This window comes from Schistocerca cancellata, chromosome 2 (genome assembly GCF_023864275.1).
Source record: "Schistocerca cancellata isolate TAMUIC-IGC-003103 chromosome 2, iqSchCanc2.1, whole genome shotgun sequence".
Classification (NCBI taxonomy): domain Eukaryota; kingdom Metazoa; phylum Arthropoda; class Insecta; order Orthoptera; family Acrididae; genus Schistocerca; species Schistocerca cancellata.
The window spans coordinates 410,165,478-411,318,910 of record NC_064627.1 but is presented as its reverse complement, the minus strand read 5'-3'; the positions used below and the strand labels follow the sequence as shown (position 1 = coordinate 411,318,910).

Sequence of the window (1,153,433 nt, the reverse complement as noted above, 5' to 3'; positions counted from 1 at the left end):
AGTCAATATCAGTTCTGCTAGTGCTGTAGTAAGTATAACAACATACGTACATAATAATAAAAATAATAATCAGAGATGGATGAATGCTTACGAACAATGATTTTTTAATTTTTTCTTTTATCCCTGTTATATCTTTTTTTTTCTTTACAAATGCTGCTACATATAATTTAGGTTTTATTTAGTTCTACGTCAGCATATTATTACTGTCCAGGCCAGTTTGATAGGTCTAAAAAATGAACAATATTTATTTTGAAAAAAATAATCTGTCGGTAGTGACATTTGGCACCGAAACACATGAGGTTAGGCTCCTTGTTAGAGAACTTTGTACTGTTTACATACGAGTAGTGAAGAGCAAGTTCAAATCGTGGACTTCGCTTTACAGTATTTTGCAATCCCTTTGATATTTTGATGTATTTGTGTAAATGTTGCTTCCAGTTTTGGTTAACGTCGTATGTATTACTATTAAAAATGAAAACTATGGTTGCTACTCACCATATAGCGAAGATGCTGAGTCGCAGATAGGCACAGCAAAAAGACCGTCAGAAAGTGAGATTTCGACCAACTACGCCTTGGTCGGAAATAGACAACATATACACACACGTGCGCTCACAAAAGCAGATGATATCAAATATCATTTATCATACTCCTAAACACACACCCTAAAAAAAGCCACACGACTAAAGAATTATCCAAATGAGACAGAAATCGGTAGATGTGATGTACATGTACAAACAAGCAAATGATTAAAGTTTCAGAAACGTTGGTCAACACAAATTGAGCAGGCCAATAATGCGTTGCTCAACTTCAGGCCCTTATACAAGCAGTTATTCGGCTTGATACTGATTGATAGAGCTGTTGATGTCCTCCTGAAAATTATTTTACAGAATTCTGTTCAAATGGCGTGTTAGATCATCAAAATCCCCAGTTGGTTGGAAGGTCTTACCCTTAATGCTCCAAACATTCTCAATTGGTCACAGATTCAGTGAACTTGCTGGCCAAGGAAGGTTTTGGCAAGGACGAAGACAAGCAGTAGAAGCTCTCGCCGTGTTGGGGCGGGCATTATCTTACTCGAAATGTAAGCATAGGATGGCTTGCCATGAACGGCAGCAAAACGTGACGTAGAATATCGTTGACACAGCTGTGCTATAAGGGTGCCACGGATGGCAACCAAAGGGGTCCTGATTTAGGTTTCCGTGATTTCCCTAAATCACTCCAGGCAAATGCCGGGGTGGTTCCTCTGAAAGGGCACGGCCGACTTCCTTCCCAATCCTTCCCTAATCCGATGAGACCCATGACCACGCTGTCTGGTCTCCTTCCCCAAACCAACCAACAACCAACAACCTGATATGGAAAGAAGTGGTACTCCAGATCATCACTCCTGGTTTTCGGGCTGTATCGTAGCCGCCGGTCAGGCTGGTATCTCACAGCTGTCTGCAGCGTCCCCAGACACGTCTTAAGCCTGGAGTGTTATTGGCAGGAGTAGAACATTGTTTAGTGATGAGTCTCGCTCCGAAACGAGCCCCTATGAGCGGCGAAGACGTATCTCGAGACGCTTCAAAAAGCGGTAAGGCACCAGCCGGACTGTCGCCCACCATACGGAACGACAACCAGGTGTGGTGGTGTAAGGTCTGGAGAGTCATTTCATTTCGTAGCAGGACCCCTTTGGTTGTCATCCGAGACACCTTTACAGCACGGCGGTAGAGCGGTTAAATTCTATGCACCATTTTGTTGCCCTTCGTGGCAAGCCATCCTGGGGTTAAATTTCAGCAATAGAATGCCCGCCCGCACACTGCGAGAGTTTCTACTAATTGTCTTCGTGATTGCCAAATCCTACCATGGCCGAAAAGTTCGCCAGATCTCTCCCCAGTTAAGAGCGTTTGGAGCATTATGGGCAGGGCGCTGCAACCATCTCGGCAGTTTTACCACAGAACACCCCAACTGGACAGAACTTGGCACGATATCCCTATGAAGAACATCCAACAGTTTGATCAATCAGTGCCAAGCTGAACAGCTGCTTGCATAAGGTTAAGTGGTGTACCAACTTGTTACTGACTAGCTCAATTTGTGAAACTCTTTCTCATGAGTAAATCTGACCAACTTCTCTGAAATTTTAATCATTTGTTTGTCCGTAATTGTACATCACATTTACCGATTTCCATCTCATTCGGATAATTACTTAGTGGTGCGTCTTTTTTTTTTTGTCTTAGGGTGTGTATTTTTTTTCATCAATCTTTGTTTCACCTGACTTTTCTTAATCTTTGAGTGCTTTTGTATCTGAGTCGTTTTTGTATTACTTTTGTGAGATTTACGTAGTAAATTGCTTGGAGGTCCATTATTTTCTGCTAATGTCCAACTAATATCTTTGTTTGCATTTTCACATATTTATACGAAGAATTGATTACCCGCATTATTGGTAATGGAGTGTATTTGACAATGACCAATGCAACCCTAATACATTACAAACAGTATTGTCATCGGGAGGTTGCAATTCGAAATCTATGCTAAGTAAGACCTTAATAGTAAATAACCTTGTGTGTATTTGCATAAACTCTTTATTCAGAGTTTCAAGATACCAGCGTACTAAAAATGCGAGGTAAATGACATTTTAATACTTTGATTTTGAGACTCAGCTAGTACAGAAGCACATAGGGATTAGTATCAATTTGTGAAATAGGTATACTATTGTTGGCACCATCACGGATTGTAGTAACTTAAAGCGATTTCTACGACGCGGATAACATCTCATCAATGTTATTTCGATTTCTTCTGAGTGTATTACTTTCAAGACACGGAATTTGTGAATTTCAAGCTGTATAACATTTTTGTTCACACAAAACTGAGTGACCTGAGTTTATGTCTATCGCCATACGAATTTCGGAAATTGGTTCCTGGATATTTCCCAACGAATCTGCTATCATGGTCAATTCATCAGAACTATTAACCCATTGTTACCTTTGTGAAAATCTGTGTATCCGGCAAGGACATCCCCGAATCAATTGAGTATTGTAATTGTACTCGTACAGACTCTGAGGATTCTATGTGTGAAAGCAAACGCAAGACCAAGTTTTCAGGTGTCTGAACATTATTTACCGGAGTAGCAGCTGACTAACGACATCTCTGGAGACCAGCGAAGCGATTTCTAGCAATCCTCTGGAATTTTGTGAGCTCTACAGAAAGTATTCTGAGCTCATGACATCAATGAATAATCAACTGGCCATAAACCAAATAAAAGGAGCTCTAATTAAGAATACAAAACTAATAACACAAGCATTTAAACGAAAAGACAATTTTCTGAATTTTAAATAAAATCCTATAGTCATCAGTCAGAATAACAATAAATAATAATGTTTCAGACGTTTAATATTTTGCCTTCTGGTGGAAAGATCCTGTCACAGACGGAGTAAGTCTGAAAGACTCTAGTTGGCAAACACAACATCTCACAACCTTAGTTTTGGACTGGAAGACGATACTGTGGTCTTCCAAACTCATGTCTGCTCGCATGTCCGTAGTTTTGTTATGATGAGAGATGGGTGATGATAAGTTACTGTACGTGCAACAGCATAAGCTGCTCTTACATGTCTGCCTGTTAGATTAAGCATACCTTGTGATGTGCACCCCACTCTCTCCTCTCGCAAACTGTTTCAATGCAGAGTGTGACGGCAAGCGTAGCGTTGCCGTTGAACAGTGAGTACAGAGGGATATGCATTTATGGATGGTCTAGTTGCGGTAGCTATACAATATACAACGTGGACATCATGCAACAATAGTGCGGAAGTGAGGATTAAACACACTGAAGACTGTGTAAGCATTGTATTCCTTACTTTGAATCGTATCACATAGCACATATCAACCAATAAAAGCGTTTTCACAAAAATGATGAAGATCAAAAGTCAGAGAGTAAACAACTTTTTCGAGAGTAATTATTTTTCCCTAATTCGTATTATATTCTTCAAATCAGTAAGTATCTTCTACTAGTCAGTTTCTAAAGCAGCCTATGTTCTTCCTGAGGGTTCAAGCTATCTCCGTACAGGATTCCATCGAAATCAGTTTAGCAGATTAGTCGTGAAAATGTAACAGGCAGACCTTCTTTAGCGTGATTTTCAAGTACGATTTTCTTATGTGAACCTATTTTGATGAAATAAAGCCAATACAGTGTTCCAAGCTATGCTCAAGTTCCCTGCGCAAACCTCATGAAAATTCGTCTAATAGTTTTGGACAAACGTGTTCAAAAAGACAGAAACAACATGTATGCAGATTTATTATTAGTATAGATATAAATTTTGTACGCCTCTGTAGCTAAGCGTAGGCCCATACGGAGGGCCCTGGTTCGATTCCGGGAGTTACCAAGGATTTTTCCTTGGTGGGACAACAGATACGGCCTGCACTCAGCCCCGTGCTGACCGACAAGTAACAGCTCCACGGTGTGGGAAGTCTGCAAAACGGCCGGGAAAGCAGTGTGCTGACCACATGCCCCTCCATACCACATTCGCACGGTGCCGCAAGGCAGAGAAAGACACGGCGGCCGGTAGACACCAGTTGGGCCGCCACAGCCCGGCGAGGATCTCGTTTATACAAAGGTATATATTTTTCAGATAGTACAGCCAGACTGAGAACCCGGTAATGGCCTTCCAGATCTGAAAGTGTGATATCTGATACACATTACAGGTATGGTAGCAACTTACTGCGAAATTCATCGTGATTGTTCACAGAACGAAGGAGAAATGCTACAAATGTTTCGTAGTCCGACAGCATCTGCTGCACCATTGACAGCACAAAATATTATCATCACTGCGTGCACCTAATCCGAAACACGTGCATAAATACACGAACGGAAATGGAAAGTTATATCACGAACGCCTTTTCCGAACTCTGCCAAACAGATACTCCAGTATGGCCATCTCTGTGGAATGAGGTGATTAAAATTTAATTCTAATAAGAGTTTAATTTTAATACGGAAGAAATCTGTTCCTGCAGATGAATAATGGTGTGGTTAGATATTAAATATTGGCTACTGGAACTTTCTGAAGGTGGAAACGCAACACATCATGCCCAGAGGACGTCGGTGACCATTTTTTGGACCTTGATAAAAGTCGACTCAATGACATGAGGCACATGGGAACACGCTACCGACAGACCAGACTCACAGCTGGCTGTAGTGAAAACGAATGGTGACAAGGTGGACTCAGGGCAACAGTGTGGTGAGAACCCTGATACAAAAGGTACAATAAATAAAATCTACTTTTAAAAATTCAAAATAATATTTCATAAAACAATTACATTACCAATAAACTATAATCTAAAAAATCAATTCTACAAAATATACTAAGACAAAATTCGACAAAATTATTTTTATTAAATAATTAAATAAACAAAAAATAAATATAATAAAATAAATAATCAAAGGAGTCCTTCCAGAAGGATTACATCTCGAGAAGATCATATGAGTGTTCAACTAGAGCAGAAATGACAATAGATTTTTAGGAAAAGGAAAATTCCGAATACCTTTCGATCACTCCTTTTACTACCCCAGTCTGCTAATCGGGATCAGGCATGTGTGACAGAAGGAAAGTAGATTTCACGGGCGACTGCTTATTAAACTCGAATGACTTAGTTCAAATGGCTCTAAGAACTATGAGACATAACATCTGAGGTCATCAGTCCCCTAGACTTAGAACTACTTAAACCTAACTAACCTAAGAAGATCACACACATACATGCCCGAGGCAGGATTCGAACCTGCAACCGTAGCAGCAGCGCCTAGAACCTCAATGTTAGCCTACAATAGTCACTAAAAACATCACATGTTTTTAATACGTCGCAGGGAACTGTCTTAGCCTTCCCCATATGAATATACGAGGTGCACTAACAATATTCGTACAAACATTGGGGGCCTCCTCTTCACACTTAAATAAAAGACACATAGGACGACTAATTCTTAGGTTTTCGGTTATTACTTAAAGAGCAGTTTGTTTGTTCGATTATTTATAAAAGTAAGCATTTTCTCAAATTCACTTCAGAAGATTCCAGCATTCGACTGGGCACATTGTTACCGCTTCAGCAGGAGCAACGGTCACAGCAGCATCATTCTCTGAAAGTCAATAGATCGGGATTAAAGTCGCTGAGCATCAAAAGACACCTAATACTGTTGACGAGAAATCACCCGTCAGCGGTCACTTACTTACTTCGAATGTAAGTTTCTCACATAAATGGGTGACAATCAGCTCTTTCTATGCAGTACTGCGGAGGATGTGCAGTTATGTCTGTGGATCTTAGGGTGCAAATCGCTGGTGAGTACTGTTGTTATTTGTGGACTTACGGGTGTCATTACAAGTCTGGATAAGCACGCCCTGTTACACCAAACTGCCTACATGTCTGTATGGTTAACAAATCAGTCGCCTGTTCTACTTAAATAGTGTCCAAGCGGTTTGGAGACTATTAGCCTATATGGACGTGGGCTTGTTTGATGTGAATTCCGTTGATAACGATATCCAAGCCCCATGAAGGATGTGTGAATCTCGGACACTAGTAAGAACAATCGCTGCGACTTGTGATCTGAAACTGACCGGTCGTGAGTCACTTCGGGTGTGCATCAGTGAGTTATCTGTGCCACAACGAGTAGCTGCTGGCCTGTGGACCACTAACGCCGCCAGAAGCCGCTAGTTTCTCTCACTCATTCTCTCGTACGTGTATATGGCTGCTCTGCAGACAACCTTCTGAAGAAAAATTGGCGTCTCACCTCTTCTTGCGTTTTAGATCGTGTAAAACTGATATCGTGTTGTGTCTTTATACCTGGCACTTACTACATGATTATAAAGCTTTCTGATGTGTTTTAAGCCTTTTATCTAGTTGCATATCAAATACGTCAGGTGCTTTCTGACAATACTGTAACAAAATAACCACAAGCAATGTTTTACGCCACGTGAAGGAGGGAGAATGAAATGGGGTCGGTGGTGTTCGTTTAGGGTAACAGTGCGGTGGCAGCTTCCGAGCGGCGGTGCTTAAACAGATCGACCGCGACCTGCATATAGCGCCAGCATTTAAGGCATCGCCTGTCTTATGGACGACTTTGCTGCCCATGAGTGTCTCTCCCGGTCGAGTAGGGGTGCTACCGAGAATGCCTGCGAGCTGTAAAGACTTAAATGTGTGCAAGAATCATACGCCATTCGGCCAAACGTGTAGAAAACCCTCAAACAGAGCGTGACCTTAATTTTTTCTATGGAGTTCTGAATCTTCTGAAGACACAATCAAGTGCCTAGGTACAGCAAGGAAATTTATTTTTACTCATTTACTGCTGACATACGCATGTATCTGCTACCCTGAATATTGAAATAGGAAACTTTTGGAGTAAGTATTAATCTATAACAAGAACTGTTCGCCAATTTCAGAGAATTTTTTATCCCACAATCTTGAGTCTTGAGTCTTTCTCATTAGTTCCACCGAATGTATCCTGTTGTATAAGAGAGTCATTATTATTGCTCTTATCATTTCTTGTAGAATAATTAAAACTAAATACGGCTTATAACGATATGTTTACGTAATGTGTATACATAAACATATAGTTATAAATGTCCCCGTTCGTAGTCGCTAATTATAACAATATGTTTACTTTTGTGCTGTAACATATAGCTATAATCAGCGTTGGAAATATATTTGTGAACGCCGACCGTGTGTGGCTGTTTCTTGTTGGATCGTCTGATCAGTCGGAAGTTGCATTGCAGAGGAAAGTAAATGCCTATTCAAAATGTAATTATTTTTGGATTTCTCAACATGAATTTCCTAAGGGACCGTAGTTTATCACGCATTTACCAGTAGAATATGGCGCTGAGAAAATATTTCGCCGCATGCAACTTCCGTCCGATCTCGACGAAAGAATTCGTGACTGTGAACTCTCTATTTGGCAGAAACATAAAGAAAATTAAATAACTTCATGAAGGAGTGAGACATATATTCTATGTTAAATAAATAGTCCATACACCAGTTCCATTTAACTCTGAATTTATGGCAATTAATAGATGAACTTACACTGCAATGAAGGATTTAACATGGATGCCATTTTGACTGGCACTTATCTTCTCGTAATGAAAATAATTCCTTTGACTTTTTCACATACACGTCGCACAATAAACCTACTGCTATGCAGTATTGCACTTTCAGTATTGCACTTTTACTTTACACTAAAATAATATTATTTTTAACGATAATAATACGGCGGCAAGACATTCGCTTCCGACACAAGTTACAAGAGACAAGAGAAAAATGAGTAACTGTTCATCGAGAATATCTTGTACATCAAAAGAATGTGTAAAAGTGGTCTTCTTCTGTCCGTTTTTCGCGTCGCGGTTTTCAAAGTCAGTAACTCAGTGCATCTCTGACGGCGCTTCGACAATAAACACGTTACGTCACAGGTCGTTCACCTTTTACATTCTCACAACATTATTTGCTAACTGTAGCTGTTGCCGAGCGACTGCTCGATTAGTGAATGATTTAAAATGATAAGGCAATCACATAATGTTATAGGCTCCTTACCAATGGTAATCTGTGCACCTGTTACAATATTTGAAGGTTGTAACTAAACTGTTCTTATGTACAGTTTTGTGAGAATAGATGTACTGTTACTGGTTTGGCGTCTTTGGCGCTAGTATAGTGTATCTGGAGGACCACGAATAGTTCAAGGTTCCAAATTTTACTCGGTATTCTAGATTAAGTATTTACACTGTGCAAGTGCAACTACACTCTCACATTACACTATCACGTACTTATGCTAGGAATCTGCTGGAAATGACGCGGCCTCCATGACTCCAGCACACACTTCGGGTGCATTGCGAGGAGTATCCCATTATCCTAGTCATTCGTTCTGTTATATATAGGAATGTTGGTTGAAGCTCGAAATCCAGTTTGCGCAGACTGCCATTGAAATCTCCGGCATGTCAGCTACTGGAACACATTAGTGCTTGTCAGGTGTCAGTGACACCAGGGCTTCTAGAAACTTATAAAATAATGGCAGAACAGGTGCTGAATATCTTTATGTGCTGATTATCCTAGTGATACGTGCCAGGTTTTCTTCATTTGTCAAACCTTTTATCATGTTCGTATCAGTTTTACACTAAAATGGTCTCCACCATTCTAATCAACCGGATGTTTGTTCCTTTTGTGCGTTCGAAAGTACCATTTATAATTTTTAGTATCTGTGAAACGAGTAATAGCGTACAGCGAGCTAATGTGGGAGTATTTAGCCGTTTTCCTTTTCCACCTTTTTGTGCGAGTGAGTGCTCTTAACACCCGCCAGATGCCCGCCGCTTCTGGGTTGTGGAGGTGCACCTACCCCGGCTTGAATCACCCGGCGAATTAACGAAGAGGGTCGTTGTGCTGACCAGCCTGGATGTGGTTTTCAGGCTGTTTCCCACAACCCATTACGTGAGTATGGGGTTCGTACCCAAGCCCATCCTCAGATACACGATTTGCTGACATTTATAAACCTTTGCTCACTTTTGCATGGATAACACTGCATGCAGACAATTAGGGTACACATCCTCCATCAAGGGGGGAGGGGGGGGGTGAGGTAACGCTGTTGCGATGGGAAGAGCACCTGGCCACCCCTTCGATTAAATATTCCATATCCGTTAATAACAATGCCTACCCTGCAGCGATGCAGGACATAGACGCAAGAAAAAAAGAGAAAATGAACTGCTCATAACATGGCGTCTTACAACTAAAAATTTGTAGCTACATGTGAATTCGTATTATTTTTTTCTTTAATCTTCTTGGATTTCCTGTACATATTAAACATCTAAAACTATATAAAATAACTAGTACATCTGAAGATTACAACATATTTGTGTTAATACAGGCAGAAGACATCGTTTCTGACAATTTAATTAAACATGGTGTCTCTCCTAGGAGTTGTTAGGCGCCTTTTCTCTGAAGCTACAGCATTTATTTGCAGTTTCTTTTTTGCATCTTGTAGCTGGAGTCAGCTGAAACCAACAATGTTCATCATTTCTATCATGTGCCACCCAGCATGGATGGAAACAAAATTGTTTTCAAAATGGAATTTTACATGCCCATTCGACAGAGTGGTCCAAAATTACTCTTGTGTGATATTAGTTTATTCAATGTCTAACAGGGACAGTAAAACACAAAGAATAATCAGTACTGCAGCAGCAACACCACCGTCTTGGTCTGCACTGACTACTGTTGCCATGCAGAAGTGCTACTCAGTCGCTGCTGGAGTACTAACTGCTCTTCGTGTCTTATTGTCCCTCTTAATACAGTTCAGTAAAACGAATAACGCAACCGATTAATCTGGAACCACTACATCGAAAGGACATGTAAAATTTCACCGACACTTTCCATCGACACTGAGCATCTTACGAAACACGTCCTGAGGAGGATTTGTTTTGGCTTACTTCAGCTACACGTTGCTAAAACGAAATTGCAAATATCTGTAAAGGTGCCTGACGAGCCATAGGAGAGCGAACCAGTATACTTTGTATTTGGGTTACAGTCTCTTTTAAAGAGGCTACAATTATTTCTGAAGTGCTTGCATATGAGGCCAATGGTGATATTAGTAGGAAATTGACATTTAAGTATCCTTAAACTGCTGGATCAAAATTATTTGGTGGTTAGTAGTGGAGCTAGGAGAGAATGGGGACAAAAGTTGCTGATATCGGCATCAGCATTCCCGAAATCACAGAAGTCAGCATCAGCATTATAGAATCACTGGCATCAGCATCAGCATTCCCAGAATTCTCACTGACTGCCCGATTCCCTGTATCTTCTCCTGCCCCTTTTGCCAATAGTGTTGTGTATGTCTGTCGACATAACCACGCTCTCAGCCAGTTGCATTGGGGCCCATGGGCACTGACGTTCCAGCCAATGGCGTGCAAGCTCAGGCAGCCCCCACCCTTGCACAGTTTGCATTTTTATAATTCAATTGCAAGAGTGCCATCATTTTCCATACGCACTTCAAGGATGAAGGGGCTTCCACTGCTAGCTGGCCGCTGTGGCCGAGCGGTTCTAGGCGCTTCAGTCTGAAACCGCGCTGCTGCTACGGTCGCAGGTTAGAATCCTGCCTCAGGCATAGATGTGTGTGATGTCCCTAGGTTAGTTAGGTTTAAGTAGTTCTAAGTCTAGGGGACTGATGACCTCAGATGTTAAGTCCCATAGTGCTTAGAGCCATTTGAACCTTCCACTGCTTTCAAGCAATATACTCTCCATTCTAGCTCAGTGCTCAGGTATTTGCCATAATAAATTACTTATTTGTTATTACTCCAATTACATGACAATGTAGTGAGAAGCACACAGTATAAAATAATGACATCACAGCATAGTCTGCAAAATGATATTCAAGTGGCACCGAGTCCAGTGAGAGGACCTGTCCCCAAAAGTATGCAAATGGTCTCGACATGTGATGACATTGTTCATCCTGCAGGTGAGGATAACAATGCACTTGTGCTGAAGAGTGATAACTTGTGTGAGAAGAGGATTAAGATGAAGACCAACAAAAGCAAAACCAGGATAATGGAATGTAGTCGAATTAAATCGGGCGATGCTTAGGGAATTAGATTAGGATATGAGACACTTAAAGTAGTAAATGAGTTTTGCTATTTGGGGAGCAAAATAAGTGACGGTGGTTGAAGTAGAGAGGATATAAAATGCAGATTGGCAATGGCAAGGAAAGCGTTCCTGAAGAAGTGAAATTTGTGAACATCGAGTATACATTTAAGTGTCAGGAAGTCGTTTCTGAAAGTATTTGTATGGAGCGTAGCCTTGTATGGAAGTGAAACGTGGACGATAAATAGTTTAGACAAGAAGAGAATAGAAGCTTTCGAAATGTGGTGCTTCAGAAGAATGCTGAAGATTAGATGGGTAGATCACGTAACTAATGAGAAGGTACTGAATCGAATTGGGGAGAAGTGAAATTTGTGGCACAACTTGACTAGAAGAAGGAATCGGTTGGTAGGACATGTTCTGAGGCATCAAGGGATCACCAATTTAGTATTGGAGGGCATCGTAGAGGGCTAAAAGTTGTAGACGGAGACCAAGAGATGAATACACTAAGCAGATTTAGAAGGATGTAGGTTGCAGTGGGTAGTGGGAGATAAAGCAGCTTGAACAGGATAGCGTAGCATGAAGAGCTGCATCAAACCAGTCTTTGGACTGAAGACCACAATAACAATAACAACAGTAGCCCCAACGGCAAAATATCGCCCAGTATGGTCACTTGGGGGGTATTCAATTATGTAAACCAGTTCCGCTACGGAACGATGGCGAGAAGGTTATGTAGAGAGCGGAAGGGGTGCAGGTTGACAGCACATTCTATAACTTGTCCGTTTCTGAAAGATTTTTTTCGTGGGCTGCTTGAATTCGTCTGAGCCGATCGCTCTCTTCATCCCTCCCTCTCCATTTGATCCAAAAGCTATTTACGCTCAAACTAAAGCCAGCAATTCCATGCACAGTTAAAGTTTAGAATATGCTTGCATTCATTCACTGTCAAATGACTAAACAAGCACAATTAATCGAAAAACATGCGATTTTTTTAAAATAAATATGCTACAACCAGTTTTTCCAAATTCTCCACCGACTGCGGGTAGCGCTGCGTGTTGGGCCGCTGGGCCAGCAATTCCTGGATTCTGGAGGCGAGGTGGTTTGAATCCATCCGTCAGCAACCTTGAAAATGGTTTTTGGGGTTTCCCATTCTCAGTTTAGACAAATGCCAGGGTTGGTCCCTTTTCATAGACCACAGTCAATGCCTTCCGAATACTTTTCTTTCCTGAAAGATTCCAATTCCCTTGAAGACGCAGTCCCTCAGCTTAAATGAAAAGAGCTGCATCGAAGGCGAGCCGAGCATATTTTTGGAGACTTCCGGCAAAAAAAGCCATATGATAAATAAATAATAATCCAAGTTCTCCTCACTTAGGCTCATGTATTTGTCTGCCCGGACATTCTTTAATACAGAAAAGGTCGAATAACTCCGAATCCTTTGCATTTAAGGCACCAAAAATTGTTCTAGCTTCTCTGTCGAACAGAACTCTCTTTAATCCATTAAATTTCGGGCATGTAGCCGCGCAAATAAAATTTCCTTCACTGATATTTCGGCCGCATATCGTCCGGCCATCCTCAGAGTGAGTCACAAGACTGACGACAAGATGCCAAGCACCGTTCATGGGAGGTGTGCGGAGCATCGAAAATACACACGCTTACTACAGCCAGACAAGTCAGCTGTGGCCGAACATTGTATTGATATGGGTCATTCCATGTTTTACAGTGATGTGAAGATTTTAACATCCACCTCTTCTTTTTGGGAATCTGTCTTCAAGGAAGCTATAAAAATTAGATTAGCTAACAATTTAATAAATAGAGATAATGGTTTTAATTTGGACAAAGCATGGAATCCGGTTCTTGGAGTAATTAAACTGCAGAGAAGTCGTCATGGTGTCACCGCCGTCGGTCATACATCGATAAGCGAATCGAATGTCTGTATGCCTTCGCCACAGGCGGCGCATGTGTAAGCGTATGTCTGCCGCCGACCAGCATCTGTGACCCGCATCCGCAGTACCGCCGCGGTGGAGCATTTAAGGCCACGCTTGGCATCTTGTCTCACTCTGAGGATGGCCGGACGATACGCGGCCGAAATATCAGTGGAGGAAACTTTATTTGCGCGGCTGCATGCCCGAAATTTAATGGATTACTCATTACGCCGCGAGAAGTTGAAAATGCACATAACTCTCTTCATTTCAGAAGCCCTATCTGTAATAACCACGGTGTCCCAAAAAATAGCTCTCGTCCGTTCCTGATCAATTCCTAAGCTCAATTCCAGACTGAAAGAAGAAGAGTGTAAAAAGACCTTGGAGTTTGACGGGAGATTGGAGCATGACAGCTTCTTAGTAGTTTGTCAAACTAAAGCACTCCTAATTAAGGAGATTTTATCTCCCCCTTGGTGCAAAATGTGAGATCATTGTCGAATAAAATGGTTTATCGTTCTTTGTGGAAATTTTAAGAACGAATGAAAAATAGGGCCGTCTTTAACAAATTGGACCCTATTCCATGACAAAATTCTCTTTACGTCCTTGAACAGCATGTTAAATCTGTGCATCAAACAGAAGTCGTTACTCAAATGGTAACCACACCAGAAAAATTCTTTCCATCAGAATTCAAGTATATTAAGTGTTATAACAAAAATATATAGACAAAACTATTATCGTTATGAGAGTTATGCAAGATAGACAGAGAATCTGGTAACTGAAGTCGAAAAAACGTTTGGAACACAAAGAAATACGGGTTTATGATTAGTCAGTTGAAATACACTCCTGGAAATGGAAAAAAGAACACATTGACACCGGTGTGTCAGACCCACCATACTTGCTCCGGACACTGCGAGAGGGCTGTACAAGCAATGATCACACGCACGGCACAGCGGACACACCAGGAACCGCGGTGTTGGCCGTCGAATGGCGCTAGCTGCGCAGCATTTGTGCACCGCCGCCGTCAGTGTCAGCCAGTTTGCCGTGGCATACGGAGCTCCATCGCAGTCTTTAACACTGGTAGCATGCCGCGACAGCGTGGACGTGAACCGTATGTGCAGTTGACGGACTTTGAGCGAGGGCGTATAGTGGGCATGCGGGAGGCCGGGTGGACGTACCGCCGAATTGCTCAACACGTGGGGCGTGAGGTCTCCACAGTACATCGATGTTGTCGCCAGTGGTCGGCGGAAGGTGCACGTGCCCGTCGACCTGGGACCGGACCGCAGCGACGCACGGATGCACGCCAAGACCGTAGGATCCTACGCAGTGCCGTAGGGGACCGCACCGCCACTTCCCAGCAAATTAGGGACACTGTTGCTCCTGGGGTATCGGCGAGGACCATTCGCAATCGTCTCCATGAAGCTGGGCTACGGTCCCGCACACCGTTAGGCCGTCTTCCGCTCACGCCCCAACATCGTGCAGCCCGCCTCCAGTGGTGTCGCGACAGGCGTGAATGGAGACGTGTCGTCTTCAGCGATGAGAGTCGCTTCTGCCTTGGTGCCAATGATGGTCGTATGCGTGTTTGGCGCCGTGCAGGTGAGCGCCACAATCAGGACTGCATACGACCGAGGCACACAGGGCCAACACCCGGCATCATGGTGTGGGGAGCGATCTCCTACACTGGCCGTATACCACTGGTGATCGTCGAGGGGACACTGAATAGTGCACGGTATATCCAAACCGTCATCGAACCCATCGTTCTACCATTCCTAGACCGGCAAGGGAACTTGCTGTTCCAACAGGACAATGCACGTCCGCATGTATCCCGTGCCACCCAACGTGCTCTAGAAGGTGTAAGTCAACTACCCGGGCCAGCAAGATCTCCGGATCTGTCCCCCATTGAGCATGTTTGGGACTGGATGAAGCGTCATCTCACGCGGTCTGCACGTCCAGCACGAACGCTGGTCCAACTGAGGCGCCAGGTGGAAATGGCATGGCAAGCCGTTCCACAGGACTACATCCAGCATCTCTACGATCGTCTCCATGGGAGAATAGCAGCCTGCATTGCTGCGAAAGGTGGATATACACTGTACTAGTGCCGACATTGTGCATGCTCTGTTGCCTGTGTCTATGTGCCTGTGGTTCTGTCAGTGTGATCATGTGATGTATCTGACCCCAGGAATGTGTCAATAAAGTTTCCCCTTCCTGGGACAATGAATTCACGGTGTTCTTATTTCAATTTCCAGGAGTGTAGAACACACGCAAACACTTGCGTATTGGGCTCTTTACTTTCCCATACAAACATTTTAAACAATGCACGCATTCACTGACAGGTGATCGTAGCACCTGCTCTTGACACTCGTACTCCTGCTGTGGATTCTTGCGCCGCGGCAGCAGGCAGTGGGGGTCGGTTTCGCCGCGGGCTGCGCAGGAAGCAAGTCGGCACTGGCTGCTGGGAGCGCAGGCAGCAAAAAGTGAAGGGGACGAATGTGCAGCTCTACTGCACCATTGACTCTCTGTGGGCGTAGTCTGCTGGGGGCCGGGTGGCGGGCCGAAGCGCAGCCGCAGCTCCTAGCGTCGTGGAAGGACAAACTGCATTACTTCATAGCCCTCTCCCACTGTCCTCTTGACAGCTCCACCGACATGTAAATAACGAAGTGGCTGAGACTCCATACACCCGACAAGAAATCAAAACACGCACAGCATGTATGACTTCTACATTTGCAAATGTTGCAGTTGCGGAACCTGTACAGAAAGAAAATTCCACTGTTCGTTATAACCACAGTCTACATTGCTGCTATACAGTACTAACACAAACAGTACGAAGTACTAAGCAAAACACTATTCATAAATATTTGACGGTTATTTTATTCACGAGTACCGCTCAGTCTTCTTGCAGCCGTACAAGATGCACAACGCATAGTTAGGGATCTCATCGCCGTCTTCTTGCGTCTGCTCTTCCACGGTATAATGTTAGGTCGGTGGCTAAGTTCGTAGCGTTTTTCGATAATTTGAGAGTGAAAACATGCTACAATTAAGCTGTATTCCATTTATCATCTGCGCTATTGTCCAATTTCAACCTTGGCTCATTTTCAAAGGCGTATCTTAAGCCTCCAGCCTCATTTTACATTGCAATAAAATGGTTCAAATGGCTCTGAGCACTATGGGACTTAACTTCTGAGGTCATCAGTCCCCTAGAACTTAGAACTACTTAAACCTAACTAACCTAAGGACATCACACACATCCATGTCCGACGCAGGATTCGAACCTGCGAACGTAGCGGTCGCGCCGTTCCCGACTGTAGCGCATAGAACCGCTCGGCCACTCCGGCCGGCTATATTGCAATACATCGTTGTACATGTGGAAGAAAATACATCTTACTTCTGTGCGTGTGCGGCACAAAAACAATACAATAATGTACGTCTTTGAGTCTATTACTCGAAACTGGCAGATCACAAAGATAATAAAAAAATATACAAACTACTTGGACAATGTTTCCATTTTCAATACACCTTGAGGCTATGGATTCCCACAAAAATAAAAATTTTAAGAAGTTCTCCGGTAACTTTAATAAACAAAACAAAACAAAACAATATACACTGAAACACCAAAGAAATGGTGTAGGCATGCGTATTCAAACACAGAGAAATCTAAACAGGCAGAATACGGCACTGCGGTCGGCAACGCCTATATCAGACAACAACTGTCTGACGCACTTGTTAGATCGGTTACTGCTGCTACATTGACAAGTTACCAATATTTAAGTGTCGTTGAACGTAGTGTTACAGTCGGTGATGGCACACAGCATCTCCGAGGTAGGTGGGGATTTTCCAGTACGACCATTTCACGAATGTACCGTGAATATCAGGAATCCGGTGAAACAACAAATCTCTGACATCGCTGCGTCCGGAAAAAGATTCTGCAAAAATGGAACCAACGACTACTCAAGACAATCGTTCAAAGTGACATAAGTGCAACCCTTCCGCAAATTGCTGCAGATTCCTCTGTTGGGCCATCAACAAAGGTCAGCGTGTGAACCATTTAACTTAACATCATCGACATGGGCTTTCGGAGTCGAAGGCCCACTCGTCTACCCTTGATGACTGCACGACACAAAGCTTTACACTTCGCCTGGGCCCGTCAACACCGACATTGAACTGTTGATGAATGGACACATGTTGTCTACTCGGACGAGTCTCGTTTCAAATTATATCGAGTGGATGGATGTGTACGAGTATGTAGACAGTCTCATGAGTCCATGGACCCTGCATATCTGCAGGGGACTGTTCAAGATGGTGGAGGCTCTGTAATGGTGTGGGGTGTGTGTAGTTGGAATGATGTAGGGCCCCTGGTACGTCTAGATACGACTCTGATAGGTGACACGTGCGTAAGCATCCTGTCTGATCATTTGCATCCATTCATGTCCATTGTGAATTCTGACGGGCTTGGGCAATTCCAGCACGAGAATGCAGCACCCCACACGTCCAGAATTGCTACAGAGTGGCCCCAGGAGCAAGCTGCTGAGTTTAAACACCTCCGCTGGCCACTAAACTCCCCAAACATGAACATTATTGAGCATATGTGGGATGCCTTGCAGCGTGCTGTTCAGAAGAGATCTCCACCCCCTCGTACTCTTACGGATTGATGGACAGACCTGCAGGAGCCATGGTGTCAACTCCCTCCAGCACTGCTTCAAGTATTAGTCGACTCCATGCCACGTCGTGTTGTTGCATTTGTGCTTGCTCAATGAGGCCCTCCACGATATTAGGCAGGTGTACCAGTTTCTTTAGCACTTGTGCGTATATTATCCTTCACTGTTTACAACAGTCTGCCAACGCTAGGGTAACTTTTCGATTTCGCGACTGTAAAAATTACCTAGTTTTGAATCGAAGCACTCGTCGAGCATGTTTGGAGCGCACTTTCATCCGGAAAGTAAGTTCCTTGAAGGTTGTTCGATAGAGAGCGGAAAAGATTAAAATCTGAGGGCGCAAGGTCAGATGAATAAGTTGGGTACGGAATGACATCCCAACACAACTACTGTGTAGCATTTTTGTCAGTCTAGCAGAATGCAGGAGGGCGTTATCGTGGAGTAGCGTCACCTCACGCAGTCTTCGTGCTCGTTGTTCATGGATCACGTCTGCAAGATGTCTCAGTTCTCAATTGCTGACAATAAATGTCAGGGAAGCAATGTTCGGGAAGCAGTTCGTAATACACCACAAAGTCGCTGTTCCACCAGATATATATCATGATCTTTTGAGGATGCTCGCAGGCCTTTGTCCGGGGAGTTGCTGCTTTGTTTGGGCTCAGCCATTCTTTTCTTTTCCTTATGTTAGCATAAAGACACCATTTCTCATCACCAGTAACAATACAGGACGGGAATGGTTGGCGCTATTCACGAGCCAATTGATGACGAGCAAGAAGAGGTGTACATATGGCCACTTGCCGATTTTTGCTGATTTCGGCGTAAAGCACGCGGTATCCATACGCCTGATTTTTGAACCCTGCCCATTGCATGAAAATGTCGCACGATGGTGGAACAATCATGTTCATCACATTTTTCAATTCTCGAGTACACTGACTTGGGTCATTGTGGATTAATGCTCTTAAGCGATCTTTACCAAACCCGATGGTTTTCCTGAACGTGCAGAATCATTAACGTCAAAAGGATCCTCCTTAAAACGAGGAAACCAGTTTCTTGCCTTGCTCTGTGCAATAGCATCATCCCCATACATGGCGCAAACGCTCCTGGCTGCTTCTGCTGCTGTTGCTGTCACCCCTCTGTTGAACTCAACCAGAATAATTTGTCGGAAATGTTCCGATATCTTCACTTGGCAGTCCATTTTCTAGCGTCCACAGCTCCATTCACTATCACCAAATGACGAAATGACAACATGTAAACTCAAATAGCAACAATGAACTACAAATAAAAAATTACAAACTCCATTGTAATCGTAATACCAACATGCAAAACAAAAACTCTGCAAACTAATGCAAAACCTAACATTTGCGTCCCTGTAAAAATGAAAACGTTGATACGCCACTTCATCACAGCCTCTTATGTTTCGCACCAGTCTGTGCGCATACGTTGACCTTGCCGATCGCTCTTCTCTTTTTCCACTGCTTTGTATGTTTCTGTCCACAGTGTTAACCTTGTCTTCTAGTATTTCTTTCGCTTACGTTTCCTCTGGGCCTGCATCGCTACTTCTCTGGTTTGCTTTATGCAGAATCCTGCTCCACATATCTAATTACTGTGCCAGTTAGATAACTGTAAGCTCCAAGTGGCAGGCATTGTGTCACCCAAGGTACCATGCAGTTTTCGTCGCATGGTACTTCAAAATGTTGATTTCTCTCTAATTCTGTTTCCGAAAATTCGGAGAACGTTTCAGCATCTCTCTTTTAATATGGAAGGTTACAAATCAAGTTTAAACTTTCATCTTACGTGCTTTAAGACCGGTACTTTTCCAGGAACATCTTCTCAACCTCTTCGTAAGACAAGTTTTGTTCTTTTTGCTTCACAGACAACATATCTTCGAGTTTCTTCTCTTGTAAATCTTGCTTTTGTTATAGTACTCTGCTCCATCATCACTGTGATAGCATTCTTCGTATCCTCAGCTTGGATCTCAGTCTGCTTCACCGTATTCAAGAACACCTTCTCAAATTCCTCTTCATATGATAACCTTGTTTCGTCTTCCTTCAAAGACAACATATCATCACGTTTTCTACCACGATCTAACGAACTCTGATATTTCTTTTGTAAATCTTTTTCTTGTTTTGTAACAGTCTCCCTCATCTTCTCTTTAACGCTAATCTTCATATTCTCTGCCTGCACCTTTCATTTCAAATTATCATCTTCAACCACTTACAATGCATCTGCACCCATACTGAGAATATGAATGTGCTAGTCGTTTCTTCATCCAAGATTGCATTAGCGGGCATCTTGCTTGACATGTTAAGGTCGGAACTAGGTATCTCAGTTAACAAATCGGTATCTACAGTTGCTTCTAATTGTGACATCACAGGCAACGTTCGTTCTGTAGGAATAGTAGTTGCACCTTGTATTACATTACAGATATCTGTTTGTTTCTCTTCTAGTCTCTCTTGAAATATCTTCGCGGATTTCTTTCGTCTCTCCTTATATAAAGATTTAATTTCATTTACAAAATTTCTCTTGGCACTCATCAAGTACCTTTTAAAATTTCTGTTGGCCTTCTTTTATTTATATTAAGTACTTAGTGGTTTCTGGTATTTCCTTTTTAGTTTGCTCTTGGCTTTCTCACATTTATTTGAATTCCTTTGTGAATTCATGCATTTCATTGCTAGACTCTTCAGCGATTATAACTTAGTTTTCAAATCTTTTGTCTATTTTCCCACTGAATACTGCTTGTAGGTGGCTGACGCTTAGTTTTACTACTAAAGTGGGGTCCTCTGTAACACTCCGCTTCTTGTGTCCGAGGTATCGAATTTTTACTCACGCTTAATTCCGCCTTTAATTCCATGTCTACTAATTCTCTCTTTGTCACTTCCTCAAAACCGGAATCTTTGAGAAAGTGATATTTTTATGTTTGAAAGTCAAAGGCACAAAACACATTCTTAACTAACTTCCTAGGCGAAAAATCCGTTACAGGCTAAATAGTTGAATATCTCTCCTACAACACCACTTTCAAACTACGCGCATTTGGCATTATTGCAACTCTTACGTTTATTACTGTGAATGTTTGTCGCTGTATCGTGGAGTGCTGCTGAAAATTGCGTCCCTTGTGTCTTTGATACTGTCGTCTCGAACCACTGCAATGCAAGATGTTTTAGATTTCCATTTCTCACACAATACTGTCGGCAATGACGCACGCTTATCACTTTCTCTGCACATACACTCGTAACTTTATTGTTCACAGTATTTCACATTGAAATGAAGTGAAATAATTGTACGGCATTGACGACCAGTAGTCCCGAACTGGGGAAATTCGGCCGCCGAGTTGCAGATCTTTCCAGGTGACACCACACTGGGCGACCTGCGTGTCGATGATGATACAACGACGATGAGGGCAACACAGCATCCAGCCTCCGAGCTGAGAGAATTTCATTATTGCGCCTGAATCATTGTTCTTCACCGAAGAGCAATTGTCCTTTCACAGTAAGCCAAATGTAATATTACTATCCTGTCATGGTCATCAAGTGTAATATGTCGCTGTTGTTACAATGATAAATATTATAGCAATGTCCTGTCACTAAGGCATATATATATATATATATATATATATATATATATATATATATATATATATATATATATATATACGTTTTGCTTCTATCGGACTGGAGTTTCGTGGCTCTAGTGCAGAACATGCTCCGTCACGGAATAATCCGATATGGAGATATGTCTCTTATACTTTGAAGATACTAGTTTCTTAATGAAAAAGTGGAAAATGTCACTATGAAATAATAACAGTCACTAGTCATATTGCCGGCCGGGGTGGCCGAGCGGTTCTAGGCGCTACAGTCTGGAACCGCGCGTTCGAATCCTGCCTCGGGCATGGGTGTGTGTGATGTCCTTATTAGTTAGGTTTCATTAGTTCTAAGTTCTAGGACCTTAGAAGTTAAGTCCCATAGTGCTCAGAGCCTTTTGAACCATTTTTGAACTAGTCATATTACTTGTTTTTATTGTCCCTTTAGCAGGTAACACACTTCCCTAACAAAGCCTAAACTCATCCAGTCTTGTATTAACATTCATATTGATGTAACCATTACTACACTGTATTTCCACGTTAATTAAACAAGTAATCAGTGATCACAGAAGCCTTTTCATTTACGTTTTACTACCAATATGTTCCTCCGCTAAAGTTACTCTTTCACAAACACGATACTGCTTCAACGATAAACCTCATAACTAACCCCGCGCGCCTTTCTCCGAAATAACTAAGTTACTCAAACATTTTACTCCTACGAACCGATGAACACTTTCAACTCTTAGTTATACCCACCAAGTTCTTCATACTATTAATCTGTGACGTGTCTCCGTGCGACCACTCCGTGCGGAAGACCAATAACTTTCTTCCGCACAGTAACTCGCTTTCGTACATGTCACTTCAGTCGATGGAGAATGTTTGCTGGTGCTAAAACGTTGAAAACGCTTTTCTTGCATTATGTGGTAAGTTTACACTGTTCATCATTTCCACTATCTCGCACATATTTTTCACGTTTGTCTTACAAAGTACATAACCAAACATCAAACCTTTTCATGACAGGAATATGCATTTCACCTCATTTAAGAGAAAAAATGAAGCATGTGTTAAGACAAATTACACCTGATGATGGACCCACAGTTTTTTAATTTATACCTCAACTGTGTTCAAAAATACTCAGCAAAGGTATCTGTGACCTTGCAATGAAAGCGTAGACGTTCCAGTCTATGGAGGTTAAAGTTCGTCTCCCGCTAATATTGCATGATCTGGGTATTTCCGCGCTGTTGAGCTTAGAATTTCTTTGATTCTATAACTGTCACGGTCGCTGGCTGAGTGACTGGTAAATACATCCGAAAATTAATCTGGTTTCATCTAGACCTGTTGTACGCGTCCGGAAAACTTCACTGCCACACTAAAAACAGACCTCATTAGACACAATATTTTTCTCGAGTGCAATGAACAGTCTCCCTCCTAAGGCGTCCTTTGTAATATATTGTGAGCAGTTTCGAAGCAATTTGGTCTGTTTGTGTGCGCAGATATTAACCATAAAACTATGTGCCCCTTTTGGGACTCGGAGGAGCTGTATTTCCACTTTGAATTACGAGTGGTACCTAAGTAACGCGTTATATTTTTCGCTATTGCAACTGTAGTAACCGCCTCCAACAATTGACAGCTGTCAGAGAGCGATACTTACTTGCAGCCCCCACCACCGGCGGCGCTACGCTCTACATGCTCTCTCTGCAGGGGGCATTCTGGGAAGAGGCCTGGTCCCCGAAGCGCGTCCACAGCTCGTCGTCTGGTGGCTAGCTTTGCTGCCTCTAGATGACAGGGTCCCGGGTTCGATTCCCGGCCGGGTTGGGGATTTTCTCTTCCCGGAGACTGATTGTTTGTGTGTCCTCATCATTTCATCATCATAATCATTCGTAACAGTGTGGCGTGCGTTCTGTAAGACCTTCAGTACACACCTTCAGATTATTTGACTTGTCGCTCTAACGAAGTAGGCGATTGTCAGCAATAGGTCTCGTGGTCTTATCGTAGCGTGTTTATATTCTGCCGTTAGGTCAGACGATAGAAATGCCACTTGCACGCTTAGAGTAGCAGATTGACGGTGACCAACTTTAAACAGAACTCGATTAATTTTCACACACATTTATTAAAATAATAACAAGCATAAAATTTATTTAACTTGGTTCTGGGTGCTATTTACAACTGACAATCTGAAGTTCCTTTGGTATTGGTACGTTAATCTTATTCTCACATATATCTCTGATACTTGACAAAAGTGTCTATTCATTTATCTTCATGGCTATGTACAGGAATATGGTAATCTTATTAGGCGCAGACTAATGTAGACTGGTACAGACTGGTGCAGACAAATGCAGACTAACTAATCGGAGGTCTGTACACTCGTTATAGTACCTCGAGCGTTCAGGTATCACTGCGCGAGTGTGATCCGCGAGGAGAAAAGGTTCTACGTTAGCAGCAATCTGATTGGCTGCGTTAATACGCGGATCGGCGGAAGCAGAATTTGGTTCGTCTCTAAGACAGCGCCATCTCGTAGTGCGGAGATGGACGAGCGCTGTTGTGCTTAGCAGGGCGCGCTCTAGTGGGAAAGTTGTGTACGCGCTGACTACGCGGAACTATGTACACAACAAACAGTTTCTCGATTGGACTGCGAAAAAAAGTGGACTGTGTAAAAATTGTGACTTTGTAAGGGCGCTGATGACCAGGCAGTTGAGAGCCCCACAAAACCAAACATCATAATTTCCTGTCGGGATCCCGTGACCACCAACCGGCTCTAACCGTGCACCCGCTGTACGGAGCACTCATTCTCTCATGTGTTGTCTAGATGAATTTCTCTGTTCAACAATAAGGACAGGGTCATCTTCGGCGGTAATCCGGTAGGATACCGCCCTTCGATTGACCATTCGGTTTAATCGAAGCGTTAGGTATTGCAGGTGCCAGCCAGCAGTCCAGCCAGCCAGTCAGCCAGCCAGCCAGCCAGCCAGCCAGCAGCAACAGCGGTCCCGGTCCCGGTCTGCAGCAGCGGTCCAGCCGGCAGCAGCCCACCAGTCCTCCTGCAGCAGCAGCAGCAGCAGCAGCGGTCCAGCCAGCAGCAGCGGTCCAGCCAGCAGCAGCAGCAGCAGCAACAGCAGCAGCAGCAGCCGCCCCGGCCCCGTCCGCGGCAGCAGCAGCAGCAGCAGCAGCAGCAGCTGCGGCGTTCCTGCCCGTCGCCGTCGCCGTCGCCGTCGCCGTCGCCGTCGCCGTCCGACCCTGGTCTTCGGTCGTCTGCGTCTTCGTCTTCCTCCGTCTTTGTCTGCGTCTGTCCCCAGTTTGTGTCCTTTCCTTTTCGTTCTGTGCGTTGTTGTTTCTCCCTGTCGTCATGTCCGCCCCCACCACCACCGTCACTACTACCACCACCGCCATGGTTTACACTTCCCCATCCGCCGCCTCCACCACTATAACGTGGTGTGCCCAGTCCTACCCCCCTCCTTCCATACCACCTCTTCTCACTCTCCCTTCGCCCTCGCTCTTTGTCGCCCCCTCTCCAGCTTCTTCCTCCCGCTCCTGTCCCTCTGATACTTTCCCCCCACTCCCACAGCCGGTCACTGCAGCTCCGGCTAGGGTGGTGGCCCATCGGGCCACTGTCCATGCCCAACTCTCCCCATCGCCTTCGCCATCACCGCCGCCGCCGTCACCGTCACCGTCGCCTTCACCGTCACCATCTCCGGCGCCGACTGCTGCGTCCACGCCGGGACTTGTCCCTTCCCACCACCTCCCTATAGCTCCTGTCCCTCATATCACCACCCGCCCTTCTGCCGCCGTTAAACGCCCTAGTGGCACCACCACCTCCTCCGCTCCCAAAAAGGCCCCGCCCTGTCCTCCTTCCCCCACCCAGGGTGCCATGGATGTCTCCCCACCTGGCCCTGCTTCCTCCACCTCTTCCTCCTCCACCTCCTCCCCCCCTCTTTCTACAAATACCTCCTCTCCAATCCCAATCCTTCCCTTCTTGAGGCCCGGAATCTCTCCCTCCTTCTCCGCCAACACTTCCCTGGTGCATCTATCTCCCTCCTCACTCCCAGATGGGATTCAGTTCTCATCTCCTCCCCCAGCCCCACCCTCCATACTGACATCCTCTCCCGCCTCCCCATCACCCGTTTTGGCCCCAACGCCTCCCTCACCCCTGCTCCTTCCCCATCTCCTACCCGCCAACCCCAACCCCCACGTCGCCCACCGACCCTCACCGCCGTGATCACTCGGCTCAGTCTGTCGATCACGGAGGAGGAGGTGTTGGCGGAGCTCAAGGCGCATCCCACGCTGGAGGTGCGGGCGGTCCGCCGCATTTTCAACTCGGCCGGCCCCACCCACCTTATGCGGGTTTTCTCCGAGGACGCCCCCTCCATTGATCGTCTCCTGAAGGAGGGTGCCCTCCTCTTCAACCAGCACTACAAGGTCGACTCCTCCCATTCCCCTCCTCAATCCCTGCGCTGCCAGAGGTGTCTGCGCTATAACGCGCACCCCACAGCTGAGTGCCGTGAGGCCCCCACCTGCCCGCATTGTAGGCAAGCGCACTTCCTCAGGCAGTGCCTTAACCTCCAATCCCCTCCTTCCTGCAATACCTGCAATCTCCCCCATCCCACCTACTCCCAAAAGTGTAAAGCCCGACCCCCTCCGACCACTCCTGAACTCACCATCCCTGTCCGTCCTCTGGACGTCCCCACCCCTCCTGGAAATTCCCTTCGTCCCCCCCCCCCCACCGCTGAGGACATCATCAGGTTCCTCACAATCGTCCTCTAAGATGTTCATCCCTTTCAGCGCCCCCACACCCTCCAGCAGATCTCCCTCGCCGCCCGTTCCATATTCCATCTCAAGATGTACACCACCTACTCCAACAACCAGGGCCATTTCACCTTCTCCCGTCTTGACACCCTCGTCTAAATCCCTGTCAGGGCGCGACAGCAACGTATCCTTTTCAACAATATCCGCTCTCTCTCCGCCAAAAGAACCTCTTCCTGCACACCCTTGCCACCCACCGCATGGATGCCTTCCTCCTCAATGAAACCTTCCCCCAACCCCACCACTCCATCCACACCTCACCCTATCTCCTCCACCACTCCCATAATCCCCTTCCAATTGCGCATGGCGGAGTTGCCATTGGTCACCACCACCAGATCCCCGTTAGGCTCCAACCTCTCCTTCCCGACCCCACCGAACACCTGATCCTTAGTCTCTTCTTCCCCGGCCTTACCGTTACCTGCGCCACCATCTATGTCCGCCCTAACGCCCCTATTCCCTTCGACTTCCTCTCCCACATTGACCATACCTTCTCCTCCTACTTGATCGCCGCCGACCTCAACATCCATAGTCGTTCCGCCGCCCAGTTACGGCGGTGGCATCGGTTCCTCTCCTCCCTTCAAGGCGACCTCATCCCCATCCCCCAGCACACCCGTCCCGAATCCAATTCCACTCCTGATGTTATCCTCTCCTCCCCCAACCTCCTTGGTCGCATAACGGTGGCTGTCCTGGAGCCTATTGGTAGCGACCATCTCCCTGTCCTCCTCACCGTTTCAGACGGTCGTCGCCCCCGCCCCGACCCTCGTAATGACCCTCCCCCTAAGTACATCCATGACTATTCCCATGCCATCTGGAATGCCTACCGGGATACCCTCTCCACCCAGGTCGATAGCCACCCTCTCACCTACCGCCATTCCGATGATGTCACCCACGCCGCCTCCTTTCTCTAGCAGACTTTGTCTGAGGCCGTGGAGGCCCACGTCCCTACTGTCGCTATCCACCCCCACCGTCCTACCTTACCCCCACAGGCCGTCCTCCTCCTCCGTGAATCCCGCCATCTCTACCGTGCCTTCCTCTGCACGCGTGACCCGGACACCCTACGACGCCACCGGCAACTCCAGCGACACATTCGTAATTTGCTCGTGGCTAAGAAACGCCAGGACTGGCGACAGACATGCACCCATTTAAATGCTACCCTCCCTATCAACTAGTCCCAGTTCTGGTCAACCTTCCGTCGCCTTACCGGAACTAAACCCTCCCCCTACTATCCTCTTCTCCATGATGATCAGCCCTTCCCTGACGCCCTTAGTAAGGCCAATCACTTTGCCTCCTACCTGTCCGATGTATTTTCCATCCCCGATGATCCCCAGTTTGATTACTCCCTCTTCCCGGATATCCACGCTCGAACTGACACCTCTGTCCCTCCCCTCGCTCCTGGTTTCCAGTACTTGGACAACATTGCACACACGGAACACAATACTCCTATCACTACACAGGATCTCATTGCTACACTCCGCACAAAACGCAACACCGCTCCTGGTCACGATCGTGTCACCTACCGCCACCTTCTCCAGTTTGCCGATGACACCGCCTTCCTTGCCCTTGCCCCCACTCTGCAACGCTCCCAACGCCTTCTCCAATCCCATCTTGACCGGTTCACTGCTTGGTGCAACCAGTGGTTGCTCAAGGTCAATCCCTCCAAAACCCAGGCGATCATTGTAGGCAAAACCACCCCCTCCTTCCGCCTCCTTGATTTCTATCTCACCATCTATGGCCGTCCTATCGCCCTCACTCCCACCCTTAAGTACCTTGGCGTCACCCTCGACCATCGCCTCTCCTGGACTCCCCATCTCCGGACAATCCAAGCCAAGGCACGTTCCTGCCTCTGTCTCCTCAAGCTCCTTTCCGGCCGTACGTGGGGTCTGGACCCCTCCACAATCCTCCACACCTATAAATCCCTCATCCGCCCTATCCTTTGTTACGCCCATCCAGCCTGGATCTCCGCCCCCCCTACCTTTTATAAATCCCTCCAAATCCTTGAACGACATGCTCTCCGCCTTGCCTATCGCATCCGTCTCCCCTCCCCCACGCGGATCCTGTATCATCTCATCCCCTTCCCCCACCTCCTCCTTTTCCTTGAAAGGATACGGATCCTGTACACCTCCCATAAACTTGATCCTCCTCACCCGCTCGTGTCCCCGATCCTCTCCCACCCCCGCCCGCTGCCGTGCCTGTATTCCCACGTCCCACACAGTCTCCATCTCTCCACCCTCCTTACCCTCTCCCAAGGTGGCTTCCGCCAGCTCCCCCTCCCTGATGATGTCCTCGTCCCCTCCATCTACCCCTCCTATCAACTTTGACCCTGCCCCACCCCCCACTTCCGGTGTCCTTTCCTTTCGGCACCCTCCCTCCCTTCTCTTCTCTTCCTTTTCCCCCGTCCCCTCCCTCCACCCCTCTTCCCCCGGGCTTCCCCTCCCCCTTCCTCCCTCCCCCCTATCTCCCCTGCCCGTGGCTTCTCTGCTCTCCCCTCTCGTTCTCCCCCCCACGCCCCTTCCTCCTCCTCCTGTCTTGGCAGGTCCCCGGACTCGTACACGCTCAGTGGACTTTCGCGCGCCGGAGATCATCGCCATCTGTGTGTCGTGTGTGTGCCTCGATTTGTGTTTAGTGTTCTGTCACAGTCACGCATCAACTGTTCACGTGTGCCGTCGCCGTCATCCGTGTTTTGTGCGCCGTGTCACCAAGTGTTTGCTGTTTTTTCGAGTCCAGCGTGAACGGCTTCATGTTTATTGTTTTTTAATCTCCTCTTTTTGCCCGCCGTTTTTACTGTAGTGTCTGTATCACCTATATGTCTTGTTATTGTTCCACTTAAGGCTGAAGAGCAGCGTCCTATGCTGCTGCCAGCCCGCCTGTATCAGGTGATGAAAATTACAATAAAGAAAAAAAAAAGGACAGGGTCTGGCACAAGGAGCTGCAGTTTAAGCTCTTTCAGCTGGGCTATTCTTACTCCTGTGTCATGTTACTACCCACATAATTTCAGGGATGCAACTTCGTTGTCCACGTTGACGGATCGACATCCACCGTGCGTGACGTGCCTGCTAGCGTTCTGCAGAGGTCGGTGCTGGGGCCTGTACTTCATTCTCTGTCTACGTTCAACACGCTGAAGAACCGGAGGATCGCCAGAGCCATCTATGCGGAAGGTGCGGCGCTGATAACGAGAAGTATGTGGCCCGCTGCGCTACACCTTCGTCTCCAAAAAGAAAGTGATGCTCTTGAGACTTGGCGACGAAATGGTGCGTTGGATTTAATGGTACAACAAGCCAGGCGCTGATATTACCCCAGAAACATCGACCTTACATCGCAGAAGTGGAACTTTTCGGCGAACCCGTTGAATGGACTACGTCGATCAAATATCCGGGCGTGATTCTCGACACTCAACTCACCTGTCAGAGTCAGCTCCAAGAAGTTCGTAGCAAGATGTTACAGCGACAAAGGGTATCGTATCCTCTACTTGACGAAACGTCTGTGCTCTCCGTCAGTTGTGGTCTAAAGGCTCTTTCTGCGCCCCGTGATGGATTCGTTTGTGCTGTATGGGGTAAACCGGCTGCCAACTTTCCAGAATAAGGCACTATGGAGGATTTTTCATGTGCCTTGCAACTTTCCATCATGCATCGCACGATGCACGATGTCGCCGGAGAACTGAGGTGGTCATTCCCCGATTTAAGGAGACTGCCCAATTTTTCTACAGACTGACAAGTGGGTCCATTTGGCGACAGAAAGGGCATCCGGCCACCCCTTAAAATAAACATGCCATATCCGATTAACCAGCAGACATCACAAGTCGGGAATAATGCTTGGAAAGAGAGAGAGAGAGAGAGACACTTGGGTCCGTTAACCCACTCATTCGCCGCCTAGGTAGACCCGACAATCCTCGGCCCCTTACAAACGCCCAGTTGCCTTACACAATACGATGTAAGGCACCATAGATGGTGGCTTTGGTCCAACACTTCTACGCACACAAGATAATGCGATGTCCGTACACGCTTAATTCCTTCCCTACAGATATAGCAGTAAAAACCGCCAAAGTAATCACGGCACCCCAACAGATACTCAAGAGAGGATGCGATGCAGCTGCTGCTTACACACTCGATGGAACGTTTACTTCACCAGCCACTATAAGTTGCCTATCTTGGCTGTGACTCCGGACTATTCATGACTGTAATTTCGAATTTAGAAGTTATTCCTTTTACTGTGCGCCGCTACTGTGTTACTCTATTTCGCCCAATAAATTGTGCACATAGCTGCAGAATTCAATAAAAACCCGTTAATCATTTGTACCAATCAATAATCAGAGAGATACTGAATTTAGTCGGCCAGGTGTGTTGGAGCGCAAGCATTCAGGGTTCGCACGGCCAGTCAGTTTTGTTGTTACAAGAGGGTTGTTCACTAGTGTTTTTCTAATTTATGACTTTATTCTGAGGACTACCTCGATCCTCAATTATACTGGCAAGGAGCTCTGTTTCAAATTTCAGCCTGGTAAGGTTTATAGGTACGTAATCACTTCACCCGAGGTGTTAATAATGTTCCGAGTAATTCTGTAAAATTTGCTCTCGCTCATTTGAAAGAAGGGGAGGCGTGACAGATTTTAAGGCTTCTTAGGAACTTCCAGATGTATTTAATGACAGGCTGAGAGTTACTGATAAGATTCAATATCGGATTCAGGTGACCGATGGTATAGCCGTTCATGAAGCATTATATCGCTTATCCTCCTTAAAAATGAGAATTACACCAAATTATTGACAAGCTGCTGGCTGATGATGTCACTAGGCCATCCACCTCGCCCTGTGTTACACTCATCTTTCTGGTTCCCACGGGAATAGCGTGGGCTATATGCCGGTCGTCGATTATCGGCTCTCAAGAGAAGTTTATTTTCGGAGTCAGTGCCGTAACAGGATGTACACAACTGTTTCTCATGGCTTGGTGGGAAGCGTTATTTTACTGTTAGATTATAACCCAGCCTATCATCAAGTGCCATTAGTCAAAGCATCTGAAGACCCTCACAGGTTTTTGTGCCAACTGGAATTTATTTGAACTGATTAGTGTTCCATTTGATTTATCAAAAGATGTAGCGGTTCTTTCACATTTGTCGGACTCAGTTTTGGACGAGCTTAATTTTATGTGTTTATATAATTACGTGGATGATGTTATGACAATAGTAAGACCTTTCATGAACATTTAACGCAAATTTTGGTTCGGTTGCGAGGAGTGCGATAAACTACACACAACCAAGAAGGTTTTGCATCACCTCGGTTCCGAGAGTTCTCGAACCTGTATAGAAAATTGGAATAGAGATCAACATAAACATCATTTACGCCCTTTTTATTGTTCATGAAAACCTTATATTGCATGTTGTACCACAATACAGCGAGACTTCAGAGGTGGAGGTCCAGATTGCTGTACACACAGTTACCTGTAATACCCAGTGGCACGTCCTCTTGCATTGATGCATGCCTGTATTCGTCGTGGCATGCCATCCACAAGTTCATCACGGCCCTGTTGGTCCAGATTGTCCCAATCCTTAACGGCGATTCGACGTAGATCGCTTAGAGTGGTTGGTGGGTCACGTCGTCCATAAACAGCCCTTTTCAGCCTATCCCAGTCATGTTCGATAGGGTTCATGTCTGGAGAACTTGCTGGCCACTCTAGTCGAGCGATGTCGTTATCCTGAAGGAAGTCATTCACAAGATGTGCACGATGGGGGCGCGAATTGTCGTCCATGAAGACGAATGCCTCGCCAATATGCTGTCGATATGGTTGCACTATCGGACGGAGATTGGCATTCACGTATCGTACAGCCATTACGGCGCCTTCCATGACCACCAGCGGCGTACGTCGGCCTCACATAAGCCCACCCCAAAACAGCAGGGAACCTCCACCTTGCAGCACTCGCTGGACAGTAAGTCTAAGGCGTTCCGCCTGACGAGGGTGCCTCCAAAAACGTTCCCGACAAATGTCTGGTTGAAGGCATATGCGACACTCATCGGTGAAGAGAACGTGATGGCCGGCCGGAGTGGCCAAGCGGTTATCGGCGCTACAGTCTGTAACCGCACGACCGCTACGGTCGCAGGTTCGAATCCTGCCTCGGGCATGGATGTGTGTGATGTCCTTAGGTTAGTTAGGTTTAAGTAGTTCTAAGTTCTAGGGGACTTATGACCACAGCAGTTGAGTCCCATAGTGCTCAGAGCCATTTGAACCATTTTTTTTGAACGTGGTGCCAATCCTGAGCGGTCCATTCTGCATGTTGTTGGGCCCATTTGTACCGTGTTGCATGGACAACCTTTGGTGACCCGTGGATCTAATTCGCATTCCTACTTATGCTCGCAGGCTGGCTCATCAAGTGACGCGCATGAAGTGAAAGCAGTACCCCCTGTGAGTTTAATACTTATTGGAAAACGCTCCCATATCAATGGTACCTCTTTTCCGACTCGATATGCCAACAAATTATGCCTCAAAACTCGCTTTTTTGACAGTAAAATCATGTTTACACTATCTTCAATTTCACACCATCCTCATATATTTACTTTTAATTACGCGTCGTCAACATTGTTATTTACTTATAGCATTTTAAAACAGGTCTTAAAATCTCCCATTGCAGAATTCTGCAATGTCGTTAGTAGTTCACGATACGTAAATAAATGTAAATATATTAAGATAGCGTGCTTAGTGTCTTGAAATGTTATCACGGAAAAATAATAAAAGCAACTGATGATAGCTGATTCACCGTAAATTATCATGAGTTTCAACAGTTGCTGTGTACTAACATGTCTCCAATTCAGTTACTTTAATAAGAGAGGGAATGGAAAAAGGCAAAAAAAAAAAAAAAACAAAAACAGCAATGAGGCAATTCCAGTCGACAAGAAATTAAGATTAACTTTGTGATTTTTTTCCCACAAAAAGGCCGTAGGAGCTCCTGAAATTTTATGTGATAATATCCACAAACACTATTAGCAAGCATTTTTAAAATATTCTTTAAAAAATACTTTTTATGAGTGTTCGCATAGGCGTAAATTAAGCCAGCCATTCTTTGATCATTTTAGAAAGTTTAAAAGTCTAAATTGTTTTCACTTAATATATATCAGCTATATTATACAGAAGGCAATCTGGAAAAATGTGAACAACAGACTGCATCCGAAAATGCTTCTTAGGCGGAATGTAATGCGATTGCCTCGCACCATCTCCCACGAACTTATCCTGCAGGTTTCATTGAAACCAATCACTGGCCGCCTGCTGGTTGCATTGAAACCAATCACTGGCCGCCTGCTGGCCACCTGCGTGTCAAGTCGTATGAACTTAATCTGGCTCGTCAGGAAATCTTGCTTTCAGGGCCTTTAGTTTCTGCCGAAAGCGTGAAAACTGGGGAAGAGCGTACCGAGGCTATTCAAACTTCTCCTCCACCTAAAAAATAAGAAAGATATAGCTCGATTTATAGGTGTGGTGACTTTTTAGAAAATTCATAATTAATTTCGGCCACTTAGCTGTGCCCGTCAGTCAGCTGCACCGTAATGGGAAAGTCTTTTAGTAGACGGATAGTCAGTAGGCTTTGATGCATTCAGACTTACATTACGTAGTGCTCATGTTTTGGCTACCCCAGATTTTGACTGGCCCTTTATAGTCCAAATCAATGGGATTGCAAATATACTCCTTCAGGAGCACGACAACAACAAAAAACCAGTCGCATACGCTTTCAGAGTTTTGTCTGTGGCTCAAGTGAAATGTTCCATCTTCGAGTTACAAACGCTAGAGGTCTTTTTCTTATCTTAAAGGAATTATTGTTAGAAACTCATAACCACGCATTAAGCAGTGTACTTGCCAGACTTTGTAAAACAGGTAGGGGCGAATGGGCTGACCACATTTCTGCTTTTCGCTTTTCAGTGATATGTGTGTAAGGAGATCGGATAATCAGACCGTAGAAGTCCTAAACCGTATGTATGGGGTCACACCGAGCAAGAGGTGTTTCCAGATATTGAATTTTGACAGAATTGACCGAAGTAGCTATTCGATAATTTAAAGAAAAAACCACGGCCATTAAGTAGATGCAGACCAGCTTCTCGCTGGTGAACAAATTCAGGATTACAAACTTAATAAAGGGCTCCTTTGTTACTGCACCTGTTATTATAGCAAATTAAAAATTCTTCTCCCGAAAGAGCTTGCCTCAGTGTTCTTCGATATCTTCATGAATCTTTGCTTGGAGGACAATTTGGAATCTACAATGAAAATTAGGGAGCAACTATCCTGGCCTACATTAAATAAGGATTTCAGAAGGCTAGTTAGTGAGTGCGAGGCCTGAAAGGTCACTAAAATCCTAATACTCGTCATCATCTTGTTGACGCATTCTCCAGTTTTGCGTGGTTTGTACGCAGTAAAGGAATGACAGCCAGAAGAAGCATTCAACATTTGGCTAACGTTTTTTTTTTTTCGTTTTTGGGCCGCCTAGGATCTCAGAAGTAAGACCCCTGCTTTCGTGTAAAAAGAGTTTAGACAGTTCTGTTTTAGGAATGCAGTCTCTCTCATTACCACCATGCCTTATTATCTGCAGCGTTTATGATTTTCAATGTTCGCCTTCATAATACATGGGATAAATAAAGAGTTTGGCTGAATTTGGCCTTCAATTCTGCGATTTGAGAAACACATAGGGTAAGGCTAGCTAGTCTGTTTGCTTACGCTCTTAATTCACCTATATCTAACTTGTGTTCTGTTAATGATCTCTCTCCGGAGCAGGTCAATACCGAGGTGATTCGGAGGAACTGGAGGCATGCTAAAAGTAATATAGATCTCGTACACTGGAAGGAGGCTTGAATGTATAACTGGGGTAATTGTCACGTTTTGTTGGACATTGCAAGATTGTCAGTATTACGACCCTTGTTAGCCTCTTGGTTAGAAATCTGACTACCAGTAAAAACATTTGCGTTTGTGTAAGCCAGATTAAACATGGACATTGTAAACAATCATAGTAATCATCCTCTCTCGAAGTTTTGGTTTAAGAAGGGGGGGGGGGGGGCGAGATTGAACCGTGTCTTGGTTCATATCGATAGAGCTTTGTCCGCTATTATCTGTGACTGTAATCGAGCAACGAGTCCGTTTGGCGTCCCGCTCGAGTGCACGACCTGCCCCGTCTACTGGCTTTTGGATCGCTCTCCGAGCAGGCACACTCTCAGTCTGGAGTTTTCATGCTGCAGCCATAGAGTATAAATATCTGTGGAGTGAGCATTCGGATGCGCAGAACGAGAATTGTGTCCGGAATTTCTCCTGCAGCTCAAGTCACGTGATTCTGGAACAGCTCATTTTAGCCCGTGCAGTGCTTAGCGTATTTCGTGTGTTATTAATACGCTACTACAGAGAGATAACCATCAGAAATACTGTGAAACTTTGTATACGCATTTTACAGACATCATAACAATTTGATACTAGGAAGTGAAGTTGACTGAATAATGTGAAGAGCATTGGTATTGTGCTATTTTGCCACATTATCGTAGCTCAGATGCCACTTTATTTACGTTTTTTTCGGTAACGTGACATGAAGTGACAGGCAACAATGTTCTTTTAACGTTTTATATTGCACTTATTCATATTGTTGAATCTCTCTTGTAATTAATGACGTTATAAAGACATTGTAGCTGAGCCGATGTGTCATGAAAACCAACTAATTTGGAATTATGAAATTGTTGGAGTAAATAGGTAGCAGTTTGCACCACCTGATTGTTTATTATGTCTATTATTGTTTTCAATTTGACTTTATTTACTATTCTGCTTTTTATAGACCAGTAAAATATCTACAACATTTTTTCGCCACCATACTGCAAAAAAAAAAAAAAAAATACAAGCTCAATGCTCGAGTATTGGAGTAATAAAAGAAGTGACAGCTAACAATATTTTTTACGTTTTTTATTGCAGTCATTCATATTGTCGAATCTGTTCTAATTAATTACGTTACAATGAGACTGCACAGTTAACTGTATCATGCAGAAATACTTAATACACAAAAGGGTTTAAGAACCTCCTTAAAGTGGAAGAAATTGACCAGAGTGTCATGTATAAATTTTATCTGCAAATGAACATAGCACCAGTATGTATACAAAGGACGGGTGTTCACTCAAACACACTTGCACATTTATCAAACACTTTCCCGTAAAAACGTGGCTATAAAATGCAGAAACTGTACTACAATAGAAGACTTTACAGTAACATGTCTCGATATTTATCAACACAAAGTGCCACATATCAATATGATAGGAAGCATATTCGGAAAGTTAGGCCCAATTAGGTGCGAAATGGAAACCACTGTGAAAATCAAATGGAATTTTGCACAGATGCGTTGGGCACTGTCTGTAGTGTGCCTGTAGATCGCTTCACGTCGTTCTTTTCAGTTCAGAGCGCAAAGTGATCACGTAGAGATGCTTGAAACAACAGTGTCTCCCGCCAAGTATGTGAATCTGGTGAGAGATTTCGCCTGAAGCTATGCAGCTCGCATAACATAAATGACATGCATTTCTTTTTTCAAGACAATTTTCAGCCGCATTCTGCAGGAGCAATGAAGACGTTCCCGCACCGTTTTAGATGGGAACTGTTTGATCACCCATAAAAACCCCGTAATTGGTTCCCTCCGTTGTTCATCTCTGCTCACAGCTAACAATATTTTTTACGTTTTTTATTGCAGTCATTCATATTGTCTAATCTGTTCTAATTAATTACGTTACAATGAGACTGCACAGTTAACTGTATCATGCAGAAATACTTAATACACAAGGAAGACAATATTTTGGCAGAAACAACGAAAGGCAGACCAGCGTAGGGATACAGGCGCATACTTTCTGTGTCGATGATACTGAAAAGTTCGTACATATCTAAGTTGGAGCGGCGACTATTTAGAGAGGCAGCTGATGGTGTGGATAACTGTTCTCAATAAAAATTTTTTGATTTTCACTGTGATTTTCATTTCGCGACCGATCGGACCTTACTTTCCGAACAGCCCTCGTATTTACGATTATAGATTTGTTTTACACACCTACGATTAGTACCTGGACCTCCTTTCACTTACTTCTGTTTACCTCCATTGTAACGACAGTACTGAACCATATCTGTTACTGATCTCAAACGTGTAGAAACGTATATAAGGCGAATACGGGTAATATTCAAGATTCGCTACTACCGCAAATTGCAGACGAGCAGCGTCGTCCTGAAGTCACATTACTAGCCTGCTTTGATGCTGAGAACATGCGCACTAGGCTATGCTCACTCCATAGATATATGTACTCTATGGCTGTAGCTGATGCGTGCAGGAGAGCGCGCAGCGAGCTGTGGCTGTTCACACTAGCCTGTTCTAGGTGACTGCAAGTGAAGAGACGTGTTGCAGTCCGAAATCTCAAAGAAACCAACTCTTTTTGGCGACATCATCCTCATCATTGAAAAAAATTAATATGGTGAAAATACTTTCAGAATATTCACCTTCAGTGTTGGCTGTTCCGCAGTCAGTGACAGGTGCTTTTGTAGAATACGAAACGTAGCTGAACTAATTTTATTGCCAGACGTCTTTCACTTCTGCAGGATTAAGGCAGTGTGGTCTAGCTTCAGTTCTGTGTGGTATTATATGTGAAAGTTTAAACCACTGACGCTGTTTTTTTGTGTTGCGCTAAGGATCCCGGCTTTCTCCTTCTTTCCTTTTCACCAGACTTTGTGGTACGATAAATCAATAACTTCTTAAATGTTCTCTGCGTTTCTATTAGATCAACACTGTTTCATTCCTTCTGATCTTGCTTTCCTTTCTTCTTCAGAGATTTGGATCGTCTTTTTGGTTTTGATTTTGACTTGAGACCTATCTTTCTTGCCTATTTTTTTGTTTCATTTATTTGAGTTCATTCTGAGGACGTGTGCATAAAAACCAATCCCTCTTTGCACCTGAGAGTTTTTCGGTAGTTTGATAAAGGCTTTCATTTCTGATGAGTGTTGCTGTGGAATCTGGGGCCAAGGACATTTCTCAATATCTTCCTTTCTTTGATCTCCAGTCTTTCAACTAGTCTGTAGTTGATGATGGATATGTCTCGGCTGCTTCAGGGTTTGATTACCGTGTTATAAGGTCTTATTTCTGCATTCAATGAAAGGGAGTTTTTTTATACGTTTTTTTAGAGTTGGAAGGTCCGTTGAACTTTCTTTTTTTTAGATTAGATTGCCTTTTTCTTGAGAGTATTCCAGCTAATCCAAACTCCAAGATATCTGAATTTTTTGACAATCTTAATTTTTTTGTTCTGCTACTTTAAAATGGCTTGGAAGGCTTTTGTCATTGTCTTGGTCTTTTAGATGGAGATTTTGAGACTATTTTTCTGCTTGTTTTTGTAGTTAGAGGGTCTGCTCGACCCAGGACTAGACTTGAAGGGCCATGTCATGTGCGCAGGTCAGAGAAGTGACTGTGACGCCTTTGTCCTTTTATTCCTAGTCGGATTCCATTACGGATCTTCGTATTCTACTCTCTGGCTACTTTTTCTAGAGCGCAGTTGTATAGCAGTAGGGAGAGTCCATCTCCTTGTCGCACATCAGTTTTTATTTCGAAGGAGTCGGAGAGTTCTCACGTGAATTTGACTTCAGAGTATGAGTTGGTAGGAGTTTCTCTGACTAGGTTTGCGGTTTTGTTGTGCAGGTTTAATGCTCTTAGTATAGAAAAGAGTGCTTCCTTGTCTGTTCAGTCGCATGCTCAGTGAGTGTAATAACGTATTATTTTGATGGTGATTTTTGGTAGGCCATGATATTTTTGAGGTTTAGGATTTTTTCTGGACAGCATCTTCCTTTCCTAAAACCAGCTTGGTGTTCTCCAAGTTGGTGGCCTAATTGGGTTCTACTCTGTTTAGTAGGACTTTAGAGAATATTTTGTATGTTCCATCTAGAGTGAGATCCCTATGTAGTTGTTGGGGTTTATTTTGGACCGTTTCTCATGGAGTGAGTAGGTGAGAGCAGTCTTTATTGATCTGAGATTCATTTATCCAGATTTCTTCAAAGATTTGTTGGAGAGTGTCTGTGGAATTTTTGCTGGTATTTTTCAAAAACTCAATTGTCATTTGGTTTTATCCCGAGGTCTTACAGTTTCTGAGATCTGAAATGGGTTGTTCGGTGGTGGGTGGTTCACAGCTAGGGCCCGTTGTTGTTCAGGTCTTTACAATTGAAGAGCTTTCTGAAATATCCTGCCAATATTTACCAATTATCCCTGTTGATGTAGGGTCGGTCGGCTGTATTTTCTTATTTTTTGTTTTGGTCCTTCTGTTGTTCTTGATGAAGTCTTAACTGATTGCAATAGGAGTTGCCCTCGTTGGACTTTTGTCCGTCTTTTGACATGCTTATTGACAAATTTTCTTAATATTACGAAGTTTTGTCTGTTATGATAATTTGTCTGTTATTGCCTGGTGTCTGTCACAAATCTGAGTCCACCAGGCTTTTTTTGACTGGTAATGGGAGATAATTGTTCGGATTTAGTTATTAGGCCTTCTCTTCTTTGATCTCAGTTTTGATTTTGCATGTCTCCAGTTGCAAGGGGAAACACCTTCTAGTTTATTATCTTTTTTGAATCGTGTTTCCTTTTTTGAGGTTGTTTGGGCGGTTTTCCGTTTTGGGGATGATTCTGAATTTTATTTTAGCAACGTAGTGATCAGAAACTAGGAACTCTGAGAACTTTAACATTTTGTATTTCGTTATGTAACTTCAGATTTAATGCCACGTGATCGAGTTGGAATTCACCTAGGTGTGGGTTAGGTTAAACCCATCTTTTCTGTTTTCTAGGTAGCTTTTTAAAGGCCACAGATTTCATGGTTCAAATGGCTCTTAGCACTATGGGACTCAACATCTTAGGTCATAAGTCCCCTAGAACTTAGAACTACTTAAACCTAACTAACCTAAGGACATCACACACACCCATGCCCGAGGCAGGATTCGAACCTGCGACCGTAGCAGTCCCGCGGTTCCGGACTGCAGCGCCAGAACCGCTAGACCACCGCGGCCGGCCAGATTTCATGATCAGCTATAAAATTGTGTAAGTTTTTTTTCGTGCTCTGGGTTCAAAAACTGAAATAAATACTTCCTTTGGCATACATTTTTCCTTTGTGTAGCCGTTTCACTCGCAGATGCCCGCTTTCCTACCTTTCAGTAGTAAATTTTACTCCTTATACGTCGCTTTTTTCTTTAACTTTTGGAGTTGAGTGTGCTCTGATAATGTGTTAAATTAATTCGGAAACCAATGCGGCAGTGGCAACATACAGCATGAAAGTGGAATAAGCTTAACTGTAAATAGAAGTGTGGTTGAGCCTAGGCATTGTGAGTAAGTGTGTTACGTGCTATAAGGTTAATAACACGGTGTAATGTGATCTCAACTGTTATTATTCCAAAGTGACATCTTTCCGTTAGTAACTAACGAACTTTAATATTCTTAAAGTAAATGAGAAACGTGTTCGTATTAGGTAACATGGTAGCGTCATTTAGCAATGAAGCTTGTGACAGATGTCAAACAATTCCCGTAAAATACAGGTCGGTGGTTATGAACGCTGAGATTTATCCCACCAGGTTCAAATCAGGTAAACTTGATGGCCATTCTCATCAAACCATTATCGCACGATTCTTGCCTTGTGACAAGACCATTTAACCCGCTTGAAGATGGCATCAAAGCCCAGGAAGACATCAAGCATGGAGGCATTCATGTGGTCCAAAATAACGTTCATGGAGACCACACTTGTCATCATGCCTTTGATAACTACCAAGCGTCCCATGGAAGATTGGCTAAATGTTCCTCGCAACATGACAGTAGCCGTCGCCCCTTTTCAGAAACGACTTTGGACCTGGTGTAACATGGAATGTGATTCATACGACAAGGCGATACGTCAACAAATGATCCTCTGTCCTATCTCAAAGATCCCGTGCCTACTAAAATCTTTATTGACGTTGTGGTTGGGTTCACATGGGAACACGAAGGGGGTAGTCTTCTACCGAGCCTCGTATTGAATAATCTGCGCTGAATGATATTCTCCGAAACACTAGCTGGGTTAATCATTTACACATTCAGAAAGTTCTTGGTAGATTGCTTTGAAATTTTGACACAACGTTGAATTCTAATAAGGTCTTCTTTCCAGGTATCTAATTCTTTAATAGATGGTATACAGTTCATGTTTATGTAGCTTTTTGAGATTTTTGTAACAACTTTTCCCTATTATTAAATCTATATAATTTTATGCGTGACATATTTAAAAAATACGTTAAAACACGCGAATATAACATAAATTACACGCGAATATACCAATGGAACGCTGTATCACAGTTTTAAAGCAATCGGTTAAAAGCTTTTGGAGATTTGCGATTAGGAACATGTACATTTTCTATGATGATGATGAGGTCTCATACTCCGACGAGCGTAGGGGACGATGCGGGAGGCCCGCACCGCTGACTAGGCAAGGTCCTAGCGGAAGTGGTTTGCTATTGTCTTCCTCCATTTTCTATATAAGTAGAAACGTAGACCTTAGTTTCTTCAAATTCTCAACTCACCGAACGTACGGAATACTTCAAAATTGTGGCACAGTGTTGCATCCGAATACTTAAATTGTTTTCTGTAACTATTGGAACGTTATCTGATGTACATGTAATATATACGCAGTAAAAGGAGAAACGTTATAAAAATGTAAACGTTGGTTTGTTCAAAATCGTTAGTTTCCGAAAGTTCTTGACCGATTGCTTTGGAATCGACAGAACGTTGAATTCTAATAGCGCGTGTTTTTAGTGTCTCATTAATTTATCTATATTTTAATACATAGAATATACAGGGTGGTCCATTGATCGTTACTGGGCCAAATATTTCACGAAATAAGCGTCAAACAAAAAAACTACAAAGAACGAAACTTGTCTAGCCTGAAGGGGGAAACCAGACGGCGCTATTGTTGGCCCGCTAGACGGCGCTGCCATAGGTCAAACGGATATCAACTGCGTTTTTTTAAATAGGAACCCCCATTTTTATTACATATTCTTGTAGTACGTAAATAAATATGAATGTTTTAGTTGGATTACTTTTTTGGCTTTGTGATAGATGGCGCTGTAATAGTCACAAACGTATAACTACGTCGTATTACGTAACATTCTACCAGTGCGGGCGGTATTCGCTTCGTGATACATTACCCGCGTTAAAGTAAACCGTTTACCAATTGCGGAAAAGGTCGATATCGTGTTGATGTATGGCTGTTGTGATCAAAATGCCTAACGGGCGTGTGCTATGTATGCTGCTCGGCATCCTGGACGACATCATCCAAGTGTCCGGACCGTTCGCCGGATAGTTACGTTATTTAAGGGCTCGGCTCTGAGCACTATGGGACTTAACATCTGAGGTCATCAGTCCCCTAGAACTTAGAACTACTTAAACCTAACTAACCTAAGGACATCACACACATCCATGCCCGAGGCAGAATTCGAACCTGCGATCGTAGCCGTCACGCGGTTTCAGACTGAAGCGCCTAGAACCGCACGGCCACACTGGTCGGCTTATTTAAGGAAACAGGAAGTGTTCACCCACATGTGAAACGTCAACCACAACCTGCAACAAATAATGATGCCCAAGTAGGTGTTTTAGCTGCTGTCGCGGCTAATCCGCACATCAGTAGCAGACAAGTTGGGCGAGAATCGGGAATTTCAAAAACGTCGGTGTTGAGAATGCTACAGCAACATCGATTGCACCTGTACCATATTTCTATGCACCAGGAATTGCATTTCGACGACTTTGAAAGTCTTGTACAGTTCTGTAACTGGGCACAAGAGAAATTACGGGACGATTGCAGATTTTTTTCACGCGTTGTATTTAGCGACGAAGCGTCATTCACCAACAGCGGTAACGTAAACCGACATAATATGCACTATTGGGCAATGGAAAATCCACGATGGCTGCGACAAGTGGAACATCAGCGACCTTGGTGGGTTAATGTATGGTGCGGCATTTTGGGAGGAAGGATAATTGGCCCCCATTTTATCGATAGCAATCTAAATGGTGCAATGTATGCTGGTTTCCTATGTAATGTTCGGCCGTTGTTACTACAAGAAGGTTCATTGCATGACAGAATGGCGATTTACTTCGAACATGATGGATGTCCTGCACATAGCTCGCGTGCGGTTGAAGCGGTATTGAATAGCGTATTTCATGACAGGTGGATTGGTCGTCGAAGCACCATACCATGGCCCTCACGTTCACCGGACCTGACGTCCCTGGATTTCTTTCCGTGGGGAAAGTTGAAGGATATTTGCTATCGTGATCCACCGACAACGCCTGACAACATGCGTCAGCGCATTGTCAATGCATGTGCGGCCTACTCGCTTTTGAGAGGAATGTCGTTACATGTATTGCTATATGCACTGAGGTTGACGGACATCATTTTGAGCATTTATTGTATTAATGTGATATTTACAGGTAATCACGTTGTAACAGCATGCGTTCTCAGACATGATAAGTTCACAAAGGGACATGTATCACATTGGAACAACCGAAATAAAATGTTCAAACGTACCTACGTTCTGTATTTTAAAAAACCTACCTGTTACCAACTGTTCGTCTAAAATTGTGAGCCATATGTATGTGACTATTACAGCGCCATCTATCACAAAGCGAAAAAGTGGTCCAACAAAAACATTCAAATTTCTTTACGTACTACACGAATATGTAATAAAAAATGGGGGTTCCTATTTAAAAAAAAACGCAGCTGATATCCGTTTGACCTATGGCAGCGCCATGTAGTGGGCCAAACATAGCGCCATCTGGTTTCCCCCTTCAAGCTAGGTAAGTTTTGATCTCTGTAGTTTTTTCGTTTGACGCTTATTTCGTGAGATATTTGGCCCGGTAACGATCAATGGACCACCCTGTATAAATATGTATGTAACACATGAAGGGAAAACATTGTTACCAAATATCTCAAAATATACTTTTACGATGTACTTCGGATTTTTACACGTTACAGTAATAAACCTTTAGACGCATACAGAATGTATATTTTTAACATATAAATACATATAAAATATAAAATAGTGAGACGTTGTTAGCGAAGACAAAAGTTTTATTCATGGCTTATTTGTTTATGATTAGAATACTACTACAGAATCTGAATTCGCAATAACAATAAACAAGGCTCAACGTCAGGCAGAGAGGGAAAGTGGAGATGGACAGGGGGTGGGGGTGGGAAGAAATGGACGTAGAAAACGTGAAGGAGGAAATGGGCTGAGAGAGGAAGGGGGGGGGGGGCAAGAGGAGACGGAGAGGGGAGGAGGAGAAAATGGACAGAGAACTTGGGACGATGTGATAGAATGCGAGAGGGGAGAGAGAAGGGGCAGGAGGAGATGGAGAGAGGGAGAGGAGAAGATGGACAGAGAGAGACAGGTGATGGACAGAAAGAGCTGTAACGAGGAGGAGGTGGACAAAGAAAAGGGGTGGGAGAGATGGACAGAGACAATGGAGAGGTGGAGTTAAGGAGGTGTACTTAATTCCCATACATATTAGAAACTTGTGCTTTCTCTTTCCTTTCTTTTTCATTTAAGCAGGCTGAGCCACAGCAAAGTGTGTCAGGTTACAGCCATTGTTGAATAAAATCATTATCTCCTGTTCATAAATTAGCTCCATCACAAACGTCGCGAAACTTAGGCGCTTTTGAAGAAATAAGCACACGTAAGAGAAAAAGGCAAGTAGGTCTGCTCGTGGAAAATGATGGAGGAAACCAAATAATAATTAAGTGTAACTTCCCCAAAACTGTAGGAAGAAACTCTTCGGACGCATTCTAGGGCATGTTCCTTGATGACTTCTGCGAAGAAATGACAGAATAAAGCTTACTTAAGGCACTGTAACTACGAAGAAGTGCTTGAGCGATTATCGAAACAAAGCAGTCTTATGGTTTCGATCTTGATGACAGCAGTGGTATGTTGTGGTAATGTGCTATTACTGGATTTCGGTTACTGCGTTGACATGGCGAAACCACAGGGTGACGCACGAAAAACAAGTCCGGAGAACTAGACTGCTCATTGTCACCCGCCAGTTGTCATCTGTTGTATCGAAGCTGTTGCGACTACATTTTGGTTGTCAGTACGAAAGCCATTGCTACTTCGTTAACACGTGTGAAGTAAATATCTCAGCCACCTGACAACCTGTAGACTGAGAGACTGACGACTCAAGTTCCAATAATATTTACACAGGCACGAAACAAGTTAACTTGCGATGTGAACAGAAGATTGAATCAGTTTCATTGGCTTTGGGTGAAGAACGTAGGGCGCTTTTTTGTGTTTCCTGCCCTCAATAGCACAATATCTAGTGAATCTAGTAGTGATGATGATACTGTTATACGGTATTATTATTACCGGCGCTGCAAAAGGAGAAAAGTGAGAAAGTTGTGGGTTCATCGTTACGTTGAGAATAATATATATCATAGGTCACAAGTTGCTGCAAAAGACCTGCGGTAGTCAGGTTCAAAATTCCTCATGTTCTACAGGATAAAATAGAAGACTTACATGTAACTAACGTGGATGATTACTCCTTACATTCATTGTGCTGACACAAACATGAGGAAACGTGTGAGCCCTGATGAACGACTTCTAGTAACACTGACGTAAGTCTTAAACCTCATTATACTAATATTTTGAATTTAGTTTTTTCCATAAGTATTTACAAAAAAATGAACAATGTAGGCGTACATTCATATTAAAAGAAACAAAATATTAATGTAAAGAGCAAAGTAAAGATTGTGTCCAGACAAAACGAAACACAAAAATTATTTAGCTGGTGGTTGTGAAAAAACAAGTTTCGGCGTGGTATTGGTGGAATTGAAACCATCAGACAGAATTCGTAATACGATGTGTTCTGTCGCTGAGCGTCTTCCAGTGACATGTGGCTTCCATGTGTCTCGCTCTGACTGGATGCCTCCATAGGGGCTCTGGATGGATGACTCCATAGAGACCTGTCGCCTATGTATTTTGCGTTGTTCGCAATACATTATGTCGTGAATTACTTGCAGGACTCTACAGCTGAACGACTTAATCTGTGCGTCCTTCAGTTTCTGGCAGCAAACTGAGAATGTTCATTTGCCTTGGCAATCGCTGGCTAAAGTAGCAAGTTCCTTTTTTGGCATCGAGATATTCCTTGAAGGATTTATCCGCATCTGTGAGAGACTGATGTTTTCGTTTAAGTAATGGCGGGTTGTCTGATTCATGGATCAGGAGCAAGTCTTGCTGCGGCATTGTAGTGGTTTATGAAGGTGGTGGTGGTGGTGGCGGCGGCGGCGGAGGCGGAGGCGGAGGCGGCGGCGGCTGTTGGGCATGGAGATATTTTCTTCCTTCTTTGCCAGTTACTCATGGGACAATTCACACAACTGCTGTGACACAGTAGGTGTAATTTCTGCTTGCTCTGAGAAATTTCCGTGAGGTGTAGTAGTCGTTTTGATGAACAGTAGCTTGAGCTACATAGCCTCTGACGAAGAATATTGTTTATTATTTCTACAGGAACCGCTAGCGTGCGCTTCAGACGGCGTAAAAAAAGAAGGACGTACTATAACTAAATAATGTAATAATTAATAGACAATGCAAAATATAGCAGCACACACATAAACTGTGAAATACGAACATGCACTCGCTTACCTATGGTATGGAGGTTAGCGTTCTACAACTGTTTTATCTCCTGTACGTACCTGGCAAATGTGTGCTAGAGGACACAGAACAATTACATACACTGATCAGCTACAACATTGTGAATATCGACCTACTATCGATATAAACTCGTTCAGGCGATAGCAACGCCACCTGGCGAGCGATGACTTCTGTTCAAACACCCGCACAGTGCACGTAGTATCAGTGAGCTTGCTGTCTGAGTGTAGAACGGGGAAGGTGGGCCATATACCCGAGTTTGACCGACGGCAAATTGTGATGGCCCAGAGCTTCAGACGAGCATTTCGGAAACTGCATGACTTGTCGGGTGTTCGAGGAGTGCTGCAGCGAGTGTCTTCAACACATGGTGAAACCACGGCCACAAATTTCGTGGTTGGGCGGCCACCTGTCATTACACATGTCGAAGGTCGTAGGCTGGGCAGACTGGTAAAATAGGACAGGCGGTTAATTGTGGCGAAACTAACAACCGACTTTAATTGTGGTCGGAGTACAAGTGTGTCTGAACACTCAGTGGACCGAACGCTCCTAACGGTGGGCTTCCGCAGCTGACGACCAATGCATATGCCAATGTTAACACCACAACACTAGCAACTATGACCGAAATAGACACGTGACCATTGGCACTGGATGTTGACACAGGGGCGGAGCGTTGCATAGTCTGAGGAATCCCGGTACCTTCTTCATCATGCCGATTGGAGGGCGCGAATTCCTTGTCATCCAGACACCTGTACTTCTGAACGAAGAAAAGCTGGCTGCGGCTCCGTTATGCTCTGGGGGACATACACGTGGGCCTCCATGGGTCCCGTGGAGTTCGTGCAAGACAGCGTAATGGCCAAGCAGTTATCTTCACTGATTGCAGGCCACATACACCTCTCCACGACGATCATGTTTCCCGACGACGGTGGCATTTTCCAACAAGATAATGGGCCATGTCACAAGGCCAGGAGTGTGTTGGAGCAGTTTGAGGAACACAGTGGCCAGTTCGTGTTAATGTGCTGGCCTCCCAATTCGCCAGATCTGAACCTGATCTAACGCATCCGGAATGTAATTGAACTTGGCGTCAGAGCTCATTGCTCCCCTCTCTGGAATTTACGGGAATTAAGAGGAGGAGATTAGTGTTTAACGTCCCATCGACAACGAGGTCATTAGAGACGGAGCGCAAGCTCGGGTGAGGGAAGGATGGGGTAGGAAATCGGCCGTGCCCTTTCAAAGGAACCATCCCGGCATTTGCCTGAAGCGATTTAGAGAAATCACGGAAAACCTAAATCAGGATGGCCGGAGACGGGATAGAACCGTCGTCCTCCCGAATGCGAGTCCAGTGTGCTAACCACTGCGCCACCGCGCTCGGTTTACGGGAATTAGGTGACTTGTGTGTGCAGAAATGGTGCCTATGCCCTCCAGCCACCTACCAAGGCCTCATTGCTTCCATGCCATAGATTCACAGAAGAAAGGACTGTCAGCAAAAGATTGTGGCCGTCGCGTTCGCGGGACCTAACCATTTGTGACTTTTATTTGTATGGCAGTGTAAAGGGAAAAGTGTATGCAAATAACTCAATTACGTCAGAAGATTTGAAGTACAATATTCGTAATGAAATGAAATATCGTGTGGCTTGGGCTTTCCGTCGGGTAGACCGGTGCCTGGTGCAAGTCTTTTGAGTTGATGCCAATTAGGTGACTTGCATGTCGATGGGGATGATATGATGATGAAGACAACACAACATCCAGTCCCTGAGCGGAGAAAATCTCCAACCAGGCCGGGAATCGAATCCGGGTCCCTTTACACAGTATTCGACATCGCTGACCACTCAGCTATTCGTAATGAAATTTTGGTAGTAGATGCTGCAGAGTTGCACGAAATGTTTATTGACATGTTAGGGTGCATGTTGGAGTGCAACGAAGCACAAAGTGGTGATTTCTAGCACAAGATCAGTTTAGTAAATATAACCCGTTGCATTAGCTTATGTTATTTCTTTGTTTGATTATAATACTCTTATATATTTGTTGTTGTATATGCTCGTGTCGGGCAACAATTCTTGAGTAATTGGGGAGCAGTCTCTACTCGAGGTCAGTTTTTCGTCCGCCACCCTGTATTAATTTTTGATCTCTGACACAGGGAAAGTCTAGTAGCTAGCTTCTAATTCGTCGTCTATAGATAACTGACATGATTTTTACCGTAATGGTGTCGATCGCTTCAGTTTACAGGGTACATGCTAGATTGGCTTGTATACTATATGTAATTATAGTGTTAACGGTAGTTTATGAATGAAATTAATGATATAGTACGTGATACGACTTATGCCACTAAAGAAACATTCTCAAGTAATAGTAAACGCGGTAGTCTTTTGTATAAGTAAGTTTCTGGAGAATCGAAACCAAATTTACCAGAACGAAACGTATTTGTCCATTATTGAACATATGCATCCAGTTTTCATGTCAAACTTCGTCACTTGTTTAGATGTTGTCCCACACAAGGAACCTGAGGTTAAAGTTTATTTTAGTGTCTGTTAGAAATTTTATTTTGCGAGGTAACTGATCAGTCTGATACTACACTCCGTTATGAGCAATGGGTGAGTGGGATCGATGATCCTTTTGTTGGTGTTTATTTGAAACCAACTGTATTGCCAAGATACCGAAACTGAGTGAGCATGAACATTTCAACCCATTCCGAATCTGAAATGAAAAATATCCACTATTTGTATATGGCCTCCAAAGGAAGGGAGAAAGGGGCACTCACCGTTACTATTCGCCGAAGTGCACGTCAATGTTCTCGGTTAAATTCCTCTCCTCGAAAGATAGATAGATGGACAGATAAAGAGAGAGAAAGAGAGAGACGTAGAGCGATCCATCACCCTAGCAAGGGTGTAAAGCTCCCCTGGGGACTGCTTCTGGAAAAGGTAAACGTTCTCAGGCATCAGCTTTCGTAGCTCCCTTCATTTAGTTACTAATCCATAACTGCTGAAGTACATTATGTCACTGGAGTTAACAAGCAGTAACTGCACGCTCCAGTCCTATTGGAGTGCAATGCAGTTAACATGTGGATTGGATGGGAGACTTCTCAAGAGAGTAGTGTATTTCAGTCTTTCTCTCGCAGACAAATATAAGCCCATGCCCTAACATAAACTGATAAACGGTTCGCAAACCGATGAGATGAAATGTAACGATCTGTTACTGATGGAAACGGAGCGTTGGATACAATAGTTTTCGTATTCGCTCTGGAGTGTAGTGTACTAAGGTCCTGTTGAGATGTTGAAATTAGTATCCTAGTTCCTGGTAACCGGAATATGTACAGAATGGCGTAATTTATGAAAGAGAACATGTCGGAACAGGTATATGTACGGAACCTCAAAATTTATGAAAGAGGTCATGTCGAAACTATCCGCAAGTATTGATGACGGAAGAAGAAGTGGAAGAAGACGGCGAGATGTCAACCACTACGCTTCTGAATACGATGTAGGACAGCAAGAAGACTGAGTGCGTCCCAAAAAAAGGAAGGTCAGATACCTCGAACAGTGATTAATATATTATTTTTTTAATCTCTGTCATTGTGCTGTGTGTGTAATTATGGCAACAAAATAAATCTCGTTTTTGTGAAAAGTGGAAGATTTTTTCATTGATATTTGGCACTGAGATATTTAAAAGGGTGGTAGTGGAGATTGTATGCTTGTTACCAAACCCACACTATGCTCTTTAGTTTTTTGTCGTGTGTGTGGACGGTGGGCTCACTTGTGGTCCAGAGGCAGCGTCTTTGGCTGTAGTCGAATCGGTGTAAGTTTATCCCTGACACTTTCAATGGGCTGGGCACCTACTGAACTAAAAGAAGAACATAATATTATGTATAATTAAATTATTTAGGATAACGTACAAAAAAGTACAAAAAATTATAACTGTGTAATTAAAAAATTGTATTTCCGAAAGCAGTGGCTAAAATGCCATTACTGTAGTTCAGTACATTCAGAACACCAGCCCATTGAAAGTGTCAGGGATAAAATTACACCGATTCGACTACAGTCAAAGACGCTGCCCCTATACCACGGGTGAGCCCACCGTCCACACACACGACAAAAAACGATAAAGCATAGTGTGGGTGTGGGAACAAGCATACGATCTCCACTACCACCATTTTAAGTGTCCCAATGCCAAATATCAATGAAAAATCTTCCAGTTTTCACAAAAAGAGTTACTTTGTTGCCATAATTACACATACAGCACAGTGACAGGGACTTTCGGCATAAGAAGTCACCCTCATTCTGCCAACGTCCTTGTCAAAGAGGGCCGAGGAGCGGACAGAGGTTTAGGGAACTCTTTTGCCCTTTAAATAGGAAACCGTCCCTAAAAGGTGGAAGAAATCAGTAATAATCAACGGCATGAGGATACAGAAGGCAATGGAAAGCACTGCATTAAAGACACAGGATATGTGGCTTATGATAGAAAAAAATGTTATGATGATCTGTCCATTGGCAAAGATTCCGGGTTACTTCCCCATTCCATTCTCCAGAAGTGGACAGCTAAGGAGGAGGCTGCCATGCGAAAAAGATGGAATAACTAACGACAGGATAATATTATGCGAGTCGGAGCTTGGCATGTCAGAAGTTTGAGCGCAGAACGAAAGCCAGAAAATCTGAAAAGGGAAATGCGAGAGTTAAACATAGATATAGTGCGAAAACGAGTTAAGTTTTCTGTCCAGGCGAATATAGGACAATACTAACAGCAGCAGAAAATGGTATATTCGGAACAGGATTCCCTACGTATAGTAAAGTAGGGCAGAGAGTCAGTTAACTGTGAACAATTCAGATTCGGCAGAAAACCAATGCCGACAACAGTAGTTCAGTTATACATACCGAAGTCGCAAGCAGAACATGAAGGGTTACACAAAGTATATTAGGATGTTGAAAGGGTAATTCTATACTTACAGAGAGATGGAAATCTAATAGCTATGGTGGATAGGAATGCGATTATAGGTGAAGGAATAGAAGAAAGAGTGTCGGGAAAATGTGATCTTGTAATAGGAACGAGAGAGGAGAAAGATCAATATAGTTCTGCAATAAATTTTAATTAGTTATAGAAAATACACTGTTCAAAAATCACGGGAGGAGGATGCATACGTCGAAAGGCCGGAGGCACGGGGAATATCCCTTTTGGGTTACATCATGGTCAGACGGGGTTCCGAAATCAGATATTGGGTTGTATGGCGTTCCCAGGAGCAGATGCTCAGATCATAATTTAGTAGCAATGAAGAGTAGACTGAAGTTTAAGGGGAGTTAGGACGGAAATTTTTTCACATTTTCGAATTTTTATCTCATTATAAAATTTGCAATTTTCCGAATAAAATGATGTATATATATCACTTATAAGCTCACATGGTAAGTATTTTATTTTTTAAAATACAATCTACACCGGTTGAAAATGTTAATTTTTACTTGCATTACTTCAAGATCTAATAAAATCGGCAATTTTTTATATAGACAGCTGTGAATTGCAGTTTTACAAAGGTCATGTCCAGAAGAGTATGTGCACCAGGTTGAGGAAGTTGAAACAAAGCTTGAGAGGCAAGAAACTTTCTGATGGTGAAACCATAAGAGGTAGGCTGATAGACAAAAAGGATCGATGAACTACAGCAGTAGTGTGGGATGGCCATTAGAAATAATACTGAGGATTTGTTGAAAATGAAGCAGGCAGTACGGGCTGCCTTCTTCCACTGACTGACAACTGATGAAAAACCAGTACGCCACTTTGCCCTCCAGGACCTGATTCATGATGCAATTATTGCGATGCCCAGTACTCAAACAGTTCATACAGCCATAGAAATTCCATCCCAGTAACAGTCATGGATACCATAAAACCTATTTACAGAGACCTGTCAAACCCTGAATTACTGAAGAAGTGTCTGCACGGTCAGACTTAAAATCCCTACGAGTCGTTCAATAATCTTATATGGACTCCCTTATAAAAGAATGTTTTTGTTGGAATGAAGACACTGAAGTGGGGGGGGGGGGGGTTCAGTGATGCTGTTATTGCTTTTAATGGTGGCAACATTGGTAGGGTGAAAGTGATACAGTTTATGGGAATTAATCCTGGAACAAACTGCATCAGAGAACTGGATCGGATGGACAAGGTTCGCATTGACAAAGCAAAGTATACAGCACAGTTGGCCACTAAGGAGTTCAGAAAGAAGAAAAGAAGGAAAAAGATCAAGAGCATGATATACAGTATGGTGCAGGGAGCCTCAGAGTGACTAAAAATAAAAAAAATAAGCATATATTAAGTGAGTTACAGTCTTTTGCAACTTCAGAAGCCGTTCCTGAAAATTTACATTTTCTGTTGCATTTTTTCCTAAATCTGAGAAACCAATTCGATCAGAGTATTCAAATTTTCATGGAGTAACAACATACATATCCTGAGTCTACAGAACTAAAAGAAGAACATAATTTTATGTATAATTAAAATTGTTTAGGATAGCTTACAAAAGAAAGTATACAAAATTTTAACTGTGTAATTAAAAAAATTGAATTTTCCGTGGCTGAATTGTAATTACTGCAGTTCAGTACACTCAGAACATACAGTTTAATGTCCTGTAAAAGTTTCATGTCAATGGCTACAGTGGTTCCTGAAATACAGGGAAGCCATGTCACTAAATTTAACATTGTCGCGATAGGGTGTTCCAACTCCCCTTAAAAGAATCTTCCGGAGGAAACCAGTGTGGAAGGAGGTGGGATACTGAAATACTGAGGAATGATGAGACGCGTTTGAAGATTGATAAGGATGTGGATATTATGATAAGGAATACGAGAGAAAGCAGTTCAGATGAAGACGAGTGGACATTTCTAAAGAGGGCAGTCACAGATATTGAACTGACAGATAGAGGCACAAGGAAGATAACTGCGAAGAAACCATGGGTAATACAAGAAATACTCCAACTGATCAACGAAAGAAAGAAATACAATAGTCCTTAAGGGAAAACAGGGGTACAACAACAAAAAACCCCTAGGAATGAAATAAATGGTAAGCGTAGGACAGCCAAGGCGAAATAGTTGCAGAATACAGGGAAGAAATGGAAAAAGAAATGATAGTCGGGAGGACTGACTAAGCATATTAAAAGTGACAAACAGCCTTCGGTGGGATTATATGACAAGCGGAGAGGAGAGAGCAAACAGATGGAAAGGGTAGAATGAGAACCTCTGTGAAAGGGAGAATAGGTCTGATGAGGCGATAGAAGAAGAAATTGGAGCCTATATGGAGGACACAGGAGAGCCAGTGTTAGAATTTAAAAGACCTCTGGCAGACTTGAGATCAAATAAGGCAGAAGGGATAGATAACAATCCTTCGGAATTCCTAAAATCTTTAGGGGAAGTGGCACCCAAACGACTATTCAAATTAGGGTGTAGGATGTATGAGACCAGTGATACACCATCAGATTTTCGCGAAAATATTACCCACACAGTTCTGAAGATAGAGAGAAAAGGTAAGTGCGAGAATTAGCGTACAATGAGCTTAACACCTTATACACCCAGGCTGCTGACAAGAATATTATATAGAAGATTGCAAAAGAAGATATAGGATATGTCAGATGACGATGGTTTGGAATTAGTAAACGTAAAGATGGCAGAGAGGGAGGTCTGGTGTTGCACTTGATAATGGAGGCAAGAATGAAGTAATATCAAGACACGCTCATAGAATTTGTCGAGCTAGAAAAGCGTTCGAAAATGCAAAATGGTGCAAGTGTTCGAGATTCGGAGTAGTATAGGAGTAAACTATAGCAAACCACAGGGATATGCAATATACAGGGTGAGTCACCTAACATTACCGCTGGATATATTTCGTAAACCACATCAAATACTGACGAATCGATCCCACAGACCGAACATGAGGAGAGAGGCTAGTGTAATTGGTTGATACAAACCATAAAAAAATGTACGGAAGTATGTTTTTTAACACAAACCTACGTTTTTTTAAATGGAACCCCCTTAGTTTTGTCAGTACATATGAACATATAAACAAATACGCAATCAGTGCCGTTTGTTGCATTGCAAAATGTTAATTACATCCGGAGATATTGTAACCTAAAGTTGACGCTTGAGTACCTCTCCTCCGCTGTTCGATCGTGTGTATCGGAGAGCACCGAATTACGTAGGGATCCAAAGGGAACGGTGATGGACCTTAGGTACAGAAGAGACTGGAACAGCACATTACGTCCACATGCTAACACCTTTTTATTGGTCTTTTTCACTGACGCACATGCACATTACCATGAGGGGTGAGGTACACGTACACACGTGGTTTCCGTTTTCAATTACGGAGTGGAATAGAGTGTGTCCCGACATGTCAGGCCAATAGATGTTCAATGTGGTGGCCATCATTTGCTGCACACAACTGCAATATCTGGCGTAATGAATGTCGTACAAGCCGCAGTACATTTTGTGTAATGTCGCCGCAGGATGCCACAATACGTTGTTTCATATCCTCTGGGGTTGTAGGCACATCAAGGTACACATTCTCCTTTACGTACCCCACAGAAAGAAGTCAAGAGGTGTAAGATCAGGAGAACGGGCTGGCCAATTTATGCGTCCTCCACGTCCTATGAAACGCCCGTCGAACATCCTGTCAAGGGTCAGCCTAGTGTTAATTGCGGAATGTGCAGGTGCACTATCATGCTGATACCAGATACATCGACGCGTTTCCAGTGGGACATTTTCGAGCAACGTTGGCAGATCATTTTGTAGAAACGCGATGTACTCGTATGTTGCAGCTGTTTGTTAAAACACGCAAATGAACGTCGGAGGTTTCAAGCGTCAACTTTAGGTTACAATATCTCCGGATGTAATTAACATTTTACAATGCAACAAACGGCACTGATTACGTATTTGTTTAATGTTCAGATGTGCTAACAAAACTAACGTGGTTCCATTTAAAAAAACGTAGGTTTGTGTTAAAAACATACTTCCATGCATTTTTTTATGGTTTGTATTAAACAATTACACTAGCCTCTCTCCTCACGTTCGGTCTGTGGAATCGGTTCGTCAGTATTTGATGTGGTTTACGAAATATATCCAGCGGTAACGTTAGGTGACTCACCCTGTATACAAGAACGAAGCGGGACCAAGACAGCAAGGCCGAAAACAAAGTGCTCGGGTTAAAATAAGTATACCACAGAGGCACAGTCTGTCGCTACCTGCCGTTCAGTCTGTACACCTGTAAATAGTAAACTTGGCCACTGTTCCTATGTTTCGATACAGTGTATCGATACGTGGAACTGTTTCACTGTTTCGAAACAGCGTTTCGAAACATTACATTGTATTGTTTCATTTGTTTCGAAACAGTTATGTGTTTCAGTTTGCCAATCTCTAGTAAGTAAGTAGGCCGTTTAGGTTTTTTTATTGGTAACGCCACGTAGCGCTCTGTATGAAAATCACTGGCTGTGCTGTGTGCAGTCTGTGGCTGGTTTGCATTGTTGTTGGCTATTGTAGTGTTGGGCAGCTGGATGTGAACAGCGCGTAGCGTTGCACAGTTGGAGGTGAGCCGCCAGCAGTGGTGGATGTGGGGAAGTGAGATGGCGGATTTTTGAGAGCGGATGATCTGGACAGAGACAGTAAATTTGTAAGACTGGATGTTATGAACTGCTATATATATTATGACCTTTGAACACTATTAAGGTAAATACATTGTTTGTTCTCTATCAAAATCTTTCATTTGCTAACTATGCCTATCAGTAGTTAGTGCCTTCAGTAGTTTGAATCTTTTATTTAGCTGGCAGTAGTGGCGCTCGCTGTATTGCAGTAGTTCGAGTAACGAAGATTTTTGTGAGGTAAGTGATTTGTGAAAGGTATAGGTTAATGTTAGTGAGGGCCATTCTTTTGTAGGGATTATTGAAAGTCAGATTGCGTTGCGCTAAAAATATTGTGTGTCATTTTAGTGTTGATCAGAATAAGTAAAGAGAGTATTGTCTGAGAACGTTCAGTTTTGCTCAGCTGTTTGAAAAGCAAATAATGTGAGAGGTTCATCAGCACAGTAATTCAACAATTTTTCGAAGGGGACGTTTCACACAGAAGAATGACGGAAATAAAAGAATGGTTAAGAAGGGGGATTAAGATTGAGGGTGAAAGGATATCAACGATGTGATTCGCTGACGACATTGCTATCCTCAGTGAAAATGATGAAGAATTACAGAATCTCCTGAATGGGACGAATAGTCTAATGAGTACAGAATGTGGATTGAGAGTAAAACGGAGAGAGGCAAAAATAATAAGAAGCAGCAGAATAGAGAATAGCGAGAAAAGTAACATCAAAATTGGTGATTACGAAGTAGTGATATTAAAGAATTCTGCTACTTCAGAAGCAAAACTGCGATGGCTTACGAAGCAAGGAGGAAATAGAAAGTAGACTAGCAGTGGCAAAAAGGTCTTCGTGACCAAGAGAAGTCTATCGAACATAGGCCTTAATTTGAGTAAGATATTTCTGAGAGTGGACGTATGTAACACAGTGTAGTATGACAGTGAAGCAAGGACAGCGAGGAAAACGGAATGAGAATCTAAGCATTTGAGATATGGTGCTACAAACGGATATTGAAAACAGGTGGACTGATCTGGTAAGGAATGAGGAGTTTCTGCACAGAATCGGAGAGGAAAGAAATATGTGGAAAACACTGACAAGAAGAAGGGATCCGTTAATAAATCAGGGAATAACTTCCATCGTATTAGAGGGAGCTGTAGGGCGTAAAAACTATAGAGGAAGACAGAAATTGTATATATCTAATAAATAACAGAGGACGTAGGGTGCAGTTGTTACTAGGGTGCAGTTGCTACTTTGAGATGAAGAGTTTAGCGCAGGAGAGGAATTCGTGGTGGGCCGCAAAACAAGGCAGAAGACTGATGACTGAAAAAAAAAATTGGTGCCGACGCATTCTGTTGTTTACATGTCTACCTTGCTGCAACAGCAAAAGCGTGGGGCCTACGGCATTAAGCAGTTTCCTTAACTTGCTACGCCGCTGGTACGGACGGCCTTGATACTGAAGCTGAAGCTACACTTTGAAGTGCCCTCCCCTGGTGAAAGCACAGATTGCCGATTCACAAAAGAGCTTTGCAGTTATCGTGTTTTCTCTTTCAAACATGCTTCTGGGCAGCTTGGAGGTCAACGACATCGACACCACCCACAGCTGACTGCAAAAACAGCGACAGTGAATTGGAGCGAAGCCACATGACGTTTCACGGTGTATCCCTCGCAGTTTCGCATGGAGCATTTATTATTCACGTTCGTGTGTGGCTGTGTTCAAAACATGGTAGGTATTTTGATACTTTGTTTGGATTATGATACAACCAGAATAACTATCTTGAGAATCATATCGCTATATACAATTCATAACTTTTGGTCTAGGGATGGAATATTGTGAATTATGTCTGATATTTTTTATCGTATGTTGGTTAGGATGACTTAGGAACTATTGCTAGTCTGTTTGTAGCTGTTCAGGTATTTTCTTTCTGTGAGTCCTGTTGCTGGAATTTCTATTTGCTTTATGGGTTTTCAATAAAACTTCTTTTCGGCGTTTTTTGAAAAAAAAATTTGTTGTGGAATTTTAGCTGTAGTTCTATCAGTAACAAATCCATCGCGTTTTAGACCCCAAGTGCTGTGTGTCTCACGGCTTCTGAGGTACTTGACTCACGATAGTGTCACTTAAATGCTGTACGGCAAACAGAGAGACGTTGCACCATTTTATTTAAAACGTGGGAGGCTTTTAGTGAGGCTGCATTCGATTATGACATGCAAGCACAGCCATGGATAACAGGCAAACGCATGAGAGCAACTGACGTTATTAGACATACAATTACTACAATATTTGTGCTGCGCTAATTACAAATTAATTTAATTTCTGTGTTGGTTTAACGCTATTTAATAATTTATAATTTAATATTTATGATTTAATAGTTTATATAAATATATATCTATATACATTTATATAAATAATTTATAAATATGATACTTATAATTTAGTAATTTATAAGTCAACATTTAATTTTAGTACTGTCACCATCACTCATATTACAAAACTACTGACATGCATCAACAGCTCTGTCTTATCGTTGGTGTCACTGACTCTCGAGGGCAGGGTTCTGGATTCGATTCCTGGCCGGATCGATTTTCTATGCTTGGGAGTGTGTGTGAGTGGTATCTATTATCGTTTTATCATTATTGACGTGGAAGCCGCTGAAGTGACGTTATATAAAAATACTTGCACCGAGAAGCCGAACATCCCCAACCAGGACTTCTGGCCAGTAAAGACATGTACACATTTCTTTTAAATTTACTAATATGCGACCACAGCCATGGGTAACAGCTAGAATACATTGCTTATACAATCCTCATCATACTTAATTCACACTTCCATACTAATACTATTAAATGAAAAGTAATTCTGTCGGTTGCGTTTCCACAACTGAATCGACTTCGATGAAATGGTTTGGTGTGGAGATTACTTGAGACATTAGGAAGAATATAGGCCGATTTAGAAAGCAAAAGTAAAGAGAAAAGAAAATTGACCGCTAACTGGATGAAGTAAGGAATGAAACATCTTTTTTCTACATCAGCGAACATAAACCATGTTACAAAAATTATTAAATTGGTTCCAGTGCACACTTTTTTAATGTATAGATGTGCATGCCCCTCCACAAGCACCACTTAGCAGCGACGATATGCTTGCTTTATCGACGTGTGTTGGGTCATTTGGAGTAGGGACATCACGCGCTATGGTTACCCGAACAGGCACACACGTGAGGGGACCCGGCGTTATCGCATATACAATAGCTTATTTACTCACGATCACTCACCATAACAAAACTAACAATGTGCAAAGACAGCTGTCTAAGGTGCAGTATCCACAGTACGAATGGATATGTGCAGAGTGATGGAATACGTAGAATAATTATTTTTCTCTTACAAGTATGGCAAACTCATCACAGCAGCAGCAGCCGCCTGATATGAAAATAATGCTGTGCAATATAGGTTTTGGGTTAAAAAAATAGTACCTTTTAACGTGTCAGTGTGGCAATGATGTCGGACTGAATTCTATCTGGTGGCGGTATTCGAAAATCCTCGATACAGTAACATCAAAGTAATATCATCCCCAGATGAGTCACTTCGTCTGCGTGACGCTCAATTGCAGATATGATCTTTGTTCCATGGAAAGATTCACTCTCCATCAGTGATACTCGGTGATTGTATGGTTAGAGCAGGGGACGTCTTACAAACAGTGAAACTATTTAACTATAGAGAGTGCACTCCATCCACTGGAGCAGGCTTTTAAAAATCTAATGTATTCCATTTATATAATACAGCATGTTCTAGACCGTCGGCAAAACTATCTACGTTTCTTCAATAGAACGTAGAGGAAAATACTGGATATGGCAGCAAAGCTCTTTACCCATCAAAAGAAACAATCGCTTCACTTTACAATGCATGTTGTGCAGCTATTCAGGTAGAATTGTATCTTACTTAAGAATCTTCATAAGCCCTGCCATAGGTAAGATACACCATCACCTACGAAAATTAATCTAAGACAATATATTCATATTTGAAGACGTATTAGTTGAAAAACAAGACCAGTTATGCAAATATTTTTATTTTGATCGTCATATAAAAGCTAATGTCTTGCGTGTGAACCAGACGTGCCAGTATTTCACAGCAGTTAGTAACGGTAATGTGAACAATATTGTCACTTTCAAACAAGAATATATGAATTAAAAACTTATTTGCCAAGTGTATGTAGGAACCAACTTCATATTGAATGAATTTGTTTGCATACGCAGGGATTTCTGGAATCACACAGAGAATGGCTTTCTATTTACAGACAAAATGAGAAAACTGAATGATCGTCGATACAGACGAAACTGCCAGGACTTTCTGCTTAAAAGACAGAGTACCAATGCGTAACTACGTCAGAGTATGGACAAACTTGCACATATGTCATGCTCTCATTCCAACAGTGTGAAGCACACGCTAAACATGTGTCTATATGTTGATACAAAATCAGGGCAATCAACACAAAATTGACGGAACCGGGAAGTCTCATCCATGCAATACCTAGAAAAGGCGAGATGTTGAATAACATAAGCCAGCAATATGAACTATACATCAATGGAAAATTGGTGGAGTCCACTCAGGGCTAACAATACGCTTAGCTTTATCAAGCCAAAGAGTATGGTGGGTGTGGCCCATCACCACCAGTAGTCTCAGTGTTATCGAGGTTTGGAAGGCTATTCACCATAAATTACGGTTGCTAAAATTAGGACACCTGCAACGATATAATTCTCTCTCATAACGTTTAAACCAATAACTGAACGTCTGAGAAGGATTTCTTACTGTGTGGATGGACGCAAAAGAGGTGGAGGAGAAGAAGAAGAAGAAGAAGAAGAAGAGGGATACGCTATTACCGATTTCATTAACCATAGCAGTTGTAGTGAGTTATACAAAACATATCGGGTCAGCAGAGATAATTCATATATGTTACATAGGCACTATATACATTTAATGAAACATGCAGTATATGTTTGTAATCAGGAATCTGAAAAACACTACGTTTATCGAACCTAACGTTCTTAAAAATTTTGAACTCGAACAAGTATTTGCCGAAAGAGATATAAATATAGGCTGAAGTATGATGTGTGATTAATGCATGTAGGCGAAGCAACACCTTGAATGAATGAATAAAAAGCTGAAACTGTAGAAAATACAAGAAGGGGGTATTATTAGACTCACTTTAGCTGTTACATATGGCGTGGGCAAAGGCACTGACGTTCATCAAAGAATTAACACTCTGTCTCTAGACTACAAATAATACGATTACCTGAACTAAATCATAGAACGACTACGACTAATCACAGCATCAGCTGTTGCAGGGAATACAGCTCACACGAATGAAATTATGCCAATATGATGCATCTTCAAGAGATATGTATCACCAAGTAATTACGGAGATAGTGGCTCATGAGCTCCAAAAAACCTGTGCACAAAACAGTTCTGCATTGACACTTCATAGTAGGAGGTTTTGATGATACATGCCAAGACAGACTTGTAGATGTGACACAATATTAAAAATTGAATAAATCTGTCAAATATACTTTAATAGTCAGATATGTATTCCAAATTCACGTGGGCGCTGCCTGCCTAGACAAAGACAGAGAAGTAAGTTGCTTAGTTGTTCGAAAATTTACTGTGGACGGAAATGAATCAAACCTCCAAACCGACAATGGAGGCGAATTTTACAATAGTCATTTCAAGTCGGTAACTGAATGATAAGGAATAAACCACTACTTGACATTCTCTGACATGAAAGTAAGTATTGTGGAATATCTGAACAAGATGATAAAATACTGTATGAGGTTGAGATTTAATCTTCAACGATGATACAAATGGCTAGGCATTCTCTCAGGAATAGGACTGTAAGTAACAAGGGGAGGCCACGATGTTGGGCTCACAGATTTACATCAGACTTCGTACGCCTTTAGTAGGCCATTAAAACAACATAACGTGCAAATAGTAAGGTGCACTACTTTGGAAATTCCGAGAAAATCTGAAGAGAAGTTTTACGTGTCTGTTATGTGGCTTTGTATCTGGACGTAGAAAGCTACGGTTACTCTTACTCTTTAATCTAATTTTTTCATCACTGGTCACATTATTTAATTTGTATGAGAGATAATATAATGAAAGGAAAAAACATGTATTTGCATGAAGTTTCAATTTGTGTTTTCCACGTCTGTATGACAAAAACCATCCTGCAACGTGTGATGTCGAGAGCACATCTGACGAGTAATTTTACATTACTCTTGTGGTCTGGCACATTATGACTTACTACATTACTGTGAATTACGTCACTCGCACCATTATTTATCGAGGTTTGACTTGGTTTTCCAAGCCTGACCCTCGGCCTTGAGAAATTTGATTACAAATAACATGCAAAATTCACTACAACTTTATGGAAATGCACTTGTTTTTTTTTCATTATATTACCTCTCATATACTAATTAAATAATGTTACCAGTGATGAAAAAAATATGAAGTAAAACGTACGTGGTAGCGGGATTCAGCCTTGCCTACAACCCGCTTGGAATGTGCGAACGTTAACCGCTTGGCCACAAAGGCTTTTTGCGGGTGGTGCCTTTGCACAGGAATGCCAGTAACACAATAGACGCATAAAATTTCTGTTGCGATTATCTCTGAATTGCCAGAGTAGTGCACCTTACTGTTTGCACATTACGTAGTTTTAATGGCCCACCAAAGGTGTTCAAAGTCTGAAGTAAAACCGTGATCCCAACGTCGTAGCCTCCCCTTGTAAATATCAAATGATTAAAATGAGGACTCTTGATGTTCGTGACAATCAGTTTGTAAGTACAGTATACAGTTGTTTTATGATGGTGGATCCATGTAAGCAGAAATTCAATGTAGTTAGCTTTGTGTGTATTTTGAAATACAGAACTGTGTCTAAGATGCTTTCCTGCCAAACAGGTCAATGGAGATATTTCCAGTTTCCAATGTGCATGACAGAGACCTGAGAACTTACATCCTGAAGGACACCAAAGGTGAAGAAATTGCTGGAAATTTTCGCACAGAGTAATTATAGAACAGCTCTGAACCAGACATGTTTCTTACAGAGCACGTCATAAGACAACAGAAGAAGGCTTTAGTTAAATGGCTCAGTTTCCCATCAAAGCACAGCAGTTGGGAGAAAGTTCAAGATTTTGTATATAACAGGACATACAAATCTCAAACCGTGCAGCCGGCCGAAGTGGCTGTGCGGTTAAAGGCGCTGCAGTCTGGAACCGCAAGACCGCTACGGTCGCAGGTTCGAATCCTGCCTCGGGCATGGATGTCTGTGATGTCCTTAGGTTAGTTAAGTTTAACTAGTTCTAAGTTCTAGGGGACTAATGACCTCAGCAATTGAGTCCCATAGTGCTCAGAGCCATTTGAACCATTTCAAACCGTGCAGTAGCATGAGATGAGTGCTAGGAAGCACATCAGAAGTGGCAGCAATGTCCTCGATAATTTACCAGTTGAATTGCATCTGGCTTTATCTGGGAATTACATTACCAGACGCAGCCTTAAGGTGCACGATAAAGTGTTGCTCCAACTCAAGGTCTGGCAGAACTTCACGTTTTAGATCGAATTTTAGTTGATAAAGTGAAGCAAATACGCCGGAGGAAGAACGTAGGCATAGAACAACGTATTGCACTATTTGTACTTGATAAAGCAACGCATGGCAAACTTAAATTGGGTACTGGGATAAATTTCCAACATGGGTACTGGAATAACTTTCCAACATATTGTGAATGCAACTTGTCACACACTAAATAAAATGAAGAAAACCGGTACAGCATGTTTAAAAAATTTGAACGAGACAGTAGTGAACGTGACTAAAAGTGCCTTGAAGGAGAAAAGAGTAAGAAGCTTTGTTAAAACGCCAAGGGTTCAGCCAATACCAAAGATATCTGGTGGAATCATCCAGCTACTAATTCCTGCACTTATGGGCTTACCAGCGATTGGATCATTAGCAGGAGGGGCAGCTGTCATTGTTCGAACACTGAAGAATACACAGAAGTCGTAGGAGCAACTACAGGAGGCTATAAGGTATAATAGGATGGTGGTGGCTATTGCTATCAGTAGAGGATTATGTTTAAAAACACTCAGGAAAGGGACTGGACTGTTCATGAAATAAAAAGTTCGTATTGATACACCGAAAAGGCTTCTTACAAACACAGATCTGCTTAAACTCGTCAGAAGACTCAAAATCTCAAGATTTCATGGAGTGTTCATGTTGAGTACATTGCCGAAGATGGTGCAGAAATACAAACAGTGTGGGATAGCTAATTTTGATGTTGTAGGAGGATACGATACTCACTAGGTTGCAAATGATAAGAAATCTAAATACGACGTACTACAGGGTGCTTCACAAAGTTTTGGAAATTTCAGATCTGAATAACACACAAACCAATTGCAAAAGAACGTTGGACATTTTACACAAGGCGCAACATTTATTCATGTTCACTTATGAAATACTACATTGTACAAATGACGACCATTCGTCACTACACAATACTCTGTTTCCCCCAGTTTTTGAACACATCTATCGTAACTGCTGGAGGAATTCTGAAAATTTCATCGTGAATTCGATCTTCTAATTACTGGAAGCTTGTTGGTGGGTTGGAGTACACTCTCGCCTTCACACAACACCATACGTATGGCATGGCATGGAGGTCAGACGGTTTTCTGAGTGATAGTTTCCTTTCGATTTGATGCACTGGCTATTGCATGGAAGTTTCTTACTCAATTTAGTACTGTTCCACGAGCAGGAATTGGATGTAAGGATGAGTCTTGAAATGCACATTGCATCCACGCGACAGATTTGCTGTAACGAAAGTAACACTCCACCATGAATACACGATGTTGCTTCGACCAAAACTACATGATTACTTACCTGGATGAAACTTGACATTCCGCACAACTAATAGATGGTGCTTCTGTCAATGTTTTCTGTTCTTAGCGCACGTTATTGAAATTTGATATTATCAGAACGTTGTGACTCACTCTGTACTTCAATTTTTTCAGCGATTTAAGGCACTGGGAGAATTACGCTACTGCTTTACCAACATGAACCAGTTGCTCTACAGTTTTCTACGTTACCAAGACTTCGATTCATATCTCTGTGGACGTTCCTGCCTAACCTTTTTGCTAATAAGCAGCATGCACATCACTGCATCAGTTGATGTTTAGATGTTATGCTATACGTCTCTGCTTTAAAGGAACGTTCGCCAGTATTAAGAGTGAGCTACTTTCCCACAATAGAGCTAAGCAAGAGGGAATGGAATAGTGTGCATTGGTCGGTCTGGAAGCATAAACAGAGTGCCTAGTATCACTGAGTCAAACAATAACCTTCATGTAGGAAGTGTTAAATTCGTGGAAGTACTCCCTGGCTCATATGATGTAGACGATTTCAATGAGTATGTAAGACTTTGTACAAGACTGAGTTACGTGTAATCATTAATATGTTTAAAACAGGGATAAAAACAATGGAAGAGAGAGTTGACTTTAGCCACAAAGTTTCAGTAGATTTCTTCCAAGGTTTCTCAATGGGGCAAGCGTTGGAAAATAATGCTCACAAAATTTACGAGTCGAATCAACAACATGCTAGCAAAATTAGTGCCCAGTGTAATACTGAAATGAATTCGTACCTCAGCGATATATTACTCAATACGATCTGTGGATTCTTTCATACAGTGGGAACAGGTTACAAAATTATGTTGAATATTGTCGATTACAATTTTCGCAGTAAAGGAATCATAGTAAGACTATAATGGAAGCAAAATGGGTATAAACTATAAAAACAATGCAGACATCTGTGAGAACACAGAGGGAAGCAGAACATGACAACAAGTGAGAATTACGTGTTCCTTAAACCGATAGAACTGGTTGGTTGATTTGGAGGAGGGAAGGATGGGGAAGAAAATTGGCCGTGGCCTTTCAAAGGAACCATGCCGGTATTCGCCTGAAATGATTTAGGAAAATCACAGAAAACCTAAACGAGGATGGACGGACGCGGCTTTGAACCGTCGTCCTCCCGAATGCGAGTCCAGTATGAACCGATAGGACTCATCTTCCCAATAACTTGACTCTCTATAAAAATTTCAGTTCAATATGATGATCAGATCATTCATTAGGAATGTTTCACCCACAACCCTTTTGCTTCGGTGATATTTGTAATGTCGACGAGATAATAATTCTTACTTTTCAATGTAAAATGAGGATGTCAAAACTGGAACTGCAGACACATGAACTGAATTTCAATCATCGCAAAAACTTTCTCCAGGCTCAGCAGCATATGCGTTATTGCTACACACCGGGACTTGAGGGAATTTTGCATGAAAACATGGTAGCATCGCTCTAGACGTGTTATCACACAGACGCCGACGTTTATGTCACAGGCCATGAAAATGTGTTGTGGATGTGTGAAATCTTCAAGAGAACATCAACTGGAAATCTCGAAGAGCACAACTTCTCATCAATCCGAAGAGTCAAGCAAATGTATGGTAGTGGCAGCAGTGCTTATGTGCGTGCTTCGACTTACAAATAGTTTTAAGTTACAATATCAATAAATGACATTCTATTTAATAACACAGTATTTATTTACTCTCCTTGTCCTACACCTCTTTTCACCACATATCGTCGATGCAATTCAACAAGGACATATGATTTTAAATAGCTCATTTAGACGACATTGGAACCGATAGCAGTCGATGGCTGCTTGTAGCAAGAGGCCCATACTAACCTCTCTGTAAACGGAAAATTCCCCGTCGCTTGATATTTGGACTGATGTGTAGCCCTATCCAAAAAATAAACTTTATTAAAACTGTATACTTGTTCAGCTTCTCTTATACCTCTCACAATCTTGCATGTGGCGTTGTGAGCTGTGGGCCTCACGAAGCAGCTGCCACTGCAGCATGCGCTCAGATAACAGCACTGTGTTTCTTGGTGTACGTTTGCCTCCGTCGTGCATCAGATCTACACTCCTGGAAATGGAAAAAAGAACACATTGACACCGGTGTGTCAGACCCACCATACTTGCTCCGGACACTGCGAGAGGGCTGTACAAGCAATGATCACACGCACGGCACAGCGGACACACCAGGAACCGCGGTGTTGGCCGTCGAATGGCGCTAGCTGCGCAGCATTTGTGCGCCGCCGCCGTCAGTGTCAGCCAGTTTGCCGTGGCATACGGAGCTCCATCGCAGTCTTTAACACTGGTAGCATGCCGCGACAGCGTGGACGTGAACCGTATGTGCAGTTGACGGACTTTGAGCGAGGGCGTATAGTGGGCATGCGGGAGGCCGGGTGGACGTACCGCCGAATTGCTCAACACGTGGGGCGTGAGGTCTCCACAGTACATCGATGTTGCCGCCAGTGGTCGGCGGAAGGTGCACGTGCCCGTCGACCTGGGACCGGACCGCAGCGACGCACGGATGCACGCCAAGACCGTAGGATCCTACGCAGTGCCGTAGGGGACCGCACCGCCACTTCCCAGCAAATTAGGGACACTGTTGCTCCTGGGGTATCGGCGAGGACCATTCGCAACCGTCTCCATGAAGCTGGGCTACGGTCCCGCACACCGTTAGGCCGTCTTCCGCTCACGCCCCAACATCGTGCAGCCCGCCTCCAGTGGTGTCGCGACAGGCGTGAATGGAGGGACGAATGGAGACGTGTCGTCTTCAGCGATGAGAGTCGCTTCTGCCTTGGTGCCAATGATGGTCGTATGCGTGTTTGGCGCCGTGCAGGTGAGCGCCACAATCAGGACTGCATACGACCGAGGCACACAGGGCCAACACCCTGCATCATGGTGTGGGGAGCGATCTCCTACACTGGCCGTACACCACTGGTGATCGTCGAGGGGACACTGAATAGTGCACGGTACATCGAAACCGTCATCGAACCCATCGTTCTACCATTCCTAGACCGGCAAGGGAACTTGCTGTTCCAACAGGACAATGCACGTCCGCATGTATCCCGTGCCACCCAACGTGCTCTAGAAGGTGTAAGTCAACTACCCTGGCCAGCAAGATCTCCGGATCTGTCCCCCATTGAGCATGTTTGGGACTGGATGAAGCGTCGTCTCACGCGGTCTGCACGTCCAGCACGAACGCTTGTCCAACTGAGGCGCCAGGTGGAAATGGCATGGCAAGCCGTTCCACAGGACTACATCCAGCATCTCTACGATCGTCTCCATGGGAGAATAGCAGCCTGCATTGCTGCGAAAGGTGGATATACACTGTACTAGTGCCGACATTGTGCATGCTCTGTTGCCTGTGTCTATGTGCCTGTGGTTCTGTCAGTATGATCATGTGATGTATCTGACCCCAGGAATGTGTCAATAAAGTTTCCCCTTCCTGGGACAATGAATTCACGGTGTTCTTATTTCAATTTCCAGGAGTGTATAAATGATGGGGCGCAGCACATGCGATTTCGTGAAGGATGGCGGTTTCTCATCCCACATAAAAATGCATGATCTGTATAATCAGAACGCCTTGCTATTCGTGTACTTCAAGGACAGTGCAGTGTGTCTCGTTGTCTTTGGAGCCAAGTGACGCAGGTGAAATACAGTTGCATCAGCATTATGCTTGTTGTGGCATATTCTGGCACTGGCCATAAATATGCTGCTCTGATCAGTCCCTATTCATTTCAGGTTGATAATCTGCTACTGCTTCGGTGTAAAAACCAGTCTTACTCTGCTAACGGTAATGTGCCAAATAAACGCCCTCATTTTTCAGCTGGATGATGAAACTATGGCTTTCCCCTTAAATGATTTGTAGGGATGTGAATGTAAGTATACATATTTATGTGTATGTATGTTATGAATAATGACTTCTTGTTGTTGTCTTCAGTCCTGAGACTGGTTTGATGCAGCTCTTAATGCGAATAATGTCTTATAATGCTTTTTCTAGGTGATCTGAATACTATGTGTGAGTGGGATAGCAGTGTACTGCCAGCGCTCTTTGATGAAGAAACCATAACTTTCATTACGAATGATTTTCGGGGATGTGAACGCAGCGATCTTCCGTGTGAGCTGGATGAAAGTTCACTGGGTCTTGGTCTAACTGTAGAGAATCGAATACATAAATAATATTAGTTTTTCTACAGATAACCATGAACCATGGACCTTGCCGTTGGTGGGGAGGCTTGCGTGCCTCAGCGATACAGATAGCCGTACCGTAGGTACAACCACAACGGAGGGGTATCTGTTGAGAGGCCAGACAAACGTGTGGTTCCTGAAGAGGGGCAGCAGCCTTTTCAGTAGTTGCAGGGGCAACAGTCTGGATGATTGACTGATCTGGCCTTGTAACAGTAACCAAAACGGCCTTGCTGTGCTGGTACTGCGAACGGCTGAAAGCAAGGGGAAACTACGGCCGTAATTTTCCCGAGGGCATGCAGCTTTACTGTATGATTAAATGATGATGGCGTCCTCTTGGGTAAAATATTCCGGAGGTAAAGTAGTCCCCCATTCGGATCTCCGGGCGGGGACTACTCAAGAGGATGTCATTATCAGGAGAAAGAAAACTGGCGTTCTACGGATCGGAGCGTGGAATGTCAGATCCCTTAATCGGGCAGGTAGGTTAGAAAATTTAAAAAGGGAAATGGATAGGTTAAAGTTAGATATAGTGGGAATTAGTGAAGTTCGGTGGCAGGAGGAACAAGACTTCTGGTCAGGTGACTACAGGGTTATAAACACAAAGTCAAATAGGGGTAATGCAGGAGTAGGTTTAATAATGAATAGGAAAATAGGAAGGCGGGTAAGCTACTACAAACAGCATAGTGAACGCATTATTGTGGCCAAGATAGATACGAAGCTCACACCTACTACAGTAGTACAAGTTTATATGCCAACTAGCTCTGCAGATGACGAAGAAATTGAAGAAATGTATGATGAAATAAAAGAAATTATTCAGATAGTGAATGGAGACGAAAATTTAATAGTCATGGGTGACTGGAATTCGAGTGTAGGAAAAGGGAGAGTAGGAAAAGGGAGAGAAGGAAACGTAGTAGGTGAATATGGATTGGGGCTAAGAAATGAAAGAGGAAGCCACCTGGTAGAATTTTGCACAGAGCACAACTCAGTCATAGCTAACACTTGGTTTAAGAATAATGATAGAAGGTTGTATACATGGAAGAACCCTGGAGATACTAAAAGGTATCAGATAGATTATATAATGGTAAGACAGAGATTTAGGAACCAGGTTTTAAATTGTAAGACATTTCCAGGGGCAGATGTGGACTCTGACCACAATCTATTGGTTATGACCTGTAGATTAAAACTGAAGAAACTGCAGAAAGGTGGGAATTTAAGGAGATGGGACCTGGTTAAACTGAAAGAACCAGAGGTTGTAGAGAGTTTCAGGGAGAGCATAAGGGAACAATTGACAGGAATGGGGGAAAGAAATACAGTAGAAGAAGAATGGGTAGCTTTGAGGGATGAAGTAGTGAAGGCAGCAGAGGATCAAGTAGGTAAAAAGACGAGGGCTAGTAGAAATCCTTGGGTAACAGAAGAAATATTGAATTTTATTGATGAAAGGAGAAAATATAAAAATGCAGTAAATGAAGCAGGCAAAAAGGAATACAAACGTCTCAAAAATGAGATTGACAGGAAGTGCAAAATGGCTAAGCAGGGATGGCTAGAGGACAAATGTAAGGATGTAGAGACTTATCTCACTAGGGGTAAGATAGATACTGCCTACAGGAAAATTAAAGAGACCTTTGGAGATAAGAGAACCACTTGTATGAACATCAAGAGCTCAGATGGAAACCCAGTTCTAAGCAAAGAAGGGAAAGCAGAAATGTGGAAGGAGTATATAGAGGGTCTATACAAGGGCGATGTACTTGAGGACAATATTATGGAAATGGAAGAGGATGTAGATGAAGATGAAATGGGAGATACGATACTGCGTGAAGAGTTTGACAGAGCACTGAAAGACCTGAGTCGAAACAAGGCCCCCGGAGTAGACAACATTCCATTGGAACTACTGACGGCCTTGGGAGAGCCAGTCCTGACAAAACTCTACCATCTGGTGAGCAAGATGTATGAAACAGGCGAAATACCCTCAAACTTCAAGAAGAATATAATAATTCCAATCCCAAAGAAAGCAGGTGTTGACAGATGTGAAAATTACCGAACAATCAGTTTAATAAGCCACAGCTGCAAAATACTAACACGAATTCTTTACAGACGAATGGAAAAACTAGTAGAAGCCGACCTCGGGGAAGATCAGTTTGGATTCCGTAGAAATACTGGAACACGTGAGGCAATACTGACCTTACGACTTATCTTAGAAGAAAGATTAAGGAAAGGCAAACCTACGTTTCTAGCATTTGTAGACTTAGAGAAAGCTTTTGACAATGTTGACTGGAATATTCTCTTTCAAATTCTAAAGGTGGCAGGGGTAAAATACTGGGAGCGAAAGGCTATTTACAATTTGTACAGAAACCAGATGGCAGTTATAAGAGTCGAGGGACATGAAAGGGAAGCAGTGGTTGGGAAGGGAGTGAGACAGGGTTGTAGCCTCTCCCCGATTTTATTCAATCTGTATATTGAGCAAGCAGTAAAGGAAACAAAAATCCATGGAGAAGAAATAAAAACCTTAAGGTTTGCCGATGACATTGTAATTCTGTCAGAGACAGCAAAGGACCTGGAAGAGCAGTTGAACGGAATGGACAGTGTCTTGAAAGGAGGATATAAGATGAACATCAACAAAAGCAAAACGAGGATAATGGAATGTAGTCGAATTAAGTTGGGTGATGCTGAGGGAATTAGATTAGGAAATGAGACACTTAAAGTAGTAAAGGAGTTTTGCTATTTGGGGAGCAAAATAACTGATGATGGTCGAAGTAGAGAGGATATAAAATGCAGACTGGCAATGGCAAGGAAATCGTTTGTGAAGAAGAGAAATTTGTTAACATCGAGTATAGATTTAAGTGTCAGGAAGTCGTTTCTGAAAGTATTTGTATGGAGTGTAGCCATGTATGGAAGTGAAACATGGACGGTAAATAGTTTGGACAAGAAGAGAATAGAAGCTTTTGAAATGTGGTGCTACAGAAGAATGCTGAAGATTAGATGGGTAGATCACATAACTAATGAGGAAGTATTGAATAGGATTGGGGAGAAGAGAAGTTTGTGGCACAACTTGACCAGAAGAAGGGATCGGTTGGTAGGACATGTTCTGAGGCATCAAGGGATCACCAATTTAGTATTGGAAGGCAGCGTGGAGGGTAAAAATCGTAGGGGGAGACCAAGAGATGAATACACTAAGCAGATTCAGAAGGATGTAGGTTGCAGTGGGTACTGAGAGATGAAGAAGCTTGCACAGGATAGAGTAGCATGGAGAGCTGCATCAAACCAGTCTCAGGACTGAAGACAACAACAACAACAGATAATTTACGCTTGCGTACTTATGATGTGTGTTCATGATTTTCTAGATGCACTTGAAGATATAGCGAGAAGCATTGACACTAAATTAAACTAGAAAATATTGGAATTCAAGAACGATAATGACTATGTATGGCTAAAATTTCTTACAGGCTACAGCAGCGTCAAGAACCTCATTGTATGGGGAATTATTATTGACGGATGCATATGTCTATTGTGCATGTTAAATACACAGGATACTTATCAATCTCGCTTCTTTCGTTACAGGAGTAATGGAACTGTCCAGGGTTGGCTTGCAACGCTAGGGCCTGAACTGTGTTCTTTGCCCCAGCCTGGTCCGTCAATGATGCGTTAACCAACACCTCCTGTAGGCTCCTGGACACAACTTTGATGCGTTCGTTACCCCAACCAGGTCCATCGATGATTATGGATTCACGCCCTACATTGCACGGGCATCGACGTCACTCAGAAACTAGAAGCAGCAGCCCAACGGCCTGCTCTGTTACGGATCACTTAGGTAAATCATGTAGCCACAATGGACTATTCTGTCGTAGCGTGCACTTTTGCGGATAGGATCTTGCAAGCTCGTATTGACAACACTAATGCTGGCTGCTGAGATCCTGGAACTTTCCTCAATAGTTGTCAAATCGTTTTGGAAAGGGAGCTTCCTGAAACCGCCAATGACTTACGGTGCAAGGCAGTTCTTTCTGTGAGCTCATTAGTCCCTCCTCCCTCCCCCCTGCCCCAAACAGGCAGTAGAATGGTTCAGAACTTTTGCCAAGAATGTCATATTAGATCATTTATCCCAAGAGGGCCACGTAAGACACTCAGCTGTGTACTCCACCTCGAACTGAACTCGCATTTTTTGACCTAGTAAATGGGGGATCCTGTGACATCCCAGTTTCAGAGGACGTAGCTAAAAAAACAGGCACTTATTAATGTCAAGAATACTGCAAACAAATGGTTGAAATGGTTCTGAGCACTATGGGACTTAACATCTGAGGTCATCAGTCCCCTAGAACTTAGAACTACTTAAACCTAACTAACCTAAGGACATCACACACGTCCATGCCCGAGGCAGGAGTCGAACCTGCGACCGTAGTAGTCACGCGGTTCCGGACTGTAGCGCCTAGAACCGCGGGGCCACCGCGGCCGGGCAAGAATACTACCAAGGGAGACGAATGTTGCTTTGCGTGGTCGCTTCTTGCTTGCGACAAGAAATTACTAAAAAATTTACATCATAAAAATGTATTCTAAACACTTAATATCTGCGAGCATTGTGACTTCAACTCGCATCCTGTCAAAATTCAGGATGTACCAAAATTCTAGAGGCAGAATCCTGATTATCATTAAGTTGATGTCTGCAGCCTGGCTGTTGATAAAATCAAGCCAAAAGGAGAAGAATACACTGTGCTGAAAGAAGTAAAGCATAATATAGCTGACCTCCTCTACTTCCCTAACGTAGCCAGTCAGTGCATCAACCACATAGATTAATTGATATTCTCTGAGGCTGAGAAACAAGACTACATCTGGACCAGACACATGTCCCACCTACTTTTCTCCTCATTGACAAAACATGATGGTACAAGGCATTTTTGCCATAGATACATCAACTCTCTTACTACGAGCGGGTATTTAGATAAGCTTCTCATTGATCGATGTGTGGAAATGACTACCAAGGACAGAAGTTCTTAAAGTTTAAGAATGCCCTCCAACAGGAGCGCTGTCCTTTCATCGTACATGCTAACTTTGAGTGCTTACTAGCTCCTGTGGCGTATTGTGTAGGCGATCCCACTGCCTCTCACACTGCCTTCGCTGAACAGCACGTACCATATGTATTAAGTTGAATGCTCGTATGATTCTGATCTCAGTCATTACGAATCATATGTCGGGGCTAATCCTGCGGGATGGTTGCTCTCTGAAACAGAAAAACTTGCGATTAGCGTTGATGAGAAGTAATGCATTGCCATAATCAACTCACAGAAGAATGATGCCTTATATGTGCAGACACTTGACTGCCATGTTTGTGAGACAGAGATGCGGAAAATCCACATAGAGTTCACTATCATGTAACAGGAAAGTACTGTGGTGCAGCTCACAATGCCTGCAACTTGAAATACCAACAGGCATGACACATACCACATGCTCTTCAGTAATTTGAGCGGGTATGGTGCTCACTTTCCTGTTCATTACTTGGGCGATTTCAGCTAGAAAGATGATAAGGTTATTGTCATACAAGACAATGCAGAAAACTACGTTTCAGTTTTACAAGCGAATTACACCAATAGTAACGCTCAACCTCTTGGATTCAGTACAGTTCATGTACGAGTCCCTTCAGAAACATCTTGAGTCAATTCCTTAGGAGGCTATCCATACTAATTGAATTTCATATCCCAAAGATTCAAAGTTTCAACTCATGACGAAGAAGGGAATGTTAACTTACGATTACGTAGGTTCGAAGGAAGTACTCAGTGAAACAACATTGCCCGACATAACCACATTCACCAGTAATTTTGCAGGCATATCCATAACTGATGTGGAGTTTAGCCATGCGCTGAATGTTTAGTAGGATTTCAACATCTCTGGTTTTGGGAATTCTGTTAAATTGTACATGAGAGTGACGTGCACCTGCTTGCAACCGTTTTAGAGAAGTTTATATCCAAACTGAAATTAAGAGAACATCCAACAAATATACAAGGTCCATCGACGAGGGCGTGGGCTGCAACACTCTTCACTGGAATGCGATTTTTCTTGTCTCCTGATGTTGTTGTAAGTTCAATGTTTTCTATGGTTTGTGCGGGTACGACGATACCTCCTGTAGGGCATGTTGTCGGCGTTCAATGCAGTTGCCTGTGCAGCAGCAAGACGCAGACTGAGCGTAGCGCGAGAGCGCGCTCGCTTATATACTGTACGAGGGCTTTGATATTAGATAAGGGACTTAGCATTTTAGCAGAGGCCAGCGGAACGATATCCCGGACGCGTGCTGTGGTCACTTTAGCAGCACGGTGCCCGCTGGCGCGCCGCCAAAGCGTACCCGCACAACAGTCTACAAAACCATAGAAAACATTGAACTTACAACAACATCAGAAGACAAGAAAAATCGCATTCCAGTGAAGAGAGTTGCAGCCCACGCCCTCGTCGATGGACCTTGTATATTTGATGGATGTTCTCTTAATTTCAGTTTGGATATAAACGACACTTTTTCACATGGAAATGGATGGTTTACTGTTGCCATAGTAAGAGGTGGTAGCGGAGTGTCTAGTGTACCTGGTCTTGAAAGCTTTAATGATAGAGATGTAATTGCCTATCGTACGTATCATATGTTTGAAATTGGTAATAAAGATTTTGGTAAATCAGCTTATGACTCAACATCTCCACTTGTTTTGTATACTCGTAGCAAATAACCACATCCAGTCTGTACGCTGCCTTGTATTACACCATGCCAGGGCTTCCGTGGGACACAGTGTTAAAAAGAACACATGACAAAACTGAACAGTTAACAAAGTGACATGCTGCTCTTTTTCGAATGCATGATTCGTGGGGGACTTAGCCAGTATGTGCACAGGTATGCCAAGGCAAACAACTTGCGAATGAGTGAGAAAGAGTACAGGCCACCTGACGATCTGCGTTATATACTTTATTTTTATGAAAACAACCTCTACAGGCATACCAAATAACGATCTCTCTCGTCTGGAGGGTTCTGAAGGCCATCCGGAAAGAAAATCGTCAGATTCAAGAAAAAATTGTAAGATGTGATTACGGATCCTAGTGGAGGCAAACCTGGCATATCCTGTGTAACTTAGGAAGTCGGGATCAGCATGGAAGAACAAGGCCCCTATAATGTCACTCCTTAAACACAACAACTAGTAGGTCAATGAAGACATTTATAAATCAGCTAACATACAATCAACACGTGGCCGTCTTAAAAACAATCCAAAATGACCAATAGTTCCTTCTCAAGCAAGCAGAAAATTAGAATTACATAATAAACAATAAATCTGAAGTAATTTAAAGATGGCTCGGGTAAAAATTTTTTTTTTGAGCAATAATACAACCAGCGCAATACGTTACTCTTAATATAATTCATTGGGGAGAAAACTAAGAAAAAATTTTTTTAAAAATTACATGAGAGATGTTAGGTGATTATCAAACGAGCAGTGACGCCAGGCTACCCTGGGCAAAAGGTGACTTAACTTGAAATGCCGGAAGCAGCAGACCAGCCGTCCAAAAGCACACCTAAACACCGGGGCCGAACCGGGCGTCACTTCACCTTAGACGACACGTCACAGCTTCTGTGCACCGAAGCGGAACGTGGCACCGCACCCACGCACCCCAACTCGCAGAAACTGGAACACAAACAGACCGCAGAAGACCCGGCAAACACCAACCAAACATCAATGAATATACGTTAAAAATTGATAAACAAAATACGCAAAACAATTACTGTTGAGCGAGTGCATTCAATAAGTGCACGTATATAAGGAAGTACATATGAATGACTAGCTTTACAAGTACAAGTTTTATTAATAACAGAATAACTGGTTGCAATTTTTTTTAATTTTTTACAGCAATGTACCAGGGATGTCGCTTGATGGCAATAACCCTATATCATACGGCCGCCTTCGTGCTGATCTGCCTTTTAATAGTCATCCAACCAGTGAATTTTAAAGCCAATAGTAACTGCTGGTTTGTATACAGTCACACAGACTCTGCCGGCTGCTCTTACTTCGACAACACGTATATTCGAACCAACCGACCAACAAACACACGCGCTGCAACGCAAATCATGTGACGAAACGAAGGCACCGAAACCACTTACGCGTACGATGGAGAGCGTTGTCCGAGACGGTCTCGAGGGATGGGTTTCTCCGAGAAAACAAGCCCCAAAGCAATGCGACGAGCAGCGCCCGAAGCTGACATCAGACAGGTCCACCACAAACTCGCGACGGTCTTGCATGGTAGACCGGCCGCGCCACCGCTGCCCGAGCCCCATGTTCGCTCGGTCGTCCCCTGAAGCACGTCCTAGCGCCTCGTAGCGAGTCCCAAGACCAACTCCCCTACCGCAAATACACCCGCCGGCAGATCGCAACAGGGGAAAAGATCGCTGTACATCCGGGTAATCGATAGTAGTGCCAAAGAGCTGGTGTGTCAGAAAAGGCGCACCACGGCTCATCCTGTACATTTTCATGATGCACTCAGCCACTTGCTGCTGTTTCCAGAGCCGCTAGCACTCCCCATGCCAATGAAAACGCTGGGGAATAAACAGAAATACATTCTGCTCAAGAGAAACCTCCGCAGTTACCCAGTCAAATATATATTTGTATATATCTTTATAGGAATGATGTTCCGATAGTGTGCTGCAGGATTTTGATTGTTAGTAGTGTTAGTGTCATGACTGGTCATTAGGCGCCTGTACTGGTCCAGCAACATAGGGGTGAAGTATCAGTGTGCATTACATTTGCAGACAGTCAACATGGGTCTGGACAAGGTGAACAGGGATTTACTCGCGAAGCTGAAAAGAGGCAGCAGTGCTGCTGCTCTTCTCGAGTATCGACACGTGAAAGGAATAAGGAAAGGTCCTCTTTACGTAGTCGGTTCAAAAACATGATTCTGAAGTTCGCATTAAATGGCGAATTGCGAATTGCTCCAGGAAGAGGCTGACAGCCAACTGTGACACAAATTATTAAAGAGGTTACATTTGCCATACGCTGAGCTGGACGTAATGTGCGATCTTCAAGCAGTGCAGGAACTGTGTCACGACACCTGAAGAGTCCATGGTCCACTGTTTGAAAACTGCAGCGAACAACTGTAATGGTGTCTGTACTATTTCCAGTGCATTGCCAGACTGTCGCGGATGGGGATGGTTGGCACATTGATCAAGATTTAACGTTTCTAATCTGGAACGTAAACGTGGTACACAATTAATTAATGGAACCCTTTCATGTGGAAATTAATATGTGTTTCTTTCAATGGTTTATTCATTATTTCTCTTCTGCATGTCCTTACAAATATTTCCACGATGTTTCATTGCCCCACCATCACTCGCTTATGAATGTTTTCCTCACTTGCTGCTGCTAGTCCACCTGTATCTCATCTGTTGCATATATTGTATAAAAAACAAAATGGAAAGTAATGTTTAAATAAAAATATTGTATAAAACATTATATGGTAAGTGAAATCATTGAAAAAGTTCTGATGAAATGAGGAATGTTGTACATGGAATGTTCTTCTCACTACTAATTTTAATGAAAATAGTATATATATGTACCTGATAATATCAGTTTAAAAAAAGTTGTATGTAGGTCATTTTTAAAGTCCAAATATATTATTTAGTTATTAACTTTACAAATATTTATAAATGAATTGTAATATTTAAAAAATTGTTAATAAATATTATTAAGAAAATGTACTGTGAAAAGAAAAAAATTGCTGTTAATAATTAACTGTACATTAATTTGTTGTAGCATTGTTATTATGCATAAAAGGACTTGGTCCCTTCACTACAGAGTATAAATACCTATAGTCATGCAGTTGCTGAAAAAAGACGAATTGGAATTAATTTATCTTAACTTCAGGCAGCTAGTTACAGGGCTATTACAAATGATTGAAGCGATTTCATAAATTCACTGTAGCTCCATTCATTGACATATGGTCACGACACAGTACAGATACGTAGAAAAACTCATAAAGTTTTGTTCGGCTGAAGCCGTACTTCAGGTTTCTGCCGCCAGAGCGTTCGAGAGCGCAGTGTGACAAAATAGCGACAGGAGCCGAGAAAGCGTATGTCGTGCTTGAAATGCACTCACATCAGTCAGTCATAACAGTGCAACGACACTTCAGAACGAAGTTCAACAAAGATCCACCAACTGTTAACTCCATTCAGCGATGGTATGCGCAGTTTAAAGCTTCTGGATGCCTCTGTAAGGGGAAATCAACGGGTCGGCCTGCAGTGAGCGAAGAAACGGTTGAACGCGTGCGGGCAAGTTTCACGCGTAGCCCGCGGAAGTCGACGAATAAAGCAAGCAGGGAGCTGAACGTACCACAGCCGACGGTTTGGAAATTCTTACGGAAAAGGCTAAAGCAGAAGCCTTACCGTTTACAATTGCTACAAGCCCTGACACCCGTTGACAAAGTCAAACGCTTTGAATTTTCGGCGCGCTTGCAACAGCTCATGGAAGAGAATGCATTCAGTGCGAAACTTGTTTTCAGTGATGAAGCAACATTTTCTCTTAATAGTGAAGTGAACAGACGCAATGTGCGAATCTTGGCGGTAGAGAATCCTCACGCATTCGTGCAGCAAATTCGTAATTCACCAAAAGTTAACGTGTTTTGTGCAATCTCACGGTTTAAAGTTTACGGCTCCTTTTCTTCTGAAAAAAAAAAAAACGTTACAGGACACGTGTATCTGGACATGCTGGAAAATTGGCTCATGCCACAACTGGAGACCGACAACGCCGACTTCATCTTGCAACAGGATGGTGCTCCACCGCACTTTCATCATGATGTTCGGCATTTCTTAAACAGGAGATTGGAAAACCGATGGATCGGTCGTGGTGGAGATCATGATCAGCAATTCATGTCATGGCCTCCACGCTCTCCCGACTTAACCCCATGCGATTTCTTTCTGTGGGGTTATGTGAAAGATTCAGTGTTTAAACCACCTCTACCAAGAAACGTGCCAGAACTGCGAGCTCGCATCAACGATGCTTTCGAACTCACTGATTGCGACATGCTGCGCCGAGTGTGGGAGGAACTTGATTATCGGCTTGATGTCTGCCGAATCACTAAAGGGGCACATATCGAACATTTGTGAATGCCTAAAAAACCTTTTTGAGTTTTTGTATGTGTGTGCAAAGCATTGTGAAAATATCTCAAATAATAAAATTATTGTAGAGCTGTGAAATCGCTTCAATCATTTGTAATAACCCTGTATTTACATTGTGCAGTTACATCTGTATTGCACGCATATTTTTCTACATGAATGAATGCATTCAGACACATCAGTGTTTTTATAGTAGGCAGAAACATCTGCAAGCGAATTTATCAATGGAGGAAATTAGTTATGGTCCTCTCACAATAGAGTGCATACCTGGAGTGATTCTAATTGGCTGAGGGGAGTGGGAGGGGGCGAGTGCGGGGCCCGGCGATTGGCCGAGAGCAGATTGGAGGAGGGGTAGGATGGAATGAAGAGGGTGGTGGAGGAGAGTGAGAGGGATAAATATAACAGGATCAGTTGTCTCAGCTGTAATCTGACTGTGGAATTGCTGACTTCTCTGTTCTCGATTTCGCATTGCCCTTCTAGTATTAGCGTCATAGCAGACCACACTGTGGGACCTATGCGTTAGTTTATCAAAGGACAAGAGCGATTTCAATATGTATCGCTGTAGTGTGCGCATACCAGTCGCTTGGTAAGCGGATCAGGAGCGACTGGCAGGTGACGGCTGTCTTGGGGCTGCGGGCTGACGTATCTGGTTTTCGCTGCGTCGCGCAGCGTTTCGCCTGGGGCGGATCAGGCTCGGTGCCGGGATTCATAGCGGATTAACGGCTATGCCGCGAGCGAGCGGGATTCAATTAAAGCCAGGAGGCTGCGGGATGTTGCGTGCAGCAGGGGAGGCGGCTGCACACCCGGAAAACGGCACGCGTCGCCCCCCCCCCCCCCCCCTGCCCGCGCCCTTTGTTATGATAGGGAGGCGTGGCAGAGTTCAGCCGACCTGCGTTATTGTTTCTTAACTTCTGCACGATGGCAGGAACCTTACAGCAATAGAAGCAGTTGCTATTGCAATTCAAGACAGATAATGCTATGTACAGAACTGCCCTGGAAACACTCTGTTAATAAGACTTACAATGTTCTTAAAAGGCAATGCTTTCGGACCTTGTCTGAGGCCTTATAACGTTTGGTTACCTTGCGAGAATCTATCATAAGTTATTGCCTAATGTTTTATTTACGTGTTAATCCCAAAAAATTGAAGCTAATAATTTTTATCACTTTTCATAAGAAGTGTCTTAGGAAATCTACGACCATCTATAGCACTGAATAGAAATACACTAGCGGTGGTCGCCGAAACAGTTTTTATTTACACCTCAGCATTACGCATTTCGGCACATCCTCACCATTAGATATGTCAAAAACGATATAGATTCCTACATCACCTGCTACTAAATTCCGGCTGAACAACAGTGCCCAAGGCATACAGCTACAACTTTTGAGAGTGACTTTACAGTTTTAAATACAAGCTGTCATTTTCAATAGTTTTTTTATCAAAATTTGGAGAAATGCAAGTTCCCCTGAGCGGTCAACATTTTTGCCTCTGCTCAACAGCCATAAGCGTCTGGGATTTGTATCCGTATCTTCAACAACACTATTATGATCAGCTTTCATTAGTCGCATGAACATCTTAGATTGGGGACACGAGAAGCAAGTCTCTATGGAATGGAAACGGTGCACTGGCAAGTAGTAGACATGTCGATAGTCTTACAGTGGTCCCATGGAAGACAGGCAGTATCTCATACGATGAGAAATATTGTGTGAAATGCTGTGTCTTTGTGAAGTAAATACGTGTGGAGATTGATCATGTACCTCCTCCTTTCAGTTGTAATTCTTATCATGCTCAGAAATTGGTGATGTATTTGAAATAAATACACCACCAGTCGCTTTCTTGGGCTTTAGATTCGTTTTATTGTACCATTAAGTAGTTTTCGAGCCAATGCGGGTTATCATTAGATGGAGGTGTTACAGGAACATCATATCGTGGACCAAGTGTAGCTAGACGCTGTGGTGGTGGTGCTGGCGAAAATGATAGAAAATTAGTTATCGCTGACGAAACGTTTATGAAACGGAAATGACGTTATATTTTTGGTACTTACAGTGCACTGCATCATTTTATCCATAACAAATCTGTTCCCATAATGTACATTATGAGTAATACACACAAATATACACCATATTTAGCTGCACTTAGTTTTATACTTGTTCATAGAAGGTTAAGACTGGATGGTATTACATAGAGTATGAATGTGATAATATTAGACTTTTCTACATGATGTTTTGCACTATAAATATTACTAGCACGGATAATAATTTAAGTGACTATTGCTAGGTGCAGGTGAGTTTTTATATTGGCAATATGTATTAAAAGTTATACAAAATAAAAACAAACAGAGTGAAATATTACTGTGTAGTTAAAGACTGAATCAGTTACAGAATGCCATAGTTACTACAAGACTAGGAGAACATAATTTATGCAGGGGGATTATATCATTCACTGTTGTCATTTCTGGTGTTTTGATGTCAGGATGTCTTGGAAATTCTGGAAGAGAATGTTGTGCATTGATTCAGTCTTTTCGTTAAGAATATGCTGAAGTAATTTTAGATTATACAATGAAGGCTTTCACGACCGGATGGTACTGTTGTTGATAGTTCTTCCGGGTTATATGGCCGTGGTCCATGGAATACTTCTATTCCTAACGTTTCGTCCAATACTACGTTGGAATGTCAAATTCTAGTTGTTCGAGGAGATCTGTCTGTAAGCCTTTCTCAGAAATGCGTAGCACAAAAATATTGTCACTGATATCACAAACAGAGTTTTTATGATGAGCACTATGTGATGCAAACCTGAAGTTATTTAAATTTTTCAGTCGAAGGGCATCGATACGTTGTTTGCATTGGGTTGCAAAATTTCTCCCCGTTTGTCCTATATAGAAGCAAGAACAGGAGCATATGGCTTCATATATGCTGGAATTTTTATGCCACTGTCCACTGGATTTCTTATTAAGAATGACTTTATTTTGTAGTTTGTTCTCACTGCGAAAGAATATTTCTGTGTTAGGTGGGCTGAAAAGATGTGCATGTTTATATGACACTTTTCCAAGAAATGGAAGACTGGCAAATTTAGACATTTCTTTCTTAACTAGTAATGGTGGTGGCAACTTTGCTCAGGATTTTTCAACTAGGGTGTTTTTGAGGGAGGTCTTATATCCATTAATTTGGTCTATAGATTTAAGTATTTCGATCCTTGACATGGACCTGCTTGATGACGCGCAAATGATTTTCAGTGGTCCGAAGGAAGAACCAAATAACAAGCAGATGAAATGAATAAAATGCACCCAAATATTAGATTCACAGTTGGACATCAAACCACTGAAGAAATCAGTTTTACTGATGTGACGGCTTCCAATCACAAAACAAGTGTACCTTCCAAATATATGGTAAACCTATTACCACTGATGTTGCCATTAGCAGTACCTCATTCCACCCGAACCGACATGAAGCTGATTTCTTCAGGTCATTGTAAACTGTATGCTCTGCATCCGCATAAGCGAAGCTGGTGAATGTAAAGAAATGTGTGTGTGTGTGTGTGTGTGTGTGTGTGTGTGTGTGTGCGCGCACGTGAGCTACACAGATTTTCTGCTGATATCACGAAGCAGAGCACTGTAAGTACCCAAAACATAACAGACTTCCAGTTTCATAAAAGTTTCGTTACCGATAACTAAATTTCCGTATTTTCGCCAGTGAAATCGCCACAGCATCCTGTAACATTTGCACGTGATGTTGAGCCGGCAGTGGCTCGAAAACATGCTAGCGGTTCAATAAATCGTGTTATAAACGCTAGAAAGCGATTGATTACATATATATTCCCAAAGAATCAGCAATTTAAATCGAAGTTTGTCATTCACAATGGATACTCAAGATGTATAAAAATTATGCAGTCTCGTTAAATGATCACGGACTCATTTGCAGACTTTATGTCTTCAATTCATAATAATTTTAGTGCTTTGTACTTGATGTAAGGTGTGCTTCAGGTCAATCATTGCTACGTGAGAAGCGTGGTTAGCAAACTGAAATTATTTTTAAAGTTGGAAAGAGAATCTTACCTCTCAACATAGCATATATGGATAACATATAATTTTTGTTGTTATTGTTGTAATGTTGGTATGAAAAATCAGTTAAAACCTCTTATAAATAAATTCTGAAATAAGAAATATATAACAATGTGGCAGTACAGTACGCCATAAACAATAACAATAATAATTTAGCCTCTTTTGTAAAGATTAATGAGGTACAAAGTGTGTAGAGAGGCCTGTCAAAACGCACGATTAGGAATCGACGCCAAACTCATCTGCATTGGATGGAGAAAAAACCAAATCAAGGTTGTCAGATTAAAACAGAAGGTCATTAAAAGATTACCATACATTGAAATTCATTTTAGTGACTTATGAGTCCCATAAAACCATCAAGTGAGCATGCAGTGCTGATATGTGAAGAGCGTTTTAAACTTTTTCATTCATTTCAATGATATGCTGTTACCATATCACTTTTTTAAAAGTACCAAAGGTATTCCTGTAATGAAATAGGAAATTTACAGGAGGAAAGTCTGCTGTTTGCCAGTAACAGGCTTGGAAGGTCTACTGAAAACGGTTGTTGCAGACTGCTGCATCTTTTTTTGAACTGAAGTTAGTGAATTATCTTGAATCCTGAAGATCATTCATCTGTCTTGTGGTTAATGAATGAACTTACGCGTTTCTATTAGACAGGTTCATGTGAAGTGCCATGGGTGACTTGTTTGATGCCGCTAGACCTGCGATTCTTGGTCACTTTCTGTTTGACGAGCCAGTTCCAAGGCTGGTGGAAGCCGTTAGGCATGGACACACCTGGTTTGCATGCTGTACCAACATATCACCGTTTGCTGTCGTGGTAAACATTTGTCATCATTGGGTGGCTCTGAAGACGCATGATAGCCTGTCTGGAATTCTTTCGGAGTGCCAGTCCATAGTTTTGTGCCTAGAGAATAGCGTGGGAGTTGGAAGAGGAACGTGTGTTGTAGGCCACAGGATGTCTCAGAGTGTATGGTGCTGGCTGTCGTGCAGCAGGTCCGCTTGTGTGCGCCCTGGTATGATGTGTTCCTGTAGGACTTCAGGAATTGGGACAAGACTTCAGCTATATCATTTTTTTGCGTCTGCACTTCGAAAGAACCAATCGGTTTCAATGTTGGAGGGTTTGTAGAACAGTGATGACGTCGAATGCATTATGCCTTTCCAAAAGCATAAATACTGAACTATATTAGATAAGAATGGAATGAATCCTCTAACTACCTAGAGGACATTACATTGATCCGCAATGCACATCGTCTTCTACGTCTTCTTATGGCGAAAGATCCAACAAGATTATTGTTGCACGTCTTTGACCTGGTTGCATCTCTCCATCTCTCTCTCTCTCTCTCTCTCTCTCTCTCTCTCTCTCTCTCTCTCTCTCACTGACTCATTTTATACACCGATATACGATATAATCAAAGTGTGGAACAAATTCCAAAGTTATTCTGGGGTTCTTCCGAATTGTTTGAGATGAAATAATTTACTTTTTAAAAATCAGCCAGCCACTAATACGTGTAGATCAGATTCTATGCTGTCTTTTATATGTGTAATTTTCCTATTTATGAATTAATTTTTATCTATTTTTGTTTGTTTGTTTGTGTGTGCGTGCGTGCTTGCGCGCGTGTGTGTGTATGGGTCGGGGTGTCTCAGATGATATGCGACATTCTTCTCTGTTGTTTTGTGCCGTGGTGTGGAAGACCATGTTTTTGAGTATTCTGAAAGAATGATCCATACAAAACTACTTGACCATACGTTCACATCCTCCTCTTATACGGGGTTGCATCAAGGATTGCATTTATCGATATACTTCTAACACTAAGACACTTTGCACACTGCAGCCAACAAGACTAATAAGTTACTCTCCAGTAAGCAGGAATCTGCTTTCAGCATTCTGTAGTGTTAAAACTTCTTTTGCGCAGTCTGTAGAATATGTATGTGACTATCAATATCTACATCTACAGCCACAGTCAGCAAATCATTGCGTAGTGCGTGGAATACTACCCACTGACCACTTATTAGAGATCCATGCTGCTCTCTTCGAATTTTGAGCGCTGGAAGAATAATTTTTTGGACGCCGCTGTGAGCGTTGTAATAAATCTAACCTCGTATTAATGCTCCCTGCGGTAGCGATACACAAGATGTTATCTTCCTAAATCCCCCAGCTGAAGCTGAACTTTATAAATAGGATATTGGAATATAATTGGCGTCTATCGTGAAGGGTATGTCGCTACAGGTTTTCCAGTATCTCCGTGACGCTCTCCCACGGGTGGAACAAACCTGTCACCGTTCGTCTTGCCCTTCTGTCCAAACTTTCTGTGTGTGTGAATTCCTAAGGGACCAAACTGCTGTGGTGAATGGTCCCTAGACTTACACACTACTTAAACTAACTTACGCTAGGAACAACACACACACCCATGCCCGAGGGAGGACTCGAACCTCCAGCGGGAGGGGGCGTCTCCCGATAGTCTTATTTGATATTGGTTCCATATTCTTGAGCAATATTCTAGGAGAAGTCCCATGAGTGCTTTGAAAGCTTTATTCTTTCTAGACCAACTACATTTTTCCAATATCCTACCTATGAACTGATGACTACGACCTGCTTCACCCGCGACTGAGCGAATGTGATCATTCAATTTTATATCCCTACCAAAGTGTTACACTCAGATATTTGTGTGAGTTGACAGATTTGAATTGCAATGGAACGTTATTATGCTCGCAGGATACTATAGATCGTATGAATAAAAAGAGAACATTCGTCGGAGAATATTCTTAGAGCAAAAGAACATTCCCTGAGGAAATTCTTAATTCCAGTGAATAAAAAATTCGACGCATGTACTCTGACGAGGAAGTTATTACCACTACCGCCCCTCCTTCCTCAGAACGCTCTCGGTGTGTGTTGTGAGTTATGTCCGGGACAGAACGCACGCATATTCTTACATTTCATTCACCTCGCTCAAACTGTTCAGTGTACGAATATGGAATTGGTATCAATATGTTCTGGAAGATTTGGACTGTGTTTGGATCTTAGTTTTATGTGCGGCAACAAATTACGAAAATACATATTAGATGATGTTACCGAATTTTCGATATGCGGGAAACTTTGTTACTGAAGTTAGGTAAACACGTTATGCGAACTAAATCTTAAGAATACGTCAAACAGTACTGGAAGAAAGGACAAAAGCGATACAAAAAAGCAGTGACTCAGTATTGCAGTAACATTTATTTTGTGTGATGCAGACTGAATTCCTGAGGTGATCTTCTTATCAAAATTTCAGAATTTCCAATACAACGACTTTGTTTGTAAATGCTTAATTCCTATGCTGATTTGGCAGGTTTAATGATTGGTAAGTACATGCAATCGTGGGCCCCCACTACGCATGGAAGCTGATACCTTGTTTACTAGTTTTCCTGTTTATAATTCTCCTCTGGGAAATTGGATGTTTCTTGGATAACATAATGAACACCTGAAAATGACAATGAAGTTGATTGGCGTATACCTAAGCATTCTTTTGCACCGTCTGAGACATGGGTCGGCTAAATGGAGGACGTCCGCTCTTCTTCCATGATTTTCGGGGAGCAAATGTGTATACAGAAAAATAACTTTTTTATTGATAAACCTGTATAAACTTCTACAGTTTCTCTCTTCAGCATTTATTCGGCAAGGTATACCTTTTTTCGTCTTCCGAGCAACATAAATTGTGCTATTTTTACTAAAATAAAAACTCGGTAAAACTTAATCCCAACAGAATTTGCTCAGCCCGAAGTAAGCTAAAAAGCTCACTTCAAAAAACGGAGAATGTTTTCCGCTTCTGAGAAAATTCTCTAGTTTTTTTCATACGAAATCGGTGAATGTTCTTCGCGTTGAGCAATTTTCCCCACCCTTTAATTCAAGCTGAGAACATTGACAGGTGAAGTACATTTTTTGACTCGCTTTATTCATGGAAACCACAGAATGTTCTTCCACATTCATAGAATGAAGTGCACCCATTTGACACTATGTCTTTCGTTTTCATTTTGTGAATGGCACAATTTTACGTTCTCAACTTGCCAATCTTTGCACCAGTCTGAAATCTTATTATTATCATGATCTAAGTAAATATTTGTGCAGTTTTTTTCTCCCAGTAATACTGCCACAAACTTCTAAGGGTTATAGGTGGAGTCTTGAGAAACTAATCGAGGATAAAAACCCTTGTCCGAAACGTCATCCAACGATGCTACAGAGCGTCGAAGTTATCGGCGCCGGCGTCCACCACTAGGCCACCGCTCTAGCAGCAAACGTGATTCTGCACATTGACCGACCACAGGCGGAACATCTCCGAATGTTGTTTGTCATTCAGTAATTGCCACTGATTGCCATGATCCCCAGAGTAGAAGAGGGAGCTAGCTGCTGCGTAGATAGGCCTTCTCTCCTGTTTTGTAAGCCGGCCGGAGTGGCCGAGCGGTTCTAGGCGCTACAGTCTGGAGCTTCGTGACCCCTACTGTCGCAGGTTCGAATCCTGCCTCGGGCATGGATGTGTGTGATGTCTTTAGGTTAGTTAGGTTTAAGTAGTTCTAAGTTCTAGGGGACTGATGACCACAGCAGTTAAGTCCCATAGTGCTCAGAGCCATTTGAACCATTTGAACCTCTTTTGTAGGAAACACTTGCTCTGCTCTGGGCAATCGGCGTGTATGCAAATGAAGAACACTCATCGTACGCCTCCATCGCAGTGTACACACATTTATTGTTTCAAGATGACCGGTTTCAACAGTCTTATGCTAGCATCATCAGATCTAATGGAACTTGCTATGTTACATTAGGTGACGTCAAAGCATAAAAGAAACTCAGCGTGTAAAAATATATCGCTAAAAATCCAGTTGATAAGATGCACATCGTTGATAAAATCCTGGTACTATCCGTCTAAACTGGCAAGTATAGTGCTGTGCGGCAGTGTTAAGTGAGTCACCTTCGCCGTCAATATGCGTGGACGGTATAAGGATTTTATCAAGTGTGTGCATTTTATGAACTGGACTTTCATGAAGATACGTATAGGTGGGCAATGCCTTTTTATGCTGTGACTTCATGCAATGGAACATGTCAGTTTTATAATAAGTTCCGTAAGGTCAGATGATGACAGAATAACATTGTTGAAGCTGGTCATCTTGGATCAACAAATGTGTCTACGCTACGGTCGCGGCGTACGAATGTTGTTCCTTGAATGTGATTCTATGTTTCCTCCGTTTTGGACACGAGTTTCCATCTGCAGTTTATTTTTCTCCTGTATAGAGTAAAACGTCGGAGATTTTAGAGGCTTCCAGGAGAAACATGAAAACTGCGAGTGGAAACCTGTGCCCAAAATCTTCATCCACCGAGGGTAACAGAGCAGCGGATTTATAGCAGACAAGGCCCGTCTACACAGCAGCTGGCCCCTTTTTCTGTACTGGCGTTAGCGGCTATTAGTCGTTATCACTGAATAACGGACAACATTGCGAGACGTTCCGCCTACGTCTCGTCAACTTATAAGGTCAATTTTGCTGTCAAAGGGGTAGCCTAGTGGCAGGCGCTGGCGCCTATAGCTTTGACATTCTGTAGCGGCGTTGGACAAACTTTCCGACACAGGTTCCAGCTGCCGCTGTGGCCGAGCGGTTCTAGGTGCTTCAGACCGGAAGCGCGTTGCTGCTACGGTCGCAGGTTCGAATCCTGCCTCGGGCATGGATGTGTGTGATGTCCTTAGTTCTATGGGACTGATGACCTCAGATGTTAAGTCCCATAGTGCTTAGAGCCATTTGAACCACAGGTTCACACCCTCGTTTTGTTCCTCAAGACACGCTCTAGAGCCCCTCGAAGTTTATGGCAACATTTCTGGGACAACCTGTGGGTGACTGCATCATCTACCAAAAACGGTGAGGTTACTGTTAGCTATGATGGGTACACAAATAATCTTAGGAGGATGATGTCACCGAAGAGTGTGACGGACAGAGATGGGACTCGAAAGAGCGACGCAGAGTGGAGCGGCCGGCGGCCGGCGGCCGGCGGCTGCTGGGTCTGCAGCATCGGCTGCTGGCGGCAGGCGGGATCGATGGGTCGCGGGCCGCGGGCACAATGCGAGCAGACACGCTCTTATCGACTGCGCCACGCGCCGCCCGCGGGCCCCCGCTCTGCGCTCTGGGCCTCACCTGCCCGACTGCCGGCGACCGAGCGAGTTGCCTCGCTTCTGCAACCTCACACTGCGTCACACCCACTGTTCCAGGAGACGTCGGGTTATTCTACTACCACTCTGTCGGTATCAGGTTGAGGTTAGTTAATTACTGATAACTTAAACCGTATCTGGCTGTATTACTAGCTGAAGTAAATAAAAGAAATTTGGTCGACAGCTAAATGTTATTCAACAATTTCTCTGGAACAGTAACTGCGCACATTCATTGAGACAGAAACGCTCTGGATCATGGGTATCGGTACTATTCAACTTGCATGGTTGCACAGGAATCTACATCTACATATATATTCCGCTAGCCACCAAGCGGTGTGTGGTGGAGGGCACAATTCGCACCAAAGTCATATTTACCCCCCTCTGTTCCACTCGCGGATCGCGCGTGGGAGAAACGACTGTCTGAAGGCCTCAGTAGAAGCTCTAATTTTCCTTATCTTTGAATGGTTATCATTGCGTGATTTGAAAGTTGGTGGTAATAATATATGCTCTAAATCCTCGGTGAAGATTGGATTTCGGAATTTAGTGAGCAGCCCCTTCTGTTTAGCGCGTCATCTATCTGCAAGTGTGTCCCACTTCAAACATTCTATGAGATTTGTAACGCTCTCGCGATGGGTAAATCACGAATCTTGCCGCTCTTCTTTTGACCTTCTCAATCTCTTCAATTAGACCCAACTGGTAAGGATCCCATACAGACGAACAATACTCTAAGACTGGACGAACTAACGTATTGTAAGCTATTTCCTTTGTTGAAGGATTCTACCAATAAACCGCAATCTAGAGTTCGCCTTACCCGTTACTTGTGTAATCTGGTCATTCCATTTGAGATCGTTTCGAATAGTCACATCCAGATACTTGACTGATGTTACCGCTTCCAAAGACTGATCGTTTATTTTGTACTCACACATTAATGGGGATTTTCACCTTGTTATACGCAGTAGGTTACACTTACTACTATTGAGAGATAACTGCCAGTCATTACACGACGCATTTATTTTCTGCAAATCCTCATTGATTTGTTCACAACTTTCGTGTGATACTACTTTCCTGTAGACTACGGCATAATCGGCAAACAGTGCAATGCCGCTGTCAATACCATCAACCAGATCGTTTACGTAAATCGTAAAAAGCAGAGGACCTATTACGCTGCCCGGGGGCCCACCTGAAGTTACTCTCGTTTCTGTTGAAGTACCCAGTTCAGGACGACATACTGCTCCCTGTCTGTTAGGAAACTTTCTATCCAACTGCAAATGTCATTGGATAGACCGTAAGCGCGCTCTTTTTGTAGCAAGCGACAGTGCGGAACTGAGTCGAACGCCTTTCGAAAGTCGAGAAATATGGCATCAACCTGGGAGCCGGTATCTAGAGCCTGTTGTATATCATGCACAAAGAGGGCCAGCTGTGTCTCGCATGACCGCTGTTTCCTAAAACCGTTCTGGTTTCTGCAGATGAGCTTCTCAGAGTCTAGAATTATTGTGAACTGCAAAATGGGTAGTGGTGGCAACATACAATCTATTATTTTTGCTGTGTGTGCAAAAGAACATACCCGTACACTGCCCACTGTCCAGTCCCAATAATGTGTACACCTGTCACAAGCCTGAATAAACACCATTTGCAGTGTGGACTGCTGCGAACGTACAGGAAGAGTCAATGAGGTTCTGTCAGGTACCGACAGGGATGTGGTCATGCCGGCTCCAGTGCTGTCGCCATCTGCTCTGGGTTTCTCGAATGGAGATCCATGTCTCGAACAGCCTGACGGAGGTTGTCTCACAGAATCTCGATTAGGTTTAAATCCGGGGAGTTTGGTGTACTACCATAAACTCATCCTCGTGTTCTTCAAATAACACACGTACTCTGCGAGCTGTGTGACACGCTGCGTTCTCCTGTTGGGTAGACGCCACCGTGCCGAGGAAAAACGAACAGCATGTAGGAGTGAACATGGTCACGAGAGGTAGATGCATACCTGTGTTGATCCATTGCGCCTTTTCCCAGGGAATCTCATGAAAGATTCCCCAGAGCATAACACCGCCTCCTTGTTTCCTTTGAGACGTTTCAGGCCGTGAACGCTAAACAGCCAACTGACCGATGCAGCACAATACATGATGCTTCTGAGAAGAGCACCTGTTGCCACTCAGTGGACGTTCAGCTGCGGTATTCACGTACAAATTCCAGCTTTCGTTGCCGGTGAACAGCAGGCAGCTTGGGTGCATGAACTAGGCGCTTGCAGCGGACCCCAATACGCAGCAACATTCGCTAAAAGGTTGCTGAGGAGACACAGCTGGTAGCCCCGTGGTTCATCTAGGCAGTTGCTCAACACTTGCACGTCTATTCGCTGGTGCGCATTTCCGCAGCCGTCGTTCACTCCTGTGATCTACTGCTCGTAGTGCACTACAGTTGCCTCGGCTTTGATTATGGATAGGGTCATTTTGTCTTGAACCTTACACTTTAACCACGGCAGCATGCGAACGATTTACGAACTTAGCTGTTTCGGAAATGCTTCCAGCTTTGGCCTGAATGCCAATGATCATGTCCTTTGGATTTCAGATAAACCGATCCGTTTCCGCATTACGACAACGACTACACTGTTATCCGCGTCCCCCCCCCCCGCTCCCCCCCTCCCCCCCACCGACTGTAGTGCTGCCACCTGCCAAGTGTAATAAGTGGTTATTGCACGTTGGCGGCGGACGGAGGCGGTGGTCGCATTCATGTGCCTGGACCGTGTATAAACACAGGATTATTGGTAAACTGCATATACAGGGTGTTACAAAAAGGTACGGCCAAACTTTCAGGAAACATTCCTTACACACAAATAAAGAAAAGATGTTATGTGGACATGTGTCCGAAAACGCTTATTTTCCATGTTAGAGCTCATTTTAGTTTCGTCAGTATGTACTGTACTTCCTCGATTCACCGCCAGTTGGCCCAATTGAAGGAAGGTAATGTTCACTTCGGTGCTTGTGTTGACATGCAACTCATTGCTCTACAGTACTAGCATCAAGCACATCAGTACGTAGCATCAACAGGTTAGTGTTCATCACGCACGTGGTTTTGCAGTCAGTGCAATGTTTACAAATGCGGAGTTGGCAGATGCACATTTGATGTACGGATTAGCACGGGGCAATAGCCGTGGCACGGTACGTTTGTACCGAGACAGATTTCCAGAACGAAGGTGTCCCGACAGGAAGACGTTCGAAGCAATTGATCGGCGTCTTAGGGAGCACGGAACATTCCAGCCTATCACTCGCGACTGGGGAAGACCTAGAACGACGAGGACACCTGCAATGGACGAGGCAATTCTTCGTGCAGTTGACGGTAACCCTAATGTCAGCGTCAGAGAAGTTGCTGCTGTACAAGGTAACGTTGACCACGTCACTGTATGGAGAGTCCTACGGGAGAACCAGTTGTTTCCGTACCATGTACAGCGTGTGCAGGCAGTATCAGCAGCTGATTGGCTTCCACGGGTACACTTCTGCGAATGGTTCATCCAACAATGTGTCAATCCTCATTTCAGTGCAAATGTTCTCTTTACGGATGAGGCTTCATTCCAACGTGATCAAATTGTAAATTTTCACAATCAACATGTGTGGGCTGACGAGAATCCGCACGCAATTGTGCAATCACGTCATCAACACAGATTTTCTGTGAACGTTTGGGCAGGCATTGTTGGTGTTGTCTTGATTGGGCCCCATGTTCTTCCACCTACGCTCAATGGAGCACGTTATCATGATTTCATACGGGATACTCTACCTGTGCTGCTAGAACATGTGCCTTTACAAGTACGACACAAAATGTGGTTCATGCACGATGGAGCTCCTGCACATTTCAGTCGAAGTGTTCGTACGCTTCTCAACAACAGATTCGGTGACCGATGGATTGGTAGAGGCGGACCAGTTCCATGGCCTCCACGCTCTCCTGACCTCAACCCTCTTGACTTTCATTTATGGGGGCATTTGAAAGCTCTTGTCTACGCAACCCCGGTACCAAATGTAGAGACTCTTCGTGCTCGTATTGTGGACGGCTGTGATACAATACGCCATTCCCCAGGGCTGCATCAGCGCATCAGGGATTCCATGCGACGGAGGGTGGATGCATGTATCCTCGCTAACGGAGGACATTTTGAACATTTCCTGTAACAAAGTGTTTGAAGTCACGCTGGTACGTTCTGTTGCTGTGTGTTTCCATTCCATGATTAATGTGATTTGAAGAGAAGTAATAAAATGAGCTCTAATATGGAAAGTAAGCGTTTCCGGACACATGTCTACATAACATATTTTCTTTCTTTGTGTGTGAGGAATGTTTCCTGAAAGTTTGGCCGTACCTTTTTGTAACACCCTGTATTCTCAATGGACTGCGATGGATAAGTTTTAATTATAAAAACGTACAGAAATCTGATGACCGTGGGGGAAAACGGAAGAACAAATGCGCCAGGGTTTTGCTACTCCCGGAATGTTTACCTTCATACTGTGGCGTGGATTGCTGGGAAGGCAATAACCTCAGCGCCGCTCTGACCAAGTATCGGAAGCGGAGGCTCATCAATCATGGAGGGGCTCCGCGACGCGCATCCTCGCTAACGCTGTCAGTCAACCAGTGATCTCTTGTTCCGTGTCGCAAACCTTTGACCTTTCATTGGTGGAGTGCCTGCAGAGAACCTGCCACACGGTCTCCTCCCGTGTTGCCAATCAAGCTGGGTATTGTAGACGCGATCGTTTCAAATGCAACGACTGTGGAAGTGATTTCCATTAACTTTTCTACGAGGATCGATTTTGTACATTTTAGACTAACGACACTTTGTGATCAAGAGTATGCGGACATGAATTAGTGGACATTAATGTGGCATGTGTCCATTCTTCGCCTTTATTGCGAATTAAAGTGTGCTGAGGACACTTTCAATGATGTGTCTGCTGAGGAACAACAGCCTACAGATGGTGCCTTAGTGTGGAGTATCATTCAGATACATTCATCGTCTCCGGACTGTTACTCTCTTACACAAAATACACAATACTTTAAATGTGCACGTATTTAGCGATTTCATAAGTGCAATAACGGGACCACACACTAATCACGAAAAATACTCCCAACAATAACAGTTCCCCCTCCACACTTCACTGATTCTACTGTTCTGGCGAGTGTTTGGTTCAGGAGTCAAGGGCTGGGTTTATTTAGCTGACAATGTGCGTTGGAGCCTCTCTCGTATTATCTTCCTAGCAGCGAGGTCGTAAGTACGCCGTATGAAGACAGCAGTAACAGAATGCGGAGACATAATTTGCAGTGCCAAAAAGTAGTTATTTTCTGGCACCAGCCAAAAAAGGAAGAATGCGGGCTAAAATCATCTATCAAAGTGGCTGTGATTTACAACTCTCGATTATTTCACAATGATTCTCTCGTCAGTTTAAAACTACTCATTACTACAATTCTAAATTGAATGAGACATTTAAATCTGAATTTTTGGACTCTAATTAAAATTATTACTTCAAATTAAACTCAGAGTGTAAAATTGATTATTTAGTTTAAAAAAATAACTATGGCGTGAAAGCCTACAGTAACATAATAAGTTCTCAAAACGATTTTAATTATTTTAAATTTCTTATGCCTTGAAACTTGAAAAGGAAACCGAATTAATAATACATCACAACTTAAAACACTTCGTGATGTTTGAGTGGCTGGTGTAATTGTTTCTGTGATCTGTGTAGGATATATATATATATATATATATATATATATATATATATATATATATATATATATATATGTGAGTGTGTGTGTGTGTGTGTGTGTGTGTGTTACATCGTTGTGGCGCCTTGTATGTGTCTGCGTGGCCAATGCTGTTTAACAATATATTTACAGATATATTGCTGACCAGCATTGGCCACGCAGACACATACAAGGCGCCACAACAACGTAACACACACGTGACTACACAGATAAACAACGTATATTTACCAATTTGGCCTTCTAACATACTTAGCCAGATCGTAAAAGCAATTCGTACTCTGGGCTGCGCGCATTACAAACCTCTTAGTACTAGATTGTTCTAGGTTTTTGCACTAGCCTTGGTATTAATAATAATTTAAGCCGGTAGTAACCTGCCTAGGCTAAGGCTGAAAAACCACCATACGTAAACCTAGTCATAATCACCATTCAGAACTTATACTGATATAATCTTAGCCCAAAACTACAGACCTACCTCAAAGTATCTGAGTTTGGCTGCGCTTGTCTTAGCTTACACTTACGAACCAGTAATCTGGCACTTTATTACGTGCAACCAAATAAACAACCGTTAGAATGTGTGTGTGAATTTCTAAGGGACCAAATTGCTGAGGTCATCGGTCCCTAGACTTACACACTACTTACACTAACTGGAACTAACTTGTGCTAAGAACAACACACACACCCATGTCCGAGGGAGGACTCGAACCTCCGGCGATGGGGGCTGCGCAGTCCGTGACATGTGCGCGTCTAACAGCGCGGCCACTCCGCACGGCTAAACAACCATAAACACGGCTTCTAAGTCACCACTGACATAAACCAAAGCTTGGGTACACCCACGGAGTAGCCTCTCCACAATAACCGCCACAAGAATTTTCGGTTTACAGATGTTTTAACAAATTTCACCCGCACACAAGCAACACTAAACGCAACAAGTTAAATCTCTCATCGTCTACCAAATGGAGTACAACAGGAAAGCAGCATCAACAGCCGACTAGGGCGGAGTGCACTAAAACCTCTAGCACAGGAGAGACAAAGAAGCGAATGCCTCGTAGCCGGGATAGCAAAACAATTCCAGAGCACGGGGAAATTACTTACAACATGCTCAGGCAGTTTAGCGTAGATTCCACAACAGTGACGCCACGTAGTAGTAAGTAATACACAAGTTTGTCTGCGGAGCTCTTGGTCGGCGAGAATTACACAGTTAACCATAGTCTCTTTAGTCTATAACCATGTAGTTTGTGCAGAATATCAATCTTCATCGTTTCAACATCATTAGAAACACCGTCATTCACAACTAGACAAGCCACCTTGTAGCAGGAAGGTACCGGCACACACAGCAAACAGCTTAATTAAGGGGAATAAGCAACTGCGCAATGCAGAAACCTTCTCAGCACAACATCCACAAATTTGTGTAAGAAACAGACAACGTTTTCATCCTGGAGCCACTCTGAATCAAGACACAAGGCAATTAAAGACATTAGATGCCAGTGGGCATTGCTTTATGTCAATGGAGAAAGTTGAACATTTGTGCCGGGCCAGGATTCGAAACCGGGTCTCCTGCTTATTAGGCAGATGTGCTGGCCACTACGCCATCCTGTCACGGTGGGCAACATAGCAGCACGGACTACCCTAGCATGCCTCCCGTCAGACACAAGTCCTCAACCAATAATCATATACTGACTTAATATTTCTGCTGATTAGCTTCATTACTGGCAGCATATCGCCGATTTCCGTAAGAGTTCGAGCACGGTGTGCATTTGCACTAAAGGGATCATTGGCCGTCATCACCGCAATTATATATACGTTGTCTGTTATTTCTAAGATGAACACCAAGCTCGAACTCTTATGGGAATCGGTGAGATGCCACGAGTATTGAAGCTAATGAGAAGGGGCGCTACACCAGCAGTGAATGGTGTAAGCTGAGAATTTGTATCTGGAGGGAGGTGCACTACGGTAGTCCGTGTGGTTGTGGTGATCACTGGGTCCACATGGTGTAGTGGTCAGCACATATGGCTAATAAGCAAGAGACCCAGGTTCAAATCCCGGTCCAGCACAAATTTTCTGTTTGGTAAATTGAGATAAATCAATGCCCAGTGCCAGCTATTAATTCATTTGTCTTGATCCATAAATTTAGTCGAATAGACGAGGTGCCTGCATCTCAGAGAGTAAAAACCAGACGAAAAAAGCTTCGACACTGATCCCAGTTCGGCGATGTAATGAGGAGACTAGCAACCTAAATTGCCAACAACCGAGGAGAATATAGAAGCAGTATAAATCAACACCGCCGGCCGTTGTGGACGAGCGGTTCTAGGCGCTTCAGTCCGGAACAGCACTGCTACTACTGTCGCAGGTTCGAGTCCTGCCTCGGGCATGGATTTGTGTGATGTCCTTACGTTAATTAGGTTTAATTAGTTCTAAGTCTAGGGGACTGATGACCTCAGATGTTAAGTCCCATAGTGCTTAGAGCCGTTTGAACCAGGCAAATCAACACCCACAATTCGTTTTCGCTGCTCGCTCTGTTCATCAATGACGTCACTGCAAAACCCAGTTATCCACTTTGCCCCACAACCGCAGGAATACAACAGCCTTTGGAACATCCGAACTGAAAAGACCGTCTGGTCCAAAGAAACCGCCTCGCGTACTTCCTACCACAAAAATGTTGCTGTCCTGCACGGATTGCACTATCACACCACTCCACGATTAGACGGGCGAGCGCACCTCCTCAGGCCGGAGAGCTCAAGTGACAACACGTAACGTTGCCGCAGAGCAATACCACAGAAACGGCGCCGCACTCCATAAACGCGGCGACTCAAATTGCCGGACGGGTGGACACCCGGAACAACACATGATGGCAGGTGACGTTCCCCAGGAATTCGCCAAACCCAAACGGTTCCATCGGATTGCCACAGGGTATAGCGTGGAAAAGCATTTCAAATCGATCTTTCACAGTCATCCACTGTCCAGTGACATCTTCTTTTACAACATATCAAGCACTGCGTAAATTTCACTGAGGAAATGTGTGGCTTGGGACGTGCTACTCGATCACTGAACCCCATTCCTTTTAACTCCGTATTCAGTCATTGAGCTACCTGGACTGCTGGTAGCACTTCGGAATTCGTGCATCAACAGTGATACACAGCAGTAAGGATTGGTTTACTGAATAAAAATTGGCTGCTGTTTTTCCTCAACCTAACCTTTGGACATTGTATCATCCAAATACGATGATAATTTTATTGAATTCTATGGCTCTGCTGATTTTAGTGACTTTTTAAGAAAATGTAAGCACCAGCTGCACTTTCCACGAGCGGTTTCGGCCACGAAGGGCATTATCTAGTGGAGTCTACATAGTACCAATCAACAAAATACAACAAAATTACTCAAACGGTGAAGAATGTAGCAACAGGCATCATCAACAACAAATCAGATACATGTACTCTGTGGGGCGGCGGTTAACTTGTAGAAAATTACAATAATGCTGTATTAATGCTTGCACGTTGAATCAGTTTCAGGCTTTTAGAATGTTGTTAATGCTGTCTTTCGCCGTTCTCAACACTGACTCTCTATTTACTTTTTAGCACCCAGAAAGTGATTTAACAAAACGTGGAGCCTGTAATTAGAGTTCCTAGTGCCCACTTCATCTGAGAATACCATTATAGCTGCAGCTTATAGCTCTGAGGAATTAGGAGATTGTCCGGGATTTCTAATCAAAAACGATTTTCCAAAATAGTTGAGTATATTCTGAAATTCACTGATAAAAACACAAGTATCCCTACAACCTAACTAACAGAGCAGTTCAGAGTCTAATGCGCTGATGCAACTATAAATGTCCAAATTAAATGTTAAAAAGAATGCTCGCCAAAATTTGATGAGAATATTTCATCAAACGCCATGCTAAATAATTGGTAGAATGTCTGTCCCGCGACGGCACGTGAAAATACGACAATACGCAAACTGAAGCTAGATAATGAAAATCATCCCAGAATTAACCCTTCACTTGAAATGATTTCATGGTTCCGCGTATCTCTAGTAACTTAATACGGCACCCGAGGCTGTTTGTAGCAGTGATACCGAAGCGACGCGACTCCCGACACAGCTGACGTGCTATTCAGCGTCTGGAGAGAACTGGGGCCTTCCTTCCTCGCGCAGCGTTCTTATATATATAGCCGCGGTGCGGACGGCTAAGGGAACGCCTGATCAAATCGGCTCTACCGGATAGCCGCTGGGCTAGTAACGCACCACTTCAAGTTACATAATAATTTATAGCTTCTTTTGCTGATGGCCAATGAAGCTCTCAATTTAAACGTGCATTCATCACGCAGGTAAGTATTGATAATAAAATTTTGACGTGGCTAAGTTAAATATTTTGGGCGAGAGAATTAATTAAATTACACTGCACGCAGTAGATGAGCTCTGAACTGGCCCTTTTGAGATCCGCTATTGCTATAATTTTATAGGTATTCAAAAGAAACTTTTCACATCTTCACAGTCATAGCGGACCTCCAACCTATTTAAATCTAAACATCCTAGCCTTATTTATTAGCCTACTTAATCTATCTTGCTTCCTTCAGTTTTGAGACGAAAACCAGAAAATCATGAATTTCCCCTAAAGTCTTAATCTGTGAAATCCAAAGTACTGTTTTTATTAAACCATTATGAAAGATGAATCTAAATATAAATTTTGAAGTCTCTAGCTCTTTTCTGTTGCGCCAATGATTTTTTTAGAAAAACGTCCAAATTTCGAAAATGGCTGAAGTTATCGAACTGATATTTAACACACATTAATTTAGTATTATTCCTGACATGCTAGAAAAGTTTTAGGTCATTTGCTTGATTTTTAAGGTATTGCGCAACATTTATGATGTCAGAGCTAGTTACAGCAGACTGGCTGGCACACAATGGAAACTGATGTGAATTTACTACAGCGTGAGTAGGCTGCTTCCCTACATCACCCTCTACTTAAATTTTTTGTTTATGAATGTTAATGAATGAGAAAAAAAATTTAATTACAAAAAGGGAAGCAAGAGTACAGTTTAACTCCCTATAAAAAATCCAAATTTAAATATAAACATGTAGAAACATTAAAGAAAACTGATTACCTACATTAATTATTTAATATGTGGGCATGTTCACTGCCTTTTAAACAATGTCATTACTCAAAATTTTAAGCAAAGTCAATGAAATATTTCGGCATACATATTGCCTTAGACAAACAAACACATACGAATTGAAAAATTATGAAAATCTTAGATCCATTAAATACATTAAATACATTTTTACATACACAAATTCAAAGAAAATAACATGATACGTAAACAGATGATTATCTCTTAGCAGTCTTTTCTAAACCTGAAAGAAAAGTTCACGAATAATTTTTACACACGTGGTTGTAGCCGCTTTAGCCGGCGTCCTACACTTCCATTCACAAGGGTAGAGGAGGGGAAGTTGCTATGATGTGCGTCCTTCACGTTCTCTCTAAATTACATGGGGGAAAAGGGAGGGGTCACTGTGAGTTGTGTCCAAGTCACTCCACACTTTCACGCAGCTACCAGGCTGCCATTATCTGGTTTGTCCTGTAGAACAAACAAAAAGAGTGCCTCAGACTCTGTTCACTTAACATCTAAGGGTGGGTCACAATGAAATGGGTATATATACACTCCTGGAAATTGAAATAAGAACACCGTGAACTCATTGTCCCACTTTATTGACACATTCCTGGGGTCAGATACATCACATGATCACACTGACAGAACCACAGGCACATAGACACAGACAACAGAGCATGCACAATGTCGGCACTAGTACAGTGTATATCCACCTTTCGCAGCAATGCAGGCTGCTATTCTCCCATGGAGACGATCGTAGAGATGCTGGATGTAGTCCTGTGGAACGGCTTGCCATGCCATTTCCACCTGGCGCCTCAGTTGGACCAGCGTTCGTGCTGGACATGCAGACCGCGTGAGACGACGCTTCATCCAGTCCCAAACATGCTCAATGGGGGACAGATCCGGAGATCTTGCTGGCCAGGGTAGTTGACTTACACCTTCTAGAGCACGTTGGGTGGCACGGGATACATGCGGACGTGCATTGTCCTGTTGGAACAGCAAGTTCCCTTGCCGGTCTAGGAATGGTAGAACGATGGGTTCGATGACGGTTTGGATGTACCGTGCACTATTCAGTGTCCCCTCGACGATCACCAGTGGTGTACGGCCAGTGTAGGAGATCGCTCCCCACACCATGATGCCGGGTGTTGGCCCTGTGTGCCTCGGTCGTATGCAGTCCTGATTGTGGCGCTCACCTGCACGGCGCCAGACACGCATACGACCATCATTGGCACCAAGGCAGAAGCGACTCTCATCGCTGAAGACGACACGTCTCCATTCGTCCCTCCATTCACGCCTGTCGCGACACCACTGGAGGCGGGCTGCACGATGTTGGGGCGTGAGCGGAAGACGGCCTAACGGTGTGCGGGACCGTAGCCCAGCTTCATGGAGACGGTTGCGAATGGTCCTCGCCGATACCCCAGGAGCAACAGTGTCCCTAATTTGCTGGGAAGTGGCGGTGCGGTCCCCTACGGCACTGCGTGGGATCCTACGGTCTTGGCGTGCATCCGTGCGTCGCTGCGGTCCGGTCCCAGGTCGACGGGCACGTGCACCTTCCGCCGACCACTAGCGACAACATCGATGTACTGTGGAGACCTCACGCCCCACGTGTTGAGCAATTCGGCGGTACGTCCACCCGGCCTCCCGCATGCCCACTATACGCCCTCGCTCAAAGTCCGTCAACTGCACATACGGTTCACGTCCACACTGTCGCGGCATGCTACCAGTGTTAAAGACTGCGATGGAGCTCCGTATGCCACGGCAAACTGGCTGACACTGACGGCGGCGGTGCACAAATGCTGCGCAGCTAGCGCCATTCGACGGCCAACACCGCGGTTCCTGGTGTGTCCGCTGTGCCGTGCGTGTGATCATTGCTTGTACAGCCCTCTCGCAGTGTCCGGAGCAAGTATGGTGGGTGACACCGGTGTGTCAATGTGTTCATTTTTCCATTTCCAGGAGTGTACATTTTATCCTTCAATATTTTGCTGGAACAAAGTTAACAGAACTTTTTCAACATTACTCTCGCGGTTACTTAAATGTCATAAAATCGGTAAACAAATGGCTCAAAACGCCGTTAGTCACGTACTAGAGAAAATCTATGCTCAAGGCATACAATCATGAATCTTATTTAATATCAATTTATTATTTCTGGGCCGGAACACTGAACCAATGCTCGGTACATTCCTGACAAATCTGCATTTTATTTACTTAACTGACTCATCTTCGATTACCTTATGCTTAGAGATAGTATGAGTATATTTGATTAGTGGTTGTTTTCTCAGCTTCTTTGTACATGTGAGTAACTTTTGGTAATAGTACAGTTCTGAGTGTTCAAAACACACTACGTTTAGTTGACTACAAAATCCACTTATTGGTCCTCTGCTGTTGTCAGTTCCACATCGGCAATTAGGTACTTACTTACTTTGAAGTGTATTTATGCTGAGCTAAAATTAATGTTTCACGTCTGCCATTATGTTATTTATTTTGCTAGTGTGTGTACTTATTTAACACTCACTCTATTAATATTTAAAGCATAGGATAGCACATTTACTTCATATCCATAGTGTATTGCAGCTGATAAGTTTGCTCACGTGGCAATCCATTTCCACTCGATCGGACGCTGAAACCACAGGTAGTCTCTCTCGACCTACCACTTAAGTGCATCAAGTAATTATGGACGAGCGTAATGCTAAATTCCTTAAACCTATAGGACACCATGAGCTGCTCTGTCTCATCTAAACATAAGGGTACCTATGGTCGCATTCACGCCTCCAACTCATAACCTCAATAGGTGTAGGTGTGTCCTGTCACACACTACACCAAGTAACGGCCAGCTCCAACCTTATAAATACATCAGTGACGTGTCCTTCACGTCTCAACCACAAGCACTGTTCAAGTCTATTACACTGCTATTCCTTGCTACACAAGGTGAGTTCATTCTTACAACTTATCTGCATATTTTTCATAACACTAAGCAATATCTTTTACTGTTAATTAGTTAGCTCTGATGCATACAATAGTTTTCATTGCCACTTCAGATCCTGCTTGAACACGAATTTGTACATCATTTTAAAATATTATTGTGGGACCATTTCCAATAAAACAACACTTTGCACTTACCATAGTACCAGAGTTCTATACATACTTGTTACTCAAATGCATTGTATCTTAATTACATCATACTTCTCTATTGTTTGTCACTATTAGGTTTGTCACATTAGGTATTTTTCTTCACTAATCGGTGGATAGAATGGTTACAGAACTCATGGCTTGATAGCCATGACAGAAAAATTTCATGTCTGGAAAGAAGAGGTCGAAATTTTTGTGGATAGGAAAGATGAAGAATGAGTGAGACCTGAAATGGAAAGAAGATCTCACACAGCTGGGACTGCACAGCTGCCACACTGTGTAGAGGTTACAGAACAACCTCCTCCCTACATCATTCATTAGTTTAATGCTGTATTGATAACCATACAGGAAAATTTAATGTATGAAAGAAGAGGTCGCAATTTTTGAGGACAGGAAAGAGGAAGAATGAGTGAGACCTGAAAGGGAAAGAAGATCTCACACAGCTGGGACTGCACAGCTGCCACACTGTGTAGAGGTTACAGAACAACCTCCTCCCTACAGCATTCATTGGCTGAATGCTGACTTGATAGTCATGACGGAAAGAAAAGGTCGAAATTTTTGTGGATAGGAAAGATGAAGAATGAGTGAGACCTGAAAGGGAAAAAAGATCTCACACAGCTGGGACTGCACAGCTGCCACACTGTGTAGAGATTACAGAACAACCTCCTCCCTACAGCATTCATTCATAACCTTTGACCACGCCACGTCGATCTGAAAATACCTTATGATGCCTTTTTAGAACCTGTCTCAGTTCTTCCTTCCGATTGTCTGAAATCTTATCGATTTCCTGCAATTTAGCTTCTATTTTGTCCACAATAATTGCTTCTTCTTCTTTTTCTGTGTTCAGCTTACTGTTACTAAGATTAACACCTTCGTCCCAATACCTCCTATTTTTCAGAACTCGTATAGGCAGCTCCCAAGTTTCATGACCAGTTACTACATGTTTATCACTAAAAGGTACTATAATTACTCCGGTTATTGGCAAGACTATTTTTAACTGGCTTCTTTCAAAGTCAACAACACTCTGATATTTTGACAAGAAATCTATGCCAATTAAAACCTCAATACTGAGATTGTTTACAATTAAACATGGATGATCAATTAAATTACCATTAATGTTAAAGGGTAGTAAAGCTTCTTGCTTTACCGTTTTTGAAACCTTGCCAGTAGCACCAATTATTCTTAGTCCTGATACCCTCATTACTGTAAGCTTGTCTTTACCAGGTAATGCATCAAAGAAGGACTGAGATATTGCACTCACCTCACTTCCACTGTCTAAGAGACAACGTACATTGATACCCAACATATTCACTATTATTATAGGGTGGCTTATTCTAGGTTGTACAGGTGGTTCCTCAAATTCATCTAATAGTTCCTTTTGGATTTGTCTCCAACTAAAGTGATCGACATCTGTCTTCATTACATTTAGGTCACAGTGTGTAGGGGTTTCCTGAATTAAATTTTCAGCTGCCTTTTCCAGTCGGTCTATTAATTTTAAATCGAAACACCGCACGACTTCATTACATTTAGTTTGCTGAACATAACCCAAATTACTGTAGTCTGAGCGATTCTGCGCCTCCAGACCGGGCATAACACTAGTTACAGCTAAACCACTTTTACCATTATCGTCGGTTTCCTTCTCAATTGACAACTGGTCACAGCTACTGGGTTCATCGATCCCCAATAGCCTACCCTCTACATTCTCACTTATCTCCTGTCCTAAATCTATTAGTACATTATCAACATCCTGCACAGGCACTTTAGGTAAGAGCACATCATCCTCATCGTAAATATAAGCATGAATTTCTTCTGCTTCTTCACCTGTCAATTCAGTATTTTGTAGCTCCTCCCTATCGTTACACTGCTGCGCCTTCTCTTTCTCTTCCCACTTAGAAAGCGTTTCTAACACGGTATCTATCAAATACTGTGAGTGATCTAATATTTCTGTTGTGTTCTTAGATGCTACCGACTCTTCATCCACATGTTCAGTCTGAGTATTCTGATCTGTCTTACCAATTCCCTTAACTACTGGCTTAGGAAAAGTAACCGACTGGTGAGCGCCAGTGTCCTCATAGACGGGAACTAGTTTTCCTGCCTCGGCCTACTACTGTTTCCTTTAGTTTCATTATAGTTAGCTGGCATAGCATTGCTTTCCGTACTGTTGTTTACATGCATATTTCTGTTTGGAACAAAATTATTATCCCTTGGACGCCATTGTTGGTTCTGATAATTATTTCCCCAATTCCTACCTCTCTTAGGATGGCGAACACCTACTGTTCTGATGTTTACATTGCCATTTTGCTCGTTCCTAAAATTACTACTATTATTATTAGAATTTCTGTTATTACGTGATTGCTCCTCATTGGCCGCAACACGTTCTACACGTTACAAATATTCAATGAAACGATCAAGATTGTCTCTAGGGGCAGATATAATTCTAGTTTGCCAGTACCATGGCAGTTTGGCTTCAAGACCCAGTATTATCATTTCAGGTTTCAGCTTTTCGTCCAAATGTGACAAACGTGAAATCCATGACCTAGCAAATTCTTTAATAGATTCCTTGCCTGCATTGAAGCGTTTTCCACTCCGAAATTCTCTCAACACTTCAGTTTGCTTATTGCTAGACCAATACTCATTAATGAAAGCTGTTTTAAACTCCGCTAATGTTTTACACTTCAACATAACATCAGCTGACCAACGCATGGCGTCACCTGCTAAATGGCTTCTAATAAATGAGATTTTCTCTCGTTCAGACCAAGTTGGTGGAATCACATTTTCAAAATCGTTACAGAAATCTAGCGGATGGATATTTTTATCTGGATCGAACCGCAAGAACTGCCGACACCCGATAAAAGCGGCGTTTGCAGCTACAACTTGTTGTATATTACCATTACCAGAAGCTACTGAAGCTACTTTACTCTCAATGTTAGCAATGTTAGTACTGATAATTTCTACTCTCAATTCAACATTATCTACTCTTTGTACAATATGAGTAGTATCAGTTTTAATAGCATCTACGTCTGCTTGACATATGTTTACTTTAATATTAACATCTTTAAATCTATCTGAGCACAGTTCAGATTCCGCCTCGATCTTTTCTGTTAACTTGTGCTCCAGCTTCGCATCTTCCATTTGGAAGTCTTTGCGAACCTCAGCAACTTCGGATTTAACTGTTTTATACATTTCAGAAAACTGTTGAGCAACCTTTTTCTTAATATCCTCATGACTGTAATCAATTTTATAATTTAAACTGTCCAGATCCTCTTTCAACTTATTGCAACCAGCCTTGAAGGAATCGTCCATTACCTCCAATCGTTTATTAAAATTGGTCTGGCTGGCCACAATCCTGTTATTTACCTCAATTATATCATATTTTAAATCAGCTGTCATTTTTGCATTACTGGCAGCTATTGCTTGTAATATAACACTTAAATCAACAGCCCCAGCATCTTTGGGTTGCTCACTAGCTGGCTTTTTATCACACTCAGGTGGCGGAAAACTAGCTCCAACACCAGAATCATCAAAACTAAATGAAACTTCTGATTGATTAGTCATATCTAACTTCTCCTTCTTAAACTCTACCATCTCTGATGACTGTTTCATTTTTAATTCATCAGAGAAACTATCATCCAATAAATTTACAATTTCTACTTTCTGCTTTACTACAGGGGTCTCTATTATTGAATCATTGCCCCTTTTCACACTACAGTCAGGAGACAATACTTCATATTTCACTTTAACATTACTACTTTCATGCATGTTTATACTTGAAACGTTGTCTGAATTTACAGTTCCCTCAACAGACATAGGTTCTGATATAAGTTTAACCTTAGTTTCTTTTGGCGGTTCCATCACCGACAGTCTTTTAGTGCAGGTTAGTAAAATTTTTAACAGCTTTTCACTTAACTTAGTTCCTTCTGCACGACGTGTGGCGTTGCCGGCGCGGCGTACCAGGATTCCTGATGCTACGTGGCACGTTGAACTGCAGACGGCTCTCCGACGGCTGTTGTGTGTTTGCGTGGCCCGCAATTGCAGGCGCTGCGCGGCTGCTCCAGCGGACGACTGCGGTGCGGCGAGACTGGCTTCTCGCGATGCCGGCAGCACCGCTAGACTCAGTGCCAGCTCCGTCAATCCAGATGCGTTGTTAATCCAACTGCGTTGTCCACATGCCCACGTAACACTTTCACTGCTCTATTACTCAGCTGCGTGTCGCATTCCACTTGCGAATCGGAATAGTTAAAAATCACTTTCACTTAGTTGATTTCCCGGCCGATGCACCATATGTGGGGCGGCGGTTAACTTGTAGAAAATTACAATAATGCTGTATTAATGCTTGCACGTTGAATCAGTTTCAGGCTTTTAGAATGTTGTTAATGCTGTCTTTCGCCGTTCTCAACACTGGCTCTCTATTTACTTTTTAGCACCCAGAAAGTGATTTAACAAAACGTGGAGCCTGTAATTAGAGTTCCTAGTGCCCACTTCATCTGAGAATACCATTATAGCTGCAGCTTATAGCTCTGAGGAATTAGGAGATTGTCCGGGATTTCTAATCAAAAACGATTTTCCAAAATAGTTGAGTATATTCTGAAATTCACTGATAAAAACACAAGTATCCCTACAACCTAACTAACAGAGCAGTTCAGAGTCTAATGCGCTGATGCAACTATAAATGTCCGAATTAAATGTTAAAAAGAATGCTCGCCAAAATTTGATGAGAATATTTCATCAAACGCCACGCTAAATAATTGGTAGAATGTCTGTCCCGCGACGGCACGTGAAAATACGACAATACGCAAACTGAAGCTAGATAATGAAAATCATCCCAGAATTAACCCTTCACTTGAAATGATTTCATGGTTCCGCGTATCTCTAGTAACTTAATACGGCACCCGAGGCTGTTTGTAGCAGTGATACCGAAGCGACGCGACTCCCGACACAGCTGACGTGCTATTCAGCGTCTGGAGAGAACTGGGGCCTTCCTTCCTCGCGCAGCGTTCTTATATATATAGCCGCGGTGCGGACGGCTAAGGGAACGCCTGATCAAATCGGCTCTACCGACTAGCCGCTGGGCTAGTAACGCACCACTTCAAGTTACATAATAATTTATAGCTTCTTTTGCTGATGGCCAATGAAGCTCTCAATTTAAACGTGCATTCATCACGCAGGTAAGTATTGATAATAAAATTTTGACGTGGCTAAGTTAAATATTTTGGGCGAGAGAATTAATTAAATTACACTGCACGCAGTAGATGAGCTCTGAACTGGCCCTTTTGAGATCCGCTATTGCTATAATTTTATAGGTATTCAAAAGAAACTTTTCACATCTTCACAGTCATAGCGGACCTCCAACCTATTTAAATCTAAACATCCTAGCCTTATTTATTAGCCTACTTAATCTATCTTGCTTCCTTCAGTTTTGAGACGAAAACCAGAAAATCATGAATTTCCCCTAAAGTCTTAATCTGTGAAATCCAAAGTACTGTTTTTATTAAACCATTATGAAAGATGAATCTAAATATAAATTTTGAAGTATCTAGCTCTTTTCTGTTGCGCCAATGATTTTTTTTTAGAAAAATGTCCAAATTTCGAAAATGGCTGAAGTTATCGAACTGATATTTAACACACATTAATTTAGTATTATTCCTGACATGTTAGAAAAGTTTTAGGTCATTTGCTTGATTTTTAAGGTATTGCGCAACATTTATGACGTCAGAGCTAGTTACAGCAGACTGGCTGGCACACAATGGAAACTGATGTGAATTTACTACAGCGTGAGTAGGCTGCTTCCCTACAACTCGTATGTTCAAAATAATTCTTCCACAACTTCATAAAGGAGCAAATTAAAAATAATGTAGAGAGAACGCGCCTAGTATTAAAATGGACATATCTTATGCGAAATAAGTAATGTTGAGAAACAACTTGTCAAAACACTATAAAACGCCACAACAACATTGTTACTGTATGAAGTCGGTTGCAGTCTAGCCATGGGCTCTCTTCTTGCAGGCACTTTTGCCAACATACAGTATTTATCAGTGATCGTGGAAACACCTCATAAGTGAATTACTGGCTCACCAACACAGTTAGACCGCAATAGACCGGTGATGCTGTATTGTAACATATCACCCCGGACTACAAGCCCTTAAATAAAATAAAAAAAAAAAAAAACTAGTTCTGAAGTAAGCATTTACAAGAGATGCAAAAAATAATTTAACACAAACGACATGTAGATGACGTTCTGTTACTTTATTTAGGATCTGAGGAAGAAAAGCTCTCAAGATCAACGAATCTCATCCTAATGTTCACTTTACTATAGAGCATCAGCGTAATATGTCCAGTGAGTTTTTGGATTTATTTATTACTAAAGTCAATCACAGTAATTTGTTTGCCATTTTACGCAAGTCTATAACAGCTGATGTCATTATTTCGCTAAATTCTTGTCACCCAGAGCAGCAAATGAGAGCATTTTCCAAGCAATAATCGGCAGGTTGCTTAAATTATATCTTAATGATACAGAAACTAAAAGAACTGCTGCAGAAAGGAACGAACTGATCTCGCCTCCCTTTTATGGGAAGTTTCGCAGATTTAATGTTGTTTCTTGAGAACCAGTAGCACACTGCACCACCTACTTGTACACAATAGTAAAACTAAAATAACCAATTTACAACTGTGGTCATTTATAAAATCTGGTGCACTGGTTACAGGCCGTTTTGTATTGGCCAGTCTAGGCAGGCATTTTAAAACTAGGTTCAAAGAGTTTACAGACGTAGGGAGAAAGAATGCGGAAGATAAATCTATCTTTGTTTCTCACTTAATTTCAAAACGACACAGTGAAATTAGTATTGCGAATAACCTCACAATTTTGCAAAAAATGGAGAAAGTTACTCGAAAGGACGTTTTTGAGAAACTGAAATCTACAACCATGAGCCCCAGAATGAAAGCGATGTTCTTAACGGAACAAAAAGCCTAAAGGATACTGATTTCCTGGATGCATTTCACAGTGTGTTTGATGCATTATAATGTAATTAATTTTAGCGCTTTTTACGTTTCACTGCATACTTCAGCAGGCCCACTTATTGTAAACTGTAGACACGCTAGTTCCACGTGGCTGCATGTCATGTTAACATCGCACTTGCATCTAGATATATCCTTTGCTGCTTCCGATTGTTTACTATCGTTTGTTTCCAAATCGGCTTTTAGTTCCTCATACAGTCCCTGAGCGTCGCCTGGTGTGCCTTCCCTTTGCGTAACAATACTTTTTATAAGTTTTTTTATTTTGCAGTCTTGTAAATTCCAATTTTTTTGTATTTTATTTAACATTCAATGTATTTTACGCCTTTTATGTCATCACTTGCCACAACCTACTCACCGACCTGCTTCCTACAGGCCCTACTTGTAACTTGCCTCTCCCCTACGCCCTGCTGACATGTCTCGGCAGTCGTCCTGCGTCCTCTCAGAACTACTGGCAAGTAAATTCATGTGATGTTTGTTGACAAGTTATTTTTCAACATTATTTAGTTTACATAAAAATATCCATTGCAGTAGTTGACGAGTTCACATTACGTTGTTTATAAAATTTGTTACTTCTACGAAGTTTTTCTGGAGAAGTTGCTTTGAACATTCATGTATTTGATTTGTTGTTAATGATACCTATTGCTACAGTTTTTACCATCTGACTAATTATGTTGAACTTCGTTGTTTGGTACTACATTGTAATTAACCGAAACCACTCGTAGTATAAAATACAATGAAAGTGAAACTGGAGCTGATATTTTCTTCTGAACTATCAGTACCGTTATGGAAACCACATTAAGACGTTCAATACGTCTGACAAGAAATAAGATTTAAATGACGTTCAATTATTTATGTAACTCAGCTATAGCGTGTTTTGACTATTTTAGTGAATATTCGAAAACAGCACTTTCAGTCGCAAGACTATGTTGTCGTCCACTCACTCCCCTCTCGCGCCAAGGATTTCCCCTGCACCACGCCCTGTCCGGGCACCCTCATCACTCACGCTGCGGCGCCGTCCCACCTCCCCACTCACTTTGACACACATCAGCAAGCCGGCTCTCAGCACCTCGCCTCGGTACTGCGCTGAGCTGTCCAACGAAGCCGCTCTTATTGTCACAGACCGAGAATTCTCAACAACCTGCTTCAGCCATCATGCACTGCCGAAGGGTCAAATGGAGAATATTCTCTGAGTGACAACAATCTCTAAACCTCTGATTCTTCATCAAGATACAGTAGTATGACTCAAAGGGTGACAAGAGCATACAGCTTGAGTTGACGATAAATTGAGAAAAGCAAATGTCTTTCGATTCGCTATTCACCATGTTTCGCGAAGCGTGTTGTAGTTTTTGTAGCCTAGTCATTGCATGAAAGCAATGCATTGAGTTACACACTTTAAACTATTATATTTTGTAGTTATCTGATGGTTTAGGTTGCATTTTCTTGATATTCTAGAAATAAAAGGACAAATTGTATTCAACTATTATGTGACAAGAACATGCTCATAGCATATCCCTTGCCTATCCAAAGCTCACCTATCTGTCGAAGGCTCAATGAAAGATAGCAGTTCCTCCTTACAAAAGTGCACGTTTCCAACAGAAATTTAATGAGATAGTAGATGAACGCGTAAGCCAGTGTAAGAAACCGTTGCCTGTATAAAATCGAACTAGCAGAGTATACTAGGCGTAAGCACTAACTAAACCCATTTTTGCCCGAGTTTTCTTCTCTATTTTATTTTGGGTAACCATTTAGAACGAACTTAAAATAAATGTTTTCAGATTCTTCTTCTAATAATTTCCGGGTATGCAGCCGGATCCCGTCGACATACCCGGAAATTATTAGAAGAAGAAATACGCCGGGAAAATTTCAGAAGTCACAACAATGTTTTCAGATATCCGTACTGTAATTTTTGATTTTTCACCGTTGGCTTTGGGAAAAAACGTTGTTCCAAAAGGGAACACCAGGAATGAGAGGAGTCCCGAAATTTAAAACAAGAATGAACATAATTTTTTCAATAATATTGATTTATTTAGTAAACCAAAAGCTTTAGTACAAATATTGGTTACATACATCCAACTAACAGTTAATTCGTACGATGGTAATCTTTAAAACAATGCTCATGGAGAGTTATTTTACATTTTTCACATGCCTTTCTGGGATTTCTTCTTATTTTGCAAAGAGCACATCTTCCTTGCTTGGGCGCATTTGAAATCCAGTGGCAAACGTTGTCAAAGCGTACTGTGTCGATAGTCCTCTTTAGTAATCCTGACGTTGGTGGTCTGCCACATTTTTGTAAATATGTTTGTGCGATGTTCCTTCTAAATGAGAGGCTGTCAAGGTTTTTAATTGTCCTGTAAAGCTGGCACGCGTTTTGCATTGACACATCAGTACAGAAAATAAATATTGGCCACCACCATTTCTTGGATCGTACAGACGTTCGACAGTACGAAATACTTTCATCCATACTATCTACGCCGCCTATGAAGCGGTTATATGCTTGGATTATGTTCGGCAGTTGAACTACTTTTTTTTCTTTCAGTCTGGGACCATCTACAGGCCTGTCTGATTGGGTGAACAGGGTCGCACGTTGATATGACGTGAACTGGTCGGTTGTCATTCCGAATAGCTATCAATGATCCAGTATGTTTTTCTCTTCTGTAGTCGAAGCTACCGCGAGGGGACTTTGCTATTTCTTTTGGATCATCTATAGAGCACTTACATATTCCATTGTTCATTATTGTACCCGTGAATCCTATTCCATTTTCTCTAAGTGTTTTGGAAAAATTAATTGAGGAAAAAAAAGCGATCGGCGTAGATTTTGTATGGAACTGGTGGCAAGTCTTTTGACTAGTTTCAGAACCACATGCTCACTTAAGCTAACGTTTTTCAGCCGTTCAATATCTTTTCGTCTGTAAGGAAAAAATTGTACAAGATACTCAAATGGCTCCCAGAGGCACCAAATCTTGAAACCAAATAATATGGGCTTACCCTTCAGGAACTGCTTTGCTCCATGCCTGCCGTAATGTGGTACCATACTCTCGTCAACTGAAAGATGTTCCGCTAGTTGAGCATGAGGCGAAAAGCGATCATTGAGGAGCTTTATTAGGGGTGATATTTTACCAAATCTGTCATCAGAAGGCATTTTTGAGTTATCAGCACAGTGAACAAACCGTTTTATTGTTTCAAATCTGTTGCGCCTCATTGCTGAACGACTATTGCATTGTATGGCCCTGTGTTGACTTCCCACAGTATTCTCCGTCTAGGTACGGTTAGGTATCTTGACAGGACGAAAATTGCTATAAATCATCTCAGTTCGTCACACGAAATTGCAAAACTGTAGTCACCTTTCTGGGATGCATATAGGGTAGTCATTTCCAGAAGGTGATTCAATACACCATCGTCTAAAAAGAGTTCAAAGAACTCAACAGGACTAGAGTGGGTATCATTTCCTTGCTGTGGAGTAAACAGATCGAAATTCTACATCTACAACTACATCCATACTCCGCAAGCCACCTGACGGTGGTTTACGGAGGGTACCTTGAGTACCTCTATCGGTTCTCCCTTCTATTCCAGACTCGTATTGTTCGTGGAAAGATAGATTGTCAATATGCCTCTGCGTGGGCTCTGACCTCTCTGATTTTATCCTCATGGTCTCTTCGCGAGACATACGCAGAAGGAATCAATATACTGCTTGACCCCTCGGTGAAGGTACGTTCTCGAAACTTCAACAAAAGACCGTACCGAGCTACTGAGCTTCTCTCTTGCAGAGTCTTCCACTGGAGTTTATCTAGCATCTTTGTAACGCTTTCGCGATTACTAAATGATCCTGTAACGCAGCACGCTGCTCTCCGTTGGATCTTCTCTATCTCTTCTATCAAACCTATCTGGTACGGATCCCACACTGGTGAGCAGTATTCAAGCAGTGGGCGAACAAGTGTACTGTAACCTACTTCTTTTGTTTTCGGATTGCATTTTCTTAGGATTCTTCCAATGAATCTCAGTCTGGCATCTGCTTTACCGACGATCAACTTTATATGATCATTCCATTTTAAATCACTCCTAATGCCTACTCCCAGATAATTTATGGAATTAACTGCTTCTAGGTGCTGACCTTCTATACTGTAGCTAAATGATAAAGGATCTTTCTTTCCATGTATTCGCAGCACATTACACTTGTCTACATTGAGATTCAATTGCCATTCCCTGCACCATGCGTCAATTCGCTACAGATCCTCCTGCATTTCAGTACAATTTTCCATTGTTACAACCTCTCGATATACCACAGCATTATCCGCAAAAAGCCGATTTTATCCACAAGGCCATTTATGTATATTGTGAATAGCAACGGTCCTACGGCACTCCCCTGCGGCACACCTGAAGTCACTCTTACTTCGGAAGACTTCTCACCATTGAGAATGACATGCTGCGTTCTGTTATATAGGAACTCTTCAATCCAATCACACAATTGGTCTGATAGTCCATATGCTCTTACTTCGTTCATTAAACGACTGTGGGGAACTGTATCGAATCCCTTGCGGAAATCAAGAAACACGGCATCTACCTGGAAACCCGTGTCTATGGCCCTCTGGGTCTCGTGGACGAATAGCGCTAGCTGGGTTTCACACGATCGTCTTTTTCGAAACCCTGGCTGATTCCTACAGAGTAGATTTCTAGTCTCCAGAAAAGTCATTATACTCGAACATAATACGTGTTCCAAAATTCTACAGCTGATCGACGTTAGAGATGTAGGTCTATATTTCTGCCCATCTGTTCGACGTCCATTCTAGAAAACTGGGATGACCTGTACCCTTTTCCAACCCTTCGGAACGCTACGCTCATCTAGAGACCTACGGTACACCGCTGCAAGAAGGGGGGGCAAGTTCCTTCGCGTACCCTGTGTATCCCATCAGGTCCAGCGGCCTTTCCTCTTTTGAGCGTGTTTAATTATTTCTCTATCCCTCTGTCGTCTATTTCGATATCTACCATTTTGTCATCTGTGCGACAATTTAGAGAAGGAACTACAGTGCAGTATTCCTCTGTGAAACAGGTTTCGAAAAAGACATTTAGTGTTTCGGCCTTTAGTCTGTCATCCTCTGTTTCAGTACCATTTTGGTCACAGTGTCTGGACATTTTGTTTTGATCCACCTCCCGCTTTGACATAAGACCAAAATTTCTTAGGATTTTCTGCCAAGTCAGTACATAGAACTTTACTTTCGAATTCATTGAACGCCTCTCGCATAGCCCTCCTCACACTACATTTCGCTTCGCGTAATTTTTGTTTGTCTGCAAGGCTTTGGCTATTTTTATGTTTGCTGTGAAGTTCCCTTTGCTTCCGCAGCAGTTTTCTAACTCGGTTGTTGTACCACTGTGGCTCTTTTCCATCTCTTACGATTTTGATTGACACATACGCACCTAATACATATTGTACGATGCTTTTGAACTTTGTCCACTAATCCTCAACACTATCTGTACTTGACACAAAACTTTTGTGTTGAGCCATCAAGTACTGTGAAATCTGCTTTTTGTCACTTTTGCTAAACAGAAAAATCTTCCGACCTTTTTTAATATTTCTATTTACGGCTGAAATCATCGATGAAGTAAGCGCTTTATGATCGCTGATTCCCTGTTCTGCGTTAACTGTTTCAAATATTTCGGGTCTGTTTATCACCAGAAGGTCTAATATGTTTTCGCCACTAGTCGGTTCTCTGTTTAACTGCTCAAGGTAGTTTTCAGATAATGCACTTAAAAGAATTTTACTGGATTCTTTGTCCCTGCCACCCGTTATAAACGTTTTAGTCTCCCAGTCTATATCCGGCAAATTAAAATGTCCACCCAGAACGATAACATGGTGGGGAAATCTACTCGAAATATTTTCAAAATTTTTCTTCAGGTGCTCTGCCACAACAGCTGCTGAGCCATGGGGCCTATAAAGACATCCAATTACCATGTTTGAGCCTGCTTTAACCGTGACTTTCACCCATATTATTTCACATTTGGGATCTCCGTCAATTTCCTTCGATACTATTACACTTTTTATCGCTATAAATACGCCCGCCGCTTTCCAGCCTGTCTCTGCGGTATACATTTCAATCTAAGATTAGAATTTCATTACTGTTTACATCTGGTTTCAGCCAACTTTCTGTCCCTAGTACTATGTGGGCATTGTGACCGTTTATTAATGAGAGCGCCGGCCGCGGTGGCCGTGCGGTTCTGGCGCTGCAGTCCGGAACCGCGGGACTGCTACGGTCGCAGGTTCGAATCCTGCCTCGGGCATGGGTGTGTGTGATGTCCTTAGGTTAGTTAGGTTTAAGTAGTTCTAAGTTCTAGGGAACATGACCTAAGATGTTGAGTCCCATAGTGCTCAGAGCCATTTGAACCATTTGAATTAATGAGAGCATTTCTGGGACCTTTCTTTAGACGCTCCTGCAGTTAACTATTACGACATTAATATTGTTATTCCCTGTCGTGTTTTGCCTACTACTACCTTGCCGCGTCTCAGGAGGCGGCTTGTCGGGCCTAGGGAGGGAATTCTCTAACCTAAGAAACCCATATGTGCACTCCACACGTACTCCGCTACCCTTGTAGCCGCTTCCTGCGTGTAGTGCGCGCGTAACCTATTCAGGGGGACCCTACAATTCTCCAACCGATAACGAAGGTAAGAAATTTGCACCCCAGATCTCCGCAGAATCGTCTGATCCTCTGGTTTAACCCTTCCACTCGCCTCCAAACCAGAGAACCGCGATCCGTTCTGGGAACTATACTACAAATAGTTAGCTCAGATTCCACACCGCGAGCGAGGCTTTCTGCCTTCACCAACTCCACCAACCGCCTGTATGAACTGAGGATGACCTCTGAACCCAGACGGCTGGAGTCATTGGTGCCGACATGAGCAAAAATTTGCAGTCGGGTGCACCCAGTGCTCTCTATCGGCGCTGGCAGGGCCTCCTCCACATCTCGGATGAGACCTCCCGGCAAGCAGACAGAGCGAACACTAGCCTTCTTCCCCGACCTTTCCGCTATTTCCCTAAGGGACTCCATCACCCGCCTAACGTTGGAGCTCCCAATAACTAATAAACCCCTCCCCCCTGCTCGGACCTTGCTGAAGGAGCGGCCACATGTCCACTCACAGGCAGAGCGGGCGATGCCACAAGGCCAGCGTCCACATTGACCCTCCGCCTCGTGCGCCGCGAATGCCGCTGAACCCGCCACTCCCCTTGGGGAGACGGTGGTCCAACCGTGCCCGGTACCCGCGAAGATGTCTCGACAGCAGGGACCGTGGGTGAAGCTTGTAACATTAGGGGTGTACCATGCGACGCACCAGACTCCCCACTGCCGCTACACTCCGAGGCAGCAGCCTGAAGACGGCTGAACGCGGCCATCAACACGTTCAGCTGTTCGCGAATAGTGGCCAGCTCCTCCTGCGTCGGTACACAGCAGTCACACATCCTATCCATCCTAAGAAATCAGTTTACTGTAGAGAGTTAATAAATTTTTAACTAGACTGCTAATTCACTAAAGGCGGCTGATAGCTGACTAAACTGTGGTTACTAGACACTTCTTGTCGAAAACAATGAAAAAAAGCGCTACCTGTCTCTGGACTGTATTAAAAAAAGACACGAAATCTATGGAACACTATTACTAGCACTCGAAAATTAAAGCTTCCTAAAAACAAAAACACACGGAAGAGGCGGAGGTTCGGGTCCTCCCTCGGGCATAGGTGTGTGTGTTTGTCCTTAGGATAATTTAGGTTAAGTAGTGTGTAAGCTTATGGACTGATGACCTTAGCAGTTAAGTCCCGTAAGATTTCACACTCATCTGAACATTTTTTTGAAGAAGTGACAAGTAAGAAAAATACAGTTAATACTTAAATTAACGTAGCTCGCTGCACAGCAGATGTGACGCAGACGGGAGTTACGACTACACTGAGTAATATCAATTTTCCCCCAGTCGTAAGAAGATTAGCGATCCCCTGAGCTTCGCCGAGTACTGCTTCCGTTAGTACTAGAATGAGGTTCTAATTCAGGTGAAGCACTTCAACCCATATATTTGGTTCTGTTCCGTCTGATGACTTTTGCTTCAGCTACAGCTAAAAGTTGTCGACCAGACAAATTATCAAGAGTGGCGCATGTTTCTTCATCTCCACGGCTTGTTCTGTCTCCCATCCATCGTCCAGAGCATCAGTTTGTGTATCTGCCTCTGCAAAGTCTTCATCTTCCTCCAAAATGGCTAAGATTTCAGCAGCAGTGAGAGATCTGAAAGAAATATACATATGATCAAGTTTGTGAATGTATGACTAACAAAGACTATATATGCCTGGTGTACCCATTTGGGAGCACGCAAATATTTACGATGCTTACTAATAAGCAAATAAAGTTGTTATAATTAATTTTTTATGGAACACTTCCTTTCAGTCCAAAGATAAGAGATCATATTACTGTACAATACATACTTTTTGCTAGACATGTTGCGAACTACACTCCTGGAAATGGAAAAAAGAACACATTGACACCGGTGTGTCAGACCCACCATACTTGCTCCGGACACTGCGAGAGGGCTGTACAAGCAATGATCACACGCACGGCACAGCGGACACACCAGGAACCGCGGTGTTGGCCGTCGAATAGCGCTAGCTGCGCAGCATTTGTGCACCGCCGCCGTCAGTGTCAGCCAGTTTGCCGTGGCATACGGAGCTCCATCGCAGTCTTTAACACTGGTAGCATGCCGCGACAGCGTGGACGTGAACCGTATGTGCAGTTGACGGACTTTGAGCGAGGGCGTATAGTCGGCATGCGGGAGGCCGGGTGGACGTACCGCCGAATTGCTCAACACGTGGGGCGTGAGGTCTCCACAGTACATCGATGTTGTCGCCAGTGGTCGGCGGAAGGTGCACGTGCCCGTCGACCTGGGACCGGACCGCAGCGACGCACGGATGCACGCCAAGACCGTAGGATCCTACGCAGTGCCGTAGGGGACCGCACCGCCACTTCTCAGCAAATTAGGGACACTGTTGCTCTTGGGGTATCGGCGAGGACCATTCGCAACCGTCTCCATGAAGCTGGGCTACGGTTCCGCACACCGTTAGGCCGTTTTCCGCTCACGCCCCAACATCGTGCAGCCCGCCTCCAGTGGTGTAGCGACAGGCGTGAATGGAGGGACGAATGGAGACGTGTCGTCTTCAGCGATGAGAGTCGCTTCTGCCTTGGTGCCAATGATGGTCGTATGCGTGTTTGGCGCCGTGCAGGTGAGCGCCACAATCAGGACTGCATACGACCGAGGCACACAGGGCCAACACCCGGCATCATGGTGTGGGGAGCGATCTCCTACACTGGCCGTACACCACTGGTGATCGTCGAGGGGACACTGAATAGTGCACGGTACATCCAAACCGTCATCGAACCCATCGTTCTACCATTCCTAGACCGGCAAGGGAACTTGCTGTTCCAACAGGACAATGCACGTCCGCATGTATCCCGTGCCACCCAACGTGCTCTAGAAGGTGTAAGTCAACTATCCTGGCCAGCAAGATCTCCGGATCTGTCCCCCATTGAGCATGTTTGGGACTGGATGAAGCGTCGTCTCACGCGGTCTGCACGTCCAGCACGAACGCTGGTCCAACTGAGGCGCCAGGTGGAAATGGCATGGCAAGCCGTTCCACAGGACTACATCCAGCATCTCTACGATCGTCTCCATGGGAGAATAGCAGCCTGCATTGCTGCGAAAGGTGGATATACACTGTACTAGTGCCGACATTGTGCATGCTCTGTTGTCTGTGTCTATGTGCCTGTGGTTCTGTCAGTGTGATCATGTGATGTATCTGACCCCAGGGATGTGTCAATAAAGTTTCCCCTTCCTGGGACAATGAATTCACGGTGTTCTTATTTCAATTTCCAGGAGTGTAAAATGACTGGTAGCTTTGTAAACACCTAACAATCATTAGACAACAATGAGGTTCAATCCAAGACACTTAGAAAGAACGTAGGCTCCAAACCAGCGGTCTAAAAAGAAAATTGCGTTTTAATACTATTACATGGCTCGTAAAAAATAAACATAGACTATAAAAATATTGTTCCCAATTGAGAACAACGGGCAAAAATGGATTAAAATATGCCTCGAATGACACGTTTATAAATTCCTGATGTTATCTATTCTTGAACTGCATTTCCTTTACGTGTAGTGTCTGTTATTTCACGCTAGTCCGAAAGAACAGACCCGCAGCCACATATATACACGATGAAAAGAAATAAATTCTGACAATGACCGCAATTCGGCACTGAAATGCATTCAGTGGCGACAAGTGAAAATATCTGCCAGACTGGGACTCGACCCTGGATAGCGCGCTTTGTGTGTGCAGTCGCCTTAACTGCTTCAACTCCCTGAGCACGCTCTTCTTCCGACCCATGTTCTCATCTTGTTGCTCTCCATTTACCTAGCGCCCCCTTTTCACCACCTTCAATCTTCGCCAGAAAGGACAGGCACCATTCTCGATCCTGTGATCGTACATAGACGTGATGAAAGGAAATAAATTCTGACAGTGGGAGCAATTGAGCATTAAAATGAATTCACTGGCGAAAGTGAAAATCCGTGTCGCACAGTGACTCGAACCCAGACTTTGGGGCTCTATGCAAGGAATCGCGTTAACTGCTTTGGTTCGTCTGTATGGGTAGACTCTCTCTCTCTCCTAAACTCTTGTGGGAATCCAGCGTGATGCAGGAAGCAGTGAGTGTGATAGAGAGCGCTGTGTGAATAGTGTATTAAATGATGGGGATTAGGATGGGGCGGAAAGCATGCTCAGATAGCGGAGGTGATAGAGGTGACTGCTCACGTGATGTGGGGAAATCCGGGTACGAGTACCTGTCTGCCCCAGATTTTCAGTTGTCACTACTGAGCTCATTTCAATGCCCTATTGCGACTATTGTCAGAATTTATTTTATTTCATCATGTAAACTGCATTTCTCTTATTACCTGACATGGTATTAAATAATGAAAGAAGTGAACCAGCTGCAAAATATCATTGATGTTGTCTATTGATAGTATTCTGATATTCAGCTTCTGTAGGACCTTATAAATTTTTACATTCCGTAATAACTTCTACATATCATCGAATCGAATGTCTTCTGCTTCACTTAACAATATGCCATTGTAAGGGTGAAGGATGTTCTACCTAATAAAATGTGTGAGCGGAAAACGGTAATGTTAAACTTCAACAGTTTTTTACACTTACTCACTTCAAAGTATGACCACTAATATTTTAGTAACGAGACGAAAAATTCATTCCCTGTATGCCAATGCATAGGATATAACTGGTATAAGTGTACAGTAGATATTTTTATGTGTGGTACCTTAATAAGTACACACAATCAGTGAGCTGGTTGTTTTTTCTCAGCGTCAAACAGTCTTCCCACAAACACGTCACAAACTTTACGACCTGATGTTTTCTGCACTGCCGTACTGCATGACAAAGTGGACTGCACCTGCCAGTATAGAATTACCGTGTTGCTTTCACGTGTCCACACTTCAACACCCGACCTAATGCCCAGGGGAAAATAAATATTAGTGGCTTGCTCTTGTCACATGTTCCTGGAGGTACTACCCAACCTAAAACCATACTACCTGCAATCGCTGCAATTATATCTGCGAATGATGTAAATACTGATCTAATGTCGTTCAGTACGCCGTCCTCAGTCAACAATAGAAATATCTGCACTCACGACCGTTACACTCTGTATAAATATACCCAGATGCTCAGAAAGTTGACTTGTGCAGCAATTCAATCAACGTGCTAAACATACATACGTTCAGGCAAAATGCGCATTTCTTAAAACAGTATTTTCTATTATTATGGATCTGATAGCAGAAGTGATTTAAATAGTTTGAAATTTTCAATTTGCCGTCTAGTTAAAATTATTCATGCGATAACGTTATTAAGCTCTTAGAGTATTTTGTGTCCCCATTAGAACCGCTACAAATTTTGAAATTGTGCCTATGGGAGGCACCCTTATGAACTCTTTAGTCATATATACACGCATCCAGTCTAACATTCAGCGATCTATACTCATCACGTAGCACTTGCGACGAACTGACTGCACATCATATTCTAAGCCGAAATTTCGTATAATCTGGTTATGTTCTTGTGAACAACATCGTGTAGCCTTGCACCGAAGCAACAAGAGGTTGTGTAAGATCGGAGAAAAAACTGGTCAGCTTACAGGCCCTCATCCAGGTTCAAGATAATGTGTATGATGCTCCACGCTGTGAATGTACGACGTTTTGCCGTCGTCTGTCTCGCAACACTGATGGAATACTGTATTAGAATAAGAAATACTATTTCACTTTCAGGTACGATACATTGAAAAACAGACCTGTGGGACAATCGTCCACTGTTGCAAGGCACATATTTACGCGCCACTGTTGTTGTTGTTGTTGTTGCCTTCACTCTGAAGATTGGTTCGATGCAGCTCCACATGCTAATTTGTTAACACTCGATGAGGACTTATGTAAGAAATTTATGCGAGTGTCTACTAAACATACAGGGGGGAGGACTATGTCAAGCTTAATTTTGTGAGCTCCTTTATATAATTCTGTAACCAAAACTCCGCCCGAACAGGATGGATATGGAGGGCCATGTGGTATGCACACCACTCTCCCGGCCGTATGTCAATTTACGAGACCGGAGCCGCTACTTCTCAGTCAAGTAGCTCCTCAGTTTGCCTCACAAGGGCTGAGTGAACCCCTCTTGCCAACAGTGCTCGACGACCGGATGGTCACCCATCCAAGCGCTAGCCTAGCCCGACGGTGCTTAACTTCGGTGATCTGACGGGAACCGGTGTTACCATTGCGGCACGGCCGTTGGCATATTGCATGTATTAGGAAGAGAAAATGGTTCAAGTGTAGAACCAAAATAAAAATCTGAAGCAAAAGTTTGCTATTTGAAACTCATTTTCTGTTATATGACAAACTAAAATGACTTCGATTAATAAGAGTGAATCGCACCGATTTACACTTCTATGACACCCTAAAAATATGATTAAAAATATTTCCTATTGTTTTTCGCTTATTTTGATAACCATCCGTACAAAGGATCCTACACATAATTCCCTTTCTTCAAAATATGCGTGATTCGAGGTGAAAAAAGAATTGAGCCAATAAGGACGTTGCAAATGTCTCATCGAATAGGTAAGGCGAGTAATTTGCGAACTTAATTTGAGCGAGAGGCGGTTAGGCAGTACAGGCTGGCAAGAGCGGAGAAAATAACCAGCAGCTGCTGGCACCTCTCTCCGTCAGCCGTGGGGAAGTTTGTTCATTACCAGAGGTATCAGGGGCTGTAGCGGAGTTAACTTCTCGGAGCGGGGAGCCTTTTTCGGCGGCCGGAAACTCTGGAAAGATTGATGTGGGAGATGCCAGCCGGAGATGCCAACTGGGGAGTCTCTCCTGCGGACAGCTCCCTAACCGCTCTGTTTCTAATTATCACTCTACCGAATTTGTTTCTTCGTTCCTCTAGAAACAAGGAACAAGGAAGTAACATATCTCACCATTCAGTTCTTAAAAACTAATAATAGAGCCTATTGATAGCAATGAATCGTGAAGTAAATGTTAACGTGGCTTTTCAAAGGTCTCCTGTCTATTGTTCCGAAACTTACGATGAACTTACTGAAATTACAAAACTTGATCGCAAGTGTCATGTCTTCTGGTCCTGTTAACATTTTGTTTCTTAGAGCCAGCTATCAAGGTTGCAAACGATTTAATATTAAAGATATTCAAATCTTAGTCAGTGATCGACGATGGTGATGATGATGGGCGATGATGGTGATATTATGATAGTTTGGGCGCACTACGCAAGGTCTTCAGCATAAAATATTGCTTTCTTCTTCGGAATTTCTGAAGGGTCAGGCGTCACTTGTCATCATTTTTCAGTCTTCTTCCATGCTTGGCGGATGTTTGACAGTTTTGAGATCACTGTGTGGAGACTGCGTAGCTCTGTTTTGGTCGATCGTGAGGTCACATTAAATGGACTTCCACTGTGTAGCAAATTTACATTGTCTGTGTCTGCCAATGTATAATTACCTGAATACAGTCCACCATATACGCCGCATAGAATGAGGCCCTGCTGCTACGTTTCAACAATGGAATACCGGGGATAGACATAAGGTTTTAATTAACACTTCGAAAAAATGAGGTTACGTTTTAATTTTGTTTATTTACACGTACTACTCTATAGTCCACACGGAAACGCCCGTTTTTCCGACGTGATAATTAAAAGTTAATGACTGTTCGTCGTGTGCACCCTCTTTCATGATAGAAAAAGAAGTCCCACAGCTGGCAGTTTTGGACCTAGTGGAAGCAGCTATTGCTGTTATCACCAAGCTACAGCAGAAAGGCAATTCACAACTCTTGTAGGAGGCGCCTTATGCTTTTCTTTTGTCAGATAGACGCCAGCATCATTCACATCGGAAGGTATGTTTGGATGCTCTGCTCGTCTTCAATGATCAGTTTGCGTTTTACTCTTCTCAAGTCAGTCTCAGGAGGAGCAATTTGTCGTTGTACATGCAGCTGGTATATTAAGTACTCTGTTGTACCCCCTTTAGTTCTGTAACCATTCCTTACCTTATACAGAATGCAGCGTTTCTTGCTTAATTTATTCTTACATTTCCTCCTCTCACGTTCTTTCACGTCATATTGTGCTGTTGGTGGACGAATCGATTCCCGCTGTCTTATAATAACTCTGATTTACTACTTATAAATTCTGGAAGCTTGTGGGAGGAACTTATTTATGGATTATTGTAACTCGGTAGAACATTCTATGTACGTATGAATACGAGAAATGTGTCTGTTTCGCCCGGTGTGCCCCAATAAAATCAAGTCGGTTTACAAGTAGCGTCACTTCGACCAAAGCACTCAAGTTTCCAACATCTGTATCCGCTACCGTCATTAGGAATAAAAACTGACACGGCTTTCAGGTTCCGGGACCAAATAACGCTAGGTGGTGTGCGGAGACAGAGCTATTTCAAAACTGCCGTTCCCGCCTCCCTACAAGTGTTAAGCACCCGTTTTGCTTTCGTTCGGTTTCCAAAGACTGCCTCTGCTCTCTGCTGAGTGTGTCCCTAAAAGTGTTGTTTTATTCTACTCTCGTCCGCTTACTTTATGATGGAATCCCAACATCTTATGGGCGCAAAGACTTTCATCTTTTCAAATTGTATATTCTCTAGGTAATGTTCAGCCGCGACCGACTTCTCAGACTCGCTTTGTTTAATTTTTCGTGTACGCTCAGCACAATGTTTATCGACAGTGCGAACAGAACGGCCTGTGTAGACGCTGTCGTATTCGTGAGGGATACCGCACACACCGGACAGTCGAAAGCCAACGCAGTCATTAGCGGAGCGTAACATATTTCATATCTTGGAGGCGGGCTGCAATACCTCTTTGTCCATACCTCTGCTCTGAATACTATAGTGTTCAAGACCGCTTTCTTGTGTACGGTGTTGCGTAGACTGTTTGCTATGAAGTACTAATCAGTGTGTGTCGGTTTCTTGCACTGCCTTACTATCAACTATCACATCCAGGAACGGTAGCCTGGCATCCCTCTTCATCTCGACAAGAACAACGGCAACACGCGAACGACAACATACAAAGTGACAATTATTTAACCATATGAAGCGTGCACACACTTTATTCTACATGTAAATGTCAGCCGGCTGGAGTGGCCGTGCGGTTCTGGACCCTGCAGTCTGGAACCGAGCGACCGCTACGGTCGCAGATTCGAATCCTGCCTCGGGCATGGATGTGTGTGATGTCCTTAGGTTAGTCAGGTTTAATTAGTTCTAAGTTCTAGGCGACTGATGACTTCAGAAGTTAAGTCGCATAGTGCTCAGAGCCATTTAAGCCATTTGTAAATGTCACTACAGATATTCGGATTTAGGTTATAACATGTTCGGTTTGCCTACCATCATTGAATATGATGTGGCGCAGACGAATAGCGAAATTCTACACGACCCGCTGAAGTGTCGTAACATCGATGCTGTCGATGACCTCCTGAATGGCTGTTTTTACTCAGCAATGGTTTTGGGCTTATTGCTGTACACCTTGTCTTTAATATAGCCCCACAAAAAGGTGTCACATGTGTTCAAATCCGGAGAAAATGGTGGCCAATCGAGGCCCATGCCAGTGTCCTCTGGGTATCCCAAAGCCAGAATGCAGTCCCCAAAGTGCTCTTCCAGGACATGAAACACTCTCTTGCTTCGATGGAGTAGAGCCCAGTCTTGCGACTGATGACCTCAGATGTTGAGTCCCATAGTGCTCAGAGCCATTTGAACCCAGTCTTGCATGAACCACATCTAGTGGAAATCATGGTCACTTTGGATAATGGAGATGGAATCATCTTCCAAAACCTTCACGTACCGTTCGGTAGTCACCGTGCCATCAAGGAATATTGCACCGATTATTCCGTGACTGCACATTGCACACCTCACATTCACCCCTTGAAGGTGAAGAGACTTCTCGATCGCGAAATGGGGATTCTCACTCCCCCAAATGCGCCAATTTTGCTTATTGACGAACCCATTCAAATGAAAGTGGGCTTCTTCGCTAAACCAAAGCATATTAATTCTGATCATGCCCCCCGGCCAACCATGCAGTTTGAACGCCTTAACGCAAATTTTTCGGAAGTTATTAACAATTTTATTTTATACAGTTCAATAACTGTCACCCTGTACTTTCTGAACTCCGACGAATATTGTGAGGAGACGGATGCCACAGCGATGGGATCCCTACCACCTCCAGCCGTCGTGAACATGAAGCACTTTCCGGAGTACGCTCTGATATCTGCGACGTCACGTCCGTCTTGCTTAAAAAAAAAAAAAAAACGTTCAATTGGCCCTCAGCACTATGGGACTTAACTTCTGAGGTCATCAGTCCCCTAGAACTTAGAACTACTTAAACCTAACTAACCTAAGGACATCACACACATCCATGCCCGAGGCAGGATCCGAACCTGCGACCGTGGCGATCGCGCGGTTCCAGACTGAAGTGCCTAGAACCGCTCGGCCGCACCTGCCGGCCCGTCTTGCTTCCTGCAACACGTTGACGTCACCTTCCTGATAGTGCACTGCAGCATTTGCTCGATCACGTGAACGGTGTCTATTAGAAAGTCAAATCGGTAACTGTCGAAAGCTCGAATGTTTTATTGAAAGTGACGCGCCTTGAATACCGAGGAGATTTTATTCAAATGGGAGAAATTTTTGCTGCAACAGGCGGTTCAACTTCGTCTGTGCTTTCGTGTATCCCCAATAACCATGTTTCCAGTGTGAAATGGCATTCCTCGACTCGTAGCAGGCACTTGATTCTGTATCTGCGTCACTACTCAGGCGTCATAGTTCGGCTTTTTACAGCTGTGCAGTAAGTTGTGCGGTCATAATAGTTGTTAAATTCTGCATGGCTTGTCGTGCGTCGCCTACAAACTCGAGGATGACAAAGAGGTTAAGATATCGTTCGCATTTTGTTCGTATAATTTTTTCATAGTCACGATTCGCGGATTGACGATGTGAACTTCTGATACAAAGAAAACGAAAGCAGCTCGACGATTAGGGAAAGTTGACTGAAGTAATTAGATTTTAACGTTGCAGTGCCCTTGAGGATGTGACAGTACGACGAGAACGCGAGGAACCAGTAAATCGACCACATGAACGACCGCTGGCTAGATCCAGAGCCCGGAAACTGTTGTCAGCTCCGAAACAGCGGGCCGCTGATTTACGAGGAGGGGAAGCAATGGCGCGCACTGCGCCCCGGCCGCCGTTTTCCCGTTCCCGGCGCTCGTATATTGCGGACGGCTGGAGCAGCGAGCGTTTGTTTGCCTACAGGCTGCTGGCATCAGTGAGGCATGCAGCGGGTTTGAGTGCGGCGGTATGGACAGTGTGCAGCATAGGAGTGGCAGGAACTGGTCCAAGGAACACCCACAGCTTCGGATTCCCCTTCCATACTCTGGAAACGAAGTTACAGGAAATCGACAAATAGTAATGATCATACGCTTTCAGCAAAATGGATTGGAGGTCGGAATGCTAAATATCTTACTCGTGAATGTGGTATACATCCGATTAGAATCGGACAAAATCTGCGAGAGTCTCGTAAGAGTTTGCAAGCGATCCATGGCATTTTAAATCTGAAAACTTTTTGTTGGCTGTATTTGGTGTTGTGTCAAGTCACAGACGCACGATTTCTTTTTGTGTCACTTTTGATCATCGATTCAGTATCGTGAAATAAGTTTTTCATCCAAGCAAATGAAAAAAGAAAGATAAGAAAAACCTGTAAAAGTTTTTTTTATATCTGTATCGTACTTGCAGATGCTACAAATTCGAGATGCCGTACACCAATGTTCGAGCATTGCCGCGGTGCGCTACAACTTGTCACTGCACAGTCCAAAGAGGTTATAGCCTAATATCGGAACTGGCTGCTGAGAATTCAGCCGACGGCCTTTACCAACGATATTAAGATTGTTTAAAGGAATAGTGGCGCTGTACATTTGTCCGAATTAATGATTCAAATTAGTTTTTTTAACATTTTCCAGATAGGCAACACTGCTTCAACCGAGTTAATATTCGGTTCGAGTTTTGAAAGGTGATAGTCTTGGTTAAGATCGTTGTCGGGAGCGAGATATTGGGCTCAGTAAGTGATACAATAGGATCAGACTACGGACAATATTTATAACTTCAAATATCCTCTCAACATAAATTTTTGGAGGCATAGGTTTCTATTTTCGTGGTTAGCAGAGTTAGGATTCACATAACGATTCGTAAGGCAAAGGGAGAGTTCCTGTAGCGAATTCATGTTTAACTGGTATGAGTATATGTTTATTGTTATAATAGTATGTTTATGGGTCTCCAAGGAGTAGGCATTAATGACCGTGATTGTGATTTGCTGGTTTGTGATGACGGACTGATATCCGGGTATATCCATGGAATATTGGTAGTGGTTCTGGTGGCACACTGTGAGGAAACTGAGTCGTGACTACTTTGTAGTTGTGAGTAGGTGGAATTTTGGCCTTTCTCGAGAAAATGTATCAAGTGCACTGTATTTAAGGTGACATACACTAGGATTGTAATTCTGTCAGAGACAGCAAAGGACTTGGAGGAGCAGTTGAATGGAATGGATGGTGTCTTGAAGAGAGGATATAAGATGAACATCAACAAAAGCAAAACGAGGATAATGGAGTGTAGTCGAATTAAGTCGGGTGATGTTGAGGGCATTAGATTAGGAAATGAGACACTTAAAGTAGTAAAGGAGTTTTGCTATTTGGGGAGCAAAATAACTGATGATGGTCGAATTAGAGAGGATATAAAATGTAGACTGGCAATGGCAAGGAAAGCGTTTCTGAAGAAGAGAAATTTGTTAACATCGAGTATAGATTTAAGTGTCAGGAAGTCATTTCTGAAAGTATTTGTATGGAGTGTAGCCATGTATGGAAGTGAAACATGGACGGTAAATAGTTTGGACAAGAAGAGAATAGAAGCTTTCGAAGTGTGGTGCTACAGAAGAATGCTGAAGATTAGATGGGTAGATCACATAACTTATGAGGAAGTATTGGATAGGATTGGGGAGAAGAGAAGTTTGTGGCACAACTTGACCAGAAGAAGGGATCGGATGGTAGGACATGTTCTGAGGCATCAAGGGATCACCAATTTAGTATTGGAGGGCAGCGTGGAGGGTAAAAATCGTAGGGGGAGACCAAGAGATGAATACACTAAGCAGATTCAGAAGGATGTAGGTTGCAGTAGGTACTGGGAGATGAAGAAGCTTGCACAGGATAGAGTAGCATGGAGAGCTGCATCAAACCAGTCTCAGGACTGAAGATCATAACAACAACAACACTAGCACTAGATAGCGAAAACGTATCGTATACTTACAGTCTAAATTCGCCCTTCAGTTTGTGAAGATCTGCCCCGAAATAGTTAAAGAAAGAGCATCCTTTTCAAGGAACCGTCATTAAATTCATGTGTGTAGCAAAACTATTATTTCTGATTTACCAGTGTCGACTGACCTTCTCTATTATGGATTTATAGTGGGTCGCATATCGTAAACACCTGAAGAGGGCATAACTTTGTTTAAATCGCTTAACTGTATGGACCATAGTGGTCGTGGCACGTAGGTTTCTATTTTTCCTTTTTATTACTGTCCGTTAATGGAGACTAAGAGATTTTGCTGACACTCGTACTGTTGTGACGTATTGGCTTCACCAGGTATTAAAGCTTAACAAATAAATATCTAAATAAAGCCTCAGAACTTAAATGTGTGCCTGCCTGCGATTTATAATTCCAACAAATTGCCCTTCATTGGCTTTTACCATCCAAAGACTAAAGATAAATAAAAAATGTGAGCTTGGAAGATTATTTAAAGGGAGACAAATATCCTTAATGTACTCCAGATAGTTGTAGTTGCTTTGAAATCAAAACGAAGAGTTCTTAGTTACTTTACGACTATCTAGTTTAAAAAGAGAGAAAGAAATATAGGTACATCAAAGAAAATTGTTTGAAACACGAGGATGGATTCGAATGAGACTATAAATACAGGTATTACGAAGTTAATAGCATTCTAAAAGAGATAGAAAGCAAAAAGAAATCAGAGTTTTTCATGAGAGAAAAGTGAAAGGAAGTCAGTGTGAGTGGTAAAATACGTCGCTGACTTTTCTCGTTGCTCAATATCTATGAGGCTACGATAACATTTGCCGAGTAAAGAAAAGTAATTTTCATTTGACGGAAATATTATTGATAGAAGTTTATATAAGTAGGTTTCGCTAGTGATACTGGTTTAATAATACTGAGAAAATTGTTTTGCTGTTAATATTTCCCATTTTTCCTAATTCTGAGCGAGAGCAATCGGAATAGATTTGTCGATAAAGACTATTACAAGTTCGCGACGTATTGTTCGCGTTGTGTGCTAAGTTTAAAAACAATTAAAAAACTTTTTACAGTAAAAGAAAGCTAGATAGACCTATGTGCCAATTTATAGGAAAATAATTTCACTTAACTATATTTACCTAAAGAGAGAGTTGACTGTGCCTGTTACCGAATACTATCATTACGTTCAAAAGATTCACTAATACGTAAAAGTTATCAGTTAACAACAAAGGAATCTCTGTAAATATATAGCAAGTCAGATGCGTTGAAACTATAATTACTTGTACGTATACTAATGAATATGTAATGGAAAACGTCGATTCAAGCTCTATCACAACAGGGATCAACTCCCCTGCAGGATAACGCCAACAGACAAATAAACTGTCGACTCAATAGACCTATTTGTGTCTGTTTCTACGGCGGCACAGTGCACTTTGTCGTGAATGTGGTATACCTCCTATCAGAATCGGAAAAAATCTGTGAGAAGGCGATAATGAATTCTAAAGGATACATAAAATTTTAACTGTGAAAATTTTTGGTTGGTTTATCCGTGACTATTATTGATATCGAATGAAACAACAAGTTCATTGTTACCAGTCAGGGTTTATTTGCACAATGCGTTTCGAAGGTTTGAACCTCCATTAGTAGGTAGACTTATATGGACTAGTATCGCACGTATGTGTTGTGTTAGGAGTTTGGTGTAATTTGCGGCATTGTCTCCAGTAGTCACAGGTTCCTTTCCCTGTCGGGTTTTATCACATACATCACCGCCAATAATAAACAAAGAAGGGAAACCTGAAAGGTTGAAGGAATGAGTAGGACGGCTGTACAAGAGAAACGACCTTGAAGGTAACATTATAGAAAGGGAAGAGGTGTAATGTTCCGATATGTTGTCTGATACTGTAAATAATTCACCTTTATGGACTGGGAGAAAAGATAAATTAGCGTTCTGCATGAGCAGTGAATAAGGTCTTTGACTCTGTGTTTAATTTTATCTGTGGTTGACTTGCTAATCAGTCTGTTGTGAAGCGCTCTGACGTCCTTATTTGAGGAGTTGTAACGAGCAGTTGAGTTTTTCAGAGAATAAGCTCTGCTTTCCGTGAATCTGGAAGAAGCTACATGGGGTACTTTGTCATTGAAATGAAAATTCATTTATAATACTCTTGTGTACTTTTTATTGCTAGAGAAAATTTCGAGAAATTTTAGAGGTATGTTTGTAATCTGAGGATTTTGTAATTATTAGTTTTCTTATGCTGTGCAGTCTTTTTGTCAATAATAAGACTTTGGTTTCCCAAAAACCATTTTCTTTGAAGTAAAACCCACTTTCAAGATTTATAGTACGGTTTAGAACATTTTGTCGTGTGTGCACTGTACTTTACGCCACGTGAAGTCACAGATTGCTTCTGACAAGCAAAAAGAAGGAAGTTGGCAGTGAATAGTTTATTTTCCTTTAGGTGCAGCGTCTGTGATTTGTACTTGCTTTCGAGAACTTCGGTACTGAAGACATAAAACATGCTGAGCAAGAGGTACGTCATTTTTTCTTCAGGACCGATATCTCACTGCATTCTAGAGGGGAAGTAACTTATTTTTGTGGATATTTTTAGTCTAATATGTACTTCATATCAGGCATCGTTCATAATGTGCTTCGGTACTGAGTATCAGTTTATATAGTTTTATTGGACATACAATTAGTTTCTTCTGGTATGCAATTAGATTCATTTAATTTATTTCTAACTTTGCTTTTCATAAAATTTGAAGTATTATTGGACGACATTGTTCACAACACAGGGCCAATCAACAGTCAGTTTCGCTCAGTAATTGAACACTATATCTAAAGTACATGTTACATGAGGAGAACGATTTCGAAATCAGTGTATTCAGTTTTCTCTTATACAGACAATATTTTATAAAAAGATTACTGAGGAAGTAAGTGCGCGATATGAAAATGCGAGAATAAACCGAGGGAGCACTGAAAGACCTAAGTGGAAACAAGGTTCTTGGAGTAGACAGCATTCGCTTAGAATTATTGACATCCATGGGAGAGAAAATCGTTCCATTTGGTCAACAAGATACACTGTTGAACAAAAGAATCTGGTACACCTGCCTAACATCGTGTAGGGTCCCCGCGAGCACGCCTAAGTGCCGCAACACGACGTCGTATGAACTCTATTAATGGCTGAAGTAGTGTTGGAGGGAACTGACGCCATGAATCCTGCAGGGCTGTCCATAAATCCATAAGAGTGGGAGGGGCTGGAGATCTCTTCTGAACAGCATGTTGCAAGGCATCCCAGATATGCTCAATAAAGTTCATGTCTGGGGAGTTTTGTGGCCAGCGAAAGTGCTTAAACACAGAAGAGTCCATGGATTCATGAGGTTGTCTCCATACCCGTACACGTCCATCCGTTCGATACAGTTTGAAACGAGACTCATCCGACAAGGCAACATGTTTCCATTCCAGTGGCGGTGTTGATGGACCCAGGCGAGGCGTAAAGCTTTGTGTCCTGCATTCATCGAGGGTACATGAGTGGGCCTTCGGTTCCGAAAGCGCATTTCGATGATGTTTCGTTGAATGGTTCGCACGCTGACACTTGTTGATGACACAGCATTGAAATCTACAGCATTTGCGGAAGGGTTGACTTCTGTCACGTTGAACAATTCTCTTCAGTCGTCGTTGGCGCCGTTCTTGCAGGACCTTTTTCCGGCCGCAGCGACGTCGGAGATTTGATGTTTTATCGGCTTCCTGATATTGACGGTACACTTGTGAAATGGTCGTATGGGAAAATCTCCACTTCATCGCTACCTCGGAGGTGCTGTGCCCCATCGCTCGTGCGCCGACTATAACAGCACGTCCAAACTTAATTAAATCGTGATAACCTGCTATTGTAGCAGCAGTAACCGATCTAACAACTGCGCCAGACACTTGTTGCCGACCACAGCGCCATGTTCCGTCTGTTTACGTACCTCTATATTTGAATACGCTTTCCTGCACCGGTTTCTTTGGCGCTTCAGTGTACACAATACGGTTGAAGTACCTCAAAAATATTGACACTCCTCTTTTAACCTGCCCAAACCAGGCAGGCAAGCCATCGCACGTTGTCAGCAGAACAGGCAGGCTGCATTACTTCCATCGAATCCAAGCTGTGACCAACTCAAGCAGGCTACAGGATTGCCTTGCCCGTCTTCCCGCTGTGCCACGCTACGTACCAGTTTATTCTGTACGCTTTCATTGTATTGTTATCACAAAGGGTTCGGAAGTTGATGAAAAGTCTTTTTTTTACCCGAGTACCAGTAGGTGAGGTACAATTATATATATATTCATTTTGGCTCACCGTAGACCAGAAAATGATGAATTTTATTTGTTTCTTTTTTCCTTTTCAGCATACTTCGGGCTTACTTATTTATTTGGATATGAACGTTTTCCTCTGTTACTTCACTTTCTTTCGACGAGTAGTCAATTTTCTCAATTCGAGCTATCATCAGGTCGCCTCTCATTTTTTTTTTTTTTTTTTTTTTTTTTTTTTTTTTGTGGTAAACAGATTTCTGATAGCCGAGATCCTTTGCACCTAAGAACGTGAAGATTCTGTTATACGGCAACGCTAACTAAAGAAAGGTTTTGGAAAGCTTGTTTCTCTAACCTTAGTGTATTTCAGCTAATATGATCTCAGTTATACCAATTTCAGTTAATTATGACCGCGATCGAGTTAATCAATAAAAATATATTTTAAAACAAATTAAAAAATACAATTAATCAAATATCCCGGTCCATTATGCCGTGGTCGAAGGGATTTCACTTTAAAACCCGACTTTTCGTCCCCATCTGCGGAGGACATTTTCAAGGGAAATCATAGCTTTGTGAATGTCCGATTCACAACCTGGCTCGCTACTGACTGCTGACTACTTTATTAACTGTGACAATTCCGGCCGTGAAAATTTACATTTTACGAACTAGGACATATATGTACATCATGTATGACTCAAAAAATGCATTTACAATTAATAATACGTCCAGTCATCCACAGCGTCGATAATTACTTGGCAGCTCCGAAGCATGCTTGAAACGAAGTTTTCCGAGTGTTGACGTGGAAAAGACCTCCCAATGCGTCGAACTTGCGCTGACAGTTGTTTCAAAGTGATCTTTTTTCCTTGCAGCTGCTTTCTGATGTAAGACGAGACATTTTCAGCAGGATTGGCGTAACGTAACTATGAGGGCCAATTCAGTACCTGCACATCTTTCTCCTTTTTCCTGTCGGTGCAAAGTCTGCTGCCGTGCTTCAGATCATTGTCCTCCTGCGGTATCCAATCCTTATTTTTGTCGATGAACCGACGTTTGGCAGTCGGCATCAAATATCTTTGATAAACGTGACGCGTAAGATCCACTCATAGCTCTTCTTGTGTATCTCAGTCACGAATTCAAAGTAAACTAATGCTTTATGGACACTGCATGAAGGAAAAACATTTCCTTTGTTGGACTGTGAAAGAACAAAGGCGATATCTTTTACCATGTGTGGAATGTCGACCTCGCTCTTACATAAGAGACTATACTTTTTGCAATACGTGTATTGCGAGTTCACTGAATTAATTCTAAATGGCCAAAATAGTTCATTCTAAATTCCCTAAATTCATTTTAGCCAACAAGAAGTTCATTTTTCATATTATGTTAATCTAAAACGTTTATGGCTGAAAGAATAAGCTTTTCTTTCACACTAAGCTTTCTTCGCACTACGTTGCATAACACCAGAGTGTGGTTTTTAATTTCCACTGAACCATATTTTTCCCTATTTCAATCAATGTTTGTCCTAAATTAAAAAAGCTGTTATACTGCTAAGCTGCCTCAAGTTCTTGGCACACATTTCCACGCACTTGTCAGCCACTAAGCCTTTGCCCCCTTTCAAAATATTTGTGGAGTGAGGGAAATAGTTGGTAAAGCTTACAAACATGTCATTACATACTAGAGGTTCCAATATCAGTGTTAAGTAACTTTTTACACAATTTGCAAAGCGAGACGCCTTCCGATTTACTTGAAGCTGCCTCACAAACACACGAAAACATTTATCCTGCTGACGTAGGCTCTGTTTAGTGACTGATATGTATGCCCCAATTCTTAATTTCTCCTCACTCTCTTTTAGGTATGGTTTGTTCGGTTTACCGCTCCCACCATTATGGTAAACTATCTATGGTAAGACTACTTACCCAGACATATACCTGATTAGTCACGTTGGACTGATAGCGCAACTTGTCGCCAAATGCAGCAGGCTGAACGGACCCCTTGAAGCTTGCCGGGCTTGTGCAAACCCAGGTTGGCCTGCTTTAACCACAGTCCTTCAGTACGCTTGCACTCTTGCGCCTCCACTGCGGCAGGATGAGCTGCTTTAAAGGTTGCGGCGAATACAGGGGCAGGCAGGCTGGAGAGAGAATTTGTACGCCTCTGAAATACCTTCAGACTTCAGGAAGAGTGTAATGATTCCAACTGCAAACAAGGAAGATGCTGAGAAGTGTGATTGCTACCAAACCACCAGTTTAATAAGTCATGGTTACAAAATACTGACACTAATTGTTTACAGAAGAATGGAAAAATTGTTAAAGCCGACCTCGAGGAAAATTACGTTGGATTGCGAAGAAATGTAGAAACACACGAGACAATACAGACCCTACGAATTATGCTAAAAGAAAGGTTGAAGAGAGGCAAACCTACATTTATAGCTTTTGTAGAAAACAAGAACGTTTTGGGCAATGTTTGCTGGACTACACTCTTTTACATTTTGAAGGTAGCGGGGGTTGAATACAGATAGCGAAAGGTTATTTACAATTTGTGTAGAAACCAGACTGCAGTTATAAGGGTCAAAGGACGTGAAAGGGAAGTCGTAGTTGAGGCGTGAGACAGGATTGTAACCCAACCCGACTTCATTCAATCTGTACACTGAGCAAGCTGTGAAAGACACATGGCACAAGTTTATAAAGAGAAATAGAGCTCAGGGAGAAGAAATAAAAGCTTGAAGGATTGCCAGCGACACTGTGATTGTTAGAGGCCTTAGAACGGCAATTTTTGGATTACATAGCCTGTCGAAAGAAGTTATAAGATAAACATCAAGAAAGTAAAACAATGGTAATGGAATGTAGTCGAGTTAAACCAGGTGAGGCGAAGACAATAGGAAGTGAAACACTGAAAGTAGTAGATGCATTTTGTTATTTAGGCAGAAAATCAACTGAAGAGGGCTGAAGTAGCTTAAATATACACTCCTGGAAATTGAAATAAGAACACCGTGAATTCATTGTCCCAGGAAGGGGAAACTTTATTGACACATTCCTGGGGTCAGATACATCACATGATCACACTGACAGAACCACAGGCACATAGACACAGGCAACAGAGCATGCACAATGTCGGCACTAGTACAGTGTATATCCACCTTTCGCAGCAATGCAGGCTGCTATTCTCCCATGGAGACGATCGTAGAGATGCTGGATGTAGTCATGTGGAACGGCTTGCCATGCCATTTCCACCTGGCGCCTCAGTTGGACCAGCGTTCATGCTGGACGTGCAGACCGCGTGAGACCCCCCCCCCCCCTCCCCCTGCGGGTCCGGGGATTAGAATAGGCCCGAGGTATTCCTGCCTGTCGTAAGAGGCGACTAAAAGGAGTCCATCCCCCTCACGGGGGTAGTTAGCGCCTGCGTCCGGAGACGGATGGTTCCACGACCTATAATTGTGGTCTTTTTGGTTTTTCACTTCTCGTTTCTTCCTTCCTTTTGTTGGTTCCTTTCCTTGCTCTTCTCCACCTCACTGTCTTCCTTACTCTTTCCCTTGACTTCTCCTTGACTTCTCATTGCCTTCTTCTCCTTGCCTTCTCTGGTCTCCGCCTCGGCGTTTGAGACAGTCTGTCCTCTTCCTCCCTCTCTCTCTTCTTTTTCCTCTTCTTCCTTCCTCCCTGTGCGTGCCTGAAGGCCGACCCACGCGTTCGCACGCGTAGCCGGTGACGGGGTAACGCGTTATTCCCCGCCCTGGGTAGACATGTAAGGCACGCGCGTACCCCCTGGTAAAGGCCAGGCCCGGGGAGGGGTGATTGCCTGAGCTGATACCTTCTGACCATGCCGATTGGTCCCTCCGTCTGTTTCTCGGGAGGTGTTACCTGAGGTGTAAACATTCACCTAAGGCGGGAGTGCCCTCTGAGAGGGTCCCCACAAGGAAGGAGCGCGCCATCGGAGACGCTGGCAATCATGGGGGATTCCTCCGCAATGGATTCTACTCCATCTCTCTCGACTTCTGCCCCAAAACGGAAACGTGACCAGCCACCAGTGACAAAAGTACTACCGCCTGCCCCACAGTTCCTCGTCGTTTCTCGATCTGAGGACGGAAAGGATTTTTCCTCTGTCAACCCTTTCGTTATTCAGAAGGGCGTAGATGCCATAGCCGGATCTGTCAAATCTTGTACCAGGTTGCGTAACGGTACCTTATTACTAGAAACTGAGAGCGCCTTTCAGGCACAAAAACTGCTTCGGGCCACACTCCTGTACACGTTCCCTGTCCGGGTGGAGGCCCACCGAACTTTGAATTCGTCTCGTGGTGTAGTCTATACTAGCTCCCTCGACGGATTGACTGACGAGGAGATTCAATCTTTCGTCGCTGAGCAGGGCGTGACGGCTGTCCATAGGGTCATGAAAAAGGTCAACAATGACCTTGTACCGACCCTGACACTTTTCTTGACCTTCGATAGTGTTAAACTGCCATCGCGCATCAAGGCGGGCTACGAGGTTATTTCTGTTCGCCCCTATGTCCCGACACCTACGCGCTGCTACCAGTGTCAGCGTTTCAATCACACTCGACAGTCTTGTTCCAATGTGGCTAAATGTGTCACTTGTGGCAGGGATGCCCATGAGGGTGACTGTCCACCTCCGTCTCCTCGTTGTGTGAACTGTCAGGGTGACCATGCCGCATCCTCCCGCGACTGTCCTGTCTATAAGGAAGAACGCTGTATCCAAGAAATTCGGGTCAAAGAGAAAGTGTCCACCTCGGCTGCTCGCAAGCTATTGGCTAGTAGGAAGCCCACGCTCCTCCCAGCGGGGAAATACAGTACTGTCCTCGCCTCTCCTCGGACTACCAAGGAGGTGGCAACCCAGACATGCGATCTGACCTTCAGCACCACGGTCGTTCATTCGGCCAGTGCTAAGATCGCGCGGTCGACGTCTCCTCTTCCTCCCATCACCCCACAGACACCAGCCCCTTCATCAGCTTCTGCTAAGACGAAGACCCCGAAGTCAGATGCAAGGGCCTTCAAGAAGGAACCATCCCGTGCAGACTTCCTACGTACCTCGACCTCCCAGCCTTCGACCGGTACTTCCACCAAACGTCCTTCGAAAAAGGCTCATAGGAAGCACAGTTCTCCTTCTCCGCCACGGCGCATATCTTCTCCCGCGCCACCCAGCGGTTGCCGCCCCAGGCCGTCATCCGTTTCGCCTGGCCGCACCGCTGGTAGCCGTACATCTGGCCGTTCACCGGCGGAGGAAGCTCCCCCTCCCGGCCATCCTCCCGAGATGGCCGATGAACCTATAGACCCCATGGACGATGACTGTCCGCCTACTGATAGCGGCGGCAGTGCTCGCTCGAAGCCAGGCCCTCAGCGGCCTTCGAGGTGACCCCTTCTTTCATTTTCCTTTTCTTACGATGGCACTTATTCACTGGAATATTCGCAGCATTCGCTCCAACCGAGAGGACTTGAAGTTGCTGCTCCGCTTGCACCGTCCGCTCGTCGTAGCCCTCCAGGAAACGAAGCTACGCCCATGCGATCAAATTGCCTTGGCACACTACACCTCTGTGCGTTTTGACCTACCCCCTGTGGTAGGTATCCCAGCTCATGGAGGGGTTATGTTGCTGGTCCGGGATGATATTTACTACGATCCCATCACGTTGCACACCGGCCTGCAGGCAGTTGCCATCCGCATTACTCTCCCCACTTTTACGTTTTCCTTTTGTACCGTTTACACTCCATCGTCATCTGCCGTTACCAGGTCAGGCATGATGCAACTTATTGCTCAGCTACCTGCACCATTTTTGTTAACTGGAGACTTCAATGCCCACCATCCCCTTTGGGGCTCTCCAGCATCCTGCCCGAGGGGCTCCTTGTTAGCAGACCTTTTCAACCAGCTCAATCTTGTCTGCCTCAATACTGGCGCCCCTACTTTTCTTTCGGACACATCTCACACCTATTCCCATTTAGACCTCTCTATATGTACTCCCCAACTTGCACGCCGGTTTGAGTGGTATGCGCTTTCTGATACATATTCGAGCGACCACTTCCCGTGTGTTATCCATCTCCTGCAGCATACCCCCTCTCCGTGCTCATCTAGTTGGACCATCTCCACGGCAGACTGGGGGCTCTTCTCTTCCAGGGCGACCTTTCAGGATCAAACCTTCACAAGCTGCGATCGTCAGGTCGCACACCTCACGGAAGTCATTCTCGCTGCTGCTGAATATTCCATTCCTCACCCTACTTCTTCTCCACGTCGCGTACCGGTCCCCTGGTGGACCGCAGCATGTAGAGACGCTTTACGTGCTCGTCGACGTGCTTTACGCACATTTAAACGCCACCCTACAGTGGCGAATTGTATCAATTATAAACGATTACGTGCTCAGTGTCGTCGTATTATCAAAGAAAGCAAGAAACCCAGCTGGACTGCTTTCACAAGCACCTTCAACAGTTTTACTCCTTCTTCTGTTGTCTGGGGTAGTCTGCGCCGGCTATCTGGCACTAAGGTCCACTCACCAGTTTCTGGCTTGAAGGTCGCGAATGACGTCCTTGTGGCCCCTGAGGCTGTCTCCAATGCCTTCGGCCGCTTTTTCGCAGAGGTTTCGAGCTCCGCTCATTACCACCCTGCCTTCCTCCCCCGCAAACAGGCAGAGGAGGCTAGACCACCTAACTTCCGCTCCTCGAATTGTGAAAGTTATAATGCCCCATTCACCATGCGGGAACTCGAAAACGCACTTGGCCGATCACGGTCCTCCGCTCCAGGGCCTGATTCCATTCATATTCAGATGCTGAAGAACCTTTCTCCTGCGGGTAAAGGTTTTCTTCTTCGTACATACAATCGCATCTGGATTGAGGGACATGTTCCCGCATGCTGGCGCGAGTCTATTGTTGTCCCGATTCCTAAGCCGGGGAAGGACAAGCACTTGCCTTCCAGTTATCGACCTATCTCGCTTACCAGCTGTGTCTGTAAAGTGATGGAGCGAATGGTTAACTCTCGATTGGTTTGGCTGCTCGAGTCTCGACGCCTACTTACCAATGTACAATGTGGATTTCGTAGGCGCCGCTCTGCTGTTGACCATCTGGTTACCTTGTCGACCTTCATTATGAATAACTTCTTGCGGAAGCGCCCGACCGCGGCTGTGTTCTTTGATTTGGAGAAGGCTTACGACACCTGTTGGAGGGCGGGCATTCTCCGCACCATGCATACATGGGGCCTTCGCGGTCGCCTCCGTCTTTTTATTCGTTCCTTTTTAATGGATCGACAGTTCAGGGTACGTGTGGGTTCTGTCCTGTCCGACACCTTTCGCCAGGAGAATGGGGTGCCACAGGGCTCAGTTTTGAGCGTCGCTCTCTTCGCCATCGCGATCAATCCAATAATGGATTGCCTCCCAGATGATGTATCAGGCTCCCTTTTCGTGGACGATTTTACCATCTATTGCAGCGCGCAGTGTACACGTGTCCTGGAGCGCTGTCTTCAGCGTTCTCTCGACCGTCTTTCCTCCTGGAGTGTCGCCAATGGCTTCCGTTTTTCTGCCGAGAAGACGGTCTGTATTAACTTCTGGCGCTACAAAGAGTTTCTCCCACCGTCCTTACGACTCGGTCCCGTTGCTCTCCCAATCGTGGAGACAACCAAATTTTTAGGCCTTACATTTGACAGGAAACTTAGCTGGTCTCCACATGTGTCATATTTGGCCGCCCGTTGTACCCGTTCTTTAAATGTCCTCCGTGTTCTCAGTGGTATGTCGTGGGGAGCGGATCGAACCGTCCTACTTCGTCTATATCGGTCGATCGTCCGCTCCAAGCTGGATTATGGGAGCTTCGTATACTCCTCTGCACGGCCATCCATCTTACGCCGCCTCAACTCCATACAACATCGGGGTTTACGACTTGCGATCGGAGCATTTTATACTAGTCCCGTAGAGAGTCTTCATGCTGACGCTGGCGAATTGCCACTCACCTACCGGCGCGATATACTGCTTTGTCGGTCTGCCTGTCGGCTACTGTCAATGCCCGACCATCCGTCTTATCGTTCCTTTTTTGACGACTCTCTCGACCGTCAATACGGGTTGTATGTCTCTGCCCTGCTACCCCCTGGAGTTCGCTTTCGTCGCCTCCTTCAACACCTTAATTTTTCACTCCCTGCAACCTTTCGAGTGGGCTAGAGCCACACGCCACCTTGGCTCCAGGCTCAGGTCCGCGTTCACCTTAACCTCAGCTCGCTCCCAAAAGAGGTTACCCCTGGTTCGGTCTACCACTCCCGTTTTTTGGAACTTCGTTCGAAGTTCATCAACATGAATTTCATTTATACAGATGGCTCTAAGACCAATGACGGGGTCGGGTGTTCCTTTATTGTCGGGGCACAAAGTTTCAAATACCGGCTCCATGGCCATTGTTCGGTCTTCACAGCTGAGCTCTTTGCCCTCTACCAGGCTGTTCTTTACATCTGCCGCCACCGACATTCTGCTTATGTCATCTGCTCCGTCTCCCTGAGCGCCATCCAGAGCGTCAGTGATCCGTACCCGGTTCACCCTTTCGTACACCGGATCCAACGCTCTCTTCAGCAGTTGGTGGACGTCGGTTCTCCGGTTAGCTTTATGTGGGTTCCTGGCCATGTCGGTATCCCTGGGAACGAAGCTGCAGATGCCGCGGCCAAGGCTGCGGACCTCCAGCCTCGGACAGCTTCTTGTTGTGTCCCTTCGTCCGATTTTAGCAGGGTCATTTGTCGGCGCATTTTATCGCTGTGGCATGCCGATTGGGCTGCACTTACAGACAACAAGCTTCGGGCCTTAAAACCTCTTCCCGTGGCTTGGACGTCCTCCTCACGCCCTTCTCGGCGGGAGGAGGTAGTTTTGGCCCGGTTAAGAATTGGACACTGCCGGTTCAGCCATCGCCATCTGCTGACGGCTGCGCCGGCGCCGTTCTGCCCATGTGGGCAATTGCTGACGGTTCGACACATTTTAATGTCGTGTCCAGATTTTAACACACTGCGTCTAGATCTTAACCTGCCAAGTACTTTCGATGCCATTTTAGCGGATGACCCACGAGCAGTTGCTCGTGTTCTTCGTTTTATCAATTTGACAAACCTCTCTAAGGACATTTGATGATGCTGTTTTTTAATCCTATGCCTGTCAGTCTGTCTTTTATCGTGTTTTCCCTTTTAGTTGTTGTTGTCAACTTTTGCCTCGCGGTACATTCTTAGAGTAGTCAGGGCGCTAATGACCATTGAAGTTGTGCGCCCTAAAACCACAAAAAAAAAAAAAAACCGCGTGAGACGACGCTTCATCCAGTCCCAAACATGCTCAATGGGGGACAGATCCGGAGATCTTGCTGGCCAGGGTAGTTGACTTACACCTTCTAGTGCACGTTGGGTGGCACGGGATACATGCGTACGTGCATTGTCCTGTTGGAACAGCAAGTTCCCTTGCCGGTCTAGGAATGGTAGAACGATGGGTTCGATGACGGTTTGGATGTACCGTGCACTATTCAGTGTCCCCTCGACGATCACCAGTGGTGTACGGCCAGTGTAGGAGATCGCTCCCCACACCATGATGCCGGGTGTTGGCCCTGTGTGCCTCGGTCGTATGCAGTCCTGATTGTGGCGCTCACCTGCACGGCGCCAAACACGGATACGACCATCATTGGCACCAAGGCAGAAGCGACTCTCATCGCTGAAGACGACACGTCTCCATTCGTCCCTCCATTCACGCCTGTCGCGACACCACTGGAGGCGGGCTGCACGATGTTGGGGCGTGAGCGGAAAACGGCCTAACGGTGTGCGGAACCGTAGCCCAGCTTCATGGAGACGGTTGCGAATGGTCCTCGCCGATACGCCAGGAGCAACAGTGTCCCTAATTTGCTGGGAAGTGGCGGTGCGGTCCCCTACGGCACTGCGTAGGATCCTACGGTCTTGGCGTGCATCCGTGTGTCGCTGCGGTCCGGTCCCAGGTCGACGGGCACGTGCACCTTTCGCCGACCACTGGCGACAACATCGATGTACTGTGGAGACCTCACGCCCCACGTGTTGAGCAATTCGGCGGTACGTCCACCCGGCCTCCCGCATGCCCACTATACGCCCTCGCTCAAAGTCCGTCAACTGCACATACGGTTCACGTCCACGCTGTCGCGGCATGCTACCAGTGTTAAAGACTGCGATGGAGCTCCGTATGCCACGGCAAACTGGCTGACACTGACGGCGGCGGTGCACAAATGCTGCGCAGCTAGCGCTATTCGACGGCCAACACCGCGGTTCCTGGTGTGTCCGCTGTGCCGTGCGTGTGATCATTGCTTGTACAGCCCTCTCGCAGTGTCCGGAGCAAGTATGGTGGGTCTGACACACCGGTGTCAGTGTGTTCTTTTTTCCATTTCCAGGAGTGTAAAATTATGACTGGCAGTAGCACGAAAAGCACTTCTGAAAAAGAGGAATTTTTTAACACGCAAAACAAATTTACTGTAGGAAGTTTTTTTGACGTTATTGTCTGGAGTGTCACCTCATACGAGAGTGAAACGTGGGCGATAAACATTTAGACATGAAGAGAACAGGTTTTGAAATACTGTGCTACAGAAATATGTTGGAAAGCTAGCTGGGTAAATCGAATAAACGATGAGGAGATACTGAATCACATTCGGGGAAAAAGAAATTCATGATACAACCTGGCTATAAGACTGGATTGGTTAGTAGGACTTACTTTGAATCACCAAGGATCTATACACTGGAAGTATGAATTAAAAAAAAAAGAAAAAAAACGCCTTCAGACTCAACGTGTTTTATTAAGTACACAACGCATGTCGGACCCTGTGGGTCCATCATCAGGTGTAATTTATCTTAATACATGCTTTATTTTTTCTCTTGAATGAGGTGAAATGCATATTCTTGTCACGAAAAGGTTTGATGTTGGATTATGAATTTCGTAAGTCAAAAGCGGAAAATATGTGCGAAGTAGAGGAAAAGATGAACAGTGTAAACTTACCACATAATCAAAGAAAAGCGTTCTTAACGTTTTAGCACCAGCATACATTCTTTCTCCATCATTTTCGTACATATCACTTCATTCAAGAGGCACATTTGCAGACACATGTTTGTAAACACTTCACAGATGTTTTTGTACACGGTGTGGTCAAAGACGAATTTATTCGTAGTGCTAAATATATTATTATTACACAAGTGATATATGCAGGAAATAACTTTAGAATAGATCTTTAAAATTACTGAAATACTGTGGCTTGCGAAACATTTTTGTTCATTTAACATAGATTCTTGTTTTTGATATTGTGGAGGTGTATCTCCAGTTGTTCTAACAGGTTTAGGGTCTTACCATTGGCTTCATTATGTAGTACTACCAAATTGTTTTCTAGACTATTGATGACATGTTTCGTTCCCAACATATGTTGCAGAAAGACTGATTTTTCTAAGTAGTTGAGCCTGAAAGCATTTACGTGTTCCCGAAAAAGAGTTTTTAAGTTTCTGCCTACTTTCTTCTCATAGTAGGCAAGACAACGGGGGCATATTACTTTGTACACTCCGCTGTTGTTGTATTTGATTTTATGCTTTGGACGAGTAAGTTTCCTAACTTATTATTAGTTGAGAACGCAACTGTTACATTTGATTTTTTGAAAAGTTTAGCGATTTTTTGTGATATGAGGCCCAGGTAAGGGATACTGCCGTATATTTTCTCTTCTTTCACAGTGTGGCCATTCATTGTGTTGCTTTTGTGTATTTATCAGAGTAAATTGCAAGTTGTTTTAGCTATGTAGTCATTGCTTATGGCAGTGCTCTTTACTGTATCTATCTCATTCTTGAGGGTGTTTTCTTCTAAGTCAAGAAAGGGTACTCTGTGTAGCATGGACCTAGATGCAGTATGTTTCTGTGTGGTGGGACGGCATTATGAGTTGTCCAGTGTTATGTCTGTGTACGTGCGTTTTTTGTGTATGCTGAACTTATGTTTTTCTTGGTGGTTGGTGATTTTAAGATCCAGGAAATTTAGGCTTCTGTTGCCTTTATGTTCTATTGTGAATTTTATGTTTTTGCGGAAAGAGTTGAATACTGTCAGTAGTTCTTCGATCTCATATTTCGTTCCATCAAATAGAATCAAGGTATCAACATATCTCCAGTAATATATTGTTTTACTTTTGAGTCTACTGTTTTCATTTAAGAACTTACTTTCAAGATGAGTGAGAAATATGTCTGCCAGAAAATTTTGCTCCAGGCTATACCAATTTGTTCTTTCCAGTTTGGATATTAGCGCAAGATTATTCCGAGGTCATTGACTATTATTTTATGGGACAGTTGGATAGCATCAATAAGCATTTGAGGAATTGTTTCAAGGAAAATGTGCGCTGGTCAACTTTAGATGTGATATGAGAATGACTGTTGACTTGTTTGATGCAGCTTTTGTGCTCCTGATGATACGGAAAAAAGTTTGTCATTTTTATCTGATAAAACAGCATTAATGTTCTGATGGCTGACGCTTAGATACAACTGTATGTTGTCAGCATGTAAGTGGTAGTTACAAGAATGTAGTACAGATGAAATACCATTGATATATAGCGAAAATAAGCAGTGGACTAGTGACTGAATGCTAACAGAATCCAATGAGCACATGTCTCGATGATGAAGTCTCATGTCCACAGACGACTCTTTGTTATATGCATTTAGTGTTGCTGTCGAACCACAGGATTATGCTGCTTGTCAAATAGAGCTGCACAATTTTCATAAATAATACATCGAAAACAACCGTACCAGAAAAGCTTGGTCAATGGAGTTGCAGTTCAGCTGACAAAGACTAAAACTGGCAACATCAAGATGTTCAGCGAACGAAATCGGTTGTAAAACGATAAATGTGTAATAATACAGCTAAGTTGGTTTTCATTACCCATTAAAAGTATGAAAAGTGAGGTAATCGTTCAGATGCTCCTGAGCAGCATACTCCATAGCTTTAGATGCTGACGGCTGTAAACTGATCAGCCTATAGCTGCCGGATGATTTTGGGCGATCATTCTTGGGTACTGTTTAAATTAGTTTGTTCTTCCACTTAATGGGATATGTACCTCTAATAAGAGAGAAACTGGAGATGGCTGTAAGAACCTGAATATCAGCAATCACACCTATGTTCACTCCGTCATTTCCTATTGTCTCAGGTGAGATTTTAACTATGGCATTACGTACTGTGAGCGTAGAAACAAGTGTTAAGAAAAAGGTGCTGATAATCGTACCCTTAAAGCTGACTGTTGTTGAGAAAGAGTCGTTTGCTGCTTCTGCCTGTAAATTGCACTAGATGTTTTCCATCTTATGATGAAGCTGTGTCGTATGCTTCATGGGTGAGCCGTGGTGCCATTAAGTTAGGAGACTGTTCTGTCTGGTGCCACTAGCTCAAGGGTAGTATCGAATATCCCTCTCGCGGCCCCATTGCCAATATCTATGAGGAAGAGTTGGAATCTGTGGGTTGTGTCCTTAGAAGGTCTTTGCATGCAGATATATATACGGGTTCGCTGGCCCCAGAGAGTGAGGCACGATGTTAGGATATTGGCAGCGTCGCGACGAGAGGTGGTCGCGATGTCCGAGCGGCCGAAGCCAGGAGTTAGGCAAGGAGGGCTTGCGCAGAGCGAAGATACAGGAGTGCTTCACCAGGGTCAGCGCCGACATCTCGTCGGCTGGTTGGCAACATTCGTGTTGGACGACCGCTCGTGGCCTGGCTGCTCTCTTCTATCTTTCATCGGCACCACTTGATGACCGCCGCGACGCACCGTGGATCCATGGAACTGCTTGCTGATAAAGGGGAGTAACATTCTGTAATCCTCGTGGTGATTGACATCGTTGTCTTCCCGACCTCCTAATTATTTTGTACCCGACCTTCAGAGTTTTACTCGGTGGGTTCTTTGATCGCAAATATAGACCGTAATATTGAACAAGACACTAGTAGTCGTTTGAAAATTGCTTCTGATATTATATTGCCCTTCGTTTCTAGTTCATACCAGATCATTAATGTTTTAATGAATCAGATCCTGGTCGGAAATACAGTTGGAACAATTGTACCAAGGCACAGGTTGCCGTTGAACAAACAGAGGTCTTGTGGCTAGATTTAGATGTTAACCGATTCAATTCCTTGATTGTAATTGTATTTTAGATAATCTGAACTACCTGTTGTACTAAACAGCGCGTTCCTGTCTCTGAAAGACTGGGTCATTATTGGTATATTTTTAACTGGATCTTGTGGTTCCGCCGAGTGAGTTTTCTTGTAATAAGTGCTCATACGTATGTTCCTTTCGAGCAGACTTCATACCTGAGAAGCAATTTAACTTTTGACACATTAACAGCAACTGTCACCAGGGCTTTAGTCAGAACAAAATTGTTAAAAGGGACCGGTTGGGATCCAGTCGCACATTGTTGCTGATTAAAATAAATGGTCACTAGCTTTGAAGCAAGCCTTATCGTTGTCATAATTGTTTCCCAGTTTGTTTAACAACTAAGCCTAGGTGCGCATCTTAACACCGAACCTTTCGATATACAATTTACAAATAAAAAAATTTACTTCATTTGTTTGAGTAATTGAAACACTCTTGTCATCAATATTACTAATATGTTTTCATGTGTTGCAGAAGGGCATTTAATAAAAGAAACTGTGTCCAGGGCGGTAGTAAACACCGCTGTTTCACCCGATAACGTGCAGACTGAAGGTCCGGGCCTTGTAATTATTTTCAGGTTGTGTGAAAAGGAAGTTACATTGGTGGGTCCTCCGTTCCACGTTTTCCTTAATACCAGTAAATACCACGTCTCAATGGGGTTGCAGGATTTTATTCGCTGCATACAGTTTGGCGACGACCACGTTTTGCTTCGCCTTGTTATGCAGTTTCCTGTAAATTTCATAAAATTTAGCTGCTGGATTTCACTTAAATCATCTATGTGCAGAACGTAGGTTTTTCGTGATCTACACTATTTCCGTAGACAACCACGGAGAGGGAGCTCCCTTTACTTTAAGAGGACGTTGAGGGGCACCTTTTTTAGCAAACTTTTTAAGGACGTTTCCTTGTCTGCCTGTTCGGTACAAATTTTACAGTTGATTTTAAACTAGGATCATGACCTGAAATTTTAATCGTAGCTCGAAACTGGATGACAGGGCAATATGATTTCGCTTTCTTGTCAGTCTGTTCTGTAGGTGTGTAGCTGCGGGTGGCAATGATTGGTAACGCCTGACACCTGGCTGCCCTGCAGGACTGTCGTCTTGAGTGGGTAGCAAAGGAACATGTTTCAGGCGCTGAACGAGCTGACAGGCACAGCTGAACAGAGAAAGGGATGAAGAAGAGATGTATGTCGCACTTTCTCGTTTGTTCGGGACAAATTTTGCAATTTATTTTAAATTAACTCAAAGTAAATTTTACACACAGTGCAGGAATGGATGATAATGCATTGTCAACTTGCTTTCTTGCGGTTGTCGGGTAATTCGTGTAGAACTGCCAATACCCCGTTTTCCTGTCCCAGTCACGTATGGTTCGCAGGTAGAACGACTGCTAGTAAGTCTCTGCGTGAGTACAAATGTCTCTAGTTTTTAACTTTACTGTCTTTTGGCAAGTTACAAGTAGGAGGAAGAGAGACTGAAATAATCCTGAAATTTACCACATGTCTATGAATAATAAGTGCTCCAGCCACGTCAAGTGATTATTGCACGAGCTTTCCGCCAAGCACTCCTTTCCCATTCATACGTTTTCCCAGCGTAATAAGTCTTGAAACCCATAGACGCCTTTGCTATTGTCAACTAGTATGACTGCCATTGGGCTGCTGACACGCCCCTTATATACACTAGCTGCCGGCTGTGACGTCACTGGTGCTCGCGGCATTGCCATCTATGGGCATACGGGGACTCTCCGTTCGATGGCCCGCTAGAACCGTGCTATCACTGGATCCCACGTCGTCCTCAGCTTCAGGCCATCGTCTCTATTCAGGATGTTATTGGTGATTTGTATTTCAGTTGCCTCTTTACACTTTCCCAGAAGCCGTTAGTGTTAGCCACGACGGATGTTGGTCAGATTTTATTCGGTGATCGTTTCCTAAAGCGAACTCAGCTAAAGCAGATTTCTCTGGGTAGCCCAAGTGGAAAAACCTCTCGTGCTCCTTCCTCCGTTGTTCCACACTGCATACTGTTTGTCAGACGTAAGATTGGCTAAACTCGCAAGATATCTTGTAGATCCCAGCTATTCTGAGAGCTACTCTGTCTACAAATAGTCTCAGTAATTGACGGATTTTTGTCGGATGCCTGAAAATCGATCTGATCTTGTGTGTTTGCAGCAGGTGGCTTATTTTCCAGACATGGAGCCACAGAACGGCCAGAAAGCAAGTTTCTTTTCCTGCTTCTCGTCGATGGCCTTATTGTGATTTTTGCTTGAAATGAGTTTTTTTTTTGTAAATATTGTAACTTGAAGATCTTGGGCAGGTGGCTCAGCTCATGGGGCAGGGTATCCGTATCTGATGTTCTCTTTCACGATGCTTCGATGTGTGTTATGTAGTGCGCTTCTATGCCGGATGATGTCGATGGCTGATGGCGTGCCAGTACAAATCGGTGTGGGTGGGTTCCCTGTATACGCTGTGGCCAAGGTATCCAATCCATTTACAGCGGACCAGGACGTCAAGGAAAGGCAATGAATTGTCTTCTTCTACCTGCATGCCGAAACGGCTGTTACTACTAATGCCGTCGAAGTGATCTAAGAGCTTGTCAAGTTTCTAAAGTTCTTGGAGACAAATGACGAAAGTTCCGTCAACGTATTGAAAGAGACAATTAGGCTTCAATGGTGCCGTGTCTACGGCAATGTCTTCAAAATCCTCCATGAAGAGGTTTGAATAGCTGGAGCTAACAGGCTTCCCATTGCAATGCCGTCCATCTGATCGCGATACAGGCCGCTGTACAGAAAATAAGGAGACGTAACAGTGTGCCTAAATAGCTCGAACACGCCACTTACAAAGAACTGCCACACTATGCCCAAAGAGACTTGGATAGGAACATTCGTAACAGCGCCACCACATTAAAACTGACCATAATGTCACCCTCGAAGACGATTAATTCGGCTGATAAAATCTGCTGAGCTTTAAATTCAATGTTCTCGGTATCCTACATGTGGAGCAAGGAGACTGCTGAGATACTTTGCCAACTTGTATATTGGTGAAGCAATGGTGGATTCTATGAGGCGGAGTGGGGTCCCATCCTTGTTCGATAAAGCTAAGCAGTAGGTGGTCTAAGTGCCTGTGGGAGAACATTCTTGACCATAGTGTCTTCCAGCGAAGAGCGCTTGAGAACCTGAAGACTATTTTTCATTATCCTCGATGTTGGGTCGCGTGCGAGTTTCCGTTAAGTATCTTAGTCCAGTTACGCGAAGATCTTCGCATCATAGTCCGCCTATTCCATAAGTATGGATCACCGGGTAAAATTTGTCGAACTATCTGTCGTGGCTTGCCCTAACTTCTACTGGGACTGCGTAATTAGAAACAATATCGCCGATAATACCCTAAATAGAGACGGTGGCCTGTACCTCAGCATGGTGTGGAATCCAGCGATCGTGATGAAGTGGGCACATCGAACGCCGAGTCAATGTATACCTATAGATAGCGATGCCGTGAGCACCAGTGACGTCACAGCCGTCAGCTAGTGTATATAAGGGGCGTACCAGCAGCCCACTGGCAATCGTACCGCTTGACAATGACCAAGGAGTGATTGGCTTAAAGCTTGTGTTATTTTGATCACTTGATGGGGCTGGAAACCCCAGCGAGACTCTGCATTCTTACATCTCATGACTATGTTTTAACCTCAACAGAATGTCTGAAATCGATTGAAAAATTTCACACACACACACACACACACACATACACACACACACACACACGAAAAAATAGCAGAAAATAATTATTTGAATAAAAGTTAATATTTAATGTACTGCGTTTTTAAATCGGTCTAGAAAGTATAATAATTTCTTTGGCCAATACAGATTTCAAGCCCTATACAGATAGTCCTGAAAATTAGTCACTGAATTTTTAATGGCAGTGAAAATACTTATTAAGATTTAAAATGGAAAACGTAGGGCACCTGCAAGAGATACAAGTAAAGAGGTGAGCTGTTCATGCATCAGTTAATAAGTAATATACTAGTCATGAGATGAGCTACTCATGCATCAATTATATGCCCGTTTTCAATCTCAGTTGTATTTTCAAAGCTATTAAAATTTTGAGATCAAGCATTTTGAGCAATATCTGTGTGGGAAGCGGATAAATTATTTTTTTTTACTTTTTTGTCCGATTTAAATACGCGGTATATTAAATATTTATTTTTGTTTAAATAATTATTTATTAAGTTCAATAAGTCTGTAATTGAAATCTTGTACTTTATCGATTAATGTCGACTCGTTACTTGTATCTGGCCGAGGAATATCTGAACAGTTCCCTTGTAGAGCATCAAGGTTAACCTTCTTTCCATTTTTAAAGGTTATTAGATGAACTTCTTCTCTGGCGGTGTGCATGGAGTACATCAAGAATATCACATGAGGGACAGGAAGGCCTGCTGCAAGAGTCTGGCGCAAATCACTTCGTGTGGCCTCTTCGTTGCTACTATAGTTATTTGGGCGAAGCTGTATGGCGTTTGTTGGTTAAGATCCAGAGGTACAGGGTGAACCAGTAGTCACGCTACCCTAAATTTAAAAAAACATCAAATCTTTCTTAATGTACTTACACTACTGGCCATTAAAACTGCTACACTAAGAAGAAATGCAGATGATAAATGGGTATTCATTTGACAACATATTATACTAGAACTGACAAGTGATTACATTTTCACGCAATTTGGGTGCATAGACCTGAGAAATCAATACCCAGAACAACCACCTCTGGCCGTAATAACGGCCTTGATACGCCTGGGCATTGAGTCAAACAGACCTTGGATGCCGTGTACAGGTACAGCCGCCCATGCAGCTTCAACACGATACCACGGTTCATCAAGAGTAGTGACTGGCGTATTGTGACGAGCCAGTTGCTCGACCACCATTGACCAGACGTTTTCAGTTTGTCAGAGATCTGGAGAATGTGCTGGCCAAGGCAGCAGCCGAACATTTTCTGTATCCAGAAAGGCCCGTACAGGACCTGCTACATGCGGTCGTGCATTATCCTGCTGAAATGTAGGGTTTCGCAGGGGTCGAATGAAGGGTAGAGCCACGGGTCGTAACACATCTGAAATGTAACGTCCACTGCTCAAAGTGCCGTCAATGAGGATAAGAGCTGACGGAGACGTGTAACCAATGGCATCCCATACCATCACGCCAGGTGATACGCCAGTATGGCGATGACGAATACACGCTTCCAATGTGCGTTCACCGCGATGTCGCCAAACACGGATGCGACCACCATGATGCTGTAAACGGAACCTGGATTTATCCGAAAAAATGACGTTTTGCCATTCGTGCACTCAGGTTCGTCGTTGAGTACACCATCGCAGGTGCTCCTGTCTGTGATGCAGCGTCAAGGGTAACCGCAGCCATGGTCTCCGAGCTGATAGTCCATGCTGCTGCAAACGTCGTCGAACTGTTCGTGCAGATGGTTGTTGTCTTGAAAACGTCCCCATCTGTTGACTCAGGGATCGAGACGTGGCTGCACGATCCTTTACAGCCATGCGGATAAGATACCTGTCATCTCGACTGCTAGTGATACGAGGCCGTTGGGATCCAGCACGGCTTTCCGTATTACCCTCCTGAACCCACCGATTCCATATTCTGCTAACAGTCATTGGACGTTGACCAACGCGAGCAGCAATGTCGGGACACGATAAACCGAAATCGTGATAGACTACAATCCGACTTTTATCAAAGTCGGAAACGTGATGGTACTCATTTCATGTCCTTTCACGAGGCATCACAACAACGTTTCACCAGGCAACGCCGGTAAACTACTGTTTGTGTGTAAGAAATCGGTTGGAAACTTTACTCATTTCAGCACGTTGTAGGTGTCGCCACCGGCGCCAACCTTGTGTGAATGCTCTGAAAAGCTAATCATTTGCGTATCACAGCATCGTCTTCCTGTCGGCGAAATTTGCGTCTGTAGCATTTCATCTTCGTGGTGTAGCAATTTTATTGGCCAGTACAATATATATTTTCTCACAATGGATGTGCTGCTACACATCTTCAACAGGTTTCTTCGTGTTCTGCTAATTTTTTAATGGCAGCTGCACTTACGAGGGATATTTCGTCCTCGACGTTGTGCTTCATCTGGTCGATTGAGGGCTACTCTTATAGTCTTTATCTTTTACATGATCGTGCAGCCACGTCTCGATCCCTGAGTCAACCGATGGGGATGTTTGCAGGACAACAACCATCTACACGTACAGTCTGACGACGTTTGCAGCTGGACTATCAGCTAGGAGACCATGGCTTCGGTTACCCTTGACGCTGCATCACAGACAGGAGCGCCTGCGATGGTGTACTCAACGGCGAACCTGGGTGCACGAATGGCAAAACGTCATCTTTTTCGGATGAATCCAGGTTCCGTTTACAGGATCAGTGTGGTAGCATCCGTGTTTGGCGATATCGCGGTGGAGGCACATTGGATGCGTGTATTCGTCATCGCCATACTGGCGTACCACCTGGCGTGATGGTATGGGATGTCATTGGTTACACGTCTCGGTCAGACTCTTGTTCGCATTGACGGCACTTTGAACAGTGGACGTTACATTTCAGATGTGTTACGACCCATGGCTCTACCCTTGATTCGATCCCTGCAAAAGCCTACATTTCAGCAGGATAATGCACGACCGCATGTAGCAGGTCCTGTACGGGCCTTTCTGGATACAGAAATTGTTCGACTGCTGCCCTGGCCAGCACATTCTCCAGATCTCTCACCAATTGAAAACGTCTGGTCAATGGTGGTAGAGCAACTGGCTCGTCACAATACGCCAGTCACTACTCTTGATGAACCGTCGTATCGTGTTGAAGCTGCATGGGCAGCTGTACCTGTACACGCTATCCAAGGTCTGTTTGACTCAATGCCCAGGCGTGTGAAGGCCGTTATTACGGCCAGAGGTGGTTGCTCTGGGTACTTATTTCTCAGGATCTATGTACCCAAATTGCGTGAAAATGTAATCACATGTCAGTTCTAGTATAATATATTTGTCCAATGAATACCCGTTTATCATCTGCATTTGTTGTTGGCGTAGCAATTTTAATGGCCAGTAGTGTAAATATTTCGCACTATTAAAGTTCCAACACCCGTATGTAAAGAATGCTTGCGAGATGGGAAGAAATATTGCGGTGTCCATCGGCCTTCCCTTACTGGTTCCATTTCATTTCGCTTTGCATTATTACTTCGAGGAGAAGTTGTAACACAGAAATTTACCATAAGTGCTCTATGCTGGCACTATCGGCATCTTTCATTTATTTAAGCCTACTGTTTGTTTGAAATTGAACTCAACTGTTTATTCGAATATTTGCTTCTATTTTAGTCTTAATCTTTTCCCCCTGTCTTATGCAAATCACTCTCATACAGCAAAATTCAGATCAAATTAATTATCTGTACGTCGTAAGAGGAGGAATTCCAAAAAAATTGAATCTCGTGCTTGTGGAGCAATATCAGCAGGTAAAATAAAGTTTTTCACTTGCGGGAGGTGAAATGACAGTGTGTTAGTGTCAGTGAGACCTTGCGTCCCCCATAGGGAGGCCCCAGCTGTGCCAGGCAGTGCTGCGCTCCTCGGGGTAGGGGCGACTCTTGTGCGATGGCCCACGGCCACATGTGGCCACGTGGGAGTGGGTGTCGTAGGTGTGGCAGGGGGGGGGGGGGACGCAGCGCGGCTTGCCTACCTGACACATATCAGGCGCCACGTGCGCCACACCTGGACCACGCTGTAATTACCTCGCAGACAGGGGCTACATTTATCCTGTCGTGTAACCTCACACGGAGTTAATTACAGTGGGAGATAAAAAAGACAAGGGTGAAGTACGTGTGGAGGAACGTGTAAGGCACTATTGCAATTGTTGCTTAACTTGTGTATCAAAGCTGCAATGAAACTAGTGAAAGAAAGATACTAAACAGGAATAAAAGCGTAAGAGAGAGACATAAAAATTGTCCAGGTACGAGTAGGACACGCACACTGATGTTTTCCTAAAAACTTAATTATTATGCAGACAGTTCATCCATTCTAGGAATCTCGACGCTATCTACATTGGCAGATATCTGTCCCAGATATTTCAAGACTTTCGAGAATGTTTTAATTTCACGTTTGAAGTCGTATAACAAATAACAAGAGATATTTTTCATGTAACATAATGTCAGATTAACAATTTTATGATTAATTTCCTTTACTTGTACTGTGAAACCTTTCTTCTTGCCAAATTTCATGATTCTACTTTAAGCAGAAGAGCCCTATAGTTTTTAATGAGTGAATTTGCGAGTATCAAAATACACTCCTGGAAATGGAAAAAAGAACACATTGACACCGGTGTGTCAGACCCACCATACTTGCTCCGGACACTGCGAGAGGGCTGTACAAGCAATGATCACACGCACGGCACAGCGGACACACCAGGAACCGCGGTGTTGGCCATCGAATGGCGTTAGCTGCGCAGCATTTGTGCACCGCCGCCGTCAGTGTCAGCCAGTTTGCCGTTGCATACGGAGCTCCATCGCAGTTTTTAACACTGGTAGCATGCCGCGACAGCGTGGACGTGAACCGTATGTGCAGTTGACGGACTTTGAGCGAGGGCGTATAGTGGGCATGCGGGAGGCCGGGTAGACGTACCGCCGAATTGCTCAACACGTGGGGCGTGAGGTCTCCACAGTACATCGATGTTGTCGCCAGTGGTCGGCGGAAGGTGCACGTGCCCGTCGACCTGGGACCGGAACGCAGCGACGCACGGATGCACGCCAAGACCGTAGGATCCTACGCAGTGCCGTAGGGGACCGCACCGCCACTTCCCAGCAAATTATGGACACTGTTGCTCCTGGGGTATCGGCGAGGACCATTCGCAACCGTCTCCATGAAGCTGGGCTACGGTCCCGCGCACCGTTAGGCCGTCTTCCGCTCACGCCCCAACATCGTGCAGCCCGCCTCCAGTGGTGTCGCGACAGGCGTGAATGGAGGGACGAATGGAGACGTGTCGTCTTCAGCGATGAGAGTCGCTTCTGCCTTGGTGCCAATGATGGTCGTATCCGTGTTTGGCGCCGTGCAGGTGAGCGCCACAATCAGGACTGCATACGACCGAGGCACACAGGGCCAACACCCGGCATCATGGTGTGGGGAGCGATCTCCTACACTGGCCGTACACCACTGGTGATCGTCGAGGGGACACTGAATAGTGCACGGTACATCCAAACCGTCATCGAACCCATCGTTCTACCATTCCTAGACCGGCAAGGGAACTTGCTGTTCCAACAGGACAATGCACGTCCGCATGTATCCCGTGCCACCCAACGTGCTCTAGAAGGTGTAAGTCAACTACCCTGGCCAGCAAGATCTCCGGATCTGTCCCCCATTGAGCATGTTTGGGACTGGATGAAGCGTCGTCTCACGCGGTCTGCACGTCCAGCACGAACGCTGGTCCAACTGAGGCGCCAGGTGGAAATGGCATGGCAAGCCGTTCCACAGGACTACATCCAGCATCTCTACGATCGTCTCCATGGGAGAATAGCAGCCTGCATTGCTGCGAAAGGTGGATATACACTGTACTAGTGCCGACATTGTGCATGCTCTGTTGCCTGTGTCTATGTGCCTGTGGTTCTGTCAGTGTGATCATGTGATGTATCTGACCCCAGGAATGTGTCAATAAAGTTTCCCTTTCCTGGGACAATGAATTCACGGTGTTCTTATTTCAATTTCCAGGAGTGTATATAACATAAATAGGCGTATCTTTTGATTCCATTGCCTTAAGAGCTAACTTTTATTATAGGTCCAAGAGACCATAGACCTTAGTATGTGACATAAATTTCAAACTGATGCGTCTACCTGTTTCTGAGAAAATTTTGAAAAATGGGACAGACAGATAGACAGACAGACACACAGACAGACAGCAAAATGATCTTATAAGTGTTGGCTCTGAGCACTATGGGACTTAACTTCTAAGGTCATTAGTCCCCTAGAACTTACAACTACTTAAACCTAACTAACCTAAGGACATCACACACATCCATGCCCGAGGCAGGATTCGAACCTGCGACCGTAGCGGTCGCGCGGTTCCGGACTGCAGCGCCTAGAACCGCTTGGCCACCCCGGCCGGCTCTTATAAGTGTTCCGTTTTTAAATGTTCAGGTACAAAATCTTAAAAATGAAAAACATGACAGACGGTGTGTCGTAGTCTACCGAAAGTAAAGAAGACTTATATTTATGTTGAACCAAATGAATAGCATACTTCGCTAAGAATATGAGTTATGCTTAGGCAGCTAAGGTGTGAAGATGTAGTGTACTGTAACGTGGAATTACGATGTGCTTAACATCAAAACTCGGAAAAGTGCAGCAGTGGAATAACCCATGTCGCTGCCCCATATAGAAAGGAACATTACACAGTTTTATCCAAGCTAGAAACATCTGGTGTACGTTGATACAAGCAAGTACTCTCATAATTGGCGAAGAGGTTCCTCGAAGTTTACACCTACGTCTTATATAAAGTGGTGTATGGTAGTAAATAGCAGATTATAAGAAAACCCGGAGGGAAAGTTAATGGAAGCGTTTCAAATGTGATGCTGGGGAATGGTGTTAAAAATTAAGCGGTCCCACAAAATGTAAAATGAAGAGACGCTGCGTAATCTCGGTATGTAGTTTACTTGCTACTGGAGGGAATACGTTACAGGTAAAGAGTAAATAAAGTCTGTGGTGCGCAACACCTGACTGAGCTTCTGGCCTGACTGCAGCTAGGGTGCGGCCTTTGGTGCACCAGGCCACTAGGAGGGGGAGGGGGTGGCGAGCTCAACATCCCGGCAGCCTTTTACTCCAACGAAGATTCACGGTACTCATCTGATAGCAGGCTGAGTGGACCTGGCGGGACTGGAACGACTAAAAGTCTGTGCTCTTAGCAGGGAATGCTAGTGCTCCAATCACTCTGCCACGACTACTGAATATTACAGCGTCAAATGAAATTTATAATATGAAAGAGTATCCAAGATGTTGTATAGTTAAGTCCATGGACGTGATAATAGTAAATATAAGATAGGAAGCCATGCATTGCATCAAACCAATTGAGTGCTAATGGTTAAAAAAAGAAGGAAAAAATGCAAACCACCACCTAGAATGGAAAAAATGTTCTTGTGAGGAATTCGATGGAAGTAAGCGTGTAATAATAAAAAATTGTTGGAAATAAGACCTAGCAGTTTGCGTTTAACATTTGCGTTTTGAGCAATTGGAGTTTAATGGACCATGGACGTAAGTCCGAAAGTGCATTTCCGGTAAAAGTGAGTTGAAGATTTGCATGTTTATATCTGATTGGAAAAACAGTTATATTTCAATGATATAATAATTCTGTCTCAGACCATACTTTTAACATATATAATCATTCCCTACAACTGAGGATATTTCTTCCATTTGTGATATGTTATCCAAAATATGAGGAATGGTTTACGCCCTTTTTCTATCGAACAATGATACCTCTACAAAATATCATGAAAATTGAGTTGAAAATTGCTTCTATTATTTTATTATCCAGTTAAAATGTACATTAACAAAAAAAATGTTTATGGCAATTATAGTTTATGTTCCTGTTCAGAATCAGTAGCTTCTTCACTGTTTACTCTGTCTAGCAGTTCTTCATACCAGTCTTTTACTGTATCAGGAAGAAAGCGCAGCAGGTCTTGAATGTCCTTCAACTTTGCTGCTGCTACAGTTTGTTTCTCTATTAATGAAAAAAACGAAATATCTTCAGGGAGTCTTGTTGATTTCTTAATGAACTTAAAGGATATAAAGACCTTCCAATATGATTTTGGGGTACCGATTGTGCCATCACTGCCAAAGTGCATCCTCACATGTGACTGCAACTGGAAAGGAAATTTCCACTATGGATTTGATGAGAAGAAGCCCATTAAACTTTTCTTCCAGTCTTTAATAAGCTCATTTCCGTCAATGACTTGAAATAGCTCTGATTTCTCCCTGCATTGTTTAAGGATTATGACATACTCTTCGTTTCAATGTATAGTTTCCCTCTTCAACTTTCTTCCATAAATGCAAAAATTCCGGTCACACTGATTTCTTTCTGTCTTTAAAGTCATTTTCTGACTCATTACCACTCACTTCACTCATAATATCACACAACGTAACATGCAACGCAGCTCACAGTCGATACAATAGCCTATACACATTAAACAAGGTGGTAACTGCCTCTCATCCACTGCCTTCTTAAGATGATTGCTTAGCTTACACCAAAGATATCGAGCTGAAACTTTCAGGGTGGGTAATTCAATCGATTTAGCACTTTGACGGAAAAAGAGCGTTAATCCAACTCCTATAGATAAATGCCAATATACTCTGTGGTGCTAAAGTTAACTTACGGTCAACTCATGTTTGTACTTGTTTGGTGTTAATAGATGTAGCTTTCCTCCGAAGCTCATTTCGCAAATACGCCAACGAACAAGCAAGTTAGAGGAACCTGGATGCTTCCAAAAACGTATGTGACATGGTTTCTTTCTCAAGCTACGGGAAAGAGGCACAGCGCTTCCTTAAAGAGCCTATCTCGTGAACTCGTATATAATGTATGATGCTGTTCTGAGTAAGAAGCGAGTTACTGCACCTTTGAAAATTGGAACGACGTCTGCGAAGAACATAACGAGGAAGAAGTGTGCTGCAGATCTATAGGAACCAACTGCTGCTCTTTCGATTCCAGAAGAAACCAGAGGTTGGAAAAATTGATGGATTTGTAGCAAATGATTTATCGTTTACATCAAGGAGATCTGGGGACTACCACATATAAATGACGGAAACGTAGTTTAAAGAATGTTTCGTATAGTCTTTGCTTCTAAACATGGATATAAACTCCACTGTAACATCTGATCATGCACCGTATCACTCCGTTCAATTAAACAAAGCCCCTACATGCAACAGCAGAAATAGTGACGTACTGGAGTGGTTAAGGGAGAACGGCAAAGATTTGATTGGGAAATGAAAAATGCAGAACTGCTGGAAATCGCAAAAGAGCATAAATGACGCAATATAACTAATGAGAGTGCAGAAGAAACTAGCCAGAGTCTGCGCTTCTCATCACATCTTTGCCATTTCAGTGCAATATAACTCGCTTGGTATGACAATTTCATCGTATGATAAAAGTTTTAAATAGAAAGGTTTTGAACTAGTGCTTGAGACAATGGGCAGTATTACTCCCAAAAATTCAACAATATTGGCAAATATATGTGGCGCAGCTTCGAAAAGCGGTGGCAATAACAAGGTGCACTGGAACAAAGAGTGGAATAGTTAATAAGATTATGAGATGATAACGACAGTGCAGATAGTGACCTAGGATGTGTGGGTAATAACGAACTCTCTTTGGAGACTATGGAGTTTACCATCTTTTTTAAGTTGCAGGTAAGACACGTATGTAAATATTAAGACATGTATTAAGGCAAAGAAACTTCATAATATTTCTCTCGACAGAGTATGTCTCCAATTTTTTAAAATTAAGAAGACAATGTGTTCCAATCCCGCGAGGTTCTTATCGTTTGTTTCATGTTTCATTAGCTCACTATTGCAACGTTCGTACAATTTTCCGGTGTGATATTCGCTGCAGGGCGACGTAACAACAAACAGCCGCGTAGTTGCATTGGTAACATAGCCATCGGCTGCTACAGACGTTCTTTCAGCGGCCCAGATACTCATGTAGTGTGTTCGCAACTAGAGCAAGCCAGGACAATTATTGCCCACATTTATGTAGACTAACTTCAATTGTAAATACAGTACTTGAGCACAACAGGGTTCAGATTTTTGTCCAGCAGTCCAAATTCAGGTTTTCATGTTTTTCTAAGTAAGATAAGAAAGATACAAAATGGTACCTATGAAAAAAATAAACGAATTAAATTCTCTAAATGGGGCTGCAATCACTGTGAAGTTTTGAGAATAGAGCCGATAGGATCAATTAATATATTTCCGTCTATCCCAATTTTTCGGCTGCTCCCATCATCAATTAAATATTAGAACACGTAAAAACAAACTTTAGTGTCAGGTGGAACAAAACATACACCTATAGCCGACACTACCTTCTATTTCTTTCCCAACTATAGCGTTAAAATTTCACTTAATTACTAGACGCTCATCTCACATTAAATAACGAACCGTCCGCATAAGTCTTTCAAATCCAGTCCCTATTTTGTCCCCTTTGACTGTGGCGTCGGCATGTATACGTGTGCTAAATGACGCTCATTGGGTTTCGATTTCGATGAGATTAATCCAATAACTATTCAACTGTTCATAGCAACTTACCTTCTTTTTTATAACTAATCCTACTCCAGTTATGTTATGACATAACAAATAATCATTAGCTCATATTCGTTTATAATTCAATGTTTGTATTTTTTATGTAATTGTTTTTAATTCGATAATCTGCAGGTAATTTAGATAATAAACCTATTTCAGAAAATATTGTCGAAAATGGATATTTTGCAGCGTTTTTAGGCACTTCATCATTTCTACATTTATACGCCATGAGTTATACTCTTCGACATATGTGCCTAGCAATGTAACTTAATCTTGTGTTATCCACCATTTACACAAGCGATCAAAAAGTTCAAGAAATATATACAGTGACCTTCAAGTCATTTCTGGAGTAGAGCTCTTAATGCTGATATAAAACCATTAAAGAACTAATCTGTGTATGGAGACAGATAAAAGATTTCATAAATGTGTAGGTTAACTGAATCCTTGCGAGAAGTTCTTGAATACGCTTGTTAATAACTTGAGTGGAATGTACGCTGTGAAATACAACTAAAGGTATAGGTGTATAGCATCCTAGTTTTCGCGCGGTATGAAATTCACTACACACAGCTTTACACCAACGGACAAGTTCTAAATAACATATCGGAAGACGGAAGAACATCCGCTTCCCCAAAATTCATTTTCTCTGAATGTATAATACGTTACTGATTTGTTGCTATTTTTGGATATAGTAACATGGAAGGAAAGCTACTAACAAGGACAACTGTCCACATAGGTCAGATTCTCTTACAACGTAAAATGGTTTAGAGACTATTTATAATTATATGGTCCATTAATTTTTGTTTCTTCTTACTGTAGCGTACGATGCAAAACTCTGGCCACGTACTTAGAAACACAGAATCCTTAAACCACACAGAATACCACGCGAATATTTCTTGTGTACAAATTTAATTTTCTCAGAAACTGTGTTGGTTTCTCCCGTGCACGGGATTCGTTCTCGTCATCCCACGCAAACACCACGAAACATGTAATTCTTTGCTGCAGCTAAAGTAGTTCAGTGTTTGTGCCATGTCAGTATAGATGGAAAACAAATAACAGACTTTCTTCTGTTATCGAAGATGACTCTTTTTCTGTCGTTTATTCCGTGTTCGACTCTTTGAAGTTACAAGTTTCTGCGCAGCCGTCGTTATCGTCATATCAGTCTTGTCATCTTCACCACTGGGACAAAGAACGACCTTCACGAAATTGCAGGTTGGAGGAGATGACAAATGTGCAGTATGTCGGATCGATAAAAAGGACTACTTACAAACACCAACTACGTGGGAATCTCAACACCTGAAACAAAATGAGTTAGAAAGGAATCGACCACCTGGGTTACTGCATTATTCATGAGCTACTTCTGACTCGACGAAGCGAATAACTCTAAATGTGCGAGGTGCGGAATATCGGTTTTCTACAGTCATAGTTCCCCTTATTCCACGGCTGCTTTACTCAGTCTGGTAGCTTTTAACTACTGCGTAACGTATGATGGACGTTAAGACACTTTGCAATGCCATTTATTTGGTCTCCAGTACAATGTGCCACATGTACGCCGACACACGCTTTTACAATTCATGTTTCACAACTCTGCATCAAAAGATGTGCTGATAAATTGATTATGTGACACACACACACACACACACACACACACACACACACACACACACACACACACACACACACAATATTTTGGATGGTCCATGAAACGACCAGTCATTCATATACAGGGTGAAGAAAACGTGCCGAACTTAGGGGACGATATGCGATTCCTCATCTCATTCAAGATGAAAGTGTGTCAGACCTAGTGCCGCCAGTATATTTAATAGGAACGCGATTTAAAAATAGAGGCTGTGGCAACGGTGTAACTGCGTGCTGCGTGGCCAGGAACAGGTAACATGAACTCTGTAAAGTGCCAGACCTATCCCATTAGCTCCGCGAGACGAGGCATTGCGTGCGGAACGATATGGAGACTCGTTCGCGCCAAACTTTTTTTTTCAGTTAAAGGATCAAATTGTATCCAATTTACATAAACATAATACGGTATCTTGTGGGTTTCTCTCTGTTACTGTTGCCCTTAGTTACACATTAAGACACATCACGAACTTCTTACAGACATGAACGACCACTTGGTTTCGTCCACGACACAAATGAAGCGAACAGAAAGTAACAGTGGATACAGTAACATCATCTGTATCCAATAAGGTACAAAAACATAATTAGTAAGCTACGGTATATTGCACATTATGCTACGCATAATAATTGTATTCTGTACATCTGACGTCCTGGCTTACCTTCACGGAGCCGGTAAGCACACGTACGAGCAACGTTCACTTTAGAGAAGATGTTCAAAGTGACCGCCTTACATATGCAAACACTTCGTCACTCGCTGGATCATACTCGTACTTTGCTGGACCTGCATCCACCATTACCGAAGCAGTATGCACGTGAGCAACAGGATGTGTACATCCAAGGGCGCAGCAATATAGACTTGTTGGTTGAAGTGTTCCCGCAAATAAAAATCTAATGGGGAACGTGGAGACCAGAACATTGGACCTCCACGACCGATCCATTTCCTTGGTAAAGCTTCATTTAAACAGTAACGCATTTTCATTCCAAAGATTTACGGTGCACCATCATGCTGAAACCTTAGCTTTCGCAGAACACCAAGTGGAACGTTTCCTATTGCGTCAGGCAGAGTATTGTAAACAAGCGTTCCATGCAGGGGCGCATTCAACTTATCCGGCAATAGGTAAGGCCCCAAAAGCACTCCTTCCACGATTACAGCTCACAGGGTTAGGCCAAAGCGTGTCTGAAAGCTACGTTCACGGGTGACATGTAGCTTGTGTGCTGACCAGTGCTGGCTGTTGTGGAAATTGGAAATACCTTCACAAGTGAAGCTAGATTCGTCACTTCAACAACTAGTCCTTGAGATATTTGGAACTGCCTTACAATATCATGCGCACTTCGCCGAAGTGATTGATGGACGGTTTCAAGAATCGCTTCCTTTGTTAGTGGAGTAAGTCTAGCCCTTTTACAACCTCCGTCCATTACTTGTGGACAAAGATTACCGATTTCCGAAGGCGATGTTGCAGGCAATGAAAAACATTCTTATCGGGCTGGCGCCTTTGACGATACAGTGCAGCTTACGCACGAGTAGCAACAGCAGTTTGGTTGTTGGTGAACCCAACAACAAAAGCATACCGATGTATTCATCTGTTGTGAACTCCATCGGGAAGCCGCTGTGTGTGACCTTGACAGAACCAGTTAGGATTGTACAGTGCGCAGTTCACAGACATATGCATGCAGTTTAATATATCCCACTGCCATGGGATAGGCTGTCGTCATGTGTCAAAATGATGTCCCGCCTATAAAAGAGGAGCACTATGGAACAGCTGTATAAAAACATAAAAAAAGAACATGGCGAGGATTCGAACCATGGTTCCATGTTGGACGTGTGTTGGGCGCCCCAGCAGTCTACTTTTTTTTCATTTTGTTCGTTATTGTTCGTTGTATTTGGTCGTAGCAGACGTTACATGACATCCGTTGAAGTTCGTTGTTGATTCCTTCACTCAGTTTTTTATTGCGTAGCCCAGCCAGCTCTCTGACCGAACACGCTGAGCTACAGTGCCGGCATCCACTGAGTGAGCTACGGCGGGTTGTACGGTAGTGCGGGGTGAGATTTATTTTTCTCTGTATTACGAAATGCTGCACGATGTAAAAGTGTTGTAAGCTCGTCGTTTCCATACATCCGTTTTCAAAATGCACCCGATCTGATTTTGCTAGATAAACTTAGATCTTGAATTGGTGAAGAATCGCAAGCCGACGTCCAATTGCGGCATTTCTTCTTCACCCTGTATTTCTCCAGTTCCATGATTTCCGCAGCTGCAGCGTAGTTCTTAGATAAATAAATCACTGGCAATTGTCAACAAGAAATATTTATCTGCGCGAACAAGTTGAACTTCAATTTTCATCAGTCCCCTGTGAATAAGACAAATATTAAATTCATTTAAGAAGGCTAAGGTACCTAGAGAATTTGTTACCGTTTTTAATTTTCTCTCGGCTTTCGCAAATTTTTGGTGGAAACACACCGCACCTATCTTTTATTTACAACATTCAGCTACCTGCACAAGCTTCAATATGATGGTATTGTAATATATGTATCTACAAGTTCAAAGAATAAATTCAGATACAGGATCTTGGAATATAATATTGTGTCAGGTCAGCTTTTGTGACAGTTTTATTGTACCATTACACGAGGTGCACTTATTAGCGACGTTAGTTTATAGTTATTAATAGGGTGGCCATTGTTACATCGCATCATATGAACTCTCAGATTAACTATTTAATACAGTGACAAATAACCAGGTAACACCGTAAGTAGACATTACTAGGTAACACCGTAAGTAGATCATACACTAAATGGAACACTGTACAAAAAATTCCTGTACTACACCTGCATAATAAGTGAAGATCGACTCAAGTCATGGATAAACTAATTAATACCCTTTGATCTCATAACCATCTCTCATTAAAGGCGACGGCATTAGAGTATTTTGCGTATTTTTACTCACGGTTATTTTAGGACTTACCTTTTGGCAGTATACACACTGAGCGTACAAACTGGAATTCGAGAAAAATAAATACTCTTCTGAAAAAAGTTTTTAAATACATTTATTTAGGTCATTTAACACTAGAAATAGGTAATTTAGGAATACATAAAGGAAATTTATTTCTAGAAGGTGACATCTTGCGTATGAGCTCACTTTTTCCACAAACATTCACACAGGCTCTTGGATAAACTGTGCGTTGTTCGAAGTAGCATTTCAACAGAAATTTCGGGCGATGCGTCTCGAATCTTGGCTCTCAGGTCTACTGTCGTAGTAAGTCGACTGCGACACTAATGAGCCTCAATGCTTTATATGAACCTCCCTCAGTGCTGTATGGTACTATATTGTTTATTTCTATTAATTGTGCATCATCATTAGATAGTCAAATAACAGTTGGGTACACGGTAATTGTTTCAGCCCTAGTACTGCCTATAAAAATGTTATCAGTCACGGTCTTACTATCTTGCTGGACAGGAGCTGGAAAATTGCCTACTGATATTAGAATGAAACATCCGGGTAATGTGTATGTCGGAAAGAACAGACACCATACGTATGTATAATCATTGCGAGGCGGCCCAACGAACCCTTCAGTGGGGATGCACCATACACTTGACCTCTTGTGGGAACGGTGATATGCTGCAAGTAATGAAGGTAATGGGCAGGAGCTCTACGTCAGCAGTGTGTGGGTAAGTTGGAAATTCGAGTCGATTAGGGGCTGTGTCCGGATGGCGGAGGCGGTGGAGGCGACCGTTAGAGAGAAGCGAAACGTCCGGTCCGAGTCCTGGTGCCGCACAAATTTACAACTTTTCCTCTTCATGTATTTCCACACCCAATGGCGGCTAATGTCTTCATATCGTTTGTATAAAACAAGAGTAATGGTTTCATTTCATTTTCCTCCCGCAACCGTCAAGAAATCTGCATTGAAATATCCACAAACCACTAACTGTTTGTTCTTGTCTGACGGGTAGCTCAATAACGCATCTAGATTTCTCATAAATAGCTGAAAGTTCCTGGAGGGGTCTGTTGACTGGAACAATTATCAGAAAAGTACTCTGAAATAACAATTCGCAAGCACAAACTTATAGGTTCTGATCTACACAAAAACTGTTTATTTCAACATTTTTGACGTTGTGTTCAACTTTTACATTCGCTAAAACCCCTTTTTCCATGTTAACTCTGCACGAAAGTGATGCTAGTCTGTAATCCCTGATATTTAATTTCTCCATCTTTGTGGTTCCATGGTGTTGAGAGAGACACAGAGCATCTATAATTTCAGAATTTTCCAAATCTTTTAAGCGTGCAAGAAGCTCATGGACCTTGTTCTTCAGTTCCATAATGTCCTGGTGTAACAAATTAATTTTATTTTTATCGAAATCTTATGTATACAGTGATATAGTCCTACTCTGTGCAACTTTCTCTTTCAAGAGTGCCTATAACCTGACTCTAACCTGCAAAATGTAACTTCATAACTGCAGAAATCTCAGAGATTTTGTCTTGTGTACTTGTGGACCCCATTACAAATCTTCTGCAAGATGCTCAGCTAATCTCACGAAACTTCTTCGTTGTTGCGATTTATTCTGACATTTGCTGTGAGGTATAGAATTATTATCCGTTTGTGACACATGACAATTTATGCCCAACCAGGACCCCAACCTGGATTAATATTACGAAACTTATTTGCAATTGTGATTTTTTTTTCACATCAGCTATATCAGGTATACAATTATTACCTATTGGTGAGATAAAAATTTGTGCAGGAGCGGGTCTCGAATTCGGAATTCCCACTTACCAGAAAAAATTGCGTTAACCATCTGCACTGTCTGTGCACGCTTCCCTGACGGATCCAAACCCCTATATGGCACACAATTTACTCCTCTGTTGCTCATAACAGTACTTGGATTTCCGCCACAGGATTAATGAGAAAATAAAAACAGCTTTAAAATAACTGATTGATCGCGAAATAATAGTCACAAGAGGTTTATGGACGGTTGTTTACTAAAAAAAATGTAAATGTCGTGTGACTAGGGCCTCCCGTCGGGTAGACCTTTCGCCTTGTGCAAGTCTTTCGATTTGACGCCGTTTCGGCGACTTGCGCGTCGATGGGGATGAAATAATGATGATTAGGACAACACAACACACAGCCCCTGAGCGGAGAAAATCTCCGACTCAGCCGGGAATCGAGCCCAGGCCCTTAGGATAGATATTCTGTCGGGATGACCACTCAGTTACCGGGGGCGGACGGTTTTTTACTCATTACGTGTTAGTGGCTCTGCCCATCTTCAGATGACTTAGCGACAAATATTTTTTTTGTTTCAATCTTGCAATTTTTTTTCTTTATTGTTATTTCACTCCCCAAAATGGGGCGTGATGGCAACGGCACAATACAGTTACAGAAAAACACAGTCAAATGAAAAAAGAACACATAACATAGATTGGTATAAATTGGTGAATAAACAAGAACAAAAACAGATGAGTATAAATGGTAGATTTAAAAACAACATAAACGACAGCGCCACACACATGCAGAGAATGAGCACTGTAAGTCGACACGAAAACAAAGAAACACCGCAGTGGGAACACAAAGGAATGATGCTGGCGACACTGTTGGTGCTGGTGGAAAGTAGCACTGCACATGGCACTGGAGAAATACTGACACTGCAACGAAAACATTAAAAACCACTCCACTGAAGGGGACCTACCACAGGGTGAAGGGTAGGTCAGGGGGAAGAAAAGGGAGGGGGGAGAGATGGTAGGGGAAACCAGGAGTGGGGAGGAGGGGGATAGCGGAGGGGAGAAGGAAAGGAGCTAGAAGCCCAGGGGGTGGGGTGAAAAGGAGAAAGAAATGGTCAGCAGGGGAAAAGAAGGAAGAAGAGAAGGGGGTGAGGGAGCCCTGAGGAGGGGGGAGGGAAGAAAGAGGGATTAGATTTGGTAGGAGGGGTAGATGGAAGGCACGAGGACATCATTTGGGAGGGGGAGTTGGTGGAAGCCACCTTGGGTGAGGGTATACAGTGTGTGGAAATGGAGACCAGGCGGGACACTGTGGTACAGGTGCGGCAGCGGACTAGGGTGGTAGAGGATGGGGGAAAACAAAGGATGGGGGGATCTAGTTTGTGGGAGGCGCATAGGGTCTGTACTCGTTCAAGGAACAGGAGGAGATGGGGGAAGAGAATCAGATCATAAAGGATCCGTGTGGGGGACGGGAGCCGGATGCGATAAGCAAGGCAGAGTGCATGGTGCTCAGGGATTTGGAGGGATTTGTAGTAGGAAGGGGGTAGGCGGAGATTCAAGTGGAGTGGACGTAACATATGATGGGGTGAATGAGGGACTGATAGGTATGTAGGATAGTGGAAGGGTCTAACCCCCATGTTCGACCAGAGAGGAGTTTGAGGAGACAGAGACAGTTACGTGCCTTGGCTTGGACTGTGCGGAAATGGGGGGTCCAGGAAAGGCGTTGGTCGAAGAAGATGCCAAGGAACTTGAGGGTGGGAGTGAGGGCAGTGGGGCGGCCATAGATGGTCAGGTAGAAATCCAGGAGGCGGAAGGAGGGGGTGGTGTAGCCTACAATGATTGCCTGGGTCTTGGAGGCATTGATCTTAAGGAGCCATTGGTTGCACCATGCGGTGAACAGGCCAAGGAGGGACTGGTGGAGGCACTGGGAACGTTGGAGGGAGGAGGCGAGAGCAAGGAAGGCGGTGTCGTCGGCATATTGCAGGAGATGGACGGGTGGTGAGGGCAACGGGATGTCTGCGGTGGATAAGAGATAGAGGTCAATCTTCAAAACTTACACACGAGTATAAATGGAGCCCCTATACTACACAACAAGACATTTAAGAGGTTATACATACCCTTTGATACAAAGTGAACATACAACTTTGATGTGTGTGTGTCGTGAAGTAACGTCAAAAGCGACGTAAGTTTTACAATTACATACAGCAAAATAAGGTTTAAGCTAAACATGTGTGCTACTAACAGCTGAGTGACGTGGCTGACGGCCGTTCTCGCTTAAGAGAACTAGTCAGCGCTAGATAGGGTACGCTCTGTGGCGCTGCCGTCATGGCTGATACGTCATTACAAATAGATATAATATTATCAATTACAAAACTGATGCAATTTTTCATAAACAGTAAATAATTTTTATGCCTTCCTTAGGCGAAGACAAAATTAAGTCATTCCAATTCGCAATTTATAAACACGTTAGATTGAACAATAGACTGTACATGAACTTCTATTTCCTTCCCCCTCTCCCGTTATACACACTAGACGATACCACCATGAGAATAGGCAGTGTCAATCAATTTACAGGTATTTGAAATAAAACTATTTTAAAATTTTTTGTTTGGAATAAAAAGGAAGAATAAGACCTATGTCGATATGTAAAAGCTTTTACATGCACCATAATGCATATACAAGAGCAATTCCTAACCAAGTGGAAAATGGAGCTTTATTTATTTATTTATTCATATATACCCTGTGTCTGAATCAAGAACTCATTTACGATATGTACAGGATCATGTACTAAAACACATTTTTACAGAACATAGGGTAAAATTAGTAGCCTATGTTAAAGGTTGTTAGGTGAACCAACAAATATGTAGGAGAATCCCAATCTCCCCGTAAGAGGTATGGAAGAAGGCCCTTGTTTTCCTTAGAATAAATTGTTAACTTTGTTAACGCTGACCTACGGAAAGACGAATTAAGCAGCGTTAATGAGACAAACGTGTTCAAGACATGTATACTTGCTACAACTGTATTAATTTTACGAAATTTTCTCGCAATTACGATTTTTTTTACATCAGATGTATTAGGTGTAGGATTATTATTTATTACTGATATACGAAAATTTGTGCCGGATCGGAACTGGAAACCAGATTTGCCACTTATCACGGCAACTGCCGAGCCGAACGCGCGCGGCCCCCCCCCCGCGAAAAACGCTCCAGAGGGCAGCAGCCGCCTCAGTGCCTGCGCAGGCCGAACCAGACGGAAACAGAAATACAAGTCGCTATAGATAGTGCCGGATACGCAACGCGCCAGAGAAATGGCACAGTCCCTTTCCCGCTTCAACCTATCTAATTCAAAATACTCCATTTCCAATTTTACCTGGAGGGTATAGATTTATCTTCTCTTATTCCGACTACGTAATCTTCAACTCGGTGTGGGATAATCATGTGATACATTACTGTCTTTCCTGCTGCAACAATGAAACATCAGCCCACAGTCCTGACATGTTTCTCCCTTACTAACTAATCAACGGCAACACACACTTTTACACTTAAAAAAAATGAATTGATCATGTGGCATTGTTAGCCCGGAGGCCTTACCCGAAGAACTTCGGACGCCGGGTTGCAAGTCTTACTTGAGGCGGCGCCACATTGAGCAATTTGTGTGTCGGTGATATTGATGAAAGGATGATGAGGACAAGACAACATTCACTCCATGAGCGGGGAAATGTCCAACCCGGCCGAGAATCGAACCCGGGTTCGTTACGTGGTAGGCAAACACATTACCCTTTTTCTTATCTCATTTTGGTCGTTTATATATATATATGTGTGTGTGTGTGTGTGTGTGTGTGTGTGTGTGTGTGTGTGTGTGTGTGTGAATTCCTATGGGGTCAAACTGCTGAGGTCATTGGTCCCTAGACTTACAAACTACTTAAATTCACTTATGCTAACAAAAACACACACACCCATGCCCGAGGGAGGACTCGAACCTCCGACGGGAGGGGCCGCGCAATCCGTAACATGGTGCCTCAAACAGCACGGCCACTCCGCGCATTTTGGTCGTTAATGTTCGTGCCTTTGTTGCGACGTCCCATAATACCCGTTGAAGTTCGTTGTTGATCCATTCACTGAGTTTTTTTTTTTTATTACAGAGGGCTGCTAACCCTCCGACCGAACACGCTGAGCTACCTTGCCGGCATATCTTTCGGTGAGCTATGCTGCTACTTCTAGGCTGCAAGCAGACGGGGAAACAAGAGTGTGTAAACACCTCACAGATAGTCATAGAACCTAAGATTTGAAGCACAGAAGACACGAAACGAGTGAAAACTAAAAAAGCGAGATTTTTTAACAACAATATAAGACACTATCTGGAAGCTATGAAAAGCATTGTAGTGTATCCAACAACACTTAACGTTCCGCAATTGCTGGTTCTGATGTCAAAGCACTTGGAGAGTGTGACCGTCTGCCAAGACTGCCAACTGCCAGACTCTTTGCCTCTTCTTTGCAATGAAACTTCGTTTCTTAGATACTCGTACTTGTGTCTTGTATCGCCGCGCGGTCGTCGTTTTCCGCTGACTGTGCTTCTTTTTATTGTTGGTGAAGTTGCTACAAGCTTTTGGATTATGTAATGCATACGAGTAAAATTTGCTGCATTAATTTAAGACGAAATTATTTTTCCGATGTCGGGGTTGTGTGCAGTAAATCTTTGACTTTTCTTTGGCATCCCGACTGAAACATGAACTTTGTAAATGGGTCTGAGTCGAGCGTTCACACGAAGCGGAATACCCATGCTCGTATCAGATATTAAATCACCGTCACATTCAGTAACACATTCAGTAACAAATCCTAGATATCACTGTTGTACGTGTTCTTCAGAGTGATCTATATTTTTGTACTTAGTTTCGATTTCGATTATAATCAATGACCAGCAGTATACATCTGGTTGCTCTGTAACAGGAGCTGTTTTTCTAATAGGACAAGTTATTAGCAAATCTGGTGTCCACATAACTTTTTACGAAACTGTCTTTGTTTTCCCCTCGACCAGCAAGCCATATCATGATCCTCTGCCCTGATTAACTCTAACGCTACTTACAAATATTTTGCAAATTACCCAGCGATAAAAATTACTGTTATATATTATGTAATTTTCGGCATTGTCGGGTAAGTAATCATACAGGAGACTGATGATAAATGAAGCAGCACGGTCAGCACTGGCACGGATCGTCTCTCACCATATGCTCATGTAAGACTTTGATTTGTATTCAGAGATTATAGTTTGTATGCTTAAGTAATGCTCAGAGTTGTTACAGTTTGTACAAAAGCACATACATATGCATGGTATGGAGATTTTCTGTAAGTATGCCTCTATTACACTGAGATATTCATAACCTGTACAATCCGTAGTTCACTTAACTTTTTTACTATGGGGCTAAATAATGATTCTCTTGATCAGTAATTTCCTTTTGCTTCTCAAGAGATGTGCTTGCAAAGGCTATTTGCTGTTGAACCATACATTATAGTTAGATACATATTTACAATGGCTGTAAATAGCTTACAAATTGAGTTAAAAGGACAACACTTGGCTTTCAAGAAGTTGCTCGGTTTGCAGCCGAGCTGTAGTTTTATCTTCCTTTCCAGCCAAACTGCGAAAGGTGGCTGTGCGTCGCCCTAGCGATTTGCTCCCGACACCGTTACACAATGAAGCAGGCAGCATAAATAAAAAAAAGACAATATAAGGGCTGTGCAAAACGAAACGACGGAGGAAAGAAAAATTTCGTAAGACGATGTCGCAGTTGACATTTATCCATGAGCAGGTAGAGAGCTTTGAATTTTCGTCTGCGGGATTTAAGCAAACTGAGAGCGGGATCCCACGTTTTACTGAAACTAAAGCCTCTTGTTGTGAACGGGAAGTCTGTGCGTCACCTCCAGGGCGGCTCTAAACTTACTTGCTGCAAGTATGAAGTGTGAAAAATTGGATGGCTGTGTGTGCTATTATAATACGCCTCTATCGTATTACCTCTCTGACATGATTTAAAATAGACAGAGATCATATTTGCTAGTGGGAAGAAATCGAACTACAATTAATCACCTGCAAAGTTACGATTTGATGGGAAGTGATAGTTACTCATGCAGGAATCGAATCAACGTATTATATTCGGGAAATGAAGTCGTGGTCATGCAACTCAAAGACGGTCACCGCCTAATTAGGTAAAGTAATTTCAAGTAAGTGTACAGTAAATAAAGTAAAATAATCTCTGAATTGAACTTCGCTTTACTTACAAATTTGTTTGGTATGGCACGAAAACAACAGCACACCTTAGTGTATAAGTAAAATGACTAGCCATCAGCAAGACAAGTAAGCACTGGTAACAAAGTACGTCACACTAATGTGCATTGTTTGCTTTAGAGTGTAAAGGAAAATTCTCATTACAATGTACCACTCAACAGAAGGAAAACAGAAATAAATTAGACATGAGGTGGCTCCAATATTTCACTACTGAAAGACAGTCGTTTTGATATATTAAACTATGTTGTTGTTGTGGTCTTCAGTCCTGAGACTGGTTTGATGCAGCTCTCCATGCTACTATATCCTGTGCAAGCTTCTTCATCTCCCAGTACCTACTGCAACCTACATCCTTCTGAATCTGTTCAGTGTATTCACCTCTTGGTCTCTCTCTACGATTTTTATCCTCTGCGCTTCCCTCCAATACTAAATTGGTGATCCCTTGATGCCTTAGAACATGTCCTACCAACCGATCCCTTCTTCTACTCAAGTTGTGCCAAAAACTTCTCTTCTCCCCAATCCTATTCAGTACCTCCCCATTAGTTATATAATCTACCCATCTAATCTTCAGCATTCTTCTGTAGCACCACATTTCGAAAGCTTCTATTCTCTTCTTGTCCAAACTAGTTATCGTCCATGTTTCACTTCAATACATGGCTACACTCCATACAAATACTTTCAGAAACGACTTCCTGACACTTACATCTATACTCGATGTTAACAAATTTATCTTCTTCAGAAACGCTTTCCTTGCCATTTCCAGTCTACATTTTATATCCTCTCTACTTCGACCATCATCAGTTATTTTTCTCCTCAAATAGCAAAACTCCTTTACTACTTTAAGTGTCTCATTACCTAATCTAATTCCCTCAGCATCACTCGACTGAATTCGACTACATTCCATTATCCTCGTTTTGCTTTTGTTGATGTTCATCTTATATCCTTCTTTCAAGACACTGTCCATTCCGTCCAACTGCTCTTCCAAGTCCTTCGCTGTCTCTGACAGAATTACAATGTCATCGGCGAACCTCAAAGTTTTTATTTCTTCTCCATGGATTTTAATACCTACTCCGAACTTTTCTTTTGTTTCCTTTATTGCTTGCTCAATATACAGATTGAATAACTTCGTGGATAGGCTACAACCCTGTCTCACTCCCTTCCCAACCATTGATTCCGTTTCATACCCCTCGACTCTTAAAACTGCCATCTGCTTCCTGTACAAATTGTAAATAGCCTTTCACTCCCTGTATTTTACCCCTGCCACCTTCAGAAGTTGAAAGAGAGTATTCCAGTCAACATTGTCAAAAGCTTTCTCTAAGTCTACAAATGCTAGAAACGTATGTTTGCCTTTCCTTAATCTTTCTTCTAAGATAAGTCGTAGGGTCAGTATTACCTCACGTGTTCCAACATTTCTACGGAATCCAAACTGATCTTCCCCGAGGTTGACTTCTATCAGTTTCTCCATTCATCTGTAAAGATTTCGCGTTAGTATTTTGCAGCTGTGACTTATTAAACTGATAGTTCAGTAATTTTCACATCTGTCAGCACCTGCTTTCTTTGGGATTGGAATTATTATATTCTTCTTGAAGTATGAAGGTATTCCGCCTGTCTCATACATCTTGCTCACCAGATGATAGAGTTTTGTCAGGACTGGCTCTCCCAAGGCCGTCAGTAATTCTAATGGAATGTCGTCTACTCCCGGGGCCTTGTTTCGACTCAGGTCTTTCAGTGCTCTGTCAAACTCTTCACGCAGTATCGTATCTCCCATTTCATCTTCATCTACATCCTCTTCCATTTCCATAATATTGTCCTCAAGTACGTCGCCTCTGTATGGACCCTCTACATACTCCTTCCACCTTTCTGCTTTCCCTTCTTTGCTTAGAACTGGCTTTCCATGTGAGCTCTTGATATTCATGCAAGTGGTTCTCTTTTCTCCAAAGATCTCTTTAATTTTCCTGTAGGCAGTATCTATCTTACCCCTAGTGAGATAAGCCTCTGCGTCCTTACATTTGTCCTCTAGCCATCCCTGCTTAGCCATTTTGCACTTCCTGTCGATCTCATTTTTGAGACGTTTGTATTCCTTTTTGCCTGCTTCTTTTACTGTATTTTTATATTTTCTCCTTTCATCAATTAAATTCAATATTTCTTCTGTTACCCAAGGATTACTACTAGCCCTCGTCTTTTTACCTACTTGATCCTCTGCTGCCTTCACTACTTCATCTCTCAAAGCTACCCATTCTTCTTCTACTGTATTTCTTTCCCCCATTCCTGTCAATTGTTCCCTTATGCTGTCCCTGAAACTCCGTACAACCTCTGGTTCTTTCAGTTTATCCAAGTCCCATCTCCTTAGATTCCCACCTTTTTATAGTTTCTTCAGTTTTAATCTCTACATCTACATCTACATCCATATTCCGCAAGCCACCTGACGGTGTGTGGCGGAGGGTACCTTGAGTACCCCTATCGGTTCTCCCTTCTATTCCAGTCTCGTATTGTTCGTGGAAAGAAGGATTGTCGGTATGCTTCTGTGTGGGCTCTAATCTCTCTGATTTTATCCTCATGGTCTCTTCGCGAGATATACGTAGGAGGGAGCAATATACTGCTTGACTCTTCGGTGAAGGTATGTTCTCTAAACTTTGAGAAAAGCCCGTACCGAGCTACTGAGAGTCTCTCCTGCAGAGTCTTCCACTGGAGTTTATCTATCATCTCCGTAACGCTTTCGCGATTACTAAATGACCCTGTAACGAAGCGCGCTGCTCTCCGTTGGATCTTCTCTATATCTTCTATCAACCCTATCTGGTACGGATCCCACACTGCTGAGCAGTATTCAAGCAGTGGGCGAACAAGCGTACTGTAACCTACTTCCTTTGTTTTCGGATTGCATTTCCTTAGGATTCTTCCAATGAATCTCAGTCTGGCATCTGCTTTACCGACGATCAACTTTATATGATCATTCCATTTTAAATCACTCCTAATGCGTACTCCCAGATAATTTATGGTATTAACTGCTTCCAGTTGCTGACCAGCTATTTTGTAGCTAAATGATAAAGGATCTATCTTTCTGTGTATTCGCAGCACATTACACTTGTCTACATTGAGATTCAATTGCCATTCCCTGCACCATGCGTCAATTCGCTGCAGATCCTCCTGCATTTCAGTACAATTTTCCATTGTTACAACCTCTCGATACACCACAGCATCATCTGCAAAAAGCCTCAGTGAACTTCCGATGTCATCCACCAGGTCATTTATGTATTTTGTGAATAGCAACGGTCCTATGACACTCCCCTGCGGCACACCTGAAATCGCTCTTACTTCGGAAGACTTCTCTCCATTGAGAATGACATGCTGCATTCTGTTACCTAGGAACTCCTCAATCCAATCACACAATTGGTCTGATAGTCCATATGCTATTACTTTGTTCATTAAACGACTGTGGGGAACTGTATCGAACGCCTTGCGGAAGTCAAGAAACACGGAATCTACCTGTGAACCCGTGTCTATGGCCCTCTGAGTCTCGTAGACGAATAGCGCGAGATGGGTTTCACATGACCGTCTTTTTCGAAACCCATGCTGATTCCTACAGAGTAGATTTCTAGTCTCCAGAAAAGTCAATATACTCGAACACAATATGTGTTACAAAATTCTACAACTGATCGACGTTAGAGATATAGGTCTATAGTTCTGCACATCTGTTCGACGTCCCTTCTTGAAAACGGGGATGACCTGTGCCCTTTTCCAATCCTTTGGAACGCTACGCTCTTCTAGAGACCAACGGTACACCGCTGCAAGAAAGGGGGCAAGTTCCTTCGCGTACTCTGTGTAAAATCGAACTGGTATCCCATCAGGTCCAGAGGCCTTTCCTCTTTTGAGCGATTTTAATTGTTTCGCTATCCCTCCGTCGTCTATTTCGATATCTACCATTTTGTCATCTGTGCGACAATCTAGAGAAGGAACTACAGTGCAGTCTTGATCTGTGAAACAACTTTGGAAAAAGACATTTAGTATTTCGGCCTTTAGTCTGTCATCCTCTGTTTCAGTACCATTTTGGTCACAGAGTGTCTGGACAATTTGTTTTGATCCACCTACCGCTTTGACATAAGACCAAAATTTCTTAGGATTTTCGGCCAAGTCAGAACATAGAACTTTACTTTCGAATTCATTGAACGCCTCTCGCATATCCCTCCTCACACTACATTTCGCTTCGCGTAATTTTTGTTTGTCTACAAGGCTTTGGCTATGTTTATGTTTGCTGTGAAGTTCCCTTTGCTTCCGCAGCAGTTTTCTAACTCGGTTGTTGTACCACGGTCGCTCTTTTCCATCTCTTACGATCTTGCTTGGCACATACTCATCTAACTCATAACGTACGATGGTTTTGAACTTTGTCCACTGATCCTCAACACTATCTGTACTTGAGACAAAACTTTTGTGTTGAGCCAACAGGCACTCTGAAATCTGCTTTTTGTCACTTTTTATAAACAGAAAAATCTTCCTACCCTTTTTAATATTTCTATTTACGGCTGAAATCATCGATGCCGTAACCGCTTTATGATCGCTGATTCCCTGTTCTGCGTTAACTTTTTCAAATAGTTTGGGTCTGTTTGTCACCAGAAGGTCAGTTCATAACCAATAGATTGTGGTCAGAGTCCACATCTGCCCCTGGAAATGTCTTACAATTTAAAATCTGGTTCCCAAATCTCTGTCTTACCATTGTATAATCTATCTGAAACCTGTCAGTATCTCCAGGGTTCTTCCATGTATACAACCTTCTTTTATGATTCTTGAACCAAGTGTTAGCTATGATTAAGTTGTGCTCTGTGCAAAATTCTACCAGGCGGCTTCCTCTTTCATTTCTTATCCCAAATCCATATTCACCTACTGCGTTACCTTCTCTCCATTTTCGTACTACCGAATTCCAGTCACCCATGACTATTAAATTTTCGTCTCCCTTCACTATCTGAATAATTTCTTTTATTTCATCATACATTTCTTCAATTTCTTCATCATCTGCAGAGCTAGTTGGCATATAAACTTGTACTACTGTAGTAGGCGTGGGCTTCGTGTCTATCGTGGCCACAATAATGCGTTCACTATGCTGTTTGTAGTAGCTTACCCGCACTCCTATTTTTTTTATTCATTATTAAACCATCTCCTATTTGATTTTGTATTTATAACCCTGTATTCAGCTGACCAAAAGTCTTGTTCCACCTGCCAGCGGACTTCACTAATTCCTACTATATCTAACTTTAACCTATCCATTTCCCTTTTTAAATTTTCTAACCTACCTGCTCGATTAAGGGATCTGACATTCCACGCTCCGATTCGCAGAACGCCAGTTTTCTTTCTCCTGATAACGACGTCCTCTTGAGGAGTCCCCACCCGGAGATCCGAATGGGGGACTATTTAACCTCAGGAATATTTCACCCAAGAGGATGCCATCATCATTTAACCATACAGTAAAGCTGCATGCCCTCGGAGAAAAATTACGGCTGTAGTTTCCCCTTGCTTTCAGCCGTTCTCAGTTCCAGCACAGCAACGCCGTTTTGGCTAGTGTTACAAGGCCAGATCAGTCAGTCATCGAGACTGTTGCCCCTACAATTACTGGAAAGGCTGCTGCTCCTCTTCAATAACCACACGTTTGTCTGGCCTCTCAACAGATACTATAAATTATTTCTTTTCATGCAATGCATCTGAGCCATAGCTTTGTACAGAACATGATTGATGTATAAGGATGCTGAATCAGTTACCGTTTTACTTACTTGTTGATAGTTATATTTTCAAGAGCACAAACATTTCTATAATATTTACTAATTATTATAGACATTTTCATAGGAGAATTACTAAACCACAGACTCTACATAGGGAGACACAGAAACTGTTGTGTCTACTAATTGGGTTTTAGGCTAACACTTCTAGCAAGACACTGTAACAATATATACATAAACGTAAATATAGAAATAGGAGCACTATAACAAACCTCTAATGTTATCCAAGTGGGGGTGGTCCTTTGGACTGTTAGGACCTATACTTGTTTTCTATATTCATTGCAAAATTTAAGTACTATACAATGATTTTAATGACAATTGAACTTAGTCACTTCAATTAACCATTTTAAACATTCTTTTGCAGAACTTTAACTCAATCAGCATTCCGTTGCACAACTTTAACTTAATCACTTAGACAGCCACTTAGACTAACCAAACATTTAAGAAAATTATTATTCCATGAAAATTATTAAATATTTTGAACAGTATTTGTTCTGTAGTTTATTATATTCGGGAACACACAGGAAGAGAAACCTGTCAGGGTAAATGATTAAAGGCAAATTAGGGTTCGCCAAACAAAAACTAACACACTTACTATTAGTAACTTTGTCAAACTTTTGGTCTATGCGTGTAAATGAAAAGCTATTACTTTGACTGAAGGTGAATGTAGTGGAGCTCTTCTGTGGCGTCAGAAGAACGTCGTATGATGGAATCATGGCTCTTGGAGCATTATAAAATATATTCTTAGTGTCGGAATTTAGCGTTCCGAAGCAAACCAATAAATGTCGTGATGTAACAACAAATGATAATCCATATCACAATCATGTTTCTTCCACTTTTATTGCAAGCCTTGCCTCCTTAAGTACCGGGACTTTATCTCATACGATGCTGGCTGTAGAGTAAATGTACCACAGCGTCGTTGCCTGTTACCTCGTCCCAAACCGCTCTTTACATTCCCGCCTACGTAATTTCGTTACGCTGGGATTTCTCTCCAACTTTGACATTTCGTACACTGCCACAACTGTAACATGAACCAGTTATACATTTAATAATTTAGTACATTTATGCTACGATATAACATAGTTTTAAAAACAACGTTTGCGAATATGTTTCTGGTTACTTAAAGTCACAGAATATGAAAAACTATCAGTATTTTTCACGACGAAGAATATAGATAAGAGAGAGACCACAGTATCCACACAAAACATAGACGTTACATAGAAGTGTCATAAGTGATAGCAGACATTAATGTTACACTATGACAGGGATACATGTATTGCACTCCACTGAGTTAAACTTGAAAAAAGAGACACCGCAAGGAACCAATTCTGAAGTTCAATAGTAACGCGCTTTTTTGTCTTTGGGCACAAGCAAGTATACAAGAAGTCCGTAGCTGTTGCAGAGGGCCTGCACAAAGAATTCGTCCTACGAGAGATACACTGAGTGCCAGTTGTGTTAACGGCGGAGAACTGAGATGCGAAAATGCATAACTTGTCGGAAGTTGACCATCACAGGTTCGAGGCAACTATAACTGATGCCGAGAGAACTTTCTGTTCCAAAAACCACTTCCCCCCGGAGATAGGAAAAGGCGGCCAGTCACGTGCGGCTGATTTTCGAGAAGTATGATGGAACCGCACGATATGTACTCTTCTCCCTTCGTTTGACGCCGCCGCATAGGACGGTTGCGTTTGGTAGGAGTAGGACCAACGTTACTTTGCCAGAGTGTAATCCACAGCTTGAGTGCTTTAGCTCCGCGTTCCCAAGACCGGAAGAGCACTGGATTAGGTGTTCGCACGATTGGAAGCCAAGAACCACGTGCCTACAGCAGGCCTCGATGTCACTGAAAATCTCTGCTTGACCAACAGAGGCCTGTCGAGCAAGGTAGCAGCTGACTTCAGCAGGTCCGGCCGGGCTAACCAGCCGGGCAGTTCCAGGCCAGTTGTACTCAGTGGAATTTAAAGAGAGATCGTTTGCGTCTGTATTGCTTGTTCAGGCGTGTCGGTTCGCCTGTGTCCCACACGTTAACACTGACGGCTCTTGTCACAAATCGCGACACTCTTTCTAAGCTGATTATCTTATCCGTCACTCTAAATCTCGACTGCGTCTCTTAATACACTGTCACAGAAGTTCGTCTTCTCCACTGCTATGGTGGTTTCTTCGAAGAATATCTAGTGTTTTAAATATAATGGTTTAGTATGGCTCAGTGTCATGAGAGTGGCATGAAGTCACCTGTTGTCGGGTGAAGCATACAGTGATTAAGGTACAGGGATCTTATACATCTAGATTGAAGTTTCCCTGATTCATCGAAGATGAAAAGCAAAAACACTATTTTTCTACCTTTTCTTTGTTCTGTACGAGCTTTGGGTCCGCTTCTAATAAGCACATCAATGTGATAACGACGTTACGTTAACCTCTAAAATACTTAGATAGCACCGTGTTTCTGTTGACGATGAGAGAGATATTGGAGGGGCAAACCAAGACCCTATTCAAAGGGGGTGGCCAAGCTTAACGGTGGCAACTAGCGGCCGGATCGTCACTGACAGTGTAACGTGGCTTCAATCCAGTAGACTCTGAGAGGCAGCTTGAAATTTAATCCAGGACATTGGATTACTGATCAAGAACCTTCGCCCCTTATCGACCTAGTGTATCAGTAATAGAGTGTGTTGATCTCAACTGCGGAGAAGTGTCACATGCGAACCTGTGTAGTAAGCGTGTAAAACAGATATTACTGTGATTCTTCAATCCGACTCGAGGATGTGTTATATAGTTCTCGGATCTGCCACCAGGTTCAGTTTTGTGTATCTTACAGTGTTTTTTCGAGACAACTGCTGGATTTCGTACTTTCCAACAGTGACTGATACCTCCACCTCGCTATGTCGAACAGTTGCCTCGAAGAAATACTGTGGGATACACAAAACGTAATCCGGTGGAAAATCCGAGAGCTATGTATTTAGTTATATTACTTGTTTTTCAGCTACTGTAAATACCAGTAAAAACCAGTAGAACAAGCTCTGTTGCAAATATTAGACACTATCTGATCAAAAGTATCCGGACATCCTTATAAGATGAGTAGTTGACCACAACTGAGACAGGGATTCGCCAGTATAAAAGGCAGCAGGGAGTATTTTGCTGTCGGTAGAGAAGCAAAAACAACGGAATGGGTGGGTCAGAAGAGTTAAATGACTTCGAACGTGGACTAGTCATTGAATATCACCTGAATGACAAATCCATCATGAACATCTTAACCCTTATAAAGCTGCGCAAGTCGGCTGTCGGACAACCACAATTTAACCAAACTCAGTCAAACCTTCATGTACTTCCGGACAGGGACCGTCTAGCATGGTGAAGGGTGATTGTAAAAAAATGGAAAATCAACAGAAGTAATCATTCGTGAGTTCCAGAGTTCTACCAGCAGTCGGGTTAGCCCAATGATTAAGCGTAGGGACTTAAAAAGAATGGGGTGCGGTGGTTGAGTAGCTCTTCATGAGCCACACATTCCTGGAGTCGATGCTACGCTACGCTTGAGGTGGTGCTAACAGCGACGCAGCTGCGCGGTGGATTCCTGGAAACGAAGACGAGTGACTTGGAATGATGAATCACACTGTACCCGTGGAAGGATTGGGGTTTGACAAATGTCTGGAGAACCTTACCTGCCATCATGGGAAGTGCCAACGATCGGAACGGGGATGTTTTCCGTGGTTAGTGTGTTGTCCTGTTGTGTCGCTTCAGAAAATGCCAAATGCGGAACGATATGAAGGCATTTCACACCATTATGTAATACATACAGTATAGGAACAATCTGTGGATGATGACTGTTTGTATCAGTTTAACAGCGGCCCATGTCATGAAGCAATGTCTGTGAGAGAATGGTTTGTGGACCACAAAATTCCTGAAAAGAATTGGCCTATCCCAACTGAACACCTTTTGGTCGAGAACGTCACCTTCGCTCCAGATCCCAAAGTCCAACTTCACTACCTTCTCTAGTGTAGGCTCTTGAAGAATAATGAGCTGCCATTGCTTCATTGACATTCAGACACATCATAGAAAGTGCCTCCAACAGAGTCCAAGCTGTCATATACGCGAAGGGTGCACACACTCCATGTTAATGTCCACTAATATGAATCCGGAGTATTTTGATCAGATACTGTAGCTATCAGCACTACCCATATACCATAGATTCTGTACCATAATCCACATATATGATCACGTCAGCTTATTTCATAAGCCTGTGTACTGTTCACACTAGTGACAGTGCAAAACTGCTTTGGGATCAACGTTATCAACGTGCTGGTTAGATTCTAATGAGTGGCTATACAGTAATAGTAATTACGTTGCCAGAGAGAAGGCAGAAATTTTGTAACAAAATGGTGTCTTCCACCGGATTCCATGTCCTACTCACGGGAGTGGTCTTACCATTGAACTAATTCACAGATTGAGTTACTGATTCAGAAAACTAGGCTGAATCTGTAATACCTTATGTTTGTATGTGCGCGTGTGTGTGTGGAAGGGGGCAGGGGGAGGGGACCTTGAAGAGGCCATGGCTGCCCTAATCATCACCGAATACCCAGTACATTTCGCTCTTGCGACGTAAACACGGTCAAAAGTCCGAAATAGACTCATTTGACCCAATGAATTTCTCACACTTCTCTATAGTCAGGTTTTATGGTTTCGGCACCACGTTTTCCTGTTACGGGCATTTGTACCATCGACGAGTAGTTTTGGAATTCTAGCCCGCCTCCAATTCCCTGTTTATATTGTTCTGGTGCTGACACTGTTCGCGGTTGAGACATTCAGTTCTACAGCAACTTTTCCAGTTCTCATCCTCTTGTTTTTCGTCACAACCCCCTTTAAAGACCGTCTGTCACGACCACTCAACACGCGCTATCGTCTGCGTGATGTTCTTCTGTACCAATTTGATGTCTCAGTACGACAGGTGGATTTACATCAACACTAAAATGGTTCAAATGGCTCTGAGCACTATGGGACTTAACATCTATGGTCATCAGTCCCCTAGAACTTAGAACTACTTAAGCCTAACTAACCTAAGGACAGCACACAACACCCAGCCATCACGAGGCAGAGAAAATCCCTGACCCCGCCGGGAATCGAACCCGGGAACCCGGGCGTGGGAAGCGAGAACGCTACCGCACGACCACGAGATGCGGGCTTACATCAACACTGCAAAAAGCTGAGCAATGTGGTGTACTAGATTCGCATTCTGGAGGATCTGATTTCAATTATTAGTTCTTCATTCCAAATTTAGGCTTTCAGTGGTTTCCCGAAATTTATTAAGGCAGATGCCAGATTGTTGCCTTTAAAAATACGCTGACCATTTCCTTGCGGGGTTGAGCATCAGACAACTGAGGTAGCGTTGCAAAGAGGTTTAGAAATTAATCCAAAGCACTGACACCGCGGCTAGTGATAACAAACTATCCTCTTTTAAGAAACACTTCTATTCTTGCAGATAAAACATTACTGTTTAAAATTACTTTAACTGCTAACATCCGGGAAAGTTACCACATTGGGCGATATCGGTGATGAAGACGGGATTTAGATGCACTGCACCTAACGATATGATTATGTAGATAGTACAACCGGATAATTTTATCAAAATACGAGCGAACGGAATATCAGCCCACCTTTGTGATTGGATTGAAGAGTTCGTAGAATGTAGAGCACAGCATATTCGCACGTAAAAGTAGGTTTGAGAGAGCATGCCAAGGGTGTGATATAGGACAGCCGGCCGCGGTGGTCTAGAAGTTCTGGCGCTGCAGTCCGGAACCGCGGGACTGCTACGGTCGCAGGTTCGAATCCTGCCTCGGGCATGGGTGTGTGTGATGTCCTTAGGTTAGTTAGGTTTAAGTAGTTCTAAGTTCTAGGGGACTTATGACCTAAGATGTTGAGTCCCATAGTGCTCAGAGCCATTTGAACCATTTTGTGATATAGGACTATAACTGTTAACAATATATAAAAATGACTCAGTGGATAGCGTCAGAAGTGTCATGAGGCAGTTCACAGGTGAAGCCGTTGTATATCGAGACCTTACAACACTAGAAAATTCAGAAATTGGAAATTTGTGATAAGGGCTATGCAACCAAACTGCTGAGGTCATCGGTCTCTAGGCACTGCTTAATCTAACTTAAACTAACTTATGCTAAGGACAACACACATACCCATGCCCGACGGAGGACTCGAGCCTCCGAAAGGGCGAGCCACGCGAACTTTGGCTAGATGCCCAAGACCGTACGGCTACCCCGGTCGGCTGAAAATTTGGAGTTTCGAAAATGGGTGAAGGGACTGACACCTGCCAATCCACATAAACGTATGTAAGATAATGCGCATAAATAGGTGGAAATACCAGTTATTGTTTCATTAGTCGGCTAGGGTGACCTAGCGGCTCTAGGCGCTACAGTCTGGAACCGCGCGACAGCTACGGTCGCAGGTTCGAATCCTGCCTCTGGCATGGGTGTATGTGATGTCCTTAGGTTAGTTAGGTTTAAGTAGTTCTAAGTTCTAGGGGACTGATGACCTCAGAAGTTAAGTCCCATAGTGCTCAGAGCCATTTGAACCATTTGAACCATTGTTTCATTAAACGATTACAGAACAATCACTAGCTATAGTAATATCTTTTACACACAACTATTGGACAAAAGTATGGAAACATCACGTGAAATGCATGTTTGAACATAAATGCAGATGCTAGCCAAACCTGGAGGTTGTGCTGTCGTACGTGACCTCAAACGACACTTGTGCAATGTCCTCAATACGTTGCAAGAGTCCGTCGCGATGTGAACTGTAATCTGTGTAGTTGTAAATGCATTACCTTGGAGCTAAGTGAATTAGAACGTGGGAAACATGCTGGTGCTCGTATGTGGGTACTTCCATAGCCAACGTAGGCGAATCGTTTGGTGTTTCAAGAGGGACCACATCGTATTTTTATACCGCATACAGAGAAAGCGGAAAACATCATCAGCTAGATCACAATGCGGACGAAAACGTGTTTTGTCATCGTGACAGACGGTCATTGAAGAGGAATATGATAAGAGGATGACAGCTGCAAAAGTCACTGCCGTACTGGAAGTCGAACTCGCGAACGCTGTCAACACCAAAACAGCACGAACGGATCTTCATAATCAGGGAATTGCAGGAGCTGGAATTCCAAAACCACTCATCACTGATGCAATTGATTATAACAGGAAAACGTGGTGTGGAAGCCATAAAACCTGAACTATGGAGCACTGGAAGAAAGTCACTTGGCCGGACGAGTCTTGTTTCACACTGTTTCCAACGTTTGGCCGAGTTTACGTCCCAAGAGTGGAAAATGGAGCGGGTTCGATAATGATTTGGGCAGCCATATCCTGGCCTAATGACTCTCTGTAAGGTCGCATTAATGCTAAGGGTTATATAATGATGTCGGCTGATCGGGTCCATCTCAGGGTGCAGTGTTCATTTCCAAATGGTGACGCTGTGTTCCAAGACGACAGCCCCACGCATCTTGCATTGTCGACTACTTGTTTTGTGGGCACGACGACGAGTTGTCGCGTGCCCATTGGCCACCACAGTCACCACAGCTCAACATTACTGAGCGTTTGCGGTATGCATTGGAGAAGGGGGTATGCGATCGCTGTCCATCTCCAGCATAGCCACCTGCACTAACACTATTTTGCAGGAAGAATGGTATAATATTCCCGTGTCCTGAGAGTCTTTCGCGGCCGCATGTCTGAATAAAATCGTCTCGGTTTTCAAGCCGCGTCAATTCGAATTGATGCTTCATGTAAGCTGAGAAGATTTCATTCATACAGGATGTATCCAGAGACGACGGGAAGCTCTTTTGAATGCCAACAGGTTTCCTACATCGTATTAGGCATGCAAATATGTCGTGTTCTTCACGTTTCTATGTTTTTGCCCAACCCTTGTATCCGGTAGTATTAAAAGTGGAAAGACCACGCGAAAGTCACAGTGGAAAAGTCAGGAACATAACGGCGATTCACTGGAAGAATGTTCTGGAAGTGTGCGCCAACCACGAACGAGGTAGCATCCAACGTCCTGTTTCAGTCGATGCTTTGTTATTGTTCTTCAGTCTGGGACCCTTACCACTAGCATTGGTAAAGGAAATAGAGATGATCCAAAGAAGAGCAACCCATTTCATCAAGTGTACGTTTAATAAACTCGAAAGCGTCATGTGGATACGAAATTCCGCTGCATCATGGTTAGTGTCAAAATTCGTGTGTGCTTCCCTAAAAATATCAACCAGCACATGGCTTGCTGCTATCGTTCTCTTATACAATTTTTGCGGCTTGAACGGGAAGGGGAGTGACAGTAACGCGCGAAGCACCCTTCCCCATACGAAGTAAGCTGGCATGAAAAGTGTAGATGTGCACTACTGACAAAAAAAGTGCTTCATCAGGAAGGATAGCCAATAATGAAATTTTACTTATTGTGTATGTATCGTATAGCAGAAGGAATACAGGATGAAATGTACTCGTGATTTGAGGGTGTTCTGAGTGTCAAATTTAGTATGCAGAGCTGCCACTGTGGCATTACAAGTCAAGCCACGCTCGTCACATACTGATACGCGTACATGAGCACTCGCGCCAGGACAGATAAAGAAAGAGGCCCAGGGAACTGAAGTCGGGTTTATATTTTCTCAGAATATTGATCCTGTCGTTTCGGTTGCAGTATATTAAATTTTTTCCTTTTAGTTTTATTTCTAGCATGAAAATTCATTATATACTGCAGAATCTTAAATACTGAAGAATCTGGTGACACGATCATCATGAAAGAATTTAGTAAGTTCTTCAAAATGGCGACAACCATTACAATGCTCTGAAAACCTGAACCCTGTCTTCTTCTTAAAATAGGCGGCCTGAAACAAAAAGTTCTTCTTTGCGTAGGTTGGCACCAAGGTAGGATTGGAAATCTATGACGCTTGGAAATCAGCAGTTGTACAATCAGTAAATGCCTGTAGTTTTACCATTCGGCTCCAGGCAGTCTCATTATTGTTTTCTGGTCACTATTTCGAATAGCGATGTCTAATGACATCTACTATAAAGCACCGCCATTGTAACACGTCGCGAGCAACTGTTTTTTGCAGGAACGTTGTAGCAGCTGGCCGGACGTTACAAACCGCCTTCAGCATCGCCATGTGGTACGGAGACATCGCAGACACCTCCACTTGTCTTCTCGACCGAACCGTCATGAGCGCAATGACCTCTCTGAGCTTTTACGATTCCCATGGTTTTAAAAGGAAGCTTTCCCCCAGTGATATCTGCCGTACAGAGGTCAAATATAGGTTCTGGAGTAAGAACACTTCGTCCGCCACTCTGTAATCGCTACCTGTTCATTTATTTGTTAACAATGCCTGTTTATCTTTAGGCGTCAGTGTTTTCCTTATAGCTGAGTGCAGAGAATTCTTGGTTGTAACTGTAGTTCTGTTAGGGCTGTTCGTTGCAAGACGAGAGATCTTTGTTTTAATGATTTATTACATGAATATTATAATAACAACCCTTACATCAAGTTAGAGACCCCTGCAAGCAGGGACGAGTTCGAGTGCCTTCTGGCACCAAAACTGCGAACGGAAATCACAACTACTCACGGACAGGGCACAAGGAGCAGACATGTAAAGCCCAGCTACACCTCGTCTAGCAGCAACATTGTCCACTCATGTTCAGGAAAAAAACAGAACACATTGAGCGTTAAGATAGGCTGTGCGTATTCCCAGGAAATGTACATTTGTATGTTATGCAGAAATGGCTAGCAATCGCTTCGCCTCAGCATGTGTTCTGTTGCCTAATAGGCACAGGCTCCGCCATAGACCTTGATAACTTGATCCATGCGTGATGGCATCAACGAGTATAAGGCGCGACTGGTGTCCTGTAGTACAGCCATCCATGTTGCATTCACCTGGCTCCAAAGTTCATCTGTGGTGGATGTCAAAATGAACACCTTACAGCCGTCTAGTTTCCAAACTTGTTTTATTTGTAAACTAGACGGCTGAAAGATGTTCATTTTGACAACCTGCATCGAACAGTCGAGTCGCCCAACCATCTCTAAAAAGATGGACATACAGAGACTTCTTCTGTGGTGGTTGGCATTTGGTCCGTCGTTTCACCATATCACACACATTTTCGATTGACGACAAGTCTGGTGATCTGGTGGGCCAGGCCAAAAGGCTGACATGCTCTGAAACCAAGAAGGCACGCGTTCGCGCAGCAACATGTGGTCGTGCCTTGTCTTGGTGAAAAATGGAGCCTGGGGTGTGAGAAAGGGTATGGCTAAATGTCGCAGGATGTGATTCAGGGAGGCCACACTGGTCACAGTACCATGGACATGCACCAACTGTGATTTGTGATTGTACCCAATAGCATCCCACATAAGGACTGGAATTGGCACTGTATGTCTTGTGCGAATGCAATCACTGTGATGCCGCTCTCCCTGTCTGCGGTGAACCAAAATGTGGGCATCATTTTCAAACAAACAGAACATGCCTTAGTACGAAAACGTTATCTAATGATATTCATGTTCACTGTGACGTCGTTTCATGCGCCTTGCCGTCTAGCAGGTTTCTGCACATTCGTCGAAGGTAGGCGGAGTAATGGATGACGTGTAAGTAACCCGTGCCCTGATAAACGGCGACGGACAGTCGCCCCTGGTAGTGTACGATGTGTTACACTGTTCCACTATTGCGCCAGAGCGGAATGGCATTCAAATTACGTGTCGATCTTTTCAGCGGGGTGGGGGTGGGGTGGGGGGCGGGTTGTCTGGGTGCTGCAACCTAACCCATCACGTCATGTCCTACTGCCTTTCGTGGATCATTCTACATACACCCGTTCTACTGCCTAAGCACTTCGTCCCACTTGAGCGGCAATTTCCCAGATGGATGCATCACATCGTCTCATGCCAATAATGTGCCCTCTTTCAACCGCACCGATTTGGTGGTGCGGTTCGTTAAAAGGTCTGCGAGGCATCCTGCACGTCAGCTCAAGTAAGACTGATCCATTATCTTCGGTTTATAGCGATATCGAGAGCCATGGGCACACTTTGCCGGTAGTTTGTGTTGCTCCGTTATATCGATGTTGAATTGAACTACCTGACCGACATGGCTCAAACGCTAATAATTTCTGCAAAATGTTGTGTCTAGGAATCCTGCATACTCGGTTCGCTTGACAAACAATCAAAAACTTTTATTAAGGAGTTTTAGTACAATAAGACAATTACAGGTACTTAACTTCGATAAATATGTCGGAAGCAAAGGCCGACATACAAAATAATCAGTCTACTTTAGAATAGAGAAACACGAGTCTGTGTTACGTAGAGATTCCTAACGAAGTGGCTAACGTTGACTCTGCTATCGGAGTGGCGTCCGCCGACATGCTGTCGGGTTGTCGTCCTGGAGGGCGATTGTCTGTCCTCTTCTCACAGCTGTAGCATCCACGCCCCTATTTTATAGGCGATAAAAACATTTATTATTATTTTTTTAATATATGATATCGTGACAGACAAGTGTGTTGTCAGAGAAACAGTTAGGTTTTGCTAGTGCAGAGACGGTGTAACAGTATCTTCACAAGCCACAGAAAATAGACTGAAAACAATGATACTTTTAATTATAAGAACAATTATTATTATCACTGATTTTTGTTACGTTATTTCTTCTTGTTCGAGCAGTCATGATGCTAGCAAGACGCATTTTAATCTGTTGCCAATGATAAGGTCTGGTATTATTACTATTATGTAAACTACCTATTGTATGTAAATTACTGGAGAAAAATAGAGAATAATGTTATTCAAATTTATCCCATATTTTATGTAAGAATATTACTAACCTTGAGCCTCTGCATTCCATCTTTGCTTCGCTCCGGATGAGCTGCAACCGCCATTAGCGGTAATATATTTATATGATTTTATTGGCAAGAGTTATAGTTTTATTTCAGATTGAAAATGCTGAGAACAATTATTTAATCCTGATTAATGTATTTTTTTTCTAATCGAATTCAGTTATTTTCATGTAATCGAAACAGTTCGATTCTGTGATACACCGATGTTCATTTATCTGCCGCCATTTCATGAAATCTTTACACAGCGAATTTAAATTGCCAAATAATTCAGACATATATATTTGCCACTGTAAAAATGATCCAAGTAAAGGTAACTTGATTTTACAAAGGGCGTTCAAAACTATTTGTACAGTCGTCTCTTTTTCTATTTTTTGCAGGAGGAAAATGAAATTTTTTGTGCACATTCTTCGAAAATTTAGCTGTACATTGAGCCTACTCAATGCAGCCTCCATCAGCTGTGACGCATCTAGCCCAACGTTCTTTCCATGATGTAAATGGACTTTGATAAAATTCTGGGGACAGACTTTTAAACCATCGCTTGACACAGGAAATGTGGTCTTTCTCACTATCAAATGTTTTACCGCGCACGTGCGCCTTCAGAGGACCAAAGAGGTAAAAATCAGACGGAGCCAAGTCCTGACTGTAGGGAGGATGAGGAACAATTTTCCAACCCATTTTCCTGATTTTCTCCTGTGTGATAAGGGCTGTTATGGGATTTGGCATTGTCTTGGTGTAGTCTGACGAGCTGACCCTGAAGCTGTGGTCTGTGGTTACAAACAGTGACGGTACCGGTTAATTGTGGAACCAGGTTCCAAAACGTCAATGAAAATGACACCACCCCGTTCCCAGAACAAGGAGGTCATCACCTTTCCGCCTGCTGTTCATGAAAGTCTTGGTTTCTTTTTCCAAGGGGAACCCGGATGGCGTTACTCGATGAATTGAGTTTTGCTCTCAGGTTTGGACAAAAACAACCATGTTTCATCCTGGGTAATGATGCCGTCAAAACACTGTTCCCACTTTTCAATAAAGGTCTTCATCGTTTTCATTTCTCTTGTCAATAATCTAGGCACCCAACGTGCACAGATTTTTTTGTACCCTAATGACTGTACCAGTGATACCGCACTACCGAATTACAAACGAGTCATTTCAGCAAGCTGTTGTGTCGTCACACACGTCATTTTGGGTTATTTGATCAGTGGTCTCCTTATTCACATCACTCATTACCGTTTATGGTCTACCGCATCGTGGATTGTCCAGCAGAGAGAAATCACCTTCTTTAAACCTCTGCAACCACCGCTGGATGCTGCTGCGATCCACAGTTTCCTCCCCATAAACAGGGAGCAACTTCCTGTGAATCGATGTGGCAGAGTCATCGCCGGTCTTGAAGGGTAACTACATCACCGACCGTTGTCGCAACCTGACATCTACTTCACGGTCCATTATGGCTCACCTGTAAATAAAATACTTTTATATACCAGCTTATAGCTCAATGTTCCAAGTATGTTCACAAAATATTTCATTCTCCTCCTGCAAAGAAACAAAATAGAGAGGACTGTCCAAAACTATTTTAACGCACTTTGTGTATCAAAATCTATGCTATGAGAAACTATTTTAACTTCTACCATTCTTTGCTGGTGTCGGAGCATAAAACTTTCTCAGCTAAAGCTCAGAAATCTTTTCTGTAAAATACGCCGATTCCAGTGTTGTGTGCCTCCGTGTTAAAAAAGTGAAGTGATATTCAAGAGTGAGTTAAGTTTGTGTGAAAGTAGTCAACGAACCTAATTGAATCATTTTACACAGATATACTTCTTTACAGACAACATATGAAAACGGTTGTGTGTTTCAATTTAGTTCACATTCAAGTTCATGTCATACTCTAGCCGGGTTATGCAGTAATTGAATGACAATATAGAACTGTAGACATGTTGAAATATTTATGTTGGACGCTGCTAAATTTACGCATTCACATCACGGTTTAAAAGACAGCACACTGGCGCCCAACGCGTAGCGCGATGTAAAATGTATATGTATAAAGAAAATGAAACATCACCATATTCAATTAATACATCTATTAAAGGTTTCCAGGTATATCATACCATTGTAATATATTAATGTATTGTCTTATTTTATTTCGTGTATACTGACTGGAGTACAAATGATAAAAGCAATTATCTGGAAGAGAGACCACAAACAAGAATGTAAAAATAAATTTTAACGGGAACTGGATCATCACGAGCACGAGCGTTAAGGTAAGGACATTTTTTCATGCTCGTAAATCATATGGCACACGCAATTTGTGATCAACGCCTGTTGCGTTTTAGTTTTCAAAACTTCATTCAGTATGTGCTGCAGCCTTATGAGTAGCTACCATTACAGTGCGGCTCCGAGGTAAAATGTAATTAAACCAGGACTATCAGTATCATACAGTAGAGTTTATACTACAGAGTATATGGACTTGATATTAGCTACGTATGAATGTTAGTAGTTAGTGTTCCCAATTTCACAAAGTATTTTGCATCACACAGTGTCTATACTTGATATTATTTACCTATGTATAGGTTATAAGTTTTTATCAGTGTTTGTTCTCATTGCCATTGTGAGTAAAGAAATTTTGTTGAAATGGTTAGGCCAAAGAAACAGATTAAGCCCACTGAACTTATTGATGTTAATGTAGATACTGATGCAGTATCAGAGAGTCAAAGCGAACAAATAGAGCACATTTCACTGCAATTATGAGGACATACACGTATGTCAGGAATTAATGATGAAATTTTAACAGAATTACCAAACGAGAATGAAGTTGAGGATCAGTCTAAAATAACAGACAATGCTCAGACAAAAGTTATGGAACAAGAACTTAGGGAAGCTAGGGTTCTAAAAGAGCGAAAGCGAAAGGAGAAAGATATATTAAGGAAACAATAACGTGAGCTCAAAGAGCAAGAACGAGAAAGAAAATTTCTAGATTTAATAAATAAAATATTTGTTGAGAGATACAAATATCTAGTAGACAAATTCAGTCAAATCTTGGTTGAACGGGACAGGGCTATTGTCGAACAGTTCAACAAAGAAATTGATGTTGTCAAAAACACTATTAAACCTCTGGAAGATGTTCCAGTTCGGATTGATACTATGCAACAGGAAGTTAATAACTTAGATAAGCAGTTTAAGAGCAGTTCCTGCATCGCTCCTGCTTTGTAGAGTTGCATGTACGAGTGCAATATTTTCCAAGATTCGTTCGGTAGCGAAATTAAAGTCACAGTGAAAATCCAATGAAGCTGTGTGCAGATGTGTTGCCCAGTGTCTACAGTACACAAACTGATCGCATCACGTTGCACTTTTCAGTTATGAGCACACAGTAAGTAAAGATACATAGAATAATTGTCTTCTGCCACATGTGAAGTGCGTGCTGTCATTCGATTTCTCCATGGTGAGGGTTCCACCTGATTTCATGCAGCCCACATAACGTAACTGTCATTCGTGACGGAAGCAAGTATCAACGGAAGATACTGTTCAGCGAGTGCATCAGGCGATTAGAGAAAATCATGTACGGAGGGCAATCCAGAACAAGCAAAGAGCAATATTTCATCAGATTATAATTATCCGTTTAAGGATTTAGGAAAAGGCTGATATTCATAAGTTCTGAAAATTAATAATTCAATCGTACTAACAGGAGAACATTTCAGTTATAGAACTAGGACTGTTTATTAAAACAGATATATTTAATCACAGATTAACACCTAGTGAATAAAGCCAATTAATAACAGTGGGAACTGCATTAATAAAGTCCTGTATACTTCCCAGAGGGCAGTCTCTGACATTATGCTGAACGGTTTGAACGTGGCCGCGCAATCGTAGGCTGGAGAGTTTCGGAGACTCCATTTGTGCATGACAGTATTGCACCTGGTGCGAATGACTCTTATCCTGTGTAGTCTTGTCTACTCACTTCTCTTCAATCACATCCTAGTATGTTGGTACATGGATCTTGAACACCTTGATGTTTTATTGTTCCAGCTTTCCATCTATTGCCGCGCTCTTGTTTACTGTCAAACTTACTGTTGTTACTTCCATTATGCCACAGTGGAGTGCGTGATATCAAGCGGTCTGGAGGAGTGTCATTTAAGAGTGTATAAACTGGAAATTTCTGGGGGTAATTGGGGTGATGTATCTTCCTCAATTCTCCTGTTGGTCGCGTCTTGTCGTCGCAATTCATTTGGTGGAATATTACCAAAGATGTGCAGCCAGGGGATCCGTGTGTATTTTAGTTTACCTATAATAATTTAGATGGAAGTCTAGCTTCCTTGTCCGAGCACTATGCTGCCACTGGGAGACAGTATTCAGCTATTGGGTATACTAGTGTCAAAGCTGAAGTCCGTAGAGTGGATGCTTCGGCACCCTAGGTTGTGACAGCCATTTTCTCTGTGATGTTATTTCGTGTCTTTAGCTTCTTTCTCCAGGTGTCTTTTATGAGTTAAAGACCGATCGAATGTGACACCAAGGTGTTTAGGTTGGAAATTGTGTTGATGGAAGTTCACATTGAGCTGTCGTTTTGCAAATCTGTTGTTTAAGTTCACCATGCAAACTTGGCATTTGGTTGGAGTTCCATGCTCTGTAATATGTGATGAGACTAGCTAAGCGCCTAGACAATATATTTTCTCCTTCCTCGAGTGTGCTTGTTTGTATGGCTATGGCGTCATCGCCATAGTAAAACTTTTTGCTAGTAGTGTTTGGCATGTGAGTGGTGTACAGGCTGGAGAGCCAAAGGAGCTAGGACGTATCCTTGGCGGGGCCCATTTCTTATAGTAAATGACTTACTCTGTTTTTGTCCAACACTGACCTTGAAAAGTTAGTTAACATATTTCCCACAAGTGTCATTAGTTTCTTACTTGATCACACACCACACAACCCGAACTTGGCTGCCTCTAATTATTATCTATTTGTTCACATGAATCTGTGGTTATGAGATCTGCATTCTGACACAGACATTGAGCTGCAAAATAGCTTAAAGAACTGGCTTAAAGCACAGGTGATTGCCTTTGTGACAAGGCTATCGGGAAGTTAGTGTAACGCTACGACAGATATCTAAGTCGGAGCGGTGACTGTGTAGAGAAAGGAAAGGAAAGGGAAGGAACTAATGATATCAGCTCCATCGGGACATCATGTGGAATCAGGCGCAAGAGCGAAAATGCGGGCCAGATCTGGATTCCAAGCTGGGATCTCCCGCTTACTAAGTAGCTGCGTTAACCACTGCTCCAGCCAGGCACAGTGTGCACAGCAACTGCGCGGAAATCTCAGCACGCTACCCGACTGTCCCACACTCCCACCTACTGACACCTATCCACAGTCCCCATTCATGTCCTCCATGCTTGCTAATTTTAGATTCCCGCTGGAGGTAGAACGTAAATGTGCATCCGCACTGGAGGTTGCGGATTCATTGCTCACTGAGGCGAATCAATTGAACATACCTAAAAGAATAGGCCCTATGTGTTTTCCGCAACTTTGAAACATATTATGTAAGTTGAAGGTGGAGGGGGTGGGGGTGGGGACGGGAAGGAAAGAAGGGAAAGGAACTAGTGATATCGGCTGCATCAGGACTTGATGCGCCGTCAGCGGCGACGAGCAAAAATCTGTGCCGGACTGGGATCTCCTGCTTACTGGGCAACTGTGCCACCTGAAGACGGTGTTTATCGCAATTGCGCAGGCTATCTCGGCACGATGCACGGCTTACAGAACCCGCACTTAATGCCATCTCTCCGCGGCCTACGTCCATGATTTCGATGCACGCTAATTTTAGATTCCCACTGGAGGTTGAAAGTAAATAAAAATCCGCATTGAAGGCTGTGGATTCATTGCCCATGAGGGTGAATCAGCTATATGAGTGCGTGGTGTCTGTTCTTTGGCACATGTCTGAAAGAACAGATGCTCTACGTGATCCACAGCTGTGAGACAGCTTATTTAAGTTGAAGATGGAGGAAGAAGAACGAAAGGAAAGGGGAAGAAACCAATGATATCAGCTGCATCGGGAATTTGCGTGGAATCTGTGGTCATGAATGAAATTGTGGTCCAGACAGGGACTCGAATCTTGATTCTCGGGAATAATAGGCACTTGCGTTAACCACTGCGCCACCCGGACACTGTGTTTATAGCAAATGCGCGGGCTGCGTCAGCACGCTCCCCGGCTGACCCACACTCCCATCTAGCGCCACCTATCCGCAGTCCCTGTTCATGTGCCTCTATACTCGCTAATTTTAGATTCCACTGGAGGCTGGCTCTGAGCACTATGGGACTTAACATCTTAGGTCATCAGTCCCCTAGAACTTAGAACTACTTAAACCTAACTAACTTAGGGACATCACACACATCCATGCCCGAGGCAGGATTCGAACCTGCGACCGTAACAGTCCCACTGGAGGTCGAACGTAAATGTGCATCCCCACTGAAGGTTGCGGATCCATTGCCCATCGAGACGAATAAGTTATATCGATGAGTGATGTATGTTCTTTCAGACATATCCGAAAGAACAGACAATACGCATTCTTAGAATTTGATGATTGTTGCATACCATTTGCATAACTGGCCGCATTTTATGGCCAGTAGTATATAGGGTGAAAAGTATTTAAACCGGCAAACTCTGGGAGGTTGTAGGGGACATCAAAACAAATATTTTTCCCTAATGTCATTTTTTCCTATAAGAATTACGCTCTTCAGTTGTAGGCAACTGGTGTCCACCAGTGTAGTAGTGAATTCTCTCTGTTTACTAATGGAGGAGTACACTACTATTGCTGGTGCGTACTACGTAGCGCACCACAACGGAGGAGCTGCACAGCGTGTTTATCAACAACAATATCCTAGTCGCCGTATCCCGCATCATACGACCTTTGCTGCTGAGTACCAACATCTGCATGAGACTCGGTCATTTTGCAGATTACCTGGACAGGGACGCCGTTGCACGGTAAGAACGCTGGAAGTTGAGGAAGCTGTCTTGCAGCACGTGGAGCGCGATCCTTCAATCAGCACTCTTGAAATTGCACGTAATATGGGGACGAATCAGACGAATGTAAGAACAGTCCTTTGAGAGCAATTGTTACGTTCATTTCACTTACAGAGTTCCACAACCTGGAACGTCCGCCCCCGGTAGCTGGGTGGTCAGCGCGACAGAATGTGAATCCTAAGGGCCCGGGTTCGATTCCCGGCTGGGGCGGAGATTTTCTCCGCTCAGGGACTGGTTGTTGTGTTGTCCTAATCATCATCATTTCATCCCCATCGACGTGCAAGTTGCCGAAGTGGCGTCAAATCGAAAGACTTGCAACGGACGAACGGCGTACCCGACGGGAGGCCCTCGTCACATGACATTATTGTTATTAGAATCTGGAACCAATTGATTATCGAGCCAGAGCACAGTTTTCGCAGTGGTATCTCGAACAGTGTGAAATGCATTTTCCATTTCCATCCTCTGTGTTGTTTACCGATGAAGCAACGTTCGGGGTGTGACGGAGTGTTCAACATGCACAATTCGCATGTTTGGAGTGAGGATAACCGACATGTTGCAGTTACTAGCGCTCATCAAGTGCGGTTCTTCGTTAATGTGTGAATCGGTGTTGTTGGGGACTGTTTAATTGGGTCGTATCTGCTACCTAGTTGTTGTGTCTTGGTCATAAAAAATGGGAAAGTGTTTGTTGGCTCAAATGGCTCTGAGCACTATGGGACTCAACATCTTAGGTCATAAGTCCCCTAGAACTTAGAACTACTTAAACCTAACTAACCTAAGGACATCACAGACACACCCATGCCCGAGGCAGGATTCGAACCTGCGACCGTAGCAGTCCTGCGGTTCCGGACTGCAGCGCCAGAACCGCTAGAGTGTTTGTTGGTTTAATTAATTTGCCACCAGAGAAATCTGCCTCTACCGGTTTAAATACTCCTCATAGGAAAAAATGACTTTAGGGAAAAATATTTGTTTTGATGTTTCCTACAACCTCCCAGAGTTTGTCGGTTTAAATACTTTTCACCCTGTAGATATAGTAGTAGAAGATATTTCGTGCAACTGCTCGACAGGCCTCGTATTCGGAGAACGACTGCAATAAACAGTGGCAGGTGGAGAAGCAGCCGGCCCAGGGGCTTTCCTTTGCGGCTCCGGCGGCGCGCCGTCTCGCCCCGTACCTGGGACGGCGCATGCGCGCTGAAGCGCGGGCTATTTATTCCGGCGTCGGCGGTCGCGCAGCAGCCAGCAGCCGGCCGGGCCACACGGCACAGGCGCCGTATTGATTGCCGGCGCCGAGCCGGCCGCGCCACCGGTGGGCCGCCAGTTCCAGCAGCGGCGCCCACCATGGAGGACACGGCGGCGGTGGCGGCGGCGGCGGCGGCGGCGGCCCCGGGCGACGGGCCGGGCGCGGAGAAGCCAGCCGGCGGCGACAAGGACGCCGAGGAGGCGGCGGGGGCGGCGTCGACGTCGGCGTCGGCGCGGCTGCGCTGCTGCGGCCGGCCCTGGTGGCTGCAGCGCGCGTTCGCCGACCCCACGCTGGAGCGCCTCTACCAGTCGTACAGCACGCGCCAGAAGCGCTCCGGCCTGCTGTGCTTCCTGTACGCCGCCACGCTGTTCGACGTGTACGTGGCCGTCGTGACGACGGGGCAGCAGGACAAGCTGCTGCGCTGGCTGGCGCTCGGCTTCCTGGGCGTCAACGTGCTGCTGCTGTCCGTCTGCTACTACAACCTGGGCACCGACTCGGCGGAGGGCGGGGGCGGCGGGCGCGCCGGCCGCTGGGTGTCGGCCGCGTGGTGGGCGGCGCCGCACGTCGCCTGGCACCTGGCCACGGTGCAGCTGCTGGTGGCGCTCTTCCTGCAGCGGCGCGACGTGACGCCGCGCGACGCGCTCGGCTGGGCGCTGCTGCTCGACTACCTGCTGTTCGTGACGCTGCCGCTGCGGCTGCGCTTCTGCGCTGTGCTCAGCGCCGGCACCTGCGCCTCTTACCTCGTCACCGTCGCCGGGCTCGCCAGCAACGACGCCTACCTACCACAACAGGTAAACAACGCACTCGCACAGATACGCCGCCCGCGCACCGCTTCGCAGCTGGCCGCGTTGCTTAGTTACCGGCGACGCCGACTACTGCGCCGGACACTGTTACGCTTTTGTCTGCTCCACTCAGGAAGAAAGTATCCAGAAATGTATGATAACATACTACACACAGCAATTAAGCTGTAACAATGCCACTATACGAGACAAAGTGAATTAAAAGAAAAAAATAACAACCGCATAGATGTGGAGAGCGCTTTAATACTTCCGACACGCTCCACAAGCATCGGATGGTAATGATTTCAACGTCAATAGTCACTCGGGATGTCACGTACTGAATATGTGACGATTTCTTTCCCTAGACACTACTGCTCTAAAAGAATACAGAATCTTCTCCAGCAACCAGTGTATCGTGCAATAGCAGCTGTTCTAACGCATCTAGCAATACTTTCTTAACGACAAATGCTGTACTCAGTTATCCCTTCTATTATGTTTAATCTGCATGATAAATATTACACACTCTTTTGTTGTTAGAGGAACCACAGCTTATGTTATACATTGTTAATGTACAGAAATTCCCAAAAATTATAAAAAAAATCTCATAGACATTTAAATTTAAAAAAAAATTGTGAAAGTTCTTCCAGGCCGCATTAGATGTTTAGAGGTTACTTTATGCGGCACCACAACCGGTATCATACCACAACAGGTGCATCGGCAGGTTATAACCTATATGGAAAACAAAAAAAAGTTTTATAAGATGCTGTTAATGCGTAGTGTATAATGGCGACAAAACAGGAACATGTTTTTACTCACAACTTTTTACTTCATAAGGCGACAGAAAATGTACGACGTCCCAACATTCAAGCTGTAAATCTGTTAGTTGAGTAATCGCTTACAAAGTTGTTCATTGAATAGCTGCACTCCTAATTATACACCATTAGGTGAACGTAGGAAGCATCAAAACTCATGCTCCAATAATAAACCTAGGTACGAGAGTAAATCATTGCAATCAAAATATATAGGACGAAAACAGTGATAATAGCATCAAAACAGTGATCATTGGATATAGTGAAGTGAAAGACGTCAGTCGCCAAAGTTGTGTTATAATAGATTTAGTTGTCTAGAAAAACCGAAGTTCATGTAGACCACAAATAAAAGAGTCTCATAGCAACAACGATAAATATTGTTGCCAGAAACTAAGATAGCTTCCAGTCTCGCTGCCCCGATAATTGAAAGGTATTATCCGACATGTGGTGCTGTTGAGAATTCATGTTAGAAACACAGCGATCAATGGTACTGATGGTGTCTGCCGATGCCCAGTACTTGTCTAACCTAGTCATTGTAACTGTTGCAACTGCGATGTTGATAGACGTATTCCGTATTGGCTCACCGGACATGATCCTTGGTGCTGTCACACAAGTGTAATGTGGAAACGTTCATTACTTGATAAAAATAAAATTGAGTTTTTTGACACATTCGCTGTTTCTGATCGTGTTTATGCCACGTTTGTAAATGGTAGGGAATTTCACTGCGCACGCTGTTGATTTGAATCTTGCCTCATTGATATCAGTGTTCCCATTATTCTTACGTGGGGCAGTGTAGCTTACCACTGCGCTCCTCATACACATTAACGTATGTCATTTATGATACCTACGCTATAGGCAAAAACTACCTGTGTCATAAGAACGTTAAGAAACTATCCACTCTTTGAAACTCAGATCTACTATAAAAATCCAATAATTACAAATAAGCAATGTTTGATGATCAAGAGCATAGGCTGAAACTTATTACGAGTTATTGAAATATACAGTAGACACAAACGAATGGAAAACTTAATTCAGGATACTAGTTAACGTTATTTTATTAAATAATTTCATTTAAATCTTTCGCGTACTTTTTTTTTAATCGGGAGAGCTCGTGCAGTGTCTAAGACACTGCACTCGTAATTTGAAAGATCAGGATTCAAATCTGATATAAATTTTCCGTAGTCACCTGCAGAAAGACGCCTAAGTGCTCTCTTAATCAAAACCTTTCCTCCCCTCTTCTCGTCTATGTCAGTGTCTCAACCGAAGTTGACGTCTACGTGGCAATGAATTCTAATATTACCGGATAGGAAACATGAGATGTTTTTACCAATCTCACTCTACTAAGACTACTTAGTTTTTACAAACACGACATTGGTGTCATTCCAGGTGTTCCAGTATCGAATTTTACTTGTTAACGACTACATTGATACTCAGATGACAGAAGACAAGTAGTCTTCAACCATGTCGAAAAAGCATCATGAACAGCAGAGTCTTTGAGACTTGCGGTTACTTCTGACTCAGTACATTGCAGCTGTTGCTTTCTGTTTCCTGTATAACTAGCCTTTCTAGAATTTAATTCTTTGTTCGACGATATCTTTCTCAGTTCGCCAGTTTCATATTATATCTTGTTATGTAGAGAAGAGTACTGCTTAAAATGAGCACATCCGCAGGGTGTAGAGGCTTTGGTCATGACTGATATATGATGTATTTTCTCTGCTGCTACAGACATCGAACTTTGTCTGAAGGAGACTCTGAGCCATCAACTGAGTATCTTCAAGTGTTATAAGCTTTTGTCACTTTCGCGTTCTTCATCGTTTTTGAATTCCAGCACCTACTTTCAGTAGCCCATGCTCTACCACTGGAGTTACCATTATACACTCAGGAACCACTCAAGTTTGCAGCTATCTGTTTCTTGTGTCACGCTCTTCTAAACTCCAAAAAACCATTTGTACAATGATGCAAACTCATGTACCTCGGAGAAAGGATTAATTTATTGGACTGCTTAAATATAAGCACCCTTCTTTTTCAGGTTGCGGTTCGGATCTCACTTCCACACATTTCCAGTGTGCTACAAAATTCAGACCAGCGACACATACTTTTTGCAACAAATTCCAAATTGATGAATAAGTACATTCCGTTATTTTGAGACACGTCTGCAGTTTTGACGGTGTAGCCATGTCGTATTATGATAAAGCCGAAGCCTTCCCCTATTCATAACAGCGACAGGCACGGTGTTTTTGTACGTTGTATTTGAGCCTTCGCTTACAGTTAGTCACAAGCAGAACAGCAACAATAGTTTCGTGTAGCCCAATGGCCTGGGGCAAGTCTTTCAATTGGACGCAATTTCGGCGATTCGCAAAGAGGAAACACCTCTCTTGCTTTATAATATCAAATATATAGCACAATCTACACCGTGTATTTCTTATTGTAAGGATTGACCATCTTAACATCTGAAATACGGAGTGGATGTTAATGTTACCCGTATCAGCTGGCGATCGACGTCAAAACGTTTTGATGCCTGTGATAGTTTCCATCCTGCCCATATTTCAGAACTCAAGGCGACCTTATTCGTAGGTAAACGCTCTTTAAAATGAAAAGCAAAAGAATTACGTAGTCCAGAATAGTTGACATTATGCGAACAGTGTAACATGTAATTTTTATTTTATTTCTCCGACTCGTAACAATACCTGGTGAGGATTCCCGTATCTGTCAGCCGGAGAGGTTCCCAATGGGAGACTGTGAAATATTGGGCAACGTCAAACTGGACTCTGTAAGTATACGCCAACAACAGTTCACAAGTTCACCCTGAAACATGTCATAGAGAAGAAATGGAAATTCAAAATCTCTTGTTTGTAGATTTCCATAAAGCGTATGATGGTATGATGAGAGACAGCTTAAAAGAAATAATTACAGGGGCGGGAGTGCCGGAAAAACTCATCGTTCTAGTTAAAAAGTGGATATTAATAGTAAATATGTAGTGAGAGTGAAGAAGAAGAGTCATACCATTTTGCATTAGAAAATGGAGTGGTGCAGGTAGATTGTATAGTACCAATTCTGTTTAACCTGTCACCGAAAGAAACTTCAGAAATAAAAATACTAGGATAAGAAACTGGTATGAAAGAACTAATGCTTGCTGCTGCTGTGAATGTATTAGTGGGTAAAAGCTGGGAGGAAATAAGTGGGACTGATGGAACACGTGTAGACGAGGCAAGAGCAGTTGGTAATCAGTCAACAATAAGGAGGTATATGGAACTAAAAAACAAAGGAGAATGGGACAGAGATACCTTGACAGTGGCGCTGAAGTGAGATTTGTTCAAGTACCTGAGCACAGGAATAAACGGAAATAACGATACGAAGGAAGAGATTCTAATGGTAACAAAGTCTCATGAGAGGTGCCTCTTCGCTTTGCAGACATTGTACAAGAGCGTGTAAAGTTATGGTCAGGGTCTTACATGGGTCAGGGGCTTGGACAATGAACAAGAAAATAGTGGTTTAATTTATAACATTCGAAAACAACGTCAACAGGGCAATTGTTGGAACTGTAGAGGAAGATGGGCAATACAGGAAAAGAAAGGAGACACACAGAACCTATGGAATGAAAGAGATGTAGCAATAATTATTAAGGCCAGGAAGATTCAGTGACTGGAGAACGCTCTTAGACGACAAGCAGGAGTTTATTTCACACGGAAAACTCCTACATCGGTGATAAGTCGAAATGAGGGGAGATGTACATTTTCTGGCAAGGAGGAAAACATGGCACAGAAGGCGGGAAAGTGATACTATGAAACGCCTTTGATTCGAGTCGCCGGATATGTGGAGTTAGGTAATAATAATCGTTCTATTTTTTGTGTAAAAAAATTGGAATGAAATTCCTATTACCATAGTTTCGATGTACAGTGACAAACATGTAATTCACAATACCCACTTAAAAATCAATAAGTTACGTTAAAATCAATAAAAAACAAGACCCAATAACAACAGTGTAAGACGCAATAATCAGGTGAGACTTTATATTTCATTTATGTGCATACCATACAATAAAGCCTAAGAGACTGAAAGAACTGAAAGAATAGGTGTAAAAATGGTCGGAACAGGTATCAGTGATAAATGTACGTATGCGGTATTTTCTCATCGGCACAAACTGATAACTGCTTCGGAAACCCATTATATGAAATTACGTGAGAATGCATTGAAAAGCATTGATCGATAACACTGCGATAATTGTAGCAGAAAGCGAATAACAATCACCAGAAGATCGAAGTTGTGGCAGACACAACAAAAGGCAAGTAATGTAATTAGTAGACAACAGGCAGTATATGATCAAAAATAGCGGATGAACACCATCTTGAAGGCGTAAATGCATGAGTATTATATCTTCGGTAACAATACGAAAACTAAATGAGTGACTTCGAACGGTTCTTGGTTACATTCAGAGAGATTTCAAGTGTGCTGTCGTACACTGTGGGCCATGTTATTTTTAGGCAGGAACACCTGAAAAGCATTAAACACTCCTCTCTGCCGTGGGCCTGATTAGGTAACAGCTAGGGACCGCTGATCTATATAGCGAAATGTGTGAACCACTCGTCAGGTGATCTTGTGACATAATGAAAAGGACTTTGTTGTGATACTGTTACAGATGTCAGAGACAAAATGAGTCATAGTTAGAAGCGGTTTTTCGTGTTTTTATTAGAGAAAATTAATGTGAGAAAATTTTTTTGTGGTAAGCTCCTATGGGACCAAATTTATGAGGTCATCGGACGCTAGGCTTACACACTACTTAATCTAACTTAAACTAACTCAGGCTAAGGACAACACACACACACACACACACACACACACACACACACACACACACACACACATGCTCGAGGGAGGACTCGAACCTCCGACGGAGGGAGCCGCGCGAACCGTGCAAGGCGCCCAAGACCACGCGGCTACCCCGTGCGGCTATGTGAAAAAATAAAACCATAAACAACAACAAAAACGAAAAAAGAAAGTTGAAACGATAAGTACAAAAGCATCTAAATATGTGAACTTCGCTAGAATAACAAAGAGAGAACTCTACGTAAAACTTAAACGGTGTATGGGCAAGTTGGTGGAACATGGTTTAAGGAAAGGGGTAAATGACTGGGAAAGCATAAAATAGAAAATCAATACAGACTGCTGAGCAAGGTGGTTCCAGATGATTACAAGATAAGGAAAATGACATTCATCATAAAGTCGATAGAAAAACTTACGCACAGCAACAAACACCGACAACTTTATCAAAATAATAATCAGTCTTGAACAGGAAATACTATTCGGCGCTTTGCTATTTCGTACTTCTGCATTCATCTTCGTGTAATAATGGCGTGAATTTCAGGAACAACGTCCAGAGTCACCACTACAAAAAAGACATTACAAAACATGAAATACCTCTGTAATCTAAGAACGAAAACTATATGAAAGATAAATCTTTTAATACGAAGAATTGGCTAAGAACTTTGGGATCTTAAACGTCAACCGATAATCGAAGTGACGAAAACTGTCTCTGTGACTCATGACAAAGCATGGAAAGAACGAAAATCAAAAGAGGAGAAAATGCTGAATCGATATGTAAGAGAAGGGCAGGAATAACATTAGAAGAGACTAATAAAGATAACTATATAAACCATATTTTACACAGGAAGAGAACGTATGAAAATTTAATTAAATCATCTCAATACACAAAGAAATAAATCAGATCAGTCAAGGGCGTGTAGAGTGAAAGTAAGTGGCACTGAGAAAAGCTTTAAGAATTTTCTTTAAATCTAAATCAATTTTCTTTAAATCTAAATCATTGCAGAGCCTGGATAACGCTTCGGTAAGTGGAGCTCGGTTCTTTCAAATGGTATCCAACTTCCTGGTATCCAACAAAAAACTCTGATCTGCGATCTACTCTCCTGGATATCTGAACCTTAGTTCTGAAGCATCCATTACGTTTATAAAACCACTCTTGTCACTTTTTCTCCGCTGTTCGCATTCTCACTATCCATCTAGTCGATGTCTTAAACTTTCCTTAATACAAGAACATAGGATTTTTTTGTTATCTTACGCAATTCTCCTTTAGATATGATTAGGCACTATTTCGTGAATGATTTTCATGACTAGGAAACCGGTTGTATTAATGTCTACCTTTAGTTGCTGCAGGTTATTTGCACTATCAGTAAACATTACAATTTCATTGCAACAATAAGAATTATTTGAATATGTTCCATTGACACATATCAGTTTTTCGTTTTCTTAATTTAGGAATCTGAAAACTTCGCCTAGGGTTGATGGGAATAGTTTTGTTGGTATTGACTCTCATGGCCTGAATCTCGCGTCAATTTTGAATTTCTCGCTATAATCCTTCAGTACTATGGAAGCTTCGGTACACCTTTATTTAGAGGATAGAGAGAATTGAGAAGGATGAGAAAAAGTTTACTGTACTAAGTGGAATATATGTAACAAACCATTGACGTAGTGCGAACGCAACATTTTAAGATAGTTTCAAGTGGATGTTCGTAAATTTTGTGGCTCTCTACTGAGACGATGAGGTATCGTTTCATGTACAACGCATACGTTAGTAAGAATATTTGTGAGAATCCTCATAAATAAATAATAATGAAAATTTAGTTATTGAGTAATTGGGATGATTTCCCTGTAGTATGTTTCAGGTTTAAATTACGGTAGAATTACATTCACTTAGGTTTTCCGTCAACAAAACCGTACCCGATTCTTGTCACTACCATCCCCCAGAACTAAGTCTTAATATATATCATATGACCAACCGCAAGCTGGAATTAAGTACTTGAGAAACAGAAAAAAACCAAAAGAAGGAAAACTCGTTCATTTTTGTATCGACTGCCAGACTGAAAATCATAGTTCACAGCGAGGAACCTATAACTTCAATAAATTTGGCAACAACGGACGCGACGAACGTGGTATGTCACAGAAAGTTTGATTTATTAAAATTTTGTCTTATTCCTTGAACCTTCAAGATCCTTAGACATTACTTTGCCTGAATTAAGGCAATTATATGAGGACTTACAGCTAAAAAAAATTCAGTCAAGAACTTGAAACTAAGAAACAAGTATCTGAAATGGAGAATACGCGACCGCATTTCGCATATAAAAATCAGATTCAACATAACATGGTTGTAGATAATAATACTGAATTCTGAATGTTTATGCCATGTGATAACTCTTTTATTAGCATTAAGAATCACAGGAGTAAAGATTTAAACATCTCAGATAATATAAGGCAAATAAGCAGCAAGCGTTATTACGGTTATCTGCATTCTTGTCGTCATAGATAAGATATTGACCCATTGTAAGTAGTTGATAAACAGTAAATTCATGCTGTTTTTGTGGTCCTCCCTTACGATTTTTTGTGGATAAAACATATTCTTTCGTCAATCAACTTCTTACATTTAGGAAATACTTCCTTAATAAACGAAATTTACTTTATAATTGTTTAGACTTGCTTTCGGTAATTCTCAGTGGCGGTAGTACCGTATTTTTTATTGTGCCCTATGAAATTACATGCGAACGGATAAAGCCAAAGATGTAGAAAATTCTAGTTAAATGGTATAGTTTGTGTACATGGTTTTTCTGTCTTAGGCAAATTCAGTCATTTCATTTCTGGTTTATGCATTATCTTATTTAGATAGACATTCTGATAAACAAATGTCAGCCTAAACAGCTCATATTTAACAAGTCATCTAGTGTTCCTTCAGCTTACCAGTACCGTTCAAAACGTTAGCAATAGAGTTTTAAACAAGGACTTACACTACAGTTATTTCTTTGCTGCGGTTGCGATACTTTTGTCATTTTCGAGACGGAGACATTTCTTTGAAGTTAGTGCCTAGACGCAAGTGTCCCCTTGATTTTATTCTTTTTCTTTTTTTAATATATCGGTATAATCAACGCTCAAAGGAGCTAACGTAATATTCCCTTCTAGAATAACATTACTTTGCGTTTACACCCCAATTAAAAAATAGTTGTAGGGTACCACAATTCAGAATGGTATAAAAAATCAACATTCATTGATCTTGTAGAGTTTACTATTCATATTGCGCGCCTGTCTCTTCACTGTGGACGTGCTACTCTTTACCATACTGCTGATTACCGACTGCCTTCCTAATGTATTGACATTTTCCGAGAAATTATTCCACCTAACGTCACTGATGCGTTTCTCTCAGAAGTGTAAACTGTATTATACCAGAAGCTCCTAAATTTTCTTACAGTTCTTCTCACTATTTTATTTATTTATTTAGTTTTAGTGAACAATGAGAACACGTAAGATTTTAATGTCGCCTCTGTATTTTCTGCATTATATGCGCAGTCCAAGAAGACCCTCAATGAGATGAGAATTTTGAATAGCTGAATCGATAGAAATTGGCCGATATTGCTCAGTTTCCGCTGGCTGTAAACATTGTCAAACAGACAATACAGATTTTAGTGCGTATATTATGTCTATGAATGAGATGTTTTCAAACTCAGATATTCTTAACGTTTCAGGAATCACTGACTCCCTGAAATGCGTCTGCTTTCGCAGATTTAGATGTGCTAAACGTAGTGCTGTCTGCTAGCTGAAGCTGGCAGCGACAGCAAATCAGTCAACAGAAACTGACGTCACTGAACTAGTCTCGATCATGTACTCGTAGCTCCATCAGTAACCTTGCCATGAGTGCTCGTAGGGTGTGCGCATGGTTTCTAATGTATTATTTATAATTTTGCTGTAATTCTGCTAGGGTTAACCTCAACGAGTAGTCGCCGACTCAAAGAACTGCTGCTCGTTTCATGTTCACTTAATTTGTCAAACTTCCCCTTCTTTGTATGATCACTTATTTCTTAATTATTTTCATCTTCGTTAAGCTCCAGATCTTATATAAATTCTCGTCAGGGTCAGAGTTGCAATTTAATTTCTGAAATCTAAATCTTTGAATAAATATGACGTAGTGCAGTGTACCAAGTATTTCCGAAGCGTATCTTCTAGTGTTCACGACGTTTCATGAATATGTGTACTGTAACTATTTGAAGCATTTTTTCATCCACGCTATATTCTGCAATAATTATTTCCTTTCTCACATCTTCTACAGAGTTTCATTTCGCCACATCTATCAGTTGTCTACCAATTTCATACATTATATCGATTTACTCATATGACTTTTGTATTAAGGAGTCATCTGGTTGCAAAATATGCGTGGAAATCTATGTAATGGTGGTTGGAAATGACGTTATTTCTGATTTGAGAAGAATAATTCCGTTAATGCATTTCTCATCGAAAGTCAGTTTGTCACTATGATACCCATGCGTAACTGGCACGTCCAGTCACCCCGATGATGATGTTTCTCTATCTTTCGGATATTGTATAATCATTATATCTCCAGTTTCTTCATCTCTGCTTTCGAATGTTCCAATATTTATTAATGCCGTGACGTCCATTGTCTTTCGCATTTTCTCGCCTTTAATAATAGGGATGTATCTCTTTGAATTTCAGTGAGCTTTCCCGTGAAAAAGACAAGAGTGTCCGTTAAATGTTTATTTTCAACTTGATTGCTTTTTTTAAGAAATAAGTGGTTAGGGAAATGAGATTAACTACATGTAGAGGAGAGGGTGAGACTTAGAGGATAGCATGTAGTCGAAAAAGCAAAACTGTTCGCACGCAAAATAATTAAGACCCACATCTGCCATTCTCAGTGTGTCCAACCATGTCACAAATTGTGGCAACGGTTCCGCCCCGTTAATGCTCATGTTGGGCTATAGCGGCAACATACTACCAGTGAGCCGTGCTATACACAGCATTAGAAATTAATACCAATCAAACATCATACATGGAAGTATGGAATGTTGACAGCGATCAGAAATATACATTGATTTAAGCGGCAGCTCTAGATGCAGTTCGCAAAATATGTTCGTGTACATGCGCAAAAAGCTCACAAAGTGTATGATCGTCACCCAGTCAATATTTTTTATGCCCCGTCGTGATAGGTGCCATGGGCCTTTCTGTGGTAGCTTGTCTTGATGAGTACAATATTGGTGTTTACTTATAGTCTTAAAGATTTACAGTACGACCTAATAATGACTGTATTACAAAACGCACAAATTTTTAAACAAGTTCATCCGTTTTTTAAGTACATTCGTTTCATAGGAGTGGGACAGTATTATTATTCTAACAAATAAATGATTTTAGATCAATGAAAAGTCTAGCAAAATTTTATATTTTATGAATCTCGTATTTCAAATGCAGGAGAGAGTAACTAATTCAACAATTGTTCAGTTCTTTGACATGAATGAAACTGGTAATTATATACTTTTGTTCAAATTACGACTCAAATATAAGCGTCAAGCTCAACAGAAGTCATTTTGACTTTTTATTTGGGAACACTAAAATTCACTATCACACTCAATTTCGAACACAATCAGGTCCAGATTAAACTGCCAAAGAGAAAGGTTTGCCTGTATGCATAAAACTATTCACAGAAGCAGTGGGTAGGATAGGGAAGTAGATGCAGCAGAAAAAATCATTAAGATGAAATTGAGAAAGAGAGGAGAAAAAGGAAAAAAGTTTAATGATGAACTCATGAAGTTTGGTCTTCAATAAAATTAAAAGTTTTGTGGGGAAAGTGAGTTCAACTATTCAGCGTAAAGGGTCTGAATAAGATGTTGAAATTCTGTCAGGCAATATATATTAAAATCCGTTTGGACACGTGTAATGATCCGAAAAATATAAGCAGATACAGGACAAGCGTAGAATATGGATTTCCAACGGAAATTATTGTTCGAATCTCCCTAAACTTCAAGGAAAATAGAATTCAATAATTTCGGGGGTCTGTGGGTATCAAACTACAGACGCAAGATGACAGAATGCACTAAGCTTTGCCTTACTACAAATAGAATTTAATTTGAGAAAATGACTCTTTACATTGTTTTTAATTTGCCCTCAAGATGCTGTCATTACATAAAATCACTTCGAAGACAGAGGAAATGTCTCTTTTACAGAAGAGTTCGCAAATGAAAGCAGTAGAGGTGGGCAAACTCGTTCATTTTCCGGAACTAGTTCACTGGTGATCGTTACTTTTTTTATTCGTTCACCATTCCTTTTTGTCTGATCGTGTGCTGTATGGATTTTAGGTAAATTTACCGAAAGAATATCAAGTTCCGCAAGTATTACTTTTGTGTGATAAGTTCATTGATTACCTGGTGTAAATAAGTGTTCACTTCCTTACCCGTATGTATTCTCAGAACGCTTCATATTATTCGAATGACGTGATGGGCCAGTGACCTCAAGCTAGATAGATAGAGCCCAAGACACCCCGAGCGGAAGTACGAATTATGGAACCTGTTTACGACCCAGAACAGGCAACTCCAGTTGCCGTCTACTGTCAAAGGAATCTTGTAGTCGTAACAAGTACAATGTTTTGGGTTTCAGCTTGTTTACAGAAAATTATGTATATTTGCGTAGGCGTTAGTAGCATGAAATAAATCGAAGTAAACTATTATCTGTCAAACCAACATTAATAGTTTTCTTCTACAATTTACGAGTGTGTAAATTAACTAGGCATCAAAGTATTATGCCGTGGGAAGTGGAGATTAATTTGGAAAATTAACGACGACTTCCAGCTCATAGTATAAACTTCAGCTCTCCTTTATTTTGCACAATTTGCTACCAGTTTCTGTCAATGACAGTTAGTAGCGAATTGTGCAAAATAAAGGACATCTGAAGATTTCACCACGAATTTTAATAGTTATTTTGCGGCAGAATATTCCCACCTGCAAACATACGTAAATACCATCACAGGAGCTAAGAAACTGCATACTAAAATTAGAACGGCAGCAACTTCATAAATATGCTGGGAGATCGTCGAAACTTAAAAAGTGAAAAGAAACAACACCTTTTTTCAAAGCCTTGACGAATTAGCAGACGCCATTGCTTGTAAGAGCTTTACAGTCGAAATAGATAACCAGTTTTTGATCATTCAGCAGCTGAAAAGAACCCCAAGGTACATGTATGGAAACAATTATTATTTAATCGAGAAAGAGAACTTCTGAGCGAGAATAAGCAACCAGTCGAGAGATCATAAAATGGAATATTAATGTACTTAACAGATAAATTTTACCCACCTGTGTATTTGAATATAAAAGAAAAGTTCAGTACTGCTAATTTTACGCATATTTCGATTGTTTAACGTACTACGGAAAAGGGCAGGAAAAATTTGTACATGAAACTTACACTCATTGGCTTTTCTGTTACATTGTTAGTCTGTGTCACAATGGCATAAAGTACGACCTGTTTTAGACGATCTTAGGTTAAGTAGTGTGTAAGCTTAGGGACTGATGACCTTAGCAGTAAAGTCCCATAATATTTCACACACATTTGAACATTTGAACCCAAGGGGTATCTTCAACCTGGTGCGTCATTGGGTTAACTGCCTCACGGAGATTTTGCCTGGCATACCGATTCTGGACTGTGCGGCCTTGGAACGGAAGCTCTTTGATTGCCACTTATAATTACGGTAAAGCTTCTGGTGGATATTGTTAATTCATTAGCTACAGAGTTTTATGATGGGTAAAGCTCTTTGTATTTTTAAAACTACACTCCTGGAAATTGAAATAAGAACACCGTGAATTCATTGTCCCAGGAAGGGGAAACTTTATTGACACATTCCTGGGGTCAGATACATCAAATGATCACACTGACAGAACCACAGGCACATACACACAGGCAACAGAGCATGCACAATGTCGGCACTAGTACAGTGTATATCCACCTTTCGCAGCAATGCAGGCTGCTATTCTCCCATGGAGACGATCGTAGAGATGCTGGATGTAGTCCTGTGGAACGGCTTGCCATGCCATTTCCACCTGGCGCCTCAGTTGGACCAGCGTTCTGCTGGACGTGCAGACCGCGTGAGACGACGCTTCATCCAGTCCCAAACATGCTCAATGGGGGACAGATCCGGAGATCTTGCTGGCCAGGGTAGTTGACTTACACCTTCTAGAGCACGTTGGGTGGCACGGGATACATGCGGACGTGCATTGTCCTGTTGGAACAGCAAGTTCCCTTGCCGGTCTAGGAATGGTAGAACGATGGGTTCGATGACGGTTTGGATGTACCGTGCACTATTCAGTGTCCCCTCGACGATCACCAGTGGTGTACAGCCAGTGTAGGGGATCGCTCCCCACACCATGATGCCGGGTGTTGGCCCTGTGTGCCTCGGTCGTATGCAGTCCTGATTGTGGCGCTCACCTGCACGGCGCCAAACACGCATACGACCATCATTGGCACCAAGGCAGAAGCGACTCTCATCGCTGAAGACGACACGTCTCCATTCGTCCCTCCATTCACGCCTGTCGCGACACCACTGGAGGCGGGCTGCACGATGTTGGGGCGTGAGCGGAAGACGGCCTAACGGTGTGCGGGACCGTAGCCCACCTTCATGGAGACGGTTGCGAATGGTCCTCGCCGATACCCCAGGAGCAACAGTGTCCCTAATTTGCTGGGAAGTGGCGGTGCGGTCCCCTACGGCACTGCGTAGGATCCTACGGTCTTGGCGTGCATCCGTGCGTCGCTGCGGTCCGGTCCCAGGTCGACGGGCACGTGCACCTTCCGCCGACCACTGGCGACAACATCGATGTACTGTGGAGACCTCACGCCCCACGTGTTGAGCAATTCGGCGGTACGTCCACCCGGCCTCCCGCATGCCCACTATACGCCCTCGCTCAAAGTCCGTCAACTGCACATACGGTTCACGTCCACGCTGTCGCGGAATGCTACCAGTGTTAAAGACTGCGATGGAGCTCCGTATGCCACGGCAAACTGGCTGACACTGACGGCGGCGGTGCACAAATGCTGCGCAGCTAGCGCCATTCGACGGCCAACACCGCGGTTCCTGGTGTGTCCGCTGTGCCGTGCGTGTGATCATTGCTTGTACAGCCCTCTCGCAGTGTCCGGAGCAAGTATGGTGGGTCTGACACACCGGTGTCAATGTGTTCTTTTTTCCATTTCCAGGAGTGTAGTTACATAACGCGTGAACGGTTAGACACGTGTCCCATCTTCTGCCTTGTAATGGAAGGCGGTTTTTGTCACGGAAAACATGATGTTTGCCAATGAACTGACTTTTTTTAATGTCCTAACGATTTCTCATTCCTTTTACTTGCCAATAGCTTCTATTCTGAAATGTTTTTAACTTGTAACTGGTATTGGGTAATACTACTTCTTTATCTGATTTCATTACTGATTATTTGTATGTAATAGAGCAATAATGAAATAGACAAACATTTAAACACAATTTTCGCAATATTTTTCTCTATTGTAATACCTGTAAATTTGAATAGAATATTTGTTCCTAGGTACATGAGTACGCTGTTCCTTGAAGTAGTTATTTACTTTTGGAAAACCTTACTTTTCCAGAGCAGTTTTTGTAGTTTCAGAAAAAGGCTGCAGCAAACATAAAGTGAATGCTGGCATTACAAAATGCCATAAGAAAATATATTAAAATTACAGGGCCGGCTGGAAGCGGAAACTTGAGAAGTATTCCAAGGTATAACATCTTCCCTACCCAAAGTCTACGTCAGATGAAGCATGTCAGTAATCGAAATTTTGGCAGTTACTGGTATGCTATATGATGCCTTCATTTAAACACTGAAAGGCAACAACCGCTGTACCACTGGCTTTCACTTGCCAACACTTTTGCGCTGTGTTTACCCATATTGCTTTCCGGATTTTGTTATCATCGCCTCTTCGTTGTGGTAGGTACCTAACTAGTTGCTGGCAGGCTTATCAGATTGCAGCCTGCACCTCTTCATAAATCTGAACGAGATAGCAATGGTGTGACACAGATAAGAGAACGGTTAACATGCTTTACCGTTCTGTTAAATAAAAATACCTAGCAACTACTTCTTATCTCAGTATTTTACATTTTATACACAGTTTTGGTTTTTATCGCTACCAGATTTATTTTTGTTGTGTGGTGTTCTCTGCATTGTGCGTTTTTGTAGGCACTGTTTCAACGCTTGTTTTAGCAGTTTCTTATTCATCCAGTGCCACTAACACTTAGAATGTTCCTGAATGCTTTACGTAAGAATTACTTCGAGATGTTCTTCTCTTTTTTCCCCCGCTCGGTATTTTATATTTTCGTTCTTTTCACCTTGACTGTTTAATGGAACTTAGTAATTTACCTACGCTAAGTAATGGCATAGTGGTTTTTCTAGTGATTATTGTGGCTGAACTCTCAGTCCCAGTCATTATGTGACACTAAATTGGTAATTTTTACTATATTTTTCTATTGCTTCTTTCTGGATCGCAGATTCAGATATTTAAGTTCAAAATCCAGCGTCACTCAATTGACACTTTTTGCCCAATGAGCAATGTCAACAATATAGGACCCTCGGACTGCTGTGAAGGGACAGGCCCACATGGATATACCTTGAATTCGCCGTTATAGGGCCTGTTGTGGTCTGTCAGGTACATATTCCCGTCTCTGTTTCAGACTTTTGCAACGAATAACGGAAGTTGAGACAAGACCTAGTGTCACTTAGATTTCTGTCACACACGACGTCATTAATTGATTACACAAGTACCACATTGCTCTCTACGGGGAGGCGTATGCCATCAGGATCATTATAGTCAGTGTTAATATCTCTGAAGAAGTATTCGATTTCATGTGCTTTCGGACGTCCATTGTTTTGATTTATCAGTCTTTCCACAGGTTTGATGCTTCCCGCCACGAATTCCTCTCATCAGAGTAGCATTTGCAACCTACGTCTTCAATTATTTGCTGGATGTATGACACTCTCTGTCTCCCTTTACAGCTTTTACCTTCTACAGTTCCCTGTAGTACCATGGAAGTTATTCCCTGACGTCTTTCGGATATCCTGTTATCCTGTCCCTTCTTCTTGCCAGTGTTTTCCGTATATTCTTTTCCTCTCAGATTCTGTGTGAACCTCCTCATTCCTTACCTTATCAGTCCACCTAATTTTCAGCATTCTTCTGTAGCGCCACATCTCAGATGCTTCTATTCACTTCTGTTCCGGTTTTCCCACAGTGCACGTCTCACTGCCATACAATAATGTGCTCCAAACGTTCATTCTCAAAAATTTCTTCTTCAAAGTAAGACCAATGTTTGATTGTAGTAGACTTCTCTTGGCCAGTGCTAGTCTGCTTTTTATGTCCTTGCTCCGTCCATCATGGACAATTTTGCTGTTTAAGTAGCAGAAATCATTAATTTCATTTACTGCGTGATCACCAGTTACGATGTTAAATTTCTCACTGTTCTCGTTTCTGCTGTTTCTCATTACTTTCGTCTTTGGTTCAAATGGCTCTGAGCACTATGGGACTTAACATCTGAGGTCATCAGTCCTCTAGAACTTACAACAACTTAAACCTAACTAACCTAAGGACATCACACACAGCCATGCCCGAGGCAGGATTCGAACCTGCGACCGTAGCGGTCGCGCGGTTCCAGACTGGAGCGCCTAGAACCGCTCGGCCACACTGGCCGGCTCAGGGCAGTGCAGCATCATTTGTTTAACCAGTTGTTATCCCTTCTCTCCAACCGGTTATTCTATTTCTGTGTACGCTTTGCTATTTCTGTGAATTTGTGCAGGTGTATACAACTCTACCGTTCTGGCTGATATATTTATTTTCTATCAGACTGGAACGATTTTATCTCTTCGTTTCTTGTTGTAGTCTACTTACTGCTGCGCATCTCTCACAACCCACGTCAACGATAATCCGTTTTGTTTTCACTCACAATAATCCAGCTCTGCTGTTTCGCCCAAAGTCCATAATACTTTTTCTTGGTGTCTAAGTAAGCTTTGTTCTGATAAGATTTTTCCAGTGTTTCTGCCCTCTGCTGGTTTTCTAGCAACTCCTCCGTCAGTATGACCGAGTTACAATTGTGCCATCGAGGTAGATGGGTTTAGAATCCTATGCTGTTGGTTATTGCCTCTTGTTTAATGGTAAAAGATAGTGGTTTGTAACAGAAACTGATTTTGTAAATTTATTGTTAAACGCAACAGCATGACAATATGTTTTCCTGAAAATGGTAGTAAGTTTTAGAAAGTAGATTCTATCAACAAAATTGGAGAACAGTTCAGAGAGTGTAAGATGCATGTCTTGGTACGATGAATCTGTTGTTATCTCTCCTGTTTGTCTGATAGAATCAAATGATGGAAAAGTAAAACGTGCACTATGAGTGTTTAAAATTATAAAATAACTCTTGTTAGTTCGCAGCTTAAAACGTAGCACTTTCAATATACGCGAAGATTTGCGAGAGGGGAATCGCTTTAAACAGGAAAAAAATGTCTTAAAACCAAGCACGTGTTGATCCTACGAACGTTTGATAATTGTCTTGGCTCTTAAGAAGATGAGTGATAAACTGGTTCTGGAAGTGGGGTCGACCGCGGTGGTGCTGGAAATGTAGAACGTCTGCCAGCACTGCGCGGATAACATCCAGTCTGTTCTCGGGTTGTACGACCATGGTGAAGAGGCAAATATATTTCTCGGTTCTGGCCATCTCTTCTCCACTTTATGGCTGCCACAGTACCTTTCATTCTCTATATTCTGCTTACAATTTTCTGCTCGTCACATTTGGCGTACGAGGGTGTAATGAAAAATAATACCTCCGAATTTTTTATGTGAAAGTTTCTAAAGCTTTTTTAAAAAAATAAACCTTATTAACTTTCTACATCTCTATTCGTCATGTTTACATATTTGTTTCCCGAGATAGTCACACAGGTGACGAACACATTTCCTCCAACGACAGACCAGTTTGCTGACCTATTTACAGTACAAGAATAAAAAGGATGTAGTGAGTAGCAACGGATAGAAACTTAACACAAAGCAATTACATTTGTACAAAGTAGCTCCACAGCCTCATCTCTGCTTGCATCGCTTCATCTCTATCAAAGTGAAGCTCTCGTTCTTTAAGTTTTGGAAACAGATGAAAATCGGATGGGGCCAAGTCAAGACCCTACGGAGGATGATCGATGACAGTGAACCCAAGCCGTCGGATTGTTGTAGATGTCGTAGCGCCCCCGATACAGGGCATTTATCAATCCACTGTTGATATAATGTATATACAGATGTAGATGTAGATATACAGTGCGACATATAATGTCCTCGTGCGTCTATACCATCAAAACATTAACCCAAAATTTATTTTCGAGAATAGTGCTATTCATTTTGCCGAAACTACAAGACCTGTTTTAGTGATTTGCGCTCTTCAAACGGCCTCACATACATGTTACGCAGTACATAGTACAGCGAGCTCCACTAGAGAGAGCACATTAGTTTTCTGTGTGTAATTAATCTGTTTAGGTAATAATCTCTTTTGATAAACAGGGGTAGAGAAAGATCGATTATAAAAGCCATTTCATGGTAGAGGGTGGCTGGTCTGTGAAATTACATCCGATTTTGGGAATTTCGTTGTTTCAGTTTTCCACTCTACAGTGCTGCTCTTGGTGTATCATCTTTCCTTTCTTTTCCTTTACGAAAAACCCTCTGCCCCAAATCGTTACGCATGCTTATAGCTTTCACGAGTAATACTAATGTATATCGTAAGTAAATATTTTACAACCATGCACTCACACTGTTCCAATCCATAATGTGAGTACAAGTAAGACTAACACTCTCGGAACCCGAAGAAAACGCCCAGGACAGCCGTACGGCAAATGAAATATTCAACTTCTGTGGAACTAGAAGATTTCAGTCATTAGAAAATTGCAGAAATTACATGAGGCACATGGTTTACGCTGCTTTATAACAAGAAATGTTTCATTTTGCACCCAAAGAGTCTTTATTAAGCAAAATTGCGAAGCCGTTGTAGTCTTAGTTTAGGCAATGAAATGCCTTGGGCCGGCCGCGGTGGTCTCGCGGTTCTAGGCGCGCAGTCCGGAACCGCGCGACTGCTACGGTCGCAGGTTCGAATCCTGCCTCGGGCATGGATGTGTGTGATGTCCTTAGGTTAGTTAGGTTTAAGTAGTTCTAAGTTCTAGGGGGCTGATGACCACAGATGTTAAGTCCCATAGTGCTCAGAGCCATTTTTTTTTTAATGCCTTGGTTGTCGTGCAAATAAAGTACGCCCCCTCACGAAACAATTACCACTTTCTGAACTACTCTCGCATCACAGTTAAGGGTAAACAAAAGAGGGGGAGGCAGATGGAGAGTGCGGGGGTAGAGTCAGAGTCTGTGTTTCGTGTCTCACCTGAGCGTGAGCGCGCCTCAGCAGACGATCCACCTGTAACGCCACCCGTAAACCAAACAGGTTTTACGACGCCCTTTACTCGCCTAAACGAAAGCGCTTCCCGAGGTAACCGCAGCCAAGGCGCCGCCTACCCAGGGAGGTGAGAGACGCTTCCAGCGTGGAGCACCTCATCTGCGCGGATAATCGCGTCGTTAGGCGTGCAGCGCAGCGCCGAGTGATTCCGCGGCAATAAAGCGAGCCCTGGCCGCTGCCCGCTGCCCGCGGCCTGGCCGCCTACTCAGCTCCCCTACACCACCTTCCCCCACCCCTCCCGTGCCGCCCCCACCCTCCCACCCTGTGACGCTTTTATCGCCCGCTCGCATGAATGGGTCCCCGATGCCAGGGGCCACGCCGCACTCGCCCTCTACAGTAGCCGCGCAGGCGCTCGCACGCTAGGCGCAAACTGCCTCCAGCAGACGCAATTCCTCTCGTACCATTTCACCTACATTGTTCGCCATCCATTATCGGCTCAAATTTTCTGTGACTAATACTTAATTACGCTCTCTCCAGCTACCCTAATTCAAATACACTAGAGGTATTTTATCCCTTAACCAAATAATCGCAGTAACAGCTCTGAGGAACTGAACTTCCAGTTATAGATATTGTTACAGTGCTCTATAAATTTAAACGATATACACAAGACAATAATATCTATCCGAATAATTGTGTAACAGGCTTTCCATAACGTGCAGTCCAACCAGCACTACTATGTTCTGTAAAGAACGACATTTCGATGGTAGTGAAGACATCAGTCATTGTTCAGTTGCTTGTTTTGCAAACAGTGTATTTTTAGAGACGGACACACTAAATTTCAATAAGAAATTAACACTTTCGCCCGTTATCGGTATGAGCTTACAGCCCCTTTCTCAATGGAGCATTATAATATTTGGCTCTAATAGCTACTAGTGTCTACGCAGCACAGACAGGAGGGGTGCGCTTTCATTTTCATGTCAACTGAAAACCGTCATTAATCATGGAAACTGCAATAGGTTCCTTGTAGAAATGTGGTGGAAGGGATCTTCAAATGGAAAGCACTGTCTTTTATGAGGGACAACTGCCGCCATAAGTAGACATCTTGAACAATAATCGCCTAGCCGCGCTTGTAAATAATTTATTTGACGACCGGTTTCGTGGTCACATCATCAGATTGAATTTTGTGAATCATGACACTAAATTTGCAACATGGACCGATTAATTCATAGACAATGATTGTTCGGGTCCATCCATATTGCAACGTTAATGTCATGATTCACCATATTCAAACTGATGTGTAGCTTTCAGGCTACGAAACCGGTCGTTACATAAATTATTCACACGAGCAGCCAAGCAGTTATTATCCAAGACGTTCAAATGAAACTATAAACTAAATCCACTGTATTTTATTTGTTCCTCAACACAATAGCACAATGCGAATCCCATGCGCTTTCAGCAGTCACTAATTAACGTTCTTTTGCTGCCATATCCCTACTTCACACGAATATATTGTGTGTTCTATTTAATTCGAAATTTGTTAAAGTCAAGAACAGCCTACAAAAAGCCGAAGTCTCCACAAACTTCCATAATTCTAAGATCCACGACTGTCAGAAATAATTGGAAGTTCAGCGATAGTAGAAAATTTTTCAGGTATCAGTGAGACACGAAATATTTCTAACTGCAGTCGGAATATCTGTGAGACGTTCGACCTAGCACTATCAAAATTTATCGAAAACATTAGGGGCGTTTTTCAAAGTTCTAGTGTGGCCAATTCGCTACTCATTTCGAAACACTCACTATTGTGACCGTCTGCGGCTGTGCCCGTTAACGCGTTTCTCACCCCTATTTGTTGCTGAAGTGATCTTCCCTCACTTCCATTCAATGTAAATGTTGCTTCGCGCTTTAAAAGTCTTTCAAGATACAAATATGTGATACAGATTAATTTATCCTCCTTTCCAATGCATATCTCGTGGTGTTTTTATAAATTTTGTGTTATTTATATTTTTCGTATGAGCTGTACCACAATTTGTTAAGTTCAATTGCGGGTATTGCGCACTACTAACGAATGCGCATGCTCAGTAGACAAAGAACAATGTGTCTTTATTTACACATGATATGAACATTTTTCAAAGTACAGCAGCTTCAGAAATAGCACAAGTAAAATATCGTCCTGATCTGATATGAATAAGACAACAGACAGTAACAGTTTCATAGATGGTTTGAACCATATCTTTTAAGCTGGCCACTATCATTAAGTATACTGGTCTATCCTAATAAGGTATCACTAACGTACCCAGAAAATGTTCACCTGCAGACATAATCCACGGTTGATGCATTCGCGATGACTCGGAGATTTGGATGCAGTATCGAAGGCAGCTGACTTCAGTTGTGGGCCACGTATGTGGCTGGTGTTAAGCCCGCAGCGTACTGTGTGCTTGGTGAATGGAACTCTGGCTGAGGGTCCGCCTAACGGTCAGCGTTAAACCCAGAGAACGATGAACTACTTGCTGCCGGTGTCAACAGACTGGGGAGTAGACAGGCGGCATCCTGTGAATTCTTGCGGCAGAAGAATACCAGGAAAGCAAGACGGTGCCACATGACTCGCGAAGGCGATACAGCAGCGCAGTTTACGGCGAAAGCAGTGCCACCTGGTACTGTGGTGGCTGCTTGGGTGTGATATCAATGGGTGTGTTGCTGGCGCACAGGTAGGTTGACAACCTGCGGTACATTGCCGTGTGGTTGATGGCTGGGCCATAGGCGACACCTGTGATTGTACTGAAATCATGTTCTGCAGTACAAAAGTTTCACGAAGGAAACTCATTTATAAATGGTATACGGTAATCATTTTATTCGATAGGTTCTACTGGAAGAGGATTCTACATAATTTTGGGGATTTGCAATTGCGACCATGTTTTTTGAGGCGACGTAATGCCCATTATCTCGAGTCAGACTGCGCGCTTCAGCTTGTGGCAAGTCAATCTATTCATCGTTATCTCTGTTTTACTATGATTCATTCGTTTTATAATTATCTGTATTAAAATTATATGTACAAATGGAGAAACACAAATAAAAAATATATATGCTATATTATATTTCTCTTGAGACATCTCTCTGCTCTGCACCTTAAACACAATAAGTTATTAATTTTCCTCAATTATCTACATCTACATCTACATTTATACTCCGCAAGCCACCCAACGGTGTGTGGCGGAGGGCACTTTACGTGCCACTGTCATTATCTCCCTTTCCTGTTCCAGTCGCGTATGGTTCGCGGGAAGAACGACTGTCTGAAAGCCTCTGTGCGCGCTCTAATCTCTCTAATTTTACATTCGTGATCTCCTCGGGAGGTATAAGTAGGGGGAAGCAATATATTCGATACCTCATCCAGAAACGCACCCTCTCGAAACCTGGCGAGCAAGCTACACCGCGATGCAGAGCGCCTCTCTTGCAGGGTCTGCCACTTGAGTTTGTTAAACATCTCCGTAACGCTATCACGGTTACCAAATAACCCTGTGACGAAACGCGCCGCTCTTCTTTGGATCTTCTCTATCTCCTCCGTCAACCCGATCTGGTACGGATCCCACACTGATGAGCAATACTCAAGTATAGGTCGAACGAGTGTTTTGTAAGCCACCTCCTTTGTTGATGGACTACATTTTCTAAGGACTCTCCCAATGAATCTCAACCTGGTACCCGCCTTACCAACAATTAATTTTATATGATCATTCCACTTCAAATCGTTCCGCAACGATTACTCCCAGATATTTTACAGAAGTAACTGCTACCAGTGTTTGTTCCGCTATCATATAATCATACAATAAAGGATCCTTCTTTCTATGTATTCGCAATACATTACATTTGTCTATGTTAAGGGTCAGTTGCCACTCCCTGCACCAAGTGCCTATCCGCTGCAGATCTTCCTGCATTTCGCTACAATTTTCTAATGCTGCAACTTCTCTGATAATTATGATAATATATGCATCTTTACGCTTTGTAACTCCTCAACTAATTGTGCTACGAAGTGCGCAGTTTGCAGTCTGATGGTTAGCGTTTTCACCTCTATTTTATGGGGCCCCACATTGGATTCCCAGTCAGGTCAGGAACTGGATGTTTGTGTTGTCCCAATCATTCCAACTCATGTTCATCGATGCAAAAGAAACCGAAGTATCGTCTGTGGTATCAATAGCTACGATGCCACAGCGTAGGTGAAAGCTAATAGGTTGGCACTACGAGAGCGAACGATCCACGCCGCCCACAGCGCCCTCTGGCCGACGCTGTGGAGCTCTACGAGCACCGCTCTACTTTCTGCCCCATTTCATCAAGTGCAGACGGCCGGGAAACATCGCTTCAGCTTAGCTTGCTATAGGGTCTTTGTATCAGTTACGACGGGTCTAACACTTCGCACCTACGTGCTCACCTGTACCAAGTTATGCATTCATGTGTATAATTCGGGTTGGACTATAGTAAAACCACTTTTACTTTACTTGCAGTACCGAAAGCTTTACTTCACCTGCTCCTACCCGCTTCCTACATTCGGCCTATGTTACAGATTTCAGGAGCAGTCTCACGCGCCGCCCTCCAGGCAGAATACAAAATCGTCAAATAGGAAGACTTGCAACAGGCGGCTGAAAAACCCCAACGCTGCCAAATAATGGAGCCCTATGATCATTTCATTTCGTTGACGTAGGGTGACTTGTTTTAGCTCAGTGGGATGTTTTATGTAGGATGCTTAGCTTTTTCATAGGTATTGTCTTTTATTCCCTTTCTATTATGAGTTTAGTTCTCAAACGTCCGTTAGGCGGCCTCAAAAATGGCTCTGAGCACTATGGGACTCAACATCTTAGGTCATAAGTCCCCTAGAACTTAGAACTACTTAAACCTAACTAACCTAAGGACATCACACACACCCATGCCCGAGGCAGGATTCGAACCTGCGACCGTAGCAGTCCCGCGGTTCCGGACTGCAGCGCCAGAACCGCTAGACCACCGCGGCCGGCTAGGCGGCCTCACGTTTTCACAGTGGCAGTAAGGACCTCCGTCGACACGCGACAAGAGTACCGTCAGAAGTGTCCCAGGGAAGTGTGCTAAGACTGCTGTTATTCTCTGTACACATAAACGATTCGGAGGACAGCGTGAGGGCAATCTACTGTTGTTTGCTGATAATGCTGTGGTGTACGATAAGGAGTCGAAGTTGAGTGAAGTAGAAGCACACAGGATGACTTAGACAAAATTTCTAGTTGTTGAATGACAGCTAGCCCTAAATGTGGAAAAATGTAAGTTAATGCGGATGAGTAGGGAAAAAAACCCGTGATTTTTGGATACAGCATTTGTAATTTCCTACTTGACACACTCACATCGTTTAAATATATTGGCATAACGTTGCAAAGCGATATGAAATGGAACGAGCATGTGAGGACTGTGGTAGGGAAGGCGAATAGACGACTTCAGTTTACTGGGGGAATTACAGGGTAGTGTGGTTCATCCTGAAGGAGACCACGTATGGGACGCTAGTGCGACCTATTGTTGAGTATTGCTCGAGTGTTTGGGATTAAAGTAAGACATCGAAGCAATTCAGAGGCGAACTGCTGGCTTTCTTACAGGCAAGTTTGACCAACACGCATGTTTTACAGACATGTTCAGGAACTCAAGTGGGAATTGTAGGGTGCCGAAAGTATGCTGCTTCCTCGGATTACTATACAACAATTCAAGTACAGGGTGTTTCAAAAATGACCGGTATATTTGAAACGGCAATAAAAACTAAACGAGCAGCGATAGAAATACACCGTTTGTTGCAATATGCTTGGGACAACAGTACATTTTCAGGCGGACAAACTTTCGAAATTACAGTAGTTACAATTTTCAACAACAGATGGCGCTGCAAGTGATGTGAAAGATATAGAAGACAACGCAGTCTGTGGGTGCGCCATTCCGTACGTCGTCTTTCTGCTGTAAGCGTGTGCTGTTCACAACGTGCAAGTGTGCTGTAGACAACATGGTTTATTCCTTAGAACAGAGGATTTTTCTGTTGTTGGAATTCCACCGCCTAGAACAGTGTTGTTGCAACAAGACGAAGTTTTCAACGGAGGTTTAATGTAACCAAAGGACCGAAAAGCGATACAATAAAGGTTCTGATTGAAAAATTTCAACGGACTGGGAACGTGACGGATGAACGTGCTGGAAAGGTAGGGCGACCGCGTACGGCAACCACAGAGGGCAACGTGCAGCTAGTGCAGCAGGTGATCCAACAGCGGCCTCGGGTTTCCGTTCGCCGTGTTGCAGCTGCGGTCCAAATGACGCCAACGTCCACGTATCGTCTCATGCGCCAGAGTTTACACCTCTATCCATACAAAATTCAAACGCGGCAACCCCTCAGCGCCGCTACCATTGCTGCACGAGAGACATTCGCTAACGATATAGTGCACAGGATTGATGACGGCGATATGCATGTGGGCAGCATTTGGTTTACTGACGAAGCTTATTTTTACCTGGACGGCTTCGTTAATAAACAGAACTGGCGCATATGGGGAACCGAAAAGCCCCATGTTGCAGTCCCATCGTCCCTGCATCCTCAAAAAGTACCGCCATTTCTTCCAAAGGAATCATTGGCCCATTTTTCAGATCCGAAACGATTACTGCATCACGCTATCTGGACATTCTTCGTGAATTTGTGGCGGTACAAACTGCCTTAGACGACACTGCGAACACCTCGTGGTTTATGCAAGATGGTGCCCGGCCACATCGCACGGCCGACGTCTTTAATTTCCTGAATGAATATTTCGATGATCGTGTGATTGCTTTGGGCTATCCGAAACATACAGGAGGCGGCGTGGATTGGCCTCCCTTTCGCCAGACATGAACCCCTGTGACTTCTTTCTGTGGGGACACTTGAAAGACCAGGTGTACCGCCAGAATCCAGAAACAATTGAACAGCTGAAGCAGTACATCTCATGCGCATGTGAAGCCATTCCGCCAGACACGTTGTCAAAGGTTTCGGGTAATTTCATTCAGAGACTACGCCATATTATTGCTACGCATGGTGGATATGTGGAAAATATCGTACTATAGAGTTTCCCAGACCGCAGCGCCATCTGTTGTTGAAATTGTAACTACTGTAATTTCGAAAGTTTGTCTGCCTGAAAATGTACTGTTGTCCCAAGCATATTGCAACAAACGGTGTATTTCTATCGCTGCTCGTTTAGTTTTTATTGCCGTTTCAAATATACCGGTCACTTTTGAAACACCCTGTATATCGCATTAATAGTTTTTATTACAATAAAGAAGGTTGATAATACTTAACTTTGGATTTACAACGAGTTGTCGCAGGCGATGGGCGACGTGCAAAGTGTCCTTCACTATATGCAGTGTCCATACAAGCAATTGATATAAGGCACTTGTCTCAGTATAACAGTAAGGGTGACGGCTCTTGTAGCGTGCGTCTTCTATCTGTCCCTTTACTGTCCCTTAGGCTTGGCAGGAGCGGCACTTATATTCTCTTCGTATAGAGGCCGCTTCTGTCGTGGTGCGGTCCTAGACAGCGGGCTGTTGGTTAACGTCGTCTCATAGCCTTCTCTGCTCTTGCGTTTTAAATCTTCGTGCCCTCGCTTATCGTGACGCCGGAACAGGAATCCCTGGAGGGAAGACGTTCTTTTCGAGGAAAATTATTGAGGAAATTTATAGAACCGTCGTATGAAGCTGATTGCAGAACGATTCTACTGTCTCCAACACACATTGCGCGTAAGGACCACGGAGATAAGATACGAGAAGTCAGGGCTTATACGAAGGCATATAAAACAGTTGTTTTTCTTTCATTCTGTTTACGAGTGGAACAGGAAAGAAAGTGACAGCTAGTGGTACGGAGTACCCTCTTCCAAACTCCATACTGTCGATTGCGGAGTATCTATGTAGATGTAAGTGTTTCCAGTCAAACTCTGCCAACTCCCAACCTTCTTCCACGACAAACACGTCTGTCGGCAAAACTCTTTGGGGAGCTGCCTCCTCACCTGTGATGTCTGACGGGTTGGCTCTGCCTCGCACGAGCCGGCGACCGCGCCTCCTCAGTTGCCAGAACTCTCGAGTGCGTTTCGCGTGATACTGCTCGGGGCCCGAAGAGTTTACCATCACATAGGTCGTTTACAAATCAACAAAGCAAATACGTTTAAAAGTAAAAAGTGAAGGTACGCATACAATCATTATCAGTTTGTTTTTCTCCGTGTTTGGAGTGAACTGCTGCATCCGTCTTATGGTACCACATCACTATATTTTACATACTTTAATAATGAAATAATCTGCACAATTTAGCGTTCTAACTTGTAGATCTGAAAATGGTCGATGTCATCTGTTGTGGCGAAACACGGAAATTGCAAATCTGTCACATGAGTGATATTATCGAAATCATTGGTTTGGTTGTGTTGAGGCGCCGAGGCGACACTGTGATGAGCCGGCCACGGTGACTAGGTCCCAGTGAAGGCCGGCCTTCAAAGGCAATAATTTTGGCGGCATATCTTAGACGGTATGGGTTGAGACTGTGGCACTAAGCATGGCTGCTGTGGAAAAATGGCATGCAATGGATACTATAAAATACTCTGAAATTAAATAGTATCTCACAGCTTCAAAGATCGCGAAAGGCACTGAGGTGCATATACTGAGATCTTAATGTTATGTATACTATAACAAAACTACAAAAGTTATGCCAGCATAATCAATGAGTAATTATGCACAAACCCTTGTAAATTAATAACTGTTGAACGCTTTATGTGGTATTTCCGACCAAGTTATGAATGATAGCGGAGAAAACTAATTAGCTATGATCACTGAAAGGCACACGAGTGTATATATTTTACTTATTGAACTGTAATACCTTTTTAATTATTTGAATGTGTCAGAGCATCGGATAGTTCACACTTACGTAGAAAATGAAAGGAGCGTGACATTCCTTGTAAACATGTATCCTATGCATAATTTATCGAGCCATTACTTATTCAGTTAATCAAATGTGAATTCGACTTGTAAAAAAGGTATTCATTCTCTGAAATGGGTAATAGGTGCATAAAGTCTAAAAGAACCAGTAAATAGCGCGCTAAGAGACGCTTCTTCTGAGCAGGCCATCTTTACTGTGTATCATGTATTAACAATTTCATTGCCATATATATTGAGCAAAAGAACACAAATTTCATGCTTTCATTGCTTATCCATAAACTATTAGAACAGGGCATTGTGCATGTTCTAAAGGAGACAGGGAGAGAAAAACGCTTCTTTTACCGGTTTTGAATTACTTTTTCTTAAAACGGCGGTCCATTTTATTTATTTTGTGTTCGTTGTAAGATTTCTTGTGGTACCCAAAGGGTTATGAGCGTGGGCGAACAGTCACTCCTCGTCATTTTGTGCCTGATTAACATGGAGATACCTTGTATGTTGGAGAGGTGTTAGCGTAGTTAGAAACTGAAAAGTCATACATTCTGAACGGCAACTGGCTTCACGAAAGCTTTAACATTCGTTCATAGAAGAATTACAGGCTGTGTGGAATTTACAATCTGCGGACCAGTTAGAACTAACTTTTCACGACAGTTAGAACAGAGCAGCTTTGGACGTGTGATCTGGTGACTATTTTGTGAATAGTTTAAATGAACAGGACTCTATTTTTCATGAACCTGTGAAGTTGATTAGTATTTGAAAAATCTTCTACCACTTTACTGCAACGGATTATTATTGGCATTTTACTTCACGTTTAACGGCACACTTGTAGGAGCTCCGTTTCATTATTATTATTTGCGCATAAGCCCATTCTTAGAGGTAGGCATTTTCCCCTGTACTTCTTTTACTTTCTTCCTACCAGCTTCCTGTCTCTCTTCACACCCTGTAGTCCCTACCTTCTTCATTGATTTTTCCTCTTGGTCAGCTTGCCATTTGTGAATCTGGACCTGTAGATTTCGCTGTTTTGGACATCATCCAGAGTAATTTCTGCAAATTTCAAAACCGTTTGAGTTCGCCAGCATGTTCCATAGTGTCCATGGTGTCTGTTTTGGCTTTGCTTCTGTTCTCAAAAAAAGATCACCTAAGTCTTTCTGGGTTCATTCTTTTAACGTTTCCATAGATTTTAAGCTGCATTTTCTAATGTCACTGTGGATGTTTTGTTTGATTTCCTGATTTCTTTTCAATCAATATTCTTCAACTACAAGTTTTGGGTCCAGAACTTTTATTACGATTCAGCACTCATTTTTCTCGGTGTTTTAGCGTCAGCCGTACTGTTCAGAAGTAGTGCTCCTAATCTACGAGGTCATTCTCGTTTAATTACTGTGTTGCACTGTCTTGGTCTTGCGTGCTTGGAGACAGTATTTATTGTCGATATTTTGGATTAGTCGGTATGCAGTTTTCATCTTTTAGTACGTAATTTATTTTCCTTTAGTTTCAATTTCATTTTTCTGTATGGTTTCAGCAAATTATTTAAATAGTGGAACTCGCTTAATTTTGCCATATTTCGTCTCCATGAATTCTGGTACTTGTTTGTTGCAGGTCAAGCACTTGTCTTTTCAAAGAAATTAGTGGGCCGACTATTTCTGCAGTTTCTTTCAGGAGTTCAGTTTGATGTAAGGCTGATAAAATGTGAAGAGTTAAGGTTGCTAAATCGTCTGCAAATGCTAGGAAATCGGTAGATAACTTACGTCTACTTAAAATGACTGGCTGGTCAATTTTGGGGACTTACTTCAGTATCACTTTCTGTACACAGCTGGTAAGTAATGGCGAACACCCATCTTCTTGCGTCACTCCTGTTGGATTTTGAACGAATTTGAGAGTTCCCTCATAAAATTAACCTTGATATTTGTATCTGTCAGTGCCTATTTTACGATTGCAAGTGATTTCAGACCTAGACCTTGTTCTTTTAATATATGGAAGAGTGATCTGGGGTTATCTTAGTCATAGTCTCTCCTGAAGTCAACAAATACACAGACTAAATTTTTGTTACAAATTCTCTGATGTCTTAGTATTAGCGCTAGGTTCAGTATTTTTGCTGAACAAGAACGGTCTGGTCTGATGTCCTTTCGAGAAGACACTGGAATAGAATTTGGTATGAATCTGATACTAGTGAGAGTCTCCTGTAGTTATTTATATCTCTTTTGTCTCCCTTTTTGAGTAATGAACGAATTGACACATTTTTACAATCTTCTGCAATTCGTTCTGTTTTGCAAAAGTCTTGCATGATTTTGATGATATTTTTTTATGATATTTTTTCTGGTGTTTGGACGTGCTGATTTCGGCATTTGTGCTATGATTCCATCTTCCCTCCCAAAAGCTTCATTGTTTTTGATTCTTTTGAGCTGTCCCACAATTTATTTTTCGCCTGGCTGCAACGATTCCGGTTTTGTGTTCTCAGTTTTTGTGATGAAAATCTTTGTATTGGTTCTGGACAATCAAGTAGTTCTTTGAAATATCTGGCAAATTTCTTACAGTTCTCTTGATTGTTTAGAGCCAACTGATCGTTTTCTTTCTTGAATTAGAAACTTGGTTGTTAATATACTATGAGCGTACTTTTTAAGTTCTTATAGAAATTTTATGTGTTATTTCCTTCGAAGTCTTTCTTCATTTCAACTTTTTTGATCCTTTTCGTATTTACTTTTGGTCTTTCGTATTAATTTGGCTGTCTCTTTCCTCGCTGTCAAGGACGCTTTTTAGTTGTTTTTTGTATTTTTGTTGTTGTTGCAGTAGTTCAAAGAATCTTGTCGAGACTAAACTCCATGTTCATATCCCTCATTTCAACAACAGTACTATTTCCTTTTATTCAGAGGAATTAGTGTTTGTGCTACTTCATTCAATTTGCTTCTGAATTATTGCCAAATAATTTGTTTTCCTTTTTCCGTGAAAGATGGTTGTATCATGCTAACGTCAAATTTTGCAAACTTTGTCTTCTTTTTTGTGAATCTCTAAGGTTTTAAATGTAGTTTTATTCTTGTAAAGTAATATTATGAATCTATGTTTGTATCCTTTCTGACTTGGACGTGCGTTGGAATAATCTATTGCTACGTGGTCAATTTCGAATTCACTGATGAGTGAGTTCGGTGATCTCTGTCATCTGTTTCGATTGTTTCTTTTTCAAGTCTATTGGCATGATTTTAATGTTGAATATTCTGCGGAGCTCTACTTTGTCCGTTTTGGCAGGTTCTTTTATGTGCTGGAAATTTTCCAATTTTTTTCCTGTACTTAGTTTCATTGCCTAGCTGTGCAATGGGTCCGCCTAGTAGGATTCTGACATGGTTTTGTGGAATTTTAGATATTGTTTCTTCGAACTTTTCCCCTGATTTATCTACCTTTACGCGGTTGGTTTTATTTTCAACACTGATCGGCATGTCATCCTTAATGTGTTTGTTTCATATGCACACATTAGGATGATTATCATTGGGATATTCTTTACAGCTTTCAGATTTGTTACGGAGATGAGTATGCCTTTCGTGACTGCAAAAGCGACCCCTAAAAGCTGTGTGTTTTTCATTATACGTTTGTCTGTTATACTTGTGAAAAGTATGTAGTTCTAAAAATCCACTGCGTTTTCGTCAGTCTCGTTTCGTGGAGCGTCAGTATTTTTATTTTTTGATCGTTTAGTGTTTTCTCTAGTGAATGTAACTTTCGTGTTCCTGAAAGACTATTTACATTTAGTACGCCACTTTTTGTGTTGCCCAAAGTTAGCCAGAGGACTGCGATTCCCTCTGTTTGGTTGTTAATCCTGAGGCCCCGAAATCGGATAGTCTGGTTGTACTTTTCTTGACGGCAGTTGATTGGTTACCCCCTTGGGTAAAAATTTTTTCCTGCCACTTCTCATGGTAATTATGTAATTATTTATGTGTGTTTCAATTTACTGACTGAACAGATCACCAGTTCATTCAGTATGAATCCTGTGATGTCGTCTACAATCAATTATTCGAAAAAATACACCTTTATCAATTTTAAGGATGTTTTGGTTGTTCAGACGTACACTTAATAATTTGAATTCAGCTATTTTGGCGATACTTACACAATTTAGACTGAAGGATAATGAGTTAAATCTATTCTGCAGCGGGTTTTGCTGCTGGGAGTAAAAGTAGACGATGCACGATTCGATCCTACGACAAATACATGAACATGATTAATACGAACACTTTACTCTCGCTGTGTAGGTGGGCGCCAACAAAATTTATTGGCATTAGGAGGAGAAAGTTGGTAATTAGAATTTCATGAGAAGATTCTGCCGCAACTAAAAGGGAAATTATTTAATGATTGCCACCCCTATTCAGGTACGATATCCGTAGCACCATCTACATTCTTTCGCGATAATACGAAACAAGCTCTCCTTCTTTGAACTTTTTCGGTGTCCTCCGTCAATCAGACAAGCGTAGTATAGGCAGTCGCTTTAGTAGCCATGTCGCATTTTCTAAGTGTTCTCGCAATGAACTGCAGTATTTGGTCCGCTTTCCTCACAACATCATCTGTGTGTCGTTGGAACTTAACTTGTTCGTAATTGTAATTCCTGAGTATTTAGTTTTATTGCTTATAGATATGCGTGTTTTGTACTGTAATCGAAATTTAACGGATTGCTTTTTTTACTAGTGTGGATGACTTCACACTTTTCATTATTTAGAGCCAATTGCTACTTTCCGCACCGTACAGGTATCATGTCTGTATCATTTTGCAGTTGGTTTTGACCATTTGGTACCTCTATAGGACAGTAATTGACAGCATCCTTTGCAAACAATCTAAGAGAGCTACTCTGATTGTCTCTTAAATCGTTTATGCAGATCAGGAACAACAGAATGTCTGCAAATTTTCGCGGAGATCACCAGACATCACTTCTGCTTTACTCAATGACTCTTCGTCAGTTATTACGAACGGTGACATTACTGATCGTAAAACACGAATCCAGTCGCGCAACTAGGACGATACTCGTAGGCACGCTCTTTGATTAGAAGTCCCTTGTTAAAAGAGTTCTGGAAATCGAAAAATATGGAAGCAGTTTGAAATACCCTGTCGATAGGAGTGAATAAAGAACAAGTTTAGTTTTACAAGAATCATATTTTCTGAAGCCGTGTTGGCTATTTGTCAATAAATTGTTTTCTTCGTGGTAATTCATAATGTTCGAAGACAGTGCATGTTCCAGTATGGTTTTGGAATGAATCAGATTACTCCTATTTCCTTTTTTTGAGTACTAGTGTGACCTGTGGAATTTTTCAATTAGAGAGATTAAGGAAAGGAAAACCTACGTTCCTAGCATTTGTAGACTTAGAGAAAGCTTTTGACAATGTTGACTGGAATACTCTCTTTCAAATTCTAAAGGTGGCAGGGGTAAAATACAGGGAGCGAAAAGCTATTTACAATTTGTATAGAAACCAGATGGCAGTTATAAGAGTCGAGGGGCATGAAAGAGAAGCAGTGGTTGGGAAGGGAGTAAGACAGGGTTGTAGCCTCTCCCCGATGCTATTCAATCTGTATATTGAGCAAGCAGTAAAGGAAACAAAAGAAAAATTCGGAGTAGGTATTAAAATCCATGGAGAAGAAATAAAAACGTTGAGGTTCGCCGATGACATTGTAATTCTGTCAGAGACAGCAAAGGACTTGGAAGAGCAGTTGAACGGAATGGATAGTGTCTTGAAGGGAGGATATAAGATGAACATCAACAAAAGCAAAACGAGGATAATGGAATGTAGTCGAATTAAGTCAGGTGATGTTGAGGGTATTAGATTAGGAAATAAGACACTTAAAGTAGTAAAGGAATTTTGCTATTTGGGGAGCAAAATAACTGATGATGGTCGAAGTAGAGAGGATATAAAATGTGGCAAGGAAAGCGTTTCTGAAGAAGAGAAATTTGTTAACATCAAGTATAGATTTAAGTGTCAGGAAGTCATTTCTAAAAGTATTTGTATGGAGTGTAGCCATGTATGGAAGCGAAACATGGACGGTAAATAGTTTGGACAAGAAGAGAATAGAAGCTTTCGAAATGTGGTGCTACAGAAGAATGCTGAAAATTAGATGGGTAGATCACATAACTAATGAGGAAGTATTGAATAGGATTGGGGAGAAGAGAAGTTTGTGGCACAACTTGACAAGAAGAAGGGATCGGTTGGTAGGACATGTTCTGAGGCATCAAGGGATCACCAATTTAGTATTGGAGGGCAGCGTGGAGGGTAAAAATCGTAGGGGGAGACCAAGAGATGAATACACTAAGCAGATTCAGAAAGATGTAGGTTGCAGTAGGTACTGGGAGATGAAGAAGCTTGCACAGGACAGAGTAGCATGGAGAGCTGCATCAAACCAGTCTCAGGACTGAAGACCACAACAACAACAATAGGAACAGATCTTTCGTCGAGCGGGCGGTTATAAACTGCTATACAATCTGGACCGGAGGCCTTGCCTTTATTGATTTGGAGTCTTTCGCTACAATGGCGAAATATACTTCTAAGTTACACGTGTTATTCTTAATTAAAATTCAGGAATATTAACTTCTTCGGCTTTGGTGAAGGAATTTGGGAAAACTCTGTTTAGTAACCCTTTCTTAGTGACACTGCCATCAGTAACATTACCATTACTACTATACAGTGAGGATATTAACAGCGCTTTGCAGCTTTGTGTGCTTTACATATGACTAGAATCTCTTTGGATCTTTTTATTGACTTCGAGACTGAGTATCGTTATTGAAAATTTGAAAAGGCATCTCGCTCTGAAGTCCGCGCTAAGTTTGGCGCTTCAGTAAAATATCGCCAGTCTTGGATTAATAGCGCCGCCTATATGCGTGTGTGAAGTGTAACATGACACTTGCACGTCGCAATTTGCTTTCCTACCTGAACAGCCATTTGGTGGTGCCAGGTATTAACACACACCAGTAAAGTTGCACTATACTCACAATCTCTTATTGAAATTGCGTGTGACTGGACAGCAAATCAAACGTTTTCAAAATAAGGATCAGTCGGTCTATATTCGCACCAAGATTTTCCTGTATCTTCTGTGTAGACACGTAACCGTTATTGTAAAACAAATCTTTTAATGATAGCTTATTACAACACTACTCACAGTTATCTCCATATATAAAAGGAAATGCCCTGACTGATTCACTGACTCTATCCAGTAAGGATAGAAGCTTGGAACTTGTGTTGATATTATATTGCAAGCGTAAGGGGGTGAAATAGGAGATCAAAGGTTTTTTGAAAATATGTTGCTATTAAGGCAATTTTGAAACTGGAACTACGAAAAATAGGTATTTTGTTCCTCGGTCATAAAGAAAATAATACGCCACTCTGCATAGTTGGAAATTCCGTGAGAGTGCTTTTTAAAAAATATCATTATTAAAGAAGTAACGCATTCTTAAAACTGCATCTATGAAAATTGCTATTTGCTACTCGGCTAGAAATATAACATTACTACCCTTGATTGCGAGAAACTGACCGTACATTCTGAGTCTGATAATCGAGAGCGCTAATTGTTACGTAACATTATTTATTGAAACTCGGTCTTCGGCGGTAACGTTATAAGAAAACCGGGATCAAATTGTATCTTTTGTTTGACCTCAATCATCTTTGTACAAGTCAAAATGTTAATAACAATGTTAATTTTCATTTACTTTAAAACTGTAAAATAGCTACGACCCACAGTTAGCCTAGAAACAATTTGTTTCGCATTTAAATGACAGTGAAAGGAAATAAAATTTCCTTTGGGAATAAATGAACTCTGAAAAGTTACAGACCTCGGAAAAAAAATGACTGCAGGTTTTAATGAATGGAATACGAAAATAGTAATTATACATAAAACAGTTTTTCAAATAATCGTGAACCCAACGAAAAGCTTCCGTATTTAATTACCTCACTTACACCGAATGAAATTTATCTTTTCTTTGTATCCAAAATGTAATAGGTTCTTCAAATGACGTAGTCTTAAAGCAAAAAAAGCTTTTTATTTTTTTAACGGACATCAGTCTATGAACGCAAATCACATTCACAACTGATAATACAGCTCAGTGATAGCGATCAAAAAAGAGCTAATTCCGAAAACTTAATCGCAAGAGAGCTCTCTTTACATTGCTCCATTACATTTCTAATTGTTTCATAGACATTAGCTTCTTTGTTTTTACATTGCGTACTAATAATAAGGTTCACAAATCGCTATCTTTCACAGACGGCAAATTTTCACAGAATTAATTCTTTTTATTACGCGTACTTATCGCTGTCATTCATTTGGATAAAAAGGAAAAACCTTTAATAGTGACTGTGACGCCACAGAAATAAGAAAATACTTGTTTCAGAGATTTTGGAAATTCAACCCCTAAAGAGGTGAAATATGCCATGAAAATTTTTTGTACGTATTTCTTTATGAAAGCATTTTTAAGCTAAATCTGCGAAAAGTTGTATTTGAATTCTCGGCTAGAATTAAAATATTACGTGCAGCAGTGCTCTTTTGTAAATTCAACCCCTAATGGGGTGAAATATTGTATGAAAAATTTTATCAAAGTATTTCGTTATATTAAAACACTTTTAAAGGTAAAGCTATGAAAACTGGAATTAGACTTCACGGTTAGAAATGAAGAAATAACTGTTAAGGGATGAAAGTTTCTAATGAAATATCACCACGAGACCTCAAAGGCACGATTAACGAAAACCTCCGACTGCAGCTACCGTAATGACTTTTTGGTTAGAAGAGCAGTCGGCAACACCATGTCACGGCCTTAATTAGAGTTATAAAGTTTATAAAATGTTTCAGTTTTTCAGCTAAATCAAAGCAAACAGCCACCATGAGAAATCGGTTCTGTCAGAACTGCACAGAAAAAGAAACGGAACATTAATACAGTAATTTTTCAGTAGGCCTAATATATGTTCATAAAATTATTTTTGTTGTAATTACAAAGCAATCGCGAGCGAAGCAGCGGGCAGCCTAGTCAGCCAACAAGTAAAGTGGAGGAAGACGTATCTACGGAGAACACACGATGTATACACAGTCAGCTCATAATAAACCTTATTTTTCGATTTCTAGATCTTAAATGTTTTGTAAAACTGAAAAATACGCTTTCTGATGTCTGATAAGTTTGTATTTACACATCTGTCTTCCAAAGGGAACAGGGTTTTTGTTGCTGACGGTTCATGATACGCTATCTCATATTGGAATGCACTGTGAAATTTCTGGATGATGAAACTTGATATTTGATACACTGTAAATCATTATAAAAGAAAATCTGTACTGTGCAATCGTGTAGCTTGCCCTCACGGATGCAGTGGTGTGTATATAATGTATTAACATAAAGCGCACGCCGTTCGTAATCACGCTGGAACAATCAAGCAACATTTGCGAATTTTAACGTTTGTATCCATTTGAAACCCGATTGTTCATGTCAAACTGTTGAGCATGTGTTAAAGAAATATGACAGCAGGGAATGAGATAACAAAAAAAATGTTATTTACTCGTCAGCGAGATTTCGCTGTGATAGTTCGATAGGAAACATACAATCGCTAATTAATTAAATTACTTTGAAACAGTACCGTGCCAGTATCACGATGGGCTATAATTGACATTATATTCTTCCATGTCAGTGTTCCAGCATTGTAGATATGCGTTAGACAAACAAATTTATTGCAGCCTTTTTTTTTTTTTTTTACATTGATGTCGTAAGTCTTTCAAATTAACTGCAGCATGCCTCATCCTACTGACCACATACAACTATGGCACCCGCAAACAGCTTCATACGTGGACACGTGTTATGAGTAATAAGGATACCTTTAGTAGGCTTCAGGTTAGATTATCCCTAAATACCTAAATGCATTTCCTTGGCTTTACCTGTCTTAACCGTCAAATAAAATATCTGTAAAACAGATATTCACTTGCTCAACAATTTACACAATCTCAACAAAAAACAATAATGTTCACGTTTCTATGAAAATGTTAGTAATGCCGTAGTAGAATGCAACCTTTTTCTCCTAGATATGTGTTCTTACTCACTGACAAATCTCATCAAAAGGGATCGACGCAACGCCAATGAACGAGCAGTTTATACGGATGAGGTCTTGCAATCGCAGGGAAACGTGTACGGGATGAGACAGAAATGAAGCAAGACTCAAGCAGGAAATTTGTGTATTTCTGAAATATGTTTAATTAAGTGTGATCATCTTTAAAACAGGACTTAACTGAATCCATATACGCATGTGTTTTTTTTCCAGCGCTAAAACGTTTCTACATGTCTTTTCTATCCAGTCTGACTACACTGATCGAACAAGTTACAACTTGTCACAGGGCTAGGGCAAAGTTTAAGATCGATACATAGTTGCGCGCAAAGATGACGTGACAAACAGTTAGTTAGTAATGCAAACACAGTCGTTTCCTTTTTGCTGACGAAGGATAATTGTCAGAATTGATCTATGATGCATCATTTCAACCTGCAGCGCATAAACCTCGTAGTAGGTGTAGTAAAGCTAATGTCAGGAGTAATGTCATTCTGTCTGCATTTACCCATGCCGTAGACCGAGCGAGGTGGTGCAGTGGTTAGCACACTGGACTCGAATTCGGGTGGACGACGGTTCAAACCCGCCTCCGGTCATCCTGCTTTATGTTTTCCGTGATTTTTCCTAAATCGCTTCAGGCAAGTGCCGGGATGGTTCCTTTGAAACGGCATGGCCGACTTCCTTCCTCTTCCTTGCATAATCCGTTGGGACCAATGACATCGCTGTTTGGTCACCTCCCCCCAAATCAACTAATCAACCATACCATAGAGAAACAGGTCTTTATCAGATATCTTAAATGATCGTTTACTAATTTATTTTCTCTGCTGTTTAATACGGCACCATAACAGCTATAACATTGTGCTGGATATAACTAAACTGGGAGACGTAGCAACGCTGTATTAGTGTGAGTGAGAATACTGAACTGTTTTATGTCCACGTAAGGTAGGCATTTGTTCTGTTTATGTTTTCGGAAGCGAACTGCTGGTGCTTCATTAAGTCAGTGATGAATTACTTTGTATTGTCCTGCTAGTGGAGTAGCATTCTTTGGTTGTATTTGTTGTCCGCCCTCGGTAGCTGAGTGGTCAGCGCGACAGAACGTCAGTCCTAAAGTGTCTGGGTTCGATTAGATTTTCTCCGCTCAGGGACTGGGTGTTTTGTTGTACTAATCATCATCATTTCATCTCCATCGACGCGCAATTCGCCGAAGTGGCGTCAAATCGATAGACTTGCACGCGGCGAACGGTCTACTCGACTGGAGGCCCTAGTCACACGTTTACATTGTAATTGTTAGTTACAAATAATGCAAAAATGCAGCAAATTACGATTAGGTAAAGTGAAGTAACTGGCACCAGCAATCGATGACATAAAGTAATTAGGTATGCGTGCTACTGGACAGTAAGGTATTTCACAGTTTATTTTAATTTCACAATATTTATAAACTTTGATTATGTTTATTGATAATAGTGACCAATTACAAAATTACTAATACTTTACTCTGTAGTGTTTAAACCAGCAGAACTAACACCTCTCTGTCACAAACTAAAAATTAAAAACCACTCTTCTGTTATCAGATAAGTAGCGTAACGTCTTATGTAGTTGTTGTTGTGGTCTTCAGTCCTGAGACTGATTTGATGCAGCTCTCCATGCTACACTATCCTGTGCAAGCTTCTTCATCTCCCAGTACCTACTGCAACCTACATCCTTCTGAATCTGTTTAGTGTATTCATCTCTTCGTCTCCCTCTACTATTTTTACCCTCTACACTTCCCTCCAAACTGAACTGGTGATCCCTTGATGCCACAGAACATGTCCTACCAACCGATCTCTTCTTCTAATCAAGTTGTGCCACGAACTTATCTTCTCCCCAATCCTATTCAATACCTCTTCATTAGTTACATGATCTACCCATCTAATCTTCAGCATTCTTCTGTAGCACCACATTTCGAAAGCTTCTATTTTCTTCTTGTCCAAACTAGTTATCGTCCATGTTTCACTTCCATACATGTCTACGCTCCATACAAATACTTTCAGAAAAGACTTCCTGACACTTACATCTATACTCGATGTTAACAAATTTCTCTTCTTCAGAAACGCTTTCCTTGCCATTGCCAGTCTACATTTTATATCCTCTCTACTTCGACCATCATAAGTTATTTTTCTCCCCAAATAGCAAAACTCCTTTACTACTTAAAGTGTCTCATTTCCTAATCTAATTCCCTCAGCATCACTCGACTTAATTCGACTACATTCTATTATCCTCGTTTAGCTTTTGTTGATGTTCATCTTCTATCCTCCTTTCTAGACACTATCCATTCCGTTCAATTGCTCTTCTAAGTCCTTTGCTGTCTCTGACAGAATTAAAATGTCATCGGCGAACCTCAAAAGTTTTTATTTCTTCTCCATGGATTTTAATACCTACTCCGAAATTTTCTTTTGTTTCCTTCACTGCTTGCTCAATATACAGATTGAATAACATCGGGAAGAGGCTACAACCCTGTCTCACTCCCTTCCCAACCACTGCTTCCCTTTCATGTTCATCGACTCTTATAACTGCCATCTGGTTTCTGTACAAATTGTAAATAGCCTTTCGCTCCCTCTATTTTACCCCTGCCACCTTCAGAATTTGAAAGAGAGTATTCCAGTCAACAGTGTCAAAAGCTTCCTCTAAGTCTACAAATGCTAGAAACATAGGTTTGCCTTTCCTTAATCTAGCTTCTAAGATAAGTAGTAGGGTCAGTATTGCCTCACATGTTCCAATATTTCTACGGAATCCAAACTGATCTTCCCCGAGGTCGGCTTCTACCAGTTTTTCCATTCGTCTGTAAAGAATTTTCGTTAGTATTTTGCAGCTGTGACTTATTAAACTGATTGTTCGGTAATTTTCACATCTGTCAGCACCTGCTTTCTTTGGGATTGGAATTATTATATTCTTCTTGAAGTCTGAGGGTATTTCGCCTGTCTCATACATCTTGCTCACCAGATGGTAGAGTTTTGTCAGGATTGGCTCTCCCAAGGCCGTCAGTAGTTCTGCTGGAATGTTTTCTGTTCCTGTGGCCTTGTTTCGAGTCAGGTCTTTCAGTGCTCTGTCAAACTCTTCACGCAGTATCGTATCTCCCATTTCATCTTCATCTACATCATCTTCCATTTCCACAATATTGTCCTCAATAACATCGCCCTTGTATAGACCCTCTATATACTCCTTCCATCTTTCTGCTTTCCCTTCTTTGCTTAGAACTGGGTTTCCATCTGAGCTCTTGATATTCGTACAAGTGGTTCTCTTTTCTCCAAAGGTCTCTTTAATTTTCCTGTAGGCAGTATCTATCTTACCCCTAGTGAGATAAGCCTCTACATCCTTACATTTGTCCTCTAGCCATCCCTGCTTAGCCATTTTGCGCTTCCTGTCGATCTCGTTTTTGAGACATTTGTATTCCTTTTTGCCTGCTTCTGTTACTGCATTTTTATATTTTCCCCTTTCATGAATTAAATTCAATATTTCTTCTGTTACCCAAGGATTTCTACAAGCCCTCGTCTTTTTACCTACTTGATCCTCTGCTGCCTTCTCTACTTCATCTCTCAAAGCTACCCATTCTTCTTCTACTGTATTCCTTTCCCCCATTCCTGTCAATTGTTCCCTTATGCTCTCCCTGAAACTCTGTACAACCTCTGGTTTAGTCAGTTTATCCCATCTCCTTAAATTCCCACCTTTTTGCAGTTTCTTCAGTTTTAATCTACAGTTCATAACCAATAGATTGTGGTCAGAGTCCACAGAGTCTGCCACTGGAAATGTCTTACAATTTAAAACCTGGTTCCTAATACTCTGTCTTACCATTATATAATCTATCTTAAACCTGTCAGTATCTCCAGGCTTCTTCCATGTATGCAACCTTCTTTTATGATTCTTGAACCAAGTGTTAGCTATGATTAAGTTGTGCTCTGTGCAAAATTCTACCAGGAGCGTTCCTCTTTCATCTCTTAGCCCCAATTAATATTCACTTACTACGTTTCATTCTCTCCCTTTTCCTACTATCGAATTCCAGCCACCCATGACTATTAAATTTTCGCGTCCCTTCACTATCTGAATAATTTCTTTTATTTCATCATACATTTCATCATCTGCAGAGCTAGTTGGCATATGAACTTGTACTACTGTAGTAGGCGTGGGCTTCGCGTCTATCTTGGCCACAATAATGCGTTCACTATGCTGTTTGTAGTAGTTTACCCGCACTCCTATTTTGTTATTCATTATTAAGCCGACTCCTGCATTATCCCTATTTGATTTTGTATTTATAACCCTGTATTCGCCTGACCAAAAGTCTTGTTCCTCCTGCCAGCGAACTTCACTAATTCCTACTATATCTAACTTCAACCTATCCATTTCCCTTTTTAAATTTTCTGACCTACCTGCTCGATTAAGGGATCTGACATTCCAAGCTCCGGTCCGCAGAACGCCAATTTCCTTTCTACATCTACATCTACATCTATACTCCGCGAGCCACCTAACGGTGTGTGGCGGAGGGTACTTATTGACCACTATCTGATCCCCCCTTCCCTGTTCCATTCACGAATTGTGCGTGGGAAGAACGACTGCTTGTAAGTCTCCGTATTTGCTCTAATTTCTCGGATCTTTTCGTTGTGATCATTACGCGAGATATATGTGGGCGGTAGTAATATGTTGCCCATCTCTTCCCGGAATGTGCTCTCTCGTAATTTCGATAATAAACCTCTCCGTATTGCGTAACGCCTTTCTTGAAGTGTCCGCCACTGGAGCTTGTTCAGCATCTCCGTAACGCTCTCGCGCTGACTAAATGTCCCCATGACGAATCGCGCTGCTTTTCGCTGGATCATGTCTATCTCTTCTATTAATCCAACCTGGTAAGGGTCCCATACTGATGAGCAATACTCAAGAATCGGACGAACAAGCGTTTTGTAAGCTACTTCTTTCGTCGATGAGTCACATTTTCTTAGAATTCTTCCTATGAATCTCAACCTGGCGCCTGCTTTTCCCACTATTTGTTTTATGTGATCATTCCACTTCAGATCGCTCCGGATAGTAACTCCTAAGTATTTTACGGTCGTTACCGCTTCCAATGATTTACCACCTATGGCATAATCGTACTGGAATGGATTTCTGCCCCTATGTATGCGCATTATATTACATTTATCTACGTTTAGGGAAAGCTGCCAGCTGTCGCACCATGCATTAATCCTCTGCAGGTCTTCCTGGAGTACGTACGAGTCTTCTGATGTTGCTACTTTCTTGTAGACAACCGTGTCATCTGCAAATAGCCTCACGGAGCTACCGATGTTGTCAACTAAGTCATTTATGTATATTGTAAACAATAAAGGTCCTATCACGCTTCCTTGCGGTACTCCCGAAATTACCTCTACATCTGCAGATTTTGAACCGTTAAGAATGACATGTTGTGTTCTTTCTTCTAGGAAATCCTGAATCCAATCACAAACCTGGTCCGATATTCCGTAAGCTCGTATTTTTTTCACTAAACGTAAGTGCGGAACCGTATCAAATGCCTTCCTGAAGTCCAGGAATACGGCATCAATCTGCTCGCCAGTGTCTACGGCACTGTGAATTTCTTGGGCAAATAGGGCGAGCTGAGTTTCACATGATCTCTGTTTGCGGAATCCATGTTGGTTATGATGAAGGAGATTTGTATTATCTAAGAACGTCATAATACGAGAACACAAAACATGTTCCATTATTCTACAACAGATTGACGTAAGCGAAATAGGCCTATAATTATTCGCATCTGATTTATGACCCTTCTTGAAAATGGGAACGACCTGCGCTTTCTTCCAGTCGCTAGGTACTTTACGTTCTTCCAGCGATCTACGATAAATTGCTGATAGAAAGGGGGCAAGTTCTTTAGCATAATCACTGTAGAATCTTAAGGGTATCTCGTCTGGTCCGGATGCTTTTCCGCTACTAAGTGATAGCAGTTGTTTTTCAATTCCGATATCGTTTATTTCAATATTTTTCATTTTGGCGTCCGTGCGACGGCTGAAGTCAGGGACCGTGTTACGATTTTCCGCAGTGAAACAGTTTCGGAACACTGAATTCAGTATTTCTGCCTTTCTTCGGTCGTCCTCTGTTTCGGTGCCATCGTGGTCAACGAGTGACTCAATAGGGGATTTAGATCCGCTTACCGATTTTACATATGACCAAAACTTTTTAGGGTTCTTGTTTAGATTGTTTGCCAATGTTTTATGTTCGAATTCGTTGAATGCTTCTCTCATTGCTCTCTTTACGCTCTTTTTCGCTTCGTTCAGCTTTTCCTTATCAGCTATGATTCGACTACTCTTAAACCTATGATGAAGCTTTCTTTGTTTCCGTAGTACCTTTCGTACATGATTGTTATACCACGGTGGATCTTTCCCCTCGCTTTGGACCTTAGTTGGTACGAACTTATCTAAGGCGTACTGGACGATGTTTCTGAATTTTTTCCATTTTTGTTCCACATCCTCTTCCTCAGAAATGAACGTTTGATGGTGGTCACTCAGATATTCTGCGATTTGTGCCCTATCACTCTTGTTAAGCAAATATATTTTCCTTCCTTTCTTGGCATTTCTTATTACACTTGTAGTCATTGATGCAACCACTGACTTATGATCACTGATACCCTCTTCTACATTCACGGAGTCGAAAAGTTCCGGTCTATTTGTTGCTATGAGGTCTAAAACGTTAGCTTCACGAGTTGGTTCTCTAACTATCTGCTCGAAGTAATTCTCGGACAAGGCAGTCAGGATAATGTCACAAGAGTCTCTTTCTCCTGATAACGACGCCCTCCTGAGTAGTCCCCGCTTGGAGATCCGAATGGGGGACTATTTAACCTCAGGAATGTTTTACCCAAGAGGACGCCATCATCATTTAACCATACAGTAATGCTGCATGCCCTCGGGAAAAATTACGGCTGTAGTTTCCCCTTGCTTTCAGCCGTTCGCAGTACCAGCACAGCAAGGCCGTTTTGGTTAGTGTTGCAAGGCCAGATCAGTCAATCATCCAGACTGTTGCCCCTGCAACTACTGAAAAGGCTGCTGCCCCTCTTCAGGAACCACACGTTTGTCTGGCCTCTCAACAGATACCCCTCCATTGTGGTTGCACCTACGGTACGGCCATCTGTATCGCTGAGGCACGCAAGCCTCCCCACCATCGGCAAGGTCCATGGTTCTTCTTATAAATCAATTGAACTAGATGGTTTTATTCACAAAAATTCACAAACTCATTTAGGAAATTTATTTCTTTTACTAACATGTTGATGACGCGGCAGGCACAGTATGATTTGATTATGTTTCTTCGAAGATAATGTTATATTGGTGTACAACATTGAGACAGAAAATTGGTAGGCGGACTTTTACTTCAGTCTTCTCAACAGATAGTGCGTGGCTGACTGTCCGTTTCAACCTCCACCACACAAGTAACGAGCAGCCCTTAGTGACTAGCCATCATGGTTTTTTTATTTTAAATATCTTTGTGTCTAATGCCCTTTTGGCATATTTATTATTTTATAAATGACATATAAGTACTGCCAGTGTTTCACGATGATTCCGTACTTATAATTTGTATTATACATCTACATCTACATCTACATCTACATCCATACTCCGCAAGCCACCTGACGGTGTGTGGCGGAGGATACTTTGAATACCTCTATCGGTTCTCCCTTCTTTTCCAGTCTCGTATTGTTCGTGGAAATAAAGATTGTCGGTATGCCTCTGTGTGGGCTCTAATCTCCCTGATTTTATCCTCATGGTACCTTCGCGAGATACACGTAGGAGGCAGCAATATACTGCTTGACTCCTCGGTGAAGGTATGTTCTCGAAACTTCGCCGGTATCGAGCTACTGAGCGTCTATCGTGCAGAGTCTTCCACTGGAGTTTATCTATCATATCCGCAACGCTTTCGCCATTACTAAATGATTCTGTAACGAAGCGCGCTGCTCTCCGTTGGATCTTCTCTATCTATCAACCCTATGTGGTACGGATCCCACACTGGTGAGCAATATTCAAGCAGTGGGCGAACAAATGTACTGTAACCTACTTCCTTTGTTTTCGGATTGCATTTCCTTAGGATTCTTCCAATGAATCTCAGTCTGGCATCTGCTTTACCAACGATCAACTTTATATGATCATTCCATTTTAAATCATTCCTAATGCGTACTCCCAGATAATTTATGGAATTAACTGTTTCCAGTTGCTTACTTGCTATATTGTAGCTGAATGATAAAGGATCTTTCTTTCTATGTATTCGCAGCACATTACACTTGTCTACATTGGGATTCAGTTGCCATTCATTGCACCATGCGTCAATTCGTTGCAGATCCTAATTCGTTTTTAGTCATAATTCTGTGACCATGTTAGAGACCATTCTTTGATTTAAATTCTGAGGAAGATACTGCTAGCCGTGTTGAAACCCGGTTAATTCGTTAAAAATTATTGGGCGAGGGCTGTTTTTCTTTTAACTGTAACTATTCACGGTCTCTGAACGTTCAGCCATGTACAGAATTTTGTATTGGTTGTTCTCTGATGGCAGACGCGGATTTGAAATTGTCACGGTGTGCTTCCTACACAATACGGCGATCATCACTTGTGGTGGTCAGACTTGGTCGGCCGGAACATTTGGCGACGAGTATGCCTACCCCGAAATTCCCATGCAGTCCAACATCGGGACCCTGTCAGATCAGAATAGCCCACAAATCTGAATTACTGGTCATATTCACAACGAAGCTCCTTTCACACGCTGTCACGTGCTGATGTTTCTCTATTTTTCTAAGACAGTGTACGTACCGAACATTTTACGATTCTGTGTATTATTGAAAGTTTCACAAATAGGTACGGCTTAAACTGAAACGTAAGATATTTTATACTGCGAAAGTCTGTATCTTTTTCGGCAAAATACCAATCATCCGATTCAATACTGTGCATGTCGCTACTGAATACGACGTTTTAAAATTCGTACATGTGAATCTTTCACAGAGTTTTACGCTCTATAGATGTGCTGCTACTTCCTTTACGTGTGCCTGTCACCATTCCTCCGAAAACGTAGCACGCTGTTAGTGCGTTCTGATAGCAAGTAAACAGCGCGACGAATATCAAAGCATTCTGGTTAATCCAGCGACGTGGGCGCTGCGCTGAAGCAGCGTGGGTTTTAAATCCCTGCTCAGAGCGCCGGCCTTTGCGTGCGTATCTCCCGCGCTCAAGTGCTCATGCTGCGTCACGCGCGCTCGTTTGCGTGCCCGCAACTGCGTAATGTTGTTCCTCCCACGCGTGCAAACGCTCTCCCACCTCGCATGTTACGGTGGTATTCGCTGTAGAGGTGGATGCCACCACCTCTGCAAATACTCGGACTTTCTCTGCATTAGGACTCAAGCACAGGTCTCTCGAGGCATGTGTGTGGGTTATCGCGTAGAGCCACGAGGTGTACATGCACTGACATGATAATGCAGTAACCCGTACCTAAATTGAACGTGTATGGGACACTGTAGGGCAAACGAAAGTAAGCACATCATCATCATAGGCCATTGCTGGCCGCCAGAGGCGATACCATAAACCGTGCTCTATACCTTGATATCTAGTACTGGAAACCATAAAACGCTATATTGCCATGCGAGAGCATCACACCCTGTATTCACGCACTAAGCGCGACACTTGGAAGAACATCGCATAAAGTGACTTTCATAGTAGATGGTGAATTTCTGTTTACGCCGGATATTACAACATCGAGGTGTCATGCATTACAAAGATGTCAAGTCCACATAATGGAACTGTGGCACACAATGTCTCAGAAGCACTGAATCTCTCAACTCATCGACATATGTACTACTACACAACATGTAGTATAATTGTGACACAGATCATTTCTGTTAAGGAAAAATCTCGAAATATCTATCAAAGCCTGCATTCAACTTTTTTCTGCTAACTGTAATCTTATTTTGCTCAAACAAATTTTCAGTAAAAGTGAAGTGCATTCACTTTGGTACTTAGCATATCTTTTACGTAAGTGACGCTCTGGTTCTTAGACAGCAGTGGTAGCTGAAATTGAGTTAGCAATACTTTCAAATACTGACAGACATTTGTCGTTAGAAAGTGCTGTCGTTTTCATCTGTAAATATGTAGCGTGAAAAGGATAGTGAAAAAAAGAAAAAAAAACATTGAAGCTGCTGAGGAACATTTTCTGAGAATTTAGTATCATTGACTAGTGGCTTCCAGTGTCTCGTTACACAGTAATTGCAGTTCTTGTGATTTATCACCCCCGCTAATCCTTGTATCTGTTTGGTACTGAAAATATCTGCACAACAGTGCAAATGTGGACGGTATGTGCTATGTGTCCTGTCTGGAAACAACCTTGTTCCATTCACTCAAGGCTCTTACTGCTAACAACAGCAATGCCCAGTTTACAGTTAGGCATCGAGTATGCGTTCTATGCTGCTCTGTTCTTTCTCGGTTTAATTTTTATCAGCAGTGGTAGTTATATGTTGTCAACGATGCGCAGCAGTATGATCATGTTCACTAACGAACAGTTGACCGGAATGCACGAACTTATGGGTCCACCAAATCCAGTAGGAGAGTGGTGCAGCGACGATTTGCTGAGCTGCTCCCAAAGAGATAACAACAACATCACGTTATGTTTGGAGTAGTCGGTGTTTTGTGTGGTTCGTTTCAACTGGAATGGTGTCAGTACTGTGGACACCAATATTAACAGGAAAGGTCCACTGCTCCAGAATGGCGTGTGCGGAAATTGTGTGTTGCTTTCTACCACTACCTCTCACGCAGCTGGCTACAGTAGTGAACCGTTATGCCGTGGAATGTGGAAACGCAGCCCACGTTACGTCAGACTGCTTATTGTTCAAGCCCAGTGTCGTACAGTTTTGTAGCCGTACATTATTTACATCAATGGCATAAGGTTGCAAGGGCTTTTATCAAAACTTACGGAACCCACGCGACTGCAACGTCTTCGTCTGGGCATTACCTTACCGATAAAAAAAAAGTACTCGTGCTTGAATTTACAGTTCTCAGCTGTCACAAATCTGATATGCTGTGCCGCATATTAGTTACGCTCTTTGCCACTCAGAACTTCAAGCTGCAACGCTAGGATAGTTTAGGTCTTGCTGGCATTTAATGACATGAATTCTCCAAGAGAAACAAATTAACTAACACCACCATAGCAACCAAGCAGTCATCAGCTGCGATAAAATCGCAACAATGAGACGTTTAACACTAGAGTTGATCACCTTACTAACTGACGTGAGTTGGAGTGTTGTTTCACCAGGAATAAGCTTTCTCATTATGTACTATCGTCTAGGAGTGCGTGCATTATCACGAATCAAAATATACTTTGTCAACACCAAACATGTCCACTTCCTACCCATTTCTAGATTAGACCTTCTTCTTCTTTTCTTGTGCCTTTGGCGTGGTTCCGCTACTCCTTACCGCTTGTGTGATGTCAAAGTGAGCGAAAGTTTTCTGAATGTTTGCCAATAGTGTGACAGGTCTGACTTCGATTCCAATCTAGTATTCACCTAGAGGGTTGTGGAAAGCCGCCTGAAAACAACGTTAAGACTGGCCGGCACGATGACCCTCATCGGTAATACGCTGGAGTATTCGATCTGGGGCTGGCGCACTTCCCTGTTCTGGAAACGGTGCCGGTGCTTTAACACGCACAGCTTTCCGAGCAGTTTTAAGTTTTTAGACGTTGTTGACTCAGTTTTGTTTATGTGGGGCGCCATTCCCGTATATTTGTTACTGGACATTTTGAAGTTTTCTACCTCGGTTGTTTTTCACATGTGTTCAAGTTATTATACCTCGCACGATTGGTCAATGACGACCTCGCTCCATATGGGCGGGCGGTGGGCTGTCAGCGGTACAATACTCCGCTCTTCAGCCAAGCGAGTTAAAAAATATTCTGATGAGAAATAGAATATAAAATTTGAAGGTGTTTTTCTATTTTAAATTAGAAATAAAAAACGGACAAATAAAAAAGGAAAATATATACATTTTAAAAGTACGTCGCAGGAAGGTAAAACTCTTTTGATAAAAACAGCAAAGCATTGCATGTTCACTTAAGAATTGAAAGACCTGCACAGGGTGACGAGTATAGTCGAAGGAGGCAGTACGTTCCACAGGGTTTGCAGGGTTTAGATGCTTGGGTACAAAGATAGGGGCTTTAGATAGAAAAAATATGGAGATGGTAGGCAGGAGTTAAGTTGGATTGTGGGAAATACAGTCTGCTGGAGAAACAGAGAGTGAGGAATAGTGTGTTGTGAGGGAAGGGCAGTGGTTACAAGAGGAAAAGGATGGGGATGGATGGAGAGGGGGAAGGAGGGAGGAGCCTTGATGAGTAGGGGCATAGGTGGGGAAGAATTATGGTTGGCAGGAGGGATGAATATCTACATCTACATAGGTACTTCGTAAGCCACCCTACGGTGCGTTGCGGAGGGTAACCTGTACAACTGCTTGTCATTCCCTTTCCTGTTCCATTGGCAAACAGAGCGAGGAAAAGTGACTATCTATATGCCTCCGTATGAGCCGTAATTTCTTGTATCTTATCTTCGTGGTCCTTACGCGCTATGTACGTTGCCGCGGATAGAACTGCTCTTCAGTCAGCTTCAAATGACGGTTCTCTAGATTTTCTCAATAGTGTTTCTTGAAAAGAACTTCACCTTCCCTCCAGGGATTCCCATTTGAGTTCCCGTAGCATGTCCGTAACACTTACGTCTTGTTCAAACTTATCGCTAACAAATCTAGCAACCCGCCTCCGAATTGCTTCGATGTCTTCCTTCAATTCGACCTTACCTGGTACGGATCCCAAACACTCGAGTAGAACTCAAGAATAGGTAGCACCAGCGTCCTATATGCGGTCTCCTTTACAGGAGAATCACTCTTTCCGAAAATTCTCCCAATAAACAGAAGTCGACCATTAGCCTTCCCTATCACAGTTGTCAGCATATTGGGTTCTATTACTTAATAAGTCTTCGAGCCACTCACATATCCGTGACCTTAGTCGTTATGCTCTTACTTTTGTTAACAGCCTGCAATGGGGCACCATATCAAATGCTTTCCGGAAATCTAGAAATATGAAATCTGCCTGATGCCCTTCATCCATAGTTTGCAGTATAATATGGGGGTGCCTCCTGTTGTCTGGGAGAACAAGTCGTTTGATGTTGTGATAGGAGATGGACTGGATAAAAGGTGGAATGTATGTAGATGTAGGGATGATGGACTGTGATTGTGAAGGTGCAGAAATATATCAGGGTTGGTAATCAGAGGGATGATTGGAATCTAGTTTCAGGATGGTATACGAGATGCGGATGTGCTCAATAGGGGCGAGGAGAAGTGGGAATTTGATGATATGGCAGAGGATTCATATGGGAGAAGGTCAACAAATGTGGAAAGCGAGACGAAGTGCATGGCTTTCGAGGATTTGGAAGGACTTAAAGATTCACACAAAGTTTTAACAGCAGAGGATGCTTTGGATCAGGACTTTGCAGGTGTGTAGAATAGTGGAGGGCTGTAGACCCCAAGTTCGTCCTATTAGTAGTTTTAGTCTATTGTAGGATTTCTGTTGGATGGTTAGTAGGTGAGGTTTCCACATTAGTTGCCGGTTGAGACTTAGACCAAGGTATTTTAGTTTGTTAGTTAACTGTATATGACTGTTGTAAAAGGTAAAGTTGACGTGAAGGAGGTGGAAGGTGTGGGTGGTTCGTCATTTAATTATTGACTGAGTTTTGGACGAACTGATCTTGAGGAGCGTTGGTTGGAGGTAAACTGATTGAGGTGGAATTGGAGGGATTGTTGGGATTTCTGGAGTATAGGGTAGAGGGCGAGAGAAGAGGTGTCATCAGCATACTGAAGGAGGTGGATTGGTGAGAGTGATTTAGACATATCAGCAGTGTAGTGAACATAAAGGAGAGGAGAGAGGACAGAACCTTGGGGCCTTCCTACAGTGGTTTGGAAAGTTTGTGAATGGTAATGTTAATAGTGAAAAACGACGGGCAATTAGATGGGAAGGAGGCAATACGGGAGTTGAATTGGCGGGAAAGGAGATGGGCGAGGTGCAGGAGCTGGTCATCAGTGGAGAAATTGAGATGGAAGCTACATTCTTTAACAGGAAGAAAGTGGTGTTGGTTCAAGTGTTAGTGGATGCGTCGGGAGAGGATTGATACTAAGATCTTGCTGATCAGTTGGGTGAGGGATGTGTTCTACAGCCATCCTGTTAAAGAATGGCGTATTAGCCGATCTGAAAGGGAGCACATAATTTGCAGGCGTCGGAATTAATATTAGAAAGCTTACTACATACCAGAATAGTCATGTTTATAACTGATGCCACGATTTAGGTCACTACAGGTGCGCGCTTTCGCTATCTCAATTTTGTGTGAGAACAAAGCTTACTACGTCGCAACTGTGGAGCCGGGGTCAACGAATTTACGGGCCCCACAATGAACTTCTGACGACACATTAATCGGCTTGTCCGCCACACTTCGTGAAAGCTCGGCTGCATGTAATGACCAAGAGAAATCAATATTTAATTGAAAAAGTACTCATTGAAGGTCTTAATTTTGTCGTATGCTATCGATAACTTGCACACGTTTAAACACACAGTAAAGGATTATTAAACTCATCTGAAAGTTGGGAGAACTTCTGCCAATGGTAAGACCTGCAGTGCCACGTGTGAGGTACGCTCTACGGCCTGTCTTTCTCGTGAGCACGTCCGGACTCTTCCTATTCTATCTGCGTTCTCCACTAACAACGGCGTGGCACGCCCATTGCTGCCTCTGCTCGGTGATAGTGACGTCACACCGTCACTTTAAGACTTATTAATGCTTTGAATATTGTAATAACTTAAATCGATTGCTCCATCGGACTCACTGTCAGAACGAGACTGTCAGAATTTCTCCTACCTCCTGACTATGACAGTCCACAACTTTATCAAGCACCAGTTTTCATCTACCATTCTTAGCTTACTTGGACTTTTCCACCAGGTCGTAGCGAACGGTGTCCGACCCTGAAAACTACGCAGTATTTTTAATTAGGTGTCTGTTAGCTATTCAGACACCAGCCTTTGAAAACTGGCAGTAGTCATAGCCCGTTACAATGACTTGTGTCTTTGTGAGCAGCAACACCCCATCTCTGCGCCAATGGCTGTCCGCTGACTTGCATGAATGCGGATCATTAAACTAAATTAAAATTCTAATATCTCGTGATTCTTCACTCTAATCATGACGCAGCTTTACCGAACTCATTCTAATAAAATCGTACATACATCTACATATGATTCTACCCGATTCCTTTTCTCATCCATTATTTGACTGGAACAAGTTACGAACGCTGAGAAGAGGATGCTCAGTGGGATGATATACCACTGCCACGTCCCAAGACATTGGAAACATAATTGTCTCACGTTGTAAATTACACAATAGAGTGTCAGGGAAAATTGTTGAGAATATATTGTAATCTATGAATTCACAACATGGATGCAGGTTGTTTATGTGGCAAAATGTTACTCTACACTTTTACACTTGAGATATTTTAAAGATTTATCTAGCATAATCTTTATAGTGTACTCAACGTCTACTGTAGAAAACTACCCTATATGTCTATGTAATTAAGACTTTCCGTTATGGGTACTGTTAACCATTTTGAATGTGTATTAAACATTACAGCTGCAGATAGCTGAAACCAGAAACAAACAAAATATTGATTTGGAATTACAATGAAATCCTGACCATTAGCTGCTTAGAAATGGTTCAAATTGGCTCTGAGCACTATGGGACTCAACTTCTGAGGTCATTAGTCCCCTAGAACTTAGAACTAGTTAAACCTAACTAACCTAAGGACATCACAAACATCCATGCCCGAGGCAGGATTCGAACCTGCGACCGTAGCGGTCTTGCGGTTCCAGACTGCAGCGCCTTTAACCGCACGGCCACTTCGGCCGGCTAGCTGCTTAGAGGCAACGGACATGTCCGAATGAACAGATACCATTTTCATATACTAAAGGCTTACCGGCCAATGCTATTCATCAGTGCGGATGCACTCACATTGGTCAAACTCTCACGGGAATCGGTAGATTGACTGCCATGAGTAATGAGTGTAGTGGGCAGGGGCACTACAAATATAGTGTGCGTACAGTAAGTTGGAATTGTGGGTTTCACGGGTAGCGTGCCAGAGATACGTCCCTGCAGTCGCTCTACCCCCTGTGTCCTCAATGTCTCAGTCATATAGAGCGTCTGCTATGCAAGCAGGTGATACTGGATTCGAGTCCTGGTCGGAACACATATTTTCAACTGTCCCCGTTGTTATTTATCAACGAATGTAAGCAGCTAATGGTCTAGATTTCTTTGTAATTTCATTCTTCGACAGCTGCAAGATCAGTAATGGTACCTGTTCTTTCGGAACAGAACAGATACCATCTTCATATAGATATTGATTTAGTTTCGTTAAACGTTTTTGTAAGTATGTTAGGTACGTCTTCAGATGAGATGTGCAGGGGTCTACCCACTGATACAGCACGTACTGCGCATTGAACGTGAAATACGTAGTATAAATGGTATGAGGACAAGCTGTGTTCTAATATGGTAAACAAAGAGGAAGAAATTTGCACCTACTATGAATACATGTATTTATTTATAGCATTAAACTTATTGGACTCAAGTGTATATGAAAATGTACTTCACTGTCCCCACACTTTTTACTACACTTGAGACGTGCATCATATGACGGCAACTCAACGATTTATCACTACACGTAGTGTTATAAAAATTATGAAAACAAACACTGACGAAAAAAATCGCAGCACCAAAAAATAATTATTGTAGCATAATGAAATTTCGGGAATACATTTGTCTAGCTAACACGTTTAAGTGATTAACATTACAAGATCACCTGTTAATGCACGCGCGAGATAAGCCACTGTAAATGTCTAATGGCGTTACGTAAATAACCGTCGTAAGCGTCAGAATGTAGAATGCAAGCATGCAAACGTGCATGCATTATGTTTTGGAGTTGCCAGAAGCCAGTTTGTGATATGGAGTTCCATGCCTGTTGCACTTGGTCGGTCAATACATGGACGGTTACTGCTGTTTGTGGAGGACGCTCGAGTTTTCGTCCAATGATGTCCCATATGTGCTCGATTGGATACAGATCTGGTTATCGCGCAAGCCAAGGCAACATGTTGGCATGCTGTAGAACTTGTTGGGTTACAACAGCGGTATATGGGCGAGTGTTATCCTATCGGAAAAGTTCCCTTGGAAGGCTATTCATGAATGGGAGAACACCCGATGGAATCAACACACTGATGTACACATTTGCAGTCATGGTGCGTGGGATAATCACGATAGTGCGCCTTCTGTCTTACGAAATCGCACACCTGGCCAGAACTACAGGTGTAGGTCCAGTGTGTCTACTACGCAGACAGGTTGGTTACAGGCCCTCCTTCTAACCAGCACACGACCAATTACTGACGATTAGATCCCGTAGAGGTATCAAACAGCCGGGACGTTGATCAGTACGTTTCACCCGCTATTAGAAATAATCACAGAACTTTTCTATTGTATTATGATGAGGTAATTTAAGGGGCCAGTCGAGATGCGGCAGAGTGCCCCGTGAACACGCCTATTGTCATTCTGGAAGACTGGAATGTCCATAGTAGACTCGTCAGTCGTTGGACCGGACTAGACGCTCTGTGTGCCGCTACGAACAGTGGCCTTTCGCAATGGACCTGTCCACTGCAATAAATTGGCTTCCCTATATTTGCTCACAAACTGGCTCAGATGGACCTGGATTCACTGACAGCAGCAAGTGCTGCCTGGTCTGAAATCGACCGTCATTGATTGTTTGTGCCATCAGGGTCTGGTACTTGTCGGTTAGGATTTGTCTTGGGGTTACTGTTCTTACGCTTCGTTACATAGCTCCGAGTGATAGACCATTCCTTGAAGACACGGTGAACAGCTCGAAATTAAAAGAGCAACAGCGAGCCAGCTTCATTTGCGGTGTAGCCATTGGCATGTAGTAGTACGATAACTCCTTTCTGTCATTCTGTCACGCGTGCATGCCGACCCATCTTACTGCGCTAATTCCATTAAACCGTCTGGCGCGTACACATGACGTTAGTACAAGTTCTCACCATCTGCAACACGCAAAAGGGACCATCGTGTTGTTTGAAAGAGGTGACTGATATTTGCGCCGGTGAGTTTATCGTCTATGGTAAACAGAACGTTAATGATTCACAACTTATTATAGGGTGTGTCACACACTACTGCTCGGTTTCCTATTACTACTGTATTTCTAAGCCGTTGAGATTCAACGACTGTGACTGTCGAGACTGGAGAATGACGCCGTAGATGGTGTGGCTGAAGTAACCTCTTTGACAACGGATGCAACCCGACGCGGCATCATGGAGAAAGAAGGCTTTACAGCGCTGGGCTCAGTTTGTTGTGCATTGGTGACGGCGGTGTTGGTTGTTTGGGGAAGGAGACCAGACAGCGTGGTCATCGGTCTCATCGAATTAGGGAAGGATGGGGAAGGAAGTCGGCCGTGCCCTTTCAGAGGAACCATCCCGGCATTTGCCTGAAGTGAAGTGACGGCGGTGTAGCGTTCAAGTGCCGGGGCTAACATAAGTGCAGTGCACAGTTGGCTAGTGACGCTAGGCAATTGCAGGGCTTTTGCCTCTGTTGCATGCAGAAGTCGAGCCGCGCGGGATTAGCCGAGCGGTCTCAGGCGCTGCAGTCATGGACTGTGCGGCTGGTCCCGGCGGAGGTTCGAGTCCTCCCTCGGGCAAGGGTGTGTGTGTTTGTCCTTAGGATAATTTAGGTTAAGTAGTGTGTAAGCTTAGGGACTGATGACCTCAGCAGTTAAGTCCCATAAGATTTCACACACATTTGAACATTTTGCGGACGTCGATGCGACTGCGGATGCAACGAGTGATTGTAACCGGCTGTCTACTAAGGTTTCAGGTGAATAAATCGGCGGATCAGAATTCTGTTCGACAGCCCGTGGTTGCCGGCGGCTGTTGTGTTGTGATCGGCAATAGCTATTCAAGCGGCGTTTTCTCAACGTGGAAGTACAGCTGGTGTCATTGCAGTCTTCTACTTTGTACGTAGCGTTGTGACTGATGGCTATTTAGCGACGTTGTTACTCAATCTCCCTCTCTTGTCACGGCGTTCTCACTGGTTTGATGTTTTCCGGCCACCGGTTGAGTGATTTCTGACGTGTATTAGTCACCTGCGATAAAAACTGCACAATTTATTTTTAAACTAGTAGTTGAGGTCTGTATTTCCTGCAAGACTGGTTAGTGAAATTGTTACAGTTTATTGTATCTTTAAATTTAGTTGTTAAGGTACATGTTTCTTGAAAGATCGGTTACTAAAAGTATCAGAATTTACGTATATATTGATTTAGTGTTTTTGAAAGGTGTTTTGTCTGAAGGATGTATTGCTAAAGTTGTTAAAATCATTGAATCTTTTAATTTAGTGTTCGTAAAGATTTGTTTTACTGAAGCATTTGGTCTTGAGATTGTTACTACACTACTGGCCATTAAAATTGCTACACCAAGAAGAAATGCAGATGATAAACGGGTATTCATTGAACAAATCTATTATACTAGAACTGACATGTGATTACATTTTCACGCAATTTGGGTGCACAAGTCCTGAGAAATCAGTACCCAGAACAACCACCTCTGGCCGTAATAACGGCCTTGATACGCCTGCGCATTGAGTTCAACAGAGCCTGGATGGCGTGTACAGGTACAGCTGCCCATGCAGCTTCAACACGATACCACAGTTCACCAAGAGTAGTGACTGGCGTATTGTGACGAGCCAGTTGCTCTGCCAACATTGACTAGACGTTTTCAGTTGGTGAGAGTTCTGTGGAATGTGCTGGCCAGGGCAGCAGTCGAACATTTTCTGTATCCAGAAAGGCCCGTACAGGACCTGCAACATGCGGTCGTGCATTATCCTGCTGAAATGTAAGCTTTCGCAGGGATCGAATGAAGGGTAGAGTCACGGGTCGTAACACATCTGAAATGTAACGTCCATTGTTCAAAGTGCCGTCAATGCGAACAAGAGGTGATCGAGAAGTGTAACCAGTAGCACCCCATACCATCACGCCGGGTGATACGCCAGCATGGCGATGACGAATACACGCTTCCAATGTGCGTTCACCGCGATGTCGCCAAACACGGATGCGACCATCATGATTCTGTAAACAGAACCTGGATTCATCCGAAAAAATGACGTTTTGCCATTCGTACATCCAGGTTCGTCGTTGAGTACACCATCGCAGGCGCTCCTGTCTGTGATGCAGCGTCAAGGGTAACCGTAGCCATGGTCTCCGAGCTGATAGTCCATGCTGCTGCAAACGTCGTCGAACTGTTCGTGCAGATGGTTGCTGTGTTGCAAACGTCCCCATCTATTGACTCATGGATCGAGACGTGGCTGCACGATCCGTTACAGCCATGAGGATAAGATGCCTGTCATCTCGACTGCTAGTGATACGAGGCCGTCGGGATACACGGCGTTCCGTATTACCCTCCTGAACTCACGGATGCCATATTCTGCCAACAGTCATCTGATCTCGACCAAAGCGAGCAACAATGTTGCGATACGATAAACCGCAATCGCGATAGGCTAGAATCCGACCTTAATCGAAGTCGGAAACGTAATGGTACGAATTGCTCCTCCTTACACGAGGCATCATAATAATGTTTCACCAGACAACGCCGGTCAACTGCTGTTTGTGTATGAGAAATCGGTTGGAAACTTTCCTCGTGTCAGCACATTGTAGGTGTTTCCACCGGCGCCAACTTTGTGTGAATGCTCTGAAAAGCTAATCATGTGCATATCACATCATCTTCTTCCTGTCTGTTAAATTTCTCGTCTGTAGCATGTCATCTTCGTGGTGTAGCAATTTTAATGGCCAGTAGTGTACTTGCTGCGACGTGTAGATCACTTTCGTAGCCTTGGAAGTAAGGATTAAATCGTTAAATTCCTTTAATACCGAAATGATAACCTCCTACGCAATACTATAAATAAATATTTTGCTGTGTATTATGTACGTATAAAAACAAATACGTTCTGCTTCCCAATTTCATGCTCCCTGCCGTCTCAGTTTCGCAAATATTAAGCGTATGAGACGGTATCTACTTTAAACCACACTTTTTTCGGGTTTGATATTTATATCTATATTTTTGGTTATAAGGCACGAAATTCATAAATTACTAGAGTGGTTAATGTTGAGTAATTCATCTGTGCAACAGAAATTTGCTCGATCCTCACTAGGCGGTGCAGATACATACGCAGATGGTTGCGCGCTGTGTGCCTGACACAGTGAATTGCGGCCGCGCCTTTGGCCTCCGTATACGCGGGCAGCGAGCGGTGATTGAGCTGCCGTTACGCCACAGAGACGCGACGCGACAGAGGCGTGGTTTGACGCACGGAGCGGGCGGCGATCGGCAGCGTGGAACACCTGCCCGCTGACAGGCCGGCGTTTGCTTTGACGCTGCCGCCGATAAGCGCCCACAGCGTGCGCAAACCGGCCGCTGCGCCGCGGTGGCTGCCCGATCCCACCGCTACGTGCCTGCTGACCGCACTGCCAAAACGCGACTGTCGGCTGATGACGCAAAACGTTCTCGGCGCTCCAGCCAGCGGCTGCGAATTCAGTGGCGTGCAACACTCCGTAATAATGGAACCAGCCGTGATTTTCTTTAACCCTCCTAGAAGAGAAAAAAAGTTTTCTTCATTTTTGTAGGATAAAAATAAATAAAGGACACCAAATGAAGTCTAATTACTACGTAACATATCAGCAATTTCAGTGACATCCACACAATAGCGTTCACTCTATCCATTTTACTTGTGTGGAAAATCGCTTAGTCAATGTGTTTGGCGCTAACAATTTTATAAAATATGTCAGTAGTTTTTATCCAAAGGCCATGAAAGCGAAGCTTGATACTTGTTCTTGAGGAGTGAAAGGTCTTAAACCTACAAATTAGTGATACGTATTTCTGTAGATGAGTCTGTACTTTCTTTCGTTACAGTTAGTACGGACAACTCAAAAATTTTACGCTGAGCTGTATCTAAACTTCCACACGCTTCAGATATGACACTGTTACCTACAAGAGAGGTGAGACCTAAGAGAATCTACACTAAAGAGCCAAAGAAATTAGTACACCTCCCTAATGTCGTGTAGGACCCCCGCGATCACGTAGGAGTGCCGCAACACAATGTGGCATGGACTCGACTAATGTCTGAAGCACTGCTAAAGGGAACTGACACCATGAATCCGTACGACTGTTTGGGGGTGGAGAGGAGATCTCCTCTGAACAGCGCGTTGCCAGGCATCCCAAATATGCTCAATAATGTTCATGTTTGGGGATTCTGGAAGCCAGCGGAAGTGTTTAAACTCAGAAGAGTGTTTGTTCCTGTAGCCACTCTGTAGCAATTCTGGAAGTGTGGGGTGTCGCATTGTCCTGCTGGAATTGCCGAAACCCGTCGGAATGCACAATGGGCATGAATGGAGGCAGCTGACCAGGCAGGATGCTTACGAAAGTGCCATCTGTCAGAGTCGTATTTAGACGTATCAGGGGTCCCGTATCACTCCAACTGCACACGCCCCACACCATTACAGAGCATCCACCAGCTTGAACAGTCCTCTGCTGACATGCAGGGTCCATGGATTCATTGGATTGTGTCCATACCCGAACACATCCATCCGCTCGATACAACTTGAAATGTGGCTCGTCCGACCAGTCTACGTGTTCCTAATCATGAACAGTCCAATGTCGGTGTTGACGGATCCAGGTCATGCGTAAAACTTTGTGCCGTGCAGTCATCAAGGGTACACGAGTGGGCCTTCGGCTCTGAAAGCCCGAATGGTAGGCACGTTGACACTTGTTGATGGCCCAGCATTGAGATCTGCAAACAATTTGCGGAAGGGTTGCACTTCTGTCAAGTTGAACGACTCTCATCAGTCGTCGTTGGTCCCGTTCTTGCAGGATCTTTTTCCGGCCGCAGTGATGTAGGAGATTTCATGTTTTACCGCATTCCTGTTATTCACAGTACACTCGTGAAATGGTCGTACGCGAAACTTCCCACTTCATCTGTACCTCGGAGATGCTATATCCCGTCGCTCGAGCGCCGTCTATAACTCCACGTTCAAAATCACTTAAATCTTGATAATCTGCCGTTGTACCAGAAGTAACCAATCTGACAAGTGTACCAGACACTTGTTGTCTTATGTAGGTGTTGCCGTCCGCAGCGCTGTGTTCTGCCCGTTTATATATCTCTGTATTTGAATACGCATACCTATTCGGGTTTCTTTGGCAGTTCAATGTACATATTGCTCTTCAAAAGAACTGATTTTCTTAGAAAAAGAATTTTGCTTTGCAAACGCGTACAATCGTAGGTGTAAAATACAAAACAAAGGTTCAAATGGCTCTGAGCAGTATGGGACTTAACAGCTATGGTCATCAGTCCCCTAGAACTTAGAACTACTTAAACCTAACTAACCTAAGGACATCACACAACACACAGTCATCACGAGGCAGACAAAATCCTTAACTCCGCCGGGAATCGAACCCGGGAGCCCGGGCGTGGGAAGCAAGAACGCTACCGCACGACCACGAGCTGCGGACTGTAAAATACAGTAATAGTGAATAATTCTAATGTAATTTCGTGTACTACACTCGTAAATTCCAACCGAGAAGTATTTTGATTTTGGTGAAGATACTGCTTCTGGCGATTATGGAATGAATGTTATTATTATGCATGACAGTCGTTCCCCTTCAAGAGTGCAAAATAAGGTTGCGAAATTGTGCGTCTTACATATACTAAATTCAAATGTATGTGAAATCTTATGGGACTTAACTGCTAAGGTCATCAGTCCCTAAGCTTACACACAACCTTAATAATCCTAAGGACAAACACACATACCCATGCCCGAGGGAGGACTCGAACCTCGGCTAATCCCGCGCGGCTTACATCTACTCTCGGCCACCTTGCCTTACGGTGTGTGACCGAGGGCACGTCTAATACCGCTATTTGTTCTCTCCTTTTCTGTTCCATTCGTGAATGATGCGTGGAAAAAATTATGGTTCGTTGACCTCCGTATTAGCTTCAGTTTCTCGAATTTTTTCGTTTTGCTCATTTCACGAGATGTATGTGGGAATATGTAATGCGAGGGCGTGCTGAACAGTAATGCCTCTGAACTTTTTATATGAAAACTCTTAAAGCTGTTTAAATAAAACTAACTTTATTAACATATCTATATTTTTGATATCTGCATACTTGTTTCTCAACATAGTCACCCAGGCTACGACAAATTTCTTCCAACGAGATACCAGATTGTTGATACCGTCACGGTAGAATGTTCGGCTTTATTGACAGAGCCACAGGCTCACCTCTCCTTGCACCGCTTCAGCGAAGTGAAGTCCTCGAAGGTGTTCTTTAAGTTTTCGAAACATATGACAGTTAGATGGGGCCAACTGGGACTGTATGGAGAATGATCAATGACAACGAACTCAAGGCGTCGGATTGTTATTGATGTTGCAGCCATCGTGTGTGTTCTGGCATTGTCATGCTGAAGGAAGAACTCTTCGAATTCGTGCTTTCAGTTTTCTGAGCCTCTCTCATGCACCGACACTATACGTTATACACCGCCGTGTTACACGACACAATTTGGAGACCTCTAGCGGCACAGGGTTGCAACTTGCGTCAGCGAAGCGGGAAAATCGACCGAGTGATATGCACGACATGTAATATCGCAACCGATACTGAGAACAGAATAAAAAAATCGGAGGCATTACTCTTCAGCAAGCCTTCGTATGTTACCAGACAGTTACCACAACGTACTGGTTTAAATGGTTTAAATGGCTCTGAGCACTATGTGACTTAACTTCTGAGGTCATCAGTCGCCTAGAACTTAGAACTAATTCCACCTAACTAACCTACGGACATCACACACATCCATGCCCGAGGCAGGATTCGAACCTGCGACGGTAGTGGTCGCTCGGCTTCAGACTGTAGCGCCTGGAACCGCACGGCCACTACGGCTGGCCCAGAACGTACTCTTTCGGATCTTCAATAGTAGACCACTCCGTGTTGCACAGTGCCTCTCTTGTAGAGTGTGCCATTGAGGTTTGTTGTGCATCTCCGTAACGCTCGTGCGTAGAATAAACGATCCTGCTCCGCTCTTCGTTGGAATTTTTATATTTCTTCTATTAATCCAACCTGGTAAGGGTCCCGGACTAACGAGCAGTAACCAAGAATCGGTCGAGTAAGTGTTGATGCTAGCCACTTTCTTCATGGATGGATTTCATTTCCTTAAGATTCTTCTTGCGAATCTCAGTCGGCCAATTGGTTTTAAGACTATATTTTTATATGTTTTAGGTCGCTGCAGGTGGTTACTCCTAGATATTTTACGGTAGATACTGTTTTCAGCGATTTGTCACAAAAAGTGCAATTGTACTGTGGCACTATGAAAGGCGACGGGAAGTGTGTTGGTCGGCAGCGTTAACCCTTTCGGTCACGAATTATTTTTTTCCTGCTATCCAGTTCTACGAATTAAATTATGATTTTTCAGATGTATAAAATATTCCGAGGTGCCACCCCAAAGTGGGATACAATGCGTCCCCAAATGAGGACAATGTGTTGAAGTGGGTGCAGTATAAGTAGAAAAGTCAAATTATTTTATTTGACTTTATTTCACCAAAATACATAAATTACCCAAATCTTACTTAATGATTATATACATAAACTACGGTTTCACACTTGCGAAGAATGTTAGTCAAAGAAACAATTTTTTTCTATCCAGCCATAAGTGAATGTTATATTTTACACAACAAAATTTGGTTTTACCTTTGCAACCCTGTTTCTTGCACCTGTCACTGACCTCTGGAAGACGCTCAACGACCGCGCGGGATTATCCGAGCCGTCTAAGGCGCTGCAATCATGGACTGCGCGGCTGATCCCAGCAGAGGTTCGAGTCCTCCCTCGGGCATGGGTGTGTGTGTTTGTCCTTAGGATAATTTAGGTTAAATAGTGTGTAAGCTTAGGGACTGATGACCTCAGCAGTTAAGTCCCATAAGATTTCACACACATTTGAACATTTTTTGATGCTCAACGTTGTCCAGACGGACATCAGCTTCTGGACGAACCTCCGCATTGGCTCGTTTTAAAGTACTTGGGCTCTCACAAGTGGGACGTTCTCTTTTCCTGGCAGCTGGCTTATCTATTTTTGTCAGAACTTTGGCCACACATACCCTAAACTGAAGCAAATCAAGGGTCTTATTTATAGGAACTCCTAATTCTTATGGTAAGGGTATCCCCAGAACCCATAATAAAAATGCTATTACAAAAAGAAAAACTCATAAAAGACGTACATCTGAGAAGCCAAGATGAAAAAGCCGCTAAATTCATTTTATGTCGATTTTGAGTTGAGCGCACGGCCGTATAGATTTTTTCAGGGCCTGCATGATGGAATATGTTTCAGGCTATAAATCGTCGGAAATGGTTGCTGAAAATCACGTTCGGTTTCAAAAGCAGATAATTGCATGTTGTGTTCGGATGCAAAGCCCGCTGAATGTCCTATAGGCATTGCTAATGCCCTGCCATTTCTGGATGCAAAGTACGTGAACAGACATCAGACTTACCAATCTGAACATTCAAAGCTACTTTTCAGTCTGCTACGATTAGAATGGATGTTTTTCTTATTCAGCTGTTGGCTGGTTGCGCTGTAATAAATTCGTACGCAACAATAACATTTTCGCTGCCAATGCATTGCGTTTGGATGGGACTACTGTTTGTTTATTATCTCAGTGTCACGCATCATGCAGTTAGCGAGCTTTGCGTCTAGGCTCCTAAACTTACAATACACCGTCTGATATGAAACGTCTAACATTACCTCCATCGTTGTCCTCTTGTTCAAAATTGTCTCCAAGATCATCGGATAGATCGTCAATTTCATATTAAGTCAGCAGCTCTACAACTTCTTCTTCTCTAAGTCGCCTTCGTCTAACTTGGACTGTGGGTGTCACAATGTCTTCATTTAGAGACATGTATAAAGTTATAAATATGTGAGTTACCCTTAGTTCCGAAAGACACTTTTAATTTTCACCTTTAAGAATGCACCTTTCTATGCACAAATAATTGTTTTTACCTAAACTCGGAAGATATTAATCGGCTGATGGGAGATACAAAGATTACTGGGAAATGTTCATTTGGAAGACCTAATTATGATAGCAGGGATGGAAGATGAATTAGCACAACACAGAATTAATTTAGAGTCCTGGTTCTTCCGAATAACTATTACTGGTTTAAGGAAATTTGCGTACCTACTTTTTATGAAATACTATCTACCGAAATACTACAAATCGAAACAACGATATAATTAGTAACAAAAAAATTAAATCCTTCTTTTTTAAATTCATCCATCATTGTGGTCTTTTACAGCTTATTCTTGTGGAAATCTGTATGGGTCTTTATAATATTTATCATTATTTCACTTTCTTCGTTATAATCCGAATCGTTTTCTTCCATAAACCATTTGTTAATTGCCTTAAGAATCTTTTTTATATGTTTCTTTCTACAACATTTTTTAAATTCTTTTTATTCAACAAATGCATCTTTTTCTTTATCGTAAACAGTAATTTTTATACAACAATTTTTAAGTAAAATTAAATCCAAGCAACCGACATGGTATTCTTCATTTAATAAACTATTTAATTTTTCTCTTGTATCTTGTTAATGCATTTTATACTCATAAAATAGATGCAAAATTCTGTCATTTTTATCTTCTTCCATTTATAACTAATGTTTCTTATATTCCGACCTTCGTAATTTCCTACAATCTCTGCAAATGGATTGTATATTTGCATCATCTTTAGCAAAACAATCTAAATTCTTTATAATTTCAGATGAATTACATATTTTTGGCCTTTCTCTATTACTGCTGTTGTCCGTACTATTCTGTGGGTTATTCTCTTGCTTGTTGTCTATATCCTTCTGCATGTTTTTCATACTATTCTGAGTGTTATTCACTTTAATAGAATGTATACTCATACGATCTTTAAATACTTTTTGCAAATTGATCTAGGTTTACCTAATTTCTTCCCATATTCTGTTACACTTTTTACTGTGTCACGTTTAGAGCATTTTTTTTTAAATATCTGCAGCATATCAATGGTACTACTCAATACGTGATTGTTGTTATTGTTTTTGTTTGAATAATACCTACTTAGCTGATCCTTATTTATATGCTTTTTATAAATCAATCTAGGTTTATGTAACATTGTCCCATATTCAGTAATGTCTTTCAATACACAACATTTAGTACATTTCTTTACTGTATATTGTCCATTTAATACATATAAGAATATAAATTGTTGTCCCTTTTTTGTTGTCCTCATTTTTCATCAGTCTCCATTTACTTCCATTTTTAATTCATTTATATTCTTTCACCTGCATCTACCACCGTGGCAACAATGTAGCAGAGTACCGCGATGTGGTCCCCATCGGTGTCACAAGCGTCAGCTGCTGTAAGACTGTATAGAAGATAGGACTATTTGTGGTATACTGAAACAATGATGTACGCATCACAGTGCAGCAAAACATCCGCCACCGTGTTGGTAGACAGTCACAGGGTGACTGAAGAATGGCAACTTTTGGAACGTGTTATGGCAACGTTGCGAGGGAAGTGGCTACGAATGACATCTAGGATGCTGCTCGCACTCTCTCGCCATTTAGTAAACAGTAAAGATGGAACAATGGAACGGTGTGCAGCATGCATCTGCTGTAAAAGCCAATTACATGACTGAAATATGCAGGCCAGATGCCGAGAATTTCTCAACATATGAAGGCATGGTCGTGTTCCCTTAGAGAATGAAATCGACACCTGCGTCAGTAATTTTGAAGCAACCGGTTCTGCATTGAAGAAGCAATCTACAGGGAGACCCCGAACCGCTCGTAAGGGAGACAATATTGAGGATAACTGATTACCTAAGAAGCCCACAGCGTTTATGTTAGACCTCACGCAGAGTCTTTACAGTTGCAAAGTTCGTGTGTTTAACTAATACTGAAAGTGAATTTAATGTTCCATCCGAAAGTTCCACCCGCAAAAGCTATAGATCATTCAGCAGCTTCAACCTAACGATCTGCTAATGCGTAGAAAATATGCTGAACGCTTGTTAGCAAAGGAGGACGACGACGACAGTTTCATTAACAACCTGCAGATATCGGACGAAGCTGACTTCCATCTAAGTGGCTTTGTCAATGGACAGAATTTTCGCTATTGGTCTCAGAAAAAGCCATGTCAGCTACAAGAGGGTCCATTGCATAGCAGCGAAGTTACGGTATTGTTCTCTATGTCATCTAGTGGCATTACAGGTCCCCGCCTTTTTGAAGATGATTATAGGTGTGCAACCACTGTAAAGTCTTTTCGGAATGTTACCCCGATGGAAAGTTTTGTGGCAAATGAACTGCCCCATTTTCCTGCCAACAGTTCGTTTCATCATGACGGAGCAACGCCACATATGCCACGGATATCGATAGGAGCTGTGTGACGATTGTTGTTAGGCGTGTCATTTCAAGGCTCGGTGACATTCATGTTCCTCAAGATTGCCTGACCTGACACAGTATGATATTTTGTTGTGGAGCCACTTTAACAGCGCGGTTTAACGCATTCGACCTGTTACCATTGAAAAATTTAAAGCAAGAATATGAAAGGAAATATCGAGGATTCCTATCGAAACATTAGGTCGAGTCACGCATAACTCAGGAATGTGTGCCTCGAGGGGGAGCGAGGGGGAACTCATTTGTCGGATGTGATATTCTAGCAATAAAAATGCTTGCGTCATTCAGTAATGGCACACTCTGTACTACACACTAACATAAATAAAATTGTGCTCATTCACTAATCTCCATTCCAAAATTTCCATACTTCTGAGTCACTCTGTACGGTCGGTGGGCATCTTACTATGAGCTGCAGAACTCCTAGTCTCGTACTTCTACTCGCCGCACCATCACAGAGCACAGAGATTAACACGGGACACACCTGTTAGACGCTAAAAGCTGGAAGAAACGATACCTGTTCACACAACTCGACGTAAAATTTGGTAAACGTTGTCGGAAACCACCTTATCCTGTGCATTTAGGCAGGACACCGTTGAGGCAGCTATTTGAGAAATTCTCTTGTGTGGATGTTTATAGGAACTGGATTGGACCCTGTGATAGACCTACTTTCATCTCTCGTTGGCGAATTACACAGGAGAGTACTACTAGGTCATCTGCGTCCTATTGTTCGCGTAAAGCAAACCCAGCCAAGCTGTTCTTTCAGCCAGGCAGTGCATCACCCCGTCACTCCGTAATGTTGTCGAAATATGAATTCTGGGTGGACCAGTGCGTGCTTGCTTGCCATGCACGCTTCTCTCTCTGCTCACCTCCTCTCCTTTTCAGGCCAACTTATATGAATCGCAGTGAGGGTATATCACATACTTATACCCAGATGAAACGAATCTCCATGACCCACGACTCAAGGGTGGAGTTTTTGCGGCCGTGACCAGACTAACTTGTCAACACTCACGGTGAGCAGCCCATGCTACGACTCGTGTATACCGTCATCACAAAGAAATACAAATTGATAGTTAAGCGTCTCGAATTCTACTTCGTATCACTGAATGGTCCCGCAGAGAACGTTAGAAATGTTTATTACCCAAAACTGGGACGAATATCCTGTATTTTAAAGTCTGTATATTCATATCACTAACACAGTGAAATGTGTGTAGTAGAATGGAAAGTGCATTTGTTCAGTAGCACATAGATCATTATTGTGATCAGTTTTCTGCTGTCAGCAGGCCTTTTGTTTCTCCATTTCAGGCACTCCATCACTTCCTGCTGTATGTGCTACTGTCCTGTATGTCGTTCAACGTTCCTTTTTAAGCCCCTTTCGCCGTTTCTTTTGGTTCTTTTTATCACACCCAGTTTCTGCTCTCCCGCGCTTCTCGTTACCTCCACGCTTATCACTCTACCCATCAAAATAATTCTATCCACCCACCACCACATACATTCTCAAAGCGCATTCAGGAGCCTTTGCAAAACACGTTACCAGTCTTTTTATCAAATATTTGTCAATATTACTGCAGAAAACTCTCGTTTTCTTCCAAAATGACTCTTTCGCCATTGGTTTTACAATTTTCATGTCCACGTTGCACTTTTAGTGGCTTTCTATTCTACTTCCAGGTATTTAAAGATTTAACCATCTTCTAAGGTTTCTCCATTCTCATTATGTTTCCATATTATCACTTCTAATATCATTATTTTTGTTTTCTTTGCATTAATTTTCATCCCATAGCTCTTCCATATAGCTTCAATCAGTAAACTACCTACTCTTTAAAGAATCGACCTCTCATGTATAACAGCTTCATACGTTTGATTACAAACGTGTAATGTTAAATCCGTATGAAATATATTGGATATGTGCGTATGCGGCCAAAGTCACGGGTAAAAAGCTCATCCTAGACCCCTGGAACGATTTCAGTAAAACATGGCACGATTTCAGTCAAATATGGTACACATATTAGATACGAAGTGGAAAAAAATACTGCGTCCTATTGGGACGAGTGTGATAACGGGGAAAGAGAAGGGAGGACGAGGAGATGGACAAACAGCGAGGGGGAAGGAGGAGTAAATACATACCTGTGCAAAGCCGGGTAATCAGCTGGTCTACTATAACTTAGCGGACTTCTCAAACTACAATCTCCTTGACACTCGAAGTACTTCTGAGCGATTTTCATAAGAAAGTCAGGCATGGATGTTGCTAGAGAACTGGCAGTCCACAGTCTGAAGTGCTTCAAGACGGAACAGTATGAGAGCAATGCTGGAGTTCCCAGATTACACACCATCCAGACCTCAGGTTCAAAATATTAAAATGATATTCAACTGGACAGAGCAGGTAAACAGAAGCCATGCGCATGGACAATAACACATCATCAGTTGCTCGGCAGCTACTACCGGGGTAGGGATTAGCCTGGTAGCGTGAAAGGAGTAAGGAGTTGAGCTGGCGGGGGTAGCATATTAAAGCCGCAGGACCCAGAAAGTGAAGACTTTTGGGTGGCACCCAACAGCCACATGATACGGAAGGAGACCAACTCGTCCACCCGGCGTCAGGTCAGTCTCGCACACATGCACGTAACTCTGACTCCGTCAAGCGGTGAGGAAGTGGTGCAGTTGTTAATTTCCTCTCTTCCCTCCCCCAGTCTCATCCTACTGCCCAGTTACTGAGTCACGTCCACGCAGAATCAAATTTGTGCTGAGATCATAATTGTGTTATTGGTATGTGAATGGTAATAAATATCTTATCACTCACACCGTCTACATTTACATTGGTTTTTTTCTTCGTAACATACGTCTATTGTCGATTGTACTTTGATTTGTTTACAATTATCTGATTATCAGTTACAGATGTGCTTTCGCATCTGCACACCACCTCTTAAATTCAGATACCTGTTTATTGCTTTGATATTTAGCAGTCCTGATGGGGTTGTATGGTCATGGGACATAAATAATATGTGAACTTTTTTAAGTATTAGGTTACACAACCCCATGTATAACTGACTGCACTCTATGCAATTCTGGTTGGTTCATGGTTTTTATACTTAAACAGAGCCTTTGATGGTGGTTGTTAACCGTAAAATGTAGGGATAATAAAAGACACATGGACAGCTAGGTGTCATACATTTCAGAAAATACTTAACAGATATTGGAAATCTTCTTCAAAAAATGTGTATAACGTTTTCGTCTGTTGCTAGAAGGACTGATGTTCTTAAATCCTCAAACACTACATCTGTCTTCCTCCAATTTTTTGTTATGTATTGGACATTACTAAAACATATTTTCTAAGTACAGATTGAAAACTAGACAGGAGACTCCTTTCCTAATCCAGATAATATGGTGCTTTCTCTTTTCTCCCTCACTGCCGCTCCTTTATTTAATTAGCAGAGGACAAACCAGGCATTCCCCAGGTAGTTATTTATAGCTTTGCGTTACGGCTGTACCATGCAGCGTCTAGTCTTGTGCTTAATGTGTATGAGGTCGTGACTCGTGAACTATGTGTCGTACAATGATATAATATTGTGGATACACATAGTGACGTATGTGAATACTGACCGCAAAATTTATTGCGAACTGAATTAGTAGCAAAGAAGTAATAAATAATAACGTCATGCCTCGTGCGATACTTTTACTGCATGAACAGAGCAAAGCAGTAAGCGATAATCTTTCCTTTCTTCATTTTGTAGAGGTCATCAACGAGACAAAATTCCGTTCAGGTTTGAAGTTATGCGTTAAGTTTGTTGCAAGTCGCTGAGTGCTCTCATTTTCTGATAATCGATTAATAGTGTGGCGTCATGGGATACGCTTCTTTTTCACCCCCATCCCCATCTGTTTGGTAGGTAGATGGTTCCTATCCTCAGCGTTAGTTGCTTGACTGTAAGGTATATTCACACCTAGTCTGGTTGAAATCGGTCCAGTGGTTTTGGAGAAGATGTGGAACATACGTACATAAACACACACACGTAGATACGTGCATACATTTTTATAATGTGTATGGATTACGTTTATATAAGTCACCTGATTTTCCATTTCACTTCTTTTTTCCGTATTATAGCTGCAAGCCACATTGCCTAGTGCCTTTCCCAGGTTTGTAAAAGACTTATATTAGTCTTTCTCCTCTGTAGTAAACCTCTCACACGAAATTCGCAGTGGCCCTCTTCCTTAGTTTCTCCGCCAGTAATTTTTCTAGTCTTTTATTCATGAACCCTAACATAACTTTGGCTGCACGTGAAATGAGGCTAGTTGTACTGCTCCTCCTACATTCTTAGACATCCTATTTATTTAGTACTGACGCACACGTAGATGTTAACCTCGCGATTATCAGTAGCATATTATTTTCAGCCCATCGCTGATTGCTCAAATACGATAAGACGTTCGCTTTGTGTCGTTACATTTACTCTGTCATTGGGCCTCGCGCTGGCCACTGCCGCTCGTGGCAGCGCGACGCGCCATATTTACACGCCTGCCGACGCGCGCTGGTGGCAGGCCGTGTGATGCGCGGAAGTGCCGGCTGCTGTCCATTGAGCGTGACGGGCCGCGGATTACGCACTGACGCACGCCCCCCGTCAATGCGGTGCGTGGCTGACACACTGCGTAACTGCCGGCTGCTCTCGCCGCACCATTGAAGCCAGACGCCCGCCGACACGCGGCCCTGATGCCGACGCGAGAGCAATCTCTCGTGGCAAACGTCACAGTCAACTGCGCCCTACTCGCGTTGTGTTTTGGCTCACGACGCGGAGCACAAATAGCACCGAGTCTCAAAACACATGACTGTGACGTTCAGTAGAGTGTAACATTGAATACGTTGCCTTTTTAATACAAATAGCTGGTAGAGTCCGTACAATGAAGCCACGTTACGTTTGATCGTTTATATATACATAGGGTACGAACAGTTCTGTATACCACTCATCACTGGGTCGCAGCAGTACCCGGACATACACTACTGGGCATTAAAACCACAAATCCACGATCTTCCTTCTACCTGCAACACCAGCTATGATTGCCACCCCATCTACTCTGCGAAATGTAAAGCTAAATCACAACCTACCAAATCTGAGCTCACTGTCCCACTGTTGATGTGACGTAGCATGTGAAAGTTGCTTGATTTCGACGGGTTATTCCTGTAACTGAAATATCAGATCTGAAGATGGTTCTGAATGAACCGAAACCTGTCATATGAATAATAAAAAAATTTTTTTTTTGCAATCAAGACGGATTTTAAGTAACATTATAAAATCACTGATCGCTGTTATCCCATAAGACATTATGTCTGTTGTTGCAAAGTTAAACACGTATGTCAACAGAGGTGGAAACAGAGGTACTTGGATGTAACGGTTCAGAGGCCACGTGCAGTAGGTAACAGTAGTGGAAAATCGGCTGGACTCGTAGCCTGTATCCTTTGTAAGTGGTATGGATATAGTTGCTGCTCACGCAGAACGTCCCAGACGATACTGTGATAACACTTACTGCACGCGCAGTTATTCAAGTACTCTTTCACGGGTTCTGTTCAGCGCGATGCAGCTCATATTTTTCAAATTCGGGCGTGCGTCGTTGCCGTGGAGCACCGCAGTCCTGTCTCGTCACGGTGAAGTTATCTGTTTCTCGGAGCCGCATGCGTAACTTGGACAAAGAGTGTGTAAAGGCGTGCTACGTTGTGGAAAACGTGCGTGATACAGCCCACGAGCAGCTCTTCCATTACCTCTAGCTTCACCATTCACAGGGAGCATGTGTGTATATTCCAAAAACGAGTACAAAAACATGTTTACTGTAGCGGAGACGTTGAAACACTGAATAGGTCTCGCATAAGGCAGACGTTAAGTGGCATCAGGTGATTATCTGACGCAGAAAACGTAATCAACTCTGGGCCATTCCTCCTTCTCTCAGCAGACGTGGACGCGTACACATCTGAACTGAAACCATCGTAGAACGGAAAGAGTGCGTTTCCGCATATGGGCTTTTATTCAAAATATTATGTACTCAGTCCTCTCTAGAAGTCCTGAAAGTTCGTAACCGGAATTTCCGATCATCTTTTATAGGGGTTGAGTATTATTTATCCGGTGAGCTTATTTCAAACGGAATATACTTGCAATATTCCGCAAAACACTAGAAATCGCAAGTACTGTTCTGCTGCACGGTAACTTCGAAACGAAAGCTTACATGGCATTACGAAAGCAAATTACGTGAAACGTTGAGCGCGTTATTACTCTTCAGCGTCCTCTGAAGTCTTCGAGTTCCCGTTTGATCATGGCCCTCTTCTAATAAGGCCCCCCTTTTCTTTTACTCTGGAGGCCTCGTTTCACCCAGAGAGGGAAAAGGAATAAAAAATAAAAATTCAGCCGGTGTACAGCGACCTGCTGAGGAATTTTTAATGAGTTCCGATGCGATCGATCGGATCACCGAATTGGGGGGAGGACAGGGGGGGGGGGGGGGGGCGCAGAGAGCGCGGCCAGGCCACGGCACCGGCCCCGGTAACTTATTAAGCCGCTAAGCCCACGGCATTGTCATTAGGCGTCTGCTTGGACAGTCGCGCCAGACGAGTAATCACGCCGTCTTATTATGTTGTCCTGCAACGGGGGCCGCGGTGTTGTTCTGGTCGCCCTCGCACACAGCGGGACCAAAAGCTCTCTCGCCAAAGCCATCACACCACCCTCTGACGGAGGTGTCATGGCACAAAGGGTGCAACTTTAGCCACGCGAGCTTACGCACTTTACCGGCAAGCATCCCTCGGAAAGCATTCTGCTGTATCAAAGCGCAGCGTCATGTAGCATAGACATGCGCGACAACAACTTTTGGAAGTACAGTATCATAATGTCCTTCTGACGCGCTTCAGGTGACTTTGTTTTTAATGAGCAACACGTGTCTTCGATTAGGAACTGAGTAATTGGCCTATATTGATCTTAAAAGGCACAAGACGTGCAGCCGCGATAGGGATAGGGGTTAGCCGTGCGGTCTAATGGGGCGTGATGTCACGGTTCGCGCGGCTCCCCCGTCGGAGGTTTGAGTCCTCCCTCTGGCATGTGTGTGTGTGTGTGTGTGTGCGTGTGTGTGTTGTCCTCAGCGTAAGTTAGTTTAAGTTAGATGAAGTAGTGGGTAAGCCTAGGGACCGAAGGCAGCTGTTTGGTCCCATAGTCCTTACAACAAATTTCCAATTCTAACGACGTCTAATGATATTTGCTTTTCGATACTTTCGGAACAAGACAGTTTTCAGACGAAACCCCTTGGTTGTACACACTGAGGTGACGAAAGTCGTGGGATACCTCCTAATACCGCGCCGGACCTTATTTCTCGCCGTAATGCAGCAACCCGACGTGGCATGGACTCAACAAATCCTTGGAACTCCGCTGCAGAAATGCTGAGCCATGCTACGTCTATAGCCGTCCATAACTGCGAATGTGTTGCCGGTGCAGGATGTCATGCACGAAATGACCTTCCATAAATTGTAAGGTGTCAGGCAAATCCAACACCTTCCATGAAAACCCTGACATGATAAGCAAATCCAGTAATATGTCACATAGCTCCGAATAAATCGTGACATTAAATTAACCAAAGTAATACGAGTAACGAGTGAGCAAATGGAATACCAAAGACTAACACAACAGTGCCTAAAATGCATGTCATACCTTCCCACAGTGAGACAGACGCAGTTCCGAGGGGAGAAACGAGAACAGAAGCCTAGAGCAGAACCGTGTTAAGCTGGAAGGCCCTACGATAAGGGACGGACACCCACGTCGCCAGCTAACCACCAGGACCACCCCCCAACCCATGTTAAAAGGTAGAGCCCTCCAGAAGAACAGTATAGATCTTACGATAACACAAAAAGGGCCACACCAGCCGCAAGTTTTAGCGTGAGACTTTTTCGCGTCTCTGTTACGTTGCAAACGTTAAAAACATTGCCCCACCATGAAGTAACCGCCAGGACTACCCCCCAGCCCATGTTAAAAGATAGAGCCCTCCAGAAGAAAACTATAGATCTTACGATAACACTAAAAGGGCCACACTAGCTGCAAGTTTTAGCGTGAGACTTTTTCGCGTCTCTGTTACGTTGCAAACTTTTATTGCCCCACCACGAAAAGTATAACGTTTCTCATTGGATAGACAGAAGTTTTGTAGGCGGAGCTTAAGGTTAACATTGAGATCCAGATTGGTCAGATGAAAACGCAGCCAGATAGTTTTTTTTAAACCAACTTCGGTAAATTGTAGCAAGGTGAAGTTAGGACAGAGTTGTTTCCGAGACGGCGAGCTGGATGGAGCTGCACCAGCGGCCGCCCCCTGACGAACACCGACAAGGTAATGAACGCACGCGATGCCGCATTTTTGAGCGCATAAGGCTTCACTCAGAGCTGCAGAAGTCTCATCTGTTACATCCCCTTTTTACGTAATACTGGTGTCGATCGCCAATTAAATCTCATGGTATTCACATTTGCTACATAAGTTAAAATCTGAAACGCGATAATTTCTCAGTTATATAATTATTGAGAAGCCACATCAGCCGCTGTAATTTACGACAAGTTAGATAAGTAATTAAAGATAATTGAGGGTCACTGTAGAGCATTTTGATAGTTTTCTCTTTTGTGAAACTTAATTTAAACCTAGGTTATAGATGTGATATGGCATAGGTCGTCCTTCGATCCATTGTAGAACTTGGAAACCCATTCAGGGAATATTCGTTCACATTTTTTGTTGAACGCAGTTGGTTTTTATCATCCTGTATTAAAACATTTCCTTTTATCAATAGTGCAATTTATAAACAATGTTTTGTGAGTAGAATAAAATTTCCAATGGTAAACTTAACTGCTTTTTCGACGTTATTTTACCAGCTAACTAAAAATAGGAAAGCCTTGAACCCCTTCCACTAAATTTAGTTAGGATTAAGATTCTTTCACAGGGAGTGCAGTGGAGCTGACGCTGAAATCATTAAGTATTTGGTTATATCATCGCTAGTCTCACTGAACTCTTCTGAACTCTACATGTCATGTGTGGTCTGGCGTCTCCTTACCAGCAACAGGTCCCAGGTTCAAACTAGTCAATTCCCTAAAAAACACGCTCAGAGCGTCGTTGCGCGAAAGTGGTAGGGATACACGACATAGAACAACAGACAACATGCAGAATGTTAGAAAACGTTCGATGGGGTTCATGTCGGGCGAACTCAGTGGCCAATTCATTCGATGTCCAGAATGTGCTTCAAACCAATCGCGAACAATTGTGGCCCGGTCACATGACGTCCACGAAAGGCTGCAGATAGTCTCCAAACAGCCGAACATAACCATTTCCAGTTAATGGTCGGTTCGTTGGACTAGAGGATCCTATCTATTCCATGCAAACACAACCAAAACCATTATGGAGAATCACCACCATCTTGCATAGTGTCTTTTTGACATCTTGGGTACATGACTTCTTGAAGTTTCTGCCACAGTCGACGCCTACGATCAGCTCTTACCAAATGAAATTCGGAGTCATCTGGTCAGACTACGGTTTTCCAATCGTCTAGGTTCCAGTCGATATGGTTACGAGCCCAGGTGAGGCGCTGCAGATGGTGTCGCGCTGTTAGTAAAGGCAATCCCGTCGGTCGTCTGCTGTCGTAGCCCATTAACACCAAATTTCGCAGCACTGTCCTAACGGATACGTTCGTTGTACGTCCCACTTTAATTTTCTACTTGACTGTTAGCACTGACAACTCTATGCAAAAGCCGCTGCTCTCGGACGTTAATTGAAGTAAGTTGACCATAGCATTGTCTGTCGTGAGGATTAATGTGTGAAATTTGGCATTCTCGGCACAGACTTAACACTGTGGATCTCGGAATATTACATTCCTTAACGATTTCCGAAATGGAATGTCCTATGCGTCAAAGTGTGTCAGTTCCCTCCTGGCGGCCATAATCACGTGGAAATCTTTTCACATGAATCACCTGAGTGCAAATGACAGCTCTGCCAATGTAACGCCCTTTTATACCTTGTGTAAGGGACACTTCCTTCATTTGTACGCGTATATATCGCTGCCCCATGCCTTCTGCCGTTCAGTGTATAAACAGGCAATTGTATCGCAATACGTCCTCTTGCCTTACCCCCAATGTGGTCGTTTCTCTGTGAAAAGAAGCTAGTTCGTAGTGATACGTGGCCGTTAGTGATTGCTTAGGGAGCAGATGGAACAGGCAATGGGAAATTCAGCATCATTGGTTAGAAAACACAATTTAATAAGCCCGAAGGTGGTGCGATACAGAAATAAATAATATAAGAATACAGTAAGCAAATCAGACGGCTCTATGAGTCATAATCGGCCCGGTCCCATCAACGCACCGGGAGACGGGACTCAAACTCCGGCATGGGTCACTAGTTCTGACGCAACGCCATATACACTGACTGAGTTACGAAAGCACCGGCCACTGCTAAAGCACACATACAAATATCTTAAAACACATGCAACAAGTTCAAATACAGCGAATAACTCTCACTACTTAGAGATGAAAGAACTGAAAAAAATAGATGAGTTACCCACCATTCAAGAAGATACCCCAAAATTTAACCAACAACAGAGAATAAAATATATACCCCTTCCCAAACAAGATCATATTTTGATGTTCAAGTGGCAGTCTGGCGCAAAATTAGTTCGCCCCTCAACGTTTCAGTTCAGTGAATACACAATAACAGTTCAGGAAGATGCGGTAGGGAGTGAAATATACAGCAGATCATTCTGTAAACATCCCCCAGGCTGTGGCTAAGCCATGTCTCCGCTATATCCTTTCTTTCAGGAGTGCTAGTTCTGCAAGGTTCACAAGAGAGCTTCTGTAAAGTTTGGAAGGTAGGAGACGAGATACTGGCAGAAGTAAAGCTGTGAGTGCCGGGCGATGGTCGTGCTTCGGTAGCTCAGATGGTAGAGCACTTGCCCGCGAAAGGCAAAGGTCCCGAGTTCGAGTCTCGGTCGGACACACAGTTTTAATCCGCCAGGAAGTTTCATATCAGCACACACTCCGCTGCAGAGTGAAAATCTCATTCTGGAAACATCCCCCAGGCTGTGGCTAAGGCGTGTCTCCGCTATATCCTTTCTTTCAGGAGTGCTAGTTCTGCAAGGTTCGCAGGAGAGCTTCTGTAAAGTTTGGAAGGTAGGAGACGAGATGCTGGCAGAAGTAAAGCTGTGAGTACCGGGAGTTTGTCGTGCTTCGGTAGCTCAGATGGTAGAGCACTTGCCCGTGAAAGGCAAAGGTCCCGAGTTCGAGTCTCGGTCGGGCACACAGTTTTAATCTGCCAGGAAGTTTCATACAGCAGGTACCTGATGCAGACAAATTACTCAGCGATAAGCAAAGCGTACTTAGCAGTGAAAAATTACATGAGAAAACCCAGTTAACACCTTTCATAGTATAATTATTTAAGTAACCCCTGAAACTTGTTAATTACAGAGAAGAAGAATGAAACTCTTTAGTAAATGTACAGCACATTTTTTTCTGCAAGCAGATTGGTTTTAATCAGAAGTCCAATACATCATATTATTCCCAACTCTTCAGGCTACAAGAAACCTATTTTTCAACGTAGTCTTTATTTAGTGTGACGGCTTTTCGCCACGCTACTGGGAGGGCCTGCATGCCCGCACGGTACCCCTCTACTGGTCGGCGTCGGAGCCAACGTCTCGCTGCGTTAATAACCTCTCCGTCATCCACGTAGTGCTTCCGGCGGAGGGCATCCTTCATTGCCCAAAACAGGTAGAAACAGGAACGTGTGGGATCCGAGCTGTAGGGTAGGTTCCAGTAGGCGCACGCCTCTCAGTATACTGTCGGATGGTCGCCTGTGTCAGCAGTTTTGCAGCGACTATTTGATTGTGATCAGTCAATCAACTCGAATGAGTGTGAGAACTTTCAGCATTGCAGCGCGTCAGAAATCGTAAGTATCCAAATAATTATGAAAAATCCGCCTCGATTACACTGTCTACCTGGTGTTTACCTAGGTTTCAGCGTGGGTAACTACGCCTTCTTTAGAACAAATATAAAACAGATTGCCTAAATAGGCACAGTCAAAAGCTAAAATCAACGCCTACAGCGACAAGGCCCCATAACTTTTTTTTTTTTACAAATACACGTTACATATGTACCAAGTCAATAATGTTACTTATCTCAACCCTGTGTGTGCTGCCTCGCCCCAGCCAACGTACGATGTCACAGGCTCTCCACCGAACTGAGGCACCGCAGGCTGCTCACATGCGCGGCTATCGAAATCACTGCGCATGCGCGTGGCCAGAAAACGCTTTTCTTATGCATGGGAGCGGGATTGCAAAGTTAACACGGATCGGAACCTAACTGATTGCCAAAAGTTGTCACACAAATAGCAAATTGAGCAAATGATAAAACCGATGATTCGAGAATTAAGACACATTTAATAGCAATGCACGACAAACTTTGTGCACGGAAAGTAAATCAGCCAGAAGCTAATATGGAGGCCCTGGAATTAGGCATCATCGCTTTTATCATTTGCTCAATTTGCTATTTGTGCGATAACTTTTGGCAATCAGTTAGGTTCCGATCCGTGTTAACTTTGTAATCCCGCTCCCATGCATAAGAAGAGCGTCTCCTGGCCACGCGCGTGCGCAGTGGTTTCGATAGCCACGCATGGGAGCAGCCTGCGGTGCCTCAGTTCGGAGGAGAGCCTGTGACATCGTACGTTGGCTGGGGCGAGGCAGCACACACAGGGTTGAGATAAGTAATATTATTGACTTGGTACATATATACCGTGTATTTGTAAAGAAATTTTTATGGGGCCCTGCCACTGTGTTCATTTTAGCCTTTGACTATGCCTATTTAGGCAAGCTGTTTTATATTTGTTCTGAAAAAGGCGTGGTTACCCACGCTGAAACCTAGCTAAACACCAGACAGTTTGTGCAATCGAGGCGGATTTTTCATAATTATTTCGAATGAGTGTGTCCGCACGTTCCAATATTGCAAGAGCCGCACCTGTGGGTGGCTTGCCGGAACACGGGAGAACGAACAGATTTGCTGGGCCTTGTTGCAATGACGACAGACGCCTTGGCCAACAACTCACCGTATTGTTGTTCACTGCCAGGTGATCGTAGACATTCTCCAACCTTCTAATAATATATGCGATGTTCTGGTCTTTTACCAAAAGAAACTCAATAACAGCTCTTTGCTTGGAACGCACCTCTGTTGCAGACGCCAGTATGAAGGCTGCTTATAGCGCCGCCAAGTAACGGAACTTCTTGAAACAAAAGGTCTGAATTGGGAATAATCCACGAAGTCTAAAATTCCACAATTTTTCAGCCCAAATCAAAAAATGGTTCAAATGGCTCTGAGCACTATGGGACTCAACTTCTGAGGTCATCAGTCCCCTAGAACTTAGAATTACTTAAACCTAACTAACCTAAGGACATCACACACATCCATGCACGAGGTAGGATTCGAACCTGTGACCGTAGCGGTCTCGTGGTTCCAGACTGTAGCGCCTAGAACCGCACGGCGACTCCGGCCGGCAACCGAAATCGGCCGAGAAAATAATGTATTACTTAGTGAACGCCTCTCGTGAATGTAGTCCACGGGATACTGAACTGTACCACTGAGCAAGCACCCAATTTCTGAACATTTCAAATTACCACTGGGCTAACAGAACAGCACTTAGAGCCGCATCTAAACACAACATAACGTGCGCGGCAAACTAGTTGCTTTGCCAAACTCATTTTTTTTTCAGTTCAAACAATGAAGCGGAGCAACGCGGTTTTAAATCTGTTCGAAAGTGCTCTCACCAATAAGGATTTTTGGCAGGCGCTTGCTCGGTGATGATAGACTCGCGTAGGTGTTGTGGACCGACATCTCCCCTCTCTGTACGCTGCTCTCCGCAGTCTCCAGTCCACCCCTCGGCTGACAGTCGCCGTTGATCCAGTACATTCCGGGGCGCCGTGCTCGAGCAGCGACCCAGGTTGCGTGTGCACTGCTCCATCCGGGAAACGAGCTAGCTGGGCTGTTAAAAGAGCACTGCCAATATGCCTTGTCCTTACCGAACACATCCGCGGTCTGCAGTCACGCCAAAACATCTCGCCCCGCTGCATGCTCGGCCTCTAGGGGCCAAGGCTGCCGGGAATAAATCTGTGGAATTCGTTAGCGTGGTGCGAGCTATTGATCTTCGCGGCACGGCTCCAGCGGAAAGCATCGGAAGACTGCTTCTCGAATTAACCTGGAAGAAATATTGTTGCGTGCGAAAATTAACAACCATCGCTTGATATCCCGCGGACGGTCTAACACTATACAATGGGCTGATGTAATTCACAACTAAATTGTTTGTTAGGTAACTAAACTTCTGAACAAATGTTCTGCATTCGGTGCAGGATCTCTCTAAATGCATGAGCTATCCAGTTGTGTATTTGGTTTTGTGAATGAGTGTATATACGGAACAACTAATCCAATGTATTCCGTGTGCGTTGTTCCATCTGAAAAAATTGCTAGTTGGGCTGCTGGAAATGTGCAGAAACATAAAGATCTCTGAAAAAACAGAGCAGGTATATATCTGCATATGAAGTCTTCTGTATAAGACTTATCAGGAGTTAGTGGCAATTTAATTTTCATGATACGGCAAAGAGATTTCTGTGTGGGGCAACCAAAAGTTTATTTTCTCTACATTTACGATAATATCTTTCACTACCACCAAAACCAGAAAATTTTTAGGTCGCTCAACAGTTTATGAAACCAGTTTCGATAATAGTGACTAATAAAATACCCTTACTCATCAAGGAAACATATTCAAAGAAAAGAAATTTTGAAACAATATTTAGAAAAAAATGACGTGCGTCACAGATGGTGATCATTTTGTATTTGGTTATACAAAATGATGATACAAAGGATAATTTTTTGTTGAAGCTGTAGCAGCCTGCTAGATTCAGGAAGCCACATCTGACTCCGTGATGTGGTAAGAAACCATCGAAATCACCACTCTTTGTTGCTGGGGTTGTGAGAGCAATGATCTCTCTGATTTCTCTGATCTCTCTGTTTTCTAAAGAAAACTTTCCCTCAACAGTGTAGATGTTAAATCTGGCTTTTATAGTGACGACACATTGTCCGCCGCTCTGTGACCCCTTTTAATTTGGCGAGCAGTCATACATTCACTGAAATTCACATCCCATTACAAGATGATGGATACACTGGAAAATTAGTGCGCAATCATGAAGTAATGTTCCGCATAACCGAAAAGAAATTAGGTTCAAATGGCTCTGAGCACTATGGGACTTAACATCTGTGGTTATCAGTCCCCTAGAACTTAGAACTACTTAAAACTAACTAACCTAAGGACATTTCACACATCCATGCCCGAGGCAGGATTCGAGCCTGCGACCGTAGCAGTCACACGGTTCCGGACTGAGCGCCTAGATCCGCACGGCCACCGCGGCCGGCAAGAAATTAGGAACCAGTAGATAGAAAACACAGGAGTTATTTTAGAGTACTAGAGGATTTCGTCAGCAAGTGAACGTCTTTCAAGCAACTTAACCCGGAATGTGTGGGATTTCCTATATTAATCAACGCAGGGATTACTGTTGCAAGTGGCTTTTATTAAGATGACTTATATATTGTTTGAACAGAGCCACTTTATCTTTAGTGTACTGGTATAGTGCCTCTATCTTCATTTATTAAAAATATTATACAACTAAATTTTGATTGGATGACAGGGAGAGGGACTGATTGGGAAATTGTGGATGAATGGAGAGAAGCGACAGGCGTCTTTTTTTTGAGGAGTTATGTTTAAATTTCTGCTGGAATACTTGAAAAGTACCGTGAGGTACAGTGGGGAATGGAAGCTAAATTAACTAGAGGAAATACAAGGTGAGTCAGGAGGAAAGCTGCATACTTTGAGGGTTGACAGTATTAGTCATTTTAAAAATAGGCACCTCATATGAGCACACGTGCTGTTCTTAATAGTGGGAACAGTACAAATGCAGGAGATAGTAAATGTTTTCCTTAATTGTGTGCATTTTCTCATAAAAGTTATTCAAAAAGCCCACCGTCAAGTTTAATGCATTTTACAGCTGTTTTAGATAGCTGCTGTGTTACTGGTCTGAGCTCATTCGTAAGATCTTTAACTTGATCTCACCATGCAAAATAGAAGCGAGAAGTGACTTCTTCCTGTGAACATTGATCTTGGGGAACATTCACATGGGCATCCATGCGTGTAGTGGAACTCGTGTAAGGAACTGTGACGGCCAAGTAGTGTCGTACGCTATTTGCAGGCCATGTACACCCCTTCATGACGATCATGTTTTGCGAGACCCGTAGCATTTTTCAACAAGGCAATGAGTCAAGCATTGAGCCCGGGAGTGTGATGGAGTGCTTCGAGGAACACAGCGACAGTTTCCAATTGATATTCTGGCTTCCAGCTCTGCAGATCTGAACCCGATCGAACACATCTGGGATATGATTGAACATGGTGTCAGAGCTCATCGCGTCCGCCCCCCCCCCCCCTTCCACAACGAAATTACGGGAATTAGGTCGCTTGTGTGTTCCGTCAACAAAGAAAAATTCAAGAAAAATTTCGAAATGCAATTTCGAGTACAGTCAACCATGAGCTGTACACGGGGCATCAGGGATCCAACATCCAAAAGTTCGTTCGTAGGTTTGTGCAAGTATGCGACATTATACACGCACAGGTTATGAAATTGGCGTAAATAACAGGCCTCTGATTTGTGCAAGCGGTAATGGCGCTCGATAGCGACCCAGATGGGTTCCATAGGATTTACTTCAGGCGAATTTCGCTGCCGAGACATGAATGTAAGTTCACTATAATGCTCCTCAAACCACTGTAGCACATTTCTGGCTTCGAGACACGAACAGTTATATTGCTGAAAGACGACATCGCCGTCGGGGAAGATATCAAGCACGAAGAGATGCAGGTGGTCCGCAGCCGTCAACGTGTCTTCGATTACTACCACAGGTCCTGCGCAAGCGCAGGAGAATGACTCCCAGAGCATAATACTGCTCCCATCAGCCTGCGTCCGTGGCACGCTGGACGTTTCGAGCCGGCGTTCACGTAGATGACGGCGTTTGTGGAGACGACCGTCAACCTAGTGTAGCAAAAATGTGATTCACACGAAGCTCCGACACGTTTCCATTGATCGACGGTCGAATTACGATGGTCCCGTGCACAGTGCAGTTGTAATTGACGATGTCGTTGGGTCAACATGTGAACACGTAGCTCCATGTTCAACAAAGTACGATGAACGGTGCGCTGCGAAACACTTGTGCGTCCACAAGCATTGTATTCTTTCAGCAGAGATGCCGCAGATTACCATCTATCCTACTTCTCAGAGCAGACAATCCTCCGAACTCCACGTTGTGTGAAGAGTCGTGGACGTCCAACCATTTAGCGCTTAGTGGTAGTTTCACTGTCCTACGTCTTGCCGTAGATGCTCATGACAGTAGCACGCGTACATTTGACTAGCTTCGCCGTTTTCGAGATATTCGTTCACAGGCTCAGCTAATAATAATCTGCCCTTTGTCAAAGTCGCTTATCTCAATGGACCATCTGTGGCCATATCTTCGCGAGTGATCCCCGGCCCACGTATGCTCCGCTTACATACTTTTGTCACCGCATCACGTGCCTGCAACGCCACCAGGCGCCATCCAACGTCGCTGTGCGCAGTGGTCGTAATATTTTGGCTTATCAGTGTATATTGGATTGACAATAAAATTTGTGTTGGACTGGGACTCGAATCCGCATCTCCCACCTTACGCGAGCGGTCACCTTAACCGCTTTGGCTACCCGTGCATGACTCACGGCCAGACCTATACCTCCGTATGTCGTCGCTCGTACATCACAGCTTGCACTCGTACACATTATGTACAATTTCCGTACAAGAGGAGGACATTATAATTAAAAGGGCTGCCTTGTATCGGTGAATAAATACGATATTGCAGTGCGTCTGTTGTTAAGAAGTACAATGCAGTGCTCCTTCCGACGTCCACTGTAGTGTAAAAGTAAAGAAGTACTGTGCCCAGAACACATGACGCTTCATAAAAATGCAGTATAAGACAGTAGCAAGAAGAATTTTTTTCTAATGGATCCCTTTTCAATGGCGTTTGAAGTATTGAAAGTTGCAATCTGTTCGTGAACATCCTGGTACGTATACTCGTGTCCAGAATATTCTTCTCATCTGTGATACGCCGTGAGCAGTGTACGTGTTGCTGGTAGTCTCAAATAAATAAACGAAATATCCTGAGCTCATTGTTTGAAGACATCACCCTTTCGTGTTGAGGGCATACGATCACTGTGCTGTGCCATTAGGTGTTTTACAGTCTATTTCGGCAGTCGACTTTTTGTCGGAAATTGTTGCCTTCCTCTATTGACCTTCTAAAATCAAATATTTCACCACCTGATCATCTATGGACGTAAACTACGTGCAATAAGCCAGTGTTCCCCTATCGGAGCAGTAAATAATTTCTTTTCGAAATCTTCCGTTCAAGATGACTATCCTCTCCTCCCTCCCCCCCCCCCCTCCTTTCAGAAACTAACAGTAATAAACTTTATGTCAATAGCTTCACGTTTCTCTGCCATTTGCTTATTGATGGTTACACCTGAATTTTGATTTTCAGCAAGTATTTTTAATGGGAGTATCTCGTTGTAGGAACCCACTGTTAAGCTGTTTGGTGTGAAGCAGCTAACATATGAGTCTATTAGGGCGGCGACAGAGCGGGTGTATGCAAAACGTGCGCGCCTCCCAACCTGAGGGACTACGCGATACGGCGCCTGGTGTGTAGAGGGCCCGCAGCACGCGGAGCGCGGGGAAGATCTGACGGCGGCCCTTCTGTTTGCGCTGCCCCCATCCTCTGCCCCCACCATCCCGCCAGCTATGCGCACGTCCGCATGTACACACTCGCAAACACCAGCACCTGCACGCGGGCAGGCACCTGACACAGCGTCCGTGTCCTCTGCAAACGCCTCCCTCTCCTCGTGACGTGACTGCCACTACACCTACGTGTATTACATACAGGCTGCGGGCAGGAGGCGCAAATGGGGGAAATTGAGGACCTACGTATCGACTGGCTGTAGAAAACGAGTCTCACGGCAGGTTGTCAGTAGCAGAACTCATAACCACAGGCTGAGACGTGTCATGGTAAAACCTTCTAACGTAATGAGGATATTGCACTGCACTGAGGTCTTTCGTCATGCAACACGCAAGTGACAACCAAGAAACAGTATGAGTTTCCTAACGCTGCGTGTGGAGGCAATCTTCATACATGGACGATAAGCCTTTCTCAAAACTTATCCAGTAGTTCGGAATAATATTTGGCGAATATTAATTAATATCATTAAAAGCTGGCATCTCACTACCACCGTGATTTTCAAAGACAATCTGTACAAAGTAAGGTCCGGTTAAAAGCGTGTTATGATTTTTCCCTTTAGTTCTTGGTGTCATAATTATTTTGTCAGTTCATAGCTAGACTGACGCACAATAACAACAAATATTTTGCTACAAACTGTACGAAAAACACAAATTGAAATAAATCACAAGCTGTCAAAGCTTTTTGGAATCTATTTTCTTCTCATTAGAACCACTAGAAAAAAGATTTCAAACAACCTAATGTATGACGGAAAAAATCTTACGAGATACTTTCACAGTGTCTCTCTTTTAAGGTAACACGTAACCGATTTGGGTATGGTTAAGAGCTGCCTACGAAATCTAAGAAAATATCTCTCTCAATAAGCCCTGTAGTGAGAGTGTACTTCACTGTTCCTCACATGGAGGCTATATTTACGGGGAAAACGTTTGTCTAAAACGCTTATCTATTTAAGTATATGTAACTGCATTGCAAAAAAATCATGTTAATGCCTATGAATCCTGCGCAACACTTTTCCAGTGAAAATGTTCTTTTCCTGAACTCTGACTTGAGAACGTCTGCTAGAGAGGTGATCCGTCAGTTTTTGCTTTGGGATACCCTTACGTAGATTATCTACAAGAAACATACTCCCGTGAGAATATTGCAACGTGTACCAACATGCAAATAAAATTAGTGATAAGAAGAATATGTCTGTGGAAGTCAGACCACTATTTATATTTTTTTACATGTAGTGTCTGTTCATTCGGACATGCCCGGAAGAACACAAGCCATTTTTAAGATACCGAAACCGAATATATACGAGGGTCGTTCCACAAGTAATGCCTCCTATTTTTATACATGGAAACTGCAGTAGATACGTAAATCACAACAGCACAGCTAAATAGAACAACATTTCAGCTACAGACTGTCATTTTTCCACATAGTCACTACCATTCGTTATGCAGTTTTGCCAACGATATAGCAGGGCCTGCATGGTGCGCATGTAAAAACCGGAACTTACACCTTTGACAACAGCATCCGAGTCTTGAAAATGTTCGCCACGTAGTCAGTCTTCAGAGGCCCAAAGAGGTGGAAGTCTGAAGGCGCTAAATCGGGACTGCACGGTGGATGTGCAGCCGAATTTTTTACAGTGAGTTGCGTGATTGCAAAATTGGTGTGGAGCCTGGAGTTATCATGTTCTTCTTTGGCCTTAGCCTGGAAATTCGGGCTTTCAGCTCATTAGTGTCGTCTTGTAGCCTCCTGAATTGACAGTTTCTCCAGGCTCCAGGACATCCAAAAGAGCCACACCCTGACTATCCCAGAAGACTGTGCACGTCCCTTTTCTTGCAGACGGCTGTGTATTGAATTTCTCCTTTGAAATACAATTTGCATGTCGCCATTCCATAGGCTGTCTATTGCATTCCGGCTCGTAGTGCTGACACAACGTCTCATCTCAGGTGACGATGCTATTCAGAAAATTGCCACCTTCAGCTTCATATTGGTTGAGCAGATCCCGACAAATTTCCATTCGATGAGTCTCTTGTTCTTCTGTAAGCATCCGCGGGACCCATCTCGCACACACATTGCTCTAACCAAGGTGTTCTCACATTATTTCTAAGGCATTGCAGGCGACATTCACCTTTGCACACAATTCTCTGGTCGTGCACCTGACCGAGACTCGAACTCGGGACATTTGCCTTCCGTGGGCAAGTGCTCTACCATCTGGTCGTGAGTCGTGCTTGGGTAGCTCAGCTGGTAGAGCACTGCCTGCGAAAGGCAAAGGTCCGGAGTTCGAGTATCGGTCCGACACACAGTTTTAATCTGCCAGGACGTTTCAGCACAGATGAGTTGATAAAAGACGCTCTTCATTGCGAAGGATGACAGCTGTACACGGTCGACCGGGTCGTGGATTGTCGTGCAAATCCTTTTCACCATCTTGAAAATGCCGTACTCATTGCCTCACATTGGTCACGTCAGTTGTATCGTCTCCATACACCTTTAGCAAGAGTCGATAAATTTCAATTGGCGCAATTCTTCAGCAGTGGGGGAATTCAATCACACATCGCTGTTTTATACGCGCGTCCATATCGGACTCCATTTCGGAACAATCCTCTGCTGGTGTCAACTACCACAGAACAACGGAACCACCTGCAAATGAAAGATGAGCGTTCAAGCATTAGCGCTATACCAGCCACATCTGAAGGGAACAGCCAAACTCGCCACCAAAATATAGGAGACATTACTTTCGGAACGATCCTCGTTCATGGGGAAATTGAAATTCTGATCTTAGTCGCAACCAGGTACTGAAATACAAAAATTGACAAGTGAGAATTTTTGCCGCATTGGGACTCGAACCCGAATACCCCGCTTCATGTGAGCTGTTGCCTTATTCGCTTCAGCTATCCTAGCGTGTGTTTCGTCAAATCCGAATTTCCAACTTGTCGCAAGAGGTCGGACGAAGAGTGCAGCTGCAGAAAATGATCATTAATAGCCGTCAAAGCGCGTATATTCATATGCTTGGCGTCTGTCCTTTCGGACATGTCCGATTTTAGATCTGCAGCGAACAAAAATTATTAGAAACGAATCACTTTCATATTACCACCAATGTGTGGTGCTTTTACGAAGTGAATGCGGGTTTCCTAATTTGAATGGGATGAGGACCCACCACAAAAGAAACGGCAAGCAAACCAAAACCTGATGGCTTACCACCAAACAGTGAGATGTCGTTTGGATCTGTGAAACAGAGGATGTTTCGTAAGACAGAAAAGAAATTCGTTTTATTGGTGACGTGTTTTGTCAGAACGATTCACCTGACCAGTAAGGTGTTCTGACTATGGGAAAACTGAGGGGTTTGATGTAACCGTTAATACCTACACGGAAGAATTATTTTGCCTGAAGAATGCTTTGAGTCGAATGAAGAAGTTATGGCAGCTGTAAAAGCGTGAGGATCAGTGAGATGGCGATCAGTTTGTCTTTAGGACAGGTAAAGGCACCAGAGAAGCAGTTCCGACGTTGCGGTTGATAATGAAAGCAAGACTAAATAAAAATCAAAGCACATTCATAGGATTTTTCGGCCTGGAAAAGGTAAATGGTGCGTATTTCGAAATTCTGAGAAAAATGGGAGTAAGCTACAGGGAAAGACGGGTAATGTACAATATGTACAAGAACAGAGAGGGAATAATAAGTGGAAGACCGCGAACGAAGTTCTCGGGTTAGAAATGGTGTAAGACGGGGATGTAGTCTTTCGCCGCTACTTTTCAGTCTATGTGACAGTGACAGAAATAAAAACAAGATTCAAGAACAGAATTAAAATTCAAGGTGAAAGGAAATCAATGATAAGATTCGCTGATGTCATTGCTATCCTCGGTGAAAATGAAGAAAAATTATAGGATTTGTTGAATGTAATGAACAACCTAATGAGTACAGAATATGGATTGAGGGTATATCGTGGAAAGTAGCGGAAATGAGAACAGCGAGAAACTTAACACTAGAACTGGGGATCACGAAACAGACGATATTAAGGCAACAAAATACCGCATGATGGACGGGGAAAAGAGGATATAAAAAGTAGACTAGCGCTGGCAAAAAGGGCGTTCCTGGTTAAGATACTACTAGTGTCAAACATAGTCCTTAATTTTAGGAAGAAATTTTTGTGAGTATACTTCTGGAGCACAACATTGTATGGTAGTGAAACATGGACTACGGCTCACCAGGAACAGAAGAGAATCGAAGCATTTGAGATATGGTGTTATAGAATAATGTTAAAAATTAGTAGGTGATAAGGTAGGGAATGAGGAGGTTCTCCAGAGAGTCGGAGAGGAAAGGAATACATGGAAAATAGCGACAAAAAAGAAGGGATAAGGTGATAGGAGATCTGTTAAGACACAAGGGGAATAACTTCCATGGTGCTAGAGGGAGCTGGAGAGTGTAAAAACCGTAGAGGAAGATAAAGATTGGAGTACATCCAGTAAATAATTGAGGACGTATGTTGCAAGTGCTGCTCTGATATGAAAAATTTGGAACAAAACAGGAATTCGTAGCTGGCTGCATATAACCAATCAGAAGGCTGATGACACAAAATAAAGCTGAAACGGAGACGTATTATGAGAGCACTGCCACGACCGAAGGTACCTAATGAAAATCAGGAAATAATTGCATACTTTGGCGCACGAAGCTCAGGTGGCGTACTTTCCGCCGCCGGTCTAGAGGTGCTCAGCTGTGGCTTCCCGCTGGAACGGCGCCTCGCAGTATTGTCACAGCCGGAGGTACCCAGACCCTCTCGCTCTGTCACAGCCGTAGCGAGCCGAGCAGGGCTGACCGAGATCGATAGCTCGTTCGCTCTCGGCCCTTCCTGCGTGTCCCACCGCCCACGCCGCTTCCGGGCTCTGACTAGAGGTAGCACGGAGCTTCAGCCGTTAAGCGCTCTCTCAGGGCACAGAGCTCTGCGAGGACTACTTACCGAGATAGAGCTCCATCAGATACTGGACGACACATGGCGCAGACATCGTTCTCTGGCGCTGTACTGTAACCTAAATACCTCGCGTCTGCTTAACTGTATTGTTTACCAATGGCCTTTACAATTTGTTTTGTTTACCACATTTGGGATAAATTTGTGGTAATATACACTGTCGGAAAAAAAATTATTACACCTGGAAAGACGATGTCGATTTTGATTCAATGACGACATATGTCACCTGGGGGATAGAAAAAGTATTAATAATATCATTGTCGTTCGCCAACAGGCAGCGTAATGATACAGCTACCAGAGCACCATCTGTGTCTCCTCTTTAATAAGGAACGCTCACAGCCAGAAGGCTCAGTGTGGTGGAAACGTGTGTAGCAAGCTGGCAACCAAACCACGGAAACGCACTCGTGCTTCCTACAGCCAACAGAGCTAGTTAGAAACGAAGCAAATTATGGCCTTCCGAGTGGCGGAACGTCCATTCCGGAGAATTGCCACTCAAGTTGGACATGCTCCGTCAGTTGTGCAACGATTTGGTATTAGTGGTCACGTAAACATTCTCACATCCGTAAACGAGATTCTGGAGTCCATGTACCACAGATGCCTGCCGGGATCGTCATATTGTAAGGGCAGCGGTGGCCTCGTAGTACAGCTTCCACAGCACAGGTAAGAGGGCTTATGAGCTCAGACGTGTAAAGACGAACTATTGGGAATCGGTTATTAGCAGTGGGACTACGGGCTCGCACACCTTTAGCCCCTCTTCCACTTATGCGCCATCAAGACTTGCCCAGCTCGACTGCTGCCATCAGAGAATCACTTTGAAGCTGTAATGGCGCACTATGGTCTTCGGCGATGATAGCAGATTGTGCCTGCAAGCATGTGATAGTCGGTTGCGCATACGACAGACCTGGCAGCTGCTGTCTCATAGAGTGCATTCGACCAAGACTCACTGTCCCCACTCTAGGCCTCATGATGTGGGGTGCCGTTCTTGCAAAAGGAAGGTGATGTGTTGTTCCAAGAGGATAATATTCGCCCACACTTTTTCCGTGAGACTCGACGTGCTCTGTAAGACGTGCAGCAACTTCCCTGGCCGGCACGGTTTCAGGACTTGTCTCCAATCGGGCATGTGTGGGATATGGTTGTACGAGGAGTGACTCGTGCGACTCGTCTACCAACAACTCTTGCAGAACTACGTGAACAGATCCAGCAAGCGTGGCGTAACGTATCGCAGGACTGTGTTAGCCATCTGTGCGATCGCCTGCATTCTAGAAGCCGCGCCTGCATTGCCATTCGTAGAAGCTGGACCACCTACTAATATGGGTATTTCAGCATGTTTCGATACCTGGTACCTCAGAACCACTTGTGCTGTTGATCTGTAAATGCAATCATTTCATGTAATCCATGTGCTCTGTTCCAACAATAAATCTTGAATGAATGGGAAACCTCTAAAAGGGTGTCCCAATTATTTTTTCCAACAGTGTACTTACAGGCGGCCACACAAGATAAGGGAAAGGGAACAGGAGTATAAAGCACTTGTAAACAACTACTGCTAGCGTGTTTGCACAGGGAAGTGCATCTATAATCTGCGGACCACTGTGAAGTGGATGACGAAGAGTACTACCCATTCTACCAGTCATTAGGGCTTATTTCTCGTTCCATTTAGTGAGGAAAGAGTGTTTGCTTGAATGCTCCCCTGCGGGCCATAGTTCGTCTCATATTGTCTTCGCGATCCCAACGTGATTCTTGAAATTTTTTAAGTACTGTTTCGCGTGATAGAGTGCGTCTAGCCCCCAAGCTTCTTCAAGTTCAGATTTACGGCACCACCAACCCTTCAATATCTCTCTTTAGTGCTATCTTATAGAGCTCTCAGACACTTCTAAGATGGCTCGCAGCAGTGTTTTGTAGACTGACGACAGTGCAGGAATCCATTACTGATATGCTGAAGCGGTAAGCAAACTTCTAGTAGGGGTAGTTTTTGCTGTTACCTTTCCCTCTGATTTAAGACATCTTTTCACATTACCCGTATCAGACTTGATCAAGGTCAAAAATGCTCTACGGAGAGTATTTCTTCATATGTGACAAAGTTTAAGACAAATTCAGAGAATAAACCAATCGCCTTATCAACGAGTAAAAATGTACTGTGGAAGTAGCAGTATGATGCAATTGAAAGTACTACTTTTACCATGAAGTTTATCGCCGTGATTGTATTTCTTGACTTACTAGTAATCTTCACCCAGCGCAGTTGGTGTATTTTGGGCTTCTGAATTCTGTGCAACATATTAGCGTCGGCATTTACGTGAGAATCATACCAGCTGACAAGTCTTACGGTTTGAAGCTACGTATCCAACAGTAAGCTATTAACAGCAGAAGCACACAGACGCATGACTATTTATATCTCTCGATTCTTTTACTTTATTTTGGATGGTTATATTAGAATGCTTACTGTCTTGAAAAGAGGTTATAAAATGAACAGTACAAAAAAAAGGTAATGGAATGCAGTCGAATTAAATTGGACGATGTTGCCGGAATCAGCTTAGTTAATGAGACAGGAATAGTAGCAGACGAGTTTTGCTATTAGGGCAGTAAAAAAGCTGGTCACAGCCGAAAATACTACTTCCGAAACGTAGGCTGGCAATAGCAAGACTGATATTTCCAAAAAGAGGAATTGGTCAACATATAATGTATTTATGTATTGAACTGTGGATCTAGAAACGACGGAGAGGCTTCGTCCCCGCCGTAGCCCTCAGTGGTTCATAACCCCACAACAGGCTACAACAGTCCACTCACCCCACCGCCGCCCCACACCGAACCCAGGGTTATTGTGCGGTTCAGTTTCCAGTGGACCCCCCGGGAACGTCTCATTCCAGACGAATGTAACCCCAATGTTTGCATGGTAGAGAAATTATGGTGTACGCGTACGTGGAGACAGTGTTTGTGGCGCAATCGCCGACATAGTGTAACTGAGGCGGAATAAAGGGAGACAGCCCGCATTCGCCAAGGCAGATGGAAAACCGCCTTAAAAACCATCCACAGGCTGGCCGGCACACCGGACCTCGACACTAACCCGCCGGGCGGCGGATTCGTGCCGACGACCGGCACACATTCCCGCTCTGGGAGCAGTGCGTTAGACCGCACGGCTAGCCGGACGGGCTACATATAATATAAATTTAAGTGTTAGGAGGTCTTCTCTGAAGATATTTTATGATGTGAAACTTTGTACGGAATTGAAACGTGGATGATAAGCAGTTCAGAAAAGAAGAGAATAGAATATTTTGAAATTTTTTTCTATAAAAGAATAATGGAGCTGCTTCAAACCATTCTTTGGACCGAAAATCACAACTCCAACAACTCTGTTGACTTTGGCTACCCAAGTATTGAGTCAACTCAACTTTCTTTTTATGGCTACTCAGCCACTGATCGATTTAGTTTCGCGTATGTTTGGACATATACTGAAGAAGGATTTATGAGGTATTAAAACATGGACTTAAGTCGGTGTCGGAACCCGAACAGTGTACGTCGTGCTGTAGGGAAGCAGCCTACTCACGCTGTAGTAAATTCACATCAGTTTCCATTGTGTGCCAGCCAGTCTGCTGTAACTAGCTCTGACGTCATAAATGTTGCGCAATACCTTAAAATTCAAGCAAATGATCTGAAACTTTTCCAGCATGTAAGGAATAATACTAAATTAATGTGTATTAAATATCAGTGCGATAACTTCAGCCATTTTTGTAATTTGGGCGTTTTTCTAAGAAAATAATTGGCGCAACAGAAAGGAGCTAGAGACTTCAAAATTTATATTTAGACTCATCTTTCATAATGATTTAATAAAAACAGTACTTTGGGTTTCACAGGTTAAGACTTTAGTGGAAATTCATGATTTTCTGGTTTTCATCTCAAAACTGAAGGAAGCAAGATAGATTAAGTAGGCTAATGAATAAGACTAGGATGTTTAGATTTAAATAGGTTGGAGGTCCGCTATGACTATGAAGATGTGAAAAGTTTCTTTTGAATACCTATAAAATTATAGCGATAGCGGATCTCAAAAGGACCAGTTCAGAGCTCATCTGCTGCGTGCAGCGTAACTTAATTATTTCTCTCGCCCAAGATATTTAACTTAGCCACGTCATAATTTTATTATAAATACTTACCTGCGTGCTAAATGCACGATTAAATTAACAGCTTCATAAGCCATCAGCAAAAGAAGCTATAAATTATTATGTAACTTGAAGTGGTGCGTTACTAGCCCAGCGGCCAGTCGTGAGAGGCAAGTTAGAGCCGGCGTTCTCTTAGCCGTCCGCACCGAGGCTATATATATAAGAGCACTGCGCGAGTAAGGAAGGCCCCAGTTCTCTCCAGACGCTGAATAGCACGTCAGCTGTGTCGGGAGTCGCTTCGCTACGGTAGCGCTGCTACAAACTGCCTCGGGTGCCGTATTGAGTTACGATGTATACGCGTAACTGTGAAAACATTTCAAATGAAGGATTATTTTGGAATGATTTTCATTATCTAGCTTCAGTTTGCGTGTTGTTGTATTTTCACGTGCCGTCGCGGGACAGACATTCTACCAATCATTTTAGCGTGGCGTTTGATGAGATTTTCTCATCAAATTTTGGCGAGCATTCTTTTGACATTCAATTCGGACATTTATAGTTGCATCAGCGAATTAGACTCTGAACTGCTCTGTTTGTTAGGCTGTTGGGATAATTGTGATGTTATCAGTGAATTTCAGAATATACTCAACTATTTTGGAAAATTGTTTTTGATTAGAAATCCCGAACAATCTCCTACTTCTTCAGAGCTATAAGCTGCAGCTATAATAATATTCTCAGGTTAAGTGGGCACTAGGAACTCTCATTACAGGCTCCACGTTTCGTTAAATCACTTTCTGGGTGCCAAAAAGCAAAGAGAGAGCCAGTGTTGAGAACGGCGAAAGACAGCATTATACAACATTCCAAAAGCCGGGAAGTGCAGTGTTTTTCCCACATTTAAATAACAAACTTTATTTCACAAGCAATTTGCATACTCGCTCGCCGCCCCACATATGGTGCATCGGCCGGGAAATCAACTAAGTGAAAGTGATTTTTAACTATTCGGATTCGCGAGTGAAATGCGACACGCAACTGAGTATAGAACAGTGAAAGTGTTACATAGGCAGGTGGACAACGCAGTTGAATCAACAACGCATCTAGATTGACGGAGCTGGCACTGAGTCTAGCGGTGCTGCCGGCATCGCGAGAAGCCAGTTTCGCCGTACCGCAGTCGTCCGCCGCAGCAGCCGGGTGCCGCGCCTGCAGTTACGGGCCACGTAAACACACCACAGCCGTCGGGGTGCCGTCTGCAGTTCAACGTGCCACGTCGCATCAGGAATCCTGGTACGCCGCGCCGGCTACGGCAACGTCGTGCAGAAGGAACTAAGTTAAGTGGAAAACTGTTAAAAATTTTACTAACCTGCACTAAGAGAATGTCGGCGATGGAACCGCCAAAAGAAACTGAGGTTAAACTTATATCAGAACCTATGTCTGAGGAGGGAACTGTAAATCCAGACAACGGTTCAAGTGTAAATATGCATAAAAGTGGTAATGTTAAAGTAAAATATGAAGTATTATCTCCTGACAGTAGTGTGGGAAGGGGTAATGATTCAATAATAGAGACCCCTGTAGTAAAGCAGAAAGTAGAAATTGTAAATATATTGAATGATAGTTTCTCTGATGAATTAAAAATGAAACAGTCATCAGAGATGGTAGAGTTTAAGAAGGAGAAGTTAGATAGGACTAATCAATCAGAAGTTTCATTTAATTTTGATGATTCTGGTGTTGGAGCTAGTTTTTCGTCACCTGAGTGTGATAAAAAGCCAGCTAGTGAGCAACCCAAAAATGCTGGGGCTGTTGATCTAAATGTTATATTACAAGCAATCGCTGCCAGTAATGCACAAATGACAGCTGAATTAAAATCTGAAATAAGTGAACAGGTCAAAAACAGTAATGCTGAATTAAAATCTGATATAATTGAGGTAAATAACAGGATTGTGGCCAGTCAAACTAATTTTAATAAACGATTGGAGGTAATGGACGATACCTTCAAGGCTGGTTGCAATAAGTTGAAAGAGGATCTAGACAGTTTGAATTATAAAATTGATTACAACCATGAGGATATTAAGAAAAAGGTTGCTCAACAATTTTCTGAAATGTATAAAACAGTTAAATCTGAAGTTGCTGAGGTTCGCAAAGACTTCCAAATGGAAGATGCGAAGCTGGAGCACAAATTAACAGAAAAGATCGAGTCGGAATCTGAACTGTGCTCAGATAGATTTAAAGATGTTAATATTAAAGTAAACATATGTCAAGCAGACGTAGATGCAATCAAAAGTGATACTACTCATATTGTACAAAGAGTAGATAATGTTGAATTGAGAGTAGAAAATATCAGTACTAACATTGCTAACATTGAGAGTAAAGTAGCTTCAGTAACTTCTGGTAATGGTAGTGTACAACAAGTTGTAGCTGCAAACGCCGCATTTATCGGGTGTCGGCAGTTCTTGCGGTTTGATCCAGATAAAAATATCCACCCGCTAGATTTCTGGAACGATTTTGAAGATGTAATTCCACCAAATTGGTCTGAACGAGAGAAAATCTCATTTATTAAAAGCCATTTAGCAGGTGACGCCTTGCGTTGGTCCGCTGATGTTATGTTGAAGTGTAAAACTTTAGCGGAGTTTAAAACAGCTTTCATTAATGAATATTGGTCTAGTAATAAGCAAAATGAAGTGTTAAGAGAATTTTGGAGTGGAAAACGCTTCAGTGCAGGCAAGGAATCAATTAAAGAATTTGCTAGGTCATGGATTTCACGTTTGTCACATTTGGCGGAAAAGCTAAAGCCAGAAACGATTATATTAGGTCTTGAAGCCAAACTGCCATGGTATTGGCAAACCAGAATTATATCGGCCCCTAGAGACAATCTTGATCGTTTCATTGAATATTTGGAACGTGTAGAACGTGTTGCTGCCAATGAGGAGCAGGCACGTAATAACAGAAATGCCACTAACAATAATAGTAATTTTAGGAATGAGCAAAATGGTAATGTAAACATCAGAACAGTAGGTATTCGCCGTCCTAAGAGAGGTAGGAATTGGGGAAATAATTATCAGAACCAACAAGGGCGTCCAAGAGATAATAATTTTGTTCCGAACAGAAATATGCATGTAAACAACAGTACGGAAAGCAATGCTGTGCCAGTCAATTATAATGAAACTAAAGAAAACAGCAATAGGCCGAGGCAGGAAAACTAGTTCCCGTCTATGAGGACACTGGCGCTCACCAGGCGGTTACTTTTCCTAAGCCAGTAGTTAAGGGAATTGGTAAGACAGATCAGAATACTCAAACTGAACATGTGGATGAAGAGTCGGTAGCATCTAAAGATACAACAGAAATATTAGATCACTCACAGTATTTGATAGATACCGTGTTAGAAACGCTTTCTAAGTGGGAAGAGAAAGAGAAGGCGCAGCAGTGTAACAATAGGGAAGAGCTACAAAATATTGAATTGACAGGTGAAGAAGCAGAAGAAATTCATGCTTATATTTACGATGAGGATGATGTGCTCTTATCTAAAGTGCCTGTGCAGGATGTTGATAATGTACTAATAGACTTAGGACAGGAGATAAGTGAGAATGTAGAGGGTAGGCTGTTGAGGGTCGATGAACCCAGTAGCTGTGACCAGTTGTCACTTGAGAAGGAAACCGACGATAATGGTGAAAGTGGTTTAGCTGTAACTAGTGTTATGCCCGGTCTGGAGACGCAGAATCGCTCAGACTACAGTAATTTGGGTTATGTTCAGCAAACTAAATGTAATGAAGTCGTGCGGTGTTTCGATTTAAAATTAATAGACCGACTGGAAAAGGCAGCTGAAAATGTAATTCAGGAAACCCCTACACACTGTGACCTAAATGTAATGAAGACAGATGTCAATCACTTTAGTTGGAGACAAATCCAAAAGGAACTACTAGATGAATTTGAGGAACCACCTGTACAACCTAGAATAAGCCACCCTATAATAATAGTGAATATGTTGGGCATCAATGTACGTTGTCTCTTAGACAGTGGAAGTGAGGTGAGTGCAATATCTCAGTCCTTCTTTGATGCATTACCTGGTAAAGACAAGCTTACGGTAATGAGGGTATCAGGACTAAGAATAATTGGTGCTACTGGCAAGGTTTCAAAAACGGTAAAGCAAGAAGCTTTACTACCCTTTAACATTAATGGTAATTTAATAGATCATCCATGTTTAATTGTAAACAATCTCAGTATTGAGGTTTTAATTGGCATAGATTTCTTGTCAAAATATCAGAGTGTTGTGGACTTTGAGAACAGCCAATTAAAAATGGTCTTACCAATAACCGGAGTAATTATAGTATCTTTTAGTGATAAGCATGTAGTAACTGATCATGAAACTTGGGAGTTGCCTATAAGAATTTTGAAAAATGGGAGGTATTGGGACGAAGGTGTTAATCTTAGTAACAATAAGCTGAACACAGAAGAAGAAGAAGCAATTATTTTGGACAAAATAGAAGCTAAATTGCAGGAAATAGATAAGATTTCAGACAATCAAAAGGAAGAACTGAGACAGGTTCTAAAAAGGCATCATAAGGTATTTTCAGATCGACGTGGCGTGGTCAAAGGCTATGAATGAAGGCTGTAGGGAGGAGGTTGTTCTGTAACCTCTACACAGTGTGGCAGCTGTGCAGTCCCAGCTGTGTGAGATCTTCTTTCCCTTTCAGGTCTCACTCATTCTTCCCCTTTCCTGTCCTCAAAAATTTCGACCTCTTCTTTCATACATTAAATTTTCCGGTATGAATATCAATACAGCATTAAGCCAATGAAGGCTGTAGGGAGGAGGTTGTTCTGTAACCTCTACACAGTGTGGCAGCTGTGCAGTCCCAGCTGTGTGAGATCTTCTTTCCCTTTCAGGTCTCACTCATTCTTCATCTTTCCTATCCACCAAAATTTAGATCTCTTCTTTCAGACATGAAATTTTTCTGTCATGACTATCAGGTCATGAGTTATGTTACCATTCTATCTACCGATCAGTGAAGAAAGATACCTAATGTGATAAACTGAATAGTGACAAACAATAGAGAAGTATGACGTAATTAAGATACAAATGTATTTGAGTAACAATTATGTGTAGTACCCTGGTAATATAGTAAGTACAAAGTGTTGTTTGGTTGGAAATGGTCCATCAACAGTAATTTAAAAAGATGTATGAATTCGTGTACAAGCAGAATCTGAAGTGGTAATGAAACCTAGTGGATACATTAGAGCTAACTAATAAATAATAAGAAAGAGATTGCTAAGTGTTATGAAAAATATGCAGATAAGTTGTAAGTTTAAACTCACCTGATGTAGCAAGGAAAGGCAGTGTAATAGAAGTGAGCAGTGTTTGTGGTTGAGTCGTGAAGGACACGTCCCTGAAGTATTTATAAGGTTGGAGCTGGCCATTATTTTAGTGTAGTGTGTGACAGGATACACCTACGCGTATTGAGGTTATGAGTTGGAAGCGTGAATGCGACCATAGGTACCCTTATGTTAGATGAGACAGAGCAGCTCATGGTGTCCTATAGGTTTAAGGAATTTAGCATTACGCTCGTCCATAATTATTTGATGCACTTTAGTGGTAGGTCCGAGAGAGACTACCTGAGGTTTCAGCATCCGATCGAGTGGAAATGGATTGCCACGTGAGCAAACTAATCAGCCGCAATACACTATGAATATGAAATAAATGTGCTATCCTATGCTTTAAATATTAATAGAGTGAGTGGTAAATAAGTACATACACTAGCAATATAAATAAGAAACACAATAGCAGACGTGAAACAGTAATTTTAGCTCAGCATAAATACACTTCAAAGTAAGTAAGACCCTAATTGCAGATGTGGAACTGACAACAGCAGAGGACCAATAAGTGGATTTTGTAGGCAACTAAACGTAGTGTGTTTTGAACACTCAGGACTGTACTATTACCAAAAGTTACTCACATATACAAAGAAGCTGAGAAAACAACCACTAATCATACTCATACTATCTCTAAGAATAAGATAATCAAAGATGATTCAGTTAAGTGCTTAATATACAAATGTCAGGAATGTACCGAGCATTGGTTCAGTGTTCCGGCCCAGAAATAATAAATTGACGTTAAATAGGATTCATGATTGCATGCCATGAGCATAGATTTTCTCTAGTACGTGACTAACGGCGTTTTGAGCCATTTATCTACCGATTTTATGACATTTAAGTAACCGCAAGAGTAATGTTGAAAAAAAAGTTCTGTTAACTTTGTTCCAGTAATATATTGGAAGTTAAAATGTATATATCCCCATTTCATTGTGACCCACCCTTAGATATTAAGTGAACAGAGTCTGAGGCACTCTTTTGTTTGTTCTACAGGACAAACCAGATAATGGCAGCCTGGTAGCTGCGTGAAAGCGTGGAGTGACTTGGACACAACTCACAGTGACCCTCCCCTTTCCCCCATGTAAGTTAGAGAGAACGTGAAGGACGCACACCATAGCAACTTCCCCTCCTCTACCCTTGTGAATGGAAGTGTAGGACGCCAGCCAAAGCGGCTACAACCACGTGTGTAAAAATTATTTGTGAACTTTCTTTCAGGTTTAGAAAATTCTGCTAAGAGATAATCATCTGTTTATGTATCATGTTATTTTCTTTGAATTTGTGTATGTAAAAGTGTATTTAATGTATTTAATGGGTCTAAGATTTTCATAATTTTTCAATTATTATGTGTTTGTTGGTCTAAGGCAATATGTATGCCGATATATTTCAGTGACTTCGCTTAAAATTTTTAGTACTGACATTGTTTAAAAGGCAGTGAACATGCCCACAATTTAAATAATTAATGTAGATAATCAGTTTTCTTTAATGTTTCTACATGTTTACATTTCAATTTTGATTTTTATAGGGAGTTAAATTGTACTCTTGCTTCCCTTTTTGTAATTAAATTTTTTTTCTCATTCATTAAAATTCATAAACAAAAAATTTAAGTAGAGGGTGATGTAGGGAAGCAGCCTACTCACGCTGTAGTAAATTCACATCAGTTTCCATTGTGTGCCAGCCAGTCTGCTGTAACTAGCTCTGACGTCATAAATGTTGCGCAATACCTTAAAATTCAAGCAAATGATCTGAAACTTTTCCAGCATGTAAGGAATAATACTAAATTAATGTGTATTAAATATCAGTGCGATAACTTCAGCCATTTTTGTAATTTGGGCGTTTTTCTAAGAAAATAATTGGCGCAACAGAAAGGAGCTAGAGACTTCAAAATTTATATTTAGACTCATCTTTCATAATGATTTAATAAAAACAGTACTTTGGGTTTCACAGGTTAAGACTTTAGTGGAAATTCATGATTTTCTGGTTTTCATCTCAAAACTGAAGGAAGCAAGATAGATTAAGTAGGCTAATGAATAAGACTAGGATGTTTAGATTTAAATAGGTTGGAGGTCCGCTATGACTATGAAGATGTGAAAAGTTTCTTTTGAATACCTATAAAATTATAGCGATAGCGGATCTCAAAAGGACCAGTTCAGAGCTCATCTGCTGCGTGCAGCGTAACTTAATTATTTCTCTCGCCCAAGATATTTAACTTAGCCACGTCATAATTTTATTATAAATACTTACCTGCGTGCTAAATGCACGATTAAATTAACAGCTTCATAAGCCATCAGCAAAAGAAGCTATAAATTATTATGTAACTTGAAGTGGTGCGTTACTAGCCCAGCGGCCAGTCGTGAGAGGCAAGTTAGAGCCGGCGTTCTCTTAGCCGTCCGCACCGAGGCTATATATATAAGAGCACTGCGCGAGTAAGGAAGGCCCCAGTTCTCTCCAGACGCTGAATAGCACGTCAGCTGTGTCGGGAGTCGCTTCGCTACGGTAGCGCTGCTACAAACTGCCTCGGGTGCCGTATTGAGTTACGATGTATACGCGTAACTGTGAAAACATTTCAAATGAAGGATTATTTTGGAATGATTTTCATTATCTAGCTTCAGTTTGCGTGTTGTTGTATTTTCACGTGCCGTCGCGGGACAGACATTCTACCAATCATTTTAGCGTGGCGTTTGATGAGATTTTCTCATCAAATTTTGGCGAGCATTCTTTTGACATTCAATTCGGACATTTATAGTTGCATCAGCGAATTAGACTCTGAACTGCTCTGTTTGTTAGGCTGTTGGGATAATTGTGATGTTATCAGTGAATTTCAGAATATACTCAACTATTTTGGAAAATTGTTTTTGATTAGAAATCCCGAACAATCTCCTACTTCTTCAGAGCTATAAGCTGCAGCTATAATAATATTCTCAGGTTAAGTGGGCACTAGGAACTCTCATTACAGGCTCCACGTTTCGTTAAATCACTTTCTGGGTGCCAAAAAGCAAAGAGAGAGCCAGTGTTGAGAACGGCGAAAGACAGCATTATACAACATTCCAAAAGCCGGGAAGTGCAGTGTTTTTCCCACATTTAAATAACAAACTTTATTTCACAAGCAATTTGCATACTCGCTCGCCGCCCCACAGTGCGGTTTACGAGGCTGTAACACTGCCCCGAGGCCACCGATGGAGACTTTGCGGCCGTAACGGTGGATGACTGCTTTCCTTACACCCTACTGGCTCCCTCCCCACTATTCCTCAACTCAAAGCTAATTTAATTTTGGTGTGACTGATTTTTTACGAAAAAACTACAAATTTTATGTAACAGCATGGGGACTGGTAACAATGTACGGGGTTTCTTTAAACTATCAGACAGATGCAGCAGTGAAATATTTTCTGTCAGATATTGTCAGTGATATATAATATACATTTCACAGTAATGTATAAAGGGTAGAACGGTGCAGACGCCATTTGAGCTTGGGACCTGTGGAAGGTACATTATATTATTTGTTTCAGTTGTAAATATTTGTCATGTATTATTGTTTTTTTGACATGTTCTATATCCTGAAGGACCTCCTCACTATGGATCAATTGGAATGAAAGTTAATCTAATCTACAGAGAACACTGTTCTGGCCACTACTAACACTTGCAACTTGTTGAGGACATTGGACAGACATCGCTGGTGGTCAAATACGACAGCGCCACTCGAGGACTAGACGGGGTCTACGTTTATGTTCAGGCATGCATGTATCGCAGTGTTTCCGTATTTGTGTACAACCCGTGTAATGATTTCTGACATAGGCTATGTTTTGTTTAAAAATTTGGAAGGCGAATTTTTTTTGTCCAACCGTTGTACTGATTTCTAACATAGGCTCTGTATTGGTTAAAAATCTGGGAGGTTGAATAAAAAGATAAGTTTCAGCTCAAGATGCCACCCTAAGACTAGACCACGTTATGCCCCTTTCCTTGAATATTTTCAATCACAAGTACTTTCATGCAGTGCAGCTCATTATAATGAAACAGAATTGTGTTAATTCCTCGGTAGCAGTACTTTTCTGTAGCAGGTTTCAGCTTGAGATTGTCCTCAAGCTTACCAAGAGAGAGCACTTTCCTGTTTGCTGCTCCCTCACTCTGTCTCTCTTTCTGTGTCATTCCTTCTCCTCTGACCTTTCCATCAATCGGCCTTCAGTCTGTTCCGGTCATTATAGAACCCTATTATAGCTTCAAAATCACAGCAATGCGGTTTGTACTAAAAATTAGGTCCAAACAGTATGTTTCAAGAGGCAGTGCTCAACCTCCTGCTGGCACAAAACCTCCGTAATTCCATTTCCGTTCACTTAGGGATGGTTGGCCCGAGCTTTTTCAAACTGCACCCTAACTAGACACTTTATCTCGTGAATAGTGAACAAAATGGTGGACACAATTGTGGATCAAATTAGTCTTATACTTTCAACGTGCCAATTCATTTGTGTGAGGAGAATACAAAAAATTTCTTGCCGTTCGCGCGGAAATTAATTTCACGGTTCGGAACCGGCAGTGGTGGTAACAAAGGCGCCGCAGACCCTCGATAACTCAATTTCCTGCGGCCCTCCCGGGAAGCCCCCGCTACCGCAGCACGAGCAGCAGATGCCGTGTCTCGGGCGCATTGCTACCACCAGCAGCATCCATTATCAAACCAGGTGGCTCTGCACGGCAGTAATCAATTAAAACGTGAAGCGTTGAGTCGTATACTTTTTTTTGTATTTTCCGGAGTCCCAGAAAGCCTTTCTACGTATGCAGTTTTGGCCACATGGTAGCCAAGTGTTTTTAGTAAAACTTGTCATTGTGGATGGAGTGAGAAGTCGTACATATGATATTGCCGGTGATAATGATACTAATGACAGAGGTGCAAGGTGTGGCGGAACTGGGCATAACAAGGAAAGCCAGGAGAAATTGACTGAGATGAGTAACCAGTTACAAATATTTAACATTTATTGAACTCACATCACAAGTTTCCAATACTACAGTAAATACAGTGATGACAAATAATTTACTCAAACCTCATGAGAGGGCAAAAGGAGCTTAATAACTGTTAACGTTGTGTAGAAACCGGAGCATTTACGAAAGACAGTTAATTGTAATAAAATCAACATATAAGTAGGTCAGCATAATTGTGGAATTTGGCAATTATAATTCAGGGATCTTCCCTTTCCTTGTGACTTCGATGGTTCCAGGTTTGCATCAAATGTTCCAAATGGCTCTGAGCACTGTGGTACTTAACTTCCGAGGTCATCAGTCCCCTAGAACTTAGAACTACTTAAACCTAACTAACCTAAGGACATCACACACATCCATGCCCGAGGCAGGATTCGAATCTGCGACCGTAGCGGTCGCGCGGTTTCAGACTGTAGCGCCTAGAACCGCTCGGTCACTCCGGCCGGCCTCCAGGTTTGGATCACAGTCACTACTGCTCAACATAGAGCTGCTATTAAATATCCTCCTGAGTCCAATTGTGGCAGAACAATCAGTTACGGTGTATTATAGCAAAATCAGCCGTTATTCAAAGATTTATCTGAAACAGATCCGTGTTGGACACAAGACACAACAAAATCTTAATAATACCTATTTAACGTTCACCTTTCTTGCATCCATATTACTAGAAAAAGCTCCTCGAGACACAGCCATAATCAATTCAATACTGTACCTACCGGCCACCAAGAAGATTTCCATAAATAATATAAAAGCAAATTAAACAGTCTAAGAAACATGTTACAAATGTGCCAGCGAATTAAATCAGGTCAAGAGAGGGAAGACTTAGCAAAGAACCAGCTTGGAGCGCCTGCTCCAAAGTCTGTCCTTCTGGGCATACGTGAATTATATAGCTCTCTGGTCATACCGTCTCCCAAAATGTCTTCACAGCCGACTCTGCACCTATAGTACTCGCCAACCACAAGTTCCAACACTGAATCGGCGTAGTCTTCCCGATAGGATACGAAACTGTCTCCGCTGCTACGAACGTCGCCAAGCGCAGTCCGCAGTCAACAGCCCGCTGATAGACTCACAGTGATCTCTGATAACCACGCCTCGGAGCCCCTGTATCCATCTTTCGCTAGAGGGAATAGACACCACATCCGGCACGACAAAGGCAAAAGAAGTACCGGCGCGTAGACTTCATCCTTCTATTGGTACTACAGAGGCCATTGAGCTTGATATCTCTATCACTGCAACTAAATATTATGAATACACCATCAGAAGTCGAGTCGATTATCGCTGTCCGCAGCTCGTGGTGGTGCGGTAGCGTTCTCGCTTCCCACGCTCGGGTTCCCGGGTTCGATTCCCGGCGGGGTCAGGGATTTTCTCTGCCTCGTGATGACTGGGTGTTGTGTGCTGTCCTTAGGTTAACTGGGTTTACGTAGTTCTAAGTTCTAGGGGACTGATGACCTCAGAAGTTAAGTCCCATAGTGCTCAGAGCCATCTAAGCGGTCGTCGGCATTTACGGCCTCGCTCATGTAGGAAGCAGCGACCGTTCGTTGTCGGAGGAAGCGAACGGAGTGCGAGAACTCGAGATTGGAAAACCCCCGAGAGTAACCCTCTCGCCCTCAATTCACGACTGCTTGGTAGGGTCAGTTCATGGCAGAACATTGTAGGCTTTACTTCGCGACCAGCAGTCGTGCGGCAGTCATACGACATTCTGCGCTGCTTGTGTTCGTTTCCACAGCCAAGGGAGCAACCAGGAACATTACGCTGAGTTTTGGTCTAGTCATTCACGGCAGAATGCTCATAGCAAACCCGACTGTGTTTAAGATGTAAATATTCGGTCTGAAGCGCGAGACATCAGCCTCACGGTTTTATCAATGTTAAATCGGTATTCTTCGTCGTGGTGCCCCCGGCCGTTTAGTCGCAAGATGTCTCCACTGATGACTCTTTAACATGTGATTCGTATCATGGTATCGATCCTTTTTAAGTTGCATCAAAACTCTCTCTAGCGGATGAAATATTTCTCATTGTCTTTGCTCATATTTGAGTCTTTCTACGTAACTGTAGCTTGGTCCACAACAAACCTGCGGATCGTATACGTATAATCCGAATTTGTGAACTGTCTAGTTACCACCTTATTGTATCGAGACTGCTTCTCATTTCAATGTCTTTACGAGAATATATCTGCTTTTCTTTTAGCTGTCTGTTACTGTCTGCAGCCTCCCCCGGTTCTCTTCATCATCCAATTAACTTCAGTCAGCAATCGATATTCCTGTAGTACGCTAAGAAGAATCCGATGCCATCACGAACGGAGAGCAGCAGATCATCAGGTGAGGTTCTTCTAATCTGCTGGAATGGATGTCCGTGACAGGCAGAACTGATTCATTTATTTCATTTCGATCACTCCGAAGCCAAAAGAAACGAGCAAGCTACAAAGTGAAGGATGATTTCTGCGAGTAAATATTTATGATAGCGCCAGAAATGGGCATTCATTGATCAAGATGTTCTGGAAGGTCTACTTCAGCAGCCGGCCGTGGTGGCCGAGCGGTTCTAGGCGCTCCAGTCCGGAACCGCGCTGCTGCTACGGTCGCAGGTTCGAATCCTGCCTCGGGCATGGTTGTTTGTGATGTGCTTAGGTTTAAGTAGTTCTAAGTCTAGGGGACTGATGACCCCAGAAGTTGAGTCCCATAGTGCTCAGAGCCTATTCGGAGACATTCTACTTCAGCAGCACTGTGTGGGACTGAATGGAACTATTGATTGAGCCGTTGCGCAATAGGTATCTCGCGCCTCATCTCCTGGAACACTGTCTTCGACGTGAAGGGGGCATGATACGTCTGTTTCCCGCGTAGAGGTAGTCCGTAGAAGCAGAACGGACAGCACAGGTCTGCGAGGCAACGGAGCGGCTGATTGTTCCACAGCTCGTGAGAGTTCCAAGTTGCTCTGGCTGAGCATCTTCCGGACACGAGGCACCAGCACTGGAAACGGGAGCGGAAACATTCCTTTGGCCGACCAGGTTGGAGGCGAGCGGTGGCTTCTAGACACCCACGCGTCTTCTGGCGGCTTCAGGTTTTTTCATTGTTTGCCATACCACAGCGTATTAGTATGCACGGTGAGTTGCTTTTAGTTTTTTTGCTTCGGTTCCGAGACCACGCGGCATTTGTAAAGACTGACCTTCCCACACGTTGTGAGCGTGCTAATTGTGACTGGTTCGCTTCCTGCACGTGTTTGTGTCATGCTGCTTCTATACTGAACTCAGATCAGTCTACTGTTGTTGTTGTTGTTGTTGTTGTTGTCATATGTTCCTGTGTCTGTCCAAGCGATTTGAGGAGCGCATCGCACTTATCAAAACCTAACAGCTTCAATTTGGTAACTATCATAGAGTCATGATTTGACTATGTTTTAAATTACTGGAGTTCTGTAAATTTGTTGTCATTAACTATGACGTTCAGAACGTTTTTCTTGCCTAGTACCTGGTGTACTAAATCTCCAAATCGCTTTCTTTAGTTATTTGCAGCTAGCAAGCTTACGCTCCTCGCCGGGGCAACTATTGTTTTCTGTATTTTGGTGGGTTATGCTTCCAAGTCAAGCTTGTGTTTACGTAGGTGAGGTTCATCAGGCGACAGTTCGCGTCTTTATTCCAACTATGTTTTCCATCCCGCGCGACGGTTGAGTATTTGCCGTTTCCGTCTCGTGACGAGATCTGAAACTGAATCTCGCTTTGGCTCTAAACTTCTTTACTATCGGGTGTATGTGGAAATTACCATATTATCTTCCATCGAATTTTCATAAACTTTTCCCTACACTGCCAGCGTGTAATCTGATGCCTGAAGTTTCACTCGTTTTACTTACAAATGGTTCATATGGCTCTGAGCACTATGGGACTTAACATCTTAGGTCATCAGTCCCCTAGAACTTATAACTACTTAAACCTAACTAACCTAAGGACATCACACAACACCCAGCCATCACGAGGCAGAGAAAATTCCTGACCCCGCCGGGAATCGAACCCGGGAACCCGGGCGTGGGAAGCGAGAACGCCACCGCACGACCACGAGATGCGGGCTTTTACTTACAAATTACCTTGCTAATCATCAGGCTATCATTGTACGTTTGTGTCTTGGAGCATGTTGCCACTGGTTGCTTGGGAAAGGAGGGAACTGGTGAGCAGTGTATCGAGCCTACCCTAATTAATTTCGGGTCAGTTCGTCCGGTCTACATTGCCCGACGTGTAGTGTTTTCATGTCAAGTAGTTTTAATTGTTTTTCGTTTCCTCTTAATGAACTTCCTTTTAGGTAAACCTCAATTATTTGTTGAATTTGAGTCAAACACATTCCTAAGGTATTTGTGGTCTACCTACATGAAGACTATTTTCTCAAGACCTTTGAAGAGATTGCTAATTATCTTCAATGGTGAAATATTAACTTGCTTCTCTTATTAAAATTTGCTGTGGCACACAAGATTTGTACATGTTTGGTAAGAGAAAACACTGGTTGTAAATTTAAATTTTCATACTTCATGTTCCTATGAATGACTTTCGGAGATTTCAGAGCAAATACAATCTTTTGTTATTTATCGATTCAAGACATAAAGTTTGAAGCTGAGTCCGTGATCATATTGTGGCACTTTATTTGTAAATGTCCGTCTTGATCATACAAACTTTCATACTTCACCACTACCAGTTTCGGCTACTGCCATCTTCAGATTTGTTACAAGGAAAAACAGTGGTGTAAGCGACTAAGTTCAATTATCTGAAGCAAAATCTGCAACTGGCCTGATGGTACATAAGAAAAACAAAATATATATGTATATATACGATTAACAGCCACGCATGCCAGTCACACGTGCCATAGGATATTCTGATGTATCAACGTCAAATTACATAATGTAGGTACATACGAAGTGCTGGTGATGAATTGGATGTTTCTGGTATTTATACAAATAACTGAGGCCAGCAGGGGGCACTAGATAGGGTGCTTGAGTAATCACTATCGCAAATTTAATACTTAAATGCAGTATGCGTAGTCACTAAGTACTTCACATGGCAAAATGAGGATCTCCAAGACGACGCCTACTGGCTTCTCTGTATGAAGTTCTTGTCGTCTTGTGGCGAAACTTGCGGAAGAAGGCCCAGTCTACCCGCAGCTGGTCGCCGGCGCACACGACTGCACGCCAAGCTGCTGCGGCGAGCGACGCTGCTCTCAAACTAGCAGGTTTCTGACTACATCAAAGTACGCATTCAGGTTAACGTCATTCTGTTCATTCAGCAGTAATTCCGGTTGCCGTTTTCTGTGTACATATTCCTCGAGTAGGTACCACTCCTGATATACTATCGACTATCGACTTTTTAATTAACAGTGAGTGTTTCGTTAATTATCTTACACTTACGGTTATGGTTTAATTGTACTGACATGCTGTAAGATTTAGATTTATAGATGTGATTTTATTTTTAAACTTGTTATACTCGCTTTTACAGAATTATGTGTTTTATTTTGCCAGAATAGGAGCCTCCCATCATTACTATTTGCACATTCTGTATGGATTTCAAGTATGGATTAATTCCAGTTGTTGTATGTCAGTACATGTTTCATTGTCAGATGCTCATTTTGTCATGTGAAGTAATTTTAATTAATGTCTAAGCATACTGCATTTAAATATTAAATCTGCGATACTGGTTACTCACGTAACCCAGCTACAGTGCCTTCTGCTGGACTCAGTTATTTGTATAAATACCAGAAATATCCAGTTCATCACCAGCTCTTATTGTGTACCTACATGTGTAATTTGACGTTGATACCTACATCAGAATATCTTATGGTATGTATGACTGACATGCATGGCTGTTAAATGTGCAAATATTTTTTCTTTTCCTTACACGTCACCAGGCCTGTTACAGATTTAACTTCAGCTAATTGAACTTAGCTGGTTACACGACTGTTTTTGTTTGTAACAGACTTGAAAATAGCAGTAGCCGAAACCAACAATAGTGAAGTATTAAAGTCTGTATGATCAAGACGGACCTTTAAAATAAAATGGTTTTGTTATTTGATCTCACTGAAGTATTTGATGACATTGTTGATCGATTATCTGTAATTGTTCTTAAGTACTTCTGTTTAATTTCTCCGTTTTACCTTAATATTTCAAGGTTCTTTTGTCATCAGTGCCAAGTGCTAGTAAAAATCTTCATACAAATGAATTTCTGTCCTTATTTTGCCCGATCCTTCCACTCCCAGGCAACTGTACGCTAGTAGTGCGTACCATGGGTCATGGCATATTCGGTAGGGATGAATCTGGAGGTGTTTGAAATATAGTGCTACATAGAGTGTTAAAATTAAGTGGACAGCTAAAGCTCTAAATTAAGAAGCAGTAGGAAGAATGGTTAAGAAAAATTCCGGGAGCGCAAAAGTCACAGGTTAGCGAGACGTTTCGACCAACGCAGCGTAAACATCACTCACTACGATACATCATATCAACGGAGTCCATGATTCGTAGGTAGGATGAACGATCAATCATTTGATTGTTCATGTTGCCCAGTGCTCAGACAACGTCTATTACTACTGCTGCTGTTGTACTGCTGTCTATCGCAAATGTGACACATCGGAAACGTGGCTTTTACTTGGGGAACTTGGTTGTGGCTGGTAGTTTAAAAAATTAACTTTAGGATGACTTGCAAAATACCTATTAAATATTTATTGTAGTTGTTCTCTCAAAACAATCAGTGACGTGATACAACCGGCCATCACAAAACGGCGCCCAGGACATTAAGTCCAAATCTAGCTGCCTGCTAGCAGAATCACTAACTCCGCATCACTGGTTAGGACTGACACCAAACGGTGATAACACAAAGGATGCGCTACTGGACATCATAAATCTTTGGTAGTTTTTATCACAATTTGTCTTCCATGGTACTTGTTGAACTCTTCAATCATCCGCTGTTATGACTTTAACAACATGTTTTGGAGACGTTATGCTATCTGGTTTCGTCAAGCGTCGTATCTTCTTCGCAGCTATGCTGTAGAACAAAAGATACAAACGTCTCTTCTACAAGGCCATCTTCGAAGTTCGTATCACTGCAGCCCTTATCAGAGCGGACAGGCTCATTCATCGGTCCGTACTTAAAACGTTCTGTTGAGTGACGTCATAATGGGATAGAAACCAGAGCGCTCTTCAGCGAAGGAGCTGCATATGTATCGAATATTGATATTTAAATTATTATGATTCCTTCATAGCATTTGTGGATCTACAAACGGCCTAAAATGGAATAAGGGACTCGAATCCGGGGAAAGAACTCAGACAGGCGAACAATTGAAAACAACCAAGTGGAAGTAAGAAAAATGAAATGCATACAAATATAGACAAGGAGATAGCCGCGCGGGATTACCCGAGCGGTCTAAGGCGCTGCAGTCATGGACTGTGCGGCTGATCCCGGCGGAGGTTCGAGTCCTCCCTCGGGCATGGGTGTGTGTGTTTGTCTTTAGGGTAATTTAGGTTAAGTAGTGTGTAAGCTTAGGGACTTATGACCTTAGCAGTTAAGTCCCATAAGATTTCACACACATTTGAACATTTTTGAACAAGGAGATAAGTCAGATTTGCAGACTACTTTTCTGTCGAAGAAAGAATGAATAAGTCGAATAAACTTTCAGAAATGGAAAACGTGAGTAGCTGCCCGTATTAATACTCGCATCAACATAGACGGTGAAGAACACCTTCAAGGCATATGGAAGGCAACAGACATACATTTGGGGGATACGGATAAACAATGCCACGACGAAGGCAGTGGAGAATATGGAAAATAGCGAAGCATTCAACGTCACAATGGAGAAAGAGACAGAAGTAGAAGAAGTCATCCAGTTCTCCTACATATAGAGGAAGATTATAAGCAAAGAATATATGACTAGTGGCGTCGCATCTGCAGAAAGCGTTCTTGAACAAAAGTGACTGAAAGATGGACGTAGACAGGAAATGAAACGAAATGATCATGTGGCATTGACGGCCGGAAGGCTCAATCCGGGAAGTTCGGCGGCCGAGCTGCAAGTCTTATTTCAGGTGACGCCACGTTGGGTAACTTGCGTATTGGTGATGATGATGAAAGGATAATGATAACACAACACCCAGTCCATGGGCGGAGTAAATCTGTAACCCAGCCGGGAATCGAATTCGGACCTGCTGTATGGTGGGCAAACATCTTGCCACTCAGCTAAGCAGGCGGACACGTACACTGGAAAAAGGAAAGAACAAATCGAAAAAGCTTGAAATTAGTAGAACAATTAACACTAGGAATGAAGAATCGTTGATGAAAGCAGTCCATGGTGCAGTCTCATGACAAGAACTAAAAAATAGCAAAACACATGCTAAGAAATGGTAGCGCTAGCCTCTTAAATGTGATTTCCTTTGAAAACAAATTGCGCTCTCCAATGACCATCCCAAGATGCCTTCTAATGGTATTTCATGCTGCTGATTTTACATGTTCATAGGATTACTGCAAGTGGAAAATAATTTGTGACAGAAGAGTTTTCGTCCACTTTTTGTTTTTACTCTCGGAACATACACGAGAGGACGAAAGTCATGGAACAGAGATATGCACATAGACAGATGGCGGTAGTATCGCGTATGCAAGTTATGAAAGGATAGCGCTTTGGCGGAGCTGTCATTTGTACTCTGCTGATTCATGTCAAAAAGTTTTCCAACGTGATTATAGTCGTACGACGGGACGTTGCCTTCCAATACTAAATTAGTAATCCCTTGATGTCTCAGAACATGTCCTACCAACCGATCCCTTCTAGTCAAGTTGTGCCACAGATTACTCTTGTGCCCACTTCTATTCAGTACCTCTTGATTAGTTACATGATCTACCCATCTAATCTTCAGCATTCTTCTGTAACACCACATTTAGAAAGCTCCTATTCTTTTCTTGTCAAAACTATTCATCGTCCACGTTCCACTTCCATGTATGGTTACACTCCATGCAAATACCTTTAGAAAAGACTTCGTCACTTAAATCTATACTCGATGTTAACAAATTTCTCTTCATCAGGAATGCTTTCCTTGCCATTGCCAGTATACATTTTATATCATCTCTACTTCGACCATGACCAATTATTTCGGTCCCCAAACAGCAAAACTCATCTACTACTTTAAGTGTCTCATTTCCTAATCTAATTCCCTCAGCATCACCTGAATTAAGTATACCACATTCCATTATCTACGTTTTGCTTTTGTTGAAGTTCAAGACACTGTTCATTCCATTCAGCTGCTCTTCCAGGTCCTTTGCAGTCTCTGAGAGAATTACAGTCTCGTCGTCAAACGTCAAAGTTTTTGTTTCTTCTCCATGGATTTTAATTCCTACACCAAGTTTTTCTTTTGTTTCCTTTACTGCTTGCTCAATATACAGATTGAATAACGTCGGGGACAGGTTACTCCATGACTCACTCCCTTCTCAGTCACTGCTCCCCCTGCTTCCCTTTCGTGCCCCACGACTCTTATGAGTGCCATCTCATTTCTGTACAAATTGTAAATAGCCTTTCACTCGCTGCCTACTTCAGAATTTGAAAGAGAGTATTCCAGTCAACATTGTCAAGAGCTTTCTATAAGTCTACAAATGCAAGAAACTTAGAATTCCTTTCCTTAATGTATCTTCTAAGATAAGTCGTAGGATCAGTATTGCCACACGTGTTCCACGATATCTACGGAATTCAAACCGATCTTCCCCGAGGTCGGCTTCTACCAATTTTTCCATTCCTCTGTAAAGAATTTGTGTTAGTATTATGTAGCCGTCACTTATTACACTGATAGTTCTGTATTTTTCACACCTGTCAACACTTGCTTTCTTTCGGATTGGAGTTAATATATTCTTCTTGAAGTCTGGGAGTGTTTCGCCTGTCCCATACATCTTGCTCACCTGGTGATAGAGTTTTGTCAGGGCTGGCTCTCCCAGGGCTATCAGCAGTTCTAATGGAATGTTGTATACTCTCAGGGTCTTGTTTAGACTTAGATCTTTTAGTGCTCTGTCAAATTCTTCACGCAGTATCATGTCTCCCATTTCATCTTCATCTACGTCCTCTTCCATTTCAATAATATTGCCCTCCAGCACATCGCCCTGGTATAGACCCTCTGTACACTCCTTCCACCTTTATGCCTTCCCTTCTTTGCTTACAACTGCTTTTCTGTCTGAGCACTTCATATTCATAAAAGTGATTCTCTTTTCTCTGAAGGCCTCTTTAATTCTCCTGTAGGCAGCATCTATCTTACCCCTAGCGACATACATCCTTACATTTGTCCTCTAGCCATCCTTGCTAAGCCATTTTGCACTTCATGTCGATCTCATTTCTGAAACCTTTGTATTCCTCTTTGAATGCTTCATTTACTGTATTTTTTTTATTTTCTCTTTTCATCAATTAAATTTACCCAAGTATTTCTACTAGTCCTCGTCTTTTTTCCTACTTGTTCCTGTGCTGCCTTCACTATTTCATGTCTCAAACCTATCCATTCTTCTTCTACTGTATTTCTTTCACCCGTTCTTGTCAATCGTTCCCTAATGCTCTGTCTGAAACTTTCTACAACCTCTGGTTCTATCAGTTCACCCAGGTCCCATTTCCTTAAACTTCCACCTTTTTGCAGTTTCTTCATTTTTAATCTACAGTTCGTAACCAATAGATTGTGGTCAGAGTCAACATCTGTCTCTGGAAATGTCTTACAATTTAAAACCTGGTTCCTAAGTCTCTGTCTTACCATTATATAATCTATCTGAAACCTTCCAGTATCTCCAGGCCTCTTCCACGTATATAACCTTCTTTCATTATTCTTGAACCAAGTGATAGCAATGATTAAGTTATGCTCTGTGCTAAATTCTACCAGGCGGCTTCCTCTTTCATTCCTTACCACCATTCCATATTCACATACTATTTATCCTTTTGCTAATATCGAACTCCAGTCCCACATGACTATTAAATTTTTATCTCCATTCACTATCTGAATAATTTCTTTTATCTCATCATATATTTCTTCAATCTGTTCGTCATCTGCAGAGCTAATTGGCATATAAACTTTTACTACTGTGGTAGGCGTGGGCTTCGTGTCTATCTCTACTACAATAGTGCGTTTTAACTATGCTGTTCGTAGTAGCTTACCCGCGCTCCTGTTTTTTTATTAATTATTAAGCCTACTCCTGCATTACCCCATTTATAACCCTGTTTTCACCTGACAGAAATCTTGTTCCTCATTCCACCGAACTTCACTAATTCCCACTACATCTAGCTTTAACCTATCCATTTCCCTTTTTAAATTTTCTTACTTATCTCTCAGATTAAGGGATCTGACATTCTACTCTCCGATCCGTAGAACGCAAATTTTCTTCTCCTGATAACGGCATCATCCTAAGTGGTCCCCGCTCGGAGATTCGAATGGGGGCTATGTTACCTCCGGAATATTTTACCCTAGATGACGCCGTCATCATGATGTAACCATACAGTAAAGCTGCATTCTCGGGAAAAATTACGTCTGTAGTTTCCCGTTGCTTTCAGGCGTTCGCAGTAGCAGCACAGCAAGGCCGTTTAGGTTAATGTTACAAGGCCAGATCAGTCAATCATCCAGGCTGTTGCCCGTGCAAGCTGAAAAGCTGCTGCCCCTCTTCAGGAACCACAAGTTTATCTGGCTTCTCAACAGATACCCCTCCGTTGTGGTTGCACCTACGGTACGGCCATCTGTATCGCTGAGGCACACAAGCCTCCCCACCAACGGTTAGATCCATGGTTCATGGGAGACCGAGAGCAGCGGCGATTGGGTAGAGTTGTCAGGGCTAACAGACGTGCTACACTGCGTGAAAAAATCGAAGATATCAGTGTCGGATATACGATGAACGTATCTTTTAGGACAGTGTGGTGGAATCTGGCGTTATTGGGCTATGGCAACAGACGGCCGATGTGAGTGTCTTCGCACGACATCGCCTGTAGCACCTCCCCTGGGCTCATGACCATATCGTTTGGACCGTAGATAGTGGAAAACAGTGGCCTGTTCAGATGAGCACGGTTTCAGTTGATAAGTGGTGATGGTAGGGTTAGAGTGTGACGCAGACCCCACGAGGCCATCGGCTCAAGTTATCAACAAGTCACTGTGCAAACTGGTGTTAGCTCCATAATGGTTTGTGGTGTCTGTACAGGGAATGACTGGGTCCTCACGTCCAACTGATCCGATCATTGACTGGAAATTGCCATGTGCGGCTACCTAGAGACCATTTGTAGAAACTCATGTACTTCGTGTTCCCAGACAACGATGAAATTTTTATGGAAGACAATGCGCCATGTCATCGGTGCGCAATAGTTTGCGATCGGTTTTAACAACAGTCTGAACAATCCGAGTGAATGTTTCGGTCACTCTGATTGCCCGACATGAATCCCATCGGAAAATTATGGAACATAACCGAGAGGTCAATTCGTGTACAAAACCCTGCACCGAAAAGGCTTTCGCAATTGTGGACGGCTATAGAGACTGCATGGCTCAATATTTCTGCAGGGGAGTTCCAACAGCATGTTGAGTCCATGCCACGTCTAGATGCTGCACTGTGCTGGGCAAAAGCAGATCAGACACGATACTAGGATGCATCCCTTGACTTTTTCCACTTTAGTGTAGTAAACGGATTTGTTGGATACAGCGTATAATAGAACAACACGTAGGAAGCGAGTTATCGTTGTGGTTCTATTTTGACTCGATACCATGTCCTGAGTAATGTATTCAGTTTATATCCGTTGACGAGCATGTGCCAAAATGTTTACCGTAAAGCTAAAAGTGGGGTCAAGACAGAAAGTGAAATATAGGGAAATTAACGAGCACTTGCTTTTTATATCATGAGATAACTTCTAAAGAAGAATATATTAAGAAAATATTATTGTACTGTAGGGATAAAATGAGCGAAATTGTGCTGTTTCAAACTTACCAACAATCACTCTTGCCACGAACCATTGCTACTGGAACAGCAGATGTCAGAAGTTACGTTATTGTATAAATTACTCTCCGCCACACACCATAAGATAGCTTGCATAGAATAGAAGTAAATGTCTTTGGAATGATGGAGGCTCTAATTCCCGTCCAACCAACTTGATTTATGTTTTCCTTGGTTCTCTAAATGCTTAAGGCAAAAGCTTCTACTATGAAAGAGCGACCGATCGCATGACCCATTATTCCAAATTTATATTTATAATCATATAAATGTATATATATGTTCATGATATTCTTTGTTCTTAAACTGTAGTACAAGACGTGTACAAAAGATCTGTAAAAGTTAACTACGGATGAATATAATTACTTCTTCGACTACTCGACAGTTCATCATTCAATTCAAATACGTTTTCAGTCATCATTTCGTTTACTTGCTGGAACAGATGGAAATTCAAGGGCGCCAAGTGTGGTGAATAGGATCGATGATCGTAAATTGGAGATCAATACGTCTTCACACTGCAAAAGAACTTTCGGGGCCAGAGGATTGTCCTAAAGATATTTTTCCAAATAAATACACACTTTTCAAGAATTTGACAGTTCGATGAGCTGTTTATATATTTATCCTTCGCAAAGTAATCACTAGAAAGAATACCTTTTTCGCCTCGGAAAGCTCTTGCCTTAATATCTCCAGCGGATGGAATGGATTTTGCGTTTCTTGCTGCAGGGCCATTGCCTTCGACCGAAATATTTGATTTTCGTTTAGTTATGGCGTCTTAATAACATTACAAAACACAAGACCAGATTTTTTCAATTTGGTTTTGGTTAGTTTTCAATAAATGCGGCACTCACCACACGACAAACCTATCACATAGTTAACTCTTCACGGCTTCGATCGTTTTACATACTTTTAATAGGCGATCGAACAATTCCGTATTATGTATACTCTGTACAGGTTGTTGTCCGTGGATGCGATGGGAAAGATATCTCGTTTATGTTTCCAAAGTACGACAATTTTTCAGTTATATCACCCATTTCATATGTGTTAAAAAATAAAGTAATAGCCCGCGAAAGGCAAAGGTCCCGAGTTCGAGTCTCGGTCGGGCACACAGTTTTAATCTGCCAGGAAGTTTCATATCAGCGCACACTCCGCTGCAGAGTGAAAATCTCATTCTGGAATGTTCGTTATGCTTTCGTACACTACACGGTATGAAACTACACTCCTGGAAATGGAAAACAGAACACATTGACACCGGTGTGTCAGACCCACCATACTTGCTCCGGACACTGCGAGAGGGCTGTACAAGCAATAATCACACGCACGGCACAGCGGACACACCAGGAACCGCGGTGTTGGCCGTCGAATGGCGCTAGCTGCGCAGCATTTGTGCACCGCCGCCGTCAGTGTCAGCCAGTTTGCCGTGGCATACGGAGCTCCATCGCAGTCTTTAACACTGGTAGCATGCCGCGACAGCGTGGACGTGAACCGTATGTGCAGTTGACGGACTTTGAGCGAGGGCGTATAGTGGGCATGCGGGAGGCCGGGTGGACGTACCGCCGAATTGCTCAACACGTGGGGGGTGTGGTCTCCACAGTACATCGATGTTGTCGCCAGTGGTCGGCGGAAGGTGCACGTGCCCGTCGACCTGGGACCGGACCGCAGCGACGCACGGATGCACGCCAAGACCGTAGGATCCTACGCAGTGCCGTAGGGGACCGCACCGCCACTTCCCAGCAAATTAGGGACACTGTTGCTCCTGGGGTATCGGCGAGGACCATTCGCAACCGTCTCCATGAAGCTGGGCTACGGTCCCGCACACCGTTAGGCCGTCTTCCGCTCACGCCCCAACATCGTGCAGCCAGCCTCCAGTGGCGTCGCGACAGGCGTGAATGGAGGGACGAATGGAGACGTGTCGTCTTCAGCGATGAGAGTCGCTTCTGCCTTGGTGCCAATGATGGTCGTATGCGTGTTTGGCGCCGTGCAGGTGAGCGCCACAATCAGGACTGCATACGACCGAGGCACACAGGGCCAACACCCGGCATCATGGTGTGGGGAGCAATCTCCTACACTGGCCGTACACCACTGGTGATCGTCGAGGGGACACTGAATAGTGCACGGTACATCCAAACCGTCATCGAACCCATCATTCTACCATTCCTAGACCGGCAAGGGAACTTGCTGTTCCAACAGGACAATGCACGTCCGCATGTATCCCGTGCCACCCAACATGCTCTAGAAGGTGTAAGTCAACTACCCTGGCCAGCAAGATCTCCGGATCTGTCCCCCATTGAGCATGTTTGGGACTGGATGAAGCGTCGTCTCACGCGGTCTGCACGTCCAGCACGAACGCTGGTCCAACTGAGGCGCCAGGTGGAAATGGCATGGCAAGCCGTTCCACAGGACTACATCCAGCATGTCTACGATCGTCTCCATGGGAGAATATCAGCCTGCATTGCTGCGAAAGGTGGATATACACTGTACTAGTGCCGACATTGTGCATGCTTTGTTGCCTGTGTCTATGTGCCTGTGGTTCTGTCAGTGTGATCATGTGATGTATCTGACCCCAGGAATGTGTCAATAAAGTTTCCCCTTCCTGGGACAATGAATTCACGGTGTTCTTATTTCAATTTGCAGGAGTGTACATTCAACACACACTCTATCAGTCAGCAGCACAAAACAGTTCGTAGCGAAATTATGTTGCACTAAATGGGAATGAATAACGAAACTAGATTTCTCAGGTGACAATAATGGAATAAGCGGGCATATGTGTTGCTCTCAGCATAAGTTAGTTTATGTAGTGTGTAAGGAACCGATGACCTCAGTAATTTGGTTCCTTAGGAATTCAAACACATTTGAACGAGAATAAGTCACTTTTGCCTTCTCTTCCAACGGATCAGTCACGCTATATAAACCATGGTTCTGCTCCCCCTACCGATGTCATTTTATGCAGTCCGCCATGTTATATCTGGGCTTCATAAAAGATTCTCGTATCTTCTTGCTCGCTGTGCGCAGACTATTACACCTACAGAAAAAGTGAACAGGACCTTTTTGTAGGAAATGTAATGTAGTTAAATCTTGAACTGGGATATATTTTCGCTAGAGGTCGTAGTTTTCGAGCTATTAAAAAAAAGAAAAAGAGTACAAAACTGACCGTCAAACGCACCCCCATTCTAACATTCAGCCACGATGGGTCAGGATTTCAGGTATATTGTTCATGGCACTCCCTCCTACCACAGTGGAAATAATTGCACGAAGTAATTCCCACATTCGATCATTTTTGGTCTTCATTGACTTGCCTTATTACGCCACTGGCTTAGTCTACACTTACAAATGGTAGAATTGACGTTCGTGTAAATCTTACCTAAGAGCTTCGTGAATCTGAACAGGGTTAAAGAAACAGTTACATCGTCATATTTGTCAGGCCCTTGTGATATTATTGGATTTCAGACAGTTTGCATATGAGAAAAGGACAGCCATCGAGCTGTAGTTTGTAATGATACTAAGCATGACAACGCGAGAGTAAAGAAACGGAATCTGTTTATAACGTGCGCCTATACCAAGACGCGCGGCCAGCGTTTAAAAGGTACTTTTAAACACTATGACTCGCTGGGTGCAGATATTTAAAATCATTACCGCAGCGCTTGATAGCAAGAAGCTGCGAAACAGAAGAAAGAACAATTTATCATTTGCTAGGAAAATTCTATAGTCTTTATAGTTAGTTGTACTTCTGGTCGCCGATATGTTAACAAGTACTTCATTACCTTTGATGTTTGGTCGCCGACTTGTTAATACGTGTTGTGTAGCACCCCTACAAGTTAAATTTCATTTAGTGTGAAAAACTACGTTATCACCAAGAGAAAAAAAACTCTTTTGTAAACCTTGTGACGATAAAAAATACTTACGCGCACGCCAGGACATTTAATTTTTACAAAATATCACACATGCAAAAGCAGCGATTGTTGGACTGCTCCATGTATGAGAAAAACATAAAAATGTAAATTTTGTATTCATTGTAAATTTGTTAATGTTTATAGTTTAACGCCTTTGTTCTTTGAGAATATATTGATGCTTCACTGTACAGAAAATCTATGCTTATTCTTTTCTTTAAATTAACCACAAATAATGTTTATGTTTAAATGAACTTTGTTACAGGTTCGCTCTTTATCGCGGTGTTTCGATTGAATTTAGGAGACCATTAATGTGTTCAATTTCCGATCTGACAACTTTTTTTATAAAATTTCACTGTTTTGCATTTACTTCCAATTTTTTTCATTATTCAAATAGGTCCCTTAGGTAATTTCATTGAAGAGTCTGAATGCGTGAAAGCAATCCGGGTTAAGAGGTCATTTGAGAAACTATTTTCGCGCAATCAATCTGTACGTCTTCTGAACACAATGGAGAACCGACGCATCGGCGATCATTCATTAATTTTTCTCTCTTTCCAAGTCGTACCAAAAAACCGCCAAGGAGAACTGCCGTGAGTACGCAATCTAGTGTTAAAGGTTGCATTCTTTATCTTGGCGGCAAACATTGCCATAAATTATCATCATCAATGTTATATTTGGTTAAATGTGAAAAGCAAACAACCTTTTAACGCTAGACCCTCCGAGTACGACACTACTGTGTGTGCAAGGGTTGTTCGGATCGAATTGCAGTGCATGTCCGAGGGAAGACTGCGTCGTTCTTCTTAACAACACAGGCAATGCAACATCGTATTTATTCTCTGATACCAGGCAATGGCTTTCAATTAAAATGTCCTCCCCAGTATGGGAGTTACGTAATGAGTGTACGTGTACAGGTCGAGACGCAAGAACGACGAAGTGTGGAAGATTGAGTCTGACCGTGAGTCGTGCACGGATAGTCAAAGCCATTAAGGCGGCCGCTCGCGTAAAGCGGAAATTCGGTTTGGAGTCCCAGTCCGGCACAAATTTACGTTGCAGTTAATCCCTTATTCAGCTGATGGCTGTTCTTACTCACAACTGCAAATACATTTCATGTATAACGTAATTTGTTTTAGCTTAACCTTCAATAAAAGTGGTTGTTCTTTTATTACCTTCACGGGCACGTTTAATAAGGTTAACAAAATAGTCTACTACGCTGATGTTGCAATAGCCGATTCAACTGAGACCGAAAATTTTTGTACAGTGGTAGGGGAGAGTGCCACGAATATCATACCAGAACTCCTGACTAATGAGGGATAAGTGTGGGGGTGGATTTGCGTGGAAAGGTAATTTTGTACGTTTCTATTGAATAACTAGAAAATCGTAGCTTCCAGTGAAAACGTGCGGGTTCACAAATACAAAATTTAACTACATTGAATTTCCTATAGAAAGGTCCTTTTCATTTTTTCTGTGGGACTAATAATCTGTCCACGGCGAGAGAGAGAATACGAAAATGTCACGGGTGGTTTTCGAAGGCCAAATAAAACATTGCGGGCTGTATAAAAAAATATCAGTAGAGGCAGCTGTATTTCACAGTGCAGACTTCAATATTAGCATGTGGCATATGGGGGTTATTCGCGAGAGTATATTATTATTTTAGAAGCTGAACCTGGCCACGCTTTGTTGTGGCTTCGTCTGCTTAAATGGAAAAGAAAGAAAAGAGAAAGCACATGTTTCTAGTATGTACTGGAATTTGATATGAGCTCTAATCTCCTTCTATCCCGTTCTCTGTCCAGCTACCCCACCCCTTTCCTTTGTCCATTTCTTCTTCCTTCTCCCACTTTCTGTCAATCATCTCCCTCTCTATCTTCTCCTCCTCCCCTCGCTCCATTTCCTCTTACCCCCTCTTCCTCCCCCTCACTCAGTCTATCATCTCCTCCCTCTTTCTGCGTACATCTTTTACTCCCTCTAACTCCTCCTGCCCCCTCTCTCAATCCATCTCCTCTCTCACGTTTTCTATGTCCATTTTCTCCCACCGCCCTGTCCATCTCCTCTTTGCCCCCTGTCTGACACTGAGCATTGTTTATTGTTACTGCAACTTCAGATTTTGTAGTAGTAGTCTAATTATGAACCAATAAACCATAAATGCAACTTTCCTGTCTGCTAACATATACGTAGTTAACTGGAACGGTAAAATCTGAGCGTCCCAAAAACACAACCTTATTGAAATTCAGCGTTGTATCAAAATTTCAAAGCAATCGGTCAACAGCTTTTGGAGATACGCGATTTTAAACAAACGAACATTTACATTGTTATTTATATGAAATAATGCAACAAAAATTACTCAGAAAAGTAAGAGGGAAATCGACAGACAAAGAAGGAAGTGATGGAGACAGTTTTCTGAACGAAAAGATGTATGCCAACAGGTACAAGGTGCAGCGGTGCATGAGACACATTGAAAACTAATTTTAGACACCTTGTAGAACATAGGGGTGCATTAGAAATGAAATACATTGAGATTTCGTATTTTTCCGAAACCCTTCTACGTTTAACTCGTAATCAGGGTAGCGGAAGTAATGATCGCCGGCTGAGATGTCGGGACAAAAGCCGTCGCGGAGCCCGCATCCGCATCCGCAGCTGCAGCGAGGAGAGGCGCCTCGGCGTCGCCTGGTGCGTATTGACACAGGCCAGGCGCGCCTCCCTCTCTAGCAGGGACACAGGACCTCCATTACGGGGCGGCGCCAGTGTTTGCCGCCGCTGGAAACAGCAGGTGCCGCAGTGCGCGACCGGGCTGTCTCCAGCCACGCGCGGCAGAATTAGCACACACCCTCCCACCGCCACACGTAGGTGGGTGGGAAGAGAACACAAGAGGCGCGAACAATGGGTCGGCTGCGTCTGCCTTTTACAAACAACAGTCAATTGTCCTGCCTTCTCGGCAGAGTTTGTAGCAGCCACGCGCCGCGCTCTGTACGTCGCAGTCGCTTTATTTTATCTCGCCAGTCGGCTGGGATTAAACGGAAGAGAATGTGGCTTACGTTGATGCCCTGTTTTTTTTCCGGAGCTTGTTGTATTTTTCTGAAAATATTTTGTGTAACAAAAGCAACTATACAAGTATGGAGATCCGAAATCTTCGGCTTATGGAAAAGACACCCAGATTTCAATACAATAGCTGAACAGACATTTCTTACTGCACAACATCCAATTTATGTCCCAAGTAAACGTTTAAGATCCACGAATTCACGTCAGAACGCGAAGTCCTGTAAATCTAAAAGCGTATGAATGAAAATTTTTCGCTGTCTAAATCAGTCTTTCATTTTTATTTAATTATTAATCACTTACTAAAAAGTAATAGATTAGATACTTAACTTTTTAAAATGTATTACATCATTGCAGTAAACATTATCGAACTAAGGACAACGTAATAGAATTAGCAATCACATACCATATACTTTGTCTAGTGGCGTAGTTTTTGATTAATTGGTATTAAGTTACCTTCAACCTGTATTACCTCTCTCGCTGCAGGCTCTTTTCACAGACGTTTCCCCAGTCTCTCACTCTCTCTTCTTCCTTTTCCATCCCTCTATCTTCTCTCTCTCTCTCTCTCTCTCTCTCTCTCTCTCTCTCTCTCCGCAGCTTCTCTTATTCTGCCCTCATATCTGCCTTCTTTTCCTTTCCTCTACTCCTTCAACCCCTCTCTCCACCATACCTCTCTCTGCATCTCTCGCGCTATTACCACTTCTCTTTCTCACTATCATGTACTCATAGGTTAATGTAAAAGCGTCAAATGAAGAGAGTGTGTTTCATACAAGGGTGTTACATGTCAGGTAACTACAAATAAATTGCTGAGAAACAGAGCAAACATTTTCACTCAGTGCAGTATGTAGCCATGGGTCTAATGATCTCCATGTACATAGAGGAATGTAACTTGTTAAGCATATCACGCTCAATAAATCGTGTAAAAATCAAATAGTAATTGTATTTGATCAATACATAGATTATTTCATAGGTATCTTTGAATTACTGAAATGTCGTATCAGCCAGGTACAAAAACTGATGTATTGTACCCTAACGCTAATGTAAATCATGCAACAGAGAGATGCCAGCTAGACTTACCATTTATGTTTAAACAAGAAAACATAAGAGAAATGTTTCACCATCATTTGCCACATCAAGAAGTACGACATGCAGTATTTTTTTTAAATAAAAGCTATGCCGATAGCTAAATTTTCCTTAGTATAGCTCTCATGACGGCTTGTACTTTATAGATATTCCGACTCATTACTGACTCATAAAACGTGCTCGCTTGGTGTTTGTCTTCACCATCCTCCCAAATCATACGAACATGTGGCCTGCCACTGGTGGGTTGAGGGCAGCGGTGCAGGTGCTGTATAAAATTATTTCTATGCTTTGTTTCCTTTGCTGATGCTCTCAGTACCTAGTTCTTCTCTGGTTACTTCAAAGCTGTTATGACTAAATAGAAAATAGCCTGTTGCTTATCATATGAATTAAATTTCAGTTACCTTTGGATGTTTCTACTGGATTGCTCTCAGAGTCTAGTATCGACTTCAGCCGTGCAGGGCAGTAAAATTACATTACGCAATTTGAGGAATGCTGTCCTCCTTACTGCTAATGGCCTTGTCGCAGTGATAACGCCGATTCCCGTCAGGCTTGGCTAGCATTTGTATGTGTCACCGCCCGGGTCTGCCGAGGGCCGTTGGCTAGCGGAGTGCACTCAGCCCTTGTGGGGCCACTTGAGGAGCTACTTGGTTGAGAAGTAGCGGCACCGGTCACGAAAACCGGCAAAGGCCGGGAGAGCAGTGTGCTGACCACATGACCCTCTGTATCTGCATCCAGCGGCACCCAAAGGCTGAGGGTGACATGGCGGCCCGTCGGTACCGTTGGGCCTTCGAGGCCTGTTCGGGCTGTGTTTGTTTGTTTTGTCCTTCTTACTAGATGAGCTACTTTCGCCGTATTGTTTTCAGGAAGTTACCTCGTCTATTAAGTTTAATATAGGCGCTCCTGTGACTTTCAGGTAGACAGTCTGACAGAAACATAAGAGATGAGGAGGTTATCCAGAGGACTGGCGAGAAAATGAATTGTGGAAAGCATTATTAGAAGGGACAGGATAACAGGACCGGTTTTGAGACCAGTGTGAAAAGTTTCCGTAGTATTTGACGGAGCTGGAAAATGCAAAAACTGTAGAGAAAGACGGAGACTAAAAAATATCAAACAAATAATATAAGAGGTATATTGTAAATGCTACTCTGACAAATGAAGATGTTTGTACAGAACAGGAAGTCGTGGCAGGCTGCATTAAACTAGTCAGCAGATTGCGTAAGCTCATAGGGAATGCTCTGGTGTAAGCAGCTTCTTCTAAACGCCGCCATTTAGGCACTCTCATCTGCCGAGCGGACAGCGCCTTACCAACAGGATAAGCACCACTCGGGTATCTAACGGCGTCGTTATATTATGGTAGGGACCTGCGTTTCGGACGCTGTTGCAAATAGTCTTCTTCAAGCCGGCCGAAGTGGCCGTGCGGTTAAAGGCGCTGCAGTCTGGAACCGCAAGACCGATACGGTCGCAGGTTCGAATCCTGCCTCGGGCATGGATGTTTGTGATGTCCTTAGGTTAGTTAGGTTTAACTAGTTCTAAGTTCTAGGGGACTAATGACCTCAGCAGTTGAGTCCCATAGTGCTCAGAGCCATTTGAACCATTTGAGCCAAGTCTTCTTCAAGGTGGGTTAAATAAAACTTTGTCCGCAGCTCGTGGTCGTGCGGTAGCGTTCTCGCTTCCCACGCCCGGGTTCCCGGGTTCGATTCCCGGCGGGGTCAGGGATTTTCTCTGCCTCGTGATGACTGGGTGTTGTGTGATGTCCTTAGGTTAGTTAGGTTTAAGTAGTTCTAAGTTCTAGGGGACCATAGATGTTAAGTCCCATAGTGCTCAGTGCCATTTGAACCATTAGCCAAATAAAACCTTATTTCCCATGATGACGGTCAGTTGCAGCAATGATTGAGACGTCGGTCAACATCATAACATGGAAACGCGCTCACGTATCTGATAAAATATCACTCATGTTGACAATAGTCTTAAGAGGACTCGCAACACGTGAATGACAATAAGTATTTTTTGGAACCCATGTTATGTGGACGTAAGCTGAGGCTCTTCATTTCAACAGTAAGGCCGCATACCGCCATTTAGTATGGGCAGTATTGTATTGTATGTTAACCGGGGACATAGAAACGACGGAGAGGCTCCGTCCCCGCCGCAGCCACAGTGGTCCACAACCACACGACGACTACCGCAGTCCACTTCACCCCTCCGCCGCCCCACACCGAACCCAGGGTTATTGTGCGGTTCGGCCCCCGGTGGACCCCCCCAGGGAACGCCTCACACCAGACGAGTGTAACCCCTATGTTTGCGTGGTAGAGAAATAGTGGTGTACGCGTACGCGGAAAACTTGTTTGCGCAGCAATCGCCGACATAGTATAACTGAGACGGAATAAGCCCGCATTCGCCGAGGCAGATGGAAAACCGCCTAAAAATCATCCACAGACTGGCCGGTTCACCGGACCTCGACACAAATCCGCCGGGCGGATTCGTGCCGGGGACCACGCGCTCCTTCCCGCCGGGAACGCCGTGCGTTAGACCGAACGGCCAACCGAGCGGGCAGTATGGACAGTACTCATTTACGACAGGCGGTTGTGAATATTCCTAACAGCAACATTGAGTTCCCTATACTTTTCAGCTTTACGTGTGCTGTGTTCTGGTGGATTTATCTTTTTATCGCTATCTTAAATACAGCATAATGTTACTTGGTCAACGACGCTTGTTCTTCGACCAGTTGGAGCGATGCCTTAGAGCTGGTGTGAGATACTGGCGAAACTGTGTAAGTCCGGAGAGAAGCTAATGCAAGTTTCCGTCTGCCAGGTTGTGATCAGTACCTCAGACATTAGTCTTGATCCAATTGCGAAATAACTTCATCTTCCTGAATGTATTATTTCGACACCTCATTTCGACCGATGTCCCTCTTACAAATCATAGCAGATTAGATGATTCACTGTTGCGAAATAAATTTGCAGAATGAGATTTAATGATGCGGTGAGTGACGCTGTTATCAACATCCAATATGGAGTAAGTTTTGTTCGTGATTGCGCTAGAGGGTTGATTCTGTTCGTAATTACAGCTCATTGGCAAATTGTACACGTGCCCGTCAGGATAGATACTTACTGAACCACGCATAATATTAAATTGCAATTGCAATCTGCTGCCTCGATTAGTGACAATCATAGCATAAACTATGGTAATCTACAAGAATCGGACGCGTTACTGTCGAAATGCTAGAAACAGCTGCAAAGAGTAATCCAATTTGATACGGTTACGGGTGAGTGGCGTGCGTCGGCAGAGTTTAATTAATAAATGCCAGTCACTCGAAATATCTCTGAAATATCTCTGCTGGTCAGGGACTGACATCTGTCGCAGCAGTTAATTCGGGAAACGGGGTTCCGCAAATTGCGCACTGGTAAGGTCGGCTTGCAAACGCGAAATGGATTTCAACTGAACTCCAAGGTTAAACTACATATTGTGCATACCCTCGCGCAAGAAAATTTAACGTACGTTATTACCCCACTGCCAAGATACTCAGTGATTTAGTCCAGTATAGTAGACTTATTATTAAATGTCATAATAGTGGTCCTCGGAAAGTATACGCTCCATCTGTAAGAAGATACATGTCTTCAAGCAAATTTTGTCAATATTTTGTACTGTTACTAAGGTTAAATTTAATGGAAGTCATTCTTATGCTGTCACAAACTGCTAATAACAAACCATTATATGTAACTGGTTCCAATTACTGAAGTTTGCAACTCTTTAGGTCAATGATTAGACTTAGCATTGTTCTGAAACGTCCGCCTTAAAGTGACAACATTATCAACGAACATGGACACAAGTAATCCCCGTGAAATTTATGCGATAGAATTCATAAACTAGTGGACGTTATAACCCATAGACAGACAGCCTGCTGCCACGCATTCACTGGGTGGCTGGAAATTTCAACCAAGCGGTATACACTGTTGATCACCGCCCAGAAGACGCACTGCACTTTTGGAGTCACCTGCACACAGGCTTGGCAGCATCCCACCTCTTTGAATTACAAAATACAACAAGACAGTCGAGTGATACCTCTCATTGCAGCAGCGGCAGAGTACTGTGAGTTGACATAGATTCTCATAAGAAACGACTTATTTTAAATTTCATTGGTGTTCTTTAGCTTCAAATCCTATATATCGTGCTTGTCTGTGTATTTATCAGGCTCTCTTTAGTATGGATAGGAACTGTGATTGCTGTCTTCACGCGCGTGCCGAGGTGGTGACCCTTCACTCACAGCTCCAGGCTGTGTTGGCGTCACGCAGCTTGAGGTTGCTGCCAACGGGCATCATTGTGGGAGCCAGATGGGGCGATGGCTGATCCGAGGGACGTCCAGCACGACCCACTTGTCGCCTGATTTGTCCACTACTGTGGCCACTCCCAGCACTGGCCGCCCTGAGGTTGAAACCTCATCTGTGGTCAAGTGAGAGTTTGTTCCAAGGTGTGGCTCTCAGCGGAGGATTTTCCGAAGACTCGATGGCAGGGCCTCCCTGAATCGTCTGACAAAAAGGTTTCAGGCGCTACCTGAGGCTAACGAAATCCCTGAGCCAGATGCAGTCGCTCACCCTCTTCCACAGGAATACTCTCGACCTGCAAGGTCTGGGTATTCACAGAGGATAGGATTACTGCTAGTTTGGAGCTCCAACGTTAGGCATCTAACGGGGTCTCTTACGGATATGGCTGCTAAGGAGGAGAAGGTATTCAATGTGGACTCTCTGTGCATTCTGGGAGGAGTTATTCCATATATGAAATGGGTGCTTCTGGATGCCCTAAAGAGCGAAGTGTGCAGCCAACTGCAAGTGGTGACTCATGTTGGTACTAACGATGTGCGTCGCTTTGGATCGGAATTCTCTCTAGTTTCGGGCAGCTAGTTGAAATGGTAAAGACTTCCAATCTTGATTAAGCCTTGCGGGTTATCAGCCGAGACAAGGCGTTGTTCTGCAGCAACGTTCCAACGAGTTTCCTATTTGTCATCTTTAGGCTATGTGTTGGGTTCGTGCCCCATCTGGGTTTTTACAGCCGCTGCGTCGCAGATTTGTCTGCCTCACCTGCGTCGGCAACGCCAATCGCACACCTCTCGAACGAGTATCGCGGCCCGTGGTGGAGGAGAGTCGCATCCTGGTGGAGCCAATCCACTCCATCTGCTGCCTTCGCCGGTTTTGCATCGGAGCGTTCTTGCTGTATTTTCTTTATTACTTCATCCCAAGCGGTACTTAGTTCGCTATCTCGGTTGACAAGGCTACCATGGACTCGTATCTCCACAGCCTCCTTGAAGATCGAATTCCGGAATCCGTTTGCCCTGCACAGCAGATTTGTATGTTCGAAATCAAACATATGGTTTTCTTTTAGGCTTCGTAACGCCACTGCAGATTTCTCTGTTTGGCCTAGGCGAACGCTCCTTAAGTTCTCTGAGCAGCGCTACGATATACACCGTTGTGTCTGACTGATGTATTGTTTGTCACACTAGCAGATGATGCTGTAGACTCCAGGTGACTGTTTCCTTACTTCCTCCTTCACTGACCCCAGCATATTCTTGATTTTGCCATTGAGTGAAAGATGGTTTTAATGTTTCTCCTTTCTAATATCTTGGCAATCTTTGCCCCGGGGTGGCCGAGCGTTTGGAACCGCGCGACAGCTACGGTTGAAGGTTCGAATCCTGCTTCGGGCATGGATGTGTGTGATGTCCTAAGGTTAGTTAGTTTTTAGTAGTTCTAAGCTCTAGGGGAGCCATTTTTGCCGTGGGCGGCCCAGCATACGGAAGGAACGCCAAGCACTTAGTATCTTCTTCACGTGCCTCTTCGCTCTTCTCCTCACTCGGTTGGAAAGCGCGTCCTATCTGCGTCTCAGAATAGCCGTTCTTGCGAATTTTTCTCAAGTGCTGGCGTTCGGAAGGTAAACTCTCCTTGTCGCATATATCTCGTGCTCTGTGCACCAAGTTGGTAAGCACGCATTGGGCTTATGCTGGGTAGTGGCAGCTATTGACATGAAGATACAGGTCGGCATGTGTATTGTTTCTCTAAAAAGAATGACCTAACGTGAAAATTTTATATTGTCATGTATACCGTTAAGGTTCGAAGTGTTCCATGTATTGATTTGCCCGAGATGGTGGCGGGGGGAGTCCATGGTAACTCCCAGCTCCGTTTATCTGTTGCTAGAATTTACCACCACATTGAAAGTGTGGTAGTGAGTGCGTGGCGGAACAGTTCCACTGTGCCTTCGTCGAAGTGGTCCTTGAGTAATGCCAAGGAATCCTCAGGATGTCACCTTTGTTCAGACGTCCCCTCGAAGTATCTTCACACACTCCGTCGAGGTTTTCACTCGTCCCCACCATGGGTCGCGGCACTCCTTCCAGAGGCGCGCGATTGGCGCTGCCGATGCAGAGGAGCCTGTAGTACAGCTGCTGTAAAGACCCGGACAGGACACCAACCCGAGACTTCACCTGAACATGACTAGTAGGGAAGTCGTTGAAACGTTGTCGCAAATCGACGCCTTAACTCAGGTGATAACCCGAGAAGACTTCATCATCGAGATTCGCAGAGAAATTTTAAATTCGCATTGCCAGCCTTGCTTGGGAGATGAAGTCAGAGCTCATCAACTATAGCATCGTCGACAGAACCGACTGTGGTCCTCTGATACAGAGCCGGGTGGAGAGTCTGAATCAGACGGTTGTGCGCCCGTGTAGGTTGCAGACTCCTAGATTAGCGCCACAGGGTGGTGGGTTTCAAAAAATGGTTCAAATGGCTCTGAGCACTATGGGACTTAACATCTCAAGTCATCATTACCGTAGGACTTAGAACTACTTAAACCTAACTAACCTAAGGACATCACACACATCCATGCCCGAGGCAGGATTAGAACGACCGTAGCGGTCGCGCGGTTCCAGACTGAAGCGCCTAGAACCGCTCGGTGGTGGGTTTCTGGGTTTCGCTAAAGAGGTCAGGAGTCCACTACACACAGGAAGGAGCTGCACGGGTAGCGGGGACTGTGTGGAAGGGACTGTCTGTTGTTTAGTTTAGAGGGTCACATAAAGGGATTCAGTTTCAAAGGGTGCAGGACGAACACAGGTGGAAACTCGATATAGGAATAATCTAAACCGTAACAGTTGTGTTGGTAAAGAACCAGAGTTCCAAGAGCTAAGAAAAAAACAATAAATCTCAAATCATTATAGGTACGGAAAGCTGGGTAGAGCTTGAAATAAGTTCAGCTGAAATTTTTGCATAGGAGCTGACCTTGTTCAGAAATTAAATACTAATTATAGTTGGTAGTGGAGTGTTTATTGCTGTCAGAAGTAGTTTACTTTGTAGTGAAAACTGAAGTTGATTGGTGCGTGAATTAGTATGGGTAGATTATATATTGACAACCGGAATAAATAAATAATTGCCTCCTATAACGATTTCCCGACTCAGATAATACAGTTGCTGAAATGTTCAAAAAAAATTTGAGTGCCATTTCAAATAGTCATTAGCAAAAAGGTTTTTCGCTGCGGCAGAACCTTCTCATGAAATTTCAATCACCATCTTTCTTGTCGTGTGTGAAAATCTGTTATTGGCCCCCACCTTCTTAGGGAGAAACGATCAACATAATAAAATAAATCAGAGCTCTCACGGAATGATTGAAGTGTTCTTTTTCCCGCGTTCTGTTCGAGACTGGAACAGTAGAGAAATAGGTTAAAGGTGGTCCGATGAACCCTTTGCCAGGCACTTAACTGGGAATTGCAGAGTAATCACGTAGATGTAGATGTATTGTAGCTGCAGATGTAGACGTCCGATATACACAAGCCCGCGTTGACGCCATAAAGAAATGTGCAACTAGTGGCTGTAGCGAATAAATGGAATACAGTTAGTCATTTCTGTCCGTTCCGAACGTTTTAATGCATTTATCGATTAAAACAGAAAACGATATCACGATACCAAACCGATGTATGTTTCATTGTTTTCATTCAGTGACTGTCGCTCACCAAAGAGAAATACTTGCTTTTTTCACTTACCCTTGTGTGTGAGCATTAAGCAGCAAATGTGGAGTGAAATACTGTTCCGTTTCGATAGAATAATTAAAGAAATAATATCCTAAGATGTGCGGCGGTAGACTTGATTGTTTCCTGTTTCTTAATCTAATCACTGTAAGCGAGTGCTCATCACACAAAGTTGTTTCCGAAGTTTGTTTCCAAATCCTTGACAATTGTCCTCTTACCCCTTTCCTAATACAGAAAAGAATCATGAGATATCAGATGGAAAAGACCCGTAACGTGACAGATGTTGGCGAAATGCGGAACAGCACAATTACCAGGTCGTGTACGAAGTGTGCGAGAAAACGTAAGTGTTTATTACACAAATTACTCCGTCACAGGCGACATTTGTTGAAACGAAGAAAAGCATTTGAGCAGTCGTCCCAGGTAGAATCCTGCCCCGTGCATTCATTTTTTATTGTTCTTTTGTATAGCTCCCGGCAGTGTTGAATCAGAAAGCTCTTCGGTAGCACTCGCATCGAAAATTGTGCCCCGGGCGCCACACCCGTTAGCTTTCTAAAGTTTCTTTTTATCTTTTCGGGAAGGAGAGAGACGGCAGAGAATGGATCCATTCTTACGCTGTTGCAATGGAAACGCAGCCAGAAGCCCATGCTGAAAGAAACAGAGCAAACTCTCAGCACCTTCTATGGATGAATGTAAACAGAGGTAGAAATAAAAAAAAAAAGGGAGGACGGGGGGAGGGAGTTGGAGGGAGAAGCCGTGCGTTGCAGGGCCAGCGGGCTCGGTTGCGCATATCGATGCGGCGCTTGACCCCAAAAAGTCGAATAAAAACTCTCTCAGTCCGAAGAAACTCTGTCCTTTTTATTTATCTGTGTTAGCTAGGTTCGAGAGCACGAATAAAGGAAACAATCGTTTATTATTAGCGTCTTGCTCAATGTTTGGCATACCTTAGGCATTTTACATGGACTTAGGAGTACACCTCAAACTACCATAACTTTTGTGGGATTAAATATGTGAAGCAATTTATTAACACACCTGCTTACCTGGCTCTGCAATGAAGCATGCGTTGTTAAAAGACTTCCTCTGTAGATAAGTTTGAGAAATTAAATGATAAATAGAGGGTGGAGAAACAGAGAGAAAGACCGGGAGAAACGCATGCTTAAACACAAACGCAGACCCTAGTCAATCCTTCAAGCGCCGCTATTGCATCTGACCACGAAGGACGCCTGTGCTGTGACGCTAAGACGTTTCAAGTATCAGGAGTGGTCAGAACAGTGTTCGTATCGTTGTGAGTGAATTATAAAGTGGGTAAATTGTTGGCGATCGCATGATGGATGCTTCTGTAAACAGCGTAGCCGAAGTGTTTGGTGTTTCAAGAAGCAACGTGTCGAAGATTTGTACCGCATACGGGGAAAGTGGAAAAACGTCATTCGCTGCCTCTCAAAGTGGACGAAAGTGTATGTTTATTGACAGTAACGGACGGTCGCTGAAGAGGACAGTGAAGAAAAATATGATAACCACAACTGCATATGTCACTGCAGAATTGAATGTCGCACTCGCGAACCCATGGCAGCACTAAAACAACACGAAAAGAGCCCCACAAGTAGGGAATTGCAAGGCGAACTGGAATTCCAAAACCATCCATCAGTTACGCATGCTCGTAACGTGATAACGTGGAGCCGAAGCTGTGAAACGTCAACTATGAACAATGGAAGAGAGTCTTTTGCTCCAATGACTCGCATACTGTTTCCAACTTCTTGCCGAGTTTGTCTCCCCATAATGAAACACGGCGGTGGTTCGGTGATGACTTGGGTAGCCAATCGTGGAATTCCATGGGGTCCATGGCTACTCTGTGAGATAGCATCACTGGCAAGGACTGTGTGACCGTTGTGGCTGATGAGATCCTTCCCGTGATACACTGTTTGTCCCACAACGGTGATGCTGTGCTCCAAGACGGCAGTGCCCCTGTTCACACAGCTCGCGTCGTTCAGAACTGGTTTTTGTGAGCACGAGGATGAATTTTCACATCTCCCCTGGCCACTAGAATCATCAATGCTATTGAGCCTTTCCGGTCTATTTTGGAAAGAAGGTTACGTGATAGTTATCCACCTCCATTTTCGATACCTGAACAATTTTGCAGGAAGAATACCGTAAGATTCCCTTGAAAACCACACGGTGGGTGTATTTATCCATTCCGAGACAATTGTCTCCATACTTTTGTCCACCCCCTGTATAATTACAACTGGAATAATATACTGGAAAATTTTGCGAATCCACTAATCAGCTTAAAGCATGATATTTGTGACACGAAGTAATGCACTGAGAGGCCGCTAAAAATTACAAACTTGTCGAGAAATAGTTCTCCTCCTCCAACCCAGACTGTCTACCCCTACCGTCTATTATTAGTAGTTTACAAGGTATTAGACACTCACGGTCACTTGAATTTTGCTAGTAATTAGTAGCGTAAATTACACCCTGTCGTTATGAAGGCAAAGGTGACTCAGCGAGGAATCAACTCCACGAGACAATAAAAGCGTTTGAAAGTTATCGCGATCCCTAGTCTCTAAACCGCTACTCCCAACTCGTCTGGTTGTAGCTGGAGCGAAGGTCCACGCACCTGGTTCAGTGGGACATAAACTATTGACCTCGGTGTCCATAAATTGCTGGGCGTGGCCAGCCAGCGTCCCTCCCACTACTCTGACGCTGGCGAGATTCTGTAGACTAGCAATCGAAAGCATGCGGTATGGCAACAGGAGAGACACGGTGGCAGACTGACCATGGGCTCCATTTCATACGATGTGAGCAGCCGTGCACGAGAATAACAGTTCCCTTCACTCTTGTCAAACTGGTAGCCTTCCATTCCACATGCGATTCATCACTCCAAGTAACCTTGTTCCATGTTCCGAGAGTTCAATGATAGTATTAGTAAATGAAAACCTAATCAGTGTGTCCTGTGCTGTATAACATGCACGTAATTACGTTTTCCGTAGCGAGTATGTAATTTCGAATGACAAAGCTGTTCACTGGTTGTCGTTGCAAAACACGAAATTAGCAATTAGTTTGCCGCCCTGCGGATCATCTATACACGATTATTTCCCTGATAAAGCATATTTATTGGCGGCAAATACTGTAAACAACCTCTCGGAAATGAGGGGGGATTGACGTGCTTTCCGGCGAGCGACGACTGTCTTGTGTCTGCCTATCACAGCTACTATCCTCGTACACGAGGGGATGTCTAGTTAGTGTATTTGTTAAATAAGTATAAAGCAGAATTCATCAAAGAAATCGTTGCAGACGATGTTATCTGATTATCAGAGCGGAAAACCAGTGTAGAAAATGATAACATAAGTGCTTGGCTACTACTTTACAAAAAACTTATGGTCAGTAACCAACGAGACTGACTTGCTATAGGGACGATATGTATCGAGATTCTTAAGTACATGTATGGTGTCCTCGGAAACTCCAATTGTTTCCTTGGAAATAGCGTCCACGTCTCCACAATGAGGTTTCGAAAGTGATACATTGTTTCGATCAGCATATGCGCATGGAAAATTTTTTCGCTCATGCAATTAAAATAAGTCACAATTACCGCGGCAAACTAAGTGCCGAAAATCTGCGGAACTGTCTGTGTCTGTCCGTGTACTGACAGTTTGTACGCCATATAAATTTTTGTTGTGTCTTCGGCACACCAAAAATACTTATTAATGAAAATGTTTCGTTTGTGAGCTCTACTGTTGAAAAAAATGTAATATTAAACCAAGCCACATGTCAGCTGTTCAAAATTCCCTGCGGGATTACATTGTCATGCACGCGTCCAGAATTCTTGGCCATCCCTGGGGTAAAGCTTTCATAACGTCAGTAATGTTTTGGAAAAGATTACAGGTGCATTCCAAATCGGCGAAGTAATTTCCGTGTCAATAAAGACCAGCGGTATTGCTGCTCAGTCGTGCTCATAAGAGGATACGAAAATAACTTTTGAAAGATTCCACTGCAGCCAGAGGCGTGAAACGGACCAAAGATTATTAGCACTTCGATGTTCTGTTTCCACACGTCTGTGGCCATTCAACGAGAATAAGGTTGATGCTGGTACCTGAAATGATATGGATTCTCAGTGATTCGTTGTTGAATACGTCCTTAAATTCTACTGAACGTGATTTTTGATAAGCATTAAAAACACTCTGTCCTTTTTAATATAGATAAGATTCATATGTGGCCTGGTGGATTGATTTGTATGCTACCTGTTGCATGGGGGCTTAATCAAAATAAATATGAATGCAAATATTTTTAGTAGCTGTATGTCCGATTACGCAAGTCTCGTAAACGGCTGGCCCTGACTAGTTTTAGTACGCAATCTGACTGCTTAGAATGACAACAAAGAATGTAAGAAAATTTTCGTTAACACAGTTAATTAATTAAGTCCCCAGCAACTATAAAACCTACGAAGCCAACAAAGCACTAGTGTAGCTGTTCTGTGTGTGGAAGTGTGACTCAACGTACACATCTGGCACGGTTCTTCTTCAACAAGACAAGAATTTTTAAATATCAATTATATTGACGTGATAAAAGAAAATTAGAAATACTATAATTGCGCAAGAAAACCAGAATTACACTATAATACAAGAACGCACGCCAGATGCTTTGTTGACTGAACCTGTAATGACACATTATTCAGGTCACTGAAAGAATAAAAGAATAAAAGAAAATACCTCCATATATATTGACGAAATGCACTCTGACCATTACAATATCTCCATTAGAACAACATCTGCTATCTCTCCCATCAAACCACTGCATAAAACATGGAACAACACTCTCCACTACCACATCTCACTCTGACTTCACGACAAGCAGTGTCCACCACAACTTCTCGGTAAGAACTGCTTGCCGCTACGTCTCAATAATCACTGCCAGTGGAGGCGGCGGAACAATACTCTCTGGCGCGATTTTTGGCGCTGTGGCTCAGTGTAGCCACCTTTCATATGCCCTTCCTCCACGGGCTAGAATTTGATGGTATTTTTGCCAGCATTGGTGGTGAAAATACCACCAAATTCGTCAAAAAAAAAATACAGACAAAAATGAAAGATAATATTAATACGTAAATATCATATAACTAGATAATTTTGGCTTTGCACTGACCTTTCAATAGCCTAATATATAAAATACACTAAGCAATACAAATTCTTTCATACATGTGACTTTACATAATAGTTTACACAAGTATTATGTGGTTAAACAGTTCAATCAATAGCGTCAGCAATGACGAATATGTACAGGTAAGAGTCTCATAACTTTTCACAAACAGTAATACACAAAAAATCAGTTTATAAAAATATTCACATAAAATGTTTACACAACAAGTGGTTGACAGTTCCAAAGTAGCACCCAGCAATGTTGAGTAGGTGCAGACTCCAACAGGTGACATCATTTCAGTAGAAGCAGTCCATCAGTGGCACCCAGCATTGTGGAACAGGTGCAGACTCCAACAGGTGACATCATTTCAGTAGAAGCAGTCCATCAGTGGCACCCAGCAATGTTTAGTAGGTGCAGACACCATCAGGTTACATCATTTCAGTAGAAGCAGCCCATCAGTGGCACCCAGCATTGTGGAACAGGTGCAGACTCCAACAGGTGACATCATTTCAGTAGAAGCAGTCCATCAATGGCACCCAGCAATGTCGAGTAGGTGCAGACACCATCAGGTGACATCATTTCAGTAGTAGCAGTCCATCAATGGCACCCAGCAATGTCGAGTAGGTGCAGACACCATCAGGTGACATCATTTCAGTAGAAGCAGTCCATCAGTGGCACCCAGCATTGTGGAACAGGTGCAGACTCCAACAGGTGACATCATTTCAGTAGAAGCAGTCCATCAATGGCACCCAGCAATGTCGAGTAGGTGCAGACACCATCAAGTGACATTATGTCAGTAGAAGCAGTTCCATCAGTGGCACCCAGGAATGTTGAACAGGTGCAGACAGCAACAAGTGACATCATTTCAATAGATGCAGTCATCAGTGGCACCCAGCAATGTTGAGCAGGTGCGGACATCAGTCCATAATATTCACTATCACTAATCACACTGTTGATCAGAGTTTATCAGCAGAAATGAAACATGTCCTAGTGGCACCAACCTCGTAGAAAAAGTGCAAGTAACAGTCCATAATATTTACTATCACTGATCAGACAGTTCAAGCATGAACAATAGTTTGAATACACATACAAATGCTTTTACACTAAACATACAAATCATAACAAACACACAAATGATGTCAGATAATTGTCATATTAACTATTACAAATACACAAACATCAGTAAACCTATAATATTTATGGGTGTCAGTGCAAGCCACTACAAACAAATAAAATAATATTTAGGAGATAGGTGGGTAGGATTAGGAAAGGAAAACACACAAAACACACTCACTCATCTTTCATCCACATTAAGTACTACTGTGTAATTGAATAGTGTTCTGTGTAAATGCACTTCTGTCAAATTTCATGTTCATCATGTGTATCAAGTAGTAGTGACAGCAATGTATAACAGTCAATAATAGTTAAGTCAACGTCATAGTCATCATGTCAAGACCAATGTTTGCCAAGCCAGATCAAAATGTACGGTTGCTGAACAACTGTCAGTGTGCCAAGATATGCAACTTCCTCTCTCCAAAAAAAAGTATATACTGCTTAGTGATTTAACAAAGTGTGTGTAGACAATCTTCCTTCCATTTTAGTGTTCTAGTCTGCTATCTTCATCCTCCTTGTTCCATACAGACCAACAAAAAAAAAAAAAAAAAAAAAAATATGCACCTCACTTATTTTACCTCTTATACACCAAAACTCCAATCAACTTCATATAATCTCAATACCTCAATAATACCTCTTCAGTACGTCGATACATATAAACCTTATTGCCAGTATCATTTCACTTCCATAACAACTCTTTCCTCTAGTCAGTCTCCTCGAACAAGTACAGATAAAATCCTAATGCAAACCTCCTCATCCCATACAATCCGAAGACACACTGTCAACACACAACCTTTGTGTAATCCGTCTGACCAAAATCTTCTACTCATTATGAATTATAAACAAAGAATGCATACATGACCTCTAACAGACTTAGTTCGAATAACTCTCAGTAATTAAGTACGATTACGGAGTGTGAATGATCATAATATTTCACAGTGTGTACACCACTTCAAGAATTATGGCAAACAGAAGCAAACATGTGGAGTATTTCTTGTGTCAAGTGTCACTTCCTATTTCAATTGCTCACGAAAAATGCAGTGTAATAACTGTGTTGGTATGTCATGTCGTTAGATTCCTTCCTATTGGCATACATTTATACAGCTTTCATAAAACCTCCAGCTCATGTGACTTCTATGAAGTTTCTTGTACTAATGTCGTTCGTCGAATTATAGCAGTTCATTTTCTTATCTTAAAAATATAAGGCACTGAGCGTAAGCAAGGCAAGCAATAGCGAGTAAATATACCAGTAGTGAACAGAATGTCAACAAGTGGATGCAGCACAATTCTTACAACGAGGCTCTGCCAAGCAAACAATCTGTAACTAATACCATAGTGTAACCTAAACCCTATGTTTGTACACTGTACATCAGCATTGCTATATACCAAATTAAAGTATAGTTATGACAACAAGCAGAAATGTGTAAATGTGCAATCCATACACATAGCAGTAAACATATATCTTACGTACTAAACAGGTCATTAGCATCGTATCTTAATAAGTAAACATGAAGGCGCAAGCAGATAAATCACAAAGTATAACTTACATACCTAACCACATCAGCACAATTAATCAGGTGACAATTATAATTTAAATAAATAAGCACAGCAGGCACATAATAAAAAAAAAATATAACATCAGTGAAAAAGCAGTGCAGTCAAGCGATGCATAATATACACAAGTTACAACCCAGTTCATTAATAATCATTGTCAAAATCAGTTAACGTACGCAAGCACGTCGCTTCACAAGTAATTTCATAGAACATGAAATTTAGCACAAAGTATGAACCACGTAATCGCGAGCAGCAAATTACGTCTAAAGTACGTACCTAAGTGGAAATATGTTACCTGAAAAATAAACTCAATTAATAATTACCTTTTTAGTTTATTGCTTTCTTCTTCGAAATGACATTTTTCCTGAAATTTTCTCGATAGCAAGTCGTCTTAACGTCGGACACGCACAGAATTTACCTGAAGTTCTTAAATATTATATACAACCGTATCCTGAAAAATACTGAATGTTAATAACAGAATTCATCAAGTCACTATAGCTTTATACTGAATTTAGTCGGAGAAATTAGACTGTGTATTTATTTACGGCTGTCAGTGCATTCGCACTGAGCGCTCGATCAGCTGTAGGCGCGAGACGTAGGAAGTGATTGTTTGCGGTCAGCGACTGCCTTGTGCGGCGCGCAGACTTGACTGTTGCTTTGAGTATGTGCCGCCGCCAAAACACAGCGCGGTGTCCTTGTACTCTCCGCATGTTTACATGTAGCTGTTAGTTTCTCACAAGTATGTCATTCTACAAAAATTTTTCAAAAGTATATCATTCCACAAAAATTTTAACGTTAGATATATGATGTATTCCCTTAGAGCGTCGTGATTTAAGAGTTTCTACTTCTACAGTGTTATCATGAATAATTTTGCGAATTCTATATGGGCCGTTATAAAGCAGAAAAAATTTCCGACACAAGCCTTTTCCTTTGTGAGACAATCGATGAGACTTAATTAACACCTGCTGACCAACTGACAGGAATTTTAAACGACCAGGATGCTTAGCTGATTTCTCTCTTCTAGCAGCCGCAGATGCAATATTTTGTAGAGCCAGGTTGACAACTTCAGAATGCCGCAATTTCCGTGTAGGCGGAAAAGGAACGATTTCAGAAATGCGATTTGTCGGTGCTTTGTTTTTTAATATCAGTATAGGCGGTAAAGAAGTTGAGTCATTAGGAAGTTCATTCAAATGTTTTGAAAAATATGAAGATACTGATCCCACGTTCTGTGATTCTGATGACAATAACGACGACACAATTTATTGATTTCCTTCATCCATGTCTCTGAAGAAATGAAATGAAAATTGGTTTAATTTTACGACGCCGTAGAGTACAAAGCCAAATTTTAGAACGAAACTGTGATCCATTATCTGATATAACCTTATCAACATGACCCACTTCTTTAAGAAAATGTTTGATGAAAGCATTAGATACTGAACGAGCTGTTGCTTTGCGTAACGGTGTAAAACACACATATTTTGATGTCAACTCCACTGCTACGAAAATGTACGCAAAACCATTAGTAGATCGAACCACTGGACCGAACAAATCAACTGCAGCCATGTCCTTTAATTTCGCTGGAATGATAGGAAACAACGGTGCTCTGTGAGATACTGTTGGCGGCTTAGCCTTTTGACATAATTTGCATTTGGCAAGAACAAATCGAATACGTTTTTCCATATTATTGAAGTAGCAATTTTCTCGTAATTTATGAAAGCATTTTCTGGGACCAAAGTGTGCATAACTGAAATGCGTATACCAAATCAGCTTATTAACCCACTCATCAGGAATACAAACTAACCAAACAGAGTTGTCGAACGATTTTCGTTTAAAAAGAATGTCATTGCGAACTAAATAATGCTGTCTAATCGCTACGCTTTCCTTTCTCTTCCACTTCTCCTTAATGTCCTTCCAGATTGGATCCTTATTTTGCTCCTTAGCGATGTCCTGGAGCGAAGACGAAATAAAGTTCTCAAACGCAACACCTTGAATATACATCAAACAATAACTGTTTTCCTTGCAGTCCTCTTCAGCACTTTGTTTCAAACCTATAGGTGCACGTGATAAAGCATCGGCAACAATATTTGAAGAACCCTGTATGTAAACAATACTAAAATCAAAGTCCTGTAGGTACAACGCCCATCGTGACAATCTGCCATGAGTTAATTTTGTCGACATAAGAAACTCCAGAGCTCGATGATCGGTGTAAACCTTAGTATGTCTGCCAAACAAAAATGTGCGAAATTTTGTAAAAGCCCAAACAACAGCCAAAGCTTCAAGTTCCGTAATCGAATAATTCTTTTCTGATTTCGAGAGAACACGACTTCCAAATGCAATAGTCTTTTGTACTACAACGCCGTTTTCTTCTATCTCTTGAAATAAATGTGCATCTAGGCCTTTGTATGATGAGTCCGTCGCCAAACAAAAATCTTTACATAAATCCGGGTGTGAAAGAAGTGGAGCAGCAACTAAAGCATCACGAAGTTGTTCAAATTCTGACTGAGCTTCCTCATCCCAACACCAATTAGATTTCTTTCCGGATAGTTCACATAAACGAGGTGTGGCCAAATTGTCCAATCTAACAAAGCGTCTAAGAAAATTACAGACACCAAGGAAACTACGAACATCACGTTTTGTGGTAGGAACAGCATAATTACGAATAGCGTCTAATTTTTCTGGATCAGGAAGAATACCTTCTGTAGAAATAATGTGACCGAGAAATCTCACCTGAGAACGACCAAATTCAGATTTTTCTAAGTTCACTGTAATGCCAACTCTTGCAAAAATACGTAATAATGAATTCAAAATTTTGTTGTGCTCACTCCAAGAATGTTTAGCAATAAGAATGTCGTCGACATAAGAAGTAATATTGTCACGAAGATAAACAGGTAAAATTTCATTTAAACTACGAATGAATGCTGCTGAAGGTACAGTAAGTCCAAACGGTAATTTCTGAAGTCACTTTTGGGTAAAATAGTCATATCCGGTTATTTTTTACACGCTCTCTAGATAGATTGATAGTTGAAGAGTTGTTTCGATAGATGCAAAGAATAGTGAAAGAGTAGGCAGCGGTACAGAAAACTAAAAGAGAAATAGCACCACTACAGCTCGGGGCCCTATGCACATATTCACTTAAGAGTAGTGAATCCCCTGAGGACATTAATAGCTGCACATAAATTTTAGTTTGTGACTTTGTGGCACATCTGGCGGAAGTGCGTACGTAAATTGATCTAACCATGAACATGGATGTATCTCATTCTTAGAATTACGAAAGATCTTAAATTTCCGAACAGTCAAAAAGTGTTTATAGTCAAAGTTTTCTCCTCGTGGCGACAAAGACCTACCGCGTCTGTCCCAGTCCGAATGTCGATTATTGTAAAGTTCGCGCACCTGGCGCTCTCTTGTTGCTTCTCGTAAATGAAATAAATTACTATCTTTAAAACCCGCTGCTATCGGTGATTCCAAATTTCTTCTACCGTCCTTTCCTACGATTTTGCTTTCAATTTGTTTGACTTGCTTTCCTAGTGCCTCAGACTCCCTTTTAACGCGTTCATTAATTTTTCCCTGATTTTCAACATGTTTACTTATGCTCTGGTACTCTTCGGTTTCTGAAAATGGCAATGGAGCTGTGTCATCTGAATCTCTGTCCCCATTTAAACTAAGATTTGTCAATTTATCTGAAATCTCCTCCACTCTTTCCGATAAGTCACCAATTTGTTCTTTCTGTTTATTTACGTCTTCCGTAAGTGTCGCGACTCGCGTTTCAGTATTAACGCATTTAGTAGTTAACTGTTCATACTGTTGTGTTAGATTATTTATTCTGTCATTTGGTACGGATTCCTCGATTCTCTCAAATATTTCTTCCTTATCTTTTGCACGTTGTAAATTTAACTCTGAAAATTTCTGTACTATCACGCGATCTCTTTCTTCCTGTTCTCTATCCTGTTCCCTTTGTCTAATCTCTACTGCAACTAATCTATTATTGTGAGCATTCAAAATCGGTTGTACTTTTTCTCTGATTTCTTTCTTTAATTCATCTTTCATATTTTTGAAACATGTCCCTATTCGTGAGTCTAACCGTGTTTCCGAAGTTCCCATCTCTGTTTTTAATTCAGATCCTAACTGTGATCCAAGTGAGTCTAACCGTGTTTCCATTGTTCCCATTTCTGTTTTAATTGTCCCTATCTCTGTTTTTAATTCAGATCGCAAAGTTCCCATATCTGTTTTAATTGTTCCTATTTGTGATTCTAACCGAGATCCCAAATTTAATATTGCACTCATCAACTGCTCCGTGTTAAGTTGTTCGAAATTCTTTTCGCCCCTAACATTTCCCACAAAACTAACTTCCTTCTGCATAGCCATAAGGCCATCTGTATTCGATACTATTCCAGAATCTTCTGTCGTTAATCTCGAGTTCTGTGAATTTTCTGATTGAGAAAAATTTTGAAATGGTCCCGGACTATTTTCCCGACTTATTACATTGTTTTCCACTTCATTATCCATCATACTGTTTTCCTCCGTTGGCGAGTTCGCCATGTTAACAATTTCGTCATTCTCACTATTCATCATTTTTGCCTTTTTCATCGATCGCGTAATCATTTACAAAACATGCAAAACTCGTCACTATATGAAAATTACACACAATGACACTTTATCACCAACAATATCAATCACACGAAATGCTTCCTTCAAACACGATTAACGAACAATAGAAGAATGACAATTACCAATCTACACATGCAAAATAGACTACAATTACTGAACTACAGATTACTACACCAATACTACTGTCTACTATTTTTACAATCAGAAGAATTCTAAGGGACGATCCGAAGCAGCGGTCGCCACGTGCATGGGGGCTCAATTAAAATAAATATGAATGCAAATATTTTTAGTAGCTGTATGTCCGATTACGCAAGTCTCGTAAACGGCTGGCCCTGACTAGTTTTAGTACGCAATCTGACTGCTTAGAATGACAACAAAGAATGTAAGAAAATTTTCGTTAACACAGTTAATTAATTAAGTCCCCAGCAACTATAAAACCTACGAAGCCAACAAAGCACTAGTGTAGCTGTTCTGTGTGTGGAAGTGTGACTCAACGTACACATCTGGCACGGTTCTTCTTCAACAAGACAAGAATTTTTAAATATCAATTATATTGACGTGATAAAAGAAAATTAGAAATACTAAAATTGCGCAAGAAAACCAGATTTACACTCTAATACAAGAACGCACGCCAGATGCTTTGTTGACTCAACCTGTAATGACACATTATTCAGGTCACTGAAAGAATAAAAGAATAAAAGAAAATACCTCCATATATATTGACGAAATGCACTCTGACCATTACAATATCTCCATTAGAACAACATCTGCTATCTCTCCCATCAAACCACTGCATAAAACATGGAACAACACACTCCACTACCACATCTCACTCTGACTTCACGACAAGCAGTGTCCACCACAACTTCTCGGTAAGAACTGCTTGCCGCTACGTCTCAATAATCACTGCCAGTGAAGGCGGCGGAACAATACTCTCTGGCGCGATTTTTGGCGCTGTGGCTCAGTGTAGCCACCTTTCACTGTGTTGCGACATGTTGCATAGAGATTAACTCAGTTTTGCTTGATACTCACTAAAAAGTCGAAAGCAGCCAATAAGAAATAAATCTGAAAATTGTACTACCCCTAAGGGGGGATGTTTTCATTTGGAAAATATGTCGTGTGTGTGGCCCCATGTGCAAACAAAATTATCACAACATACTGGGAGGCAAAGGCACATCTACGTATCATCAAGTAAGTGCGGCATAGGTTGCTATTCCTCCTTGTAGTTCAGTGTCCTGGCGCGCACGCCCGCACACACACACACACACACACACACACACACACACACAGACACAAAACTCTTTGACAAACTCAGTGATTATTACCATCCCCTTCCCTCACTTTTTCCTTATGTAGCGTGCTGATGATTAGAGTGTGAAAGGAAAGAAGAGTAACGAGAGCATAGTCAGTATCATCAAGGACCGAGCTGGCCATATTGTGGTAAAGGATACACAGCAATGGGCACTCTCTTCAGGTGAAGAGTCGCCCAGTGGGTGCGTCACGTTGCACGTTGATCAACACTCAGCCCGCTCCAGGCTTCGTTACATGCGCCGCTTGTGGCCGCGCATTAGAAACTTGGCTCGTCTGTTTAGGTGAACATTCTGAGGTCATCAGTCCCCTAGAACTTAGAACTACTTAAACCTTACTAACCTAAGGACACCACACACATCCATGCCCGAGGCAGGATTCGAACCTGCGACCGTAGCGTCGTGCGGTTCCAGACTGAAGAGCCTAGAACCACTCGGCCATACCAGCCGGCTTAAGATTAGTCTCCGACGCCAATTGCAATCAGTACTCACTCTCAAATGTCACTGAGGCAACGCAGTAATCCGATCTAATACAGTCACATCATACAAGCAGTTGCTCGCTAAAGGCTGGAAAACGGGTGCATTTATATACGTCGCCCGTTCGTGACTCAGTATAAAAAGGATGCGCTACAGTACACAGTTATCTACTCATTAATGAGAAATTTTGTCCTAGCACGAGTACGTCCACTCACTCCACACTACAGCACATAAACTGTGTGACTTTACCAACATTAATAGTGGCTCCTGGACATAATCCGTTGAACAGCGTCATACATCCTACACAGCCGAAGGGCGCTAAGTTTTCCATCTTGAACGAAAGCAGTATTCGCTGTCAGTTTTTGGCTACCGCCAAATTAAGAGCCTCGTAGTTTACATATAGCAGAAACTTTCGCTATGTTATGGGTTGAGCACGTATTCCCCCGAGTACGCGCTCACGTTTGGGAGGCAGCCGCGTGTAGAAAATCCGGGCAGTGTTGTCCAAGGTCACACTTTTTGCGTATCTGACGAAGATATGGTAGAGAATCGCTCGTGGCTCAGACATTCGCCTAAAATCCTCAAGGAAAACGACTACACACGTAAATTAGAATAACGGTACGGTTTCTGAACGTCGTTTTTTCCGAATTTAACTAACAGGACCTGTAATTCTCATGTCATCCATGTAAGTTTTCTATTGGGCGACAGTGAACAGCGCTGCGAAAGCGATAACACCCCCCATCGACCGAGATGGCGGCGGCCCCCGAAGACGGGTCTTTGCCGAGGACAGGCCGAATCAGTGGCGCTTGTCTGTCTGGCCCGGCCCTGAGCCGAGCTGCCTGCTAGAGGTGCTTCCGGCCGCGTGGCCGCTGCACGGCAGCCCCTGCTGCTGCTGCTAGACGCCGCAGCCACAGCCTGCTGGGCCGTGCATATTTCACGAGCTGTTAGCCGCCGCGCTGCCTGCTGCCTGCGCTGAATACGGCCTCTCCAGGCGCTCTTCCGACCAACTTTCCGGGGCTTTGCCTGCCGAGTTCAGCCGCGGTTCCTGGGCCTCCGGACCGCACTACAGTGTGCGTGTGATATTCGCCGCCAGGCTTTAGATTAATGTGCACAACAATAGAGGCCATATGCCGAGTACAAAAGTGGGTATAGAGTGCGCTTCACACACGCTTTAGAGAGTTCTGAAGTAACGCTCCCGCGGCTGTATCTAACGAAAATTAGACTTATATATCACGAGGAGAGCTACAACCACTGTTTCTCAACCCATGACGATCAGTTTCCAGAATGAGATTTTCACTCTGCAGAGGAGTGTGCGCTGATATGAAACTTCCTGGCAGATTAAAACTGTGTGCCCGACCGAGACTCGAACTCGGGACCTTCGCCTTTCGCGGGCAAGTGCTCTACCAATTGAGTTCCAGTCTCGGTCCGGCACACAGTTTTAATCTGCCAGGAAGTTCCATATCAGCGAACACTCCGCTGCAGAGTGAAAATCTCATTCTGGAAACATCCCCCAGGCTGTGGCTAAGCCATGTCTCCGCAATATCCTTTCTTTCAGGAGTGCTAGTTCTAGAAGGTTCTCAGGAGAGCTTCTGTAAAGTTTGGAAGGTAGGAGACGAGGTACTGGCAGAAGTAAAGCTGTGAGGACGGGGCGTGAGTCGTGCTTGGGTAGATCAGTTGGTAGAGCACTTGTCCGCGAAAGGCAAAGGTCCCGAGTTCCAATCTCGGTCCGGCACACAGTTTTAATCTGCCAAGAAGTTTCATTACGATCAGTTATTTACGGGCTATTGTGCCATTCTGAAGTAACAACTTTAACAACATTCAATGGTTAAAACAAATATTCAACAATCTTAAAGGCTATTCCACTCCATTACAGATTGACTGATACAGCAACTGTTTTTCATGATTGCATTAAAAACAAACAATCTCAGTTGCAAAGTTATTTTTATTACAAATATAGCGTTTTGCCTGGTTAAGGCTACATCAGATTTTATGGGAAGCTGTCAAGAGCATTTTATATCATCAAGGTTAGGAGGAAGTTGGGCAGAGCTAGAGCTATAAAACTACTGTAGGATACTGTAGACTATCCTAAGTAAGCGCAGACTACGACAGTTTTCCTAGTAGGTTTGGTCAGTAAAGGTCGTACCTCCATTACCTGTGTGTTGGGTCTGTTGGGTGTGTTGCATACCTTTCAGGCGATACCTCTTAACGATCACTTTCTCTATGTATGCGATCAATATCTTACTAGATTTCCCTAAAGATCTGAGTCTGATATGTAAAAGACTGCATAGCCTACGAAACGTTTTTCTTCTACATGGTTACACTGTGTCTGTTACTAGAAAATAAACACGATTTTCAACAAACCTGAACCTGTAATTGTTTAATTTAGATTTTACTCGAAAACTGAAACAGAGGTATCTTGTAGTTAAATACAGAAAACAAAACAGATTTATCATACAGCATTAGTAAACGCAATTTACTCAAAAAGAAGGTAAAATACAGAAAAAGTCTCAAAAAAAAAAACATCAAACATTGCTTCGTTGCTTCGATGAACTTACATAAAACAATTTTCAACTTTATCAATAATTACAGGAAACTCTAGCTTTTCATCATGATGAAGAACATGCCATTGAGTGCAAAATAACAACAATAATTGTATTTATCTTTTAGACCTGTACGTGTAAACTGAACTTGCATCAAAAGTGATTGCTTTGGTTACATAAAAGCGCAGTAATTATGCGATTAAATAATTTTTATTACTTATAAAACGCAATTTTTATTCTGGAGGGATATAAAATACACAATGGTCTAATACTGAATGACATGCGGCTCTAATTATGTCCAAAACAAAAAATAAAAAATAAAAAGGAGAAAGCGTCAGATCCCAGTTTCTCTCATACATACTCATGTATGTTTCTTTCCCTACCAGTTCTACCAACAGTACCGGTAATCCTACTATTAACTACGTCATTTATGTAGTGTACCAAAGCCATGTAAAACACATTTTTGTCGGACTGGATCCAGATGGAAACCGAGTTACGAGTACCGAGTACCGAGTTACGTTTCGCTTTGCTTTCTCGTACATTCAGCTATTTTTTAAAAATCTTGAAATCCCGTATAAAAAAACCATTCTTTCACAGTTTTATCTTATGCTACTCAATGCATTGACCTGCTTCATAATGAGGCAGGAAGTTGTGAAAACCTTAAGCATGTTTAATCTTTTACAGAGGACTTAGGAATTTTGAGAACAGGATGTATCCCTGAGACATGTTTTCAGCAATTGTACTCGTATATTGTTATGGCTGTTACCAGAAAATGGAAGAATAGCCGAAATTAACAGCAAGTCGTGCGCAGGTATTTGAGATCTGCAGTACAAGATGACAAATGCCAACTTTATCAAATTTGAGATCAATGCGAGGATGTTTCTCCGGTACAGACGGTGAACAATGCATTATATAAGAAAAATAACTTATTCGTTTAGCTTTAGATAGGCAACTGAAGCTGATGGAAGTTGTAAAGTCGAGCCGTAACTCTTGTAAATGGAGTTTAGTGCTAACTGAAATAAGATGGATGTAGTAGAAAGATAAAACACTCAATGACAGAAGCATTTCTTCGTTTTTAATACCTATACTGCCAAACACATAGAAGACATCAAAACGGTCGCTTCAAGGTCTATAATGTCCTGCGTAGGGAGTCTTCGAATATTAATTCGACTTCGGATGTCAGATATTTTCATTCGGTGTCTGGTAGACCGGATTTTCTGTCGTCCCATCCCATGAAGCCCAATTTTTGTCCATATTCAAAGTCCTATACCTCTGGTAATCATTTTCTCTGCATACTTACCACGCTCGACATTTCTTACAGTCTATTTTCTATATTGTTGGCCTCTTTTGGCCCATTAGTCTCCTTCCAGTGACAAGGTAACTGCTGCTGGATGTCGTAGCAGATATACATAATATATCCCGTTAAATTTCCGCCAGATTTTGTCTACTACATTTTAGTATATTCGATTCCGTAGTTTATCGGTTCATTTAGTCGTCAATGTCCTTCGCTACCTTAGCACTTACAACTGACATGTTCGTGTCGACATTTTTGGGTAAGCTAAAGGCAGTGTGTTTACTTAGTGTTTGGAGTTTCCTTGGCATGCCGCGAGAGGACGTGACTTTCTGATGCGCCGCCATTGAAGACCATGCGCAAGCATGGTATGAAGAAAGGGGACGTAAGCAGTACATTGGACACAAAGAATCTGCCAGCAGCCGCCAGCACGTGGGGGTTGCCCAAGACAGAGGCCAGTGCAAACTCGGGAAGGCGACAGGTTTTCCTGTTTGGAGGTGGCTGTGTGACGGCTGGTCACATATAAAGTCATCGGTTCCGTCGCGGTATTTCCATTGCTGGTTAGGAGCATTTGCAAGCGGACTCCAGTTTCTAATTCTGTCACAAAAATACTTCACTGAGGTGTAACTGCTGCGGGACCACTGTAGCAGTTATCATTATCATACAACGGGAGTTAATGGTAAGCTCCCGCCTGTTGTATTACTTAGTTGGCTGGCTCTGAGCACTATGGGACTCAACTTCTGAGGTCATTAGTCCCCTAGAACTTAGAACTAGTTAAACTAACTAACCTAAGGACATCACACACATCCATGCCCGAGGCAGGATTCGAACCTGCGACCGTAGCGGTCTCGCGGTTCCAGACTGCAGCGCCTAGATGTATTACTTAGTTGGCCCAAGGGTAAGTGAACGTGGTACTGTTGTGCACCAATCTAGATGATGCTCATGGGAACGCAGCTGCCCCATCATTTATACTATGTGATCAAAAGTATCCGGACACCTCCAAAAACATACGTTTTTCATATTAGGTGCATTGTGGTGCCACCTACTGCCAAGTACTCCATATCAGCTATCTCAGTAGTCATTAGACGTCTTGACAGAGCCGAATGTAGCACTCCACGGAACTCGCGGACTCCGAACGTGGTCAGGCGATTGGGTGTCACTTGTTTCATACGTCTGCACGCGAGATTTCCACACTCCTAAACATCCCTAGGTCCTGCGACGGGGCGGTAAAATAATGAAGAAGTGCGGTTACAGAGTTCTCACACGCAATGTGCATATACAAATGTTGATTAAAAAATGTTATTGCAAATTTTGGCTCTCACGTAAGTGTCAGAGGATGATTTCCACACTTGGTGCATTAGTACACTTCCACACCCGCCCATTTGTTATACTTTTTTAATTAGTTATTCACTCAGACACAAGTACAGTTTATGCTAGGGAACAAAAATTAGGCTATTGTTATAGCAAAAATCAGTTTTTGACGACACAGGTCAATCACTATTTATTTGCTTTGTCCTTTTCTTACACACGATGGAATTAGCACTGGTGAGACGGTTTACAGTTTTACTTTAATAATAATTTGACTCCGAGCCCCCAATAGCAGTAATGTAGGCTGCTATAATCTAAAGTTATTCAGTCGATTCGAGCAGAACCACAAGCACCACTGTCCTCCTTGTTGTAACAGTTTTGGCGCGAAAACACAGATCGCCACATGTTCACATACGACGATGCGTACCTCGTAAATCGTACTCACACAAATAATTGTAGCACTTCTAGTTCACCAAATATATGCTTGCACACTTGCACTATTAAACAATACTCTTTGTCGCAACAAATCGGCGCGAAAAATTCTTACTCAAACGGGCCACATGGGCCAACCTCAGGTGAGGCTTGCTCGCCACCCACCCTCCTAAACGACTGACCAACGACTGCCCCCTGGTCAAGATGGCCACTCGCTTATATAGGCTTGGACATCAACCCCCTCGTTAAGTACCAGTCTCACCAGTTAAGATTACAAATTTTGATACATACATCTCTCGGCAGAAATAAGTACACGATTGGAACCGTGCTAAAGAGTACATCTTATCTATTTTTTTACATTAATTTCTAGGATTATTCTATCGCCCGTAAATCAAGTTTTAGTTTTTGCAAAATTTCGCCACTTAGCGCAAATTTGTTTGTTGACATCTGTGCTGCAAAGTTTTAACATAGAACTGCATATAGCAGCGTTTTTTGACGTAATCTGAAGCGATCTACGCATTGCGCTGCTCAAAATCTATAATCTATATAATCAATATCTATAATGATTAATTATGGGCGATAAATGTTAATAATAATTTGCAAACAATGAAAACTATTGCATGTCAAGTGTATAGCATAACTTAACTAGATTAAATTACGTGTGATGACACCCAAAATATTATATAGTGCCGTTCTTTACGTCATGAATTTTCTATTGAATTTGATAAACAATTTCCCCTCAAACTTTATTTATTGCTTCTTACGGGCTTAATTATTTGTGAATCTTAACATATGGCTACGGCACTCGGTCCTCTATGACGAAAGGTTTTTAATGAGTGCTCGCTCATCGCTGTAAGTCAGTATTTACTATTTTTATTAATCTTTCAGTATTCGTGATATTAACCGATTTTGAGGTTACTATAACTTTTGCGTCTCGTGACTTGAGATAAAGATCTACACTCTTGGAAATGGAAAAAAGAACACATTGACACCGGTGTGTCAGACCCACCATACTTGCTCCGGACACTGCGAGAGGGCTGTACAAGCAATGATCACACGCACGGCACAGCGGACACACCAGGAACCGCGGTGTTGGCCGTCGAATGGCGCTAGCTGCGCAGCATTTGTGCACCGCCGCCGTCAGTGTCAGCCAGTTTGCCGTGGCATACGGAGCTCCATCGCAGTCTTTAACACTGGTAGCATGCCGCGACAGCGTGGACGTGAACCGTATGTGCAGTTGACGGACTTTGAGCGAGGGCGTATAGTGGGCATGCGGGAGGCCGGGAGGACGTACCGCCGAATTGCTCAACACGTGGGGCGTAAGGTCTCCACAGTACATCGATGTTGTCGCCAGTGGTCGGCGGAAGGTGCACGAGCCCGTCGACCTGGGACCGGACCGTAGCGACGCACGGATGCACGCCAAGACCGTAGGATCCTACGCAGTGCCGTAGGGGACCGCACCGCCACTTCCCAGCAAATTAGGGACACTGTTGCTCCTGGGGTATCGGCGAGGACCATTCGCAACCGTCTCCATGAAGCTGGGCTACGGTCCCGCACACCGTTAGGCCGTCTTCCGCTCACGCCCCAACATCGTGCAGCCCGCCTCCAGTGGTGTCGCGACAGGCGTGAATGGAGGGACGAATGGAGACGTGTCGTCTTCAGCGATGAGAGTCGCTTCTGCCTTGGTGCCAATGATGGTCGTATGCGTGTTTGGCGCCATGCAGGTGAGCGCCACAATCAGGACTGCATACGACCGAGGCACACAGGGCCAACACCCGGCATCATGGTGTGGGGAGCGATCTCCTACACTGGCCGTACACCACTGGTGATCGTCGAGGAGACACTGAATAGTGCACGGTACATCCAAACCGTCATCGAACCCATCGTTCTACCATTCCTAGACCGGCAAGGGAACTTGCTGTTCCAACAGGACAATGCACGTCCGCATGTATCCCGTGCCACCCAACGTGCTCTAGAAGGTGTAAGTCAACTACCCTGGCCAGCAAGATCTCCGGATCTGTCCCCCATTGAGCATGTTTGGGACTGGATGAAGCGTCGTCTCACGCGGTCTGCACGTCCAGCACGAACGCTGGTCCAACTGAGGCGCCAGGTGGAAATGGCATGGCAAGCCGTTCCACAGGACTGCATCCAGCATCTCTACGATCGTCTCCATGGAAGAATAGCAGCCTGCATTGCTGCGAAAGGTGGATATACATTGTACTAGTGCCGACATTGTGCGTGCTCTGTTGCCTGTGTCTATGTGCCTGTGGTTCTGTCAGTGTGATCATGTGATGTATCTGACCCCAGGAATGTGTCAATAAAGTTTCCCCTTCCTGGGACAATGAATTCACGGTGTTCTTATTTCAATTTCCAGGAGTGTATCTTTCAGAAGGTGCACATTGCTGACCACAATCCACTGCCGCATTGCTCTTCACTGTAAATTACATACTATTCGCGTAATGCGTGAAAAACCAACAATTCCCCAAGCTTCAGGCCACGAATGCCGCCCAGCGACCGTTGCAAAATCTTGCGCGGGAGCGTCATGCGCTTCCGCGAATCGCGCACTATGTAGCGCGTTCGCTTTCCACAAAGCAATCCTTGCATTCTAGAAATATTCATCTAGTAACGGTGGTTTGTACCGTCATAGTCCACTGTTTACGAAGTGACAGTGAAGTGGGAGCGTGAAGAGACACGTAGAGCACAAAAGCGTACAGGCCGACCTCGTCTGTTGACTGACAGAGACCGCCGACAGTTGAAGAGGGTCGTAATATGTAATAGGCAGACACTTATCCAGACCATCACACAGGAATTCTAAACTGCATCAGAATACACTGCAAGTACTATGACAGTTAGATGGGAGGTGAGGAAACTTGAATTTCATGGTCAAGCAGCTGCTCATAGGCCATACATCACGCCGGTAAATGGCAAATGACGCCTCACTTGGTGTAAGGAGCAAAACATTGAACCATTGAACAGTGGATTAACGTTGTGTGGAGTGACGAATCACTGTGCACAATGTGGCGATCGGATGGCAGGGTATGATTATGGCGAATGCCGGTGAACGTCATCTGCCAACGTGTGTATTGCCAACAATAAAAGTCGGAGGCGGTGGTGCTAAGGTGTGGTCGTGTTTTATATGGAGGGGGCTTGCACCCCTTGTCGTTTTGAGTGGTACTATCACAACACAGACCTACATTGATGTTTTAAGCACTTTCTTGCTTCCCACGGTTGAAGACCAATTCGGGGATGGCGATTGCATCTTTCAACACAATTGAGAACCTGTTAATAATGCACGGCCTGTGGCGCAGTAGTTACACGACAATAACATCCCTGTAATGGACTGGCCTGCACAGAGTCCTGACCTGAATCCTATAGAACACCTCTGGGAAGTTTTATAAGCTGACTTCTTGTCGGGCCTCACGACCCTCTTCAACTGTCGGCGGTCTCTGTCAGTCAACAGACGAGGTCAGCCTGTTCGCTTTTGTGCTCTACGTGTCTCTTCACGTTTCCACTGTCACTTCGTAAACAGTGGACTATGACGGTACAAATCCCCGTTACAAGATGAATATTTCTAGTATGCAAGGATTGCTTTGTGGAAAGCGAACGCGCTACATGGTGCGCGATTCGATACCTCTCCTCAGTCCAGCACTCCGTGAAGAATGACCTACCATTCCTCAAGAAACCTTCCAGCGCCTGATTGAACGTGTGCCTTCGAGAATGGAAGCTGTCATCAAGGCTAAGGGTAGGCCAACACCATAATGAATTCCAGAATTACCGCGGAGGGCGCTACGAACTTGTAAGCCATTTTCAGCCACGTATCCGGATACGTTTCATCACCTAGTGTCTGTGTTCTTTTATTTAAATTTCAAACGACTGTGTCAGCAGGAACTACTGTGGGTTTTGGTAATTTAAATTTATATGTAACCGTTGCGTCGCCTGCACAATATCTTGCGGTAAACGGCTTTTGTGTTGAGTTGCCTGAGGTGACACGGTTTAAATGCGCCGAGCAGCTAACTAAGTACTCCAACAGTGATTTTGATGGAGGCATTTATGGTGTCAAGGTGTGGTTGTGATATAAACCTGACACCGTCTTTTAAATTTTATGTAACTGATTAAAAATGTTATGGTATGATGGTAATATTGTTTTTTTCTTGTTTTTGTGCTGTTGTAACGTTCCCTTTGAAAAATTATGAATGACTGTGATGGTAAACTTCTACGTTATTTGATTTTCAAACAGCTGAGCAAAACTCAACATACTCAAACACTTTTCTCGTTACTTATTCTGATCATCACTAAACTGACACACAATATTTTTAGCGCAACGCAATCTGCCTTTCAGTAATCCCTACAAAAGAATGGTCCTGACCAACAATAACCTATACCTTTCATGAATCACTTACCTCACAACAATCTTCGTTACTCGAATTACTGCAATACAGCGATCGCCAATACTGCCTGCTAAATAAAATATTCTAGCTACTGAAGTCACTAACTACTGATAGGCATAGTTAGGAAATGAAAGATTTAGGTAAAGAACAAACAATGTATTTACCTTAATAATGTCCAAAACTCATCATATATGACATCCTTCTTCACAAATTTCCTTTTTGGCGGACAAGCTTCGAGATCGTCCGCTTATCTCTCAAAACTCTGGCATCTTTCTCCACATCCACCACTGCTGGCGGCTCATCTCCAACTGCCCAATGCTACGTGCTGTTCACATCCAACTGCCCAACACTACACAAGCGAATATTCCAACAATGAGTCCAACCAGCCACAGACTGTCCACAGCACAGTCAGTGATTTTCATATAGAGCGCTACGTGGCGCTACCAACATAAAAACCTTAACAGCCTACTTACACTGTAAATCTTGACTGTCCTGTTGTACCTCTAAATTTAGTGGGATGGCCTGTTAGGATCAGTATCGAACGTAAATATGTTTAGACCAATCAGTTACTGGCATGCGGTTTTGGTATAAATTACACCTCTGACCAGCCGTACGTCTAATTAAAGCACTTCATTTCTGTACTCTTGGGCGTCAACAGTGTTCCTTCGATCTCGAGTGAAAGTTTGAAATTCTGTACATCTTTACATTTTGCCTTCTCACAACAAAATCTACCACCACAACCAGACCGGTCTGTTTTCATGCTGTGCCCATGTTTGTACTATCACTTTCGCTGCCACTCATACTGTAGAGGGAATCGCGAAGAGAAGTTTTCTGCAAACTAACGGCTATTCATATTGGAAGACAATATTGCCGCCCGGGACGGCCGAGCGGTTCTAGGCGTTACAGTCTGGAACCGCGCGACATCTACGGTCGCAGGTTCGAATCTTGCCTCGGGCATGGATGTGTATAATGTCCTTAGGTTAGTTAGGTTTAAGTAGTTCTATGTTCTAGGGCACGGTTGACCTCAGAAGTTAAGTCCCATAGTGCTCAGAGCCATTTGAACCATTTGTAGTCCTCAATTCATTCACGATCCAGTCTCGATGCTACTAACTCAACACGGTGAGCGTGAGGACTGGCATCCTGAACTACTTGTCGGAGTCTCTGACACTGTGTTTTGGAAAGCTGCGATTCCTGAGGCAGCTGAAAGTTCTGAGGTCAGTTGTTTTGGAAACATTGTTCTACCTATTTACACAAGTATAGTCACATAAGAGTTCTGTGTATTCTTGATTGACCTTGTACATACATACGACCAATATATTCTATCTTTTGGTGGAGGTTATAGGGGGAGAGAGTAAGGGTCGGTGTGTTGATTTCCTAGTCAGAAAGTTTTTCAGAGATTTCTGAGGGATAAATTGTAGCTGACTGGTTTCAAGGCGAAAGCAGAAACGGCCACTTATTGGTTTAATGTGATAGTACTGAACGGATACAATTTTTTTAACTGTGTTTGTGAATCTCTCCAATTCGGCACTTACTACAAGTAAATTAATTTTCGGTCACGAAGTAAATGACTTATAGAACTACAGTTAACAAGAAAATAGGTGAAATTTTAGATCTACTCACAATGAATTTTAAAGCCACTATGAAAAATAGAATTTATAGGTAATCATACGATTATAGTTTTCAAACAAACACTTGCAGAAATTGGTTAGGTAAGAACTACCGTGAACGGTGACAGCATTACGAAAGGATAACTAGCTCAGTGATGTCACGAATGAGAAAAACCTCGGCTGTAATATTAGGGAAACGATGGAATCGAAGCCATATAGTTCAGACGACTCTCCGTAGCACCGCTCGTATGTAGTTTGTAGAGTCTTCTGTTTTTAATATGAGCATGTGTTGATAAGATCGATTCTGTTAATACAGAATAAGAGATTTCATGTCTTAAGTGAGAACTTAGGCAACGAAACCTTCATAGCTCCATTAGTTGAAATCAACCATGTTGTGGTTTACCTCACCGTTACTTGTGACTGCCGCTATCAGATTCACGGAAGATTTTGCGGCAGAACTTTGTCGCCTGCACGTCGGCAGCAGGTAGTGACTTCGGCTGCTGTCCTTTACAGTCGCCCGGAGTCGGGACAAAAGCGAGCGTTGCAACGGTGGCATTTGGTATTTCTGGCAGTGAAAACAAGGAAAACACGCTGAAGCGCCCTGCTGTTAACGAAATTTGTTCCGATCGGAAAACGAAATTTATTACACTGGGGCTCGATGAAATGAAGTTTATTTGTTTCTTTTATTGACCTTTTGATTTAATTCAGATCGCAGTGAAAAACCATCAATGCGACTGAATGTCCCTGCACAATTTGACGACCTTGTAAAATGTGAACTACTAGTTTTTGTTGCTACATTCTGCAAAATCTCTTCTTCATTTGGTTGCTGACAATATAATACAAAGATCAATCCGAATTTTCCTACATATACACTCCGAAAGAAACTACCCGTTTGTTTAACTGATTTTTTTAGTCATTAGAAGCGCTCACACCCTACACTTTCAATTATTTGTTATGTGTTTTCTAATCTATAACTTCCCTAAGAGTTCATACCGTCTGCAGCTCCCTCTGGTACCATAAACGTTATTCCATGGTGCCTTAAGAAATGCCCTATGATCCTGTCCCTTTTCTTGTTAGTGTTATCCATGTGTGTATGAATACAGGTGGGGAAATTCAACTGCTAAATAATCGTTGAAACTCACGGTGAAATCCTTCAGCTGTCTTTTATTTTGCACAGTGCTGCTAGTTTCGGTCATAGACCATTTTCAAGCTTCGGAGGTGTAAATGGCAGAAATGTTATACCATGACGTAAACAATTATAAGTTGCTGTTCGTGGTCAACCATAATCAACAAAACTGTCAGTAATACAAATATTGTACAGAGAAATTGTCACTAGAAGACTTATTCACATAGAAACTCACAAACAACCTCCAAAATCTCGTCTACAGTGAGGGATCTTAAACAGTTATGGAATGGAGTTTGTAAGACTCAGGATGGCAGTAGTAGTTTCGTATAACCATATCAGTTATGGTATCTTTTCTGAAAATATTGAAGTGAAATTTCCGATTGTCTAATGTAACTTCCAGGTCCAAAAAGTAATTTTATGATTTTGTTCTTTTTCAGTTGTGAAAGTCATATTACTATGTGCATTATTTCTTAAATTAACAAAATCATCATCATTATCTTATCTATCTATACTGATAATTGTGTCATCAACATATGTTCGGTGTAGCAAAATTATATAAGAAAATATTGATCATAGTGCCAGCGAATAAGCTACCCATAACAAGCTCAGAAGGCTGAATGAAGTATTTGTTGTCAAAGGTAAAGTAATTTTGTAATAGAACTAATTGCACTCCATCCACCAGTTCCATGACTTCTGGGAACCGTCATTTGTTATGTTCCAGTAAACATTTTCTAATTAAAAACGTTTCATCTACAGGAAAACTAGTGCACAAGTTAGTCACATATAGTGAGAAAAGGTTAGCATCATAGGAGATGTGCACTTCTTTCAGTATACCAGTCACTTATTCAGAGTTTTTCATGAAATGTTTGAGAATACATAATTGTAACTAAGGATATAGTTTAAATTTGACTAAGTAAATGTGCAGAGATGTTAACACTATTCACTATGGGCCGTACAGGAATACCATCATGATTGTTATTGGCTTTCTATGTGAATAAGCTTTCTAGTGACAATTGCTCTGCACATTTATTTTAATGCTGACAATTTTATTGACTATGGTTGACCTGCAACAGCACCTTGTAATCGTTGACGTCATGATATGAGATTCTTGCCATTTATGCCTGATAAGCCTGTAAATGTACCATGACTGATAGTAGTAGGACTGTGCAAAATAAGACAGCTGAAGGCTTTCCCCGCGAATTTCAGCGATTTTCTATATGTACCTTTCTTCGCCCATTATGTGGACGACCACCTCATTCCTTATCAGTTCATCACCTAATTTTCAACATCTTTCTATAGTAACACCTCTCGAACGCTTCGGTTCCCTTCTTTCCCTGTTTCCTCACAGTCTATGATTCACTGCCGTACAATGCTGTGCGTTCTTATGTATTTCTTCCTCAGGTTTACGACTATGTTTGATACTAGTAGGTTCCTCCTGGTGAAGCATGCCTTCTTTATCTGTGCCAGTCTGCTTTTTATATCCTCCCTGCTTTGTGGGTCACATTTTATATTTCTCGCAAAGTAGAAAAATTACGTATCTCTGTCTCCTTCGTGTTCACCAATTTTGATATCAACTTTACTGGTAATCGGATTCCTGTTATCGATTTTTCTCAATTTATATTCGGTATTCATTAGACTGTTCATTCCATTCAACACGATCTATAATTCTTCTCATTGTCGCTGAGAGAAGAATGTCATCAGCAAATGTTTTCACTGATATCCTATCCATCGCTTGTTTGGTGTACAGACTGAAAAGTAGGGACGAAAGCCTGCATCCCTTCCTTACACCCTTTTTAATCCGAGCATTTCGTTCTTGATCTTCCACTCATAGTGTTCCTTCTTTGTTCTTGTACATATTGAACATTTTTCCCATAATTTCGAACATGTTGCGTTATTTTATATTACGGAAAGCTTTTTCTAGAGTGGCAAATCCTATGAACGTATTTGATTTTTCTTATGTATAGCTTTCATGTCGGAATAGCCTCTGTTGTGCCTTTATGTTTCTGAATGCCAAAGAGATAATCTAATAGATCTTCATTTTTCTGTACATCACTGCGAGGTGATGGAAATCATGGGATAGCGATACGTACATATACAGGTGGCCGTAGTATCGCGTACACAAGGTACAAAACGGCATTCATTGGCGGAGCTATCATTTGTTCAAGTGATTCATGTGAAAAGATTTCCGACGTGACTAAGGCAGCACGACGTGAATTAACAGATTTTGACCCAGAATGATGGTTGGAGCTAGACACATGGGACATTCCATTTCCGAAATCGTTAAGCACTATTCCGAGAGCCACAGTGTCAAGGGTGTGTTGAGAATAACAAATTTCAGGCTTTACCTCTCACCACGGACATCGCAGTGGCCGACGACCTGTAGCAGCGGCATGTGCTTAGAGTTGTCAGTGCTACCAGACAAGGAACACGGTGTGAAATAAACACAGAAATCAATGTGGAACGTACGACTAACGTATCAGTTAGGATAGTGAGACAAAATTTGGCGTTAATGGGCTATGACAGAAGACTACCGACGCAAATGCCTTTGCTAACAGCGCGACATCGCCTGTAACGCCTCTCCTGGACTGATGACCGTATCAGTTGGACCCTAGACAACTGGAAAATCGTGGCGTGGTCGGTTGAGTCCGGATTATAGCTGGTAAGAGCTCATGGTAGGGTTAGAGTGCGGCTTAGACCCCACGAAGCCATGGACCCAGATTGTCAACAAGGCCCTGTGCAGGCTGGTGGTGGCTCGTTAATGGTGAGGGCTGTGTTTACATATTCCATGTTTTCTGGTCCAACTGAAGGGATCATTGAATGGAAATTGTTGTGTTTGGCTACCTGAAGAACATTTTCTCTCATTCAGAGACTTCATGTTTCCAAACAAACATGGAATTTTTATGGACGACAATACGCCATGTCACTGGGCCACAACTGTTCACAATTGGTTTGAAGAATGTTTAGACAGTTAGCGCAAATCATTTGTTCACCTAGATCGCCCGACACGAACTACATCGAACATTTGTGGTAAGTAATGGAGAGCTCAGTTCGTGCACGAAATCCTGTCCCGACAACACTTTCGCAATTACGGGCGGCTATAGAGGCAGCATGGCTCAGTGTTTCTGCAGGGGACTGCCAATGACTTGTTGAGTTCATGCCACGTCGAACTGCTGCACAAAGTATGGGAAAAGGCGATCCGACAAGGTTATCCATGGCCTTTGTCACCTCAGTGTAGTTTTGCGTGGCTGGTTGACAGTGTACTCCTGTACGCAAATTGGATGCTTGTGTTGTCAATCCGATGGTGCAATACTTCTCTCATTTATCTGCACGTCCTGCCTTTTTCTTTCACGTCGTCAAACTAATCAACGTTGTAATGGCGTTCATTTTTACTCTGTCCGCCTGTCCTCTGCCTTGAACAATGGAATTCCCCTTGCATACTTAATGTTGATGCCTTTGCTTTCAATTTCACAATTGTTTTGATACTGGAAGTGTTCTTCCGATCCCATTCCTTCATTTTATTATGAAGCCGTTTCCACTGTGTTATCTGATGTTCCTATTTGTTTTTTATTCTTAAATGTCTTAAACTGTCGTATTCTTGTGTTTTCCAGAAAAATTTTGTACTTCTTTCTATCATTCAATTAAAGTATTTCACTTTTATCCAAGGTTTCTTCGCAGATACCTTCATGGAACTTATTTTGGGCCGTCCATTTTATGTGAATGCCCCTTTTAGGCATGTCAGTTCCTCCTCAACTGAACTGGCTACTGCGGTATTCATTATCACAATATCTACAGCGTTAGAGAGTTGGAAACGTGAACTCAGCATTCCTCAGTATGTCACTATATCACTTCCTTCCACAACGATTCTTCAGTACGCTTTATTTAAACTTCTGCCTACTTTTCATAATTACTAAATTGTGAATTGATTGAGTCTATATCAACTGTTGTGGACACCTTGCGAACCAATATCTGATTTCAGATTCTCTGTCTGACCACAATGTAATCCAGCTGGAATCTACCCGTGCCTTCGAGCCGTTTTGAAGTATACCACCTCCTCATCTGATTTTAAAGCAGTGTATTCGCTATTACTGGCTGAAATGTATTGCAGAACTCGATCAGTTACCTCCCTCATCCTCTCTGATTCCTGCCAAAGCCCATATTCACACGTAGATCTTCTTTTCCCTCCGTTCTGCCGCCTTGCAGTCCGTCGTGATTATTAGACTATTATTTCCCTTTAAATACTGAATTACTCGTTCAGTATCCTCAGATACTTTATCTATCTCATCTTCTGTTTTTGACATCGGTAACAACACATGATTGTTGTCGGCGTTGGCCAGCTGTCGATTTAGATGAGAACAACTGATTTTAGTAACCCTCTCTCTGTTCCACCCTCGTACTCACAACGAAGCCTATACCCATAATACCACATTCTGCTGCTGTTAATTTTTCCCTATATTCTTCTGACCAGGAATTTTTACTTTCTTTCCATTTCCTTCATTGACCACCACTGTTTCTACATTAAGTCTCTTTTCAGATTTCCTAGTTTTTCTACCACGTTCAAACTTCTGATATACCACTCTGCGACTCATAGAATGTTCGCTTTCGAAGGTTCTTCAGACTTTTTCTCTTGGTTACTTCCCCTTTGTCAGTTCCCTCTCCGCGATTTGATCTTGGAATTAAGGACACTTTTCTGTTTACAGGCTGCATGTCCTGTGGCTTTAATGCAGTGGTTTCCATTGCCTCCTGTATCCTGATGGCTTTGATCATTACTGATTCTTCCGCCTTTCAGGGCCAGTTTCCGATCAATGCCAAGAGGTTGCCCTCAAACCGTAAGCTCTCCCGTCTGCTTTGACAACGCCGTTGGCAAAACGAAGATGACCCTTCGTACCCAGAAGTTTTCGGCTGTCACTGCTGATGAGTTTTGTACGAAATTCAAACTTTGTTTGGATAGTCCAGATTTTTCGAGTCAGCTTCATTGGGGTGGACGGCATACAACATCCACGAATGGAAGCCACTTAATCATTTGTTGAAAGGTTGGAGTATTTAAAACCATAACGCAGGTACACAAGCAACAGCACTTTATCCTAATTATTCTATGCATACTTGGAAATATGAAGGTTCTGATACATCATAAATGCCATGTGTCCGGGATTCTTATAAAGATCGGCGGATTTGGAACAATCTGAGCGCTTATCATCATTAACTGACATTATTCCGTTCTTCAGCGCACCTATGTCCTCTGACGTATTCCACTACTACAGCGATCACCATACAATTTCAATATCTTTCAATAATGAATATATGCAGAATGAAGCGACGATCGAAAATTTGTACCAGTTCCTGGATTCGATCCAGGGTCTCCAGTTCACTAGGCAGGTGCGGTGCGCTAACCAGTTTGCCAACTTGGCACAGTGGCTACTGCACAACTGCTCACACTGTCCCAGCTCTCCTCCCTCCCGGCCTTGGTACAAATTTTCATTCGTCGTTCAGTCTGCGTTTATACATCACAGATGTTTGGGACTTGAAAAGGCCTCTGGAACCACAGAGTCTCAGCCCCTTAGGCAAATAAAATCACAGAACTGCTAGCTGTTCTTTTAGCGGTACACGAAGCTGAAAGCTCCACCTTCTTGTATAAGATGATATTTTCTTATTATTTATTTATTTATAGTTATACTGGATTTTGGAAACTTAGTGACACAGCAAATCCGCAGCTTAGAAGAAGCCAATTGTATTTGTAAAGACCGTTGTTCTATAACCTACACACGTATGTGTTCGTTTCGTACAGCTGCCTTCAGACTTAGATTAGGCACATATAGTAAATCAACAAGCTGCAGCTCAGTATCACAATTACGGCAATAATAGAGGTCGTCAACTTCTCGACCGCCTCCCTCCCCCCTCATATTTTCAGAAAAAGTGAATGGATCAGGTTTATATCAGACACGTTTAATTCTAAATCGATATAATTTTAGCGTTCTTACAATCAGTACCATCGGAGTTGGCGTCCGGCGATAGCTGGTTCAAATGGCTCCAAGCACTATGAGACTTAACATCTGAGGTCATCAGTCCCCTAGATATAGAACTACTTAAACCTAACTAACCTGAGGACATAATACACAGCCATGCCTGAGGCAGGATTCGAACCTGCGACCGTAGCAGCAGCTCGGTTCCGGACTGAAGCGCCTAGAACCACTCGGCCACAGCGGCCGGCGCGATAGCTGGCAACACATTGCTAGATTTCGGCGGACGACGATAGCGGTCGCACAGGACACAGTCGAGGTCAGTGGTACTGCGGACTGGATGTGGTACAGCCCCACGACAGATAACTTTCAGTTAAGTTGGTCGTTGGCTGGAAATCTGGCTTGCAGACTGTGCGTTTTGTGTTGATGTATTTTGCTGTGAAGCTTGGACTCCTATTTCTGAATGTACTTCAGGACTGACTTAAAGATAAACACACCGCCTATTGGTACGGAGTAATTATTTGCCCTTGTGCAGATCTCTGTCGGCGACGGTTCGCTGCTCTGCCACTCCTGGACACCTGCCTCCCTATGCTGGTATCACACAAAGGGATATACAAAAACAGGTTCTGTATTTATAAGCATGCAATACAAAACGCCTGATGAGAAAAGCACGCTCGAAACGCGCAGGAATTTGTTAATTTAAGAAAAATGGAAATGGTGGCAGTGGAAATAAATTTTAACGATGAGCGTATCAGCTCTTAGCCAGCCAGTATGGTCACTGTCAATAGTAAACACATTTTCCTGTACTTCACGTCTGTGGTCACAAATTTCTTGTCATCAGACTACCGGTTTCGGTATGCAATGACCATCTCAAGATCTTTTTTATAAAAAACATCTGCTCAAACAGATCTGAAGATAGTCATTATAGACCGAAACCGGTAGTCTGATGACAAAAAATTCTGACCATAGATGTGAAGTACAGGAAATTTATTCTATATTCGGGTCATTGTTCAAATCGCGATATGTCGCAGCTTGTGGAAATAAGAAATACAATATTTAAAACCCACACACGTGCGCCACGCGAACCCTCAGTCATCATTTCATGAGGCGTGAGTACTACCCCGAAAAGCGGGTTGCCTTCTTTTTGTATATATCTCTCCTTCATAGAAATATGGATTGATTGTTCACTTACGGTAATGTTGAGCATTTGCTCTTTGTTTTCGTAAATTAGTCACATCGTTGGTTCGACTTATGTATCCTCAGACAAGTCGACAGAAACAGGGACGTAAGCTAGTGACGTCTGCCGTAGAGTTCGAGTCGGGACTCGACACTACACACAGTCTCGCTGCCGTGTGTGGGCGGTGGGACAGGAGGCGCTGCAGCCGTCAGCCGCTAATGAGGGGAGCAGGATGAGCGAGCCGCCGCGCATCGCATCGCAGAAGCTGCGGCGCACCGGGCTGCCGGGTGAAATATGCAGCGGGGCTGTCCTAATTGCAGGGATCCGCGGCGCCGTAGCCGCGGCCGCATCTATTATTCATGGGCCGGCCAAGAAGAATGCTAATGTGGCCAGGCCTGCCCGCCAGCCTGTCAGCCCTTGGGGCCCAGTTCTCGCGTCGCCACCTGCTACCCTGTCTCTCCCGTTAATGCGGCCGGCGTGCCGTATAAAAGTCCACACCCCGGCGCATATGCTTTGCTCCCCGATGTTTAATTCGTTTTCACTTCCTGTCTCGCACGGTTCGTTTCTTCGCAGTTTCGTCAAAGGGAATATGTTAAACTGAAACGTTCGCTCGAGGTATGCTATTTGACTAGAGTCAATACGAGAGATACAGTGGTGAAAATACATACAAGCTTTGCTTCCACTGTTCTCTAAACCTACAACAGCCTCATCCGACTACTCCCGAAATATAGGCATTTTTACTGTCCACATTCATTCAGTCTTCCTTCCCGTATCTGTCTTCCCACTCCCATCTGAATCTTGTAAGAAGTTATTCACGGTCCAGTCACACTGATGTGACCACCGACTATGTTCGACGTCAGCGTGCAGTAACCACTCTCAGACGCCATATGGCAGCACTAGCAGTGGAGGGTGTATAAAGCATGCCGAGGGGACGGGGACAAAAAAAAAAATGGTTCAAATGGCTCTGAGCACTATGGGACTTAACATCTTAGGTCATAAGTCCCCTAGAACTTAGAACTACTTAAACCTAACTAACCTAAGGACATCACACACACCCATGCCCGAGGCAGGATTCGAACCTGCGACCGTAGCAGTCCCGCGGTTCCGGACTGCAGCGCCAGAACCGCTAGACCACCGCGGCCGGCTGACGGGGACAAAAATGCAGTCATTGTCGAAATGTGGAAACGGAGCGAATTATCTGCCGTCCAAAAGGGCGAGGTCGTTGGCTTGCGATCGAAGGGTAGAATCATTTTAGAAACAGCTAAGTTTTTAAACTTTTCGCGTGCCGTCGTTGTTAAATTCTACCGTGTATGGCAAAACGGCACTGTATAAAATGGACGCAGAGGTAACTGTGGTGCACCATGTGCCATAGACAGGGATGAACGGCAGCTGCGGAGCTGTGTACAGGCGAAGTGCAACTGCTGAGCAGCTGACTGCTGACGTGAACCAAAAGCTGCCAACAGCGTCTTCTCCTCGACGACCGTTCAGAGAACTTTGCTGCGTATGAGCCTCCTCAGCAGGCGCCTGGTTCGTGCACCCATGCTGACTGCTATTCACGGGCGACGATGGCTGCAATTCGCTCGCCAATACCGTTACTGAACGTCCGCTGAGTGGACACAAGTGGCCTTTTCAGATGATCACGTTTTAATGCTACATCGGACAGAAAGACGTTGGCATGTATGGCTTGAAATGTCTGAAAGCAACCATCGTGCATTCCTTACGATCTGAGGAATGTTTTCATGGCTTTTACAGGGTGGGTTTGTTATTCTGGTTCAAATGACTCTGAGCACTATGGGACTTACCTGCTGAGGTCATCAGTCCCCTAGAACTTAGAACTACTTAAACCTAACTAACCTAAGGACATCACACACACCCATGCCCGAGGCAGGATTCGAACCTGCGACCGTAGCAGTCCCGCGGTTCCGGACTGCAGCGCCAGAACCGCTAGACCACCGCGGCCGGCTGACGGGGACAAAAATGCAGTCATTGTCGAAATGTGGAAACGGAGCGAATTATCTGCCGTCCAAAAGGGCGAGGTCGTTGGCTTGCGATCGAAGGGTAGAATCATTTTAGAAACAGCTAAGTTTTTAAACTTTTCGCGTGCCGTCGTTGTTAAATTCTACCGTGTATGGCAAAACGGCACTGTATAAAATGGACGCAGAGGTAACTGTGGTGCACCATGTGCCATAGACAGGGATGAACGGCAGCTGCGGAGCTGTGTACAGGCGAAGTGCAACTGCTGAGCAGCTGACTGCTGACGTGAACCAAAAGCTGCCAACAGCGTCTTCTCCTCGACGACCGTTCAGAGAACTTTGCTGCGTATGAGCCTCCTCAGCAGGCGCCTGGTTCGTGCACCCATGCTGACTGCTATTCACGGGCGACGATGGCTGCAATTCGCTCGCCAATACCGTTACTGAACGTCCGCTGAGTGGACACAAGTGGCCTTTTCAGATGATCACGTTTTAATGCTACATCGGACAGAAAGACGTTGGCATGTATGGCTTGAAATGTCTGAAAGCAACCATCGTGCATTCCTTACGATCTGAGGAATGTTTTCATGGCTTTTACAGGGTGGGTTTGTTATTCTGGTTCAAATGACTCTGAGCACTATGGGACTTACCTGCTGAGGTCATCAGTCCCCTAGAACTTAGAACTACTTAAACCTAACTAACCTAAGGACATCACACACACCCATGCCCGAGGCAGGATTCGAACCTGCGACCGTAGCAGTCCCGCGGTTCCGGACTGCAGCGCCAGAACCGCTAGACCACCGCGGCCGGCTGACGGGGACAAAAATGCAGTCATTGTCGAAATGTGGAAACGGAGCGAATTATCTGCCGTCCAAAAGGGCGAGGTCGTTGGCTTGCGATCGAAGGGTAGAATCATTTTAGAAACAGCTAAGTTTTTAAACTTTTCGCGTGCCGTCGTTGTTAAATTCTACCGTGCATGGCAAAACGGCACTGTACAAAATGGACGCAGAGGTAACTGTGGTGCACCATGTGCCATAGACAGGGATGAACGGCAGCTGCGGAGCTGTGTACAGGCGAAGTGCAACTGCTGAGCAGCTGACTGCTGACGTGAACCAAAAGCTGCCAACAGCGTCTTCTCCTCGACGACCGTTCAGAGAACTTTGCTGCGTATGAGCCTCCTCAGCAGGCGCCTGGTTCGTGCACCCATGCTGACTGCTATTCACGGGCGACGATGGCTGCAATTCGCTCGCCAATACCGTTACTGAACGTCCGCTGAGTGGACACAAGTGGCCTTTTCAGATGATCACGTTTTAATGCTACATCGGACAGAAAGACGTTGGCATGTATGGCTTGAAATGTCTGAAAGCAACCATCGTGCATTCCTTACGATCTGAGGAATGTTTTCATGGCTTTTACAGGGTGGGTTTGTTATTCTGGTTCAAATGACTCTGAGCACTATGGGACTTACCTGCTGAGGTCATCAGTCCCCTAGAACTTAGAACTACTTAAACCTAACTAACCTAAGGACATCACACACATCCATGCCCGGGGCAGGACTCGAACCTGCGACCGTAGTGGTCGCGCGGTTCCAGACTGTAGCGCCTAGAACCGCTCGTCCACCCCGTTCGGCCGTTATTCTGGAAGACACAATGGATCAACACAAATATGCCTCTATCATTAGCGTCAATGTCCACTCCTACATACAGTTTCTTTTCCTCGACACGATGGCATCAGTCAGAAGGACAATGCAACTTGTCAGACAGGTCGCTGTGTACGTTTGTTGTTCGAAGAACACGAGAATGAGCTTACGGCACTCCCCTGGCCACCAAACTCCCCAGATTTAAACCCTTCCAAGTCTCTTGTTTTCTACAGCGCCTTATATGAATACTGTCATCTTCTTATTTTGTCAGTTTCTTTTTCTGGAAAATGTGTAATAAATATTCTACCCTTTAGTTCCAAAGTCACAGGATCATGATCAAAGTCCAACTTCCTTAAGAAGTCTACACCAATCAACATGTCATTGCTCAAACCGTAAATTGTCAGAAAGTTGCGATTCAACTGGGAACCATTTATGATATCACTTTAAATTTAACAGGCTTCTTTAGCCTTTCCGTGGCTACAATTATTTGAATAATGATAACAGGCATTGTGATCAATTCTTACTTACAAGGTAATCCTGCTAACCATTTACGACTAACAGCACAGAGATCACCACCACTGTCAGCTAAACACTGCACTTCTTCACGTTGTACCCTCAAACTAATTACTGGCTGTCCCATCTTTTCCTCACTGTTATTGACACCATCTTACTCCAGTAAATCATGTTCAACTTCCCTTCTATCAAAACTTCTCTTTGTCTGGAGATCACTTACATATTTGCCGGATTGTTTCCACTATTCACCCTCTTAGGGTTTGTCAATTTGTCGACCGATGACAGATCAAAACTCTCCTCCAAATCTGCTTCTTCTCTTTTCACCGTAATTCATTTTGTTACTAACTATTCGCATCACCATCATCTTCTTCCTGCCCTAAATTCTCATTAACCGATTGACCACCATTATGGTCACAACCTTCCTGCAAATCTCTCATTGCTGCACATAAATCTACATTAACTGCCTTCAATATTTACTCCACCCTTTAGTCGTCTAAATCCTGCTGTCCCTAATTATGTGGTCTCCTCTTTTTCGTGGCAAGATACGTCATCAGTTGCACTGTAGACGGATTTCCTGTATGTCAGACGCTTAATCATTTTCCTTTAAACCATCAGCCGACCGGAGTGGCCGTGTGGTTCTAGGCGCTGCAGTCTCGAACTGCGAGACCGCTACGATCGCAGGTTCGAATCCTGCTTCGGTCATGGATGTATGTGATGTCCTTAGGTTAGTTAGGTTTGAGTAGTTCTAAGTTCTAGGGGACTGATGAGCTCAGAAGTTGAGTCCCATAGTGCTCAGAGCCATTTGAACCATTTTTAAACCGTCTACAAAGTTCTCTGTGCAGCAGTGTTTACTTCATTCGTTCCTACTGAGAAACTCTTCCAAGCCATCGTTTAACATGCATATTCTAAATTCATTACTCTCATTAGAGTCAGTTCTATCACTCCTCTAATTACGTCGAACTTCAGATACTTTGATGTTAGTGTATAAAATGGGCAGGTTCACATTAGTTTTACCAGCTCCACAAATACACTTCACAGACGTAGTTAAGTTTCCCATGCTCTGTGATTCTGCTACATTGCGTCCTACTTGTTCTCTAGTTTGGAAATCATCATGGTCATGAATTGGTGAATCGACCTTTACACAGATCCTTGCTCTTTGGTAATTGGTTTGCTGTAGTATGGCGACAGCTCGTGGGTACTCTTCTATTATCATTACAGAATATACCCAGCCTGTTTACATTCACATTCTGGCGGTGATCCACATTACTTTTGGGCCCAAAGTTCCAATTTGCTTGCTCCTCTTCCTGCAACAATTGTTTCACCTTTTCAAAATAACTAATAAATGGTATCGCAAAGAAAATCTACAGTGCGATTTCCTGCTCAGTTTCATGTATATCCTTTTTAACTTGATCTATTTTATGCTACCTTCTTAATAATCTCTGTTAATTGGCTTTTGACATTTTCTGGGGATTACTTACAGTTTATATCAACTTGAGAAATTTTTTTATCAGCCTTAGTGTTAAAGAAACTGAAATTTTTGTCCCATATTTTCTGTAACTCAGCAGCCTGGTTTTTTAATTACACATTAATTTCACATTTAAACTATTTACGTTCACCAGCCAATCTATTTCTACTACTACATTGTTGTTTAATCTCGTTATTCAGACTTCTGTGTTGTTTAATCTCATTAGACTGTTGTTCGAATTTCTTATCAGGGTTATCAGTCTGTTGTTCCATATTTTTATTTACATCAGTAAAATGTTTGTTTTGGTAAACATTAATGCTGCAAACATTATTTGCAAGCTCTCTGGTTTATCCCTCCCCCTCCCCCCCTTCAGCATCATTCCCTCTTCCGCTTGCTTTTAAGTTTGGTATCTCATTTCATTCTGTCTTGTTCATTTACGTTAAAATGCCTTGCATCAAACAGACTAAAAACACCAATATCATTCAACTGGTTAGTGTCAAAATTTAAACTATTTGCATTTGTTGAAACATTTTTTCCATTTTTACCACGACAATTAGAGATAACTTATATACATCATCAACTACACTGAAGAGCCAAAGAAACTGACACACCTGCCTCACATCACGTACGGCCTCCTTGGGCATGCAGTGCATGAAGTGCCGCAACACGACGTGGCATGGACACAACTAATGTCTGAAGTAGTACTGGAGGGAACTGACACCATGAATCCTGCAAAGCTGTCCATAAATCCGTAGGAGTACAGGCGGCTGGAGATCTCTTCTGAACAGCTCGTTGCAAGGCATCCCAGATATGTTCAATAATGTTCTTGTCTGGGGAGTTAGGTGGTCAGTGGAAGTGTTTACTCAGTAGGGTGTTCCTAGGCCCACTATTTAGCAATTTTGGACGTGTGGCGTGTCGCATTGTCCTACTGTAATTACCCAAGTCCGTCAGAACGTAGAATGGACAGGAATGGATGCAGGTGGTCAGGCAGGATGCTTAAGTACGTGTCACCTGCCAGAGTCCTATGAAGATATACGACGTGTCGCAAATCACTCGAACTGCACACGCTCCACACCATTACAGAGCCTGCACCAACTTGAACAGTCCCCTACTGACATACGGGGTCCTTGGATTCATGAGGTTGTCTCCGTACATGTCCATCCACTCGATACAATTTGAAACGAGACTCGTCCCACCAGTAACATGTTTCCAGTAACCAATAGTTTAATGTCGGCGTTGACGGGCTCAGGCAAGACGTTAAGCTTTGTGTTGTGCATTCATCAAGTATATACGAGTGGACCTTAGGCTCCGAAAGCACATATCGATGGTGTTTCGCTGAATGGTTCGCATGCTGATACTTGTTGATGGCCCAGCAATTTGCAGAAGGGTTGCACTTCTATCACGTTGAATTTTCTCTTCAATCGTCGTTGGTCCCTTTCTTGCAGGATCATTTTCCGGCAGCAGTGATGTCGAAGATTCGACGTTTTACCGGATTCCTGATATTCACGGAACACTCGGGAAACGGTCGTACGGGAAAATCCCCACTTCATCGCTACCTCGGAGATGCTGTGTCCTGTCGCTCGTGTGCCGACTACAACACCATGTTCAAACTCACTTAAATCTTGATAACTTTCCGCTGTAGCAGCAGCACCGATATAACAACTGCGACACACATTTGTTGTCTTATAAAGGCGTTGCCGACCGCAGCGCCGTATTCTGCCTATTTACATATCTCTGCATTTCAATACACATGCCTACACCAGTTACTTTGGCGCTTCATTGTAAAACAACATCTTTTAATTAATCATTGTCTAGTTGTCTTTGTTCAGGAGTGCTTGTCTGACTGCCACTTCCATTAAACGAATAAAATTCACTTGACTTATCTCGTCTGCTGTGGTCGTGGCGTGTCGTCTTTTTGCGGGTCTGATGTCTGCCTTCAGCTTTACAAGTTTCAGGGTCCCAAATGACCACATGTGGTCAGGGCTGCTCTGTTCCGCCGCCATTAGCTGTAACACCTACCACCGCCTTGTCCAATTCTTCAATTCTTCGATCATGATACTTGTCGTTAATTTGCCATTGCAAAGTTACAGTCCTTTTGGCGCCGATCTTATTTTTCGCATTCTTGTGCACTGTCCCGTGGTGTCTTCTGCTCATGGTTGCATCAAACGGTTTTTGGCATCACATTCATTGAACAATTAAAGGACAAACACCTTTTGAGTGAAAACTACTATAAACTGTCAACTGATTGACACAAAAAGACACCAAATCCGTGCCAATCGGAAGTTACAGTTTTGACACTCACACGCATTCACGTACACTCATCATAGCCTGCGTATGGCAATTAACCGAACCAGTTACCAAACAGATTAAAAACGGGTTATCTGTGACAGAATGCTAGCTGTAATATTATCCAAATGGATCTCCTTTAACGTTGAGTTCTCGGTCACGACTTGCACAATACGCCACGCAGATTTTATTTAGCTCAAAAGTCACAGTTTGCATATAAAAACTGGAATTTCGCGTATTTGTCTTTCTCAAACGTTTGTGTTCATTTTGCGGAATTCCGTGGCCAAGTTTAACTCATTACTGCGAAAAATTATCGCATCTATTCAGAGCTCCTTATACCCGCTTCCACGCATGATGATGACTGAGATCCGAAGTAACTTTGGCAATTCTCTTAGTCCACAAAATACGCGTACCCTATTCTATGACTAGTCGTTACACAGCACAGCCATCCGATTTAAACTGCGGAATCCTGCGTCTTTTACAGTTGACCAGCCACAACCTAATAGCTTTTGTGAACAGTTCATTAAATGAACAAAATTTAGAAAACACAAATTATCAAAATAACTCTCTCTCCAGATAACAAAATTATCACAAAATGAGTCTTATTTCCCAATACCATAAAGTGGCTACTTGTACTTTACAAATTTTTTTCCTGAGAGTATGATTCACTCTCTGTACGGACACAGTTCTCACGTTACCGTATACACAATTAACAGACGTAACAAAATTAATTTCTTGTATTACTTCCCATTCACATTGTCATTCACACTAATGTTTAAACTTATTAAATGAACTATGATTAATAGAAGACGTAATATTCATTCAATATGCGGTTTTATTTCCAAAATATATTGTTTTAACTATGTACGTTTCATAGGTTATAAGATGCTGACATCTTTAGGCCACAGCCGTAACTATTTGCAGCTAGCTACTGGATCGGGTATACATCCGTCATTTTAGAATCATCAGACAGTGCCTGTATCTATCTGCTTACTACCTTCCGCCTTATACAGGCGTGGTGCAAGGCGCTATGCCTCAAATTGTTCAAATATTTAAATTGTTCATGTATGTAGCAAATATAACCACTCACTTGTGTTGACACCGATGTGATAAAACATGCGTTGGTAAAAATGTTGCGATGAAGGACGGAAATAAAGCAGTTGATAATATGCGCCCTTGTATATCCCGACACCACAGAACAGGTGATCCTCAGTCTCTTCTTCCCTGGCCTTACCATTACCTGCACCACCATCTATGTCCGCCCCACTGCCCCCATTCCTTTTGACTTTCTTTCCCACATCGACTGTACTTTCTTTTCCTACGTGATTGCCGCCGACCTCAACATTCATAGTTGTTCCGCCGCCCAGTTACGGCGGTGGCATTGGTTCCTCTCCATCCTCCAAGGTGACCTCGTTCCCGTTCCCCAGCACATCCGCCCCGAACCCAATACCACTCCAGATGTCGTCCTCTCCTCCCCTAACCTCCTTGGCCGCATAGCGATGGACGTCCTTTACCCTATTGGCAGTGAACATCTGCCCGTCCTCCTCACCGTTTCTGACGGTCTTCGCCCCCGTCCCGATCCTCGCATTGACCCTCCCCGAAATATGTCCATGATTATTCCCAAGTCGACTGGAATGCCTACCGCGATACCCTATCTACCCAGGTTGATAGCCACCCCCTCGCCTACCACCACCCTGATGATGTTACCCATGTCCTTTCTCTGGCAGACCTTGTCTGAGGCCGTGGAGGCCCACGTCTCTACTGTCGCCATCCACCCGCACCATCCCACTTTACCCCCACAGGCCGTCCTCCTCCTCCGTGGTCCCTACCGTCGCCACGTCAGAAACTTGCTCACTGCTAAGAAACGCTGGGACTGGTGACAGACATGCACCCGTCTTAATGCTACTCTACCTATCAACTCGTCCAAGCACTGGTCAGCCTTCCGCCGCCTTACCGGATCTAAACCGCCCCTACTACCCTCCCCTTCATGACGACCACCCTTTCCCTGAGAACCTTAGCAAGGGCAATGTTTGCGTTCTACCTCTCCGATATCTTTACCCTCCCTGACTTTCCAGTTCGATTACTCCCTCTTCCCAGATATCCACGATCGAACTGACACCTCTGTCCCTCCACTCGTTCCTGGCTTCCAGTACTTGGACAACATTACACACAACGAACTCAATGCCCCAATCACTACTCAGGATATCATCAATACACTCTGTACGAAATGCAACACCGCTCCCAGTCACGATTGTGTTACCTATCACCACCTCCGTGAAGCTCCCGCCGCCTTCCTCTCCACCCTGGCCAGGCTATATAATGTGGTCCTGGCTACTACCCAAACCTGTGGAAAACATCCCAGATCATGATGTTCCTCAAACCCGACAAATCGCCATCTGATCTCTCCTCCTACCGTCCCATCAGCCTTACCTCAGTCTTCAGCAACGTCCTGGAATCCATCTTTACCCGACGCATCCACCAGCATCTCCGCCAGCACTGTCTCCTTCCCGTTACCCAGTGTGGCTTTCGACCATCTTTCTCTACCTATGACCTTCTCCTTCACCTCAATCATCTCCTCTCCGAACAGCTCGACTCCCGTCGATCCGCCATCTACCTCTCCCTCGACCTTGAATGTGCTTACGACCATGTATGGCATTCGGGTCTCAAGCTCCAAACCTTCACCCTTCCTATCAACTACGTCCGTCTGATCGGGTCCTTTCTTTCCCAACGTCCTTCCTATGTCGCCACCCATAACACGGATTCCTACACCTTCTACCCCTCTGCCGGTGTGCCCCAAGGTTCCGTCCTCTCCCCTCTTCTCTACCTTCTGTATACGACGGACATGCTGCCACCTTCACTCCCCATCCACCTTCTCCAGTATGCCTATGACACCGCCTTCCTTGCCCTCGCCCCCACCCTGCAACGCTACCAACACCTTCTCCAATCCCATCTTCACTGTTTCACCACTTGGTGTAACCAGTGGTTGCTCAAGGTCAATCCTTCCAAGACCCAGGCGATCATTGTAGGCAAAACCACCCCTTCCTTCCGTCTCCTCGACTTCTATATTACCATTTATGGCCGTCCTATCACCCTCACCTCCACCCTCAAGCACCTTGGCGTCACCCTTGACCGTCACCTCTCCTGGACCCCTCATCTCTGGACAATCCAAGCCAAGGCACGCTCCTGACTCCGTCTCCTCAAGCTCCTTTCTGGCCACACATGGGGTCTGGGCCCCTCCACCATCCTCCACACCTATAAATCCCTCACCGCCCTATCCTCTGCTACGCCCAACCCTCCTGGATCTCCGCCCCTCCTACCTTTTACAGATCCCTTCAAACCCCAGAACGCCATATGCTCTGCCTCACCTATCGCATCAGCCTCCCCTTCCCCGTGCAGATCCTGAATGACCTCATTCCATTCCCATACGTCCTCCTCTTCCTCGAATGGATACAGATCCTCTACACCTTCCGTAAACTTGATCCCCCTGACCCACTTGTCTCTCTCATCCTCTCCCAACCACATCCACTGCCGTGCCTGTATTCCCACATCCCACCTGCTCTCCATCTCTCCACTTTCCATACCCTCACCCAAGATGGCTTCCATCAACTCCCCCTCCCTGATGATGCCCTCATCCCCTCCATTTACCCCTCCTATCAACTTTGATACTCCCATCCCCTGAGTCATTTCCCAAGGGCACCCTCTCTCCCCTCTCCCCCTCTTCCCTTCCTCCCTCCTCGCCCCTAGGCTTCCCCTACCCCCCTACCTTCTTTCCTCCTCCTCCCATCTCCTTTGTCACTGGTATCTACACCCTCCCCTCTCCCTCCTCCCCACCTTTTTCCCCTTTTGCAGGTCTCCGGACTCGTACATGAACAGAGATCATCACCATCGGTTTTTTTTTTTGTGCCATCGTGTTAGTTCCTTAGTGTTTCACCACCCATGCTCCATCGTTCACGCGTGTCGTTTCAGTCGCCAATGTCCGTGTACCAGTGCTGCATGTTTTTTATCTTACTATGCCTGTGAACAGCTCCATGTATTTTACTTAGTGTGTCTCCTGTTTTTTGTCCATCATTTTGTTCTGTTTTTCTATGTCTTCCTATGTTCTACTTGTATTATCTATGGCCGAAGAGCGGCGTAGTATTGCCGCTGCCGGCCTACCTGTATAAGGTGTTAAAATGACAATAAAGAAAAAAAAGTGCCCTTGTATGCTGGGCAGGTATTCGAATCTGGGACCTCACGAATAAATTCTCTTCAGTCTTTTTGTTTCGATCTGTTCCTAGTCGTTTTTTCCGCAGTGGTTCTGCGCGGATGTGGCATGATGTCTTTCAAATTATACCTATGAGAAACTTCTCAGAGTTTTTTTTTTAATACAGGGGGTAACCAGTCTCTTGACCAAACACACTGAGGTAGCATGCAGGCACCGACTGACCTGCCCACTCACCGACTCACGCTCAGCCGTCGCAACCTTACTTCCGGCAGTATCTCATCTCCTACTTTCCAAACTTCACAGAAGTTGCCCTGCACACCATGCGTCACTAGCGCTTCTGGAAGAAAGGATATTGCGGACACCCATTTTACGACCACACAGTATCCTAGTTTATTCACTTGAGCTAAACGACTACAGTGTGACTGATTTATTTATTGATTCGTTTAGACATGCTCTGTCTGTTGTCAAAACACACTGACGAAAAAAATGAAAGTTGGTTGGCCTGTTTGTAAATCTGAAAGATGATGTCTATCAAACTTTGCGCCACTCGCATAAGATTGGCGCTAATAGCGCTACTATGAGGGTGCGAATCAGGTTTGCTTTAAATAAACGCTGTAACGGTCGTCAGCGTTTGTCACACCTGAAACTGGACGTGGTCAGTCAAAAATGTCATTAAGGTGACAAAGACGTCATTATCAGCACTTAACTGAGTTTGAATGAAGTCGTCTAATAGGGCTACGAGAAGCTGGATGTTCCTTCCGTGATATGCAGAAAGACTAGGTAGGAATGTAGCCACTGTACAAGACTGCTGGCAGAGGAAGTCACGAGGAGGTACGGTCGCAAGATGACCGGATTCCGGACGGCCACATACCACTAGCAAGAGGGGAGACCATTGTGTTCAGGGTATAAATCTGTCGCGTCGTACTGCATCTGCAGCAGCAATTTGAGTAGCGTTTGGTACCTTAGTGTCTCAACGAACTGTTGTATTGTGTTGTATGTTAACCGGGGGCCTAGAAACGACGGAGAGGTTCCGTCCCCAGCGCAGCCGCAGTGGTCCACAACTCCACGACGACTACCGCAGTCCACATCACCCCTACGCCGCCCCACACCGAACTACTCTTTCAGGGTTATTGTGCGGTTCGGCCCCCGGTGGACCCCCCAAAGAGAACGTCTCACACCAGACGAGTGCAACCCCTATGTTTGTGTGGTAGAATAAGGGTGGTGTACACGTAGGTGGAGGACTTGTTTGAGCAGCAATCGCTGACATAGTGTAGTTAAGACGGAATAAGGGGAACCAGCCCGCATTTGCCGAGGCAGATGGAAAACCGCCCATAAACCATCCACAGACTGGCCAGCTCACCGGACTCCCAAGCAACTTCACTTGGGGGATTCGTGCCGAGGTCCTGGCTCGCCTTCCCAATCCTAAAAGCCGGCTAACCGGGCGGGCTAACGAACTGACAACACGTTTACTTCAAGGATGGCTCGAAGCCAGCCCCTGTAGTGTGCACTACACTGACAACAAACCACCACCATTTGCGACTTCAGTGGTGTCAAGCGAGAGCTCTTTGGAGAGCAGGATGGAGGTCTATTGTGTTTTACGATGAAAGCTAGCTCAGCCTCGGTGCGAGTGATGTTCCCGTTTACGTCAGAAGGAGCGAAGTTGAGGGCCTGCAGCCAATATCTCTGCTTGCTAGACACTCTGGAGCTACACCTGGAGTTACAGTCTGGGGTACGATTTTTTATGGCAGCAGAAGCACATTCGTGGTTATTCCAAACACCCTCACTGCTAACCTGTACGTTCAGTCAAGTGATTCGACATGTTGTGCTGCCATTTATTAACAGCATTGGTTCAAATGGCTCTGAGCGCTATGGGACTTACCTTCTGAGGTCATCAGTCCCATAGAACCTAGAACTACTTAAACCTAACTAATCTAAGGACATCACACACACATCCATGCCCGAGGCAGGATTCGTACCTGTGACCGTAGCGGTCGCGCGGTTCCAGACTGTAGCGCCTAGAACCGCTCGGCCAACCCGGCCGGCTATTTACAGCATTGCAGGGGTGTTTTCCAACAGGATAACGCTAGCTCACGTACCGCTGCTGTAATCCAATATGCTCTACAGAGTGTCGACATGTTGCCTTGGACAGCATGATCATCACATCAGTCTCCAGGCCAGCACATGTGCGACATCGTCGGACTACAGCTGTAGCGTCATCCACAAACAGCATTAACTGTCTCTGTATAGACCGACCAAGTGTAACAGGTATGTAGCTCCATCACATAAACTGACATCCGGCACATGTATACCACAATGCATGCACGGCTGCATGCTTACATTCAACATTCTGGCTGTTACAGCAGTTACAAGTCTACTAATATTTCACATTTTCAGTCGCAAGACCTGTGGTCTTGCAATGTTAATCACTTAAGTATGGCCGGCCGGGGTGGCCGAGCGGTTCTAGGCGCTACAGTCTGGAACCGCGCGACCGCTACGGTCGCAGGTTCGAATCTTGCCTCGGGCATGGATGTGTGTGATGTCCTTAGATTAGTTACGTTTAATTAGTCCTAAGTTCTAGGGGACTGATGACCTCAGAAGTTAAGTCCAATAGTGCTCAGAGCCATTTGTACCATTTTTGGACTAAAGTATGTTACCTAGAAAAATTTATTCCCGATATTTCATTCTTCCACATTAATTATTTTTTGGTGTCCTTATTTTTGTTTCCTCAGTTACATGATTCTTAGCGTTTTTTTATTAACAACAACATTATGTTCCATAACCGATTAAAAAGCCTCTAATGAATAGTACCCCGCAGATAAAGTTACTGTAACACGAAACAGAACTTCATTTGTATCAATACCATTTCTTTCTACACCGAGAACTGTTCATCTGGTCTCCATATTCTAGTCCGCTTGTGAAGCAACAGAAGCCTCAACATTGAGACGGATCGATGACGGCGGTGTTTGTGTTGCGGCGGCGTACTGACTGGCGTCGTTCACGGCGTTAGAGAGACGAGGAGCCCCGGACGCGGCCGGCTGGCGGCACCTCCGCGGCCTTTGATCAGAGCGCGCCGGTGGGCCATCCATCGAGCCGGCTGCGAGCTGACTGGCCTGCCGCGCCGCGGTTTAATCAAAGCCGTCACCGGAGACGGGCTGCGCGTCACCCGTGGCGTCTCCTGCCGCCTCATCTCGTTAATCAGGCGGCGATTAGACGCGGCCCTAACGAGCAATTACCCGCACAAGGAGTCCCCCTCTCCACCACAACTTTCTTCGCTGCTGTTTACCACACCCGTCTAAGAAGGACCGGATAACACGACACCTCTCTCCTTGAGTGCACCGTGTCTTCATTTTCGTTATAACTTTCCAGCGCTCGTCGTAGATGGAGAGGGATGCTCCAGGATTAAAGGAACCTTAAACCTTATCGCTTGCCTCAAGTCGGCTCGTCTCCCCTTTTACGCTGCTCAAAAGAATTAGGGTAACATGACTATGGGCGTCTACCATGCTCCATTGAGCAATAATTGGGGACTGTGTATGTTACTAAATTGTACCTTCATCTTTCATAAATTAAATATGCAATGAAACATAATGTAAACCTTGATCTTAGACATGAGAATAACTGTAATGTCCGACATGTATCGAAAACAAAGTGGAAACGATCACGCATCTCGTCATCCTGGGTGGATTTCTTTGGACTTAGATAGTTCCAGTAACTTATATGGCCTCCGTGAGAGTTTATCAATGCCTGACACTTATGTGGCATGCTCCTCATATGTTTACAGAGGTCACCCTGTGGCATCCGTTCCAGTGTTTCAATGAAGTGAAATGAAATGATCGTGTGGCATTGACGGGTGAGAGTCCCCGTCCCGGGAAGTTAAGCCGCTTATTTCAGGTGACGCCACATTGAGCGACATGCGTGTCGGTAATGACGAGATGATGATGATGATGATGATGACAACACGTCTGTCAACAGGCGGAGAAAATCTCCAGTCCGGCTGGGAATCGAACCCGGGCCCACAGCATTATAGGCAAACACGTTACCGCTCGGCTAAGCTCGTGGGCTCTTTCTTCTATGAGAGAGCGTGAGAGTTCTTGGAGAGTATGTGATGGAACAGGAAGTTCACGAACACGTATGTCAAGCGTATCCCACATAAGCAAGATGGAGTTTAGGTCGGGACTCACTGCCGCCCACTCCATTACTTCGATGTCCAGACTTCGCACGACTAGCCTGCTGACGCCCGCCACATAGGCCCTGGCACTAGAAGGAATTCAGACCCACTACGTGGTCCAAATGGCTCTGAACACTATGGGACTTAATTTCTGAGGTCATCAGTCCCCTAGAACTTAAAACTACTTAAGCCTAACTAACCTAAGGACATCACGCACATCCATGCCCAAGGCAGGATTCGAACCTGCGACCATAGCGGTCGCGCGGTTCCCGACTAAAGCGCCTAGAACCGCTCGGCCACACCGGCCGGCAACAACATGGTCCAGTGCGATCTGTTCGATATTATGCTCAGCAGAAAGACGAAGATCTACAACGACAGGACCTAGATGGCTGTCAGCACAACACAATAGACCATCACAGAATTTGGAAATCTGACGAATTCTTAGACAACATTTTGCAGATATTACTCATCACGAGTCTCCGCACACGAATACAGCCATCATCTTGCGCCACAGGATCTCTGGACGCGTCTGTGGATAACACGTTTCGGCAATGACGAAGTTGCCATTTGACAAGGGAACGCAAGAACTGAAGGCCAGCTGCAAGTTGTGTCAAGCGGGGTACTCCAAAAGTACGTCTGCATCGTATGGTTCTTCCTCGCAACCCGGTCATTACAGTCTGTTCGGACATAGCGGCTCCAGTGCCCCTTCTGAAAATACTCTCTTAGTGGTACCCGTAAGCCGCCGCAATGCAGAGATGGCCAAAAATGATTCAAATGGCTCTGAGCACTATGGGACTTAACATCAAAGGTCATCAGTCCCCTAGAACCTAACTAACCTGAGGACATCACACACATCCATGCCCGAGGCAGAATTCGAAGCTGCGACCGTAGCGGTCGCACGATTCCAGGCTGCAGCGCCTAGATCAGCTCGGCCACACCGGCCGGCAGAGATGGCCAGAACTTGGCCTTGTTGTAGTGTTATAATACGTCGACAACCTTGTCCAAACCGGTTGTTGTACTGATCTGTCTTCCTGTAACGTGTCCACAACCTATGGGCGACGCATGGAGAGGCATTTACATTTGCAGCAACGCGACCTAATGCCCATCCTTTTTGCGTCAGGAAGGCCGTCCTTTGCTACTTGCACTGCATTGAGATTTCACAGTGCTTGTTCTTCGTTGAATATAGCGGACAAAAATGACAACTGCCAACTGTATACCTCACCAGAAGCACTGGGACACCGGTTCTCACTTCCTTCTGAGGGTCACACGACACTGTAACGCCTAGTACAGCCATTAGATGGCGAATGATTTCAATTATTGCCTACACTGAAAGCAAAGATCTCAAGCCAGGTAATATGACCACAGGTACCGCCTGTATCAAAAGATATTTAACACTGTATTTCATTTCTTATACAATTGTCCCTTTTGTTTTCAGCTAACCAAAAATCTGAACCTGCACCTTTTACCCCATTTCAAATGGTTCGGTGCTGGGGCTTACTGAAACAGTGCCGTAGTGGTTCTTTCCTCATTCTAGCATAGAATGCCGATTCTGTATTTATGTTCTTTCTTTTTGATGTCCATAACGAATGGTTGTGCGGTGCATGTTTGTCATGGTGTATCTCTAGACGATTACGGAAACGAGAACGCGAATCCGATACTACACTTACTCTTACATCAGAGGACTGCAGAGTTGTTTAGGAATAACACAGAACATTAAAGCACTGCATGTTTATCAGAAAATGTAACTTATTTCCTCTGCTCCCCGTGCTAGCTAAATATTAGTGTTGGACATTTCTTTCAAAACCTTGAGAAACCGGATATATTTTTTTAGCGCTATCTCATTAGTTCAACCGTTGCTGTGCCATTTCACTATAGAACCAGTTGCTATTGTATTAAACATCACCTACAAATGTCTTTCGGCGTTCTGTTGGACAACTGCATCCGAGAAACGCCAATTACTTCGTAGGCAATGGTCTTTAAATTTACATTGGGCACTCCGTACGAATCGAGCTATTGTTTCAGGGTGGTAATTCGTTAACACTTGCCCAGGTAGCTCAAATAGATGAGCATCGGCCACTTAAAGCACGTACCCATGGTCGAACACCAAATTCTTACGCAGTTTTAAACAAAAATGCAATGTATCATGCGGTCGTAAGTGTACCAAACATTCACCTCATTGTCACAGAGAGTCATCTTCCCACTACTGAGTCAGATAAAGTCAGCGATGTCTTGTGTTGCATAATCGGTCTTAATAGTCTGCGGTGGATCTGTTTTCATGTTTGTAGTCAGTTCATATTTTTCATATTATTTATAATCGCGTCTTTTCAAAAATTACTTGAGAACTTCTATCAGTATCGATTCTATTTGTGTGTAGTCTGCCGGTACATCAAACTATCTACAAACGCCAAAAAGTGAAGTTTTGTATAACTGAACTTGCCGCTGTCATTGCATTCGTGTATGGCAGTTATGACCACCTTCATACACTGATGTTGGTAGCTAATGGTAGTACTCTCTCTCCTTGACTTTCTACTTTTATCTTCAGTATTCTTTTATGATTCTGTTGCACTATTATGTACACGGCTAATGAGATTGCAAAAACTGTGAAAATGTTTGGAATTCCATCTCAGCAGTGTAGATTGTAATATTGCGCTTTTTGTGTTACTGCTATTGATAAACTGCAATTTCGTGCAATGCCGGGAGATGAGCTCTCAGAGTACGGAACGCACCAGACAATAATTCATTGTCAGTGACAACTTTATGAGATTTAAAATATATTTATGTCATTAACTTTTTCACATCTGTGTTGTTGCTTCTAGTATCCATAAAAACTGACGTATGTACGAATACCTCTGAGCCTATGAAGCTCTTCAAAAGATGAGTTCAACTTTAAGTTATCTTGATTCTGAACTTTCTCTATTCGTTGTTTACGGGTGCAGAATGTGTGGTCATTGTTATGCCTGGTTGGTTGACTTAATTCACAGTGGTACTGGGGTTTGATATGTATATTCAGACGAGTGGCTGCATGCTTCAAGCCTTCTTGTGCTCTTGGTTATTCGTAAGTATCTCCGGGACTCCAGAAGACCACTCCTGAAAACTAAGTGCCATACAGAAAAATGAAACATATCAGTCGATAGGCTATCGCTCAAAGTTCCCTTTCGCAGTACGCAGTACACGCTGCTGCATAGTTTCACTAGGGAGTAGGCGAGTCAGAATATGCAGACACATAATTCACTCCGTACTGTCGCATAGAATCAGTTGACGCCTGCAGATAGGCAACCAAATGAATAGATTTCCAAAGAGGGCAATTTGTGCCATCGACTTAGTGAATTTCACGCGCGTATCGACTTCTGCCACGTCACAAACGGTGCACATATTGAGCATCTGTAATATGAGTACGTATGCATAGCCGTGAAATATTTTGGCTGCCTTTAGTTCATGGGTAATTACTTTTTCTAGCTCTGTTCTGAATCTTTGATTGTCAATTTCTCAATCTATAATTGACTCAAAGAGAGTACATATGTACAGCTTTTTCAGTTTGTTGCGTTTAAAGAATGGCTGCCACTTCAAGCCCAACACCCTTCCTGCAGCTTTTGTGTACAGTTGATGTACAACGATGTTCTTGAATTTCTTTTTTGTTTTTGTATGTTGTGATATAAAATGTAACTCACCTTGCAACTCGAAGGTTGCAAATCGTCCGTGTCAACTCAGTAACGTAAGCTGTAACATTTATGTAATATACTCGCTCTGGAAATTTCGAGGGCAAACGAATTTTCATTTAATGAGGCTTTTATTGGGTACGAAACATGTTTAACAGATACAAGTTTGTTTTAATTTCGCTGTAGTTCCTCAGCGTCTTCGTTTCTAAGGCAAATGAACAAATATGTGATAATATAATAATAAATTTTCTACATTCAAATTTATCTGAAATCATAATCTTCCCAGTGTGTAGACCGGATATCACATAAGTGTGTGAAGGACTAAGATCGACAAACGCGGAAAAATTCCAGAGACCCATTAGGATTCAAATCTATTGTTTGCTTCAGGTTTGTACTGCTATTAATCTTCAGAAAGCAGGCAACCGAAATCTTGGATAATATGTTTTGTTTTTGAGTACCTTACTTCATTGCTATAGGGAGCAGAGGTTCAGAAGACAGCAGCTCTTTTTATTCATTAAGCAGAGAAATATATTTTAAAGAGCTTAAGTCTTATTTCGTAGAAATTTCACTGAACTTTATCGATATCACACATTGTACGGCCGGCCGAAGTGGCTGTGCGGTTAAAGGCGCTGCAGTCTGGAACCGCAAGACCGCTACGGTCGCAGGTTCGAATCCTGCCTCGGGCATGGATGTTTGTGATGTCCTTAGGTTAGTTCGGTTTAACTAGTTCTAAGTTCTAGGGAACTAATGACCTCAGCAGTTGAGTCCCATAGTGCTCAGAGCCATTTGAACCATTTGAACCACATTGTACCGTGGGCATCTCCACTTCCATGACATGAATGCACGTTCGTAACACTGTGACGTTGGTGACTACATTGTTGTGTCATACTTGTAATGAACTCGTTGAAATCTGGAAGCTTCTGCGAGCCGATGTATGCAGTAATCGAAATAGATGAGCTATTCAAGATTTAGAGGGATTGTAGACCCATTTTCCATCCGTTGTGGTTAATGTTCTCAATTGCCCCGAGTGCAGTATTAACACTTTCATATTTCGTAATGGAAACTGATGGTGTTTGGATGTATCTATGGTCTCTGTATTAGCAAAATATGCTACATCATCAGAATAACTGGTTGATAACAGTCGTTACACGTTAGAGAAAACTGTCAGTATCATCACCGTTGCCGGTCCCTGAAGTGACAACATTTCCGCTTACTGTTGCATTTATTGCTGACTTTTCACTACTGACCAGTTTCGGCTGGTTCCACTCTTAAACTACTCTCGCTTCCGGTACTGCTTTTGAGCTGTTTATATACTTGACCACGCTTGTCCACTTGACATTCGTTTTCTGTTCGCCCGCCGTACGTATGGTGGTGGCTGGACAGTGGGACAACCTGTCCACACGAAAGATGACTACCATGGAAGTGGCAGAGTAGACGAAATCGGACAGTAGTGGACGACAAACAATAATTACAGTTAATAGCTGAAATTTTGTCATTTTACAAATTTTGTAGGACTATGGTGCCTGCCCGGAAGAAAGGAATCTGTAATCTGGCAAACTACAACTTCTTTCGGGTAGAGGTCCTGAATGCCTGCATATGAACATAATTTTTCTCTCAGGACAGAGATGAAATTTGAAATATTATCACTCATGATAACTCCTTGAAGGTATTGTGAACAGCCCCCACAGAAAATTCAGTGACTTTTTATTACACACGTTCTTCTTGATTTGCATGTTCACCCTTGCGAAACACAAAATTTTCCGTATCCCGAAATTTTCCCATACCTGCGTGTTTAATGGGCGGTAGGGGTGGAGGCGTTTCTCCTTTGGTTCTTCAGTGACATAAGTTTTCCTCAATTTCTGCGCTTGACGGCGCACATAAGTGTGAGCGACACTCGATTTTGTAATTACAGCGCAGAAATTTTTGAAGTCATCGAAGCACGCAACTTCGATTCACTTTGTTCACCTCTCGCTCTTACAGCAGTTGACATTGGACCAATGATGCCGGTTTGATGCAGCACGCTATGCTACTCTATCCTGTGCAAACCTCTATGGGCGTCGTATGGTAGTAGTTGTGGTCATATAAAAATTGTGATCTAATTCTTTTTTTTTCAATTCTAATTTGTGTCAAGAAAAGTTATAGGAAAACACAATATTAAAAAATGAGTTGTACACCCTACCACGAAATATATTTACAAGCTGAACCTTGACTCCAAGGTACTAGAATCTCTTAAGTTGCGTTACTAACTTTCGCCTCTTATTTGTATTTTATTTCGGCAAATTTCCTTCCATTCTATATGACAGTTATGTTAGGAAATAACTTAAATCTTGTTGAATCTAATTAATCCTTCAGTCAATGTGTAATCCAATGCCCAACTAAGCACTATGGTGCAGTCAATATCTCATACTGGTACTTTGTCTAAGGCGACTACAGTATCAATGGATAGTTGAAAATGTATTCACGTCCAAATTGAGACCTAGTGGGACATCAGATTTGTCATAATACACTCAAACGTACGACTGTTTTTAAGACATTCTCTGATACCTGTTCGGAGATAAACTATTGGGACAGCAGTGTGTGAATGCAATACAAGGACTGGCGCATACTGCCCAGCAACTAATGAATTCATACGCAAAATAGATATGAAAACAGAACAGTTTTGCAACTATAGCACACAAGTAATTAACAGGTCTACAAATTTATACTTTACAATTTTTTAAAATCGATTTAGGTGATACGAATTTTTTTTTGGTATGCTAAGTGCGGAAAAGCCAAGGGCTCCTATCTATCACGAGTGGTTTTTTTCACAAAGTAATGATTAAAATTCAGAAAGTCCATGATAATCATATATATTAAAATGACTTACTTAAAAATGCGAAAATAAGGCACTCCTTACATTGTAATGAAGTATTATGTTCTTCAGTAGTAATACACAAGCGTAACGTATTGTCTCTTCTTTTCCTCTCGATACTTCGTTTCAAATGTTTTCTTTCGTGCACTGGTTGAGAACACTCTCTGTGTTATCACGCTCACATTCCGTAGACCCTGATATTTGTTTCATTTATTTAATGTCTTGATGTCTCTTTTCTCCCTATATTTCAATTTTTATCATAATAACATTCGATTCAACGTAGGTCACCCGTAATAAGTTACCAAAAATTCACCAGAAAAACTACTTCTCTTTAAGAAAATATTCATTGTTAAAGCAGCCATATTTATATTCCACCTTCGACATTTACTTTTCACAGCCAGAGAAGCCTTGTGTGATGATATTCTTAAACATCACGTAGGGTTTCTAGAAGTGTTAAATTTGGATATGTCTTCAGTTTTTGGAGATTGTGTTGATCTTCAGGAATGAGCATTAGTTTGTTGTTTTCGCCAGACGAGATAGACATTAACCAAACGATTTCAATATCATTCACTTAGTATCACAGTGTACAACACAGACGAGAAACGGATTTTCAGGTTAACTATTGTGTTTCGAAGAGTATACTCCTGTCATCATGAGAAATAAATGGTCGCTTCATGTAAAATGCACTAACGTTTTGGTGACCGTTCCCAGCAAAAGATGAGATTCGACGATCGTCGCCAGAAATCTGAATGAAAACTGTTCCCAGCGTCACCTCTCACAAACATTTGACAACCTTTCCAACCACACCTTTAATGATGCCGCTGCAGACATTTTGGTCACAGGACTTCGCGTTGGTACCTAAATGCATATCTAAATAAGATACCATCGAATCAATGGGAACTTTGCTATGATATCTGTACTCAGCTGAGTCAAGGACAAAGTCACAAAAACCAAATATACTGAAGTAAGAACGACGAGAGATTGTAGGACGACGAAAAAATAGTGCCACTGTGATCATTCAAGCAGACAGTGGCAGTATCTATGTGCTTGTGGACTCTATGGACTATGTACACTCATATCTTTACGGGGAGGAGATATATCTCAGCATGAAAAGACTTGACAACCTGCGCCACCGGAGAACCCATTTGTTGAGCGCATTTGCATTGAAGCCGTGAAAAACGTGTAGTACCGAAATTCGCCTAACTAACGCATCATATCGACTCAGTGGCAGTCAGAAGAATTAAGAAACGTGCCAGCCTAGTCGTGGTATGTGGGAGAATCCGCTTTACTCGCAGGTGCCTGGACTGGACGAACAAAGAACTTTACAAAATAACATCTACAGCTGGCCAACCAATTCAATTCTTGGACGGTGGACTGGATTGATGGTGTCACGTGGGCCACTCCGCACAGACTCCGCACAAAGGAAGGCTACCGGATGTCAAACACTGAGATTCGAGCCCATATCTCAGAGGAAACTACATGATATTCCCTGAAAGACTATCATCAGTTGCATGGACATGCAACTGGATGAGGATGCGGTGTCAGTTGTGAAGAACTGACTGGATTTTGCACCCACACCTAAATCAGCATTTGTCACAGATGTCATCAGTTCAGTTAAACAGGTAGCAGCGCGACTTCCCTCTGAAGCAGCTGAAGAAGTACGCCACGCAAACAAAACCTATGAAACCGAACATCTTATAAATTATGCGTGTCCTTTGGAAGTCAGATCTGGAAGCTAGAGAGATATGTAGAGATCGTTCTTTCCACCAACCTGTCGTCTTCTAATGTTGTGTCCCCAGCACAGGAGTCAGCTTGTCGGCTGTGGAATATCCTTCGGCGGAGGCTGCTATGCCATCATCTGGAACCTGCGATTGTGCTTATTATGGGATGCTACTTGCCCAGGTTAGTCTCCGTATCTACAGAGGGCAAGATCTGTAGTACTGACAATGATGGTAGGCGACACTTCTCATTACTGTATTCCTTTTTCTTATTATTTAAATAATCACACATTTTACACTGTATTTTACAACACTCGACATAGATTTCTTAATTATATGGTAACTTTTCTATCCACTTTTGATATAGATTGCAACATGTCCTTTCCTTCTGAACGGCCGAAACATAGTTACACGTCCATCTCTCTAGAACGCCCGGAACAGTCTGATTAGTGTAGCCGAAGTACATCGTCTCCCAGGTGCGCTGCCCGAAACACTTCGGTTGCAATATCGTTACTCTTATGTTTAACAAAACTAGTGGAATTCAATAAACAAATTCTGTAGACTGGTAGGGTAACCATCAGAAATTGTCATACTTAAAACTCGTTTAAATACAATGAACAGTATATAAATAATTGAATTGAGAAGTTAGGCGTTTTGGTGCCTAACACCCGAATGTGGCGATCAATCAGAAGCAAGTTCAGTACAGTTGGTGGACTCTCCCACGGGACGGGTACATCGAGTACCATCTGTCACTTGAACCTTACCCCATTTTTGTACCATATGCTACTTCACGTGTACCAAACAGCATCAAGGCGAGCTTTTAGAAAATAAAATACTGGCGGTCACAGCTAGGAATATCACAATCTCTTGAAGGGAGAGGGCAGCCATAAGGAAACTGAGAAGATCTTGACATTGTGGTAATACCAGCCGACAAGGACAACGCGACTGTGGTCCTGCCTCACCATAATTACATCGTTCAAATGCGAGGCCTGCAAAAGACAGTGCATGTGGAAGATCGATATCGAGGGAGGAGAGGAGGACCATGGCGCTTCTCAAACAATCCGAATTGCCAGACGAGATTATCAAGAAGCTAAGAGAGATAGCATCAATTCCACCACGACTTTATGGACTGCTGAAGGTTCACAAGGAAGGGGTGGGTTGCTTTCCGTCCCCTTACCAGCATCATTGGTGCTCCGACACACTCACTTGTTAAGTATCTAAAGGATTTGGGAAATGTTCACATCACGTTCACAGTTCTGTGGGTTTTGTTAAACGCCTTAATATCTTCAAATTTACGGACACTGACATCCTTGTGAATTTCGATGTTGTTTCTTTTTTTACCACGGTGCCTTTACAAGAATTCTTAAAACTGATTGGCAAGAAATTTGACGCAGAGACGACCAACCTTTTTAGGCACGTCTTGACGTCGACATACTTCCTTTCGACGGTACCTACTACGAGCAGACGGAATGATAGCCATGAGGAGTCGCTTTCACCAGTTGTCGACAATACGTACATAAAATATTTCGAGGAGGAGGCCTTGGAATCGGGACAAACGGAAACCTACTTGTTTCTCCCGGTATGTAGATGACACTTCCGTCGTATGGCCACATTGAAGAGATAAGCCGAATGACTTCCTTACACAGCTAAGTTCCACTCGCCATAATATCAAATTCACCATAGAAGTCGAGGTGGGTGGAGTGCTCCCCTTTCTGACTGTCCTGGTTAGAAGAAGAGCGGACGGCATTTACGGCCACAGCATGTGCCAGAAGAAGACGCACGCCGACCTACTCGTATACTTACATGCTGACAGCTGCCACCACCGGGTTCAGAGAAATGGCTTGCTCAGAACATTGGTACACAGGGCTCTATCTCTGACAATGAAAGTATCACATCTGAGCACGGCTTTCCGGAAGAATGGCTAGAAGAAGTGGCAAATTCCTCTGTAAACCGATGGAACCAGAAGAGGATTTTCGTGAAGACGCGGCTATTGCATTTATCTCTTTTTGCGGCACGTTATCCGGCAAGATAGGACGAATTCACGAAACATCAAGTGAAGACGTTCTTCTGCGCACCAGGCAAAACACAGGCACTACTTGGTAGCGTGGAAGGTGACCCTGGATTGCGGAGATGCGGAGTATATGAGACACCCTGCCAGTGTGGTAAGGCGTACATAGGTCAGACGGTACGTACTGTCAAATATCGTTGCCAAGAACACCAGAGCCATACCAGATTGCTGCAGCCTAACAAGTCGGCTGTCGCAGAATATTCCCTGACCTGAATTGCATGAATGGACTGTAACCCCACTATAGTTCTGGCACAGACGTCTGGGACTTAGTTATTAAGGAGTGTATTGAGATTCAAGTGAGGGAACCGCTGATAAATCGTGATACAGTATACGTACTTAGCAAGGCATGGGACCCCGCTATTAGAATAGTCAAAAAGAGTAATGACATACTAGACAACGAACTGACTTCGGGGGCAGGTGAACGAAAGGCAACGGTACCGCCAGCGCGTGCACCTGGACGCGAACCTAGAACACTAGGTCGACGGGAGCAGTGGAGGCAGGGATGCTTGGCGCGGACGGCCGATGGAGCGGCCGATCAGAGGGCGAGGGGGAGGAGACAAAACTGCGGAGCCGGCCCCCGTCAGCCAGCATATCAATCCCTGCGGCTGTTCGAACATATGCTGGGCGAGAGACAGGCAACACAGCGCAGTCTTCCTACACATCCTTCAAGTATTCGATAAGCCTGGCTTGATGGGTTAATTGATAAACTTATCCAGTTAGAATTTCTGGGACACAGATTAGCATGATTGATTCGTTCTTGGCAAGGAGACAGTACTCTATCAAGGGCGGTGAGCATGTTGGTTCAGTCAGGAACGCTGAGCCCGGCGTCCTACAACGCTCGGTTCTAGGCCCCATATTGTACACGCTCTTCACAGTGACTTAACAAAACTGGTAGGAGGCGAAACTGCGCTATATGTCGACGACACGGCAGTTTATAGGAGCAGCACAACCCTAAATTTCATAACCAGGAAACTCCAGAAATACCTCGACGGAATCACATAATGGTGCAACGGCTGGAAAATCAAGATAAACCCGGAGAAAACTGCAGCTGCTATTTGCACTAATAAATTAACTCCACCAGAATGCCACATTCTTATGAGCGACAGGAACATTACGTGGAGCGACTCGGTAACCTAGCTCAGAATCGTTCTAGACAGACGAGTCACATTCGGAAAACACATAAACAAGGCAGTCTAAAACCGACTGTACCTGTTCCTCAAGGGTAGGAGCTTCAAAAGAGCATCATACTGACAACCATGCTGTACGGATCAGAGGTGTGGTTCATGGCAGTTGACACCCACATCAGCAAATTAGACACTTCAGGACAGATTCCTCCGCACTATAGCTGACACCGATGGGTATACGCTAAAGACAGACATTAGGGAACACCTACATGAACGATCAATCTCCATCTACATCTAAAAGAAGTCACAATTTCTTTACGTGAAGTCTTCCACATCGACCCACCATCTCATGCAACAACTAAGTGTATATTATCCTACGCTTCAGACAAGAAACGTCATTCCACAATCAACAGACATTTTAGGCAGTAACAAAATACACGCATATACAGTAGAGCTTCGATTATCCGAACGTCGGTCAACCGAACGACCGCTTAACCGAACTGTGTACTCGCTCTCACCTGTTACTCTCCCACCCTACCGTCCATCATCCCCCTCACAAATTTTGGACACGGAAGAAAGTTCACAAGGTATGATTGAAAATGACGAACAGAATGATATGATCGAAATTCTCTGTATGCTATAAGAAATAGATTGCCACGAATGTGATGAAGAAGACGTTCATGAATGGATGAATATCGATGATGCAGATCCAGGACACCAAATCATGCAGTACAGCGATATTGTAAACGTCGTCACTGATAAAGATGACGTCGCCAGAAAGTGAAGATGAAAGTATACCGACAGCTTCTGAGGCGTTCACTTGTTTAGATACTGCCTTGCGATGGTTTGAAGCCCAAGATGAAAGTGACCAGTTACAGATATCTGTAATGAAAAAAATACATGACTTAGCTGCTCGTAAGCGTGTAGGCTTGTTTAGACAGACCAAAATAAAGGACTTTTTTAAACGTTAATTTTGTATACTGTGTTTATTGTTCATGCAAAATGCGTATTTAATATGTATATATTTTTGTTTAATAAACTGTACCACATACTATATATTCCTACTGAAGTTACCTTTGTATGTTACTTTGTAATACTAAAAGAGATGCCTGTTTTCATGAATGGATTTACTGTACAGTACTTCTTCTTGGGAAATAAACATGTACAGTTCGATTATCCGAACAAACCAGTTTTCCGAACACCCATGTCCCCCAATTACTTCGGATAATCGACGCTGTACTGTATTATATATACAAACTATCATTAAGGTTCTATAAAAACCTCCATTTTCTAACTTCATTATAGCTATGCTTGAAGTCAAAAGAGCATAGCCTAATGGTGTCTCAGAGGGAAACTAGCACAGTCAAAAGCAGTGCCATCACTCAGTTCATCAGCGTACCTGATGATGTGAACCTGGTCGTTTGTCGAAATACTGTGCCAGTTGGACACCGACACCCGACAATTCACCTGTGATCTGTTTCGAATGAAATACGCTATGGAGAAATTGAAGAATCGTACCTACATTACACTTATATAATTAAACGTATAATAATACTGAGCGAACCTCATTATGTGATACGGCTGAGCTAGAGAAGAAATAAAAGATGGAGATTAGATGTTCCTTGAATTTAAAATGTAAATATATGGAATTTTGCTTTTACTTATCTTCCATTCATTATCCATTACTTCTTGTTCTTTGAGAATTTGTGTCTGAAGGGATGATGTAATTTCTGGATCACAAAAAGATGAGATCTGGTGCCCCAACGGGAAAGCATGAACTGCTGAAGAATGGCATCACATCGTGTTCAGTGATGAATCGTGGTTCTGTAGTATCCCGAAAGACCATTGAGGGTGACGTGCGGAGAGATCCCATATTTACAGTGTTTTGGAGAGGCACAGCAGTGTTACTCCTGGTGTCATGGTGTGTTGAGCCATTGATCATGACGTCAGCTCACGAACGGTAGTGACTGAGGGAACTCAGATGGCAAAATGATACGTCACAGACAACTTGCACCCTCATGTGGTATCTCTCATTAGAAAGTATTGTGTTGCCATATTTCATAAAGATAATGCTCCTTCACACATGGCGCGTGTCTCTATGAACTGTCAGTGTGACTTTGAGTTACTCCCGTGGGCAGCAGGGTCCCCACGTCTATTTCCGATAGAATATGTGTAGGGCCAGCCCAGATGCCAACTCCTCCCCGGTGGCAGTATCCAGGATATGAAAGATTAGTTGTGAGGCAGTCTGCTTAAGGAGAGGATGCCAGGTTTTTGGTTATCTAATCACCATTGAAATAATGTCACACACCATCTCAACCAGTGAAGTTACATCACGTTTCCTTCCTCACTTCTGAGTGCACCAGTTTTTTTGTCGGGCATTGTAGTTTACAGTGAAAATACAAATGAACAGTGTACTGTCATTTAACAGCGTGAAGCGTACACTTGGGTACCCCATCTACAGGAAGCCCACTAGCACCGACGATCACCTTACTCGCTATGTCCAATCGCCTACAACAGGAGAATTACATTTTATAATTACGTTTTACTCTGAAGTGCCGAGGAAACTGGTACAGGCATGCGTATTCAAAAACAGAGATATATAAACACGCAGAATACGGCCCTGTGGTCAGCAACGCCTACATAAGACAAGAGTCTGGTGCAGTTGTTAGATCGGTTACTGTTGCTACAATGACAGGTTATAAGACTTAAGTGAGTTTGAATATGGTGTTATAGTCGCCGTACGAGCGATGGGACACAGCATCTCCGAGGTAGAGATCAAGTGGGCATTTTCCCGTACGACCACTTCCCGAGTGTACTGTGAATGTCAGGAATCCGGTAGCACATAAAATCTCCGACATCGCTGCAGCCGGGAAACGATACTGTAAGAAAGGGATCAGCGACGACTGAAGAGAATAGTTCAACGTGACGGAAATGCAACCCTTCCGATTGCTGCAGATTTCAATGCTGGGCCATCAACAAGTGTCAGCGTGCGAACCATCCAAAGAAACATCATCGACATGGGCTTTCGGAGCCAAAGGCTGACAGGTATACTTTTAATGACTGCAAGGCACAAGGCTTTACGCCTCGCCTGGGCTCATCAACACTGACATTGTACTGTTGATGACTGGAAACATGTTGCCTGGTCGGACGAGTCGTGTTTCAAACTGTATCAAGCGGATGGACGTGTACTGGTATGGAGACAACCTCATGAATCCATGGACCCTGGATGACAGCAGGGGACTGTTCAAGCTGGTGAAGGTTTTGTAATGGTGTGGGGCGTATGCAGTGGAATGATATGGGACCCCAGCTGTATCTAGATACGACTCTGACATACATAGATCCTATCTGATCACCTGCACTCATTAATGTCCATTGTGCATTCCGACGGACTTGGGCAATCGCATCAGGACAATACGACCACCCACGCGTCCAGAATTGCTACAGAGTGGCTCCAGGAACACTCTTCTGAGTTTAAACACTTCCGCTGACCACCAGACTCCCCAGACATGAACATTATTGAGCACATCTGCAACGTGCTGTTAAGAAGATATCTCCACCCCTTCGTACTCTTACAGATTAATGGACAGCCCTGAAGGATTCATGGTGTGGCTTCCCCCCAACACTAATTCAGATGTTAGTCGAGTCCATGCCACGACGCGTTGAGAGATTTCTGAGTGCTCGCAGGGCTCCTACACGATATTAGGCAAGTGTACCAGTACCTTGGGCTCTTCAGCGTACATACAATGACTAAGAGAGCATAATGAATATGTGATGCAGGAAATAAAAAATTAGAAGTGCAGAAACTGTATACTATTTTCAGAGCGCGAAAGAGAGACAAGGAGGTGAAGAAATTATGCATCAAGTTTTCGTCATATGAGCTGGTAATACTGACTGTGTGGGAAAAATTCTTTCCCGATTGAGCATATTAAAGATATGATTGGTCAACCAAATCTGCTGTGGATACGCTGCAGACGCAGACAGATTATGACAGTTGTGAGTTGGGAGTAGTTCAGCTTGGAGAGACGGGCAAACTATCAAAATAGGTTTTAGGCAATACAGGTATAGCATAATGTTCGTACGACTTAGTTAAATTCGTGGTGGCAGAACTTCCAAGTGTAAGTTCTGAAATGCTCGCCTGATGGCCAGACAGCCACTTACGTCCAGAAGGAAGATAAGAGTGCAACGCTATGAAGGACATAGGCAAACGCTGCCTACCCTGTCAGCAGCGCTAGCGTATGAATCGAGTAGCTACCCTACTGCGATGCCATAACCACTTCTGTGGAAGGCACGAAATAAGTGTATATTGTTCCAGTAGTATTATACACGTTGATGAAGGCTGTTTGCTATATCGGAAATTTCGGCCGATTTTAAAACAGTAAACTTAACTCGATCTTGCTATTATGAAGTGTGGGGCTGGGGCTAGTCCATGAATTCTAAAATTAATATTCCAACAGTCGTTATTTTTATAGCTTTTTATTTAGGCTACCAGTTTCGACACCTCAACAGTCATTATCAGCAAGAACGACATAAAAGCGTCCAGAAGTATACATGTACAACAGAGAACCAATATGTGCGAACAACGTGGTTATTAACGCCCGTACGAAGATTAGAAGTAGTGAATGTGACTAAAACGTACAAAATGCGTTAAAAGAAATAAAAAGCAATCGCACTCACTCTCTCCCAGTCTGACCCATGATCAGCCGCATAATCACACTAGTTCTCCATGTGGGACAGTATTAAAAATGATGAGATGGGTGAGCAAAACCAAAATAGGTTCACAGAAGTATGTGTACAAATAAAAAAAAGAAATGCGGATGAGACAGTCACCCTGAAAAGATATTAAAATTTTAGGGAACATGTCTGGACACTGCACAAAATGTAAAAAGAAGTATCACATTCGTGTGATTTAAAATAGAGGGTAAATGAGTTAAAAGATGAGTTGATGCTCTCTTGTCTGAATGCTACTAAAGGGTGGCGCACCTTGATCTGCATACCATAAGCACTACATATCGCAGGGTCCTCTCGCTGGAGCATAAAACCATGGGTCAGAGGCCTGTGCCCTATGCAAAGACGAGTGAGAAGGACCTTATGCTGCATGCGTGGCTGGAAGGAGGTACGCCATGGCCGAATTGTGGACTTTACCAGCCTCTCTTCCTCCCATCGTCAAGACTCAGTACCTCAACAACGAGGCGACAGCATGCAGGTGGATGGAACGAACAAACCGAGGGTCGCGACCTGCCTCCCTGGCTGCTACATGCACCATTTCGTTGCATTTTATATGCAGACGTCCTGCACGCTGCAATAACACACGTCCTTCTTCAGCTTTTGTAAGTAGAGCAGGACGTTATGGATATCGTGGACTATTTTATCTGCTGCGTACAACTGATGTACAGACTGTAGGACACCCAGGGTGTCGGTAGACAAGGAATTTAGCAGTCTCTGGACATTGCATCTGTTCCAGTATCCTCAAGACTGCGTACAATTCGGCATCGAAGACAGTGAAGTCTGGAGCAAGACACTGCAGTCCCTACTCCAGACAGTATGATCCCCAGATCAATTTACACACTTCAGAGGAGACGAGCAACCGACACCTTCATGGGCAGCTTTACCACACTTTCTGCCAGTAGATTCTCCTTTAAATTCAAGAGTAGTGTGCCCAGAGCGCTGGCATTTAAGATAGTGCATTATGTTTGGGTCGTAAGGCTGCACATTTAAATGAAGCAAACTCGCATTGACATGCACAGAATGTTTTGTGCTGCTGAAAGTGAGGATAAAGGAGTCTGATTTAAACAGATCGCCATCAACCCATTTCATTATATTTTGCATGTCAACGATACCTTCTCGGGACCACTTAGATTTCAGTTCCTCTTTAGCAGTATCCACCAGATCCGTGCACGTCAAAACACCTTTTCTATAATCAACATGCTGTGTAGCTCAGTTTTGATTTATATTCCCAAGAAATTCACCCTTCTGGAGGTTTTTTGCTTGTTGGGAGCAAGAATTTCGTCCAATAGTGTCCCACTGTGCAATCATTTGATAGATTTTATAGCGCCAGCACTGCTCCGTAAATTCTTTTGAATGTGAAACTTTCTCAAACCTGTTCTCTTTCGTCATAACTATTAAAACACATTGTGACCAGCAACATGCGTTCTGCTATTATAAACTGAAGAATTCTGAAAAATGAATCAGGAGGACTGGGAACACGAGCCCACGGGCGGTACACCCATTCCGCTGGGAGTTTAAACAGTGCTTCAGTTACACATCCTGAGACTGTACTGGTTTGGACCGTCTGTAGGGATCCAGTGGGCGTCCAGCACGAACCACAAGTCCACTGATCGGACTAGTGGTCATCCCAGCTACTGCTTGCACTGAGGTTTAATGGTTTAGTGGGAGGTCGCCTGGGAGCGTGGTAGACTGCAAAAGACTTCTCGATAGAGGGTGGGATGGTAGGGGGGGGGGTGAGGGGAGCGAACTTATAGCCTACCCAGTTAGTCTGACAAACAGGTTCCAGGTGCTGTCTGTGGTTGACAATGTACCTCAGCCAAATGCAGCCGCTTGTCGTGTTTCAGAGGAAACCTCTCAGCCTGCAAGATCTGGACAGTCGCAGAGAGTGGGATTATTGGTAGCTGGGAGCTCCACTGTTAGGAATATTGTGCGGCTCCTTAGGTATATTGCTCTGAAGGAGGGATTAGAAATTTCCTGAGAGAGGTCGTAGTTCGTACTAATTGACGGAGAGTCATCGAGTAAAACAGAGGTGATATCTGACGTTCCTCAGTGTAGTGTTATGGCCCTCTGTTGTTCTCTATCTATATGAACTGTATAGGAGGCAATATGAACTACCGTCTTCGGTTGTTTGCAGATAGGCTGTCGTTTGTGGTCTAGTTAAGTCATCAATGGATCAATACCAATTGTAAAACGATTTAGATATCTATACGGTGCGTAAATTGGCAATTGACCCTAAATAATGAAAAGTGTGAGGTCATTCACATGAATGCTAAAGAAAATGCGTTGAAGTTCGGTTACACGAAAAATCAGTCAAATGCAAAACCCGTAAATTCTACTAAATACCTAGGAATTACAGACACAAACAACTTAAACTGGACAGAACACACAGAAAATGTTGCGGGGAAGGCGAAGCAAGGACTGCGACAGATCTATTAAAGACACTGCCTACACTACGCTTGTCCGTCCTCTTTTGGAGTACTGCTGCGCGGTGTGGGATCCTTACCAGATAGGATTAACGGAGTACATCGAGAAAGTTCAAAGAAGGGCAGAACGTTTCGTATTACCGAGAAATAGGAGAGAGAGTGTCACGGACATGATGCAGGATTTGAGATGGACATCATCAAAACAAAGACGTTTCTCCTTGCAGCGGGATCTTCTCACAAAATTTCAATCACCATCTTTCTTCCTCCGAATGCAAAAATATTTTTTGACGCCGACCTACACAGGGAGAAACGATCGTAATAATAAAATAAGGGAAATCAGAGCTCGTTTTCTCCGCGCGCTTTTCGTATGACAGAGAATTATTGTGAAGGTGGTTCCATGAACCCTCTGCCAGGCGCTTAAGTGTGATTTGCTGAGCAGCCATGCAGATGTAGATGTGAACAGCCATGTTTCTCATACATCTTGAGATTGAGGTATTTATTTATTTTTATAGAGGTTTGAACATCATCGCAATCCGGGCGGCTAAGGCAAGGTCCCCAGTCCCTCTGACACACAACGTTCCATCGCCGCACAGCATGGAGGTTGCTGAGACATGTTAAGAGCGCGTGGTTACAGAGGACCGGCTGCACTTAGCAGCCCCAGCTCACGAAACCTGGGTTGGCCAAACCCATATTCAGTAAACAAAGACTGAGGTGCCTGAAGTGCTTGCCATTTAGCACTACCTGTGAGGCAGGGGACCACGTGTGGCTTATTGAATGCCATGTACGGGGCAAGCATTACCTCTCTCGTTGTTCCTACCTCTGTAGTGAGTTCTGGTTTCGATTCCCGGCCAGGTCAGAGATTTTCTTCGCTCGGGGACTGTGTGTTTGTGCTATCGTAGTCACTTCATCACACCTCCACCACAAAGGCGCCGAAATCGCGTCAAATCTAAGGACTTGGACTAGACGTCAGGACACCGGAGACAGGGTTCTTCCAGTCAGTAATGACATTCGATCATTACATTTCACACAATGTGATACGGCCTACAGCCCAGAAGAATTTTATGAAAAATACCTAAGGTTTATTGGCAATTATTTCGAGAATCATGAATGTATTTATGAAAATAGACGATTCACAACCTTACGCTTGTTTTTAATGTTTTGGCTTCAGCTGTCTCTTGTAGAGGTGCTGGTCCACGGCTACTCTTCAGTTTTGAGTCTTTTCTGTTATGTTGTCAATCAATAAAGTATAAAAATAAAAATGTAAATGATCGTAATCGTATATCTCCGAAAATTCTTCACCGATTGTTTTGAAATTTTGACAAACAGTTACATTTGAATACGTGAGTGTCCTTATATATCAACTGGAGTGCTATATCTATAGGGAAAATTATACAAAAATGTAATTGTTCGTTTGTTAAAAAGCTTAAGTTGCACTAAGTTCTTCGCGGATTGCTTCAAAATTTTGGCACAACGTTGCGTTCGAATACATGCGTGTTTCCGAATACATATTTTTAATATACGTAATATGTAAATAAATATATAATACATAAAGGTGGAATGTTATTACCAAAAAATTTTACAAAATGCTCTAATGAACATTCAGAGGGACACAGGCTATATATTTTTACTGTTCATAATATACACACAAATATATAGTATAAAAAGTGGAAACATATTTAATACATACAATAGATATAAATTATGTGATAGTGAAACGTTGGTAGTAAACAGGAAACGTGTATTTATGGCTTATCGGCTTTGATTACAATACTACTTCAGAATCTGAATTTGCAAAAACAATAAACAATGCATTAAGTCAGAGAGAGGGGGGGAAGAGGAGACGCACAGAAGGGTGTGCGGAAATGGATACACAAAGCGGAAAGGTGAAATTGGACAGAGAGAGGGTGCAGCAGGAGATGGAGAGAAAGAGAAGAAAAGGAGGAGGTGATGCATATAGAAAAGGGGAAGGAACTAATACACAGAGAAGGGGAGAGAGAGGGGGCAAAAAGATATGGAAAGAGTGAGGAGGCAGAAGGAGAAAGGGGAGGGCAGGGGGAGAAGATAGAAAGGAAGGAGGAGGTAATCGACAGAGAGATATGGGGAGTAGAGAAGAGGCAAGAAGAGATGAGATGGGAGGGTGGGAGGAGAAGTAGATGGACAAAGAGAGGTGGAGGAGGAGATGTACAGAGTCAGGGAGGGGGAAGGAGATTAGGACGTATACATATTACAAATATGTGCTTTCTCTTTTCTTTCTTTCCCAATTAACCAGGCTGTGCCGCGAGCAGCTAGTTTAAAATAAAAACTTGTTTATTTATCATCTTGCATACCGTACTTATGCTAAAAGACACATTGATTGAAGATTCAAGGCAGTTAACATAAATTTTACCATTATAAAGTTGCACGATACAATATTAGCTAGAAAATTGATACGTATGGTACACGGGTCCCTGTCTGTAACTAATTGTTCACAGTCAAGACAGGTAGCTTCTTTTAAGACATTTCCTCGCTACATATCTATCAGGTTGTCAGACGATCTATAAATCCTATTGACGTCATGACTCTGAACTCATGTGATATTTTATGCATTGGTAATTTAGGCTGAAGGCGATTTACCCTATGGCTTAGAGACTCCTCACGAAAATGAGAGCCCTTGCAGTGCTGGATCTGTATGCATGCATATAACATTTATAACGTATTTATTGAACCGAATTGACAAGAGGCTGGAAGCGCAAAAAAAGGATAAAAAGCTAAATTACCGTAAATATTAAATTAATTCTTACACTTGCGCGTATCAAAGGATGCCATTTGGTCTCGGAAATATTAATCTATATCAGGTTTTGGCTAGGCAACTATATAATAATATTTGAAATCTCATTTTTTGGGAGAAAATAGCTGTCTCGATCCAACTTCGTCTGAAATAATTAGCTTCAAATGTTGTTTTCCTAACGGTGTGAAACCGAATGGTGCAGTGTGTCTGTACTAGCTTGGAGAGTGTCTAACATTCTGCGTGGTGACTGTTTGTTCTAAGTCGTGTCTCCCTACCACTTTCACGCAACGACGCTCTGAGCGTGTTTTTTAGGAAATTGACTAGTTTGAACCTGGGACCTGTTGCTGGTAAGGAGACGCCAGACCACACATGACATGTAGAGTTCAGAAGAGTTCAGTGAGACTAGCGATGATATAATCAAATACTTAATGATTTTAGCGTCAGCTCCACTGCACTCCCTGTAAAAGAATCTTAATACTAACTAAATTTAGTGGAAGGGGTTCAAGGTTTTCCTATTTTTAGTTAGCTGGTAAAATAACGTCGAAAAAGCAGTTAAGTTTACCACTGGAAATTTTATTCTACTCAAAAAACGTTGTTTGTAAATTGCATTATTGATAAAAGGAAATATTTTAATACAGGATGATAAAAACCAACTGCGTTCAACAAAAATGTGAACCAATATTCCCTGAATGGGTTTCCAAGTTCTAGCGAAGTTTAATAGCGAAGTAATGGAAAAATTAAGAGCTTCTGTAGTAGATGCGGCAGGTTATACACTTTGACGATTATATTCCCGTTTATTAAGTGGAGGCAGAAATAAATTACTGTAATTCTCAGCACTCCGTTGAATAGCTCAGGCGCACAGCAAAATTAAAAAGCCCCTTCACGTAATCGACAAATTCCATCTGCTGCGGCTTTGCGGCTGGCCCCGCATTATTAAAAAGGACATCCGTGATAATATTGCATGCGTGAATGAATTCTCTCTCTCTCTCTCTCTCTCTCTCTCTGTGTGTGTGTGTGTGTGTGTGTGTGGTCTTGTAATGGAACTGCTTTAAAATAATGAATAAAACGGGCTTTTTATTTCGGTTTGTAAAGCCCGAACTGAGCGACGTCGCGTTTTGAAATATCCGTCTCATAGTCTTATTGCCAATAGACACAGCAATAACTTTTTGGTGAACCACATTGAGCTGACAACTGTCAGTCATCAACAAGAAATAGATTCACCACAAGTGTTGTGTTTTATAAACACTACTCTCCATTTTTAAAATTTCAGTACTCATTTTTCTTCACCTCGATAGTTAGTCTGTGTTAGCAGCTGGTTGATTTTTCTTGTACGTCTCTATATTTAAGCTGTGCTGTTACGGTAAGTCGTCTAGTTGTTAGCTTTGTGTGGTATCAAAGGATTCATATTAAGAAGGAACGTGAAAAATCCTTGGTTCCTGATTTCACGCCTTATCAACCCCACCCTTCCTACTATGTACTTTCTCATTTTTTTTGCACCTAAATCTGTAACCACTTCCGTAGCTGGCTTCCTAGCCGAGACATATGCCGCCCTACAGACGGAAGCCGTTATCTTATCGATTCGCAGCCAGAGAGTGCACTTCTGGGACGTGTGATTAACTCACCGGCGTCGATCGTCGTACAGATCACCCCAGCATCTCACTCGTGTGCTGCTTTTTATTGTCTATGTCAGTGATTGCGTTATCGTAAGTCATTCTACGACTGTAAGCGGTGAGCGCCTAATGATTCAAATAAAACTTTTAATATGAAACGTAGAAAGAGTTCCATCGACGTGTTATTGACATCAGTCACGTCCCAGCAAAAGTAGGTAAATACGTTAAGACTGCATGATAACTGCTTTTAACTAAAAATGTGATATAGCTGAACCAGGAAAACAATACGAAAACAAATCAAAGTAGAGAAAAATTGAAGAAATTAAAGAAGAAAGCTGAACTAACCTACCGGATTAGGTGGACCGAACCTGCGACAATTTGTCACTGTGTGTGTGTGGGTGTGTGTGTGCGTGTGCGTTTTCGGTGTACATGAAGTCCCACGAACTCCTTGCGTTTAACGGAACAACACGCTAGATAATCTTCTTAATACTGGTATTTACTTGGAGAGAACGCCACAACTAGGGAACAAGAAGATAATTTGTATGTCATAGGTGTACTTGCTCGGGGCACTAGTTGATTTCGAGAATTATGGAAGAGATTCAGAATTTCTAGTGTGCCTCGTTTTCTGTATTGTGATGTTTTCCGAGTTTTAAAGAAAAGTGTGACTTATGAGGAGCTACTCGATCCTGCACAACAGTCGACTTAGTCAGCTTTAGAAAGGCTGAAATGTCCCTGACGGATTTTTTATTCAGGTGGCATAACATCACTAAACCACGTTCGATTCTCTAAGTTCTATTCATATGTTCAGCTTATTTTCCCCCTTATATTGTCACTATTGCCGGGGCTCTACGGTATTGCAGTAGCACCCCAGCGTTGGACGTATTGGGGAAGCCCTGTAACATCGGTGATGTTATAAATCTTATAATTAAATTTTCCCCGAGACATTTATGCCTCATCTTCATCTACGATAATGATGGAAGCAGAAGAAATGAATTAAAATTTGTGCTTCGTTCAGGACTCGAAACCGTGTCTTCGTGTTAACTAGACAGAAATGCTAACCATCACACCATCGCAGCACTATTGTTAACATTGCTGCACGGACTACCCAACACGATTGCCCTCCCCAATACAAACTTCAGTTCATATCTTCAGCTTATTTTCCATCTTATATTGTCACTATTGCCAGGGCTCTCCGCCTTTGGAATAGCAACCCAGCGTTGGACATAATGGGGAGTCTGTGGACTTCCCCATTACGTCCAACGCTGGGTTGCTATTCCAGTGTGAGGAGGTCACTAAGTTCTTTTTACCGACCCATTCTGCTGTTACTGCTTTTCTACCAACAACACGGTACTCTTTGTCTCCTTTTACACCGGCGGATCTGCCTCCTGGATATCTAGTAGTCAATTCCACGCTACGTAGTGTGTCCGGATACTCTTGATCAGATAGTGTAAGCACTGTGAACCTCATATCCCTCCTCTATGGAACGATTATTTTAACCATATTCCTCGAATCTATGGCTGTGGTTAAGTATGCATGGCAGTGCAAGCTCCAGGACTTCTAAGGCAAACCAGGGACTGGAGGACGGCAGTTTCCATGTATCCTATCTGGTTAATCCGTAACGATTGGTGGCTTGCACTTTGACATTTGTGGGACAAGTCAAAGGAGTCCTTAATTGTGATGCCAATTGGAATGTCTCCTGCATACGACACACTTCGTTTACTGCTGTCATTTAATACTCATGAGAGCAGAAGTATGAGTTCACCTCAGAGCAGAGTTTTAATTTCAGTCAAACATCGCAGTGGGATGGGAGTGGAGCACAGTATTGCCAAGTAGGAATATGCTGAAGGATATTTTCTGTTGCAGCTTTCACCTGATAACCAAAGGAAAACTTCCGAAAATATCAGTCGAATTTGGGAGATTGGAAGTATTTTAAATTTATTTCCATGACGATGTTATCCATTTTCACTGATGACATTAAAATGTGTATCTATACGTGTGACTGTTTCAAACAAACACTCTCAGGAAGAGAGAGTGACAGAGAGAGAGAGACAGAGAGAGACAGAGAGAGAGAGAGAGAGAGAGAGAGAGAGAGAGAAAGAGAGAGACGTTTCACCAAGAAGGAATTACCCGAATGGGACAGAAATCGGTAGATGTGGTGTACACGTCTAACAAACAAATTATGATTTCAGAAAAACTGGATGATATAATGAAAAGAAAGAGCTTCACAAATGTCAATAACGCGTTGGTTCACGTCTGGCTCTTATGCAATCAGCTATTCGGCTTGGAATTGATTGATAGAGGTTTGGATGTAGTTGTGAGGCATATCGTTCCAAACTCTGTCGAATTAGTGCGTTGATTGGAGGGACCTGTCCATAATACTCCAAAAATAATCAACTGCAGTGAGATCTGGCGACCTTGCTGACCAAGATAGGGTTTGGCAAACACGAAGACAAGAAGCAGAAACTGGCCGTGTGCGAGCGGGCATTATTTTACTGAAATGTAATCCCAGGGTAGTATTCCATTAACGGCAAAAAAATGGGGCTAAAATATCGTCGATGTACCAATATGCTGTAATGGTGCCGCGGATGACAGCCAAAGAGGCGCTGCTATGAAAAGAAATGGCACCGCAGATCATCATTCCTGGTTTTCGGCCATATGACGAGCGGCAGTCAGGTTGGTATCACCCGCTGTCTGGTGCGTCTCCAGTTAGGCCTCGAATCTCACAGACTGGAGTAAAAACGTCTTCAGTGATGAGTCCTGATGCGAACTGAGCCCTGATGATGAGATGTTCGATACCATCAGCCATTATTGTAGAGGTCGCTAGCTTGATTGGTAGACGGCTGCTTTGTCACATGTATGGAATGTAGCTTTGTAGGGTTTCATAACAATATTTAGAAACGATTATATCGCCTTAGAATTTTATATATGGATTTAAGAGGGAGAGAAATGAATTTACAATTTCCTTATGTCGTGAGAAAATATTCTTCTAGGTAGTTGCATTAGTGCATGGAGACTGTCAGGAGAAGGTTGTAGGAGTGATTTCCAGTCTAAATAATCCGTACTGTATATATAGTAAATAACTGATAAGCTACAGTCTTAGGTGGCCATATTCAAATAAAGCTGTCAAGTCATTAAGTTTATCATCTTTCATTGAACCTGAAAGTTTCTTTTCGCTAAATAGTTCATTGTATAGGTATATCCTGCTTTGTCTAGCAGAGAAATGTTCATTTTGTACGCAGTCCAAGGAGAGCTTTAAGTTTTTTCCCTGTATGTCAACTTTATGTTTTGTCATATATTTAGAGAAAGAATGCTTCCGAGTAATTGCTGACTCACAGGCTGGGAAGAGGAAAGAACGGTTAAGAAAACAAACTCTCCATTCACTCAGACTACCACTTAATTTTACAGTAGATTTTAAAATATTGTAATAAAGACAGGGAGTTTAATGTAACTGACGTCGTCGGTGACAGAAAGTTCCCGTACAAGTTGCCGACATCATTAGTTGCTCGCGCACGGTGTTTGAATTCACAGGGCGAGGTCTACCTCACACACTACGGTTTCTGCCATACAGATGTCTTCTAGTCACATGCCTCAACGTGTATAAACCCCATATAATGCCACAGGTAATCTAAAAGTCGCCGAATTGTCATACGACAACCGCAGCGAGCGAAAATGCGTAGCTCTTGAAACGCATCTGGGAGAAATGAATTGGTGGCTCATGAAAACTGCCGAGTCGGGCCAAGCCGGACACGAACTGCATGTGGGAAGGCAAACATAGTGACAAAACGTATTTGCCACTCCGTATCATCACTGACTTGGTCAGTTAAGATTAAGAGATTGGAAGACATGAAGAACTACCGAGTCGGTACGAACTGCATGCGACGAAGTTGATATGCGAGTAATGAAACGTTTCGATCAATCCGATCCCTCTCAGTAACTAATTATAGTAATTCGGAAACAACCGACTCGACCGTAACGGGCACGAACTGCGATCCTGTAAAAAAACATGCGAGTAATGAAATGTTTCGGGCAGTAACGAAACAGTACTTCAAATCTCTTTTCTCAGGTGTATACATCCAACAACTCTGTAACAATGATGTGGTTCAAGTTCTGTTACCGACTTACACAGCTCAAACTGACCGACAAACACCATGCAGCATGGATGGAAACTGATGCCGAATTCACTGTCTCACTGTCACATCTAACTGCAATTCTGCTATTCTGCAAACCATCAAAGGGTGGTACAAGAGTACGTCTCCAGATTAAATTTGCGTCACAGCGAAGATGAATGATACAGACAATTGCTTCAGTTAATAGGCAAAGAAGCTACAGACATTGGCTGCGAGTGAGACTTAATTAAAATCACTGGGAAAAGTCGAAAATTTGTGCCGGACGGGCATTCGAACCTTTGTATACCAGGCAGATACTCTGCCTTCTGAGCCATCCGGACACAGTCGTCATCGCAACTGCACGCAGTACCCTAGCACGTCTCTCGTCAGACCCAAATTCTCAACTTATCCGAACATTACTAATATTGTGCGCCTTGCTTATTATCCGCATTACTCAAGGCATTTCGCCGATTGCCGTAAGAGTTCGAGCATGTTGTGCATCCGCACTGAAGAGACCACTGGCGGTCTTAGTAGTTAGTATGTGATCAAAAGTATCCGGACACCACCAAAAACATACGTTCTTCATATTAGGTGCATTGTGCTGACACCTATTGCCAGGTGCTCCATATCAGCGACCTGAGTAGTCATTAGACATTGTGAGACAGCAGAATGGGGCGCTCCGCGGAACTCACGGAATTCGAACGTGGTCAGGTGATTGGGTGTCACTTGCGTCATACGTCTGTACGCGAGATTTCCACACTCCTATACATCCCTAGATCCACTGTTTCCAATGTGATAGTGAAGTGGAAACGTGCAGGGGTACGTACAGCACAAAAGCGTTCTGGCCGACCTCGCCTGTTGACTGAGAGAGACCGCCGACGGTTGAAGAGCGTCGTAATGTGTAATAGGCTGACATCTATCCAGACCATCACACAGGAATTCCAAACTGCATCAGAATCTACTGCAAGTACTATGACATTTAGGCGGGAGGAGAGAGAAAACTTGGATTTCATGGTCGAGCGCCTGCTCAAACGCCGCACATCACGCCGATAAATGCCAAACGACGTCTCGCCTGGTGTAAGGAGGGTAAACACTGCAAGATTGAACAGTGGAAAATCGTTGTGTAGAACGACGAATCACGATTCACAATGTGGCGACCTGATGCCAGGGTGTGGGTATGCCGAACGCCCGGTGAACTTCATCTGAAAGCGTGTCTAGCGTCAACAGTAAAATTCGGAGGCGGTGGTGTTATGGTGTGGTCGTGTTTTTGATGGAGGGGGCTTGCACCCCTTGTTGTTTTGCATGGCACTGTCACAGCACAGGTCTACATTGATAATTTAAGCACCTTCATGATTCCCACTGTTCAAGAGCAATTCGGGGATGGCGATTGCATCTTTCAACACGATCGAGCACCTCTTCATAATTCACGGCCTGTGGCGGAGTGGTTACACGACAATAACATTACTGTAATGGACTGGCCTGCACAGAGTCCTGACCTGGATCTTATAGAACACCTTTGGGATGTTTTGGAACGCCGACTTCGTGCCCGGCCTCACCGACCGACATCGATACCTCTCCTCAGTGCAGCACTCTGTGAAGAATGGGCTGCCATTCCCCAAGAAATCTTCCAGCACCTGATTAAACGTTTGCCTGCAAGGTAGGAAGCTCTCATCAAGGCTAAGGGTGGGCCAACACCATGCTGAATTCCAGCATTACCGATGGAGGACGCCACGAACTTGTAAGTCATTTTCAGCCAGTTATTCGGATATTTTTGATCACTATATATGCGTATATAATTGTTTTATATTGTTTTATTGGTATTCAGAAACCAGTGAAGTTGCTAAAACTGAACAAAGTTCCAGTGTCCAAAGGAATATCTACCAGATTCTATACAGAAATAACGCCTGAGTTTGCCTCTTATTCTACTACTCTCGTAATACACCACACTTTCCTTGTACATAAAACTGTACCCAGTACTTGCGTATTTGGAAAGACCTACAAATTGCACGTATTTACGAGAAAAGCAGCGTAAGTGATCCACAAAACTATAATTCAGTACTTCTGACATTTATCTGTTGTATGATCTTAAAAGAAACTCTGAGTAAAAGTTCAGTGCTACCACAAATGATTCATTTCAAAGCTTTAAATTTTCCAATGTGTTACATGTAAAAATGTTATTGATGCATGAATGAAAACGTAGCCCAACCAAGATCGCATTTTGAAGTCCGCAGATGTTCTATTTGTCCTCATCTGGTCACAGGACACATCCAAACGGTAGCCAATTTCTTTGACTACCTTATGTAGCCACGTCCAGTCGAAGATCATGCTTTGATGCTTAATCTGAGCTGCTTCAGTGTTCTCGGCAGTGGCAGCAATTAACACGCTCCTTAAAGTATCGCCAAAGACAAAAGTTACGATGTACAGAAAAACGGACGCCGTACAAGTCTTCTGTCGATCATTATAATTTTTAGCTATTTTAAATTAACTCCGCTTGGTGTTGAAACATCATTTAGCAGTAAATTCGCGGTACTCGTCCATCGCGACAATTGATTGTTAGTTTTTAAAGGACTGCACGACACATAGGTAGTCTGCCTCTTTTTGGGCAAGCAGACTCTGAACTTGAGAAGTTCTTCATGGCATGAACACATAGAGACGAATAAGCAGCGCTTACATCGCGATTCTGCCGAACAGAGGAAAATCGTGCCGACCAAACAAAGCCTCACCAAATGCTGGATGAAACTGTCGCATCGCACTGCTAAATGAAACGTCACATTACAAGGAGAAGGTCCGATTAAAGCTACGTAGGCAGCGCATGTGATTGTGTGAAGTTCTCGCACATCGAGGCCGACCTGGCCCAAAGTATCAGTGAACACCTCCTTCGTTAGCACCCTTGACATCCGTAAACATTAGAGCCACATAGATGCAAAGTAGAAGGAGGTGGCATCACACTTTCTTCGTGTCCAAAACTCTTTCTCTTATTCTCACGATCCCTACACGAGATACGCTGAGATGACAAAAGTCATGAGATATCAAAGTGTGGATATACAGATGGTGCTAGTATCGCGTGCGGAAGGTATAAAAGGGTAATGCATCGGTTGAGCTATCATTTGTACTCGGCCGGCCGCGGTGGTCTAGCGGTTCTGGCGCTGCAGTCCGGAACCGCGGGACTGCTACGGTCGCAGGTTCGAATCCTGCCTCGGGCATGGGTGTGTGTGATGTCCTTAGGTTAGTTAGGTTTAAGTAGTTTTAAGTTCTAGGGGATTGATGACCAGAGATGTTGAGTCCCATAGTGCTCAGAGCCATTTGAACCAAGCCATTTGTACTCGGGTGATTCATGTGAAAAGGTTTCTGCCGTGATAATGACAGCACGATGGGAATTAAGACTCTAAACGAGGAATGGTAATTGGAGCTAGGCGCATGGACATTCCATTTCGGAAAACATTAGGGAATTCAGTACTTCGAGACCCTCGGTGTCAACAGTGTGCCGAAGAGACCACATTTCAGGCATTACTTCTCACCACAGACAACACAGTGGCCGACGGTCTTCACTTAACGACTGAGAGCAGCGCCGTTTGCGTAGAGTAGTCAGTGCTACCAGATAAGGAACACAGCGTGAATTAACCGCCTAAATCAATGTGGAACGCATAACGAACGTATCGGTCTGGAAAATGAGACGAAAATTGGCGTTAAGGGGCTATGACAGCAGACTGCCTACGCGGGTGCCTTGTTTACAGCACAAAGTCGCTTGCGGCGCTTCTCCTGTGCTCGTGACTTTATCGGCTGGACCCCAGACGACGGGAAAGCTGAGACGTGGTTAGATGACTCCCATTTCAGTATATAAGAAGAGATGGTAGGGTTCGAATGTGGCGTTGACCGCACGAAGCCATGGACCCAGGTAGTTAACTAGGTATTGTGTAGGCTGGTGGTGGTTCCATAATGGTGTGGGCAGTGTTTTTATGGGGTGGACTGGGTATTCTGGTCCAACTGACCTGATCATCGACTGGAAATGGTTATGTTCGGCAATTTGCAGACCATTTTCAGCCATTCATGGATTTCATGTTCCCAAATCACGATGTCACGTCACCGGATCACAATTGTTCGTGATTGTTTTGAAGAACATTCTGAACAGTTCGAGAGAACCATTTGGAAACCGCGTTCGGCCGACATGAATCTCATCAAATTTTTTGTGGAACATAATTGGGAGGTCCGTTCGTGCTCAAAATCCAGCAACGGCAACTATTTCGCAATTATGGACGGCTATCGAGTCAGCATGTCTCATTATTTCTGCAGGGGACTGTCAATGACTTTTTGCGTCCATGTCACGTCGAGTTCCTGCACTACGCAGGGCAAAATGTGGTCTGACACAATGTTAGGTAGTCACCTCTGTGTATTTGATGGTGTCTGCATAATGGTAGCCCAGTCTTCCTCGAACATAGGAGAGTGTTTCGGATAGGAGAGTGTTTCGGCAGAACTATGTTGTCTTCCTTCGAAGGATAGCATTTAAGTTCCCCAACCATTTCTGTTACACTTCTGTTTGGGCTATACCGTCATGTTAAGAGTATAATAGCGGGTCTCTGAATTATTTTGATGCCTATTGTCAGGCCTACCAGATAAGGACGTCAAGGCCTGGAACAATGCGATTTCCATTCCAATTGATCTAAGCTTCTTTTCGCATTTCCTTGCAGTCAGATACCTTTGGATTATTTAGCGTCATTATAGGCATTATCTTACATGTATCTGTATTGAATGACAGTTGCTGCTTGCTATGCCCACTGGAACTGTTCATATGTCTTTCTGTATTTCCTGCATTTCATGTGCGTGCGAATTAAATGTGATTGTGAAATCTTATGGGACTTAGCTGCTAAGGTCATCAATCCCTAACCTTACACACTACTTAACCTAAATTATCCTAAGGACAAACACACACACCCATGCCCGAGGGAGGACTCGAACCTCCGCCGGGACCAGCCGCACAGTGCGTGCGAATTAATCACACAGGTTATTTCTTAGGGAAGCGTATCTCTCGTATCCGATAAGGAGAACTGGAGAAGAATGGTGCAGTATTCTATTACTTAGCTGTTTCATTGAATTTGTCACTGTAAGGTTAAGTTCCATAGGCTGTCTGTATTCACTATGAAACACACGTAGATGGTTCTAAGGAAGAAGCTGTACCGAAATCAAAATTAGTTTTCTAAACATTTTGTTAATATTTTTGAGTCTTTCAAATTAAATGCACTTCCGTAATTGTAAACACATTAGTTTCCCACAAGTTGAAAGATAATTCCGTAAAATTCAGTATTTACAACGAAAATTTCCGACTAGCTCGTAAACACCACCAGAGTTATTGACAGTCGTTCGTAGAAGCAGTTAACTCTGTTCATACACCAAACTCCTTTATTGGAAACTGTTTGCCCAATACTATTGTTTTTGATAAATCAGAGTAGAAATTAAAGTTTTTTTAAAAAAATAGATTTTTCTCTATTGCAGTAAACGAACATAAAAGGAAGAGAGCCGAAGCTTAGCAGGAGAACAGGACGGCAGAGAGTGAACAATGCGGTACATCCTCGTATACATACTGAAAAACAGTACACAACAGATAGCTTCACGCTCCTTAAATTACATCCTTCTTAGTTCTTTCGAACTTTTCGATACCAGTGTTATTTAAGTAAATACTTGTAAAATATTTTTCCTTATGTTTTCCAATACCTAAGAATCTTAGCACTGCATCTTCCATCGAAGTACAAACGTGATTACAGTATAAACAACAACGTCGTCAGGAACAACCTTATAGTGCAGCTAATTTTGTCCGATATATTGTTTAGATATACTGAAAAGTTATCAGTCCCATTACGCTTCCTCTGGGGACACCTGATTTACTTACGTTTCTTTGGAGCATTCGCCATGTAGTAAGTACACTCCTGGAAATGGAAAAAAGAACACATTGACACCGGTGTGTCAGACCCACCATACTTGCTCCGGACACTGCGAGAGGGCTGTACAAGCAATGATCACACGCACGGCACAGCGGACACACCAGGAACCGCGGTGTTGGCCGTCGAATGGCGCTAGCTGCGCAGCATTTGTGCACCGCCGCCGTCAGTGTCAGCCAGTTTGCCGTGGCATACGGAGCTCCATCGCAGTCTTTAACACTGGCAGCATGCCGCGACAGCGTGGACGTGAACCGTATGTGCAGTTGACGGACTTTGAGCGAGGGCGTATAGTGGGCATGCGGGAGGCCGGGTGGACGTACCGCCGAATTTCTCAACACGTGGGGCGTGAGGTCTCCACAGTACATCGATGTTGTCGCCAGTGGTCGGCGGAAGGTGCACGTGCCCGTCGACCTGGGACCGGACCGCAGCGACGCACGGATGCACGCCAAGACCGTAGGATCCTACGCAGTGCCGTAGGGGACCGCACCGCCACTTCCCAGCAAATTAGGGACACTGTTGCTCCTGGGGTATCGGCGAGGACCATTCGCAACCGTCTCCATGAAGCTGGGCTACGGTCCCGCACACCGTTAGGCCGTCTTCTGCTCACGCCCCAACATCGTGCAGCCCGCCTCCAGTGGTGTCGCGACAGGCGTGAATGGAGGGACGAATGGAGACGTGTCGTCTTCAGCGATGAGAGTCGCTTCTGCCTTGGTGCCAATGATGGTCGTATGCGTGTTTGGCGCCGTGCAGGTGAGCGCCACAATCAGGACTGCATACGACCGAGGCACACAGGGCCAACACCCGGCATCGTGGTGTGGGGAGCGAGCTCCTACACTGGCCGTACACCACTGGTGATCGTCGAGGAGACACTGAATAGTGCACGGTACACCCAAACCGTCATCGAACCCATCGTTCTAGCATTCCTAGACCGGCAAGGGAACTTGCTGTTCCAACAGGACAATGCACGTCCGCATGTATCCCGTGCCACCCAACGTGCTCTAGAAGGTGTAAGTCAACTACCCTGGCCAGCAAGATCTCCGGATCTGTCCCCCATTGAGCATGTTTGGGACTGGATGAAGCGTCGTCTCACGCGGTCTGCACGCCCAGCACGAACGCTGGTCCAACTGAGGCGCCAGGTGGAAATAGCATGGCAAGCCGTTCCACAGGACTTCATCCAGCATCTCTACGATCGTCTCCATGGGAGAATAGCAGCCTGCATTGCTGCGAAAGGTGGATATACACTGTACTAGTGCCGACATTGTGCATGCTCTGTTGCCTGTGTCTATGTGCCTGTGGTTCTGTCAGTGTGATCATGTGATGTATCTGACCCCAGGAATGTGTCAATAAAGTTTCCCCTTCCTGGGACGATGAATTCACGGTGTTCTTATTTCAATTTCCAGGAGTGTATAACGTACCGATTTCTGTTACTCAAATATTCCTCGAGCGAATGACATATTTGCGAAGTTTATTAAAAACTGGAAACCCGCCTCGACTGCGGAAAAAGCACCTATTGTTTACCTAGGTTTCGGCGTAGATAGCTACACCTTCTTCAGAACGATAAAACCCACAAGTGCCTAAGAAGACCTTTGTCAATGATTAAAAGAACACCATGGCTATACATTTATAAACGAAAAAAGGGGAACACAAACAGTACATATATACAAAGTCTAAACCGTTACTTAATGGTGTAACCTCCACCTCACACCGGCTTATGTTCGATGCGCCATGACCCGCCATACACACGACCATTTGTAGCTGCAGTGTATGGCGGGTCGTGGCCCATCGAACATAAGCCGGTGTGAGGTGGAGGTTACACCATTAAGTAACGGTTTAGACTTTGTATATATGTACTGTTTGTGTTCCCCTTTTTTCGTTTATAAATGTATAGCCATGGTGTTCTTTTAATCATTGACAAAGGTCTTCTTAGGCACTTGCGGGTTTTATTGTTCTGAAGAAGGTGTAGTTATCTACGCCGAAACCTAGGTAAACACTAGGTGCTTTTTTCGCAGTCGAGGCGGGTTTCTAGTTTTTTAATATATTAACCAACGATTGCTGACGCGCTGCAATGTTGAAGGTTCTTATATTTGCGAAGCTACTCCATATCAACATATCTTGCTTAGCAGTCCACGATGTAGCGTGGTGTCAAGCGCTCTTCCGATACCTAGGACTATGTAATCCCCGTCTTCACATGCATTTGTTCTTTGCAAGAGGAATAAAGCAAACTGTTTGACGCGAGTGGTTTTTCCTGCACTCGTGCTGATTCTTACGGAGAATCGTGTTTTCCTCCACTGTGTCGTGACGTTTGAGCTCAGAATATGATGTAGGATCGTGCAACAGATATTTTTCAAGTGTACTAAAAACCAACAGAAGCATTTTTAGCGGTGCAGCCCGTCAGGCAGAAATCTCCTGTGCCGTGATGGGGCCGCGGCACTATCTGTTTCATTCTCGCTCCAGTGATGGCGGCGACAGCGGAACGCCCGCAGCGCCGCAAGGGCCATCCATCACGCGGCTAGCAGCCAGCACAACGTGACGTGGCGCAGCGGCTCATGCGGAGCCGAACCCCCCCCCCCCCCCCCCCCCCCGTCACGTTCCCTGGAGACCCACTGCCACCTCGTATACGGCCGCTGCGACACCCGGCATTGATTTTCTGGCTCCTCGTATCGTCACGCAACAGACATTGGTCTGCTTCGGCTGTCGACTTGCTTTCTCACTGTCTCAGGTGATCGGCAGTATTCCCGATAGCAGTTGGTCCCAATCTTCTACGTGAATACAGCGATTTAGCTTTAGCTCCCAACAATAACCGCCTGCTACTTCCTGTACTACCCGATCCACGCACATTAACGTGACTAGAGGCTACGTTTGATGTCAACGTGCTGTAACTACCCACTGGCGACAGGTGGCAGCCCTAACTGTGGAGGGTATATAGAGCGATCGGGAAGACACGGAAAACTGTGCAGTCGGAAATGCGGCGATTTATCTGACATCCAAAAGGACATGATAATTGGATTTTGGGCCAAGGACAAAAGCATTTCCAAAAAAGAAAAAGAAATTGAGTGCCGCCTTAGTTGAAGTAAACAGTGAAAAACAAAATCGCCCCACCCACAATTGGCGCCAAGGGCAGTAGATGAGAGGGGTGAATGACGACTGTGGAGATACATACATGCGAATAGACTTGCAGCTATCTATTAATTGACCGCACAGATGAGCCGAAGGGCTACTGACAGTGTCTCCTCAACGACCGTTCAACGAACGTTGCTGTGTGTAGGTCTCTGTAGGAGGTGCCTCATTCACGCTGAGTGCTATATGTCGGCTACGAAGACTGTGATTTGGCAGCCAGTACCGCAATTCGACGTCCACTGAATGGTGATTGGTGGCCTTTAAAGATGAATCACATTTGCTCCATCGGCCAGATTGGCGAGTATGGCATGAAACGTCAGAAAGTAAACGTCTCTGTTTTCGTAGCATTCGCTGGATGGTCTCCTCATCTGGAAGGCACAATAGATCGACACAAGTATGCATCTGTTCGGAGGGACTGTGTCCATGCCTACATACAATTTGTTTTTCCTCGGCACGATAGCATCTACCCGGAGGACAGAGTAATGTGTCCCACTGCTCGCAGTGTATGTGTGATTCGAAGACCATCGGGATGAGCTTACCGTACTTCCATGGCCACCAAACCCTCGCATTTAAACCTAATCTGGCGCCTCGATCGCGCTGTTCGCACCATGAAACCTCACCCGAGAAACCTGGTACTGCTGACAACGAAATTGTCAGCATGGATCCATATCCATGTCAGTGCCTTCCAGGACCTCACTGCCTGCACATTTCGTTGCAGTATGCACTGCAAAAAGGTAGTTATTCAGGCTTTTGGTGGGTGGTTACATTAATCTGACTGGACAGTGTAGAACTGCGGAAGCTGACGCGTCAGTTGTTATCCTCGATAAAAAAATTTCAGTTGGTAATCGCGCCGTCGTCTTTTTTTCGGTTATGTAGTTTTCTAGACCAACAGAATCTAAAAATAAGGCTTATAAAACGTAATTTTTCATAAATTTCTTTGACCTCTTGCTCTACGTTTTTGCTCGTCATTTGATATGTCATTTCATATACACTCCTGGAAATTGAAATAAGAACACCGTGAATTCATTGTCACAGGAAGGGGAAACTTTATTGACACATTCCTGGGGTCAGATACATCACATGATCACACTGACAGAACCACAGGCACATAGACACAGGCAACATAGCATGCACAATGTCGGCACTAGTACAGTGTATATCCACCTTTCGCAGCAATGCAGGCTGCTATTCTCCCATGGAGACGATCGTAGAGATGCTGGATGTAGTCCTGTGGAATGGCTTGCCATGCCATTTCCACATGGCGCCTCAGTTGGACCAGCGTTCGTGCTGGACGTGCAGACCGCGTGAGACGACGCTTCATCCAGTCCCAAACATGCTCAATGGGGGACAGATCCAGAGATCTTGCTGGCCAGGGTAGTTGACTTACATCTTCTAGAGCACGTTGGGTGGCACGGGATACATGCGGACGTGCATTGTCCTGTTGGAACAGCAAGTTCCCTTGCCGGTCTAGGAATGGTAGAACGATGGGTTCGATGACGGTTTGGATGTACCGTGCACTATTCAGTGTCCCCTCGACGATCACCAGTGGTGTACGGCCAGTGTAGGAGATCGCTCCCCACACCATGATGCCGGGTGTTGGCCCTGTGTGCCTAGGTCGTATGCAGTCCTGATTGTGGCGCTCACCTGCACGGCGCCAAACACGCATACGACCATCATTGGCACCAAGGCAGAAGTGACTCTCATCGCTGAAGACGACACGTCTCCATTCGTCCCTCCATTCACGCCTGTCGCGACACCACTGGAGGCGGGCTGCACGATGTTGGGGCGTGATCGGAAGACGGCCTAACGGTGAGCGGGACCGTAGCCCAGCTTCATGGAGACGGTTGTGAATGGTCCTCGCCGATACCCCAGGAGCAACAGTGTCCCTAATTTGCTGGGAAGTGGCGGTGCGGTCCCCTACGGCACTGCATAGGATCCTACGGTCTTGGCGTGCATCCGTGCGTCGCTGCGGTCCGGTCCCAGGTCGACGGGCACGTGCACCTTCCGCCGACCACTGGCGACAACATCGATGTACTGTGGAGACCTCACGCCCCACGTGTTGAACAATTCGGCGGTACGTCCACCCGGCCTCCCGCATGCCCACTATACGCCCTCGCTCAAAGTCCGTCAACTGCACATACGGTTCACGTCCACGCTGTCGCGGCATGCTACCAGTGTTAAAGACTGCGCTGGAGCTCCGTATGCCACGGCAAAGTGGCTGACACTGACGGCGGCGGTGCACAAATGCAGCGCAGCTAGCGCCATTCGACGGCCAACACCGCGGTTCCTGGTGTGTCCACTGTTCCGTGCGTGTGATCATTGCTTGTACAGCCCTCTCGCAGTGTCCGGAGCAAGTATGGTGGGTCTGACACACCGGTGTCACTGTGTTCTTTTTTCCATTTCCAGGAGTGTATCTCCAACAAGATATTAAAACAATATGGAGTAGTTACAGCTGGTGTGCTGCGTAACATCTGTGATGCATCACTAATTGAAGGTGTTGTCCAAGACAGGTTAAAATATGCCATTGTCAAGCTTCTCCACAAAAACGGGGACATCACAGATGTTAATAATTATCGGCCAGTATCCTTACTCACAGCATTTTCAAAAATTTTCGAGAAAGTCATTTGCTCAAGAGTGGTTAGCCATCTCAGCAGTAATGGGATACTTAGTAAATCACAGTTTGGATTTCAAAAATGCTGTTCCACTGAGACAGCAAAATACAATTTCACTGCCCACATAATAGAGTGTTTAAATAGTAAAGTGTCACCAACAGAAATTTTCTGTGACGTATCCAAAGCGTTGGATTGTGTGAACCATGACATTATGTTACAGAAATTGCAATTCTGTAGTATAAATGGACCAGCGTATGAGTGGTTTAAGTCATACCTGCAGAACAGGAAGCAAAAGTTTCTTTATATTGTTTAAATGATTTAAGGAAGTTTCCCAGCTCATCTGACTGAGGTGAAATGACATTAGGGTTCGATCATGGGTTCCCTTCCGTTCTTGATACATGTGAATGACATCCCTTCTTACCTGAAACAAGAAGCTAAACTGAGACTGTTTGCTGATGACACAAGCACCATTATTAATCCAGTAAAACAAACTCCAATAGAAAATGATAGAAATAAAGTCTTTGGAAAAATTTATGATTGGTTTTCTGCTAATGGGCTTGCTCTGAACTTTGAAAAATCACCGTACATCCAATTTTTTACTGCAAGGACTACAGTTCCTACAATAAATGTAACACATCACCAGAAGTCAGAAGCCAGGGTAGAGCATAACAAGTTTTTAGGTGCACATGTAGATGAGAATCTTGATTGGAAAATTCATATTTTGGATCTCCTAAAGCGACTATGTTCAGTAAATTTTGCAATCAGAATAATTGCTAATTTTGAGGATACATAAATTATCAAGCTAACATACTTTGCATACTTTCACTCTCTGATGTCATACAGAATAACATTTTGGGGTAACTCAACACTTTAGCAGAAAGTTTTCACTGCTCAAAAGAAACTGGTTAGAATAATGTGTGGGGCTCATAGTCGTACATGTCATAGGGGTCTCTTTAAAAGGTTAGGAATTCTTAAAATAGCCTCACAGTACATTTACTCAGTAATTAAATTTGTTCTCAACAACATGGACCGGTTTCAAAACAACAGTGACATTCAAGATTATAATATCAGAAGAAAGAAAGACTTACACTATCCTCTACTTAACCTATCTTTCGCACAGAAAGGGGTAAAATATGTTGCTGTAGAACCTTTTGATAAATTACCAGGTGAAAAAAATGTCTGATAGATAGCAGTAACAGTTTTAAAAATAATTTTAAATCGTATGTCCTTGACAACTCCTTCTATATCAAGGATGAACTCTTTAACAGCAATAAATAAATCAATAGGTATAATATATGCATTTTGTGTCATTTAAGATGATGGCGTAGGTAATGAAAATTTTAAGCTCTTTTTTGTGTGCATTTTTCATGCACTTGACACTTTCCACATCATAATGGTTACCATAAGATTGATCAATGGAAGACGTAAGTAACTGGCATCATGCATCATAGGACGGGTGTTAAGATATCAAGGAATAATTGCCATGCTAGTAGGGGGAGCTGTAAAGAATAAAAACTGTAAGAGAATATAGAGGCTGGAATATACAGGCTGTTGCACAGTTCGCGTTATACACTCCTAGAGGTTGTAGGGCGGACTTAGTAGATGAAGCTTTAGATATAACCTCACGACCGGAAACGTCATCCAACGACGCTACAGAGCATCAAAGGTATAGGCGCCGGTGCCTGTAAATGTACGTATGTACAGGGTGATTCCGTGATGATGTTACAAACGTTCAAGGATAATGGAAAAGGATAACTGTATCAATTTCAGATAAGCGTCCCTCTACCGGAAACGAGCGAGCCGAAAGTTATAACCGAAAACCGTTTTGGTCTCTGTGGCTGTGATTGTTGCAAAGATTACAGGTTGGGCAACTTCCAGAGGTGGTAGTATGGGCCAAAACAACACAGAATGTCCAGTAAACATGGGCTCTAAGATGCAATCTTTAAGAGTTATGAACACTTTCTCTGTAGAAGAGGTGTTTCGCATTAGGAGGAGGAGGAGGAGCAGCAGATTACTATTTAACATCAAGTCGAAAACGAGGTCTTTAGGGGCTGACCAGAAGCTCGGATAAGGGAAGGATGGTGAAGGAATCATCCCGGCATTTTCCTGAAGCGATTAGGGAAATCAAGGAAACCTAATTCAGGACAGCCGGACGCTGGTTTGAACCGTCGTCCTTCCGAATGCTATCCAGATTCACATTAGCGAAGATGAACAGGTGCTTATAGCTCCTGAGGTATTCATTTTAGTGACCATGATTACCAGTCATTTTTCTAGTCTTGGTCCACACTACCACCTCTGAAAGTAGCATATCCTACATTCTTATCGGTACAGTATCAGGAACACTGTCAGAGGCATCAGAACGATTTTCACTTGTAACTTCGGACTCGTTCGATTCCGAACGAGGGACACTTCTTTCAAATTGATACATTATCCGTTTCTATCACCTCTGAACGTTTGTAACATCAATTCTATCACCCTGTAAGTACTGTACATAAAGTTACAGGCGCTGACCCCTTTAACTTTAACGCTCTGTAGCGTCATTGGATGACGTTTCCGGACTTCTACATCTACATGGATACTCTCCACATCACATTTAAATACGTGGCAGAGGGTTCACCGAACCACCTTCACAATTCTCTATTATTCCAATCTCGTATAGCGCGCGGAAAGAAAGAACACCTATATTTTTCCGTATGAGCTCTGATTTCCCTTATTTTATCATGGTGATCATTTCTCCCTATGTAAGTCGGTGTTAACAAAATATTTTCGCATTCGGAGGAGAAAGTTGGTGATTGCAATTTCGTGAGAAGCTTCCGCCGCAACGAAATAGGGTTTTGTTTTAATGATATCTACCCCAAATCCTGTATCATTTCAGTGACACACTCTCCCCTGTTTCGCGACAATACAAAACGTGCTGCCCTTCTTTGAACTTTCTCGATGTGCTCCGTCAATCCTATCTGGTAATCATCCCACACCGCGCAGCGGTATTACTAAAAGAGGACTGACAAGCTTAGCATATGCAGTCTCCTTGGTAGATTTGTTACATTTTCTAAGTGTCCTGCCAACTTGACCTACTAAGTCCTCTCTATAACCTCTAAAAGTGTATAACATGAACTGTGAAAAACTCTGTGTATAAAAGAAAGAATGAGGACGTCGGTTGGGAGCTGCTAGGAGATAAAAAGTGTGGCACTTAATCTTGTATTTTTTGTGTCATTTTGCAAATAATTATGTATCATGGAAAACAAATGTAGATGTTAGTTCAAAAGACAATATAGCAGAAAGTGTTTAGTACAATCGAATGTAAAGTACCTGTTAATATTCTTTCTTCAAAAAAGTTTCATGATTTAAATCGTGCTCACTACATATTCGATTTCCTTTACCACCATCACATCTGGCTACGTGTAACGCTCACTGTCTTTTGTATGTCGACCGCACTTTCAGCTGTCCACGTATCAAACGGTACACTTTATGTGCCGGTATATGCTTCTCGCTGCAGTTTCACAAAAGTGAAAATACTAGAAAGCAAGAGACCTACGCGTCAGAGATGCGGAAATTCACACATTCTCTCTCTCTCTCTCTCTCACACACACACATACACATACAAACACAAACAGAAGCTTCGATTTCCTCACCCTGATTTTAGAAGAGAATCTCAGAAAGATCTCGTTTGTCCGAAGGAAAACTACTAAACTTTTCCCACTGCGGATTTCACATTTTCATAATTTTGGTTGCTGAAAACGATTACCGGAAGGAACTTACTTCTCAGAACACTTGTGCCTTCAAAATATTTCCAATACATTACGTTGTTTTAATATTTCCCTTGTAGCCGAAACGAAATAACTCGGGGTTTTGAATGTATATAATGTGATTTATATGTATCTAAAATAAAAAAAAATAGACTCAATAATGATGCTTATGATGCATCATTGGTGATATTAAGCTACTCCTTGGGTCTCTTAATTCCACTCTTTCCACTGGTAATTAAATAACATGGAAAAATAATTCTTTCTTACTTCCATAGCACTTTAATATTGTACTTAACCTTGAAAATACTGTTAAGTTTCAAAGATATTATCTTTTGGATTAGATACACATGAATAGAGCTAATAATATACTGATATTTAAATATTATGGTATCTGGCTATTGAACTGAATAATACAATATCATGTGATGGTTCCGTTTTTAAATCCAAATTGAAATGTATTAAGTATTCTACCGTCACAACATATAAAACTCTTCTTTTACACTAAGCCCTCTCTAACACCTTAAAAAAGAAAGTAAACAAGGCAAATGGTGGTTATTCATATTTCCTGTACTACATTTCTTATAACGTGCTTAGTGATGATATACTTGGAAATGTACCCTGTGACAATTATAAAATCTCATGTGTGACTAAATACAGCGCATGTGTGGACAGAAGAAAATATGATTAATTCGCACGAAATATTATTGTGGCCATTTATTTGGTTGATAAGGTATTTATATTTTTGATTAATTGACAAGAGCATGGAGAAATGGTGATTTTGTTGTAGGTAAAAGGTTTTGCTTTTTGTTATGCTCATTGCTTCATTTATAATCCTCAGTAGATCAAATCTGTGAGCAATTTCAAAAGCATCTGGAAGTTTTATCTATGGTTTTCTGCAGAAAATAAATCCCCTACAACGCTTTAGTGATTTCGAAGTTTCTGTTTTGAAGATTGACAACATGATAAGATTTTACTGTTAGAATTACAACTTTCAGACAGTATACGACTTTTTGTTTCTCTTTACTGCACTAATAATTTTCAGTGCAGTATTAATTATAACGCAAAATTGTTTCTAGATCTTTTCTATTGCAGACCGTTTCATTCATATTCCTTTTATTGCCTCACGATATTGTACTCCCAAGTACAGATGCCCTGTCGTTTTATTAGTGATGTACCTTAAGAAAAAAACTATAAAAGGTGGGTAGAAATTATCCAGAAATACATTAACTATAATAATAGTAGACGATTAAGCACAATCAGCAGGTACGCGAATTAATGCATCTGTAGCAGGGAATCTAGACAGGGTGTAGAAATTCGGCAATAAATCCATCCCAGGAGAACTTTAGGTATTTAAAGGAAAATCGTCGCAAATTTGTTTCACAAACGGAATATATAGTCTCATATTGGTCTCAGTCTAAGGCATTAGGTATAAGAAAGTCTGTGAAACGCACGACATGCCCAACTATCATTCCGCGAACTTTTTGAGACTTAACTGAGTTTTCTTACGCAATTGTAGGATAATTTTTCTAGTCAAATAGTTGTGATTTAATAAATTTAAGACACGATTTCTTTTTTAATAGCCACACACTTTAATAAATGTAAGCTTTACATGTTATTTTTGAAGTATTCTGTGACGACGTTCACTAATGTCTATCAAATATGCCCTTAGAGATACGGTGTAATAATATCACTAGGTGACTATGTTCTTTCAAGAAAGAATCCTGTTACCAAAAAAAGGAAATATTTTTCACTCCCTAAAGGGAAGAAATCTTAAGAGTGATCAAATGCTTATTGCTCTTACAAAAGGATAGTACAGTATATATTGTTTACAGTACCCAGAGAACCTATTTGTGCACATTAATTTGGGCCTAGCGTGGTAGACACACTACTATTGTTCAGCTTGCTCCTCTGCAGGCATATATTTCTACTCGGGCTTGTGACAGGTCGCCTTGCTTTATGTTACCTGCCATTTTCGTCGCACTCATTAAGGAAACAGCTGCAATCGTTTCAAACAGAGCGAAGTGCTGCAGTGGACACGCCTTGGGGACGTAGCGGTACAAATCCCTTTCTGTCCATCCGCATTTAGTTTTCTCGTGGTGTACCTTAATCGCTGAAAGTAATATTGGGTTGATTCCACAGACGCAGGTACAGATACAGCCGATATTCTTCCCTCCTAAGCCCGAGCTTATATTTCTTCTCTAATGAGCTCATCGACGACTGGACGTTAATCCTTAATTGCCTTCGTTTCTGCTATCATTTCATAATAACATATCTTTGAATTGCTCAACATTAATACGCCCCTAACGGCAAAAATTTTTGGAACAGTGCTGCCCAGATGTAATGATGTGATTTGTAGGCCTGACGGATTTACTCTGGGTTACAGCAAATATTTCTGTACATCATATTTTGTTGTACTTTTTGTCACTTACATAATACGATGAAATTTAAATAATTTTCGTGGATGAAGATCGGTTGTCTTGGCTGAATACCTGGGAGGCGGCGGAGGGAGGTCATCAATCACTACGAAACCAATTACGCGATAATACATGTCCTCTTTTAACTCTGATTAAGGTACTAGAAAAACCTATAATTAAGTCCTCATTAATTTATAGTAAATGTTCTACATTTTCTACGACGATACTAGAAAATGTTAGTACTTACAAATTAGGAGTAACTGACTGTAATTCAAAAAACTGTGGAATTTTGTAACCTTTCGGTTGCTTTCGGCACACCGTGGTCATGTTTGTAAAAATTTTGCTTATGTTTAACGATGTAGTGATTATTAATTACAAAATTTCAAACACTGCGATAGTGAAACGTATTAATTTTTGGTAAAGACTGCGAAACGTAATACTATATGTTATGAAAAGGTCACTTTGGTAACTATCTCTGTTTTGTTTCCACTGATTATCATAAATGATTGCGATCCGATCTTCAATTGCCGAATGTTTAATTATTGCACTTAATTGTTTTTTATTTAAGTACTTCCAAAACGATCAGACTGCAGTATGAAGTGTGTACTTCCGAATTTTTATCAACAAATTATCTGGATAGAGAATACACAATAAGAGCAATATTTACCACCTGACTGACTGATGAGTGATCTCTGAAGCCTAACATAATTAATATCAGCCAAAACAATTACTCGTACTGGTGTTTCAAGCAGAATATAGAAGAGCGATCACGGTGTTTCATTTACCTCCTGTTTCAGTTCTTGAATGGTAACCTTACCCGCGTATGGGACATTCCGTGACGCAGCTCATTTCCTCAAAATAGCTACGTGGCCTGTGACGTCACGCAGCAGTCGATGAAATAGTTGCCCGTCTTTCGTCACCAGAGCTTCGGCTGTATTGTATCCTCGTACGTCCATCACGAAAAGGCACAGGGCGTTGATGTTCAGTGCGTTTTAGGGAGACTTTGCGCGTTGTTTAGTTTCATTTGTCATATAATTATTATGCTGTGAATGGAACGGTTAAATATCACTGCAGTGCCAGTGATGGTCGGTAGGCTTGGCATGTTAATGCCGCTCCGTATGTTGAGATGGCAAATCATATTCGCAATAAGATCTGTGTTCTCAGCACTTCCCATGTCTGTTCAAGGATGTGGGGAGGAGTAGTCAAGCAGCGTCCACGACGATCGAACTGTTACCACAGATCAGTTTTGTTGAGAAACGAGAGGGTTTGGACCCTACCAACATTCTGAAGTTATGACCGTGCCTTTCGAGCCCTTTGACAGTTCTGTTCATGCGTCAGGGCATAAAATCTCCATGATTCATCAACTCCTCCCCAGGTACGACACGTACGGCTGTAAGCAATCTTCACAGACGGCTTCAAAGAAAAGTCAGTTACAAGAGTCGTCCACATGGATTAATGGTCAGAGAATGGGAAAAATTTTCCCCAGAGCGAAATGTCTGTCCTCATCGCGTTGTGCTTTCACAGATATGGTTGCACAGTATTTTCATTTCTCACAACGCATGTACCTTCGCTTTCATTTTCTTCTTATTCTTATGTTTCTTTTAATTCTTCTTTTTCTTCTTCTAAAGTATGTGCCGTTTAGATGTAGCCTTTCATTAATGTCTCTTGCCATTCTTGCCAATTGGCTGTAGTGGCCGTACATAATTGTACTGATAACACTTTCGAGTAATGCTCTGACTCAATTTCTTGATTTTTTGGTTCGGTGAATTAACTGTCAGTTTACATTTTGTTTACTTTCACATGGCATTACGGAGCGGCTACTTCTCGTTACTTTGATGCAGTACAGTCTCATTGCTTATTGCCCACGATGTTTTCATCATTCTTATTCGCACCCTAGTGCAGAAAAGTTAATTATACGTCAATTCGTTTCACAGATGAAGTATGTCAGCCCGTGAAATGTATCGTAGAACACTGAAGAGACAGAGAAACTGATACATCTGCCTAATATCATGTAGGTCCCCTGTGAGTAAGCAGAAGCGCCGCAAGACGACGTAGCATGGACTCGACTGTCTGAAGTAGTGCTGGAGGGAACTGAAGCCATGAATCCTTCAGTGCCGTCCATAAATCCAGAAGAGTAAGAGGGGGTAGAGGTCTCTTCCGAACACCACTTTCATATGTTCAATAACGTTCATTTCTGGGAAGTTTGGTGGCAATGGGGAGTGTTTACCATCAGAAGAGTGTTCTTGGAGTCACCCTGTAGCCATTCTGGAAGTGTGGGGCGTCGCATTGTCTTGCTGAAATTGCTCACATCCGTCGGAATAAACAACGGACATGAATGGATGCAGGTGATCAGACAGGATGCCTACGTACGTGTAACCTGTCAGAGTCGTATCTAGACGAGTCAGGTGTCCCATATCACTCTAAATGCACATGATCCACACCATTTTAGAGCCTCAACCAGCTTGAACACTGCCTTGCTGACATGTAGAGTTCATGGATTCATGAAGATGTCTCCATAGCAGTACACTTCCATCGGTTAGATACAATTTGAAAGGATATTCGGCCGACCAGGCAAAAGTCATCAACAGTCCAATGTCGGTGTTGACGGACTCAGGCGAGGCGTAAAGCTTTCTGTCGTGCAGTCATCAAGGGTACACGAGGGCGCCTTCGGCTCCGAAAGCCCATATCGATGATGTTTCGATGAATGGTCCGCATGAATGGTCCAGCACTGAAACCTGCAGCATTTTGCGGAAGGCTTGCTGTTCTGTCACGTTGAATTATTCTCTTCAGTCGTCGTCGGTCCCGTTCTCAAAGGATCTTTTTCCGGCTGCAGTGATGTCGGAAATTTGATGCTTTACCGGATTACTGATATTCACGGTACACTCGTTAAATGGTCGCACCGGAAAATCCCCACTTCATCACTACCTCGGACATGCTGTGTCCCATCGCTCGTGAGCTGACTATAGCACCATGTCCAAACTGAAATAAATCTTGATAATCTGCCATTGTAGTAGCAGTAACCGATCGAACAACTGCGCCAGACATTTGCTGTCTTCTATAGGCGTCGCCGACCGCAACGTCGTATTCTGCCTGTTTACATATCTCTGTATTTGAATGCGCATACCTATACCAGTTTCTCTGGCGCTTCAGTGTGTTTTAGCAATGGCAGTGTGTCACAACACCTTCGCCATTTCAAAAACATCTTCTCTTCCTATTATACCCTCTCCTCCGCCCCCCTCCCTTAATCACAACACACCACACTATGATTATCTCCGTTTTCTACCTCGACTACATCGCTTCTCCCACCGCTAGAACCAAAAGATATATTGACAGACCAATGGTCAAAAAGCATCATTGTTCTTTGCAAGTAGCACAAAGGGATGTGGTCGGTCGGGACTGCGGAAATTGCGGTGAACGTCATAGTTGATATTCAGCTTTATTCATGTAATTGCATACAATACGATTATCAAGTGCGCTCTCAGAGAAAATATGTTGACATGACTTGGTAAAACGAGATTTTTCTTCACAAAAGGATTTATTATTGGAGACAAATGAAGCACTCAAACTCTAACGTAGGAATTGTAACCGACCGTGGTCTTGTGTACAAAAGAATTTCACTAATCCTTGTACAAAAAGGAAATAAACAAGAATGCTCCCTCAGCGATTAGACAACACCAACTAGTTTAAGAACTGTTCTTCGGAGATTACGTTCATCGATACAGAGCTTTCTTTAGGATACATCAGGAAGATAACACTCCGTAGTACATTTGTTAGGTGTTCCCAGGTGCCTCGTGAAACACAAAACACAACGTCGGCGTTGCCATACATTTTCTAAAAGCTTTTGCTCGTGGAACTCTGTCACTGGAAGATTGCTTGATAGGAAAGATTTCCGTTCTTCACTAAATACCTTTACATACTGTAAGGGCGCTTATAACTATGCCATAATCATGTACGGAAAAGCATTAAAATATTAAAATTGTGGCTCAGTTTACATGATGGTGAAGTGTGTCTTAGGTTGCTTCTTCTCTGGCAGTTGAACGCGTGTTGTAGTTGTGGTGATGGTGAACTACGTCAGCTGTAGAACGTATTTCTGGTGCTGAAATGTGACAGCTTTGGTTTGAGTGATGTAAGAGTGTACTCAGATAGGAGGATGTGTAGAGGGAAATTTCTGTATGGAAAATATTATGCTTGGTCTAAGGAATTGGATTTTATTTTATTATATTTATTTATTTTTTTGAAGCGTTAGTAGAGGCTTTATATGTGTAGATGATAACAAGCGTTGATATCGTTGTGCTGGCAAAAGGGGATACCTACAGAGTGCACGATTTCCTGATATTTCGGTCCCCTAGTTTTGATTTCACCGCTAGTGTCTCTTCCCTGGCTGCTGCAAACTTGGTCATCACACCGTAATGTACCGAAGCCGACCGATAGCGCCATTAAAAATATTTGGGTTATGCTTCCCTGCAGTGTATTTGAGTTGTTTACGGGTGAATGAATAATGATGCATAATGAAACCCCCCGGGTCAGTTGCAGAGGCTACTACTTGTAACCCATCAGTTTTTATTGACGCTATATATGGAGAATGAAGCATACGTGCAAAGTGCAAAAAAGAGTTTCCTTCCTCTATTTTCTGGAACATCTTATAAAGACGTTAAAAATATTGTGTGTATTGTAATTTTAGTTATGTCGTCGGTTCAACATTGATAAGGAGATTGCAGGGAATAAAGGCTTTACTAATAGGCGTCAAGACTATAAGGAAAATCCGAGATGGCGCAGTGGTTGGCACACTGGACTCGCATTCGGGAGTACGACAGTTCAAACCACCGTCCGTCCATCCTGATTTAGGTTTTCCGTCATTTCCCTAAATCGCTTCAGGCAAATTCCTGGATGGTTCCTTCCCAACCTTTCCCTAATCCAATGGGAAAGATGACGTCTTTGTTTTGTCTCCTCCCCCAAATCAACCAACCTATTATGAGAAAACTTAGTCATGAAATGGCACGTTCATGGTGTACCTGCTGGTTTTCAGCCAAACTGATGATTTCACTTTTCTTCGCGGTATTTCAACCTAGTCGTCTTCTTCTGGTGCTAGGAACTGTTCTCTTTTCCTGGACCTCCAACGAAACTGTGTTGATAATGCCGCGCTGTTATATATTGCCGAGTTCAACTTCTGGTGCGCGCTACTTTCTTTGACGGACATTTGTTACTTAGTTGTTTATCGGAGACCGCACTGCTGTTCCATGGAACGCACACTCTCTCAGAATTTTCCGACTCTGCTGGAAAAAATGTGTGTCAATTCCTTAGAGGCCAAACAGCTGAGGCCATCGATCCCTAGACTTACACACTACTTTAAACTAACTTACGCTAGAGACAACCCACACACCCTTGCCCGAGGCAGGACTCGAACCTCCTGCGGGAAAGGCCGCGCAGTTCGTGACATGGTGCCTCTAACCGAGTGACCACTCTGCACGACCTGCCGGATAAGATGGGTCGCGAGCTCTTACTACATTGAGTGACGGATCTGAAGCCTTGGTTAAATTAAAACCGGCGTCCCGACTCATTATCTATTCCGACATGTTTATTTTAACAGACTCCTTATTTACACTATTCCACAAACTTGGGTTTTTGCTCCACTATACTGGTCTCATCACATTACATATTCAGAATACGCTGGACGCTGTGTTCGGTGACAGATGATTTGATTGCTGGTTTTAGTCGAGTGTGCCGCTGGTGTTCCAGGCACTTCTCCTTTAGGAAAGGGGTGAAACCCTTTCCTAAAGGTCTACCCACTTATTAATTTCACATTTGGATGGCTTTCCGTGACCTAGGTCACTTTTAATATTATAAAAATACGGCCATTTATCTTTCTTGACGAACGAACTATATAAGCCATTATAGTTTTCTTTTCCTTTCACATTCTCAACCCCTCTCTCAGGCATTGTTGATTTTGACTACAGCACCCGCTCAGTTTGTCGATCTCAGTACCCGCTCCTGCAGAACACTATTCGTAGTTGCAGCAGTTCATCGTTTAGGTTGCCCTTATCTGGCAGTAGTATACATGTGTTTCCTATGTACACTGTGACCGAAGGATCATCTTTCAACCAACGCGCTGAGGAAAAATAACTGACAGTGTTTTTCACTTCTGTGGTCAATTTTGTATTAGAATAACGCATAGAGTTGAAATGTTCCACGTGCTCACTCCACAACTGAGTTGCCCATGTATAGACAGAACACGTTGACTTTAAGTTGACGGATTCTAGTTCGTTCATCTCAGTCTTCTCCACCAAACAGGGAGAACGTGCCTAATAAATAAATACTCGAAAGCACACCAAGGAGAGTATTACCAAACTTATTTGCAGAAATGAAGAGCTGGTGCGATACTGTTGTTACGACAGTGTGATTTGGTTCAAATGGCTCTGAGTGCTATGGGACTTAACATCTGAGGTCATCAGTCCCCTAGAACCTAACTAACCTAAGGACATCACACACGTACATACCCGAGACAGGATTCGCACCTGCGACCGTAGCGGTCGCTCGGTTCCAGACTGAAGCGCCTAGAATCGCTCGGCCACACCAGCCGGCCTGTATTTGTATGATATCATTGTTCTACACGAACAGACAGGCTGGTATGTCTCTTTTACTATCCTGTCAGCGCGTTTTTGGAATTCCTTTTGCCTGACATCCTTGTGGTCTGTATTGTGAACTCTACAGCGTAGAGGTTGCTGTTGGCGATCTGTAAGCCGACCGCTGTGTTCTACTTATTGACGTCTACAGTCACCCATTCTCCTGCTCAAGAGCTCCTCGTCTAGTCTGAGCTCTGCGCTACTTATCTGATCTTTCTACGTACGCCCCTGTGATCTTAAAATTTTCGTCGTTGTTGCTTCCTTCTTCGTCTCAGCCTTTATTTGTTTGGAGCCATTTTTCATTTCCTTGCTGTGTCGGAGTATACACAGGGTGACGGTGTAGAATTATAACGGCAGGAGTAGCACTTTAAAGAAAGCACAGTGGCGAACTCGACAGATAGTGTGCATCAGTGACAGTGATTGTAATTACAGCCAACGTGAAGAACGGCGTTGTCTTTTAACAAATTTGTGACTATGGTATCCTATATGACAAAAAAATTATTCCAACGACCTGTTATGTATTATCATGTTTTATCCGTCTGAATAGTTTGCCTATAAATGAAAAACTTTTAAGGAGTATTTCATTTTTACTTTCCTGCTGTTAATTAGCAAATGAATGGATGTTTGGAGATCGTCTTATGAGAGAATAATTGGGTCATCAGTATTTAAACTTTTGCTCTGATGCGAAAGTTTCACCAAGCTGCTGTTGTCAGAACCAAATGAGTGCGTTGGTATAGATGCAATATAATACACCAGGTACGGGCAATTCCCACACTATTCTTCGATCAATTTATCTTTCGTTTTGGGATAGTTTAGTAATACATATGGCTGTACTGTAGTTTATAGAGGTTGAATTAGCGGTCTCTCCCGATGAGTTCTATGCTATCCGTATTGCCATCAAAAACCACACACAGATGTTCATATTCTCTCGCTGACCAAGTGCAAACTTTTAGTCCTACAGAAAAAATATGAACGGGACTTCTTTTAGGTTTTTTAATGTAGTTAAAGTTTTTACTGGGATAAAATTTCGCTGGGAACCACGGTTTTTGAGATGTGCAAAAGAAACGCATTTGAACGTCACTTTTGCATGTTTTTCTTGAATAATTCGAAAACTATGGTCTCCAGCGAAGACGGATTCCAGTACAAAATTTAACCGAGTTAAGTATCCTACGACAAAGTCCTGTTCATATTTTCTGTAGGAATAATAATTTGCACATAGCATGCGAGAGCATTGCAGGTTGCATCAAAGCCGCCCATAGGGGCAATTGAATCACCCTGTATATCGTTTCATCGCGTTATATGGGTATACTCTTGCCACAGTTTATGTCGAGGAAGGTCTTCGGATTATCAATAGTGAGGCCCTGTGTCTGTAGAATGCACCGTATTTTTCGGGTAGATGCAATTTATATTTAAAGTTGTGCCGTATGTGCAGTAGCTGTATTTCTGAAGTGACGCGGCTCCTCAGAAGGCAGAGGCTGTGCTACTACCTTGATTCTCCCGCCTAGCACCTGTCGTATTCCCGCGGCCCTTACCAGTTAGCAGGTGCGGCGGCCTGGCCGCGGCGCTTGTGCCAATGAGTGTTTGCTGGCGGCCGCCACGTGCTTTCCGGGCGGAGCATTAGCCCCAGAGCAGCTCGTTCAGCGACGGCCTTAATTATACCTGAGCAGGGCGCGACGCGGCGAGGGATTTGACTTCCGAGGGGCTCCGGAGCACTGCGCTTTCAACTGCCTCCTTCTTCCTGGGCACAACAGCTGTTTACAGCACGCTCGTCTCGGCTTAAAGAGGAAGTTTTCCAGCTGCTCATTACCTCACTGTAAGAAAAGGCGGAGGAGGAGGAGGAGCAGGAGGAACAGTAAGAACTAAGATACGAATATGTGCTCTATTGTCCATTCTTCTCACAGCATTTAGTGCGCATTGCATTCTCGAGAAGCTATTTTCGTTGTGAATTCCGGAACACTGTATTTCTTTTGAATGACGTATGAATTCAGATGCCTTTACTCTTAAACTGAAGTTTCCGCTCAGAAAACTGAACGCATTCAAATGTTTTATGTTATTTATGTGATAATAAGATATACGAGGGCCGTTCAGAAAGTAACCTCCGGTTGATTTAAAAAAATACACCAAGTTAAATAAAAATATTTTAATATATACATCTTACAACTACATCTTTGCACTATTTTTCTATATAGTCTCCATAGCGATTGAGGCACTTATCGTATCTCTTCACAAGCTTTGAAATTCCTTCTGCATAAAAATCACCCGCTTGTGCCTGGAGCCAGCCTGTGACCGCATCTTTGAGCTCTTCGTCGTCATCAAACCGCTGTGACCCGAGCCATTTCTTCAAATGCATGAAGAGGTGATAATCACTTGGCGCCAGGTCTGGGCTGTAAGGTGGATGGTTGATAACATCCCACTTGAAGGACTGAAGAAGGGCCGTTGTTCTGCGAGCAGAGTGAGGACGGGCGTTATCGTGCAAAAAAACGATACCGGAAGTCAGCATACCACGGCGTTTGTTCTGTATAGCCCGTCGTAACTTTTTTATTGTTTCACAGTACACGTCTTGATTAATGGTCGTACCACGTTCCATGAATTCAACCAACAACACCCCTTTGGCATCCCAGAACACCGTTTCCATCAGTTTTCTGGCAGAAAAATCTTGCGAGGCTTTTCTTGGTTTGGTAGGCGAATTTGAATGTGCCCACACCTTTGATTGTTCTTTTGTCTCAGGGTTCACGTACTTAATCCAGGTTTCGTCACCGGTCACGATTCTGTTTAACAATGGTTCTCCTTCGTCCGCATAACGTGACAGAAAGTCTAATGCAGAGGCCATTCTTTGAGTTTTGTGGTGGTCGGTAAGAATTTTGGGCACCCATCGTGCACAGAACTTACGGTAACCCAATCTTGCTGTCACTATCTCGTACAAGAGAGAAATCTGTGGAAAACCAGTAGACAACTCCGACATTGAGAAACGTCGATTTTCACGAACTTTTGCATCAACTGTCTGAACGAGTTCGTCAGTCACCAATGATGGTCTACCACTCCTCTCTTCATCATGAACGTTTTCTCGTCCACTTTTAAATAAACGTACCCATTCACGGACAACTCCTTCACTCATAACTCTTGGTCCATACACGGCACAAAGCTCACGATGAATAGCTGCTGCAGAATCTCCTTTGGCTGTAAAAAACCTTATGACAGCACGCACTTCACATTTGGCGGGGTTTTCTATTGCAGCACACATTTCAAACTGCCACAAAAACTAAACTAGCGCAGGTACGACGTTCATTCGACCACGGCTTGATGCCGATTGACTTGTTGAGTGCGTGAACGCACAGATGGCGTCGCTACTCCCCCCACAACCCGCACTGTGACCGATCGGAGGTTACTTTCTGAACCGCCCTCGTATTAAGAGCAACCATTGATCAAATTAATGTAGAAATAAAATAGAATATTGAAAATGAGGATCAGTTAAAAATAATACAAAATAAATTAACACAAGTTCCAAGTAGGTTAGTTCTAGCTTATATTACTAGAATTGCAGCTGGCAGCCTCGAAGTAAGTCGAGGTCTGCTTACTAACTAGAACTTTACGTACTTCCAAACGCTTTGTTGCTGCACTATTCTACATTGCCCGCCATGATATATGCGTGCCTCAGCGATTGTCGAGCCTATGCATACCCGTGTGGTGGTCATAGCAATGTGTATATATATATATATATATATATATATAATTAAGAGAAACTATCACACTCACTTATCTAACTGTACACTGTACATATATATCACACAATTTTTTATATATATATATATATATATATATATATATATATATATATATATATAATTGTGTGATATATATGTACAGTGTACAGTTAGATAAGTGAGTGTGATAGTTTCTCTTAATTATATATATATATATATATATATATATATATATATATATATATATATATATATATATATTGCTATGACCACCACACGGGTGTGTGTAGGCTCGACAATCGCTGAGGCACGCATATATCATGGCGGGCAATGAGTGTGATAGTTTCTCTTAATTATATATTTATATATATATATATAATTAAGAGAAACTATCACACTCACTTATCTAACTGTACACTGTACATATATATCACACAATTATATATATATATATATATATATATATATATATATAAAAGTGTGTGTGATAATTTCTCTTAATTAAATTTATTTGTGCCTATTACATTTAATGGTCACTGACAGTTGCTTGCAGTCTCTCTCTATATGAAAAAGGGGGCAACAGAAAACGATATGATCAACAGAACCTCCCTCTCCACCATTCACTACATCCCTCTCGATGCAAATGTTTGGGATATGGATTGTGACATGTTAACAGATGCATCATACCTCAAGTAGGGGCAATGGCGTGCAGTTTGTGTCTGTTCCTGATGGTTGGTAAGACGCTGTACGCCCACCATGCAGTGCTTCTAGTGTCCCAGTCAGACTGTGTTATCCACCTGACTTCCAGGCCCATAAATGTCTTTCCTCACTCATATGAGTTCTGGTATATATGGTCATACTGTTTACGCTCCAACCAATACATCGCTGCCCTGTAACGTACTGAGATAACCATCTGACATATCACGAAAGTCAACACTATACCCTTTACAGGCGTTGTGCGAAAGGCATCGGCGGTACTCAGAAGTACGTTCCCTGAATTCCTGCAACATTGTTTTGTAGCTGCCAGGTCGAAAGCGACGCGCCAGACATTGGCAGCAGGGCGCACGATGGGTTGCCGTGCCACTGATGATGGTAATTAGTTGTAAAATATGGTTTACATATCTACAAACAGTACTGCGTTTACACGGGTTCTGTCAAGTCGCAGGGAAAATCTGGCAAGAAATAGTCGGCGCTTCAGAAGTGTGTATGTGGTTGTTCGTACATATATATAGTCAGACAGCTACCCGTGCAGCAGTGCTGCATCTGAGCAAGCTTTTCCTCATGTCTCGCCCTGTAGTTTGCAGACACAACTAGTACGAGGTCACCTGTGCATGCAACAACACTTTCAGTATCATGCACCCTGTCTAACAGATGTAATAGGGGTTCAGTACTTAGATTCCAGAACAAAAGACGACTTAGAGAGACTTGGTCTGTCGTTGGTAACCGTTTTCATTACCTTGCTGTGCGCCGAAGGCCACTGGACGCTACGTCCACAACGGCGACCGTTGTGACCGAGCGGTTCTAAGCGCTTCAGTCCGGAACCGTGCTACTGCTACGTCGCAGGTTCGAATCCTGCCTCGGGCATGGCTGGTGTGGTGTCCTTAGGTTAGTTAGGTTTAAGTAGTTCTAAATCTAGGGGACTGATGACCTCAGATGTAAAGTCCCATAGTGCTGAGAGCCATTTGAACCATTTTTGAACGTTCACGACAACAAGCTACAAAGCTCTTACACAGACATTTTGAGACCCTAAGATCTCGTATGCGTGCGAACGTAGTAGGCCACCAAAGAAAGCTGGACTACAAAATAAATTCCTAACGTATTCGACGGGAGTCAGGTTTTATTCCGTAGCCCGAACGAGCTCTTTCTTCGGTTCTAATGGGAAGACAGTTAACTCCTAAACCGAGTTTGGTTGAAATCGATCCGGTACTTTAGGAGGAGACGTGGATCATACATACATCAATTTTTACAATATGTCTGGATATATGGGCGCTCCAGCTGTGGACATTACCATGTGTCCCCATACATTATGTATGGGGCTAAATGAAAATGTGCTTGACGTCATAATGTACAGGGAGTAGACGTCTCAGGATACGTCGTAGGGATAATGCCGAAGAGACAGATCTTCTTGACCATTCTTTAGAAAGATGGCCTTACTAATGAACCCTGAAACGATCAGTGTTCATCGATGCCAAGATATTATTACTATTTAGTAGTCAGTTAATGTAACACTGTACATAAAGCAGAGTGTCGCGTAATGATATGTTTGTACGATAATGTGCATTCCTGCAAGACGTTAATTTTGCGCCATTTTTATATCATGTTAAGGAAATGTGTTGAACTGTGTATTTGTCATCTTGCACAGTACACAGTAAAATGATGTTAGTGTGTAAGATGTAAGTGCATATCTCTTAATTTTATATTGTATCTAATTTTTTTTAAAATTTTCCCTTTTTTGCTATGTGTCTTACTATTTGCATACATTTGCATTTAGCATTGCGTTAGATGACACCGTGAAAGCGAAATTTAGATGGTATACAAGAAATATATAGAAACGCACAGTCAAATGGCGGTGTATTCTTTCAAAAATTACTGTATGTTTGTGGCTCAGCACCCTCGATAAAAACGCTGGCAGGACAACTAGAAGCCACATAAATGGATAAATAAGTATACCATATGAAACTTCCTGAAAGATTAAAACCGTGTGCCCGACCGAGACTCGAACTCGGGACCTTTGCCTTTCACGGGCAAGTGCTCTACCAACTGAGCTACCGAAGCACGACTCACGCTCGGTACTCACAGCTTTACTTCTGCCAGTATCTCGTCTCCTACCTTCCAAACTTTACAGAAGCTCTCCTGCGAACCTTGCAGAACTAGCACTCCTGAAAGAAAGGATACTGCTGAGACATGGCTTAGCCACAGCCTGGAGGAGGTTTCCAGGTTTCTCATTCTGGAAGCGTACCATATATTCCCTTACAGTGTTACAGGAAACATTCGAAAATAATGACTCCTTGCCACGGGGATCTGACATGAGTGTGGTCAGAAAGACTATCGAGTGAATCGTTTTGTACTTTACGAATATATAATCGTTCACAGAAGTGGAGGGAACTCCCTTGATAACATTTCTCGAACGGAGAAATGTGGAGGGCTTACGTTCGTGACGAAGTCCACTACCCTTGTTATTCGTTCATCATATTCATTACCTAAGCGAGTGCCTCCCTCGATGTAGGTTGTGTCTGCTATTCAACGAAATGTGTAGTGAGACAGACGTTGTCTGAGAAAATATCAGCAGGCCAACAGTGGGGCACACGCGAACAGAGGGCAGTACATTACCATCTAACCCAAAGCAATATTGCACGAAATAATAATAGTATGCATTTATGTGCATGAAATTCAACCACAAGCCGTACTGTACATTGCGTCATATAAATATTCAACTCCTTTATGAATAAACTGTGTGGCTATTACAACCGCAAAGCTGTTGGGAATAGATAACGGTTTAACTGCACTTGCAGTAGCTGTTAAAGAATTGAGAGCGGCGCAGTGCCTCTGAGATAGCAGAGCGTTTGCATAAAGCCATCAGACGCATCGCACATGCCTACCGCTATCCAGTCTTTGCGATATCCGACTGCAGCAAATAAAGTTTTTGCTGGTATAGTCTGATAGCTAAAGAGACTTTACCTATTTACAAGCCCCTTCTCTGCAGATTAACAATTATAGCACGAAATTGAGTATATAATTTCTTGTGGTGGAGAAATGTCACCAGTTACGAATAAAGGAAAGGGCAAGATCAGGACACTGGAAAGAAGTTATGATAAGATGCCTACAGGTCATCCATCAAGATCAAAACACACAGAATATAAGAAAAGATGGAAGTGACAGATCACAAAAAGGAGAGTGGATTATAACATTCTTCAGTGGTTCAGGCATGTTAAAAGAATGAACAGTGGCAAGTAGCCGAAGACAGTGTTAATATTGGCCCTGAGGTGAAAATGAAAGGAGTTAACAGCCTCCTATTGGCAGCACTGAGATTACTGGAGGAAGGAAACAACTAACCCCTAGTCGGAAAAGTCAAAGAAGAAGAGAAGCAATCACATTAGGTGCGACATTACATTGGATCACGTACGATGTACGAGATGTGGCTATACAATAACGAGAGTGATGCTGTCACGGAGTAAGTAAGCATGCGACAAAGATGAACGGCAAAGGGCTGTAAGGCGTGAAGCCTTCTCGGTGGAATGCCGCGTCTCTGATGTGTGCAGACAAATTAATGTGGCCGTGGCCTTCTTTTGTGTAAGAGCTCTTAGTTTGTTTCGCAGAAAAAATGTTAAGTGTAATAATAGAGCAACGAAATGTCGCGAAGTTTCACATGAAACTTTGGAAAACTGCTACTGAAACCAATCTTTTGCTAAAAAGAAAGGGTATGGAGAAGACTGTTTATCGCGTACGCCAGTTTTTGAGTGTTTCAAGCGTTTCCAAGATGGCCAAGAAGACGCGGAAGATAACTCAAGCTCGGGACACCATTCAACGTTAGAAGCGGTTGAAAACATCGAAAAAGTAGGTAAACTAATTCGATATGACCGTCGGTTGAGTATTTGAAAGATTGCTGAAACTGTAGGAATTGACAAAGATTGCGTAAGGCAAATTTCACGTAACTAATTTAACATGAGAAAACTGTGTGCGAAACTGGTGCCGAAAATTCTCATGATCGAACAAAAAGGTCGTGAAAATGTTAGTACGAAGACTTTGAATACCGTTGAAAATTATCCTAATTTCTTAGGAAGTGTGATAACATGTCTTGAATCTTGGTTTTTCACTTGTGATACAGAGACTAAGCGCCAGTACAATCTTTGTTTGTTGGTTTTGTTTCAGGGCGCAAAAACAAGTAGGTTCATAGGCACCTATTTCCGAACTGTAGAACACGAAGACAGAGAGAGGAGTTTATAACGACTACACGTTAATCCTAATTGACGGTAGAGATGACAGCTAAAAGAAGGGGACGTGGAGAAAGGTTTATGAAATATGCCAACGGAGGTCGTGAACTAAAAGTTAAATGACCTTTGACATATTGCTACGACGGATAAAAAATAAAATGCGGTCGACAGCCCCCACTTCGTTCGCTAAAACGGCCGATAACTCAGACGGCAAGCACAAACGAGAACGTAAGTGCTTAAGAAAAGGGCATTCCGTCAGGAAATGGCGGACCGTCAAAGGTTGAGCGCAACGAGCACAGAGAGGCGGGGGAGCACCACTTAGCAAATGGCGATGGCTAAAAGGACAGTGCCCGACACACAACCTAGCTAAAATTATCTTCTCATGGCGAGAAGGCCGAGATCATGTCGTCCAAGCCACTGAGAGAGGCTTGACAACGCTGAGTTTGTTCTCATGAAGGGAGGACCGGTGGTGATGCCAAAGTGACACAACTTTCTAACAGAACATCGGAGGGAATGGAAGAACTAGCGGACTGAGGTACGAGGACTGCAGCCTTGGCAGCAGCGTCAGCGGCCTCGTTTCCTGTCAGACCAACGTGACCCGGAACCCTTACGAACACTGGCTCTATCAAGAGAGAACAAGTGAAAGCTTTTCTAAACCTGTTGCACTAAGGAATGGACGGTGTACAGCACACAAAGGTTTTGAAGGGCACTGAGACAGTCGGAGTGGCTGGAGTGTTCTTAGGAAGCGAAGGAAGGTCAACGTGAACACGGGCCGCTGCACGAAGCCAAGGTGGTGAAGGGCTTCACAGCCACCGGGAAAGTGACAGGTAGTGTGAAGTTAGCTGCTGGAGCAAGAGTCGAAAGAGAACTCCAGGAGGTAATAGAAAAGAGGGATGCGCCACATACTGGCGATCGAAGAAGTCAGCCAAGAAGGAGCAAAGGATGGGTGGCCACGCATGCAGACAAACGCCATGCATACTTGCTGAGGAGATTGTCACTGCGGTAGAGATCAGCGGTAGGAGTACAGCGGTAGTTCATTGGCTTCTGTATACATATTCTCAACAGGGCTAGTGTAAAAGGCACCAGTGTCCAAACGAATGCCATGATGGTGAATAGTACGAAGACAGCGTAAGAGTAACGGACGTGCAGACGCATAAACGAAACACCCATAGTCTAGTTTCGAACGGACAGGCGACCGGTACAAAATGAGGAGGGTGGTTCGATCTGCTTCCTAGCAAGTACCACTGAGGACACACAGGACACTGAGGGTCCACGTACAGCCATGTAAGACACGTGGGAGGACCAAGGAAATTTCCTATTGAGCATTAGCTCTAGGAATTTCGTAATTTCAACGAACGGAAGAGCAACAGGATTAAGATGTAAAGACTATGGAAGAAACGAAATTTTACCACCAGAAATTCATAGAAACGGTTTTGTCAGTGGAGAAATGAAAGCCATTGTCGATGCTCCATGAGTAAAGACGATCGAGAAATCGCAGAAGGCGCCGCTCAAAGAGATAAGTCCGTGGAGAACTGCAGTAGAAGGCAAAATCGTCAACGAATGGGGAGCCGGAGATGCTCTGACGGCTACAGGTCGTTATAGGGTTAATGGCGACAGCAAAGAGCACGTCGTTCAGGACGGAGTCCTGAGGCTCACCGGTTTCCTGGATAAAGATGTCCGCCAAGGCTGAACCCACAAATACAAATACTTTTTAAACTCGGTGTTTAAAAAATTCCTGAAGGAATCGGGACATGCGGCTACGGAAGCTTCACGTGTAGAGGCTTTGGAAGATACTAGTGCTCCAGCAAGTGTCGTAGGCTTTCTCCAAATCGAGAAACGCAGCCACAGACTGGAATTTCCGCAGAAAAGCGTTCATGACATGGGAGGACAAATTAAGGCACTGTAGCACTCACTATTCGGAAAAGAGAGGGGTATCGCCCGAGCCTCCTCCGCTCGTTTCCGATAGAGGAAGGCAGGGTGATAGTGAGAAGAGCTCGAAACTTCCGCCAAATGGCGACCCAAGGTGGTGGAGATGGCAATAGGGTCCTATATGACATACATCATCTGCTGCTGTCAGGCCAGAAACAGGGGAATGGGTCTCGGTCCCAGAGAGCAGTCGGAGGTTGGCCCACACGACAGGAAAGGGAGTGGAACTGTTAAAAGAACCAGTGAATGAAATCCAGCTAGCTTTTTTTGCTATCCCGAAGAACGTGACAACACTGTGCACGCAACTGTTTATAATCAATGCAGTTTTTTCATCGTAGGGTGACGGTTAAAAACGAGGAGAGCTCGTCTCCGCGCGCGAATTTCGTTGCGGCATGCCTCAGTCCACTAAGAGACCAGTGCACGGGATAGTAAACAGCAAGTGCGTGGAATGGAACGTTCTGCGGCGGTAAGGATAATGTTTGTAAGATATTCTACCTGGTCATCTTAACTGGGGAAATGTTGTTCGTCGAAGGTCGCCAGAGAGGAGTAAAGCCTCCAGTCGACTTTAGAAAGCTGCCATTTGGCTGAGCACGTAAGTGGGGTAGGAGTCAACAAACGGATAGCACACTTGAAATGGTCACTCGAGTATGTGTCAGAGAGAAAGGACCACTCGAGACGATGGGCAAGCTGAGCAGTACAGAATGATAGGTCCAAATGGGAATAGTTGTGCTTGGAGTCTGAAAGGAGCGTGGGTGCTCCTGTGTTAAGGCAGAGGACGTTACGTTGATTGAGGTGAGTCAAGCGGGCACCTCCGGACAGGTTCGAGGAGAGCTCCAAAGGGGATGGTGCACATTAAAGTCATTGAGAAGCAGAAGAACATGAGATAGCTGTCCAATAAGCTTCAGGAAGTCTCCCCTGGTGATATCAAATGACCGAGGAATGTGAACAGGGCAAAGGGAAAAGTTCAAGTAAGGAAGGAAAACGCAAACTGCAACAGCTTGAAGGTGGTTAGTTGGGAAGATGGGTTGACTATGAACATCATCCCGCATTAGCAGCATGACTCTCCCGTGAGATGGAGTGCCATCCTCGGGGTCTGCGATTAGCCAATAGCTTGCGAGCAACTGGATCTGCTGGGCAGACCGCTCATCGAGACACACGTGATAATCTCGAGAGGAGGCATTGCAGTTGATACAGTAGGGGGAAGGAGGCAGGCAGTCGCCCACTTTTTAGAAACCTCAACTCTGTACTCTTTGTACGCATTTCTTCTCTCTTGTTCACCACCCATATTTCACTCCCGCGTGATAGTGTTGGTAGAGCAACATCCTTACGAAAGTATAATCTTTCAGAGTTATGGTTTTCAGAGAACTGCTCATTGTCCCGTTTTTGTCGCTAAACTCAAGAATTATATTTTCTGTGTATTTGTCACAATCACATATTGTACCCCAGCAAAGATTTTTAAGTATTTCTCGTGTTCAGTTATTTTATTTTAACGCAAATTTTAATCAACGCCGAGTGCTTGCCCTCAAAAGGCATGGTTTTAGTTGTTTGCACTAGAATTTTCAGCTTGTGTTCAGAATAAATTTTATTCAATTGAATAACTGTTGTTTATATCGAAATTTAGAAAGGTAGAGTATAAATGCAAGAATCCTACAATGTACAAGAAAAGACAACCGAAGTAAGGAAGGCATAAGTGACAGTTTAGCGGCGGTCTGTGAACTTTTGTTCAGCAGTAAAGCTGTCTCATTATCATACATGAACATGGAAGACGAGGCTAATATTCCCGGCGGGGTCAGGGATTTTCTCTGCCTCGTGATGACTGGGTGTTGTGTGTTGTCCTTAGGTTAGTTAGGTTTAAGTAGTTCTAAGTTCTAGGGGACTGATGACCGTATATGTTAAGCCCCATAGTGCTCAGAGCCATTTGAACGAGGCTAATATAACATGGGAAAAGCAGAGAAAATATCTCGTTGCTACACCATGATATTAAAAATTAAGTGGACATATAAAGATCGAAGTGAAGCGGCGCTTAGTAGATAGGAGTGTACAGTAACCCCTTAAGAGACTAAAAAGGCTGCTAACGCGAGAGTGCAAAGTATGCCGGGAATTTTAGAGTTTGTATTAAAACTATGGTACATTTAGTATTTGCTAGAACTTCTTCAGTCTGTAGTTTTCCCACATTTGTAGAGTAGGCTTTCTGGGATGTTGAAATATCACTTTCCAGGATCTATGGCATCTCCAGGGAGAACGCCAACGCACTTCATGTCATTGTTAACGGAGTTCTCCCGTTTTAGCTTAGATCGCCCTCGTGGTCCACTGCGATTAGTGTTCAGATTGTGCTGCAGTAGAACGTGCTGCTGCAGGATGTTTCCATACCAAAGAAGCCAGTCTTCCCTAATTTTCTGTAGAAATGGGGGTAAGTAATTTCTCTTCCGGTTGTTCTCATTGTTAATATTGTTGCAGTCTTCAGGCCGAACGCTGGTTTGACGCAGCTGTCAACAACACAGTCCGACTATAATTACTTGATAGTTGACGTCTTTCACTTGCCGTTGCAGTGTTGCCACATCGGTTGCCGGCTACCGCTCGGCTATAGGTGACACGGCGGATCACTTCACAAATGCTGTTACTGTGTAACGCGGAGCAATGTTGAAAGTGGCTGCCACGAGGTATGTCGGAAATGCGAAATACTCTGTCGACAACTGATTTTAAGCGATCAATGACTGGATTGCTGCAGATGACGCGTTTTGTAGCCCTGAATTTAAACTCATGTCCTAAGCTAACCAGAAGCTCTTGTTGTGCAATGTATCCCACAACATGGCGGTCAACAATCTGCGGTAGAACTAAAATCACGATCCCTTTGTTCAGAGCCATTAAAGCTAACCTCTACGAACAAACTCAAGACAGAAAAGAATCAGTTTCACCGCTGAAAGCAAACTGTAATTTCTCGCTGTGATTGTGCGGTGTCGGTCGCGATCCGGTTGGCCGCACTTTCATATACGTGCGTCGTCTTTTTCACCGCCGCGTTTCCTACAGCCGCTACAGCGGCACAAGGGCGCTGCCATGAACGATTACCCACCTGCCAATGAGAATCAAGCATCCCGCTCCGGAGCTCACCCTTTTCTGAGTGTTTGACAGCGTGTAAAGAAGACATAACACATTGCTTACCTTAAACTACTCACACTGGCTACACGAACTGCCACCTTACCAAACGATGATGAGCAGTCCTCGTTGACACTTGGTTGCAGATTGTCGTTCACACAGGAAGATTTCAAATGAAAAAAGGAATGACAGGAAGAAAAATAAGTGCATATAAAAAAGTGAATACGTCGATGAGAATGATGTGCCAAAGAATTAGAAATAAATGAAATTACTTTTAAAGCAATTAATTGAATAGTAATAATAATGAGATTGGAACCTACGACATGTGGAGTTCATGCACTACCCACTGCATAGCGCTAAACACTAGGTTAAATAGTTATCCTGACTGGAAACGCAAGAAAATGGTCTTATGAAAATATGTCAGGAACTACTGCATCGCTGCAATGGTAGATGGTGCTGACGAATGTAAGTTCCTCTGTCCACGCGCCGTGTGTTCCTTGCGTCTTGCAGATTGTGTGATTGACGCAGCGTACTGTGAGCAGCACAGAGGTCCGGTGTTCATGTCGAGAACAAGCAGAGATGGTGTATGTGTGTGTCCAAGCAGAAAGAAACGGTCGAGAGACAGCACGGCTATACCAAAACAAGTACATTCACATCCACATCACACAACATCTCAAGCCCTTTTTGGGCGTCTGTGTGATCATGGGCCCTTTCAGAAAGACGAACGTGAAGGGAGGCGGTGGACTGTGCGTACACCATGTTTGGAGGACCGGGTTCTACAGGATATTGTTGTGGCACTTTGGCATCGGCGAACGGTTCGGACGTGACATTGAGCGCTCTGTTTGGAGGAAACCAGCTACAACGCGTGAACTGTCAGCTATCAAGTAATTTTAATCAGAATGTAGTCCACCCAGGGCAAGCCTCTTCATTTCTGCATAACTGCTACAATCAATGTCCACTTGAATCCAGTTATGGTATCAATCTTTCGTCTCCCTCTGCAATTTTTACCGCCCACCCTTATCTCTGTAATTAATTATTTATTGATGCACAAGGATGAGTTCTATTAACCAATCCCTTCTTCTAGTCAAATTGTAGCATAACTTCATTTCCTCTCTTATTCTTTTCAGTATTTATTCGGTTGGTGTCCGATCCACTGTCTTATTTTTGTGTCTCTGTGTTTTATATTCTTTCTACTTGTGCCACTGTTAGTTATTTTTCTGCCCAAATTGAAAACTCTTCTTCTGTTTCCAGATTTTCATTTCGCAGTATACTATTTTTGATGTTGATCTTATAACAGTTTTCATGACACCATCACTATATTCAAATGATCTTGCAGTTCCTTTGTCGACGTTGACAGAATTTCAGTATACCTATAATTCACAACTACTGTTTCCCTTTCATGTCTTTGTGCTCTTCCAGCTGCAGTTTTTCTTTGTAAAATTTGTAGTTAAACTTTTGCTCCGTACGTTTTATCCCTACTACTTTCAGAATATCAAAGAGGGTATTCCAGTCAAGACCGTCAAAAACATTCTCTAAATTTACAAATGCTTTTAAACTACATTCTAAGATACGTCGTAGTGTCAGTTTTGCCTTACACGACCCTAAATTCTTAGAGTCAGTATTTTACAACATGTCGTATTAATTAGATTTTTTTCCAGTAATATTCACGCCTTGGAATTTGTACCATCACTTTCTTCTTAAAGTATGAAGGAATTTCAACACATATTGTCGTTGCTGGTTCTCCCAAGGACGGAAATAAATCTGAGAGAATGTAGACTATATCGTTAATACGAGCAACACATGAAATGGCCTAGTGGAGAACACTCATTTCCGTTACACGAAGATGTGTCTCAATGGCCACTATAATTTCTTTGTACTGAAACTGTTACAAGAAAAATTTCCGTCTTGTATATGCTGACCTCAAGGTTTACGTTTTGCTCCTACCATCTCATCTAGGCACCTTTCATGCTACTTATTCATGCTGTTATAACTTCGTTAACAGAACGCAAGATACCGAAAAATGTACACCTTCAGTACGCTTTTTACTTGCATTTGTAGTCTCCACAAGCAAGAAAGGTTTTTTCGTTTTTAATTACGATACAGAGTGACAGAAACGATCCTAAAGTTTCCTGTCCATCGTACCATTCCTCTTTTTTTTTTTTTTTAACAGTAATCGTAATCCAGAATGAGATTTTCACTCTGCAGCGGAGTGTGCGCTGATATGAAACTTCCTGACAGATTAAAACTGTGTGCCCGACCGACACTCGAACTCGGGACCTTTGCCGTTCGCGGGCAAGTGCTCTACCATCTGAGCTACCGAAGCACGACTCACGCCGGGTCCCCCAGGCTGTGGCTAATCCGTGTCTCCGCAATATCCTTTCTTTCAGGAGTGCTAGTTCTGCAAGGTTCGCAGGAGAGCTTCTGTAAAGTTTGGAAGGTAGGAGACGAGATACTGGCAGAAGTAAAGCTGTGAGACCGGGCGTGAGTCGTGCTTCGGTAGCTCAGATGATAGAGCACTTGCCCGCGAAAGGCAAAGGTCCCGAGTTCGAGTCTCGGTCGGGCACCGGAAGTTTCAGTAATCGTAATATTAAGAAAAAAATTCGTGGAACTTAGTGCGACAGGTTTCATCCTACGGTGCGCGTAGCAGAGAAGTCCAACAGACGTTACCGTGCTGACTGTCGATGCACACCTGTCAGTTAAAGGTTGTCTGATAGGGCAGTTTATAGATTAAGATAGCGTTTCGTATGATTGGGCAGCGTTCTGACCAGTCGGGGATTTGTTTAGGCAGAGTGTATAAAACATGTCAGTGGCGAATGTGATTAAAAGGCTTCCTGTGAGCCAGCACACCAATGTGCACAGATGAGGATTTCTCTCAGTGTATTTCACTAGCAACAGGGATGATTTCAGTCATCTCTAGGAAATACAGAGTGCGTTCCATAAGTAATTTCACCAATTTTTTTCTGACGCAACAGTACACCACAGCGCGTTGTAATCGGCTGGGATAAGTGGAGCGGGGTGTTAGCTTCAAAACACTCTTTTTCTCATTCGGCTGCGAGATGCCGGAGAGTCAGGACGTGCGTTTCCGTCAATCCCGTTTTGAGTTTATGTTACACGGCACAATGGATCATTCTGTAGGGCAACGGTACGGTGTCAAATTTTGCGTTAAACTTGCGAAGTCAGCCACCGAAACGTTTCCGTTACTCCAGCATGCCTTTGGGACTGATTGCTTGTCCAAATCACAAGTTTTCCGGTGTCACAAGTCGTTCATGGAGGGCCGAGAGGAGATCACCGACGAACCTCGCTGTGGACGGCCATCAACCGCATGAGACGACGAAAATGTGACGAGTGTGCACGATTGTTTGAACTCTGACATACGGCTGAGCATTCAATTGATAGCACAAACGCTAAACATGTCAAAAACAACTGTTTTCCGCATTGTGACCGAAGATTTGAACATGAGAAAGGTGTGTGCCAACTCGTCCCAAAAATGTTGACCGATGAACACAAGCACATGCGAGCGCTTCGGTGCTGAGAGATGTTGGAAATGTGTGAAAATGATCCTCACTTTTTAAACTCAGTTATCACTGGTGATGAGTCGTGTATTTTTGAGTACGACGCTGACACAAAAAGGCTGAGTTCAGAGTGGCACACCCCATCGTCACCCCATCCCAAAAAGGCATGCATGAGCAAGTCCAGGATCAAAACCATGCTCATTGTCTTCTTTGAAGTCAGAGCCATTGTCCACCACGAATTCGTATCTACCGGGACTACAGTGAACTCAGTTTTCTACTTGGAAGTGCTCAAAAGACTAAAAAGGAGGGTCTCGCGCTGCTGAAGCGACATCAAGGACACGTGAAAACTTCATCTACATCTACATCTACATCTACATCTACATCCATACTCCGCAAGCCACCTGACGGTGTGTGGCGGAGGGTACCTTCAGTACCTCTATCGGTTCTCCCTTCTATTCCAGTCTCGTATTGTTCGTGGAAAGAAGGATTGTCGGTATGCCTCTGTGTGGGCTCTAATCTCTCTGATTTTATCCTCATGGTCTCTTCGCGAGATATACGTAGGAGGGAGCAATATACTTCTTGACTCTTCGGTGAAGGTATGTTCTCGAAACTTTGACAAAAGCCCGTACCGAGCTACTGAGCGTCTCTCCTGCAGAGTCTTCCACTGGAGTTTATCTATCATCTCCGTAACGCTTTCGCGATTACTAAATGATCCTGTAACGAAGCGCGCTGCTCTCCGTTGGATCTTCTCTATATCTTCTATCAACCCTATCTGGTACGGATCCCACACTGCTGAGCAGTATTCAAGCAGTGGGCGAACAAGCGTACTGTAACCTACTTCCTTTGTTTTCGGATTGCATTTCCTTAGGATTCTTCCAATGAATCTCAGTCTGGCATCTGCTTTACCGACAATCAACATTATATGATCATTCCATTTTAAATCACTCCTAATGCGTACTCCCAGATAATTTATGGTATTAACTGCTTCCAGTTGCTGACCTGCTATTTTGTAGCTAAATGATAATGGATCTATCTTTCTGTGTATTCGCAGCACATTACACTTGTCTACATTGAGATTCAGTTGCCATTCCCTGCACCATGCGTCAATTCGCTGCAGATCCTCCTGCATTTCAGTACAATTTTCCATTGTTACAACCTCTCGATACACCACAGCATCATCTGCAAAAAGCCTCAGTGAACTTCCGATGTCATTCACCAGGTCATTTATGTATATTGTGAATAGCAACGGTCCTGTGACACTCCCCTGCGGCATACCTGAAATTACTCTTACTTCGGAAGACTTCTCTCCATTGAGAATAACATGCTGCGTCCTGTTATCTAGGAACTCCTCAATCCAATCACACAATTGGTCTGATAGTCCATATGCTCTTACTTTGTTCATTAAACGATTGTGGGGAACTGTATCGAACGCCTTGCGGAAGTCAAGAAACACGGCATCTACCTGTGAACCCGTGTCTATGGCCCTCTGAGTCTCGTGGACGAATAGCGCGAGCTGGGTTTCACATGACCGTCTTTTTCGAAACCCATGCTGATTCCTACAGAGTAGATTTCTAGTCTCCAGAAAAGTCATTATACTCGAACACAATACGTGTTCCAAAATTCTACAACTGATCGACGTTAGAGATATAGGTCTATAGTTCTGCACATCTGTTCGACGTCCCTTCTTGAAAACGGGGATGACCTGTGCCCTTTTCCAATCCTTTGGAACGCTACGCTCTTCTAGAGACCTACGGTACACCGCTGCAAGAAGGGGGGCAAGTTCCTTCGCGTACTCCGTGTAAAATTGAACTGGTGTCCCATCAGGTCCAGAGGCCTTTCCTCAACACGCCGAGTCACAGCGCCTTCCTGGCCAGGACCACTGGTTCCTCAGCCTCCCTACAGTCCTAAGCTTGCTCTCGCTGAATTTTTTTTTTTGTTTCCTCGGTTAAAAATAGGGCATGAAAGGAGAACATTGGGACACGACTGAAAGCATCCAGGCGCATGTTACATCAGCTCTAAAGGACATTCCAGAAAAGGCATTCCAGGATGCCTTCCAGGCATGGAAACACCGCCTCCAGACGTGTATCGAAGCAAGATGGTGCTATTTTGATTTTTTTTTTATTATTTGTACGGATATATTCAATAAACGATTTTTTATGAATTTGGTCGCATTACTTTCGGAACGCACCTTGTATGCAGAGACTGTAAATTTTGTACAAGCTACTATGATGATGGACGGTACTACAAACGAGCCATGAGACAGAAGATTTTGATTACAGAAGGAAACAGAACGGAACAACTGTCCGCAGAGTAGAGTGATGGCTGGGCGCGGCGGGCAGGACGCTGTGTGGCGGGTTTACAGCCGGCCGCCGCATCGTAACGGCGCTCCTCGCGGAAGACGGGAGTCCTGGGTCCGTCACGGAACTCTTTGTCCGTCACTTTCTACACTCTGCTGGAAATACTTCAGTCGACGGTTGCTGCAGAGGAGACCAAACGCTGACTGGCACACGTTTCAAGTGCGCTGCTGGACATCTTACGAAATATCGTTGGTGATTTACGATTACGGTACACAGCGCCACACTGCAGACCCTTGACAAAGAGCCGAGCACACAAAATATTTTCCCTGATGCGTGAATGACTCGCACACTTTCACGTAACAGAACCCAGTACGTTGTCCTGAACGACGTGTGTTCATCGGAGACAAATGGATCGCCAGTTACCTCACGGAAGTCTGAAGGGTCCTTTGTTCTCTATATACACAAATGATTTGAGCTATAGGGTGAGCAGCAATCTATTTACAGCATTCCTCTGCATTCTGTAGAATTAAGCAACAGATCAATAACAGTCATGTTAACATTACGAAAGTTTACTATAATTATTTCCTTTTTACCTTAATCAAAACGATTTCATTTCAAAAACCTAAACAAAATTTCAATTTCGAAAGAAGAAAAAATAAAATCCTTGACACCTGTATTTCGTAGTAAGGTTCTCTTCCTAAGTTCCATGCCAATTAGATAAGGAATGGACTAGTACCGATTAAAAGTGTTTTAACTTTCACAAATTCAAGACCAAGATTCGTAATAAAAATACTACTTTAAACCTCAGTTAACAATGTGAGAATTACTGAGGTGAAATAGATTATATAACATTCTGCTCCTCAAAAAGTGACACAGCTTTTGTTATTAAAAGTTATTCGAATAGGAAAACGTGACTCTGGTACTAACTACTAACCTACATTCTATAAAAATCTGTTTCTGAAATTTTACTAATGCAGGTGATTATAAAAAATCAGAATACATAAATCAGAACGTGATTCTGGCTTATTTCGTAATGGAATGGCTTGTCTGCCTCACGAAAATTTCCCTCAGTAAACAAAGATGGTTTCTGCATCTAAATAACAATATATAAAACAGGGTGTTACAAAAAGGGACGGCCAAACTTTCAGGAAACATTCCTCACGCACAAATAACGAGAAGATGTTATGTGGACATGTGTGCGGAGACGCTTAGTTTCCATGTTAGAGCTCATTTTAGTTTCGTCCACCTACGCTCAATGGAGCACGTTATCATAATTTCATACAGGATACTCTACCTGTGCTGCTAGAACATGTGCCTTTACAAGTACGACACAACATGTGGTTCATGCACGATAGAGCTCCTGCACATTTCAGTCCAAGTGTTTGTACGCTTCTCAACAACAGATTTGGTGACCGATGGATTGCTAGAGGCGGACCAATTCCATGACCTCCACGCTCTCCTGACCTCAACCCTCTTGACTTTCATTTATGCGGGCATTTGAAAGCTCTGGTCTACGCAACCGTGGTACCAAATGTAGAGACTCTTCGTGCTCGTATTGTGGACGGCTGTGATACAATACGCCATTCTCCAGGGCTGCATCAGCGCATCAGGGATTCCATGCGACGGAGGGCGGATGCATGTATCCTCGCTAGCGGAGGACATTTTGAACATTTCCTGTAACAAAGTGTTTGAAGTCATGCTGGTACGTTCTGTTGCTGGGTGTTTTCATTCCATGATTAATGTGATTTGAAGAGAAGTAATAAAATGAACTCTAACATGGAAAGTAAGCGTTTCCGGACACATGTCCACATAACATATTTTCTTTCTTTGTATGTGAGGAATGTGTCCAGAAAGTTTGGCCGTACCTTTTTGTAACACCCTGTATAATCAATAAGTACTTTGTTTTTTGATGTGTAGAGAATAACAACATGAAAAGAGTTTTCTGCTTTAGAAACGTTCGTTCTCACAATTGTTGTGGAAAACTGACAAGAGATCATAATTCTCTGTTACTCGTCATGGCAGTAATCTTTAACAAGGAAGCAATAAGAGCACTCTTTTTTTCACCCCTGACAGGAGAAACTAAAAACCGATGTGTAGCTTTCCTGTTTCAAATTAAGTGGGAGTTTCGTTTATGCTGGTTTGTTTGAGCTAGAACCTGAGTGACTGGAACTACTTACGTGCAAGTTCGTAAGATGGCTATATTTTTCTGCTTTTGAAGTTTTCCAATCCCGTCAGTTAGTGATCCACGTTTCCTATAACAAGGAAACAAAAAATAACTTTCATAGTACTATTCATTAGTTTACTGGTGAAACATTAATGCCAGCTGCTGAAGCAGGATCATTACAAGCACGGTATTGTGAAATAATAGTCACTGGAATAATTTACAACGCGTGTTGATTTATATCTGAAACGTATAGGTCTTCATTGATTTACGCTGTATTGACCTACTAAACCTTGGTAACGTCTACAGCGATAGCGCAGATCGGTTCTGAAGAGAAAAAAGCAGAACAAAACTACATAGTAAGTTACTCAAGATTTATAAGGGACCTGAAGAAATAATGTGACGACTCCAGTTTGTCTGACGATCTATGGCTACCAACGTACGCCTCATACGATTTCGTTGTACGTAATCGAAAAGCTCCAATGCTTCACGAGTGTCTAGTGCACAAGCACGACGCGGTTGAGTGCGAAGCCTCATTAAATTACGCTAGCACGTGAACGTTGATAAACAGTTTGTGTGCTTTTCGCTATCGGCATCCCCTGAGCGATATACAGAGTGATCAGCAAAGTTGTTCACCTCAATTTTTTCCGGAATCGTTTACGATATCGTAATTCTAAACGACGTATAGTCTCTTTTCATAACTATATTAATTGCATAGATATCGGTATCAACTCAAATAAGGCAGTATGTAGCGCCGGATAACGAAAGAAGGAGGAAGGAAGTTAAGAGCATCTCGTAGACAGCGCGGTTGTTAGAGACTGAACACAAAATCGGATTAGGAAAGAATGGGTAAGGAAATCGGCAGTGCCGTTTTCAAAGGAACGGTTCCGGAATTTAAATGGACGAAATAGGAAAATCACGGAAAACCGTAATATGGATGTTAGGACGGAAATCTGAACCGTCGTCCCCCGAAGACGTGTGCAGCGGGCTAACCACTGCGCCACCTCGCTCGGGGCGTATAAGGAGGAAGCAACAGTGCTGCACCGCCGCGGCACTGGTGTAAAAGGGTAAAAAGGAAACGTAGCTTTCGCTACATCTGTACCGTTCACGTGTTTTGAGTGCTGATTAGTTTGAAAAAATAAATCTCTCCCAAACCAACAGAGATAACATTTGCTACGTCTTCACGAAGACGAAGTAAGTGTTGAGTTGTATGGATCAAAGTATCCCGACCGACTGTGCCCAAGAAGAATGACAGTTCGGCGAATGCACAAAACATCGTTCTTGGAAAGGCTCTGGAACACTGCATAGAGGGTAAGGAACAAGCCTACAACGACCGGAACAAACGAAACAGATGTTATAGCAGCTGTTTCTAACAATCCACTTTTTAGTTCTAGAGAAACTGCGAGTGCGGTCCAGCGGTTTTCACACTTTGCGCTCAACTAGCTTACATCTGTATCATGTGTCAAGTTGTAAACTCCTGTGGCGTTTGTAACATGAAGTGTGTGTGTATATGTGTGTGTGTGTGTGTGTGTGTGTGTGTGTGTGTGTGTGGTTGCCTAATGTTGTCTCCGTAGTGGAATTGTCACGCCTACAAATCACGAAAACGACCTTTCCATCGACATCCTACACCTAGGGATTGCCTTAAAACGAAGTATCGTGTTGTGGTTTTACTTCACTTCAGTTTAGCAAATCAAACCAGTTATTACTGGTGGGACGCTACTAGAATGAATCACAACTTGGATTTGTGCAGCTTTTTCAAACCATATGTGAAAACACGATCGGATGAAAACGTATTTCGTTCAGTGAATTACTTCAAAACGTACTATGTGCAATTTAAAATTGAAAATGGTGCCATCATGCACTGGGAAATGATCCAATTACCATTAATTCTGAAAAATTAAATACCTAGCTCCTGCCGTTGAGAATGTTTACATATTTCATTTGGTCAGGAAGCGAAACGTTCGTTTGCTTACTGTAAAATTATGATCTGTGCACTTTATAAGATCTGAAACGATGCTCCTCATATCTGAGGTGAAATATCTTAGCTGAATAACTCTGTATAACACTAAAATCTAAATATCCAGTTCATGCGTGCCTATACATATATGCCTCACATTCGATAAACGAACCCGGCTACAGATTAAAGAAGGAGTAACGGAAAGGGAAGATATTTAACTATAACAAATAATGTGAACCAGAAAAAATAGTTGTAAAAATAATACACATATAAACATAGCAGTGTGTCACAAGTTAAGAGATAGTGCTGCATCTCAAAATGGCGTTAACTTTTCTCAGGATATTATTGAGATAGAGACAGCGTGGCTTTTGGAGTGACGGCTGCCTTGTGTTGTGCAGATGGCTGCGAACGGCGTGCTGCTGCTGGCGGCCAACCTGCTGGGCCTGATGTCATACTACCTGGCCGACAAGCAGCAGCGGCGCGCCTTTCTCGAGACCAGGCAGTCGCTCGAGATGAAGCTCGTCATCGAGGAGCAGTCCGCCGAGCAGGTAGGACAGCCTCTATCTACACTACTTACACTGGAATCTCCACTCCAGTCCCAACGCCGCCACAACAGCAGCATTTCTTCGTCGGAGATCGGCAGTTACACACTGATGGGCCAAAACATTATTACGAAATGATAATTAAATCAAGACCCTAAGCTGTCGACAGACATTGATATACATCAACAGGACAGTTAAAAATGTGTGTGCCCCGACCAGGACTCGAACCCGGGATCTCCTGTTTACATGGCAGACGCTCTGTCCATCTCATTTTGCTCGTTTTCGTTCGTTTCATCTGCTCGGTGCGGACGTCGCGAGACACCAATTTATGTTCGTTATTGCTCGATTAAGTCAGTTTTTTTATGACAGAGGGCAGCTAACCCTCTGATCGAACACGCTGTTACCATGCCGGCATCCATCTGAGCCACGGACACAGAGGATAGTGCGACTGCAGGGATTTATCTCTTGTACGCTCCCCATGAGACCCATATTCCCAACTTAATGTCCACACACTACATTGGTAGTCCCCCTGCCCATTACACTCATTACTCGAGGCAGACAATCTTACCGAGTCCCGTAAGAGTTCGGGCAATCCGTGTGCATCCAGCACAGAAGAAGAAGATAAATTGCCGTTTAGCCTTAACTATATGAAGATGGTATCTGTTCTTTTCGACATGTCCGAAATAACATATACCGTCTTCATATACAACATTATTACTCTTGTAATTCCTCAGGCATTCCTTATTACTCCGACTTAATGGCATGTTGGTCCATCTCTGGAACGCAGTACAGCAGCGATTCTACGTGGAAAGGATTCGACGGATTTTTGGTAGATTTCCAGAGATTTGTGACACCAAATGTTTATGGACAGGTCATCCAGTGCCCGTAAATGTCCGTACATTTTAGGCCGATGGTTTGCGTATGAAAAGATGACACCATCCCAAATGTATTGCACTGGCTTCAGATCGGATGAATTAGCGGAAATGTGAGTTCACGCTCATGCTCCTCAGACAAATGTAGCGGGAGTCTAGCCTTGTAACCTGGACAGTTATCATGCTGGAAGATGCCATGACAGTTAGGGACGAACGCAAGCATAAATGGAAGCAAGTTAGTTGCTGTGATTTTCAAGTAGTTCAGCTGTGGTGTTGCCTTCAACTACTACCACTGGTCCCTTGGAAGCCCAAGTCAGTGACCCTCATAGCATCATACTGCACCCATGGGCCTGCGTTCAGTGGTGCAGTGGATTTTTCACGCGCGCATTCGCCTGACTGTGATTCATCAAACTAGGGGACACGCCTCCACTGACCCACGGTCTATTCTTAATGATTCCCGCTGCAGTCATACCCGATGACGGTTTTGTGTTAACATCGGAACATGTTCAAGAATGTTAATTGAACGGTGTGCTCCCAAAACCTTCGCCTGCACCAACATTGTACTCAGTCGTCAGATCCCCTACAAATTGTCACCTACACTGATTTATAGAGCGGTGAGGACAATGATCCCCACGTTCTGTGATGAGACGTCACGTCCAACATCCGTCGATCAGTCGCAGTTTCACTACGAGGTACGCGCGACAGAGGTACGCGAACAGTGGACTAACTTCGCCGCTTCCTAGGTGCTTGTTCCCAGGCGCTGGTCAATGACAATCTGCCCTTCGTCAGTGGGTTTCCAGCCTTTGTAAGTGGATTTCTCCATTTGCAACCAATATCGTCATTAGAATGAGTCCCATACGTCTCTGTTCCTCTTCCATACACTGTGTGAGAAAAGTCGTGGGATAGCGATATGCTCATGTACCGATGGTTGTAGTATGAAGTACACAAGGTATCCATGGGCACTGCATTGACGGAGTTCTCATTTCTACTCAGGTGATTCTTGTGAAAAGGTTACCGACGTGACTACGGACGCACGACACGACTGGTATTAACAGACTTCGAACGCGGAATGGTAGCTAGAGTTAGACGCATCGGACGTTCCATTTCGGAAATCATTAGGGAATTCAACATTCCGAGATCCACATTGCCAAGAGTGTGCCGAAATACCAAATCCCAGGCATTACCACAGACAACGCAGTGGCCGGCGGCCTAAAGTTGACTGACGGCAGCAGAATTTTCAGTACTAACAGACAAGCAGCAGTGAGCTTAATAAGCGCAGAAATCAATGTGAGACGTAGGACGAACGTATGCGTTGGGAAATTAGGCGGTAATGGGCAATGGCAGTAGATGACCGACGCGAGTGCCATTACTAACAGCACGACTTCGCCTGAAGCGTCTCTACTGGGCTCGTGACCGTATCGGCTGGCGCCCAGACGACTGGAAAGCCGTGGCCCCGTCAGGTGGGTCCCGGTTTCAGTTGTTAAGAGCTGATGATATGGTTCGAGTGTGGCGCTGACTACACGAAGCAATAGACAAACAAGGCACTGTGCAATCTGATGGTGGCTCCATAATCGTGTGGGATGAGTTTACTTGGAATAGTCCAACTGAATCGATCACTGACTGAAAAGCAGCTGCACGGTCATATCCAGCTCGATTCCGCGATGATGTTACAACTTTCAGGGAATGGGGAAGGATAAATGTGTCAATTTGAGGTAAAGGACCCCAGTCCGGAAAAGACCGAGTCAAAAATGTTCAAATGTGTGTGAAATCTTATGGGATTTAACTGCTAAGGTCATCAGTCCCTAAGCTTACACACTACTTAACTTAAATTATCCTAAGGATAAGGAGGGAGGACTCGAACCTCCGCCGGGACCAGCCACCGAGTCAAAAGGCATTAGCTAAAATCTATTCAAGTTCCGCCTTAGCCTCGTGCTACCTCAAACTAAGGAGCCCCAGCTCCCGAACCGTGATCATGACGTTCAGGATTTCCGCTGAATACTCCCCAATATCCTCAGGCGATGTCCCCTGTGATGGACTAATAACGGCAGACATAAATTGATCCCAGAGAGAGACCGAAAATGATAAGTCTGTTGTACAGCAGTAACGAATTCCTTTTACCTGCACATGTTTCACGAGCTGCTACATTTACAGCAGCTGTTTAAAATGTCGTCCTCAAGCGTCAATGCAACCCGTTCTAATATCCTCGGTTTGAACACTGTCGCAGACAGAGAGAATTCTTTCCATGACATCCCCTTCAGTATCAACAGGCGTCTCGTACACAAGACGTCTCACATGGGCTCACAGGAAGGAATCGAGTGGGGGTGAGATCATGTGAATGTTCTCGGCACGAAATCTTTCTGCCTATCCACTTTTCTGGTCCAGGTCTTCAATAACCCTCTGAAAAAAGTGCTAGGTAGGTTAGTTCCAGGGGGCTGAGCATTATATGTCTGAATAATACTTGTACACTTTGTACACGATCTGCATGAAGTTACGGAATTCTGATACCTTGGGAGCATAATAATCCATGATGGAAGAAGCTAGGACATAAGAAGCAGACTGGCATAGGCAAAGAGGATATACCTGCTCAAGAGAAGTATATTGTTATGAAACAGCACTGTATATTAGTGAATAATGGACAGTGAGAAAACCGGAACAAATGAGAATGAACGCATTTGAGATGAGGTGCTACGAAAGAATGTTGAAAATTACGTGGACTGCTAAGTTAAGGAACGATGAAGTTCGGCACAGAAACACAACCGTAGTCTACGGGTTCTTATCGGCCCAAACATGACTGTGTGCGCATTTAGCATTTCATCAAGGTGAAATAGGCTTCATCCGTGGAAAGTACATACGCAGCAACTGATCGCGATACTAGATCCAAAGTAAGCAAGGGTCAAAACGTGCACTTTCCGTGGGTTGTAGGATGTAACTGAATTTCTCGTACTACTTGCGACAATGTACTGTGCGAAGCATTCATTTCACGTACAACTGATCGAGTACTCATGCACTCGAGCAAGCACTACATCGCCTGAATCGGGAGTAGAACAGTAGCTCGTCGTCCTCCTCGGCCGTTGTGCTATTTGAATTAATCGTTGGAACAGTCTTGGAAACACCGATATTTGGTCCTGTATAAGCTTTTCGCTTCTCTGTTGCTTCCATTTGCTTGCCCATACACAAAAATCATGTCTTCAAGTTCGTCACCGGATACAGCTCCATTTGGTTAGGGCTGATCGACGTTACTACTTCAACGTGCAAAATCAGGCTGCAGTCTATTACAGTACAGACATTCTACACCAAGATGACTCATGTCAGTACACAGTACGCCGTCTGCACCGGATTAGCTGAGTTGTTGCATTAACCTGTACACCTAACTGCTCGACGGGGTTGCCTACCCTACAGTCTTAGCAACGACAGTACCAGAACACGTATTCCATTGTCTGGAATATCAGAACGATTTTCGCTTATAACTTTCGACTCGGTCTTTTCTGTACCAGGTTCCCAAACTGATACATTTACCTTTCCCCATCATCCACTAGCCTTTCGTGATTAAAATGTACGAGTACAATCGAGGAAAATGTTAGCTGTGCGGCAATTGGTTTAATCACGGATAACAACGCGAGTATAATTTTTTCTCTGATAGTTGTTAAAAATAGGGAACTGGGGCCAATATTTTCACTTCATCAGATATTCAGAATAATCTAGTAATATGCATACACATTAAGTGGAGCAGGAGGTGGTCAAATCCAAAAAATTACGATTTTTTTTTTTGCTACCGAAAATTAATTGGAACATTCCTCTTTAATGTAAACTTGAATTATTGTTCTACTCGCCCTAGAAGTGGAATTATTACCATTTTCCCCCACGCCTGCAGAGGAAATGGTCGGCCACTGAATGCATCTAACAGCCTCTCGTGACTTCCTGGCGAACTGCTTGGGATTTTCTCGACCTGTTACGCATACAGCGCCTTATGTTACGCATACAGCGAGTGTGCAAGGGTTGGCTACATTGTTTCCTGTGACAAATGAAGCGCTAAGAGCGTGGAACATCGTCTCTTTGCTGTTTACCGTTTCGAATTAGTTCAGTGTTGCGCCTGTTGTTGATAGTATTATACTTCTTGTGTAAAGCGTTGTTCTGGTTACGATGCCACGTTTTAGTAACCGTGTATATAAGAAGAGGAAGAACGTAGGGAAAAGAAAATTAACACTAATACCAAGTTGCGATACTACAATTATTGAAACAGTGCGTTCTTCTGCTAAGCAACACAAGGCCGGCCATAGCCCTGTGACATCTCCTAGCAAATACTACCTTGGGGATGGTGATTCCAAAGGTTTCAAGACTACAGAGGAACTGAAACCATATGGAAATGAATTTGTAGTTGAAAAGTTGGAATGCATTGGGCATGTGCAAAAGCGTATGGATACACGGTTTCGAAGGCTCAAACAAACTTTGGGTTCAAGTAAGCTCAGTGATGGAAAGACAATAGGAGGGAGAGGTAGGCTTACTGATGAGGTGATTGAACGTCTACAAAGATACTATGGGTATGCTGTAAGGCAAAATACTAGTAATGCTAGTGACATGCGAAAAGCAGTGTGGGCATTGTTCCTTCATACTACCTTTTCCAACGAATACCCTCAACACAGCCTGTGCCCAAAAGATTCCTGCTGCAAATATAATACAAAAAAGGACTATGATCACAAACATGGTTTGCCAGCAGCTGTGATAAATGCAATAAAACCAATTTTTCATGACTTAGCACAGCCAGAATTGTTACACAAATGTCTACACGGAAAGACGCAGAATCCTAATGAGAGCGTAAACAATTTGATTTGGAAAGTGATTCCTAACAGGGTGTTTGTAAGCATAAAAACACTGCACTTTGGCATTTATGATGCAATAGCAACCTACAACCAAGGGAACAGTGTGAAGTGTGAAGTTCGGAAGGCATTAGGATTTACAGCTGGGGTGAACACTATACGAGCACTAAGAAATATTGACAGAGAAAGGATAAGAGGAGCAGAAAGAAGAGAAAGGCATATGAAGTATGATGGAACAACAGACCAGAAAAGAAGACAGAAGAGGAAGCTTTATGAAGATGAAGAAGAAGACCCCGATAATCCATCGTATAGTGCAGGAATGTATTGAGAAACTCTGATAGCCATTTCTCGTAAATTAGAATTTTTCGAATATAAGGAATATTTTCTCAAAATCCACTCAAGCTAGAGAGATGAAATTTTTATACAGCACTCCTAGTGGTCAAACTTACATTGTAACACAGCCATTTGGCAATATGTTCAGTAGTTTCATTTCAGTTTAATTATAAAGCAATTTATTGTAAAAAAATTTGGGTCATTAATAAAAAAAATAATTGGAAGTAAACTAGAAACGATACTCCAAAATCCCTCTGTCATAACTGCAATACTAAACCACTCTATATGTAAAAAAAATTCAAGTTTTTCTATTTGGTAGTTTATTCATAAATGTTCCTCAAACTTAGTGATTTTAACATGGGCAGCATAGGCACCTCCGGCTCCCCTTAAATTATTATTCATATACCATACTGTCTGAAGACTACCACACACTAACAAAACTACATTATATTATTCTTGCAGAATAAAGTTTCCCAAGATAGCTAGTATTCTTTTTATTACTATTGCCGGTTCCGATAAATCTACGCTGTCATCATTGTATCTTGTTACATTAATAGATGATTTTCGTTAATCACTTTCGACTCGGTCTACCTCTCCAGGGTCACTTACCTGAAACCGATGACAGCGTTGACCTGCCGAAACCAGTAATAGCAGCAAAAATAATTACTACCGGTCTTCGCAAACTTGATTCTTCAAGAATAATATAACGTTCAGATCGCCGCCAACGACTGACGCAATGCCAAACATAATATAACAAAACTCCCTGATAGCCTTTTAGATTCCACCTAATCATCGCTTTCGGGGGATTATACAGGGTTATTACAAATGATTGAAGCGATTTCACAGCTCTACAATAACTTTATTATTTGAGATATTTTCACAATGCTTTGCACACACATACAAAAACTCAAAAAGTTTTTTTAGGCGTTCACAAATGTTCGATATGTGCCCCTTTAGTGATTCGGCAGACATCAAGCTGATAATCAAGTTCCTCCCACACTCGGCGCAGCATGTCCCCATCAATGAGTTCGAAAGCATCGTTGATGCGAGCTCGCAGTTCTGGCACGTTTCTTGGTAGAGGAGGTTTAAACACTGAATCTTTCACATAACCCCACAGAAAGAAATCGCATGGGGTTAAGTCGGGAGAGCGTGGAGGCCATGACATGAATTGCTGATCATGATCTCCACCACGACCGATCCATCGGTTTTCCAATCTCCTATTTAAGAAATGCCGAACATCATGATGGAAGTACGGTGGAGCACCATCCTGTTGAAAGATGAAGTCGGCGATGTCGGTCTCCAGTTCTGGCATGAGCCAATTTTCCGCGGGCTACGCGTGAAACTTGCCCGCACGCGTTCAACCGTTTCTTCGCTCACTGCAGGCCGACTCGTTGATTTCCCCTTACAGAGGCATCCAGAAGCTTTAAATTGCGCATACCATCACCGAATGGAGTTAGCAGTTGGTGGATCTTTGTTGAACTTCGTCCTGAAGTGTCGTTGCACTGTTATGACTGACTGATGTGAGTGCATTTCAAGCACGACATACGCTTTCTCGGCTCCTGTCGCCATTTTGTCTCACTGCGCTCTCGAGCGCTCTGACAGCAGAAACCTGAAGTGTGGCTTCAGCCGAACAAAACTTTATGAGTTTTTCTACGTATCTGTAGTGTGTCGTGACCATATGTCAATGAATGGAGCTACAGTGAATTTATGAAATCGCTTCAATCATTTGTAATAGGCCTGTAGCTCTTAAAGGTAGATACAGGGTGTTACAAAAAGATACGGCCAAACTTTCAGGAAACATTCCTCACAAACAAAGAAAGAAAATATGTTATGTGGACATGTGTCCGGAAACGCTTACTTTCCATGTTAGAGCTCATTTTATTACTTCTCTTCAAATCACGTTAATCATGGAATGGAAACACACAGCAACAGAACGTACCACCGTGACTTCAAACACTTTGTTACAGGAAATGTTTAAAATGTCCTCCGTTAGCGAGGATACACGCATCCACCCTCCGTCGCATGGAATCCCTGATGCGCTGATGCAGCCCTGGAGAATGGCGTATTGTATCACAGCCGTCCACAACACGAGCACGAATACTTTCTACAATTGGTACCGGGGTTACGTAGACAAGAGCTTTCAAATGACCCCATAAATGAAAGTCAAGAGGGTTGAGGTTAGGAGAGCGTGGAGGCCATGGAATTGGTCCGCCTCTACCAATACATCGGTCACCGAATCTGTTGTTGAGAAGCGTACGAACACTTCGACTGAAATGTGCAGGAGCTCCATCGTGCATGAACCACATGTTGTGTCGTACTTGTAAAGGCACATGTTCTAGCAGCACAGGTAGAGAATCCCGTATGAAATAATGATAGCGTGCTCCATTGAGCGTAGGTGGAAGAACATGGCGCCCAATCAAGACATCACCAACAATGCCTGCCCAAACGTTCACAGAAAATCTGTGTTTATGACGTGATTGCACAATTGCTTGCGGATTCTCGTCAGCCCACACATGTTGATTGTGAAAATTTACAATCTGATCACGTTGGAATGAAGCCTCATCCGTGAAGAGAACATTTGCACTGAAATGAGGATTGACACATTGTTGGATGTACCATTCGCGGAAGTGTACCCGTGGAGGTCAATCAGCTGCTGATAGTACCTGCACACGCTCTACATGGTACGTAAACAACTGGTTCTCCCGTAGCACTCTCCATACAGTGACGTGGTCAACGTTACCTTGTACAGCAGCAACTTCTCTGACGCTGACATTAGGGTTATCGTCAACTGCACGAAGAATTGCCTCGTTCATTGCAGGTGTCCTTGTCGTTCTAGGTCTCCCCCAGTCGCGAGTCATAGGCTGGAATGTTCCGTGCTCCCTAAGAAGTCGATCAATTGCTTCGAACGTCTTCCTGTCGGGACACCTCCGTTCTGGAAATCTGTCTCGTTACAAACGTACCGCGCCACGGCTATTGGCCCGTGCTATCCATACATCAAATGGGTATCTGCCAACTCCGTATTTGTAAACATTGCACTGACTGCAAAACCACGTTCGTGATGAACACTAACCTGTTGATGCTACGTACTGATGTGCTTGATGCTAGGACTGTAGAGCAATGAGTCGCATGTCAACACAAGCACCGATGTAAACATTACCTTCCTTCAATTGGGCCAACTGGCGGTGAATCGAGGAAGTACAGTACATACTGACGAAACTAAAATGAGCTCTAACATGGGAATTAAGCGTTTCCGGACACATGTCTACATAACATCTTTTCTTTATTTGTGTGTGAGGAATGTTTCCTGAAAGTTTGGCCGTACCTTTTTGTAACACCCTGTATATTGTTGATGGATTAATAATAAATTTTAGCCTCACATCGTACTGGATGGCGAGACCAAAACCGTGTGAGGATTTTGTGGTTGTAAATAAATAGCCTCTCACTGCAACAAATGATGTTTGTTTCCTTCAATGCACGAACGATTTCGGGACTGCCAGACTCATCTTCAGAGGCACTGTAAATTGCACAAGTAATCAATGTGAGATCAAAGTCAGGTATTATTATGTCATCGCCTCCACCGACAACAGTGGTGTCGTTTGGTGTGGAGTTGTGGACAAGAGGGCTTGCACGTGTACTTGTCGGCGATGACAGACAATTGTGACGATCGTGCACTGAAAAAAACTTTTCTACAGTTAGAGGCTATGCATTTACAAACGTGCAGAAGATGCATGAAATCATTTAAATATCTGAAACGCAAGGGTACCGGAGCACACAGGATTTCGTGTAACTGACCAGGATATAACATCGATAGATGTTTACAAGGAACAAACCGCGCCACCACGAAACGTGCTTTTTCATCATATCTGTTACATCACTGATAAGGAGAATGAGAACGCATTATTGGACGAATTAAAGTGCGAGTGCATAAAATGAAGACTTGACGGACATCCATACATTTTACATCTTGTATTATAAAAATTCGGTTTTATTACTAGTACATTTTTCGTTGAAAATTTTATAAAAGGATAAATTTAAAAAATTGTATATATATATATATATATATATATATATATATATATATATATATATATATAATTTTTAAAATTGATCCTTTTATAAAATATTTAACAAAAATATACTAGTAATAAAACCGAATTTTTATAATACAACATGTAAAATCACACAATGTACGACTTGCTATATGATAACAGGAAGCGGGTCTTTACTTGAGAAATAAGTCAATAAAAAAATTACATAACAATGACACGATTGCGGCACGGGTTTCTGCATTCCGTCTTTTATGAAGTCTGCTAGATGTAATGTTAGGAAAGAGATCTTAATGTGCTTCAGAGTGGCTGGTTCATCATGTTTTTTGAAAGTAATTATCCACAAGTAAGTGCACCGTAATTGCAGAGTTTGGAGTCTTTCGACATTGTTTCTGTTAGTATTTTTATGATAAGTACTCTCCTAAGCACACATTAGAGGCACGGCCACCTGCCAGCGTCCATCTGATGCCCACACACTAACTAGTCGGGTTGGAAGTGACTCAGTAGATCTAATAGATCTCCAATGGTACCTGTAGCCATGCTCTCAACTATCCTGCACACACTGTTAAACTATGGACAGCGGAGAACACACACTGTGAACATCACGTCGTGACCCGTACAGATTTCTCTTTGTTTAAGACAGTGGGAATTTGGGACCAGGGATCTTCTATGAATTCGTTAATGCGGTAATATAACCATTTCTCGACTCTCTCAAACGCCTGAGAAGGCGAATTACCGTTCCGAAGGATTCCGTCCTCATCACGTGCTCGTTAACCTAATGTCCGAAGCTTTGTTCGTAACTAAATTCGATGCGTTCCTTTTACATCTGTCGACAGTCCTTCAGAATATTACGAAAACATTTCCGCAGATTGCAAAGCTGCCTGCGTCGCCCTAGGTTCTTCCTGCAATGATCGCAGTGAGGTCTGCTATCTGAAGCTTTCATTCTGTGAAAAATAAAATGTGACTCCTTAGAGAAATCTGACCGATGACAGTTATTAACAGTCCAGTTTCGGTACAGTCGAACTGATTCAAGTTTCCTTTTTCAGTGCAGAATTTTTACTACTCCGTTCTGATGCTTAGAAATTCCAATGCTGCAGTTGTAGGTGAACTGTTGTAATGAACAAGTGTCTACTTGAGTTTCCTGTTGTTTATAAAATACGATGTTCGGCAACAGTTTGTTGGTTGGCCTCCGTGCACAGATGTGGTCGACGTTCATCTCGGACTTCAATGGGACCTTGCGATTTGTATTTTAAAACATAGTCATCCATGACTGTGTGCTTAGTTCACTTACGGTATCCTTCAATTTCAGGTACATGTGACAGGAGACAAACTTCACCGGTTCAACGGTTCTACAGTCGATAGTATCACTGAGAGAATAGCGTTAGGATGTCATGCAGTACCCTTCTATACTTAACTGAGCAGCATGCATCAAATAACCAAAGTCTTGAGCTGCGAACTCTACATGTGACCTGTTCTCGGACATGGCCACCATAGTGTGGATCGACAATATACCTCCCCCACTCATATTCTCTCTCTCTCTCTCTCTCCCTCCCTCTCTATCGTGTGTGTGTGTGTGTGTGTGTGTGTGTGTGTGTGTGTGTGTGTGTGTGTGTGCGTGGGTGGGTGGACGGGTGGGGCTGTGTGTGTTCGCATGGTCACGAGGGCTCAGTCCGAAACGGAACTCATCAGTGAAGGCAATTCTACTCTAGTAAATGAGATTCCAGGTCGAAGACGTCTCTGGAGACGCTCCAGACAGCGGTGAGATGCCAGCCTGAATGATGCCCGCCATACGGCTCGACACCGAAGAGTGATTGTCCGGGTGCCATTTCTTTTCATAGCAGGAGCCCTTTGGTTGTCATCCGCGGCACCCTTACAGCACAGCAGTACGGCGACGATATTCTATGCCCGATTTGTTGTCCTTCACTGCAAGCCATCCTGGCTTACATTTGAGCAATATAAAGCCCGGCCGCACAAGACGAGTGTTTCTGCTACTTCTGTTTGTGCTTGCCAAACCCTACCTTGGCCAGCGGGGTCGCCGTATTTCTCCCCAACCGATAGCTTTTCGACCATTAAGGCCAATTCACACTGGCCGTCACTTCACGTCACATCCCGTACCATCAAAACGTTCTGCAATGCGTTTCAAATGGCGGCAACCACATTACCCATCCCGTCACGTCACGTCACGGTGAACGTTTCTCGGGAATAAAGCTTTGGTGGTTGATATCCACCTGTTGTTGATCACGTGACCACAAAGCTCATTTCTTACTGACTCACGTCCATGCGCAAACCTCCATACTTCGTTTCATCGTGGCTTTCGTGGTTCATATCAGCTATTTGTTGCTCGTTATTGTTGCAAATTGTTTCATTTCGTTACTTTTCTGTTAAATTTTGTACTAAATGACGAAAGATTAATTGAAGCAATGACGTAAAAGTCTGAATTGTACAACGTGAGCGTACTAAATTACTTGCCATATACAACATTATAAAGTGGATTTAAAAAAAATATCGGTATCGTATTGAGTATTTTACAATGAAATGGACTGCAATATGAGTGCAACTTGAAGTGAAAAAAGTACTGTGGGTAGAATAAGACTGATTAGAAGATGGAATTTATTTTACTGCTGTCAGGCATTTGTAGTGTTTCATAAAGAAATGGACTGGAACACTGCACGTTGTTTGTTGAAGTTAGCTGTAGGCTATTTACTGTTAAGAAGCTCTCTGGATTGTATGTGAAACAATTTTGCAAGTATCAGTGATCAATATTTATGTGGTTTCACTAGCTAACCCCGGTACAAATAAGACCCTTGAACTATTAAAAGCCAAATACAAGATGTAAATAAAACCCATAAATCTCGAGAGAGATATGACTGTTGCACAAAAATTTTGAGTGGACTAGAAATTTGCCTTAACAAACAAATTTTTCACAGGATGTGTTCCTTTTCATAATTCTGGGTAGAATTTGACGTAACAAATGAAAAACCTGATGCTTCGACTTTCTAAAATAGAAATGCTGATTCCTTTTCCTCGAGCTCCCTGTATAGTGTATGAAATTCTCCTTCTGTGTTACATTTTTCGGATCCACACTATTTTGGTATTATTTTGCAGTGCTACCCTCCTTGTGTAATATACTCGTACAAGCTATCCTTGCATTTGAGTCCAACAAGTGTTATTTAAACCAAATAACTGCCATTTTAGTATAAATCTGCGCTCCAGCATCCACATGTATAAGCTACTGTGTTGTGTATGCGCATTTCGCTCGTAAAAATAGTTGACAATCATCTTGCGATGATCGCGATTCCTGCAAAGAAACATTTGTGGACAGCCGTGCGATTGAGATCATGTGACTCGAATTAACTTGACGTGCCGTGACGTGATGGACAGTGTGAATACATCTTGACGTGATTGTGCTGTGACGTGACATGACGGTGCCGTGACTGTCAGTGTCAATTGGCCTTTAGCGGCACGACCCTCTAAGCAGCTCGGCAATTGGACGGAATCTGAGATAACACCCCTCAGCAGGACATCCGACCACTCTGTCAATCAATGCCGAGCCGAATAACTGCACACATAAAGACCAGAGGTGGCCCAACGCATTACTGACTTGCTCGATTTGTGAAGATGTTTCTGTTGACATGCAATTTTTCAAAAATAGTCATCATTTGTTTTTCTATAAAAGTACAACACGTTTACCGATTTCGCATAATTCCTTTTTTTAATATTTTTTTAGAGTTTATATTGTCATCCATCCAATGTCAGCTAGTGTTATCATTCAGACAATTTGTTGTGCCTTTTCATCCTGGCACAACCAAAATATCGTTCTCATCACTATCATGACCAGTAATAACGTGCGGCTTACTTCTAGGTACGGCGTACATATAACGTGCGTGATAGACTCTGAGAGCCAGCACGTCTTCATCTGACACGCGCCGTGCAGTAATGCTGGCGCAGCTCTTTGCTGCTGCTGCAGCAGCGGTGAATGAATAAATGCTAGGGCGTGAGTGGCGCAGCCAGAGGTGGGCGAAGTACCCGCGTGACAGGGAAGGCAGCGACGGCAGGCCTTCCCGTGACGCTGGCGCTGCCGTGTCGCTGTCCATTAGCGGTGCGGCGGGCGGCGCCCCCGCCATGAATAATGCCCAGCGCAGCGCAGGCTAGCACTGTGCCACCGCCCCCTTCCCCCACCCCACCCCTGCAGCAACCACCATTCCCCTACCCTTTCGCGTAGAGCCGGCGACGCAGGCAGACAGCGCGGCCAGGCTCGCCGCCGCCGCCGCTGCCGCTAATTGTTGGCTCCGACAGTCGATACGCCGCTCCGTTCCGCGCCCCGCTGCGCCGCACCGTCTGGCAAAAATAACACGAGCCCCTCCTCTGCTGCAATTCTCGTCGCGCGGCGGCGACGTTTCCACTTCCAAATGGCACGCCGTTCTCCATTGTCGGACGTCACAAAACGTCCCTCAATTTGTTTGCAAAATAAATTTCCGTAATTTATTTCTCTTGAACACAATCACTAAATTTTGAAATGCTTTTACATTTGTGTGAAAACTAACGTTTTGAAAACATGAACACCACGAGAGAATTATCTCAATGAACCAAATTTCTCGTCATGTAGTATGACACTCAAAGTGACGAATATCTATTCTATTTACAGATATTATAAAAAAGTCTCACTCCGCGTTTTCTGCCTGTATATGAAGGAAAAACTCAGGAACTACCGTAGAGATTTTGATACAGGTTTCACTAATAGACACTGAGGACGATTTGTATTATTTTTATTTTTTTTCCAATATCTTGCATAGTTTCGATAATATTCATTTTTGTGTGGCGACTAGTTTCGGACCATGATGTCGATTTTCAAACGATAGCCTACAAAAGACTTTACGTTGTTAAAAAAAAATAAATTTACAATGTTCTTCCACAATTGTGCATATAAGCTGAACGTTACATGAAACATTATAAAATATTTCACCCGTAAAATACGTGTTTTTACGTATCTTAAATGTAAATGTAATCGTACAGTCAGCCAATGTACTTATGAGTAACAAATGTTCATGTTTGTCATTAGAAATCTTGTACATTAATACAAACGTTGAACTTCATATGAGTTTTTAATATGGTTTCCTACCAATCGAGCGCAGAAAACTGAGACACTGCTCTGCCCTAGTCGCTCGTAACCTTCATAGAGATCGCTCATGCATAACTAAAACGTTACTTACGTTTCTAGTCAGTGGTATCAGACCACTTTCAACAGCACAACCCATCTTTACAACTGTTACAATTAATTACAACCATTTACATCTTATTACATACATAATTATATTATATCACGCATCACAGTAAAACCAAAGAAATGCTACAATATGGCGTGCCCAAAACCAACGTCTGGCAGTTTCGACAGACACAGCCACACGCAATTTCCTTACTATTATTTATTTCTGTATTTTATTTTTACTAGCTCCAATTACTACAGTTTTCATCCCTGAAACATATCGTGTGCTGTGGTCAGCTCGCATCGCAAAATTTAAAACCTTGAAACATTAAAATCTTATCTCTGAAGTATTCAGGTCACATCGTAAAAGGTTACAACTTTTAAAACATCTTCATTGGAATAGGTAAACTCCTTATATTTACCTCACTGTTAAAGAATTACCGACTTTTAGAAATGTTCTCCCCTCAGCACAATTTATACGTGTGCCTGTCTGATAAACAACTGGTCGTGTCTTCTTATACAACGTACACTGTTACTAATCCACATAAATAAAACATTTCTTTATAAAAAATGAACGCAACCACCATGATTACCATATTCGTTTATACATCTCTCGTCTGATGTGCCCGCCCTGTATCTGCTGAGTCATGTTTTACAATATGACCTGAATATGGCAGATGACAATGTTTGAATATTTCAAAATTTTAAAATTTGCGATGTGAGCTGACCATAGGACACGTTATAGTTCAGGGATGAAAAACTATGGTAATCGAAGGTAATAATAATAAAAATACTTTTGTGTACAATTGTGCGAGTGCATTGTAATTTTACCTTTGGTAACACCATAAAATCTTTTTTAGGCTATGGTTTGAAAATGGACGTGATGGCCCGAAATTAGTCGCCACAGAGATATAACTACTATCGCAACTTTAACAGTACTGGAAAAAAAAATCTTATATCCTCCGTTATGCTGGAATTTCAAAGGACGGTTTATGTATATTACTACATGTCATAAACAGGTCGTTTGGCAGTAGACACATAGTGCTATCCGCGATGGTGGGGCAGAACACAGGCTTTTAAATAATTGTATGGCAATGGTACAAGCGCACTTAATTAAAGTGTGATGTTTTGTATAGTGGAACCGTTTATCAGTTAATTTGTTTAAAAATTTGAACAATGGTTTTCCTGTCTAAATGATAATGCTTGAGGCATTTGACTACTCCTTCATTCCTTCTGCATGATGATGTTGTTGCGGTCTTTAGTTCGAAGACTCTTTTGATGCATCGCTCCACGCTAATCTGTCTTGTGTAATTCTCTTCATCTCTCCATAATTACTGCACAATACATCCACTTGAACCTGCTTACTCTATTTAGGCCTTGGTCTTCCTCTGAAATTCGCACCCTCCCACACTTTCCTCCGTTACAGCCAGCCGTTGTGGCCGAGCGGTTCTAGGCGCTACAGCCTGGAACCGCGCAACCGCTACGGTCGCAGTTCGAATCCTGCCTCGGGCATGGATGTGTGTGATCTCCTTAGGTTAGTTAGGTTTAAGTTCTAAGTTCTAGGGGACTGATGACCTCAGAAGTTACGTCCCACAGCGCTCAGAGCCATTTGAACACTTTGAACCTTCGTTACAAAACAGACGACCCCTTTATGCTACAGGGTGTGTGCTGTAAACCTATCCGTTCTGTTAGCGAAGTTGTTCCATAAATTTCATTTCTCCCCAGTTTGATTCATCATTTATTCAGTCTACCCAGCCAATTTTCAACATTATTCCGTAGCACCGCACTCTCCGGACTGCATATCATCCAAGTTTCACTTCCGCAAGAGGCTACACTCCAGACAAAATCTTCTAGAGAAGGCTGAAGTTTATATTCAATGTTAACATCGACCGTTTTTTTCAGAAACCCATTTATTGCCATTGCCAGTCTGCATTTTACATCCTCTCTACTTCTGTCGTCATCAGTTATTTTGGTGCTCAAATGACAAAAATCATCTACTTCTTTTGGTCTCGTACTTCGTAATCTACTTCCCTTGGCATCATGTGATTTGATTCGACTACGTACCATTAACCTTGTTGTATACGATATTGCAGTGCTTGTGTTGTTAAGAAGAACGATACAGTTTTCGTTCGGACGACCATGCAAACAATATCGTATTTGTTTGCTGATGCCGGTCGGTGACGCTCAATTACAATGTGCCTCCTGTACGGGAATTTCATAATGTGTGTAAGAGTGCAGGTTGTGACGTAAGAACAACGACATATGGATGTTTCTTGAGTTTCAACATTCTGTTGACAGGGAACTAACCTGGCCTGCTGAGAATACACTGACAGTGTCTGATCATAATAATAAACATCAAAGTGTCAGTACACACATTATAAATGTTTGCAGAATGAGTGCCACAATCCACACGCACATCTTACCTAGTAACATACTTTGATGTTAATTATTCGGATCAGGTTCTTTGATGATTATTATTAGGATCATGCTCTGTCTGCATACCCTCAGGCTTGATAAAGAACCGGCAAGGTTTGAAACTAGTCGCCCAATGTAAACACTGCAACTGTTGACGGAGTCGTTAATAAATGCTTTAAGAAACTTGGATGTTCGGCTCTGACCGTGAGTCGTGCACGGGTAACCAAATCGATTAAGGTGACCCCTCGGGTAAAGCGGGAAATCCGGTTTCGAGTCCCAGACAGAAATTTTCACTGTCGTCGATCCATTATACAGCTGATGGTTGTTCGTATTTGAAATTGCGATTACATTTTATGTATAACCTTGTTTTAGTTTTCTTGATATTCATCCTACTCTCTTCAAGCCACATACGCTCCTTCCAACTGATTTTACAAGTTCTTTGCAGTTTGTAATAGAAATTCAAAGTCATTGACAAATCTCAAATTTTTAAGGTCTTCTTCCTGAATTTTAATAATTCTGTTTCTAAATTTATCTTTACTGCCCTCCTGGATACACGACTGCAGTTTCTGCGTTATAGGCATTGTTAAGTGGTACATAGCTGTTTCTACCAAAGTAGTTGCATTGAATGTTGTAACTTCATGTCAAAAACATCACATTTTATTTTACCATACAGGAATTGCCATGTTAATTGCATGATATGTTAGAGTCCGTATTCTAACATATCATAAGAGTGGTATTAAAATGACTTGCTCAGTGTGGTCAAATACTGAATGTGATGCTCTTGAGATAAACGAGATGGCACACGAAAAAGAGGCCCCGAATACAGACTGCGCGTCAATTACACAAAAATTATTGCCCGCCACGAGCAGATACAAAGATAAATAGACAAATATGTAACAATCAAATAACAGAGAAATAATAAATAAGCTTAACTGCAACAGCATCGAAATCACAGACAACTGTCGAGCGATAATGAGCAGTCTAATCTCCGGGCCGGTTTTTCGTGAGAGATCAAATGAAATAAGCCCGACGGTAAAAGTGTTGTAATTCTGAAAATTCTACATGACAACGACTCATAATAATAGGAAAATGAGCTGTTTTCCATGTGTCGTGGAGACGAGAGAGTGTTAGAAATTTAATAATAACATTCGTAGGATATGGAAGTACTCTTGGGTTATTTTAAATCTGATGCTGTTCTTCTCAGTTTATAATTATTAAAGACACCAGAGAGGCTGTTCTGACTTTTTTGATGATGGAATGAAGACTGAAGAAATATCAAGGCACGTTCGCAGGATTTGTTGACTTGCAGAAAGCGTTTGACAATGTTAAGTGGTGCAAGATGTTCAAAATTCTCAGAAAAACAGTGGTAAGCTATAGAGGAAGACGGCTGATACAAATATATACAAGAACCAAGAGTGTACAATGAGAGAGGAAGACCAAGAACGAAGTGCTTGGACCAAAAAGAGACCTAAGGGTGTAATGCAGGGTTGTAGCTTTTTGCCCTTAATGTTGAAGCTTTACGTCGAAGGACAAATGGCGAATATAAAAGAAAGATTCAAGAGTGGGATTAAAATTCAGGGTGAAAGAATATCCATGATAACATTCGCTGATGATATTGCTATCATCGGTGAAAGTTAAAAAGAATTACAGGCTCTATTGAATGGACTGATCGGTCTAATGAGTACACAAAGCATTGAGGGTAAACCGGAAAAAGAGAAAAAAAAGGTAATGAGTTGTAGCAGAAATGACAACTGTAAGAAACTTAACAACAGAAATGGGTATCATGATGTAGATGAAGTTAAGAAATTCTGATGCCTAGGTAGCAAAATAACCCATAACGGACGGAGCAAGGAGACATAAAAAGCAGAGTAACATTGGCAACAAGGCCATTCATGACCAAGAGAAGTCTACTAGTACCGAAAATAGGCCTTAATTTGAAGAAGAAATGTCTCACAATGTAAGTCGGCAGCACAGCATTGTACGGTAGTGAAACATGTGCTGAGGGTTAATCGACACAGAAGAAAATCTAAGAAGTTGAGATGTGGTGTTACAGAAAAATTTGAAAATCGGATGGACTGATAACGCAATGAATGAAGAGATTCTCTGCAGAATCCACGAGGAAATGAACATATAGAAAACATTGACAATTAGAAAGGATAGAGCGGTAGGACTTTTGTTAAGACATCAGGAGAATAGCTTCCATGGTACTAGAGGGGGCTGTAGATGGTAAAACTGTAAAGGAAAACAGAGATTGGAATACATCCAGCAAACAATTGAGGACATACGTTGAAAGTCCTACACTGAGAATAAAAGACAGGCCCAGGATAGGAATCCGTGGCGAAACGCATCAAATCAATCAAAAGAAAGACACCAAGATTACAATGATGTTCAGATAAGTTTCTTTGTATGAAGAAGGATGCTTTGTATGCAGCGATGTAGATTGATGTTATTACCTGTCAGTTAATGACACAATAACGTATAGAGTTTCCTTATCAAAATGACCTAGTTTTCTTAAGATACGTCCGTTTAGGGTAGCAACAGAAAATAAAGCCAGCCAGATAAATTTGTTGTTTTCTTGCTGCGACCGAATGCTGGGAAAGGTTAGTATACGGACGCTGACTCTCACTTTTGTTGGTTTTATTTAACAGCCAGTCCGTGACGTTCGTGTCGAGTACTCGATTTTCACCGCAAATGACCTCACATTAGCTGACATGTTGTAGAAACCTTGTATCGAGGGGTCACACAGTAAAAGGAGGAATAAGAGACTCTAATGTAGATCGTAATTTTTATCGTTAGGAAAGGGTATGTTTCCTTTGTGATTTACTCAGTGAGAAGATAAAGGCAGCTCTCCACTCTTTCGCTCCGATTTAAGTACAAGATATTTTTTTAAGTACATGTGAAGCTTTGGGAAAGGTAAGTTTCACTTATCAAGTCAAATTTGGGCTCATCCTCGTATTAGGATCGTACCCTAGTACTTACTCCTAAGTATTATTCCCACGATGAAATTAATCAATGTATCAACTGACTGTTTGATTCATGCCTGTAAGTAGGATTGCGAACGATGCTTCAATTGCAACACAGAATGGAATATATGTTGAGTATATCTCAGAATTGTTACGGGAACTGGAGGGCAGATTCAATATATTGAACAGAGAGCCACAAATATGTGAGTGCGATTCTAAAGAACTGGCGTTCATGTGGACCGGCAGCGCCTTTTGGTGTGTGATAGGACAAAGTGGAAACGTGAAGGCAGGCGCCACTGCACATCGTCGACTCTGGAGGATTTAATATTGGCTCGTGAATGAGTTTGTTCGTGGCAGGCTGAGAGTACTCTGCAAAATGGTTGGTATTTGTAATCTGAGTACCCTTGCTGCTACGACAGTGATCTGCATGAGCTAAGAAGAGCCACAGGAAGATGTAACAGTCGTAACGGACCATTTTGCTCTGTCGCCGCGTTGGCTGAAGGGCGGATGGTTAGGTACTGTGAGCTGAGAGTTGCAGACATGTTTGATGCTATTGTGAGACGTTAATCTGATGGTCTGCGTTTCTGAGTGGTGTAGAGCATACAAACGACAAGTGTGATGGTATGCTGCGTCATTGGATACAACTAGCCATGTCAACCACCATGTATTCATTCTCGGCCGGCTTGTAATGTCTGCGGGCTATAATCAACTAGATTTTTAAAGTTGTAGATCATTTAGTACTATTGAAGAACAATGAAACTTGAAATCTGCATGCAGTCAATATATTAAAACAGGTTATTTATTTCAATCAGAACTATGAAATTGTACGAGAGCCCATTACCGACTTCGGTTGTTATAGGATACTTGAAATTTCATTTGGTTGGTTACAATGGATGTTCCTCTCCGTGAATGGTTACAACAACATTACAAAAAAATCTAGCCACCTGTATCATCTCAAGTGGTGATATAGATAATCCATTTCATTCATTAACCGCTACTTCGTTTCTCGCAAGCAGTATGTCAGCCTTTATACCTTACTAGGTGTTCCCGGCCCCGTGTTGTCGTGGCTCAGTTTGCTTAAATGGGAAAGAAAGAGTAAGCACACATGTATAATATGTGTAGGAATTGTAGGAATTGGATATATGCCTTATTCTCCTTCTCCTGCTGTCTCTGTCCATCTCCGCCTCCACTCTCTCTCTCCATCTCGTCCTCCTTCCCTCTCTCTGTTCGTCACCTCCCGTCCTCTTTCGATGTCCATGTTCTCCTACCCAACTCCGCCTGTCTACCTCTCTCTTCCATATCCTCCTCCCCCCTCCCTCCATTTCTTCCTGCCCTCTTTCTCTGTTTATCTCCTCCTTTCCGCTTTCTATGCCCATTCCCTCCCACTCCTCTGTCCATCTCCTCTTCCACCTCTCTCTCATCTTCACTCTTGTTTACTGTTGTTGCAAATTAGGATTCTGTAGTTACATTCTAATCATAAGCCGCGAAAACAGTCTACGAGGAAGTAAACAAAATAGCATATTGTTATGTATGAAATTTATGTTTAAAATATGTGTAATGAGGAACAATGTGTACGGGAGAAACAATTTGTCTAATGCTTCCATAAGGTGAGGTTCAGCAGTAATAAAGTATTTTATAAAATGCGCTTTGATCATCAGCTGTTCATTGTCCCACCAGTCATCTACCGGTTTCAGTTATTAACCATCACCCAAGATGTAGGGTATGCCAGATTAGTTAAAAACATCCCATATTCTTTTGAAGCTGAAGCATATCGAAATTATTCACAACTATATAACTAATTTGTCTTAGAATACTGACAGTCGTCACATTTTATGTCAAACATACAGACATCACATTCTCCTGTGACAGTCGTCACATTTTATGTCAAACATTCTCCTGTGATGTCTGTATGTTTGACATAAAATATGACTGTCAGTATTCTAAGACAAATTGGTTATACAGTTGTGGATAATTTCGATATGGTCCAGCTTCAAAAGAATATGGGATATTTTTACCTAATCTGTTGTATCCTACATCCTGGGTGATGGTTAATAACCGAAAGCAGTAGATGACTGATGGGACAATAAACAGAGGATGGTTAAAATGCATTTTATAAAAATTTGTCTAATGTTTAAAATGCCCCAGTTAAAAGCTGCTGCAACTAAGGAAACAAAACCGTACATGTTTATAGCAGAGCGTGTCTCGTAGTCGATTTTAACAGAAAATCTGTGTAGAATACAGAACGTCGCTCAAAATTTGAAGTATGTCGGTAAAGAACTTTTTGTGAGTTCTGGTATCAACGTTGCTTCTTTAAAAGGGATGTTCAAAAACAGTTTGAAAAGCATGTAAGGGTGCTGCAGGGCAGGTTGTGCTGAGAAATAATTGTTAAGAAAAAAATTCGATACGCTGCACCGCTTTTGAGTTAATTAACGTTAAGTTAGACAGTCAGGGCGTTCCGCTCACAGATTCAAGCGGCCCGCAAGAGACGTTGTCACCAAACGTGTTCTTCGTTTGGTTTCCTAAAACTGAACAGAGGAACGACACTAAAATGAGTCATGAACCATTAGTAAGAATGGAACCCGATCCAAAGGCTAAGCACTCTCGTGCGGTATCATCTACTCTATGAGAACAACTGACACTAATTGTATCTGGCGGGTCGATTGAATTTGCGCGCGCAGTGTCCTGGGTAGCTCTCAACGTGGATAGACCAAGTAACGCCTTAGGTACCAAATGTATTTTATCAGTAACTTTTGTGGCTGTTTACCACAATTATGTTTTTGTAACTTGACGTATGACGCTGACTGGTGCGTCTGTTCCAGACAGTTCAGCTCCTATGAGTTCATTACTAGATGACAGTGCACTACATAAAGTAGCATAATGCTTGATGTAGGTAGATGATCTGGAAATGGCAATTAAAATTTGCCAAAACTAGTCGTCCATAGGTGTATTAACTGTCATCTGGGCAAATAAAACTTCTCTAACAATAAGTGTGTATTTTTCATAATGTGACTTTTTACACTAGTGCAGAGGAAATCCAGAAGACCATACCGATTATTCTGTTGTTGCTCCTACAACGCCAAAGAAACGTGGTGTTACGGCTGGTGCACGCACATGCCAGCTAAGTAAGTTCTGGAAGATATTTTGATGGTCACTTCTGTCTCACTATGAACAAGTATGAGATATGATGGAGTAAGAAAATTAAGTGAAATTATCGTACGGCGTTAATGAACGGGAGATCCTGTCTGCGGTCGTTCAGCCACATGTTGTAAGACTTTCTATTTGACGTCACTGCGCTTCTTCGTGAAGAATATTAGACAAAATGATTAGCACAACAAAAACACCAAGTCCCGGATCTCCCAATGTACAGGGACTGACGTTGACCGCTTATTTTGTGGTTGTTCTGCAGGGAGATTGGGTCTCTCCGGACGTCGCATGACGTCTCTCACAGTCTAACGAAGAAAACTTTACTCAGTTTTTTCTTTATTATAATTCCCGAGTGTGGCCATCCCCCTGACTAAGCCTAACATCAGTTAAACTGCCGACCACGGACCTTTGGGTCAAATCGGATTCTCTTTCCGGGTACATGCATTCTGTCGTCGATAAGCTGGCCGACACAAATAAAACCGTTACGTGTTAAAATATCTTAGCGAATATAAATGATACCAACTTGACGTAAGTCGATGTGCTACAGTACAAAGATATTATGTTAAACTTACACTGGCGCCATTGGCTTGCCTGCGGCCAACTATATGGCGAGCGGGACGGCGCCTTGGTGCATCCGATCCTTGATTGTCAACGGCTTCTCATTGTTGTCAACAAAGAAGTATGGAAAATATGTACGTGAGAGCGTCTAGGCGTACTTGGCCGCTGGCTTTTTAATATAAAACGAACAGAGCTAACTATGTGACAGTCTTCATTTAGTGAATTTCAACTAAGATTTATAAAATCTGTACATTTCCATTCAAGTGAATTTCTTCATGGACAAAAAAGGATCGGCTTTACCTCGGACAATAGTATAACCCCCTCCGCAGCACGGCCTATAAATACGGAGGAATCCAGGGAAACCCGGACGTGTGGCAGCTCTACCCCTGTCGGAACGTGCTAAGAAGGAGACCATCTGGTAATCCGAATTTTGTAATTTTTTTTTTTAATTTAATGGTACGCGAATATCAGAACTCACATTATCAGTCACCAAAGCAGTTCGATGTAACTCTCAAATTCTCGAGAAAATTGACTATGAAGTTTTCTGAGGAACTTCAATTTTCGCGACGGACCGCATGTTGCGCCGGGAATGGCAATCGAGTTCTCAGAGGATTGCTGCTTCGAATCTCGCCATGGACTGTATCTTTTGTTTTATTTTTTTCACTCCTTTCGAACGCCTACGCCATTTAAATATAAAATTCATAAAATAAATGTTACTGACACATATCTAGTTATCATTTTTTTATGAAAGATGCACATCTTCTTGTTTCTGATTTTGTCGTGTTGTTTTCTTTTTCAATTGAAACAATCCTATCAAATTTCGTTAACTACACATTTTTATTTGCAATGTGTGTGATAAGTGGTGCAGTCCAAAGATCGCGGCGCCACACAAAAGTTGCCATCGTACGTCAATACCACAGACATTAGCATTGTCTCACTGCAGTCCGCAACGATGAATGGGAGAAGCTGAAGAACACACGCAGTCTCTCTCAGCGCAGCACTGCCCTCGCACGGAGGTCAATATAGAGCTGAGTGTGGAAGCGCTCTGCTCACCTGGCGACCTCATCTGAAGCAGTTAACATCATCGAGTAGAACTTGAGAGTTATTCACGTCTCAGATGGAAATGTACTTTGTAAACGTTGAACACTGTACTTCAGGACAACAGTTCAATTAATGCATCATGTGGTACTTTAATAATAAATGACATTTGTAAATTATCAAGCACTGTTGTGGCGTAGGATCGTATCAAGTTAAGTAAACATTTTTATCATTCATGTAATAAATGGACCAATATTTCATGCTTTGTAGTTCAGATGAGCCGTCACCCAGAGCAATCAAAGAACCCATAGTTATGACGGGGCGATTGTAGTTTCGTCTGCTCATAACATTTAGAAACAAGAAGACGTGTATTTTAATGAAAGTGATGGTTATATATGCGTTAATTATCATATATTTGATGAATTTAATATTTAGATGATGTAGGTATTCGAACTGGACGCAAAAAATAAAAGGAAAATACCTCCGAGGCTACAGAGGTAGCCACGCGACCTGTTGTGAAGATCGTCTTAACTAGAATGAATTAAAATCCTTCGGAAATTTCGTCAGGAATTTTTGAAAGTCTTATATTACTGCTTCAGTGGACTTATACTTGAGTTCTGAACATCATGTATCATAGAAGTAAAAAGCTTAAGAAAATCCGCATACCTGATGGTCTCCTTGTAAGTTACCGCGCCGGCCTGTAGACAGTGAGCTGCCAACTGATGGAGCAGAGTTGGGTCCACTATACAATACCAGTTTGGATTGAGACACAGCGACATTAAACTGAAGTAGAGTGGGAAATATGACTAATCACCACCGACGGTATAACTGTAGCTGAGAATAGAAGACACTAGAGTTCTTACCAAAGCCCTTCTGTTCACACCTATCTAACGTCATGTTTAAAATTATACACGACGCAAGGAATGTATAACATGCGAATAAATCTTTATTCATGTCGTTACGTTGTTGCAAGATTATCATTTTTAGGGTTTCATATCTCAAGGGGATCCTTTTGTGGTTCGTCTGCCTGCCTGCCAGTCCAACAGTTAAAAATCGTTTTTCTCAGGAACACGTATACATATCACGTTGAAATTTGTCACATACTACATTCTACGGTATCTTGGCAGCACAATAAAGGTTAGATTCTAAGTCAATGCAATCAAAAATACGTTAGTTATGTTATACAAGCGATAGCCACAAACTCACTCATCAAAACGTATTGAATACTTCCCGTTGACCTAGAGTTATGAAATTTGGCGAGAAGCAAAGTTTCACAGTAAAAGTAAAATTTAAAAATTTGAAACTTGTTAAATTGTGATTCTATCACGGAAAAAATATATTTTACCATTTGAACACAGATCGCAATCATCATCCGTCAAAAGCATAATAGACGAGCATTACTGCATGCAAACATAAAATGTATACTGTAGTCATATTTTAGTAAGCAAGTAAAAATATTTTACTAAATCTTCTCCTTCTACGAGGGTTGGAACTTTAATAGTGGCAACTATTTATTTACCGGTGATACAAAATAGATACGTGTTTTAAAGTTTTACTGACCTTCAAGGTAGTCACCAGCATTGTGTATAACCTGTTGCCAGCGGTGTGGAAGTCGTAGGATACTCCTAGCAGTGTCAGTTGTGTTGACAGTTCGAGCTGCGCGGTCTATTTCCCGACGAATTTGTAGCAGTTCTGAAGCAAATGCCGTGAAGTGTTTCCTTCAGTTTAGAAACTGAGTAGAGCTTATGAGGTCTTAAGTCGGGTGAGTGCAGTACGTGGTATAGCACTTAATAGCCCCATCATGCAAACAAATCAGTAACAGCTTACACTGTACGTGCTTGAGCATTGTCCTGCAAAATGATGGTCAGGTCCTGCAAAAAGAGTCATCACTTCTGTCACTAAGCAGGTCATAGGTTGTGTTCCAAAAATGAATACCATAGATTTCTTTGACTGATGGGGCTGCTAAGTCCTATACCACCTACTGCACTCTTCTGACTTAAGTCCTCGTAAGTTCAACTCAGTTTCTAAACTAAAGGAAACACTTCGCGGCATTCGCTTCGGAACTGCTACAAATTCGTCGTGCAACAGACCGTGCCGCTCGAACTGTCAACACAACTGGCACTGATAAGAGTATCCTACGACTTCCACGTCGCTGGTAACGGGCTATACACAATGCTGCTGACTACTTTGAAGGTCAGTAAAACTTTGAAACACGTATCTACTTTTTTATGAGCTGTAAATAAATAGTTGCCACTATTAAAGTTCCAACCGTCGTATGTACATGAACCGATGTCCCCTGCTCGTATCTTTTTGCATCTCCGAGCTAGTCAGAAGAACTATTGTAGAGATTTTGATGCGATCGTTTCGATAGCAATAAAAGGCAAAAACCATTCCGATTCTCGATTCCCAGGATGGGTGAAGTATACATACATAATAAAGTTTTGCGGAACTGTCATTGCGGAGGTTCTACTCGTACTCGGCCAACTGCTGTAAGAGCCCAGCAGCCTTCTGACTTGTCATCGTTCACTGATACGCTGAGGGACTTCCGAATTGCGCATCGCAGTAGCGTACGTTATCAAACTCGGTTACTGTTTCGGATGGAGTCGTAGCGAAACATTATCACCAAATGTATGTACAGCCTAGTGTTTTGCGAGCACTTAGTGCCGCCACATCTTCAACATTACGGCGAACACAAGCTAAGGTTTTGTTCATACGGAAATTTAGAGGCTACAAGCCATAAACTGCTATCATCTCTCTCATATTATACCTCTCCCGCGCACTAGACGTACAATTCAGAAATAAAGTCGCTGCGGAAACGTAAACACTGCGGAACAGTATAATGACGACTCCGCTATCTTTGTTGATATAAGAGCACTCGTAAACTCGATATAATAGCACCCGTAAACGGGTATACCTTTGAACTACCAGTGACTGCAATATTTGTACTAATGTCGACTACATCATCAAAGAGAGCTATAATTTAAACTTTACGAGGGCATGCCCCCTAATGTTTTATTCTGTTCTCAGTATCGGTTGAGGTGTTAATTACATGTCGTACATTTATTCTGTCGATTTTCCCGCTTCGCTGGCGCAAGTTGCAACCCTCTGCCGCTAGAGGGCTGCGAATAGTAGCACGTAACATGGCAGTGTCTAACGTAATTACGTCGGTGCGTGAGAAACAGTATGCTGTAATCGAGTTAGCAACCTCATAAAACGTGCCTCCAATTGAAATCCATCTCTCTTTTACAATGACAATGCCAGACCACACAAGAGCTCTGTGACATGTGCAACAATGTGACGCCTTTTTACTGTCATCGATCATCCTCCATACAGTCCCGACCTGGCGTCATCCGATTTTCATCTGTTTCTAAAACTTATAGTACGCCCTCGAAGACTTCACTTTGTTAATGATTGAGCGGTGCAAACAGAGTTGTGACTCCGTCAACAAAGTCAAACATTCAACAGTGACGGTATCAACAAACTGGTCTCTCGTTGGGAGAAAAGTGTTCGTCACTTGGGTGACTGGGGCGAAAAATAAATATGTAGACACGAAGAATACAAATGCAGAAAGTTAATCAAGTTTATTTTATTTAAAAAACTTGAAGAGTTTTCATATAAAAAATCCGGAGACATTGCTTTACAGTACGCCCTCATACAAGAAGGTAGGGTGTTTTTAGAAGAAGAGGACTGAAGTTGGTAAGTCATTGTCTCACCTAACCACCCCCTGCCTCCGCCAATCCGTTATAACTCTCATTACAATACTGGGTCCAGGCATAAAACATGATAATGTTTTCTGTAGAGAAATTACGAATTGCGGAATGAACGTGCGACTTCATAGGAACGCTCTGCCAGTACGAAGTTTCAGTCGCTCTTGCCAAAGGGGAAGCAGGCGAATCTTATTTGCAGCCTCTAAGTGACGAGAAGTTTGGGGAATTTAATTTCAACGTCGGCAGACTAATATGATTACGGTCGACTGAACTCCCCTCAGAGTATTACATGAATCTGGAGTCCCCGCTGCAGGACTTCCTCTAGTTGGCTGACAAACAAGGCAAGGCGCCTGCCGAACCAGCCGAGACACGCGTCACGCAGTGCAAAATATTTTAATTAATCATCAGCAGTGCTTCGTTCAAATAGAGAAACTGGATACATTGCATTCACCAAAGTTCTTTTTTTTTGTGAAAGGAGCGTTTGTTGTATGAGCAAAATATTTTAGAACCGACTTCGTAAATTAGTAAAATGGTTCAAATGGCTCTGAGCACTATGGGACTAAACATCTGTGGTCATCAGTCCCCTAGAACTTAGAACTACTTAAACCTAACTAACCTAAGGACATCACACACATCCATGCCCGAGGCAGGATTCGAACCTGCGACCGTAAATTAGCATTGTCTTTGCATTTACATTACGTTTTTTCCTTGCTAACTCAACAGATGAACGTAACATTCACTTTCGTTTTACAAACTGTACTAAAGATTTTAACGATTTTTGCGTTTTCCTGCTTAAGTAGGTGATTAGAAAGTTATACATCAGTGAAAGAATTTGACTTTTAAATTAATTCGCAAAACTACATTTGTTCATTAGTGAGACATGTGCTTATTTTATTGAGGAAATTTATTATTTCCAGAATTTTAAATTTATTTACATCAATTATTTTAGATTCAGATTTTTTAAAAATGTTCATTATTTTCTGTGTATGGAAGTGTTCCTCCTATGTTATTTTTGATTCAGACGTTAGTGTTAATTCCATGATTCTCGAAAGGGCTTGTTAAGTCAAATGTTACGAATATATAGCGTGCTTCTGGTATATGATAACCTTTCGTTGTTGGACTTCTTCATTAAGTTTGTCTCCCCCATTTTATTTAATTTGATTTGTTAGTCACTCTAGTGCTAATTCAGTTTGTTTTGGATAACTTCTATGGTGTGTATTTAACTTGTATGTGTGTATTTCCACAGAGACAGTGTTGGTAGTCTCTGCATCGTACTCCTAAAGATGTTTGTTTGTTTGATGTGGGAGTGACAAGATCTGTTGGTGTTTGTTCCGCAAAACTGTTGCACCGATTTATTAATTTGCTCCATGTCCTTTTGTAAACGGTTTCGGGTTTGATCGGGATACATAGCTTGTTTAGGTCTTCAGTCCTGATAATGTACGGTATTATTAAGCGATCCATACATCTACATATTTAGTGACATTAGTTCTTCGTCCAGGTAATCCATAAAAATGTGTGCTATAACTGTAGGTTTGCCTTTCCTTAGCCTATCTTCTAAGATAGGGTCAGTATTGCCCTGTATGTTCAAATATTTCTACGGAATCCAAACTGATCTTTCCCGAGGTCGGGTTCTATCAGTTTTTCCATTCGTCTGTAAAGAATTCGTGCTAGTATTTTGCAGCCATGTCTTATTAAACTGATGGTTCTGCTATTTTCACATCTGTGAACACCTGCTTTCGTTGGGATTGGAATTATTATATTCTTCTTGAAGTCTGAGGGTATTTCGCCTGTCTCATACATCTTGCTCACCAGATGGAAGAGTCCTGTGGCTGGCTCTCCCAAGGCTATTAGTAGCTCTTACGGATTTTTGTCTACTCTCGCGGACTTGTTTCAACTTAAGTCTTTCAGTGTTTTATTAATTTCTTTATGTAGTATCATATCTTCCTTATCGTCTTCCTCTACGCCCTCTTCTATTTCTATAACATTTTACGCAAGTACATCTCCCTTGTATTGCACTTCTATATACTCCGTCCACCTTTCCGCTTTCCCTCCTTTGCTTAGGACTGATTTTCGTTATGAGCTGTTGATATTTATACAGGCGGTTCTCTTTTCTCTAAAAGTCTCTTTAATTTTCCTGTAGGCAGTATCTATCTTACCTCTAGTGACATATTCTTCTAAATCCTTACATTTTTCCTCTAGTCATTCCTGCTTAGCCATTTTGCACTTCCTGTCGATCTCATTTTAGAGACGTTTGTATTCGTTTTCGGTTGCTTAATTTACTGCATTTTTATATTTTCTCCTTTCATCAATTAAATTCAATATCTCTTCTTTTACCCAAGGATTTCTAATAGCCCTCGTCATTTTACCTGCTTGATCCTCTGCTGCCTTCACTGTTTCATCTCTCAAAGCTCCCCTTTCATCTTACATTGTATTCCTTCCCTTGTTGTTGTCAATCGTAACTAATGCTCCCTCTGAAACCCTCTATAGCCTCTGGTTCTTTCAGTTTATCAAGGTCCCATCTCCTTAAATTCTGGCCTTTTTGCGGTTTATTCAGTTATAATCTGCAGCTTATAACCAATAAATTGTGATCGGAATCTACATCTGCCCCTGGAAATGTCTTACAGTTTGAAATCTGGTTCCTAAATCTCTGCCTAACCATTATGTAATCAGTCTGAAACCTTCCGCTGTCTCCAGGTCTCTTACACGTATACGAACTTTTCTCATGACTCTTAAACCAAGCATCAGCTATGATTTAATTATGCTCTGTGCAAAATTCTACCTGGTGGCTTCCTTTTTCACTCCTTTTCCCCAGTCCATGTTCTCCTACTACTTTTCCTGCTATTCCTTTTCCTTCTATTGAATTCCAGTCACCCACGACTATTAAATTTCTTTTATCTCATCATAAATTTCCTCAATCTGCTCCTCATCTGCGGAGCTAGATAGCATAAAAACTTGTACTCCTGTGGTGGGTGTGGACTTCGTGTCTGTCTTGGCTACAACAATGTGGTCACTATGCTGTTCATAATAGCTTATTCGCGTTGGTATTTTTTATACTCATTATTAAAGCTACTCCTGCATTACCCCTATTTGATTTCGTTTTCATAACCCTGTATTCACCTAAAAAATTCCTGTTGCTCCTGCTACTGAACTTCACTAATTCCGACTATAACTTTAACCTATTTTCCCTTCTTAAATTTTCTAACCTACCTGCCCGATAAATGAGTCTGACATTCCATGCTCCGATTCGTAGAACGCTAGTTTTGTTTCTCCTTGATAACGACATCCTCCTAAGACGTCGCCGGCCGGAAATCCGAATGGGGGACTATTTTACCTCCGGAATATTTTACCCAAGAGTTGGTTTCACCTACGGTGCGACTACCTGTATCGGTAAGGCATCCAAGCCTCCACACCAACGGCATGGTCGACATGGTCCATGGTTCGTGGTGGTGGTGGGGGCTATACTTAGATAGTTCGATAAAAATACGGGAGAACTGCCGGATATCAGTAACGTCCTGCCACGATATTTAGGCGCAGAGTCTTCTGGCCATCTTCAGGTGAGTGCCACTGTAGTACTACTACAGTGACACTCACCTGAAGATGGCCAGAAGACTGTGCCGAAATATCGTGGCAGGACGTTACTGATATCCGGCAGTTCTCCCGTGTTTTTATGGAACAATCAGTATGCCGGGAAAGCTTTAAGCATATACGTAGGTAGATAACAATAATGCTTACAGAGACGATTATATATATATATATATATATATATATATATATATATATATATATATATATATATATATATATATCAATCAACTGAGCAATTGGTAGTTAAAACGAGTCGGTTATCCCGCTCACTAGCGTAGACTTGTAAACACAGTCACCATACAGGGAACTGCTACTATGAGAATTAGCAATGGTATTTACCTGCTACCATCCCAAGGAAAGAATGATGTTCAAGGTATGTGAATCGGCTGCAATCTCATTTAAGAATGTGTTCCACAAGATATAATTTTAAATAAAAGATGTATCTACAAAGAATATATATATATTTAACTACCAATTGCTCAGTTGATTGTTTTTTCGTTCAGTGAGTTTTGCCAGTAGAATGAATCTATTCTGTCTGGCCATGGCAGCTATATAAATGTTTTCTCTCACTCTCCCGGTTTGAGTGGTTTATCTTTATTCGGGAGAAGCCTCTGATGGTTAAGTCCCTTGTTTGAGCCTCCAGGTTTGAGTGATTGCCGGGTTTGAGTGATTTTCTACCTTTACATGACTATGTTTACCAACTGGTTAGAGACACTTAACGCAACTTACATTAAGGAGAGGCGAATAAAAACAGATTTGCAGAAATGAAGCATTTTTTAAATGATACGTACAGGGCTATTACAAATGATTGAAGCGATTTCATAAATTCACTGTAGCTCCATTCATTGACATATGGTCACGACACACTACAGATACGTAGAAAAACTCATAAAGTTTTGCTCGGCTGAAGCCGCACTTCAGGTTTATGCCGCCAGAGCGCTCGAGAGCGCAGTGAGACAAAATGGCGACAGGAGCCGAGAAAGCGTATGTCGTGCTTGAAATGCACTCACATCAGTCAGTCATATCAGTCCATCGACACTTCAGGACGAAGTTCAACAAAGATACACCAACTGCTAACTCCATTCGGCGATGGTATGCGCAGTTTAAAGCTTGTGGATGCCTCTGTAAGGGGAAATCAACGGGTCGGCCTGCAGTGAGCGAAGAAACGGTTGAACACGTGCGGGCAAGTTTCACGCGTAGCCCGCGGAAGTCGACGAATAAAGCAAGCAGGGAGCTAAACGTACCACAGCCGACGGTTTGGAAAATCTTACGGAAAAGGCTAAAGCAGAAGCCTTACCGTTTCGAACTCATTGATGGGGACGTGCTGCGCCGAGTGTGGGAGGAACTTGATTATCGGCTTGATGTCTGCCGAATCACTAAAGGGGCACATATCGAACATTTGTGTATACCTAAAAAAAATTTTTGAGTTTTTGTATGTGTGTGCAAAGCATTGTGAAAATATCTCAAATAATAAAGTTATTGTAGAGCTGTGAAATCGCTTCAATCATTTGTAATAACCCTGTATTTACTTACACAGAAGTTTTTCATACTTATGGCTTTAAATATGGGTTTGGATTAGGTTTTAAAAGGTTAATAACTGGTGCTACATTATAAATTTATGATTAAATAAATGAACCAAATTTAAAAAAAAAATGTAATTTGGAACTCCCTCCGGCGGTTTACCCGTCACTGATAATTCTATTTCGATAAATGCTGAGGTGACGTTATCAGAATGCACATCAAATCAACTTTTTCAATCTGTTGGTGAGTTAATCACTTGTGGGAAGCATTTTTTTCAAGAAATGTTTGTCACCACTCGTTATTTTACTTTACATTTCCTTAGTTAACATAGCTTCATAACACGACTATCCTTGCAGACACTGTATACAGGGTGTCCCAGGAGGAATGGCCAATATTCATGGATCTGACAGGAACGGTCATTCAAAGCAAGGACGTCTACTAAACATGGGCTCTAAAATGATTAACTTACGAGCTAAGAGCGCTTTTCATCTTTGGTACTTGTAATGGTTCTCTATTTGCGTAACCATTACGGCACTCCAACCCCAGTTCTCGATGCCAGTAATATCGTACTACTTTTCTGCGAAGTAACAGACATATTTTTTGTGACAATATTCACATTTGGTTTTATTAATGTACAGGTACTCCGATGTATCGGTATATTACAGTGATATGGTTCTTGTGTGTATTCATTTCTGTGAGACTGTCATAATCTTTGACTTACTTGTAACCGTTTTGGCGCGAATGCGCACAGAGCAGTCTTTGTTTCACTTTGCAGAAGTTAAGTTGTTATTTCGCTTTGTAAAAGAACAGTCAAGTCTTGTGTTTGGTTAAAGTGGAAATTAAATAAATGGAGATTGATACAAAACTGTTTTCTTGATGATGTGACAATTAAGAAGAAGTATATCTGAATTTACAAGAAGTTTAATAAAAATGTGGATCGTGAACACCAAGTCAAAAATTATTTCTACCATACCTTTGTTCTGATTTGGGATTCTTTGATCATTAAGAATTTCCTGATAAACGCATTTGTTAGGTCTTCAAATATTGCTATAATACAGATCTGGACCGTCAAGCAGTCAAAGTGGAATCACCCTAGAATCAACAAAATGAGCCATAACAACTTCGACGAAATCTACGGGGGAATCCATTCAAGATTAATGTCAAAATTAATGACTTTTTTACAGTGACTTCATTATTTCCATTCTTAAGATACCATCCACGGTCAATAACTTTGTTGTTACTCGATAAAGCGAACATATGCCGCGTGAGCAACATTATTAATCTGATTTCTAACCTACTTTGCAAGTGTTGGTATTGTTAGATACTGTTAAACAAATATCTACTACTGCAGGCTCTTTGCTTTTCGTATGTTGGTAGGAGATAGTATGGGCCAAAACAAGAAAATATTGTCTGGTGAACATTGACTCTAAAAGACATATCTTGAATGCTATGAACTCTTGTTCAATACAAGAGACGTGTTTCACTGTAGGGAAGACGAAAAAATGCTCAAAGCTCTTACGGCATTCTCTTCAGAGCCGATGTTTACTGGACTTTTTTTATTAAACGGGAAATTCAGCTTCGAATCCCAGCCTGGCACAAATTTTTATATGTCACTATTGGGTACTAGATCTGTGTGTACCTGATTTCAATAAATTCGCAGTCAGAAAATTTCTTTCGGAAAATGCTCATAATTTTTAAGGTTTACATTTTAGAGCCCATGTTTATAGCATTTTTATTTGGAATGATCGTTCCTTTCATATCGTTGAATATTGACCATTCCTCTTGGGTCACGCTGTATAGCATTGAATTTATCTTGAGAACCTTTTTTCATCCAAATGTGATTTCTCCTGTTCCCACGCCACCGTGCGTTTCGGCATTCTTATGTGGACACACATTTCACTACTATTATAACGCCTGTTCGTAAAATGGACGATAAACTGAACCAAAAGCTACTTATTTTCATTCAGTAAAAAGAAAATAACGGAACAGCAATAACAGTGACGACAGGTGATAATAGAGTTCAATCAGTAAGAATGATGTAATAATGAACAAACGATAGATCGCTTCCGCTCGGAGCTAAATACACCGGATTTTATCGGCTGTTTTCATTCATTTGGCTTCATAGACTCATTTCACTCGAAAGCAATGAATGAAAGCTAATCCTATCGATACGTAAAACAGCAACACACTGAATCGGCAGTGCACATTCGGTTGCTCCCATAGACTGGTTTTACTCAAGAGAAGGAATGAATAATTCAGCTGATTCAGTGAATCGATTGTTTTCTACCAACTGACTGAATCGGTTGCTTTAATTAGATTGTTCTCATCACTATGCTAACCAGACTGCGTGTAACAAATTTAGATGACGTATAGGCGGCAGCATTAGCCAGATTAGCTTAGCTGCCACTCCTGTCTCCCGGCCTCTAACATGCTGCGACCCCGCGGATCTGGGCTGCAGTGCTGCCGGCCTACGTTGCAGGCGCTCACCTCGCCCCTTCTACGTCTCTGCTAATTACCCGAGCTCCTACAAGCGGCGCTGCGTTCTCTGCCACTTGCCGCTAATTGGCTGGAGAGCCGCGTGTAGGTCTTCGTGATTACAACGTCGACCGTATCGGGTTGCTCACCCTATAGCTCGATCGATTCAGACCATGAGATTGGCGAGCAGAAAATGCAAGGAATTCCTTTCGATAAATCAAGCTTACATTTGCTCCAATTCATGCAGCAGCAGACCGCAACCTTTTAAGTTCCCTGCATCCAATACATTTTTTATTCTTCACAATTACTCGAATCTCTCAACCACGGCTATACTGAGGGGCTAAAGAGCTAGAATCCCGTCAAGCATGCAGGCTCAGAGAAGAAGCAAAAACTGATCAGAAAAGAGACCAGAAATAAATAAGATTTGAAAATTAAAGGGACAGGGATGCGACCGTAAACGGGCTTGGTCACTGTGTCATTTCTAAGGTGTCATTTCGTGCAATCAACATCATACAAAACAACTACTACCGAACGGCCGTCTGTTGATAACATGTGGCAACAGTGTACGTGATTCACGCAGCAGCCATCTACAGACGTCTCACATGTTTAAGAATTGAGTCCTTACTCCTACTTCACTATGTTACTGTACGATTTCAAAAGTCAGCTAGCGGATGCTGAAGCAAATACACTGATGAGCCGAAACATATGACCACCTGCTTAATAGCTTGTTTGTCCATCGTTGGAATGAAATAAATGAAATACATTACTGATTCTGTGTATCAGGGTTCCGGTTGTTTGTTGGTAGATTTGTGGAGGTATGTGGCATTAGATATCTAGGCGCTAGTCATACACTCCTGGAAATTGAAATAAGAACACTGTGAATTCATTGTCCCAGGAAGGGGAAACTTTATTGACACATCCCTGGGGTCAGATACATCACATGAACATACTGACAGAACCACAGGCACATAGACACAGGCAACAGAGCATGCACAATGTCGGCACTAGTACAGTGTATATCCACCTTTCGCAGCAATGCAGGCTGCTACTCTCCCATGGAGACGATCGTAGAGATGCTGGATGTAGTCCTGTGGGACGGCTTGCCATGCCATTTCCACCTGGCGCCTCAGTTGGATCAGCGTTCGTGCTGGACGTGCAGACCGCGTGAGACGACGCTTCATCCAGTCCCAAACATGCTCAATGGGGGACAGATCCGGAGATCTTGCTGGCCAGCGTAGTTGACTTACACCTTCTAGAGCACGTTGGGTGGCACGGGATACATGCGGACGTGCATTGTCCTGTTGGAACAGCAAGTTCCCTTGCCGGTCTAGGAATGGTAGAACGATGGGTTCGATGACGGTTTGGATGTACCGTGCACTATTCAGTGTCCCCTCGACGATCACCAGTGGTGTACGGCCAGTGTAGGAGATCGCTCCCCACACCATGATGCCGGGTGTTGGCCCTGTGTGCCTCGGTCGTATGCAGTCCTGATTGTGGCGCTCACCTGCACGGCGCCAAACACGCATACGACCATCATTGGCACCAAGGCAGAAGCGACTCTCATCGCTGAAGACGACACGTCTCCATTCGTCCCCCCATTCACGCCTGTCGCGACACCACTGGAGGCGGGCTGCACGATGTTGGGGCGTGAGCGGAAGACGGCCTAACGGTGTGCGGGACCGTAGCCCAGCTTCATGGAGACGGTTGCGAATGGTCCTCGCCGATACCCCAGGAGCAACAGTGTCCCTAATTTGCTGGGAAGTGGCGGTGCGGTCCCCTACGGCACTGCGTAGGATCCTACGGTCTTGGCGTGCATCCGTGCGTCGCTGCGGTCCGGTCCCAGGTCGACGGGCACGTGCACCTTCCGCCGACCACTGGCGACAACATCGATGTACTGTAGAGACCTCACGCCCCACGTGTTGAGCAATTCGGCGGTACGTCCACCCGGCCTCCCGCATGCCCACTATACGCCCTCGCTCAAAGTCCGTCAACTGCACATACGGTTCACGTCCACACTGTCGCGGCATGCTACCAGTGTTAAAGACTGCGATGGAGCTCCGTATGCCACGGCAAACTGGCTGACACTGACGGCGGCGGTGCACAAATGCTGCGCAGCTAGCGCCATTCGACGGCCAACACCGCGGTTTCTGGTGTGTTCGCTGTGCCGTGCGTGTGATCATTGCTTGTACAGCCCTCTCGCAGTGTCCGGAGCAAGTATGGTGGGTCTGACACACCGGTGTCAATGTGTTCTTTTTTCCATTTCCAGGAGTGTATAATTCGCGTAAATAACGGTCGCTGATTGGCGTACGCGGTGTGGCGCCCGAAAGCAAAGTAGATGGGTTCCACAGGATTTATTTCAGGTGAATTTTTTCGCCGAGACATCAACGAGAGTTCAATACAATGCTCCACAAACTTCTGTAGCACAGTCTGGCTCCAAGTCACGGACAATTATGCCAATGAAAGACAACGGGGAAGACATTAGGGATAAAGGGATGAAGGTGGTTCGCAGCGGTCCGTGTGGCTTCGATTACTACCACCGCCATGAGATTGTCTCTCACGGCATAATGCTGCTCCCAACAGCCTGTGTCCGTGGTGGGAGCCGACATTCTCCTCGATGACGGCATTTGTGGAGACGACCATCGACCTACTGTAGCAAAAATGTGAATCACCCGAAGCGCCGACATGTTCCCATTGATCGATTATCGAATTCCGATGGTCCCGTGCCCACTGCAATCGTAACTGGCAATGTCAATATGTGAATACATAGGGGTGATCTGCTACGGAACTCCATGTTCAACAAACGTACGATGAACGGTACTCTCCAAAACAATTGTGCGGGCACCAGTATTGTGCTCCTTCGGCAGTGATACCAGAAATCACCATCTATCTTACTTTACAGAGCAGACAAGCCAGCGAACACCATGTTCTGTGAAGAGTCGTGGACGTCCAACCAGTTAGCACCAAGTGGTAGTTTCACTGTCCTTCTGCCTCTTTCCGTAGATGCTCATGACAGTAGCACGTGCATATTGGACCAGTTTCGCCGTTTTCGAGATACTCGTTCACAGATTCTGCCTAATTAGAATCTGATCTTTGTCAAAGTCGCTTATCGCAATGGATTTCCCAATCTGCAGCTGGTGTCTTCGCTAGGGTGTTGCCCCGTATGCGTTCACTCCACTTTTACTGCTGCGTCACGTGCCTGCAACTCCACCAGGCGGCTTCCAGCTTTGCGGTGGGCAGTGATCACAAGGTTTTGGCTTATCAGTGAATGCTATTCGACCGAAGGCTTCCGATTTTTGCTCAATTCTGCCTGCTGCGATATACCAAGATAGGGTTGTGGAGTAGGCTACTGCAGAGTCGGGGAAAGAAGTTCCGCCACAGATGCCAGCACTGTTGCCAGCTTTCAGCAGCGAAACTCGTAAGTCTGCAAGCGAAACAGGTCTTCTGTAGAGCTACGACGTCACTGCGGCGTTGCCATGGAAACGTGTACAAATTCATTTTACATTAGTGACTGCGATAGGTGCGCAAAGTAGCTGCAACAAGTTGAGTGCAACAGTTTAAGTTGTTCTTTCGTCGATTATACTATTCTAAAAAAACTGCTCCAAAATTTAGTTACTGTCTACGGTGTAAAAGAAAAAATATTCAATTATAAGTTTCCTCTGTATTACATGGGATGTTAGTTGTTGCATCTGTTGACAGCTGTAATCTGTTAATTTAAGTTGAACCTTCATGTCTATAAATGTACGTTCTGCCATCGGTCAGTGGCTGTATTGTTCAAGCATCTGGTGTTTTAAGATCATTGCTAGTAGTCTGACTAATGCGTAAGTTACTTTGTTGGTATTCTAGCGAGAATGAAACTCTGACACACATTAAAATATCTGATGTCTTGGAAGCTTAATATTTATTGAACTGATACACAAATTTATAAAATTTGCCATGTCAGCGTAGAAAAATTTATAAAAACGTAGTTTTACGGGAAGGACGCGAGGGGGATGGGGAAGGTAGGGCATGGTTGCGCAGTTGATACATCTACCAGGGTCACATGAAACTTGTGTGTTTTTAAACACTACATATCTCAAAAAGTTCAAGAAAAACATCTAGGAATGTTAATGTATTCTAGAAGCCACTGTGTACTATGTGGCATAACACACACAATCTACCAGCTTCTTCTCGTATAACTTCATGCAGCTTCCTTCGACATATCCTCAGTCCATATCGTGTACTGTTGGTTTCCATCCTAAATTTAATTTATCCACATTAGTGTCAAAGGACCATGTGGATAAAGACTGTTCAGTCAGTCCAACAGATCCTGTAATTCTCCTTCGCATTCACTGAGGTTATCTATGTCATCAGCGAATCTCTTCGTGACCTTGACCTTGAATTTCAAATCCACTACTGAAACTACTTTTTATTTACGTCTTTGCTTTTTCGATATGTAGACTGAACGGCAGAGGCGAAAGACTACATCCATGTCTTACACCCTTTCTAATTTGAGCACTTCGTCCTCTTATTGATCCTCTTGGTTCTTATACATACTGCATGTTACTCGTTTTTACCAATAGCTTACTCCTATTTTTCATAGAATTTCAAACATCTTTCACTGTTTTACATTCTTGAACTTCTCTCCAGGTCGGTAAATTCTATGAAATTCTCTTGATTTTTTTCAGGTTTCCGTCCATTATCAATCAACAAGACAGAATTGCCTCTCTGGTGCCTTTACCTTTCCTAATGTCAAACTGATCCTCACGTAACAAATTCTCAATTTCTTTTCCATTCTTCTGTATATTATTCTTGTCAGCAACTTGAATAAATGAGCCGTTCAATTGATTGTGCGACAATTATCGCACTTGGTGGCTCCTGCAATCTACGGAATTGTGTGGATGATGTTTTTCCGTAAGTGTCATGGTATATCGCCAGTCTCATACAATCTACACACCAACACAAGTAGTCGTTTTGTTGCCACCTGCCCCAATGATTTTAGAAATTCTGTCCGTCCCTTCTGCCTCATTTGATTTTAAGTCTTCCAAAACTCTTTTAAATTCTGGTTCTAATAGTCAGTCCCCTATCTTTTCCTGTCTACTGCTGTTTCTTCTTCTCTCACGTCATCAGCTGCCGGCCGGAGTGGCCGAGCGGTTCTAGGCACCACAGCCTGGAACCGCGCGACCGCTACGGTCGCAGGTTCGAATCCAGCCTCGGGCATGGATGTGTGTGTTATCTTTAGTTCAGTTAGCTTTAAGTAGTTCTGGGTTCTAGGGGACTGATGACCTCAGAAGTTAAGTCCCATAGTGCTCAGAGCCATTTGAACCATTTGAACCACGTCATCAGTTCTCGCCCTCAGAGACCTTCAGTGAACTCTTTCCACATAAATGCTCTCTAAAATGGCTCTGAGCACTATGTGACTTAACTTCTGAGGTCATCAGTCGCCTAGAACTTAGAACTAATTAAACCTAACTAACCTAAGGACATGACACACATCCATGGCCGAGGCAGGATTCGAACCTGCGACCGTAGCAGTCGCTCGGTTCCAGACTGTAGCGCCTAGAACCGCACGGCCACTCGGCCGGCTAAATGCTCTCTCTTCTGCGTTAGACAGTGGAATCCCATCGCACTATTAATGTTACCGCCCTTACGGTTAATTTCAAAGTACGCTGACTTTTATATTTGCTGAGTGACTCCTTCCGACAGTAATTTCTTTTTCATGAATGCGTTGTGTCTGAACTTTCGGACTTGACCACGCATCCAAGTAATTGATTCGTCTAGATGGGCAATGGATCAACCTCCTTCAGTGCGGATACAGAAGTACGTCCGAGCTCGTGCGAGAATCTCAAAGTAGCGAATAGGAGTATAATGATCAGGGTCTGTGAACAGGTGGCGCTCGTTGGGAATGTGAGTCGGCCGTGAGGCGTACTGAGGTATTCCGCGCAGTTGCGGTAACACTGTGTCCCAGTTGGTGTAGTGGTTAACGAATCCCCCTAGTAAGCAGGAGATCCCGGGTTCGAATCCCGGTCCCGTACTCATTTTCTATCGTAGCTGCTGACTCCGCGTAGTGTCCCGATGCAGCTGACCGCAGTAATCACTTCTCTTTCCTTTCCTTTCTGCCTAACTCCACTTTCAATTTACAAATAATTTCTTTTTCAGTTTCTCCACATTTTTCATGCAGCAGTTTCGCCTTTGCTTCCACACAGTATCTATTTATTTCATTCCGAAGTGACTTGCATTTATGTAGTCCTGTATATCCATGAAAATTACCCAAACTATAATCATCAAGTATTATAAAAAAAGGGCACGTAGTAACTTCCAACTAACTTTACACAAAATCTCAAACATTTACGAAACTTTTTTTTGCTGACACCCCCGTGATGTTTTCGCTGTTCATGCAGAAGAGACTCATGCATGATGTTAAAATTTATTACTTCTTTACTACTAACTCTATTCGTAACAAGTTTTGGAGACAGTATCTACCTATTTCAGTGAATGTACAAACAACTGTACATCTACATCTACATCTACATTTATACTCCGCAAGCCACCCAACGGCGTGTGGCGGAGGGCACTTTACGTGCCACTGTCATTACCTCCCTTTTCTGTTACAGTCGCGTATGGTTCGCGGGAAGAACGACTGTCTGAAAGCCTCTGTGCGCGCTCTAATCTCTCTAATTTTACATTCGTGATATCCTCGGGAGGTATAAGTAGGGGGAAGCAATATATTCGATACCTCATCCAGAAACTCACCCTCTTGAAACCTGGCGAGCAAGCTACACCGCGATGCAGAGCGCCTCTCTTGCAGAGTCTGCCACTTGAGTTTGTTAAACATCTCCGTAACGCTATCACGGTTACCAAATAACCCTGTGACGAAACGCGCCGGTCTTCTTTGGATCTTCTCTATCTCCTCCGTCAAGCCGATCTGGTACGGATCCCACACTGATGAGCAATACTCAAGAATAGGTCGAACGAGTGTTTTGTAAGCCACCTCCTTTGTTGATGGACTACATTTTCTAAGGACTCTCCCAATGAAACTCAACCTGGTACCCGCCTTACCAACAATTAATTTTATGTGATCATTCCACTTCAAATCGTTCCGCACGCATACTCCCAGATATTTTACAGAAGTAACTGCTATCAGTGTTTGTTCCGCTATCATATAATCATACAATAAAGGTTCCTTCTTTCTATGTGTTCGCAATACATTACATTGATCTATGTTAAGGGTCAGTTGCCACTCCCTGCACCAAGTGCCTATCCGCTGCAGATCTTCCTGCATTTCGCTACAATTTTCTAATGCTGCAACTTCTCTGTATACTACAGCATCATCCACGAAAAGCCGCATGGATGGTTGGTTGGTTGGTTGTCTAGGGAAGGAGACCAGACAGCGGTGGTCATCGGTCTCATCGGATCAGGGAAGGATGGGGAAGGAAGTCGGCCGTGCCCTTTCAGAGGCACCATCCCGGCATTTGCCTGGAGTGATTTAGGGAAATCACGGAAAACCTAAATCAGGATGGTCGGACGCGGGATTGAACCGTCGTCCTCCCGAATGCGAGTCCAGTGTCTAACCACTGCGCCACCTCGCTCGGTGTCGCATGGAACTTCCGACACTATCTACTAGGTCATTTATATATATTGTGAAAAGCAATGGTCCCATGACACTACCCTGTGGCACGCCAGAGGTTACCTTAACGTCTGTAGACGTCTCTCCATTGATAACAACATGCTGTGTTCTGTTTGCTAAAAACTCTTCAATCCAGCCACACAGATGGTCTGACATTCCGTAGGCTCTTACTTTGTTTATCAGGCGACAGTGCGGAACTGTATCGAACGCCTTCCGGAAGTCAAGGAAAATAGGATCTACCTGGGAGTCTGTATCTAATATTTTCTGGGTCTCATGAAGAAATAAAGCGAGTTGGGTCTCACACGATCGCTGTTTCCGGAATCCATGTTGATTCCTACAGAGTAGACTCTGGGTTTCAAAAAAGGACATGATACGCGAGCAAAAAACATGTTCTAAAATTCTAAAACAGATCGAAGTCAGAGATATAGGTCTATAGTTTTGCGCATCTGCTCGACGACCCTTCTTGAAGACTGGGACTACCTGTGCTCTTTTCCAATCATTTGGAAGACACATACTTCAGGACGTGTAACGTCATAAATGTGAAATGTGTGAAAGACTGTTTTAAAGAGGAGAATTTTTATTTTATTTTGCTCAACCCCTTTCAGTGGTTCAAGTATTCACTGACAGGTACCAAAGTCTTCTGAGTGTGGAGTTGCGAACTGTGTCTCATAAGTTTGTCATGGAGCCGGTTTTCTCTCGGCCCAAGGATAACCTACCATTTTATTTGGAACATAATGCGAATTTTGCGTACTTTACCAGGGTATTTGCGAAAACAGCGAAGATGCTACAATACTGAAGAAATGAGTTTTTATACTGCATGTATGTGGTATGTTTACTCTTTGAAATAACAAATTACAAAAAGTAATAATCATTAAGTGCAGGAGGTATACTAATAACTGCTCTAGTCCGACGTTTATATTCTTCCTGTTTCTTAATCTTTTCGGGTTGTACTGCAAGGGAAGTGTACTTCTTATCGACCTACACATACTACGAATATGTGCCGTTCTGTGTCCAAAAGCCGGCCTGTGTGGTCGAGCAGTTCTAGGTGCTTCAGTCTGGAACCGCGCCTCGGGCATGGATGTGTGTGATATCCTTAGGTTAGTTAGGTTAAAGTAGTTCTAAGTTCTAGGGGACTGATGACCTCAGATGTTAAGTCACATAGTGCTCAGAGCCATTTTTCTGTGTCCAGAACTTACCTTTGGTGGCGTGGATCAGATTTGACAAGGCCGATCTAGAATTTGATGAATACTCTACATACTTAGCAGCGCAGCTATGAAGAGACACAGGGCAGGAGCGTCTTTAAATACGGTAAAACATCCAGGACGACGTGTTCGTACGTCGCCTACAGTTATTCAAAAGAGAACGACACACTGGTCAACTTTCATCCCAATAAAATTCGTTGTAGGTCGACTGCTTTGTGCGCCAGAGACGTAGCTAGGCATTTCGAAGCTCACTATTCTCCCCCCGCCTGTAATGCTGTTGAGTGCGATTGTGGCAGGAGACCAGACAAAGCGTTACGTAATTGTGACGGTGAGAACAAAATGGTTCAAATGGCTCTGAGCACTATGGTCCTTAACTTCTGTGGTCATCAGTCCCCTAGAACTTAGAACTACTTAAGCCTAACTAACCTAAGGACATCACACACATCCATGCCCGAGGCAGGATCCGAACCTGCGACCGTAGCAGTCCCGCGGTTCCGGACTGCGCGCCTAGAACCACTAGACCACCGCGGCCGGCACGGTGAGAACACAGTGGGATCAAGGGCGTTGTTACGCTAAAGGAACAGACGGTGGCATTCACCGCGACTGTTTGTAGCGGACCTGGAAGGCCAGATGAGAGAGGGAGAAGAGGAGTGGGTGAGTGAGTGAATGAGAGAGAGAGAGAGAGAGAGAGAGAGAGAGAGAGATGCCAGACGGGGGTGGAGCGATCGCGGATGAGATATGGCATTAAAAATGCTTTCAGTCGACTACATCAGTGTTAAATGGATCGCGACAAAGCTGTTTTTCCGCTTTTATCGCCACTGCTACTGTTAACGCAAACGCACAAAATGGGTTTGTTGTCAGAATCAGTTACGTTTCCATTTCGCACCGATGTTTCAGAGTGCGTTCTATTATGATTGGCTTATGTCACGTCAGCAACAACGCAGCAGGGGCCCAACAGAGGCGTACGCAGTCATTTTCAACACGAAAGTGGCTGCTAGAAGGCGTTTCTGGGACGACTGCAGACGATAACACTTCATGATAGCACCGCGGCTGTACTCATATCAAACGTTTCTATAGTTTCGCAACGACGCCCGGTAACAGAAAATGATTCTAGTTCAGCTCATGCTGTAGTTGTATTTCTTTGTGGTTGTACTCTAGAAAATAGACAAAGCCTAACTCTTTCATCTTTCTCTCAGTTTTTGAAAATTGTTACAACTTCCTAAGTTCCGACACGAGACGGGATGTCGGGATGCCGATAGGTGTTAGATTATTCCTAACTCACACAACTTTATCTTCAGTTCCATTATTCCTCCATTCCTCTACATGCTTCTGGACTATTCGTATCTACAGATTCTGTCACCAACCGATATAAATTACGCATTAAAAATTGAACACAAACATTTTGGAAAAATGAATTAATTAAACATACTGACCAAATTAGACACGTACTAAACACGAGATGATGCTGTTGGCGGTAGTGCTGATGTGTCATTGTCAATGACATTTAGGAAATTGGGATTGTTTCTCCGAGAAGAATAAATATTCCGGTGAAGAAACAGCATCAGTAATAAGCTGACATAGAGAGGAGAGGATAAAGGTATTACGCTAAATTTTACGTAGAGAGAGGAAATGTTAAAGTCAGTTTGCTGTTGTGTGCATGCGTTGGTGCGGGTTTATACGTATGTCATATTCCTTAGATCCTCGAGAACGCCTTATTTTCAGCAGCTAAACCCGCAAATAATATTTCCTCGACGACTTTGCAATATATTGACCACCTCTTTAGGAAAACATTGTGACAGTATTTCTGCAATAACACTTTACCATCCTGAGAGATGCTGTTCAGTCAGCTTAATGCATCTCGTAATTGAATTTGAACTAGGTGCCGAGTAAATAATTACTGAGCTACCCGAACACAAGACAACACGAGGTTGGACTGTAAAAGTGAACGTGACACCGCCATCAAACTCAAAATGATTACGTGTCGCGTTTCGTGGGCAGTATGTAGACGCCAGCAGAGTGGCTCATTCTGAAAGAGCACCTTGACGTTTTCTTCTCATTGAAAGGTCCATGTCTTATTGAACCATCTCAGTCTCTGTTCGCAATAGGTTGTCCAAAACAGTGACAAAAATGTGGGCCTCGAGGATTGCACAAGACCGTTAGTACCAGAAAACTTCCAGCAACTGAACTTTTTTCTCAGAATTTTTTCATTCACGATTTTGGCGTTTCCATTCGAAAAGAATCTGTTTATAGCAGGTTGTAACATGGAACAGAAAGTCACAACCTTCCATTAAAAAAAACCATTTTATGACTTTACAATAAAGGTCCATACTTACTTCGTTGAACTGTCTTAGAATCCATAATGAATGCTTTTATAATAAGAATTAAGCTGGTCGCGTATGATTCCGGACGCGCACACACATTATTAATATTAGCAACTGTCACGATTTTCGTATCCGTTTGAGTTAATGATGTCATTTTTAAGATTTTGAACGGCGTCATTCGAGACATGAAAAGTTCATCCAGTGCAATGAGAATTGGTGAAATTAGTGCCGCCAGACTTAACCCGTGCATTCCACTTACACATGTTGCCATACTTTAACACTTAATCATACAGAGTGAAATTTTTACTCTGCGGTGGAGTGTGCACTGATATGAAATTTTCTGGCAGATTAAAATTGTGTGCCGAACCGAGACTCGAACTCGGGGCCTTTGTCTTTCGCGGACAAGTGCACTATCGACTGAGATATTCAAGCGCGACTCAAAACCCCTCCTCACAGCTTTACTTCCGCCAGTACCTCGTCTTCTACCTTCCAAACTTCACAGAAGCTCTCCTCCGAAACTTGCAAGACCTGGCTTAGCCGCAGCCTGTGTGATATTTCCAGAACAAAATTTTCACTCTGCAGGGGAGTCTGCGCTGACATAAAACTTAATGGCAGATTGTAACTGTGTGCCTGGACCTTTGCCTTCGGGGACAAGTTCTTTGCCGACTGAGCTACCAAAGCACGACTCACAAGCTGTCCTCACAGCTTTTCTTCCTCTTTCTGGAAACCTCCCCCAAGCTGTGGCTAAGTCATGTCTCTACAATATCCTTCCTTCCAGGGGTGATAGTCTTTCAAATTTCACAGGACTGCTTCTGTGAAGTTTGGAAGGTAGGAGACTGATTGAAGAAACGCTGTGAGTAGAGTCGTGAGTCGTCGTAGTATAGCTCAGTCGGTAGAATACTTGCCTGCGGGCAAAGGTCCCGAGTGGGTCGTGCATACAGTTTTAATCGGCCTGAAAGTTTCATTTAATCATACATTTCAATATTCTCGAGTAGAATTTCTCGTATTTCATGCATTTGGTTAAGGAAAGTACCATACAATGTACAGCCTCCATATTAAATTTTTTTTTGTCTGATACATAAAGTGCAGAGTCTGAAAACCATTTGATCTTAGATGAGCACAAGAAATGAAATCAGATCACGCTGACCTCTGAAATCTGTGCTAAACGTTAATACCATATTATTTTGCTGTGAACCAGGATCAGCTTTGACAAACAAAAGTTCACAAATAATTTCAAATTCAGTTGGAGCTCTAAGTTCACAACCCAGTTCCGCTAGAAAAGAATGGATTTGGTTTTGCTCAAAATACTAACTAAAAAAGAGGTAATTAACGAAGAAAGTATTGTTAACACTCCGACACCGCCGAGGTCGTAATATTTTTTTAATTTATTTATACGGTTAGTTTAAGGAGAATATTGACGATGTAAGTACGAGTAATTCTCACAGACAATAAATACTTCCACAAGAGCTCTTGGAGATGAGTCAAAGGCATTTCTTAAACACTTAGTGACAGTGTAAAGCAGGTAATTTATTTTCGGTGAACAGTTAAGTATATTGAATCTAACAAAAACCAATAAATACTGAACATTTCATACGAAAATGCTCCCTGGGATTAAGTAGCTGTAACCACAGATTCGTATTAAATTTTTAACTACCAAAAATATGTTTGAACTATTACCATTCTACACACGTGATCGAACAACAGTCAAATGAATTTGTATATTGGTGATTCAGTGATTACGCACTGTTTTTGGATGAAGCTTATATCTACGTGAATTCAGAGGTAAATAAACAGTATCACAGATACGGTTTAAACTCAACCGTCTCTAGATGGAGACTTCGAAGGTAGCCGGCACACCAAAAGTGTTATTAGGCGCGGAATATATGATTTTCGTGCGGTCGTGGGTACACCAACAGCAGCCCATTACCTTTACACTAAGATGTGCTACCGTCGCCGCTGTTTGAAGTCGAGCCATTTCCATCTTTATTTACAACGATGGTATACCACCAAATTACAGGCTAGTTCTCCGGGCATACCTTAATATCCAATTTTCACCGAAATAATAGGTCGAAAGTATCTGATATAGTAGTTACCACGTTACCCGGATTTAGGTCCATTAGATTTATATTCATGGGGACAAGTAAAGGCTTGTGTATGTGGTGCAGATCAGAAATATTCCAGATTTAAAGAAGCGGACTGCTCATGATTGTGCTTGCATTCCAGTACAGATGTCTTTGAGTAATGAGTGAAGCCGATAATAGTAATTTTAGTATGTGTTCGATAACACGTTGAGCACAAGCGTATCCTTTGTGTGTTATCACCAGAATTGCTATTTCTGTAGCTGAAACATAACTCGAAAATAAGAAAAAGATAGACTCAAATGTGCGACACCATTGTTTTCCCCGCGTGAAACATTATATGCTTGATACGTCACAAAACCGTTTCCCATTTCAAAATAACAAGTTGTATTCAAAATGATCAAAATGTTTCGTGACATAGCGTCATAGGTTTTCCCAGTCTCCCAAGCCACACTATTTGACTTTAAATCTTTGTTTGTTTTGAATGGGCCTTTGCACACCTACGAATCACGCTGAGCAGAGGCTTGAAGAGATACGCGGTGGTCAGAAACAGTCTGAATAGCTTGTAAGGGTGTTGCAGAGTAGGTCGTACTGAGAAATAATTGTAAAAAAAAAATTAAAAAAAATTAAAAAGAAAACAACATTACGCCGTTTCAGAGTTAATTTTGAAAATAGCCAGTGACGCAGTTGCGCGCGCAAAATCAAGCGGCAGCCCAGATAAAATTAGTGTCAGTTGTTCTCATAGCGTCTATGATAGCGCACGAGACTCCTTAGCCTTTGGTTTGGGGTTCGATCCTTACTACCGTCCCATATCCAGTTCTTGCAGCGATCTCTTCTTCAGTTTTTGGAAAACGAAACGAAAATTACATTTGGCGACAGTGTCTCCAGCGGGCTGCTTGAATTTGCGCGTGCAATGGGTGACTGGTTAACTTCAAACATAATTAACGTGGAAACGCTGCAACATATCGAATTTTATCATAACAATTACTTATCAGAACAGCCTACCCTTCAAAATCCTTACAAGCTTTTCAGGCTGTTTCTGACCGCCCTGCATATGTTGAAATCAATGCAGTCGGATATACAACAGAACCAGTATTAACAACATTTTAAGTATTTTATTAAATTTTATTTCGAGACTAGATCTACTATCAAGAGGCAGTCATCTGTTACAGCAACTATTAAATGATAGTAAAGGCAAAGAATAAGCATAAGAAACAAGTCCACGACCAAAACGAGCCAATTACAGCAAAACATATGAAACAGACATGTGAATAATGTATATTAATTGTGAAGGGGCAGTTGTTCAGGTTAAGTGTAATATATTATATTATAATCACATGAATAACTAAGACACCCAACAGAAACCACCAGTATGATTAAGGACATGGCTTCCCAAAATACCACGAGTATTAAGCTGTAAGGGTACAGTCATACTATCATGTGTACCCAGATGTAGCACTACCGACTGCGCCTGTCAGAACAGCAGAATTGTTGTCCAATGGCCTCGTGATGACTGGGTGTTGCGTGATGTCCTTAGGTTAGTTAGGTTAAAGTAGTTCTAAGTTCTAGGGGACTGATGACCATAGATGTTAAGTCGCATAGTGCTCAGAGCCATTTGAACCATTTTTGTTGTCCAATGGTAGCAACAGTAACCTGCTAGTCTCACACAGAAATTTGTACAGCCCTTAAGAAGGATAATGACACATACGTAACAGGGGAAATGAGGTCATATTTGGCTGTAAAAGATTAGGGAAATTATGTAATGTCAACTGAAAGGCATTGACATGTCAGTTACTGTTACATTGGAAAACATCTGTATACAATAGTAAATGAACTTTGTCTGTTCTGACCCAAAGATTTATGACCCAATGCCCAGCCGGCTGGGGTGCCTGAGCGGTTCTAGGCGCTACAGTCTGGAACCGCGCGACCTCTACGGTCGCAGGTTCGAATCCTGCCTCGGGCATGGATGTGTGTGATGTCCTTAGGTTAGTTAGGTTTAAATAGTTCTAAGTTCTAGGGGACTGATGACCTCAGCAGTTAAGTCCCATAGTGCTCAGAGCTATTTGAACCCAATCCCCAATGTCACCCGTCTAGGCCAATTGTTTTATGTGGATGAGGCATATTGGTTGAATGATTTATGACCTGTCATTTTCATCTCTAGACCACTTGGGCTGTTATCGCTGTAATTTATCAGTTAATTATTTTATTTAAACCAATTTATTATCCTTATGAGCTAATTAGTATAATTTATGATCCAAAAATAGCTGCCAGGATAGTTTTTCCAAGATAGTTTTGTCGTATTTTACTACTCAGTTAATTACACTAATAGCCCCTCTCCCACAAGATGACGAAACTAGCTCACTATAAGGGAAATTTTTAAAAATTGGTGGGAAAATCCAAGACCTCTTGCTTGTTCTAAGGGAAAATTAAAATAGCCCAGTTAAGCGTACACATTTAAGCGTGCTTGTTCCAGCTTTAAAATGGGAGGAAAAGCAAGCACTTCAACACAGTCCTCTGGTTTTATGTTTTAAAGCAATAGTGTAATATGTTTTAGAACCACCACTGTCAGACCTGAGGCACGAACGTTTTTATACATCGAATCCTAGCCAGCGGTTTTGGTCGTTAAAAATGAGTATTTCACATTACACATGTCAGGGATGCTTTAATGTAACGTTTAAACCATTGCGTGCAACTATTACAAGCGTCACGCAACATCACTAACAATGTCCATTCCGCAAGACAGTCCAAGGTAGCGTTCCGATGGCACGCGAGTCACAGCAGGGCTCTCAAGGGGACCGCGCCTACTCGTCATCTCCGATTTCGTTTACATTTATGGTATATGCAGGGCTTGACCGGAATGAGACTGAAGTGGGAGCTCCACGTAGCCAAAAGTGTAGATAAAATAGCACTTTTGTTGCGCGTCGGTCAAGGCATGAGATATTTGTCACAGTAGTTTCCAAGCAGCGGAGGCGTAGCGGAAACGGTACGAATGGTAATCTGTTCAAGGCCGTCCGCGAAAACGTTTTATTTTTATTTTTGCATTACGTACACGTCAAATGAACCGAAATAATGCTCAACCTATGGTATTTATTAATATTTTGGTAAAAAACACGAAAAAAAAACGCAAAGGACAATGTGCGTGTGCAAACAGATTTCCAGGAAGGGATTGTAGGGCGGGCATGAGAACTTTGTACATAAAATGATATACGTTTATTATGTTATACTTGATGATACACAAATGCTGGGGATGACACTGATCGTAAAAACAGGGGAAGCAGTAATTTTCTGGGCATCTTTCATAGGTTATGAAAGTCGTATTTTTACAATTACATAGTTGTTCTAATGCTCCCGTAGGGAACACAAAACGTTCTCCCTCATCGCATAGTTTGGCAACAAACCACGCATATCGCACCATTTCGCCAAATATTGGCGAGGACAGCTGATGTGTTTTGATTCAGTTTCCTCGAGATGTGATTTCTTTTTCTATCTCTAAGTGATAAGAGCAGTTTTGAAGCTTTTTGATCAAATTCTTTACCTGACGATAAAAATACATATCGCAGTGCTGCACTAGCGGAGCTCACTTGGGGAAATCAAGTGCTCGATGGCAGTCTCTCATCCTGAAAAATCTCGTCCCATAATTATGCCATTTTTTGTCAGTTAACAAATGAAATTTCTTTTCCTGGATCTACCCGCTCGTCGCAGCAGTGAAAAAGTTTTTGTATAAGGCTGTTGTAAGTTTTCCATCAAAAAGTAATTAATGTAGAATGTCTAGGTAACATACAGTATTTAGGTGATTAACATTGCAAGACCACAGATTAATTTAAGGGCGAGGTAAGCCACTGCGAATACGAACTTCTGGTACATTAACAACCGGTGTAGCCGCCTGAATGTTGAATGCAAGCATGCAAACGTGCTTGCATTGTGCTGTACCGGTGCAGCATGTCAGTTTGTGTGAGGAGTACCATGCCCATTGCACTTGGTCGGTCAACACAGGGACAGTTAACTCTGTAGATGACGGTGGAGATGTCGTCTGGTGATGTCACATATGTTCTCGAATGGAAACAGATCCGCTATTCGAGCAGGAAAAGGGAACATGTCGACACTCTGTAGAGCATGTTGGTTTATAACAGTGGTATGTGGGTTCGGCGTTATCCTGCTGGAAAACACCCCCTGGAATGCTGTTCATGAATGGCAGCACTGCAGGTTGAACCTCCAGACTGACTTAAAGATTTGCAGAGTGCGTGGTACAAGCACGAGATTGCTCCTGCTGTCATACGAAATTGCATCCCAGACCACAGCTCCAAGTGAAGGTCCAGTGTGTCTAGCACGCATACAGGCTGGTTGCAGACCCTCCTCCTAACCAACACACGGCCGTCACTGGCACCGAGGCAGAACCAACTTTCATCAGAAAACACAACAGACCTGCACCCTGAAGCTTACCATGGGACGGAAGACACAAGTTGTATTTACATCTCTTTCATCTCCATTCACATATGCCGTGAGGAACAGTGTGTACATTTCTGCATTAGAAACTGCGCAATATGGACTCTCGCTAAGGCATTTGACTTATACCCAGAGGGTGAGGGGGGAGGGCAGCCATAAACGTACGTGCGCAAAAGGAGACCAGTGAGAGCCGCGTGCCTTCCTCATTACTGTGTCGACCACAGAGAAGAAAGTGAGGCTGGGGTCGGCCAGCGGCCACAATGGCGACGCGGGTTTCTGTCCAATTTCCGGGTGCGGAAGCGGCGGCCTCCTTATTTCTCGGCAGCGGCAGCGGCAGCCAATCAGCTGGCCGCCCCTCGCCTCCCTGGCGGCCGCCCAGCTCTGCGCAGTAATTTGGCGCCGCGGGCCGACGTCACCGCCTCCGTCATCTCTGCCTACGCGATTCTCTACGTTACTCTCTGTCCAGAACGACTGAGACGCTCCGCGAACCGACATTTGATTCCGTTGCGCTTTTGATCTTGATCTTTCAATCGGTATGTGTGTATTAATTCTTTCAGTGCCAGACAGAGCCATGACTTTGTTTGGGTTGTCTAGTTTCTGAGGTTCAATCAATTCGTCTTTATTAAGCTGCGATACCATAATTATATTTTTATTGGGGAGTCTTATATGCAGGGTGTATAGAATATAAGTGCGAATATTCTTATTACTGACAAGCATTGTCCACTTAGTTGTGCTGTTACGACCATGCAGAAAACATCAGGTCTTGAGATTTGTGGCATGCTTGTGGGAAGACCAGTCCATGCAGAGAAAAAGCAACTAACACACCGATGTGCGTACATATTAAGGTGCCCCATACACAAATATCTAAAATATTTACACTTATACCCACTACACTGTGCTTGTTACAAATGCGATAGTTTATGTCTCTGTGCATGTGTGTGTGTGTGTGTGTGTGTGTGTGTGTGTGTGTGTGTGTGCGTGTGTGTGACGATGTTTATTACTCTTTCACACTGAAATAGCTGGACGGATTTGGACGAGATTTGTAATTCTTGGAGTGGGGGTGGGATGAAAAATACTTTTAGCCCACAACGTGCAGATGAGCACGTAGTGACTTGCAACAAACTTTACACATAATTTCAAACCTTCACAAAGCTTTTTTTTTTTCTAACAACCACCACAAAATGATGAAAGGAGAAAGGTTTATCACTTACTACATTTTCACTGTTCATGCTGTAAAACTGTGGCATAACGCACGACATATTAATTTATTTCTTCTATACTCTGTATTCACGTCACATTTTCCAGACAGTATCCACATATGTCAACGTACGGGCAAAATTATATCATTGTACGACACATAGTTCAGGATACATGACGTCAAATACTGCTATGCGTGAGAAACTGCCGCATTGTGTATGACGTTTCAATTTATTACTTCTTTACTACTTACTGTATTCACACTTTGCAGACAGTAGACATGCATACTGCGGATGTATCTGCGTACCACATGCAGTTCGGGAGATACGGCGTGAAAATGAAATTGCAGTGTGAAATTCACTAGAGATACTGGTGAAATATCTGTACAAATACATGATTAGTATTTGACATTAGCGTACGCAATAAATAGCTGATTCTGGAGCCCTGGAACGAATTCAGCCAAATGTGGTACACATATTAGTTACGAACCGGAAAGAAATACTGTGGTGGTAAGAATCACCAGCCTCCTACTGGGGGGAGGGGGGGGATATATGGTGGGAGAAGGGGGGTGGACGGGATGGACAGACAGAGAGGAGGAAGGAAGAGATGGACACAGATAGTGGGCAGGAGGAGATGAACAGAGAGAGGGAGGAGGAGGCTGAAAGAGAGAGGGGAAGAGGAAATGAAGGGAAAGATGAGGAGATGGACAGAGTAACGAGACAGAAATGAGATGAACAGCGAGTGGGCTGAGGAGGAGATGGACAGAGAGAGGGGATAGAGAGAAATGGAAGGAGGATGTGGACAGGGATGGTGAAGATGGACTAACAGCAATAAATATATACCCTTGCAATTTTGTATAAATAACTGTTTAACCGGAGGTAACTCCGTGGGGATAACTAGCTAAGTCTTGAATTAAAATTTTAAAATATCTTTGCCTCCCAATTTCCTATGTGACCTCGAGACGAGAGTGACACAGAAATGAGTCTCTGGGTACAGTCGTGATTTTGAGCCAGTTGAATTCTCACCCAAGGCCTCTCAAACTTTTAACTATTGGAGGTCATCACGATGACCCTAATTGATAGTGGCTCTTTGGTTTGAAGGATGTCAGGAGTGTAAGGATAACTTTCTGAAAATCGGATGGCAGTTACGACCATCCGGTTAATGGCAACCTAAGAGATCTGGAGAGTACTCTTAGATCACTGTTGTAGGACGGACACAACTTTTTGTTTGGGTTGGCAACACAAAGTAGTACCCACTATCACGCTATAAGTGCATATTTTTTATTTTTATAATTATATATTTTATGATTTTGGTTGGGGTGGCTTTAAATATTGTGGGCTAGCATGAGACTTTTAATTAACTTATACCGCGATAACAATCGTACGGTCATCGGCTGCCCTCAAGTACGTACGATATAATATTTTTTAAACACAGTGCGCGACTCACCGCCTTCCGATAAATAGTTTGCGTGAGCGCTTCTATTTAGAAAAGAAAATATGCGTATTCTTACGCAAACTGTAATTATTAATATGGCTCTCAGGGGCTACTGGTTATTTATGTACCAAATTACATAAAGATTAACTGAGATATTGCGGAATGTAACGATTTTCAATATTTCTTATTCATTATTTGCAAGGCAAAACTGGAGAGAATCTCGTCTGCCGTTATGCGCCAAAATGAAACATACTGAACTCATTAATTGCTGTGAATTTTGGGAACTGAAATTAATTTTTTACTTTGTAATTAATGAAAGATCAAAATTGAGAAGTCTCTCGCATTTACATTTAATATTATGATATGAAATTTTAATAAAATAATACAGTCAGCGTAATGGCCGACTAAATCCTGCTAGGGGAGATGAGCTCACTGCACTATGAAGTTCTGTAAAAAAAATGTTAATTATAATTAATGTTTGTGATCATGCGAGGTGACAACTAAGTCAATAATATACACTTTCCAATAACAATTTCAATTGTATTTTAAACATAGCTGCACAACAGCAACGGTTCCACGTAATAAATTACAAACAGCCGACCAGTTGCAATGGATAAAGAATTCTTTACCTAGGTTTCGACAAATATAAATTTATCTTCTTCAGAAGGTGGCAATTTTACATTAGTAAGGACTAATGTACCATCGCCGTTTTTACAAATGTCGGCATAGATCCATTTGTCAAAATTGAAATATAGCCCTAGAATTAGGGTTTGTCACGTAAATATAAATTAGTACATGGATTTTGCAGAGCTCAATTGCATTTTTCAAAACTACAGATGAAACTTACGTTAATTATCAGACAGCATGACAATGGCGGCCTACCGCTAGACGAAACAAAAAAGGAGAACTAATTCAATCAAAGCATTGTCTCTGGTCTTCATGGCCTATGTTACACAGAGATTATACCAAAAAAACTGTATTTTGTTAATTACATCGATTTTTGTGTTTTGATAATAATAACTTACGTTCTTTACTATTTGTTATACACCGCGCACACGTACACAGTCTTGAAATAATTTATAATTCACACGTCTCATAACAAAAACTTCCATTCCCTTTCTCCAAATGTCCATTTATGTAACGTACCGTCACACCACCTATTGCACTGTTTCCTGTCTTCTTGCTGTTTTTACATAGGACCCTACAGACACTATTTTGTTGGTGTCTTGAAGTAGCCAACCAGTAGCCTTCATGTAGACACTGTCCGTAACGGTGTACTTCGCAGTAGGCGCCATGTTGGCGAATATTAGGCTCTAAGCCTTCGCTGCTGTGGGTGTGTATACACGTCCTGCTACGCGATTCCCCAGGTATTGAGGACAGGTATACGAGCGCCGCTTGGATTTTCCTACAGTTCTGTTGACGTCTGAATGCCTCCTGATGCGCCGACGTCTCACTGCTGCGGGCGAGCAACTTCCATATCTTGGCAAAAAAAAAGAATGGTTTCGAGTATGTCATACAACATATGCGCTCTAAAGAAACAAAAATCTCGTTTCAATATCTGGAATCGTCTATGTGATTCGACGATATGTGTGGCCAAATGATTCGCGATGTGCAAAAAAGTGATGGGGCACTTGTGTACGACCGTCCTTTGGGTATAAAATCTAACGAGTTAAGAACGAAATGAGGTCTCCTCCTGGATCAACTGAAAATAAAATTTTGACGTCTTATCTACATTACATTTTCTTAATATATGAGTTAAAATCAACCATACGCATTGTTTATGCAATGCGTTTCTACCTCTGCGAACTCTTTAAAATTTCGAGCAATGTTTTACTTAATTTGACGCAGCGAAGTAAGATGACGGATTACGAAACTTAATTCAGTTCTCTGTCGAGCGATGATATCAGACTGCAAAACGTGAAAAAATAAAACTTTTTCACCAAATAATTTTCTAAAAATCGGATGATAAGTTCTTCCCGTCTGTCGGAACGCTGTCTGTCAGCTGTGTGTATTTAGTGTACACTGCTGGTCAGCGCTTGGCGCATGACCTTGAGTGGGACTTAGCCGCTGGGCGAGGCAGCCGCGCGACACGGTGCCTAGTATTACTAGCACCGTGTTGCTGGAAAATCAAAAGTCCGGAAGTTGCGCAACACTGATAAGGCGCGCTGGCGCTCGCTGTGTAGAGGCAGCTGCATGGTCAGTCGACTCGAGGCAGCCGCACGCAGTACACAGCCATGCCGTACAGGAGGAGAAGAGTGTGTCGACGTTCAAGAATGCCAGTGTACAAGACTGTTATCAGTTTTGATGAGACACCAAACCCAGTGTCTCAACAGGAGATACTGAGTGGGCCAATAACCTTTGTTGGCTGTAAGATTAATTTTTCTTGTACAACAAATGAAGTAGTGCCAGGGAATTCATGGATGACTATTGCTGTAGTAAGGGGTAATGAAAAGCCTCTAGCAGGATTGGAGGCTTACTATGACAGAGACCTTATCTGTTATAGAACATTTGCAATTGGAGTTGTTGCTGACAGGAATTATGGTACTTGTGTTGTGACAACGGACAAGCCTTTCTCATTGTATACAAGGAACAGGCACCAGCAATTGGCGAGCAGTACGCCTTAATAAAATCCGCCTCAGCACGGAATACAACGAGCAGGTCCGTTCAGCGAAATGGTTAACGCCTCACGCACTTACAGGAGTTCGGAGAACACTTGAAAATCAAATATGACTTCCAGTACTCGAGAGCTGTAAATGGTCTCCGTGGTTCATGCGGTGGGTAGACAACTACTGCACGACGCTGGTTGCTTCTCGTTGGTAGCATTGCTTTCTCTTTTTCGTTTCATCCTACAGTGGCTGGCTTGATAACATTTTATTTTCATTTTTAAGTGATGGTTGATCACATGTGAAACCCGCTATTAGTCCACTAATTCTTCCCGATTTGAGTTTTCAGTATTCGTTTTCCTGTTCTTATTTTTTTGTAAATCTTAAATCCGGAATACATTGCAATTATTGAGTCAAATCCGAGCTTCTCCCACTGTTACAACTGTGGTAAAGCACTTGCTATTCATGTACATACGCATGGGAAGCCTTAATTAATCGATGTTCTAACTTACTGCTTCACTGACCTCAGTTTGTTGGCACGTGTCAAATGCTTCAGAGGCCGCGTGGTGGCACTACCTGCTTTGGGTTCCATTTGCTGGGCAAGTGGCGGCAGGCGATGTGTGACACCACAAAGTGATGCCTTACATTCTGATTTTCTTACACAACTGTATATACATTTCTTTTACTTATTTTTGTTATACTTGTATGTTACTCATCTACATTGTGTGATCAAAAGTATAAGGACATCTGGCTGAAAATGACTTACAAGTTCGTGGCGCCCTCCATCGGTAATGCTGGAATTCAAAATGATGTTGTCCCACCCTCGGCCTCGATGAGAGCTTCCTCTCTCGCAAGAACACGTTTAAGCAGATGCTGGAAGGTTTCTTGGGGAATGACAGCCCATTCTTCACTGAGTGCTTCACTGAGTAGAGTTATCGATGTCAGTCGGTGAGGCCTGGCACGAAGTCGGCGTTCCAAAACATTCCAAAGGTGTTCTATATGATTTCAGGTTAGGACTCTGTGCAGGCCAATCCATTACAGGGGAGTTATTGTCGTGTAACCACTCCGCCGCAGGGCGTGCATTAAGAACAAGTGCTCAATCATGTTGAAAGAGGCAATCGCCATCCCCCAATTGCTCATCAACAGTGGGAAGGAAGAAGGTGCTTAAAACACCAATGCAGGCCTGTGCTGTGATATTTCCACGCAAAACAACAAGGGGTGCAAGCCCCCTCCATGATAAACACGATCACTCCATAACACCACCGCTTTCGAATTTTACTGCACACACACTGCCAGATGATGTTCTCCGTGCATTCGCCATACACACACGCTGCCATCGGATCGCCATCATGTGTACCGTGATTTGTCAGTCCACATAACGTTTTTCCACTGTTCAATCGTCCAATGTTTACGCTCCTTACACCAAGTGAGGTGTCGTTTGGCATTTACCGGTGTGTTGTGTGGCTTATGAGCAGTCGCTCGACCATGAAATCCAAGTTTCCTCACCTTCCGTCTAACTGTCATAGTATTTGCAGTGGATTCTGATGCAGTTTGGAATTCCTGTGTGATGATCTGGATAGATGTCTGCCTATTACACATTGCGACCCTCTTCAACTGTCGGCGGCGGTCTCAGTCAGTCAACAGACGAGTTCGGCCTGTACGCTTTTGTACTGTACGTGTCCCTTCACGTATCCACTTCACTATCACATCGGAAACAGTGGACCTAGGGATGTTTAGGAGTGAGGAAATCTCGCGTACAGCGCGACACCCAATCACCTGACCACGTTCGAAGTCCGTGAGTTCCGCGGAGCGCCAAATTCTGCTCTCTCACGATGTCTAACGACTGTTGAAATCGCTGATATGGTGTACCTGGCAGTAGGTGGCAGCACAATGCACATAATAAAAAAAAACTATGTTTTTGTGGGTGTCCGGACAATTTTGATCACATGGTGTATATCTGGTACCGTACCTGAGGTTACTAATGCACGTTGGAGCAACAGCGCTCAAACAAGAACGCAGACGGTCCTAATCATACAACTACTTTTTACGTTAGTAGAATGTGGCTGGTCATGGTAGGAGAGATAGTCGTATCTAACTTTTACCAGATCTTCAGCTACAATCCTCTCGTGGTTGCTCTTTGGGCGAAGGCACGTGACACTGTTGTAGTGCTCCGTGTGTGCACTAATGAAGTAAATTCGTGTGCGTCCTTTACGATATTCAGCAATGGTAGTCCACGTCCCAGAAACAATTGCCGCTACCCATTTATACATTCTTTACCATTTATTTCTCCATTACATCCTTGAAAAGTAGTGGATATAAAATTTTATCTTTTAAGTATACAGTTATATGCATGGTGTCTGTTCATTCGATTTCGATGCGAATGCATACCATCTTACGTCCCCGTGCGGGAATACGGTAAGGCTGGGACCAAAGGGGAAAGTGATTGGTGTCAGATCAACAGTGGGAATTTACCCCTATAGCAGTGGCGGTTAAGGCAACCGTTGTAGGTAAACGGATCATCCGGCTTCGAGTTCCGGTTCGGGAAAAATGTTTATGTCCAGCCGTTGAATTGTTTCAACACCCAAAGCTCTCACGTTCTAAAAATATCCATTTAGTTATATTGCCTTGTGTTACACTTGTTGTTTTAAGTTTTATTTTTTATTTTTTATTATATTGATTTATTTATTTATTGCCTGTTACCATTAATTCTCAGACAAAAAGAACAGAGTGCGTTACCAGCGCTGTGCGACACATTTCCCAAACTTTACAGATACGTGATAAATAGTTCCAGAAAAAAGGGCAGATCGTCACTAATCTCTGCACGCACAGTTCGTATGTTGAACCAGACTCAGTTACGAATTTTAACTTTTTTTGCCTTTCTTTGTTTTGATTCTGTTGCCGGAATATTTCTCAACTCCATCAGGTATACAGCGTTATTACACGTCCCGGTCTTATCATACACTGATCGGCCAGAACATATGGCCACCGACCTGCCATCAATGTGAAACGGCCAGGCGACAACAGTGTCACCTGGCGAGGGATGACTGCAGCGGTGCATGTAGTATCAGAGATAGTGCCGCCCGTGTGCAGAAAAAGGAAGGCGTGCGATATACACTCATCAAAAAAGTTTTGCATCACACCCGTTCCCAGAACTCCTGAAGATAGACGTTGACCATCAATATTGTATCACATGCACAGTACCTTGGACTGTTCAGAGATGTCACTAAACTCGCCCAAAGATGTAAACAACCATGGTTCAAATGGCTCTGAGCACTACGGGACTTAACTTCTAAGGTCATCAGTCCCCTATAACTTAGAACTACTTAAACCTAACTAACCTAAGGACGTCACACACATCCATGCCGAGGCAGGATTCGAACCTGCGACCGTAGCAGTCCCGCGGTTCCGGACTGCAGCGCCAGAACCGCTAGACCACCGCGGCCGGCCGAAAGTGTTGCGGACTTCATGTCCACCCTGTATGTTGCTTATAGTGTTAGTAGCAAAGAAGTAAAAAATTTAAACTACATGCATGATGCTGCAGTTTTTCGCGCATCTAATTGTTTATGACGTCATATGTCCTGAACTATGATAGAAAGGTGGTTCTTTCCCTGCCAGCGATTGTTGCCTGACAGTAAGGGATATATGTATCAAGTTTGGCTGAAATCGGTTCTGTAGTTTAGGGGGATGTGGAATACACACACACACACACACACACACACACACACACACACACACACACACATTTTTATGATATGTATGTATATATGTACGCCTTTAGGGCATTAATCACGTGGTTGCTTCGAATGCGTTATTATTGGCTAGTATCATACTGAATCCAGATTTATTTGTCCTCTTTCCACTGTGGACACATCTCAACCTGTATTATTTTTTTACTTCATCCGTGTGTTTACATTTGTGGTTTACTTTCTAGGAGCTGTATAGGTCGCATACGCCACTTTGATAGAAGCTGGTTATTAACATAAAGAGGCATTTCCTTTAGAGGATCTACCAGATTCACTTTAAGATCTTCATTGTATTTATTAAAAGAAAAACAAAAATTAGGCAATATTTATATTAATTTTCAGCGTATTAACTATTAGCGCAATTAACTTTAACACCACAAATAATGCTACACCAAGCATGACATTCAACGCTACGCAACACGGTCATCATCCGGTCTCAAAGATAAACTTACTGGGTCCTAATTTCCAGAATCAATGACATTTTACTTGAGATAAAAGTTCTTGCCTCAGGCAGCGTCAGTGTCTGGCGCTAAGTTCTTGTGTGAGAACCGAACGTAACCGTCGAACCTACTTTTTAGCGCTTCCAGTACTTGACTTCTGGCGTGGAATGCCTTACAGGCTTTGGCCTCCGGTAAGTTTGTTTTTCAACTCTGTGTGTAACAGCAATGCCATGCGGTTCGGTGTTTGAGCGTAACGACCGCTGTCAGACTGAGAAATATCTTCCCAGCACCCAGAGCCTATGCGACATTCTACAACAAAATGAAGTTTACAAGTATTTGGCAGAAGTAACGTGACTGGTGGCCACTGCATTTCTCCAAAAAATCTGTGAAATAGTTTTGAAATATCGTGCACTTCCATAAGCTTCCATTATATTTTTGCAGAATTCTACATTCGAACGTTACAGAGAGGGCACAGGTTAGAGATGATTTTCTGCCACAGGCAGGCGGAAACACGCTCGTGACGTGTTGTATCATAGCCACTAGTTTGAAATACTTATTGTCAAAGTATCATTTGGATCTGGCTACTATAGTCCCATTAAAATTACTTGACAGTTGAGGTCTGTCACTTGCCGCTACAGTGTTGCAACATCGGCTGCCGGATACCGCTCGATTGTAGGTGAGAAACAAACATGGCGAATCACTTTACTAGTGCTGTTATTATGTAAGGCGAAGCAATGCTGGAAGCGGCCTCCGCGACGTATGACGTAAATGAGAGAGGCTCTGTCGACAGCTGATTTTAAGTAACCAATGACTGAACTGTGGCTGCGGCAGACGACGCATTTTGTAGCCCCGAATTAAAAACGTGTGTCCTAACCTAACTATAACCTCGTGATGTGCAATATACGGGAGAAAACGGCTGACGACAATCCGTAGCACAACTAAAAGCACGACCGCTTTGTTCACGGCGATTAAAGCTAACCTCTAATAGCGAACTTAACACAGAAAAATTTTAGTTTCAGAGCTAAAAGCAAACTGTAATCTCTTGCTATCATTGGGTACCTGAGACCATTAGCAGACTGCACAAGCTACTGCATTTCCAGCCGATGAGCAGTCCTAGTTGGAACTTGATTGTACATTGTTCCCAACACAGACAGATTCCCAAAGAAAAAAAAAATCAGAAGAAAAATAAAGAAAGTAAAAAAGTACGATTATGAAACGTCGCAGCAAGGTATCTGAAGAAGAAAATAATTACATTTAAACCAAGTAAATGAATAAAATTAATAATGAGAGTCTTTGATTAGAATTAAAAATAAAAAAAATCATCTTTTCATACGACGAGATTTAAACCTACAACCTTTTGTACGTCAGGTTTATATGCTAACCACTGTGCTAGGACACTACACTATGTTGTGCGAAGCTTATCTAATTAAAGCCCATCTCTGTAATTGTAATAACTGTTTATGTGACGCTGAATCATGTCTGTGCGGAAGGATTCAGTAGTTTTCGGTTAGTGCTGCGTACGACACGGGTGTATTTTGTTTGTGTAATTGAGTATGTTATGTTGTTTTTGGTGTGGTTACCATGTGTTACCATGAGACCGACAGGAAGTGCAAAATGGCTAAGCAGGGATATGGTTCAAATGGCTCTGAGCACTATGGGACTTAACAGCTATGGTCATCAGTCCCCTAGAACTTAGAACTACTTAAACCTAACTAAGGACAGCACACAACACCCAGCCATCACGAGGCAGAGAAGATCCCTGACCCCGCCGGGAATCGAACCCGGGCGTGGGAAGCGAGAACGCTTCCGCACGACCACGAGATGCGGGCCTAAGCAGGGATAGTTACAGGACAAATGTAAGGATGTAGAGGTGCATATCACTAGGGGTAAGATAGATACTGCCTACAGGATAATTAAAGAGACCTTTGGAGAAAAGATTACCAGTTGCATGAATATCAAGATCTCAGATGGAAGCCCAGTTCTAAGCAAAGAAGGGAAAGCAGAAAGGTGGAAGGAGTATATAGAGCGTCTACACAAGGGCGATGTAATATTATAGAAATGGAAGAGACTGTAGACGAAGATGAAACAGGAGATATGATACTGCGTTAAGAGTTTGACAGGGCACTGAAAGACCTAAGTCGAAACAAGGCCCCGGGAGTAGACAACAGTCCATTAGAACTACCTACAGCCTTGGGAGAGCGAGGCATAACAAAACTCTACCATCTAGTGAGCAAGATGTATGAGACAGGCGAAATACCCTCAGACTTGAAGAAGAATGTAATAATACCAATCCCAAAGAAAGCAGGTGTTGACAGTTTAATAAGCCACGTCTGCAAAATACTAACACGAATTCTTTACAGACGAATGGAAAAACAGGTAGAAGCCGAGCTTGGGGATGATCAGTTTGGATTCCGTAGAAATGTTGGAACACATGAGGCAGTACTGACCCTACGACTTATCTTGGAAAATAGATTAAGAAAAGACAAACCTACATATCTAGCTTTTGTAGGTTTAGAGCAAGCTTTTGACGATGTTGACTGGAATACTCTCTTTCAAATTCTGAAGGTGGCAGGGGTAAAATACAGGAACCGAAAGGCTATTTACAGTTTTTACAGAAACCAGATGGCAGTTATAAGAGTCGAGGGGCATGAAGGGAGTGAGACAGGGTTGTAGCCTATCCCAGATGTTATTCAATCTGTATATTGAGCAAGCAGTAAAGGAAACAAAAGAAAAATCCATGGAGAAGAAATAAAAACTTTGAGGTTGGCTGACGACATCGTAATTCTGTCAGAGACAGCAAAGGACCTCGAAGATCAGCTGAACAGAATGGTCTTGAAAGGAGAATATAAGATGAACATCAATAAAAGCATAACGAGAATAATTGAATGTAGTCGAATTAAATCGGGTGATGCTGCGGGAATTAGATTAGGAAATGAGACGCTTAAAGTAGTAAATGAGTTTTGCTAATTGGGGAGCAAAATAACTGATGATGGTCAAAGTAGAGAGGATATAAAATGTAGACTGGCAATGGCAAGGAAAGCGTTTCTGAAGAAGAGAAATTTGTTAACATCGAATGAAGAAGAGAAATTTGTTAACATCGAATATAGATTTAAGTGTCAGGAAGTCGTTTCTGAAAGTATTTGTATGGAGTGGAGCCATGTATGGAAGTGAAACGTGGACGATAAATAGTTTAGACAAGAAGAGAATAGAAGCTTTCGAAATGTGGTGCTACAGAAGAATGCTGAAGATTAGATTGGTAGATCACATAACTATCGAGGAGGTATTGAATAGAATTGGAGAGAAGAGAAATTTGTGGCATCCCTTGACTAGAAGAAGGGATCGGTTGGTAGGACATGTTCTGAGGCAACTTTGTATTGGAGGGCAGCGTGGAGGGCTAAAAATCGTAGAGGGAGACCAAGAGGTGAATACACTAAACAGATTCAGAAGGATGTAGGTTGCATTAGGTACTGGGGGATGAAGACGCTTGCACAGGATAGAGTAGCATGGAGAGGATTACGAAATAAAATAGCCAGGCCCACGATTGGTGATCTAAACACACTAAGAAAGAAAGTCACACAAGGAATTGGAAGTGCGCTGACCAGTTGTTGTGGCAGTTTGGCAGCGGGAACGGTTCGGGCATGATGTTGACCACCTGATTAGAGGAAAGCAGCTCCAACGTGAGAAGTGTCAAGTATGAAACTATTTCAATCAGACTATAGTTTGTGGTATAACCTTTGTGGCACTAACTGTTCCAGTCACTGAACGTCCAAAAAGAGAATATGAGTTATGATTGTTGCAAGCAGCTGACGAAATGACGGCTGAAATTGTGATAACTCTGACGATCAAGATAACGGCTTCAACTTCGTTTCCTTGTTAACAGTCTAACAGCAATGTTTCCACAAGACGTTTTACTGTGAGTTTACCGGTGTTCTGTTGCTGAATGTCAGTAGAAAATTCATCAACCAATTTCCAGAACCAAATCAGTTTCTTCGTCCTGTGAAACAAAAAAAAGTAATGTTTAAATCATACATAAATATATGTACCCACTTTTCGGAAATCATAATTCCAAATGTTAACTGCTTATGATATTAGCTTTTCACGATACATAGCAAAAACTGTAAAAGACATTAAACTTATTTTGCTTGTGTCAATGCATAAAAATGTATTCTGAACAATGGTTAGGTCGTCTCATGTCTCATTTACAACACGGAAAGTCTGAGTACCACTGCTGATAATTTTCTCAGAAATCATCGCTATTCGTCTAATTATAGGTATGTTTTTGTTGTTGCCTTCAGTCCAAAAAATGGTATAATGCAGCTCTCAATGCTACCCAATTCCTGTGCAAGCATCTTCATTCCGAATAATTACTGTAACCTACATCCCTCTGAATCTCCTTAGTGTAGTCATCTCTTGGTCTCCCTCTACGATTTTTACTCCCCACGCTTCTGTCCACTATCAAACTAGTGATCCTTTGATGCCTCTGAATGTGTCCTATCAACCGAGCCCTTCTTTTAGTCAGATTGTACCACAAATTTATCTTCTCTACAATTCTATTGAGTGCCTCCTCATTAGTTACGTATTCTACCCATATAATCTTCAGCATTCTTCTATTGCATCACATTTCATTAGCTTCTATTCTCTTCTTGCCTAAAGTGTTTATCGTCCATGTTTCACTTCCGTACATGGCTACACTCCATACAAATACCTTCATAAAGGACTTCCTGACGTTCTATCTGATAATCGATATTAACAAATTTCTCTTCTTCAGAAATGTTTTTCTTGCCATAGCCAGTCCTCATTTTATATACTCCCTACCTCGACCGTCATCAGTTACTTTGCTTCCCGAATAGCAAAACTCATTTACTACTTCAAATGTCGCATTTCCTAATCTATTTCTCCCCCGCATCATCTTTTCCACCAAAAACTGAATCATTTAATGGCTGCAATCGAAAAAAAGTCGTAACAACGCTGTAGATGTTATTGCTGCTATCTTTATTCTTCTTCCTTTATCGTCATCACCTTCTTCATCATGGGTTGTTAGATTGCAAGTACCTTCATGTTAGGAGCAATCTTCGAAGCGCCCGCCGTGACGCTGGTAATCTCTGAGGCCATGAAGCTGGACAATAAAGCGGTCCGAACTCGGCGACGCAGAACACGTCCCGGAAAGCCAGGCCCGGATAGCGTCGTAAGCGGTCGTCACGGCTTATCGCCGCCGCAGGCGGAGCTCTAGACACCCATAAAAAGCCGCCGCCCGTGTCGCAGGGGCGCAAAGTGTTTTGCGTTTCCGCACGCAGCGGTCGTGCATCCTGAGCACACAACGCGTCTAGGCAGACGGACCCCGTCTCTGTTTACGGGAGACTGGGGTAATATCAGTCAGACAAATAACAATATATTTTTATGGTACTGCTTAATCTTCATAAATAATGTATTTTATGTACTTTTTAAATTTCATCAACCTGAATATTGTAAGTGTAAAATATCCATTCATAAATGTAATTTGTGGAGGGAGCCCCAGCCTCGAATACAGTAGCAGGTTGAAATGGATGTACCTTCCATTACTGGAGAGCTGCATGACGCCAGGCTTCGGATTGAAGGCCACAGCAGCAGCACAGGGGAGCAGATGCAGGACACTCGCAACGCCGCTCATGGCAAGGTGCCAGGGGAGGTGGTTTGCCGCTGCCTTGCTCCAACCCGCTATGAAGTGGGTGACTGTGATGAGTGCTTGACAATTGTTTACATTGTTATGGGTGAAGGGAAAGGAGAGGTGAAACTCGGGGCCGGCACAAAGCCTTCTTGCCTCGAGAAGCACGAAAGGGGCCGCCGAGCTTAACGTCCCCATCTGGCACGGGGCTGAGCATCAACAGTCTCAAATGCCCCAACTTCATGAAACACTACGGAGAGATTCGGTATTTTATCCAGGACATCGGAGCAAAGACTGGTGACCAGAAACTTTACGCTGGCACCTCTCCTCCTCCTGCCGGTCAAATACTGGCAGCGAAAATTTTACCAACCGCCAGGACTGGAACGAGCTTACCTCTGAGTTAAATGCCACCCTACAAGCGTGCGTTAGCGACTTCGGTTACGGGTTCGGGCTAAACCACGAGACAGACATTCTTCTAATAATTTTGCCACTGTCTTTGACTTTCCTGGTACCCAAAACACAATGTAGTATGTACTATTAGAATTTTATATCAAGAAAGAAGAACCGTCCTATTCAGATGATAATTCATTGCAAACTGAGAAGTAAATACACTGCACAACACACTAACTGCCTTTCATTGTGAAGCAGAAGTTTAAAATTTGGCTCAAAGGAGCGCGAAGCCTAGTGCAAAAGCATGGCGCTCAGTGATTCCACGCTCGAGCTCGGTCACGCTTCAAACACCAAGGTGTCGATACATGCTAAAAAAGGGCCGGAGCTTACAGTTTCGTGAGGACTGTAAAGTGGGTTAATTGTGTCACACTATCCGCCGGTTTCACCACGTTTCTGTCCAACGCCACTTTGGAACTGTCACACGATGAGAAAGTGGTCACACTCTCTCTTACCCATATTTCAGCCTTTCTCTTGACTCCTCTGCAGTGGATGCCAGAATAGCGACGCCCAGCGCTTAAATCACGAGTTTTTATTATGGCTGGTGGAGTAAAACACGGCAGATATGCCACCGCTGAAAATTGCCACAATAAGGCCTCGGGGTGGCATAAAGGGCGCCAATGAAGCCACCCCTGACCTTGGGGCGTTGATTATCACACATTTCGACATCGGAAACGACAGGTCTTTGCAATCTTTGGCACTGCTGACAACCACTGGACGATTCAACCCTTCTCTGAGGACATAGATGTCTTACAACCCCACTGAACGTAATCGCACCCCTTTAGAGTGTAGAGCGACTACAATGTTTGCTCCCGTGTATGGGTTGGTACAACTAGGGACCGTTTAGAGCCATTCGACCAAATCTCAACATTACCCGAAGCAGCAAAGAGCGTTTATGCTTTCTCAGCCCTTCTGTTTGATGCCTTACTTTGGCGAGAGCACAGGGAGGGGGATCTGACATTGAATAAAACGGTGAAGGTTCCCTCTAGGACCCCACAGTACATCAGCACCATCGTGCCGCACATTGGATTTCGCATGCGGCCACCAATCGCCAAATATGGGTAAGAGAGAGTGTGACCACTTTCTCATCGTGTGAAAAAGTGGCATTGGACAAAAACGTGGTGAAACCGGCGGCCAGTATTCACAATTAACCCACTTTACAGTCCTCACGAAGCTGTGAACTCCGGCCCTTTTTTCCCACGAGTCGACACTGTGGTGTTTGAAGCGGCCACCAAGCGTTAGCTTAGCGACGTTACGCCATTGATATGAGGTGTGTCGAAATAGTTGCATCTCCCAACATCACCTATAGTAGCATCTTAGCTCAATTGTCGCCGCACATCCAACTTGTTTGGCGATTCTCCGGAAGGACCATACCGCCACTCGGAAGGCGACAATTTCACCCCTTTCAAATTCGTTCAGTTGGCTGTAGCAAGCACACGTGTGTCTCTGTAGCATGGTTGCCTGCTTGCTTTACAGGTTTGCATGCCACTGAGCATTCTGGCTGTAAACATTCGCTGTTAAAGTGTAGACGCGTATGTCGCTCTGGTAGCTGTACAATTACGCTACGTGTTGGCGGATCTCGATGAAACTATTATCGGTACATCTACTATCCACCAGGCTACATATGCTATCATCTGATCAAAATCGACGTGGTGTCTTCAGATGTGGTAATTTTTGATCCGGCAGTGTAGTGTGAAAGTGATACTTGGACCACAGAAAAACCAGAGACCAAGAGATTGGAAATAATAAGTTTTTTCGCGTCGGGCTGCACAGCCATGAATTTTTTAAAGGACAATACCATTTTCCAATTTGGCTGTTATAGAATCAGTATCATTTATCCAGTATGCCTTTCGACTTTGCAGCGGTGTGTGCGCTGATCTGAAATTTCTTAATAGATAAAAATCGTGAGCCAGACCGGGTCTGGAAGCTTCGACATTTCAGAAAAATGGTTCAAATGGCTCTGAGCACTATGGGACTTAACATCTATGGTCATCAGTCCCCTAGAACTTAGAACTATTTAAACCTAACTAACCTAAGGACATCACACACATCCATGCCCGAGGCAGGATTCGAACCTGCGACCGTAGCAGTCGCGCGGCTCCGGACTGAGCGCCTAGAACCGCTAGACCACCGCGGCCGGCACTTCGACATTTGTCTTCTAAAAGTACTAGTCCGGCATGGTATGCATGGGCACTTCTGTGATGTTTGGGAGGTAGGAGATGAGGTACTGGCGAAATGAAATCTGTCTGGGTGGGTCGTGAGTGGTACTTGCACAGATGAGTCTGTAGAGCATTCGAACTCGGAAGACACACGTCCCACGTTCGAGGCCCAGTCCACCACACAGTTTTAAACTATCACTTATGTTACAATATCAGCTGACTTCCGCCACGCGCCATTTTTCACTGTTACTTCTATCGTAACTTCACACCATCAGTCTTTTTGGGTGTGTAAAAATGTGCGGCTGTTACTTAAATATTGACCAGTGAAGGAGAGACATGCGACGGAAAGAGGAAATATTTAGTTTTTCTAGTTTCTTCTCACATCGTCGATAAGAGCTATTTTGCTTTGAACATTTTTATTGTAATAGGAGTATAATGTCATACCAGACGTATTTAAAAGACCCTGTTTATTTTAATTCATTATTATCGAAACGTTTTCACTGTATAGTTTTGATGCTATATAGTCTTTTCCTTCGTATCCGTTTTAATATTTTGCAATTGTATCTTACGGTATCCTTCCTGGACATGAGAACAGAACTTTGTTGGTAATTCTCAATGGCAACTACCGAGCGAGGTGGCGCAGTGGTAGCACACTGGACTCGCATTCGGGAGTACGACGGTTCAATCCCGTCTCCGGCCATCCTGATTTAGGTTTTCCGTGATTTCCCTAAATTGCTTCAGGCAAATGCCGGGATGACGGGATACCAATTCGATTCTACACAGAGTACGCGAAAGAACTTGCCCCCCTTCTAACAGCCGTGTACCGCAAGTCTCTAGAGGAACGGAAGGTTCCAAATGATTGGAAAAGAGCACAGGTAGTCCCAGTCTTCAAGAAGGGTCGTCGAGCAGATGCGCAAAACTATAGACCTATATCTCTGACGTCGATCTGTTGTAGAATTTTAGAACATGTTTTTTGCTCGAATATCATGTCGTTTTTGGAAACTCAGAATCTACTATGTAGGAATCAACATGGATTCCGGAAACAGCGATCGTGTGAGACCCAACTCGCTTTATTTGTTCATGAGACCCAGAAAATATTAGATACAGGCTCCCAGGTAGATGCTATTTTTCTTGACTTCCGGAAGGCGTTCGATACAGTTCCGCACTGTCGCCTGATAAACAAAGTAAGAGCCTACGGAATATCAGACCAGCTGTGTGGCTGGATTGAAGAGTTTTTAGCAAACAGAACGCAGCATGTTGTTATCAACGGAGAGACGTCTACAGACGTTAAAGTAACCTCTGGTGTGCCACAGGGGAGTGTTATGGGACCATTGCTTTTCACAATATATATAAATGACCTAGTAGATAGTGTCGGAAGTTCCATGCGGCTTTTCGCGGATGATGCTGTAGTATACAGAGAAGTTGCAGCATTAGAAAATTGTAGCGAAATGCAGGAAGATCTGCAGCGGATAGGCACTTGGTGCAGGGAGTGGCAACTGACCCTTAACATAGACAAATGTAATGTATTGCGAATACATAGAAAGAAGGATCCTTTATTGTATGATTATATGATAGCGGAACAAACACTGGTAGCAGTTACTTCTGTAAAATATCTGGGAGTATGCGTGCGGAACGATTTGAAGTGGAATGATCATATAAAATTAATTGTTGGTAAGGCGGGTACCAGGTTGAGATTCATTGGGAGAGTCCTTAGAAAATGTAGTGCATCAACAAAGGAGGTGGCTTACAAAACACTCGTTCGACCTATACTTGAGTATTGCTCATCAGTGTGGGATCCGTACCAGATCGGGTTGACGGAGGAGATAGAGAAGATTCAAAGAAGAGCGGCGCGTTTCGTCACAGGGTTATTTGGTAACCGTGATAGCGTTACGCAGATGTTTAACAAACTCAAGTGGCGGACTCTGCAAGAGAGGCGCTCTGCTTCGCGGTGTAGCTTGCTCGCCAGGTTTCGAGAGGGTGCGTTTCTGGATGAGGTATCGAATATATTGCTTCCCCCTACTTATACCTCCCGAGGAGATCACGGATGTAAAATTAGAGAGATTAGAGCGCGCACAGAGGCTTTCAGACAGTCGTTCTTCCCGCGAACCATACGCGACTGGAACAGGAAAGGGAGGTAATGACAGTGGCACGTAAAGTGCCCTCCGCCACACACCGTTGGGTGGCTTGCGGAGTATAAATGTAGATGTAGATGTAGATGGTTCCTTTGAAAGGGCACGGCCGATTTCCTTCCCCATCCTTCCCTCACCCGAGCTTGCGCTCCGTCTCTAATGACCTCGTTGTCGACGGGACGTTAAACAATAATATCCTCCTCCTCAATGGCAACTAGTACGGCAAGGTCGTCACGAAAATAAAAAAAAAATAAAAAAAAATAGTCTGTTACTACAGCTTGGCGTTTTTTACCGGTAGGAGCTTGCTTGTTTTTCATTTCTTGACTGAGTAATGTAACTACAAACTGAAAGGAATAGACAACAGGCGGCAACATTTTCTAGCCTGTTACGTGTTTCTGGGCTCTGAGAAGCCTTCATCGCCCATACGTTTTGAAAAAGTTGAAATTTGATGACATCAATAAAATGCTTCGGTATTTCGCTCTTCGTGCATGTTTCACAGTTTGAGATGGATTATTTTATTGGAAGTAGTGGCGTATGTTCCTTGGTTTTATTCCTGTTGTTTTTTTAGGTTTTGATGTAGAATAAAATCTACAGGGTTACACGAATTTTCTTTACCAGGACTCTAACAGTTATTTTCTGATCGCAGCTTTGATAGCTCCGTCTTCAGGCCACGAGTGGCCTTCCGGAACCATCCGACCGCCATGTCATTCTCAGGGAGGATGCGGATAGGAGGGGCGTGGGGTCAGCACACCGCTCTCCCGGTCGTTATGATGGTATTCTTGACCGAAGCCGCTACTGTTCGGTCGAGTAGCTCCTCAATTGGCATCACGAGGCTGAGTAAACCCAGAAAAATGGCAACAGCGCATGGCGGCCTCGATGGTCACCCATCCAAGTGCCGACCACGCCTGACAGCACTTAACTTCAGTGATCTCAGGAGAACCGGTGTAGCCACTGCGGCAAGCCCGTTGCCAGCTTTGATAACATACTTTAAAACACGTGTACCCTTACAAGTGTTATTATCGTCATGCTTGCTATTTTAGAGACTGATAGAAGTTTAGATGAATGCTATTCCTTTGAATAAAAATTTTCGTCCGTCACTTCTTTATGTGGTGCAGGAAAGTGGAGAAAACCAACTACAGTTGTGATCCTCCAAAATGAGAACAGTTTAGTTTACGCTTTTACATTTATCTGTACTAAAGTATTTCTAAGAAATGTCTCAATTTCCTGGAGAAGCCTGTCCGCAACATTGAACAATTTACAATAGGTCGAAAGAGTTCCGGAGAGGTCGCCGTACCATCAACGACAGCCGCCACTCAGGTCAGCCGTTTTCTTCATCCGTTGTTGAAATATAACTACTTTCAAAGTGCGTGTAATATTAACAGATGGAGAAAACATTTCTACTTTCAGCACCAGTGTCCCATCCCTTTTCCTAGGACCATATTAATTGATAGAGAACTTACTACTCTTACCAATTGCCGAAATGCTTCTGGCGTTGCAATAAGAAATAATGAAAAGATTAGAACGTGTTGTCTATATAAAGACAGATTTTTCCAGGTGACGAAACCCGGATTCACTGCTGCATTTCCCACAAAGCGACAGGATGATAGAACATTTGTTAAGACATCAAGGAATAACTTACGTGGTACTTGAGAGAGTTATAGAGGGTAAAACCTTTAGGGGAAGACAGAGAGTGGGATATAACCAACTAATAGTTGAGGACATTGGATGTAAGTGTTACTCTGATATGAAAAGGTTGGCACAGGAGAAGAGGAATTTGTGGCGGGCCGCCTCAAATCACCAAACCGGTCAACATAGAGATGTCAGAAAACAGAAAAGTCATACAGAAACACGAAAAAATGTGAGCGTTCTAGACTTGATGTGTACCTGTCATGCCGGCCGCGGTGGTCTAGCGGTTCTAGGCGCTCAGTCCGGAACCGCGCGACGGCTACGGTCGCAGGTTCGAATCCTGCCTCGGGCATGGATGTGTGTGATGTCCTTAGGTTAGTTAGGTTTAAGTAGTTCTACGTTCTAGGGGACTGATGACCACAGCTGTTAAGTCCCATAGTGCTTAGAACCATTTGTACCTGTCATAATAAATCACCTGTACAACAGAAAGCGAATGGTGGCTAAGTATCGCAAACGGAGTGCTGGAGCGAATGATTACTAGAAACGCGTCCTTGCAATATAGTAGCAGTTATTAATGATCTAGATGCATTATTGAGCTACCTGTCAGACAAGAAGAAACAGTTAGTGATTTGTGGAAATTTCAATATAGGTTTCTTAACAGATACATGCAGGAAAAATGAACTGGAATAATTATTTGGATGGTTCAGTCTAACTTCAGCAGTGAATATTCCAAACCGTGTGCACAAAGATAGCAGGGCATTGATTGATGTATTTATAGACACTGCTGACGTTGAAACAATTAGTGCATAACCGTTTAATAACGGACTATGTGATCATCATGCACAATTACTGGAAATAAACAATAGAGCATCTGACAGCACTGAGGCAGATTCCCACATGGTAGTAAGTCTTGTTAGTGAGAACAGGATACAGTGTTGTAAGATCAAGTCAAAAGAGGTTCTATTTATATATAGTGAGCTGCTAATGTCAGATTCGATTTATTCAATAGTTAATTTGTGAAAGTATTTGAAAGCAGTTATCCTAAAAAGTAATTCAGATAATCCGTTAAAAAGGAAAGTAAGCCACGGCTAAGTAAGAAAATTAAAATTTCACGTGAGAGGAAGAGAATAAATCAAGATTCAACCTTTCTTGCATACTACAACAAATACTGTGACATGTTTGTTTGGATTGACATCTTCCGCAGCAGCTGTTCAAATCAGTTATTACTGGCTTCCCCGTCTTAAGCTTAATGCAGTTTAATTGAAGATAATGTTGCACCAGACGCATTTCTCGTTTGTTTGTAAAGCATCTTATGTGGTCATTCTTGAAACTGGACACATATGTTTGTAATTATTTGGTTGTTTATTTGTAAATAAAATACAATAAAATGTCCGGGAGTATGCACGTCCTGACGGAAACGAATCATTCACATAATGTAAGACTTTGCGGAATATTGTCAAATGGGAGACAGGACAGCCAATCAGTTTACAAGATAATATAATAATTAAATTAAATGACAACGTTGTGACTGATAATTCACAAATTGTGAGTACTTTTAACAATCACTTGTAAAGTGTTAAATGGTTCGGTTGAAGAAGTAAAATGATATATTAAAAATGTCGTTGCAGTACACTTAAGCACCTCAAAGTAGCACCAACATTCTTCATTGAAATTAATAGAATTATAAACTTCTACGAAACAAAAGCTCATAACGTGTTTACGGAATTGCTGAGATAATTCTGAAAAGTTGCTCTGATTTAATAAGCAATGTCCTGAGTGGTATATGAATGCATCATTGGCACTGGGAATGTTTTCAGACAGATTAAAATATAAAATTCTTGAAACTCTTAATAAGAAAGGTGACAGGAAAGAGTTAAATAGCATCCAATTTGCTTACTGGTATCTTTTTCCCAAATACTCGAAAAAGCAATGCACTGCACTTCACTGTCACAGTTTGGATTCCTGAAGCCTTACTCCACTGAGAATGCTATTTTTACCTTCACCTACCAAATATTACAAGCTTTAAATTGTAAAGCCCCGCCAGTCGTTATTTTGTGTTATCCTTCCAAGACATTTGATTGTATGAATCTTGTTACACACTTAGAAAACTCAAAAAATTGTATTCCTTATATATGTGAATAACGTTCCACTTAATAGCCAACAATCAGAACTGGTACTTTTTGTATAAGACGCTAATGTTATAAGAAATCTCATTGGAGAAGAAGCAACAGCCAAAGAATTATTACTATGGGACTGTCCCTAAATTTTGAGAAAACACACTATATTCAGTTCCGTACAACAAACAATTAAGTTAAGCTGCTTTTGCTCTTCTTATAATTGCTAGTCTTGGAAACGAATGAATCACTCAACCTCCTTACAGATTTTACATATTCCCACTAAATAATAATAATAATAATAATATAAAATTCTGATGTAATTCATCATTTAGAAAGGAAGCATGGATTGCTCAAAAGCGAGCACTAAGAATAATATGTGGTTTACACCTACGGTCCACAGGTAAGTACCTCTTCAAGAAGTTATCCGTTTAAACTGCACCGTTACAGTTCATATACACCGAGGTGACAGAAGCCATCGGATAGCGATATTCAAACATATGGATGACGGTAGTATCGCATACACAAGGTACAAAAGGGCAATGCATTGACGGAGCTATCATTTGTATTCAGCTGATTGACGTGAAAATGTTTCCGACGTTATTATGGCCCCACGAGGGGAATTAACAGACTTTGAACGCGGAATAGTAGTTGTGGCTAAACGCATGGGACATTCCATTTCGAAAATCGTTAGAACATTCAATATCCTCGATTCACAGTGTCAAGAGAACAAAAAATTTCAGTCATTACATCTCACCACGGACAACGCAGTGGCCGACGGCCTTCATTTAATAACTGAAAGCAGCGGCGTTTACGTGGAGTTGTCGGTGCTAACGGACAAGCAATACTGCGTGAAATAACCGCAAATATCAATGTGGGACGCACGACGAACGTATCCGTTGGGACTGTACGGCGACATTAGGCGGTAATGGTCTATGGCAGTAGACGACCGACGCGAGTGCCATAACTAACAGCGCGACGTCGCCTAGGCTCGTGTCCGTATCGGTTGCACACCAGACCATAGGAAAACTGCGGCCTGGTCAGATGAGTCCAGATTTGAGTTGCTAAGAGCTGATAGCAGGATTAGAGTCGACACAGATTCCACGAAGCCATGGACCCAGTTTGTTAACAAGCTATTTTGCAAGCTAGTGGTGGCTGCATAATGGTGTCGGCTGTGTTCACATAGACTGGACTGGATCCTCTGGATGTTCCGCTACTTGGAGACCATTTGCAGCCATTCATGGACGCCATGTTCCTAAACAACGATGGGATATTTACTGATGACAATGCGCCATCTCAGCAGGCCACAACTATTCACGATTGGTTTTAAGAAACATTCTGGACAGCACTAGCGCCTGGTTTAGCCACCAAATCGCCCGGCATGAATCCCATAGAACGTTTATGTTGCATAAACGAGAGGTCAGTCCGCGCACAAAATCGTGCACCAGCAACACCTTCGCAGTTATTGGGCACTATGGAGGTGGCATGGCTCAGTACATCTGCAGAGAACTTCAATCAATTTGTTGAATCTATACCACGTCGAGGTGCTGTATTAAGCGGGGAAAACGAGGTCCGACACGATATTAGGAGGTATGGCATGACTTTAGTCACCTCCGTGTTCGCTAATGAAATTCGTCGGAAATAATGTATCACAGTTTGTGAAGAACGGTGATGTCTATACTACAACGGTAGACGAAAATTGATCTTTATTATATATAATTAAAGCTGTCAGTGGTTTAGAAAAAAGATCGATGTACAGCAACAAAAGCTTTTGAACATTTGACCAGTAACATAAAATATCTGACAGATAGCAAAGCAAGTTTTAAGTCTAAACTAAAATCCTTTCTACTCGACAATTCCCATTATTCCGTGGACTCATTGCGGTTTCAAATCTGACAGCACATCAATAAAAAAATCCCAGTTTTTTAGTAGTTGCGTAAGTATGACTAAAAAGTACTGTGTTAATAATGTTAACTATAAACATTTATACATTTTCAGTAAAATGACTTATTCCACATCATTTCGATAAAGTAAGCGTTCAAATGGTCTATGAAACAGTTAACTAACTAACTAAGACACAGAGGCGTTTCAGCTATCAGTCCAACAATGTGACCCTTCAGTTGATTCTTTCATCACAAGTATCTTACAGCAAATTTTGTTCTAGTTATGTAGTTAGTGTTTAGGAGTTGTAGCGTTCAGTATTCTCTAGAATGCTGCTCTTGTTCCTCAGTTTGCATCTCTTGTCGTCATGTAAAGGTTGGCTTCACAAGACTGAAGCGGTTGTTCTTTTTTTATCTTTTCCCCCTTCTAGTACGGGCTCCGCTGTGCTCAACTTTCTGCAGTTTTATTTTATTTCGCTTTGCCGCCGGACACCCTAGTTTTCACTGAAATCCTCAGTTACCTAAGACGGGGTGAAAGTCGTGTGCGCCACCTGTTTGTGAAGTGTGTAGCCTTTGTTCTGTGTAACCGTATTTCAACTGCCTGTTTACCGTATTTTCTGAGGCGTTAAGTCGGACGAGCCCAGTATTTGCCAAAGGAGAGTGGGAAGCCGCTTAAAAACCACACTCAGAATGGCCGATGATCCCGCCACGTGGGTTCGATGTGGATGTGGCTCACCTATCTCGCAAACTAGCGCCCTACGCGTTACGCTGTGTAAGGAGGTGCTGCAAAACCAAACGATACTTGGAAAAATCAGTTATTGAGTAATTCTGAAGGAACGGATCATACGAGTATACTGAGCTATCACTGTGTTCTAATAACAAAGCCCTGTCGCTGCAACCACTTACTTTGGTCGCTTGCTTCACTTTTACAGCTCTATGTTTTTTATTTCCAATGTCATAGTCATGTGTTCCAAGAACTGTTTCTACACTTTCATCTGTCCATTATGACAGTATTTTGTCGGCAAGAACCGAGCGAGATGGCGCAGTGGGTAGCACACTGGACTCGCATTCGGGAGGACGATGGTTCAAATCCGCTTCCAGCCATCCTGATTTAGGTATCCCGTGATTTCCCTAAATCGTTTCAGGCAAATGCCGAGATGGCTCCTTTGAAAGAACACGACCGACTTCATTCTATATCCTTCCTTATTTCGATGGGGACGACGACTTCGCTGTTTGATCCTCTTCCGCAAACCAATCAACTAATCATCCAATCTCGCCAAGAAAATTTCATTATCCAGTTATTCCTCAGAGAAATGTCCATAACATTTGTTAATCTCATTTCAATGTTGCTGAGAAGTCGATCTTTTTATTTTATGCTTATATCTGTCTCTGGAGTATTCTGGTCATCCTCTTCCTATGCAAAATTTCCTCACTTCTAGATTTATTTCGGATTTGGGAAGGATGGGGAAGCAAATTGATGACGCCCTTTCAATGGAACCATCCCGGCATTTACCTTCGGCGATTTAGGGAAATCACAGGTAACTTAAATCTCGACGGCAGTACGGAGATTTGAACCGTCGTCCTCCAGAATGCGAGTACAGTGTGTTACCCGCTGCGCCATGTCACTCTCTGGTAGGGCAGGATCGTTATCTTCTGTTGTCGTGGAACACATGTTTAACTAAGGATTTCCGCTTCCTAATTTCTGGATTTATTTTACAATGGTGTGGATTAAACGACAAAAATTTTACTTGTCAGATTCGTATCTTCAGTCTGATAGTTGTAGATGCAATGGTTTCAGTGATTTCGTGATCACTCCTTATGCTACTAGCATCATTGTTTAATAGTGGTCATCTTAACTTTCTACTGTAATACGGCAAGCGGATCTGGTAATGGTTTCCACTGATTCTAATATTCTACTTAAGCAGTGTGAACAACAAATCGTATGCAAAGTGCTTCTCCATTGAGTGTTTATCGTGGGGAGAAATGGTTACACGACACTAGACTGAGGTATAATTAATATTACTACAGTTGTGAAAATAACGCTGCGTGGGGTGTAGGCCCACGATAGCTGCAATCTGTTATAGAGTGTGCTTTAGGTAAATGAAAGTTAGCTGATATTTCACTTTATATAAACAATGTGATGTGGATCTTGTCATTTGAACAGCGGTTCCACTCATTAGTCAAGAACTGTATTCACATACTTAGACGGTGACCACTTGTATTGATGTGACAAGTTGTTTGTAGGCACGTATTCATCTGTGCATAGACTGAATTGATAAGAAGAATCAGCGTTTAAGCAATTGTGTAACAGTGTTCTTGTCAGCTTTTCATCCACTGTTTGTTTTATCGCTGTGCATCTCACACACTTCTGCTTTACAATTATACTTTTTCCCAATGTCCTTTTTTAATCTAGTGTTCACGGACCACTGGAGATCTGGACATCATCGCTGATCAGGAGTTGCATTTATAAATAGTAATACATCGCTCCTAAGCTGGACTTACATTCACAAGAGTTGGAACAAATATGTTCAAATACATGATTTTAAGCCATGTTAGCTAACGATAAAATAGCTTTTAGTATTTCATGGAGGAAGGATTTTCGAATGCCTTTTTCGTCCTTGTGAGAAATTTTTCGTATCGCTAACTCGAAGCTAAAGAACTTAATTCGATGGATTCTGTAATTAAGGGAAACTAAACAAAAATAGTTGCAACTTTCGTAAATATAAAGCGACTGAAACGAAAGTGAAGTCTTTACTACGATAGTACTTCCTAAAACTACCACGTGCAAGGAAGCGGCGTTAAAATCCTGGTTCATTGACGAAATATGAAACTTTTTATGATGCGTTGAGTCGTAATTCAACGAGTAACATTTCTTGTCTAGACCCGAATAATTGTCCAATGGGCCGCGAAAGTCGAACCATTCAATATCCTACTAAGAATTCCAGCCGTTCATGACACGCTCAGGACACGACCTTTATGATACCAGCTGTTTGTAAGAATAGAACCCAGCACAGAATTCTTAATGAATGACGAAATCATATGAAAAGTATAAGTGACATCATTGTTTCTTCGGACCCCGTCAGAACTCAATAGTCCACTGAATTAATCAATTTTCCTAGTTCCTGCGCAGACTTTATATGTGAGCATACATATAAGGTGCCATCTATCTGTATTGCAGAAATAGCAAAATAGCTGGTTACGTAAGTCTTTCTATATGTCCCTCTGACTAGTATGTGTCTCTGAAAATGAATTTCCGAAGCCGTAACGTAGTCCGTGTGTTGACGAATCTTAGTTGCCCCTTTAATCATATGATTTCCAGCAACCTTCTGTAGTTTCAAGTTTTCCTATAAATCAACAACAGTAGACATCGCCGTTTCCTTTTACAACAGGTTACGTAGAGACTTGATTTACTTTTTCCCTCTCCGTTTTCCTGATCTTACCTATTCACTCTAACTCACTGAATTTAACCTGACACACTATATATCCACAACATACCGTTTTTTATGTTTTACTTTTTATTTTTTGTAGTACTCATTTATTTAACTGAGAAATAAAACGACGACGTAGTGTCTAAACGGGAAGTTGAACTCTGACGACTCACAATGTGTAATCACGTACGCCAATGCACCGTTTAATATTATGTCTTTCACAAACATTGCTGTTAGTTGATGTTATGGACCGTGCTAGAGGAAGCTTTGGAGGAAGGGAAGATAAGCCTCCCCTGTGAACTGCAGCCCTTCTGCTCTGCCATACCTTAGCTTCCCAGAGTTTCGGAGCCTCAGCTGGCGTTACTCGGGCCACGAAATCCCGGTAAGGGAATCGATGCGTCGCGGCACAAACCTCGTAAATATTTCCACCCGGCGAACCCCGCGAGCGCTCGCTGGGGAAATACGCGCCTCGCCGCACTAGCCCGCACTCTGCGGGGCCGCACTACCAGCGCGTCGGCGCTGCTCGCAGCGGCCTTCTGCAGGTAGCAGCGACACCACACCTGCTCCGGGGGTATGCCACCTACAAGTGCCATTGTATGTATGCGTGCGTGTGTGTGTGTGTGTGTGTGTGTGTGTGGAGTGTGTGTGTCTTTTGTTCGATATCAATATTCTTCTTCCCGCCCGCAGGGTAGTGGGATCTGTCTTTCTTGCTCTTTGTCTTCGCGTGTTGCTATCTTGCGTGTGATCAGGATGGGGACCCAGAATCTAGAGATTCGTGTAAAGGGTATCATAAAATGAAGTGCCAAAGAAACTGCTACATCTCCGTAATATCGTGTAGGGCCCCCACGAGCACGCGGAAGTGTCGCAACACGACGTTGCGTGGACTCCACTGTCTGAAGTAGTGCTGGAGGGATATGACGCCGTGAATCCTGCAGGACTGTGTATAAATCCGTAAGAGTACGAGGGGGTGGAGATCTCATCTGAACAGCACGTTGCAAGGCATCCAAATTATGCTCAATAATATTCATGTCTGGGGAGTTTGGTGGCCAGCGGAAGGGTTTAAACCCAGAAGAGTGTTCCTGGAGCCACTCTGTAGCAATTCTGGACGTATGGGGTGTCGCGTTGTCCTACGTCGGAATGCACATTCCACATGAATGGACAAGTGATCAGACAGGAGGACGAGCAGTTATAGGCGCTACAGTTTGGAACCGCGCGACCGCTACGGTCGCAGGTTCGAATCCTGCCTCGGGCGTGGATGTGTGTAATGTCCTTAGGTTAGTTAGGTTTAAGTAGTTCTAAGTTCTAGGGGACTGATGACCTCAGATGTTAAGTCCCATAGTTCTCACAGCCATTTGAACCATTTGATCAGGCAGGATGCTTGCGTACGTGTCAGCTGTAAGAGTACCATCTAGACGTATAAGGGGTCCCATATCACTCCAGCTGCATACACACACTCCATTACAAAGCCTCCACCAGCTTGAGTAATCTCGTGCTGACATGCAGAGTCCATGGACTCCTGAAGCTGTCACCATACCCATACACGTCCATCCGCTCAATACAATTTGAAACGAGACTCGTCCGACCAGGCAACACGTTTCCAGTCATCAATTGCCCAATGCCGGTGTTGACGGGTCCAGGACAGGCGTGAAGCCTTGTGTCGTGCAATCATCATGGCACACGACTGGGCCTTCGGCTTCGAAAGCGCATATTGAAGATGTTTCCTTAATTATTCGCACTTGTTCCTGGTCCAGCATTGAAATCTGCAGCAGTTTGCGGAAGGGTTGCACTTCTGTCACTTTGAACAATTCTCTTCAGTCGTCGTCGGTCCAGTTCTTCCAGAATCTTTTTCCTGCCGCAGCGATGTCGGAGATTTGATGTTTTACCGTATTCCTGATATCCACTGTACAGTCATGGAATGGTTGTACGGTAAAATCGCCACTTCATCGCTACCTCAGAGATGGCATGTCTCATCGCTCGTACGCTGACTGTAACACCACGTTCAGACTCACTTAAATCGTGATAACTGATAACCTGCCATCGTAGCAGCAGTAACTGATCTAACAACAGCGCCTGACACTTGTCTTATACAGCGTTGCCGATCACAGTGCCGTCTTCGTCTGTTTACATACCTCTGTATTTGAATACTCATTCCTGTACCAGTTTCTTTGGCGCTTCAGTGTATAACGTTGATTACCATTGACCTTCTACGCAAACACGCCTTTTTATAATGTTTCTTGATATGTCGGAGGTCATTATTTATTTATTGCAAATTTAAATACCTGTTACCTGTTACTTTAAACAGGTCGTACATATTACTGTTTTCGTATGTCGTCTTTTTTGAAGTTCTTTTGTTTTTTTCTGCAACATTTGACAAAGAATAATATTTTTTTTAGAATAACACTAATTTGAGATTGAAATATAAATAAGATTTTGTTGTTTTGAGAAGAATATAAAACGAGGATTGGACAGAGGAGACATCTGTTAGTGCCATCACCGATTGTGATTGCTGGTGAGTACCTCTAAATGATTTCTTCGAGTTGTTTACCGCCAGTCATAACAAAATAGTTTATGAATTGTTGTAGAGAATGGTATTGCTAATCGTATGCATTAACGTCAGTTACTCATCCGTGCACTACATTGAATGCTTTCTTTGCTAGATAGCCAGAACATTACAATTCATTTACGCTAGTATTCGGTATCGTTAACTATTATTTGACCAATATGTACAGTTTGTCAGTGCATTTTGGCAAGCCATATCTGAGTCTCATCTCCCTCCTCCTGGTCTTCTTCAGTGTCACTTTCTTCGCTGTGAATGTGGTGTCACTGTCCATCGTCCGGATGTTGTTGTTAGGTTGCATCTAGACATGTCTACTATGTCGTGTCCGCAGGTACTCATCATGTGTTGATTTTAAAACACTATTTCTTAATGCAGTAAAATGTGTTCATTGTTCTTCGTCTCTTATTGCTGTGTATATGTGTATGTCTATTTCACTCTAGTGTCAATGCAGGGTATGTCTATTCTTCGTGTTTTGCACGCAGAAGAAGACAGTGTGTTCTGGGGACCTTCCTTTCCCACTTGTGCATGTAGGTGTCTGTCTCAGATTCACGCGGTTGAAGTGCGTCGTCCATGTCCAGTTCAGAAATGTATCGTACCGCAGCTGGGATCGATATGATTCATTCTCAGCCGCTTCCTTACGTCACGGAGGAAGTCTTACGGTCTTCGTGTCGTATCACTAACACCCCACTCACCTTGCCAAGTGTCCAAACGCCAACTTTCAAGGAGATATGTCGTCTGTATCGGTACACCAGATATTGTATGTACCTTACCTAGGCTTTCCAATATTTAACCAACACCTTGCAGCTCTGTATTTGATCGTGATATCTTCGTGGCATATTCCGAGCACCACACGCACTGCAACCACCGAGCTGGTGCCAAAAGCTCCAGATAGCCTAAGTAGGACACTTCTCTGCCTTCGTCTGACTGATGCTTTGTTAGTGACCAGGTACAGTCCGTGTGCCTAAGTGCTAGTTGTGAAGCTGACTATTGATTCAAAGAGCCCATTGTGGTACGCCTATATGACTGGTAGAGGTAGTCTGTATTGTTTTGAATTTAGCCTCAACAATTTACGTAGTATTTTTTGTGCTTCGTTTGTTGTTAACGTTATGTCTTCGTGGAAATTTAATTTCTCTTCTATGCGTACCCCAGGATAGCTCGAAACACGTTCCTTCATCGTCTCAACGATGGGTGCCACTCCATGTCGTCTGCTGACTTCATCGTTTGTTACATGATCACGAAGTGTCAGGCCAGATGTCCACCGAAACATTTTGGTTTCCTTTACAGCAAGTCGTTGGTCTTCTTCTTTTGCTGCGGGTCACCATCCTACAAGGCAGGTAGGAGGAGCGGGAGCCTTCTGTCCGTGATCGATTTCATTCAGGCTCGCGGAAAGGGTTAGTACGGGAGAGAGCGAGGTGCAAGCATTGTATTCCACCAACGAAGCATTTTCCCGTATTTCCGGCGACTCTCAGCTCACCCCGGGTTTGCAGCTCATGATGCAATAAACATTTTGGTTACTCCATGTGTGTGCAATGCCATTTCCCCGCCGCTAGATATGAAGAACATTTGAATGAGCGGCCTGTGGCACAAAATCGCCAAGTTATTCCTAATTGCTTGTCGACAGGGACTAAATATATAAGGACCGTATTTCGTTTTTCTATTCTATCACATCTTAACGTTGGTAAACAACACTTGTCCGTTGTTGACATATTAAAACGCTGCAACCGTTCAAATCTTCGTTAATTTATAATGAATTATCTGCAATCAGATGTTATTATAAGCGTCCTGTTTTCAATTAGAGAATTTCAAGATGTCTGGTATCCCGTCTTCAGATGTTTACATTTACTTGCATGTCGTGAACATTGTTTCTTTACTAACGACGTTGCAGAATTTTGGGATGGATGTTTCTAAGACTGCTATTGTAGAACGTAGTAAATAAAGAAACAATATTGACAACCGTTAAATAAACGTAAACATCTGAAGATGTGGTGAACATAAAATGAAGTAATCCCAAAAACGTGCATTTCGAGGCATAATTTGTTGATGTGAAGTGTGAAAGTGGAGGTTGCAGCACGTACTAATGTGGGTGTTTCAGCATGGGTCGATACCTGACACCTCAGACAAATTGTGCTGTTGATCTGTAAACCATTTCATTTACTTCATATGTGCCTTTGCAACAATAAATCTTGAGTTGATTGGAAAACTCTAAAACGGTGTACTAATTATTTTTCTGACAGTATATGTATAAACTTATAAAAAGCATAACTTAATGTTAAATGCCTATATGTATAACTTTTTGTTGTTCTCATTACTGTACTAGTACTACACAACGTACTTAGTAAATTAAGTAATAGTAGTTACTGCTTCGGAGGAAAACAAGACAGCTGCAAATAAATACATGTGATAAAATCCTGCATATAAAAGTAAGTGCAGTATACGCCTCTTAGGAACAATCGCACTGTACTGCAAACACGTCTTTCCAAGTTCCGCCAGTGTGTAGCCTTCCGCATATAGCCCTCACACTCTCGCACCTGTTCGGAGCAGCGGAATGGGGTAGCGGGTGGGAGGGGCGAGGAGGGTCGCTGAGCGCAGGGTACAGTCGATTATGTATTTTGGTATGATGTACAGAGTGATGCGCTGATGATGTTACAGAGTTACAGCAGTAGAAGTTAAAAAAAGAACTAATCCAAAGCAAATGGCGTACTGTGTAGTGACTTGAGCGGTCCTGGTGAACAATGTACTGCAGTAAACTGCAGTCTGTGTTTACAAATTGAAGTACTAACGTCGATGAGCGTAACCAAATGGAGTTGTACCCTGTGACGGAACTTGCTGACATCAAATGGTTCAAATGCCTCTGAGCACTATGGGACTTAACATCTGAGGTCATCAGTCTCCTAGAACTTAGAACTAATTAAACCTAACTAACCTACGGACATCACACACATCCATGCCTGAGGCAGGATTCGAACCTGCGACCGTAGCGGCCGCTCGGTTCCAGACTGAAGCTTCTAGAACCGCTCGGCCACTCCGGCCGGCCTTGCTGACATAATTTTCGTGTATGGACACAGAAATGGAACAGGCAGAAAAGTGGAGAGATTGCATAGGACCAAATATCTGCGTGGAAGACGTCCGGCTTACACCTTGTTTCCAAGACTATTGCAACGATTGAGTGAAACAGGATGATTTCGTGCCACAGCACTACGACCGAGGAGGACGACGAACAACACGGACTTAGAAGTCGCAGAGCTTGCTCGAGTGCGTGAGGTGCCTGCAGTCAGTATTCAATCAGTTACACGTGAAACAAATGTTTCGCAAGAGTAATGTGTGACGTGTATTGCGGGAAATGGAGCTACAATCCCACCATCCACAGAAAGAGCATGCTTTGACTCCTGCTGACTTCGAACCTCGTATCGTGTTCAGCCAATACTTCTTGCAGCGCCTAGCAGTTGATCCTCGCTTTCCTGTATATTTACTTTTCACGTATGAAGTCTCTTTCATCATTAACAGAATGATAGATGCTCACAACAGTCATGTTTGTACCTATGAAAATCACCACGCTAAGGCTGTGAAGAGTCATCAACATTCATTACCAGCCAACGTTTGGGGCAGGAACAATCAATGATTACGTGCTAGGGCCGTTTCTTCTACCTCCCCCCTTAAATGCACCAGTATACACAATGTCTATGAGACACATACTACCCAGGTTGCTCAAACATACCCCACCTGATGTTCTACAAAGTATGTGGTTTCAACATGATGGAGCCCCACCTCGCTTTGGACTGGAGGTTCGTGAACACATGGATCCAGATTTCCAGAAATGTGGATTACAGAGGAGGTCTTATATTTTGGCCAGCACTTTCACCTGATCTTAGCTGATTTGATTTTTTCTTGTGGGGCCATGTGAAAAAGTTTTGAGCAAAGGACGCCTGGCGAGACTGAAGAGGATCTCATGGCAAGTATTTTCACTGCCTGCGACACTGTTCAAACGATAACGGGGACATTACGAGGGCGTGCTGAAAAGTACTGCCTCCGGATTTTTTAAGTGAAAAAACTCAAATCTTTTTTAATGAAACAACGTTCTATATGTTTATTCTTCATATCTAAATATTTACAGTCTTCTAACGCTAGAAGACTCCGAATTGTTGGATGTAACATGGCGGTGTGTAACATAATTATACCGGTGTGTAAGAAACAGCGTGCTGTAATCGAGTTTCTTATTCCAAGAGCTGGCCGGCCGGAGTGGCCGAGCGGTTCTAGGCGCTACAGTCTGGAACCGCGCGACCGCTACGGTCCCAGGTTAGAGTCCTGCCTCTGGCATGGATGTGTGTGATGTCCTTAGGCTAGTTAGGTTTAAGTATTTCTAAGTTCTAGGGGACTGATGACCTTAGAAATTAAGTCCCATAGTGCTCAGAGCCATTTGAACCATTTCAACCATTCCAAGAGCTCGTCCACACATGCAGCACACACTCCTACAGCATGACAATGCCAGGCGACACATGAGCACTGCAACATCTGCAGCAATCCTACACCGTGGGCTCACTGTCATCGATCATCCCCCATACACTCCTGACTTGGCCCCATACGATTTTCATCTGTTTAAGAATCTTAGAGAACACCTTCCATAGCTCCACTTTGATAGTGATGAAGAGGTGCCAGCAGGTTGTGGCTCCGTCACCAAACATTCTAAAGTAACGGTATCAACAAAGTGGTCTCCGGGTGGGAGAAATGTATTCGGTACCAGGATAGGTAGAAAAGAAGAATAGCGGTGTGTGCTGTTAGTAAAATTTATTAAATTTAAAAAGCTTCGGGTCTGCTCATTACAAATTCTGAGGCATTACTTTTCCGCCCACCCTTATAGAAAGAGTAAAACTCAACTTTATACGAAGATACCATGCCGGAACTGACGCTGCGGTACGTCCTTTTGAACAAGTGTTGTAAATGTAGCAGCATGTTATTGTTGTACAGGTAAATGCAATAACTTTATTACTGTACCATAGTCTTCAGATTTTCGGTTTCCCTGACATAAAATTGCGTGAATGGTTATTAGTCGATTAACAGAGGAAACTACCCGTGGGTATTGTGGAGTATTCAGCCTGAATTCTGTACTTCGTGATCAGTATTGAGAAGTTGAGGCTCTTAGTTCGAGCGCCGCGCGAGGGTAAGGCGAGTTAGAATAGATTTTCGCTAGTAACTTTCGACTCGGTCGTTCCCATATTTTGGTACTTTACCTAAATTGATACATTAACCCTTCTCCATTTCCCTAAAAGGTAGTATCATCAGGACGGAATCACAATGTATAATAAAGCACATTTTTTATTTTTATATTCCATAAATTATTAATTGGAAACAAAGGAAAACTGTTCTGTAATTAAGTATATAGAACACATTCCTTTCCAAGTTAGTATTTTTACTATACGAGGTTGCCCAGAAAGTGATGCACCACATTTTTTCTTCAACAGTTCTTTATTAAACATAATGAGAACTACACGAAAGAATGGTGTTTCATCCACACACCTTATTTTTCCACGTAATCTCTATGGCCTTCCTCCAGCGTGAAACAAGGGTGTGTATACCCTGTGGGTACCAATTCTTGTCCTGGTGACGGAACCAGTGCTTCACTGTGTGAATCACCTCCTCATCGTGTTCAAAACATCTTCCGCGAATGGCATCCTTTAATGACCAAAACAAGTGGAAGTCCGAGGGGACTAGATCAGGTGTGTCAGGTGTGACAGCCGTGGATGGTCTCTCTGATCGTTGCAACTCTTGGAGGTCCACCGAACAGCCTTCTGATGACCTCACACACTGTGCCCAGCAACTAACTACACTTCTGTCGACAGCAGTTGCTCCATAGACTTTGCGCAAGCGTGTGTGAATATTCCTCACAGTTTCTTTCTCTGTTTTGAGAAATTCGGTGACGGCACATTGCTTGTAACGTATATCACCTACAGAAGCCACTTTGAAACTGTCTTGCAGCTACGCTATCTGTCGGAAGTGACGGAAAATTGGCGCGCTCATTTTGGAGACTTCGAATAATACATATGTAACGTTTTGCACCCGTAGCATTGTTTTCGGCTGGGCTAAAGAAGCACGGTGCCTTACTTTTCGGACCACCCTCGTAATTTTACTTTCCATTTCCTTGCTGTAAGGAAAGCAAACCCACTGATTATATCACGGAAGTCAAACGTAGCAGATGCGTCGCATTCTATGGACAAAAGAGCGAAGTTTCTTCATTCTACTTCAGTTATACTCGATCTTAAGTGGCTTTTTGTCATCTTTAATTTGCTGAAATTGCCATGAATAGAATTAAATCTATGTTTGGATGTTTGGATAAGCATCTCGTAACCAATAACTTGAAATAAAACTTCAAAATATCCAATGCGATGCTTCGTCAGTCCTCTTCATTAGGTCTTTCTGCTGGAATTTGAATGTCACAGTTTCGTTAATTAGCGCAGCTGTATCGACAATTCCGCTATATTTGACACAAAAATCTGCTGTATATTTTTCAAGGTAACATACAAGGCCTACATTTAAGACGTTTCCTGACAGGAAATTGAAGTGAGGAAATGTGTTATACATGATATATTTTTCCCATTTCACTTTTTAGTCCACCGGATACGAGTAGTTTGAAGCATTATAATTTAAACAGTTTCACTACGAACCTCAGTTGGCAGAAATCGGCAAAAATCATAAGCTTTCGGTCACAGAGCATATTTCGTTCTACACCCTCCCGATCACCGCACTTAGTCTCCTTGAGCAGAAAGCAGCTTCCCGGCGTGAGACTGATACTTCCTGCGCTGTCTTGCTAAGGCTTGCGGCTCGCGGCGGCCAGCCTGTTGCTCCAGATGTAGGGGGTGGGGGGGGGGTGGAGGCTGAGGTTGAGGGCGCTGCCCCTCGACGGGGTGCTTCAGGGCTCGCCGCCAATTAGCATGCGCCGTTACGGAGGCTGCCTGGACGGCTGGCTGGCTGCGCGGGGCAACGGCCTACCAGGCGCCGGCAGCGACAACTACGAACCGAGCGCACGGTAGGTCTCTGTCTAAGAATCATTGTGGGCGGTTTAGTTTATTACAAATAATGACTTCTGATTCTCCAAAAAAGGAATATACTTCGCTGAGCCTAACCCTTCAAGCGGGTGTCACGGATATGTTCGTCAACTGCCTACTCGTTCTCACTGATTACGACGGATGCATCCGTCGACATCTTTCTGTAGATTGGAGTTAACGCGAATGGCGTGTTTTAGGGTGGCAGGTGTTGTAAACTATGGTGACCAAAATCCTGGGACAGCGATATGCACGTATACAGATGACGGTAGTATCGTGTGCACATGATATTAAAGAGCAGTGAATTGGCGGAGATGTAAGTTGTACTCAGGCGATTGCTGTGGAAAGGTTTCCGACGCAATTATGGCCGGAAGACAGGAATAACAGATTTTGCACGCGGAATGGTAGTTTGAGTTAAACACATGGGACATTCTATTTCGGAAATCGCTAGGGAACTCAGTATTCTGAGATCCACAGTGTCAGTACCAGATTTCAGGCATTATCTGTGACCACGGACATCGCAGTGGCCGACGGTCTTCACTTAGCGACCGAGGGCAGAGGCGTTTGCGTAGTGTTGTCATCGCTAGCGTGACGTAACCGCAGAAATCAATGTGGGACGTGAGACAAACGTTAGGACAGTGAGACGAAGGTTGGCGTTAATGGGCTTTGTCAACAAACGACCGACACGAGTGGCTTTGGTAACAGCACGACATCGCCTGCAGGCCTCTCCTGTACTCGTGACCATGTCGTTTGGACGCTGGACTATTGGAAAGCCTGATCTGGTCAGAAGTGTCCCGATTTCAGTTGGAAAAAACTGATGGTAGTGTTCGAGTGTGAGCAGACTCCACGAAGCCATGGATCCAAATTGTCTACAAAGCACTGTGCAAGCTGCTAGTAGCTCCATAATGATTTTACCTGTGTTTACATGGAATGAACTTGATCCTCTGTTTCAGTTAAACCTCCCATTGGCTGTAATTGGTTACTTTCGGATTCTTGGAGACCATTTGTCACCATTCATAACGTTCCCAAACAACTAAGCACTATGTCACTGGGCTGTAATTGTTTGGAAATGGTTTGAAGAAGATTCTGGACAGTTAGAACGAATGATTTGGCCACCCAGATTGTGCCACACGAATCCCATCGAAGATCTACGGGACAAAATCGAGAAATAAGTTCATGCCCAACATCCTGAATTGGCAAAACACTCGCAGTTATGGACGGCATTAGAGGCAGCATGGCTCAGTATTTCTGCAGGGGTCTTGCAAAGACTTTTTGTATCCATGCCATGTCGAATTGCTGCACTACGCCGGACAAAAAGAGATCCGACACGATATGATGAGGTATCCCATGACTTTTGTCGCCTCAGTGTACATAAGAAACGGGCTAATCATGGTTCTCAAAGAATTAATGATTGTGTGTGCAGGTTTTACGATTCTGTGCATTCGTTTGTCATCGATCCGAGAGTTCCACATAGTCAATGTTCGCAGTTGCGAATCTTCAGCGCCGGCCGCTTTGGCCGAGCGGTTATAGGTGCTTCAGTCCGGAACTGCGCGACTGCTACGGTCGCAGATTAGAATCCTGCTTCGGGCATGGATGTGTGTGATGTCTTTAGGAGAGTTAGGTTTAACTAGTTCTAAGTTCTAGGAGACTGATGACCTCAGATGTTAAGTCCCATAGTGCTCAGAGCCATTTGAACCATTTGAATCTTCAGCTAGTTAAAGATAACTATACAATGCCTTTTGAATTTAGATTGGTTCGTAGATAGAATTGAATGTCTTCCCCGTGCGTCGATGAGACTTATCTGTGTTTCGGTAACTCCAACAACTATCAATAGCTGCCGCCATTATTGCTTTTCTTACATGAAATGATATTAATTTCGATACATGTTCTCCTCATTTCAATCTGAAAACAAAAGCACTTCTTTTACATTAACATAGTCAGTCATGATAACCTCCACAGAGTAGCCAGTAAAAAGAGCGAGTCACACTCTAACAGTCAAGTTAATACTCTTATCTTACTATTTACAAAACTTTCTCATATTATTAAAAAGTCATTGCATTTTCGAACGTACAATAAGAAAGATGTCTTATGTTTACCTACAAAGAAACACACAATACATGATAAATTATAATGTCTCAAAATTTGCGGGCGAACACGAGTTTCAGCACAGCTAAAAACTGTCAAAACGGCCGATTACGCCACCTCCTTCAACTACTAAGTGCACTTAAGAAGTCAAAGCCACAAAGTCTCAACTTGATCTTTATTATGTCTCCCTGCAAACAGAGAGAATCCAAATCAGACGGCACGTTCCGAAATGTCAGCACTTGTTAGGAGCAAAGCTCCTCGTTCTGGTCAAGACCGAACAGCCGGGACCGACGTACCACCGTGTCGTCCTCTGCCAATGGGGCACATTGTAAATGCTTTATTGACTTCGAGCAAATACTTCTCAATCAAGCAGCTCCTGAGTAGCTCTCACTAGGCTGAGTACATTCCGTTCGAGTCCTTCCTCAACCGAAAAATCACTACTACTACCAGGAATCCAACCCGTGTTCTTCATACACCAGTCCGACATGCTGACTACTGAGCTGCGGAGGCAGGCGTACTTGCTAAGAAGCTACAGTCGTTGGCAGAACGGCTCATCCCTCCACTTTACATTTGCTGTTAGTCTTGAATATTTACTTCCGTTAAATTCCTTTTTTGTCTCCGAAGAAACGTTATTGTTATACCTGTTCTTTGATTTGGGCTTTGCTACCCCTCCTCCCTCCCCCTCTACCACCGGTGTGACCGCTAGCTGACCTCGCTGCTCATGCAGATCCATCTGTTCTAATATACTGCCCGGGAGAATGATCATTTGCGTTGTCTTTGATTTGTAAACCGCTAGGCTCACACGCAGAGTCCAAGTGGCCAGCTTCCTTAATGTACTTGATAAATGGACGCGAGTATTATATCGCTACACCACGAGAATTTATGTTGCCATGAACGGCAATCTATGTAGCTGCATGCGTTGATGTGTTGTTGTTACGAAGGCAACATACATTCATTAGAATAAATGGAGAGAGATGTTCTAGACAGATCTCGTTCTGGTGTACGATAGTGCCCAATCACCTATTTGGGAATCACCTCAATAACGTCTCCAGCGACTCAGCTGTATTTGCCTCGAACTGACTCTCATTTTTCCTGGATATGAAGCAGATACACAGACAACGTTTCACCTCAGATGAGGAATTGCTGAGCCCCGTGACAACTGCATCTATAGAATACTGGTTTTATTATAAGCCCTAACAGAAGGAAGAAAAAATAACACTCTTTCAGGGTTACAAATTTTAAAAAATTTCACGAGTCATAGTAGGGCGATCGTGATGGCACCTTTCCTTTGAACATATCGCACCCTGCTTATTGAATAAAAAGCATTGCCTCATAGCAAATGACAATATTAATGACTTGAAGAAAGAGAATCTTTGGATATCCCAGCCACGCGGCGGTACGGAACTCGCAGCTATTGTTGTACCGCGAGAGCGTGGACGCCGCCTTTTAGGTGGCGGTGCCGTCGCACCTCGTGGGCGACACCACAGCCTGTGGCGTGCAGATAAAGAGGCCACACAGCGCAGCACACCACGTATACTGCACACGTCGAACAAATTATTGACATTACTACCGTTACACTCATAAACATACTCTAACATGCACTAAACTTTCATGTTTCCTCTTCTTCTTGTTACCGCGAGTTTTCTACACCATGCGGCGTCTCCCGCATCCACGTTCCCACCTCCTATCTTGGCAGTCCTCTTCTTGCATGGCTCTATCCTGTATCGCACGCCTCACACCATCGTTCGAGTGTCTACGGGGCCTGTGTCGTAGAGGTTACCCATTTTAGACTATCTTTCCCCGGGCATTCTTCTTACCTATCCATATCGTATTAGGCGCTTGTTTCTGTTGTGTCCACAATATATTTTGTAGCTCCCATCTGTTCTCGTAACACTTCATTTCTTATTTTGTCTCTTCCTGTTACTTCACGTCTTCTCAAATTTTCTGACGTACAGGGTGTTTCAGAATGAATATACGGTCTTTAAGGCTTAGTAGCATTTATTGTATTCAACATACAGTTATAAATAATACATGTTATGAAAGAGCAATTCAAACAGATTTGTTTGTATACCCGTGCGCAAAGGGGAGAGTGTGGAACGACCAAGAATGAATGAAAACATCATGAACGAGTGAGAGTCTGTAAGGTGTAGTCCCAAGAAATCAGTTCGCCCTCGTCGTTCGCAGATGTTATAAGCTCTTGAGCCTACAGACTACAGTTTACGTGGCAACTTCGCAAACGAAATTTTGTTGCATGAGATGAAGATTTTTCTCGATCGTGCAGTTTTCAGTGGCGAATCGACATTTCACCTAAACCAGGAGCGGGCAAACGTTGCACGCGGCTCACGAGCGCACAGCGCTGCACGTGTGCTGCTCGCGTGCAGGCGTCGACCGGGGCTGTGGCGACAGCCGACAGGTTGCGGCAGTGTAGTGCCAGGCTAAGCTGCGGACGTTGATGCGAAGCGAGCACTATGTAGTGAACGTTGTATTTCAAGAAACGGAGAAGTGGAGATTTGCTATCTTTTAAAAAGTAATGGGAGAATCATTTTTCCTTTGTGCAAAAACGTGAAAATTCGAAATGTTTAATATGTGGCAGTATTCTCGCTGGTCAGCGGAAGTTTAGTATTGAAGGCCATTATAATAAAGTTCACAAGGACGAGTACAATTTATTGTCGGATTCTGAGCGGATTGGGAATTGACTGAGCTTAAGAAGAGCGATCTGACGATACCAGATGAATCTGTCGTAGTTGGCCGGCCGGAGTGGCCGAGCGGTTCTAGGCACTACAGTCTGGAACCGCGCGACCGCTATGGTCGCAGGTTCGAATCCTGCCTCGGGCATGGGTGTGTGTGATATCCTTAGGTTAGTTAGGTTTAAGTAGTTCTAAGTTCTAGGGGACTGATGACCACAGCAGTTAAGTCCCATAGTGCTCAGAGCCATTTGATTTTGTCGTAGTTGCTGTTGTCACGAGAGATCTGCGACTTTCTCTCGTCATGTCTCTCATCTAACTGATATAACATTTTATGGAGCACTGTTTTCAAGTTTTCAGGACGACAACAATAATAGCCCAGCGGTATGTGCAAGTTATAAGACTGCGCTTAATATAGCGAGAGCTGGAAAACCATTTGCTGAATTAATAAGTCTCGGTAAAGAGCAAACATCAGTGATGAAAATTTACGTAACTGTTTGTGTTTGTATGTAGAAATTTTGTTCCAGATATTAAACGTATTGTAAACTCCACCTGTGATAATTAAATAAAACGTATCGTAGGTAATAGGTACTCTTTCAAACCATGATTTCTTTCAAGCACTCCTACTAACCTTAGTCATTCACTCAATAAAGCAAGCTAGGAAACAAAACGCGTTACAGAGGAAGGAGCGGACAGAAGGTATGGTGGGGATGGGAGATAAGCAGGTGGCCAGCTTCCCCTGTGTGCACGCGGAACACCTGTTAACTGCACGCGTGCAAGTGCACCGCACATGTGCAGGATTCCTGCCCGCCCCTGACCTAAACGGAAATGTGAACATACATAATGTATGTATCTGATGTATCTGAGGGTCAGCAAATCCTCACGACATGGTACATTTGCAACGAGACTCCTCTCGACTTTTTCGGTGGAGCAACTGTAACTGCTGGCCGCTGTGGCCGAGCAGTTCTAGGCACTTCAGTCTGGAACCGCGCTGCTGCTACGGTCGCAGGTTCGAATCCTGCCTCGGACATGGATGTGTGTGATGTCCTTAGCTTAGTTAGGTTTAAGTAGTTCTAAGTCTAGGGGACTGATGACTTCGGATGTTAAGTCCCATTGTGCTCAGAGCCATCTGAACAAGTTAAGAAAATTTCAGTCATTAAAGAACAATCTCCTCCTCTGAAGTGAGCACGCCGATCCAGTTGCGTGGAACATAATTTCAAAACGGCTTCTCAAACATGATCATGTAATTTACTAATTACGAAAGCAACCCACAGTAGCAGCCCAAATTACTACAATATAAGAATAAGAATTTAAAAAATGCAATATGTATCATTACATAAAAGGGAACACACACATTTGATGCAAACACTTACCAGCAACGAAAATCAAATCGTTACCGAAACCAATTGCAGACTCCATCTTACACTCACGCTCGATTTACAAACACTATGAACTCTTGTAGCAATACTCAGCACACAATCGGACATGTAAACTACTCTGTACATTAAAAGGCACATAATAGAATGATTCAAGTTATTTAATGTAACTTCACATACGTCAATTAGCAGTGACACACTTGGCCTACAGCAGTTAAAAAACTCATGAGCTAATGAAGTACACCTTAAAGCAGCTTACATAAAATAAGACGATTACCCTCGGCGCATTAGATACCGACATCCAATTGGGAACATGTTAATGGCTGCCGTTACTCCCAGAATTTGAATTTAACTCGCAAAGCTGCACGGGGTGTTAAGAGAACACCTTTTCAACGCAACAACAATCTTCACTTAATTTTATTTGTAATTCCGCATTACAAGAAAATGAGTCTTTAGCGAGTCACTGACCACTAATTGTAGTTTAATAAAATTTATGCTCACCAGATTCAACAGGATTCCAATGTGTTGGTGAAATTGGTTTAATTCCTTCGGTAAAAATAGATGCATGCCGTGCATCCACGTGTATGTCTTCGTAACTCGAGGTCGGAAGCGAACTCCCGATTGACCGCCCATCACCCACGGGAAACGATTACGGCTAAATACAACACTGTATCACTGTGTAGCCATGGACTACACTCTTGCGACCTCCAGCTAAAGAAATCGCCTCATCTTGAATGTGGGCTAAACAGTCGTTACCAAAGAACAAGTACCGAGAATACAGACACAGTGAGAGCTGGTGCAGGCGTGACCGGCGTTAAGGTCACCTCTCCGCCTCTTCGCAAGTCCCTGTGGGGACGCAACGAAATCCGTCACTGTGTCTCTGGCGCACTCGCAATGTATTGATACGAGCAGACACAGCTCACTTACCCTTTAGAGTACAGAAGTAAAATTGAGGATTAAATTAAATTATGACCTAATGATTAATGAAAGACTGCCTTCCCCTACAGTTTTTAATCTCTACATGTCCCTCAAGTACCATGTAAGTTATTCCTTGATGTCTTCACACATTTCATACCGTCCTCTCTTCTCGCCGATTATAACATACTTCAGTTCTTAATCAGTCGACTTCATTTTCTACATCCTCCGCAGCGTCACACCCAAAATGCTTCGATTTTCTTTTTTCTGGTTTTTCCACGGTTCGCGGTTCAGTTCCACACAATTTATATTTTGAGAAATTTCTTTCTCAAATTAAGATCTATGTATATCCGAGTAGACTTCTCTTTACGTGTGCGTGTCTGACTTTTATGGCCACCTTAGTCTGTCAGCGAAGAAAGCAGAATTCCTTCACGTCGTCTACTTAGTGATCCTCAATTCTGAAGTTAAGAGAGTTGTCGTTTCTGCGTTTCCTGAATACTTTCGTCTTTCATTATTTCACTCACGATCTAGAGTAGGTGGTCATTAGCTTGTTCATCCCATTCAACAGCTGTGGAAATTCCTCCCTATCTGCGTTGAGGGTAGCAAAGACATCAGTGAATCCGATCATTAATATTCTTTCACATTAAGTTTTAACCCCGCTCCTAAACCTTTCTTTTATTCCCGTAATTGCTTCGTCGTTTTATAGGCTGAAAAGCAGCAGAGAAAGACTATATTCCTGTCTTACACACAGTTTAATTCGAGCCTTCTTTCTTCCATATTTATTTATGCCTCTTCATTCTTGCACATATTTAATATTATCCAACTCTCCCAATGTTTACACCTATTTGCCTGAAAATTCCAACATTTTGCACCACTTTACATTGTCGAACGCTTTTTATAGCACGACAAATTCTATTAATATGTTCTGATTTTTCTATCTTGCTTCCCCTATCAAGTGCAATGTCAGAAATTGCCATCTGGTACTTTTACCTTCCGTAAAGCCTGAATAACCATCATCTGTCAAATCCTCAATTTATTTCATCATATTTATGTGCATTATTTTTATCAGCAGCTGGGATGCATGGGCTCGCAACCTACATACTTCTGAATCTGCTTGGTGTATTCATCTCTTGGTCTCCCTCCACATTTTTACCCTCCACGCGGCCCTCCAATGGTAAATTGGTGATCCTTTGATGCTTCAGGACATGTCCTACCAATCGATCCCTTCTTCTAGTCAAGTTGTGGCACAAACTACTCTTCTCCCCAGTCCTATTCAATACCTCCTCATTAGTTATGTGATCTACCCATCTAATCTTCAGCTTTCTTCTGTAGCACCACATTTCGAAAGCTTCTATTCTCTTCTTATCCAAACTATTTATCGTCCATGTTTTACTTCCATACACGGCTACACTCCATACAAATACTTTCAGAAATGACTTCCTGACACTTAAATCTATAGTCGATGTTAACAAATTTCTCTTCTTCAGGAACGCTTTCCTTGCCATTGCCTGTCTACATTTTATATCCTCTCTACTTCGACCATCATCAGTTATTTTGCTCCCCAAATAGCAAAACTCCTTTACTACTTTAAGTGTATCATTTCCTAATCTAATACCCTCAGCATCTCAAGACTTAATTCGACTACATTCCATTATCCTCGTTTTGATTTTGTTGATGTTCATCTTTAATCCTCCTTTCAAGACGCTATCCATTCCGTTCAACTGCTCTTCCAAGTCCTTTGGTGTCTCTAACAGAATTACAATGTCATCGGTGAACCTCAAAGTTTTTATTTCTTCTCCATGGATTTTAATACCTACTGCGAATTTTTGTTTTGTTTCCTTCACTGCTTGCTCAATATACAGATTGAATAACATCGGGGAGAGGCTACAACCCTGTCTCACTCCCTTCCCAACCACTGTTTCCCTTTCATGCCCCTCAACTCTTTTAACTGCCATTTGGTTTCTGTACAAATTGTAAATAGACTTTCGTTCCCTGTATTTTACCTCTGCCACCTTCAGAATCTGAAAGAGAGTATTCCAGTCAACCTTGTCAAAAGCTTTCTCTAAGTCTACAAATGCTAGAAACGTAGGTTTGCCTTTCCTTAATCTAGCTTCTAAGATAAGTCGTAGATTCAGTATTGCCTCACGTGTTCCAATCCAAACTGATCTTCCCCGAGGTCTGCTTCTACTAGTTTTTCCATTCGTCTGTAAAGAATTCGCGTTAGTATTTTGCAGCCGTGACTTATTAAACTGATAGTTCGGTAATTTTCACATCTGTCAACACCTGCTTTCTTTGGGAATGGAATTATTATATTCTTCTTGAAGTCTGAGGGTATTTCGCCTGTCTCATACATCTTGCTCACCAGATGGTAGAGTTTTGTCAGGAGTGGCTCTCCCAAGGCTGTCAGTAGTTCTAATGGAATGTTATCTACTCCCGGGGCCTTGTTTCGACTCAGGTCTTTCAGTGCTCTGTCAAATTCTTCACGCAGTATCATATCTCCCATTTCATTTTCATCTACATCCTCTTCCATTTCCATAAAATTGTCCTCAAATACATCGCCCTTGTATCGACCCTCTATATACTCCTTCCACCTTTCTGCTTTCCCTTCTTTGCTTAGAACTGGGTTTCCATCTGAGCTCTTGATATTCATACAAGTGGTTCTCTTTTCTCCAAAGCTCTCTTTAATTTTACTGTAGGCAGTATCCATCTTACCCTTAGTGAGATAAGCCTCTACATCCTTACATTTGCACTCTAGCCATCCCTGCTTAGCCATTTTGCACTTCCTGTCGATTTCATTTTTGAGGCGTTTGTATTCCTTTTTGACAGCTTCATTTACTGCATTTTTATATTTTCTCCTTTCATCAATTAAATTCAATCTTTCTTCTGTTACCGAAGGATTTCTACTACCCCTCGTCTTTTTACCTACTTGATCCTCTGCTGCCTTCACCACTTCATCCCTCAAAGCTACCCATTCTTCTTCTACTGTATTTCTTTCCCCCATTCCTGTCAGTTGTGCCCTTATGCTCTCCCTGAAACTCTGTACAACCTCTGGTTCTTTCAGTTTATCCAGGTCCCATCTCCTTAAATTCCCGCCTTTTTGCAGTTTCTTCAATTTTAATCTACAGTTCATAACCAATAGATTGTGGTCAGAGTCCACATTTGCCCCTGGAATAAATCTCTGTCTTACCATTATATGACCTATCTGAAACCTGTGAGTATCTCCAGGCTTCTTCCATGTATACAACCTTATTTTATGATTCTTGAACGAAGTGTTAGCTATGATTAAGTTGTGCTCTGTGCAAAATTCTACCAGGTGGCTTCCTCTTTCATTTCTTACCCCCAATCCATATTCACCTACTACGTTTCCTTCTCTCCCTTTTCCTATTACCGAATTCCAGTCACCCAAGACTATTAAATTTTCGTCTCCCTTGACTATCTGAATAATTTCTTTTATTTCATCATACATTTCTTCAATTTCTTCGTCATCTGCAGAGCTAGTTGGCATATAAACTTGTACTACTGTAGTAGGCGTGGACTTCGTGTCTATCTTGGCCACAATAATGCGTTCACTATGCTGTTTGTAGTAGCTTACCCGCATTCCTATGTTTTATCCATTATTAAACCTACTCCTGCATTACCCCTATCGTGCATTTACGTCAAGTATATTACGTTATGGAATGGGCCTATTTGCTGCTAGATAAATACACACATCAAAAAAAATTTTCATCACCTCGGTTCCGAGAGTTCCGGAACCCATACAGAAAATTGGAACAGAGGTCAACATAAACATCATTTCCTCCATTTTTATTGCTCATGGAAACTACACATTGCATGTTGTACCACCATACAGCGAGACCTTCAGAGGTGGTGGTCCAGACTGCTGTACACACTGGTACCTCTAATACCTGGCAGCACTTCCTTTTGCATTGATGCATGCCTGTATTCATTGTGTCATAGTGAGAGGTGGCATGCCTCTATGATGCACACAGTGCCTTGCCCCCTCTTATATTTATATCTTACTCTGAGTAATTCGATTTGGGGAAGTATAGCCGAGTATGGTCATTACAAGGCTAGTATTGAGAAGTCAGAAGATATGAATATTTTCCCCTCTACCTGGATGTGGTAGACTTCCCATGCAGCGTCTCTCGTCATCCGGGTGGTCCGGTGACAGGCGGTTTCTGCAGATCTTGAAGGGGTTATGCCGACAGGGGTGAGGGAGTCTAGTGGAGGCTGTCCAGACGCTGACATTGTCATAAGAGCGGGGGCGACACGCCCACAGGGGCCTGAGGGAATGGCTGGAGTTAGAGATCCCGTTACTTCGCAGAAACTTAGTGAAAACACTTTCTGACGGGCTACCAGCGAGGCGTGGGAATGACTTGTGTTTCCAGGCAGTCTTGGCGGGCAAATTCCCGCGGTTTCTGCAAAATCATAACTGTGATTGGCTTGCCCAGGGGATAGCTCGGTGATGTAGCAAAATCGGTGCAGAAACTGGCGCCAAGTATCTCCATTGGTGGAATAGTAGTGCTTCGGCAATAGAGTGAAATTTTCCACCGGTTTTCGAGTTGCTGATTGGCACGTTTATCGACGGCCATTGTGATGGGGGCGGTAATGTTCTGTGTTCGGCTTGTACAGGTGCTCTTGGTAGAGTCGGCTCTCGCCTTTCGGTCGGAGTAGGTTACAATACTGAGCTCTCGCTGCTCTGGACAGCCTGCCTTCCGGTGGTTGTCTAATATACTATCATTTCATTGTAACTGTTTGAGGGAGTTGCTGAAGTTTCGACTTCAACGTAACTTTCTGAGTACAATTGGCAATTGAGCGTTCTGCAGACAAGCGGCCTATGTTTTCCGTCTTGAGCAGTTTTGGCTTAAGTTGACTGTATCGGAGTTACTGTGTGACTTCGCTTGTTAAATTCAGTCATTGTACCGTCAGTGATTGTGTAGCGAGCCTTCTTCGTCTCCCTCAGAGGTGCATTTGTGTTGCTAGGAAGTCGTTAGTCTGGAACAACCAGACCAGGATAATTTGTTTCGGCCTATACTCGCGACGTTATCATCACGAAGACGGGACGTCGAAGCAACCAGCCATCGCCTCCGGTACGCCAGATCGTGTCCTTGCAGTTAAGAAGACAGCTTGGTATTGTATGTCCGCAGCACCGGCAGATTAGGGAATTTTGCTATGTGATTATCAGAGCTCAGCAGAGCGCGCCTACTCCCGCCTTTTTTAACGTGGTTCTGGCTTGGGTGTTCATTGTCTGAGTTCTCACTACTGTTGCAGCAATTAATGTTGGAAGATTTGAGTTGCAAGGAATTGGCTCCACATACCATTTGGTCATAAATGTCACAATCTTCACCTTCACAGCATTTATTTGGTATCCAATTTGATGTATTGTAAATGTTTCATGTGTTTTGTTTATTATTTTGGGTTTAGTCATAATAAATCAAATTGGTATTTTGGACAGAACTTTCATTCTGTTGACTGGTAGAGCAACCCTTTCATATCTCACTACATTAATGAAACTTTCCTTTATCAAATTAATATCTATCAAATTAAATTATTGTAGGTGCCAAACTCTTTTCTACTCCACTGGCAGGGTCGCTTTCAGTCAGTCCGCATTTCTTCTTAATCCATGTGCAACAGGAAAAGTCGGAGTTAGAAAACGGGTGGCTTAGAGCAACATTTCCATATGAAGATTCTAGAAGAATTTAGTGTTAAATACACTGCTAGGCTAGCCCCGGCACCTCGTAATACTATCCGCAAGTTCATCAAGGCACTGTTGGTCCAAATTGCCCCACTCCTCAATGGTGATTCAGAATAGATCCCTCAGAGTGGTTGGTGGGTCACGTCGTCCATAAACAGTTCTTTTCAGTCCATCCCAGGCATATTCGATAGGGATCATGTCTGTAGAACATGCTGGCCGCTCTATTCGAGCGATGTCGTTATCCTGAAGGAAGACATTCACAAGACGTGCACGATAGGGGTGCGAATAGTCGTCCATGAAGACGAATGCCTCGCCAATATGCTGCTGATATGGTTGCACTATGTCGGAGAATGGCATTCACGAATTGTACAGCCGTTACGCGCCTTCCACGACCACTAGCAGCGTACGCCGGACCCACGTAATGCCAGCCCAAAACAGCAGGGAACCCTCACCCTGCTACACTCGCTGGACAGTGTGTCTAAGGCGTTCAGCCCGATCAAGTTGCCTCCAAACACGTCTCCGGCGATTCTCTGGTTGAAGACATATGCGACACTCATCGGTGAAGAGAACATGATGCCAATCCTGAGTGGTCCATTCGGCATTTTGCTGGGCCCAATTGTACCGCACTGCATGGTGTCGTGGTTGCAAAGATGGACCTCGACATGGAAGCCGGGAGTGACGTTGCGCATCATGCTGCCTATTGCACACAGTTTGAGTCGTAACACGGCGTCCTGTGGCTGCACGAAAAGCATTATTCAATATGGTGGTGTTGCCGTCAGAGTTTCTCCGATTAATAGTCCGTAGGTAGTGGTCATCCACTGCTCTAGTAGCCCTAGGACGGCCTGAGCGAGGCATGTCGTCGGCAGTTCCTGTCTCTCTGTATCTCCTCCATGTCTGGACAACATCGCTTTGGTTCACTCCGAGACGCCTGGGCACTTACCTTGTTGAGTGCCCTTGCTGTCACCAAGTAACAATGCGGACGCGATCGAACCGCGGTATTGACCGTCTAGGCATGGTTGAACTACAGACAACACGAGCCGTGTACCTCCTTCCTAGTGGAATTTCTGGAACTGATCTGCTGTCGGACCTCCTCCGTCTTATAGGCGCTGCTCATGTATGGTTGTTTACACCTTTGGGCGGGTTTAGTGACATCTCTGAATAGTCAAAGGGACTGTGTCTTTGACACAGTATCCAGAGTCAACGTCTATCTTCAGGGGTTCTGGGAACTGGGTTGATGCAAAATTATCTTTGATGTCTGTATCATATGTACACTGGGCCATCGTTTGAAGAACCATAGTGACCAGTGTTTGGTATTCTCTTCATGCACCAGCAGACAGGAGGGAGAGCTCTTACAGCGGTGAACCCACCGACGTCATTGGTCACAAGGGTGGCACCTCGTCGTCTTTTCGCGATTGTCCAGGGTCCGCATAGTGATGCATATGTGGAGTCTGCAAAGAGAGCTTCCCAAGTCAGATAAAAGCGTATTCTCTGTTATTCTTACAATTCTTTATATGGACAACAAGTGAAATTTCATTTAAACTTAGTGGAGTTCCAATTTTAATAGGGACCAGTGTATATTCTGGAGCATTATGACAAGTTTTTTTATCTTTATTGTTATTTTCAAACACGTACAAACAGGCAGGCTGTCGGCAGCACGTTACGCCGCTCTTCAGCCATAGAGTAGATAAAGAAACAACAGAAAGAATACAGTGACATAACGGTGGGTAATAAAACAGTAGACACACAAAGACAAACACGGAGCTGTACACACTCCACGATAATCCACACCACAAACTGTTGTCACGACGCACTAACACTGAAGATGGCGATGGCACAGGTGAACGATGGAGTGTGACGGTGAACACTGAACACTAAACACGACGGCACACATGAGACACTGATGGCGATGATCTCCGGCACGAAAACGTCCACTTAGTGTGTGCGAGTCCGCGGACCTGCCATGAGGGGAATGAGGGTGAGGTGAGGGAGAGGGGATAACAAGGATGCCAATGGCTGAGGAGATGGGGAGGAGGAGAGGGACAGGGGAGGGGAAGCCCTGGGGAGGAGTGGGGAGAAATGGAGGAGGGAGGGAAGAGGGAGAGAAGGGAGGGAGGTTGCCCATAGGAGCAAACACAGGAAGAGAGTGGCAGGATCAAAGTTGGTAGGAGGGGTAGATGGAGGGGAGGAGGGCATCATCAGGGAGAGGGAGCTGGCGGAAGCCACCTTGGGAGAGGGTAAGGAGGGTGGAGAGATGGAGACCGGGTGGGACGTGGGAATACAAGCGCGGCAGCGGGCGGGGGTGGGAGAGGATGGGCGAGACAAGTGGGTGAGGAGGATCGAGCTAGTGGGAGGTGTACAGGATCTGTATCCTTTCAAGGAAAAGGAGGAGGTGGGGAAACGGAATGAGATCGTTCAGGATCCGCATGTGGGAGGGATGACGGATGCGATAGGCGAGGCGGAGAGCACGGCGTTCAAGTGATTTATAGGTGTGGAGTATGGAGGAGGGGTCAAGACCCCATTTACGGCCCGAAAGGAGTTTGAGGAGACCGAGTCGGGAGCGTGCCTTGGCTTGGATTGTCCGGAGATGGGGGGTCCAGGAGAGTCGACGGTCGAGGGTGACGCCAAGGTACTTAAGGGTGGGGGTGAGGGCGATAGGACGGCCACAGATGGTGAGATAGAAATCAAGGAGGCGGAAGAAAATGGTGGTTTTGCCTACAATGATCGCCTGGGTTTTGGAGGGATTGACCTTGAGCAACCACTGGTTGCACCAAGCGGTGAAACGGTCAAGATGGGATTGGAGAAGGTGTTGGGAGCGCTGCAGGGTGGGGGCAAGGGCAAGGAAGGCGGTGTCATCGGCAAACTGAAGAAGGTGGACGGGGGGTGACGGCGGCGGCATGTCCGCCGTATACAAAAGGTACAGAAGGGGGGAGAGGACGGAGCCTTGGGGCACACCGGCGGAGGGAAAAAAGATGTAGGAATCCGTGTTATGGATGATGACATAGGAAGGACAGTAAGAGAGAAAGGAGCCGATCAGACGAACATAGTTAATGGGAAGGGCGAAGGTTTGGAGCTTGAAGAGGAGACCGGAATGCCATACCCGGTCGTAAGCACGTTCGAGGTCCAGGGAGAGGAAGATTGCAGATCGATGGGAATCAAGCTGTTCAGAAAGGAGATGAGTGAGGTGAAGGAGAAGGTCGTCGGAAGAGAAGGATGGCCAAAAGCCACAATGGGTAACGGGAAGGAGGCAGTGCTGGCGGAGATGCTGGTGGATGCGGTGGGTGAGGATAGATTCCAGGACCTTGCTGAAGACTGAGGTAAGGCTGATTGGATGGTAGGAGGAGACGGCGGACGGCGGTTTGCCGGGTTCAAGGAATATCAGGATACAGGAGGTTTTCCACAGGTCGGGGTAGTAACCGGTGGACAGGACTACATTGTAGAGCCTGGCCAGGGTGGAGAGGAGAGAGACAGGAGCTTCACGAAGGTGACAGTAGGTGACTCGATCGTGACCAGGAGCGGTGTTGCGTTTCGTGCGGAGTGTAGCAATGAGATCCTGTGTAGTGATAGGGGCATTGAGTTCCGTGTGTGCCATGTTGTCCAAGTACTGGAAACCAGGTGCGAGGGGAGGGACAGAGGTGTCAGTTTGATCGCTGACATCCGGGAAGAGGGAGTAATCGAACTGGGGATCATCAGGGATGGAAAAGACATTGGAGAGGTAAGAGGCAAAGTGATTGGCCTTACTAAGGATGTCAGGAAAGGGATGATCATTATGGAGAAGAGGATGGTAGGGGGAGGGTTTAGTTCCAGTAAGGCGACGGTAGGCTGACCAGAACTTGGACGAGTTTATAGGTAGGATAACATTTAAACAGGTGCATGTCTGTTGCCAGTCCCGGTGTTTCTTAGCCGCAAGCAAATTACGAATGTGTCGCTGGAGTTGCTGGTGGCGACGAAGTGTGTCCGGGTCACACGTGTGGAGAAAGGCACAGTAGAGACGGCGGGATTCATGGAGGAGGAGGAGGACGGCCTGTGGGGGTAAGGTAGGATGGTGGGGGTGGATGGCGACAGTAGGGACATGGGCCTCGACGGCCTCAGACAAGGTCTGCTGGAGAAAGGAGGCGGCATGGGTTACATCGTCAGGGTGGTGGTAGGTGAAGGGGTGGCTATCGACCTGGGTAGAGAGGGTATCCCAGTAGGCATTCCAGTTGGCACGGGAATAGTCATGGACGTACTTTGGGGGAGGGTCAGTACGAGTGTTGGGGCGGGGGCGACGACCTTCTGAAACGGTGAGGAGGACAGGGAGATGGTCGCTACTAATAGGCTCCAGAACATCCACTGTTATGCAGCCAAGGAGGTTAGGGGAGGAGAGGATAACATCAGGAGTGGAATTGGATTTGGGATGGGTGTGCTGGGGTATGGGGATGAGGTCGCCTTGAAGGGAGGAGAGGAACCGATGCCACCGCCGTAACTGGGCGGCGGAATGACTATGGATGTTGAGGTCTGCAGCAATCATGTAGGAGGAGAAGGTACAGTCAATGTGGGAGAGGAAGTCGAAGGGAATAGGGGCATTAGGCTGGACATAGATGGTAGCGCAGGTGACGGGAAGGCCGGGGAAGAAGAGACTGAGGATCAGGTGTTCAGTGGGGTTGGGAAGGAGAGGTTGGAGCCGAACTGGGATCTGGCGGTGGTGACCAATGGCAACTCCAACATACACAATCGGGAGGGGATTATCGGAGTGGTGAAGGAGGTAGGGCGATGTGTGGACGGTGTGTTTCATTGAGGAGGAAGGCATCCACATGGTGGGTGGCAAGGGTGTGCAGGAAGAGGTTCTTGTTGGCAGGAAGGGAGCGGATGTTGTTGTAAAGGATACGGTGCTGTCGCGCCATGACAGGGATTTAGAAAAGGGTGTCAAGACGGGAGAAGGTGAAAGGGGCCTGGTTGTTGGAGTAGGTGGCATACATTTTTAAGTGGAAAATGGAACGGGCGGCAAGGGAGACCTGTTGGAGAGTGTGAGGGCGCTGGAAATGGTGGGCGTTTTGTAGGAGAATGGTGAGGGACCTGATGATGTCCTCAGCCGTGGGGGGGGGGGGGGACGAAGGGAATTGCCAGGAGGGGGGGCGTCCAGAGGACGGACAGGGACGGTGAGTTCAGGAGTGGTCGGAGGGGGTCAGGCTTTACACTTCTGGGAGTAGGTGGGATGGGGGAGTTTGCAGGTATTACAGGAGGGAGGGGACTGAAGGTTAGGGCACTGCCGGAGGAAGTGCGTTTGCCTACAATGCGGGCAGGTGGGGGCCTCACGGCACTCGGCTGTTGGGTGTGTGTTATAGCACAGACACCTCTGGCAGCGCAGGGATTGAGGAGGGGAACAGGAGGGGTCGACCTTATAGCGCTGGTTGAAGAGGAGGGCACCCTCCTTCAGGAGACAGTCAATGGAGGGGGTGTCCTTGGAGAAAACCCGCATAGGGCAGTTGGGGCCGGCCGAGTTGAAAATGCGGCAGACCGCCCGAACCTCCAGTGTGGGATGCGCCTTGAGCTCCGCAACACCTCCTCCTCCGTGATCATCAGACTGAGCCGAGTGATCACGGCCGTGAGGGTCGGCGGGTGACATGGGGGTTGGGGTTGGTGGGTAGGAGATGGAGAAGGAGCAGGGGTGAGGGAGGTGTTGGGGCCAAAACGGGTGATGGGGAGGCGGGAGAGGATGTCAGTATGGAGGGTGGGACTGGGGTAGGAGATGAGAACGAAATCCCGTCTGGGAGTAAGGAGGGAGATGGGGTCACCATGGAAGTGTTGGCGGAGGAGGAGGGAGAGATTCTGGGCCTCGAGAAGGGAAGGATTGGGACGGGAGAGGAGGTATTTGTATAAAGAGGGGGGGAGGAGGAGGAGGAGGAGGAGGCAGAGGGAGCAGGACCAGGTGGGGAGACATCCATGGCATCCTGGGGGGGGGGGGAAGGAGGACGGGGCAGGGCCTTCTTGGGACTGGAGGTGGTGGTGGTGCCACTAGGGCGCTTAACGGCGGCAGATATGAGGGACAGGAGCTATAGGGAGGTGGTGGGAAGGGGCAGGTCCCGGCATGGATGCAGCAGTCAGCGCCGGAGATGGTGACAGTGAAGGTGACGGCGACAGCGACGGTGGTGGCGGTGATGGCGAAGGCGATGGGGAAAGGTGGCCATGGGCAGTGGCCCGATGGGCTACCACCCTAACTGGAGCTGCAGTGACAGGCTGGTGGAGTGGGAGGAAAGGATCTGAGGGAGAGGAGCGGGAGGAAGAAGCTGGAGAGGGGGCGACAAAGAGCAAGGGCGAAGGGAGAGTGAAAAGAGGAGGGATGGAAAGAGGGGGGTGTGAGTGTGCACACCATGTAATGGTGGTGGTGGTGGCGGAGGGGGAAGGGGAAGTATAAACTATGGCTGTAGTGGTAGTGGTGGTAGTGGTGGCGGGGGCTGACATGACGATGGGGATAAACAAAAATTCACAAGACGATAAGGAAAGGAAAAAAAAATGGGGGACAGACGAAGACGAAGAGGGACGAAGACCAGAGTCCTACGCTGCTGGCGCTGACGACGGCTGGCAGGAATGCCGCAGCTGCTGCTGCTGCTGCTGCTACTGCAGACCAGGGCGGGGCCGGGGCCAGGGCCGGGGCTGCTGCTGCTGCTGCTGCTGCTGCTGGAGGGCTGGCTGGCTGGCTGGCTGGCTGGCTGGCTGACTGGCTGGACTGCCGCTGCTGCTGCTGCTGCTGCTGGCTGGCTGGCTGGCTGGCTGGCTGGCTGGCTGGCTGGCTGACTGGCTGGACTGCCGCTGCTGCTGCTGCTGCTGCTGGCTGGCTGGCTGGCTGGCTGGACCGCTGCTGCTGGCCGGGTCCGCTGCTGCTGCTGCTGCTGCTGCTGCTCGGCTGGCTGGCACCTGAAAACCTAGCGCTTCGATTAGTGCTGGAATGGCACAATCGAAGGGCGGTATCCTTCCGGAGTACCGCCGGAGACGATTATGACAAGAGGTCATCTGTTATTTATTATTATGGAAAAAGAAAACGAAAGAGAGAACAGTGGGTGTAACATTCATTGCTAGGCCATAACATGTGCAGGCTGTCATTGTGGACGAGCTCTACACAGGCAACCTTCAAACATCGAAATGTATCGGTGCTGCTTGTTCATTAATATTTATCTAGCGTTAGGAATCAGTTGTTGCTGGAGTGAGCGGGGAGCGGCTGTTTGTCCAGCAGAGGCTGGCAGGGCGGGCGGCACGTGGACAGGCGGCCGCGGCCGCTCAGAAAACACGGCGCTGGCGGCACGCGACGTCACGTCTGCACGCGAGCCGGGCCCACGAGGGGGGCGGGCTCTGAATAAGGCAGGCCGGGCCGGGCTAGTAGGCTGGGGCGGCGCTGCTATTCTCGTATCGCGCCCTCACGTGATGCGCTGCAGCCTTCTGCGAATGCGTAAGGATCTGCCGCAGGTGATCCCTCAAAGGTTGCGAAGTAGAATCACGCGTCAGAGACATTATACGCGGTGTTTCAAAAAGAATATACGTATTTCGAATGCATATATTTATTAAGCTTTTAAAACATACGAATATGAAACTTGACACGCATGTTTACGAACCTCTCAAGTTTAGAATACAATGTTCAATATGTCCTCCATCAGCGACATGAACAATATCACATCTATAGTCAAATTCTTCCCATATTCATGCAAACATGTCCTTCGTCACTGATGTTACGGCAGTACGGATCCCATTCTTCAACTCTTCCAGGTTTTGTGAAAGAGGTGGTGCATAAACGTTGTCTCTAACGAAACCCCACAGGAAGTAGTCAGAGGGTGTCAAATCCGGTGACCGTGGAGTCCAGCTGAGACATGCTACGTCCCCAGCTCCTTGACGACCAATCCACGAACTTGGCGAGCCCAGAGAGGGGGTCCCCCGACTTGTTGAAAAATTTTATCTTCGGTAGCTTCCGAAACAGTCAGTTTTGTAACATAGCGAGATACTGCTGACCATTAACCGTGTTTCCATCAAAGAAGAATGGACCGTAAACAGATGATCGGGATATCGCACAAAACACATTGACTTTGGGCAAATCTCGTACATGTTCAATGGCTGCATGTGGGTTCTGTAGGCCCCAAATTCGAACATTGTTTTTATTTACCTGACCACTAATATGGAAAGTCGCTTCATCACTGAACACGATGCGTTGTGTGAAAGTGTTATCATTGTCAATAGCATCAAGAATCTCGTTATAAAATGCCTCACGTTTGTGTTTGTCATCAGGACGCAGAGCTTGTAACAGATGTAACTTCATAACCAACCGACGTCTCAAAACATGCCAAATTTTTGTTGTAGGTGGTTGTAACTCCCGACTGGCATACGAGTTCATTTTGAAGGACTACGCGCTACAGTCGCAGGTTCGAATCCTGCCTTAGGCATGGATGTGTGTGATGTCCTTAGGGTAGTTAGGTTTACTTAGTTCTAAGTTATAGGGGATAGATAACCTCAGAAGTTAAGTCCCATAGTGCTCAGAGCCATTTGAACGATTTTTGAAGGAGTGCGTTGGAAAGCAGTTTGAATTCGTGCAACATTTTCTTCAGGAACACGAGGGCGGCCAGGACTCTTTCCTTTACATACACATCCTGTATCTAGAAACTGTCGATATCATCTGCGAATGTTCTACTCATTCGGAGGATCAGTTTGCTACCTCAACTTGAAACGTCTTTGCACTGTAATAACGGAATTCTATTTCGCAAACTCAAGAACACAAAATGATTTCTGCTGCGGAGTAGCCATTTTAAACATATGATGGTTACCAAGTATAACAGCAGACAACTGACATCTAGTGGCTATTAGAATAAAGTAGACTATGTATTCGTTTCTCTAATAGCCGAGCCCAGGCGCGGCGATCGATAGTTTGGACAAAACAATACTTACTAATACGTATATTCTTTTTGAAACAGTCTATATTTCTGTGGAATACATGTCTCTCCAGTATCTGGTTTCCTTCCTACTAAATCCTAGATTACTAAAGTCTCGAAAAATTTACGATTACGGTTGGTATCTCTTCGCAACACCCGCTAATCTGGCACACATGAGTAACGCGTGTCCTTGAATTCTTTCATGGCAGCTATTATTGTTAACATTGGCTGAATTATTTATTGCCTGACTCCAGAGATTTATTAACACTGGTGCTATTGTCGTAAATATTAGTAATGATTAGTAATGGTATACGTGCTTTCTGATAGTCGGCATATATGTTTTATCGCTTAGAATTTGTCTTGGTTTGGCATCTTAGATGAAGTATTAAGGAATCATAGTTAGAAGATTGTTAGCTTATATTACAACTGGCACTCTATAGTGGCAATCTCCTCTTTTGCTAGAAAAATTAGAACAGTGTGGATGATGTTGAGTTTTATTTTGACGCGAACGTAATGGGTGATTTGATTAATAGCTGATAAGGGGGCAGACAATGGGTGGAGAGAAAGGTGTCTTGAAGAGAGTGTTCTGTGCACAGATGAAGTGATACAGACCCAGACTTTGAAGCAGCAAATGACGAAAACGAGGAACTGGAAGAAGAATCCCTGAGCCACTTGTTACTTGGATTGGAGTAAGAGTGTATAAAGCAAACGGCTACTCGTTTTGTCTGTAAAATGCTCTTGGACTGAGTAACTGGATAAAAGACGAACCTTGACCGTTGGCATGGGACCTCCACACCGAAAAAATGCAAAGTGCACAATATAAAATTTGATTTATTTCCCAACAATATTTTGAGTAGTAAAATTGTCATTACAGGGTATAGAACAGGACTTTAGTACTTATTTTGCACGGAACCTACTACTGCAGATCTAATAATTGTAGTTAACTAGTGAATAAACTTTAAATTATGACGTCCTTTGAATAAATTTTGCAGTGGTAAATTTTACGATGATTTAGTAACAATGCAACATTTTCCCCCATTGAGAGTTACAAGTTTGAGAGGGAGGCTGTAGAGCGTTACAGAAACCTCTTCAGCAAATTCGTATAGCGTTGTTCAAAGTAAAATTACCGTGAGTATCTGATAGGACTCGGGTGGAGGTACCTGTTATCGTCATTGCATGCTAACCATTTGTATGTACATCTGTACTCGGTAAACCACCTTATGGAGTGTGGTGGAGGGTACTTCGTGTACCAGTATCACTTCCCGCTTTTCTTGTTCCAATCGCAAATGGTTCGCAGGAAGAACGACTGCTGATATCCTCCAATGTGATTAGAAGACTTTCCTATCACTGCAGATACAGATATTGGCATCTTGCTCAAGTGAACTAGCTTTAAATTTTGAAAAAAAAAACAGTTAATCCATTTCTGTACATTCAAAAATACCTAATCCCTAAGGGCCTAAATTTACTTTGTCGATTTGTTGTAATACTTAGGTCTAGTTACTACTACCATAAAAATAAAAGCAGACTTTGGAGTCAAAGGAAACAGTAAGTTAATATTTCGCATATTTTCAATCACTGACGTCGGAAAGGATAAATATGTGCTTGTATAACACGGCACAGAATAGAATCGTGATCTAGGGGGCTGGCGCGGTAGCTCAGGGTTAGCTGCCCTCTGTAATAAAAAACTGAGTAACTGGATCAACGACGAACTTTGACGGTTGTCATGGGACATCCACACCGAAAAAATGCAAAGAGCAATAATGAACAAAACGAGATTTGAGAAAAAAGGGGAGTTGCGTCTTTGATTCATAGACAAAACGCCCTCGGCCCCGAGTTCGAAACCCACCACCGCTTACACTTTGGTTAATAATCAGCATTGGCGGCCGAAGACTTCCGGCATAAGTCACCCTCATTCTGCCAATGGCCTTGTGAAAGACGGCGGAGGAGCGGACAGAGGTTCAAGGCATGCTCTTGCCTTTGGGGTCGGAAACTGCCACTAAAGTCGGAAGAGTCAGCAATGATGAACGGCATGATGCAGAAGGCAATGGAAACCACTGCATTAAAGACACACAACGTGTGTCCATAGGAGATGCGACCTGTAATTGAAAAAGTGTCATGATGATCTCTCCATTGGCAAAAGATTCCGGAATGGTCCCCATTCGGATCTCCGTGGGGGACTGCCAAGGGGGAGATGACCATTGAATATCCACCGAAAGGATAACGTTCTACGAGTTGGGGCGCGGACTGTCAGACGTTTGAATGTGGCAGGGAAGCTATAATACATAAAAGGGAAATACGAAGACTCAATCTAGACATAGTAGGGGTCAGTGAAGTGAAATGGAAGGAAGACCAGGATTTCTGGTCAATGAGTATATGGTTATATCAACAGCAGCAGAAAATGGTATAACGGGAGTAGGATTCGTTACGAACAGGAAACTACCCCAGTAGGCAGTATAGTTGACAAGCAATGGACATCTCTAAAAAGGGCAATCAGAGTAGTTGGAAAGAAAAACATAGGTACAAAGAAGGTAACTGAGAAGAAATCATGGGTAGCAAAAGAAATAATTCAGCTGATCGATGAAAGAAGGAAGTACAAAATAGTTCAGGGAAATTGAGGAATACAAAAATACAAGTCACTGAGGTATGAAACAAATAGGAAGTAAAGGGAAGCTAAGACGGAATGGCCGCATGAAAAATTGAAGAAATCGAAAATTAAATGATTGTGGGGAGAACTGGCTCAGTATATAGGAAATGCAAGGGTGGTAACATTAAGATTCCAATAGGAATTCCATTGTTAAATGCAGAGGAAATTTAGGTGGACTGATAAGGTGAGGAATAAGGAGATTCTCGCAGAATCGGAGAAGGAAGGAATATGTGGAAAAAGACTGACAGGGAGAAGGGACAGCATGAGACAGCATGATAAGACCTGTTACGATATCAGGGAATGACTTCCATAGTACTAGATGGAGTTATAGAGGGCAAAAACTGTAGATGAAGACAGAGATTGGAATACATCCAGCAGATAATTGAGGACGCAGGTTGCAAGTGCTACCCTGAGATGATGAGGTAGGCACAGGAGAGAAATTCGTGGCAGGCCGCATCAATCCACCAGTCAGAAGACTGATGATCGAAAAAAAGAAAAGAAAAGAAAAAAGCACAAAGGGCGCAAGTTTCATAAATGCACGTTAGCCAGTCCCAGTTCGATTCCTTGTGGCGGCTTAGCGACCATTGGTCTGGTATACCGACCAGCTTAATGTTTTTCCACCATCGTTTAGGCAAATGCCGGGCTGCAGTCTAGAGTGTCATAAAATACGATGCACAAACAGCTGAAATCACACTATTCACCAATTTTGGCATGCACAGCTTCCCTCCCTTGGGTTAACAGTGACTTCGGGATGGCACCAGTTTAAAGAGTTGGTCATATTAAGTGCCTAACCACGGAACATTTATTCACTGATGAAATTTATTGTTAACATTAAATTTTAATTTCAGACTAACAGAGGTACTCATAAATAGTAAAAATTATATGCGCTAAATGAATCGACCTCTTGCACAGAAATAAGTGAAATGCACAGCTTAGAAACTATTTGACAATCAACCTAAGTAAATATAACTTGTGTCAGACACTAACTGCACATGGTGTTTCGTACATGTAGCAAAGTTATCTTTTTAGGAAACAGTAAGTTGGTCTTTTTAACGCAAATAGAATTATCGATCTTACCTTGCTCTACACTGCTGAAAAATAGAGAAAATGAAATTAATTTCAGAATTTCAAACAGGGGCACGGAAAAAATCAATTGTCGTTGAAAAATGCTCTTAAAGCTGAGCATTCAAATTTTTTGCTATTACTGCTGAACATTCCATTTTTTTCCTTGTCTTACTCCGCTCGAAAATGTCAGTAAATTCACCACGCTGCCTTAATCGACTTCATTCAGATGGTTCACATGGCTCTGAGCACTATGCGACTTAACATCTGAGGTCATTAGTCCCCTAGAGCTTAGAACTACTTAAACCTAACTAACCTAAGGACATCACACACATCCATGCCCGAGGCGGGATTCGAACCTGCGACCGGAGCGGTCGCGCGGTTCCAGACTGAAGTGCCTAGAAACGCTCAGCCACACCGGCCGGCTCAACTTCATTCAGTGGGAACTGTTGTCACCTGAGAGATGACATGTATAGCTTCTGTTCTAGTGCCGTTACTCAAGTCCAAAAAGAGACGTTTTGGCAGAACATAGTTAAATGTTTTGGTGGTGCTCTTCAGACTGTTTGTCATTCGTTCAGTAATAGCAAGATCTATCGAAGAGGTATGTGTGATCATTACGGTGCCAGGAAAATATCCTCAGAGTTACCAACAAACAGAGAGGACTTACGCAGAGAGACTGCATGACCGTCTTCTCTGGACATACGATTTTACGCGACTGGAGTCACGGAGAGGTACAACCAATTCACAGTCGTAGCAAACAAGTCAGAAGACGTGTCAGAAGCAAACAGAAATGGAAATATTGTTGCTTCTGTATGGTAAATGTAGCATGGGACTGTGAGGTGATCAGAGATAGCCAGCCGAGGTGGCCGAGCGGCCTTAGGCGCTACAGTCTGGAACCGCGCGACGGCTACGGTCGCAGGTTCGAATCCTGCCACCGGCATGGATGTTTGTAATGTCCTTAGGTTAGTTAGGTTTAAGTAGTTCTAAGTTCTAGGGGACTGATGACCTCAGAATTTAAATCCCATAGCGCTCAGAGCCATTTGATCAGAGATACCATCTATGGAACTACACTGGCAGTTGTTTACATATATATATATATATATATATATATATATATATATATATATATATATATATATATATATATATCATGTTCTTCAGGCATTAGGTTCACGTGGACATATGACTTATAGACTTGATTTTTTAACTGAAAAAATGTATTCCACGACGTTCAAACAACGCACTGATGAAGCCATTTTTTAAACTGCGACATAGGTATCCACAATTCTCACTGTTGGTAAGGAAAGAAAAACTCACTGCTTATGCAGGAAGACAAGCTGCACGTCAGGAGCATAAATAAAAGTGGCGTTCAAAAAGAAACGAGCCAGAGTTTGGAATGCGCAAACCGATGACAGGAGGGTAATATCGTGGCGTGTGTAAATAGTTGTGGTTCCGACCAGAACGTGGAAGTTCAGAGCCCTTCACTAGAGGGCACGCGTGCACGCCACGTGAGTATACAGAGCTAGCAGCAGCATGCATCGTCCAATGCTGCCAGTCGCATTGCAAACAGTGATGTGGATGCGTCAAAAGAAGAGCAAAGAGGTGTTGTTCGTTTTCTGTCAACGGAAGGAGTAGGGGGAACAGACATTCATCGACGAATGTCACAAGTGTAAGGCGAACACTGCATGTCCATTGCAAGAGTCAAGTCGTGGCATAAGCGCTTCAGGGAAGGACGGGTGTCGTTAGCCGATGATGCACGGTCCGGAGCACCACACTGCATTACCGATGACAGCGTCCATCTGGTCGATGCACTCATTACCCACGACCGCCGAGTGACAGTGAAAGCCATAGCCGCCGTGGTCTGATTGAGCGTCGGAAGTGTTAACACCATCATGAAGGAACGACTGCACATGTGAAAAGTCTGTGCCCAATGGGTGCCCCAAAGTCTTCAACCACACCTGGAAGCATGTCGAATGGCCCACTGTCTTGCTCATCTGCAGGGCTATCAGGGTTATGCTCGGGAAGGGAATGCGTTCCTGGCACGAGTGGTGTCTGGAGATGAGTCATGGTGTCATCACTTCAAACCAGAATCAAAACGACAAAGTCTCCAGTGGAAGCATCCAGGGCTACCACCACCAAAAACAGGCAAGGCCATCCACATGAGTGCAGGAAATGTTATGCTGACGTTCTTCTCCGGCCGGAGTGGCCTTTCGGTTCTAGGCGCTACAGTCTGGAACCGAGCGACCGCTACGGTCGCAGGTTCGAATCCTGCTTCTGGCATGGGTGTGTGTGATGTCCTTAGGTTAGTTAGGTTTAATTAGTTCTAAGTTCTAGGCGACTGATGACCTCAGAAGTTAAGTCGCATGGTGCTCAGAGCCATTTGACGTTCTTCTTCGATCAAGATGGCCCCCTTCTGATTCACTTCCTACAGGTTGGGACAACAGTGAATGCTCAGCGTTACTCGCAAACGTTGACCACTCTTCGCCAAGTGATCATATCAAAACGACCAGGCAATCTCACCCCTGGGGCCGTTCTGCTCCAAGACAATGCAAAGCCTCATACGGCCAACGCAGTCGCGGCACTCCTGGACAAATATCAAATGGGAGTTTCTTGGCCACCCTCCATACAGTCCGGACCTCTCTCCCTGTGATTAAGCCATGTTTGGTCCCCTTCAAAAGGCCCTGAGAGGCAAACGATTCACCTCGGACAACGATGTCCAGCTGTACGTGCGGAACAGGTTAACATTGTAGCACCAGGAATTTTATGAGACAGTCGTTCACCGCCTCGTGTCACAGTCGGACAAGTGTCTCAACAGCCAGGGTCAATACTTCTAACATACAGGTACTGTTTTCTGTAATTATGCCTCCGGCTCGTTTCTTTTTGAACGTCCCTTATAATTGGTGTGGACTCATCCACGATAAATTCGTCGGACCTTACTTGTGTTAAGAACAATTAAATAGTGAGCTGTAGTCTGAATTTCTCGAGCATTCACTGACAGAGGTTCTAGAAGGTGCTTCGCAAGCTATACTGTTGTTTATGTCGTTGCAGCATGATCAGTATCGAACACATTTTTCCTGATTGATGAAGCGTACTTTAAATCAAACTTTTGCTGCGCTATGCATTAGCACAAGAGAGTCAGTGAATGGGTCACCACGGCCACCATATTATAGTCCTAGTCATTAATTCGTCTGGGGGGCGTAGCCATTACATTGTGTATCAATAGAGTGCCGGTATAAAAGTCAGAATTCGTAATGCATGCCTGTCGCTTCCACATTAGAAAATACGTCGCGAGGTTGAGGAGGGAATGGGAGGCAAAAATGGAATTTTTTATAAATTTTCGAATTGTAACTGCTGAAGAAACAAAAGCAAATACTTTTCGCTCATTGCATTGGAAGACACAGCATTTATTCTACATTTGTTTCTTTTCTTAAGCGTAATTTAAATGGCCAGTCACAGAAAGCATTAACGTACTTTTTATATAACACATGGTCACTTTTGAGATCTCTTTTCAAAGACATTAATTTTTTTCCATTTTCCGATTTTGAAATTATGAAGTTCAGTTCGTATTCTCCATTATTCAACAGCTTTCTGGCAATTTAAGTTTCGCCATTCTATTCGCCCTTATTGGTTTGCGTAAAACACATTTACATGAGGCAGGTCGGACCCAGAACCTAAGAAAAAAGCGCCTATACATAGGTCTGAAGCGCCATATACGGTGTGCTTCAGGTAAGCTGGTGTCCTACAAATAAATAAGCAAAACGATTATTTATGTAGACAAATAAACATAATGAATGTCACTCTCACTGCAGAGTTATGAATATAGTTTATTTAGCTATATGCCAGAGAGTTACAGCAATAACTTATAATTTTTTGAATAGAGTATTTTTTCTGTCATGTGACTATGGACAATTTAAAGCAAACTTCTATCAATTTTTGTTAGGGAGTCAAGAAAAGTTAAAAGTTTCAGGTGTATATGTAACATGCCTCCCTACATGAACCATGGACGTTGCCGCTAGGAGGGAGGCTTGAGAGCCTCAGTGATACAGATAGCCGTACCGTAGGTGCAATCACAATGGAGAGGTATCTGTTGAGAGGCCAGACAAACGTGTGGTTCCTGAAGAGGGCCAGCAGCCTTTTCCGTAGTTGCAGGGGCAACAGTCTGGATGATTGACTGATCTGGCCTTGTAACACTAACCAAAACGGCCTTGCTGTGCTGGTACTGCGAAAGCCTGAAAGCAAGAGGAAACTACGCCCGTAATTCTTACCGCGGGCATGCAGCTTTACCGTATGGTTAAATGACGATGGCGTCCTCTTGGGTAAAATATTCCGGAGGTAAAACAGTCACCCATTCGGATCTCCGGGAGGAGACTACTCAGGAGGGCGTCGTTATTAGGAGAAAGAAAACTGACGTTCTACGGATCGGATGGTGGAATGTGAGATCCCTTAATCGGGTAGGTAGGTTAGCAAATTTAAAAAGAGAAATGGATAGGTTAAAGTTGGATTCGGTGGGAATTAGTAAAGTTCGGTGGTAGGGACAAGACTTCTGGTCAGATGGATATAGGGTTATAAATACAAAATCAAATAGGGGTAACGCAGGAGTAGGTTAAGTAATGAACAAAAAATGGGAGAGCGGGTAAGCTAATACGAACAGCATAGTGAACGCATTATTGTAGCTAAGATAGACTCGAAGCCCACGCCTGCCACAGTAGTACAAGTTTATATGCCAACTAGCTCCGCAGACGACGAATAGGTTGAAGAAATTTAAAAGGAATTATTCAGGTAGTGAAGGGTGACGAAAATTTAATAGTCAAGGGGGACTGGAATTCGATAGCAAGAAAATGGAGAGAAGGAAACGTTGTAGATGAATATGGAATGGGGGTAAGGAATGAAAGAGGAAGCCGCCTGGTAGAATATTGCACAGAGCTTAACTTAATCATAACTAACACTTGGTTTAAAATAAATAAAAGAAGGTTGTATACGTGGAAGAGGCCTGGAAACAATGGAAGGTTTCAGATAGATTATATAATGATAAGAAAGAGATTTAGAAACGAGGTTTTAAATTATAAGACATTTCCAGGGACAGATGTGGACTCAGACCACAATCTACTGGTTATGAACTGTAGATTAAAACTGAAGAAACTGCGAAAAGGTGGGTATTTAAGGAGATGGTGTAACCTCCCCCTCAATATCGACCTTAATGACAGTGAAAAATTAAACCGCATGCACCTAATGAAAATTTGGCAAAAGCAATCGTCACCGAAGTTAATCTGTCGGTAAAAAGGGAGCGAAGGGTTACATCTAAATGAAAGGAAAAATGCAAATGAAATCGGTGAAAATTAATTTTGAGAAAAGGGTAAAATTAATAAAGAAAGTAAATGTGCGGTCATTACGTCAACAATTAAATGGCGTTAATTAGATATTTGAGATTAGGGGAAAATTACGCTCGCCAGTCCTATGGACAACTACTATAATAACTGAAAATAAAAGATTAATGCAAATATAATTAGCACTAAAAGTGTGGCAACTGAAGGTTGACACGTGCTGTGTGAAAACTCATTGTTTGTCAGAAGTAATAAATTTCGCTACACTCTGACTTAATTTAGCAAAAGAATCAATAAAACCGGAGTATTGAAAGTTAATTTAGTGACTGAAATTAATAGTGAACTTTGTTTCTGAAGCACTACGAAATTCAATAAAATAAGGTTAGTCTTGGGATACCTAAACAATCATTTCAAAAGCTACTTGAATCTTCGCAATTTAGAAATAAGAGATTTAACTTTGAACTTGAATTAAATGATTTTGAACAATTAACAATAGTAAAATTTAGTACTTACCAAGGTGAGCTGCAGTCACAGGTAAGCTAAAATATGGTAACAAAACTCGCACTCTTAATTTCTGCTTGTGTAATCTAAATATTGTACCCAGCTCTGAATACTTTAACTGAACTTTGAAATTGAAGCAGTGAAATGGAATGATATTACTTTAATGCTGGCGTATGAATTTCAATGACACTCGGGTTCAATCCAGAAAAGGAAGGGACCCTGCTTGGTAATGCAATTGGGACAATGAGCAACAAAGGTTCATGCTAAGCTGCTGTATTTTTGTGATGCAACAGTTTGAAAAGCGGAGGTCTACCATACAGTTCTAAAGCTTTACGTGCTTCCAGTCTTCCTTGTCGGTTGATTGAAGGTTTGCAGTCGTCGATCGGGGAGGTGGCTACAGTCACTCATTGTAAGCCGTCGCTGTTGCAGAAGCTGGATGTTGGCGCGCCCTCTTCTCGACACGGTCATCAGGCGAAACGGGCTCTTGATGTGCGCCAGCTAATGCTTCCCGTCCGCGACACCATGTCAGAAGCTATCATAGCAAGTCGAGCGCAATTACATGCTGCCAAACCCCGAAAGCGCTGCAACTCGTTGGAGTGTCACACAACACACCTGCTCCACCGCCCTACTCCAGCCAGCCTCTCTCTGCCCGCGCTCCATGCGGCAGAGTTAACACTACCAAAGATCCTAAACACTTTGGTACTCCACACGACCTATCGATGTAATCGTTCGATAGCATAGTTTTCCCTAGGCCAGACTCAGCGTAAAAATACAAATAATATTTATAAAACAAACCAATTATACATCGTCATAAATGAATATATATATATATATATATATATATATATATATATATATATATATACAGGGTGAGTCACCTAACGTTACCGCTGGGCATATGTCGTAAACTACATCAAATACTGACGAACCGATTCCACGGACCGAACGTGAGGAGAGGAACTAGTGTAATTGTTTCATACAAACCATAAAAAAATGCACGGATGTATGTTTTTTAACACAAACCTACGTTTTTTAAAATGGAACCACGTTAGTTTTGTTAGCAAATCTGAACATATAAATAAGTACGTAATCAGTGCCGTTTGTTGCATTGTAAAATGTTAATTACATCCGGAGATATTGTAACCTAAAGTTGATGCTTGAAACCTCCGACGTTCAGTTGCGTGTTGTAACAAAGAGGGGCCACGGTCGGCGAACAGCATCTGCAGGGACATGTTTACGATGACGACCGTGTTTACGAGTGTGGCTGTAGTGCACTGTTGTGGTTTGGTCTAGCTGTCGCAGTGTCAGCATGTAGCGCTTGCTGCTATTGTTATACTGCATTCGTCTCCGCACGCAGACCAACTGTAGTACTCCGTGTTACCAGACGTCTGTGATAGTGTAGTGTTGTAGGAACTGTGACCATGGTGTATTCGAACTCTGAAAAGGCGGAGATGATACTCATCTATGGCGAGTGTCGACGAAATGCAGCTGAAGCCTGCAGGGCGTATGCAGAACGGTACCCGGACAGAGAGCATTCAACGTGCCGCACATGCCGCACATTGTAAAACATCTACAGCCAACTGTATGCAACAGGTATGGTCGTAGCACGCAAACGGGTCCGTAACAGGCCGATCACAGGAGAAGCAGGTGCAGTTGCGAGAGCCGGTGGACTGAGTCAAAGTAGCGTCATGCGCATACTGCATCGTCACCGCTTTCACCCGTTTCATGTGTCACTACATCAGCAATTACATGGTGAAGACATTAATCATCGAGTGCAATTCTGTCAATGGGCATTAACAGAGAATGCGTTGCAGTTCTACCTGTTTACCGATGAAGCGGGTTTCACAAACCACCGGGCAGTGAATCTACGGAACGTGGATTACTGGTTCGTGGACAATCCTCGCTGGCTCAGACAGGTAGAGCGACAGCGACCGTGGACTGTAAATGTATGGTGCGGAATCATTGGCGACCACCTCATTGGTCCTCACTTCATTGCAGGGGCCCAAACAGCTGCAACATACATCCCGTTTCTACAGAATGATCTGCCAACGTTGCTCGAAAATGTTCCACTGGAAACGCGTCGACGTATGTGGTATCAGCATGATGGTGCACCTGCACATCCCGCAATTAACACTAGGCTGACCCTTGGCAGGATGTTCGACGGGCGTTTCATAGGACGTGGAGGACGCATAAATTGGCCAGCCCGTTCTCCTGATCTTACACCTCTGGACTTCTTTCTGTGGGGTACGTTAAAGGAGAATGTGTACCGTGATGTGCCTACAACCCCAGAGGATATGAAACAACGTATTGTGGCAGCCTGCGGCGACATTACACCAGATGTACTGCGGCGTGTACGACATTCATTACGCCGGAGATTGCAATTGTGTGCAGCAAATGATGGCCACCACGTTGAACATCTATTGGCCTGACATGTCGGGACACAATCTATTCCACTCCGTAATTGAAAACGGAAACCACGTGTGTACGTATACCTCACCCCTCATGGTAATGTACATGTGCGTCAGTGAAAAAGACCAATAAAAAGGTGTCAGCATGTGGACGTAATCTGCTGTCCCAGTCTCTTCTGTACCCAAGGTCCATCACCGTTCCCTTTGGATCCCTACGTAATTCGGTGATCTCGGATACACACGATCGAACAGCGGAGGAGTGGTACTCAAGCGTCAACTTTAGGTTACAATATCTCCAGATGTAATTAACATTTAACAATGCAACAAACGGCACTGATTACGTATTTGTTTATATTTTCAGATGTGCTAACAAAACTAACGGGGTTCCATTTAAAAAAACGTAGGTTTGTGTTAAAGAACATACTTCCGTGCATTTTTTTATGGTTTGTATTAACCAATTACACTAGCCCCTCTCCTCACGTTCGGTCTGTGGAATCGATTCGTCAGTATTTGATGTGGTTTACGAAATATATCCAGCGATAACGTTAGGTGACTCACCCTATATATATATAACAATTACTATATATAAAGACACAGAAATGTCATATCTTCAGGTAACAAATAAAGGATATGCATTTCCGGCGTTACACGTGCCCCACATTGTATGAGGATGTTCGTGTAACCTAAACAGACTCAGAAAATGTCCCAAAAAGGAAAAAAAAGCAGCGGAAATGCATATGCTCAAAATATGAAGAAAATTTAGCATTAGGCTAATGAACCATAAACCAATTTTTAGACCATAATAATTGAGTGGAGACACTCCTAACCTTATTCCAGTCTGTCATCTTACTCTAAAGAAAACAGGTTGACAACATATTAAAATTCATAGAAAACATAGAAAATGGTTCAGCTATTCTAAATCAGCAAAATTCCTAACAGTATCAAGAAATGGAATACTATTTACAAAATTAGCAAGAGTACATGGTCATAAAAAACAGGTATATCAAAATACGCAAATTAATAATTAATTACATAGAATACACATTTTTATATAACTTTTTCATAATTAATATTCTCGTCATGAGAGTCCACTTAACGCTAAACAAGAAAATAATATACAGCAGATCGAAGAAAAGAATATTGACAGCAGAATTCTTTTACATCAGCTGTCCGGGAAGAAAAACAAATCCGCCTTCTGTACCCGCAAGTACAAAGAATGCCGACGGGCACAAGAGCCGACAGCGGCTCCGCCTCGCCAGTACTGTCGCGCCCGCCTGTGCGCCACGCTTGATCTCACTCGCCTGTGTAAAGGCATTTCCAGAACGTCCGTTTCACTTAATTCTTTGGAAAAACACTCCCGAGTAGTCTCAAGGAGTCCATTAACACTATCATAGTGGATAACTCAACACTGGCCATCATCAGACGCATGTACTAACCTGAAACTTAAAACAGCGTCTAAGTACATCGGCAATGACTAGTAAATCACACATTAATGAAATCTTACAGCTAGTTACAAAATCATATTTACATTCCTTAATGTACTGTGACTCAGCTGAAAACTTAAACTAGCAGCTTGGATTTTTCAATTGATTAATAATCAGTTACTCTTAAATCATTTAGTCAAAATTAATTACTTATTAATTACAACTTCTTTAATGTTCTCTTGGCCAGGCAAAAGCATGGCAATCCAGCAAATCGTTAAATCTTACACTCTATATTTACATACTGTACAAATTACCCATTCTGTGGTATTAATCAATCCTAGGTTGGTTCAATTTCAAGTCTAAAACGTTCCGTATACCTAATAGTTTTGCAGAGCTTGGATACTCTAAGCAATAAGCATTTGTGTGAGGTATACCAATGACTTTATATGGTCCATTATAGACAAACATAAATTTAGAGATTTCATTGTCTATCTCGCTCGATTTCTCATGAGCTTTTACAAACACTAAGTCTCCGATTGCAATCTTAGGAAAACGCGCTTTAGCGTCATGACGATGTATGCGAGCATCGGCTTTTAGCTTCATTATTTCTCGCGAACGATCTTTTTTCACACCAATGCTAATGTCAATCCGTGGAGGGAATTTGATTATCTCTTCCACTAAACTTTTACTTCTGTCATCTAACAGGATTTCCTCTGGAGAAAATCCCGTAGACTCATGTTTCAACGTGTTCATAATTCTCTCAAATTCTGCTACATATTTGCCCCATGCCCTATGGTTGTGGTGGCAATAGGTACGGCAAAGTCGGCATAGCTCGCGCATATACCTCGCAGCGGGATTTCCGGCCGGACAGTAAGCTGAAATATGGATCACTTCGACCCTATTACTTGCCATGCCTTCATTCCACAAGTTAGAAGTAAATTGTGCCCCATTGTCTGATAGAATCGCTTTGGGCTTACCAATATGAACAAAATAATCGTTCACAAGTTTGCTATAGACCGCTTTGGCTATATAGTTCGGGTATAGTTTGATGAACTTGGAAAAAGCTTCTAGCACTACTAAAATGTAGGCAAAGTTTCCTGATGACTTGGGCAAAGGTCCGTACAAGTCCACGCAGAGTAATTCAAAGGTGTCGTTAGGCCTTATACTTTCCACAGGGCCACGACTCTTACAGTTGGTAACCTTCACCTTCTGACATAAATCGCAAGTTTTCACTCTGTCAGTAACGCGTTTTATCATATTGTTAAAATGCACTACTTCACTCAGCTTTTCCATACATTTCTTTGGTCCACAGTGACCATACGCCAAATGGTAGTAGTCTATTATTTCCGCGACGTATTTGGTGGGCCAGCATACCCGCCAAATATTACTATCTTCACCCTTACGTATGTACAAGATATGATCGTATGTCTTGTAATACTTCCTTAATTTCTCTCTTTCTGGACTCCTTTCATCATATCGGGTTTTCACCATATTTAAACAACCGTCCTCGTTCTTATGACGACGAAGATTTGCACAGATGTTCACTATTAATTTACGTCCCTTAACTTCTTTAAAATAGTATAATTTGACTACTCCATCTGACTCATCTTTCAATGCATCTTGATCAGACTCGGGCAACCGCGATAGCGCATCCGCTACTCAATTGTCGGTCCCTTTTACGTAACAGATGTCATAGTTAAATAGCTGTACATACAGCGACCACCTAGTCAGTCTTTCGAGAAGTGGTTTACAATCCATATTTTAAACATAGTTGCACAACAGCAACGGTTCCACGTAATAAAATTATAAACAGGCGACCAGTTGCAATGGATAAAGAATTCTTTACCTAGGTTTCAACAAATTTAAATTTGTCTTCTTCAGAAGGTGGCAATTTTACATTAGTCGGTTGTGAGCTCTGCAAGATCCATGTACTAATTTATATTTACGTGACAAACCCTATTTCTAGGGCTATATTTTAATTTCGACAAATGGATCTCTGCCGACATTTGTAAAAACGGCGATGGTACATTAGTCCTTACTAATATAAAATTGCCACCTTCTGAAGAAGACAAATTTAAATTTGTTGAAACCTAGGTAAAGAATTCTTTATCCATTGCAACTGGTCGGCTGTTTATGGTATACAATCCTTCAGATAAGTGAGCGCCTTATGGTCCATATGAATAATCACCTTACGGTCCCATAGGTAACCCTTGAACTTCTTGAATCCCCACACGATAGCGAGACACTCCTTCTCGGAAATCGTGTAGTTTCGCTCACTTTTTATAAAGTCCGACTCGCGAACGCTATCGTCCGGCGGTCCTTACCCTCTCCTTCACCAACTTCTTGGAACAGCTGTACCCCCAACCCGTAATTCGACGAATCCGTGCCCAGATGGAAGGGTAGCGATAAATCAGGATGAAATAGTGTGTTAGATCTTAACAACTCGTCTTTTAATCTCTCGAAAGCGGCCTGACACCCGTCAGTCCACACAAACGGAACATTTTTGCGTAAGAGGTTATTCAAATTTTCATCATTAAACACCTTGTAACAATAATGTACCTATAATAATTTTTTTCTTTATGCATTTAGATAAATGTTTCTTTCTGAATTTATGTAAAATGATGTAAATATTATTTTGGATTTTTTTCCTTTTCGTGTCATGTTAAAGAAACTGTACACAACTTCTGAAATGAATGTCATTACTTATGTTAGATTTTAAGCAATTTGATAATCAAAGGAAAATGTATTTAATGTTAAAACTATTGTAAAATGTGTAAATTGTAATTTAAACAATTGGTCCATACGTAGGTAATGCATTAGAATATGTGTAGTAGAAAACCTGTGGTGAATACCCTACCTGTAGGGGCGCGGGAAAAGGTGGATGCAGGCGAGCGCGGGAAAACGCACACTGGCGCGGTTCGGCACAACGGGCTCAGTGAAACAGTCGGAGTTGAGTATCGGTCAGAGGAACAAGTACTGTACCGAGGAGGCTATCTAGGAAAAGTGGATTCCATTGAGCCTCGGATGGGCCGATTCCGACGACTACTTGGCATGGCTATATTCTCAGGCACAAAACTGGAAAGATTACGACGCTAAGAAGAATGAAAGTGCCGATACTGTGAGAGCCTTAGCCGTGCTTGTATGTGTGCTGTGCTGCCCGCTATCTCGCTGCCCGCCATCCGCCGCAACTACGTGCACAGGTCAAACATTTATTTCATCTTTAGAAGTGTATCTGTGTGGACCAGTGTTGAAACTGTTCTAACTGTTCAATAATAACGTGACATTTACCAGAATTGCCTTAGACATCACTTATCCTTATCATTGACCTAGACAGGGTCCTTACCGCATATTGTGCAACCCGAGTATCCCGAACTGAAAGTTACAGTTAGTACTAAATTATCTGCAGATCGATCTATGCTATAAAGCAGTTTGAAAGTTAGGAGTGCAAATGTAAATGTTAGTAAAGAATATCAGTGGGATCAAATTGAAAGATAAATTTTGAATTGAGCTAGCAATGTTATTTAATTCATTTGAGACTGAAAGAATGTTAGGCTATTAATCCAGAAGCGTGACAAAAGAATAGTAATCCATAGATTAATAATTTCGAGTGTTAATGTACCTTCATGACTTGCTAGTTTCAGTATAACAACCATAACAGTTTCAGGCCCCCCCCCCCCTCTCTCCTCTTGCCTATTCTTGCACATTTTAAAGTGTACTGATCAGAATTGAACAGTATAATTAATTTCTATATTAAACCTAAGTGTATTAGTGTTTTTTCCAATTTTAATAGTGACATTGTATGTGTGTTTTCAAAATTACTGATTCTAGGGTAATCTATGCCCGATTTCAGTCTGATCAATATACAAAGTGCAGCTCGTAGTAATCATTGCTGTGTGGTGTTGTGTAATTTTAGTTCATCCAAACTAATACAAAAGAAGGAAACCTTAGTTCAGTAGATTCTTTCTGGTTCTAAATTTTGCTATAAAACGCAACATTACTACGTGTTGTTATGCTTGTACATACAACCACTTGTACAAGGAAAAACTCACTCAATGCCTAATTAGGCTGGCGACCGTATTATTAATCATTGGTAGTATCTACTGTGTGTACTTCTTGTCCATGCGAACGCGTAATTATACTTTACATTTGCTTGACGCATCACCGTAGTTACTGACTGAATAAGTCCGAATTGCTTCCATTAGGTACACGCGGTCAACTTATGTACTAAATCCTTGTTTACAAGGTGAAGCCCGTGAACTTATTACAGTACAGGCTTTATTGAGCTAACGCACGTCCGACAGGGCGGTAGTGTTACACGTGGCTTCCCGGTGACAGGACATCCAGTTGTTGTCGGTTATAAACTAAAGACCGAACAGTGGATGTTCAGTGGCACGAATAGCAATAAAGTTCAGTAAATTAAACTGCAGTGTGAGTCAAGTATAATAGTGTGTGTGTTGGCATTTAATATGGACAAGAACGGGGACAGGATAGATGTGCCGAGCGAAATGGAGAATTCGGCTAGCAGTAGCAGGAGTCTACGCGGCCAGATAACAGATGGCGTTAGCGGAAGACAATTGGCGTACATACAATACCATGAACACGTCAACGAACAGATTGAAATGTCGCGATCACCTCGAACACAGCAAGGGACAAAACAGGAAGTAGAGGGTGACTTTGTAGATGATAGTGGGTACGTGAACGAATCCACTGACATATTTGATTCACCACAGATAAAGAAAGAACCGAAAGAAACTGATGAAGTAGAATCGGAACACACGGATTCCGTAGAACAAAACAGTGTAAAAATTTTGAGCATAAACGATCTATTAGAACAATTAACCAAACAAATTACAGGACAGACTGAACAGCTCAAAACACAGAATGAGCAGCTTAAAACACACGTTGATGAGCAGCTCAAAACACAGAATGAGCAGCTTAAAACACACGTTGATGAGCAGCTCAAAACACAGAATGAGCAACTTCAAAGACAAGTTAGCACTCAGGTTAATCAGCTAAAAACACACGTTGATGAGCAGCTCAAAACACAGAATGAGCAGCTTAAAACACACGTTGATGAGCAGCTCAAAACACAGAATGAGCAACTTCAAAGACAAGTTAGCACTCAGGTTAATCAGCTAAAAACACACGTTGACGAGCAACTTAAAACACAGAGCCATCAGCTCAAAACACAGAGTGATCAGATTAAAGCACAGGTTGAAGGACAGGGAATTAAAATTAGTAAACAAATAGAACAAGTAGAACAAAAGGTAGGTAATTTAAGTTCTGTGGTAAATACTCTGAAATTTGAAATTGATACTATTAACAAAAATATGGATACTATGCAGGAGGAAATTGGAAACATTAATAGTAGATTCGATGTTGAAATTCTCAACATCCAAGAGAAAGTAGAACCTCTGGTTGAAACTAAGGTAGACGAAAAAGTTTTCGGTCTTAAAACTGAGATCGTGAACGAATGTCAACACGGGATATCACAGTTGAAAAAGGTAGTTTTAGACACTGAAAGGGATTTAGATCAAAAAGTAACCGGATGTGTTCAGAATTGCGAACAAAATGCTACGAAAATTCAAGGCAGAATTTTCGATCTAGAGAGCAGAATTAAAGATAGGCCTGGTGTGGTCTGTAATGGCGCACCAATTACGAAGCTGTTAGAAGGCGAGGAACGCTTCGATCCAGCCAAGAAACATAACGGGTGGCATCCGTTAGACTTCATAAAAAATTGCGAGAGAATATTTCCTGGGCACTTGTCTGATCAGGAAAAGATAAACGTTGTAATTAGCGCCTTAGCAGGTGACGCTAAGCGCTGGGGAATAAATTTAGATACCGAACGAATGACGTTCGAAGAATTTAGGCAAAAATTTACCGAAGAATATTGGTCTGAACAGAAGCAGGACCATTTATGGCGCGAGTTTATCATGGCCAAACAGCATGATAACAGGGGCAGGAATTCTTTGAAAGATTTCTGCGAGTATTGGTACAGGAAATTGACGCATTTAAGAGGTAGAAGATCAGATGCGGAAATTATCTGGGAGCTATATAAAAAGCTTCCAGAAGATTCTAAGAGGTATGTAGGAAGCAACCATCGTAGCTTCCAAGCATTTCTAGAAAGGGTCGAAGACGAAGACCATTGGCGCGAAAGTCGTGCCAATTATCAAAATTTTGGCAACCGTAATACCCGACACAATGACGAAAGGAATGACGGCGATGGATTTCGCGTCAATGTAATACAGAGAGGAAGAGGCAGAGGAAGAGGCAGAGGAAATTATCAAGGTCGCGGTAGAGGGTATGCCGCGCAAAATAATAACGACGCGGGAAACTAATTTCCGCGAACGTTGCGGGCCAAACGGAAGCGGACAATACATACCGGCCCCGAATTAAGAAAAGATACCGGTCCGACCGTAATGTAATGAGACAGGCTAGAGACAGGCGCGAAGCGACGCAATGTGTAGTGGCGAGACAAGCGTCAGGTGCGAGCGAGCATGAGTCATATAGGCCGCACAGAATTCTCCAGATTAACGGGCGAGTGGAGCATCAGAGGGCAACGGCCCAGCCTAGCGGAACATCTGTTCAGAGAGAAGCCGCTAGCAATACGGCAGTAGTAGGTGCGAACGTAGCCGTAAGAGATAATGAAAATTTTACGAGAGATAATTCCGTGGCAAAGGAAACAATAGATGAGACGGTGAGTACACAGAGAGGTGCGGTTAGCAGTGTTTGCAATGAGGAAAAGGGCGATAATGAATTAGCAGAAGTAACTGATTGGCGTGTGCAGATCGACGATCTGTACAAGGGCCTAAAGCAATGTGAGTGGGAGGATGTTAAGAAGGAATATGAGGCGAAGAAATTAGTTAATAGAAAGGGAAATGATAGGGGCGTCAATATAGTGACGTGGCCCAAATTTGAAGAAGGGAGAATAAATAGCGCCGCGAAAAGTACGCGTGCTGCCGATAAGGGGAAGGTTAATGATAGGAAGGATTTGGAGGATGAAATCCTCAGCATTGACGAAGAAATAACTTCTGCTAACAATCCGCCAATAGTGCAAGCTGCTACCGAGAGGCACCGTGGAGAAGGGGCAGATGATTACATGAAAGTAATTAAAGTCCACAAGGATTACACCGAATATGAAGTCACAGTAGAGGTAAATAAAGCTGATGATGAGGCCGTTTCACCAAAAGAGGAGATTGAATTAAAATCTAAGCCTGACAACAATACCGAGGAGGAACTTAGTGCCTGTCTCAGAAAAGCCTTTATGTTAGAACCTGATAGCGATCCGGAATGGTCGGATTCCGACGATAGTTCAGATGATGAAATATACGTAAATACAGACAAAATTGAATATACTAGCTTTCCCTGTTGTGCAAAAGTAGCGTACTTAAATGAATCTGATGTGGAGGAAGAAAGTAGTGATGACTCTAGTGAAGATGAATTTTTCGGGGTAAAAGAAAGTGAATATACTTTTACCGAAAGAGGGTATGAAAAAATCAGTGAAATCAAAGGGGATATAGTAAGGTACGATATTGTACCTAACAATGACGAAGTGTCAAAACAGAATCCAGATGTTGTGACTGAACAAAGAAAGAAAGAACCACCGGACGACTCAGAGTTTATTTCGCAAAGGGTTCAGGTAATTAATGACTTTGAACTCCCGGAGCCAAAGAAACCGCCTGATATATGTGAAGTGAATGTTAAAAGCATATCTTGGGACGATGTAATCGTCGACCCGGATTTGCTCAAGGAAGACCACGATAATGAAAAACATTCGACGGTTAAACAAACAATAATACCAGTTGAAATTTATAACATGAAATTGCAAGTACTTCTTGATACTGGGTCTCAGATAAGTGCAATTTCCCAATCGTTTTTCGAACACATTTGTGATAAGCCTGGGCTAGTAATTATGTCAGTAACAGGTGTAAAAATTGTTGGGGCTACTGGCAAGGCTAGCAAGCCGGTAAAGAACCAGATTTTGGTTGAATTTAGTATAAAAGGACAAAACTTTGAACACGATTTTTTGGTTGTGCCAGACCTGAGTACTGAAATGATTTTGGGGATAGATTGGTTGGATAAAGAAAAGGTTATTATTGATTGTAGCCAGAGAGTGATCAAAATCAATAGTACATTTAGGAATTTGGAATTGAATTTTGAGGGAACTGGGAAAGTGTTTAAGTCAGAAATTGATTCTTTGTTGTTGGAGATTGACCAAGGGAATGATGGGTTGACGAACAAGTACGAGATGTACCATGTCCAGAAATTATTAAATGAGAGTGACAAGCAGGGGCATGAATTTAAGGGAATGGTGGAAAATTTAGAGGGAGTATCTCCCGAACAGAAAGCAGAGTTGCTTGAAATTTTAGATAATAACAGCCCCGTATTTTCGGACAAACCTGGCCTAGTTAAGAATTTTGAATACCAGATTGAGACAATAGAGCATAAACCTTTCTTCGTAAGACCGTTTTCGATACCCATATCAAAGAGGCAGGCTGTTCAATTGGAAATAGATAAGATGATAGAGTGGGGGGTAATCGAACGAAGTAACAGCGAGTATAATAGTCCTCTTATCATAGTGAACAAAAGGGATGGGGGAGTGAGAGTAGTTATCGACGCTAGGACTTTAAACAAAATTGTAAAGAAGGAAATAGATAGGCCTGAGAATCTGGACGAAATGCTCCAAAAATTTTATAACGTAAAATATTTAACCAGTCTGGATATGACCGCCGGATACTGGCAAATCCCATTGAGTAAAGAATCCCGTAAATATACCGCTTTTCTATTCGCCGGGAAATGCTATCAGTATAAAGTAGTGCCATTTGGGCTTAGCACATCTGTGGCAGTATTTATTAGGGCACTGGACTTTGTGTTAGGTAGAGAACTGAGTTCCCGGTTAACCATTTATGTAGACGATTTACTGATTGCTACAGAAACATGGCAGGAGCATTGCGAGTTATTACAGAAAGTTTTTGTTGCTCTACAAGCAGGGGGCATGACACTTAAATGGAAGAAGTGTGAATTTGTGAAATCGGAAATAAAGTTTCTGGGGCACATTATTACTACCAACGGTATTGGCAAGGATCCGGAAAAGTTAAGTGCAATATCGGGATGTCCAGCTCCTAGAAATAGAAAACAGTTGAAAGCCTTTCTAGGTTTGTGTGGATTCTATAGAAAATTCGTCAAGGGCCAAGTTTTTAATAGTCCTCATTTGAACAATTTACTTAAGAAAAATAGTGCTTTTGTGTGGACTGAAGAATGCAGGAGAGATTTTGAAAACTTAAAAAGGGAACTTTTGAATGACAATATTTTGCATCACCCCATACTGTCAAAACCTCTCCATATGAGTACTGATAGCAGTGCTTATGGAATTGGCATAGAAGTGTTCCAAGAAATCTGTGAGGGCAAGGAAATCGAACACCGGACTATCGCATTTGCCAGTAGAACCCTAACAAGATACGAGAGAAATTACACTATTTCGGAAAAGGAAGCTTTAGCCATTATATGGGGGCTGAAGAAATTTAGAAATTATCTGTGGGGCCATAAGCTCATTATACATACCGACCACAAAGCTTTGACTTTTCTTAAAGATTGCCGTTTACTTAATGGTAGGTTAACTCGCTGGGCTTTGTACCTGCAGCAATTTGATTACGATATTTGCTATGTTAAAGGTACTGAAAATTACGTGGCAGATGCCTTATCTCGATTGCCTAATGGTATGAGTGAAGTGCCCAATGAAAATGGGGAAGAGGGTACTTTTCAGATAAGATATATGAAAGAGATTTCAGGAAATAGGAAAATTGAGCAGATATGTAAAAATATGAGGTACCATCAGAATGAGGATTCAACCTGGAAATCAGTGAAAGTAAATTTTGACAGTGTGCAGTACCCTCAAATTAAGAAATATTACAAAATTTATAAAGGCATTTTATATAGGAGGAAAGATTTAGTTACTGAACAATGGAGGGTATGTTGGCCAAACCAGTTTGATACTGATGTCATAGATTATTTTCATTTGGCATTGGGGCATAGTGGGCCGAAAAAATGTTTGGATAAACTGAATAAGGTCGTAGTGATTACTGGTAATGTAAGTAAGAAGGTAAAGGAACGGATTAAGTCATGCGATATCTGTCAAAAGACCAAAGTACCGAACAAAACTAGTAGGGGACCAATGCAAAGTACATTGCCTGAAGACACCCTAGACTTATTATCGGTAGATTTATATGGTCCCCTCCCAAAGACTTCGGGAAATTGTGCATATCTTTTGGTGATTTTGGAAGTATTTTCTAAATTTGTGAAACTATACCCCTTGAAAAAGGCCACAGCAAAAGCTGTATTTAGTAGGATGGTCGAATACTTCAGGACCATCGGGAAACCCAAGGCAGTACTATCGGACAATGGACCCCAGTTCATATCCAAAATTTGGAAAGAGGGAATGGAGAAAAATGGTGTGGAGGTTAAATATATTGCAGCCTACCATCCTGCAAGCAATCCGGTTGAAAGATACATGCGTGAAGTCGGGAGATTGTGTAGAACATACTGTAGTCACAATCATAGAGCCTGGGGCAGATTCATATCGGATTTTGAGAATGTCATGAACACATTACATCATGAAACTACAGGGTTCCCACCGGAAGAAATTTTGTTAGACAGAAGTAGTAAAAGTTTAATTGAAGAAAAATTAGAGTTTCCACCTTGTACAAGTTTGGGATTAAATCAAAAGAAAGAATTGGTAATAAAAAGGGCAAAGCAAAAAGCCGAATCTAGATCTAGAAGACACGATAAAAATCTAAAGGTTTCAAAATTTAAAATTGGAGATCATGTTCTTCTGAAAACCCACGAAAAATCTAGTGAACTAAACCATGAAATTTCAAAATTTAAATATATCTATAATGGACCATATATAATACAGAACATTCCACACGAAAATGCTTACTACCTAATCTACCCAAAATCCAAAAGACCTTTAGGTGTAAGAAATATAGTGGATCTGAAACTGTATGTTCCCAGAAACGAGTAATTGTGCTGTATCTTACGCTGAACACAAATTGTTTCAAAGGTAACTATTCTTTGTAAATGTCTGTATACCATTGAAAGTTTACTAATGTAGTTATGTGAGTTTCAGATTACCAATGGTACTGTAAATATAAAAATGTATGGAGGAAAGGACTGAAAGGAAAGGGTAAATGCTTTCAGCCAGATAACAGGTGGAACTGTCAAAAATGAAAATGGGCAGTGTATGAACCAGAATAGGAAGGACTGCCAAATACCAATGAGGGCAGATAAATAGTCGATGGAAAATAGTAGATGTAATCCAAAGGATGTGACAATATGAAGTGAAATGGACTGCCCAAATCCACATAATTGGCAGTAAATATGAGTAGTTAATTTTCTGAAAATTTGGTGTGTGTGTTTTGTTTAGTAAATTAAGAACTGGACTGCTATTCAAAGCAAGCAGCGACAAATTATCTTATAGTATATAAGGAATATGCATTTGTTTTTGTAGTTAAATATTTACATTCCAGAATTTTAAATTATTTCTTTAAAAAATTTGGGAAAAATTGATTAAATTGCTATTTTAGTAATGTTTAAATGGGAAGTTGGACTGTGCAAAAGGCACTTAAGTAAATAACAAGATATTGGTCTTAATATATTAAAATAGTATGAACCTAGATACAGTGAGTGGAAGGAAATATGTAGTGTAAATCTTCTTGAACTTTTACGTAAAGATTCAGAACCAGTGTATCATTGTTAAATTTAGTGTTCCCATAAAATTTGGACTTAAGAAAATTTTCTGGAAACAGGGGCATGTGTAACAATAATGTACCTATAATAATTTTTTTCTTTATGCATTTAGATAAATGTTTCTTTCTGAATTTATGTAAAATGATGTAAATATTATTTTGGATTTTTTTCCTTTTCGTGTCATGTTAAAGAAACTGTACACAACTTCTGAAATGAATGTCATTACTTATGTTAGATTTTAAGCAATTTGATAATCAAAGGAAAATGTATTTAATGTTAAAACTATTGTAAAATGTGTAAATTGTAATTTAAACAATTGGTCCATACGTAGGTAATGCATTAGAATATGTGTAGTAGAAAACCTGTGGTGAATACCCTACCTGTAGGGGCGCGGGAAAAGGTGGATGCAGGCGAGCGCGGGAAAACGCACACTGGCGCGGTTCGGCACAACGGGCTCAGTGAAACAGTCGGAGTTGAGTATCGGTCAGAGGAACAAGTACTGTACCGAGGAGGCTATCTAGGAAAAGTGGATTCCATTGAGCCTCGGATGGGCCGATTCCGACGACTACTTGGCATGGCTATATTCTCAGGCACAAAACTGGAAAGATTACGACGCTAAGAAGAATGAAAGTGCCGATACTGTGAGAGCCTTAGCCGTGCTTGTATGTGTGCTGTGCTGCCCGCTATCTCGCTGCCCGCCATCCGCCGCAACTACGTGCACAGGTCAAACATTTATTTCATCTTTAGAAGTGTATCTGTGTGGACCAGTGTTGAAACTGTTCTAACTGTTCAATAATAACGTGACATTTACCAGAATTGCCTTAGACATCACTTATCCTTATCATTGACCTAGACAGGGTCCTTACCGCATATTGTGCAACCCGAGTATCCCGAACTGAAAGTTACAGTTAGTACTAAATTATCTGCAGATCGATCTATGCTATAAAGCAGTTTGAAAGTTAGGAGTGCAAATGTAAATGTTAGTAAAGAATATCAGTGGGATCAAATTGAAAGATAAATTTTGAATTGAGCTAGCAATGTTATTTAATTCATTTGAGACTGAAAGAATGTTAGGCTATTAATCCAGAAGCGTGACAAAAGAATAGTAATCCATAGATTAATAATTTCGAGTGTTAATGTACCTTCATGACTTGCTAGTTTCAGTATAACAACCATAACAGTTTCAGGCCCCCCCCCCTCTCTCCTCTTGCCTATTCTTGCACATTTTAAAGTGTACTGATCAGAATTGAACAGTATAATTAATTTCTATATTAAACCTAAGTGTATTAGTGTTTTTTCCAATTTTAATAGTGACATTGTATGTGTGTTTTCAAAATTACTGATTCTAGGGTAATCTATGCCCGATTTCAGTCTGATCAATATACAAAGTGCAGCTCGTAGTAATCATTGCTGTGTGGTGTTGTGTAATTTTAGTTCATCCAAACTAATACAAAAGAAGGAAACCTTAGTTCAGTAGATTCTTTCTGGTTCTAAATTTTGCTATAAAACGCAACATTACTACGTGTTGTTATGCTTGTACATACAACCACTTGTACAAGGAAAAACTCACTCAATGCCTAATTAGGCTGGCGACCGTATTATTAATCATTGGTAGTATCTACTGTGTGTACTTCTTGTCCATGCGAACGCGTAATTATACTTTACATTTGCTTGACGCATCACCGTAGTTACTGACTGAATAAGTCCGAATTGCTTCCATTAGGTACACGCGGTCAACTTATGTACTAAATCCTTGTTTACAAGGTGAAGCCCGTGAACTTATTACAGTACAGGCTTTATTGAGCTAACGCACGTCCGACAGGGCGGTAGTGTTACAACCTGTCCTGTTACAAATTTACGGTAAAATACTGTGAGCCCTAGAAAACTTTTTAACTGTTTCCTAGACTTGGTCAATTGCTTATTGCCTCTAGTTTCTCTGGGTCTTTCGTAATACCAGCAGTGGTAATTACATGCCCTAAAAATTTCAGTTCCTGCCTCACAAATTCACATTTCTTTAGCTTTAGAGTCATTCCGCCACGGCACAATGCTCTAAAAACTTCATCTAACAGTTCACAATGGTCATGCCAAGTGGCATTGGCCAACAACAGTTCGTCAACATATTCAGTTAATCTTGAACTCAAAACCGGGCCTAGCACTTTGTCTAGGGCCCTGATGAATACGGACACAGATATATTAAGTCCAAACGGCAGTACTGTATAGTGATAGCACCTGCTCGCAAACAAGAAGGCGGTGTATGGCCTAGATTCTTCTTCGAGTTCTATTTGCCAGCAACTAGCTGTCAGATCGAGGCTAGTCATGAACTTAACGTCATGAAACCGTTGCAAAATCACCTCCATACTCTCTGGTCTGTCTGTTTCGCGTTGAACGACTATTCAACGTGCTTGCGTCAATCACAATACGCACACTACCGTTTTGCTACAAAGACCAAACCGTTATTGTATGGACTCGTACTTTTTCCAATCACTCTCCATTCGATCATCTTATCTATCTCCCGTTGCACTACTTCCTTTTTGGAGAGCGGTATAGCATACGGTCTCACGAAGAATGGTTCGTGCGGAATTACATGCAACTTGCATTTATATCCTTCCACAAGTCCCGGTTTGTCTGAAAACACACTCTTATTCCTCAGTACTTCATACAGGCTTCGTCTTTGTTCGTGTGTTACGTTTGACACACTGTCTACAATACTTTCCAATTCACTCTCCACACTATTATCAATACCAAGATTCCTCACGTTACAGTTCAAATTCATACCTACGTCAACGGCATCCGGCCAGTTAATAATGTGTATAGGCTGGTATTGCCTATGCACACCATTTCCTGCCTCGTCAAAACTAACTATTTTTGCTTTATCTTGTGACGTATGTGTCAAAGTTTTGCTTTCGCAATTAATCACTGCGCGGTACTTTAATAGCCAATCTAACCCGATAATTACTTCCGTAGTTAAGTCTGGCAGACGACCAACTCTTGTTCAAATCGTGCTCCACATATCTCGAAGTTGACAAAAATCTGTTTTGTGACCGGTTTACTGGCGTTCTCAATAGCACCGATAATTTTCACTCCTGTTACTGGCATAACTACGATACCAGGTCTGTCTTTCAGTAACTCAAATGTTTTCCCAGATACAGCACTCAATTCTGCACCGGTGTCAATCAACACGTTTAGTTGTAGTCCGTGCATATTAACACACACTACTATCTGTCTACACTTATCCTCGACTGTTTCTTTATTTTCCCACAATATATCCTCGTCTATATCCAGGTCATTGCAGAAAAAACCATCCGGCTTTGATCCTAAATCCGGCTTATCTGGCGGCTTTTTCAGCCTCTGTTCACATACAGTTTTAATTTCAACACGTTTGTCCTGAGGCTTAGTCTGTAACTTCGCCTTCAATACCGAAACCTTTTCCTGTAAGTCGTCAACTAGTGAGTGTTGCTTTGCTATCAATTCACTAATTGTCACCTTAGTTGATTCATCTTTGGTCAAATTGATCTCAACTGCCAATCTACCTGGAAGAATGTGCCCAGTAGTATCTGCAATTACTTCCTCTGGATCTGCGCTACCCACACTGCTAACGTCTGACCGTATAACGTCAGCTCTATCCTCATACACGCTGTAATCTAAGTGCTTTTCTACCAATCGTGTCCAGCTATCACTAAAATTTACGTAATCTTTCTCCTTAACACTCTCGCTATGTTTAAACTGGAGGTTTGCGTCGGATGGGTCGACTACTTCTACCACTATAACTTTCGGTAAGGTCTGCCGGTTAGGGCCAGAACTTTCCGTTACTACTTCAACATACAACTCCTGCGGGACGGAACACGACGAATGTTGCTCGTGCTCCTCATTAACATCAACTATATCTGGTAAAGTCTGCCGGTTAGGCCCAGAACTTTCCATCACTTCACAAACACTACCTTCCTGCGGGACGAGACGCGACTAATCCTGCCGGCGCTCCCCATAAACACTTCTCCCGTACAGGCCCCTATAATCTCTTAGTTCGTCGTATAAGCGACCGAACTGCCTTAAGCAGACCTAATCTCTCTCTGCATCCCCTCGCACGATGACGGACGTGTTATCCGACATCTGATCTTCTCTCAACAATTGCGAATCATTCTTAAACCCAATCTCCATTTCCGCTGTGGGTGTTACAGCTGCCACTGTATAATCGATTTCCGGAACACTACTTAAATTGTTCTCTCTGACAGTGAATGTATTTTCTACTGCCGTGTCTACAGCTGAGCTGGCCGTGGTGGCCGTGCGGTTCTGGCGCTGCAGTCCTGAACCGCGGGACTGCTACGGTCGCAGGTTCGAATCCTGCCTCGGGCATGGGTGTGTGTGTGATGTCCTTAGGTTAGTTTGCTTTAAGTAGTTCTAAGTTCTAGGGGACTTATGACCTAAGATGTTGAGTCCCATAGTGCTCAGAGCCATTTGAACCATTTTGTACAGCTGATCTACTACCTGTTGGCGCACTCCTTTCTCTTAACACAGGCACACTCTCCCGCCGTTGATTATTCCATACGGAATTTTCATAACGACGACACCGATTTTCTCCTGTTATTGGGCCGCCAAAATTTCTCCACGCCCGATCCGCCCCTCACCAGCGCGGCTAATGGTTTCCCTGTCTCGTCCCAACAGATCTGCTCCCCAGATGCTGCTGAGGCGGCTGTGAAGCCCATATCACGTTAGTATGTTACTGGTTTCCATCATTCCTGTTATTATTTGCATTGCACCGATTGTTATTACGGTCCGAACCGTTATTTTTATTGCTGCCATGGTTGCGGTATGCATTATTCCCATGGTTATCATTGTTGTGGTTGTTGTGGTACCCGTTGTTGTTACCACGGCCTCTACCAATGTCGTGATTATTGCGGCAATTGTCCTCGTCCTCTACTGTTTCCAGGAAATCATTGATTGTCTTGTAATTGCTTCCTACGTAGCGTTTTGTATCATCTGGAAGCTTCTGGTAGAGTTCCCAGACTATTTCGGATTCCGTGCGGCGATCACGCAAATATTCCCACGCTTGGCATCACCAGCCAACACGTCAATAACCGCATTAATTTTTCTCTCATTAGTCCATGATTTGGGTAAAACTCTTTCGCAATTGTTAATGAAATGCGTCGCGTGTATACCGCCTTTTTTCAAGAGGTAGAACCGCTACTCTTTCGTCAACAATTCCGAACTATGTGCACAAATTGGCACATAGCTCTGTTTTTCGTCTAGTTTCTTTTCTAATTCCGACACTCTCGTAATTACTTGGCAAGTGGTTGTCGCAAGCGTTTCCACTTCCCTCTTCTTCTGTTCGCAGGTATTAGCCTGCTTCCTCACTTTAGTATCTACTTCAGACACTAAAGCGTTTAAAGTTTCCACCTTCCGTTGACCTCTTTTTTCACTAATTTAATTTGTTCCGTCACCTTATTCTCGATGATCGGAGCAACTGCTTCTCCTACACTTTTCTCGATTCTGCTAATTTCTGAATCAAAACGAGTATTTATGCTCGCAATTTCCGCCTGAACGCCTATCATTTCCTCTTTAAGATTAAAGATTTCGGTATTAATTACAACAATATCTTCTTTGATTTTATCAACTTTTGTGTTAACAACTCCAACATTGTTGTTAACAACATTAATAGCTTTGTTCTGATTGTCTAGCTTCCTGCCAATTTTTTCAGACTGAGCTTCTTGCTTGGCAGACTGAGCTTCTTGTTGGCAGACTGAGCTTTAGTTTCTGCCGATTGAGTTTCTATCTTGCTAGACTGAGCCTTGATTTCGTTAGTCAAAACATTCAATAAATCAGTTAAATTCCCGGAAACCAGCGGTTTTACTTCCGTAGCGGGTGCCTCTTTAATTGTTCCCCTGTATTCATCATCAAGGGGTTCAGATTTGATTTTCACTTCCGATTCCGAAACATTTTCTAAAGTTTGGAATTCCATGTCTGCTCTTTGTTGCGTTTCAGCGGTCGCGTCTTTCATGCTAGCCTCCTGCCCCTGAACAATGGGTTCCGCGGTGCGCGTTTCCCACTGTTCGACCGATTGTTCCGTATTCCAAGTCTACCAAATTTTGGTAATTATTGCCTTTACTCATTTTAATAATTTTCAATATTAATGCCAAATCTCAGATATAATTATAATTCCTCCAACTACGTATTATCGCTGACGTAACGACCTGTTCGTAACCAGTACTTTGTTACGAGATTTGCATAATGCAAAATTCGTGTCCAGAACAACCTCAAATCCGAAGGTTGTCCTGTCACCAGGTCGCCACGTGTAACCTACCCCTCACTTACCGACCTTAATGACAGTGAAAAATTAAACCGCATGCACCTAATGGAAATTTGGGAAAAGCAAACCTCACCGAAGTTAATTTGTTGGTAAAGAGGGAGGAAAGGGTTACATCTAAATGAAAGGAAAAATGAAAATGAAATCGGTGAAAATTAATTTTGAGAAAAAGGTGAAATTAATAAAGAAAGTAAATGTGCGGTCGTTATGTTAACAATTAATTGGCGTTAATTAGATATTTGAGATTTGGGGAAAATTACGCTCGCCAGTCCTATGGACAACTACTATAATAACTGAAAATAAAAGAATAATGCACATATAATTAGCACTAAAAGTGTGGCAACTGAAGGTTGACACATGCTGTGTGAAAACTCAGTGTTTGTCAGAAGTAATAAATTTCATTACACTCTGACTTAATTTAGCAAAAGAATTAATAAAACCGGAGTTTTGAAAGTTAATTTAGTGACTGAAATTAACAGTGAACTTTGTTTCTGAAGCACTACGAAATTCAATAAAATAATATTGCTCTTGCGCTACCTCAACAATCATTTCAAAAGCTACTTGAATCTACACAATTTAGAAATAAGAGATTTAACTTTTACTTGAATTAAATGATTCTGAACAATTAACAATAGTAAAATTTAGTACGTACCAAGCTGAGCTGCAGTCACAGGTAAGCTAAAATATGGTAACAAAACTCGCACTCTTAATTTCTGCTTGTGTAATCTAAATATTGTTGCCAGCTCTGAATACTTTAACTGAACTTTAAAATTGAAGCAGTGAAATGGAATGATATTACTTTACTGCTGGAGAATGGATTTCAATGACACTCGGGTTCATTCCAGAAAAGGAAAGGACCCTGCTTGGTAATGCAATTGGGGCAATGAGCAACAAAGGTTCATGCTAAGCTGCTGTATTTTTGTGATGCAACAGTTTGAAAAGCGGAGGTCTGCCATACAGTTCTAAAGCTTTACGTGCTTCCAGTCTTCCTTGTTGGTTGATTGAAGGTTTTCAGTCGTCGATCGGGGAGGTGGCGACAGTCACTCATTGTAAGCCGTCGCTGTTGCAGAAGCTGGATGTTGGCGTGCCTTCTTCTCGACACGGTCACCAGGCGAAACGGGCTCTTGATGTGCGCCAGCTAATGCTTCCCGGCCGCGACAACGTGTCAGAAACTATCATAGCAAGTCGAGCGCAATTATATGCTGCCCAACCCCGAAAGTGCGGCAACTCGCGGGAGCGTCACACTACACACCAGCTCCACCGCCCTACTCCAGCCAGCCTCCCTCTGCCCGCGCTCCATGCGGCAGAGTTAACACTACCAAAGACCCTGAACACTTTGGTTCTCCACATGACGTATCGATGTAATCGTTCGATAGCATAGTTTTCCCTAGGCCGGACTCAGCGTAAAAATACAAATAATATTTACAAAACAAACCAATTATACATCGACATAAATGCATATAACAATTACAATGTATAAAGACACAGAAATGTCATATCTTCAGGTAACAAATAAAGGAAAAAATTATAGTACAATAGATGGAAATAGGAGGATATGCATTTCCGGCTTTACAATGGGACTGGGATGAACTAGAAGAACCAGAGGCCGTTTTAGAGGGATGCAGAGAGAGCATTAGGGAACGATTAACAAGAACGGGGGAAAGAAATACAGTAGAAGAAGAATGGGTAGCTTTGAGAGATTAAACAGTAAAGGCAGCAGAGGATTAAGTAGGCAAAAAGACGAGCTCTAGTAGAAATACTGAACTTAATTGATGAAAGGAGAAAATATAAAAATGCAGTAAATGAAGTGGGCAGAAAGGAATACAAACGTCTCAAAAATGAGATCGACAGGAAGTGCAAAATCTAAGCGGTGATTGATAGAGGACAAATGTAAGAATCTTATCATATATCACCAGCAGTGAGATAGATATTGCCTACAGGAAAATGAAAGCACTTTTGGAGAAAAGAGAACCACTTTTATGAATATCAAGAGCTCTAAGCAAAGAAGGGAATGCAGAAAGGTAGAAGGATTATACAGAGGGTGTATAAAAGGTCGATGTACTTGAGGGCGATATTATGATGATAAAAGAGGTCCTAGATGAAAATGAATAGGGAGATATAATACTGCGTGAATAATTTGACACAACACTGAAAAACCTAAGTCGAAACAAGATCCCGGGACTAGACAACATTCCATTAGAACTACTGATAGTCTTGGGAGAGCCAGCCCTGACAAAACTCTGCCATCATATGAGAAAGGCGTATGAGACAGGCGAAATACACTCAGACTTCAAAAAGAATTTAATAATTCCAGTCCCAAATAAATCAGGTGTTAACAGGTGTAAAAATTACCGAATAATCAGCGTAATATGTCACGGTTGGAATGGACATCTCTCTAAAAAGGGCCATCACAGAAGTTGGCAAGGAAAACATAGGTACAAAGAAGGTAGCTGCGAAGAAACCATGGGTAACAGAAGAAATACTTCAGTTGATTGATGAAAGGAGGAAGTACAAACATGTTCTGGGAAAATCAGGAATACAGAAATACAAGTCGCTGAGGAATGAAATAAATAGGAAGTGCAGGGAAGCTAAGACGAAATGGCTGCAGGAAAAATGTGAAGACATCGAAAAAGATGTGATTGTCGGAAGGACAGACTCAACATACAGGAATGTCAAAACAACCTTTGGTGACCTTAAAAGCAACGGTGGTAACATTAAGAGTGCAACGAGAATTCCACTGTTAAATGCAGAGGTGAGAGCAGATAGGTGGAAAAAATACATTGAAAGCCCCTATGAGGGTGAAGATTTGTCTGATGTGATAGAAGAAGAAACAGAAGTCGATTTAGAAGAGATAGGGGATCCAGTATTAGAATCGGAATTTAAAAGGGCTTTGGAGGACTTACGCACAAATAAGGCAGAGGGCTAGATAACATTCCATCAGAATTTCTAAAGTCATTGGGGGAAGTGGCAAAAAAACGACTATTCACGTTGGTGTGTAGAATATATGAGTCTGGCGATATACCATCTGACTTTCGGAAAAGCATCATCCACACAATTCCGAAGACGGCAAGAGCTGACAAGTGCGACAATTATCGCACAATCAGCTTAACAGATCATGCATCGAAGCTGCTTACAAGAATAATATACAGAAGAATGGAAAAGAAAATTGAGAATGCGCTAGGTGACGATCAGTTTGGCTTTAGGAAAATTCTGACGTTACGGCTAATAATGGAAGCAAGGCTAAAGAAAAATCAAGACACTTTCATAGGATTTGTCGACCTGGAAAAAGCGTTCGACAATATAAAATGGTGCAAGCTGTTCGAGATTCTGAAAAAAGTAGGGGTAAGCTATAGGGAGAGACGGGTCATATGCAATATGTACAACAACCAAGAGGGAATAATAAGAGTGGACGATCAAGAACGAAGTGCTCGTATTAAGAAGGGTGTAAGACAAGGCTGTAGCCTTTCGCCCCTACTCTTCAATCTGTACATCGAGGAAGCAATGATGGAAATAAAAGAAAGGTTCAGGAGTGGAATTAAAATACAAGGTGAAAGGATATCAATGATACGATTCGCTGATGACATTGCTATCCTGAGTGAAAGTGAAGAAGAATTAAATGATCTGCTGAACGGAATGAACAGTCTAATGAGTACACAGTATGGTTTGAGAGTAAATCGGAGAAAGACGAAGGTAATGAGAAGTAGTAGAAATGAGATCAGCGAGAAACTTAACATCAGGATTGATGGTCACGAAGTCAAAGAAGTTAAGGAATTCTGCTACCTAGGCAGTAAAACAACCAATGACGGACGGAGCAAGGAGGACATAAAAAGCAGACTCGCTATGGCAAAAAAGGCATTTCCGGCCAAGAGAAGTCTACTAATATCAAATACCGGCTTTAATTTGAGGAAGAAATTTCTGAGAAGTACAGCATTGTATGGTAGTGAAACATGGACTGTGGGAAAACCGGAACAGAAGAGAATCGAAGCATTTGAGATGTGGTGCTATAGACGAATGTTGAAAATTAGGTGGACTGATAAGGTAAGGAATGAGGTGGTTCTACGCAGAATCGGAGAGGAAAGGAATATGTGGAAAACACTGATAAGGAGAAGGGACAGGATGATAGGACATCTGCTAAGACATGACGGAATGACTTCCATGGTAATAGAGGGAGCTGTAGAGGGCAAAAACTGTAGAGGAAGACAGAGATTGGAATACGTCAAGCAAATAATTGAGAACGTAGGTTGCAAGTGCTACTCTGAGATGAAGAGGTTAGCACAGGAAAGGAATTCGTGGCGGGCCGCATCAAACCAGTCAGTAGACTGAAAAAAAAAGTCACGGCTGAAAAATACTGACACAATTTCTTTACAGATGAATGGAAAAGTTGGTAGAAATCAACGTCAGGGAGGATCACTTTGGATACTGTAGAAATGTTTGAACATATGAGGCAATACTAACCTTACGACGTATCTTAGATTATAGAATAAGGAAAGGCAAACTTACGTTTCTAGCATTTGTAGACTTAGAGGAGGCTTTTGACAATATTGACTGGAATACTCTCAAATTCTGAAGATGACATGGGTCAAATACATGGAGCAAAAGGCTATTCACAATTTGTGCAGAAACCAGATGACAGTTGCAAGAGCCGAGGGGCATGCAAGGGAAGCAATTGAGACAGGATTGTAGCCTATCCCCGTCGTTATTCAATCTGTATATTGAGCAAGCAGTAAAGAAAGAAAAGAAAAAAATTGGAGTAGGAATTAAAATGCATGGAGATGAAATAAAACGTTTGCGGTATACCGATGACATTATAATTCTGGCAGAGACATCAAAGGACCCGGAAGAGGAGTTGAACGGAATGGACAGTATCTTGAAAGGAGGATATAAGATGAACATCAACAAAACCAAAACAAGGATAACGGAATTTAGTTGAATTAAATCAGGTATGCTGAGTGGATTCGATTGGGTTGGGTTGTTTTCGGGAAGGAGACCAGAGAGCGAGGTTATCGGTCTGATTGAATTAGGAAATGAGAAACTTAGAGTAGTGAAAGAGTTTTGCTGTTTGTGCAGAAAGATAACTGATGATGGTCGAAGTAGGGAGGATGTAAAATGTAGACTGGTAATGGCAAGAAAAGCGTTTATGAGGAAGAAAAATTCTTTACCGTAGAGTATAGATGTTTCAAAAAGTCATTTCTGAAAGTATTTGTATAGAGTGTAGCCATGTATGGAAGTGAAACCTGAACGATAACTAGTTTAGACAAGAAGAGAATAGAAGCTTTCGAAATGTGTTGCTACATGATAATGCTGAAGATTGGATATTTAGATCACGTAACTAATGAGGAGGTACTGAACAGAATTTGGGAGAAGAAGAATTTGTGGCACAAGTTGACTAGAAGAAGGGATCGGTTGGTAGGACATATTCTGAGGCAGCAAGGAATCACCAAGTTAGTATTGGAGGGCAGCGTGGAGGGTGTAAACCATAGAGGGAAATCAAGAAATGAATGCACTAAGCAGATTCAGAATTATGTATGTTTCAGTAGTTACTTGAAGAAGCTTGCGCAGGAAGGAGTAGCATGGAGGGCTGCATCAAACCAGTCTCTGGACTGAAGAGCACAACAACACATGTAACATGCTGCACGTAGTTGGCTGGGTTCAGTGGGATTTTCTAGTGACGGTGTGTTGATTTTTAGAGATATGTTCAAAAGGGGGGCCAATTTTCCTGAATGCACAACTCTGTCGGCGCGGCCGGCCAGTGTGGCCGAGCGGTTGTAGGCGCTTCAATCTGGAACCGCGCAACCACTACGGTCGCAGGTTCGAATGCTGCCTCGGGCATGGATGTGTGTGGTGTCCTTAGGTTGGTTAGGTTTAAGTAGTTCTAAGTTCTAGGGGACTGGTGACCTCAGATGTTGAGTCCCATAGTGCTCAGAGCCATTTGAACCATTTTTTCAGTCAGCGCGCCTACTAAACGAACTGCGGAAGAGATGCGAGGCTGTTGATATCATGGAGCGACAAGCTTCCTCGATCAGCTGTCTTTTTTTTTTTTTTTGAGGTCATTTGTTTCTGTGGATTATGGCACAGGGTGTTTCAAAAATGACCGGTATATTTGAAACGGCAATAAAAACTAAACGAGCAGCGATAGAAATACACCGTTTGTTGCAATATGCTTGGGACAACAGTACATTTTCAGGCGGACAAACTTTCGAAATTACAGTAGTTACAATTTTCAACAACAGATGGCGCTGCAAGTGATGTGAAAGATATAGAAGACAACGCAGTCTGTGGGTGCGCCATTCTGTACGTCGTCTTTCTGCTGTAAGTGTGTGCTGTTCACAACGTGCAAGTGTGCTGTAGACAACATGGTTTATTCCTTAGAACAGAGGATTTTTCTGGTGTTGGAATTCCACCGCCTAGAACACAGTGTTGTTGCAACAAGACGAAGTTTTCAACGGAGGTTTAATGTAACCAAAGGACCGAAAAGCGATACAATGAAGGATCTGTTTGAAACATTTCAACGGACTGGGAATGTGACGGATGAACGTGCTGGAAAGGTAGGGCGACCGCGTACGGCAACCACAGAGGGCAACGCGCAGCTAGTGCAGCAGGTGATCCAACAGCGGCCTCGGGTTTCCGTTCGCCGTGTTGCAGCTGCGGTCCAAATGACGCCAACGTCCACGTATCGTCTCATGCGCCAGAGTTTACACCTCTATCCATACAAAATTCAAAGGCGGCAACCCCTCAGCGCCGCTACCATTGCTGCACGAGAGACATTCGCTAACGATATAGTGCACAGGATTGATGACGGCGATATGCATGTGGGCAGCATTTGGTTTACTGACGAAGCTTATTTTTACCTGGACCGCTTCGTCAATAAACAGAACTGGCGCATATGGGGAACCGAAAGGCCCATGTTGCAGTCCCATCGTCCCTGCATCCTCAAAAAGTACTGGTCTGGGCCGCCATTTCTTCCAAAGGAATCATTGGCCCATTTTTCAGATCCGAAACGATTACTGCATCACGCTATCTGGACATTCTTCGTGAATGTGTGGCGGTACAAACTGCCTTAGACGATACTGCGAACACCTCGTGGTTTACGCAAGATGGTGCCCGGCCACATCGCACGGCCGACGTCTTTAATTTCCTGAATGAATATTTCGATGATCGTGTGATTGCTTTGGGCTATCCGAAACATACAGGAGGCGGTGTGGATTGGCCTCCCTATTCGCCAGACATGAACGCCTGTGACACTTGAAAGACCAGGTGTACCGCCAGAATCCAGAAACAATTGAACAGCTGAAGCAGTACATCTCATCTGCATGTGAAGCCATTCCGCCAGACACGTTGTCAAAGGTTTCGGGTAATTTCATTCAGAGACTACGCCATATTATTGCTAGGCATGGTGGATATGTGGAAAATATCGTACTATAGAGTTTCCCAGACCGCAGCGCCATCTGTTGTTGAAAATTGTAACTACTGTAATTTCGAAAGTTTGTCTGCCTGAAAATGTACTGTTGTCCCAAGCATATTGCAACAAACGGTGTATTTCTATCGCTGCTCGTTTAGTTTTTATTGCCGTTTCAAATATACCGGTCATTTTTGAAACACCCTGTATATTGTATGTTGTGGTCTTGGATGTCCTGTGTGTTGTATTCACGGAGTGCCCTTGGTGACAAATAAATAAATGTGGCAGAAAGAGAGGACAACGCTTATTAGCAACAAGTCGGAACGATTTATCGACAGAAATTTTATAAGACTTAGCTGAAGTACGTAGATCGTGCATGGGAATGTAGATCATTAATGTAGATCTTTAATCATTGGCATTGTCTTCGGTCGAGTGAATGATGGTTAACACCACTCGTACACTGTCCAGTTGGGTTTTTCTTAGCGGCGACTATAGGTGAGTCCTGAGAGACTTACTGAGTCACCGTCCTAAGGTACTATTTTGAGGTACCACTAGTACACCAGATGTTGAGTGGAGCTATGAGCCTGCTTATATCCATCTTGGATGTCCACTTAGAAGCACCTCTGTGACCTGAGGTGGATACGTAATATAGTCCTCGTCATTGCAACCTCTCGGGAGTCTTACCTTTATTTTCTGTCTGAACCGAAGGCGCTCTTCTATGTAGTCTATGTCCCGTGCCTTTAGGAGGACACACACATAGCACCGTGGAACTGCCTAGTAGCAAGTAAACAGTAGTGTAAGTCTAAATACCTCTTTTGGTCATACAATTGTTTTCATTTCGTGTCTGGTTTACATAAATAATAGCAAGTGGAGCCTGGTTGAGAGGGTGATGATGTACTGAGAGAACCTAAAGTTAGTCGCTTATACATCAGTTAGTAGCTGTGTTTAAAACTGACATCTGGTAGTACTGAGAATATTAGTTGCCAGTTGTTGAAAATGTGTGATTTAGTTAATACAAAATTATCCCATAATCAAGTTCTATAAAACCAGGAAACAAAGCATTACTACATATTCTGGCACACAAGTAAATCTGTCTACATTGACGGAAGAAAACGAAACATCGAGAAGGCGTATGACATTAACAGAAGTTGGTGGGCGTGTTTCTACATCTGAAACGTTCAAAAATGTTCAAATGTGTATGAAATCTTATGGGACTTTACTGCTAAGGTCATCAGTCCCTAAGCTTACACACTACTTAATCTAAATTATCGTAAGGACAGACACACACACACCCATGCCCGATGGAGGACTCCAACCTCCGCCGGGACTAGTCGCACAGTCCATGACTGCAGCGCCTGAGACCGCTCTGCTAAACCCACGCGGCTACATCTGAAAGATGATGTTTAGTCAAACTTCACACCAGTCGCATAGGAGTGGCGCTTGTAGCTCCACTGTGAGAATGCGAATCAGGTTTACTTTAACTGAGCGTTAGTTACCTTTGAGATTGGACGTAATGAGTTGATGTTAGTCAAGAAAGCCTTTAAGGCGACAAAGACACCATACCATCACCTCACTGAGTTTTATTGGGTCGTTTAATACGGCTACGAGAAGATGGAAGTTCCTTCTGTGATACGGCAGAGACCTGGCAGGAGTGTAGCCACTGAACATGATTGCTGGCAGCGGTGGTCACGAGAATGTATGGACGCAAGAAGACTGGGCTACGGAAGGCCACGTTGCACTACCGAGAGAGAACATCATCGTGTTCGGCGTGTAGCTCTGGCACATCGTACTACATCTGTAGCAAAAGTCCGAGCAGCAGTTGTCACCACAGTGACACAAAAAACTGTTAAAAATTGGTTAGCTCCTAACCAGGCGCACTGTTGCGTGCATTTCACTGAATCAAAACCACCGCCATTTGCGACTTCAGTGGTATCAAGCGTGCGCATATTGGAGGGCTGGGTGGAAGTCTATTGTGTTTTCATGAAAACTGGTTCTGCCTCGATGCCATTGCATTGGTGACTATGTGTTGGTTAGAAGGTCAGTTGACGGCTTGGGACTACCCTGTCTGTGTGCTAGACACACGGGCCCAACACCTGAGTTATGGTCTGGAGTGCGATTTCTCATGACAGCAGGAGAACTCTCGTGGTTATCCCACGCACCCTGACTGCAAATGTGTACCTCAAACTGGCGATTCGACCTGTTGTGCTGTCATTCATGAACAGAATTGCAAGATGTTTTCCAACAGGATAACGCTCGCCCACATATGGCTGTTGTAACCCAACATACTGTACCGAAGGTCGACATGTTGCATTGGTGTGCTCAATCACCAGATCTGTCTCCACTAGAGTACATACGGGGTATAATCAGCCGACAACTTCTGCGTCATCCACAAACAGCATTAACTGTCACTGCACTGGCCGACGAAGTGGAACAGGCATGGAACTCCCTCTCACAAAACTGACTACCGGCATCTCTACGACACATTCATGCACGTTTGCATGCTTGCATTTCACATTCTGGCAGTTACACCAGTTATTGATGTACAAGCATTTCACGTTTGCAATTGCCTATCTCACACTTACATTAATCTGTGTTCTTGCAATGTTAATCACTTAAATATGTTACCTAGACAAATGTATCCCCGAAAGTTCATTACTATACATAAATTATTTTTTGATGTTGCGATTTTTTCCATCACTTTATATTAACTGTAGCATTAAGATGATACTTGGAGACTCAAAATATTGTGTGTTAAATAAGTCACAGTTTCGAAATTTGGTGTGTACTGATTCGTGAGATAGTTGTATGATGACTTCACAACAGATAATCACATCTGTTAGACGTTTTATCTAAGCAAGGCCTGAGGTAAACATGGAAAATGTTTTAAATAATATAAACAACAACATTCTGCCAGAGATTGTGGGTCGATCTCTTGGGTTTGTAAATTAGACAGGACAGTTTTACTTATTTATAAACTACTATGGAAACATATAAAATGGAAATCACTAACAAATAACATTTTTAAATATCAAGAGCGAGGAGGGTAGGCAATTTTCTCTCTCCCCCTCCCTCCCTGTGTGTGTGTGTGTGTGTGTGTGTGTGTGTGTGTGTGTGCGCGCGCGCGCGCGCGCTTACAGTAATTTGTTTCTTTTAGTTCCAATTGATTTTCTTAAAATTCACGGCAAAGCCTAACTTTAACTGTTCGTGATCATTTATCAGGTAGAACTTACTGATGCTGTACCATGGTCTACGTGTCACGTTTGCTTGGACTGTAGCTTTAAGGTAACTGTGGAGCTCCCGCTCGCTATTTCGGGGCGATCCCCTTGAGGCACTGCCGTGTTCTGGGAACCCGTAACGAGCTTACCCAGCTGATCTCACAAAGGTAGTGCCTCATCAGAGAAGCGCTCCTTGGAGGAGGCAGAGATGCCTATTAGCTTCAAAGACAGCATTTGCTCTTTAAAATAACACGCTGGCGTTTTTACTCTCGTCTCTCGTCAATATAAAGGCAAGTTAACCAAGAAGGTCTAACCACATCTTCGTCTGTACACATGGTACACGGTGGAAACTTAAAGTTGTTAAAAATACGGAAGAAGTAGATGCCTCTTACGTGTTTTTGTTAAAATTGTCTTGATCGCAAAAATTAGTTACATTGTCGACCGGTCTCGACTGTTAAGTTGTCATCCTCAAAAATAAAAAAAAATTTATGTCTTCAATTGATATAGAAGAGGGTAGATAGAATGCAGACAGTTAGTGTTACATATAAAATGAAAGAATGTGTACCTGTTATTTATCCACCTTGTCGCAGAGTAACGTGACTCACAAATAGCCACATAACTGCAACTGCCTTTCGTGCTTCCACGTTAGGCTTGTAATAACAACATAAACTATATAAGTAGAGGGCGCGGGAATATATAAGTTAGAAGAACCGGATAAATATAAAACAGATGCGGAAGTAAAATGGCGGTAGGAGTCTGGATCTAGTCACATAAAACTCATTATCTAAAATTAGAGACAGTTGTGGTAAATAAAAATCTTGGCACAGAAATACTAGTAAAAACAGTTATTAAAAATGTAAAATATGCGATCGTGAATAGGTCCATCATAATGAAGTACTGGAGTCTGCTGTGGGCCTTGTGTTGCTGATAAGGTTTTCATTTTGGGTACATGCTCGGACGAGCTGGTGTGACGCTATCTACCGCCTGCTACGGATTATGTGTTCCTTATCAATTATGTTTTATCTCTGTGATCTGTGTAACTGTACCGGCACGTTAGGTAATGTCATCCGGGGAACATTTGTTTGCCATCATGCAATGTCCCATTCCGTTTCAGAGGGCACATTTTCAAAATGATGCACTACGACATTCGTGGATGCAGTAGCTCTGGTGAGGTGGCTGTTTGTCGGTCACAGTGGGTGAGAGTAGCTGGCTAATGGAGCACCCGTAGGGTGCGAATCATGGCCGCACGTAGATCCTTCCTTCATATAACATGCAGCGCAATGGTTATACACAGTATCCCATTTACCCTGGTCACACCAAAAAACTTTTTGCGTAGCAACAAAATTAAAATTTGTATTAAATGATTGTTGCATAGCTACTAGGAGGACATAAACCAGCATGACTGCCATTCTTGTAGCTTTGTTTTTGGCTAAGACATGAAAGGGTTCAGCATCTCAATCGGTAAAACTAGGACGCTTATAAGACCTGTCTGTCTGTCCGACCATTTTCTTCAGGAACGCGTAGACGTTGCACTTTATGTCACATACTAAGATCTGTGGTCCCTTGGAGGTGTGAACATCTTAAGCTTCTAAGTCCATGCTAGCATAGCATACAAGCATCTGTCACGTAGTTTGATGCAAACTCACTCATCGAAACATACAGACCACTCCCTGGTGACTTCCATGGTACTAGAGGGAGCTGTAGAGGGCAAAAACTGTAGGGGAAGACAGATATTGCAATACATCCAGCAAGTATTTGAGGACGTAGGTTGCACATGGTTGGCGCAGGAGAGGAATTTGTGGTGGGCCGCATCAAACCTGTAGCAAGACTGAAAAAAAAAAATGGAAACGCTCCCTGTTGACCTACACTCATGAAATTTGTCAACAAGCAACTTTTCACTGTACAAGTAAAGGAAAGATATCCGAAAATGTTTAAATTGTAATTATATCACATAAAGTATCTTTTTGCCATTAGAACTTTCATTGCATTCATTACTTCATGTAGAAATAAAATGTAAATGTAGTTATCTTTTAGTAAGTATGTAAACAATATTTTATTACCTTCTCTCTCTACATATAGAAGTCCGCAGCACGTGGGCTTGCAGTAGCGTTCTAGCTCTCCGCTCACAGGGGTCCGGGTTCGATTCCCGACGGGGCCAGGGATTTTTCTTGCCTCGAGATAACTGGATGTTGTTGTGTCGTCTGCATCATCATCATTCATCCCCATTACGGTCGGAGGAAGGCAGTGGCAAACCACCTTCACTAGGACCTTGCCTAGTACGGCGGTGTGGGTCTCCCGCATCGTCCCCTACACTCCTCGCAGTATGGGACCTCATCATCATCACATAAATAAAATTAAGTCCTCTACTCGTTTCTTTTTCTATTTCCGGGCTAGTCTCAGAATCTACTGTAGAGATTCTGATACGGTCTTAGAATCCCCAGGCGTCATGGAACCATCAGAGCCAATACCTTACAGATTTCGTTAACGGGCAGAAACCGTCGAGAATCTCGAATCACGGAGCTCTTAATCGAGACTTCTGCTCGCACATGGCCAATTATTATAACTACTACTCCTTATTTTTTATTTGGTAAACAAAAAGAAACAAGGGATATCCACATCAGTCCATCAGTCAACCTGAGTAACATTACGTCTAACTTCAACAACGATGGGAGAAAAGTGATGATGATGCAGTTTTTCATCAAGGACAGACTTGACTGCACACAGAATATCGTTTAGAAATACTACTATACTCTACTACACGTACTCGAATTGTAAATGCAAAAACATTATTGTATTTATTGTCTTGCTAACTTACATTCTTCGTTGGCGTACTCTGTACTCACACAGACTTTTACATAATGACGTGTGACTGAATGATCGGTACGCATCTTCCTAGTGTTTCCGTATGTTTACTTCCAAAAGGAAAAGAAACTCACTCATTGACCTCACAGCGGTGTATTAAAGTGTGACTGGATGCATTAATGTATAAGCTAAATCAAACCATTGCATGTTCAAAGAAAGCAGCACTAATGGAAAATACGCCTAAAACAGCTCTTTTACAGTTAACATCGGATAAACCACAAGTAAATCCTGTACTGTAAGGATAAGTTACCCACAGATTTCGGTTCCCGCCCAGATTTTACACTACTGGCCATTAAAATTGCTACACCACGAAGATGACGAGCTACAGACGCGAAATTTAACCGACAGAAAGAAGATGCTGTGATAGGCAAATGATTAGCTTTTCAGAGCATTCACACAAAGTTGGCGCCGGTGGCGACACCTGCAACGTGCTGATATAAGTTTCCAACCGATTTCTCATACACAAACAGCACTTGACCGGCGTTGCCTGGTGAAACGTTGTTGTGATGCCTCGTGTAAGGAGGAGAAATGCGTACCATCACGTTTCCGACTTTGATAAAGGTCGGATTGTAGCCTATCGCGATTGCGGTTTATCGTATCGCGACATTGCTGCTCGCGTTGGTCGAGATCCAATGACTGTTAGCAGAATATGGAATCGGTGGGTTCAGGAGGGTAATACGAAATGCCGTGCTGGATCCCAACGGCCTCGTATCACTAGCAGTCGAGATGACAGGCATCTTATCCGCATGACTGCGACGGATGATGCAGCCACGTCTCGATCCCTGAGTCAACAGATGGGGACATTTGCAAGACAACAACCATCTACACGAACAGTTCGACGACGTTTGCAGCAGCATGGACTATCAGCTCGGAGACCATGGCTGCGGTTACCCTTGATGCTGCATCACAGACAGGAGCGCCTGCGATGGTGTACTCAACGACTAACGTGGGTGCACGAATGGCGAAACGTCATTTTTTTCGGATGAATCCAGGTTCTGTTCACAGCATCATGATGGCCGCATCAGTGTTTGGCGACATCGCAGTGAACGTGTATTCGTCATCGCCATACTGGCGTATCACCCTGCGTGTTGGTATGGGGTGCCATTGGTTACACGTCTCGGTCACCTCTTGTTCGCATTGACGGCACTTTGAACAGTTGACGTTACATTTCAGATGTGTTACGACCCGTGGCTCTACCCTTCATTTGATCCCTCCGAAACCCTACATTTCAGCAGGATAATGCACGACCGCATGTTGCACGTCCTGTACGGGCCTTTCTGGATACAGAAAATGTTTGACTGCTGCCCTGGTCAGCACATTCTCCCGATCTCTCACCAATTGAAAACGTCTGGTCAATGGTGGCCGAGCCACTGGCTCGTCTCAATACGCCAGTCACTACTCTTGATGAACTGTGGTGTCGTGTTGAAACTGCATGGGCAGCTGTACCTGTACACGCCATCCAAGCTCTGTTTGACTCAATTCCTAGACGTATCAAGGTCGTTATTACGGCCAGAGGTGACAGTTCTGGGTACTGATTTATCAGGATCTATGCAGCCAAATTGCGTGAAAATGTAATCAAATGTCAGTTCTAGTATACTTGTCCAATGAATACCCTTTTATCTTCTGCATTTCTTCTCTGGTGTAGCAATTTTAATGGTCAGTAATATATTTAACTTGTACACCAGCGACATAGTCACCACCTATTCTGTGAAGTATAGCTACCCTGACGACCCAGCGATAGCAACTCAAAGCAATACTTTCCAAGTAGGGTAGCACTTAGTATCTAGAAAAGCTCGACCAGTATTACGTGAAGTGGAGGCACTGCCAGAACACTTAATAATCAGATCAAGTCATTCCACCTGTCCAACACAGTGGTAAACTGATGTAATCTTACACAGCCAAAAATTACGGAATAGACGACATTCCAGATATTTCACTGTGACTCTTGACAGATCTCTGACATTTAGGAAACACTTAGGACCAGCAGGATAGAAGTTAAAATCGAGAAATAACACATTACGAAAACTTATTCGTGCTAATTGGGGATTTAATACAAACACCTTAAGATCTGAAGCAGAAGCGCTTTGTGTCCCTGTCGCCTTGCAGGCCATTTTCAAGAGCAGAACATATCGATACTTTGTATAATTAACTTGTTAATAAACGGTGATAAAGCTGACCTGAAAGCGAGCATATGACATGCAAGCGTCTGAATTAAAACCAGAAAGTTTACTGCATGCAGTAACAGTCGTCTTTAGAATTAAAGCCACATTACAGAACACTGTACGTGATCGCTTTCGTTCTCTAACACCACTTTCTTGTTCCTTGACTGCGGGACATCGGTGCAAACAGTGAAGCACATATTGCACGCCTGCCAAAAAAGAAAATTCATGGGTATCTGGAAGGAATTCTTAGACGCACTTTCTGTGGGGAAAGTTGAAGGATATTTACTATCTTTATCCACCGCCAACGCCTGACAACATGCGTCAGCGCATTGTCAATGCATGTGCGAACATTAAGGAAGGGAACTACTCGCTGTTGAGAGGAATGTCGTTACACACTTGCATTGAGGTTGACGGACATCATTTTGAGCATTTATTGCATTAATGTGGTATTTACAGGTAATCACGCTCTAACAGCATGCGTTCTCAGAAATGATAAGTTCACAAAGGTACATGTATCACATTGGAACAACCGAAATAATCCGTTCAAACGTAGCTACGTTCTGTATTTTAATTTAGAAACCTACCTGTTACCAACTGTTCGTCTAAAATTGTGAGCTATGTGTTTGTGACTATTACAGCGCCATCTATCCCAAAGCGAAAAAAGTGGTCCAACTTTCTTTACGTAGTACACGAATATGTAATAAAAATGGGGGTTCCTATTTTAAAAAACGCATTTGATATCCGTTTGACCTATGGCAGCGCCATCTAGCGGGCCAAGCATAGCGCCATCTGGTTTCCCACTTTAAGCTAGACGCTTTCCGTTCTTTGTAGTTTTTTCGTTTGATGCTTATTTGGTGAGATGTAGGACGTTCCAAAAGGATTATCCGATCTGGCGTGTCTGTATTTCTGAAACTAATGAACATATACAATGAATTTTGTTTTTTGATGAACGGGAAATTCAAAAAGTTCTTTCATACCTTTTCGTAGGTGTTCAATATGCCTCGCTTGAGATGCATTTGCAAGTGCAATACTCTAATTGTTTCCACACTGCAGCGAGCATGTCTTGAGTTACAGCTTCCACAGCTGCTGTTATGCAATAACTCCGTTCATTCAGTGTTGTTGGTAACGGAGGCACACGAAGAGTCTTTTTTAAGCCCTCACAAGAAACAATCTCATAAAGTCAGGTCCGGTGACCTCGGAGGCAAAAGTGTAACACTAAATCATGTGGTCCAGTGCGAGCGATCCATCTTTCAGCAATCCTTGGATTTATAAATTCACGCACTTCCAGATGCGAAGGTGGCGGTGCCCCATTCTGTTGGCAAATGAAGTCGTTCTAATCAGTGTCCAACTGTGGGAAAGGATAGTTCTCAAGCATACCGAGATATATGCTTACCGTAACTGTGTTCTTAGCAAAGAAAAATGGACCTTGCACCATTTCCCGTAAAACTGCACAAAACACATTAAATTTTGGAGAGTCCCTCTCATGTTTTACAAAAAAATAGTTCAAATGGCTCTGAGCACTATGGGACTCAACTGCTGAGGTCATTAGTCCCCTAGAACTTAGAACTAGTTAAACCTAACTAACCTAAGGACATCACAAACATCCATGCCTGAGGCAGGATTCGAACCTGCGACCGTAGCGGTCTTGCGGTTCCAGACTGCAGCGCCTTTAACCACACGGCCACTTTTTTTTTTTTTTAAATAAAATAAAAGGAAAAGGTAAGGGTATAATACTTTATTATTTTTTTTATTTGTTGTTCATTTTGTTCTTATTTTGTTCTTGTGTATTTATTTGGATACGAACGCAGGTCTCCTGTCCACTTTTTGTAATCTTTTTTTTATTTATATAGATATCAATGTGCGAACAGTCATAGTTAATCAAGCCTGGAAAACTGAAACAGAATGAAGATGCCATCGAAGATATGAAACATAAATAACATGAAAAGAAAGCTACCACGTCGTAGTGAGGCTTCCTAGCGACTGCGCCCACTGATAAAGATTGTTCAATATATGCTCGTTTGCGGTTCGTTCTGACCTCATCTGTCACTGTCGGGAACATTCCAGCTGCACGGCGGGCTGTGAAAGGCACTCCATAGATAGTTCGCGAAGCACTGTCGATATCTGGTATGCCCGGAAATAGCATGATGTCTTTCTTGCAAATAGAGCCAGAAGTCAAGGAAATTCTTGTGTCCGTCACGACAGAGGTAATGGACTGCATGTCCACGTATCCAGTTGACAGAGTTGGTTCGAGTCTTGGGGTAAAATGTCTCATCCGGAAACAATAACGTGCGTGCAGATATATGCTCCGGCCGAACTCGCAAGAGATAAGCCAGCATCTGCCGCACTAGGTGCCAAACCGCTTCCGCCTCTCCACAGCTGAGGCGGTGCTCGTCAGAATCTACTGTATTACAACCCACACAATTGGGAGATTCTGCCATGTGGATATTGTAGAGACGTTCTTGCGTCACCAGCTTTCCATTAACGACTACGTACCATTGGGAAACAACATCGGAATCAAGCATGGCGTCGTGGACAGTCTTCCACACCACGCGCCATCGTACGTCAGGATATTTTAGTTCGACCACATTAAGGGGGCGGCGTTGCAGCATGTCATAATAGAGGCGTCGAGTCGTGGCCATTTGTGGTGTCGTGAGCGCGACACTGCAATAACTTTGTTCTAAATAGAAACGTCCTATATAAAAGAGGGGCGCTGGGATATCCTGCAGTGGCACCGGGGCTCTTAGTGAAGCAGGTCGTAGCGCCGTCAGAAGCAGACTCGTGAGGCTCGTAGGACAACGGCGCAGCAGACATAAATGTGAGCTAACATAGAGGGCAATAGCCCTATCATGGACGTGTACTAGGCCGAGACCACCTTTTTCCTTGGGGAGGGTAAGAGATACGTATCTGATCTTCAGTAACATACCAGCGGTGACGAAGTATCCCAGCGCTGCCATAATGCTACGAGCCAAGGGCTTCGGAATGGGTAGCGTTTGGGCGACATGCGGGATGCGGGACGCAAGGTATACGTTGGCATAATACGCCCGCTGAACGATGTTGAGGGATCGCAAGCGCTGATTTGCAATTCTGGCCCTAATTTGGTTAAGAAGGCGTCGATAATTGAGCGTCGTCGCGCGTCGCATGTCGTTCATGAAATCTAAGCCCAAGCAGCGTATAGTATCACTGAAGCGTAATGGGGCAATGTGTTCCTGCGGTAGCCCAATTCCGATGCCCAAGGCGACGGACTTGTTAACGTTGATTTGGCTACCAGAAGCTGTACCGTAGGTTGCAATCCAGTCCAATGCCGCGGCCATGTCGTCAGCTCCACGTATGACGATCATCAAATCATCCGCATATGCGGTGCAACGATAGATGGAGCCGCCGAACTGTATCCCAGTGAGCCTGTCTCGGAGACCACACAACAAAGGTTCTAAGGCCAATGCAAATAACAATGTTGATAATGGACATCCCTGTCGTACTGATCGGCGGATCGGCATGGGTGCCGTCAGTCTTCCATTGACAAGAACTCGAGAAGTTGCACCATGTAGTAGGCGTGTCAACACTGTGATAAAGGGGTCGGGGTATTTCATGCGCCGTAGAACGGCCGTGAGGAAAGCGTGGCCCACACGGTCAAAAGCCTGGCTAAAGTCGATAGACGCGAGGGCTGCCGGCAAACGTCTCACCCGTGCAAGGGAGATGAGATCTCTGTAACGACATAACGCAGTTCTGATGTTGTTGGGTCCCCCCAAGGACGTCTGGTCACCGGACAAGACGTGCAATAGTGTGCCGCGAATACGTTCCGATAGCAGCCTCGAAAAGATCTTGAAGTCGCTGTTCAATAACGTTAAGGGACGATAATCACGGACATGATTCCGTCCCTTCGGCTTATGGATGGGGACAATCAGACCTTCCAAGAATGGTGCAGGCAATGTTATACCCGGGGACATCAATTCCTGGCAAATTTCAATCAAACACGGTAGCAACAGGTGTTTAAAGGTTCGATAGAACTCTAATGGTAAACCATCGATTCCCGGTGATTTATGGGGAGCACCTTTACCAATGGCGTCGAGCACTTCCTCTTCTGTCACTTCTCCCAGTAAAGTCGGTACCATATCTGATGGAACTGTACCGTGGACATGTGATGAAACGGTGTCTACCGTTGCCATATCAGGGAGCACTGCTGAATAAAGTTGAGCGTAATGCCCATAGAAGGCTTCCGCTATATCTGCTTGTTCCACCACGTGTCGACCGTCGTCGGTTATCATGTCGGTTACCAGTGCCCTACGGCGCCTTCTGCGTTCTAGGAGCACGTGGTGCATAGATGGCCTTTCTGATTGTATCATGTCTGGAGCACGCGACCGTATAACAGCGCCTTGTAAATGATGGCGTGCTAAGGAGACGAGCTGCGCTTTCGCGCGATTGACTATGATCTGCCTGTCAGGTGAGGGCTCCACAGCAAGACATTCCCGTAGGACGGTGTAATAAAAGTTTTCCGTGCTCCTCCTCCATGCCGCTGCTTCCCGGCCGTAAGCCATGAAGGTGCGCCTAAGAGCAGGCTTCGCACATTCAATCCACCAACTGAGGGTCGATCGGTAACGACCACGACGCTGTAAGGCCGTGTTCCACGACTCTTCGACAGCACCTTTACATGCCGGCTCGTCCAGATGGGCGACGTTCAGTTTCCAGGGGGGCCTACTGCGCCACACACGTGCAGGTTGGAGGGCAATGTGCAAATATAGGCTGTGTGGTCGGTGAATGCAGTGGGCCAGAGCTCTGCTCCTCTCGTCGCCGTCGAAAGGGTGCTTGTGACGTAAATCCTGTCCAACCGACTTGATGAATGGCTTGTATAATGCGTGTAACCAGGAGCGGGGCCATGGATGTGGCGCCACGTGTCAATCAGGTGGAGGTCACGCACTAGCATTTCCAATTCCGCACACGGGACGTGATGTGGCTGCTGATCAGACGGAGATAATGTACAGTTAAAATCTCCGCCGATCACCATATCGTCTATGCGACCCATAAATAGACGCGTAATATCTTCCGAAAAAAAGCGGGCCCGATCTCTCCGTCTCCCTGATCCTGAAGGGGCATATACATTGATGAGTCGTACACCGTTGACAGTTATTGCCATGGCTCTTGCACTCGGTAAGTACAGTACGTCCGTAGCCACTAAACCGTCCCGTAGCAGAACAGCCACACCACAATCGGTAGAAGAGGCGTGGGAGATGTGGGCGGTATATCCGTAGAAGTCAGGGAAACTAGCGACACAGACTTCCTGTAAGAGGGCCACGTCGATGTCCGCCGCATCAAGCATGCGTTGTAGCATTGTCAGTTTATGTGGTGCCCTTATCGCGTTGATATTGATTGTGGCAAGGCGAAAGGTGTGCTGCCTAGCCTCTTCACCTAGGGTTGACGCCATGGCAATCAAAGCTAACCGCAAGAGATGCCGGACCCACCAAACCCGTCACAAATTATGAGTCTTTCACGCTAGGAGTGGCATCCGCAATGCCGCCCCCTCCCTTGTCACCCGTGCCCTCGTCAGGAAGTTCGTCAACATCGTCCGACCACAGTGGGTGCAACACGACGCTGTGTAGCTGATCGGCACCTAAATCTCTCTCACGTACGTCGTCTGTGTTAGAGGTAGACAGAGCGCCATCCATCGACGCGACCTGCCGCGTTTGTGGTGCAAGAAGTAACTGGGCACTCGTAGTATGGGCAAGTGAACCGTCTACACCACTTAGATCCTCAGCAGGCGCAGTATCCATGCCGTCTGATGAGATGTCACCTTCTTGACCGGCCGTGTGTAGGAGGCAATCGTCAGAAGGGGTTCGCCGACGTCGCTTGCGTCGTCGAGGCGAACGTTGCTTTCGAACGTGGACATCCGTATCCGAATGTGTGAGGCAATCCTGCGTCGTATCACCTTCCGCTAGGAAAGCCGCGGTCGGGACAACGTTCGCGTCCACGTCCATCGCGTTCTGAATGTTATGTTGCGTCTGGAGTTCGTGAGACTGTTGCAGCTGTTGTTGCTGTGGAGGGGGCGACATATGGGTTGGCACCAAGGGTCCGTCCTCTTCCTCCCTTGGTACTTGTGGCGTCGATGGATGTGTCTGCTCGCCCGTTTCGTCCTCAACTACGGTGCGCATCGTCGTCTGTGCGTACGTCAGGGGCAGGATTGTCGTCCCCATCGGGGAAACGGAGTCTCCCACTGGTATCTGCGTAATTCTACGTTGTAAGCAGCTCGATCGAACATGGCCTTCCTGCCCACATCCGGAACAGGTACGCGGTTGACCGTCGTACATGATGATTGCACGACAGCCACCGATGTTCAAATAGGACGGCACATGTTTCTTGAGCTCAAGTTTAATTTGGCGCACACCATTGTAGACCTTATACGTCGAGAAAGTTTGCCACTTTTCTGCAACGTGGCTGATAACATTGCCATATGGTCGGAAGGCGTCCTTGACAACTTCCTCTGGGACCTCGAAGGGGAGCTCAAAAACCCGTACAGTCCTTAGGCCCATGCCTGCATGATCCACCGTCACTGCACCGATATGCTCATCAGAATGTTTGAATCTTAGAGTGTTCGAGTATTTAGAAACCACTGTCGCGCACACCTCTGCACTGGTCATTTTAACATAAACCACGCTCGCCGTTATAGAAAAATGTATTCCGACGACAGTCGCCGGATCTAAACGTAGATCGTCGCGTATGAACTGTTCTATTTCATAGGCTCGAGGACGCGCGTGATCCGGTTGGAAAGTAATTTTGATCGTATCTTGTCGCCATGTGTGTGCCATAGTCGCACTGAACTTGGAACAAATACAACTCGCGCCGCGAGAAGGTAAACACAAGCTAGCGCTCACGGTCGCGCACGGCGGGGCGCAGCGGACGTCCTCGCCCCACCGCAGCCGAAAGCAGGCTGCCACTTCGACCGGCCATGTATTACAATTTCGTGTATTGTCACATTATGAAGATTAACCTTTCCATTTAAATGGTATGTTGCCTCGTCAATAAACGCTAAGCGTAGAAGAAAACTGTCATCCTCCATCTTGCCAAAAACGAAATTACAAAACTCCACACAGAACTTCACGAAGAGCTTGCAGTAACTGAATTCTGTGTGGTTGCATGTGTAAACGTAAAAGCAACACACGCCAGACGGACATATCAGTGACATGTTGAGCTGTCGAGCTGCACGGCGTACGGGTTTCTACGGACTCCTTGTGAATTTTTTTTCTTTATTGTATTTCAATTCTCCATCGGGGCGGGCTGGCAGCAGCATATGCCGAAAGACATAGAACAACCAATAGAAGACAGTGAAAAATATACAAAGGAGAGAATATGGTGAACATAGATATAAAAAAGTGGGAACATCTCCTTGTGAAACCGTGGCGGACGTTTTATACATCTGTGTCAGACACTCGGGGACGGCGCAGCATTTTGCTTTTACACAGACAACTTGTTTCTCGGAATTGTTCATGTCATTGTCTAATGTTCTGTGCTGTAGGAGGATCCGCACCGTACCTAGTAGCAAAACGCTGAACAGATGCACTGCGCAAAACATGGAACTCAAAACGCTTTCTGTTGCCCCGACACCATTTTTAGTAGAACTGAAGCAGGCGCACACTGCTGCTACCTAGCGGGAACCATGTAAATCTCGAGTTTGCTCTTACCAGCAGTACGTTGTGCACGCACATATCTCAAATAACATAGTAGTTATGATTTTTTTTTAAAAAGGTTGGACGGTTCTTTCCTTTACACCCTATATAACATTTATGTCAACTGTAATAAACATTCCCTCTCCCAAAGCATCAAATCTGTCTTTGCGATACACGTTCCATGATCTCGCTGTCTATCTCATAGGCAAAATATCTCGTTCCTGGAAAGCTAAGTCGCCATCAGCCATGCCAGCGAAAACAAATGTTCCGGGCCCGAGTCCCGGTCCGGCGTGTAGTCTCGACCGAGGCGCACGCTCGCCCGGTTCCCGCCGCTGAGGAGCGCTCGCCTGCCGCGCCCGGCCGCTGCCCGCAGCTGCGCCGCCACCGGCGCCCCTGCAGCCGCGCGGAACACGCGGGAAGCGGCCGGGTGTCGCCGCGCTTTGGCGCGTTCGCCGCCCCCTCAGCCTCCGCCGCCGCCGCCGCCCCCGCCGCTGCCTGTATTGAGTTTCCGGGGGCAGCGGGCTAGGCGGGCTCCTATTGATTGTGCGGCTGCGCCCGGCACGCCGCCGCCTCCCGTCGCGGCTTTTCGTTAATTGAGTCCTGCCGCGCCGCGCTGGGCCGCGTCTCCGACGAGGAATCTTTGTCGCCGCCGGCCCGCCGCTCCGGTCTGCAGTGTGGGGGCTGACAGCGTGGCGCGCGCCGCTGCTATCTGACGGGGCCCTCCCGCACCGCTTAATTGCTTTCGTCGTCAGCTCTTATCTGTGCTCACTTTCAAAGACAAAAGCCACACGTAATGTTAACAACAATAATCAAAGCTCAAACAATTCCTAATTTGTAACGTACTCATAAGTACTAATAACTTTTGTAAAGATGTTAGGAACATTATTTATTGTATATCGTATTTTAATGAAAACAGTCAGTTGTGGTCGCTAATGATGTGACCGGTTTCAGTATTAGTGAATCATCTTCACAGTTTGAGATCACAGATGTCCATACTTACAAAATTAAAGAGAAAAATGACCTTCGTAGCCCATTCTTAAACTTACAAGTGGCTCAGAAAAGAGTTCAGTATGCAGCAACAAAAATTTTTAATCGTTTTCCCAATAAGTCTGACAGCTAATCTAGCAAGTTTTAAATCTAACTAAAATTAATTTTTCTGGATAACTGCTCCTATGCCACTGACGAATTTCTACTTAAAAACTAGTGGCCAATATATACACTGAAGCGCCAAAGAAACTGGTATAGGCATTCGTATTCAAATACAGAGATATGTCGATCGGCAACGTCTATATAAGACAACAAGTGTCTGGCACAGTTGTAAAAAAGTGCAAATTATCCTAAGGACGAACACACACACACCAATGCCGGAGGGAGGACTCGAACCTCCGCCGCGACCAGCCGCACAGTCCATGACTGCAGCTCCTTACACCGCTCGGCTAATCCCGCGCGGCGCAGTTGTCAGATCGGTTACTACTGCTACAATGGCAGATTATCAAGATTAAAGTGAGCGTTACAGTCGGCGCACGAGTGATAGGACAAAACATCTCCGACATAGCGATTAAGTGGGGTTTTCCCGTACGACCATTTCACAAGTCTACCGTCAATAGCAGGAATCCGGTGAAACGTCAAATTTCCGACATCGTTGCGAACGGAGAGATACTGCAATGGGACCAACGACGACTGAAGAGAATAGTTCAGCTTGACGGAAGTGCAGCCCTTCTGCACATTGGTGTAGATTTCAATGCTGTGTCATCAACCAGTGTCAGAGCGCGATCCATTCAACGAATTATCATCGCTAAGGGCTTTCGGAGCCGAAGGTCCACTGGTGTTCCCTTGATGACTGCACGACACAAAGCTTTACGCCTCGCCTGTGTCCGTAAACACCGACAATGGACTGTTGATGACTGGAAACATGTTGCCTGGTCGGACGAGTCTCCTTTCAAATTGTATCGAGCAGATGGACGTGTGCGGGTGTGGAGACAGCCTCATGATTCCATGGACTCTGCATATCAGCAGGGAACTTAAAGCTGGTGGACGCTTTGTAATGGTATTGGGCGTGTGCAGTTGGAGTGATATGGGATCCCTGATACGTCTAGATACGACTCTGACTGGTGACACTTAGGTCAGAATGCTGTCTGATCACCTGCATCCATTCACGTCCATAGTGCATTCCGACAAACTTGGACAATTTCAGCAGGAGAATGCGATACCCACACGTCCAGAATTGCTAGAGAGTCGCTCCACGAACACTCTTCTGAGTTTAAACGCTTCCGCTGGCCACTAAACTCCCAAGACGTGAACATTATTAAGCATATCTGGGATGCCTTGCAACGTGCTGTTCAGACGAGATCTCCACCCCCTTGTACTCTAACGGGTTTATAGACAGCCCTGCAGGATTCATGGTGTCATTTCCCTCCAGCACTACTTCAGACATTAGTCGAGTCTACGTCAAGTCGTGTTTCGGCACTTCTGCATGCTCGCGGGGAGAATACACGATATTAGGCAGGTGTACCATTTCTTTGGCTCTTCAGTGTATATGTAACTGTTAGCCTACATATACTAACTACCAGATTATATACTTTCGTGTTAATGGGCAAATGATTAAAACCTTCTGTTGCTGCATACTGAATTCCTTTCAGAGCCACTGGCAGCTTTAACAGTCGGTTTCAAAGGCCGTTTTTCCCTCTATTATTGTAGGTACGGATGTCACTGTTATCAAATTGTGATGTATTAATTATGACGAATTTCACTAGTGGATGTACTCGTATGTATTGTGAAGGCGCAGTTTAACAGCCTAAGTCCTTGGAGAGGTACGTACGAGACGTCTGTGGGTAAATGTCACATGGTTCCCTTACAGCTAGCTTTTCGAGTGTCGGGAGGCAGCACTCGTCAGGTGCTCAAGGATCTTTTGCCGAATTTTGCATTTTAGTTCGACAGTGCCTTCAATAGTCTGATGATGACATGTGTTTCGTGTACTAAATTTAAATGACAAAGTACTGAAAACAGCTATGTTGTATGACTTTCCAGAAGTATTCGCTTGTGCAGTTCATGGTTTCCTTTGCGAGAATCTCAGATAAACTGATGTGCTAAATAGGAGGACGGAAGTAAGTTTTACTTGATGATAAGTAACATAGCTCCACGAAAGTTGGACACAGATAGAACTGCTAGAGCACAGTGCAGAAGGTAATTGAAAGAATTAGGCTATGAGACGAACAGTAATAACACTTATTCAGAGACAATAATTACACTTAGGTCACAGCGATTAATTATAGTTCCCTGGACAATACAAAAAGCGAAACATCGTTGTTAATGGAGGTGTGATCATAACAGGCCGCAGTGCATGCTCCGAAAACGCTCCAGTGCTTATCCCAAGGTTGGTGAGGAGTTTCCTTGGTAGGGCGTTGCATTTCTCCACCAGCGGGTTTGACAACTCCTGGGCAGTCGCTGATGCACGAGCACGTGCTGCAATACATCTCCCCAGCGCATCCCACACGTGGACGATGGGAATTAAGTCGAGGGAGCGGGTACGCCAATCTACTGGCCGAATACTCTCTCGTTCCAAGAACTCCTGCCCGTTAGATGAACTCAAGGCCGAGTGCACCCCTGGATGTCGCACATGGGGAAGGATTACTGCAACACAAGAAGGTCTACCGAGTTCAAAGGTTTTGAGGCCAGTGTGCCCATTCAACAGTATGCTTTCCCACACCATAACATCTGAATCACCAAATCATCATATACTCCAACGTTCCTACGTGCATTACATGTTCTCACTTCTCGCTATATGAGGGTGCGTCTAGAATTGTCGAACTTCGTTAATTGTTATGGATATCAATGTGTGTTAGGATTGAACTTTATAGATGGAGAAGCACTTGGAACGAGAGTATATGCGGCGCCTGCACTGCCCTGTCCGTTCCACCGACTTAAATCCCATCGAACGCGTGTGATATGCTTTGACGAGACGTGTTTCAGCACGTCCACATGCACCAGCGACCATCCAGTAGCTGGCAATCGTGCTATTGGAAGAATGGAACGCCATACCACAAAAACTCCTCACCAACCTTGCGACCAGCATGGGAACACATTACCGATCATGTATTGCCTATCCGAGGTGATCATACACCCGATTAAGAAACATTTAACGCCGTTTATAATGTCTAGGGGATCATCATCATGAATCGCAGTGACTTCGGTGGAATTATTGTGTTCGAATAGAAGTTCATTTCTTACCGTCTCATTGCATATTTCTTTCAGCTACCTGCTGCTCTACATTGTAGCAGTTCTTTCTACCTATGGTCCTAGTTTCATCGAGCTATGTTACTGGCAGTGACACATAATGCGAATGCTACTTTCGTCCTTAAGTTTCTCACATCAGTATGTTATGGTATCACAGATTTTGCTGGTAAGTGGAATCCATCCTCAGTAACTAGAAGATTCAGAATTTCGTATTAAGTAACCCAGGGGATACACAAAGAAATACCAAGTTCAAAATGCAGGACAATCTCTTCAGGTGTTCCACAGCGATCGGCAATGCCTCTGCTTTTGTTGTTGTTACATGCAAATGAGTTGCTTTTGTATAGCCAAGAGCCGGAATTATTTATTTCCTGATGATGGAAATATTATAATCAGTCTTACTAGCCCAAGATTAGATCAGATTACATTCAGTTATCGTTCCCTAGATCCAAAAACGAGATGATTCTCGAGGATGTGAAACAAGTCAGAAAGATTGACAAAAAATATAAAATATGTGTATACAATACTTACTACCTTCATTGTTTGTCAGAACATTGTCAAATTAGGTGAATACATTACAGTAAACTGAAATTGCTAATATTTAGAGAATTCCACATAAGTATATACTTTTAATGAATTTATCATACACAAAATACCTAATCTTGACTATTGTGACCAAGTGCTGTAAAAATTGAAATCTAACAGACTTTTTACTTAATCTGGTCTAACAGTCCCTGTTAAGATGTTCATCTAGAGAGTAGAAGGAGTTGCCTATCAAAAAGTCTTTCACTCTATGTTTAAATCGTTCTCTATCTGAAACCAAGTTTTTAATGGTTGCTGGAAATTTATGGAAAATTTGTTCCTGACTATTGGACCCTTTTTAGACCTAGGTAAATGATTTTAGTTCTTTATGCAGATTGTTCTTATTCCTAGTATTGATGCTATGTATTGAGCTATTGGTTGGAAATGAGCTATATTACTTGCAACAAATATTATTAAGGAATAAATATACTGAAAAGCAGTGGTTAGAATACGAAGTTCTTTGAATAGGTTTCTACATGATGCTCTTGCATTTTGACCGCAAATGATTCGTATTACGTGCTTCTACACGCTAAAAACTTTTGCTCTGTTTGATGAGTAACCCCAGAATATGATCCTGTTTGACATAACAGAATCAAAGTAAGAAAACAACGCAAGTTTATTCTATATTTATATCTCCTGCATCCGACGTCATTCTAACTGCAGATACGTACTTCCTTAGGTGCTTGAGCAATTCTGTGGTATGCCCTTGCCTACTGAATTTATTACTGGGATGTAATCCCAGAAATTTAATGCTGTCAACTTCTTCGATCTGCATAGCTTCATATGTTATGCATATGCTGAAAGGAAAGCTCTTACAGGTTTTTAACTGCATATAGTGCGTCTTTTCAAGTTTAATGACAGAGAATTAGCATTAAACCATTTATTAATGTCAGTGAAAATTTTATTAGCAGCTATTTCTAAATCTGTACTTGACTTGTTACTTATGTTTGTATCATCTTCAAACAAAACAAACTTAGCATCTGGCTATGTAACAGACGAGAGGTCATTAATGTGCACAAGAAAAAGGAGCAGACTCAAGATGGAACCTTGAGGAACACCACACGTAATCAGTTCGCAATCAGATGAATACTGACTGCTTACTGCATACTTAATTTTCGACACACTTTGTTTCCTGTTAGTTAGATAAGACTCAAACCATTTCACAGCATTGCCAGTGACACCATAATATTTTATTTTAATTAAGAGAATGCTGTGGTTCACACAGTCAAAGGCTTTTGACAGGTCACGGAAAATGCCAGTATCCTCTAATTTATTATCTAATGAATTAAGAGCGTTCTTACTGTAAGAGTAAATAGCTGTCTCTATATCAGAACCATAAAGAAACCCACATTGTGACTTAGAAAATATATTATTTGCAGTCAGATGCTTAAGGGGACACTTGATCACAACCTTTTCAAATATTTTTGAAAAAGTTGGTAAAAGTGAAATTGGGTGATAGTCTGATGGTGTCTATTTATTCCCATTCTTGTAAAGAGGCATATTTTAGTCAGTCTGGAAGTGTTCCACTGTTAACAGTTTGTATACACTAATAACTTACCATAGAACTCAGCTCGAATGAGCACTCTTTTATTAATTTCGTTGACATGCTGAAAGGTGGCTACACTGAGCCACAGCGCCAGAAATCGCGCCAGAGAGTATTGTTCCGCCGCCTCCACTGGCAGTGATTATTGAGACGTAGCGGCAGGCAGTGCTTGCCGAGAAGTTGTGGTGGACACTGCTTGTAGCTGAAGTTAGAGTGAGACGTGGTAGTGAAGAGTGTTGTTCCATGTTTTATGCATTGGTTTGATGGGAGAGATAGCAGATGTTGTTCTAATGGAGATATTGTAATGGTCAGATTGCATTTCGTCAATATATATGGAGGTATTTTCTTTTATTCTTTTATTATTTGTGTGTCCTGAATAATGCTTCATTACAGGTTCAGTCAACAAAGCATCTGGCGTGTGTTCTTGTATTAGAGTGTAATTCTGGGTTTCTTGCACAATTATAGTATTTCTAATTTTCTTTTATCACGTCAGTATAAATGATATTTAAAAATTCTTGTCTTGTTGAAGAAGAACCGTGCCAGATGTGCGTTGAGTCATACTACCACATACAGAACAGCTACACTTGTGCTTTGTTGGTTTCGTAGGTTTTATAGTTGCTGGGGACTTAATTAATTAACTGTGTTAACGAAAATTTTGTTTCATTGTTTGTTGTTATTCTATGCAGTCAGATTGCGTAATAATACTAGTCAGGGCCAGCCGTTTACGAGACTTGCGTAAACGGACTCACAGCTACTAAAAATATTTGCATTATTTATATAAAATAAGCCCCCATTCAATGCTATGATGGATGCTACTTGTTCCGGAGACGTTAATGTCGTTTTCATTTTACCCCATTTTTAAGTACTAGTCTCCATTGCACTTTTCACCGAACCAGATAAATCCAAGCTGTCAGTAACAGAAATAAAGTAATTGTTTAAGAAGTTTGCAACACTACATGCACTTGTCACCAATGTCTCATTTATTTTTAGAGCTATCTGTTCCTCTTCCTTTTTGGCCCCACCTGTCCGTATCTTCACTATATCCCACACATTTTTTATTTTGTTGACTGAGGTAATCATCTTTTTTTTTTTTCATAATAACGCTGTTTCAATTTCTGGATTACTTGCTTCAATATTTTGCAGTATTCTAAACCTTAGAAGCTGTAAGTAACAATTCCTTAAAAATTCAAATGGACTGTCACTGAGCTTAAAGAAAGATATTACATGCATTTCTGTTTTGCATTCCTGACCACACTATTAGAAATAATGCATGCTCATGAATCAGTGAATGAAGTACAGTGGTTTCGTAAAGTCTTGAGTATTGAAACTGATAATAATGTGGTCTGAAAGTCGTACGTTCAACCTTTAATCTCTGTAGGTTTTTGGAGACAAGAGTTTAACGTCATGTCTCTTAGCATGAATATAACTTTGCAAGAAGAGTAAACAGAGGAATCTGAACAACAGGTAGTGTCCAAACAGATTTGTTTGAGATAAATAATTCTGAATGCTTACTTTTCGAAATATGACCAGAAGTATTGAGTTTGGTTGAAGCAGCAGAGTATTATTTGGCTGGCAGGTCCCTCCTGGGTTCGAACACTCAGGTGTACCAACTTTCATGCACGTTTCACATCTCTTCTTAGCGAAAACTGAGTATAGTTAGGTAACTGTTTTGGATCATTGTATATGAATGTCCTGAATGTCTAACTAGCAACTCTTCCAGTTGATAACGAAGAACGGTGCAAGAGGGCGAAATTTGTTCCCAATACACAAAGTATCCCTGCAAAATGGCCCCGACGGGGCAAGTTGTAAGTACACATCCTACGGACAGTGACACTCGCCTTCGGTGATATAGTGCGGAGTGGTTTATAATTAATCCTACGACTGTCTTTGTTCAGTAACTCCCCGTCACCGAGAGTCCACGCTTTCCATTCAGATGCTGGCGTTGAAAATTTCCTGCTGTCAGAAGCCAACACACTAGTCGGCGATAGGGATTTGGGCTGCGAACGGTTGCTACTGAAAATGGTTTGGAGTACAGTTACAGAGACATTCACTTGAGTTTGATCAAAATCTTCGACTAAAGATTAAGGATATTTTACTAAAATTTGTAGCTTATACACACATAAAAAAAATTGCATCACTTCGGTTCTGAGAGTTCCAGAAACTGTGCAGAAAATTGCCGGCCGCGGTGGCCGTGCGGTTCTAGGCGCTCCAGTCCGGAGCCGCGCTGTTGCTACGGTCGCAGGTTCGAATCCTGCCGCGGGCATGGGTGTGTGTGATGTCCTTAGGATAGTTACGTTTAGGTAGTTCTAAGTTCTAGGGGACTGATGACCACAGCAGTTGCGTCCCATAGTGCTCAGAGCCATTTGAACCATTTGTACAGAAAATTGGAATAGAGATCGATATAAACATCATTACTGCCCTTTTTATTACTCATGAATACTACACATTGCACATTGTACCACCATACAGAGAGACCAGTGGTGGTGGTCCAGATTGCTGTACACACCGGTACCTCTAATACCCAATACCACGTGATCTTACATTGATGCATGCCCGTATTCGTCGAGGCATTCTAGCCACAAGTTCATCAAGGCACTGCTGATCCTTATTGTCCCACTCCTCAACAACGATTCGGCGTAGATCCCTCAGAGTGGTTGGTGTATTATGTCGTTCATAAAGTCTATCCCAGGCATGTTCGATAGGATTCATGTCTGGAGAACATGCTGGCCACTCTAATCGAGCGACATCCTGAAGGAAGTCATTCGCAAGATGTGCACAGTGGGGTGCGAATTGTCGTCCATGAAGACGAATGCCTCGCCAATATGCTGCCGATATGGTTGCACTATCAGTTGGAGGATGGAATTCACGTACTGTACAGCTGTTACGGCGCCTTGCATGACCACCAGCGGCGTAAGTCGGCCACACGTAATGCCACCTCAAAACAGCAGGGAACCTCCACCTTGCTGCACTCGCTGGACAGTGTGTCTAAGGCGTTCAGCCTGACTGGGTTGCTTCCAAACACGTCTCCGACGATTTTCTTGTTGAAGGCATATACGACAATCATCGGTGAAGAGAACGTGATGCCAATCCTGAGCGGTCCATTCGGCATGTTATTGGACCCGTCTGTACCGCGCTGAATGGTATCATGGTTCTAAAGATAGGCTTCGCCGTGGACATCGGGAGTGAAGTTGCGCATCATGCAGCCTATTGACGTCCTGTTGCTGCACGAAAAGCATTATTCAATATTGTATCGTTGCTGTCAGGGTTCCTTCCATCCATAATCCGTAGGTAGAGCTTATCCACTGCAGTAGTAGCCGTTGAGTGGCCTGTGCGAAGCATATCATTGACAGTTCCTGTCTCTCTCTCTCTCTCTCTCTCTCTCTCTCTCTCCTCCATGTCCGAACAACATCGCTTTGGTTCACTCAGAGACGCCTGGACACTTCCCTTGTTGAAAGCCCTTCCTGGCACCAAGTAACAAGGTGGACGCGATCGAACCGCGGTATTGATCGTCTAGGCATGGTTAAACTACAGAAAACACGAGCCTTGTACCTCCTTCCTGGTGGAATGACTGGAACTGATCGGCTGTCGGACCCCCTCCGTCTAATAGAAGTTGCTCATGCTTGGTTGTTTACATATTTTGGCGGGTTTACTGACATCTCTGAACAGACAAAGGCATTGTGCCTGTGATAAGATATCCACACTCAACGTCTGTCTTCAGGAGTTCTGGGAACCGGGCTCATGCAAAACTTTTTTTATGTGTACATAGCAGGTAGTGATATGTTGGTTGACTCTTTTAGGAATGCGTGCTCTCAGAATTTTAACAGCAGAGCACCGCTCTTGCAGCGTCTGTCACCGGAGTTGGCGAATCACCTCCATGGGACTTTTGTGCTTATTAAATGAATCTGTAACGGAAAGTGCTGCTCCTCTTTCAACTTACTTTTGACTATCAATCTTATCTCGTATTAATCACGAACTGACGAGCAATGTTCAAGTACTGGTCGAAAGATCGTTCTGTGAGCTATCTCCTTTGTTGATGGACTACATTTCCTGGAGATTGTTCCAATGAATCTCAGTCTGGCATACGCTTTACTCGCGATTAATGTTATATGGTCGTTCCACTTCAAATTCTTCCGTACGCATGCGTCAGGATATGTTCGGAAATAAGTGCTTCCAGTGATAGTGTAATCATACAATAAAGGGTTTTGCTGTCTATGTCTTCCTAATGCATTACATTTTTTTCTGTTTGTGGGGTCAGTGGACACTGCCTGCACCAAGAGTCGATCATATGCAGATCTCTGTACATTTCGGTACAATTTTCTAGCGTTGCGATTTTTCTGTATAGAAAAACATCAGCCAAGAAAAGCCTCGCTGGACTTCCGAAGTCTTTCGTATATTGTGAGAAGCAATTTTTCTACACCACTCCCGTGTGTCAAGTCCGAATTTACTTTTAAGTCTGAAGACTTCTCTTCGTTCAGAATTCCATGCTGTGTTTCGGTTGCTAGAAACACTTCAATCTAGTCACACTGAAGGTCTGACATTCCGTACGCATGTCTTTTGTTCACTAGGCTGCAATGAGAAACCGCATCGAACGCCTTCTGGAAGTCGAGGAACGCGGCATCTACCTGGGCACCTGTATCTACCGCTTTCTGTTTCTCGTGTACGAACAGAGTGAGCTGAGTTTCACACGATCGTTTTCTGGAAACAATGTTGATTCCTACAAAGTAGACTTAAACTCTACAGCAGACCGATGTCAGGGACAGACGCCTATTGTTCTGTGCGTCTCTTCGACGACGCTTGTGGAAAATCGGAATGACTTGTGCTTTCTTTTCTATCATTAGAAAAGCTTCGCACCCCTAGAGGCCTACGGTACACTGCTGCTAGAAGAGGGACAAGACTTCTTGAGATATTCTATGAAACTGGTAGGTAGACTTTAACTTTTGAATTCGTTGAACACTTCTCGGAGAGCCCCTCCTTTACGCTAGTTTTAGTTTCGTTTAGTTTTGTTTGTGCCAAGTAACATGAAATGTAATGAAGCTATATTGTTCCAGAGTACCTTTCAAATCTTAGACATCTGTGACGTATATATGGAGACTAAAGCGACGAATGAAACCAAGGCCGGGATTCGAACCCGGATCTTTTGCTCACTAGTCAGAGGAGTTGCAGCGTGTAGTTGTACAAAGACATTGTGCCAGGTGGGCGTAGTGGTTAGCGCATCTGCCTAGTGAGCAAGAGACTGAGGTTAGAATTCTGGCTTTGGTAAAATTTTCATTCGCCGCTTTAGTCTGTATATTATAAAAATCTGTCTCTTGTCGCTCTTGTTAAACAGACGCATGTTCATACCTTTCTTCGTGTTCCTATTTACAGTCATATTCAGTGATATCGTAACTGATTTATTCTGTTCTAAGCTGTGTCGAAAAGTCCGTTGTCATCAGATCAGCAGGTCTAAGCTGTTATGCTGTCTTCACGAGTCGTGTGTGTAACTGGCTCTGAGCACTATGGGACTTAACTTCTGTGGTCATCAGTCCCATAGAACTTAGAACTACTTAAACCCAACTAACCTAAGGACATCACACACATCCATGACCGAGGCAGGATTCGAACCTGCGACTCTAGCGATCGCGCGGTTCCAGACTGTAGCGCCTAGAACCGCTCGGCCACCATGGCCGGCGGTGTGTTTAACTGTTCTATGTAAATGTCAGAAAAGGCACTTACAACAATTTCATTCGATTTTCTGCCCGTACTATCCTCCATATCACTTGAGTATCCCAGTCTATAACTGGTAAATTCAAATCTCTGCATAAGACTGTAACATGAGCAGGGAATTTACTCGAAATATACTCCAAGCCTCCCTCAAATGTTCGGCCTCACTGCTGCTGAGGCAGGGGCCCATAAAAGCAACTGATGATCATGTTTGATCTACCTTTAACTATTATCCACACCAAGATTATTTCACATCCGGAACTCACTAGATATTATCGTATTTTTTTTTGTTGCTATAAATGCACCTCCACCATCAGCGGTCAACATATACGTTCCAATCGGAGTTTAGAGTTTCACTGTTATTAACATCTGGTTTCAGACAGCTGTATGTTCCGAGTACTGTGTGGGCATTGTTACCGTTTATTCCTTTCTTCGATATATACGACGAATGCTATCCCGTCTGTAATCATAATGCTTCTCGACGGATCAGTGGAGAGCTTTCTCTGTCGTAAAACATCCACATGTGCCCGCCAAACGTAGTCCGCTACCCTGGTAGCCACTTCTGCGTGCAGTGCGCGTGTCGTCTGTTAGGCGGTGGGAGAAGGGGGGGGGGATGGTCCTACACATTTCCACCCGATAGCAGAGATCGAATAATTTGTATCTAAGATCATAGGGAATAATCTTGAAATTTTGTGTATTGCCGCTAAGTGCCCATTGATGAACATCTTGGAGGAAGTGGAAGTTTAGAGTCCCATGAAAAAAAGAGGACGTAAATTACTTAATGATCAGGCGGACCTGAGGGAAAAGTAATTCCTAGAACTGTCAGCTTCTACCTTTGGCTGAACTTGCGTTGTTTTATCAGTGTCTACCCCTAATGCCTGTAACAACCTACTCCTTTTTCCTCCCTCTTTTGTCCCTTCCCCTTGCGCCACCGCCCCCCTCCCCCTCATATATAATCAATACAGTATTACTGTGTGCAAATGTATGATATTTATCAGAAAGATACACCAAAATAGCTGCTTATAATAACTAACCTATATTCACGAGAGACTGTTTCGCATTGTCAAGTACCCGCGAATACAATTTTGTTGAGAACGTATATAAATGTGAATGTCATTTATATTAAAGTGACTATAATGTACTCACGTCTAGATTGACGTGACTTCCATATTTCATCGTTAGCGAACTGTCTCATAATTGTCACCGTTTTGATAAGATGGTAAATGACGTAAATACACTGATATTAAACGTTAATTATGGTATGAAGTAGTTTACAAATATTAATCAGATAAACCGCCACACATTTGGTTAATCTTTGTAAACATATAGCATCGTAAGAGTGGAACGGTCGTACTGCAGTCGTACAGTAATTAACGTTTAATTTCAATATATTTACGTCATTTATCGTCTTATCAAAGCAGTGATAGTTATAAGACAGTTCACTAACGACGTGATGTGGACGTCACATCAGTCTAGGCGTGGGTACAATATAGTCACTTTTATATAAATGTCACTCACATTATACACATTCTCACTGAAATTGCATTCACAGGTACTTGACGATAAATGCCGGAACAGTCTCTGGTGAACACAAGTTAGTTATTATAAGCAGCTATTTTGGTGCATCTTTCTGATAATCATGTTATTATGAGACATTTATTATGCTGCTGAAAGTAAAGAAGAAGAACTATATAGTATTTAGTTCAATACATCCCACTAGTTATCATATTTCAAACAGTTGACGTAAGAAATTTATTTTAAGATACGGGCCTGGAGAAGGCGAGTTGCTGCGCCAGCGGAGAGCCCCTACCTACACGTGGACTCTACTTAGACGAATATGAAACTGGAGATGCAGCCAAAGATCATCATCTGACGGTTGCAAAGTAATACATTTCCACAGTATTTCAGTGTTCCCTCTGGACGCTTGATTCCTTCTCAATAAAAATTAAGCCGTATTTTCATTATGTACGGCTATTATCACGACGACATACCCTTAATTTAAAGATACATGGTGAGATTGATGTTTTATAGTGGTATAAACTTTGTTTAACGGTAAAACGTAAATTTGGCTTAACACATTTGCGTTTTTGTTTTTAATCTTTTATTACAATGGGGACTATTTTGTTACATAATTTCTCATTTTCAAATCTTATGCTATCTTTATATACCTTTTGCAATGTGACTTTTTAAGAGATTAAAAATTAATAATAATGATAAATAAAATAAACTCTGCGCATATGAAGTACTCTTATCACTGCTGACTGCAATGTATATCTGTTTAAAGCTGTTATTTTAGTACTGTACACACCAGCTGGGGAAGCGAGCGTAACGACTACGGTGGCAGGTGTAAAGGGCTACCTATATATTTTAAGGTTTACTGTACACCATGTGTTTACTGTCATAGAGGATAACATTTTAGTAGATTGCTCTTACTCTACTGTTCTAAGTGTGTAATCGAATTTTTTGATCATAGGATGGACTGAGGACGTTACAGTGTACCGAAACCGGCAGCCAGTAGGCAAAATAAATAAACTAATCCTGAAGACACAAACACATACTTTTTAGGACTATATTGGTCGCTGTTCCACCGACAATACGTCGGTAATATGTAAAGTGAGTTAATGTTGCATTGTGATCAGTTCCGATCTGCGTTTAAAATTTCAGGTCTCTAGCTCATCGAGAAGTTAGTTTAAAAACAATTGCAAAATTTGTACCGAGTAAGCCTAATAAAAACATGTTAAAAAAGGAAATTCCATGCTTCGTACAACGTGAAGACCATGCCTACCAATGAATCTGTATAGAAACATTATAAATAATGATTTATTAAACACACAGTTCGTTCAAGTATTTAGCACTGTATAACGTATCAAAATGAGCATTTTTTAGAGGCAGTCATCCCAGATATGAAAGTAATTTTTCTCTCAAACATTGAAAGTACCGAAGCAACACGTTTCAGAAACGATAAACGAGCAGGCGGCTGTATTTTGCTCTTTTGTGAATACATGTAGCCTACTTAACGTTATATTTGTCGAAATATTAAATGGAAACCTATACGTGCTGTTTCTCAGCGTAAAAGCAATCGCCTCTCTGCGCGCTATTAGGTGACAGAACCGTTTCAATACTTTCAAGGTGTGTGGAAATACTTGCTATCTAAAGGTTACTCGCCTTATACGTGGAGGCTATAATAACTTGTGAGTACAGTGGTGTTATAAAATTTGAAGAGTAAACATCGATTAGCTCATGAATGGGACATATACTGCTGTCGATCTTTTTAAAGATTAGTTTTATACGTTATTGCATGTAAACAAGTGACAACGGAGCTCACAATACAAGTCGTGTCATATCAATGTTTCACCCATGCAAAATTATTGTGGTACGTTAGCGTGAAATCGTAATAAAGCAGACAGAAACGCATCATGTACTGAAATGTAATTTTTAAAAACAACCTCTCAGTTCCTCTTTCCGTCTATGGATCAGGATACACCGTGAAAAGTGAGACTGAGTCAGATGCTTGTATGCACTAGACGGCATGCGAGTTTAATCGTGGCGCGCTGGAATATCCTCGATGAAACACACCGAGCTCAGTTTTCCGTGCGCTCTGCCGAGTCGCCGCTGGTGCAGACGTTGAAGTACACAATCACACAATGGCGTGCGGTCTCGCGTGGCGTGTCGGCATTTGGAAAGTTCTGCGCAGCGGATACGCCAACTTGGTGTGCCGCGAACACGACAGAGCCATTTCGTGCTGTCACTGTTGGCTTACGGCGTGTAGCAGGCACACCGAGCCTGGAGCTCAAACGGAACGTAGAGGGTTTGACAAGGCAATACGAACAAACTATCAACGATTCATATCCTGGGCTTCGTTTCCTACTCAACTATAACGCGCTTGCATTGCATTTTTTTCCTCTGCAAATGCCCCCCCCCCTCCATTTTGTCTACGAACGATGTCGTGATAATATATCGTCGTAACGGATCTTGCAGACTTTCGAGAAAAAGTTATCGGTATTCGCTTCGGTCGGTCTTGCGTCCATGATAGTATTCGTAGATATGTAATGTTACAGGTTGAGTCTTCAGAGCACAAAACGGAAACTCGTCTTTTGAATACACTAACTGAAAGAAAGTAAGTAACAGCAGATATAGGCAGCCATTGAACATGTTTGTTACCACCAACAAGAAGACTGTTACCACGATAGTAGCAGCTCATCTTAGAATACATGCAGAGAACAGAGTCCACAAATACTACGCGACGGGAACCATACGAGCAAAAACAATCAACAATTTTTTGGTACTTGTCTAGAAATCTCAATCTGCCAGGGAGTACGATTAGTGCCCACCGACAGCTCCATGTTGCTCATCACCTTAAGCATGAAAAAAGGAAAGAGAGAGAGAGAGAGAGAGAGAGAGAGAGAGAGAGAGAAAGAGAGACAGACGAAGTCGTATACGCTGTAAATCGTGCACTATATAGCTCTGCAACTCTGCTATGTCGGAAATGAAACTTGACTGTCTTAAGTCACTTTTCGATGTTATTAACAAATTCTGTTTCTGTAGCAAGCAGTTATTTTATGCTCGCGCCATTATTTTTGTAGCGCATGGCCAGTCGCGAAAGAAGGTTATCATGTACTCTTCCGTTGACTTATTAATGTTATTACCTCATAAAGGAACTGTTATTGTTTTCCTTGATTTACCGTGTTTGGTGAAATAACATTTAACTGTGTGCCCATTTCATTTGCTTTCTTGAATGTAACATGACAACAGCGTTTCTCTCCGTGTGACTTCTTCTTTCTGCTATTTTTTGACTTTAACAAACAGTGTTTAAAGAAGGATAAGCGAGGCTGTTGGTCATTAATGATAGTCATATTTCTAAAAATGTGGGTGAGTTAGATAATAATAATAAGAAATACAAGATACAAACAAAAAAACTGTTTTAGCGATGTTGTTGCTGAAACGCCATTTCTGTCGGACGCATTTGAACTTCCATCGAAAGGAAATGCGCTGGACTATGTTGCTAGTCTAGAAGAAGTCGAACTGTCAGCAGCAAGTATCATTGTGTCCTATCAATAAATTTTGGAGCGAGCGTAGATCTCAGGATCTTGTGTCAATGAAACTGTACTAGTCAGTGAAGTGTCTTGTGGATCATGGCTTTGAGAGTGCTCTCGCCAGTTACCAGGCCCTGTGCGCCCTTGGCATCTGAGTGATCAGCAGCGCCGTGGTCCCGGGGTTAGCGTGAGCAGCTGCGGAACGAGAGGTTCTTGGTTCAAGTCTTTCCTCGAGTGAAAACTTAAATTTTTGCCGGCACGGTAGCTCAGCGTGTTCGGCCAGAGAGCCGGTTGGCCTCTGTAATAAAAAAACTGAGTGGAAGGATAAACCACCGAACTTGAACAGGATGTCTTGCGACGTCCGCAACGACCGAACACAACGATAATAATAATAAAAAAAAAGTGGTCACCGCGACAGAATGTCAATCCTAAGGGCCCGGGTTCGAATCCCGGCTGGGTCGAAGATTTTCTCCGCTCAGGGACTGGGTGTTGTGTTGTCCTAATCATCATCATTTCATCCCTATCGACACGCAGGTCGCCGCAGTGGCGTCAAATCGAAAGACTGGCACCCGGCGAACGGTCTACCCGACGGGAGGCCCTAGTCACACGACATTTATTATTTGTTAATTACCAGTCCCTCGAGTTCAACCGACAATTTTGTACCGGTGTCAGTCGCACTACCTATGGGTTATGTTGCACTATACTGGTTGACGGCGAACTTTAATGTGATGCATTATCAACCGTTTTCTTACCGTGTCAAAAGTATTGATACAATTATAAACAAATTTTTCTCACACTCTCCTGCCCCATTCACTCGCAGCTACATTGCATTGTTCCCGGAGCAGTTTTTCGTAATTTACTAATCAAGTTTCCCTTATTTTATTGTATTGTGGCGCTTGACGTAAAATTAATTACGTTCGACGGGCCAGGTAGCAAGAACCAGTTACAACAAAAGTTGGTGTCAAACTTTAGATAGGATCTGAGATTCGTGATTGCGGGTAGTTAGGCAATATATCGGAAGAGACAGAAATCATTCAAGCATCGACTTGGACTGCATAGGGTCAAGCTCAAATCTCTGGAATTTGAATAGACGCAATCAACGGAAAGCAGAAAGATAGTTATCGCTATGCGGAGGTTCTCCATGTTTCTCTCCAACCACGAGTGTGGAGACAATATTTAACGACCCGTCGACAACGAGGTCATTAGAGACGGAGCACAAGCTCGTATTAGGGATGGACGGAGATTGAAATCAGCCGTGCCCTTTCAAAGGAACCATCTCGGAATTTGGGAGAAACGACTTAGAGAAATCGCGGAAAACCTTAATCGGGACAGCCACACAAGGCTTTCACCAGTCGTTTCCCCGGTGCGAATCCAGTGTGCTAACCACTGCACCACCCCGCTCGGTCACGCGTGTCTGTACGTGATTTTAATGTCCGTTGTCGTCTGGATATAGTTACACTCACAGTCTCGTCGAAACGCAGCTTGTGCAACAGATCTGCAGTAGTAGACTCAGTGGGAACGAACTCTGTTTTAACAATAACAACAACGTAGAACGTTTTGTTGAAAGATAAGTTCTGTTTTATGCGTTTGACCACCGCCGAAAGCCTACAAGATAAGAACAGACTGTGTGAGCGCACTACACGAGCGTGAAGTACGGTAACCTGTCTGGTCTGGTACAGTCGCTGACGCGTCCCGCGATCGCTACGCTTTGTACGCCCGCCCGTCCACCCTACTTGAGAGACAGTCGGAAATCGGCACTCGACACTTGACTGTCGGTACGAGAGATATGCAAGCGGCTGCGATCAAAGAGAGGTCGTAGCGGCTGCTACAAGCGGCGTCTGCGCGCGCCCGCTTGTGTGTTTACGGGCACGAGAGCTGGCTGCCGGCGACAGGTATCAGGTATCAGGTGGCGGGACGGCTGGAGTGGGGCATTCAGGCATCTCAGCGCGGCTCATGGCAGGCTGCGGCCTACTCCTGAGCGGCCATCCGACACTTCTGTCTTCCGGTCGCGCGGCATGCTCGCTGCTACGCTCGGGCACTGGACTGGAAGCTTCTCGTGGATAATTAACCCACTCACGATAAAGACGCTCCTACAGATGGCAGTCGCTGTTGCCAAAGTATTCAAACAGTATCCATGTCGTCAATACAGTTAATAAAAACTAGCTTAGTGGGAAAAAAACAGATGATCGCTTTGTACAGTTTTGTTCATAAAACAGCACAATTTTGGAAGACTGCAACACTAAGTGAAAATAATCGTGCTCGTGTCTTTGTGTTCTCGACAGGCTCTTTCATAACAATAACGTTAACACGTGAGCGCAAAGTTCTCAGCCTAGGATTCTTTCCATTTCAAAAGGAATATGCACATATTTTCGACACAACTCAATTTTAGGTCGAGGTACTTGGTAGTGCCTTTTACTAGCGAGTGGTTTCCATTCTAGAGAAGACCGTCTGAGAGGTTTGCGAAGTACAACTTGTTGTCACAATCTCTGCATTGGTTGCAAAAGATTTTCTGTCAGAAATGTCTCCAGATATAGCAATGTGTGGAAGTAACGCTGTTGGACAGATAAAATAGGAAATAACATTGGTACACATGTAACATTACTGCTCCGCTTGTTATAGCGGCATGCAGTTTACCTACCAACAACAAGGTTTATTTCTATCACAAGGCAGCCACGTATAACACTACTGCGGCAGTAAATTTGACAAGTGTGGCCTATACTTGCAGTAAATGTTGCCCTCTGAGAGGAGTTTGGACTTTGACCGAGTTGGGCTAACGCAAAATTGGTATCGAACCTTAATTTCGTAATAATAGCTGTTGGTAGTTAGCAGAAAGAAAATATTTTTGCAAAAGGTAACAGTAACTGATTACTGTTAAATGAAATTTTTATACTGTAGCCAGCATAATTAGGCATAATAATGTAAAAGCATTATTTATAAAGAACCTATTTTTACTTATTCAAAACGAACTTTCATTAAATACTGTTCTGTGAAGTGCAATGAAAACACCCAAGTGGAAAATTTACACAGTGAGTAGCAGCAAATGTCACTTTACTATTAAATCAGGCACAAGATTTGCAATTGAGCCCTTTCTCTTGTTTAATTTAATCATTACTTTTTCCTTTAACTAATAAAGACCAAACTTGCTCTTCACAACCCACACAAGCACATGATAATAGTGAAGTACAATTAATATACACATTTACTGTACAGGGTGAGTCACCTAACGTTATCGCTGGATATATTTCGTAAACCACATCAAATACTGACGAACCGATTCCACAGACCGAACTTGAGGAGGGGGGCTAGTGTAATTGTTTAATACAAACCATACAAAAATGCACGGAAGTATGTTTTTTAACACAAACCTACGTTTTTTTAAAATGGAACCACGTTAGTCTTGTTAGCACATCTGAACATATAAACAAATACGTAATCAGTGCTGTTTGTTGCATTGTAAAATGTTAATTACATCCGGAGATACTATAACCTAAAGTTGACGCTTGAAACCTCCGACCTTCAGTTGCGTGTTGTAACAAACAGGGGCCACGGTCGGCGAGCAGCATCTGCAGGGACATGTTTACGAAGACGACCGTGTTGAAGAGTGTGGCTGTAGTGCACTGTTGTGGTTTGGTCTAGCTGTCGCAGTGTCCGCATGTAGCGCTTGCTGCTATTGTTATTCTGCATTCGTCTCCGCACGCAGACCAACTGTAGTACACCGTGTTACCAGACGTCTGTGATAGTGTAGTGTTGTAGGGACTGTGACCATGGTGTATTCGAACTCTCAAAAGGCGGAGATGATACTCATCTATGGCGAGTGTCGACGAAATGCAGCTGAAGCCTGCAGGGTGTATGCTGAACGGTACCCGGACAGAGAGCAGCCCGCATCTCGTGGTCGTGCGGTAGCGTTCTCGCTTCCCAAGCTCGGGTTCCCGGGTTCGATTCCCGGCCGGGTCAGGGATTTTCTCTGCCTCGTGATGGCTGGGTGTTGTGTGATATCCTTAGGTTAGTTAGGTTTCAGTAGTTCTAAGTTCTAGGGGACTGATGACCTAAGATGTTAAGTCCCATAGTGCTCAGAGCCATTTGAACCATTTGACAGAGAGCATCCAACGTGCCGCACATTGCAAAACATCTACCGCCAACTGTATGCAACAGGTATGGTTGTAGCACGCAAACGGGTCCGTAACAGGCCCGTCACAGGAGAAGCGGGTGAAGTTGGTGTGTTAGCTGCTGTTGCCATGAATCCACACATGACTACACGGGACATTGGGAGAGCCGGTGGACTGAGTCAAAGTAGTGTAAAGCGCATACTGCAGTTCTACCTGTTTCCCGATGAAGCGGGTTTCACAAACCACGGGGCAGTGAATCTACGGAATGCATTACTGGTCCGTAGACAATCCTCGCTGGCTCAGACAGGTAGAGCGACAGCGACCGTGGACTGTAAATGTATGGAGCGGAATCATTGGCGACCACCTCATTGGTCCTCACTTCATTGCAGGGCCCAAACAGCTGCAACATACATCGCGTTTTTACAGAATTATCTGCCAACGTTGCTCGAAAATGTTCCACTGGAAACGCGTCGACGTATGTGGTATCAGCATGATAGTGCACCTGCACATTCCGCAATTAACACTAGGCTGACCGTTGACGGGATGTTCGACGGGTTTCATAGGACGTGGAGGACGCTTAAATTGGCCAGCCCGTTCTCCTGATCTTACACATCTGGACTTCTTTCTGTGGGGTACGTTAAAGGAGAATGTGTACCGTGATGTGCCTACAACCCCAGAGGATATGAAACAACGTATTGTGGCAGCCTGCGGCGACATTACACCAGATGTACTGCGTCGTGTACGACATTCATTACACCAGAGATTGCAATTGTGTGCACCACATTGAACATCTATTGGCCTGACATGTCGGGACACACCCTATTCCACTCCATAATTGAAAAGGGACACCACGTGTGTACGTGTACCTCACCCCTTATGGTAATGTACATGTGCGTCAGTGTAAAAGACCAATAAAAAGGTGTTAGCATGTGGACGTAATGTGCTGTTCCAGTCTCTTCTGTACCCAAGGTCCATCACCGTTCCCTTTGGATCCCTACGTAATTCGGTGCTCTCCGATACACACGATCGAACAGCGGAGGAGTGGTACTCAAGCGTCAACTTTAGGTTACAATATCTCCGGATGTAATTAACATTTTACAATGCAACAAAGGGCACTGATTACGTATTTGTTTATATTTTCAGATGTGCTAACAAACTAACGGGGTTCCATTTAAAAAAACGTAGGTTTGTGTTAAAAAACATACTTCCGTGCATTTTTCTATGGTTTGTAGTAACCAATTACACTAGCCCCTCTCCTCACGTTCGGTCTGTGGAATCGATTCGTCAGTATTTGATGTGGTTTACGAAATATATCCAGCGGTAATGTTAGGTGACTCACCCTGTATAGAAGCAATAAAGGGACACAGTATACAAAAATTCTACCTTTACTTCTCAGTAATCACTTTAAGATTCATTAACCAGAAACCTACTAAGGTGTTTCATTCTTTTTATTATGATGGAAAAGAAATGTGGTCCCACAGACTATCCCTTTCATTGTAACAACAAAACTATACACACTTTCAAAAATTAAGTAGCATTAAGGTAAAATAGGATTACTCTTTCATTTGAGACCATTAATTTTGTACTAATAAGAGATAATCTCAAGTAAAATTTTACTTCAAACAACCTCAAGACAAAACGCTTTATGATACCACTTGTGAAGCAAGTAGTTTTGAAAACAACTTTAAAGCAACAAACATTACAACACTTTTGTTTTCCAAGTAATACTTTTTCCTAAACTGATATTCAAGTTCATTTTCTAGTAAAGTTTCGAAATACTCAAACGTAAATAGTCTCTTTTACATGTATGAAAAAACAAGTAAATTTTACCCTGCACATAAAGAGTACTGGCATAACTGTGCCACACATCAATAAAATGCACTGTAAAACTGTTAATGCTTTTTATGCAAAAGATACTCTCGGATTTCATCACTCCAAGGAGAGGGAGGGGGTGTGGCGCAATCGTGGTGGCGAGCATGTGGCGGCTAGGTGGTCTTTCCATTGGCAATAATTAGCTCTATTTACCTCTTCTTGGAGTTCTTAATATCATTTTTAGAGCTTTTCCCAAATCGAGAGCACCTATTTACAGCCACATTTTAAATCCGAGGCCATTCCATTCCACTTGTAAGCCTCACTTGACAAGGGCTCTGTTTACTCGTCAGTTACTTGCTACCTACTGACTACTGTGCTCTTCCACTTGCCGCCCAGACTCAGCGCCACATCCACCTTTTCCTAACGCACCAGCTCACTTCCGTTGCAGAAGGGAACTACTTTGCGTTTTTCTTTATACAATACAAAGTCCCTATGTATGAACCAGTTATTACATAGTTACCAGCAAACATATTTTAAAAAATCTCATTATTTAAACATATTAAGAAGTCAACGCAAATATACATAATTAAATATCACTTCCTCCAAATAATACAAAGAACTCAACTTGCAAAGAGTAAACATGTCACACTACCTCTCCACTTCTTTACAGTAGATCAAAGACAGCACATAGTAAAGAACATTCACTTGTCATTATGCAGAATTAACCAGTACAAATTATTAACAGTACTGATCGTAGTGTTACACACAGAATACAATTCTACGACCATATATTTCATACACAGCATCAGCGAGTTATCAAAATACCAGACAATAGACTGCCACATTAGGTGCTCAAACATCAAATCTAAGGAAAGAGAGATGAAGGAAAACCATATCGTCAGTGGACTGAATAGTCTGCGTTGTCTCAAATTGGAACATAACAAATACTGTTAATGGATAGTGAAATGATGATTGTGTTGAGGTTAGAATGTGTTGAATCTGATGACTCAAGGTAATACCTCATAAGTCGTACTCAAAATCTCTCAGATTCCTCATTTCTAGAGTACTTTTCTAAGCAAATGTATTGTGACGTTAAAAGTTTTTGTTTTCAGCTTCTTATGACGAATTTTCGGATATCCAATTAGTCTAGAGTACTTTGTTATTATTCACTTGTACGACGGGGTCCTGAAAAGTAATACCTCATTATTTTTTATGTGAAAACTGTTAAACTTTTTTTGAATAAAACAAACGTTATTAACAGTTTACATCCTTATTTTTCATGTTACATATCTGCAGTCCTTTGCCACTAGAGGGTTCTGAAATGTAGCGAGTAACATGGTGGTGTGTATCGTATCTATATTGGCGTGTGAGAAACAGCGTGCTATAATCGAGTTTCGAATTATAAGAGTTCGCCCACATATGGGGCACATTCTCCTTCAGCAAGACAATGGCAGATCAGACACGAGCGTTGCGGCATCTCCAACAATCCGACACCAAGGGGTTCACTGTCATCGATCATTCTTCTTACAATCCCAACCGGACCTCATCCAACTTCCATCCGTCTCCAAAACTTAAAGAACTCCTTCGAGGATTTCACATTGATAGTGATGAAGCAGTTCAAGCGGAAGTGAAGTCGTGGCTCCGTTAACAAAGTCAAACTTTTTACAGTGTTGGTATCAAGAAACTGGTCTCTCGTTGGAAGAAATGTGTTGGTCGTCATGGTGAATATGTTGAAAAATAAATGTTAAGAAAAAAGATTTAGGAAATCAATAACGGTATTTATTTCAAAATCTTTAAGAATTTTCACATTAGAAATTGGGAGATATTACTTTTCACCACGCCCTGTTAGTATCTCGATTTGCAAGACGACAGATAAAAATCTCTTTTGTATCCAGTTTATCCAATGAACATAGCATTACGTTATTGTGTAGCATGTGCCAACACAACATTAAAAAAAAATTCCTTCAAATCCACAGTGTCCCTGTATCAGTCCGGAAACTGCTCTTCTCCCTCGCATTCTAATGAAAAACGACAGGTATAGACGGCTACGCGTTCGTAGATGGGCTGAACGTACTAATGTTATTGATTACACAGATCCGTTTTTAGTTAACAATTGGTCCCGTATTCGATTTATCGAAAAATATTTTGAATCATTTCAGGCAAACAAGCTTGTCGTTAGGACGCTTTCGGAGTGTCATTTACAGTATAATGGCTGGGCGGGCCGTGTTGTTCGGTGGTATAACCAGGCCTTTCGGTCCAAGGAGGTACGTAAGAAACAACTATATTTGTATGGTGACACAAATATCGGCAAGTCTACCTTGATTGAGAAGATAGTCTCTCGCCGACAACATCTACGAACGCGCACGTTAAAAGACAAAGCCGAATCATTACAATTTGACATAAGCTGGGAATCATATTTCGTTATATAAATCAAAGCTGTTTTCCTACTCCTACACTTTTGCACATCGAAAATTCCATTTATACTACCAAACATAAACTCAAGACCGCTTCGAACCTCAGTTAAAACCTTAGGTTCTTTCAACTTTAAATATGCATGTATATGTGTCAAGTTACCTTGTGCAAACGGCTCTTCAGATATACAATACTCAAGCAGATTCCAGATAGCCAGTACAGTATTAACAAAGTTAGTTTTCCCGCCAACGGACGTAGCATCTACTGTAATGAGAAAGGCGTCGCTACGCGTATGAATTCGCAATTAATTTCTCTAAGTTACAGCATTATAACATTACGGATGAGTTTAAGTTCTTTTCTAAATGCAGGTGTAATAATTAATAAGGTAATCACGTATGTGTACAGAATTAATGTAAGAATTGAACGACTAACATTAGATGATAGGGCTAATAAAAAGATATTTGAAGACCAAGGTGCATTAGAAAAAGTACGTCTAGCGTGTAGTAATAAGCTTGGATCTTTCAATCTTAATCCGGAACGCTCTGCGGGAGTACCTTGGCGTAAGTATAGTAGAAAAAATAGATTTAAATTTGTTACATACAGTAAGCCAGAAACCAGTGCAGATATAGGGAAAGTAAAGTCGTGGACTGATTTGGAGACGCAATGTAAGGCTAAGAACAAAATATTTCAGGGCGTCAATCCATTTTATATTGGTGTACAAATTGCTGGAGACGAACCTGCTAAGGATGATGTTGTACAGAGTGAAGTGAAATATTTAACTTTTGTTGTAAGGAATAGAGTATACATGACATTTTGTAAAAGAAAGGGTACCGTTACATTCTAGATAAAGGTTATTGTTTACAGCTAATATCTGCGTTGGAGTTTTTTTATGGCAATTGGGACCATATAAGAAATTACCCGGACGACCTGTGCCTCGCCTTCCTTGTTCCCACCAGTCAAGAACGCATCGACGAACTAGCAATTACGTTTCTATTCTCTTCCTGTCTAAACCGTTTATCGCCCATGTTTCACTTCCATATTTGGCTACGCTCCATATAAATACTTTCAGGAAACACTTCCTGACACTTAAAATGTTCACAAATTTCTCTTCTTCAGAAATACTTTTCTTGCCATTGCCAGTCCACATTCTATATCCTCGCTACTTCGGCCATCATCTGTTATTTTGCTGCCCAAATAGCAAAAACCATCTACCACTTTAAGTCTCTAGTTTTCTAAACTATTTTCCTCGGCATCACCTGATTTATTTTGACTATATTCCATTATCCTTGTTTTGCTTTCGTTGATGTTCATCTTAGATTCTCCTTTCAAGAGACTGACTATTCCCTTCAACTGCTCTTCCAAGTCATTTACTGTCTCCGAGAGAGTTAGAATGTCATCGAAAAACCTCAAAATTTCTATTCCTTCTCCGTGGAATTTAATTCCTACTCCAGATTTTTCTTTTGTTTCATTTATTGCTTGTTCAGTCTAGAGATTGAATAACGTAGAGAATAGGCTACAATCCTATCTCAGTCCCTTCTCAACTACTGCTTCCCTTTCATGCCCCTCGACCTTACAACCGCCGTCAGGTTTCTGTACAAGTTGTAAATAGCATTTCGCTCGCTATATTTTATCCCTGCTACTCTCTGAATTTCAGAGTATACCAGTCAACATTGTCAATAGCTTTCTGTAAATGTACGTAGGTTTGCCTTTCCTGAACGTATCTTCTATGGTAAATCGTAGGGTCGTGTTGCTTCGCATGTCTCTACATTTTTTTCAGAATCCAAAGTGATCTTCCCCCAGGGTTGGCTTCTACTAGTTTTGCATTCTTCTGTATGGAATTCGTATTAGTATTTTGCAGCTATGACTTATTAACCTGATAGTTTGCATCAGTCACACCTGTCAGCACCTGCTGTTTTTGGAACTGGAATAGTTACATTAGTTTTCAAGTCTGAGGGTATTTCGCCTGTTTCATACATCTTGCCCACCCGAAGGAAAAGTCTTGGCAGCGCTGGTTCTAACAAGGCTATCAGTGGTTCTAACAGAATAAGGTCTACTCTTGATCATACAATGTAAGCTTTCACGGCCGGTATTGTCTTCACTTAAAGGACTACTCTTGTTTTGACTTAGGTCTTTCAGTGCTCTGTCAAATTCTTCTCGCACTATCACATGTCCCACCTCATCTACATCTGTGTCCTCTTCTATTTCTATAACACTGCCCTCAAGTACATCTCCCTTGTGCAGACTCTCTATGTGCTCCTTCCACCTTTTAGCTTTTCCTTCTTTGCTTGGGACTGGTTTTCGATTTGTGCTATTGATATTCACACAGGTGGGTCTCTTTTCTACATAGGCCTTCTTGATTTTTCTGTAGGCTCTGTCTATATTTCCCCGCGGGCTATGAGTAGCGTCTTTGATTAGTAATCGATACGTTCTCGGTCGCGGGTTCGAATCCCGCCACTGCTTAACTTTTCATTAATAACCAGCATTGGCGGCTGAAGACTTCCGGCATAAGAAGTCACCCTAGTTCTGTTAAGGGCCTTGTCAAAAAGAGCGGGCAGAGGTTCAAGGCACTCTCTTGGCAATGGGGGGGGGGAGGGGTTGAGGGGGGATGGGAGGGGGAACTGCCCCTAAATGCGGAAGAATCAGCAGTGATCAACAGCATGAGAATTCAGAAGGCAATGGAAACCACTGCATTAAAAACACGTAACGTGTGTCCACAGGACATGTGGCCTGTAATTGATAATTGGAAAGTGTCAAGATGATCTCCATTGGTAAAAGATTCCGGAATGGTCCCCCATTCGGATGTCATGGAGGGGACTGCCAAGGAGGAGGTGACCATGAGAAAAGATTGAATAGTAAACGAAAGGATAACGTTCTACGAATCGGGGCGTGGAATGTCAGAAGCTTGAACGTGGTAGGGAGACTATAAAATATGAAAATGGAAATGCAAAGGCTCAATCTAGATATAGTAGGGGTCAGTGAAGTCAAATGGAAAGAAGGCAAGGATTTCTGGTCAGATGAGTATAGGATAATATCAACAGCAGCAGAAAATGGTATAACGGGAGTAGCATTCGTTATGAATAGGATGTTAGACCACAGAGTGTGTTACTGTGGACAGTTCAGCGACAGGGTTCTTCTTATTAGAATCGACAGCAAACCAACACCGACAACGATAGCTGAATAGCTCAGTAGACAGTACAGTTGAAGAGGAATGGACATCTCTAAAAAGGGCCATCACGAAAGCTGGAAAGAAAAACATAGGTACAAAGAAGGTAACTGCGAAGAAACCATGGATAACAGAGGTACAAGACTTGTATTTCTGAATCCTATAGAACACCTTTGGGATGTTTGGGAACTCCGACTTCGTGCCAGGCCTCACCGACCGACATCGATACATCTCCTCAGTGCAGCACTCCGTGAAGAATGGGCTGCCATTCCCCAAGACACCTTCCAGTACCTGATTGAGAGTGGAAGCTGTCATCAAGGCTAAGGGTGGGCCAACACCATATTGAATTCCAACATTACCGATGGGGGGCGGCAAGAACTTGTAAGTCATTTTCAGCCAGGTGTCCGGATACTATTGATCACATAGTGTACGTCTGGAGTACAGTATTGTGTGGCAGTAAAACATGGACTGCGGTAAAACCGGAACAGAAGAGAACCGAAGCATTTGAGATGTGGTGCTACAGACGAATGTTAAAATTAGGTGGACTGATAAGGTAAGTAATGAGGAGCTTCTGCATAGAATAGGAGAGGAAAGGAATATGTAGAAAACATTGATAAGGAAAAGGGACAGGATGATAGGACATATATTAAGACATGAGGGAATGACTTCCATGGTACTATAGGGAACTGTATAGGGCAAAAACTGTAGAGGAAGACAGAGACTGGAATACATCCAGGAAATAATTGAGGACGTAGGTCGCAAGTGCTAGTCTGAGATGAAGAGGTTGGCACAGGAGAGGAATTGGTGGCGGGCCTCACCAAACTAGTAGGAAGGCTGATGACCCAAAAAAAAAAAAAAACCCTAGTGACATATGATCCTTAATCCTTACATTTATCCTCTAGCCATTCCTACTTAGCCATTTTACAGTTCCTCTCAGTCTCATTTTTTAGACGTTTGTATTCCCTTTCGTGTGCTTCAATCACTGCATATTTGTATTTTCTCCTTTCATCAATGCAATTAAGTATCACTTATGTTACCCAAGGATTTCTAGTAGATCTTGTATTTTTGCGTGTTTGCCGCTTTCAGTATTTCATCCCTCAAAGCTGTCCATTCTTCTTCTGCTGTATTCCTGTCCCCTGCTCTTGTCAATAGTTCCCTAATGCTCCCTCTGAAACTCTAACCACCCTCTGATTCTTTGAGCTTATCCAGCTTACAGCTCCTTAATTTCCTATATTTTTGCTTGTCAAACGTCTCATTTGACTGCCGGTATGTTCGACGTCTTTCATAATTTGGAAAGAAGCAAAATGAACATTTGTCGGGGCACAGTAACGCCTCTAGTCAGCAACTGTCCAGTTTATGTGTTCATTTGATCCACTGAAGAGTTTCAGTTTAATGTGAGGCAATGATCCCTGGCGTTTTATGATATAGCGGAGTCCAAAGGTCCATTGAATGAGATTTCTTCGTAATACTCACTCGGAAACAGGCTAAGATGGACTTGAATTCATTCACAGCAACAATTCATGTCGGTTATGGAACCGTATGTAATTAATAAGGCATGACACTCGTCACCGGTCCCTGTTGTTTGGGATATGTTTACGACCCAGTTCTTATGAAGTGTTACGTCGTTGCAACTGATACACCATTCATTGGAGACACATCCAAACACGACAGCTCGTCTTTGCCATTCTGTCATGTCACCACGTTGAACCATCTGTGATGTGCTGATTCCATACAAGTCACTGTAACTACTCACCACTTCACTGACATGCCCAGTGTCAGTGACGGAGGGCCACATGGTTGGCTGCTGCCAGCTATACACCAACTACAGCACTGCAAAGCGATTAGTACGCTCTTTAGGGGCGGTGACAAATATTTTGTCCGGTGATCTTGCAAATACAGTAACAAGTTCCAATGACAGACAGTCATAACAGTGTTCATAGAATACTCTGTCGGTACTTACACGAACGCAGACACATCAAAACTTGAATACACACTGTCAATGTGCCACAATTGTGTTTTTTTATTAACAAGCAACAGCATTTATTAAACATACACAGGAAAGTAACTTCTGCAGAAACAATAATACCAGTTCCCGACATTCCATAACACAGAAACATACAGCCTTCGACTCCATGGTACACCGTCTACTATTTATACCACAAACTGAACCATATTTCTAAAATGGACTGAACATAAAGAAATAGCATACAGTAATGGTTATATTTCTACCCTAACTGACAACATACTCCGTAGAAAGAAGAAACTGAGGATAAAAGCACTTTTCTACCCTCGTCAGATAGCACTGAACCACACTAATAACAAAAGGGTCTACTTTCTATACGAGGGTAAAACGTAACAGTTTCTCGGCAGGATACTAATATCCAGGAAATATACCATAGCTTTTTACTCTAGGAACACTGCCGCTCACATACCGTTCAGCAGTAAGGATTAGATAACGTTCTTAGAACAGACTGGAATTTATATGATTTCCTACAATCCGTGTGGCAGATTATATGTTCGTCTGGCAGACGGAGCTATAACTACTAGACTGATTGGGCGTCAGAGGTACTGGAGACTGAAAAATAAAGTTTCCACCTTTGCTGAATACGAGTGAATGTCGTTCTTACGATATTGTAATATTCTCCACAGAGGAACTAAAGGCAGAAAACAAACATTACTCAAAATTCTGGCCGTCAACGAACAACAATCAAAGAATTCCGACCTGGTTCTTAGTGACCAAACACTGTTCCCTAACTCATCCTTACTAAAGTAGCAGCATGCAGTTAATATTTCTCTCAGTGGTAGATAATGTGTTTGTTGTAATTGTTCCACATCTGCATTCCATATACTTCTTTCTTCAATCCCATCCCTACGCGCCCTTTTGTTCAGCATGTTCATCACATTCACCAGTTTGTCCATGCAACATGATAGTCTGTGCCACTAGTCACTTGTCATGCATAAACACCCCTATATTTTTAATCTCTGAATACACTGTGAGATAAGACTTACTTGTTCAGAGGTTATATGCGTATGACATTAAGCCTGTGCTTTTGTATCGATGTATTCGTCAAATGTCGCACACCTTTGAAAAACAGCTATGAACTCTCGCTGAAGTTCTGTCGACTATCCGCTTGTATTGAGTTATCTGTAGATGGCCTAGCGAGCTAAACACCGGTTCATAACTAACTATAAAATGATTTTTATTGTGGAAGGTTAATGCGACATATTCAAATTGTAATAGTTCTAATAGTATGTATACTGAGTGATAAAATTTATTTGCCACCATTCAGGATTGTGAGAGGAGACAAACATGTATACTTTTATGAAAGTCTGCAGGCTTTCGTGGCCGTTGTGAATGAAAACAAATCTTCTGGGTCGTTAGGCCGCGTCATATCTCTTCTATACAATCGACGTTTCGATCCCTCTGCTAGTTTCTGAGGAGTAGTTTGTATACTGGTGTATGCTACTCTTGCGATATCAGAGGAGGTTCTTATTGCACGAATCCAGACTGCGACAGAAAAATACTGAGCGCCCAGCTTCAAAAAATGATTCAAATGGCTCTGAGCAGTATGGGACTTAACATCTGAGGTCATCAGTCCCCTATAACTTAGAACTACTTAAACCTAACTAACCTAAGGACATCACACACTTCCATGCCCGAGGCAGGATTCGAACCTGCGACCGTAGCGGCCCAGCTTCAATACAGCCATGTGTGTAAGTCTTTACATCACTTCCCTAATGACCTCGATGTCGACGAGACGTTCAACCCTCGCCCCCTTTACGTTGATGGTGCACACACTGCAGTGAAGCTAGAGGTCAAAATTTTAAACCTATTTTGTAACTTACTGCACGGCATGACCGCTGTTGTTGGATGTGGAATGCGATCCAACGCTAGATCCATCAGCAGGTCTGTGACTCTGACGCTCCACAGTGCCCATTTCACTAATCTTATATGTGCAATCTTACCATGAGGAGGGTTGTCAGACGGATATGCGATGTCAGTTCATAAACTGTGTGTAGGCTGTTGCTCAGGTACCTAAGGATTCTAACACTGCCACTAGTGTTCATACATTCCGTCATGAGATTTGTTGTTGACGGTATTTATGCATTCATAAGAAACTCCAACATTATTTCCTTGCGTAATCGATGGAAAAATTATTACGACGTGATAATGATGTATTAAGTATTGTACAGGGAGCTATGCCTTATTCAGTATATTTAATTTTCAACAGACATCCTGCAAAAGAGAAAAAAATTGAACAACAAATCTTAAAATCTAAGTTGAAAGGTTTTTCTGTGATGCACTTCTTCTGTTCTGTCCAAGGGTTTCCTGAAGCAGTTGTAAAATTTTCTTGTGTTGTTCATTCGTAAGTCGCAACTGTAACGGACTTTTAAAGACAGCATGAATGAAAAACGCTTAAAATATTTGCCACCATTTTTCTATTTTGGATATAAATCTTTCTTCGGCAGCATTTCAATAATATGAACATATTGTTTTTGTTCTCTCTCTCTCATTTAGCAATATGTAACCACTTGGACAATAACAGATACCATAACAGACGAAGTGTTGGTGCACCGACGTTGAAAGCCGTTAAGGACAAGGCCTATATAATAGCGTTTCTGCAAAGAATTAAACTCACGCCACTTAACACAAAATTTATGAGTACGTACATTAATTATAAGAACGTCTTACAAAGCAGCTTATGGCGTACCTTAGTGGTAAGGAATGGAACGTCTTCTACATAAAGGGAAAAAGCCTTCCAGGAGAAAGAGTATTAGAAAAGCGACTGAATGGAGCATATGAAAGGATCGGCTTGTCGATATTGGCCCAGTTCAGATCTGAGGGAAGCGGAACAAAGTGGGAGGAAAATGTTATTGGTGTTCTCCTCAAGCTGCTGGCTCCACAGATTCTCACATAAAACGCAGAGCTGCCTACTTTTCAGCTAGCTGCCTGATATACGCATCCTGATGCTCTTACATTCTTCGAATATATAAGTACTTTTATGACGTGCACGAAGGTAAAATTGTTTACAGGATTTTCACCTGTATGTTTCAAACTTCGAAAGAGGCCAAAGAAAAATTGATTAATTTATAATGTTGCGGAAAAGGCATGATACAAACAAATCGTAACCTCTCACTTTCTGAAATTCTCTTGCTAACGACTGATAGAAAACAGGTCCTAACAATTCATAAGTCGGAAAGACAATGCAAGCATACCTGTCTTGTACGAGGACGAAGCAGTTAACGATTCATCAGACTTGCGCTAAATTTTGAATAATCACTTGTGATCGGTAGTCGGCAGGTTAAATGAAAGTTTTATTGGTACAGGTAAATAAACTGAACTCTTTATAGTTGGTGTTCCGAGACACTACATCACATACAGATACAGGAAGTAAACAAATATGAAACTGAATTATTGTGTGATTACAGTGTAAGTCTGTCACGTGTATGATGAACATTCGAGTAGGATTATAAAAATGAGTGCACCATGTATTAGTTATGTACTTACTCACAGGTGCAATATGTCATTAATCGTAGCCTGTTTCCTCACAGACTGAAATACACGTTTAGAAACCTCTTTATAAAAAGGGTAAACAAGATGATGTAGGCAAGTACCAGCCAATTTCTTTTCCATCAGTATCTTCAAACTTTTTGAGAAAACAAGGTATAGGAGAGTAATGACACGGCTCATTATATATAATTTTCTGTCAGATTCGTAGTTTGGCTTCAAGAAAGGAAAGTCCGCATAAAATGCCATTCAATCCTTTGAGGCAGTAGCAGCGCTAAACGATAGCTCAAGGGCACAGGTATTTTCTATGATTTAACAAAGGAATTTGTGCAGGCCATGTATTTTGCAGATGATACAACATCATGAGAACTGGGAAAAACCTCAGCATTGGTTCACCACATATTTGGAAAAGATTAAGCGGAAGGTTATCTTCAGTGACAGATAGGAAAGAGATGTGAATCTTCCTTGGGTCATATAGAGCGAAGATTCCCACAGGGTTCTGTTCTGTGTCCATAGATTTCTTGATGTACACTGTAAGACACAAAAAAAGAAAAAAAAAGACGTGCCACGAAGGAATTGTGCAAAATGGAACGGAAATCGAGAGATGTGATGTACGTGTACAGACAATCAAACGATTAATATTCCAAAAAATTGGACGATTTATGCAAGAGGAAGAGATTCACAAATTGAGCACGTTGGTTCACCTCTGGCTCTGGTTCTTACGCAAGCAGTTACTCGTCTTGGTATTGATTGACAGAATTTTTGGATGTCCTCCTGAGGGATATCGTGCCAAAGTCCGTCCGATTGGCACGTTGGTTCGACAAAATCCCGAGATGGTTGGAGAGCCCTGTCCAAGATGCTCTCAAACGTTCTCAGTTTTGGAGGGATCCGCCGACCCTGCTGGCCAAGGTAGGGTTTGGCAACCACAAAGACAAGCAGTAGGAACTCTCGCCATGTGTGGGTGGACATTATCTTGTTGAAATGTAAGCCCAGGATGCCTTGCCGTGAAGAGCAACAGAACGGAGGGTAGAATACCGTAGACGTATCGCTGTGCTGCATGGGTGCCTCAGATGAGAACCGGAAGGGTCCTGTTATGATATGAAATGGTACCTCAGACAGTCACTCGCGGCTGTCTGGCCGTATGGCGGGCGTAAATCGGGTTGGTATCCCACAATTGTCTGTGGCGTTTTCTCGCAGGTCTTCACTGGCCATCGTGGCTCAGTTCGAAGTGGGACTCATCACTGAAGATAATTCTACTGCAGACAGCGAGATTGCAGACGGAAAGTAAAAAATGGTTCAAATGGTTCTGAGCACTATGGAACTTAACATCTGAGGTCATCAGTCCCCTAGAACTTAGAACTACTTAAACCTAACTAACCTAAGGACATCACACACATCCATGCCCGAGGCAGGATTCGAACCTGCGACCGTAGCGGTCGCGCGGTTCCGGACTTAAGCGCCTAGAACGGCTCGGCCACCGCGGCCGGCGACTGAAAGTACCCGACATCAATACGGACACGGTTGTTGGTAAACAGAGGTCAATGGTGGTTGGCACGAGAGGGCCGTGAGCTGTGAATAAGTTTCAGTTTCATGTCGGATCGAAAGTAACGATGAATCTGGGGTTCTGAGTGCCTCACGTTCTGTAGTCTCTCTAGGTCGACCGCTTGCTTCTTGACGCTATGTTCGGCCATGGTTCACCCATTCCTGCCAACATCGTCGAGTAGTGGCACCTAGCTTATTAAAATGTCGAGCGTTTGGCTGATTACTCCAACCGGCTTCTTGTAGGGCCACTACGCATCTCTCTCAAATACTGATATTTGCAAATATTGTTAAGACGCCTGTCTGCGAGGCATAGTTACTGCCCAGCTGGGTACACGAAATGAAATTCGCAAAGACTTTATGCCCTGGTATCGACATGCCCCGTGACTATCTTAGTCAGCTGCGAGCTGAAATTGCGCGCCGGCCGGAGTGGCCAAGCGGTTCTAGGCGCTACACTCTGGAACCGCGCGACCGCTACGGTCGCAGGTTCGAATCCTGCCTCGGGCATGGGTGTGTGTGATTTCCTTAGGTTAGTTAGGTTTAAGTAGTTCTAAGTTCTAGGGGACTGATGACCACAGCAGTTAAGTCCCATAGTACTCCGAGCCATTTGAACCATTTTATTTGAATTTGCGCTGCAGTGTCACACATTCATCCATCAGTCGCCAAAGTTTACAATTTTGCATTTTCCTTCAGTAACTATATGAATATCAGTTTGTGACCATTTTTGCATAATTACTTCGTGGTTCATCTTTCTTTTGTCTGAGAGCGTATACCAGTGGTCTTCCAATAGAATGACTCAACATTTTCTCCCTTTCCGTGTGATGCATATGTTACTGTGAATGATGTGGAAGGTAATGTAAATGATGTAGCTAATGTGAGAGTCAGTGTCAGAAGTGTGTAGCTTTCTGAAAAGAAACTGCAATGCATACCGATTTCGACGAGGGATATTTCTAAAAGCAATGTTTTATCAGCCGACCGGAGTGGCCGAGCGGTTAAAGGAGCTACAGTCTGGAGCCGCACGACCGCTACGGTCGCAGGTTCGAATCCTGCCTTGGGCATGGATGTGTATGATGTCCTTAGGTTAGTTAGGTTTCAGTAGTTCTAAGTTCTAGGGGACTTATGGCCACAGCAGTTGAGTCCCATAGTGCTCAGAGCCATTTGAACCATTTTTTTTTTGAATATTTTATTATCCGAGGCTTGGCGTCTTATATCGCTCCTGTCTAGAGCCTGTGTATCGTGAGAATTACACATTTGTGCACTGTGACAGATGGTCTGCAGCGGGTTCAGTCGAGTGCGTAGTTCTAATCTTCATCTGCCAGTGCATAGTAGTGCTCGGATACATTCAAGAAATAGGTCAAAAGAATGTTTTTGTTAATTGTTCTGTTTATTTCTTGAAGGAGTTTTTTGTTTATTTATGATTGTACTGTTTTGTATATACTTTTAGCAGTGTGAATGATGCGTGAATGTGGTCTGAAATAAATATGTAGATCATTGTTCTACTTATGAACGTTGTACCACGGGGAACTTTCTATCATAATACGTTAAATAAGTTTATGGTAAAAGGAGTGCTAATTCGAGTGCAAATGAAATAAGTTAATAGTGTAAAGTATAAACACAATATCAGAATGTTAAATATTTATTTCGGCAAATAGAATAGTTTGAAAGTGTGTTATTTGTTGATTGGTTAGTCATGAAAAGCGCGGACTAGTGCGGGAGAATAATGTTTTTCTATTCGCCTTAAAGAAAACTGACCAATCAGAACGGAGTATTCTTCTCGCGGCTTTTTTCTTGGAGATATAGAATGCTTACAGCAGTCTGAGGAGTCGGAGCCCAGCCATTCAATGGTACGGTCGTGTGTAGTATGAGCTCCGAAGGAAGTTCTAATTTGCCGGTTTTAGCTGTGCTACATGACTCGAAAGCGCTTTAAAGTCAAGACATATTTATTCCGGTGTTTTTTGTTTTAGAAAGTACTGATTTTTAAGTAATTTTGTGCAAGAGAAAAGACAGTAATCTCGCGTGCCATATTGAGCAGATCGGTGACTAAAAACTTGAGTGCATTAGACAGCGATTAATATAATAGTGTGGCGAGCATTTTCATTTAAGAACAATTCGTGCTTAGTAGCTATTCAGATTTCTGAAAATACATTACTATAAACTTGCTAACGTGAATGAAAGGGTTTGTGCATGGCTGTGTCAGGATTAGCACGGGTTTGGCAGTGACCGTGTAATTCTCAGCTTCAGAATATACCGAAGTTTGGCCAGTATTTTCACCATTTATTCAAAAGTATGATCTTTTCCAATTCTTAGAATAGTTACGTTGTATGCAGCCTGGTGTGAGTTGCAGTACGGTAGATTTCTGCTCGGCTTTCCTACAGGCGATCTGCTACAACGAGTTCACAGGGAGGTGCAGCTAAAAAAGAAGAGAGGCACCGCGCCGCCACTGAAGGTAGATGACAGTAAATTAAAATCTACCACTTTAAATTTTTAAGACTAAGGGCACACTGAAGGCTTTCTTCTGAAGTATGACATTCAAGGTCCTGTGCACAAACTAAATGCTGCTATCCTCACTATAAGAATGATCCCTACTAACTCTGACACAAACACGAAGACTTGTTTACTTAGTTTCACTCTATTATCTCGCCTGAAGATGGTTTTTAGAACAAATCTGAGCACGTACCAAGAATATTCTCAGCCCAGAAAAGGGCGATCGGTCTGATACGCTGTTTCACGTCACGAATTTCGAGTAGGCCGTTGTTCTGGTGTCCTAGACTTCTAAACGTGCTGTCCCTGTCCATAAATTCCGCCATGAGATACCTTATTGACAACAGTGCCTCATTCTCAAGAACCTGCAGCATCCACTTAATGAACAGTAGACGGAAAAACGACACGCACCTGATAACAGTTCGTTTAGCATTGTACAGAATGGTGTGGACTTTTAAGCAAGTTTTATTTTCCATAGGGTCCCACCAGAACTGAAAAAATGGAGTGATAAACCCGAAGTGTTCAAATCCAAAGTGAAAAGTTTCTTTCTGGCACTCTCCTATTCTATACAGGAGTTTCTTGCGCTATAGTCTCTCAATTTTTGTCTTGTTTTATTAACACTTTTGTTCATAAATTTTCTAATAATTATTTTGTGAACTACACACTTACTCATTCCGTGACACAGTAGCTTTGTTTCGCATGAATCCGAGGAACCTGACAGATAAATAAAGACAAATACAGACTTTGCTAAGGAATAAGAAACTTGCTCGCCTGAAGCTTAATGCTGTATACATAATTATTGCATGACAGCATCATAACAAACTCACTGTTAATTGCAGAGAAAACGTTGTCGGAGACCCTCTGCGTTTCATTCTGCGCATGGTGCGGGCGGATACAGAGGCGGTCACACACTGAATGGCGGTGTGCGGCCTGGCCGTTTCTGTTTGTTGCCACTGCAGTGCCCCGTAAACGCAGTACTCTACGGGTCCGCGCCGCGCGGCGGCTCATGCTGCATGACGAGAACCAGGGAGAACTCCTGGACCGTGAATTGTGACTAAACTGGGGAGTTAAGCCGAGTTAAGACCGTTACAGCTCCGTTGTGTGTGAACATCCTGCAGCTGATGTCAGTGTGCCATTGCCGCCCTGCATGTGAATAAACGGAGGGATCGGGCTAGGCTAGGGTTGACGGTATGTTATGGGCATATCTACAGCGAGGGCAGGTTGTCGCGTCCACCGAATCAGCAAATACGAAACTGAGGCGCTTACCACGACGCTTGCAGATAGGTCCAAACAGAAAACAGGTTTGTCAATTAACATTTCGTTTTCGTTGTAAAGAAGAAAGAACAAATGTCCCATCGACATCGAGGTTATTAGTATCAGCATAAGCTCGGATCGGCGAGGCTAGCGAAGAAATCTGCCGTATCCATTTCGAAAGAACCATTCCGGCATTTGCTTTACGCATTTGATGGTAACATTGGGAAATCTGGACGACGCTGTCCTCCGAATGAGAGCCCACTGTGGCCTTGGGAGGACTTATCATCCACTGTAAAATTACGTGCTGTAAAAACAAACTAGAAAACAAGTGATACGTATTGCATCGTCGTAAGCTCATATCGGCACGTATATTTTTCGAGTACTTGTTTTTCATTATAGTTAGCAATATCTTCCTCGTCTTACATAATGCTTTGAATCCCAGAAGATACGATATTCCTTTCTCTTGCACATTTATCCACGACACATTCGTGTTTACTCCCCTAAAGATACTGAGCTAAAAGAATAATTTTAATAATGAACGACCCAAACTAACAACCATACCCTCTTCTCTCCTATTTACTTTCATTATTGGTCTAAATCTTGTTATGAACGCTCTCATACACTTGTATGCAGCTGTCAACCTTATTGTATATAGATCTTGTTGTGTTGGCAGGAGAGCCAACACCCTGTTACGAATGGAGGCCGAAATGCACGCGTTTTAGCTCACGCAGACTGGCATGAGGACGGAAGAACTATAGTGACGTGAGATCTGGAACATGACAAGGAATTAGAATTCAGAAAGAGGACGTAATTAGTTTGATACTGAACTTTAATCCATTAATGATGAACGTCGCTCTTGACGGTACATGAGTCACAATATTATCTGTTCAGAAGACATGGTAACTGAATATGGCGCCTTGCTTGGTCGTAGCAAATGACGTAGCTGAAGGCTATGCTAAACTACAAATGAGAGCGTTTGTAGACAGTGAACCATCGCTAGTAAAGTCGGCTGTACAAGTGGGCGAGTGCTAGGGAATCTCTCTAGACTAGACCTGCCGTGTGGCGGCGCTCGGTCTGCAATCACTGATAGTGGCGACACGCCGGTCCGACGTATACTAGCTCTGGATTTACACCACCCAAGCTACTTCTTTTACAGTTTATCAGTTTACTCAGTCTCAATTCGTAAAATGTCATTTTGTCAACGAAATAGTTACTGTAATTTTTATTGACATTTTCTTCTAATGTGTGCTGTGATCTTGTATCTAATTTTAGTAATGAAACAGATGATTAAGTGAGTAAATATGGAAGTAATCACAAAATTCTTGAACAAAGTATACGTAAGATAGACGTTACGATATTTTTGGTGGCGGACACAAAAGTTTCATCGATTCAAAAGAAAAAAAAGTGAAGGTGTGAATGCGATATGGTGAGAAATTCTCAAATTTTTGCCACTACTGTAGTTAACTTTAATTAGGGTGATGGTGTCGTAGCGGCCCCTTATTGTTACAGGGCCCCCACAACCGACACGCAAGATGGGTTGCCGACCCCCTTTCAGGAGCGGGCAGAGCAACATCGCCAGCGGATAGGAACAATAAGAGACTTTCCAAATAAACCTGGAACTACTTCACCAGACAAAATGTGACAGTGTTCCACCACTCGTAATTCATATGGCTCATGTAGCACTCCGCCAACCTGGCTTTATAAGCACGTCTAGACTGTCAGACCGGCTGTGTTTAGCAACTGCTAGGAAGAGATCCTCCCAGCACTTACGTTGGCCCTAGCATTGTATTCGCTAGCCATAGCATTGTAGTAGTATGTTGTATTATGTAGTCTATATTTTGGTCAGTATTTTCTTCCGTTGTCTTGTTTCCTTATCTGGTTTGCCACCACAAGAGTTGTGAGGTTCTTTTCTGTTTGTTCTTGGGTTTAACACTTACTGTATGCCAAGAAGGCGTTTTTCTTTAATTATAATAAAGTGCGTTCAAATTGACTGTTAGTTCTATTCTACCGACCGCAGGACACTACATATGGTATGTTCCACCTTAAGTACCTGTGATATGAAGTAGTTGTTGCGGTCTTCAGTCCGACACTTGGTATGATACAGCTCCCCACGATAATCTTTCTCTGCGTAAATAAAGCAACCTATATCCATTTGAATCTACTAACTGTTGTCAAACCTTCATCTCCCCCTATAGTTTTCTTGCAGGTTATTGGAAGGGCATTTGTGGTTCCCATCTGTTCCATCGGATGAGAACTCGGGGATAACGTAGGCTTTACCATATTACACAAGTACAACTAAAACAGAGGGTGGCAAGAAAGACTGGTTCAACCTTCCCGAGAGCATAAAAAAATATTTTCGAGTTAACGTCGACGTAGCCTGGGAGGCAAAGATAGCCAAAAAGATTACCGAGTGAGGTGGCGCAGTGGTTAGTACACTGGAATCGGATTCGGGAGGAAGATAGTTCAAACACCCGCCTGGCTATCCTGATAGAAGGTTTTCTGTGATTTCCCTAAATCGCTTCAGGAAAATGCAATCATGGATCCTTTGAAAGGGCACGGCCGACTTCATTTCCTAGTTGATGGGACCGATGACATCACTGTCTGGTCCCCACTCCCAAATCAACCAACCAACAACAAACAGATCAAACCGTTGTTTAATTTGATAGCGAAAGTACAGTGATTCCAGTCCGAGGAGCGTAGTTTAGTACCGGAGAATACTGTTCATCTTTTCCGGTCCAGAAGTATAGTAACAGTCTTTTGCGACGTCTATTTGATTCGCTTTCGATGGCTCCTTCATGGTACTGAAATGTTGCGAATTAAATTTTCTAGATCTGCAAATATCACCGACGTTAACTCCTATAACTGTATTCCGTACACTAACAATTTGTATTAATTACAACATTAAAATATATGAACCAGCACATTAAGATGAACTTACGGTTTTGGTCATGTGGCTGATCGAACTTAGAAGTTTGGTATAAATTATTTGCAAAAAAATTTAAAACACAGTTATCTTCGAGAGGTCACCCATCATTGTGCAAGTGGAGTGGTTTCAGTTCCGGGACCCTATACTAGCGTAAAAGTATACTGATCATTTTCTTCAGCCCATAAATACAGTAACTATAAGTTTAGTAATTTTATGATAAACTGCCAGACCTTTATGGCGAGACCGGCGTTTCCCAACCACCGTGACGCAACGCATTGGTGTGTTGCGAATACATGTTAGGTTTGTCGCGAGATGTTTATCTTCTAACCTTCCGCAGATGAAACATCTAGAGAATAAAAATTATAGGCCAATTCATTCTTGAAGTAGCCCAATTTGTGAGAATCGTCCAGCATTATACATGATTATATAAGTATAACAGCAAAAAATGTATTGTATTCCCTATATGTGTTTCCTTTTGTGCATCTGGGAAAAAAATTATATGTAGAGGTGTCGTGAAAGTTTGAAACATACACTCCTGGAATTGGAAAAAAGAACACATTGACACCGGTGTGTCAGACCCACCATACTTGCTCCGGACACTGCGAGAGGGCTGTACAAGCAATGATCACACGCACGGCACAGCGGACACACCAGGAACCGCGGTGTTGGCCGTCGAATGGCGCTAGCTGCGCAGCATTTGTGCACCGCCGCCGTCAGTGTCAGCCAGTTTGCCGTGGCATACGGAGCTCCATCGCAGTCTTTAACACTGGTAGCATGCCGCGACAGCGTGGACGTGAACCGTATGTGCAGTTGACGGACTTTGAGCGAGGGCGTATAGTGGGCATGCGGGAGGCCGGGTGGACGTACCGCCGAATTGCTCAACACGTGGGGCGTGAGGTCTCCACAGTACATCGATGTTGTCGCCAGTGGTCGGCGGAAGGTGCACGTGCCCGTCGACCTGGGACCGGACCGCAGCGACGCACGGATGCACGCCAAGACCGTAGGATCCTACGCAGTGCCGTAGGGGACCGCACCGCCACTTCCCAGCAAATTAGGGACACTGTTGCTCCTGGGGTATCGGCGAGGACCATTCGCAACCGTCTCCATGAAGCTGGGCTACGGTCCCGCACACCGTTAGGCCGTCTTCCGCTCACGCCCCAACATCGTGCAGCCCGCCTCCAGTGGTGTCGCGACAGGCGTGAATGGAGGGACGAATGGAGACGTGTCGTCTTCAGCGATGAGAGTCGCTTCTGCCTTGGTGCCAATGATGGTCGTATGCGTGTTTGGCGCCGTGCAGGTGAGCGCCACAATCAGGACTGCATACGACCGAGGCACACAGGGCCAACACCCGGCATCATGGTGTGGGGAGCGATCTCCTACACTGGCCGTACACCACTGGTGATCGTCGAGGGGACACTGAATAGTGCACGGTACATCCAAACCGTCATCGAACCCATCGTTCTACCATTCCTAGACCGGCAAGGGAACTTGCTGTTCCAACAGGACAATGCACGTCCGCATGTATCCCGTGCCACCCAACGTGCTCTAGAAGGTGTAAGTCAACTACCCTGGCCAGCAAGATCTCCGGATCTGTCCCCCATTGAGCATGTTTGGGACCGGATGAAGCGTCGTCTCACGCGGTCTGCACGTCCAGCACGAACGCTGGTCCAACTGAGGCGCCAGGTGGAAATGGCATGGCAAGCCGTTCCACAGGACTACATCCAGCATCTCTACGATCGTCTCTATGGGAGAATAGCAGCCTGCATTGCTGCGAAAGGTGGATATACACTGTACTAGTGCCGACATTGTGCATGCTCTGTTGCCTGTGTCTATGTGCCTGTGGTTCTGTCAGTGTGATCATGTGATGTATCTGACCCCAGGAATGTGTCAATAAAGTTTCCCCTTCCTGGGACAATGAATTCACGGTGTTCTTATTTCAATTTCCAGGAGTGTAATTTGGTGTTCCCCAAACGAAAAAAAGGTTGAGAAACGCGGGTCCAGATGACCAAAAAATAAGAAAACAATCTGTCAGGAACTTCTGAGCTGAGAGACAGCGTCATTCTTCACATCGTATCTGCAGCAACGTTTCTGTCCTCCAGTTTGGAGTTTTCGTCTTGAATGTCCTTCTCGGGAAACTGAGCCATTTTCGTAAACAAGACACAATGAGCGAGACACGAACCTTTTCCAGAACAAAATGTGAACAAATATGAGGCCAAACCGTTGAGCAAATATTAGATTGTATATGACGATTGCGGAATTCTACAGGTGTAAAAAACATTGTTAGTAATATTAGAGGTAATTGCAGTCACTATTGGCAACGTATTTCTGAGATGCAGTAACCTTAAAAAATTGTATACGGGTCTTGTAGATATCAAACAAGGAGTAGGCTTAGATTAACATAAAATCTCAAGTAATAATAAAAAACGAGCTTTCCGACTATTAGTAGCTAAATCTGTGGGAAACGTGTGTTATCGTGGCTTGGTTTACTCTTATTCGTAATATAAATAGTAGAATACGGACTAGACGTGTGAGTGTCCTAGAGCCTTATTGCACCTACTTTTAGTGACTCTGAACTGCGTATACAGAACATTCGGCACGCTGTTGTTGCAGGAGCGGCTGCTGCTGTCGGTGCTGCCGGAGCACGTGGCTGTGAAGATGCGACAGGACCTGGGCTCCGCCAAGGACAGCCAGTTCAAGAAGATCTACATGAGCCGGCACGAGAACGTCAGGTGAGAACTCAGGGACTAATGCTACTCTTCCCAAGTCTTACCCCGTAAGAACCGGCTGTAGAAATGATCTCGTGTAGTCAACAGGGGGTGTGCTACACTAGGGTCGACAGTAGGAGTTTCATGACTGTTTCCGTGAGCTTGGTGCGACTGCTTCGCGGCTGCACGATTTTGTATACGTCTCTATAACAAGGTCTTAGTGTTGTCGCTGTCCAGTTTTTAGTCTGTAGCCGTTTGCGATTCGTAGTTGAAAGCTAGTAAGAACACTGCCAGAAGTTACGTATCTTCTTTCACCTTCTATACTTTAGTAAATGACTAACAGTTCGGGGGGTGACACAATTCACCATTATTTTGTATCTACTGAGTGCCCATAACTTCAAGCATCGAAATACGAATGCTGACATCAGTTTTCAAACTGAGTACTTAGGCTATACCTTTGATGTAGGTGAAGCACAAATTCCTCGAGTTTGAGCATTAAGGTGCTGGGTAAACTGTGTTATAATCTTCGATAGAGGTAACATTGCAATGGCTTTTAATGTACGTTTGTTTTGTCACCGAATTTTATGTACGCACCATGTATCATAATAGTGAAAATTGATGTGGTTCAAAGAGTACAGTACTAGGAGCAAATATGCTCCAGTAAACATAGGTCCATAAAGAACCGATTGTAAGATTATTGTAAAAATATGATATGGAGCACTACTTAAATCATTATCAAACATTGTCTTAGTTACGATTAATGGGTCCGAAATTTAAATATTTCGATTAAGTCATCATCTGGACTCAAATTTCAACCACGGTCCACAGTTGGGGAATGAGGTATATGATTTTTTTTTATTTTTTGTCGTTAGTCTTCTGATTGGTCTGATATGGCCTGTGGCCCTTCTACGAATTCGTCTCTTGCGTCAGTCTCTTCACCTCACAGTGTCACCTACTTACACACAACGGCCTCAGCTATTTGTTGGACGCATTGCAATCTCTCTCCCTCTACAGCTGCTTCTAGTATCTTATAAATTATTCCCTGATTTCTTAACACGTCCAGTCATCTCCCCTTTGTATATGAAAGTGTGTTTTCACGGCGACAAATGCCAATAAAATTTTCTCTAGCTTTGAGCCGCATCAGGTTGTTAAATAACCAAGGGCTTTCTACAGACCGCTCGTCGGCCATTGTCAAGTGGTGACTGTCGTGTGATTGCTGCTGCTGTCCTTACATATCCGAGCTGCCACCCACCTGTGACGTCACTGGTGCTTACTACACAGCGCCGTATGCGGTAATGTTTACGTTGCGCAACCGCCGTACCCGCTTCAACGTTTGATAGCCGTGTGACCCGCTGTGTTAATCTACAGTCCATAGTCTTTATTGAGAGTTGTTACAAATTATTATATTGATTGCTTCTTCTTTAACGTTGTCGAAGAAACAGTTTATTTATTTAATCCTAGATGTGTCGTCGAATGTAAATCGATGTTCGTGTTCCGCAGCGTATTCTGCTAACGCTGATTTCCATGACACTTCAGGCGGCGACACCTTTCGTGTTCTGTATGGTGCTATTAAATATCTTGCACATTTTCTCCAATATAAAAGCCTCCACGCCACCATGATATTTTATACATCCCTGGCGTTCTGAACCCTACATAATTTTTCACCGGCCTCTTGAATTGTAGAAGTTGTGCGGGAGACCTGAAGACCGAATGAATTTTGTGCCTCTTTATGAGCCAGCTAATCTTTCCTGTTACTGAGCTACAGAATAGCAACAACGTAAGTTTCTTTGTGTCCTCCCCAGGAGCCGAAATGGCTTGTGAAATTTGTAGATAGCAGTAGACGTTTTCTTGAATACTTTCCGTAAGTTGGTCACTTCCTTTGGCAGGGTCTCAGCGTCTGAAACGGCTTCCGCTCAATGTACCAGTTTCCATAACAGGACGTGTCTGCCATGGGTAGCTGGTAGCGCGCAGGTACCAGTCCGTTTGGGTGAATTTCCGGTAAACACTGGGACACTCCTTTTGTTTGTTGGCGGACGTAGACGTCAAGAAACGACAAGGCACCATCCATCTCTACATTCATCGTGAACTAGTCGTCGTTAACGATACTGATGTGGTCCAAGAACTCTCCCAGCTTTCACGTCCCTGAAGCCAGACGTCGACGTAACGACAAAAGCAACTAGACGCTGCACGAGCCGTGTCCAATTCGATTTCCTAAAAGTACTCTATGTACTCTACGAACAGATTGGCTAGGACTGGAGCTAATGGACGTAAGTAATGCTTAATTAAATCCACAGCTTCGTCGTCAAAAAGCAAATGTATGGAGTCTTTGATTGTAACTTGTGTGAATGATGAGACATCTGCATATTAACCTTGGAACTGATGGTATTGAATTTTATAGTGCCAATCTGGTAGGCCTGGCACGGGATGGCGATATTTTTGACGACCGTTGGTAGGGATGGAGGCAGACTTGCTGAAGGCCATGCCATCAGCGTGTCCCCTCCTATGTCCACTGATGTTTATATGTCGTGATGTGAAGCAACTGCAAAACTTCAGCTGCTGCAGCAGGCGTCACGACCCCGACACGGTCGGTCCACGCACTCAGGCCTGTGCTGTTATCATCCCTCGTAATTAACGGGACGGCTGAAGCTTGCAGACAATCTGTGACAGTGTAAGATACTGAGTCCATCTGCTGTCCACCATCCACAGGCAAAGCACTCCGAGAACTCTCCTTAGAATGCCGTGTCGAACGAATCCCGTCAGGGGAACCGACGATCATATCTTCCTGCTGGGAATAGTCGTCATCGTCGAGATCTTTGTCTTCTGTAGACATCGTCCTGCAGGTGTTGGATGAAGCCAGTAGATTTTTTCTTTTTCTGTCGGTTTTGAGTCCTTTCTTGTGAGGCATGAGTGTCGGTATCCGACAACTTCTGGGGATCGTTTCCATCAGGAACAAAAGCCTCAGTTCTCACGACCAAATCTGCGATGGCCAACTCCTCCTGCGTAGCTCTTCCTCCTTCGCATTGCAAGATTTATGCCAGGGGGCGCTCTGGCAGTGCAGAATGTCCGTCTGCAGTGCCCTGCCGCCACTTCGCAGACTGCTCGGGGTCGACTGAAGTCGACGCTTCTATCTCCTGTCGATGAACAGGTTGAACAAAATTAAGGGTCTCCACGCATGCTGACGGGAGCACCGTCAGATCGGGCGACATCTCCTGCTGCCCCGTCGGCAGTTGCCTAGTGCGACATTGCATACAGACTGAGATGCCTCTCTTGCCCGCATTCCGAACAGGTCTTTGGCTGACCGTAGTAAATTACGATGACACGGCATCCGCCGATGTTCACGTAGGACGAGACATATTTAGTAACATCCATGCGCATCTGGCGCACCCAGTTCAGAACTGACTACGTGATACGGTGTACCCATTTTACCTCCATATGGGTTTCAACGCCGCGACCACCAAATCTGCTGGTACCTCATACGGCAACGAGAACTGTCGAAGTAAGTAAGTTGCACGGCTGTAAAGAACAACAACACCACGGCCGCGCGCTAACGCGGCAGGTACGTAAACTGGACGTCCGAGCTGCTGTCATTCCGAAGGCTGACTGTCGCCTCGGCTATCCGAGCACTCTTTCCGTCAGACCCAAATTTCCAACTTCCCGCTCGCCGCACCACGACGACCCCCGCTCATTAATCCCGTACTCGCATTTTCCTGATTCCAACGGGAGTCCGGACAGAACAGACACCACTCTTACCTATTACCACATACGGCACTGGAGTGAGCATCAGTGACGTCACAGGTGGCAGGACGGCAGCAGCAGTTCACGACAGTCGACAGTGGCCAAGGAGCACTCAGCCGGAAGCTCGGGGGTGTTTAGCCACTCTACGGTTTCCAGTTAAATACTGCTACCACCGGTCTAATTCTACTCTTATGAGGACTTTTCCCACACAGGATCTAAATTCCTCGGAATGTGGCTGAAAAATTCTGCGAATAGGCTGATACCAGAATCTCAACCTGTGTTAAAAATGCTTACATGCACTTGGACATCAAGAGGCGTGTCAGGATTTGCTACGTGGCGTCCGACACAGTAATCTGATGCAGATTTATCTCCTTTGACAAACCAGATGTGCTGAGTAGGGAAACTCATATTTCAACTGTTTCTTACAAGTCGTGAAAAATCCCAACGGAGACGCTTGCAATATTGATACAATTGGATGATTTTTTATTTCGTTCGTCTTACCTGCACTGACACAAAATTTTTCTGCAGTGCTTACCAGTTTCGCGCTGACTCGTCCGTAACAGTTGATAATGAGGTGTGTGGTTTGTGAATGGACGTGTCACCCCGAAATCTATAACCACTGGAGCAAAATTTCGTATCAGTGTAACAGAAACGGACAAAATAAAAAAAAATTAACTAATTTCCTTAGTAGTGAACACTTGCGGATCTACCATCCCGTGGCAACATACCTCGAATAAGCAAGTAGTGACGCAAAAGTACGAAAATGAAACCCTGAGCTCAATCTGCGTTTATGACTCGTCAAAACACTTTCGAAACGGAAAGGAATTGATGGTGCACTGCATTGTGGTTTACCATCAACAAGCACGACGGCAGACAGCATGCAGCGAAGAGGTTAGCAGCGACAAAGCGCGATTTTGACCCACAGTCTTTCCAATCAAGAAGCCGAACTTTTATCGAGCATCTTCTCAGTAGTTGTAGAGTTATTGTCAACAAAATTTAATTTTCCGAAGCACATCAGAGTTAATTCCAATGGAGCATAGAATAGTGGTTACAGTTTTAGGTCTATCTCGCTCTCATCCTCTACCTTGAACCTCATCCAATTCGCATCTATAGGTAATCTTTGACTTTATACCCAGAAGTCACATAAAAATATTGGTTTAGCGGTGTGTCGCGAAGCACAAGCTCGGATATAGCTCAATTCCTTATACATGTAGCAAAAACGCAGCACATTATGCGATCATAATTTTTTAGGTACATTCCGCGATCCCATCGTAATTCCTTGTAGCCTATTCACGATCACCATTACCGAAATGGTGTGGGAATATGACAATTATTCTAATACCAAAGTTATTCTAATGCCAAAACCGCTTTCGCGAATTTCTTATTCTAATATTCAGAGATTGACCTCTAATTGCATTTGTATTGACTGAACGATTACGAGCTACATTCAGAGTTTGACCTCTATGTGCTTGTGTACTGACTGGACGTTGTCCTCTAAGGAAAGCGGAAATCGATGTAAACGTGTTTTGGCTTGTTCACATGGCTACGGACTTAACGTCTTGATTCATTCTGACAACGATAAACTAGCTTACTTTGACAGCACTTTCACCAAACGTCGATGAGTAAGTTATCCTGTAGAAGCGTTGTCCGTCGATATCGCATCAGTTGTGAAATTCAAGGTGACCAAGTGCACATTATGGACGCTCGGCAAGGCGTCCACCATCCTCTCTCTCTCTCTCTCTCTCGTGTGTGTTTGTATGTGTGTGTGTGTGTGTGTGTGTGTGTGTGTGAGAGAGAGAGAGAGAGAGAGAGTGTGTCTCTGTACTTCGAACCAGTGATAGAGGTCACCTTATTCTTCTCATCATACCCTCCTTTGTTATTTGTAATTCGTTGATCCACATGCTAAATAAAATAACTTTTGCCAACTGTATTTCTTGAATTGCTCTGGTTCACAGAGGTCATGTCCCCTAACTGTGATTTACTTCACCAGTCTGAATTATCACTAAAAGATTGGCAGATCTTTCGTCAAGAGATTGCTTTACTCATCTTCCCCGTAAGCATGACAGTTTGTCTCACTGGTACCAATATTTTAAGAGGACGCAAAAACGACGTATACTCCTTCGAAATAACTAAAATGAGTCATAATAACGTACTCGGTCTTGATCGCAAGATATTTCATTCTTGGTAACCGGTTTCAACCTTTGAAGGTCATCTTCAGACCTAGCGTCTCTTTTAGCGACTTGCGGAGGCGGCGAGCGGAGCCCAATATCTGCCAGAAGGCACATTCGTTGGTTGCTCGATGCGGACACTTACAGGTCTGAAGATGATCTTCAAAGATTGAGACCGGTTACCACGAATAAAATATTATCCGATCTAGGTTGATTATTTTATTACAATACAATTTAGATCGCTGATTTCCAAGCCATGTTATAAAAAATCATTAATATGAGTCAATTTACACGCACATTTATTAATAAAAAGAGTATTTACTACGGTTCAATTACAGAAACCTAATGAGAACTTAGTTCCTCGCGAACGACATTCTTGAATGCAGCTGACGTCCGTGTTCTCACGGTTTTTGCTCCGGCTACCGCCGCCAGCCGCCATCACGGTGCTTACGGCCTTAAGGTGTTCTGAATCATAGACCGAAAGCAGTCTCTAACTATAGTAAATATCTGTTGCAATCGAAACTGTTTTACTGAACTGTAATATTTTACACCGATCGCTGTTAAATGTCCAGTGAAATAATGTTTCGGGAAATTTTAAATTAGTGGATGAACATCTCTCTTTTCTAGACACATCAAGTTTTAGTGGGGGCTCGAGGGTTCGATGATTTTTATGACTAATATTCTGACCTCTAGACGACATCATACAAAACTCAGAGAATGTGCGTATATGGTAGCAAATATTATTACGATATTTCTGATAGTGGGACCCCACTAGCGCCCCAGACTCCGCTGGAAAGCATACGGCGCAAACATTCCTCTGTAGCCTCTCCTCATCGAGCACCTGGCGTCATGTCCTCAATGACAGGATATGACAGCGTCAAAACATAGCGCAGAATACGGAAGAAGCATTAAACGTCTACATTTGGCTGTCGAACACAACGTTGCAAACAACAAGCAAAATTGCTTACCCCATTCATCAAACTAGCGGGATTCTGTTATGAAAGGGCCATTATGATCGGTATGTGTAACATATATTTTAATCTCCTGTTCAATCTACACATAAAGAAGCAATAATGGAAATGAAAGAAAGTTTTAAGAATTGTATTAAAAGTCAGGGTGAAAGGATATCAATAAAAGATTCTATTATGTCATTGCTGTTCTCAGTGAAAATGGAAAAGCATTACAGGATCTGTTGAAGGGAACGAGCAGTCGAAGGAATACAGAACCTGGATTGAGAGTAAACCAGAAAATACAAAGATAATGAGAATTAACAGAAATGGGGTTAGCGAGACACTAAACATAAAAACTCGGGATCACATAGCAAAGTTAAGCAGTGCTGCTACCTTGGAAGTAACATTAGTCATGATGGACGAAGCAAGGACAATGTAAAAAGCAGACCAGTAAAGGAAAAGACGGCATTCCTGGTCAACAGAAATCTACTACTATCAAACATAGGCTTTAATTTGAGGAAGATACACACATCACTAAAAGTTTTGCTTCACCCCGGTTTCCACAACTCCTCAAGATAGACGTTGATTGCGGATATTGTATCACAGATACAGTCCCTTTGACTGTTCAGAGATGTCACTAAACCCGCCCAAAGGTGTAAACAACCATGCATGAGCAGCGCCTATTAGACGGAGGGGGTCCGACAGCCGATCAGTTCCAGTCATTCCACCAGGAAGGAGGTACACGGCTCCTGTTGTCTGCCTAGGCGGTCAGTACCGAGGTTCGATCGCATCCGCATTGTTACTTTTTGTGCCAGGAAAGGCTCTCAACTAGGGAAATGTCCAGGCGTCTCGGAGTGAAACAAAGTGATGTTGTTCGGACCTGGAGGAGTTACAGAGAGAAAGGAACTGTTGATGACAGGCCTCACTCAGGCCGCCCAAGGGTTACTACCGCAGTAGATGACCGCTACCTACAGATTATTGCTCAGGGGAACCCTGACAGCAACGCCACTAAATTGTATAATGCTTTTCGTGCATCCACAGGACGTCGTGTTTCGACTCAAACTGTGCACATAGGCTGAATGGTGCCCAACTTCACTCCCGTCGTCCATCGCGATGTCCACCTTTGCAACCACGACACCATGCAGCGCGGTACAGATGGACTGCTCAGAACTGGCAATACGTTCTCTTCACCAATGAGTGTCGTATATGCCTTCAACAAGACAATCATCGAAGACGTGTTTGGAGGCAACCTGGTCAGGCTGAACGTCTTAGACACACTGTCCAGCGACTGCAGCAAGATGGATGTTCTCTGATGTTTTGGGGTGGCATTATGTGGGGCAAACATACGCCGCTGGTGGTCGTGTAAGGCGCCGTAACGGCTGTACGGTACGTGAATCCTACCCATCGACCGATAGTGCAACCATATCGGCAGCATATTGGCGAGGCATTCTTCATGGACAATTCGCGCCCCTATCGTGCACATCTTGTGAACGACTTCTTTCAGGATAACGACATCGCTCGACTAGACTGACCAGCATGTTCTCCAGACATGAACCCTATCGAACGTGTCTGGGATAGATTGAAAAGGGCCGTTTAGTGACGACTTGACCCACCAACCACTCTGAGGGATCTACGCCGAATCGCCGTTGAGGAGTGGGACAATCTGGACCAACAGTGCCTTGATGAACTTGTTGATAGTATGCCTGCATCAATGCAAGAGGACGTGCTACTGGGTATTAGAGGTACCGTTGTGTACAGCAGTCTCGACCACCACCTGAAGGTCTCGCTGTGTGGTGGTGCAACATGCAATGTGTGGCTTTCATGTGCAATAAAAAGGACGGAAATGATGTTCATGTTGATCTCTATTCCAATTTTCTGTAATAGCTTCGGAACTCTCTGATCTGAGGTAATGCAAAGCCTTTTTTGGTGTGTGTATTTAGAGAATACACGTGTGTAACACGGCACTCTGTGGTAGCGAATAATTTTGAAAAGTAGGAAAACCGTAGCAGATGAGAATCGACGTGTCTCAGATATGGTGCTACTGATGAATGTTGGAAATCAGGTGGACTGATGAGATAGGGAATGAGGAGGTTCCCCGCAGAAATGGCGAAGAAAGGAACATTTGGAAAACATTTACTAGATGAAGGGACATAATTAGAGCACATGGGTTACATCAGGCAGTAACATCCATGGTCCCGGTGGGATCTGTAGAGGGTAAAAACATTAATGGAAGACATAGATTTGAATACGTCCAATAAATAATTCAGTACATAGCGGCAAGTGCAATTCTGAGATGAAGGGGAGAATAGGAATCCATGGCGGTCCAAATCAAATCCGACAAATGACTAATGACTGAAAAAAATTAAGCTATGTATTCAAGTGGAGTAATAAATACAAATTAGGATTATCCTCTTAAACTACTCTAGAAACGTCGAAACCTGGATGTATGAAATTATTATGGGTGGCATGTTGTTGTCATGTGATCGATCTTCCCAGTCTGAGTGAAAGTGGCGTGCATTATGGGTAACCCAAGAAATATCAGTCCATATAGGCATGCTAAATTCGTAAGGTACATTATTTTTAAGTCGTGCAGGCCCTGTGCTTTTCACATATCAACAGGTCAAAGACGTATGCAGGATGTATCAGAGATTGATCCGATTTCACAAGACCGTTACGTTTATACATCAGTTAAGATAGAGAACTGAAGTGAATTTAACTTACGGATCTAAAGTTTACGTTGGCGCCAGTTGTAAGTTGCTGGTTCATGTGGTTGCCGATAGTGCGCAGTGTGAGTGGAGTCGAGGGGACGATAAGACAGCGACAAAAAGCGTTTAGTGTTCTCCGTTTCAACAGGTGCAGCTTAGTTACAATTGTGAGGCGTGATATTCGTTGACGCAGTAGGCATCGCTGAAACGACCGAGTTTCAGTTATATCAGTTGTTTCAACACCGTTTAACCTTACTGCTAAAATCGCTTAAGATAATCGGCTCCCAATGCCTAATATTTCCTTTAATGAACGTAGAAATCGAGCGAAGATTGAAAAATTTTGACCTCCTTAGTTTCAAGATACGTGCTAAATTAAATAGGCAAATCCAGCGCTGCTTTTATCGAAAAGTGATAAGTGTTTGAAACTAATAAAAATCATCAATATTGTTCTATTGACTGTAATTTTTTTGAAACTCTGCTCAAAACTCATGTTGTGACCGGGAATCATACCATTGTTTGGGCATTACGAATGGTAGTGCTAAAGGGTGAAAACAGAGGATGAAAAACGTTATTTTTCGTGTTAATTTGTCGTTTTCAAGGGGTACTGCAGTTAAAGGCAGCAGATGTGTGAACTGTCATTTTCTTAAATTTTCTCTTTATACGATGTCGCAAGTTTATTGTGGCTTCTGCCGTTTTTAAAAGATTAAAAACAGGAGAAGCTACAACAAAGCTTCCTAAAATACTTCCAGACTAGGGATGGTGCCATTCTGTAATACAGTTGATGACCGATGGTGATAGCGAGAAACTACCATAACTGTAGATCAGATGGGAGAAGTCTTGCACACTGCACGTACAAGTATTCCACCTAACAAGCCACACCACATCTTAAAAGTTACACTATTTTCTCAGCAACGCTGTACCGATTCGAATGCCATGTGTCTGTTGCTCGTTTCTGTCGGCATTGTTATTAGAATAGCACTGACATCTTTCCCCGTTTTCTATTATAAGACAATATTTAAAAGTAACGGAGATTGTACTAAAATTACTCGTTAAAAAAAAGATTTATATAAAAACCAAAAAGTTCAGTACTGTTGCTATGACTAATCGATAATTTGGTTTTTTATCCGGTTATTAGTAAAAAAAGTAAGACCTGTTATAGCTGAGGCCAAAAAAACACAGAAAAATACCGGTTACTCAGAACTATTCTAACATTCTGCGTAGTGTCTGTTTGTTCTATGTCGTGTCTCCCTACCACTTTCGCGCAACGACGCTCTGAGCGTGTTTTTTAGGGAATTGACTAATTTGAACCTGGGACCTGTTGCTGGTAAGGAGACGTCAGACCACACATGACATGTAGAGTTCAGAAGAGTTCAGTGAGACTAGCGATGATATAACCAAATACTTAATGATTTCAGCGTCAGCTCCACTGCACTCCCTGTAAAAGAATCTTAATACTAACTAAATTTAGTGGAAGGGGTTCAAGGCTTTCCTATTTTTAGTTAGCTGGTAAAATAACGTCGAAAAAGCAGTTAAGTTTACCATTGGAAATTTTATTCTACTCACAAAACATTGTCTATAAATTGCACTATTGATAAAAGCAAATGTTTTAATACAGGATGGTAAAAACCAACTGCGTTCAACAAAAACGTGAACGAATATTCCCTGAATGGGTTTCCAAGTTCTACAATGGATCGAAGGATGACCTATGCCGTATCACATCTATAATCTAGGTTTAAATTAAGTTTCGCAAGAGAGAAGACTATCAAAATGGTCTACAGTGACCCTCAATTATCTTTAATTACTTATCTAACTTGTCGTAAATTACAGTGGCTGATGTGGCTTCTCAATAACTATATAACAAAAAAATAATTGCGTTTCAGATTTTTACTTCAAGTGGCAAATGTGAACACCATGAGCTTTAATTGACGATCGACACTAGTATTACGCAAAAAGGGGATGTAACAGATGAGACTTCTGCAGCTCTGAGTGAAGCTTTAGGCGCTGTTATGCGGCATTGCGTGCGTTCATTACCTTGTCGGTGTTCGTCAGGGGACGGCGGACAGCACAGCTCCGCTCAACTCGCCGTCTTGGAAGCATCTCTCACCTAACTTCTCCTTACTACAATTTACCGAAGTTGGTTTACAAAATACTATTTGGCTGTGTTTTCATCTGACCACTCAGGGTCTCAATGTTAACCTTAAGCTCCGCCTACAAAAATTCTGTCTATCCAATGAGAAACTTTATACTTCTCATGGTGGGGCAATGTTTTTAAAGTTTGCAATGTAACAGAGACGCGAAAAAGTCTCACGCCAAAACTTGCAGCTGGTGTGGTCCTTTAGTGTTATCGTAAGATCTATACTGTTCTGGAGGGCTCTATCTTTTAACATGGGCTGGGGGGTGGTCCTAACGTAACAGAGACGCAAAAAAATCTCACACTAAAACTTGCGGCTGGGGGTTGGCCCTTTTTGTGTCATTGTAAGATCTATATTGTTCTTCTGGAGGGCTCTAGCTTTTAACATGGGCTGGGGGGTGGTCCTGATGTAACAGAGATGCGAAAAAGTCTCACGCTAAAACTTGCAGCTGGGGTGGTCCTAGTGGTTAGCTGGCGACGTGGGTGTCCAGTCTGCCCCTTATCGTAGGGCCTTCTAGCTTAACACGATTCTGCTCTCGGCTTCTGTTCTCGTTTCTCCACTCAGAACTGCATCTGTCTCACGGTGGAAAGGTATGACACGAATTTAGACATTCTTGTGTTAGTCTGTGGTATTCCATTTGCTCACTCATTGCTCATATTACTTTGGTTAATTTAATGTCATGATTTATTCGGAGCTATGTGACATAACTCTGGATTTGCTTATCATGTCAGGGTTTTCATGGAAGGTGTTGGATTTGCCTGACACCTTACATATCACCACCCTTCGAACTTAATTTTTGCACTGAATTTAGGCAATGATTGAATCGTTGTCTAACTCAGTCAAAAATTATTCCTTTATCTAAATTTTGTTGCCTACTCTTCAGCCACATTATTTTGGTTCTGTGCTAGATTGTATTACTAATTTATATTTTTATATTCTTCCACATTATTCTCAAAAATGACGAGAGAAGAATATTTTTATGCTATTAATAATTTTTAATTATTTTCTTTCTTTATTTAAGTGTGAAGTTTGTTTTTTAAGAAGTTTGTTATCGAAAGTGAGGAGTCTTTCACATCGATTTTCTTAGAAATATTTTTTTTATAAATGTAGTAATTAAGTAAAATCTATTCCTAACACATTTTCTAAATATCATGTACAAGTAAAATGTTTTTGTTTCTAAACACTCATTTCAACATTGTTGCACTAACAAATAAGAATTATTTCCAAGAATTGCTTTGACAAAGAAATATACATACACAAGTATTGAGATATTATCCTAACAAATGGTACAGATGTTAAAAAAAAGGGAAAACATCCAACAAGATAATTTTTATTCTTTGTTTTTATAAGGAGAAAATAATTAAAATATAGTTATTCTTTTATTTTTATGAGGAAAAAGTAAGTGGCATATAGTTTTAGTGTTTATTATGTCTTACTTTTGTTCTTTATATACTGTCCATTTCAGAACTAATGACTTATTTTTATCGATAGTCTATTTTTTACTTAAGTCCATAGTCAATGACTGTTATTTTGTAGGTTATTAGCTGTCTGGTGTGCTTAACTTATTTAGTTTTTCACACATTTCTTTTGCACAATTCCTACATCACATAATTTGATTTCACACATTCACACAATCCTATGAATGTTTAAGGATGAGGTTGGCGAAAGTTTTTTGCACAAAGGTGATGGACTTGAGCGTTCCTTGTTGGTTTTGCAAGTGTGTGTTGCTGTTGTGGAGGTCCCATAATGGAATGGAGCTGTGAGTGCAGAATCTCGTGGTTTACTGACATTGTATGCGTGAAAGTCATCGTTATGTGTCGCTGAAAGCGGTCGTTTTTCGTTGTAATACTTCGCAGACGACTAGTGTACCATAGGACAGGGAATTGGGAAGGTATGTCGTCTATTCTTCACCCATCTTCTTTCTTGATCTCAATCTTGCGAATCTTCAACTTCTGTTCTTCCTGCTTTTTCTCTTCTTCTTACTTGATTCTGGGTTCTTCTCTGGGCAGGATATGGAAATATTTATTGATAACTAGTCGCTTTGAAGTTCTCCTCCTAGTAACAGTTTGATAAATGGTTTGGACATGTCATTTCTACTTTGTGGACGTTTTCTTCAGTTTCGTACATCAGCGTGCTGTTTAATAGCGGTAGTGTGACTTTTACACATATTTTTTTGCCAGTGGTGGCTTGAACAAGCCATCTTCTCATCAGGCCGTTTTTTGCTCACTCCGCCAAGTCGGGGCGATTGGAGACCCTTCCGGCGTTCGATGTCCTGTCGCGTCTCTGCAGGGCTCCACCACTGTGTGCCTCCGTGTTCCATCCCAGCAGGGTTCTGCCTAGCGGGCAGATTTATTTCCCACTTTCGATACAAGGGCCTTCTGTTGGTCTTGCTGTCCTTTCCTTTCTCTTGACGCTTCTGCCTTGTAGGAATCGTGTCTTGCTAATTACGTCCTTTTCTTTCTTGATACTTCTCTCATTGCAACTAGTGGGTCGTTGCATCTCGTCCTTGCTGGAGTTTTTACAATGGTTCTTACAAAAAGTTTTACTTATAATCATCTAACATATGTCTAGTACCTACATTGTTTTACGCTTTCTTAAAAAGCTTTACAAATTTCGGCGCCCTTTCCATGTTCCAATTCTAAGATATTTTGAGTCTTAACTTCTAAAAGAATCCTCAAATTCGTTTTTTATTTTTTGTGTAGTGTCGTGGTGTATAGCATTTTAGTATTTCATGCTGTTAGACTACCTATGCTTTATCCCTTCACCTTAATCTATGGTAATATTGGTGTTATTATTGAAACTACTTTCTTTTTCCCACCTTCTCTCTTCATTCTTCTTTCTCCTGACGATCTTATCTGCAACATAATCTTGAAATATTGTGCTGTTTATTTACCAGTAATAAATTTAATCTTCAAACTTGTACTGAAAGTGTTTAATATTGCCAGTCTTAGGTAAAAATACCTCTGCTTTATCTCTTAAAATACCCTCTAATTCTCTTTTATTGTGTTCCAAAATACCTTGAACTTCTTGCAATTTTTCATCGATTTCTTTATGGCCTTCTAACATGAGTTGAGGCGATTCCCCCTTTTGTGCATACCATTCTAATTCTTCATCCTCTTTATCTCGCATCATTCTTAATTGTTTGTTTATAACTGGTATTTGTTCTAATTTTAGCTTTTGCTCAAAGAGAAGTGTGACATTCCCTAATGTTACGCAACCTTTCCCCAGATCTATTATCGCTCGTCTCTCATTTAAAAAATCTGCACCTATAATCAAATCTACAGTTAGTTTAGGTATAATCAGGAAGTTGGCTTCGATCTTTTGACCATGACACGAAAGAGTTAACCTTGTTTGCCTTGTAACTTCCGCAGCATTGTTTCTAATAGGACCTCTTACTTTAATCTTATGTGTTTTCAGAACTGGCAATTCCTCATTGGCATTACACTGCATGAATAAATTTTCTGAGATCGCAGTCAGTTCACTTCCGCTATCAATTACAATATTGACTGGGATATGCTTTACCATGGCCTTCACAATTGGTTGAATTTGAAAGGTTTGGTTCTGTTCTTCTTCTTCTTGCATCAACGAATCCTCCACTGAATCATACATGAGTCTTTTTAGGAATTTCCCTTGTGAATTCGAACATTCTGTAGGATAAGCTTCGACTGCTACTTCTCTCGCTTTTATTTCCTCTTCTCTATTTCTTCCTTCATTTACGCTTTCTTCAACATCCTCTACTTTTTCCTCATCCTCGTCTATCTTCTCCTTCTTCGTCGCTACTTCCACATAAACGCATCTTCATAACTTCCTTCATTATATACGTTGGGTTGTGTGCCCACTCGAAACTTATTTTCAACTTCTGTCGACTGCGCATTATCCTCATTGAATTCGCTTTCCTTGGTTTCCATCTTAAATAGCTCTGCATTACTCAATACTTCGTCCTTTCCTCCTACATTCGTTGTGCATGCCTCTGGTAATTCATCTTCCTCGTCAGTATTCTCCCAATTAATTTCGTCCCAACACGATATTGTTATTTTCTTGTCTTCGTTTTCATCTGGTCCCTGCGGATTTGTTTCTTCCTTCTTCTCTTCTCGTGATAAGATTTTTACTTTTCTGTTCAAGGTGCTGCAATTGTCCTGGGTCGGTGCGTCATTCTCTTTGGCATGGGCGTTTAGCTGTCAATTCGAACGTTTATCGGGGTTTGGTGGTCTTACCTCCACCTCTTCTATCTGTATTCTCTTTTCTTGTTCAGCTTGTTGACAGTGGTTTCTTCGTTGATAATTTGTCGGTCTATTGGTTCTCCAATACCCGTTCCGGTTGTCGTTATTCCCCCTGTAATAGTTGTTGCCGTTCCTGAATGAATTATAGTTATTGCCATATTCTCTTCTAAATCCATAACCGGTTCTTTTTTGAAATCTATTGTCGTTTCTTGGTGCGAAGTTATCACATGATTCGTAATTATTGTTTCTTCGTACTGTGTCTTGTGGATTCCACTGCTTTTTGCTTTCGTTTTCACGTGCTCTTCGTCTTTTTCTTGCGCCATCTTCCGAAAATATGAACTCTAGTACCCTTAGAATACCTTTAAATGCTTCGACGTCATTGCCTCCGCGACCTACTAATGATTGCTGGACTTTTCTTTGCCATTAATTCGAAAAATTTCACGGGACTCTTCTCTCCTGAATTTTCAAAGTATGGGTTCTGTAATAATTCGTACTTCACTCTGTTCTGTGCTTCGCTGGACCGATATCGTGAGAGAAACTTCTCTCTGAAATCTTCGTACGATCGGCATGTCGCTGCAACATTCTGCATGGTTTCTGCGACTGTTCCTGACATGTGTGCACATATAAAGTCTAATTTGTGTGCTAGCGTCCAGTGTTCTGGTAATCCTACTCGGAATTGATCAATAAAAGTTCGTGGATGTAATGAGTTTCCTTCTCGAAAGTGTTGAAATTTTCTGACTGTGAGGAAATGATCGTTGTCGTACTTCGTCATAGTTCCATATGAAATTCGCGATTCTTCGCCACTTTTGTTTCTGATCATTTCTCCCGTCGTTCTTTCCGGTTGTGGTAGATCCATTGGATATTGTCCACTGTAACTTTCGCGTACACGCTGTGCACGCTGTCTCATTTCACGTACGTTACTTTCCGCCTGTGATTGGAATCGAAAATACATGACATCTTCGTTAATTGCTTGTTTTTCCGGTGCTGTTACAGATACGGATGTGGTTGCAGACTCAGTGCTTGTTCGATGCTGTTCACTACGCTCTTCAATGGTTTGCAACAACTCTGTTTGCAATTTCTGAAATTGTCGCTTCGTTTGCGCTTCTATTTGGACTATGCGGTTATCATATCTTTTCAGCGCTGCTTTTGTGATACGTTTGTGTAACACACTGTTTTCAACAACTTCACGCGCTGTACCTGCTGCTTGACTAGTAATTTCGTTTATCTGTTTCTCTTGTTTCTTGACTTCTACCTGGGTGTTGTTACGTCCGCTTGTACCTTGTCAATGTCTGTTCTCAATTGATTGTGACATGTTATTAAGTTACCTATCACTTCTCGAGATTCTTTTGCCTCGTCTTCAATATGACTTAGGTGTAACTGAATTTTTTTGTTTTGTTCTTTAATCGCACGCATTTGTCTTGTGGTTTCTGCATTTTGTTTCGTCATTTCTGCATTCTGAATTTTAATTTGCTTCGCAATTTCTTTATTTTGTCTTTTCATGGTTTTCGTCAATAATTGTAATAATTCTGCCAGATTGGTGGGTCCTATAGCATTTTCTTCCGACGTCCTACGCTCTGTGTTTTCGGCCAAGTGTTGGTTTTCAACCGATTGCATTGAACTGTGCGGTGACACGTTTCTGCTCGAATTCCTTGTACTCTGTGGTGAGGGAGCTGTGATTACTTGTACTATGGGTTCTACGTATTCAAGACGCAAGTTAGAATCCTCATCGCCTGTCTCTCTACTTTCCTGCTCCTCTGTCGTATGCTGACCTAGGTTTTCTGTGCCTTGGCGTACATTATCCTCGTTATGGTGCGTTATCTGTCCTATTTCTCGCGATACTGCATCGTCTGTTGTACTGTCCTCTATTCTCTGTCCATTTTCATGCTGGGTCTCTACCTCAATTCGGTCAAGGTCTCGATCTGCCATTGCTAATCTTTCCGAATCCCTTATTTTCTGTTTTAAAAGGAATTCACACGCCCTAATTCACGTCAGCCTTCCACACTACTGTAACGGTCTCGATTTTAACTGGTTGGTTTTTCCCATCCCTATGTGGCACTGCACCTCCTACAGCTCAAAGCGCGATTACCAGCAATCTCAAGATTTTTGTGGTTTTTAATGGGAAATCCGTAAGTGGCGTTCGTCTGCTAATTCAAGACGTGGAGCGCCTTCAGCGGATATTTGCGCATATTTCACAGAAGTCTACTCACCGTGCTATCCGAAAATTTACGATTACGTGTGTATGTTTGGAGTGCTGTGCCGTTACGTTTATGTTTCAAGCGATACATGATAAAATTGCTACAGGCCCTTCATGATGGTACAAAAGGACAACTTGTAGACTTTTTATCAAGTCATTCTACGCATGGAGATGAAAGATAAGGATTTTGTTTCATTTTTCGTGTTCAGTGATGAGGCTACGATCCATTCCAGAGGAAAAAGGAAACGCTACGAGGTGGGGTATGGGGTAAAAAGCAGCGACGTGTCACAATCGAGGAGGAGAGACAATCGAAAACTTTGTGTTTTGCACTGTTTCGCAATAAAAAAGTTGACCCCCCCGTTCCTCTTTGCTGAAGGGACGTATATCCGAATACGTCGGACATCTGTTTTCTTTTCCCATATGCCAATAATTTCATTCTCTAAGAGAGCAGAGCACCGCAGAACTGGCACCTGCGAGTAAGAGCGTCTCTTAACAACGAACTGCCTCAAGGCTGGACCGGGTTCCTGTCTTCTTGTCTTCAGTCATGAGAAAGCAGATGTAACTCTTGCAAACACCCCATAGTCAGTACCCCAACTTGGTGTTCACTGCGAACTGTGTGTGTGGCATTAGAGAGACAGGAATGAACAATCGTTGTACTCGTATATGTGGTTGCTCCACACCCTGTCACACAACCTTCCTAATAAGAGATGGAGACGGAACTGACCCCTCCCGTCTCCCCCGTTCCACGCCCCCCAATGAGACACACAAAAGACACTGTTGCGGAACGAAAAAAGCATGCCAAATTTAAATGAACGCTAAACACCCAAGATTGGCGAAGTTTTGCAGAATCTTATACTTCAATGCGAGATGCTTTTAGTACTTTCCATAACGAAACTCAATCTCTAAATCTGGCAGAAAATCCAAAGAGAATTGGTCTATGTGAAGTACACCAGCGGAAAGACACAATACCGATGGTAATGTTACCGATGAGTGCCACTAAAACGTAGTTACTATATGCTGTTTTCCAAAATTTCTTCACCAAAGAAGACGGAGTACATATTGCAGAACATGAATCAAGAACTGTTGCCGAGATGAGTAACCTAGAAGCACTGTACATGTCTTTGGAGTAGTGAACCAACTTAAATCAATTAGTAAAAGCAAGTCTTCCGATCCAGACTATTTAACTATTACGTTCCTCTCGCAGTATGCTGACGCAATAGCTCCATACTTAACAATCATATACAAACGACCCAAAGACTGGAAGGTTACACAGATCACACCAAGACTCAAGAGAGGAAACAGGAGTAATCCCAAGAATTACAGACCCATATATCTAACATCTATTTGCAGCATGATTTTAGAAAGCTTATATTGTGTTCGAACATTATGAAGTACCTCGAAGAAAACCATCTCTTGTCACACAAAAAAGGGTTAAGAAAATATCGTTTTTGTGAAACACAGTTAATTCTTTATTACCACGAAGTAATTAACGCTATCGACAGGAGATTTCAATTTGATTCCATATTTCTAGAATTCAAAAAGGCTTTCGATACAGTTCCCCACAAGTGGCTTCTAATCAAATTGCATACCTATGGACCTTCGTCTCAGTTGTATAACTGAATTCGTGATTTCCTATCAGAGAACTCACATTTCGGAGAATTAACTGAAATTCATTGAATGAAACAGAAGTGGTACCTGGCTTTCCCCACGGAACTGTTACAGGGCCTCTGTTTAGAAGACGATCTGAGTAGCCATCTTAGATTGGTTGCAGACGGTGCTGTTATTTATCGTCTATTAAAGTCATCAGAAAATGAAAACCAATTTCAGAATGATTCAGACAAGGTATCTGCATGGTGCGAAAGTGGCAATTGACTCTAAATAATGAAAAGTGTGAGACCATTCACATGAGTAAGAAAAATGCCGCTCCACTATAAATTACATAAATCTAAAGGCTGTCAATTCAACTAGATACACTATAAATTGGAAAGATCACACACATAGTTTAGTGGGGAAGGCAAACCAAAGAATGTGTTTTATTCGCATGCACTTTACTATTTCTGTATTAGACAAAATTTCTTCAGGACTTGATGACCCGAATACTCTGTATCTTTTGATTAGGTGTGGTGAGTTTTCGTCACCCTAAACACATTGCCTACACCTGACGTTTTCTTTATCTATATTCATTGCGTGTAAGTGTTCCTTAAAGCTCCCATGAATTGTCATTAGTCCTACCATGAGTTTAGTCTATCTCCTGTTCAAGCCCAGGATTGCAGAACTTCTCTGAAACCATGGCTGTGGCATATTTTATGGTTGAGCTAGCCATATTTGGTTTTTGGATCCTTGTTAATTATTCTACATGCTCCCTTACGAACTAGTTTCGTATTTTTGATGTATTATCTCAGTGACGGTTAAAACCGGTTCGCTTCCAGTAAATGAAGTTGTTACACATGTTCTGGCCAGCCTATCAGCTTGTTCACTGCCACAGATTCCTGAGTGACCGGGCCCCCCTAGTCTTACAAGAGCTTTGTGGCATTCTGGAATGGTCTTTCTTCTCGGTGCAGGGGTTGATAGAGATTTCAGAGCTGCTTGTCTGTCTAAATAATTGTAGATGTAAGATCCTGGAGGCGTCTACGCAAATTCTCCTCCGCCCACACACACACCGATAACGGATATTTCCGCCTGGAATACCGTTGCCAGCTTCCCTTGAGAAATCTCGGACTCTAGTCTAGGCTGTACCCCACATACCACGGCCCCAGTGGGCTAGCCTGTTTCCGACCCATAAGTAAACCTGACAATATCTCCTGCACGGGTCGTGGCTCGTTCTTTCACTTCTCCCGTCTTCCAATTGTTAGTTTATTGAAGCAGCTGCTAGTTATTCTATACTTAGCCGGACTTTCACCGACCATTCCTCTATGTTCCACATTCCCTACAGAGATTCAGGATATCGTAAAGGTACCCACTTATATCCAGTTATTAACTTTTATGCCCTGCCGCTGCCTCCATTTTAATCCACACGTTTAATGGTGGCGCGTCCAGCATATTCTTCATTCCAGAAGTGAGTGCGTTGCCAGTACCGCCTGTTATGACTAAGCGGGCTGCTGTCTGCACCTTGCCAAGTTCCTTAGCAGCCGCCTTCTGTTCTGCTTTGTTCCGCCATACTGTAGCCCAATAAATTATCACAGGTCTTATTACAGTGGTGTATACATAGTACATACTCTCGTGCTTTAGACCTCGAAGTCCATTCTAGTCCTCTTAAGAGTACATATATTCCTTATGTGCGAGGCTCATGATAGTTTCGCATCAACTAGATAGTTCACTACCCCATCTACAGGTATAGATTCATTGAGAAGGTTAAGATTCCAGTAAGTTGGCTCGATATGCTTCCTTGTAAATGATGCTTTAGGCTTATTCTTAGATCATATTTCCTGCACATTTTGCACAGTCCTCGATGCACATTGTGTCATTGTACTAACAGTACGAGCAAATTTGACAAGTGTTATTCTGCCTAAGTGTCGTGTATGTCCTTGGTAGAAGAAGCCCCTAATATTTAGCTCTTCAATGAGTTCATGATCACTAGGTTCCACAGTAGTGGAGGCAAAATCCCTCCTTAGGGACACCCTTTTGGCGGCGTGCTGATCGCCATTTTTCCATTCATCATGGTGTCTTCTACCTTTCTTCTACTCAACATGGTCTTAATGGCATACTTTTTTGCAGTTCCAACCATACATTCGAAGGTCGTACTGCTAGAAATCTCTCGATATGCTGGAAAATGTAGGGAGCAATTTCATGAAAGTGGTGCTTTTTCGAGCTTCCCAGCTGGTTGGTGAAGAGCTGCTTCACATCGTTTGCCTGGTTGATATGCGTGTTGATTTACATGTAGCCTCCTCTCCCTAAGGTGAACATTGACCAGTTTTTCTAATGCATTCAAAAGAGAGGACGACAAACTGATTCGTCTCATATCCTTGTCTTGGTATGATCAGTTCTCCCTGGTTCCGGAATGAAATCAAACCTCACTGTCCTCCTAGCATAAGGAGTGACTCCTGCTGCCAGACTAATTCTAAACAGCCTGCATAGGAGTCTAAATTCTCTTCTGCTTGTTACAGCTGAGCTGGAAAGAATCCATCTTGGCTTGGTGATACGAAGGGTACACAAGTTCTCACTGCCCACCGAATTTTTGTGAAATCAACCCGTTCTCTGGCAGATTCCGAGTTTCCCCTTTCATTATCTGTAAACCAGTGCCTCTCAAGGACTGTATATTGTCTATGTTATCGGTCAAAGTGCACTGAGGGAAGTGAGTCTTGAGGAGCACATCTAGTACCTCATTTGCTGTTCTTAATATATTCACCATCCTCCTTTCTTAGAGTAACTCCTGGATTAATTGGTATTTTGGTGAGGCTTTAGTAAATCCCCTGGATGCCAGTTCCGCATTCGGGAGGACGACGGTTCAATCCCGCGTCCGGCCATCCTGGTTTAGGTTTTCCGTGATTTCCCTAGATCATTCCAGGCAAATGCCGGGATGGTTCTTTGAAAGGGCACGGCCGACTTCCTACCCCATCCTTCCCTAATCCGAGCTTGTGCTCCGTCTCTAATGACCTCGTTGTCGACGGGACGTTAAACACCAATATTCTCCTCCTCCGAGAAGGTTGTATTTGCAAGGGCCTCCTGATATTTTGCGCATTGTTCTTTACTTCTTGTACTGTTAAACAGTCTTCTTATCCACTTCCTTCTCAATACCAGGTTAATGTTTCACCAATGTGCACTGATTATACAGTTCTTGGTAACTGGGGAGTTTCCTTAGTACGAGGTCATAATGACAGACGTCATGCATCCTCGAAATCACTGGATTTCTTACCGAAGTTCTGACTTTAGATGGGCATAGGTTGAGGTCTTTTCGTTGTAACTCCTAGGAGTCCAGTGGGTCACGGTCTAACACCAATTTCAACCTCAAACTTAATATGCATATGGTAGAATAAGAATGGTTCCAATGCCACATGCCATTGTTTGACATAGCTGCCCAGCAGAATGGACTCCAAAATAATGTCAGTGCCATGCCCCCATCGAGGATCTCTGATCTCTGGCTTGCTTTCAAGCAAAGTTCGTGGAGGTGTTCATCGCAGCTGCTGGTGTCACTGCTTCCCCACACCACACTGTGGGCGTTGGCATCACAAACAACCAGCAGTTGTTCATTCTGCTGTGAGCAGCCGTCAACCACTATCCTCACTTCCTGGAAAGCAAGAATTCCTTAAATATTTGGCATAAAATAACTTACCTGTAGTTGCTCCCAGGCCTGAGACGCCCCCTTCATACAACATAGCTTTGTATGGCACTTTCTTGGATCAGGGACATTTCCACCTCCTGCCTTCCCAGAAGATGACTCTGGGCAGAAGTTGCCGTTTACCATGTTTCAGTCAACATCGTGGAACCCCCCCCCCCCCTCCCCCACCCATGGACTGGAAGGTTAATTACTCAGAAGGGTCTCCCGGCATCCTCGAGGCTCTGTTAAAGTCACATCTTCCCAGGTGCCCTGCATTCTTCAGCACGAATCACATCACCCCTTAGGTTCTGTATCTGGGGAAATGGTTGGATATGGGAGAGATGTGGAATATTTTTCGTGTGGTTCATCCACTGAGGGATGTTGGGCGTCAGAGACCCTGCAGTCTTATTTTCCCGTCATGTTCGCCTCCAATATGTCTGACTATCCTGACAGTAACTTGTGAGAATCCTAATTACAATCTTAGGTCCTGTTCCCGAATTGCCTTTAGGGAGTTTTTGCTGACTTCCACCACAAAAGTTTGGCCATCTGCTAAAACCTTTCAGCTCATTACCCTCCAACCTCCTGTTGGGACATTCTGGTTCTACACCCCTGTTTTCTCAAACTGAGTTTGTGGAGGAGTACCTTCTAGAAAATTTGGAAAATTGTTACGTTTGCAGTCTTGAAGACCCCAGCTGTTGTCTTCACCTGCACCTTTTCTTCCTCCCACAGAAATATCTTGAGCACCATCTCCTTAAACCATTCCACTGTTCCCATCAACTCATAGAAAAAGATGAGAAAAACTTCCACAAATTGACCCTCCCGAATTTCGGTCCCGGAACTAAGTCTCCTCACACAGTCTTCCTAAGGAGAGTGATCTGAGCAAGCCTTGTATCCTTCTAGGTGATGTTGGACAATGGATATCACTGTTGGATAACCGCCATCCTGAAAAGCTATATTGCAGTGCTATAGGCCTATTTCCCTACTACCTGCCCCAATTGTTTACAGATGGGGTTATCCAGATGAATGGAATTATTCGGCTCCTCCTTGTTGTCTTGTTTCATACCTTCGAGTTAAATGGGTTCTGTTTAACCACTTCACCCCGAGACAGCCATTTTTGAGGGTCTTAACTTGAAGAACTTTTAGATCCATTTTTGTTTAGGAAGCCTTCTTTTTGTTTCTGTTCTTTGAGAAGTTATCTCCTCTGAACTACAGACAAGTGTTTACTCTTGACCTGATCCAACTTCTCCGTTACAATTTCTGCTTCTTGGACTGGTGTGTCTCCTGATACAGTTGCGGAAACGTGTTTCATTGGTTCCAACCCTGATGTTTGGATGTTTAAGGTTTTAACATGGTTCTCATATCCTATTTTGTCTTGTTCCTTGTTCTCTATTTTGGTCCCACGAGAACTGGGGATATATTCAGTTGACAACAGGGAACTTCCATACGCGATGCAGGGCCAATTAGTCAAACAGGTGAGAAATGGGGTAGGACTATAAGAGTGGAAATGGGAGGGATGGGATCTTGTGAGGCACGCTTCATGTGGTTCGTCAGCTGATGCCTGTCCAGCATGGGAGACCCCACCAGTAGCTGTGATACCGTCGGCATAGCCCTTAGCTTCTTTCGAATAAGCAAGCCTCCCCATCCGCACGTACAGTGCTATGTCTAGCACTGATTTTAATTTCTCCAAAGATTGCTCGGACCATGCTGAATCTGTCCTTCAAAAACCCTTTCTTTTTCGAGTTCTTCACACTTTTCTTGTCGCTGTTTCGAATTAGTTGCCCAGCACTTCCTAGTTATTTCATTCTTAGGTGCTGTATTTCTGTCTTTCATCGAATATGTTTGGACTTCCTTCTTTCGTAGTTACCTTGTTTGTACCTAGTTTGTGTCTCCAGGTGCTATGATTGCGTTTTTTAAAGATGTCCATTCCTTTTAAATTCAACCGCCTTATTGTTCAAGTATTCGTTACTTCCGTATGTCCTCCCGTTTTCGTACTGATTTTCGCTTCGAATCGCATAATACACATGCATTACTACCAGGAGTGCTTCTCTCGCCTCGTCGTAAGAACAGCGGCATCCTGCGCTCTCTGTACTTTGCAAAAAACGTTTTTTTTTCGGAGTACTGAAAGGTCTCTCTTTCTCAAAAGGATTTTTATGAGGTAGTCATGTAACTGCATCACGAAACTAGCTTTCACCAATTCAGACCACAGCGCTTTCGCCGAAAATAAGAGACTGACGATATATTCCTCTATACTCGAATACCTTCTCAGACACTGTTTGTATCGAAGTACCTTTCAGTACGTATAAAGGGTATTTTTGCCATGAGGAACTGTTGTGCACATGTGCCGTTCGTGTAATATGCATCCGCCTAGGCAGAAATGAAATTTCGCGGCCTCCACAGCGGGTTATTGCGGCTTGTGCGCTGACGCAATTACATTCCCATATCGCACATTTCCCGAATGTCTCGGATTCCAGAAAAACCGATTTAGCGATTAATATAGCCGAGTAGCAGCAGAAAATTTAACCATCAGGCTCTGTGCTCCGCAAGTTCACACAAGTGCATTCCAGACAGCGGTGACGTGCCGTACAATTGAAGATACAACGTCTTTGTTTTGCCGCTGTTGCTACATTTGTGATTTCATTCTGCAGCATTCGTTTTTTGAAAGTGTGTAGCCTGATACGTTAAGTGCCACAGGTTCGATTATTCTGGTATAATACTGATGTACAAACAATTACACTGGGTGTATCATAAGTAATAATGAAATATGACAGGGTAAAAGTATACAACAACAGAGGCAAAAATATTTTAATAAACAGGGGTTGAGGTAATTCGAATACCTGGTTATAAAATCCTCGTCCAATCAATACTTGAATATTGCTAGTCAGTCTGAGTTCCCTACGAGACAGGTTTGATACAGGAAATAGATAAGATCCAGAGAAGAGCAATGCGTTACACTATAGCTTCACTTAGCAAGTGCGAAAGCGTCCCGAAGATGCTCAGTCAACTCAATTAACAGATGCTACAAGAGAGGGTTTCTGGAGCGCAGTGTGGGTTAGCATTTATATTCCGAGACCCTACGTTCCTATAAGGAGCAACCAATACATTGCGTCCTCCTGCTTATATGTCACGAAAAGACAGTAAGGGTAAAATTAGAAAGGACAGAACTTATAATGATGCCTAACATCTATCGGTCTTCCTGTGTACGATTCGTGACTGGAATAGGTAATGATGGATGTGACTGTGATACACAAAGTGTGCTCTATCGTAAGGTGGCTAGCGGGTATAGATGTACAAGATGTACGAGCCGCCATTGTTTCCTCTATGAAGCAGCTTCCTAGTTTTAAGGGTCGATCAAGAGGTTTCCCTTTGAGGCGTTGCTGCACGGAATACGGAAGGAATAGACGCACCAATATGTTGGCAAGGGATTAATGATGCATGAGTGCCTTCCCAAAGTGCGTGTGGTAGATGCGACGTTATTACCAAATGCGTCCAAACTAGACCAACGTGTTGTTATTCTTTTCGGTAGATATCGATCGAAAAGTTAGTAATGTGTATGGGGCAGCATGTCTGTCGAAAACCATCATGCTGATTCATGAAAACGCACGTTTCCATATCGCATATGTCAAAACGCAGAAGCTACGCCAACTTAAGAGGCAGACACTCGGACACTCGCCCCATATTTTTTATCTATGCGATTATCACGCCTTCGGTACATTAAAAAATGAATGGTCGAAGATTCCTGTAGGACGAGGATGTGAAGCAGGCAGTTACATGCTTCTTCACGCTGCAGAATAGTGCTTTACCAAACGATTATCTTCAGTCTGGTGCGTCGGTGGGACGACTGACTCATTGCTCACAGCGCATTTGCTTGATTAGCATGCCGATCCTAGGCTGTACGATCTTCAAACAGGCCGGCCGAAGTGGCCGTGCGGTTAAAGGCGCTGCAGTCTGGAACCGCAAGACCGCTACGGTCGCAGGTTTGAATCCTGCCTCGGGCATGGATGTTTGTGCTGTCCTTAGGTTAGTTAGGTTTAACTAGTTCTAAGTTCTAGGGGACTAATGACCTCAGCAGTTGAGTCCCATAGTGCTCAGAGCCATTTGAACCATTTTGATCTTCAAACGAAAACTTATAGTATAAATGTACCATTAATGTAAAAATTCGGTTAAGTCATCATCTTACTGGATTCAAATTTTACTCAAGGTTAGTGGTACGGAAATGCAGTCCATCCATGAAGGATCACAGGTACCTTTTGCTGCTGATGTAAGTCGACATCTATCGCACCAATGTCGCTTAAGACGGTCTCAGAGGTAACTTGACCTCATGTTCTACATTCTTCTACTCGGAGTTATTGAAAAATAGAAGTATTCTCAATGTAGCAGACATGGCTGAAGAACTGGATCAGTGAGTAGCACAGTCTCCAGGAGATTAACGATATGACCCGCGCATCTGAAAGTTGACTTTCTTTTGGCGTATAAATAGTTCAACAATATGTTCGACAGCCATTGGCATTTAGACGGGTGCATGTAACGTCATTTCCAACGCACAAATGCAAGGAGATTGTGATGTGCTAAGAAATTTAAAATCTTATCATGCGGGGCTGCGTCGACCAAGAACCGTAATACGGCATATGTATAAAGGCAACATATCCGACATAAAGAACAAGCGCTACAACACAACCAAAGTTGGACAACTTCAGAAGTTAGACATAGTGAACATTGATTACCAACTGACGGGTAAGTAGCATTAATTTTGTTTCTCTGATCTTCTCTCACGCAGATAGCTGTACTCCGTGCAGAACTTAAGCAAAAACCTCCACCTCTATTTGATAATTTAATATCAACTGCGTTTTAATAACATCATCCCAATAAGTGCACGACAGAATCTCGGTGTTCTTTTTCTCCACAGGGTGACCGGTGCCTAGGCAATGCTCTACAGTAGCAGATTTTCTCGGCCGCCATAAGCGCTTGTGCTCTATGCACCCTTTCTCTACCATCCTGACAGTCTGACCAATGTGTGACATGCCACAGCACATGGTATACGGCCAATAATAGCCTTACGCAAACCATGATCATCATTTTCAGACCGTAATAGGACCGTATCTAAGACAATGCTCGAAAAATATTCTTCAAGCCATGTTTCCTCAAAATACGACCGATCCTGAAATTCTACTTGCGTGAAACAGAAAGGCCGTAGATTTAGGTGCCACCCTGTTATTTTCATTACGCCCTACTCACGCTTAGTGTATAGTGCAATGCGCATCTTGTCTATGTTCACTATAACAACTGTCCTAACTCAGCTGGAATCTTTCATGCCGATCCGGACGGTACCTACTATCAACCTGAACACACAGATTAGTGAGAAATGACTTCCTACAAACGGCATGGCCCAACGTGCCATCAACCTTCCTTTTGAACGGCACATCAAGAAAGATAATACAGCCAACTTTTTCCATCTTCTCAGTGAAGCGCATATTCGTATCCAGCTGTTCAAATTATCACTGGCATGAGGCTGAACGATAAACAGTCGACCCACCTATAAAAAAAAAATAAGAAAACCAAAAAGAAGAATAGCAAGCTAGATTCAATGCCGCAATCGTCAGGACGCGTTCCTCGAAATGTTCCATAAACAAACCGGCAACAACAGGTGCCGGAAGGTTCCGCATAGGAACTCCATCTTTCTGTTCATAAAACTGGTGATTAATGAAGAGTAAAGAGAAGCCAACACATGTCGAAATAGGTTAGTTAACTAAACGAGTAACTTAACCTCAATTAACCGTAACGAATCAGACAGAATAACATGAATGAATAAAGAAGACACATCAAAATGTGCTAAAATATCAGTCATTCAAACGCAGTCTTTCTAATCAGAGTAAGAAATCCGCCGAGTTCCTAATGTGTTGCACTTACTGACCCATCGTAGCAGCAAGGTATTTTGCTGTATGATATACAGGAGAATCAATACTATTGACCATAGGCCTAAGAAGAACCCCTTCTTTGTGTACCTTCGGAAGCCCATATTATCGTGGAAGGACAGCACAATAAAAATGCTAAGACGAAGACACTTTCATAGTGTGGCCTCATGGAGAAGATAAATTAATGTAGTTTCTACATCACCTCAACTCCATTCACAGCAACATCCGGTTCACCATGGAAATAGAGAAAGATGGTTGTTTGCGTTTCTTGGATGTCCTGGTTCGAAGGAAGAATGATAGTTCTCTAGGGCATTCAGTTTACCGGAAACCCATTCATACTGATTTGTACCTGCAAGCATCGAGTTGTCATCACCCATCGCAAACCATGAGTTTGCTTAGAACACTTTTTCACAGAGCGCATACTGTCTCAGGTCTGGATAGCTTACCTCAAGAACTCGCCCGTCTAAAGACAGTATTCAGCGAAAATGGGTATTCCATCCGGCAGATTAACAGGACACTAGCAGTTAAAACTACGAAGCAGGAAGTGAATAAAGAGGAGAACATGCCGGAACAATCTTTAGCTTTTCTTCCTTTCGCTGGCAACACTTCGTTTAAAATAGCAAGAATTCTCCGAAAATTTCAGGTAAAAGTCGTCTTCCGCCCACCATCGAAGATTGCGGACCTTGTGGGATCAGTTAAGGACAATCTGTTACTACGAAAGGCCGGAATTTACAAGATACCGTGCCAATGTGGTATAGCTTACATAGGTCAAACCACACGCACCGTAAAAAACGCTGTACTGAACATCAATGTTACACCCGCCTTTTGCAGCCAAGCAAGTCCGCTGTTGCTGAACATTGTATTTCTACTGGACATTCAATGGAGTATGAGAAAACAATGATTTTGTCCACAGCAACGTCTTTCTGGGACTCCGCTATTAAAGAATCGGTAGAAATACGACTGGCGGAAAATCTGTTAAACCGTGACAGCGGCTACCAGCTGGACAGTGCATGGAATCCCATTATTTCCACGATTTGCTCAAATCGAACACGACAGAGTGCTTCGACGGCCGTGGAAAACAGCAACGCAGAGGGCGACTGAGTTCCGCTATTCCACCAGCGACGGCGCTGCCGGCGGGCAGTGTGGTTCAACTATCAAGTTTTCGACCCATGCGCAGAATAGTTACAGTACGCCACATATTGCGGAACGGAGAACGTTTTCGCATCTAGAGGGTTGGATCCCCTCCTTCGAAAGCGTCAGATTGCAAACCCTGGGCTACTCTCAGGGTGGAATCTCCGTCTTCGAAGATTGTGTCTGTCTGTCAGTCGATCTGTCTGTCTATCTGTCTGCTGCCCGCCCGCCGCTTGCTGCTGTAGCTGTTCGTTCGTCCGTCCGCCTGCCTGCTCGCTGTCCATCGCCGTCGCCGTAGCCGCTGCCTGCTGTCCGTCCGTCTGTTCGTCGCCGACCATCGCCGCCGCGGCCGCCTGCTGCCCGTCCGTCTGTCCGTCGCCGTTCGCCTGCTATGAGTACTCCCACCTCCACTGTCATCTACACCTCCCCCTCCCCCTCTCCCACAATCACTTCCTGGAGTGCCACCCTGGCGTCCCTCCTTACCCCTCCCTTCCCCTTCCCCACTTACCCATCCCCCTATCTCCTCCCCTTCTGTATACCCACACGTCTACACCCTTCCTCCAGCCTCCACACCCTCAACAGCTCCCACTTCTACCCCCGCCCTCACGTACGCCTCTGTTGCTGCCTCTGCTGCCGCCCCTCAGGTGGTCGGCTACCCCCCCTCTCTCACCCACCCCGTCACTTCGTCATCTGCATCTCCTGCACGCATCGGATCGCGCAGAGCCACCATCGCCACCACTGAACTGGCTGCTTCTCCCGGCAACTCCACTACGCCACAGGGATCTGCCACATACCACCTCCCACTCCTCCCCGTCCCTCTCCCCTTCTCTCAGCCTCCAGTCTCCAAAAAACCCCAAAAGCGCGTCATTACCGACTCTGCTTCCGCCACTTCCCACAAAAAGTCTACACCACCTCCCCCTCCTCCTGTCGCCTCCGTGGACACCACCCCTCCTCCAGCCACCCATACCCCGGTCCCCACCCTCCACACCTTTGTCCTGTCAACTCCCGATCCTAACTTCCTCGATGCTAGTACCCTCACCGTGGAGATACGAAAGTACTTACCTAGTGCTCCCATCTCCCAACTCATTCCCCGCAGAGACTCAGTCCTTATCGAGTCCCCGTCCCCATCTTTTCACACAGACCTCCTGCGAAAACTCCCACGAGTTATGTTTGGCCCCCACGCCTCTCTGACACCCTTCCTTTCCACTTCACTCCTCGTCAGTCCCAGCCTCCCCGTCGCCCCCCCCCCCACCTACACCGCTGTGATCACCAAGCTCAGCCCAGTGATCACAGAGGATGAAGTGTTGGCAGAACTGAACTCCCACCCGGACTTGGAAATCTGCTCTGCCCGCCGCATCCATAATGCCTCTGGTCCCACCTACCTCATGTGGGTATTCTCTGAGTCCGCCCCATCCATTGACCATCTCCTCACCCAGGGTGCCCTGATATACCACTGTCGCCATCCTGTCGAATCCCCCAAATCCCCTCCCCAATCCTACCGCTGCCAGCGGTGCCTCATGTACAATTACCACCTCACTCCCAACTGCAAACCCCCCCCCCCCCACCTGTCCCCATTGCAAGGCCTCCCACTTTCTTAAGAACTGCCCCAATCTCGCTGCTCCTCCTTCCTGTAATACCTGCAATGGCCCCCATCCCACCTACTCCCACAAGTGTAAAGCTAAACCCCCTCCAGCCAACCCTGAGCTTACAGTCCCAGTTCGTCCCGTCGATCCCCCTGTCCATCCCAACAATTCCCTCTGTCTGTCCCCCACGGCCGAGGACATCATCCGGTTCCTTACCGTTGTACTCCAAAACATTCACCCTCTTCAGCGCCCCCACAGCTTCCAACAAATCTTCCTTGCTGCTCGCTCTGTTTTCCACTGGAACTCCTTCGCCACTTACTCCCACAACCAAGCCCACTTCACCTTCACCTGCCTCGACACCCTAGTTTAAGCCTCTTCCCTTCCCTCTCTTACCCGCTTCTTTCCCGCCATGGTGCGGCACGAGTATCGCATCCTCTTCCAGAACATTCGCTCCTTCCGCTCCAACAAATACCTCCTCATGCGCACCCTCTCCCACCACCAGGTCGACACCTTCCTCTTCAACGAAACCTTTCTCCAGCCTCACCATTCTATCTGCACCTCTCCCTGTATCCTCCACCGCACTGACGCTCCTGGTCCTCGTGCGCAGGGTGGAGTTGCGATTGGCCACCTTAAGCATATCCTCGTCCAGCCACAACCTCTCCTAAATGACCCCACTGAACACCTTATCCTTAGCATCTTCTTCCCCTCCTTCACCATTACCTGTGCCACCATCTATGTCCGCTCCACTGCTCCTCTTCCTTATGACTTCATCTCGCACATTGACCACACCTTCTCCACCTATGTGATTGCCGCTGACCTCAACATCCATAGCCACACTCCTGCTGCCCTTTGGCGGTGGCATCAGTTCCTCTCCATGATCCAAGGTGACCTTGTTCCCCTTCCCCAGCACACCCGACCCGAAAGTGACACCATCCCTGATGTTGTCATTGGCTCCACCAACCTCCTTGAGCGTATTGCTGTCGCCGTCCTTGACCCCACAGGTAGCGATCACCTCCCTATCCTTCTCACCATAACGTCTGCTCACCGGCCCCCTCCGGATCCACACCCTGCACCCCCTCCCAAGGTCGTCCATGACTATCAGCGTGCCAACTGGGATGCCTATCGGGACTCCATCTCCACCCAGGTCGAAAGCCACACTCTTACCTATCGCAATCCTGACGACATCATCCATGCCTTGTCCTTCCTTCAGAAAATAATTACTGACGCCGTAGAGGCCCATGTTCCTACTAAAACCATCCACCCACACCATCTCACTCTTCCTCCGTGGGCTGTCCTCCTCCTCCGTGAATCCCGCCGCCTCTGTCACTCCTTCCTGTGCACTCGTGACAGGGATACACTCCAACGCCACGGTAAATGCATCGACACGTACAGAACCTTATTACAGCAACGAAACGCCGAGACTGGCGCCAGACCTGCACACAACTCAACGCCACCCTCCCTATCAACTCCTCCAAGTACTGGTCCGCCTTCCATTGCCTTACTGGTTCCCTTTCCACTGCCCACTCGCCCTTCTCCATAATGATCGCCCCCTTCCTGACAACCTCACTAAGGCCAACCACTTCACTTTCCACCTTTCCAAGGTCTTTTCCATCTCTGATGATCCCCACTTTAATTATTCTCTTTTCCCCACCATCATAGAATGTGCCAATACCTCGGTTGCTCCACTTGCTCCTAGTTTCCAGTACTTGGGGCAGTTGCCCCCCTCCGACATAAACAACCCCATCACAGCACAAGACATTAAACTTATCCTCCAGTCCAAACGCAACACGGCCCCTGGTCATGACTGTGTCACCTACCGTCACCTTCGAGAAAGCCCCTATTCCTTCCTGACTGTCCTCGCCCATCTCTATAATGTCATCCTCTCTACTGGCTTCTACCCTGACCTGTGGAAGACCTCCCGCGTCCTCTTATTTCTCAAACCCAACAAACCCCCTTCTGCCGCCTCTTCCTATCGTCTCATCTGCCTCACCTCCATCTTCAGTAAGGTCTTTGAATCCATCCTCTCCCGCCGTATCCATCAGCACCTTGCTCAACACCACCTCCTCCCCCTTACCCATTGTGGCTTCCGACCCTCCTTCTCTGCTGGAGACCAACTCCTCAACCTCGTTCACCTTCTGTCCCTCCAGCACAAATCCCATCACTCCGCCATTTTTGTTTCCCTTGACCTCCAAAATGCCTATGACCGCTTATGGCATCCCAGTCTCCTCTTTAAACTCCAAACATACGCCCTGCCTATCAATTTTGTCAATCTGGTCGCTTCCTTCCTCTCGCACTGTCCTTCCTATGTCACCCTCCACAACACCAACTCCCGTATCTTTTATCCCACGGCTGGCGTCCCCCAGGTTTCTGTCCTCTCCCCTCTCCTTTATCTCTTGTATACGGCTGATATGCCCAAGCCACCCCCACCAGTCCACCTTCTCCAGTATGCTGATGGCACCGCCTTCCTGGCTCTCTATCCTACCTGTCAACGGTCGCAATGTACCCTCCAAACCCACCTTAACCAGTTCACCACTTGGTGTAACCAGTGATTCCTCCATCTCAACCCCTCCAAGACCCAGGCAATCGTCATAGGCCGCACCACTCCCTCCTTTCGCCTCCGTGATTTCTACCCCACCCTTTATGGTCATCCTATCCAGCTCACCCCCAGCCGGAAATACCTTGGCCTCACCCTTGACCAACACCTCACCTGGACCCCTCATCTCCAGACCGTCCAGCAGAAAGTCCATTCCCGCCTCCGCCTTCTGAAACTCCTCTCTGGCCAGACATGGGGATTGCATTCTTCTACCATCCTCCACACCTACAAATCCCTCATCCGTCCTATCCTCTGTTATGCCAGCGTTGCCTAGATCTCCACCCCCACCTGCTTTTACAAGGCCATCCAAATCCTAGAACGCCATGCGCTCTGCCTTGCCTTCCGTATCCGCCTTCCTTCCCCCACACGGCTCCTGTATGAACTGATCCCCTTCCCCCGCCTCCTCCTGTTTCTCCAACATCTCCACATCCTTTACATTGTCTGCAGGCTTGATCCCCCCCCCACGCCCTGGGTTCCTCCTTCCTCTCCACCCCCCGCCCGTTGCCACACCTCTATCGCTGTATCCATCCCTCTCTCCACCTCCATACCCTCCATCTCCTTCATCAGGGTAATTTCCAACGCCTCCCCCTCCCATATGACGAACTTCGCTGTGACATCTACCCTTCCTTCCAACTATAACCTGGCCTTGTTCCCCCCTCCCCAAGGCCCCCTTTTTCCTCTCCCCTACTTCTCCCAGAGCGGATTTTCCTCCTTCCCCCCCCCCTGAGAACCTGCACCCCATACTTGCCTCTTTCCTTCCCACATCCCTCCCTACCTGGCCCTCTCCTGAGCGCTCCCCGCCCATCTCCCCCCTCTCTTCCCCTCTCTCCCGTCTCCCTCATCTCCTTGCCTGGCAGATCCTCCGTTTTGATCATCATCAGTGTGCCACGTCAGTGTTGTGTTTAGTGCTGTTTCTCCTGTGCATCAAGAGGTGTGATTTTAATTGTGTACTGCCTTGAGGTTCGCCGTCAGTGTTTGTTATGTGCTACGCCATCCGTCGATACCTTTTATGCTCCAGTCATACTGTGCCTTGTGTCCTTTTAATTGTGTGTGGCTTTTTGTGTGTGCTACTTTTAAACAGTTTTTTATCTCCATTTTACAGTCACCCCGTTTTTTGTCTATTGCCTTCCATGATGTTCACCATATTCTCTCCTTTGATATTTTTAAATGTCTTCTATTGTTTGTTCTATGTCTTTCGGCTGAAGAGCAGCGCATTTGCTGCTGCCAGCCCGCCCCAATGAGGAATTGAAATACAATAAAGAAAAAGAAAAAACGTTTTCGCCAGTCTGCGACGGCTCACCTGAAGATGACTGGCAGGTGCCCAGTTGAAATTTCGTGCGAAGTATTGAACGACGACCGGCTGCAAGCCAAAAATTTGTTTGAACAGTCAATTCGCCGGGAAAATTTTAAAATTCACACATAATAGCTCTTCATTTTTCACGCCTACATCGAGGTCAGCGTATCAACATCGACACCACAATAAAGCGAGAACGGTGATCCGAACAACTAATGACAAGAAAAGTATAAAGAATGGTAATAGTGTGCATGTTTTTAACAGAATATTGCAATCAGCAGAGTTTCTCTCTTTTATATTCACAGAGGACTGGAAGCAACTGCCGTAATAGTGAAGGTGACTAAACGACTTCAGAATACCCCACCACTAGTTAACAGGAGTAAAGCTGTATTTTACAATTTGCTAAATATAAGGTGACTATCTCATGGTGGCGCTATTGACTTACAAGGTGTGTTAAAAAACAGAGAGAAATTTGCTTATAACATCTTTATTGCTCATTGTACTACATTTTAAGCACGTTTCCTCTCTAACGTGTCTCCTCCACTGGTAGCGCACCGTTCTCAACATCTCCTCCACTTCTGGACAGCTTCCTGGAATGCACTTTCTGAGATCGTGCGCAGGTCTATGTCGCATTGCCATGAATCTCCACTGTGGTTTGGAAACGGCGTGCTTCCAACGTGGTTTTAAGTATAGGAAACAGATCTAGAGAATAGGATCAATGAGGTTCAACGGGAGCCTAATGTTTTGCCAGATAGTTGCGGACAAGGAGGGACTAGTGAGCTGGCGTACTGCTGTGCTTTGTATAATTAGGGATCACAAGGCAGATGAAGTTCAGAATTGCGGCTACCTAGACAGCAAAATAATCCTTTACAGACGGAGCAAGAAGGACTTAAAAAGCAGACTAACACTGGAAAAAAGGCATTCCTCGCCTAGAGAAGTCTACTAGTATCAAACATAGGTCTTAATTTGAGAAAGAAAATTCTGCGAATGCACATTTGGAACACAGAATTCTCTGGCGGTGAGACATGGACTGTGGGAAAATCGGGACAGAAGAGAATCGAAGCATTTGAGATGTGGTTCTACAGAATAATGTTGAAAATTAGGTAGACTGATGAAATAAGGAATGAGGAGGTTCTCCGGAGAATCAGCGAGGAAAGGAATATATGGAAAACACTGATAAGAAGAAAGGACAGGATGAAATGACATCTCTTAAGACATCATGGATTAACTTCCATGGTACTAACGGAAAACGTAAAGCGTAAAGCTGTAGACAAAAGATAGACACTGGAATACATCTGGCAAATAATTGTGGACGTAGGTTGCGAGTGCTACTCTGAGATGAAAAGGTTGGCACAGGAGAATAATTCGTGGTGGGCCGCATCCAGTCAGAAACTGATGATTCATAAAAAATTGCCAAAGGTGGATACACACTTCAGGCTCTCAACAGTAACAGCCTGGCCACTGAAGTTTGGCTGTTGCAAATGAACAAGGACGTGTTACCAAAGGATTGCGTTCTTTCGTATTCACACTTTCCATTCTTCCTAGTCCTTCCTAGCTGCAACATGTAGGTTATGTGACTATTACGGTAACAGTAATCGTAATATAAATTTCTCCAAAATGATAAGTAATTTCGGGTCTTCCAGCATAGCAACTTCTTCACAGATGACGGTTGTTGTTGTGGTCTTCAGTCCTGAGACTGGTTTGATGCAGCTCTCCATGCTACTCTATCCTGTGCAAGCTTCTTCGTCTCCCAGTACCTACTGCAGCCTACATCCTTCTGAATCTGCATAGTGTATTCATCTCTTGGTCTCCCTCTACGATTTTTACCCTCCACGCTGCCCTCCAATACTAAACTGGTGATCCCTTGCAGAACATGTCCTACCAACCGATCCCTTCTTCTAGTCAAGTTGTGCCACAAACTCCTCTTCTCCCCAATTCTATTCAATACCTCCTCATCAGTTATGTGATCTACCCATCTAATCTTCAGCATTCTTCTGTAGCACCACATTTCGAAAGCTTCTATTCTCTTCTTGTCTAAACCATTTATCGTACACGTTTCACTTCAATACATGGCTACACTCCATACAAATACTTTCAGAAACGACTTCCTGACACTTAAATCTATACTCGATGTTAACAAATCTCTCTTCTTCAGAAAAGCTTTCCTTGCCATTGCCAGTCTACATTGTATATCCTCTCTACTTCGACCATCATCAGTTATTTTGCTCCCCAAATAGCAAAACTCCTTTACTACTTTAAGTGTCTCATTTCCTAATCTAATTCCCTCAGCAACACCCGACTTAATTCGACTACATTCCATTATCCTCGTTTTGCTTTTGTTGATGTTCATCTTATACCCTCCTTTCAAGACACTGACCATTCCGTTCAACTGTCCGTCCAAATCCTTTGCTGTCTCTGACAGAATTACAATGTCATCGGCGAACCTCAAAGTTTTTATTTCTTCTCCATGGATTTTAATACCTACTCCGAACTTTTCTTTTGTTTCCTTCACTGCTTGCTCAATATACAGACCGAATAACATCGGGGAGAGGCTACAACCCTGTCTCACTCCCTTCCCAAGAACTGCTTCCCTTTCATGTCCCTCGACTCTTATAACTGCCATCTGGTTTCTGTACAAATTGTAAATAGCCTTTCGCTCCCTGTATATTACCCCTGTCACCTTCAAAATTTGAAAGAGAGTATTCCAGTCAATATTGTCAAAAGCTTTCTCTAAGTCTACAAATGCTAGAAACGCAGGTTTGCCTTTCCTTAATCGTTCTTCTAAGATAAGTCCTAGGGTCAGTATTGCCTCATGCGTTCCAACATTTCTACGGAATCCAAACTGATCTTCCTCGAGGTCGGATTCTATCAGTTTTTCCATTCGTCTGTAAAGAATTCGCGTTAATATTTTGCAGCTGTGACTTATTAAACTGATAGTTCGGTAATTTTCGCTTCTGTCAACACCTGCTTTCTTTGGGGTTGGAATTATTATATTCTTCTTGGACTGAAGGAATTTCGCCTGTCTCATACATCTTGCTCACAAGGTGGTAGAGTTTTGTCATGACTGGCTCTCCCAAGGCTGTCAGTAGTTCTAATGCAATGTTGTCTAATCCGGGGGCCTTGTTTCGACTCAGGTCTTTCAGAGCTCTGTCAAACTCTTCACGCACTATCATATCTCCCATTTCATCTTCATATCGACCCTCTATATACTCCTTCCACCTTACTGCTTTCCCTTCTTTGCTTAGAACAGATGACGGTAGCATAACGTATAGAACCTCTGCCATTATATTTTTATTGACCGCCGTGGAACGTTGAAGAACCGTAAGATCTTATCCTGCGGAAATGTCTGCTAAGCCGTTCTCTGAAACCTGTAGCCCTGAGTGCGCACATATTTCGTGGATATTTAGAATACGTACAGTATATTAGTTAGTGTGGCATAAACGTTTCTGGCGATAATATAATTCTCATACTATAATTAGACATGAGAAGTTCCTAATTCTAATTACTAAGATCACAAGGTTTGCCATTAAGTTCCCCATATTAGTTTAAATACTTTTATCTGATTAAATTCAGTATTAGGTTAAAATGTAGACGTTGTGTAGCACCAGAGTGTGTCAGTTAAATATACAATCATATTGACAACAAATCAAAAATAATTCATGAATTTCTTAAAATAAATCCAACAGACTATTTATAGAGCCATCGCAATAGTATTAGCAGCACTTTCTTGCTTTTCGAAATAGGTATTTACGCTTGCCAGCCTATTGTGCACAGACCCCTCATTTCATGGGACCTAAGTTCCTCTACTAAACTGTTCGTTGTTTCTGGTACTGGGCTCACTAACTTATAAGCCCTCACGGCTCACTTATTCTACGCTATTTTGGCGCTATTTTGACTATAGTCATGGAACAAAGTAAAATAGTAATGTGTGTCTAACAAATGGAATTAGTTTGTAATGTCTGTTTTAAGAAAGAGGAAAGGCTTGGGCTGAAAGTAAACACTAGTACAAGAAACTTCATTCTTCTGCCAACGCAGAAAAAAAGTATATTGTATTAACGTTCATGCCGTATCGCACAACGGATATAAAATGCAGTAATGGCATTTCTAAAACAGTCAGAATATCTCGTTGTGTTAACGACGTCATAGAGACGAAAGATACTGATCGTCTGCTACGGACTTTACTAACTCTCTAAACTGTCCAGCTAGACCAGCGGAGGGATCGGCGTGGCGGTGAAGTTGCTCACTTGTAAGTTAACGTACGGATTCAAATCCCGTCCGGCAAAGAGTTTTAAGTAATAAGTTCCTTGATACCAAAACATTAATTTAATGCATTATTTTTCAAGATAGAAAAATGACCCCCAAAAATAACATTCAGATTATATCGGATTATGTCTGTTTACAATGATCGCTGCAGCTCTTCAAAAGAACTGTTGATACACGGACGGTTTTGAAGACGGTGACTTCTTACTTGTGTCATTCTGCGGAAACTTCACCAAATTGGAGAGCACTTGGGACTGAAGTGCTCAATCGATTGCACGGGGACAATTTAGTCCTCCATAATTCTGAGCTGTTTACTCGTTGTACGTCCGCACGGCGAAAGACAACACCATCTGTAGGGAACAGCGATCTGTAGGGAACAGCGATCGAAATTTGAACTATCTTCAGCTGCGGTGAAATAATTAACAGGCGTTGCTGCACGTCACCAAATTCTGCAACATATGTTTTAAGTTGTCATTGTTATCACAGGTATATAGATGGTGGGTAGGGAGATTTTGGAGGATTGTGGTACAAAAAATTGGTTCATAAAAGGGAGGAGGAGGAGGAGGAGGAGGAGATAGTATTTAACGTCCCGTCGACAACGAGGTCATTAGAGACGGAGCGCAAGCTCGGGTTAGGGAAGGATGGGGAAGGAAATCGGCCGTGCCCTTTCAAAGGATCCATCCCTGCATTTGCCTGAAGCGATTTAGGGAAATCACGGAAAACCTAAATCAGTATGGCCGGAGACGGGATTGAACCGTTGTCCTCCCGAATGCGAGTTCAGTGTGCTAACCACTGCGCCACCTCGCTCGGTGGTTCACACAAGAGCTATAGGTAGTACCACACCTTCTACGTTTCAAGCCACTAAGCAGTGGCTTCTACAGTAGTAGGACCGGGGAGGCATTTGGCATCCTTTAGCGGGTTGCCTGTCTGAGTGAACGGATTTAATCGCGTATACTGGATGTACTGATACAATGGCTGAGCGCTGACCAGAGTGTCAGACCCAAGGATTGACCACTCGTCGTCCCAAGACTTCGCCCCTGGCTTCGAACTAGGACTAGCCTTGGTATTCCAAAGCTTTAGCATCAACGTTAGGGAAATGCTAGAGAATCCTAAACAGAGCAGAAACAGGGAAGACTCCTTAGGAAGTGTACTCTACCCAAGAAGGACATAGCTTACGTAACCTTCGTTGAAACTGGAAGCCTGACAGATCAAAAAGAGAATATCTAAAGAAGAGCAACGTATTTCGTCACAGGTACGCTTAGTGAGATGGGGAGCACCACGAGGGTGTTCATCATCTCAGACGCAGATACGACAAGAGGGAAGTTGTGTATCACGATGTACTAGCCTCCTAAAATTGAGAGCGTACATCCACTGACCAAACAATATATTTCTTCGTCCTACGTATAACACGCTGGAAGATCATGAAGATAAAAGTATAAAGATCCGAGCTCAATAGAAGTCTTGCGACAGTCGTTCTTCCTGACCCTATTCGTGACTGGAACAGAGAAGGGGGCATGTGAAAATGTTCAAATGTGTGTGACCAAACTGCTGAGGTCATTGGTCCCTAGGCTTACAGACTACTTAAACTAACTTATACTAAGAACAACACCATCCGGTGGAAGGGGCCGCGCAATCCGGGGGAGGGGGTGACAGTGATACACTAAGTACCTTGCACAAAACCTAAGATGCATTGTGGAGTGTAAAAGCAAATATAGATGTAGTTGAAGATATTAAAGGTCAGAAATTATTATTAAGTTACTATTAATATAAAGAATTTACACATTACAGCAACAACTAAAGCTTTTAGAATCCGTTCTCAAAGACGGCCGTCGTTAACTGTGAATGCATAACAATGACAACAACTGATAAAGCTGAACGGAGTGTACATTTTCCATTACCCCATTGTTTGAAGATTTTGGTTGTGATACAGTTGTAATTTTTGCTCCATCAGTACTCTCAAAACTGTATTCTCGGAAGCGTGCGTTTCTCAGACAAGTTGATAGTTGGTTAAAATTCTTGAGGATGTTTTATCGCGTAATTGGATAAACGACTTTAAAATGTAAACTATTAACCCGGTGTTTCGGCCGTATTACGTCGCCTTCCGTAGAGCAAGACTGGTTTTGCAGTAGGAAAAGTGCCCCTATTTATTGCAGGCGATCCTTGTCAGTACGTCATATTTGTGGAACTTCATTCGTCCTCGCTTATAAAAGGGTACTCAAGGCGGGAGGGAGAGGGTGGGAAGTGGGTTATTCGTGGACTATCCGGCATTTCGATGATTGGTGACCGTCTGCAAATCAACACTTGGCTTCTGTAGGGTATGTTTCCTTACGGGTGTGCTGTTCTTCTATAGCGCTGAAGCTGCCGCGTCGGTGCCCAGTGAGGCTTCGTCTCCGCGGCCGCTCGCAGTGCGTCGGACTGGGATAACCGGCAGCCAGGACACCGCCAGTTTGTAGCCACCCCGTCTGTTTAAGTTGTCAGGCCACTTAACAATTTCAATCGCCTCTCGCATTTTTATTAAAAGTGAAACACTTTGATGATATCAGTTGTGTGTGTCTGAGTACCAGAAGTCCGTGGTGATATCAATACGTGCTCCACATGGATGCCCGCCATCAATGTGGAGCACGTGTTGGTCTCACCGCGTACTTCTAGTACTCAGGCACACACAATTGATATCATCAAGGTCTACGGACCTGAGGATGGCGTTGACGCAGCGTCGAAACTAGTTGCCAAATAAATATGAAATCTGAAGTACAGCTGGAAGAGTTTCATTTTTAATAAAAATTATACCAGAAAATGTTCCACCATCATCAAATTTAAATATGGATGTACGAAGATATCGTATTTTGCGTTGGCCCACCGCAACTCTTCGCCAGAACACAGGCTTCATGGAACATGAGTCGTGGACGCACAAACCCAAAACACGAGAAGCTACTGAAACTATTAAGTGAAGAATTTTTATTATCTTATCATCTAAGCAGACGCCTACGTAGTTAAGTTCATAGTTACTAATTGATGTCTCCTACACGGTACAACACCATTTCCTGTAATTGTTTGTGATCATGTTTCTCTGTTGAGATCCTTGGCTGATCTTCTGTGGCTTGAACAACCGATTTCCTTAAAAGTACCTACTTGTGCCGATAAATTTCTTCAAGTTATGATGAAACTTATTCTGAAATTTTTCTCTGTACGTTCGTTTGGATTTTGTAGTGCTTCATCTTCCTGCGACGCACATTAAACGCATGTGTGCAAGTTCCTGTAACGACTAATGTTCTGTATTGTCACACGCCGTAAACAGTGGTACACAATGGGCTCCTCACGGACGACAGTCTATTTTCATAGTGTTCCGTACCTCTATAACTAAGAATGGAACCCTTATAGGATCACTTTATTATCTTCAAACAGTCTGTCTGTCTTAGCGATTGTTGAAAATCTATTTTCTCAGGACTTGTCAAGTTGAAATTTGTGTCACATACTAAGATCTACGGCCCCTTGGTGGGGTAAAAAAGTGTAGCAAAATGGCTCAAATAGCTCTGAGCACTATGGGACTCAACATCTTAGGTCATAAGTCCTCTAGAACTTAGAACTACTTAAACCTAACTAACCTAAGGACATCACACACACCCATGCCCGAGGCAGGATTCGAACCTGCGACCGTAGCAGTCCCGGGGTTCCGGACTGCAGCGCCAGAACCGCTAGACCACCGCGGCCGGCCAAAAATTGTAGCACTCAAGTGACTGGCCATTTATGTCACATATTTTGGTACTCGCCTACTCACTCATCAAAGCCTATAGGGTACTTCACGTTGACCTATAATCATGATATCTGGCAAGAAGGGGAAAATCTGAAAATTGTTAATTTGTAATTATATTACTCGAAAAAAAATTTTTTTTTCATTTCTTATCCGGTTTTCTAAAATTAAAATTGAAATATTCTCGAAAGTCTAGGATCCCTTAGGACCGATATCTTGTCAATATCAACGTCGATAACAGGCAAAAATCGTCGAGTCCTCGAATTCTGGGATGGATAAACTGTCTCTATACATAATTTTCTACGGAACATTCAGAACGCGATTCCTACTTGCATCTGGCCATTTTTCTTAAGATAGCGTCACCAATATTCACTAACATTTATGAAGCTGACAGTCCTTTGTTATGGGAGGTAAGAGATTTCCAAACACGTGCCCTTCATACATAGCTTGTTCAAGACGACGTTCTGCCTGAAAAATTCGTTTCGGATCGATGTTTGCTTATCTCAAAGCACCCACGTTAGTAACCTCTAGAGTTCGTATACGTAATTACGGCACGAAAACTTCTGCACACTTTGCTGAGAGGGGGTGGTATGTGTATTTTACACATGATAAAGAGCAAGTATTCACAGCGTCAGAGATGGGCGGGAACCTTAGCGCCTAATTGTCTCCGAGAACACCTGCACAAACGTTTACTTTTCATCTACTACTATTGTTCGCCCGTACCGTCACCTGCCTACTGACACCCTGGGAATGACCTCCTCCCACTTCACGGCCCCTTAGTCCGGCAGATACCAGCAGCAAAAACATTTTGCGCGGAGTCGCAAAACCAGGTGGTGGATCGCGCCGGGGCCGCCACCGTTCCCAGAATTCCACGTTTATTGGGGATGCTGTCCAGCGCGGAATATGACGCGGAATGCGGGCGGCCAGCGCCGGGGGCCGCCGTGTCGCAGCAATCGATTTCATTTGCATACAGACGGACTCGTTAGTCAGCTCACGCGTTTGGACAGCAGAGCAAACATCATCCGAGTCCTACAAACTTGTACACTGGGGGACGCAGTCCGTTCGTTGCCCCGTAACGGCTCATTTCTGGTTACTGCCAGACCCAGTATAATTTCTTTCATGTCAGTTGGTAACTAACATTTGAAACGTTCATAGTAATTTTTCATAATGTAATCCATTATTTAAGGTATCTCATTTTCCACATTATATAGAAGTTATAATTTTCTTTTTTACATATGACAACGACTGTTTGACACAGTTCGCTAATAACAAAAAATTTAGATGTCATTGTGACTGAAAAGTGATTTAAGAAATAATTACAGATTTCCAACAGCACTAAAAACGTGAAAACGTATGAGTCTTTTGATTCTGAGTCTGAGTGTAAATTTATCAAATGCTACCTATTTCGCATTATATTCCGAGCTTCTTATAATTTTTGGGAAAACGTTTTCGGTGTAGATATGTCTAATCGGACTATTAATATTCCTTAAAAAACCTATTCTTTTTCAATAAAGTACGGAGTGTACTGTACTAACAACAGAAAGGTAATAATATTTTGATTTCCTGACCATTTACTCACATCTTACACATTTTAATGGAATTCATCATGCTAAAGATGTTGCTCCTAATTTATGCTGTATTATAATGTACGTTTCATTATAAACTATTTATGATCTCTCTCTCTGTTAAAATCTTCTCACTGAGTATAACGAGCTTGTTGCTGCATTTTTAGTGTGTTTGTATTTTCTTTTTTTTAACTTACTTTTTAAGTATTTATTTGCACAACGCAGTTTTTTTTCTATTAATATAATGTAACCTGACTCCTATGCAATATTCTTGAAAGAATCTGCTACATGCAAATTTTAATCGGGAGCATTAAAATTCACAAGTTCTTATGTGAAAACTGTGTTCAGTTACACATCAATTAATCTTACCTATAGCGCTCCTATATCTTCCTCCATCGTCACTCTTACGTCCACGACTTTCACCTCCCTTTTCTTTCGTGATGCTACTGACTGCTCCGGCGTCCACTCTCCAGCGGTTTAGCGTCCTGAAGTCGTATGCGATCCTTTTCACCGACTTGCATTACAGGCCTTCATATAATTTGCGACGAGAGCAGTATTCTTGTTAACAATATCATTTCATTACAAGTGCTTTTTCTGATCAGATTTCTACATAAAAATAGGACTGAATTCAGGGAGGATTATTTACCTACACAATTATTTTAGATACTTATAAGTTAACCAGAAACATTAAGTGACGTCGATGGGTTCCGAAGACATGATCAAGTCACATCATGTATCATAGGGAATAAAGTAAAATTTGCGGGTTGTTGTAAGATCACTTTCCCTAAAAGTACCAAACAACGCACCTTTAGAAGAGCCCAGGAATGTTTATGATTTCATAGTTCTGCAAAATCTGATTGGCCTCTCGCATTTGTTACAAACTAGAGGAAGGATTAATACTACGCTTGCTTCATTAATGATGATCTCACGCTTCCTTTTCTGGGTACTCATTATTTTGTGAGAGATATAATATTGACATAATATAAGGCAGGTTAGTAGTGCTTCTACTACCAACTACATAAAAGGAAAGGAAGATTTTGTTTTAATGTCCATAAATGATGGATTCATTAGGGGCAGAGCACAAGCTGACATTGGAAGGAAATCGGCTGGGCGTTTTCAGAAACTCAGTCTTGAGCGATTTAGGAAAATCGTAGGAAACCTAAATATATGTAGTTGGATTCAGACTTCAACTGCTATCATCTCGAATAATAATTCACTGTCTTTCTCATTGCTCCACCTCGCTTGATAGTGTGCTGTACAGATGAACCGCTGATGCTGACAAACCGCTACTGCGAGTGTGACGTGGTAACTTTAGCTTTTCGGATGGCAGTTCTTGTATGTGTGAACACAGTGGCGAAACTGAGCCAGGAGTTAATGACTTGATGCTCACTGATAAAGGTTCCTCACACTAAAAACCAAAGACTTCAGCGATTTTCCACATGAAGACTAGCATGTAAGTGTCCCAAACAATGAATAATGCTGTTTCTCCCCTACTTATAATCAACTGACCAACTCACATTCTTTGTCTTGCCCACTGAGTTATTTTTGAACCAACGTAACACCGTTCTTGCACAGTGCCCTTTTCCTCATTGTGCTGGATTTGGCGATATCTGCATACCGACTGCTAAAATTCCGTGACATGTTTCTGGTCCTAAGAGTCTTCCATTGTATGATATTGCCCTGAGGAGGAGTAATCCACATTCGCAATGGTCTGTGGAAGGTTCGCCCCTCACATTGTTGTAAATTTAATCCCTCCCTAATATCTGTCGAGCACACCCCTTTTGAACAGACTATATTTGTGATACAGACTATCCACTCAATGAAGATAAATAAATCACTTGCCAAAATCTGCGCAAAAGAAACGAATTGTTAACTATGCTACACTCCTGGAAATGGAAAAAAGAACACATTGACACCGGTGTGTCAGACCCACCATACTTGCTCCGGACACTGCGAGAGGGCTGTACAAGCAATGATCACAAGCACGGCACAGCGGACACACCAGGAACCGCGGTGTTGGCCGTCGAATGGCGCTAGCTGCGCAGCATTTGTGCTCCGCCGCCGTCAGTGTCAGCCAGTTTGCCGTGGCATACGGAGCTCCATCGCAGTCTTTAACACTGGTAGCATGCCGCGACAGCGTGGACGTGGACCGTATGTGCAGTTGACGGACTTTGAGCGAGGGCGTATAGTGGGCATGCAGGAGGCCGGGTGGACGTACCGCCGAATTGCTCAACACGTGGGGCGTGAGGTCTCCACAGTACATCGATGTTGTTGCCAGTGGTCGGCGGAAGGTGCACGTGCCCGTCGATCTGGGACCGGACCGCAGCGACGCACGGATGCACGCCAAGACCGTAGGATCGTACGCAGTGCCGTAGGGGACCGCACCGCCACTTCCCAGCAAATTAGGGACACTGTTGCTTCTGGGGTATCGGCGAGGACCATTCGCAACCGTCTCCATGAAGCTGGGCTACGGTCCCGCACACCGTTAGGCCGTCTTCCGCTCACGCCCCAACATCGTGCAGCCCGCCTCCAGTGGTGTCGCGACAGGCGTGAATGGAGGGACGAATGGAGACGTGTCGTCTTCAGCGATGAGAGTCGCTTCTGCCTTGGTGCCAATGATGGTCGTATGCGTGTTTGGCGCCGTGCAGGTGAGCGCCACAATCAGGACTGCATACGACCGAGGCACACAGGGCCAACACCCGGCATCATGGTGTGGGGAGCGATCTCCTACACTGGCCGTACACCACTGGTGATCGTCGAGGGGACACTGAATACTGCACGGTACATCCAAACCGTCATCGAACCCATCGTTCTACCATTCCTAGACCGGCAAGGGAACTTGCTGTTCCAACAGGACAATGCACGTCCGCATGTATCCCGTGCCACCCAACGTGCTCTAGAAGGTGTAAGTCAGCTACCCTGGCCAGCAAGATCTCCGGATCTGTCCCCCATTGAGCATGTTTGGGACTGGATGAAGCGTCGTCTCACGCGGTCTGCACGTCCAGCACGAACGCTGGTCCAACTGAGGCGCCAGGTGGAAATGGCATGGCAAGCCGTTCCACAGGACTACATCCAGCATCTCTACGATCGTCTCCATGGGAGAATAGCAGCCTGCATTGCTGCGAAAGGTGGATATACACTGTACTAGTGCCGACATTGTGCATGCTCTGTTGCCTGTGTCTATGTGTCTGTGGTTCTGTCAGTGTGCTCATGTGATGTATCTGACCCCAGGAATGTGTCAATAAAGTTTCCCCTTCCTGGGACAATGAATTCACGGTGTTGTTATTTCAATTTCCAGGAGTGTATAATGCTGACAAGGGAAACTCCTATCGCACCACCCCGAGATTTAGTGGTGAGATGGCCCAGTGGAGAGCCCTTGAAGAACTTGAAACATTTCAATCATGTAAACAGGGAGAAGGTGTACTGAACTGTGAAAAAAAAAATTAATGGTCCAAGCTTAACAAGTACAATATCGAGGGAAAGTGAAGACTCGCGGCGTCGTGGTGAAATGGAAGTGCAATATCGGGGAAAAGTGAGCAGTAGCGGTGGCGTGGTTTAGTGGTCAAGGAGTGGTCAGGGTGCTGGACTGTAAGTTAGACGAGCCGTGCTCAGTACTCTCTTGTGCCATTTATTTTCATTTCTTTTCTCAACGGTCCCGGTGGAAGTTCGAGTCCTCCCTCGGGCATGGGTGTGTGCGTTTGTCCTTAGGATAAATGGCTGTGTACTACAATGTTGTTGTTGTTGTAGTGGTCTTCAGTCCAGAGACGGGTTTGATGCAGTTCTCCATGTTACTCTATCCTATGCAAGCCACTTCATCTCCGAGTATTCACTCTTGGTCTCCCTGTACGATTTTTACCCTCCACGCTTCCCTCCAATACTAAGTAGGTGAACCGTTGATGTCTCAGTATGTGTCCTACCAACCGATCCCTTCTTCTAGTCAAGTTGTGCCATAAATTTCTCTTCTCCCCAATTCTTTTCAGTACCTCATCATGAGTTACGTGATCTATCCATATAATTTTCAGCCTTCTTATGTAGCACCACATTTCGAAAGCGTCTATCCTATTCTTGACTAACCTATTTATCATCCGTTTTTCACTTCGATACATGGCTACACTCCATAGAAATACTTTCAGAAAGGAGTTCTTTACACTTATATTTATACTCGATGTTAGCAAAATTCTCCTCTTCACAAACACTTCCCTTGCCATAGCCAATCTACACTTCATATCCTCTCTACTTCGGCCATCATCACTTGTTTTCCTTCCCAAATAGTAAAACTCATCTACTACTTTAAGTGCCTAATTTCCTAATCTAGTCCCCTCAGCATCACCTGATCTAATTCGACTACATTCCATTGTCCACATTTTCTTTTGTTGATGTTCATCTTATGTCCTCTTTTCAAGACAACGTCCATTTTGTTCAACTGCTCTTCCAGGTCCTTTGCTGTCTCTGATAGAGTTACAATGTCATCGGCAAAGCTCAAAGTTTTTATTTCTTCTCCATGGATTCTAACTCCTACTCCAAATTTTCTTTTGTTTCCTTTACTGCTTGCTCCACAAACAGATTGAATAACGTCGGGGAGAGGCTACAACCCTGTCTCATACTCTTCTCAATCGGTGCTTCCCTTACGTGCCCCTCGGCTCTTATAACTGCCTTCTGGTTCCTGTACAAATTGTAAATAGCCTTTCGCTCCCTGTATTTTACCCCTGCCACCTTCAGAGTTTGAAAAAGAGAACTATGTTACAAGAAAGTAAGTAAACAGTCAAAACTTCCAAAATTGAACGCAATTTCAAAAACATTAAAAACTTACGTTTTGACAGAGAAGCTGTGTGATTGTGAAACGTTCGTTCATTTGTTGCTGCTTATGTGACAAACTATGATGTTTTCAACATTTCCTTGGGAGTGATCGCATTCACATTTATATGGACACCTAAATCGGGCGAGGAGGCACTCACTTAGCAGACCTTCAAAATTATGTGCGTCCGTAAGAGATTCATATGACACACTTACTGTCTCTAATGCCGCGTATGACACACCAGATGTGTTTTCCGGTGGAAGATTAGGTTGAATTTTCACCTCTTCATCAAACGTTTGCTGCTACTATTCGAAAGCGGCTCGATTTCACCTGCTATTAGAGTAGTTGAGCACAATCAACTATCATGATTGGTCCCTACCTTATACCTCGCTGTTGCAAACGGACATTACTCCGTGACAAAGACAAAAATTTGAAAACAGCAAACAGCGAGAGAAAAAATTGGGACCACGGAGGTTTGAAGACGGCAGTCCATCACCGTGATCACTTATCGACCACTCCGTTCTTCTTTTACGCTGCTCTATATTGCACTTGCTGGCTTTGGGCGGTTAATTGTTTCTATTTTTTCCACAGTTCCGTGCACCTTCTTCCTGTTTCCATGCTTGATCTGTGCTCAGTTTATCACGGGCTGTCCACTGGGTGGTCTTACCACTAAATCTGAGAATGAACGATGGGGAGTTTCCCTCGTGAGTGTTGTGTGCTAGGGGCACAAAGGATCCACGCGGTACGGCAAAGACAAATGGGTTGCCTGCGTTGCAGGCGTATGTGGAGGGACTCGACGATATTTCCAGTCCGGCATGCAGAAAGTAAAGTAGCGAGTCAGCTGGATTTATGCCAAAGGGTGAGTGAACCTACTTCCGGGGCCGACGTTACGCCAGCTAGTATGACGAAAGCCACTACCCGTCTCCAGTGGCCGCTAGCCCTCAACATTCATCGCTTAGCGAATTGACAAACAACTTCTTGGAAGCGTAGCCTAACCAGATTAGGACTTTAGTACCAACTGATTGTTAGTTACATATTGTACCTAACGTCAGTGGTCTTCAGAAGGAAGTTAAGTACAGTGTCCTCTTTGCTCGGTAATAAACACTGTGAACTTTCACTAAAAACTGTATAATACATTTTTGCACGCTCAGTACAGCATTTTAGACACATACGCTGATAATGTAAAATATTATGAGTATTGCTCATTATGGGACTAAATTCCCCTTGGTGTTGTTTTGGACACAGACGTGGTGTGTATGATCTATAAGCTCAACCGAGGCGAATGGGGTATCTTTATAGCGACGATACGGGACACGTATGGGGAAATCCGCTGATACAGGGAGCATTGACAAAGAGCAAGTTCGGCCTGGCGTCTTCGACTGAACATTTTGGTGCGAGTACTTCTGTCGCGAACATTTATGGGAAACAACGAGTAAGGGACGAAGTGTTGGACTAGTACTCTTCGTCACAGAACTTAAACTCTCGCCCACTCTGTAATTCACTCTGTAAATACTGGTAGTAGTATTTCAGCTAAAATGATTTATTTTAGTTTGAGTTCCTTCTCGTTGTTCAACTATTTGATATCAACAAGCAAGGCTATCAGTTCTGATTAAAACAGATTTGGAGATCTCAGTTATAAAAACAGTAAGGGACAGTCTGTGGGAAACAGAGTTACGCCATGTAAAAATTTAAGTGTCTTTCTTTATTCATATTAGTTGATAGTTCCACGATGAACCGAGAAAAAGCAGCTCTGTCTGTAGTTTCAGACTCTCACTAATCACAACTTTGTGAGCATGTATGCAAAGTAAACACTGGTAAGTGCCAGTAGCAGTGTTCATGGCAGGAAAATGCTTTTCGGGACGATTTGAACAAATTTGAGGATGATGTGGATAACGAAGACTCACAAGGAAGCGGTTGAAATAGAAACATTGGAACGTGCCCTGAATTTTTTTTATACCGGAAGAATACACCAAAAGAAACACTGTCGCAACTTTAGCTGCTAAGGTACACTGCAGGTATTTTTTTAATGTTGAAAATTGCAAAATCCATATCTCGCCAGGTGGTTAGCGAATTGTACACCCGTACCCCTGCAGCTGTAGCAGACAGCGAATGTGCAACATAGCAGGTGCATAGCATTGCTTGACGGTGCACAGGAAACATAACACCGCACAACGCGATCGTAATATGCAAAGCGAATTCAGTTTCCGTTGCTAGTTTCTCTGGCACAGTTGTTTAGCGCTCGAATCTTCAACTCACTCAACATGTATAATAACTGGCAGTTCGCTTTGCGATTTCACTGATAAGAATGGAGATAAAACGTAATTATTTTCTTCGTCCTCTTTCTCTATATGCTTTGTAAACCCCAGTTCGTCTAAGCACATTTACTTTGCCCTGAACTGGTAAGTGTTAGTTGTCGTACCCTTTTGAAGCTCACAGAACCTTTTTTGAACGTGGTTAAGCTAGCTAAGACTGCAAACCTCAACGAGAAGAAACAGGGTCGTCACTAGTATCGCTCTTCCTAGATTGTCTAGAGCGAACTGGAATTCGTCAGCTAATCTGACTGTTTATTGAATACTTAATACAATTTAGTGACGATAATTAATCTAAATTCTTCAATAAAGATCAATTATTGAACTTAAGAAACGTAAAATACTGAATAAATATGACTGGTGATAATTAATAAATGGGCGGGAGACGAAATATTACAATTGACTTGATTTATTTCTAAGTTCACACGTAAATGGGGAGTACATGTACTTTATACACGCTGGCGCCTGCTCACTGCTAGCGTGAAAGGCGACTAACATTTATTAAAGTCCAATCTGAAAAAAGAAGCGGAAATTAGGACACGTTTACATACATTCATACAATAGGACAGTTACAGTTAATACATAATCATGAGGACAAGTAATGGTAGCTCTCTTTAGTCTCAATAAGCCCGCGCGCCCAGGAAAGTGGCACGAGGACATGAAAATTGGGTGCGATCACTTAATCATGAGGGAAGCAGTTTAGTTAAAACAAATCACACCCTAATTTAATGAACGGTATCCCGCTCTCCTACGCTACAGAACACTAGGGAAACACGTAAGGCGTTCCACGGGACAAGGGAAGATAATACCAACAACTTCAAAACATACAATAAACTGATCATTCATTCTCAAATCATACGTACCCACTAAAATTCAAAGAGAAGGGAACATATATGTACAGAATTTAATTATGATATGAAATTTGAGGTTGATCATTAGGTAACGTTCACAAACGCGAACATACACTGGCGTCTACATGTACAATCTCATCTAATCCGTCCTACTCAGCATTCAGTGAAATAAGACATGGCAGGTGTCCGTGACACACCGCCACTGGCAATAGCTTTATGAAACGACTCCTTTGTACCTTTTCAATTGCTAATAGCATCTGCCTTTGTTCAAATGGCTCTAAGCACTATGGGACTTAACATCTGAGGTCATCAGTCCCCTAGACTTAGAACTACTTAAACTAAACTAAGGAAACTACACACATCCATGCCCGAGGCAAGATTCGAACCTGCGACCGTAGCAACCACGTGATTCCGGACTGAAGCGCCTAGAACCACTGGGCCACCGCGGCCGGCCATCTGTCTTTGTGCGGTCCCAGAGTTGTACAGTAATGTGGAATCCAATTGATGTTTTCAAACTTGCGAAGGTGACATATGAAGAACGTGGTATACAGTCGAAATCAGTTTCCTCTCTTGTGTTATTTAGTAGGAAATTTTCTGGACAGTCATTCGAATGATATCAATATTTCGTTGGAAATTGTGTGAACCTTAGAAGAAACAGGAAATAACTCTGATGATTCCATGAATTTTGGTTGAAATGATGATTATTGTGCTAATTAAAGTCCAGGAAAATACAGTACCTTCCTAGTCCAAAGAAAACATTACAGTCTTAGACATCAGTGACAAAAAAGGCTGTAAATAGTTTGGTTGAATGAAGTAGGGAGAAAATGCTTATATTCAAGGCTTGTGCCAAGCCAGTTTCAATTTGGAAAATCTGAACTTGAATTGTATAAATGAGAGAAAGAATCACACATTCTACGAAATATGTGCCAAAATTAAACTCGCAAAAGTGTGAAAAAACTATTCTAATACTTTAGAACTGTTTGTGAGAGTGAATGAACCATTACCGAGAGAGATTTACGAGACTGGGTCCTCTGAAATGGAAGTGAGGTCAACATCTGATTTCCAGGCATCCTAGACCTACTTAAACAGATTCAGAGAATTACACGCAATAGGAAGTTGCAAAGTACGATATTTACTTCAAGTAAACATGCAGAGGACTTGTCATTAGTAGGTAATAGTATAGAGGAATTTGCACCTGATGTAAAAGAAATCTTCTTATTATCCCCAGAAGCTGTGTATAAATCCAGCCCCTCAGTTTTTAAGCAAGAACTCCGTGCAAAACACACTTTATCATTTCGAGCGAAAAATGACGAAGTAGCTTTGCAGTCGACCAATGCTAATATACATTCGTATACAACAATGCTACCGATAAGTATCTGTAGATTACTGTTTCCGCAGCTTTATATTTTCTTCGGGAATCTCAAGGTAAATTCAGGCCAAAAATTTAAGAAACGACTGTTTAGTTGCAAGATTCTTGCAATAGATATAACAAAATCTGCAAAAACTGGAGAGAATAAGTGTTAATACTACATCCGAACGTTTTCTTACCAATTGCAGAAAATAATTAATTGCTTTCGTTGACGCTTGGACTGGACATAACAACATCTCTGTCCGTAGAAGGACGCCGAAAAGCCTGTTCATATAATTCGGATTCCTTCAGGAGCTAATACTGTGATTCAGCCTCTCGATAATCTTTCAACAGTGTGACGCATTTTTCAGATAATTGTCGGACAGTATTACATCAGATATGTCTTCGTCATTTCAGGTTTATCAACCGAACAGTAATGTTAAACTTACGACATTTTGCATCATCAATTTGCATCATTACCTTTTACGAAGTTGATCAAGTATGCATGGTACGTAGCACTATATTCAGAACAACAGTCTCGACCATTTCTTCCTCTATCCGTATTCTGTCTGAATAAAACTATCAGTTATTGCGAAGTAATTGAATGCATTAATTTTTCTTTTATTAGGTGTGCCTGACGTATTGAAAATATTGGTTTTAGTTATCCAAAAGGCACTTAGCATTTTTGTGACGACTACAGAGAATAAACAAGAAACTGTTCATTGTTAGTAAAATAAACGTTACTGAAAAATTATCATAAAAATTATTGTACAGGAATTGTTATAAAATATTTCATGTCAACAGATTAAAGTACCGATTGGCTGAAGTTGTCTGTACTGTAACGTCATACACTGTCTTGATGTTCGTTCCTCTACGAGACACTTGCCTAACAATTACATCGAAACAGGTTTGTTATATATATAAACTGCTATGATTTGATTCATTTTTGGTATAGCTTAACTGCATAAAATTCACATGTGTGTACTACGGACTTCGCGCTATAGGTCACGGGTGCGTCTGCTTATTCGCCGATTCGCGCGGTAGGCAGGAAGGGCTCTACAAACCGTTGTTACAAGCGTCTCTTCGTGCGGCAAAAATGAGCAATTTTCATATATTTTAAATGAGATTTGCAGTGCACCTTAGCAGCTAAAAATTTTCAAGTGATTTTTTTTTTCGGTGGATCCTTCCCACACAACAATTTTCAGGGTAAGTTTCGACGTGTCGGACTGGAGCATTTCCTAGTCACATAAAGATGCTGACTACGTTCCTGAACGCAAATTCTCTTCAAAACTTGTTGCACGTATAGTAAAGAAGAATAATTATTTAAGCAAGTAAATACTGTTAAGAAGCGTCCCTTATCATAGTTTACGTACATTTTACGCGGCACTATGATGGCAGTTAGGAACCGATGGTTGTACAGTACACGATCATGAAAGCCCACAATAAGGAATGTAAGCAGTCGGCGAGGTGAGTTTTAGCTTTCTACTAATTAAATCGTATGTAAGAAGGGCTCATAAACTGTATTATAAAACTGATTTACTCAGATATCGTAGTGTAACACTAATTTGCCACGTATTTTACGTTTGCTTGACTGTTAACGCTTGCAGGTTATGCTCTGCGCGAAATTCTACCAGGCGGCTTCCTCTTCCACATCCTTACCCCCAATCCATATTCACCTACTACTTTTCCTTCTCTTCCTTTCCCTAATATCGAATTCCAGTCCCCCATCACTATTAAATTTTCATTTCCCTTAACTATCTGAATAATTTCTTTAATCACATCATACATTTCTTCAATCTCTTCATCATCTGGGGAGCCAGTTGGCATATGAACTTGTATAACTGTGGCAGGCGTTGGCTTCGTGTCTATCTTGGCTACAATAATACGTTCACTACGCTGTTCGTAGCAGCTTACTCCGCTCTTCTAATTTTTAATCCTCATTTAACCAGCTCCTGCGTTACCCCTATTTGATTTTTTATTTATATCCTTGTATTCACCTGACCAGAAGTCTTGTTGCTCCTGCCACTGAACATTAATTCCCACTATATCTAGCTATCATTTCAGGTATAGAATACTATCTTCAACAACGACGTGTAGATTTGATAATTATGTCGCATTTTGGGCGAAACTGCACAAAGAAGAAACAAAGGAACATTAGGATGTAATGTAGCATATCTCAGGCCGACGTAGACAATCTGACTCAACAAAGATGGGACGGTAGATCTCCTGTGTCCAAGAAAGAAGCCTAGCATCCGTTCGAACTGACTCAGTGAAACACAGGAAATCATAAACTGTATAACCCTTTGGATGCTGAAACCTCTGTATTCTCAAATACGAGTGCAGTGTCTCCAAATCGATCGTAGATAAAGTGGAGATTTGACGTACAATTTACTCCTTGTTAATCTGTCAAAACACACACACCACACACATAAACAAACACATAAATTTTATTAGACACAGAATGTAGGCTGAAACTACACCGACATGAGGCGTCATTTACACTTGAGTATGCCCCTGAGATTTGGCAGAGCGTAGGCACTCTGCAGCGTTTGCATGCAGTGTGTATTGCCTACAAACCAATCATCTGTTTTAGGTAAAGGTGATAGACAAAACTTCCAAAACACTTTCCTCCGACTAGTCGGTATTAAGGTTTTCTCTTCGAAAATCACTGTAAATTTGCTGCTGTAAGTAGTACAAAGATGCTGCACACCTGGTTAGTAGACCCTGCTAGTTCGGGCCGGCGAATTCATTAATACGACGCCTAGCGCCGCCGAGAATCATCAGTTAAAATTTTGTCTCTAACTACATCTACATCTACATTTATACTCCGCAAGCCACCCAACGGTGTGTGGCGGAGGGCACTTTACGTGCCACTGTCATTACCTCCCTTTCCTGTTCCAGTCGCGTATGGTTCGCGGGAAGAACGATTGCCAGAAAGCCTCCGTGCGCGCTTGAATCTCTCTAGTTTTACATTCGATCTCCTCGAGAGGCATAAGTAGGCGGAAGCAATATATTCGATACCTTATCCAGAAACGCATCCTCTCGAAACCTGGACAGCAAGCTACAACGCGATGCAGAGCGCCTCTCTTGCAAAGTCTGCCACTTGAGTTTTCTAAACATCTCCGTAACGCTATCACGCTTACCAAATATCTCTGTGACGAAACGCGCCGCTCTTCTTTGGATCTTCTCTATCTCCTCTCTCACACCGACCTGGTACGGATCCCACGCTGATGAGCAATACTCAAGTATAGGTCGAACGAGTGTTTTGTAAGCCACCTCCTTTGGTGATGGACTACATTTTCTATGGACTCTCCCAATGAATGTCAACCTGGCACCCGACTTACCAACAATTAATTTTATATGATCATTTCACTTGCAATCGTTCCATACGCATACTTCCAGATATTTTACAGAAGTAACTGCTACCAGTGTTTGTTCCGCTATCACATAATCATACAGTAAAGGATCCTTCTTTCTATGTATCCGCAACACATTACGTTTCTCTATGTTAAGGGTCAGTTGCCACTCCCTGCAACAAGTGCCTATCCGCTGCAGATCTTCCTGCATCTCGCTGCAATTTTCTAATGCAGCAACTTCTCTGTATCATCCGCTAAAAACCGCATGGAACTTCCGACACTATATGCTAGGTCATTTATATACCGGGTGATCAAAAAGTCAGTATAAATTTTAAAACTGAATAAATCACGGAATAATGTAGATAGAGAGGTACAAATTGACACACATGCTTGGAATGCCATGGGGTTTTATTAGGGAAAAAATACAAAAGTTCAAAAAATGTCCGACAGATGACGCTTCATCTGATCAGAATAGCAATAATTAGCGTAACAAAGTAAGACAAAGCAAAGATAATGTTCTTTACAGAAAATGCTCAATATGTCCATTATTCCTCAACAATAGCTGTAGTCGAGGAATAATGTTGTGAACAGCACTGTAAAGCATGTCCGGAGTTATGGTGAGGCATTGGCGTCGGATGTTTTTCAGCATCCCTAGAGATGTCGGTCGATCACGGTACACTTGCGACTTCAGTTAACCCCCAAAGCCAATAATCGCACGGACTGAAGTCTGTGGACCTGGGAGGCCAAGCATGACGAAAGTGGCGACTGAGCACACGATCATCAACCAATGACGCGCGCAAGAGATCTTTCACGCGTCTAGCAATATGGGGTGGAGCGCCATCCTGCATAAATATCGTACGTTCCAGCAGGTGTTTATCAGCCAGGCTGGGTATGATGCGATTCTGTAACATATCGGCGTACCTCTCACCCGTCACGGTAGCAGTTTTGCTGTCCAGCGCCGTCTGTAGTACATTTTGTAAACTTTGTTTCTTTGTTCTAATAAAATCACGTGTCATTCCAAGCATGTGCGTCAATTTTTATCTCCCTATCTACATTATTTCGTGGTTTATTAAGTTTTCAAATTTATACTGACTTTTTGATCACCCGGTATATTGTGAAAAGCAATGGTCCCATAACATTCCCCTGTGGCACGCCAGAGGTTACTTTAACGTCTATCCATTGAGAACAACATGCTGTGTTCTGTTTGCTAAAAACTCTTCAATCCAGCCACACAGCTGGTCTGATATTCCGTAGGCTCTTTGTTTATCCGGCGACAGTGCGGAACTGTATCGAACGCCTTCCGGAAGTCAAGGAAAATGGCATCTACCTGGGAGCCTGTATCTAATATTTTCTGGGTTTCATGAACAAATAAAGCGAGTTGGGTCTCACACGATTGCTGTTTCCGGAATCCATGTTGATTCCTACAGAGTAGATTCTGGGTTTCTAGAAATGACATGATACGCGAGCAAAAAACATGTTCTAAAATTTTACAACAGATCGACGTCAGGGATATAGGTCTATAGTTTTGCGCATCTGTTCGACGACCCTTCTTGGAGACTGGGACTACCTGTGCTCTTTTCCAATCATCTGGAACCTTCCGTTCCTCTAGAGACTTGCGGTACACGGCTGTTAGAAGAAGGGCAAGTTCTTTCGCGTACTCTGTGTAGAATCGAATTTGTATCCCGTCAGGACCAGCGGACTTTCCTCTGTTGAGTGATTCGAGTTGCTTTTCTATTTCTTGGACACTTATTTCGATGTCAGCCAATTTTTCGTTCGTGCGGGGATTTAGAGAATGAACTGCAGTGCGGTCTTCCTCTGTGAAACAGCTTTGGAAAATGGTGTTTAGTATTTCAGCTTTACGCGTGTCATGCTCTGTTTCAATGTCATTATCATCCCAGAGTGTTGGATATGCTGTTTCGATCCACTTACTGATTTAACGTAAGACCAGAACTTCCTAGGATTGTCTGTCAAGTCGGTACATAGAAATTTGCTTTCTATGTCACTGAACGCTTCACTCATAGTCCTCCTTACGCTAACTTTGACATCGTTTAGCTTCTGTTTGTCTGAGAGGTTTTGGCTGCTTTTAAATTTGCAGTGAAGCTCTCTTTGCTTTCGCAGTAGTTTCCTAACTTTTGTTGTTGAACCACGGTGGGTTTTTCCCGTCCCTCACAGTTTTACTCAACACGTACCTGTCTAAAACGCATTTTACGATTGCCTTGAACTTTTTACATAAACAGTCAACATTGTCAGTGTCGGAACAGAAATTTTCGTTTTGATCTGTTAGGTAGTCCGAAATCTGTCTCCTGTTACTCTTGCTAAACAGATAAATCTTCCTCCCTTTTTTTATATTCCTATTTACTTCCATATTCAGGGATTCTACAACGGCCTTATGATCACTGATTCCCTGTTCTGCGCTTACAGTGTCGAAAAGTTCGGGTCTGTTTGTTATCAGTAGGTCCAAGATGTTATCTCCACGAGTCGGTTCTCTGTCTAATTGCTCGAGGTAATTTTCGGATAGTGCACTCAGTATAATGTCACTCGATGCTCTGTCCATAGCACCCATCCTAAACATCTGAGTGTCCCAGTCCATATCTGGTAAATTGAAATCTCCACCTAAGACTATAACATGCTGAGGAAATTTACGTGAAATGTATTCCAAATTTTCTCTCAGTTGTTCTGCCACTAATGCTGCTGAGTCGGGAGGTCGGTAAAAGGAGCCAATTATTATCCTAGCTCGGTTGTTGAGTATAACCTCCTCCCATAATAATTCACAGGAACTATCCTATTTCACTACAGGACAAACAACTACTAACAGCGACAAACACGCCACCACCGGTTGCAAGCAGTCTATCCTTTCTAAACACCGTCTGTGCCTTTGTAAAAATTTCAACAGGATTTATCTCTGGCTTTAGCCAGCTTTCCCTACCTATAACGATTTCAACTTCGGTGCTTTCTATCAGCGCTTGAAGTTCCGGTACTTTACCAACGCAGCTTCAACAGTTTACAATTACAATACCGATTGCTGCTTGGAGCCCGCATTCCCTGACTTTGCTCCGCACCCTTTGAGGCTGTTGCCCTTTCTGTACTTGCCCGAGGCCATCTAACCTAAAAAACAGCCCAGTCCACGCCACACAACCCCTGCTACCCGTGTAGCTGCCTGCTGTGTTTAGTGAACTCCTGACCTATCCAGCGGAACCCGAAACCCCACCACCCTATGACGCAAGGCGAAGAATCTGCAGCCCAAACCGTCGCAGAGCCCTCTCAGCCTCTGATTCAGACCCTCCACTCGGCTCTGTACCAAAGGTCTGCAGTCAGTCTTGTCGACGATGCTGCAGATGGTGAGCTCTGCTTTCATCCCGCTAGTGAGACTGGCAGTCTTCACCAAATTAGATAGCCGCCGGAATCCAGAGAGGATTTCCTCCGATCCATAGCGACACACATCATTGGTGCCGACATGAGCGACCACCTGCAGATGGGTGCACCCTGTACCCTTCATGGCATACTGAATGACCCTTTCCAGATCTGGCATGACTCCCCCCAGTATGCACACGCAGTGCACATTGGTTATCTTCCCCTCCCTTGCACCCATATCCCTAAGGGGCCCCATTACGCGCCTGACGTTGGAGCTCCCAACTACCAGTAAGGCCACCCTCTGCGACCGCTCAGATCTTGCAGACTAAGGGGCAACCTCTGGAACAGGACAAGCAGCCATTTCCGGCCGAAGATCAGTGTCAGTCGGAGACAGAGCCTGAAAACGGTTCGTCAGACAAACTGGGGAGGCCCTCCGTTCAGCCCTCCGGAATGTCTTTCGCCCCCTGGCACACCTCGAGACGACCTCCCAGTCTACCACAGGTGAGGGGTCAGCCTCAATGTGGGCAGTATCCAGGGCAGCCAAAGCCGAAGCCCGATCGGGGGATGCGTGGGACGAGCTGGCCGTCCCCGACAAACCCCCGTCCGGACCCCCACAGTGATGCCCATTGGCAACAGCCTCAAGCCGTGTGACCGAAGCCAACACTGCCTGAAGCTGGGAGCGAAGGGATGCCAACTCAGCCCGCAGTCGCAGTCCCTGTCCATGTTAAATACTGTTGTGCAAAGAACGTCTGAACTAATCTTCAGAGAGCACAAACAATTAGACACAAAATTTAACCGGTTATTAAAGTACAAGACTGCCTCGTAAATGCAGTAATGCTGCTACTTGTGCACTGCTGAGACACTGCTCGGCGGCAGAAGGCTAACTGTACTGTCAGTAGCGTACAAAGACTATTTGAACGAAATAAACAAATGACAGACGTCTCTTGTATTACTGGAATACTGCAGAGAAATGTTATATAAGGTTCAGACACAGTAGCAGACGACAGTCGAATACTAACAGATTTCGTTTCATTTTGCAGCATCCTGTACGCTGACATCGTCGGCTTCACCGCCATCTCCTCAACCTACTCCGCGACAGAGCTGGTGAAAATACTCAATGAGCTGTTTGCACGCTTCGACCGGCTTTCGGAGGTGAGTAGCAAGTACCAACACCGTCTGGTTAAACGATTTCTGGAAATGTGAATATGAAACATTATCAGAAACAATTTACAATATTTTCTTACATTGAAAACTCCTACAATTAAACTCTGGTTATACGTAGTTGAGCTACATCAATGGAGAACTGCACACCTCATTAATGTGATACATATGACATTAGAGAGTTGAGGGTATAGAAGGAATTATTATTATTCCCGCTGCTGCTGTATGTAAAAGATGCAGTTATCTGATTTTCAGTAAGCAATAAGTATTTATCTTCAGTTCTAAGACATTACAGCGAGTTGTCGTGCGTGGAGTGTGACGCAGTTGGTAGCATCGCCACCTGCAGTCCTGCGTGTCGCCAGTTAAATTCTGACCGCGAGCAGAAATTTTTTAAGTAGTACTTATCGTTTCTAGGAGGTTCTTTAAATAACTTATGTTTGTGATTTTTATAAATTCCCGAATATTCAATATATGTATAAAGACTATCTGGAATATTATTTTTATATATAAATAGTTGCACTATCCGTCCAGGAAGTCAGTTCTAATCTGGCTTTTCGTAATAAAGGTGCTTTCATTGTAAAGTGTTGTATTTCATTTCAGTGTCGCTCCAATTAGCCTACATAAAAGCCGGCTGCATAATAGCCGTCACCTACACAGACAGGAACCAGAATATAAGCAGTACATCTTTCCTAATGTCCATATATTCAGGAGACCAATGGATTCCAAGCTAGCAGTAAGCACCACACCAGGCCTCCATCAGGTTTTTTTCCCAGGCCGCCGCTCAGGACCCGACGAAGTGGCTGAGGGGATTCAAAAGAGTCACGAAACACAACAATTGGGATGAGATGTATACTTTACTTGGACGCTACAGCACAGCAGTGGTTGGAATACAACGAAGCTCAATAGATGCGATAAATCCAAGGCCACATTGACAAAAACATTTGGTGACAATCAACAAGTGAATCTGAATAAGACAGAAGCCGATAAAATATGACATTTGATAAAAGCCGTCGCGCAAGATACGTCCCGAAGTCTTTTGGTGAATCATTTCACAACCACAGAAGCATGCATTAAGTTGTGCCAGCGCATCGAGGAAATGCAATGGAAAAGAGTTGGCAGTACTTGTGGAAGATCACCATGACGTCGCCAGTCTCAAAAAATGGTTCAAATGGCTCTGAGCACTATGGGACTTAACATCTGAGGTCATCAGTCCCCTATAATTTAGAACTACTTAAACCTAACTAACCTAAGGACATGACACACATCCATGCCCGAGACAGGATTCGAACCTGCAACCGTAGCGGTCACGCGGTTCCAGACTGAAGCACCTAGGACCGCTCGGCCACACTGGCCGGCGTGCCAGTCTCATACACCAGACTGTAAGATAGCACAAAGTCAGTCATATCTTTTATCTTCGGTATGTAAACATATACTGAAACATAAATGGTCAATGAGACCATAAACATATTTTTTCGACGATGATGTCTCAGAGGCAGGGGAGGTTTGTTTTAACATTTTAGCATGCACTTGAGAGTGGCTATTAAGGCGAAATCATGATTACGTGAAATAAATAAATTACAGTCAAACGGGAATTTCTTTAAAAATTATACATGACTTTGGTCTTCTAAGAAGCAAAAATCAGTAGTAGGGAATGTTAAAGTTTTATGGACCTTCGACACCTGTCTCAACCACCAGTAGTACATGCCATGAAGAATGGACTCGGCCAACTCGGACTTAAATTACAAACGTCAAGCGACAACCCAGCATCCGACCGACGTAGGTACAACCAACTCTTTCAATTATAGCGCCCCGCAGAAGAACAGAGAGAATGGAGGACAATATTCTTATCTGCTTTCACTGTGGACACCCTGAGAACGTTGTACGCTACTGTAGAGAAAAAAAGATGAGTATTCGGGGACTATTATGCAGCACGATCTCAGCCATAACAACAGCCCTTATCATATCAGTCCAATATAGGCGATTTAGGAACTATTGCTCTTTGGTATATGCTAAAATATCTACATGACATTAGAGTGTTACACTACAGACAATAAATTATTGTTGGGTGCAAATGTATTTCTTAAAATTAAAAGCAGAACAATGAAAGAACACAAACTGCATCAAGAAAAATATACAGAGTTTATGAAAAACTTTTCTTTAAGTAAATACAGACATATTCTTAGTCTCGTAAGTACTATAACGACACTGTTGGTGAATTTAATCCTGAAACAGGCAATTACGATGTTAGAGGTCTATGGTAACGGAAATAAGATGTATGTTATATCTGGTACATACAGTGATACTGCAGTGCATCATAAGCAGGTCACTCAGATTTACCGGAGATATTCCATTATGTTTATCCGTAATGACAAGCCCAGCCCTTGCTAGATGCAATAGAGGCAAGTCTACGTATGACTTCTCGTGCCACTTGCGACACTCTGGGATGAGTTGTTGCTCTTAACCACCACCACTCCATAGGTGACTGTACCTCATCTGGATTTCACATCAATAGATATATGGAAATTTTCTCGACAGTTTCCTGCTCCTCTTCCTAAGATGCAAAGACACACTCTTTGCAGGTTTTGTAGGCGTAGATGTTGAGGTTTTGTCCTCTGTATGACATTCTGCAGATAGTACAGCATGACGGTATGGAGAACAAATACATTATATTGCGTGCCTACCAAAATATTTGGTGCACTGTCCGCATGAATTTACGTCTTTACATTACTATAGGACCAAACACTGAGGACGTCAGTACTGATAATATATTTACTTATCAAAGCTGCATAACATCGAGTTTACCATGAACTGGATCACATCTGGAAGATGTTGCGGCATAAACTTCCTCTATCTGTTATCAAGCGTTGCTTTAGATGAAGCACCTGTCGTACTAGAAATAATACAAGCAAATGCACTGGCTTCATTTCCATTTTTTCGTTTAAGGGATTTCGAGCGCTTGCTTTCAGCAGTTCCTTTTAAAATAATATGGCACACCGTCTGCTTTAAATACGATCTCTTATCCAGTTGTAAGTGCTTAAAATATTTAACCAAAATCTTAATTTTATTTTTGTCAGCACAATGTTCCTGTACATGGTACACCAGCGGCACAAGCAACTGCGGCGTCGGACTATTGTCAACTTCCGTAGCCTCAGTAGCGTCTTGGAATACTTCGAGAAACTGAACTGATTTGTCAGATACCTGATAATATCACTTCCTAAACAAGTGTTTTTTCCCAAATTCATAAAACCTTCAGCAATTTGTTGATGGTCATGAAGACGAGTCTCACTGTGCTGCTTTACCGTAAACTGCAACCAAGAATATTTCACATGGACACGCCTTTTTAAGTGCATTAGGGCATTTCTCGTTGATTTCAACGACACGTTAACTTTAGGACAATATTCCTGCAGTTACACTCATCGAAAAAAAGTTTCGAGAGTTCTGTAACCTGTACAGAAAAATGGAACAGAGATCAACATAAACATCATTTCCACCCTTTTTATTGCTCATGAAAACCACACATTGCATGTTGTACCATCATACAGCGAGACATTCAGAGGTGGTGGTCGAGACTGCTGTACACACCGGTACCTCTAATACCACAGTAGCACGTCCTCTTGCGTTAATACATGCCTATATTCGTCCTGGCATACTATCCACAAGTTCATCAAGGAACTGTTGGTCCAGATTGTCCCACTCCTCATCGGAGATTCAGCGTAGGTCCCTCAGAATGGTTGGTGGGTCACGTCGTTCATAAGCAGCCCCTTTCAATCTATCCAAATCAAGTTCGATAGGATTCATGTCTGTAGAACATGCTGGCCACTCTAGTCGAGCGATGTCGTTATCCTGAAGGAAGTCATTCACAAGAAGTGCATGATAGAGGCGTGAATTGTTGTCCATGAAGACGAATGCCTCACCAGTATGCTGCCGATATGGGTGCACTATCGGTCGGACGATGGTATTCACGTATCGTACATCGGTTACGACGCCTTCCATGACCAGCAGCGGCGTACGTCGGCCCCACATAATGACAACCCAAAACAGCAGGGAACCTCCACCTTGCTGCACTCGCTGGACAGTATGTCTAAGGCGTTCATCCTGACTGGGTTGCCTCCAAAGACCGACGATTGTCTGGCTAAAGGCATATGCGACACTCATCGGTGAAGAGAACTTGATGCCAATCCTGAGCGGTCCATTCGGCATGTTGTTGGGCCCATCTGTGCCGCCCAGCATGGTGTCGTGGTCGCAAAGATGGACCTCGCCATGGACGTCGGGAGTGAAGTTGCGCATCATGCAGCCTATTGCGCATAGTTTGAGTCGTAACACGTCGTCCTGTGGCTGCAAGAAAAGCATTATTCAACATTGTGGCGTTGCTGTCAGGGTTCCATCGAGCCACAATCCGTAGGTAGCGGTTATCCACTGTACTAGTAGACCTTGGGCGGCTTGAGTGAGGCATGTCATCGACAGTTCCTATCTCCCTGTATCTCCTCTATGTCCGAACAACATCGCTTTGGTTCACTCAGAGACGCCTGGACACTTCCCTTGTTGAGAGCCCTTCCTGGCACCATGTAACAATGCGGGCGCGATCGAACCGCGGTATTGACCGTCTAGGCATGGTTGAACTACAGACAACACGAGCTGTGTACCTCGTTGCTGGTAGAATGACTGGAACTAATCCGCTGTCGGATCCCCTCCGTCTAATAGGTGCTGCTCGTGCATGGTTGTTTACATCTTTGGATGGATTTAGTGACATTTCTGAACAGTCAAAGGGAGTGTGTCTGTGATACAATATCCACAGTGAACGTCTATCTTCAAGAGTTCTGAGAAACGGGGTGATGCAAAACTTTTTTTGATGTGTTTGTTTATCCTCAAGAGTGTGGCGAAGAGCGTTACTAACGGGAGTGATTGTTGTGCGGAAGGAACAGTAATTCTATTCTCGAGTGCTTTTTTACATTTGCCCCCTTATCTGTAACGAACGTAACCTTCGGCAGCTGGCTTGTAAATATATCTAACTTGATCGTGTTATAGTTTCCGTCTTCTGCTATATATTTGTAGCACTTTTCTCCAAATCAGATGGGAAATCTGCTAAAAACTGGACCCGAGTTTTCCACTGGAACTCTCGCCAAGATTGAATGCATAGTAAGAGTCAAGTAAGAGGGGCGCGTCTTTCCACGTGCAAGTTGTACGCGCACGCACCATCCTCCCTACCTTGCATCACTTGGGGGACCATAGCGAAAATGTAATAGTCTGCCATTTCATTTTCATTGCAAAAAATTGCTGATGAATGAAGAAGCATGCCCCTTGCACTTGCAGTTGGGTACTGTGCTCCTGTTCCTGTCAGTGTTGTGCAAGACGTAGAAAGCGTTTTCCTGCAACAGTGTTAAACGGCCGCCAATCTCCTGCATCCATAGTTACACCCTTATCCATGTCAATGGATTCAGCTGGAGTTGGAAGGTAGCCACTACTATATACCTGACTATTAGGAGAAACTTTGCAGATATTCAAGTGTTCCAACAGCATTCTGGTACTGTCACCACGGAAAGTTAATATCTTACGACAGCCACTACATTCCGCAAAACCAACAATTCTTTTTTAATTCTCTTCAACGTGTGTAAAATGTTACCATACCGTGCTTTTGCCTTTTTCCTTCAGACGAGTGTAGGTTTCCTCTTCCAGTTTCAGGGAAACTTTCTTTTCTCTTCTACACATGTTCTAATTCTTGGCCGTTGGGAGGACCTTCACCGTTCTATACGTATTTCTGACAATATTATTATTATTATTATCTTTTTTTCCTCAGACTTAAGTCTGGTTAAAAATGGAACGTGACGCGGACCTCGGTCAAGCGTGACTTCCTTGTAACTGTATGGTATATGTTATATTGCATTTAGGAACTTTCGGGTCATTGAACATGTATCAATAATTACAGATTTTTGTAGTTGTATATATATATGTTTGGATGTAGCTGTATTGCATTGATGTACTGGTGGATATTGTGAGGTATGACTCCTGTAGTTGATAATATAATTGGTATAATGTTGACTTTATCCTGATGCCACATGTCCTTGACTTCCTCAGCCAGTTGGATGTATTTTTCAATTTTTTCTCCTGTTTTCTTCTGTATATTTGTTGTGTTGGGTATGGATATTTCAATTAGTTGTGTTAATTTCTTCTTTTTATTGGTGAGTATGATGTCAGGTTTGTTATGTGGTGTTGTTTTATCTGTTATAATCGTTCTGTTCCAGTATAATTTGTATTCATCATTCTCCAGTACATTTTGTGGTGTGTACTTGTATGTGGGAACGTGTTGTTTTATTAGTTTATGTTTTATGGCAAGTTGTTGATGTATTATTTTTGCTACATTGTCATGTCTTCTGGGGTATTCTGTATTTGCTAGTATTGTACATCCGCTTGTGATGTGATCTACTGTTTCTATTTGTTGTTTGCAAAGTCTGCATTTATCTGTTGTGGTATTGGGATCTTTAATAATATGCTTGCTGTAATATCTGGTGTTTATTGTTTGATCCTGTATTGCAATCATGAATCCTTCCGTCTCACTGTATATATTGCCTTTTCTTAGCCATGTGTTGGATGCGTCTTGATCTATGTGTGGCTGTGTTAGATGATATGGGTGCTTGCCATGTAGTGTTTTCTTTTTCCAATTTACTTTCTTTGTATTTGTTGATGTTATGTGATCTAAAGGGTTGTAGAAGTGGTTATGAAATTGCAATGGTGTAGCTGATGTATTTATATGAGTGATTGCTTTGTGTATTTTGCTAGTTTCTGCTCGTTCTAGAAAGAATTTTCTTAAATTGTCTACCTGTCCATAATGTAGGTTTTTTATATCTATAAATCCCCTTCCACCTTCCTTTCTGCTTAATGTGAATCTTTCTGTTGCTGAATGTATGTGATGTATTCTATATTTGTGGCATTGTGATCGTGTAAGTGTATTGAGTGCTTCTAGGTCTGTGTCACTCCATTTCACTACTCCAAATGAGTAGGTCAATACTGGTATAGCATAAGTATTTATAGCTTTTGTCTTGTTTCTTGCTGTCAATTCTGTTTTCAGTATTTTTGTTAGTCTTTGTCTATATTTTTCTTTTAGTTCTTCTTTAATATTTGTATTATCTATTCCTATTTTTTGTCTGTATCCTAGGTATTTATAGGCATCTGTTTTTTCCATCGCTTCTATGCAGTCGCTGTGGTTATCCAATATGTAATCTTCTTGTTTAGTGTGTTTGCCCTTGACTATGCTATTTTTCTTACATTTGTCTGTTCCAAAAGCCATATTTATATCATTGCTGAATACTTCTGTTATCTTTAGTAATTGGTTGAGTTGTTGATTTGTTGCTGCCAGTAGTTTTAGATCATCCATGTATAGCAAATGTGTGATTTTGTGTGGGTATGTTCCAGTAATATTGTATCCATAATTTGTATTATTTAGCATGTTGGATAGTGGGTTCAGAGCAAGACAGAACCAGAAAGGACTTAATGAGTCTCCTTGGTATATTCCACGCTTAATCTGTATTGGCTGTGATGTGATGTTATCTGAATTTGTTTGGATATTAAGTGTGGTTTTCCAGTTTTTCATTACTATGTTTAGAAACTGTATCAATTTAAGATCTACTTTGTATATTTCCAATATCTGTAGTAACCATGAGTGGGGTACACTATCAAAGGCTTTTTGGTAATCAATGTATGCGTAGTGTAGGGACCTTTGTTTAGTTTTAGCTTGATATGTCACCTCTGTATCTATTATCAGTTGCTCTTTACATCCTCGTGCTCCTTTGCAGCAGCCTTTTTGTTCTTCATTTATAATTTTGTTCTGTGTTGTATGTGTCATTAATTTCTGTGTGATGACTGAAGTTAATATTTTGTATATTGTTGGTAGGCATGTTATGGGGCGATATTTAGCTGGGTTTGCTGTGTCTGCTTGATCTTTAGGTTTCAGATAAGTTATTCCTTGTGTAAGCGTATCAGGGACTGTGTATGGGTCTGCAATGTAACTGTTAAATAATTTAGTTAGATGTGAATGCGTTGAGGTGAACTTCTTTAGCCAGTAATTTGCTATTTTATCATTTCCAGGGGCTTTCCAATTGTGTGTAGAATTAATTGCTCGGGTGACTTCATGTTGCAAAATTATCACTTCAGGCATTTGTGGTATCATCTTGTATGTGTCTGTTTCTGCTTGTATCCACCGTGCATGCCTGTTATGTTGTACCGGGTTTGACCATATGTTGCTCCAGAAGTGTTCCATGTCTGTTATGTTTGGTGGATTGTCTATTTTAATGTGTGTGTTATCTATTGTCTGGTAAAATCTCTTTTGGTTTGTGTTGAATGTCTGGTTTTGTTTCCTTCTATTTTCACTTTTTTTGTATCTTCTAAGTCGTTTGGCCAATGCTTGCAATTTCTGCTTTTTTTCATCTAATTGCTCTATTGCTTCTTGTTGTGAGATTTTACCTAACCTTTTTCGTTTTTTGTCTGATATTTCATTTCTTATAAATTGTGTTAGCTGTCCGATGTCTTTTCTCAGTTTTTCTATTCTGATCTGTAGCCTGTGTTGCCATGCTGGTTTTGTGGGTTTCTTCTGTGTGTTGGTTGGTTCTGATCTCTGCCTAGTGTGTATATTTAGTGTAGTGAGTGCTCCTATATAAACCAGTAGTTGTAACTCTTCCATAGTTGTGTTTTCATTTATTTTGTTGTGTATGATTGTGTTGATAGTCTTTATTATTATTATTATTATTATTATTATTATTATTATACCATTACCTAAACGCTATCAAGAAAACCAAAACGGTTGCGAGTTGCTTGCAATCTGGTCTCTTCAGTGTTTTGCACTGAACTGTCTGCATAGGGCTGCATTAGCCGGCCACACAAGAAAGGATGTTAGGGACAGTCCTCAGTTGTTTCCAACGGATTATGGAACACCTGCAGTCTACTCCTGTGCATTAATGGAGACACGACCTGGAGGCCGTTAGCTGCAATTCTCGAAACAGCCGATCCGGCCTCAATAGCTGGGAGCACATATGCGGATTTCGCAGTGACGGGCCAGGCCACCTTCAGAACGCCCATGAGTTTCCTAGGGTGCCTACGTGACAGCAAATTCTAGTTGCTTCCAGTACGTTGAGGTTGAAGGCAACTGACCACATCGAAAAACTTTTTAGTTTGTAACGCAAAAGACCTTGTTTGTGGACAATAACGCTGGCATAATACAAGAAGGAGAATATAAAAAGTAGGTCGTAGGAAGAGATTGTTGAATCATTTGAAGACGATATTCCCACTGTGGAGCAAAGTGTAACAAGAACTCAGCTACAAAATTTGACATCATCTTTCACAAAAGAGCTCAGAAATGTGGATGCTTTGGAAAGTGGAAAAAGAGAAGGATTATATGTGCAAACCAATAAAGAGTTGCTGTACTCTGTTCATTATTGTGTTATGCATTACTGTGTTACATCCGTTATCATCCAGTATGAGTTATTTTTCTTTGTAAAGGATAAAGAACGCCCTGTCCTTAGCGTACCAAACCTTCATGATTCTCAAAGCTGCAGACGATTCAGAAAGCAAGTCCACTCGTGCGTGGCCAGTCATTCCCGCCTTCGCTGTCTGTTTCCCTGTTGCATCGAGTCCTTTGACACCCGGACTCGACCGGGTACCCGATCGAACCGCCGTCCCCGACGGCGCGTCGCGCCTAGCGCATTGTATCCCAGGTACGGCTGAACTCGACTATCCGCGGTGCGTGCGGCATAGCGGAGCGGCCGGCGGCAGAAGGGCTGGGACGGGTAAATGTGGCGTGATGCACAGCTCTGGTTAATTGCTGTCGGTGTTCGCTAAAGTGGAACAGAGAGATTAGGCTACAATATTGACCACCGTATCTGCATACGACACAGCAGAGCAAAACGGTACATCTTTCTCCTCCTCCGCCACGAGGCCGAAACAACACCGAAGAGGCAAAGAAATCTGATACACCTGCGTAATATCGTGTAGGACTCTCGCAAGCATGCAGAAGTGCCGAAACACGGCGTGGCATGGAGTCGACTAACGTCTGAAGTAATGCTGGAGGGAACTGAAACCATGAATCTTGCAGGGCTATCCGTAAATCCGGAAGAGTACGAGGGGGTGGAGATTAGTTCTGAATAACACATTGTAAGACATCCCAGATATGATCAATAATGTTCATGTCTGGGGAGTTTGGCTGCCAGTGGAAGTGTTTAAACTCAGAAGACTGTTCCTTGAGCCACTCTGTAGCAATTCTGGACGTGTGAGGTGTCGCATTGTCCTGCTGAAATTCCTCACGTCCGTCGGAATCCACAATGGACATGAGTGGATATAGGTGATCAGATAGGATGTTTATGTACGTGTCACCTGTCAGAATTGTTGGACCTGCTCTTGCAGGATCGTCTTCCGGCCGCGACGATGTCGGAGCTTTGATGTTTTACCGGATTCCTGATATTGACGGGACACTCGTGAAATGGTCGTACGGTAAAATCCCCACTTCATCGCTACTTTGGAGATGCTGTGTCTCATCGCTCGTGTCAGACTGTAACATCACGTTTCGACTCACTCAAATCTTGATAACCTGCCATTGCAGCAACACTAACCGATCTAACAACTGTGCCGATGTTGCCTTATATAGGCGCTGCCGATCTCAGCGCCGTTTTCTGCCTGTTTACATATCCCTACAATTGAATACGCACGCCTGTACCAGTTTTTTTGGTGCTTCACTGTATAACGGATGCACTGTCGCTGCTTCATTTGGACTATACTCAAGATTACTACGTGAAACGTATCACCAAGGCAGCTGGCAAGTGACTCTCATACGAACCCTAAATTACCAGGAGAGAGATCGAGAGCGCTATAGCGCCAGTGAGATGCGGCCAGGGAGACTTTGCACGTATTTTTACGCTGTACTATGAAAAAGTTGCTATACCTCTACTTTTGGCTGTACCGTATCGCTCTTCGCTTGTCGGACGTCACGTATCAAGTCGAGGTTTATGACTACCAACGAGACAAAAGCTCTGTGTCTTCATCCATGTCCTCCGAATGAAGCCCTGCTATATACCAGAAGTGCCGATCGACGATATTGACGGCGGTAGGATCAACAAAACTAAGGACCTCCTCGACGACGGCGAAGATCGTAGCGAACAGGATCAAACGGACATAATGCGAGAGCCCGCCAGCGCTGCCATACACAGGAACACTGACCAGATCTAGATCCTGGGTGCTGGAGTCGGCTCCAGTGACGTCTGAAACAGGGAGTCTCTATTTCTTCAGGATAGACAGAAACGGCGTGAACTGAAGTGCGTGGAGTTAGGCGCAGTGATTAGCATCACTGCCTGCCGCGCTTCAGGTCGTACTTTCAGCGACCGCACTCAGTTATCTGTTATTTAGTGTTTATCATTTGGTGAAGGTTCTTGAAATATCTTATGTTCGTAATGTTCGTATATTCTGGAGTATTCAATGTTTGTGTAAAAACCTGTACTCAAATGGTTCAAATGGCTCTGAGCACTATGGGACTCAACTGCTGAGGTCATTAGTCCCCTAGAACTTAGAACTAGTTAAACTCAACTAACCGAAGGACATCACACACATCCATGCCCGAGGCAGGATTCGAACCTGCGACCGTAGCGGTCTCGCGGTTCCAGACTGCAGCGCCAGAACCGCGCGGCCACTTCGCCCGGCAACCTGTACTCCCCGTCTATGAGGACCATTCCGTTCCGGCTATACGTTTGTAGTCGTAATAAACGGTCTATCTGTGCCAAATGTTGTCTCTCATTGACGATCTTTCGCCCGCATCTCGTGGTCGTGCGGTAGCGTTCTCGCTTCCCACGCCCGGGTTCCCGGGTTCGATTCCCGGCGGGGTCAGGGATTTTCTCTGCCTCGTGATGGCTGGGTGTTGTGTGCTGTCCTTAGGTTAGTTAGGTTTAAGTAGTTCTAAGTTCTAGGGGACTGATGACCATAGATGTTAAGTCCCATAGTGCTCAGAGCCATTTGAACCATTTTTTGACGATCTTTCAGTTTTGGCTTGATTTGGATTTCGGTGCAACAGTACTAATGTTTCAAAAACTGTTCTGGTTCCTCGCGCTCCGCATGATAAACAAGGTGTTCGTGTGCAAGTAAATGAGGAAAATTATCAAACTAACAAATGACAGAATAACAAGAGATTTCTTTCAACTGCCTATTCAAGAGGATACATATAACCAGACAACAAGAGGGACTGCAAGTACTATGGGGAGGGCAAAGAAGCTAAATGAACGACCTGGTTCGTCTCCCACATGCAGAGACCTACTTCTTCATGTAGCTTGCTGCCGGTTTTGGCACACAAGCGTACCTTGTCCACGGGTACGTGTTGAGTCGAACCGCCCTTTTCAGGCACTATTGCTGATGACCAATAAATTTACTCTTCTAAGTACCCAGCTGAGACACTACATAATCTCACGGTTTGCTCCGTGAGACCTTATAAAACTTATTCTTCTGTAGGAAAGCAAGATCGTTAAACCATGCAGTCCAGGGATGTGCTAGCCTCAGTAATGTTTCCTTTGAGTGCTACTTGTAGTCATACTGTGGATACGCTACGGCTCCCGCTTTGAAGGTTGTTGACCCTGTCACCCAAACTTCACTGTCAGCAGCTGGACCTCTTCATCTTCGTATGGCCATTTCAGTATTATCAGCAATTCTGATACTTAATTATCAGTTCTCCCTGAAATGTTATCAGGATGTAAGCTATAAACCTAATTTTGTCTGATTAGTTGCATTATCATTAAGCAGAATATTCTTAAAATCTGATATAAATCTTAAATCAGTTGATGCAGTTATGTTAATTTACATCAACATAAGTACCTTCTAATTCACACTTGAGTGCCTGGCAGAGGGTTCATACGATTCCTCTACTGTTCCATTCTCTAACAGTGTGCGGAAGTAACAAACACTTAAATTTTTCCGTGCGAGTTCTGATTTCTCTTATTATATACCCCGGTGTAGGTGGATGTCAACAAAATGTTTTTGCAGTCTGAGGAGAACGTTGGAGATGGAAATTTCGTGAATATTTCCAGCCGCAATGAAAAACACCTTTGTTTCAATTATTTCCACTTGAACTCTCCTATCACATCCGAAACCCTCTCTCCTCTGTTTCGAAACAATACAAAACAGTCTGCCCTGCTTTAGACTTCCTCGATGTCCTCAGTAAATAATATCTGGTAAGGATCCCATCCTGCACAGCAGTACTCCAGCAGAGGCCGGACAAGCGTAGTGTAGGTAACCGCTTTAGCAGACCTGTTGCATCTTCCAAGTTTTCTGCCAGTAAAAGACAGTTTTTAATTTGCCTTCCCCACAACATTATCTATAAAATCGTTCCAGTTTAAGTTATTCTTAATTGCAATTCCCAGGTATTTAGTTGAATTGATGGCCTTTAGATTCGTGTGGTTTATCGTGTAACGGAAATTGAACGGACTCCTTTTAGTACTCATGTGGATGACCTCACACTTCTCATTATTTAGTCAACTACCACTTTTCGCACCTTACACATATCTTGTCTAAATCATCTTGTCTTGCAGTTGGCATTATTAGACAGTAAATGACAGTAAATTCTGCAAACAATGTAAGGGGACTGCTCTGATTGTCTCCTAAATCCTTTATATAGATTTGGAACAGCAGAGGGCCTATAACACTTCGTTGTGGAACGTCAAATGTCACTTCTGTTCTACTCGATGATTTTCCACCGTTTACTACGAACTGTGACCCTTCGCTTACAAAACCAAACATCCATATTAATTACACCCAAATTCTGATGGTCGCTTGTTTGCTTGGGCTACCCTATGAGTGTACTACTGCAAAACAACATTGTTGTTTTACAACATCCATGTTACTGTTGTCTCATTATAACGTCGACACATAGCTGACTCCATTGGATACCATATGGAAACACTGATATTCGAACGATGTGGGAGGCGAACATCACCTTAGAACTTTTATTTGGGCTTCTTGAGAGCATCCTACAGTCTAAATGAATAATAAACTTACATTATCTGTGCTTTATCAAACATGTCCCTTGTCTTGTTTGACAGAATGCTATGGAATTGCGTTACAGAGCACGGAATGGTGCTCGTCAAACACTCCGGAACAACTGCTGGAAGAACGCGGGCTAGTGGCTGCGAATTATACACTTACAGGATCATATTGTATAACTCATCGAAAATAAAGGCCCTCTTATTCATTTGGTTATGAATCCACTCTCACTGATTATGTTCCGATGACTGGCTCCCCACAGGCGGCAGTGGCAATGCAGCGCGTCCTATGATCACAACCGTTCAACAGTAGATGAAAATTCCAAGCTTCTGTTGAGCCAAATTTATCACTGTACACTCTCTGCCCACATTGCAGTGCACACATCGTTTGTTGTAACGCGTAACACGGCTTCAGAGTGCGTTAATGAATAACGTCCCAGTAATTATAATTACACTAATAGTCAGCTACTAATAAATTATCATACACTGCTTTTATTAGCCCTGGCTACGAGACATCAAAAGGCTCTATGAACAAATATGCCCACTATATTTCTGTGCTGCGTGTGGAACTCCCCAAGGCAACAAGGCACAAAAATGAAAACCCATTCAAGAAGGCAACAAGCATTGTAACTATCACACATACGCTAATGAGCCAAAACGTTACGACCACTGCCCAACACTTTGCGATGCTGCCTACTTTTGGGTCTTCATACGATTGTAGCAGGCAAAGTTTGTTTATAGTTATCGTCAGTGAGAGTAAATTTCGCTGTAGGAAACTTCCAAATAGGATGCTACGTTGCATCGAGCTGTAGCAATAACTCGGCAAAAGGAATCAGGCTATCAGTCGGAGACCTAAATGTTTACAAAACTATAGGAGAGAGAAATGAAAACTAACTGTGTGGGGAGTAAGTAATTAGAGCTGCGATATCGTGGTTTTCTATTAAGTATAAGTGCATATGTCTTGTCTGAGATATACTTGGAAGACTTTGAGGACTCGCAATTCGAGATGACTAAAGCTGATACAAGGGAGCTTTAAGAATGGAATGCAGTTCTTCTGAAATTCAACGCTCGTAATCTACTCGTAATCTGAAATATCAAAAAGCGAAGACTGACCATAGCAAACAGTAGTGACGATGAGCTTCTCATATGTATTTTCAAGTTTTTTGGCATATATTTTTACGATAAAAATGCTAATGTTAAGTAAAATTTATAATGTTGTCTGTAAACTACTAATCGCCGCGATCTGATATTAGTCTCTTCAGTACCATAAGGCATGGTAGTTTTGTAAAGATACCAAATTAACAACTAGCGAAATGAGTTCTGATTAAAATTGTGGACGCTCAGTAATTTGTATACCGCTGCTATCTTTCTGTACTTCCTGTCAACGACATGGCTAGTAGAGCTCGTTGTGTATAATGTTGTCAGTAAAATATTTTTGCATTAAAAATACTACAAGATACAATTATTTCAAGAAATATGGCCACTTCTCTGATGTAAGCATTCAAGCTGTACGTGCAATGATGTGTTATGTAATGATACATACTGCAACATTAGCTTTATAGCGGTGTGCAACGCAGACGTTAAATTGTCATGTTACTGAAAATTGTTTGATAACTTGATACATGTATGTGCTGTAGGCTGCGTAATGTTATTAAAATGGCTGCTGAAAAGCTGCTTCAGATTTAATTTCCCTCTGAAAATTTTGATTCATTAAATAATAGAGTTCCTTAACTACGTTCATTATTAATGAAACTTCTGAACTACAAAAGGAGATATGTAATAGAACTGAATACCTTATTGTAAATTTGGAATTGCAAAACGAAGAGCTAAATGCAAAGGCGAGGGTTTATACTAACGTCACTTTTGTTATTCAGAAAATTCACAAGTCATATCTGTGCTGTAGTATATGTGTCACCATTTGCATACGACTGAATGATATATAAATCATTCTTATGTATCCAAACATAAAAAGAAAGTTGAGAAAGCTACCATGAAGGGAAAGCAGAAAATGTTTCTTCAGCGAGAGCAGAGAAACTATTTACAAAGAGTCTCTGCATGAAATCCCCAGAAACGGCCAATGAAATTGTAAGATTTGCCCTAAAAGTGAAACGTGCTGTTGGTGCAAAGGGTTAAGAGTTTTTGAGAGGTACAAATGACCTACTGCCATCTGCAAGAACATTGAGGAGGAGAACTGAATCCTGTACAGTTGCACCAGGCATCCAGTGTGGCATTAACGAGAGATTAGCGTGAACCTTTTCTCAAAATGTGTGCAAGGATGGCTGTGTATACTTTCATTGGATGAAATGGAAATAATATCATTTTCAGAATATGACAAGCTTTTAAAAAGACATCTAGATTTTTCAGATAAAGAATTTAGTAGTTCCCTGAAGTTGAAGCTAGCCAGAATTGTTTTCGTGATGCGAGATACGTCAGTGCATGCTGGAGACAAGTAGTAGCATATTTCTAAATGGGAACTCAACCCTCTCTGCTAAACTGTGGCAAAGAAGGTAACTGAACGTTTATTCAGGCAGGGATTTATAGCAAACTGGATCTGAAATGATATTTAATGTTGGCATATGATGAACACTTGGAGTTATTTCTATTTGTAGCCAAGTGAACCGCAAAATTAATCACACCTACTTGCTTTATGAGATTTTATACTTTGCTGCATATGTACCTCGCATTTAAAAAATATATATATATTCGGAACTGTTTGATATCGAAAGTGAGTCTACTGCGAAAGAGATCACTTTTTGTAGTAATATATTGAACTTTTAGGAAAAATTCGACATATTGAAAATTTAGGAAAAATTCAAGGGGAGCGTGGAACTGCTTCTGGTTTTCAGTTTGTCAGTAAGTGAAATGAAGCCAGACGCATTTGCAAAAATGAGTGTTCCAATCACTAGGAATTTACTGAATCATACTGTGGCTTCGGGTGTGCATTGTCAGATATTATTTCAAAAGAGAATGTAGCAACTAACAAATTTGTAAACGGTGTTAGTATGTGGTACGAAAGTCTCTTTGTAGAAACCAGATAAGATGATGCACTGTAGACAGATCTTGAAATGATACGAATAAAAATTCTCGGGTTTCCAAAAGTTTTAAGTAATTAAAATTGCACGAGCTTTCAGTCAAACACTTCATGACCATTTTTAATTGGTATGACTAGCTGCCGGCTATGACGTAACTAGTGCCCGCGGCTTCGCCATGTACAGACATATGGTAACTCGGCGTTCGACATGCCCACTTCAGCCGCGCCATCGTCGGATCACGTCGTGCTGAGCTGCAGGCCACCGTCTCTAATAGGGTGTTATTGGCAATTTTTGTTGCACTGGCTTCAATAATTACGCATCGCAGAAGCCGTTTGTGCGAGCCACGACGGACGTTTGGTCAAATTTTATCCGGTGTCCGTTTTCTAAAGCATGCTCAGCTAAAGCAGATTTCTCGGGGTAGTGTAAGCGTAAAACTTCTCACGCTCTTCCTCGCGTTTTTCCACAGTGTGTACTATCAGTACGAGATAATACTGGCCACATTCGCAAGATCTCTTGTAGACCCCAGGCTTTCTGAGGCGTGATGCCTCTCTAACTGGTCTCTGTAACTGACGAATTTTCGTCGGAGGCCTGAAGACCGATTTGATCTTGTGTCGTTTCAGCAGGCAGCTTATACTGCCCGACAGGGAGCCACAGAATGACAAGAAAGCAAATTTCTCTTTCTGGTCCTCGTCGGTGGTCTTTTTGTGAAACTTGATTCAAATCACTTCATTTATTTGACGGAGGTTATAGGAATTGTTCCAAAGGGCCATGCGTAGGTGGCTCAGCTCACGGAGCAGGTTATCAGAGTGTGATATCTTTCTTGCATGATGCTCCAATGTTTGGAAAACAGCGTGCTTTTGTGCCGGGTGATGATGGCTGATGGCGTCTAAGTACGGATCGATGTGGGTGAGTTTTCTATAGACGCTGTGGCCAAGGCATCCACGTCGTTTGCGGCGCACGAGAACGTCGAGGAACGATAGAACATTGTTTTTTCTACTTACATGCTAAACTGGATGTTACAGTTAATGCCGTTCAGTTGTTCCGAGAACTCGTAGAGTTTCTCAGATGCGCGGGACCAAACGAAAAACGTGTCGTCAACGTATCGAAACAAAGTTCTAGGCTTTAACGGCGTCGTGTCTGACGTAATATCCTCAAAATTCTCCTTGGAGAGGTTTTCAACAGCTGGAGCTAACGGACTACCCATTGCAACTCCGTCAGTCTGATAATAAGAGTTTGCCTAAATAGCTCGACCACTTCACCTACAAAAACTGGGATATTAGGTACAAACAGCCTTTGACAGGCTCATTCGTAAACAGCGCCACCACTTCAAAACTGACCATAATGTCGCCCTCACTAACTGCAAGACGATTAATTTGATTGATAAAATCCGCCGAATTTTTTAATACGAATTTCGCAGTGTCGCTCATGTGGAGCGAGGAGGTTGGCCAAGCACTTCGCCAGCTTGTATGTTGATGAACAAATGGTGAATACAATAAGGCGGAATGGATTCCCGTCCTTCAGGGTCTTCGGTAAAGCATAAGCAGTAGGTGCTATAGGTGCACGTATATCTGGATGCCGCGGGCACCAGTGGCGTCACAGCCAGTAGCTGATGTATGTAAGGGGCGTACCAGCAGCCCAATGGCAGTGATACCATTGACAATCGCCAAGGGGTGCTCGGTCGAAAGCTCGTGTAATTTTGATTACTTGACACAGTTGGAAACGCGAGAACTTTTTATTCAACATTATCGCCATGAGACTCTGCACTGTTACACTAAAATGGTTTACAACATTGAGTTTCAGTGAGAAGAAGGAGTGGAAGCCAATACAAACTGGACCTCAGCTGCCAACTACAACTGCTCTGAAATTATTTGAAGAGCCCTTTTCCAAACAAGTAATTTACTAGATTGTCAACAAACTGCGTTGAATCTTTTTTTTCCAAAATTTCGAGAAACTGGTTATACTCATCCTACGCCCGTCAAATTACGGAATGTAATCAAGTTAATAAATATTGCTCAATATTCGGTCATCTTAATATGAAGCTGAAGATTATGTGTACTTCTTGGATTTTTATTTCTAATCCAAACACTTTGATGATGAGACTGAGTTAGAAATTCAAGATTCGGATCCTACAGGTATTAGTATTATGGAAACAGGGAGGACTACATTATTTATTTGCTTGGGTTGTGTATAAACTTATAAGAATTTGTAAGTCAGTCACGTGTGATACATACACGGAATCAATTCGTTCCCCTCATCTTCCAGGCAGCACTTCTCATGAAAGTATTCCAACTGTTAATGAAGGAGCACTGATGCATCCAACAAAGGCTACCTTTAACGTTACACACTTCTGATCAAGTTGTGGAACTTCTTTTGAAGACTTTTCTTTCCCTGGGAAGCTGCGCAGTTTTTCTGGGGATATAAATGTATGATTCAGTTGCCAGTAAAAGATCTGTCCTAGTAAAAGCTAATATGAGGATGAATCCTGACGCTCGGAAATAAACAATGTAGTGCGGTCAAAGAAACTTGCCACATTTGTTTTAAAGGATGCACTTCAATTTTTTATCTGCAGCCTCACGTTCACTACTGTCTAGATTATATTCTATGTAAATAAACGGCTAATTACAAAACAAGCTTAGTGAAGAAGTAAGACAAAACTCCAAGATTATTTTTAAAAGTTAAAATAGTTGTCAGTATGTGCCTATATGTACACTAGCTTAGTGCTGTTGTAATTTGTTACAGCTCACACTGCCTCTTTTTTTGTGGTACACAGATTATCTGGCAGGTGATTATAGTTAAAGTGCAGCTACCCACGGAGATCTAGCGTGGGGTGCAATTATTTTATGGCAGCAAAACATGGTAGATATGCTAATACGTTAATGAGGAACCGACTTACGCTGTAAAAAATATTAGTTACAATTTTGGCCACCATGTGCAAATCTTGCGCTGTATACTGACATCCACACCGTCATTTGATAACCCATAAGATGACTGAACAACACGATTATCCAGAAGAGAGACTGTGTGCATGGAGCTGTTTTATGTGAATGGCAGCAACTACAGTGCTGTACTGTGAGAGTATCGCCGACTGAAAGGTCTGAGGAGAGGTCCGATGTCATTAAATGGTTTAAGGAAGCTGATAATGAAATAAAACACGGGTGATCTTGGTATGGCACCTGGAAGAGGAAGGCCTCCTATTCCGGAGCAAGTTATTGACAAAGTTGCTGCTGGTGTAACTGACCGTGCTGCATGCTTCCCGGGTAGAGCTAGTGCTTGTACAGTGTCACGGGAACCGTCCATCCTATAGCAAATAGTACGGAAAATGTCAGTCTATTTTACACTACTAATCTCACAAGATCCAGACGGTGCAGCAACTGAAACCTCACGATCTGCACCAATGTTCTTTATTTGCTCTTCGGTTTCTGGAACCGACCGAAGTTGATGAAATGTGGCCGGCTAATATTCTATGGAGTGACGAGGCACATTTTACACTAAAGGTTATAGTGAATACACAGGACTGTGGGATTTTGTGTACTATTAAACTGTATATTGTTTACGGAGAACAATTGCAATCGCCCTATGGGACTGTGTGGTAATAATTTACAACTGTCATTATTCTCCGTCCGTTCTTGTTTGAAGAGAATACACCCAGAGACCTGTCAGGTGTACCGTGACGGCTGTACTTTATAGGGGCCTCCTTATAGAGAATGTGATTCCTCCTTTGGAAGAGCGCTGCTGTGTGGAAACCATTGTTTTCATGACAGCTGGGATAACACCTCATGTCGCTGAAGGATCTCTTTAATCCAAGATTCCACGAACATGTTATTTTCAGAGATTTTCCAAATGCATACCCTGCAAGATCACCTCATAGGTATCCATGCCACTTTAGGCTCTGAGGATACCTAAAAGAACGCGTTTATCAGGAACACGTTCGGTCTCTACCTTTTGCAAAGGCTACAAGAACACTTTGCTCAAATCCCACCGGAACTGTTGCAAACAACTGTTTAGCAGGTACAGCGTTTTTTAGACGCCTCCTGTGCTCATACTGAACAGATTGTCTACGTGACAGTTAATAATAAAATCAACATTATGCGTTTCTCGCTTGTTTGACCTTTTCTGCCCACGTTCTGTTCCTAATCCATTACGTCTTTCTTGCATTCACAGCGCCAGGGTACCACCTGGTGGCCACATATGACACTAGTTTTTTCCAGCCTAAATCGGTTCCACACAAACGCATTAGGATATCTGCTAAGTTTCGTACCCATACGTCAATCACAGCCCACAATGGACCTCTGTGAGTAGCCACCTGATATATACAGCAAGCTAATTTAAACTTATTTCTGAACTCCAAAGATTTCCTGTGTTTCTAGTCATTCATTCAGAGTCAGCTTGTTTCTTCTTTTTGCGGTCTTTCTGTTGTGGTTGGCAGGAGAGCCAACACCGTGTTACTAGAGGAAGCCGAAAGGCACGCGTTTTAGCTCACGCAGGCTGGTGTGAGGTCTGCAACAGGACAAGGAAATTAAAATTTAGAAAAAACGGACGTAGCCGGTGGAATACTTAACTTTAATCCATTAATGGTGAACGTCGCTCTTGACGGTACATGATTCAGTATCAATAGTAACTGGTAATGGCGCCTTGCTAGGTCGTAACAAATGACGTAGCTGAAGGCTATACTAACTATCGTCTCGGCAAATGAGAGCGTATTTTGTCAGTGAACCATCGCTAGCAAAGTCGGTTGTACAACTGGGGCGAGTGCTAGGAAGTCTCTCTAGACCTGCCATGTGGCGGCGCTCGGTCTGCAATCACTGATAGTGGCGACACGCGGGTCCCACGTATACTAACGGACCGCTGCCGATTTAAAGGCTACCACCTAGCAAGTGTGGTGTCTGGCGGTGACGCCACACTTTCGTCATTTTTACGGTCGCTATGTAACTTTTCAGCATGATCTCATAATTCCCAGAATGAGATTTTCTCTCTGCAGGGGAGTACGCACTGATATGAAACTTCCTGGCAGATTAAAACTGTGTGCCGGACCGAGGCTGGAACTCGGAACATTTGCCTTTTGCGGACAAGTGCTCTACCAACTGAGCTACCCAAGCACGACTCACGCCTCGTCCTCACAGCTTTACGGCCGCCGGTACCTCGTCTCCTACCTTCCAAATTTTACAGAAGCTTTCCTTTCTTTCAGGAGTGCTAGTTCTGCAAGGTTCGCAGGAGAGATTCTGTAAAGTTTGGAAGGTAGAAGACGAGGTACTGGCTGAAGTACAGCTGTTGGTAGAGCACTTGCCCACGAAAGGCAGAGGTCCCGACTTCGAATCTCGGTCCAGCACACAGTTTTAATCTGCCAGCAAGTTTCATGATCTCATAGTGTCTTGTTTTGGAACCAATCGTACAAATTTTCTTTGGCTGTGACATATTGCTTTAATATGTTAACATGTCGAATTGTGCTTCTTTATCGTGGCTCAAATTAGATTTTACAATGAAAATATATTTCTTTGTCTCTTACGGATAATGTCATCACATATTCTCATTGATGTTCATGCGCTAGCTATTTTCAGTGTTGAGACTATTTAGTCATCATAACTAGGTAAGAAACTACTGTTTCGTTGTTTTTCGTTGAAAGTGCAACTTAGCACCTTGCGTGAATAGGTAATAAATAGCTCTGTAAATGGTATTTACCTCGCTTTTGTAACTTTTCCCTGTAAAGCTATACTATATAGTTCTCAAGAAAAAGTATGTAGTGGAATTAAAACTGATACCAGTATTTGATAATTTCGGTGGCAACCTCTTTCTGTCTCACATCACTGGAAATGCTGATCTGAAATGCAGTAGTTTAAAGAAAAATCACAGCTGAAAGGACTACACAAATTACTGAAAACAGTAGACAGTTGCCAGTATTGAATAAAATTTTGACTAATGGATTGTACCCTTCAGGCATAAAAATCTTGTGATTATTTAATTGTCAATATTGTTTGTTCTACCTTCCCCAAAAGCCTGCATGTTAGACATCAATTTTTGCCTCTCTCCAGCCCCGTTAAATAAGTTTAATTTATTTTATTATTCTGTTTTTAAATGATAGCATTCCAATTTTACGTGTTTGAGTCTTTCAGTGAAATTAGAAAAATTACTGAGGAATGGTTTTCCGAATATGAAAACATATTCCATGGTTCAACATCGTCATGTACATGGGAACAAATATTATGCTGAAATTTAAAAGCGTTGCAATCGAGAAAGTCTTGTCAGTACTGTATTTAGTCATCTGTTACTACTTTATTTAACAATAGGCAGTAAGTGAACCACATTAAACAGATTCTGAAATAGAAGCTACTGAAAAGTAACACAAATTTCAATTTTCAAAATGTAAAATTGTTTCGACATTAAAGGCAATTCATTAGCAAATATCACATGTTCTGTGTTAAAAGACCTCCTTCTATTTCAAGGTACAAGGAGATGCATGTCATACGAACTATGGCTTAACTGTCCACTGGTTATACAAATAGTTTTAAAAATATATAACATTTTATTCATCTCAGTGTTCTGTAACTCAAGAAGTAATGGTACATTGTACACCACTTAAATGTGCAGAAAGTGAAATGTTTACATATGCTGCACAAAAAGCACCTTCTGGTGTAAGAACAACAAAAGCTGTAGAAAATCTCGGGAACTGGCTATGGCGGCCTCTTGAGACTATTCCCTCATGTGATTCTAGACTCAGTCGCTAGAATGAAGCACTGAACAGTAAACATACAGTATTTTCCCAGTTACACTATCTTCTAGGTACAAACCTTTCCTCTAGTCTAATTTCTGCGTTAGCACTAAATAATTTCGTGAATTTTGTGTAAGACTTGATGTACTTGCTGTATAGCAATTAAGAAACAAGATAACGTTTCACGCAGTGTAAAACTTTTTACATACAAGAAATCCTGATACGTGCGAGTAGAGCTCGCGCCCAAGGTATCCACACAAATTTAACTATGTGTATAGATATCTCTTCAAATCCGGAAATCGATAATTTTGTTGATTTTTGCTTGTTATCGATATCGAGACTGGCAAGATATCAAAATATGTGACATAAATGGCAGAATCATTTACTGCATTGAGGCAGAAGCTTAAACCTCTTACAGCTCCAAGGGACTGCAGACCTTAGTACTTGAGATAAATTTTAGCCTGACACGCCTATAATTTCCTGACAAAAAGGATTATTAACACTCACACAGAAAGAAAGACTGATAGATAGACGGATAACAAAGTGATCCTATATGGGTTCCATTTTTATTGATTTACCGGAACCCTAAGATAAGCTTATACCTGGAATCGAAACCTCAAACTCCAGTATTATAACACAAGACTGCACCCACTGCACTAGCTGTGCCGCATAGCTACAGAGTATTAAGTGAAGTCATTTGTCCCATATATGATTACAAAGTTTCCATGTTGTCTCTCTTTGACGTGCATTTTTCATATGTACAAACGAAATTGTGGTAGATACATTTTTGTAGTGCTGCTATACAAGGACTCGCTCTGTGGTGTCATAGTGTGCGAAATTTGATTCACACTGTATAGACCCCATCGTCTATTGCGAGATTCATTGTCATCTGGTGCACTGAGTGCAAGTGACGCGACTAGGAAACTCTGTAAGCCGAGCAGAGACGAGTGGGGAAATCAACTGAAATAAACGAATTTCAGAAACGGTAGATTATTGTGGCCTGGCACCTGGATACGTGGATCTCGGAAATGGCATAGTTTGGTAGGCTGTTCTCGTGCCACTGCCGTGATTATTTCTGGAAATTCGTTGAAGGACGGTGAAACCAGTAGTAAGTGACAGCGTGTTGGACATCAAAGCCTCGTCACAGAACAAGGAAGTCTGACGGATCTGACGGCGGAGCACCATGCTGGTGCAGGAGTAAGTGTCCTCAAGTGTGTCTCTTGCTCGTTACCGGTATGGAGAGTATGTAGGTGCAGTGCCTAAATGTCACACCACGAGGAGCAGTTCGCGTTTACAGAGCACACAGGGCGCTGTGTGAAGTGCACGCCAGCGTGTGTGTGCTGTTGTTTGTGTGGCTGTGAGGTCGTGAACGCGGCCAGAGCAGCAGGCAGCGTGGCTGGGTGGCCAAGCGCAAACAGGACGGCCGACACCAGGCGGCTGCGCTCTGCAGACCCTCCCAAACGCCAGGCGCTGCGTCACTTAAGCCGCTCTTTAGAGTGCGGCAACTGACGTTGATGTGGATAGGAAATCCAATCGGACGAGACGCAGCACCATAGGCATATGGGACGTAATTTGTGACTATGGTATTCTCCAGCGAACAATGTCGGCTGTATATGGCTCTCAAACCCAACAATTTGTTTTAAAATGGACACACATAAAATTCCTAAGTTATCTGTGTTAAAACGCAGATTTCCCCCCTTGTACACACACTAGTCATATTGTTCTATCTGCAGTGTCCACAAATAAATAATAAAAATATTATAAGACGAAGGAAAGCTCCATGTCCAGTCATTAGGAGCATCAACGCATAAAAGAACACAAAATCGGACAAAGTCACTCCTGAGGAATAGAGCACTTATATTTGCATAACATCGAATACTGCAGAGAAGTTCCTCATTAATTTAATACGAAAGTTCCTCAAGTTTTTACGAAATGCAAAGATGAAAAAGATGTTAACACAGCAAGATTCAAACTGATACTCATTTCTTCTCTAAGAATATAAGATAGAGTGTAACTATATGTTTGTATGTCTGGGATCTCTTTACAAACCCCTTCATGAATTTCTACCAAATTTGGCTCAGAAACAGCAGGCCCCATGAGTACCACCACTATGGGCTTTACAACATTACAGTCCAATAGGAGCATAAATACAGGTAAAAACATATTTCCCTTATTCCTTTATGTAAGCTGCCTTGCAAACCAGGCACGTTGTGTGAGAAAGGTATTGACATGCCTTACTGATCTGAATTACAGAGTAGCTTACGCATCAGGGGTAAGAAGCGGTTTTTCCACCTCCTGATGTGTAGGCTGTCCTACGAGACTGGTGTGTTGTGTTGAACTGCTTTGTGACAATCGTCTTGTGGTAGTAATTATTGTCCTGCATTATAGATGTTTTACAGAAGCTATGTGCGAGGATGGACATACTTTGGGAAATTTTGAGATGGGCAGTGCAGAAGAGGATCATACAGAGGGAGCAGGATGGGATGGATAGGAACAGGGGGAGGGAGGGACTGGAGATGATGAACTGTCAGGTGTTCAGGAAGGGATGCACAAAGGAGGAGGCAGAAGCGGATGGACAGACAGATGGAAGGGGACAGGAGGGACAAAGAAAAGGGAAAGAGGGCGAACAGAAAGTATGAGGGAGAGAAGGACTGGGAGACAGGGTGTGAGGAATGGATGGGAACAGGGGGATATGGCAATGAATAGGGTAATGCAGGCAGGAGAAGGTGTACAGAGAGGGGGCAGGAGCGGATGTATAGGAAATGGGTTAGGACGAGATGGAGAAAGTGAGAAGGAGGAAGAGGAGATGGACAGAGAGAAATGAGACAGGAAGAGCTGATGGGCAAAGAGGGGAGAGAAGGAGATGTGGAAAGAGAGATAAGGGGAGGAATAGATGCCCAGAGAGAGGTGGCAGGAATGAAAGGGCATTCGTGTGAGGAGGAAAAGGCATGAAGAGGGGAGATTGGTGGAAACAAATGGGATGAAGAGTAGGTAAACAGAGGTGGGATTGAAAAGGATATGGACAGTGAGAGGGAGACTAAACACATTTTCGAAGAGAGGCAACATATGAGATGGACAGAGAGGGAGAGCAGGACATGGAAGAGAGGGTATAGAGGACGAGGTGATGCGGAGTAGAAGTGGGAGGATGAGACGGACAGAGAGACAGGTTGAGAAACAGTTGGATACAGAGAGAGAGGTGAGGAGGAGGTTTGTGCGGTATGTGTGTCCATTGTTTACGTGAACAATTACGTATTCTTGGACGAAGCGGAAGTATTTAACTATTTTTCTCAGGCCCTCAGTCGTGGTTACTGATTTTGCGGAATTTTGAAAGCGTCAGGCTGGAATCTTTTTCTGCCAGCTATTGTAACAGTCTATTTTGTAGTGGCCGGTAGCTGACGCCTCTGTGGTTTCGCGATCACTGAAGTATATCTGTGTGTTCCTAATCAATCATGGATCAAGCGGTCGCAAAAGCGTTGGCTCTTTTGTGAGTGATTTAGCAAGGTGTGCGTGGTTAGTGATTAAGAATATAACCAGCAGTCTGTAAACAGACATGGTGTTTAATGGTTTTGAATGCTCGCTCATATACTAAGGAGTTTATCACGATTTAGGACTCTGAAAGTTCGCGATTATGACTGCACAATACCCCATGCAGAAGCTATACCCATCGAAAGGAAGACTCTGTTTTCACTAAAAACTTGAAATTTGTGTAGATTTCACACACGACTATTTACAACATTTACCAATTAATCTGATTTTGCACAATCGGATCGAAATTCATTAGCGTTGCCGATTACACGACTTCGCCTCACAAGAGGTGGTCATAGACTCAAAGAAACGAAAGCATGAAATAATGCGCAAAAAATCTGATTATTTGAGTAAAATGGTAGACAATCATCAGTAATGTCAACTCATACGACGCGCTGATCCTCCTCTATTAACTTGTACCAGTTCCAAACTGGTTAAAAGAAACGAAATGTAATAAATTCTAAAAATCAAATGAAACGAAAATAAATCTCTATCTAAACGTCTCATGGACCAAAGCGGACCTAATGTTACTAAAGTACCGAAAACTGGCGACTTTAGAACTGTAAATTTCCCCCGAGTATGTGAATCATATCAAAGTTACTGAAACCGATTTTCCACGCTTTCTCACGGTTATTAACAATTTCAATGACTCATGCCTCACATACTTGAAACATTCGCCTGTCATTCACCCAGAGAACGCAACAAACGCAAATAATGGCATCCAACAAATGAAATAATAGGGGCTAACTGAAACTAAATGTGTAATATAAATTTTAAACTTGTAATCTAAATGCAGCGTTTGTATTTATTTATTGAAAAAATCTTTCGTCGAAGTTCTTCATTGATTTTAACACAAAACACATTAGCTTGTCAACAAGATATATATCATGGAAAGTAAAAAATTCCACATTTTAGACGATTTTGTGTATTTCAGAAGTTACTTTAGATATTAAACTGAAATACATGCTGTCATTAACTGTTATGGCTCTGAGCACTATGGGACTTAACATCTATGGTCATCAGTCCCCTAGAACTTAGAACTACTTAAACCTAACTAACCTAAGAACATCACACACATCCATGCCCGAGGCAGGATTCGAACCTGCGACCGTAGCAGTCGCGCGGCTCCGGACTGAGCGCCTAGAACCGCTAGACCACCGCGGCCGGCCATTAACTGTTATCACAACAATCGATGACACAAAGTTTCATAGCAGTTACTTTGCTGCAAATGTCTTTAATAATTGCCAAGGAGGTACGTAATATTTGCTAGCCATGAAGTACAGGCGTGCGACTTGTCTTGACCACTCTGTTGGCTCCCAAGCAAGGTACAATGTGGCACTGGGACACTGAGTGTCGCAGGAAAGATTCTGACAGATTCACTATCTGCAATTCATATTGATACTACTCCCCTTCTGTCGTTCATACATAGCAGAGAATTGCATGTCTGAAATTGATGGTCACTAATTCTAATTGAGATAATTCTTTCGCGTGTAGTGTGATATATAGTTATTTACTACACGGATTCTGAGGAAGACCACTGCCTTATGGGAGTTCAAAGACGATAACTTGTTTGAATATTATAAACGTTAAGCTTTCTGTTTCTTAGCAGCAGTTTCTGCCAATGTGTCAATAATCAGACTTCCACTCAATGTCTAAATCGGCAGCAGATGTCTTACGTTATGTTCCAAAATGAAAAGATTTGAGGTCCCATTCGACAATGGCTGTTCCCACCGAAATCCTGATATTTTCAAATACGCCACTCGGGAGATTTCCTGAAAGTCGTATGATTTCGAGGCGACCGATCAGAAGAGCACCACTCATGACGCGTCACAGAAAGCAGAGGTCATGCTGGGCACATAGAAAATTTTCATTGATCGACGCGGTTTAATATTCAAAAAGGATTATAGGATTATGAATTGGTGGTCGTTGCGATACAAGCATCATGATCGAAATGGAACACATCAAAGCAAAATCACTCTTCAACTATCTTTCAATACGTTTTTCATTACGTGCCTTGTGTTCTACACACTGACTGTACTGCAGCGCGCTATACACGCAGCTTCACGAATAATTACTTTCTTGAATTTTCTTGATGGAAAACATTTTGCATTCTTCTTATTGTTTCGTGTAGTTACCCTTCTTCTTTGCTACACTGATGATCCGAAACGTTAGACTCAATTGCACATGATGGCGTTGCGGGCGCGTGACGTGTAAGGAAATAATGTAGGCGAAGCAAGACGAATCTAGAACCATTATAGCGAAGATATGGGTCGTAAATGAGAAACTCCACTGACTTAAACGAATTCGACCAACGGGCCGACTGATACGGCCTGGAGCCTTGGAACGACCATCTAGGAAACGGCTAAACTAGTCGACTGTTCGCGTGCTGCTTTCGTGGGCATTATGGGAAGTGGCTGGAGGATGGAGAGATCCCACGTTGGCTTTCCCGCTCTGTAAGCAGCATAGAGGGCGATATGTCGCAACTCTAACGACAGATTACAGTCATTAAAGGTGAAATGAGAGCTGCAGGCGGCGCTAAGTCATATAAATTCTAAACGATTCATCGCAGCGGCGGACCCAGCCTCAGTGAAGTACAGTGGTGATGCAGGAACAAGTGTTTCAGAGTTCTCCGTTCAGAGCAATTTTCTGAACATTGGGGTTCAAAACAGACCACTCGTACGTGTTATCTTTTTGATCCAATGATATAATCTATGATGCAGTAGGCATGGGATCATCAATAGTGAACAGTGGAGTAACCAAACATGTCACCTGGTCGGATGAATAACGTTCCTGGTTAGACGAGATGGATGGTCAAGTTCGGATATGCCACCATCCAGGTGAACGGCTTGTCAAAACATGCACCGCTCCATGAATGCAGGCCATTGGGGCTAATATTATGCTATACGGGCCATTCACCTCAGATTTCGTGGCAGGTGTAGTAGTAACCAAAGACAGCACGACAACTGTGGCGTAGATGAAAATGCAACCCTTTTTCAATCTTGATATCTTCACCGATGGCGATGGCGATTGCATTTTCCAGCAGAATAACTTTCAGTCTCAGAAGGCCTGAATCGTGCTGCAGTGATTTGTGACGCATGTAGTGAAATTACAGTAATAAGAGAAATTGGAGTTCGTATGAAGGCATTTTGACAGTAAAGGTAAAGACAAATAGTGGTACAACGTACTATCCGCCATGCATCATATGGTGTCTTGCGGAGTGCGTATGTAGATGTAAATGTAGATGTCTAGGACACTTAATGAAGAACAGTTGCGACGCCAAAAGACGGCATATCAGCGTCCACAAACCACCGAATTCCGTTACCTTAGTGGGGACGTCTGGTGCCAAATTCCTCTAGAGACCTACCAAGGATTTGTATCCATGTCACGCCAAATCGCATTCCAAAGCTGGACCACATGATATTAAGCATGAGTTCAAAATGTTTTGGCTCGTCAGTGTATGTCAGGAAGTCTGTAGCATGTAGCCCATTGTTTTCTTATACTACAAAAGTTTTCATGGTATGCGACTTGCCCTGATAGGTGAGCATGGAACAGCGAATACTACTGCCGTTAACAAGTTACTTCGTGTGTACACATCAGTGATTGCACCGACAATTGGAGAAATCTGGGGTTAGTGTTGTGTGTTGTCCTTAGGTTAGTTAGGTTTAAGTAGTTCTAAGTTCTAGGGGACTGATGACCATAGATGTTAAGTCCCATAGTGCTCAGAGCCATTTGAACCAGCCAAATCTGGGGTTATATGGGGATTAGGTCATGGTCAGTTTCATCCCCTAGCGTGGGTAACGTCCTGACAGGCCAAAGACGTGGTTTATGTTCAAACGTAAACTTCTTTAGTTGTCAAAAACTGGCCAACTGTTAATGCTGGTAACAGAGCTACACTTGGATTATGATGCCATCCAAACACAGTCAAAAATCGTGAAAATCAGTTTTCCACGGCAGTAGTGTACAAAATGCCTTGTTCATGGGAACCACTAGACGAAAGATCAACATCTGGCTGAAAGAACTCAAGAGCAGCGGTCGACTCAGCAATACGGATAAATCAGCAGCATATGAACAAGCACTGGAACGCAGGAAAATCCAGCTTAGAATCTCAGATGCTAAAGTTTTATTGGTTCCAATCGTTACTGAGCTATGATGTATTGCGAGACCACAGAAATTCAAAAAAAGGCTCTCTAACGCGCGCCCGAGTGAACGCGTGACCTTTGTCAGCGTTCTGATGAAGTCACAGTTCAATTGTTTCCCGGTCACTAGCAGTAAGGTTGATCATTTTGGCTAGCAAAACATGTTTACGTTTGAAAGTTACTTATGTCTTATAGCCTCTGACGGCGCCTTCGAAACAGAAGACGAAGCTTTAGGTACAGACATGTAACTTAAGTCACAGCATAAATCCTATAGAACCAATGTCACCAACGATATCATGGAATATTGTGTCTAGACATCAGAGTACATTTTGCAATGTAATAGTAACTGCAAATTCCAGGGAAAGATAACAGTTGTATGATAGCAGTGACGCACTCGTGTTCTTGTGTCAGCAGTGTCGAGCAGTGGTCCTTTCTTGTCCACAGCGCTACCACCAGCTGCGGATCAAGATCCTGGGCGACTGCTACTACTGCATCAGCGGCGCCCCCCGAGAGCGTCCTGACCACGCCGTGCTGTGTGTCCACATGGGCCTCTCCATGGTAAAGGCCATCAAGTGAGTATCGCTTTGCAATGGGACTTAATCGTCCGTCTATATTAACACGGAAATTACACATCTCGTGGCCGTCACTCTCCGACCCTGTGATGTGGTAGCAGATGTATTAGAATCACTGAAATGAAATGAATGGATCGATGATATCGAAATCACTGAACATGCAGTAACCGGGACTTAAACAGAAAATTTTGGCTTGTCATGATATATCTTTCTCATTACAGGTTCAGTATTTTAGAAAGTTTTTGACTGGCATCATTTTTCGTCATTTTATCTCAACTTTTTGATCCGCATTGGCTCCATGCATTTCATTTCAGCCAACGTAACATGTATCATCTCTCTGGCTGCGTTACACACGGTCATCCACCAGATTCCTCCATCCAGTTGTTCTGTTGCCACATACCCCGTCACAGAGCCTCTGGTTTTAGTGTTCAGATGTCATGTATAGAAGAACCTTCAGTCACAATAAAGTTTAAGTAACGTCTGGAGGCGTACTGATAGCCAATTTAGAAAAAAAAGAGTCAGTTCCTTGAAATATCCGTGACTGATAACGCAAAATTGATCAATTCGTGTGCTAGAGAAGCACAGGAAGCCTCATTGGTTCAAATGGCTCTGAGCACTATGGGACTTAACTGTCCCCTAGTCCCCTAGAACTTAGAACTACTTAAACCTAACTAACCTAAGGGCATCACACACATCCATGCCCGAGGCAGGATTTGAACCTGCGACCGTAGCGGTCGCGCGGTTCCGGACTGTAGCGCCTAGAACCGCTCGGCCACTTCAGCCGGCAGGAAGCCTCATTATTTTCTCTCATATCGGTTACCTCCAGAGGACGAAGAGACGTGATATACTACCGAACATTTACAATCAAAATTCGTTTCGATAAATCTGAAGCTGATATGTGATGACCACAGATACAGTTTGAAAAAGATAGAGAAATGATATAGTATCGTTTGAAGGTCATGTACCACCTATTATTCTCAGTCATTATGTTATTGCGAAAATCGATAAGAACGCAAAGGAAAAATCTAACTATAGAACTGTGCGCTGAGAAGGCTGAACTAGCGACAATTCATATTTAAGATCTGGGTAAAGACGTCTTCGAATAGTCATTCTTTTTTTGGATGATTGTTTACTGGAAACAGATTATGTATGCACTGAGAACACTGCACTTCAAGAAAAATTCTCCTTCGGAGCACAGTGCAAGGTTTTTGTTTGGCTGTGGTCTGGTTCTCTTTTTCAAATACCAAATACTGAAGAAATCATGAAGGAAAGCTGTTTTTATTTTACTATTATTGTTTGTTTTGAAAGTGGGGGTGAGGAGGGTCTCAGCCTTCTGATTCGTCTGATGAGACCCGCCGTGAATGGATCTCCTGTGCCGACCTCTTCATCTAAGAGCAGCACTCGTATCCAGTATCATCAATTTTCTAATGTTTATCTTCTCTTACAATTTTTATCCTCTTCTACACCATCAACTATCATTCCTTGATGTCTTAACACATGACCTATTGTCCTGACACTTCTATTAGTCATAATTTTTCGGGTGTTTCTCTCCTCGCTGATTCTGTGGAGAATCTCCTCATTTCTCGACAGTCGGTCTAATCTTCAGTGCTAAGGAACAACTCACGGAGGAATGTTTTCAAGAGCTATAATTCCTGCAGTTTAAATCTTATCTAAGACAAAGTAGTAGCTACTGTAACCCAGTCTTGACTGCCTTGAGCATTTATATCCGTCAACACAAAATCAAATTTCACAGCACGTCAAACAGCACAAGGAAACGGTTGTTAACAGGTAGCAGTACCGGCAGAAATTTTACACGTATTATAATTTCAACTGAATCCCAAACGCTTGGATTCTGTTACATTCCCGTTTTCCCACAGTCCATGATTAACTTCCATTCAATGTTATGCTCCAAAGGTATTTTGTCAGAAATTTATTCCTGAAATTAGGCCCTATGTTTTATGCAAGAAGATATCTTTTGGACATGAGTGCCCTCTTTAAATGGGCTATTCCGCCTTTTATGTGTTCCTTGCTTCGTCCATCGCGTGTTTTTTTTTTTTTCTTCCAAGATTACAAAATTTCTTAACATTGAAACTTCCTGGCAGATTAAAACCGTGTGCCGGACCGAGACTCGAGCTCGGGACCTTTGACTTTCGCGGGCAAGTGCTCTACCAACTGAGCTACCGATATCAGCGCACACTTCGCTGTAGAGTGAAAATTTCATTCCTTAACATTGTCTACTTCGTGATGACAAGTTTCGATGTTACGTTTATCGTTAAACTCCGTTCTGCTACCCCCCCCCCCCCTCCCATTACTTTCGTCACCCTTCTGTTTACTCACTTGCACTGAGGATAGCAAAATCAGCTGTGAATCTTATCACTGATATACTTTCACCCTTAATTTTAATCCCACCATTGAACTTTTTGTTATATTTGTTTCTTCAATGTATAGATTGAACAGTTGGGGATGCGGGGGGAGAGGCTGAAGAAGAATACACCTCTCTTACACCATTTTTAATCCGAGCACCTCGTTCTTGGTTCTCTTACATATTCTATATTATCCGTCTTTCCACATAGTTTACTTCTAATTTCTTCAGAATTTCTTCCACAATTATGCGTTATCGAACACTTTTTCTAAACCGAAAATCTTGTGAAACTGCCTTGGTTTTCCTTTAGTCTTGCTTCCATCATCAAGCGCAGCGTCAGAACTGCCTCTCGTGCCTTTACATTTCCTAGAGCCAAACAGATCGTCATCTAACGATAGTCAACTTCCTTTTCCTGTTCTAGCACCAATAAAGAAGAGCACATTCAGTGATATTCTATAGCTTGAGACTCAGAACCAGCTTTCGTGCAGTTCATGAGCAGTCACTTTAACCTTCACGTATGACCTTCAGATATGACAAATATTTATTTCTTCTCCTGGAACCTCCGACTGCTCATGAAATGCATGAAAGCTAGTTCAGAGTCTGACATATTCCTCTACTATGGTAATTTTGAAACGAGGTCACATGTAAAGTATTTTTATTAATATTTTAGTGAGGTTCCCAGTGTATTACAGAGTATCGTTGTATTGTTATCCTTCCTCTCGTTTAGATACTGTACTGTAAGTGTGGGGAAAAAGGGTTACAGGATCAACAGAGAAAGGTGGTATAGTGGTTAAGGCACTAGATTCTAATTCTGTAGAACCACTGTTCAGACCCTAGTCCATTTTTTCTTTTATTTCTCCAAATCATCATTCAGACATATGTCCCGATAAGTCCTGAAACATACCCCATGTTCGCTTCCTTCCTTTCGTTCCTTCTCCAGTCGTAAGTACTGCCCCGTTTCCAGTAAACTGACAGATTTTCCTCTTTGAAAATTTCATTTTCACATTCCATTCCAAACTTTTGCATCATCACCCAACCAGGTTTAGGAAAGTCAAAGACAAGAAAAATATGATTTAATGCTGCATCGACAGTGAAATTTGCAGACACAGAGTACAAGCTCTGTTTTCGTAACCTAAACGTCCGTTTCAAGGAACAATTTCGTTATTCGCCTTCATGTATCCAACAAAATTCACTGACAACCGATATCTGGCTTAGTGGACGGGAACTTAAAACCTGGTTCTCCTGAATAGTTGCCCATTGTTGTAATCACTACACCACCTCGTTGAATTTCAGGAGAGCAGCTGCGCTCGTGTAATGTGCTTCACATATTTATTGCTTGGCTGTAGAGGATTTCGACGAAAATGTGTACCAAAGAGAAATACACATCACCCAGAACTTTATGACCACCGACCTACTATCTATATACATCCGTACAGGCGATAACAGCGTCACCTGGCGAGGAATGACTGCTAGTCAGACACGCGCATGGAGCATTTAGTATCCGTGAGCGTGCTGCCCGTGTGTAGGATGGGGAAGGCGCGCGATTTGAGTTTGGTCGAGGGCAGATTGTGATGGCCCGGCGGCTCGGCACGAGTGTTTCAGAAACTGCACGACTTGTTGCATGGTCGAGGAGTGCTGTGGTCAGTGTCTTCAACACGTGGTGAAACCACGTCCAGACGTCGTGGAGTTGGATGGCCACCACTAATTACAGATGTAGGACGTTGTAGGTTAGGCTGGCTGGTACAACATGACAGGTAGTGAACTGTGGCGGAGCCAACATCAGACTTTAATGCTGGCCAGAGTACAAGTGTGTCTAAATACACAGTGCACCGAACACTCCTAACGATGGGCCTCCGCAGCCGACGACCCATGCGTGTGCCAATGTTAACACAACGACATCGACAATTACGACTGAAACGGGCACGCGACCGTCTGGATTGGACATTGACGCAGTGGCAGAGCGTTGCGTGGTCTGATGAGTCCTGATACCTTCTTCATCGTGACGATGGCAGGTGCGAATCTGACGTCTGCCAGGAGAACAGCTTCTTCACATCTGTACTGCGGGACGGACACAAGCTGGCGGCGGCTTCGTTATGCTCTGGAGAACATTAATGTGGGCATCCGAGACCCAGTGGAGCTCATCCAAGGCACCATGACAGCCAAGGAGCATTGTACACTGATTGTACACCCCTCCATGACGATCATATTTCCTGACAGCAGTGGCATTTTTCAGCAAGATAATGCGCCATGCGACAAGGCAGGAGTGTGATGGGGTGGTTCGAGGAACACAGTGGCGAGTTACAGTTGATGAGCTGGCCTCCATCTCGCCAGATCTGAGCCCGATGGCACACTTCTGTGATGTGGTTGAACGCTGCGTCAGAGTTCATGTCCCTCTCCCCAGATCAGTGTACATGAGTAAATAAGAAAATTAAAAAAATAATAAATCAAAGAAAGTTAAAACACACCAACCAACCTCCCCTCCCCCCCCCCCCCACACACACACACATACAGTGATTAGCAGTCATTCCTCGCTTGGTGGCGCTGCTATGGCCTGAACGGCATTTTATCGATAGTAGGTCGGTGGCCATAGTGTTCTCGCTGATCAGTGTATGTGTAGATGATATCACATACCCCATAGACAAACCGCAGGAGCACAAAAACAATTTACACACGAACACATCACATCTTATAATGCAGTGTAGAAATGGAACCAGAAAAAACAATACAGTGCCTTCGCCTCAAAATAACAACAAACACAGTTTCAACATTTACAGAAAAGAAATAGTTCCAGACATGGCAATACAAGAGAAATTAAACTGCCCACATCGTAATATAATTAGCAGTCATCCAGCATATGCAAGAAGGCTATTTGGGAAAAAATGGTTCAAATAACTCCAAGCACTATGGGACTTAACATCTGAGGTCATTGATCCCCTAGACTTAGAACTACTTAAAACCTAACTAACCTAAGGATATCACACACATCCATGCCCGAGGCAGGATTCGAACCTGCGACCGTAGCAGCCGCGTGGTTCCGGACTGAAGAGCCTAGAACCGCTATATCACAGCGGCCGGCTATGCGGAAAACATTTAAGTTAAAATAACTGTCAACAAGAGTTAAAAATGATCATAAACATATTACAAAGCAATGGTTACAACAGCAAGTGAGTACGGAAACAACACAGCACCATTAAATTAAATACACAATAGATGGCGATAGTAAGAACGGTCCAGATTTACCAAGACGTAACAACAAAACGCAATGGACGCTCAAACCGGAAAGATCATCCGTCAGAATGGGACACTATATTACACCACAACCTACTGTCACAAAATTTGGCAATATCTTCGCAGAACGTAGATTTGAATCATCCCTGAAGACAAATAACACAATACGTAAGCAGTCAGATCCTGTGACAGAAGAGAAAGATGAATACAGTAGTTCGGGAATATGCAATTAAAAGGTAACAGCTTCACCTTTAAATAATAGTCATGACGTCAAGAAATTTTAATATCAAGTATAAAAAACTTATAAGGGCGCTGAAGAGTGAATGTACCCACTCGATATGTGCAGACCATCTAATAAAAGAAAATCAACACGACATCTGGTTAACAACAAACATGGCAATCTTACGCCACAGTAGCAAAAGAAAAGGAATGCTCACTCTCGAAGAAGAGTTCTTTTTGTACAGCTGACAATAAGTTAAAATCAAAATACGCTCATTGATAAAAAAGCAGTAACAGAAAGACAATTTTCTCACCAATTAATAAAGAAACTTACTAAAACTTTATTTAAAAAACACGTAGAAAAAAGAAACTGAAAACATAGACACACACACACACACACACACACACACACACACACACACACAGTGTTATCACTACCCATCCTTTCTGTATCCCCATTCCAACACCCCACTCCAGTCTAACCCTCCATAGATTTCATTATCCCTCAGACAAATAAAGAGCCAGTGAGCACGGCGATGCGCAATGGGCAACAAAAAATGTGCGTGTAGTAAAATGTATGAATGTGACCATGTGACTAACTATCCATTCTGAACATGTAGTGTGTGGTTCTAGGGTTATCGGAACACCAATAGAAACACGAAAAGAATACAAAAATTGACGTAAGTGACAAATCACAACTGTATATTTGTAAATAGTTATACAATTTAAATGTGCTGCCAGGAAACTCTGCAGTTACTCTAATAAAATATGTACAATTAAATAGTTTTTTGCATATTATAAACCTCTGATGATGTTTAGTGTGGCAAGGAAAAACATGTTTGGCTTAACACAAAGTGAAATCCGTTACACTTTCGTATTTTTGTGCTAACTGCTCTGTTCTTCTACGATTCTAACATCGCATTTTTTTAGTTCTTTGGAAACCTGCAGCCAAGCCTTCTAGATAAGGTCTGGATATGTACTCTAGAAGCGTGATATACTCTGGTTCCTTCAAAGATGCATTGATCTACGCCAAGATCCTCCTAACAAATCCGTCCTCCAGGCGAATTGCATGTTATTAATTTTACAACACATTAATTTCATTTAATAGCATTTCGTTAGGTATTTAAAAGTTGTGACAGACTCCTCAAGTTCCAGTAATCACTACTAATTTTGCATGATAATTCCATTTTACATCATTTCGCTTAATGTTTAAAAGACGGGTTAGGTTCTTAGAGTTCACCACTAATGATAAATACTATTTGCTTTCTCTGATGAAAAGATTTCGTGTTTTCAGTCGAATGTCAGCATTGAAATTGCGCGAAGTTTCGATGATTGGTTTTATCTGTTGCTTTCGGGCCAAGTGCATTGTATGTTTCGCGTAAAGATCGTATGCACAAGAAAAATATGTTAGTGTGACTAGTGAAGGTATGCACCGCATGGTGACTTACACAATGTGTATGCAAATCCCAGGTTACGGACGTCCTGATGTTAGCAACTTACAAGTATTTAACCAATCGTGGATACGGCGATGGAACAGAAGTATTAAAAAGATACCTACTATGAAGACGATTACTGTGTTACTATGAAAAAGAAGAATTATTACCAGACACCTGCTGACTTTCGGAGCTGAATGGGACTACGATAACTACTGTTATAGGATAGGGACTTTGTAAGCAACAACTACCCCAACTCTTAGTAATGGAAAGAAGAACTGAGACCAACAAAGTTTCCTCCACTGACAGTGAGATTGTAGACCTAGGTAGAAAGGATTCCACTGCTGAAACAGTAAATTTTTGGCAATATGTTAAAACTTCTGCGCTTTTTCCTTAATATGGGATACAAACAACAGTCGAAACTGAATTATTTTTCTTTATACAGGTGATAACCGGTTTCGATTACAATGATCATCATGAAACTAATGTACTGAAATACGATAATACAAAAATTGGTCATAGTAGCGGATGAGATACTATTAGAGACATCGAATCTCAAACATAAAACGTAACATACAGCGGCACATATGCTCTGAGTAAAAAGTTTACGTTTTTTACTAATGTCGTTTTATGTTTATGACTTAATGTTATTAGCAGTATGTCATCCGCTACTATGCCCCATTTTATCATTATTGATTTCAGAATCTTAGTCTGATTATGGTTATTATAACAGAACTGGTTATCACCAGTAGAAACAAAAAGCACTGCGATTTGAAATATTACTTTTCAGTCATATGTTAAACAGGTTGGAATACTGAGAATTCTGTGACTACCAGAGATGAATTTCGGAGTAATTCACAAAGTCTACAAAAATGACTATCAGTAGACAATATGAAAAGACAATTTCATACAAAAGAAAATATATTGCAGGCTTTGGTTCATTCGCTGCCGCTATTGAACACTATAAATACTATGATGACCATGAAAGAAAAATATATCTTAGAAACAACTGTGCAGGGGGAATACACATATTGGATTATAAAAAGTTCAAGGAAGACAGGAAAGGTCAAATGCAATAATTTGAGATAAGGAAACCCGGTCCAGAACGACTGAGTCAAAAATAATGAAGCCAAAGGGGTTGTGGGATGATCATTTCTGTGTGAAAGGTATTAAGCTGTTTTACTATACACATACTAGGACAGCCAAACCTAGTTAAGAAGTAGGCATGCATTGTGACGGGTGGAACAGGAAACTGCACTAATACTCAGATGGCGTGACATTTTCACTGTCAAGATCAGTCTTAATGCAAAAATCCGCAATACAATAGTTAGTGTTTACTTATCATGATTTGTCCCATGACGGGAGCCAATGTGCTATGGTCACTGTACTTTGAGCACTAAAATATGTCTTTAACACGGAAAGATATTCTGCTTGAATAAAATATACAATGAGGTTTGAAATTACAGAATAGTTACATTATATGGGGTTGTTTATGGTTAAGGGGTTTTATGACTTCACTGATTGTGGCGCCAGGCTGCTAACAATTAAGTATATGCCAAACAAAACATGCTACAATGTGCATAGTATCCTGCAAGAGAAGTGACAAAAATGTGATACAGAAATAACGGGGTATCAGACAGTGAAAAGTGAACTTTGGCAAGAGCATGTTCAGAACCTTTGCACATAAGCATAAAAAATATGATATATTATTACAATAAGTGATTGATTGAACAAAAATTAATATTGACTGGCAGCTCAGAGGCCAGGATTGTGCGAAAGCGTTGTGCTTGCGTAACACAAGAGACATTTGTTATATGATTCCAAGGTCTCGTCTACAGTGGGGCGAGGCTTAAAAAGAGTAGAGGATTACTTCAGGCAGTGAATCTCAGACCATCGTGATACCATTGACGCCATGAGCAACAGAGTGTAGTGTAGAGAGGGTAGCAGTGACTGACATTTGAATCACTACCATTAGAAAGCAGCAGCGTCTTGTGAGGCGTCTCTAAAACTCCAACAAAACAATCTGAACAAAGTTTTATTCTCTGAGGCAATCCAGGGATGGGCATCCATTGGTGACCCACGAGCCTGATTCACTTACTGATGCTGCCAGGTCACCAGATCACATGACGCGACAGCAGCGCTCCTAGCGCATAACGCCAAGACTGTGGAGTTCAAATGGCTCTGAGCACTATGGGACTCAACTGCTGAGGTCATTAGTCCCCTAGTACTTAGAACTAGTTAAACCTAACTAACCTAAGGACATCACACACATCCATGCCCGAGGCAGGATTCGAACCTGCGACCGTAGCGGTCTCGCGGTTCCAGACTGCAGCGCCAGAACCGCGCGGCCACTTCGGCCGGCAGACTGTGGAGTCCGTGACTTTAAAGTTTATGGGATAATGCACCGACATAGATAGCGCAATCTTCAAGAGCCTCCACGCCCCGTGCCAACAAAGCTTCAACGCACGCATTTTTGAGAGTACAGTCCATTTCATGTTCACCCCATCTGCAGCTGTTTATGTTTATTTACGCGCGGTGAACGTTGAGGACGTTTTGTTGCTGCTGTCTTAAAATTACCATATCAAAATTCGGCAACGCCGTTAGTATAGAAAAACAATGTTCGTAACGCGTAAATAAATGTTAACATTCGAAGACGAGATACCAGGCATCTTCAGATGTAATCATGGGAAAATAAAAGTCTGCAATAGTAACTGGTTGCAGCTAATAAATTATAAATTACCTCCAGTTTCAACAGTTGTAGTGTACTAATACGTCCGCAACGGACAAGATTTATTTATTAACGTCAATACGAGAAAAAATAGAAAAACAAAATACGCCAATGAAGTAGGCACTCCCAGTCAACAAACAAAAGGAGTAAGTTTACGAATTACTTCGGCCGGCCGGATTGAAACCAATCACGTTCTTAATATGGCCCGTGGTCCTCCGGCTGCACGCGAGTGCCGGCCGGAGTGCCCGTGCGGTTCTAGGCGCTGCAGTCTGGAGCCGAGCGACCGCTCCGGTCGCAGGTTCGAATCCTGCTTCGGGCATGGATGTGTGTGATGTCCTTGGGTTAGTTAGGTTTAATTAGTGCTGAGTTCTAGGCGGCTGATGACGTCGGAAGTTAAGTCGCTTAGTGCTCAGAGCCAACCAGCTCTATCTCGAAAAGTTTCCACTTGTCATTGCTATTCCTTAAACATGGCGTACTCTCAATGACTGGTCCCTTGCACATACTCCAGATAACAGGGTGTGGCGTTACAAACTTGTTGCTTGCACTGCGACTTTTTTGTGATACTTCGTTTGCCCATCAAAAGAATTCCACGAAAACAACTTGGGATTAGAATTTCTATGGTAAGCTGCCATATGCTTCTGGCCACGGGAAACTGACTTTTACGATCGCCAAGTTCCCACCTAGACGCTATTTTCTTGCAGCGTCGTTGGTACAGTCGTTTCACCACGCCGCCATGTTTGAATGCGGGTTAGTCAACAGACGTGCGGAGGTTAGTACACCGGTTCTAATAAGATCACTGACTTTAAGCACCGTCTGGCGTAGCCAGTAGTTGGATGGGTGACCATGCAGGTATGCTGAGAGCAGTTAAAATGTTCCCTTTCTCTTTACGGTAGTGGGGACAGGATTGGTGGTGGCGTAAAGTCTCTGATCACCACTCTTTGTGCCAAATGTCCTGGATTCAGTTCCAAATTTCTCCGCAGTGTCTCATGAAATGAGGGCTTGCGACAAGATGATGGTGAGCCGTTCGTCGCTTGGGGTCGTTAAGCTAGGCGGTGCCTTTCGTGCTCTTCGAGACGAGTAGCCTATGCGTAGGCACCGAGTACCACCCTCTCCATACTCTCAATGTATCCAACACGAACGTGAAAATACGCTACACATGCACTCATTATAGTCACTTATACATAACAGATAAACTTACGCACATAGCTCTCATACTTAGCAAAAGATACGGAAAAAATTTCCAATTAGGCGGCTGAACTTGCCCTCGGGGTCTCCCAGCCGTTCCTGGCATACAAATGTAGGTTTTTTACATGGGCTGACTTCTCTCGTGTTCGAAGCAAACCAGCTGACGAGGCAAAATTCCAAGAAAGGCATCTTCTTGTAGGAACTGTATGCCCTCCTTTAGTAGTGCCGTAATGGAACTGAATTATACAGGTTGCGGCGCTTAAATCCGGAAAAAATTTAAATTTGAATTTCCCGCCATATCGTAGTTCCGTCGGGGGTCGCGGCTGGCATTCGTGAAAGCCATAGGCATCTAGTAAACAGCCAGAGCCTCAAAATGACCGAAATGTTACGGAAAAGTGCGGAGTACAACGGAAGAGCCGCGATAATCTAAAGCCTTCGCGCTGGGCGTTAGCGCACTGAAATAGTTCGATTCTTCGGGTACCCGAAATTAACTGTTTACGATACTGTGCCCAAGTATAACACTTCGGCTGTGGAAGGCTCCGCTAACCTGACGAGGAAACCTCATTCGAGGAAACGCGTGCCACGAACTTCGGCAGCCATCGAAAAAGCTCAGACGCTGATTTCTGAGGATCCGGGACAATCGCTGAGGAAATTGGCGTCGGTATTGAATGTCAGTGAACAAACAATGCGTGATGGCAGAGGAGGACCTCAAACGAGCCATTTAGTTCAAAACTGGCTCTCTGACCACATTGACATGTTCTGGTCAACGGAGTTCAGGCTCCCGAATAGCCCGGATTTGAACCCCCTCGTCTACTATGAATGAATAGTAATGCCTCCACCTTCGTTAATTGAGTTTGGATAGGAGTATTTTAATAAATCAAACGCAGAAATAATCCGTCGAACAATCTTTAATACACTACATTACTGGCCATTAAAATTGCCACACCACGAAGGTGAAGTGCTACAGACGCGAAATTTAACCGACAGGAAGAAGATGCTGTGATATGCAAATGATTAGCTTTTCAGAGCATTCACACAAGGTTGGCTCCGGTGGCGACACCTACAACGTGCTGACATGAGGAACGTTTCCAACCGATTTCTCATACACAGCCGGCCGGGGTGCCAAGCGGCTCTAAGCGCTACAATCTGGAACTGAGCGACCGCTACGGTCTCAGGTTCGAATCCTGCCTCGCGCATTTACGCGTGTGATGTCCTTAGGTTAGTTAGGTTTAAGTAGTTCTAAGTTCTAGGGGACTGATGACCTTAGAAGTTAAGTCCCACAGTGCTCAGAGCCATTTGAACCATCTCATACTCAAACAGTAGTTGACTGGCGTTGCCTGGTGAAACGTTGTGATGCCTCGTGTAAGGAGGACAAATGCGTACCATCACGTTTCCGACTTTGATAAAGGTTGGATTGTAGCCTATCGCGATTGCGGTTTATCGTATCGTGACATTGCTGCTCACGTTGGTCGAGATCCAATGACTGTTAGCAGAATATGGAATCGGTAGGTTCAGGAGGGTAATACGGAACGCCGTGTTGGGTCCCAACGGCCTCAAATCAGTAGCAGTCGAGATGACAGGCATCTTATCCGCAAGGGTGTAACGGATCGTGCAGATACGTCTCGATCCCTGAGTCAACAGATGGAGACCTTTGCAAGACAACAACCGTCTGCACGAACAGTTCAAATGGCTCTGTGCTCTATGGGACTTAACATCTAAGGTCTTCAATCCAGTAGAACTTAGAACTACTTAAACCTAACTAACCGAAGGACATCACACACTTCCATGCCCGAGGCAGGATTCTAACCTGCGACCGTAGCGGTCGCGCGCTTCCAGACTCAAGTGCCTAGATCCCGCTCGGCCACTCCGGCCGGCACGTACAGTTCGACGACGTTTGCAGCAACATGGACTATCAGCTCGGAGACCATGGCAGCGGTTACCCTTGACGCTGCATCACAGACAGAAACGCCTGCGATGGTGTACTCAACGACGAACCTGGGTGCACAAATGGCAAAACGTCATTTTATTGGATGAATCCAGGTTCTGTTTACAGCATCATGATGGTCCGTGTTTGGTGACATCGCGGTGAATGCACATTGGAAGCATGCATTCGTCATCGCCATACTGGCGTATCACCCAGCGTGATGGTATGGGGTGCCATTGGTTACACGTCTCCGTCACCTCTTGTTCGCGTTGACGGTACTTTGAACAGTGGACGTTACATTTCAGATGTGTTACGATCCGTGGCCCTACCCTTCACTCGATTCCTGCGAAACCCTACATTTCACCAAGATAATGCACGACCGTATGTTGCAGGTCCTGTACGGTCCTTTCTGGATACAGAAAATGTTCGACTGCTGTCCTGGCCAGAACATTCTCCAGATCTCTTACCACCTGAAAACCAATGGTGGCCGAGCAACTGACTAGTCATAATACGCCAGTTACTACTCTTGATGAACTGTGGTATCTTGTTGAAGCTGCATGGGCAGCTGTACCTGTACACGACATCCAAGCCCTGTTTGACTTAATGCCCAGGCGTATCAAGGCCGTTATTACGGCCAGAGGTGGTTGTTCCGGGTACTGATTTCTCAGGATCTATGCACCCAAATTGCGTGAAAATGTAATCACATGTCAGTTGTAGTATAATATATTTGTCCAATGAATACCCGTTTATCATCTGCATTTCCTCTTGGTGTAGCCATTTTAATGGCCAGTAGTGTATATTGACTCTTCCACATAATCACCAGCCAATTGGATACATTTCTGCTAACGATGAACAAGTTTTCTGAAGCCGTCATGGAAGTTGTCGACACACTGTTTCTGCAACCTCAGCCTCACCGTTCTCTCATCTTGTTCATAAGAAGCATAATGATGTCCCCGCAGATCGTCTTTCATTATCAGGAACAGATGGAAGTCAGACGATGCTAAATCTGGACAGTATGGAGGATGCCGTATGGTGGAGAGATTCAGTCCCTGAAGTTCTGTTGTGGTCGCATGCGAAGTGTGTGGTTTGGCATTGTCATGCTGCAGGAAAACTTTTCCCTTTTCCTTTCAGACCCTTGTTAGCCGTCGTTTCTGAGTTCGCAGCGTTGTGATGTAACGCTCTGAATTTATTGTTGTTCCACAATCAAGGAAATCAACATGGATAACACCACCTGCGTCTCAGAACACTGTCGCCATGATTTTTCCAGCTGAGGGCAGCGTCTTGAATTTCTTTTTCTGGGGCGAGTCTTTTTGTCGATATTCCATAGACTGACGTATAGTCTCCGGCTCGTAATGGTGTACCCGCATTTCGTCTCCTGTCACAGTTGAATGGAGAAAGGCGTCACTTTCATTGTAGCGGGAGAGGAGTTCCTGGCAAATTTCAAATCTGTGCGTTTTCATTTCAGGAGTCAACATCCTGGGTAGCCATCGTGCACAGATCTTTCTATAGCCAAGAAAAGCAATAATGTGACCCACACATTCTTGTGAAATGGCGATTGTGCTTGCAGTTTCTATCTGAGTGATACGACGATTGTCCTGAATCAGTCTGTCAACATTCTGCTTGTGAAAGTCGGTAGCTGCTGTCACAGGACGTCCAACTCTCTGTTTGTCACATGGGTCAGACGTTCGCCCCTTAACATCTTTAAACTTACTCGCCCAGCGACGCACAGTATTCACATTAACACATTCACCATAAACTGCTTTCATTCTCTGATGAATCTCCTTTGGGTTGACACCTTCTGCTGTCAAGAATTCAGTGACTGCACGTTGCTGCCGGTAGGGGTGGCCGAGTGGTTCTAGGCCCTACAGTCCGGAACCGCGCGACCGCTACGGTTGCCGGTTCGAATCCTGCCTCGGGCATGGATGCGTGTGATGTCCTTAGGTTAGTTAGGTTTAAGTATTTCTAAGTTCTAGGGGACTGATGACATCAGAAGTTAAGTCCCATAGTGGCCAGAGCCATTTGAACCATTATTTGCACGTTGCTTAAATCGCACTGACCGACCGTCTGCGCAGCGTTCCATACTTCACACTGTAACAACGCAACCGTTCAATGCTAAGGCTTCCCGCCAACGGGAGCTGTAGAGAAGAGGGTACGGAACAAGGCAGTATCTGCTGCATACAAATGCTGCGAACTGTTGAAGAGTTACGAAGGTGGAGGCATTACTTTTCAGTCAACCCTCGTATGTTTGGTGCGTAGTCGACAGAGTTACCTGTAAGACGATGCACACTAACGTCGCATCTCTATGCACCGCATTCGCGAATATGGTCAACGCTGATTTAAAGAGTGCGTGCGATAGCTTTAGGAAAATACTGGAGACGGTCATTGCAGCTGAAGGGGCTTACATCGAGTAATGTTGCTCTTGAAAGATATCACTACTTATATGTAAAAGGATTTTCATTTGTATCGTGTTTTAATACATTTGCTTTTAAAAAAAAATCATTTGTCCGGATTTAAGGGCTGCACCCTGTATACAGTTCTTACAGCACATGGAAATAGAAAGACTTGCAGTCAAATCACTTGCTTGGTACGTTACCGCGTTAACGTCTTGATGGAGTCTCCCACCAACAATCGCCTTCATTGTCTGAAGAAGATGATGGCTTTTATATCTAAATATTACAAGTTTCAGTGGTACTACGAGACGAAAGATCTAGAGCCTCTTTAACTTCTGTAACATCACAAACGCCTTGAGCAGAATACATGGGAGACATTTAATTATGTAAAACCTACAGCAGTAACGTTTTCCTAGTGAAGTACGTTGTTGCAAATCAGTCGTGAGAGGGCAGAAAATATCGCGATTTCTTTTAAATAATCTTGGGGGGCGTAGCGACAATGATCTGCTAAGATAGCAACGCACCCACAAAGATTTGTCTAGAAACTTCGGTTGTTGTGTTGAGAGAGATTGACAGTCGGAACCATCGTCTCCGTCGATTACGTGTACGTCTCTTGAGGGCTGAATCTGCGAAACAAAATGGCGCTGTTCCGTAATTGTTCAATTATCGCCGGGCAAATTGGCGCTGTTTCGTGGGACAGACAGGGATTACGGGCGCACAAACAGGGGGAGCCCCGCAAATTGCCGCCGGCTGTGCTGCCGGGAGCGACAATTACGGCTGCTGCTGCTGCCGCTGCTGTCCACTGCAGGCCGACGGCGCTGCCATGATTCCATGGCAGCAGCGAAGGCTTTTTTAGGAGTCTGTTTTGACCACTGGAAAATCGCTGAGGCAATAGCAGCACGGCTGGTGAATGTGCGGCCACGGAGAGTGTCTTTCATTGTTGGAAAAAGCCAAAAGTCACTAGGAGCCAGGTCAGGTGAGTAGGGAGCATGAGGAATCACTTCAAAGTTGTTATCACGAAGAAACTGATGCGTAACGTTAGCTCGATGTGCGTTGTCTTGGTGAAACAGCACACGCACAGCCCTTCCCGGACGTTTTTGTTGCAATGCAGGAAGGAATTTGTTCTTCAAAACATTTTCGTAGGATGCACCTGTCACCGTAGTGCCCTTTGGAATGCAATGGGTAAGGATTAAGCCCTCTCTGTCCCAGAACATGGACACCATCATTTTTCCAGCACTGGCGGTTACCCGAAATTTTTTTGGTGCTGGTGAATCTGTGCGCTTCCATTGAGCTGACTCGCGCTTTGTTTCTGGATTGAAAAATGGCATCCACATCTCATCCATTGTCATAACCGATGAAAAGAAAGTCCCATTCGTGCTGTCGTTGCGCTTCAACATTGCTTGGCAACATGCCACACGGGCAGCCATGTGTTCGTCCGTCAGCATTCGTGGCACCCACCTGGATGACACTTTTCGCATTTTCAGGTCGTCATGCAGGATTGTGTGCACAGAACCCACAGAAATGCCAACTCTGGAGGCGATCTGTTCAACAGTCATTCGGCGATCCCCCAAAACAATTCTCTCCACTTTCTCGATCAAGTCGTCAGACTGGCTTGTGCGAGCCCGAGGTTGTTTCGGTTTGTTGTCACATTAAACTGTCGCACCCACGAACGCACTTTCGACACATCCATAACTCCATCACCACATGTCTCCTTCAACTGTCGATGAATTTCAATTGCTTTCACACCACGCAAATTCAGAAAACGAATGATTGCACGCTGTTCAAGTAAGGAAAACGTCGCCATTTTAAGTATTTAAAACAGTTCTCATTCTCGCCGCTGGCGGTAAAATTCCATCTGCCGTACGGTGCTGCCATCTCTGGGATGTATTGACAATGAAGGCGGCCTCATTTTAAAACAAAGCGCATGTTTCTATCTCTTTCCAGTCCGGAGAAAAAAAATCGGAGGGCCTTAGAACTTGAATGCATCTCGTACTACCGGCCCACAGAGACAGCTAAATGCCTACCGGCAACTAAACCAGTACTGAGATGTTTCGGCTTTCGGTATGGCCCTGCCATTCGGTTAGCTGTGGTTTATTTACACCTATAATGTGTAATTTTAAACATACTGAGCGGTTTTAGCTTTGGATTTAGTGATTGTGTTACTAAAGAATCACCACAGGATGCATCTGGTTTGAAAGTGAGTTCATAACAGACTATTTTCTTTTGTTAAAAGTACCTGTTATTTTTATGCAATTAAGAGTTTAAAGATAATTAAATATCAAGACATCGGCCCTTCTTACATATGAGTATATTACATGATTGTTGGCAGAAATTGCTCGTGACTTCGTGTACTCTTTTCTGCAAATGGTTTACTTAGCTTCTTTTATTTGTGAAGCATCATTACGAATGAAAGAAGCGAAATATATACGGCAATAAACAAACTGCCTTCAATTAGTGCATAGGCGGAACGTACCTCCATGAATTTAGTAGCAGCTAAGGAACGACGGGAAACAGAAAAATTGACGAATTTTTCTGGTCTTTCTATAGATGTATTTGTACAATGTGGTACTACACTCCATTCAGAACTCGTATTCCGGAACGTAAAATCCAAAACAAGTCGTCGATGTGAATGAGAATAAAATGACATTATATGATACTTACGACAGTTTCCAGAACACAGTCAATATTATGTCGTAATCATGCATTCATGGTCAGCGAAAGTTGAACAGTATTACATACTCAAACCACACTTTTCGGTACTGTGAAGAATGGCATGCCTATGTCGGCTGCTAGCCGCTTCGAGTACCTGCCGCAGTGCTCATACGCGGATCTGAGGCAGATTTCTTTTCATTTGCTGGCGCGAGGAGAACTGACAACAGCGTTTTTAATGTTTATAAATTGCAAGATAAAATTAAGGCTTTCATACAATTTTACAAACCTATGAGGAACAGGGAAGAAGATCACAGACCGCAAAAATGAGGTTTTGCAGGAAGGTAGCAAATAAGTACAGAGGGGTAAAAATGTAGAAATGTGAACAGAATTACGTACAAATAATCAGTTACAAGAAAGCTTAGAATTTCGTTCGCTGTAATGTTCTTGTGCCCGCACTCACTGCAGTATAGAGTAGTTCGATGAAAAATTGCCCCACACCTGCTTTCAAAAATAATTTCTTGTACATTTACCAGTTTCAGTACAACGGTTTTATTTCCAAGTGATAACATAACAAATATGTACCAATATGCACCTGGCACTTGTTTGTGATACCATCATCTGCAAGTGAAACTGTCGTTCTGAAATCGGTAATGAAACAAAATAGCTCTTTGACTGTGGATGTGGTGGAAATCTTCAACAAAGCCGTCCTATAAAAGATCATTACTGGACTCCAGAAGTAAAGTAACACCGTCCATACACGCACACGCTAAAAATTATACTATCTGCCAAACAGACGTACGGTATGCAACTTCTTTATTTATTTTTACTTATACTGAAATGAATGAGAAGATGAAACTTCTATGTTATCACTTAAAATGCTTAACGCACCTGAACCTTCTAAAACTGCTGAGTGAAACTGAACTTACTGCCTCTTTGCTACTTTTTATCATTTCATTTCTGACCTGCAGAATTGTTCCTGACAAATATTACTCAAACTTATTCTATTCATTTATGACCCACAATATACAAGGAAAATGCAATCTGATTATCAACTAACACAAAATAATGGCCCTGTTAGAAAAAAATCCTAACAAGTTATAAGTCACTTACCTCATAGAAAATCTTCACGACATGAACTACGGCAAATACACCAAGTATGCGGCCAGCTAAATAGAAAGATTCTTACTACTGTAGGCTCTAACTTCTAATAGGCATGTGGTTAGCAAAGAAAAGATTTTGTTTCAGCGCAAACAATTTATTTAACAGATTTTACCTCAATCATGTGACATCCAGTTTCAAAAATTATATAATCGTCCGTAAGATCGAGTTCCAAAAATCGTATAATCGTGAATAATTCCACTACCCACATTTTACAATCCATGTCCAGCCATTATTAAATCTCCATGAGGGACACACGTCCAGACCGTCCGCTCGCGCTAACACTGCTTCTAATCTAGATCACTGCCAATTATTAACTTCTAAGTGAGAGTCCGACCAGCCAGAGTGTTTCTTACAGAGGGTGCACAGCGCTGTAGTCTAAAGCGCTGCCAACATACAAAAATATAAACAGACCACTTACAAGTAGACTAAAGGGACGTTGAAGAAAGAATAAAAAGGCTGACATCAGCCATTAAGGGTATAAATTGGACAGGCAACAGAACATATGTACCGAAATAAAATGAAGCAGAAAAGAACAAGAAGAGGTGTAGGAAGAGGAGGCAGAAGGAAAAATCTCGGGAATTATTTTTGCGTGAAATATCGTTTTTGACAACTATCTCTCACAAAAATGTGCGTATTTAGATAATGAATAATATTTACACAAATACAAGTAATGACAGCCACAAGAGGAAATTTCCCTGTTTAATAATTACATGAAGCCTGTGGATTCATCTCACATCAAACAATTAGATTTTATCAGTGGTTGTAGCTAAACACAGCGCTTCATAAAGTTGGATAAAAAAACCTCTGACACAGCGAAACCCTCTCTGTACTGCCTTGGTCTTCACGTGCAGGGCATTTCGTTTTTCCGCATTACATATGGGCTGCATGTCACCGTATTTCTAGTTCTAAAAGCTCTGGGATACCGTTAGAAATTAAACGAATTTTAGGATCAACGCTTCGTAATAAGTCGCACCTCTTAAACTGTCTCATCGAGAGCTACTGTTTCGTAACTTGCAAGCAGTATAGGTCTAATGGAAAAATGACTGACGTGTTTAAGTGAGTTGTTAAATAGGCTACGAAACGTTCAAGTCATTGTTTTATGGCACCTTTGTAACTATTCCCCTGGTTAACATTCCTCTGAAACGCCACATTTTAAAAGCTCTTCCCTTCTTGCCTGTTTTTAGTTCCCTCAGCATGATGTGGTTTAATGCTTTTAACATTGTTTCTTTTCTTTGTTGGTCTTACTCTGCAACTGTTTTCAAGACACTTATCGCTCCATACAACTGATGTCCCTTTTACGTTGCTGTTTCTGACACAATGTCACTGGAAATCCTCAACCTTTTATTTCTCCTTAAAGATTAATTCCCCTTCCAAATCTGTCTTTAGTTTCTTTTACTGCTTACTCAATATACAGATATATGAACATTGGTGATAGGCTGCATCTTGTCTTCCTTTCTTCTCGACTAATACCTCCCTTTCATATCCTTCGACTCTTGCAAGTGCAGTCAGGTTACAGTACATGTTGTAAATATCCTTCTGCTTCCTGTCTTTTATCTCCGATATCTTCAGAACCGCAGACAGAGTATATCAATTCACGTTGTCGAAAGCTTCCTCTAAAAACGTGGGCATGCTTCTCTTCAATCCATGCGCAGGGTCAGTATTACTTAGCGTGTCACTGCATTTTGCTGAAACCAAAATCGTACTTCTCTCTCATCTGCTTATTGCTGGTAATTTTGATTCATAACGTGGAAGAAGGCAATCAGACTTAAATGGAAATTAATTAATGCTTTACCACTCGTCTCGTTGTTCTTCGTAGCAGAAAACATCAGGCTCTTCTCTCTTTTTGCTAACACTAAAAAATTCAAAAAGTAAGCGGATTTATGTTAGCTATGAAATGTTTTTGATGTATAAACAACTACAATCGCCTTTTAGGGGAGATACACCAGGACCAGATTCTAAGGAGATTACGCGGAAGAACCTGCCTCCCTTCCAGCAGCAGCTTATTCCTAGCGACTAGAAAAAAGCGCAGGTCGTTCCCGTTTTCAAGAAGTTCGAACGAGAGAAGCACAAAATTATAAGGCTATATCGTTGAGATCAATCCGTTGCAGAATTATCGAATACGCTTTATGCACATGTATTATAAAGTTTTTGGAGAACGAATATCTTCTGTATAAAAATCAACTTGGATTCCGCGAACGGACATCTTGCGAAATTCAGCTCACTCTGTTCCTCCGTGAGGTCCATAGCGCTGTGAACAACGGCGCTCAGATTAATGCCGTGCTCTCGATGTCAGGAAGGCATTTGACTCTGTTCCACATGTCATTTGGTGAAAGAAAAAGTATGAGCCTACCGAGTATCATATCAGATTTGTTAGAGGATACAGACCTTCCTGCCAGACAGAATTCAACACGTCGCTCTTAACGGAACAAAGTGGACAGAAGTAGAGGTAATTTTGGTGGTACCCCAATGTACATAAATTACAATACACTTAAATTACTTAACAGAATGCGTCGGAAGTTCTTTAACGCTGTTCACAGATGTTGCGTTTGTCTATAACAAGCTAGCAACGCCAGAAGACAATAACGATTTGCAGAAGGACCTATAAAGAATCGATGAGTGATGCAGTGACTATCAGTTGACCCTGAACGTAAATAAATTTAATATATTGTGCATACATTGTTGTTGTTTTGGTCTTCAGTCCTGAGACTGGTTTGATGCAGCTCTCCATGCCACTCTATCCTGTGCAAGCTGCTTCATCTCCCAGTACCTACTGCAACCTGCATCCTTCAGAATCCTGCATACATAAGCAAAGAAATTCACTACTGTACAACTACATTACTGGTGGCAAATTGCTGGACACAGTAAGCACCGCACAATATCTAGGAGTATCTATCCAGAGTGACGTCAGGTGGAATGACCACGTAAAACAAACAGTACGAGGATTCATATGAAGAATCTTAAGGAACTGTAACTCATCCACTAAAGAAGTGGCATACGAGGCGCTTCTTCTACCGGTTCTTTAGTGAAATAAAACTATGATTCCATAGATCTTTTCATGTTTGAAACATCTGTGATGTATTTATGCAGAATGAAGCGACGAAGGAAAATTTGTACCAAGAACAGGATCCGAACCGCGTCTCCTGCTCAATAAGAAACCTGGCACAGTGGTTTTGCAGAACTGCTCGGTCTAAACTAGCATGCCTCCCTCCTCAACCCAAATTCCCATTCACGCTTCAGCCCTCTTGGCATCTGAAGCACCTATGCCTGGGTTTCAGGTTGGATTCCCTTTCCCTTTTATTCTGAGGTGCTATTCCAAAACAGTTGGAGAGCCTCTCCAATGCCCAGTGGACTGACGCGGGAGCCTTAAAGCCACTGTGCTGTGGTGCTGAAGTGTTTAGCACACCTGCCTAGTGAGTAGGAGGCCCGAATTCATTTCCTGGTATTCGTACAAATTTTCATCTGTCGCTTCATTCTGTATATATATTCCATCAATTCTTGAGCTCTGATCATCAATCTGGGATCGTTACGAGGTACGACTGATGGAAAAGGTCCAACGAAGAGCGGCGGGTTTCGTCACGAGATCGTTTAGTCAGCACTAGAGCGTTAGAGAGATGCTTAACAAACTTCAGTATCAGACGCTACAAGAGAGGGGTTGTGCATCACGGGAAGGGTTACTAGGGAATTTCGAGCGAGTACTTTCTGGGAACAGTGGGACAACATATTATTCCCTCCCACATGAGTCTCGCAAAATGACCACAACGAGAATATTCGAGAAAACAGAGCTAATACTGAGGCTTAGCGTCAATCGTACTTCCCACGCACCTTTGCCGAATGGAAAAAGGAAGGGGGGATCAATTAATGCTACCAGACGTAGCCTTCGCCACACACCGTTATGTGGCTTTCGGAGTATTAAAGCAGATGTAGATCACCTGGTTTATTTTTGGAACTTTGTGGTAAGATCTTATGGGGCCAAACTGCTGTGGTCATCGGTACCTAAGCTTACACACTACTTAATCTAACTTTAACTAACTTACTCTAAGGACAACACACACACCCATGCCCGAGGTAGGACTCGAAACACCGACGGGAGGAGCCGTCTTTTATTACTAGCCCAAGTCACTTCCTTTGTTCCTAGTTAAGCTGTCATTTTTGCAGATATCTCTTGAAAATTAGTCTTGCAGCTGAAGGCAACTCCACGTAGTTCTTCGATCAATATACATTAAATGAAAGTTATTAATAATATCAATTATCCTCCTGAGGATTTTACATCCCCGTGGTCGGCTTTTGGCAATGTTTCCGTTCTTCTGGAAATCAGTATTGTTATTTCGTAGCAAGCAGGTACAGGTAGATTAATAATTTTCTAAAAGTGAGGAATTTATGTATTAAACACTGTGTAATAAGGATATGCGTAGGGATATTATTTATGAATGTGCTGCATAGCTGTAATTTTCCCAATTTTTCTTCATGTGGCTCAGTGCCTGAGTTAAATATCTTGTGTATGTGACTGATAAGTGTGTATAGAGTGTAGCGTCGTTTTTCTACTGTTAATGCTGCTGTTGTTGTTGTAGCTGTTGTTGTTGTTGTTGTTGTTGTTGATGATGATGATGATGATAAGTATTATGATAATGATTATGAGAGATTGCTGTGGCTTAAAATCTACTAATCGCAAACATTTTAACTTACACATCACAAAGTACGACACAGGTTTTCACTCTTCACTCACATTAAGGCCTTTGGACTGTGGTCCATTACGTAGGTGCTACATCTAACGATCAGAAATTTTATGACATAATGTTTCGCCCATTGTCAACCAAACACAATTTTGCCATCGCCAGAATTTGATCTGACTTTTATTTCTTACCTCCAATCCATATTCACCTACTACGTTTCCTTCTCTCCCTTTTCCTACTACAAAATTCCAGTCACCTATGACTATTAACTACCCCCATGAACCGTGGACTTTGCCGTTGGTGGGGAGGCTTGGGTGCCTCAACGATACAGATAGCCGTACCGTAGATGCAACCACAACGGAGGGGTATCTGTTGAGAGGCCAGACAAACGTATGGTTCGTGAAGAGGGACAGCAGCCTTTTCAGTAGTTGCAGGGACAACAGTCTGGATGATTGACTGATCTGGCCTTGTAACACTAACTAAAACGGCCTTGCTGTGCTGGTACTGCGAACGGCTGAAAGCAACGGGAAACTACGGCTGTAATTTTTCCCCAGGGCATGCAGCTTTACTGTATGGATAAATGATGATGGCGTCCTCTTGGGTAAAATATTCCGGAGGTAAAATAGTCCCCCATTCGGATCTCCGGGAGGGGACTACTCAGGAGGACGTCGTTATCAGGAGAAAGAAAACTGGTGTTCTACGGATCGCAGCGTGGAATGTCAGATCCCTTAATCGGGCAGGTAGGTTAGAAAATTTAAAAAGGGAAATGGATAGGTTAAAATTTGATATTATTGGAATTAGTGCAGTTCGGTGGAACTTGCCCCCCTTCTAACAGTCGTGTACCGCAAGTCTCTAGAGGAACGGAAGGTTCCAAATGATTGGAAAAGAGCACAGGTAGTCCCAGTCTTCAAGAAGGCTCGTCGAGCAGATGCGCAAAACTATAGACCTATATCTCTGACGTCGATCTGTTGTAGAATTTTAGAACATGTTTTTTGCTCGAGTATCATGTCGTTTTTGGAAACTCAGAATCTACTGTGTAGGAATCAACATGGATTCCGGAAACAGCGATCGTGTGAGACCCAACTCGCTTTATTTGTTCATGAGACCCAGAAAATATTAGATACAGGCTCCCAGGTAGATGCTATTTTTCTTGACTTCCGGAAGGCGTTCGATACAGTTCCGCACTGTCGCCTGATAAACAAAGTAAGAGCCTACGGAATATCACACCAGCTGTGTGGCTGGATTGAAGAGTTTTTAGCAAACAGAACACAGCATGTTGTTATCAACGGAGAGACGTCTACAGACGGTAAAGTAACCTCTGGCGTGCCACAGGGGAGTGTTATGGGACCATTGCTTTTCACAATATATATAAATGACCTAGTAGATAGTGTCGGAAGTTCCATGCGGCTTTTCGCGGATGATGCTGTAGTATACACAGAAGTTGCAGCATTAGAAAATCGTAGCGAAATGCAGGAAGATCTGCAGCGGATAGGCACTTGGTGCAGAGAGTGGCAACTGACCCTTAACATCGACAAATGTAATGTATTGCGAATACATAGAAAGAAGGATCCTTTATTGTATGATTATATGATAGCGGAACAAACACTAGTACAAGTTACTTCCGTAAAATATCTGGGAGTATGCGTGCGGAACGATTTGAAGTGGAATGATCATATAAAATTAATTGTTGATAAGGCGGGTACCAGGTTGAGATTCATTGGGAGAGTCCTTAGAAAATGTAGTCCATCAACAAAGGAGGTGGCTTACAAAACACTCGTTCGACCTATACTTGAGTATTGCTCATCAGTGTGGGATCCGTACCAGATCGGGTTGACGGAGGAGATAGAGAAGATTCAAAGAAGAGCGGCGCGTTTCGTCACAGGGTTATTTGGTAACCGTGATAGCGTTACGGAGATGTTTAACAAACTCAAGTGGCAGACTCTGCAAGAGAGGCGCTCTGCATCGCGGTGTAGCTTGCTCACCAGGTTTCGAGAGGGTGCTTTTCTGGATGAGGTATCGAATATATTGCTTCCCCCTACTTATACCTCCCGAGGAGATCACGAATGTAAAATTAGAGAGATTAGAGCGCGCACAGAGGCTTCAGACAGTCGTTCTTCCCGTGAACCATACGCGACTGGAACAGGAAAGGGGGGTAATGACAGTGGCACGTAAAGTGCCCTCTGCCACACACCGTTGGGTGGCTTGCGGAGTATAATTGTAGATGTAGATGTAGATGTAGAGGTGCAAGACTTTTGGTCAGGTGAATACAGGGTTATAAATACAAAATCAAATAGGGGTAATGCAGGAGTAGGTTTAATAATGAATAAAAAATAGGAGAGCGGGTAAGCTACTACAAACAGCACAGCGAACGCATTGTTGTGGCCAAGATAGACACGAAGCCCACGCCTACGACAGTAGTACAAGTCTGTATGGGGGTGATTAGTGTTTAACGTCCCGTCGACAACGAGGTCATTAGAGACGGAGCGCAAGCTCGGGTTACGGAAGGATGTGGAAGGAAATCGGCCGTGCCCTTGCAAAGGAACCATCTCGGCATTTGCCTGAAACGATTTAGGGAAATCACGGAAAACCTAAATCAGGATGGCCGGAGACGGGATTGAACCGTCGTCCTCCCGAATGCGAGTCCAGTGTCAAGTCTGTATGCCAACTAGCTCTGCAGATGACGAAGAAATTGAAGAAGTGTATGATGAAATAAAAGAAATTATTTAGATAGTGAAGGGAGACGAAAATTTAATAGTCATGGGTGACTGGAATCCGGTAGTAGGAAAAGGGAGAGAAGGAAACGTAGTAGGTTAATATGGATTGGGGGTAAGAAATGGAATTTTGCACAGAGCACAACTTAATCATAGCTAACACTTGGTTCAAGAATCATAAAAGAAGGTTGTATACATGGAGGAAGCCTGGAGATATTGACAGGTTTCAGATAGATTATATAATGGGAAGACAGAGATTTAGGAACCAGGATTTAAATTGTAAGACATTTCCAGGGGCAGATGTGGACTCTGACTACAATCTATTGGTTATGAACTGTAAATTAAAACTGAGAAAACTGCAAAAAGGTGGGAATTTAAGGAAATGGGACCTGGATGAACTGACTAAACCAGAGGTTGTACAGAGTTTCAGGGAGAGCATAAGGGAACAATTGACAATAATGGAGGAAAGAAATACAGTAGAAGAAGAATGGGTAGCTTTGAGGGATAAAGTAGTGAAAGCGGCAGGTGATCAAGTAGGTAAAAAGACGAGGGCTGGTAGAAATCCTTGGGAGACAGAAGAAATGTTGAATTTAATTGACGAAAGAAGAAAATATAAAATTGCAGTAAATGAAACAGGCAAAAAGGAATACAAACGCCTCAAAAATGAGATGGACAGGAAGTGAAAAATGGCTAAGCAGACATGGCTAGAGAACAAATTTAAGGATGTAGAGGCTTATCTCAGTAGGGGTAAGTTAGATACTGCCTACAGGAAAATTAAAGAGACCTTTGGAGAAAAGGGAGCCACTTGTATGAATATCAAGATCTCAGATGGAAACCCAGTTCTAAGCAAAGAAGGGAAAGCAGAAAGGTGGAAGGAGTATATAGAGGGTCTATACAAGGGAGATGTACTTGAGGGCAATGTTATAGAAATGGAAGAGGATGTAGATGAAGATGAAATGGGAGATATGATACTGCTTGAAGAGTTTGATAGAGAACTGAAAGACCTAAGTCGAAACAAGGCCCCGGGAGTAGACAACATTCCATTAGAACTACTGACAGCCTTGGCAGAGCCAGTCCTGACAAAACTCTACCATCTGGTGAGCAAGATGTATGAGACAGGCGAAATACCCTCAAACTTCAAGAAGAATATAATAATTCCAATCCCAAAGAAAGCAGGTGTTGACAGATGTGAAAATTACCGAACAATCAGTTAAATAAGTCACGGCTGTAATATACTAATGCGAATTCTTTACAGACGAATGGAAAAACGTAGAAGCCGACCTTGGGGAAGATCAGTTTGGATTCCGTAGAAATATGGGAACACGTGAGGCAATACTGACCCTACGACTTATTTAAGAAGCTAGATTAAGGAAAGGCAAACCTACGTTTCTAGCATTTGTAGACTTAGAGAAAGATTTTGACAATGTTGACTGGAATACTCTCTTTCAAATTCTGAAGGTGGCAGGGGTAAAATACAGGGAGCGAAAGGCTATTTACAATTTCTACAGAAACCAGATGGCAGTTGTAAGAGTCGAGGGACATGAAAGGGAAGCAGTTGTTGGGAAGGGAGTGAGACAGGGTTGTGGCCTCTCCCCGATGTTGTTCAATCTGTATATTGAGCAAGCAGTAAAGGAAACAAAAGAAAAATTTGGAGTAGGTATTAAAATCCATGGAGAAGAAATAAAAACTTTAAGGTTCGCTGATGACATTGTAATTCTGTCAGAGACAGCAAGGCACTTGGAAGAGCAGTTAAACGGAATATACAGTGTCCTGAAAGGAGGATATAAGATGAACATCAACAAAAGTAAAACGAGGATAATGGAATGTAGTCAAATTAAGTCGGGTGATGCTGAGGGAATTAGATTAGCACATGAGACACTTAAAGTAGTAAAGGAGTTTTGCTATTTGGGGAGCAAAATAAATGATGGTCGAAGTAGAGAGGATATAAAGTGTACACTGGCAATGGCAAGGAAAGCGATTCTGAAGAAAAAAGAAACATCGAGTATAGAATTAAGTGTCAGGAAGTTGTTTCTGAATGTATATGTATGGAGTGTAGCTATGCATGGAAGTGAAACGTGGACGATAACTAGTTTGTACAAGAAGAGAATAGAAGCTTTCGAAATGTAGTGCTACAGAAGAATGCTGAAGATTAGATGGGTAGATCACATAACTAATGAGGAGGTACTGAATAGGATTGGGGAGAAGAGGAGTTTGTGGCACAACTTGACTAGAAGAAGGGATCGGTTGGTAGGTCATGTTCTGAGGCATCAAGGGATCACCAATTTAGTATTGGAGGGCAGCGTGGAGGGTAAAAATCATAGAGGGAGACCAAGAGATGAATACACTAAGCAGATTCTGAGGGATGTAGGCTGCAGTAAGTAGTGGGAGATGAAGAAGCTTGCACAGGATAGAGTAACATGGAGAGTTGCATCAAACCAGTCTCAGGACTGAAGACCACAACAACAACCTCAGAGACAAGTACCATTGCATAAATGAGCATTATTAACCGCAGCTCTGGGGGCAAGTTCCCGTGCTCTGAAGATCCTGCTACATTTCGAAGCCTCTAACAGTTCCTTTTTAAGTGACTACTTACAGTCTCCTAACAAATTAAGATGAAAATCAATGAAGCATCTGATTTCTAATACAATCATACTTACGTTTTTCTCGATGAATACTGTGTGGCTTGGATAGACCACAGAAGTTCCATTTCACTGTTTTCAAACATTGTGTTAATAATTAGTAAACTGAAAAGTAGAATATTATGTGGACAGGCCCTTCTGAAATGCAAACTGTGAACGATCAATGATTTAATTTAACGAAGTTACTCCAATGTTTTTGAATAAGTAACATTCCACTGCAGCTTTTGATTTATGTAAACTACCAGTAATTAAGAACATCTTTCCAAATCCTTCTTGTTGTTATTAGAGAGCCTAACAATAGTGTGAGGCAATTTCTTGCAATCTTACCGATTTTCTAACATTTTGAAAGGAGATGCTTGTAAGTATTGTACTCTAAAAGCTAAACCATTACCACAAAACGACGTTTTAACAAACTGTGCTGATACTCCCCATTAAACAATTTCTGTAATGTATTCTTGAATAACAGATACACCCTTGCTTTAAACCTTCTGGAAATACTCCCAAATATGGTCACATACCATTGCTCTTTACAATTTTGCATAAATACAGAATTGTGTACTACGATGAGTTACACCACTATCCCACACATGTGCCACAACCACTGGGATAGGATTGGGGGGGGGGGGGGCGAGCATCAGTTACACCCATAAAATATTGGACATCTCCACAGCTCTCACTCCAATACAACACTCGATGGGGCTCACCATGGCTCTGGACAGAGAATTAACAACCTTAAAAACCGGATGCAACAGTATTAAAAATGGGCAGCTGGGGCGCATCAACCCATAACTTTTAAACGAACTGTAGCAATCAAAGAGAGTAATAAAACAAAAACCCGTTTAATTACTAAACTTACTTCGAGCAGAGTACGAATTGGCGATGTGAAATCTATATTGGTCTAAAGTATCCAGACAATAATAATTCTAAGACTGTTGTAGAGGTCAGAGATAAACGAGAGAATGATCGTCCATGAAGGTTTCAAGTTGTAGAGTTGGTGGAACAATTGAGACTTTCCTTTTCTGTTAGGTCTTTAGTTTTCAATCATATATTTTATTCTTACTCAACCCGTTTAATAATGTAGCTCCCGAGCGAGTACTTCGGCTGAGATTCAAATGGTTCAAATGGCTCTGAGCACTATGGGACTTAACATCTGTGGTCATCAGTCCCCTAGAACTTAGAACTACTTAAACCTAACTAACCTAAGGACATCACACACATCCATGCTCGAGGCAGGATTCGAACCTGCGACCGTAGCGGTCACGCGGTTCCAGACTGAAGCGCCTAGAACCGCTTGGCCACACCGGCCGGCTCGCCAGAGATTTTTGTCAGTTATTTTGAGAGCGAATTTTTCACCTTGAATTCTGAATATCTAAAATTTTGTCATACCAACGCTATGTTGATGACCTAAAACCTATAAATGGGTCTATTTTCGCTGTGTGATACACAAACGTTTGAAAATCAATACGAGTCAGGAGGTAGACACGAAGAATTGCACACTGTATTTTAGGTAAGTGTGGTTAATGTTGTTTACTTTGGCAGTTCATAGCCAGATATTCATTTTGGTACAGGATGCGTTTTGTGGTACGTGTCACACAGTCCGTAACTTTCAGTTTTACTTGCTTATTCTCTCTTCTTTCTGATGCGCTATGTGATACATGTCAAAAATTCCCTTGAATTTTAATATTAATAATCCTTTTGCGTCTTATCTCCATCCCCCCCCCCCACCTCCCTCTTTATAGACATGCAAGTTGCCAGTTGGAACTGATTTTAGTTATTCAGTTATTTTGTCACTGCAGAGGGTTGTACCTTACGGCAATTAGTAATTTTTTGTCACGCTTTGACACGTCACACTGTTATGATCCGCTGTAGATTGACTTTAGACCGGCGTATTACGAATGGCCATAAATTGTTTTGAGCTGTATCGTGTTGTCATGGGAACTTAATTCCTGTAGTATTTTGGTATTTTCTTTTTCAAATTTCATAAAAATCTTATTTTATATTTTGAAAATATCTCATGATTACTCAGTTATGTTGGGCTTTCCTGACTTTACGTATGACACGATTTGCATGTCATGGATGCATGCATGACAAGATGATTTTGTTGACTATTCTTGGCCTTCATACACATTACTTCGTAGTCTATATATTAGGTTGAGCATAGCTTCATGTTTACTTTTTTATAATGGCTTTCTCTGGTAAGTTTTTAATATGTTGTCAATTTACTGTCTGTCATTTTACGTTTTACGTTTGATACGTCGTATGCTTTTATGATGTGCTTTCCTTTTCACTATTGTACATCCTTGTGAAAAAAAAGAAACCATATTAGGTTTCCGATGCCTAACACTGTAATTGCTTGGGTAACGCTAAACCTACATTATAATCATTTTTGAAACTGTGTCGTAATGTTTCTATATTTATATCTTGCACTTTTTTGTAATTTACGTTTCATTTAATAATTCATCTACGTTTTATAATTTTAACAGCTAACACCCTGCATGAAGTCTGTGTATTTTATTAAATTTATTTATTTTTCAATCTGTACATTACACAATGCGCATTTTTAAAGTTTCATCTCTTTCATGGCTCCTCCATGTCTTTAAGCTTCATGTAGTACATGAGCGTTATATACATTGTACGCTTTCGTAATGGTTATATTCTTTGATAGCCATCTACCGTCTGTATGGTTCCTAACACATTTGTTGTGACAGTAGTTTTTCTTACCACTACGTTTCTCGAAGTGTAGTTTGCCACGTAGCTCCTCATATATGAGAACTATATTTTGAGTATCTTATGTGCCCACTTTTGTGTGCTTTGTTTTTACACTTAATTATAAATACTGATACAATTATTATGAATTGTCTCAAAGATTGTAATTAACACCACATATTAGCATTCTTGCATAAAACACCATTGGGCGCAATACTCCGCTGTAACTGCGAAAACGATATAGCGAATATCACGTGACTCTGCTGTTGCTGCTGATGCTAACCGACCGAGGTGCAGATCACGAATGCTACTGTAGGTCTCCTACCATAAAGCCCCCAAGGGTGGTGGTGGTGGATGTGGGCGCCAAATGAGAGCACACTACATGATTAGGGGAGCGGAGGTTGACATTATTGGATCAAAATTACGGTCGTTACGATTAAACAAATCTTCGGTTATAAATTATTCTCATTAAGATGAGAATTATCAGCCACACATCGAAACACGTGTGCATGTACATCAATCGGTGGACAGTCGTGCTCGCGAGATAAAAGCAGAGCTCACGATTTTCTGCACAGTCGACAGGACCGATTGAGGACCTCTGGTACGGAGCCAAGTCGAGGGCGTGAAACAGAGGCTCAGACGGTTCTGCGGCCGTGTGGGTGCAGATTCCTCGACTTGCGCTATAGGGCGATGGGATTTCAGGTTCTGTTAAATAGGTGAGAATTCCATTAAACGTAGGCGGCTACACGGGTAGCGGGGTCTGTGTCGCTTAGACTGGGCGTTTTTCAGACGGTCTCGGGTAAACACAAAGAGGGCTTCAGTCTCAAAGGATGCGGTTAGAACACAGAAAGAACGTAGATCTGGGAACCATCGGTAAAAGCCGTTGTCAATTGCCGTAGCGTTGCTGAGAAAGTACCTAATCGCTTACAGAAAGCACTGATGCTAAAATCATTATAGGCCTAATGATGTTCAGAAAGGGTAGACTAAACACAGTTGGGGTGGCATGTTTGTTGCTGTTAGAAGCAGTTGAGCTTGTAACGAAACTGAAATAGATAATTCCTACGGGGTCGTATAGGTGGAGGATAATTTTGGGAATTGGAATAAAATAATAATTGAATCCTTCTACCGACCTCCCGACTCAGATGACTCAAGTGCTCAAAGGTTCGAAGAAAGCTTCTGTCTAATTTCGAACACGTACCAAATTAATGCCATTATAGTTGGTAGTGACTTAAATTTACTCTTATATGTTGGCGAAAATACGTGTTTACAGTCGGAGATACGCATAAAACATCATCCGAAATTGTACTAAACGCATCCTCTGAAAATTATTTTGAGCAGAATCCCACTCGAATAGTAAATGGTTGTGAAAACAAATAATCCTGAACTAATAACTAGAACCGAAACGGATCCAGGGATTAGTGAACATAGATTTGTCGTGCGAGCCTGAATACTGTAACTGCCAACCTACCAAAACTAAATTAAAAATATATCTAATTAAAAAAAACATAAAAATTCACTTGATGTCTTCTGCAGAGACAATCTCCAGTGTGGACCAGATGTAGCTTGAATTGGAACAAATAATATCAATAGCAATTAAGAGATTTATACCAAATAAATCAACTAAAGACAGAGCTTATCCTCACTGTATACAAAACATGTCAGAACACTACTTGCAGGAAGCTCGAAATTTAGCGCTGACTTCAATGCGAAATGCTTATATTAGTTCCCACAACGATACTTCGTCTCGAAACCTCGTAGAAAACCCAGAGAGATTCTGGTCATTTGTAAAGTACGGTAGCGGCAAGACATAGTCAATGTCTTCTCTGTGCGACAGCTATGGAAATACTATCGATGATAGAGCTGCTAAAGCAGAGTTACTAAACACTGCCTCCCGAAAATCCGTCACCAAAGAAGATGTAATAAGTATTTCAGAATTCGAATCAAGAACAGCTGCCAACATGAGTAACTTAGAACTAATGAAGCAACTTAAGGCACTTACTAAAAGTAAGACTTTCGTTCCAGACTTTATACCATTCAGGTTCCTTTCAGTGTATGTTGATGCAGTATTTGTTATAAATAACAATCATATACAACCGCTCACTCGACGAAAGCTCCGTACCCAGAGACTGGAAGGCTGCACAGGTCACACCATTATTCAAGAAAGGCAACAGTAGTAACCCACTAAATTATAGACCCATATCATTAACGTCGAATTGCAGAGGATTTTGGAACATAGATTGTATTCTAACATTATGAATTACCTCGAAGAGAACGGTCTGTTGACACATGGTCAACACGGATTTAGAAAACATCATTCTTGTGAAACACAACTACCTTTCTACTCACACGAAGTGTTGAGTGCTATCGACAAGGGATTTCAGATTGATTCCGTATTTCTAAATTTCCAGAAGGCTTTTGACATCGTACCTCACAAGCAGTTTGTAATCAAATTGCGTGCTTATGGGATATCGTCTCAGTTAAGCGACTGGATTCGTGATTACGTGCCAGAGAGGTCACAGTTCGTAATAATTGAAGAAAAGTTATCGAGTAAAACAGAAGTGCGTTCTGGCGTTCCCAAGGTAGTGTTACAGGCGCTCTGCTGCTCCTTATCTACGAAAACGGTTTAGCAGACTACCTGAGCAACCATCTTAGGCTGCAGATGATGCTGTCGTTTATCGTGCAGTAACGTCATCAGAAGATCAAAAACTATTGAAAAACTGTTTAGATAAGATATCTGTATGGTGCAAAAAATGGCAATTGACACTAAATAAAGAAAAATGGAAGGTCATCCACGTGAGTGCTAAAAGGAATCCGTTAAACTTCGGTTACACGATAAATCAATCAAATGTAAAGACCATAAATTCAAATAAATACATAGGAATTATGAACAACTTAAATGGAAAGAAATCATAGAAAATGTTCTGAGGAAGGCGAGCCAAAGACTGTGGTTTGTGCAACAGGAGAAGATGCAACATATTTCCTAAAGAGACTGCCTACACTACCCTTGTTCGTCCTCTTATGGAGTATTGCTGCGCTGTGTTGGATCCTTACCAGATAGAATTAGTGGGGTACACCGAGAAAGTTCAAAGAAAGGCAGCACGTTTTGTGTTATCCTGAAATAGGGGAGAGTGTGCAACAGACATGATACAGGATTTGGGGTGGAAATCATTAAAACAAAGGCGTTTTTTGTTGCTGTGGCATCCTTTCACGAAATTTCAATCACCAACTTTCTTTTCCAAATGCGAAAATATTATGTTCACGCCGATCTACATAGGGAATAACGATCATCATTAAAAAAATAGGGAAATCAGAGCTGGCACAGAAACATATAGTGGTCCGTTTTTTCAGCACGCCCTTCGAGAGTCAAATAATTTTTGCAAAGGTGGTTCGATGAACTCTCTCCCAGGCACTTAAATGTGATATGCAGAGTTTCCACGTAGATTTAGATGTAGGTCTAGGGTCATAATTACGTTAATTAAAATCGCAGCTATTCTACATAAAAAACACGAGCCCAAGCTTACACAAGTTCAAATGGCTCTGAGCATTATGGGACTCAACTGCTGTGGTCATAAGTCCCCTGGAACTTAGAACTACTTAAACCTAACTAACCTAAAGACAGCACACAACACCCAGCCATCACGAGGCAGAGAAAATCCCTCACCCCGCCGGGAATCGAACCCGGGAACCCGGGCGTGGGAAGCGAGAACGCTACCGCACGACCACGAGATGCGGGCTTTGGCTTACACAAGATTGCTAGGGCAAGCGGTTGATTTGTTTGTGTAAGGAGAACAATGGGCCTTTTTAGGTAGAACCCAATTGGTCAACTACTTGCCATACCCATACTCACTGGTGAATTAGATCCCCTACAGCTACTGAAGTATAGAGATGTTAATTGCTACGATTCACTTCGTGTTAGAGATAGTCCCTTTCATTTTCTACAGGCATTCCATCCGGATATTCGCTGGGCTATTTGATGTACAATAGGATGCCTGAATGTTCGTCGAATCAGAAGCGTGTGCCTGCAGCAGCGTGAACATGGTCTGTTGTTGTCTTGGAAGGCGGGAATGTCCACAGGGTGGGCAACACTTGGTGACAGGTACGTTGCAATAAACATGTTCAACGTAGCTTTAATGAGTGGTTCCATGTAAAGCACGAAATATCTCTTACTATGTCACAGCAACTCCTCTAGCCTGAAATCTACCCTGTACACTCTGTCAGTTAAACGCATCGTTGGGTCGTGAGTGAAAAGAGGAAAAATTGCGTTCTGTTAGACGCCTCCGGTCTGGTCCACTGGAAACTTGTATCTTCATGTACCGTTGTGACCAATGGACTTTGCGAGATACCCGCCTCCATATGTCACTCGCATGCGGTTTCCACTGCTAGGTTCGCTTGGAAACTAATTCAGATCACCTTGCATCCATTCGCAGCAGGATTGCCTGTCAGGTCAAAACAGATCTTCATAGACACAGCACGACACTCATGTCCAGTTCCGGAAGGTTAGGACCTTTTTACAACTTCTTTTACGCTGTTTTACACGTTTACATGTGTCACGCCGGTTCTTGAAGACATGTTAAACAGTTCGCGCCGGCCGCTGTAGCCGAACGGTTCAAGGTGCTTCAGTCTGGGACCGCGTGATCGATACGGTCGCAGGTTCGAATCCTGCCTCGGGCATGGATGTGTGTGATGTCCTTCGGTTAGTTAGGTTTCAGTAGTTCTAAGTTCTAGGGGACTCATGACGTCAGACGTTAAGTTCCATAGTGCTCAGAGCCATTTAAACCATTATGAAAGTCCGCATCAATACGCCAACAAATGGGGTTACTTCATTAACGGTGTGGTCATGGACACATCCAAACATACAATTCCTACAACTAAGTACACCACTTCACTGCAACGACATAACGTTGGCGGTGGTGGATCACATGAGCGACTGCCTAGAATCACCTCTGCATCACTTACAGAACTCCAGTGCGTCCACTGTGTTCATTGAAGTTGACGACCAATTCTTAGTCCTGTGTGGTTATATAGAGCAATGCTAAGACTGCTCTTTGTCGCATACGTGGTAGTGGCCTCAACTTATGGACAGAGGACGTGGCCTGTAATGAGGTCGGCGCGCCGCCGTCAGCCCAGGCGGCCTGCGAGTGCTGTTTCCCGACGGCGTTCTGGAGGCTCGCCTGCTCTGTTCGCCACTCACTCTCCAGTTCCCGCCGCCCAGGCGACCGGGCCGTAATCTTATAACGCCTGCGCCACTACTCTTCCGCGGCACCCTGTGCTGGGATTTGCCGGCAAATATTGATTTCCGTCGCGTCTGCCCTTCCTGGAAGAGGTATGGCCGGGGGCAGTCGCTCGCGTAAATCCGGCTGCGACACAGCGAGAACTCAATCAACAACTTCCTTTGCGCGTCAGTGCTTCTTCCCCGTACAGGGCTTCAGCTCAGCTGCCCGCCTAAAATGTCTTCTAAGCAACATTCAGCCGCCTCGATTATCCTTGCTTTGTCTGTAGCCAGTGAAAATATGATGAACTCCGACAGCGGAAAGACATTCTGTTAGCATATTGATGTCTTACCACAAACAGTATCACTTTTGTATTTCGGCAGTCTAAAAGTTCTTCGTCTTAAGAGCGTATCTGTGTCTGCGGCAGACAGACAGACGTGTGCACTTATCGTGCACACGTGTTCTGTCTGGCAAATCGTTTCATGATATGTGGAGACAGATACTTAACTTTCGTGAACTTATCACAAACATTTTTAAAACAATTGGAATTGAAAAAAATATGAAGCTGATGTTGAGTATATTTTTTTCTTTTTCATTGATCCCCTTAAGGGCTATTGTACAAGCCGTGATTGATTTATGTCCGTAAAATATTAAGGAAATAACAAGCTTTCAGTCGCAAATACGGTTTTTATTTAATTCGAGCCATCAGGGTCCATCTTCTGGGGCTCAATGTATAATGTGTTACTAACATACATGATACATTACATACCATATCTGATAACATGTTACATATATTTACGTATTACAGACTAAGATTATGCAGATGGACGACTTCCAGGGCTCGAAATACGTCTTGATTTATCTAAAAATCACATTTATGACTTCCGTTCATATTTTATATACATCTTTTTTTTCGGTGAGTATTTAATACACACGTTCTCCTCACAAGCGTAGTGTGAATCTTTGTTCTATCTTTGCTGTCCAGTGTCAAGCGACGATGATTTATTTTGTATACAGCAATAACGCCTTCCGCCATACAATAAATTAAGCGAAAGATTTCTCAAAACCCAGTTTGATTAAATGACGATCGTTCTGTGGACTTAAATGGGATGCAGAAATTCCCGAGCTGTTTGAGGTCGTTACTGCTCTCAGATACTAAAAGGTATCAGATAGATTATATAATGGTAAGACAGAGATTTAGGAACCAGGTTTTAAATTGTAAGACATTTCCAGGGGCAGATGTGGACTCTGACCACAATCTATTGGTTATGACCTGTAGATTAAAACTGAAGAAACTGCAAAAAGGTGGGAATTTAAGGAAATGGGACCTGGATGAACTGACTAAACCAGAGGTTGTACAGAGTTTCAGGGAGAGCATAAGGGAACAATTGACAGGAATGGGGGAAAGAAATACAGTAGAAGAAGAATGGGTAGCTTTGAGGGATGAAATAGTGAAGGCAGCAGAGGATCAAGTAGGTAAAAAGACGAGGGCTAGTAGAAATCCTTGGGTAACAGAAGAAATATTGAATTTAATTGATGAAAGGAGAAAATATAGAAATGCAGTAAATGAAGCAGGCAAAAAGAAATACAAACGTCTCAAAAATGAGATCGACAGGAAGTGCAGAATGGCTAAGCAGGGATGGCTACAGGACAAATGTAAGGATGTAGAGGCTTATCTCACTAGGGGTAAGATAGATACTGCCTACAGGAAAATTAAAGAGACCTTTGGAGATAAGAGAACCACTTGTATGAACATCAAGAGCTCAGATGGAAACCCAGTTCTAAGCAAAGAAGGGAAAGCAGAAAGGTGGAAGGAGTATATAGAGGGTCTATACAAGGGCGATGTACTTGAGGACAATATTATGGAAATGGAAGAGGATGTAGATGAAGATGAAATGGGGGATACGATACTGCGTGACGAGTTTGACAGAGCACTGAAAGACCTGAGTCGAAACAAGGCCCCCGGAGTAGACAACATTCCAGTAGAACTACTGACGGCCTTGGGAGAGCCAGTCCTGACAAAACTCTACCATCTGGTGAGCAAGATGTATGAAACAGGCGAAATACCCTCAGACTTCAAGAAGAATATAATCATTCCAATCCCAAAGAAAGCAGGTGTTGACAGATGTGAAAACTACCGAACAATCAGTTTAATAAGCCACAGCTGCAAAATACTAAAACGAATTCTTTACAGACGAATGGAAAAACTAGTAGAAGCCGACCTCGGCGAAGATCAGTTTGGATTCCGTAGAAATACTGGAACACGTGAGGCAATACTGACCTTACAACTTATCTTAGAAGAAAGATTAAGGAAAGGCAAACCTACGTTTCTAGCATTTGTAGACTTAGAGAAAGCTTTTGACAATGTTGACTGGAATACTCTCTTTCAAATTCTAAAGGTGGCAGGGGTAAAATACAGGGAGCGAAAGGCTATTTACAATTTGTACCGAAACCAGATGGCAGTTATAAGAGTCGAGGGGCATGAGAGGGAAGCAGCGGTTGGGAAGGGAGTGAGACAGGGTTGTAGCCTCTCCCCAATGTTATTCAATCTGTATATTGAGCAAGCAGTAAAGGAAACAAAAGAAAAATTTGGTGTAGGTATTAAAATCCATGGAGAAGAAATAAAAACTTTGAGGTTCGCCGATGACATTGTAATTCTGTCAGAGACAGCAAAGGACTTGGAAGAGCAGTTGAACGGAATGGATGGTGTCTTGAAGGGAGAATATGAGATGAACATCAACAAAAGCAAAACGAGGATAATGGAATGTAGTCAAATTAAGTCGGGTGATGCTGAGGGTATTAGATTAGGAAATGAGACACTTAGTAGTAAAGGAGTTTTGCTATTTGGGGAGCAAAATAAATGATGGTCGAAGTAGAGAGGATATAAAATGTAGACTGGCAATGGCAAGGAAAGCGTTTCTGAAGAAGAGAAATTTGTTAACATCAAGTATAGATTTAAGTGTCAGGAAGTCATTTCTGAAAGTATTTGTATGGAGTGTAGCCATGTATGGAAGTGAAACATGGACGGTAAATAGTTTGGACAAGAAGAGAATAGAAGCGTTTGAAATGTGGTGCTACAGAAGAATGCTGAAGATTAGATGGGTAGATCACATAACTAATGAGGAAGTATTGAATAGGATTGGGGAGAAGAGAAGTTTGTGGCACAACTTGACCAGAAGAAGGGATCGGTTGGTAGTACATGTTCTGAGGCATCAAGGGATCACCAATTTAGTATTGGAAGGCAGCGTGGAGGGTAAAAATCGTAGGGGGAGACCAAGAGATGAATACACTAAGCAGATTCAGAAGGATGTAGGTTGCAGTAGGTACTGGGAGATGAAGAAGCTTGCACAGGATAGAGTAGCATGGAGAGCTGCATCAAACCAGTCTCAGGACTGAAGACAACAACAACAACAACAACAACTGCTCTCAGAGACAGATTATTTTTCAACTGACACTAGGAAACCTGGAAGAGAATTCCAAAACCACCAACCCAGATTTTTCCTAATAAATAAAAATATAAAAAACACAATGGCAGAAACAATAAGGAAAAGAAGAATGACAGCTGTTTTGACATTTTTATTATATGAATGACGATAGACTGAAAAAAACAATCTTCAATTATTACTGAGCAAATAAATCAGCAACAACTTGGATCTGAAAAACTACAAAAGATTTAGAACTGCACTATATAAAAGTAGAAGAAACAGCAGAATCAGATAACTTCAGAAGAAAACTGATGAATTTAGAAAGATTCCATACATATTCATGACAGATTAAAACTGTGTTCCGCACCAAGACTCGAACTTGGTACCTTTGCCTTTCACGCACGAGGAAGTTTCGTATAAGCGCACAGTGCACTGCAAAACGAAAAATTCATTCTAGAGTCCATGCCTGTAGTTAAAACCCGTTGTGGGACATGAATCCTAGTGACCGTACCACAAAAGAAATACTTGTGTGCTTCATCGCAACCGTAAATAAGAACCGGGTGCGGTAGCCGAGCGGCTCTAGGCGCTTCAGTCCGGAACCGCGCGACTGCTTCGGCCGCAGGCTCGAATCCTGCCTCGGGCATGGATGTGTGTGATGTTCTTAGGTTAGTTAGGTTTAAGTAGTTCTAAGCTCTAGGGGGCTGATGACCACAGATGTTAAGTGCCATAGTGCTCAGGGCCGTTTGAACCATTTGAAGCTAAATAAGAAATAACAGTTTTCATGAAGTTTGAGAGGGGGTGCAATAGTTTCAAATGTAAAAACTGGTAATTGAAAGCACATAGTATTTGGATGCATCTCGGTGTCTCCCAAGATATTTTCACTTGGGAATGATCATAACAAAATAAATGATAACTCTTCATCTTACCGTTCCGGTGGAATTTCTTCCTCCTGAGTCACATGTAGAAGCAGTGACAAATGAGGTATGAAGTGGTCCGAAGATAGAGAAAATAGAGACATGATGAACAGATGAAAGAAATTATACGAAGGGAAGAAAGCAAATGAATAGAAACTGGAATTGTCTCGTTGTCCCCTGTTGACCAAAACAGAAGGAAAAAACCTGAATGATATGGATAGTGTGCAAAGCAACACTGTACAAGAAGCAAGAGTAGTTATATAAAAGGAAGACCACCGTCTTTCGCCCTGATGGCGGCGACGGCCCGCTGTGGCATGGACTCCAAGAGACACAAAAGACGTGAAGGAGTCGACAAGACGTTTATCTGAGCTGGGTCCAAAGTGCGGCATCTCCCTCGATCATGTAGTAAATGAGTTAGATAGCACTGAGCTCTGGTTGTCTCGGAGTGGTGAAGAGCTAAGAGTGCTCAAGCATCCTTATGTCTGTAGCGTGCTACCCAAATTATCGTGAGAGAAAGTTCGTGATCGATGGGTAGTGGGCTGTTCGTGAGGTGCTGCACGCGAACAAACAGTTGTGTATAATTGTACATTAATTTCCTCTATAGTCTGCTGTTGAGGTATGATGACAGTGGTATTAACAGCCTCATTTCAGCTCGTGTACAGACATCCAATCTAGAATACCTACTCCATCTGCTTGAGCGGTACCATGTTGGTAAGCAGATCAATAGAACACCTCAAAGTCGGTGTTCTCATTAGGTCTTTCTTTCGCAGTGGAACGTCCAAAATTGGCGTAACAAACGAGCTAAACATCTTGTTCCCCAACACAGCAATACTTCCCTCCGTTCTCGCAGTGCTGCTACCTGCCTGTAATCGTCATATCGTCTAAGACAGACATTCCACTGAGACGGAGATACGAAGAGTTTTCTGATATTGTCATTGTCATGTGAAATATGTTAAGAGACTCTGGGCATCACCCGAATACAATACGCCCACAAAAAGCACTTTTCCCCATGAACCAATAGCAGACTCTTCGAAACACTAGCGTTGCTGTGGAACTTGCAAACAGTTCTTTGTTTAACGTGTCCCATTGCTTTTACTCACACACATGTTTTGGGTAAGACCGAGAAAGCAGACACGGAGGCCTTGTTAGTCAAAGCAATCGTCTGTGCCCACAACACTACGGGACGTTTCCCATGTACTTGCGTTATCGTCTGTTGTGTTCGGTAAGAGGTATTGCAAAGCGATTCCTCCTTATTACGCTGTGTATTCAAAATCCTTGCATAAACATGGTAGTATCCGCTGAAACTTCGTCGAAATTGTGCAAAACATATCATTGACTGTGCAGAACAAAGACTGCAGCTGCCACCGCAGTGGTCTAAGACCACACCAACCCTCACTCTGCGCAGCCTCTCATTTCTATTGGCTACTTTGCCCATCCTCTTCGACAGACAGGTCGCAATGATCTCCCTCCTTCCTTATGCAGTTAACAATGTCTACACAGGCGGCTGCCGTCGCATTCGTTGTACCTGTACAATAATCTATGACTTCTGGCAAGTAGTTAGTCTAGTATATATTACATGACAAGCCTCAGCTGTTTGATAAAAAGTGTAATGTTACAGATAAAGACAAATCAAAAATACTCAAGCAAATATTAGACAGAATTACAATTTACGTGATCATTATACTATACGGCTTAATGATCCATGAGCTGTTAATGGGATTCTACCACAGAACTATGCAGAAACATATAAATATGCAGAATGGGTGACTAGGTATGACAACACTATTACTAAGATGTAGAACAACCGATTGTAATCGGTGTAACGGAGGAAATCTTCTAATACATTGAGGCGACACAAGTCATGGGATAGCCATATGCACATATACAGATGGCGGTAATATCGCGTATACAAGGTATAAAAGAACCGCGCACTGGCGAGCTGTCATTTGTACTCAGGGGATTCACGTAAAAAGGTTTCGAACGCGATTATTGGCGCACAACGGGAATTAACGAACTTTCAACCCAGAACGGTAGTTGGAGCTAGATCATGGGACGTTCCATTTCGGAAATCGTCAGGAAATTCAATGTTGCGAGACTCAATGTCAAAAGTGTACCCAAAATACCAAATTTCAGGCATTACCTCTCACCACGGACAACGCAGTGGCTGACGGCCTTCACGACAGAGAGCAACGGCGTCTGCAGTTGTCAATGCCAACAGACAAGCAACACAGCTTTAAAGAGACGAACTTATCCTTTAGAACAGTACGGCGAAATCTGGCGTTAATGGGCTATGGCAGCAGACAACCGTTGCGGGTACCTTTGCTACCCGTACGACATCGCCTGCAGCGCCTCTCTTGGGTTGGAGCAAGACGATTGGAAAACCGTGGCTTCGTTAGATGAATCCCGATTTCAGTTGGTAAGTACTGATGGTAGGGTTCGAGTGTGGCGCAGTTTCTACGAAGCCATAGATTCAAGATGTCAACAAGGCACTGTGCAAGTTGGTGATGGCTACATAATGGTGTGGGCTGTGTTTAGTTATGATGGAATGTCTTGATGAAATAATTTACCAACAGCCGTGTGATTTGTAGAAGTTTGTTTTATTTTATGAAATTCTATGTGCTACCAGTTTCGGCATTACATTGATGCCGAAACTGGTCAGCACATAGAAGTTCATAAAATAAAATAAACTTCTACAAATCACACGGCTGTTGGTAAATTATTGCAGTAGGAACTTCATGTCAGCCGTCGTCCCACGATCCATAATGGATCGACGAAGATTTAGGATGGAATGAGTCCTCTGGTCTAACCGACCCGACCATTGACTAGAAATGGCCATTTTCAGCCATTCATGTACTTCATGTTCCCCAAGAACGATGGACAATGCGCCATGTCACCAGCCCACAATTGTTCACGATTGATTTGAGGAATATTCTGGACAATTCGAGGGACCAACATGAATCCCATCGAACATATATGGGACATAGTCGAGACGTCAGTTCGTGTACAAAATCCTGCACCGCAATTATGGACGGCTGTAGAGGCACATGGCTCAATATTTCTGCAGGGGATTTCCAGCGACTAGTTGAGTGAACGCCACGTCGAGTTGCTACACTACGCTGGGCAAAAGGAGGTCCGACGCGACATTAGGAAGTATCCGATGACATTTGTCCTCTCAGTGAAAAGTATATGCCGACTGTTAAATCCTGCCTAGTCGTCGAATACGGGGTGGTTACGAAACATGCTTTCTCGGATCGCTAGACAACATTCAAGCAAATCGTATTAATGAGTATAGTTACATAATGAACAAATACAACGCTTAACTTTGTGTTACATAGATGTGTCGCAAGCAAAGGGCGACCTACGAAATAAGCAAGCCGATACATGGACGGTTCAAGCGGAGTAATGAGCATTGACGCTTCTATGCAAGTCGCTAGTCTTGAGGCTGCTGTTTGACTGGCCGCCACCAGTCGGGTGTGGCGCTTGTGTACTCTTATCAAAAATGGTTCAAATGGCTCTGAGCACTATGGGACTTAACATCTGTGGTCATCAGTCCCCTAGAACGTAGAACTACTTAAACCTAACTAACCTAAGGACATCACACACATCCATGCCCGAGGCAGGATTCGAACCTGCGACCGTAGCGGTCGCGCGGTTCCGGACTGAGCGCCTAGAACCGCTAGACCACCGCGGCCGGCTGCACTCTTATCATAGGGGCCGCTGCTGTCGCGTTGTCATCCTGGAGAGGGGTCGGTCAGCGAGCGATTGGCTGACCTCTTCTCACAAGCCCTCTCTGCTCTGTTGTTCCCGACTGGCGTGCCGGTGCTTGACTTTACGGCGAGTGCAGATCTAGAGCTAAGGAGCCTGGAATTCCATATTTAGAAACTCTCACCTAATTTGAGAGAGTGAATAACCAGAGACGTGCGTACAAACGGTGAACAGTTACTCGATCTCTTACCTCTTGACGTATCCCAGTCGTCACTAGTATCGAACTGGGTGATCAAATGCACATGTACTGGCGCTCTTTTACTAACTCCCACTGGCAACACCCAATGGCAAACAGTGTGGTGAACAAAATCGTGTACCTCCTGCAACGTTAATCTGCAGCTTCAGTTCTGAGAACGACTACCACCGACTAATCCTGACAGAAAGAGAGAGCCACAGACGTCCACAATCTTGAATTAAATCCGAATGTCCAAAATCTTGGCATAAACCAGCACCTTCACAAACATCCATTCATACGCGACAGATGATAATACGAGAACAACATCTGTATAGCCGGTGAGCCGCGACCTTTCGGTGCTTTGCGTGACACTGCTAAGAACTCCTCCTAACGTTTAACAGTGGCCCAGATCGTGGTCCGTGCAGAAATTTGTGCCTAATTGAACTACTTCACTGTGCACTCACTCGTTATGAACCTGATATGCGACATCCATCACTCATATGCGTTCTTCCGCCGTTGATGCACAATACTGACGGCTGTATCAGAGACTGCTGTGTTGAATATACACTGAAGCACTAAAGAAAGTGGTACACCTGCCTAACATCGTGTAAGGCCCTCGCAAGCTCGCAGAAGTGCCGCAACACGACATGGCACGGATACGACTGATATCTGAAATAGTTCTGGAGGGCAGAGATACCATGAATCCTGCATGACTGTCCATAAATCCATAAGAGAACTATTATCGTGGAGGGGGGGGCGGGGGGGGAGGGAGAGGATCTCTTCTGAACAGCACGTTGCAAGGCATCCCAGATATTCTCAATAATGTTCATGTCTGGGGAGTTTGGTGACCAGCGGAACGCAGAAGAGTGTTTTTGGAGCCCTCTATAGCAATTCTGGAAGTGTGGGTGTCGCATTGTCCGGCAGGAATTTCCCAAGTCCGTCTGAATGCACAATGGACATGAATGGATGCAAGTGATCAGACAGGATTCTTACGTACGTGTCACCAGTCAGAGTCGTATCTAGACGCATCAGGGATCCCGTATCACTGCGACTGCACCCGCCCCACACCATTACAAAGCCTCCACCAGCTTTAACAGTCCCCTGCTGGTATGCAGGGTCCATAGATTCATGAGGTTATCTACACACCCGTACACGTCCTCTACTCGATACAATTTGAAACGAGACTCGTCCGACCAGGCAACATGTTTCCAGTCATCAACAGTCCAATGTCGGTGTTGACGGGTCCAGGAGAGGCGTAAAGCTTTGTGTCATGCATTCATCAAGGATACACGACTGGGCCTTCGGCTCCAAAAGCCTATATCGATATGTTCTGTTGAATGACTTGCACGTTGACACTTTTTGATGGCTCAGCATTGAAATCTGCAGCAATTTGCGAAAGGCTTGCACTTTCATCACGTTGAACGATTCCCTTCAGTCGTCGTTGGTCCCGTTCTTGCAGGATCTTTTTCCGTTCGCAGCGATGTCAAAGATTTGGTGTTTTACCAGATTCCTGGTATTCACGTGAAATGATCGTACGATAAAATCCCCACTTCATCGCTACCTCTCAGATGCTGCCTCCCATCCCTCGTGCACCGAATATAACACCAAACTCACCTAAATCTTGATAACATGCCATTGTAGCAGCAGTAATCGATCTAACAACTGCGCCAGACACTTGTTGCGTTATATAGGCTTTGCCGACCGGAGCGCCGTATTCTGCATGTTTAAATATCTCTGTATTTGAATACGGTTGCCTATACCAGTTTCTCTGGCGCCTCGGTGTATTTCAGGATGCCATGGTACGTAAACAAGATAGTTATTTGCATACCAGTACCTTTTTCATTCGACCGACAGTGAATTGTGAAATTTTCTTGACACGAAACCTAAATATTGTGTGGCGACATAGCCTTCGAGACCAGAGCGATCACTTACAGCTGTGATCCGCAGTAACTTATCTACACCATGTACTGTTCTGCACGCTGTAGCGAACCATCAGCCAGTATAGATTGTCACCTTGCATTCACGACTCATTTAAGAATTCAGCTGCTGCCGGCAGTAATCAGCTGTATTCCGACAATCTCTTTTTCTATCTATACATTATAGACAAAATTCGTTACACATACCTGCTATCAGTTATTTAGCCGAATGAAGTTACTTTACCATGTAGTTGTTAAGAATAATCTTCCGCCGCGCGTGGTAGCCGCATGGTCTAGGGCGCCTTGCCACGGTTCGTGCAGCACACCCCGTCGGAGGTTCGAGTTCTCCCTCGGGAATGGGTGTGTTTGTTGTCCTTAGCGTAAGTTAGTTTAAGTTAGATTAAGTAGTGTGTAAGCTTAGGGACAGATGACCTCAGCAGTTTGGCCCCATAGGAACTTACCACAAATTTCCAATTTCCAAAATAATCTTCCAACGCCGTCTCCAGCGCTCCCGGCTACGCTACACGCACCCTGTTGCTGTCTGTACCAGGAATTCTCCCACCAGATTGGCGTGTCAGACTGTTCTACGAAATGCGGCAATAGCAAATCTGGCAAAGTCAGAAATTATACAGCGTTCTCAGTAACAGGGCCATTACAAATCCCTCTTCCGACAAAGTGACATAGATCAGCAGACTTCTCCATTCTCTGCCCCGGCAGCAATGTGTGTATTTTCTCTGTAGCCTCGTCTGTTATCTTTTGTACCACATAATGTAGTCCCCACGTGACGTAATCGTGTGTGCTCCTCCAGCTCATAGATAGTAGCAACGTTCCTTAACCATTCTATTTCAGTCGCAAGTAGCAGCTGCTTTATAATTTTGCATAATTATTTAAATTTTTTATTACAGTCGGTTAAAACCTGTAACAGTTGACACATGTTACTTACAATAGAAAAACCTTCTAGAAAATACATCTTATTACTAATTAAAGCTTCTGTGCAGAAGCAAATCCTTTTCTTCCACTAAATGCGAAAATTACATCAGCACTGTTGAGCTGTACGCTCCCGAGAAGCATAAAAAATTTCCAGTCAGTTGGGAGCATATTTTTGAATGCCATCGGACTTCTTTCTGATGCAGGAGAGAGTAATTCGTGCAGTCGAGAGAGCAGTATATTTTCCCAGGTATTGGAGATTCTATCTATGTATTTCCTTTTAAAGAGACTGTTTACGTTCTCTGGCGCGTGAAACATTGGAACGGCCGCTTTTTTTTTCTTTTCAAAAATCATTCTGTGAATGGTACTAAATTGAATACGGGAACTACCTCTCCCGCGGTGAAAAAGCAATTTTTCGACTCGTTCGGCCGGGAATTTCGTATATTGTATGCGAATAATAAGAAAATGTACTGTATAGAAATCGGGATCACACAGAAAGGGTTCTGAGCCTCCCCTTCAGCGCAGGAGCAGCTTGTGAAAAGCGCTGCCAGCGAACGCGCAGTCCTCGCAAAAACCCGTCTACGTACGCCGTGAATCGATAGCGTCACCTGACAGGCTGTGATGGCTATCGCGGTTATGAATTAACGACATTCCCATTCACTGTTGCCAGCATTTTGAACCATTAGATTAGTGTGGGATACTGTAAGAGGGCGGTTATAATACCTTAGCCCTTCTTTGCAATGGTGCCCTGTCGCTTCGTAAATGGTTCAAGTTCTATTCAGGCTACTGTGATGTGAGTAAGGCGCAACCGCTGAAGGAACGTAGGTAGATTTATTTACCAAAACAACGCAGACACGTCTTTTTGTTATTGCCTCAGGAAGCACTCAACAGGTTGCTAGCGTATCTGACACCAGTACAGCTCACCCTAAAGTGTGCAGGCATTAACTATTGGCCTACGTAGGAACGAACAAGTCATGAGTGCCCATGTTAATACTGATGAAGCACTGCCTAATACAAAGATTCCAAAGGCATCGAACGGAACCACTAATGGAAAGCCAAGGCCACACAAATTGGCTATGTTAAGCAGTTTCAAAAAGCGATTAACGTTTCGCCATCTGGAGCAAAACGAGGATAATGGAATGTAGTCTAATTAAGTCGGGTGATGCTTAGGGAATTAGATTAGCAAATGAGACACTTAAAGTAGTAAAGGAGTTTTGCTATGTGGGGAGCAAAGTAACTGACGATGGTCGAAGTAGAGAGGATATAAAATGTAGACTAGCAATGGCAAGGAAGGCGTTTCTGGAGAAGAGAAATTTGTTAACATCGAGTATAGATTTAAGTGTCAGGAAGTCGTTTCTGAAAGTATTTGTACGGAGTGTAGCCATGTATGGTTCAAATGGTTCAAATGGCTCTGAGCACTATGGGACTCAACTGCTGTGGTCATAAGTCCCCTACAACTTAGAACTACTTAAACCTAACTAACCTAAGGACAGCACACAACACCCAGCCATCGCGAGGCAGAGAAAATCCCTGAACGCTCGATAGTTTAGCTAACGTACAACTACTGTCCATAGACTGGAGTTATGTGACCCTTGCTTTTGCCGGCTAAAACAATATGTATCATCGCAGAGTGAAAGGGCAGACAACCTGAAACTCATCAGGTAGGTGGACTGATTCTTTAAAGGATAGTGAGAGCACAGCTCGTCCCCCTGCAACTTCTTTTTTTCTCCTTTGCAATGTATTACAAAATCTACAGAACTCAAAGACTCTACAACGTATTGCCTGATAGCCACTCTAGTTTTTGGAACAAGTTATTTTGTTGCACTGAAGGTCCTCTATGGTCATTTTTGAATGCTGTATTTAGTGTCTTGCGTTGTGCTTTGGGTATTTTGCGAGAAAACTAGTGCTGAAACTGGTATTAGACCGTCACAGCTGCCACCGATGCCTCTCGTCTGAGAAATGTAATTTATACCATCAAGAAGCATATAACTCAACATGCTCTTTGGACCAAGTACACATTACAGAACACATCTCTCTTTGAACGTAAAGAGTAAATTTCTTCTGTGGTGTCTCACTGACGTTTCGAGTATCACACCTGTGAATTCTGTACAAACACTTGAAGTCTTCCTATCCAATTGCAAGATTCATATTCACCTTCAATCATAAACAAGCCGTTTAATAGAAAGTCACAATGGACTAACAGTACAACCCGGGCGGTCATTGGGATTGCATTCCTTTACCATGCGGCATAGCACAGATACACAGCCTTTATCCGATTTACGGTAGTTTCTTCTATGCAGTTCCTTTCTCTCCGTGTCCTTGTATATCATGCACTTCAAATTCCTTTCTGCACCCTCTTTTCCTCCACTATTAAAAGTCTTTCCTGCATTAATAACGTTCTTCCTTCTCTTCATCCAAATGAACGCCTACGGAAGTCTTTCATTTCTCACTCGCTCAATATCAGTCACACATAAGCCAATATATGCAGTTAACATCAGTCATTCTAATACATAAAATTACATCCTTTTTATACAAACCTCACGATGATATTCGTTCTATCTACCCATCTTTCTGGAATTCGCAGCATCCTCTCTTTCCTCTCCGAGTCATAGTTTCTCTCCTCTGCACTGTTGTTTGCAACCTCTTGGAGTGGGTTCGGTAAAATACAGGGTGGTCCATTGATCGTGACCGGGCAAAATATCTCACGACATAAGCGTTAAACGAAAAAACTACAAAGAAAGAAACTTGTCTAACTTGAAGGGGGAAACCAGATGGCGCTATGGTAGGCCCGCTAGATGGCACTGCCATAGGTCAAACGGATATCAACTACGTTTTTTTAAAATAGGAACCCCCATTTTTTATTACATATTCGTGTAGTACGTAAAGAAATATGAATATTTTAGTTGGACCAATTTTTTCGCTTTGTGATAGATGGCGCTGTAATAGTCACAAACAGATGGCTCACAATTTTAGACGAACAGTTGGTAACAGGTAGGTTTTTTAAATTAAAATACAGAACGCAGGTACGTTTGAACATTTCATTTCGGTTGTTCCAATGTGATACACGTACCTTTGTGAACTTATCATTTCTGAGAACGCATGCTGTTACAGCGTGATTACCTGTAAATACCACATTACTGCAATAAATGCTCAAAATGATGTCCATCAACCTCAATGCATTTGGCAATACTTGTAACGACATTCCTCTCAACAGCGCGTAGTTAGCCTTCGCATTGACAATGCGTTGACGCATGTTGTCAGGCGTTGTCGGTGGATCACGATAGCAAATATCCTTCAACTTTCGCACATAAAGAAATCCGGGGACGTCAGGTCCGGTGAACGTGGGGGCCATGGTATGGTGCTTCGACGACCAATCCATCTGTCATGAAATATGCTATTCAATGCCGCTTCAACCGCAGGCAAGCTATGTGCTGGGCATCCATCATGTTGGAAGCACATCGCTATTCTGTCATGCAGTGAAACATCTTGTAGTAACATCGGTAGAGCATTACGTAGGAAATCAGCATATATTGCACCATTTAGATTGCCATCGATAAAATAGGGGCCAATTATGCTTCCTCCCATAATGCCACACCATGCATTAACCCGCCAAGGTCGCTGATGTTCCACTTGTCGCAGCCATCGTGGATTTTCCGTTGCCCAATAGTGCATATTATACCGGTTTACGTTGCCGCGGTTTGTGAATGACGCTTCGTCGCTAAACAGAACGCATGCAATCTTTCATCGTCCCGTAATTTCTCTTGTGCCCAGTGGCAGAACTGTACACGACGTTCAAAGTAGTCGCCATGCAATTCCTGGTGCATAGGAATATGGTACGGGTGCAGTAGATGTTGACGTAGCATTCTCAACAGCGACGTTTTTGAGATTCCCGATTCTCGCGCAATTTGTCTGCTACTGATGTGCGGATTAACCGCGACAGCAGCTAAAACACCTACTTAGGCATCATCATTTGTTACAGGTTGTGGGTGACGTTTCACATGTGGCTGAACACTTCCTGTTTCCTTAAATAGCGTAACTATCCGGCGAACGGTCCGGACACTTGGATTATGTCATCCGAAGATAACGGGCAGCATACATAGCACACGCCCGTTGGGCATTTTGATCACAATAGCCATACATCAACACGATATCAACGTTTCCCGCAATTGGTAAACGGTCCATTTTAACACGGGTAATGTATCACGAAGCAAATATCGTCCCCACTGACGGAATGTTACGTGATACGACGCACTTACACGTTTCTATTACAGCGCCATCTATCACAAAGTGAAGAAAGTGGTCCAACTAAAACTTTCATATTTCTTACGTACTACACGAATATGTAATAAAAATGGGGGTTCCTATTTAAAAGAAACGCAGTTGATATCAGTTTGACCTATGGCAGCGCCATCTGGCGGGCCAACCATAGCGCCATCTGGTTTCCCCCTTCAAGCTAGACGAGTTTCGTACTTTGTAGTTTTTTCGTTTGATGCTTATTTCGTGAGATATTTGGCCCGGTCACTATCAATGGACTACCCTGTATATAGTCCCATCCTCCTCCAAATTCACAGAAATAAAACACTCATATAATATTCGTAATACCTCGGCCCATCCACCATGCCACAGTTACTCCTTAACACCTTTCAAATCTGCAAAGAAAGTTCCACTTGTTCTACACTTACTTTCCAATGATATGACGCAACTCGTTCCCCTGAAAACCACAATCAGCTCATTGTCATTTAGAATCAAAATTATTTGTATTATTTGGGCACGTATGGGTTTTCACCTGAGTTTAATACCACAGAAAATTACCACTTGAATCAATTTGTTTACATTGTATGCTCTGATCCACTTCGATTACATCACATGACCTAGAAGAATTTATTCGTCACACCCCGTATGAATAATGTCATCATTGTAAAGTCACAAGCCAAGCCCCGTTTCCGACGATTTCATGAAGATGGAAGAAAATTTACAGTTCTAAGGAACTTGAAAAATTAAAATGAAATTTAAAAAAATAAAAAATACCGTCAGGTGGCAAATTTAAACGCACACAAACGCACTCACACATACATAGACTTACAAATTCCTCCTTCAGAGGAGAGAGGGTGAACGTACGTAGTTGCATGTCATTTTCCTGCGTTTGTGCAGCAAGGATTTTGTGTTCAGTGTCCGCCTACACAATTTTTATTCGTAGCATCTCTCAAGGCAAATGCTTCGATGATTCCCTAGAAGAGGGACGAGGTCTTGTCGCTCTTCATTGCGAATATTTCACAAATTTCAAGAGTCATTTAACCGACTTTACATCGTTTTCAAGGAAAATATGAGAAGGTAGTTTCATTTCGTCTCCCGTTACACTTATTTACAAGACTGCAAATGATTCTGACGTGCACTAAACTAGTTTTCAGTATTTACATAAGTTCCAATGGTTATGACATTTCCTTCTTCATCGCAATTTCTGTGTGTAGGTCACGCAAGTCATAAATGATTTGAAGTTCACATCAACCTGGCGTGTTTTCAAGCCTTTGCAATAGTGTCGTTAGTCTTAATAGATGATTTCTTCATTCTTTTCCCACTGAAATTTGAACTTAATAGGTAAAATTGATGACCATGGTACTATGTCTCTCCTCGAAGATTTTTTACTTACGTGCAAACATCTGGATGATCTTTTAATATTAACAAATTTAACTTCTGATTCCATCCTTCAGAAATGTTGTTAGTGCAATGGCACCTTCCACTGCAGTTCCATATATTTCTTGGCATGTGCTCGTTATCAAACCACTGGTCCAGAAATAGTTGTATAATTTCTGGAGCTTTTGGCTTTCAGACGTGCTTTCCTGATTAGAGAGCCAACCATCATCCAACATAACCATGCATACCAGAGTTGAACATATTCTCATATAACTGTGTACGCTTTCGTTTTCCTTATACGCAGGAAGAAGGCCGCAACATTGAACTTATTTCCACAAACAATGATAAAAACGAAAATTCACACCATGATCTCTATTTCAGGAAATAAATTTGTAGCCGACTGGACAATGGTAATTTCGATGTCCATCATGAGAGAAGTACGGTGCCATCCAAGCATGTTGATTTTAATAATTAAATGACAGGCTCAAATATTTTTCGTTTTTAAAATTTTGAACGTAGCTGCTGTTCAGCAATGGTGAATCTAAATGAATGATTCTAGAAAATCAGCCAACCAGTTGGAGGTATAACGGCATGTTAACAACTGTTGATCATTGTTTTAGAAATTGTAAAATTGTCTTCTTTAGAAGTACATGGACCTTTTGGGATAATTTTTATACCTCAATCAAAAGGGATTATCGAGGTATGAAGTATGTGTGAAACTACTGGATAAAAATATAATAAATAATGCATTTTCATAACAAACGGACTTTACTTACACTTAAAATCACATGTTGGCGTCGACAAATTTCAGAGCAGAGAAATTAATGTCAAGTAACATGGAAAGCGTGACATCAGTAAAACAAAATAAAATCCATTAAAAAAAAATTCCTACTGTGACTGGGCTAAGCATAAAAGACTTCACAGTAACGTACACAAGGAATTAAAAGGCAGTGAAACAGCCTGCGTGTGTTTTGCTCCACTTGGCGACTGACAAAGTTGTCACAGTGCACGAAATACCAAACATCGATAGGTAGCGAACCTGCGTGAAAATATAAGCTCGTAACAAGTAGGCAAAGTGTAAACTGTCAACAGCCACGTTATATCGAAAACGGACAGAGAAAATTTTTTGTACAAAGATAGGAGAAGATGGGAGGTAAGGAGGAGGATAGAATGCGACCTGCAAGTTGCAGCTGATCGTTTAACACGTTACCATCCCTACTGAGTGAGTGTTTAAAAATTTCCACTTCTTCACATAAGTTTACTTTTCGCCATTTTATCTCCTTACGAAAAATTACGGTTGCTCCCAGATCTTCAGGTGAATGATTAGTAATGACTAAAACATGTTTAGTAAATGTGGTGTGGTGCACCTTATGTTTTTTCTACCTTACTTATGTCGCCCTGCCTATTTGACGTATATAGTAACAGGGGAAATTATTAAAAATCATTTTGTGAACCCATGAATTAGACTATTTTCAATGGAAAAGATTACATTAAATTTGTATTTGTTCGCTAACAAACGTTTTTCCCAGGCATATATATCCTAGAACGGGAATAGAAATTCATTTACTATTTTCCGCTTTGTTGGCGTCGGGTGCATTTCCTGTAGTATGGAATTTTTTTTATAGTTTTCCTTGTTGATGATGCGTCAACTAAATTTTGATCATATCCGTTGTTAACGGCAATAGATTTTATAACGACAGTTTCATTCCGCAGATTTATCTGGGAAAGGGGCGTTGATAACGCACGGTCAATAGCAGAATGGAAGAATGCAACCTTGTCCATATGAATGAGCAGAATCAGCTGGAATAGCATTAGCCGAATAGGTAGACTTGCAGAAAATATTAAAGCTGAAGTTATTATCTACTACTAAAATTGTAAGATCAAGAAAATTAAGCTAGGCATTTTCGTTTTGTAGTTCTTTTGTGAAAGAAATGTTATCATGAAACGTGATGAACGGTCTGAACAACAAATGTAATTCATGGTCGTTTCCATCGAAGACAAAATGTATATCGTCGATACAGTGAGTAAAAAATTTTATTTTAGTTAGCAACACTGAATTTGAAAAGAAAGAAAACTTTCAAGAGAATTTATGACAACGTCAGCAAGGATTCCAGCGAGAGGGCTCCCTATTGCTAAGCCGTAAGGCTGTATATATATATAGCCACAGAAGGTCAAAAATTAGAGAGAAAAACCTATAATAAACTTTTTAGTTCGGTTGTTTGCATTTCAGACAATTTCCTATGTTGTTGTAGGTTTTTCTCGATAACATTTAATGTCACCTCTATGGGGACATGCGTGTAATGACTTATTATGTCTAACCAAATCAGCCTTGTTGAGAGCATACATTTACTGTTTTCATTTTATGTATCAGGTCAGCGCTGTGTTTGACTCAAAAATTATTTTTGAAAACATAGGAAACTTTTATTTTATAACGGAGGCGCCTTGCTAATACGTGATGTGCACCTCTAATGCCATTAACTAAGGAACTACTCGGATGCCCTGTATGTGCACCTTTAATTGACTTCTAAGAACGATGGTTTTGGGTTCATGTTAACGAGCCATCTCATTTGAAATTTACCATCCAAACATCGAGTATTAGCCAAACACACAGGAATTTCGTTTTTTAAGTCCGAAATTGGATCAGTGTTGACCTCCGCGGTTTCATTCTTGTCAAAGAACTTTACAGTCTTGTCTTTGTCTTCCTTAACATGAGCAATATTAACAGTGTTTCCTTTGTAAGATTTTGTTATTAAAGCATGAATGTTACTGTGTAATTCACGATAAATACTGCTAGTCACTTTCTGTTCGTCAATACATTGATTAGTCTACAACGTAATGTCTTTTTCGATAATATTTTTACTCTCATGGCTGATCTTGATCTATTTAAGCACATCAAATTTAACAGAATGTAACCCTATTTTTAAATCAATGATAAGAATATTAATGACGAATCGATTAGTAGCTATGTTATACTTCAATCCTTTACTTAAAATAGTGTGTCCTTCGTCTGTAAATGCAATTAGTTTTATTTAATATTCTGTCTAAAACTACTTGTTTGGTACTGTTGTGAGCTGCTGTCATGTACGTTTAGTAAACTGGGCCCTGGTTTTAAATTCGGCATATTTCTTTTCACGTCTTTCAAAAATTTGATTTCTACGATTGAAAAGCTATGGGCTAATATTGTTTCACATGAAATATATTTGATAATTAAACTGGTCTTTCATCGCTTTTCATATAAACAAAAACTGACTCTGCTTCCTCAATCAAAACGTATTTTTTTCTGTGGAGTTCTACTATACAGTCTATGGTTTTGTACACGTTTTACAGCTTGATAAATCTATTTAACTATGATTTAGAAAATATATCCAATATGCCCATATCCTTCTGAAGAACACAATTTTGCAATTGTTGGGACCATGGTTGTTAAAAAACGTTTACACCTGCAACTGGTTGCCTGATTTTCTCAAATCATTCATTTTTCATTTTATGGTCTGTAACAAAACATAACCAGCTTACATTGTGTTTCTTTCCTCCCAAGAATATGTAAGATTAGTATAAGTGACTGTGTAAACTACATGTTCGAATTTTTGAACGGTCCATCCACATAGAATTGTTCAGAAATTGATAAACATGTTTTTTTTAATAATTGGCTTTCGAGCAGTGTACATTAAACCATCTCAATAGCAATGTCAATTACGACGATAAGAAAGTAAGGACAACACAGCACCCAGTCCTCCAGCGGAGAAAATCTACAACCCGGCCGGAAATCGAACCCGAGTCTCTTCGCTTAGTAATCCGCCGCGCTCACTGTCCAGCTATCGTGGCGAACTAGATAAGTAGCATTTTCTATTTTTGCTGGCATACACCAATATTCCCTGTAAATAAAAATTTGCTGCCACCATCCATCAATAAATTATTTTCTTGAGAGAAAATTCCTTCAGAATCGAGCGAATCTTGCGTAGATTCCATGTATATTTGCTCCTAATTCGATGCAGTTACTGATTTTACCTTATATATAATGGTAACGATATTACTAAGCCATAGCCAAAGTCTGACGCCCTCCTTCTTCATCATAAATTGATGAAACTTTAGTTTCTCTTTCTTTTGCACGCTTCTTTTTGCACTTACTAAATATTTTCTCACTTCGTTTGCTGATTCATGTGGAACACAAACATGGCTACCCTGATCTAAAATTGTATTTCTTATGGGTAGTGTTAATTTGCATTTATTTTTTACAATATTTACACAAAGCCAGTTAGTTACATCCTTTTTTTTTTGTCATCAGTCTACTGACTGGTTTGATGCGGCCCGCCACAAATTCCTTTCCTGTGCTAACCTCTTCATCTCAGAGTAGCACTTGCAACCTACCTCCTCAATTATTTGCTTGACGTATTCCAATCTCTGTCTTCCTTTACAGTTTTTGCCCTCTACAGCTCCCTCTAGTGCCATGGAAGTCATTCCCTCATGTCTTAGCAGATGTCCTATCATCCTGTCCCTTCTCCTTATCAGTGTTTTCCACATATTCCTTTCCTCTCCGATTCTGCGTAGAACCTCCTCATTCCTTACCTTATCAGTCCACCTAATTTTCAACATTCGTCTATAGCACCACATCTCAAATGCTTCGGTTCTCTTCTGTTCCGGTTTTCCCACAGTCCATGTTTCACTACCATACAATGCTGTACTCCAGACGTACGAGTCATCCTCAGAAATTTCTTCCTCAAATTAAGGCCGGTATTTGATATTAGTAGACTTCTCTTGGCCAGAAATGCCTTTTTTGCCATAGCGAGTCTGCTTTTGATGTCGTCCTTGCTCCGTCCGTCATTGGTTATTTTACTGCCTAGGTAGCAGAATTCCTTAACTTCATTGACTTCGTGACCATCAATCCTGATGTTAAGTTTCTCGCTGTTCTTATTTCTACTACTTCTCATTACCTTCGTCTTTCTCCGATTTACTCTCAAACCATACTGTGTACTCATTAGACTGTTCATTCCGTTCAGCAGATCATTTAATTCTTCTTCACTTTCACTCAGGATAGCAATGTCATCAGCGAATCGTATCACTGATATCCTTTCGCCTTGTATTTTAATTCCACTCCTGGACCTTTCTTTTATTTCCATCATTGCTTCCTCGATGTACAGATTCAAGAGTAGGGGCGAAAGGCTACAGCCTTGTCTTACACCCTTCTTAATACGAGCACTTCGTTCTTGATCGTCCACTCTTATTATTCCCTCTTGGTTGTTGTACATATTGTATGTGACCCGTCTCTCCCTATAGCTTACCCCTACTTTTTTCAGAATCTCGAACAGCTTGCACCATTGTATATTGTCGAACGCTTTTTCCAGGTCGACAAATCCTATGAAAGTGTCTTGATTTTTCTTTAGCCTTGCTTCCATTATTAGCCGTAACGTCAGAATTGCCTCTCTCGTCCCTTTACTTTTCCTAAAGCCAAACTTATCGTCACCTAGCGCATTCTCAATTTTCTTTTCCATTCTTCTGTATATTATTCTTGTAAGCAGCTTCGATGCATGAGCTTTTAAGCTGATTGTGCGATAATTCTCGCACTTGTTAGCTCTTGACGTCTTCGGAATAGTGTGGATGATGCTTTTCCCAAAGTCAGATGGTATATCGCCAGACTCATATATTCTACACACCAACGTGAATAGTCGTTTTGTTGCCACTTCCCCCAATGACTTTAGAAATTCTGATGGAATGTTATTTATCCCTTCTGCCTTATTTGACCGTAAGTCCTCCAAAGCTCTTTTAAATTCCGATTCTAATACTGGATCCCCTATCTCGTGTGTAAATCGACTCCTGTTTCTTCTTCTATCACATCAGACAAATATTCACCCTCATAGAGGCTTTCAATGTATTCTTTCCACCTATCTGCTCTCTCCTCTGCATTTAACAGTGGAATTCCCGTTGCACTCTTAATGTTACCACCGTTGCTTTTAATGTCTCCAAAGGTTGTTTTGACTTTCCTGTATGCTGAGTCTGTCCTTCCGACAATCACATCTTTTTCGATGTCTTCACATTTTTCCTGCAGCCATTTTGTCTTAGCTTCCCTGCACTTCCTATTTATTTCATTCCTCAGCGACTTGTATTTCTGTATTCCTGATTTTCCCGAAACATGTTTGTACTTCCTCCTTTCATCAGTCATCTGAAGTATTTCTTCTGTTACCCATAGTTTCTTCGCAGTTCATTCTTTGTACCTATGTTTTCCTTCCCAACTTCTGTGATGGCCATTCCTCTTCAACTGTACTGCCTACTACGCTATCCCTTATTGCTGTATCTATAGCGTCAGAGAACTTCAAACGTATCTCGTCATTCCTTAGTACTTCTGTATCCCAATTCTTTGTGTATTGATTCTTCCTGACTAATGTCTTGAACTTCAGCCTACTCTTCATCACTACTATATTGTGATCTGAGTCTATATCTGCTCCTGGGTTCGCCTTACAATCCAGTATATGATTTCGGAATCTCTGTCTGACCATGATGTAATCTAATTGAAATCTTCCCGTATCTCCGGCCTTTTTCATGTATACCTCCTCCTCTTGTGATTCTTGAACAGGGTAATCGCTATTACTAGCTGAAACTTGTTACAGAACTCAATTAATCTTTCTCCTCTTTTGTTCCTTGTCCCAAGCCCATATTCTCCTTTAACCTTTTCTTCTACTCCTTCCCCTACAACTGCATTCCAGTCGCCCATGACTATTAGATTTTCGTCCCCCTTTACATACTGCATTACCCTTTCAATATCCTCATACACTTTCTCTATCTGTTCATCTTCAGCTTGCGACGTCGGCATGCATACCTGAACTATCGTTGTCGGTGTTGGTTTGCTGTCGATTCTGATTAGAACAACCCGGTCAACGAACTGTTCATAGTAACACACCCTCTACCCTACCTTCCTATTCATAACGAATCCTACACCTGTTATAACATTTTCTGCTGCTGTTGATATTACCCGATACTCATCTGACCAGAAATCCTTGTCTTCCTACCATTTCACTTCACTGACACCTACTATATCTAGATGAGCCTTTGCATTTCCCTTTTCAGATTTTCTAGTTTCCCTACCACGTTCAAGCTTCTGACATTCCACGCCCCGACTCGTAGAACGTTATCCTTTCGTTGATTATTCAATCTTTTTCTCATGGTAACCTCCCCCTTGGCAGTCCCCTCCCGGAGATCCGAATGGGGGACTATTCCGGAATCTTTTGCCAATGGAGAGATCATCGTGACACTTCTTCAATTACAGGCCACATGTCCTGTGGATACACGTTACGTGGCCTTAATGCAGTGGTTTCCATTTCCTACTGCATCCTCATGTCGTTGATCATTGCTGATTCTTCCGCCTATAGGGGCAATTTCCCACCCCTAGGACAAGAGAGTGCCCTGAACCTCTATCCGCTCCTCCGCCCTCTTTGACAAGGCCGTTGGCAGAATGAGGCTGACTTCTTATGCCGGAAGTGTGGGATCCGTACCAGATAGGGTTGATACAAGACATAGAGAAGATCCAACGGAGAGCAGCGCGCTTCGTTACAGGATCATTTAGTAATCGCGAAAGCGTTACGGAGATGATAGATAAACTCCAGTGGAAGACTCTGCAGGAGAGACGCTCAGTAGCTCGGTACGGGCTTTTGTCAAAGTTTCGAGAACATACCTTCACCGAAGAGTCAAGCAGTATATTGCTCCCTCCTACGTATATCTCGCGAAGAGACCATGAGGATAAAATCAGAGAGATTAGAGCCCACACAGAGGCATACCGACAATCCTTCTTTCCACGAACAATACGAGACTGGAATAGAAGGGAGAACCGATAGAGGTACTGAAGGTACCCTCCGCCACACACCGTCAGGTGGCTTGCGGAGTATGGATGTAGATGTAGATGAAGTCTTCGGCCGCCAATGCTGATTATTTATCAAAATTTAGGCAGTGGCGGAGATCGAACCCTGGACCGAAGACGTTTTGATTATGAATCAAAGACGCTACCCCTTTTTTTTATCTCATTTTGATCGCTTTTGTTCGTTGCATCTGGTCGATGCGGACGTCGTAAGACATCCATTTATGTTCGTTATTGATCGATTGACTCAGTTTTTTTTTTTTTTTTATTACAGAGGGCACGTAACCCTCTGACCGAACACGCTGAGCTACCGTGCCGGCATCCCTAGACCACGTTTACCCATTCTAAGTTACATCTTATTTAGTTCATTTGTTCGTTGGTTTGGGGGAGGGGAGGTAACAGCGAGTTCATCGGTCCCATCGGGTTAGGGTAGATGGGAAAGAAAGTTGGCCGTGCTCTTTCAAAGGAACCATTCCGGGATTTGCTTGCAAGCAATTTAGTGAAATCACGGAAACCCTAGATTAGGATGGCTGGACGCCGGTTTGAACGATCATCCTTCCGAACGCGAGTCCATTGTGCTAACCACTGCGCCACCTCGCTCGGTTCTTGTTTAGTTGTATATATACTGATACCCTTTGTAAATCAATAAAGGCTACCCTTTAATGGTCTCGGTGAATTCTATCTGTGCAATTCTTACGATATGAAACACTACTTGCCTGTCAGAGATCAACTGCACTCTGGGAGAAAGACATGCACCACAATGAAGTAGTAAGATGACAGAGTTCGTAATACATTAAATGACCCTTCCCAGTAGTACTTCGCAAGTAGCGACGGACAGACTGGTGTATCCTTCGATACGATATTTGCATTACCTGTGTTATTCTACAACACGATGCAGAGTTCATTTGGACTTGCATGCATGTCTAAAGGAACTTTACATCGTTAATCAGAATAAAACATGTAGTGCAAATATCGCGTTTATCCGCTAACCTCGGGCAAGCGGCTTTCAAGAAAACTGTCTCATCTGTGCGGGAATATACATAATTGATGTACGGCAACAGGTTGAAGACGCATGGTTAACGCATGTGGAAGTTTGGGTCAGTCATACGGTAAGACAACCGCTCGGTACGAGCGGGAAATCCGAGTTCGAGTCCCGTTCCGACAAAAATTTTCACTGTCGTCATTCTTTTCTACAACAGATGGTTGTCCATATTGGGAATACAGTTAACGTAATCTGTTCCGAGGTCAACTAACTGAAGCGTCCAGGGCTTTGTGGAAAACGTCAACATACTCCATCTCCATGCGAATGTCATTCCGTGCAAATGTCACAAACTACTGTCGCTGCAAAAGGTATCCCCAGCCAAAATTCAGTGAGTTCAGTGGGAGTTGGTTTCCCAGAAGGAAGTATGAGAAGTAAACATACTACACTGGTGTCCCCAGGCGAAGATCGCCAGCTGAGACCAGTACGTGTGGAAAACTGCTGCAAGAGAACAGTCAAAGGCTCGAGTTGTAATCTGAGGACACCTCACCATATTGAGAAAGAAACGGCTAGTGATGATGTTGACAATGTGCTTATCAAATTAAGAGAAGCAACTTTTGTACACGCAACTACGTAGTTGATGCCCAGGAGAGCTGGAGTAGTGGCATCCATCACTCCGCAGCGTGACGTCTAGCTGCCGGTCCCCGGCGGGCGGAAGCGGGCGCCGCTGTTTAGCGATCAGGGCGAGCGCCGGCAATCTGCTCTGGGCCGCCGCAGGAAATTGCTGCTGCCCCACCGGGGCACGGCCGCCCCGGACCCGCAGCCTCTGAGGGCTGAGAGCAGGATCGCCGCGGCGCAGCTGTGCGCTCCGCCACTCACAGCCGTCTCTCACATTCCTTGCTGCTGTCATGTATGCGCTATACACTGAGGTGACGAAAGCCGTGGACTAGCGATATACACATATACAGATAGTGGTAGAATCACGTACAGAAGGTATAAAAAGGTAGTGCATTGGAGGAGGAGGAGATGTGTGTTTAATATACCGTCGACAACGAGGTCATTACACACAAGCTGAGGTTACGGAAGGATGAAGAAAGAAAAAGGCCGTTCTCTCTTGTAGGAACCATCCAAGCACTTGCCTTAAGTGAGTTAGGATGGCTGGACGCTGTTTTGAACCTTCATCCTCCAGAATACGAGTCCAGTGTGCTAACTCCTGCGCTACCCTCCACGATCGCCAATGCATTATCGAGGCTGTCATTTGTACTCAAATGATTCGTGTGAAACGATATCCCACGTGATAATGGCCGCACGACGGGAATTAACAGACACTGAACGCGAAATGGTAGCTGGAGGTAGATACATGAGACATTTCATTTCGGAAATCGTTAGGGTATTCAGTATTTCGAAATTCGCCGAGAATACCAAATTTCAGGCATCATCTCTCACCACGGAAAACGTAGTAGCCTACAGCTGTCCCTTTACGATCGAGAGCAGCGGGGTTTGCGTAAAGTTGTCAGTGCTAACAGACAAGCAACACTGCGTGAAATTGCCGTAGAAATCAGCGGGAGCGTACGAGAAACCTATCCGTTAGCAAAGTGCTTCGGAATCTGGCGCTAATGAGCTATGGCAGCAGACGACTGACACGACTGACTTCCATAACAGCACAACATTGCCTTCAGTGCCTCTCTGGGCTTGTGACCATATAGGGTGGATCCTAGACGACTGAAAAACCGTGGCCTCATCGGATGAGTCTCGATTTCAGTCGGTAATGACTGACGGGAGGAATCCAATATAGTGCAGACCTTACGAAGGCATGGACTTCAGTTGTCAACAGTGCAATGTACAATGTGGTGCTGACTCCATAATAGTGTGTGCTGTGGAATGAGCCCGATCCTCTTGTCCAACTGGACCGATCATTAACTGGAAATGGAAGTTCAAAATGGTTCAAATGGCTCTGATCACTATAGGACTTAACATCTGAGGTCATCAGTACCTTAGAACTTAGAACTACTTAAACCTAACTAACCTAAGGACATCACACACACCCATACCCGAGGCAGGATTCGAACCTGGGACCGTAGCAGTCGCACGGTTCCGGACTGAAGCACCTAGAACCGCTCGGCCACCGCGGCCGGCTCCGCATCATCTTGTCCAGTAGAACCGACTATTGACTGGAAATGGTCATATTCGGCTACTTGGACACCATTTCCAGGAAAGAACTATGGAATTTTTATGGATGATAATGCGCCATGTTGTTGGGCCACAACTGTTCGCGATTAGTTTGAAGAATATTCTGCACAATTCGAGCGAATTATTTGAAAAACCAGAACGGCTGCTGACATGAATCGCACAGAACATATATGGGACATAATCGAGAGGTCAGTTCGTGCACAAAACCTTGCAACTGTAACACTTTCGCAGTTACAGATGGCTACAGAGACAACATGGCCGAATATTTGTGCAGCGGATTTCGAACGAGTTGCTGAGTACATGCCACGTCTAGCTAGTGCACTTCACCGGGCCAAAGGAGGACATTAGGAAGTCTCCCGTAACTTATGCACCTCAGTGTGTTATTCCGAACAAGACAACCTGCAACTGTGTCCGAAAGATCCGCTCATATTAGTACACGTTGCGGCCATACACTTATGATTCTTTAATTGGATATGACTCAGATCACGGCAATGTAACCCACATAAACTGCCGAAAAAATGTTTTGCACGACTTGCGCATGTGAGATTCAGTGTGGCATTAGATTCGTGAAAAACAGAATAAAGCTTACGAAACTAAAAGAAAACTTCCCATGAAATAGAAACAAAATAATAACCAAAGTAAAGGCAGCAATCAAAAACCAAGGAAATGTCCGTGTTCTGGCCCACAAGAGGGCAGTCGGGGCCGTCCAGCCACTGTGCCATCCTCTGGAAATGACGTCATGTGGATGTGGTGTGGAGGGGCATGCGGTCACCACTCCTCTCTCCCGCCGTTGTCGGATTTCTTAACTGTGGAGCCGCTACTTCTCATTCAAGTAGAGTAATTGCTCAAATGACATCGCAATGCTGAATGCACCCCGTTCCAATCGTCCCATCAAGGACCCATCCCCGGCAGTACCACTGAGCTATGAAGGTGGCCAAAATAAAAGCAGTAACTTCGTAACTGCACATCTGTGAAATCAAAATCTGTGTCTGCATAACAGTCAGTATCGACTTGTGCGTTTTTGATGCCTTCAGTCCTCCTTGGTGTGCTGTTAACAAAGTTCCTGCTCATGTCCATCCGACAATTAGACGGCGATCCTTCCGGGGTTATCCAGTACCTGGAGGGAATTCTGCGATGACGCACTGCATGTTTCGACAGATTTCAGAAATGGGCAGTCGGTTCACACCAACAGATACTGCAGGCTGTTCCATTCAGTTGATTACTGTCTGCTGCAGGAAGGTGTATACTTGAATGCAGTGCACTTCTGCATTAGCGTCTTGAAACAAGAAACCCATCATCCAAATGTAATTGTAGGACTGGACAATAACTTGGTAGCTCCTGCTATGCTGAAAACCCATGAAATAAACCGTAACATTTGTGAGCGCACGCGCGACGACCTTGGTAGTCAGTAACAGTAACAAACGTCCTGTGTATGTTATTGCCCCATTGCTGTGATACCGGACGACGCGTGCCCACATGATAACGTGTAAGTAGCAGTGGACGGCGTTATAGGGGCGTGCTCGGCAAGCGCGAAAAGTGTGACTTCCTGGCAACACAATGCATAGTTGGAGGTTCGGATTTACCCGGGACGTGTCAGGCCTCTGTTGGGCCGATCATTTCTAGAGGGCGGCTGCCTAGCCTGTTGAGTGTTATTGGCGCCATCACGTCCTTTAGCGTTTATCTGTCAGCTGCTTTGTCATTAGAGGAAGTGGACCTCCTCGGGAAACCACTGTGCGCTTATGTAGTGGATTATACGGTAAGGCTTTTTGCAATGGGCAGCAACTTCGTTGTTAACTGAGGTGTGCTTCACTGTATCTGGTTCCTTTCTGGCTTACCTGACAGTTGTGAGTCCAGGGTCCTTGTTTATATTTTTCTATTAAACTGCGTTTAGCCGCGTTTCTGGACACGTATTCGCTTTACAGTTTGGTTTTGTTGTCTACTCGCCACATTACTGGGTAGCTGGATGGGCTATTTGTGTACGCAACACTGCAATTTCAGTGAAATTTTATGGATGTTACGTGTATAGTACATTATCGCCACCCTTTTTCAATACATTGCATTTTGGTGCTTTATTAGAATACTGTTTAATTCCTTTATTACTGGCCAAACTGATTTAATTCATTGGCGTTTAGTATTTCATTAGAACAGTTTTTAATGCTTTCATTGATTTGCAAACTGGTTTAATTAAGTGGCATTTTGTATTTTACTATAAATCCGTTTAGCGTTTTCGGTGCTTATTCAACTAGTTTTATTCATTGAGGTTTTGTATTTCATTAGAATAGCGTTTAATTCTGCTTATACGCGTATAATCCATTATTTAATACCTCATTTATCGAATCCAGGGGAAAGAAAAGGAGCCTCACTGTATGCGTAGGTTAGTCTTATGGCATTCTTCAAATTATTTTGTAAAGTCTCCTCATACATCTGTGATAAATCTACTGGTAAGACCGCAGGCCAGCAGATTCTAGTAAGTACGCAGTACTTGTCATCAGATGTTTTCCAAACTAGCCAGCGATCTAATAATTATACTGTGATTTGTTTGTTTGCTGTTTCTGCCCTCCGCGCTTAGCTGCTTCATTCTGTATGTTGCTGCCGTCGTTTGGTTATCTATAACCCCGAGATTACCAGTTCGCCTTGATATGGTTTTCTAGACTTCAGTTCTATACGGTACCGATGAGAGACCTCTATACTTATAACTATTTCTCTTACAGATTCTTGAGTTTCTCCCGGCGTATTTGGCTACCCATGGCGACTCCCTCCGTTTGTCAAACAGCTAAGTTCTCACGTCTCCTTGACGTCTCCTTGACAAACCATCTCTGCAGGTTCCGTGCAAGACTGTCATCAATTTGAGTGACATGGTGTTGAGTGATGATGCGGTCTTGGTTTTGCAGAAAGGTCTCAACTTCGTTCCCACCCCCAAGTTCACTCCGGTCGCAGAAATTGTTAGTGCTGTTGAACAGGTTGCAGCTCGACTTCCGCCAGAATCAGCCGAGGAAATACGTCGTGAAACTTGTCGTGCGTTGACGAAATCCAAGACGATGAAGTCAAATATCAGCAGTAAAGAGAGGGTGGCTATTCGTGATCTGAGGGAGCGCTCTGAGATTGTTGTCTTACCGGCTGACAAAGGCAATGCTACAGTTGTTGTCTCCCATAAGGACTACACTGATAAGATGCAGAGCTTCCTAAATGACGATTCCTACCGGAAGATCAGCGTTGACCCTACAAAGAATGTGGAGAACAAGACGAGGGCGCTTCTCAAGGACGCAGATTTACCGTAGGGTGACGCTAAGAAATTGTTACCCCAAGGTCCGGTACCACCTAGACTATATGGAATCCCGAAGGTTCACAAAGAGGGGGTACCATTACGACCCATTGTCAGCAACATCAGGGCACCTACATATTTGTTGGCGAAATACCTGACGGGAATATTAAGTCCTTATGTGGGTAAATGCCCTCATCACATCCGTAATTCCGTGGATTTTGTTAAACGCCTTGATAGCTCCAGATTGGATGATTCAGATATCATGCTGAGTTTTGACGTCGTTTCCTTGTTTACGAGGCTACTCCTTCGAGAGTCACTAGAATTGATTAGTCAGAAGTTTGACGAGAAGACCACTGAACTTTTTAGGCATGTCTTGACTTCCACATATTTTCTTTCTAATGGAGAATACTGCGAACAAACGGAGGGAGTCGCCATGGGTAGCCCACTCTCACCGGTGGTAGCGAATTTGTACATGGAGAACTTCGAGGAGGAAGCCCTGTCGTCATCCGCATGGAAACCTACTTGCTTTTTCCGTTACGTGGACGACACGTTCGTCATATGGCCACATGGTATTGATAAACTCCTTGACTTCCTTACACATCTAAACTCCATAAACCCCAACATCAAATTCACTATGGAGACTGAAACGGAGGGTAAATTACCTTTCCTTGACGTCTTGGTCAAGAGAAGGGCTGACGGCACCCTAGGTCATGGGGTGTATCGGAAGACAACGCACACTGATCTGTATTTGCACGCAGACAGCTGCCACCACCCTTCACAGAGGAACTCTAGTACATAGGGCGCGCACTATCTCTGACGCAGAGAGTCTACCCCAGGAATTTGAACACCTGAGAACTGTATTTCGAAAAAATGGGTACTCAGAGTGGCAGATTCAACGTGCTCTCCGCCCAGCCACTGCAGCACAACCTGTTGAGGTGGATGAAGTCACGAGGGAGGAGGTAGGCACTGCATTTATTCCATACACAGGCGCACTCTCGGGGAAAATCGCCCGCATTCTGAAGAAACACCAGGTCGGAACTGTGTTTTGTCCTCCAAATAAAACTCGTGCACTGGTGGGGAGCGCCAAAGATGACCTCGGTTTGAGGAAGGCCGGCGTGTACCAGATTCCGTGTGAATGTGGCAAGTCGTATATTGGTCAGACGATGCGTACCATCGAGGATCGATGCCATGAACACCAGAGGCACATTCGACTGATGTATCCGAGCAAGTCGGCGGTCGCTGAACATTGTTTGTCGGAAAATCACGCCATGGAGTATGACCGCACGAGGATTCTGGTACAGACGTCGAGATACTGGGACAGCGTTGTTAGAGAGGCCATCGAAATTCGCACCAATGACGACCTCATAAACCGTGACTGTGGCTATAATCTTAGCAAGGCTTGGGAACCAGCGATTGGGTTAATCAAGAGTAAATCGAGCAAACGTATAGTTGTGACGACCATGGTGGACAGAGCCATCACACCGACGTCATCTCAGACGCCGTCGCAATCTGTTCCACCGCGCGACCGTGGTGCGGGGCGCGTACAGCGGAAGGAGCGCGCCGCGGGCGGAGGGTATTTAAATCGGCCGCCGCCGCGACCGAACCCAGTTCCCTATGAGCAGCCATAGCGTACGGATCTCCGTGCCGGCACGTTCACAGGAGCTCCGTCCGTCAGTTCACCTGATGATGGCGACATGTATGATCGCCGAAATATTGTGCCCGTTGGACACTATAGACCGGCAGCACACCCGTGGATATTTTGATTTCTCTTACATTTAATGCAACTGATGGCCTCTAAATCTCACTTTGTTACTGATGGATTTCATGTATTTTAACCAAATTTGATGTAAATTCATTCACCAGTTGTAAAGCCTGTTTGCATGGGCCCCGACAGTTAATTCAGTTATTCCGTATTTGTCTTAAATGCTGTTTAAGTTCCACGTAGTGAAATTCTTTTAAGACAGGCCAGTGTTGCGGTAAACTCGTCTTTACGCCCGAGGTATCGCGTTCCAACATGAAATTTGTATGCAAAACTTAATTACATTATATTGTTTTGGCCTCACCGCGGTAGGCATTTGTCATTGGGCCTTAAGCCGTTTGTATAGTTGTTATGATGAGCATTGAATTCATCTTCCTTCTTCATTCCTTCTTCACTACTCTACGGTGCTCCCACTACTAAATTCTGTGTTTACTTATTGTAAAGAATTGTTTTTAATAATAAAGTGCTGTTCATGTATAATTTATTATGAGGCCTCTGTAACCTACCATTCCCAATCAGCTCCTACCGCTTAAATAGCATGGAGACTCTCCCAACAACTGTACGTGATAACGGCCAGAAACGTGAATCACCCTTTTCCTTGCTGAATTTGCGAATGTGCAGATTGAGTCTTCCATTGGCAGATAGTCACCTCCACACGCTAGTACGACTATCGTCAGGCGTTTAAGAAACCCTTGACTCGTCGATGAAGGGAACCCGACGATAGTGATCCAGGTTCCATCCCCTCTTCCGCGTACCATGATGTTTCTGGGGTGGGGGGGGGGGGGTTGCTCTTGCTCGCAAAAGACGCCTAGAGATCAAATTAATCGTGTGGAGGCGGTTAGGTAGTATGCGAATCAACACACTACTTCCAGTGGGATCCAAAAATATTGTGCGTAGCTATGCTGAATTCTCTTCGTGGTACCTATCAACCATAATTTGTAGGTAACGTGTAAGGTGACGACGAGCGCACAGTTTAAGCTTCGGATGCCCATTGCAGGTGTTTGAGACTTAGCGCACTGGAACTGCATCGTCCCAGTCACTACTGGAGACACAGTACTCTCTAGTCAACTGCACTGGGAATGCAGGTTTATTTTTACCTTCGTTACACAGATGGTTGTTCGTTGTGATATCCTATGGTGAAATTTCTAGGAAAGAGTGTTCTGATAAGAAAAAAAATCAACTCAAGTTTACACTGAGAGGAAAAAAGTCGCAACACCAAGAAAGAGTTGTGCGATATAAACGAAAGTTGGTATGCGTTTTCGTAAGTCTAAAAGATGAGGCCTATTAATATTTTTCGCTTGGCGCATAAGAGTGGCATTAGTAGCGCCACTATGAGGAAGCAAACCAGGTTCGCTTTAAATACGTAGTGTAACGGTCGTGAGCGTTAATTACCTTTGAGATTGGACGAGGCGAGTTGATGTTAGCCAAGAATGCTTTTAAGGTGACAAAGACTCTATTATCAACACCTCACGGGGCTTCAACAAGGTCGTGTAATACGACTACGAGAAGCTGGGTGTTTCCTCTGCGATACTGCGGAAAGACTTGGCAGGAACGTAGCCACTGTCCATGATTACTGGCAGCGGTGGTCACGAGAATGTGCGGTCGCACGAAGGCCGGGTTCCGGAGAGACAGGTGGCACTACCGAAAGGGAAGACAATCGTGTTCGGCATTGGTACTGGCCCATCATACTGCTTCTGCCGCAGCAATCTGAGCAGCAGTTCGCACCACGGTGACGCAGGTTGGCTCTTACTTTAGCAACAGGCAGCAATACGGCATTGTTCACAATGTTGATAACGGCTGTGATGTGGGATCTGAGTGGGGTACTGTCAAGTGGGGGGTCCCCCAGAGATCAGTGTTGGGGCCGCTCCTGTTCCTTATTTATATAAATGATATGCCCTCTAGTATTATGGGTAGCTCTAAAATATTTCTGTTTGCTGATGGCACAAGCTTGGTAGTAAAGGATGTTGTGTGCAACATTGACTCGGTTTCAAGTAGTGCAGTACATGACCTCAGTTCTTGGCTTGTAGAAAATAAACTAACGTTAAATCACAGTAAGACTCAGATTTTACAGTTTCTAACACACAATTCAACAAAACTTGACGTTTTAATCTTACAGAATGAGCATGTGATTAGTGAAAGTGAACAGTTCAAATTTCTAGGTGTTCATATAGGTAGTAAGCTGTCGTGGAAAGCCCACGTTCAGTATCTAGTTCAAAGTCTTAACACTGCCATTTTCACTATTAGAACGGTATCGAAAGTGAGTGATTCTTCGACACATAAATTAGTCTACTTTGCTTATTTTCATTCACTTATGTCGTATGGTATTATGTTTTGGGGTAACTCTTCCCATTCTAGAAGGATAGTTTTGGCTCAGAAACGGGCGGTTCGGGCAATAAGTAGTGTGAGTTCACGAACCTCTTGTCGAGCTCTGTTTACGAGTCTGTGTATTTTGACATTGGTCTCTCAATATGTATATTCCATATTGTCGTTTCTTGTTATCAATATTAGTTTATTTCCAAAAATAAGCAGCTTTCACTCGGTTAATTCTCGGTAGAAATCAAACCTCCATTTGGATCGGACTTCCTTAACTCTTGTGCAAAAAGATGCGCAGTATACTGCTGCATCCATTTTCAATAAGCTGCCACTCCAATTCAAAAATCTTAGCAGTAATTCACGCGCTTTCAAATCGAAACTGAAGAATTTCCTCATGGGTCACTCCTTCTATTCTGTCCAGGAGTTCCTTGAAAAATTAAGCTGATTCTCATTGTATTGTTGATAGCGTTTGCTTAAACTTATGGACTGACTTTCTTTCAGGTTCAAGCACATTTATTTTCATCTGTTATTACTTTTATGTTGTAAGTTCATGTACTGACACGTTCCATGACCTTGGAGATTTGCTCCTCAATTTGGTCCTACGGAACTTGACATGTAAATAAAGTAAAAAAATCGGTTACTTCAGTGACAGCTCCGAGCCAGACACCCTGTAGTGTGCCTTCCCCTGACCCCAAACCACCGCCTTTTTCGACTTCAGTGGTGAGAAGCGAGAAGTCACTGGCGGGAAAGGTTTAGGTCTGTTGTGCTTTCTAATGAAACCTACATCTGCCTCGATGGCCGCGTGTTGATTAAGAGGATGACCGATGAGGGCCTGCAACCAACATGTCTCTTGCTTGACACAATGGAACTACACCTGGAGTTATGATTTGGGGCGCGGTTTCGTTTGAAAGCAGGTGCAGACTCGTGGTTATTCCATGCAACTCTAATGTAAATTTTACGTCAGTCTGCTGATTCGGCCTATTGCACTGTCATTCATCAAGAGCATTCCAGGGGGTGTTTTCCCACAGGATAACGCTCATCCGCATACCGCTCTTGCAGCCCAACATGCTCTACAGAATGTAGACATATTGCCATGGCCTCTTCGATCAGTAGATTTGTCTCCAATCGAGCACACATGGGACATTACCGGACGACAACTCCAGCCTCTCCACAACCAGTATCAACCGATCCCGTATCGATCGACCAAGTGCAACAGTTATGGAGCTCAATCCCACAAACTGAAATGCAGCATCTGCAAAAATCAATGCAAGCACGTTTGCATGCTTGCATTGAACATTCCGGCGGTTACAACGATTATTAATGTACCAGCATTTCACGTTTGAAATGGTTAAACTCGCACTTACTTTAACCTGTGATCTTTCAATGTTATCAGTTGCATATGTTCCTTAGACAAATATATTCTCGAAATTTCATTAGTCTACATTAATTATTTTGTGCTGTTGTGACTTCTTTCTGTCAGTGTATTTGCACAGTTCATGTGCACACAATTTTTCAAACGGTACAACAAAACCTGCTCTGCAGCACTTGAGCACTGTTCAAAAGGCCAATTCGACACCACTGCAAAGATTTCCCTGAAATGTTTGCTATTAGTTTGAGGGTGGTTGATGACTTTGAAGTGGAAGGATTAGCCGGCTGTCATACCGTTACCAAGTGGCTCCCGGATGTGTTTCACATTTTGAGCGAAAACAATTTAATTTAACGCTTGTTAGTTCGTCTGCCCTTAAATGTAATTATGACTGTTTACTCGTTTATAAATATTTACAGCTGTATGCTGACTCTAATGCGTGGAAGTGATTTAACAGGTGAAAATGATTTAATTACTGTCATGTTAGTCTGTTTACCTGTCTAAATGTATTAATGTCTATGGTCCATGCACCCATGTTTATAACTGCTAAGCTTCTACCTCCCTTGTATTTTATGCCTTTGACAAACATAAAAAAGTTTGAGAATTACTTACGTAAGGTAATTACTCTGTGCCGGATACCTCGTGTAAAATCCGTGGAGGTTGACGTATGGCAACACACATCTCTTCTACAGTAGTTGAGGACGATGGGCCATTAGCGGGCACCCGATTCAGAGACTCATGCGCGCAGTGTAGGCCAACAATAACGAACCACGGCTATCAGGTAAAGACAGGATAGCACACTGTTTCTGAATCTGCCTGTTCTACGTTAAATAAAACAGAAATAAATGCAATTAAAACTATTGATGGTCACAGAAAAGGATATTACAGTGGCGCTATGACGGGTGCGTGTGCTGATTGTTCCAGATATACAGTTTGAGTAGCTCGAAGACATCGTATATAACACAACCCAGTACTGAGTACATTATCCTCTACCGCGAGTATTCATCGGAGATAAGAGTATCGTCGGGAGTGCCCCGGGGAGTATAACAGTATCGGGGTCATTCTTATTAACGCTCAAAAACCTCCGAAGCGACATAAACGCCTTCTGCAACAAACAATTTATTATGAGAAACATGGGATTGCAAATATCGGGAAATACCTCAAAATTGGACGACAAATGTTGAACTTGTGACGTCACCAGGTGGCGTACGTCGCCACACATCCAGGCCTACTGGTCTGTCCCAGCCGATCATCTCAATGAAAGTCAAATATTGATGTCAGTATGGGCTGCGGCTCCATGCCTCCGCGCGCTACTATCGCACGTGCGTGTCAGGGTTCGACTCTTTCGTCTGGCAGAGTGTATTTTTACATTGAAGTGTCCCCTGGTTCATTGCATAATACAGTACAACGAATAACTACCGTATTGCGTCACAAGTAAGTGAGTATAGGATTCCGAATTTCGTCGTGGCCAGTAAATGACCTACGTTTTCTTTACTAAATAATGTCTGTAAATAAAGAGAGGAGGGACAAAAAGAAACAATCATAGAATTTTAACAGCTTTTGCTTGGTTACAGCTAGCACAATAATGTTGTAACTGTTAGGTTAACAACAGATCACATTCGTATTTGAAATTTGTACCGTTGTGCAGCGTTGCGTAGCGCTGCCCCCTACCAGCGAGTACAGGACTGACAAGCCCAACTGCTGCACGTACGGCGACATCTGTTAGCTGCTGACGTGACATGTTCAACATTTTTCATCCACTTTTTTGGTATTTCCCGACATTTGGGAAACAATGTTTCATATCAAATTGGTTGCTGCAGCAGCGTCTCTGTGGTTTCAGCCGTTTTTAAACGTTAGTAAGAATCACCCTGTATACATAAATGATCTGACGGACAAGTATGAGCATGCGAGTGTTTGCTGATGACGCCGTGCGGTGCGGGAAGGTGAGGAGGATACAAGACGACTTACACGACATTTTTAGTTAGTGCCATTAAGTGGCACCATGCTATACATGTAGAATAATGCAAGGTAATGTAGACAGAGGAAAAACAGTCCAGTAATGTTCGAATACAGCATTTTTAGTGTGCTGCTCGACAAATTCGCGTCGATTCATTTAGGTGGTACAGCGATATGGAATGGAACAAACACGTAAGGTCGGTAGTAGAGAAGGCGAATGGTCGACTTCAGTTTAATGGGAGAAATCTAGGGATGTTTCACTCATCTATAAAGGAAACTTGGTGTAGACCATAGTAGGACACATTCTTCAGTATTGCTCGATTATTTGCTATCCCGACTAGGTCGAACTACAGGAAGACATCGAAGCAATTCAGAGGCGGGCAGCTAGATTTGTTACCGGGAGGAGAGATTCGTTCAACACGCGAGTGTTCTGGAGAAGGTTTGTGCACTCAGATGAGGATCCCTGGAGGAAGACTAAATTCTTTTCGCGAAATACTCCCGATAAAATTAGAGAACCAGCATTTCCAAGAGACTGAAGAACGATTCTGCTGCCACCCACGTACATTTCGCGTAAGTACCACAGTGACAAGACACGAGAAATCAGTGCTCGTACGATGGCGTATACAGGAAGACAGTCATTTTTCAGTCGCCCAGGAAAGAAAATGACTACTAGTTGTACAATGTACCATCCACCAAGCACAATGCGGTGGCTTGCGGAGCATGTATGTTGAGGCAGGTGTAGATGCAACTTAGCAGAATGAAATATAATCCTGAGGAAGTTAGAGCAGCATTAATCTAAGACCTATTCCTAGCGTGTGTGTGTTGGTGGAAAGGGAAAGGCCGGCCGCGGTGGTCTCGCGGTTCTAGGCGCTCAGTCCGGAACCGCGCGACTGCTACGGTCGCAGGTTCGAATCCTGCCTCGGGCATGGATGTGTGTGATGTCCTTAGGTTAGTTAGGTTTAAGTAGTTCTAAGTTCTAGGGGACTGATGACCACAGATGTTAAGTCCCATAGTGCTCAGAGCCATTTTGAACCATTTTGAAAGGGAAAGGTTGTTGTACACCTAATTTTACGTCGCATGTGATAGAAGAAAATGGTGTGCAGCACTGTTCATTGTTCCTTTCCGGTTAATACTGCACAAAAATTCAAAAGGAGAGCACACACACACACGCGTCACGGATGTATTAGCAAATGCAAATAAGCAGTAAGAATATTTTCATAGATAATGATGGTTAGACAGACAAAAACATCGTTTCAAGAACGTTAATCCTGCAAATAGCTAAAGATGGTGCAGATGCAAAGAAAGGAAAAGTGAAAAGATACATCACAGAATGAAACAGGCAACTACCAAACAGAATACGAGACATTCGTGAATATTGTGATAGGATCATTACACCGTAAGTTGGATCACACAAACCTATTCAGAAATAATTTCGAGAGCATTTGCGAAGATAGAATGAAAATAACAGTGTGTTTGAATCCGATATTATACAGCTATATAGTAGATCTCTCTGTCACAGTTATATATACTACAGAATTAAATTATATTATGAAACATTCATCCAAAGTGACACGTTACTTCATTATCGCTTAAATGTTTTTGTGTATGGTTAGTTACAATGAATAAGCATTGATATCAATGTAAGACGCTGAAGATACAGTACAATTCTTGTATTTATCTTCAAAATACTCATTATTCCTGTGATTAACTGAAAATTTGTTTAACTGGAATTGGTACTAAAACGGCAGAGATTCCAGATATATCTGGCCGACTACGTAAATAACAGTGAATACTACTGAAGTACTACTGAAGTACTACTGCAGCACTACTGAAGCCACTCGACAGAGCTCACTGTCAAAGAACAAATACGAAATACTACCTCTTCACTTGCTAGTGTTTCACCAAAATAATTCAGTATTTGGCAAATACTTTCGCCTGCCGTACATACGTCCAGTCTCGTTCCTGCTGTTACCTATGGCAGGTGACTTATTTACACACACACACACACACACACACACACACACACACACACACACACACAAAATCACATAAAACAAGCAAAAGATCAAAAACACAGTAAAATTTATATAACCATTTAGAAATATAGGTCACTTCTCAATCGTTAGAGCCACTTTTTTGTGTAGATTGCGAATGCACAAACTGATGTGAATTGCTGAAATGTATTGAGCAATCTGTTTATTTAATGACAGTCGCAAATTAACTTGCTACATGAAATGTCTATCGAGAGATTGTACGAGTAGCTGTAGTCGATGGAACGTGTCAGTCGAGTTCATTTTTATTAATATATGCTGACGTGAAATGACTAAAACGGCCCTATTATTCCAGTCGCTGCACACTAACTGGTTTCACTGTCTCCTTAGTGTAATTCAGTTCTCCACTTTACAATTTCCGACTGTTACTACAAAGAAGACGTCTTCTTTATCGCGAAATCATCATTATTTTCAAATAGTAATACGACATGTCCCCTCTTTCCGTCATTACAATGCCAAGTCCCCCCTGCAACTGCCTTTTTCATTGCCACTTCCCTCTTAATAAGAATTTTCATACCTTACATTTCTCCTATCTGGTCAAAGAATTCTCTGCTACATACAAATTACATGATACATGTAACATACATATAACATACTACCGTATTTACAGAATAAGTTAAATTTGTTTACCTTTCTGACAAAAAATGATGTACAAAATTGCCGCACAAAGTGGCTGCGTGGTTTGAGGCGCCATGTCATGGATTTCGCGGCCTCTCCCGCCGGCAGTTCGAGTCCTCCCTCGGGCATAGTTGGGTGTGTTGTTCTTAGCATGTTAGTTTAAATAGTGTGTAAGTCTAGGGACCGATGACCTCTGCAGTTTGGTCCCTTAGTAATTCACTGACATTTTGAACATTTGATGTACAAAATTACATTAAAATATTGTTACATGTATCGTCTATTATTTAAAATCCGCAGGGTTGTTTGTGACCGAGATACTCGCGCTACAGTGCATCCAGTCTTATCTGTAATGCTCCAATATTTAATGTTAGTAACGTAATATATTTACCCATTTAGGAAGAAATGTGATTCAAAATTTTATTTTAAGTTAGCAGTATAGTCATTCCGTACTAGATTTAACACTAAATCCTGTATTTTCTCAAAAAGAATTCTTGCAGCAGTACAACAAACTACTCACGGTTCTATTTAATAATCACATTTCCACAGTTATGTACTTATCTGGTTGGATAAGATATGTTTAATTTGCCTATAAGCTTTAACTTATTTATAAGGGGCGGTCAGAAATTGTTAGTTCAAAATGGCTCTGAGCACTATGGGACTTAACTGCTGAGGTCATCAGTCCCCTAGAACTTAGAACTACTTAAACCTAACTAACCTAAGGCCATCACACACATCCAAGCCCGAGGCGGGATTCGAACCTGCGACCGTAGCAGCAGCGCGGTTTCGGACTGAAGCTCATAGAACCTCTCGGCCACGGCGGCCGGCCCACACTAATCGCTTGCCAACATTTCGGTACTTCTATACCTGCACAGGGTCGCGCTACGTTGCATATACGCTGCAGCAATTCCCTTGAAGGAAAAATTTTTGATTGCTCCTTTTTTTTTTTTTTTGCTGATTTAGCGTTTAAATATCAGATGTCACAATTATATAATTTGCGCTCTCATGGCTGGAATATTCCAGAATTTGAAACACGAACAGCTGCTAGCATGAGTTTCTTAGAAGTAGATACCTTAGGGGTTGCGAAGCAAGTCAAATCGCTTGATACGGGCAAGTCTTCAGGTCCAGATTGTGTACCGATTAGGTTCCTTTCAGATTGCGCTGATACAATAGCTCCCTACTTAGCAATCATATACAACCTCTCGCTCACCGATAGATCTGTACCTACGGAGTGGAAAATTGCACAGGTCGCACCAGTATTTAAGAAGGGTAGTGGGAGTAATCCATCGAACTACGGACCTATATCATTGACGTCGGTTTGCAGTAAAGTTTTGGAGCGTATGCTGTATTCAAACATTATGAATCACCTCGAAGGGAACGATCTATTGATACATAATCAGCATGGTTCCAGAAATCATCGTTCTTGTGCAACGCAGCTAGCGCTTTATTCGCACGAAGTAATGGCCGCTATCGACAGGGGATCTCAAGTTGATTCCGTATTTCTAGATTTCCGGAAAGCTTTTGACACCGTTCCTCACAAGCGACTTCTAATCAAGCTGCGGGCCTATGGGGTATCGTCTCAGTTGTGCGACTGGATTTGTGATTTCCTGTGAGGAAGGTCGCAATTCGTAGTAATAGATGGCAAATCATCGAGTAAAACTGAAGTGATATCAGGTATTCCCCAGGGAAGCGTCCTGGGACCTCTGATGTTCCTGATCTATATAAATGACCTGGGTGACAATCTGAGCAGTTCTCTTAGGTTGTTCGCAGATGATGCTGTAATTTACTGTCTAGTAAGGTCATCCGAAGACCAGTATCAGTTGCAAAGCGATTTAGAAAAGATTACTGTATGGTGTGGCAGGTGGCAGTTGACGCTAAATAACGAAAAGTGTGAGGTGATCCACATGAGTTCCAAAAGAAATCCGTTGGAATTCGACTACTCGATAAATAGTACAATTCTCAAGGCTGTCAATTCAACTAAGTACATGGGTGTAAAAATTACGAATAACCAGTTGGAAAGACCACATAGATAATATTGTGGGGAAGGCGAGCCAAAGGTTGCGTTTCATTGGCAGGACACTTAGAAGATACAACAAGTCCACTAAAGAGACAGCTTACACTACACTCGTTAGTCCTCAGTTAGAATATTGCTGCGCGGTGTGGGATCCTTACCAGTTGGGATTGACGGAGGACATCGAAAGGGTGCAAAAAAGGGCAGCTCGTTTTGTATTATCACGTACTAGGGGAGAGAGGGTGGCAGATATGATACGCGAGTTGGGATGGAAGTCATTAAAGCAAAGACGTATTTCGTCGCGGCGGGAACTATTTACGAAATTTCAGTCACCAACTTTCTCTTCCGAATGCGAAAATATTTTGTTGAGCCCAACCTACATAGGTAGGAATGATCATCAAAATAAAATAAGAGAAATCAGAGCTAGAACAGAAAGGTTTACGTGTTCGTTTTTCCCGCGCGCTGTTCGGGAGTGGAATGGTAGGGAGACAGTATTATTGTGGTTCGATGAACCCTCTGCCAAGCAGTTAAATGTGAATTGCAGAGTAATCATGTAGATGTAGATGTAGATGTAGATGTTGACCTGCGTTATTACAGCAAATGCTTACAGCGTGTAGTTCAGTGTCTAATAACCGAACAAGGACTCTCCCTCTGCTACAAAGTGTTCTCATTTACATTTCATCATGAAAAGTCTAGGAAAAATTAAGCGGAACCGTAGTTCACGCTTCTGGCGATATAACTTTGCAATAATTTCGCTATCTATTGACAACATGTTATTCATTACAAACATTCGCAAGTAATTATTACATTGGTTTCATTTCAAAGGATTTTCTGTCTTCTTTTTTCTACATTTATTTAATAAAATTCACCACTAAAATTTACTCTTCTCATTCAAGTTTCTAGCCTATTTAACAGTCATTGTGAATGAATTCTACTCACGATCGTGTTGCCATTATTTCAGGTAGGGTCTGCCAAACAATTTCACCTGTCACCTGTATATGGCACCAGCCTGCAGAGTGCTTTTGCTGATTTAGCGTTTAAATATCAGATGTCACAATTATACTCTTTGCGCTCTCATGGCTGCAGAAGCTTGCATCATTTAATTCATTAAAGGGGCCCCTCGTACGCTAAATATCTATTGCGCAATATTAGGCAATATTAGTGACCGTCTAAGACCGGTATTGATGGTTTCGATAATATAATGAAGAAAATTGTAGAGCTTTAAAATTATTAATGCTCGCTCAACATACTGTGTGATATATTCCACCGGGTAATGTTGGTATCGCGCAGTACACGGAAATTCCTGTCGAGACCAACAAGGGGAGGCCGGCAATTGTGAAATTCAGATTCGATTCATACTGCGCATAATAAAAGCTCATGGCTAGAGGTGTAATGTGGCAAAGCACCAAGATGCACTTCTCAGCCGTTGTCGAGAAAATCGACAGTTAAAAGAAACCGTTCGGTGAAATGCTCTCTAAGAGTAAAAGCTTACTACAGCGTCGTGGTGCAGCGGTAAGCGCTGGGGTTCGTAATCCGAAGGTCGCCGGATCGAATCCTGAACCATTCAACCATTTTTTTTAGTATTTGTTTTTTGTAATTCAAATATATATATATATATATATATATATATATATATATATATATATATATATATATATATAATTGCCGGCTATCAGTTGCAACAATTATGCATATAATAAGTTGTTGAAAGTCGTTTGTCGTGGAAAAACTGGCGACTTCGAACATCATTACGTTTTCCCCAAACAAAGTTGTATTTCACAAAGGTTATTAATTGTCTTCCTAATGTTAACCACGTATAGTTAACGGAAGACGTAGAAACGATATTCCGAAACGAATACGTATAGCGTAAGTCAAACGTTCGAATTAGAATAGAGACCCCACGAACACAAACTTGCTGTGGCAGGTATGAAATATAAACTCCGTTACTCGCTCGTTACACTTGAAGGACAGATGTTGAATGGGCCGAAACGAGCCGCCGCATAACAGTGTAGTTGCGTGCCAACTTCGAAAGAAGGTAGATGCGGTCCCTAGCGCAACTTGTAACATCGTCGAAAATCAGTGCGGATGGGAGAGCTTTGGTACACCCTGTTAAACAAACGGAAAAATGGAGGCGGTACAATTGGAGAGCGATCCGCCTTCACCAACATGCATAAGCAATTCATTAATATTATATATATATATATATATATATATATATATACTACAAAAAAATAATAATAAAAATAAATTGCATGGCCCGAGATTCGATCCGGCGACCTTCGGATTACGAACTCCAGCGCTTACCGCTGCGCCACGACGCTGTAGTAAGCTTTTACTCTTAGAGAGCATTTCACCGAACGGTTTCTTTTAACTGTCGATTTTCTCGACAACGGCTGAGAAGTGCATCTTGGTGCTTTGCCACATGACACCTCTAGCCATGAGCTTTTATTATGCGCAGTATGAATCGAATCTGAATTTCACAATTGCCGGCCTCCCCTTGAAAGAGAAATTCAATTTTCTCCGAAAGAATTCCCGCAAAGAACCGAAAAATGTAAATGACAAAAGATGAAGAAATTGGCTGGAAGATGTATCTTGAAAGCACTATGGGATAATTTCAAAAGTGAAGTACTTGACTGGTCAGAAAATATCAGTTACTCCGTTGTCCACAACATCAGAGGGAATTGAAGACCATGGGCCCTAGCAGTATGCAGCAATATTTATTTTCCTCGTAACAGCTCTTAGAACTGACAGTTAGTCATGTCAGCTGTCCAGTAAGCATGCATGTCTCAGAACACACGCAATATCATATAAATTTTCAGTCAGCCTAACTGTTTTATTTTGTTTGCAACTGTACTTAAAGTAGTGAAATACATAGAGAAACAGCACATGTAAACGGTAAATTTCACAGTTCACTTCTTTAATTTGTGATTAGTTGTTGTTATGGTTTGGAATTTATGTTGTCGTAAATGAGCCCCTGATCCATTGAAAAGTTCGCTATTAACTTGTCAGACTTATTTCATCTGTTCTGCACAATTTTTTCTTGTTTTTTGCAAGACAAGCAGTACCTGCGAATTCCACTTCTTTGAACGTCGACATCTTTAGTATGAAAACATGGTTCTAACTGACACTTCCCAGACATTAATACTGCTGAATATTAACGCTCCGTTTTTCGCCTCGTATTTCCACTCAGTATACTGACAATATTATTGTGTCAGTAATATTGAGATTCTGAGAGCTGTTTGGGTCTTGGGTTGTTTTAAGCTATATAATGAGACAATGCTCAGGAAATGACGGTGTGTTAATAGCAATGGTTATGGCTCGACCTAACTAATACAGAAGAATCTTCCATAATGTTACAGAGGAAGACGAGTCCTCAATAAAATGAATTAAAATTACTAAAATTTATAAGGTTTCCCCATCTCTGACATAATGCTGTAGCTGTTCTGTTCCCAAAATCTAAACTGCACATCTATCAACTTTATCTCCGAAAAAGCATAAGCTGGTTTTACAGGTGAATACTATGCAATGGAGCATTTTCAAATCTTGTAAAGATTATCATAGATTTTTGTAAAAGCTTTTGCTTCGGTTTCAACAAAATTTGTACTAATAGCTCTTGATAAACAATGCACAGATTCCAGCTGTCTAGGTAAAACTGGAAAATATGTACGTCTGTGTGCAGCTTCCATGAAGCTTCTTAAGTTGTGTGCGAAATTCAGCATAAAAGGGTTCATGCAGGAGAAGTCCATACCACCAAACTTATTCTTACCAGTTCTAGTGAAGTTTACGGATCCCTAAATTTGGAAAACGATGAAAGAATACATATTACATGGACGTCTACTAATTACCTTCATTTTTACTATTGACATTGTGTTGTTCGATCACAGCGTAGATAAATTTCAACAAGTAGTGGAAGAATTTAAAAGTTATCGTAAAGGTCAATTAAACGTAAATATATGATCAACACTTCGAAAATCAAATAGTCAAGTCAAAAATGAAGTCACACAACCGACTAGTTAGTGTTTGTATTTAGTACTGATGAAGGCAACGACTAGATAGACAGGAAAAGAAATAAAGAGAAAACTACAAATGATTTGTGAGTGCTTTTCTAAAAGGATGCCCAAAGCTTCCAATTTTTTGAGAAGATAGTTTACAATCAGTTTCTATTACCAGTTTTAAATTATGAAAGTGTCACGGGAATTATTCTTGTGAAAATAATTAAAAAACTGAGTGTTGGAAGGACACGTATTACGAATTGCGGGGAGAAACAAAGCTATTGGATTAGGGAAGAGAATGGGGTGAAAGAATTGTAGTCGTTATGGAAATGAAATGAGGATAGGTTGGCCTGGAAAATGAATTATATATGGACCAAGGATGTTCTGTTCTGAATTCCAAGAGATAAGGAACGAACGAGGAGAGAACGTAATGGAAGTTGGGGGAGAAGATATTAGAAGACAAGTCTTGACCTAAATCCGACGAGAAATCTGAGGATATCGTCACTTATTAACTTAAGTATTTTCGTTTGCATTGTCTATATTTATTAGTGTGTTCATTTATTTTATTATACGCTACACTTACTATAACGAAACTAGTAGCAGTTGAAATGGTGTGTGTTATGCGTGGACTAATTCATTTCGTGAGACACATTCTAGAAGTTCAGTAAGATTCCTACACTGAGCGCTGTTCGTTATAGTTCGGTAGCTTTCGTCATCGAAATTCGGTGTGCAGTATCTGATTTCCTGTTTTCACCAACAGCTATAGAAGGGAACTTATTTGATGGGGCTGACCACCAAGTAGTGTCAGGGTTAGTGTTTGTTGACGAAGTTGCAGAGTAACGGTTGATGGATAGTAATCTGTAGGTACATTCCATTTCAAAATGTTATGGACTGGCTGCTTGCATATTATTATCATCGGCGATTGATGTTCTGTAATCGTTGTGAATCATCATTCCACACAGTTGTGGTATGATCCATACTGTCGAATGTACCTCAGAACTACCGGCTTTAGGCGCGTGACTACAACACTCAGCCTACATTCACAGGTTTGTGCAGTTAGTTAACAACGCTGTAGTTGTAGTAGAGTAAAATAAATAACGACTTATTTTATTACAGTCTGTGCCTATCGTAGATTAATAAAAGTAGTTGTATGTTGTCCTGGCGTTTTCTGAGGAAAGATCACATATGAAAGATGTTGTAGTTACAACTAAACACCAACTACTTAGATTGCTGTGATATCTTTTGTATCGTTCTATATAATCTAGTATTTATTTGTGTTTCATCCTACAATTGTGACTTGTATGCTTGATATTAATCATATATACGAGCCGGCACCATTTCAGTTCTTCGTTATCCGAGTGTATTTTGTTGTAGCTGCTAAAGTTTTTTTGCAGCGATGTTAATAAAACTGTGGTAGAAGTCAGATAGTCTTTCGCGTCTTGTTACATAGAAGTCGTACGCATAATTAGCCGAGCTATAGCAAACCGTCAGTGCGTGAACGTTTTTGTGGCTGGCTTTCCTGATCGCGGCCACGCACTCGCGCGGAAGAGTCGATAATTCAGTGCGGCCGGGTGCGCAGGTGAAGCAGCGTTTTGTTGATGCTAATCTGATCACGCGGCGCTGATTGCCCTCGTGATTGCCGGACCTAACGCTTGTAATGCTGGCGGTTCACTAAGCAAAACAGAGCCATTATCGTAGGAGAGTACACTTTACACATGACTTCCTGGTTTCGTTTGTATATTGGAGTAATTCACCAGAAGGTTAACTGAACAGTAGGGCAAATTACACTACTGTTTACTACCTTTACACAGCAACCTTAATGAAATATTGGCGCATCTTCTCCCTCCTTGAATAAAGGCATTGATCCTATGTAGACTACTTTTCACTTTGGTGTCTTTCCGACTGGGTGAATAAATATGGTTCCCGAGTTCGATTCCCGGCGGGGTCAGGGATTTTCTCTGCCTCGTGATGACTGGGCGTTGTGTGATGTCCTTAGGTTAGTTAGGTTTAATTAGTTCTACGTTCTAGGGGACTGATGACTATAGATGTCAAGTCCCATAGTGCTCAGAGCCATTTGAACCATCATTTTTTTTTAATAAATACGAGGAGATGCTGAAAAAAGATACCTCCAAACCTTTATGTGGAAACTCTTAAAGATTTTCAAATAAAACAAACGTTATTCACATTATACATCTTTAGTCTTCATGTCTACATATTCATTTCTCAATATAATCACTCTGGCGACCAATACGTTTGTCACAATGAGAGACCTGCCTGTTGATACCGTCACTGCGGAATGTTTGACTTTGTTGATAAAACCGACCTCACCTCTGCTTGTGCCTCCTCAGCAACGTCAAAGTCAAGTTCTTGAAGTGTTGTCTAAGTTTTGTAATCAGATGGAAATCGGAGGAGCAGGAGAAGGAGATTAGTGTCTGACGTTCCGTCAGCAACGAGATCATTAGAGACTGAGAACAAGCTCGGATTAGGGAAGGAAAGAGAAGGAAAGCGGCCGTGCCCTTCCAAAGGAACCATCCCGGCATTTGTCTTAAGTGATTTATGGAAATCACCGAAAACCTACATCAGGTTGGCCGGCCGCAGGTTTGAACCGTCGTCCTCTCGAATGTGAGTCCATTGTGCTAACCACTGACGTACCTCGCTCGGTAGATGTAAATCGTATAGACCAATCCGGGGTTATATGGAGGACGATAGATGGCAGTGATAGCAAGGCGTCGGATTGTTGCAGATCACGCAGCGCTCATGTGTCGTCTGGCATTTATATGCTGAAGGATAGGGTTCTCCGTTTCTGGACGTACTTTTCTGCTGCTAGAAACTCGATTACAGCTCGCTGTTCATCACGCGCTCATTAGTTACATTACTCACCGTCATGTTACACGCTACAATTCGGAAACCTCTAGCGATAGAGGGTTGCAACTTTCGTCAGCGATGCAGCTTATCCTTCGAGTAGTACATACGAAATGTAATACCTCAACCGATATTGAGAACAGAAGAAAGAAATTCGGAAGCATTATGTTTTAGCACGCCCTCGTCTATTCCATTTCAAGCAAGGTTGATATGTCACAGCATGCTGTGAGTCAGATTTTCGACCACGGACCTTCGCATTTCGTATGGAAGACGGTAGACAAACCTTTGAGAACGTCTTGGAATCCAACCGAACGTACCTTAGAGTCAGAGGAAAACCCAGTGCCTCTCACTGAGGCCTGCCCAGATCAGTTAGGTAAAATTCGATCCAATACATGCGTCACGTTGTTTCAATTCAAAGCAAGCCGCACATCAGCTTGAATGTTTTTGTTATGAGTGCTGTAGATGGTTTAATATTTATTTTATGTTCTAAGACTCATAGTTTTGTGTTTTCGTTTTCACCTACAGTGATTGAATTTCTTCTGCCATATCTTTCCTTTCTCTTTGCTTTTCCTACGTATTCGCTTCCCTCCCTGCCCCTGTCTCCACTTCAAGTGGCCTCACTCCCTCTCCATTCCTCTCCCTCTTCCCCCATTCGCTAGATACCCCTGCCTCCATATGCTCCTTTCTCTTCCCAGTCTCGCCCCTGATCCCACAGAGGGTACATGTTAGTCGCTGTCATCATTGAGGAGTCAAAGTGTGATAATCGTGTATTCAACGAATACAACCAGGACAGTTCTTTGTGGCAATGGCAGTACCATCAAACAGTGATGTGTCCATTACACTGGGAGTCAAAAAAAGTGTCACTTATTGTTACATGAGATAGTATCGCTGAAAACTATAAGAAAAGTTCCCATAATGATATGTCCCAAGACAAATACCTGTTGAGATTTTAACTGTTGAAGATCCCCAGTTCACAGCCTACATTTTGTTTACAGATGAGGCAGGATTCGTAAGAGATGGCATAGGAAACTGGCACAATTCGCACGTGTGGGCGACAGAAGCAAATCCTCGACCTATTATGGAACTGAGGCATCCGGATCACTTCAGTATCAGTGCATGGGAGGGAAATGAGAGAGAAAAACTCAAGTGGTATACACACTACTAAACAGATCAACACGTACTGTGTTCAACGATGAACTACCAGCGCTGTTGAAGAACGATACCCTTGCAGAAAACGACGACGACTGTGGTTTATGCACGACAGGCCACCATCCCCTTTTCTATGGACTGTGCGACAGTACATCACCGTAACGTTTCTTGCATGATCGACTGGTCGAAAAGAGACAATAGTATGGCCTCCACACTCGCTGGATCTAAATCGTTGTATTTCTGGTATGGTGACATTTAAAGACTTTGGTGTACGCAAGACTCATCAACAACAGCCAAATGCTGCAGGAGAGTGTGATCAATGCATATGATGCAATCTGAATAGAGCAGAAGTATGAGTCATGATGGACGATAACCGGGTGCAGAAGTGCCTGCAGTGTCCACGTTGGTCCGTATCTCAACAGGGAACTGTTTCGGGGCAAATCGTTACCAAAAGCGGCACGTGCTTCCATCGTTGACATTCCTTCTATACTTACACGTATACTCTGCAAACCACCGTAACATGCATGGCAGAGGATACGTCCTATTGTACCATTTATTAGGGTTTCTTCCTATTCTATTCATGTACGGGGCGCAGAAAGAATGATTGTCTGAATGCCCTTGTGCGTGCTGTAATTATTCTAATTTTATCCTCACGATCCCTATGTGAGAGTTACCTAGGGGATTGTAGTATATTCCTAGAGAAAACATTTAAAGCCCATTCTTAAAACTTTCTTAATAGACTTTCTCAGAATATTTTACGTCTATCTTCAAGAGTGTTTCACTTCAGTTTCTTCAGGATCTTTGTGACACTCTCCCACGGATTAAAAATACCTGTGACCATTCGTGCTGCCCTTTCCTGTTTGCGTTCAATATCCGCTGTAAGTCTTATCTATCACAGGTTCCACACACTTGAGCAATGTTCTAGAACCGGTCCCAGGAATGATATGTAATCAATCTCCTTTGTAGACTGACTGCAGTACCCCAGTACTCTACTAATAAACCGAAGTCTTCCACCTGTTTCACCCACGACTGAACCTATGAGATCATCCCATTTCATATCCCTATAAAGTGTTACACCTAGGTACTTGTCTGCGTTGGACGATTCCAGATTCGACTCATTGATATTATGATCATAGGATACTACTTTTTTCATATTGTGAAGTGCAAAATTTTACATTTCAGAATATTTGCAGCAATTGCCAATCTCTGCTCCACTTTGAAATCTTATCAAGATCTGACTGAATATTTCTTTCAGATAGCACTTCGTTGTAGATAACTGCATCGACTGCAAAAAGCCTGATTTTACTATTCATATTGTCTGCAAGGTCATTAATATACAACATGAACAGCAAGGGTCCCAACACACTTTCCCGGGGCACACTCAAAGCTACTTCCACATCCCATGATGCCTCACCATCCATGCCTCATGCTACGCCCTCCCTACCAAAGTGACCCAAGTCCAGTCACAGATTTCACTTGATACTCCATATGATCATACTTTTGACAATAAGCGTAGGAGTGACACTGAGTCAAATGGTTTTCGGAAATCAGGAAGTATAGCATCTACCTGGCTGCCTTGATCGAAACCTTTCAGTATGTCATGTGAGAGAAGAGCGAGTTGGGTTTCACGTGATCGATGTTTTCGGAATCCGTGCTGGTTGGAAATCATTCTGTTCAGGATACCTCATTATGTTCGAGCTCAGAATATGTTCTAAGATTCTATAACAAAACGATACCAGTGGTACTGGATGGTAGTTTTGTAAATTACTTCTACTACCCTTCTTGTAAACGGGTGTTACCTGTGTCTTTTTCCAAGTACGGAACATTGTTTTTTGTTCGACGGAAGGAGCCTAACGCAGCCGCAAATTCAGTATATAATCTGACAAGGATTCCGTCGGGCCCTGAACTTTGTTCAGTTTTAATGATTTCAGCTGTTTCTCAACAGCACTGACACTAATATTTAGTTCGTTATTCTTTTCAGTGCTACGGGTATTACAGTGACTCACGTAGTGTCTAACGGATGGAGGAGACCGTGCCAGTGATACGTGCTTCTGATTCTCTCTAGAGTCTTCACGTGTCACATGCGAATAGATGTCGGAGCGTCGTGGAAATAGCTGAGTAGAATAGTCAGCTGTTGATGAGCAGGGATGGAGAGCAATCATTTCCGCCAGACTGGACCATAGTTCCTCTTACCTAGCTTCGTATATTAATTCTCCTTTGGTCGGATCCTCCCCACTTAGAGGATAGTGTGGTTTTCACAAGTGCTCTATCTTTCCCCTGTTCAACAGCAACATCCTTTAATACAGCAATGACTGAGATTTCATTCGCACTTCTGTGTTCCGCCAAAGGATACCTTGCAAGACAGTCAGCTTTCTTGTTTTTGTCCACTTTTATGCACCCCTGTGATAAAGTACTCCTGAAATTTCGGTGCCCATTGTGCCAGTCGAGCCGATGGGTTCTTCAGATTGTCAACGTAGAGAATGGTGGTTTGTCACAAGGGTGAATGGTTTGCCAAACAAATACAGGCCGATACTGTTAATGGTCCAAACAACACGGCACTCTTTCTCAATTACAGAGTATCTCATGCTTTGAGAGTACTTTGGAAGTAATAGCTATCATCTTTTCAGAATCTTCCTGAATTTTCACCTGCCCTATAACGGATAGTACCTGTGTGCGGTTCTGTTTAGACATTTTCATCATACACTGCTTGGCCTTGAGAAGGTGTAAGCGCTTCCACAAGGAAAGATCTTTCGAGGAAAATTTCGCGTGTGTTCTTGCGAAGGACATGCCTTGGTAAAGAAGTCCTGGTCGCACGAGCACTTCACACATCACGAATGTCCAAAGGGGTTGGAAAATTATAGGCACTTTCCATACAGTTTTGCCCAATACTCAGTTCTTTAGGAATATGTGACACTGTTACCGTCCATAACTCAGTAAAAATTTAAATATATCAACTTTCATGGACAAGATAATATAAAAATTACTGCTGTCAAGCTGCAGTTTTGTTTGGCTGTAAAGTATGGAAGTAACCAGAGAAGAATCAGCACTGAGTTGAAATGTTCCAACTTCTACCAGCTTGGGACCAACGAGCTCAACATATCATTATCCTGTTAGTGGACTAGCATCTTGCTCATTTCTTCTGTAGTGACGAAGCTAAAAACTGTAATTATTAACATGCTTTTTCTCATAAAGGTGCATACAAAGCATAGAAAATAGCTATATTTTTATACATTAACTTCAGGCTGGAAGAAAGAGTTCTGTTCCTTCACAGCTCTGTAGTAAGCCGTTCCTTCCACTGAGTCCCATAACTTCCTTATCCTTTATCGCTTGTAGCCATGAAGCCGCATCATGCTCCCCACGGAAGCACCCATAAAATATATTTCCGGGATTTATAGTAACATAAAACGTGATTTAATAGCAGGGCATCGCAATCTGTCGATATTTATCGCAGGAGCGAGTCAATGATAGCGAGGAATTATGTGAATTTTATATCCTGTTGGGGTGAGGTGATAACTGAAAGACGAGCACCGGCGACGCTCCCCGAGGCAGGGTTTCCCGGGGAATCGTTTCATTCTGGCAGCCTCGAACGGCTCGGGGAGCCCCAGGGTGTGCGGCGCCCGCTCGGCAAGTCGACTTACACGGCGACGCATCGATCACATGGCGCGCCCTAAGTAGCCTCCCGCTGATTGCTTTTGCGTCTTTCAAACTTGGCGGTTAACGCAGGGTACATAAAAGGGTAAATTAGGCTGTGTGCTCGCCTGCCTATCACTTTACGCAAACAGCCTGACGCGTAGCATTTAGCTTTACACTGCAAGGGTGATACTGACAAAGTGTTCGTGTTTGCTAGTGGAGGTAAACAGAGATAGATCGAAATTTTAAAATGTCACCTGCTAGTAGTAGTGACAGTGCAATTTCGTAATTAAAGCAGAATACTTTTATAGATCAGAAACACTAATTATGAACAGGTAAACAGAAACTGAAAACATTAACAGAAAGGAACAAAATATCGTAAGGCAAATTCTAGTCCCAAAAGCTGTAGACCAACAATACAGACCCACAAGCAAACAGGGAATTAAACAATACATAAATAATAGAAAAATATAGAAAATACAGGTTACGATTATACCGTAACATTAAATGAATAAACCCAAAGAGACTTTAAAAAACGCGAATTGTTTGACAAGATTAAAATCAAAGAAGAAAACTGAACAAAATGAGAGGAGAAAGGAAACTCCCAGGAAGAGACTGAAAGAAATATGGGTACAAAGGAAGGAAAATGCCCACTTCTGAGTACTTAGCATAGTCCTAATGGGTTTATTCGCAAATAATATTAACAATAATTTTAGGAAGTGTCTAATATACAGAGTGAGTCAGGAGGAAAGGTATGTGTTTTGACGAGTCATAGCATTAGTGATACCGAACAGAAAACTTGATGGGGACACATGCCCTACTCCGAATGGTTTCCGAGACAGGACACTTTTAATGTACATTTCTATTTATTTTCTGTATTATTCATTGTCATTGTTTGTATAGAGGAAGTTGAGATGGACATTTTGATACAGCACGCTTGTGGTCAATCAAGTCGGAAAACTACCTCAAACTGGCCTACAAAGAGTACCTAAGCTACAGCGCAGGCTTTCAATATTCTCGCGATCTCTTCGGGCAAACTGTTAGTCCCAGACGAAAAATAAATAGAACATTTTTCTGTAGCAAATTTAATTCAGTTTACTTGTGTACTGGGATACGTTTTCTTTAGAGTGTGAAGTTTTCGAGTTATTAAAGAAAAACGTACAAAAGTTATATTAAACGTCTTCTATCTCTGAAACCATTCGCAATAGGGCATATGTCCATATGAAGTTTTTTGTTCAGAATCATTAATACTATCGCGTCTCATAGCATGTACCTTTCCTCCTGACTCGCCCTTTACAAGAGGCGATCAGAAAATTTCCGTTCGAGCGCCGTACGGCCCAGAATCGGTGTGCCAATCGTGCAAAATCGCCGTCAGCATTGAGGCAGTCATCTCACCGACGGGACCAGGTCGAAAACACCAGTTTGGTAAGACACCATATCTTGTTACATGAAGAAGTCCGCATCTGCCTGATGCAAAATCCTCGTTCGCAACATTAAGTTTTTTTTTTTTTTAACAGATGATATGGAATGACCAGATATGTTGTATTATCATACCTTCGTTTCAGAAAGCTATCGTGTTTATTAAGTAACACGAATGAGCATCATAGTTTCAATGCTGAAACTCATTTGGAAACGATTGCTGAGCATTCAGCGTAAGATGTTCGTCCTTTGCAGTTTCAAATTTATACGACGCGGTAATGATCTCTGTATTAGATAAACGAACGCATTATTTAGTGCAATGTACAGGGCTATTCAAAAATAAGGAGTAGATTTCAACCATTTATTGCTACCAAGCGAGAAATACAATTCCAACTTTCATGGAAAGACAAAATTTCAAATTTCAGTGCGTTCAATACGAGCACCATGAGTTACACGACAAATATCAAAACAGTGGTTCATTTCCTACCACACACGAAGTAGCTGGTCTATCGTTACAGAATTCACAGCTTTAACAATGCGGTGTGGCAGACTTTCAAGAGTGGTAGGCGTAGGGGGGATAAAAACGCTGTCTTTTGCGTAACACCACAGATAAGTGTCACAAGGTGTGAGGTCTGGAGACCTGGGAGACCACCGGCCATGAAGTTCATCTTCTGCTCCTCCTCTTCCAAACCAACGCCCTGGAATGGTGTCGTTCAGGTAAAGTCGGACGTGATTAGAGAAAGAACTCAAGCGGGAGGCACTCGAGCAGCCTCCCTATAGTCCTGATTACTCCCCACGCAATTATCATACCTTATGTCCCTTAAAAAAGGCCTTTAAGGGTCGTCGATTCCTGTCGGACGAGTGCGTCAGGCCGTTATGGATTTCTTCGTGTAACAGGACACAGTGTTTCACCAAACAGGTATTTCTGACTTGTGCGTCGGTGGGAATTGCCTCAATGCTCACGGCGATTTTGCACTATTGGCATACCGATCCTTGGCTGTACGGCCTGCGAACGGAAACTACTTAAGTGCCCATTTTGTGTTAGACACTTCTTAAAGTTATTATTATTATGGTTATTATTATATGCGAATATGCCCATTAGGACTACACAAAGTACTTAGAAGTGCCATTTGCCTTCCTTACAGAATTTCTCTAAGAACTTCCGACGTTACCTGAATGAGACCATTCCAGGATGGTGAATTAGAAGAGGATGAGAAGAAGATAAACTTCATCGCCGTTAGCCTTCTAGGTCGCCAGACCTCACACTGTGTGGCTTTTATCTGTGGTGTTACGGAAAAGACCGCGTTTTTATCCCCTCCGTGCCTGACAGTCTTAAAAGTCCGCGACATCTCATTGATAAAGCTGTGAATTCTATAACGAGAGACCAGATACTTCGTGCGTGGCAGGAAATGAACCACTGCTCTGATATTTGTCGCGTAACACATGGTGCCCGTATGGAACCCACAAAAAATTGAACTTTTCTCTTTCCAGAAACGTTGCACTTGCGTTCACATCTTTTGTGTGATGAGCGGTCAAAAGTGACAGTCAGTTGCCATTATTTAGCGTGGGGAAAGTGCAAACTGTGTGCTGTCTTCAGGGAAATGAGAGTACGTTAGGTTCGCCGTAGTTCTAAACGCAATCGTATATCACGGTGCAGTATTTAATTGAAGTGGAGATCAGCTTTTTTAAAACCCATGGAAAGCAGAATAGAGCCGGTTAGGAACTTCAGAGTGAAGATAAGACACCCCCGTATCAATTCATAACACGTAAGTGCGGGATGCATAACTGCAGTTAGAACATATAGACCTGCAGTGTGACAGGCAGCTGAGTGATGAGTTTCATACTAAAATAAGTCCTGCAGACTCGTATAAGAATTTAAATGTACATAACTTTTCACAACTTTACAAGTTTCCAGTTACGATTATGTCGATGTTCGGATCTAAAGACTTGCGCTAACAGCTATTTAAAGAAGTAAAAACTAAATTTGTGGTAATATATTATGGGACCAAACTGCTTGGTCATCGGTCCCTAAGCTTACACACTACTTAATGTAACTTAAACTAACTTTACGCTATGGACAACACACACACCGATGCCTGAGGGAGGAATCGAACCTCCGACGGAGGGAGCCGCGCAGGGTAGCCGCGTGGCTTAAGGCGGCTACCCCGCTTGGCAAAGAAAGAAGTCTATCCACAGATGCTTACTGACAGACTTACATTTAAAAGCTTACCTTCGAATTAGCAGCGATCACAAGCGGTACCAGGCTTTGATGTTGCAGTGAACAGCAAAATAAGTAGTATTCATGGACATTCAGTGTTTCTACATTTAACCAGTGAATAAAATTGTTACGAAACACATATTGATATCATTTCAAACTTACTCCGAAAAAGGCATTCATCATAAATCTCTATCGGTCGTAACAAACATCAGATTTAGTATTTAGCTACCTGATATTCTTTGCCTCATCAGTTAAAAAATGTAAGTTTCAGTTGATTATCATTTCTCATCAATTCAACACTTTTAGGAAATAAATTTTCCACGAAAGGCATTAATTAGCCACAGTGAGGCGATCGCTCTAGAACTGTTAAGACCTTAGAACAGACTCGCTGACAACAGTTTCTCGTGCCGAGGTCGTGGTAAGTATGCTATATGTCTGGAAGAACAGACACTACATATATGTAATTAAGGCATGGAAGACCAGTGACTTCTCCAGATACACACCAAGCTCGAACTCACGGGAGTCTTCGAAACGCCTTGAGTAATAAGGATTATGGCCAAGGCGGCACACCACCGTTGTGTGTAGATAAGCTGAGAATTTTCGTCTGTTTGGATGTGTGCTAGGTAGTAGTCAGCGCATCTGCCTAGTAAGCAGAAGACACGGGTTCAAATCCCGGTCAGGCACAAATTTTCAACTGTCCGCATTGATATAAATCAATGCCCACTGCTATTCCTTTTTATGCTGTATTTACCAATCCTCGCCTCTTCACTTACTCAGTCTGACCAAAAACGAAATGAACAGAACAGAACAGAAAAAAATGTCTGTAATACTTTTGGTGGAACTAAACAGAGATCTTGTAACGAAGTGCCGAAATCGTGTGAAAAGAAAACTTTTTAATTAGTGCGTATTTACAGTTCTGAATTACGGCTTTGATATCTCAACCAATAGTGCGAAAACAGTTCGAAAACAGAGTGGGATTGTCAGCGGGCAGTGCAGAAGTGACTCTAGTTACGTAATAGGACACAAAAGAAAAAAAACGAATAAGGTAGCAGGATGAGCTTTCAGAAGAAATTGTACTAGAAAATAAACACGTAGACTGACGAATTGATGGTATATGGAGCAAATAAGTTCTCTGCTGGATTACAAGAGACAATGAAAGCCCAAGGTTGGGCGTGTGAATTACGGCGGCATGTGCAAATCAATACTTAGGGCGAGCGGCTAGTTCCGAAACCGGCCCGTGCTGGAAGGCATTCGCGTGCCGCCCAGCAATGTGGCGCTGCGATGTGAGTGAGCTGTCGAGTTGTGCGGGCAGCGGCAGCGACAGGGGCTGCCACTTTGCGGGCTGCCCGCCCGCCCCTCTGCCGCAGCTGGCAGGCCGGGCGGCCGGCCCAGATAGCAGGCGCGGTCTTTCAGGGTCCGGGGCGGCGCGGCGCAGCCAGCCACGAGTGGTCCTTCCCGTTCCCCGGGGCTAACGCACTGGAACGGCCGCGGTCGCAGCCGCTGTAGGCCAGCCTATCGTGCTAATGCACTGCTCCCTGTCGACAGTCTGTGGAGCACGGGAACATTCACGCTGTACTTCCAGAACAAGGAAGTTTGCTTTTTCCAACATGCCGTATGGGAGACAGTAGAATTAAAGGAAGGAGTGTGAGATGATTAGGGTTTAGCATATAGCTTACCTCGAGGTCATTAGAGACACAGTGCAATTTCGATTTGGGAAAGAGAGGAGCACCGTGCCTTCTCACAAAGACAGCCTTTATCTACGGGAATCACCGTTAACCTAAACTGGAAAGCCGGGAAGGGATCTGAACGTGCGTCCTTTCCAGTGCGAATCGAGTGTTTTCCACCGTTAGTAGACTTCAGATCCAAGAAGTAAGAGAGGTGAAAGTATTTGGACCATCTCCTGGGTTCCTACATTCTTTTAATTTTCATTGAAGTAGTGTATTTTGCAATCATTCTTTTTTCTCAACTGTTATGCCTTATGCTAAATTTTTATCATCGGATAGTGAGATTTTCTAGATGCAAAAATCTGTGGTATATTCTTGTCTTGGGAGGATGAGCATCGAGACGAAGTTTTACTGTTAATATTGGCGCTGTACGCTTAGGTGACAAAACGTCATGGAATAGCTATATGCACATATACAGATGACGGTAGTACCACATCCACGAGGCATAAAAGGTCATGCATTGGCAAATTTGTCATTTTTACTCACGTGATTCACGTTGAAAAGTTTCCGACGCGATTATGGCTACACGACGTGAATTAACAGATTAGGCGCGTGGGACATTCCATTTCGGAAATCGTTAGGGAATTAAATATTCTGAGATCCATGGTGTAAAGAGTTGTGCCGAGAATACCAAATTTCGGCTTTACCTCTCACCACTAACATCGTAGTGGCCGACGACCTTCAATTAACGACAGAGAGCAGCGGCGTTGGCATAGAGTTGTCAGTGCTAATAGGCAAGCAACGATGCCTGAAATAACCACAGAAATAAATGAGGGACGTATGAAGAACGGGTCTGTTAGGATACTGCGGCGAAATTTGGTGCTATTGGGCTATGGCAGCAGACCACCGACGCGAGTGTCTTTGCTAACAGTACGACATCGCCGTCACTGCCTCTCATGGGCTCGTGACCATATCAGTTGCGCTCTAGGCGACTGGAAAACCGTGACCTGGTCAGATAAGTCCCGATTTCAGTTGGCAAGAGCTGATGGTAGGGTTCACTTGTGGCGCAGACCCCACGAAGACATGGACCCAAGTTGTCAGAAAGTCCCTGTGCCAGCTGGTGTTGACTTCAGAATGGTGTAGGCAGTGTTTCCATGGAGTAGACTAAGACATTTGATCCAACCGAACAGATCATTGACGGGAAAAGCTTATGTTCGGCTACTTCAAGACCATTTGCAGCCAGTCTGACTTCATGTTCTCATCTGCGATCTTCTCACCAGCCCACAGCCGTTCGCGATTGGTTTGACGTACATTCTGGAAAATTCGAGCTAATGATTTGGCCATCCAGATCGCTCGACATGAATCCCATCGAACATTTATGAGATATAATCGAGAAGTCAGTTCTTGCACAAAATCCCACGTTGGCAACTATTTCCCGGTTACGGAACTGCTTCCCAGTTATGGACGGCTGTAGAGGTAACATGGCTCAGTATTTCCATGACTTGTTGAGTGCATGCTACGTTGAGTTGCTGCACTACGCCGGGAAAAAGGAAGTCTGACACTATATTAGGAGGTATCCTATGACTACACTTCTGTGTATTTTATTGCAATTTTGGTGGACTTTTTGTACAACTGTATTCTTAACTTTCATATCACACTCTTATCCTTTGGGATTTCTCCCCACATTTCGACTGTCACGACACAAAATGTATAAATAAGAAGGAAAAGTAAGAAAATCTCAATTTCAATTATTATCAGATCGTTGACCTTGTGTGTATTACATACGCTGAAAGTATTTGTGAAAAGAGTGTCTTCATTAACAGATTTAGCGTATTGCACTGTTCCATATATTTCACAAACTGCGTGCGAGTTCATTTTAAAATGTGGTTGTTTTTTGTTTAGATTTGTAGCTTCAGCTGCATACAGGTGATATCCAGTTCATCACTTATCCTGTTTCAGATTTAATAATGCTTGAAATATTTCTCATATCTTTTCTGGTGCTCATACTTTCACGAACCCAACCCACTCAAGACATAGGAGCCAACATGTTCCAGTAGAAAAATGAACCATGAACCGAACAGTGTTCTCCTAGGAAATATTGATTTAAAATGTGCTCTTGAGATTAAATAACTAGTTGTACACAAATTTTTAAGTTTTCGGTATTTAAAATTATACCACAACTGAACTAAATTAAGGATTACAACCGTAATCCTTATTTTAACCTTCCTACGAAAGGCGATGCCGGATGCGACACGTCCTTTGCATAGGAAACGGCGCCAGTATACAGTAGTGTGTGCTATGAACGTACGTAAACCAAATGAATCCGATTACAACAGTGTTTTAGGTAAGTCATGTATACGACATGACCTCATCACATAGCTAACAGCAGTTAGCAATGCTGTGTACCCAGAATTGTTTCCCAATTCACATAGTACAAAGTTCTTGTTTTGTTGTACTCTTTACTTATCAAATACCTTTAAGAGAAATTTCATCTTCCTCTTATATGTTTCGAGTTGCGATGTTTCTGCATCATCTTCAATCTACACTCTACATCACGAGTTAAATCTTTATAGGCATTTGAGAAATTTGTATACCAATAACAAGCGAACAGATCTTCGTACGTACACCAGTATAAACTGAAACATAGCGATTAATGAAACGTTAACATGCTTTTATATGCTGTAGGAAAAGCTAAAAAGCTGAATTATCATAGAAAAATCGGTAACTGCCGACTGTAACTCTGCAAAAACCACATCTCGGAACACTAACTCATTCTGTGTATATTTTGGGTCTCCTGTCTTGGCTTTCTAGCCCTGTATATCCATGGTTTTTAATAAAGCCTATGATATGTTTCAGAACATGAGACAGGCATGATTACTTGCACCAATGGGCAAATAATTACTCGTTTGTGAGGCGATGTGGCTTGAAACAGTAAATGTTGGTATGAAACGTAATAAATTGAAAATTTAAGCAATATTAAGTTGTTAAAGTTAAGTTTTCGATTCCAGGATGTTTGTCAGATTATTAAGTATCTCTACAATAATTGTATTTGTGTTATGATGTGCATTACTGGGGTTAGTTTCTTACTGCCGAAACACTTTTCCAGACTAATTTTCTGCTGTGTAGGGAAAAGCGGCTATGAGGTGTAATTACCGACCAAAAATTGTGTATTAATGCCATGTGCTAAAAATGAAACCTCCCCGGTGTGACTCAGGAGCGACATCATATGCAACTGCTGCTGTTATCCCGTCCACGTGATGCTATGTCCGTGTGATGTTAATTCGAGCGGTGCTACAGTATCTGCTGCCGCTGGATTTTGCCCTCTCTGTTCTTCTCATTTTCACAATAAACGTAAAAAACGTGCATATAATAATAAAGTGCATATGGGCACATTCAGTTGACTATATCAAAGTGATGCACAGTTGTTATGCTGAAGAATGGAGAGAGACCGAACTACAGTATTTCAATATGCCCAGGAACGTCCACGTAAATGATCCATGAAATTGTGGCAGTAACTAACTCGACGTACGAAGCTCAGATGTTCACATCCCACTTGCAACCTCATTGGCAGATGTTACAATTTAACCATCTGGAGTATCTTTTACGACATTATTCCATAACGAAAATAAAGTCTCTCTGGACCACATCCTTGAATACAGATCTCTTAGTCTTCTTCACACACCATATTTGAATAACTCGAGCTTTTGACTACGTCGTCCATGGTGATCATCTAGTGAAACTTTCGTGACCGTCACTTTGGTCTCTCTTTAAACAATAGTCGATCTTTGATACAGGTCATCGTGACGCTTTGAATAAATCAACGAAACTGCCTATGTTTATCTGGGATTACATCGACTTCTGAAGTGGAAAGACTCTAGAAACGCCACCTCTTCTGCTGAAATGCAAACACTTCGGATGCAGCCTCTTAGCCTCGAGTGCCCGTTTGCAGGCAGATTTCGATCCTACTATGTTTTCCAACGCAGTCTCAATGTTTAATGTGTCTTTGATGTTCTGCAAAATGTTCAGAAACATTTTGGGAAATATCAAACATACATTCACCGCATGCACGAGGAACGTAATAATTTCGTCGGTGTCTATACGATCTTTTGCCGAACAGTAACACCTCCTCAGCCATTTCGAACTGTACAAAAAGCACTTGCCCGCGAAAGGCAAAGGTCCTGAGTTTGAGTCTCGGTCCGGCACACAGTTTTAATCTGCCAGGAAGTTTCATATCAGCGCACAGTCCACTGCAGAGTAAAAATCTCATTCTGTACAAAAAGAGTTTTAACGTTTCCTTTGGTCAGGATCCTCCGAATTTCACCAGGTGCAACTCAGCTAAAAAGAGTTATGCTGTACAGTGACTGTTCGGCAATAACTCAACGCCTCCGCATTTCTTACTCTCTCCCTCTCAAATACTACACATATGCTCCATGCGTTGCTGTTTGGGCAGATGATAAACATGTTGTCAGGATAAGGAAACATGAGCAACGATCAACTGAATTTTAGGCACGAAAGTCCCTATAAAATACATATGTTTACCATCGGTGAACAGAAAGGACATATAATCGATCCATTTGTGCCTCACAAAATTTACCTCCAGAAAGAAAGCAGGCAGTCGGCAGAGATGTTGGACCTATTGAGTAATCGATGTACGACTCTGATCTTTCGCCGAACGGGGTGGCCGAGCGGTTCTAGGCGCTACAGTCTGGAACTGCGCGACCGCTACGGTCGCAGGTTCGAATCCTGCCTCGGGCATGGATGTGTGTGATGTCCTTAGTCCCAGCCATTTGAACCAACTCTGATCTTTCTTCTCAGGCATTAGTCCATCACACCTACACCAGGTAAACTTGGAGGTACAGTGGTGGCGTGTGTTGGCAGGTACGTGCAGCAGACAACCAACTCGCCGGTGGACATGCGCGTCGGCATCCACACGGGTGCAGTGCTGGCCGGCGTGCTGGGGCAGCGCCAGTGGCAGTTCGACGTCTACTCCAAGGACGTGGAGCTGGCCAACAAGATGGAGAGCAGCGGCCTGCCCGGGTATGAACTCACACCCTGCATCTTCACATCACACTCGTAGCAGGCATGCATTGTGTTTACGTACACGTGCCTTTGTATTAGTGGCGTACTAGTATAACGCATGCTGCACGAAGTTGACATGTGAAACAATCACAACTTTAAGACACTGTTCAGTGATACCAGACGTCGAACCTGATGAATTTCTGATACACAGTATTAAATATGGCAGCTAGCGAGGCCAGAAGCAATGGTGTGGAGAGATAGAGCACTCGTTGGCTTCTAAGAGATAGTACCGACACTTCAGCGTAATCCTAATACGAGCTGTAAACAATGATGCACAATGAAGGTTGCAGTTTCAAAACAGACACGAAAAAGTTTATGCTGAAATGTACTGTGTGCATCAGAATTTATGTAGACATCCATTAAATATACGACGTCCAATCAATAGAGGAATTGAGCCTTCATTAATTTGGGGAAGAACTTCCACATCATCGTTCAGATTTGTTAATTTCTACATGAGGAGAATGTTCAGATCCAAACTGTTTACATGTTGCAAAAATATCAGCTCAAGCTGTTCTATATTTATATTGAAAAGCATTATGGTTTTCAGTCTCAAATGAATCTTTATCATGTGACATGAACGCCGTTGATGTTTCGCACTTGACATTGTTCATTTGACCGTTTACGTGCTTGGTGTCGTTAGGTATACAAGTCCTCTTGTCGTTTCAGAATAAAAATAGGCTTGGCTGCGAAATTACTTAATATCAGTGACGCGTTTCACCCTTTGGATGCAACATCAGAGTGTGTAAAAGTAGCCGGCCGGTGTGGCCGAGCGGTTCTAGGCGCTACAGTCTGGAACCGCGCTACCGCGACGGTCGCAGGTTCGAATCTTGCCTCGGGCACGGATGTGTGTGATGTCCTTAGGTCAGTTAGGATTAAGTAATTCTGTTCTAGGGGACTGATGACCTCAGAAGCTAAGTCCCATAGTGCTCAGAGCCATTTGAACCATTTTTTTGTAAAAGTAGCTGGATGTGTAACCCATCCGTCATAAATTCAGATTGTGCTGCGTGCGGCTCATATCGCGTTTATTTTGTACGAGTGATCCTATTTTGCACTGTTATGGCGGAGTCAGAGCGTGTGTTAAAGGTCCACTTTGCAGTTTATATGTTTTACCGAGTTACTGCTGTGTGCATTTTCCATTTTATATGGCTTTATGACGAATAGGTTACATATAAATCTACTTTTACACATTCTGATGATACCCGAAAAGGGCGAAACACATCACCGATACTGAATAATTTTGCTACCAAGACTGTTTTTATTCCGAAATAATTCGAAACTGGTTGCTGTAGTACTCCGCCACAATGAAAAGGAATAATTTTTTGTGTTTTTCAATTTGAAACACTACTGTTGGAACAGGAGCTGCCGTTTTTACTATCCCTGTGGTATGCTATTGACAGTTACTTCATTCATAACACTAAATGTGCAGCAGCGGAAATATCTAGAAAAAATTAAACAGTCGGATGCGTAGAGCACCTTATTTAGTGTATTGGATTCATAACGGTTTCAAATGGTCGGTGTCTCGATCGACATGTCGTTGAGCGTGCTGCCTGACCAATAATTATGTGCATTTATTTTAATCAATCATCAAACAGTAAACGTAATCGCATGTGAAAGAGATGAACAAGACTGAATATTTTTTACTCAGTATATGAGGTAAGAAACACACACGTTTATTGTAATGTGGGCAACACCAAAATCACACATCATAAGTTCCCATTACCTAAAAATAATTTAATCGCATACCACGATACCAAAAATAAGACGTTAGTAATCTAAGCGATAAAATTCTATGTCATAAGTTATAAATTAAATATTAATCAGAGGAAACACAAAATGTACTCAGACTACATACGCAACCGTGCTCGTCACTAAATCCCGAACGATTGTAAGAAACAACTACTAGCATACACATCACTCAATACTGCCATCTCACAACCCATTGCATGCGAGTAAAATGCTTTTTGCAGTTCCAGCGGCTGCGTTACCAAAATGAGATAATAACTAAATCATAACTACCAGATTTCATCCCAAGCATGATACGAGGATAGCTATAAAGTAATGCTTCCGAACTTTTTATGTGAATACTCTTCAAGCTTTTTAAATAAAACATACGTTATTAACTTTCTACATCTTTATTCCTCATGTTTATACATTTATTTCTCAGACTAGTCGCCCTGGCGACGAACACTGTTTGACTTTATTAACGGAGCCACAACGTCACCTCTGCTTCCACCGCTTCATCACTATCAACGTGAAGTACTGGATGGTATTCTTTAAGTTTTGGAAGCAGATGAAAATCGGATGGTGCCCAGTCCGAAAAGTATCGATGATGATCGATGTCAGTGACCCAAGGCGTTGGATTATTGCCGACGTCGCAGCGTTCGTGTGTGTGGTCAGTCGTTGTCATGCTGAAGGGGCGGTTGCCCCATGTGTGGACAAACTCTTAGAATTCAACATGTGATTCCAGTACGCTGTTTCTCACGCACCGACATAGTTACGCTATACAGCGCCATGGAACCCGCTTCAACTCTAGAGTCCTCTAGCGGCAGAGTGCTTAAAATATCTAGACGTGAAGAACAAAGATATAGACAGTTGATAACATTTGTTTTATTTAAAAAGCTGTAAGGGTTTTCATATAAAAAGGTTGGAGGCATTACTTTTCTGCACGCTCTCGAATGTAATGAGTTTAGCATAGTCAACTTGGTAAATAAAGTCCGATTGCAATATCTCGGTAAAATCTGTGTTAAGGGGTAATTTTGAAGATTACTTGTGAAAAATATATATCGAGCGCGTGACTGTCATGGCACCTGGTATTGATTTTGATTACAGCGTTGACGACAAAAGATGTTCTTCACTCTAAGAGAAAAGCAATTGCCTCCCTTTCCAGGCCCCGATTTCCCGTAGCTCGTTGATGATATACAGCTGGAGAGGTAAAAAATAAAGTACATATCGTAAGAATTTATCTTGAAATTCAATAATTTAACTTATTTACATGTCATCCAGATATTTATCATCGAAAGTTCCGCCTTTTGTGTAGGGAGCAATCCTATTTTGCTGCACCTGGGATACACTCGTACTGTATCTCTAAAGAAAACTACGAGAGTTTCGCAAGGAATCTTTTCGCCACCCAACCGCAGACAGTGGAAATACAGGTACTGATATGACGGCAGTTCACCGCTGTTTCCCGTCCGATCTTGTTTCTTAATAGAGAATTTAAGAGATTTTTCACAAGCCCTCGAAATTCTGCGTATGAACCAAGGGATCTTTCGAAAATACGAATTCGACTGAATGGTTGACAGATTCGTGTTCGAATCCTTCTTCTTTCAAACTATTGTAGGACTTTCAGCGGTCGGTGATTTCTTTGATTACTGAGAAGATAAAGCGCTTAATAACAGACACTAAAGCTCTTCCAAGACTCCCTTTCAACGCCTCCAAATACCCATACCTGGTTCAATTCGTTTTCCAGAAGTCGTACTTTCCTGTACTTGCGAACTATGATGTGCGATTCATCTACTTCAACGACCATATTTTCACCATCTATAGCAAGCCTTCATTCTTCACTATTGCATAATACACTTCACGACAGAAACCATAGTAATAGCAAACACTGTTGTAAATAATCCACTTTCCGAAGCAGTGGTTTCTAACGTATATTCTTTACCTTAACAATAGATTAAAATAATACTCTGTTGTACCGTCATTTACATCTATCGAACCATGCATTTCTTGCGATCGTAGTCTTTTTTCTGACAATTCCGACAACATAACTTGAAAGGGAAATCGACATCAGTCGTTCCTTTTTAAATAGTTTCAGACACTGACAGTCCTCGCAGTTCCGAAAATCGTCGTTCAACAATGCATGTTATTCCCAAAAGAACTCTTAAACCGTTTTCCAGAGCGCACAGTCTCGGAATTAACGTCCGCCAGTGCAAGTATGCACTGCACTGGCATCGCTGGCTTCATCTCTAGAACACTGCTGACAAGCTTCACCATTACACTGGACTCGCATTCGGGAGGACGACGGTTCAATCCCGCGTCCGGCCATCCTGATTTAGGATTTCCGTGATTTCCCTAAATCACTCCAGGCAAATGCCGGGATGGTTCCTCTGAAAGGGCACGGCCGACTTCCTTCCCCATCTTCCCTAATCCGATGAGACCGATGACCACGCTGTCTGGTCTCCTTCCCCAAACAACCAAACCAAACCAAGCTTCGCCATTAGAAGACGCCCCACTGTCAACGCTGTAAACGACAGTTGTGCGCTCAATTTATATCTCTCGCGATTAATCTTCAAAGCTGTTCCCTAATAACGAAATAAAACGCACCTCAGACAATATACAAAAATGCCATCTCTAGAATTGGCTTCAGCTACCCTTGCAGAATATGAGGGGAGGGATTTCTATGGAGGAGAAGAAGATGTTACTTTCAATAGATGCCATTGTGTGAGTAACGGCATCTGTTATGAGATCGTTTCATCGCCCGTGTCCCATTTACTACCATAGGCATCGTCAATTATTATGTCTCTTGAGTACATAGGAAAAGAACTCCACTGCTATACAATTACGCTATTGATGAAAAATTTCTAGAGGCGGTACCTACCGTAAAATACCTAGCATTATCTATCCGGAGCGGCCCTAGGTGGAATGACCACTTAAAAAAATAGTAGGAAAAGCAGACGCCAGACTGATATTCATAGGAAGAATCTTAAGGAACTGTACTTCATCCACTAAAGAAGTGGCTTACAAGGCAGTTGTTCAGCCGTTTCTTGAGTATGTTCATCAATGTGGGATCGTTATCAGGCAGGACTGATAGAAGAGATAGAGAAGATCCGATGAAGAGTGCCAATTTCAGTCACTGGATCGTTTAGTCCTCGCAGGAGTGTTATAGAGATGCTCAACAAATCCCAATGGCAGACACTACAAGGGAGTCGTTGTGCATCACGGAGACGTCTAATATTGGAATTTCGAGAGAGTACTTTCCGGGAAGCGTAGGACAACATATTATTTCACTGCTTCTTTCCACATATGTCTCGCTAAATGATCATACCGAGAAAATTCGAAAAATTATCCTTACACGCACCACTCACGAAAGCAAGAGGGAAACGGAGATCAGATAGTGGTATCAGAAGTACGCTTCGCCAGACTCCATCAGGAGACTTGCAGAGTATTGGTGTAGATGTAGATTTAGGGTTTCATACTTCATGGCTGAAGTTGTTTTGATCTTATAGAAAAAGATCGCTACTACCGTTAAATACAGAGCTTAGTTTACGCGGTTGAAAAATGGCTCTGAGCACTATGGGAGTCAACATCATAGGTCATAAGTCCCCTAGAACTTAGAACTACTTAAACCTAACTAACCTAAGGACATCACACACACCCATGCCCGAGGCATGATTCGAACCTGCGACCGTAGCAGTCCCGCGGTTCCAGACTGCAGCGCCAGAACCGCACGGCCACTGCGGCCGGCGTTTACGCGGTCTTGTCTGATTCGGAACATCATTCATTCCTTTAACAATAGTAAGATTTTTCCTGAGGAGCTACCTACCGGCTCGAAGTATATTACTTATGATGTTACTTATTACTTTTGTATTTCTTGTTATTTCTTTTGATTCGTTTCAGAATAATTATTTATTCATTTCATTAGTTGATATTTATTGACTACATTTTATTCCATCCAAAACTAGTAATGAAATCCACCTTTTATGATTTTTCGGAGGTTTTATCAGTCACATTATTGTGATCATGGCCTAGTTGTGAGCTCTCCACAGTGAGTACATTGCATGTAGTGAAGGATTAGGTATATAAGATAGCTACTAGGCTCTCTACATGCTTTTCGCTCTGTGACCAGTGTTTCCGTAGGTAAAGTAAGCTATTTATTTGTGATTGAAACCGCGGATTTCGTACTGAGAATCAGTAGTCTTTGAAACAACGAAGCATATATACTATTCACTTGTCTGAGCGATCAATAAATATTGTGAGAAGCAACTGCACCATGATACTTCTCGTGAAAACTATAGTTGAATGTTACTGGGGGAGGGACGTTCAGTATATCCCACCTAGTAAACAGAACATGTCCTTGCGAAATCTAGGAACAGGTATGCGGAAGAAGATTACGTAGTTCGTCGTTATTAATGGGAAACACCAGAAGAATCTAAAGAAGTATATGGATGAACCTCAATGACCTATTATGAGTCAATTGTTGTTCACAATCTATAACAGCGACCTAAATGACTGTTTTGTGCTCTCTGAAGATATTTAAACAAGACTTATTTGTATATTTGGTGGTCCTATTGGAAGAAAATTGTTGCTAAATATATGAAGACTTGAGGATGATCATCATTTGTTTCAAAATCTGGTAGCTGATATTCAACATCACCACACAGAATTTATTGCGTGTTAACAGTCGAATACCCTTGTGATCGTTTGAGCATACGATTGGCTATGAATCACGACTGTAAAATGTTTGGAGTAGCTGCACGGGACGATTTATAATGAAGGGATCACATAAATCTAGGCAAGGAGAAAGCAATATCAGATTGAGCTTCGTTGTAAGAATCTATAGGAAGTGCAATTCATCAACTAAGAAGATGACCTGCAAATCCCCGATTCGACCAGTACATGAGTATTTGTTGCCTCGGACCTCATCAAGTTGTATAAACATAGGTTCAGAGGAATAAAAGCAGAGTTGCGCACTTCAGAACACGACTGTTTTTTCATTACGAGGCATCACAGGAAATGCAAGTGCTCCTATGCGAGACTCTACCGGAAAGGAGCTGCACATCGCGAAGAGCCATTTTCTGAACCTTAAGAACTCCCACACAGAGAGACCAAGCTAGGCAGTGGGAGTCAGTACAGCAGGAGGGTTTAAGATTAATGGGAATGCATATCTAATGCACAGGTTGTTTATTAAGGCAGAGCCACATGGGCGCTACATAGGGGGAGGCTTGCTGAAAGGCATAATTCTCATATGAGGAGGTCAGGTTTTAGGATGTGTCTGTCACATATCGTGGCCAGCAGCAGAGAGAGCGAGTAGCCTTACAAAAGCTTGCAACAGGCAAACTTACCGGGATTTGATTTGAGGATACTGACTGGTAGCTGTGTAGCGTCGCGGGACAGCGCTGACACCATAGTGTCAGCATTGGCAGTATGGCACGCGGGCTCCCGCTTCCCCGCCCTGGTCTTGGGGGAACGATCGGGAGGTATCGGATTACAAAGTAGAGGCGAGACTGTTACAATTTTATATTAACATATGTTATATGTGTATAACTGTACATTTATTATTTCCCACTTCTTTCGTCCCGTGCAATGTAGACAAGAGTCAAATTACAGAAATCATGAGCACAAACGGGATTCGAATAACAGTTTCTCTCGAGGAATTCGCAAATAGAACTAGAGGTGTGGGAAACCACAAGTAACTTTCTTTATTAAGTCCAGAAACATTAATAATATATTTTGAATCACGCAAAGGACAACGCTTTCGTTTCGCTACGACGAAGTACACATTTAACCACATACATCTTCATAGATGTTCCTGGGAAACAGTCTGAGGTTCAAATCTTCTGAGAGGTAGTCTAAAGGAAACGAAAGGCGGCAGGTGTAAAGGACGAAAGTAAGAAGGAGATTACGTGTGACTAAAGTGGCTATTTGTTACATCAACAGAAAACAGCCTCTCCACAAGACAATTCAAAAATTTTACAAATGAATGATCGAGATAGGGCCATTAAAATACACGAATTTCAGGAATAAAATCCGGTAGTCTAGCTGTAGCGTTTTCTGCTGCTAATGAAGACCACGTCATGTGTCCCCTAAATCTAGTCACAGCTTAATTTTTGAATAAAAATGATGAGTAATTACGGCCGAAGACTTCCGGCATAAGAAGTCACCCAAGTCCTGCCTAACAACCGCCTTGTTAAAGTGGACGGAGGATATCGGACAGACCTTCAGGGCACTCTCTTGCCCTTGGAGTGATAAATTCCCCTAAAAGGCGAAAGAATCAGCAATGATCAACGGCTAGAGTTTACAGAAGGTAATGGAAGCAACTGCATTAATGAATGTGCAACCAAAGAACACGTGGCCTGCAGTTGAAAAAGTGGCTTGATGATCTCTCCGTTGGGAAAAGATTCAGGACAAGGCCCCTATTCGGATAACCAGAAGAGGACTGGCGACGGGCAGGCGACCACGAGAAGAAGATGGAACAATAAACGGAAGGATAACGTTCTATGAGTCGGAGCATGGAATGTCAGGAGTCTGAACGTAGTGGGGAAGCTAGAAAATCTGAAAAACAACATAATGAGGCTCAATGTAGAAATACTGGTTATCAGAAGGGGTAAACGGAAATAAGACAAAAATTTCCGGTCAGACGAATATAGGGTAATAACAATAGCAGCAAAAATGGCATAGTGGGAATAGGATTTGATATGAATTGTTAAATGTGGCAGAGAGTGAGCTATTGTGTACAGATCAGCGAAAGGATTCTTCTCATCGGATTCGACACCAAACAAATGGCAAAATGATGTTTCAGGTATACATGCAGAAATTGCAAGCAGAAGGCGAAGAGATAAAGTATATTAGGATACTGAACGGGTAATTCAGTAAGTGAGGGCAGAATAAAATCTAATAATCACGGGGGACTGAAACGCGATTGTGGGGAAAGGAGTAGAAGAAAGGGTTACGGGGAAATATGGAGAAAGCAGTAGGAAAGAGACAGGAGAAAGGATAACTGAGCTCTGCAATAAATTTCAGCTGGTAATACTTTGTTAAGAATCACTGGGGAGGAAATGTATCTGTAATTTCAAAAGAACAAGGGACACGGGAAGATTCCGGCTGGTTTACGTCATTGTCACACAGAATTCCAAAATCAGAAGTACTGCACTGTAAGCAGTACCAATGAGTAGCTACAAACTCAGATCACAATTTAGTAATGATGAATATGAGACTGAATTTTAAGAGAGTCATCCGGAAGAATTAGTGTGGAACGAAGTTGGTTAATAAAATACTGAGGAATGACGAGTAATGAATCATGGACTGTGGGATAACAGAAACGGAAGGGAATAGAAGTGTTTGTGATGTGGTGCTACAGATCGATGTTGAAAACCAGCTGGACTAATAAGGAATGAGGAGATTGTCTACAGAATCGGCGAAAATAGGAACGTATGCAAAACATTAACAAAAAGAAAAGACCGGTTGATAGGACATGTGTTAAGATATAAGGGAATAGCCTCCATGGCATTAGGGGCAGTTCTATAGGGCAAACACTGTGGAGGAAGATAGAAATTAGAGTACAACTGACAAATAATTGAGGACGTAGTGTCCAAGTGCTACTCTCAAATGAACAGGATACGCCGGAGAGGAATTGGTGGCGGACCGCATCAAACCAGTCCGAAGACTGATGTCGAGAGAGAGAGAGAGGGAAGATTCCGAATGTCAGCATGATTACCTCGTAACACGACTGGGGTACAGACTTCGAAAGTTTCCGAGAACGTAATTATTTAACACTGCATTTCGGAGCGGGGAGGGGATTAAAGATCGATAGTCAAGTTTAGGATAAGACAGAAAAATTATGATAAAATCTAAAAATCCTCATTCGTCAAAGTTTCCGCATATGTATATGGGATTCAGTTTCCTCGAAATTCTTTGTGCTATGGGTGCAGCTATTCTTCACTAGTACACTACTGATTTGACATCGTATTCTTGAATGCTTACACAAAGGTTCAAAATGGGTCTAAGCACTATGGGACTTAACATCTGAGGTCATCAGTCCCCTAGAATTAGAACTACTTAAACATAACTAACCTAAGGACATCACAGACATCCATCCCGAGGCAGGATTTGAACCTGCCACCGTAGCAGCATCACGGTTCCGGACTGAAGCGCCTAGAACCGTACGGCCACAAAGGTCGGCCTTACACAGAGGACGAGTTCAGTTCAAAAAAGGAAATCACTATAAAACCACGACAACTTCAACTTGAGACACGTAGGAACATTACAAGACATTCTCTGAAGACGATAGATTTACTGACTACTCTCCATCTTGCACGATTTTACATTATTAGAGCACTATGCGTGAGTTTGCCACTCGCGTATCGTGGTTCTCACTGAGATACGAAAATTACAAGATCAACTACTCTGCTCGTTTTACCTTTCGCCTAGCGAGATACACTGTTAAACTTAGGGGAAACAGTTTAAGACTAACTAACGACTGTGTTGAAAACACGTGGTCAAATCATGTCAAGACACAAAGCACTGTTATAAGTTCACTCATCACAATTGAGTATCAATGAAATAATTTGGTAATTTAAGCGAAAATTTTTCCTGCCGCATACCTTTAGTGAATGAACATGATCCCTAACAAAATATAACAACTGTTCTTCGGAAATAAGATCCGTAATTACCTCAGCCCACGTTACGAGTAAAAGCACAGCTTACTTATAGCACGGCAGGAGAAAGCGCGTGTCCCGACTGCCGGTCAACGACGGGTCTCTGCTGTGTCCAACCTCTAACGGTGTTTCCTATGGTGAGGGAAACTAGTGTGGAGGACTCTCTCTGATTCTCTACGTTACATTCAAAATCGTTCATCTATTCATTCGTACTGTGCAAAATTACTCAAAAAAGGGAGCAGAGAGGAAAGATTTTGCTGACTTTGACATAAAATAAAGTCACTCTAACGCTTCTTTTTCCCAAGCGCTTACACGTTGGTCCCTGTATAACTAGACGACAAGAAAGCGTCGTCTGAGAGACCTGATAAAACAAACGAAGAACACAATAGCTGAATGTGAAATGGGTCATTACAGGTTAATTTCGGAGTGACTATGTAAATGTATTTGGAGGGATCTAAGAGCAACGTAAACTGCATTCAACAAAACAGTATAACCGGCTTTAAGCCTACAAACAACAGTAAGTTTCAGGCGACAAGTGAAAACTTGCTGTGGACTATTTTTATGATGCAAAGAAGTTGCATTGAACATTTATGGATAGTAAAATCTGTGTGCAGCAGAACCACTGAGAGTCTGTGGCATTTCTCCTCTTCTTACGGCTGCCTTTAGAGTGACTTTTGGTCCAGAAGCAAAATACAAAATTTATCAAGCAACTGTTCCTTCACCAACTCATAAACAATCAGCTTGAAATCCAAATGAGATCTCGACCTACGCTACAGATCTGTCTACAATAAATAAATAAATAAATTGTATGAGCAGAATAAATAATCAGCGTTTCGTTTTATCCCAGTTCCAAACGCTACAACAGTTTTACTTCACAACTTTACGTCACATTTGATGTTCGATATCAGTCGATTCAACCAATCCATCTGTAGGATTTTCGTGAATGATCAGAACAAGTTAAGATTCACTGGACCGGTACTGGTAGAACCCGAGTTGATTTAGGTCTCTAAAAACTTTTATCATATACGTTGCATAACTCTACAACAATCTGGTGTCAGTTAAACAGAATTATGGTTTTTGGAATCATTCTACGACATTTTTAAAACGTGGATAGACGAGCCCCCTTTCTCAACCACAGGGTAAGATTTGCTATTCCATCAACCTACGATCGACAGATCCATAAGGAGCATTCACATTTTCCGCCTAGTGAATATATAATCTTACGTGTATCGATCAGGTTCAGTGCTCTTCTCTCCAGGGAGTGTCTTGAGTTGCTTGTCAAATCCATGTTCAGTTATTTCTTTGTTTACATTTTGAGTAGCCGACAATAAGAATTATGCTGTTAGCATTTTCGAAGAAGCAGTTTCGGAAACATAAATAAGTATTTAAGCCTTAATTTTATAATTGTCTCGGAAACTTAGAAGGTAAGAACTTTTTTCCAAATCTAGTGAATGCCTGAAATGGGTTCACAGAACCGCGGTTGACATTTCAGTCCATATAATTGGTTGTGATACTCCGGTTAAAGAGTCACAAGACATTCTATTCATTAGATTCGTTGAACGCGAAAGAAGAATATATTTTACTTACAAGTAAGCCGCTGGAATAAAATTAAATGAATAAATTGAACGTTAGGGTGTGAAATACAGTAAAATAGGTGAGTAATGTAGGTTTGGATTGCACGAATTTTTTTAGTCATGTTCTACACTGTAGTGTGAAATTTTTCCGCATTTTTTTTTCTTTTCTTGTGTGTATCAGATCTTTCTTTCCTGTAAGTAACATGTTCAATTACACTGCCGTAAAGAAATTCGACAGCCTAAAGGACAAGGTCATTTTCTGACATGTGATGTGACAGGTATTTCATCATTGTAAGGGTGTACGGCAATTAATTCAGACCAAATGAAACTCACATGACACAGTAATTGGCTCTGTGCACTATGGGACTAAACATCTGAGGTCATCATCAGTCCGCTAGAACTTAGAACTACTAAAACCTAACTAACCTAAGGACATCACACACATCCATGCCGGAGGCAGAATTCGAACCTGCGACCGTAGCGATCGCGCGGTTCCAAACTGATGCGCCCAGAACCACTCGGCTACATCGGCCGGCTCACAGTAATTAATATAAAGAGATCCGCTTCAGATATGCTAATGACTTGTTCAAACCAAGACCGGTTTCTGAATGTTAAAATCCTATCTTGAAGTGTATATATTTTTTCTATTTAGACATGAAAAACAAGCGGTCGCGCCAGTCAGCAATAGTGCCTCCAGACACCCTGCGTGACCTTCCACGCAGTTGTGACTGGTGCTGATAGCGTGTCGCTGGCCGACGACGGAGAGTTTCTGCGTAACATTCAACAGTTTCCAGCCCTTGCACTGTCTGGCCCGACTACGTGTTATGGATGTCTAACAAAGAAACATTTATACACATGAAGATGTAATTTTAACATCCCGAAACCGGTCGTGGTTTAGGTAAATCATTAATATAGCTCAAGCGGATATCTTTCAATTAATTAATCGTGCCATTCAGTTCGGATGTCCTGCATATCAAATCTTGTACACATGTCACATCAAAGGGTATCCAAAAAGTCCCGTCATTACGCAGTGTACCCCACTGGCAGCAATGAAGGCGCATGTTCTCACAGGCCGCCGAATGGCACCCTGCGACAGATTTTCCTAATCGTCTTGAGCCTTTTGTTTCAGATTCGCAATGGTTGTTGCAAGCTCTGGAGAACGAGTAAATCCCCATTTCAACATGTCGCTTACGCGTTCTATTACCGGGAGATCAGGCGATGTTGCTGACAAGGGCAGTTTTTTACACCACGAAGAGCACGTTCCGTAACAACAGCCGTATGTGGACGTGTATACTCCTGTTGAAAAAGCACAAATCACATCACCTTCCTGTCAAAGAAATGCCAATGGCGAGAGGATAACTATCTGTGTTTTGTAGCGAGCGCTGATTACTTTACCCTGCAAAAGGACAAAAATTCAGTATTTGTTGAAACTGATGGGCCACCACATTATGAAGCCTGGGATGGGACCTGTGTAACCTAGGTGAATGGGCTCCAGAATGGGCCACCCTCACCAGGTCTACTCTGTACACGTGTACGTCAGTGACTCACACACACGCAGGACGTACTCTCTTCACTGATAAGAGGGCGCCATTCCACTCTCCAGCCGGCTCTCTCAAGATACCAGATACTCATGGTTGGTGGTGTGGTTGTGTCAGCTATAACCCGACCAGAGAAAACCTGATCAGAGTCCTCCTGCAAGCAGACGGTTTCAATGGTCACTGGTGACACAGCTATTGCAGCACGTGGTCGCACAATCCGTTGACACCCTTCACATGCGCGGAAGTCCGGAATCTCGTCTACGGGTGTGCGAATATTTAACAGATCGCTGTTGCAATCAGAGAAACACCACCGACGCACTGTGTTCAACAAGTACAGCAACCGACTGTACGTCCATCCAGCATCCCGCCGGCCCACAGTGCAGGTCAGTGCAAATGGCTGAAGTTGTTCAACATGAGTATGTACTCGCCAATGAGGCACGATTGTATCGTAGAAAGAATGCTGCAAACAGTTTTCAGCTCTAAACTAAGTACAGTTACTGCCTGTAGCGTCAAAACGTAGGGTGCACAGACAAGCCTCCAGAGCGCCGTCTGATCGACGGTGACCGTGACAAATGAACCATTAAGACGACATCCCCTCAGTATGCACATATAACACCGAGGTGGCACTGAACACAATTCTTGTAGGTGTTGCAATTTTTTGCGACTGTGTATTCATACTCCGAGCTTTATGTAAGTTTCCGTAGCTTTTTTTTTTACGCAGTATCAGGATATTAGTAGTCACAGAGAGCTTCTTGCACCTGTTGTTGCAGGCGGGTGCACATCTCGGAGAAGACGCTGGGCTTCCTGAACGGGGAGTTCGAGGTGGAGCCGGCGCTGGGCGAGAAGCGCGAGGAGATGCTGCGCATGGCGGGCATCCGCACCTTCTTCATCGTCCGCACGCTCAAGCCGGTGGGTGGCCGCGCGCGCACGCTGCACCCGCTCTAGAGACCCTCGTGCTCGCGTTTGTTACTGCACCTCTCTCCCCTGCAGTTTCACAGATCCCTTGGCGGTTTGGTTTCCACAAATAACAAAATTTCGCCACTCACATGTTATATTAAAACTTTTGCTACAATAAGACGGATTCTGGCATAACGGAAAACAAAATAATTATCCGGATACACGTTTATCCTGTGAATTGAAATTTGATCATAGGTAGTTCCCAAACGATGTGTACAACTGTATAGGAGATCAAGTATCAAGTACAGTACACACACATACACACACACACACACACACACACACACACACACACATACATACACACACACACACACACACACACACACACACACACACACACACATATATATATATATATATATATATATATATATATATATATATATATATATGTGTGTATGTATGTATGTGTGTGGGTGGGTGGGTGGGTGGGTGGGTGTGCGTGTGTGAAAAAGAACAGCCATCGGAAGAGATAAAGGAACTGCAGACACTGGATTCGAACGGGTATTGATTTAAATCTGCGGGAGAAGTTGATCGTTTGTGCCACACCAGACACCAGGATACGAACCCAGGTCTCCCGCTTACTAGGTAGATGTGCTGACCACTGCTCCATCCGGACGCATTGACCATCGTAGCAGCAGGAAGTACCCTACCACGCTTACCGTCAGACCCAAATTCTCAACTTGTCCGCAGACTACTAATGTAGTGCCCTTTCCCCATTCTCCTCATTATTCGTGGCGTTTCGCCGTTTCACGTAAGGTTTTGAGCCTGGTATCCAAATGCACTGAAGAGATCATTGGCCATCTTCGCGTTACATAGAATGTTAGTGTGGTGTTTGTTCTTTCGGACTGTCCGAAAGAACAAACATCTCGTGTAGATTATGACATTCAGTGCATGACAAGGTTGGAACTACTGGGCACCTCAAGAGGGATGACTTTCATTTATTAATTACGTACTCGAAGTTCTCAGTCTCATTACGTATGTGCCAATATCCGGATCGGTCTTTCCTTGAGGTATATGGGCGTTCCACGTGAATAGCTGCTGCCGTGACGCTTTTTATATTCAAAGGCTGCATATACCAATCCACTTTACTTTCCAGAATGAGATTTTCACTCTGCAGCGGAGTGTGCGCTGATATGAAACTTCCTGGCAGATTAAAACTGTGTGCCCGACCGAGACTCGAACTCGGGACCTTTGCCTTTCGCGGGCAAGTGCTCTACCATCTGCGCTACCGAAGCACGACTCACGCCCGGTACTCACAGCTTTACTTCTGCCAGTATCTCGTCTCCTACCTTCCAAACTTTACAGAAGCTCTCCTGCGAACCTTGCAGAACTAGCACTCTTGAAAGAAAGGATTTAGCGGAGACATGGCTTAGGTAGGAGACGAGATACTGGCAGAAGTAAAGCTGTGAGTACCGGGCGTGAGTCGTGCTTCGGTAGCTCAGATGGTAGAGCACTTGGCCGCGAAAGGCAAAGGTCCCGAGTTCGAGTCTCGGTCGGGCACACAGTTTCAATCTGCCAGGAAGTTTCACTTTACTTTGTTTCACCGACTGCACGAATTATGTCGTAGAACATTTTAGGAAGGAACGGTTACAAGGGATTGAACAGGGCTTTTTAATACTTTTATTTACGTCTATCTCTCTAAAACTTTCACAAAATTCTTGTACAACAAGTCTGTCAATGAACGCTTTCTCCTCAGAAACGCGTCACTTCTTGCGCTTTTGCACTGTGACTGGTGGTTGAGCCTACACTTTTGACTAACACGACCTCATATGCATCATTAATAAAATCACAGTCATTTATCTTTAAGCCGTTTGCTGTCTAGACTGGAGATACTAAAGAGAAATTTTACTCGACTTGTGCTTAGTTAAGTACAACAATTGCAGTTAAACATACAACCAGAGAAGGTGCCAGTTGGCGGCATCGATGATACATACGCAGACTGCTTCCATTTCTCATCACTCACTAACTGTAGATTTTGCGTGTATAGGATGTATCAAACAAAGTTTTAGCAGCAGATTCTACACATGTTGCGAAACTCAGCTCGCTCTCTTCGTCCACGAGATGCAGAGCGCCGTAGAGATCGATGCTCAGCTTGACGCCGTGTTCTTCGATTTTGCGAACAAATTGGATACAGTTCTGCACTTTAGTTTGGTGAAAAAAATACGAACTTACCGAGTGTCTCACCAGATTTATGTCTGCGTTCAGACAGAACATGCCGCTTTTAACGGAACCAAATCCACATACTTAAAGATAATTTCCGGAGGACGCCAAGGAAATGTGATAGGCACGTTACTAATGTTTTGCAGTATATATATAGGATCTGGTGGATAGCGTCAGAAGCTCTTTAAGACCGTTCGCAGATGATGTGGTTGTCTTTACGAAAGCAGCAGCGCCAGAAAACGGTATAGACTTGCGAAATGAGCTACAGATCGATGGTGCAGGCTCTGGCAGTTTACACTGAGCGTAAATAGATGTATCACATAGCGCATACGTAGTAGAAATAAACTGCAACCTGTAATTGAATAGTAACATAAAACAAATAGCAGGAAAAGCAGATGCCAAAACTATATTCATAGATAGTGTCTTAAGAAAATGTAGCTCATCCACGGAAGAAGTGGCTCACAAAACACTTGTCCGACGATTCTTGAGCGTTGTTCATCAATATGGGACCGTTACCACATAAGACTGATAGAAGAGATGGAGAGGATCCAACGAAGTGCGGCGTGTTTTGACACGGGATTGTTCAGTCGGCGCGACAGCGTTACAGAGATGCTCAACAAACTCCAGTGTCAGACGCTAGAAGAAAAGTGTTGTACATCATGGGAGGTTTGCTGTTGGAATTCCGAGGGACTACGTTCCGGGAAAAGTCGGTCAACGCATTACTTCCTCCCACAGACATCTCGGAAATGACTGCAACGAGAAAATATGTGAAATTAGAGATAACACAGAGATTTACCGACAATAATTGTCCCCATGCATCATTCGCGAATGTAATAAGTAACTGGGGATCAGATAGTGGTAGCATGCGAAGGTGTTTGCCGAATACGCACAGTTATAGAGAAAAAAAAAGAAAAAATCCACATAAACATAATTCAACAACCTTCGTTTGTTACGCAATCTTCAACCCAGAAACTGATAACAAACGATCAGAATACCCACTGCTTGTTACTACCCTCGCATTTACTAATCGGATCAGGAGTGTCCCATCCTGTCAAACAACCTCGAACAATGCCGAATGCTACCTTCCATGTGGTACTACAAAATGTACCACATGCTGTGGCGACATGTTCTGATACCTCACTCTTCGACAATTTTCCTTCCTAGTCAGGAGTACGACCACACCATGCTCTACGTCTGTCCATCTGTGGACACATGTGGAAATTGTCGTGTGTTTTCATAACCCTTATAACAAAACTCTGTAAATTCTTTTATTCATTCACAATGACAGTGTACAAGAATGATGGAGGAAATCAATGGTGTCATTTCCTCTTAACCACTGCGCCACCTCACTTGGTCGTTAAAAATTTTATATGTCTCTAATCCGGACCCCTCCGTTTAGCAATCCGTCTCGCTGACCGGGCAGCTAGCGAGGTGGACCTAAAGGATTTTACTGTTCCGATTAAAACTGTGATACATTTGACACACGGTGAACATGCTTTTGTACGGCGTAGAATAAGAATTTCACTGTGCGGTGCTCCTGTAACGCACTTCAAGTATTCAATAGAATAAAAATGCAGAAAGTCTGCGACGCTTCTAAAACAAATTCTCTTCACATACTCCTAACCTAGATAAATTAAGAGGATTATTTGCGGAAGGGAATGAAAGTTTTGCTACTTTTCGAAACAATAAAGAGTTCTCTAGAAGTAAGACATATCGTTTTCCTGCTCTACTTCAGCACGAAACACTTCGCATATCGGTAACGTTACAACAGTTCCAGAACCCCTTGTTTCTCTCCTCTACTTTACGCCTTTAAGGAAATCATTCGACGACACATTTATATTTATAGCGCGAAAGAACTTCGATTTCACATAGAGACGAGGCATTCACAGAGGAGGATTCGAACTGTATCTCGATTACAGTTCCGCAGATAATTCGCTAAATGTACAACGTATACGGTAATGTCATGGGTTTGTTGACTGCACGTCGTATTCCGGAAAAGCTGTATCCGGATATGGTAGCTCTGTCTGCCGAACGCGGGGTGAGTATCCATTCAGCATAGACAACCCGATACTGCCGTAACAGTAACATTTTTCAGTTGTGATGCAAACAGGAGTGCAAACTGACAGTGTCCTAGTTCTGTTACAACGCACAACGGATTGTCAGTAAAGGTTTCCAATGGATTTATAAGAATAGTGTAATCATTTAAAACTGCTACCGCACTTTTTTTCTAATTCCATACTTAGTACCTCGAAGCAGTTTCGTGTTCCACGCCGTCAGAGCGCATGGTGTAGCGGGAGATTTCTGGTCAGATTACTACGCAATCCACTTTTAGAATAGAATTGTTATTTAGAGAGATGTCATAAAAATCCGATATGATACCATCAGTATAGAAGGATGCTAAATGACAGAATTCAACAATAATTAACAATTTGGGTGCACATGGTCTATATTGAAGTTCAACGTAACGGGGATTGCAATTATGAACATAATGTCATCGTACGTCGATCGTTTCAGTACCCATCTACATACCGTAATTGGTCCTATTAGTTTATAGTGACACACACCTGATTCAATGAAAACTGATGGTGTCAACCAGTAAACCCTCGATTCGTTAAGGAATCGAACGCCTCTCTATAAAAGAGCTTCAAATGTCTGATTACTTTACAAATGAGTTAATGTGTTAAATATTTGACGTCAAGCATGTAAACGAGAAAAGTTCTAAAAAGGTTTGAAATTATGCTCAAAGTTTGTTGGAAGTCACTAGGCGTCACCGCCGAGCGAGGTGCTACAGTGGTTAGTGCACTTGGGCTCGCATTCGGAAGGTCGACGGTTCCAACTCGCGTCCTGCCAACCTTATTTAGGTTCTCCGCAATTTCCCTAAATCGCTTCAGGCAAATGCCGGGATTATTCCTGTCGAAGGGCACATCCGATTTCCTTAACCATCCTTCCCTAATCAGAGCTTGTGCTCCGTCTCTAATGACCTCGTTGTCGACGGGACGTGAAACACTAATCTCCTCCTCCCCACTGGATGAATATAGTCTGGATAATTTGCACTCCATTTTAAGAAAAAAGCTAGTTTTGCACTGATCCCTATGTTTATAACGCCATATCTCCAAAAATATTTCTACAATGATATAACTTTGCCGGTGCATACAGTGATATACGTAGATACTACCTACAAGGATTGTTGAAAATAAAGTCGGTAGTAAAGACGTAATAAATTTAAACGTCTTGCCTTGTACTGCAGTTTTAATGGATGAATAGCAAAAGTGTAGTAGGCGATATACTTTCCATTTCATCATTTTGTGGGTGTTTCGTCAACGAAAAAATATTTTGCAAAGGTTGACATTATGTGTAAGGTTTGTTGGAATTCACTAAGTGTTCTCCTTCTCAAATAGTGGATTAATAAAGTCCGAATGTTTTCATGACGTCAGTTACGATGTCTCAAGACAAACGCACAGTTTTTAACTGTAAAACTTGTATTACTGTGTTAAAAAGAATGTACCTATTAATGGGTATGTCATAAGAAAATTTTAGATTTTTCAATTCGGTCAATAATTACGTGAAATATTGAAAATCCAGTTTTTATTGACCCTAGAAGGTGTTAGGTATACAACCTACACCTGGTATCGCGTTCCGCGCTAGTCGCTTATGTAGAGTGTATAATAATTATGTATAATGTTTATATGTTATTTATGGTTCTTCAAAGCAGTGTCGGCCCTTAAACGGTTAGGAAAGATCAAAATTGCTATTTCATTTGTATACAGGGCGAGTCATTAATTATTCCCGCCAAGAACAACTCCGAAAGTATAATAGGAGGTGAAAAGTTGTGTGACAAAAGATGCACGGTACAACGGGGGCCATAATATGACGTTGGTTTTTTGTTGCTAGGTGGGGTCGCGTGAGAGATATGAAGGTCAACTTTGTTTTCTTAAATGGGATGCTATAGTTTGGTACCTATTTTCTGATAGCGTCTATCGATATGAATCCAATGATGTGTAACAGTAAGGTCTTTGAAGGTCAACGAGGGTCAAAAAGGTGGCATGAATGTCCATTCACAGAAGGTGTTCGAAGTGATGACCATTGGGTAACAAGGCAGTTGAGTGGTATTCCTGATCATTTCGGCACTTATCGAAGCACGTGCTCTGACAATTCTCTCTCGGATAACGTGCAAATAGTAAATATTCGCCGAATACGGAGTATCCGCTTAACGTGCCATTGACATGTAAACACCATTAGACGGTTTCGAAATGCAACACTAATAGGAACGGTAAGATTAGTATCTTCGAATCAAGTGAATGTGAATGATGTACTCCTTCGAAGAACAAGTCGATATGCTTCTCATTTACGGAGAATGCCAACGAGATTCAGTGAGAGATAGAGACGGATACGCTGAAAGATATCCTCAACATACTCACCCTACACGCTATACATTTAAATATGTGTATGATAAATTGAGAACAACTGGGTCTTTAACGCATCGGAAGAATATCCGGCAAAGGAAAATTACTAACGAGGAAACTGAAATTGGCACTCTTTCCATTGTGGTTCGAGATCCTTGTCTTATTCGCGTCAAATCGCAAGGGAATCTAGCATGATTCACAATAGTGTTGTTCGTGTTCTGCATTACCATAAATATCATCCTTACCATATAGTCTCCACCAGGAATTAACTGGTACGAATTGTATGCATCGCATTGAATTCTGCCAATGGGTTCAACTTCAGATTCAGAGGGATGACACATTTATTAATTTGATTTTATTTAGTGACGACGCGACATCACGAACCATGGAAATGTTAATTTGCATAACATTCATTACTGGGCAACTGAAAATCCATGTTGGCTGCATCAAGTTGCACACCAAAAACCGTGGTCGGTGCGGGATTCTGGGGGACAGATTTATAGGCCGCAGTGGATACAGCGGTTCCCGTCAGATCACCGAAGTTAAGCGCTGTCGGACATGCCGGCACTTGGATGGGTGACCATCCGGGCCGCCATGCGCTGTTGCCATTTTTCGGAATGCACTCAGCCTCGTGATGCCACTTGAGGAGATACTCGACCGAATAGTAGCGGCTCCGGTCAAAGAAAATCATCATAACTACCGGGAGAGCGTGTGCTGACCACACGCCCCTCCTACCTGCATCCTCAGCTTAGGTTGACACCGGTCAGATGGTCCCGATGGGCCACTTGTGGCCTGAAGATGGAGTGCTTTTTTTCTAGTTTCATCGCAGGAAATCTTAATGGTAGGATGTACACCACATTCCTGCAAGAAACATTAGGTCTGATATTGGAAGAAATACCTTTAGGAACAAGGAACAGAATATGGTAACTACACTATGGGTGTCCGGCACATATTTCGCTGATGGCTAGAAATGAGTTGCAGAGGCAATTCCCAAATCGTTGGACTGGACGCATAGGATATGTATCGTGGCCGGCTCGTTCGCCATACTTGAGGCGTCTGGATTTTTTCTTGTGGGGATTCGTAAAAGACATTGTTTATAAAGGCGTTCCAAATACACCTGAAGATACGCGAGAGAAGTGCCGCTGTGATAAGGAATACCACTCAATCCAAGATAGGAAGATTGCAGCACTGCATCGATAGCAATGGTCATCACTTCGAACATCTTGTGTAAATGGACGTTGATGCCACCTTTGTGACCTTCGTTGACCTTCAAAGACCTTACTTACTCTTGCACATCATTGGATTCGTCTCGATAGCTGCTATCAGAGAATAAGTACCAAACTATAGCATCTCAATTTAAAAAAAAAAAAAAAAGTTGACCATATCTCTGACGCGACCCCACCTAACAACAAAAACAGGCATATTATGACCCCTGTTGTCCCATGCAACGTTTGTTCCACAAACTTTTCAGCTCCTATCACAGTTTCGGAGTTATCTTGGTGGCAGCAGTTAGTGACTCATCCTGTACAAAGACAAATTGTACTTTAAAGTTGTCACTAAAAATACCTAATTTTTATATGATACTCTAATAAACATTGAGATGGACATAGGCCACACATTTTTAACATATGTTGATGCTGCATATTTTAGTATATGTGGTATATAAATAAATGGAAAACACATAGAGGAAACGGTGTTAGCAAAAATCTTTAAACTTCTTCACCATTTTACTTCATGTTGTTGTTATATATTACTCTAATATTGTATATATTTTAAACATAAATGGTTCGCAAATATGAAATATGTATGTAATACATAAAGAGGAAACATTGCTAGCAAAAACCTCAAAAAGTTCTTTAATGATTTATTTCAAATATTCGCACGATAATCAAATAAAATGTGATTGGTTATAGACGATTTTGTTTAATATAAATATTATATGAATATTTTTAAGATTTGACAGGTAACGTTGTTAGCAAAAATCTCGAAAAGTTCTTGATCGATGTTATTCAAATTTATCCACAATCCATACATGTTATAAAAATGTATGTATGTATGTATGTATTTATGTATCTTCCACATCTGCTGCTAAAGCTCTGGACCAGTTTCACATAAATATGGTACACACATCAATGTCTGGTAAGAATCGCTTTAGGGGTAAGAAAGGGCGACGGTGGGTGTGAAAAAGTAGTGTAGCTCACAACACGCGAATTTCCAGGATTTGTTCACTCAGTATTTGAGAGAGACAGAAAGCACTTAGTGAGCTGCAACGAACTTTACACATAACTCTAGTCGCAACAACTTTCGCAGAGAGTAAACGCATATATCGCCGAATGTACTCACAAAAACATATCATTGCACGATAAATGACTTAAAAAACACAGATGCTTGAAAAACTACCGCATCACGCGTGACGTTTAAATTTATTACTTCTCTGCCAACTATATTAGCAACAAATTTCGCAGACAGTACCCACATATGCAGCTCAACGTACCTACAAGATTATGGCATTGTATGGCACATCGTTCGGGATGTATGACGTCATAGAGACTGTGCTGCATGAAAACGAAACTGCAGGAGGAATCAGCTACAGATATGTGCGGAATATGTTGAATATATGTGAAATATAAGTGACGTGTGCGTACTTTGGCAGAGCCGCACATTAAAAGCTCCTCCTAAACCCCTGAATCGACTGCAACCAAACTTGCTATCTGCAGAGAAATACTCTGGTGGTAGTAGCCACCAACCTCCTATTGGGTTGATGATGCAATGTGAGAAAGGGGGGGGGTGGGGAGGAAGAGATAGACAGACATAGAAGAGGAGGGAAGACATGGACAAAGATAGGAAGGAGGAGAAGCTGGACAGCGTGAGGGGGAGGTAGAAATGGACAGAGAAATGGAAGAAAAGGAGATCAGCAGAGGGAGGAGGAGATGGACAGGGGAAGATAAGAGGAGGAGAGGGACAGAGACACAGAGATGAAAATAAACAGAGAAAGGGAAGAGAGATGGATGGAGAGAGATTGACAGGGAGATGGGGAGGAAGAGATTAACAGAGGGGAGGGAGGGGATAAAGGAGGTGAGGAGGCGGTAGAGGCGCAGGAGGGATGGACTCGGATGTGTGAGGAGGAGGAGGGGGGGATGAGGAGGAGCAGATGGACAGAATGGGGCAGGCCAAATGGACAGAGAGAGAGAGGGAAGTAGCAGATTGCCAGAGAGGGGGTTAGGAGGAGAAAGACAGACAGCAGGGAGGCGAACGAGGTGGACAGAGAGAAGGAGGTGAAGGAGAAGGACAGAGAGGAGGGTGGAGGAAATGGACAAAGAGAGGGAGAAAGAAGAGATGGACCAATAGAATCGGAATAAATACATACCGAAGCAAAGCCGGTTATTCCACTAGTCAGGTATGTTCACAATGTACTCCCTCTTTATCTTTCTATGTACATGTGTTGGGCACAGTGCTATTCGACACTGTAGTTCCGCACTGAAAACGCTCTTGTGGTCTCCTTGCAACATCGCGTTTAGTTACCTTTCGACCTACGTTGCGAGAGCACCTAGGACATTTTGAAAAGTGAAGTACAATAAATGTGAGGAATAAACTGTTCTTGTTGAAACATGGTGAATTAGTTTTTCATAACTTTGTGTTCACGATACAAAATTTTGCGCTGTTATGTGACATTAAGTAATAGTCCTGCAACGACGAGCACAAAATGTTGTTTTGTATATGAAAATAAAATCAGTCCTTTCGATGTGAAGAAGTTCCAGATATTGTCTGGAACTGGTTCATCAGATGTGAAATCTGTTAAAGAATACTGTAGTATTTTTTTCTGGCTACTGTAACTGTCTCAAAACATTTCAGAAACGCAATTTGGAATATGCTTGAATAAAAGAAATATGGAGGCAATCAAAGATCAGAAATGCCAGAGAGCTTATACACAAACACCAGCGCATTAATGTGCCATGATCAACACATGCATATTACCTTGAAATGTAGAGACTAACCGTATGTCCCACGAACATGTATTTACTACAGATATTCTGCTTAGTATGGATGCCAATGGTGTCATTCTAGGAAACAGTCGATTTCCATCTATGATTACTTTCTGTCAGATTAGCGTATTCAGCACGGAAACTCCCATTGATCAGCTAGAAATCGTAACATCAGTAAGAGTAAAGTAAAGTTTGTTATCTCTAGTTTACTTGCAAGTCGAAATCCACCGGCAGTATATTGCTATAACCATGGCACATGAATGTTATTTGATTTTCACGACATTCAAATGAAGTTATCAAAATGGTTATTATATATTTCATGCACACGCTAACAGAACACTGAGCACCTACAAAAATCAGGGAGGATCTTGCATGCAACGTCAGTTCTACCCTGCTCACTCATTATTTTATGAAGTGTTGACATAATATGATCACAAGCAGGACACAATCGATAACAGGTAAAAACAATACTTTAGTAAATAACTCAATACTGAAGCACTTCTGTCATGGTATTGTTGATACTGGAACCTTAGTAACACTCTTTGTTCCAACATGTGGCTCACAACACTCAAATTATGTGTTCGGACATGTTCGATTGTCGCACTGTTTATGATTGATGAAAATGCGATAATTGATTCATTACTCGTTTATTTAAAAACAGTGAACCGAGCAACGTGTCTTGACATGTTCGACAAATTTTTATTGTAACAAGTAAAAGTCTGGCAGCCTACCATTTTCCTTCGTAGGGAACCAATATGTTGTTCGGAAATTCCTGATGTAAAAACTTCCCAATCGCTGGAACTCACGCAGTGGATACATTCTCACTTTATCGATTAATACTTTTTCCATTACGCCAAGAACAAGCGTCTTTAATGGAAGCGAATGCTATTACTACGTTGAGAGCAAGCATTAGATAAGCGATTTCTACTGTGAAAATACTCACTCTGAAAAACGCGTGGCACGACCTTGAAAACAGGCATGATGTTGATCAAATCATGCATATTTCAATTTAGAAGTGTGATATAGAGTACGCATTAAATTAGAGGACTCTATGGGATGTATAAATAAGTCAAGAAATTACATTTCAATTAAAGAAGGAAGCAACGTAAGGATTTAGAGCTCCCTCAACGACGAAGTGTTTAGGGACTGTGCACAGACCCGGGATGGCGAAGGATGGGAAACGAAACTGGTCGTGACATTTGTTTGTGGGGAAACGCTGGAAATCCAAATCTGGGTGGTCGGACAGGAAAGTTATGGGTCGTTCTCCCGTAAGCCAATGTCTCACCAAGGCGTCACATCTTTCGGTCATTTTGTTGAAGTGCAGTACAATGGAATGAGCTTACGTCAACAAGTGTTGTTGTATTACAGTAGTAATATTAACTACGAAATAATCTAAAACATTAAGCTTAGGAGTTACTATGAAGATCCTCTTCACAGTTGTAAAAGAAGTTGCTCAACAGAAAGTTAACACCACACTGAACTCTGCCACATTATCCACAAGACACTTAGTATGCTCTGTCAACTTGTTGGATATGTGTAACACCGCGTATCTGACTCTTTTCTGTACTGATGTCAAGCCTTGAAGTTCTTTATTGCGTATTTCTTCCACTCCGTGTAATGCTGATTTAGTACCCTCTCGGAGTTCTCTTTCACAGTGCGAGATTTTAAAGGACCGCCCTCGCAACTCACACCGATGAAGAGTGACAGCCTCAGTTGGCATTTGGAGCTTTATTGCCAGTTTATAACAGATCCGAAGCGTAAAGTCTCTTTGTCCACGGTGGAAGGGTTCGCAACACCAGAAATCCCTTCCATCATTAAAAAAAATATTGCTCAGAGTCAATTAAGTGCTTAGCTTTTAAATAACTGGCTCTTCATTTTATTTGTGTAAGCGTACTCTCTGCGTCATTGGTTAACACTAAGTATCCGGTCACTTCGTAAAAAGAACTCATTAACAGTTTGAATATTTTTAGTTTATAGCCCATTAGAGCCCCCTTGTCGGGTATCAGCACACGCAAGATGCAACGATTAAAAGTACTCCGCAGTAGTTATCGTTGCCTGTCCCAACCTTCTACAGATTTAGTTCAAATTACTCACTACAGCGAGAGACACGAATCCTTCAGAATTTTGAGTATGTGGAGCGCTTTTAATACTTCATCTACAGTATAGTGCTGTGACAATCACACGATCAGGCCTTTTGCGTCGTAGAGAGAGTCTGGAAACCGGATTAGGATATACAGCGATTTGCCTACCTCTGTGTATGCTACGAAATACTCTGTTGATTATGTAGTCTGTCGTACTCCGCATCTCGAGTAGAAACGGACCCACGTCGCTTCAGTACGGTATAGGAAAGGTGGCTGCAAATCGCACCTTTTATTTACGTGAGAACGCTGTTGCACTCGCAAGTGATTCTTTGTTTCCAAGTTGACGGACCTATCACTGTCTGCTGTGATGCTTTACGGACGTAATCCGTATTTTAAAATGGGTTCTTAACAAACAGATGGCACCCGAAGTCAAATTCGCTAAAATAGTCAGTGTGGTGATACTCGAATCGGAAGTTGCTTATTCAAATCTCAAGAGAGGAAGAAATTTTTCTCATCCTAATTTGACCGAAAAGGGAAGGAGAGCTGATGGCTTATGGTTTATAATTACCAGAGCGGATCTCATTGTTCTAGAAAAAGCTCCAAATATTTTTTCTGAATCTTATAATGTGATGCCTTGTGATATGTTGAAGGCAATCTGTGCAATACTTGCGGACATTAAGATGAGCTCCCCTGTTGACTATTTGAGAAGACTGGGTTATGTCCAGACACCTACAATTAATTTCCCGTCGGTTAAATCGTGAGCGATGTCACTGAATAAGAGACGACTGTATGTACGTGAAGGTCAGAGGTGAGACTACTCCACTGGATATGCGTCTAGCTAAGCGTTCAGTTCAGTTTCGTGTTAACAAGATCAAAAACAAACTGCTGGAATCGTGTCTTTCGTCATAATGAGCCAACGAAGAAATGAGGAAAAGTTCGTTCACTGCCTGATTGTATAGGACCATAGTCGGAGCATCCAAGACGGAGATTTCGTAGAAGTTCTCGGTGACAACGCTCACGTTTCTGACTTTGTTCTGAAATGTAAATGTCAGGAAAACACTAAACCGAATAACCGTCGTTGTGGTAGAACTGAAGTTTTCGTTACTATTTCTCTTAGAGTAAGACTTACTGTACCAAAATTCACTATGTACTCTTCATTCTTGCCACGTAGAGCGCAGAATTTTTGTGGAAGCTCAGTGACAGAGCGCTCCTCCGATAAGAGGTAAACTAACTTTTCACGGTAAGACTCAGTGGACTTGATTCATTATCGCCAAGCCATGCTGGCGAGCATGGAGGTGGCAGCACAGACGCACCCTTAGTCAACACGAGAACACAGCAGGCGAACGGTACACACTACTAGAATTACTTGAAATTAAAATTACGAAACGAGTTGTAGGTGAAATTAAATAAATCTGGCTTTGCTCTTAGGCGTTCTAGGCCTCCATTAATAGCTTTGGAAGGGGAAAAACGGATACCTATACAATACGAAACCGACCGCAAATGTGGTACGGTGACTTCTGCGTATAGTACTAATTCCAGAACAACACAAACCAATATTTCGAAGACTGGCACTCAATAACCATGCGCACGACACAGCTACTCTCCTGCCATGAACCCATGGAAATTGATCACAATCCTCGGGCTTGAAACTTTCTGGATTAAGTACACATTGCTCTGAGCTCTCATCAATTGCCATTTGTTGTGAATATTTCAGTCTGCTTCACTCACTGGTTCTCAATCGCCTGACCAAGCGCTGCTAGTTCACGGGTTCTGCTTACTTTCGGAAACTTAAGAACTTACTTTGATGGTTGGCAATTTGTTAAATGCGAAAATACCATAAAATATTGATTTTACGTATTTATATCACTGCATGAAGGCGTCATTCCAGCTCATTTCAGCTGACCAAATCATCCGACGATCTATATATCCCACCTCAAAGTGTTCACTAACTTTTCCGACAGATGATAACAACAGTCATACGTCTGCTTCACACAAGATCTAGGTTCAGCTGCCTTCCCTGTCTGTAGTGTATTTACTTACTAAAATGATTAACTGCACCACTACCTATAAATCGGATATTACATCAACTTCGTTGCTGACTCAAGTCAGTTCCGAACAAAGAAATTGATATCGTATTTTAGAATCTTAAAGGATGTCCTCACAGAACGTTGCGTCTTAAGTGTGCAATCACCCATAATATTGTTATTGAACTAGATCTGCTAGACGAAGACAAATCTGATCGTATTTAAAAATAAAAATAAACCAGATACCCCTTAAAGTAAAAAATTATTAAATAAGATGTAAATGTGAAGAAAGGCATTAGTCCATCAGGCTGCGTTTTAAATTATTGTATTTGCACTTCTAGTTTCGGCAAATGACGATTCACAAGTGTATCTATAATAACAGAAACGCGCACAATGTATCCACATTTGTTACTATAGATAAACTTGAGAATGTGCTGCACCCGGAAATGTTAATACAAATAAAATAACTTAAAATACGCCCTCGTGTAATAATGTCCTTCAAGTTTCCTGAAGCCGTGAGCCCCACCCAGAAGACAATGTAAATGTTTATTATTAAGTGTATAATATCGGTTCTAGATTTTTAAAAAAATATTTGTCTATTTAAGGTTATTAATGGTTTGATGCCGCTATTCTACTTGTTTCAGTATTGATTTAAATATAATTTTCCAATCCGTCCGTCTGTCCACACTGCGGTAGTTTGACTCCTTGTGCCGTCTGAAATCCTCATTTGGTCTGATGTTGGATGTTAGGGTGCAGAAAGCAAATCACATTTCAGCTGTGAAGGAAATAATTTAATACAACAATGCCCCACATGGTCCGTTATACCACTTACAACACTGCGTGGTTGTGTCTTGATATAAGTGTTAGTATAATGTTTCGTGGACACAGAATACAGATTCAGTCATATATGTTAATATTGTTCATTATATAACGACTCAGAAAATTAACCGCAACAATGTGCTCTTATCATATATGTTACATGTAATCAAAATCCAACTTAAAATATGATATACATTTTGCTTATGACAAAACATATTATAATCTGAACGATTCATCTAGTTATCCATCTTCATTAGACGATCAACTTTTATATACATTTCTTTTGAATCCATATAATCATGTTACAATTTGAGCAGAGAGACCGTGACACACAAATGCTCTCGTTAATTGTATATATCTTTCATTCCTGAAGAAAACTTTTTCAAGTCACACATCAAATTACGTTTCTACTGTTACAGCACGTTATTCGTTGGCGCTATTGACTAAGAGTTAATATGAGATAATGCTAGTGAGTCCTATCCAGTCGTCATAGTACGACGCAGCTACATTCTCCTTAATACGTCCTCGTCACACGTCACACTCATTTATGTTTTCATGTAAACGCATTCGATCTGATTTACTGTTGGTTTGTTCCACAGTTCCGCCCTGATGGTGCAGAAATGGGAAACGGCATTGTAGCAGAAGATGGTACAGCTGTTATAACTGAGAAGGACGAAGACTCAGCGGTGAGTAGTCTCACAGTTATTCCACGGAAATATTACTACCAGTACACAGTCATTACTAGTAAAAGCCTGAATCCACAATACCAATCAAATGACAGATAACTACCCGTAGAACTGTGAAAGAGACAGAAGTGACCGAAACGAGTTTAGTTGTGATAAAGGGGGGGGGGGTGGAGGGGGTTGAGACCCTCATTCATAATGAAAACAAAATCTTGTTTTCATATTCCAAATTTGACTATGATCTATTGGAATTCCTGAGGACTTTGATAAGTATGGATTACCTCCTCCCTCAATTAGCGATTTCTGTTTTGATTTCTAAGGACTTCCACCTGTTTCAAGAGATCGTCAGTTTTCCTAAGAGTGTAGAAAAAAATCTGTGGGACTCATATTTTTATTTATCAACATCACTTGTAATTAAATTTAAGAAGTATTGTGAACTGATAACATAAATATGCCTAGTTTACTTATCATTCTGTTTGTTTATCATTTGTTGTGGAGAGAAATGACGGCTTAAACTTTCAGCTCTGTACATTTGATTCTCATGTGTTGTCTGTACAATTATGTATTCTATGTAGACATGCCTTCTGGTGGCTAAATAGAGTACAAACTCTGGAGACCAAATAAAACAAACAAACAAAGTCATCAGAAACGTATCTTTTTGATGGAATTTCGAGCTGTCGGTTAGTAAAAAAAACACCATAGTAAATAATAGTTCTTTTGACAACGGGCTCGAACTATCAATTAACCAGATACCCTCACGTAGAATGTAGGTCTTTAGGGAGCGTACTCGAGCTGTCAGTGAAATGCCCTAGAGTGAAGTGTACTTTGTTGGCAGCGTTACAAATATCACTTTCTTTAGCAGAAGCTAAGGTACATACCGAATGTTTTCGGTAGAGTTACCGTTATATTGAACTCCAGCATGACGGTTATCCTGGTGTTCTAAATCCTACGCCCAATTTTGCCGATTTTTAATATATGTAAGTGAAGTACTGTAAATATATTCAAAACGATAGCTGATGCCACAGTAATGTGTATGTAAATATATTCAAAACGATAGCTGATGCCACAGTAATGTGTATGTAACACACTGCAGATACCACCTTCAGATATGTGGCATCGTTACGAATTTGGTGTCAATTACAACTTCTTAGATAATGTGTGTCTTAATTTCTTATAACACCCTAATGTATCTAAGTTTTGAGATCTCGTTCTAGCGAGCAGTGATTACACTGATAAGCCAAACCTTATGATCACATGTTTAATAGTGTTTTAATCAACTTTTAAAAAGCGAAAGAGCAGCGATTCTGCGTGGCGTGGACTCGAAAAGTCCTTGATAGCTTTACGGAGGTATGTGGCACCAGATACCTTCAGACTGAACACTGAATTCCCGTAAAATTGGGGCCGATGACTCGTAGGCTCCGCTGCGGTTTGATAACGTATTCATCTATTCGTGTGGAAATTGGAAATTTGTGGTATGGTCTTATGGGATGAAACTGCTGAGGTCATCAGTCCCTAGGAATACACACTACTTAATCTAACTTAAACTAACTTACGCTGTAGACAACACACACACCCATGTCCGAGGGAGGACTCGAACCTCCGACGTGGGAAGCCGCACGGACCGTGACAAGACGCCCTAGACCGCGCTGCTACCCAGCGCGGCGTATTCATGTGTTACGCATATATTTTCAGATAACATGGATAACATCAAGTCACCTACGCGAGTTCATTATCACGCTGCTCGTACCACAGTATCATGATTCTGGTCTTTTGACACTGACAATTATCCTGCTGGAAGATACCGCTACCGTCTGGGAAGACATTAAGCATGGAAGAATGCATGTGGTCGCCAATAATGTTCATGCAGTGCACAGCCGCTTGGTTCCTTTGGTTACTACCAAAAGCCCATGGAAGCCCAGGTAAACGCCCCCAATAGCATAAAACTACTCCCTCTGGCACGAGTTCGTGGCGTGGTGCATATTTCGAGCAGCCATTCTCTTTGATGACGACATACCTGGACGCGAACATCCATCTCGTGTAACAAGAAACGTGGTTCATCCGAACACGCAATACGTTTCCACTGATCCAAGTTGCATTCTCGATGATCCCATTACCACTGCAACCGTAACTGACGATGTTGTTGATTCAACACTGAAAAACTGTTGCGGAACCCCGTTTCAACACATACGGCGCACAGTGTGCTCCGAAACACTTGGACTTGTGCCAGCATTGCACTCCGTCTTCAGGTCTGTCACAAATCACCACGTATTCTACTTTACACAGCAGGCAAGACTCTGACTTCCACTTTCTGCGTTGAGGAGTAACTTATGGTTTCACTGTCCTACAACAACTTTCCATATATGCTCATGACAGTAGCGCGTGAACATCCGATCTGCCTCGCCATTTCCTAGATGCCTGTATCCAGGTGCTGTCAACGTAATTAAAGACTCTTTTGCGAAACTCCCTAATTGTTCTCCATTCCGGCTCGTAAGTTTGAAATTTGGCTCAAAGACGCCTATAACCTTCCCCTGTAATGGTGCAAAAGTGTGGCGCCCTGCGGAGTCACCGTCGACTTTGGCGACGAGGGGTGCGACATTGATAAATGTCTGAATAAAACGGCAAGGAGTCCCCCTAACATCTATGAGTTCGGCAAAACCGTCGGTGGCACCCGCCCACATTTATTATTTAAAAGTGTGCCTTTAGAAAGAAAACATGTGACATACTCTTAGGCACCTATTGGCAGGGCGAGACTTAAAGCGACTCTTTGTCGTTTTATTCTCACATCTGTCGCACCTCTCCGTGATCACACCACAGGAGCGCATGAAAGAGGAGTACCAAAGCATAAGAACCTTTGCTGCTTCGGACCACGTTCAAATTTCGTCGAAGAATGGTTTTGAACGGTTCTAGTGGTTCCACTCTGTACACCAAAGCAAAAGTTGCGGTCGCTCTGCACTCCAAGGAGGTGCGATAACATTCAGTGGGGTTGCTGGCCCACGATGTCCTTAAACAGGTGCTGAAACATGTCAGCATTATCACAGGTTGTAACAAACGTCGTCCTGTTGCTCACCACACTTGCGAACTGTCGTTTTCGACCGTCAGAAGTGTGAGAATCAGTGGCACAAGGAAACTGGTGGTTTCACTGACGCCTGGGCGTGATTTCAAAGGTGGGCATCGCGATTCTGGCCTCCACCGCAGATGTGTCAAAAGTAGTGGTGAAGTTTGGGTAAGAGGATATGAGACGACCTTCCGATGGTATAATGCGTCCACAGTGGCGCTGGGCAAAACTCTCGTGAAGTTTGGTGCCAATGTGACACAATTTTACACCTTGCATGAACTTATGTGCTCCTGCCTTTTTTCAACATGAGTCAACACCTTTCACTTTGAAGCGTCGTCGAGCCAGACGGTGACGTCAGGGCTCCACACTTTTCCATCATGACAGAAAAATTGTAGCCACCTTTTAGTGAAACTTCAAACGTAGGCGTCGGAGTGGGAGACAGTTAGGAGCTTTCAAAAAAGTGGTTCTTTGAAACTATTGCACAGTGCATTTGAACTTTGTGAGAGTTGCTTATGTCAGTGGTTTTCCTCATTTGTGGCCCATATCGTAGGTACAATGATTCTTTTTCGTCTCATTTCCGCATATATGCTTTACTTACCGCACCACGTGCTCGCGGCACCATCAGGTGGCATTCAATCTCGCATTGGGCACTGGCCATAACGTTTGGATTCACTAGTGTAGTTCCCTTACGATTCTGTGACTTACTGTGTACCATGAAACTTACAATTCGGTAGCATCGTTGTAGGTGAAGGACATTTACCCTAATAGTTTTAGAAAGTTGCAGAAAATTAGAAGACCTCTCTAAAACCTGGTGGTAAACTCTGAAAATCTGTGGCTGCAGTTAGAGGAGTTGAATCACATGAAAGGTACTTCAGAACGGAGTCAGAAAGAGTTGCAGTTCGTCCAACCTGTTTTTCTATCATTACGTTGTGAAAGCCGCAAAGGAGATGAAAGAGCAATTTGAGAAGAGAGTTAAAGTGGAGGGAGAGGAAATAAAAATACGGAAGTCAGCCGAAGACATAATTCTGTTAAATATGTCAAAGAACGTGGAAGAGCAGTTAAACAGAATGATGTCTTGAAAAGAGGCTGTAAGATGAGCTGAATACTAACAATAATAAATCTTATCACTGATATCCTTTCACCTAGAATTTTAATCCCATTCTTGTGCCTTTCTTTTACTTTCGCCATTGCTTCATCGACGTATCGACTTTTCGAATTAAATCAGGTTAAGCTGAAGGAATTAAATTAGGAAATTAAATACCATAATCAGTAGATGAATTTGGTTATTTGTGCAGCAAAATAAGTGAAGATCACCGAACTAGGAATGCTACAAAATTCGTACTGGCAATAGCAAGACAAGCGTTTCTGAAAGAGACAGTCCTTAACATCAAATATAAAATTAATTGATGAAGTGTTTCCTCAAGGTATTTATCTGATGTGTAACCTTTTACGGTTGTGAAATATGGACGTTAAATGGTTCAGGTAAGAAGAGGAGAGAAACTTCCTGCAACGCGAGAATACTGAAGATCAGATTGGTAAAGTTGATAATGGATAAAGAGGTACTGCGTCGAATTGGAGATAAAAGAAATTTTTGGTGTAATCTAACTATAAGAAGGGAGCGGTTCATTCGATACACCCTGAAGAATCGAGACATTGTCAGTTTGGATGTGGAGGGATGGGAAGGAGCAAAAATTGACAAACCAAGGCTTGGCTACATTAAGCAGGATAAAACAATATACAGAAGAAAGGAAAAAAAGTTAAGGATCCGTTAGATGATCAGTTTGGCTTTAAGAAACGTAAAGACTCCAGAGAGGCTGCTCTGACGTTTAGGTTAATAATTTGAAGCAAGACACATTCATAGGATTTGTAGACCTGCAAAAAGCATTAGACCGTTTAAAATGGTGCAAGATATTCGACATTCTGAGAGAGATAGAGGTACTCTATAGGGAAAGATGGGTAATAAACACTATGTACAAACACAAAGAGGGAATAATGAGACTGGAAGACCAGGAACGAAATGCTCGGATTAAAAAGGGTGTAAGGCAGGGATCCAATATTTCGCCCCTACTGTTTAATGCATACGTCGCTGAAGCAATGGCGAAAATAAAAGGGAGGCAGAAGAATGGGATTACAATTTAAGGTGGAAGATATTACTGAGAAGATTCGCTGATGACGTTGCTACCCTCAGTTAAAGTGAAGAGGAATTAAAGGATCTGTTGAATGGAATGAACAGTTTAATGAGTACAGGATAAGTATTGAGGGTAAATCGAAGAATGACGAAAGTACTGAAAAACAGCAGAATTAGATCAGCGAGAAAGTTAACGTCAGAAATGAGGATCACGAAGCAGTGGACGTTAAGAAACTTCTGCTACCTACGCAGGAAAATAAACCACGGCGAACGGAGGCGGATGGAGGCAGACTAGCACTGGAGGAAACGGCGTTTCTGGCCAATATAAGTCTACTAGGCTTTAATTTGATGAACAAATTTCTGAGAATGTATGTCTGGAGCACAGTATCGGACAGTAGTGGAACATTTACTGTGGGAAAACTGGAATTGAAGAAAATCGGAGGATTTGAGATATGGTGCTGCAAACAATTGAAAATTATGTGGACTGACAAGCTAAGGAATGAGGAGGTTCTCCGGAGAATCGGCGAGGAAAGAAATAGATGGAAAACACTGACAAGAAGTAGTGTATCATAGAAAGCTGTAGAGGCTGAAAACTGTAGAGGGTAGAGGGAGACAGAGATTGGAATACATGTAGAAAATAAGGTTGAAATTGCTACTCTGAAATGGAAAGGTTGGCACAGGAAAGGAATTCGTGGAGGGCTGAATCAGACCAGTCAGGAGAGTGATGACTGATGACTTAAAACAAAAACCTACAGGATCAAGCGGATGTTGGATGCAGTAGCTACGCCGAGTTGAAAAGGCTCGCAGAGGACCATGGAGAGCTGTATCAAACCAGTCTTTGGACTGAAGACCATACCAACCTGAATCAGATTTCTGGCACTGAATTCAGATACTGAGGGGAGGATTTTGTATCAATAGAATGAATCTTCACTCTGCTGTGGAGTGTGCTATGATCTGAAAGCCCCTGGCAGATTATAACTGTATGCCGGACAGGGAATCTAACCTGGGATCCTTGCCTTTCACGAGCAAGTGTCCCACCGGCTGAGCTACTCAAGCACTACTCATGACCCTCCCTGACAGCCTTATTTTCCGCAGTACCTCATCACTAACCTTCCAAACCGTAAAGCTGTCACCGGGTCGCGTGTCGTGGTTGGGTAGCTCAACCGGTAGAACTTTTGCCCGCAAAAGGCAAAGGCCCCAAATTGGGTTCCCTTGCCGGCATACAGTTTTAATCTGCCAGAAGTTTCGTCTTCCCGTCTTGCAGCTTGTTTTGTGTTATATTTTCCTTGTTGTACTTGTACATAGTTGCTTTCTGATTCTTCACCTATCAGATCGGTTTCGAAATTACTACATTATTCAAGTAGAATTACCTCACCTTGTGGAGTATAATTGAAGGTTGGTGTTATCGAACGGTAGTTAGCTTGGTGTCCTGTATATTGTTGAATACTACTTCTTCAAGGACATGTTCGATTCGGATTCACTACTTTTCGCAAGTGGTGAAACAAACTGGGACACGAAATCCTACAGAGCCACATCCAATATCTTTTCATTCTTCACTTTTATCAGATTAGCCTGTCAAGCGAAAAAGCGGAGCTGTCGGCCTGACTCGACTGCGCGCGCTGTATATCAAACTGCGTTGAAGCCACAGATATATATATATATATATATATATATATATATATATATATATATATGTGTGTGTGTGTGTGGCTATATATATATATATATATATATATATATATATATATATATATACAGGGTGAGTCACCTAACGTTACCGCTGGATATATTCCGTAAACAACATCAAATACTGACGAACCGATTCCACAGACCGAACGTGAGGAGAGGGGCTAGTGTAATTGTTTAATACAAACCATACAAAAATGCACGGAAGTATGTTTTTTAACACAAACCTACGTTTTTTTAAATGGAACCACGTTAGTTTTGTTAGCACATCTGAACATATAAACAAATACGTAATCAGTGCCGTTTGTTGCATTGCAAAATGTTAATTAAATCCGCAGATATTGTAGCCTAAAGTTGACGCTTGAAACATTGTCCTCACTTCATTGCAGGGGCCCAAACAGCTGCAACATACATCGCGTTTCTACAGAATTATCTGCCAACGTTGCTCGAAAATGTCCCACTGGAAACGCGTCGACGTATGTGGTATCAGCATGATGGTGCACCTGCACATTCCGCAATTAACACTAGGCTGACCCTTGACAGGATGTTCGACGGGCGTTTCATAGGACAGGGAGGACGCATAAATTGGCCAGCTCGTTCTCCTGATCTTACACCTCTGGACTTCTTTCTGTGGTACGTTAAAGGAGAATGTGTACCGTGATGTGCCTACAACCCCAGAGGATACGAAACAACGTATTGTGGCAGCCTGCGGCGACATTACACCAGATGTACTGCGGCGTGTACGACATTCATTACGCCAGAGATTGCAATTGTGTGCAGCAAATGATGGCCACCACACTGAACATCTATTGGCCTGACATGTCGGGACACACTCTATTCCACTCCGTAATTGAAAACGGAAACCACGTGTGTACGTGTACCTCACCCCTCATGGTAATGTACATGTGCGTCAGTGAAAAAGACCAATAAAAAGGTGTTAGCATGTGGACGTAATGTGCTGTTACAGTCTCTTCTGTACCTAAGTACCATCACCGTTCCCTTTGGATCCCTACGTAATTCGGTGCTCTCCGATACACACGATCGAGGAGGAGCGGAGGAGTGGTACTCAAGCGTCAACTTTAGGTTACAATATCTCCGAATGTAATTAACATTTTACAATGCAACTAACGGCACTGATTACGTATTTGTTTATATGTTCAGATGTGCTAACAAAACTAACAGGGTTCCATTTAAAAAACGTAGGTTTGTGTTAAAAAACATACTTCCGTGCATTTCTTTATGGTTTGTAGTAACCAATTACACTAGCCCCTCTCCTCACGTTCGGACTGTGGAATCGATTCGTCAGTATTTGATGTGGTTTACGAAATATATCCAGCGGTAATGTTAGGTTACTCACCCTGTATATCAATTAACGTTCCACAATACGTTAACAGTTTATCAAACTAAGAAGAAACAGTGCGCCACAGTCCTATCGAAATGTACTATATGCTGTCATTATGAAGCCCGACCTTGAAGTCCTGTGAAATCATAATGGATTAACCAGTAGCAATCGTTTCATAAACTCATTGTATCGATAAACGTTTACGAGTGGGCGTCCACACACTAAGCATGAGTATATGGTACTAAAATCTGTCACGCACAATGATGGATATTAAGATGGTGTATTATCAGAAGCTGTTCAGTACCAAATGAGATAACAATGAAATGATTTGCTTTCGTTCGTAAAAAAATAAATAAATAAATACATGGTTGCACTATTCATTTCCAAAAGAACCTGTTACGCTGTATAGAGTCTGTTACCACAACAAGGCTTTCGCGATTTGGACAAATGGAAAAATATACGAGTATTTCATTATAACAAACAATATGATAAAGTCTATATGAGGGTATTGTCAATACCTGTGCTGTGCCATGCACAATCCAGCGCATGGCCGTTCGTTTGTAAATTGAAGCGATTATTTCAACGTTTGATAAAACACCTAAACAAGCGGGTATTTTTTTCGTCGTTGCTAAAATTATATTTATATTTCGTCATTTTAAAAATAGAACTTGATGTTTTCGAAAGAAAATTTTGTTAGGTGCCCAGCTGTAGCGTGTTGTCGGATTCTAGCTAATCCCCTTCAGGGTTCACGGTCTGTGAACCATTGCACGAGTCTTTACGTTTAAATCCCTCAGTGAAGCCATACTGCAGAATTACTTTCAACATAGATTATTAGTGACAGACCTCACTGCACCTTGGTGCACATATCCGTCGGAAACAACTCTACCGTAAAAACAGAGAACAACAACGCGCTGATGCGTATCGTCGTCGATATACTTGCATTTATTACATGGGAAACACACGCCTGTATTTTTTAAGAGTGAATTGAGAATGTGTTACAATGAGCAGTCATTTATATTCGATTACTATTAACGTCAACTGATTGTGTGATAATGTTAATAGCTTGATGATTCAATAAAAATAATTGCGTAAGGTGACAGCTCGCGATAAATAAGAAATCCTGATTCGGATCACAGTATGCCACAAATTTTCAGTTTCAATACTCTTTCGGAAACTACGTTAATACACATATTTCATCGATTCTGACAATGCCATCGATATTACGTCGTTTCCCTTTTCTATTAATATGACGTGCCCTCAAAATACGCTGAAAATATTTTTGAAAAAGTTTCATAACTTAATTTCACCAAGCACTTATTTAAAGAGGGCAGTTCCCTCAGTATTACAAAATGCAGTTGACGGGCTCTACATCTCACACGCTAGTTGGAAAATATGAGCAGCGTCGTCATTCGTTACATGTCTCGTGACTAGAGACGCCACTGCTGAAATTCCGGAACTGACGTGTGACACCGTGACTTGCGACGCCACGAAAAATGTTCATCCTTATTTCCATCCATCTTTGTCACTTATATCGCCATTCATATCCATCATAAGAGGAGTGATTCAATCAGGACTCCTTTATGTGCAAAAAAGTGAGAAGGTATGTTGCAAACTGTTGAGATCTTTGCACAATAATGTTTCGTAGGATGGTAGGACGTTCTTTATTCGCCATTCCAGACCTTTTTCTAAGTGAGTATATGTCTAACTACAAAAGCGGAGGTTTATGTTTAGATCTTCAGTTGATAGTAGGACCATTTCTGCCACTTAACATCATTCTCTCATCAGGAAGTACTATTTGTATACGAAAACATGTCAGTTGGACGTGAATCAGGGTGTATCTGAACCGCCAACTGTTTACCTAGCAACGATCAAGCCAGCAGTGAGCCGTCCCGGCCGTGATTCAGGTATCTCTGAGACATATATTATCAGAGTTTTTACTATTGTGCAAGACAACTAATACTTCGCTAGTTACCTATGTTTCAACAGGGTTTCTTCTTTTCGTGGCTGCATTTATCTGCTGCAAGAGCGCGGCTGAATAGATAATCTGGTCATGTTTCGTTAGATCATGATACGTAAATCATCAAGCAGTCCACCAAACACAGAATGTAAATTTGTAAATTTCTGTTTATAGAGTGATGATTTCTTGCCTTTATAGTAGGTTCATTCCCTATGTAATACATCTGATGATGGCGAGAGCTATATCAACCAAAAATTTATAATACTAATGCTGAAATTTGAAAGTGCAAGTACAGTTTAAAATTACTACAAATACTGAAAATATAAAACCACATGGGAACACATTATTCATACAGGATTTAGAGGAGTGGTCATACATAAAAAGTCCGAGAGCCTACAGGTTTGCGAATATGGCGTCCATCAGCCTGTGCCACTAGATCTGATCTGGAATAGGCGAGTAGTTAGAAAGCGTGTTACAAAGGTTGCAGACTTAATTCGATGCGTATGCTATTACCTTTGATAAGTTGTTTATTGATTCTCTCTCCGAAGTCGGACATCAACATAGTTCATGTCCGACTTCGGAATATTTCCAGCAATAAAGTTCCAAATAATTACTGAAGATAATAAAGCAAGAATGATTCAGAATTTTTTTAAGCCTAATTCCCCCGGTGATACGGATTTAAAACTGATATTTAACGGCTTATCTAGCCATTATCGATGGTTTTTGGCCAGAATACTTGGTTACTTCGTATGAGGAAGAATACTATATAACGAAATAATTACCAATGCCTTAATCATAAAGTTTAAATTAAACTTTGACGAATAACGCTCAGAAATACAGAGATGGATAAATATTATGCAAAATTTAAGGATCTAGTCCATGAAGTAAAACCTCTGTTATACTCAGAAAACAAACTGCGGTCAGCAGTTAAAGCTCTGTCTCCACCAATAACATGAAACTCTGTGATATACGATGTAAAATTAGCCAGGAGATTAGCGATCAAGATCAATGATTGTTTGGCCGCATCGAAGTGACTGTTCTTTAGCACCACCGGGAAGACACGAGTAGCTTATGGTATACTACGGACGCGAACCGCCGATATGTACCGGGATGGGACAAAGAGTGCTAAAATAAGTATCAGAGAGTCCTTGAGAGTGGACACCCTGAGATTGGAGACGACCTGCTGCACAGCTTAGACAACGCACGGCGAGAGAAATGGATGGAAACCGTTAAGTCGCTTAATTTCAAGACGTCTAGTAGACAGTCCTGGTCTCTCCCCCGAAAACTAGGTGGATCTAACAAAGTATATCATAACTGAACAGATATTTCGGCAAATAGGATTTCAGCTCACATACAGGCAACTTCTAGAGCGCCAAAGGACAAGAAACATACAAGAATAATACGCTGTGAACTTAGTGTTCTGAAGAAAAGCAGCACACCTTTGGACCAGTATTCCTCGAAATTTACCGCCAACGAAGTCAGGGAAGCGCCGAAGAGTGTCAAGGTGGGAAAGGCACCTGGTTTGGATGGAATACACACAGAATTCCTTATTCACTGATGGGATTGTGGCAAAAAAAACGCTTGCAGAGTTTTACTCAAATACAATGGCAAAAGGGAACATACCACAGAAAATGAAGATCATTGCACTGCTTAACCCAGAAATACCAAGCGATCAGCCGAAGAGCTATAGGCCAATCGCATTGCTCAGTGTCATATACAAGCTGCTCGGGTGTCTCCTGTATGACAAACTGAGCCCAAAAATACTGGAATCAATTCCATACGAACAATCAGGATTTCGACCTAATAGAAGCTGCACTGATCAAGTAGTTTCCCTGACAACACATATAGAGGCAGGTTCCATAAAAAGAAAAAAATATCAGTTGCATTCCTATACCTGATCACAGCCTATGACACTGTCTGGAGACAAGGCGTGCTGTACAAACTTATACAAATAATCCCATGAAGCAATATCATCTGACTCGTAGGCAACATGGTTGAGCTTAGAACTACTTAAACTTAACTAACCTAAGGACATCACAATCATCCATGCCCGAGGCAGGATTCGAACCTGCGACCTTAGCGGTCGTGCGGTTCCAGACTGTAGCGCCCAGAACCGCTCGGCCACACTGGCCGGCCCCCAAACACACAATCGGAAGTTTGACTATGCAGACGATTGAGCTATAGCTGCGCAACATGAATCATTCGAGGCTGCTGAAGACACCTTGTGTGGCCGAGCGGTTCTATACGCTTCAGTCTAGACCCGCTCGCGGCTGCTACGGTCGCAGATTCGAATCCTGTCTCGGGCATGGATGTGTGTGACGTCCTTAGGTTAGTTAGGTTTAAGTAGTTCTACGTCTAGGGACTGATGACCTCAGATGTTAACTCCCATAGTGCTTAGAACCATTTGAAGCCTTAGCTCACACACCATTTTGAACATCTTGTGTTCCGATTTGAAGCTGCTGAGTGGCTATTTCCGCAAATGGAGACTTCAGTCGAATCCAACAAAGACTGAAGTATCATGCTTCCACCTTTGCAACCACTCAGCAAGAAGAGAGCTTAATGTCATCTTTGAAGGGAGACACCTTAGCCATAACACCTACCCCAAATACATAGGAACTACATTTGACAGGACTCTCTCTTACAAGGAGCACCTGACAAAGACTGCAGATAAAATGAGGATAAGAAACAACAACATCTATAAACTGTGCAGCACCACTTGGGGCTCCACAGCAAGCACACTCCGCAAAATCAGCTAGTGGGCGTGTCTACTCGTTGGTAGATTACTGCGCTCCTGTGTGGATCAACAGCCCACATACAAGCAGTATTGAAGTGGTACTAAATGACACCATGCGCATTATCAGTGGCACAACAAAATCTACGCCCACTGTGTGGCTGCCAACGCTGATCCATATACCACCCTCAGAAATACAGCGAAAAAACGCCCTTCTCAGAGAGTTCAAGAAGCTAACTAATAACCCACAGCTACCCATAAACAGCGATGTAGTTGACTTGGAGCGCAGAAGACTTAAATTTCGAGGAGCAGCATTACCTTCTGCTAAAGAGATGACGAACTTCAACTTTGATGTCGACAATCTGTGGAAAAGACACTAGCAAGAACACTGCTCACCAAAATGGCAAAGTTTCATGACAGCTGAGAAACAAAGTGTGGACAACTCTAAACCGAATACGTACTAACCACGGAAGATGTGCTGACGCCCTCTACAAATGGGGATCGATACCAACATCAAAGTGCGTCTGCAGCGCTGAAAAACAGTCTGACACACAGCGGAAGAATGCCCGGTTCGAGCCAGAAGGGAACCGTCAACGATTTTCTCGCTGCAACAGAGGAGGCAATTGATTATATTAAATGTCTTGATATCAATCTGTAATTAACTTATGTATAAAATGTATAAGGATTGTGATTTATTCCATATGATAAATAAATAAATAAGACTGTTGTCTAAAATCTAAAATGTTTACTACACAAGGAAGGAACTCTTCAAGAGGAACATTACCAATATGGAACATTACTTTATTTGCTCTTTCTTTCACATCTTTTATTCCCTAGACGCGAGAGTAAGGTGGGCTTTCGTCCAACATAGTTCTCCCAGACTAATATCCCTGTAGATTGGGAGCGGAATATTTGGAAAGCTACTTGAAATTCCGGAATTCGCCTGATGACGAAGGTTAATCTCCCAAAAATCTTTTTCGCACTGGGGGATTGGAACTATTTGAAGAAACTACGGTCTCAAAAAAATAATTGTGAGGTAAATTACGTCACATCAAATCATTTGTGATCGATTTTAATAACGACATTTTCGTAAATGTAGCGAACATTGTACATTCCCATACTCAATCAACTCTAGATGTATTATATTTACATCGTATTTACGCTACCGGAGACACTGCTTTAAAAAGTAAAACCGCTAAAGAAATGACAAAAAACATTATGTCTATAATGGTAATTCTTCTTGTTATGGCTGTGTTTCTGTCGGAAAATTAAAAGTCTGTCCCGATTCAATAGAGAATGTCTTTGAACTAACTTCGTAATTAGTCAATAATTGAAGAAGTATTTCTGACAGAAGTATTTCTGACAGAAGTATTTCTGCGTACAATACTGACACTCATTTACAGACATGGAAATCCACAAATCACTCTAATTAGAGACCGATTTCTTTCCTTTCTGTTATTGATGATGATGATGATGATGTTTGGTTTGTGGAGCGCTCAACTGCGTGGTTATCAGCGCCCGTACAATTACCCAATCTTTGCTCAGTCCAATTTCGCCACTTTCCTGGATGATGATGAAATGATGAGGACAACACAAACACCCAGTCATCTCGAGGCAGGTGAAAATCCCTGACCCCGCCGGGAATCGAACCCGGGACCCCGTGCTCGGGAAGCGAGAACGCTACCGCGAGACCACGAGCGGCGGACTTTCTGTTATTTTCAACAGAATTTGAGAAACCCCTTACAATGGAATCCAGATATATTTTTGACACCATAACTTGTTAACTGCCTTTCTTATAATTTTGGGTTTCGGAGACTCACCCTTTCAAAAGCAAGTAACGCTACAAGTGACGAACTGCACTACAGGAATAGTTCATCACAAAATAGTTCACGAGTGAACGGCCGAATGCGAGTGTCCAGCAGGACCGTTGGAGAATGATTCAGGCCACTAGTTAGAGCGAAGAGAGAAGGGAACATGTTACACACAGCGCAATGTTCCCGACTGTTATCGGTATCGGCTACGCGTTATGCTGTGGGCAGGTATTATGCACAATGGCCGAACACCCCTACGTACCTTTGCGCGAAGTACCGATATAGCACAACGATATTGCCGGTAGATTATTCCGAATCATGTTCGTCTGTTTACGGGTACGGTAGTTCCGACTTTCAGTAAGTGGATGACAATGCCTGCCCATGCAGGACCGCTGAGACGACGGACTCACTGGAAAGTGAATTTATTTGAACGTATGGAATGGCCTGCGTACTCCTCGGATATGAAGTCATAAACTATGTAGAGCATGCCTGGTACGGTCTTGGCAGACGTGCTTCTCAACGAACACCCTCTCCCTGAACTGAGCATGAACTGAAAATCGACTCGAGAGAGCAGTGTGGCTATATTCCCCAAGAATTCAACAACAGTTTGATAACCAGCATGAATGACAGGTACAAAATGTACATTAAGTTTTCCAGGAGGGCACATTCCTTACTGAGAGCCGTACACCGGACTTTATTATGGGAGTCTGACCTGTGTCTAATACGAACACTATTTATGTCTGTTATCTTGCTTTCTCATGTGTTGAAACCTCTATAATTTTTCGTTATAAATATAGCACTCCATCTCTTATACGTATGCACTGTGTTAAGTGTCGTCCATCATTGCCTGTCATTATTTCTGCCCAACAATTTCTCTGTTCATTAGCAGCTGCCACATACGTACCGACTTCAGCGAGTTAGTTGTTTTTTCTCTGCGTCTTACTAACTGATGCTTACTGCACGGAGGTAACTGCGCCGCATAGTTGTCGACGCCTATTAGCATAGACTTTCCATTTTCCATCCACGTGCCCACTCTTGAGTGCCTCACCTGTTATCCAGTGCAAACGAGCGTTAATGGCTTGCTTGTATCCCGTGTACACTGAGGTCTTAACAAACCTGAAAACATGCTACTCGTAATAACTGTTCGTCTGCTAATGTAAATAATGACGTATTGATGTTCAGCGCACTGTTCGCTCCCAGCAATAGAAATATCTGAACTTATAGTCGTAACACCCTATATAGTCCATGTTCACTTTCCTCAGTATATTAAAATTAAATTGGTTGTAAACTGATATTTTACTGAATTCAAAGAGTATTTCTAAAGTGGAATAAAAAACTGTTCATTTTGCAGTATCACCTAATGCAGAATATTGGTAAGTCATTATTTTCATCACGGCAGCGACAACATCAACCGTTACGAAATTGTCTCGAATGAAAAACAGCCCACAGTTGCAATAAATTCTGTTTATTTTAAACCTTGACCATGATTTCTGCTATAATAATATAGCCTTCTTCAGAAGTCATACGCACTAATAAATGAAAAACGTCTTAGCCCAGCGGCTGCGTCAAGACCAATAAAATAACTTCAACAGACATAAGCCTTCTTCTAACATAAATAAAATTACATATGCCAACGTATGTTCTCCGCCACTACCTCTGTTATATTGGGCAAAATTTTGACGACCGTACGCCCACCTACAATAGACAAAATCATTCGCAACTGGCGGGCTAGTAAAGAAGAACTGAAAAAAAAACGATGAAGACTAAATGTGCAAATAGAGGAATAAAAGCAAAATGGCCAAAACTAGAAGATGACGTACTGAAATAGGATCAAGGACATCGTCAAAATGACATTGGAATTAATACAAAAATGATTCAGATACACGCTGGTAATCTAGCACTATAGTGGAAGTCAACAGACTTTAACAGTTGAGTTGGATGGTGCGTCATGGATTTAGCATGCGAACCAAAACCGAAATATCTCAGAAAAGACGGTACTAAAAATTTAGGGATAATTTCTAAGAGCAAAACAATGCTCAAACCTCCTGAAATACCGCCAGCTGTTGTTGTTCACGTACATGATAAGGGTTAGATGGACGGGGATGCTTGAAATTATGGATTAACAGAGTATAGAAAAGAAGGAAACCAGACAGCAGTAGTAAGAGGCGACAGGTATGAAAGGGAAGCAGTGGTTGAGAAGGGAGTGAGACAGATTTGTAACCTATCCCCGATGTTATTCAATCTGTAATTGAACAAGCAAAAAAAGAAACCAATGAAAAGTTTGGAGTAGGAATTAAAGTGCAGCGAAAGGAAATAAAAACTGTGAGGGTTGCTAATGACATTGTAGTTCTGTCAGATACAGCAAAGGACAAGGAAAAGGCGTTGAATAAAATGGACAGCGTCTTGAAAGATGCGCGTAAGATGAACATCAACTAAATCAAAACAAGGATAATGGAATGTAGTCGAATTAAAGTAGGTGATGCTAAGGGAATCAGATTAGGAAACGAGAGGTTTAAAGTAGTAGATGAATTCTGTTATCTGGGCAGAAACTAGCTTATGATGCCGGAATTAAAGAGGATGTAAAATGTAGATTGGCAATGGCAAGAATAGCATTTGGTGAAGAAGATAAATTTGTTAAAATTGAATATAGAATTAAATGTTAGGAAGCCTTTTCTGTAAGTATTTGTCTGGAGTACAGCATTGTATGGAAGTGAAACATTGACGATGAACAGTTTAGACAAAAAGAGAATAGAAGCTTTCGAAAAGTGATGCTACAGAAGAATGTTGAATATTACATGGGTACATCACTTAATTAATGACAAGGTACTAAACAAAATTGGGGAGACAAGACATTGGTAACACAACTCGACCAAAGAAGTGATCGGTTGATAGGACACATTCTGAGACATCAAAGGATCGCCAACTTAGTTCTGGAGGGAATTGCAGGAGGTAAAAAAATGTAGAAGAAGACTAAGGGATGAATACTGTAAGCAGATTCAGAAGGATGTAGGATGCAGTAGTTACTTGGAGATGAAGAGGCTTATACAAGGTAGAGTAGCATGGAGAGCTGCATCAAACAACTCTTTGGACTGAAGACCACAACAACAACATATTGATGAGAAGTTAAACTGGAAAAAGCACATTTTGGAACTCCTAAAGCAACTTAGTTCAGCCATATTTGCATAACGTCCCAACAAATCTTGGGAAGAGACAAATCAGTAAGTTGACATATATTGCATAAATTCGTTCAGTAACGCAACATGAAATAAAGTTGTGCGGTACTTCGTAGTTCAGAAAGGGAGTCTTCATTGCTCAAAAATGTGCCGTAAGTGGTTCACACTCGTTCCATATCTGGGACATCTGGACATCTGTTTAAGGAGTTGGGCATTTTGACTACTGCTTCACAGTATATTTATTCCGTCACGACGTTTGGTAATAATCCACTACAGTTCAGGAGGGAAAATGACGTATATAATTTACAGTACCAGAAGAAAAAATTCCATTCAACGCTCCATATTAAGGTCTTAGTAAAAAAAGGGGTGCACAATGTTACGACTAAAATTCTTAATCCCTTGGCCAGCGATATCAAATGCCTGTTAGACAGAAAAGTAAAATTTGATAAAAAACTGAAAATGTTTCTCCTTGACAACTCCTTATATTCCGTAGAAGAATTTATATTAATGTAATTTGTAAAAGTGCTGGGTATGAATTACAAACTAACATGTGTACATTAAAAAATGGTCAGCATGTAGCTATATTTACAAATTAATTTGTTACATCAATGTAAAATGACTCGATCCACATCATCATGATTTATCGAGGAAATTATGCATGGAACATGAAATGAACTAACTAACTCGCGGTGACCAGGAGTTGCCCTTTCTTCTACTTCTTCGCTTTGAATACGCTGTGGACTCTCCTGTCTTTCCGGATAACAGTGCTGCACCCACGCGCCCTGGTATGACGTACATCCAGGCACCCTATTGCTCCTAGACTGTCCCGCTAAATCACTGCTATCTGAATCCCATAAAAATATATCTGGGGCTATTTGTAATGGCACGTGAGACATAGCCTCATTTACCCGCAATTTGGTAGCTCTACAGAATCAAATGACGGATGTGGAGTTTCTTCTGAACGTAGCTTACCTTCCCCGAACTTAGGCCTTTTTGAAGGCCAGAGGCGATGCTACGCGGTATTAGCGTTTTGTCGTGATTAGCGCTTTGCTCGGTGTATTGTTGCACTTGAAATTCTTCCCATTCAGTTGTTCTGTTCCTTTTCTACATCTACAGGTACATCAACACTTTGTATTTCATGATGAAATGCTTCGCAGAGTATTCACAGAAACACTTTTAGACTATTTCTCGACCATTCCACTCTCGCATAGCTAGCGGGAAAAGTGCATACCTAAATATTCACATGCAAGCTCTGATTTATGTTATTTTATTACCATGGTCACTTTTCCCTGCGTAGGTGAGAGTCAACAAAATATTTTGGCGTTCGGAGGTAAAGAAAGGTGCATGAAAGTTTGTGAAAACATCTCTCCGCAAACAAAAACACCTAAAATTTAATGACCGCCACTACATCTCGCGTATCATAACCGTGACACACACAAATCTGTTTCGCGAGCTGCCGTTCTTTGAAGTTTTTCGATGTCCTCCGTCAAACTTATGCGGTGACACCACCATTGCACACAGCAGTACTGTAACAGTTAATGGACAAGCTAGCGTAGTCAGTCTCTTTAGTAGATTTGCTGCATTTTACACGTGTTCTGCAAATAAAACTCAGTCTTTGGTCAGCTTTCACAGCAACATTTTCAACGTGATGATTTCCATTTTAAATTGTGCGTAACTGCAATTCTCAGGTATTTCGTTCAATCTATAGTTTTAAATTTGTATTATTGATAGTGTAACATCAATTTTTCTCACATTATTCCCACAGTTACTGAACAGACTTGTATTAAACGTGGCTCTCATCATTATTTTGTCCACAGTGTGCCAGTCCTGTGGAGGAGAACCACGTGCTGGGGAACGGGCGAGGGAGAGAGGACTCGGAGAGTTTCAAGAAGCGGCTACGCGAGGAGCTGGTGAACAGAGATGGCCAGAGGTAGGCATCCACCACACACAGAAGCGTAAGGCTCGGAGCCATTTTGTACATTTAGTATAGGAGCCGTAAATATCGGCACCATGATGAAGACGTTTCATATTGTGGTTAATTTTCATCAGCATCCCTAAATCAGAGAATTCCTTTAATTTTTGTCTAATTATCAATAAATAGGGTGAGTCAAGAAAATTATTTCATGTACCATGTAACACAGTGTGATATAAATTGTTGTCTGTTAGTTTCTTTTTCTATATTAAGAAGTAGAATATAATGAAAGCATCAAACATTTAATGGTTCATTCTCGAGTAGTAACACAGTCATCAGAGATAATGTCTAGTTTATGAAAATGCTCATAAATTATTAGTTTAGTTATACTTTATAGCATCATCAGTAGTCGATTTGTTATCTGTTTACATCATTTTTTTTTCCAAATGGCTCTAAGCACTATGGGACTTAAGATCTGAGGTCACCAGTCCCCTAAACTTAGAACTACTTAAACCTAACTAACCTAAGGACATCACACACATCCATTTCCGAGGCAGTATTCGAACCTGCGACCGTAGCAGCGGCGCGGTTCTGGACTGAAGCGCCTAGAACCGCTCGGCCACACCGGCCGGCTTTAAGTCTATTTCTTACCTTGTGCTAAACACTGGTGCTGGTTAATATTGTGCTTTCGCATCTTCAGCTGCTGGAGATGCGAAAGCACAGCATCAATTAATGGCGAGAGGAAAAAGTGAGAGATTACTGGCTCGAATTATCGTCACACGCAGCATTTTAATTTTGTTGTTTTCATGAAAAATTAGTTACACCTACAACAGTGCAAAGTCATTGTTCCTTGCAGTGGGGGTGGTTGTTACATCTTCTATTTCGACGCAGTTGGACTTGTGGCGGGAATAAGACAGCAGAGATTCTGATAGTAATTTGAAATGACCTACAAATCATTTTCTTTGGTTGCGAAATATACTTAACAGGATTGTCCCGATGAACTAGTGTGCCGCTTATTCTATTGTATATTCGAATATAGCCAAATACTTTGTCACTCTGCAGCGGAGTATTCGCTGTTATGAAATTTCCAGGTAGTGTAGGCATAGAGACTCTTTGTCTTTTTGTCTTTCTACCTGTGCTGTAAAAGTGCGAATATCGCTCCTCCTTCCCAGCTCAAATCCACAAAATCATCATTACGAAAAGAAATGGTTGGGGAATAGAATACTAAAAATTTTCTGTGCGAATGCTGGAAAACTATGGACGCTTAAGAAAAATAGTAAAAAATAAAAGACACACTTCCAAACCATTCTCATCTTTTATTGCGGTGTTTGGAACTATTATCAACTAGACACTAGAAATCGAATGAATTTAGTGTCGCGCTGCAGAGATCGTAATAGCTCAGCATAGCCTATTCGAAAATTGAGCAGAGAAGATCCGGAAAATTAAATGGGAATTTTTGGGAGAAAGGCAACAATGCTCTTGCATAAGCCTGTTGGCTACTTTCAGAGAATGGGAGTTCGAGAAATAATGTGCAACAGCTTTTCGGTTTCCACCGTATATGTCGCGTAAGGCTCATGAGAATAGGTTAGGTGAGATTACAAAAAAATGGTTCAAATCGCTCTGAGCGCTATGGGACTTAACTTCTGAGGTCATCAGTACCCTAGAACTTAGAACTACTTAAACATAACTAACCTAAGGAAATCACACATATCCATGCGTGAGGCGGGATTCGAACCTGCGACCGTAGCGGTCACGCGGTTCCAGGCTGTAGCGCCTAGAACCGCTCGGCCACCCCGACCGGCTAGGTGAGATTACAACTTGTATTGATGCCAGTGTTCTTTTTGTCCTCGCGAACAAAATTTAATGGGATGTCGCTAATATTGGTATGCACTCTCCACCGAACGTGAGACAATGGTTTGGAGAATATTTATGCAAATGTAGATATAACACAGAAAGGCTTAGCTAAAGTTTCTGGGTTGTTTCCACAAGGAATCTTCCACTCTGCAGCATGAGAGAGCTACTGACAGAACACAGAGCGTTCTATCTGAGTATCTCAGACAGTAAGGGCATTGTCATTAATGGTAAGGCACCAAATTCAGACAGACATACTGCGACATATATCCAATAACATTTAATCCATTTATTGATGGAAAATAGCCTACGCTAGTGTCCACTAAGATAATGTGCGTAGAATGTAGATCTTTTAATTTATACGACGTACAACTGTCGACGGAAAACTGTTTACCTTATGGATACCCAGATTTGTAAGAATGATGTTCAGACTATACGCGGTAGACTTTGCGTTGTAAGTAGTGTTAGTGTCATGACTTGCGCCGCGCGGGATTAGCCGAGCGGTCTGAGGCGCTGCAGTCATGGACTGTGCGGCTGATCCCGGCGGAGGTTCGAGTACTCCCTCGGGCATGGGTGTGTGTGTTTGTCCTTAGGATAATTTAGGTTAAGTAGTGTGTAAGCTTAGGTACTGATGACCTTAGCAGTTAGGTCCCATAAGATTTCACACACATTTGAACATTTTTTGGATCAAGACTTGCTGACGGGCGCTGGTACTGATAAGGCGACTTAGGGCTGAAACACAAACATCAGTGTGCATTGCGATTGCAAACAGTCGACATCTCGAAAGGTGAACAGGGCTTTGCTCGTAATGCTGTTTTATCAAAACAACAGCCACAGTGCCGCTGCTCTTCACTAGTATCGCGGCATTAAAGGAAAAGGGAGAGATTCTATTTCTAATCGGGGTTGAAGAACATGATTCGGAAATTGGAATTAAATGGTGATTTCGAAATTGCTTGTGTGAGAAAAATGTTCAAATGTGTGTGAATTCCTGCTGAGGTCACCGGTCCCTAGACTTACACACTACTTAAACTAACTGAAACTAACTTACGCTAAGAACAACACACACACCCATGCCCGAGGGAGGACTCGAACCTCTGGTGAGAGGGGCCGCGCAATGTGACATGGCCCCTCAAACCGCTCGGCCACTTCGCTCGGCGCTTGTGGGAGAGGCCATGGCCAATTGTGCAACAAACTGTCGAACAACCTACTATTGCCATAGCTGAGAATGTTAGACGCAGTGTGCGATCTTCAAGCAGTGATCGAGCTGTGTCACGAAAGCTGAACATCCTTTGTTCCACAGAAAGAAAAGTGAAGCGAACGGTTTTGAAATAGAATCTCTAGTGCGGTTCCAAGCTGTTGTGGATGCAGATGGTCGTCACACTGAGAGACGTTTGTAACCTGGAACCTATACATGGTACGCAATTAACAAATGTTACCCTCTCATATGGAAATTAAAATGTGTTTTTTTCTATCGTTTAGTTGTTGTTTCTCTTCTTATGCCCTTACAAATATTTCACAAAGTTTCATTGTCCTACGATAACTCGTTTTCCATGGGGGCCCCTTTCATGTAGCGGAAGCTTAATGATAACCACTCTGTATGATGGCCCAAGCGCGGAAATCTCTATTAATAAAACGATAAAAGAAAAGCGTAACATTAAACAACTTCAGTTTTACAACACAATTATCAATTTAGCTTTCCATGGGTTTTAAAGTGCGGTTGCCACAAACAAACGACAGGTGCGATATACAATGCAGGCAGCGCCATTTCTTGACATTAACCGTTTTATGTACTTACCAGTGCATGAAAACAACACTTTCAGTCGCTTTTCATTCGTCACAGGTGATATAAAATGCTCGTTGGCGAGCCTGGTAACAACTCCCGATTACTGCGGTTTCCATATATTAAAAGGATATCTTATACCACCCTCATCTTCCAGTTCCAGGAGTTATGTTACCTGTAATTGTTACGCTACTGTACAAGGGTGCAGTACAAGTTTCTCGCCCTATCAGTGAGAAATTAGGTCAAAATGCATTTAATTTACGGCGTAGTCCTCATTTAGATGAATCAACTATGCCAAAGGTTGTTCGTTTTCTTTTTTTTTTTCTTTTTCAATCGACAAATTCCTTCGCTAAAGAGTGATTCTATAAGTTGTGGAAAACTACCACATACGTCTGGCACAACCACAACCTCTTCATGGGATCCAAAGTTTTACAAATAAATCATTTTTTAAACGTGGTAACAGGGGGAGGCTTCAGAGAAGAAATTCTGATCAATAAAATCTTATTCTTATTGTCCTTGGGTTTCATGATTGTACAGCCAACCGTAACACTTGTCAATTTTGATATGTACCTATGTACAACATTTGAACCCATTTATTGCATGAAAGGTATGTATTTTTATAAAATTTATATGTATACAGTGAGCTTAGTGCACAAAATTTAAACTGATTTCAGTTTTACAAAAAGAAGTATTATTTTCGACTTATAGAAGGAAACACAAGACTTTATGTATCCGATTTGTCGTCTGACGTATTCGGTAATTCGGTTGCGTCGTCCAAGGTACGCGGTTTTCCTTCTCGTCTCTGCTTCCTCCGAGTGGCAGTTCTTGCATATGGTCTTGTGTTGCTGGTCTGTTCTGACGAAAGAATAAAAAATTACAGCACTCAAGGGACTCACAGTTTACAGTGGCTGATCATATGGATACTCCTAATTCCTTAGGAGGTGAGTATAAGAGATTATAACCCCCAATTTTGTCGTTCCGAGAAGAGTGGTAACGCAGTGGCTGCCTCTGTACCAAATAGCGTACAACTGACTTAGAGTCCGATTTCTCTTGTCCTCTCTGGACGTTACGGTATTATTATGTTCATGTCTTCTTGTTTTCCAAAAGTAAAAAGAAAGTTGTCGATCAGTCCAAGGCGATGAAAGCTGTGATTGAACTGTATTCGTTCAATGGTTGTATAATATCCTCTTGAACCGCTTGCTTTTTTATATGAAAGCGTTGTCGGGATCACAGGATCTATCACTTTATAATGTTTCCGTCTGTTGTTGATTGTTGTTCTACCTTCCTCGTCACACCTCTTTCTCATCGTCCGTTTATGTCACTGTATGAAGTCTGTTTGTGGTGCCGTTGAAAAACATCGCGTTCCTGAAGCTGCACCTTGTTTAGCCAGTGGGGCGACCTGCTCGTCACCGTGGATGCTGTTGTCGTCTTTGACCTGGATTAACGAGGCATCTTTGTCTGAGTACTTAGCCGACTGACATGCTGCATAATTTCGTAAACGACTGGGTTGTTATGGAAAGTTATAACCGCCATTTGACTGTATCATATGCTTATCTACACAATCTAGATTTCAGCCTTAGCCTTTCTTCAAGTGTTACAAATGTCAACAATCATTTGACTTGTATCGAGCACTACTCATCGTGTGCTCTACAAAAGTAAAATGATTCTTTTAAATTAGTAGTACTTGAAAATGGCCTAAGACTGAAATCCAGGTCCTGTAAAAAAGCATATTACACAGTCAAATAATGGTTCATCTTTCCGTAAGTTTCATACACTGAAGAACCAAAGAAACTGGTACACCTGCCTAGTATCGTGTAGGACCCCCCCCCCCCCCCCCCGAGCACGCAGAAGTACCGCAAAAAGACGTGTTATGTACTCGACTAATATCTGAAGTACTCCTGGAGGGAACCGACACCACGATTCCTGCAGGCTGTCCATATATCCGTAAGAGTACGGGAGGATGGAAATCTCTTCGGAACAGCACGTTGCAAAGCATCCCAGATATGTTCAATAATGTTCATATCTGGGGAGTTTGGTGGCTAGCGGAAGTGTTTAAACACAGAAGAGTGTTCCTAGAACAATCTGCAGCAATTTTGGATGTGTGGGGTGTCGCATTGTCCTACTGGAATTGCCTGAGTCCGCCGAAATGCACAATAAACATGAATAGATGCAGGTGATCTGACAGGATGCTTACGTGTCACCTGTCAGAGTCTTACCTGGATGTATCGGGGGTTCAGGGATCCCATATCACTCCAACTGCACAAGCCCCACACCATTATAGAGCTTTTACCAGATTGAACAGTCCACTGCTGACTTGCAAGTTCCATGGATTGATGAGGAACATGTACATGTTCATCCGCTCGATACAATTTGAAACGAGACTCGCCCGACCAGTCCAATGTCGGTGTTGACGGGCTCAGGCGAGCGAAAAGCTTTTTGTCGTGCAATCATCAAGGGTACACGAGTGAGCTTTGGCTGCAAACGCCCATATCGATGATGTTTCGTTGAATGGTTAGCAGGCTGACACTTGGTGATGGCCCAACATTGAAACCTTCAGCAATTTGCGGAAGGGTTGCACTTCTGTCACGTTTCTCTTCAGTCGTCGTTGGTCCCGTTGTTGCAGGATCTTTTTCCGGCCTCAGTGATGCCAGAGATTTGATGTGTTACTGGGTTCTTGATATTCACGACACACTCCTGAAATGGTTGTAAGGGGAAATTCCACCCTTCATCGGTACCACGAAGAAGCTGTGTCCCATCGCTTGTGTGCCAACTGTAACACCACGTTGAAACAGGCGTAAATTTTAATAACCTGCCATTGTAGCAGGAGTAACCGATCTAACAACTACGCCAGACACTTGTCTTATATAGGCGTTGCCGACCGTAGCGCCGTATTCTGCCTGTTTACATATCTCTGTATTTGAATACGCACGCCTAGACCAATTTCTTTGGCGCTTAAGTGTGTAACTGTTACTCTACGTGAATGAAAAATCATCGATTCCGTTGTTCTGCCGCTATGTAAAAACTGCTGTGTAAAATGGCTTATTCAAGATCATGGCCGGCCGAAGTGGCCGAGCGGTTCTCGGCGCTACAGTCTGGAACCACGCGACTACTACGGTCGCAGTTTCGAACCCTGCCTCGGGCATGGATGTGTCTGATGTCCTTGGGTTAGTTAGGTTTAAGTAGTTCTAAGTTCTAGGGGACTGATGACCTCAGAAGTTAAGTCCCATAGTGCTCAGAGCCATTTGAACCAAGATCATGACTGCTGCCCGGGAGTCTGCTAAGATAATTATTTTGCCCTCGATGCAGTTTCCTTAGTTTGTAAGTGCTTCTGCAATAGTTATTAATTTTGTTGCTATAATAGACATTTTCACAGGTTATTTATAAAGTCTCCAAGCTTGTTTTGTCTGATATACGGATGCATTTCCGGTGTCATCTGTGTTAGTATTTTGGCGTCCGTTATGTGTCCTAAGATTTCTAGTGTAGCCCTGACATACTCTAAAAGGATATCAGGGGCATTACAGAGATCGTTTACCTTGAATTTATGAGGGCTATACGATCACAGTTGTCGTAACACTTTAGACCTGTAGCACGCATCGCAATGTGTTGGAATTGTTTTATTTAATCTAAAACATACGTTGGAGTATTTGTGTTTATCCAGTACCGCTCCGTAAAATAGTGGATTCCGAGCGTCCGAATGTTCTACATAACAAACGAACTCGTAAACTGGCTACATTTTAGAATGAACTTCGATGCGAGACAACGCCGTAGGAGGTGTAGTGTTGCTCCTAATGTCTTTCGTAACAATGCATTTGTTTGTGTCCATTTCATCTCATCGACACGGATAGATAGCGCTTAATACTGTATTTTGTCCATTTTAAATAGGGTTGACGTGATTGCAGACCCATAGCGGATGCATGCATAGTCCAGGTAGAGATGGATAAGTATTCCGTAAATGCTTAGACACACTGGGATCTGCTCCCTAGGAAATACCGGTAAATAATCGTAGGATATTTATTGCTCTTTCGCATTTTCCTGAGACTCTTCCAGTACGTGGGTCCCATGTCAGTTTGTGATCTATTTTCAAGAGTAAATACGTGATAGTTTTCTTGAATTGGAATTTATTTGGGCCTAGCTTCATTTGACTCAAGCCTGTACATCTGTGTTTAGTGAACATGTCTTACTAGCGGATATTTAGAGTGAATTATTTAGCAGGCAAGATATGAAATTCTCAGTCAATTGTCCTATTATCTGAATGCAATAGTTTAATGCCTCTCCGACTGCATAAATGCATAGATCGTCAGCAATTTGCAAGATCTAAATGTTTTCCCCCACTAGATCATGTACATCCCTCCTATATGTTTTGAAAAGCAACTGGGGGCAAGATAGATCATTGCGGCAAGCGGCATTCGTAATTGTTTGTACACAATTTTCGATGATGATTTTCCGGTACAATAATACCTGATGTAAATCTGAGCAAATCTTTTGAACGGACCATAGTTAACCAGCTTATGCGTTAACATCGGTATCTATGCATTATCGTATGCAGTTGTTAAATCCGTAAATCATGATAGAAGGTTGTATACATGGAAGAACCCTGGAGATACTAAAAGGTATCAGATAGATTATATAATGGTAAGACAGAGATTTAGGAACCAGGTTTTAAATTGTAAGACATTTCCAGGGGCAGATGTGGACTCTGACCACAATCTATTGGTTATGACCTGTAGATTAAAACTGAAGAAACTGCAAAAAGGTGGGAATTTAAGGAGATGGGACCTGGATAAACTGAAAGAACCAGAGGTTGTACAGAGTTTCAGGGAGAGCATAAGGGAACAATTGACAGGAATGGGGGAAAGAAATACAGTAGAAGAAGAATGGGTAGCTTTGAGGGATGAAGTAGTGAAGGCAGCAGAGGATCAAGTAGGTAAAAAGACGAGGGCTAGTAGAAATCCTTGGGTAACAGAAGAAATATTGAATTTAATTGATGAAAGGAGAAAATATAAAAATGCAGTAAATGAAGCAGGCAAAAAGGAATACAAACGTCTCAAAAATGAGATCGACAGGAAGTGCAAAATGGCTAAGCAGGCATGGCTAGAGGACAAATGCAAGGATGTAGAGGCTTATCTCACTAGGGGTAAGATAGATACTGCCTACAGGAAAATTAAAGAGACCTTTGGAGATAAGAGAACCACTTGTATGAACATCAAGAGCTCAGATGGAAACCCAGTTCTAAGCAAAGAAGGGAAAGCAGAAAGGTGGAAGGAGTATATAGAGGGTCTATACAAGGGCGATGTACTTGAGGACAATATTATGGAAATGGATGAGGATGTATATGAAGATGAAATGGGAGATACGATACTGCGTGAAGAGTTTGACAGAGCACTGAAAGACCTGAGTCGAAACAAGGCCCCCGGAGTAGACAACATTCCACTGGAACTTCTGACGGTCTTGGGAGAGCCAGTCCTGACAAAACTCTACCATCTGGTGAGCAAGATGTATGAGACAGGTGAAATACCCTCAGACTTCAAGAAGAATATAATAATTCCATTCACAAAGAAAGCAGGTGTTGACAGATGTGAAAATTACCGAACAATCAGTTTAATAAGTCACAGCTGCAAAATACTAACACGAATTCTTTACAGACGAATGGAAAAACTAGTAGAAGCCGACCTCGGGGAAGATCAGTTTGGATTCCGTAGAAATACTGGAACACGTGAGGCAATACTGACCTTACGACTGATCTTAGAAGAAAGATTAAGGAAAGGCAAACCTACGTTTCTAGCATTTGTAGACTTAGAGAAAGCTTTTGACAATGTTGACTGGAATACTCTCTTTCAAATTCTAAAGGTCGCAGGGGTAAAATACAGGGAGCGAAAGGCTATTTACAATTTGTACAGAAACCAGATGGCAGTTATAAGAGTCGAGGGACATGAAAGGGAAGCAGCGGTGGGGAAGGGAGTAAGACAGGGTTGTAGCCTCTCCCCGATGTTATTCAATCTGTATATTGAGCAAGCAGTAAAGGAAACAAAAGAAAAATTTGGAGTAGGTATTAAAATCCATGGAGAAGAAATAAAAACTTTGAGGTTCGCCGATGACATTGTAATTCTGTCAGAGACAGCAAAGGACTTAGAAGAGCAGTTGAACGGAATGGATGGTATCTTGAAGGGGGGATATAAGATGAACATCAACAAAAGCAAAACGAGGATAATGGAATGTAGTCTAATTAAGTCGGGTGATGCTGAGGGAATTAGATTAGGGAATGAGACACTTGAAGTAGTAAAAGAGTTTTGCTATTTGGGGAGCAAAATAACTGATGATGGTCGAAGTAGAGAGGATATAAAATGTAGACTGGCAATGGCAAGGAAAGCGTTTCTGAAGAAGAAAAATTTGTTAACATCGAGTATGGATTTAAGTATCAGGAAGTCATTTCTGAAAGTATTTGTATGGAGTGTAGCCATGTATGGAAGTGAAACATGGACGGTAAATAGTTTGGACAAGAAGAGAGTAGAAGCTTTCGAAATGTGGTGCTACGGGAGAATGCTGAAGATTAGATGGGTAGATCACATAACTAATGAGGAAGTATTGAATAGGATTGGGGAGAAGAGAAGTTTGTGGCACACCTTGACCAGAAGAAGGGATCGGTTGGTAGGACATGTTCTGAGGCATCAAGGGATCACCAATTTAGTATTGGAGGGCAGCGTGGAGGGTAAAAATCGTAGAGGGAGACCAAGAGATGAATACACTAAGCAGATTCTGAAGGATGTAGGTTGCAGTAGGTACTGGGAGATGAAGAAGCTTGCACAGGATAGAGTAGCATGGAGAGCTGCATCAAACCAGTCTCAGGACTGAAGACCACAACAACAACAACAAATCCGTAAAAATTGTCAAACCCACATTGGTATGGTGAAATAAAAACTGTCTTTTCCCACCCATCACTCTAATCCATACTTAATCAGCCGTTACGATGTTTAGCGTGCACTGGTTTCTAGGATTCAACCATATTTTTTTGTCCTTGTCTTGTTTCTTAATTGTCACAGTCCTTGCTAGTTTCATGGATGGAATAACGATGCATTGATCGGTTCTCTATTGAAGATCTTAATTAGGTTCCTTTCCCCATTTTTGGTAGGCGCCAAAACATGTCGTAGTTAATATTTTCAGATTCAGTTGCAGTATATGTTTTGCATTTAACAGTGCTTTTTTCATCTCTGTTACACTACACAGTTGCAAAACATTGTGCATTGCATCCTCACATCTTTGTTGTGGTCTGGAAGCCGGCGAAAGAGAAGGAGCGGTGGAAGTTCCTGCAGGATTCCCTCTAACAGGTCCTGCTATGAACGCTTGATTTTCTGCTAGATTTCTAGGAGTGATGGTTTTTGTGAAAGTCGAAGAGATATCTTCTAACTTTTTCTTTACTCTTTCTCGAGTAGCTTCCGTATGTTTATTGAATCAATAAAAATCACCTGTTTTGATTCGCTCCATTATTCGAGTTAGAGGTTTTACTAGTGCTTCTTCAATGTTATTTGATTTCTCGTAACCATTGATTATTCTTTGCTGAAACGTTAAAAACTGATTCAAATTGCGCTACCAGGTAGTCCCCTGGGGTCGTGCAAGTGTTCACTTAGTGCACTACAGTCCAATGAGTCGAGACGCTTCGGCGGTCTGTAACTCACCCCCTGTACACTGCCCGCGACTGGTCCCTGTACACTTCCTGCGGCATTTCCCGGCCTACACGAACGAGGTGGTGTGCTTGTTGGCGTCCGACCTAATGACGCGTTCACTGTGTTCTCTGAGTTGATTGTGGATTTATTTACCTCTGGTAGACAAAGAAATCTCTTAGTGATACACCTGGGACTACATAAGATCAGTTTGTCATTGAGGGACAGCATTTCTGCTGACGCGTAACGATCTCTGCGTAAGACCTGTTTTTCAGTATGGCCAGCGCTCCTTTAAATGAGATGTTCCCAGGTGCAGCAATTTCATGGACTTGTCTCCTTTCGAAATACTTAGGGTACGCTTTGTCTGTTGCGTGATGTGCATCGCATCAGTTGGCTCAAGTGCACCTATCTGATTCATAGTATGACGTCCCGTGATCAACGTCACATCTGAATTTGATATGAGACTGCCCTCCCAAGAGTCCAAAACGTAAACGGCACAGGCAGCGAGTAGAGTTCCAATGAACATCGTGTACTGTAAATGAATGCGCGTGTCATTACTCTTTCAGTATTATTCTGTAGCATCATTTCATTCATTCTCCTAACCTCTAGTTATTTCACTGACGACTTTATATCTTACCTCCACTCCACCTGGTACACCCTGTTCGTAGAGTAGATGGTTTGGTACTTACGGTTCTAGCTGATGATCGACTAATGTATGCGACTGCATTGTTCTGTTTGCCTCTTTGTCCGTCCCCTCTTCCACTTTTAACCTATTTCTTTCGCTGGTGTAATATTCAAAATCTAGCCTCTTACCTCCGGCATTTTATCGTGATACAATTTTCCAGTGGCCATCGTATGGGTATTTCCTACCTTACCCGTTTTCTCTTCAATATGTACAACGTAAGGACCTGGATCTATTATTCTCTCTTGCTGTTTATTGTAATCTTAACTCAGAGTAGGGTTCTGCATAATCATACTTTGTTCCAAGCGATTGACTATGGATAGTTTACTTCAGCTATGTCTGACTGATCGACGTGTGTCATGTCTTACATTTCCTGATCTACCACATCACCTAATGCCATTCATTTACCAGCTCCACATTTTCTTTGCAGGCCTGCATCACGTTTCCTACCACTACACATATCAGAACTGCTATAGTCTTAGACCATGACTAAACTTAGTAGTGCATCTATTTAGTTGTTGTTCACAGCATTTACGTCAGTGTGACGTCTGTGGGGCGGGCCAGTCTGGTGGACTGCCACCTCCTTCACCCTACAACCCACAAAACATCACTTGGAGTCACTGCGCAGCTATTAGTCAATATTCACTTCCATACAGGTCTTGCTTTGAAAGAGTGCTTGTACACTATGTTTATTCGACCACAGTTCTGGTTACACTGACCAGTAAGTTGTATGGGGGTAACATAGACAGATACCACCCCTACCGACGTCTTATTGTTGGCAACGGAAACGCAAGTTTTCGACACACGCCAATAGCGCTCACGCAGGGACCCGGCGGAACCAGTGATGCGCGCCTGCTAGGCCACGCCTTCAGCAGCTCCGACTATGAGCGCACTCGGCCGCTGTGATACAGGATGGCCGGCGGCAGCTACACGCCCGTCTCTGTCGCAGTCTTCGGTTTTAGTAGCCTTCGCCACTTCACTTGTGTATGGATAGTGAGAGCCTCGCACTGCACGATGCTCCCCAGTTTGCTTCTTCTGATAGCTGGAGTCGACTGCTGTCTGTTCTTTTGTAAAGTTACTTCGCAACATTTGGAGAACGCTCTGTTTAATGTATTTACCTGTTCTCTAATCATTTCTGCTCCTATCTATCTTCCCTACGACAGTTGCTGCACCGCCCTGTAGCTCACCTCTCCTTACCACTGTGTACAAAGCAGTACACAGCAGTACGTTTCAACTCTCATACTTAAAACCCATCATTATTCCGATCGTCAAAACTTCTTCATACAGTAGGTACAGTGTCGTGATGAAATATATATTTTTTCGTTTTTTTTACAATCCAGGCATCTCTCACTATTTTCCCCATGCAGCTGTCAGAAGCAGAGTAGAATTCAAAAGGCATCATTCTACCCTACCAGAGGAAATCAGTTAGATGAAACTTTTCCATCAGATGAAATCATGTTCACGCTTTCTGGTGCAGGTACACCAGGTAAAAGCCACTAATTCGATTGCTGTTTTGTTTTCGCCCATATGAAGTGGACCCAAGTAGCAAAAGCATAAGTGTGCAAATTCGCTTGGATTCATTCAAAACGGTTCTACGATTGTTAATTCATGTCAACTACATGATGGTCGTTCTTGTGGTATATTTATGGCATCGGATATTTCGTACAAGCTTAAATGCAGACCGATTAAATATTTCCTGGAAAATTTCTACTGGTGATAAAAATTATGAAAAGAATATTAAGGTGACATTATTTATAGTTTATCCATTTAGATGAAACACAGAAAACAGAATTTAAGAGTTGGTTTAAAAACTATTTGACAGATCAGCTACATTTAACTTACCACATCGCAATGCACTTACAAAAATAGAAAAATAAAATAAAAAAATTAAAAATTTCATCGACACTAGCAACATATCTGTGCTAGAACGATTATTCGTGGCTAGAACAGATTAAAAATGGTTCAAATGGCTCTAAGCACTATGGGGCTTAACATCTGAGGTCATCAGTCTCCTAGACTTAGAACTACTTAAACGTAAGTAACCTAAGGACATCACACACATCCATGCCCGAGGCAGGATTCGAACCTGCGATCGTAACAGCAGCGCGGTGCCGAATTAAAGCGCCTAGAACCGCTCGGTCACTGCGGCCAGCGAACAAATTAAGATCGTGTAATGGAGCGCTAGCGCTGGGCGTTAACGCAGCGGCTGCGGTGTGTCGCAGAGACCTGTCGAAGCACACGCACCTGGTGACGCTGGCGTTCAGCGACAAGCAGAAGGAGGCGGAGTACCAGCACCACAAGGAGTCCTTCGGCAGCGTCTCCGTGCTGGGCTGCCCGCTCGCCCTGCTGCTCATCACCGTGGCCCGCGTCGTCGTGCTGCCCAGGTATGCGTGCGCGTCTTCTGCGCCTCTCATTATTTATAAAGTGCACATTTCGTACTCGTTCGTTGCTCCACTCCTTAATATATGCTTAATTATTTATTTTTAGTCACTCAGAAGCTCCCTTCACCATACTATACATCATCCTCTTGATCTTTTTCCAAGTTTGTTCTTCTTTTCTTCTTTCCTCTTTAAAAAATTCAATTCCGATTCCAAGTTGTCGTCATCGTTTTATGGAAGGCACGTGTTGAACAGTGCTTGCTTCTGGGCTGGGTGGTGGTGCGAAGTAGCATCTACATATCTGTTTGTGTTAGTTGGCTTTCTGTACACCTAGGGTGTTATCAGATCTTCAGTAAACCAACACATCTAGGAACGGGAGATCGACCTCACTCTCAAGCAGTTCTCAATACTCTCTCCTCACGTGCCTTTCGTGTAAGCGATGACTACAACTTGGAACCGGAGTTGAATTTTTTAAAGAGGACATTGAAGGCAAATGGGTATGATAGTTATTCTGCTTTTAGGCGGAATATTTATAACGCTGATAAGAATGTCGAGGAACCGCCTTTTCACTCTGTTAGGATACCGTTTGTTTCTGGGGTCACTGACCGCAGAAACAGAATTCATAAAGAAAAATGGTATTCAGACTTTTTTTTTAGTCAATACAAAATAAAAGATTTTCCGACGGAAAACGGATGCACCTGATTGCCTCCACAATGCAAGCGTCTATCAAGTGACATGTGGCTGCGGCAAAGTGTATACAGGCGAAACGGGAAGAACTGTTAAGGAATGCATTAAAGAACACGAACGGCACATGCGGCTGAAACAAAGCGCAAAATCGGCAGTAGCGGAACGTCAGGAGAACTGTGGCTCTGACATCGATTTTAATACCGTACGTGTACTGGCTAAGGAAACAAACATTTGTAGAAGGAAAGTCCGAGAAGCGGTAGAAATTTCCAACAATGCATGTAAGTTCAATAGAGGACGGCTACAGGCTTCTGGCATCATGGCTCCCCGCCATTAAGGAAGTGAATACGCGGCCGCGGGGTGCGAGCGACGTAAACAACGCGCTGCAAGTCACTTCGGTGGACAGTAATATTTTGGGTAAACATTGACCCTCTCTTGCTCTGTCTGTTTCGCATCTAGCCAATGATGATGACCAACCAATAGCAGTAGCTGGAATTTCAACCAATACCCCTTTTCCAGTGTAAGTGTGGAATAGTGCCTTTCTATCCAATGACGATAGGCCACCAATGGTATCTACAGATCAGCCAATAACGCCCCTTCTTCTGCATCAGAGCGGGAATACTACCCTACGATTATGGCCCACCAATGGTAGCCATACGAATTTTAACCAGTACTATCACTTCTCCAGCACGAACGTGAGAGGACGCGACACGCGTCTCTGACAGTGTTCTAGCAGTAATGGACACCATAAGATCCTGAGAAAGATACCGGCAGAGGGGTCCAACGTCGGTCATTTTAGTACAAATATGACGCGGCCTAATAACCAAGAAGATTTTAACTTCAATTACAACGGCCCGAAAGCCTGCAAAATTACATATAAAAGTAATTTGCTTTCAACTGATGTAATATACGCCTATTTTGTGAGTTATTTGCCCAAATTTCGCTATTACTCTATTGTGGTGATTTATTGTTCAAATAGCCTGCGTAAAAGAGGTCAGCGCATATTGTCACTATGTCAGCACGTTTCGCACTCACGGACGATGGCATTTTCAGGGACGTGCTGAGCGTGTCTCTCGCCGGCGTCGCCGTGCTGCTGCTGCTGGCACTGGCGCTCGTGTCTGTCGCGGAGTTCTTCCCCTCGGTAAGTACGCAGTTCTGCGCCTGCAGATATCAGAATCGAATAACTATCAACACGTTGGTGCCTTTACCTGTGCTCAGCAGCCCCTACACCGCATTCATACTAACATTTACTCTTTTCAGAGACATCACGTGTGAAATGCTCAACTGTGGAGTCGTTTTCTTTCCTATCCATACTCACATACCAATATTATACACAGAAGCGCCAAACAAACTAGTACAGGCATGCCTAATCAAGTACACAGACATCTAAACAGACAGAATACGGCACTACGGTCGGCAACGCCTACATACGACAACATGTGTCTGGTGCAGTTGTTACCTCGGTTACTACTGCTACAATGGCAGGTTATCAAGATTTAAATCTGTCTGAACTTGTTGTTATAGTCAACGCACAAGCGATGGGATACAGAATCTCAGAGGCAGCGATTAAGTAGGGATTTTTTCGTACGACAGTTTCACGAGTATCAGGAATCCGATAAAACATCAAATCTCCGACATAACTGTGGCCGGAAAAAGATCCTGCAAGAACGGGACCAACGACGACTGAAGAGAAACGTTCAATGTTACAGAAGTGCAACCCTTCCGCAAATTGCTGCAGGTTTCAATACTGAGCCATCACCAATTGTCAGCCTGCTAACCATTCAACGAAACATCACCGACATGGGCTTTCGCAGTCGAAACGTCACGCGTGTGCACTTAATGACTGCATGACACAAAGCTTTACGCCTCGCCTGAGCCCGTCAGTACCGACATTGGACTGTTGATGATTGCAAACTTGTTGCCTGGTCGGGCGAGTCTCTTTTCAAATTGTATCGAGCGGATGAACATGTACAGGTATGGAGACAACCTCATGAATCCATGGATCTTGCAAGTCAGCAAGGGAATGTTCAAGCTGGCGGAGACTCTGTAATGGTGTGGGGCATGTGTAGTTGGAGTGATATGGGAGCCCTGATACGTCTAGATACGACTCTGACAGGTGACACTTCCGGAAGCAGTCTGATCACCTGCGCTCCATTCACCTCCTTCGACAATTCCAGAGGACAATGCGACATCCACACGTCCAGAATTGCTACAGAGTGGCTCCAGGATCACTCTTCTGAGTTTAAACTCTTCCGCTGGCCACCAAACTTCCCAAACATGAACTTTATTGAGCATATCTGGGATGCCTTGTAACGAGCTGTTCGGCAGAGATCTCGGCCCCCTTGTACTCTTACGGATTTATGGACAGCCTGCAATTCATGCTGTCAGTTCCTTCCACGACTACTTCAGACATTAGTCGACTCCATGCCACGTCTTTTTGCGGTTCTTCTGCGTAGTCACGGGGGCCCTACACGATATTAGGCAGGTGTACCAGTTTCTTTGGCGTTTCAGTGTAAATGCGAAAGTAACTGACTGTTAAGTTTTCACGACTACACTGTTGAAACGATCTTAATGAAATTTGATATGGAGATAGCTTGAACTCTGAGTAAGAACACAGGCTACTTTACAATGACTTAAAGACTGCAACGCAAATTAGGCAAAAGCACTTACTTTTTGAAAGAGCCATTTATTCTTTGACTTTTGAACTTAATCTTTACTCTTCAAGGGACATCAAAAAGTAATTTGCACATTATTGTGGCAGGTGAAGTAACTTTTATTGAATGCTGCAACACACTTCAAAGTGTCGCAAATACATGACACTGTTTCTCAACACAATCACAATGTCTCTGTAAACAATAGTCAATACGTTCTACATACCAATCGAGAAAAATCTGCTTCTTGATCACGGTGCTATTCGACAACTTCTCTAACTATCTCTGATCAATTAAATATTTTAGCTAAAAACATTCTAAAGCCAAGATGGCATAAATGTCTCTTTATTTAAAACACCCAGTTTCGACAGACTTAGCTGTCATCTTCAGATCGTAAAAAATGGATGGTAACTGAAGAAAACGACATTACACTCTCAACCACCGAAACGCAACGTCGGCAAGACAGTTGGTAGTATACTGTCGGAGAGGATCGTCGCCGATGCTTTGAAATGGAAGTTTCTTATGTAGCAGGGGCAAATTATATAGTTTCACCTGAGTGCTTCGGTAGCTAGGTTTTTGAATCTCTGCATATTAATCTAATTTATATAGTTTCTCGGGTCAGTTCCTGCGTTTTCGTCAGCATCTGCAGTAGCGTTCTGCAGCACGTGCCGATAGTCCGATTACATGGGTAGTTTAGTTTTCCACAGTCTTCAGTATGGATATGAACTGTGATTATCGTGTGTGGATGGAAGCAGAATTGGTGACACTTCGCTCTCAGCTCCAGGTTGTGATTGCTTCGGTTACACAGCTTAAGGCTGCAGTAGCTGGGCACCACTGTTGTGGGCCAGCTGTGGGGATCCAACAGACGTCCAATACGCCCAGTCCTCTGATCGGTCCTCACCGGTGGCCAGCCCAGTTACTGCTCGCATTGAGGTTAACCTCTCACCGTGAACGAGTGGGAGGTCGCCCTGGGGCGTTGCAGGTGGTGAAAGACTTCCCAGTGGGCCACAGGTAAGGCCTCCCCAGTTTGTCTGACTAACAGGTTCCAGGTGGTGTCTGTGGCTGACGCTGTCGCAGAGCCACATGCCTGCGCCTGTCCTGTTTCAGAGGAAACCTCTAAGCGGGAAAGATCCGGGCAATCACAGAGGGTGGGATTATTGATAGTTGGGAGCTCCAACGTTAGGCACGTTATGGTGCCCCTTAGGGACATGGCTGCCAAGAATGGGAAGAAAACCAATGTACACTCTGTGACCAAACTGAGTGGAGTCATTCCAGACATGGAACGAGTCCTTCCGGATGTCATGAAGAGCACAGGGTGCAAAATGGTTCAAATGGCTCTGAGCACTATGGGACTTAACATCTGTGGTCATCAGTCCCCTAGAACTTAGAACTACTTAAACCTAACTAACCTAAGGACATCACACACATCCATGCCCGAGGCAGGATTCGAACCTGCGTCCGTAGTGATCACCCGGTTCCAGACTGAAGTGCCTAGAACCGCACGGCCACCACAGGGTGCAGCCAACTGCAGGTGGTGGCTCACGTCGGTACCAATGATGTATGTCACTTTGGATCAGAAGAGATTCTCTCTGGTTTCGAGCAGCTAACAGGAGTGGTAAAGGCTGCCAGTCTTGCTTGCGAGGTGAAGGCAGGGCTCACCATTTGTAGCATAGTCGACAGGACCCATTGCAGAACTCTGGTACAGAGTCGAGTGGAGGGTCTGAATCAGAGGCTCAGATGGTTCTGCGGCCGTGTAGTCTGCAGATTCCTCGACTTGCGCCATAGGGTGGTTGGGTTTAGGGTTCAGCTGAATTGGTCAGGAGTCCACTATAATCAGGAGGCGCCTACATGGACAGCAGGGACTTTGTGGCGTGGACTGGACGGTTTTTTAGGTTAGAGGGTCTCGGGAAAACGCAGAAAGGACTTCAGTCACAAAGGGTGAAGGCCGAACACAGGAAAAACGTAGATACAGGAACCATCGATATAACAGTTGTAAATTGTTGTAGCTGTGTTGAGAAAGTACCAGAGCTCCAAGCGCTAATAGAAAGCACTGATGCTCAAATCCATATAGGCACTGAAAGCTGGCTAAAATCAAAGATCAGGCAAAATTTTTGCAAAGAACCAAACGGTGTTCCGAAAGGATAGGCTAAACACGGTTGGCGGTTGCGTGTTTGTTGCTGTCAGAAGTAGTTTATGTTGTCGCGAAATTGACGTATGTAAGTCCTCTGAGTTAATGTGGTCAGAGGTCATTGTTGGCAACTGGAATAGAGTAATAATTGGATCCTTTTACCGAACTCCCAATTCAGATGATAAATGGTTCATTGGCTCCAAGCACTATGGGACTTAACATCTGTGGTCATCAGTCCCCTAGAACTTAGAACTACTTAAACCTAACTAACCTAAGGACATCACACACATCCATGCCCGAGGCAAGATTCGAACCTGCGACCGTAGCAGTAGCGCGGGTCCGGACTGAGCGCCTAGAACCGCTAGACCACCGCAGTCGGCTTCAGATGATACAATTGCTGAAAGGTTCAAAGAAAACTTGAGTTTAATTTCAAGCACGTACCCGACTCTTACAATTATAATTGGTGGTGACTGTAATTTTCCCTCAATATGTTGGCGAAATTATATGTTTATTTCCGGAGGAGCACATAAAACATCATCCGAAATTGTGCTAAACGCATTCTCTGAAAATTATTTCAAGCAGTTAGTTCATAAACCCACGCGAATAGTAAACAGTTGTGAAAACACACTTGACCTATTAGCAATAAATAATCCTGAGTTAATAACGAGCACCAAAACGGATACAGGAATTAGTGAACACAGAGTTGTCGTAGCGAGACTGAATATTCTAACCCCCAAACCCTCCAATACTAAAAGAAAAATATACCTATTCAAAAAAGTAAAATAAATTCACTTGACGCCTTCCTGGAAGACAGTCTCCACTTATTGGCAGCAATTGAAAGAATTCTACCAAATAAATTAACAAACGACGGAGCTAATCCTCCTTGGAACACAAAACGGATCAGAACACTGTTGCAGAAACAACTATATAAATATGCCACATTTAAACAGACGCAAAATCTCCAAGATTGGAGATCTTTCACAGAAGCTCGAAATTTAGCGCGGACTTCAATGCGAGATGCTTATAATAGTTTCCACAACGAAACTTTCGTCTCGAAACATGGCAGAAAATCCAAAGAGATTCTGGTCATATTTGAAGTGTGCTAGCGGTATGACACAATCAGTGCCTTCTCTGCGCGATAGCTCAAAATGTTCAAATGTGTGTGAAATCTTATGGGACTTAACTGCTAAGGTCATCAGTTCCTAAGTATACACACTACTTAACCTAAATTATCCTAAGGACAAACACACACACCCATGCCCGAGGGAGGACTCGAATCTCCGTCGGGACCAGCCGCACAGTCTATGACAGCAGCGCCTTAGACCGCTCGGCTGCGCGATAGCAATGGAGATGCTATCGAAGACAGTGCTGCCAAGTCAGAGTTAGTAAACAAAGCCTTTCGAAATGCCTTCACAAAAGAAGACGAAGTATTTATTCCAGGATTCGATTGAAGAACAGCTGCCAACATGAGTGACGTAGTAGTAAATATCCTCGGAGTAGTGAAGCAACTTAAATCACTTAATAAAAGCAAGTCTTCTGGTCCAGACTGTATACCAATTAGGTTCCTTTCCGAGTATGCTGATGCATCAGCTCCATACTTAACAATCATATACGAAAGATCCGTACCCAAGGACTGGAAAGTTTCACAGGTCACACCAATATTCAAGAAAGGTAGTAGGAGTAATCCTGTAAATTACAGGCCCATTACATTAACATCGATATGGAGAAGGATTTTAGAACATATATTGTGTTCAAACATTGTGAATTACCTCGAAGAAAACGGTGTATTGACACATAGTCAACACGGATTTAGAAAACATCGTTCTTGTAAAACACAACTAGCTCTTTACTCGCATGAAGTGTTGAGTGCTATTGACATGGGATTTCAAATTTATTCTGTATTTCTGTATTTCCGGAAAGCTTTTGACACTGTACCACACAAGTCGCTTATAGCGAAATTGCGTGAATATGGAAAATCGTCTTAGTTATGTGACTGGATTTGTGATTTCCTATCAGAGAGGTCACAGTTTTTAGTAAGTGACGGAAAGTCTTCGAGTGATTTCTGGCGTTCTACAAGTTAGTGTTATAGGCCCTTTGCCGTTTTTTATCTGTAGAAACGATTTGGGATACAATATGAGCAGCCGTGTTAGGTTGTTTGCAGATGACGCTGTCGTCAGAAGAGCAAAACAAATTGAAAAACGATTTAGAAAAAATATCTGTATGATGCAAAAATTGGCATTTGACCCAAAATAAGGAAAACTGTGAGGTCATCCAGATGAGTAATAAAAGGAATCCGTTAAACTTCGGTTATACGATAAATCAGTCAACTCTAAAGTCCGTAAATTCAACTAAATATCTAGGATGTACAATTACAAATAACTTAATTTGGAAGGAACACATAGAAAATGTTGTGGGGAAGACTAATCAAAGACTGCGTTTTATTGGTAGGACACTTAGAAAATGTAATAGATCTACTAAGGAGACTGCCTACACTACGCTTGTCCGTCCACTTTTAGAATACTTCTGCGTAGTGTGGTATCCTTAGAATGGATGGAGTGCGTCGAAAAAGTTCAAAGCATGGCAGCACGTTTAGTATTATCGCGAAATAGGGGAGAGAGTGTTACTGAAATGATACAGGATTTGGGATGGATATCATTAAAACAAAGGCGTTTTTTTCGTTACGGAGCAAACTTCTCACGAAATTCCAATCACCAACTTTCTCCTCCAAATGCGAAAATATTTTGTTGACGCCGACCTACATAGGGAGAAACGAGCACCATGATAAAGTAAGGGAAATCAGAGCTCGTACTAAAAGACATATGTTTTCGTTCTTTGCGCGTTAAAAGAGATTGGAAAAATAGAAAACTGTGAAGGTGGTCCAGTGAACCCTCTGCCAGACACATAGACGTGATTTGCAGAGTATCCATGTAGACGTAAATGCAGATATTACGTCTTCAACACTACAGAGACTTCTGCGTGTGCAAGACCTGCTTAAAGGCATCCGAGTAATCCATAGAAGAATGGTGTCCAAATGATGTTTTGCGGCATTATTTTACAAATTTCACGAGGGAAGCTATTTGGTTAACTATGAACCACATGCATATTAAAAGCAGGGGAACTCCTTTCCTTCACATACTGCACAATTTCAGATTTCTAGAAAAAAATAACAGTCATTTACAGTAATTGCACACTTCCTTTTATTTTTGTGTTTCAGTTTTCTCGACTAAGTTTAACTATTTTCATTATTATTTTGATGTAAGAAAGATGACACGCGCCGGACAAAGAAAAGTCGGGAGGAAGAAAAACCAGCATTTAAAATTAAACTGTTCGCCAAAAACTTAAATGTCCTGTTGAGGTCTAGTTATGCTTCCTCATCATCAGAGTCTCTAGTCCACAGCTCCCGTCAAAATACCTATCTTTTGTTGTTAGTTGTCTCGGGGTGCAAGTCCACAGATTTTTTTAGGTGAGCTTGGGTGTATAAAACTTTCTAGTAACGCTCTTTTATTACTGTTCAGTTCAAAAACAAAGACTTCTTAAACTGGATTAGTCAGCATTGCCAACAAATTATTTAATAATTCTAAAAACCAGAAGCGCTTTCCTAACTAAGTCAGAACTCTACAGAAATTGTCCACACAACTGCCCACCTTCTTCCGCGACTGCTCCTTTTGCTTTGGTGGCTTCTGACCTTCTAACGTCATTTTCATAGCGACAAACAAGCCCTACCTAAGAATTACGACGTGTAGTACTTTTTTGAGGGGGAGGGGAGGAGTAGGGTGTTACCAGTTTTCTGACTAGTTTGATACAAGCCGCAACGAATTCATGTCTTGTGTGAGCCTCACAGCAGCAGTTGCACTCATCCTCACTCACTTGGGGGATTATTCTAATCTCGACCTTCCCATACAGCTTTTACCCTCTACAGATCCCTCCGTTAACATGGAAATTATTCGCTGATATCATAGCACATATCATCGTGTCCCCGCTTGTTGTCAGTGTCCTAAGTACGTTCCTTTTCTCGTCTCTTCTGCGGAGAAAGTCCTCATTTCTTATTTGATTAGCCTGTCTAATTTTCAGCATCCTTCTGTGGTAGCTCGCTTCGAGTCTCTTCTTTCCCAGTTTTCCCCAGCCCATCATCCATATAAATTAAGATTCGTATAATTTTCAATTACCCGAAGGCCAATTTTCCTATTCAGTGGAGCGAAACACTATTCAGGGATCCATGAAGCCCGCCGGTTCCGTTCACAGGCAAATTGTATTTAGACTATACTTTCAGGATCGCATTGAAATTGGTAAAAGGGCTAAATCATACAAAACGTAAAATCATTAAAAATGGCGAAGTAAAAATCAAACAAAGTTACTAACATTTATATCAAAAGATTCTGTTTGATATGATGATTACTAAACGTACATTGGACTTTCACTAGGGAAAGCATCAGCAGACTTGTCGATGAATGTGTATCGATCTTTTGATTAAATACCTGTCATTTTAAATGATTTTTATTATTAGAATCGAGATATTTTGGCCGTTTGTTTTGTTTTAAATACGTCAATTCTTTAAATTGGCTTTTTTTTAAAAAATAGTGTTAAAACTAAGATGAGCCATGCTTCGACATCAGGCTTTGCATGTTTCGTTCGTGGAAGCTATCCCCGACACAACCTGTTACGCCTCCATAGAAGACGACTCTCGGTGTATGTAAGTATAGCCGGAAGTAATTTGTCAAAGGCGACTTGAACCACACGAACAAAACTGATAAATTAAAACTGTGTGCCGGACCGAGACTCGAACTCGGGACCTTTGCCTTTCGCGGGCAAGTGCTCTAGCAACTTTTTTTTTTATAGAATAATCATATATAAAAAAGAAGGGTAAGAAATATAGGACTGAAGTGACATCCTCGTCACTTCACTGGGAGTACATCCTATCCCTCGAAACAACGTAAACCTGGAACTCCTCACCGCTTCGGGGGGTTATGAAACATGCTGCCTAGAAAGTTCGCAAAATGCGTTTTATATTTAGAGTGGCGTCGGATGATTTCGTGTTGTTCTAGTAGATAATGCCAATAGTCCATGCCCGATATCAAGGTCCGCGAGAGCACGTAGTGCGATGCGTGTCCTCCAATCCATCGGATTGCCGAAGTTTTTTGTGAGGGGAAAAATACAGCGTCAGGGAAAAATAAAGCGTCCGTCGTGATCGTTGATTCGTCGGTGCGTCGGAGGAGGGCCATGATGCGTTGCGTCAGCCGCAAACATCCTTTGCCTCACCGCACTGCAGAGAATGTTCGTCGGTGTCCTGCATGCCACATATAAGGCAGAGCGGGGAATCTACCATGCGAATGTCGTACAATCGTTGGCGGTTGACTGTCTTGCGGTTGATTAGTGTATACCATGACGATCGCGCTGCTGTGGTGAGGAGAGGTGTATGGACAGCTCGCCAAATCTGTCGCCAGTTTCGTGTTGGGTATTTAAGTTCGACAACATTGCTGCCATGATGACGCCGCAAGTATCGATATACACTCCTGGAAATGGAAAAAAGAACACATTGACACCGGTGTGTCAGACCCACCATACTTGCTCCGGACACTGCGAGAGGGCTGTACAAGCAATGATCACACGCACGGCACAGCGGACACACCAGGAACCGCGGTGTTGGCCGTCGAATGGCGCTAGCTGCGCAGCATTTGTGCACCGCCGCCGTCAGTGTCAGCCAGTTTGCCGTGGCATACGGAGCTCCATCGCAGTCTTTAACACTGGTAGCATGCCGCGACAGCGTGGACGTGAACCGTATGTGCAGTTGACGGACTTTGAGCGAGGGCGTATAGTGGGCATGCGGGAGGCCGGGTGGACGTACCGCCGAATTGCTCAACACGTGGGGCGTGAGGTCTCCACAGTACATCGATGTTGTCGCCAGTGGTCGGCGGAAGGTGCACGTGCCCGTCGACCTGGGACCGGACCGCAGCGACGCACGGATGCACGCCAAGACCGTAGGATCCTACGCAGTGCCGTAGGGGACCGCACCGCCACTTCCCAGCAAATTAGGGACACTGTTGCTCCTGGGGTATCGGCGAGGACCATTCGCAACCGTCTCCATGAAGCTGGGCTACGGTCCCGCACACCGTTAGGCCGTCTTCCGCTCACGCCCCAACATCGTGCAGCCCGCCTCCAGTGGTGTCGCGACAGGCGTGAATGGAGGGACAAATGGAGACGTGTCGTCTTCAGCGATGAGAGTCGCTTCTGCCTTGGTGCCAATGATGGTCGTATGCGTGTTTGGCGCCGTGCAGGTGAGCGCCACAATCAGGACTGCATACGACCGAGGCACACAGGGCCAACACCCGGCATCATGGTGTGGGGAGCGATCTCCTACACTGGCCGTACACCACTGGTGATCGTCGAGGGGACACTGAATAGTGCACGGTACATCCAAACCGTAATCGAACCCATCGTTCTACCATTCCTAGACCCGCAAGGGAACTTGCTGTTCGAACAGGACAATGCACGTCCGCATGTATCCCGTGCCACCCAACGTGCTCTAGAAGGTGTAAGTCAACTACCCTGGCCAGCAAGATCTCCGGATCTGTCCCCCATTGAGCATGTTTGGGACTGGATGAAGCGTCGTCTCACCCGGTTTGCACGTCCAGCACGAACGCTGGTCCAACTGAGGCGCCAGGTGGAAATGGCATGGCAAGTCGTTCCACAGGACTACATCCAGCATCTCTACGATCGTCTCCATGGGAGAATAGCAGCCTGCATTGCTGCGAAAGGTGGATATACACTGTACTAGTGCCGACATTGTGCATGCTCTGTTGCCTGTGTCTATGTGCCTGTGGTTCTGTCAGTGTGATCATGTGATGTATCTGACCCCAGGAATGTGTCAATAAAGTTTCCCCTTCCTGGGACAATGAATTCACGGTGTTCTTATTTCAATTTCCAGGAGTGTATCTCACGGGTAGTGGGGATTCTTGGAGAAGGTATCTGTAACTGGACATAACTAAAATTGACAAAAAATCGCGCGACGTGAGAAAAAGAGGGCGACATTGTGCCTACCGCCACCGGTGGTTCAAAGGACGTGGGAAGAAGCACATCCAGGATGGCCGACGTGATGGCGTGTTGCCGTTGGTTCCAAGTGCGTAGCGTCGCTTGCAGGTATAGAGCTAGAGCCTTGTTCTGCGCATCCGTGAGGTTAAGTCCTCCAGATTGGTGTGGGAGAGTTAAAGTCTTGTATTTGATCTTAAACAACATTCCTTGGCTGACATAGTATCCAAAGGTCGCCATTAATCTGTCAGCAATACCATGTGGCATTGGCAGTACCTGTGCCAGGTGCGGCAGTCGCGAGGCCAGGCGAACAGTAGTGTAGTCCACCATTTGGAGCAGGTCGTGCGTTCGGAGTGAATTGTTGCGTATGTGCAGTCGGACGTTCTGGAGGAGACGTCGATAGCTCGCCGCCGCTGATTGCCGTAGCGATCGGGTGAACAATACACCTAAGCATCGCAAGATGTCCACCGTCGTAAACGGACTGTGCAGAGCGTCCAGCCCTCGACCGATGTGCATGATCATGGTTTTATTCATGTTGACCCTGCTTCCCGCAGTTACTCCGTACGTAGTAAGAAGGGTAACCACCTGACTTACTTCGTTCTCCGACCGGACGAGTATCATCAAGGCGTCGGCATATGCACGACACGTGAAGGAGCTCGCACGGAGTCGGACGCCTGTTAGAGTCCGTATAAGAGTCTGCATCAATGGTTCGAGCGCTATTGTAAACAGTATAATCGACAAGGGACATCGTTGCCAAACTGAGCTGCAAACAGGAATCGTTCCTACCTCCCTGTCACTGACTCTCACCGTCGAAGAAGCGCCGCGAAGGAGGCGCATGAGGACGGTAATAAAATCCTGTGGTATCCCCATGCGTCGCATGGTCGAGTCAAAGAAATCATGGTTGATCCTGTCAAAGGCACGATCAAAATCCACTGATACGAACGCCGCTCGCATGCGACAAGCTTCCGTCAGGGAAATTACGTCACGGTATTCGCCGAGGATAGTATGTATGTTGCTCCGAACCCCTAGGCAAGCCTGGTCTGGTGGTATTGTCTTGAATATTACAGTCTTGAGCCTTGCCGCCAACATTCGCGCAAAGATCTTATAATCAGTATTGAGCATCGTGAGCGGTCTAAATTGATGGGCGCTGACACTCGCTGTCGATTTCGGTATCGGTATAAGTAGTCCCGCCACGAACTGCGACGGAACGTCCGTGTCAGGGCTCAATAACTCATTATACATCAATACCAACTGGGACATCATTAAATCCGCAAATGCGCGGTAAAATTCGAGTGTCAACCCCTCTGGCCCAGGGGATTTATGCACCGCACCCTTCGCGAGTGCGCTCCGGATGTCATCTTCCGTTTGGGGTTCCAATAGCGCCTCTGCATCCGAACCATCCACCTCCGTATGCATCTGTCACAAAATTTCTTTTCCTGTCCGATTGTCCGTCGGCGTCCCAGTGAAAAGGAGGCGGTAATGCTCCAGAAACTCAGCAGCAATGTCCTGTTGTGACGTCAAGGGCCGACCATCGTCATCATGGAGGACTGTGATTAGGGATCGGCGATTACGCGCATGTCCCTTGGACACATGATGCATGCCAATACGTTCTCCATCGACGTTGTCCAAGCACCGAGCACGGATCGAAAGTCCCTCCAGTCGACGTCTCGTGATCGATAAAATGCAGGCCTGAATGCGATGGGGCCCTGGAGGACAGGTCGCGGAGCACCGTGTAGTAATAATCAAGTGTATCTCGGAGCCATTACCTTTTTCCTTGCCATACGTGATGAGAGCTCTTCGTATCGCCGGTTTTGCACACTGCAGCCACCACGAAAGAACAGTACAGTGCAGCGGCAGACGGCGAGTGCAAGTCTGCCATGTTTCTTCGATCCACTGGCGACATTCGAGATCCACCAATAAGGATGAATTAAGTTTCCAGGAACTGCGACTCCGCCAGACCCTCTGCCGTGGGAGGGTTAACGTGCATAAATATGCAAGGTGATCCGTAAAAGCTGTGGGCCAACGTTCAGCAGCCAACACGTGATCTCTTAATCCGTCAGAAACATAAATCCGATCCAGCCTGCTCGCCGAGTGGCTAGTAAAATACGTGTAGCCCTCTCGCTGCCCATGGATCTTTTCCCACGTGTCCATAAGGGCCATGTACCGGCAGATCGTGTTCAATGCGTGGCAGGAGCTGAAATTAGGAGTTTGATCCTTCGGTGTGAGTACACAGTTAAAATCCCCCCCTACCAAGATGTGATCATACGTCCCACGGGATAGGGGGGAAATCTCCTCCGAGTAGAATCGTGCACGCGCCTGTCGATTGTCAGATCCGGAGGGTGCATAGATGTTGACGATACGAATGCCGTTCACGGTCATAGCCAAACCCCGAGCCGAAGGAAGGTAATCGAGGTCACACATCGGAATCCCTTCCCGGACTAGTATCGCTGTGCCACGTCCTCCATCTGGAGTCGGCGCTAGGTAAGTGTTGTATCCATGCACGTCGGGAAAAGCAGCATTGCAGGTTTCCTGCATCAGCAGAATATCAACGTCAGTGGCGTAAATCATATCCTGGAGGAGTTGCATCTTTGCAAGCGAACGTGCGGTGTTAATGTTCAATGTGCCCACCTTATATGCTTGGTTCGTTGTCGTTGTCATGCTCGTGTCATGTCCTTGAGAACTCCAAGGGCTTTAGTCCACTATTCGTGCTCAGAGAGGTGCCCGCCAACGGGCTGCCCTCCTTTGTTGTCGTTCCGTGGTGTGCATCCTGTAGGTGAGTGGTCATCATTAGGGGGTGGCAATTCCTGTATGTCTTCGACTGGATCCGCCCAGTCGCAGTGGTCATCCATCCGAGAAACGTCATTTGATTTATTTCGACGTGGCTGCTGGGATATTGGTATCCCTGACTCCTTCGTCGGCAGCGCTGGCATGGCTGGCCATCGTAGATCACAATAGCTCGACATCCGCCAATGTATAAATAAGACGGGATATGTTTAGTAAGGACGATGCGCACCTGTCGCACGCCGTTTAGCACAGGATAGGTATTAAAACTTGCCCAGCGTTCAGGCGTATGACTAAGTACCGTTCCATATGGTCGCAGCGATTCAGTAACCATCGATTCTGGCACCTCAAACGACAATTCAAAGATCCGAATGACCCTCACACCCAATCCTGAAGGAGCTACTGTTACATCGCTGATATGGACATCAGAGTATCGAAATTTAAATCCTCTTTCAGTAGCGGAGAGAGTTCTTTCACACGCAGCTTCATCGGTCATCTTTACGTACATTGTACTGCTTACAATGGACAGGTGTATTCCAATTATGTCTGCAGCAGGTAAACGAGCTTCTTCCCTCAAAAAACGCTCTATTTCGAAAGCTTTGGGTCTAGCAAATTCGTTGTCGAACGTAAATTGCAGCGTAGTCTTTCGAAAATTGTGTGCCATGGCGATCGAGTCAGACAACAACACGCGCGAGTACCGACGGTGTAAACACTTCCTCGACCACGCGCGCCCGCGGCCGGGACAGCAGGTCCGTGCCACGCCACCGCCTAAAGCAGACTGACTGAGCTACCCAAGCACGACTCACGCCCCGTCCTCACAGCTTTACTTCTGCCAGTATCTCGTCTCCTACCTTCCAAAGTTTACAGAAGAATGACGAGGTACTGGCAGAAGTAAAGCTGTGAGGACGGGGCGTGAGTCGTGCTTGGGTAGCTCAGTTGGTAGAGCACTTGCCCGCGAAAGGCAAAGGTCCCGAGTTCGAGTCGCGGTCCGGCACACAGTTTTAATCTGCCAGAAAGTTTCATATCAGCGCACACTCCGCTGTAGAATGAAAATTTTATTCTAAAAACTGATAAAGTAATTACCTGTGTGTGGATAAAAATCCTACAACAAGACCGTAAATATTTCTTTAGTGATTACCGATTTCGGCTCACTGGCGAGCCATCTTCAGATCAATCTCAAATGCTGTTCGGTGTGTGACAATCATTACACATCGTCGTATTCTTAGAGCTAAATTACCATAAAATGAACACACGTGATTGTTACGTAGACTGACAACGTTAATCACTAATGTCAAAGAATGACAAAAGTAAATACAGTTACCGGATACCAATTATTGAAATATATGACATAAAATCGTTCATAAATTCTGAACGGTTTGCGTTAAGACGTTCAAACTGCACGGTTGGCCGATGGGCATAATGGGAAATAGTATGCACATGATGGTTTGGGTTGGCGACAAAGCCCACTTTCATTTGGATGGGTTCGTCAATAAGCAAAATTGATACACTTGAGGGACTGATAACCAGCATTTCACGATCGAGAAGTCTCTTTGCCCACAATGGGTGACGGTGTGGTGTGCAATGTCCTGTCACAGAATAGTCGGTGTGATATTCCTTGATGACACGGTGACTACCGAACGGTACGTTAAGGTTTCGGAAAAGGACTTCATCCCCAATGTCAAATTGACGCTGATTTCGACAAGATGTGGTTCATGCAAATCATAGCTCGACCCAATCAAAGCAGGAGAGTGTTTGATGTACTGGACGAGCGTTTTGCGGACCGCATTCTGGCTCTGGTGTACCCAGAGGCCACTGGTATTCACCGGATCTGAACAAATATGACTTCTTGTTCAGCTGCTGTATTAAATGCAAGATGTACAGTAGTAATCCCAAAACCACTGCTGAGATGAAAACAACCATTCAGGAGGTCATCGACAGCATCAATGTTCCGACACTTAAGCGGTCATGCAAAATTACGCTATCCGTCTGCGTCACAGTATCGCCATGGTGGCATGCATGTCGAACATGTCATAACCAAAATCCGAATATCTTTAGTAACATTTACATGTTGAATAAAGTGTGTGCACGCCGTAGTTTTTACCTAACTTACGCTTTTTTCATATAGTTCGATAATTGTCACCCTGTTTAAAGCTCGGTATGGAAGCAGAAGGGTAATTTCAAGCGATTTTATGTATGGGCTGAAAGTGTGCTGTACGTCATCAGAGCCAATTTTTACCACACAGAATTTTAACCTGTAGTTACAAAGGAGTTTTCATCTAAAGCAGTCGATTTGAGAGACGTCAATTAGTCGCGGTCGATCTCTTATTTATGGAAAAAGGCAGCAATTTCAGTGGAATTATATCAAACTTCAGAATGAAACTTCTCACTCTGTAGCGAAATTTACGCTGAAATTAAACTTTCCCGCAGATTAAAACTATGTGCCGGACAGAGATCTGAATTCAGGACCTTTGCCTTTCGCTGACAAGTGTTCCACCAACTAAGCTACACGAGCACAATTCGCGACTCGTCCTCACAGCTTTACTTCCACCAGTACCCCATCTCCTACGTTCCAGACTTCACAGAAGTTCTCTTGCGAAACTTTCAGGACTATGACACTGCTGCGACAAAGCTTATCCACTGACTGGGAAATGTTTCCAAACTGACACCTTTCCCACTGCAGTGGATTGTGCACTGATATTAAACTTCCTAGCAGATTAAACCTGTGTGCCGGATCGAGACTCGAACTCTCCACAGTATAATTTCTTCCAGAAATACTAATGCTGCAAGTTTTGCAGGAGAGCTTTTGTGAAGTTTGTAACGTAGGAGATGAGATACTGCGGAGGCAAAGCTATGAAGATTGGTCATAAGTCGCACCTAGGTAGGTGAGTTGGTAGAACACTTGTCCGCGAAAGGTGCAGCTCCCGAGTTCAAATCTCGGTCCGGCACACAGTTTTAATATGCCAAAACGTTCATATCACTGGTCAACGTCAAGGTCAGGAGAAGACGTTTCAGAAATGAATATTTCGAGCGTTGAGGTGTGGTAAACTGAAATGTGAGTCTGTGGAAATACAAGGAAGGAAAAATATACCTTAGTTCATGGAAATGGTTAGAAATTAGATTCGTAGGTAAGTTAAAAAATGGAATGGTATTGAGAAGAATCAACAAGTAGATGCCCACAGAAGTGACGAAGACACTGCGTTACCGTGCTTTCACTAAGTCTTCAAGTAACATTTAGTGTGGTTATCGAAGCAGCAGTACTGAGCAAATAATAGCACTGTGCGAGAGTAGCTGCAATATGTTATTTTCACAGATGTCGAGTGAACTGGGTGTGTAGTTGAAGAGACCAGGGAGAGTAAATCTGTCTTATTGTCTAATTTATGTTTGTATTTAAATATAATGGTAATTTAAGAAGCAACATAATCTGTGGAGTAGAAGGGCCTGTGAGTTGCAGAGGCGTAATTATTATTTAGCGGTGACTCAATTTACTGACTTCTTCACCTCAGTGAAGTAAAATGGTTCTAAACTATACTTAAAAGAAGCACAATAATTATAAGAAAAGCGTTACTCGTTCACGTATAATAACAATATCCAGCAAAACAGTGCCAAATACGTTCTATGAGAGATGCAGCAATATCTGTCTCTCAAGTGACAGTGGATGTTCCACACTGATTTCTGCGGTTCTTTCACGCAATGTTTACACGGACAACCCTAGACAAACGCCGCTGCTTGTCGGTCGTTAAGTGAAGACCGTCGGCCACTGCGCTGTCCGTTGTGAGAGGTAATGCCTGAAATTTTATGTTCTCGGCATACTCCTGACAATGTGCGCCTCGAAATATTGAACTCCCTAACGATTTCCAAAGTGGAATGTCCCTTACGTCCACCTCCAAGTACCATTCCGCGTTGAAACTCTGTTAATTCCTGTAGTGCGGCCATAATAACGTCAAAAAACTTTTCACATGATTCACCTGAGTGCATATGAGAGCTCTTGCAGTGCATTGCCCTTTTATACCTTGTGTACGCGATACTACCGCCATCTGTGTGCATATGGCTATCTCATGACTTATGTCACCTCAGTGTAGCAATTCTAAGGGTCAACATTCTCGGCACTTGTTGTGACAGCCGTGATAATAAATCTGAAATTTGTTTCTGCTTCTGAGTAATGATTCGTTTTCTTTATTTATAGAAACAGTTTAGCAGACAATCTTAACATCCGTCTTGGGTTGTTTTCAGATGAAGCTGTCGTTTATCGTTTAGTGAATTCATCAGAAGATCAAAACAAATTGCAAACCGATTTACAAAAGATATCTGTTTGGTGCGAGACATTGATCCTAGATAATGAAAGGCGTGAGGTCATCCACATCAGTGCTAAAAGGAATCCGTTTACTTCGGTTACACGATAAAGCAGTCAAATCTAAATTCAAATCAAAACCTATAAATTTCAATTACGAAGAGCTTAAATTTGAAGTAACACATAGAAAATGTTATGGGAAAGGCCAACCAAAGACTGCGTTTTATTGGCAGAACACTTAGAGGATGCAACAGATCTAAAGGGATTGTCTACGCTTGTCCGTCATCTTTGGTAGTATTGATTCGCAGGGCGTGATCCTTACCAGATAGGATTAATGGAGTACATTAAAGAGAATTCAAAATAAAGGCAGCACGTTTTGTATTATCGAGAAATATGGGAGAGAGTGTCAACGACATGATACACTATTCTGGGGTGGACATCATTAAAACAAAGGCGGTTCTTGTTGCGGTGGGATTTTCTAGTGGAATTTAAGTCACGAATTTTCTCCTCCCAACGCAAAAATATTTTTTTGACGTTGACCTAAAAGGGGAAACGATCATCATAATAAAATAAGGGAAATCAGAGCTTTCACGGAATGTTATAGGCATTCGTTTTTCCGTGCCCTGCTCGAGATTGGAATAATAGAGAATTATTGTGAAGTTGGTTCGATGAACACTCTGCCAGGCATTTAAGTGTTGTCTGCAGAGTATCCATGTATTTGTAGATGTAGATGTAGATGCTAGTGAAGTATCATTGACAGTAACCCAACTTTCTTATGCCATATACGCAGCATCCGTGATGTAAATTTCCTTACACAATAGCACATATTATTTTTTCATATTCTTTCCCGATCACTACCGTACGCAGCAATGTTTCCGTATAAACGTTTGAGCTTTGGTGACTCCCTGGGCCGTTGGATGAAGGACAGAAGTAATGTTTGGGGCCGGCCGGTGTGGCCGAGCGGTTCTAGGCGCTTCAGTCTGGGACCGCGCGACAGCTACGGTCGCAGGTTCGAATCCTGCCTCGGGCATGGATGTGTGTGATGTCCTTAGGTTAGTTAGGTTTAAGTAGTTCTAAGTTCTAGGGGACTGATGACCTCAGATGTTAAGTCCCATAGTGCTCAGAGCCATTTTTAATGTTTGGGGGAAAAAAATTCGTTTCCTCACTGCAGTGGAATGCCTTGGGACGTTACCATGATCAACAAAACGTTTCCAGAATTCTCAGTTGTATGATGATGCCTTTTGACGTCAAAGATAAATACGGTGTCACACCATTATATAAAAATACCTGTCTCCATTTGTGGATTCTTTTCGTTTTTGTAAGTGACCATCAATTTTTTATGCCTTTAAAGTGCCGCTTCTTTATAGACTTTCCTGTAATTGGCAAAAGTAGCCTGTTTGTTCCGTATAACATGCATGATTTGTTTGCCTTTGAACCGGGTGCGGAATTTTTATTCTTAGAAACTAGGGATTGTGTTAAGATTTCCTCATTTTTGCAGCCCTCCTTATTAATAACAGACACTTTGAAACGGTTATCTACTTTAGCATCAGCCGGCAGTTTTTCACTCTGCACGTCTAATTCCCTAATCTCGTACATACATTTGAAACACGTAAGCCAGGCGGTGGATCCGTGCTCTATGGGTGCCGGCACGGTAGAACAGCGTGTTCCGTCAGAGGGTTACCTGCCCTCTGTAACAGAATACTGAGTCAACGGATTGACAATGAGCTTAAATGGATGTCATGGGATGACCGCCCCGAAGAAATGAAACGAGCCATAACGAACAACATAAGACTAAAAACAGGAGGGGGTAGCGTATGTGATTAACAATCAAAACCTTCTTGGTCCCGCGTTCAAAACCCGCCACCGCTTAAATTCTGATTAATGATCAGCATTGGCGGGCGAAGACTTCAGGCATAAGAAGTCACCCTCATCCTGCCAACGACCTTGTCAAAGATGGCGGAGGAGCGGACAGAGGTTCAGGGCACTCTCTTGTCCTTGGGGTGGGTAACTGCTCCTAAAAGCGGAAGCATCAGCGGCGTGGGGATGCAGAAAACGATGAAACCACTGCATTGAAGACACATGACGTGTATCCACATGACATGTGGCCTGTAACTGAAAAAGTGTCATGATGATCTCTTCATTGGCAAAAGATTCCGGAATAGTCCCCCATTAGGATCTCTGGGAGGGGGCTATCAAACGCGAGGCGACCACGGAAAAAAGGTTGAATAATCAATGTAGCGATAACGTTCTACGAGTCGGGGCGTTAAATGTCAGAGGTTTGAACGTGATAGGAAAGCTAGAAAGTCCGAAAAGGGAAATGCAAAGGCTCAGACTAGAGGCAGTGAAGTGAAACGGAAAGAAAACAAGGATTTCTGGTCAGGCGAGTCTAGGGTAATTACAACAGCAGCAGAAAATAGTATAAGGGGAGTAGGAAATCAGGGCAGAGAGTGATCCAAATGAGAAGTTCAGTGACGGGGTCGTTCTCACCAGATTGGATAGCGAACCAATGCCGACAGTTATCGCTTTGAAGTGCTCGTCAACGTGGTAAGCATAAGATGAAAAGATAGAGAAATTATATGAGGATACTGAAGGGGTAATTCAGTATGTAAAGGGAGATTAAAGTCTAACAATCATGGGGATTGTAATGTGGTTGTGGGAGAAGAAGTAGAAGCAAAGGTTACGGGAGAATATAGGCTTGGTAGTAGGAATAAGACAAGAGAAAGTTTAAATGTGTTCGTATCAAATTTCAGTTAGTAATAGCTAATACTCTGTTCCAGAATCACAAGAGGAGGAGTATTTGTGGAGGCATGGTTATGCAAAGACACCGAAATCAGATATTTTAATGTAAGCCCAACTCAGGAGCTGATAAAAATATAGTCAGGTCATAATTTAGTAATGATGAAAAGTAGACTGAAGTTTAAGACAATCGTACAGAATAATCAGTGCAGAAGGAAGTAAGATATTAAAGTACTGAGAAAAGATGAGACGCGTTTGAACATCAACAAAGACGTAAATAATGCGGTAAGGAATATCGCAGTAAACAGTTTAATTGAAGAGGAGTGGACATCTCTAAAAAGGGCAATGACAGATGTTGGACAATCAGACATAGAGACAAGGAAGGTAACTTGGTAGGAACATTATTAGGTAACACAAGAAATATTTCAATTGATCGACGGAAAGAGGAAGTAAAACAATGTTCAGAGAATGACAAAAAATTTGGCAATATGAAAGTTAGGAATTAAATAAATAAGAAGTTCATGGCAGCCAAGGCGAAAATACTGTCGGAAAAGTTGAAGAAATCGAAAAAGAAATTATCGTCGGAGGACTGACTCAGCATACAGAAATGTCAAAACAACTTTCGGAGAAATTAAAAGCAAGGCCGGTGACACCAACAGTGTAATGGGCACTCCACTGTTAAACACAAAGGAAATAGCGTCTTCGTGGAAAGATTACATTGAAGGCCTCTATGAGGGAAGACTTCTCTAATCACAGGATAAAAGGAGAAACTAGAGTCAATAAGGAAGACATATAGGATCCAGTATTACAGTCAGATATTAAAGGAGTTCTGGAACACTTGAGAACAAATAATGCAGAAGTGATAAATAACATTCCCTCTGAATTTCTAGAATCAACCAAATAACTACTCAAGCTGGTGTGTAGAATGTATGAGACTGGCGATATATCGCCAGACTTTCGGAAAAACATCGTGCCGGCAATTCCGAAGACAGCAAGAGCCGACAAGTGCGAGAACTATCGCACAATAGGCTTAAGAGCTGATGCATCCAAGTTACTGACAAGAATTATATACAGAAGAATTGAAAAGAAAGTTGAAGATCTGTTACGTGACGATCAGTTTGGTTTCAGAAAAGGTAAAGGCACCAAAGAGGCAGTTCTAACGTTGCGGTTGATGATGGAAGGAAGACTGAAAAAATGGAGACACCGTAACTGGGTTTCGAAAAAGCGTTCGACGATGTAAAAAGATGCAAGATATTCGAAATTCTGACAAAAATAGGGGTGATCTACAGGAGTAGACAGATAATATACAATACGTAACTCTACAACACCGGAGAGGGAACAATGAGACTGGAACACCAAGATCGAAGTGCTTGGCTTAAAAAGGATGTAAGACAGGGAAGTAGTCTTTCGACCCTACTGTTACATCTACTGGAAGAAGCAACGAGGGAAATACACGACAGTTTCAAGAGTGGGATTAAAATTCACGGTGAAAATATATCAATGCTAAGATTCGCTGATAGTACTGCTATCCTCAGTGAAAGTGAAGAACAATTACAGGATCGGTTCAACGGAATGAACAGTCTAATGAATACGAAAAAATGGATTCAGAGCAAACTGGAAAAAGACTAAAGTAATGAGAATAGCGAGAAAGTTAGCAACAAAATTGGTGGTCACGAAGTAAACATAGTTAAGGATTTCTCTTAGCACAGAGGCAAAGTAACACATGATGGTAGATGCAAGGACACATAAAAAGAAGACTAGCACAGCCGAAGGGGGCATTCCTGCCAAGAGAAGTCCACTGGTACCAAACATAAGCCCTAATCTGAGGAAGAAATTTCTGAGAATGTACGTTTGCAGCACAGAATTCTATTGTAGTGAGTAATGGAAGGTAGGAAAACCGGGACAGAAGAGAATCGAAGCGTTTGGAATGTGGTACTGCAGAAGAATGAACTACGTGGAATCATTAGGTAATGAGTGAGAAGTTTCTCTGCAGAATTGAGGAAAAAAGTAAAACATAGGAAACACTGACAAGAAGAAAAGACAGGAACATAGGACGTGTGTTAAGGTATAAGTGAATAACCCTCTTGGTAATAAAGGGAACTGTAGAAGATAAAAACTATGGGTGATGGCCGAGATTGGAATACGTGCAGAAAGCAACTGAGGATGCAAGTGTAACTCTGAAATAAAGATAGCAAATGAATTCACAACTGCGGATAAGGACTACCATCAGCTGAAGAATGGAATGACGACAATGAAAATTTGTGCCAAACAGGGCTCGAACCCGGATTTCCTGCTTATCGCGAACGGTCGCCTTACCATTTGGCTATACGTGCACGACTCACGGCCCAACGTAAACTTCCATATACCGTCAATCATGCGTCTACGTGCATTATGCGTATTCCCCTACAGGTCAGACGTTGTACTTGAAAGTCGATACCGTATGCATGTCCAAAGGAACTTTGCATCGTACTCAGAATAACACAGGTGCTGAAATGAAGAGGTTGGCGCATGCGAGGAATTCATGATGGGCCGCTTCAAATCAGTCAGCAGACTGATGACTGAAAAAAATAGTAAAGCCACTGATAGTCGCTTTAAGATCAGTGTTATAAGCTTCACTTGTAGAATGTTTTTACAGATCAGAGGATCATTCGTTACTTGTCCTTGACTATGTGCCTGTATGAACCATGGATATACTGCACTGTCTAAATCCCGGTTTTCTATCATTTTCATAATACGCTTGAGAGTTTCATTGTCAAATACACTGGTAATTTTTTTTACATCATCAGAGTTCTTTTTAATGTCAGGTATTGATAGTATTTCCAAGTCGACATTCCCAAACTAAGTTTGACCAGCTAGCACCTTTCTTCATTGCCACTGTGGATGGCACAATAGCACTATGTGTCAGAAGCGAAGGTTCAGACATCAAGATCGAACAGCAACAATGGCGGTTGGTAAGGAGGGTTAAACTGTCGAACTGGTCAACGCAGCTCCAGTGGAAGTTGTACATGCAACGCGCGCAAGTTTTAATCTACCGACTGATACGCCTTCGATTATCCTTCCTTTTTTTTTTTTTGTTGAGTGGTACTCAGCTAGTCGATGAAATATGTTTAAACATGGAGTAGCACAGTGGTTAAGACATTAAAGTTGCATTTAAGATGAGTGAGGTTCAATGATTGTCTGCACCATGATTGTCTACTCAGGGCTTCAGCTCAGTGTCTTTTGATCTCAATCTCAACGGGACATCTCAGGTGTTTCCGTGATTCAACTGCGCTACGAGTGCGGTCCCCCCTCCGACTGAAGAGAAGGACGGTGTGTGGTTCGGAAATACAGCATACCGCAACTAGGGGGACATATTTCACTCTCAATAGCTCTTTGACGTCAGGGAGAAGCTAATACTCACTACGGCCCTTATCGCACCACATCATCACATCATCAGTTTCTCATATTCGCGATTTTCAGCCATTACGCTTAAAGCAGTAGAGGTCTATAAGGTGTATCAAATACACTCCTGGAAATGGAAAAAAGAACACATTGACACCGGTGTGTCAGACCCACCATACTTGCTCCGGACACTGCGAGAGGGCTGTACAAGCAATGATCACACGCACGGCACTGCGGACACACCAGGAACCGCGGTGTTGGCCGTCGAATGGCGCTAGCTGCGCAGCATTTGTGCACCGCCGCCGTCAGTGTCAGCCAGTTTGCCGTGGCATACGGAGCTCCATCGCAGTCTTTAACACTGGTAGCATGCCGCGACAGCGTGGACGTGAACCGTATGTGCAGTTGACGGACTTTGAGCGAGGGCGTATAGTGGGCATGCGGGAGGCCGGGTGGACGTACCGCCGAATTGCTCAACACGTGGGGCGTGAGGTCTCCACAGTACATCGATGTTGTCGCCAGTGGTCGGCGGAAGGTGCACGTGCCCGTCGACCTGGGACCGGACCGCAGCGACGCACGGATGCACGCCAAGACCGTAGGATCCTACGCAGTGCCGTAGGGGACCGCACCGCCACTTCCCAGCAAATTAGGGACACTGTTGCTCCTGGGGTATCGGCGAGGACCATTCGCAACCGTCTCCATGAAGCTGGGCTACGGTCCCGCACACCGTTAGGCCGTCTTCCGCTCACGCCCCAACATCGTGCAGCCCGCCTCCAGTGGTGTCGCGACAGGCGTGAATGGAGGGACGAATGGAGACGTGTCGTCTTCAGCGATGAGAGTCGCTTCTGCCTTGGTGCCAATGATGGTCGTATGCGTGTTTGGCGCCGTGCAGGTGAGCGCCACAATCAGGACTGCATACGACCGAGGCACACAGGGCCAACACCCGGCATCATGGTGTGGGGAGCGATCTCCTACACTGGCCGTACACCACTGGTGATCTTCGAGGGGACACTGAATAGTGCACGGTACATCCAAATCGTCATCGAACCCATCGTTCTACCATTCCTAGACCGGCAAGGGAACTTGCTGTTCCAACAGGACAATGCACGTCCGCATGTATCCCGTGCCACCCAACGTGCTCTAGAAGGTGTAAGTCAACTACCCTGGCCAGCAAGATCTCCGGATCTGTCCCCCATTGAGCATGTTTGGGACTGGATGAAGCGTCGTCTCACGCGGTCTGCACGTCCAGCACGAACGCTGGTCCAACTGAGGCGCCAGGTGGAAATGGCATGGCAAGCCGTTCCACAGGACTACATCCAGCATCTCTACGATCGTCTCCATGGGAGAATAGCAGCCTGCATTGCTGCGAAAGGTGGATATACACTGTACTAGTGCCGACATTGTGCATGCTCTGTTGCCTGTGTCTATGTGCCTGTGGTTCTGTCAGTGTGATCATGTGATGTATCCGACCCCAGGAATAAAGTTTCCCCTTCCTGGGACAATGAATTCACGGTGTTCTTATTTCAATTTCCAGGAGTGTAATTTCAAATTTCTCACTATTCTCATGTCTGTTACACCTCGTTACTTTTGTCTTTCTGCAATTTTCTGTCACTCCATTTTATGTACCCATTTAACGGTCAATTCTATCTAGCAGGTTCTGTAATTCATTCTCTCTTTCACTGAGGGTAGGAATGTCATCAGTGAATCTTACCGTTCATATTCTTTCTCCCTGAAGAATAGTGATGTGTTTCTAAATATTGAGCATTGCATCGTACGTTACTTTATTCTGAAAATTATTGAAAGACACGCCAGTGGAGTAGTTGAAACTTTTTTCTTCATTGCCTTCGTGTTAATATATGGAGAATGGTGAGTCCTAGAAAGTTGAATGAATGAACTCTTTCTGTTTATTTACTTTAGTTATGATTTTGGGCGCAATATGTTCTGGTCCTCCAAGTGCCACGGCTTCAAGGCTTTTGGCTGAGCTACAAGACTGTACTTCGTATATTTCGGGAGAGTTCGTAAACGAATCTCTGTAGAGGTTTCTCAACGTCTGCATTACCTGCTCATCAGAAAATAGCACAGTTGTGTGTTTACTAGTAGGCATATTGTGTCTGTAGTTCTTAATGTTCTATATTCATTACCATTGCATGACTTATGTACAAAAAATAAAAAGTATTGGACACAAACTTTTATTGTCAGTTATTTAAACATATGTGAAATTAGCAGCATATTCTCTAGAATGATGACATGTTTTTACGATTAAATTTACAGTATAGTTTCGTACAGTCTATAATTAGGAGAACTTCACTGTTATTCTCGACGTTCTACGATACTACAAGTAACTGTAAAAGCTTAACGTGTGCCTGATATTTTCCTGCACAGCTGAGTTTACTCTTATAACACGATGATTCCCGCTACTTTGCGTATTCTGCGATGTAAAATTCCGCTAGCAAGAAACAGCTAATGTTATTTTCTCTCAGGTTGCTATAATTACACAGCAAATAACATGTTACATCTAGAGATATATACTGGTTTTACTGCCCAAAATTTAGTCGAAACTATGAACATATTTGCTGATATTCCCAAAACTCCTCTGATGGATGTGTTGTTCCCCTACTATGAGGAAACAGCTACCGGAGTTCATTAGCGAGTCAACCACACACTGAACTATGTAAATGTCAGTGATATGTTATTACAAGACTACGGGAAATTATCGATAATTATAGTAGCTCCAGAAAACAAAGCAAAAAGCTGTAAGAGAGCTTGTTAGATAACGCAGTGTGAGATATGTAGGGAAGGAAAACTCAAGGTTTAGCATACTTACACCGATTGGCTCACTAGAGAGAAAAGGACAGGTAAGCAAATCAGCCGCAGATATATATATATATATATACACTCCTGGAAATTGAAATAAGAACACCGTGAATTCATTGCCCCAGGAAGGGGAAACTTTATTGACACATTCCTGGGGTCACAAACATCACATGATCACACTGACAGAACCACAGGCACATAGACACAGGCAACAGAGCATGCACAATGTCGGCACTAGTACAGTGTATATCCACCTTTCGCAGCAATGCAGGCTGCTATTCTCCCATGGAGACGATCGTAGAGATGCTGGATGTAGTCCTGTGGAACGGCTTGCCATGCCATTTCCACCTGGCGCCTCAGTTTGACCAGCGTTCGTGCTGGACGTGCAGACCGCGTGAGACGACGCTTCATCCAGCCCCAAACATGCTCAATGGGGGACAGATCCGGAGATCTTGCTGGCCAGGGTAGTTGACTTACACCTTCTAGAGCACGTTGGGTGGCACGGGATACATGCGGACGTGCATTGTCCTGTTGGAACAGCAAGTTCCCTTGCCGGTCTAGGAATGGTAGAACGATGGGTTCGATGACGGTTTGGATGTACCGTGCACTATTCAGTGTCCCCTCGACGATCACCAGTGGTGTACGGCCAGTGTAGGAGATCGCTCCCCACACCGTGATGCCGGGTGTTGGCCCTGTGTGCCTCGGTCGTATGCAGTCCTGATTGTGGCGCTCACCTGCACGGCGCCAAACACGCATACGACCATCATTGGCACCAAGGCAGAAGCGACTTTCATCGCTGAAGACGGCACGTCTCCATTCGTCCCTCCATTCACGCCTGTCGCGACACCACTGGAGGCGGGCTGCACGATGTTGGGGCGTGAGCGGAAGACGGCCTAACGGCGTGCGGGACCGTAGCCCAGCTTCATGGAGACGGTTGCGAATGGTCCTCGCCGATACCCCAGGAGCAACAGTGTCCCTAATTTGCTGGGAAGTGGCGGTGCGGTCCCCTACGGCACTGCGTAGGATCCTACGGTCTTGGAGTGCATCCGTGCGTCGCTGCGGTCCGGTCCCAGGTCGACGGGAACGTGCACCTTCCGCCGAGCACTGGCGACAACATCGATGTACTGTGGAGACCTCACGCCCCACGTGTTGAGCAATTCGGCGGTACGTCCACCCGGCCTCCCGCATGCCCACTATACGCCCTCGCTCAAAGTCCGTCAACTGCACATACGGTTCACGTCCACGCTGTCGCGGCATGCTACCAGTGTTAAAGACTGCGATGGAGCTCCGTATGCCACGGCAAACTGGCTGACACTGACGGCGGCGGTGCACAAATGCTGCGCAGCTAGCGCCATTCGACGGCCAACATCGCGGTTCCTGGTGTGTCCGCTGTGCCGTGCGTGTGATCATTGCTTGTACAGCCCTCTCGCAGTGTCCGGAGCAAGTATGGTGGGTCTGACACACCGGTGTCAATGTGTTCTTTTTTCCATTTCCAGGAGTGTATATATAGGGAAGGAAAACTCAAGGTTTAGCATACTTTCACCGATTGGCTCGCTAGAGAGAAAAGGACAGGGAAGCAAATCAGCCACGGCGTTCTTACAGAAATCCCACTAGGCCTCGTCTTGAGCGATGTAGGATAATTTAAATCACCACGCCTTGACAATGATGTGCGATCCTCTTGAAGCCGAGTTCAGTTTGTAAACACTGTAAATAGCCGCTTGGTTCAGTGAAATGCAAAGTCCCCTAAAATGTCGATTGAGCTCATGTCTAAATTACAACATGCCGTAAAATCCATGCATGTACGTGTGTAGCGCCATGTCGAGAAATACTATATGACATGGAATGGTCAAACTTGAAGCAAATTTGACTGCTGCAACCAGAAGACGAGCATGAAGGTTGCTCCCTATGGTTTAGCGTAGTGACCTGAAGTGTTGGCTCCAGTCTATGAAAACCAAACCATGCCCAGGAAATGAATTTACGACTTGTGCAGACGCTTTTAGAATGCAAAGAAAATGGTGTTGATGATCGATGAGCTGGTCTACCGTCGACGATTATAATCAGAAACACCTTAGAACTAAAACGTTAGAAGAAAACGGCTGTTTGTTATTGGAATCGCAAATTTGCACTACATTAATGCCCCCCCCTCCCTCCCCCACCGAAAAGATCGTATTCGTTGAAGCACTCTGACCGATTCATGCCACAAAAAAAAAAAAAAAGCAAACCAATGCGAATGGAAGCAACTGGAGATGTCAACGACATGTCTGCGCATAAATCACACTTTATGCTAGTACGGGGGCTAGGCTAATACGGTGATAATGGCCTATTTCTTCTCTTTACGTAAACAAAATGGACGTTTGCCATAGCTTCCTTATGTGAACAAAAAACTTACTTGGATCCTTGTTTTGTTTATTTAGGACGTAATTAATGGCCATAACTGTCATTGTAATTACCATGATTTATATCCAAGATGACGCCTGAATAGTGTACTTACAAATATGGGCTTTGGGCTAATTTTTTTCTATTTTTCAAGAATGTGGACGTAAATACTGGAATGTGAAGGCTTAAAAATTTCAGAAATGCGTTGTTTAGCAACCAAAACAATACTGATTTGTACAGTCTGCAAGGAAAATAGCCACCTTTTTCAATAAGAGATGCGTCAAAATACCAGCCAAACAAACACCACAGTGCTTGTTCAACAAAAAATACGCACCAGGACTACGTTTCACTGAAATGATCTTAACGCCGGTACTATTTGTGTATGACGTCACTATTAGGTTCCTTAACACTGTAAAATTACGCCGGATTTGTAAAATTAATGGCGGGAAAGCTACAGAGAGAGGTATATACGAATACATAGCTACTGTCCCACACCTGCAAAGTCAACACTCATCCGGAGAAACTCGCTCCGTACTTAAGCTGACCGTTTTAATGGGCTATGTGTGCAGATTCATGGATAAAAACCGCATACGTGTTACGCTTATTTCATTCTACGTATCGAATTTCACATCTGTGGTAGCTGTGGTACCTATTATGGTTGTGGTGAATTAACACTACGGATATCTTTACATGTTATGATTTTCATACTGCACTGCAGATCGTGATGTGACACGTACATGACAAACTTTTGTGCGTTAAATGACTTGGTAGTTCCCTGGTCACTCATAATAATTCAAATAAAATGTCATGCAGGAAAATGACTTGTTTCCAGGAGCAGGCAAACAACAGGAGTAGAAACAGGAAAGGTTGCAACGGACAACAATAGCATTCCAGAGATCAGAAAGAGCATATCGAGTATGTTTGGCAGCTGACGTAATGTAAAATTATTTTTAACTTGCTTTCGCTCACAGACATTTTACTAATTCATGATGGAATGGAAAAATCACCAATCAAAATTAAAACTATAAATCTACAAAACTCAACAATATTGGCAAGAACCTTCCATGATTCCTCAATTGTAGTAAAGCAGCATATACTTTCCTTAGAAAATTTATGAAATGAAGTGGTTCAAAAAGGAAATAGCTGAAGGCAGCTAACAACAAGTAAAGGAGAGAAAAGAAGAAGCGAGGGGAGAATAGGAAAATTGGACGATCGTTCTTATTCTGAACTGTACACATCTAACGTCGCGATGTCTTATCACTTCACATTTTATAAGCTGAAATAATAGTTATACGCCAGCGAAAATGCAATTAATTTTAGTCACTATTTTTAAATTCCCCAAGAAACGCTTAGGAAAGAGTCAACAGAATATGTGATTGTTTTATCTGAAAGAAAATTTCCGACAGATTTTCCTTAGATCTAATAAGTAAAACTTAAAAATACACTATGCAAGAACTTTCTGATTAAGCGCTTAAAAGTATTAAATATATGTGATAGTCATAGTTTACGAGCATTGCAACTAGTGCAGCTTAGTAGTGGATAACTCATGTGTGGCCAGAGGAGTGAATTTACTTCCATTGCATTAAGGAGTAATGTAGTAACCTCTTATAATATGGGTGCAGTGACTCATTAAACTATGTCATTTAAGTGAGTAATGTGCTGCAGAATCAAATCAAGAGCTGAGATGAAATTTTACGCGAGAACCTCACATACTAACAATCTGTTAACTGCTACATTATAAATCCTATAGTGCATTAATTTAGGATTATTTAGTTAGTCCGCCAAAATATATGGTTTGATTACAAATACTGAACCACTGCAACAACACAGAAAAAACTTTTCAATCTTCCTGTAGCTCAGGTGTGTTGGCACATCGTTTGTCTACGCCCTCAGGATTTCCACTAAGCCCTCTCGGCTTGTTTCTCGGATTTGTGTCAGACGGCTGCAGTCTCCCTGTGGGACGGCAGGAAATCGCAGCCCAGTTATCTTTCTTCGGCTTTTATTGGGACCCGTCTGTGAGGTGACGCCTTGGGCTCGGGTTCAGACAGGCAAACAAGACGGTGACGCACGCCCCTCGTAAATAACAGCAAAGCACCGTTCCAGCCCGCAAGTAGTCTGTAAGTCGTGGACCGGCTTGTTTATCGGCCACAGACGACGGAGATATATGCACCGCAAGAACGACCAAATATCACAAGGAGGAGGCAGGAATTTCTACACGTTTCTCGCAGCACATCTGAAGAGAACAACACGGCAGCTGGAATAAGCCGATTTTCCAGAAACTTCGCTCATTGGAAGAGGAAGTGTCCCGGTTTATCCGTAGGGACTGTCGCTTCTGAGAAGTTTTCAAGGTGCTTCATGAACATTTTAGCGAGTAAGTCGTTCAGTCGTGGTGGTGACGCAGTGGCTACTTCACAATTTTGTGGCTACTTCACCAATTTTTGATAACATCCAAGAGAAGGCTCCAAATCATCCTAAAGACTGAACATAAGAATAAAATATAAGAATTAATGTAAGTAATGATATAAGAAAATGACAATTTAAAAAGACTGTAACCCCTGAAAATACCGTACACACATATATTACATAAAATATATGACACTTGTTGCGAAACACAGTTGTAATTTTACAGTTAATATAACACCATTGTATCCCCTAATTTGCTAAGAAACATTCCTGTAGTAACCTTCTACGGACATGGGTAGATAAACGAAAAATAAAATAAAATAAAAAGAATGAAAGGGTTTCGAACATGAGGCTCACATTTGGGACGGCACGACTCTTTCTATTCTGTCATCATTTCGGCTGGCATTAAGGCGCTCTAAAGGACATCTACATTGCATCGAAAATATTGGTCTTCGTTTTCTCGGAAACAGTCGAGTATCTACTAATAAGCTGAGATCCCTCTTTCACTGAGCAAAGTTTCTGGGAAATCGAGTTATGGCACTTGCCGTGTTCTCCTCATGAGCAGTAGTTGACTCACAGCAGAGAACGCAGACAAACCAGGTTTTCTAGCAGGAGTTGTCTTCTAAACTTTTAAAACAACCATTTTAGTTGTGAAAACATTACACATTAAACGTATATTAAGATGCAGAATTTCCCATGAGCCACTTGCAAGCCGATGTAACTGGTAACACTCTAGTTGCCAAGAATCGTTATGCGTGTTTGTGTGCCCAGTAACCTTAGAAATTAGTTTTGATGGATCTATAGTAGAAGAGGCTAGTGATAATTCACTATAGAGCGCGTCATGTCGGAAGGCGTGTCTGTACAGACAGAGTCAGCCGCGCGGATTGCGCAGCCCCTCCCGCCGGAGGTTCGAGTCCTCCCTCGGGCATGGGTGTGTGTATTGTTCTTAGCATAAGTTAATTTAAGTTCATTTAAGTAGAGTGTAAATCTAGGGACCGACGAAGTTAGCAGTTTGGTCCCTTAGAAATTCACACACACACACACACGCACAGAGTCAGAGTTAGCGGTAGCGAAGTTTAGGTCTACCTACGGATGCCGGGAAAGAGGAACAATACCTTCTCTGTTACCAAGCTTTACAAGTTGTTGTTGTTGCGAAAAACGATGGTTCAAATGGCTCTGAGCACTATGGGACTTAACATCTGTGGTCATCAGTCCCCTAGAACTTAGAACTACTTAAACCTAACTAACCTAAGGACATCACACACATCCATGCCCGAGGCAGTATTCGAACCTGCGACCTTAGCAGTCGCGCGGTTCCCGACTGCGCGCCTAGAACCGCTAGACCATCACGGCCGGCGAAAAACGATGAAAGAAATTGTATTGCCACTGATTTGTGGCCATGTAGCAATATGGAGAAGAGACGTCCAGCACTTTTCACGGTCAGGCGTCCCGAGGAAGACTAAATCTCAGAATCTGCTGGCAGAGCTGGATGAGTAGAAATGTTTAAAACTGGACGGCCTTCCGATGTGACGCACACTGCAGTAATTGTAGCCGTATTGTCGTCGTGATGTGCAATCGCTAACACTTCCTGCAGTGTCACTACATACGCTTTTTTAAATATATTTCTCTCTCTATCCAGTAGAGTAGGACGAACTGTTTAAGGTCCATAACATTGTAAAGATCGGCCCTTCCCTTCAAAACGCAGCCAAGCTAGGATTTTTAACTACCATGTCATTCGGGAGGTGTTTATACTCTGACAGAATGTATAAATAATTTAACTAGTGAACATTATGCAGGGTGTCCCATTTATCTTGACCACCCTAAATAACTATTTGTCCAGATGCAGGTTACAAAATATTCAAGCAGATGTTCCTTATCTGTCAGGGGGACATCAATCAGCATGATTGCCTTCGTTGTAGCTTTGTTTTTTACAAAGGTATGAAGAGCGGTATGACATTTTTAAATGGCACCCTGTAGCTTTTATTAGGTAATTCATTTCCTCTCCTAAAGACCTATTCAAAAAAGCATCACAGTGTACCATTCACTGAAACACAACATTGACGTTGACGCTCCCATTCGGGGTTATGGAACACATCCTTGTGCTGACATTGACAAAGGACATATCTACACATAAGTAGAATGCACACCCGTCATTTCGTCAACCATCGTCAGTTGAAGAGTTGTGTGAGTAGAATGTACACCAACGAAGAGAAGGTAGAAATGCTACTCATCTATGGGGTATTTAAGTTAGCAGAACAGTAATTGCAATATTGTTTTCTTATACACAGGTATATTTACTAGAGTAGTTTAGTCCTTTTAAATACTCAAAAATGGTTCAAATGACTCTAAGCACTATGGTACTTAACATCTGAGGTCATCAGTCCCCTAGAACTTAGAACTACTTAAACCTAACTAACCTAAGGACATCACACACATCCATGCCCGAGGCAGGATTCGAGCCTGCGACCGTGGCAGATACGCGGTTCCGGACTGAAGCACCTAAAACCGTTCGGCCACAGCGGCCGAACTTTTAAATACTGTTGTGTAGGGTAGGCATACAGTAAAGGCTGTCCTTCCTACAAACTGCATCCGCATAACGTATCCTTGATTGTTGTTGTTGAAGGTAGGCGAAAAGATACGCAAGGAGCGGAACTATGCAGAGAGCGATATCCTGACGAGAACCCACCTTCCCGACAGATGTTTTCTCGTCTTGTTGCGACACTTCTGCAAACGGGAAGTTTCAATCCACGACAACGCAATCGTCGTAGCACTCGCACAGACGAAGCTGCCGAAGTTACTGTTCTCGCTTTCGTTGCTATGAATCCACAAGTGAGCATACGACAGCTTGAACACGAGATTGGCACTCCTGAAACCAATATACATCGCATTCCTACACGTCACCGGTTCCATCCTTACCATGTACACCTGCATAAGAATTGTGTGGGAATGATATCCAGAATCGTGTACAGCTCTGTCAATGGCCACAGCAGCACATCCTCGCCAACCCTAACTTCTTCTCCAATGTTCTATTTACCGATGAACGTTCCTTCTCAAACATAGGACAGTTAAATACAAGGAACATGCATTATTGGTCCAGCGACAACCCACGATGGCTTAGACAGGTGGAACATTAGCGTCAGTGGAGTGTGGGATGCTTGTTACTACAATTGTTGACCCTTACTTCACCAATAGTAGTCTAAACGGCACAGAGTATGCCAACTTACTCAGACGAATACTTCCTGCTCTTCTGCCGCTAAGAACCAGAATGCTTACGTGGTATCAACACGATGGATGTCCCGCACATAATGCCTTCCGTGCACGTCGTGTTCTGAAGCGAAGGTATCCTGCAGATGGATTGGTCGAGGAGGAACAGTTACTTGACCTGCAAGGTCTCCTGATTTAAATCCTCTGGACTTTTTTCTTTGGGGATACATTCAAGATGTTGTCTGTCGCGATATTCCAACAACCCCACAGGACATGCAAGAACGTATCGTGCTTGCTTGTAATTCTCTTCAGCAGGCAACATTGGAAGCAGTAAATAATTCTTTCATTCAACGAGTGCACCAGTGTATCGGTGTCCAGGGTCACCACTTTGACAACTTTGAATGTTATACTCCTGGGAAATGGTACAAGAGAGTCAAAGTCAATTTTGTGTTACGTTTTTACTTGGTTTTCATTTGTTTTCTGACAACTTCAGTAGGTGAACGAATTTGTGACCCCGGGCTCAAAGTCGATGTTGTGTTATGCAATTAACAACATTTATGTCAGTGAATGGTACACTGTGATACATTTTTGAGTAGGTCTTTAGGAGAGGAAATGAATTACCCAATAAAAGCTACAGGGTGCCATTTAAAAATGTCATACCGCTCTTCATACCTTTGTAAAAAACAAAGCTACAACGAAGGCAGTCATGCTGATTGATGTCCCCCTGACGGCTAAAGAACATTTGCTTGAAACATTTTGTAATTTGTATCTGGACAAACAGTTATTTAGGGTAGTCAAGATAAATGGGAGACCCTGTATTCTTCAATTGTTTTCGAAGTTATTCCTGCTGTGAGTTCGGTATATAATTTACCCCAAGAAGGAAATGTTTATTGTTTTACACAAGTACATTTTGCAAATCTTAGCTGTCTGTGGTATTATACTTTTTGCCTTCTAAAACAGTCAAAGAAGAACTTTTTGGTGTTCAATATTACATGAAAACTAATTATCTTTTTACAGCATTCCACAAAGTTCTCAAATGAAGTACATATTCACGTTGAAACTATAGAAATTGATGAGCAGTTCCCTGAAACAACTTGTGGACAGGTAGTTACTGGTTTTAAATCATAACCATAGTCATATGAGTCCTTGAAATATACATTCTTCCTCTGTAAGGATGTTTGTTCGTTACTGAATATGTCTGGTACTTTCTCAACAGCCGACCGGTGTGGTCGAGCGGTTCTAGGCGCTATAGTCTGGAACCACGCGGCCGCTACGGTCGCAGGTTCGAATCCTGCCTCGGGCATGGATGTGTGTGATGTCCATAGCTTAGTTAGGTTTAAGTAGTTCTAAGTTCTAGGGGACTGATGACCTCAGATGTTAAGTCTCATAGTGCTCAGAGCCATTTGAACCATTCTTTCTCAACATATTTTCTACATAGACATTCTGCAGTCGTCAGGTTACACGAGGAATTTCTTTTTTAACTTTTTCAATATGAAGTTTTGTATCAGATTACGTCCCCTCCAGCTCCTCGAGCTCATCATTCAAATAAGACGGTAGGCTGCACGTTAGCGTTGTAGACAATAGGACCAAACCCACGCGGCCGACTACAGGCTTTATTTATTCCGGAGAGTCGTGCAGCTGAACCGCACAGCAGCGTAACGTGTAAACAGTAACAGTTCATGAATCAGCATAAAATTAGAAAAAGGGAACACCGGTTGGGAGCAGCCCTACCGTTCGCACTGTGATGTGTGAAAGAATGGCTTGTAGATCGCACGTTCAGCCATAAAACTGGCATTTATGGCGTGCTTGGAAAGTAAGAAGTGGAAACTAAACTTTCCAAACCGATAAAGCAGACCCGCTTAAAGTAAAACAAGTTGTATAGCACTTCCCCACTGTCCGGCATACTGGACAGTAACAACTACACATTTTGCGATCCATAAATGTACGAAGCCAGCGGCTAGCAATATCATAAAATAACAGTCTAGTATAGCATGAAGTCGAGAAGCAATGCGCTAAAGAAATCTACAGGCCGAGAAGGAATTTCGCCTGCGTAAAAACAGCGAACTGGAAAGTGTATACTTGGCACTTTTGATAACCTTTGGTGACCTGCGATGTTCCTGAGTCGAAGGCACAGTACCACAAGCTGTCACTATTACAACTGTATGCGGGAAACTGGAAAGTAATCACAGCTTCACCAAGCAATAAAATCTTCCCATGAATTACAACTATGGAACCGCTCCTCAGTTTCACGGGGAACATTGAGTACGCTTGCGGAATAATTACACACGCTGACCATCTCTTTCGAGCTACTGTGACCTGGTTATAAATCATAGGCAAAAAACTAACCACTAAGCCAATAGAAATCTAGCATGAAGAAATTATGTGAATGGAAGGATGAGCGTCAACGAAGACAACGTCGTGTAAATACACGGGCCACCTCGATAGTTCACGAACTGATGCGTACCAGTGCACAGACTCACTAAATGCGATGAGCACGCATTACGGTACTATGCTAGTGGCACCAAGTTGTCTCCCGATTAACAGGCTTTCGGACAGAGAGATGTGCTCTGAATCACGTTAGTTGAAGGACGGTGTCTGCTACATGGAATATACACTCCTGGAAATTGAAATAAGAACACCGTGAATTCATTGTACCAGGAAGGGGAAACCTTATTGACACATTCCTGGGGTCAGATACATCACATGATCACACTGACAGAACCACAGGCACATAGACACAGGCAACAGAGCATGCACAATGTCGGCACTAGTACAGTGTATATCCACCTTTCGCAGCAATGCAGGCTCCTATTCTCCCATGGAGACGATCGTAGAGATGCTGGATGTAGTCCTGTGGAACGGCTTGCCATGCCATTTCCACCTGGCGCCTCAGTTGGACCAGCGTTCGTGCTGGACGTGCAGACCGCGTGAGACGACGCTTCATCCAGTCCCAAACATGCTCAATGGGGGACAGATCCGGAGATCTTGCTGGCCAGGGTAGTTGACTTACACCTTCTAGAGCACGTTGGGTGGCACGGGATACATGCGGACGTGCATTGTCCTGTTGGAACAGCAAGTTCCCTTGCCGGTCTAGGAATGGTAGAACGATGGGTTCGATGACGGTTTGGATGTACCGTGCACTATTCAGTGTCCCCTCGACGATCACCAGTGGTGTACGGCCAGTGTAGGAGATCGCTCCCCACACCATGATGCCGGGTGTTGGCCCTGTGTGCCTCGGTCGTATGCAGTCCTAATTGTGGCGCTCACCTGCACGGCGCCAAACACGCATACGACCATCATTGGCACCAAGGCAGAAGCGACTCTCATCGCTGAAGACGACACGTCTCCATTCGTCCCTCCATTCACGCCTGTCGCGACACCACTGGAGGCGGGCTGCACGATGTTGGGGCGTGAGCGGAAGACGGCCTAACGGTGTGCGGGACCGTAGCCCAGCTTCATGGAGACGGTTGCGAATGGTCCTCGCCGATACCCCAGGAGCAACAGTGTCCCTAATTTGCTGGGAAGTGGCGGTGCGGTCCCCTACGGCACTGCGTAGGATCCTACGGTCTTGGCGTGCATCCGTGCGTCGCTGCGGTCCGGTCCCAGGTCGACGGGCACGTGCACCTTCCGCCGACCACTGGCGACAACATCGATGTACTGTGGAGACCTCACCCCCCACGTGTTGAGCAATTCGGCGGTACGTCCACCCGGCCTCCCGCATGCCCACTATACGCCCTCGCTCAAAGTCCGTCAACTGCACATACGGTTCACGTCCACGCTGTCGCGGCATGCTACCAGTGTTAAAAACTGCGATGGAGCTCCGTATGCCACGGCAAACTGGCTGACACTGACGGCGGCGGTGCACAAATGCTGCGCAGCTAGCGCCATTCGACGGCCAACACCGCGGTTCCTGGTGTGTCCGCTGTGCCGTGCGTGTGATCATTGCTTGTACAGCCCTCTCGCAGTGTCCGAAGCAAGTATGGTGGGTCTGACACACCGGTGTCAATGTGTTCTTTTTTCCATTTCCAGGAGTGTAGAATTGGTGATCACGAAATAGACGAAATTAAGGAATTCTGCTACCTTGGAAGCAAAATAGCTCACGATGGACGCAGCAAGGAGGACATAAAAACCAGGATATTCCTGGTACTAGTACCAGGGCTATTCGGAAAGTGGGGTCTGATTGGTCATGAAATGGAAACCCTGGGAAAATCAAAAATGTTTGATTTGCAGTAGTCAGCTATTCCCTCCAGCTACTTCTCTACACAGTCGCCGCTGCAACTTAGACATCTGTCGCAGCAGTTTACTAACTTCCTAATACTCTCATCGTACAAGGCAGGCTCCTGCGCTTTCCGCCAAATATTTATGGCGGACTGCAGCTCGTTATCTTTGCCAGAAAGATGTCTTCAAAGCTAGCGGCTCATGCGAGTAGAGGAGAAACAGGGGGAGCCAATTACGAGCTGTATTGTTGGTGATCAAACACTTCCCATCGAAAACACTGCAAGAGCATCTTCACTTCCCCTGCATAGCGCGGCCGGAAATTGTACTGAAGAAGGAAACGTATGTTAGTTTTGTTATGTGAGCTGCATGACATGAGGCGAAATCTCTCACCAGGCCTTCACACTTAGCAGGAGACACTATTTTCCAGGCATCTTTACGTGCTCACTGTGCACTCTGAACTGAAAAGAGCGACGTGACGCGGTCGATGGGCATACTAGAGACATTGTCCAGCACACCCGTGAAAAGCTATGGATCTTCATTGTGGTTTCCATTTCGCGTCCGATAGGACCTTATTTTCCGAATGGCCCTTAATCTGAGCAAGGTACGTCTGAGAGTATATGTTTGAAGCACAGCACTGTATGGTAGTGAAACATGAACTGTGGGAAAAACGTAGAAGAAGGGAATCGAAACGTTTGAGATGCACTGCTACAGAAGAATGTTGAAAATCAAGTGGACTAGTAAAATTAGGTATGAGGAGATTTCCCGCAGAATCGGCGAAGAATGGAATTTATAGAAAGCGCTGACATGCAGAAGGGACAGGATGATAGGGCTTGTGTTAAGACTTCAGGGAATAACATCCATGGTACTAGAAGGAGTACCAGAGCCAAAAACTGTAGGGGGAGACAGAGCCTGGAATAAATCCAAAAAAAATTGAAGACGTTGAGTGCAAATCCTATTCTGAGATGAAGCGTGTAGCGTAGCTGAGGAATTCGTGGCGGACCGCATTAACCAAGTCTGACGATCGAAAAACAAACTCCTATTATTCTAATATATGGAACTGAGGCATGGGCTCTAACGAAAAAGAAGAACAGAAAAGTACAGTCAACGTAGGTGCGGCTTTTGAGAGCTCATGAAGCGACAGGAAGGAAATTTGCAAATGAGTACAGAATTATGAAGCGACAGGAAGGAAATTTGCAAATGAGTACAGAATTAGATAGAGGAATTATAAATGTTGTTATACGAAACTATGCAACAAATTATTCAAAGAGATAGATCCAAAAATATATGTGCGTATCAGTATGGACACCAAGGCCAATATGATGACCGAGGAAAATATGAGAAAACGTTGGTGGGAGACTTCCTCTCCACTTACACAGAAGGATGCTACTACGATGGGATGGTGTTCCGCCTCATTCCGCTGTGACTATGAGACGACACTTGGCTGAAGTATTCTGATGCAGGTGGATAGAATGTTGTATTCCTCAAGATTGCTCACCCAGATTGCCTGATTTCAGACAACTCAACGGTTAGGTGTCGGGTTATGTGAAATACACTACTGCCCATTAAAATTGCTACAATAAGAAGAAATGCAGATCATAAACGGGTATTCATTGGACAAACATATTATGCTAGAAATGACATGTGATTACATTTTCATGCAATTTGGGTGCATAGATCCTGCGAAATTAGTACCCAGAACAACCACCTCTAGCCGTAATAACGGCCTTGATACGCCTGAGCATTGAGTCAAACAGAGCTTGGATGGCATGTACAGGTACAGCCGCCCATGCAGCTTCAACACGATACCACAGTTCATCAAGAGCAGTGACTGGCGTATTGTGACGAGCCACTTGTTCGGCTACCATTGATCAGACGTTTTCAATTGGTGAGAGATCTCGAGAATGTGCTGGCCAGGGCAGCAGTCGAACATTTTCTGTATCCAGAAAGACCCGTACATGCGGTCGTGCATTATCCTGCTGAAATGTAGGGTTTCGCAGGGATCGAATGAAGGGTAGAACCACGGGTCGTTGTTGTTGTTGTGGTCTTCAATCCCAAAACTGGTTTGATGCAGCTCTCTACATCTACATCTACATCCATACTCGGCAACCCACCTGACGGTGTGTGGCGGATGGTACCTTGAGTACCTCTATCGGTTCTCCCTTCTATTCCAGTCTCGTATTGTTCGTGGAAAGAAGGATTGTCGGTATGCCTCTGTGTGGGCTCTAATCTCTCTGATTTTATCCTCATGGTCTCTTCGCGAGATATACGTAGGAGGGAGCAATACACTGCTTGACTCTTCGGTGAAGGTATGTTCTCGAAATTTAACAAAAGCCTGTACCGAGCTACTGAGCGTCTCTCCTGCAGAGTCTTCCACTGGAGTTTATCTATCATCTCCGTAACGCTTTCGCGATTACTAAATGATCCTGTAACGAAGAGCGCTGCTCTCCGTTGGATCTTCTCTATCTCTTCTATCAACCCTATCTGGTACGGATTCCACACTGCTGAGCAGTATTCAAGCAGTGGGCGAACAAGCGTACTGTAACCTACTTCCTTTGTTTTCGGATTGCATTTCCTTAGGATTCTTCCAATGAATCTCTGTCTGGCATCTGCTTTACCGACGATCAACTTTATATGATCATTCCATTTTAAATCACTCCTAATGCGTACTCCCAGATAATTTATGGAATTAACTACTTCCAGTTGCTGCCTTCCTATTTTGTAACTAAATGATAAGGGATCTATCTTTCTATGTATTCGCAGCACATTACACTTGTCTACATTGAGATTCAATTGCCATTCCCTGCACCATGCGTCAATTCGCTGCAGATCCTCCTGCATTTCAGTACAATTTTCCATTGTTACAACCTCTCGATACACCACAGCATCATCTGCAAAAAGCCTCAGTGAACTTCCGATGTCATCCTCCAGATCATTTATGTATATTGTGAATAGTAACGGTCCTATGACACTCCCCTGCGGCAAACCTGAAATCACTCTTACTTCGGAAGACTTCTCTCCATTGAGAATGACATGCTGCGTCCTGTTATCTAGGAACTCCTCAATCCAATCACACAATTGGTCTGATAGTCCATATGCTCTTACTTTGTTTATTAAACGACTGTGGGGAACTGTATCGAACGCCTTGCGGAAGTCAAGAAACACGGCATCTACCTGTGAACCCGTGTCTATGGCCCTCTGAGTCTCGTGGACGAATAGCGCGAGCTGGGTTTCACATGACCGTCTTTTTCGAAACCCATGCTGTTTCCTACAGAGTAGATTTCTAGTCTCCAGAAAAGTCATTATACTCGAACATAATACGTGTTCCAAAATTCTGCAACTGATCGACGTTAGAGATATAGGTCTATAGTTCTGCACATCTGTTCGACGTCCCTTCTTGAAAACGGGGATGACCTGTGCCCTTTTCCAATCCTTTGGATCGCTACGCTCTTCTAGAGATCTACGGTACAACGCTGCAAGAAGGGGGGGGGGGGGGGGGCAAGTTCCTTCGCGTACTCAGTGTAAAATCGAACTGGTATCCCATCAGGTCCAGCGGCCTTTCCTCTTTTGAGCGATTTTAATTGTTTCTCTATCCCTCTGTCGTCTATTTCGATATCTACCATTTTGTCATCTGTGCGACAATCTAGAGAAGGAACTACAGTGCAGTCTTCCTCTGTGAAACAACTTTGGAAAAAGACATTTAGTATTTCGGCCTTTAGTCTGTCATCCTCTGTTTCAGTACCATTTTGGTCACAGAGTGTCTGGACATTTTGTTTAGATCCACCTACCGCTTTCACATAAGACCAAAATTTCTTAGGATTTCCTGCCAAGTCAGTACATAGAACTTTACTTTCGAACTCATTGAACGCCTCTCGCATAGCCCTCCTCACACTATATTTCGCTTCGCCTAATTTTTGTTTGTCTGCAAGGCTTTGGCTATGTTTATGTTTGCTGTGAAGTTCCCTTTGCTTCCGCAGCAGTTTTCTACTCGGTTGTTGTACCGCGGTGGCTCTTTTCCATATCTTACGATCTTGCTTGGCACATTCTCATCTAACGCATATTGTACGATGGTTTTGAACTTTGTCCACTGATCCTCAACACTATCTGTACTTCAGACAAAACTTTTATGTTGAGCCGTCAGGTACTCTGAAATCTGCTTTTTGTCACTTTTGCTAAACAGAAAAATCTTCCTACCCTTTTTAATATTTCTATTTACGGCTGAAATCATCGATGCTGTAACCGCTTTATGATCGCTATGATCCATGCTACTCTTTCCTGTGCAAGCTTCTTTATCTCCCAGTACCTACTACAACCTACATCCTTTTGAATCTGCTTAGTGTATTCATCTCTTGGTCTTCCTCTACGATTTTTACCCTCCACGCTGCCTCCAATGCTAAATTGGCGATGCCTTGATGCGTTAGAACGTGTCCTACCAACGGGTCGTAACACATCTGAAATGTAACGTACACCGTTCAAAGTGCCGTCAATGCGAACAAGAGGTGACCGAGGCGTGCAACCAGTGGCACCCCATACCACCACGCAGGGTGATACGCCAATATGGCGATGACGAATACACGCTTCCAATCTGCGTTCACCGCGATGTCGCCAAACGCGTATGCGACCATCATGATGCTGTAAACAGAACCTGGATTCATCCGAAAAAATAATGTTTTGCCATTCGTGCACTCAGGTGCGTCGTTGAGTAAACCATAGCAGGCGCTCCTGTCTGTGATGCAGCGTCAAGAGTAACCGCAGCCATGGTCTCCGAGCTGATAGTCCATGCTGCTGCAAACGTCGTCGAACTGTTCGTGCAGATGGTTGTTGTTTTGCAAACGTCCCCACCTGTTGACTCAGGGATCAAGACGTGGCTGCACGATCCGCTACAGCCATGCGGGTAAGATGCCTGTCATCTCGTCCGCTAGTGATACGTGGCCGTTGGGATCCAGTACGGCGTTCTGTGTTACCCTCCTGAACCCACTGATTCCATATTCTGCTAACAGTCATTGGATCTCGACCAACCCGAGCAGCAATGTCGCGATACGATAAACCGCAATCGCGATAGGCTACAATCCGACCTTTATCAAAGTCGGAAACGTGATGGTACGCATTTCTCCTCGTTACACGAGGCATCACAACAACGTTTCACCAGGCAACGCCGGTCAGCTGCTGTTTGTGTATGAGAAATCGGCTGGAAACGTCCCTCATGTCACCACGTTTTAGGTGTCGCCACCAGCGCCATCCTTGTGCGAATGGTCTGAAAAGCTAAATATTTGCATATCACAGCATCTTCTTCCTGTCGGTTAAATTTCGCGTCTGTAGCACGTCATCCTCGTGGTGTAGCAATTTTAATGACCAGTAGTGTACTTCAATAACTAAATACAACTGAAAAGCTAGACGCAAGAATTTTTTGTGGAGCATGTGTCCCGCAATGGAGACAAGTTTACCTCAGCAGTACAAGCTGCATTTGCAGCAAAATTCACAGGAGTGAGGATGCCTAACCGGAATACTGTACTGAACCTCAGCACCAAGTTTCGAAGGATTGGAAGCGTTGATAATACTCCAAAATCAGGCAGGCCATCGATAACAAGTAATAGGCATTATAGGCTGCTAAGTGATGATAGAAGATAACGGAGAAAGATTTTCAAGTGGGCCAGAAATTGTTTCGACCCATTTACCTAACACCCTCGTACTTACGTTTCAACATTAACCTAGTACGTAAAACTCTCTTCATTATATTTTCGTTAGAGTTCCATGACTAACTTTATTCAATGGGTAAATTACCATAATAGATTCCACTTTTGCTCAAAATATGAGACGGTGTGACTAAATGTTCTGACTAAATGCCCTTGTTAGGGCAAGGTAGCTGAGCCAACTTTCAACTAACTTCGTGCCACTGAGCCTAAACTGGCTGGCTGCTGCCAGTTATCTTGTTAGCGAGCTAACGCGCCAGCTAAAGCCTCCGCAGTCCCTTCGTTAAACCTTCTGTGGGCGGGAGAGGGCCCCACACTTGCCGCCTTAAGCGCCATCGCCTCCACCACTTATCTGTCCTCGTTTCTCATCTGCAGGCATAAATCTCAGCAGCAGACTGATATTACACTCGCCGTAAATCCTTTTGACTTTTAGCTTTTTCCATTCTTCAGACACCCTTTCGCTTCAGATATTTGAGACACCGGTAAGTGTTTGTATCACTGGTGTGGATCTGACTGAATGATAGCTAGTTTTGGAGCCACTAAGCCTATCCTGAATTCTGCTATTTCGAATTTTCTTTTTAAATATGGTAACATGGGCAGCACTCGTATTTAACTTACGCAACTCTTGAATGAGAAAAGACTTCTTTCATACAAAATTTCAGTTTCATTGTTCATCTCGGTTTTAATCCGGAGTTGCATACTCGGTAGACACGCGAAAAAAGTGTCAATATTAGTAAGTAGCTGTTTACAATTAACAGTCTCAATCTCCACTAACAATTTTTCCCCATATTCGTAAACGCAAAGATTTCTAACTATTTTAGTAGACATCCCATTATAGACAAATTCTCCATCTTCAGGAGGACATTACTCTGTTATTCGAATACCATATTGAATTTACTGAACGGTCTAACGACTTTCTCAATCCCTGAATACGGGTTACAAATATTTCGATCACATATGAACCTCCAAGCGACCATTCAATCAATTTTTCTTGTAATGTATAAAGAAATATAGTAGTTAGTTCTTATATAATAGAGCAGCAATAATAAACACGTCAATCAATTTTTGCCAGTGTATTCACCAGATTCGTTTTTCTCTCTTTTTCTCTCATCCTGCATAGCCTGCTTAACATTTAAAACTGCATATTAGTTTACTACCCCCACTCCGTAGCAACGATCCTGACGTGGTGCTCCATTAAGAGGCATCAGGTTGGGATCCTGGGGATGAAGAAATTATCGTCTCAGGTACTTGGCCGGCAAGGAGAGGGGAGGTGGTGGCATAAGTTCCTGATCACCAAACTTTTCTACCAAGGGTTACATATCTAAACTCTCCACTGTGTCCCATGAACTGGAGTTGTTAAAATAGGCCTTATGCCGGAGTCCTCACCTATCTCCGTAATCATCATTGCCAACATACATAATTCACTCTTCACGCTTCCATTACAGTCATCTACGCTAAAACTGTTATACGTGAGACATCAGACATGCCCCCTGCCCTACTGCTCTGAGTTATAAAACCCCGCACAAGGCCGTCAGCAAATCAAATAAATAAACTTTAACACTTTAGTCATAATAGAAATCATCTTATAAATGTCTTCCAGAGTAGTTCCTTATTTGCCCAATTATTACTTCTCCTTCCGGATTTAGTTGTGTTTCTCATTTCTGCTCCTTTCTCCGTGGGACACGCTTTTCGCATCTGCAGTTTTCGATTGGCCATTTGATTTGTCCACAGCACTGGTTCACTTGCTGAGCAATAATTACACAACTCTGTTTCTACACGTATTTATATGTAATAAGAAAATTTCTGAATGTCAAGACCGCATAATCCACGAGCTGATAAGTAGTGATCTCCTTATCTCTACCGTTCAGACCTTGCTGCGACGCTTCATGCTCTTTCATTAACATAGCAGAATGCAGTTCCCTGTTATCCCCATCCAGAAACCTACAGATGTCTACGTTTACATGTCTTACAAAATTACTCTTTGTTAGTGTATTTAACGGCCGGCCGGAGTGGCCGTGCGGTTGTAGGCGGTATAGTCTGGATCCGAGCGACCGCTACGGTCGCAGGTTCGAATCCTGCCTCGGGCATGGATGTGTGTGATGTCCTTAGGTTAGTTAGATTTAATAAGTTCTAAGTTCTAGGCGACTGATGACCTCAGAAGTTAAGTCGCATAGTGCTCAGAGCCATTTGAACCATTTTTTTTGTAGTTAAGGAGTAAGGCCGTTTATGGCCGTTATAAACGCCCCAGTCACATTAATGTGACCGGGCCGTTACACACGGCCCATTCACATTAATGTGACAACCACTTCTTTTCGACATCAACGAGCAATAACCACTATTTGACGGCAGGTGGCAGCACTAGCAGTGCAGGGTACATAAAGCGCATGGGGGGACGTGGAAAACAATACAGTCGTTGTCGTCGTGCAGAGAAACAGTTATTTATCTGACGTGAAAAATGGCATATTCATTAGCTTTCGAGCCAAGGGCGGAAGGTTTGTTGGTAAACTGTTTGCGGGGCTCCATAATTAGAGTATATCGTGCATGGCAAAATGGCGCTATCCACATCTGGTGCCGAAGCAACTGTGGTGCAGCACGGGCCATAGATAACAGAGATGAACGATGACTGCAGAGATGTGTACTGGTGAACAGACCTGCAACCAAGGGGCTACCAACAGCGTCTCCTCAAGGATCGTTCAGCGGAAGTTTCTGTGTATGGACTTCTGCAGCAGGTGCATGGTTTATGCACCCTTGCTGACTGCCGTTCATCGGCGACGAAGACTGGAATTTTCAAGCCCATATCACAACTGGACGTCCACTGAGTGGTGACAGGTGGCCTTTCCAGGCGAGTCAAGTTTTATGCACCATCGTACTGACAGTTTAGCAATTGATTAAAAAATTTATTATTTTGTTCTTTCCAAACAACAATCGTCGGAATGGTCCAGGCCGGAGAAGGGATCGTTATGGTCTGGGGAATGATCTCGTCATTCTGGAAGGCACAGTGGATCAGCAGAAATATGCATCTATCCTTTAGATCATGTCTACCCCTACATGCAGTTTGTTTTTTCCTCAGCACGCCGCTGTGACCGAGCGGTTTAGGCGCTTCAGTCCGGAACAGCGCTGCTGCTACGGTCGCAGGTTCGAATCCTGCCTCGGACAAACGATTTCATAGCCTCAGAGGATATTAAACCCAAAGACTTGCAAGTATAACTTTCGTTGATGGACATGCGGTGATTGGACACAGACTTGGCAGACCAGTGAATCATTTCGTCAAAGTTGCTGCGCAACTACGCCCTCTCTGCTGAAAGAAATTTAGATAACAAGGTTGCCTTAAAGGAAGATGCCGGTGTTTATAGCAACCTGATGGAGAAGAAGAACACAAGGCAGCAGTGTCATTACGTCACGCCACGTCAGTCTCAACTGAAGATGAAGGACGTCAAAATATACACGCATCAAAGAAACTTTTGCATCACCTCGGTTCTGAGAGTTCTGGGACCTGTACAGAAAATTGGGATAGATGTCAACATAAACATCATTTTCCCCCTTTTTATTACTCATGAAAACCACACATTGCATGTCGTACCACCATGCAGTGGTGGGCCAGATTGCTGTACACTCCGGCACCTATAATACCTAGTAGCACGTCCTCTTGCACTGATGCATGCCTGTATTCGTCGTGGAATACTATTCACAAGTTCATCAAGGCACTGTTGGTCCAGATCGTCCCACTTCTAAACGGCGATTCGGCTTAGATCCCTCAGATTCGTTGGAGGTTCACGTCGTCCATAAACAGCCCTTATCAATCTATCACAGACATGTTCGAAAGGGTTCATGTCTGGAGAACATACTGGTCGAGCGGTGTCGTTATCCTTATGGAAGTCATTCACAAGATGTGCACGATGGGGGCGCGAATTGTCGCCCATGAAGACGAATGCCTTGCCAATATGCTGCCGAAATGGTTGCACTATAGGTCGGAGGATGACATTCACGTATAGTACAGCCGTTACGGCGCCTTTCATGGCCATCAGCAGCGTACGTGTGGCCCCACATAATGCCACATCAAAACAGCAGGGAACCTCCACCTTGCTGCACTTGCTGGACAATGTTTCTAATGAGGTCAGCCTCACCAGGTTGCCTCCAAACAAGTCTCCGACGACTGTCTGGTTGAAGGCATATGCGACACTCATCGGTGAAGAGAACGTGATGCCAATCTTAAGCGGGCCATTCGGCATGTTGTTGGGACCATCTGTACCGCGCTGCATGGTGTCGTGGTTGCAAAAATTGACCCCGCCATGGACGTCGGGAGTGAAGTTACACATCATGCAGCCTATTGCGCACAGTTTGAGTCGTTAACGCGACCTCCTGTGGCTGAACGAAAAGCATTATTCAACATGCTGTCCGTAGGTAGCGGTCATCCACTGCAGTAGTAGCCCTTGGGCGGCCTGAGAGAGGCGTGTCATCGACAGTTCTTGTCTCTCTGTAGCTCCTCCATGTCCGAACCACATCGCTTTGGTTCACTCCGAGACGCCTGGACACTTCCCTTGTTGAGAGCCCTTCCTGCCACAAAGTAACAATACGGATGCGATCAAACCGCGATATTGGCCGTCTAGGCATGGTTGAACTACAGTCTACACGAGCCGTGTACGTCCTACCTTGTGGAATGACTGGAACTGATCGGCTGTCCGATCCCCTCCGTCTAATAGGCGCTGCTCATGCATGGTTGTTTACATCTTTTGGTGGGTTTAGCGACATCTCTGAACAGTCAGCGTCTATCTTCAGGGGTTATTCAGGGGTGATGAAAAACATTTTTTGATGTGTGTAGGTTCTCCATCGAGAAAACAAGAATTGAGTTGACGCTGCACATTAAATTTTTGTATACTAGAACAGTGACTAGAACCATGGTGTAAAATATATCAAGATCCTAGGGTTGGGAATAGACGGGAAACACTCTCGGAAGCCTCATAACCATAATTTGTAATAGAAACCGAACGAAGGTAGCCTTGTGATCAACGACAGTAAGACACTTAAACTGCTTCACTTCGACTGCTTTCGATCTCTGATATCCCGTGGTACAACTCAGTTGAGTCAAAAATGAAGATTTTACCCCATAGCTTGCATGTATGGTGTTAACTGATGAACCCTGTGTTTGTAGGTGTTAAGTAATGTGGGAGTCTTACACAGTTTTAGAAGCACATTTATTTTGTCAAGAAACTTGTCATTGACAATGTGTACCCGTTTTAAAAGAACAGATGCGTATATTCACTATATGCAAGACAGAGAAGCAACCTGTAAGTAAAAAGTTTGTTTATCTTCATGAAATTTGTATATTACTCTGAAGGAGATATGATGTAAATTTAGTGACAAATCGCTTATTTCTAAGCCTAAACGATTCTTCTGCTCTCTGACGTGTAAGGCCCATTCAACTGCGGCAGTGATAATGAATGGAATTTACTTTTATTGTGTGTGTGTGTGTGTGTGTGTGTGTGTGTGTGTGTGTGTGTAATTAAAGATCTGGATTACTGTCCAGCCCAGCCTCCTCGATTTAGGTTTTCCAACCTTTTCGGAAATCTTTCCAGATAAGTGACAGTGAAATTTGATGCCTAACAGGTCACTGGCCTTGCATGTTTCCTATTCATTGTCTATTGAAATCGTTTTTCTATATAGTCACTTTTTATTGTTATTTTTTTCTTTCTTCTTTAGTTAATCAGGGAAACGTGACGTGTTCTGTCCTTCCCTCTAATTATTTTTTTCATTTTTTCAGCAAATCTCTTGTTTTTCAGATAACTTGATACATGTTCTCTCACCGCTTGTGCCTTGGCATCCTCCTCAATGTAGCTTTCTCCTGCTTCTTCTGCTTTTAAGATGTATACTCCTAAATCCTTTTTGATTTCTGTGATGGACTGCTGTTTATTTATTTGCCCAGAGATATTGAACATGTGTTTCGTCAGTCTAGTGTCACGCATCGAGTGAGTGTCCAAAAAGATCTATCTTCTTTCCCTTATTGTTTATCTTTTTATGTTTTGGTATATTTCATCACTGCTTCTTAATTCCAAGACTTCTTTAATTTTTATTGTGCCTAATATTTTTCTTTTAATTTTTCCTTCTAAGACTTTTCGTTTGTATAATACATAATCCTGTGCTAGGTATTCACTTATATTGAAACGCTCTGATTTCATTATCACTTGCAAAGCATTTATTGATTACATTTTTACTGTAAGGTCTTTTGGTATTTCATATGCTCTTTTTATTTTCTGTATTCTTTCAATTGTGGGAGATTTTTCTAAACTATTTTCTTGAATTATTTTTCCTATTATTTGATATTTTTACCTACTATATTAGACGAACTTCTGTCTGCAAAACTTTGGGGCATATTTTATTTCTGTGATTAATTTGGTTTTCTCTGAAGAAGGTCTTAAACTTACCCTATTGATTATCCTTTCCAGAGTAACTTGTATTCTAGAGTCGGAAAATTTTCAGATACTACAGCCAAATTGTTTGTGATTCACTTCCGTACTCTGTGTCTTCCTTCATATTTTTATGAGAAACTTGACGTTTTCTAAACTTTTCATTCCAGATTCTTATCAGGCTTTCTAATATACATTTAAAGTGCACTGAGGACAAGACATCACCTTGTCTTACACATGTCTTTATTTTAATCCTCTTACAATTTGGTGTTAAACCTAAACTGGCAAATCTAAACTGTGTAATGCCTACAGACACAGTCTCAAAACAAAGTTCATGAACTTCAATGTTGCACTTGTGTCGATGAGCGTTTTACGGATTAGATATGACAATCTAGTTTTGGCAATAGATTCTCAGATTACTTTGTCTAGAGTTTTTCTTACCAACAGAGTCAAATGCCCTCTTGAAATCTGAAAAAGTTTCATCCATATCTTTCTGATTTAGTGGTCTCTGACAATTTATAGATTCCAAATAGAATTCATGTTTGTGTTATCATATTCTTTTGTTACAAACTAGCTAAGGACAACGGTCACAGTAAGGTGACAAAAGTTATGAGATACTTCTTAATATCGTGACGAACCTCCTCTTGCCCGACATAGTGCAGCAACTCGAGATGACAAGTCGTTGGAACTCTCCTTCAGAAATATTGAGGCTTTCTGTCTTTATAGGCGTCCATAATTGCCATTCCAGGATTTTGTGCATGAACTGACCCCCCCCCCCCCCTCCCTATTATGTCCCACAAATGCTCGATGTGTTTCAGGTCGGGCGATCTGGGTGGCCGAATGGCTCTGATCACTATAGGACTTAACATATGAGGTCATCAGTCCCCTAGAACTTGGAAATACTTAAACCTTACGACATCACACACATCCATGCCCGAGGCAGGATTCGACCTGCGACCGTAGCAGTCATGCGGTTCCAGACTGAAGAGCCTAGAACCGCTTGACCATAGCGGCCGGCGGTCGCCAAATCATTCTCTCGAATTGTCCTTAATAATCTTCAAACCAATCGCGAACAATTTACCCCACTGACATGACGCATTGTCATGCATAAAAATTACAGAACATGGAATCCGTGAGTGGATGAAGGTGGTGTACAAGTATTCGAACATAACCATTTCCAGTCAATGATCGGTTCGGATCTATCAGAAAACGCAGCCCATTCCATGTAAACACAGCCCACATTATGGAGCCACCAGTAGCTTGCACAGTGCCTTGTTGACAACTTGGGTCCATGGCTTCTTGAGGTCTGCACCACACTCCAATCATAAATCAGCTCTTACCAACTGATATCGGGACTCACCTTACCAGACGACGATTTCCCAGTCGTCTAGGGCCCAGGAGAGGCGTTGTAGGCACTCGCGTTGGTAATCTGCTACCGAAGCCCATTAACACCGGATTTCGCCAGACTGTCCTAGCGGATACGTATGTCCGACATTGATATCTGCGGTTATTTCACGCAGTGTTGCTTGTCTCTCAGCACTGACAAATCTACACAAACGCTACTGCTCTCGGTTGTTAACTTGTCCGAGCTGAGAGGTAATGCTTGAAATTTGGTATTGTCGACACAAGCTTCACACTACAGATCTCGAAATATTGAATTCCCTAACGGTTTACGAAATGGAATGTCCAATATTTCTAGCTACAGCTACAATTCCGCGTTCAAAGACTAATACTTGCTATCTTGCGGCCATAATCACGTCGGAAACATTTTCATATGGAACACCTGAGTAGAAATGACAACTCCGCCAACGCACTGCTCTTTTATATATTATATGCGCAATACTGCTGCCATCTGTATATGTGCGTATAGCTATCCCATTACTTTTGTCACTCGAGTATAAGCTACTAAGCTAGCTTTACGCTTTCTCATCTGTTCATTTCTTTTTTTTTTTTTTAATTTCCTCTCTTCTGCAGTCCATTTTCCTCACTGTCTTTCAGAACTGTTTTGCATTGCAGACCTACCAATCTCCTAATTTTGTTTGTATATTTTGTTCTGTCAATTTCTTGCTCATTTATGCCGATTTCTTCTAGATCTTCCGGCGTTTTTCTAAGGCAGTTGGGTTCCCGTTGTAATTTATAAAATGATTTTCCTTGTCAGTCTGCTAAAACTCGGTTTTGGGATGTGCCTTCCTTTTCTAATTTTTCTACAATATCTTCTACGTGATCGTATATTATTTGTTATCTCTTAATTTAAATGTTTCCAGTGTAGTTCTGTTCCCTGATATCTTCCTCAAAATCTCTCTTTTCTTTTTCCAGATTTCTTAATTTTCTTTCATTCATCCTGAAATTAGCGCTTCTGGTGCACATGTGCATTCTGGTACAAACTGTCTTATGATAATCAATTTTTCCATATCTAGACAATGATTTGTTATAAAGGCTACTATTAGACGGAAGTGCCTTGTTAGTATGCACTCAGTCACACGTAGCACGGTATGAGCGCGCACTCTGCCTGCAGGTGTTCCCGCGGCCCCTGGTGCGCTGCAGCGAGGCCACCAACAACGCGCTCTGGTCCAGGAGGCTGCTCGTCGTCGCCATCATCTTCCTGCTGGGCGCCGCCAACACCGTCGCTGTGGTCAGTACTTCCCTCGTCTTTCTGAATGTTTTAGTGGCGAGGTTTGTACAGCATCCGGCGAGCAGGCTACCAGTCAGAGTAACATATCTTTACAAGCTTTGTGTTATTTTATGTGGCAGCTAATTCACGTGTGACAATGTTCTTACTGTTATGCAAATATGACATATCCACCCGGATAGCCGCACGTGGTAAACAGCCGCTTCCAGAATGGGAAGGTGCGTCAGCCCAGATCCAATCCGCCTGGCGGACACATTTCACATAAATTTTCTCAGCATGTTATAGTCTTAGGTGGAGATTTCAATTTACCAGATATAGACTGGGACACTCAGATGTTTAGGACGGGTAGTAGGGACAGAGAATCGAGTGACATTATACTGAGTGCACTATCCGAAAATTACCTCGATCAATTAAACAGAGAACCAACTCGTGGAGATAACATCTTGGAGCTACTGATAACAGACCCGAACTTTTTGAGTCTGTAAGTGCAGAACAGGGAATCAGTGATCATAAGGCTGTTGCAGCATCCCTGAATATAGAAGTAAACATGAATATAAAAAAAGGGAGGAAGGTTTACCTGTTGAGCAAGAGTAATAGAAGGCAGATTTCCGACTACGTAACAGATCAAAACGAAAATTTCTGTTCCGACACACAATGTTGAGCGTTAATGGAAAAAGTTCAAGGCAATCGTAAAATGCGTTTTGGACAGGTACGTGCCGAGTAGAACTGTGAGGGACGGGAAAAACCCACCGTGGTTCAACAACAAAGTTAGGAAACTACTGCGAAAGCAAAGAGAGCTTCACTGTAAGGTCGGCCGCGGTGACCGTGCGGTTCTGGCGCTGCAGTCCGGAACCGCGAGGCTGCTACGGTCGCAGGTTCGAATCCTGCCTCGGGCATGGGTGAGTGTGATGTCCTTAGGTTACTTAGGTTTAAGTAGTTCTAAGTTCTAGGGGACTTATGACCTAATATGTTGAGTCCCATAGTGCTCAGAGCCATTTGAACCATTTTTTCACTGTAAGTTTAAACGCAGCCAAAACCTCTCAGACAAACAGAAGCTAAACGTTGTCAAAGTTAGCGTAAGGAGGGCTATGCGTGAAGCTTTCAGTGAATTCGAAAGTAAAATTCTATGTACCGACTTGACAGAAAATCCTAGGAAGTTCTGGTCTTACGTTAAATCAGTAAGTGGCTCGAAACAGCATATCCATACACTCTGGAATGATGATGGCATTGAAACAGAGGATGACACGCTTAAAGCTGAAATACCAAACACCTTTTTCCAAAGCTGTTTCACAGAGGAAGACCGCACTGCAGTTCCTTCTCTAAATACTCGCACAAGCAAAAAAATGGCTAATATCGAAATAAGTGCCAAGGAATAGAAAAGGATCTGAAATCACTCAACAGAAGAAAGTCCGCTGGACCTGACGGGATACCAGTTCGATTCTACACAGAGTACGCGAAAGAACTTGCCCCCCTTCTAACAACCGTGTACCGCAAGTGTCTAGAGGAACGGAAGGTCCCAAATGACTAGAAAAGAGCACAGGTAGTCCCAGTCTTCAAGAAGGGTCGTCGAGCAGATGCGCAAAACTATAGACCTATATCTCTGACATCGATCCGTTGTAGAATTTTAGAACATGTTTTTTTGCTCGCATATCATGTCATTTCTGGAAACCCAGAATCTGCTCTGTAGGAATTAACATGGATTCCGGAAACAGCGATCATGTGAGACCCAACTCGCTTTATTTGTTCATGAGACTCAGAAAATATTAGATACAGGCTCCCAGGTAGATGCCATTTTCCTTGACTTCCGGAAGGCGTTCGATACAATTCCGCACTGTTGCCTGATAAACAATGTAAGAACCTACGGAATATCAAACCAGCTGTGTGGCTGTGAGTTTTTAGCAAACAGAACACAGCATATTGTTCTCAACACAGCACATTCTTTACAGACGTTAAAGTAACCTATGGCGTGCCACAGGGGAGTGTTATGGGATCATTGCTTTTCACAATATATATAAATGACCTAGTAGATAGCGTCGGAAGTTCCATGCGGCTTTTCGCCGATGATGCTGCAGTATACAGAGAAGTTGCAGTATTAGAAAATTACAGCGAAATGCAGGAAGATCTGCAGCGGATAGGCACTTTGTGTAGGGAGTGGCAACTGACCCTTAACATAGACAAATATATTGTACAGCGAATACATAGAAAGAAGGATCCTTTATTGTATGATTATATGATAGCATGATAGCGGAACAAACACTGGTAGCAGTTACTTCTGTAAAATATCTGGGAGAAAGCGTGCGGAACGATTTGAAGTGGAATGATCATATAAAATTAATTGTTGGTAAGGCGGACGCCAGGTTGAGATTCATTGGGAGAGTCCTTAGAAAATGTATTCCATCAACAAAGGAGGTCGCTTACAAAACACTAGTTCGACCTATACTTGAGTATTGCTCATCAGTGTGGGATCCGTACCAGGTCGGGTTGACAGAGGAGATAGAGAAGATCTAAAGAAGAGCGGCGCGTTTCGTCACAGGGTTATTTGGTAAGCGTGATAGCGTTACGGAAATGTTTAGCAAACTCAAGTGGCAGACTCTGCAAGAGAGGCGCTCTGCATCGCGGTGTAGCTTGCTGTCCAGGTTTCGAGAGGGTGCGTTTCTGGATGAGGTATCGAAATTATTGCTTCCCCGTAATTATACCTCCCGAGGAGATCAAGAATGTAAAATTAGAGAGATTCGAGCGCGCACGGAGGTTTTCCGGCCGTCGTTCTTACCGCGAACTATACGCGACTGGAACAGCAAAGGGAGGAGTATAAATGTAGATGTAAATGTAGATGTAGATGTAGACTAACTACGAGTTTCGGTCTGCGGGCTAGACTGGATGTGGTCTTTAGGCGGCGTCTCACATCCCACGCGGTGAATACTTCACAGATTCAAGCTTCATCTGAGTTACACGATTCGCTAACATTTAGAAGATTTTCGCTCACTGTCACATGAGCCTTGGGGTACACATATTCCGTCACAGGGGGTTACTGAGTGACGACAGGAAGGGCTTCCGGCCACCTCTTAAAATAACAATGTCAGATTTGTTCGTAATCACGCCTCTGCGGGACAAAGATATAAGGAAAAGAAGACGTCATACAGTTATGACATCTGCGTCAGTTTCACTGGAAATATGTAGCTCCGTATGGCTTACGTGCAGATGTTGTCAGCGAGTCAGAATTGAGTTCTACATGAATATTTCTTAAATGACAGTAGAAATGTTGAAAGCAAATGGCAACACTTCCTCCTAGAAAAATAGTAACTGTTTTATGCACGTTTCTGTAGTTATTCTTGAACTACATAACTTTGAAAGTAAGTCGAGTGCCGAATTAGTTTTATTAAATAAATATGAATAAATATATCTCTCTACAGCAAAGAGATCGATGTTGTGAAACATCTTCAGGGATTTAAGCTTTGTGCTAGGCCAAGACTCAGAGCCAAACCCTTGTCTTTCGTGGACCCTGTTCCCAGGAATGTGGGAAACAGGTATTTACAGTACGAAGCAATAAGAAAGGACATGACGTCAGCCATCTTTGAGAGAATTTTCCACAGAGGCAAACATTTTGATTCAACTCCTGGACCAGGACACTGTTTTAGTCGGACAGGAAGTTAAATAAATTTGTCTTCCTTCTCAATTTGCCCCTTTCTTACACTAACATTTTCGCCACTCCATTCCTACTATATGCTATTTCCACGTAAATCCGTTTTACATATTGAAACATTTGTAGCGTCGCACAATAATTTCTCTCAATTTCCCCTTTCATTCCAGTGATTTTTCTTTTTTCCTTTTTTTTTTTGTGGTAAGATACTCGGCTCGCAATCGGAGTGGGGTTCAAATTCCTGTGTCGATATCCAGATTTAGGTTTTCCTTGGTTCCCTAAATGCCGGAATGGTGTACCTGCTTTTCTGTTGATGTCAAGAATTTTCACCACTTTTTATTTCCGAATTTTTATTTTCTAGATCGATGTATCCGATGTAAGTGTCTTTCATATTCTAAAGTCTTGCTCTATAATCAAACAAAACGTCAGAACCGGTTTATATGAGAATCCTTTTCTAAAGCCAAACTGATCTCATCTAATAAATCCTAACTTTTCTTTTCCATTATTATGTGTATTACTGTGAACATCAAACTTGATGCATGTTCTTTAATGCTGATTGCGCGATTGTTCTTGGATTCACCTGACGTCACTGCATCATGATTATGTTGATGGTGTTCTTAAAAATATACGAATGCATGTCTTCAGTCTCACATATTCTGCACACTGATTTGAATTATCATTTGGACAGCAATTCTCTCACTGGTTTCGAAAATTCAGAAGAACTGTTACCTATTCCTACTGCCTTGTTTGGTTGCATGTCTTCCAATGCTCCTCAAGCACTGCCGAAATATTGAAGTTCCCAAGTCTTCCAGATGGACATTTATTCCTTTTATTGTCTGAGCAGATATTTCGTTCCCTCGTAGAGACCCTCGATGTACCCTTTCCATCTGTTCGTTTGCTCCTCTGCGTTTAAAACCGAAATTTCTTTTGCGCGTTCATGATATTTACACTTTTACTTTTACATCCTTCATATGTCAAGTTTGATTCTTCTGTTTCCTGAATCTGCCCTTAAGATGATTATTTCTTTCCAGATTATTCAAATTTGCCCTGGAGCCATTTTTCTTTAACTTACTTGAATTTCCTGTTGATTATACTTTCTCGTATGTTTATTCTTCCTGAGGAGTCTTTCTCCTCTCTCATTCCTGAGTCTGTATTCTCCCATAACATCTGCCTTCTCTTTCTGTCGCTTAAATAGCGTTTCAACCCTCCTACAATTAATAGATTTTCATCTCTCTTTTCATACCGAATTATCCGTTCAATTCCATCATTAACTCCATTCCATCAACTTCTGCTTGTGACCTCGCCACAGGTAGCTGTTCACAGTAACTCCCTCCTTCTCCTGGCTTCGAAGTCTTAAAGAATTCCCTCCATTTATAACATTTTCTGATACTGTTTTTATTCGTCTGACCATATATCTCCATCATCTTTCACATTCACTTCACTGGGCCCCACTAGATGTAGTTTCTGTGGCTGTTTCTCTTCTAAGCTTTTCTAGCGTCTCTACTACATTCAGACATCTTACATCTCACGTTCGGACCCGTACAATATTTCAGATTCGTTGCTTTTTCAATTTCTTTCTAATGGTCACCAGCCACTTGTCAGTCCCCTTCTAGCGAAGCGAATCCAGAATCTTTTGTCAGTTTTGTGATTGGTATACACTTTTTGTTCACTTATAAGCCACATTTCTTGTGGTTACTCTTTCTATGTCTGTAGAGCGGTAGTTTCTTTCTGCAGACCACTGATGTGATTGTTCCGCATTTTAAGTCCAGTTTTCTACCTCAAGAGCCAAAGGGTGCCCTGATCTCTTTCGGTTGCTCTTCCATCCGTTTATTAGGAGACCACTTTTAACTTAAAAAATTACCTCTTACACTCTTTTCCAGCCACGTTCAACAGCTCTCAGATAATATATCCGATCCGTTTCTCCGTCGCTGGCAGGCGTGTCTTCTTGGTCTCCACACTCAAGGTGAGGCGACGCCATAACATCCACTCCTTTGTAGATTTGTTCAAAACGTCCACCACCGTTTTTTTTTTTTTTTTTTTGGGTGCCGTCGTTATATTCAATCTCCTTGGTGTGTTTTTAAATATACCAGAAGGATACTGGCACAAATGAGTAGGATTCACTGTGTAATGATGGCACCTGGTGACACTATATCTTTTCAACTCACAGTCCACGTGCTTCTTAGGCTTCCTTCAAACTGACTACGATATCTTCTTGTGCTGTTAATTGCCAGTGACAACAGCTTACTGCACTAACTTACTTAGCATTTCATGCGTAAAGGTTACAGTGGCCCAAGGCCCGAATGAACATTTGTTCCTCATCTGTATGTCATCAGTGCGTTGAACTGTTTTATGCGGGTCTCAAGAAAACTTTTCAGTCTGACAGTGAAGGATGGTACTGCATAATTAAAAGGTATTCATTTTCCTCGTAATCCTTCTTCAAATGACTTTGGTTCGATTAATGTTATTGCGGTGATACGATCCCAACAGTTAAGTGTGATTTGGGGGATTCTGCAAAATTTCAAACTGTGGATGTCACCACGTGTTCACTAACATCATAAACTTAGCATCTACTACCAGAATGAGATTTTCACTCTGCAGCGGAGTGTGGGCTGATATGAAACTTTCTGGCAGATTAAAACTGTGTGCCGGACCGAGACTCGAACTCGGGACCTTTGCCTTTCGTGGGGAAGTGCTCTACCAACTGAGCTAGAGCTGGTAGAACACTTGCCCGCGAAAGGCAAAGGTCCCGAATTCAAGTCTCGGTCCGGCACACAGTTTTAATCTGCCAGGAAGTTTCTTTGTATCTACTAATTCATTTTCATGTAGGCATAACTACAAATAAGTGGGTACCAAATGTAGAGAGGAGTTTGGATGCTCCAAGAATTCAGTTATCGAAGCTGCTGCATTGTCCTGGTGAAATATTTTGTTTTTCTTTTACACATAAGTCCTCTTCAAGCCACTTTTACAGTCAAGTCGTTCCAGAAAATTGTGTAACATACTCACCACTTAATGTTTTAACTGATTTAAGTTTCTCAATAAAAGAACCCTTTTGCCTTCAACAGCACACTGACGATAACCATTGCGGCAATGAAACCAATTTTGTCTTGCATAATTTAGTGCACAGTCACTGGCTTGTCCCACTAATTTGAATGCTACGAGGAGAGTTCAAAAAGTAATGCAACACATTATTTTCTGAAGGTAGATTGTTTTTATTCAGAACTTCAATATGCAGTATTGTCCTCCACTCTTTTGGCTACAAACCCTAATTTTCAATATAATCTCCGTTCTCTGCGACGGCCTTACACCACCTTACTGGGAGGGCTGTTATGCCCACACCGTACAACTCTACTTATCAACGTTGGAGCCAATGCCTTGCTGCATCAGAACCTCCCCATCATCCACATACTGTTCCCGCGGAGTGCATTTTTCATTGGGCAAAACATATGGAAGTCGGGAGGTACGAGATTAGGGATGAATGAGGACGAACAGTCCAATAAAGTTTAGTGAGTTCCTCTCGGGTGCGCAGGCCTGTGTGAGGTCTTGCGTTGCCATGGAGAAGGAGAAGTTCTTTAGCATTTTTGTGGCGACCAACATGCTGAAGTCGTTTCTTCAATTTCCTGTGGGTAGGACAATACACTGCAGAGTTGATCTTTGCACCGTTAGTGAGGATATCAAACAGAATAGCTCCTTCACTGTCACCATGAGTTCGCCATGAGTTCAGCGGATAAGGCTGCAGCTCTGAACATTTTCTTCGAAGGAGATGTGGTGTGGCACCACCCTATGGAGTGTGGTTTTTTCCGTTTCGAAGTGATGAATCTATGTTTCATCGTGTGTGATAATGTTCAACAAAAATATTGTCAAAATGAGCCTCGTTACGAACAGGCAGTCCCGCACAGATGGTCCTTCGTTACTCGTTACGGTTTTATGTTAAGCGGCGAGGAACCCAGCGGGAGCACTCCTTTGATCACCCCCAACAGGCGGACAAATGTGTCGGCACTACTAGCAAAGACGTCCAGTTGAGCAGCGAGGTGTTTGATTGTGATCCGTCGATCACATCAAATGAGAGTGTGCGTATTTTCCAACGTTGCAGGAGTCACAGCTGTGTGCGGCCGGCTGTTACGCGGAAGATCGGACAGGTTCGCGCGATCTTGTTGCGATGATGATTGACGCGTCGTCCAATGACTCGCTGTGCTTCCTTTTCACTGCCAGGTTTCCGTACACATTCTGAAAGCGCCTATGAACATCTGTGATGCTCTGGTTTTCTGCCAAAAGAAACTCAATGACAGCTTTCTGCCTAGAATGCACATCCGGTACAGACGCCATTTTGAAGCCTAGATGTAGCGTCGTCACTTACCGGAACTTCACGAAACTATGGGGTTAAAGCAGGAATATTCCACAATGTCTCACGACAAATTCCGCCTTTTTTCAACCGAAAACCGGTCGAGAAGAAAGTGTGTTCTACTACTTATTGAACGCCTCTCGTATTTCGACTTTTGCGTGGTGTGAGGAACCCGTGTATCCATAGCAACAAACAGGGGCACAAGAATAGTTAGATTTTTTAAATGATCCAAATTTCGTGCCTCTGTTATATGTGTGGCGTCCAAATGTTTTCATCTGTAGATGAAATCTTGGGCTCTCGTTCACGTGGAACGTACACTGGCAAGCCGAACGATAACGAACAAATGCTTAACAGCGTTCTGGTCCTCATTTGGAGCGCAATATAGCAGAGATTTGCTTTGCGTTGATTCGACAAGTCCATCGCAGGTTTCCGGAGATACATGACACTAGGTTTCTTCGCACACATCAGTTATTACCTTACATTAAGCGCCGGTGTTTGTTGGCGCGGAAATGGTGCACAATAGCGTCCCAGATGTGCTCCACTAGGTTCAGACCTGGCGAATTTCGTTGAGAATACATCCATGTCACTATCATGCTCATCAAACCACTTTAGCACGATTTTGGCCTTGTGACAGGTATTTATCTTGCTGGAAGCTGCTATCGGCGTCGGTAAAGACATCAAGCATTAATTGATTCAGGTAGTCTGCAACAGCTGTCTTGTTGGCTTTGATTGCTACCAGAGGTCCCTTGGAAACCTAGATGAATGTCTTCCTTAGTGTGAAGCTGTCCCTTCAGTCTGCATCTGTGGTGCGATATTTGCTTTGAGTGACCGTTCTCCTGGATGACACTCGAGCTGAGCGTGAGTTTTCCTATCAGGCGACGCGTTTCCATTCATCTATGATCCAATCTATCTCATACTCCTGTAGTCAAAATTAATGATGTCATTGGGTAAATATGGGAACACGTAGAGGTCGTCGGCTGTGGAGCAGTGTTCGACAATGTCTTCTAAACGGTGTGCTCCGAAGTACTTGAACTTGCACCAGTGTTGCACTCTGTTGCCAGAAGTGACACAGATAACCATCTGTTCTGTTTTACAGAGCAGGCAGCCTCCAGCTCCCACGTTATATGATGAGAGACGACATCTGAACACCTTGTTGCCTAGTGTTGGCTTCACCATACTTCAACCATTTTCCATAGATGCTGACTACAGTAGCAAGCGAAAAGCCGCCTATCTTCGCCCCTTCAGAATTATTCCTTGCCAGATACTGGGTCATAAGAGTCTGTCTTTCGTCAAAGTTGCTTACGTCGATGAACTTCCACATTTCCGGCAAGTGTCGTGCCTAGAACTACCCCCCATTCGTGTCTGTTCCGCTTACATTCTTTCCTAGCCGTGCCACATGCCTGCAACGTCACAAGATGACATCAAGTCTCCTGGTGAGCAGCGTTCATAAACTGTTGGCTCATCAGTGTACTCGCGAGTTTGTGATGGTATGTGTTGTCTGGGTGTCCATTATCGGTGTACCTGGAGACGTCAGTCCGCGAGGTAGCGGAGCCTGACATTCAGCGGCTGGCTAAACTGCAGCCACGACAAGGTAAGTCGTAGCCCAAGGTATACAGATAAGCCTCGCCCAGCCGTTACCTACGCTCTTGTAATTGCGTAACTACTTCCCCCCGTGTAGAAATACACTTTTTATCTTTTGTTTCACAAATAATTTATTTTTATGACGTAGGTTTCCAATTATTATTCGATTTTGGAACAAGATTGACAAAGATGTTGTTGTGCGTAATAATACAAACAGAAACACCAAACTGCGGTGCAGAGTCTGAGACACTGCGTTGACGATCAACCACCGCGTTCAATTCAAAATGAACACGCAAACCGCAATTTTGGTTCCACCTCAGCTGCATAATATCAGAAAAAATGAAAATTTGTGCCGGACCAGGACTCGAACCGAATTACCCGCTTGTCACTAGCGGTCGCTTTAACCACTTTAGCATCGTGAGCAGGCTTCTTGGAGCGGCCAAACTCTCCATTTGTCCTACTGTCTACTCTCCTAGAGCTCGCAATATACAGGGTGCTGCAGCGTTCATAGCGGGATATTAAAAACACTTCATCAGACAGTAACTGTAATTCATTTATTACGTCTTATGTCAATTAATAGTTAAAGGTATGCCATAAGTCATTGTCCATTGCGTGGATTACTTTTCGAATATGATCCCTGTCAAATGATGCCCCCTGTGCACAACACATTCGTCTAGGCGCCGTTGGAAGCTTTCCATAGCTCGGCGTAACGTATTCCCTGGGACATTGCCGACAGCAGTTCTGATGCGATCCTTCAACTCAGGAATGGTGACATAACGTGTTCGGAACACTTCTTGCTTCAGGTAGACCCAAAGGAAAAATTCTGCACATGAAAGGTCAGGTGAGCGAGGCGGCCAGGAAATGTGACCAAAGCGGGAAATTACTCTACCGGGAAATGTCTGTCGCAAGAAATCCATGCAAATTCTGGCCACCATTCCTGAGTTGAAGGATCGCATCATAACTGTCGTCGGCAATGTCCCAGGGAATACATTACGTCGAGCTATAGAAAGCTTCCAATGCCCCCTAGATGAATGTGATGTGCAGAGGGGGCATCATTTGACAGGAGTCATATTCAAAAAGTAATCCACGCAAAGGACAATGACTAACACATTGGTAAATGGCATACCTTTAACTATTAATTGACATAAGAAGTAATACATAAATTACAGTTGCTGCCTGATGGTGTGTTTTTATATCCTGCTATGAACGCTGCCGCACCCTGTATTCCCATGATTCCTGTATGGGGTGAGACACTCTCGTCATTGCCTTGCAATGCACTAAGGAAAGTAGACGCCAGGACGACAAGAGAGTTGGGCAGCTCCTAAAAGCCTGCTCAGACAGCGAAAGTGGTTAAGATGACCATTTGCAACAAGCGGGAAATCTGGATTCGAGTCCTGTTCAGGCATACATTTTTATTTTTTCTGAAATATTCTACAGTTGATGGCGTCATAATTGCAGTTTGTGAGTTCATTCTTAAATAAATAGTAAAGATTTTACAACCACCAAAGAAATTAGTCTTTATTAATAAATTTACAGTTACAGGACCCTAAAATAAAATAACTAACTAACTGGAAAGTAGATTTAACAGTATTGGACTGGGCATTCTGTCAGATTTGACAGCAGTTAGAAATGATAAGTAAATAAAGTATGTCGGCTCAGTTAGTAGCTATTCAGGATGGTTCTTTAGGTACTTCCCGATCTCCAGTACGTCAGACAGTTATAGTTTTGAGTTCATTATGCTCCGACTACAGTATTCTACATCTACTACAGCATTATGTCTGGTTTCCAGACAATGTTGTCCAAAAGCAGAGTCTGGTTTATGCAGCCTCTAGCTTTCATGCTATTCTTTAATCCTGGCGCACATAGATCTATCTGTTTTTTGCTCTGAAATATGGGCCACACTCTTTGAATCTAATACTATAGATTCCGCTTTTGTTCATAGGGAACTGCTTATTTCCGTAGCTAAGGAAATTTTTGCATATTTTCTCTGTGATAAAGTAGATGGCTAAATATCTATTTTTTCAGATTGTTGTATATTTTGGTACTCAGTCTAGTCAATCTACCAACAACAAATACTAATATACCTGTTTTTTGGGTATCTTTCGGGGGACAGATGGTTCATATTCTAGTATTTATCTTATTTTAATATTTTATTAAAAGTGCTGTCGACAGGATTGGGCTGGTGAGTATTGTTTACGGATGTTCGAGAACTACTAGTTAAGTAAGGAACGATCGGCCGCAAAATGTAAACATCAGTGAAAATCAAAACTGTTCTATTTGCAGCGCTTAGGTACACCTTCAAGCTACTTCTCTACACAGTCACGGCTCCGACTTAAACGTCTGTCGTAGTGTTGTACCAATTCCCCAATACCCTCGTCACAGAAAACAGCCAATTATCTACGCTGGATTGTATGTTGTTGTCAGTGCTAGAATATTGTCTTCACAGTCAGCTGTTCATTTAAGCAGAGAAGAAAATCAGAGGGCGCCAATTACGGGCTGTTTGGTGGATGATTAAACACTCCACACTCATTTCCCCTGTAGTTGTGACAGAGAACAGTCATGAAGAAAGAAATGGATTATGGTTACTTGATGTGGGATTGCATGAAATCAGGGGAAATCTCACGGCAGGCACCCATACTTCGCGGAGGACACTATTTTCTAGTAAACTTTACGCGCTCACTGCGCGCTCAGAACTAAGAAGAAGAACGTGACGTTATCAACGGTCTTACTAGACAGACTGCACAGCACGCCTGTGCAAAGCTTCCCCGGATTTTCATTGTGGTTTCCATTTCGCAACCAGTCGTTCCTTACTTTCCAACTAGTCCTCTTAGAAAAACTGCACTCTGGGCAAATGGACAGAAACTGTCACTGCTTGACGTCAAGAGGCTCTGCAAGAACCATCCTGAACAGCTTATAAATCAGCAAACAGACTTCAGTTATTTACCACTGCTAAACACTGCCAAACATGACTTAATACCTAGTTCAATACTTTTTAATCGATTTACCAATTATTTGTTTTAGTGTTCTCTGATTGTGGATGCATTACGCTATATATTTAGTGTTGCGGATTACTCTTTTAATGACTGTAAATTCGTAGCTACTGTTGTTTGTACTATAAAACACTACATCATACAAGTCAGCTATGCTAGGCGACGGCTTAATAACCAGAAACATGGGTAGAAAAAATAAATATTTAATGAAAATCTTATCACAGTGAGAAGCTATTGCTGCAATTGTTGAAGCTCGTCCTCAGTTTTTTGAAAATAAAAGTTATAGTCATAAACAATCTCCCCATCTCGAGAATTCCACAGCATGCAGTCTAGTTTCGGACATCAAGTATTGCTTTTCCAGCCAGCGCTCGAAGCAGAGCAGGTGGAAAGAACAGCCGAGGTCAGGAAATGGGATTTCTGATAGCGCGCATCGCGCAGCGTTTCGTTGCGAAAGCCCCGTGACATCTTCGGCAGCTGCCGGCGGCGTCTAGAGTGGCAGTCCAATTACTCGCACCGGGCCGGCGCCTCGTCCCGGGACGGCCTTCGTCTCCACCGCACGTCCATCTGTCAGCGACCCTCTAACACGTTCTTCCGTTTAAGTCTACAAGATTCACACGTATCTCAGTGTACAGTGCAATAAACAATCTATACTCTGTCAATAAGTGTGATAAATGAATGGAAACATTTTTGCATTTGCAGATGACAAACGTCCGAGACATACAGTATGAAACATGAAGTACTAAAAATTCCTTTGGCATAAGTTTATCATTCACAGCAACTACGTTGATTCATAACTTATGGGGTTTCTAAAACGTTAGTGTAGAAATTGAGACTCATGAAGTATGTTTTTAATTCAGAAGTTCTACATTTAGGAATGAGTTGACATTTGCAGTGTTTGCTTACTAAGACATTACTTCTTTGGCATAACAGTTTCGTATTTAATTTAATGTTCCTAATATATTTTAATTGGTTTTGCATCCTTTCATTCACGATGTCATTCATTCGTCGTGTTTTATGCATTTCATTATGAAGTAAAAGATTCAGGTGTATGATACTATATTTAAGGTACTGTACATGTTAGCAAGAGAGAAATTTCTATTAGGAACTGTTTTAATGATGGAAACTGAACAGCTACAGATAGTGTGTGTTTATTCAGGATAAATTTAAAACTATAAAATTAACGAGATGGTCACTACTTTTAAAACTCGATATTCCTTCCTAGTTGTACTAAATATCTACTGTTCATCTATTAGTTTTCGTATTATTACTCGTAATTTTACTGGAGTAACATTTATGAAGAATCTCAGTTTTCTGCTGGCTATAACAATAGCAGGCTATCTACATTTAACATTGCTACTTTCAATCCAAGGATTCAAATAAAGTGTAGAAATTGAGACTCATGAGGTATGTTTTTAATTCAGAAGTTCTACATTTAGGAGTGAGTTGACATTTGCAGAGTTTGCTTACTAACCATCGGAACGCTCAAATAAACCTTCTTTCATACTAAGAGCTGGAGATCTAATCGGAACAGCCATACAATTATTTGAATATATCATCGTTATTATCAACCACTTAAGACACGGTGTTGGCCAAAAGCTTTCTCTGTACTTCTTCATTCAATACGATCGTCAACTATACGTATCCAACGTGCTCATGCATGTTTTCCAGTGTTACCTACCCGCATTAGATTGCATTAGATTCTTTTATCACGGAATTAAGAAAGAAAGAAAAAAATCTTAACACAGCCAGCTGCATATCCCATGTATCTCAACTTCATTTTCAATACAGACATAATTATGCTTCCCAACCCAGTTAGTTTTTTGATGCATCAATTTATTTTCTTATTTATTTTCTTGTCTAATCTCATAATTATCTTCTCTGCTAAAGATTCTCCAAATGATTCTGAATATTACTTTTGTATAATTTTTTCAGATTAATCATTTCGATAGAAACATCATTGCCGGCCGGAGTGGCCGTGCGGTTCTAGGCGCTTCAGTCTGGAACCGCGTGTCCGCTACGGTCGCAGGTTCGAATCCTGCCTCGGGCATGGATGTGTGTGATGTCTTTAGGTTAGTTAGGTTTAAGTAGTTCTAAGTTCTAGGGGACTGATGACCACAGATGTTAAGTCCCATAGTGCTCAGAGCCATTTGAACCATTTGAGAAACATCATTACCTATAGGTAGTAATGGAACAAAGTGGACACTGACACAGCCTGCGTTGTTACCAGATCTCACATCTCCTATTCCTCTCTATCCTGCCCCATTCTGGCTCCCTTCTAAGTCAACTGGGTGAGATGTAAACGGCGGGAAATTTAAAAACTGGGGTATATAGCGTCGTCCTATTTGTTGGGTGAGCTTGTGCAGTATACATGGTTGCCAGATTTGTCCCGAAAGTATGACTTCATAATCAGACAGGGAAGATCCAAGATGGTGGGAGACCGGTGGGTTAGCAAAATGGCTGCTATTGTGAATTATTGTGTGAGTCAGCTTGTATGCTGTTGCAATGTAAAAACGCTTAAATTAAAAAAAAAATCCATGTTTTATGGATGTTCCTGATATGCTTACACCAGTATCATGTTAAAAACATGCTACGATGTATTTTAGGTTCTGCTAACTATGAAATGCATGGCAGCTCCCTTATTAAAACAACAATTGTTGTTGTGCATTATTGTAGTAGTGTACATAACTCACTGTAAAAACGGTGAGAATTTCAAAAGCTGCCAGATAGTGTGCTTGTTAAAACAATTACAGTTGTGTTTTATTTTATAATGTTAATACCTCAGTACTTTGAGCTTTGCTTCCAAATACACATGCAGAGTATCATAAATACAAGACTCAGCAGTTACTGCTGTATGTAGTAGAATAGATTGGGTACAACTGCATCTTTATTGTAAATGAAGGCCACATCACCTCCACTGCCACACTCCGCACTCACCACTCCTATCGCCACTGCTGCCACCACCACCACCACGACCGCCACCATCACTGCCTTTGCAACAATTGCTGCCATCACTGCCGCTACGACTGCTGCCACCACCACCACCACCACCACCATCGATAGCAGGCCATGTGCTCAGACAACCTCCATAATGCCAGGGTCTGTAGTGTTCTGGCCACCGTGGACAACACCACACAACTGCCATGTACTGAGGGCTCTGCAACCATCCTCTCATGAGATGCTCCTTACCAGACATGACTATGTTCTATCAATCAGCTCCGCACTCCACAGACAGCTCCCGACTGCCACCCATCCTCAACCCATACCATGCTGGCATTTTTTGTCTCCATAGAAAAAAGGGTGTCTTAGAGGCTGCAGGACTAGCAGCAAGGTCCAGTGTCATCGAATATTAATCCATGAATGTCTCTTTGAAAAATTCAGTAGCAGTCTAGCAATGTTCTGTAAATAATATAGTGGGGAATGATTTGTAAGGAAAAGGTGTTCTACGGTATACATGTTTGGGCTGCTAGGCTTTCCTTTGCGTATGTTCCATAGTGTTATCGCTGTCGCTCCTAAGAATCATGAGTCGGTACATACTTATAATTTCTTGCAATGTGTAGCTGGACTCAACCAAACAAATACTACTCACCACATTATGCAGTGCCCAGTGTCCACAGAAAGCGTGTGTTCTTGTCCCCCTTCCAAAGATCACTCTTTTATCCCTGTGTTTTCCAAGTTTCTAGATTTGGGCTGTCCTTTTATACCTTCTACAATGTGTATTTTAACTTCGTCATTTTATAGTTTGACTCCTCTGACTGGACCCGTCCACTTTTAGCGGACACATATAACGCTGGAATTGCAGAACTGATGACCTCGCTGTTCAGTCCCATGACCTCCCCACCCCAAGTTAGTCAAGCAAACCGTAACTGAAGTGGCCATGTTACATGAAGCGTTTTCATGATGTAGCAACCACTTGTCTGCAATGTTCAGTCTCATTCGATTGACCCCTTTCCTGGGGCTTTCAAGAGCATCTTTGTAAACACTTGGTTGACAGTTTGTCCTGGAGGAACAAATTCTTTATGCACAATACCCCCATAGCCAAAAAAGAAAATCAGCATTGTACTGATCTTCGATTTGTTCATTCGAGACTTTTTCAGGTAAGGAGATGTCTTAGTGTGCCACTCGCAACTTTACCATTTTGTCTCAGGATGGTACTCAAACATCCAGGAATGACCACCTGTGATCACACAAATGAACGATCCGTGGTCGTTGGTAAACCTCTGAAGATCAACGCATGCATTTCATTGACTGTCCTGCCGAGTTGTGTGGTTTTTTGGCACTAGTTTGGCACAACCCTTCGCATGTGCAAAACTTCAATCAACATTTATTGGAAGGTATGAAAGTGTTTAACTGGTAACCCATCACCCTTAATGTTATACATGGGTCTTTTCTCACAAGAGCATGCACACGTTTGATGTTTTCATCGCTTTTTGAAGGTCCCCTTAAATGAAGTTCATCCTCAATGTGTGACCTGTGTCAACTTTTCAAAAGTCACAATCGCAGACTCCTCAAGTTTAACACGAACCTTGAGGGCGTAAAGTTGATCTACATTCCACTGTTCTGTTTCCACAATACACAACATAAACACAGTTTCACTGATGGCACTCTAAAATCTCATGTGACTGCTGCACGGAGCTGAAAATGGTTCAGATGGCTCTACGCACCATGGGACCTAACAAAAAAAATGGCTCTGAGCACTATGCGACTTAACATCGGAGGTCATCAGTCCCCTAGAACTTAGAACTACTTAAACCTAAATAACCTAAGGACATCACACACAGCCATGCCCAAGGCAGGATTCGAACCTACGACCGTAGCGGTCGCGCGGTTCCAGACTGAAGCGCCCAGAACCGCTCGGCCACAGGGGCCGGCGAGCTGGAAATCAGACTGAGCATTTCGAAAGGATGAACAGAGCAGTATACACACGTAGAACAACACAGCGTCGCCAGATCGCTCGCGGCGTTGTTTGTATCAGTTGTCAATTTCATTATTTTTCTCACACACCTCGTACACCCGCCTTCTTACTCGGACACCAGTTTAGCAACCGCCTTCTTATTTGGTCGCCAGTATTAAACGGCTTGCCGTCGGCAGGTGCCGTGCGTGTCGCCGGAGGAAGGCACGTGGTCGGCGGTGGCGAGCAACTGCACGGGCATGCTGCGGCACGGGCCGTGGGACGCGTGCCTGCTGCCCAGCTACGTGTCGTCGTTCTGCGTGCTGGCGCTGGTGGCGGCGTCGCTGCCGGTGCAGCTGGCGCACGGCTACAAGGCGCTGCTGCTGGCGCTGCTGGCCGCCGCGCACGTCGCGCTCAACTGCACGCTGCTGGCGCCCGCGCTGCGCTGCGAGGAGGCCATCGCCAGGAGCAACTGGCCCAAGTAAGCCGCCTGCTCCCCCTGTCTTACAAAGTGGCCCGCGCCAGATGTCCCTCACACGTTATACAAACTGCGCCAATACACTTTTGAGACAAAAAGCAAACGACGCCTACAAAGGAATTAGCCACATGGGACGGAAAGTACAGGGTGCCGCAGGGAAACGGGAAATTTCGAAATAACGTCATTTCTATGAATAAATTCATAAAACTAGTAATTTATTAACGAAAGTGAATGTATTCAGTATGCCATTATTCAGTATGTCTTTATAATCAAAATGTCCAAAAGTGTCTCTTTACTTTTTAAAGATGACATCGGAAAGATGTGCTCCCATTCGGCGTTCACACTCTAACAGCCTGTTATGAAAACTGTGGAATGCGCGGTGTAGCAGATCTTGGGGAATGGCAGTGTTTTCGTTTTCAATGTTCTCCTTCAGTTCATGGCTTGTTGCAGGACGTGTACGGTACACCTTGCCTTTAAAATATCCCCACAGGAAGAAGTCGCACACACTGAGATCAGGGGATCTCACTGGCCATGCAATGTCACCGTTACGTGAAATAATGCGTCTTCCAAACAATTGACGAACTGCTGCCATCGATTGTCGAGCAGTGTGTGACGTGGCTCCGTCCTGCTGAAACCACATGTTTTCGACGTTAAGATTCAGCTCGTACAGTCTCGGTGTAAAGAATGTTTGAAGCATTTCAACATATTGAGCGGATGTTACTGTCACTGCACTACCATCCTCACGTTCAAAAAAATAAGGGCCGATAACACAATGACATGATACAGCACACCATATTGTGACCTTGGCGCTATGTAGTGGTCGCTGATGAAACTCACAAGGATTGCCCAATAACGAAAATTCTGTTTGTTCACGAATCCGTTCAGGTGGAAATGGACTTCGTCTGATATCCATAAGTTACCAAGGAAATTCGCGTCCTCGTTGATTTTAGCCAATATCTGGCTACTAAATTCCATACGTGACGCTGGGTCTCGTTCATGTAAGTGTTGCACAATCTGCAACTTATAGGGATGGAAGTCTAATTCGTGCAGTATTCTTTATAAGCTTCGTCGCTTAATCCCTAGCGAAGATGCATGCTGCCGAACGGAGCGGCGAGGACTTCTCTCGATTGCAGCTCTAGCAGCTGCAATGTTCTCTGGGGTACGTACCGTTGGAATGCCACCTGGAGGTTTCTTTTTCAAGGCAGATCCTGTTTCTTCAAAATTACGCACCCACGTTGCAGTCGCATGCGCAGATGGGACACGTCCATGACGTCCAAGCTGGTAATGCTGTCAAAATGTTCTCTGCGCGGCAGTCGCACTATCACCATTTTTGTAAAACGCTCTCACAGCTACTGCACGTTCCGCACAAGTCCAATTCTCCATTATTACTAAATGGCAATGCTTTCACACAAAACATAAACAAAGAGATGATGATGCTAATAAAACACATATGAAGCAGACAGGTAATTTATAGACAGACAATTAAAAAAAACACGGCGACAGTCTGGTTTCTGTTCGCAAAAGACATAAAATTCACACCCAGCGACGGCACGGTTTCTGTTCACAACACTTGGAAAGACGAAACAACACTGAACATTCACTGAACACTGCACTAAAAGGTTGGCAAATATGTCATACCACAGCCGAGAGAAGGTGGGGGGAAACTGGAAAACTGGACAGATGATGGGAAAATAAAAAAGGGCGGAAAGGAGAGGAAAAGCGAAGCGGGGGAGGGGGAAAGGAGCCAATGGAGGATGAGGACCCATAAGAGGGGTGGGGGGTGCTGGGCAGACGCCACAGGGAGTGGACAAGGCAGAGGAGGGGAAATACAAAAGGACTCGGGGGGGGGAGAGGGGAGGTAGGGAGAGGTTAGGCAGGGAGAAAACACAGGATGGAAGGGGGGGAAGAGGGAGCCCAGGGAAAGGACGGAGGAAAGTAGGGGGCTGAGGATCAAAGTTGATAGGAGGGATAAATGGAGGGAGAGAGGGCTTCATCTGGGAGGTGGAGTTGATGGAAGCCACCTTGGGAAAAGAGATGAAGGGTGTAGAGATGGATGGTAGGGGGGACACAACAGTGAAGGCGTGGCAGGGGGCGGGGATGGGAGAGGAGAGGAGCAACCAGGGGGTGAGGGGGATCAAGGCGGCGGGAGGTGTAGAGTATGCGGATATGTTTGAGGAATAGGAGTAGATGGGGGAAAGGAATGAGGTCATAGAAGATCTGCGTGGGGGACGGGAGGCGCACAAATGAGCACAATTGCACAAAAATTAGATGATTCATTCAAGAAAAATGGAAATGAGCGTATGCCATCGTTGGCCGGCAGGCCCCTTTCGGGGAAGTTCGGCCGACAAATGCGAGTCTTATTTCATTCGACGCCACTTTTTTTTTATCTCGTTTAATTCGTTCTATTTGTTCGGGGTGGACATGCCATGACGCTTGTTAAAGTTCGTCTTTGATCCATTAACTCAGTTTTTTTTATCAGAGAGATTAGCTAATCCTTGACCGAACACACTGAGCTACCGTGCCGGCTATTGGGCAACTTCCGCGCTGGTGATGAGGATGAAATGATGATAACACAACACCCAGTCCACGAACGGAGAAAAATCTCCAACCCGACCGGGAATCGAACCCGGGCCCACTTGCATGGGAAGCAAGCACGTTACTACCCACTTAAGCAGGCGGACATGCATTCAAGAGAAAGAGTTTCAGAAATTGAGCACGTCAGTAACGCGTTGGTCCACCTCTATCCCGCACGCAAGCGGTTATTCGGCTTAGCATTGACTGACAGCGTTGTTAGTTGTCCTTCTGAGGGATATCGTACCAAATTCTACCCAATTGGCGCTTTAGATACTCAGAATCCCGAAACAAACTGCAATCTCACTGAGTAGGGTATAATTGTCTTCAATTCAATGGCTTCCAACAGAGACCCGATGATTAGCGAAGCATTGACGAGTTTCTCCATACAAGGAAATGACAGCATTTGTGAAAATAGTTCTATACGTTTGTAATAGATAGCATAACTCGTTACATTCAGAGAATACCGTCGCCTAGTTTAAAATATCTCGAACTCCACTATGAACTGAAATTTACAGGTACACCAATAAAATTTATACTGTGTCTACATGTTCTAAGAGTGAATGTATTTAAATGTTTGTAACTGTCTTTATTTGACTCTATCATTGCCACTTCTTTACCGGATGAAAATGCACTCCGAACATGGCTCGACGAGCTCTTTGCCTCAAAACAACGAGATTTCTACAGTCGTGGAATCGAAAAGTTACCCCAGCTTTGGCAGACCATTGTAAATAGTGAAGGAGAACATTATTACTGATGACTAAAGTCTCTGTTATGGGCATCTGTTGTATTTATTAATACGTGCGCCATACCAATAACTTGACTAAATTGCTGGCAGGATTATAGTTGGCGAAAGTTAGGCACTATTCAGTAATTAAAATGTTTATTAAATCCTTACTTAATACTGTGAGTACAACAGATTGATTGGCGAGCTCTATCAACATGCACGAACCTGGCTCTCCACATGATTGTTCAAAATTAAAGCTCAAAAAATCTGTTGTGGATAACTTTGAAACGTCCCCTTAGAACAATTTATACATGACTGTGCTTAAACTGACACACAATAGTTTTAGGGCAACGCAATCTGACTTTCAAAAATCCCTGCAAAAGAATGGCCCTGACTAACATTAACCTATACCTTTCATAAATCACTTACCTCACCAAAAATCTTCGTTACTCGAACTATTGCAATACAGCGAGCGCCACTACTGCCAGCTAAATAAAAGATGCAAACTACTGAAGGCACTAACTACTAATAGGCATGGTTAGCAAATGAAAGATTTTGATAGAGAACAAACAATATATTTACCTCAATAGTGTTCAAAAGTCATAATGTATATAGCAGTTCATGACATCCAGTCTTACAAATTTCAAAACTCCGCAATCTCTCTCCCCACATCCACCACTGCTGGCGGCTCACCTCCAACTGCGCAACGCTACGCGCTGTTAACATCCAGCTGCCCAACGCTACAATGGTTCAATTGGTTCAAATGGCTCTGAGCACTATGGGACGTAACTACTGTGGTCATCAGTCCCCTAGAACTTAGAACTACTTAAACCTAACTAACCTAAGGACATCACACACATCCATGCCCGAGGCAGGATTCGAACCTGGGACCGGAGCGGTCAAGCGGTTCCAGACTGAAGCGCTTAGACCTCAAGGCCACACCGGCTGGCCAACGCTACAATGGCGAGTATTACAACAATGCCAACCAGCCACAGACTGCACACAGCACAGCCAGTGATTTTCATACAGAGCGCTAAGAAAACCTAAACAGCCTATTTACAACTTTTCAAAGCCTGGTAACCTACGCAGAAGTTTCACCATCCGATACTGCAATTCGGGATTAAAGTCCACGAGCCGGTGCAAACATTTTACAAGTGGTTAACATCACACTGCTATTCAGAGTTAAGAGTTCACAGGTGCGACTGTCGAAGACTTCTCTAAGTTCCACAAATAAACTGCAGCCCCTTGACATACGATATATTGAGACTCTCGCGGTACAGAGCCATTACAGTCTGTGAACATCCCTACACATCTGCTTGGAGTTTGCGGAAGCATTAAAACAATAGTGAACAAAATAGATGCAGAGAAACCGTGAAAGCTCTATCTTCGAGTGGTAAATGTTGTATCAGAGATCACTGTGTCATATCGTCCCCGAACTTAGTTATTTGACGAAGTTTAAACGGAGGCCAAAATTGACCTCAATGCGATTTTTTTACACACGGTAAATTAACGGCCTGTGTGACTTTAAAACACTGATGCATGTGTGGAAGAAATATACTGACAAGATCCAGACTAGATACAGAAGTGTAATCGATCACGATAGACTGTCACCACGGGTTCATAGACACCTCATACGCATGAGAGTATGCTACCGTTAGATCGTAGAGTTTCAGATATCGTATTGGCACAATATCAGAGCACGTCTGCGGATATACGAGTATTATTGTCTGCCCAGTGTTCCGTGTTTTTGTCCCAACACAGGAAAGCAAGGGAGGGAGATGGAAGATCAGTCGAGAACGGAATCTTTAAAAGCGGAGTCTAAGGCTTGATTGCAAAAGGATAGGAAAGTAAATTTAGGGAAGCAATGGAAAACCTAAAACCTGGATGGTCACTCGGTGATTTGATCCCCACTTGACCCGAATGCGAACTGCATTGTAGGCTGCTGACGTCCTTCACTTTGCGCAGGATACTTTTGACGCTAACTGAAGCCGCCTAAGATAAAAAGTCATCTTCTCATAACCGACTCACAACAGAGCGGATATAAGGATTTCAATATACCCAAGCATGCGAAGGACGTTACAGACAATCAAGCAATATCGGAAAGGGCATTATGCAGACACACATCGAATGATTACTTAAACACATGGTTTTTTGTGCCGTTGTGTATCGCGGGAGATCTCTGCTGCTTGCAGCTGCGTCTGCTTTTAACAGCTACCATGACATAAAGAAAAATTAGAAGCCGAGGTGTTCACATCCTTCCAGAAATCAATGAAGATGTATTCTCATACACAAGTGCAGGTGAACATGTTGAAAGAAAAGTTTACAACCTTCTGTTTTACTCCACAGTTCGCATTTCTTTTATCAGTTGCTTTCCCTTTAACCTGGCATGTCGTTCACTGAAAACATTTTAGGATTACACCACTTAGCTACTGCTGTGTAACACTTCTCCAGTAGACTACGCCCCAGATATTGGACTCTGTTCGAAGATGTCTGTAATTCGATTACTAAGTGACACATCCGCACTGATTAATATGGCGTTCCGACGATAAGAGTGTTTATCGCTGCCCGTGGTGCCTTAACCAGACACAGTCTCCATGCAGACAGCACTATTTTACTGCTCTTTACATTTTCATCTACATCTACATGGCTACTCTGCAAATCACATTCAAGTGCCTGGCAGAGGGTTCATCGAACCACCTTCACTATTCTCTATTATTCCAATATCGTATAGGGCACGGAAAGAATGAACACCTATATCTTTCCGTATGAGCTCTGATTTCCCTTATTTTATCGTGGTGGCCATTCCTCCCTATGTAGGTTGGTGTCAACAAAATATTTTTGCAGTCGGAGGAGAAAGTTGAAGATTGGAATTTTGTCAGAAGATTCCGTCGCAACGAAAAACGCCTTACTTTTAATGATGTCCAGCCCAAATTCAGTATCATTTCTGTGACATTCTCTCCCATATTTCGCGAAAATACAAAACGTGTAGCCTTTCTTTGAACTTTTTCGATGTACTCCGTCAGTCCTATCTGGTAAGGATCCCACACCGCGCAGCAGTATTCTAGAAGAGGACGGACAAGCGTAGTGTAGGCGTTCCTTCCAATTTACGTTGTACGTTATTGTAATACCTACGTATTTAATTGAATTTACGACTTTTAGATTAGACTGATTTATCGCGTAACCGAAGTTTAACGAGTTCCTTTTAGCACTCATGTGGATGGCCTCACACTTTTCGTTATTTAGGGTCAACTGACACTTTTCGCACCATTCAGATATCTTTTCTAAATCGTTTTGCAGTTTGTTTTGATCTTCTGAGGACTTTATTAGTCGATAAACGACAGCGTCATCTGCAAACAGCCGAAGACGGCTGCTCAGATTGTCTCCAAAATCGTTAATATACATAAGGAACAGCAAAGGGCCTATAACACTACCTTAGGGAACGCCAGAAATCACTTCTGTTTTATTCGATGACTTTCCGTCAGTTACTACGAACTGTGACCTCTCTCACAGGAAATTACAAATCCAGTCACATAACTGAGGCGATGTTCCATAAGCACGCAATTTCACTACGAGCCGCTTGTGCGGTACAGTGTCAAAAGCCTTCCGGAAATCCAGAAATACGGAATCGATCTGAAATCCCTTGTCAATAGCACTCAACACTTCATGTGAATAAAGAAATAGTTGTGTTTCACAGGAACGATGTTTTCTAAACACATGTTGACTGTGTGTCAATAGACCGTTTTCTTCGAGGTAATTCATAATGTTCGAACACAATATATGTTCTAAAATTCTGCTGCATATCGATGTTAACGATATGGGCCTGTAATGTAGTGAATTACTCCTACTGCCTTTCTTGAATATTGGTGTGACCTGTGCAACTGTCCAGTCTTTGAGTACGGATCTCTCGTCGAGCGAACGGTTGTATATGATTGTTAAGTATGGAGCTAATGCATCAGCTTACTCCGAAAGGAACCTAGGTGGTATACAGTCTGGATCAGACTTGCTTTTATTAAGTGATGAAGTTGCTTCACCACTCCGAGGATATTTACTTCTACGTTACTCATGTTGACAGCTGTTCTCGATTCGAATTCTGGAGTATTTACCTCGTCTTCTTTTGTGAAGGCATTTCGAAAGGCTGTGTTTAGTAACTCTGCTTTGGCAGCACTGTCTTCTGTAGTATCTCCATTGCTATCGCATTGATTGTTTCTTGCCGCTAACATACTTCACATACGACCAGAATCTCTTTAGATTTTCTGCCACGTTTCGAGACAAAGTTTCGTTGTAGAAACTGTTATAGGCATATCGCATTGAAGTCCGCGCTAAATTTCGAGCTTCTGTAAAATATCGTCAATCTTGGGGATTTTGCGTCTGTTTAAATTTGGCTTGTTTGTTTCTTTGTTTCTGCAACAGTGTTCTAACACGTCTTGTGTACCAAGGAGGATGAGCTCCGTCGTTTGTTAATTTATTTGGTATAAATCTCTCAATTGCTGCCGATACTATTTCTTTGAATTTAAGCAATATCTGGTCTACATTTATATTATTAACGTGGAATGAGTGGGGATTGTCTCTTAGGAAGGCGTAAAGTGAATTTTTATCTGCTTTTTTGAATGCGTATATTTTTCGCTTATTTTTCGAGGATTTGGGGATTACAATTTTCAATCTCGCTACGACAATCCTGTGTTCACTGATCCCTGAATCGGTTTTGATGCTCGTTATTAACTCAGGATTATTTGTTGCTAAGAGGTCAAGTGTGTTTTCACAACCATTTACTATTCGCGTGGGCTCGTTCATTTTTCCATCTTAGGCCCAAGTACGTGTGTTTACTAAACGTTCATTGATTCCTGGCTAAGAATGCTTAAAACTGTAGCAGTTTTCTTAAACATCAGTAAACTGTGGGACGCAGATTTTTCTTGTATGAGCGATAGTGGTGGCAGTTCAACAGAAAAGTTAAGGCAAAAGCCAAAATGTGGGAATTAGTGCTCTGTCGTCAGACAGATATTTCAATACTCATAAGCTTATCGAACACCACTTTGTTATTACTAATCACAGCCGGCCGCTGTGACCGAGAGCTTCTGGGCGCTTCAGTCGAGAACCGCGCTACTGCTACGGTCGCAGGTTCGAATCCTGCCTCGGGCATGGATATGTGTGATGTCCTTTGGCTAGTTAGGTTTAAATAGTTCTATGTTCTAGGGACTGATGACCTCAGATGTTAAGTCCCATAGTGCTCAGAGCCATTTGAACCATTTTGCTGTATCATTGGGCAATACAATATCGTCCATATCTTAAATAACTCCGATGACTTCAACATGACTGGAGATATAAGATTAACCGTGTATTTTCGCTATTGCAACGAAGTGGCCAAGCTGTCACAGAATGTCCGGTAATTACTTGGTGAATCCTACTGAATTTATTTCAGATGTTGAGCTAGTAAATAAGATGAGACCAGTATTTTTATAGTATTTGTAACGAGTTTCAGAAACTGACGATAGACCTTCTTACATCACATTGCACTCTGTGTCGTGTGCTACGTTCGCTTCCATGAACACATGTTTCTACTGCTCGTGACAAAAGTGCCCTGTTTCATTTTTCTTAAAGTGAACCACGCTCAACAACGCGGGAAAAATTTACGTAGTTGTTAAGACATTTCATCATTGCACTACGCCACAAAATAGCGTGTGTGATGTACGCTCGTCTCTTGAAATATTTGAATTTCTGTTACGATTCAGCTAGAGTATTTTACCTTCATCAGATAAAAACTGGCTGTCTATCGAAAATCCGTAACAAAATTACTTACTTTCTGTTTCAATTAAAATGTATCTCTAGTCATGGCATAACTCTCCGAAGAAAAATATAATTAATTTCTTGTTAATTTCCCTCCTCGTCTCTCCAAGCCTTTTCCTTTTCAGTGACTCATTAGTCCCATTTTATCGATCCATGTTTCTGGTCAAGTTGTGGTCCTTTCACGGATGTCTCCCGCATTCACCTCACTCTGTTGCTACATTAATCCTAATTCTGAGCCACAACGTCTCCCATTCTTCAAAGGTCCGGCGAGACAAAAATTACGTAATTTATCGTACATCAATCACACATTGAAACGCCATTGAACTGTTCTTTATTTCACTAGTAGGCGGTGAATCCTACTCCTTTTAGCAAGCCCACACAAAGTGGCAAAAAACGCTTCTTTTCCATCATAAGAATCTAGGCCGCGTTCCACAGTCTAAAGCACCGGTAAAGGGCCGACCTTTAAGAAATGTGGAGTCAGAGGCGAAATTTATTTATTAACGCAGCAGCTCTTTGTAATCTCACATCTAAGTACTAAAATAGACAAAGCGTTTATACAACTTTCGGGAATGCAGCTAGATGACGTCTTAGACAATTACCGATATTTCGACTAGTACACAACCTATCATTTTCAAGTCACAAATTCACCTCGAAAGCGCTGCACACGGAAATTCAAAACCTCAGTATCTAAGGCATATGTAGAAAGACAACAAACACACCTTAAACATCTAGCGCCAAAACACATCCAAAGACGACCAACGTCAGGAGTTATTGAAAGTGAATATCAATAAACAAGAGGTGAGCAAGTAGCCTTAGATCTGTCCCTCTGTTGTTTAACCAGGAATAGAGCAGGACTGCATCCAGAATTTAAGAAAAAAAACTCTATTTATGACTTCACTTGTTAATTTAGATACCCTCGTTCCCGCAATAACATTATGCCAACAGCTGAAAGTGCACGTCAGAATCCTTACGTTGTTACGAGGGCTTTCAATAAGCAATGCAATACACTTCTTTCTCGGCCAATTTCTGTTGAAAAATACAGAATTTGCTGTGGGATAATATGGAATATTCCCGCTTCAGCCCCTAAAATTTCATGAAGTTCCGGTAGCTATACGTAGCCTTCAAAATGGCATCTGTAGTGGAGGTGTGATCCAAGCCGAAAGATGTCATTGAGTTTCTTTCTGCAGAAAACCAGAGCATCACAAATAAATATTCACAGACGCTTGCAGAATGTCTACGGACGCCTGTCAGTGAAGCACGGTGAGTCTTTGGACGAGGCGGCAGTCATCATCTCAGCAAGGTCGCGCAAGGCTGTCCGATCTCGCGCGTGCCGGCCAGCTGCACACAGCTGTCACTCCTGCAATACTGGAGAATGCGGACACTCCATTAGAGGTGATCGACGGATCACAATCAAACACCTCGCTGCTCACTGAACGTCTCTGTTAGTAGTGCTGACACACTCGTCTATCCGTGGAGATACTCAAAGTCGCTCGCCCGCTGGGTTCTTCGCAGCCTACCAGATGATTCCAATGGTTGAAATGGCTCTGAGCACTATGGGACTCAACATCTGTGGTCATAAGTGTCCTAGAACTTAGAACTACTTACACCTAATTAACCTAAGGACATCACACACATCCATGCCCGAGGCAGGATTCGAACCTGCGACCGTATCGTTCATCACTTCGAACCGAAAACAAAATGGTAATCGATAGAGCGACATCCCACCCGTCCTCCGAAGAAAAAGTTCAAAATCGCACCCTTAGACGGTCGTCATGACAAAAGTCTTCTGGAACTCAAGGAGTTATTCAGTTCGTTGTCTTCCCTCTGAAGTATATTGGGCTTCCTTTAGAAAACTGGAGAAACGACCTCAGCGTGTTCGTCGCCACAAAATGCAAACGAACTTCTCCTTCACCGCACGGAGTGGCTGCGCGGTTTAGGGCGTCATGTCACGGACTGCGCGGCCCCTCCTGCCGGAGGTTCGAGTCCTCCCTCGGGCATGGGTGTGTGTGTTGTTCCTAGCATAAGTTATTTTAAGAAGTGTGTAGGTCTATGGACCGATGACCTTAGCAGTTTGGTCCCTTAGGAATTCACACACATTTGAACTTCTCCTTCTCCTTGACAACGCAAGGCCTCATACAAATCTGCGCACCATACAGCCCGGATATCGCACCTCCCGACTTTCATCTGTTCGGCTCCATGAAGGATGCACTCCACGGGATGCAGTACGTGGTTGATGGGGAGGTTATTGATGCAGCAAGACGTTCGCTCTGACGTCGATCACTCGAGCGGTACCTTGCGGACATACTCGCCCTCCCAGAGAGCTCCTCCACGCTCCTGGTACCTTGACCAGTGTATGACATGTCATAACTGTGAGGGATACGGCAGACACTAGCCTTACGCAAAGCAAAATCATCTTATAGAGACCCTAAGCCGGTCACTGTGACCGAGCGGTTCTAGGCGCCTCAGTCCGGAACAGCGCGCCTACTACGCTCGCAGTTTCGAATCCTGCCTCGGGCATGGATGTGTGTGATGTTCTTAGGTTAGTTAGGTTTAAGTTGTCTTAAGTCTAGGGGACTGATGACCTCAGATGTTAAGTCCCATAGTGCTCAGAGCCATTTGAACCATTTTGAAGAGACCCTAAAACGGTGTTGATCTTATATGGTGGTCCAAAAACATACTCCACATCGTGTTTCCGCAGAATATGACCATTCCTGTTGGAAATGTCACCTGCCAAGGCGAGAAGGTCGTAGAATTGGGTGCCACCTCGTTATTTTCGTCGCTCACGCATTTCACTGTTGGTCAAGAGTGCAATACCCTTTTGATCATTGTTTCACTATAACCATTCTGGCGAAAATGTCTTCGAGGTGGGGTACCTGAGCTGACAAATTTTCATGGTTGATGTGGCGTGGGTCCTATAAAGTACCCCTTCTTGCTGAACCACCGAGTGACGCAGATCAGTAGCCAGAACACTCGTCTCGCATTCAGGAGGACGACGTTTCAAATCCGCGTCCTGATTTAGTTTTTCCGTGATTTCCCTAAAGGGGATAGCCTTCTTTGAACGCAAAAAAGGAGACTTTAGTGATTCAATTATTTTTCAAGTTAAATGAAAAGTAATGCTAAATCTGATGATATGGTTTCATTCCGTACACTTTTGTCTTTTCAAAATCATTTTTGAGTCCACATCGGACTCTCCTTGTAACCGCGGCGCCAGGTTGAAGAACCTCTTGCAGCCGTAACATTGGTCATCGGTGGGAATTCCCGAAGCCGTCTTATTAGACCTGTAACAATATAATTTTGTATAGGAATTTTAAAAATATTTCCGATCAGCATATATAGGATAACTGAATAATACTGAGTTCTAACAAAATGGTGATGTGTCGAATCAAATGCCTTTTTCTTACACCACAAAATCGAGACGAAAGGATGCACCGAAAAATTTTGAAGATGTCACAAAACGGCTAAGTACACTGACAAAGAAATGCATTCACAATTCCGGCATCAAATTCAGATCCAAACCGTAGGCACCGTTCTCAAGTCATGTTCACCGCCAGTCTGAAAGATATGGTTTTGAGAAAAAGGTTTCTTAAAGTTTTGGGTTACGGTTTTTGCTGTGAAGTTAATCACGCCTGTAGTCATCGATCGCTAGACCACGCAGCACTCCTTCCAGAGCCAAATGGAGGCCCTTCTCCATTTCTTTCGTGGCCATGGTGATCCTGCGAACCACTTTGGCAGCTTCTGTCATCTGCTGCTCTGCTCGCTCGATAAGCTTTATGTGCACTGTTGTGCGGAAGTTGTAACAGAGTGATGGTCCGATCTCAAATTCGAACACGTTTCTGATTTCCATAATGCCTGTTAAGCTGTCATTGAAATTGCATGACGATTATTTTTTTCCCCTGTGAATTGTTTTCGGAGACACTTTTTCACAAATCGCGTTGTAACTCGATAACGGGGTTTTTGACGAACTTGGTAGGAACATTGTAATAAAGCAGACAACCCTGAGAACATATTATCTCAGCAAAAAAATCGATTTCTTGAAATTTTCAAAGGACTAACCCCTTACGGCAAATGCCAGGATGGTTCCTCTGAAAGGGAACGGCCGATTTCCTTACCCATACTTTCTTAATCCGACCTCGTGCTCCGTCTGTGATGACCTAGTTGTCAACGGAACGTGAACCACTAATCTTCCTTCCTTTTCTTTCATGTTGAGCCGGATGGTGACAGCTGTCAGCCTTAAGGTTCAAATCAATGTGAGTTGGCTTGCTATAAACAGTATGTGCCAACGTCCTCCTGACCAACACATCAAGGAAGGGAAGGCAACCATCCTTGTCCACCTGCACTATGAATGAAATATTCGGGTGGACTGAATTCAGATGTTCTAAGAAGCTATTTAAAATCTCGCTTCTGTTAGACCAGACAACTAAAGTACCGTCTACATATTTAAGAATAGTACACAGAATCAATGCAGCCTACCGCAGGGAACGTTATTCGTAATCTTCCATAAACAGAATGGCAGTAATAGTTGACAAGCAACTCGCCGTCGCAACTCGTTATCTCATTGAACAAAAAGTAACAAGAAACCAATACATGTCGAAATAGGTGAGTTAATTCAAAACCAAACCTAAACTTAACTAACCGTAACGAATCAGACAGATGAACGCGATTGCACCTTTAACAAGCTTACGGTACGTCTGAAACGGCTTCACTGCTTTAGTTGACGTACAATGCCAACAAGCCATGAACTTTACAACATGTTAGGCTATACCTTCCTTCCTCCATCTTTTTGTTACACAAATTAGAATTTACAGGTACTCATAACAGTCATGTACACGTCAGGGATTAACGCTTGACTCCTTGCACTGAGAAGAGAATTGCAGTTCCAGAACGGTATTTAACTAGCTCGCATGAGCAACCATGAAAATGGATAGTAACATTCGAGGCTAGTTTGAAATAGCAGTAAAACGAACTAAATAATTAAAACAATATAGTCAATAGACAGCAAATCAGTTCATGTAGTTCGTAGTGTAGATCAGGACTTTCCACCCATCTGCTCATGTGAACTGACTGGCGTTCACCCCTCAGCAGTTGTCAACGGCCCGGCTCACGCTGAGTAATGGTGCAGGAAGACGGGGGTCAGGAGGGGGAATTGGATCAAAGCAGCGCGGTACGACAAACTCAGTTCCATGGCTACTAATAATAGTTCTACGGAGATGTATCGCTTCATGGTGGTTAATTAATGCTTTTCTCGGCAAATTTATGTCCTAATACAGTTCTACTGATGAAAATTGACACTAATATGAACCTTACATTTCTTTCAATTGATCAAGCGAAGAACATGGGACAGACAAGTTTGTACCACGCTATTTCTTATGATTGATGTGGCCTTATGGTGAATGGCTTTTCGGGTGTACTTTAAGTTGACGCCAACTTGTATTTCGTGACTAATTTATTCGCAAGTCAAACATATAAGCACTGGATGTCAATGATTACTGCTGATTTTCCTTTCAACTAAAGCATCAGTGTCTGGCACCACTTTCTGAGCACTGCTAATTTGATAACAAGCTTTTAAGTTGAATTCTGCCAGTGAGCTTCTGGGAGTAGATTTCTTGCTCTTCACTGCGGAAAAAGTAACTCACACAAGTGTGTAGGTCCAAACGTTGAAATAATGGTAGCTGAAAACTGTAAAGTCGTGAAAATTTATGTTGAAGATAATTTTTGCTCGAGTATACAATTTTCAAATTGTGAAACTTATCACGCAACTGCCCGTCACTCTGTAGCTCTATGTCACTAGGCATCCTGCACTGACGTGTTATAAACTCATACTGGTGTGTCTGATCTACACTGTGAAGTTCCTGACTCGGCCGTAATGTTGCTTTTCACCAATTTTAAAATCCACTTTAAGCAGTGTCCAGTTTAAGTAGTCAGCCTAGTGTTTAAGACTATGGACAGCTTAACACACTGTCATTCCTCTGAAAACAACGCACAGTTTGCACTTCTCCTGCGCTACATAATGACGTCTGGTTATGCCATTTTACCGCGTTCGACCTCGCCCAGCCGCCTACTGAACAGGCCTGGTCTAGATAATACTATGCTACAATTTACCCAAACAAATCTTCATCCCAAACACCCCTCAAAATTATGAAACTAATCAATACTTTAGATAATAAATGTTTTAATTAGAATTACACTGCTTTAAAATGGCAAATGAAAATGTCTCCTAGTGGCTGCGTGTCGAGACACGTTTTCTGGTTTCTGTTGCAGCTCTGCACCGGCCGAACTGTCCCTGGGAGTGCTGCTGCTGGCTGTCACCTTGGCTCTTGCATTCGTCGCCAGGCACGTGAGTACCTGCCACGTACCTCCTTGGCATCAACTAAAAGTTCTGTCAGTTATCAGTAAAGACATTCCGTATGCCCACTGCGGCAGGTGAGGATCTATCATTCGGTTCAAAATGTTTCGCTGTCACTCCCCAACCCTCACAAAATATAATTTCCCGTCAGCCCCATATTTAACGTACCAGAGGAGCCTGGTTCAAATGGCTCTGAGCACTATGGGACTTAACAGCTGAGGTCATCAGTCCCCTAGAACTTAAATCTAACTAACCTAAGGACATCACATACATCCATGCCCGAGGCAGGATTCTAACCTGCGACTGTAGCGGTCGCTCGGTTCCAACCTGAAGCGCCTAGAGCCGCTCGGCCAGTTCGGCCGGCCGAGGAGCCTGGGATTTTAATAATAACAGCAGTAACACATATAAAATGTTTATTAGAACAATAAAAATCATACTCTTAACAGACTATTGAAAAGTGTCCTGTGTTAAATATAGCTTTAATATACACAGGGTGAAGAAAAATTCGTCCACTCGGGCTTTGCAGCGCTATTTCTCACATACTAGCAATACAAAAATGTCTCTACGAAATTTCATTCTGCCCATCTTTCCGGAAGTAAATGGACGTCACAGATTGACGGTCTGTCAACACTATAATCATGTATACAGTAACTATCTCTGTCAGCATATAGGAGTAGGGCTGTGCAGTTGCTGCAGCGGACAGCGTTTTGGGTTAGTATGCATGAGGTCGAAGGTTAGATTGTGGGGTGACGCGTATTTGTTTTTATTTGCCAGTTTCATTCTGTTATATACTACTGTAGTATACACCGATCCTTAAGCCATTCGTACCCAATATTTACATAGTACAAGTGTTTTGTAACGGTGAAACTAACAAAACCGTGGTCAGCCAAGTCAGAAATAGTTGAAACAAATGGCCTGTCATAGGGCAGAATAACTTCAAAAGTAATGTCAGTTTCAAGACGCAGAAGATAATTACACTGTTAAATAACAACTACAGGTCGTTTATATTACGTGCAGTACGTCCGCCCAGATGTAACACATTAGTAACCTGTGATAATAATAATAATTTTCATATTAACGGCCGCATGACGTTTACAAAACAGATACAAGAGCAGCTGAAAACGCTCTATCAGTTCTTCCATATGTGTTGGTGGAGAAGAATACACGTGCTCCTTCAAGTGTCCCGACAGGAAGAAATCCAGGGGATTTAGGTCATGTGAACGTGGAAGACATGCAGTTGAACTTTCCCCTCCGATCCGTTTCCCTGGAAATGTCCTGTCTAAAAATCGTCGCATATTAATTTCAAGATGTGGATGTACACCATCATGTTGGGACAACAACCTCTGCCGAACATAAAGTGGAACATCCAGTGCGTCAGGCACATAGTCTGAAAGGAATACATGATACCTTGTGCCGTCAACCGGTCAGGCAACATGTAGGGACCCCAACTCCTATCCCCCAGTACTCTGTCCCAGGCGTTGATCCCAAAGCGAATTTGATATTCATACTTGCGGGTGGCATGTGGGTTGTGTCACACCGACGGTGGTCATTGTGCGTGTTGAAGACACTCTCACGAGTGAAGACTGCTTCATCCGACAATATTACATAGTACATGAGGTTTTCGTTTGCTTCCCGTTATTGTTGGAACCATTCGCTGAATTACATCCGCAGGCAAAGATCTGCAGCATGCAGGTATCGCATAAAGAGGAGTGCAGCCCATGCTCGTCCAACACGTCAACGACCGTGCGTTATGACACACGCAGCTGACTTGCTACGCTAGTTCGCTGGGGTTCTTGATGTGTGACCTCCAGAATAGCTTCCCCTGCAGCTGGAGTACGTCGAGTCTGTGCGTGACCTCCGTGACTCTGTGCTGGAAGGAGAGAATCTGTCCCCCAAAGGCGAAGCACATTTTTATGTGGATGACGTCGACCAGGATATCTAGCTGCATATTCACCAGTGGCAACACCAGCCCGGTTATCATGTGCACGAAGGACAAGAAATATATTCACATATTCATCGTTTGTGTATACTATACGTCTGCCTCACTGTTTTAGAATACCGGTAGAAAATAATATGATATGTGTACGGATGTACATGGAGTCCGTCACGGGCACGTTACTCCGCTAGCAATTAGTCCCTTTCTGGTGAACAGCGCTAATTAGTCACAGCGGACTGTTCCACCTAACAAGCATCACCTCACTTAACAGTTCTTCTTGTGCATGATTCATCGCGACACTGTTAATTGTGAAATGTTCGTTTTCGAATCAAACTGTTTCCTTAACGGTAACGGACGTGATCTTTCCACATTTCCATCGGTCATAACAGTGGTCGTTGTAGTAGTTGTTGTAACGCAAGGAGATACTAAACAGCAAGCGATTACCAAACTCAGTGTTGAAAGGCATAATTAGTGGTTGTATGGTGATAATATAAACGAATGGTAATGAAAGGCCCTAACGAAATGTAATGGACCTGAACGTCACAAGAATAATAGTTGGTAGCAATCGATGGGATCATAGGGGGGGGGGGAGGGCACATAGAAAACAAGTTTGGAAACTAATAGATGCAGTGGTGCGAAACAATTCGCTTCCACGACGTGCAAAGGGTTTCTTTAAAGATGACCAGTGAAAACGATTGTACTTCAGCTTCGGTGTTCGTAGTACGTAAGTGCAAATGTTTTGTAGAAGACCCTCTGTAACCGCTGTATGACAATTAAGACGCCAGATACCGTACCACGCGGACTACATTTAGAAAATAAAAACAAATAATCTCGATTCAGAATTGAACCCTAGACCCCCTGTTTAGTAGTCCACAACCCCATCCACTGCACCATCTGCACAGCATTACTCCCATATGCTGACAGAAGTAATTACCGTACAAGTGACTACAATGTTGCCAGACTGCCAATCCTTAAATTTTGTGACATTTCTAAATTGCTAGTATGTGAGGAATCGCACGGCGAAGTCCGAGTGCGCGAACCTTTCTTCACGCTATATGATTCCTTGTTATATTCGAGACTCGTAGTGAAGTGTTATTATCCGAAAGTTAGTTATGAAAATTGATGAATAGTATAAAAATTCAAAGACTTTTACTAAAATGTTTCTGAGTGAGGGGAGGCACTTCATGAACTCCATGGCAGACCCCTTCCCTCCCCTTCCTCCCATCTAGTGGATCTGCATCTGATGACGAGAATACGAGGATATTTAGTTCAGATTTCGTGTAGCACAAATTCCCATTTGCTTCTTTGAAAAACTGAGTCAGCAACCTTACGTTATTAGTGACATATTGAGCAGAGAAAGAGGATAAGACTTTAATAATATCCATTTCAGAGTTTTGTAGTAAATTTTTCCAAAAAAGAAACAGGGCGGAACTTTGATATAAAGTATCGGAGATGTTTTATTACTATGAACTACTTGTGTTACAGTTTTTAGAAAGCGCCTACATAGATTTAAGTAGCATATTTACAGAATTTGTTGCTTAACATGTACTTTACAACTGTCTGTTTAAATAAGTTCGCTTTAATAACCTCTTGGGCAATTTAGTGTACAATTAATACTTGTTAGAAAATGCTACTTTGAATTTTATTTTTATTTTTCTTGTTACACATAACTTCGTTCTAAGTTCTTTTCCAAGGTCACGGACAGAGTTCAAAATTATTTTTCATATACATAAATGATTCGTGTATGTACTCACGTGTTTAGTTGAAATCCTTTACAATAAACCTGATTACTGTTTCTGGTTATTATTTATAGCTATTTTCTGTAGCGTGAAAACTGTGTTAATATTTCTTTGGGAGATTAATTTCCTTAGTCCAAGGAATGCACTCAAACGGCTGTAAGAAATCCTCACGTTGTTTAGGACCCCTCATATTGGTAGAAAGTCAGAGTTTGGATTCCAGATTAATGAAATACGCAGTTCCACTCTCTTTATGTACAGGAAATGATACAGCTATGGCCAAGAACTAATGCTGGATGCAACTAATATAGACTGAACATCCAGTTTGGGTTCTGGATACTTTGATTTATTCACTCCATCTTGCATCAAGTTTATAAACTGGCAATTAGCATTTTGCACACGTTAAAGGCTACGCAGTCTGAAGTCGAAACAATTATTCATCGAAGTGTCAGAGGCTACAGGGAATTAGTGTTATTCTGTGAGTAGATTCAACAAACTGAAACTAGTAAAACATTTTTCTTGTTATGTTCATTCAGGGCTACAGGCGCTTGTATCCCGAAGACTGCACATGACAGTTTTTTAACGTTATTTTTCATCCTGCTCGTGACAATTTCCCGAATATAAGGTGTTATTAGTACGGAACAACGTTTGATGTAATTTCACAGATTCACGGTAACCGTCACATGTAACTACATCTTGACCAGCACTGTAAAGTCTGGATCCTTGCAGCTGACGTTGAGAAGATCTAGTACAGGCAAAATACACTGTTTTAACAGAAACTAAAATTTATTCTGCATCAGAAACATCCATAACCTCCCTTGTGTTCTTTTGGGTGCAGCGAGTACAAATTACCCATGTGAAAGACGGATGATCATTTCAAATTTTCGCTATATGCTATTTCGTAGCACGTTGAGGTAAACTGATCGTATAGTTTACAGAGCAGCACTGGTATACGCCACTGGGTCCGAATCGAAACTTTGCGTAATGAGTGTTTGGTACTAGAAGAGAATTGTGGTTTTGGAGTAAAATGTTTCAATCGTCCAGTGGAAGTTGATGGCGATAGCAGGAACGAAACATTTGAGTTCAAACATAAAACTGTGTTATTTGAAGGGCTTTTTGAAGAGGGAAAACATGAGTATCGGCAGTTCTTGTAGCATGACGGACTGTGAATCATGAAATACGGATGGAATCGGACAGAATCGTAAGAAAGAGGGAATAGTTGGATTATAACTAATTAGAAACATGGGTCTGAATGTATTTCGTGATATGGCATTGGGTCTCAGTTAAATATACAGGGTGGAGAAAAATTGTTTCAAAAAATTTTAACCCTGGACAGCTGATGCCAGTAGGAACCAAAATTACTAACGCTGTGTAAGTCGAAAAAGCACAATTTTTAAACTACGGAATCTTGGCGCCACGCGCTCCGATTTGCCGCGAGATTTGCACTGTTGCCGGAAGCTCTGGACAACACATAACCGCGAATGCTTTGCCTGCCGGAGATCGCGATGTATCCAAGGCGGCCCGCACGCTCGGTGGTAGCGTGCCAGCCTTCCACTCTGGGAGCCTGGGGGCGAATCCGACACATTGTAGTTTCATGATAAGACGTACCGGGAACAAACCCGTCAACAGCTATTAGTTTGCATACAGGAAGTCTTTTACAAAATGTGGCGGCCCTGAAAAGGGCTTTTTTTTTTTGTAGCTATGGCATTATTTACTGAAAGCAGATGCTCGAACTGCAAGCTTGGTAACATCGAACGGTGTTTTGCCGAACGCTTTGAAAGATTCCTGGCATTTCCCTGATGTGATTGGCGGCATGTTGAATGCGATCCATTAACTCCTCTTCGTTTCTAAGTGGTTTGCGTCCGGGTGGGTAAGCTGGAAACTTGAAGAATCCCCACAGGAAAATGTCCGTTGACGTGAGGTCTGGTGATCGCGGGTGCCATGTTCTACGAGCATCTCTGCCAATTACCCGGCCGTCGAAGAGTTCATTCAAATATCCGCGCGCAGCACGACTGTTATGTGTGGGCGCCCCATCATGCTGCAACCATACGCATAGCCGTATGTCCAGGGGAACATCTTCCAGCAGGCCGGGTAGAGTTTCTTACAAAAAGGGAAGGTAATTTGCCCCAGTAAGTCGAGCGGGTAGACAGACCGGCCCAATCACGTCGCCCACAACAGATCCCCAAATGTTCAGCGAAAATCGTTCCTGGTGTCTGTAGACGTACGTGACGTGAGGATTTCCCCTTGCCCATCTTTGAACGTTTCGAGTGTTGTAAAGGCCATCCGAATGGAAGGTGCACTCGTTGGTAAACAACAAAATGCAAAATGGCTGGGAAGTGGGGATCTCGTGCAACACGTCGCAGAAACCACCGGAAAAACCCTGGCCTGTGTTCATAGTCTGCCACAAGATTGAGGTCTTGGACAGTATTGAAATTAAATGGATGCTGGCCGTCATCCCTCAAAACCTCCCAGACTAACTGATGAGTTACTCCCATGTCGCCGGCCGGTGTGGCCGTGCGGTTCTAGGCGCTTCAGTTTGGAACCGCGTGACTGCTACGATCGCAGGTTCGAATCCTGCCTCGGGCATGGATATGTGTGATGTCCTTAGTTTAGTTAGGTTTAAGTAGTTCTAAGTTCTAGGGGACTGATGTCCACAGATGTTAAGTCCCATAGTGCTCAGAGCCATTTGAACCATTTTTGAACTCCCATGTCGTGTCCAAATGCTCGAGTACTTGTCGGAGGTGCTTCCTCGAAGTGCTCGAGAACAGTCTCTTCAAATGCAGCATCCCGTCGTGTTTGAGATCTTCGAACATCACCATGATATCCCGGTAACGAACCTGTTTCGCCATGTCGCCAGTGAACTGCTGTAAATGTTTGCGGGTGTGGGTGGCGTCTTGCTGGGTCATCATCATCAGTTATCTGCTATATTAGCAGGTCCTTTGCCTCTCCATTTTCTGCGATCCATTGCTTCCTTCTTAAGGCTGCTGTATGTTGTACCGTCCATCATGTCATCCAGTATCTGGAATCTCTTCCTTCCTCGCTTCCTTTTCCCTTCTACATAACCTTCTAAAACTGTTTTTATCAGGCCGTCATTCTTTCTTAATATATGCCCAATCCAATTTCTTTTTCTTTTCTTTATTACATCTAGTAACTGTCTTTTCTCTCCCACTCTTCTCAGTACCTCTTCATTTTTTACTCTGTCCATCCAACTTATTCTTTCCATCTTCCTCCATGTCCAGATCTCAAAAGCCTCCAGCCTTTCTCTGTCTTTTTTCCTCATAGTCCATGTTTCAGCGCCATATAGAAGGACACTCCATACAAGACATTTTACGAGTCTCTTTCTGAGTTCTCTGTCCAGACCGCTGCAGAAGATTCTCCTTTTCTTATAAAACGCCTCTTTTGCCATTGCTATCCTTGTTTTAATTTCTGTGGTGCACTTCCAGTTGGTGTCTATCCTGCTTCCAAGATACTTAAAATTTAGCACTTGTTCTAGTGTTTCTCCATTCAGCACAATTTTTATTTCCTTATTTCCTCCTATTGCCAATACTTTTGTTTTATTTGTGTTAATTTTCATTCCATATTTTTTTCCGTTAGTTGCAATGGTGTCCACCAAATCCTGTAATTCTTTTTCCCCTGTGGCTAGAAGGACCATGTCATCAGCAAATCTCAAGCATCCTACTCTTCTTCCTCCAATTTCTACTCCTTTGTCATCTAATGAGCATTGGTCAATCATATTTTCCAAGTACAGGTTGAAAAGAGTAGGTGATAAACAGCATCCTTGTCTTACTCCTTTCCCTAGTCTGATCCAGTTTGTACTTTCTCCTCTCACTTTAACTGAGACTTTTTGATTAAGGTATAATGAGTTTATAAGTCTTCTGGTTTTCCAGTCCACTCTCTTTTCCCTCATAATAGTCGCCAGCTTGTCCCAAACCACATTGTCAAATGCCTTTTCTAAATCGATGAAGCACATATATAGGTCTCTTCCTTTTTCAATAAACCTTTCTCCCAAGATTCGTAGGAGCCCTATTGCATCTCTGGTGCCCGTATTCCGTCTAAAGCCAAACTGCTCCTCTCCGAGATTCTCCTCCATTACATTTTCAAGTCTTTTATTAATTATTCTTAACATCACTTTGGCTGCATGTGAAATGAGGCTGATAGTCCTGTGCTCGCTGCATTTCTTGGTTCCTTGTTTTTTCGGTAATGGAATCATTACTGTTGTCAAAAAGTCCTCAGGCCATTCACCACTGTCATATATTTTATTACATAGCCTCAATATTTCTCTTATTCCATTGTGGTTCAAGCATTTTAGTATTTCTCCCGGTATTGTATCTGTACCTACTGCTTTGCCATTTTTCATTGCAGCAATGGCAGACTTTACTTCTTCCATTATGATGGTCGGTCCTTTCTCTTCATCACTTACACTGTTGTGTGATTCAAGTTCCAGAGTTTCTGGTTTGCTATTTGTGTCGTATAGCTCTTTTATATATTCTTCCCATCTCTGGAGGACATTGTCACGATCTTTGTACACTACCTCTTCGTCTTTACTAAAAATTTCCATAGTAGCACTTCCTGCTCTGTTTTGTTCCCCTGTCATAGTCTTTACTCTGTTGTATAGTAAGTCGTATCTTCCCTTCCTGTCCAGTTCTTCAATTTCATCACATTCCTCTTTTAGCCATTTTCTCCTAGCCTGCTCTGTTTCTCTTCGCAGTTCATTATTTAACCTTCGGTATATCTTTCTTGCATCTTCAGTGTTCTTGTTTTTCAATTTTCTTCTCTCCTCCATCTTGGAAATCATTTCTTGTGTGACCCATGGTTTTTTTGACCTTTTCCCTTTTACATATCCTATATTTTTCTGTCCTGCTTTAATGATTCCTTCTTTCAGCATATTCCAGTACTCGTTGACATTATCAGGTGCTTCTCTGTCTCGTAATGTGTTTAGAAAGTCCCGAGACAGCATTTCTGTAATTTGTTCTTTGTTGGACCTTATCTTCTCTAGATCCCACTTCTTCACCATTGTCGCCTTTTTCAGTTTTTTCATTCTTATTTCTATTTCTGCCATAAGTAAGTTGTGGTCACTATTAATATCTGCACCTGGTAATGTGTGCACCTTCTTGATTCCATTCCTGTATCTTTCTTCTACCAGTATAAAATCTATTTGGTTTCTGTATTTATCCCCTGGTGATTTCCAAGTGTAGAGCCTCCTCTTATGGTTCTTGAACCATGTGTTTGCCGCTATCAGCTGCCTTTCCCTGCAGAAGTCAATTAACCATTCACCTCTGTCATTTCTCTTTCCAAGACCATGACTGCCTACTATGTTTCCCTCTTTCCCTTCTCCCACAATGGCGTTCCAGTCCCCCATTACTATTTTGCAGCATTTTTTATTTTCGTCCATTATTCTCTCTATTACATTGTACGTTTCCTCTACAATTTGGTCATCATGATCTGAAGTTGGCATATACACCTGGACAATCAGTAAATCTTTTTGTGCTCCTTTCAGCCTTACACCAATAACCCGGTCATTTGCATAGTCTACATATTCCACACATTTAGCCAATTCCTTTGTCATAATCATTCCTACTCCATTAATTCCTTTTATTTCTCCTCCTGAGTAGTAGAATACATATTCATCTGACTGCAACTCTCCATGTCCATTCCATCTTACCTCAGCAACTCCTACGAGGTCCATATGATTCTTTTCCATCTCTCTTTTAAGGTTTTCTAGTTTTCCTGCTTGTAGCAGAGTTCTGACATTCCAAGTACCAATTCTCCTTTTGGTTTTTTGCCTCCTTTCAAGTTGTCCCCCCCGGAGATCCGAATGGGGGACTATTTTACCTCCGGACACTGATTTAACATGAGAGGAAGCCATTTTTTGTGCATAAAATGGAGACTGCATTATGCAGGGAAGACAATCTGCGGTGGTATTCCGTTGCCTTCCGCAGTTCTGGAGGCCGCCCCTAACATGGGATACAGACGCCTTTTGCAGCCGCCCGCTCCGGGTCAGACGCTGCATGAGAAGTATAGGTTGGAAAATGAAAGACCCCTAGCCCTCGAAACCTAATAGCGTCAGGGTCGGAAAAGAAAAAGAGCTGGCCGAGGGTGGCCAGATAGGAAAGATAAAAGTGAGGAGCCCGGCATAAGTAAGTGGAAGCAATGCCAGGACTCAGCTCGGGACCCCGTGGTCGCCAGCCACGTATCACTAGGTGTGACTCCCTGAGGAGGTTTTGGGTACCGTTCTACATAAATCCGTCGAGCTGCATTCGCATTGCCGTCGACTTGTTCACAAACAAAAACCATATCTCGTTGTTCTTCAAACGAATACTGTGCCGCCATGCTTACTGTATGCAGTGGCGGATTTACGTATAGGCCCACTAGACATGGGCCTAGTAGGGGCGGGACCTTAAGGGGGCCGGCGATTTTTGCTCTCTACTCATTTTTACGTTTTAAAATAACTGCACTTACAAATGAAAAACATGTTTAATATTGTCAAACAACTTGCTAGTTTAAATAAGCCTTAAGAACGAAAATCGACAATACAAGCTTGGAAATATACATAGTTTACTTGGTGACTGAATGGAAATTTAACATTGGGTTTCTGTCTGGTATCATTTTTATGATTGTTCAAAATATTTTGAAGTAAACTGTCAGGACGGCAATCTACAATACAATTTTTGAAACGTTATTATTCCGAGAATGTTGTCGGCTTCTACTTAACCTTACCATATTTTCCCCCTTGAAAATACTGGGACCCCTGAAAATCGTACCTATGTTCTACGTTGTCTGAGGAGACATGGAACGCTTTGTCCATTCTTCATGTCGAAGCCGACGTCCTAACTGATAACTGAACTATGAAGATATGATCAACGAATTTTCTGCCGTCAAAGCCAGACGCAAACTTTACTGACTAGTGAGTTTGTTTATTTATTCGTATTATTTCTAAAACTTTAAGATTATAATGTAAGAGCAGTAGCTGCATTCATTGGATTTACAAACTACATATACCTGTTTATTTTACAATTGCTGATGGCAGAACGCGGAACTAAACCTCGTTTACGTGCAGATGTGGCCGAAGGAGCCCGACAATACTAAACAATACCCGAATGACTCAGGCCGCTCGGTGCTATGCAGCCAAGTCATACTGATACTGTAGTATATTACAACTGATGCATATTCTTGGCGTCTGTTGAAATGTATAGTTCTCGCGGAAATATAGGTTATCGGAGAATACACTCAGAGGAGAAAGTGTTAATAAATAACGTAGTTCAGTTCTGTCCATAAATACGTAAAAGCTTTGCTAATACCGTTAGAAAGAGCTATGGTAAGAGCAGTAGCTGCAGTACAAAACTATACAGCCCTTACATGGATTAAAGGTATTGTGTACATTTATTATGCAGCACCTAGCTACACAGACCCTAATGCTTTATACGTAAACTATTAGATTATAAAACAATTTAGATTTTTCTACACTAGTCTGTGAAATTATGTAATAGCAAATCCAGTTCTGTGTTTGTTCGTCTGTGTTTAGTTGTTAGTTCGGGCACCGAAATATCTATTTCATTTTCATTTCTTACGCTTTCCTATTGATTCACGTATTAATACCGAACGTGTTCTTTTTATCTGCTACATAGTCAAGTTATTAGATCGTAAAACGAGAATTTAATTTTAATTTTGAACGCATCTCTGTAAACGTACGTATTAATTTCTAACGTATGACATGTTCGCTTCAATTTTTAGATCGTAACACAACTTTTTTATTTTCATTTTCAACGGTTTCGTGTAAAAACAAAAAAAAACTATTAAAAACGAATATATAACAAAAACCCGTTGTCTCCTACACGTTCTGGTGAATTTTTAAGCCATAAAAGATAAGTTATTATCTTTGTCTTCGTTTCTGTTATCTTGCGACAGAAGAATGTGTTAGGCTGACACAATGCAGTTTTAAGTTTGTTTTATCCGCTCCCGTACACAAAGTGCAATTCCGGAACCATATTAACGTCTTGATTGAGCGCGACTAGACCGCTGACGCTTCCTTCAGAACAACGAATAGCACAGTACGGAAACAGCTCACAGCGCTCCCACCAAAAACGTCAATTGTGAAGTGATCGGGTAGCAGTTATTATTTAAAACGGGCCTTTTGGGGGGGGGGGGGGGCGCTTATAATATGGTGTGCCTAGGGGCGCGAAACTTTTAAATCCACCACTGACACTAAATCGCAGGTGACGTGTGTGTGCTCCGAAGCGAAGCTTACGTATGAATGCATCTGACGTGAGGCGGAGGCAAACAGCAAGACCTGTTCAACACGTGTATCACGTTGGGCAGTGACGGGGCGAGGGACGTTTGTACGTGTGAACTGACAACAGACAAACAACAATGTGTTAACCAGTCAACAGAGAAACGGCGACACGGCAATCCCATGGCCAATCGGAAAGCACGGCGCACAGTTTCCGTAATTTAAAAATGGGACGTTGTCGACCTACACAACATTAGTAATTTTGGTTCCTACTGGCACCCGCTATCCAGAATTAAAATTTCGAGACACAATTTTTCTCCACCCTGTAACTACAGAGGTGCAAGATGACAATGGTCAGACAACTGAATTTCGTTGTAACATTTAGTGGGAGCGACAGGAATTTTGTAGGTGTTTGATGTGTAAAAGGGACATAGGGAACTTGATGAACTGCTAGAGGTTTCAAAATGTACTTTTTTTTCCTTCGTTGGTATTTCATCCACATAGCCCGTTACCGACAGCAAATTCAGCAGCAGTGCTCCTAATCTACTCGTCAACCAACCATTTGAGACAAGGAAACAGCAGCCACTGAATTCCTAAAGCAGAAGGAACACATATTTTAAAAATTTTAAGAGGGATAGTTGGATGATAACAAGGCAGTTTCTGTCTACATCTACATCCGTATACTGCAGACCTCTGTGAAGAGCATCATATAGTGTCCTTCTTCCCACCGTATCGGTCATTATTGCTTCTTCCAGTTCCATTCGCATATGAATCACGGGAAGGATGAATGTGTTCCCTCATGTAATTGGAGTAATACGGAAAGAGGTGAGTGGAGCGTTAACAAGCATTGTGAAAGGAGGAGTCTGTGAGATTTAATAGGAGGAGGGAATATCGGGATGGATTTCGTAGCAAAATTTGAAAGGCTCATGTCACCTTCAGTAAAGGGTAATTTCGTAATTATGAGATTCAGTTATCTTAGTTTCTCAGATTATTTTTAATGCCTCATTTCATTTCGAGCATGTTGTTTGTCGAGTTAGGAGCTAGCATTTCATTCTGAGAACGCTATTTTCCCCGACTGCAACTTCCGCATGGTAGTCAACAATGTATTTAAAAATTTCAGCGATATCATATCGGTATTCAAAACTGGCTACTCTTTTAAATAACTAACAACAAATAATGTCCTCGTAGTTGTGTCAATCTATTGTTGTTGTTGTGGTCTTCAGTCCTGAGACTGGTTTGATGCAGCTCTCCATGCTACTCTATCCTGTGCAAGCTTCTTCATCTCCCAGTACCTACTGCAACCTACATCTTTCTGAATCTGCTTAGTGTATTCATGTCTTGGTCTCCCCCTACGATTTTTACCCTCCACGCTGCCCTCCAATACTAAATTGGTGATCCCTTGATGCCTCAGAACATGTCCTACCAACCGATCCCCTCTTCTGGTCAAGTTGTGCCACAAACTTCTCTTCTCCCCAATCCTATTCAATACTTCCTCATTAGTTATGTGATCTACCCATCTAATCTTCAGCATTCTTCTGTAGCACCACATTTCGAAAGCTTCTATTCTCTTCTTGTCCAAACTATTTATCGTCCATGTTTCACTTTCATACATGGCTACACTCCATACAAATACTTTCAGAAATGACTTCCTGACACTTAAATCTATACCCGATGTTAACAAATTTCTCTTCTTCAGAAACGCTTTCCTTGCCATTGCCAGTCTACATTTTATATCCTCTCTACTTCGACCATCATCAGTTATTTTGCTCCCCAAATAGCAAAACTCCTTTACTACTTTAAGTGTCTCATTTCCTAATCTAATACCCTCAACATCACCCGACTTAATTCGACTACATTCCATTATCCTCGTTTTGCTTTTGTTGATGTTCATCTTATATCCTCCCTTCAAGACACTATCCATTCCGTTCAACAGCTCTTCCAAGTCCTTTGCTGTCTCTGACAGAATTACAATGTCATCGGCGAACCTCAACGTTTTTATTTCTTCTCCATGGATTTTAATACCTACTCCGAATTTTTCTTTTGTTTCCTTTACTGCTTGCTCAATATACAGATTGAATAGCATCGGGGAGAGGCTACAACCCTGTCTTACTCCCTTCCCAACCACTGCTTCTCTTTCATGCCCCTTGACTCTTATAACTGCCATCTGGTTTCTATACAAATTGTAAATAGCCTTTCGCTCCCTGTATTTTACCCCTGCCACCTTTAGAATTTGAAAGAGAGTATTCCAGTCAACATTGACAAAAGCTTTCTCTAAGTCTACAAATGCTAGGAACGTAGGTTTGCCTTTCCTTAATCTTTCTTCTAAGATAAGTCGTAAGGTCAGTATTGCCTCACGTGTTCCAGTATTTCTACGGAATCCAAACTGATCTTCCCCGAGGTCGGCTTCTACTAGTTTTTCCATTCGTCTGTAAAGAATTCGTGTTAGTATTTTGCAGCTGTGGCTTATTAAACTGATTGTTCGGTAATTTTCACATCTGTCCACACCTGCTTTTTTTGGGATTGGAATTATTATATTCTTCTTGAAGTCTGAGGGTATTTCGCCTGTTTCATACATCTTGCTCACCAGATGGTAGAGTTTTGTCAGGACTGGCTCTCCCAAGGCCGTTAGTAGTTCCAGTGGAATGTTGTCTACTCCGGGGGCCTTGTTTCGACTCAGGTCTTTCAGTGCTCTGTCAAACTCTTTACGCAGTATCGTATCTCCCATTTCATCTTCGTCTACATCCTCTTCCATTTCCATAATATTGTCCTCAAGTGCATCGCCCTTGTATAGACCCTCTATATACTCCTTCCACCTTTCTGCTTTCCCTTCTTTGCTTAGAACTGGGTTTCCATCTGAGCTCTTGATGTTCATACAAGTGGTTCTCTTATCTCCAAAGGTCTCTTTAATTTTCCTGTAGGCAGTATCTATCTTACCCCTAGTGAGATAAACCTCCACATCCTTACATTTCTCCTCTAGCCATGCCTGCTTAGCCATTTTGCACTTACTGTCGATCTCATTTTTGAGACGTTTGTATTCCTTTTTGCCTGCTTCACTTACTGCATTTTTATATTTTCTCCTTTCATCAATTAAATTCAATATTTCTTCTGTTACCCAAGGATTTCTACTAGCCCTCTTCTTTTTACCTACTTGATCCTCTGCTGCCTTCACTACTTCATCCCTCAAAGCTACCCATTCTTCTTCTACTGTATTTCTTTCCCCCATTCCTGTCAATTGTTCCCTTATGCTCTCCCTGAAACTCTCTACAACCTCTGGTTCTTTCAGTTTATCCGGGTCCCATCTCCTTAAATTCCCACCTTTTTGCAGTTTCTTCAGTTTTAATCTACAGGTCATAACCAATAAATTGTGGTCAGAGTCCACATCTGCCCCTGCAAATGTCTTACAATTTAAAACCTGGTTCCTAAATCTCTGTCTTACCATTATATAATCTATCTGATACCTTTTAGTATCTCCAGGGTTCTTCCATGTATACAACCTTCTATCATGATTCTTAAACCAAGTGTTAGCTACGATTAAGTTGTGCTCTGTACAAAATTCTACCAGGCGGCTTCCTCTTTCATTTCTTAGCCCCAATCCATATTCACCTACTACGTTTCCTTCTCTCCCTTTTCCTACACTCGAATTCCAGTCACCCATGACTATTAAATTTTCGTCTCCCTTCACTATCTGAATAATTTCTTTTATTTCATCATACATTTCTTCAATTTCTTCGTCATCTGCAGAGCTAGTTGGCATATAAACTTGTACTACTGTAGTAGGTGTGGGCTTCGTATCTATCTTGGCCACAATAATGCGTTCACTATGCTCTTTGTAGTAGCTTACCCGCATTCCTATTTTCCTATTCATTATTAAACCTACTCCTGCATTACCCCTATTTGACTTTGTGTTTATAACCCTGTAGTCACCTGACCAGAAGTCTTGTTCCTCCTGCCACCGAACTTCACTAATTCCCACTATATCTAACTTTAACCTATCCATTTCCCTTTTCAAATTTTCTAACCTACCTGCCCGATTAAGGGATCTGACATTCCACGCTCCGATCCGTAGAACACCAGTTTTCTTTCTCCTGATAACGACATCCTCTTGAGTAGTCCCCGCCCGGAGATCCGAATGGGGGACTATTTTACCTCCGGAATATTTTACCCAAGAGGACGTCATCATCATTTAATCATACAGTAAAGCTGCATGCCCTCGGGAAAAATTACGGCCGTAGTTTCCCCTTGCTTTCAGCCGTTCGCAGTACCAGCACAGCAAGGCCGTTTTGGTTATTGTTACAAGGCCAGATCAGTTAATCATCCAGACTGTTGCCCTTGCAACTACTGAAAAGGCTGCTGCCCCTCTTCAGGAACCACACGTTTGTCTGGCCTCTCAACAGATACCCCTCCGTTGTGGTTGTACCTACGGTACGGCTATCTGTATCGCTGAGGCACACAAGCCTCCCCACCAACGGCAAGGTCCATGGTTCATGGGGGGGGGGGGGGGCAATCTATTATGGGATGTCAATCTATTATGGGATGTCAATTAAGTTCTCTATTTCGTACATCAGAAATATTCCTGACTGGGGGTCCTAAGTAGCAAATTAAAGGTTAGCAGACCCTCTTTTAATCAGCACTGAGTGAGGTTGTTGCTTTATTTCCAAACTTCTGAGTGAGGCTTTTGTAGATGGCTATAGGTTCTCCATAGGATTTGCGAAACATTGCGATCTCATACCGTTAGTTTAAAAAACACTTTATAAAGCAGTTACCGTCAGTTATTTAAATCCGAGACGAGTAAACTCTTTGCAAATGTAGGTAATACTGAGTCTATTCGCAGGTATTTTGAGATGAATGAAAATTTGTCAGGAAAAATCATAAATGAATTATATTTCATCATAAATACTGCTCACGAATAAATGTTTGACTTTACAAAAAAAAAAAAAAAAAAAAACAAGAATCTTTGATGAAGTGGCAAAAAGTTTTCACATTAGAATTACGGGAGAGAGCACAAACCTTTTACTTCCAAAAGTGTCAGCATTCTTTTCAGACGACTCAAAAATCCAGTGGATGCTACCCCATATAAGAATGTAGATAATCTACAATAGAACCTTGGAACACTTGTAAGTACCCAGTTGGATTTAGCATGTAAATTGTAACTATTGTTACTAAAACGCGGTAGTCGAGACTGGCTAATATTTTTATTACTTTTTTCTACTTCCCATGATTTGGACATACTGTCGATTGTTCTGTTATGCTGTTTCTCCTTCTTCATTACGATCTGTTGAAAATTGTTCCTACACTAACAATGATACATTATACAATGAGGTGACAAAAGTCATGGAATAGCGATATGCGCATATACAAATGGCGGTAGTATTGCGTACACAAGTAAAATGGGCAGTGCATTGGTGGAGTCGTCATTTGTATTCAGATGATTCAGGTGAAAAGGTTTCGATGTGATTACGCCCCCCGACGAAAATTAACAGACTTTGAACGCGAAATGGTAGTTGGGCTAGAAATATGACACATTTCATTTCAGAAATCGTTAGGGAATTCAATATTTTTGAGATCGACAGCGCCAAGATTGTGCCGATGATATTTCGGTTTGTGGGGTGCTCAACTGCGCGGTCATCAGCGCTCGTAAAAAGTCCCATTTTCCACACAGTCCAATTTTCTCACAATCCAAACTAGCCACTGTCACGAATGAAAATAATGATGATGATGATGATGAAATGATAACGACAACACAAACAGCCAGTCACCGGGCAGAGTGTGCCGAGAATACCAAAGTTCACGCATTATCTCTCAACACGGACAGCACAGTGGCTGACGGGCTTCACTGAACGACCGAGAGCAGCGGCGTTCGCATGGCGTCGGATGATGGTTTGGTTTGGTTTGGGGAAGGGGGGGGGGCGCTCAACTACGCGGTCATCAGCGCTTGCGTGGAATTGTCGGTGCTAGCAGAGAAGCAATAATACATGAATTTAGCGCAGAAATCAATGTGGGACGAACATGTCCGTTAGAACAGTGAGGCGAAATTTGGCGTTAATAGGCTATGATTGTTGGCGACCTACGCGAGTGCACCTGCTAACGACACGACATCGCCTGCGGCGCCTCTCCATGGAATGGATTGAGTCCTCTGGTCCGACTGAACCGGTCATTGACTGTAAATGGTTATGTGCGGGCATTTGGAGATCATTTACAGCTATTCAGAGACTTCATGTCCACAAACACCGATGCGCCTTGTCATAGTGCCACAACTGTTCACGATTGGTTTTGGAGAACATTTTGGACAATTGAAGCGAATGGTTTGACCACACAGGTCGCCCGACATAAAACCAATCGAACATTTATGGCACCTAATAGGCCGCGCGGAGTGGCCGTGCGGTTAGAGGCGCCATGTCACTGCGTGGCCCCTCCCGCCGGAGGTTCGAGTCCTCCCTTGGGCATGGTTGTGTGTGTGTGTGTGTGTGTGTGTGTGTGTGTGTGTGTGTTTGTGTGTGTGTATGTGTTTTGTGCTTAGCGTAGGTTAGTTTAAGTTAGTTTATGTAGTGTGTAAGTCTAGGGACCGATGACCTCCGCAGTTTGGTCCCTTAAGAACTCACATACATTTGAACATTTTTGGAGCTAATCAATAGATCAGTTCGTGCACAATGTCCTGCACTGGCAAGACTGTCGCAATTATGGAAGGCCTTAGAGGCAGCACGGCTCATTACTTCTGTAGTCTTCTAACGACTTGGTGAGTCCTTGCCACGTCGAGTTGCTGGAATTGTTGCACTAGGAAGGGCAAAAGGAGGTCCAACACGATTATTGCATGACTTTTGTCACCTCGGTGTACGCTGATAAAAATGGAAAGTGTTACACCACGAAGCACTGGTCCGGATTTATCAGTACTTGCGGAGATGTTCATCATATAACGAGGATTAAGTGATTACGCTCTCATTCCATTCGGAATCGATCATAATTATCAACATCAGTATAAAGTGTGATCCCTTTGGGGCACGAGCGCACTCTAGTATTCTTGTGGCATGGAAACAAATAGCCTCCAGATGTCATCTTGAGGAATTTGTTGCCATGTATGAAACATTTGCTTAGTTATCTCACGAAGATTGCAAGCTGAAGTCTGGTATGAAAGTGTGTGTCTTTTCTCATACGTGCTCTATGGGTAACACTTTAGGAGACTACGTAGCCAATCAAGAATATGTTCATTCTTCGAGGCATTCGTCGTATGAACTGCAGAGACGGGTCTTGCTTTGTCCTGTTGGAGTATCCAAGTTGCTGTCTTGATCATAAATTGTGTTACTACAGGGCTTACTGTTGTTGTCATAAACGGGCTTTAAGCCTCCCTCCATTAGTTCCCGAATCTGTCTTTCATATCCAATAGCTCTCCGCATCATGATTTCAGGGCTGGATGTGTATGAGTCTTGAGAATCGTCGCTTCCTGTGCCCTTTTGTCACTTCGCCTACAGCCACAATAGTGTCTATCTGACCGCCACATACAGAAGCAACATTCATAATTGAACACCAAAGAAAGCCACTCAGTGTCCCAATTGCCTTTGGCTCTACAGCATGCAAGCCACTATCACCTATAAATGGCGCATGGTGGGCTTTTGTCAAAGTTTCGAGAACATACCTTCACCGAAGAGTCAAGCAGTATATTGCTCCCTCCTACGTATATCTCGCGAAGAGACCATGAGGATAAAATCAGAGAGGTTAGAGCCCACACAGAGGCATACCGACAATCCTTCTTTCCACGAACAATACGAGACTGGAATAGAAGGGAGAACCGATAGAGGTACTGAGGGTACCCTCCGCCACACACCGTCAGGTGGCTTGCGGAGTATGGATGTAGATGTAGATGTAGATGTAGATGTAGATGTAGAACTCGAGACCTCAACCCAGCTTCCAGTAATATGTTCCCAATGGTTCATGGTGATGCTCCTCCCAGACTTCAGTCGTTGTCATCCATCAATGCGTCAGAGACAGTCGAACAGTTCTATGATCTGTGGTGCAGTCGTTCTGGGAAGTCCAGTACCCACCACACCGATACGTTGTTGTCCGGAGTGCATCTAGTCAGCACTTGGTCAGGAGCCGTTCAAGTATAGCCAACTATTTGTGAGATCTGCCAGTAGGATGCACTCATGCCAAAGATTTGACCTCTCTTTGTATCAGAAAAAGAAGGTAGTTATAATCAAATTTTTGCTATTTGATCCGTGTCGACGGAAAACTACCGTATGGGTACCCAATTTGTAGGAACGATGTTCAGACTGTGAGCTGCACAATTTGCGTTGTTGGTACGTGAATATTATGAGTTGGCGTAAGGCGCCGATACTGATACTTTACTCATAAAACCATTTTATCAAAACAAAGGCAATAGTGTTGCTGCTCTTCGCGAATATCGACATATTAAAGGAGAACCTCTTTCCGCGCCGAGATTGAAGAACATGATTCGGAAATTCGAATTAACTGGAGAGTAGGGAATTGCCCCTGGTAGAGACCGATGGCCAATAGGGCCACAAATAGTTTAAGTTACTGTTGGCTGAGAATACAGGACGCAATGTGCGATCATCAAGCAGCGCACGAGCTTTCACGACAGTTAAACGTTCCATGGTCCACCGTTGTTTAGGGTTAGCAGTAGAGCAATATGTAGCTGGTCATCACATTGAGCGACGTTCATAACCTAGAATGTAAACACGGTACGCAATTAACAAATTTTACCCTCTATGTGGAAACTGTAATGCGTTTCTTTCAGCGGGTAATCATTAATTATCTTGAGCGTATCCTTACAAATGTTTCCACAAAGTTTCATTGTTCTACGATCACCCGATTTTCATGGTGGCCTTCTGAAATAGCGGAAGTTTAATTACACTCCTGGAAATGGAAAAAAGAACACATTGACACCGGTGTGTCAGACCCACCATACTTGCTCCGGACACTGCGAGAGGGCTGTACAAGCAATGATCACACGCACGGCACAGCGGACACACCAGGAACCGCGGTGTTGGCCGTCGAATGGCGCTAGCTGCGCAGCATTTGTGCACCGCCGCCGTCAGTGTCAGCCAGTTTGCCGTGGCATACGGAGCTCCATCGCAGTCTTTAACACTGGTAGCATGCCGCGACAGCGTGGACGTGAACCGTATGTGCAGTTGACGGACTTTGAGCGAGGGCGTATAGTGGGCATGCGGGAGGCCGGGTGGACGTACCGCCGAATTGCTCAACACGTGGGGCGTGAGGTCTCCACAGTACATCGATGTTGTCGCCAGTGGTCGGCGGAAGGTGCACGTGCCCGTCGACCTGGGACCGGACCGCAGCGACGCACGGATGCACGCCAAGACCGTAGGATCCTACGCAGTGCCGTAGGGGACCGCACCGCCACTTCCCAGCAAATTAGGGACACTGTTGCTCCTGGGGTATCGGCGAGGACCATTCGCAACCGTCTCCATGAAGTTGGGCTACGGTCCCGCACACCGTTAGGCCGTCTTCCGCTCACGCCCCAACATCGTGCAGCCCGCCTCCAGTAGTGTCGCGACAGGCGTGAATGGAGGGACGAATGGAGACGTGTCGTCTTCAGCGATGAGAGTCGCTTCTGCCTTGGGGCCAATGATGGTCGTATGCGTGTTTGGCGCCGTGCAGGTGAGCGCCACAATCAGGACTGCATACGACCGAGGCACACAGGGCCAACACCCGGCATCATGGTGTGGGGAGCGATCTCCTACACTGGCCGTACACCACTGGTGATCGTCGAGGGGACACTGAATAGTGCACGGTACATCCAAACCGTCATCAAACCCATCGTTCTACCATTCCTAGACCGGCAAGGGAACTTGCTGTTCCAACAGGACAATGCACGTCCGCATGTATTCTGTGCCACCCAACGTGCTCTAGAAGGTGTAAGTCAACTACCCTGGCCAGCAAGATCTCCGGATCTGTCCCCCATTGAGCATGTTTGGGACTGGATGAAGCGTCGTCTCACGCGGTCTGCACGTCCAGCACGAACGCTGGTCCAACTGAGGCGCCAGGTGGAAATGGCATGGCAAGCCGTTCCACAGGACTACATCCAGCATCTCTACGATCGTCTCCATGGGAGAATAGCAGCCTGCATTGCTGCGAAAGGTGGATATACACTGTACTAGTGCCGACATTGTGCATGCTCTGTTGCCTGTGTCTATGTGCCTGTGGTTCTGTCAGTGTGATCATGTGATGTATCTGACCCCAGGAATGTGTCAATAAAGTTTCCCCTTCCTGGGACAATGAATTCACGGTGTTCTTATTTCAATTTCCAGGAGTGTATAATCACCCTCTATGACGATAAGCGTGCACTCTTTCTGTGCTTTCTTTGTTGTGATCTCCACCTGCAAAGTTCCATTAACGTTAGAGACAACCAATAGTCCTTGTGTGCTCAGAGCATTCTTCATCCGCAGGAATGGCATTTTTCTGTACAGAAAATATTCTCGCATAAGCAGGAGATCAGCCATGAAAATACTTCAGTATAACTCTGGTAACTTTTGGTCTACACCTTCAATTTCCACCTTGGTTGCTGTCTTATGTCAGGGTGGAAGATGGTGAAATAAACTTCTCACTTAAGCCATCGGCACACGGGACGAGGCAGCTAACGTTGAAGTGGACGCAGGCGGCGTATTCAACATCACGAGACTCAGCGCCGTCAGCACACGGCAAGTGCTGGTTAACCCAGTTTTGCGCTCACAGCATTTTCCAGCGGCAGCTGTCTGCTTTATTTGGCTCACAAACAACACAATTTGCTCAAAAAATGGGTGCGCTTAGATTTCATATGTTAGCTCTATTAAAAGCGCATTTCCTTTCTTTGCCTTACTCTCCTCATGTTATTCTGTCTGTCGTATATATAAATAAAAACTTCAATGACTGTAGAGACGCAATAAGACGGAAAGGAGAGATACATGTCCAGCTAATAAAAGTTTACCAAATTGAACAAACTCACTCCTAACAGAGAGCGCACTTATATTTACATAACATCAGATATTACAAAAATTATTTCTATTAATGCCACAGGAAAGTCCCACAACCTTTCTGAAAATGTGAAGGTGAAAAAAATAGTATATAGTAGAACGTAAACGCTCTATCGATCGATCTTCGGTCGGTAACGTAACCCATCAAGCAACTACGCTATGCTCTAATTCCCATTCTCGAAACCTCGTACTTCTGTTACTATCTTTTAAGTTTTAATCACCCAAATGTTATTAACTGACACTTACCTGTAACAAATTATAAGAAGAACGACACGCTTTCATGAAACATCAATGGTTCGTTGCTTTAGAACAGTTTCCTCTCATAAAACGCGAGGTACAACAAGAAAATTACGAAACGCCTTTAACCATCAATAAGACGTTTCCCGTCATTTTATTACAACAAATCTCACCGATAACGATTCTTTCTCGAGACATTCAGTATGCTGGTACCATATACACATCAAAAAGAGTTTTGCATCACCTCGGTTCCGAGAGTTCCGGAACCTGTACAGAAAATTGGAATAGAGATCAACATAAACATCATTTCCGCCCTTTTTATTGCTCATGAAAACCACACATTGCATGTTGTACCATCATACAGCAAGACCTTCAGAGATGGTGGTCCAGATTGCTGTACTCACCGGTACTCCTAATAAGCAGTACCACAACTCCTTGCATTTATGCATGCCTGTAATCGTCGTGGCATACTATCCACAAGTTCATCAAGGCACTGTTGGTCCAGATTGTCCCACTCCTCCACGGCGATTCGGCGTAGATCCCTCAGAGTGGTTGGTGGGTCACGTCGTCGATAAACAGCCCTTTTCAATCTATCCCAGGCATGTTCGATAGGGTTCATGCCTTGAGAACATACTGGCCCCTCTAGTCGAGCGATGCCATTATCCTGAAATAAGTCATTCACAAGATGCCCACGATGGGGGCGCGAATTGTCGTCTATGAAGACGAATGCCTCACCAATATGCTGCCGATATGGTGGCACTATCGGTCGGAGGATGGCAGTCACGTATTGTACAGTCGTTATGGCGCCTTCCATGATCACCAGAGGCGTATGTCGGCCCCACATAATGCCACCCGAAAACAGCAGGGAACCTCCACCTTGTTGCATTCGCTGGACAGTGTGCCTCCAGACACGTCTCCGGCGATTGTCTGGTTCAAGGCATATGCGACACTCATTGGTGAAGAGAACGTGATGCCAGTCCCGAGTGGTCCAGAGGGCATGTTGTTGGGCCCACCTGTATCGCGCTGCATGGTGTCGTGGTTGCAAAGATGAACGTCGCCACGGAAGTCGGGAGTGAAGTTGCGCATATTGCAGCTTACTGCGCACAATTTGAGTCGTAACTCGTCGTCCTGTGGCTGCACGAAAAGCATTATTCAACATGGTGGCGTTGCTGTCAGAGTTCCTCGGAGCCATAATCCGTAGGTAGCGATCATCCACTGCAGCAGTAGCCCTTGGGCGGCCTGAGCGAGGCATGTCATCGACAGTTCCTGTGTCTGTGTATATCCTCCATGTCCGAAAAACACCGCTTTGGTTCACTTCGAGACGCCTGGACACTTCCCTTGTCGGGAGCCCTTCCGGGAAGAAAGTAACAATGCGGACGCGATCGAATGGTGGTATTGACCTTCTAGGCATGGTTGAACTACAGACATCACGAGCCGTGTACCTCCTTCCTGGTGGAATGACTGGAACTGATTGGCTGTCGGAACCCCTCCGTCTAATAGGCGTTGCTCATGCATGGTTGTTTACATCTTTGGGCGGCTTTAGTGACATCTCTGAAGAAAGGGACTATGTCTGTGATACAGTATCCACAGTCAACATCTATCTTGAGGACTTCTGGGAACCGGAGTGATACAAAACTTTTTTAGATATGTGTATATTCGTAAGATATAACGTATAACATGAAAACCAACGAATATGGGCTTCTAGTGAATACGACAGATACAGTATGGCTTTCTGTTCATGACGCAGTGAGCGGTCTTCCTTTCTACTGCTCTACTTCACGTGGCAATTTGCCGAAATATCGTAGAACTTTTGTGTCTCACATGACGAAACGGCTCCTCAACTTTAAGTAGCAGGCGATGACGTCACAAAACTCGTAGAGCGCCACATCAACGTCAGCTATCTCGTTCCGTGTGCCGACGACTTTAGGGCGCGAAAGTAGCCAGAGTGGGCCCTGGAACCATTTCAAATCATGTCCTACATTCAATACCACAAAAGCAAAATTAAAAGGCATGAAATATGCTACTGAGTATCTCAATTTTGCTCTCCCGCTGGGTGATTGTGCCTTTGACGTGCCCTGTTGTGTGACCTGTACCTGCTGCCTGCGATATCGTGTGTGTATCGGTGGCCTTTGCAGACGGAGAAGGCGATGCGCGTGCTGTTCGTGTGGCGCGCCGAGGTGGAGGAGCAGCGAGAGCGCGCGGCCGACATGCGGCGCCGCAACGAGGCGCTGGTGTACAACATCCTGCCGCCGCACGTCGCCGCGCACTTCATGGGCAGCCGCAAGCGCCAGCACGAGGAGCTGTACAGCCAGAGCTACGCCGAGGTCGGCGTGCTCTTCGCTTCCATGCCCAACTTCTCAGGTGCGCCGTCCGGCCCTCACAAACTCCAGCACTGATAATTATCCTCGCGACTCACTGAGTCCTCATTTGAAAGCGAAGCTCCGGTAATGCAAGTGTTCCGTTTCGCTTCAATATTTGAAAATTTCAGTACTAAAGAGGATATCTGTCACATTAAAATACCTTGGGGTCCCCTCGATCATCAACTAAAACCGAAACCCCGCCTTCTAAAAATCCAACAGAAATATGCATATTAGGATAAAATCCTACACACCCCCAAGCCCTTGATCCAATGTATCCTCTTCCACGTCATCTTCATCCACTTATTGACTCTTCTCAAATTCTATTAGTCCCTCCTAGAGTTGCAAAGCTACCAGTAGGCTACCTAGTAGCTTTCATCAGTTATGGTAGTGCCTGCATTAACTGTACGTTATGTTTGTTACATACCTATCAGGCATTATCTCAGTCATAACGATCACTTTCTTTGCATGTGCGATCAGTGTCTTACTAGAAGCAGTGAATAGCTTAGAAACTGAGTGAGGATGTATAAAGGGTCATGTAACCTATGGAACTTTTTTGTTATAGGTAGTTATCCTTCTGTCTGTTATTTAAAAGTAAACAGTATTTACAGCAAACTTGAAATTGTCTCTGTTGACATAAAGGCTTTCATCAGTTATGGTTGTACCCGCATTACTTGTATGTTCTGTGTGTTACATGCCTATCAGTCATTATCTCACTCATAACAATCACTTTCTTTGCATATGCGATTAGTGTCTTACTAGAAGCAACTAATTTTTATTACTCACAAAATTCAATTTATATCCTACAAGGATATGAAATGCACTATGAACTGATACTGATTGATGTGCACTTCTAATGATGTGCAAATCAAACAGACAGTTGGCTCCCAGTTTCTGTCTTACATATTTACTTATGTTTCTTCCACTACCATGCTACAACACAACAAATAATCCTACAATACTACATCATTTATGTAAGTTTTGTGTGACAAAACTACCGTACCATACTTCTGATAGAGTGCAATTATTGTTCCTCCCAATTCATGAAGACAAACACTTTGTCTTGCTTTCCACATCCATTCAGTCCTTGCCTACATGAATCCTCTACCAAAGTGTCAAAATCCTATCATTCCTCACCAATATTAAGCAGCTCCACATACTCTCCAAATTCCACAATTTCGACTCCAGGACCACCACTTCTCCTTAATTTCCAGTCCAAATATGTTGCCTGGCTGCACAGACACATCTAATGAACCACACATCTTAGTCCTCTATGTTTTCTGCCACTTCAACTTTAGCTAACTACCACTCACAGAAAACAAAGTTATTCTGACAGTTATCTCTTCTAACATATCCAATCAAGTACTCCCAATCCCTACCCCAAATCAGAGCCCCCCCCCCTTCTTCCCCATACTTCCCTTTGCTCTCCTCTTCACAACTACCATTTTGTTCTCCGTCCCAAAGGTACCCATACGATGGTTAGTAGGGGTGGGGGGGACTGTACCTGTGGGTATGGAGTATTTTTAATATTTTGGAAGATGAATGGTGACATGTAAGTAGCCATAAAACAGTTCCAACCCAGTTAAAAACCTGCATAATACTGAGTTTTAAATCATTTTCTTGAAAGAAAACCCCTGACTGCACTACACATTTTTTTTTTTCCTTTCCCTATAAGTTTTGGAGGGTGTGGGGGTGTTGGTCCACCTTTACCCTGGGATTTGGGTGCTCTTGCACTATCATAGTCATTCCAACTTCCAATCACATGTGTTTGTGTCAGCCATCTTCCAATACTACATTCATTCCTACTTTCCATTCTAAAACTATAATCCCACAAAATCAATCTTCCTGCCCCTAATTTTATCCTTTCCCAGCGCAAGTCCCTCCAGTTCTGCACACTTTAACTCTCCTCAGAGTCAACAAGTGTTATGATGCACCTAAGTATATTGTGCATTAGCCTACATAACAATTCATGGAAATATATTATTCACCAATGTGGTTGGTTGGTTGGTTTGGGGGATGAAAGGGACCAGACTGCTACGGTCATCAGTCCCACTCACCAATGTGAACAGTGTTCTAGTTGTCATGGAAGGTAAGCTGATGTTGTGCTGACATTAACTCAAAGGACTGCACCTTATAATCTTGCAGCGTGAATGTGGGAAGTCTGAATGGAAAATACACTTGTGTAGATGTGTGACACCACAATATTAATCATTAAACTTATTGATAATGAGGTTGAGTGCCAACACAAAAGGTGAAAAAACAGGTGTGGAAATTGCTAAACTCTGATTCAAGCTACCTGTTATTTAGCATTTGTCATGTGGCAGTAGAGTGTTGCCATGCTGACTGTCATGGCTGTTCTGCTAAGGGGGACAGGTATAGCAAGTCATTTCAAAATTGCTTTTGCTTATGTGTTTCTCAGAGAAAACTACACCCCCTTTAGATGTATTGGGAAAGTTATATTCTGTATCAGCAGCTGCTTTTGAGTATCCAGTGGGAGAACTGCAGGCAAAATATACATTCTGTAGCAATTAATTTAAGCAAAACTACTGTTTGAACTAAACAATAATCTTGTGATGTGTAATTATGTGAGAAAACTGCAGTCAGCAGATTGTGGCAGTTAAATAAGAATTGTTAATCATGGTCACCGTGTGGGCATAAAATTAAGCTACCCTCACATTTCCCAACTTGACCACAATCTCATGAAGTTGTATGTCTTAGAGAAAATCCAGATTTTGTCCTCAGACTTAGTCTCTATCATGTCAAGTAAATATCTTCTCTGTCATTTGGCTGCCTGCTCGCCTACTCACTATGTCAACATTTTATGGCCTGAATTAGTTCTGTATTTGAAACTGAGGCACTAGAGAAAGAGTTGCAAAGAGAATTTACTTCCTTCAGTTCATAAACACCTTGTGGTAAGAAGCTTGTCTGAAGTAGGATGCTTTCTATGATATTAATAACTGTAAATGGGAAGCCACAGTGATTGTAGTTTCTAATTTATTTCAAAAATATCAGTGGGTGTTCAGTTGTACGATTATGATTTGTTCTCACTGTACTTCACTCGTGCATTATCCAGTGTACTGAATACCTTCCATAACACTCATTTACTGAGTGAGAGGAGGTAAAGGGAAGTGACCATAAGAGATTCTACTCCCGTGCTCCCAAAATTCCAAGTGCCAATTTACAATGCATACTAATATTAGTAGTGATATCATAAAGAGTATTCTTTCAAATATAGTATAAAGAAATAAAGCATTAGAATATATTTATATAGGTGCTCATAAGTCTTTTATGTATAACTCAGCCTGGAAGGGAAGGGTAATTTTTCTGCCTATTATACAGCTCGAATATTTATGTCTCCCTATAACAACAAATGAAGACCTCAGTTAGCATGGATTCAGTGTAATTCATTGTAGCTGATCAGCTGAAGACTCCTGGAACAAGAAGAAGCAAAGATCACTGCAAAGAACATCACTTGCAATCTACATGCTATTCCTGTGGGGCAGTGAAAATGTAATTGTTGTCTCTAATTGCAGCAACCTGTGAACAACAATGCCCTGATAGATAAAAGTCCTTATGCTATTCCCAAGTGAGTTTAACCAGGCTGTATTACAAACTGGGACATCTAAATTACTTTTGCCTCCCCCACACTGTATCAGACAAGCTACATTCTGCCAGATGCTCAGCATACCATATATTTTATTTGTTTTTGTTTTAATGTCACAGTGAACTGTGGTGATGACCATTTCAATTCATGAAGCTCTGATAGGCCTATTTGGGAAATCTGTTCTCTTACCAGCCAAGTGTCTAGGTAGCAGAGCAGTCATTTTCATATCCCAGTCTTCCATAAAGTTGGATACTGCAGTTTCTTTCCCAGTATAACAGCTTTCTTACAATTTTAGTCAATTAAATTTAGATGGCATAGTGGTGAATAGCATTAAGCAGTATAATGACAGTTTACTGTTAACACAGTATACTGATTAAGATTCTCTGATTCATTTGTCTTTTGTTAATGTATGTGGTTCATGGTGTGGGTTCCTGTTGTCATGTCCTAGTTCATGAACCACGGGCAACATATGAGTGGCCAAGTAAGTGGTCCCAACAGTCGGGATACCAGTTTGGAATAAGGCTGGGCATCTCAGACATATTCTGAGTCGTGGTCAACTTTGTGCTCATATGGCAAAAACTACCAAATCCACCGGTTAGTCCCTCAACCGTTAGGGGTAAAACTCAATGGGACTCAGGGCAAGTAAGGCTAGCAACCTGCTTCCCTGGTACTTTAAATATGATGCTGGCAACAATCAGAGCAAAATGCCTTGGACCTTTGGAGGTGACGGAGTCCCACCTCTAACTGACAAACCAGGAACTCCTAAGATGCGACTTGGCAAACAAATGGTAATGAGATGGATAGTTATTAATATCAATGGGGGTTACTCTGGGAAGATGGTAGAGCTGGCAGAGGCTGCAAGTAAGATGGGGCTGGACGTTTTAGCTGTTAGTGACATTCAGGTAAGGGGTGAGAAAGAAGAGGAAGTGGGAGAATACAAGGTATACCTGTCAGGAGTCAAAGCAGGAACAGCACAATGGGGTGTAGGGCTTTACATCAGGAAAGAAATGGAACGCAGCGTAGTTGCAATAAGGTATGTAAACAAACGACTGATGTGGATAGATTTGACAGTGTCTAGCAAGAAAATTAGGATTGTGTCAGTATATTCGCATTGTGAAGAGACAGATCAAGATAAGATGGATAGTTTTTATGATGCACTCAGTGATGTAGTTGTTAGAGTAAAGGACAAGGACAGTGTTCTGCTCGTGGGTGATTTTAATGCCAGGATTGGAAATCGAACGGAATGGTATGAAATGGTTATGGGTAAATTTGGAGAGGATATGGAGGCCAACAGGAACAGGAAACAACTCTTGGATTTCTGTGCCAGTGTGGGATTAGTAATCACAAACTCCTTTTTTAAACATAAGAACATTCACTGGTATACTTGGGAAGGCAGGGGAACCAGATCTGTCATTGACTATATAATAACAGATCAGGAATTCAGGAAGGCTGTGAGGGACACACGTGTATTCAGGGGATTCATTATTTAATCTGCAGTGAAATTGGTATTGTGAGGCCAAAAGTGCAGGAGTTCAGGTCCATATGTAAGAGGTTAAGAGTGGAGAAACTTCAGAATAAGGAAATCAGTCACAAGTACATAACAGTAATCTCAGAAAGGTACCATACAGTTGAATGTAGTCAATTACAGTCATTGGAAAAGGAATGGACAAGGTACAGGGACACAGTACTAGAAGTGGCTTGGAACAGTAGTGTGTAAAGGTAGGATGAAGCAAACAGCTTGGTGGAATGACACAGTCAAGGCAGCCTGTAAAAGGAAAAGGAAGGCGTATCAAAAATGGCTACATACTAGAACTCAGGTAGACAGAGAAAGTTATGTTGAAGAAAGAAACAAAGCCAAACAGATAATTGCAGCATCCAAGAAGAAATCTTGGGAAGACTTTGGAAACAGGTTGGAGACTTTGGGTCAAGCTGCTGGAAAACCATTCTGGAGTGTAATTAGCAGTCTTCGAAAGGGAGCTAAGAAGGAAATGACAAGTATTTTGGACAGGTCAGGAAAACTGCTGGTGAATCCTGTGGATTCCTTGGGCAGATGGAGGGAGTATTTTGAGGAGTTGCTCAATGTAGGTGAAAATATGATCAGTAATGTTTCAGATTTCGATGTACAATGGGATAGGAATGATGATGGAAATAGGATCACATTCAAAGAAGTGGAGAAAATGGTCAATAGATTGCAGTGCAATAATGCAGCTGGGGCGGGTAAAATTAAGTCGGAACTCATCAAATACAGTGGAATGTCAGGTCTTAAATGGCTACTCAGGATAATTTAAATGGCCTCGGAGTCAGGACAGGTTCCATCAGACTGGACCAATCTTTAAACATGGAAACAGAAAAGATTGTAACAACTCTTTAATCGGCATTGTGAGTAAAATCTTCTCAGGTATTGTTGAAAGGAAAGTGCGAGTATTAGTTGAGGACCAACTGGATGAAAATCAGTGTGGGTTTAGGCCTCTTAGATGTTGTCAGGACCAGATCTTTAGCTTTCGGCAAATAATGGAGAAGTGTTACGAGTGGAACAGGGAATTGTATCTATGCTTTATAGATCTAGAAAAGGCATATGACCGGGTTCCTAGGAGGAAGTTATTTTCTGTTCTATGAGATTATGGAATAGGAGGCAAACTTTTGCAAGCAATTAAAGGTCTTTACATGGATAGTCAGGCAGCAGTTAGAGTTGACGGTAAATTGAGTTCATGGTTCAGAGTAGTTTCAGGGGTAAGACAAGGCTGCAACCTGTCTCCACTGTTATTGTTCATATTATTTATGGATCATATGTTGAAAACAATAGACTGGCTGGGTGGGATTAAGATATGTGAACACAAAATAAGCAGTCTTGCATATGCAGATGACTTAGTTGTGATGGCAGATTCGATTGAAAGTTTGCAAAGTAATATTTCAGAGCTAGATCAGAAATGTAAGGACTATGGTATGAAGATTAGCATCTCCAAAACGAAAGTAATGTCAGTGGGAAAGAGATATAAACGGATTGAGTGCCAAATAGGAGGAACAAAGTTAGAACAGGTGGACGGTTTCAAGTGCATAGGATGCATATTCTCACAAGATGGCAACATAGTGAAAGAACTGGAAGCGAGGTGTAGCAAAGCTAATGCAGTGAGTGCTCAGCTATGATCTACTCTCTTCTGCAAGAAGGAAGTCAGTACCAAGACTAAGTTATCTGTTCACCGTTCAATCTTTCGACCAACTTTGTTGTATGGGAGCGAAAGCTGGGTGGATTCAGGTTACCTTATCAATAAGGTTGAGGTTACAGATATGAAAGTAGCTAGGATGATTGCAGGTACTAGTAGATGGGAACAATAGCAGGAGGGTGTCAACAATGAGGAAATCAAAGAAAAACTGGGAATGAACTCTATAGATGTAGCAGTCAGGGAGAACAGGCTTAGATGGTGGGGTCATGTTACATGCATGGGAGAAGCAAGGTTACCCAAGAGACTCATGGGTTCAGCAGTAGAGGGTAGGAGGAGTCAGGCCAGACCAAGGAGAAGGTACCTGGATTTGGTTAAGAATGATTTTGCAGTAACAGGCTTAACATCAGAAGAGGCACCAATGTTAGCACTGAATAGGGGATCATGGAGAAATTTTATAAGGGGGACTATGCTCCTGACTGAACACTGAAAGGCATAATCAGTCTTAAATGATGATGATCGTGTTGTTAATGTATACCTTAACTTTTCCACATCCGTAAATGTTATTCTTGATGGGATCTAAGTAACATGATGAATGAATAAATGAATCAGTGATGAACGAACTTCTGTTCTTAGTTTACTTACATGAATTTCCAGTTAATTTAAAGGACTGTTTGAACTGTGACACTAGACTGATGGCACAAGCATGCTCACCAATAGCCCAAAATCATATCAGATATTGCCCACTTCATAGCTGAACAAGCCAATAGCTGCCAGACAGAAAACTACTAAAAGCTCAGCTCAGTGTGATTCATATTATGGATTTCATATAAACAGAAATTACCTACTGGTGCCAGAAGTAGTCATTAATAGCCATACTCTATTGTAATTGTTTAGTGGATAGCAAGCTAAAATGGAGTTAACACTTAATCAAGAAGCTAAGGTAAGTATTTTCTCACTGTGAGATATCTCCTATCACTGCATGAAAATGAAGACAAGGTAAATATTTGTTCAGCAAAACCAAGTATATTTCCTTCCTAGTGGTGTTTGTTGTTAGCAATACAAATCAGAATCAGTTGACTTGTGATTTACACAACCACAGTACAAGATGGAAAAACAGATTTTATCTCTTTGTCTAAGATTTAGAGGTAGGTTCTATATTCTGGTACAAAAGTCAACAGCAAGCTACAGATTTAGTTTCTAATGACTGTTTTTCTGTTATTAATACCACAGCACATTGTACAATTCTGTACAGAAGATGATAAATGACTGTCTAAACTGTGATGGTACTAAGGGCTGTAGTCCAAGCTCTTGTAGACACAACATTGTTCACAAATTGTACCAAAGAATCTCGGTCTCATAAAAGCTTTGATCAACAGATAGAAGGATTCACCTACTTATCATCTGTTAATAAATTTACTTTGCAGAGAAACATGTGCTAACTGTTTTTGCAGGAACTATTGTTACTAAAATTGCAGTTGTCACATTTGCAGCTGGAGGCTATTTTCCTTTCTGCTACTAGATGTGATCTTTTACAATACGTAATATTCTCTTACACACACAAGAATTATATACTGTCTAAAATATGTAAATCCCTACATTTAAGATGAAAAGGCTAATGTCAAATTACGTTATTAATTTGAGACAGTGACAGGACTGTACATCTCTCCTCAGAGATAAATATTATCTCAATAAAATTCACAAATAAATATATTATCTCAATAAAATTCACAAATAAATATTTGGACTGGAAAAAGAGGTATCAACAACTCAGTGATAAAATGCCAGATTACAAATCCAAAGATTTAGGGTTCAATCACCAGTCAATCCTAGGATTTTATTCTGTCTCTTACCAGTTCTTTCAACTCTGACAAAGTTTGTTGATGTGAAAAACACTGAGTTTCACAGTGGATCAGAGTCCACATTGAACTGTAGGTCCCCCTATAACAGACCGGTAAGTCAGTTCAAAGGTAAGAGGAAAGCAACAGCAAACCACCTTCTTTAGGACCATGCCTAGCAAAACACTGTGACATTCAAAACAGTCTTTGGATTGGTGATTGGCTTGCTGTACTTTACTTACTTAAGTCACTTTTCATAAATCTTAACAGAACTTCTGGTTGGCCCAGTTGTACATAACCATTTTTTTACTATTCTGATCAAAAAAGCTTATTTTTATGAATTTCCCCTTTTTTTCTTTGCATAATGCAACATTTTATATGAAATCATTTATTCAGACATGAAAATTTCTTAATAACCAGAATTAGTAATTTGAACTTAATGACTGTTACAGAATTGATTAACTGAATAAGAATAACACTCTTATTGTTACAGATTTTTACTCAGAGGAAACTGTCAACAACCAAGGACTGGAATGCCTAAGATTCCTGAATGAAGTTATTTCGGATTTTGATGCAGTAAGTAGGTCTCATGGAAAACTTAAAAATTTTATACAACAGTATAACAGTATCTAAACACACACACACACACACACACACACACACACACACACACACACACACACACACACACACACACAAACACACACAAGAGAGAGAGACAGAGACAGAGGAAGGGATAACATAAGTATTTATATAAATTGTGTGTAGTGTTACACTGCAAAATAATGTACTTGCTCCCTAATCTGGGGCACTGAACCACCTGTGCCAGTGCAGTAAAATGATGCTATACAGAGGGAGGTTCCACCATTTTGGTGACCATAAACTATAAAGTAAGAAGATGCACTCAGAGTGCAAGAACACTCATTCACAAAGTTCATAAAGCGTAAAAAGATAGTTAGCATCAACTGAGTGAAGTTGGGGAATCCTGCAGCTCTAGCTCAGAAGAGCGGAGCGAATTATGCCATCACCACCCAAAGTGACATCTGGATGGTATGACCTGCTGTCTCTTCTGTAGGGGCCAGGAGTGAGAGACTGCTATGGTGTAGTGGTTGAGGTGACACATGGGATGGGAAGGGTGGTGCTAGCTGATGGTGGCTAGGAAAACGCAGCTGGAAGGTAAAACACTGTTATTCAACTTCTGCTACAACAGCCATAGTGCAGTAATGCTGCAATTAGTCCCCCATTGGCATGCAGCAAACGCCATGTTGAGCATTACATTTCCTGGCTGCCGGCAGTGTGTCTGGCTGTGACGTTCATGTCCAGCGTTTCTGACACTTTTTTTGCCCACTTAACAATGTGTTCCCCAGTTTGCATGGTGTAATGGCTTGTAGGAACTGTCAATGGCATGTCCATCTACCAGAATTCTCATGGAGATATTAGGTCTGAAGAAAGAGCTTGCCCCTGTGAGCAATGATGGTGGATGCAGGAACAGTCATCCAGGTGGTGTAGTGTGGAGGTCTACATCAACCAGGGCACAAACTGCTGCCCTCCAAGGCATATGTTTGGCTGCTGCTGTAGAGAGCCTCAGAGTGGCTCATCTGTCATTGCTTGTTGACCCATAACCTGATGGTCATTGGCATGGCACCCAAATAGTGGTGGCTACTACCAGACTGCAGCTATCTCTGTTCAAATCCTGTGCTCCTTAATGACATGTTTGTTATGTTAATGCATGACTTCCAACCACATATGAATTAACACCCCTGTGGCTCAATAATGTAGAAACCTTCTGTCCTGTTCTGCAGTTGTACTGAACTTCTACATTACCAGGATTGTGAAGCAGAGGTCAGCCCACCTCACGGTAGGTAAACAGGCCTCTTGATGAACTTGTTATCTGTTGACTGCCCCTCATTTGCAACACAGCCGTAGTAGAGCTGCTGTTCCCATGGTTGTGGCCAAAAGTTAACAGTGGCAATACACACCTTCCTCCTTAGGACAGACTCAGTCCCTGGGTCTCTGCACATGGCAGATTTGTAACAAAAGACTCCACATATGTAAAAACAACATATACTCATATTATTCAAGTTTCCTTATTAAAATTATGTGACTTGAATCACAAGTTTCAAAGATCGTACATTCACCCTACAGTTCTAGCTCACTGGGTGTTGCACATCCATCCCCATTCCTCATTTCATACATCATTAAGCTGAACCTCCCCTATTATTGTTAACTAGTCTTATAACAACATATAACATCATTTCTCACTCATTTTGCCATCATGACTCTTCTCCATTTGAGCACCCAAAATTCTCATACCCATAATTTATTCAAGGCCCCATGCCCTCTGAGTTTCACACATTCTTAATTCTAGAATACACATCCCTTAGCACTACCCTTACACTTGTCTGAAAATTCCTGTATTCTACTCCTCTACTTTATGTACAACTGGTCAACAAGTCTAGTGGTAATTGATACACTGGGGGTCACACTAATGAGTACCTCTCTGCCTAAGGTAGCCAAAAGTTGCACAAAACAGAGTCAAAACTACCTCTGCACCCGTTATTGTGACACTTACAGTCACAACCCTATGTCATTGCTCCTACCAAACTAGCAGCACATGTTAAAGCATCCCCCCTGTCAAAATCTGTTCCCCTTGCAAGTCCGTTAGCTGACTCAAGGTAAGGATTAGGTTAAGATCTAATGTTTCATTCAGATAAGTCAAATAGTGCACTGTGAGCACCACTAGTAGTCTATCTGACCAGTACAACTGTGACTGAGTAATGTTTAATTTGATCTCTCCTATACAAGCAGTTGAGAGGTGAAATGCCAGCAATCTGTTCCATTAATTAATAATCCATAGCCATGCAGTTCCAATCTCATAACCCATGCAAGCCTTCCCTGCTTGTAGCAGTTATCTCCCAAAATTACAGTACTATTTCTGGAATGGTGGAGGTAGGGTCATGGCTCTATGATGTCATACCATCCTGGCCATCTGTCTTACCTATGTACAACTGAATTTTGGATGTGCCCATGCCAATACGAATTATTCTGGCTGGGTAGATTGTAACCCTTCTCCTCTGACAGTGCTGAGTTTCTTCCAAGATAATTTCAGGCCTAGCCCCATCTTCTGAGATCAGAAATACTTCTCCTGTTTTAACCTGTACGAAAAAAGGTCTTCTACCTTCACAGGAATGGTGAAACACTTAAACTGTGTAACTACTGGTAACTGGAAATTGAATCAAAACACAAAGGTGTGTCAGGTCCATCTTAGCCTTGACTATTACTCTATTGCTATGTGGTAGTGCAACAGCAGATTCTTTGTGTGTGGATGCACAATAAGTTCTGATTCTGGTGACATGTCCCATCAATTTAAAGTTAGTTTCAGCCTCCATTAACAACGAGGACCACATCCTCTTGTCTAATGAAAACACTCTGCTCTCCATTGGTTGTATTTTCACTGTCATCATTCCACTCCTGGTGACGAGGTGAAGCACTACCATGACTAGGGTTCTCCTCGTCTCTATCCCTGGCATGCAGCAGACTGGGAACAGGAAGTTGCAGTCATTCTCCTCCTCCCTTTGGAAAGGTCTGCTGCCCAGCAAACACAGAAAGAAAGACTTATTACATAACTGAAAGTGAAACAGCTATACTGTCACAACCAAATTTTGCTAACCAGCCACACATCAGCTTCCTGATACTTACCCCAATTGCCATTATGATTCATCTTAACCCCTTAAATGTACACAACACTAAATGCCCTCTCCTACTTCCTGGACCTCAATTCATATGGAGTTCCATGTGCACGTCACACAAGGTTCTTGCATTCATCTTTCTTCGTATTACCTCTCACTTTCCCATAATGGATGGTGATACCTTTGGCAGTGCATACAGAGCACCTCAAAATGTTCACAGGTGTCCAAAATGAACTATTGTTGTGTGAGTCAGTAACTGAGGTTTGATGTTAACTGGTGATGTTGTCTCAATTTCCTGATAAGATCCCTGGTACCTGGTAACAAATTTGTTGGTCTTGCCCTTTGGGATGTAAGGGTTTGATAAGATTATCCATTATCTTGTCCCATGCTATTACCTACCTGCCCTTTGCATACTAGGGCTTCAGTGTTTGCCTCCCGAAAAAACCTTCATACCTATCTCAATGTCTTGGCAAACTGCTTAACAGACTCTCTGTCCTTGGCAGTTTTGAAGCTGATCTTGTCAAATGGCAAAGGCATCCTCCCTCCATAAACCAACTCATGCAGATATAGCCCAGTACTAAAATGTACCTTTGAATTAAATGTTGCCTCAACAAATGATAAATATGCGCCACAGTCATTATGGTGTGAGTTAACATAGTGACTCAGTGTCTGACAGATGATGCACATGCTCTATCCTGTCATTAGTTTACAGGTGTGGTGTACTAGTTCTTCATTTCCAAACCCATAGCAAATTACTTGGCTGTTTTATTTTATCAGACATAAAGTTTGTCACTCGGTCCATCACTTTGATTTCTGGTGAACCACTTTTGAGCAACCAGCTGTTGACCAATGCTTGCACCACTGTTGCTGCTCTCAGGCTAGGAATGGCGATCATTTCCAGGTATCATGAAAAATAATCACTAATTTTTAATATAAATACAGTTTTCTGCAGGAGTCCAGTTAATTGGTCATAAGATATCCATTTCAGGCATTTGAAAATGTTTAATCACCTCTGGCATCCTTTGCAATGGTACTAGCTTAAGGCCCATATCTGCTCATTATGCACATTCTATACAATTTCTTATGTACCGGTCAACATCTCTCCTTCTCATCTTTCACAGTTTGTGTTCTGGCAATCTGTTATTCATTTTTCTTCACCCTCTGTGGTCCATGCTCAGGCAGCATGTAATTGTGTGCCTGCTCCAGAACTTCCTCCTTCAGCATAGCTGGCACTACCACATACAGCCCCAACATTGTTGTTTTACATAACAGGCCAGCATATACAATCAAATGCAGCTGTGCTGCATGTAGCTTGCAGTTGGTGTCAGCACATTGCACCACTTGCTACTGTGCTAGATCATGGCCCCTGTCTATTACTGCTACCTTTCTGCTTAAGCCAAATGTGTTCCCATGTTTCTTACCACATTTGTGTACAACGTCATAGTCAACCTTGCTCAGTCCTAGCAGCAGTGACCATACGAGAAGGGTTCTTTACATCTAATAACAATGTAAGAGCTGCATGGTTGATTAGCACCATAAATTTCTTCCCTTATAAATAGCACTGAAAATATGCAGGACCATATATCACACTGTGGATATCCTTTCCTGTAATGGAGTAGTTCCTCTCAGGTCTATTCAACTGTCAAGAAGTGTAGGCTACAGGATGTTCTTTACCATCAACCACCTGACTCAAAACACACCCCAACACATTCTTTCTTGTACTCCAGAAAAACTATGAGTAGACTCAATTCCTCAATTGCATCTTGGCATTCCCTTTCCCACTCAAACTTTACATATTTCTTCACAACTGCATACATAAGCTGTCTTGCCACCCCTGCCAACCCTTTAATAAGTTTTCTATGATAATTCACTAAATCCAAAAATGATTGTAATTCCTTGTTTTTCCTAGGAACTGGGAAATCTTTAACATCCTGCATCAATCTTAGGGCTATCTTAGCCCCTTCAGTATTAATTACATGCCCAATTTTGAAACTTTCTCCAACACAGACACTTCTAAGTACTCAGCACTCTAACCTTTTAAAACCTCTCTTAACTGTCCTATACATTCTGTAATATCTGTTATGGAAACAATTATATCATCTAGGTATATCATACATTGCTGATTTTTCAGACCTCTTAAAACCCAGACCAACTACTGCTGAAAAATTGCTGGTGCATTCATTAGTCCAAATGATGTTGTTCAATATTGATAATGATCACAAGGGACCAAGAATGCTTTCTTCCATTGGTTCTCATGCAGTACCTCCAGCTGATGGAATCCACTCCTTATATCTATGGTGGGAGAATACTTGCATTGTCCCAAGCTTTTTGAAAGTCTCAGTGATATAAGGTATTGGTTACACATCTGATACTACCTTGCTGTTAAGAAGTATGTAGTCACAGAAGAACCAATAGTTCTTAGGTCCATCTCGTGATGTCTTCGGCCCTCCATGGTCTAGTGCTTCCTCCGCTATTCCATCTGCTAGGATACGGTTTATGATGTACTGGTGCTTCATTCCCTGTAGGAATTCAGTGCTGTGTCACATGTGTTGCTGGAAATGGGCCTCAAAGAAAAAACAAATCCTAAAACTCTAAGAACAACTTTTCTGTTTCCACTCTTTCCATTCCTTCTAGATGGTCTACCTTCTTAAATATTGCAATTTTTGCAGTGGCTTTACAGATACCACTTTCTTGTCACCTTTCTCTTGTATGCATACAATGCTTCTTCTCAGAGAACAATGTGATTTCTCCAGAACATCATTTTCTGCTAGTGTTCTACCACACACAACATATCAACAGGCCACTCTGGTTCCACACTCACCCACAGTTACTTCCCAGTGCCTTGCAGTGCAATATTATGCAAATTAAACCTTAGTGTTGCTGTTCACTGTTCAGCTGACCTTAAGATAGATGAACCCTCGAAGTTCAAATTACCTAAGGTCAAATTTTGGATGCTGTGTTATCAGAAAGTCTAACCATAGGATCATACAGTAACCCTCGTTTGCACAAGGGAAGACTTCTCTAAATTGCTTAAATGTGCTACCCCAATTCACTATTGCTGAACCAAAAGACTTAACCGTACTGTCCCCAACTCCACACAAATTATAGTGTGATGGGTTCAATTGCATCTGGACTACCCTGAGTCTAACAAAAACTTGTGCTTCATGCCTCTCACAATTCGCCTGATACCTGTAGCATTAAAATTATCATGAATGCAGTTTCGTGGATTTTGGGTTCCCTCTTCTGTTTAACACTTGTCCCTTTCCCCCTTCCTTAGTCTTAGTGCCCCTGAAATCATGACTGTGTCCAACCATGCCATACCTAACAAGCTGAGGGTGCCCCTGGACATGCACTGTCAGTCCACATCTATAGCACTTAAAAAGAAACAGAAATGGTCTTGCGGACCCAACAGTATTGACCAGCCTCAGCCCTGAGTTATCACCAGATGCGGACATGCAGGAGCACGTGGTCACACACCACTCTCCTGGCCATTGTCAGTTTTCATGACCGTTCTCAATCAAGTAGCTTCTCAACTGGCCTCACAAGAGCTGAGTGCAACCCCCCACTGCCCCACCCCCCACCCAAATTTGCCAATAGCACTCAACAAACCCAGACAGTGACCCATCCAAGTGCTAGCCAAGCCCAATGGCACTTAACTTCAGTGATTTGATATAGCACTTTACACTGGCTGAAAAAACCCTTGTCCATCATGTGTTCATATTGCTGCATAAGTTTCTCAAATTCTGTAATCAACCTGACTGCAGAGTATAAGTCCTTTGAGGCACCTGTGCTCATCCTTCTGGGCATTATGGGTGGTAAGCCCCTTCAAAGGCATCCAATGCCCTGTGTTCAGGTCCCAGGAGTATGATGCTATTTGCTTCACCATTATCCTACAACTCCTACTAGAAAAAAACAGCTGGAATGTGAAACACTTTCATCTCAACTTGTGCTACAATATTCTTTGTCCACTGCTGCCCCAGTGATTGCCCCCTTGGGTGTGTGGTATGGTGACCCTGCTGTCCGCTGCAAAAGCCAGCTGCTGGCTATGTGTCTGGCCATGATGTCCACACTCAGCTTTTTTGACACTTGTTTTGCTTACTCAGTGATGTATGGCCCAGTCTGCACAATGACGCAGCATGCAGCAGATGCCAGTGGCACATCTGTCTGCCACAATTCTCATGGAGGTGTCAGTTAGGAGAGCTCACCCTTACAGGCAACAATGATATGTGCAAGAATGCTCGCACATGTGGTGGATTGCAGAGGACTATACCACTTGGGACACAAACCATTGCCCTCCAAGGCAGAGGTTTGGCTACTGATGTAGAAACCTGGGAGCAGCTCATGTTGCAAGGCGCCAAGTCTACAAATGGTGGACTTAGCAGCCAAGAGTGATCTGATGGAAGAGACAGGTCTGTCTGTTGTCAGCTGCTGGCTGATCCATAAGATGGGGATGGCTGGCACGGACCTTTCATTAGGATGGGTGCTGCCAGACTGTGCATATCTTTGCTAAATCAACGAATATTTATATTGGATAATGACATGTTTGTTATGTCAATGCACAGCTTCCAGTCATGTGCGAAACAACACTTCTGTGGATCAATGATGTTGAAACCTCCTGGCCTATCCCACAGCTGTCTTGCACTTTTGTTATGGTGCCAGGAATGCAAGGCATGGCTTGTCCAGCCTCATGGTAAATAAATTAAGTGTTGATGAAATTGGCACACCATTACCTCCGCACTGATTGGCTAAGTGCCAAAAATTTAATGGTGGCACACTTGTGAGGCGGGAGTGCTGCTGTGGGAGACATAGTTTCTTATTCTTAGTTTGTTCAGGTGTTCCCAGACAGTGTGTTGGTATGTAAGTGATGCCAAGCGATGCCATCAGCATCAGTCTGTAACTCAGAGTCAAAGTCCATTTGTGGTGCATGCAGCCAGTCACCTAACCTGGACTTAGGCTCCAGGAGCTGCAGACATCTACCTGAACAGAAGATCACATGCATACTACCTGGCATCTTCACACTGCCATGTCACCTACTGGATGACTACCTCCAGTTGGTGTCCACCTCCCAGGTGGGAAGTGTGTTTGGGTCCAGATCATTAGCTATGTGGCCACCTTGTTGTTGCTCTCCAGTCCTTGTGGACCACCTTGTTGCTGATCATTGCAGAGGGAAGGCACACACCTTCATCATCAAGCATGCTGGGGTTACAGAGTACATGTCCTTCCTGTCCTGTATTCCCTGGTTTCAGGCGAGTCAACAGCCTAGACTGGACTGGTATTCATCAGCACATGTTGCTGCCAGTGTTGGCAACCACTCCTCTGTACCTAACATGAATAAAAGCCTAATTCTACCAGCTGTATCTTAATAGCTGGTAGCCACTCATTTCCAGTCACCATCTCTCACAACCCATGACCTAGCATTACTTACTAATCTTAGCACAGCCATTTCCTCCACTATGGTAGAAGTTACATCCTCAGCCTTTACAATATTCTCATGACATGCACATTTTAACATTAGTATTATTCATCATGTGCTGAGCATACATAGCATAGTATGAATTTGTAAACATAACTTACAACTATACTTTTCTTCTTTACTATTGTCCTTTTGTTAATGACGTTATTGCTGGCTACTTAGGAATGAGGCGTGTGAGAAAAATAATGAGACTGATTTTTCATCTACTGAAGTTTTCTTTTTTTATTTTTGTCAAACAACAACCTTCAAAGTAGTTCCCTTCAACAGCTATACACCAGTGGAGCCCTTGTTTCCGGCCATGGTGGCAGAACTGGAAAGCTTCAACCGGTAGGGCCTCTAACATGTTAGTCACATTTTTTTGAATGTTCTCCAGAGTCCTTTTAAGGCATTTTTCCGTTTCAGGAAAAGAAAAAAGTCATAAGGACTTTAGATCAGGTGAACAGGGAGGGGGGAGGGTGGATGGGGAGGGGGGTAACAACAGGAATGCCTTTTGAGGTCAGAAATTCCATGACTGAAGTGACCATGTGACATGGGCATCTTCATGATGCAGCATCCACTTGTCTGCTGAGTGAAGTCTCTCTCAATTTACCCTTTTCCTGAGCTGTTAAAAGATATTTTTGTAAACCATTTAGTTGTCAGTTTGTCGTAGATGAACAAATTCTATACACATGACACCTCTACCATCAAAAAAGAAAATCAGCTTTGTTTTGATCTTTGATTTGCTCATTTGAGCTTTTTTCAGCTGAGGAGATATCTTAGTGTTGCTGTTTTGTCTCAGGATCATACTCAAAAATTCAGTATTAAGCAGCTGTGATCACATAATTGAACCACTTGTGGTCACTGGCAATCCTCTCAAGAAGATCAACACTCAATTGTTTTTGATTGTCATTCTGCTCAGTTGCGAGATTTTTTGACACCATTTTGGAACAGATTTTTCACATGTGCAAAACTACAGACAAAATTTGATTTACAGGTCACTCATCAATCTTATTGTTAAATGTTGGTGTGATCTCACAAGAGCACACACACATTCAAAGTTTACATTGTTTTTTGAAATTGAAGATGTCCCAGAGCAAGGATCGTTTTTGACATGTTCTCAGCCTTGCAAAAAAATGATTTGTGCCAATAACAAACTTGTGCTCTTGATAAAGAATGTTCCCCACAGGCCTGTTTCAACTTTTCAAAGGTTACAGTCATGGAGTCCCTAAGTCCCACAAAAAACTTGATGGCATAACTTTGCTCTAAGTGCTGCTGTTACATTTTTATAACACAACAAAAGCACAACTTCATAATGGCAGTCTCAAAAATCACATGATGGCTGTACAGAGCTGAAACTCTGACTGAGCTTCTGGAAGGGATGAACACACTAGTCTGCACAAGTAGAACACTACAGCACTGCCAAATTCCTTATAGTGTTGTCTGCCTCATTACTTTTTGCACGCACCTTGCATTATCATTAATGTACTAGAAGTTAATAGGCTTTGTAATGTTTCTGGATTGAAACCCTTTAAACACATTTGCTCCAGAAGACCAAATAAATATAAGAAATGTTTACATAATTTTTCCACCAAAAATGCTTTTAAGTAAGTAGCTTGTTTCATAATATTAAAAAAGTCTTTAAACTGTACATCTGTTCAAACTATAATTGCTTGCTACTCTGTGAATTGATGCATGTCACAATTTATTTCATTTATGACTATGTTTACTGTTAATATTTTTTGGTTAATAAAGAGTAGTCATTCTATTATACAAGTTGGAAATTGTGTCTTGAGCCTTCCTACTGCATCACATTAGTCAATAGCTTAATGTCTGTGGAGAATCTTCTCACTTTTCCTTGTCTGTTTGCTTAGTTTTCAGCATATTTCAGTAATCCATATGTCAAATACTTCAGTTCCCCTTTTTACTAATTTTCCTACAGTCCATGACTCACTTCCTCACAAAGTCTTGCTGCAGATGTACATACACAGAAATTTTTTCCTAAAATTAAGACCTATGTTTGACACTAGTAGACTTCTTTTACCAAGGACTGCCCTTCTTGTTTTAAATTTCGCCAGATATTTTTTTTACTCTTCTATACACTGAACAGTCCCTGCAACACAAATTTCGTTTTTGATTTTGTCACAGTTTTCCTGTAGTCATTTTGCTCTTTAACTTTAGTAGAGAGTGGAAGTAAAGCTCACAGATGTTCAGTTTCTCTCAGGAGATTTGTTAAATTTTTATGTCAGTTTGATCATAAAAATTTTGAAACTGTACAGTGATTTTCAAATTTTTAATTATGTTTAATAATGACAAGATGAAAACAAATGTTAACATGAAATCCATTGACAATGGCAAATATTAAACAACCTGCATCTGCATAATGTAATGATGACAATGGAAATTTGTGACAGATTGGGACTCAAACACAGACTTCCCACCTAACACAAGTGGTTACCTTAACACTTTAGCTATTCAGGCACCACTCACAGCCAGACTCAAACTTTCATATGTTATTGTCCATGAGTCTACAGGCTGTACTTGTACACATCATGTAATTCTCGTAAAGGGGAGACATTTTAACTGAAAGTCACTGGCCTGGTATTGGCCTGTGTTGGTTAAGAAGTAAGATGTAATGTTCCTTCAGGTATGATGTGGATGAGCGAAGTTTGTAGACACATAGACAATGACTTATGAAAGTTTCAGTCTGGCCTTCAGTTGTACTGAGACAACTAAAGTGATTAAAGTGACTGCTCACGTAAAGCAGAAAATCAGGACTCAAGTTCTAGTAAGAAACAGATTTTCACTTTTATCATTCCTTTATCCAGCTATAGGGTGTTCATATTCCCGTATTTAAATACATCTGTAGTCACCACAGTGCCTGTTCCTTCAGACATGCATGCATGTCCAAAGGAACATTGCATAATATTTCTTACCAACACAGGCACTGTACAAATATTTTTATTTATTTTTATTTATTTTTTATTTTTTTCATTGAATCTGCAAGAGGACAACAAGGAAGAATCTCTAAAGCAATTGTTGGTACAACATTACATTTATTTACAATTATGTTTATTTTTTGTTAAAATTTCTGCACATACTCACACTTCGTGTATTCATTTCAGTTGCTGGAGCAGCCACACTACCAAGATATTATCAAGATCAAAACAATTGGTTCCACATACATGGCAGCAAGTGGTCTCAACCCATCACGCACAGTAAAGGTATTTTAGAAAGTCACACAGCTTGGTTCATTTTATTTTGTTTTGGAAGAAAGAAATTATTATATTTTGAAACACTGACAGACAATTTGCACCTCTTTAATGGCATGATATAGAAATGCATTAAACCATCACACAAAGCAAGTTAACCATATAAGTAATTAGCAGTAGGAGTGAATAACTGGCAGCACTAAAATGTGAAAGTGAATTTATTTTATGACTTCCATAACAGCTATCAGTAATGCAGTTTAGTTTAGTAAGCAGCTAATCATCTTAAGACCTATTCACGTATTACTTTAACATAATGCAAATGGTAGATGAAAAAAACAATTTTTTCAACATGTCTCACTAATTATTTATTTTTGCAATTTACATTTTGCATTATTAGCACACTTTGCAGCATAACCCACAACCTAGGCCACAAAAATGAATGTTTATTAAAACAAGTGGCAAAAAATTATGCCTTTTTTTCATTTAATTATGTTTCACCAAGTATTCATAGTCAAATCTACAGATATTACCAAAAGATGGATGTTTATTCAAATGGTTTTCGTTTCCTTTATTTTGAGGACAAGGTATGATAGACTTTTCTGGTTTGTTTTTATGGTGTATTCTCCTTGGGTACAACATTTCGTCAGTGAAAATTACTGCAGTGACCTTACAGAAAAATGAATGTTTATTAAAACAAGTGGCAAAAAAATATGCCTTTTTTTTTAATTTAATTATGTTTCACCAAGTATTCATAGTCAAATCTACAGATATTACCAAAAGATGGCTGTTTATTCAAATGATTTTCGTTTCCTCTATTTTGAGGACAAGGTATGATAGACTTTTCAGATTTGTTTTTATGGTGTATTCTCCTTGGGTACAACATTTCGTCAGTGAAAACTACTGCAGTGACCTTACGCATTTTCCGTTTTGTCATGTAATGTCCAAGATTTTCTCAAAAAATGGAAATCTCTTGAAACCAGTGTTTCAGACCCAAACTGGAAGAACATGTATCAAATGTTTTGATTCTCTTCTTTTCATATTTTCTCTAAGTTCACAGTTGACACTGTAATGGAGTGCTCCAGATGTACATTCTCAGAAACTTCTTTCTCAAACTAAGTCCCATTTTTAATACTAGGAGACTTTCTTTGGTAAATAATACTTTCTTTGCTTGTGCTATTTGGTTTATTTGGCTTCCAAGGTAATAGAATACGTTCAGTCTCATAGATTCTATGCACTAATTTTAATAGCCATGTGGTGTTCACTTTCCCAAATGATTTTACAAATTCCACAGAGTAACTTCCTGGTTCTTGAAATGAATATAATTTGATGTTATAAAATACACATGATAGTAGTAATTTATTCTAAAATGTCTGGGAATACAATATTTTCCCAGAACTTTGTCATTTATGTAGTATAACTGAAATCCAGTTTCAAAACATAACTTTCTGCTCCTTGCCAATACATAACTATAATCATATTATAATTTGTGATTGTTGTTATTGCTACATGAAGCCAATTATTACTTATTTTTACATCTAGTTTCATGATGCATGTTCTGGTAATAAATTAGATAAATTTCCTTCATGAAATATAAAATACTGCCTGCAGCCGAGAAGAATGCATGTAGCAGGAGTGTGGCTGCAAGTAGGGTGACGTGGTCTAGAAAGAAAGTGTGTGCTGTTCATAATACATTTAATACAACAATGTGAAAATTGTAAATGTGACTGACTTGAAGAGATTTGAACAATGCAACTATAATAACTTATTTTAATTGCACTCATACTTCAAAAATAACACCAGTCAAATTCTTCATGTGCATCCATGGTATCTCTAATTGCTGTATCAGTACTTTATTAACACTGTACTGTGCATGCAACTACTGAGATGTGGTTTTTTGTTTTGTTCAGTTAAAATATCACTACTGGCAGGAAAATCTCACAAAAATGATAACATAAAAAAATAACACAAAATCAGTTGCTTTTAGCAAAATAATGCATAATCAGCAATTTTTATGATATCTCAAGGAAATTTCCTTTTTTCGTATAGAAAAATGTTATAAATCAGAAGATGGCAGTATTTTAATATTTGTAGCTGATAGTCATCACCCAGGTTTTTAACAGGGTCGGAAATGGAACTATTTTTGTGGCTGTTTACAAGTCAGCATTCATCTTCTAAAATATTAGAAATACATAACCCCAGGTCTACCCCCCCCCCCCCCCTTCCACGAACTATCATATGGGCACACTTCCATGAAGCTGTAAATAAAAATAATGAAAGGAACTAAAAGACCATAACTGGTGAAGAGTGCTGACAATTAAGTCTACTGGTAAGACAATATTTTTCAGACAGCACAGGGCAGGTAGGACCGAGGCATGGGAAAGGACTGTGCCCTGCTCCCCATCTATCATATGGACACACTTGCATGAAGCTGTAAATAAAAATAATGAAAGGAACTAAAAGACCATAACTGGTGAAGAGTACAACAATTAAGTCTACTGGTAAGACAATATTTTTCAGACAGCACAGGGCAGGTAGGACCGGGGCATGGGAAAGGACTGTGCCCTGCTCCCCATCTATCATATGGACACACTTGCATGAAGCTGTAAATAAAAATAATGAAAGGAACTAAAAGACCATAACTGGTGAAGAGTGCTGACAATTAAGTCTACTGGTAAGACAATATTTTTCAGACAGCACAGGGCAGGTAGGACCGAGGCATGGGAAAGGACTGTGCCCTGCTCCCCATCTATCATATGGACACACTTGCGTGAAGCTGTAAATAAAAATAATGAAAGGAACTAAAAGACCATAACTGGTGAAGAGTGCTGACAATTAAGTCTACTGGTAAGACAATATTTTTCAGACAGCACAGGGCAGGTAGGACCGAGGCATGGGAAAGGACTGTGCCCTGCTCCCCATCTATCATATGGACACACTTGCATGAAGCTGTAAATAAAAATAATGAGAGGAACTAAAAGACCATAACTGGTGAAGAGTGCTGACAATTAAGTTCACTGGTAAGACAATATTTTTCAGACAGCACAGGGCAGGTAGGACCGGGGCATGGGAAAGGACTGTGCCCTGCTCCCCATCTCATCCCTCACAGCCATTCTTCTCAGATGACTACTGTACGTAATTTACAATGTGTATTTTATTTTAGAATTAATTTGTACAGTTATGTGTTTGAAGTTAATTTCACCAGCAACAAGAATTAACAGACAAAAATCTCCTCATCACAATTTTAATTGTGCACGTAGCTTTTCAACTGAAGGAAGTTCTATAACATATAAACATTGTTACAGATCAATGAAAAATAATGTATGTGATTCACTTTATGTAATTAAACGGTGAATTAGGAGAGTTACATAACAGCAGGAATGTTTCTGTTTCAATGTACTATTTCTACACTTACCCACTCTCTCATCTGCATTCAACAATGGATTACTTTTTAGGCTGTCATGTGTTTGCTTTTAAATTCTCTGAAAGTTATTTTGACTTTTTTGTAAGCTGAAGTCACCCTTGCCAATGACCACTTCCTTTTCAGTTTATTAATTTTTCCTAGAACCAATTCACTTTCTACTATTTCATATTTAAGTGACTTTTATTGCTGCAATCCTTCCTTTTCCTGAACATTTGGTATTTTTTTCCTTTATCAGTCAACTGAAGTACTTCATCCCTTACCCATAGTCTCTTCATTTAACTTTATTGACCCAATTTCTGTTATTACCTTCTTCAAGGATGTTGAATCCACTTCAGCTGAGCTACTTGATGTGGTTTTCACTATCACAATAGTTCCAGCCTCAGAGAACTTTGAAAGCACAAATCATTCCTCATCAGATCTGTACCTTGTATTCTTATACATTTCTTCCTCCTGATGATAGTCTTAACCTTCAGCTTACTCTTCATGATCTGAGCTATATCTCTTCCTGGGTACACCTTATGATCCAGTATCTGGTTTATGATCTCTCTCAGGAACTTCATGACACTTGGTTGCATCAGAACAATTTATTAACTTCCTGAAATGTATAGGGTGTTTCACAATACATGTCACACACTTCTAGAGGTTGTAGAAGGGACTTAGTAGTTCAAGTTTTACACAGGAACCCATGTCCAGAAACGTCATCCAATAACACTACACAGTGTCAAAATTATAGGTCCCAGTGCCTGTAAATTGATGTATATAAAGGATGATTCAGTGGTGGCATTACAAATTTTCTAGGATGATGGAGAAGGATGTATGTATCAATTTGAGGTAAGGCACCCAGAAACAAAAGGACTGAAAATTATAGGTAAACCTTTCTGATACCTCTGACAGTGGAATACATGTAATGAAACTGTTGTTGCTAAGACTGTAGGGTAGGCAACTTTCAGAGGTGGTAGTATGGACCAAAATAAGAGAAAAGGTCCTGCAAACAGGGACTGTAAAATGCATACCTAAAGAGCATGAGCACTTGCTCAATAGAGGAGATGTGTTTCACACTAGCAAAGATGAACATGTAAAGTGTAAACTGATGATCAGTAAGCCATCTCTCATCACAGTCCTACATCACTCCTTCCAATTTTTCTATAAGTTTTTGAGAAAGTGGTCTATTACAGAATAATATCTAATTTAACTGAGGAGAAATTGTTGACCATTTCTGTTTGGTTTTCATAAAGAATTCTCCACAGTGAAAGCAATACAAAATCTCGCAAATTAAGTACTATCAGACATAAACAAGAAATATTATCCATCTGGTACATTCTATGACCCTGCTAAAGTGTATGATTGTATGGATGGCCAAATTCTAGGTAGCTACCTAAAATGTTATAGGAAGACCAGCATTCCCCTTGCCTGTATGGAATTTTACCTTCATAACATAGAGTAGAGGGTTTCATTAACAGATTTTCTTAGGCATGATACTGACTTCAGAATGAGAGAATACAACCTGTGGAGTGCCATATTTAGGGCATATGATAAATGATCATGACTTTAAAAGGTGACTCAAAAACTGTAATGTTTGCTGATTACATGAGCATACTAATCAAGGATCCAATCTCACCCTTAGCACAGCTCAGATGATAGATGGAGATGCCTACAAGCAGTTCACAGTTAACAATTTAAGTCTTAATACCATCACAAAGACTCCTATTATGCAATTTTAAACCTGCAACACTGGCATGTTAGTACAAAAAGTAGACATTAATGGCCTTACAGTGAATGAAACACTTTGTAATGCTGACGCCTACTTGAATCCAGCAGATAAGAGAGATAGCTGTTACTCTGAAAAAAGCTGTTGTGTTCTCAGTTTTACTATATTCTTGCTGTTAGTAGCTTATTATTTACCTTTTTATTGCTAATCTCCAATAATTTCTGAACAAATAGCAATTGAGAAATAAATGTTATGAAGTTTATATTGTATTCTGAAGCTGGAAAATTCTATCGAACTCCACAACAACCAGTGGTTTAACTGAATTCTACATAAACAGCGGTGTCTGCAAGTTTATTACTATGATCATGGACTTGCAGTGTATCCTGTCGTCTATAAAAGTGATGATATCAACTGAAAATCATAAAAGTGATGATACCAACAGAAAATGGCACCTCTCAGAAAACCCTCTTCCAGGCACTTAAATGTGATTTGCAGAGTATCCGTGTAGATGTGGATGTAGAACCTTTTCAACTGGCAAGAGAGATGCAAAGTTAGGATTATAGTACCAACTGCAGAGATATTCTCTTGTTGATCAAAAGAAAAAGAATGTGAAAATGCCAAAGAAAGAATCGTTAAATCATACATAATTTGTACTTTTGGATGAGACTTACATTGATCAGCTCATGGATGATGTATAATTTGACATCTGCTTGGGGGAAGTAGTGAGTCTCCCAACTAACCTTTTTTTATCATAGTGTCCCCAACTGAACAGAAACACGTGAAAATAAAAAGAGCAACATTAACTTTAAAATGGCTCATTGATCCACTGGAACATAAATGTGCCAGTGACTGGTAGAGACAGTCTGATATTCCTGTACTTCAATACTGTAGTGTCCATGGGGAAGACAACTTTAAAGGGGAGAGAACTAAGGGAGAAGTGAACATATTTATCATTGATTAAAACCAGTCCACTCCTCTCCCTCTTAACAACTACTTGTAATCAGCTGCTTTAGTGTAACTTTATGTTCTCCATATCTAACTGTAATGCTGAAGCTCTCAAAAGACTTTACTGCACAGGTGTCCTGCATTTTCCTCCTTTATGAAGACTTTTAACAGACATACTGTGGTATGCCTTTCTGCCATCATCTGTCCTCAGTGTCAAATTGAGAGCCTCATAACTTTGCAATTTCATGCCTTCTCAATAGGAGAAGATTCAACACTGCTACACAGCAATCAGTTTCTTGATATACTCTACTGCCACAGTAGACACTGCTCAGAGAGAAATGTTTCATAATTGGCTCTTAAGTGAACCATTTGCCAATGACAATTGACCAACCAGGTGGAGCAGTACCTGAAAGTAAGCCATCAAGACTGAAGCTCAGCAAGTCAAAATAGTCACCATTCAGCCAAAACATCCTGACGGCATCCAGAAATGGAATGTGCTGCTGAGTAACCTGTTATACAGGCTTTAGCCAACTGTGAAACCAGCCAGTTCCATAATGGAATGACAGGAGCTGCCCACAATCAGGGGAAGATGGATTGCTTTAAGTAGGTTTAAGAGCCAGCCAACTGCATTGACCCCCTTAGCTTTCTGGGTTGCAAGGGTAAAATTTTGTTGACTTGTGACAGCACTCATAAAAATATGGTGGGAACAGTGGAATAGTTATTGTGTATTGTAACTAAGAGTCAGAATTTATATGAGACAATGAGAAGAATTTCTGACAGAGTTTAGAGGTGCCCAGTTGCATCTTTGGTATATAAGCTGCTTCTCATTTGGTCTCATCAGACTATGTGACATTTGTGTTCCAAAAAAATTTCTCGCATCTAATAGTTAGCATTGCTGGATAATTGCAGAAGCTCTAAGTTCAATTCTTAGTGGTCACTTCAGTTTTTGTACATGGTGAACAGATCTAGAGCAAAGATTACTACAGTCTTAAGGTCAAAAAATGGCTGTTCAAATTAATGCAATGAACACAACTACTTCACCTGCTGTCTGTGTGGTGAGTGGCATTAATGCATGCTTGTGCACTGTCACTTACTTTGAAGATAGCTGGTTCAAATATGTTGTTGTATTAACTTTAACAAATACCAAAAGGATTATAAAACATAAGGGCATAGGCCAGACTCAAAGCTGTGACAAATACATGCATGGAACATTGTGCTACAATGAATGAAGAACTTACGATAGTGCTCCAACTGGCAGGATCACGTCATATGAATACTGTGTTGATATTATCATAATTAAGACATCTTTCTTTCGATTGCACTGCAACTTACATTGAGTGAAAATGGGTCACTAAAATAAAAGGAGTATATTTAACTTCCTAGATCTTAACGTTAGTAACAATATAGCACCTATGATATTAGTATTTGGCCCATTCTGCACCAACTATTGCAATTATAAATCATCCCCACTGTATAATCTCAGCTTCTGTTCATCTTTAGTATCAAGATACCTATACCTGTTAATGGTTGAGTTGAGTTGTTTGGAGGAAGAGACCAAACTATGAGGTCATTGGTCTCATTGGATTAGGGCAGGATGCGGAAGGAACCATTTGCCTGAAGCAATTTAGGGAAATCACGGAAAACCTAAATGAGGATGGCCGGACGCGGGATTGAACCATCGTCCTCCTGAATGCAAGTCCAGTGTCATATTATTGGTAATTCCACAAATTCTTATCTTTCAGTGTGGAATTAATGTCCTTCAGAAGCACTTAAAAGGCTCGCCATAAAAATTTTAAGACAAGGATGTAAAAGTTTTAGTCATTTTTAGATGATTTCTTTCATTGACTAGTTAAGCAACTATCCTGAGAGTTGTTAGACAAAATCAAACAATGGAAACTCCAGGTTGGAGCATCTACGGTATTAGGAAAAGGATAGATTGCTGCTCACTGTGAAGATGACCCACTATATTGCAGATAGGGTCAATGAAAAGACTGTTACACAACTCTCAGCCAAAGCCTTCTTCAGCAAAGAAAACACACACACACATTCACACAAGTAAGCACATTTCATGCACAGATAACCACTATCACCAGCAGCTCCAACCTAATTCATTTGAGTAGAACAAGGTATACAAGTTTTAAATTTTAATATAGTATTCTTTAAATTTTAATATAGTATTGACTGTTCCAGTTTTCCTGTACATTAACACGAACCAACTGTGCAACATCTAGCAGTACATTTGGAGAATGGACAGGGAGTTTACTTTACAAAAGACACGACCAGAAAACTGCAAGTGAACCACCTCAAACACAACATTAACAGCTCTTTTCCAACTGAGCCAAATTGACCCATTTCTGAAAACATTACTATATGACAATGTCCCTACCTATTACAGGTGGAACACAACAAGAAAAAACCTTTCAATAATGAAAACAAGGAATTCCAGTAGAAGATCATCCAGGAAGCATGAAAACTGGTGCACTAGGCTAAGTATACACCATACATCTGAACAATATTAAATGTTTCTCTCTCTGGATGTTGCTACACAAAATATGGAGACCAAGAATTTTCATGGATATTAAGACTATTGATGGTTACCTATGCCAGATATATGGAGAACCACACCAATGCCTAGGACTACTGGAAACCAAGAACCTCTGGCAATTAACACAACAAGAAATTTCACTCACAGACTCAGCTGAACAAATGAGAGACTTATTCGTCATAATTCTAACAACATGTAAGCCCTCAAATCCAACACAGCTACAGGACTCCATTAAAGAGAGTGTGGGTGATGACATACGGTACCAAATCCAACAAGCTTATCCTGAACTGACTGTCAAATTCAACAACATTTTCAATGAAACATTTATTCACCCAGAAGATGAATGTTTAGCAGTAAACAACCATATCTTAATGCAACTTGGGATGTAAGTACCATGAAAAGATTCTATCAGTGTGATAAACTTCAAAATTACACAGGAAAAGAGCTACAATACCAATGAACTACTTCAGTATGTTGCTCACAATAAACCACTCCTCAAAAGAAAATTTGCATTGTTACCTCGGACTGGATTCACAACAACACTGACAGAATTTTTTACTTGGATGCACCAGGTAGCACCAGGAAAATGTTTCTAATAAATATATTGCTGCTGAAGATACACAGTGAACAACATGTCGAACTTGCACTGGCATCATCATCCAGTATTGCAGCCACACTTGTGGAAAGACAATGTTCCCAATTTCACCTTACAACTACCACTGAATATAGCCGAAGAACAATTCACAGTATGCAAAATTTCAAGAGCATCTGGACAGGATGAACTTCTAAAGCAAGATAAAATTATCTTCTAGGATGAATACACAATGACACACAAAAAATCACTTGAAGCCATGGACACAACATTACAAGACTTGTGAGGAAACTCTGAGGTGATGGGAGGAGCTTTATTCATGTTTTCAAAACATTTTTGACAAAGGCTTCCAGTTACAGAACAATTGCATCTCTGGCCACACAAATAAATACTGCAACTAACAAAAAAATGAGAGTTGAACTATCAAAAGATGAAACATCAGCACATTTTACTCAACAATTTTTACAAATAGGCAAAGACACATACCCTAGTGACCAGCAACTGGCCTTGTTAAACTCAACAGTGATTTCTGCAACATAGCCACTACTGAAAACGAAATCATTGACCAAATTTATCCAAACATCATTCAAAAATATATTGATCTGGACTGGATTTTTGATAGGGCAATTTTGGTAACTAAAAATAATATTATCAATGATAAAAATAAAATCCCTGGCAAAGAGAGAATATACAAATTGACTGATATGATGGTAAAGATTGAAGAAAGTGTGAACTACCCTACAGAATTTGTAAACTCTTTGCAAGTACCAGGAATGCCATTATGCTGCCTTTGACTTAAAATTGAATTTCTCATCACATACCCAGAAATCTCAACTCACAAAACCTATATTATGGAACAAGGATGATTGCCAAACAGCTATTGAATAACATCATCAGTGCCAAACTTATGACAGGAAAGTACAAAGGACACACACTATTTATCCCCAGAATACCACTAATCTCTTATGAACTGCCATTCCAAGTTAAAAGACTGGAATTTCCAATCAGATTAGCCTACAGTTTTACAATCAAGAAAGTGTAAAGACAAATTTTAAAATATTGTGGTTTCAACCTCAAAGACTCCCACTTTTCTCACGGTCAACTACATGTAGCTTGCTCTTGAGTAATAAATTTGAAAAAATTGTACATATGTACCTTAGATAACAAAATTTTGTTTATAAACAAATGTTCTAAATAGAATTTTGTTGTTGTGATCTTCACCCCAAAGACTGGTCTGATGCAGCTTTCCATGCTACTCTATCCTGTGCAAGCTCTTCATCTCTGAGTAATTACTGCAACCTACATCCTTCTGAATCTGCTTACTGTATTCATCTCTTGGTCTCCCTCTATAATTTTTACACCCCATGCTTCCCTCTAATACTAAATTTGTGATCCCTTGATGCCTCATAGCGTTTCCTACCAATCGATCCCTTCTTCTAGTCAGGTTGTACCACAAATCACTCTTCTCTCTGATTCTATTCAGTACCTCTTCATTAGTTACATGATCCACCCATTTAATCTTCAGCATTCTTCTGTAGCACCACATGGCAAAAGCTTCTATTCTCTTCTTGTCTTAACTGTTTATCACCCATGGTTCAAATGGTTCAAATGGCTCTGAGCACTATGGGACTTAGCATCTGTGGTCATCAGTCCCCTAGAACTTAGAACTACTTAAACCTAACTAACCTAAGGACATCATACACATCCATGCCCGAGGCAGGATTCGAGCCTGCGACCGTAGCAATCATGCGGTTCCGGACTGAGCGCCTAGAACCGCACGGCCACCACAGGCGGCGTTTATCACCCATGTTTCACTTCCATATATGGCTACACTCCGTACAAATACTTTCAGAAATGACTTCCTGAGATCTAAATCTATACTTGATGTTAACAAATTTATCTTCTTCAGAAAAGCTTTTCTTGCCATTGCCAGCCTATATTTTATATCCTCCCTACTTTGATCATCATCAGTTATTTTACTTCCCAAAGAACAAAACTCATCTACTAATTTAAGTGTATCATTTCCTAATCTAATTCCCTCAGTATCACCTGATTTAATTCGACTACATTCCATTATTCTCATATTGCTTTTGTTGACATTCATCTTAAATCCTACTTCCAAGACACTGTCCATTCTGTCCAACTGTTCTTCCAAGTCCTTTGCTGTCTCTGACAGAATTACAATGTCATCAGCAAACGTCAAAGTTTTTATTTCTTCTCCCTGGACTTTAATTTCTACTCCAAATTTTTTTCTTGTTTCTTTTACTACTTGCTCAATATACAGATTGAGTAATATAGGGGATAGGCTACTGCCTTGTTTCATTCCTTTCTCAACAATTGCTTCCCTTTTGTGCCCCTTGACTGCCACCTTTAGAATCTGAAAGAGAGTATTCCAGTCAACTTTGTCAAAAGCTTTCTCTAAGTCTAAAAATGCTATACATGTAGGTATGCCTTTCCTTAACCTATCTTCTATGAGAAGTCATGGGGTCAGTATTGCTTTGCGTGTTCTTACATTTCTCCAGAACCCAAACTGATCTTCCCTGAGGTCAGCTTCTACCAGTTTTTCCATTCTTCTGTAAAGGATTTGTGTTAGTATTTTGCACCCACAACTTATTAAACTGATAGGGCAGTAATTTTCACACCTGGCAGCACCTGCTTTCTTAGGGAGTTTTTATAGTCTTATTGATGTCTGAGGGAATTTTGCCTGTCTCATGCATCTTGTTCACCAGGTGGAAGTGTTTTGTCATGGGTGGCTCTCATGAGGCTATCAGTAGCTTTGATGGATTGTTATCTACTCCCAAGGCCTTTTTTTGGCTGAAGTCTTTCAGTCAAATTCTTCATGCATCATATCTCTCATCTCATCTTCATCTACATCCTCTTCCATTTTCATAATACTGCCCTCAAGCATATATCCCTTGTGCTTACATTTGCTTCTACATCCTTCCATTTGACCTCTAGCTACTCCTGCTTAGCCATTTTGCACTTCCTGTTGATCTCATTTTTTAGACATTTGTATTCCCTTTCTCCTTCATTTATTTCATCTTTATATTTTCTCCTTCCAACAATTAAATTCAATGTGTCTTGTGTTACTCAAGAATTTCTACTAGCCCTTATCTTTTTACCTACTTGATCCTCTGCTCCCTTCACTATTTCATCTCTCACATTCCTCTTGTATTGTACTCCTTTCCCCTGTTCTTGTCAGCCATTCTCTAATGCTCCATCTGGAACCCTCTGCAACCACTGGTTCTTTCAGTTTATCCAGGTCCCATCTCCTTAAATTCTTGCCTTTTTCCAATTTCTTCAGTTTTAATTTGCAGTTCATAACCAATAAATCATGGTCAGAGTCCACATCTGCCCATGGAAATGTCGTAAAATTTAAAACCTGGTACCAAAATCTCTGTCTTACCATTAATAACCAATCTAAATCCTTCTAGTGTCTCCAGGTCTCTTCCATGTATACAACCTTCTTTCATGATTCTTAAAACAACTGTTAGCCATGATTAAATTATGCTCTGTGCAAAATTCTACCAAGCAGCTTCCTTTTTCATTCATCTCTCCCACTCGATATTCACCTACTACTTTTCCTTCCCTTCCTTTTCCTACTACCAAGTTCCAGTCCCCCATGACTATCAAATTTTTATTTTCCTTAATTATCTGAGTAATTTCTTTTATCTCATCATAAACTTCCTAATCTCCTCCTCATCTGCAGAGCTAGTTAGCATAAAAACTTGTACTACTGCAATGGGTGTGGGTTTCTTGTCTATCTTGACTACAGTAATGCATCCACTGTACTATTCATAATAGCTGATCCCTGTTCCTACTTTTTTATTCATTATTAAACCTATTCCTGCATTACCCCTATTTTATTTTTTATTTATAATTCCGTATTCACCTGACCAGAAGTCTTGTTCCTCCTGCCACCGAACTTCACTAATTCCCCCTGTATCTAGCTTTAACCTATCCATTTCTATTTTTAAATTTTCCAACCTACCTGCCCAATTAAGGGACCTGACATTCCATGCTCCAACCATAGAATAACAGTTTTGTTTCTCCTGATAACGATGCCCTCCCGAGTAGTCCTCAACTGGAGACCTGCATGGGGGACTATTTTACCTCCAGAGTAACCATACAGTACGGCTGCATGCCCTTGGGAAAATTACAGCTGTAGTTTCCACTTGCTTTCAGCTGTTTGCAGTATCAGCACACCAAGGCCAAATCAGTCAATTATCTAGACTGTTGCCCAGCAACTATTGAAAAGGGTGCTGCCTCTCTTCAGGAACCATGTTTGTCTGGCCTCTCAAGAGATACACCTCTGCTGTGGTTGTACCTACGGTACAACTATCTGTATTGTGGAGGCATGCAACCCCCGCAACCAATGACTAGGCCCATGGTTCGTGGAGGGGGTGGGATAATGAGAATACATTTTCAAAAAAAAAATTTTTTTACCTCTTACATTTTAAAGTTTATCCATTTATTCCAACTATGACACAACCTCATGTCAAGTCCCTGAGTGAAGCTGGATACACAGCTAGTGATTTATAAACGGCATATCCTTTGTTTAGGTCTTGATCAGATGATCCCAGAAAAACTCTGGTCACTTGTAAGCATTGTTAGCTTTCGTTTCAAGGGATAGTTACTATTCCAATTTACAACTTACTCAACTTTGAAACTAGTCCATAAACCTGATTATAACACTCTACCTTTTGATTTATTCTATTAAATACGTTATCCAAAACCTGCTTGGTGTGAGAAAACCACATAAAAGTTCTTTTGTAGCATCTGCTTGGGCTGACCACCTAGTGTCCAACAACCCCTTAAAAATTGAAATTTTTGAACTAGTTTCTATCACTGCTTTCAAAAGAAGACCCCATCTATAGTTAGAAGCAGAAAAAATGTATAAAGCTTTCAAAGAAATCGAATAAAAAGGATGTTAAACAGTAGTATTGGATCTCATTAGTTCACAGGAACCACAAAAGAAACTATGACACAAAAAAGCAGGAACCATGAAACTACAGTGTATTATACAATAATAATAGTCCACTAACAAGAATGCAGCCTTCACTCTAGATGGCTCAAATCAGAAGTACTGGAAGAAAAATGGAAGGAATGACCGACTGTAATAGTAGACTTGCAAAAGTAAATACATTGTCCTTCAGTTACTTTCTAATTTGTAATCAACAGAACCCTATTCTAACTGATTGGCTCATTATGAATAGCTTGGACAGCATTAGGTAACTTCTCAATATGTGAAAATTTTGTGGTGTTGTCAACTTATGACACATAATTATGGTATGACAAGCACTAACTTTTAGAAATGAAGTAAAACTGTTGCTACTCATTGTATATTTGACCACCACTGTCTTTCCATTGGATGGTAGGTACAATATCATCCATATCTAACTTTATAGATTGTTTTACACCTGGGCATGGGAACCTCTAATGTGCAGGGTATTTGTTAACTCCTGTTGCATGGCTAATCCACCACAATAGATGTCCTTTTTAAGTTCCTAGAATATTCTGTCTGAGTTGCCTGTATGAAAAGGTGAAATGCTGTCTAAAGATTTATGTATAGGGTATGAGGAATTTTTAGCACCAGTTAATATATTGGTGTGATTGTGCAGTGTTCAAGCGTACTGGATGGCAGTCCATCATCTTGGGTTCAATTCTTGTTGCTACCATCATTACTTTTTTCATCACAATGTCAAATGATTAATTATAAAATTTAAATATATTTCAACAGTTCTATTCATATACATTATATTAATATACTCAGTTTAGGTATGCTTGCTACCCTTCTCTTCAGCCAGAAAGCTACCACATTGTAAGATCTAAATTTTTGCATGAGCCACCACTGAATTGGTATCTGAGCAGTTCTCTAACAGAAATGCATGAAAGTGAATTTCAAGTTCATTTTGCCTAAACTGTCATATTGACACTAAGTTTATTGTATTTTTCCACTCAAATTAAGATCTGTTGTTGTTATCTACATTATAGCATTGTAAAAAAAAGAAAAAAAAACTGCAATATTGTCTCTGAGATGGAGAAAACAGCAGCTACATTGGATTTATGTTTTGACATCTTGCTACCAAGAAATACCAAATAAATGAGGGGGCACGGGTCTGTCACAAAACTCTACAGGTGTAACTCCACACTATTAGGTTTTTTTTCTTGTAGGTTTGAAGTTTTGCCACATTTCATTTTCAATGGTGCCAACAGCTGAATGAAGCTCTTGCCCTTTTGGCAACTTGGAAAATTTCAGTTGCCACCTGCTGACTTTTAAGTCAAGTCTCATGTTACAAGTATTACATGAATTTTCTGCTGAACAAATGGGACTTTCTTCAAGTAACTCAAACCTGAGGTTCACTGATGAACTGAACTAATTTATTGTTTTCATCATGAGTTACTACTCAGGTGTAAAAGGAAATACCATGTTCACAAAAGTTTGTTTCTAATAGATCAGACTATAGGAAATAAACAGAGAAATGTTGGAAATTATGTTTTGCCTCGTCAAAAACTGTGCACAACAACTCACATTTAGCAGGCTAATAAGCAGGCAAGGGCTTCTGATTCAACTTCTCTTATAAAGATACAGATGTGGGCACATGTGAAACACCTAATACAATGTTATGAGAAGGAAAATTGCTGCTCACCATATAATGGATACAGCAGAGATGCTGAGTCACAGATAGGCACTAAAAAGAGACTTTCACAACTATATAGCTTTTGGCCATTGACCTTCATCAACAATTGACATACATACGCACATGCACAAGCATGCACGCACACACACACATACACACACACACACACACACACACACACACACACACACACACACACACACAAACAAAACGCACACACACGACTGCAGTCTCAGGCAACTGAAACCACACTGCAAGCGACAGCACCAGTGCATGATGGGAGTGACGACTGGGTGGGGGTAAGGAGGAGGGGGGACGAATAGTATGGGGGGGTGGTGGAAGTGAAGTACTGCAGATTAGATGTGGGGGGGGGGGGAGTAATGTAAAAGGAGAATAAAAGAAAAAAGATTGGGTGTGGTGGTGGATTGACGGCTGTGCAGTGCTCGTCCACAATATACTGATCCATCCTTACACAACCCCACCTACTAGTCCCATACCTCATGGCTCATACCCCTGTAATAGACTTAGATGCAAGACCTGGCCCATACATCCATCCACCACCACTTACTCCAGTCCAGTCACTAACATCACCTATCCCATCAAAGGCAGGGCTACCTGCGAAACCAGTCATGTGGTCTACAAGCTAAGCTGCAACCACTGTGCTGCATTCTATGTAGGTATGACAACCAACAAGCTGACTGTCCACATGAATGGTCACTGACAAACTGAAGCCAAGAAACAAGTGGACCATATCATTGCTGAACATGCTGCCAAACATGATATCCTTTATTTCAGTGACTGCTTCACAGTCTGTGCCATATGTATCCTTCCGACCAACACCAGATTTTCTGTATTGCACAGGTGGAATATTTCCCTGCAATACATCCTATGTTCCCGTAAACCTCCTGGTGTCAACCTTCGTTAGTCACTGTCCTAACCCATCCAGCCCCTCCCTATTTCCATTCAAGCACTACACAGCTGTCAATCCACCACCACACCCAGTCATTTAATTTCTCTCCTTTTCTGTTACTTGCCCCCCTTTCCCTCCTCTTCCCTGCCCATGTCTAACCTGCAGCACTTCACTGTCTGCCACCCCCACATACTATCTGTCCCCCTGCCAACCTCAGCCTCCCCCTTACCCCCACCCAGTCACCACTCCCATCATGCACTGGTGCTACTCCTTGGAGTGTGGTTTCAGATGCCTGAGACTACCATTGTGTGTGTGAGCTGCATTTGTGTGAGTGTATGTGTTTGCATATATATGTGTCTGTTGACAAAGGCCAATGGCCAAAAGCTCTAAATGCAAAAGTCTTTTTGTTGTGCCTATCTGTGACTCAGCATCTCTGGTAAATGGTGAGTAGCAACTTTCCTTCTCATAACAGTGTTACATTCCATTCTGGATTTTCCATTGTTTGATTTACACCTTATGTAAGTTTGATTCCGACTGACACTTCACCAGTTAAAATAAAGAAGGGTCCAAAAATGTGAGTTGAAAGTTTACACCAGGTGTAAAGTTAACCATTCCCAGAAACTGATAACTAATGAAGTAGCAATTGCAAGCAGTTTTCATCTGAAAGAAATACAGCAATCTTCATTGTCTGTTTATGAACAGTGTGAGAGTGAAAACTGTATGAATTATACTGAAACTTCTTTGAAAGTAAATCTAAACCATGCATATAAAGCCACAGTGCAATAATTCTGGTTCTGACAATGGCAGCAAACAGTTGTTCCATCAGAAAGACAACTACAGAGTTTGTAATTTCTGAGAGAGTAGTGAAATCAGCCAGAGAATGGAAAAAAAATAGATTGTCATTTTGACAACATAAGAAACAGAAGTTCGAGCAACTATCTCTTTGATTCTGTAAAAAAAATAGGGTGCTTGGAATTTTTAGAATGAAGAAATCAATAGACTTTTTCAAGGGATGAGAGACTTTGTAGAATGAGATTTTCGCTCTGCAGCAGAGTGTGCGCTGATATGAAACTTCCTGGCAGATTAAAACTGTGTGCCAGAACCAGACTCGAACTTGGGTCCTTTGCCTTTCGCGGGCAAGTGCTCTACCAACTGAGCTATCCATGCACGACTCATGCCCCGTCCTCACAGCTTCACTTCTGCCAGTACCTCGTCTCCTACCTTCGAAACTTTACAGAAGCTCTCCTGCGAACCTTGCAGAACTAGCACTCCTGAAAGAAAGGATAATGTGAAGACATGGCTTAGCCACAGCCTGGGGGATGTTTCCAGAATGAGATTTTTACTCTGCAGCGGAGTGTGCGCTGATATGAAACTTCCTGGCAGATTAAAACTGTGTGCTGGAACCAGACTCGAACTCGGGAGACTTTGTGTTTGTAAAATTGACGGTATAAAAGTTCAAAACCAGAACTGTTGCTACGTAGCTTGATAGAGATGTCTGTTGCTTATCAAAGTAAGTTTGGCTTCTGCAAAGTCTTTGAGCTCAGACCCAAGTGATGTATCACTCTAAGGACATCCTAAATTCATTCCTTGTGTGTTTGTGCCATTCATCAGATTGTCAAACTGATGATTGATAGTAGCATTATGTAAAGGAATTCTAATTTTTTTAATGGTGTGACAGTATGCAGTACAGAATCAAAAGATTGCATACTTGACTGATGAGATAGGTATCTAGGAAAAAATGAATTAAGAGTCATACCTTATGCAAAGATGTTAACCTGTAAGATGACATTGGGTACAAATAGTGGGTGCAGACAGATTGTGCACCACCTGAGTACAAACAACTGTTTGTTGAAGATTTTATACTAGAATTGTCCACTAAAATCTGACTTGAAAATTCACAACTTCATTCCAAACAATCAGATGCAATACATCTTAATACTGTGAAAGAAAACCTCTAGCATAAGTTTCTAGCAATATTTTCAAACAACATTCATTTGAATGAGAATAAAACATTATCATTTAAGTCTCACATAGCATTAATAAAATTTGAAAACTGCATGTACTATACAAATTTGATAAGAGGTGTGTTTTGGACATTCTGAAAAACATGAAATTTATAATAACTCGGCAAAACAATACTCTGCTCTATGTACGCATTCATCACTCACCTACAGAAACAATAAAGTTTAAGAAATGTGAGTTGCAAACTGTTCCACAGGCATCAGCTAGAAATGACTTTCACAAAGCCATGAGCAACAAGTGATAAATAAAATAAAAAGCTTAGTCATGTTTAATTTTTTTGACTTTCAAAACCTTATGAGAGTACTTAGAAGCATAATATGCTTATACATCTCCATGAACGGTGCTTCCAAAGACGTCTTCTCATCTCTTGAAGGTTCTTAGATCCTTCCTCCACCAAAATTATTTTAATTACACTCCTGTCACTGATGTCCCATCTGACAACACTGAAAGAGAGAATGGTGTCCTTGAAGTTTGTGTTTTGGGTATTACAGCTTTTCTGCAATTGTTAACAATAGTTGCCTTAGTGAGAACTCCTGTCTAGGGTCTAGTCACACATGATTTCTCTGTCTTCCAGCTTTGCAACTATTAGCCACCAACTAAAACAACCTACTGAAATGTTGAATAATGGACAGAGGGAAAATGTTTTAAATCCTAAAACGAGAATCTATTCAGGGCCATTTTAATCATTTGCACAGTGTTTTTAACTTTCCTGGTCTGAGGATAAGATAGGCTTTTCTCAATTTTAAAGGAAAATGAAGTTCCTGGGTTCACATTTGATTTCAACTTTATCCAGTTACCACATCTTAGGACCTGAAGCATGGTTTGTAAAAGCCTCAAATATTTTAAAACATGTGATATATGTTATGGTAAACAAACGGAGTTCTGCAATACCTTCATACAATCCCAGTTTAATTATTGACGTATGGTTTGACTTCTTTTTTAAAAATGTTAGCTCTGCTGAGTTGTGTGGTAATTATGTAAGTCACCAGGAACAGCCCTAATTCTCACATGTATAATGATGCAAGCCTCAGCACATTGTGAGTGCTACCTACAACTCCTGAGAAGAGAAAGCAAAGTATCCACATTTAGGCAAGAAGACAAGACGCCTGTTACAAAACTTACTTCCTCTGCACAAATCCTCTCCCTAGTGACATTTGCTTCACACACACCCTGCAGCCACATTTCAAATCAGCCAACTTAAAATGTCTGCACTGTAATCGGGCCTGCTCATTTTAAATCACTTTATTGCTGGACTCCTTACTTCTGAGCTGCCAGAAATTGTAAATCTTCAGGCTGGCAGTGCTTTGTGTCTGACCACTGTCACTAATAACAATAACAGCAACAAAAATAATGACAAAACTGTGTAGGGCCTGCAGCAGTATAATAGCCATTATGTAGTTAATGTTCTGTTGTGCTGTTGATTTATTGTTGCAGAATGGATAATGAAGCAATTTCTGATCTACTGCAGGAACTGCCTAGAACTCAGAGAAGCAATTTTGTGAAATATTTAAGCATACGTGACAAGGATGTCTCAGTTTTACTGTCATAGATGCACGGCAAAAAGCTATAAATATGTGTGCAGTGGGTGAAGTATGTGAAGAAAATGTTATTCATACATTCATTTTACAAGCTGTAACTTCCATTACATTGGGTCACACATTAACAATGGTATTTGAAAAAAATATAGTTATTGGTAACTTACATATTTCTGCCTTACAAATTAATCATAATAGTAATAACCCTTTAAAAATAATTTTGTTTCACAACCAAAATACGTTTACCCATCAGAAAATTACATTTTATCCTTTAGGGGTAATTACCACCAGGTTGGGGAACCCTGCCTCTTAAGACAAAAAACAAGGCACCACAAAGGAATTATCCAAATGGGACAGAAGTCAGTAGATGTCATGTATATGCACAAACAAATGATTACAGCTTCAGAAAAACTGGATGATTTATGCAAAACAGAGAGTTTCACAAACTGAGCTAGTCAATAATGAATTAGTCCACCTGGGCCCTTATGCAAGCAGTTCTTTAGGTTGGTATTGATTGATAAAGACGTTGTATGTCCTCCGGAATGATACCATGCCAAATTATTTCAAACTGCTCATTAGATCATCAGAATCCTGAGATGGTGGAGGGCCCTGCCCATAATGCTACAAATTTTCTCAACTGGAAGAGCTCTGGCAACCTGACTGGCTAATGTAGGGTTTAGCAAGCATGAAGATAAGCAGTAGAAACTCTCACTATGTGTGACAGGCATTACCTTGCTGAAATTTAAGCCCAGGATGTCCTACCATGAAGGAAAATAAAGTGGGGCATAGAACATCATTGACATACCACTTTGCTGTAAGCGTGCAAAAGATACCAACCAAATGAGTGCTGAATTGAAAAGAAATACCAACCCTGATCATCACTTCTGGGTTTCAGCCTGTATGGTGTGTGACAATCATGTTGGTATTCCACTGCTGCTCAGGGTGTACCCAGACATATCTTCGCTGGTAATTGAAGCCTGGTTCAAAGTGGACTCTTTAATGAAGATCAACTCTAGTCAGTGAGATTCCATGCCAAAGACCTGTCTGGAGACAATCCAGAGAACAGTGGGATACCACTCTGACTGTCTTCCACCATACAGCCTGAAAACCTGATGTGATGGTGTGGGGTTCCATTTCTTTTCATAGCAGTACCCCTTTGGATATCATCCACAACACCCTAACAGAAAAGTGGTATGCCATCAATATTCTATGCCCTGTTTTGTTGTCCTTCATTGTAAGCCATTCTGGGCTTACATTTCAGCAAGATAACATCCACCAGCACACAGAAAAAGGTCCTACTGCTTGTCTTCATGTTTGCCAAATCCTACCTTTGCCATTGAAGTTGTGAGATCTCTCCCCAGTTGAGGATGTTTGGACCATTATGAGTATCTTGGTGTTTTGACAATCTAATGGGCCAATTAGACAGAAATTGGCACAATATAACACAGGAGGACACCCAACGACTCTATCAATCAATGCCAAGCCAAATAACTGCTCACATAAGAGCCAGAAGTGGACCAACATCTTACGACTTGCTCAATTTGTGAAGCTCATTCTCTTGAATAAATCATCCATTTTTTCTGAAATTGCAATTATTTGTTTGTCTGTACATGTACATCACATCTCCTTCATGGTGTACCTTTTATCTTTTTGTCTTAGAATGTATGTCCATCTCACCTTGTCTAGCACTCGTTGGAAGAACTTTTCTTTCATGCATCTCAACACTAATACCATCACCCTCTTTTCAGATCTTTGCTAAATCCATCGCATGTTACTTTCCCATTCTCTGCTCAGCACTCTCTCCATATATTACACATTCTCCACCACTACAATGAAGGGGGATCTCTTTTTCCTCCAATATTAATAATTTCATGGGATTTATTTACTGAAAAAATTTTCCTTACAGAAAGAGAAGTGTCAGTTTCCTTGCTTTGATATAGCAGTTTTATTAGTTTAGATGTTTGAAAGTATTTGCCCATTTATGTACATTGTTTTTGTTATGACTGCTACTTTCAGGATGGCTGTTATGGATTTAACTGTATTTTAGTGAGATGCATTAAATGATGAATGAAGGTAGTAATAGATTCCACATAATTGCTGGACTTACAGTTCAGATATAGCATTGCTGAATTAAACTGTTTTTTTTTTTTTTTTTTTCTTTTTCTTCAGCCTGATGATCCTATTACAGTAAGGTGGGCACATCTGTCTCTCCTTGTTCAGTTTGCACTTGAGCTCAAGAAAGCACTACAGAGTATTAACGAACAGAGTTTCAACCACTTCGTGCTAAAAATGGGTGAGTTTAATATTTTCCTTGCTGAATTGATGATCAAATTAGGATATTATTGTGTCAAATGGAGAATTAACTTAAGAAAACTGTAAAATGACAGAGACAGAATGGCTGACCTCTGCTTACCTTCATGAGTTAAAATTTCAGTACACTTATACATGTATTTATATGTACAAGAAAACTATTCCTAGCCTTCAAAACTATTAGCCTCCCCTCATCCTCAAAAAAGAAGGGCCCTTTCAGTCTCATGCCTAAGTGGTCGCTTTTTTCAGTTTTCCCAAATCTATACCTCTTTCCTACCTGATGAATCAACAATCCATTTTTAAGGCTAAGAGTTTTTTTAGTTTAAAATGTGTGTATCAGCAGCGCTTGAGTATTGCCTACTAAAATTCAGTATTAGCCAGACATTCTGTCTACTTGTAGCCTTGCACTGTCACAGCGACACACTTATCAGGAATACATTATTGACTGCTGGTGAAAAAAAACATACTGAAACTTAATGTACATATTAGGTACAATTTACCTTCATAGCAATTGAAAAATATACTACTTTCTATCATTTGTTGCATAACACAGTAGTCATGATCTATAAATTAACTCTTACAGACTTTTGTACTGTAACTGAGGCTGGATGGCAACAATATGTTTCTGCATTTAGCTTTAAATCTTCCACCTTTTTTTTATGCCGCACTTAATGTACTTTGATGGGCCACTAAAGTCACTGCCAGGTCTGTGGTTGACAACAGTGGTATTTATAGATTTTTGTGTATGACAATACAAATTTACAAAATGCCTCAGTTCCATGTTAAACTGTAAGATGCTCACCATTTGTTAGATATGCTACTGTATGATTAAGAATTAAACAAAGTGGGGAATTGTTTTCTTTCATGAATAAAACATGAGAATTCTGAAATCTAAAGAGAACTGTCTACTATTGCTTTCCTATTAAGCTGTCACCATTGATTCTATGTCATCCTGGACTTAACAGTTCTGTAGCATGTCTCTGAATTCACTCTGCTGGATCAATCCACTGGGACTAATGAAGTCCCAACCAATAACAAAAACTTAAAAAAAGCTTTAGACAATTTTTTCCCTTATAAAATCCAGCTTTTTGTTTATTTACCAGTTGACTGCTCAGTGCCTGAAATATACAGCTTCACACATTCTGTTATTCATATCATATTACTTACTATAACTGATGCCATCATTATTGAAAGTCTCTTTCTCTTTCTCTCTCTCCCTTATTAGCGTATACTGACTGTGGAAACAACACTGAAAGCATGATTATATTCCATATTACATTAATTAATTTTGGTAAATAGGTGTGCTAGGTGCCTCTGGTCACTGCATTAATGACAAAGACTGGATCACCTGTGTTGCAACTGACGGCAATGCATAATAATCATGATTTTGTGAAAATGCTGTATTCATTGGAAAAATTTTCAAGCCCTTCCACCGACTTATTGATAGCAAGCTTCACTGGAGGCCTTCCTAGATACAAAATATATGATCTTTGCAAATGTGAAACTGGGACAAAAAGATGGTGACAGTAGCATCCCATTGACATGGTTATTGGATTCTTGTCCAGCCTGCTACCTGGATCTCCAATTAATATAAAATTACATATAATTTCACATAAAATTAGTGCTCAATTATATGAATGCATAAAGTCTCACTGTAGCTGACATCGTAAGTTCCTTCCCTTTTCCTTCCTTTCCTTTCTTCCCCTTCCACCTTCAATTTAGATAAAATTAGAATATTCTCTCTCAATCTCATTCACTAAGTCATTTTCACTCACCCAATCATTCCCAATCACCAAGGTGATATTTCGTACCAATGTTCCAAGTCATCTTTTGGCTGTTTACTATGCTGTTGAACTTCATTGCTTAAAACTCAGCTTAGAAGAACTGGCAGCACTAAAGTCATTTCAGGAGCTTTGTCCATAGCATTTGGCGCCCAACATCTTAAGTTACTTTTTGCAGTTCCTCCTGAATTTTAATATCTTTAGTGCCAAACCTTTGGTAGTCATTACTCAAACAGAACAGTGGAAGCTGTAACACATAATATAACATGTTATAAACATTGATCACAATTACAAGTCAAGTAACATATAAATATGTTATGCATATTAGGATACTCTGTAAGGACATTGTGTTTTTGTTTGATACCACAATAATATGTTGCTTAGGAATTGTATACTTTCTTAAGTTTTCTTTTGTCATCTGGAAAGTTGCATGTACAAATGCAAAATCACAAGATTATGCATCTGTGTTTTTTCACCATAAGTCAGCTCAAAACAGTATAACTTCAAGGCTCTGGGTTAAGGTTGTGATTTGGTGCAGATTTCTCACACTAATGCAAGAGAAAATTCCCTTCTGGAGCACTATCCATTCCTATATAACCAATATCTAATTAACACAAAAAAGAGTGCTGAAACTTAAAAACAAAGTAAAATTCACCTCACAAATATTTACATAGATAGAAAACAGCAAGCTTTAGAAACAAAAACATCATTATCTTCATATATGATAGACTTCACATACATATCTTTTCATGAATTTGCTTGACATTCATGTTAAAAGATTTGGCACTAACAGAATGACTTTCATGTGAGAACTGTTCAACAAATCTTTGTATGAACTGTGTGGCAAAGGGATTGTTCTCAGTGTAGACAGGGACATAAATCTCATTATTTCATTGTACAGTCCACCTCTGCAGTTGGACGGTCAGTGGAGGATTGAGGTTCAATTGCCAGAACTGCCAAGGGTTTTTACTTGGTGGGAGGAGTGTAGTAGACCTCACTCAGCCTCATTATGCCAGCTGAGTTGCTATTTCAATGGGAAATAGTGGCTCCACACTCTGGGAAGTTGACAACAGCTGGGAGAGTGGTATGCAGACTCTGCACCCCCGTCTCCCATATCTGATGACACTATTAGCAGCTGGTTGGCAGCAACTGGTGTCAGGGTCAGATTGCAGAGCAAAAAGGTCTCTGTAGACTTGACAATTCTGTTTATGTTTTGTATAGTGGCTCCAAGCTCTGAGAAGCTGACAACAGCTGGGAGAGTGGTATGCAGACTCTGTACCCCACTCTACCACACCTGAATGACACCATTAGCAGAGTAAAACATGTCAGCTGGATGGCACCAAGTGGTCTGTCACGGTCAGAATGCAGAGCAAGAATGTCACTGTAGATGTGACAGTTCTGTTCGTGTTTTGTATCTGTTCCAACTAGCATCACTGGCTGTATCATTAGTTGTAACACAGAGGACCACAACACATATAATAATACACAGATATCAGAAACACAAAAATGATTTAGAAGATCAGAATGAGGACCACTTACAGGTTGATACAATGCATCAAATGATCATATGCTACTCTGTTTGTTATATCTGAGTCTTCAGTTAATGAAGGTGACCTTTGAAAGAAGTGGCTGAAACTGTATAGTGGTCCACACCAAATTTTATGGTTAGGGAACCAGTGTCACTCAGGAAACTCAAGACTCTGAACTCCCTACTAAATGAGAGTGATATATAGACATTCCTCTGTGACAGCAATAAATTTTTGACTCTTATCTGAATACTAAATATTAAAAGAAGAAACAATTCATTTCCTTTTAAGGGAGATCCTGAGATCTTCAAAAATTTAGTGAAAGCAGAATGAACTAGACCTACTATACTGTTCCAGCTTCAATAAAAATGTGCTACCTATTAAACCAAGCAGAAAGAATGAAAATACAGAATATTTGTTTTTTATAAATAATTAACGTTTTAATCCCACAATCTACAAATTATTTAATTTTCCTTCAGAAAAGGTCAGGCAAAAATAGGCATACAAAAATGTCACCTAATTTTAAACTAATGTGTCAAACATAATTAAAGTGCATAAGTTGTGCATTACACATGATGCAAACTGGTCGTTAAGCAACCAAATTTCAGAAAATTTACTGTGAAAGTAATTGAAAATACGTAAATATGCTAAACATTTTTATATACCGTATTTACTCGAATCTAAGCCGCACTGGAATCTAAGCCGCACCTGAAAAATGAGACTCAAAATAAAGGAAAAAAAAAATTCCTGAATCTAAGCCGCACCTGTAATTTTAGACTCGAAATTCAAAGGGAGAGAAAAGTTTTAGGCCGCACCTCCAAATCGAAACAAAGTTGGTCCATTGTAATATGAGACACAATTTAGGTCGAATGAATGACGATACAGCTACAGTAGTTTGGTTCGAGTCGTAAGCATAGCAGTTAAGCTTTACGAGGTAGCCATTGCTATGCGTCAGGCGCTCCGTCTGTATTTATTCGGGTACCCTTCCTTTTTCACGTGCTTCGTCTGGTTTCAATCGATTGCTTACTTTGCTTCGATAAGGTCGAATGAATGACGATACAGCTACAGTAGTTTGGTTCGAGTCGTAAGCATAGCAGTTAAGCTTTACGAGGTAGCCATTGCTATGCGTCAGGCGCTCCGTCTGTATTTATTCGGGTACCCTTCCTTTTTCACGTGCTTCGTCTGGTTTCAATCGATTGCTTACTTTGCTTCGATCTGATAATTGCCGTTTTCTTTATTATAGGTGTTTACGTCACTCTTAAGCTGAAAATGCATTACTGAACTGTGTCATGCATTGTTTGTCACATTCTGATAGTGCGTGTTTACGGCCTGTCGCGGCTCGCGGCATGGCTTGCTTTTGTGCGCGCTACCGCTGCTTACAAAAAAAAAAAAAAGAGGAATCGTCTCATTAGCGAAACAATGGCAAGAGACTGCTATTTGTTGTTACTTACACTGCTGCTTTCTTTGATAATGATTAACAAGAACCAAATAATAGACTGCATATGATAGAACATGTTCTGAACGAGAGTTAGATGAAAATTTTCTCTGTTTGAAAATCTTTGCGGCCGCTTCTTTAGTACATCAAATTCTGCACAGAAATTAGTCATCTTAGGTTTAAAAATCTAGTCAGTTGCCGTGCTTCATTTCCGACTGTATCACTATTAGGTATAAGAATAATACGAATATAAACGTGGCACGATACGTATATTCTTCCACGTTTGCTGTTGTCTCACTCTAGTTTCGTAGTTTATTAGGCAGACAGGATTTAAATGAGATAGCAGCAAACATGAAAAATACGTGGCAAAATATTTATATTCGCATTCTTATGGTTAAGAGAATACTGCATGTGATACACAATTCATAAAAGTTCCTATTAGCTACCATTTCTTGTCACAGGTAGGAAAAAATTGAGAACGTAGAGTTGGCCATATCGACAGACATCCCAAACAGTCTTGCCAGTCGGATTTTCGTAGTAGCCGGTTTTTTGGATTACAAAAACTGAAAAAAAGTGCAGCTTAGATTCGAGTAAATACGGTATTTAAATGAAAAGGAGCACACAGGTTTGTGTGTGATATACAAAAGAAGGGTATTCAATTAATAAAGTCATAAATAACTTCTACAGTTCTTCATTATATGCACTGACAGTTATTCCCATGGATAAAAGCATTATGTTGACTGTGTCAAGCTTTTACTTAGCAAAATATTTCAAATTAAAGTCTGAATTTGTTGTCCTGAAGACATTGCTTTAATTGACTAAAGCTAACAGTTGACACAACTGTTCTTGAGAATGTGTTAGCTTGAAGTACGGTACCCCTAGAGTTTTTAAAAAAAAACTTGTTTCACCACTAGGTGCAAAATATTGGTAAAGTTAAGAAGATTTGGAAACTTTCAAAAAGTGCTGAGAAATACATCAGTATAAGACAATGGAGATTAGTAGAGAATTTACAGTATAAAAAATGAGTGTTAAGATCAAAATTTCATCATTTGGTGATATTTCATCCCTACCGAAAACTTAACTATTCAAATACATTTAAATGAAATAGGGCAGTATTTGATACTGAAGTCAGTGGTGACCTGTAACCAAACATTTGCAATTATCTAGCAAATAACTTTACTGAAACATTTTTGCTTCTAGCATCATATACCTTAACTAATATCAGTTTTCACTAATAATTATGATCCACACTGTAAACAAATTTTCCACTTTAGCACCACTGGCACCTCTCAGTGTCTAAAATGACTGCCTATGTCACTTGGGCCTGCAACTGGCCCTGATGACTGGGTCACTTATAAACCCTAGACACCAAAAGAAGAGCTGAAGATTATTGCTCTGATAACCAAACCTGTAAATACAGTGCAATAGCTATGACTTCATTGGTTCAATAGAAACTTTCAAAAAGTAAAATAAACACTTAACCAAAGCTACTTATATCAATTGCTTTGCATGATCATGTCATTAATTTGAGTTCTCTAACCATAATAAAGTGCTTAGCACAAAACAAATCTAATTAATAAAATTTTCAGTACTTTTACATCAGTACAAACATAGTGAGGTAATTTTAAGTGTAAAACTGGCCAAATTCAGTTTCCGCAGTAGCTTATATAACTTTAGATCATATAGCAATATCTAATGTATGTGGACATTAAGGAATTTTACCCACAGTGTTGTTCAGCATCAATCTCTAAATATCCAATTAAGAACTCTGTAAGTCCGATTTATTTTATTGAAAATGTTTAAAATTAGTTATATTATTATTCATTAAACAACTGGCTATGAATGACATCTACAATACACTTCTTAGTACATCAGAAACCATTATTGAAATGCAATGAATAATGGAAAAATCTTATATTATCCACATCAAACTTTTCTCTTTATTTGGCAGGAATTAATCATGGCCCAATTACTGCTGGTGTCATTGGTGCAAGAAAACCTCATTATGATATTTGGGGCAATTCAGTCAATGTAGCCTCACGGATGGAGAGCACAGGGAAAGCAGGATGCATTCAGGTTAGTTCAGCAGATAACTACGTAAACAACCTTTACACTGAAATTGTTAAAGTGCAACAGATGCAGTACTTGTTAATTATGTTACTGTTACATGCCAAATGTGAAAAGCAAAATGATCCCTTGTTGTTGCAGCTAGAAATATACCAGAGCCAACCACTTTAATAACCATATTCATATAAGTTAACAGTCATACAGACCTGGAGTATTTTGCTTGCAGACAATCTAACTATGCAAAGACTATCATTATTGTTTGCTGCTTATAGATGACTCTGCCACAAATATAATAGGACTGACAGCCATCAAAAAGTCATTATTTCTTGATTTGTTATTTGTTATTCAAAATAAAACCCATAAATGAAGACTAATAATATTTACTTACCAGTGAACAGTTTAGAAGCAATTGTGTCGGTTCTAAATGACACAAAATTAAACACACATATTACACTGTGCCTTTTTTTGAATATTTAATACTTGTCTCATGAGGAAGAAATGAGACATAGAAGGTCACAAAATAGTTACGATACTCCTGTTATAACCGAGTAAACTGCCTCATCTCACTGTTTCCCACAAATATATAAGAGTTTAATGATTGATTTTTATGTTGTTATCTTTCTGTAACATTCAAAAAGAATTATTATCAGTGTTTTAATAATTATACTGAATCAGCTGTGCAGATCATACATTTTAATTTGGTCCATCTCTGTGGGTGAAAGTCAAGTGAATTCATGCCACCCCAGAATGTTTGCGCTCATTGCCAAACTTAGTTACATAACAGTGTTGCCCTGTGATGCATTAATCCATTACATATGTGTTTCTTTTATAAGCTGTAAGCTGACTGCTCTGGAAGAAGAAGGTGGGGCTTGTCCTGGCAGCCATTATGCTATGAGTTGACTGAAAGCTTTTGCTCTTAGCACCCTCCACTCAGGGGCCTAGTAAAAGTGTGTGATCTGTAGTTCATTATGTTTTATCACAATAAAGAAACAAAATCTTGCTTACTGGAATCTTGCCGCAGTCAGATCAAAATATTTTCACTGTATTCACACTTCTGTGCACTTACATGATCATTTACAATGATTTGCAGCCAACCATAATAACAGATCAGTTCCAATACACAACCACACTTTTTAAAAATACATACAAATCATTGTTTCATGGACACACACACACACACACACACACACACACACACACACACACACACACACACACACACAAATATACTCTGCAAAGCACCTACCTTTTGTTGTGTGGCACAGGGTGATTTGCGTATCAATGTGATTCCGCCTCCCCTGTTCCAGCTGTGAATGGCTCTTGGAAAAACGTACTGTTAGGAAACCTCCACATGAGCTGGAATCACTATAATTTTATCATTATGCGATTTTCATGAGAAATATTTGTAAAAGGAAGCAATATATTTTTGACTCTTCTGGGAATATACACTCTTTGAATTCAGACAGTATACTGCTCTATGACATGCAATGCCACTAGTGTTGGATGAGAATCTCCGTGATGCTCTGCTTTGCTCTACAAAATGAACCCATGATGAAATGCATTGCTCTTCTTTAGATATTCTCCACTTCCCCTTTCAATCTAATTGTAGAGTGAGAAGCAATACTCACATAATGGTCCAACAAAGGTCTTGTAAGCTACCTCGATACCTGTTTACAGTGGATGACATCAACCATTATGGTAAAGCTCAATATTCTCTCAAACCTTCCAGGCAAGACAATCACAGTAATAATATTAATAATAAATATAATAATAATAATAATAATAATAATAATAATAATAACAGACACCAGGGACACTTTCGACACTTACTTGCAGCAGATCAACTGGACCTAGTGTATAAGGACAGTCATGTTAATGACTGATTTAATGCATTCTTTAATATGTTTTGTCATTGTTTGAGTGAGAGAGAGTAAGAAATAATCCTATCCTAAAAAAGAAATTTATACGAATCATTAAGGATACCTGATGATCCCATAAAAAGAAGAACTATAGACTTTACAGTAATATTTTTAAAAGAATCATTCAAATATCCAAAACTATGTACATTGCATCTTAAACTGACAAATTCAAAAATTCAAGTATACAAAACTATGTACATTGCATCTTAAACTGACAAATTTTAACATGTAGAAAACTTCCACAGTGCTATTTTACTACATTTTCGAAGTGACTTATTTATATCAAACAATGGAAAATTCCAGATGGAATGTAACAGTATTAGAGAAAGAAAGTTGCCACTCACCATATAACAGAGATGCTGAGTCACGATAGGCACAACAAAAAGATTCACACAATTACAGCTTTTGGCCACTAAGGCCTTTATCAACAATAAACACACACACACACAAACACACACACACACACACACACACACACACACATGCACACACACACTCACGAAAATGCAACTTGCACACATGTCTGCAGTCTCAGGCAACTGAAACCTCACTGCAAGCAGCAGCACCAGTGCATGATGGGAGTGACAACTGGGTGGGGGTAAGGATGAGGCTGGGGCAAGGAGGGGGAGGGATAGTATGGTGAGGGTGGCGGACAGTGAAGTGCTGCAGTTTAGATGGAGGGTGAGAAGGTGGGGAGGGGGGGAAGGAAGTAATGGAAAGCAGAGAAATAAAAATAAATTAAAAGGCTGGGTGTGGCAGTGAAATGATGGCTGTGTAGTTCTGGAATGGGAACAGGGAGGGTGCTGGATGGGTGAGGACAGTGACTAATGAAGGTTGAGGCCAGGAGAGTTGCGAGAACATAGGATGTATTGCAGGGAAAGTTCCCATCTGCACAGTTCAGAAAAGCTGGTGTTGGTGGAAAGGATGCATATGGCACAGGCTGTGAAGCAGTCATGGAAATGAGGGATATCATGTTTGGCAGAGTGTTCAGCAACAGGATGGACCACTTGCTTCTTGGCCACAGTTTGTCAGTGGCTATTCATGCAGACAGACAGTTTGTTGGTTGCCATGCCTACATAGAATCCAGCACAGTGGTTGCAGCTTAGCTTCTAAATCACATGACTGGTTTCACAGGTAGCCCTGCCTTTGATGGGATAGGTGATGTTAGTGACCAGACTGGAGTAGGTGGTGGTAGAAGGATGTATGAGATAGGTTTTGCATCTACATCTATTACAGGAGTTTGAGCCATGAGGTAAGGTAATGGGAGCAGGGGTTGTGTAAGGATGGATGAGTATATTGTGTAGGTTCAGAGGACAGCGGAATACCATTGTAGGATGGGTGGGAAGGTAGTGGGCAGTACATTTCTCATTTCAGGGTACGACGAGAGGTAATTGAAACCATGGCAGGAGAATGTAATTCAGTTGCTCCAGTCCTGGATGGTACTGAGTTACTAGTGAGTGCTCCTCTGTGGCTGGACTGTGGGACTTTGGAAGGTGGTGGGAGACTGGAGAGGTAAGATACAACAGATTTGTTATTGTACAAAGTTGGGAGGATAATTATGGTTAGAAAAGGCTTCAGTGAGACCCTTGTTAAATTCCAAGAGAGACTGCTCATTACTGCCGATGCGATGACCACAGGTGGCTAGGCTGTACAGAAGGAACTTCTTGGTATGGAATGGGTGGCAGCTATCAAAGTGGAGGTATTGCTGGTGGTTAGTAGGTCTGATATGGACAGGGTACTTATGTAGCTATCTCTGGGGTGGAGGTCAACATCTGTGAAGGTGGCTTGTTGTGTTGAGTAGAACCAGGTGAGGCAAATGGGGGAGAAGTTGTTGAGGTTCTGGAGGAATGTGGATAGGGTGTCCTCACCTTCTATCCAGATATCAAAGATGTCATCAATGAATCTGAAGCAGGTGAGGGGTTTAGGATTCTGTGTTTTTATGAAGGATTCCACCAAATGGCCCATGAGTGGGTTGGCATAGGATGGTGCTATGTGGGTACCTAAAGCCATACCCCAGATTTGTTTGTAAGTAATGCCTTCAAAGGAGAAGTAGTTGTGGGTGACAATGGCAACTAGGAAGGAGGTTGTTGGTTTGGAATCCATATGGCATTTGGAAAGGTAGTGTTCAATAGCAGTAAGGCTTGTATACAAGGAGGTGGCATCAATAGTGATGAGCAGGGCACTGTGTGGTAAAGGGACAGGAACTGTGGAGAGTGGTGGAGGAAATGGCTGGTATCTTTTATGTACGAGGGTAGGTTCTGGGTAATAGGCTGAAGGTGTTGGTCTCCAAGAGAAGAGGCTCTCTCAGTGGGAGCACAGTAACTGGCCACAATGGAGCATCCAGGGTGGTTGGGTTTATGGACTTTTGGAAGCATGTAGAAGATGGATTGCATGGAATGGTAGGAGTAAGTATGGAGATGGATTCTGGGGAGAGGTTCTCGGATGGGCCTAATGATTTGAGTAGTGACTGGAGATCTGCTGGATTACTGGGGAATGGGGTCACTGTGGCACAGTTTTCAAGTGGAAGTATCTGACAGCTGATGGAGTCTTTCTGCCAGGTAATCCATTTGGTTCAAAACAATGGTGGTAGAGCCTTTGTCCACAGGTAGGATTATAAGGTCGGGATCAGTTTTTAGATGGTGAACTGCAGCTCTTTCTGCAGATGTAAGGTTAGTTTGCATGTTGAGGGATTTGGGGAATGATAGTGAGGCAAGGTTTGAGGTTAAGAAATTCTGGAAAGTTAACAGGAGGTGGTTTGGGGGCAGTGGGGGTGGATTATGGTTGGATAGAGTAGTGAACTGAGTTAGACAAGGTTCAATATTGGTCTTTGGTTCAGTCTGGTTGGGTTGGTGGCAAACAAGTGTTTCCACTGGAGGGACCAGGAGAAGGAGAGGAGGTCTTTAACAAGTGTTGCATAACTGAATTTGGGAGTGGGGCAAGATGTGAGGCCTTTGGAAAGGACAGATATTACTGTAAGACTAAGGCTTCTGGTGGAAAGGTTCATCACTATGTTGCGGGTCTGTTTAGGTTCTGGGTTCTGTGTGTTGGTGGGAGGGAGTTTAGGAGGGTGGGGTAAGTGTAGTAGGCCTGCGAGACCGGGCTTGTAAGCTATGAGTGGACATAGGGGAGGTTGGAAGGTTGTTGTAGAGGTAGTGGACAGTGGTACTCCAAGGCAGGAGTAGGAAGTGAGCAGGATGGAGAGCTTTTTGAGGTGGCGTTGTGCATGTTGCTCAAGTTCCTGCAGGGCAAGAGTTTCAATGTGTGTTACAGATTCCAGGAGTTTGGGATTATATAGCAGGAGAATTTTGCAGATGGAGAGGAGGTACTGCAAGGAGGTTTGGGCTTGGTTGATATGGTTTTGCAGGACTGTGTTGGTGAGGGCTAAGGAGTAGTGACATCTGAGTAGGTGGAGGTCATTGTGGATGGAGGGTGGCAACCAGAGATAGGTAATTTGATGGTAAGGCCACGAGGGGATATTTCATGAGCCAAACAACAACACAGGAATAGTATATGTGATTGGGATCTGGCTAGGGATAAGGAAGCTTTTCTGTACTGATGCAGGTGGAATGAGCAAAGATCCATGCTGGTGCAAAAAATGCTAAAAATTACATTAAAAAGTAGAATTACCTCCAAAAAATTAAGCAAAAATACAGCCTATATATGTGTGAAAAATCACGAAAGGATGAAATGTATGAATGAGGAAAAAAAGAGATGAAATCTGAGGAAGGCAGGGCTACCTGTGAAACCGATTATATGGTCTACAAACTAAGCTGCAACCACTGTGCTGCATTCTATTAGACATGACAACCCACAAGCTGTCTGTCCACATGAATGGCCACTGACAAACTGTGCCCAAGAAACAAGTGGACCACCCTGTTGCTGAACACGCTGCCAAACATGATATCCCTCATTTCCATGACTGCTTCACAGCCTGTGTCATATGGATCCTTTCAGCTTTTCTGAACTGTGCAGATGGGAACTTTCCCTGCAATACATCCTATGTTCTCATAACCCTCCTGGCCTCAACCTTCATTAGTCACTGTCCTCACCCATTCAGCACCCTCCCAGTTCCCATTCCAGCACTACACAGCCATCATTTCACCGCCACACCTAGTCTTTTAATTTATTTTTATTTCTCTGCTTTCCATTACTTCCTTCTCCCCCTCCCCCTCCCCACCTTCTCTCCTTCCATCTAAACTGCAGCACTTCACTGTCCGCCACCCCCACCATACTATCCCTCCCCCTCCTTGCCCCAGCCTCATCCTTACCCCCACCCAGCTGCCACTCCCATCATGCACTGGTGCTGCTGCTTGCAGTGAGGTTTCAGTTGCCTGAGACTGCAAACATGTGTGCAAGTTGCATTTTTGTGAGTGTGTGTGCATGTGTGTGTGTGTGTGTGTGTGTGTGTGTGTGTGTGTGTTTATTGTTGACAAAGGTCTTAGTGGCCAAAAGCTGTAATTGTGTGAATCTTTTTGTTGTGCCTATCGTGACTCAGCATCTCTGTTATATGGTGAGTGGCAACTTTCTTTCTCTAATACTGTTACATTCCATCCGGGATTTTCCATTGTTTGATATATATAAGTCACTTCGAAAATGTAGTAAAATAGCACTGTGGAAGTTTTCTACATGTTAAAATTAAAACTGTGTTGATCACAATATACAATTTATTACAAATGACAGCTGGTTTCAGTCAGACAGTGACCAGTTTCAGGCCATATGCACCACAATGGCAGGTGGTGGTGATGAATGGAAGAGATATTGTTGATGCTGAGCAGCTGACTTTTATGTATCTACAATACATGTTCCATTCACTACCACCACCTGTCATCATGGTTTTCAGTAGTCCATCAAGTTGCATATGGTCTGAAGATAGTTACTAAATGGCTGAAACTGGTTGTCATTTCTGATAAATGTTCTATTGCAATCAAGACTGCTTTTATTTATAATATTCCTTTGGGACTGCTGTTCTACTTCCACAAAACTGCCTTCAAAAATTAGTGAGTAAGCAGCTAATATATTTAATAAACATTTTTAACAGCTACAGAGGAAACAAGCTGTAAAGGTTCAGTGAGTGATGAAAGAGGCCTTCTGCTTAAAGCTAACAATGCCTGCATCAGTCAGATGCAAATAACTCCCATCACATTTAGTGAGATCAAGAAGCCAGTCAAAGAGATGAAAATAAAAAGTTGTTCTGGAGTTGATAAAATTTCTGTCAGGATACTCAGGCACTGTCATGATTACGTAAGTGCAGTCCTGTGTCACATATTTAATAAATCCCTACATAAATGTATTGTTACCCTGCAATTAAATTATGTGTGTGAAACCATTTTGTCAAGAAGAGTTAGACAACTGATGGAACAAACTTCTATCCAGTCTCCATACTAAAAAGTTTTTTTCAAGTCCTAGAGAAGCTGATGTTTAGGAGACTGGTTGATCAACTGAACAGCCAGAGTATACTCAGTCAATGTGGTATCTGGCAAGGCCTATCAATAGATGATGCTATTTTCTCCTTCCTGATCAAAATCTCCCATCTTTAATGGCAAATTGGCACTAGTCTGAATGCTATGTGACCTATCTAAGACTTCTGACCATGTCAAACATGAAATTTTGCTAAGTAAAACAGAATTCTGTGGGTTAAGCTGAGTAGTGGAGACAGGGATCATTAAGTCTTATCTAATAGGTAGGATTTATAAATGACCTATCTCTTTAAGGTGTATTGTACAATGCTCTTGAAATCCGTCTATTTCCATCAAATCTGTTTCTTGTCTTACTTACTAGGTAAGAATATCTTCCACCCTTTCTTTACATCCCAATTGACACACACAGTCTGTGATATCATAATGGGCTTATAACATTGATTCCCTGGTCTTTGTTAAAGAAACCAAAAAGTTTAGCCTGTTTGTAACCAGGAGGTCTAACATATTATTCTCATAAATTGGTTCTCTGACTAACTGCTTAAGGTAAGTTTTGGGTAAGTAATTTAGAAAAATATCACCCAAGTCCTTATCCCTACCACTCATCCTTATTACTTGAATACCCCAGTCAGCAGCTGGTTATTTGAGATCATCCCCCCAATACTATAACGTGATCAAGGAATTAATGTGTTACCTTCTGCGAGTATACCTTGAAATTTTCTGCCTTTACAGCTCCTGAGGATATTGTCACATTTTGTCAACATTTAATACTTTATCCTCATAAAAATTATTTCAGATTTGGAACCTGTGCTATTCTCACTAGATATTATCATACTGTTTATAGCTATAAACACACATCTCCACCACGGCCAGTCAGAATACCTTTGTCGTAAATATTCCAATCAAAATTTGAAATTTTGTTGCTATTAACTTCTGGTTGGCTAGTACTATGTGGGCTTTATTATGCCACCCCAGCTTAATTTTCATCTGAATACCTAAGAAGTTAAAACATGTAGGCTCATCCACTGTGTGACCATTGATCTCTACTCTGGTACCAGTAAATTAACATTGTCAGCTTCTTCTGTTCTGCTTGCCAGAGCAATGATAAAAATCCTTAGGTACAGTAACACTGTCACACCACTGGCAAGCATAAACAGCTGACTAAAGCTTTTGACACATTCAACATGTAGTTTTCATAGGAAACAAGCTTCAAGCCTGACAGTCACTTTGACATGGAAAACAACGGGACATATATGGTAAGAGTGGATCAGCCTCAAGGATTAAGGGAAATCTAACAGTACTTGGGAAAGCCTTTTTGGCACAATGAGATATTATAAATTCAGTACTTGATATTAACTGTATTAACATGATTCACGTTGTCCATTGCACTTCACATAGTGTAGACAGGGAACTGTCTGCTAGGCATGCCCGATGTAAAACTGACTGGGCACAGTCCGTGCTGCCTTAGTTGTTGTTGTTCCACCGGCAGAGGGCGTGGCTGAATTCTCGCATGCCCTCTGGTGGACGGAACTTTACTTGCGGCAACTACTGTCCGTGACGCACCGTGCTGATGTGCGCCTCCCACGATACTGCATTAACTCTCCATCTGGAAAACTCTTCATAATTACAGTGAAATCTAGCACAAAAGTGCATGCATTGATCAGTCCTCAAGCTCCCATAAACATCGATAATAAGGGATTCCCACAGAAAGAAGAACCCTTACATAGTGCCGTCAACAAAATCCCAAAATATAATTTGAAAGTCTTATTGGATGATTTTAATACAGAGGCATGTAGAAAGAAGAAACTCACATGCATAGTAAGCCATCACTTAGTGCATTGGAGGAGATACAAAACAAAACACTTCCAATACAAATTGACTAGACAATCATGTCTGCACAATTTGCCAGGTCTCCTTTTAAAAAGGAAACACTTAAAAATTTTAACAATTTACTATGAGAGTTGACACCCATAGCTAAGTGGTCAATATAACTGACTGCTATGTGGAAGACCTAGGTTCAACTCCCAGTACCGCCAGGGACTTTTCCTTGGTGGAAGGACTGGGGCAGGGTGCATTCAGCCTCATGATACCAAATGAGGAGCTACTTGAGTGACAAATAGCAGCTCCAAGGTCTGGGAAACTGACAGTGACCCACTTCCTCTCCATACTGCATCTGAATGATGCCACTGGCAGACAATGATAGAGCAGCCAGTTGGTACCTAATGACCTGACAGGAGCAGTAGACAGAGCTTTCAAGCGTTCATTTACTAGGCAAAGTTCAAACTGGTCATGTTGCAGTCTTCACACAAAATATGTTTTAACCCAAAATGGCAGAGTGTGGAAAGGTGTTTTTGGCTTTGATCCTTATCTACTATAAATTACAGTCCCAAGCATAAAATAAACCAAAGTGAGATTCCAGTTCCAAATACATGGACCTGTAAGCTGGTCCATTTATTTGGTTTGTCTCATTTAGGAAATCTCAATATGCATCTTTCCATCGATTGCTGAGAAATGCTCAGTTTTTAGTGCTTTCCACATCAGTAATCAACCTCAAGTTGCTATATATAAGAATTGGTAATATACACTATAATTCTGTACCAGTTACTGTTTGTGACAGTTTTGTTTATAAGTTTGTGATGAAAATTTTCATTTCAGTTCTTAATACCCACATAAACTTGTAATAAATATAACATAACATTGAAATAAGCACATTCTGAATTCATGAAGTGATCATGAGTGGATAATAAATTAAAAACTATCAGACCAATCACCAAGCTTTAACGCGCTCATTAATTAGGCAAAATGAAGACAGGAAAACAAGAAAACACTATCAGTTACCAACATTATCTTTTGCATAAGGTCCTCCTCTCGACTTTTTCATGTGTTGTGGTTTTCATAGAAATGCATCCATGTTGTTTATGCATATTTTATGAAGTCATCAATCTACATTCAATTACAAAGTCATTTGAGTCCTCTCTTTTCTCTTGAAATTCAGCAATGACCTTCCTTAGACCAGTTATGATCCATTTGCTTAGCTAAATGTTGCACTTCCTCTTCCAAAATGTCTAATCTTTTGTCATTCTCCAATAAAGATATCCAAATTGAAACTATAATCAAATAAAGACAGAAGGAAGTTCTACTTCTGCCCAAATTATTAACATAAAAATTCAATGATGCTCAAAAACTAATTTCAACATCATCAGTAAGTTAACGTCCACTATTGGATAAAGGCCACCTCCAGATTTCTACAGCACTTAATAGTCTTCAGCTATCCTACACACAATTCTTTTTCATTTTATCTAATATCATCCACCCACCTTCCATTAGGTCACACTCAGTCTTTTCTTACATTCTGGAATACTTCCACGAACCATCTGTCATCCATTCATCTGGCTATATGTGATGCCTGCCTGTCTTTTCACATTGTATGTCATTCTTTCATGGAATATAAATAATTAAAGGTAAAAACTCAATAAATAGGTGAGGTACTAAGTCATTGTTAGTCACACAGATGAGATAGAGAGTTCCGATAGCTTTCACATGAATCTTTCTTTAGAGCTACAAATATGTATGAAAACGTTTCGTGACCAGCTCTGTTTACAAGAAAGTACTTTATTTCCATATCTAAGCTTACACACTGTAGAATTTGCTATTGACTGCTAGCCTCTGTGGGTGAATTCATAACACACAATACTTGAATCACAAAAAAAGCTGATGAGCATGCACTCAGTCATGCTGCAGACTTGCTTTGCCTATTTTGGTCATGGAGATCATGAGCTCTTTCACTGAAAAGACTGTTGCTTTGTCTCAGGGTCATAACCATATGACCAATTTAATCATCCATGTGATGGCACACTAATGAAGATCTTGGTAGATTCTGATGTGGAGTTAGTTCTGTTCCTGGGTCAGCAGGCTGGGCACAAACTAGGCAGCAGTATATTCTGAAAAATGGTGGGTGAGAATTGCCTTCATTGTTCAGTATAACACAATAGCACAAATGTTGTAGAATGAGCTAGTATCAAACCTTATTTATATCCCCTTGTACAGAGCGCACCCCCCCCCCCCCCCCCGCCCCCCCCACACACACACACACAAACACACACACACATCTGTATGGATACTACATTGTCCTGACTAACTTATCCCAGTGCTGTAGCTCAACTTGGATGGCAATTCTGTCTGATAGAGTGGGCAAGAGGAGAAAGGAGACAGTGCGCAGTCACATGGAAAAGTAGATTGGGAAGGGGAGGTAAAACAGAGAAAGATGGATTAAAGGATTGGTGGAGGGACCAATCCCATTTACGTAATTCATCTACGTAATTCAAAGACGTTGGTATTGGGATTAGGGGGTGAAGGATTCAGATGGAACAGGTTATGAAGCAGCCACTGAAATCAAGTATGTTGTCCTCAGTACCATATTCTGCCATTCTATGGTTAGCTCTGTTCTTGGGCACAGTTTACTGGTGGCCATTCATTCAGGTGGACAACTGGTTGGTGCTCATACCCACATAAAATGCTGTGTAGGAATTACTGAATTACTGCTATATGATTTAACAGCTCCCACTGGTGGCCTTGCTTCTAATAGGATAAAATAAGCCTGAGATGACAGGACTGGAGTAGGATGTGCTGGATAGATGTATCGGACATGAAGATCTTTCACAGAAGTATGAGCCATGGAGCAAGGAGTTAGGACTACCTATATTTTATTTTCATTACAGTCACACTTACATGTAGTAGTACTAGCAGTAGTAGCAGTATAATAGTAGTAGTTGTTGCTACTGTACTACTACGTATCCATGGATTACTTTTATAAGGATACTGGATGTGTCATGGTATCACAGGTTGAGAACAGGAGAAAACATAATTCATATGTGCAAGCATTCACTACCTTTACAGTCTAGTTTGACAATGATGGGACAGATGGTCAGTAATGCCAAAGTACTTTAGGGGAACCATGAAAATCTTAAACCAGATTCAAATTCAGATTCTTTATTCACCATTGACCACCTGAGGTGGAGTAGGCAATTTACATAGGTATCATATAACATTTTCCTTGAATAGTACCTTAAAGCTAAATGAGCATTGCAAATAGTGTCCACAGATGATAACATACACCATAACATAAGTTAAATACATTCAGAGACATCACATAATGAAATCCTTAAAAATTAATGTCAATTGATTTTATATTCATAAATTCTGTTATATTGTAAAAAGGATTGATTAGTAACCAGTTTAGTAGCTTGCTCCTGAAGCTACTTATGTGAGCTGACTGACAAGAAAATGGAAGTTCATTAAACATTTTTATACTATTGATTAGATGGGAACTCCCCGTTCTTGTCAACCTGTGCCTAGGTATGTCTAATTTTGTTTTGCCTCTGGTATTATGGTGGTGTTTGTTTTCCCTCATTTCAAAATCTGCTATATTGTTTTTTGCATACAATGCTGAGGCGTATATATAAAGACTAATAACTGTCAATATATCCAGCTGAATGAACACTGGCCGGCAGTGCTCTGCTCTACCAGAATTGCTCATTGCCTGTATCACTTTCTTCTGAATTTTTGGAACTTCAGTGATGTGAAGAGAGTGTCCCCATATCAGTAGTCCATACTCTATATGTGACTGAAAGAGTCCAAAATAAATAACTCTTAAATATCCTATTGTCACCAGACTTCTCAGTTTCCACATTAAATATGTAACTTGAGACAATTTTGTGCAGGTATGGTTGATGTGTGTTTCCCACATTAACTTAGAGTCTACATGAATTCCTAGAATTTTAACTGCTTTCACCTCTATCTCTTTTGACAATCCTAGTATAAGCTGTTGGTTTTTATCAGAATTGCAAAGTAGTGTATTTGATGGGAACCAATTTAGTGCTGCTTCCAGGCCATCTTGCATCATATCTTGCACACTGAGCAAGCAAAGTTGTGTCATCAGCATAACAAATAACAGTATTGGGGATACAATGGGGAAAATCATTGACTGCAATTATAAAAAAGAAGGGCCCAAGGACAGATCTTTGTGGGACTCCTGTCTTAACTTTCTAGCAATTGTGAGTCTTTGTTTCTGACAGAGGCAAAATGCTTCCTATTGTTTAGGTATGATTCAATTACTGCCAATGCAGAGTTTTGAACACCATTGAATTTGAGTTTAGCAAGTAATATATCATGAGAAATGCAGTCAAATGCCTTAATTAAATCACATGAAAGGAGTGAGGCTTTATTTTTATTCTCGAAGGCTGTTATTACTTCATTCACAATTGAAAGAAGAGCAATGGTGGTATTTCTTCCCTTGCGGAAACCAAATTGACTATTAGAGAGTAAGTTATGTGACTCAAATTAGTGGTTTAGTTGGTTATAAATAAGAGATTCAAATATTTTCGAGAAAATGGGAACTATTGAAACTGGTTGTTAATTTTTGAGATCACGTTTGTCCCCTTTTTTATACACTGGGATAACTTTCAATATTTTTAGAGTTGTAGGATAGACTCCAAACTCTAGACATCTATTAAACAGGAAAGCCAATGGTTCACTAATTATATGCACTGGTTTTTTAATTATGTAATTGGACAACCAAGAGTAGTCCATGCTCTTGGAGTTTGAGAACTTTGCCACTACCTTTGTAATCTCAGTGGGTGCGATTGTCCTCCATTTAAAGGTATTGTTTGCAGGTTGTTGTTGCTTAAGTAGATCACTTGCATTAGTGTTTGTTGTTTCAATTTTGTTCCTAATATCACATACAGAGTCCATGAAAAAAATGGGGGGGGGATTGGGTATATGGGGATACAGCATAAGAAATCTATTTGCAGACTATGTCGGGGTGATAGTGCCTGTCTTTGGAGGCCTTTGTCAGATCTTCAACATACTGGGAAAGGTAGCTGCCATCATTGCAGATACGCTTTCCACAGGTGGCTAGATTGTATGGAAGGGAAGGATTCCTCTAGATGGCCCACAAACAAGGAAGGTGTCATGTAGGTGCTCATGGTTATGCCATTGATTTGTTTGTATATCTTCCCTTCAAAGGACAAGTAATTGTGTATTAGAATATAGTTAGTAAGCTGTATGAATAGCTGGTTATTGTGCTCCCACTGATAAAATTTTGGCCCTCATTGACCAAAATCTAGTCTCTCACATCAAAGATACCAACCACATCCTTCAATGACTCTCCACTGTTCGCAACCCTTTACCTCCTGGATACCTAATTGTGAGTGGTGATGCCACTTCCCTACATACCAACATCACTCATGCCCATGATCTTGCCACTGTTGAACACTACCGTTACCACCATCCTTCAAACTCCAAACCCACTACTCATTCCTCATCCAACTTAATAACTAATTCTAACACACAAATACTTCTCCTTTGAAGGGAAGGTACACAAACAAAACTGTAGCACAGCCATGGGCACCTGCAAGGCCTCCTCCTATGTCAATCTGTTTATGGCTCATCTAGAGGAAACCTTCCTAGACTCCCAAAACTACAAACCCTGGATCTGGTTCAGGTCCACTGAGCAATATCTTCATGATTTGAGCCAGGACAACCTTCATTCCTTCACAACCTAAACACTTTCTCTCTTATCCAATTCATTTGGTCCTTCTCAATCCAATGTGCCTCCTTCCTGGATGTTGATCTCCTCTTCTCTGAGGGCTTCATCCAACCCTCTGCCTACATGTTGGTATGACTAACAGCCAGCTATCCACCAGGATGAATTGCCATCACCAAACTGTGGCCAAGAGCAAAGTGGATAACCATGTTGCACAACATGCAGCTGAACATAACATTCTTCATTTCAATGGATGCATCATAACTTGGGCGTCCTCCCCTCAGCCACCATCTTTGGTGAATTGCGCAGATGTGAGTTATCCTTACAACACTTCTCTGCACCCAGAATCATCCCAGCCTCAACCTACAGTAATCTTCTGTCTCTACACCAATACCCAGTCCCTAGGCAGAGAAAATCCCCAACCTGGCCAGGAATCAAACCCGGGATGCCATGATCCAGAGGCAGCAATGCTAGTCACTAGACTACGAGCTACGGACTGTATGCAGAGAGATGTAAAGCAAGTACAACATGCAGGTAATGCAAACATAAGGGCTGTGCTGTTTGTGAGTGTAAACTAACATCAATGTCTAAAGCATTCTTATGTAAGATGATTAAACTTCTTCTTATGTAACATGATTAAACTTCAAAAGCTTAAATAATAAGAAACCTAGCTAGACAGTATGAAGATAAAAGAAAAAAAACACTGTTTCTAATCAAAGCAAAAAGTGTGTGGTTACATAAACTAGAAAATATCTTTTTGAACATTACGTGTATGGACAGCTATTGCAAATGTAAGCACATGCAAATGCTGAGAAAGATCCAGAGGCAGCAACGCTAGCCACTAGACCATGAGCTGTGGGCATACAGTGTGGCACTACACTGAGGTGCGTGGCAGATGATACCAATCCCTGGCCTCAGACTACTGCATGAGATGATGGAGGGGTTTTGTGTTCCAGCAGTTTTGTTTTCCAGGCAACTAGATGTGTTGTTATCCAGTCATAGATAGGTCACTAGGTTTAGAGTTTAATGTGTGGAAGTTGTGGAACAAAATTAGGAGACTGAAGGAGATGTTTTCAGTGATCTAACAGTCAGTAGTTAGTAGTGGGAGGCTGAGAGAAGTCTCAAAGGATCACAAGAAATTCATTGGAGCATAAATATGATCAAAGGAGCAGATGCAGATGGTGATCAGAGTGGTGCTGCATGAATCAAGGAAAGCGAAGAGGGGTGTGGGTAGCCACTAAGGTAGATTACTGAAAGCTATATTCTGGACAGCAGATGTAAGCAACATAAGCCAACTCAACAAAGCAGTAGAAGCTTCAAGCTGGTTCGTGAAGACAAATAAAGTAACTGTAGAGTGGCAATCCACACAGATTGCATTTGGTTTGTTAAAAAACCCATACATGCTTCCACAGCTGCCTAAGGAAATCATGGATTAGGCCAGGGCCTTAGCTAACACTCTGAACCAGGATTTGGACATGGCACAAAGACAGGGAAACATGAGTGAAATCAATAGATTTGCAGGGAGCCTTCCCTCAAGTGCTACATGGTCAGTTAATTCCCATTTTGCTGTTGGCAGAGTAGTATCTGGAAAAATTAAGGATGGTGCAAGGAGAATCACCACCAGAACTACATCTAGTAATAGAGCCAAGCAGCCATAACTTGCTGTTCTGTTACCGTGGTGTTAAAATGGGTGTAACAAAGGATAGTGCAAAGTTGTTACTGGTGGCTGACAAGCATGCTAAGAATACTGTATTTCAAAACAATCCATTGCATGTTGATACATTGGTAAGTGGATCTGAATCTAAAGCAGATGATGCTATTCAAGCAGAAGTTAAATATTTTTCATGTATGGTTAAAAATATTGTACATCTAATGTTCTGCAAGCAGAAAGGAAAAATAAAATTCTGAATAAAAGTTTCGTGTTACAGTTGATGTCTGCATTGGCACTTTTTAAGCAAATTGGGACCATATCAGATACTATCCTAATGCCTTTAGGCTTCCAATTCTGCTACCTGTTTCAGAAGAGAGATTTTAAAAACTGGAATTAACATTGTACAGCAACAAAATTCGGAAAATATGGCATATACACATCCTGTCTATGGCTTATAATCTTTCCAGTTACTGTAGATTTACCAATACTGATATCTCCAATCAAATACAACTGAGGTTTCCTTACCTGGTTCGAGTAACTATGTGTTACACAGTGCACTCTTATCCACTGAACTCAGCATCAGTTGGGAAATCTGTGCAAGTGAGAGAGGAAGGGGTGCTACTATTAGCAGAAAACAGGGATCAGCATTTCATGATGACTGAGGGTGAGCTCCAGCAATGTCAGATCAGGGTAGTCACCATATACCTAACTCAGGATTACAACAAGTGGGGGCATGTGCTTCATGCAACTCTTTAAGGATAAAAGGTTTGTGGATAAATGACCTTACACAAAAGGAGGTGACCAAATCAGTACCATGCTTTCAGAGAGCTGGTTTACATTGGATATACTCAGTGCTCAGTGACATGGGGTGGTTGCTAGTTGCTATGAGCAAGGAAATTCATGGTGACAAGACGTTTAGAATTGGGAGGTAGTGGACTATTAATCACTGGGATTATGTGTGAAATTACAGGACCCACATTTCATTTACCAGCTACTATGATTGGAGTTACTCTGTACTCATATTGCCCAGAGATGTAATTGCAACAGAGAACTAGGCCAGGGCAAGACCCAAAGGACTGGAACTTCTCTGTGGACGGGGGCAGTATAGTGCTGCTACCTAATTTTTGAGTAAAAATGATGTCTTCAGCAAAAATAATGAGAAGTAGTGTGGAAGCCACTGTGAAGCATTGCGTTAAAGGCCACAAACCAGTAGCTGTCAGTGTGGTGACATATGGGTCACAGTAATAGACATGCAAGAGGATTTCAAAGCCATGATAGCTAAGCACAGCATTAAACTGTAGCACACAAAGGTAATCATGTAGCCAACAGTAAAATGTCACCACACCAGGCAGGTCTTTAGCAAGAAGACTAGATGTCAGGTTCCAGTAAAACAAACATTTGCTAGAGGCATATAAATAACTCTGGATTTTGAGGCACGGATTATTTCCTCTCACTGGAAACCAGCAGGACCACCTCCATGCCAAAGCTACACCAGGCAATGAGACAACTGAGTACTCCCAGCAGTAGCCATGGGATCTACTGTCTGACTCCTACCTGAGGGCAGCGGGTTGAGCCCTGTACATAGCAGACACCACACATCGCCACCGCAGCTGCTTGCGGAGACATTCCCTGAACAGAACACCATCACAGCACATCATATTGTGCTACTGGCATCAACAGCTGTGGCATCCAAAGGCTGCTGGCCTCAGAAATGCAGGGTGCAGTTCAGCAGCTATGGGCAGAAGCCAATGCTTGTTCACAAACACCAGCCAGGAGCAACAGGCAGAGAGAAGTCTGACTCTCTATGTCTCTATGTCATGTGTTGAAGTCAATAAAAGTCATGCTTAATGATTAACAGTATTTCATCTGTGGACTTTGACCCCCCTCACCCACTCCACACCCTTCAGAGTGGGTCAGTCACTCTTTAGAGGTAACTCTTTGTAGGGAAGTGAAGTGGAACAGCCACAGATGCTCTGTTGTAGGTAAAGCAGGTGGTAGACAGGAGTTTGTTGGTAGAATACTAAGGAAATTCAATGTCTGAAAAGGTATCTACACATCTCTTGTGTGACCCATCCTAGAGTATTGCTCAAATGTGTGGGAACTGCACCAAGTAGGACTGTGGAGGGAGGAGGGTGGTATTAAGTGTATACAGAGAAGGGCAGCATGAATGGTCACAGGTTAGTTTGACCTGTGGGAGAGTTTCATGTATTGCTCCTGTGGGACTCATGAGGGCAAGATTAAATTAATTGTAGCACACACACTGAGGATTTAATGGTCATTTTTCTCATGCTCCATATGGGAATGGAACGAAAAGATGCCCTAGTAACTGGGTCAATAAGAAGTAGCCTCTGTCAAGCACTTTACAATGGTGTGCAAAATATAGATATAGATGTAGAATCTTATAAATAGAGTTAACAAAAATTATGCTTTATTGCAAAATATGTCCTAAATGATCTATATTGATGATCTGTCCAATACGCAATTATGAACAACACAAATGGCAGGCACAGTGAAACTGACTTGAGATTTGGTACATGGCTTAAATGTTTAACACATCAATGAGCTTACAACTTTCAGTGCTTTAGCATGTGTCAGAGTTTCATTCACTCTAGAATAACAACAAAATACTTAACAGTAACAAAGGTCTACTTCCAGTGGTCTTCAACACTAAGTGCTTAAATAGTGCTGTCCATGACATTTGGCATTTCATACATTTATTTACATTGTGATTCAACTTTGATAAATAGAGGCTCAGCCACTAATAACATTAATCTGCCATAAAAGCTTATTCCTGAATTCTTTTTTTATTTATGAATCTGACAGTACGAACTGAAACTTTGGAGCCATAAAAGGGGCTGATTGGAGGGACAAGTAAATTACCCCACCTTTCCTGCATGTTTTCTCCACTGTTGCATTCTACCCTAGCCTTCAGTGAGCAAAAGTTGGAAGCCTTCAGTCAAATAACATATTTGCTTCAACACCCACTCGTTGACCTACATTACTGTAGCAAGGTAACAGCTAGAGCTCCATGTGAGTGAGCTGCGTAGGTGACAACTGTCTGTAATGAGCACACTGTTGCCACATAAACCTGTTAGTGGAAGACACCTGTTCTGTGTTAGTCTTTTCTTTATGTCACTTCTTGGACAAAATGTCACTCAGACAAGAGCAAGCATTTACAGTCACAGGGTGATGGGAAGGCTTTTTCTCAAATACAGAACACAGGAACACAAAGGGTAGAAGAATTCATGTTGCTCTCCCACTTAATTCTTAAAGTCTTTCTTTTTTATTTCTTTTTTTTCCACTAAGTTTTTGTAGCCCTTTTATGCCTATGTCCTTGACAGTGATCTGTCCCCCATCCCATTGGTATAGCCCCAATCTAAAGCTTAGAAATTTTTAAGAGTTTGTTGCTCACATGCTCATCCTTGTCAAGAGCATTATGTTCCAACTTTGTGAATTCTTCTATGGCTGATTTTATACTTCTACCACTTTATAACCAAAATTGGGATTCACTTAAAGGTGCTATTTATTCATGTAATTCATTAATCTTACATGATTCATTCTATTATTATTATTATTGAGAAAGATGCCAGCAGTAAAATGGGCTTATAGCTTCTAAGTCTTCTGCACTACTTTTCTTTAGCAGAGGCAAAATTAATGTCTGGAAAGTTCTCCGATGTGAATGACTCATGTATTACATTTGTTAAGAGAGCTTATATGCTGTGTGTTCACTGTTTCAGAGCACAGATTGCCACTTCATCCAAGCCAGCTGATTGGACTACTTATTACCTTATCCATCTCCCTTTTCTGCTTTTTATTATACATTTGTCTGTTTCTCTCTGTTTTCTGTTTCATACCATCAGAATGCTTTTATTTATTCTCTGCACTGTATATTATTTTGTCATTAAATAACTTATTTTACAGCTTCAGCACCCTCCTGTAAATAAGTTTGTACCTGTCAAAGAAACTTAAGAACTATGGCTCATTATGACTCTTTATTGTATGGGCATGAGGTATGTGAGGGTCAGGGAAGACTTCATAGCAACTGCTATTATCCATTTGTTTTTGTGAAACATTGCTACTATAGGTGGTATTTTTACAAATCTCTTTTGTAAAGTTGAATTTAAATAATTTTGAGAACAAAGAAAATTTTGTATTTTTGTTGGTTTCTCTACACACATCACCCCAACTCTGTTTTGACTTATAACGAAGGTCTTTTATAGATGTGCAATTCAGTTTTTTGCCAGTACTTTCATTGTAAGGATTATATGATGCAGTTGTTCACAGTGGGGAACTTTGTGTCACTGAAGTAACAAGTGATTAATGAAATCAATCAGATGACATCCCACTATCATCATGTATGCAGGGACTTCAGAAAAGTTACATGTGTCTTCCCACTGCAAGACCATTGCATAACAAGAGTGGCACATTGTCAGAAGACAGTACATGTCCCTTGTTCTCTGCAGACACAGTTTTGTTGTGGTATGGATAACAGGCACGCCACAGTGTGCTGCAACTATAAACGTACTACAAATCTGAGGCAAGCAGGTCAGTTCAGTACTGTGAAATTCTGGAGGTAGGCAGTACACAATGTTGTGTCCAGCCATAATAGACTGGTGCCCACAAGTTTACCGAGGTCACACAGACAGGGATGATGCTGATCTGGAAGACCATATGTCACACCAAGCAATTTCCATCTTTTCTGAAAGCTGAAAGAACATCTGACTGAAAGAGATTTTTCAACAATGAGAATATTCACACAGTTGTTCTTAAGTGGCTCCTTGATCAAGGTGCAGATTTCTATTGTCGAGGAACTGAATGACTGGTAGAAAGTTGAAAGTTCTGACCACTTTTGACAGGGACTTAGTGAATTTTGTGGAAACTAGAATCATGTATCTGTGTCACATTTAAGTGTAGTGCAACATTCAAAAATGCTATAGTAATCTGTAAGTCCCTCGTATAATCTTAGATGAAAATTAAAACAGAACATTAGATAAAAACATTATTTCTCTGATGGCCAGTATAATATTGTCTATAATATACTGTTATATTGATAACTAATTATTGCATTTTTTTTGCAGGTAACAGATGAAACAATGGAAATCTTGAGGCACTTTGGCTATGTGTTTGAACAACGTGGCCTTGTTTCTGTGAAAGGTAAAGGTCAGTTGATGACATACTACCTGATTGGAAAAGAGGGACAAGATGGTGTGACAGCATCAAATACAGTTCAAAATGAAGGGGAACAGCCTCAGAATGAAGAGGCACAGCCACCACTTGAAGACAGTCAACAGCCACAAGAGCAGACTGACCTGCACAATAGAGCATCGCCAGCTGATGTATCTCCTCTTGTTACTGATGATTGTAGGTAAGGCCACTCTACACTGGCAAACTGAAGCATAGACAATCTACAGGGACCACATAGAGAAATGGCTGACATCTTTTACTATGTTGAACACTCATGTGTTATATTTAATGTGAAATGAATGTACTTATGAATGACTGAGATGAATCAGCATTATATGAGTAAAATCAGTATTTCTTATATTAGGTATTGATCAACAATCAGCCACAAATGAGGATAAGTGGTGCTAAATATTGTGAATCAGGCTGTACTGGTCATATGAGAGTTCCATGAAATTGCAAGACATGGAACGAAATTCATAAAACTCCACACTATATTTGCAATTCAGTAATCAACTTTGATAGTGTTAGAGGATTTTGTTGTACTCTGTTTGTAATTATAGAACAAAAATGCTGTTCTAAGCATGGGCCTAATGTGTTTTTGTACAAGGCAGTTTTATAGTACCTTCAAATTCTTTGTAGATAGATGATTCTTAGAAATTTAACTTTTAGTCTTTCTTTAACAAAGGCACATTAAAACGTGCTCACTTTTACTTATTGTATGCCATATTGACTTATAATAAGTAAAATTTTACATTTCTTTTAAATATGTGCTGTTTATTTATGAATACATGAACTGTTAAAAATAAAAATAAGAGTTAAGCATACTTGATGAACAACATGTGTATTCAATAATTGGCAGTTATTGAAAGCACTGAATCAGTACTATTTTATGCTATGTTGAAATATGTGATCAAAAGACATTACCTGTCACTAATATCTAAAACAGTGCTTAGCATCTTTTGTGAAAATCTGTTGTAGATTATATATTTGTCATTATAAAGACATTTCTGAACAGTACTGGTACTGGTAATTAATTGGATATGTGTTTCATTTGAGACTGATAAATTGTGTGTCGATAATGTATTTACACATAGATCGGATTACATACAGTTAATACATTTACTGTGTAACATGGGATGTTCTGTCTACAGCAGATTTTTCATCTATCATGCTTAGCTTACTTTCCTTAGAATAAGAGCAGATCTTACATCACGCTTACCACAGAGTGGAAATTAAATATAAGTTTACGTCATTTATGGTTCGTTATCATGATGTTACACTACTCAATCAAGAACCAAAAGACAATTTTACTTTTAGTATATATGTTAAAATAAGCCCCCATATACATAAGAATGTTGATTAGGAATTGGATCACAATGTAACACAAAACAGTTCTGATTGCTGCAGTACCCACAGTGGTGTATAAGTTTTTAATTTCATTTTTATTACGTGAATATTTCGAGAATTATATGAATCATCCATGTCTTAACTAGAAATTGGGTTGCCTGAGGCTCCTAGATAAGTAAGAGTATGGGTATTGCCACATACTGCAGTCATTTACAGTGCAAGTTCTTATCCAATTTTCATTGCAGAAAATGTAGCATTGAGGGACTGGACACGCTTTAGCTAAAGAATCCTTACTTGCGGCAAAAATCTGAACTAACAATATATGGTGGGAAGAACAGAAGGGGATGATGATGATGATGATGGTGATGGTGATGTTGGTTAGTGGAGCACTCAACATCATGGTCATCAGTGACAACAAATGGGGAAAGTCACTTGCAGAGAGCAATAGATTTAATGTGTATCTACTGCAGGGCTCATTCTGGCACACTATAATTACTACAGAATAATTATTTGCTGCACATCTTAAGTTTATAAATAGTATTCATTCAGGGTTACATGTGAGAAATGCATTGATGCTAGCAAGTTACCAACATGAAATATACAGTAGTGGGATTTCAGTACGTGTTAACAGTATTTTAAAACAGTGATTACCAGCAGCCCCTCAGTGGTTGTAGACTTCTATGTCAACAGGCACCAGGTCACTCACTCCTCAACTGTCAAGTTTTATCACTATTCATTCTACACACACCAAATTCAGCATAGCTTTTAAAGGATCTGCATGTAGTACCTTAAAGAAATAAATCTGATGTATTGAAGAAATAAACAAAGATGAGAACTACTGATGTCATCAGTAGTTTTTGAATGAAAAATCCATGAAAATAAATTTAAAAAGTACTGAAGTGGAATGAAAAATGGCTAGCCTTTGGGTATCAGAGTTTCCATATTAGGAATTTTAACATATAAAAAATTTTGCAGGTTAACAATGAACATAAACAAAATCCTTGGAACTGATCCACGTTGTTCACTGGAACACAATACCTGTCAAAAGCTGTGGCAGTCTATGCTACAGTATACAATTACCAGAAACTTCCCAAGGTGAGAGTGTGAGTTGCTAACTGCATAGTATTTTAATGAGTCTGATAGATTATTTATGCAATGCAGTTAAACAAGGGAATCCACAAGATGACCAAACAGATTTTAACTGAAAACAATATATCACTAGAATGATAAGTGGAGCTTAATCAAGATGTTTAACAAGGAACATGTTTATTTTTACCAAGCAAAGGTTCACTGATTGCAAAGAACTGAAAAACGGTCTGTTTTATGATGGTAATCCTAATGATTTAATTGATTTAGTTGTTATGACTGAGAAATAATAAAAACTATCCAGTCAGATTTGAATAAAAGTGATATGTCTAACAAGAAAAATTGCCCATTAAAATTACAACAATACATGTACTGCAAGATGGCCTAAACTACAAGTAATTCAGGTGGAAGAGCATTTGATATTCACTTCTATTTATTAATGTTGCCTGAAATACTACTCTTAACAACATGCAGAAAAGATGTATAAGAAAATAAAAACAATATTCTACATCTGAAAGGAGAAGCAGCTTAATCAAGGCCTATGGACAGTTTCCAAAACTAACATAAACATTTATGAGGACTGGTCCATGTAGCTCTGCATTTTTCTGTACTGAACTATCTTTATTCAACTTTTTGCAGCTGATCACTTAGAATAGTGAATGAAAAGCAAGCAACAGCAAACATCTGTTAAGTATTGGCTGTATCAATCTAAAGAAAATGCTGAATGTATAACTAAAGTAGATAGCAGATAAATGTGTCACAGCTGAAGTACAACAATTTAAATGACGGAGAGTTCTTGGATGAGAAGACATGTCATTGATTAATGAAGAATGAAAGGCTGCATAAGAAAGAGTGGGCTATGAACTGTAATAACAATAAGACCAGGACAGAAGGATCACAGAAAAATGCATCTTTCAAAACTGAAATTGTACTACATAGGCATCATGTGTTGAACTGTATTAACACTCTTTTCACTTTCTCTGTTGGCCCTTCCCCACATTCTTTTCCAATTTATATACTTCCATTTATCTCATTTTTAATTGTATACATTACCATATATGTACTATAAATATGAACACTCTCTTATTATGTCATGTGTGCCATCAGTTTGTTCAGCGGATATTCCAGAGAGAATTTAACTGTGAAAATTACTGAGAAAGTGAGCATTCACTGAAAGTAATAAGGTTGCTTCACAAGGCTCAATGTTTGCAGTCAAGTATGCCACATTTGTTTTGTGATTGTTGACTCTCTGGAGCTAAATGAGTTATTATGTCAAAAGGCTTTTTTATTTTATTTCATTAAAGTATCCTTGCCTGACTTACAGAAATACTGATGAGTAGATACAAAAAGCTGTTACATGTTTAGTGGATGGAATTTCTCAGTATTTCCCATTTTAATGGCCACTATGAAATATTCTGTTTAACAGCCTGAATAACCTGTATGAGGCTGTGTGAGAGTATTTCACAAAAGAGGATACCATAAAAGTTACTGAAATAGCATTCTAGATTATGAAAGTGGTAAAACTATTTTTGTACTTAAAATATAACATTTTACATACTATTTATTGATTGGTAAGATAAAACAGTACTGAAGCTGCTTAAGTTTCAGTTTCAGTGAATGACAAAGTACTTGGTGGATTGTACTTATTACATTCTTTTTACACAAGTAAACAGATTCTTGCCTGTGTTTGACAGCTTTTTATTTACTTTAGAACTCACAGTCAGTCCTTACTCTGTGTTTCAATATTTGATAGCAGTTAACAAGTTTGCTTGTGTGGCGATCATCTCCAGCAAGCACAGAAATAATCATTTAATAATATAGCTCAGTTTTGTCCAACTGAGAAATAAACCTTGTAAACAGACCACAGTCTGGATATTAATTAAACATTTCCAGATCTTAATATGAGCTTTGCATTTGTTGTGCAAACTTGATCATAAATTATTGTAGCCTTGCAAGAGTGAACTCTGTCTCATTTAGAAAGCAGCATCAAAATCAGTGTAAAATTCAGAGGAAGTCCAACATTGTAATTTAAGTTATTGGACTCTCACTGTTGATTGAATACTACAAAATGTACAAAAGTTACAATTTAATGATTTTATAGTTATCATTTTATGAATATTTACATAGTGACCATCTTAAATATCTCACTGTATATATATATTTTATAACATTTATTTTAAAATGTTTGACAGTTCTCACTGTGAAGTTACAGAATGAGTTTATCATACTGACTATGGCACTGCAGGGTATATAAATAGTAACATTATGATAACAGAGTATAGTAAAACTACAATGGAGAGATGGATAAACAACAATATCTTTGTTTTGATTTGTGTTATACAATTAAAAACAATTTTGTGTTAAGTACTGCAATTTACATACCGGTAGTAGTTCCTTGTTCATTTGTCACAATCAATCATATATGCTGAAATTTTGAGATGTCATATTCAACAAACATTTAGGTAAATGGATTTCCAGTATGCTGGAAATTACTTATGTAGGAAGACCTAGTATGAGAAATATCACAAATATCTGTTAACAATTACACAACAATTTAGGGATGTGGAAGCATCTAAAACTGGACAATATCCTACTTCCCAGGTTTATACAGGCTAAACGTGAGACATTTCTGTACTTGTTCATTATTCTACATTTCCAGCAATTCTTTCCCATCACTACTGTACTTAAGAACACGTCTTTTACAGGCAGTGAGAGTTCTATGTTGGTGCTAACTCTTCCTCAGTCTCTCATTCGTGTTATCTGTTCTATTGTTATTATTATTATTATTATTATTATTATTATTATTTGTCTTCTTAAAATCACTTCTTCACTGGTTGTTCAATGTACAGGTTGTTATGATGCTACAGGTTACTTATGACATTAATTTTCACTGGTGGTTTGTAAGTAAATCTTAAAATGCTCAAATATTGAATCAGAAACCTCACAATGTTATCTGTGGCATGCCCTGCAGAGAGGAAATCCACCTCAGTATTAGTTTTTTCATCTTGGGAAGCATGAATCATGGAGGTGTTTTATCAAAGGTCTACATGTATGTCTACATGATTACTCTGCAATTCACGCTTAATGGTTTGGCAGAGAGTTCACACAACCATTTTCAGACTATTGCTGAATGGCTCCACTGGCAAATAACACATGGGAAAGATAAACACCCAAACCTTTTAGTGTCAGCTCTGATTTATCTGATTTTATATCAATGGTAATTTTTCCTGTGTAGGAAGGAGTCAACAAAGTATTTTGACACACAGAGGAGAAAGTTGGTGATTGAAATTTCAGCAAAAGCTCTTGCTGCAATGAAAAATGGCTTTGTTTTAATTGTTACCATACCAGCTCACTAACTAGATCAATGACACTCTCTTCCCTACTTCATGATAATAGAAAATGTTCTGTCCTTCTTTGATGTACCATCTCCATTCTGTATAGTAGGAGACATCAGCACAGAAATTTACATTTCACCTATAACCTCCAGAAACTATATTTAAACATCCTTCTCACTTGCAGTCTAATGGTTTCTGATCCAGAAATATTGTGTCTATGGAAACTGGTGACACTAAAATATCAATTGGTATTTCAGTTTCTAGCTCTCTGAGCAGAAAGTAACAGGAAGTCTCTAAGTTTACTAAGCTAATCATTTTTACTTTAGTAATGATGGGAACACAGTGACTCAGTAAGTTAATCTATAGTATCTTGTGCAGACAGATCAGTGCACACTGAACTTTATAAAACAGCACCCTCAGTGCACTTGAAGTTTCAGCTATGACAGCTATTTAGGTAATTCCATATCATGTAATCCTAAAGCAACACAATCACATTTTAAACCATGAATATTTCTTGCCATATTAGTTTAATTATAAACCTATTGTTTGTCACTGTTCTCAATCTCACACTAATCACTTGAGGATAGCAGAACATACCATGATAAGTTGTTTACTAATGTAGTGTGATCTTGTGATGGTCAGATCCCTTTGTTGTTCTCAAAAAACCCCAGTTCACATCATAGCATCAGTCAATGAGTTGTTGATTGTGTTAAGTCTATAATAAATAATGTATCAGTAGTGCAAGGCAGATTTTCTAATTGCCTTATCAAGAATTTGTAAGCAGTTGGAGTCCTTGTTTTATTTCTCACTTTTGTTGCCGTCAGCAGAGTTACTAGCCACATATTCTGTTACTGGTTGTGTGCTTCATTATTGGCTAAGATTTGTTTAAGATTGACAAATCACAATGTAATCAAATAATGGAAGTTTTGGCCCTTCGTAAGCAGGTGAAAATCAGTTATTGACTCCTTTTACATTGGATTCCTCCAGTTATGAAATCTTTTCCATTTGGGTTATTGGATTTATTTAATCAAATTGACAATGGCCTATCACTTAACACATTCCATGATCATATGACTTTTTTCAAATATTTATTGTGCATCTTGGACCAGTATCACAATTTTTTTTTTCATAATAATGAGACATTCATATCCGATAATTACAAGATAGTCCGCCCCCAGTAGTTGAGTGGTCAGCATGACAGACTGTAAATCCTAAGGACCCAAGTCCGATTCCTGGCTGGGTTGGAGATTTTCTCCGCTCAGGGACTGGGTGTTGTGTTGTCCTAATCATCACCATTTCAGCCCCATCAAAGTGCAAGTCACCGAAGTGGTGTCAAATCGAAAGACTTGCACCAGGCGAGTCGTCTACCCAATGGGAGGCCCTCATCACACGACATATTACAAGATAAATTTCAGAAGCGTCCACAGCTCCAGAAAATGGGAAACAGAACCTCTGCTTTTTTATTTCACCAATGTTCACACTGAATAAAACAATTTGGCCACATTTTTTCAGTATACTCATTGTATTAATGAGCTTTTTCAAACAAAATACTTCAAATCTGCACGTTATTGGAAGTGCGTGAGACATAGCTTTAGCTGTACAAGAAACACAGGCAACTAATTTTTATTTATTCTGTTTTGTCTGTATATGTTTGAGTTTGATAAAATTATGACCTTACCCAGTGATTTTCTCCTGCTTTATCCAGACACACAAATTATATATGAACTACTGGTTCTTCACAGAAGGACTAAACAAGAAAACTGTATCACTCCAATAGCTAAATGGTTTTAAAATATCAATGTAATTCTTTCAACTTGTCTTGAATTCTGAGTTAAAATCTTTAGTATTCAATAGATTTGTAGCAATGTGCAGTTACATATGTTCAAGTTTACTGAGAAATGTGTATTTACTCAGAAAGGAACACTGTCATTTGCGTAGTACATTTCATACCTCTATACAATGTTTGAAAGGCCAATGGCAGCTGCTTCTAGTTCTGAACTAACAATACTATTATAACATAAGAATGACACAAGAAGACAATATAAGGTATCCAGAATCTGAATATAATGTAGCAGACAATGTGGATCAAATACCAAAACAGCTATAAAATGTTAATAACAAGTGCAAATGACTTGAAGCAGTACCAGTACATAATCACAACTGAAGAAGACTGAAAAATCAAACAACAATGGTGAAACATACAGACATTATATGGAGCCACAATGTTCCCAAAATATCATGAGACATTTTAATCAGCATTATCATTATTTAGCTATTATATTATATCATTACTACACATCTTTATGAATACTTTGATACAGTTATGAGCAATACTCCTTGCAATTAACTTTTTACTGACTTGTTTACTGCAAAGAGGTGAATAAAGTAATGATCAAATAGAATATGAGGAGAATATGAGAGTCATCTATGATGATATAAATAAAACATTTTAAACATCCTGGACATAAATAAAGTTACTTTGAGCTATTAAATCTTTCTTTGTCTCCAGTGTGAAATTTACTGAGGATGACCTAAAAACTTTTAACACTGTGATCATATTTCCTAAAATTATTTTATGACAAAAATGTAAAAAGTAAATATGTTTTTAAAACTTTTGTACAGTGTGAGAATATATTCTATAGACCTGTAGGTAGCTCAGTTAGAAGAGTAGTATGATGAAGTGTACAATGATCTATAATAATTTATAAGAAACTTTATACTGTGTAAATGAGATTGGTATATTAGTTCTGATGTTCCTGTAACTCTAGATTTTCATTGCAGTCACAGTGTATAGTTTTCCTGTAAGTTGTAAGTAAAATAACAACAGTTTCTCTAAGAAAAGATAAAAAAGGCACTGTAGTAAACTGATGTTAATGAATTGAAATATCTCTCTGTGAGCATAAATATTAATTTTTAACAGTAAATGTTAAATTCAGTGCTACTGTTGTGGTAGATCACCTAGACTGCAAAAGATTTTTATATAAAATTTAAAACATTCAGATGTGTTCAGTGTCAGTCTTGCTGTAGCAGAAGGTTTAAATGCTTGAGACAACATTCAAGATATTTGTTCAAATGGTTGTGATAGTATTTAGTTGCTTGTCAGAACAATATGTGATTTTCTAATATAAATTCTTCTTCTAAATTATTCTATTGATATTGTTTCCTGAATACATTCACTTCAGTTAGTTTGACATTGTGTCAGTGTATTCTATTCAAAATATAAATAGCATAGAAAATAATTTGCAGGACTGTAAAAATTTGTTTAGAGAATCAATATTTCTAGAATAATCAATCTTTTTGTTGCATATTTAAGTTACTTGTGGTATAATACACTTAGTCTTCAGAAATGATTGTATGATCTTTTCTTGGTGGTGCCATTCCCAATGTATTGATGTCATAAATGGTTAGACATTTCAAGAAATAAATTAAATATACAAGCAAGCAAATTTTTGTATGTAATACAGAAGCAAAGTGGCATTAGAGTGGTGATTGTGTACAGGTATACTTTATCTTCTCGGTTGATGCTTACTGAAGTTTTACATTGGTTAAGCTAAAAGAGAAAACCTAATAAATAGAATATGTATTATTTGTTATGTTTGCAAGGCTAGTGAGATGTCAATAAATGCATGTATCAATCATTTGTGTGTGCAAAGGGTCATTTAATTTGTTAATAAATTACAGTACAAGAGTTTAATAAAATTGTTGCTGACATGAATGTGTTTCTGTGATTTGTCACTACCCTTAAAGCATTGTATGGTACTGCACCCCATGGAATTTGAATCCCCACTAGACGTCATGGACATCAAAGACGCATAGAGGTCTCTGCACCATCGCGCCGTGAGCTGTGGTGGCGCGCGCCTCCTGGCCCGCGTTTAGAGTGAGGGCACCACAGTGTAACACATGGTTGCAGCGGCCAATAGCGGCATCCCTGATCGAGTACTTAAGTGCCTGCCTGTCGCTCAGCCTGCCAGTCTAACCTTGTGTACATCTCAGGACATATCACCTAGCATTAGACAGCGTATTTACTTTTGTGTTTTCTTTTCGAGTGAACGTGGTTGTCTTGTTTGGTTTTCTTGACTCTGTTGTCCATTCTTGTTGTTTTTGTAAGGTCCTTCATTGGTCGTGTCCATCCTCTTCCGTTGTGTAGTTGTTCGCGGACCGCTCCGCGGGTCCCACCGCGTTTCTGTCACTTCAACGCCGCGACTGTTCCAGTTGCCGCTACAACACATTGTGCTGGTGAAATCCAGATTGTTTTTACTTATGTGATATGATAACTATCAGCCCATTATCATTTGATGTTAAAAGCATTTGAATGATTGGAGTTGTATTTCACAGAAATTTTATAGTGAGTAAAGAATTTAGGAGTAATGGAGATCACTGTGTAGTTTCATGGCATGGGTGTGACAATGCAATGGAGAAGTCACTGTTAGCGTGAATGTAACTAAACTAGCCAATGGTGTGTTGACTACACACCACTGAGCTGAACCCCAGAAAAGGGAATGAATCTTGATGTGTGAGTCAATCTATTGGGAAGCAGACAGTCTGAACACCATGAAGAGAATGAGCATGGAGAAAAACACAACACACAACCAGTGTGAGCGACTATGGGAATAGAGAATTGTGCAAGATGAAGGCTTGGTTTCCAGGTGTTGAAATCAGCATTATAACTGCCAGACCTGGCTTATTGTCACCAGCAGGTAAAAACCAGGGCCAGTGGCTCTGCCTGTGCCACACTTTACATGCACCCACCATGACAGAATTTTTTACTACAAGGGCAATTCAGAAAGTAAGATCCGATAGGATGTGACATGAAAACCACAGTGAAAATTAAAATTGTTTTATTTGCAACAGTTTGCTGCACCTTTCAGCTACTCCTCTACATAAGCACCACTCCAATTTAAGTATCTGTCATACCATTGCATCAACTTTCCAAATCCTTGTCATAGAAGGCAGTTGCCTGTAGTTCCTGCCAGTTCTCTACACTGGTCTGCAGTTTGTTGTCTGTTCAAATATGTTGTCTTCATAGCCAACAGTTCACGTGAGCAGAGATGAATTTCAGGCGTAGCCAAGTCTGGACTGTGTAGTGGGTGATCACTCACCATCAAAAATGTTGCAGCAGCATCCTCATTGTCCTTGTGACTGAGAATTATCATGAAGAGGGAAATGCATGACAGGTAAAGTAAGTGGGATTGCATCAAATTAGGAAAAAACCTTGTAGTGGGCACCCATATTCTTTGGGAGACACAATTATTCTTGGCATTCTTAAGTGTTCACTGTGTGCTCAGAACCGAAAAGTGATGTGATTGACATGCATACTAGAGACCCTGGCCAATACACCTGTGCAAAGCATCATATGATTTTCACTGTTGTTTCCATTTCATTACTTACTGGACTATTTTTTTTCAAACAGAGTTTGTATTTGCTCTGATAATCATGCCAACTCCTCTGCATCCTTCTCAATGTCCACTGATGTTGATACTAATTCCTTCACTTCCGAAAGGTGATATAGGCCAGAAATGGGCTAGTTTGTGCCACGATCTCTATCACAAGACCAGAGAGGGCACTGAAGGCCCTGAAGCAGATGCCGCCAATACAACTTGCTCCGCCAGTTTGGCAATGTCTATGGCATCCAACTCGGGGTCAACAAATCCAAAACACCCCACTGCTGGTGCCCATGCAAAATTTCTGCCTGACTACATCCATTAACTGGGATCATCTGGTATGTAGCCAGAAAAATTGAAAGTGGATTGTGCAGACACAGACTTCTTCATTTGAGTTTGCATGTACAAAGCACTCCACATCAAAATTAGACAAAAAGTGAAATGAGGTGGCAGTCAGATGCTGGATTCTATAATAAGCACAAGAGTCTTCAAATTCTTACAACAAAAATTGCCAATCAGTTTTGGATATAAAGGTCCAGGGGGAGCCCTCAATAACAAAAATGACCAACAATGCATGAACAATTGCTGTCAATACCATGAAAGACAGTTTGGTGGTGTATGAGAAACATGACAAAGCATCAATCATCAACAACTGCATGCTTCCCCAAAATCAACAAGCACCCTGTCCCAGTGGTGCTCTGGCTTGACCAAACAGAAAACTGACACACTGTTGCAGCCTGGTTTTGTGCACAGGCTGTGCAAGCCCACACGAGATGCTCAATATTACAATTGATCACCAGCCAGTAGACATGACAACTTGCTAAAGCATTCATACAAATCATAGCTCAGTGTGATGCATGCAGCACACGGAGTATGCAAGGACATAATGCTGGAGGGATGAACAGTTGACAGCTTTGTTCCTCACTTGTAAGCATGAGGACCTGCTGGACAACTCAGGTTCAATCGCGTAGGAGAAAAATCATATGCCGCACCCAACCCACTATCTGGACAGCCAAAACAATTTTCCGGATAAGTGAGTGATTGGCTATGGCAACCATGACCTGCTGTGCTGTCAAAGGGAAACCCAGCAGAGTTTACTGCAAGGCATCATACAAGGCAGAAACGGGAACCTCCTGTCTGTCGAACTCTGGATCTGGTCCTGTCGGCAATCACGATAGAGCATCCGCATTTGTATGCTAAGTGTTGAACTGGTATAAAAGTCATAACAGTAATTACTTAGAAAGAATGCCTACCTCTACAATTGGTGAGCAGTCCTAGACGGTACCTCAGAACCATAGCCAAATAAGGAAAGTAGGAACTTGTGATCAGTGATGAGTAGGAACATCACCCCATACAAGAAAATGAAAAATGTTTTAATTCTGAAAATCATAGACAGTGTCTCCTTTTTCACCTGTGAATAATAACATTGCACTGCACAAATCGTCTTAAGGTTGTAAGAGATGGGGTGCTCAGTGCCATCCAGTTTTGAGTGTGAGGGGACTGCACCAATCACATATCCGCGCCATGTCGCAGGCAAGGTTTAAAGGTATACATGGTGTAAAAGAAGCCAGCCAGGCAGGGAGTGGAGCACAAACACCATTTCAGAGACTAAAAAGCCCATTGAAATCTTGCAGCTGACACACATTTGATGCCCATTGGAAAGTAAGAAGATGACACATGTGCATGGCCTGGGAAATGAACTTAGCATAATACGAAATCTTGCCTAAAAAGGACTGGAGCCCCCTCAGATTGCTTGTAGGAATGAGGCCATCATTGCTGAGCACATGGCCCACAAATGCACTATGGTACAGGGGGAAAGAACCATATTTTTCTATTTTCTTTAATGAAGGCCATTCTCCTGCAGGCATTGGAAAACTGCCTGCAGATTTCATAAAACCTCTTCTAGCATGCAGCCCATAACACAGATGTCATGACACTAGTTTATGCAATGAGGAATGTCCTAAATCAACTGCTCTACAGATTTTTGATAAATTCCAGGCAGAGATGCAGTTCCGAAAGGCAAGTGACTAATAATTCACAGACGAGGTATTGAGCACAAAGAAACTCAGAGAAGTGTCATCCAGTGGAAACTGCAATTATGCATTGCACAAGCTGATGCATGAGAAATACTGGTTCTCTGACAACTTCAACAGTAACTCTTCTGACCGTTGAACTGAATATGAATATGTGACACACTGTGCACTAACTGTTTAAAATCCTTGCAATGGCACATGCTGCCATCTGACTTCTGAATCACCATCGAAAAGGGGGCCCACTGACTCAACGAAATAGGAGAAATGATGCTGAGATCCTGCCAATACTACAGGTTGGCTTTGACCTCACTGCGCATCATGAGGGGGATGGAGCAGGGATAACAAAATTTAGGTATCGTCAATGGCACATGGGAGATGCGTGTCTCAAAAGTATTCTCAAATAGCTGACTGTACAATCATAATAAGGAGTCAAAATCTTGAAAGGTGATGACTGAGACAGTAAATGTAATTTGTCAAGTATTTGGAAGCCAAAAACAGAAAAGGTATCTAACCTAAAAATATTTCATTCCAGCTGTGAAATTACCACTAACAATGTAAGTGCCACTCTACATTCTTTTAAAGTATTGAGACTAACTATTGTCACCTCAAAGAAATGCATCGTTTACTATATGGCACAACTTAACATAGTGGCCATTGCAACACAGGGCAGCCAAACAGCCTGTGTGTACCTAAGTTAATTAGGCAGTTGGGGCAGCAGGACTGCTGGCTTACCCATTGAGTGAAGACAGTTGCAGAAGGAGAGTGACCAAAGAATGTGAAAATCATCATGAGCTGAGATTACGAAGCCTCAATTTATGCATCAAGCTTGATTAGTGCAAATATGGGTAGTGTTGTGACGTTGCTGCACTCAAGTCATAAATAATATCAACACACACTGGGGCAGCACAAAACAAGACTATCTGGCTCACCTCACAGGGCACCAGGAGTTGCATGTCTAGCTTTGCCACCTGCCAACTGCCACTGATGTAAGTTCATTGCACTCAGAAATCTTGGGGATTTTGGCTAAAAAAGGATTGGACATAGCCAATGACCTAGTTTGGACTTTGGCATTGATTTTTTAACCAGATGATCACATCCATAATTAGCATGTCCTCATATGAGGTAGTGTATTGGGGAAACTCAAAACCACATTTGTGCAGGAGTAATGGCCTGTGAACTTGTGGTGCTGGCTAAACTGTAACCATGCCATCATCACATGGGTTTGAAGATCAAATTACTGTGTGAGCGATTGAAAAATGTTCTCCAAATTTAAGTTTCTCAGTGTTGGTAGAGAGGTGCAAATTCTGTACTATCTCATATAATCTCAATAGAGAGGTGCAAATTCTGTACTACCTTGTATAATCCCATACTGCTGTAGAATAACAAGGCATCCTTATCAAGAGGACCAATGATGTGCCTTACTTTGCAGTGCAGCAAGAGCTGGCATGCATAATTCTCCCCCCTTTCTGTCAACTGATCGAAGCCAGCGGACAAGCATCAGGGGAGACACTTCTCTGCTTACAACTGGCTAGCTATCAGTGTGGCATGAGTAAAGAGCAATTCCACATTCTGTTTGAGCAGTTCCTGCACCTGCTCCTGCTGCAGCATTTGTTGCTGCTCCAGGAGGCATCACTGCTCCTCCCAGAACTGCAAAAATTCTGGGTCCATGGTGGCCATGGTTTAAAACCATGAAAAAAGCAAGAGCATCACATGTTTAAGAATGACTGATGTTGTTGCTTTAGTATTGGTGTAGGTGTGACATCACCTCAGAGCAGTCACTGTCAGCACAAATGTAACTACACTAGCTGACACTGAGTCATTTACATGGTAGGAAGTTGAGCCACTGAAGAGGGAACAAATCTCAATGTGTGAGTCAGTCTACAGAGGAGCACTGAGTCTGAACATTGTGTACAGAATGAGCATGGAGGACAAAACAACTCTTGACCAGAATGAGCAACTGACAACCAAGCTCATGGGAACAGAACACTATGTGAGGTGAAGGCCTGATCTGCAGGTGTAGAGATCACCTCTAGGACCGCCAGACCTGGTGTACTGCCAACAGAAGGTAAGTGCCTTGGTCAGAGGCTCAGCCAGTGTCACATTTCATACATATCCTCCATGACAGTGTTCTGTACTAGTCTGCTGCAATAACCATGGCAGCTCCTCTGCATCTGTTTCACTGTCCACTGGCAGGGTTCTGGATGATCAATAGATTTCTTCCAAAACCTAGCAATGTTTTCATTGTTTCATGTGTGTGCCTCTTGATGGTTCAACACCTTTGCTACTCAGTGAACAGTCTCATTTACTCCTAATTGTATTTACATTCTGCTGGAATTTTCCTATTATATAATTTTTAGTGATATTTATTCCACTTCCAGTTTCTTCTCACTTCTTTCTTGAACTGGGTGAGGTGGCAGAGCGGTTAGCACACTGGACTCACATTCAGGAGTATGATGGTTCAAACCTGTATCCAGCCATCCTGATTTAGGTTTTCCATGATTTCCCTAAATAGCTTCAGGCAAATTGGTTCTTTTAAAGGGCATGCCCGATTTCCTTCCTCATCCTTCTCTAGTCCAATGGGACCAATGGTCTCACTGTTTGGTTCCATTCCCTAAATCCCCCAACCAACCAATCCTTTTTGAACAGCTTACAGCATAGCAAACAATATTGCTGTGTTTGCATTCATGTAGCTTGTGTTCCTAAATTAAACAGTAAAGAGAATATGTAAAAAGGTCTTTTCAGGTAGTAGTTTTTCATGGTAAGAAAGGATAATTATGGGCAGCTTTCCCATTATTGTTCCAGAAATAAGATTCACAAACAGTTACAATATGAATACACACAGGAAAAATTATTCACGCCTTCAGACACATATAGACTACATTCTTAGCTGTTCCAGGTACAGGACATGTTTTTTGGTGCTGTACATTTTCACAATTTTGCCTGAGATAAATGGTTGCTGCATAAGTACCTTTGGTAAACCAACATAGAAGTTATAACAGAATCACTAAATACAAAAACCATGCAATTTGCATGTTTATTTATATGCAAAGCCCGACATCAGAATTTTAGTTTGTATGCCAGATTCATGTGCTGATTTGAAATTCTAGATTCATATTCTACATAATATTTCTTTGACTGAGTCAATATTCATTTATATTGTGACATATTGTGAAATTTTGAACATTTGCGAGTACCATAGTAAACTTGTATGGTTATCGTCAGTTGTGGGCTTAGCCTAAACCTATTTATGCTCCCTTAAAATTTTTGTGAGCAGTTGGCACATCCTCATTCAAAAAATCATTCTCTAATTTCACTGTCTGATTACATGAGAAACAGGTTACTTTTGAGAATTCTTGGACACTTGCAAGAATATATTTTTGGAAATTTTTGTAAGTTACAACAGTTGCGGATAGCTTATTGGGTATGAAATCAGCATTTTTTACCCACAGTTACTACAACAGAATAGATCAACCTGTATACCAACGCAAATACATGTACGTTTTTGAGAATTTTGAGAAGCTTTCATTGTCCTGTGCATAAACTAATTTATAGTGTTAAAAGAGTGTTTGTAATTTAATGGCTGCAGCAGCTATTGTAACAAACAAATTATGTTACATTTAGTTTTCCCTTTCAAGAGGAGTACATATTATCTATATTTATCATAAATTAATTCTATTTTCGAGCTTGCTAGTGACTATAATTAAACTCAAAAAGCTTTGGGAAACTAGTAGTTTTTATCAAGTTTTTATGTTACCTTAATAGAAATGTCATTTTGTGTGTTTGCTTCAGCCCTTGTAAGGAATCAGTAATTTTTTTAGCTCAACAGATTAAAAGATAGTCAACAGGCTTAGTTTCAAGTTATTTGTTCACTACCCTGTAAAACACTGCACCTGCCACAGTGCAGCCCCAGTATCAATACTGTTCTCGAACACAAGATTTAGCTGACATTCATAATCAGCTGAAAACTGCCCTGACTACTGTCAAACAATCAGCAGCTACTGTGAATCAGTGTAGTGGAAGAGCTCCCAAAAGTCACCTACCTGTGTACTGAAGATATCTGAAGTGCTCCCCTCCCCTGTGGATCCTGTCTCCTCTGCAGGAAGTATAGGATCTGTCACTATTCATCCTCTTGACTGTGAGCGGCATATCAATGGTAGATCTAAGCATCCTGTACAGGGTATAGAGGGACAGGAAAGGACTAACCAACAATAACCAACAAGTTTGAGGTGGTGCTGTTCACTGAAACTAAAACTGAGCCACTGGAATTTACTTCACCTGTTTTTGGGAAACCTGTTTTGTCCGGTGTCAAGAGGAGGCAAACATAGACTAAAACTGAGTCACTGGAACTTACTTCACCTGTTTTTGGGAAACCTGTTTTGTCCAGTGTCAAGAGGAGGCAAACATAGACATGTGGTGAATAATGGTACTCCTTACAGAAATGGCAGCTAGGGACAGGAAGGAACATCAGCTCCACTCAGTGTGTATGCCCGGGAAACTCATTCAACATGTTGGAGAGGCTATTACAGCAGCCATTGAGGGAACAGGGTGCAATCAACTGCAGATTGTGGCACATATTGGAACAAATTAAACCTGTCATCTGGGCTCTGAGGTCATACTTGGTTCATTCCAGTGACTGGCAGAGAATGCCATGAAGACCAGCCTTGTACATAGAGTTTTATCAAAGCTCATAATTTGCAACATGGTTCCCAGAACAGATCATGGCCCATGGTTCCAAGTCAAGTGAAAGGACTGAACCACAGACATCAAAGGTTCCATGACAAAGTAGGCTGCAACTTCCCACACTTGTTTCACAGCACTGAGAACTGTGGAGTCCCCGTAACTGGGTCAGGGGTGCATAACACATCAGATGGTCCTACCCAGGTAGATGACTGTGTGTGTGGTGCACATAATGGTGTTTTAGATTAGGTGACTCTCTATACATTGCAGACAATGACAGATGTAGGGGAAGTATAAGAGCAAGGTTCAAAAGAATACCCCCTACATGTGGGAGTAGCAAAATCCTAGTAGTTAACTGTTAAAGCATTCACAACAAAGTGCCAGGGTTTGAAGCACTCCTGAAAAGCAGTGAAGCTCACGTAATACAAGGTACAGAAAGCTAGTTGAAAACTGAAATTGATAGCAGTGAGATTTTTGGAGGAAATTTATGCATTTTTGAAAGGCTAGGCTAATGGGAAATGGAGGTGGTGTATTTGTCTCATTGTTGTTGTTGTTGTGGTCTTCAGTCCTGAGACTGGTTTGATGCAGCTCTCCATGCTACTCTGTCCTGTGCAAGCTTCTTCATTTCCCAGTACTTAATGCAACCTACATCCTTCTGAATCTGCTTAATGTATTCATCTCTTGGTCTCCCTCCACGATTTGTACCCTCCATGCTGCCCTCCAATGCTAAATTTGTGATCCCTTGATGCCTCAGAACATGCCCTACCAACCAGTCCCTTCTTCTTGTCAAGTTGTGCCACAAACTCCTCTTCGGTTCGATTCCCGGCGGGGTCAGGGATTTTCACCTGCCTTGAGATGACTGGGTGTTTGTGTTGTCCTCATAATTTCATCATCATCCAGGAAAGTGGCGAAATTGGACTGAGCAAAGGTTGGGAGATTGTACGGGCGCTGATAACCACGCAGTTGAGTGCCCCACAAACCAAACATCATCAAACTCCTCTTCTCCCCAAGTCTATTCAATACCTCCTCATTAGTTACGTGATCTACCCATCTAATCTTCAGCATTCTTCTGTAGCACCACATTTTGAAAGCTTCTATTCTCTTCTTGTCCGAACTATTTATCGTCCATGTTTCACTTCCATACATGGCTACACTCCATACAAATACTTTCAGAAATGACTTCCTGACACTTAAATCTGTACTCGATGTTAACAAATTTCTCTTCTTCAGAAACGCTTTCCTTTCCATTGCCAGTCTACATATTATATCCTCTCTACTTCAACCATCATCAGTTATTTTGCTCCCCAAATAGCAAAACTCCTTTACTACTTTAAGTGTCTCATTTCCTAATCTAATTCCCTCAACATCACCTGACTTAATTCGACTACATTCCATTATCCTCGTTTTGCTTTTGTTGACATTCATCTTATATCCTCCTTTCAAGACACTGGCCATTCCATTCAACTGCTCTTCCAACTCCTTTGCTATCTCTGAGAGAATTACAATGTCATTGGCGAACCTCAAATTTTTAATTTCTTCTCCATGGATTTTAATGCCTACTCTGAATTTTTCTTTTGTTTCCTTTACTGCTTGCTCAATATACAGATTGAATAACATCAGGGAGAGGCTACAACCCTGTCTGACTCCCTTCCCAACCACTGCTTCCCTTTCATGCCCCTTGACTCTTATAACTGCCATCTGCTTTCCGTACAAATTGTAAATAGCCTTTCGTTCCCTGTATTTTACCCCTGCCACCTTTAAAATTTGAAAGAGAGTATTCCAGTCAACATTGACAAAAGCTTTCTCTAAGTCTACAAATGCTAGAAACATAGGTTTGCCTTTGCTTAATCTTTCTTCTAAGATGAGGCGTAAGGTCAGTATTGCCTCACGTGTTCCAACATTTCTACAGAATCCAAACTGATCTTCCCCGAGGTCGGCTTCTACCAGTTTTTCCATTCGTCTGTAAATAATTCGCGTTAGTATTTTGCAGCTGTGACTTATTAAACTGATAGTTTGGTAATTTTCACATCTGTCAACACCTGTCTCAGTAGACAAGAAACTCAGATCCACTGAGACACAAACTGAAGCTGCATGTGAGATTGAGCAAGCAAGACACAGTATCAGGGATGGGAAAAAAACTATAAAAATTTTTGTGGTGGTCATATAAAGACATATTGTGAAACATTACTAAAGGCCTTCTCTGAAAACTACCTAGAAAGGACAGTTCAGAGCCCTGCTCATGATGGAAATACATTAGACTTAATTGCAACAAACAAACCTGATGTTTTTGAGGATATCCAGATGAAAGTGGTCCGAGTGACCATAATGCAGATGTGGCAACAATGATTACCAAATTACAAAGTACAACCAAAGCAAATAGAAAACTATGTATGTTCAGCAACTAGATGAAATGCAGTAGTGTCATCTGTCACTGAGATGCTTGAAACTTTCAACACAGGACAGAAGCATTTAAAGGAATCATGGCTCAAGTATAAAAGAATAGTTGACTGTACATTGGAGAGATATGTATCAAGAAGAGCAGTTCATAATGGAAGGGACCCTCCATATGTACAGTAACTGTAAAGAAATTTTAAAGAAACAGAGACTATTGCATAATACAGGTAAATCAAAGCATAGGACTAAACATAGAGAAATGGTGAATGAAATGTGTTTGGGCTGTCAAGAGAGTGGTGTGTAAGGTCTTCAATATAAAGATCATAGCAGAGTATTGTCAAATGATCTTTGACAAAACCCAATGAAATTCTGGTTATATGAAAAGTGTGTTAGTGGCATCAAAGCTAGTGTCCAGTCACTTACAGAGAGGAACTGAAACTGAGGGTAGCAAAACAAAAGCTGAAATACTTAATTCCATTTTCAAATGTTCCTTTACAAGGGGAACCCAGGAGAACTGCCTCAATTTAATCCTCATGCCACTGAAAATGTGAGTGAAGCACGTCTTCGCATTAGCGGTGATGAGAAAGAGCTGAAATTGTTAAAACTAGACAAAGCTCCAGGACACAATGGAATCCCTATGAGATTCTATTTTGAACATACAGCTGAGTTAGCCCTTCTTCTAACTACAGTTTGTCATATATCCCTCAAGCAAAAAAAAACTGTGCCTAGTAACTGGAAGAAAGCACACCCGTTTCCATAATGGTAGTAGAAGTAATCCATAAAACTACCTTCCAATATCCTTAACATTGATTTGTTGTAGAATCTTAGAACATATTATCGGCTCAAATACAATGGGGTATCTCAAACAGAATAACCTCCATCATACCAATCAGCATTAATTCCATAAACATCAATCATGCACAACTCATCTCGTACTGTCCTCGCATGATATACTGAAAGCTTTGGACCAAGGCAGTCAGTTAGATGAAGTATTTCTTGATTTCTGAAAAGCATCTGACTCAGTAGGCCAATACCTTCGCACAGTGGTAGCACCAGTTTGGTGACCGTCTGGTCTGCCGAGCGCTGTTGGAAAGCAGCATGCACTCAGCCCTCATGAGGCCAATCAAGGAGCTACTTGATGGGGAAGCACCAGCTTTGGTCAAGAAAACCGACAATGGCTAGGAGAGTGGTGTACTGACCACAAGCCCTCCATCCGCATTCACTGATACACGTGGGCTGAGAATGACACGGCAACCTGTCAGTAGTGTTGGGCATTCAAGGTCTGTTCGGATGGAGACTAGTTTAGTTTATTTGACTCAGTACCATATTTACTCTCATTATCAAAACAACTATAATAAGGGGGTAGGAAGCGATATTTGTTATTGGATAGAGGATTTTTTTGTAGGGAGGATGCAGAATGTTATCTTGAATGGAGAGTCATTGTCAGAAGTAGAAGTAATTTCAGGTGTGCTCCAGGGAAGTGTGTTGGGACCCTTGCTGTTCATGCTGTATCTTAATGACCTTGCAGACAATATTAATAGTAATATCAGACTTTTTGCAGATGATGTAGTTATCTATAATTAAGTACTATATGAAAGATGCTGAATAAATATTCAGTCAGATCTTGATCAAATTTAAAAATGGTGCAAAAATTGCAAACTTGCTTTAAATGTTCATAAATGTAAACTTGTGCAGTTTATAAAACAGAATAAAGAAACATACTGTCCTATGACTATAATATCAATGAGTCACAGTTGGAATTTTGCAGCTCCTACAAATAGTTGGGTATACCACCTTGTAGGGATACAAAATGGAATGACCAGATTGGCTCAGTCATAGGTAAAACAGGTGGTAGACTTTCGTTTATTGGTAGAATGTGTATCCGATGAAACATGGAGCCGCGTGTTGATGTAGTAATAAATCGCTCGGTAAACTATGAGTATTTAGCATCTACAAAGTGCATATCGTGTGATAAAATAGTAAAAAGTGGTATTAGAACATGCCCAGTGATGCATATGTGGTATCATCCACACTGCTTTGCAAAAGTAAATCTTGAAAACATGTTGTGTGCTTGTGGAACAAAGTGCAACGGTTATCTAGATGCGACTGGAATGTATTGTGAAAATCGCGAAACCAGTGTATTAGAAACACTGCAGAAAGAACTCCAAGCCACAAGACAACATGCTCTGCTACTGGAAAGCATGATCAAAAACCATTCTGAACCGCCACATAAGGAAAAAGTTCGAAATTTGTACAGTGATGTTGTTTTAAATATTTGTACTAACAAAAGAAATGACACTCCATTGAAGAAGAGTGAACATGGAAAATGTGAAACAGTAAACAAAAGTAAGAGTGAGCATGAAAAATGTGAAACAGTAAACAAAGGTAACCTACAAAGTGCTTCTGAACACCTCTCATGTAATTTAAATATGGTTAAGAAAAATGGCTGCAGTAAGTTGAAAACAAACACGAACATGAGTCAGCTTACAAATAACAAAAAACAGGTACTGTTACTTTCAGATAGTCATGGTAGGAACTGTGCAAAAATACTGAACGAAATTTCAACAACCAGCTATAAATTTTCATCTTTGATAAAGCCAAATGCTATATTCAAAGAAACAACATGCAATATACAAAACAAAACATCTAGTCTAGGACAATATGATTATGTTGCCGTCTTAGCTGGTTCAAACGATATTAATGGATCAAAACGTGGTTTTATGACATCACTAGATGAAACCATTGCAAAAACTAGTCACACACAAATAATTCTGTGCACAATACCATATAGATACAACATGCCAAATGAAAACTGCAAAATCTACCAAATGAACAGTTACTTGATGCAGAAGGCATCTTACAGTGAACACATCAGAGTTTTAGATGTAAATAGCTTCTTCCAATGGAAAGACTTCATTAGGCATGGGCTTCACTTACATAAAAATGGGAAAAAGAAACTGTGTGTTAATTTGATGAATGCCATCAAAAGTCCACTGGTAACAAGAAGTGCCATAAAACGTGTTACACCAGGGCGTCAAACATATTTGTGGTCCAATGAAGCTAATTCGGTGGACAATCTCAGAAGAATGAGCAATACTGCAGCTGAACCAACAACAACACCAGGAGCTGAAGAGCCAAGTGAATATGCAGTCAGGGTCATAAAGGACAACATCAGAAACAGTTTTAGAAGAGAAGAAGGTATCCACAGTCAGCACCAAGTCACCACCAACATCCTATGCAAAAATCTCATCAAGTGCCACAAATCAGTCAGCCCACAACATCCAAGTGGAAACGGCAAAAAATGTGCAGCCACACTCCAAATCAGTACCACTAGAAACTGTGACAAGATCTTCAACATGAAAACGCAGACCTCCAGCCTACAGCCAGGATTTTTTATGGGCAAGAACACCAATAGCTCCTGCTAACAGCAAACCAAAGGAAAACAGATGCAGAGCAAAATCTTCATGCACCAAACTACAAGAAAACCTGGTGAGTGGTGTCAAAAATCATTCCATTGGAAAACAGTCACTATTATCCTTTAAAATATTACACCATAATGTGCAGTCAATGTTTAATAAGTTACTAGGAATAGATCTCTTCAAAAAAACAAAGTCACACTTAGATGCTCTCTGTATTACTGAACACTGGTTAACAGAAGACAAAATTAAAAAGAAACGCCACTTGGCGAATTTACTCTAGCTGGTTATTCTTGTCGGAACAAAAGTAAGGGAGGTGTTACAGCAATCTATGTCAAAAATAATTTAAGATACAAAAGCCTCACAAAGTACAATAATATGCAAATAGATACAGACTTTGAATTCTCCTTAATTATCTTAACAGACTATAACCTATTGATACTGAATGTATATAGAGCCCCTGATGGGAACATCCAAACCTTAAAACACTCCCTTGAAGCACTACTCACAAAAATTAACTCACTAAACAAAAATCTATTAATAAGTGGAGATTTTAATATTGACTTCCTCACACCTGGAAAAAACAAAGATGAATTGTTGAATATTACAAATTCATTCAACCTATCCCCAACTGTAAACACACCAACCAGGATCACAAAAAATTCAAAAACAGCTCTAAATCAGATTTTTATAAACGCAGGCACACTACACCACTCAATCGAAGTCATCAGCACGGGTTACAGTGACCATGAAGCCCAAATACTAACGACGAATTTAAATTACATAGGACAATATCCCACAATAACTAAAATGCAAAGGCAATTTAATGATGATAATATAAGGCTTTTTAACTATCTGTTAAGGACTGAAAACTGGGCAGAGGTCTATAAAGAAAATGATGTAAACTACATATTTAATTCCTTCCATGAAACATTTCTCCACCACTTCAATACTGCATTTCCACTGAAATCCAGGAAAATCGGAAACAAACACACAAACTCATGGGTAACAAAAGGGATAAGGATTTCCAGCCAAAAAAAGCGTGACTTAAAAAATCACATGAAACACCTTGAAGCCTATGATCAATTTAGGTCATATTGTAAGACCTATTCTGCAATCTACAGAAAAGTAATCCAACAAGCAAAAAAATTATACAATGATAAATTTATAAAGGAATCTAACGATAAAATGAAAGGCTTGTGGACAGTTGTAAAAAATGAAACAAACAGTAAGCAGCATGTTATAAACAAAGCATTAAAACTAAACCTAAATGATGAAGTCACATCAGATCCCCAAAAAATAGTAAATGGTTTTAATGACTATTTTAGCAAAATAGCAGAAAACCTGATACAGAGCAACTGCCACAGATCAAATACTCAACACTAAACACTAATAGAAACCATACCAGTACAGGCATCAATGTTTCTTCACAAAGTCTCCAATACCGAAGTAAATCCTGAAAATCGTTTTGCATTCCATCAAAGGCAACATTAAAGTAGATACCTTGGCACACTATTGTTAAACATAGCTGAATGATTCCCCTCTAAAGAAAAAATAAATATTTTCTTCAGCTCACAATACCATGCGTAACTAGAATCTGTTAATAATAGGACTTGCCAGGAATTTGACTTGAAAAGGCAAGAAAGAAAGAAAGGGTCATATGGCATGTGTATATAGTGTGATGGTTTATTTGCATGATGAATGGAGAAAAGCAAACATGGAACCTGGCACCTATTCTTCGCAAATATTACCAAAGCATAGGGGGCCATCATGATTAATGTTTCTGTGTCACAGACAGACCACCACAACAGTGTTACATGCTCTCATTATGAGATATTGTGGAAAGGTTTGGAATTTAGTTCAGGATACTGGCACAAAATCTGGCGATCAGAAAATTAATTCTGTCATCTCTTCTCCCCTTGCCAGCCAAACTGTGGTGGTGAAAATTTGTTCCATCACAAGGATTCGAATGAACAATCTCCAAGTCTAGTGTCATCACACAAGTGTGCATTAATGTCTTAGGCTACAAAATTGGATACCATTATATATGATTAATATAAAAGCCTTCTTACTTTTATCAACATAATGTTCCACCACACACCCTACACTACTGACAAACACTGATGATCCAAAGCATTATTACCACCTGATTAACAGTATGCTGGTGTACTTACAGCAGTGGTTTTGCTTAGCATGGATTTACCAAGCCCTTAGTAGGTTTACATATGTATGTGGCAAAAGGTATCAATGCAGAAATCATGTTGTTTCTGTAAATTATGAACAAGTGTTTTGTGGATGTGGAACTCTTACCCAATAACATCCTAGATGTGTTCTGTCTGGCTCAGATTGGGTAAACTTGGTGTCCAATATGTCAACATTAGTTCACTATCAGGCTCCTCAAATCACTGTGGCATGATCCTGACCTGGCAACATGGACTTTATTCTTCTGTTGAAAGATGCCATCGACT

At 42.6% G+C, this 1,153,433-nt stretch overlaps 1 protein-coding gene and 1 non-coding gene across 2 annotated transcripts; one reads left to right on the top strand and one right to left on the bottom strand.

The window, feature by feature from the left end:
- Window positions 1-203,719: 203,719 nt before the first annotated feature.
- On the top strand, window positions 203,720-1,127,530 carry LOC126146011 (adenylate cyclase type 3). Its single transcript, XM_049915594.1, has 20 exons — window positions 203,720-203,793; window positions 465,123-465,272; window positions 679,250-679,368; window positions 741,836-741,947; window positions 773,791-773,918; window positions 876,047-876,205; window positions 890,503-890,641; window positions 906,765-906,851; window positions 926,549-926,661; window positions 940,834-940,995; window positions 942,727-942,814; window positions 996,277-996,393; window positions 1,014,026-1,014,306; window positions 1,029,641-1,029,716; window positions 1,054,976-1,055,201; window positions 1,064,291-1,064,373; window positions 1,076,061-1,076,159; window positions 1,098,636-1,098,759; window positions 1,105,470-1,105,594; window positions 1,127,191-1,127,530. The coding sequence occupies exons 2-20, from the start codon at window positions 465,123-465,125 to the stop codon at window positions 1,127,479-1,127,481; spliced, it is 2,679 nt and encodes an 892-aa protein (XP_049771551.1). The 5' UTR covers window positions 203,720-203,793; the 3' UTR covers window positions 1,127,482-1,127,530.
- On the bottom strand, window positions 447,549-447,623 carry Trnas-uga (transfer RNA serine (anticodon UGA)). Its single transcript has one exon. It is a non-coding gene; the product is annotated as a tRNA-Ser (tRNA).
- Window positions 1,127,531-1,153,433: the final 25,903 nt, after the last annotated feature.

What these genes read in the sequence shown, in the direction of transcription:
- LOC126146011 (XM_049915594.1), top strand. Translation starts at nt 465,123, where the DNA reads ATGGCTGCGAACGGCGTGCTGCTGCTGGCGGCCAACCTGCTGGGCCTG. An exon ending in AGGAGCAGTCCGCCGAGCAG is followed by an intron (nt 465,273 to 679,249) that starts GTAGGACAGCCT and finishes CTGTTGTTGCAG; the next exon opens with GAGCGGCTGCTGCTGTCGGT. An exon ending in CGCGTCGTCGTGCTGCCCAG is followed by an intron (nt 940,996 to 942,726) that starts GTATGCGTGCGC and finishes TGGCATTTTCAG; the next exon opens with GGACGTGCTGAGCGTGTCTC.